The following is a 1,153,433-nucleotide window of genomic DNA, read 5'->3' on the forward strand; positions in this document are numbered from 1 at the left end:
GCTACGCAGCAGTTTCTGCCTGCACCAGTTGTCTCATGGCACACTGCTTGGCACCACCGAGAAACATCCTCTTGGCACCTCCTCTTTAGATATTTATAAACATTAATGAGAGTCCCTCTCTTCTCAAGGCTGAGTAGGCTCTGTGCATTTTCTACAGAGCTCAACCGCGGTTGAGTTAATAATCTTTTTTATTATTACTATTTTTGTTATTTACGACTGCTCTACCTCTCCACGCTACATTCGGGAGAGGGGGAAACCCTCCCCGCTGCCTCCCTGCGCGGAGCTCCCGCCCCGCCGGGCGGTGCCGGAGGCGGTGCCTCGCTCCGACACCGACGCGCCAAGATGGCGGCGCCCGCGGCGCGGCGGGGCGGCTGAGGGAGGGCGCGCGCAGGTAACGGACCCCGCCGGCCGCGCCTCGCGCCCCCGCCCGCCGGAGCCGCGCTCATCCCGCGGCCCCAAGCCCGCTCCTCTGGGCTCCTTGCCCGCGCCCGGCCGGCTCTCCCGGCGGTCCTGTGCCCGCGGGGTTCCCCCCCGCTCCTGCCTCCCTCTGTCGCCGCTCCTCTGCTCGCTCTGTCCCGCCCGTGGAGCCGCCTGCTCTCCGTGCAAGCTTCTCCAGCGGCGGGACACCCCTCCATCTCCCCGGGGCTGAGTGAAATGTGCTGGGCCTCATCAGGCAGTTTCCAGGACTTTAATTCAGTCTCCCGCGTGCTTACTGCATTTTTCCAAACATTTTCTGTGTCAGGGAGGTTTACTTTGGGTATTAGGAAAAGGTTCTTCCCCCCAGAGGGTGGTTGGGCACTGGAACTGGCTCCCCAGGGAAGTGGTCACGGCACCAGCCTGACAGAGTTGAAGGAGTGCTTGGACAATGCTCTCGGGCACATGGTGTGACTCTTGGGGGTCCTGTGCAGGGCCGGGAGTTGGAGTCAGTGATCCTTGTGGATCTCTTGTAGCTCAGCACATTCTGTGATTTATTTCTCTTATCAGACCAGCCCCTTCTTCCTTTCTTAGCACATCTGCCTAAGACAGTTTTAGGCTCATAGGAGACCCACACAGGGTCTTTCTGGGCTCCTTGAAAGACCCACACAGCAATGGGCTGGAGTGCCCTTGACTGAGGCAGGGAGAGGCACTCTCCTTGTCCTAGTCCCATGCACACAAGCCTGGAAAGGAAAAGCAGCTTAGAGCTGTGTCTTTTGGATTTGATTATCCTCTGTGTCATGCATCCTGGCTTGGCCCAACACATGGCTGGCTGACCATTGCATCGTGTACATGATGGTACCTAGGAGCAGGAAGGACGCTGCAGTTCTCTTTCTCATCCTGAAATTCCATGTGTTTGAATGAGCTTAGCGCTAGTGCAGTGTGCCCTTGGCTGTGGCTGTTTTTCCACTGCCACCCATTGCTCTGACCCCTGCTTGGGTGACCTGTAAGGGCCTGAGGTCACCCAAATATGCCCTCTCAGGCATGGTGTTGGCTGGTGGGCTTCCCTTGAGCTGTGCACAGGCACGGGGTCTGTGTTGTTTCTGTCTCAGAATCACAGAATCAATTAGGTTGGAAAAGACCTCTGAGATCATGGAGTCTAAGCCATGACTAAACACCACCCTGTCAACCAGACCTTGGCACTGAATGTCATGTGTTGTCTTTCCTGTTTAGTCTTGCATTAAACACCTCCAGGGATGGTGACTCCATCACCTCCCTGGACAGCCCTTTCCACTATCTAATCACCCATTCTGGGAAGAAATTCTTCCTAACATCCAACATAAACTTCCTCATGTGCAGCTTGAGACTGTGTCCTCTCATCCACTAGTCTCCCTTCAATGAAGGATTATATGCACATGTAGCTTCTGAGCTTTAAAATAGTTGCATTGTAAACCAGCAGTGCTGAAATTGACTTGCATAAGGAAGCCCTCCTTTCTGTTGTAAAATAAATCAATAGAAATGAGACATAAGTAATAAGGAAATAATTAGTAAAAATAAGAAAAAAACTTTGAAGTACTGAAATGCTAATTTTGAGATTAGTGTGATGTTATGGAGGGGGGGAAGTTGGAGTCTCCTGAATGACTCATGTGTGCCTGCACTGGGAATCCTGAGTACAGTCCTGGATTTGTTTTTATTGCAAATGAGAGAGATCATGGAGGGTAGCAACAAGAAATACAAAGCACTGATGTGACATAAGTGAAAAAGTGTTTATAAGACCCTGTTTGATAAGTAAGAGAGAAAAGGAGCAATTCTATAGATAGGTAATGAGACAGGCATTGAGGGTTTGTGTATGCATGAATGTTAAAGGAAGCATAACTCCCACTAGCTTGATGGGGATCTAATTTAGGTGCTATAGCAATTATTTCTACTGATAATGTTTCTACCTTATGGGAAATGCATAAGTAAAATATTTTCTTACACAGAGTTTCTCTACACTGAGACTTTACTGATGTAACTGCAAGGAAAATTCTGAATTGACTGAAATAACTAGTTTGGTACAGGTGTATTGGGCAAAATTAAAAAAAAAAAAAAACAACACCTAAATATCAAAACCAACCATAGAAGATAGGAAATACTGATGTAAAAATGCCATTTAAAAAAAAAAAAAGGCAGTCAAGATGAGGCAATCTCAGAGTAGAGCTCTTTTAATGCCATATTTCCTACTGTAGGAACTAAGATCAGCAAATATCTTGTTGAGACTGATCTCAAATATAGGACCTGTTTGATCTTTCTCCTATCTGATTAGCTTTAGAGGACTCGCTCCAAAGCATTTGAGGTGTTAACCAAATTTTTAGTTGAAAAAGAAATCCTTAGCAAAATAGTTGGTTTAGAATATCTGGTTGAATTCTACTAATTATAGTCATCCTCCCCCATCTCTTTTCAGTGATGACAAATTCAGTATTTTTACAGTATAATTTCATCCAACTTCCTCTTCTCTCTGTTTCATTCTGAATTTTTACTGACACCCTTTTAGCCATCTTCTATTCAGGCAGCGGAGCTTCTGAAACCTTCAGTTGACTGATTATGCCTTTATGGGAGACTGAATGCAAGAATTTTATTTTATTAGATAAGACATGTAACACAATAGTTTTGTCCTGGGTGAGGCCACAATTAGTTCTCTTGACTAAAACGTACATACTTTTATAATTCAGACATGGAAATAAAATGCAAGTTCTATGAAAATCAGCTGAGTAGTCTAAGATGAGCTAAAATAATTTAATAGCTGCCGCTTTTCAGTATAATCATAATAATCATTGAGTTCTTGTTATATATTGTGGCATGAAATACTTATTTTTATCTTTTCAGATACCATAACCTTAATAATGCAGTCGGTTTATCAAAGAGTTGGCCCGTGTTCCTCATGTTTGAAGAGACAACTAAATGGTTTCCTGGGATTAATTAAATGGCAAAGACTGATTCCTGCTTGTGTGAGAACGATTTACAGTGAGACGGGGAAATGGGAAAAAAACTATGGGTTGGAGACAAGAAAACGAGTTGAAAACTGGTGGTTCCCAAGAATAAAGGATCAGTTCTGCAGAATTTCAGAAACTGATGTAAGCATTGTGAGAAATTTGGAGATTATATGTTTATATTTTTTTTTCTTAGAATGAAATTAATTGAAATTTACTTAGTACAGATGGCTTATAATAATTAGATGCGCATTACTTTCATGGGAAAATACTTTCATGTAGATTATTAAAAACCATTATTGAAATAAGTAAACAGAAATAATTTTTTAAATCCTGAGGAAAAATACAGTAATAGGCAAAGTATAAACTTATGAATTCAGAAAGGGTTTAAGTAATCAATTCTTTCTTTGCATATGATACAATATTTGGCACTTAATTATTTAAAGTATTAAACATCTAATCGGAACTTTTTTAAACAATTTTCTCAAGGTTCTGTTCCACATGTTATGATAAATCTATGGCACTGCACCCTGTGACTCACTAAAAATCTGTGTTAAGGGAAAATGATTTTTTAATATTTTCTGGTTTACAGTCTCAGGAATAGTAAGTGACTTGAAGGAAAAAGAAAGTTTTCACATGCAATAAAAGATGTTGAATACAGCTGTATCACAGTCTCTGATTCTTTTTGCCTTCACAATTATTCTGTCATAATAGATAAAAAACACTTCTGTGGCTCTTTATGGTTTTTTTGTTAATCTACCTTAAAATTTGCCTTTTCTCTGACAAAAAAAAAAATCTATCAGAATGTTGAAGAGAGAAAAAAGCTTGCTTTTTCTGGGGAATAAAACTGAGATTAAATGGTGTGCATGTATACCTGTAGCAGGGAAAGCATTCATTTAGACTTGTGCCTTTTATATACATTTGTACGTAGGAGTCATATCTAGCATACGTATGCTAAGTTCTAAATTGTATTTTTAATGATATTTTTGTCTTATCCCTACAGTTGAAGTAGATTGAATAACATATTAAGAGGCAAATAGTGTGTAGTGTTGCAATGAAGTACTCAGATTATTTCTGATTTTGCTGTGATTGAACAAAAGTGATAAAGAAATATTTTTTTAAAAATACTCAGAGTTTTATTCTGAACAGTAAAAGCTGAGACCTGCCTGTAATTTTTTTTATTATTGACAAGAAAAATAATGTAAGAACTTAGCAAGTATCACTGTTACTTGATAGTATCAATGTATCAGTGATGAATTCAGTGGTGATCAAGATGTATTAGGAATAATTGATGTGCAAGAGGATTTGTGATTTCTTTGTAACTTTTGTCATTTTAATTAAATCTAAGTAAATGATTTTTTTTTTTGTTTCTTTTCGCTATGCAAAATCTTGCTTGTGTTTGGATCGGAGCATCCACAGTGAAAATGAAGAGTTTCACTCTTCAGCAGGTGTCATCTCTTTAGCAGATGTTCATGGAATTGCGAATGATGTAGTCACTCTGGGAGTTACTGCAGTTTCAGATGACAAAAAGCAACTGGCCAGGAGTGAGCTCTGTGTTTGTTGCAAATACAAAGCAAAACATTAATTATTTAAATTGTTATGAGAGTAATTTAATCTGCTATGTTTCCATGTTTTTGTTGGGACAGACTAAGAGCACATAGATAATCAGTTGTAGATGCTACAGTGGCAATGGTGCTTTGTTAAGCTCCAGTTCTGTCAATATAGTTTTTTTTTGAGTAAAAGTGAATTAATTTTCATAATATTCAAGTGCCGTAGAAGTGTCTGTATAAATTGATGAGAAGGCAGCAAAGTCTGGTAAAACATCTCCATTTACGGTCCCAAAGAATTTATTCCAATGAACTTTGGCAGTGCTCACTTGGATCAGTTCCAGCAGAACTGTGTTTCTCTTTATGGTGTTGTGTAGTAGTTTGTGCACGTGTATTTATTCAAGTGAAATGCTAACTCATGTAGTTACTAGTTTCTAAAAATTTCTTTCTAGAAATCAAGACCAAAATTTTATGTGCTTTCTATGTTCCCATATCCTTCTGGGAAGCTTCACATGGGCCATGTTCGTGTCTACACCATCAGTGATGCAGTAGCTCGGTTCCAGAAGATGAGAGGGATGCAGGTAAGAATAGATCAGTGGTATAGATCAGGAAATTAGTATTTTTCAAAATCCATGAAAGTGGAATATGTGCTGCAGGTGTGTAGATAATGACCCATGAAGCTTTGAATATTGAAATTTGAGAGTTTTATTAAAGCCAGTGGTGTTCAGAGCTCACTGTTGGTAAGAGTGGTTAGAAGCTACATCAGATGGTAACAGCTGGTGCTGTATGAGGTGCCTGAATCTACTGGTGTGTGGCACAGTGTCACTGAGACATCTGGGCTACACAGTTCCTGTGAGAGGAGGCTGACAACCCTCCTGCCGTCAGGGTAGGACATGGGGGAGGAGAATATAGACCTGGCAAAAGAAAATAGATTCCACCAAAATCAACTGCTTTCACCTCTTCTGCTCCTGAGAATGAGTTCATGTCATTTGTCAGATGCAGAGGGACAGCCTCTGTGCCTGCTGGGAGAAAAACCTTTTTTTTGTGACTGCTGCAAGTCAGACAAACAGGATCATGCCACATGTTACATCATGTGTGTGTAGCTGAAAGTTTCTGTTCTGTAGCCTCTTACCCCTTGACTTGCCCATTTCAGCCTTGCTCATATATATGATAGGTCTTCTGAAAGTGCAGGCCTATGAGGTAGGCTAAGCCTAACTTTCTTGCTACATCTTCAAGGAGAAATTCCATTTTCCCTTCCATATTTCTCCACCATGCCTGCCATAATTTCTCCCTTCTCCAGTCTCCACCATGCCTGCCATAATTTCTCCCTCACTCCTTTCTGTCCCTCCGTTAGGGTGAAGGGGTAGCTGAGAGCCTTGTCCCTGCAATCTGCAGTGGGATCCTGGCTGGCATTCTGCAGTAAAGGCTGGCAAGGTAAAATTTGAAGGATGTGAGGAAGGTGTGGGAGAACTGTGGCCTGAGTGACAGCCATATTACAGAGGAAAGACATTTGGTAGATGGAAAATGTGAAGAAGCTGGGAAAACAGTAGGAAGGAGGAATACGGAAAGAGAAGGGAACAAAAAGAAAAATAGTATTGGCAAGGATCTAGGATGACAGGAAGGAGTCTCTACTGTACAAGAGAGAAGGAGCAGCTCAAGAATATAGGTACCAACCTCAAGAGAATACAAAGAAGATGAAATTGAGAAGGAATTGTTAGTTACTGGTTCTGGTGCTAAGTGCCACAATTTCCTTGCTACAAGTGCTGAAGAAGTGTAGCATTTCCTGGGTTTATCACCATCCGTGAGACTCTGATAGGTATCGTCACTGCATTATTCAGTGTGCTGCCTTTCTAAATCCTATGTGTTTTTTGCCAGTGATGAATATACCATGCACTGAATAATTGCTGCTGCTTTGCAGATATGCATTCTTAGGCTTCCAAAATTGCAAGAAAAAGAAATAAATGCCTTAGGCTTTAAATTAGAAGAAACCCTAATGTCCGTTAAAGCACTTACCTTTCCTGACTCCTCTGAATGACCAGAACTTGGATCTCACTAAAAAAATTGAGCTAACAGGGCATTTGAAGGGATTCTTGATTCTTGCTTGATGTTAAGACCATTCATGAAATGGCATTTCAGGATGTATCCATCTCAACAATAGCAGGGAAGGTAGCCAGTAAATTGCTGTTCAGAAAGTTGAAAATTTGCTTCTTCTTGTATTTGTGAAAATGAAGTGAAAATAGTGATCTACATCTAGAAGCATGCTCTAGTTGTAAGTTTTTGAATACAAGGTAAGTAAGCACCTTTAATAGAAACATTTGGAGAAAAGTAAAAAATATAATGTAATTTCAATGAAATGCAAGAGCCACTGTGCAAACAAGTTTTTATTTCCACATTTGCCTATACTTCTTTAGAAAAAAATTCCAGATTTTCAAGTTTTTACATCTTGCATTTCAGCATATTTTTATATTTCGTGTAAAAATTACTTTGAAGAAGTGCCTTTAGAACATGATGAATTTCTAAAAATACTTGTTAACCAGTTTTAACATCTATTTTTGAATAAAGGTGGGCAGCCAAAGAATTTAACTTTCATTTACGATTAAGAGACATTAAAAATCTCTCAGATGATTTTATGAGTATGTCAGATTAAGAGACATTGTGTTATTGATGTGCATTAACTTGTTGGAACTTAGATTTATCTTAAAGAACTTTTCCTTGGCATTATCCATGCTAATTTCTCTATCACTTAGATTTAGAGTCTGTATAATTGATTTTTTCTTTGCTTGCAATTAATTTAGCAGCCTCTAAAACATCTCTCTGCCTTTTTAATGGTTGTACAATCTGTCAAAGGTTATTATGATGTTTCAGATACTGTGATGGTTGTAGGCTAAGACATGGTTATATCATAAAACTTGATATATTCCCTAGAAAAACAAATTTGTCCCTGTATTGAAGGAATGGCTGGAATTCTTCAGTATATAAAAAGAAAGACTGCTTTAGAAACAAAACTGTTAGTATGCATAATTTTGAAGTTATTCCATTGATTTTCTATTTCGTTCTCAAAATTCAGCTTTAATACTGCATGTTGGAAAGCTTAGGGACTGCTAATTTTTCTCCAATCAAAAAATCTGAGTAGAAGTGAATCATTTCAAGCATTCAATGCGAGGTTAGGCTAAGATTTTTGAGCAGCAATGTTGTTTAAGCTTTGCATCCATAATTTTCAAATTAAAAGAAAAGTGTAAGGCAATGAGGAATGATGGGCTGCTATGATGAAAATTACAGACAAAACCATTCAGATTTACAGTTCCCAGGGAAAGCTTCAGATTATGATGTATATTTGTTATTTAATAAACAGTGAGGGGAAATGTTTATCATGTTTATGTAGTTGACAAGAATATATAATTGAATAATATATTAATTTATGTTGAATAAGGTGGAGATATTTTTCATGAAGAATGCCTTAATGAGAAAACAATAAATAAGTTACATGTTGATTTAATCTGAGCAGGCAAGAATTGGCCTATATTTTGTAATACTTTAGTGAGGATAGGCTAGAATACATTTACAAAGGAATTAGAGGTCCTTTAGACCTTCTTTGGAATGCAGTTGTGTAATGTCTTCATATTGAAAGTATTTTGAAATTTTAACTGGGAAAGTTTTTAATAATTTGAATTCTGTTGTGGTTTTGGTTTTTCTAAAATGTAGCATTAGTATTCCATTTTTTTAAGATCCATAAGGTCTGATTTTGTTTCATTTAAAATATTCTAGAGAGGTAAAGCACACAGAACTCTACAGATATTTCCCAGAAACCTGTATTGCACCAGCATTTTAAGTGTGAAATAAATATCTATTGCTCTTTTCCCCACCTTGTTTCTGAAAGAAATATTGTTTCAATATAAAACTGTAGATGAAAGCACTGTAAAGCATTGTCTTGTTCCAGCGCTCGCTCCTCAAGGACCTGTAGGCAGTGCATGGGAAGCAAGCTGTCATGCACTTGGATTGGGTTGCTGGATAAATGATTCGTAGAGTTTGTGTGTTTTAAGATAACTTGTTTACTTTTTGAATACTGAAGATGAAGTTTGAAGTCTCTGTGTGGGGGAATGTAAGCTGATCTTTCCAGAATGTGTTAAGGGTGACATTTTTCTTGAAGTGCAGTTAAAACAGTTTTTATATAGGGAGAGTTCTACATCTTATTACAACCATCTTTATTATAAAATGCTTTGAAAAAGTTATTTCTATATTTTAAATTACAAATCTATAGCTACTAATAAAACAATCCAGAACTGTGATGTGTAGTTTCTGATTGTGTTTGCTCTGTGAATTTACATGCATGTTGTGAATTCATAAGTAGGAGTTTTTTAAGAAGTGATTTCCTATTCATTATTTGAGATTGCTGTGTAGAAATGGTAGAGATATTCATGGTGACTTTCACTATGGCAGATTTCTAGTGTGCTGTGCTCTGGGAAAAAGTATTTACCATTACTTTATCATGCTATCATTAACATGTCTTTGGTAAATTCTGAAGTGGATAACTGTGCCTCTCAGAAGACTGAGAATAATTCCCGTAGTGATCAGTAAACAGAGTGATTCAGTTCAGTAGTTCTTGTAATATCTTCGTAATGAAACTGGTACCAAAGCAAGGCAGTCACATGTGAGAGTTGTACAGAACTGAGAATAGTCGTTTCTGTAATCAAATCAGGGTGAAATTCCTGCATGCTGGAATCACATTATACAAATTATTTCTTAATTTATACTTAAACTGGGATGGATGGGATTAGAATATAGTCAGTGATATTTCTGGAATACCCCCAAATGGCTTGAAGAGCATTTCATTTTATCCATAACATATCTTCTTTTAAATTGGATGTATTTTCATTAATTAATTTCCCTTTCAGCAGTGACTCTTAATACTCTTGAAATTGCAAAAGTGAATGGTATTGAAGCGAGACAGACAAGTTTAATTAAAACTCTATAATTAATCATCAGTAGGATGAATTATTTCGATACAGATCCATTTTCTGATCATCACTAGCTACTACTCTCCATGGGTTTTTTTTCTGAGGCTGTTGTGTCCTTTTGTCAGGTTATTTCATGTGGTATAAATCAAGTAGCAAATATTACAAGTATTGCATGTGAATTGAATCTTATTTAATTTCAGTTTTCCCACAGCCTGTACTGAAGGTGTTAATGAGCTCACTCTGTTTAGTTTTGAAAGAAAAAGAGAAAATGAGATATAATTTTAAATATAATTATGTTAGACAAGAATGTGTGAAATTAAGGAGGCAAAAGATAACTTTATTCTCAAAATGTGTGTGGTGCTCTGGATGTTGAGTAATTTCTCGTATCTTATATTTATGAGAATATAAATAGATGGGCATTTTATGTTTTGATAGAAATCTGTACAGTTTGATTATTTTGAAAGTGCCTTATCTAATACGCAGCACGATGTTGCAGAGAAGCATTGAAATAGTCCTTTTTAGAATGTACACACTGGTCAAAAATTCCTTATTTTAATCTGTTTTCTGGTGTGCCTTATCTGCTGGGGGGAGTTGTCTGTTTGTTTGTTTGATGGTATTTTTTACCTGTTGTGCAATGATGTTTATTACTTTTTATGGTTAAAAGAGAATCTTTTAACCAAGTAGAGGTCTTGTATTTATTGTATAAGTGGAGGTCTTGTATTTAAAGTGTGCTGTAATATGTCAGTTTACACCAGATTTTCAACAAGTTCAGCCCATTGTATGCAGCCAATGAAAGGAGCAGCCATACTTTCCTTTCTCCTCTCCCACTGCAAGTCCTCGCTGTGTTTGTGATTGTGCAATCGTGACACCAAGGATGGAGCTAGGGGTGTTTTCTGGCAGCTGGAACTTGTAATCATGGATCACTTGTTTTGTCAGCCTTTTTTCATTAGTTCACATCAAGTGTGTCATGGGGCTATAAGTAGGGATAGGAATGTAGACTGTACTGTATCAATTAAACCACTAATTTGTCAGCAAGCCTCTTAATTTTCATTTCTGGTCATCTTTTATTATACATTCTCTGAATTAAATATATTTATTTGGCCTTTCTGACACTGAGTCTGCCATCTTTCTTAAAATTTAGAATGCATTGATCTGAGTGTAAAAACAGTATGCCAGCTCCCTGGTCATAGTTCTGAGACATACTGAGTACATCAGGAGAGCAAACAACACCGAGGAAAATTCACTGAATCACCAGCCCTGGTTATGCTGATGGAGGCCTAGAACTGAGTGTTACGAGATCATTGTCAGCTCTGTGTTATATAGTACACTGATCTCACCTACTGATGTCAGTGTGATGAGCTGATTATTACAGCAGTGAACAGATGAAAATGCTCTGAGAGGAAGAGCTGAGATCTCAGCATTGAAGCAAGGGAGTTTCTGTGTCTTCCTCCCTTTGGTCCCACAATAACACGAAGAGCTCTAGCCATTGCTAGCAACAGATGTTTGACCAAGGTGTGAAATGATTCTTAAAAATGCTTCAAGCCAGAGTCTTCGGGATCTAAAATGTTTCAAGATGCAAGTGGTTTTGTTTTTAAAAATTTGCTCCTGAAAAGACCATTCAGTGTGGTAGTTACTGAGCACTTTGTTCCCCACAGACTATACTTCCTTGTAATGTTTTATACTCCTGTGCCAACTGTGTTAAGTGGTAGAAAATGCCAGTGTTTCATAGTTGATCCTGCATGGTCATGTGAGCTTCTGAGGATCTGAAGTTGTTCCATGTGTGTTCAAGACTAACGTGGGAGTTTTCAGCATGAGGAGTTCACCTGTCCAGTTTATTGTGAGGATCGACACACAGGTGCCTTTGGTGATAGCCATTGTAAAATGGCTGAAACTACAGCCTGCCTGTTTTTTACCTGGTGTAGGCACCCTTAGACTTATGCAGCCTCCTGTTTAATAAGTCATTATTTGTTTTTCTTTCTTCTTGAGGCTTAGAGAAGTGATGTTTGGAAGAATTGTCAGTCTACAGGGAGCAGAATGGATTCCTCAGTTGCATAAGGTTTAGAGGTTGCTGCTGAAAGCAATCAAGGCAGTATTCAAAAAAGTGCATTACTTGTTTTTCTTCTGCTCATCTGGGCTGCTAGAGAGAGCAGCCATGTTTTCTGCTAGTTAGATCCAGTGACCAACCCATCAAAGAGCTACAAGGAATAACCCTTTGGTCTCCAAAACTGCTTTCTATTTTTAATTTACTTTGAACAGTCAAACTGCTCCTTTTCCCTTTGTGCCGACTTTTGGCATGTTAGTTGCATATTTTCTTCTCCTCTTCCATTTCTCTTCAGGTTTTTGTGTTGAATAAGTAGAGTTAAGATGTAATGTCAAATGATGCATGTAGTCTGTGGCATTTTTGCTGCAGATTTCAGCCAGAAGGAGCTGACCTGTTGTTTAGACAAAGGCATTTCACAAATCTTTCAAATCCATTCATGGTAGAGAAGTAAAACAGACAATAAACTTGAAATCATTTTCTAAGCCACTGTGCATGTTACATTCATCTCTATAGCAACTACATAAATAGATCTATCCTGGAGGTTAATTTGAGGATATTTTTAATGTCTCTTTAAATTCAGTTTTCTGATTGAAACTTGAATTAGCATACTTCTTCAGACCTTTGACTTGAGGAATGCTATTGGTTGTTAAATTGAACTTTTGAATGTGAAGAGTGAATATGGTATTTTTGATAAATGCTAGAATTTAGAAGATCTGTGAGCATAGGTTGCTCCTTCTGGTGCTGATGGTACAGTGATATAATGTCTGCACATAAACTGTCTGGAGCATCCATCAGCCCTTTTGGGGAGTCTGTAGCTGGTAGTGAAGTTGTTTTTCCCACATCCTTTTGCTCAGGAGCATGAGAAATGAGACTGTGCCTTGCATTTGGCTTTCTGTCTGTATCCAGGAGATCATCAGAAGCCAAATTTTACAAAAATTAACCAAGAGTGATTCTTTCTTATCTCACTTAATGTGCATCATCTTATAGTAAGACAAGGCATTTGTAAGAATGTAAAGGCAGGGCTTTATTCTACGGCATTTAAATAGAGAAAACATGTATTATACATGGGAAAAAAAAATCTGTTTTTTCCCATCACATCTGTCCAGAGATAGGTTGTCAGCAATATTAGCGATCAAAAAGAACTGAGCTGCAGAAATTACTATTTTAAGGTGTCTGTAAAAAATTATATTCTGTTGATATTTATAGCTTATGTAAAACATAACTCTCTTTCTTTTTTCTTTTTTTTTTTTTTCTTTTATACCAATACTTTTGACTGGTGGGTGGATGGTCAGGGAGGGGAAGGGCTGGGCAGAGGTGTGTTTCATTGAGGTGTTGAGAAGTAGTTTAGGCTCCAACTGACATTTTCCATGTAAACTCCCCCCTCTATAGGTGAGTAAATAGGCAGTTAAGACTCATAATTTCTGATGCTGTGGTGTGAGGAACAATAGTTTGTCTGATAGTTAGGGAAAGTTTGTAACATGGAATAGCATTTCAATTTCTGTTAGATTTAGACGTCAAAAATGTGCTGTGCATGGACCCTTATTGGGCTGGCTTAGATCGTGGATAATAACAGGTTAATACCTTTGGTTTTGTTACTGCACCAGTAGAGTAATGATAGACAGCCGGTTTAGTTTTAGATCAGTACTGAAAATGAGAATGCTGAAGAGTCACATCTATTAAATCCTGTTGCTTTTATACTGTGTTGGTGCCTAGGGCATCTTTATAAATACGTCTATAAAATATTTTTTATGAAATATTGTATTAAGTCAGAAGATTGGAAAGCGGTGGCAAAGAAGAATAAAAATAATTCAAAGCTGTGACAAAAGTAGCTCTTATGCTTCTAAAATGAGCAATTTTTCACATGGAGGTATATTGTGAGATTAGTATGGCTGGGATTGCTTGTTTATGGCTTGTTTGCTTACATGCCACTAAGAAACATATTCTTTATATAAATAGATATTTTAAGGGGTAAAAATTTTGATTTCTTGCAACTTGTAAAATGTTAGTCATGTTTTGCTATTGTTAAACTTGTGTAATTGTAATTATGATTATTGAATTTGTAGCACATTTGTAGGTTAATAAATAGAATTGGTTTTGTCAGGTGTCCAATATATATGTGTTTAATGTCAATATCTTGAAGTACTGGCCTTTCTTTGTTGGTTATTAAACAGTTTTTTTGAATTCTTAGCGTATTGCTACATTATTTTTCTAAATAATGTGCATTTTAACAGGAAGAATACATCTCTGTTTCAATAGAAATTATCTATTATATTTTGTAGTAAACTTTGTTACCCACTTTTACTTTTTTGTTGTCATGAAATACTAATTTGTCAGTCCGTAGTCTATATTTGGAAATGATATTTCAGTAAAATTTGGCCAAAACTGTTTTTCCTCATGTTCTTAATTTTATCTGGTGAATTTAAAGTTATCGTAGGGTATTTTTGTTCTATTTTGTTTTTCAACACAAAGTAAAAAAAAAGTAGGCTACACATCAGATATGGTTATAAAACTGTTGTTTTTATTATTTTTACTTAACATCTTCTATTTTAGAATGAATATTTGGTTCTGTCCAGTGGTAGCATAAACTGCTGACTTTTGCCACCACACAAACTTAAAAAGAGTTGTTTTGTCGCTGTCAACCTGATATTGAAATAATCATCAGAGTTCATTGCATAATACTTTAAAGTCCCTGTAGCATCTCATTGTAGGTAACAAGTGCACTTCGTAATTATATTTTGAAGCAAAGCTGGCCATAGTTGGCAGGTTTGGAAGAAGTTCATTTCAGACAAAACAAATGCTGGAATGCCAAGCGCCGCTCATTATTTGGAGGCCTCTCAGTGTGTTGCTGATGCCATTCCAGAAAGTTGCATAACATTGCAGTTTTTCTTTTTTGCTAACAGGTGATAAATCCAATGGGATGGGATGCATTTGGTTTACCAGCAGAGAATGCTGCAGTTGAACATGGCCTTCACCCTGCAAGCTGGACACAAAGGTGAAATGAATTGAAATATGGCTTTTTCACTGTGAATACCTGTACCGTGGCCCCCATGAATCAACAAAACAGAGCAAAACTAGCATAGAAGAAAGATGGTACTGGAAAGAACGGGGTTATCTGAGATCAGGGTTGACAAAATTTTATGGCACTGTACAGATGACTCTGTTTTGAAAGATAAATATATTGGGATGATTTTCAAGGTTTTAATCTCAATGAGTTTCAAATCATAAAATGCTAGTATATCAAAAGAGAAGCATTTCCCAAATACCCAAACCAGCAGGTATAAATAAATCAAAATTTCATTTTGGTGAGATAAACCTTAGGATAGAATACACAGTGGAAAAATATGAGTTATGTGGTTAGATTTACTAGCAGATTTTTGTACCATGTGAGAGAGGAAGGAGATAGTTGGGTTTTTTTGAGACTGGATCTTGGAAAGTGCTAAACAGACATTATTGCTGCTGATTTCTATGAACATTTTTGACCACAGAATGGGGTGTTATGTTCTCCTGATATTTTTGAAAATGGGTAAAAAGTTATATAAATAAACAGTTTCTGAAAATTACTTGGAAACCAGTCTTCTTCCTAAGTGGTTTGTTGTACTCTGGATGCAGTAATCTACCTGTGATACCCTTACAGACCTTGATCCATTTCGTTCTTTGATAATGCTGTTTCTTTGGGTTTTGTTCATACTTCTGGTCCAGTCTTAACATTCTTGATACTTTTCCAACAAAAATATTATATATTAAATACTTGCAGTACTCGAATATTCAGCACTGCAAGTTTTTGCTGGATCAGAATTAAATGCTTTGTTTCATGACTTGTCAACTTAGGCACTCTGGGAAGATAGATACTGCCTTATCTGACAGAATGTCTTTTAGTAGAAAGGTCAACGTCCCTAAGAAATTTTAATCCATTTTACAGTATGTGAATGAATTCCCGCCAGGTCACTAATTAATATTGTGTAATTGTGGGTATTTTGGTAAAGTATAGTATATTTTCAAACTGAAGCTTCACTGTATATCCTGATGTACCTTACTTAACATTTGTAATACAATCCATTCAGGGCAGCGTCTAACCTGACAGTGTCAGAGTTAATTAATGTTTATAATTAATGGTGATACTGCTACAGAAGTTTTGTAGTTCCTTGTCACCTCCCAGGATACATGCTCCTATCACCCTTTGCACGGGCTCAGCTGATTTTCTGGGCCACAGTTTTGGTTTGATCAGCCTGTTGATCAGAGGGAAGAAAGAAATCTGGTGGGGTTTTTTTAGAGAATTTTTGTAGGTCTTATCTTCAGCTGAATGGGTAAGCTGATTCAGGTTATTCTACAGCCACACAATCACCAGAGCCACAGCAAAATATGGCCAGGAGCGTTACCAGAATAGAGCAGGATTAAGGTGAAAGTGGAAGTGTCCCCTACTGCATTAAGAGGGCACTTTGATTCACTTGCAACAACAGTGCCATATTTACTTTTAAGTTGCATTCAAATCTAGAGAAAAAAAATGTATTGCCTCATATACATAGCCATGGGAATTGGACCAGAATATACTGGGTCTTTTTAAAATTGTTTGAGTATTCTGACAATTCTGAGTTTTACTGCTAGTGAGATCACAGTTTTAGAGATTAACTAGTGCTTTTGATTTCTCAGAACTCTATAAGTACCAGATTTTTATGTGATCATGTGTTAGAAGTATCTTAGGCTAATAATTTTTCATTTATTATCATTATTTTGCAGTAACATTCAACACATGAGGAAACAGTTTGATGCACTAGGTCTGTCTTTTACCTGGGAAAGGGTAAGATTTTCTTTTTAAAATGGAGACTGCTTTATTTTATTGTATGATTGAGCATTGAGACCCATGGAATTCCACCATTTCATTTGATACAGCTGTCTTTGGCAGTGACCAGCTTAAGTTGTTAAACTGTAAAATTGAGCTTTTTATCAGATTTCGCTAATTTTTGACATGCTGATATGTGTAGGAAAATTTTTTAAATAATTTTGATTTTGTATTTGCTTTTTCATCTCTTTGAAGTATCAATTTTCTGTGTTAGAAATAAGACAATGAACAGATATTTATGAAATAGCAATGCCTTTGTGCTAAGGTGTGTATTTTTTGAGGAGTGCTGTTTTCAATGCATATGTCAAGGGTTTAAAGATAATAAATGGAAATCATGGCTCGGTTATGTTATTCCCAGTTTTGATGTATAAGCTTGCATTTTCATAGATGTTCATACCAGGATCATTTTGGAAACCAGAAATTTTATTTAAAACACTAATGCTTGAGAATCAGGTGTTTACCTTAAAAAACTTACCAAACACAATCAGACATAAGCTAATGTCATTTTCCAGATTAAAAATAAATTAGTGTTTGAAGCGATTGAGAGGTTATTGCATTTACCAGTGAATCAGTCACACAGCCTATATTCTCAGCAATAGCTGTTGCTTATCACCTTAATGTGATTTTGAATAGAGTGATGGAGATGCTAATCTTGGATTTTTGTAGCAGTATTGTAGATCTGAAAAGGAAAAGCATTAATTTTCTGACAGTCTGAGACATGCCATCTGTTTTCTTTAATCATGAAGGTGAGGTTGTTTAATTTTATGTGTTGCATATAAAAAACCATTTTGTCATGTCTCATATATGGAAGGATTTTTCAGTATAAGCCTTTTGAATAAGATTGAAGTTTTCTTGGTAGCCAAAAAAGTTGCTCTGAAAAGATTTGTTGTGGAAGCTTCACTGCATGCATTCTTGACATCTAATGTTTAAAGCTCTTGGTATCTCAGAGGTTGTATGTGTGGTGCAGCAATACTTGAAAGCAGTGGAGTCCTGTGTGTAGGCTGGGTTATGGAGTACACACGTGCACACACACATGCAAGTTCAGTGATGCAGGTTGCATTTCAAGAACATTGAGAAAATTTATGTCTTGTGTATAAACTTCTATTTGGACCTTCTGTCCTGAAGAACAGATGGAAAACTGGCAGTATGGAAAACCATGGCAAGAAGTAGAAGTACACAGGGAAAGATAATTTGTCATCTCTGTGCCTATTCTTCGAGAGTTACCTTCACTTTACTAATAAACTGTGTTTTGGTTAATGAACCTTCAGGAGTCTCTGAATACTTGTGGAAAGGGCTTTGATACTCTATTACTAACTCCATTTGAACTGCTGTGTAGTTGAAATGCTTTAGAATTCTCTAAGGACACATAGTTGGTGTTTTTGAAAAGTAAGATTTTTAAAACAGCTGAAAAATGCTCATTGAAACAGAGCACATGTTAGAGTTTTCACTCCTTAGCTTATGAGTTAAGTTTTGTTTTATCTGGAAAGCCTGCCATACTAATTGGAGTAAGAGTAACCTGAATAGTAGCCATAGAAACAGATATGTTTATTAATTGCAAAAAATTCATCATGCCCAAAATATTATGTGACCTCCAAATGCTCAGATATTTGAGCTGGCCATGAAAGAAACACCTGTGGAAATGGAAGAGCTAAGCTGTAGCAGGGTGTTTCACAGGCTGATAAAGCCGCTTCTCTGCAGGGCTCATTAGGCTGGGCAGAGCATCTTACTGCCTCAGCTGTACTGCTCCTGGGCTAACTCGAGCATCTTTGCACAGAAAAGCAGTGTGCTGTGCAAGTCCTTATCTTAAAAGTGAGCTATTTAAGGTAAGGAGTATTTTTTATAGTATTCTGTACTTCTATGGCTCTAAATCAATGGCCCACAAAATATTGTCACACTGCAAAAAACTCACTAGTATTAGTGACTCCTATGAGCAATCCAAGAAAAACAGATTTTATATGGATTGGTCTAATTAACCAAGACCATTACACAAAGCAGGGTCCTGTTTTAAACTTAATTTCATTGATGTAGCTTAAATCTGCCCCTTTATTATGCTACTGCATAGTACTTAGCAAATAATGCTGGAGGGAACCCATTCCCCTAACTTAGATCCATATTTTGATGTGTGGTGGATTGCTTTTTTAAAGTGTGAACCTTTTATGTTAGCTGTCTCTGTCCTCTGTGGCCAGCTTAGATGATGGGAATGACACTTATATAAACTTTACCTGTTACATATTATATGGGAAAAGAGAAGTGGAAAAAACAAAAATAATTCATTTTGAGAACCTATTGCATATAGCTGTCTTAAAGAGTCTGCCTGCTTATAAAGTCACGTCTGGTAGTCAAGAAGTTTGTGTCCAGGAATACAAAGACTAGTTAAATCTCATTGCTTGATAAAATTAGTATGAACAAATCCCAGTGCACTTGCAATACTAGAAATTGCCTTTCACTTTTACTTTTTTTTTTTTTTCTTTTTTCTCTCTGTCTTACAAATCAAAATGTGCAGGTATTTCTGTCTTATAGCTGTTAAGTGAACTTACTTATCTAGTAAGATACCATAAAGAAGACATTGTTAAAAGCTAGTTAGATTATTTCAGTTAGGTTACAGTGACAATTTAAAATTGCTTTCCTAAACTTAGAAAATCTAAGCAAATGAAAAATGAAATTAAATTAATAAAACAACTCTATGTACTTTGCCTTAGAGTAGTTTTGAATACTAATGATTATCTGATTTCTTTACCTGAAACATGGAGGTATTTTAAGTGCCTCAAGTTAGAAGTATTATATTTGTAAATCACTTTGAAAATGGTGTGATTCTGGGGAGAGATTTTTTTAAAAAAATCAGTAAATGAGATAACTGATTTCTATTCTGAACATTTATGCTTTTCAGATTGAAGGTTGAAAAGCTGAAGTTTGAGCATGGAAGAAATGTCTCTAAGAGTCATTAAAAACACATGGAAAATGTAATAATTTAATAATCCCAAACATTATGTTTTGGTTTTAAGATAACTATAATCTGAGCATTCCTGATGATCAGATTTTTTGAAAATACCATCCCAGACAGCATAGCAAACTGCCTGTGATTCTTTTAAACATTATTTTCAAGGGAACTAAGCAGTATCATTTTCACTTATTCATATCATCAGCAACAAAAGATGAAAAGCATATAATGCATCTTCCAGTAAGCCATCAGTTCACCACTGTTATTATCAATCTGTGACTTTCTCTTAGGTAGTAGCTCTTTCTGTGAAGGTTTTTTAGTAATTTCAATTTCTGCGTTCCAAGTGACATATTTTTTGCATGGGACTAATGTTCCCCATCTGCTCTGTACATAAAAAAAAATAAATCTCATGTTGATTTTCTTTGTGCAGATAATTTTATATTTAGTTTGGAAATTGTCATTTGTGTGTACTGCCTGAGCATGCATAAAACCAATGGTACATAGATTATTACCTATTAAATTTTATTCTTATCCATGTACCATTGATAATCAGTGACCCTACTTATAGTTAAATGAAAAAAAAAAAAAGAAACTGTTGGTACAAGACTGCTTTTTTTTTGTTTCAGAAAATTTATTCATGCTCCAAAATGTAGGCACTCTATAACATTTCTATTTGTATCTAATAAAGCATAAAACTAAGGGCCTTTGAAATACAAATACTCAAATTAATTTAGAAACGTAGGTTGGTGAAGCTCTAAACCTCTGAAAATCAAATAATTATACTTCTAGATGAGGTAGTGCATGCCCTTGAAAGCCAAAATAGGCAGATAGTTGATTAAACACTGTTTTATCTTCCCAAATAGATTTTGGAAAAAATTAATCCTGACTTTTTCTTCTATCTCCCATTAAAGAGGTGCAACATGCCTGTCTTCAGGACAGCATAAGTCTGTGCTAAAAATAAATTTATTATTAATAAACGAGGAAATTGCTTATCTGCAGTCTAGTTACATGTTATTCATAAAGTCTGGATCTTAGAAATAAATAAATCTTTTCATGCAGCCTATAAATATTACTTTTATTTTAAAAAAAAATAGCTGCGGAAGTTACTTGAAGTTAAGTTTACTTATTCTTAAAAATACAAGCAAAAACAAGTTACAAGGTCAGAGACTCATAATAGAAAATTGTAAAGAAGGAGCAGGTTTATAACAAATAATGAAATTAAAACAAAACATTTGAAAATTAGTTTTTCTTTTATTAAACACCAAAATATTTCATCCAGATTGAGTTGTTGTGTTTTGTGGGATTTTTATGCAAGATTCTTTACTATTGGTTTTCCTTGTTTTTATTGGTATTTGAAAGGTACTCCTTAAATCATTCTTTATAATAGTGAATGGTTTTTTGACCTTTACATGCACCCATTGCTTCCCAAGTTGCAGTGATATAAAATCCAGATTGTAGTACTACCATTTAGTTTGCAATTGAGAATTTATTTGTGAAAATAAACAAGTTACCAACCCCTCTGGTATGGTATTTGTTAGGAACAAATTACTGTGCTGCAATAAATGGATTAAGCAAGGTAGGTTTTGGTAAGGATAGGGGTATATTTCCTGTGCCTGGCTGGTATCTGCTCTTTTAAAAGCAAACCACCTGTATAGGTGATTAATTTAAATTGATGTCATGAATTCTTTTAATGAATGAGTGTCATTCCTGTAGGAATAAGGAATAGTAACAGTAACTAAAGACAAAGATGCATTTTGGTGACAAAAGTAAAAGGCAGAATGGATGGGGTGAAGAGGGAGAGGCTTTCCCTCGCATTTCAAATTTCCTTCTGAAATGCTGAGGTGATGAGTGATCACTAAATCTCTCACAGTGCACTGAAGAGCACATGCAGTGGACAGTTGAGCAGCATCTTATGTATTTTTAGAAGAGTTTGGATTTTTAGTAGGTATTTTATTTTTGTGGAAAATATGGTAACATCCTATTATATATATTCACTGTACTGCTTTATGATACGGGTTTCTATATGTATGCTGTTATGCCAGTGCTCAGATCGCAAATGAGAAGCAGAAATGTAGTTTTTGGCAGGCTGGAATGGCTCCAGCATGCTATGTTTCAACCCCATTTTTAAACTCTTTTGTGTATTTCTGAGTTAATATAGTTCTGTTAATGTTCTGCAGATTTTTGTCATGCTTATAGAGTATAAATAGAGATGTTCACCTTAATTTAAGCATGATGGCAGCCTAATGGAAACTTTTTACCAGACATCATTCATTTGATCAAGGTCAGTAACTGGAACACACAGAAAATTATTTATAACAGTAAATCTTACTGTGCTAAATGATAGGAAAAAAAACACCAAAACACATTTCAAGATTGGCAGAAGTTTTCTGGCTTGTCTTCAGCACTTCATTTTACTTGTTAGTGATGTAATTTATCTTTCTTCATTAACTTGAAATGTTACTCCAAACTTTCATGGATATAAAGTTAAATTCTGAGCTTGAGTGTTCTTTTTGCATCTCAGTGACCACACAGCAGATTTCTTTTTAAGTGATACAGTCTGCTGCATTTCTTTCAAAGAAATGTCTCTTTACTCCTTGTGAGAGAGCGTGTACATGGGATTCTGTTTGCAAGAGTTAGCTTGTATCTTGTAGCTCAAGCCTGTGTGGCTTGTAACATGCTAGTTTAGATTGGGAAATGTCATCTTTTTGTTTCAGTTGACACACATCTGCCTTTCAAGGCCAAAAGGACGAATCTCCATTCACATTTCTATTTTTTTCTTATTTGGCAGCTCAGTTTTGTTGTCCTACCTATTTGCCTATTGCTCACATAATCTTATCTTGTACTGAAAGGGATTGCATCTCTTTTTTTGTGTGTCTCATATTCCAGTGATGAAAGTCTGTTGCCTGTAGTGGCATCACACTGGCACAAGAACTGTTGTGAAGAAGCAGGGGGGGAAAACTATTAAATGTGCTTAGTTGAAGAGACGGAAATCAGATTTTTATCAAGTGGGATTTTTTTTCAATACAGAGAAAAGGGTTTTAATCAAGCAACTGTTTTTCATTACTAGGTCTTCACATGCTGAGCTGAAAATTTGCCATTAAATGTCTCTTTTTGATCTTAAAAGCCTCTTACACACACTTTTGAGGCACATTTATTCAAAGGTCATATTAATTGTTAAAAGCTGTGTTTCAGCACTGGAATATAAAGTTCAAAGCAACTAGAATATAAAGTTATAGAAAAATAATAAGAATTCTCTGCTAGAGCATTTCAGATGTCATTTGAGTAGCAGATGATACTGCAGGAGTTGTGTGTAGTGGGAAGCTAGGATGATGGGAAAGCCCACGTGAAAGACATTTCACATTTAGAGCTATTTCTGATGCTTGATAACTACTCCAAATGGACTAAATTTTATCAGTGGCTTACTTTTTGTCAGTAACTTCAAAATCAAAAGATGTTTATATTAATCTGAAGTTCAGAGTAGAAGCCATCTTCCACTTCAAGCAGGTATGTGGGTTTACATTGCACCTGTGAAACCTGTATTTGTGTTGAGAAAACAGTGAATCTGTAATGATGGAATCCATTAATTGTCATTGCATCTTAATGCTTATTTTAAGTTAGGGTTTTTAAGAACAAACATTTAAAATATGGAGCTTCGTAAGCAGTTGGTAAGCAGCTTGTTTTTTAATTATCAGAGTTCACTAAAAACTTAGCAAATGTTTTTTAGTTTTAAAAAAGCTCTCCAGTATATTATTGCTTGCTGTTCTCTTAACTCCCATTCCTCCTACTTATGTTGTTTTTTATTTTTATCTGTCTTTATTTCCTTCATAACCATCCTCCTCATTTGTGACTTTTACGACTCATTTTTTCCATACTTTGACCTAGAGCATCCTGCTAACTTGAGCTCCCTTGCCTTTTGGAGCAGTTGCTTATTTGACCTTTGAATGTGAGCTCCCCTTCCCGAGTCTTTAATCCTGAAGTTCAGAATCTTACCCTGTATTCCGTCCTGTCTGCCCCGCACAGTCCGTCTGCCAGCAGCCTGTGTTCCTCAGCGCTGTTCCGCTCTCCTCCTGCTCCCCCAGTTTCAGCTGTAAGCTCCTTGCTCTCTGCCTGTCTCACATCAGCCAGCTCCCCGCTGCCTCTGAGCATCCACAGCCTCTGCTCCTGCTTCTCATTGCTGAGCAACAGTGGAAAAGGCAGCCTGGCTAGGAGAGTTCTTCAAGAGGTCTACATTTTTTTCTGGTTTTCCTGTTTCCTTGATAAGGCAGCTGTGATCATTTCCGTTCATCTTCTGTTCTTATATCTATCAGCTTTAATCTTACAGAGTTTTATATCCCATATTAACAGGGAAACCTTTTCTTCTGCATTAAACTCACACAAATCCCACGTTCTCTGGTTTTGTGTACAGGTGAATATCACTCATTGTAAACATTATACAAATGAATGGGTTTGTACTTGAATCCATGCATAAATGTTTACTCTGTGGAATATATTATACCCTCCTGGGTTAATTGTTTAAGTTAAAACAGTGTAGGAAAATAATAAGAATAGTTTCAGAATTTTTTATTTTATTTCATTTCTACAGGAGGTAACCACCTGCTTACCAGAGTACTACAAATGGACGCAATATCTCTTTCTTAAGCTTTTTGAAGCTGGGATAGTGTATCAAAAAGAGGTAGGTACAAACTTTGGCCTTCAATATTTTGCTGCTATGCCAATTTTGATCATTCATGTCAGTGGCACATTTCTGGATTGTCCATTCACAGTCATAAAGTGATTGTGCTCTGTTAGTTTTAAATAAATCTAAAATAGAATTAATTCTATATATAACAGAATTTTCTTTGTAGCAGTTTATAACTAGCAAACTAACACTAACTAACACACATGGCAATTGTAGCAAGTCAAGTCAGAAGTCTTTATTGCCAGAGATTTGCACTTCAGGATCAGAATATAGATTTTAATTTTTTATTTCCTGGCTTTAATATTCTCTAGATTGTATTGTCCCTCATGAAAATACGTGACATGGTGGTCATGAAGTCTCTTCAGCAGTGAGATTATTTACCTGTCCAACATTACTGTAATACTGTCTCAGAACTTATGGTTTTGGATAGGATAAATGGAGATTAGGTGCATAACCATTCTATTCCTGAACCCTATTTGTGATCTTCAAAATATTAAAGAAGTATTGGGGGTCATAAGACTATCACAACTGTTCATCAGTTACCACAACATTAAGAAATTATAAAATTTTGTATATAACATGTGTCAGGCTGTATCTGAAGTGAAGGTTTCAGTTATTTCTTAAACACAAGATGAAACAAAGGTATTAAATGAGCAGTCCAGAGAACTCTCTGTATAGCCTAGTCAATGCAGTTCCAAAATACCTGAACAGCTGCACTTTAACAAAGCAGCAATTTAGTGAATGTTTTTAACTTTAAGTGGAAACTAAGATTTCTTAAATATGCTTTGATATTTCATTTGTATTCTGTAGAAACCAGGAAACCCCATAGGATATAATTAAGGACGTACTCCAATTATTCTCTGAATCTGGAAAAAGAGATTGATGGTGAAAGGTAGCATTTAGGATGGCAGGGTGTTACTGAGCTATTTTTCCTATTTCCATTTGTATTCAGAGGTCTTAAATGACAACCAGTAAAACCCCTCAATGTTTGATATATACTAGCATGCTGAATTGGGGTTTGGGTTTTTTTTCCTTCTGTAATTATTTTTTTCTTGTATTAAAAGAAATTAACCCCCTAGCTTTGTTATAACAAACCTATTTTTATCTGTGAATTTGTTTGTTTGACAAGTGAACCCAGGTGAATCTGAAAAGTACAAGTTTGCTGCTTCATTTAAAGCAGGGATGATACACAAAATAAATTTTGCATTCACATTCCAAGTACTGTGGGATCCTGGAGGTGTTTGGATACCAGCGGTTGAATCTACTTCCAACTTCCATCTGCTTTCAAGTCAAGGATCAGTTTGAGGACTTAAATCGGCATCTGTCAATCTGTAGGGGATGTAATCTCTGGTGAATGTGAACCAGTTGCTTTTTGGCAGGAAACAGATGGCAGAGAGAGCCCATAACCCTGGGTCTCTTTGAACAGTCATATATACTAAAAGCATATATTTGTCTCATGTTGTCAGTGTATCTGCAATATGTATTAAACACAGCTTGAAGTCTCCTGTATTACAGTTTCATTTTGGCTACAAGAGATAATTCATTGCCTTACTGTGACAATAAGAATAAGGCAAGTAGAGTGTTAACCTAGTTAATGCTCTGTTCCAGGAGTGTGCTTGTCTGACCAGAAATTACCCTGGCAGGGAGACACAGGCTCAGTATGTCCAGGAGCTGCAATTATGGAGGATTAACAATGTCTGAGCACTGCAGCATCCAGAGAGGGCGCCTTTATTCATTGCAGCAAAATCGTCCCTTTTTCCTGCAGTGCTCACCTAGTCAATATACTGTAAGGTTATTGACCTGGCCAGATGTGAGTGTCTCACTGAGGTTAATACCTGCCCTGACTCTGGTACTTTGATCAGATACCTGTAATCCATAGTGGACCCAGAGACAGCAAGCCTGGAGATAGATACTTACACTTTTGAGACCTGAAGTTAGACAAGATGAATCCTGTCTTAAAAGCATATGGTCTACATTGGTGTAGTGAAGAGAGCGAGATAATTGGTGTGCTCTGAACACTCATGCTCTGTGCTTTCTTTGTGTAGGTGACTTTTAGCAGCTTCCTGGGGTCATAGTTTCAGAGGCTGTCATTGTCAAGAAGTTGCCTTTGTGAGGTACAAGCAGGAACTAAAGATTTCATTTATTAGCCAGGTTCTAGATACTGTCAAAAGTCTGTGTGAGATGGAAGGAATGTAACTTAAAAAATACAAAGACAAGACCTTTCTGCTAACGATTTCATAAATGCACATTTGCTTTATGTTTTGCAGGATTTATTTAGATACAGCCTCATTATTTGTAACAGGAATATGCTAAATAGTTATGTAATAATTTCAGTTACCTTCCAGAATTTTCACCATTAATTTGGTATGTTAGCATCAAAATAGAAATAGTATTTTTACTCAACTTAAGAGTCACAGCCAGTTTAATACAAGCTTATGCTAATACCGCTTTATGCAACTGGAATTTTATTACTTCTCAATATTGTCTCATTTATCTCTTTTTAGGTGTAAATTCAACTTTGTGTGGTATTTTTTCAGAACTTTATAAATCAAAAAATCATTACTTTAGAGCCATATTCATAATGTTTTATATTATTACTGAAGAAGATGTATTTTTTGGAATTCTGGAAAATAGGTTTTTAATAGTAGAATATATTGATTTCTTTTAATTTCACAATGAATTTTCATAAGTCTTTTATAAAATCTGGTGTGGTATTATTGGTTGGTAACAGATAAAAGGCAAAAAGTAAAAAGTTTAAATTCAAGTCTGAAGCTTCATTTGAAGGCAAGTTTCAGTTTATCAATTAATAACATTCATCCATTTAAAGATAAAAATTTTTTATAAATCAGTGTAGCCAGACTTTGTGCTCACACAGTTGTGAGCAGTATTTCTAAGAAAGAGCATCCCTGCATGTTTCTTTTAGCTCTCCTCATTATAAGATTTGTGAAGTGGTTGTGGTATTTACTATTTGCATATTTAAAATGAAGCAATATTAGGTGTTTGGAAACTAATCAAAGGAGGTTAATGATAGATAAAATATAAAATACAATGTTAGTGCAGTTACTAATTTTTGATTGAGATACAAGTCCTCTCCATACCCAAAGAAGTAATTTGAATTTTTTTTTTAATGTTTAATGTATTAAATCTCTATGGAACTGTAGCTACTGTTTTTCAGTAGACTGATTTAGCTTAAATACTAAATAACATTCAATAGAATAGATTACTCTATTGCTATGATTATATATTTTTTCTTTCTGTTCATTTTTTCAAGTCAATGTATAGCATTTTATGCCACTTTTGGATAGGATTCTTTGTGATCTTAGATCCTTTTTGATAAGTGACCAGTTAAATTGTTCAACACTAGGGGAGGGTGAGTTTGATTTTTGTTCCTTTTCCAGTATGTTATGTCTTGTATTTCAGTTGACTTAAAAGCTCAAAATACAAGGTTTGTGGAGTTGAGCACCAACATTAATTTCATTTTACAGATTTTCATGTAATGCATTTGTATTGATAAGAGGAGAGGATTCCAAAAGTAATTCATGCAGTTAACATACAGATAATATCTTTCATTTAAAATATAGTTGACATCTGTAATACTTCTTTGTGATTCTGTCCTCTTGAGTTGGACATCCTTGTCTACTCATCCCCCTCAGTCTGACTCAACTCTTTTGGATTAGTAGTGAAGAACTTTTAAGCATCAGACTATGTTATTTGCAGTATAGTCAATTGGAGCACTTACTTATATATTACAGCCAAGCAGTCAGGTGTCTGCCTATCCTGCTAGCATGATCAGTCTAGACAAACCTTGCCAACTGCATTTTTGAGTCTTTTGAATTCTGAGAAGATGAATGTTCAAAACTTTTCCAGCTGAGTCCATGTTGCTGATTCAAATGGATGTTTTAAAAATACAGAAAACTCAGGTCAGTTTTCAAGGTCTGCTTCTGGATAATTCATTTGGCATCTGTAAAGTAAATCTGGTTTTCTAACTATCTGATGAAAGTATTTTTTTCTTCCTGCAACTTTTTTTTAGGCCTTGGTTAACTGGGATCCAGTGGATCAGACTGTTCTGGCTAATGAGCAGGTGGATGACAATGGTTGCTCATGGCGTTCAGGAGCAAAAGTGGAGCAGAAATACCTCAAACAGTGGTTTATCAAGACAACTGCTTATGCAAAGGTATGAGAATATAGTTTTTGGAAATTATGGTAGCACCTCAAAGAGACTTTTTGTCCAGAAATATTAAGCTGAATCTGGTCCTTTTTAGATACATATTTGAATATATAATTGCATAATTATATGTGTGATCTATCCCTGTGTATGTGTATATATTAAAATTATTGCCCCTGAAGTCCTTCTGTTCACCTCTTTAAGAATTGTAGGTAAGATGAATGAATTCTGCATTTGCACATTAACATCCTGTATTCATCATCAAGTGCTTATCTGCATATTTTGAGTGTAGAGCTGTGCAAAACTTGTTTGCTGACTTGTGGGCATTTTATAAGCAATGGAGTACACTGAATGCTGTCACCTAGCATTCAGTTCCACCCGTGTCTGCATCACACTTCTTTATGTTTAAGTGCCTTTTATTGAAGATTCATCTCAACCTTCTACTTCACTTCATACTCTACTCTATTTGATTATCTGTTATTTTAAAAATGTTTTCAAGTTATTTAAACATCCTTTTTTCTTATGAGCTCCAGTTTTGATTGTACTGGGACAATCAAAATAAGTTTCCACACTTCGGAATTCAGAAAGGAAGTTTTGGCTTTATGCTGAGATGAAAGTATCAGCTTCCTGTCATGTCTGGGTGAAGTTTTTATTCCCTCTGAGTGTTTTGTATATTGAGACTTCAAGTACAGATTGAGAAAGTTGCTCCCAAGAAAATATTAAAAATTCATCTTTGATCCTTTTCTCAAGTCTCATACTCAAGAAACCAAATTACTATCATCCAAGGAGAAGAAGTCTGTATCTCTCCTTAGGTCTATTCATAACAAAGAGAAAAGCTTTAGATATCCTGGCTGATGCTTTGATTCCTCAAACACAGAGAGGTGCTTGAGATACATGATTTTTGATTGTGCTGCCTGTTCTGGCAGTAAGGAGGGAACATTTGCAATAGCTGAAGGAAAAATGGAGCATGTCTGCAGCATCACAAAATAAACACAATGTTCTGAGCTTTTTTTTTTTTTTTCCAGTTCCTTTGTCACCAGATTTCATTATGACCTTTGTGATATTTTAGGGTCTGCCCCAACTCACTGTTTCCCTCCATTTGAGGCTGGAGCTTCATTAGAGTTTCTATCTTTACTGATATGTCTTTTGTCTATTGTCTCTGTACAGGTTGTAGGAAGCAATGACTGGTATTTCTGGTCTGTATCTATGCTGGTACCCACTTACTTATATCCATTTAAAAGGGGTGAATCAGCCATAAATTTTTACTCATTGAGACCATAAGGCATGACTGAGGATCTTTTCAGTAACCTTGAAAACACCCCTGATTTATGGAATTATTACCTCTTGCTCAATATCCACCTGCTGCTAGGAAGGATTTATCTTTTGTATTTAGTCTTTTTACCTGAGAAATGCTGTTACAGGAAATGCACAATCTCTTGGGCAGACCATGTCTTCATCATGTCATTCCCCAGTAAGCAGGCTTATCTTAGGATAAGAAGGAACTTTTGCCTCCACAACACCTCCCCATCAAAGCTGTCACCTCAGGACAGTGCCATATTCTGTACCTACATGAAGGGCAAGTGTGCAAGTGACCTTTTGTTCTTGAACATCTTGGTGACATGAATAAGAGCTGCTTCTGCTTTTTATTTCCAGAAGACCATTTGTAGAAACTCCTACGAAACCTTAAAACATTGCTGCAAAGGATAGTTGAGTACTCTACAGACTGCTGTGAAGGTTTCCCAAAATTTTGTTCTGTTTGTGATTGATATTCCGTAGGGTCTGTGCTAGCTGATACAACCAGATCAGTGAATGATGCCATACTGCTTCTAGCTGAAGTGCTTTGGCAAGCATTACCTTCATGTTCTCCCACTTCTTGTACAGTGACAGATGCTACCAAGAATCAGCAGGTGGTTTGGATTTTCCTTTTTACTCACCCTCCACTCACTCCTATTTTTGTTGCTGTGGTTCTTTTTAAACAGTCTCACTCTGCTTCTTTTGGCAAGGCTTTTAAACATTTGGTTGTAGAGGGGGAAAAATAACTTCCCCCCCACCCCCCAGACCTTGAAATAAGAATAGCAGATTATCAGGCTCTGCTGTATGAAGTCAAATGTCCGATAGTCGATGGATTTCATGCTTGGATGATTCAGACAAATAAAGTCTCTTTTTTGGTAATTATATTTTTCTTTCAAGTTGCAAGAGACTGTATAACATAGTATGTTGTGGTTTAGTTTCTGAAGAAGACTGTTTTGGTCATACAACTCTGAACAGCCCATGAACTGCTAGCCACAACTGAAGACAGTCTACTGGTAGGAGACTGGATCTGAGCTAATAGTGGCCAAGTATTTCAGTCTCTTAGAAACTGTGCACACACTGACATAATCAGGAAGCTTCGCATTAGCATTTTGACATGAGCCAAATTTCAGATTTGAAATGCTACAACTTTGGCTTCTCTTTCTGAATAATTTGACTAGTTATCCTCAAAACATCCTTGCACACTTTTCTTCATTCCTTATGGTAGTCATGCCAGTACTTCGCCAGGAGGTAAGAGCCATGAATCCTTCCTCCTAAGTCTGTTTCTTTTGTCCCCTTTTTCTTTGGATTCAGGCTTTTGACAGTTCATCTGAATCCATATTGTCCTGCATTGTTGAACACCCTGGTTACAGTGTGGTTACAATCGCTCTTCGTAGCCTGTTCCTCAAACTTCTCTTCCCCACCTCTTTTCTAAACCTCTTGCCAGGAGAATGGGCTTTATTGAGAGGGAGTCCTTCATTTACCTTTATCATTTGGAGTGGAAGGTCCAGATTTCTATGGAATTAGTCCTTATAGTAGAGGATAAAGACATCTCTTTAAGAAGCTAAAGATCTTTAAATGCTAATATGATTTCAGGATGATAACATTGGTGGGGATGACACCTTCACTTTAGCAAGTGGGATTATTTCATGTCTCCTGATTTTGAACACACTTATTTCCATAAAGAGATTTTCCTTACTTACCTAACGGACCAGAAACACTACCCACACAGCTTTGTTTTCCTGAAATTATTATCAGAGACTTCAGATATTGGTGCCTCTAATAATAAATTAGTACCGTAATTTGGTTCTTTCTGGATCTCACTTCCCTTTTTTGTCAGTTGTTTGATAATTCATATGCCAGACTCCAGTAAAAGGGAAAACTGAGGGGACATTATAAAATGGGGAATTTCAAATCCATGGTCAATTTGTTTTGCATTAGACATTAACAGAAATAGAAAATTGCCCTTCCAGAACTTGTTTGGTCCTGAGTCCTTTATTCCCCATTTCTGAGTCAGTTGCCTGTTGAACATCTTTTGTCCAATTCAGTTTTTTTAAAAAATGTGCCCAGAAGGTTAAGACAAGATTATGTCAGGTTAGCATCATCACAGTCATTGGGATCTGAAGATCTACGTTTTCTGTCAGTATAGAGCAGTATTTAGGTCTTCGAGCTGTACTGCCAGAATTTGTATCCCAGCACACATGGCCCTTTATTTCCTCACAGCTTGGACAAGTTCACAGGCATACAGCATATTTAATCTGTCTTTGTGAAGGTGTTTTTCACAAAAAAAAAAGAGAGAGCTAAGTGGATCAGGCTTTCAATGAGCTGTATGACTAGATTTCTGCTATCCACTGAAGTTCCACTCCTTATTTTGAAATTTAAAAATTGGAAGCCACTAAGAGACTATCTGAGAGTAACTTAATCCTTGAACAAAACTTGTATTTCTTTCCGACTTGGGCTACTTTCAGACTTAGAGGGTTAGAATTCCCTGAGTTGTCTCACTTATCTTTGTACAGTCAGGCCTTTATCTGGTTTTGGTGTATCATAGGGAAAACCATTTGATTCTGGTCACCTTTCTCTTATGCCTTCAGTGGTGATTAATATTTCTTCTAAAAAGTTTACAGAAATTCAAGATCAATTGTCAGAAGTACTACCCTTCTTGCCCTTTCTCTGGAAAATGGCTCTCTGCAAATCTGTTTCCTATTCCTTCCCCAAAGTTATACTTGAGTTTTCTATAAATTGAACTAGTGGAAAAGTATTTAAAAAAAAAAAAAGCTTTATTTCTGTTAACTCGCGCCATTACTGTGTGGCTTAGAGGAAAATATAAGTCTTTGCATAACCTTTTTTCATAGAATAAGTTCAATTTAAAACACATTTAATTAATCTTCAATCTCTTAATTCTTCATGCAAATTACCAGCTAACAATAATGGCTCAATATGTATGGGTACAACCTATTTTCTACTTGTAGCACCCACAAATTAGTTTATTGCAACTTTCAGCCTATTTTTAGTGTTATACTGATGATCTATTTTAGTCATCTATGTTCCTCTTTTTTGCCCATTTATTATTTTATGTTTTCCCGTGTATCTCATAACTTTAATAGAAATAAAAACTAATCAGAGTAATCTTCATCTGCAATGCCTCCATTACTGGTCAAATAGCAGCCAAGAGTTACATGATTAGTAGTCTGTGAAGATGGGAATTACAGGAGTCAGTGGTTCATTCCTACACACACACTGTTTTTCAGATTTCTGTTGTGTCCAGAGGAATCATCTCCTGTGACTTGCTTTGATTTTTTTCTAGTTACTGCACCAGCTCATATTCCTTTCTTGCAATAAAAATTGCAAACAAAGCAGTGTTAGCTCACATGCCAATTTATCATTGGTAATGAATTTTGAGAGCAAAAATATTGACCATGCTTTGCTTAGCAGAAAGCATTTTGCTTATGTAAAGTAATAAAGTAATTGTGACCTGTTTTTTAAAGTGTAAAGTACATGTGAATGGACTAGCAGCTTTTTTTGACTTTTAGAGAACATTTTAATTGTTATTTTTCTTTTGACTCATTTCTGTGATAAAAGTATAATGCCTTAACTGATGGCATTATTATTCAAATTGTTGTCTGTGCATTTAAGATGTTTAAGCTAAATCATTTAGTTGCCATGGTTACCCTGCTGAATTGGTAGGCAGCTTCATTGGAAAAATCTATCTGTAAATGTTAGTATTTTCTCTGTGTACCTGTAAATTGCTTTTCTGGAGGTTTTTATGCATAATCAACTGAATCCTCAAAACAGAATTGGCAAGGTTAGTCTTTTTACAGACCCTGTTCATCCAAATTAATTTTATACAATTCTTTTCCATATTTTACTGTACAAAAAATCATTCAAATAGCTGGAAAACAATTTTTCTTGAATAAAATTAAATAGAAGCAACTTTAAAACTTCAAGTTTTGCCTTAAATCATCTCCCTTTTTTGCACAGCAATGCAGCGATCTGTTTAACTAAAATAATGGGGAATATAACCAACAAAATTCTACTGATGTAATTTACAATTGCCATACAGATAAGTAGTACCCTTTCTTAGTTAAGTTTTTTTTGGAAAGACATTTATAGATAAACCCTTCTCATTTTCTGTGGATTTCAGGAGCATAGATGTTGGTCATGACTCTGTGGAGGGAAAAGAGCAAATTAACTACAGCTCTTCTCCAGGTTTTCTCTGGCTTTGCACTGCATCTGACTGCCTTTTTGGCTGATTTGAATAGATGTGAAATTATTTCATGTAATTGTGTTTTGCTTGATTTTTTTATTTTGTATTTTATTTCTGAGATATTAAGCAGAATAATAATGAAATGTAATAAAATTGAAGTACTGAATTTCAGGATGTTAAGAGTCTTGGTAGCACTTGGGATTTCATAGCAGGAGGTAATGCCTCATCACTGAAACTGAAATGCTGGCTCTTTTTCGTTCTTTATGTGTGATTTGTTTTGATTCCCACACTTGGAGTCTAGCTCATAATTGTCTTCTCCCAACAGAACAGGCCTGATAAAACTTGATTTGAAACTCTTCCTCTTGAGCCAGGCTGAGAGCTGTCTCCTGGACAGGGACCAAGAGCAGTGCTCCCTCAGCTTGCTTAGCACTTCGTTCCTAAGAAGTGGCACCTGGTTTGTCAGTTTGGCAAGACAGAACATTGTTTGTGTATATCCAGACCAGGCTGGTCTTTTCTCCTTATTTTAAACACAGCATCTCGTCTGATGGTACAGCGATGTACATTTGAGTTCCTGTTGGTATAAGGTTAATCAAAACAGTGAATATTTAATACTATTAAAAATTATAACAAATGTTTTGAAGAGCTTTCCTATTTATGAATTCAGTTACTCATCACAGATATATACGCATTATTTCAGAAAGGGAGTATCTTCTCTTTGGAAATTTAAGCAAGGAACAGCTTTGAAGAGCAAATCTGGAGAGTAGTTCTGGATTTACTTTTTGCTTTTAAGGAAAAATTTGCCTCAGCTCTGTGTAATCACACCAGAGGTGTTTGTTGACCATAAATTGTAGCTAAAGAAATGGGAAAACTGCTGACAGTTGAGTCATTTATGAGAAAGAATTTTCAGTATATGCAGTATCTGTGTTATTGCTCCTCTTTAATGTATATTTTCAGTATTCTTCACACATGGGAAATAAAAGTCACGAGTGACCGACAACAGTACAGACAGAAACTACTGAAAGAGAAGAAATAGTAAAACAAGAAAATATTAAATTCCAGCAGAAGTTGTACCATATAATCACAGTTGTAACAGTGCAATAGAGTGCAAAATAAAACACTGGGCAGCTTAGCTTTACTTTCTTGTACTTTAATGTATGTTAATATATTAAGTTGCATTAAATGATTTTGTGTAATCTTTAGTTTACATTTGGTTGCTCTTTTGGGAATTTGATCAAATAAAGTGAAGAATTCTATTTTAATCCAAACAGAGCTTTGATATTTATTTGACTCTTCCTCAGAAGCAAAACTTTCAAATTTTATTGTAATTTAGCAGAATGCAATTTTATTTTGCTAATTAATTGAATTATTCTGACATGCAACCTTTTGCTGAATTTTTTATTCTGATCTTCTTGTTACCTTACAGATCTATCAAACTTCATTGCACTGTCTGCATTACAATAGAGTATATACATTTGACTATATAGTTTATATTTTGATTTTTCATTTTATTTCATTTACTACCATAGAGGAGTTAAATTATTAGTAGATATGATCTATAAAAAATTTTAGTTCATGAAGTCAGAGACTGAATTTTTTAAGGGTTCAGCAGAATATTTCTTTGAACTACAAGCAGGGGGACTTTTGGAGATGAGATGCTCTTGGGAAATTGTAAAGCACTTATGTTCTTGGATTTTCTGGGTCTTTTTTGCCTGAATATTGCATAACTGCGGTTCTGTTTCTGTCATAATCCTCAGCAGACTAAACAGCTAGAAATGTGAGACCAGTTTTGCACATACAATGTGTTAGTTTTAGTTTCAGGCTTTGTCATCATTGTTTTTGATAAATTTTCAACAAACTCATCTTGATTTAGTTACTCTCTAATCATCAGAGGTAGCTGACTTTCATCTTCTGGCTGTGTCAGAATTTTCTGCATGTTCTGAAAGAGTAAAGAAGTCCATGAAACATTGGTTTATCCTCAGTCTCCAACTTCTTCAGGTGTAAGAGCCTTTAAATCATTCTAATCCCTAAGCACAACTTTGATTTCTTTAGCTTTTCCTGAGTCTGTCTATCTTTAGATCTGAAAGACTGCCAAAATGTATTTATGCTATTCCTTGACTTATATTTAATTAAGATGGGAGTCATTTCTCCTGTAATTAGGTGTTTGCATTTGAAGTTTTCTTGTCTCTTCGCAAGTAATGAAAAAGCAGAAAGACTTTGCTACCTAATGTTTCCAAATTTCACACTATTAAGTTATTATCAGAAATTCGAAAATTGAGTTTATTTGATAATCTTATCACTCTCTGCTTACTGTATTGAAATGCTGGTGTTGTTCTTTGTCCCCTGCTGACTCCAACATGGTTTTACTTTTGTTTTATTTGCCTGCATGCTGAGAGTCTTCTTGCTGATTGTCTTCTCTGTGTTAACAAATCAAGTTAATAAATTTGTGGCAGAAATAACGAGAGGTTATATACACATTTTTAAGGATCAGCTTTTATTTTTTAATGCAAATTATCTGTAATTACATAATCATAGAATGTTAAGGTGTTGGAATGAACCTTAAAGATCATGTAGTCCCAATGCCCTTTGCCACATTCCACTCCCAGGTTGCTCAAGGCCCCATCCAGCTTGGCCTTGAATACTGCCAGGGTTGGCAACATGGAAGCAAAGTTCATGGCAGCTAATATTTTCATGGGAGCTAATATTTAACTTCCCAAATACTAATGTAAAATATTCAGGAATTTCTGTGCTGGCATTGGTCAAGAGGTTTGTATACCCAAATAGTCTACATACAATTTTTTAAAATATTAATAATAGTTTAAGCATATATTTGTGGGCATGTATTTTGTAGGGTGTAGTGAAATTGGATTTGAAAATGAAAAACTTTTTTGAACATTTTTAAAGTTTTTTTTTGTTTGCTTGGGTTTTTTGTTTCATATCACACTAAACCGTTTATGTATAAATTATATTATAAAATGTTTATGTTTGCAAACCCTGCTAGGCTTCATCATCATGCAGAGTAAGCTTAGTTATCTTAATTCGCATGAAGTAAAACTGGCTCTTCCTGTATTTAGTTACATGAAGTAATTGCATTATCAAGAGAACAACTGGGTTAAGTCAAACTGTAGCCTGTAGCTTCTAATAAGGCAAATGAATTAAAGTCATTATCACTGGTATTGACAATCTTGGTATATGAATACTGCAGTGAACAAACATCTAGGAAGCTTTGCTGGCAAGCAGTTACAGACTGTACAGTTTCAGTAGAACACATGCACAGTTAGCTGCTTCTGCCAGCAAAATGTGATGTAGATTAGAATGGATATCTAATGTGAACACCCAGTTCTGCGTGTGCTGACACAATTTCATTCTTTCTAAAATCTGTAAAGTTCTTACAAAGAATGTGTCTAGGTATTTTGTCTATCTATAGAGATATACATACATAGTATAGAGATATAGTATATAGATCTCCAATTATTTATTATTATTTTACAATATTATTCTTTTATAATATAAATACATAGATTGATCATGGTAGATAAAGCTTAGTTGTTTCTGGAACAATGCCATTAATGAGAATACTCCAAATTTTGAATTCTCTGTGATATAGCATGCTTGCAATTGTGAATTAAAACTGATTGAAGATATAGTGTAATAAAAACCTCTCCAAAAACCTAACATTCTTTTATTTATAATTCACCAATAAATTGGTTTGATTCTTAAAGTTGTTGAAAGCAATAAAAATCCCAAGTGGTTATGTAATATTATGGTTTACAAAGGACATGGCATTTGTTGTATTTTGTGTGACAGATGTACAACAGAACAGTAATTTTTAAAAGTTCTTATAATAACTTCTGTGCATCTCACTTTGAAATTAGTTAAGTATGTCATTAAAACACACCTTGAAATGCATTTTTGGAGAAGAATTAAGTGTGCATTCACTAATTATCCACCTACCTACAGTTTTGTTTGAACAGCACATAGTAGCTACTGTCCATCCTTGCAGGTTGTTAGTAATTACCAAGATAATAAAGAGCTTGCATATTTGATGTTGAGAGTCACAGCCAAAGGAGAAATTATTCAACATGTTGCCTTATTCTTAGATTTTAACTGTAATTGTTCAGCATATTCACCATCTGTCCAAATGACTCATGCCTCTGGCTGTACTTCTGCCAAAGTAAAGATTTTGGACAATCACAGTATTCATAACAAAAATGCGAAGTGTTATGAAGTGAAAAATGAGATGAACTTTAAGCTATCTGTCTGTCTTTTCCTTTACATTGTTATAGATGCCATTTATTAAAATCATGCTGTTCAAACTTTTTAGACAAATACCAGTTGACTCGGAACAGACTTTTATGCTTCCATTCCACATGTCAGAAAGCACATAAATATATAGATTTATCTCTTGTTGAGTGCAAATATACATAGAAGTTACAAATTGGCTGTTGGACATTATGGCTAGTAAAGGAGACAACACTGAATTTCTTCATTGCTGTGTAGTATAGAACCATTTAGGTTGGAGAAAACCTTTGAGATCCTCAAGTCCAACCATTAAGCCAGCACCGCCAAGTCCATCTGTAAACCCTGTCCCTAAGCACCATGTCTGTGGGTCTTCTAAATACCTCCAGAGATGATGACTCAAGCACTTCCCTGGACAGCCTGTTCCAAAGTTTGACAACCCTTTTCATGGTGAATTTTTTACTAGTATCCTCCTCTGGTGCAACTTGAGACCATTTTCTCTGGTCCCATCATTTGTTCCCTGAGAGAAGATACTGACCCCTACTTCACTACAGCCTCCTTTTGGGCAATTGTGGAGAGTGATAAGGTTCCCCCTGAGCCTCCTTTTATCCAGTCTAAACATTCCCAAGTGCATCAGCCACTCCTCATAAGACTTGCTCTAGACCTGTGACCCCTCTAGACCCAGCTTCATTGCTGGTTACTTATAAGAATTATATTATTATAATATTATATATAATATGAAGCTTTGTTATTATGATTAGTGTTGTTTTGCCAATCAATTTTGCAGCCTGTTATGCTTGGTAAAATATCAATATGAAATATGAAAAAATAGATAGCTAGAAACTATCATGCTATTTTAAGACAGAGCTTGAAAATTTTAGGACATGTTAACACCTTTTGTCTGACTTCAATCTCTAGGCTATTGTCTGAAATAACTAATACAAATGTATTACAACTAATACAAATGTAGGCTTCATATCTGCAAGCACATCTGTCAAGTCGTGTTCAGCTCAGTAGGTCGCCGAAGTTACAACCACTGGGAATATTTTCTGTGTTTGTTTTCTTCTAAGATTTTTTCTTCCTGTACCTTAAGGTGTAGTCCATTCAAAAGAAAGACCATTTTTACTAACAGCAAGGTCCCTGTTGGCAGTGACATACCTCTGGCTTGTACTCTGTTACTTCTATTCTCAGAGAGATTAATTTGAGGTAGCAGCAGTATAAAACCACCTCTTCCAATATTTTTACCAGCACCTTACCATTTTCTTGTTAGTTATAATTAAACCCATAGTATTCATTTGTATGCTTACAAAAGCTGAATGTCTTCATTCTTTCTTTTATTGCTTAAGGCCATGTTTGATGCTTTATCTGATCTCCCTGAGTGGTATGGTATTAAAGAAATGCAAGCAAATTGGATAGGTGATTGCATTGGGTGCTCTCTTGACTTCTTGCTGAAGGTAAGCCAGAAATTTCATTTGCTGCTCTCTTGGTTGGGCTAAGTGCAAATGTGTGATGGGAATGGATTTCCAGATCTTAAAAGCTTGAAACTTCCTAAAAAAGATTATTATTATTATTATATTGATGCACAGACCAGCACAGATTCCTGGAGAACAGCACTTGAGGATTGAAGAGATACTCCTTGCTATCCTGAGGAAAGGGTTTGTGTGTTCAAGTGGATGCAAATTGGCTGTGTATGTTTATGCCAAAATACATGCCAGCTAATAAGCTTCCCTGAAAGCCAGAATATTTGTGCCAAGTGCACTATCAAATAGCACTGCAGATGTCAGCTAGGGTCTAGTTGAGCTTTTGCATTTTTCTGCATGGCACCTTCTCTGTCAGACCCAGGCTGACCTCAGGCAAACTGCTTTGCTTACATTTGTCCATTATTTCGCTTACTATATCCCATAATTAAAATAATGGAAACCACACCATTAGGTAGTGATGGAGCTACAGAGAAGTCTAGATAGAAAGAAAGGAGAGGAAGGAAAAGGAAACCTGAAAAAAATTATCTACAGAAGGACTTCAGATTTCCCCTTTTTTTGTCAAGAGATGAACAAGGCTCCATGAATATGACAGGGAGAGAAGAGATTGTCTGATCAAATTTTATCCCTTGTACTTTAAAGCTTTATTGTGATTATTTACTTTGGTCTAACATTCTAAAAGTCACTTCTTATTTTAAAGTACTGAATTTTTCATAACTTCAAATTGAGACAAATTAAACCTTTTAAATACCTCTGATTTGCTCCCTCCTAAAAGATGCAGTATTTGTATTTGTATGAATAACTTTGTATTAAAGTTGTTTTTATCAATTGTTTTGGAAATTTTCTATCAATACTTATTACAGAAAAATTTCCTTCCAAACACCCATATACTCCACAGTTAGTTGAGCTAAGATATAAACCTTGTTGGTAGTTCCAGGTGGTAATTCTTAAAAAGTCTTTGAAGTTTACTATTTACATTTTATGTCCAATGGTTGTTGTGCCACCTTTTATTATTTTATTTTTGTACATAATTTGCAGCATCAAAGAAGTATTGTGTAAAGTCATATTGTAGCTTAGAATATACTAAATTCTCTTCAGATTTCAGAGGCAACATCTTCCTTCAGTTTCGTGGAAGCAAGGCAATGCATATGAAAAGTGAATAGAAGGATTCTGTGTGGCTTAGCCAGGGATTGAGTCTATTTTAGCAGCACAGTGCAATATTGCATATGGGATTAGAATTGTATTTTTGTAGATATATTTGGATAAACTAAGGAAAGACTGTACAGCAACCTTCTCGAGGCCTAAAAGTAAGCTTTGTCAAGGTTTGATTCTGGAAAATTTCTATAGTGGGAATGTGTCTGGCTTTGGTATTTGGATCTGTGTATTTATGTAGGGTGATGTAGACTCATTAGCTGTATGAAAAGAAAGGGAAATCTATAACCACTGCACTGCCAGTAGTAATTTTTTTCTGCTTTTTTTCAGGTTAATGGCAAAGTAACAGAAGAGAAGCTAGCAGCTTACACCTATACACCTGAAGCCATTTATGGAGCTTCCCATTTATATATCTTACCAACTCACAGACTGCTGCATGGGAATAGCAGTCTCAAGGAAGTCTTTCAGAGGGAGTTCATCGCAGGGAAAGGTGGTATTTTTCTCATGCTGCAATTTGTTGTAGAAGAGCAACAATTATAGAGAGGGATCTTGAATGTGCATCAAGCTGAGCGGGAGCTGTTCCTGTTGGGAGCAAGCAGGCCTTTGATTCTTGCTGTGTCACACAGTGTCACATCAGCCTGTCCTGGCTTCAGATGTGGCAAGAGCAGCTATGCTACAATTCTCCTTTTTATAATAAACTTCGTAGTATATACGAAGATTCTTCATCTACCAGAAATTAATAGTCCAAATTTGACTCTGTCAGCCCATTGGAAAATCTCATGTCTATGTGGTAAATTGCCATTAGTACAAAGACAGCAGAACTAATTCTTGCACCACCAATGTTTACTTCCTGTCATAAGAAATCTAAAGAGGTCAATATATCACTAATATATTTAGTTTATTTAAAAAAATAAATAAAAATAAATTATCTGGTTTTATCACTAATACATAGCAAAGTGGATAACTGATAGTAAAATAATACTCTACTATTCAGATCCATTGTTAATTCAAGACTCTAATGGAGTCAATTTGTAGTATCCCTATGGCAGTTCATGACTTGGACAGTCAACTGACAATGCTTTAATTATTGTTAACTGCTTTGCTGAAGTCTCCAACCACCAATTCTACTTGTATTTAGTTTGCATGGTCTAGTATTTTTTTATTGTTTGGAAAACCTGGAAATGAGAATATTATATATATATATATAAAATATTTATTGTTTCTACATCAGACTGGTGTTTAATATTTGCTTTTTCCCTTACTGGTAAATTGTCTGTATAACATCTGATTTCAACAGCATCTTGTGGGAAATTGTGTTGGTTGTACAGAACCTGCTTTTTTAAGTACTTCTTTTCTACCTTAAAAAAGTTTGCTTGCTAGTAGAAAAAAACATGGAGCCTGACTGTGTTGAGTACATAAAGCCTTTGTCTAAGAGGTGAGGAAAGCTTGGAGAATTTTGGAGAACAAATTTGCAGTTCTTGCAGCTGAACTAAATCAAAGCACTAACTGCACAAACACAAATTCATGCATATGCCTGTGCCTTTGTTGGATCTTGTGCTTTAAGCCAAACCACGTGCAAAATTTGCTTTTAATAAGGATAATTTGCCTTTAATAAGAATATTTTCATATTGGTTTTTAGGTGGAAATACTTGCAAAAGCTTTTTTGTGTGTCTGTTAGCAGTAAGCTTAAAGCTTTTGGCTGAGTTAAATTAAGAAGCTCTGAGTTGAAAAAATGACAGCCAAAAGTCCTCAAAACAGAGGCACAATTTCACATAACTCTGCTATTGTATACTCCTGCTACTTGTGAATATACTTACAGACATTCTTCAGTTGAAATTAGCAGAGATTGGCATTTTACATATGAAAGGCCAACAATGGCATTTAAATTAAAAAAAAATTTGGGTGGCCTTATATAGACCTTATTTTCACATTAACCAATACGTTTAAAAAAATTCCTCAGTAACACTGGTAATTTAATTTAATGTAATTGTTTTCTTTTCAATGGGCCTAGTCTTGCAATTCCTTTTCTTCACTGTGTTATCTTTTAAATTTCTCTTTTAAATAATTAGGAGGGTATGTTTTAGGAGAGAAAAGAAAGTTATTGTATAGCAAAACCTTTAGTCCTAAAGTACATGTCTGTATTTTAGGTTACTGTTATTTAAATAGATGGAACAACCAGTTGTCAAACATTCAATTATTTTTTGCCTAGAAAAATGTATGTTAATTTAGAACCTGGTAAGTCTAATGGTTTTGACAACAAGAGGTGCCTGAGATAAAGATTTGACCTTTATGTTGTTCTTTATCTCATTATAATATTCTGCATACATTCTCTTACACTTGTACCTATACCACTCTCTCTTTTCTCTTATGATGATAATGATTTGAGCAAATGAGCACAGGAAAGAGCACCTTCATAAACTGCAGTTATTATTTTGGGTTCCAGCATAAAATGAAAATTATTGCTGGGTGGAAGAGAGAAGTTATTTTTAAAAGCAGTGTCCTGCCCACTCAGCTTCCTGCTCATGATGCTTTTTGGTTAGTTGCTTTTAAAAAATTAAATTGTCCCTTTTGTACCTTTTTTAAACAGAGGAAAGCTGCATGTGGTGCTTTGAATGTGGAAATTTTCTTTATAATAGGAATACCTCAGACACGTAAAATTTGGAAAAGTAGTAATCAGAAATAAATAAATGTATCATTTGTGTTAAGAAGCATGATGAGCTATAACAGCCCTTTTCTCAAAATTGCTGTTACTTCAAGCAGATTTTATGCATTGCAATACAAGCCTTCGTAGCCTCAGCTTAGCTATGAAGAAAGGTTAAAGGAAGCTCTTAGCAGCCCATATTTTAATGATTGTAATTATCATCAATTTAAAGGCACTGAAAAAGTTAGAAATAGACCCAAATTGAGATCTGGGATTCAAATCCTCAAAATATGGAGTATTCAGATTTGAATTTCTTCTTGCTGAGCCACCCAATCTGAACATTGTAAGTCAATTTCAGTTTATTAGTTCCCACCCTTAATTCTCTCCTCTCCTCTCCTATCTCCCCTTGCTTGTGGACATTGGGTTCCTTGTCTCTAATATGAATATGAATATCCTGTTTGGAAATTAGTAGGTTACTTAAGTGGGTTTTTAATACAGGTTAGAAAAAAAGATTTCACATGCTTTGTAGTTCTTCTCCCTAAGAAATTAAATCATAATGATACATGCTCCCCTGCAGTTTTATCTGGTTTTTGGTGGGATTGTGTAGCATTGTATGCTAGTACATAAATCAGGGCATACTTAGACCAATTCTTGCAACTTTGTGGCAGCCTGTATTTTGATCAAAGACTATTTTTTTTTGTTATAATCAAATCTTACTCTGTTTTTATAAGGTGTTTTTTATAAGTATGTTTTCTAATAATGAAAATTTTTCAATCTTACTGAGCATTTTAATACATCTGAGCTGTTTTGAAATGTGAATAGGTTTGTCTCTTTTTTAAAGAAAACTTATCTAAAAATCATGTAAGTTTAAGATAAACTGCATTGTAATGGTAAGTGATGTTCTTAGCATATTTTCTGTTATGTTTTAATTATGATATCATTACATTTGTTTTCAGACTTGCTTACTTCAGTGACAGCTGTGAATTTGCTTACCAATCAGGAGATTCCTGTAGTCATCTCAGCAAAAAACAATTTTGATAATTATCTTGATACCAAAATAGGTATGTGACCTTAGATATTTAAGTAGAATAATATGGTTTTCAGTTGCTGTGTTGGAGCACAAGATACTGTTGTAGTAAATATTTGAACCCAGAGGCTGTCTCCTGGATTTTGGATTTCTGTTCTCCTTTAGGGAAGAAGGAGGGGAAAAGGAGCTATGTGGAATCTATGTGGGTGCAGAGATTTACAGGATGATAATTTTAAATGGAAGTATTATAAAATTAGTGCATTTAATGAGCTACTTTTGAGGATCTGCATATCTTAAGAAAATTGGTTGCCTACAATGTATGTGTTTGGCTGTCTCTCACCATCTGTAATCAAAACAGAACTGTACAATTTTTTGACAAACAACCCTAACTTTTGGCCTTTTTTGTGTCTTAATTTACATAAATTATGTATATCCTAATAGAGAAATGCTTCAGATGGTAAATGTACAAAACTTCCAACTTTGACTTTTATCTAGTAATACTTGTTTTGAGGCCAGTAAAATAGTTCAGGATAGGTAATAATATTTTTTCAGGTAGTCTTGGACAGTTATCTTAGATCCTTCATCTCTCAAAGTAGCATTTAAGGCATCTGATTTAGAGCTGAGGATCAATAGGAGGGGGAGGGTGTTGATAGAGGATGCTGAATCACCTGCAGTGAGCTTCTGTTCTCAGAGTTGTCCAATGAATCTGCTTGTCTTGCTCCTTTCCTGGACATGGAGACCAGTCCCAAAACTGTGCAGCTAAGTACATACTCTTAGATAATATGATTGTCCTAGGAAGTCAAAGTAGAAATTATACTAAGGTTTAAAAACCATATGTGTTTTGATCTGTACACACCAAGCTCTTTGTTTACTGTTGTACTTTGCTGTGGTCTTCGCTGCATTGAGAAGGCAAGGTTCAATGCCAATCCTAATGGGAAATAGTTATGTCTTCTTCCCTTTTTCCAGTGCATTCCTTATCCCTTAACTCCTGTTGTTGCCTCCCTGATCCTGATACTTCTTTACTCTCCTGGGGCAGCTGCTTTCACTGCTGCCAATATTGGTTATTTTTGCACAACTGGACTGAATTTAACCAGCTGACTGTGCAAAAATATCTTGGATGACCCTCATAGAGCTGATGGAAATGATCCATTTGGGCTGTATACTTTGCTTATAACATTCTCACATCTTACACTTTACATTTGAATCTATTTTTTGAGAAACAAAGGTTTTCCTCATATAGGAGAAGCCAAATAAGTGAGATACCTAATCTTATTTTTCTTTAAAATCTTCCAGTTTGCTGGCACATACCTTGGCCTTATGTCTGCTGGAAACAGCCCAGCTCTTCATGGGAAGCTGTGGGTACCAGCTGTTGAGCTTTGCCAGTGTACATTAATAGCATCATCTTTTCAAAAAGAAGCAGACCAAAAAGTGGGACCTGCTTTTTTTCCTTTTGTAGAGCATATTGTGAAGTCACCTGTTGCAGACTGCAGGGTTCTCTGACAAATTAAGATACAAACATTGTTCTTGAAATGGCAAGAGTGTACATCTGCTGGAAAGATAAAATAGCAATATTGTGTTTTTTCTAGTTGAGTTACTTGTCACAGGGGAGTTTTGTTTCATTTTCTTTAGTCATCTGCTTCCAAACTTTCACATATTGGCAGAGTTAAAGTATAGCTGGCATTTCACTGCCTGAACTAAGAATGATTGTTAAGCTGGTTTAGTTAATAATTCCAATGTACTCAGCAAATATTTTGAGAACTTTTGTGTGTAGTTTTCTCCAGCTTAATGCTGGCATTGTCTTGTTGGAATAAGTTTCTTTGTCTTTCAAAGATGACAGTAATTGTAAGATGGTTCAAATTATTAATTAAATTATCATTGAAGGGGGAAAATATGCAGAAATATGTATCTCTGTAAATAATAAATCTGTTAGTATCTTAATATTATTTCAGAATGCATGTGATAATAAAGCAAGTTAATAAATTTCTTAACTCACTGTGAAACCCTCCAGATCAGAATTAAAATGCATGACTGTCCCAAATAATAAAATGCAGAGGGAAAGAGAACTTAAAAGGCTTTAAATAGTGTGAGTTGCGTAACTCATCTGAATAGCTGTAGGAAGTGTTCTCACTAGTTATAGTCTGAATAGCAAACTGATGTTATTTTAATAGTTTCCCTGAGTTGATAAATAAATCATGTCTTTCATAGTAAGTTAAAGGGATAGTAATGTTTGAGACAGTTGTGTTATGGTGAAATTAGATGAATTCTAATTCTAATGATATTCTATTATTTCATAGTTCTATGAAATTAGAGATAAATTAATACTGAAACAGGAAGACTGCTTTTTGTTGAGTCTTTGATTATCATATTAGCAAATAGAATTAAAGTTTTCATTGTTTAAATATATTATATTTAGATAATATGGTTATATTGAAAATTCTATAATTCTATCCAAATTTTATGGCTTTATTTTTAGTTTTTTCAGAGCCATCAAATTTTAAAACTTTTCTGAAAGAAGGACAGGACATTGATGAAAGTTTGAATTACAGAGGAACTGAGAAATTACTGACTTGTAATTATTGCTGTTTGAATTTCACTGCTTAAAGAATACAAAAACATTTTAACTGTTCTTAAACCATTTTCTTTAACTCTTTTGGAAAATGTAAGTCATTGTAAAGAGAGTGCCATAAAAATGAAGTGGTTTTTCATCCCTTATAGGAATTCCTAGTACTAGTGCAGAAGATGCTGCAGTAGCTAGGAATCTGGGCATTTCTTTCACTGAAGTCATTGAGACATTGCCAAATGGTTTGGAGAGGGTCATTAATTCTGCAGAGGTGGGTATACAAGTATTGTTTTCTTTTCAGTTTACAGTTATAATGCAAACTAAATCTCTTTTCTCAAGAGTGTCAAATACTTTGTATGATTAAAGGGATTTTTTTAAAAATCAAGCCAAACTTATGCTGCCAAATTTCTGGGGATAATTTAATGATGAAATATGTTTGCCCTGCTGTAGCAGTAAAATATGTTTTTTCCTTTTGTACATGAGAGGAAGGTTGAACTTTCCTCTGTATTGGTTTCAGTTCAATAATGGAAACTGAATAATTTAACCTGTGTTAAAAGTTGATTCTTATTTCATAACCTAGATAGAATTTTAACCTAAACATGAACATACTAATCCTTCTTCCACAAATTCATTGAAATGTGGCTTCAGCCTTTGTGGTATCATGGATACCACAAAGAGACATAGGAATCTTATCTTTAGTTATAGCTCTTGAAAATATGTACTTTAATAGCAGACATATTACTTCCCAGGTAGGGTCTAAGTGGTTAAAATTGATATGAAAGCAAGAATAGTAAAACCTGAAATGAGCACAGGAGAAGGAAAGCAGTTTTCATTTGCATTTCCTCAGTCTCTGCCTTAAGCTTGTGATAGAATTTTGAAAGTTTTGGTGTATAGCAACTGGTAGAGATATCAGCAGTAAACGCAAATATCTGCCAATAATGGCTGAAAGGTCTACAGGACTCTCTCAGCCTTCTTCTATTCAGACCATCAAGAACATAATCCTTTAAGCAAGAAGGTTCAAATGAGCAGCATGTATGTGAACAGTCTCTTGGACAGCAGGATGTTAACCAGCAGTAAGAGAGAAATTATTATTTTATTTGACTCTCTCTTGGTTTTGTTTGTTCTTGCACTTTTACTGACAGCAACTATAAATCTTTCTTTTTCCACATCTCTTTTCTTTTTTTTTCAATCAGATCACCGGCATGACTCGGCGGGAGGCTTTAAAAGCTATTACTGAGCAGGCCAAAAATAAAAGAATAGGTGGAGACCTAACGAGTGACAAATTGAGAGACTGGTTAATATCTCGGCAGCGCTACTGGGGAACGCCCATTCCAATCATTCACTGCCACACATGCGGTGCTGTCCCTGTGCCCTACGAGGACTTACCTGTGGTGCTGCCCAGTGTGACCACGTTCACAGGAAAGGGAGCCTCGCCTTTGGAAAGCGCCCCAGAATGGGTGAACTGTTCCTGTCCAAGGTAAGTCAGTGCTGTATTTGCTGCAGCCTTGGAGAGCTCGCTTTGCACCTGCCTGTTTCTTGTGCGCTTTCCCAAAGTGTTGGCAAGTGACTGCTCTGGGACTCCAAAATTATAATTAATTTGACCCAGCACAGGGATTTTTTCTTATACACTCTGTAAAACTGGTTTTTTGCAGCACTCCATGACTACTGCTCTTTTTTCATCAACAAGCTGAAACAAAACTCACTGGTTATAAGTTAGAGGAGAGCAAAAAAAAAAAAGCAGAATAATTTTCTCAACTTTCCATTTCTTAACAGTATTTATCACTTCATTTATTACAGTTATTTAATTGTCTTTCATCAGTTTTCATATAAAGCTTATAATGATTACTGAATTTGTCCTCTTGTTAAGGAAACTAACATTGCATTTATTTTCTCGCAATAGTCAACAATAAAGTGTTCCCTCAGCTATATAAATATTTATCATAAAGCTGTACTTTAAAGATAGCATCTAATTCAGATTTGAAAGTAAATGCATCCCGTCATCACTGTAATCTTTATTGTTTGTAGTCCATCTGTTCAAGAAATAAAAAGTTTAAATAATGTAGTGAGAGATGTGTTATAAAAATCAGTTGTGTAATCTTGAGAACTGCATAGATATTCTGTACACTGAAGTTTGCCTATAGGTTCTGTGGGAGGAACTGGTAGAGCATAAAGTATCCCAGGGAAGTCTTTCATCAGCAGTGCAATGCATTGCTGCTCCTAGCAGTCTGACCAAATTAATGGGAAGCATGTTTTCAGGCTGCCAGGCCGGGAAATCAGACATATAAATGGCAATAGGGCTCTGACTGATAATTCAGCAGATTCATAACATCTAAATTTATTTTAATATGAGCAGTTCCATGGTTCTCTGGAAACATGTATTTTAAACTTTGTTGATAGCATGTAATTTTTTGTAAAACAGACCTTTACTCCCATGTTTCTGCACAGAAAATTTCCTCTCAGATGTGCCTATTGAAATTACACATAGTAGAGTATTTTAAAGTGTGACCTTTGCAGCAGAGCCTTACTGAATAAGATCTACAGGTTTAGTTAAAGCCCCCGGAAATGCCTTGGTCTACAATTCTAATTTCAATTGAAAAATTTTGCTATTGTGACTGAAAGTCACTGTGTGCACTCTTGTCTTCCCCCACAACCTTAGTTAAAAATTATTTTATTGTTTACCAGGCAATAACGTACTTTTGATGTATAGCAAATCCTTATGGTTTCTGAATAGTTATTGTGTCTGCTCTGTATAGAAGTTAATCAAAGGCATTTGTTTAGTCATAAATAAAGTCATGGAGGATTAATTTCTTAGCCTAAAATATAGTAGGTTGCTGAAATTAACTTTTTTAATTCTCATCTTTATTTGTCTTCCTAATTTTCACCTTTTTGACAGCTCTCATCAGTATGGCTCATCCATATCTGCTACAGTTTCAAATCATTTGAGCTATTACTTCTGTCTGCAGTCATCCTTGCTTTTCCTTGCTCCAAGAAGTGACATCATCCCTTCCCTTAGTTCTTCTCTGCAGTAATAGGGGTTTTTATTAGTTTCATTTAATACCTAGAATTAATAAGGAAAGCCAGATGGAAAGATACAAAAGTCTGAGTATTTGGGTGACAATAATGTTAACAATCATAAATGGGAGAAGATGCCCAAGTTATTCTTTGTTATACAAGTCCCAGTAATTGTGTTAGTCATCTGAAGATTGTCTAATAAGATTACAGTATTGTGCCTGTAATCACAGTATTGATATAAATTGTATAAACTCTGAAAGATGCCCGTGCTGTCTCTGTGTTAGTGAGCCATGTCCATTTAGAGCACAGAGGCATGAAGCAGATGTAATTATGGTTCAATGACTGTAAAGTATTCTTACTTTTGACAGAAAGCCATTCTTTTACATTGGCCGAGTCTTTGTTTATATGTACAATTCTTAAAAATTATCTTTCTACACTAAAAAGCAGTTAGAAGTAAAATTCCTTTATTACATTGTTCTCATTGGAAGAAAAACTTGCATGTAGAGAAGGACCAGGAACCAAGACAGAATGAAGGAAAATGTTAAATGGTGATGCTATTGTAAACTTGCCTTGGCAAGCCAGGCTGAATTATCAGGCAGACAAGCAGAGATACATGTTGCAGCTCACTCATCAAGACTGAGCAGAGACTAAATATGCAGTTAGTAAATATGAAATAACCAGTCCACATTCATTATATATAGTTACTACTACTATATACATGTGTTTAAACACATACAACTATTAACTGTGTACATTTCTTACATATAATCAGTGTCATTTATGTACAATAGTGTCACAGATTACAAAGTTTCATTGACTTTAGAATAATCCCATTGTTTTAATAGTAAGAGTTTTAAGAGGGATCATTTACAACAAATGGAAGTTTATTAAATGTGATTATTGGCTCCTACAAACTACAGATATTCAAGGAGAAATTAACAGAAAGTAACCTGAGCTCCTAAAATCTATTTTGAAACTGTTCCTTAGGGCTGCAAATATAATTACAAGCAAAAATCAATTTGCTGTAATCACAAATTAAAATTGTGCTACAAGGTCTAGAAGAGATTTGATCTCAATGAAAGCTGAAACTAAACTAAGTTAATTTTTTCTAGAGATAATAAATGGAATCTGCAAAGACCATTTTGTACAGACAATCAGTGAGAGACAACCACCTGACCTTTCTGCTAAATCTGCTGGTACCTAATGAGTGTGATCTATATTCAGTACCCATTTATGGCAAAGTATGCTTGTCTGTGCTTTTTAGCTTTTAAAATGGCAATTCTAAAAAATTCCAGGATTGAGAGGGCTGTCCAGTGCAGTGCCATCTTCAGGTGATGCTGGATGTGATGGCTGCTCAGGCTTCTTTTGGCTTTCTTTTGCTATGTTTTGGGAGGGAGGGGGAAAACGTCAGTCCTGTTACTGTTGTTGGTCTTTTTTTGAACATGTCACTCTTCAGACTGCTCAGTTTTCAATCTAAATGTCTTTGTGGCCACTCTGTCCATGTTTGGTTTTTTTTCAGGCTTGTCAATGTCTAAAAAAAGCTTTTCTCCCCTCTTGCTCAGGTGCAAGGCAGCAGCGCGACGAGAAGTCGATACCATGGATACATTTGTTGATTCTGCTTGGTACTACCTGAGGTACACTGACCCTCACAACACTGACAGGTGAGGGCTGCAGGCACAGGGCCACTGGGGGCAAGCCAGCTACACAGAGCAGAAGGGAACAAAGAGACCACACACTCAGGTGCTTCCAGCTTCTAGCTGCAGTCTACTGGCACTGTAAATTCCTGCACTGCCCTCATTTTGTGCCTGCCCTTTGGGCCTGAGCACAGCAGAGGGTAGGTGGTGTGGTTTAACCACTGCTGGCATTTAAGTACCACACACATAATGTGGGCTGGGAAGGACAATTAGGAGGAGGAAGAAATTAAAAATCATGGCTTGCATAATAACAGTTTAATAATTGAAACAAAGTATAATAATAATTATTATAATAAAAAGGAGAGGGAGAAAGAGAGAGAGAAAACCTGGGAAAAATAAGTGATGCACTGTATAATTGCTCACCATCTGCTGACCACTGCCCAGGCTATCCCTTAGCAGAGATTGGCATCTCCCAGACAACTCCCCCAGTTTATATACTGGGCATGACTATGGTATGGAATATCCCTTTGGCTAGTCTGGATCAGCCTTCCTGGCCATGCTTCCTCCCAGCTTCTTTGTACATATGCTCTCTGGCAGAGCATGAGAGACCAAGAAGACCTTGGTTTATGGTACACACTGCTCAACAACAGCCATAACATCTGTGTGTTATCAACATTATTCTCATACTGAATTCAAAGCACAGCACTATACCAGTTATTCAGAAGAAAAAGAACTCTATTAAAGGCAAAACCAGGACAATATATGGAGCTGGTCTAAAACTGTTATTTGTTGACTCCTATGTCAGGAGATCAAGATCTGACCAGCTCTAGAAGAGCAGGATGTGTAAACACAACTATGTAAGTACAGGAACTACAGGGCAAAGAGCAGAAATTTGCATGAACAGGAATTATAGGGCAGGGCACAGAGAAAATGTTCAGCTGAGGAGCTGAAGTCCTTAGTGGTGGGTGTCATCAGGAATGACAGCCTGCTATGACTCTGAGATTGGTAAATTGCATGGCATGTACCCTCCCTGGCAATGCACTGAGTAGTTCAGTGTGTGGCCAGGCAGTGCTGTTCCCCTGGTAAGAAAAGGAATAGTCCAATGTAACATCCAGCTGCCAAACCTGGCACCTTTGCTTATCTCCTTTTAAATTCTGGTGACTCTTGCCATTTCCTTGTGTGCAGACCTCAAGTGAAGTGGCATCACAGCAATCTCCTGCTGTGTCAGCACTTCCACTACATGCATAATTAATGAAAGGAGATTTTTCATGTGCTGTGGACTAGTGTCTGCAGCATGGAGAGTGTGAGAAAACAGATGTAGTTGTTTAGCTGTTTTTCTGCTTCATAGACTGCCTGTAGTAGTGCTGCTTGATAGCACTTTCTTTTCTCAAAGAGGAATTAGTGCAACATCCCTACTATGTAGTCTGAGGAAGATAGGAAGAATATTTTAAAACATTGATACCACATGATGGGGTATTTGGGCATGTATTTCTTTATTTATTGTGCAGTGTCTGGGAACATACTACACGTACTCTGAATTAATAGTGCTGGGCTGATAATTTTTTTTTGTATTGGCAGCACTAGTTTGGTTAAACTAGAAAAAATATCTTCTGTGAACTCTTTTATTTCATGCCAGTTTTAATTATTTTCTAGTGATAGCATGAATATATTGCTGCTATTACTGAGTGAGGCAGATTGCTTCCTCTCCATTACAGTTTGAAGTATTTTTTGTGTGTGGGCAAGAGGGACTTTTTCAGAAGTTGAAGAATAAATAGTCAGATGTAACATCCAACCGTCAAAGTAACAGCTTAGTGTAGTCTAATCTGTTTTACACTGAAATGAGAACATTTATATGGACTTCTGCACTAAATTGCTGCCTGCATTTGATTTATTTAGTTAGTTCTTTTAACTAAGCTATGCATATGTAAACTCTTAATTTCCATAAGCCATATTTCACTGGTCTACAGTTCAGGAGAATTACTCTGTTGATTCTGGAACCCTATGAACTAGTTAGATTTGATTTGTTCCACTGAAGACATGAATCCCAGATACATTATTTGCTTCTGGGCTCATCTATGAGGAAGGAAGTGTCGCTGTAATAAAAATTACAGATGGAATAATCACGCAGACAGACAAAACAAGTAAATTTATTAGAGCAGGGGCTTGAAGCCTACATTATAGAAAAACTTCTGTACAAATGGTATTTTGTGGGCCCACTACAGGAGACATGGAAATATATAACGAAGCAATAAGCAATGCTGGGAAACCATTCAGGTGACCTCCAACGATATAGTAAATATGCTGTAAATGGCAAATTTACTGTCATTTCATCGAGCATCCTTCAGCTGGAGTGCTGTGGCCCATCTCACTCTACAGAGCGTTCTGCAGCCTTAAACTGCATCATTGCCCCCTAATGGCAACAATGCAAACCGTCAATTTAAACAAATCAACTGTTTTTAAGTGGTCAGGTCTTTTGTCTTTCATTCTAATATATTTGTATATAAAGTTTGCTAAATACAAAAAAATTTAAAGCTGGCCACAGGGTATTTACAAAAAAATCATTTAAAGAGCAGTCAAGCGTTTTCATTGCTTTCTCAGATAATTGCTTGCCTGAAATACAAGAAAATAATCTTTTTGTGGATCTACATCTCAGCGGAAATTAAATTTTTGTCTATAATAAGCATTTTACTTAAAGATATAAAAAGATCTGATAGCAAACTGAAAGTTTCATTACACATGTATTGCTCTCAGTAAACAGTGTTGTCCAGTTAAGGACGGTGAGCTACTTTAGTAGTGCTGATCTTTCTTTTCAGCACTGGATTTTTTCCCATAATTTTGTTTTTTCAGGCCCTTTAATAGTGACTTAGCAGACTACTGGATGCCCGTGGATTTGTACATCGGAGGAAAGGAACATGCAGTTATGCACTTATTCTATGCAAGGTTCTTCAGCCATTTTTGCCATGATCTAAAGATGACAAAACACAAGTAAGCCTTACATATTTCCATTAAAATCTTTCTTATTTCATTTGACTTGCAAGAGTATTAGCGGACATGGTTGTGATGGTGGAACATTACATCAAATAAGCCTGTATTTTCCTGCTTTGTCAGTACTTGGTTTCTCACAGTGAGTTGCACTTCCTGTATGTGTTCATACAAACATTTTTATTGCATGAGTATTAACTGGCTCAGAGCAAGTGATAAAGTGCTATTGTAGGATTCCAGCCTGCAAAAGCATGCACAAACTAGTAACTTCAGGCATTCTGTGTAGTGCTATTATTTCAAATTAGGTAACTTCCTACCAGTAATAGCATTAATTCCAGTGGAACCATGCATATGTAAAAAAAAAAAAAAGCACTCTTATAAGTCACTGTATAATTAGAGCTGAGCAGTACAAAATACTTCTTGATAGGCAAAAGCAATATATTAATCTCATGTCAATTTATTTTTTTATTTAATTAATTTTATATAATTACTTTTAATTATTCTTGTTGATGCTGCTGCTATAGCCTAATTCACTGTTCTCTGTTTTGGTTAGAGGTAAAGTTTAATGGAAGAAGGTGAATAATCTGTTGTTCTGTTCTTTGTCCTCTTAGATAGGTTCTGACCTTGACATCCCCTTTTCCACTGAAATTCAGTTCTTTTGTGCCCTAAAATGCCATCCTTAGCTTGGAGACTACTAGTGGCAGAACAATGAAACCCTGGCCCATGCTCTGTCCTGTTTCCCCATCTGCAGAGAGGACTGAATAGATTGAGTGAAAATTAGTGGCCCCATGAGAAGTGCTCAGTGATTTCTCAGCCACAACTCATATAAATAATTCATTTTTTACAAGTATTCGCTGTAAAAACTTGATGTGAAAGAGGAGCCTAAATATATATATCACTGAACTCACTCAAATGCTGTAGTTTTGCTACAATACTAGAATTTAAGTAGTTGTGAGCCAGAAAAAGATGGACAAGTTACTGCAGCTGGCAGAATGTTTCCCCAAGGTATTTCCTAATTTTGATGAAAATAGTCAGTGTGTTTTCATAACTCATTCTTGGCTGTGCAATAGTTTGTAGTGAAATCTGTGTTTGAAATACTGGATGCACATCATTTGTGTACCTGTGTTTCAGTCTGTTGTCTGCAGCTTGTGTAGCTGCAGCAGGAAGGCTGTTTCTTCTTGCCAGAGTGAACCTTTCTAAGCAGACCCCTCCTCTCAAGAGGTGCTATGCCTTCAAGCAGAGAATTTTAAAGCTTTTCCTTGCAAGCAATTTTAGGCTTATTAATTCTACAAAAGGTTTTATAATCCTAATCCATCAGCCATATAATGGAGCTGTAACACAGCAGCAAAATGTTCTTTTGCTAGTTAAATTCTTCAGCCTTCCAAAATGACATTAACAACATTAGTGTCTGAAGTATTGTCAATATAAAGTGAGATCACAGGGCAGGGGAGATTTTCTTGCAAAGTAAGTGGTTTGCTTTGCTGTGCTAGAAAAAAGGGATGAAAAGAGGCCAGCTGGACTAAAAAGGGACCTCCTGTGTGACCTTAAGAAGACCAAAATATGTGGAAGGAAATTGGAAGTAAGGATGGGCTACCCTTGGAGGAATGTAGAAGCCTTTACTAGATAGGCAGTGTGGATTATGGAAAGGTCATAGCCCATCAGATATTGAAACCGATGAAGAATGTGAATGTAGTTAGAAGAGCTTCTGGACATATATTGAAAAGAGCAGCAAGGAAGACATTGGCCTGATGCAAAATACAGCAAAGAGCCTAAGTAGAAAAGGAGGTCTTTGCCTTGGCCTTTGCTGTCAAGGTCTGTGCTTAGTAGGAAAGTTTGAAGTCAATAGACACTGTCCATTGTAGAGAAGGATTGAGTTAGGGTTCACTTAAGTGAACCAGACACATAAAAGTTCCAGGCGTGAAAGGCAAGGTGACTGGAGCAGTCACCATGGATTTACCAAGAATAAATTATGCCCAACTTAATCTGCTTTCCTGCTGTGCTGATGTGATTCCATCTGTGGATGAGGAGAGAGCTGTGCATAAATTATGCATATGATTTACCATGACTTCAACAGAACATGTGGGGCTCTGCCATCTGTGTGGGGAGGATTACAGCAGAGAATGGCTTAGGGGTCCTGATGGACACCAAGTCAGAGGTGGGTCAGCAGCTGCCAATGACATTATACTCTGCTAGAAAAACCATGCCCAGCTTTCGTTATCTTTGCTCATCATTTAGGAACAAGTAGAATACTGTGTCTAGTTTTGAGGCTCTCACCCCAGTGTGAGGTACACTGTCAAACTGAAGAGGGTCTAGAGGAGGAGCACCATGATAGTCAGAGGTTGGAGCATATGACATACAAGAAGAGGCTAAGGGAGTTAAGTGTGTTCCCCGTGGAGAAGAGACAGCTAAGGAAGGAATGTAATTGCTATCTATTGCTACCTAAAGGACGTTTATAGAGAAGATAGAGCCAGACTCGTCTCAGAGATGTATGGAGAAAGGAAAGGAGTAACAGTCACAGATTGCAGCAAGGTTCAGCTGGACAGAAGGAATACAGTTTTGTCAGGGAAGGTGATGAGACTGGAACCATTTGACTTGAGACATTGTGGCATCTCCATCATCATGTATTTCAAAACACAGCTGGCCAGGGCCCTGAACAACCTGAAGTTAGGTCTGATATGAGAAAAGAGTTACACCAAATTACTTCCAAAGGTCCCTTCCAACCTGCATTATTCTAAGGACTCTGTGATTCTGTAGCTGCATTGCTTTGGAATGTGTTTTGTTCACCCTCTGGTGTGACAGACCAGTAGCACAAAAGTTGTGTAGTGTAGCCTGATCTAAATGTGGTAAATTGCAGAAGAAAACTCTACCTTCAGTGAAGAAAAATCCTTAAGAAGTATTGGCTACATCTAGTGATGATGGCAGAAGAAACTTGAAGTTGCTTTCTGTAGAAGCAGTTTGCAAGACTGTGGAGAATACCTTTGGCACTGGATACAATCTCCAGAGCTATTGCACATGTGAAGATCTGTTCCAGCATTCCCCGAGGGCCAGGTGTATGAACTGCTTAGGTGTGTGCTTAGATGTGTGCTCAGACTGCAAGATGACTCTAACAAATTCATCATCGTGCACAAAATTGTTCACTTGCTTCAGCTTTATGCAAGGTAAAGCATTAGGTGCTTTGAAGCCATGAAGTCAAATTAGAATTTTGGTTTAATATAGAAATCATAACTCCTTTATAAATATTACCGTGTATTTTAAATGTTTTAGTGTTAATCAGAGGCCACTTTTGCTCAGTCTTCTGTTTGAAGTGCTCAAGGGCCAGTCTGAAAGATCTGAAAAGTATAATTAGGAACAACAACCTTATTGTTAAGGAAGCTCAAAGTCATGATGTCAAAACCCACAGCTCTGAAGGAAAACACTAAAATCTTAAAAAACACTGCCCTCTTGTGCATTTTCAATCTCTCTCTAGTAGCTTAGGTCTTTTCACTGATTAAAAAAATAAAATTGTTATATCTCAGTTAACAAGAGCTGCCACCGTTTAAAGCGTCACCTATCATCCTTAGAAATTGTTGATTCCCCTACTTACCTGTAGTAGTTTTTCATTTTGATGTGTTTTCTTTATGGAAATTTTTATTGTTTAGCTCCTATCCTGTGATGTTCAAATCCGTTTAAATACTTCTGGGTAGTCTTTAATTATGAGTAGTCTTTAATGGCTATTAATATAATAATGTGGTTGAAACAGAAATTTAAATTCCTAGTTTGGATTTTCAAAGCAACCTTTCCAAATATGGTGTAATGATTATTACAGAAATGTTACAGGTATCAATATAGCTTAAATATCCCCTAAAGATGAGGCATGGTCTTTTATTTTTTAATGCATTGGACTGGAGATGGTAGGAAATTGAGCAGAAATGCTGCTCAATTTCTTAGTAATGACAAGGCAGAATAAGTGGTACCCTCTGGGTATTCATACATGTGATATCAGATTAAGCCCAAATTGATGTCAATTTGTTCTAGCAGTCTGGTCTGTAAAATACATTGCTTCTATAAATAATTCACAAGGCAGCAAGCCCTCCCAGCTGTGACCACTGCTGGGAGAGGGGCCAGGTAGGCATCTGGGACCAGAAAACTCCTCCTCTGTTCCAACTTAATCTACCATGGCAGGCGTGTGTTGACACTCTCCATTGCACCTGCTCAGCTGTGCAAGTACAAGTTACACAGAATTTGTTTCTGCCCTAGACTTCAGTAATCAGTTCTGTGTGATGAATAATTGGAAATGGAATCTAGGACATGCTCCCTGAAGGATTATAAAGCAATAAAAAATGTCATTGTTGCCATTAAGTCAGCAGATTTGACTCTGATAGAGGGCAAATCTGCTGAGTAAGAAGGCACTATTTTTCACATAGCTGAGTTACAGAGCAAAAGAAGATGTGCGTGTGACAGAAATAGCTTGTTCTGTGAAGGAATGATGCTGCAGCTTCTCTGCATTCATTTAGGACCTTATCACTAATGCTGATTTTAAGCAAAAGCTCTCAGTTGTTAACTGTGTGGAATCTTGAACATTCAATATTGTTTTGTCTTTTTTTTTTTTTTTTTCCTAAAATTATCAGTTTCCACATCCTGCAGTCACCTGTATCTAACAGCAGGTTACCCAGCCCCCTGAACTCAGCCGATCGTGACTGACCTTGTCTTGTCTTCACTGCAGGGCACAGCACTCAGGCTCTCTCAGCCTTTCTAAAGGTGCAGGGTGCAAATTCATGCTGTGAGCTCCCTTGCTAGGGCTATCCCTTCTCCTGAATTCACTATTTCATCGCTGTGGCAGGCTCCACGGTGTTCTTCCAGCCAGGTCATTTATACTAGGATTGAAAGTCCTGCTGGTCATCCTGCACATAGCAAAGCAAAGAGCATGAGAACATGGCACTGAGCAGGAATTCCTGATCTGTCTGTCATGCTTGCCCTTTCCATCCATTGCACGGTCTTAGAATGGTCTCTCATAGAGATGAACCTGTATATGAACATTTGAGAAAGGAAAAGATGTACTAAAGACTTAATGGCTAGCACAGCTGATCCTTCTCAGAGGTGCCAGGCATACTTTGCATGTGGGATGTACAACACGATCAAAGTCTGTAATATGGGCAAGGTCTCAGTGCAGATACTCCAGCATGAGCACAAACAAACTTCACAGGCAGGTGAAAACCTGTCCCATTCCATTATACCTACGGTCCGAAACATGACCAAGCATTCAGAGGAGCTCCAGACTCCTCCTCTGTGCCAGGAATGTCAGTGTGTCTGGAAATGGCTTAATTTCATTATTCTTGGTGTTTTGGATCAGGAGGTATTTATGGTGCCATGACCAGGTGCTGCAGTATTGAGGTCAGAATTGCATCATCCCTGCTGTGCTGCAACTCCTTGGCAGTTCCCTCATGCAGCCAAGAAGTGCCTTTGAAGGGAATTGTTTGAGGTGTGCAGTTTAACCTGAATTCAAGTGTAACTCTGCATGTGAACATGAGATGGAGCCACCACAACGCTGCCAAAATCACTGTGCATTCAGTGCAGGGCTCAATTTGGTTTAGAGCCCTGTGTTTAGCAGATGGGCTCTGGCTTTCTCATTTTGGGCATGTCTCCATACTCCTGCGGTCTCCCACTAGGGACACATGGTGGGGTTTTTTTTCCCCATACTTGGTAATGTATTTTGTATTGCATTTTTGTAGCCTCTGTCAGCATAAACAAAAATAAGAAACGCTTGTTCCTACATTCAGTTTTTAGTAACTTGGCATATGATCTGAACTAACTCTTTGTCATTAAAAGTAAGTGTTCCTTGAAAAATCACTTCCAGTGGAGAGCCCTATCTGATTTGGATGATCTGGCTACCTCATTAGCTTTACTTTAGATAGCAGGAAGTGTAGCTATTTTAATAACTGTTTGAGATCTTAAACAGACTGAAGTACTGAATGATAGGGAGGGAATTTTTTTTCCTGTGATGTTATGTCTCTAGTTTGTAGAGACAGGAGAAATGTGTTTTATCCTGATGCCTTTTCCCACCATTGTTGTTGATAGGGTTACAAAATATTTTGTTCCAAATTTTTACATTCTAATTCACTTGGATAATTTATAATAATATTTTTGTATTTTAGATTATTTTTGCATCCTATTTTTGTTTTTCATTTTACTGTCTAAATTTGCCTTCAGTTCTCATTCCCTCAAGTTCCTTTACTTCTAAACAATAAGATTTTTCAGTCAACCTCTGAAGTATCATTTACAAAATATTTATAGAGATGCTTGAGTTGCTCCTAGTTAACATTGTTGATAAAACCAGGTGGCGTGGCAGAGACTCATACTTCTTTGTGACTGAGTGATACATCAATATGTGCCAGTACTTGCACAATATTTACAAGTATACAAAATATGCAAGGAAGGAAACTCATGTTCAAACTTGAGCATGTTGAAGATAAAATATGAAGCCTGTCACTTTCTCAGTTTATAGTTTTGTTTTCAAATATGTTCTTACTTCAGAGTCATCAAAAGTGTTTAAGGACTAGTATTTGGCATATACCTGCTTTAATATGATACAATTTAATGATACTTCAATTGTTTTATTAAATTGCTTTGGTTTAAATAGTGGGATAAATTGTCATGTAATTTATATTTCTTAATAATTTTTAATTATTTATTAACTCCTTAACAGTGAATCATGTTTTGGATTATGACTTTTTTGTACATGTGAAGTAAAATGTATAAGTCTAGTTTTACTGCTTCTTTTTTAAATGGATATACTCTGGCTTTTTCAAAAAAAGTTAATAGAAATAATGCATCCTTTTACGTATGCATTGTACACATTTGAGGTTTCATTAGGTAAAAAGTGTAGAAAATTCAGATTGTTTAATATTGCACATACGTATCAGCATTAGGAGGGGCTGATGACCATGTCCTCCAAAATGATGGTCACTGATGTCCCTGTGTTGGAGGGTCCCATGAGAAGGCTTCCAAACTGTATGTGCTTTCTGGGACTGGCTCCATACCTCCTTTCCTGGCCCCTACTGTTCTTAAAGCTGTACTAGAACTGCCTTACTTTCCTGTTCCACTGAGTAGGAACCAAAAGCTTTAGGGATTAATTTTGTTGCCTTTTTCTTCGGTGAAAACAGTGACAGACATGTGACGGAATGCATTAGAAATGCAAGATCATTAAAGGAGGAGGCCACAATAGTGTGTCAACCAGAGCAGTGTTTACTTAGAGTGTTTCTTGCTGAGTGCACTACTGCCTTTCAAGCCTCTTTTTAGCCTTGTCATATACTAATTTCATGGAATTTTACTCTCCCTGCTGTAAATTTTGCTAGAAAAATAAGGTGCTAAAAAATTGATGCACTGAGATATGAACTTTTCAGCATTGCCCTTTTTCTAGTACACTTTTTCATACAGCTAGGCCTTCCTGGCTAGTTCTGCAAAGGGACAAGGCATGTGGGTGCTTATGTTAGAGAAACTGTCTTACCTGTTTGTAGAAAGAAATGTGCAACAGCATTTTGATTTTTTCAAAATCCTGTGTTCCTCAGAGGGAAGCTAGAACTAATTATTTGTAAGACAATGAAGCCAGGTACTTGAATGCTTTCATACAAGATTTTGCTTGAAGTTAGGGAAATTGTACTGTTGTACAAGAAACTTCTGTGCGTTATCCATATGCTAATTTGAAAAGTGATGTTAGAATAACTTAGTACTAAATTAGGGTACAGGAATGTGAGCAGAATGCAAATAAATACTTAAGACTTGCCAGCCAGCCACCATTAATCAATGCACAAATTACTCTAAGGTGCCAACTATTTATGTATAGTCAACTTGAAATTCTTGTTTCATTAAAAAATTGTACCTGATTGGCTCAACACCTGAGGCTTATCATAAAGTATGCTTTTGACAGCTCTTTTCAACAGAGAAGTTTCTTTTTCCTTCCATCCTTAGGGAGCCTTTCCATAAGCTCTTGGTGCAAGGTCTTATCAAGAATCAGACATTCAGACTAACAACAACAGGCCAGTGTTTGAAGAGAGAGGAGGTTGATCTCACTGGTAAGAGAAACTGCATGGGAAAATCAACATAGATGTGTTCCTAAAGCCAGGGACTGCTTCAGTGCTGGGAAAATTTGGAAGAGAAAATTAATCTAATATTTAAACTGGAGAGCAGCTTCTGTGAGTTTAGTATTTACACATACTGTGAGTACACAAAGATACTTCTATACAGGAGCTTTTAATTGCATTCAAACACAGAAACAGTGCTGTGGTATTATTTTGGCTCCAGTGCAGTCCAAAAGATCAAAAGTCAGTTTTGTTAAGACAGTGCTCAGCAGCCTGCTGAATGGAGCCAGTTAGTCCCAGCAAACAGACAACATACAAAATCATTGTGGCAAATCTAGCACAGGTGCAGGCATATTCAGTAGATATTAGGAATGTAAAACCTTTAGGAAATGGTACTCATTCTCAAGTTCTTTGCAGAGGCTTCACTGTGTAAGCTGGACTAATCATTGCTATGACACCTGTAGCAACAAAAATAGTTTGGTTGTATTTGCCTCTCTTAAGCATTCCTCTCATACATCCTTGTTTTCACTGGATAGTTAAGCCAGTTAAAAATCAACCCTCCAATCCACCCTCTTAAGTTTTGCCACTCTTTGCTACCCTTTTTTCATTTACAAAAGATTGGAGGTTTTTAGTAGAGGATTTTACTCAGTTGCACCTTTCTCAGTGTAAATGCCCCACGCTGTCTCTAAATTCATGCAAGAGAAAACACACTCTTTTCAGGATAGCTTACTGCAGTTGGAACCTGTAACTCTGGTATTTGCAAAAGCTAAGTACAGGTCAGAATTGTATCAAATCAGTACACCTATCTAGGAAGTTTTAAATATCATGGTTATAAAAAAATTTAAATATCAGAAGCTGTCAAGGCAGCAGCAATTAGGATGCATGCCAGATACAGCTTCCAAATGGTAGGAGACTTTGTGACATGATTTGATGGAAGCTTTAGGATTTCATTAGTGTTAAAAACATTAAGACAGGAAATATTTGGGAGGGAAAAGTGTTTGGAATGTGTTGGAATGTGGAAAGTATTTCTCTTTAAGGTATTTGGAAAAAACAAAAACCCAAAACACTAGAAACAGTTGTTTCTTCTCATGCTTAGGGAACAAAATTAATTGCTGTTACAAGTAAGCAAAATTTGTTTCAGTAGTTTTTGTATGTCTTAATATTTAGGAAGTGAACCAGTTCACCTAAAAACTGGTGAGAAGCTCCAAGTTTCTTGGGAAAAAATGAGCAAATCTAAGTATAATGGAATAGACCCTGAGGACATAGTGAAAGAGTATGGCATTGACACCCTGCGCCTTTACATTCTGTTTGCTGCTCCTCCTGAACAAGACATTTTGTGGGATGCTAAAAGTAAGTCAAATTTTTGCTGTACTTTGTTTTGTTGGCTTTTTTCTCAAGTAGTATAGTTTAAACACAAAATTAATACAGTTCTTGATTCCCAAGCTTTGGAAAAATGAATCAAAAAATATCATAAACAGGTTTTATTGTTTGTTTCTTTTAAAGGAGAGAGGATCACAAAGCTGTCACTAAGAGGGAAACTTACAAGATTATTGCAAGCAGCTTACCTTTTATAAGCTAAAAGCATATACGAAAACTACTTAAGTTGTATTTTCTTCTGAGAACTTAGACCTCATTATCTTTATTTTCCTTGAGCAATAATTGATTAACAGAAAATTATTTTTCTTTATAATCTGTTTTTTTATAATAATATCAGATCAGAGATACAACTTTACAATATTTTGTTATTTCTATTTATTAACACACATGCAATGGCTTTTGTAAGCTGGACTAATGAAATCTCAGAAGCAATTTCATTAGATGTTAATCAGAGTTCCTAGTAATTAATATTTCTAGATATGACATTTTTATGAGCTTACTTATTGAATAAGTTAAGAATTACCCTCCTGTGTACTTATTTACTCATGTCATGCAATTCCTTATACTGACAGGTCTTAATTACTTTTATCTACTTTGGTTCATACATTTTAATGTAGTCTTATACATTCATTTACATTTCACCTTCCTGTTACATAAGGCTTTAATAAAACACTCCATTCCTGGTTTCAAAAAGTGTAGTTCTTCATTCTTTCATGTGTTAACTTCTTGCCACTTAGTTCAGCCTGCACTAAACTTTATTTCAGTTGTGTCTGTCATGCTTTATATTCGTGTTCCTTTTTATGTTGTTGCACTATTATATGTACTGGAAGAGTGAGCTCTATGAGTTCTCAGCTGGCTTTTTGTCATCACCTAATCGCACCAGTAGAGAGCAAGGCATTTGAAAAGGTCCCTTAAAAGAACGAGTCTCTTAGAATCAAGCCTTAACAGCTGCATCCCAAACACTACACATGTACACAATTCCCTCTGAGGCAGCTAGTTTGGTGATGCACAATCTTTTTGCTGTTTTTTCTGATCTTGAAAATGGAATAATTAAATTACTGTGAGGATACTGTGTACCAAATCTTAGATGCAAAGTATACGAGAGCTTGGTGATTAAACATTATGTAAGAAAGCTAAGCACATGCAGTTGTAATGATAGCAAAAATGCATTTAGTCATTTAAGCCAACCTGTTTATTACTTGAGAAATACAAAGGAAGATTTTGGCATCATCTCATGTTAAAAATATTGTAAAACATGAACAAAAGGAGAATTTAACCACCTAAAGGTATTTCCAGGGGAGAAGAAAATAGAAAGTTAGGTGAAAAGCCATCCCTTAAATCTCCTTACTCTTTGTTCTGAATTTTTAATGATAACAAAATTATGAATGCTTAAATTTAAGCAATTAAGTAGGTTTTGTTGGGTTTGACTGTGGGCTGGATGTCAGGTGCCCACCAAGCTGCTTTGTCACTCCTTGCTTTTCAGTTGGACAGGGGGAGAAAAGTGCAACAAAAGGCTCAATGATTGAGGTAAGCGCAAGGAGATCACTCAGTATTTGCCATCATGGACAAAACAGAATCGACTGAGAAATTAATTTAATGTATTACCAATTAAAATTAGTGTAATGAGAAGTAAAACCAAATTTACACCTTTCCCTCATCCTTCCCTTTTTCCTGGGCTCAACTGCCTCTGTCTGACATGGAGGAATCTCCTAGAAACTTCCCAGAGAAGTGATCCTTGTAGCCTCTCCCTACCAAAACTTTGCCACACAAATCCATTACAGGAAATTTTTCATTCAGAGAATGTTAAATAGTAGTTCTCAGTTGTCATGATCCTTCTCTTCACTGGTTGGGATAGTCTTTGGGTGATTGCCCTACAGACTAGATTCCTTGTCCTTTCAGTGGTGGGCATCAAGTCAGGGCTTACGCCATTCTCCCCTGTGGTGTGAGCAGCCATGGAGTAGGACTGATGCTTCAGGGTCAAGGTCAACAGCTTCATTGTGGCCCCATCCCAAAATAAACTGTGTCAAAAGAGGCTACCAAGAGTCAGAGCCTATACCAAATAGCACAATAGCATCTCTTGCAACAAAAGCATACATACTTGCTGAAATCAAATTTGACAAGAAACTTCTCAATTTGAAAAGATACGTGTATGCATACTTGTGTATATGTTTGTATTCTGCCATGAATTCAAAAAATGAGAGCAGTACAATTCCTTTGTGGAGTCATTAAAACAGATGAGCATTCTAGCATTGACATAATGTTGGGTTATTTTACAGATTTTCATAAATATTCTATGCTGTATTCTTGCTATATACATCTGTTTTAAAGTAATTGCAGAAAAATACTTTCATCTTACTGATTTCCATTGAAACAACTCAGCATTACTTGTAAAGACATTTTTAATTGCATTGATGTCTTTCATTTAAAATAGAGTTTTTTTAAAAAATGCTTAATTCCAGTGTTCTGTTCTGTTTCCACTTTTATTTAAAGTTTTGGATTCTTTACTTTTAACTGACATTTGTTTCTGAAATCTTTCATTAATCTCAGCTGATGCCATGCCCGGCGTTCAGAGATGGCAGATACGCCTCTGGGCACTTGTAACCAAACTTATTGAAGCAAGGACTTCAGGAACCATGCCCAATCCTGAGCTTCTGAATAAGAAGGAGAAGGCTGAAGCCAGAAAGATCTGGGAGCAGAAGAATCTGGTGATTTCTGAGGTTAAAAGAAACACTTACATAGTTTCTAAATTACTAAATAAGTTGTTTCTTATGCTAAAACCATGTGTTTGATTTACAGAGCCAAAAACTTTTCCCCAAATGAGTAGCTATTTTTTATAAGTGAAATATTCTCTATGTAAATAATTTATCTACCTACAAATTTTGTGGGCCTTATTTAAAGGATGAAATATAAAGAACTTATTTAAAGGATGTATGCCTCATTTAAGGAATTTGGGATTCAAATTAACTCCATTTCAAGCAAAAAAAAAAGTAGGCGAGTTCTGTAGATTACCCTAACAAAAGCTTTGGTCTGTTTGCTTCATACCTCATTATCAAACCTACTGTTTCATATAGAACGAAAAAAGCCACTGCATAGCCTTGAAAAAAATACTGAAGTGGTTGTTCATCTCTTGTTATGTGTTATCTCCTGCTGTGATTAGTATAAATTCAGTTAGCCAAGACTCAGAAGGAAACATAAATACCAAAACTAACTTCAAGTAATTTTCTTTGGATAAAAACTTTTACCAGTTTAAACCTTGCTGTGAGGGATATTTAACTGATCATTTATCTAACTTTACAATTCTAATTTTGTAATCTATGAACAAGTTTTCACCAGTATAAATGGATTTACAAGATAAAAGGCCTCTTGTAGGGGCAAAGGGAAGATACTTTATTAAAGGTAATAAAAGGTGACTAATGCACATTTTTCATAGCATTGTTTGAAGCTTTTTAAATTGTGAAACAGAAGGGAAGCTAATTAGTTGAATTTTTATATGACTGTTTTATATGATTTTCCACCCCACCTGCGATTGCACATATTTGCATACCAAAGTGATTTTCATATAAGAGATAAGATGCACATATTTCACAAATTGAAATTGATTACCAGTAATTGCTTTTCATTTAAAAACCCAGTATTCCAAGTTGGAAAATTTTAAGTAATTAATGACAGACCTTTTCTTCTAATACAAGGTAACCAAGTACTTCACAGAGGATCATTTGTTCAATGCAGCTATTTCCCGATTGATGAGCCTAACAAATGTACTCCAGGTAAGTATGTGATATTAATGAAAGTATTTTTCTCTCAGACACTGTTCCTGTCAGTCTTTCTACCAAACAGGAGCTGCCTGAACTATAGGTCCAGCTTTCTGTAAGTCATTAACTTCATAAACAGTATTACTAAGTCAAGAGCCTTGTTGAGTTACTCAGTTCAAAAGCAGCATGTTCCAGTATCACTGTAACCCTGAAATATAAACAGTTTTGCAGGAGGAGCTTGATGGTATTAGATCCATCAGATTCTGATGTTTATATCTGCATCCTGTAGTTTGAAGAGGATACATTTTGTTTAGTTCTGCTCTTTGTTCTCTTGATTTTAACCAAATTGCATAGATAGATAGATATAGTAGTACATTATAGAATTACCGAACATTCTGACTTTAAAAGGGTTGTTCTTTGCACGGAAAATCACACATTGTCTGTCCTCAAAGACAGCTTACACTGCTGAACTTAAGGTTTAAGGTTTTTAATTTAGATTGTTGTTTATCAGCCAGTGGTGATAGATGAAATATAATAAACTACTATCATTATTTTCATTACTACTCTTAGATTTGGTTGAGCAATCCTTCAGGCATGTAATGGTAACCTGATATAGACCAGAAATTAAATATCAGTTTTAAAGTTTTAGCTTCTTTATTGAAATACCACTTTATACCTTATGGGTTCCAATTTTGGATATAGGCAAAATCAAGGAATTTAACCAAAAGTTAAATAGGTTGTGCACAGGTGCTATACTGAGAAAACTTAAGTCTGGCATCCTGTATGGTGTTGAAGAACTGTATGCATTTCTTTATCTCTAACTCAATGACTCATAGGCAGCTGGGGCTAATGGATGGAGGAATGAACATTAAAAAAAAAAAAATTCAGAGTCCTACAGACAGCCAGATACTTGAATACTGACGTATTTCTTGAGCAAAGAAGACAGTGGAGTATCTTTGAAGAATAAGTTTCCACATAGCATGCTGACACTTCTTTTGCTCCCAGTTAAAAGGAGGAAGTGGAGAGGTGGGCAAGGATTAAACATTGAAAGTGGGTAGTAGTTACTAAAACTTACTCAAATATAGTTTGCACTATAAGATGCCCTCTGACAAAATTGTCACTCAAGCAAATCACTGGGTTTTGACAATTTTCTAGTTGATGATAATGTGTTTTCATCACATCAAATAATTCTCATAACGTGACATGTATTGACCTTTTTTTATACTGTTTCATTAGAGAGATAGATTACAAAATAAATGTGTCAGCTGAATTTGCCATGAGGTGTAATCTCTTAGACAGGTAAAGAAAAAAAATTAATATGATTACTGTTAGTGCTGTATCTTTCTTTTTACATTTCCTGTAAGTTAAGTTAAATGGGGAAATGAAGTTCAGATTTTGTCAGTCAAGTTATCTTTTGCCAGAAATTGCACATTTCTATACTAAAGAAGCCAGACACTTTACTAAAATAATGAGAACATAAAACTGTAAAAGGCTTCATTGTGCTTTTTATTCCCAAAGCTTCCTTCAGCTCTAAAACCTCACTTTATCACTAAATTCAGCTTTACTGAAGCCACTCTCTGTTCGTGTAGAATTGAACTTTGTCCCAACAAAATCTGTGTTGCATTCAACAGTTTGACTGTCATATACAAGTAAGTGTTTCACCTCTTCTCAGATACCTCTGGTTTTGCCTAAGGTTGCACTTCTAGAAAAGGCAGCACTCAAAAGGAGTTTGTGGGCCACTCTTGTCCACGTGAATGTGTGTTCAGAGTTCTATGCTAGAGTAGATCCCCAAGGGTCTTCATCAGCCACTTCAGGATTAGCTTCTAAGTGTTAGAGAGCACTCTATGACCAAGAGTTCTTATTTTACTTCTCCATTTTCATAGTTTTCCAATTTATTGTGAAATTACTCTCTCCTTAGCACAGACACTGATTTTAGGTTTTATTACTGCATTTTCTTCTTAATTAAACTACTTTCCTCCCCACCTCAGAATGTTAATAGTATGTTTCTTTTTTCTTGCTTTTTTTGCTCAGCAAGCTCCTCGGCCTCTTGTTCTCCACAGTACAGAATTTGAAGATGCTTTGGCGTCACTCTGCATTATGGTTGCACCTATGGCTCCCCACATTGCGTCAGAGATGTGGAAAGGTATTTATAAACGTCATATAGGTGTTCCAGGAAAAAGGGCAAGAAATGTGCAAAAATGTCTCTAATTCAGCACATGTGTCACTTACCCCTGAATTCTTTATCTAGCTTGTCACCTCCTGTCATAATTGTTAAACAAATTTGAACTTTGTGTCACTCCTATATCTCACTTCTCTGCCTTTGGTTTTTTTTCCCTTGCATACAGAGGTGGATTTCTTGAAACTAGATGGAGAAAGGGAGATAGAAGAAAAATTCAAGACAGGACTTGCATGAGGAATTCATATGTCAGCTGCTATCTGCTCTTGAATATGGATGGCATTATTAAAAGCTGAACACCAAGACAGAAACAGCCCTTTTTAAAATAACTCTGTCAGAGCCTTTGGAATACAAATATTTTCTTTCAAGAATTCAGGCAAAGCGAACCATATCAGAGGGCTGGATACTAAAAAGACTAAAGGAATGTTCAATAAAAATCTTACTCTTTTGGGATGCTCCAGAGACTGAGGGACGCTGTAACTGTGCTCTAAATTAACCTCTATGGAGAATAGGAATGGTAGACAGGGTATCTTTTCAACTGTCAGAGTTGTACAGGTCTGAATACAAAATGGGCTAAATTGCATGCTGCTGATACAGTTAAAGCCTGTGAAATAATGGATGTGCATGCCAGAGTTTAGCAATTGATTGTAAGGTTTATTGGGAAAAGTCCCAAGATGCATATGGGAAGATAGGAAGATATTCTGCATTGTGGCTGACCACAAACTGCTGTGTAGTTTTGGACCTAATGTTAGCTTTCGGATTCTGTTTTAATGGTTTTATTTTCAATGGTTATCCCCAAAAACATTGTGGATACAAGTGTTTGCAGAGCAGTGCTACTAAACTGATGATATTTCAGTGTTGTGCATGATCCTGTAATGTTAATTGCCAAGGAGAAAGACCACTCTTGTTCAAAGCAGTAACAAAGAAGCAGAGCCTATGGAAGCAACAAGATTTGGTAGGGAGAGTGGGTTAGGTTTTTTGCATGTTTTCATTTCAAGTGATTTTAAAATGTCTAAATAGAAGTTTAACTGTCTAGAATAAAGAGTGGCATCAGACATCCATATATGATGATATGCCATCTAATTAAAATAATGCTAAATAAAAGTAATTAGCATGACTGTTTTCCACATTGGTTGAGATGGAGACAGAAGAGATTCAGGATAATTACTTATACATACAGTGCCTTCTGAACTTGGAATTCTAATACATGTTTGGGAATTCAGAATTACCAGCTATAGTTGATAAAATGACAAAGAGCACTAGGATATCTTAATTAACAACTTGTCAAACATGAAGCTTAATCCTGTAGTGTTTTGAATGTTTGATAAGGAAGTCTTTTCTTGCTGCTAAAATCACTGGAGAATGAAAATGATAAACATTTTCTGGATCTCCCTCTGATGTACAAATGAAAAGGAAGCATATTAAAATTGGAAGTGTATTTTCCTAAGCCTCTGTCTGCATTTAAAGATAAAATTTTACTTGTGTGGTCCAAAGACATGTGCACTGTAATCCAGTGCAACAATCCTAAAAAACCATTATGTGTTGATTACTGCCTGAAGAACTTTATTACTAAATTTGAAAATGAAAGTACCCTTTAGCATGGTAATCATTGCGTTATACTGAAGTTATTAAACAATTTTATCAGGAGAATGTGCATACATTTAACTGCTGCACTGTGGTAAGAATACTGTATTATTTTGAAATAGCCAACATCTATCAGTTCTGTCCTGGGATTGAGATTTCATATTAAAGATTCCCCAAGTTTTGAATTGCACTCTGGTTCCACCAAGTCCTGTTAATCTTCTAAGTAACCAATTTCTCAAACTTTATTGTGTATAAGTGGTGACGCTTTACTATTTTAAATAATTTCAATACAAAAATTAAGGTTTCTAAATACTTTCTTTAGTTTTCTCTGTGCTTTAGTTCTCCATACTCAGAGAGAATAAGTCTCTCCTTCTGTACCTTGGCTTTGCATCTAAATGTCAGGATAATGCAGCTTCCTCTTTCGTAAATTGGTCAGGAAAAGGAGTTTGTATATTGTTAGTTCTATAAATTGCACCTATAGCAGTGGACCCCACTCTTTGGTGGAAGCTGCTTGGATGTTGTTCTGTAAGTGCCTCACCTTTCAGCAGCTGAACAACAGCAAAGTATCAAATTTTTTTATATACTTTTTGTGTGAAGTTCTTCTCCTGCCTTAGAGGACGAGCAGTTTTTGGTATTTTGGTGTGTCAGCCTGGTGTTAATTGTGCAGAGAATGCACTGGTTTATCGCTCAATAACATAAAAAGCAGCCGTAGCCCCTCAGTGTGGGAAGAGTTCATCCGGCTGATATCTTGGCAGTTTATGAACACTAACAGGATGAGGAAATCAGTTTCCTTCCTGAAACCTTGTATCTAAGGAATATACAGACACCATTTGAGACTTTTTTTTTTAGTTTGTTTGTAGTAGTACAGTGTTTTGCTGCTCAGACAAGGATATGAAACTGTTTATTGTGAGTTGCTAAATTTTTATTAGAGATGGCACATGAAAGATATGTACACCTTTCCTAAACACATCTCAGGAAATACTGAAATTAAACATAAATTTTGAATTTTTAATCGTATAATTGTCTTAGCAATATTTTAACTGTCACTACAATAGCCCTGTTGCAAGAATTTGTCTGAATTCAGCCCTTGTTCAAAAAGGCTTCTAAAGAGAATAGAGCTCAGTAAAAGCTAATTGATGTTGCAGGTTTTAATTGAAAATCTGAATGTAGAAATTCCCCTTCACAAATCCAACAAGAAACATGATTTGGAGTTTAATTTTTTTTTTCTCCAAGAGTAGTAGCATAAAAGGAAGGAGAACAAGTCCTTCAAATGGAGGAAGGCAGATTGTTTTAAGAAAGTTAAAAGGTTTTGATTGGAGTTTTCTGGATTGCAAGCACATCCTAGAGTTAACTTACAGAAACCCAGGCTTTTCACATCCTAGTTCTGTAGTACTATACCAACGGTATAATGCAGCTTTTCTCAGAGCTGTCTGGAAACAGCTGTTACCATCTTTTTGAGATTGCAGATTGTTTCACATATGACTGAATATGTCTGTACATATTCTTCCTGAGCTGCAGAAAGAAATTTTGGATATGTAACTTGCCCAAATCTGTCAAATAGGAAGATTCATTAAATAGTAAAAAAGAATATCAAGAACAAAGTAACATGGTAACAATGCCAGAAAGAGGCTGCTTAGGCAAGTAGATACCCACCCAAAATGTTTCTCTGCTTGCCCTTACACCCGCCTTATCTGAGCTTTTTCATTAAACTAGCAGTATTTGGATATTCACCCTCAGAGTCATCTTGTACTTCCCCCTCTGATCTTCTTACATTTTCTGTTTGAAAATCCCTAGTCCTAAACTCTGTTACTGCCATTGTTTCAGATGCTTTCATTAGCTTCCTTTTATCCCCCATTAAGACTTCCATCTTCATTTCCTTCTCTGCTTTAACCTCTCTGTTCCAGGGTTGTCACAAGCCAGCTCTTTCTCAATTTACTTCATAATCACAGCTTTTCCTCTAGCCTACATAATTTTGTGTCTAAGTAGCTGTACAATTACTAGAATTTTACAGATAATTTTGTTCCAGTGCTTTCTTTCTGTAAGACTAGAGTTACTTTTCTGTCCTAGCACCTTGCTGATATATGATTGCTCCCACGTCTTCCTTCTTAAATCTCTTTAAAATGAGAATCTGCTCTCTCCTGTCAAATAGCACCTTAAGGGAAGTATTATGCTTATGAAATACTCATGTAATGCTAGTAAAAAAACATTGCCCTGAGCTGAGCAGTTGTTAGACTGGTCCTGTCCCCTCTTTCTCTCAACTTGCTAATTTATTGTACTATTTATAGTACTCATTTAACTTGGTGTTTTAAAATGGGTTCCAGTGCTGTGAGTTACTGGTTAGGGAAACCTTGCTCTAATATTTACTTGTTAGTCAGTAGAAGTCCATTGAAGCAGATTCAATAGCAAGATCAGGGCTTCAGACTGAGCACAAGTATTGTCTTTGATCTCTCCTGTACAGATGGAACATATAAGTAAAAAGCTTACAGTAAGTAAAAATATACTCAGCTAGCTTTCTGTCCTGCATCTGTAAGAGAATCTATAGCCATAAAAGCAAAATACATCAAAAAATATGATGCAAAATGCACACCACTTTATAAAAGGCACTTCACTAGGTGCTTTCCTGTACAGTAAGACAATGTAAGAGGTTTTATATGTTTCCACAATCAAAGTTTCAGAAATGGTCCATTTTTAAGTTATCAATCACTATTCTGGATCAGGGTGATGAAGTTTCTGGTTTAGTGTGTTGAATTTTGAAAATACAAATCAAATCATTATGGTTTCTGTTCTCTACAGCTTACAAAATGTGAATTAAAGCAGGAAGCCAAACAGGCAGCATAACTAAAACCTTCATTTTGGTTTCCTGTCAAACTGTTTTCTCAAACTAGTTCTGTTGACTTTTCTCTATGGATGAGCTCATAACTCATTTTGTAGCAAGAAAATGAACCAAAAGATTGACACTGGGCTTACTCACACTTTGCTTCAGAAAATATTTTAATTGTTTTTTATTAGGTGGTTTATTAGGACTGACAGCCTCCACAGGAATTAAAAGGGACCCTGGTTTTGCTTTTGTAGATAGAAACTTGTATATCAGAAAGTGAGTTTTAAATAGTTTGAAGAATTCTCTTCAACAGTAAAATAAGGAATGGCCAGTGTGCATGCATCTGCCACAAGGCGTGTGATCAGTTGGAAAGAAATGAGGTCATCTGGATGTTTAAAAGCCAAAAAGGAAAGAATCTAACAGCTGTTTTCTTTACAGTCAATGTGATGATGAATCATCAATATGAAGATTTTTTTTCTGCTTGAGTTCCTATCTTTTAATCTCTCAGTTTCTGAGCTACTGCTGCAAAAGAAAAAAAAAAATACACCAAATCAGAGCCACTGATAATAAATTATTTACCTAACAAGTAGTTGTTGTCATTAGGAAATGTGCATGATCTTGCTTGCCATTAGAAGTAGCTCCCATCGGTCCTCCCCACTGTCCCTCTCTGAGTCATTCAGCAAATAGCACAGCTGTGTGTCATTTTACTGAAGCACTTTGTCTGAAAAAGCATTGACAAAATTGTGGTGGATTTTTCTGGAGGAAGTTGCTCTTTATGTCCCTGTTTGCTGTTACTCACCGTATTAGTCTAAACAATCCAGCGAGCTGAATTGATGTATGCACAGTGCATGGGTTGGGTGAATGCCTGTGGCTGCTGCCCTGCTGTTTTGAACAACTTCAGTGCCTCAGTTTCTCCAGTGAGTCTTGTGTTGATGGGTTTTCTTTATGCTTTTGATGGAGTTTCCCTAAACCAGAAGAGATTTCACATTCAGGATTTTGCAGTCCTGAATGAAGCATGTGCTTATAAAAAGTTTTCATCCATGTTCTTATTCATATGCAGAAAATGCTTTTAATTTAAAAATCCCCTGGCTCTGTGAGAATCACAAGAGCAATCATCATCAATATTGATTATATTTGACAACATCTTGTTAAATGAAGTCTTTGTATATTGTCATACAGCTGCAGTAAACAGCAACATAAATCCTACTCAGTATCTTCTATTCAGTTACAGGATGCAGCTTCAGAATGACTTGCATCCTATTCTCCTATTACTTAAACAAATCAGGAATTCATTATCTTAGGAAGACCACAGCCAATTTAATAAAAGGAGATCACTTGTAGCCATTTTAGGATTTTTTTTAAATAAAATCAAAGGATAAAATGTTTCAGAATGTAAAAATCATAAGAAGGAGAGCAAGCTGTGCAAGGCATTCCTTTGTATCACCTTTAATTTGTGAGAAATATACTTGACAAAATAGAGAAAATCTTGCAAGTAGCTTGACCTGCAAATTTAGAAACTACCCAGCATATTACAGGTGGTAAAATATGCCATAATCATTTATCATTCTCAGTTGTTAGTAAAAATCTAATCAAACTGGTGGCATTACTGAAAATAAATGCAGTATTATGGTTGACTTTTAGAAGCAGAGGTCAGCTTGTGTTGCAGTATTACAATTTGAAATAATAAGCAGCAGTCTTCTGTGCTCTTGGTGAAGTTATAGAGTGTTAATTTAAATCTAAAGTGTGCCCACATTGTTAATATCCTTACTCATGATATAAAACAAATGCTTCAAAGATGTATATATTTTTGTTTATAATGTGTTGTATGCTAATCTAAACAATGTTATTTCCTCCTATGGCACTTGCTTTTAAAGTCAACTTTATCCTGATCTAATTTGTCAAACAAATTCCAAAGATGAAATGTTCTGGTTACCATACAGATGAATGTTTTACTGTTTTCATTTTCCAGGTTTGGCACATGTGCAGAATAAACTTTGTACTCATCACCACTGGGATGTTGATGTTCTGCAGCAGTCGTGGCCCAAAGTAGACCCAGAATACCTTCAGCCATCAGATGTTGTGGAAATGTCTGTACTGGTAAGAGCATTTTGATTTATTTTCAGTAGTGGCCAAGTAATGTTGAGCTCAGAGGATGATGGAATTTCTTCTCTTGTGGAAGTCAGTTCCCATAGTAGATGGCCCAGTGAAAGTTCAAAATAGAAGCTGCTGTTACAGTTGTGCTGAGTAATTAAGATGGTTTCCTAAACAAAAAGATATAGTGAGTCTGGAAGAGAGATGCCCTAAGTATAAATCTTTCAGAGTGACTGCATATTACTACCTGTGGAGAGTTGATCGATGAACAGCCATGGTCAAGGATGATACAGTCAAAACTAGGATCACAATACAGGCCCAGATTTTTTGCCTGACAGTGCATTTATTAACTCAGCCCTATACACAAATGTATAATTAGGAGATATTTCTTGTGGTGCCAGTAGTGCTATGGCTCCCTAACAGAACCAAGCATAAGCTCTGTTGAGTTGTGATTTTTGCCAAATTATGTTTCCTATTTGCCTTGGGCTGAATTTCTGGCACATGTCAGGAGAGTCCATTTGCAAGAATGGGGTTGAGAAAACCAACTGTCTTTGGAAATGTTATAAATTCCCATTTCCCTTTGGGCTCAAAGCCCTTTGTGGCCCAGGGAAAGAGCTGGCTGCTCAGTGGAAGAGTGCACATGGAACTACCTTTAGTTAACCTCCAGTTTCCCAGCGTGTGCACAGTGTAATTTACTGTCTTCTTTCCTATGGCTCCAGTTAACTAACATGTTCAGGATGCTCCCAGGCATCATAAAGCTTGGTCATAAGACAGGGCACAGAGGGAATGAATGCCTGGAGCCAAAGGCACGGGATCCCTGAGCAGTGTCTCAGCTCTCCCACTGGGTGACTCCTGCTGCACCTGCCTTCAAGTTCCTCATGCTCAGGCATTGTGATAGTTGGTAATTAACCTAGATAGTCGGTAATTAACGACATCTGAGGATTCCAGCTTTTTCACTGTTCCTCAAAGGGTAATCTTTAATGCTAACATTCTAAATGTTAATGTTCTAAATCAATGCTTCAACTTAAACATTTCCTGTGTTTCTGGACATTGAATGAAAATGGAGCCTATAGAAGAAATGGCATTTGGTCATATCAAACTGTATGTTCTGTGTGTATAAAAGAAACAGAAACAATGCATTTTGATTGCATTTTTTTCAGTTTGCCCCTTTGGGGCTGGGAGCAAAGCAGTTGGGTTGTTTCTGTTGAGCTGAGGTTTTTGAGGAGGGAAGAGATTGGTTGAATTTAGGGGAAGCCATTTTGCTGTAGATTTCCTCAATCAAAGTATCTTTGCAAATAATTTCATATTTTGGCCAATCTCTCAGTCAGTTTATTTGATCAGAATGAAAAATAATGTTAAAGCACTAGTTTTTCCAACATTAAACATACATACTTAAGAAAGACTAAGGAGTATGTCTTTTTGAAGGAAATTTTCAATTGTCATCTTTCCAAACCAAGGACACAATTGCCAGCTGGGGTTAATAGAAGACTTAGCCTAATAGTCACTGTGGGTGAATTGCTTTTTTCTTCTTTCTTACTCTTTCTTTCTTTAACTGATAAGCATTTAATTCTAACAGTGAAAATCTTCACTGAGGTATGATCACTTCTCTCAAGCTCAAAATAAGCCTTCACGTACAAGCACAGCTAGCAAACATGTTGAATTCCAGTGTTCAGTTTATAAGGAAGTCATGAATGAGAAATTGTGTAATTATAGAAACATCTTCACAGTTGTGGTTAAAGCAAACGTGTTATTAAATATATCTTTGAAATAACAACTTCAGCAACACAGGGAAAACTCTGTTCACAGTGTTTTTAAGACTACACAACCAAACATGAAAATGCCTAAATATTTCACTGATATTTTTCTACTGACACATATAATTTCCTTCTCATAAAGAGGAACAAGAAAAAATTAATTAATTAATTTAATTTAATAAAATTATTTTTGTTTCTTTTCCTGGTTGACTTTGTCAAAGCCATAGCCTTGTATAAGTATTGTTGTAATAAGAGAAAAAACAACCCCTGGGTTCTCAGTCATATATTTATGGAATTATGTGATATATGTAAACACTTTACTTCTGAGAAAGCAAGTGACTGTAAGACCAGAGAGACAAGTTGCTTTTTTGAACTGGGAATAATTCTTAGCAACAGTGCCTACAGAGTGTGCCTGGCTTTCTACTGTAAGAGTAAAGCAAAAGGGAAATATGGGGGAGCAGGGAATGTGAATCTGTACGGAATGTGGGAAGTGTTGTGGACACTGAAGGTTTTTGTATATCTGCAAAAATAAATTGCCCTCATTAAACCAAGAAATGTTCGCCATACAGAGGAATTGGTTTTGCAAAGAGTCAGTGTCTCTTCACAAGGCTGTACAGTCAAACCAAGTCTCTGGGCCACAACCCTATTCTTCTCAAGCCATCAAACTGCCTCAGGCTGCCAGGGATTTGTCTGCTGAGACATTCTGGGTTTATTTCTCTTCACACAAAATACTTCATTATTTCCTGTCTGTGCTGGATTTATGTCTTTCCATATTTAACCCAAAGCAACAAAAGCAACCAGCTCACTGTATCCTTGGCTGAAACAATATAAATTGCCTACAAGAAAGACATTTAAATTCACTGGGTATGCCCAGAATCCGTTACTCTAAATATTATTGCAAAGTTGAGTATTTTAATAATACTGTATATTATTAATGCTCTGAAAAATCTGACCTGAATGTAGTGTGCGTTTCATCCTACAGATACTTCTGACTATCATTCCTCACATTTTCTAGGTGATACAGATCTGTTAGTAGATCTTATAACTGATGTTTTTATAAATAAAAAAAATTGGTGTAATTTTCCTTGCTTTGGCATATGAGGGAGGCCTAACAGTGCATAGATATTTATTTTCTTTCTAACTTCTCAGAAGGATTATGCATCAATGGTAAAAAAATATTTTAGTTGAATTAAAAATTCCTCTCTGCAGCCTCAAGGTGCTTATTTTTCAGTCTTTTGTGATTTCATTTCAACTTTTATAACTTCTGTAGTTACCACTGGCTCCCTGTAGATTTGGAGTAGTGTAGAATGTCAAATGTTAAAAAGAAAAAAAAAAATGAGGGAAAAGAAGAGAAGAAAAAAGCAACAGCTTCCTTCCTCGGGGGAAGAAAGGACCCAAGACTCGTGTATTTCTCCTCCTGCAGTTTGCCATGGTTTTTCAGAGAAACAAGGCTGCCAGCCCCCAGTTTTCTTGTGCTGGCACTTTTACCTGGAAATTCCATGAGTTATGCTGGTCTAGTGAGACCCAGAGAGAGAGATGGAGAAATAGCAGGAGGCATTTCTCCTGCTGAGAACCTAAGCTCTGGACTAAAAGGATTTGTGACTAGGATGCTTGTTACACACAGCATGTGATGAAATCTGCAGCTGCCTGTTTTAAGAATAGTGTTATAATGCTTCATGATACCTACGCTCTAATGAAAGCCATGCTCAAACATGTGGTGAAACCATAACCAATCTGCTGTTTGATAAAAGTTATGATCCCAGCTCAGAGCAGAGTGTGGGAAGATCAGGAGACATGCTGTGGGAAGGTGGAGATGTGCTGTGGGAAGGTACGAGTGCCAAGTCGCCCAGGCTTCTCGACCTTTCTAGGAAAACACAACCACTAGCAGTCATTTATTTACCAAGTTGATTTAGACTGCTTGGATTTTCTGTTGAGAACAGCACCAAATAGGCTAGTTGTGGAAAATTTCCCCCTGCCAACATCCATCCACTGGGACATATTAATTTGCATGATGGAGGACAGTGAATGACATTTTAACTACACAGGCATAGCTTTGAACTGCAGGCTGCATGTCCTAGCAGCAAGCTGAGAGGCTTGCTTTATATTTCCACTAAAAGTGTATCTGTTTGGATTTTACTGTTTTCTTTTTTCTGTGGAATGCACTTCTTCTCTGAAGTGTCCTGTCAAAAAAAAACTGCTTGTATACACTTTTCACAAAAGCTTTAAAAATTAACTCCTATGTGTTTTTCAAGAATTTTTACATTACACAAGATGCCAAAGGAAAAGTTTAACACAGCCAGCCTTTTATGATGCCACATTATGGATGCATGTAGGAGTAATTAAAAGCCTACTGACATTATCACTGTAAATTATTGTCAAGACTAGTCAAAAAACAGAAGTGGCTCATCCTTGCTGCATTAAAGACTCCATCTTGTTCCTTAAAAATCTATCCCAACTTCCTCTCTCAGAGAATTGCACAAATTATTTTATTTTCAATAAAATAAAACACAAACAAAATACAAACTAGGTAAGTGAACTAGGCCTTTCTCATTTGTCATATGTTGCATACAGATACCCTGGATAAAATCCAGGTGAAAACCAAGTCATGAACATTTTTATGTCCAAACTGCATGAAGCAATGTGTGTTTCTTTTAGAAGATTGAAATCTCCTTGAAATGATGCCTAGAAGTCAGAAATCTGCAGTACCTATACAGATTATTATGCAAGTCATGCAATTAACTACATTAAAAAAATAGAATTGTTTCAATTTCTGAAATGTGTGATTGACCTTCTTCTTGTTAAGCCACTGAAAATAGTCCATATAAATCTGAAAGCCTTTGTAATAATTCATTTTATGCCAGCTCCAGAAGGGTTCTCTGGAGTTATAGGTACAGTCAGGCTCTGTAGTCTGTCTCCATTATCTACTGTAACTGGATGACAGAAAGGATTTATAAAACCATTTTATAAACTAAGGTGATTCCCACCAAAGGGCTTACTCAGTTTTACTTACGGGATTCTGCCCTACTTAAGCAAAACCAGCGTGGAAACTGCAGTGAAAACCAGCCCCACACAGAAAAATGTTACTTAGGGAGTAGCTGACGTCTTTGTGGTCAGTGTTGGATGAATGAGCCATGGGTTGAGTACAACATATAACAATGAGTGAGACATACACTAAGTTAAATCCTATTTTTCTGAAAATAATAAATCTTCTATTTGAATCTCTGTAAGACATTGCTTAGCTGTAAAGAATCCAAATTGCTCTCCAGAAGTATGTACAAACCAAGGCTCCCACCAGACATTTTATGCAGCTTATGTGACTGTCACGTTTTTAAAATTAAAAGATCACTGCATTGCACAGTCACATGCTGCTTGCTGTCTTCAAAACTGAGACTTCCTGTGGCCACTTCTCTATTTTTTTTTAGTATCATGAATCAGAGTTTTATCTCATGGTGGACAGGATAGGAAGAATTTTGTCCTCTGCTTAGAAAGTGTGGGTTTGGAGAAAAGAAAAAGTTTATTCCACTTTCCCCCTTTCCTTTTGTAAAAAGATGGGTTGGATACAGGAAATGAAATTGTAGGAAACAGTCTAGTTAAAATTCTGTTTTTTCTTGGTTTTGTGTCTCTCTTTCAGATCAATAACAAAGCTTGTGGCAAAGTTCTTGTGCCCCAGCAAGCAGCCCGCAATTTTGAAGAAGTCCATGAGCTCGTTCTTCAGAGTGAACTTGGAGTCAAGCATCTCCAGGGACGAGCAATTAAAAAGGCCTTTCTGTCCCCCAGAACTGCCCTTATCAACTTCTTAGTGCAAGAATAGTAAAGGCTATGCTGGGCTGTAAAAGGAAACTGGAATCTTTGGTGGAAGTGGAAACCAATGCAAAAAGAGCAGTTATGGTTATTTCACTTCATGTAAAGATGGGAAATAAATCTTATTAAAATCAGGTTGCTGCTAAATTTTCCTTTCAATGTGGAGAAATATGCAGAATTAAAGTTTCTTATTGAGTCCCGGTAAGATGCTGCTGCTTGTCCATATTCTTCGGGAGAATGAGAAGGGAGTGCAGAAGAACTAAACAATAGTAACAGAATGTAACTGAAGAAAGCACATGGGACTTAGTGTCAGCCTCAGGAATATATCCCATTGGAAAGTTGGCTTGGCTAATTACAGATGCATAAATATGATTCCAGGACTAAACAACTGTCCTGAGTATGCGCTACCCCAAATGTTAGGTGTGCTTTGCTCCCTGTATCTCATGTTTGGGTACTCTAGCATTAACTAGCATTTAAAGCTTTAGGGAAACACTGCAAAACACTAGAGTCTTAATTTAAAAAATAATTTCTTTGTGCTGACCAATAGCCTTGGGCACAGCAGGTAGCCAGAATGGGGTGGTTTGATACATTTCACATAAATTTCAGAGCCAAGCCAAGAAAAAGGTCAGATTATTTAGCAGTAGGTAGCCAGAATGGGGTGGTTTGATACATTTCACATAAATTTCAGAGCCAAGCCAAGAAAAAGGTCAAATTATTTAGCCAAGCCCTGCCTTAGCTAGGGCTCTCCTTCCTAGCTGATGTATTTGTGTTGGCACATGCATGAGAGGTGCAACTTCAGCAAAGTATTGATGGTTGTGGAACAGGATGAAGTTACTTCCTATGGATGAGCCATCTCAGAGATTTTCAGGCACTCAAGAGAGGGATCAGTCAGTTGCTAGAAGTGCAGCAGTGGGGAAGGTTCTTGTAGTGCCTAGATTGTGAAACTTCAATTGAGATCCTTTTTATTTTTTTTTGAGTGAAAATAGCCATCATGTTTCTAAAAGTCAATCAGAGATTCCTAAAACATAAAGCCATTCTCATGCCTGATCCCAGACAGGTTATCTGTACACACATTGCTGATATATCCACATGGAAATATTTACTGTGTTCAGCAAATGCTTGAAAAAGAGTTTCCAAGGAAACAATTGCAGGGTTCATTGTGAAATAATGTTTTTTTCTTTAACAGTCATTCAGCTAACTAGTCCAATAAGCCAGCCATTTGTGAGCCATTCTGACAGTTAAGAAATCAGCTGTAACAACCAGCAAGGCAAATGCAGAGGTCTGCAGTAACCTTCCAGCTCAGCAGGCATCCAGACTCTGTACAGAACTGAAAGGAAACCAAGAAAAATATCCCACATAACAGTAAGTAAGTCTCATAGATCCTCAGCAACTAGGTCCAAAACAGATCACATTTCCATGTGGGCACTAGCTAAGCAATGCCAATATTCAGTTGGGGTTCGTGCATTTTTGGTACCAAATATCCAGATGCACAACAGAGATGCCAGGCTTAGTGAGCATGTTTGGGTCTACACATCTCCACCTCTGTAACAAAACTCTTCTGATTCCTGCTTCCTCCTGGACCACACTTGTGCAGATTTTCTCTCCAGCAGTCCTTTGACACCAGAATGACTAAGAAATGGAACATTTATAATTAAGATACGGTCTTTGCAGTTTTAAGACTCCAGAAATCTGAGCCACAAAGGAATGCATTCAGACAGTCAAACATAGGCCTTTAGTTGGAGTTAAAATAATTTGAATTCCAGTGTCTGCCTGACATATATGTTGTTATAAATTCATAAAACTCCTGTTCAGAAGCCCCTAGAAGAACTGTGAAAGAGATCTTTTGAAGTAAAATCTGTGGCACAGCCCAGTCCTGCTTTTTTTCTTTTTTTTTTTCTTTTTTTTTTTTTTTTTTTAATTTATGTAAAAGGTTTAACACATCCTGTGGAACCATTTTTACAGAGTTTTTCTTTGAGGGAAAGGTGACATGTTTGTTGTAAATAAAAAAGTTTTAAATTTACATGGATGAAGAAAGATGTTGTAAGCCCAGCAACCCTGTGGTGCCTTTAAACAAAAGCTGCAGTCACTGCAGGGCCAGGCAGCCGCCCATAGTGTTTATTGCTGTTAGCACTTGAGGGTATTTGCTCTTGCCTGAGGAAGTGAATTGTAGATGTCACTTGGTGATTCAGGCAAAAATCAAAATAGGGAATGGATTTCTACAGGCTAAAAAAGGAAAGGTAGTGAGCAGCAGACTCACAAAAAGTGTAAGGTCAGAAGTCCTACCAGTGTGTTTACAGTAAGTTGTAATTCAGTGTGGTCTAGAGGATACAAAAAAGGTGGTGAAAGAGTGAGTGAGAGAGATGATGCAGACAGTGTGACAGAGCCTAATCCCCTGCTAAGTGTATGTTTGAAGGATGGCAGAGGTGCCAGCTGCGGAGCTTTGCTGTTGTGCTGGCAGCCGCTGACATTTCTTACAAGGGTGATCTGCTCTGAAGCACAGTTACCATTTGTCTTACAGTAATTGTGACTCACAGGTTTGGTCTGTGCCTCGATGAGACTGATAATGATATACAGGCTGCAGCCTGTTACCCAATCCTTTGTAAAATAATTCATCACAGAAGCCTTCTTATTTATTTGGCAGTTGTTATTTGTGTCACAGTAGAGAGGCATCTTTATGCTGAAGGTGGTGTATATAGATTGTGCCCCCTTGGAGAGCTCAGTAGATAATTAGTGCTGGAGTTTTAAATCTGGGCGTGGAACACTTGAGAAGGGAGAAGGAAAGGTGCCAGGCAGGTGATCAGTCAAATTGTACTGCATTCACACAGGACGTGGGGCCACTGTCCTTATACCATGAAGTGACAATCCAAAGATTATGTGGGAGGTTTGCTAAACCCAGCAGGATAGATCCAGGACAAGCTGCTCCAAGAAGTGGATCCATGACAGAGAAGGGGTATTTTCAGCATCCTGTCTGTCTAAGGGATAGAGGATAGGTTGTTGCACTGATCCAATCTATACTGAATTTCTATTTTAAGTAATGTCAGATTTTAAGAATAATTACTGCTACACTTTCTACCCCAAAAAATTTAATGTGACTAAATGTATAAAAAATCCAGCCCTCAAACATTGATTCTGGGAAAATAAAAACTGGTGAAGTCCTGCCATTGATTTCATGAGAAAGGATCTCAGATGCTGGGGTGATGAGGGCACTGAAATGTGCTGGAAGACACCACTGTGTAGAAAAATGTGTTGTTTGGTGTGGGTGAGAACTGAGGTGACATGGACACACCCATACTGCTTTGCAGCAAGGCAAGAGGGCTTTTTCTATCACGTTAAAGGACACTGTTACAGGTTAGATCACTAGCTAAGATAGATCTCTATCCAGCTTGTTCCACCTGTGCTTTGAAAAAAACCCTGTACAGGGGCATTGCTGGACAAGCACTTATATTTCCATGGCCTTTATCAAAACCCAGACATGGAGATTTCTTGCAAAATAAAATCTGTGTGCTCTCTTACCAGACTGAAGTAATGCCCCAGAACTGAAATCAAGTTAATAATGGTATTTTCTGATCTGACTTTGTAAAGCCTGCTTTTTTCTTTGGAGGGAGAATTTCCACAGATAAGGCAGGTCATACAGTCTCTCCTCTTTGTCTCTCATTCTTCTGTGTAAAGCCTCACAGAAAGCTATTCCTATTCTCTAAACCTTTCACAACCAACATGCACTAGAAAGAATGTTAACTAGTGCACTGCTGGTTCCTTCCTAGAGAGATATGCAGTATGGGAGATTTTTCTAAAGGCTTGCTATAAATGAAGAAGTAATTAGGGCTGGTTGGTGGGTTGGTGTTTTGTTGTTTGTTTGGGGGTTTTTTTGGGTGGTTTTTTTTTTAATAGTTTTGCAATACTTACTACAGTTTACAGATGGAATACAGTTTACAATCGGATTGGTTTTATTCATGTATATTTACCCACTTGGAAGAGTACATATGCTGGCTTTGCTGGATGCTTTTTCTGTTTCCATGTTTCAGCCTCTCCTTCAATGATCTGAGCTTATTTTATATCAAAGGACTGAGCTGAACAAGTGTTCAATGTTAAACCAGGTCTATCACCACAGAGCCTAAATGGTGAATGAATATACATACTATCAGTCCACTTTTGACCTTCAAAAATGTTGCTGGAACTACACCGTGGTTTTGGGGTTTTTTCATGGAAATGGGGTTTATGTCTCAAAGAAGAAGGACGAAGCTGATGACAGTAGATTAGAGGGAGTTTTAAGCATCTCCCAGCCCTAGCAGGAGGAGAACTGAACTGAAGCATTATCTGTGTGCAGGAGGGGAGAGGATCAGAGCTCTCATCTGCAGCCCAGATGATAAAAGAGATCTTGCCTGACATATGGAGGAAAGGTGGGAATTTTTTTCCCTTTCCTGAATAATGTGACTTTCCGGTATCACAAAGCAGTCTTCACTTCACTAACCCTGTCTATCCCAGGAGGCCCCAAGTTACACACCGCCTTTGTGACTCATAGCACTTTCTCACTCCTTGGACTGGAGAACTTCATGTCTGGTTTGAAGCCCTGGGCAGTTGCCATCCAACACCACCTTCCATACAAAGTTATCCAGGACATTTCTTTGCATGCTCATCTGCCTGGGCCACACCAATTTGCTCTCTCTTCTGAGCTGCTGAGTTTCTCACTAGGTAAAGGAATATGTAAATGGGGCAGGGTTAAGTACAGTGAATTGAATATTCACATTCTGCTTGCTCTAGTGCTGCTCAGCCTGGGCATAAGAAATTCTTTTCTCTGAGGAGCCTGGTCTTCTTCACTATAAATCTAAACAAAACCTGTGCATTTACATGAGCAGAAATGTGTGCTTTGTGCTTTCTGGGCTGGCTGTAAGGGGGTGGCCCACACTCACAAATAAGGCTCTGAACTTTCTCATCTGCCAGTAGTTTTTTACGCACGCCAAAACCAAGTATAAGAGGTCCAGGGTTGTCCCTACACCCGTGTCCCACTGCCAAAGGAGACACGCAAGCTGCTGAGCAAAGGGAGTTGCTTTTTAATAACTCTGCCTGCTGCCAACAATACATGAAACAAAATACATACAAGTCATAACAGCTGTAGGTGATCCAATCCACTGATCAGGAATAATAAACACAGGACATACAACTGGGGCCGAAAAAGAGAGTAATTTAATAAAGGAACATGACACATTACTGGCAATGGCAGCCTGGGTTTGTTTCTGATGAAGATTAAAAGAATCGGCATAACAGGAAATTGTTTTCTGCTACAAAGGGAAATCAGTTGTATTTAAGCACATAGGGGTGTAATTAGCAAATCTTACTAATTGCCACAAAACAGGAACACAAGTGTGCATTGCTGGGCTGGTTAAGCCAAGGAATTATTGTGAAAAAGATCTGTAGAAGCTTTTAAAAGTGAGTATTTTTCTTAAGTACGTCTCCATCCCTGGAGAGCCACGTCGCTGGATGAAATAGCAAGGGTACAACAAAAACATGTAATTCCCAATTTTCCCATGTGAAAGAGCATTTAAAAACATCTGTTAGTCAGAGAGCTTCTCCTAGGACGTGCACGGAAGAACAGAGTGGATGCACTGACTGCATCTGGCAAATCCACTCGAAGTCCATCAAGCCACGTGAGGCCGATGACTGATGGCAGGATGTCGTCTGACCTGTGGAGTGCTTCCAGCCCAGCATTACTGGAGGCCACGTATGTTGGTTAAAAAGGTCATGGTGGTGTTTGTGTTAATGCACTGATAAAGAGGCAGGGAAACAGAGCTGGAAAATTCTCCAGGCAAGCTCTTGTTCTGATAAAAGGCTCCTTTCAGTAGAAAATGGAGAAAACAAACTATTCCACATTCTTTTGAGCAGGGGTAGAAAAACCAACAGAGCTGTCTGCATCAGTTGGTGCAAATCTGCAACCACTGAAAGGAAGTGTTCTGGCCCGTGGAATGACAGCAAAGGGAAACCAATGACTCCAACACCACTGATGACACTTGGAGAAACTGAGGAGAGGAAGGTGAAGGTTCTTGTCTGCCAGAGCAGCAGCTGAGCGCCTGGCACCCAGCTCTGGCCTTCCTCACAGAGACCAAGCTGCTGCAGCTCAAGGACCTGCAGCTTCTCTCTCTGCTGCTTCCTGGATTCCTGTTTGGATCTCAGTGATTCCCCATGGCTCCTCCCCAAGGTGTGGCCTGCCAGGTAATCCTCCCTACCTCAGTTTACCCATCTGTAGGCAGGGCTCACAGCATCCCCACTGAAATGATGCTGCAGGTGCAGCTATTTAAGAACTGCCTCTCCTGAAAGGCAGTGTGGACAGGTCTCCCTGCCCTGGCCTTTCTCTCCCATTACTGTTAATTAATACTCCTAGCATAATTTCCTGCCAGAGATAATGCCCTGTGGTAGACACTTGTAGCACAGCAGGAGGAAAACATCCAGGTCTGGATCCATTTCTGCCCTGATCCCAAGGGTATGGGACACACCAACCCAGGCTGCATGGTGGGCACCTGGGCTGCCCCAGTCCCCAGGCTGCCCCTGCGGCTTGGGGGTTCAGTATGCAGGCGGCAGGCAAGGCAGGCTGCAGGCAGGGCAGGCCTCCTGGAGGAATGCAGGGGCCCCTGAGGCAGCTGTGAGGAGGAACAATATGGCCCTGCCCTGCCCTGCCACCTTCCTGAAAACCTTCGGGAAGGCAGAGGCTGAGGTTTGGCCTCCCCACCTCCGCAGCATCCCATCCAGCAATCTGGCCCCCAGCTTGAGCCCAGCCTTCCTACCCACAGCAGCCCCTGGGCTCACTGCTGCAGTCACCTTGCTTCATCCCTCCCTCCTCCCTCTTATTTGCCTTACAGTGCTGCTGTGCATCATCTTCCTAGTAAAAAGCATCTGGCAGGTGTAGATAAATGGCACATTTAATGAAAACCTCTATTAGAAATGCTGTGGCACTGCCTTGCAAGAAGAGAAACATTTGTTCCTGCAAGAACCAAGCCAGGCTCTATCCTGGAAATACTTCTGCCTTACAAATTGCTCACTCTGTTTATACTCTAGTACTGAAGCCTTTATTTCTTTCTTGCTAAAATACAGCAGGGCACGTATCTCAGGCCCTGCAGAGTGGTGTGTGTAGTCCTGCAGGAAATGACCTGCCTGGGACAGCTACGTCCCTGGAGAGACACGGGTACTGGGGAGCAGCCCTGTCCATGTTTGTGGACGTGTCCACAAACAACTTGGTGGACTGCCAGCCCCTGGTTCCTCACACTGATTTGGTAGCAAATAGGCAGTGTAAGCATGCAATAGTTGCTCTTGGAGAGAGATCTGGCTATAAATTGGCGCCCAGACTCCTCCTAATCATGTGTTTCTATAAACTATACAGCCGCGGGCTGTTGTAATGCTTTAAAATATGAGGGCGTTTTCTCCCAGATAGAAAAAAAGGGGGGGGGGGGGGGGGGCGGCGGGAGGGCAGGGGAGAAAAACTTGTGAACTTGTGGTGGAGAATTTCTTCACATTTTCTCCATCTCTCTGCAATGTGAGCCCAGACACCAACGTGGCAGCAAGAAACAAAGACGGATGATCCCCTTCCTGCTCTCAATCGCGACTTCCCCGTTTACCCGGGCAGGCAGAGCTGTGCCCCAGCCTGCCGGCCCTGGAGAGCGGCACTGCCCCAGCACAAGGCTGCGGTGATGTGCCCAGCACTCCAACCGAGGTGCAGCCAAAAGCTTGGAACACCGCTCGGGGCTGCTTCTCCCCAAATCACTGCCTCCCTCCACTCCATGGGCAGCTGAGATTGCCACGTGGAGCGGGGCTGAATTACAAGCTGTCAGCGTTATTTTGCATTAATAAATGCAGTGTGTAAGCCTTGCCCACAGGAACAAAAACAGATTAAATGAGCAACGTTTTTTTGGTTTTTTGGTTTGTTTGGGTTTTTTTTCTCTTCAAGGGGTAGGGTTTAGAATAAGTTAATTCAAATTGGCTCATAGATCTTGGTCCTGTGTTATAACAGCAATCGTAGACCCCTTAATTTCTTAATAGGCATGGGCTGTAAATGTCACAGGAACTATAAACATGTGGGAGCATATCTAATCACAGCAGAAGGGTCTGCAAGTCAGTGTAGTATTACATCTCCAGTCTAGTAGAAAGTTCAAGTTAATCATCTGCTCACTTAGGAATACCCCTAGCACAAATCTCACAGAAAAGAATAAATCTGAGCAGGAAATTTCAAAGGTATTTTGCTGCCTGATGTTCACGGAAAGCGTCACAGTTTCGACTCCAAGATGCCTTTGAATCGCTTGGCAGTGATCCCCCTTCGAAGGCGCTTGCCATCAAAGTGTCTGCTCATGCATGCGGAGCCTGGAAGGAGACCAAGCCCAGTGCGAGGGGTTCCCTATCCAAAGGGCTTCAGCAGCCTTTTCCACGCCGTCCGTGTAAGCATTGTTCTGCAGACAGCTGATTTGATCCTCTGGCATAGGAAGGAAATGTACTTTACATAGCTGGTGAAGGTCAGCAGCATCCAGAGCAGCCATTTGGCAAGAAGTCTGCTTCCCCCCACTCCTTCCCCCTGCAAAGTGGTGAGCTCCTCCAGGTCAGACTGTAAAAGGACTTACAGATGTTAGATAAAATGTAACGGCAGAAAATGTGTGCATGACCCTAAAAAAGAAAACTAAAATACATGATCTGATGGAAGTTAGATTTTTCCTTGGTTTTTGTGTTGAAAGCCGAAAATAGAGATATCTTCCCCCAAATCCTTCTGCTCCACCAAATGGGTAGTTTTTTAGAGGGATGGAAAAGCCTCATCTCAGTGTGTTGGAATTAAAAAAAACTCCAGTAGACACAAGTCTGAGTCTCTGATGTGCTGGATGCACATCATCCACAGGCACATGGCTTCTCCTGATTAACTTCACATCCTTTGGGTAGAAGGAGGCAAGAAGGTGCACGATGTGTAATTTCCTTTCCAACTGCTCTTTGTCCACGTTGCATATTCCTCCAGCAAGTAAAGCAGTGCTGGGGCTCACGCTCTCATCCTTATCTACCTGATGCTCTGTTTCCTTTCTGTCATTCTCTGTACAAATATGAACTGAATATGTGCTTCAGAACCAACTTTTTTGTTACTTACTGTTTGAACACTGAAGCTTGCCCATTTTAGATAAAAGTGGTCAGACTGAAAGCTAAGCACCTCAGCTAAGCCCATCTCCAAAAGCATCCTGAAGCCAGCGATGAGGAGGAGGCATCCCAGGCCTCAGTCACTTGCTGTGGTTCTCCTGGTCAGCCCAGGATGTTGCTAAAAACATACTTCCAGGAGCCCTTTCTGAGGATGCTCTTTAGACACTGAAACTGTTTTGGCTTTCATTGCCCCAGCTGAGCTTTACCTCAGACTTGACAGTTTTGGTCAAGACCCACAAAAGAGGTAGTCACTCTCGCTGGTGGTAACTGGTGACCTGAGCCTACACCAGCCTGGCATGAAGCAGCTGATGGGGGCCACTGTGGCCTCTCCCAGCCACAAAAATGGGACCCCTTCCACTCCAGCACAAAGAGCCCTGGCACAGGCAGGGGTTTGTTGTCTTTGTACAGTGTACACCAGACAGAGTCTAAAAACTCCTCCTGAACTCCTGGGACTTGTGCAAAGTGGGGTTTAGCCTCCAGGGACCCAGCTTCTCACAAAGTGAAACAGGGCTTGTGGGGATCAGCCTAATAGAGCCATGAGACCCCTCCTACCCTCATCCTCACAGCAGAGGAGGGCTTGGAAAGGTCTGATAGATGGGGCTGCTTGATATTTGGGATATTTCTCTGATATTGTGAAAAGCTCCAGCATTTTCAATATCTTTAAAAAGTGTCGGGCCATGGTTAGTAGCAATATGTGCTGGGGTGCCACTTCTCCAGGTCCTGAGGACTGGGGGAGCTCCACTGCTGTGCTTCGGCCTGTGCTGGGATTCCCATCCACCTGTCTTCCCTAGAAACCATAAACCTCCTTATCTAAAGCTGTGCTATGGCTGGGCTAACTTTTGTGAGTCCAAAGTTCATCAGCTCAAGCTCCAGCCTAAGGCTGTTGCTGCAGCCTCCAGCTCATCCTGCCTCAGCCTCTCGGTCCTGCTCAGAGCTTCTTTGGAGACACCACAGCAGTTACGAGGTTGCCTTGAAAGGCAAGGCACCTTTTCCAGAGGCTCACAGTGCCATCATTTTTAAGCACGTTAATTCAAATCTCACAGGTCTGGCCCCAGTTGCTCAGGAGTATTTTTGTAAGGGAATGGGTCAAAGAGGGGAGGGAATTTTTTTTTTATTTCTGTCATGTTTTGGTCACAGCCCAATTCGCCATTATTAAAGGCAGAGAATTTCCACATTCCTTAACATTTGGCCCTCCCTCCTGGTGCCTGGGGGAGAATTACAATAACAAGTTATGGGAATGCCGGACACGTGCCTGGGCCTGTAGGATCAACTGCACCAGTAAGTTTACTCAGGGGTATGACAGCTACCTACCAACCAGCCTCTCTCACGAACCCAGCAGAGGTTCCTACTGCAGCCCCCAACCTCTGAGCAGTTCCAGGCTGTGTTTTGCCATGAAAATTTTGCAACTGGCCCAGGCTGACAGAAGAGGGAGACTGAGAAGTAAAGTGTAGATTCACACGAGTAAGTCTTTCATCACAGACATGAAGTGTCCCAATCACATAGGGGCACCCCAAATGCAGTTTTACAGACAGCTCCTATACCTTCTAAGCATTTGGGAACAACATGCTTTGCCCAGTCCCTATGTATCACACATATGCTACCAAATTCCAAAGCAACAATAATTTTATGATGTCATGATCCATCTGCTTCTTTCCTAATCTGAATGTCTCTGGAGTTGGTCTTGCTGCAGTTACATGTATGATGCTGGATAATGGGGTGGGGGTGTTCCCAAAGGTGCCTGGAAGGCTGGGATGCTGATGTTATCTTGGGCATCCAGAGGTATCCTTTATTCTTCAGGCAAGGGGTCGTCTTCCTGCAGTGATCCAGGTTCCTTTAGTCATGCTAACTTAAGCATGATATCCAGCATAGAATGTCTATTTACACCAAGAAAAGTAATATAATTTCCTGCTATACATACTTATTGCTCCAATAGTTATGGGATGAGATTTTCCTCGCAGTTTTTCATGGGGGAGTAGGGCTGTTGTTTGTTTTTGTTTTACCCAAAGGGCGCCTGTGATTTTTCACAAGGCTTCTTCAGGAAGGTTTCCGGGCTGCAGGGTGAAAAAGAGGAGTATCATCCAGAGGAATATCATCCGACTCTGGAATTATCATCCAGAGACGAGGCAAAACCACTTTCATTGCATCACTCGGGTGACTTTAGCCACGGTGCGCACCCCGCTCCCAGCTGTGCTGGCTGACCCGCGCCCTTCCCGAGCCCGTTCGGACGCGGCGGGACGTGCGCGGGCCCGCGCCCTTCCGGGCACACCGCGCGCCCGCTGCGGAGCGGGCCGGGCAGCGCGCTCGGCGCTGGGCGTGGCTTGGGCGCGGTCAGCGGGTGGGTCGGGGCGTGCCCTCCGTGACCGCGCCCCCTCCGCGCCCCAGGCCACGCCCCCGGCGGGGACGGGCGCGGCGGGACGGAGCGGCTGCCGCTGCCGGCGTTACCTTGATCCCGGCGGGAAGGAGGAGAGGAGAAGGAAGAGGAAGAAGAAGAAGGCGGCGGGGGTCTTCCCGCTAAGCCGGGCAGGATGGACAAGTACGACGATCTGGGTCTGGAAGCCAGCAAGTTCATCGAGGACCTCAACATGTACGAGGCCTCCAAGGACGGTCTCTTTCGGGTGGACAAAGGTGCCGGCAACAACCCCGAGTTCGAGGAGACCAGGCGGGTGTTCGCCACCAAGATGGCCAAGATCCACCTCCAGCAGCAGCAGCAGCAGCAGCAGGAGGAGATGCTGATGGCCGCGATGAACGGAGGGGCTGCCGCCTTCCACCCCCCCCGTCCCAGCCCGCCGGTGGCGCGGGGTTCGAAGCCGCCCCCCGCCGCCGAGGGGCCGCGAGCGAGGCCCTGCGAGGGAGGGGAGCGGGGCTTCGGAGAGAGCGGCGCACGTGCCGGGGCCCCGGGGAGCCAGGCCGGGCGCCGGGGCTGGGAAGCGGAGCCCGACAGGATCTCCCGAGCGGGGGGCACACAGCCTGGCGTGGGGCGCGGGGAGCAGCAGGCTGGGAGCCTCGGCGACCCCCTGCCCTGCCGCGGCGGGCAGGAGAACGGCGGCCAGGGCGGGCGAGGTGTCGGGGGCCGTGACCCGATGCCGGCCGGACAGAGCTCCTCCTTCTCAAACTCCGGGATCCCCTCGGCACCCTCGGTAGGGCCAGAGGAGCCCCCGCCGCAGCAGAGGTCCTCATCCTTCTCGGCACCCTCAGCGCAGCCCACTCGAGGGTTTTCAGGCTCCGCTGAGCCCTGCGGTCCCAAAGCCGGAGGAGATGGCGGCCAGCCGTGGTACCAGGGTGTCTCGGTGTCCTTCCCGCCAGACTCCGCAGCCGCTGCTCCCAGCGTGGAATACCGCAGCCCGGGCAGTCAGCTGGTGGCCCGCGGCCAGACCCACAGGCCCGCCGGCAGCAGCGGGAGCCCTGAGGCGGGCTCCTCGCGCCCGGCCTCGCGAGGGATGCCGGCTCCCAGTGCGCCGCAGAGGCTTTTCCCGGAGGCCGTCCGCGGGCCGCGGTCAGACTCGGGGCACCTGGATGGCTCCAGCGCAGCAAAGGTGAAGCTGCCCTGCCAGACCCTCCTTCCGCAGCCAGAGCAAGGGCCATCGGCGGCTGAGCTGAAGCTGGAGGCACTGACCCAGCGGCTGGAGCAGGAGATGGATGCTCGGCCAAAGGCTGATTACTTTGGTAAGGAGGCGATCCGCCCGTCGCTCACTGCAAAGTGTCACGGCAGGGTTCAGACCTGCAGGATTGCATTTGCCTGTACATCTGCTTGGTTGTGCTCTGTCAGTTGCCTAGAGCAGAGTTTTTTTTATTTAACTTTTATTTATCACTGGGATTAGAAGCTCTTCCTCCTGCAACACCTTTTTCTTCAATCCTACCTCTGTAATTTTAAAGCAAAGGTAGTTCAGCAGCTTTGGGGGGCAGGCGGCAGTGCTAGGAAGAAGCTGGAACAGAGTATTTTGAAATGCCCTTCATTGCCAGCAGGGAGGCACTTAACTTTTTTTTGACAATACTACTGGTTCTCTGTGTCTTAGAAGGACGTGTCCCGACCACGGGCAGGAAGGCAGCCATCCAGCCTGCGGGGCAGTCCTGCCTGCATAGGCAGCCGTCATGGAGAAGGGCACGGAGTACAGGGGAGGGAGAAGTGTCTCAGAGATGGGGAGGGCGGTGGTTTCCCAAAATTGCCAGGATTTCCCTCTGCCTCCAGGTGCTGGATCCCATCAGCAGTGAAATGATTGGTACGTCCTGAAGATGTCAGAACAGGCAGTAGGCACGTTCTTCCCTAAATCTGGGGTCTGTGATGAGTCCAGACCACCACCAGAGGTTATCGCTGGCACTTGGCAGTGGAAAGGAACCACTTATGTACGAGGATCTCCTGATAAGAATATTGAATGTCCTTCTGGATTAAATTGATTTGCTACCCCAGGATGGCAGGAGGTCAGGGTCAAATTGCGTGTTTCCTTTCCCTGCTGTGCCACTTCACAATTTAACAGCAGATAAGATAGCTCAGCTTTTGGGAGAGGGAAGCCCAGAGTTGCTGGGAAGGTTGGAAACTCCATGGTTAATTTAAGAAACTATGGGAGCAGGCCAGGTGTATGGATATTTCTCATTATTTTAGACCTGCAGTTGCAGAAGTAGAAGAGGGACAAATTAAACTCTTCAGCCTAGTACTAAGGAAGGGTTTGCATCTCGGCCAGCACAGGTGCTGTTGCACTGGGACCTGTCTGGTGGGGTCGGTGGGTGGCTTAGTGGTGGTCTGAGTCACACAATAGCTTCATGCCGAGATTTGGGATGTAGCTGGAGGGACCACCGAGCGCTCAGCTGCAGATTGCATAACAAAATGTGTTTCTTGGCAGCAGGCAGGGGGATTTGCCCGCATAGGGCTGTGCCGGGATTGTTTATCTTGGTATCCGAGACTGAATTAAGCCCTGTGGCAGGGCAGGGGCATTTTTTTATCCTGTCGCAGAAAAGTGATGTGTTCAGCTGCTCTACTCACAGTGTTTTGGCCTGGAAACAAGTTTTGGCACTTTCCGTCCTGTGCAGGAAGCGCGCGGTTTGAATGAGATCAGGGAGCCTCGCTAGGGGAGCCTGAATGCCGTGACAAGGAGCTGATAAAGGAGATGGTGTTGGGACAGCAGGCTCGCGGCAGGTGATGCTCGAAAATGGGAATGTTTTTCTGGAGGTGACATTCAGCTCCACTGGAGAGGTGTCAGGGTTCTCTCCAACAGACCCTGCTGTGTCTTCTCAGTAAACCAGCTGGATCATACCTCATCTAAAATGTGCCTGGGGATGGGCTCAGGAGGCAGAGGAACCCAGTTAATGGTTAGATTACTTTTACATTTTTGTCACAAAATAAGGATGCAAGGCAGAAGGAGGCTTTGTCCTGTGGGAGATTTATAGTGAAGCAGGAGTATTTTTGGCAGCATAGGGAGTCCAGCTGGTCAGGTGGCAGAGTGAGCCCCAGGAGAAGGGAGACACGGAGGCTGCCTGGTCCCCAGTGAGGTGTTCTGACATCCTCCTGCCAGGAGATTTTGCACCGGGAGAAATTTGGGAAGGAAAAGAGTGAGAGGAAAGAAAAGAAATCATGCAGTCTTGGCAGAGGGAAAAGTAAGGTTTTGTGGAGCTTCAGTTCAGCAGACAAAGGTTCAGCAGACCTGCCCTGCTGAGGACCAAGGAACAGGAAGGAGCAAGTATCAAGGTATTTTAATTCTGGGCCTCCTCCTCCTCCTCCTCCCCCTCTCTTTCTCACTTTTGTTTTCATTTTTTGCACAGTTACCTTACTTCCTTTGAAGGGACAAAGGACACAGCTGGCCTTCTAAATTATTTTTTGCTACGCCCTACTCTCAAGCTACCAAACTTAAGGATGTAAAGTAAACACTTTTATGCAATAGTGATAAAAAGGATCAATAGTTTGTTTTGTTGCAGACTTCTTCCTCAGTGAACGGAATTCTATTGCAGCAGTTTTTAAGTTCATCAGAACCAGGAAATGAAACCAGAACTAAAGTACAAATGACTAAAATATTTTATAAAAAATATTTTCACTTCTCCTAATTTTGTATAACAAGGGGATGTTTTTGAAGATGGGTCTCTCTGTAAGACAGACTGTCCTTCAGTCTGTCTCAGTCAAGACCAGATGTTTATTAAGCAGAATTAATTCTGATCACAGTAAAGGAGCTTTCTCCTTCACTGTGAAAATGTGTGCTTGTAAGTGAAAGACTAGGAAAGGATAAGCCAGGGACTAGGCAAAATACAGGTAGGATGCTGTGCTGAAGAGCAGCAGTCTGATTATCTGTCAGCACCAATTTGCTGTGCAAAATGATTTTGTCTGCTCAGAATAGGTATAATAAGTGAAAGGAAAGAAATACGCGAAGCCAAGAATTTGCTCTAGGTTTTTTACCTTTTGGTTTTTTGTAAGTAGTGACCTATATGTGATCTGCATGGGCTCCACATGTCTCTGGAGGAATTTTGGTTCTCCAAGAGGGCTTTTGAAGTGCTGATTTGATCTTTATGGGCTGTCAAGGAGACATAGGGAGTCTCAGGTATCACTCTGGTCTTTTGCTTGGGGAAGGAAAAACTGAAGTTGCTCCCTAGAGACGCTAGTTCCCATGCAGCAGAGAAGGGTACTCATGTCCCTGGGAGGTGTCGCTGGAAGTCAGCTTAAGATGTATTTAGGTTTTGGTGTATTATTTCCAGAGAACATTCAGGAGTGAAGTGCCCAAATCCTACTCATTTCCCATGGCGTTCCTTTGGATGCATCATCCTTCATCTCCTCTTTGTGGCAGAAGATTAAACAGGAGTGATCAGGGGAGTTGCAAATCCCTTGGTAGCACCACCAAATGTTGAGGGTTAAGTGAAGAGACGCCATTCCAAAGACTGAAGGTGCCTGAGGAGTTTTCAGGTGAGACAGAATGCAGAACCAAACTGAGCATCTGCCTGCACTGCCTGGGAGTGACTTGATAGAGGAGGGGCCTGGCTGAAGTGGCTGAAGTGTACTGGGGTCTGCAGAGAGGTTTGACTACTTGTTTTAGCATGCAGTGCCTTGATCTGCAGGCACAGATGGGTGCTTCTAAAGGTGTAACATGTAGCATCATGTTTTTAACAGTGCTTTTTTCATACAGCTAGATGGAAATCTCCTCGTGAGGATTATCTACACCCTTACCAAGAGCTTTTTATAAAACCATCCTTATGACTGGTCTTTGTGTTATAAATATTTGTTAGCTGTTGTATTTTGGCTTCCTTGTTATTTACAGCAGAGCTGATAAGCTGTGGGTGATTTAGGAGGGCCCTGGACATCTTGTTTTGCAGTGGAAAGCTAGGATGCTTCCCAGCAGTCAGGCAGAGAATATCTCCTAGCACAGTCTGCAGATTTTTTTTCCCCTTGGCATAAACAGAGCAATAGCTGAGTTGCTGAGCCCTGTGGAGACCTGGGAGCCCAGCACCTTTGAATGGGTGAGCAGCTCAAAGGCCAGCAGTGCTCTTTGGAAGCGTAGTGCACAGTGAAGTTAGTGTTTCACCACTGCTGGAACCACAATTCATTTAACTTTGAGGCTGTACACACCTGGGAACTTCACTGAATCCTGCTGATGGTGGGGCACCAGGACACTCTGTGTGCAGCAAAGGTAATCTCAGGGCTGTCAAGCGGAGAATTTCTGATTAAAATGAAAGTTTCTCTGAGTCTGTTTAGTCTGTGGGTGATGACGGCAATGCCATTTCCACTGTGAATAAGCAGAGGCATCCTTTACTACCTTCTCCTGGGAGAGTATCAAAGCTGAGACACCTGCCTGCAGCAGTGAGGAAGGTGAGAGGGTGAGACAGGTCCTGGTGGAAGAAGGAAAGCTAGAAGAATCATGGCACTTGGAGTAGTGGGTGTGTACAGATTGCAAAGCTTATCTCACTGCAAGAAACCAAGCAAATAAGTATTGGCTTGGAATATGGCTCTTCAAGATTGCAGGAGTATGTGCTTCTCCTCCCTTCCTCTTGGGAGCTCAGCTGTGTTTGCAAGCTAAGGAAAAATCTACTGAAAGGAAATAAAAAGCAGAGAAAGCAGAGTTGAAGCAGAGGAGTAATCAGTCTTTCAGCCAGGATACAGTAGATGTGGGATTGAAAGAAATAAGGAGCCTCATTCATGTGGCACGGGAATTATCATAATCTCTGACGCCACTATAAGGTACTTAAAATGTCACTGACATGAGTTTGATGGCATTTTCGTCCTTCACTAGCAGTGTGTACATGAAGGTCTGCAACAAGGTCAGGGGTCAAGAAAGTGGCATGATAAAGGGAACAGAAAACTTGTGTTTACCAGCTTTGTGGTTCTCTGGTCAGGGGGTACCTGTCCATCTTTGTACAGAAAACCCAGTCACTCTGTGATGAATAGAACCAATCTGCTGGGTTTTCCAGGCACTCAGTCTTACCCAGGCCTCCAGATCTCCTTGAAATCACCTCTCCATCAAGAGTTACTTGCTCAGCTACTACAGCTCAGTAGTAGATAATCAGCATAGCAAGACATGCAATGTGTGTAGTTTAGAGTTTGATGTAGGAATTACTTGGTTAAGGTGAGCCATGGGAAGGTGGGTGGGTTCAAGTTCCAGAGAAATTCTAAAGTAAAACCAAGACAACTGAGCATCACACCGTGTATGGCAGGATGAAGGCTTTTCTCAGCAGTCTTTGAAACACGTGTGTGCAAGTGGAGGGCTTGGTTCTCCTGGGTGGGTTGGAGACAACAGCAGCTGTACCTGCACAGGGTCCTCCCTGTCAGGGTGAGTGTCAAGCAGAATTCTGATCGGGAGGACCCTTGTGAAGGTACAACTTCTGCCAAGAGGCATCAGGATTTATTGTGTGTATATATAGACAGGTGTGAATGATGTTACTAGAGGTGTAAAGTCTCTGGTGGAGTGGTTCTTCTACGTTCAGCTGGGTGATCTTCAGCATAAATCCTGCCTTCTGTAAAGAGGGGGCAAAAACCAGTTATGTCTGATGGAGAAGAGTCAGTCTGACCGTGGAAAGGTGGCTTGCACAGAGTATGTGCAAGGAGTAGGACAGACTTGCTGTTTCTGGATTAGCCAGATAAGCAGACCCACACCACTGGAATCACCCTGCCCCTGCATTCCTCTGACCTGGGACCGAATTGGCATGGCAAAGAAATCTCACCACTGAAGCACTGTCACATTTGATAGTTCAAAATGAAGTGACGATGTTAGTAAGCCCAACCAGGAGCACGTGTAGGAAAGCTTGGCTGTGCTGTGTGTTGCTGAGAAGGGAGGTGCTGCTGAAAAGAGGGATGCTGTTGGAATAACTGTGGTCTTGGTCTGTCTGAAATGTGGAAATAAAACTTAGTCCCAGAAAATGCTGCTCTTCAGCATGGTTTGTGTTGAATTTTTAGTGAGTGGGATACAGTAAGTAACTAAACTCCTTCTGGTGAGTGTGAAATAGCAACACTTGGAGGAAAAAATGTCTTCAGGGGCTTCAAGTCTGGTGGTAAATGGAAATGCACTTGTTGAATTTTGAGGGTGGAACTGACATTTGAGCAACAGGTTTGCTTTCATTTCCCACAGCCCTTGAGGTTTGTGTCCAACCTCTTGGATCATGTGAGCCGAGGCTGTTGCTGGTGACAGCCCTCCTGGTCTGCAGTGCTGAGATGGAGTGTGGCAAGTGCCGGGAAGTGGCTTACAGGGCATGTTTTTGGTCCCAGCTCTGTTCCAAAGGTCCCTTTGTTCAAACTCTCAGCTGCAGTGCGGGTGGTTGCTTGCTGCATGATGCAAAAGGGAACAGAGATTTCTTTGTTGTCCAGGGAGCTGCCCTGCCGGCAGAAATTGAACCGAAATCAGCAATTTCCACCCCTTTCCTTTCTCAAATCTGGCTGCCATTCTGCCTGCGCGCTCAGGCATGAATTTAGTGGTGCTCTGCGTGTGTGGTGGTTTGGGTTTGTTATCTTGGTGGTAAAAGAGAAACCTGTTTTTTCTTCTGAATAATGTTGTCTAAGGTTAAAAACCGTCATTTCAGAGGGGATGTCTGCTGGGATTGATGCTTGCATAAACACTTGTTACAAGCTGCAAAGTTACCCAGCGCAGGAATCGGCGATCTTGCTGAACTGTGGCTACTCAGGATCCCTCTGCTTCATACTGAGGACAGAAGTTTTTACTAAAAGCCACTCAATGCCAAGAAAATAACCCAGAACTGCTGACTAGTGTCAGTGGCATGTGGGGCTGGAGTGATGCTGCTGACATTTTAACACCAGCAGCAAGCACAGTCAGCACTGTTTCGGGAAATAGCCGTCGGAGCTGGTGTGGAGCAGGGCGCAGAGCCCGTTTTGTAGCAGGATGGGGTTGGAGGTGGCCCCAGTTGCGCTGGCTTCCGTCAGCTGGCTTTGCACGCGTGCTGCCGAGCTCAGCGACTGGTTGCCATTGGCAGCAGGTTTTCCCTTGCTTTTTCCCTGCTTAGCCTAAGCCAGAAGATCGGGATCACTGTGACAGCAGGGAGTGAATGGGGATAGTAGAAATGGAAAGGAAAAATCAATAAAAATCTCTTCCCCACCCCACCCCCTTTTTTTTCAGGCCAGGTGTGCTGAGTGTTAGAGAGGAAAGCTCAAGTATGTTGGTTAAAATACTTCAGAATATTGTATCTGGAAAGAGCAAAGACTTATGTAGAGAGTAATTTCACTACTGAGGTTTAATAGGCTTTCAAGTAAGATTTAGCAGATACATGTAAGAACATAAACTAGATTCAGATGTGCCATAATGCCATCTTTCAATTGTCAACCTTGGCACAGGATATGTATGAGTATTTATAGCATGTCTGGCTATTACATAGTTGAGTACATTACAGTTTTTACAGAAAACATTGTCAATTTATTTTAAAAGCCCTTTCATTCCATGACTTTATTTTCCATTTTTAGGGGCCTAAATATTGAAAGAAGTGGGTGAAAGGGTTAATCAGAGGTGAAATGGAGGATGGACTGAAAGGAACGTAGAAGGGTGGTTGGGAAGATTGAGGGACAGGTGGTGGAGGAAGGTTTTGTTACAGATGTGAAAACCTTGACAATTCCTGCAGGACCTGTCCTTTTGGGAAGCCAGAGGAGCAATGCAATGCCTGTTCTCTGGAGCGTAATGGGATAGACAGGAGATGGCAGAGGCAATTTCTGCCCTCCACGGGGTTTGCCTTAGCCAACTTAATAGTGGCTTTTGCCTGCCAGCATCTTTATCAGGCGCTGTGCCCACATTCAGCTGCTGTGCCTTCTGCCTCCTGCTTCTTCTTGCTGCTCATCCGCAGTCGGTGTCACCCAGCTGCTTTGTGGAAAGCAGGAAACAAGCATACTGGTGATATTTTCTGGAGCAGCCACTCATTGGCACAGAGAAGGGGAAAATGCAGCACTTGCAGTGCAATAAATACGTTGGCTCTGTGGAAAGCCTGGTGGGTGTCGTGGAAAATTGGCAGGTTTTCTGCTCCTGAAACTTTCTGCTCCGCATTGCTGTATTCAAGAGGGAGTTCTGAGTTGCTAGCTCTTGTGTCAGATCATTGCACAGAAATTCAGGCTGCCGCTGAATGTGCGCATTCCTGGGAGAGCACATCCATTTGAAAAGCCAATTTTTTCTTATCTTTGCCTTGACGTTTTCTTTTTTAATCCTTTTTCTAATGCCTGTACAGTTTATCTTTCTTAAAATGTTTCTTTCAATAAATGAGATAAACCTGCTCAGTTCAAAAAGAACCAGAAAGTTTTGCTCACTTGGTGCCAGTCTGAGTGCTGGGGTGGGCCCACAGCCAAGTGAGCATTTCAGTTGGTGTAGGATTTGGACAAAACAAGTAACTAATTATTCTTTGCAGCCTTCTCTCCAGGTTCGTGTCAGTGTGGACTCTGTCTCTGAGTGCAGTGGGGCTTGGCACAGCACTAGGACAGCATTCAATGTGCTGGTTGAATGCACACATGCAACTGTAGCAGAGAGCACCAGATCTGCTCTGCAAAAACCTGGGAAAATCAACTGTCTGCTTTTTAGCAGCCATGTGTGTGCTCCTGCAAAGGACTCCTGAGTGGTTTTAGCCCTGTAGTGTGAAAACTGACCACCATGGCTATTGGCTGCAGGAAGGAATTGTTACTCACTCTGGCAGTGCAAGCCTGTTGCTGCCAGGGTTGAGTTACTTTTCAGTGCTGTTGTAAGCACAATGAACTTCTTCATAACTTTCTCCAGACTTTTTCAATTACTTTGGAGCTTGCAGTGCTCCAAAAGAAGTGAAATTTTGTTTACCATCCTTAGCATAACTAAGGATCTTCAGCAAGATAATGCTGTTCCTCCTCCTGGGCCAGTAGGAGTGAGGTGTGACTCACAGTCCCTTGACCAGGGATTTTAAGAGCCAGGATTAATAGGGCTGGATAGTGGTGAAAGGTGAAGTCACAACAGAGTCACTACAGACCAGAGACAGAAACACATAATCAGTTTTTCCTTCACACTGCCCCTTATTAATCTATTTGCTTAAACAGAGATTCAGATTTCTCAGAGGTAGATAAAGGGTGGTGCTGCTTTAAAAACAACCTGTTACAATCACAGGGTAATGCCTGAAGTAAGTAAAACTGGCTTGATGTCCCATTTCCTTAAGAGTGGTAGGTGTCATGTAGTCTAGTTCTGTTTTGTTTGGGAATCATTAGGACCTTCAGCAGGCACAAGTGGGGTCTGAAATGGATGATTTAAAGGAGGTAAGTGAAGAGCTGTGTTTTCCTCATGTAGTTGTGACCAACAAGCTTATCTTACACAATAAGTACCAGAAACTATTGTCTGTGAAGAGCTCTGAGCACCACTTACTGATACTCACTGCTTTTGTGAGGGTCCTTAAGCAGGTTTAGATGTATATAAAGGTTGTCAGGAAGGATGGGAGAAGGCAGGAGATGTCACTATACCTGGACAGTTCTTGTGCAGTTTATTTTTTTGCAAAAGTCTTTCACTGTGGAGGTTTGATGACTGTCATGGCCACTGTTAACAGCATCTCTCAGAGCAGGTGACGGTGATGTCATATCTTGTGGCTTCATTGAGCCACATTGTGCTAAGCTGTTCAGCCACCATGATGAGCTACATGTGTTGTCACCCAGCCAGTGTCTCCAGCCACCCCATCGGGTCCCACTTGTGACCTCTCTCCTCTCTCCCAGGTACCTGCGTGAAGTGCAGCAAGGGCGTGTATGGAGCAAACCAAGCTTGCCAAGCCATGGGCAACCTCTACCATGACAGCTGCTTCACCTGTGGAGCCTGCAGTGAGTATCCCTAGCCCGGCCTGATGCTGGTGCCAGCAAACTCTTCAGGCTTGACATTTTTATGGTGTAAAGGGGGAAGAAAAGAAAGCAGTTATTAAACTATCTCCCAGCCAGAGTCCACTGCAGCTGTATGACTTGGTGGTGGTGGTTGCTGTTTGTTTTTGAAGGGATTGTTGCAAGGCATGTAGAAATGATATTTTGGATTGTGCCAGGCTTCTGCCTTCTGGTATGGGGGATGGTTGTTTTCATTCCTCTGTCTCTCAGTTATAACCACATTTTCTTACGAGAGTATTTTTTCAAAGTGGCAGTGAATATGCCTTAGCTGGCATGTTTTTTGTCTCTCCAGACTTTACTTTTCAGATGGAGCTGCTGCAGGGTAAATCCAGTGGCAGTGTTTGCGCTGCGTGCATTATCTTTTATTTGCTAAAATAATTTTGTACCTCTGAAATGCCTCCAGTTAAAGCATGTAAGTGCATGAATGTCCCAGGTTACAGATCTTGCTTGATCTTTCTCCAGAGAAATGCAACCATGCCCTGAGTTAAGGGGCATGTCTCTGCCAGCTTGGTTTCTGTTTTTTGCAGGGAGGGAACTGGTTACTGTGCAAAGGTATCAGGCTGGGCACAGTGATGATGTGCCCTATGAAATCTACCCAAGAAGCAGAGTTAAGAGTTCAGCTGGCCCTGCTGAGCACCCTGTGGGTCACTTTGTCAGACCCACATCTGGAGTTTGCGGGGGTGTACAGCAATATATGGGTCCTCCTCAGCAGCTTTTCAAGGAGCTCTGTGATGAAAGAACTGGCCACTTGAATTTAAACCATGGCTGTGTTTGTAAGACAGTGGTTTTTTGTTGTGTTTAACTCCAGCAGTAGTAGTGTATTTTTAGAAGTGTAGCTCTATGTGTGGTGGCAGAAAAAATAATAATCTTCTGCTGCTTTTGTATATATGAGTTCAGTTTTCCCAGATAAGACTGAGGGTTTTTCCTCCTGAGTTGTATTTAGGGTTATAAACTCATCAGGACTGCATGTGTTTTATTTGGAGCTGTAAAGTTGGAGTAAATATAGAAAGATGTGTATGCTTTTCAATAATAGCTGAGCCTTGAACTATGCCCATTTCCCATCTGTCCTACACCAGCTGCTCTGCCTCACCTATGTTTTTAGTAGAGCATTTCACCATCATCTGACTGTAAACAGGAAAACTGAAAAGAGAGAGTGTTTTTTTTTTCATGTAGTGGCAGTTTCCTAGAGGCTCAGAAGTCAGCTGCTCACTTTTCTGCCCTTTCTTATAAATTAATTTGAAATTAATTAATATCCTCCCATGGAGAAGATTCCTGGCTGCAGCCAAGGCTTTGCTTCAGTTACCTCTTGCTCTCTAGGGCCAGGCAGTCTCTGAACTGCCCTTGTACCCAAAGCTCCTGTTAAAAATAACCCAGCAGCAGGTTTGAGCTGTCTTAAATTTTTAAAATTACTACCATGCAACTGGTGCTTTAGAAAGAAACACTTTTGGTCCTCCTTTTAAAACGAGTTTTACAATCTTTATTTTGAGACCAGCACTAGAAAAGTAGTTGTGGGTGCAGAGGTATCCGTGGTTACACCTGTTTGTTTGTCTGTGTTTGGTTAAAAATTAACTTAATCCCATTTCTAATGAGGTGGGTTGGTGAGGGCTGAAATAATAGCTATTTGCTCCTTATTCTAAAAGTCAACCCTTTCCAGACATTTCCAGTGCAAGATGAAAAGGTGTGGATGTCAGATGAGATTTAGAAAGATGGAAAGAAGCCAAGTTTAACAAAGTAAAGCCCATTTTCACTCTTAGCCAGGCTGTAACTGAGGAGTGAGTGTGCTGAGTAGATATGCTGGGGCAAAGGGTTTCAAACTGAAAGTAAAATTGAAAACCAAGGCTAATGAAATGATGGGAGGAGGGTAAAAAGAAAGGGGTGTGGGAGCAATAATGATATTTCCCTCAGTACAAAAGACTGTATTTCAAAACAAAATAAAAAAGGGGAATGTAGGTCACGAGCAAATACCTAATTCAGCTTGTTATATTTAGGAGAGTAGTCATGAAAGATAAAGTCCTCCCCATTGTGGCAGTGGCCATACTAAAATGGAAACTGTAAGCAGTGGCAGCTGACAGGATGGCATGGATGGATGGAGGGAAAGATGTATGGTGGCATGGGATTCCCAGCATTCCAAAAAGAGTGGTGCCAGAGGGAGGCCTCAGAGTAGTGGATGTTTTCCCTCCTGTGCACAGACCTCTACAAGCAGCAAGGTTTGCAAGAAGCCCTTCCGTGCAGGGGGCGGTTTCCTGCGCTGCCCCTGCGGTCTGCGGGGCCTTGGTGCACCAGACCCTTGCTCCGGAGCTTTGTGGCCTGACCTGTGCTGGGCTGACTTTCTGCTTCATCAAACCTCTGCACTGCGGCTGCTTGGGGAGGTACAGGACGTCCTGCCCTGCAGTCAGGGAGGAAACCTACTCAGGGAGGAGAATCATGCCTTTCGAAGCCCAAAGTAATCTCCCAGCCCCACAGACCATCAGTCGCTGGGGGGATAAAGGGCACACACTCTGTGGTGTCACAACATGACACATGCCCCTCTGCAGGCTTTCTGTCACCCGTGTCACTGCAGTAAATGCAATGAGGCCATTTTTGTCTGCAAGAAAAATAAATACTTATTTGGTGTTGTTTTTCTAGCTGCCAAGCACATCTTGAGCAGCCTATGTGGAAACTCTGGTTTCTAGTTGAAAAGTAAGTAGTGCTTTTAAGGTCAAGTGGAGTTCATCTTGGACACCATCCAGTACAAACTTGACTTTGAGAAGTCAAGGTTGCTCCTGGTTTTAATCCTAAAATTTCTTCTTTGGTGGAACACTTAATATCCCCCACTCCAATAAATAAAACATACAAAATTACCTATTAAGGTAAAGCATATCGTCTTCCAGATATTTATAATCGCTGTCCACTGTTTTCATTTGAGCAAAGATTTCTAATTTTGCTCCTAGTTGGATTTGTGTCCAAATGCGCATTGGTTTCCCTGACACAGAAAATCAAGAGGGTCTAAAAAGCAAGGGGTTATGTGGGGGGGTGATACCCCCCATATAGTGTAAAATTTCCTTCATCCTCTGCTTCCCAACACGCATATGTTCAGAGATAAATGATAGAGCAGTTTGTTGAACAGGGCTATGCATACACTACAGGGTTCACTTGGCAGGAAAAAAAATGTACTGTCTTATCTGAGCCAATGGCATGTAATGCAGAAAATTTGGCTTAGAGGTCAAAACAACAGATTTAGAATTATTACTTTGGCATAAATGTCTCGTTTATCTTCTTGTTTGTTACAGGGCAGAGTCACAAACAAGGCAGTCTTTTGCAGAGAGAGAGGAAAAAAACTCAGGCTCTTTCTACAGGATTAGTAATAAATGATATTTGTTTTACAGGAGGGCCACTAAAGTAGGTTAAAAAAAAAAAAAAAAAAAAGGCTCCAAACGCCTTGAGCCGTTTCCTGCAATCTCAAGGTGTCTGTTTCCGCCTTGGGGTTTGAGGATTTTTTTGCAGCTTGTTGGACAAAAAGTTGTAGCTATCAAATGGTTTGTTGCATATTAAACATTTAAATTAAATCGCTAATCTATAGCTCTGAGGTATAAAAAGATGTGTGTGTCTCCAGATGTTTGTATTTTCAATTTAGGTAGTAAACCGACCTTATAAATTATATACTTTTAGCTGGACTGTATCACTCTAACCTTCTATGTTAAGTTTTAGTGTTTTCTCTTGGATTCAACTAGGCTTATCTCCAATGCCACAGGTTGCCTGGAAAACAGACCTTTTTGCCCTTCTAGAAGTGTAGTTTAGAGCATAAGAGTCTTGCACTTGAGCCACTTGGTCCTCAAGAGGAAATCTGAAAGCTAAAAAAGTGCAAGGGAAATGTAGGAGATGGCTGGGAAAGAAATCAGTAGGCGAGGAAGGAAGTCAGAAAGAAAGAACTGATTGCAAGGTGATTTGAAGGAGTGTTTGATGTTGAACTACAACACAAGGGCTGTGGGAACTCAAAATGTCTCTCAGACATTTTTAGAGGTTCCAGGCCTTAGTCAGAGGCATTCTAGACCCTAGCAGACAGCTAAGAAACAGCTGTGATTTTGAGTTTGAGCTATAAAATAAATTACCAACTTTAGAGGTAAAACAAGCAATCACAAAAGGTTAGATAGTATAGTATAAGTAGTTACAAAGTAGAGGGGAAATTTTTTTAGTATTGTACAGGGGGGTTTTAACACATATACAGGGGAGTTTTCACTTTGTACATAAGGGTCAAAAGTTCTAAGATAGAGGAAAGTAGGCTAATCCTGTTCTTCCTCTTTCTTTTTCCTTACCTCCATGTTCTTGGTGATTTTAGCACTCACAGATTAGTTTAGAGTAAAAAAACACTTAGCAACATAAGTAGTAAGTATTAGAGAATAATTATAAACATATTATACATAATATATCTTATAAAAGATAGCAACAGCCCTAGGCAAAAGAAGAAACGAAGAAGACAGCAGATAAAAAAGATGTCAAGGTGTATATGTGCCTCTACCCAAACCACTGATCAAATAGCCGCAGTCCAAAAACATAATCTATTAAATAATTAGCAATAAACTGCCTTAAGACCAAACAGCTAAAGCCTGCAGAGTTTTTCTTTAGAAACACAGATTAGAAAAAAAATTTCACCACCACATAAGACCCCAAAGCAAAGCCAAAGTTCTCACAGAGGGCCAAAGTGAGGACCAGATTTTGACTCGTTACTGCAAAGAGTCGGAAACCTTGCATGTTTGCTAGATTACAGGATTTGATCTTTGACATGTCAACATCACTGCATTACTTTATTATTCTTTTCTATTTTTGCAATCTCAGATTAATGCTGATGTCAGTGTAGGAGTTAACGGGCTGCTGTTCAGTGACAGACTTTGAAATCACACAAGCTGGCTGCCTCTTGCCTCCCTCTGGGCATATATATATTATATTTAATATTTCACAACATAGTTTTCTTTAAAGGTATCAAGAGTCATTTACTGAACTAGGTAGCTAAGTTATCAAAGCAGTGTTTTCTGCAAGCTTGGGCTAATTAGTCTTGCTGCAGTGCATTGCAACTTAGAGCAATGCAGCTCTTGGTATCTTTGGGCTAATTATGTTGAATAAACATGTTCTGTGTTGGTATGTAACTCCTAGAAAAAGAAGACTGTGATTTTTATTGGCACTGTTAAATAACTTTAGAAGCAGAAAGTAATCTTTTTCTGCCCATGTGACTTAATCCCAAACAGCAGGATAGTCAGCCCTACTAAGTGTATTTCTCCACAGCCACATTTATGTGTATGGTTATCTTCAGATGCAGAAACTGCCATCTCTTCTAGTGAAGGCAGAACTTAGTGCCTATAATTGGATAAAAACCCACCACACCAATCAAATCACTAGCAAAATGTGCAAATCTTCAGAGTGAAGAGTGCAAAGCATTGCCAATAATCCATCCTCAGCATCCCTTGAGTAAAATGATCATGCCAGAGTCTGCATAGTAAACAATATAATTTTTTAGCAAAAATCATGTCAGAAAATATTCAGGTATGCTTGGGATTTAGGGCACAGGCAATTCACCAGTACATTTTTCTGCTTCAGTCTAAATGGCTGTTATGTTCTTGCTGACTCTTTGTCTTCAGTCTCAGCTCACTGGTGAAAAATCCTGTTGTTTGTCACAAGAAGTGCTTGCTATAGATGAGAAAAGCCAGGACAGCTTTTACTATAAGGTGACAGTACTTGTTCCTCTCCTGGCCAGATTTCAGGGCAGTAGTGATCTGAGGCCTGAGTTGAAGGGTCTTTGGCATGGATCAGGTGTCCTCAGTAGATATCCTTGATGGAAAGGTGCAGATGTTCAGCTCCATGAGGGGATGGAGGCAGTCAGCGATTTATCAGTGTAATAGTGGTTTCAGGCAATTGCATGTGTTTTAGTGCTGGCTCAAAGTCTGAAGTCATTAGGACAATGTGAGGAGAAAAAAAAAAGGTTTAAATCTCTAATGGAATAAATTTGCAGTCCTTCTAGTCTTTCTGTTTTATAATATCATCTTCAAAGTACTGTTTTCTGTAAAGAACAGGCATAGGATTAATTTGTGCTGTAAAGATTTTAGTGTGTTTCTTGCAACGTTTTAATGATACTGATTTTCTGAGTAGTGTCTCAGTAAGCAATGAGGCCCTTTCCATAACCAGAGAAACTTAAAAATTACTCTCTCATGTCGTTTCAACATACAGTTAATTAATCAAGGTCACAGAGATTGCCTCCCCCTCCTTCCTCCTTTGAGGCTCTGTGTGTTTCGATGAGTCACTGGGTGACAAGGTGGGAGGCCAGCTCTTGACAGCCACTGGGTTTTGGCACATTTTGGGGAGTAGGGTACTGTCTCCAGAGTGATGCAGAGTGGCTGAGCACAGGGGTGAAAATAAGTCACTGAGCAGGGACTATCTGGATCAAAAGCACTGCTTTGTCCCAGGATGACTGTGTTTTACCTCTGAATTTTGATGCTTGTAGGGGTTTTCCCTAAAATGAAGAACTCAATATCTTCTTGCAGTGTTTTGTCTGATGGCAGAGGAGAGGTGCTGCTCAGTTGTGTGGTGTGCGGTGATTTTGCAGTGTTTCTGTCTGGGGATCCGTTTCTGCCCTCACCTGTGGTTGTGTTGCCATTAGAGGCAGCTGACCTTTCTTATGTGTGCATGTTTTTGGCTTTCAGTCATCAGATCATTTCCTGAGAGTTTTGAGGGTTTTTTGCTTGGGTTGTTTGGTTGTTTTCCTAGTGCCTCAAATGTATGGTGAGAGCACAGAGGGTATGTTTTACCATACAGCTGGTGTAGGTGAGTTGAACATCTTACGTGGTAATGGAGTTCCTATGTTGTAGCATAGTTTCTTCTCGGAGATATCCTATCCTCCTGCCCATGCTTTCAGTAAGACTTTGATGTGTCCTGGGATATCTGCCATTTGTCTGATTTGGAGGATGTACAGGCACTGAAGTGTTACCCTTTCATGCAGGCTCAGTTCTAAAGCAGGTTGGAAATATTGAAGCTTGTGTGTCAGCCTCAGTGCTGCATCCAGCTTTAAGAGTGCCCAAAAGAAATGGGACAGATGTCAGAAGCTAAGCAGAGCTTAGTCAGGTCTGATGCCTGACCTTGTCTCCTGCACATGGTAGGACACCCTACTGCCTGTCAGCAGGGTATCCACAGAGGGCTCCCAAAACACACGTGCTGACTGAATGTAACGTACCATCAGTAATCACATATCCAAATTTATTTTACAGTTGTGGTATTTGAAAAAGCACTGGTTTTTGTAATAGCAGAGGCTGTCAGTGTGGAAGGGACACAGGAGAAGCTGCCAGTCAGCAGTGATTATTGCCCATCTGCTGTGGAGATACCACAGGGAGTTCCATGGTGCTTAGATATGGGATAAGTGAAGTCTGCACACTGCCTCCCCATCAATGCAGCAATCCTGGTTGTGTATCTCCATAGAGCCCTGGGATCCAGACAGGACCCTGTTCCATTATATGCATTTATGAGCTATCTCTTGTCTTTGAACATGGGTTTGTGACCCCACTGTTTTTAAAAAATAATGGAAAAGCAACTTCAAAAGAGAAAGTTAAGTCCAAATCCCCAGCAAGGAAATTATGCATCTCTCAGGATCCTCCTTGCCAGGGACATTTCAAGTCCCTGGTTAAACTCTCTCTGCATGGTCTTCAAAAGGAGAGATCATTTGAGAAAACAGTGGACAAAAGCACTGGCATCCTGGGAGTCCAGCCTGATGGTATGCCTATTATGAGCTGCTAAGCAAAGTGTGTTTATTTTAGCACAAAGGCACTAGTGACTAAGCTTGAAATATTTTGAAATTGGTGCCGAAATGACCTCGAGGTCATACTGTAGGTCCCACAGCTAAACAGATTAGACAGACATGTGAGGGATGAGGAGTACGTAAAAGCTGAGGGCTCAAACTTCCTGTCAAAAAGGTGAATAAGATATCTTGTAAAAACAAGTGAAGAAAGGAAGGTTGAAATACCAAAGAATTTTAATTGTCTGAATCTTTTCAGGTGTGAGATAAGCTAAATTTAGGGTGAAGTGAAAGTCAGGAGCCAGCAGCATAAGACATGTAGTAGAACAATTGATCCTGAAAGCAGCAAACCATGCATTAAATATTCCTGGGTTTGTCAAAGGATATTTCATCATGATACAAGTTGAAAGTAGTTATTAACATGTGATTTCTTATATGCTATTTAACTTCTCAATCCTTCCTTTTGGTGAAAATAAAACATCATCTCCATACTTAAGTGAAACCTGTGCCAGCCTCTGCGGGCACAGTCAGAAGCATTGCTTTTGAGTGGGACTGGTTTAGTTTAAGGCACTGTCCCATGGCAGGGAGCTCAGTGCAGGGACAGAAGTCACACCCACGCTGCTCTGCACTGTGGGGCAGTCCCAGTGCTGTTTCTTTTACTGGTGTGGCTGCAGCAAGAACATATACTTCCCAGCCCCACTGGGACAGTCCCCAGCACAGCCTGGGAAGCTAGCTTTTCCTGCATCTTATCTTCCCAATTGTATGAGAAAGTGCTTCCTAGCTTTTCCTGCATCTTACCTTCCCAATCATATGATAAAGTGCTTCCTCCTCTCAAAGAGACACTGGGAGAATCCATCCTAGAAGTGTGCAGGGAGAAGTTGAGAGCAGCTGGGAAGAAATGGGCTGTGTTTGCATGAACCACTCCCACAGTTGCTGCAGGAGCGCCTGATTACTCATGGGTTTTGCTAATTTCCTTTTACATTTTTGCCAGGAGCTTAAAGAGAGTCATAGAGAACTAGTTAAAATGCTTACCTCTTCCCTAATAAAAGTAATTAAATCATCCCTGCCCTACCTCAAAGTGCTTTTGGTTTCAGCAACTCTTCAGGGACTCACGTGATGCCAATGGCCAAATTATAAATCCTTTATATAGGGTTTATCCCTCTGCTGAACAAGCTTACAGCAGAAGCGCAGATATAGCATACTGGCTGTGGCACCTTCACTGAAGGTCTGTTGCCATCAATCTTAACCTGCTAATGTCACCATGTTAAAAATATACTGGGTGCAGAATGGCTGGTAAATGCTTTTTTTGTCACCATGGAAGAATGGCATTGTGGCAGTGATCCAAACCTCATCCCTTCTGTTGGAATGTCTGCTGCTCACGCACCAGGCCTTCATCCAAAGAAGTGTTTCTCGTTGCATGGCCCCATGTTTGTTTTTTCTCACCACTGTCACCTTGTCTTTAAGGAGATACATTACATGCGGGTGGAAAGTCACTTAGGCACCTGCCCATTGCACTGAACTGGAGTTCTTGCTACCATGTAATTTAAAACCAAAGTTAAATGGTTTTGTTTGTTTTTCATTTTTGGGAGTGCCAAATCCCAGTATTGCATTTCAGTCAGTGGGAGGTTTTCAAGAGTACTTCTTGCTGTATTAGGCTTCTTGTTAACTTGTTTAGGACCACCCTTGACAAAGGTGATGCAAATCTCAGATATTCCCATGCCTCTCCTGTCCCTCCTCAGAAACTGTGACTCTAGAGGTGCTGCTGGTGAGCATGCCAGGATTACCTGTGGACAGGCAGACACACAGGTGGGGTTATCATGCAAATACACACCCTGGGTTATAAACCACAAAGATTACATGTCCCAGATTAGATACTTTCTATTTTGAACTGTGGGCCCTATTTTAGTTTCAGCAACCTTGGCAACATAGGGCAGATGAGAAAAATCAAAGTGGGATGCTTTCAGGATTGTTAGGTTTTCTTCCATGCCCTTCTTCAATCCAATGTCTGCATTGATGCAAGGGTGGGCTGGTGCCCTGGATTATCTCTGACCTTCAGGTTACATGGTTTTCTCTAACAGGGATTAGAAGAGAATGGGGGACAAGGACTGTGATGGGGCCATGTGCTTTAGGCTCCTACACTAGTTCAGTAAACACAGAGCTGAGCAATGCCCACAGCTTAATTCCTGTACATGCAAACCAGGGCTTGTTCCTTGAGAAAACACACTGCCCTGTCCTCCACCTGCCCCACTGCCTGAGACATGGATGGGGCACTAAGGTCTGCTGATGAAATGCTGGGCTGGCTCAATTCACTGGCAAACCGTTGGAGCTTCCCTGGAGATGCCCCACTGGGACAGTTCCCAGTGCAGCGTGGGGAAGTGATCTTTTTCTGCATCTTGCCCTCCCAATTTTATGATGAGAAAGTGCTTCCCTCACCTCGAAGAGACACTGTGGGCAGGCCATGCCTAAAGTGGGCAGGGAGAACCTGAGAGCAGCAGAGGAAGAAACCAGCACGAGTTGTTTCCCAGCCTGAGGGTGCCCTCTGGCGTATGCAGAACACTGTAATACTTGTTTCTTGAAAACTCGCTTGTTTCTTGGGTTTACTTGACTTCCTCCTTTCCCTAAAGCCTTACAGCCAGCATGGTTCTTTGCTGAAGGCTGCCAGGTAGGTTCAGTGACCCCCAGTCCAGTCCGTGTGATGTTCACATTTATACACTCCACAGCTGACAATCACTTTTTTTAGTGATACTGGGCGCATTCAACATGTCAAGCAGGAGGCTTCTGAGCCTCAGTGTCTCAGAACCAATTTCCTTCCAGCAGTGCCTGGTAGATGTCCAAAGCCAGCCTGCAGCAGGTCCTGCTCCAGCTGTGCCTGGGCAGTGCCCTGAGCACTGTCTCCTGGCCCACGCTTGGGGCTCCAGTGCAGAACCATTCCAATGCCAGGCTTACATTTCAAACCCTGGGCTCAATCAGGAAACCAGGCTGCAAAGAGCAGCTTTTTATAAACAAACAAAACCTAGCCCATCTTCCTTGGGGGAAGTTTAGGAGTGGTAGCAGTGTGAGCAAACATTGCCATGATTACATGGAACTGAAAACAGACAGTGAATGGGAGGCATAAACACAAAAGCTGAAGTAAATACAAATCTTCTCCATATATAGAGTCCTTTCTTGGAAAAACTTTGTCATCTTGTGTTAATTATGACATTTGGATTTTACAATTTTTTTAAAAATAATTTCAAAGCTTTTTGTTGGCAGCTGCATTAACAAATGTGCTGATAGGTAGCAGAGAAGCTTGTTGAGTGCTCTAGTGTTGCACTCTGCTGGGGCAGAGCAAGTGCGCAGGTATTGCAGTGCATGGTCTGGCAGCTGCTGCTCATAGCAAAACAGTAAGGTCGTGACATCTTGAGGAATTAAATGTGGGTCACTCTCTCTCTGCCCTTTCTTCTTTCCTCCTTGCTCCTTTCCTTGGGTGTTTTCCAGCATGAGTCAGTGCATCCTGCCTCACTCTTCCCAGAGTTACAACACGTGGTCATCTGCCAGGAGATGGTCCAAGCTTGCAAAGCTTCTACCTCCTACCCAAACGTGGGACTTTTGTCCATATCCACCATCTGGTATTCATCAGCAACCACCAGTGGAAGAGAGTTTGGCAGGCTGATGTCTGGGAAGACCGATGCTGGGGTTAGGTGCTCTTTTCCAGCTATGTGACATCTGTCCTTGGATGTTTTCATTGTTGTTTGCTTCTCAGTAGCCAGGTTTTGATCCCATTTTCTCCCTGCTCACTGCTGATCTTTGTCTTATCTGTGGATTTTTCCTTAGGTCGAAAGCTGAGAGGAAAAGCCTTTTATTTTGTCAATGGAAAGGTGTTCTGTGAAGAAGACTTCCTGGTAAGCACCCAGTTGACTATTTTGATGAGACATTCAGTGTCACCAGCAGACTCACAGCCTTTCTGCCTGTCAGCTTTGCCTACGTTTCACACACTCCTGGTCCAGCATCCTGCCTGGTCCTTCTGTTCCAACATTTTCCCAGGGCCAGCCCCAGCCATGGTAGCTGCCCACATGTGGTGCTGGAGGTAGTTGAATGACAGCCCCTGGTTTTGTGGCAAACACCCCTACCTGAAGCCATAACCTCCTGTGATGGCTCCTTCAAAGCATTGTCTCTGTGGCCATGCTGAGAATGCAGGAGTGAGATGAACGGCTACAGAAGAATGGGTGATTTTCCTTTTTCACCTAATGGATATCTTAATGGATAGCTTTCTGTTGCCCTGAATGGATTTTGTGTGAGTGTACCTAAGCATGAAGCAACCCCACAGTTCTCTCCTTGGCTGGTGCAAATAAAAATCCATATACCCTTCTGCCCCTGAGTCCTGGTAGATGAAGCCTTCTTTGAGTCAGTAAAAAGTTGTATTTGCTTACTTATTGGTGAATCCTAGGGATTTCTGTCAGAGAGGGGTAAGGTCATCTTCTTTGTTCTCTTCAGTATATTCTACATAGGATGAAAATAAAAGCATTAAATGCACCTAACGTATTTCATTTTCCAAGTTTGCATTTCCTTCATTCAGACAGATGATGTGCTGTGCCCAAGGTGCATGTCATGGACATGACAGACAGTTCCTTACCAACAAATCTCAGGAAAAACAGGAAAAAAGTTGCTATGGGCCAGACTTGACTGCTGTCCTAACAGTGAACTGGAACAGTACCACTGACCTCAAAGAAGCTTCAACAGAATTATAACCATGTAACCAAATAAAAACTTGGCTTTCCAAGCCTATATATACAGATACTGTGACATAAATATGTGATAAACACAAGTAGGTTCTTGTCTTGTAGATTCTTGTGGTCAAAGAAGCATGTAAATGAGTCGTATTAGTAACTGCCTTATTTGCATGTGCATTTATGGTATTTGTTTTTATACTTTAAAGTTAAATTTTGGACTTGGAAGTTGCAGGAACTTGTACTCTTTCTGATACTAGGCAGTCAGAATTATAGATAGAATATCATCTGGAAACCCATCCACACCTTTATTAACGAAAAAAGCATTGGAAAGTTTAGTTTTCCTGTCTAAGGAGCACAGAAAAAGGACCAATAAGAAATATGCAAATAAGACTCCACAGTACACTGTTGTTTATGCTTGAGTGGTCTTGTGAAATTTTAAGTTAATTCTTTTCTGTCCTTGCAGTATTCTGGTTTCCAGCAGTCGGCTGACAGGTGTTTCATTTGTGGTCATTTGATAATGGACATGGTAAGTGATCATTGCTTTAGGAGAAAAAAACTCCCACAGCTTTTTACAAGAATGCATCAAAAGCAAAGTATATTTATATCCAATGCTGTTTGTTATCATCTGGTAGTTTGCTTAGTGCAAGACTGGTATCAGAAGGAAAATCCACTGAGCCTTTTGTTGATATTTTCAAGGAAGTGAATCTGGCACACTACTGTATATTGTGCAGAGACACTGCTCTGCCTTTTTTCAGAGTGTGGTGAAAAGCAGAGCTTCCAGGTCTTTCATCCCTTTTGGACTTCTCTGGACAGCGTATCTGTAATCCTGTTGATGCTTCCTGCGCAGCAGTGTCGTGGCTTTGCAATGCTCCCTTGCTGTGAAGCATCAGTGCAGTTCCCTCAGCCTGTCTTTCCTGCAGTCAAGCTGTGGCTTTCCATGTGTCTTCTGGATTAAGTCACTTCCTTGTTGTTTTTTGTGGGTAGCAATACTCTGAGGAGCTGGTTTGACCCAGGGTGTATGATCCAGACCTCAGTTTAGATCTATGAAGCAGGATTAGCCTACAGCAGGTACCATCCATTCCAGATGTGCATGGGGTGGGCGTCAGCATTGAGTTAAAGGACATTCAGAGGGAGACTGGTATAGTTGGTGGGTATAAGACTACAGCTGAGGCAAAGAAATTAGGAATTTCTGGTTCACAGCATGCCTCCCAACATTTTCTAATGCTTATAATTAATTATCTTTGTTTGCCTGCTTACACTGGAAAGCATTACAATTGGAAGCTGTTTCCTACTCAGAAGTTTGATCCTTCTACTGACGGACCATGGTATTCCAGGTAGTGAATTGCAGCTGTCGAGTTCAACACAATTTCCATAGAATGTGCTAATTAGAAAGCCAGGCAAGCGAGTACAAAGCCCTTCGATATGTAAGGAATTATGAAAACCTAGCAATAATACTATTTTCAACTTCTCATGAAGAATATAAAAGTGTATTTCTTTTGTTTGGCTGGTACATCTTGCCTTGTGATCTTGCTAAGTATTCTCTACTTGTTGACTTCAGAAATTATTTTCTTTCCTTTAAATTTTGTCACTTCTATCCTTTGTCATGCTAAACACCTTGACTGAGTCTCTAAATTGTTTTTGTACCCATGAAAATAATTAATATCTCTAGAGCCAGGTGCCATATATTGATTCCAGCTGCCCTTTCCATCCTTGTTAACTGATTTTTCAGATGAGACAGGGGAAAAAAGACACAGCCCAGGTGATAAATATACAGCATTATCTCGTGTAAAGCTATGTGTTTACAATTTTCACCTTTATTGGCTCTTGATGTGCATTTTTCCTTTCTCTTGCTCTGTTGCAGATCCTGCAGGCTCTAGGGAAATCATATCATCCAGGCTGCTTCCGATGCGTCATCTGCAACGAGTGTCTGGACGGTGTGCCATTCACTGTAGACTCTGAAAACAAAATCTACTGTGTGAGAGATTACCACAAGTAAGGGCAAAATAAACAGCAGTGACGTTCCAAGCAGCAAGCCTCTAATTTAGCTTTTCAGCTAGTTAGCAATGCAGATTAATAAAATAGGGGCAGGGTTAGAAGTTTTGAGGACGGGGCTAGACCCTAGAAATTCCTCCTCTCTCCTCTTATCCAGCTGTTGACTCCTGTGTAAGTCTGATGAAGCCAAATAACCTCTGGGCTTCAGCTGCCCCTTCTGCAAAGCAGAGAGTGAGAAATAGTGTTCCTGAAGTGTTCAGTGATGTACAAAATTAGTCTGCTTTAAGGTAAGCCTGTGAATGCCTGTGGAAATCAATGTGATTTACTTTTTGAGTAGTTGAATGCCTGAATTTGTCTTTTAAGGAATCACCATTGAATCTGCAAAGTAAAACTTTTACCCAGTTCTAAATTAAACAACTGATAAGTTCACTTCAAAATCACTTCTTATTTAGACATTGAAATAAAATGGCCATGCGCTTGGCTGGTAGCTTTGGTATTAGAGCTGTGTACATTTTGTGTGTCCTTCTGGCTTGCTTTGGTTCTTGCTCCATTTTCTGAGCAGGAACAGTATTAAGTATTGCTCAGGCAGTCATTGGAGCTCTTCTGTGTTGTGACAAGACTAAGCTGTTACAATCCTGTTGCCAAGATTAGTGCCCCTGTATACCATCATTATTCAGAAATAATTCATATTTCCTTGCAATTTAATTTAATTAATTATTGTGTTATAAGGCCTTAAGAAGCTGTGCAGTCATGCGGTATTTTCTCAGAAGTTTTCTGCCCAGAGGCTGCCATTTTTTTAAATGTATTTTTCTGGGGACAGTCCTGCTCCATTCCTCCTCATTTTCTTTTCCAAATCTCTCAGTAGCAGCCAAGAATTTTATAGGGAAATGTTGTATTTTTTTCTGGCACTAACTGTAAAATATAAGGTCTCTTTTTGCCTGATTAAGCAACGTGTGCCAAGCATTACTTAAGATAAATGTTAAAATGAATTTATGATCTCAGGATGCAAGGCTTTCCTGTGGGTAAGTCATTTACAGCTGCAGCTTTTCAGGTTATCACTGAGAACATACAGACCTCTCTTTTTATGTTGATCCATAACTTGCCTTCAATTTCTTGTTGCTGTTCCAGAGTTTTAGCTCCAAAGTGTGCAGCATGTGGACTTCCCATTCTGCCCTCTGAGGTGAGAGCCTTTTATTCCATATCCCCTTGGGGGGGGAGTGTCAGGCCTTGCTCTCTTTCACACTTGACCATGTGTCAAGATGAATGTGCTTCTGGATGGAGAGAAGTGGTCACTTCCTCCAGAGTGCAGCCCTTTGGTCTAAGTTCATGCACTCTTCTTGAGATGTGACCCTTCTTTTGTTGAGTGATGAAGCTTATTCCTCCTTGGCCAGGCTGCGTTTTTCATCTCCTGCAGGATTATGCTGCTGCTGGTTTTATGTTCAGAATTTTCCTTTATGTCAATAGATGCTGATGGTACTCATGAATGTCCTCTGTGTGACTACTCTGGGACAAACACATTTTAATACTTGGAGATGAATCTTAGACGAAACTGATTTACAATGCTGAAAAATGTGATCTACTGAAATTGCCAAGTCATTAATTTGTGATATCTGATAGATGTTACTGTTAAACAGAAAACATTTTTACACTACTTGTGTCACATTTTAGAGGATATCTACAGTCAGTCAGTGATGAAGCTTTACTATAAAAATAACTGCAAGTGGTAGGATTTATTTGTGGTCTCCAGCCAGCTGCCCAAATGCATTTCCTCCACATTCATTTTATTGCAGGAAGCAATCTACAGAGTGCATGTGTCTGATCCTGCTGTAATCCTTTGTAATTTCTGCTTTGCTCAAATGCTCACAGGGGTCTGATGAGACCATTCGGGTTGTGTCCATGGACAAGGATTACCATGTGGAATGTTATCACTGCGAGGTAGGTCAGCACTTTCTCAGGGAGTAGGCGCTTAATAGTCATAACTGTTATTATTTTTAAAATGCAAATACATCTCCTGCCTTACAGCAGCAGTAGATGAGCAATTCAAACCTTTCAGTGTGAGACCCTTTCTGTCAGTAACTGAGAAATTTCCAGATTGAAGACAAAAGTTTTTGCAGCAATGTGTTTCTAATTTCATTTGCTACCTGTAAAGTTATGGGCAACAAGTTAATTATTGCTTTTCAAACTTGACAGTTTATTCGTTAATGCAGGAAGCACAGTGACTTAGTGAGGTCTATTGCTGCCCCTCTGAAGCCTTGAGCTCCAGATCACATCAGTGTATCTGATTTCCAAGTCAGATTGTTGAAAAATGCTAAAGTGGTGACTGATCTCATGGGGTATAAGTTACCTTCACTCTCATGAGAAATGAATGTGTGTTTGGGGCTGGAGAAAGGATATGGCTGCACAAGAAAAAATTCCAGGAGGTGCCAGCTCTTAAAAACTATTTCGTCTGTGCAGGGCTTCTCAGAAAGCTACCATATTTCTGATTGAGAATTAAAATAAATAGTTGTCTTTTCTCACTGTTCTTATAATGCAGTGAAAAGAGGCCCTGACTCCACAAGCTGATTTCACATCAGTACAACTGTAATGTGAAGAGGTGAATCTTACCTGGCAGTGTAAGGAGACACAAGCATATTTAAAATACAGAGGTTGCACCTTACCACAAAGATAAAGTTTATTAAACTGTTTTAAACAAATTTGTACAAGGCTGCCCATCAAAATTCCTATGTCAGATGTTTTTCTTCTTGTGGTACATGCTGCACCTGTTTGGAAGGAGCTGTTGGCTGGGTGTCATCTGTCCTTGTCACAAAATCACTTTCCTAGAAGCCAGACCCCAATTGACACTGAATGATGAACACAAGCTCTAATAATTTGCATGGCCTCTCTTTGCAGGACTGTGGGATGGAACTGAACGATGAAGATGGACATCGCTGCTACCCACTGGATGAACATTTGCTTTGTCACTCCTGTCACCTGAAACACATAGAGAATGGCACGACCCCAGCAGCTGCCTACCAGCACCACTACTAGTCAGCGTGGCCAGAGTTGGAAAGTTAGGACAGAAGACTTGTTACATGCTCTCCCTTCTCCCCACCTTCAGCTGATTTCCTGTGCATGTTTTTCACCAGTCAGCAATGTTCCTGTCAAAGGATATGAGAGATTTTTGCTGGATTCACCAAGTTTGTATGCTTGTGGGTTTCAGCTGCATCAAACCATATCTACTTGACCAAGAATGTGGCATGTTAACTAAACTGATCAGTTTACATTTACATGTCTTTTTCTGCCTCCTGGAGGTTCCTCTGGACTCATTTTAGAAGATCCTTCAGTGAAAGCACAATTTGCTCTCATGCCTATGAACTCTGGTCATGCTGTACACAATTAAAAAGCCAGAGTCTGGCTTGCCTGCTTACCAGGGATATCCCATCAGTCTACTGTTTCCTGAAAGCACATTTCATCAGGCTCCCTGAAGGACACCAGCCTATTAGTACCAGCTTTTCAGACACTCTCTTTTTATTAATTCTTTAGGAAAAGAAAAATGTCTGTGCAAAAGGGCACACTCAGACCTTTCAGTTAATTTCCTGAACTCCAGTATCAAGTCTGGCTGTAAAAGTACCAACTCCAAGCACAAACCAGGCAGTGCTGTCTGGCAACTGGAGGCCAACATCCAATTAAAAACAGAACAAAAAACTGGAACAAGCTAGGCTAAGTTACTGCAATGACTTGGGGCCCAGGCTCGTGTGTCAGAGTCTGAACAGTGGATCATATTTGGAAAGGAAAAGTCGGGATGCTGAAAGAGTGGAGATGGGGGAAATCCACCCTCATACTTGCTTGCGGAGCTCCCTTTGGAAAAAAGTTCTCCGTATACGAACAGTTGCCTGAGTTTTCCAGTTTGTCCTCACAGCTCAGCCCTCAGCCTGGCTATTCCTTTTCATAGTGTTTACCCAGCAGAAAGCCACTTCATAGTGGTGCTTATTTAGAGCTTGGGGAGCAAACTTGAGGTTGTTATGAAGGCTTTGTCACACAGGGATTTAGAGCCCAGCTCCACAACCTGAACTCAGATGAGTATGTTGGCATAAACAGATTTACTCCATTGAATAATAACAGCTTGTCTGAGCAAGGGGTTGGAGAGTTTGGCCCTTACTTTCCCTTCTGCTGAGAAAGCAAGAAGGCAAATTGTTTCTTGTCTTGACACCACCCTCCCCCTTCCCCCCCCACCCCCCCAACTTTATAGTCAAATTTGTGCAGGCCCTCATGTACTGGTACTTTTGTTTAACAAAAAGTTCTTGATTTAAGGTCTCAGATGGAGTCTTAACTGTTCTTTCTTTGTGTGGAAAATTAGTTAAATCCTCATGTATCTATGCTGAAGATGTAAATTCTGACTGGCAAAGGATGGGATGACATTCTTGGAGATATTTTCAGTGTGGAAATAACAATAAATTAGCTGAGCCATGGCACTGGGACACCCAAAAGGTTCCCATGCTGAAAACCCTTTACAGTTCAACCAAACCTCTTTTCCAATAGCATGGATGTAGCTTGAACTTCACTTGATATGGTCAGACAGCAACATGTACTCATCTGGAGGAGCACAGGTGTCAGGTAGCAGCAAGTTGCCTGTCTTTGTGCTAGTAAGTCATCTTGCCTTGGCTGAAATGTGAAACTGCCCCAGCCCGGGGAGCTTGGTGGGCCTGGCATGGAGTTTCATGGTGCCAACTGACCATCCAGCCCTCTGCCCCATTCACTGCAAGTGCCTCTGCCTGTTTCCACTGCTCTTCAGGATGGGGATGGCAGCTTGGGGCTGGAGGCTGGTCTTCCCTAGAAGCCATCCAGAGCTTTGGTGTAGCTTGGCTCTGCAGCACCATTTTTCCTGGAGACATGAATCCCTTTAGTGAGTGACTGAGAGCTCAAGGGAGGGCATTTTAGCACTGTGAAATATATCTTCTGAGAGTTTTACCTGTGATTTTAGAGGAGGTAAAATTGACCCCAAATATGTGAGCCCTCCTAGAGCCTTAAATTTAGCTGGTTAGGAAGGGAATGGAATCTGACACAAATGTAAGCAAGATATATCGAGGGCAACATCCAGGGCAGATCCCATAGTGCTCTCATCCCAGTGCATCCCATCAGCTTGTGTCCTGCAGCACAGCTAGGCTGGAGCAGGGAGGGGTGTTCCAGGTGATCTCAGGACTGTCTGAAGGGACTGAAGTGGAAAATAACACCAGTTCACAATCCCTAGTAAATAATTCACATAGTCCTGGGCAGGTGGTTCTGCACCCTGGGCTGCTTTTGGCAGTGAAGGCAATGAGATATCAAAGTGTTTTTTTTTCAATTGAGCTGCAGACACCAGCTTTGGTCATCTGTTGCTGTCTCTGAAAGACCAGCTGCTATGTAGTTCATGCTTTTGCTACCTCTTGATTTTTTAGATCAAGCCCTTGTGCACATTTTTTGGCCTTAATTTTATGAAGATCTGAAAACACTACTGGGACTGGTATTTTGTTTTTAAACTGCAATTTAAACTTCTGTCTCACTCTTTCAGCCTTCCCCAAAACCCCAAAATAAGCAGGAGAGAAGGGAAAGGGGAGAAGGACAATTTTCCTTCATGGAAAGCCTCAAGGGCAGCAGTTCGTGGCAAGATGTCTTGCAGGAGCCCTCTTTGCATTACCAGAGAGTTTGGCCTCTGCTCCCACACAGTGTCTTCTTACTCCTGTCAGCCATCCTGTATCTCTCAGCACTGGGGAAACGAAGGCTGCCCTACTTCCAGTTTAAAGGTCCCCTATAAATTATTAAACGCTAACACTATCCTTTCCTGTATTTAAAAAGAGCTGGGAGTGACAGTGTGAAGCTCTTGGAAAAAAAGGAGCCTGTGAGCTTGTGGTTTAGAAGCTAAAGTATCTACTGCACTGCCCTGCACCCCTGTGTGTGCTGACTTGCACTGCTTGTATCTCTGGGAGGTCGAATTCCTTTAAGCTCAGTATTATTTCTCCCTGGCTGTGAGTGTCTGAGTCTGATGATGATTTTCCCCAGCTCTGCAGCTGCCTGGCAGCAGGAGGCAGGGGCATTCTGCACAGGGGAACCTTCTCCTCCTGACCCTTCACCAGGCATCTGTGGAGCTGCAAGCCCTCACTGCCTGCCTTCAGGCAGCTCCCCCAAAGGGAGAAGTAGCACTGGAGCTGGAAGTATGAGGCTTTGCGTCCTCTTCAGAAGAATTTCAAAAAACATGTTAAATTCCACCTATCTCATTGGGTTTTGCTGTTCACGTGAACCTTGTTGCCTTTTAATTTATTAAGAAGCTATGAAAACATGCTGTGAAAAGTTAGTCCTGATTCCTCCCCCAGCAAGTTCTTTTGACTGTCTTTAAAGTAAGGGACCCTTGGAAGTCCCATTGTGCTGTTAATGAGTAACTCTCATGCAAATAGTTATTCAAGTGAATTCCCTGAAGCCTGCTTTCAGGAATCAGAGCTTAAAAGATTTTTTCATTCAGATCATGCTGTTAAATTTCTATTGCTTAAAATACAGAAACTCATTTAAATAGGGATTTTTGCATAAGAGCCGGGAGAAAGTCCCAGCTACAGAAGCAGCAGACATTTTTGTGTAATTTAAAGTGTAAGAAGCACCTGTGATTAAAGCAATTTGGAAATTGCCCTGATGTTAGAACACAGGGAACAGCAGTTTCTAACGCTCTGGTAAGGAGCATTTGAAAAGATCTGTGGCTCTTCAGTTTCTGAATTTCATCTGGGGGCTTTTAAAATGTTTTCCAAGTCTTTCAAGGTTTAAATGCCCTTTTTTTGGTTTTGTTGTAGACCTTTTTACTACAAAGTGAATAGCTGCTTAGTCTGTAAATGATGGAGTTTCATCAGCAATCAGGTGTGATGTGGCAGCCTTGAAAGGGGAAAACTGGGTGTCCAAGAGCTGGCATGGGTCTGGCTGGCCATTCGAAATAAAGGATTATCTTTTTTCTTGGATAAAAAAATCCCATGTGAGCCTTGACTACTTGCTGTGTGCTCACTTTTGGGGTGGTGTGTGCAGTTGTGTCCATGCACATGATGTGTGGTAGGTGCTGCCTGTGACACACCTGCCTTTCACACCTCTGTGCCCATGCCAAGTGCTTGGAGGTGCCTTTTAATGTGCGTCAATGTAATGCCAAGTTGACCCAGGCTTCATCACTGGGCAATACTCCTGGAGTCAGTAGCTGCAGGCAGGGAAGGACTATGACCAGATACACATCCCTTTCCCCCATCCTGTGACTGCCTGTGCCATTGGGAGAAGCTGGGAAGGGCTTTTCATCTCTCATCGCACAGCATTTGTGCATGCATTTGGTTTTTTTTCCATTTCTGTGTGCTGCTGCTCGCTGGCTGCAGCAGCTCTGGCTGTCCTCACTGGAGCTGACTGGGCAGACATCTTCCTGTCACGAACTGAGAGAGCTTGGAACTGCTCACCCACCCTTTTCCTAAGGAGAAGCAACATTTTCCTGAGCAATAAAAATCCTTACCTTGCTTTTTTCCAGGGCAGCCAGAAGTTGGTGTGGCAGTGCATCTGCAACCCACTCAGACACGACAGGAGATGGGAAGAAACTGTCCCTACGTGCAAATACACGGCAAAAAGTCCTGTAAAGGCAGGAATGCCCTGTGGCCCTGGCAGAGGGATGACTGGGCTGCAGTTGCCAGCCCTGTCGGCACCAACCCTCTTCCCCACGCAGCAGGTCTGCGGAGCACAGCCAGCCAGGGACCCAGGCACACACACCCCCAGGCTTTGCCTTTCTGGATCCAGAAAGCAAATCCAGAGCCTGCATAACGATACTGAATGGTACTAGTTATTTTATGTTTCCTTCAAAGCTCAGCTCCGGCAGAGAGTATTTTAGGTTTTGTGCTGGTGTAACTAACCTTAGCCTCCTGTGAACACAGCCCTCTTTTCTTCTGTGCTGTTAAGTATTTATAAAGAATGGAGATCAGTAGCAGAACGAAGCCACTGGCCTGTTGTGATTTCAGTGATTAAAGACAGTATCTTAAGCAACACTCAGAGTCGAGTCTTTCCTAAACTTACAATTATTGTCATTGCCCAGAGTCCATAGTAAGGGGACTTAGGCTGTGAAATGATGGTTTCCCAACCTCTTCCTTCTGTTCCTGCACCTCAGTGGCTGAGGGTGAGGAGAACCACCTCAGTAGGGTTCACTGGGAATTTCCAGTCCTTTGCAGGCAGCTGGTATTTGCTGCAGCTCCATCGGAGGCTGTCCTGTTCTGGCATCTTTCTGGGGAAGCCCAGGTCTCAGGCTGAGGGTCTGGGGAGGGATGTGCTGCATGTGGGAGCAGGCTCTGACCCCAGCATGGAAGACTCCTTTGCAGCATTGGTGGGGATGGGTTCCTTGAGAGTTTTGGGTGATGTTCCCATATTCTCATGGTGCCCCTGCTATCAGCTACCAGATGTCTCATGGCTGAAGACTGGATGTTGGCCAAGCAGCACTACAGCAGCTTGGAGCTATCAGCTAAAACGAAGCAAATACATAGGAATAACTAATTATAGCTCCCCCTTCTTGGGGCAAGAAGCTGCCCAAACGTTGGGCTTGACACCCAGAGAGCTGGATCCGGTGGAACTGGCCAGGAGGTGCCGCAGGTTTGCTCCTTGCCGCACCCCATAGCCCACAGATCAGGTGGACAGCAGCTGTGTCCGAACTGGGGGCTGCCAAGGGCAGGAAACTGAAACTCCACCCAAGCCTGGGAGGTTTGGAGACCCACGCATTGAGGGCAAGGAGGTGGCAGCGCTGGGCACGTACAGAAGTGGGGGAGCTGTAGGCAGCAGCCTCGGCTCGAAGTACAAGAGAAAAAAGAAAAATAATGACGCGGGGTGAAAAAGGAGCAGCCGAGCCAGCCAGGAGTCGAACCTAGAATCTTCTGATCCGTAGTCAGACGCGTTATCCATTGCGCCACTGGCCCTGCTCGGGGAGTCGCTGCTGCCCCCGCGCAGTTCAGCACAATTGTCTCGCGCTGCCTCAGCCAATGGCGGCGTCGCCGAGCCCGCCCGGCCCCGCCCCCTCCTGCCATAGGCGGCGGCCCGCCCTGGGCTCGGCAGCGCGCCCGCGGAGGTTTGTCCCGAGCGGGGCCCCGTCGCTCCGGCCCGGGGACGCGTCAGTCGGGCGGGGAGGGAGCGGCCGGGTCGGAGCGGAGCCGGCGGCCGGGGACAGCCCGAGGGGACGGATGGCGACGGCGGCACCGGTGGGAACCACGGCAGCGGCGGCCTACGCCAGCCTGAAGCTGTGAGTGACCCATTGGGAGGGGGCTGACGCGGCTCTGGCACCTGCCGAAGAGGAGGGAAAGGGAAGGGAGGAGCCGCCGTTGGAGCGACGGTCACCCGTCCCCTGCTGTCCCTGCCCTGCCCCGGCTGTCCCCTGCCCTGTCTGCCCGTCTGGGCTCCGCGCTCGCCCGGGTGGCCGCGAAGGGCTTGGCCTGAGGCGGCGGCTGCGTGCGGGATGAGGACGAGGAGGGAGGACTCCGGCCGCGGACACGGGTCGCTGTCGCCGTGCATCGGCAGCGCTGTGGGCGGTCCCGGCTGTGCTCCCGGCTCTGCCCCGCCGCTCCCGGCGTGCGGGGCTCAGTGCCTGCGGCGCTCCCCGGCCCGGGGAGCCCGGGCTGCTGCCGCTGCTGGCGGCTCCGTCCCTGGAGCCGTTCCAAACCCCCCGGGCGCGTTCCTGCTCTGGCTGACCCTGCCCTGGCAGGGCGCTGGACCGGGTGCTCCCGGAGCTGCCGTCCAGCCCTGGCAGTCTGTGGCTCTGCCTTGGTGTGCCGGCTGCTGCAGGGGCTCGGGCGCTGCGAAAGGCGCTGTGTGTGCAGCGCCGCTTGCCAGCTGAAGGCTCCCTGGGCGTGCTTGTCCATCGCTCTCTCGTGATGACACAAATGGGCTTTTTTTTGTCGTGTGTGGATGGCTTTGATGCCAGTCGATGACTGAAGTTTGAGGGCTTTGAACTTTCGGGACTCTCCTGTGCAGTGCCGGCTGTGACTTTTTGAGATAAATTCTTCTAACTACCCAGTGTAATTTTATTATTAAAACATTTTTTGTAGGGGAGACTGTAACCCTTTGAACGTGTGTGTATGCCACATGTTTGTTTGCTGCCTTTAATACAGCAGCAGAAGTTGCAAAACCGAAAGCAGAGCAAAGTTAACGCTGCAAAAAGCATCTCCTTTATAAACCCTCGCACCGGTTCAAGCTCCTGAGGATATTGCTCTGAGCATGAGACTCTTCATGACTCTCTGAAGCCAAAAGTGAAGTGCCTTTTTGTGTCCTAAAGGCATTCCCAGGCTTTTGGCCTCTAAACAGTAGCTGGAAACTCCATAATTGAGCTACCAATGCCGTTTTCAGGCAGCAGTATCTGAAAGTGACTCTTAAGCCTGATTTAACTTACTTTATGCTCTGTTAAGTTTCATTTGACAGTCATCTTTTGGATTCAGAGCAAACAGATCTTTTGGAGGTCTGTGTAAACAGTTTGCCATAATGCAATGCAATGTGTTTCAAAGTCACCAGGCTTCTTACTTTGGTTAGGTAGTTATGTGAGGGTACACCGACCCTGGAGATAATTGAGTACTGCTGAAGAGTAACATCATCAGTGATGGCAGAAAGATTTTACTTGGCAGAAAGCTTTTTTTTTTTTTTTCCTCGTCTTGTCAACTTAGCAGTATTTGTCTTTCTTTACACTGATCTTGTGATCTTTTTGGCTGCAGATAGGCAAAGGTGAGTTGTGTGAGTAGCAGTTGTGTGACTTGTAGTGCACAGTTGTTCTTACTGAGAATTTTTTTCAAGTAAAATAACTGTTCTGGATACAGGCTAGTAATGAATTCTCTCATTCAAAGTTTAATCTTGGCTAAAAGTAAGCTTTGATCTTTTCAGAACAAGGCTGTCTCAGATGTAGTTTAGCATGAGTTTTTTCATCAACATGAAAACAGAATTGTTTTGTATTCTGAAAAACGAGCTTATTTTCTTGTCATTCCACCAAGTTGTGATAATGGCTGCAGCCTTTCTGCCAAGCATTTGAAGATATAGGGCCATAACTTGAGGGTTGAGTTAAACCTACCAGCTTGTCAAGGTCAAAGGAGAAAATTCTCATGAGAAATCCAGGCTAGACTTCAATTTGGGAATTTAGTGGTGGCAGTGTTTGGGTATGGATCTTTAACTGATTACTTACTGTCAAGATGATAAGGTCAGATTCTGCCACAGGTTCTGGCTCTCAGCACAAACCCCTTGTATTCTCCACCTTATCAGAACGAAGTAGTGGTTCATGCCCTTTGTGCTTTGAGCAGTGTCATCAGTCAAGTTCAGGTGGGAACAGTAAAAGTGCTGATGTCTGGCATTTGTGCTGCTTATGGAACTTACTGAGTTACACCAACAGTTATCAGGAAAACTATGAACCTGGAAACTGCTATCCATAGTTTTCACTTCTGACATTACTATATTTAACTTCTTCTGGTACCCTTAGGAATAAATTGTAAAACTCAAACAGCTATTGCAGGTATTGCATCCACAACTGGCAGTGGAGTTGCCACTCCAGTTAATATATAAAAACTGATTGTTAAAGGTATCTGCAGAATAGAGACAATTCTGTCAGTTGTTTTGGCTCAGTTAAAATAACTTTTTTTTCTTTTGTGCTTGGATGAAGAATTACCTTGCTGATAGCCTTCTCAGTAACATGTGGCTCCATGACACTAGTTGTGTTTCAAATTTAACTCCTCCTGCCCATAGTTATATTGCCTCACACACTTTGTAAAAGTATTTTTAGCCACTGCACTTGAACACAGTGCCTTCCACTCATGTGTGTATTTGAGGGGAGGTCTAAAAGGGCATTTTGGTTTGAATAACACTTCCAGAAAGAACAGCTACAAAACCATTTCTTCCTGTTCCATCTAAGTAGCTGTCATAGTAAACTCAGGGATTGTTGAGCAGGGCAATAATTTATTTTCATCTAGAGTGAACCTTCACTGGAAATAGACACTACATAGCTAGGCCTTTAATACATGCCTTTTCTGTTTTGTTTTTAAATGGTATTTCCATTAGTTTTCTAAGTCCTGGGATTTTTCTCCCTGCAACAACTACTGCTGTATGGGAGATGTTCCAATTCCTTGAGCTGTTTCTGCTCATGGAGTAATATTTATGAGAGACATATAATTAGCACACCTGCTCACCTAGAAAATCTGGAATCTCTGGAGTGCTGAAACCACCAGTGTGTTAGTTCTGTTACTTAACATACTGTTGGGACTCTGCATAAACTAACATATCTCACTGCAGAGCAGTTTGCTGTGCTCAAGATCCTAAATGCAGCTCTGTGCAGTACAGGGTGTGCTTCTGGGTTGCTTTATTACAGTATTCAGAGGCTGACATCAAAGAGTTTCCTGCATTAGAGCAATGTTAAGTATTTATGGTGAAATAATCAATTACTGAAGGAAGGATTTGGCTGTTGAGGCCTAGAAAGCTTAAGTGATATTGAGTGAAGTACTATCTTTAGTGGCCATTAGAGCATGTGGGTCCTCTTTCATGATGTGTCTGAACATAGGAATATTCCTGTGTGTAAGATCAGCCTAATTAAAATGTGGGATGCAACTGTGCATCATCTGTATGATACACGTATGTGCTGCTTTATAATATAACTAAGGAAGTGAAACTTCACAACAAATACACAAAAGAAATACCATCTTTCAACTGTGAGTCTGACGTTACACTTGATGTAAGCAAGCAGTGGTTTGTGCTTTTTCTGGGCTTTTTAAAGTTTCTGTTATGCTGGGAATCAGTACTTTTTCCCTGCAGCTTTGAATTGTAGGGACGAAGTCTAGAGTTGTTTTATCTCTTGGCATCAATCCACACAGTTTCAGTTGAAGATTATCAAAATGAAATCCAAGTTGTCTTCAGTAATATTTGAAATACGAATTTGGTGATTACACTTGTTCAATAATTCTCCTTCTCTTGAGCAATGTGGGTTATACTAAAAATGAAAAATATTTGTGGTTATCACTTCCTTTCTTCTTTAGTAATACTGAGAAATAGTTCATTATAATGCTGGTAAGTTTTCCTCTAGTTAAAAAAAAAAGGAAATAGAAGGACCCCAATTTTGTGTAGATTTGACATGCTGTCAAGTTCTAAGGGAACCAAGATGGTGATGAAGCAAGGTGGTGAGAGCTCTTGATGTCTTGTATGGTTCTAGACAGCAGTGACAATGTAGCTGAGGAGAAGGCAGGCTCCACTTCAAATACAAAGTTTATACAACAACAGAATGTGGCTGGGTATATGAAAACCAGCTCTAAACATAACTACAGACACTATGGCTTCTATAAAATACTGCTTTCCTGATTGTTATTTCTTACTGTCACTTGGACTTTCATCTGTCCTTAAAAGAATAGAATGTATCTGCAATTTCTAGTTGTGAATGATCCTTTCTTCGCCATTTACTATCTCCCTGTGAGATGATTAAAATTAGCATGTATGCTATCTGTCTAAACTTGTGATAGGCATACAGACTTGCTGGTGAGTACAGTTTGGAGATGAACCTATTCTTGCATGCAATGTTCATCAGCTTCCTTTCTGAAAGACAAGTGAGAGGAAGTCAGCATGACTAGCAATTTTATGATAGCAAAGTTCATTTAAGTGTGAACAAGACTACTAGCTAGTTCTGGTAATTGGTAAAGTTGTAAATCAGCACTTGGGCTGGAACTGCTGGGAGTCTTGGCCTCTTCCTCAACTACATTTTAGGAAATGTTGAACTTCTTGCACAAATGAAGCAAGGACTAAGTGAATCATCTTTCTGTTGAAAATTTTGTAGAGCACTAATTATCCCACTTCTTCTGAAGCAGGAATTCAATGTCTTGCAGGGCCTTAGGCTTTCTAGTTTTTGTTGCACAGCTTTGTTTAAGGCAGTTTTCAAAGGTGATCCCAAGAGTATAGTATTTGTCACCAGATTTGGTCCTGGAGAGAACTATGGGAAGGAGGATTTTGAATAAACGTGAAACATAAATTTCTGACTTTGCTTAAACTACAGATATTGTGTAAAAGGAAATGAAGGTGATAAAGCTGTTAAAAGCAATGGTAGTGGCAGGAAATAATGTGGTCTAAGATTTGAGAGAGAGAAATGCTGGGATCTGATCTAGCAAAGCGGTGCATATGACACATTGAGAGACCAAGCATCATTTGCAGTGGCAGCCCTAATTCTCTCTGTTTCTTCTTTTTTTTTTTTTTTTTTTTTCAATTTGGGGATATTGAGATAAAAGATTTCTTGTTCTTTAGGGAGAAATTGTTATTCTTGCCTGTGGTAAAGAGAACTTTTGTTTATATGATAATTAAGATTTGTAAGCTTCTTCTCAGGTGGTTAAAAACAGTCTTTAATCAATATGCATATGAATCTGTTCTGAGGCTGTAATAGTGTCATGGCCATATTGCACTTTATAACATAAGGAGCAGCTTTTAAAAATACTATCATGAATGGAAATGCTTTTTGTGCCCTGTACGGTCAGTGTGGATGTCTTGTCCATGTTGTGCTCTTCATACAGAATATTCAAAAACTGAAACTATAGTTCTCAATACTTTATGACCTGACAAATTAATGTATTTTTTGAACTTCCTTTGCTTGAGATGCTCAGATAAGTAAGAGTCTATAAGCATCTGTGTTAATGGCACAACAGGTCCAATATTAAACTTTATAAAGTCTCTTCCCAGTTGTTGCTTTAGCTGGAATCTTGTGTGTCAACTGACATCCCAGAGAAAGATGGGCATTCAACTAAACCAATAAGCTGCACCTTTCTCTTGTGGAAAAAATGAGTCCTGCTGCCTCCTGCCAACTAGCAATAGGTTTTTGACTGCATCTTAAGTAGTATATCCTCTTTGCTTTTTAGATTCTTTAACAAAGTGAGGGTTTGTCTTTAAGCTTGTCTTGCCCCTGTTCTGTCTGTGTAAGCTTGTTTGCTTTTTGCCATAAAAACAGTTCCCATTATTGCTGTGAAACTCCCCTAAAGGGCTGGGGCTGCACATGTGCACTTCATCAAAAACAGAAGCAATGAAAGTAAAGTAGGTGTTTTAAGGCTTCAGTGTTCAGTGAACTGCGTGTTCATATTTCTTACTCTGATGTTTTTATTTTCAAAGATTAAGCATTTGACATGTGTACATAAAAGATTTAAGGATGCTGATTTACAAAGGAATTACTGTAGATATGTTTCCCATTTTAGGACCGATAGACTATAATGAAGTTAAATTAGCTAATGATCACTTAACTATTAATTGCTTTACAGTTGGTTGTATTATGTTGTTTGGTGGAATTTTTCAGTTCGGTATTTGCTCTCCTCAAATCTACAACATTGGTGTTAATGTTATAACCCTGCTCTAACCAGCATTACCTGCTGTGCTGTGGCCCCCCAAGGGCTGCAGGTGGGTCTCTGCTCTGCCATGGACCTCCATGGGCTGCAGAGGGACGGCTTTGCCTCACTGGTCTCTATCAGGGGCTGCAGGGGAATCACTGCTCCAGCTCCTGGAGCACCTTCTGCCCATCATTCTGCTCTGGCCTTGGTGTCTGCAGGGTTGTTTCTGTCACACATTCTCACTCCTCTCTCCCATTGCAGTTGGTATTGTGCTGAGCATTTTCCCCTTCTTAACTATGTTGTTCCAGAGTGATGCCTCTGTCACTGATGTGTTGGTGTTGGCCCGCAGTGGGTCTGTCTTGGAGCTGGCTGAGATTGGCTCTGTCAGACACAGGGGAAGCTTCCAGCAGCTTCTCACAGGAGCCAGTTCTGTAGTGGCCCCCCTCACCCAGCTACCAAAATCTGGCTGTCAGGCTCCTCTGATCTAAATTAGGATTCTAATTCAGCTTTCTGAAGGATTAAAAAAATAAAAAATGCTTAGAAATGCAAGATCTATTTAGGGAAAGGGAGCCTAAAAATACCTACCTTGTTATCAGAACGAGAATTTTAAAACTCTGACCCCATGTCTTGTCAAGCCTTAAACTAAGAAAAATCACTGCAAGAGTCAAGAAAGCTAGTTAAAAAGTGTTTGGAGTGTTTTGTTTGTTTGCTGAGCATTTCCTGTGTACAGCTACAAGTCTCTTCTGCATAACCCTCCTGTTGATGCACAGTGTAACGTGTCTGGCTTCTTGCAAATACCACAATGGGTGTGTTTTTAAAGAACACTTGCAAAAACTCTTCATGACTGGCACTGGGTTTTGTGCTGGCTTTGAAGGAAAGGATGGCAATGATGTCTGTACAAGAAGTTGGTGTGTGACTTGGCTGTCTGGTGCAGGGATACATGTTAATGCCATGTGTGTTATGTAGACCTAGCTAACTCATCTGGGAAATGGTAAAGACCCCTGCTTCAATGAATTAGTGTGCCCCTTGAACTTTTCCATTTCTACTGTGTTGTTTCCAGTGGATTCTTGCAATACTTATGACACCAATATGAAACAGGTGTCTTTATCATTTAGTACATTACGTTTATGTTTATTAGACTTGCATTAGGGATGTGGCCTAATCTGTTAGGAAGATTTGGGTTTAAAAACTTCTGGTTTTGTATTGGTTTCTGGCTTATCAGATGTGGTTCAAGCTTATGGGAATTAGAGTGGACCACTATGTACACAAATTTACTTAAATTTACTTTCATGTCTTTACCTTATGGTAACAAAAAATGATTAAGATCGTTAAGTAGGCCATGAATTTTGCAATAACTGATGAGCTGGTCTTGCTTTTTTTGTTTGGGTTTTTTTTTTTGCCTTTTGCCTTTTTTTTATTTGCACACTGCCAACATCAGTGGCTGTTGGAAACCAATCCATTGAGAATTTTTTTTATTTTGCAGCTAAAATAAGGTATAAAATTGATTGCTCTGTCTTCAGGTGGTGAAGAATAAACAAACCCAAAGTAAGTTTTGCTAAACTAATTCCTTTTCCCTCTCTATTCCCTTAAAGGCATATAACACCGGAGAAGTTCTATGTGGAAGCATGTGATGATGGAGCAGATGATGTCCTTGCTATTGATAGAGTCTCCACAGAAGTCACTCTTACAGGTGACTCTCCTCACCAGTATTTCTCAATACAGTCTTTTCTGTCCTTTTTGTCTGTTTTGCTCTAGGAATCCAAGAAGATTTTTCAGAACATTACTGAGATGATACTGACAATAACTGTTTTTTAGTTACTGTTTAAAACAATGCTTTCTATTGTGTTCTGCAGAGCTTTGTTTCAAATGCCTTTTGGCTGTGGGTTTGGTGCTGTGTGTTACCAGGGTGATAGTGCTTGCCTGTAAGACTGTCCATCGCAGGGGAAGCTGACTCATCCAGGCTAGTTGGGGTTGGTGCTAGAAGTTCAAGATCAAACAGGGAAAGGATTGAACACTGGGGTTCTTCAGCTTTTGCAAATTGTCCCAGTGCTGTCTTTTATATAAAACTGAAACCTGACTTTTCATAAAGCCTCCAGAAATAGCAACAGTATAAAACCTCTTACTATAAATTTTCATTCTGTGTTGCAAATCCAGATTCAGATGTCTGTGGGAAGAGTCTTAAGCCTGTTGATGTCTTGAAAATTTTACTTACATTTTTTAAAGAGTATGAAACAAAGAACTTTGATTAAATAACAGTAAAATGAAGGCACTGAGAGACATCCTTTTGATAGTATTACTGATCTCTAAGCAGATAGAAATGCTACAGTAACAGTAAAATAAAAGCAGTCAATTCCTCTCTTTTATTAGGCTTCTTATATACTTCATATAAGAGCAGTGTGCCCATCCCACATATCCCATCCATATACTTTTGGTATCATATTATATTTTTTCAATTCTCCTTCAAAACTGTTCCTTCAAAACTGTCAAGATAGTTATCCCAAGTCTTTTGTCAGTTTACATCTCTCTCACTACTGCTCTTTTATCAGATGAACCTGCAAGGTGTTTAAAGCAAAAGAAGATTTAAGGGTTGTCTTTCTCAGTTTTCTGAGTTCTGGGAAAATGCTTAATTCTAGTTTGAGTTTCTTTAGATTTCTCTAAAATATCTTTTATTCTTCTAGAAATATAGATAAACTTGCACATGCTAAGACTTCTAATTGATATTTGGTTACTTTTTGGATCTCTTGGTATGTTGTTTGGAATACTGTGTTCCTTGCCACGTGTATGCTGCTGTTGGTAGTTTTGCAGAGACAACTTAGGTCTTCTGAGACAGAAATAGACTAAGGCTCAGAAGATGCAAACAGACCTGGGAGGCACAAGCACTTATGGTGTAGTTACCCTTTATGTCTTAATGGCTTCAAAACAAAGCTTCTGGAAGCTGGTAGGGCAATACATTGTTGAGGAGTCTACTTGCTATACTATCATGAAAATAAGCTTGTATTTATTTAATTGACTGGCTGCTTTGATTAAATGTGATAAATTGGTTAGAAAGTGGATTAGAATCCCAGATCCTCCTCCCAAAGCTCCATCAGGGTTTGAAATTCTGATGCTTTGTTTCTTATACTTTAATATACTGTAGCAAAACTTGATTTGACCAGAAAGGCTGGAGAAGCCTAGTTCAAATACAGTCATGAAATAAGCAGTCTGAAATTCTGATGTTCTTTTCTTCTGCTTTTCAGTTAAAAAAGATGTTCCCCCTTCAGCTGTTACAAGGCCTATATTTGGTATTTTGGGAACAATCCGATTGGTGGCAGGTAAGGAGAGCAGACCTACTTTATCGTGAATATCTGTGTAACTCTTAAACCAGAGGTTTAAGATAAAGATAGGGTTAACTGGCAGTTGTTTGAAGAATGCATTTCAAATGAGTGCAAAGAAGCTCATCTACTTATTCTTTGTAACTATTTCAATCTGAGCTGCAGGATTTGATGCAACAGTCAAGTGTTGTGTTGTGAAGCTTGATCAATAATCATGGTACACAAATAGCTGAGAGTGACTGGATGATAGACAAGTAGATGCAGCTGTTCAAGTAATGATTGTGTTGCAACTGCCCTACAAATATGAAGAAAATCCAACATGAAAAGGAAAATGGCAGACTGGAACAATGCTAAGTTTAGGGAATTCTAGGATAATGTAAGAATAAGTTGTCCAGTTTTTCTAAGTGTCTCAGTGGTCAGGTCTAAGCAGCCAGTGTCATAAATACACCCGGTGCATAAAGTGTAAGCTTTTGGGAAAGTAAGCATTGCTGCTCCAACAATCATTTTTGTAGAATTTGGTAGAGTTTGAGACTGAAATACTCTGAAAAATGATGTAATAACAGAATACATACTGAATAAAATCCCCATATGTAGAAAGGATTAAAGATCACTCACTGTAGTATTCCCAACTGAGGCAAAGGGTGACTGTGTTAAATGCAGTGACTTCTATATGATTTTAAAACTGCTGAACTTTCTATGCCCATATTCTAAAGAATTGTGGGTTTTGCAGAGTAAGAGCAATGTAATAGATACATGTGTCTTAGGGACTGACTCTTAAAACCCAACTTCCCCAAAGGGGAATTTTCACCACTTACAGGCTTGGTAATGACTACTATTCATCTGCCTGAATATTAAATAAACTATAGAATATGTTAAGTCTCTTAAAAGCTTGGGGTTTTTTTCATTCTATCCTCCAGAGCTTTGCACTGTGTGTCAAAGTTAAGCTGTCAAAGGTGTTATGAGTTAAATTAAATGTTTAACTAAGTGTTATTAGGCAGTTTACTGCTGTTAACTGCAAAACTGGCTCTGTGTCTAGCAGTGCAGCATCTTTAACAAATATAAATATTCTTTGCCTATTACAGTATTAAGAGTAAACTTTTTCTTCAATAACAAGATGACACACTATGCTTAGAAATACAGTTGTGTTGTGTTCACCAGCAGTTGTAAATTAATTGCTCTGCATGAACTGTCCATGATTATGGGGTGGATTTTTATTTTGTTACTTAAGCAACCAGGGAAACAGCAAGCTTCCTCTCTTAAATTGCTAAAACAACCGCAAATCTTTGTACTGTTTTGCATCTGTTAGGAGGAATATTTTTTCATTATAAGTTGAGTAGTCTTTTTGGCTTTTGAAGCATGCTTCCTTTCATGTATTTTTGACTTACTCTGTGCTTTTCAAACCACATTCAAGAGCATTGGCCTCTTTCTGAGTTTGCAAACCTGAAGATTTTTAGGTTGTCTCTGATTAGAAGTAAGAGTAGGTGACACTTTCTTGCCCACTTTTTACAAATTTCTTAAACTTAATGAGCAGCTCAAGATCTCTGAGCATAGAGAAGTGGGTAGCTTAGAAAGTACACTTTGATTTTGCTCCAGTCCTGTGTGTTTTGCTACACTTAAGAGCACAAAGTCCTGTTGGTTTTTCAGTTTTCTGATATGGAAATAGACTGCTTTTCTTAATACATGCAGCTCTTTGTTTTTTGTTTTTGTTTTTTTGTTTTTTTTTGTTAAACTTTGATTTACAGGTACATATCTTATTGTAATAACAAAGAAGAAAAAAGTGGGTGAGATTTTCAGTCATGCAATCTGGAAAGCAACAGACTTTGACATCCTCTCCTACAAAAAAACCATGCTGCACTTAACTGATATTCAGGTAGGTACCTTGATTAGGGGAGTGTGGAGGAATGTTATTATATGTTAAGGCTCATTGCCACAGGACCTAATTTGAAGAAGCTATGATTTTTTTTTAAGCTCTTTGAACAATACCTTTTTTTTTTTTTTTTGGTTTGTTCACATTACTAGAATGGGTGTAGTATTTGTGTATAGATGTATATATAATATCATGGCATTCAAGATGATAAACTCACGTGGTGCAACTTAGACTTTCGTCTGCAGATTATGAATGTGCATTTTTGCTTCTATTAACATGGTCCACCCTTCCTAATGCTTCTGTTAAGTCTTTCTCAGAGGTTTAGTCCTCTGACAGCCCCTACAATAAACTGCATAGCTGTCACCTTACCCATCTTGCTTTCTTTATGGAATGGTTCAATTACATAGTTACTCAGCAAAGACAAATTGATATTTATGTTTTTGAGCAAGGGATAGGTGGAAGATTTTTTTAGTGGATTGATAAAGAGCAGGTCAGGGTATCTAACCAATGGAGCTGGAAGGGAATTTGATGCTTTTTCAGGAAAGGAATGAGGTTGAACCAGAACACAGATTATAACTATTCTTTTGTCGTGCCATCTTGTTTTTTGGGTTTTTTTGACTAAGCATTATTAGGCAGGGAAACAAACAGCTTTGGTTTTCAGGGAAACAAAGAGCTTCCCTTTTGCTTGGAAGTTGTTAGATATGAGTAGCTATTTACCTCACAGGAATATTTTTCTCTGCTCTCCACTGTTGTTGCAGAATTTGGTGGCAATGTGATAGCTGCAAGTTACCAGTGAACTGGTATCAGAATTGCACTCTCATGCTTTCATTCTTGTATGGTAATCTCTGGATGATGTCATGTATTGCTAGAACACTAGCAAAATTCATTTCATCACTTCAAAAAGTAGTGGTAGCTAACAAGAGTAAAATATTTTGATAGCAGTATATGACAGCTCTTCTGTTCTTTCCTCATCTTAACAGTTGCAGGACAATAAAGTATTTTTATCAATGCTTAATCATGTCTTGAGCGTGGATGGGTTTTACTTCTCTACAACCTATGACCTAACACACACCCTGCAACGGTTGGCCAACACGAGCCCAGAGTTCCAGGAGATGAGCCTTCTAGAGAGGGTAAGGATTTGAGTTTGCTTTGTGTCTGTCTTGCAAATTGTCAGTTAGTTTGATGCAGATGATATTTAAATGATGCTGGTGTTTTATCCAAGCTGCTAGGGATTGTGTCTGAACACGCTGGTCTGTGCAAGTCTCATATCTTGTGAGCATGACGTTTCAGGGTTCTGTTCTAATCTGATGTCACTTCCAGATTGGCAGTTGGAAGTACTTCTTAAAGTGTACTTTAAATGGATTTGGAAAAATCCAAAATAAATTAAATTTTGCCTCTAATATTGAGCACTTCTAATTACAAGAAGAAGAAGCTAAGCAGAAGAATTGAGAGAAAGCAAGTAATTCATTTGACCTGGAGTGTAGGGAAGGAATCCAAAGTGGGATAAGTTTACTTTTGTTCATATTCTTTTCCAGGATAACTTGGAATAGATCTGCAGGTTTTATGGCCGTCAGTCTTTGGATGTTGTATTCTTTCTAAAGTATTCCAATTCTTTGTGTGAAGCATGAACTTAGTATGCTGCTTTTAGCTTAAAGACAACAGCCAAATGCAATTTGAGCTTGAAATTCTCTTGTGTCTGTATTGATGGGTTTTTGCTTTGGTTTGTTTTTTTAATACTGCAAAAACTGTTAACATTTGGGGATTGTTTAGTACCATCAAATGCTGTGCAGTGCTCTTGCCAGAGAGAGCAAGGACACAAAAGGATTGGTTTGCCTTAAAATTATGTCACTTTATAAGGTTGTTTGAAAGGCAAAGTACAGTAAAAAACATCACTTTCAAGTAAATCCAGATCCCAGATGGTTAAAATTATTGCAGTGTAATTTCATATGCCTATGGCTGCAGTATAATGGCTTACCAAAAGGATGGTGGCAGTTTTGAACATCTCCAGTTTGCTTCTGCAAGAGAAGTCTGGTCTGTGTTTGGAGTGTGGGTGTTTTTGTTTGATATTTGTGTTTGTTGCTTTTTTTAACAGTACTGGTAGAAGGAAACAACCCCAGTGTAGGGGCACCAATGCATAATGTTCTGCAGCTCAGTTGTTAATGGTTTAGAAGTGTCAGGCAACACCCTGAGAGCAGTTAAAATAACAGCTGTCTCCAATCTTTATTTAGATTTCTAGTTGAAGATATGAAGGCTACTGATGAAAGAAGGGGACTGTTCACTTACATGACACATGGATATTATGATACTGCCTTTATGTTTAATTCAACAGAACTGACAGTCTCTAAAAGCATGTTGGCTTTTTGTCTTGCTGCAGGCAGATCCGCGCTTTGTATGGAATGGGCACCTTCTGAGAGAATTTATTGCTCAACCAGAGGTAAACACTTAATGATTCTGTTAATAGAGAACAAATTTTTCTTTGCTGTAAGTATGCACCAGCTTTTTGTGGTTCTGTCTCTTTCAGAACAGCCAGAATCTAGTATAATTTGGCTAATCATCATCTAGGTTAGCGCAGTGACTCATCTGCTTTCAAACTTCTAACTTTGTCAGTGTCCTCAGTGGTACTTCTAGAAAGTGAATTTTTTGGAAGTGTCAGTATTTGAAGATACTGTGCTGTGCAGATGAGCTGCTCATATAAACCAAAGGGGAAGTTACACTGCACAATGTATATTTCTCAAGCATTTTGAAGTTTAGCTACTTATTTATCTTTGGGTATAGGCAAAGTCCAGTTCATTGCTTTTTTTTCCCAAGACTGTCTCACATCATTCTCTGTGTGTGTGCTGTTTAAATTCCATTTTGCTAGTGAAGCTGGTAATTAAGTCTGACAGTTTAGATTCTTCCAGTTTATTTCACATGAAGACTAGCACAGTGTAACCTTTGAATTCACTTAGTCCAGCAAATATAAGTGGATGACCATGAGCCACAGCTGTGGCACCTTAATGGCCAGACTGTCTAAGCTTCTTCCTACCAGAGACATCCTCTGTCTGTGAAACTCCTTGGATTGCCTGCACTACAGCAGCCTCCTCTCTGCATCAGTGCTTTGCATTTATCAAAGCAAGTGACGCACAGCTTCTATTTCTGCCTCGGTGACCTGTGGAGATGTGCTGTTACATTAGACAGCGCTGTTCCAAAATGCTGGATTGTGCAGTGCTTCTGGAATGTGAAGATATGAATTAGAAACGGGCTGTCGGGCATACTACTGGGTGTAAAGTTTGCATAGTGCTATGCAAATAAAGCTTGGGAAATGAAAGGGAAGCTGTAGTGGGAACAGCAAAGGAAAGCCAAGTGTAGCTGGCTAGTGAAAACAGACCTAGGGGGCAAAACACAGAAGCTGAAAATGAAGAACTGATATTTTTAGGCCATGCTTCCTCTCACATTGATTACAGGTGCCTTGATGCAGGAACAGTTTTTGGTAATGTTAAGTGTGGAATTTCTAACTTTTAGTACTGAACTTTAAAGTTTTCTTGAAAGATTTAAGTTATATAGGAATGTCAAGATAGGAAAAACTCTGGGACAGGCATTTTGAGTATTAGTCACATAAAAATACATCTTACTGAAAGCTTCTGTAATTACTGTCTCTGCATATGTCTTTCTGTGAAGGTAAAGCAAACACACCATGTCAAAAGATTTTCAGCAACTATTGCTTTATGTCTGACATGTTTGGGAGACAAATGGGAGGGACAAAGTATAGGGAGGACGAAGCAACTTGCTTTTTTTTTTTGTCTAGGCTGCTTAATTAGGATTAGACTTTTACTTTTTTTCTCCTGCTGACAAGGATTACATATGTTGCTGTGTTCCCTGAACTTTTTTTTTTTAATCAGAAAGGAATGTTTCACCCTAAACAAAAAGTAAATTATATAAAATATATGAAACTACCACAAAAACCTTAGGCAAAGCATAGTCACTCACTTACCTTTCTTGGCTACTAGTGTTTAATATTTTTAACTGTGTTTGTGTGTTTCAGATCCATCGGTTTGCTACACCAGTGATGCATGGATGTATCCTTTTGTGTTGTAAAGTTGTGTGCTGGGTATCAGTAGCCCAGTAGCAAAATGGCTGCTGTGAAGGCTGTTCTATTGTTCCACTGGCAATTATAGCATAGAGCACATTGTCAGAAATAAGTCATAGTTTGCTCATATATGGGTGTTACATATTGTTTGATAGTTCACTTGTGTATTAACTCCCTTGAATATTCTGCTTTGAAAGCTTAATGTATTTAATTTTACAGTCATGGTTTGCATAACTGTCGTTCAGTGGGAAGGTTAAGATTAATATGGCAAATGCTCTTCCATCAGCTTTGGTACTTTTTTATCTTGCTATAAGGATGCATTTACTTGAGATACAAAATAAGGGAGCACAGTTTTGACTTGAAGGAGTGCTTATGGATGTTGATGAATAAAAGGTTAAGTTCTGGTGAAGGCTCCTGGAATGCTTTTCCTGGGCAGCTGCTTTTCCTGCATTAACACTTTGAGAAAAGTCTTTTTAGCAAAGCAGTCAAGAGTTTATTTTTGAGAAAGGATGAATGCTGCAAGGAAGCTGAACGCTTTCTGGAGGCAATGTGTGGTAAACAGTAAGTCCCAGGTAGTTGCTCCCTGACTGACAATGTGAAAAAGACTGGCAAGACTGGACGGAGGAACTCCTATGTTCTGCTTTGTTCATCCACTGCAAAGACCCCTCAGGTGTGTGCAGGGAATGGCTTCCAGATCGAATTGGTTGATCTGATAGGACTGTCAGCAGCTGGCAGATCTCCAGTCCTTTCCTGTGACTTCCATTTAATGAAAAATGCTGTGGGAGTAGGCAGAGAGACAAAGGAAAGATAGCAAAAGGGAGCTATTGAAACACCCTAATCCTTATCCTGCTGGTTCTGGGTAAATTGCAATTAACAACTGACAGACTGCAATTAACACCTTCCTCGATCCTGTTTTTTTACTGTATAAAAAATTAGTATAAGTAATGTTTGTATAAAACAGAATTGCAGCAAAACCTTAGAGAACTCAGGAATTTTAAGAAATTGGATTTCTAGCAGTGAGAATGCTAGGAAGACCCCTCAGCAGAATTGTTACAGTGCCACTAGCAGATATTTCAATAAGATCAAAGGTTCTTTTTTTTTTTTTTCCATATAAACTCAAATACATTTTTTCAACTATGTGTACTTAGTTTCTAGTCTTGCAGTGATGAGAAATAATGGACTTGGATAGTTGAGATTTTGATCACCTGGAGCTCTAAAGTACATTTAGTATTTCCCTTGCTGCTCCAAACCAAAGCCCTACTAAAGAACAGTAAATTCTGTCTTGTCCTTATATGTGGAAGTTGCTAATAGCAAGTTATCATTTTAAGTGAGCACAGATTGCCAACCAAAAATAGGCTAACAATTGCTAAGCAGCTAAGGTTAAATGTAACCTTTCTTACAGAACACAGTTGGCTGTACAAATGTTGAATTAAAGGTTGGAGGACCTGGCAGTAATTTTCCAGGAAAACAGAGGAATGGGCATTTTTCAGCCTTAATTTATTAATTTTGAGAACATTCTGGATGGGGACAATCTGTATTATATTTTTGGGGGGTGTTTACAAACAGTATTGGCATAAGTACAAACAGAAATCAAGATGACTCATGTATGGAACCAGTGTGTTCTTTAATGTAGCTGAGGTGCTCATGTGTGATGCAGCTGTTTTATGTCTCAATTGAATCATAGATACAGAGCCTAAATTTCACTTGAGACAAAGTATCTAGATTCCTCAAAGAGAAGACTGCAGTATACTAATTTAAAAATTGATCATTTTGATCTTTTGTGTGCTTTAAAGTGATAGTTTTTAGAGGCAAAGCATGCAAGCTGGTGAACCTACCTGAAGAAATTTTTCATGAGTGCTGATCTCTATTAGACTTGATAGCTTACTGCAGTCCAAATAAATGCCGCTATAAGTAGCACAAAACAAGAGTAAAGCTGAAACTAATTGTCATTGCCCCGGTTTGTTGGGTAGTCCCAGGTGTATTTGCCACTTTGGGTATGTAGCCCAGGCTACAGGAAACCATTCTTGTGTGAGAAGCTCATACTGGAATCTTGGTGCATGTTCATTTTTATTTCACGTGGATTTGAAAACCAGTCTATTTTACTGCTAGTTCCGGCATTTGTAAATGTGATGTATGTTGCATTTATGGGTGCAAAATACATAACCCAAGATATTTACTCTTCTAAAAGTTTAGAAAAAAAATTGAGGCGGTATTTTTGAAGTAGTTGTTAATTTTTAAAAGCAGTAGGCGCAAGAATCTGCTAAGGTAGTCTAATAAAATTCTGGATGAGATGGATTCCTAATTTTTAATTAGGACCGTAAGACCCAGAATAAACTTCTTTAGAATCACATTTTCTCAAAATTACAGCAGTTTTAATGTCTGTTCATCAGTGACATCACCATAGAGTGTTGTTTTGCAATGTGCATATTGATCCTAATATTCCTACTGTCTCTCCAGTTCAGTGTTCAACTGTTGTTGGGGTGACAAATGTTTACAGATTTATTTGAATGTAGTCTCTTGGCTCCTTGAAGTTTCCTACCTGTTGATATGTAAAAATATTCTAATGAAACGTTGAGGTTTTTCCTGAATGTTGTTATCAGTTATCACTATGCACTCTTGTTCTATTAATGGCAAGTGTTTTGACTGGCTGCTTGTTTCCAGAAGAAGCTGTTTCAGAGCTGGTGTACGCTACTATGTAAGAGGTAAAACAAAAAACTGATTTATTCAGAAAATAATATGTGTTCCATCTGCACATGTGAGTTGCCTTTAAGAGTAAATGAAAAAACATTATTTAATTTGTCTTGGGCTTCTTCCTCCAAGGAAAATGTTAGGAACTGAAGCATTTTTTGGTATTTATTAAAATTTATTCCTGTTCATGTCTTTAAGACATAACTGCAAAAGTTTTGTAGTGATTTTTAACAGGTGGCTGTTTTCATTGGTGCTAAATGCAAGTGCATAATAGCCCTTTATGTGTAGCAGTATATCCAGCTAAGAGCATCACTGGTGCTGGTAGGGGAGCCCTGAGCAGTGTTCTCTAATTGTTTCAAGTTAAAAAGCAAACAGGGAAATTAATTTAAATTACTTCCTCTCTTCTTAGTCCCAACATACATGCTTTTGAAGAAATTTGTCCATTTCTGCAGTACCATTATGTGAACATTTTGGTGTCAGAGCATGGGTATTTTATTTCATATTAAGTGATAATCTCTAGAGCTAGAAATCTCAAAATGCTTCAAGCATTTTGAAGAAGCACAGTTCTGCTTAAATTTGGTGCAGATCATGTTAAACTTTTACTAAGGGTGTGTTTCATTTTATGTTGTCAGGCAGCTCTGTGATTCCTGTGAGGACTTAAAAGGGAGGGGAAGGAAGCCTTTTGCTGATGTGCTGTCACTGTTTTGCAGGCAGGCTGAGCTGGCTAACATAGTCTTTTTCCTTTACAGGTATTGATTCAGAAGGGCACGCTGCTAATTTTGTTGAGACAGAACAAATTGTGCATTATAAGGGGAGCAAAGCATCGTTTGTTCAGGTAAAGTCACTGTAAGGAACACAGATACATAGATAGCGCTGTCTTATTTGCATATTGTATATACAATCCATATTTAAAAGCATAAACTAAACAAACAGACTGAATTAGTTTAACAAAATAAACCTGGATGCTTTGTTTTTAAATGTTAAGTGGGTTTTGTAAATTCTGCTGTTTAAAACCATTACCATTCTTTTGCAGACCCGTGGATCTATTCCTTTTTTCTGGTCTCAAAGACCAAACCTCAAGTATAAACCAAAGCCACAGATCAGCAAGTCAGTAAACCATGTATGTGAGTGTTTGTGTCTTGGGGTTTTAACATGTTACTGGGCTCATGTTCATGTGATAGGGTTGCAAACTGTAATCAGAAGAATAAAAATCAGCAATACTGGATTGAGCATTGTTTTTTAAAAATAATAGCAAGAAACCTTGTACTTGTTATAATTAATTAAAAAGCTGAAAAAATGCAGGCATCAGTGGGGGTAGTTTCTCTTTGGATCCAGTTTGCAGCAGTTTTAGTAGCTGCACAATACTCTTTACGTGTAGCATATTTAATGAGGAGAACTGAATGGACTAGGAGGAGGAAAGTGTGAATGTATTGGCACAATAGAGAACATCAAACAGTTAAAAGAATCATCAAAAATATTATCATGACACTTTCTTGTAAAGCACAGATCTTAATAGTAATGTACATCTGTCAACCCATTTCCTTTCTCTTCTAGATGGATGGCTTCCAAAGACATTTTGACTCACAAATAATTAGCTATGGAAAGCAAATGATTGTCAACTTGGTATGCTTTCACTTGTTCTTCCTGAAAAAGATGTTATTCTTTTAAGCAGACTTTTGATTAATTCTGTCTCTGTTTTCCCTTTTCCCAGGTTAACCAAAAAGGCTCAGAGAAGCCTCTTGAGCAAACCTTTTCAAAAATGGTGAACAGCATGGCAAATGGAATGGTCAGGTACATATGACATGAAGTGATACATTTTGTTTTACAGATTAAGCATTCCCTCTGAGACCCACAGAGTGGTCAGCTCTTTGAGGGCCTTTACCAACTCTGTGATTTGTTTGCATTTTATGTTTATGATGTGACTTGCTAAAAGAGGACACAGGCCGAATAAAGAAGGAATTTCAGAGGCGATGGTAATGCCAGTATTGGAGTCTTAGTATGCAGTGGAGCTCTTCTGCATTTTAGGAAAAAGATCATGCCCTGTAGAACTAGGTGCTGGCAAAAGGACTTGGTTACACTGCTAATGTAGTGAGGGAGCACTGCATGTGAGCAAAACAGGATGGAACAGTAAGGGGAACAAGTAATTTAAATGCCTGGAGCTCAGTGTACCAATGGGGCAAGAGTGGAGAATCCTCTTGGATTATGAGAAATTCCATCTCTTTGTGGGAATACGGAGTGCAGTACACAATCTTACAACGTGTCTGTGCTTGCTTTTGTTCATTTCTGTAGGGAGGGCTTGTATCCAACTCACACAGATACTCGCCCCTCTACCTTATCCTTGAAATTACCGTGCCATTTTTTTATTCTGTGCATATTTGCTATACAGTCATCTGGTAGAAACCAAAACATGAAATTTTGTGAAGGTGCATTTTGGTGATATTCTGTATATGTTCAAAAGTGATGTTTGGCAGCCCTATTTTACTACTGCTATCAAAATCCACTTTCTTGGTTAATTGTTTTTGATGGTGTTTACCTGCCAGAATCAAACACAAGACTTCAGTTACTTGTTTCAGTGTGTATAGACAATCTTTCTTTATGCATAGTCCTGAAATCTGGTCAAATGACTTTTGGGCTATGAATGCTTGAGGAGAGGAATGTAATGCCCTGCAATTCACAGCAAACATAGACATACAAATGTTTAATTAATCAAGCACCACTCATTTAGGGTACCTCTTGCCAGAAATCAGCTGTTAAAATTTTGTTCCAAGTCAGTAGATGCTTAATTTTATTGTGACAGTTAGGTTAGCTGCTTAAACAGAACCTGTCTCAGGTTCCTAGAGTTATTGAGGGAATTATGCCAGCAAAAAGTGTTGGATTTCAATGCCTGTGTCTAGTTCAAAGTGAACAGAGAACAAAACTCCAGGTGGGGGAAAAAAAGAAGACATTAAATAAGATTTGTATCCCTTCTGTACTTTCTGGAGGAAATATATTAGCGAGAACATAGAATGGAACATACATAGAACTTGGAACACAATGTGTGCTTCCACAGACTAATGGCATTTTGTAAATTTTAAATGGTGTCACCATTCACACTAAGGGTGCAGCATCAGGAAGATTACAGAGCACTGACAAAATCTGCAGTTGTGCTTAAAGTCATCTCTAAAGAAAAACAAATCCTCTGTCACTACCTGTTTTTTAAATTGGCCTTTTGCTGTAGGGTTTTCTGTAACCTTCACTGCAGTACATATGTAATCTGAAAAACTGCTTCTCTCTGAACAGATACGTGGCATTTGACTTCCATAAAGAGTGCAGTCGGATGAGGTGGGATCGCCTTCAGATTTTGATGGATCAACTGGCAGACCAGCAAGATGAGTTCAGGTAAGGCTCTGAAGTTCTTAACCTCTGTGTTGTTATGAGACCACTTCCTCATAGTTTCTGTTGTCTTGCATTAAGGCACAGCAATACAGACCTTCTGTGGTCTTCTATGAAGAAGATGCATCTGTGTGCATTAGTGTGTCCATATCTCTGGTGTCTTGCTGACACAATGTGCGAGGTTACGGACCTTGTAGGGGGGTAGGATGATGTAGAGCTCGTGTTATCTCTCAGTAAAGTGGGCCTGAGAATTGCAGCAGCCCTGAGTTGTGACAAGAGCTGCCTTTGTTAAGGTTGGGTAAAAGGTTAGACAAAGAAATGGACATGCATACAACTGGAGCTATTTAAAATAAAGTCTCCTTAGATTATATTTTTTTTCATCCATAGTGATTCCAGGTTGTGTTGACAGCAAACTGTTCTGCCTCGTCGTGCAAAACACTGGGTGTTCCTTCCACAGGCATTTATAAAAGTGTTTTCTCTAACACACATTGTTGTGGCTCCAAACCTTGCATTGGCATTGGTTGTTAGCCCTTGCTAGTATAACTAACCCACAGGGAAACAAATTATCATTTTCTTTAGTCATATAAAAATACACAAAATGTCCAAATCAATTTAAATCCTTAGTCCCACAAGTGTGTTTTTGGTCATAGCTACTAGTAGACCTGCTAGGGAAATAGTTTGCTTTGTTCTGCTTTTCTGATTGCTTCCTTCCTGTTCCTGAAGCCTTGTAACTAAAGCACAAAGTAGATCAGCTAAAATATTAGAAAACTAGCAGTGGTATAGTCTATTCTGACAAAATAAAATGAGGTAAGGTGTGGACTAGAATCTTGTTAATAGAATCTCTTGCCTGGAGTGATGGCTACAGGAATTATATAAATTAATCAGATTATAGTTAATATTTTCTGTCTACCACAAAAAAAAAAAAAAAACCCAAAAAAACAACAAACTTAAAAACTCATAAAGACCTAATGAAGAAATTTACTTTGAGCACCTCAAATAAGGAGAAATAAGATTGTAGTTTTTTCCTATATAGCAAGGGTCCTTTATTCTTAGAATTAATACTGAATCTCTTAACTTGTTCACTGTCAGCTGCCACTGGAGGCATAGAAAATAACCAGATTTCCTTGAAATGAAGAAAAAAAAAAGCCATCTCTAAAACAAGATAAAAATTGAAGACTTTTCTCTCGGGATTAGGCTGGCTCTAACTTAACTTGTTTTATTTCATCTGTAAGGACTGTTGCTTAAATAGGAACAGAAAAGTCTGAGTTCTAATCTTCACAGAAAATAGTTTTGCAACCCCTAGGGACGTAAACAGTTCTTATTTTCTGCAGGCTAAATCCAGTTCTGGAAGATCTGTCAGAAAGGAGAGCTGGGTTCATGGAGGTATTTTTTGTTAAAGTTTTTAGAGTAGCTATAGGAGATTCAACATTTAAGAATAGACATTTCTAGTTAATTAGGATAATCACAAACTATCTTATCCTAAAATCAATTGTAGCTAAAACTTGGGGGGGAAAGGAAGATTTCACAGGTATTATTGTCTTCTTCAACAATGTAAAACATTGGTTTAACAAAACTAGGTCAAGAATGCTGAAAATTACTCTTAAAAAGAAAACACAAGGTTAATCAAAGTAAGTGCATGTGTTTTTAAGGCTCCTGATAAAAATGCTGTGCCTCTTGATAAAAATGTTCTACAGTAACAGTGGATTATATGATAGTCCAGAGTTCATAATTACATATTGGGGTGACTTAATCTATGGATTATAATCTGTAAACCTGTAGACAACTGGAAGTTTCATGCTGTGGCAGGACAGCATATTTCTGTCCCATTCACACATCCAGCTGATAAGTAGATTGGAATATTTGTTCTACCAGCTCAGCATTGGAATGCAGGTGTGTAATTCAGTATTTAAAATGAGCTGTTTGTTATCAACTAGTGGAAACACCTAATTTAGTGGGTTTAAAAGACTGAGGTAATAATTAGCATACGCAAGGAAGAATATCTGGTTCCCCACCATGTTCACATAATGGAGAGAATGGAATTTGACAGTAGCAGAATTTTCCATATTTTGCAAGTGCCCTGAAAAAAAAATCTGAGTACCTTCCTGGAAGAAATGTGCCTGACAATTTAGATGACTTTTTATGCACTGGTGACCAGGTTGAACTGGTGACCACTTACCAACAACAAATCTGATTACTTCTGCTGCTAGGCTCTACTAATGATTTTCAAATCTGTAGAGCTGGGACACTAAAATAACTGGAAGGAAAAAAACCCACAAGTCCCCAATTTTGCACCAGAAGTTGTTCTTCCCGGTAGCATATAACTCAATATTGCTCACTGGCCTTCTGAATGGTAGGAGTGAATACTGCCCTGAGATTGCAAAATGCTCATCCATTGGTGCTGTTTTTCAGCATGGCAAGAATTCAGGGAGGCATCAAAGTTTGAAGACATGGCTGAGTGCTCATCAAATGCTTAGGACAATTGTGGTTTGGTTCCTAGGATATTTACTTGTGAAAACATGTGGTTTATATGGACAGTTATCTCTAAATATGTGTATTGTGTGTGTTAGTTACTTTCTAGTTGACTCGGAGGGTAAAACTGTGACTCAGCAGGAAGGAACGTTCCGCAGTAACTGCATGGACTGCCTGGATCGGACCAATGTGATCCAGAGCTTGTTAGCACGCAGGTCTCTCCAGGCCCAGCTTCAGGTACGTGTTTTACTCTTCTTTGACAAGCTGGAAGAGGAGAGGGGCTTTCCATTTGGAATGGAAATGTAACTTGAATGCTCCGTAAGAGCTTGCATAGTGGAGTTACTGTACTACTTACCTGAGCTGCATTGACTAGACTCAAGTTTAATAAAAACAGCTTTTTTTGAAAGCAAATCCTAATTTTTCTATCAAACTCCTAGCAAGCCTCAATGTGCTTTGTATTCCAGAGACTAGGTGTTCTGCATGTGGGACAGAGAATTGAAGAGCAGGCAGACTTTGAGAAAATCTACAAAAATGGTAGGGTATTTAGAGTTCAAACAATTATTTTTTTCTCTGTAGAGAGTATATAATATTTGTAATATTCTTCCTTAATATTTCTTATTGTTTTCCTAATCACAGCATGGGCTGATAATGCTAATGCTTGTGCCAAACAATATGCTGGAACTGGTGCCTTAAAGACCGATTACACAAGGCAAGTCAGCATTTCTTGTAAGGGCCTTCTGGGTTTTTGAGTGTGTTTGGGATTTTCTTCAAGTCCTCATATCTGAGAAGGTTATTAATCTGGGACTTAGGCTATAAATGAGTTTTTTGCAAGGGTTCAGTTGGTAAAAAGTCATACTAACATCTCCAGATTCCTTGCTGTGTTTATATGAAAGTAAAGGCTATCTGGAAATTAAAACCAAGGTGGTGTGCCATAAAGATGCACATCTATATTGTCTGATGGAAAGAAGTGTTATTTCAGTTTACACTTTTGTTACAAGTATGTGTAGTAATAACGCAGAGGCAGCACTAGATAAATGTATTCATATGCAGGTGTTCATTTAAGGTAGTACACATCCAGATAATGACAGAATGTAAATCTGAAATTATAGTCCTGAATTCATACATCTATTTTAAATATGTTTCACAATTTCTTTTTACAGAACTGGGAAGAGAACTCAGTGGGGCTTAATAATGGATGGCTGGAACTCATTAATACGTTACTACAAAAACAACTTTTCTGATGGATTTAGACAAGTAAGTAAAGCTTTTAACCATGGGGAAATGTATTTGAGAAACATTACTATGCATTCGAACTCTTGCCTTCCCTTTCTCTTCCAGGATGCGATTGATCTTTTTCTTGGAAATTATTCAGTAGATGAAGTAGAACCTGCTAGTCCTTTACATGTCAAGAAGGATTGGAAGTTCTTAGCTGTGAGTATGGAGACTTTATTTGTAATAGGAGAGACAACAATTCAGTCCCTGGCTTCATTTTGCCTGAGTAGGACTTGTCTGTTAGTCATGAAGCATCCCTGTAATCTGGTAATGTTTCTATGATACCTGCTTATAGGACTAAACCCAGACTGTTCCCTTGACAGAAAATGGAGTGTCCTTGAGGTATTGGAAAAACTACTGTTTGCTTTTTTTCAAATGTGCTTCACCAGGTGGAAGGGAGGAAATTCTACTAGTCACTATCAATGAGTGTTTCCTTATACAGAAGAATCTTGTGGACTTCTTTTCTCGCACTTCTTGCAGAAGCATAGACTGTAACACAAAACCCCCATTTTTTTCATTTTTCTTCACCTTATCTTTCTATTTTGAAATGGCATTTGGGAACATAATGGGGTTTAACTGGTGTATTTTTTTTTTAAACAAAGCATAAGCCTCAACCTCTCATTTATGCACAGGAAGTGTATTTCAGTTTTAAATATAATTATTGAATACAGTCTTCCAAATTTTGGAACTGTCCAAACTTTTATTTGTACCTGAATGCAGGTGAATTGAGAAGCAAAGCAAGTAAATAGCTTTACAGTACTACCCATCTTAAAGGAAATTAAGGAACATATTTACTGGTGTATCAAGTGATTATTCTGTTTCTCTTTCCTCAGTTGCCTATTATTATGGTGGTTGCTTTCTCCATGTGCATTATTTGTTTGCTAATGGCTGGTAAGTCACTATTGAATTTAATTTTATAAGACTGGGTTATTTCTCTGTGAACTTTGTGTAAATGGTTACAATAACTGTTCAGTGTAGAATTGCTTCTCTGTCATTCTAAAAGGTGCTTGAACATGGCTCTGGAGATTGAGGTTTAGCACTGTATCGTTAGTGTGGAAAAATCTTAGGTGCTGTAGAATACAGTGTTAAGACTCATGTAGAAGTCAATTAAGGGACAGTTAATTATCCCCAAATCTAGATGCACCTTGGTAGACCTGTAGCTTTATCATAGGCTGGATGAAGCCCCAGAGGAATACCTGTCTAATTTTGGGCAGAAAGACAATTCGGAGCGGTCAGATACAGGCATAAGCCTGATTCTGATGGACTTCCTTTTAATCTAAATCTGTGTTGGGAGTGGTGAAGGGTTTTTGCCTCCTGCTTTTGCCTTGAATTTTTTTACATTATTGCCAGTAGAGTTCTTGACTGACTTCCACAGATCTCTGTTCAATGTGTTCCAAGAACTGTGTGGCAAATACAAATATTCCAAGGCAAGGAAACGGAAGATCTGTGGAAGACTTCTGATTTCATTTGACAACAGATTTCTGAGGGAGAGCTTGAAATATTTGCATTTGTCCTAAAGTAAAACTGTCTGCTAATTGGAGATAATGAGCTAAAAGCTTTGTCTGACTCTTTCTCAGGTGATACATGGACTGAGACACTGGCCTATGTGCTTTTCTGGGGAAGTGCCAGCTTTGGAACTTTTGCTATCATCCTTTACAACGGCAAAGATTTTGTAGATGCACCCAAGCTGGTCCAGAAGGAGAAGATGGACTGAATTTGTGTGTGTGGAAAGCGGCTTGGTACTGAGGATTCTTCAAGCCACACTTGGAGTCTCTACTGACCTGCTTTCCACACCAAAAAATGCTCTTATGAACATTCTTCCTTGGCAATGGGGGAGGGGTCAGGGGTAAGGAAACGGTGTCCTGTGGTGGTGGTAGCTTTCAACTGAGACCTGACTTGACAGTCTTAGTTGCAATGGTCTTTGGAATATTGCATTAGTGGGCAGGGCTCCACTCTTACTGGAGTAGTGCAAAGACAAAAGCCAGCTTTTTGGTTCTGGAATGCCTTGGAGCTTAAGTGGACTGCTGAAGCTCATGCTCCACCTGGGTTGTTTCAGCTGGTTTTTTGGCCTTGACAGGAGAGAATTTTGATGCCGTTAATGTCTCAAAATACCCAAATGTTGAAGCATTATTAATGGAACATCTGATAGGGATCTCTGAACAAATATGGCTTCTTACCAATAAAAAGTCTTGGTCCAGATTTACAGCTGGATTACGTTTGTTGTGATAAAGTCTGTGTTAAGGAGTCCTTCGTGCATATTTGTGTGTGGATTCTTTTCACTAAATATGAAAGATTTATGAATCCTAATGCTATTCTAAAATGAGGTTTTTGTCCTGTCTTGTTTATCTAGAACTGATGCAATATTCTGCTAATCATTGTTTGGGTGAAAGGGCAGTGTAATTGGATGTTCCTGAAGTTGCAAATGTCTTGCACTGTTTCAATACTACAGTCTCCATATGAAAATCGAGTAGTTAGTGAGTTAAAATGTAGAATTTTATTTCTGAAGATGTAAACAAAATCAAAGAATGTAAAAGTCCTTTGCAGTGTTTATTCAACCTTCCTTATGCTAAAGTTCCAAAGTACTTCATTATTTTAAGAATGGGTCACAACATAAAAGATTAACTTCATATTGTTTTGCTAGTCAGCTGCTTCTATCCTTGGTTATGTTGAAATAATTTATGAAAGAAGGAATAACAGCCTGAGAAGAAAGCAGTAAGTCTAAACTCCGTATTTCTGCTTGGGAGCAGCAGCTTGCTTTTCATGCATGATACTGTAATACACTCTTTTAAGAAAAAAAAAAATGGAGGAAAAAAACTGCAGACTAATTTGTGCTGGTTAATGTGTGTCTTTAAATTTAGTGCTTCCAAGCTGTATAAAAATAAGGACCAATTTTAAACTATTTTGTCACTTATTTTATATGGTTTGTTCAAAACCAGACATGGAACTTGCTTAAGGCGCTGTGCATTGTTTAATATTTCCTGTAAGTACAGCTGTATATTCAGATTGCAAATATAAAATTTAAATGGGGGGAAGGGACAAAAATGTAGAATACTACTAGGGCTAGCACAGGTGTCATTATTGAAGCTAGAACACAAAACACTGATACTCCAGTGTTCCTTTGTGTCATGACTGAAAATATGTACAGATTTTTTTCTTTTCTTCTTCTTTTTGCAACTGTTCATTTTAACCTTGAATGTTTCTGGAGGCCTCTCTGGGTTTTGTGTAAACATAACCTGTTTATGAGCACTAGTACTTGCAAGGTATCAGTTTGCTTCTAGATGCTGTAATGGAAAAATACCAGTTGGTGGCTAACTAGGAAGTCCTCCTAACTTAAAATTTTCAAAGGTGAACTCCCTCATGGGCACAAAGTATAAGAACATCATAGACTCAATATTTGAAAGCAATGGTTCTGGTGGCTCAATGGCAGGTGGAGTTTGAAACTTGGCTCAGTTGTCTTGCAGCCTAGAACTGAGTTGTGCATCTTTGGTAACGAACTTGTTGCAGCAAAGACCAAACTTGAATTGCTAATATAAAAGGTTTGTAAGACTTAGAATAATGTAGGTTTTAGAAGTTGGAAGTTGGAAGGCACCTGTGTTTCAGTGCTTTGCAAAGAGTCTGTATTTCTAAAATCACAAATGGTGTACTACTCTTCAAATACAATAAAATGTTCAGCTTTTCTACATTGCTGTCTGCAGTGCATTTTGTACTTTGGAGCAGACTGTTCCCAAATCGTTCTTTAGGAGCTGTTTCACACCTGAAGGCTGCTTCAGTTTTGTGTGTGCTCGTTGTTGCAGGTGGGAACCATCACTCAAACAGGGCACTGTGAGATGTTCACTCCTCTCAGACATGGCTGGATCTCTCTCTGGAGCACCTGTGGCTGGAGTGCTCCAGCGCTGCATCCCCAGGGTCACCTCTGCTCAGGGCCGATGGCTCTCTGTCTCTTTCCTCACAAGGGCACTTCAGTGCCTTATTGGCCATACCAATAGGTGAAAATTCTTGCTATTACAGCTCTGGATCCTGAATCTGTAACTTTTATCACAATAAATTAGTGCTTTACAGGTTCTAGGCCTTGGATTTCTTTTCCTATTTGTAAAGCTCAAAGCAGGTTTAAAATGAAGTACACTATTTGATTTTTTTTTTTTTCTAACATTTATTTTTAATTAAGGACGGCAAGCTGGTAGTTGTCAAACCTTACAAAAAGCCAGGCTTTCATAGACCAAGTCCCCTCACTCCTATTCGTATCTCCTTCCCACCATGCCCATTCTTTTTCCCCGTCCCTCTTTTCCATCCTCTCACCTTTTCCCCGCCCTCTCCCCCCAGGGGCGGCAGCAGGCGCTGCACGAGCTCGCCGCGGGTCCTCCGGGCCGCTAGGGGGCGCTGTCGCGGCAGCGTCCCGGCGAGCGCGGCCGGCGCGGCCTATCCGAGAGGCGCCTCCGCCGCGCCGTGCCCGGGGCTCTCCGCTCGCCCGGGGCTCTCCGCTCGCCGGGGCTCCCGCCCGCCGCTCCGCGCCCGCCCGCCCGCCGCCATGAAGCTCGTCAGGTGAGCGGGTGGGCGCGGGCAGGGGCGGATGGAGGCGGATTGCCCGCGCCCGGCCGCGGCGGCAGCGCCGGGCGAGCCCGCGCAGTCCGGGCCGCCCCGCGCTCTCCCGCCACCGCGGGCGGGAGCGGGAGCGGGAGCGGCCCGGGATGGGCCCGGCGGGAGCGGCCCGGGATGGGCCCGGCGGGAGCGGCCCGGGATGGGCCCGGCGGGAGCGGCCCCCTGTGCCGGGCCGCTCCCGCCCCGGGACTGCGCGGGTCGCTCGGCAAAGCACCCCCCTCCTCCCACCGCCTTTCATTTTTGGAGGGAAACGCCGCGGAGTGCGTTAGCGTTGCTTTCCCGGGATTGTAACGATTTGTAAAATGGTTCCGTCTTTGTACAATAATGGCCGTTTCGCCTGGAAGTGGATGCTGGATCCGGCAGTGTGTCACTCAGGCGTCCCAGCTGCCGGTGGTTGGGCAGGACGCGGAGTGTCTCTGAACATCCCCAGCAGAATCCCGGAGCGCCGTCTTTGGGAGCTCAGGATGCCGAGCTGCTTGGTGCTGCCTGTCGAACGCGTACGGCTTTATGTGGGATTGAACGGGTCTGGAGTTTTTAAAAGGCGTTTTTAATTCACAGGTTTCTAATGAAGCTGAGCCATGAGACTGTGACCATTGAGCTGAAGAATGGGACGCAGGTGCACGGAACGATCACAGGTAGGGCAGGATGCAGCAAATACTGCCCCGCTGCCTTTCGGCAGACAGTTTACAGCCGCGGCTCGGATGAGCTTTTTGTCCTGTGCTCCCTCTTGCGGGGACCAGCACGGGGAAATGCAGGAGATGGGCTTTGTAACTCAGAGCTTTGTGTGCAAGGGCGAGGTGTGTTTGTGTTGCAGGAGTGTCTGGATATTGTTGGGGGTCGCTGGGAACAGCTGGGAGCTGTGACCAGCCACTCCATAGGCAGCCACAAAAGTACTTGGGAAATTCAGTGGGTCACGGATTGTCTTTGATGTTTAGTAGTGAGTGAGTCCATTCACTACTGGTGGACTGAGATTTCTTTGTTTTAAAGGTTTTGCTGGGAGCCTCTGAGCCCAGCTGCAGCTTTGCCTGCTCGGGGGGAAGGAAGTGAACTCTTCCAAACCTTGCTTGGTAGTCTCTTAGAATTTTAGTAGCACGGTCACAAAATGGTTTGGGTTGGAAAGGACATTAAAGATTATCCAGTTCTAACTCTCTTGCCAAGCACAGGGATAACTTCCAGTAGACCAGGTTGCTCAAAGCCCCATCCAGCCTGGAACTCTGCCAGGGATGGGGTATCCACAGCTTCTTTGGGCAGCCTTTTCCAACTGATGTGGTCTGAAATTGATTAAATTTTGCATGTAGACTAAAAAATAAAGTAAATTATTTCTGTTGAACACGTTTTAAGGCAGATCTAGATGGAAATGCATATTTGCATATGTTTGATTGCATGAGAGGCAGGTTTGAGAACGGCAGAGCCGGGTGTGGGATACAGGGCAAAGAGGAATCCTGGCCAAGAGAATCTGCTCTCCCGGTGCTGCCAGAGGTCTGTCCTGTGGGTTCCTAGGAATTCCTGATTACCAGGTGCTTCTTCGTACCACTGAGCTGAAAGTTGCAGAGAATTCTGAAGGGTTCATTATGTAGTTCTCAGGTATTAAAACATGTGCAAGCGAATTTGTTTGCTTTAATAACCTCAGTGAGGGACGTTGTTCTGAGTGTTCTGTGAGCTGTGCTTGGAGACAGCAGGAGGGATGCAGGTGGGGCACGTTGTGTTTAATGAGGCAGACCTTCACAGCTGAGCTGAGGAAGCCGCTGCATCTGCCTTCCTAAACTCACCCCCAGGCAGCTTTCAGAAGCTCTTCTGCCCAGGCACTCTTGGAAAATAAAAAGTTACAGCTCTTGTTAAGTCTGAATTTTATTCTAGAGGATTGCTGAGGTACTTTTTTGGCCAACAGCAATCTGTGGGGATTTGGCAGAGTTCAAAACTGGCATTAGTTTGCAGCCAGGTCCATCAGTTTTTATTGGAGCTGAGTGAACCACCTTGGTTCCCAATGGCAGTGCACGCTGCTGAACCCAGCCAGATGGGAAGCTAACACTGCTGATTTCCTGACCTCACTGCTCTTTCACGCTTAATTGTCTAGCAAAGCCTCTCTCATTTGCTGCTAAGAATCCACAAAAACATTGCACAATATCCTCATCCTCCCAGCTCCAGGGCAGGAGCAGGGCTGGAGGCGCAGGTTTTGTGTAATGCCCCTCACACCAGCCAAGGGACTGGGTCGGTTGGAGCTGTGTAAAATCAAGAGGGGGGAGAGAGGACAGAAAATAAAGTCACTGTCATCTTGATCTTCATAGCTGGAGGTCAGATCTCACCTAAAGCTCTGCATATGCAAAATAAAAACTTCTGGGGGTTTTTTTACTGCTTCTCAGAGCTGTTACACAGTAAATGCATCCAACTGAGATGGTTTTTTCCAGTTTGGAATTGTGCATAACACAGCATAGTGTGCACAGTACTAATTCCATACAAGTCATATGTACTGGCTGTTCTCAGAGTTTGTAACCACAGTGGCTGTTTCTTGTTGTGGGGTATTTTATGGACTTTCATAGAGAATTCACTCTGGTGTTGAATGTATTTTATCAGAAGGTAAATGTTGCTTTTGTGGTTGGATTCTCCTAAGGCTTACAGAAAAAGGAAATGACCCAGGTTATTTTTCCTCCTCCAAGATTTATTTTACTTATTTTTTAAAGGACTAAAGATTAGTATTCGCCTTCTGTAATAAGCAGTAGTTTATTTGTTGTTTGGAGAAGTTATTTTAATTATTTACAAAGCAGCTATTGCCAGGACCTGGATAAAGATCTCTCACCATGAGGAACTAAAGGCCTCTCATGGTAACTGCCATAATTCAAGAGAGAAAAGAGATGTGATTTCATTCTGTGACAGGCTAAAGAGCAGTAGAAGCAGGTGTTGATGAACAGGATAAATCTCATTTCATGTGTGTACTTAAAAACAAGCCACAAGAGACCTTATCCCTGAAATGAGGCTTGTGTTGTTTCAGGAGTGGATGTCAGTATGAACACACATCTCAAAGCAGTGAAAATGACACTGAAGAACAGAGAGCCCGTACAGCTGGAGACGCTGAGTATTCGAGGGAACAACATCCGCTACTTCATTCTGCCAGACAGTTTGCCTCTGGATACTTTGCTAGTGGATGTTGAACCAAAAGTCAAATCCAAGAAAAGAGAAGCAGGTGAGTTTGTGCTTTCCTAGTCTGTGTTCTGCCTTTGTGTGCGTTTTAGTTCTGTGAGTCTCAGGGCGTCTGATTTGAATCTGTCAATATCTGCATTTGGCATCAAATTCCTTCATCGCTGAGGGTTTGACAGAGCACTGGCTCAGTCTGCCTTGCCTATCTCCTGGGCATCTGCAGAGCTTCATTCACATGAAGTAGTGTTATGGCTTTTCATGCATCTATTTTTAAAAATGTAAATGTTTATCAGCTTGAATAAGTCTTAACCTGAGTCTTACGGTTGGCACCCAAAGAGATTTACACTTCCTCTTCTCCAGATGTCTCTGTTTCCCCAATTTGTATGGGGAGCTTCACACAGATAATAAGTATAGGACAGTATCTCAAATGGTGTTGAATGGTTCAGTGAAATTTGATGGGGGATAAAGGTGGTATCTATGAATTTGAGAGACTTGAGAACCTGAGGGAATCGAGGCTGTATTCCAGTGAGTACATCTCCAGCTTTGGCTCCTAGTAGTGTTCCAGTCTTAGCTCTTCTACTCTTTGTGGGATATTTTTTTCCAAAGTGCGGCTGAATAAAAATCTTTCTCCTTAGATGTGAGAACCCTGGGCTTGGTCTGGGGTCTCATATGGTGGTAAAGTCTCTCCTCCAACCCGTGCTTCCAAAGAAAAACTCTGCAGTCTTTTGATGTTCGGTCTCAAGGCAGTTTATTGCGAGTTATCTAACAGATTCTGTTTGCGGGCTGCAGCCCTTTGGTCAGCGGCCCAGGCAGGGATGCACACACTCCTGACACCCTCACTGTCCAGTGTCTTCTTCTCCCTCCCCACCCAGGGCTGCTGCTATCTTTTATAAGATATATTACGTATAACATGTTTACAGTTATTCCCCAATACCTATTACCTACGTTGCCAAGTGTTTTTCTCCTCTAAACCAATCTGTGAATGCCAACATCACCAAGAACATGGAGGTAAGGAAGAAGAAGGAGGAAGAACAGGATCGGCCTACATTCCTCCATCTTAGAACTTCTGACCCCCATGTACAAAGTAAAAACCCCCCTGTACATGTGCTAAAACTCCCCTGTACAATACTAAAAAACTTTCCCCTCTGTTTTGTAACTTTTACTATACTATCTAACCCTTTGTGACTGCTTGTTCCACCCTCAAAGTTGGTAATTCATTCCATGGCTCAAACTCAAAATCACAGCTGTTTCCAGCTGCCTGCCGGGATCTAAAATGCTTCTGACCAAGGCCTGGAACCTCTAAAAATGTCTGAGAGACGTTCTGAGTTCCCACACTTAGAAGCCTAACAGTATAGACTGTAACTCGAGTTTAATCCACACTGTTGAAGATGAGTCTCCAGTAAACCACAGGAAATCAGCAGCAGTATATATTTTGCCCACTAGTTAATCTTGTGTGTTCTAAAAACAGTGAGCTGTAAGTGAAAGCTAATTGAGCTCCAAAATCATGTTGTACCATTTCTCCTGTGATTAGTGTTGAACTGTGTGGGCATGCAGGGTGTTCTGTATTGGTGAAGAACCTCGGCTGTGCAGCACCAAGTGTGAGCGCTGCAGCTGCTGCCGTGATAGGGAATAAGGATAAAGCTCCCAAAGGGGCTTTGTTCCTCTCAAGTTCATTAAAAACAATCTCACCACTCAGAGCAATGTTTGTGGTTGGATTGCATTTTTCCCAAACCTCACGACATGGTGTGAACAGGAACATCCCTACTTGGTGTCAGCTTTGGGGAAAGCAGCCCAGTTACCTTCATTTGATGCTCTCTGTATCCACAGTGTGTGGAAGCGCTCTCAGACCAAAGCTGTGCTGTGCTTTGCCTTAATCCATAAATGCCTTTGGGCTTCAGAAGTGTAAAACCCTTGATTCTGTCCTTGGCAAGTGGTCGGGAAAGGGCAGGATACTGGCTGGGATGTGTGTGCCACATGTGCCTTGGTCCAGGTGTGCTGGCACTTGGTAAGCACAGCTCCCTGTTGATGCTGTCATCCTCCAGATGGGGTTGATGCTTCCATGGATTTTACAGGATCAGTGTATTACCAGCAATATAATGACACCTTGCTTAAGTCAGATTTGTCCTGTGTTTCTGCTTCTTCTGTCTTTTCTGCATTTTTAACCTACATCCCAGAATAATTGTCACAGCTTGCTCCTTGAATATGGGTGCCAGTGGTTGTCTCTTAGAGAGCCACCCACTTCACCAGAGTTTTCAGTATCTTTTTGAGCCTTGCACTCACAAACACGTTTGAAATGAACCAATAATCTAAAGTTTGCAAAGTGTCCTTGCAACCTGGTGGGTCACATTTCTTTGGGAGAGGGAGATGCAAAGCATGTCATCACTTTATGGATCATATGACATTCAGGAGTTGCTTGTGGCCTGCACTGTCCTCTGATTCTGTCTTCTCTTTACAATTAAATAGCAGTAATTAAAACTGGGAGCACACAGTCAAGACCTTTGCCTTAGAATCACATCTGCAATTGGCAGAGGCAAAACTCCAGTAGGAGCTGTTAGATACTGGGATCCTTTCAGAATGCTGACCTTCCACATGGTGCCTGACACAGGATGGGCTTGGGAATCTCACAGCATGTCAAAATTTGCATTTCTCTCTAAAAAACAAGACTCTGTGTGTGTGTGTGTATATATATATATATATATATATATATATATATACACACACACATATATATACATATAAAGGGAATACTGGTTTCCTGTCAGATTACACAGTCACTGGGGAGCAGCCAACTATTTATGCCCTTGTTTTCTGCAGTGAAGCTAAGGCCAGTAGTCTGTGGAAGTTGTATATTGGAAGAACTAACACAAAAGATTAAAATCTTGGCTGAAACTTACTGAGCATTAACAGACTGAATACCTAACTTAATGCCTTATCACAGGGAAGCAGTGTGGTGATTATGCTCAATACAGAGTGTTTTAATCAAAAAGAAAGTATTCCGCAGTCTCATTTTATTTACCCTTTTTCTTTTACCTGCCAAGTTGCTGGAAGAGGCCGTGGAAGAGGCCGTGGCAGAGGCCGAGGTCGTGGAAGAGGAAGAGGAGGCCCAAGACGATAACTTCTCATCATATTCTGGGCAATTTCTGGGCAATTACCATATTCTAGGCAATTTGAGGTTTATTTTGTACAGGTCTTGTTTATGGTATCCATTTTTAATAAACTGAAATGTGAAAAGATGTCTTTCCTTTGTTAGCAAAGCTTGGGGAGGGAGGAAGGTGTGTCCTGTTTCTAAGGCTGTTGCAGACTTCACACATCTTGGTTTTCACTATCGAGATTTTGCCCACCCCTGGGGGCTGTACAACTCCTCTTGCTTTTTGCCCCAGAACAAGAGACTTGTGTTGTGCTTCAACAGTATTTGAAATTAATCTCTCTTTTCTAAGGCACTTGCCATCTTCTAATGGTTCCATAGTCAAGACACTGTATTAAGAACCCCTGTCCCGTGTGTCTCTAATACTGTTCTTCAGAGCAACGTTTTCTAAAGTTTATAGATATAATTTTAATGTTTTTTATTACATGAAGCTTGCAATTTAAACATGTTGCTTTCTTTATGAAACATTTACACAGGGAAATTGACCAAGTCCATGGGAACTGCTGGATTGTTACATCTGATAATTAAAGAATACCTGGATATGAACTTTGTCAAAGTTAATTATATGGCATACTTTTGTTTGGGTGGGGCTTGTAAAGCAGCTTTATCACAGATATCTTCTAGTGTACTTAAAGTATATCCCTAGATAATACAACGTACAGCACACTGCACAGTTGCATACTGGAACTGGAAGCTTACTTCTGGAGGTGGGAGAACTCGTGTAGCTTACATATATATGTGCATATATATAGATATATGCATATATAAATATATATATTCACTGCTTTGCTGGACACAAATATAAAAGAAGCCATGTTAGTCACATTTATCTCCCAGTGCCATTCTTCTGATTACTCCCATGTAGGAAAGCAATTGTCACATTCTCATTGCCAGACTTCAACAGTTTCACCTGTTTACAAAATACAGATGTAATTTCAAACAATGAGTATGCTTAAGTGTCTTGAATGGTTTGGGGGCGTTTGCTGGTAAATTGGTGCAGGAACATGCTTGGTTGTTCATGTTTCCACACAGGAAGTGCTACAGCAGTGGAAAAGAATCACCTAATGTTGTGTAATGGGCTGGTGTGCTGGTTAATTTGTGCTAGCTGGCATTTTGTGAGCTGCTCTCCTCACCTCTTACAGAGGCCACTTTAAAGCTTCATCTTGTTACAGAGGAGCTTTTTTCCCCCCAAACCATTGTGGAACCTCCCAAGAGCACTTTTTGGTCAATATAGCACCCACCATTCCCAACTCTATAAGTAGCTGCTACAAATAATGGTTGCTGCTGTCTTCCAGAAGTGCCCAGTCACTGGTGACGGGGGTAAGGTCTTCCCAAATCCAGCTGTCAGCTTTCATGCAACAGTTGAAACTCGTTCCCTCTTCAGTCTCTTCCTTATAAAAGTCACTAGTGCTCCCAGGGGTATGCACATGGTGGAAGATGCCACCAGCAGCCCGATCACTGCCAGGGCATAGCCTGGGTAATCCTTGGTCACCAGCTGCCCCTGCAAGGGAGAAAAGCAGTGATGGATCTGTGGGATCTGTCCCGGCGTTGGGCCAGGAGCCAAGCTGTGTGTATGGATCGGAACCGGACCTCGGAGAAGCGTTCTCAGTCTGTGGCAGCCCACAGCTGCCCTCGGTGTTCTCTGTTCAACCACACACACTGAAAACTGACAAGAACAGAGCTGCTGACAACAGGATTGGCAGGAACCTCTGCAAGCTTTTGTAAAGAGCAGATTTTGGCTTGGTTTGTGTTTCTTAATGAGGTGGCTGGGCCTGACCTCTGTCAGGTCTCTGTTCCTCTCCTGGAGCCTGTGGGCTCATGCTGACACCCAGTCAACAGGCAGGCCTGCCATAAGTCCTAAATTGGCCATGACATAAAAACAATTATGTGCTTTGTTCCTGCGTGATGGAAACATTTCCACAAAATGTTACAAAACCAGTGATTACTTATCCATTAGTAATTGCTCTGTGATAAATGCACAGTCCAGTACTCTTAAGAAAGTTTTCTGGCCATGAAGAAAAATATATATGGAAGTTACGAAAACTATTCCAGCAGCAGCTCAGTTCTGTTAAAGTAACACTAATTTTGTTCAAAGTAAATACACTTTAAAAGTAGGGGTTTTTAAGTGTATTTTTAAATATTATATTTGAGTCTTCAACATGAATGAAATTTAATTATATGAAGGGTTGATTAACAATCATAGAGGGAAATTAGTTGATTTTACAGAATCATTGCATCATGACTAAGTCAAATTTTCCCTGGTTTTCCTTTCCACAAAATTAAGGGATGGTCCTGACTCCAGCTCCTCACTTCTAGAAGGTGATTTTGTGGAACAGTGTTATTAGGAAAGAAGCTTGTATCCTTGCAGGAACTAAGGAAGGTTTAAAACAGAAAAAAAGCCCAAACCCAAAACTTTTACCTGTGTGGCATCCCATGCTTGGTATTGCAATGTTCCTGTGAGGATATAGTCGGTGAGGTAAAAAATAAATAGGCTTATAATAAGCAGTGGACTAACAAAAGCCCACATAATTTTCCAATACCAGTTTGGCTTGCATCCAATCATGGTGTAAAGATCTTTCTCAAATCTGTTCCAAAAAAAAAAAAAAAATTTGTGAAGAAAACCAAATGTGTATTTTTGAGATTGGCTACAGATGCTCGATGAATGCCTTGTTCTGATTTACTTCAAAAACCACCTAGAGAATCAAGTATGTCAGATGAGAAAGGGGAGTACAATTGAACACAAATGAGCAGAGAATTATTTTTTGAAAAGCTGGCTCACCAGAATCACAGCAAGGGGGAAATCAAAACAGACAGTGAGGCTTCCAAGAGAATCCCAAGTTGCAGAGAGGAGCTAGAAACAGGTACAGCAAGAAAGTTCTGCCTGAAGCGTAAGCTCGGGCTGTTGCTGGTGTCAGCTGATGAAAGGAATTATGCTGAAATACTGTGGAGAAAACGGCTGGGTTTGTGTAGCTGAGTATTCTCAGTGCTGTTAACTGACTGTCTTTGAGGGGGTGCTGACACTGGGAATGGTACCTAAAATCTCACAGGAGACCTGGATCTGACTCGAAGGCTTTGAACTCATCAGGGAGGAAACACCCACGTATGTGCCTGGACACCCTCTGTGCTGGCAGAATAACAAAGCAAATGCTGAAGCATTTCCTTTCAGCTATTTTCAAATGCCTTCACTGTTCAAAACTTCTGTTTCTAAAGCTTCCTTTTACCCACAAGGATTGACTTGGGAGACATACAATGTGCGAGGTGACCACCTTTGAAACCAAACTCACTGTCACTCTTGTGCTCATGCTGAATTCCTGTCATGGGAGGAGCAGAATTTTGGTAGAAGCTGCTCTGAGATCAAAGACAAGAGCAGGGAGCTGTGTGTAAAGCTTCTTATACTGCCCTGCCAGCAGAGAGTGTCAGCCAGCCTGGCCCCTCACAGCCCTGAGACAAGGCCTGGAAGGGCTCTGCAGGTCAGAGGAGACCCCATCCCCTTGCTGATCCTATAGCACAGGAGAAAAATTTATCCCAAGGCAGTATTTTTATTCCTGGCCCGTGGCTGCTCCCCAGGCTGTCTCACTATGAAGGAAGCAGGCTCCAGCTTTTACCTCCTTATCCCATAGATGTAACACACAGCGATGGTTTCCACCAGCACGATGAGCAGCAGCGAGAGGGTGGCTGCGTAGTCGTTGAAGATGTCAAACCAGTAATTTCCAGCCTCCATGGTGAAGATCAGGCCAATTATACAATTCATGAAACACACAACACCTGCGTGGATAAAACAGGGATCCTGCCATTACACCTGGAAGTTGTGTATGGAAAATGTCACTTCTTGTGACTAACAAGCTGGTGGGATTTCTGCTGAGCAGCTCTCTCTGAGGAGAAGAATTTTCTTTTCCCCTGTGGAAAAGACCTGTCCCTTTGCATGTGTGACTGTCATTAAACTGCTGCTCCTTAGACCTGCACAGTCACAGCACATCATCCCAGACATGGTCAAGACAACCAAGTCTTAGCTACAGCCCTGTCACACATGCATGCAGCATCTGCTGTTGCCACTGGGCACCCAGCTAAAACAAGTTTTAAGGTAGGACAACTGATTTCCATGCCCAGAGAGAAGCACATATTTCTTTTGACCAATGACTGAGGTGGTTTATAGTGGGGATACTTGTGATGTGACTGAACAGCTACCTGCTGCAACTATTTGTACCCTCCCTTGGAATTTCAGTCTGGAGACACAAGTCTGAAAGAGCTTGTGTGTGTTGGGAAGCCTGGAAATAAACAGCCACAACTGTCCTGCTTTGGGAGCTCCCAAGGGAAAGGGCTGCAGGATTTCACAAGGGCAGGCCAACCCTTCCAGCAGCATATTTGCTATTCCCTGCTTCGCCCAAGGTCAGAGCGTGGAGTGGCACTTCACTCAACAGCAGTGGACATCACAGCTTCTGCACACACACACACACTCACACACACACACACACACTCACACACACACACACGTGCTCACCGTGTGCTGCAGCCTGGCAGGTGCTTACCCGAGATCACCTCCTTGGGAAAGCGGGAGGCGATGGCCCTGCTGTCGGTCAGTGGTGTGAGGATGGCAGCTGTGTTCCCCAGCATGCTGCCAATGCCCAGCATCAGCAGCATAAAGAAGTAGAGCACAGAGTACAGCTGAGGCACCTCCATGTTTTTGATCGCTTCCGAATAGACTATAAATGCCAGTCCTGTCCCCTGGACAGCCTGATGGAGACAAGGGGACAAAACTGAGTTACAGGCAGCTTCTCAGCTCGATAAAGGACATAAGACAGAAGTGAGTGACTCTGTGTAATGACAACATAGACCTGAGGTGTGGCTTTGCACAGCAAAGGCAGGTGAGGTCTTGACTGGTTTATCCCAACAGCATGGACACAGCATGCTAATGACTCAAGCGAGCCCCTGCCCCATCCTGAGGGGTAGAAATGATCCCCAGCCCTGCCCAGACAGCTCCTGAGCTCACATGGAGTGTCTGGGCTCAATGGGAGCAAAGGAGACACCACAACGTGGCAACTCACCGTGTCTAGCTCAGCTTCCAAGCTGCAGTTTTTAATCTGTGGCATTAATTGGGCATATTCCTGTGGGTAGGTGGCCATGAGGTGATCTTTCATCTCATTGAGGTTGTCTGCTGTTAAAGAGCCTTCCTCCAGGTCAAAAGCATTCAGCAGCAGCAGGATCACCCTGGGAAGGATTACAGGAATTTATTGGCTTTCAGGCCGAGGGCACCTCATCCCTTTTCTCCATCGGCCCCACAGGAATGCTTTGCTGGTCCCAGGGCTTCAGTGTCATTGGGTGAGAGCAGCACTTCCAGCACAGTGTCAGGACACCGGCAACCTTGTGCTCATTTGTGCCTTGGAGGGAACGGCTCCTGCACCTGCACTGCTGCTCCCAGGCAGGTATTTTGGTTGCTGGCCAGTGCTGGCTGGTGTCTCTTCCCCTTTGCCCTGCAGTCTCACATCCACACCCCACCAACTTTATAGTCTTTTGTCAACAAGCAAGGACTACCAGCTTGGTTTCCTTTCTGATCAACAGATGGATTGAAAGCTCTAAAAATATGAGTAAATGTGTAACTGCCATGGGTCCTGTGCCAGGGACTGCACGCAAGCTTGCAGCTACAGGACACAATCCTGCAGGCTGCTGGGCAATTGCAGAGCATCACAGCCAAGGAGGCTGAGCTCCTGGAACTCAAGGGCTTAGCCTTAAAAAAGGGGATCTTAGCATCACTGCATTTATTAATCTGCTCCCCCAAACTCCCTGGAGCATGGGCCAGGACAAGAACACAGGGGAAAGTGCCTCTGTGACTTGCCCAGGCAAATTCATCCTCTTGATCAGGCCTGTGCCTGGAAGCAGCACCCAGGTGTCAAAAGGCAAAGCGCTCTGACCTTTCATCTCAGGCTTCATCGCTTTGAATAGCTCCTTTAGCTTTATTAGAGCAGTATCAGCTCTGGTCTTGGGGCAGTGCTGGCAGTGCTGCGTGCTGTTATTTATTTACCTCCCCCGTCACCTGCCCCAGAACAGCAGAAAACCAGTGAAACACCAGGCTCTTACTTGTTGATGCAGCTCTCATAGTTAAAGGTCGCCTTGAAGCCGTAGATGGAAAAAGTGACAATGCTGGCAAATATGGAGGTGGTGCTGTTGATGAGCGACACGATGACGGCGTGTCTCTGGCAGTTGTTGCTGGGCTCGTTGTAGCTGGCAAAGGCGATGAGGCTGCCAAAGCCAAGGCCCAGCGAGAAGAAGATCTGCGTGGCAGCGCTGATCCAGGTCTTGGGGTTCGACAGCTGCTCCAGCTGCAAAAGCCAGACGAGAGAGCAAGACCATGAAGTTGCACTAAGTGCCCAGCACTGCCCCTTCCAGCCTGCAGGGATGGGGCCCTTTGTGCATTCATTACAGCTCAGGGGTGTTCTTGGGCAGGGTTACTGCTCTGACTGAAAGCAATAGGTTATGCTAATGGGAAGCTCTTTTTCTGCAGGAAAAAGCAAGCAGTTTATGGGCACCATGGCAGCCTCCAGCCATTCCCAGCTGAGGTTTCCAGCTGCCAGACCTATGTTACTGCAGCAAAAAATCAGTATAAAAAAAGGAGGACCAAGACCCTTTAAAAACTTACATGCCCAATAACCAATAAAATTTCCTGAAAAATTCAGTACAGTTTTTCTGTACCTTTGGTGTGAACATGTAGACGAGCCCATTCACAGCTCCATGAAGTGTTAATCCTCTGATGAGGTATATGATGAGAACACAATATGGCAAAGAGGCTGTCACATAGACGACCTGAGGAAAGAGGGTAAAGACCTTGGTCTAAAGAGTATGTAAGACAAAGCTAATCTTCTATGTCAATCTCACTTTACATAAATATTTTCCATTAATGTGTTTGTTATCCTGTATTAATTTATGAAGAAATATTATCAGAAAAATCTAGCTTTAGATTTGCATTTTAGGAAAACAAGTTTTTAATGATGCTGAAGACCTACGCTACTGTTCCAAGCGTCTTCTCTCAGATTGGAAATCAAACAAAAATCTAAAATATTTCCAGCATTTTCAAACTCAGTTATACATCATTTGGTGGCATAACACCAGTTCACAACCATCTCTCAAAAACTCATTAGGCAAAGGTGATCATCACGTGATCATCATCATCATGTTTGCTCTACAAGGAAGGCAAGCAGAGCTCATAAAAGGTCAAAATCAAACTTGAATTCAATCAAATTCAATCAAAATTTAATTGAATCAGTTGCAGCAATTTTAAGAGGTTATTCCTAGTTTATAGTCTCTTGGCTTTCTGTATTTGGCTAAGACGATTTGGGGATTACAGCCCTCAGCTTGCTGCTTAGTGCAGGCTCAGCCAGGACATTGGGGTTTTTCTCCCCACTTCCTCATAACTTCTGCTGTGAATAAAAAGCAAGCAAAAAATGTCCAGTAGATGTCTTGTTTTTCTTGCAAAGACCAAGGAATAGACGTCTCCTGGGGCAGATGGCTTTCCTCGTGGCCAGCAGCCTGACAACTGGCCATGACAGAGAGCTGGCTGTGTTTAAAGGACTTCCCTGGGTTATTTTTTCAGTATCACTCAGTGTTTTGATTGATCTTGCTTCAGCTGCAACTTGGCAGGGCAGCAGAGGCAGCCGAGCTCGGTGCTGCGGGGGGGACACCGCGACCCCCAGGAACTGCAGGGATTCCTCGCCGCCTCCCCACGCCCCTGCGCCCGCTCCCACCTTGCCGGTGGAAGCGGTGCCGCGGAGGATGCAGAGGTAAACCACGAGCCAGGCCAGCGTCAGGCACAGCGCCTGCTCCCACTGCACGCTGCCGCTGGCCTCCAGCGACGGGGCGATGTTCAGGGTCTGCCGGTACCAGAAGTACTGCGTGGAGGATGTCTTCTCGCACTCCTCCTCGTAGCCCGTGCGGTTGCTGTTGAGGGGGCAGGTGGCCCATGGCAGGGGGTCCTAGAGGAAGGGGCATGGCGTGAGTGTGGGCTGTCGGCATGGCAGGGAGAGCCGAGGTGCCACTGGGGAACGGGCAGGATGACGGCAAGGGCGGCTTTCTGCCCGGGCTTGCTTCTCTCTGAATGGGGTTGGGGATGACCCTCTCCCCTGGGGACGGTCTCTTTTGACAATCTCCCTTGGCAATGACCCTCTCCCCAAGGACTGATGCTTTCTGATCCTCTCCCCTGGGGATGAGCCCTTCTGAACGCCCTACCCAAGGACAGTCCAGCTCTGTCCCTCTTCCTTGGGGATGACCAGACTGATTCTGTCCCCAAGGACTGAGCCTCTTTAACCGTCTCCCCTGGGGATGACAATCTCCAAGCCTCTACCGTGGAGCCAGACCTCTCCCCTGCCACCAGACAGGCCCATCCCAGGATCCAGGACACCCTGCCACCAAGGCACACATGACCAAGGTGTCACAAGCCTGGCAATGACCTGAATTGCATGGTGAGCCAATGTCTCTGGGAGGACCATGGAGGAGGACATCACTGCCTCACTTTTCCCTCCAGGAAAGCCCTGGGTTTCTTGAAGCTTTTGACACCCCTCCTCCTCCCCATTCCCAGTTGACAATGGTGCCATGCAACATCCAACGCCAATGAAACCCAGCACTGTGACCCTCTGCAGCTGCAGTGGGGCCAAGCTGAACCGCTGGGAGCCCACACACCTGGAAGGAGTGGAAGAGGTACCAGAAGGCCCAGGCATTTATCACATTGTAGTACATCGAGAGGAAGAAGGAGACGACAACACTGGCAACTCCTGTGGGTATGGAGGGAGACATTTGGTCAGCAGAAAACTCCAAAATGCCCAGGGCTCCACAACATCTGTGGGGTGTAGGAGCAGCACCACCATGGCTGACACAGGAGAGGCTTTGTCCCTGCACAGCCATGTGCACAGGGCATGTCCCTGTCACTGTAATCACTGCCTCATCCTCCCACCAGGACTATCCTGACCTGGATTTGATACTCTAGGCCATGGGAAATGAATATTCAATGTATAATTAAAAAAACAAAAAAGTATGCTTATGCAAATTAATGCTAGCTTGGGTTTTCAGGGTAATTTAATAACATAAAAATGTAGCTAAGAGTGGACATTGGTAAATGGTAGACTGGAACAGCTGGAAATTAAGGCACCATTTTACACTCATTGTTGAGCTTATTGGGAAGGTACTCTTGTGGCCAAAGCCCAGTGTAGGCAGCCCCAAGGGCTGGGTTTAACACTGACTTTCACAACATGATTTTGGCAGTCTGGCTGAGGGCAGGGGAGCTCACACCTCTGAATCCAGACCCAGCACAGGAAGCACTGGCCCCAGTTCTCAACAAGGGACAGGATAAATGCATGCCATGAGGTGTCTGGCTTTGTTCAGTCTGGTGAAACCCAGTAAAACCTGAGTTCCCACCTGGGTATTTTCTGAAAGACCAAGCTCTCCAATCTAAAATCACCCACATTCCCTGCATGCTGGAAAATAAAGATGGAAACTGAGACCGTACCAACACCGCAGAGGTAGGGACTGATTATTTTCCAGGCGCCGATGCTGCCCTGCCGCATACGCTGCCCCACGGCCAGCTCCAAGTACAGCAGCGGCATCCCCTCGGCAATCAGCATGATAAGGTATGGGATCAAAAAGCCACCTGTGAGAACAGACCCAACAGACAGCCTTCAGCAGATCAGCAGCAAGATAAACACCACTTTGCCCTGTTTGTGTTCAAGTCATGCTGTCAGTGTACCAGAGGCTGGCTGGGACTGCGTTCTGGTCCTGTCCATGTACCTTGAGTACTGAGGACACAGCCCAATCCTGAAGGGCATCTCACAGAGGTTTCAGGCAGCGTCCCAGAGGCTGGTGGGTGCTGGCTGCCTGGGAGCAGGGAATTTTCCGCAGGGACTTGGCAGGGCTGGGATTTCTGCTGTTAAACTGTGTTGGTCAGCACTGCTGTGTGGCAGCGCTGCCCAGATGCATCCGAGTGGTTTGAGCAGTGCTGGGGGCTGGGGCTGTTAAAGGGTAACCAAACACCTGCCAAACCTTGTAACTGATAATGAGACAAAGAGGACGAGGGAAAGATTTACTTCATTGTGGGGTGCTCTGCTGCACAGCCAAAGTGCTCAAAGAAAAGGTAACAGCAATGTCTATGTCAAACAGAAAGTTTTGAGTTACATATTGAAGTCTGGTCTTGCTTAAAAATAGAAAACAACCAACCAAAAAAACAAACTAAAAAGCACCTATATCCCCATGCTGAGCCCATAAGCACCAGAAAATGAATGAAGGTTTTTCTCCCATGGTCCCACCAATGGGAGCAGACCCTGGGACACCGGCATTGAGTCTCCTGCATGGGGCTGCTCCTCCCTGCTTCCCTGCACATGCAGAGCCACAGAGATGCTGCTGTGGAAAAGGAACAGCAGAAATGGGAAGGCTGACAGCAAGAAAAGGAAAAGGACCTTCCTGCCTGGCAACCAGGATGTGCTTTGGCTTAAATTTCTGCTGGAAAAAAATAAAATCCTTGTATTCAACCTGGGGCTCACTTCAGAAAGAGCTGCTGACTGAGTCAAAAGCTGGATTTTTGTGAAGGCTTCCCTGCTTCCCTTTTTACAGCAAGCCAAAATATTTACGTAAATATATCTTATTTAGGATTTAATCTGTGGCATTAACATTCCTTGCAATGGGCTCTGTGCAGCACTGTGGAGGAATGAACTCCATGCAGCGACTGAGGCAAAGACCTGGAAATAAACAGAGAGCAATAATCCGGTTTATTCTGGGAATTAATTTCCCACCTCCCAGCTCTCTTGTTATTAACAACCCCTTTGTTAGTCTGTTAGATAACTTCCTATGCCACAAGGGAGCTGTCGAAGGTTTAAGAGCTCCCGCAGTCGCTCCATGCCAGTGGGGTGCGAGCTGCCCCAGCAGCCACTGAGGGAGTTCTGCCATGTACCACAGGAGAATCAGCATTAGGCCCTTGAAAAGGTTTTCCACCCTCCCAGCAGCGCTGCCACATGTTTGGCATTGACTGTGCCAACTGGCAAGGAGGAGAAATGCCTTCAGGCTTGTTCTTCACCCCAGTGTCCCCCTGCAGCTCGGGGTGCCAGCGCTAAGACCCTGCCCCTTGCTCTGCATCCTGTTTGCTCACAGATCTTGCTCCTAGTGCTACTCTTCCCAAGGAGGAGAACCAAAACCAATCACCAAAGTGACTGGGCAGCTGATAAACCAGCCCCTTGTCAGCTGTGAATCAGCTCTACTCAACTCCCCACTCATTGACACCGGGTGTTGCTCCCTCTGGTGCCAGCTGTCTGCAAAAATCAGCCCACAGGCCAGAACCCCATAGTTGGCAAAATGTGTGGTGTGCCCTGGCTCTGCTCAAGGCACTGGGCTTGGCCAGTGGCACCCTTGCCCCTGCTCAGGCTCCTGCCTGGTGCTCGGGGGCTTCCTCGCCCAGGGCTGAGCGCCGCTGAGCACCAGCCCTGCTGCAGACCCAGCCCAGCCTCGTCTGAGCCTGGCCCAGCTGCTTAGGGACAGAGGAGCTGCACCTCCGAGGTTTGAATCTGCCCTGCTCTGCTCAGGTCGTGCTCTCTGCAGGAAAGCAAGGAGAAGGAGGAGAAGGAGGCGAACTGCTGATGAACATAATGACAGGTTACAAAGTCTGCAAATACTCAGGTTGCAAATGCTCAGCATCATCTGCAATAAGGGCCCTATTGCCCTGCTAGGCAGGGCAGGGACTGGCTCTGTGCTTTACTACAAGGAAGATGCCAAAAAAGCTGGTGTCCTTCCTAATCCCAGTGCCTGGATATCCAGCTTTTAAGTTCCTGAAACAATGTTCTGTATGCATAGGTTTTATGAACCCCTGGAAAGATACAGAATCCTCTTTAAGAGGGCAGTGAATAAAACAATTAAGAAAAGCAAAACCTTCTGTCAGGAGTTTTAATTTCACAGTAGAAAGAGCTGCCTTTCCCCATATAAATATAAGTGGTGAAGAGAAAAATAATGGAAAATATAATGAAAAATAGTGGAAAAACATTCTTATAAAACATGGATTCTGGAAAATTCTTGGGTGTATAATAGAATAATTTGAGCTGGAAGGTATCTTTTAAAGGTCATCTAGTCCAATGCCCTTGCAATGAACAGGGAAGCTTAAATAAGCTTCTATTCAGGTTAACCAAATATTCCAGTATTAGTTACATTTTAGAGAATTTTCACCACCTTGCGGAGAATTTTCACCACAATACAGATGGCTGGCTAAAAGAATGACACAAAGCCCCCAGAATGTCTGAGTTTTGCTGTCCTTCAGGATGTCTGCCGTGATGGGCTGCTAGCAAACTGATCACAGGCAGTTTGACTGTGTACAGAAACATATTTTAAGCTTTGTGCTAGAGTTCAGTGTCAGATATGAAGACTTACCCTTAAAGCATGTGGAGGGGAATATTCGCAAAATCACAGCACGTCTATCATTTCTGCTATCTGAATTGTCTAAGAAAGCTTGAGCCACTGCAGCATCTACCTTCTACTGATGTTTCACCCACCATATTATCTGGATTTTTCTGACCTGATCCCACAGGATAGCTCTGATGCAGTCTCAGTGCTGAGATGGCTTTTCAAACAGCAGCATGAACCACCTCCTACCACCACAAGTGCACTCAGAAGTGAGCTACAAGCCAACAAAACAAGCATAAAAACAGCAAAAAAGCTGTTTAACATTTCAGTGTTTCTTCCTGAAAGGAAGAAAAGGCAGAAGGAGACCAGAAGCAGATGAGGCAGATGCTTATCCTGTCCCTAAATTCAAGATCGGGCCAGGTCCCAAATTACAACAACAGATGAAGTATGAGAAGAGTAAAAAACTTGGTTGTCTTATAGAGAGCCTGTTTCTAAAGGTTCTTCAGAAAATGGTAGCTGTATACTAGAGGAGATTATTAATACTGATCTTGAATTAATCTAATTAACTGACTTTTGATTTCTAAGGAAGAACAGTTGTGGCTCATACATGCCACAAACATCATCCTCCCTCACTTTGGACCCAGAAGGAGAATAAACTTTCAAAGAGGGTTTTGGAGGTCTTTTTGGTTGGTTTACTTCTTTTTGGAGGACAAATCAATTTATTCTTTATTTCCAAAGGTTCCTGGGAGGCTTTAGCTGCAGAACTCCTATTGATTAAGGCATTTCAGCCAACTTCAAGGCATATTTGCAGCCAAGCTATCATCTCCTAAAGTAAGGTTTTGTATAAAAGACAAGATATTAATGACAGGTACTTGAAATAACACAGCTGATCTTTAAGTTAAATCAGTGTAATCATCTCCCCTTCTCAATATTTTCCAAGTCCCCAGAGGTGGTGAATGAACATACAAGGACATGAAACAGTTTCTGACACCTTCAGAGTGATTCAGTGGGGCAAAAATATAATAAATGAATACTATGTAGAGCTATAGCTCTCACTCTACCTCAGTGTTTTTTAGAAAACATGGGCCTTCCCACTGTTTCATTGCACTTACAGGAACAAATGCCACTATACTGGGGCAGCTGTCAGGTAGAAGCCTAATGCTACGGAATACATAAAATAAAGCCACAGTAAAACACATTGTACAACAACAGAAAGCCAGACCTCCTCTCTGCCCTGGACCTTGCTGGGTGGACAGAGAATGAACATGGACAACATACTTTTGCCTTAAAGCTTGCCCCATTCCTCCTCGAGGGAAGCAAGAAAATGTAAACCACACTTACCTCCTCCGTACATCTGACATAAGTATGGAAACCTCCACACATTTCCCAGCCCCACAGCATAGGAAATGCAGGCAAAAACAAACTGCAGGGGATTGTCCCATAAGGGTCGGGATTTCTCCATTGCTTCCTTGCAGGCAGAGGTTTCAGCAGAGCCTCCTGCCTTCCCTCCCTCAGGTACTCTGCCAACCGTGCCTCACACTCCACGCCAGTCCGGCTCGGAGGGGAGGGAAAGGCGGAGAAGCTATGCTTGCCAATTCCTATCAAGCTTTTTAATTACTAATCTTATTAACAGGCACATACTGAAATAGGAATGCTGGTAAATAGATTATAGACACACACAGAACTATAAAATTGGTACTTTGGGTGAATAGCTGCTTGGGTTTTGACTGGCATTTCTGGGAAGGATGTGAGCTGAGGGATTTTTATCAACTCACATGGCAACTTGAAGCTGTGAGGAAATAACATTGGTGCTGCAGTTTGGTTTGGAAATGGGACACTCCTTCCCACTGAGTGGCATTCATGTACATGAGGCACCAGCTTGAATTTGCACAGAAGAGGGGTTCCCACATAACTGAGACTGGGTTTAGAGACTGTCAGTGCTTTTAGGGTAAGAATAAACAGAATCCTCAGACATCCTATCACTGTGCCCTGGTGTGCACCTCAGCAAACTCAGCACACTCCCCATTTCCAAAAGTGGCCTTGAAACAGTCCTATCAGCCCTGCAGGTCCCCAGCCTGGTGCACACTTAACAACACTCCAGTTTGACCCTCCTGGAATAATGCTTTCCCTCTACATACTCTGCATGTGTGTGACAGTGTGAAACAGCCAGTCTCTTTTCACTTACCTTCATGCTCAAACCCCACTGCTGCAGGTGAACTTTTCTGCGGGGTTGCCGTTTTAAAATATTTTCAATCAGCAGGGACCAAACACAAAGGCCAGTGGAAAAAGGTGCCTGTGACCATTGTGGAGGCAGAAGGATCTAGGGGGCCTTTGGGTTGTCTTAAGGCACACTGAGGGGCCATGTCTGAACATGAACCCTGTGTGTTTGGGCCCCTGCCAAGGTACACTTTGAGCTCAACCACTTTGGACAGGCCTCCCAGTGAAGGAGGCTGCCAGCAGTGTCTGCAGCAACAAAAAGTAGCTGAGCAGCTTCAGGGACTCAGCTTCCTTCCTCTGTTTAAATGGTTTTTTTCCAGGGCACCTTTCAGGATCATTTTACAAGTATGACTTGCTCAGCTGCTGTCAGTCTCATTCCTCCAGCGCCAGGAATTTGGTCCCAGCCAGCTCTGGGTGTGCTCCTCCAGCATCCCATTGGGCACTGGCCAAGCCAAAGCCTCCAGCTGTGGGTATGGATGAGAACTCCAACTCTGGGGTCTCTGGACAGGAGCCTGAACTGCAGTGTGTCATGCAGTGCTGCTGAGCCCAGCAGCAGCACTCAGGTGGACCTGCTGACAAGCCACCTGTATTACCAAAGTCACAAAGTGGGATACCGCTTTTCTGTCTGCTAAAGCAGGTGATGGCAAGAGGTTTACACATCTCCCATAAGTGCATCCATTCTTTGGGGTGTGTTTTAGTGGTGCTAGAGATGTAAGTTCTCATTGGAAAACATCAGGGTTTGCCAAAGCTGCCTGTAGTATAGTTTTGAGTGAGTTTGTGATTTTTTTTTTGCAGTATCCATGCAGTTCTTGTCTTACCTGCAGAACTGCAGCATTCCAGCTAGCCCTGGCAATATGTCTTATCAGTATAACCCAGAATTCTGCTGGAAGGAATAATCCAAGGTAACTTGAAATCCATAAGTTTAAAATGAAAGACACGCACAAAGAATGTGAGTTGTCTTGTATCGTGAAAACATTCACAAATTATTAAAAAGTCAAATGCCTGTCCCTGGCAGTGGGATTTATTATAAATGATGTGTATAAATAGCTTACAGTATTAAATAATTTACTGACAGTACAGCCTTAAAAAATAGCACATCACTACCACTGGGGTTGCTTCTGTGTGAATAGATTACTCCTACTGATGAGCATCATCAAGTTAAAGATTTCCTTGGCTCTGTACCTCCTTCCCATTACATTTCAAACTAGTTTACTAATGGATTGGAGGAGATTGTGCAGGCAGAGAGGTGTGACATCCTCACCTCGGGTCAGGCCAGATCAGGAAGTTCAGGTGGAATGAGATGAATCCTTGCCTCTCTCACACTGTCAGTCTCATCAGTAGCTCAGATCACAGACTACTGTGAGGTTTTTTTAAGGTGGTCATGCACATAGGCACCCAGCAAAATGCCTGTCATCTACTGGCTCCTTGGGACACACACTTTAAATATATTTAAATGTATTTAAACAGACAACACATAGGAATTCTTGCTGTGGGACTTCGTACACACACCTCAGATTATCAATATGCTATTTCTGACGTTGTTCATGATTTTATCTCCTTTGAACTGCTTTCATTTAGGTTAGTGAAGGGCTTGGGCTTTCTCTTTAGGGACAAAGACAAGCCTCTAATAGACATATGCAAGAAATTTTGATCGTGTCACTCCTCATATTAAAAAAAGGATTAGAAATAATTTTTTCTCCCAGTACCTAACAAATTTGAGATGTGGGGTTTGGCAGAGTGGTTGAGAAGGGAAGGGGTTCATCTGTACAGCAGACCAGGAACTGATGGGACTGCCCAGGAGAACTGCCCTATGTAAACCAAGTCAGAAGCCAATAAACAAAGCAAAGAATCCCATTTCTCACTGAAGCAAAACCTCAAGTATTTAGGCAAAGGTATAAACTAAAAACCCTGGTCTTGTGTCTCTTGATGCCAGTACAGTCAAAATCCACATGCCTCTCCCAGCTACCTAAAATGCAGACAAAAAGGGAATCTGGGGTCCTAACAACAGGTTGGGGACCATGATTTCAGGGTGTTAGAGAATCTTAATAGTTTAATTGGCAAAAGTCATGGAAACAAGGGAAGAAATTCTATCAGGTAGCCTGGTCCTTTATTATGCCGCCTCTAACATGCATCACTATACCTCTGAGATTTAAAAATAAACCCTCTGGGCTTTCCTTGATGAGCCAGACATGAGGGAAGGGGACAAAGTGTCAGCTGCTCTGGTGTTTAGTCTTCAATTCCTTGAGGAACTCACTTCCAAATGCAAACACAGCTGGTGTGTCAGATGACAATCAAAGCAAAGTCATGGAGTATCTGCAGCCTCTGCATGTATTTACTGATGCTGTCAAGAGAAACAGATTTGCAGACATGGGAGTAGGAGCTTCCGCATATGGGTTTTCTGTTGGGATTCACTGTTGACAGTTGCTACCCTAAGATGCCTGTTTCCTTACCTTAGGAGAAAGAAAGAATCCATCTGGATCTTTGACAACTCATAGGACATGACAACTGTTGGGCAGTTGCTCTATGTGTAATTGGAGGTTACAGTTACTCTTCTAAGCAGTTACTAGGATTACAATTATTCCTTCCAGTCTATCACTACTATTTGCTGCTTAGTTCCAAACCGTAAATGATGTCTTTAAGGTCTGTACCCCGAAGTCATTTCCAGACTCTCAGTCACCCTTAAAACTGCTTAACTTTACCTCAACCTCCCAAGAAAAGCATGCCTGACAAAAGTCTCTCTATATTTTCCTTGCTTTTCCTTAGCATCACAGCTCTATCCATCTTCTGACTCTGTCATTTTTTAGGGTATTCACTCCATAAAGTTTGGATTCGTAGAATTGCACCTAATTCACTCAGACTTCAAAACTGACCTGTATCAAATGAGAGTGAGAAACTGGCATGTCGCTAAAAGATAGCTGTATTATTCAATCAGTTCTTCTGCTTGTCACCTGACAGTTGCCACTTTCTTCATTAAAGCTTGCCTGCAGTCTGGGGAGGTCTCTGGGCAGCTCTCTTATTCACCAGCAGCTGTCAGTCATGAGCTGCCCTGACACAGCCCTGCACACTCCCAAGGCACTACAAGTTCCTAAAAATAATTTAAAATAATTAACAAGCAAAACTTCCTGTTGAAACAGAATGACATGTACCTGCCCACCTTTATTTGGAGAAGAGCTGACTCCAAAGAAGCTGCCTAATGTGTCAGGATATGTCCAAGAGGAGACCCTGCTAAGGAGGGCACATTTATATGTCCTCAGGGAGAGTCTGTGGGCAGCCAGAGCAGGGCAAGAATCCTGGGACAACACTTTCCCTGGGACGTTGTCAAAATTGCCAATCACAGGGTAACTCCCTAGGCATATTGTGACTGCTCAAAGTCAGTTACAAAAATAATTATGGTAACAATTACAATAACAATTCTTACCTGCTCATATACAAACCTTCAAATTACTTCAAAATGTTTAGAAGGCACATTCTTCTAGACCAGATCAAACCTTTAAGCTTGATCCATTCAGCCACCTGATAGCTCAACTTGATTCACATTTGCTTCCTGAAGCAGTAAAGATTTCACTGTGGTTTCACAGCACTTCGCATCACACAGAAGTCAAGACCTGTCCTTGATAATGCCAGAAGAGGGAAATCAAACTAAGGAATCTTACAAACGTTTTGGCTGGACTGAAATCTAAGCTCCTGGCAGATGACTGGGTTTCCCAAAAGCAAGGTATGTGGGAAATGTCCAAATTTCTGCTGTTCAAAATATCAGTCTCAATACCAAACAAAATGGTGCGCTTGCAGCTTAAGTGTCAATGTAGGTATTAGTATTCACCTTAGGACATCTTTTAAAATGGCTATTAGGCACAAGAGAAAAACAGGTTAATGAGTACTTTGTGAACAGTTAAAGATCATTGGTTAATATATGGTCTCATTAAGATGGCAACATGCAGGACTGCTGTCTCATTTATTAACAACTACTGAAGTCACTGTTGGAGCATAGGGTTGTTTGTTGGCTGTCAGAGTCAGTACTAGCAAAGCTGAGATGCCTAGATTTCATTCCCATATTCTTCAGCCTGGAAGAAAAAAACAAAACAAAACCAAAAAACAAACCCCAACTAGCCTGAAAGAGATCTGATTTTTACAGACCAGCTAGTCATACAGGAATTTTGTTTTTAAACACTCCCTTCAGGCATACCTAGGGAATTAACAACCGAACTGGAAGAAATGGATGATGTCTATTTGAGCAATACAAAGAACAAAGGCTGCTAAAAGGAGTATTAGAATTTACACCTCAGGGAAAGAAGTGAAGTTTTAGAAACAGCAGGCACTGTCAGGAGAGGTTCAGATGTCATTTCCATCTTCAAAATATTGTACCTATCTCAAGAAAAAAAGATCACAACTGTATCATGCTCCAGGTTTTCTTTGACAGGTACATCACCTGTCAATGATGATGTATTTTTCATCAACAGCTCCACACAAGACTTTTAATTAGCCATTCTGCAGTACAAAAAGCGAGCATCTCAGTGATCGCATGCTCACTAAACTGGCAATCTGCAAGGCAGGAAATCAAAGTCTGAGTTTCAATTTTGCACGGCAGAGTTCTTCACAAGATTTGCCTTACTCATTTGAGGAGATAACAAGGTGTGTAACAATGCTTGTCTACAGCCAACTAATATCACTGAGACCTAGCCAAATACTGAAGCTGACAGTGTACATTCTTGCTGAGATGGTCTCTAAGCAGATAATGAAGGCTGATCACAGAGTCAATATTCTGGAGTCAAAGACTGATGAGAAGACCAGCAGGAGTCATGAGAATCTCTGGCTTTCTTCACCCTTTACCTGCCATTTTAGAAATGGTAATTGAGCTCATTAAAGTGAGAGTTATTATGAAGACAAAACCCACAACATTCATCCAGACAAGTACTCATGTTGTTCTAAGCAAACACAGGCCAAAAAGCTCTTTGGTACACGCCTATTAAGAACTTAACATTTTAGTGACTGTACAAGGGGCAAAAAAAACCCTTTCATTATCTTAACTATTACCACATGAGGAGGATGCCATCCCATAATACTCCACTACTGTGCTGCAGCAATAATATCCTGACACAGGCATGGGACTTTATCTCAAACCAACTTCACTTAACCAGTAGGAGGCGAAAGACAGGAGAACTTAGAGAAAACATGAAAACTTAAACTTAGAGAAAAAAGAACTCAGACTGCAAGTGTATGGCAGATTTGAGTTAAGCAATTTTAACAGCTTTGCTTGTTAAAGAAATAATGAGGAAAAAAGATCCATTTCAGTTCAAGCATCTCCTGAGAAAAACATTGTTAAATGCCACTTTCTGTAACACAAACACCCTCAGCCCTGTCACTGGTACCCTCTTTTACAGCTGTTTGATGTGACGTGGCTTTGAACATGAATCTGTAATTTACATGTTCTCATTTCTAACAAGATTCTTTACTGATCTGCCACCCAGTCCTATAGATATTAAAAAAATAGCTATACAAAACATTTCTATTAAAAAAACCCAGCTCCTTAAAGATTGAATATTTGAAAACATACTATTTTATTTGAAGTAAAATACAAGATACATATGAACAGGGACAGATGAACAAGTAGAATGCACTATTAGGTGACTGACAAACAAATGCAAGGCAGATAATTACAAGTAGAAGACTCGAGAGAAGTAAGCTGTTTTCTGGTGAGTTTACATTAAGAAAGGAGATTAAAAACATCTAAAATAACTTTACTCCCAAAAATGTTCCTCCACCTTTCCTATGCATATTTAGATTATCATCTCAATATTTAGAATACTGGCAAAATCAGAATCTGTCTTCTGATGTTCAAATTTGCTTTAAATCAATTAAAGTCAAAAAGTACAACTTTACTTCAAAGAGTCCAGCACTCTGGGTATAAAGCATATTTATCTCATTATCTAATGAACATCATCTAGAAAAATGCTACTGACCACACTTCGCTGAGGTATGACATGTCCAGTGTGAAGTAACATTACAGAATCAGCGTTTCTTTTTTGTTCCTCCTACTCTCTTTCACTGACGCAATTTTTACATATAATGCTACTTTATAACTACATTAAATACACAAAAGTAACAACTGGAGTTTCTACCTTGAAGACATCAACAACTCTAATGCATAAATTTTTGGTCTTTTTTTCCCTTTTTTTAACAAAAATAGACTTTTTTTTTTGCAGGGAATGTCCTCAGTTCTTCAACAAGGTCCTGTTTGCTATTTCTCAAGGAATGTCAATGGTTAACCATTAAAAATATGACTGCAGAAACGAATACCTATAAATTGTAGGTTTACAAGGAAGTAAGGTAAGAGTTTCAGTGTGAAATTAATATTAATAGAGTTATTTTAAACACTAGAAGCAAAGAATACGCCATTCAAAACAAATATTACTGAAAAATAATACCAGCCTACATTTTCTTTCCACGACAACTTCTGATAGATCAGATGCTTTTTGACATTTCAGTCCTCTGACTCATATCTGTGGATTAAAAAAGAATAAATAGAAAAAATAATTAAAACAGACTAGAAAATACCTCGAAGACATTTTGTCTCTAAAGAAACTAAAGCAATAAATTACATCCAAGAGTGACACATTTCTGTCAAGATTTACTGTATGATTTAAACCACAGACAAATGCATTTAATTTTTAGACTATTTTCTCCTTTAAAACTGGCCAGTTTACCAAATAGTAGAATGAAGGAATCATCTACCCACAAACCCAAACAATTGCCAAAGCACCTGGAACATCTCCCATCTGTATCTCTGTGTGAAGCACCTGAGGCATTATCTACCACAGCCATGAATCTCCTGTATGCTCTCCATACTAAATTCTCTCATTACTCACCACATGGCAGCTGCTGTTGCACACACCAGCCCTAACCAGACCAAACATCCATTTAAAGGACTGGTTTGTCAAAAATCAGGGCATAGCCTATTAGAAGTTCTTTTCAGGGAAAAATGTATAGACTGTTTTAGAGACAAAATGGGAGCAGAACATGGATCCAGAACAAGGATCTTTTTGGGACAGACAGGGCAGCACTACTTACTTGGAAAGTCTTCTACGCAGATCCTTTATCTGTTCATTCTTCTTGGTGAGAATCTCTTTCATGTTGCGATAGGCAGCTGTTTGCTGAAATTTCTTCTCCAGTTCCTACATAATGACATCAACATATTATTTACATATTATGAAGACTATACAAAAATATTTTTTAAAAACAACTTGCTTTTCCTCCTCAAGTTTGGCAATACTAGTTTACCATAATTTACTCAGATTTAGATAAAGTCAGCTAGTAGATTCAAATGAGATTACTGGGGCAGCCACAGTTACCCCAAATTCATTTGCTAACAAAATCAAGCTAATAGTCTTCAGAAGACTGGGAATATGCTTTTAATTTATAAAATTTCTATTGACATAAATAGTCAGTTTTTAAATATTCATCTAGTTATAACCATGCAGTTAGTCGTGGGTTTACTATTTTATGTTTAAAGTGCTTTTCCACTGAAATACCAAAAATACAAGGGCAAAAGTGTGGCCTGGTAAACTCTGCATCCTGTAGCTTGTGCTTGTTAAATTACTAATCAGTTAAAATGTGAGTAAGGAATGCATCTTTACATTACAATAAAATGCTAACCTTTTCAGCTGTGGATAGCTGATCCTGAACCTTCAGTAAATTATGTTTTGTTGTCACCAAGTCTTCTTCCAAGAATTTTTGGTTTGCAGTAGTGTCATTCAAAGTCTTCTCAAACTGGGATTTCAAAGCTGCCACTTTGTTCTCCAGTTCAGTGATGTCCTGGTTTGCATAATTCTTCAACAGAACAAATACATAAAATATGTCAAATTCAAGAGAAGAAATAATTAAAACTTTAAGTGCAAATTTCCACACAAAGTAGGTACATCTTCACTTTTAATAATGATGTACAAGTTACTCTTGTAGAGCCTAAATGAGAAGTGCTTCATCTAAAAAAAGAAGTTAGAGCAGGAACTGATTTATAACTTAAAAACTTGTTAATAAATGCTTTTTAAAGATGGCTGGAATGTCTTCCCAGCCAAGATGAGATTTTAAGTTCCTGTACTTCGCTTCTTTATAAATTAGTTAGAGCCAGAGGATGAATCATATTAAAAGAAATTATTTACCATACAGAAACAGTAAATTACCATTTAAGATCTGAATGTCTATGCTACAATGTGTTTTTGAAACATTTCCAAAGCTGTTAGTGTAGGATGGGTAGGAAAGGCTGAAAGTGTTAAGGCTCACACTCTCAGCCAGGTACAAACATTGCACCATTCTCACGTGTCTTACACAAAGAGGTTCCAAGTTGTGAAGCAACTTTCCCATTTCCTTATGAGAAGAATCAACTCAAACGTTTCTGAACGTCACCTCTGAGCCATAAAAGATAACAGTTGTGTAACTGTTCTATGGGTTTTCATTTAAATAAAACTAAACACAAAACATTCTCAGGTTTTAAAGCCCAATTTCAAACTCAAAAGTGTAATGAGGCTGAACCAGAAGCACCTTAAAAACAAAATCTAAAACCTAAGAAATCCATGTTCCTTTTTCTATCTGGAACATAAGACTAGAGAACAGGAAACCATTTGATAGTAATACCTGTACAGAAGAAAAGCTTATTTTGAATTCTGAGACAGAGTCCAAGGCTGCAGTGTTGAAAAGCACTACATCCATTTTGTACATCTTAATTGTTATTTGTACATCTTAATTGTTATTTTGTACATTTTAATTGTTATTTTTTAACCATGACATAAGTAAATTATGCAAAAATTCTATATCCTTAAATTAAACTGATCCAACAGAGCAGCAACTCCCAGTTATTGCTGGGAGTGTTCCCAGTTACTTTGACTCCCACTTTATATATGGAGCCATCTGTTAACTATTAATTTTTAAAAAAATCAATCTGCTGAGTTGATCCTTAAGAACCAATTGTGGTTTGGCAGTCATTTATTTGTTCAAAGAATTTGAAATCTACTGCTTTATGAGCAACTGGGAGAAAGTGACAGATTACAGAAGGCAAATTAGGACATGAAAGCAGAAGATACACAGCAGCCCTGACACTGAGGCCAATTCATATTTAACCAGAAAAGCAGGATGAGATTTGTTTCCAATCTGTTAACACTACAAACAGTATTATCCAGGATTCAATACACCCCTTTAATATTTTAAACCTTTAATAATTTAAAGTTTAACAAAACAGAGAAAGAAAACATTTTCTATGAGTGACTAATCAAGTTCCTATTAAAAATATTCTTGAATACGATTTTGAAAGCTACAAGGTAAATATTTAACATATTAAGAAAACCAAATACATACCATAAACCAGGTAGAAAGCAAAATAAAAAGAAATCAGGATTAAAATAGGAAAATTAAAATAGAAATGCTTTATTATCTTGAAGCTTATTTCCTGATCTGTAAATTTTAAATTATTTTAAATTAATTTTAAATTAATTTTAAATTACTCAAAATAATGGGATTAAAGTGTTCTAATTTTGTTGAAAGCCTGAACTGAAATGTTTTAAATTTAAGACATAATTACATATGAACAAACTTTGAAAAATACTAATTATTGACAAATAAAGGCTGAAACATAGAAAAATACTCAGGTGACCTGAAGAGATTCATATGTGTCAAGGTGACTTGAGGCTTCTTACATTTTTTTGCCAGCAGCAACTCACCATGCTGGAATCCTCATTTACAAAACAGATTAAGAACCTCAAGTAATAAAAAGAAATGGTCAAGCATTTTTAGGTATACTGATATCGGGAAAACTACAAAAACATCAAAGAAGCAGCAAGTCTGGCTTGTTCATGTCAACATCAATTGACTAATGTGTGAAAGAATTAGTGTTTTATTGTTGCTCTAAAAACCAGGTTAGGTATCACTCTTAAATGTGAAGAAACAAAGAGACATAGATTTGTGTCTGTTAATACAAATATCAGCCCTGGAAACCTGAATTCTGTGATACTACTTCCTGATAGCTCCTGAATACATCATAACATCAACTAAAGTTATGGATTACCTGCTGACTGACAGACTAGCAGGAACAGACAATGTCAGCAGGAACAACACTAACTCAAACTCTTGAATTTGCTAGAAAAGGAACACACCATACATGCCAACATGATGTACTGGCAACAGCTGTGTTAAATGGGAGCAGAGGGATACAATTGTATTTACCTTCTGATCTCCTTGGATCATCTGTAAATCCCTCAGTGACTTCTCCAGCTTGGACTTCTCATCTAGGGCAGCAGTAGCCTGCAATACATTGAAAATTTAAAACCTCAGAAATGTATTTTAACTGAAAACATAAGAATGATAACCATGGGATTCTTATTTAGATATTTTAAAATATGTAACCATCATTTAGCATCCAAGATTATAGGCAACTTACCTGTGTTTCGATGGTCCTGAGCCTGGTCTTCAATTTTTCATTTTCTTCTTGGAGATGAGCAACTGTCTTTGGGTTAAAGAACAAGAAAATATTTGTGAACACACCCTGGTGCCATTCTCGATTTTGCAAATATTTCAGGGAAGAAAATACACTTCATAACTTAGGAAAGCAAAAACGATCCTAGGTGCATATAAAAATAGCCTTCATAAGTAATCAATAATTCATTAATTCATTGTGGTTTTTTGCCTCAGTAAGAAAGCAATTAAGTCTCCAGTTCTACTGTAATATACAGGGCTCTTCACTTAAAAACATGCTTTACTGCATTGAGATTATTGAGATCAGCATCATGTTAGTAACAAGATTCGTGATTAAAAATTGCATGTTCAGGGATACAAATCTCATTGTTGCTCATAATTCATATTTTCAATTAACAGACAAGTAAGAATGTATCTGCAGTTCCTTTTCAAAAGAGACAAATATCAGGTTACTGCATGTCCTATTCTGTGTCACAGGAAATACCCATGTTTTATCATCCAGAGTAAATTCACCACATGAATTTTGAATGATTTGGGGGGAAAAAAAGACAAGAGTTGTACATATTAAAAAAAAACTGTTATGATTTTGAAATTATTTTTGAAAGAGAACTACATTAACCTACAAACAAAACACAAGTCTGAATTCTCAAATGTTTTAATTATTGTAGTGAATAACAACAATATGAGACAGACATTGTACTCAACATTGGGAATGCAGGACAGAAAACACAAAATAGAACTCCTTGCTAATTATCTTGATTATCAAAAACTTAAAAGGGTATTGTAAGATGTGTGACATTTTTGAAAAGTGCAGGTGAACAAAATTAGTACAAAACCTAATAAAAACTATTGATAATATTAAGTACTAGAAAGTGTTTAGCAAATCAGAAATCAAATGTTTTCAAAATCAGTAAATTCCAAATTCTTTAATTGCCTGTTTCTTCAGGAGGAATTTAACTAACTTACAAAACAAAAAAGAATGGATGTAATAACTGACTTCAAGTGATACAGAAAATGTTAAATAACCTAGTAATTTCAGCCAGCTGCATATTTTAATTTGCTTCTTTGATGAAGCACCAGCTAGCTGTATGGAACTAATTTACTATTTTAGTCCATTAAATGGAAAAATAAATTAGTACAAAGACCAAAATGTCTTTGCAAAAGAAGGGTTGATACTGCAATACATGTTAGAGATCGTAAGTGCACAATAAATTTCTGATACTTTACAATGTTTATTAATTTACTATATGTTACTTTACATTCTTGGATATACTACTGTGATGTCTGTATACTGACAGACACATTATACAAATATTACTGTACAGTTATTTGCATAAGCAGAATTATTATTGACCACAACTGCCTGAACAGTGAAGTTCTTACCTTGTTTAGCAGCTCTGATCCACCTTCATTTAATGGAGCAAGTTTTGGTTTAATGGGATCTGCAGTGGACTAAAGAAATAATAAAGGTGAAAAAATTTAATTATACATATTTCTAGGGGGAAGAAAAGTACTCCTTTAGTCTGTAAAATAACTACTGATGGTCAATTCAGCTTTTCTTTGCAAAGCAAATGAACAACCTTTTATTTCAAGTTCTTTTTCTTGGCTCCTAAGTTATGGACTTCACTTTGAGCTTAAGTTAAACAAAAATACTACATAGAGACAAAGAAGTACTGCAAATGTGGCTCTAGAGAAGATTGACATCCTGCAGCAATCAAAAGAAAAAAGGAGTAAGAAGAACATAATATTTGAGTGATCGCAAGAGTAAAAAGTATTTTCAAAGCTCCAAATAATTTTCTCATTTAAGATACTAAAATTAACATATATATATATATATATATACAATATAATATACATAAATACACCTTTATGCTACAAACCAAATAAGGTTTGCAACTATATTCAAGCAAGACAAACTAGAGTGATATCTGTACTGTGCAATCTTCTCAGCTCTTGGGTCCATGCTGGGACAAGCGAATGTCCCAGTCTCAGCCCTGGTGCCAGAGGAAGGAACCCAGAAGCAGACACTGCCACATATTCCTGGTGTGGCTAACCTTGGGATGAGGTGTGTGAGGCACACCTCAGAAGGGCAGAACAGATTCTTTGGAAACAGCCAAGGCACTTCAGAGGGAGCCTTGGTGCCAAAATGCAAAATGACTTTTTGGAGAGTTTCAAAGATTGTTTTATAAAAAAAAAAGTGGGGTTTTGGTTTTCTCCTAAGCAGAAAGAGTCAATAATAAATATTTTAAACATCTGTCATGATTCCACAGGACATTTAATTATGATTTGATTAAAATGAAATTCTACCTTTTTGTTTGAAGATGTATATTCTGACTTTTCAAACTCAGCAACCTGGTCCAATAATTCTCTTGGGAAAAAAAAAATAAAGAGGCATTTATTTACCAAAGAAAAATATAAGGAGGCATTTCTTTACTAAGAGCTACACTATGAAACATATTTTACCAAGCTGGTGCTATGCTTTTTCTTGCATGTAAAATTCTTGTTAGAAGTACAGAATTAAGTCTTACAGAAATATAAATGCAACAGATCATGTCACATAATGGCATGATACATGCAGTGCAATAGATTTAGCATCCTTAATTAAAATATAATCTAACCAGATAACAAAAGCTTTTTAATTGAGTCCAGTGACCTGCTCTTAAATGATTAATTCAAGTAAGAATATTACTAACAAAACATCTTGCTCACAATTTTGAACTTATTTTGTATCTTGCTATTTTACAGATGGAAACATTGAAGCTAACCTATCATTGATATAATAGTAAAATAATAGGTTTCTGTGCTTAGGAAAAGAATGCAAATAGTCAACACTTTGAAGTATTCTTATTGTTGCAAGTATAGTCCAACAGCTGTTACCGATTTTCCAAGTCAGAGACATCAGTCTGTAACTTCAGGTACCATTTCTCAGCCTGTGAGAAGAGCTGCCGCAGAAGTAGAACGTTGGTGTAAGTTGTGTTTATGAGCTCTGACTCCACTTCGCTGTGTACAACACTCTGCAGTCCATCCAGCATGTCTGTCACCTCGTCAACTGTGAAGGTCTCTTCAACAAGTCTAAGCAGAGAGGTCAAGATGAGTCAAGTATGATAAAGGTAACAATTGTGCCTTATGAGATCTCACTACACAGGCACCACTCGTATAATGCAATGTTTTATAAAAACATCCACTGGCAGTCGTTGTTAGATTACCACAACATTACTAATTGGTTACTGTATTTGAATTTTCTCTTTAAATCATTAAAGTCACAAATACTAATTCAGCTACTGCCTTGTATCAAATTTACATATCAGAAGCAAGACGTGCAGCAATGTCATGCTGTCAATATCTCTGTTAATTCCTAAGAATTTGACAAACTTGGGTTTAAAAGCATTTGACTTGTAACTTCTGGAAAATACAAGAACATACAAACCTAAATGGAGAAAAATTGCCCCATAAAGTATTCAAACCTGCCACTGCTGCTAGAATATTTTGCTTTATTCTTGCTCAGCACCACCCCACACAGCACCTGCTGTCCTTGAGGTCCTGGAAACAAGAATCCACTGTTTTGAGACACATGCCCCGCTTGAAACGAGCGAAGCGCATGTAGCTGACCACTTCGTTCTGGTGGTGCTCATTAACACCCAGCTCTGCCTGTGGAGGAGGATACAAGCACAAAGACAAACATAAGGAAAAATGAGCATAACTACTGTGAATACTTGCCTTCTGACTAGTTTCTGTGATTGCTTTCACAGGGTTCTAACTAGCATGTTGAAAAACAAACATATTTTCATATATCGAGTCCCTGTGCACCTCTCATAAGTGGGTGAGAAAGTTCCAATACTTGGAAGCAAGGATTCAAGTAACGTAAAAAAAGTCATACAAAATCAGAGACAGAGGTAAACAGAGGATCAGAAGCAGAAGGACTGAGACAAAGCTCTTGGATAAATATATCTTGGTATTACATTACACATGCATAATGTAGCTGAATGATATATCTTCTATAGATGTACTAACAAAAAACCCAGAGGAAAGTATGCTATGTTTGTTACTTTTTATGTGAACTCCTGAGACTTCTCACAGAATCACAGAATGTTTGTGTTGGAAGGGACCTTCAAGACTATCTAGTTTCAACTCCCTGCCACAGGCAGGCACACCTCCCACTAGACCAGGTTACTCAGAGTTCCATCCAACCTGGCTTTGAACACTGCCAGGGATGGAGCATCCATAACTTCCCTGGGCAACCTGTTGCCTCACCACCCTCATAATAAACATTTTTTTCTGTCTATCTAATCTAAATCTACTCTCTTTCAATTAGTGCCCTGAACTATAGCTGCAGTTCCTGATGAAGAGTCCCTCTCTGGAAGGTTGTTATGAGGTCTCTCCACAACTTTTTCTTCTCTAGGCTAAACATCCCCAACTTGTCTATTTTCGTAGGGGAAGTGTTCCAGTGCTCTTGTCAGCTTCATATCCTTCCTCTGGACTTGCTCCAACACCTCCATGGCCTTACTGTGCTGGAAACACCAGAACTGTATGCAACACTCCAGATGGGGTCTCATAACAACAGTGGGGAATCATTTACCTCAACCTGCTGGCCATGCTGTTTTTGAAGAAGACCTTGAGTGATAATCTGAATTTATTTCTCAACATCCCTAAACCAGGACACCCAGAAACAACCGAAGCGAAATTAAGAAGGAAGTAATTTTAGACCTGGCTAAGTAGCCCTTTTATGCGTGCCTTTATTTCAAAGAATTACTGGCATGGGCAATCACATTGGAACTACACAGCTCATGCAGGCAGCATGAATGACAAGGAAGCACAACAGGGGAGTGGGAGTTTATCACCACAGTCCCTGGAGAGCTGATGGAAAGGCAGGTCCATTCATTGACTCCAATGTACTTTGTTAGCTTGGCTGATGTTGGGGAGAGACAGCAGTGTTGTAACTCAGCCAAAACAGTTCCTCTGATCACCTTGTCCTTAGGGAAGCTCCAGTGACAATGCTATCCTGGGATACCTGGATGAACAATCAATACTCTGGAAACTAAATGCAGCCGAGGAAGAAGCACCAGCGCTAAATAAAATCAGCTCTCATAGTGTGGCTGCAAGACTGATGTCGCCCACAAAATCCCACATATTGCAGATGAGAGATCATATAGAAAGCTAAATTAATGTTTTTGCTGTTGCTGAAGGGTTTTTTTAGTTGAAAAGCTTCTATTCATTATAGAGAGAAAGGAAATTACACTAGTAAATGAACACATAAGCACAGGCCACTTGTGATCTGCGACTCAGCCACGCTGACACTCAGCCACCTGGCCACTGCATCCCGCAATACCCCCAAGCCCTGGGAGTCTCCGCGGGGACGGCAGGGATGCTCAGGAAGGCAGGTGTCGGCTCCCGCATGAGGGCAGGCCGCAGCCCGGGCCCTGCTGCGGGCCGGCCGCCGCAGCGGAGCGGCTCCGTGCCGGGGTGCCGGGAGGAAGCGGGAGTGCCGGGCGGCCGCTACTCGCCACGGCGGCCGCTACTCGCCACGGCGGCCGCTACTCACCATGGCGGCCGCTCCGCCGGCGCTCGGACGGCTGCGGGCCCGGCGTTGCCCTGGAGACCGAAGCCTCGCGAGCGCCCGCGGCGCGCTGCCATTGGCCGCGGCGCGCCCACGTGACCCGTGCGCCGCGGAACCAGGTCAAGCCGATGTTTTCTCTCTCTTTTTTTTTTTTTTTTAAAAAACCTTTACCTTTGTGTTTTCTACCTGCTCAGGTGCCATTCGGAAAATTGTACTGTGTAGCAGTGAGCTGCTGAAGAGGTAGGGCAGTTAGGCGCGATGGGAAATATCCCACGTTTATTTACACCACCTAAGATTTTTTTTTCCCCAAAGGCTTTTTCACTAAACAAGGATTTTTGCAAAGCATTAGTGTGAAAAATGCATATTTTATGATTGGCTTTTCGCAAATGTTACAATGAATATTATATGTGTAATGTTAGAAAGTTATGCTGTATTCATTCTCTTAAGTTGCATGTTAAATATAGTTTTAGGTTACAACATAATGTTGAAATAGAAACTGTGGTGTAGGATTTTTTTACTAGCTCAAGCAAGAGATGATATTATCAAGAAACTTCACACAGAGATGACAGTGACTTGGGGCCCATAAAGAGTTACAACGTCCTTATCGGAAAAGACAAATATTCTTCAACCTTTTTTTCGTCTTTATGGAATTTACCAGGATTTACCTGATTACCAGGATTAATTTACTGGAATTTACCTGATAATTTACCAGGATTAAGGGGAAAGAGTTGACAAAAACCAGAAAAGTTCTTAATTTGCAAGGAATTTATGCATCATGTATGAGATGTATGAATATGCAATAGGCTATCGCTTTTAAGGTTATTCCTTTGTTCACAAGGCATGCTTTTTGTGACTTAGTGTTGGAGAGCATCCAGACATCCGTAATTCTTTGCTTTTTATTGTGTTGTAATTGTCCTAACTCTAAATTTTACTAATCTAATTGTATTACTATTTTAATAACCATTTTATTATTATTAAACTTTTAACATTTTAAAAACCAAGTGATTGGCGTTTTTCACAATTAGTATGTCAGCAGGACAACTCAGAACCATAGAACGGATTGGGGTGACAGGAACCTTAAAGATCATCTAGTTCCACCCCCTGGCATGGGCAGGGACACCTTTCACTAGACCAGGTTACTCAAAGCCCCATCCAGCTTTGAACACTCCCAGGATTGGGACATCCACAACTTCTCTGGTCAACCTGTTCCAGTGCCTCATCATCCTCACAGTGAAGAATATTTTCTTAATAACTAATCCAAACCTACTCTCTTTCAGATTGAACTCGTTCTCCCTTGTCCTGTCACTACAAGAACTTGAAGGGTTCCTTCAGGTACTGCAAGACCACAATTAGGGCACCCCAAAGCCTTCTCCAGGCTGAGTAACCCCAGTTCTCTCAGTCTTTCATAGGAGAGGTGCCCCCTCCCATCTTGGAGGTCCTCCTCTGAACTCACTCCAACAGGTTTGTGTCTTTCCTGTGCTGGAGAGTGCAGAGTTGGATGCAGTACTCCAGGTGGGATAACTGTCACCAGAGTCTTTCACCTGGTCACCCAAAAAGTTTACAAAATGTAGAAAAATAACCTGGTATCCATCAGCTGAGTGTATGGGAAAAGTCTAACCCGTTGTAGGTGGCCCAGCTGTGTTGAACCCTGATTGCACCTAAGGAGAGGACAAAAGTAATGGGGAATTTCAGTGTAAGTAAAAGGAGTAAAAGTAAGTAAACACTGAAATTATGGATTTTGTCCATTAATTGTCCTCAAGGCCTGCAGAAAGCGACGAGATCTGTCACAGCAGAGATGCAATATTAGTGAGCCACAAACAGAGGAAATGTTGATCATTGAATCTGTCCCATTTCAAAGAGGAAGAAGGGATGTAATAGCCTTCTCCCATGACACCAGTGGACACTTCAAAAGCCAGTATCACCTTCCATATCTAGACAAGTGGTGAAAGCAGAGCACTGGAATGGCACAGCTAAATTACTAACAGACCAGGAAGCAGCAAGCTGGGAAGAGGCTGTTTGGAACACACACAGGCAGGAGGGCTGCTGCACTTGGGCAGCTGCTCCATCCAGGCACTTTCCAGAACAGAGTAGCCCCAAGGGAAAACTGCCATTCTTCCATAGTTTGAGAGTGAAAAATAGGATCCATTGCAATTTCCATTCCTCAGCATTGTACTTGTCTTACTGGAAATGGCCTGCAGTGCATTTTCATTAACTAATGGCCCTAAAAGCAGCAGTGACCAGTTTAGGATTAATGGATTAATTTGTGTAGGCAGCTGTATTGGTGGCAAATTCAACCTAATTTCTATTTACTTCAGACGCAATCAGGAACAAGTGACAATATTCCATGAAAATCATCTAGATCAATTCTTGAGACTGACAAAGCCTGACTCCTTCCAAATCAATTTCAGTAAACACAAGGCATAGGTGGAGTCTACATTCAAGACAGGAGACTAAGGACATGTTTACAGGAGGAGCATGCCCTCAGGGAAGGGCATCCAGGTCTGTCATAATTGAAAACAACATCCATGTGGCAATCAAGGGAGTACAGAAAGACAGGCTATATGCACAAAGGCTGTTCCTGAGCATAAGCAGCTCTACAGTAGTTTAAACTGCCCTGAAAGATCTAGCAGGAGCTGAGCTTTGGCTTGTGAGCTTGCACCTCTCTGTCCTCTGCTCTACTACACGGTATACACCGTGGCAGCATTACTTCTTCAGGTTCCTCAGCAAGCTGTGCAGAGAAAGGCGTTACTGACACACATGGTCACCAGTGATGTTGACTGGCAACTTTTGTATAGGCCATCTACAAAACAGTGTTGGCATTTGGTTGGGCCAAAACACGTTCAACCATGGGTTTATCTCATTCCTCTTCTTCAGCAATTGCTCACTACAGAGCTTAGAATGACTATGCATGAATGAAATTACTGAATGTTCAAGAAGGTTGAGCTGCAGCAACAGCCTCAGCTTCTGCTGATATGGGTTCATCTGCCTGCTCTGTACTGCAAAGATCCCTGCACCTGGAAGTGTTTACCTTGGCTGCTTCTGTGTATTTGTTAGCAAAGAGACACCAGTGAAATGAAGCACAAAAGAACTGAAGTGCATGTTTTAAGGTACCAGCCACAAAAAGAGCAACCCGTGAATGGCCAAGGTGTAACAAGAGAACAGCACAAAACACTGAACAGGGGAACCTCCCTTTCACTGATATCTTTGACCCTATGCTTCTGCTGATGCAGGAAAAGGGCAAATTAGACGCTGGGAGAAGATTAAAGTAATAACAGGCACCAAAAATCTGTCACACAGGATCAGAGTAAAGACCATTTTATTTCCTTTTCTGGCTGTGGCAATAACCAGGAGTAAGAAAAGGATCAGAATGAGATACATGTGTATCCTGGACAGTTTGAGCCTTCACTACCATTTACTCTTCCTACTGAGTGGACCAGCAACTTTCTGAGCTGCCAGCCAAACCCAAACTGTGGTGGTTGATCATCATTCTGGAATCTGTCTGTTTTAATTTTCTCTAGCCCACCTTCAAAGATATTTGTTGTCTATCTTGACAACCACTGTGGGAATGTACCATATGCTCATTATTTCTTTTTGTTTAAGCCTTCAGTCTGTTTCTATCAGTGTTGTCTGGCTTTAGCTGTCTCCTGCACTTAGTGCTATGTCCATCTTGAAAAGGAGAAAATACAATAACAGTGTCCATGTCACACCTGCAGTGTGCATTAGGTTGTGATAAGGATTTTTGTGCTTGTTGCCAACCTCCAGAGCTTCCACAAAGGACACCGGGGTAGAAATGGGGTTCTGAGGAAAATAGCACAGAATTACAAATAAAATTATCACCTTTCATGGCTAGTATTTGGAGGGGGAACATTTGGATTTGGGGCCCCAAAGAGCAGTATCTATTTCACAAATAATTAACAGCTGCACCTGGAGTCTCAAGCTTGTCTCTGCTCCCTCCACAACCCACTGGGACAGATCTCTGCTTTACTATTCACAATCAATATTTTCTAAGGAAACAATTTTGACCAGTTATCTTCTTCAAACATGTTTCATCTGACCTGAAGAAGCAAGTTAGAGGTCTGCAAGCCCTTCCAACCAAAGTGAGTGGGGGCCCTGGGGCAGTAAAAATGTCAACAGTGGTCAAGACAAGAGACTGTCCATGTGGGGAGAACAGTCAGGATTTGAGAGCAATGTTTCTGCCATCCAAATCTAAGCCTCTTTAAAGCTGCAGGAGAAGACACATTACATTTGTGTCTGCAAACTTCCCTAACAATCCAAGCTCCCCTCTTTTGCTTGCATGCTTGAGAGTCCTATCAGTCTCATCATTCCCACAGGATCAAATACATTATTTTCCATGAGGAAGCCTGTTTGGAACACTGCCTCCTACATCATGGCACCCTAATGCAATTAAATGTACAATTCAAATTATATCTGGTCTTGTTGATGGCAAAAAAAAATATATATTAACTTTCTGGGGGAATTACTGCATTCATTTTGGATAAGATCTTCAAGGAAAACATACTGCCAATATGAAGTGAACTTGCCATCCAGAAGAAATTAGACACAAACCTCAGATCCATGCCAGGATTTCATCTATGCTTTTCTTCAACAGAAAGTAAAGGACACTTATTTTTTATTCACATGGTTGTCTCCACAAATTCAGAGCTTTGTTCTTTAGGAAGCTTGGTTATACCTAACAAACAGAGGGGAGCTTTCAGTTGCCATGGACACTGCTTAACTCTGGTGTTACTTCCAGACATTGTACTGGAAAGGTATCCATCTCTAGAAGTCTCACTGCACATAAGCTGAGAACTCTGCCTTATTGCTATGACTGGAAGAATGACTAACAAGTTACTATTACTATGGTAATGATATTGTAGCTGGTGGCTCTTAAGTGAAGTCTCTGAACAATAGAAGAACTGCAGGGCTCAGTTTTTATTGCTATTTGTTAGCTGTGCATGGAGAAAGAAAATTCCCTTAGGAAAATTCTGAGACTTTTCTGAGAGCTGTTTCATAGCAGCTCTCACTTGCTTTCTTTCTCATAAGTGCACACAGTGTGAACTGTGAAAACAACATAGATTATGTCAACTAGTTCATTTTCCTAGACTAGACTGATGCTGTCAGTTCAACATTTTTATTGCTTTAGCAGGAAAGAGAATTTCAAGCAGAAAAAACCCCATCTGATAATCTATTCATAGAAGCCATAAACCACCATTATCCATTAGTATCACTGAGACGCCTCTATAATGCATAATCCATAACAGTAAGAGTGATGCCAGACTGCACTTTCCTGAATGAAATGAGAATGAACCATAAACACTCACATGAATCTTTTGGGGGATATCTCATTACTGCAGGAGATAATGGCCAATATTGCATGCAATTTTCTGTTTTTAAATTATAGTAAACTATACTGTCAGTTACAGGCTAATACAAATAAGAAACCATTCCTTTGCCAGAAGGATTGCTCCTTGTAGCTTATCCTGTGTTCCCTGCAGTATATGTTTTCTATAACAACACTTCTGGTGAAATTGAAAAACAATATGTGATGACATGCTGTATTGTTATAATTTGAGCCCCTGGGTACTGTGTTAGTGATGAGATTTTCTTTAAGCACTACTCTTTTATATTTCTTTCAAAAAGATTATCTTCCGCCAATTTCCACAGAGAATCTTAATTTTTAGAGAGTACAGCCTCTACCACTGCTGTTGATTCAAGCAGACAGAGTTGAATCACAACAAAGGTGTTAAAGAGGGAGCATGGTATGAGTGCAGCAAGATACAGTTTTTAAAATATTTTTTTCTCTCATACTAAATGGACAAGTATTTGAACTGCCTTCTTTCTCGGGTATGCTAAGACACGTTTATAGAATCATAGAACCTTCACCAAGGTTGAGAGAGACATTTAGGATCATCCAGTCCATGTGTCCATTCAGCACTGCCACTGTAACACCTAACTCATATCATCCAGAGCCAGAGGTCTTATAAACACACCAGGGATGATGACTCCACCATCTCCCTGGGCAGCCTGTTTCAATGCCTGACAACACTAATACTGATTTTTTTTTTTTTTTTTCTAATATGTAATCCAGATCTCCCGTTTCATCCTAAGGCCATTCCCTCTTGCCCTCTCACTGCAGGCCCGGTAGAAGAGACCGGCCCCCACCTGGCCACGGCCTCCTTCCAGGTGCTTGTGGAGAACGATGAGGTGTCCCCCTCCTTTTCTCGGAGGTTTAGCCCCTTGAGGGAAGAAGCCTTACCTTGATTTTCCCCCTCAGTTTTAACCTTCAGCAACTAACCTCACTAAACGGTACTGAGACAACTCCAGCGCTCTTTCTGGGCTGCCACCAATCTGCGCGACCCGCACTCGCCCAAGCTTTCCCAGCCCGGCTCTGCCGAGCCCCGCGGGGCGGGCGGCGCAGGGCGGCGCCGAGGGCCGTGCCCGCCCTCCCGGGCCGGGCGGTGCGGAAGCGCAGGCGGCCGGGGCTGCGTCCCCGCCGGACCCCGGGGGGCGGAGCGACAGCCGGGCACGGCGGCATCCTCCGGCGCGGCCATCGCCGGGCTGCTCCATGGAGAAGCGGGGCCCGGTGCTGCACATCGTGGTGGTGGGCTTCCACCACAAGAAGGGTTGCCAGGTGAGGGGGCGCGGGGGTCCGTCGGCTCCCGCCTCTCCGCTCCGCTCTTGCTTCCTCCGGCCCTCCCCCGGTGCCCTCCCCCGCGCCTCGGCGCCTGCCCGGTGCGGGAGCCGGCGCTGCGGGGCGCGTCCCGGGGCCGGGGCTTCGCTCTGGGCAGGGGGCCTGAAGGACGGGCTGGGAGCCGGCGAGGCCCCGCTTGGCCGCGGCCTCCCCCGGCCGGGGGTGCCTGTTCGCGCCGTGGCTCGGCTCGCCCCGGGCAGTTCGTGGTCACGGAGCCGCCTCCTTCGCGCCCCGCCTCGGCGCTCCCCCGGGAGCGAGGCGGAGCGAAGGCCGGCGGGGTGACTCCCGGGAGTGAGGGGCCGCGCCGCACACCGTGCCACCCGATCTGTTCCGAGTCGTGCGTGCTTAATGCGTGCAGTCGGAGAATCCTGAGGAGAAAACCCCAAACGGTGTTTTCAGCTACCTTCCTGTACCCCTGCCGGCCCACCATTGAGTGCTCAGGTATATCTTGTACCAAACAGCCCCAGGGTAACAAGCCCACCCTGGCTTTAAGTTTTCTTTGCCTGTCTCTTCCCCACTTTCATAAATGCTTGACTGCTTCATGTGGCCTGTAAGGTAGAAGGATTTTATGTCATGTATTTCATGGCCGGTTTGTGTTGTGAATGTTTTAGTATTTTTTAACCCTTAAAGCAGGGGATGCGGTTGCCCAGCTGGGATGCCCATGCAGTTGCTTTGCTGTGACAAAAGCAGATAGACATCATGTTGGATTTCCAGTGAGTCTTTTTCCATAAAGAGTTCTTGGCATTTGTAAAAATTGCCAAGACATAATGGACGTGATGGTTATCATTGTACAAGGGTTGATCTGACCCTTGTAAACACATTTCATACAAGGTAGCTGAGAATTAAATTATTGCTTCAGCAAAAAATTCAAGCACAGTTCCTCAGAGGCTAAGGTGCAATGACTCAGTTTCTGAAAGATATGCATGGTTTTTTCAAATGGATCCTTTCTCCTCAGGGTGTCTGGGTGCTGTTCGCATATGGATGTTAACAAGATCAGTTCATGTGAAGTAATTAGATCATCTGGGTTGTCAGGGTTGTGATATTTATTAGTCACTTTCTTGTCAAACAGTGTTACAAGTTGAGCCTTAGCTGGGTATCTGTAGGAAGAAGAGCATTTTTTTGCCCTCTCATTGTTGGCCTCTTGGGAAAGACCTAGGCTTTTGTTTCTTCTGGAGTGTGTATTAATTTTCTTGCACACTAAGTGGTGTTGATGCAAGGAAAACAAAAGAAGAAAAAACCCAAAGAAACCCCCAAACTATAAATTAGTAGCAGTGAATTTTATTTTGTCGCCAGTAAAATATTTATAGAAGTACATTTTGAGATGTCAAAAATTAGGTCAGAAAACCTCTGAACTGAAATTTCCTTATCTCAAGAAATGACCTGGAGAAGCTGGAGAGGAAGGCAGTTTAGGAAGGGGATAGGATAGCTGAGTCACAGGGAGAATAATTGCAGGAATAGAATAACAGTCAGTTAGAACCACAACCAGCCAGGCTTCCTAAGGGAAAGCTAAACAGAAATCTAATTTTTAAATGTATCCTACCTCTGATTTAGCAGATTTTTTACTGAACTATGGAGAACGTTTTCTAAAAGAGCTGGAGGCTAGGAGTGGCACAGCTATAGCCTAATGAATTTGACATCAGTAGTATGCAAGACTCTAGAGAATTTTTGAAAGAAAGAATTAATTAACAACATGAAACTAAGTAGACTGGGTCCTATGTGCATTTACTAAAGATAGATCATACCTGACTGACCTGCATATTTTGTAAGAATAAGTGATTGAATGCCATTCTCTGTGAAAGAAATGGAGTAGCTCTAATCTGCTGGGAACTTGATAATGGATCACGCTTATTCTTAAGGCAGAGATATAGGAGAATTAGTGCAAGAGCTGGTACTTGGGTAAAGAGTAGTATGAAAGAGAGGAAGCAGAAACAGATTTGAGTCAGAAGAGGAACTGTTGGTTTGAAAGGTACTTGCAAGAAGTGTTTCTCAAGATTGAAAGTGGAGCTGGTATTGTTTACACCGTAAAATTGAACTATGATAAGCAAATGTGAGGAATCAGTATTTAAAGGGAAAATTGGAAAGTTGTGCAAGAGCTGGACAATAAGGAATACTGGATTGATAAAAATGGGGTGCCTTATGAAGTTGTGCAATAGGAATGAATAATAACAGTATAAACTTGGGAATTGACACAAGGAGATGTCTGGAAGAGAAATGAGACCATGTGATCAAGGCTAAGTCACCAAAGTAGTGTGATTTGAGGGCAAGAATGACAATGTATGTAATGCTATTGTGTGATAATATGTTTATCAATGCATGTAAATTCTGATCCACTTTTCAGAGAAAGGGATTTAAATTCTCTCTTCCAGAACTGGATGAGATAGTCCCTGGGCAGTCTCTATTAAAGCAGACTAAAAGTAGAAGAGCTTCCTTAGGTAGGCTAACAAAGTAGATATGGAGACTGTATTCACCTCTGTAGGTACGGGAACATTCTTCCCTTTTTCTCTCCTGCCTCTTCACAACTGGTAAGCAGAGGCAATTGTGGCAAGTGGAAATGGGGAACTGAGCTGACTAAAAAGCAAGCCTTGTTTTGGTGGGTTGTTTTTGAGGTAGTTGTTTCACAGGTTCTGTTTGCCAGGTGAAAGCTGCAGTGGACACACAGGCACAAGAGGACCAGTGAGGGTGAATCACATCTTTTGACCTGCTGGCCACATTCCTTATGATGCAGCCCAGGATATGGTTGGCTTTCTGGGCTACAGTGTGCAAAGTGCACATTGCCAGCTCATGTTGAGTTTTTCGTCAACTGTCACCCCAAAATCCTTCTCCACAGAGCTGCTCTCAATGACCCTAAAAGTATTGATAATGGCCTTTGAAGTATTCATTGATACACTGCATTACATGTCGTTGCATTCCAAGAAACTGTTGGAAAGTTAAAAATGAGGAGGAAAACCCAGATGTTTAATCCAAATGAGCGCTGGCACAAGAACCAGTTGGTATGAACTGCTTGAGCATGCGCTGCAGGCTGCATACCTGAAACTGTGAAGTGCAGAAAAACAAAGGCCTGCAACAGTGCTCAAATGGATATCACTCAGAGTGAATGTGGAAAGGTTAAGATTGAAAGAGCATAGAGCTAGGCTGCCTAACAGGAATCCACCTGGCTTGCCTGAGAAGGCTCCTTTTAGTTCTGTTCCCACGTCTTTTCTCTGTCACCTTACTAGGAGATGCATGTGGAGTTAGGATTTTCTGTGGATTTCTTGATGCTAGGTTCTTTCATTAGCTGCCTTTGCTTCTGAAGCTTCATCACTTGAAATGTACAGCTCTTCCTGTTGGTTAACTTATAGGATAAGAAATGTGTAACGTGCAAAGGCTTTGATGTGCAGTTTGGAAATGTATAGGAATATCCTTTTCTTTCACAGACTTGAAAAACAATCCATATGCATTTGTTTTTCAAAGAGAAGGAGAGTCAGATAATCTGTGTGCCTTTGGACTAGGAGTGTGAGTGCCACAGTTGTTCCTCATGCTCTTTTCAAGGGGTGACTGTTTAACTGGGGGTCATTTTGCTGGAATATAAGAGACAAAAGTGAGGTTTTGCCATATCTACGTTGTTATGTCTGGGGATCCAGTTACCCAGGCAGTTGTTAAAAGCTTGGGAGTTGCCACTCACTGTCAGGAAGGCTTTCTGTTATCTGAAAACTAAAGCAATAAAAATTGTGAGCACACTGGGAGGAGTTTTCTCTAGCAAGTATGGAGTAAACCTTTGGAAAGAGAACCTGCAGGCTTTTGTTTGTCTACATGAGCAGATTGCCATCCTGTTTGTTTGGACTCCTTAGTTACTGAGTTGCTGTGAATCCAAGGAGATATGCAAAAAGTGCTGGTTGCTGTCTCTTTTTGCTAAGGATTAGAGGTAGCTATGGCAGTGTCCAGAGGATGGGAGGAAAAACTTGGCTGCAAACTACTAGGTCCACCTAGTATTTGACACACTTTCAACAGGCCCATTAAGGAAGGGAATGGCAGTTGGCAGGAAGCAGGAATGGTGTCAGGTTTCTTGGCTTTGTATGCTGGCTGACTTATTATGGGAACCCTCCTCAGTGAGTCATTAAATAGTAGATGTCCTGCAGTGGGCAGAACTCATGGGCAGTATGCATTCAATCATGATTTTCATGCATCTGAAATGAAATTACAAACATTAAAAATCCCTTTTTTGATCTCCCTTTGCTATGGATAAGAGGAGTGGCCTCAGGAAAAAGTAACAGCAAAACCAGCACTTCATTGTATGTAGTTGCTCAAACTCTTGCCCATAAATGTAAAACACGGTTTTGGCGCAGTACAAGTTCTACGCACTTCACAGGCTCTGTAGGATTCAAGGCACAAAAGCATTGGGGCACAAAGTGACAATAAGGGAAAGCTGCCACAGATATGGTCTGATGTGTTTTAGAGTATCTGTAGCTGCTCAACTCATTACCTACTGCACCAGGTTCTGTTGATCTGCTTCAGTGTAGGGTGGTAAGACTTGGACTTCAGAACTATTTGTGCCTTTCTTCTGGAACTGCTGAAGACAAATTCCTCAGTTGTTTTGAGGAACTGTAGTAGTGAATAACAGGTGATTTGGGAGCAAAAAAAGGGAAAAGTTTTTTTTTGAGTCATAAAACACTTTCTCTGAATACAGGCGAGTGATAAAGCACCTAATTTGCCTTACAACACTTCTGTTTTTGAAAGCATTAACTAGTGTGGAAGGTCCTTACCTACCTTGTCTTTAGGAAAAATGCAACCTGAACAGACCTTAACTAGAACATGCAAACTGTGTTGAAAATACATGGAAAGACCTTTGATTTATAGTCATGGTAGAAGACTGAAAGTCCTGAGGTGCAGTTCTCCAGTTGTGATCACATGTGCTGTGACCATCACTTGAGCTGTGTCTCCAAGCTTTATTTACATGGAGAAGCAGAGAGATAATAGCCTCTGAGGGTGTAGGAAGGCTTAAAATGTCACAAGTACTCTAGAAATGATTCATTTTGAAGGCAGAGTTAAAATGAAAACGGATGTATTTGTAAAGGAGAGGATGGAAGCATTTCAGGAAAGCTAGAAAAACTTGGGGAGAGCTAGGCACAAAGTCCCTGTAAACCCCCCCGGCTGGTTGCTGAGGAAGTGCCTGACCTGCCACAACAATCAATCCCTACCTTCTCGTGATGCTGCAAGGCTTCAAAACTAATCACATCTGAGTGAACTTGGGCACTGTGTCACCACCAGTGAGGCCACACAGAATCTCACTTTATTTGGGGCAAGGCCCAGCTTTTTTGCAGTTGCTCAACTGAGCAGTTGAGCACAACACTGCTGACCTTGTGCAGCAGGTGACCATTTTCTCACATACCCTTTTAAGTGTTTAAAATTATTCTGCTTTACTTTTGACTCTCTTTGACATATGCATTTCTTACTGTGTTGTGGCAAAAAATTGAATTGTGAGTGGTAGGGAAGGTGAGGCAGTAAGGTGTGTGTCCAGGAATGCTTGCTCTGCTGATCAGTTTTGTTTGCCCAGGATCTTTGATCTGTGAAATAACGGCAGTGTATTTTGACCCACTTCTCTGTACTTCTGTGGAAGATGACATTTCAAACTCCCACAGACATGGGAATGAATTACTGTAAATAGCAAAAGGCAAATTTCCATGGAATCCTAAAGTTTGCTGTAAGGATATTCAAGGTACTGAACTTTATAATGTAAATGTGATGCCTGCTTCCTCCAAAGTAGTGTCTGGGTACTTGTCTGTTGTGAGGTTGTTTTTGTGTGGACTGTGCTTGAAGATGAATCTCCCTCTCTTTCCTGTCCAGAGGTTTTCTTCCTGGTATGCAAAGGAAACCTAAGATCAGGAGTGAAACAGCTAATGCCCAGTTTAACAGAAGAGCCTGAATATAATACTTGAGAGGGAAGAATGTCCTTTAATTCTTCCTGAATTGTGTATGTGATCTTCATCATTTGAGAGCTTCAAATACTTGAGCTCTGGAAGATGGTCCTTGTTGTCATCTGCAGAAACTGGCACCTGACATGGTCTGAACAATCCACGCACATGGCCTTTTTCACTGGTGCCTAGGAAGCAGGTGTCTTTAAGCAGAAATGTTGGCAATTGAGGCTTGACTTTGCAGGATTAGGAGTTTTCTAAGGAATGAGCAAGGTCAGTCTGCACTTTTTATCAGCTCTTGCAAACTGCCTACGTTTCCAGGTCTGCTTCACTCTTGTTTGTAGCATGTTTTTTGAGGAAAATATTGAAGTTGTTCTCTTCCATAGATTCCATGGGTGGGAAGTTTCAGGGGAGCACTTTCCAGCCTGTCTTAGTCCTTGTTTTGTTTGTGGCCTTTCTTCCAAGACTCTGCTTTACTACACAATTACTTTTTTCCCTTCTTGATCTTTGTCACTCCAGTAGTTGCTGTGATTCTTTTAGATGTGCTTGATGCTCTTAAACATGCAAGTGAAATGTATGCTTTGTTGACTTTAACTTCCTTGTGTCTTTGTTTCGGGGGAGCACAGTATGCAGGTATTATGCAATAGGTAATCTTGTCTAGTGATTAAGCAAGATCTCTTGTTAATGGAATGACAGAAACAAAAATAAGGTGAAAAGGAACTAGGCTGAAATCAAGCTGAAGTGCTTTGTTCCTATTTCTATTGATGATAATCTATAAACATTAGCACAATTCCTTTGGTTTTGTTCCCTGCTTTAATAATATTAAAGCACTTTAAAGAACCATTGTGAGCATGAAATCTTCTAATAAAGGTAATCATAGCGTACATCAAGTATCAAAGATTAGTCTTTTGTCTAATATATGTGGATTTTATGCTCAACAGTTTGTAACTTTTAAAGAGGCTTTTAGCTTTTATTTGTAAGGCTACTCTAATTGGCATGAGGTGCTAATAATTTAAAATACACAATGAATTGCTGGTACACATGTACTTCTATAAACAATACTGAAGATTCTAATCTCTTGTGTAGAGTTAATGATGACTTCCATTTTTTGCATAACTGTTTAATCCACTTACATAATATTTAGTGTTCGGCGTTCAAGAAGAACTTTGTGGTATGGTTGATTTGTTTGTTTCTTTATTTTGTTTCTTTGTTTAGTTTTTCAAAGAACCCTGTACTTCGATAATCTTGCAGTCACTTCTGTGAAGTGCTGCCTGGGAAGTGAAGTATTCCATACTGAAGAAAGGATTACATACTGGATATTTTTTCATAGTTGCCCTGATGTGCAAGTTGAGAGAAGGTTCCTAAATACCCATTTGCAGTTATGTAATGCTTCCCATAGTCATCATACTTAACTTTCATCTTATGATTTGTCTGTTCTTTGTATGTGTCATAACATCTGAGTAGTTATTTAAATATCCTGTGCCAGGAATCTCAGCCTTTCTCTTGAATAAGTGAATTAATGCCAAATCTATAAAACATGTATTTCTGTATTTCTGCTGCACCTTTCGTTTACCTGTTCAGAATGTTTTCAAATAGTGCTTGGGCTCTTGGCACTAGAGGTGGCAATGTAATTTACATATATGTAGAATAGAGGGAGGTTCAAAGCTGTAAAACCACTGAACAGAGGTCACTCCAACAGGAATAAATTGGAACTTGCAAGGCTCCACTTTGTGTTCCCTGTCCTAATATCACCTGACTTGATGGTCTGTGTCTAGTTTTGGTAATCCATCTTAAAGCTTGTCTGAGATGCTGAGTTAATACACATAGGCAGCCTGCTGTTTCTAAAAGCAAAGAAAGTTGCGGGTACAAGGTGTGAAATCAAGTTCCTTGCTGCCCCAGCATGCTGGGGGAAGGACAAGGAGCTGCCTGCCTGCTTTCTTGGGGTCACTGAGAACAGAGTGTGTTCTGTGCTTCATTGTGTTACTGTGTTTGCTCACCTTCTCAGCCTCCTGTGTGTAATGAGACTGAAACAGATTTGGTGTCTCAGGAGTAATTCTGATGTTGAAACTTGTGAGGAAGGAGCAAATTCACTGAGAGCAATTCTGGGCCCATCAGATGTCCTGTAGCAAAGAGCCAGAATGCTTGTTGGCTCCTAAAGACCAAGTGATGGCTCGCTTGGACTACACAGTGGCTATTTCTAAACCCATGAGTCCTAGTGCTTAGAAGCATGCTTGCTGTCCTGTCCTCGCGTTGTTCCACAGGAAGGTGGATTCAGTGTAGCATTTGTCAACTTGTTGCCAGCTCCTTGCTATTGGGAGCCAGGGCATGGAGCAGAGCTAAGGAACAGGCTTTGTGTCTGAGTCTCTGTGTGAGGTGGGAGTGCTGTCCCTGGACAGGGGAAATGCCACAGTCCTTGTGGCTGGGTGTGCTCATTAAGAGCCCGTGGGCACTAAGATGGGTATTAAGAGCTGATCTGTGGGTGAACAATTGGCTGCTGCTGACTCCGGTCTCCACTGGCTGCTGTGTTGGACAGACGTTTTTGTTAGGCGTAGAGATTGGGGTGCCCCCACTCCTTTAATCAGGGAAGCTGTTGTCTCTTGCCAGAGTTCATCCTATATGAATTTTTGCTTTCTGTAGTGGTACAAATCTTGTCTTGACAGCACAACATTCCCAAGCAAGCCCCCTTGGCTGGAATGGTTGCAGTAGTATTAAGTTCCTTTTCTGGGAGGAGTGTGGGTTTGGTGGTGTTTTTCGTGGTTTCTTTCTTCTCTTTTTGAAGAGACTACTAAGAGCCAAACTTCCAAAGCACAGTACATATATAGGGCTTGAGCTCTATGACTATAAAAATAAAGTGCTAAATAATTGGAAAGAGTGTCTAGAATGCATGTTAGCATCATGTTGAAAACAAAGACTTGGATGTTTCGGGTTATTTTATCCTTCAAGAGCCTCAGTAAGAGTCAGAGCTTTGCTAACCTAGTCAAAGTTTTTGAAGCAAATTTGAATGGTGATATTGTGCCTACAAATGGTGCCTTAGAACTTGTGTAAGTGGCCACTCTATGGCTTTAGCCATATGGAAATGTGAGGAAGTACCAGTTTCAGGAGCTGGAAGGATAGAAACAACTATGCCCTGCCTTCTTGTAATACAGTGATTTCTTTTGCTGTTGTTATTTGTATATATAGTGTATTTTAAAATATATTTATGTAAGTAAGTATTACATGCATTCTTCATATATATTTTTGTATGCATATATACATGTATTATATATAGTTGTTAGTAATATTCATATTTATATAAATGTATAACGTATATTTTAAATTCTGCTGTTAGAGGTCATTATATTACTGCATAGGCATTATTGCTATGTGCATGGACTCTTCAGCTTGCAGATCCTGATCTGTTGGTTCTTCCTTGCAAAAATGGGGGAGGTTTGTAATTTAAATTCGATTGTTATTTAAATAATAAATAGTTCTTAGTGCTGAATGAGAAACAATGCTTTTAGATTTTCATTTGTGCTGCAGTTGTGCTGCAGTTGTTATGGTGATCCAGATAAGGTCACTGCTGTGCTGTTCTTCTCTGGGTCTGGCTATGCAAGGACTAATACATTGTGAAAACTGATTTTAGAAATCCCTACTTCAAGTGAAGAACAAATACTGACTTACTTATAAAGAGGTATCAACTTTTAGGTGTAATTTTTTATCTATTGGGTTTTTTTGATTACTGCTGCAGTTATACTCTATTTAGCATACTTCTACCTTTCTTTTTTAGAGAGGAAGGGCTGGTATCCTTGAAATTAAATGTGTTGTAAGGATTTATGAAAGGAAAATATTTTCTAAATAGGAATGTAATTAGTGGGTTTTGCTGATCTCCTTTTCTTCGTTTCAAGCAATTATCCTACCTGTTTGTTGTAGTCAAAGCAATGGGAGAAATCAAAGCAATTGTTTAGAGGATGGAATGAGTTTGCTTCCTGTAATTTAGATTTTGTAACTTACTGAAAGCATCCTGGGTCTTCAACATAATACTGTCATTCTAAAGAGTTTAGATTTTTTTAAGATTAAATAATCTCTGCATTGTAACAGTGCAAAAATTTACTTGAGTCCCGATGGTTTTTCATAACTTATCTGAAGAGAAATCTTCCAAAATACCTCTTATACTAAAGTGGAGAGCTTATATTGTAACTATTATTCAAATGTGATAGTAGATGAAGTGGGCAGGATAGGAAGGTTTTAATGACTTGCCAGCACATTTTAAATTATTAGTGTTTAGTGTTCACTGAAGATTCTGCTTTGATTAACAATTAAGCACTTTTCACAGATAAGGAGAACAACCTTATCTGAGTGTGAAATTAATGCCAACTGCCTGTCAAATGTTTTAGTGGAATAGTTTAGCTGGACATACCCATATATTTGGAAATTCCTCTTTTATCGGTGTCATTTTTAACCTCTCTTCTGATTGTGTATTTGCAGTTTAATAGAAGATACTGTCAATGCATTTTTCTTAAGGAACAACTATCATATTTATTCTTAGGTGTAGAAACTTAAATGCACTTTTCCTTGCCTACTCTCATGTTTTCCTATTCTGACTTAACAAATGTGTAGTAAATTTATTTTGGCTAGGAAGTGCCTTTAAAGACAAGGAAGAAAACCAGATTGCCTGGATGTTTTTTTCCACTAGAATTGTGTGTTCATTGGTGCTTTGCATCCAAACTGTTGGATTCAATACAAACTGCATATTAAAGGTTAGTTAATGCTGCAAAATTCCATAAAAACAAAAAATGTTACTTAGAGAAATTCAGTTGTACTTCTATTTAAGAGATTATTAAAAAATAGATTTTATTTTAACTTGATAATTCACAAGAGTTGAAGTATTTTGTGTAGTGAAGAACACATTTATTTCTCCCCTAAACCTCAAGACAATCTTCTGTATTGTTTTTAGTTCTGAAATCCATCAGAACCCATCTGCTTAGAGAACATGACAGTTTGAACAGGCAAAAAGCATTGCCATCAAAACCCCTTGACAGGCATGTCCAATATTTCCAGATGGAATGAAGATCCCTGACACTTGGAAGAGTAAGAAATGCATGGAGATACTAGTTCATGTTTTATGTAGTTTATTTTGAAGTCTCTCGGGAGTTCAGCTTTGAATTTGAATTTCATCTTGTTGAGGAGTCTTTTTTAATTCAATTGAGGAGACAAAAACCTGTAAAATTTTCTCTGGCCCTCGGCCCTAAAAACTTGTGTGTATATCTTTGTTCCTGTTGACGACTGGGCTTTATGAAAGGTTTTATTTCTCATATTTGCAGGCATTTTTGTAGTAATACATATATTAATGACATGTAGAGACCTTTATGTGCATGTTTATGCATGCACATGCATATGTGGATGGATTTACATAATAAGCCGTTATACTTAAATAAAAAATGAGATCCTCTTTCTTCATTCTGTGAAGAGGGTGAAAAAGAGGTGTGAGACAGGTCTCTTAAGTAGTCCCACCTCTTCCCCCTGTCATGGTTTGTCTTGAGTTTAAGGTGGAAAATGATAAGAAAGTAACTTTTTAAGTTGCCTTCCCTAGGACTGCTGCTTGGTAATTTGCACATGCAGGCTGAGAAAGGTTTTTACTGGGACTTCATTTGTTTGAAAACTCAGAACTGATAGAACTGAAATTTTGTTTACCCCATAATTACCACCTCTATGCACTGCTCAGTTTCCTAATTTGCAAGAACTGTGAGGTTTTAGCCAATTTTTTGAGCCTCCTCTATATTCTTATAATGCTTTGGTTTAAAAATAGTTTATTTCCATGCAAAGGATTCCTAACTGCAATTGATGCAAGTCTGCAAATTGAGCTAGAGAAATCAAGCAGAACATCTAGAGGATGGGAAACAGGGTGAGTTTTGTCTGCATTAAGTCAGTCATCTGCAAGTTAGACTTAAAGCTAGCTCTCTTCAGAGGTGGTCAGAAGAAACAGATCAGATAAATCACCCTCTGCAGGTGTCTGTTTTTGCTGACTTTGCAGAATGCTTAGGAAAACTGCCTCGGAGATCTTGCTTTTTGACATACAGTCAGCTGACATGAGTCCCACCTGCAGTGACTGCTTATTTAATATCAAAAAGTCAAACTTTCTCATCGCTGGGAACTATTAAGTTGGGGGAGGGATGGAAGGAAGTCCTCCAAGGCATTGCATGCTCTTCTTCTGTTGGATTGTCCTTTTTCCTGATTCTTTGTTACTTCCACGCTTTTGGTACTTTGGCCAGCAGCAATTCTGTTGAACTACATGAATGTGATTCCTCCTTAGAAACCAGACTATGTCCCATATGGATCCTCTTGGGAAGGAGGAGAGATAATGTTATGTCATAGTGTAAATCAGGACTGTCATAAAGTGTATCTATAAAATAGAGTATTTAAGGCCACTTAAGCAGTTTTAGTTTTGATTTGGCTGAGTTTTATGGTTTTCTCTCTTATACACACACATGCATACAGAAATTTATATTAAAAGTGGTTTTTGAAAGAAGACAACTAATAGAAAACAAGATTATCATCAGTATCATTAATGCCTGTACAGTTTATTGAATTTGGAACTGACAGAACCAGCAGAAATCCCTGTTGCTGGGATTATCTGATAGCAGCTGAGGTGTTGGTAACATATTGTGAGCTAGAACAAAGTAATTCTTCATCAAATTTCACACTGTAAAAAGAACACAGTAGCCAGATTCCTCAGCTTTATTCTGGGCTTTAAAAAGGAGTTTCCTTAGTGAATACATGTTTTTCATGTAGCTTGACTCGTCTTACACCTTTCCTTTAGATTTGTCTCCTAATACATTATTTGGCTAGAGTGCAAAATACAATGGTAATTCTGAAGGTGCTTGGAAACAATGATGTCTTAAATCATTACTTAAAGTATTTCCCTGTCAGGAATGATGCTTTGAAGGCATTTGCTGGAATCTAAGGAACTCAGGGTTTCTTCTGTATTTGTTAGAAAGAAGCTTCTCCAGAGGTGAATTTGAATCCCTCACTGTTAGCCATGCAGTGAAATAAAATACCTGAGTCAGGATGTAAGTGTAGATGCTCCTTGACTATCTATGTTTTAAACTTAGTAACTGTGCTATATTTATTACTAAAGTTATTCCTGCAAGATTCTAATAATAATTTTGTAAACAGTGTTTTCAGTCACTTTATTCTCAGGATGTATGTGTGTACTAAATGGCTGACAGTTTCTCTGCTCCCTGAATGGATGCTAATTCCAGTGTTTGTCTCTCGTTTAGAAGTCAGATGCTCCTTTTTTTTCTTAGGAGCGTATTTTGTTTAAAAGACTCTATGGATTCCTCATAGTTACAGGGTGTTACAGGGGTGGCTTCTCTGAGAGGCTGCCAGAAGCTTCCTCCATGTCTGACAGAGGCAAGGAGAGACCCAGAGCTGGTGGTCAGTGCCCATCAGGGATGGTGGTAGCGCCTCTGGGATCCTTTCTCTGGAAAGTTATTCCAGAGAAGCAAATTGCAGTCAGGGAAGAGAGGAGTGAGAGTATGTGAGAGAAACAGCCCTGCAGACTCCAAGGCTAGCAAAACAGGAAGGGCTGGAGATGCTCCAGGGACTGGAGCAGGGATTCCCCTGTGGCCTGTCATGAAGACCACAGTAAGGCAAGGCTGTTCCCCTGCAGCCCATGGAAGTCCATGATGGAGCAGAGATCCACTTGTAGACAGCCCCATGCCAGAGCAGATGGAAACCTGAAGGAGGCTGTGGCCCCCTGGGAAGCCCGTGCTGGAACAGGCTCCTGGCAGGACTTGTCACCCCACAGGGGAACCTGTGCTGGAATCTGTTCCTGAAGGACTGTGTTCTGTGGAGGGGACCCACACTGGTGAGCAGTTCATGGAGAATGAGTTCTTCCTGTGGGAAAAACTTACTTTGGAGAAGTTAATGGAGCAATCTGCTAGGGGAGGGTCCCCATGCTGGAGCAGGGGAAGGAATCCTCCCTCTGAGGAGGAAGCAGCAGCAGAGACAATGTGTGATGAACCGACCACAAACCATCTCCCGGCACTGCTGGGGGAGGAGGTAGAGAATCAGCAATAAAGTTAAGTCTAGGAAGGAATTAACCCACCCCAGGGCGGGGAGAAGGTATTTTCAAGATTTGAGTTTACTTCTTATAATCTTACTCTGTTTTATTGGTATAAAGTTAATTTCCCCCAGCCAAGTCTGTTTTGCCCATGACAGTGACTGGTGAGTGAGCCTTCCCTGCCGTTAGCTCAGCCCATCAGCCTTTCATTACATTTTTTCTCCCTTACTCAGGTGAGGAGGGAAGATATAGAGCAAGATAGAGCAGCCTTGGTCTCCTGGTGTCCAGCCAGGGTCGACCCACCATTAAAAGGAATGAGAAAACTTGAAATTGATACAAGTATCAAAGCTGATTTCTTCTGATGTTTTCTTGTCCTTTGTACCTGTTTCTCAAGTTGGCAACAGTTGTAGACAGTGACATCGTGTGTTAAGGTGAAGAATTTCACTTTTCCTTCGTACTCTCATCTTTCACAGTTTTTTTTTCTTTTGATGTTGTTATTAGTATTATTACTATATTATTGCTATTAGTAATTATTACTATTTTATTTCATTATCCATCAAATACTGTTTATATGCTTGTTTTGTCATGCTTTTTATTTTCCATGTGTACATACATTTTACAGCTCACTAGTTTTGCTTACTAACTAAATATCCTTGAAGAGAAGTTGCAGTATCAATAAAAATTTTCTTTTGCTGAGAAATCTGTGTTTAGATTTTGTTCAATGAATTAAAAAATGCCATCTGGAAAAGAGTTGTGGAAGTGGCTGGAAACCCAAAGGGGTCTCCATAGGAAAAGAAGATTGCACTGTAAAGAAGCTGATTGTGGGGATCTGTGGTAGATGTATAATGTAGTGCAAGAAATGGAAAGGTTGTCCCGATTTCTAGGAAAAAGAGGAAAATGGAAATTAAATTAAAGGCAAAATTGAAAAGCAGGATTTCTTAATGAAAGGAAAAGGAGATACTTTTGTGTAGAACATGTTGCAGTCAGAGACATAAAAATATATAAATCAGTTTTACTGTTAGTATAGTTTCTGAGATGATTCAATGTCTAGCAGGGTAAAAGAGAAGCCTGCATGTGTTAGCATTACCTAGTCATAAGCACTTGAAGGGCTTGGAAGCCAAATCTGATGATGTTGCAGGTGTGGCAATGTGCTGCTGGCTCTGTGCACACAGGGAAGAAGATATTCAGCTCTTGGGCGCTGTTTTCTGCTTGAAGACATTTTTTCATTTCTCTTGAGGGAAAGGAATTAGCTTTAAAAGCCAAATCTGCCTAGGGCCTGTTAGTTAAACCACACAAGTCAGTCTGTGGGTGCATTGAAGGGAGAGACAAGCAATGCTAGTTGGAAGAAAACAATTTTTTCCCCATAATATTGGCAGGAAAAAGTGCTGGGCTGAATCAGAGGCCTGCTTGTATGGTAAGTGTAATGTATTCTCTCTTTTTCTCCCCTTTTTCATTTGATTGTTTAGGTTGAATTTTCCTATCCTCCCCTCAAACCTGGAGAAGGACATGACAGCCACAGTTTACCAGAGGAATGGAAGTACTTGCCATTTCTTGCCTTACCAGATGGCGCTCACAACTATCAGGAAGGTGAGAAATGAGAGAGAAAAGTTGTGTGTACTTCTACTGCAACCCACAGAAAAAGCCCAATACCTGAACAGCTGACCAATGATTATTTTTACTATTATACTTCCTGCACTTTTTGTTGAAGTTGCTAAATACACTGGCAATGATATGTTCCTTTAGGTGAAAGTTAAGGTGTACCTCCTACATCCAGAATTCAGATGTCAGTAAAAACTTCAGGGTTACTTATCAATTTTGCATAGTTCTAGCCCAAAGCAAGGCTGCTGGCTTTCTCAGAAGTTCTTTGAAGGGTGAATAAACTCTCCTCCACATTTAGAGATGCTTAAAAATTACCTACAAGCCATGGAAAGCCATGTCAGTATAATAATGTGAGCTTTAAAAGGGTTTTTATTGGCAGAATAAAAATAGAAATATCTATTTGCCATATAGTCACCATCAAGTTTGTGGCGCTTTTAATTTTTTTAGTATTGTATTTATTACTTTATTAGCAGTTCTATTAATCCCTGACATTTATATTTGTGTCTAGTTGTTTCATCTTTTTTTTCTGCAGAGCAGACAAGGAAGTCACTTTAAACAGCAAAATCACAGAAACCCTTTAATACTACTTTTAATTTGTTTTGTTTTTTTAACATGATATACTTAGCTTCCTTGTTGTCCAGCTTTTGGAGATCTCATTTGGAAGCAAAGGAAGTTTATAAAAATAATTCCTTTCCTAGCAGCAGTAAGAGTTTCTCTGACTGCTCTGGGTCACGATTTTTGCTGAATTTCTGCATTGTTAAATACATTACAAGAAGTAGGCTACATTCAAAGCTAGAAAAATCACATGCAGCTGCATTTAACTGCTCTCTCTTGTCTCAGTACCATTCCAGTTAACACTCAACTTTGAGTATTTTTATTGCTGTGCTAGAAGAATATAAATATTTAATTTTTGGTAAGGACAAGAAAGAGTTGGAAGCAGAGGGGAAATACATATCCTTGTGTTTTGTAGGTAAGAATACCTACAAGAATACATGAACTTGAACCAGGCAAATAGATTTTCTGGTAATAATTGTATTTCATTTACTGTAACTTTATTAGATATCGGGTTTTTGAGTTTTAAACTAATTCCTGTGGATAGTTGCATTTGTGTAAAGAGGATGACTAGGTATAGGAAATCATCATACAGACTTTCTAAAACCCTAGGTAAACTCTAGAATATAAACTTGATCAAGGTAGTAAGTTTTGTTATAAAAAGTCCTCCTCTCTGTTGGTCATAATGCATACGGGATTGTCTCTCCCATTCATTTTCTTACTACGAAGCAAACAAAAAATTAATAGTTGGTTTCAAAAAAGATTTCACTCATGTTTTGAAAGGAGAGGACAACTGTCTTTGCTTAAGATTTAACAACTTTTTCGCAGTAGCAGCAGGTGTGTGTGTGTATCTCAAGCCATGAAAGTATTTTTCTTGTGATATTTTATAGATACTTTTCTTTTTCATTTTACACTTGCACAGAGACAGTAATTATTTTCTGTAAGACTAGGTTTCACAAATTCTTTTTGGTAGTATAGTGCTGGTGGTGGTGCAGATATCTACCTTGGCAGAGGTAGGAGCTGCTCTAACCTTTCAACTGTGTGTGTCCTCCTTGCTGTTTGAGGCTTTTTTTCCTATCTTGACTCTGTTTGCCTTCTTAATGGCATGACACTCCGAATTGTACACACTGACTTACAGTGTCTTGCCTTTGGTCCTTTGTCCTGAATTGGGAAAGCAACATGCCTGTAGCTTTCAGTGGTACTTCTTTGCTTCTGAAAAGCAATGTTGGCTTGGTCTAGCTAAACATGAAGCTGCCCTGCACACCTGGAGATTCTTCCACAAATTATCTTGCTATGTGAAAACTTATTTGGGTCCAGACATAACTTTACAGGTGACTTGTTCCTTTTTCTTTTTCTTTCTCTTTTTTTTTTTTTTTTTTTTTAGAAAATAAGTGTGTGCCAATACTTTCTATGGTAAAACTTTAAGGGATTCTGAAAATAAAGATACCAAACTCTTGTTAGTGAATGACAAAATAGTCTTGTCTTTTTTTTCTAGATACGGTGTTTTTCCACCTGCCTCCCAGATGCGGGGATCGAACCACGGTGTATGGAGTCTCTTGCTATCGGCAGATTGAAGCAAAGGTAACTTTCCAAGTTGTGAATTAATTATATTAATGAATAATAGACTTGATGCACTAACAAACCAACAGGCATGATTGTGTACCATTAAAAGTCTATGAAAATGCTCACAGTGTGTTATTTCCAAAACTTGAGAAGTATTCTTTCCCGTACATCAGCAGGTGTATTGTGATCTTCTGAAATGTTTGAGACAATAGAAAAATACATTCTGTTTGTTGAGAGCCAATCCAGCCATCAGCACCAAGCAGCAAAATTCAACTGACAGTCTGTCAGGTGGCAAAGTTAAGTTTCCAGGCAGCAGGCCTTTTGGGTGAAAAAAATTGAAATTTCTCCCCATAGAGAATTTGAGTACTTCCTGGGATCTGACCATGCAAGTGTAGGGATGTTTCTCTTCACCTGCTTCCTTTGCCAAATGTACACTTGCAGAGTAGACTGGAATCTTCCCATTCATGGTAGCTGCTTAGTGATACCAATCTTTAGCTATAAAACTGAAAAATTGAGGACAGCCACAGTGTGCATGTGATCACACTGAGGAAATTAAGTATTCAATCTACTCAAATCATTCCATGTTTTCAAAAATAGTAATGGTAGTATGATCTCTGCACTTAGAATTATAAGTTATTACAAATTTCTTTAAAAATTACTTATTTTTTAGTGAATTGCCAAGATTCTGGAATGTCATGTGGGTTTGAGTTTTAATTTACACCCTCTGAATAAATGACTCATTTATGAACTCTGTTTCTGTGTTAATTACATCTTGATTATATTTCAAGTTCTTGTTCTAGGTGAAATTTTACTCATGCAATTTTTAATTCCATTTCTTCTGAACTAAGTTCCACATTGGTTTTCATTCACTCATTATCTTTGCCCAGCCTTCACTGTATTCTGTGATTTAGAGTCTTGTTGTATTTAACTATGCATTTTATTGGGATCTTGATTCCAGTTTATGCTTTTTAGTAACCAATTAAGAAGATAAATAGATGTTTAAAATGAACTCTTTGGAACAACTAGAATAAAGCCCAGTGTGTTTCATATGACAATTCTAGCACTCTCACCATCTGTCCTTTTTGATGTGTGGGCTACAGTCCATACATTTTCTGTTTTGTACAGTTAAATGAATCATTTGTGTCTGTTCTGCCCTCACCATGTCTAGGTTTACTGTTAAATGCTGGGACCGTTTGTCCTGGCTGAGAATGTAGCTTATTTTGTGGATAAGCTTTTATTTTATGGGTGGCTCAAAAAGATGCTCGAGTATGAAACAAGAAATTTCTAAGTAGAGACTTTGTAATCTGGTCTACTTTCACAGATGATGTTGGAGAAGAGCAAGTGATGTGTTGTGGTTTCTCTCTGATACATTCCCCTGAGTTAAAATGTCATTTCCTTTTCCAGGCTGTTGCCTTTTTCTCATGCTAGTGTCTTTAAACAGTGCTTTGCCAATCATCATACCTGTATTTGGATCTTCTCATAAAGAGATGAGAATACAGCTCTGACATGTCAGTGTTATGACCCTTTTTAACTAGGTAGACTCACAGAATCGTCATACAATGGTTTCGGTTGGAAGGAGCCTTAAAGATCATCTGGTTCCAGCTCCCTGCCATAGCCAGGGATGCTACCCACTGGACCAGGTTTCTCAAAGCCCCATCCAGCTTAGTCTTGAAAGCTGCCACGGATGGGGCATCCACAGACCCATTGTTTTCCTAGCCAACATCCAGGTAGTTGAACTCCCGCATTAGGATGAGAGCTTGTGAGCACAGTGCTTCCCATTCTTGAAGCAAGGCCTTGTCGACAGGCAGCTTGCAGTAGACCCCAGGCAGGTGACCTTTGTCTATGCTGTCCTTGATTTCTACCCACAAACTCTTGACCTGCTTGTGGCTGTTTTCTCAGAGGCAGCTCTTCACAATCCAGCCGTTCCTTAACATAGGGGACAACACCTCTTCCCCTCCTTCCCATCCTATCCCTTGTGAAAACATAAGAGCACGCTGTTGCATGGTTTGGATATTCCACCATTGAAGATAGCTAGGATTTTGTTTAAATAGGGGAGTAGTATGTGGAAACTAGACTTGGGAAATAATTATTTTTTAAATTATGTTTGAGTAAAAACACTGTAATACTTCTATTTCTTAGGCATTAAAAGTACGACAAGCAGACATCACCCGAGAAACTGTACAGAAAAGTGTCTGTGTTCTCAGTCAGCTGGTAAGAATGTTTGTTTAACTCCCAAAACACTTTCAGGTAACCTTAACAATTGTTCTTCCATATTCTTATTTGGAACATTTTGCTTCAAACATCTGTCTTAGCCATTGCAGAGTAACAAAATACTGGAGTAAAATTGAATTGGAACTTTGTGGCTTTTGAATGAGCTGCCTTGATTTGTGGTATCTGCTTGTAACTGGAAGAATGTCTGCCTGTTGTCATGGATGAGGATACTCTGATCTTAAATGCTACTAATTCAGTTTCATGTGGTAGAATTGAGGAGTTTAGCTAGTTGGAGAGGGCCTCAAAGATTATCTAGCATAGTAGCTAGAGAGTGACTACCACCTTCAACTGTGAGGGAGATTAGCTGATAGCCACAGATACAGAATATCTGTATTTCTTGTTTTGAAGAGAAATCTTTTATTTCTACCTATTCATCAAAAGCTGCTAGTCACCAGGCAGGGAACAGAAATTCTTTTTGTGCCTAAAGTTGAAGAAAGAACTATTACTGAAGCTATTGCTATTGTGAACAGTGTTAAAGCAGGAAACTACTTTTCCAGAAAGATGCTCAGTGAGGGTATGGTACATGCAAATGGAAAAAAATGAAATTATCATCATTTAAAATGAGCACAGGAGAAAGATGCTGGGAGTTAGCTCCTGAAGACTGCTCATCCATGAACTCTGTGTATAATTAAGTGTCAGTATTGCAACATAAGCATGGAAGATGAAAGTTCAAAAGAGTGACTAAATAGTTTTATTCACTTGCTTTTGTGTTTGTTTTTATTCCAAGCCTTTATATGGGTTACTTCAGGCAAAGCTGCAACTCATCACACATGCATATTTCGAAGAAAAAGACTTCTCACAAATTTCAATTCTAAAGGTAACTTTCCAGTAAAATTCACACAGAATAGTTTCCAGTGTATGGCTACAAATTTCAGTATTTTAGTTTAATGCTCAAATAATCCTTTTGCCTAAGTCATTCAGTTATTCAGCTCCTGTAATATTTTAACATGAAGCAAAAGTACTACCCTAATCTGACAGAGTCAACTTTCTGATTGTTATGACATACAAATGTGGTTGTCAGCCTGTATCTCTGTTGATTCCATTAGTAAAATTTTGCTTTCTTTCTGGAGTAAGCCACTGAAATCCCTAAATAAGTGCATTTTATTTATTCTGAATTTTGTGTGACCATATGCCATTAACACCTTCTGGTTTTGTTTTTTTTTTTCCCTTGTTCTAACTTTTACAGGAACTTTATGATCATATGAATAGTTCCTTGGGCAATACTTCATTAGAAGGGTCACAAGTTTACCTTGGTAAGTGACTTGTTTTGTACAAAGCAGCAGAGATGATGTTACACTAAACAGCACCTGCCTTTCCTGAGCTAATTTGTTGATGTGCATTAACAGGTTATGCACCAGGGGTCTGCATTTCTTTATTAATGGATTTAAATAAATGTAAAATATAGTATTGCTTTCATAGTAGGAATTAGTTGCAGGTTGAAACCATATTACTCCTTGACCTAACAGTCTGACTAGCAGCTGTTTATCTGCTTCTGGTAAACAATACCTACTTAAGTTTTAGATTCAGCATCTCACACCATCAAATTGTTCAAGCTTGCATCTACCTATTATTTAGGATATCTCACCACTCAGTTCTGACTCTTCCCTGTGCTTTCTGAATGCACAGTGTGATATTTACCTCAGTGTTTCCCTAATGATGTGTGGCAGCCAACAGGTGTTAACTCAGAACACGACTACTCATGTTATTCTTGTATCTATTGTTGATTAATTCTTGCTCCTGCTGAAAAAAAAAAGAATTTTATATGAATTCTGCTATTGAAATAACAAAGTTCACACAGAATCCATAATGGATATCTCCCTCACACTGAAAAATGGTGACAAGAAGTATATTAGTATCCCTATCAGCTGTTGAATTGTAATACTTCCTCTTTTTGCTGTCTCAGGTCTGTCTCCTCGGGATCTTGTTCTCCATTTTAGACACAAGGTAGGCATTCTCTACTAGATATTTAAAGGACTGCACTATTTAGAAATAAAAATAGAATAGAAAAATAAACATATCTAGAACATACCTGAGCTAGGAGTAAGAAGACTGTTTCCTAAGTACTGGTATTTACAGCCTCCTGATTTTCCCTTCCCATTCCACCTGCATAACTTTAGTGAAAGTACATTCCAGACTAAGGAGTTTTGTTAGTCTGAGGGATTCCTGGAGATTTCTAGGTTTGTGTGACATTTTTTGGTCCTGTCCCAAAGTGCAAATGCTATCTCATTTGTGATCTTGTTTCTATTTCCTGTTCCTCATTTGATGAATGTGATAAAAAGACTATTGCTAAAGTCTGTGCAGACACAACTTGGAGCTTTTTTCCTGTGTTTTGTAAATTTTGTAGCTTCTGCCATCACAGAACCTGAGGGGACTTGGACCTGTCGTTTTTCCTCATTTCTGTTGAAATTGAGTATATGTACTATAGCTAAAGTACAAATATTATTTAGAGTCTTTTATTAACAGATGCATCAAGGAAACAACTTTGAGAATCTGAATTTCATGGTGTATTTGCACCTTCTCAGTAGATTTTTGGGGTAGAACTCATTTTTGTTTAACTTCAGATGTCTGCCAATCATACCCCAGAAGCATCTGTGTTTTTCCTTGAGTGTAGAGAGTTTGGCAGCCACTTCTGATCTAGATGCCTCATCTGTAGATGCCTAAAATTAGGTGAGGTGAATATTCTTCTTGTTATTTTACTGGATTTTTTTTCAGTAGTTCTGTGGAGGCACTCTTTTATGTTTATGTAGCTTACTGTTTTTTAAAATTCTGGAATTGCACAACATGTTCTTTCTGCTAAGCTACGTGTGATTCAAATTACACAGTTCTTTTTTGTGGAGTTTTGGGGTTTTTTTGGGGGTTATTTTTAATCCAGGTGGAGAAATGGTATTGGAACACTGGTTTTCACTGGTCAAATGGCATTTGGTCATTTGATTGTTATGCAGTGATTAACATAAAACCTTGAAGAAGAGGTTATGCTTGCTCATTATTTTTGAAAAATAGCACTCGTTCACTCACTAACTTTTTTTTCTTTTTGTGTTTTTTTTTCAGGTCTTGATCCTTTTTAAATTGATTCTTCTAGAGAAAAAGGTAATGTTTTGTAAGCTGAGGCAGGTAGTTTAAATAGAAACACAGCTGTTAAATATTTTTCATCTACAAAATAGAAGCATCTGAAGTCATATCAACAACTTTGCATCAATATATAAATTGGGTTATTAGGCTAAAAGAAACTGTTGTGCGTTGACTGACAAATTTGCCTCCACTTCTATTCTGTCCACACTTTGTTTCTTTATTTGCTATCCCAACCAAAGTAAAATGTGATGAAATGTGACCAGAGAAACGTAACCTACTGTAAAACATAGGATGAGATACACATCATGCAGATAGGTACCTGTGTGGAGGAACTGATAGGAAATGTGGGCACCTAAAAAGGCACAGCTTTACAGAGATTCAGTGAGTAGAACTTCTGCTTCAGGCTTTAAATAGACGGACCAAAAGAGACGAGTGCTAGAAGTGTCCTTCAGACCTGGATTCCATGGACACCTGCAAGAGGCAATGAAGAAAGCTGTATCTGTTAGGTCAGGCTGAACTCAGATTATAAATTGGTAATAACTGCTGAATTCTAGGATCAGTGCTTGCTTTGGATTATCTTACTGCCTCAGAAGCAGTGCTGTTCTAGTAATTTAAGTGTAATATGCAAAATGTGAAAGTAGATGTGAAATCAAGACATTTGTTTCCTTCTGTGTTCGTATTAATGCCCTAGAGTAAGGACTTTGAATGAAATGATTGTATCAGCTGACAGACATATTTATGCAATGGTTTGTTTTGTTTTGGTTTAAAAATCTTATTTAAAGCTTTGTTTCACTTCCCGAAATACTGTTTTTTATTCAGTGAACTTGCTGTATTAAAACCCAACTTCTTCAGAGTGCTGGAAAGGCATATTAGAATTTCCTGTTAGCTGCAGCTGGAAAGCTAGTAGGATTTAATATATGTTATCAAGACAGTTGTGGAGGTGTTTATTTAAGTCTGTATCTGAGACCTAGTTATCTTTCATGAGGCAGTAAATAAATATGCTATTCAGTTTTAAAATAGATGTAGCAGCTTCTCCAAAGCTTTTGCACTTGTCACTTAATTCTGTAAGACAGATACCCCTTGATGGTTCTCAGTATTTGTTGATGAGAATAAATGCAGTTTCTGCATTAAGGAGGCATATGAAGATGACTATAATAAAGGCTATGCAAAAGGTACACTTGAGAAAATACAATTATGGCACAGTAGGGGTCACCAGATCAGTTCGGCATTTGGACATGTACAAAGAAAATACTTCACTGAGCTACAGTTCTTTTTCGAAACTGCTTGAACCACAAGACACAAATGCACAGGAAGAGAGGAGAGAGAAGGTTTCCCAAGTGTGTTCACATTACTCAAACATACAAAATTGTTTTGAAAGTAACTGAGTGCCTATGGAACAAACCTGCAGGTTGCTTTGTGTCTTGTTTTTCCCTAAGCTCTGACAGGAAGACAACACTTGCAATTTCAAAAGAAAGTTTTGGTTTTCAGGCACTGCCTGTTTTCTGGCAAATGTTATGGTTTCAGAATAACTATGGGAATCTGTATGTTCAAAGACTTTAAATATAATATGCAAGAAGTCACTTGTAATGCCAATTTTCCTTGATCTGGAAAATGCCACAGACTAATTTCCTTTCATCTGTAGCAATTTGGTTGATGTTTTTCCACAGGCTAAAAGAATTTTTTTCACCTCTCAGTGATTATTAGGCTGGAAGACTACTTCCAGATGGTGATAATTTAAATTTCTGCTGCCAGGACCACCCAGTTTGCTGATGTAAATGCAGCAGGCCATGTAGTGGGGTTGGGATGGGTAAGAAACTGTGCATCCTTATAGACAGAAAGATGGCAGAGGGATATGATGAAACATATAGAAAAGTATATATGCCCAAATAAAAATCTAGACTGGAATAAACAAGGTACTTATTTATAGGCTTAATTATTTCTGTAGACTTAAAAATAAGCTTGGCTAAGAATTTATGATGTCTGAGAATCTAAACCTGTGGGAGTATCATAGGCTTTCTGTTGCAGTTCATTGCTAATAAATAATGCATCTTTCATGCATACATTATAAAGCAACATCTTCAAAGTTAGGCATTTTTATTCCTGTTGGAGTCAACCAAAACTCTTTCCACAGATGAGTTCAACTCATCGTGCTTTTCCAGTGGTTGTTGCAACTTGAATTCACTTATCTTGTACAAATTTTTTGGTAGTATGTTTAGGATAATATACAGTGTCTGTTTTCAGCTGTGGTACCATTAAATATCATTTGGCCTGTGTTAAGGCTTTGTATGTATTTCTTTGTCCCATCAGTTCATTAGCTTGGAGACTGGCAAACAAGTGGGACATGAGCCCATCATCAGGCTCTTCTAAAGTGTGTTTCTTTCTTACAGCAGAAGTCTCTTATTAAGACTTAAGTCCACAAACTTGCACTTCTGATTACATTATATGCTTATTGAACAGCAAAGTCATAAAGTTAGATCAATTTGTATTCCTTTGCACTCTTGATTCCTTGTAATGGTTGCATATAGTTTTTGACTGGTATTGTGCTGATTAAGGATGTAAAAATGGCATTTTTAGACAAGTTTACTTTTGTGGGCATTTTTTGGAGTTGGGTTGTTTTGGTTTGGTTTGGTTACTTGTTTGGGTTTATTTTTTTCCCTTTCCCCCTGCTTTTTTTCCTGAAGGCCTATGTTGAAGAAATTCCAGTAGTAATATTCAGCCTGGCTCCTGTTTCTTCTTTCATTGCTAGCCTTTGACACCCCCTTTTGAATTCCTAACTAATTTACTAATTCCAGTCTCTCTGATTTAATTAAGGAGATTCTGTTTTCCCATGTTATGCCTTAAGTACTTTCCCAAAGTTAGTATCAGTCGTGTTTTCTGTTTCCAAACAACCTTTTCTGCTACATATGAATATTACTGTAATAAATGCATGCAGCATTTATCCTGATTTTAGTTTATCTACATATCCTTAATATAACTCCTTAAAAGAAATGTTTTTTGCGTATGTTTGTATCAGGGTTATGGAATGGAGATTATTTGGCCTCTTTGATTTATAACAGAGAATTTAATGTGCTACAAGTGAGCAAGAATTTATGCAGTATGCCAGGAACAACTTTTTTCTGTCAGTTCTTCAGTAACTGGATCAATTTGGAAAAATTCTTAAAAACCAGTAGAAAAACCTGAATAACTGAGAAGTGTGTTACAAACACATGTGTGTGTGTATATATATATATATATATATATATATATACACAACATATATTACAAATATTATATATTATATAAAGATTCTGTAGACACATCTAAATACTTACTTTGAACTATTGTATGATGTTTTATTAGTAAGCAGACTTTCTAACATAACCTAAAAAGCAGTGCCTTGAATAGTTTGCATGTGTCATTTGTCATGCATATGTATAATGTTATTTTTCTCATTCTCCCCTCCCTAATTCCCTTTCTTCTCTTGCCTTCTCTCTTCCTCCCATTGCCCTCCCTCCTGCCACCAGGTGCTGTTTTATATTTCTCCTGTAAATAGATTGGTGGGAGCTCTGATGACTGTCTTGTCACTCTTTCCTGGTAAGAAAAGAAGTTTGAACTTCTTTTTATATGTTTTCTGGTGATAACTGAGACACTGTGCTGTCACTTGGAAATCAACTCATGTGATAATAAAGTTAGATTGATATGTTGCCTGAAAAATGGGAGATTTTTGTGCATATCCAAGTACTATGCACACACCTCCTAACAATTACTACTTGCACTTTATGGGTTATTTCTTGTGCTTAATTGGAGCCACTGGATTTTCTGTATTTCCTGTGGGTAGCATAGATGGGGCCCCTGAATAAGTAACACATTCCTGTTGAGTTCCTTAAAGCCCCAAAATACAAACTTTTCCTTCCACATATGCTCTTAAAAACAAACAAACAAACATAACCCCTAACCTTGCTAATCCTTAGCTTCTAACCAGTCTTCTTAAAGCAAAATGTTAGGGCAGATTCTTTAGGATAGAAAGTATAAGAGTTTGGGTTGTTTAACACATCCCTCCCTGCCCAAAGTAGTGTTTTAAATTACATTATTTCATCTATGTACACAAAAGCATTTTTTCTCCCCCCACAAAAGTCACTTAAATTAATCTGTGCTGTACTTTCCAGGTATGATTGAACATGGTCTTAGTGACTGCTCACAGTACAGACCAAGAAAGAGCATATCCGAGGATGCTGGCTTGCAGGAAAATACGCCACGGTTAGATGACTATGTTTCTGTGTCTGCTGCTGATGCTTCAAATGCAAACTTAGGAATGGGAAAAGGAGACAGGAAGATGGAAGGAGATAATTCACTGGACAGTCAAAAAGCAAATGTGCCTTTCTCCCAGGCTGAGAAGACTTGTAATGGAGCTCAGTCCTCCAATGGTACCATGCAGCGCTTGAAAGTTCCTTCCCGTGCTTCTCCAGCATCTTCAGAAAGTGACTGGGAGACCCTGGATCCCAGCATTTTGGAGGAGTCTAATTTGAAAGAAGGAGAACATGAGAGTCCAGCATCAGAACAGGCAGGAAATCTTCGCAGCAAAGGCGTGAGCTCCGACGGCCTTCCCATCACTGTGCAGCCCCAGGCAAACACGGGGCACACGGTGCTTGTTCAAGGACTGGTGTCTGGGTTGGAAGAGGACCAGTATGGGATGCCACTGGCTATTTTTACAAAGGTAAGCATGTTCTTTGTAGCACCTGGTAACTCATAAAGGCTTTTTTTTTCCCCAGAAGTGGCTAATAATTTTGCTTACTGAAGTCCAGGTGGACAGTAAGGTTCTTCAAAACATGTTAGTATGATCTCTCCTAGGCAGGTGGAAAGGCCGAGAGGCCTTGCATGCATAGTTGCATTCCACTTTCATACCTTTAATAATATTTGCAATTTTTTTTCAATTTTACATGGCGGTGACCTGCAGTCCACTGTGGTTAATACATTGTATGTAGCAGAAACTACAGTTTTCTTTTACTCTGAAGAATTTGTGAACTAACCTATATAGGGCAAGATGAGAGTACTTCAGAAGCCTTTAGATATCTTAATCTAAACAAAGATTCTGAAAGCTCTACCTTTGCTGACACCAAAGTCTGTTTTCCTCTTTTGATTTATATCTATATATGTATTTTTAAATGCATATGTGTATTTATGCACAAAATGTGTATATAAATACATATATACACACATAAAAATATATAAGATGAACTTTTACCCTCCTGTCTGTGGTAACTCTTTCTGTTTCTCTGTGTCTCTTTCTCTGTGCATGGTGCTGAGCTGCTGAATTTTAAGCTTGCATTGATACCTAACTGGACTCTAGGTATTCCAGAATCTCTAAGGACTCTGATAGGCATAGTCAGATAACAAGTAATAGGTCTGATAAGTAAGGCTGGTTAGTAGGGCTAGTTTCCCATAAAAAACAGGTAAAATGCATCCCTTTTAAAGATACTGCTATTGATAAAAGAAGTTATTTAGTACATTTCATTGTTTTGTTTTTAATGTAATAAACTTTAAAATGAACATTTGCCCATAGTAGAAGATTGAACATCAGCAGCTTGAGAAAATAAATCTGAATATTCTAAGTGTTTTTTCTTCCTTTGCAGGGGTTTATTTGCATTTCCATGCAGAATATTGTATTTTATGATTTTGTTTAAGTTTCTCACTGTAGCCATGGAAATAGTACACTGTGTGGGCCCAAGTCAGCAGCTCAAATGTCATAGCCCTGTATTGCCTCATGTCACCATTAGAAATGCTGTTTCAACAAATATCTGCATTTGATGTTTGTCCTTATGATCTGTCTAATGTGAACTATAGCCTGTAAGTTGTATTTTGTCTAGTTCTTTGAAAATACTAGATGGAAAGCAAGGATAAAATAATTGATAAGAGGACCTCCAAGTGCAAACTTTTGTTTGCTGCTATGCTCATCAAATGGAAAAGAATTTTAAGGAAGCTGACAGTTTCTATGTGTTTACCTTCTGTTCCACAAAGGCACTTTTCACTTGAGTTCAGCCAGTGTAATTAAAGCAGAAAAGGCTTTGCATGTCTGAGTTAGCAGAAAAATCTGATTCAGACTTAGAGTTTTAACCACTTACTAGAAAGTTTGCATCTCATTTAGAGCTCTTAACACAGGATTGTTTTATGCCATGCCATGGAAAGACAAATGAATCTGACAAATTTGAATGGGAGGAGGTTTTGCCAGGTGGCATAATATATTATCCAGGTACACCTGAACATAAGGGAAAATAGTTTGTGGTACTTGTTTTTTTAGTACCAGTTCTGTAAGATCTAATAGTCATTTCATCTGCACTATTTTAAAAAAGAATATAATATGTTCATGAAAATAAAAGTTGTACTTACAAATGTGCATTTGTAAACTGACATTTGATACTTTAAATAATGAAAGATTTCTCAGACTTTGCTACTTCAGTATACAGTAATTAAACCTTCCCTTTCCTGTTTCTTAAGCTGTATTTTTTGAAAACTTTCCATCTTGAGTTTGTGATTCCTTTCAAAGCACTGTTCCTTTGACACAGGCTGTTTGTTTTCAGGGCTTGTCATCTCTAAGGCCATCCCTGTGTCTAATACAACAAAAGGGAGCAGTTACGCTCCTTTCTTCCATATGTTTCCAATTACCACGTACTGGTTGATAAAGTGTGTGCGCTCTTTGTTTCTGTCCAATGTGCCATTAGCCCTAGTGAATAAATTTGCTTTGGTCTTTATGCAGTTGAGCAGCTGGAATTAGATGTCAGGGGTATGTTGATCCTATGTTTAGAAAGAAATTTACCTACATCTGCCTCTCAGTAATCCCTCAATGACTAACTCAAAGACTTACTTTTTTCAAATTTTTTTTTTTTTTTTTTTTTTTTTTAGTCTGTGTAGGATACTAGATTAATTTACAACCCTGAAGTGGCTAAAAAGCACAGTGTGTTACTTTCTATCCTGCTCCTCCTTAAAGCAGGCTTGTCAAAAATACATATCAAAAATTGATAGCTATCTCTGGTGTCTGCAAGTCCCCATCCACAAAATGTGGATAGCTGTCTGTAACTTTCCTGCATTATGTGCCTCACAATGACCAGAAGATACCATGTGCACAACTGGAGAGATGAATCCTTATCTACATTGGCTTCTTGTCTCTGAACTCACCTGAGGCCTTATTCTTGTTGCTTATTATTGCTCTTATACTGCTTACTCTGTTGCCTTACAAACACATTAAATTCTCGTCCTATGCTTTAGATTTCCGTTTCAATCCTAAGACTGAAATGCAACACCATCTCTTGAAAAATTTAATTCATGTGGAATCTGGTGGCTTCGCTTCACAAAAGTCATCTAACAGCAACACATGATTGTGGCCGAAACTGTAATAACCAAGGTTCATTCTGGGTGAAATATGCTGGCTTTTATTAGGAAAACCTCTGAATCCAGGCAGGTTTTTTTAATGTTATTTCTTGGAATGTCTCTGTTGCTCCAGGGGTACCTTTGTTTGCCGTACATGGCGCTGCAGCAGCATCATCTCCTGTCGGATGTGACAGTCCGCGGCTTTGTTGCAGGGGCTACCAATATCCTGTTCCGTCAACAGAAACACCTGAGTGACGCAATTGTGGAAGTATGGATCTTTGCATTTGAGCTGAGGTTCTGTTTTAAATGTGGGGGGAGCTGAGGTTCTGTTTTAAATGTAGCTTTGCAGATTCACATGCGTGCCTGAATTTTGAATTCCTTCCATATGAAATAAATTCTCAGCTGCAGAAGTTTGTTAAATTTCTATGATTTGAGAGGACAGGATTAGATAGGCTGTGCAAAACTATTGTCCATGTTTTTATATGTATCTGATATTTGAATTTGCAAGGCATTTGTTAGGGTTTTTTTTCTGGTGATGTAATGTAATTTTTCATATCATGGGTTTTTCCATGGCTTTTTATTGAGATCTTCAAAAATAAGTGCTTGCAGATGAGAATCAGATGCAGGTACTGCTTTGACTTATATCTGATTTAATCAAGAGGGTAAAAACACAGTATCTAAAACACCCACTGTGTCACTTCTAGCAAATAGACACAACTATATAATCAGCATCTGGTAGTCTAAGATGGTTCCACATACGTAATCAAATTAATAAATAGAGGTGATAATCAAAATGCACCATACTTCCCCTGCCAAACCTTCTGCCAAAGCCTGTCAAATAAGCAGCTTTTACTGTGTGCCAGGGAAATGATTGAATTCTGGATGAATCAGAGCAATATATGACTTTCTGAGAACAGTTAGTTCATTGTTTCTTTGGCCATTTGTTTCTTCTTGGCATTTTGGGGGAATGAGGGTTTAGATTTAGGCAGCAATATGTAGTAAGCTTGTATAAGTAGTTTTATTTAGGTGAATGTTTACCCTTGGAATTATTTCAAACAGATAGAAGATGCTCATGTGCAAATCCACGATCCAGAACTCCGTAAGATCCTGAACCCAACAACTGCTGACCTAAGATTTTCAGATTACTTGGTGAAGCATGTAACTGAGAACAGAGATGATGTGTTCCTTGATGGCACTGGATGGGAAGGAGGAGATGAGTGGATCAGGGCTCAGTTCAGTGCTTATCTTCATGCACTGCTTGCTGCTGTGCTGCAACCAGGTAGAATGTCCCTTGTCTAGGGATGGAGATGAGGGTGGACATGTCAAGTGTTTGCTCTGTTGCTGCTGATGCACGGTCTGTCAGCAAATCTCCCTCTGCCTGGAGTTTAATTTAGGCCACTTTTTCTTTGGCTATCCTTGTTATTTCTTGACAAGCTTGATATTAATCCTTAATTCACAGTCTTACAGACACTTTCTTATGTCTTCTTTTCCTTGATTGAATTAAGTTTTCCTCATAAGTAGAAGCAGCTCAAACCTGTATGTGAAGAGATTTACAAATCTGAGTGTCTTCTAGACTATGTTGCAACTTGAAGTTAATTTTGGGAAACTACTTGGATTCAAGGAGACATGAAGTTAAGCGTCTGTCTTCAGGAAGTTTTGCTAGACTGTTCCAGCTCTTTTTCTTTCTTGCCATGGTCCTAAGTAGGGATTCAAATACGTGAAAAGTGTAATCTACAGGCTTTATAAGCTTTTGTTTCCTGGAGCTCAAAATTTTTGGCTTTACTTCAGAAGGAATTCTCTATCATTTGTGTGAATTCCAACCCTTTGTGTGAATATAAATAAAAGAATCAGTGGGTTTTATTTGTGGAAAATGTTTAGTTTGCCCTGTGCTCACCCTGTTAACTTCATTCTCATAATGATTTTTCCTATTCACACTGATTAAATTCAGATTTTGTTTTGTGGGTATACGTGAGAGAACACAGGATTGAGAACCTGATTTTAAAATCTGGAAGACGCCAAGTTCTTAGTCTGACAAAATTAATTCTTTTAAGAAGCTTAACAGATTGATATGAAATATCAGGGTTTTGTGGGAACTGATACTACTTCACTGGTTGTTAAATTATTACTGCACTCTCCAGTGTTCTAAAGGGGTTGTTGTTATGATAAGTTCATTCCACAGTATTTTCTACTGCAATTTTGGAATGAATTTGGGAGTTAGTAGATTTGAATGAGTAATAACAGTAACCCAGTGTATCTAACCAAGACCAGTGCAAACTGTGTGCTTTTGTTCTTGGTTGCTATGTGGCCATTCTCTTCCCTTTCCTGTCATTACCCAGAGAAAAAGTCAAGAGACATATATTTGGATTTTTTTTTTTCCCAGTTGAGCTCTTGGAGCTTTATAAATGAATTAAAAATAAGAAAAGTGAATTTTAGCTTTTCTTTCCCCCTCTTGTCCTGGTACTGTATATTTTGACACTTTAAAATAAAAACAAACCATTTTTGAAGTACCCAGGTTTTAGTACTGGAGTTTTAATTGTTATGGACTTGATAAGACCCTGGAAAATGAATTTTTTTCTTACAAGAAAAAAAGTAATTTGCTGTGTATTTATTAAATATCTAATGAATTTCTTCAAATTCTCTTTAATTTATCAGACAATGAAAAGATTTTGTCAGACTTTGGAACAGGATTTGTAACAGCCTGGAAAAATACCCACAACTACAGAGTATGGAATAGCAACAAGCATCCAGCTCTTGCGGAGGTAAATTCTAGGTAAGGAAACTTTGTAGTATTTATTCTAATTCTAGGCAGTAGTTTTATGAAGAAAAACATATCCAGAGTCAGGAGAAGTGAAACTTGTTCAAGTTGATTGTCAGCTGTCCCCAACTACAGAAAGTTTATAATTCTTCAGGAATTGTCCTCAGATGGTTCTGCTTTGTATTAATTGCTTCCAGGTGTGCAGGGAGTAGCTGTGTCCAAGGTTGCCACTGCTGGGATAGAGGGGAGCTGACTGTTCTGTGTGTATTTTCACTGAAAGATTTGACAATGCCAGGCTTAGTACCACTGTTGGCTGTGCATGTGTTCTGTTTAGTGTGGGTTATTACTCTGCTGCAGGGAGTTCTGTTTGCTTTTACTTTGTCAGTTGCTATAGTGTGAAAAAGGTTTTTCCTTAGAGCTACAAAACTCTATTGGTCTGCTTAAGGGATGTTTTCTATTTGCCATGTGCTGCTGGAAGGAGGTGCTTTTTACTTAGTGAGAAAAGGTTGTTAATATCTCATCTGTAAATAGAAGGCACCTTTCAGGTGGCTCATAAGAAATCTGTCATTGAATAGTCACTGCAGCCCAGGCTTCTGCAAAGTGATAGAGTAGAATATGTGTACAGTATTTTTTAAACTTTTTTTTTTTTTTTTGTAAGTTACAGAGGGAAATACAGCTAGTAATTTTGTGATACAGATTCATCATGAAAAAGAAAATTAATGTTTTCTTGGGTTTTTCCTCTTCTTCTAGCCATCCATTCCAGGGACAGTACTCTGTATCAGATGTTAAGTTAAGGTTATCACAGTAAGTACATAATACTTTCATATTTTTTAGAAGCGTGGTCAAATTTCAATAACTGCATAACTATTGCTATAATGAACTCAACAAGATAAGGATGCAAATTGGCCATCTTCATGAAACTACACTCAAATATTCTGTTGCAAAACAGCACCACATCTAAGGATGAAATAAATACAAATTTTTTTAAAAAGGCATATGCACTATTTTGTGTTGGACTTCACATAATACAGCCTTGATTTTTAGCATTGTAATTATAAAGCTTTTGTACATCTATTTTTAATTTGTCAGCTAAAGCCGTTAAAACTTCCATCAGTGATTTGACTTTAGGTCGTATTATTAGGAGAAAATTTTTTTTTTTTTTTCTTTCTCATTAGCTGGTTTTTAATACAGCATTATTGTAAAACTCAGTTCACTGTATGCATAGTGACATGTGGCTTAGTTCCTTCAATTTACAAATTTCAAATGAGTTTTGCATAGTCTTATTGTGCCAGACTCAGCTGAATTTTAAGTTGATCTCAACTGCTGCCTTTAAAATTCAAGCTTACAACTCAGTGATGCTTGTTTTTTCCATAGCTGTTAAGCTCTAACTGAAGCCAGAATTCAGGCTGGGTTTATGCACCAGGCAAAGTGGATTTTTTTCTCACTTAGCTCTGCTGATCATAAAAAAAAACAGTCTCTCTCTCTTTTTTATTAATGGATGATCTTTCTACTAAGTATTAATTTGAAAGCTCTGGAGGTGTCTCTAACATTGGCCTGTTTTTGTCCCCTTGTTTGAAAGGGGACAAAACTCTTACTAACTCTTCTGGGTAGTGTAACATCAGTGTAAAAAGACCAGTAGTTCTTAGTGTGCTTCTAATAATAAGTATTTTTACAACAGTGCCTTTATTCTGCAGGTGGGATTTTGATACCAGATCCTCATCAAAATTACTTGCCTTTGTAAACTGAGCCTAGACTTGGTTTTGGTGTATTCTGTTTTTTCTGCTTTTTCCATCTACACTGAAGATTTTGAAAATGGGAAAAGAATGTGGCATGATGTGGTGTTAAGTTTCATATTAATGGGTTTGCAAAGCCTGAAATGTGGACTTGAAAGTTACAATTTAAAACTAAATGAGATTATTTTCAAGTGATTGCATTTGTGCAATAGAACTGATTGCTTTTGTGCTTTTCTTTCCAAATGATGATCATTTTCTTGCAATTCTTTAACAAAATCATGAGTGTAAACTGTCCTTGATCAAAAATTTAATCTTGTACAAAGATACAAAGTAAGCTTTATCTAGAAAAAAAGGACTGATCAGTTACACTTGCTGTTCTATTTAAAGGTTATGTATTAGGAGGGCTGAGAATTCCCAAAACAACTGAAAATAGGACTTTGTCATTTTCGTCATAAATGCATTTTGGTAAATGTTTAGAAAAGGTTGATTGAGCATTGGAATGGACTGACTAGGGAGGTAGTGAAGTCACTGTCCCTGGAGATGTTTAAGTAAAGACTGGATGTGGCACTCAGGTCTGGTTGGCAGGGTGGTGTTCAGGTGTTCAATCCTGGGTTGGATTCCATGATCTCAAAGGTCTTTTCCAACCCAGTGGAGTGTGTGAAAGGTTTAAGTTGTGCTGTGTAAGAATGAACCATTGGGTGTTTTGATTTCCTGTCCTGCTGGCAGCATCTTTTCATCCTCTGAGGAGCTTGCCCAACTGATCTCTGGATAAGATGAATGCAGGAGTTGGGCTTGACCATACATGTGAAATATATATATGTATGCCATGTAAACCTGTGTGTAATTATACATACTTTAACTAGTTTATTTACACCTGAGAGTAATAATAAGTCAGTCAACTAACAGTCTTCAGTATCTTTCTTGTTCAGTTCAGTGCAAAACAGTGAACGTGGAAAGAAGATTGGAAATGTGATGGTTTCTACCAGCCGGAATGTGGTACAAACGGGAAAAGCTGTAGGTAAGAAATCTATTTAAAATCAGTTGACATCTATGCTAGATCTTTTTTGAAGAAGCATCCTATTTCTCAGTTGTATTTTGTTTTAGTCCATTGTGCTTTATGACATGTACAAATGAGAGCAACATTTTGAAGGTTACAGCTGCTGATTGAGGCCCCATATATTGTCTAATAGCAGAAAGAGAAGCAGCTAGATAAAGAAATTAGTGTACATCCCTTTTCCATTGTGGCCTGGAGGTGAATATGGGAGGAGAGATGTTCAGGTAAGAGATTCCATGTAATCTGGTAAATACTTTGACCGCCATCTGCATTGAGTTATTCTCAACTTTGATATCACTTTGACTGAAATGGTCCAAAGCTAGTTGAGATCAGAAAAAGTCCTTGTGTCAGTTCCTGCAGATTTCACAGCAGTCTGTAACTTTCTGGAAGAGCAATTGTTGCACTTGAACAGGGGCATCATCACATTGTCATCTTGCAGTGTGAGTTAATGGAAGTTTATCCATTAAAGGGTCTGATAGTTGTTTGGCAATAGCTGTGCCAAAAATTGTTTGACTTCCTCTTTTATTCTGTTGGAGTCTGTCTTTTCTTTTTGCTGTGGTGCACTCTGGTCAGGAGGCCCTTTCAGCCCAAAGTCTACCAAGCCTTCTCAGGCAAAGGACACCATAAGCCATTTCTGCTGAGCTGCTGTGTTGAAGTTCATCAAATATTATCTGTCACAGACTCTGGAATTAGATTTTAAATCCCAAATTGGACAACTTATTGAGTAATTTAAAAAAAAATATTTCTTTGTAGCAACTCAGTAAAGATAACACTTTGCTATTGATCTTTCTTTTGTGTTGCAGGTCAGTCTGTTGGAGGAGCCTTCACAAGTGCAAAATCAGCAATGTCATCATGGTTTTCCACTTTCACACACTCAACCCAAAGTCTTGGGGACTAAATGCTGGTTTGGCAGAATGCTGCTGACTATTTCAGGTGCAATCTTTCTTTGAGCTGTAAAAAGGCCACTCCAAAATGTAGGAGTGGAGATGACCTACCCAGGACCAAAATAAGGTATATGTTGCTTGCAAGCAGATGTGGAATGTTATTATTCACTTTCCCTAGAAGTACAGAAGAATGGTGAATATCACCATACAATGGGATGGCATTTGCAATGTATTGGTTATTTAAAGTAACTACTTCTCTTTAAAACTGAGCCTTTATTAAGACATTAGCAAATGGGGCTTGTTGCAAGCCAAATGTGTTTGACTTTAGATTTGTACATTTTCTTGGATGTTGAAGATATTTATGTAAAGTAGTTCTATTTTTCAATCCAGATAGCCAAATGTTTGTGAATTCTTATTAGAAATAAGCAGACTATAAATAATAATTCCTCTTTTAGGTCGGATTTGGGAGACTCTCTGCAACCCTTAAAGGGTGGAACTTTCATGCTTTTACCTGCAAATTAAAATCAATAAGGTGCAGAGTAAGACTGTGGCTGGCAAGAGGTTTTTTTCCCTCTGTCCCCTGTATCCATGTAGAGTTGTTTGAATGAATCTATCTCTGGGTCTCTTTGTGTCTCTAAATCTGTGTAACAGTTGCAAAATCAGTAGTTTTTTTCATGTTATGCAGTAGGCCTTCATACCTTTGTGTATGTTTTGGCTGAGCTTTTCCCCTGGAACATGAATGGGATTCTAGTTGGAGATATCTCTTTAGAGAAAGAATTACCAAGCATTTCTCCCAAACTGGGATTGGATCATAGTTTTGTAAGTTAGGATGTAATTACAACATAATGTAGTTGCATACATATGAATATGAAGTACTAAACCGGCCCAAAGCTAGCACAGTAGCAAACTCTGCGTGGTCCCCTCCCCCTCCCCCCAAGTAAAGTTAGAAGGACTCTTCCAAATGAAAATCAGCTATGTGGATTTTCTGTGTTGACTCAGGGAATGTACTATTTGGATAATTGCTTTTTTCATAAGGAAAGTAACACTAGAATTGAGAGTAACTAGAACAGCTCAGTTAGTTATCCTTGTGTGAAGAAATATAATAGTTTATTTGAAAAGATGTGGCATAATGCTGTATTTCCTACGTAACATGCATGTGGTGGTTTCTGTATGCAAGCATATTGCACTTCCTACATTTCTTGCTTCCAAGGGAGATTATGTCCTTTTTTCTTGCAGTGTGTGTGCCTCTAGATACCTTCTGATATCCCCACCATGTTCTTAACATTTTCTACATTACATTATCCAGTGTTCCAACTTTCTGTACCAAAAGGCTCTTAGTTTACTGCCTCATCAGTATCTATCAGCATTTTGCCATGTTCTTTTCTGGGGCCAAGATCTGTAGTAATGGTTGTATTTCCTATTCCTCAAATAAAATGCAGCAGCTGCACAAAAGATAAACCAGAAGGCTCGAATGTTTTTAGGAAATTATGTTTTAATTCCTTTTATGAATTTGTAAAGTTAATAGAAAAGCCACACTTGCATCACATTTGTCACTGTCCAGCAACTTGGTTGTCAGTTTTTTTTGCTTCAGTAATTTGAAAATATGGGATCTGATTTAAAACCTTCTTTCATTTTTTCTAGGATGGACTAATAGAATGACTGTGAAAACATAAAGGCAATCAGACAGTTTGAGTAGTTTGATTTGAGAAGGGCAAAAAACGCCCCTAAAGCTCCACTAATTTATTGCTTCTGACACACAAGTAACATGTAACTATGAAAATGTAGCTATTGCTCCTAGTCTCTGTGTGTCTTTGTATCTCTCATCTAACTTCTGTTTTATTCTACAACTCTGTAGTAGACATTTCTATCTTTTTAAAGACTAGATATTACTTTATATGCAGTGAATTAAGACAAGATCTGTTTATTCATGGTGTGTCTACAGCTTTCTAAATCAGCATGCAGATAAGAAAATAAACACTTGCTTTTTTGAAATTACTAACATATTACCTGCACTCTGGGATTTAAGTGGTCACAGTCCATGTTCTAATGAAGACTGAAGAAAGGTGCATAAAGGATTTAATCACTTATAAAACTGACTCCAGCAACTTAAGGCATACCTAGGTAGATTTAGGCTTAGGAGCTCACAATGGTGAGTTCTAGAATCCAGGCAAGTGGTTGGTATTTACATGTACAAGCTGTAGAAGCAGGACCTTCAAGGATCCCTTTTCAGTATCCTTGTCTTTGTAACCTCCTCACCTGAGTTTTCTCTGAGTTCTCAAATGCTCCAAATTTATATGGCAAATTTATTAGCTCTCTGCATTCCCCTTATTCCCACAGGTTCCCTTGCTGGTCTAGGGGTATTAAAAAGCTGATCTTTTTGTGTTTGTTTTGTTTTCTGGTGGATTAATCTGAAGAAAGACAGAATGAGATGCCCTCATCGGCTGCTTGTTGTTTTGTATAATGATTCACAGTTTTTCTCTTATGGGCAAGAAGACCAGACAGATCTTTCTCTGCAGCCTTTTTCTCACTGTCCCAGCTGTCTCTGTTGTGGAACCAAACATACAGCCTGATTAAGAGTATTTTCCTTTTGTTACAAATGACAGAATAAAAAAACTTACGTTACTTTTCAGTCTTTTTAAGAACTGCCACCCTGCAAGCAAGTTGGACTCAGATTTAAACTCAGATTTAAAGATTGATTAAGACTCAGTGAGTGGGTGGAGATGAAGTGATCTTCATAATTAGTTGTCTTCATTAACATCTACATATGCTCTCCAACATTTGCTTAAGGTTACTTTTGGGCTGTAGGTAGGCATGCAGCCACTGGGGTTGTAAGCCCATGTAGTTCTCTTAACTTAATGCTTGTAACCTCTTTAATTAAATCCAATGCAAATGCAAGTTATTTTCCTCTCTTCTGCTTTAATATTTCCAGTGCAAGCATTGTTAATTATTCAGAAAGGTTTAGGCAGTCAGCTTCCATTTCAAGAGCCCTGACATCTATTTCTGCACTGTAAGAAACAATGGGTCCTAAGTGAATTGGTGGTAGTGCCTCTAGTCAGTCAGCTGTGAAGATATTGTTACAGCTCTGTCCTGATTTGATGTTGCAAAGGTATTTCTGGCTGTCAGCATGCAGCACCCACTGACTTACAGGTAACACAATAGCACACCTCTCAACTTTCTCTCATCACAGGCATCAAACTCAGCCTTTTGTATGTGCCAGCATTTGAGGAACTGCCTCAAATGTTCTATGTGAAATGAGATGTAAGTCCCCAAACCCCACAAGACTTAAGTGTTGCTGACCTTATATTTCATCTGACTGAAGTGTTCAGCATCTTTCATCAGTCATTTTCATGTCATAACCTTAATTCCTGTACACATCTCACGCCAGTTTCCTCAATGTCACAATTTAATTAGCATTTTTAGGTCAGTGTTCTGATACATTGCACTTGTTTGACTTTGTACTTCTGTTTTAAGAACCTTTGTAATTAAATATAATATTTTGCCTAAACAAGCTTCTGATTTCCATACAAATTATTTCTAAGCAGAGAAACTAATATGGCAGTATTTAATTGTAAAAGTGAAGGTGTGAATGCAGTTTTTAAACATAGGAACTACTGCTTGATAATTGAACATACAAATAATGTATTTGATTTTTCCTGTGTTGCTTGAAAAATAAAATACATCCAGACTGTTTAAAGTTCCATCTGCTCAGTAAGCTGTATTATTTTAATAAATTAATTCCACCAGAAGACACTTGCAGGCATCTGGTTTTGATACTGGTAGCTGCTTGTAATTCACTGGCAGTATTTCTGAAATTTGTCTTTCATTCAAACTGATTATGGATGCTGCTTTTTGCAAATTTAGGACAAAATGATCCTCTAGAGTGACTTTTTATTCCCCGTCAGGTGCTGCTTCTTGTGGATTTATTGAAGTCCTCAGGAGGTTGCAGACCTCTCTTACATCAGTAAAAATTTCAAGTACAACTAAAATTTTGGTATAGTTTTATCTTCAAAGTAACCTGTAGTTTCTGTGGATTGTGACATCTGGTCAAAATCAAGATGCTGTGTAAATTAATTGCTATACATCCAGTTCTCTGCCATAGGGAGCTGTTTTGAAATTTCAGAACTTCTACTGCAGCTGTCATTGTACCTGTCCAAGAATGATTTGGTAAATTTGTTAAAGTTTTTCCTACAGTGTGCAAGTAGTTGTGCAAATACACTGAAAGATGAATTTACATCATGCTTTTTATGCAGTGCAGTTTCACTTTCTTGCAGTTATTTGGTTTTCATTAAAAAGGGCAACATAGAGATTATTCATTAAAGGGAGAAACACTACATTATTGTATTATGATTAAAGATGTATGAAAAATTGCTTCCTGGTGTTTTGAGTCATTAATGCTATATAAGAGAAGTCAAAGCAGGCACAGAGCTTTACTTCTGGGATGTTTCTGGTCTTGACCCCATTCTTTAACAAACATCAGAAGCAGGGTTTGAATTCATGAAAAATAGGGAAATTACTTGTCAGTTAAATAGTGACCCTTACTCAGATTACCTTATTCCCTGCAAATTGACATCATGTGTGCATAACATCTGTACACAGGTGGCTCAGTCTCAGTTGGGATGGAACTTGGAACTTTAGCTGTCTTGTGTCAAAATTGTTGGATCATACATTGCTCCTCTTGTAATAATACTTCAAAATCAACTGATCAAATAAGGTGGCATTTTTTTTTTGCTTCCACCCCTGAATTTATTGACTGTTATTGATGAAAGCACTATGACTGTTTACCTTAATAAGTAGCAGAGAAAATACTTTCTTTTGTCTGAATCCAAATCACCATTAATGTGGCATTGCTTTCTGGATCAGGTAAGCATAATCAAGCAAGAATGTTTAGACTGAAGGAAGAAAAGTTATTTGAGGTGAAGGCAGATGTACAGCTGTCGTCTTGTCTTAAAAGCAATATGGGAAATAACATCACATTACTATATGAAATAGATGGAAAACACTGGAGAAGGGAACTTGATTGATCTCTCATGTCTGAAGAAATGCACACAGAAACACAGTGGAGAAATTAAAAGTCCAGGCATACCAGAAAGTGGCAAAAAATAACACTGATCTTAACATACTGCCTAATATGACCTTGGGTTACTGACTTTGCTGCTGTGAAAAATTTGTGTGTATATGGATTTTGCCATGTGCCAAAAAGTTGGTTGAAGCATATGTCAGCTCTTAAATTTTGGAAAGCATTTCATGGGTTTTTTTCTCTTTGGCCTCCTCTGGGTTTATACGCTCTGTAAGAACTCTGCCTTGCTGAACTGTACTCATAAGAAATGTTGTAGGAAGGAGCTATTTTAAATACTTCTGAAAGTGGAACTAAACAGAACTTTGTGTGGCTAACGTTAAGCATGAAGTGGAAAGAAACTGGTTTTATGGGTGAGCCTGGTTGAGGGCCTGCCTAAATTATAGTTCCTTTCATGTAGGAATTCAGAGCTAAAAACAGAAAACAACTGTAAGGTAGCTGGAAATGGGAAACAAAGGAGGAAAAACTTTCCTGGCTAATAAGTTCAGTGGTCTGCAAGTTTGTCCACGGATGTCCCTTAGCTCTACGGCAATGTGGCAGGTACTTGTGCATCTTAACAGAGGCACTGAGAAGTGAAATGAGAAATACTGTGGAAAAACTGTAGTGCTTTAAATCTTGAAATCATCTCCAAAATGTTGTCAAATCATTTTCTACCCAAATTTAACTGTCTGTCTGAGCTCCATCTCTGCAAAGCTTAGCACAATTCACTGTTGCAGATCTGATTGATTCTTTACAACAAAAATTAAACTTGCAATTATGTATGTGTTTTAACAACTGCAAAAAATGATTGCATACATTCATAATTAGCAGAGGCCAGATTGCATCTTTTATTACTTTTGGTAAGGGAAACTGAAACTATGTAGGACTGATTTAAATTAGCTTTACTAGAAAATAGGTAAACTTTGCAAATGTAGCAGAGCTTGAGGACATGAGTTGATTCACTGAAATTTGTAAATAAATGGATTTCAAGGCCAAGTACATGTTGAATAGGCTAAGATTAGGCTGAAGTTTTGTAGTAAGACAATAATTAGATCTCTGTCGAGGCTTTAATCTTGCTCTATTTATGACATGAGAACTACATTTTTTTCAGCTTGTCTTTGTTCCTGCAAAAGTCTTTCTCTAATTCTACCACTAGTGACCACTTCCAGACAATGCTTTGGCTGCACAGTTTCCTTTGAGTTATGCAAGGCAAGAATTTAGACTGGAGAATAGCCTTTGCCAGCTGTTTGTCTCTGGGGATGAATACTGGCTCAACAACTAGTTGTGTACATGTTTTTAGCAGTCACTAGAGAACTGTTCACCACTTGACTAGTCTTGTCTTTAAATGCCATATTATTAATAGCAAATATATTTTACATAAGGTACTATATAATCTTGGGCAATATAAAAAACAAAACATACAGCTAATGTACAGAAAAAAAAATAGAAAATATGCAGACAAGCAGGAAGTCACACAGACTGCCTATATTTCCAAAGATGTTCCTAAATGGGTCAAATCAAGTTCTTCCAGGTTCTGTGAGGTGGATGTGACTTAGAGCCACTGCCATTTAGTATTTCCTATTTAGTATTTCTTATTTCCTATTCAAATACACCATTTTTTTTTTTGTTTGTTTTCCTTCTGTAAGAAACTACACGTAAGATTTTAAACTCAAGATGAAAGTTCTCAGTAACAGAATGAGCCCAGTCTGCTCCTTCACTAGCTATAGATCATTTGCAGTTAAAACCTTTTCCTAAAGCCTAATGCAGCCTGATAGTAGTAGGGTGAAGTGATAATGAACCACAAAACTGAGCAGCCCATGCCAGCTGGAGTTACTTGGATACAGCTCATGTTTTTGTCTGAGGTATGTGATTCTCCAAATTGCATTATAAAGGAGTATCTCTGTCTTTCTTTTTATGTATGCTCCCCTGCATAGGCTTGCAACATGAAAGCAATATAAACAGACCTATCAGCAGGAACTCCTGAGTCACCTCACACCTCTTATCTAAAAAATGTAGGTGTTAAAAAAAAGTTTATGTAATGGTAAATGCAAATGTGTTATGTCACCTTCATAAAAACAATAAAATTGGTAGTTTGCCATTGTTACTCTTGAGTCCCATAAATCCTCACATGGCACAAAATGCCAAAGCATCTGAAAGAGTAGTTTTATATAAGGCAGCTTTCTTATCTAAAGCCCCTTTTCTAATCAAAACCTGTAATAATTGTACAATACAAAACTTTATAAAACCTCTTGAGACCTAGCCCAAACAAAATATAGGTGTTGTCTTTATTGAAGGCTGGTTGTATTTACTGCAACAAGAAACAATTAAGGAAAAGCCAATGACAGTCTGGACAATGGAATATTTAAATTTGCCCTTGATTACTGAAGACTGAAAATAATTCTGCCATCTTCTGAACTTAAAGGAAATGTTCCTCCTTAATGCCTGTTCTTCTTCGCTTTCAGTAGGGCAGAATTTGTATCATGACTGGAGCAGTGCTGATTTACAAATATGATAGCAGGGGATTCCAGTCCTATGTAATCCTCAGTGTGATTTCAATACCTATTTTTCAGCTTTTGCTGAGTAGTAGTGAGCAGAATCAACTCAACACACTCATCTCCAGGCTTTTTGCAGCTTAACTATTTCTAGCTGCCTTCAGTAACCTACTTGCTACAAATGTGCATGTGGTGGGAGGGTGGCACAGCTCTATTTATTTCGCCCAAAAAGCACACTCAGGCAATTGGATTCAGTATTTTTTAATAAATTAACGTCATTCAAAATACAGTGCCAGAACATGATGCAGCTGAACATGCTAGTAAGGTTTGTCATGAAGCACCTGTGTTCATGTTAAGTTGGCGGCACCCCGCTACTGCTAGTGGTTCCTGGGATTAATGCCAGAGCAGCACTAGGCATCTGCTCTCCTGCACACACAGCACAGGATATTCCTGAAGTTTGCTTCCCCCCCAAAAGTAAAAAACCTGACAGCTAAGGGATATCTATACACAATCACACTACAGTAATGCTTGTTATTAAATTAACAGAAAATAAAGACCTGGTTAATCCACACTAAAACTTCGTTTTACAATGGAAAAATACATCAGCAGCAGGAAGTAATATACATGAGCCAATGTTACTGTAATACAGAATGTGGAGGCATTTACTGATTAAAGCCCCACATAGACCCGCACTATGAGGGCTGGCAATTCCTATTGCAAGCCCAGCAACTTAAGTCCACACCTGGTAATCTACCAGCTGCTTGGAAGACCTGTATTCTAAATAGACAGGTATAAGTTAGTGAAAATAGAATACATGCACCTCATCATACAGCTTGACTGAACCTGCAGTCATTTTGCCCAGCATGTTACCATACAATGGAAGATCTACCCTTCCTACCACAGGTGTAGATCCATGGGATTTGTTTCTTTTTCTTTTTTAATGGCATTACTATACCAACATAGATATTAGTATTTAGTAAGTGCAGCACAGTCCTTTAATTAGGCCACGCTGACAGTTATATAACTAGCACTTAAGTAGAATATCCAGAAGTAGTTAAAATGTAACTGGAAGATACTTTCAAAAGAGTTGTAATATCATCCTGGAAACAATAACTACTTTTTTTCTTAAGCTAATTTTCCTGAACTGAGACTTTATAGAACTAGAATTCTTTTAGACAAGTCAGATGCTCAAGCTCATGATATACATATATTTTTCTCAATTATCTGATAATAGTATTTGAGATTATGGAAGCATACCTGCTCATTTCACTAATTCATACTGAATGGCGGCAAGTGTTAGGTAGGGCATAAAAATACAACTCATGAAAGACAGCTCTGAGATTTCTGTCCCCAGACCTGTTCTTTCACAGCCATTTATTTCTTTTATTATAACGGAGCACAGACTCAGTTGTGCAGTCTAATCTGGGAGCTATACAGGTGGTAAAGTAACCATCTCCCCATCCAGCTCAAATTCATCAGCTCCATCTGGTGAGAAGAGATACGTTGGAGGTTTCCATGGGGACTCTTCAAGGCAAGATGGATACAGCTTTCCTACAGTGCACCGGAAGTCTTTCCCTAAGTCCCACAGCACGCGTTCCGATATGTGCTGTCTCAGGAACCAGCGGTCGAGTTCCAGGTCATACTGATAGGTGGCATACTTGGCTCTCTCGTTCATGTGGGTCTCTCGTATAAAGACACATAAGGAATTAGAGATGACAACAGCCCTGACGCATGGGTCGGAATAGCGCTTGGCAGGGATGTTGGCTGCCATCCTCCATTCGTTTTTATTCACGTCATAGATCTCCACTGTTACAGAAGACCCATCCACAGTACTGCTGGGGAGCCTTATCCCAGAATTGCTGGCAATATGCAGTCCTCCGATATAGAATATCTTATCACCAAAAGCAGCAGCTGAGGCGAAACATCTGCTTGTTTGTCGCATTGCCATCTCCACCCAGGCGTCCGAGCGGGGGAAGTAGCAGTACATCAAGTTGTGTGCCATGACGTAGATGCAGTTGTGAACCGCCACGGCAGTGCTCCACTGCCACGCGCAGGGCAGGGGGCTGACCATGGTCCACTCGTCCTTCTCGGTGTCGTACCTCTCCACGGTCCTCCTGTTGAGCTCCCCGCCGACGCTGTCCCCGCCGATTGCATAGATGTATCCTTCACAGCACACCAGGGACGGCTTGATGCGTGCAAAGAGCATCGGCGTCTTGGGGAACCAAGTGTTCTGCTGCGCATCAAACCAGTAAAAGCAATTCACAGTTCTGAAGACAGCCTGGAGTTTGCTGCTTTTACTGTGATTGGTTTTTGTGTTCTTGAGAGGAACTTGCCCACCTGCTATATAGATGTCGTTATCAGGGGTTACCAGTGTCCCAACCTTATGCAAGTCAACAGGAGGGTTGCAGAGTTTGTAAACTTTCTCTGCCTGTGGGCTGTAACAGACAGAAGAGTAAAGACTACCAGGGTTTTCAGCAGCAGCTTCAATGAATATCATCATCTCCTCTTTTGTCATGCCAAGTCTGGGCTTGAAAAATTTGGGCATCGATTTGTACAGACCTTGCACCACCACTGATTTATCATTAGGTGGCAAGCCTTGAAACCAGGCTCTCTGTGTTACTTCTGAAAGTGCATCGATCCGGATTTGGCTAAGAACAGAGGACAAATACTGCGAACGTGATTCCGTGTTGTACTCCAGCCATAACATAGCAGCCTCACGCACTGTCTCCTCCTTTTCCACATTTAAATTGTCACTGCTTAAAATATCTATCAGTAGATCATGTGACAGTTGCATGAAAGCCTCCTGGTGGTACACAGCTGTGAACTTGTGCTCCACCATTCTTTTAGCACTCTGTTTTAACTCTTCACAGCTGAAGAGATCAGCAAAACTTAATAGACGCACACAATTTTCTGCATTAATTTTTTTGATTAAGTATTCTCTACATCGTTGTAACACATCATCTACCTGTAATGCAAAGAAACACAAAGTATTACACATATAGTCTATGCTTTCATGTAGCACCAGCACATAGAGTACCTGCATCTGGTGTTGAACAACACAGTTCAGGCATGAAATACTATACATACAAAAAATACAGCAGTGACTCACTCACCTGCTTCATACAGACCAAGTATGCAATATGATTATGTCTGCTGGCAAAACAAATTTTCTAAATGTTAAAAGTGCACTAGTTTACTTCCAACCTTCCAAAGGGACTGTCACGTGAGGAGGGATGGCTACATGAAGCAAATTTGGCAAGCAACTGCTGTCTATACAGAGTGAACAGAGCAAAAGTGTTTTGAAATGAATAAAGAGGAAAGATCTTTTAACAAGAATAAAGTGGTTCAGAGATTCCTACCTGTAAGAAGCAGGCAGTTTCATAGAGCTGCTCTACTGTGCTCTCACTTATTGCCAGGTTACCCGTGTATGCATAAGTGATGATGATCTGCAGAGTGGCTGCATCCACATTCCTCAGGTGTACGTGTGTCTGTTTGCTCTCGCTCAGCCCACTCATGAACATTGCTCTGAGGAGAAACACACATATTAAGACAAGGATCAGCAGTGAGTAATCTTAAACAGTCACCTGTAAGCCTTTGGTGATTTACACTCCTAAAGGTGAACAGTCCTTTTGCAGGCCTGTTCACAGGTATTCAGGATTTACCTTAGGCTGACATCTACTATTCACAATAAAACATTTGGACAGAACGTTAGAAGAGTAACATCAGTGCCTTCTGCAGAAATATTTTATATTCTTGCAAACCCTTCTGGGTTAATTAACAGACAGCGCTGATTTTGGATTTTTAATGACACAATTTAAATATTTTCTATGATAGGTGGTAAGAGGGAAGAAACATCCTCCATAAAACACTGCTGAAACATACACAGCTAGATTTTAAATCCTAAAACAAAAGAAGCAAATTTATGCAATGACTGAGCTAAGTCATATCAAAAAGGATGCTCCTCTGGGAGGAGAAGAAATGGAGCAGAGACTAGCACTCTATGAATTATTTCTTATATACCATTCATCATAACATACAGTAAACTTCAAATTTGCAAGCAAAAATCAGTAACTGAAAAACTTATCAGATCTAATATAGGAAAAAACGAATGAGTATTTCTATTATATCTTCCTGAAGAAAACTAGAAAGGCAATTTAAAACATGATTATTGGTTCCTCAATGCTTTACACACCTCCTGCTCATCCTGGTATTTAATTGCAACACAGTTAAGAACTAACTACAATCTGGTACTATAAGCCATGTATTTGTCAATTTTCTTAAAATGGGACATTGGTTTCAAGAGCTTTATATTGATTCAAGTTTGATATTTATGGTTGTGCTAAAAATTCACTTCAAGGCTCTTTATATTTATTTTGGTTTTTTTGGTTGGGTTTTTTTTTTTCTTTTTTCTTTTAGGAAACCAGGCATGAGAGAAGTTAGAAGGGGCAGTGAGTGCACCTTTTAGTCCTGCTTCTGGCTGCAGAGGTGAAGCGGACATGAGGATATATACTCCCTACGCAAAGCCATTCCAGAAAGCATCTGATACAAAGACAGTATCCCATCTCTATTTCTCTGTCTTCTTCTAAGCTCCTTAATTCAGGGCAACTTGCATTTTAGGAGGGATCACTGACTAAATAAGTATCAACTTGCTGTGCAGCTATTTAAAGATAAGCAAGAAAGTACAAGAGGGTACAGAGACTCCTCAGAAAGGAAGAGGGAGCTGTTGGAGGCTCTGGCTGTTGCTCACACACTGCTGAGCAGCCTGTGCTGGAGCAGGGCTGCACATCGTTCAGACACAAAGATGGAAGGTAAGCTGGCTGCAATCACACACAGTGGCTGGATCACACAGAAAGATGCTTTGCTTTTCTTCCCCCTCCTTCAGGGCTATCAATTTTTCATAATAAAGCTAAATTTAGGAAGCTGAGCATCTTTTTGTAAACCAAAGTAGAGAAGAAAAACAGAACATGACAAAACCACAAGTTTAATACTTCTTTTAACCAGTGCCAAAACCTCATTCCATAAATAATAAACAAACACATATGAATAAGAGATTTGACTGCACATTCTGATGCAGCACACTGGGTGGACTCATGACAGCTTTCCAACCTTATGATTAACCACCCACATTAAATCTGGCTACATTTTCAGTGGCTGTTATTTTACAAATTGTTGGAACTATGTCATCTGCACAGGGCCAATGGTAATAATTATTATCTAGTGATCACACAGTACTTGTTGCTAAAAATTGGACCAGATTCATCTGAGATGAAAAAATAAACAGAAAAGCCAGCAGGGACAAAAATTTCTGTAAAGGTAATAAATGAATCCTTCCACAGTTTTCTTCAAGAAAGGAGACAAAGTACAGAAGACATCGTAGATGTGTTCGGTATAGTGAGCCGGTCTCAGGAAAAGCACATTTGTAAACTTTCCAGCGTTTAAACAGCAAAGAAAAGTTATAATCCCTCCACAGGAAGGTAGAACATGTGTGGATGTCACCCAGACTAGTTTCAAGCTTGAAAATTCCTTCCAGACAGCCAGATTAATTATACTATGTTGCCAACAAAAATGATTAATCACTGCAGAAAACTCATGGTGCCTCATCATCCAGGTCTTACTATGAAGGCATTTGCAAAAAGTGGTAGCACTCAATGTATCTTATTAAAAATGTTTTAAAAGACCAAAAACAGGATACTTGAAAAACAAGAACTACTGAACTAAAAATTTCAATAGTATCTTGGGGGGGACCATGAAATAAAAAAAAGAACCCAAACCACACACGGAAAAACTCCGCTTGCATTGCCACAACACTCAAGCAAGTTTCCAGCTTTTCTGAGCAGGGAAAACCAGATGATTCAGAAAAAAAAGCCATGAACTTGCACAGCAATCCCTACTTTTAGCAGATGCTTCTACTAAGAAATTGCAGTTAAACATGACAATGGAATTCCTGCAGCCCAGTCTCAATAATCCCTTGTTATCCTACCTTGGGAAATAAAAACAGATTAAGTATTTTAAAGATTCAGTGTGAAGAATAAGAAATTTACTAATTATTCAGACTCATTTAACTCCCTAAAGAAAATAAGCCATGTCGCAAGTGTGATTTTCTCCCAACACTCATTGTAGAAACTAGAGTAAATATCTAGAATAAGTCCCAGGAAGCCAAAAATGTTATTTTACTCTGTGTTGGAAAGTAAGGATATTTAGGTTTTGTACTTAAGTTACTGATCTTTAAATCTCCGTAAGACATTTTCAATCAATTACTATTACACTCAAAACCAGGTACCACAGGTTTTATAACATTTGAATACTTACCTGAAATATGAGCTGCATGTTGCAAGAACCATCTTATGGCAGGGAAATTCAGTGCCCTCAACAATCAACACTATGTCAGTTAACAACTGCTGTTCATAAAAGAATTTTAACTGCTCCAGCAAGGATACAGCGTACTCTGTATTTATCTGCCTCTCGTCCTGGGTAGACATGACTGTATTCCATTAATATTTCCAGGACCAGAGAGAAAAGTCAAGATCTCTTCACCAAAGAAAGGTCAGTTGAGTGTTTCTGAAGTAGCCAGGAAAGAAATGGCAGGAGGTCTGTAGCCTTCAGAAGTGATACTGATAAAAAGGGGAGTGTTATCTTGAACTGCTGAATCAATGCTTCAGACTTTGACCTCCTATTAGGTCATCACGCTTTGACTTGATGTCCCAATCTGTTCAGAGACTTTCAAGAGTGTCTGCAGAGCTCCCGTTGAGATCTATGATGCAGCAACTGAATGAACAAAAGTGAAGTCTGAGGTAGATTTTGTGGTAACATCTCGTGATCAGTGGCTGCACTTGACTGACTGAAAGCAGGAAAATAAAATTAATTTACACATTAGCACAGTTTGGAAAACCCTTCATAGTTACCTCTTAGAAGTAATTGTCTAACAAACATTTCTAAATTAATACTTCATTACTTGCAATAAAACCCTTCTAAGAAAAGAATTTAAACAACAAAAGTATCTAAGAGAAATGAAAAGCAGAGGAGTTTGTACATTAATTCTCATATGACCTAGACGCACAAATTAAAATTCTTTATTTTGTCAACAAAGCTCCTAAGGCTAGGGAGTTAAAACAAGGTTCAGTAAGACTTCATTCCTCCTCAAAGAATTATCCAGATTTCCCACTGAGTACACCTGTGAATTTCATTCAACCATTGATAAGACAGCCATTTTTTCCCCCATTTCTACATTAAACAGCAAGTTTTTTTGCTTCTTTGTTTTTGTCTATTGAAAGCTTACCAATACCAGGCCACTAAAAATATAAATGGAGTAATTTTAACATTCCATCACCTTCCGTCTAAATTCTAACATCATTATCAGCCTATTTATTTCACCTTTGGCATTCTACTAGAGATGAAGCAGAACTAGCACTAAGGATTAAAAAAAAACCCAAAACCAAAAACACCAACAAAAAAACAACCAAAAACCCCTAAAAGTCTGTATTTCCAGTGCATATTAAATTCATCTGCTCCATGCAGAAGGGCTTCACCTATTAATATTTCACATTCCCTTGTTTTTCCTTCTGAGTAATTTCCATACAGCCAGGTAAGCTTGACTTCTGCCGACAGGAGAAAAGAAAAACAAGGAAATAACAGGAGCCAAAGGATACTAGAATAGCAAGGCTCAAAACACCTACAGTGGCTGCCAAGGTCTATTATCTTGTTTGGACATTTCTCCCCTTAAAAATGGGGTCAGGTTTTATTTCATCTTCCCCTTGAACACAAAAGCCTAATTAAGAATGGGATAGTTGTGACAGTAAAATTACCATCATAATGGGCACCAGAGTACCACAGCTATCAAATGCTTCTAGATTTATTTAATTTTGCAATGTTCTTCTGCATTCCAAAACTGAGGAATAACCAGGACATGTTTGTCTTGTGTCTAAGATATCGCTATCATTACAGTTCATGATGAACAGAGAGAATGCAGAAACAACTTGCCAGAAATTACATTCCTTAAATTCCACATAAAACATAAAAACATAAGATTTAGTGTTAAGACCAAGACAGTAGAAATACCTGCAAGCCACATCGATGATCTACTATTTCAACATAGTCCTGCCTGTAATACAATTCACAAACAGCTGTCTTTCAACATTCACTCACTTGAAACAGATATGGTTAATTAATGCCACTTTAATTACTACTAATTTAGTGTCCCTGATCTTATTTTTCAGTGATAAATATACACAAACAGGAATGTCAAAGTCTTCATTTTCCCTGGTTGTTTAACTGGAAAACAGTCCAACTAGTCAAACTCAATGCTCACTGGTGAAAGCCGTTAATTAAGGAAGACAGAAAAGGCTTTGATACTTGGTGGAAGGAGTAGATACTACTGTGTGCTACAATAATAGATACTAGCACAAGTCTTGACTGAAGACCTTCAAGTTTCAGGTAACCTCTGAAGTCACTAAACCATAAATATATCGAGGATATAGAGATACTGCTCCTCTAAAGCATGACCTTCTGCCTCAGGTCACAGTTTCTTTCCACCAAGACAGTGTGCATCTCGTCTCTGCATTACTGCCCACCTTCCTGGTACTCTGGGAACAACTCACCATGCAACCCAATCCATTGACAGATTTTGCACTGAACTTTAAACAGCTACAGAGACACACACAGACTCCCTACGTGTGTTAGACCCACAGAAATAAATAGCTTGTGGCTCTGCTGGTATCCTGAGTCTCTACAGCATTGTTTTTCCTGGCTTAGGAGTAAAGTTTCAAGAACAATAAAAGTCGGTGGATTAAACTCTGTTTGGGCAGAGCATCAGTAGCACAAAGCTTTACAAAAGAACTCATTGATACCATAACTTCCTTTTCTGATGTAATTACAATGAATATTTCTTCAGAAACAGGAAAAAAAAGAAGAAAATTAATATGTACTGGTTCAGTCATTAGGTACCAGAACAAGTCAAGGATGCCATGGAGAAATTGATATACACCTGCTAGTAAGATAAAAGACATTTTTGGCAGAAAGCTGCTGACAGTGAATAACTGAAAAGCAGACCTGTTCAGCAGAAGACAAGTTGAAACTGTGAAATTAATTACTATAAATAACTGGAACATTTGAGTACGACCCTCAGCAGCAGAAAAGATGGAGGAGATGACAGGAATCCTGTTGCAGAACGTTTATGTGATGTGGATCACCTCTGAACCATACATTTAAAAAGCTGGAGCCTTTGGTTTACAGAAAACCATCTGTCATGTACTCCAGGGAAGTGCGCATGGTAGGAACATGCTACGTACACGATTCCTGTTTTCCACATCCATACTGTGTTTTGCTGCCAACAATAACCATTTGCTAAAGAAAAAGTTTTGTATTTGTCAGAAAGTCAGGACTCACATCCCATTCCCTTGCAATGGAAATAAATACATCAAGGATCTCTGAATTACTGGTCCAAAATTGCCATAATTTATATTGTGATTTGCCCAAGAGAACTAAATCTGTTCAAAGCATTAGGATAAGTGGTAATAACATCATTTAGTGCCTGGAAAATCATCCAAGATTACCTACCTCTTTCACACCTCTTTGGAGAGTTCAAGACAATTTTAAAGGAAATACTCCCCTCACTTTGAGGCCGAAAAACAGAGGCATTGAAATAAAAAGCAGCTTCTCCAAAGCCATGTACTTCCAAAGGAGATAAGCAAGAGGCTTAGCTCGTCACAACGCAACATCTCTCTCATTGCACTGTGCCTGGTTGGCATACGGTCATTGGATCTGAGACAAATGAAAAACTGTGGACTTGAGAAAATGTCTACAGATGCACTGCTGTCTGCTGGAGTCCCAACAACCGTGCAGCAGTGGACATTTCTCATTTATGGATTAAAAGATCTATGTCTAAAGTTAGCTTAATATCCTGAACTGAAATTCTGACAGAATAAAAATAATCCCTGAATACAAGTTCTAGGAATGAGACTTTCCCTTTTAACGATGTCCCTGGAGTGACCATTTTGTTCTGGGTAGTTTCTTGGAAACCAGCTATCCAAAACAGGACTGGCAGGTAGCTGCTGGAAGGCCACAGAGTGCTACATTGCAAATGAGACCATGTAATCACCAGGTGGTATAAGTACCTCCCTATGAAGCTGGAGATCAACATTAAGTAGCACCTTGATAAGACGGTTTAAGTACTACTCCTTTTTGCTTAAGTAATTTTAATGAGGTGGCTTGTTAACACTTGTTCACGTACTTCAAATCTGAATGAGACCATTCAGAAAATTAGTCATCAAATGTTAATGAGTTATGGGATAGGCTATTAATTGCCTTCCTTGAATCTGTATATTTTCTGAGGTCAGGCAAAGATTGATAGAGATACATACTAGACTACATACATGGCGGTGGCACTATAATTCAGTGTGTAACATAGAATAGGTATATTGACTATTTTCAATTTGGTAGGGAAACATATAAGTTACATAGATATAATAGTCTTCAACTGGACTTATTAAAAAAATTAATTTCTTTTCCACCCAAATTATAAGAACAGCAAAAGATATATAGGCATCCTTTGTTTGGGTTTTTTTTTTAGAGATTCTGATTCCTTCTGAAAATTCCATTAATTAGTCTGTCAGATTAGATGCCTAACTTCCCCTAAAATGGTGGGAAACACGTAAAAGATCTATGAAAGTGTCACAGGTTCCCATCTGCATCTTCAGCCATCGAATACCTCTTGAATTCTAACTTCAGTAACTCCAATTCACACTTTAAAAAACACACGTCATTTTCCATGTGTCTGGAAGAAAATTTTTAAAAAACCCAACAACCCAAACTTATCTCCCTGGACATTCAATTTGTTTAATCTAGTTTTAACTAATTTAAAAAAAACAAACAAACCAAAACCTAACTTTAAATACTACTTTTGTGCACTTTTAATCAAAATCCAATTTCCATCCAAGGGCAGCTTCATACAAATCACAAGTAAAAACACATCTAAAGAAGTGAGTCATTCACTATTTTAAACATAATAAAAGGTCAGAATTTAGACCTGAACAACTGTAAGCCAAACTACACAAGCCTTGGTGTGTGGAGATAGCAATCCTCCCAGCTAGCAACACACTGCCCAGCTCAGACACTTCAACACTTGGTTACTATGAGGGATATTCTGAGTTACAAACCAACCAGTTTCAAACTTAACATACCAGCTAACAGCAAGGGGGAATGTGAGTAGTAAAACTGATTAGAATCAATTATGCAAATCAACACACCTAGCCAATAGATCTCAAAGATAGAAAAGAAAGAAGAAAAAAGGAGTTGGAAGCTCTAGATCCTTGAGTAATGTATCAAATTTACATCCTTGGCAGCGAGAAAGAAATAGGTAATTGATGAAGCAGTTCCAGACTTGGAAGTTTTCCTCTCTTCTAAAGCCATCAAAGGTGTCTTTGACAGCACAGTAGTCCAGAAAATTGAGGACATCAAGGAGATTCTAATAAGGCAACAATGTGAAATTTTACTAAAAACAAGGAAAGGTTTACTCCCACAAGGTTATCTTCAAAATGACTATTCACTTGAAAACTACTACTATTTTCCATATATATCGTGCTTGGGAGGCGAGTTACAACTTTGAAGTAGGTGAGTTTTCTGAAGCTACACAGAAACTAGAGACTAGAAGTGTCAGACTCCATGTTAAAAACATGCTTGGTCACAATGCACTCCTGTTTTTCTGCTCCTAAAGGAAGTTACACACTAAAGGAAACACCTGCTTAGAAAGAAAATTAGCATTTATGACATGATAAACCAACAGCTTAAATTGGCAACTGGACTTCTACACTGGGCACAGGTAGTTTCCATCCCCAAGGGTGTTTCTGTTTTGTGGAAGACTTGACCTGTTTTGGAAAATTAAACTGAAAAAAAGTGGGCCACTGATGTCTCAGTAATATCCAGTCATGTATCCTATATATACAATTTTCTTTTTCTCTGAACTATAGTACATTAATGAAGCTAGTCTGTTTTATGTAACAACTTAAATTCCAGTTTAAAAGTATGTGCCATTTTTTTTTTATTCACTATATGATACTTAACTATAAATTTATGCATTTCTACATGAAGAAATTAATTAGTCATTAATGTAGCTTAATTAATTGTAAGTTAGTTCCTGAAAGGTTAAGTCTTATAATGGATATCATACTCATGCATATAAAATTTATTCTCAAAGCACTACAGTCCAAGAAAACTAAACCAAGAAAAAGAAATTTTAGCATTTGCACCAATTCTGGTCTGTTTCATAATCACATGACCAAAACAAAAAAGCCTGCTTCAACAAAGGAAAAAACAACAACAACCATCTGTCTAAAATGTAGTCAAAAATATTAAATAAGCAGCAACATCCTTTCTTCCTCTTTGGACTGTTCCTGAAAGACACTACTTACACATCTTTGAGTATAAAGGACCTCTCTATTTGACACACAAAAACAATTTGGAAAAAGGTGTGACACCTATACTCAAATTGTAAGACTACGTGATGTATATATTTAGTAGATATACCTGATGTAGACGTTTAGTATTTAATGTAATTAAATTAAACACTAAAAAATAACTATTCCTCCAGATAGATTTATGAGAAATTAAACTATACTAAGTGTGCATTCTAATAATCTCTGAAATACCTCATCTGAACAAAATTCATGTAGCTACAGCCCTAGGTGAACTTCTAACAGCACACAGGCTTTCAGGCCCGTTATGACCACAAGGTAGACGTACATGATGTAGAAAAGCCAAGTTGGGGCTTTGCAATAAAACCTCTAAAAATGCACACGCTAAGTACAGCACAAATCCATTTCTAAATAATAACTGAAGTTATTTCGAAAGCAGTAGGTATGTATCCCGTTTCATAGCAGAAATAATGGTAAACGCCGGGAAAATGTGACTAACGTCAAAGCGATACTACGTGTTTACTCAGTCCGGAAAAGCTTACTAAGAATTATGTGACTCTTTAAAGCTACATACGAGCACGGCAGCCCACGCCTGGTCACTGCAGGTATCCATAGTGTACGTATGCACAACCAGACGGATCAGTAGGGACAGCTACAAGGAAGGGCAATGCCGCTACACTGCTGCTCTCCGAGACTTCACACGCGCGTCCCTCCGAGCGCTGCCAACACAAACACCCGATTTCAGACATCCCCGCCTCGCCCCGACCCCGTCACACGGCGCGGCCGCGGCCCCTCCCGCCTGCGGGACGCGGCGATGCTGGACCAGGGGCGAGGGAACACATTTCTTCCCTCTCCCCGATGCTCAGGTGCGCCGTCCCGTCCCTCCGCAGCCCTGAGCCCTTTCCTGCTTCCCCAAGAAGGAAGGGGGCACCTTCCCGTTCCTCCAGCACCGCCACACTCCGGGCTTAACGATGCCGACGGCCTCTCCGCCTCAGGGAGCCGGCCGTGCCCGGGGGCGCGGAGACGGCCCCCGCCGCCACCTCCGGCGGTGCCCGGCGGGCCCGGGGCCGCGCCCGGAGGGGGCCGCGCCCGGAGGGAGCGGTGCCGCAGAGCCCCCGCGGGCGGCCCCGGGACCCAGGCCTCCTCGGGCGGCCGCTCCCCGCGCGGGGCCGGGAGAGGGCCCGGCGGCTGCGGCGCGGCGGGGCGCGGGAGCGCCGCCACCAGCGCCATCCTTCCCCCTCCCGCCCCTCCGCTCGGACAAACCTCCGACCGCCGCTTCCTCTCGCGCCCGGCCGTCCCGACCGCGGGCGCCCGCGGGGAAGCGGTGGGGGAGGAAGAGGATGCGGCGGCGGATCCCGTCTCTCTCCCGGGCTGCGGAGGCGGCGGCGGCCCCTGGGCGCGCAGGCGCTGCTGCCGTTGCCGCCGCCCCCCACCTCTTCCTCCCCCTCCCCCTCCTCGCCCGCCCGCCGTTACGGAGCGCCGCGCCCGCCCCGTCTGCGCATGCGAGGCGCGAGGCGCGGGGGGGCGGCCGGGCCCGCCCCCGGGTTCCTGTCCCTTCTGCCGCCCGCGAGCGCCCCCTGCCCGCGCGCCCCGGCAGCGGCGCCCCCCGCGGGACGGGGCGGGGCCCCGCGCCCCCTGCCGGAGCAGCGGCCCCAGAGCCGCGGAATCCAGCGGCTCGGGAGAGACGCCGGCACCTCCGGCGGCGACCGGCAACGGAGCCGGGCACCGAGTGCCGTGCAGTCAGACACCTCCCGGGACGGTGACTCCGCCACCGCCCTGGGCAGCCCGCCCCAAAGTCTAATCGCTCCTTCTGTGAAGAAATTCCTCCTAATGTCCAACTAAACCCCCCCTGGCGAAACTTGATGCCGTTTCCTCTCATCCTGTCTCTGGTAACCGGGGAGAAGAGCCCGACCCCCGCCCGGCCACACTCCCCGTTCAGGGAGCTGTAGAGAGCCATGCAGTCCGCCCTGAGCCCCCTTTTCTCCTTTTCCAACAACGCCAGCTCCTCACAGGACCTGCGCTCCAGACTTGCTGCAGCCTGGAGGCCCCTGGGCTTCAGGGTTAACACCCAGCTCGGACCTCTCCCCCCGGGAGGCCTTTGGTCCTTCAGCCCTCCTGGAATCCTGGAATGTCCTTCGGCCAAGTGTGGGTTTGCTGCCCTAAAAGCATAGTTCACCTGACATTTGGGAGGGCTGGAGCTTACTCTGGGATGGAAGGAATTGACAGGATTACAGGAGGCTGAGGGAGGTATCAGAGAAACGAAAATCTTGAGAACACGCATCTTTTTAAAAGCCATCCAGTGTTATTTATTTTCTTTATTTCTCTTTGGGTCCACCCACCAATAGAAAGCCTGGAAAGTGCCTTCAAAGAGGTGAAAGTATCATGGATGCAGAGCAGAGCTGGGGATTTAAAACACACAAGTAATAGAGCCATGGAATGTTAAAGGTTAGAAGGGACCTTAAAGACCATCGAGCTCCAACCTCCCTGCCACAGGCATGGACACCCTCCTCCCACTATGTCAGGTTGCTCAAAGCCCCATCTAACCTGGCCTTGAACACTTCCAGGTATAGGGCATTCAACAACATCCTCAGGCAGCGTGCTCCAGAGCCTCACCACCCTCACAATCGAGAATTTATTTCCTACTAATATCTAGCCTAAATTTCCCATCTCCCTTTGTACCCATTGCTTGCTGTCCTGTCACTACAAGTCATACAAAGTGCAAGAGCTGCTGTCAGTGGAAAGGACAAGCTTTGGCTGGGAAGACCTGCAAGGAATGGATCAGTAACCCTTCCCAAACTTTATTGTTTGTGTTTTGGTACAAAGGACAGATTTAGTCTGAATGTTATATAAAGAAAAACCACATCAGTTTTGGGAACTTCCCAACACAGGAATACAAAGAATCTCTAAGCATCCATACCACTTTGTTTTTCCCTAACCACTCACCAGCCTGCATAGCACATGCACTGTGCTTTCCTCTCCTTTCACCTGACCCTGTACCAGTAGTCTCTCATTTGGAGATGTGCAATTCCAGAGCAGCAGCTCAGAGTCTCACCTCCTGTAAAAAGGCAGGGTAGAGTCAAAATGCAGCTTCACATTTCAAAACTTCCCATGACACTGTATGGAAATAAGTGCTTCTTCTGTTCATGTGGAAATAACATTACATTTGTCAGCCCCCTCAGCCATGTTAGGATGGAAGAGCATTGCTCCTTTTACTCAGTACTAAACAACTGGTAAACCTTGAAAACAAATGTAAACTTGGCCTTGTGTCTTCTGATTTTTTTCCCCTGAAAGAAGTGTTTTTAACTGCAGTTTGAATCAAAAGATTAGGAACATTTCCCTTATTTTTCTTTTCCTAAAATAAAAAAGTAATTTCCAACATTATAAAAGGGAAATACAAGATTTACTTAGAGATGCAGCTTAAACATCTGCAAGATGAGATAGCCAGCTTTCTGTACAACAGCTGAAGGCTTCTACGACTATTCCTATCCTTGTGTTTTGATTTTCCTCCCACACAAGGATGGAAAAACGCCCCCTGCATCACTGTTAAATGAGCCTCAGGTGGGAGGAGGAGTGGACAAGTAGCAGCTGCCTGCCATAAAGAGGACGTGGTTAGTTTTTTTTTTGCTGGGCTGTAAGTGGTGGCGGCAGCAGCAGCAGCAGCAGCAGCAGCAGCAGCAGCAGCAGCAGCAGCAGCAGCAGCAGCATTGGACATTAGGTTTTGGGGCTATAAGGGGGGAGGAATAGCTTAGTTCTTGTAGGGGGTTTTGTTTGGTGCTTTTTTTTTTTTTTTTTTTTTTTTTGTGGGTTTTTTCCCCTTCTCTGCACCATTCTATTTCTCAAAGGTCGGAGTAATTCTTTGGCCTGAGGGAGTCTGTAGGCTTTTTGGTGCTTTCAAGAGCTGCACAGGCCACCCTACATGGAAACTGAAGAGGGCTCCAGTCTTTCTAAGGCATTCTGAAACTCTAGGCTGAACCGTGTGCGAACTTGTAACAGGTCTCTAAATAGTTTTCTTGTTTTCTTTTGCTTTTTTTTTTTTTTTTGGAACTTCAAAGTGCTTGAGTTTTCTAAAGAATTAAGCTTCTGTGTTCTCTGATTTTTTTATAGTCTTGCTTATAAGCTTTGTGTGATAGTGTTGTATTGCTTGCAAGTATTTGTTAACTGAGGAGACATCTAAGTGTGGGAGGAAGTTCTGTCTTGTGAATTTTATATGGCTCTGAATGCAAACTTACACATAAGGATTTTGGTGGGGTTGTTTTTGCTACCTATCATTTGGTTTAAGCGTAGGAAGCAGGGTGTCACTGAAATACTTGGTTTACTACATTAGTTAGCTGTCATTCTTAAGTATAGTATAAAGTACAAATCCTGAATTAATGGAGTTCTTATTGTACTGTGTAATAACATATGCATTAGCATTACGAAGCGTTTTCTTCATGAAGACATTAAATATCTGATTGTGTGAAGCTTTTTTTTTCCTCTTTGTGTGTGTGTGGTCTCTTGCTCAAGGCTAATTCAGTGAAGGCTTTTTTATTTAATTGGCTGGGATACTGCTTATAGAGAGGCATGCATCTAAGACTACTGAAGTTCTGTAGCTTTAGAGCATGTTGCAAGGTTGCCTTGAAGGACTAATATTGAGAGCTGTGTACAAAAGCTTGCTTAGCAAAGCCCAGCTGAAATATTTGACCTTGATAGCATGTCAGTTTGTTGCCTTCTGTTTGGAAGACAGCAGCTTTCTTTTGGAAGGACAGCTTTCTTCTGTTTTCTTTGGGCAGGGAGAGGAATGTCTGATAATGCTGACAGAGCATAAAAATAATTAAGTCATGCAGTTGATAATGATTACTTCTCTCTTTCAGTGTTTAAAGAAGAATGAGTACTGCCTCAACTTCAGAAAGTGGATCATATTCCACAAACCACCCAGGACTCTTTTTTTATGCACAGTCATCAGCTCAACAGCCTTATCCAAATCCATGGTACTTCAGTCATGCATACAGTCCATACTGCGTACCTGCTCCAGGTAAGGTAAACAGCAGCTCTCTGTGGGATCTTTGCTTACTTAGTTACATACTTCTTTCCTCACTCTTGCAGTATCTGTGTTAATGAGCCTCTTGAGATTTTAACTAATACTTAATAAATCAGATTTTTGACAACTGTAGCTCTACATTAATTCTGCCTTAAATATGTAGCTTGTGTAGTGGAAAGCATCTGCTTCTGGAGAATGGAAGCTAAGCAAAATACTAAGTAATGGTCATCCTGCAGACACAGAGCTCCAGAATATACTTGGCAATTCGTATTTGTGGGTATAGATGAATTCCACATGTGCATGCATGATAGGTATGGATAAATGTAAGCTTAAGAAAATAAGAAAAGTATTGTTAAATACAGTTTGCAAGTGCTATACCTATGTGAACTTCTATCTTAAGCTGTATTTTTCAAAATTAATGCTATATCAATAGTCTGTGAAATAGCCAAAAAAGCACAGAAAACAACTTGTTGAATGTTCCAAGGGATTAACTCAAGCTATGGTTAAAGTGTAGATGTTGAGGTAAGCTATTCTCCAACAAAGAACTCTTTCTGATTTTGCACCAGATTTGCTTCTAAGCGTTGGAAGGTGGTGTGTCTTATTTACAGATGTTTCTGATCTTGTCCCTGTCAATGCAAGTAAATGTGATTCAGGATGACTTATTTCAGAAAGATGATATTTGTCTTTTCTTTTTGTCACCAATGTCTAGGCTTTCGAAGTGGAAATCCATATTTTCCATTTTATCCTGTTGCGCTCCATGAGTACCCTAGATTTTTTGTTCCACGGCATCCCGTGCATACAAGAATTAACAGAAGGCCTTATTTTAATGCTGCCCCACCTTCCCCTGTGTTTTATCATGCAACAAGATTTAGACATTATAGTGGCCCTGGGAAGAAAGTGGAGACAAAAGAAACACAGACTGATCCTAGACAGCCTGAAAGCAAGCAAAAAGGGCATCAAGATATTCGTGCAGAAACAAAAGGTCGTAATGCAGGAAATACAACCTGTGTTTCTCCTAGTACAGGTACAGAGACTGAAAGTACTTCAGAGAAACAAGATTCATTTGGCTCTTCTATTGTGGTAGACAGAGAGTTTCATAATAAGAACCCTGCCAGCCCTACACAGTATAGAAATCTTCCTACTGGAAGTTATGCCTTTGAGAAGAAAGAAGTGAGGATAGAATATGGAAATGGCTCTCCAGCTATTCAGCTGTGGAAGTCCTTTAAAGAAACAATCCCATTGTATGATGTGGCAAGTGGTAAACCAGTTCCAGAGAACATAGTGCCACATGACTTATTTTCTGTCAGCTCATGTGAAGGCATGATATATGGCCCTCATGAAGGGGAGAATATGCTGCCAGGGGCTTCCTTAGATGAGAGAAAAGCTGTTGTCGCCTCCAAACAGGGTATTGAAGCTGTGCAAGAGAAAGATGTACAAAACAATGAAGTGAAGCTGGATACAGAAAAGATGGCAAAATCCCCACCAGGTGAAACCATGGCAGTACAAATCACAGAGTTGGCAAGATCTGTTGGTGTGGATCAACCAGTGGTAATAGCTAAGAAATCTAGCACTAAAAAGTCTGCAGGATCAAAAACTTCTCAAGAAGAGCCCAGCTTTGTTCAACAAACAGGACTACTTCCATCTAATATGGAGGTAATGAGTGACTTTCAGCAGAAAAAGCTGAATTTAAGCCACAGTGCAACCAATGAAAGTCAGACAGAAAAAAGTATTTGGTGTGACAAATCAGTTGAGAAGTTTGCTCCCTCTAGCAGCTGGCTGGCTTGTTTGGACAGTATGGACGCAAACTACAGTGCTTGTTTCCCACATAGGAAGCATCAAAATGTAATCAGCCTTTCTTCTGATGAAATGTCCTCTGGAGAGGAAGGCTCATCAACTGATAATGCCCCAGTGTCTTATTTTGTGCCCGACTATGTGCTTCAGAAAAGCATGTATACTCTTCAGAAAAGTACAGAGGGCTTAGAGAAAGAGCAAATTAAAAGTTGCGGATCCCATAATGTAGATGAAGTGGTAGGAAATGAGCAAGTGAACAGCCTGAATGACCAAGATGTCAACTCTTCAAGCACAAAGGTCAAAGAGACTTCCAGTAAAGGTAGAAACCTGGGAGCCCTTTCTAGGTCCTCTAGTAGGAAAGAAGTCTATTCTCCCAACAAAAAAGCAACTAAGAGTTTGTCGGAAGTTGAGGACTCTGAAGAATATTCTGTGAAGGGAGAAGAGGAAGATGAAGATGGAGAGGATGAGTATGAGGAGGATGAGGATGATGACATGGATGAAATTGAGTATTTCTTTCAAGAAGCCCCTCCATATGGCATCTTGAGGCCAAGTAAAGGAAATTTCTACCAAGTTGGCCAGAGAGTGCTTTGGAAACCACCTAAAAATGCTGTACCAGCACAATTAATTTGCTGGCCTGCTCAAGGGAAAATAAAAACTAGGAGTGGACTTGTTGAAAACATTGGTGTAGTTTACAAGCCAAAGAAGAGAGAACAAGATGAAGTTGTACACAGTGACTATGGGTATTATGGAAGAAAGAGACCTATGACAAGAAGAGAAGAACTTGAACGCCAGCGAATGCTACGGAAATTCTTGGGAGGTGAGCTATTTGCTAAGGACAAAGTGCTGATTAGTAGCATGCACAATGAACACCTAATTACAGTTTCATATTGTAGCTTAAGCTAGTGGGAAGATGAGAGCATGTTGTAGCTTAAAATTTGGCCAAGAGCCAGAAGTCCTGCAGAATACTTTTTCTGATGCAGAGGGAAGTTTGCTGCAAATTTTTAGCTATTGCATAAGGACTCTGCATTTTTACAGCCAGCAGAGCATAATGCACAAACTCTCCTTTGTGTTAGATATTATATACTTAACTCTCTGATATTAGTGGCTATTTATTAATTTACAAAGCTTAAGGTAATTTGGATTATGTATTTACTGTTGCTTAATATCTTGGAAGCTCTGTATTTAAGTTTATACAGTCTGACTCTCCTATCACAAAGTAATGCTGGGTGCATTAAACAGAATTAAGTTCATTATAATCTGGTGGACATACCCTGTGTAACTTTCCTGCAGTAGAGGAGTCAAATAATTTTTTTTTAATTGTAGCTGCTGCTCTCTTAGCAAAATCAGTTTTGTACTTTCAGAAAATTGGTGTGAAACAGTATTAAATTTGACCTGGGAAAAGACATCTTATTTATTCCAAGGTAGATAGTCTTAGAAATTGGATTAATGTAAACTGAGAATAAGAAAAGTTATCAGTTTGCAACTGGTTGTATGGTCACTTCAGTAGGGGGTTGCTGTTTAGTAGAGTTGTGCATTGTAAAAAAACAACCAAAACCGGGTGTTTTACTTCTAATAGCAGGCTTAGTGTTCTTAAACTTTATTTTCTTTTTTTCAAAATCTGTACACTTAATGTCTCTTGTAATTTTTTTAAAGTGCAGTCTCCAGAAAACTGTTGCTATTTCAACAGACTCCAACAATCAGATCCAGCAGCTGGTTTTACATTCTGGCTTGTGGATCAAACAGTTCACCAGCATTACCAAGACTAAATACTGACCTTAATGTTTTTAAAAATTTTAATTAGGAAGGCTGTTAAGAGAGAACATGGGGATACCACCTGAAGAGTACTGGATTAGAAGCGGTGCTAAACCCAGATTTACCAGCCAAATACGTGGTAGTTTCTCACCTCCGGCAAAGAGCAAAGAACAAGGTACAAGTCTCTCTGTGTTTTTGTTCTTAAGGAACATCCAGAAGGATATGATACAAAATAGCAAGCATGTGATAGTTGCATAAGATTTGAAAACAATAAAACTAATCCTTGTTGCTTTGATATTTATAAAATGCCTGTCAATCAGTGTATCTTGGATATATTTACAACCTTCTCAAACTGAAATAGGGTATATGGGTGCATTGGAGATACTTCTGGGGATATTTTAAAGGTAATTTTATAGGAAATCAAAGCATTAAATGCTTTGATATGGCCAAAGCAAAGCCTTTATTTGTGTCAAGTTGTTACTGCCATAAACAGTAATATTAATTCTTTATACTGATACCACTGCATATGCTATCAAGAGTAGTATTATCTCCTAATTTTGATCAGTAAAACATGTAGGGAGTTCTATGCAGTAGCTTCCTATGCCAATGCTCAGAAAAACTAGCATAGACCAACGGTTCCCCTGATACTGCTAAAGAATGACTGAGTGCAAATCATTGTGATCTAGTCAAGGAAAAGATGAAGAAATCAGTTATTTCAACAAAGTAATAAGTTAGATAGTTTCTTAGCTCATGAAGCAGAATATTTTGTTTTTTCTTCTTTATAGTTGATGTCTTACTTGGAGTTCAGATCTGGTTTTGATGCTTTGCAAAGGTGTTTGAGTGTAGCTGCTGTTGGAACAGCTACAGAATTTGCTGTAGTGTGGGCATTGCCACTCTTCCTGGATCATGTGTTTCAAGTATCTCAGGATCAGTCTATCTTCAGAACATACTGATTTGCTTCTCTTCAGTTCACTGATAATATACACTTTGAGCTTTCCTATATCAACAGCCAAGTAGATAGTGTTTTCCTTAATTCTTTCTCTGCATTGCTTTCCTGCTTGAGTGTATTTGGGTATGGGATTATTTGCCTCTTGCATTGGAGGCTCTCTATATGCAGACTTCAGTGTTACAGGGTTTTGGTTTTTAATGCTAGCATGCTCTATAGGAGTTGAAAACATTTTACTTTCGCAGCATTGTTCTTGGCTTCACTACAACAACATATAAAAATATGGTAATAGTTCTAAAATGACTGTAAATTACCTTTAACTTTCAGCATGTCTCTTCTGCATCTTTGAATTCATAGATGGTGCAGCAAACTGAGGATGTTTAGTCTATTCCTTGCTTACTCTTCCTCTTTTTCTATCCCAGATAGTTTGAAGAAGTCATCACATTCAGTGTTAGGAAGCAGGAAACTGGTATTTTCTGAATGCTGTTTGTGCCAGGGGATGCCTCGGAAGTGCTATTAAAATTACATCCTCTTTAAAAATGTTGCCTATATTAGTATTTGCTTTTTCAAATCAAAGTGCCCTGCAAGTAAGGAGGTTTGTCTAAACAAGATACATGGCTTTAGCAGTAATATCATGCACTAAATTTGACTTCTTCAGCACTGTACTTGTAGTGCATAACTTCACAGGTCTGGAGTTTTTTAAAGACAGTGGGTGAATTGAGTCATTTGGACAGCACCAACTATTCTTGAACACTTGAAAAGTGAACTCAGGCAGACATATCCAATGTACTAGGTTCCTTTTCTACCACATAAACACCTATTCAAATAATAACCCAAAATACAGTGCATCCAGAATTATGGTTAGACAGTGATTAAATGCTGTGGATGTGTAAGACTTGCTTAACATGTGTAGTGTCAATTTTATCTGCTATGTAAAATGGGTACAAAAAAGGGAGCGAGGAAGAGGAACACTTCAGACCAGCTGGTGAAAGACATGGTTATTTGTCTTGAGACTATGCATTGGAGAAATAACACCATTTATATCTTGTTATTTAGTGTGCTCAACTTTGGTTAAACCAAAGAAGAAAAGAATGGGCAAGACACCTTCAAAATGCAGAGACACAAGATATGAGGTGGAAGAAGCAGAAATGTGGGAGCTGCCTAAACACAGCATACACAAAGGTTGGTATACAGTGACAAGCTAAAAAAATTACTGTTACAAGCATTTTTTCTATCTTGGGGATTAATCTTTCTTGGTTTGAACTGCAGGGATGTTGGATAGTTTGTGAAATATGCAGAAAAGGTTGGGGGGGGGAAGCTAAACTTTGAGCACTTAATTACCTTGCTATGAATGCTAGTGTAGCTTTGACCAGTTTAGGTTCCTTCTTTGTTTAATGCAAGGATAGGGGAGGAAACCCACACCAAAACCTGCTGTTTTAATCTAGTTGCTCTTCAGGCTGCTGTACTGTCTCTTTAAAGTGCTGGGTCCTGTGTCACTTTGCAGTACGTGTTTTTATTTAAGCTGCTCATCTGCCTCAGCCCAAATGATTTGTAATTTGATACAACACAAATGCATATAGATATTTCTTAAGATCTCCAACTTCATGGATTAGGAATTTCTGGCTACTTTGGAGGAAGACGGGGAAAAAGTGTAGGGAAAAATCAAAATTAATTTGAGTCAGCAACAAATATGTTCTTGCGCATTTGTGCGAGTCTGAAAAGGATATAAATTGAAAAGGGTCAGTAGCTACAAGAAGCTATCTGAAAGATCAGTTTTCTTTCTGGAAAAGAATAAGTTAGTATAGTAAAATGAACCCAGATACTCCATCAGGAAATACGTGAGTCAAAGATACACTCTCTCTCATATAATAGGCAAAGGATTAGACTTTCATCCTGGAAATGCAAGGAAGGTTGGAAACAAACTTTAGGCTGAAGTATCTTACTAGTGAAAACTTGCATCAGTCCTAAAGCCAGACTGTTTAAACATTGGTTTTAAACCTTTTATTGCTGACCAGCTTCTAGTAGAAGCATCCAGGAAACTTGCATAGTCCTAAAACTCTTCTTGTATTTTCCCCAGAAATAGTTGATGTTTCTTGGATACCTTCAACAATGTAGTTATAAGAGCACATGGAGAATGTGATATGAGCTTCATGTGGAACTCTTATCTGTTATGCTGGGATATTCTGAAGTCCAAAACTACTCATGCATATTTTATACTATCTGGAAAGTTGAGTACATAATTCTAATATCAACCATCAGTACCTGCAATAGGAAAAGACAATCACTGATATCTAGTCCTTTTTTTTAAGCAAATTGACATTGTTTGGAGGTGAAATATATACCTAATTTTTTTTTTTTTTTCTTTTTCACCTTTAGGGCATGGAACAAGGAAGTCCCTCTCTAAGAAAAGATAATTGCAAATATTGGGGCAGAAGCAGGGGAACCCAAAGGTTTTTTTGTATAAATCCAAAATTTGATTATTATTCTTCTGTATATTTTGTAAGTTGCTGTTCACTCTAAAAGGGCAAGAAGTGACACTGTGAAGACTGAGGACACAATTAAAACTGAATGAAGTATTTAACACCAAAGTCACCTTTTTATAACTAGCACATCCACTATTTAAATAATAAATGTCATAGAATTGCACTTTGAGACTTCTTGTGTTCCATCTTTACACAGTAGCAGAAAAACTTGAGACAGCCATATATGTGCACAACTGCTATTATAGCATGACAGTTAATGCTGCCCTGTCCTTAAACTCTGCAGGTTTGTGAAACCTGTCCATGTTATCTCATAGTCATATGATCTGGACATAAGTACAATATCCTTTTCTATCAGCTGGTTTTTTGGTTTTTTTTTGGTCAAAATGTAAAGGAATGTAGTTACAGCTGTATGAAGTCAAGTGCTGTTTTAAAGTTTCAAAGTAGTTCCTCAGATCCTACTCTCATAATAGAGGACTAAAACTGAAGCACCGAGTTGATGTGATGCTTCCTTCTCCCTGTTTTCTCTGGAGATTTTTGATTCCTTTGTAGAGACCCTGAGATATGGGTCTGAAAGGTAAAACAAGTTTTTAGTGGTGTGTCCTGTTTTCTGACTTCTTACTGATGACTTCTATGACTTACAGCTGATACTGTCCCAGAAATTCTTTTTATAGAACTAAGACAACAAAATTAGGTCTGTGCTGAATAGGAATAATGGTAACAGACTGATCTAGATGAGGTAGATAGCTCAAAACCATGTAATTTTTTCCCCGTGTCTATTAAGGCTATTATTACTGTGTGAGGAGAATAAATGATATTGCCAGACTTGAATGATTCACAAATAAAGTGATAGCATCAGTGAAGAAAACGGGGAAACAAAAAACCCCAATGAAACAAACATCTGGTTTTCATTAAAACAGGGTAGGGGGAATGGAGAGAGAACTTGTATTTTGCCTTCTCTCCCATGTTCTTATTCTCTCTGTGCCCTAGAGTAAGCTACACGGATAAAAATAGCATTTCCTGTGACAGTTCAGGTTTTGTGCCTACCTATTACTCGTTTGACTTGCAACTGAAGTTATGCTATTTTCCTTCTTAGCGAGGAGTACTGATGTTTTCCTATTCAACTGATGCTATCTCTCTATTATTTTTAATACTACCTGGTTAATTGTTAAAGCTCTGCTATAACTACAGTCTTTACCACTAGCTGTTAGAGAAGTCATGGTGATAACAAGTTTTCAATTCCTTTTTCCTTCAAGCAATGAAAGAAAAGAAATGCATTAAAAATTCTTATTTGGCTTCTGTGCTGCACAAAATATCTGCACCAGAACATCAAAGAATAAAATGAGGAATTCAAGCATGGAGCTTTTTACCACCCATTTCTGTTGATAGCCTTAGCTGTGTCTTTTGCTGCTTATCTGATGAAGGAATATTCATGACCTCACAATCAGATGGCATTCTTACTTTTGGGAATGGGTAAGACTTGACAGGTACTCCCAAATTATCATCTTGGTCATCCTTGTACGGGTCTTGCACTACTCAGTGTGATTTCTCTCAGATGCAAGAAGCAATTTAGGGTCTGGTGATGTTCCTGAGAGGACATGAGGGAGTAGCAGTAGGAGAATTTACACTCTTGAGTGTAAAAAACGCAAAGATCTTTAGCTCTTTGTCTGACAACAAATGCTATTTTAAACTGGTTATATCTTGTACTGTACCTGTGCTATGTATGCATGAATGTTCCAGGGTTCAAGAAATAATTCCTTGATAAAGTCATATGCAGTGTCTCTAACAGTACTAGTCTTGTGACTTTAAATCTTCTACTTGGCTTTTTTTCCATTCAGCAGCATGGACAATTTGTGGATTGCATCTTAACTGGCTTACAGCTGAAAGCAATGTTCCAGTGAGTCAAAAGGCCATGCTTCACAAAGGCTGTGAAGTACAAACTGCATTTAAAAGGCTGGGAGTTCAAACTTAGGCTCTTGTTTATTCAGCCAGGTAACTAAGGCACAGTGATATTTGGTTTTGCAGATGCACACACGTGTCAGCTTTGGTTCCCACTGCAGCCAGACTGACTGCCCAGTGACTCACTGCAGAGCTGGCAGTACTGTGAATTTGTAAGTGTCGCAGTACTGCATTGCCTTGGAAGTTTTCACATGCTTTCTGCAGCATCTCCTGAAAGGCAGCTGAAGAATCTATTTGCTGCTTGGCACACCAGCAACAAACAGAAGCCTCTGAGATTGCCATACTGAGAGCATTGTTTGGACAGACTTACTGTATGGGGCTCAGGATTTCTAAATCATTATTTGTAGCTAACTGAAACCTCTGTTGCAAAGTGAGTGTGGTGTAATTACTGATGTGCAGTTGTGGATTCTGTTGGCTGGCCAGGTATTAATTCTGTATTTTAATATTCAGTTTGGTAGCACCTGGATGGCATGATTTTTTTTTCCCTTTTACAGTGTCTGGTGTTCTGCCTTATACTGTAAAATATTAACCACAGGTTTTTCTATTAAAATTAAACAAAGGCAGATCAGAGCCAATGGCAAAAAAAAAAAAAAAACAACCAAAAAAAACCCCAAAAAGCTTGTAACACTCATGGGATGCTAACTGAAGGCATACTAAGGAAAAACAAATTCATTCTTTTTTTTAGAGTACTTAACTTCCCCTGACTTGCTGCTACTGGCTGTCTCACTCAAAAAGACTATAAACCCCAATTAATGAATAGCCAAAGAAATAAACAAAAATATTAGTATTTTACCTGAACTACCTTTCTTACAGAAATGATACAGAGTATTAAGATAAAAGACCTGGGAAGCTGTATTGCCTTTGGGGGTTGTTTTAGCTGCATTTAACACTTATTTAGCTTTGTGGGACTATATAATTATGTTATTACTATCACTTGGACTTCAACGGAATGTTCAAATGGAAATACATGACTATAAAGAAGGCCAGGAAAAATGTTTTTTGAACAAAAACTTTCAATAGTTATGATTTAAAAATAAGGCTAATCAGTTTTTCAAAACCTTTCTATTCTGCTTTTGGGGTTTACTTCTACATAGAACTGTTTTCCATTAATCTAAAGGGGTGTTGGTATTTATCTTGTCTATGTATTTTAAAAAGACTTATCTTAAATGACAGCTTTGGCACTGTTTAAAATGCCAAATGATGATGTGAATCATAGTTCTCAGCACTCTAGCCTGGGCTGTTAAAAGAGCACCTATAAATCTTAAGTCTATTGAAACTGTTAAATTTTGAAATGCTACTTTTATGAGTTGCAGTAAAGACCTACATGGGATATGACAAGGGCTTATGAAACTGGAAATGATATAGGGAGAACAAATAGGAATCAGTTACATACCTTCCAGTGTAAGATGAAAGGCGTGTGAAATGAAACTAGTACGAAGCAGTGTGAAAGCCAATTGCTACAGATCAATAAATAAGAAGAATTCATTGCTAAGGAAAATGGCAAGGTTTATAAGCAGTGAGTGAATATAAAATAAAATATATATCCAAGGCCACTAAATACTAAAATCTAACCCACCATTCTAAGTATCTTCACCATAGGTACTCTCATTTCAATTAAGTAACAGACATAATAGCAGAGCTTGCACTGCTCTGCTGTGGAGGTATGTTCTATTAACCATGATTGGGAAGAGAGTGATATAACAGACCTTTAGTCAGGCATAGAAAAGTGATTTGGCATCTCAAACATTTAAATTAGATTTGATACAAGTTAGAAATGGTCTCCTAATGTATTTTTCTTAATTGTTGAAATCATAAACCCTGATAGAAAGAGAGAGTTCCATTAACAAGGAAGGGGATTGCAAAGAAAAAAACTGTTTTTGTTAAATTAATCTTCACAACAATCTTAAATAACAAAAGCTGAAGTAACTAAAGAGGTGTTAAGTTAGCCCTGCTCTAGACAAGCCAGAGTAAGAGTTCTTTTGGAATGCATCTTCAATATCAGGCTTCCAGCATCTGTTCAATAATCTATAAATGCATTAATCTCAGCACCAAGTGTGGCAATACAGGAATCCTAGAATGGTTTGGGTTGGAAGGGGCTGTAAATATCATCTAGTTTCAGCCCCTTGCCACAGACAGGGCCACCTCCTGCTAGGCCAGGTTGCTCAGAGCCCTGTCCAACCAGGTCAAGAGAATCGGTTCATTATAAATCTCCCCATTGCTATTTCAGCTGTTAAATCTTTGTCTGGTGAAAGAAAAATGGCCTTAGATATTTGATGCTGCTGATATATGGGACTACTGTGAATCACCAGTAAATCCCATCACAGGGAAATCTGCTAAATACAAGTGAAAATACAACTTTACCTCCAAGGTCTGGGAATATAATACAGAAACTTTCTGTAAGTAGGCCTTACTTATCCTGTTTTTCCTCAGAACATATTGTGAATGACTGGCAAGGAATGGGGAGTTATTTTTACTAAATCACTCTTAGACACGTAGGAGGGAGAAAAAAACATTTTAATTTATACATTCCCTTGTCCTCTCTTCCAAAGCTTTGAAGAAAATAAAAAAATAGCTGCATTGTAGTCTATGGTTCCTTGAATTTGCTGTTAATGTCCACTCTGCAGTATTAGAGCTGTATCATATCTCCCTCAACTTGTATCAAAACAACTGATACTGCAGAATATGCAAAAAATCATCTTTTTAATTTCTTACAATGAACCCCCCTTTTAAAATAACTAAACCTACTACCTCTTTACAGTTAAGTTGAATATTTAACATCATTACACTTGGCTCCCACTTCTATGGTTTAGATGCTGTAGATGTTTCACTTTAGGTGTTTCAGAACTGTGCATTAATGATGGTGATACTGAGATTTTATTACACACACACCAAAAAAAAAAAACCCAACAAAAACTCAAGTCTTCTTGATGCTGCAATTTTGTCTCAAAGTAAATCCCCTTGATTACCTTTTTTCCCCTGCAGCAGAACTCTTTATTTCCCTAGCTGCCAATATTAGGATAAGTACACAGAACTTCAGCAAGTATGCGCAGAAGAAAATACAGTACAAGCACTGTAAGGGAACCCTCAGTGCTCTGCATGGTGCAATGTGCAGTCCTGTTACAATGAGGCTTTGTATAACAAAGTAACTTCATGGAGTAAAGACACTTCAACAGACAGTCTGCTACAGGTTTGTCAGTAATCCCTTGGTGGTTGCTGCTTTCTGCTGCTGGTCACAGGCAGCAATGCAGAGGCCCCATCTGACCAAGCTGGATGAGTCTCAGCATGGGTTTTACAGCACAAAGATATGGTTTAAAGCAGCTTTCTTCTTTCTGGCTGCAGAGGGGCAGAAGTGGATGCCAGTGTAGGAAGCTGTATGCATACACATGTATGTTCCAAGTTTAATAAAGCCCTTTCTGGTGTTTTCCTCCTCATTCTTTGGATCTTTCTTCGCAGTTTACAAGTAGAGAGGTCAATGAGCATGCAGCAGGTGACTGCTGTCAGTCAGACTCTGACTTGTCATTTGATTTGGATAATTTACGCTTCCTCTTTTTCTTCTTCTTCTTTTCTTTCTTTTTCTTTTCCTTTTTTCTCTTTTTTTTCTTGTGTTTATGGTCTGAGGAAGTGGAGCTGCTGCCATCTTCATCATCCTCATCACTGTCATCACTGCTATCAGATTCTGAGGTAGAGTCCTCCAGGAGCTGCTTCAGTTGCTGTATCCTGAGTTTAAAACATGTGAATGAAAATCCCTTCTAGCTCATCCTCCCTCCCTAGCTTTTGTCTTTCCTTCCTGGCTTGAGAAATGGTTGAGCTGCATGCGAAGGGCAGAGGAACACTTCCTCTTTTGCGTAATTACACTCTTCTTACAGATAATATCATGGACTGATAAAAGCAACTCCTCTGAGGCAAGCAGATGTTCTGCTTTCAGGGACTTTCCATCCCATTGGATAGGAAAGGCCGACTAGCTTATTGGCTTATTTATGTGTGCAAAATAATAAGGCAACAGCTATCACCAGCCCACCTAGTGATAAGAAGTTCTGCCCCATGCTTATGCCTAAGGAGGCATACTGGGATTAGGATATGACATTCATTGCCTTGCTGATACAGAGAAGATGTCAGTGAAGCTGACAAAGTAGGCTCTAACTGGATGCTGAAAGGCATTTTTCCTTTGAACTTTCAAGGATTACTGGCAAATAGGGACAAGGTATTTGCTTATTTCATTGTTGTCTGTACCCTCTTCAAGGATTCCTCTCCAAGAGTGCTGCTCTATAGGCTACCTATAGTTTGTTCAGTTATCCCACTGAAACAGTTCAAGCAAGAAAGCATCAAAAACTGCCTCTTTATGTACTAAATAATGACCTCACAAAAGCAGCAATATCAGATGCCTAGAACTAGCTTTCTAAACCCCCCTTTCATTTCTACTGAAAACATTCTGACAAACCAAATTCTAGAAAACATCTCCGTGAAGTCAGTGAAAGAAAAAAAATAAATCAAACTGTTTTTTCTGGCCTAAACCAAAAGCACACCTAAGTACCTCAGTATTATGGTATAAATGCATACAACTGCTCTTTAAACTTTGTTTTGGGGAAAATACAAAAGCTAAAGAATTGAAGTGATTTGAAGTACTTGAGTGATTATTTAGAAAGTAGAAATGCATTAATCTGTCAACATAAAGAAACTGCCATTAAAAAAATGTTCTGCGATACAAATAATCTTCTATATAAAGGTCACCTATACATTAGTGCCACATTGTCAAAATAAAAACTAAATTGAAAATGCTGTTTACTACAGACACACTCACCTCTTTTCTTTTTCATGACGCTTATTTTCCCTTATTATATCATACATTGGATCTTCATGTGCCTTTAAAATAGAAAACAGGAAATTCAATGGTTTTATTTCCTAAAAAAAAGGAACCAAAGCAACCAAATGCAAGAGGCTTTTATCAAAAGATGGAATATACTTAGCAAGCTCTTAATTCACTGTCAGACTTAGCACTGTTCACCTGAACTGGTGTATTTGCTTTAGGGAAAGGTTATCTAGCTACATCTCCAAAGAAGGGGACTCTCCTTAGGTATGCATCTCCCTACCTCTCCAATCACAGCCAACTATGACAATCCCATACGTAATCTGTGGAAATAGCCAGACTTAGACAGAATACTCAAGTTCAAAATAATGATCTGTACCCTTACAGCTCATTTAAAAAAACCTGGATATACACAAACAGGAATACAGAAGAAAGGAATATAAGATATGGATAATGAAGTTGTTCTATCATGCTATGCACTACCATTACTGGTTCTAAAATCAAATTAAATGGCCACTGCAGCAAAAGATAGCTGTGAAGGAAGACAGCAAATAAACTTTGCAGACGTTTAAGGTGGGTTCATGCCATGCAAGAATGCAGAAAAAAGGTGGGGTGGTAATTTCTGTTGGAAAATTAAGCAAACAAGTCCAGCTGAGAGGAGAGAAGGCCGATGCTGACCAGAGGTGGGAACTGAAATTTCAGGAGCAAATGAAAGACGTTGGGAATGCACTATGAAGGGCCTTGGACATACAACAAAGAGTTTAATGCAACAAAGAAGCCTGAGGGAAAATGAAGACTAGAGGCAATCTGGTCATGGGGAAAGGGCTAAAAATACTCTTTGCAGTTGCATACAATTGGTACAAATTCAGAACTTGGACAGACTAAGTCAAGATTACATTTTTCAAGGACAGAAATGGGGACTTAAGACATGAAGTGATGACAGCTTGAAATATAGGTCAGTGATGCAGAGCAACAGAAATAGTTAAAGAGATCACACAGGAAGAATCTGCAGAACTGATATGTAGCTTCATGCAGCAAGAGATCAGACCTGTACACAATGACTGGATAACAGACCTAGACAACAGCATTCATTATGTGCTTGGTCACAGTGAGAGCAGAAGGCTTTGAAGCAGCTGTAATGTGGGCAGCTCAAGCTTGACTAAACATTTTTTGTTATGTTGACATTTTAATCACACACACAAAAAAGAATATAACGATTGAAACAGGTTCTTGAAGATTTCCAATTTGTATGTAAAAATTATTAATTTTCCTCTTGAAGAGTAGATTTTCTGCAAAGTAGTCAAACATCCAACCACACTTGTAGCTTTTTCCTTATTAGGAGATTTTTGGCATCTATGTTATACTAGAGACAGAGAAAAAGTCCTTAATAAGGCATCAACTAACAGGCTTATCTTCAGTTGCAAGATTATGCATTATTGGTACTAAAAAATACAAGCAGTAATACTACAATATTGGTACTCACTACTCTAAATTGTTCCAATTTCTGATTGCCTTTAATAAAGAATGGGCATTCCTTATCTCCTGTTCTGTGTCCATAACGTTTACATCTCCAACCTTTAAAAAAAAAAAAAAAAGCAGCAGTGAATTACAGATCAGAAGAAGCACAAAATGCCAAAACCACATTTCTGCAAAATATTTTCAATCTGTTGGAAGAAACAGAGAAATACAACCACTATGTTGATAAATGTAATGTCCATAAAATACTAGGCTATTACAGCCTTCAAGATACTGTTTCCTTTTCTATCAGTATGATGTCAATCTACGTGGACTTCATCATCTGTCCGCCAGACATTCTGCCCTCCCCCAGCGCAAACAGATGGATATACGACAGTCCAATGACATCTGGAATATTTTCAGCCTTACACTGCATAACTTTGACTTCTTTTCCCAAAGGCATCCAAAGCCCTTTTGTTGGGGCATGTGCCAGGAATTCTCGTGCACTTTCATTGCCTGGTACATCAGGTATGCAGTCTTCTGGTTTTGTTTCATTCTCCTTCAAAAAAAAAGCAGAAAGATAAGGACAATAATATAACTTCCTTTTTTTAAATTTGCAAGAATTAATATTTCAAGTTCACAGACTTTCACATAACAGGAAACATATTTGTCCCATTACCTTTTTTCCTTGTAAGACACAAAGGATCTAAAATAATTGACCCTTTCCTTTTTTTCCCACCCTGGAATTTTGCAGCCAGAACTTTTCTGCACAGGAATTTCAATCCTTCCCATCCATTTTAGTAATTTATCTGAATAAATAATAGAAATGAAAGCTTTACACAAAACAGAGACTTTGCTGTCTTCTTCCTGCTAGAAAGACATAACAATTACAAGGAAGCCTTTACAACACTGAGCAGTTATTTTTTAGGTTAAAAACAGTACTTTATGGCTTAGGTATACAAATTTGGTAAAAGTAATGATCGTGATGAAAGAATCATTTTGGCCTAAGCAATAGGGAGGAATCCTGAAAAGATGTCATTCAAACCAAAAGTCTGCTTCCCATAAATGGCTCCCCTCTATCCACACTATTAAATACTGCATGAAGTATGCTAAGAGATGATGAAAGACCTGGTCTCCTATCTGATTCTGGGCATTTCACTCTGGATTACCAAGACAAAGTGGTCAGCTTGCAATGATTCTCTGAGTTTTTCCTAGGAAGCACTTACTTCTCTCTGTAATTTATATAGATAACGTGGACACTTAAACACCTAAAGAACATGTTTTGTGAAAATCCCTCATAATCCTAGAAAATAACTACTTTTTACCAACCTTAATTAGCCCAGGGGGAGGTTTCTCATAGCTGAAAAGCAACAGAAATATTATTACTCTGCAGCTTAGCACAAACAAGTAAATTGAAAAAATACTTTTTTTTTTCAGTGGTATTGAGTTAAAGCCTTCAGCTCATATTTTTCCTAAAATTTTGCCCTATATAACTTATATAAAGTTATAACTAAGAACTACAGGAGAACATGGATACAGCAAGCTGAGAGACAGCATTTATCATATTAGTACACGTTTTCTGCAAACATCCTTCAGATTCTTGTTCTTGTGGGAGCACAACCACTTCCTGGGGATATGTAGTACACTTGATTTAGCTTCAGTTACCATACGTGCGTAATTCTCTCCTCTTTTTCTGCTGCACCCCTCCCTGAGGTCTCCAAACTTCTTTAGTCCAGCACTGCTGAATCACAGACACAGCCAGCTGAAATTGTTGTCAGACAGTTCCTTATATCTAGCTTTGCAGCCAAACCTAATGCATAATAATTTCATCATCTTCTGTGCACTAAACCTAAAGACAGAACCCTACTGACCAAAGTATCATATTTTCTGCAGCATTTCTTTGGGGCTAACAATAGGTAAAACATTTGTTAACATCCAGGTAGCAAACAGGTACTACATCGAGCACACAGCAAATGAGAAAATGCATGTGCTAAGGAATTAAATGCCAATGCAATACAAAATGGTCTGGGAGGTAAAGAATACACATTACTTAGAAAGATGCAGGTCTGGTCTGTGTAACTGGATTTGTATTGGCTATTTTTCCCCCTCAAATCTCATCTGTATTTAAACAGATACAACATCTCCTGCAAACTGCCATCTTAGTGAAAGCGTAGAGTTATCTTAGAAGAGAATGGAGATCTAGAGATTTTTTGGGGGGATTGTTTTTCAATTAAACAAGAACAGCACTGTGCAAGTCCACTGTGCAAACCATCTGCATTATGAAGACTCTTTTCAACAGGACTTTCCAGACATAACCTACATATTACCTCAGCAGGACACAAAACAAGTGTCCTCGCTGTGCATAATTTTAAGCCATAAGTTTGATGGCATAGGTGATATTTGATTGGCTGAGCTGTGCACACACAGACACCCCTACATGTCTATAGGACTGCCAGGCACAATCATCCTAATACAGTAAGAACAGAAGGGTGGGTAAAGTGTGTTCATCCCATCTTTATAACAATAACTTCGGAGTGCTTTTTGATGCATTTAATAACAAACTGATTTTCACTTGCACGTGGAAAAGAAAAAAACAAAATCATGTTCTTGTATACCTTCTGACATTTTTATTCCATTAAAACATTTATTCCTTTTCAGCGAAATAACATAAACTTTTTACAGCACCTTTTTTTAATCCAAATTTATTTTTCTTTCTTTCCTTCTTTTTTTTTTCCAGTCCATTCTGAAAAAAATGGACTGAATATGCTGCATATGTCAGACTCGGAGGGACGCGGGAGAGCCCCTTCTGTCCCCCAAGCCCTTCCTAAGTCACCAAGCAACTCTGCAAATGGACCCGAACCCTTCTACCAACTCACCCCTAAGGGTGCAGGCGAAAAATAATCACCACCCCCCAAAAACCTCAAACCCTGCACCGCAAACGAGCCCCAAATTCCGGCGGGGTGCGCTCAGGGCAGAGGCGGGGCGGCAGCCGCGGGCAGCCTCCCCTCCTCCGCTCCTTACAAAGACTCCAGGTGCTGGATCTTCTGCAGCTGCTGCGCCTCCTGCCTCTTCCGCTTCCTCTCATGCCGCTCCTGGCTCCTGCCGCCGCTCGCCGCGGGCTCCACATGGCTCCTGGCCCTCGCCTGGCTGCCCCTCACCGCCTCCTCCTCGGCTCCCTCCTCCTCGTCCTGCCCCTGGCCCCGGGGCGCCCGCTGGGCCATGGGCGCGGCGGCCAGAGCCGCGGCGGACGGCGCGGCCCCGGCGCCGCCCCCGGCCCGCCCTCCCTCCCCGCTTCCGGCCCGCCCACCCCGCTTCCGGTCCGCCCACCCCGCTTCCGGCCCACTCGCCCACCCCGCTTCCGGCCCGCCCACCCCGCTTCCGGCCCGCCCTCCCACCCCGCTTCCGGCCGCGCCCACTTCCTGCAACGTCCGCGCCGCCGCCGCCCCGCCCTCACGGGGCCGCCCGAGCGCGGGGCTGCCCCGCCGCGGACTCGGGCAACCCGGCTCCCTACCGCGGGTTAGGAATAATGTGCGGACAAAACAAAACAAAACAACAACAAAAAAACCCAAAAAACCCACAAAAACCCAAACAAACAAACAAAAAAACCCACCAACGTCCCAGTCGTTCCTGCCACCGTCTCACCTGCAGTGCTGCATCCAGCTCTGGGGGGCCCAGCACAGGAAGGATATAAAACTGCTGGAACAAGTTCAGAGGAGGCCGTGAAGTTGATTAGAGGGATGGAGCGCCTTTCCTGTGAGGAAAGGCTTGGAGAATTGGGATTGTTGAGCCTGGAGGAGGCCCTGGGATGACCTAACTGTGGCCTTCAGAACCTTAAGGGAGCTACAAGAAAACTAGAGAGGAACTTTACACAAGGGTGTGTAGTGACAGGACAAAAGGGAGTGGATTGAAATATAGTAAGTTTAGATTAGATTATGGGAAGAAGTTCTTTACTGTGACGGTGGTGAGGTCTCTGCACAGGTTGCCCAGAAAAATTGTGTCTGCTCCATCCCTGGCAGTCTTCAAGGCTGGGTTTGATGGGGCTCCGAGCAGTCTTGCCTGGTGGAAGTGTCCCTGCCCATGTAAGGAGGTTGGAACTAGGTGATCTGTAAGGTCCCTTCCAACTCAAAGCCTTCTGTGATTGATGCACCGGGACTGAGAGGTGTATGGACAGACGTGGAGGAGCATGGCAGTGGGCAGGCTATGAGGTGTCAGGAAGCTGGTGTCTCCAGGGTGGAGGGAAGGCTGATGGGGTTACTTCCCTGTCCAAGTTGAGGATGCAGCTGAGGGGACTCTAAGGTTGGGGAAAGGGACTGGGTATGCAAGGAGGGCCCCATCATGGTGCTCACTGGGCATTCTTTACTGTGAGGGTGGCAAGGTACTGGAACAGGCTGCCCAGGGAAATTGTGGATGCCCCATTTCTAGAAGTGCCCAAAGCCAGGCTGGATGGAGCACTGAGCAACCTGATGTAGTGAAAGGTGTCACTGCCCGTGGCAAGGGAATTGCAGCTAGATGATCTTAAAGGTCCTATTCAACCAAAACATTCTCTGGTGCTATGATTTGATGTTTGCCAGTGACCAAAGTATATGTCGCTGCAGAGTGGAGAAGGTCAGCATCCAAGCTAAAACACGGAGTTTGATTTGGTTTCTCTTTTTTTTTTTTTTTTTTTTTTTTTCTTAAGGGGTGGGTTGCTGTCTCAGAAGGTACGTGTTGGTTACAGGGCAAGGTTCTAATGCCAAAAAGCCTCTAAATAGAGACTTTATTTTGGAAGCAAACCCAGCAAGGTCTGACTAGGGCCATGCTGCTGTGGTGGGACCTAGCTGACAAGCCAAGGGCAACCTGCTGTTCAGTTTATGAGCACCACTGGAGAGGCCAATCTACCCCCAGGCTTTGCAGTTTCCTGCCTTGGCTGTGATCTGTCTATTGGAGAATGAGCAGCAGAGGTAGATTGGTATTGGGAAAGCAAAGTTTAAATTTCTACTTTTGTTTCATGCTGAAGTTCAAGGGCACGTGAGATTTTGGGAATTGCTTAAGGGCTGAATGAAACGTGAAAAATATATCTTAGAAGTCCAGGAATTGAAGGTGTTTTAAACTGTGATGTTTGCAGTGCTTCAAAAGTGTACATCAAAGGCAAAGTATGGCAATTGCTATTACAGCACCCTGTGATTTCTGAAGTGCAGTAAGACAAACATGGTCCTGAGAATGCCTATCTGTTACAAGGTAAAAAGCAATCTTATACATTATTAACAATGTAATATTGTTAATCAAGCACTACTTTAATATTACTTTACCTTTTACTTGGTAAAACCTTATCTGGGATGAACTTTCATGTGTCATGTTTCTCACTTGCATTCAGCTAAGTGGCTGCCATTGTAACTTCAGATCTCAGGAAACTATTTTTGTCCAATTAATTGTCACAGTCCATTTCAAGGCAAAAAGTGCTTATTTTAATGCTTAAACAAAATAATCTAGGTTTTGCAAGTTATGACATAATATACACTATTGATGAAGATTTTTATTTCATGCACCAGATTTTGTAGGTTGACTGGCCCTGAAAAGAGAGCAGCGGCCATTCTTCCACAGAACACTCAGCAGCAAAGCAACATAACGTTGCACATACACTTATCAACCTGCTCTACATAAAGTAATTCCAACCTATCCATCTGGCTGAGATGTTTTGAGTAAATAATTTCCAGTCCAGGTTTGTAGACAGCTTGTGTATTTTCCTTAGCAGTGTGCCTTTGGGAGTAGCCTTTCCTTGGACCTAAACTCGAACAGGCTGAATTGCTGGCATGTCTTGAAAAGGCAGATCACAGCTGACTCGAGGTGCAAAACTCCATTAAGACCTCTTGTCTAAAGGCTTAGAGGCAAAATCAGTTTATTTGCAAATCTGAGGTAAGTATCTGTGTATGAGGCAAATGCAAGGTGATATAGTTTAATATAATCGACTGTGAAGCAGGTTAATTAGATGACTTGATGCTTGCTGGAGGCTAAGAGATTTGCTGCTATGCCACTCCTAGCATGTGGGAACATGTCAAATTGCAATCACTCCCTTACATGGTCACATATCTTCAAGCAACAAGTGAGGTAGGAGAAATATTTTTAGGTGTTGCAGTTATATTTAAAATGTCTGAAAGAACTTAGGTGAGACATATTATCAAAATTTCACACTATTTAGACAAATGGCAATAGTTACTAACTATTACTAATAGTTAGAGACAAGCTGGACTGATGCCTACTAAATACAGACTTTATGTTGGACACAAACTGAAATGATATAATAGAGTTTTTTGGCCCCCCTTTCAGGCCAGTGTTGTTATTTTCAAGTGTCTTTTTACTTCACTTTTTCAAACCAACAGAGTAGTCAGATTCTGAAACAGCTTTCCAGTGTCATAGGACAGTGACAGAAAACCTAATATAATTCCTAGATGCAGTGTTTCCAGTTCATTAATGGTATTCTGTGAGAGATCGGAGAGATGTGTGCAATAGCAAAAGAGACAAGAGTTCTCCAGAGACCCTGCCAGTCTCGCTTTCATACTTTTGACTGTCCTCTCTTGGCTGAAGTAAGAAGACTTCTGCCAGTTTGGAGAAGGTAAGGGCCTGGCTTACATGACCTCAGATTCGATGACTTCAGCCTTGACAGAATAATTGGCACAAATTCAGGACTGAAGTGAATGGACTCCACTCAACTCAAGAAGTTTGGGGTTCCAATAGAGACAGAAGAACAGATCACAGTATATATAATCCCCTTCTTACCATTAGTCAATGGACTCTTGGCTGTGTTCTTTGCAACACCCAGGCAGTAATTTCTGATCATATCAGGACATTTGGATGTCATATTTACTGCAATAACTTAATGGGGCACACAGGAGGTAAAATTTGATGATACATAAGCCTACCCAGATACAGTGGTTTAAATGTGTTCTTCAGTTTGGTACAAATAATTTTCAGTGCATTTTCTCATCTGTCTTGGAAATGAACTTTATCACTTTATTACCTGTCTTAGAAATACTAAGGTCAGGCTTTTTTAGTGAGAGGAGATTATTTCAGGTTGTGATAGCTCCAAAATTTCTTTTTTTCCTCCTTTGCTGAAAGAAACCCTGGATTCCTATGTTGCACACTTACCCAAAAAGGCAATTGCTTTTATATCAATCCTTAGGAAAGATCCAAACAAAACGAATTGTGAAAAGGAGGGAATGAAAAATAATTTTTATTTTCATTTCTATTTATTCCGAAGCAAAGGTGCTTAGTATCTAAATTGCTTAAATCCATTCTATTTAAAAGATTTCTATTAACTGAGGATCTGGTTCCTGGTACTTAGAAGGGTATTTATTTGAAGTTGGGGGGTGGGATTCTTTTTTTCCTTTACATTAATTTAGTGCTTCAGACATTTCAATAAGTTATTTTTTTGGGGAAATGTTATCTTACAAGTGGTGTCATTCCAGCTTCATCCAAGCATCTGAGCAGAACCATTAATTGCTGTTGCAGTGTGAAGTATCCGAAAAGCCATTATTTTTCATGGTATCCACTACAATTTGATAATGTTTCAGCTACAGGCTATAATACTGGGATCAAATGAATTTACATCTATGTCATCCCATGGGCATCAGTATTCCTGTGAGAGTATAGCCCTGGCAGAATGTCAGCCAGTCTGTTTCTCTCCATTTTTGGCTGGCTGGAGCTTTGGGCCAGGATCTGTTTCTGATTATGTGTCAGATATTACGCATGAGAGAGGAATCCAGAACCATGTTAGTGTTAACTTCGTGGGAAGTTAAGCACCTCCTAATGGAATCCAGAAGAAGCAGATCTGAGCAGGCTAAGCAGAGCACAGTCTAAATCCAGCATGGCCAGCCCATGGCTGCCTGAAGCTAGATGGAGACATTTAGAACAGTGAGTCTAAGCTCTGGATCACTTCTTACCACAAGGAAAGCTGTTTCAGAACAGCAGTGGCCCTTTAGCCACCTGGGAACCTCAGCTATTAGGAGAGGTGCTGACATCCTTTCTTACAGAGAAAAGTTTTGTCTGAAGTGGAAATGCTGGCAGTTGCTTTTGATACTAATTTAGCAATTAGAAAATTTGGTTCCCTCCTTGGTTTGGGTATTCAGTGATGGTAGGTTCTGGTCACTGGGATAAAATACCCTGTAAGCATCAGGCTAACAGCTGCATCAGTGGGGACCATCCACCTTTTATATTGCACTCTTTGGAAGCAGTAGAGAAAAGCATTTGAGATTCATGGGGCCAGAAAGACAAGTGTGTTTGAATTTTCACTGTGAGTACACTAGGAGGAATGCCCATCCAACAATGGAAACTGTACTTCTTTTTGTGAAATACAAAATTTTTACTCTAAGCAGGGACCAGAGCCCTGTTCTTCCCTTTTTAGCATCATTGCACCAGGTGACAATGTTGTGGTCCTAGCTCCTGCTTCTCAGATTAATCTCATATTTATGACAATACTGCACAGCAGTGAAGTATTCCTACACAACTGAGCCTTTACTGTGGTGTTTGCTGCCCTATGTCATCACAGAAAAGGAATGAGTGAGTGGTATGACCCAGTTATTGAGAGATGCCTCACCAGAATGTACTAACCAGCCTTACCTCTGTTAAACTTGAAATTAGCATCTTTATGTTGCAAATTCTTCTCTTCTGTGCTTATTTTGAGTTCCTGATGTGGTGGTTTATCTTGTAGCAAGTTCCTTCTGAGGCCTTGACAGTGTTTGAGACAGGTGGTTGTGATTTTTAAGCCTCTTACAGGCAGCAAATGTCTGAAAGAACATGATGGCCACAGCTGCATTTTGTACAGTTCTGATCCTGTTGGTATTTGCTACTATTTGTACATGTCCACAGGGATAAGCCTTTTAGGAAAATTGGGCAGAAGAACATCAAACCTGCATCAAAGCTGGATTCAAACCAAGCACAGGTGTGAACCAAGCATTTAATTGTTCATTTCTATAAAGACTAGGTTACTATGTAGTTTATTCAAACGTGTGCACTTGCAGGGAAGTTTTATAGCTAAGGAAGCATCTCTGGAAGTTTTATAGCTAAGGAAACATCTCTGGAAAGTCATTGAGGAAAGTGATTTGAACTGCAGTTTTAGTTTGAAGTCCCTTGAACAACTACATCCCATTTTAAGAACTCAAATATTTTTATTGGATCCATCTCAAAGTCTGATAAGCTGGAATTTATAAGAGGAATATGTGTCTTTCTTTTTGTAAATTCTGTCCTCCAGAGCTTTGGTAAGTGATTGCATCGATCAACTCCCTCCATCCTTCTCTGGAGATACCGTCTTATTTATCACTCGGAGTTTGTAAAGTCACCTGCTCCATCAAAAGTGTAATGCATACCATCTCTTCAAGCTACCACTCAGTGAAAATAATCTTTCTTCAATCTTTCTTCATTATTTTAATTCACTTAAATCTTTAAAGACATGGAATCATTGAATAACTTACATTTTTAATTGGTTTTTGCCTTCCCCCCCAATCTTTATAAATAAATACAAATAATTGTATTTAGTCCCAGACATTTTGCTTTGTGCCATTTGCATTTTTTTTTCAGGAAGGTAAGAATTGTCATATTTGATGAGTGTATATTTGTGTAGTACACTCTTGATAGAGCATCGTACCTCTGTGTATATGCTGACATTGACTCATGGAATCATTAAGGTTGGAAAGACCTCCAAGATTACTGAGTCCAACTTTAGACTGATCTTGGCCTTGTCAGCCAGACCAGAGGACTAAGTGTCATGTCCAGTTGTTTTTTGTACACCTCCTGGGATGGTGACTCCACCACCTGCCTGAGCAGCCTGTTCCAATGCTTGACCTCCCTTCCAGAGAAAAAATTCTTCCTGATGTCCAAGTGGAAACTCCCCTAGCACAGCTTGAGGCTGTGTCCTCTCATTCTATCACTTATTGCCTAGGAGAAGAGACCAACCCCCACCTTGCTACAACCTTCTTTCAGGTACTTGTAGAGAACAACATATTGTTTCTTCTGCTAATGGAGAGCTCCAAGTTCATCATTAGAGAGGCAAAGTTTTATTTACCTTCAAGGGAACTTCACCTGGTAAAGGACTGATTCCATTTGGGAGCTGTGTGAGCAATAGGAGCACACAGATGCTAATGGCATGTTATATAACAGTAGGGAAGGGAGATTTTGGCTGACAATCCTTGGACAGTCTCCCAGTGTCTTACAAAACATGCCATCCTTTGTGCGATCACTTGTGCCCAAGCTTAGTGGCCAGGACTTTGGTTTCACAAGAAACAGCCAGATGCAATGAAATCCATAATTCTTTATTTATCTGTTTTTTTACAGATGAGAGTTTGAGTCAGAATCGCTGTAATTTGAAGCCCACATTAGGGGGATGATAATTATTCCAGATTGAATGTTTCTCATCTTAAATGTAAATAAATAAATACATACATATATATATATAATGCACATATATATATATATATATATATATATATATATATATATATATATATAGTGCTTCTTAACCCCTAATGGTTACAGTTTTACTGTCATCAAAGTTGGCAGGAGTTTTGCTACTGACTAAGTAAGAATCAAGGCTAGATTCTTTGCCTGGTAGCCAGTTGGTTTTTGGTTTTTTCACAGCTACAGGAAATTCCTCCTTCTAAGCTTTGGCTATATTCTCAAATCAGTGATTGGTTTACAAGAGCTTTTTCCTTGCAAAAGCAGATTCCTTTCCTGAATTTTGTCTCTATAATATACTGACTGATAAAACGATGCCCAGTGTATCAAGTAAAATAGGCATCTTCCGTGCCAGCATCTGTCCTTGGTATGTCCCCTCTAAGCTGCCAACTTTCCAGTGGAACCTAAAAAGGCTCCAGTGTTTACTAATGGGTCACAGAAACTGCAGAAATAATGTGATGAAAAATACAATCTAAAAAGGTGAAGGCAAAGATTCTTGGTTCTGCTTGCCACCTCTATTAAATGGGAAGATCACTTTCACTTGTTAAAGTAGCTGATCTGTTAGTTCCATGCAAAGCAGCTGTTCACACTTTACAGTAGTTTTTTTCAAAACTATCCAGAATTCACAGCTCTTTAGCTTTACTTCCTTGGTCTGCTCACCAACAGCTTTCTAGCTAACTGAAGGAATGGAAACTCACAGTTTTAGACCTTCTTCTTTCCCTGCACATCTCAAGGATAGTATTGAAAGAGTAGTGTAGTGCTGGTACAGCAATGAAGCAAGGATTAGTTAAGTAAATTGACCTAGTAGTGTCTCTGACAGGAATGAGAAAAGAATTCTCCTATGGGACAGTTGAAACTCATGCCAAACACACAGAAAGAATGTTTTCCAACTGTGAGCTAGAAATTTCTGTTTCTATTCCATTATCCTAGTATTGCTATGAATGACATCCAGGAACACTCCCTCATAGTTACTTTTCCTTAAAAGTTGCTGTCATCTGTAGTTATATAGATATAGAAATGGATAGATAAATATATCATTATAGATAGAGAAAACCACATTATTTCCTAGTCCACTCTGTATCTAGGCAGATTTGTGCATGGTCTATGCTTCTATTTGTCATTTGTGGAGTGTGCAAAAAATAAAATTAATTTAGCATCCCATCCTCTAGCAGGGTTTTCTTCTGCCAGTCTTGCATGATGCTTTTTGGTCATGCTTGAATGAAGTTATAAAGTAATTTCAGTAAAGTACCAGTGTTCTTGCCAAAATATGTAGATGTACAGGTGGTTAGACTGTGTTCATAAAGCATTAGTTAAGCTGTCTGGAAACCACAAGGCAGTAGATTGAAAAAAACAAGGGTGTTTTGGGCCTCCCAAAATGCAAGTACAAGATAAGAAAATTCAAGCACAGGATGGTTACAGAGGTCTTGGGACCATGACACAAAACAGAGACTGTCAACCACAGATAACTGAAGAAATGAACCCGTAGAAATTGAGACAATAGATTTTGGGGTTTACCTGCAATATAGGTAAAACAAATAACCTGCAGTAAAGTAGGATGTAACACTGAACTGTGAGCCAACAAGGAAGAAGCAAGCTGACAGACTGGTAGTGATCTTGAAAAATGACCCCAAGCAGACCTTGAGTCAGGAGGGGAAAATGCTCAGCATCATTTTCCTGGCAAAGTGAAAGAAGAAATCATCAATATTAGCACTGTAATCAAGGCAAAGAACTTAGGATGCTGACAACTTACTACAACTTACTACAAACCTTGCTGGTTTTATTGATTTTTGAACCCAGTGGAAAGGAGAGCATGAGACCAAAGAAAGGCATAGGTAATATTAACTTTGTGCATAGTCATTCTGATTATATCATTATTGAATTAGCCTCATTTATTAGCTGATTTGGACAACAAATCTTAGCATGATTGTGGCCAGACTAATAATAACAACTCTTTCATTTGCTAAGACTTTAATTCTTGGCTTTATGTTTTTGGAGTGTTTCATTAGTCCACCTAGATTGCATGGGATATTTGGTCTGAACCATAAGGACTCACAGATAAAACTTGACTGGAACAATTAGTTGAGAAGGCAGGCAACAAAGACTGTGACTGTGCTGCAACAGCCCAGCAACTCTTCTTTAGTACACATATCAGATGGCTGGAAAAGTTATTGGAATACCACTCTGAAGTTGCTCTAAAGATGGACTCTTCTTCTAAAAAGAAGCTCACAGATGCCATAAATATCCAATAAATCTGTGTGAATCTGCTTCCAAAAGAATGCTGATATTTCTAGTAAAAGTGAAGTGTTAGGAGTTGACACCTTAATACATGATTCTTTCTCTCTTGAGAATGTTAATAAAAATTCACACAAGAGTCACTAAATGCGTACTAATTATAGAGAAGATTGCTGCAATCTTCTTGCACCGGACTCCTGGTAAGAACCTGCTTTAATGCTTACACACACACTAATAAGAACCAGTGAGCACTATTTTGTAATACCTACAAACTTCAGGCAGTTCCCAGGGGATTCACACGGGAATATTAATGAAGGAAGGGAAAAATAACATGGTGTCCTGTTTCCAGTTTGCTTAAGCAGTGGCTTCTGGCAGCTACAGCCCTGGTATGTAGAGAAGTGACTGACCTTACTTGCCTCTTTTCCAATCACTTCTGCAAATAATCCTTTTACCCAAGACATGCAAAGTGAGCTTTGTGGTGTGCTCTTTTCAAAATGCAAGCAGGCTGTACCCCTGGTGGAACAGATACCTTTACATTTCAGGAAGATTTGCATAGTTTTTCTGTGCCAAGTTGTTTGCAGATAAACCATTTTCTCTTCTCCTCCCAACAGAAGTAGCTTTCAGAAGGCATTTTATACGGAAAATGCTATAGGCAGGGGATGGGTGGATGTGGGGGTGGAGGTTAGGCTGGAGCTTGGATAAAAGAGTTCTGTCTTTCTGAGCAGGAGTCATACTTCACACCTAATTTGCAAACCAACTTTATTAAGGCAGCTTTGTTTAAAAGAATGTTGGAACAAAACATTATTATTTTTTAATTATAGTGCCGTAACAGTTCTAGCAGACAGAGTACAGATCAAGCACGAAAACTTAAGCATGATATCTTAGTTATCCAATTGTGGCCATTTGCTTTTCAGATCCTAGTGTCCATTGTGCTTCTTGAAAAGCTTTTTAGTCTTCAAATGCTTCAAATGCTTCTGCCTTCCCTTTTGACTGAGTGAAGACCCTTTAATATAGGTATAATAGGCAAACTATCAGTAATTGTTTGATTGTTTTTAATGCATTTAAGGAAACCAGTGTGACCGTTGTTGTAGGAACCACCTCTTTCTGCACAGTTTATGCAACACAATTTTGAGGTTGTTCATGCTGCATTGTGAAGGTTCCATGAGACTCAGTGTTTTGCATTTTGTATGGTGAAGGCTGCAGTTTAGCTTTTTTTTTTTTTTGGTGTGCAGTCTCCTAGATAATTTCCGTTGCAGATGTAAACCCCCATTCATTGGGAATTTAGGCCAGTGGACAGCAGGCTTCCTTGCCACTTCTGCATGACACTGTAGCAATCCACAGACCTGTTGTTGAACCATGTGTATCCTTTAGGAATAGGAATCTGTTGTATCCATTAGGAATATCCAAGTCTTTCTGCATTTTAGTATAAGAAGACCATTGTTTCAAAACCATTCTCTGACTTTGTGGGTACCTGCAATATATTTAAAATAGACTTTAGATGAATTTTAATAATTTGTTATCCAACACATTTCTCATTTTGCCTTCAGCTACTTATGTTACATTTTGTATGTCACTTATAACCAGATTTTTTAAATTTTAGCCCCTCCATAGATTAAGTTTTCTGAAAATCTGGTAACTGATTTTCATACTTACTTTGAAATGGTGAGTTTTAACCTCTGTGGTCTCTACGTTCGGTATTTAGTTTTGAAAACCGTTTCTTTTTTGTGAGATGAGGGTGAAGGCATTTTGTTGGAAATACACCTATATTTATCTTGCCTGATAAATGCATGAACACTGAATGGAAATTGGTAATGTTTAAATATATATAGTTGTGAGAAATGGTAGGAAAAGTCATACGCTTAGGGTAGTTTTTATGCAGTTTTACACTGGCAAGTCTGCACTGAGGCCAACACCAGAGCTCTAAGGTAATTAGAAATAGTTTTGCCCGGAGTTGGCTTGCTACAGTTATTTGTTTGTTTCTAGTGGAGTGCAAACTACAGCAGTTGCAGTGCAAACACAAAAGAAGGCGTGACTGATGCCTCGGAAGTGTGCGATCCAGGCCTAAGCTTTTGACAGCTATTTGCCTTACAAACAATAGCAGTGTTGGTGCAAGACAGCAGTCAACTGTAATTTATCCTCGTGTTTGGCTCTTGGGAGCCACTGCCTCATCTCTGGTGGCAGCAGCCTTTTGTAAGTGCTGTCCAATGGGTTTCCGCTAAAGTGAGCCAGACTTGCTAAATTGCTTGGATACTAATTTAGCGTGGCACATTTGGAATGATGGGCGATTCATAAGCACCGATTAGGACAGCTCTGTTGGTGTATCTCATTATGCTGTGACATCCAGCAAAGAAATTGCTGAGTACCTACGGCAAGTGAGACCCTCCTGGTACGGCAGGGCTTGGAAGAGAGCACTGCTTCACAGTGTTACCGTCTGTTGGTTTCACTTTCCTTAGAACATCCATAGTAGGTGGAACTGCAGATGGATTGGAGCAAGTAAAATGTATCTCAGTATCAGAAATTTAAAGTATATCCATTTCTCTGATGCTCTGTTCTTTATGTTCACTGCTAAATCTCTACCAGTAATAAATCAGGATAAAAACCGAGTGTTAAATAGCCTGTGGACGTGGCTGAATTGTCCAGCATGACTGTCTGTGAAGAGTGAAGAACTCCATGTCACAATATTTCTCATGAATCACCAAGGAAGAAAAAAGCCCAAATCACCTGTACCAGTTGGTCACCAAAGGCATTTAGGGTCATGTCTGTCCCTTGTGACTCACACCATTGACTATAAATTACATGAAACTAAATCACGTGTGACTGAATTTATATTACAATATTTTTGGTACAAAAAGGTATTTCAGGTTCCAGATGCTCTGGAATAGTCATGTAGCTGTATAAAATAGAAATAGTATTTCTTCAAAATCCTGCTTACTAAAACCAGTACTTAATGAGAATGTTTTTGGTTATAGTTTAACCATATTTCATAGTTAAAACCAGTGTTTCCATTGTTGTTTCAAAATATCTAAAGAGTTTTACAACCTTAGATCTTTAGAAGCAGAAGCTTTTAAATTACAATTAGCTTTTTTTTCCCTTTCTTGAAATACAGTTCAGCAGTGAGAGCACAATGTTTTTTTCACATTAGTTGTAACCCAAAACTATTCTCTAAGGAAGCTCCTTAGGATTTTGGAAGAGAGTACATACTGAGGTGAACAGCTGTGGAAAACAGCAGAAGATAAAAAAAATTCAGAATCCCTTGCTACAGTCCCCCAGTAGATTATATGGCCAAAACCAGCAGTATATTTTGATCTTTATGAATATTACCTACCTCTTAAAAGCAGATACATGTTTGTTAAAACTGGATTTTGTATCGGTTCAAGATATGATTTCCATTCTTCTAATTTTTTTTACTTCTAGTATCTTAATTATCTCTAAATTTGCCAGCTGTAATTTCAATGTATCTGCAAGCTGCAGCATTTGACATACTCTTTCTAGGAAAAAAAGGATTACCTCTGTTTTCCTTGATCTATATTTGATGTAGTAATTAGGAAATGTTGCAAATCCTCTCTGTGTTTTTCTGTCTCAGTATGGTATCTTTTTAGAAAACCTCTGGATCGAAGCACAATGCATACATACTTGAGGGCATCCAGGGACTGAACCTTCAGGCCTGTAATCTTAGCAGTGAGAGGGGTAATTGACAACAGTCAGTGGTTAAGTAGTGAGTAAGTCCAACAGCTACTCAGCAGAATTTTTCACCAGTCACAATTCCCCCTGTGTTTATGTGACCAAATGTATTGCAAACATTTTCATTTACATTAGGCCCACCATGTCATGCCTGGTGCTTGGCACATTCCAAGGAGTAGGCAGCACCTCAAGTTACAAAACAGTGGTATCTTGCCTACCTCAGACTCAAGCTGAGGCTTTATTTTCTTTTCTCAAGTTACCATAAATTAATCTTTAATTGAACTGACTCATCAGTATATTCCTCAGCTTTCTCCAGTCCTTCTGAGACATGATTTGTATCAAGTAGTGTAGGAAGGAATTTTCTTATCTACCTTCTTGGAGTTTGAACTTCTGGACTTCTCCTCTGTGTAATGCACTGATGGTAATGCTGGTGTGATACAAGGGGAATCAATGAGAGCCAACATTTTACTTCCTTGCCCTTCCAAAAGATTCGGGAACAGCATCAAGTCTATTTTAGATTGATAAAACATAAAGCTATGAGAGCTGCAGCCCCTTGGACACTACATGAGACACATTATGTACTCCAAAGGGAGATGCAAAGGCATGAATCCCAGCTCTTTAATCCTCATTTAATGTCTGACCTGTGACTCTCCTGAAAGCTATCTTTTCAGAGGGAGGCTGAACCTCAGCTGTACTGTGTTTTAAAGTTCAGAAAGGATGATCCTTCTTCCAGGACCAGCTTTTCTAGGAGGTTCAGGCATGTCTGTGCTTTTCTCTCACCTTTCTCACACTGTGTTAGCCATTGTTATGTGTCAGACTGACTGAAGAACAGATCTGATAGAGATCAGCATCCCCAAAATGCTTCCAGGGAAGCTTGGTTAGTGTTCAAACAAACTGACATATAAATAAGAATTTGTGTGTGCTTGCCTGTGTATGTGCTTTGAAAAGACAGCAGAATGATTAAATTGACATTTCTAAGGAAAATACTGCATTTGCACATTTGCTACCTCTGTGAACAAAATTTGGGGGACAAAAGTGTACGCACCTTCCTGGCTGACAGCTGTCTTGATCTCTGTATGAGCTTATGGAGAGGCATATGAGCCATGGGGCAAATGGAACTGAGGCGTGAAACAAGCAGGTTTGGTAGCACAGAAGGGACATTTGGCTCTTTTAGGAGATAATAAAACTGGAAACAGAGCAGTGTTGAGGCAATGGTAATTACATCAGAACTGTTATTGACACAGGTGAAGAATATTGGATTGAAGAATATTTATGCAAATCTGCATAAATATTAAGAGTCCAAGGAATTATTTTGAAAACACAGAACTTCTTAAATAAACATGCAAAAATAAAGATTGTGTCACTGCCTGGCAATAGAAGTACCACATTCAGGGTAAGCTTTATCTTTATGTTGGTTGTATCAACATACTCCAATGGAGAACTATGAGTTCTCCTTGAAAAAATAAATTGTGTCCACATAAACCAACATCAAAAATAAGCAATTTAATTCTAGGCAACTGCCAGACAATTTATATTGCTTGTTTAAAATACCAATTTGGAATGTGCAGTGTGACTGTTTTTGGATGGAGGATGTTATTTGTAATGGCAAATCTTGTTATCTTTAAATAACTGCCCAGTTTGCTAACTTTTTGACTGGTTAGGTCATCAAGTGGCACCCTTTCCCTAGTAATGCATCAATATTGTACAAGAAAATTTTTGAATGCACCTAAAAAACCTTTGACTTGACTGAATCCCTTCTGTTGCTGGGTTGGTACAGCTGGGTGGTAGATGCACAAAAAGTGGGGAACTGGGCCTGTGAGCTGGTGGCTCCCCAGCTGCAATGCTCAGGCACACCCTCTTCCCTGGTTTTCATAGGTTTGCAACCACCCAAGAGTACACTGTGCTTGTCTAATAATTTGTCAATGGCAAAATCTTAGCGTTGGTGTTTTTTATATTATATTCCTTGGGTGCCTGCATTTCCAACTTTATGATAGAAGGTTGTCCCAATCCTTCTATCATAAATTTCTCTGCTTTTCAAAAATACTGTGTCATTTTACTTAATCTTACTTGAGGTTGGTGCTTCACATGCAGATGCTTAGCTTTCCCATCCTTGCTCACTGAAACCAGTTAGAATAACAGAGAAAAAAACCTAAGTTCCTCCTTATCAGCGTGTTCAAGATCAAAAAGAGATGGGAAGGGGATTCCTGGCACACTGGGATGGTGATTCCTTTTGGATGATATGCCAGGTCGGGTTCATGACCACATGAAGAACCTGAACGTACATCAGTCTATGGGGCCTGATGAGATGCATCCCAGAATCCTGAAGGAATTGCCCAATATAGTTGCCAAGCCCCTCTCCATGATATTTGAAAAGTCTTGGCAGCCCATGAAGTCCCAGGTGACAACTTTAAAAAGGGTAGAAAGGAGGACCCTGAGAACTTAGGACCTGTCAGCCTCAACTCCGTGCCTGGGAAGAACATGTAGCACATCCTCCTAAAAGCTGCACTGGGGCATGTGGAAGACAGGGAGGTGATCCAGGACAGCCAGCACGGCTTCACCAGGGCCAGGTCTTGCCTGACCAACCCAGTGGCCTCCTGTGATGGTGTGACTACAGCAGTGGACAAGGTGAGGGCTATGTGTATTGTTTATCTGGACTGCTGTAAAGACTTTGACATGGTTCCTCACAACATCATTCTCCCTAAAGTGGAGACAGATGATTGATTAGTAAGTAGTTGGATGGGTCCCATCTGGTCAATGGCTCGGAGTCCCAATGGACATCAGTGACAAGTGGTGTCCCTCTGAGGTCTGTACTGGGGCCAAGTGCTGTTTAATATCTTCATTAAGGACATTGGTGGAGGGATCAAGTGCACCCTCAGCAAATTTGCAGTTGACACCAATTTGAGTGGTTTGGTTGACACACTCAATGGACAGGATGCCATCCAGAGGAACCTAGACAAGCTGGAGAAGTGGGTCAATGAGAATCTCCTGAGTTTTAACAAGACCAAGTGCAAGATGCTGCACCTGGGTTGGGGCAACCCTTGGTGTCAGCACGGGCTGGGGGATGAACAGATAGAGAACAGCCCTGGGGAGAAGGACTTTGGGGAGCCCATGGATGAGAGGATGGACACAACTCAGCAATGTGCATCTGCAGCCCAGAAAGCCAAATGTGTCCTGGGCTGCATCCAAAGCTGCATGGCCAGCAGGGAAGGGATTCTTTTCCTCTGCTCTGGTGAGACCTCACCTGCAGTGCTGCATCCAGCTCTTGGGTCCCAGCACAGGAAGGACATGGACCTGTTGCAGCAAGTCCAGAGGAAGCCACCAAGACAATTAGAGGGATGGAGCACCTCTTCTATGAGGAAAGGCTTGGGGAGTAGGGATTGTTCAACCTGGAAAAGAGAAGGCTTCAGAGTGGCCTAATTGCAGGCTTCCAGCATCTGAAGGGAACCTACAAGGAAGGATAGAGAAGAACTATTTACAAGGGGGAATGGATTAAAACTGAAAGAGAGTAGGTTTATATTAGATATTAGGAAGAAATTCTTTACTGTGAAGATGATGAGGCACTGGCACAGGCTGCCCAGAAAAGTTGTGGATGCCTCATCCCTGAAGGTGTTCAAGGCCAGGTTTGATGGGGCTCAAAGCAGCCTTGTATAATGAAATATATCCCTGCCCATGTCAGGGGGTTGGAATTAGATGATCTTTAAAGTCCCTTCCAACTCAAATCGTTCTGTGATTCTGTCTTTTCTCTGTGTCATGTGGAAAGGTCCTCCACCAGGGAGTTGCAAATTCCTGTGACAGCACTGGTGTGCATCAATACGCATTTGCCAACCCAGTCTCGTCTCTTTGAGATCTTGATCTAAAAGGGAACATTTGCCATCGGACTTTAAGCTTGCACGACTCGAAGTCGTGCACGGAGTATGTGTACAGGTGGAGCGACAAGACCCCTTTTGCAGGGGGTCAGTTTCCGTGTTTTCGGTCCGTCCCAGGGCGTCCAGCAGCTCCGCTCCCAAGAGCTGCGAGAAATCTGCGGGAAGTGGCCGGGCGGTGTCTGCGTGTTTACGACTCTTGGGGTCCGCCCGTCTCCCGTGCTACCTTCGGGAGCAGAGGAGCGCCAGGAGAGCGGCCGGGGGCAGCGCCACGTCGCACCTCCGGCCCGGGGAGGGAGCGGGCGGCGGCGGGACGGCGGCGGTGCCACCGCTGCACTCCGGACTGCGCAGCCCCGCGGCGGGCGGGGGCAGCCGGCGCCGGGGCTGCTCCTCCCCCGTCCCGGGGGGGAGCGCTTCATCCACGTTTGCAAGTTTGCGGCGGTGGGAGGAGGAGGAGGAACGGGCGGGCCGGGGCGGGCGGCTTCCCTCCCTTCCCTCTCCCCTCTTTTTCTTCCCTCCATTCCCTCCCTCTATTCCCTCCCTTCTTCCCCTCCCCGCCGAGCGCGCCCTTCGGCTGCCCCGCTCGCTGCGCTCCATGGCGGGGCCGGCAGCCGTGCGGCGGCGGGGCCCGGGCTGCGGGTCGCTGCTGCTGCTGCTGCCGGCGCTGCTGGAGAGCTGGGCGGCCTGCCAGGCGCCGCCGGTGCCCGCCGCCGAAATCCCTCCGGACGGCGCCGAGCTCAGCGTCGAGCGGCGCTTCGTGCCCGAGAGCTGCCCGCGGGCCGTGCGCCCCGGAGACTTCGTGCGCTACCACTACCTCGGCGCCTTCCCCGACGGCACCCGCTTCGACTCCAGGTCTGGCACAAGCCCGCCGCGGGTGCAGCCCCGCGGGGTTTGGTTGGGCGCTGTGAGAGGGAGAGGAGGGAAGCGAGAGGTGCTGGTCCACACGAGAGCGGTTTTTTTGTGGATGTGCAGAGATTGTGTGGCTCGATGGAGGTTCGGTTCAGGTTCCCCTGCTTTTCCCAGTGCTTTTGGATTGACCAGTTGGAATCAGGTCAGTGGCAGGATGAGCAGTGTCATACATGCGGGACATACAGATTACCATGGGAAGATGCCTTTGAAATATGAAGGGCAGAGAGCTGGAGTGTGATGGCTGGGGGCATGGAGCCAAGACCGCGTAGTGATCGGGTCCAGTCCGCAGTAGTTTGCTTGCCCTTATGCATCCCTACCACGTTCTTTCAGCTGCTTCTCCAAGGCGCTGAATGGGCGTTTTCTGCTCCAAGAGTGAAGACCATAATGTTACTCAGTCAGTATCAGCCCGCTAAACAGGAGTGTATATGGTATCACAGGCTCTCGCGGAAGTTATTTCCTGCCCGTTTCATTTTGTACGTTTACAAAGTCTTCTCCGGGCTCAAACTTACTTGAAAGCAATTGGTTCTGAATCATTATCCTTGCCGGAAATAAGGGAATTATCAGGCTGTACTTACATAGAATTTTTTGGATACTTTATCCTTGAATAAATGTGACCTATGTACAGTGAAGTGCCTGGCTGCTTTCCTGCTGTTATTTTAGGATTAGGAAGCGTAAATAGCGGGATCAGGAGATTGTGAAGGATGCTGCTGCTGCTGCCAGCTTATTTGTTTTTTCTTATTTCATTCATTGCCACTGATCAAAGTATTATTTAGAAAGATAAAGAAAAATATATTTTCAGTAATCCTGGTAATCTCCCTTGTGCTTTATGGAAAATCTACAGCCTTAGGGAAAAAACTGTCCTTCAAAGCTCAGGTCTCTCTCTGGAGCTGTCTGTAGTTAGTATTCCATTAATGCCATATGACCAGCACTTCTCCGACTAAAATGTGGGATGTGATAGCTGGCACTTCAGCTGGTGTTGGTGCAGTTTCAGTGAAAAGGCACAGTACATACAGTGAATCAGTTGGTAACTGATGGGCTTGGACCATAAGTCTTAAGCTGTGGGTGTGAAGACACACAAAGGTAGCATCCTCGTGGCTTATTGTATAAATATATGACAGTGGGAAAACTGGCCACGTGTTCAGAAGTGTGTTTCTGATTGCTACTTGTGCATTGAGGCAGGGCACCTGGAGGGGCTGCCCAGGTGCTGGCTCTCATTTTAGTTCCAAGTTCCTTGTCATTTCGTTCTGAATTACTTGGGGCACGAACAGATTGTGCAGAACTGTACAGCATTTATCTCTTTGGATCCTCTAAATATTAGTAAATAAGTAGTAATGGTGATAATCTAGTCCAATTTGAATATTTTTGTGGCTGCCTTAATTTAAAAAGAGTACAAAATGTCAGGTTTGTTCAGCTTCAGATTTTTTTCTAGATGGCAGCTCATATTGGTGTACACTTTTGTTATTCACTATGATCTTTTTTAAGACTGATGACGGCATTTAATCATGTCAAGACATGGAAAAATAGGAGGATTTTGTCTTCTGTAGGTTGATGCAAGAAATTTTTTGAAGTGTTTGTTCTGAAATCTTTGGTGTTCCCTGCCTATAAGTTAAAGAGATTTAGTCAATTTATATAAAAATAAGCCAATAGACAATTTTCTTACATGTTTTTAATTTGTTCACTTTCTTTTTTTTTTAAATTTATGAGCATGCTTAGCAGCATCAGTTTAATTGAACACTACTATGAAATCAGTCTAAAAGATACTCTAGATGTTGAGCTAAAGGTAGTTTTGCTTTGTTCCTTCTTCAGCTCTTGGAAATATTCTTGAGTTTTAAAATTAATTTTTTGTATTTCCAAGGGTAGGTAGCAATACTGCTCCTCACGTTATCAGGCTGCTGACAAAGTCTTAGTAATCATGACTGTGTCACGTAAATTAGCATTTTATTGTCATTAGTTTGTTGTTTTTTGGTTTTTTTTTGCATCAGCATTTGCATTTTTTATTTCAGTGGCCATAAAATTATTTGCATTTAAAAGTGTGAATTTAATTGCATAGTCATCTACTATTAATTTGGTCAATTCCACTGATAGAAACAAATCTAGCTTAGTTTTAAGGAATCCACAAAGTCAGTCCTGCAAAGTTGCATGGTCTGATCAGTGCTTTGTTCAGTTCTCTGCTTTGCATCAATGTTCTCTTAATCATACATTCCTTTTACTAAAAAGAAAGCTCTTCTAAGTTCATCCCAGATGTATTGCCAAGCTTTGTCAATTGCTACAAAATACCATTTTAGAGGGTTTCTTAGAACCTATTATATTACTAGTCTTAAAATCTAAATTATGGTTTTGTGTGTATAATAGAATTTGTCAGGGCTTAATTTAAATACTTTCCATCCTTTCCTGGGAGTGGGAATGTGAAATGTGAAATGCTCAGAAATAGAGGGTTGTCTACTTTAAGAGAAATGTTTGTCAGAAATAAAAAAAAAAAAGATGGAGCAAACAGAGTTCACTCAGTAAAATATTTGAGAGATTCAAGACTGTGGGGCTGTCAGGAGGCTCAGTATGTTGTGTAAGTGACGTGTAGTCTTGGAAGGAAAGTTTGACATCATTTCCCTAGGGATGTCTAGCTACTGGCAGCTTTCCAGAATTTTAGCATGCAAAAGGCAAAAGGCGCAAGCTTTTTTTTGTTTTTTCTCCCCCCAGGTCTGACTTTTATCTGTGTATCTATCTATCTATCTATCTATCTATCTATCTATCTATCTATCTATCTATCTATCTATCCGTCTATCTATATCTAAATATAAAAAAAAAAGTCATTGGAATTATAAAAGGGATTTGGGAAAATGGAAGTGTTAAAAGTTTAAAAATAGGCATGAAGCTTCTGAGATGGTTCTTGACATGTGTTTATATATTGCTTCGTAAAGTTCAATAGCAGTAATTCAGGCACCTCAAAGTGGGGTCATTGTGCAGATTTAAGGTGGCCTAATGAACCATGTAATATAGTGTTCTGCTGTGGTAACATTGCTGTTCTCCATCATCTCTGGAAAATGGAGTAATTTAAGCATAATTTCTTTTATGTTTTGAATATTCATGTCTTATCACAGAGGAGAATAATTTGTTTCTTGATTCTTGGTCTGTCAAACCTGCCATTTAAAACATGTCTCTGTGCTTTAAATGATGGCTGTGAAAGTGGAGGAGAAAATAAATAACCTGTTGGCAAACCTCACAGCTACTACTTAAAAGGCATCTTTTCCCTTTCCCCTTCTCCCACAGAGACTGGAAGTGTGATGTCTCACATTGTAAACCTTTAGGTCTTATATAGTATTTTTGTGATGTTGCTGACTGAAATCAATATACCAAGATCCTACTGTGGGAGCAGTTATCCTTTCATCTCTCATAACAGTGTTTAATTTTTCCTTTTCTTCCTTAATTTTCCAGCGTTGCTTTTAATGTTAGTGTGTCAGCTGTATGTAGTTCTGGCCTTCATGTGCCTGTAGTACACATTGCACTCTGCTAGAATATGTTTCAGATAGGTGATGAGCAGTGAACAGAAGGAGAGCTGTATTGAAGTCTCAGGAACATCTTGGATTTGCCCCTTCCTTTAGGAGCTGTCTTGTGATAAAGTTATGCTAACGGGGCAAGAGGGAGACAAGGTGCAGTTAACTCTCTCTGTCAAAAAAAAAAAAACCAAAACCAACAGTGCAAGGGGGTATAAATGAACCACTGACATTTTTGCCTGGTTTTCCCCCTTCAGCTATGACAGGGGATCCACATTCAACGTGTTTGTGGGCAAAGGTCAGCTTATTGCTGGGATGGACCAAGCTCTGGTGGGCATGTGCGTGAACGAGCGCCGGTTTGTGAAGATTCCCCCTAAGCTTGCCTACGGAAGTGAAGGCGTCCGTAAGTACAGCGCCGGGCTGGCTGCTTGTGTAGGGGATTCAACCAAGCAGATAGGAAATGGAGCCACAGAAGAGGAGGCTAGGAGCTGCATGTAGTGAATAACAGAGGTTATCCCCTGTTCCTCTGACCTGTTTGTTAAGCCTATAGCCTAAAGGAATCTGTCCAGGCTCCCTCTGCATGCTGAAGGAAGAGCAGTTTTCTGCATATGACCTTCAGTGAAAGTTAACTATTTATTTATATCTACCTCCCTGTTAAATACTTAATAAAACTAAAATTGTGATTTGGCGTTGCAGTGCTGCACAAGGTCTTGTCAGTTCCAAAAGTATCTTTGTTCTACAGCCTCAGAGAGGCAATAAATGCTAACTCAAGATAGTTTGCCTGATGGACAGCTGTATTAAGAATTCATCTTGCTGGATTTCCCCCCGTAAATAGCTGCAGCAATGGCAAGGGGCCAAGGAGTTGTAAGCACAACAGGAAATAAGGTGTGCATTATGCAGTTTTTTTAGGGTATGCAAGGATTGGTTCCTTTTCGCTGGTACCTTGTATAAAAAGGGAAAGAAAACTGTGTGTGTTGTTTTGCTTTTGCAGCTGGTGTGATACCCCCCAATGCTGTGCTTCATTTTGATGTGCTCCTGATAGATTTGTGGAACTTGGAGGATGAAGTGCAGGTTCAAACTTACTTCAGACCTGAGAAGTGTCCTCGGACAGTCCAGGTGTCTGACTTTGTACGGTACCATTACAATGGAACATTCTTAGATGGGACCCTATTTGATTCAAGGTATGCAGCTGGGTTGTGTGTCTTTGTGTAGTTTAATAGGTATCTCACCATCATTTTCTCCCCTTTTACCTGTGTAACAATTAATGCTAAATTCCCAGAAACACAGGAAATTACATCTGGCATTTGATGTGTGTTAGTAATTTTTTCACGGATTACAGGATAGCAGTACTGACTCAAATCAATAAAACTGGGCATTATTTCTTCGTGGGCATTACCAATCCAGATGCTTTTTTAAATTGTAAATTTTGTTCCCTGTATTTATATTACTATTTATTGCAATCAGTTAAAAGTCTCTATAACCAGTATAGCCATTCAGATTAGATAAAAGTTTTGTAAACTTAGCAGGGTTTGCAATGAAAGTGAGCCACTAACACTTTCTTAATGAGATTTTAAGTGTACAGCATGTGTGCTTCATTAGAGCCCAGTGGAAAATGATGATTTAGTAACAGCTGCCTGAGAGCCACTTTCCGAAGCCTCAGTGAGGTTCCTGACATATCTAAGTACTCTGGAAAACCTCCAGCCAGCCCTTGGCAAATGAAGGACTGATACTTTTGGACTAGCAAGTTGTGAGCTACACTGTGCATAGCATGTGGATTTAAAGGTTAATCTTGTTCTTTCCTGTGCCAGTCTGACATTTGGTTGTGCTTTTTTTTTCTTTCTCATGTTTAGCCATAATCGGATGCGAACTTACGATACCTATGTGGGAATTGGATGGCTGATTCCTGGTATGGACCAAGGTCTCTTGGGAATGTGCGTAGGGGAGAAGCGCATTATCACAATACCGCCTTTCCTGGCATATGGAGAAGATGGAGATGGTAAAAGTTATTCCTTTAGTTGGTCCTCTTTTTTTTTTCAATCCCAAGTCATGCATATTATGAAACAAACTTTCTGTATTTTAAATTTATGGGCAGCATTATTACCCTGTTCAGGCAGACATTGCTTAACAGACATACTGTTGATACAACTGTAGTATTTATATACAGAAATTTTATTTCAGTCAGGGAATAGAATCTGTGATTAATGTCTAGTGGCACCAAAAACTTGAAGACAGGTAACTATATAATTCTTTCAGACTGCCACAGAAAGCAGAAAAATTTTAAGAAAAAAATATGTTAAATGTATTTTTAATTCCAGATGGGTTTTGTTGTTTTTTTAAACAAATGCTCTAGTGATAACTAGATTGTCTTGTGAGACTGTGCAGCCTGCAGATTATACATAGACATCCGCATGTTGAATTATAGCTTGTGACTTTTCCTGATATTCTTTCTCTGCTCTGGTGTTTAAGGATGTATCTGTGTTGTACAAGATTTCTTACCCCTTCCGTGGCTTCATTACCATTAACTGTGAGGCTGAAGGGGCCTTTGTTTTCAGTGAGGCAGTGCCATCACTGTGGGAATGGAAGGAAATTATTTGGTTGGAGAATAAAACCCTAAACCAAAAAATAACTGACTAGAAGCAAATTTGCAGAGACCTGGATAAATTAGAGCACTGGGCAATCACCAGCTATATGAAATTAAACAAACTAGATTCTGCACCTGGGATGGGGCAGCCCTGGTTGTGTGCACAGATTGGGGAATGAGAGGCTGGAGAGCAGCACCATGGGAAGGCACATGAGGCTCCTGGTGGATGGCAAGTTCAACATGAGTCAGCAGTGCCCTGGCAGCCAGGAGGACCAACCTGGGGGGAGTCAGGCACAGCATCACCAGGCAGGCAAGGGAAGGGATTGTCCTGCTCTGCTCTGCACTGGGGTGGCCTCACCTTGAGTGCTGGGGGCAGTTTTGGGTGCTAAAATATAAAAAGGCATTAAGCTACTGGAGAGAGTCTAAAGGAGGGCAATGATGATGGTGAAGGAGCTTGAGGGGAAGCTGTGCAAAAAGCAGCTGAGATCACTTGGTCTGTTCAATCTGGAAAAGACTGAAGGGAGACCTCACTGCACACTGCAGTTTCCCCATAAGGGGAAGAGGAGGAGTAGGTACTGATCTCTTCTCTAGTGACAAGTGACAGGACCTCTGAAGTTGTGTCAGAGGAGATTTAGATTGGGTATTAGGAAGAGATTCCTCACTCAAGAAAGTGGCTGGGCACTGGAACAGGCTCCCCAGGGAAGTGATCACAGCACTGAGCCTGACAGAATTCAAGAAGTGTTTGGATAATGCTCTCGGGCCCATGGTGTGACTCTTGGGGTGCTCTGTGTAGGACTGGAACTTGGAGTAGTAATTGTGAGTCCCTTCCAACTCAAATAATCTATGATTCTAATTTATTTTGGGAGGTGCTTGATATTTGGCAGTACATTACTTTTCTTCAATAAACATGTTTAAGTTTCTGCTAGAACACCTGCTGTTTCTTACCAATTTTCTGCACTAACACTTTTGTAGGTAAGGAGATCCCTGGCCAGGCTTCCCTTGTCTTTGATGTGGTTTTGCTGGATCTACATAACCCCAAGGATGGTATTGCTATTGAGAACCAGCTTGTGCCTGAATCTTGTGAGCGGAGAAGCCAGACAGGAGACTTTCTCCGATACCATTACAACGGAACACTTTTGGATGGCACATTATTTGATTCCAGGTAACCAAAACATTCAACTCTACAGACTGCATTTCCAGTTTGACTCCTGTGTCATGTCCATAATATGCTCAAACACAGTTCTTTGCTTTTCCTTCCTTTTTGCAAATTTTGAGTGGACTTGGAGTCTTATAAAAAAGACTCAGAAAACTTTTCCATATGGGAAGGAAAAGAGCTGTTTTGTACCATGTCATTGTCACAGACGCCATCTAGGGGTAGTGGCCCGCCCGGTGAAGCCAAGTGCTTCAGGCACACAAGCCTGAAGACTCTTTGCCCCATAGGGTTTATCTGCCAAATAGGTAATAACACTGAAGATAGAGAAAATAAATATGATTCCATTTTATGTCCTGAGAATTGTGAGTCAGTGTGCTAGTGGCTAGTGTGAGGTTAATCATATTTATACTTAGAAAATGTTTGCATTTTGAAAGCTGATGGCTTTCAAGGCTGAATTATGGAATTGCAGAGTTCAATTAGAGGGGTTTTCTGTGATAAGGGAGAAGGGATTTCTGTGACAGTAAACTCAAAACTCTGTGGGAACATGAGCCTTGTGTACAGAATCATATGAATAATACCTTTGTAGATTTCTGTGACTTTGGTTGCTTTTAGTGGAACAGTGCTTTACTATCCCACTCCAGCTTTCAGAACAGCTGTCAGAAGTAGCTAAAAGGAGGTGAGAATGACCCAATGTAAAATATTTTACAAAATAAGCTGAGAGAAAAATGTTTAACACTACTGCAGCAGCCATCTCTGTAGACCTTGATTTACAATTTGTGAAAGCTTATAAGTTAAGAACTCAAAGCTTATCCACAGGGTACTGATTTCTCTTTTTTGACATATCAGTATCTTCTGTAGTAACTAAGCCATTTTTGAAAATAGCTGTAGTATTTATGTGAGGGTTGCTGTCAAGAAATAGTAATAAATGCATTGTAGACAGCAGCCTGTACATCATTCTGAAGTGCTCAGAGTTGTTAGACAATTTGTTGACTAAAACATGGTATTCTGACCTGCAGAATTCATAAATGAAGAAATAGAGCAGCTAACAATAGGGATTGAAAACCGTGGAGCTGTTCTGTAAAAAGTTTCTCACTAGTACATGGAACATGCCAAAAGCTCTGCGAATGGCTGGGGTTGAGAGCTCTAATAATACTTTCCTTTGCCTTTTTACTCTGAAATGTTTGGTTGCAGAACTTCCCTGGGCAGCTCAGCCAAGGCTGTCTGGGCTTAGAGCAGTTGAACAAACCTCAGAATTACATCAGGGTCTGTCTTGTACTGGTTTAGTTCTTTCCCAGAGCTACCTTGTAAAGATGAATTGAAACCTTTCTGCCTTCTCCTTCTTGGGCTGTGCCTTTGTGTAACATGCCTTGAAGAAAGGCAGAAGACAGTCATGTCCATGTAAGAAACATCATTTGTTGTTGTAGTCTTGTTTTGTTCTGTCATGATGTGTTGAAGCAGGTCCTTCAACCTGTGTGTTAAGTGGTTGGCTTAAGTGTTGATATGGTTTTGTTATGACTCATTTTAATGTTGAGCATCCCAGGAGAACCTATTTATCCCACTTGCTCCTTCTAGTGGTTGAACTACATAGCTGTGGTTGCAAAATGAGGCAGTCTGCAGGGTGTCTCATGAAAATGAAGCCCTTATCAACCATAGCTAGTTGATAAGTGCTTATTAAAGTACTGTGAGGGCAGAGGAAATTTTAAAGGAGTAAACCATTTTTTTTTTCAATTACTTGTCAAAACCTGATTTCTGTTTAATTTAAAATACATAAATAAGTGTGATTTTTCTTTCTAGATACAGTAGAAATGAATTTGCAAATCTGCTGGCTGTTCACTAGCCAGGGTCTCATTGTTGTGTAATCAGTGACCTGTGTGTCATTGACTGATGAAACCTGATGGCCTGGATTCATGGAAATAGTTCCTTTGTGCCTCCCTGGTGCTGGTTAATGACTGTGTGTTTGACCTTAACTGGTTTAAGAATTGTGTTGCACAGCTATTGCAAGAGCCCATGTTTTCTTGAGTACACCTGACACTGCTGAAATGCTAATATTTTCCGTAGTTATTCCCGAAACCGTACATATGACACCTATGTTGGGAAAGGTTATGTGATTGCTGGAATGGATGAAGGTTTGCTAGGTGTATGCACTGGTGAAAAAAGAAGAATAATAATCCCCCCTCATCTTGGATATGGAGAAGAAGGGAGAGGTGAGTTTGGCTTTGCATTCAAGTCTTCTGTAGTTAAACTTTGATTGTTTAGTTGATCTGTGTGTATTTTCAAAGGTTTATGAATTAGTTCATTATTTTGTGGACATCAAACTGACAGACTTTGCAGGATTACTTTGATTAGCAAAATAGGTAGGACAATAAAATACAGACCAATCTCACATGTAACTGGTAGGCTGAACTCATTTGGGTAATTAGTGTTTAGGCAGACTGGTACTTGGATGCCAGGAGCTCTGCAGTGTGAGATCTTCCTTCCTGTGTGTCTTAAATTCTCTATCCTGAAGGAGTTCATCATGCAAAGGTTTCTTCCCCATTCCTTCCACAGCCACAGGTTTTGTGGACTTCTAAGCTACCTCTGTAAATGGTGGATGCATGTAACAGTGAAGTAACCGTGTACATGTAACATACAATTAACATTTCTTTGGGAAACCTCATTGCTATGTAAACAGATTGCTGGGAGAGGCTGGATATGATAACCCTTTTAGCTGATCACAGCGTTGTGGCTGGTATTTCAAAAAGTGCCTCCTGGGATGTTACTTGGATAAGTGATTTACTGAAAAAGCCTTTCTTCTGGGAATGCAAGTTCTGTGCTGCTGATTTGGAATTAAACTCCTTTACTGACAAACCCCAATCCTAGGCCTGGATGTGACTTGTTAATCCTGATAATACATATAATGCTGGGAAGAGGGGGAAGAAGTTTCCTGCTTTTAGGATATTTTAAGGAACTGTAACCTTTTACATATAATGACGTTTCTTGAAGCATAAGAAGTTCTTGAGAATTTTGATGATCATTTGAATTGGTACATAAACACAAGTGAGTTATTTAGGATAGTCACAGGAAATACATGGTTATTGCTTCATTTCTGCATAGTTTTAAAATTCAGGATAACAAAAGCTTTTCCTTCACCATTGAACTGCGTGTAGTGCTTTTCTACTGGTTGTCTTTCCTACATTGGATGCAGCTTGCATCTGTCTCATCCTTTAATTCTGAATGAAAAGAGCAAAATGACTCAGTAGCAGACACAGCAGGAATTCATATTCCTACAAGGTGCAGTGCCTGGACATCTGCCTGTTTGGGTACCATTTCTTTCTCTATTTGTCTAATTTGCTTCCTGCTTAGGAAAGATTCCAGGATCTGCAGTGCTAGTCTTTGACATCCACGTGGTGGACTTCCACAACCCCTCAGATTCGGTCAGCATTACTGTTCACTACAAACCTTCCAACTGCACTGTACTGAGCAAGAAGGGAGATTACCTGAAATACCACTACAATGCTTCACTCCTGGATGGAACCTTGCTGGACTCCACGTAGGTATTTGAGTGACCTGGTAAGGAAAATACTTCCAGCAGCAGTGACGGCAGAATGAACTCCCTGCAAAACAAACTAGCAGGGAATAAAGAAATTTTTTTTTTAAACTGAGTATTTATGTAGAATGTATTTTTCTCTTTATGGCTGCCTGCCAAAGGTACATAGGAGGAGGAGAATTTAAAGACAAGTTGTCATAGCATAATGAGAGAACCGAGAACAAAAAGTATGTAGGAGTGTGTTGGAGAAGAACATAAACAGTATGTGTGGAGTGATGAAACTTGTTACGTAGCATTCTGTTTAAATGGGCCAGTTCAAGTGTCTGGGTGAGTCATGTCAGGACAGCACAGGTCTCATCATGAATGAACTGTCCAGGTTTATTCATCTTTTTGAGTAGGATTTGTGCTCTGTACTGATTCTGACCTGAGAGAGGTCTGGTAGGCCTACTTGTCTTGTTAAAGATACCTTGAGCGTGGTTTATAATAAATGGTCACCTGTCATGTCTGTAGCACACATTGCTGCTCCTGTATTGTAGTATGGCTTTAAGTGTCAGCATGGAGAAACTATCAGAGGCCTTGATTGTAACTGTGAGGATAATATGCCTTTTCCTCCTCTCTTTTGGCAGCACACTTAAGAGGGAAGCAAAAGATTGCTCCAGTCTGTCTCCTGTAGCGCTGAAGTGAGCCTGGCACACAGCTACAAGAGTATTTCTGTTAGCTTCCTTTTCTTTTTGTCTTAATCTTTTGAATAGTGCAAGTCATCCAAACGATATTTTATTTTTTGGAAAAGGAAGTTGGGAAGAGCTATTTTTAACCAGGTTATAATTAACACAGGAAGTAGCTCATAAGTTTCACAGTGTACACAGTAGCTTGCAGAGTGGAAAAGCTGCCTTAATTTGGAGCACGTGGTGCAGTGCTGTAGGCAAGGATGTAAACAAGTGATGTGTCCAGGTTCAAAACAGTTTATATGTCAGGAATGCTCAATGACCATTTTGTAGCAGGAACCAAGGGATGTTGAGACCATCTTACTCACAGCAGTTTTTAGAGAATGAAAGATCGTGGATCATGTGCTCCTAATTTTAAGGCTGACCTCTTAGCCACTGAATTGTTTTCTTTCCAAATAATACTCTGTTGTACAAGCATGTCCTGCACAGGCACAGCCAAGCCAAATAACCAAAGAAAGGCAACCAATAGAACAAATGGCCAGTGCTGCACACTCTGCCTTTAGAATCACAATATATGTTTGACTTTTGAGCTTTTAACTGTTGATATTTTCTAATTTTAGAAATGAGCCACAGACAGCAAGGTATAATTCAAAATTTAATATGGTTAAATAGCAGTAGTAGTAGTTATTTGTGTTGATAACTACTACATTATAGTGACTGATTTCATTAAAGAAATGGCTGATACATGAGAATGCACTCAGATCCTTCTATGGGGTTGGTGGTCCTGGGATGAAGGTACATCTGGAATTCTTACATCTGCTGAAAAGTCCAATTACAGCAGTTAAAAAAATATGTGAAAGGAAAAAGCCCTTATTTCAATACAAAATACCTTGGGGTTGTAATTGGTATCATTAATGATTTTAATTGGATTTCATCCAAGAAGCCTATAATTCTAGTGCCAGAGGACATGTCAGCAGCAGAGAGTTGTCTGTTTGGTGCTGGCTGTAACTTGAGAACAACTTCAGGTAACTGGTAGAACAAAGCACTGGGTATTAAGTTAATTTTTGACAATGACAGGACACTGCTAGAAACTGCTACTCCTGTGGTAATTTTGAACAACAGAAATGTTCCATTTTATGTTTCGTTTGTTTGTTTGTGTTTTTTTTTTTTTTTTTTTTTTTTTTAATTTTTCCCTTCCTTTCCAGACACAGCCTTGGCAAGACCTACAACATAGTTCTGGGATCTGGTCAGGTGGTGTTGGGGATGGACATGGGCCTTCAGGACATGTGTGTTGGGGAACGACGGACAGTTGTTATCCCACCTCACCTTGGTTATGGAGAAGATGGAGTTGGTGAGTGCACATCCACTTAGCATCTCTGGAGTGACTGAAACACAGGCATGCATGTTTTATTAGCTGCTTGAATTGGATCTTTTTAGAGGTTTATTATGTCATTATTTTAGACACTCCCCCTCCTCCCTGTTCACAGTGAACATGCTGTCTGTGTTGCATTTCAAGCCATGCTGTTTCTATGGCCAATAGAAAGACCATCACAGTACAAAAGGGAACACATGCCCCCAGTAATGTTGCTTTGTCAGAGCAGAAAGCTCCAGGCAGTCTGATGTTGCAGAGGGGTGCAAACACTGTTTTCCATGGTAGCCATTGGGTGCTTCTGTTTGGACATGTGGTGTGTTATGCAGGAGACAGAGCCGTAGGGGACTGGTCAGCCCTAATATGTTAGGAAATTCAGAAGATACATAAACTGAGTGTAAGATGTGAAACAGTGTATTGGTGCTGTTAAAACTCCAACACAGATACGTTTTGAGGCAGCTTTAGGGCATTAAGGCTTATCAGTTTTTAATGACGTGGACAGCAGTAATGAAAAGAATGATATAGAAGTGACAAGAACTTTTATGTCCAGGTACGTTGTTTCTGGTCTTGCTGGTTAAAAGATTTGAGGGAAAGGAGTCTATATGAGATCCAAGATCAACAAATTCTGACGTGTATGGAAATAGTTGCATAAGTTGCTGTGTTCTTTGAGTAGCTCCACAACAGTTTGTAGTTTATAAAGACTGTCAGGCATCATGTACAGAGCTTAATGGAGAATTAATTTGAGTTAAGAGATAAGAATGCATTTACACTTGTTTGTCTTCTATGAAAAATTAGGACTTTAATATATATGCAGTGTTTTATACATGATTTTATCTATGATACATTATGGATAATTGCATAGCTATATGTAATAAATTGAAAATTTCCTCATAACATAAAAAGTCTACTGTGTAAAATGCCTGTCATAAGTATTTGCCATTGTTCAGAGTACATTTGATACACGTTCTGAAACATTGCATAATTTGTTAGTGTGTTCGTTTATGCCCAGCTATCTGAAGAAATTGCTTGTTTGTAGTCTCATGCAAAAAGATTAGAGGTGAGCTTCATTTTTCTTTTTCAAGACTAAATTAAACTCCTTCCATGGTTTCCCTGAGGAAATATCCCAAGCTGTTGAGTCTTACAGGAGTATGCTGATACACAGTGTATTGGCAAGATAAAGAAAAACGGATTATTCCCACAAGTTTAGTTTTTAAAAGTAAAAATAAGGATGCAGTTTGAATCATGGAATTATAGAATGGCTTGGATTGGAAGGGACCTTGAAGATGAGCTAGTTCCAACCCCCCTGCCATGGACAAAGACACCTCCCACTAGAACAGGTTGCTCAGGGCCCCATCGCAACCTGGCTTTGAACATTCCTAGGAATGGGCATCTGTGCTTCTGTGGGCAATCTATTCCAGTGCCTCAAATTTTATTATGAAAGGTTCCTTTTATGATCACCCTTGTTGAAGTGATTAGGAAGATTTGATGGGCTAGGGATCACACTAGAGAAGTGCCTTTTGGAGCAGGAGGATAAATTTAATTGTGGATTAAAAGAAAATATCCCCTTCCAGTGTAAGTGAAGATAAATACCTCTCTCTGCTATTTGTTGTGACAGAAGGAGAAGTGCCTGGTAGTGCTGTGTTGGTTTTTGACATCGAACTGCTGGAATTGGTGTCTGGCTTGCCTGAAGGATACATGTTTGTATGGAATGGGGAAGTCTCTCCCAACCTTTTTGAAGAAATAGACCAGAATCATGATGGAGAGGTTATTTTGGAGGAGGTAAGCTGAGACAATGAAAATACCTGCAGTGGTTTTCTTCTACCACCATCAATGCCAGTGTTGAAGGATGGAGTCTTTCCTCATTCTCTTCTCCTGGAATAGTGTTTGTCATCAAGGGGACAGTAAGGCAGGGTATCAGCTAAAACATGGCTGTTCAGCTTTAAAGAAAAAAGGACTGTAAGAATGGTCATACTGCATAAGATCATTTACTGTTGTGGTTTCCTTGGTCCCAGTGGCAATCCTGGTGGCCACTCCTTACACATGTGAATTGTGTGCTGTGCAGTCAAGTTCTTCCTCTTGCTTGCTTTTAAAATCTGCATTGTGAGAATATCATTGTGTGCCCCCATTGAAAGACACTTGCTTTTGCCACACCACGTCTGATAACATAAACCTCTGTGAGATGTTCCTCTGCCTTTTCTTTTAATTCAAATACTATTTTTTATTCTCTCCTGAAGTCTTCTTTGTCACTTTTCTCTATGTCACCTTTCGTCTGTTTTGTCCCTTCTTCTTTGTCCCTTCTTTTCTCTCTGGAGTGGTGCTGCCTTGCCCTCCAGGGCAGGTTGTGGCCCTGTGGAACAGCATGAAATGCCTTTTTATATTTAAAAGCCTAATATGGTAAAATCAAATTCTTATTTTTCCTTTTCTTAGCACTCTCTTCCACCTCTTGGTTTTCCTTCCATCTCCATCTTTACTCTTACGTTTACCCTCATATCCTTCCTTGCACAGAAGAAAAAAGCTTTTACTGGTTTAGAGAAAGAGGTAGGGTGAGGCTGCTGCTGTGCACGTCAGCAATCATCCTTCTATGTGGCTCTCTCTAAGATGCAGGTGGGTTTTGTTTTTTATAGTGTGAGCTTCATGTATCACCATGCAAAATTACTGCCCTCCATCCATATCCAGCTGTTCCTATGTCCAGCTGTCCAACCCATCTTCCTCCTAAATGATGAAAAATTAAGTTTTCTTGTTACAGGTCCAAAGCCCACTGGACTGAGTGAGGAAATCCCTGCTGGCTCCACAAAGAGTTACTTATTTAACCTCATGTGTGTGATCTAATTACTCCAGTTTGGGTGGTAAACTTTATAGGGTAGTGACAGTGTCCTATGTACAATTAATAAGTAGTAAAATGCTCTGCATTGTCAAATGTCCTTTTCACTGTGAGCTATTTTCTTCTCCTTTTCCCCCTCTTAGTTTTCAGAGTACATCCAAACTCAAGTTGATACTGGCAAAGGAAAATTAGCTCCTGGTTTTGATTTTGAGAAGATTGTTAAAAATATGTTCACCAATCAAGACCGGGATGGAAATGGTAAAGTTACTGCTGAAGAATTCAAGTTGAAAGATCAGGAGGCCAAAGAGGAGCATGACGAACTGTAAAGACAAGAAAAAAACCAAGAATCCTGAGCTGACCTACTGTTCAAACGTGTACCAGAAGGAGTTCTGGAAGGATAGCCCTTGGATAGCCTGTGTCTGCCTCTGCCTGGGTGTGGATAGGCTGTTAAAATAGGAAGAGATTCTCAGTTGGAATTGTTAGGTATTTCTGAAAAAAAGTATTAAGTGCCTCAAGGTGGGATGTATAGACAGGCAAGGAGTGTCCTGCTGTATGTGGTGCCGTGAACCACATGTGTATGTGGGGTCTGCTTTTATGCAAAAGATCCGAAGTTCTCATTGAACAATTCATGATCAGTTGAGTGGATGGTAGAGAGAAAACCTACCAAGTGCTTTAAAAGACTTCTAAAAAACCTTCTGTATCTGAAATACTTGTGTAGGAAAATGAACCAAAATATTCCCCATAGCAATAACCTGTAAAAGTTGTCAGCTGTTGATCCCAGTTCCTTTCAGAAGGCATGAGCACCCTTCCCAGTAAATGAACAAACTCACATGGATTTTTGCCAGCAGAAAATCTGATTTGCAAATTGCAAATGGCTGTGCCATTGCAAAATTTATAGAAACTGTGACTTAAATTAAACAGACCTAGAATTGATACTGTGTATGTGTTGGGTTTTTACCTCATGGAATAAAAGTTTCCTACCATCTGTACAGTGCTGAATTAGTAACCTTGACTCTTGCTGGCCAGTGTTCCCATCAGTCATTCCAAAACCTTTCTAGTTGCAACCTTATTTATAGTTTTGTTAGACATTAAATATTAACATACAGGGTCCAAGTGCTGTTATAAATACTGGGCACAGTTGATTTTGTCTTGGGCTTCTGTCTCCTATTTTGGAAATTGATAGATTAAGGAGTAAGTCCTTAGAGTTTAAGCAGCAGAGCAGTCTGAAGTGGCAAACAGACAGACAGTGATAGAATCAAGAAACAGATCCATCTGTTTGTGTGTGCTAACATTCTGGCCCAGCCCTCAACACAAAGTCAGCCCTGGGAGTGCTGCTCAGATTCTGTGACCTGAGGCAGTCACCCGTTAGCTTGACAAACGCAGCAGAGCTGCTCAGTACTAAATACACAGAACAGACCCATTTTCTGGAAGGCCGTGGGATCCCCCTCAGTACACAGCATGCAAAGAGCACAAACACATAGAGTGAGACACTGCCAAGGAGGAGTGGGCAGGGAGTTGTGTTTCCAGTATAAACTTTGTGTCTAGTTTCTTGCTTTCCTTGATCTATACATGTGGAATGTAAACTCCCTGAGATGCTCTTTCTAAAAATTGGTATTTCAGTTGGATGAGAACATTTTGTATTGATTTTTAATGCAGTTCTTACAAGAAGTGCAGTGAAGTATTTTTTGAGTTTGATACCATTAAATGTTGGATAACTGACCTTTTTGTTAAATAAAATGTTGATCAACTATTACTTTTTCTGGAGTTTTGGTGGGTTGGGACCATGAGTTGAAGCAAATACCCTTCCTGCAGCTGTCTTCTCTTGTATACAGCAGGCTTACATTGAATATTTTCAATACTGCTATTAATGTTCAGAAAAAAAAATTAAACTATGATTAATGGATGGTTTTAGACCAGATGTAAAAGTTGTGGATATCAGGGAGAGACACTTCCATTAAAAAGTTTGGGTTCAGAATGGCTCCTTACCATCTTGTGAAAGCAGCTCTCTCAGCAGATTGTTTCTCCCTTTTGCTTTACTTGGAAGCAGGTTGCTCACTTTTTGCTGTGCTTCAGATGCAGTCCCTTCTGTGTGCTGACAAAGCTGAGAGAAGGAGTGGGAAGCAAGTTGTGATTGGAGTACTGCCAGAAGCAGAATTCAATGTGGAAACATCTCCTTACTATATTCTCATATGTACCCCAAAAAAATCAAATCTGTCTTGTGGATAGCCTCCCTCCTTTTGAGGGGATGGAACTCTATGGTTTATAATATCCCTTCCAACCCAAACCATTCCATGGCATCCTAAATATTTTGTCTGAGAAAACCTTAGTGAGTAAACCCAGTGTTTTGCATGGAGGAACATTCCAGATGGATCCCAGGAGATGGACTGAAGAGTTTCTGGGAAACCAGGATTAACAGAGTTTTCTCCAGGGCAGATGCAGGAGAATGAGCAGGACTGAACTGCCGACAGTTGGTGATCCCAAAAATTGCTGTGCTGGATTTTTTTGGAACTGCTTGTCAGTGATGGGATAGCAGGGATGACCTTAGCAGTGCCTTTGGCTGGGCTAAGGACATCTGAAATTCTCATGCCATTGCTCCTTAGGACTTGGCAAACACGGCTCATGATCCAGCTAAAGGTGTTTTTCCTTCAAGAGGAAGTTTTTGTTGCCTCCTCACCTCATCCCTCCAAGCCTGCAGGTTGCCATTTCAGAAATAAGAATGCAGCTTTGGGGAAAATCGGGGAATATAAGGAAGAACTTGCTATAAAATAATGGTGTTTATATGGGGCATTGCCCAGACGAAGCTAACAGGGGCCAGGTCTGACTGGCTGTTTTAGGCTAGACTGCTTAAAATCCAGAATTTTTGATCACTAACATAGACCCAGTCCTTTTCCTTTATTTTGGCAGCGATTGACTTCTCCCTTGCAGGAAGGCTTGGGGCCACCTTCCTCTATGTCAAAGTGTAAAATAACTTTTTTTTTAAAGGAGAAAGTAGCTATTTAGAATGAATCTAGCTATCTATTTACAATTCATCTATTTATTAGCATTTTATTGTTAGTGTTTAGAATTTGCCTATGTACAATTTATCTATTCGTATCTACTATCTCCTAGTATTTGGAACTTACCTATTTAGAATTATCTATAGAATCTCTCTATTTTGGATTTATTTATTTATTTATAGAATTAGTATGTAGTTTACCATACTTAACTGAGATTACTTTATAAAAATAGATGATAGCTGTCAAGGGTCATTAAGAACCAGATGTAACTGGGCTCAGCTAACGAGGGGCTCTCCAGAGCTCGGGCTGTTCCTGCTCCTCTAATGAAACAGGCAGGTGCTATTCTCAGAGCTGGCAGCTGACTGCTGCTAGGAAAGAAGTTGCTGGTAGCCAAGGTTGGCAATTGGTGACTGAATTGTCAGGGGCTCAGTGGAAAAGAAAAGCAACAGGGGTGCGTACCCAGATAAACCCAGGTATTTATGAATATTTTTTTCTGAATGATTTTTGTGTCCTAATTTGATAGCAATGCTTTCTGTTGTCTAACTCCATCTGGTGCAAGTATAACAGGCATTATATTTAAATCAGAATTTGCAGTTGTTGAACTTTATGTTTTTCTTTGTGGAAAAAATACTTGGATTTTCCTTAAAACTTGAAAACGACACATTTAGCTAGTACAGGGTGCAAGTTTTTAGCTCAGTTCAGCACTATCAGTATTTGTTTGACAGTGGGAGGACATTTGAGCTGGCTGCAACACCCACTAAGAGGAGGATTCATTTTCAGCTAAGTAAAGGTCCCAAATACTTGACCTTGGACATATACTACCGACAGAACAGATATTGTGAGTAGAGGAAGAAAAAAGAGTAACAAATCCACTTAATTTTCTTTATTCTTTTCTTTTAACTTTAGATATACTCTTTTGGCTATGGGAAAATGGTCTAGGAAATGCATATCTTTCTTTCCAAACTAAATAATAAATACATTTTTAGAGTTGCAAATTGTTTCTGGTTAGAACTTTTATTTGGAAAGACATACTACTCACAGTATTTATTTCTTAAAACTGAAAGAAGAATCACAATAGCAATTGCAAGAATTAGACTAGCTGGAGAAGGATGGCTTAACCTGTAGGTGTAGAGTTAATTTTGTTTGCAGTTCATTTTGGTCATGGCTTTGGAGAGGTAACTAATAATACAAATTCTAATTTCTAGACCACAGTCTAGTGATAAAACAATATGATTTTGATAAAGTGGAGGAGGATATTTAAAAATTCATCTTGTGTTTTCCCTTAGGTATTACATAAGCAAGAGTTATGGTTGGCAGGGGGATGTGAGATGATGAACACACTGATAATCTGTACAGCACAATGCAGGTTTTTAAAATCTGACCTCCTGGTTCAGGTTGATTGCATAAGTAACTATTTTTTCTATGAAGCTGTATGGATAGCATCTCAAGAAGTAAATTATTTGGCACAGAGATACAGCAAATAGGTTCTATCAAGGAACTGCAATGTGGCTTAATTGCTTTCAAGTCCTGGCAAAGGTTTACTGCTCTAGCAGATCCCTAACTTGGGTTCTGAGACTAACAGGATTTAGTGATAGGAGAAAAGTGTGCTGGATATCTTAACTTTCCTGCATCTTTGTGGAAGGGCAAGAATCCTTTAAGTGATTGTCATGGACTGAACATTGCTGACTGAATGTTCATTGTCCACCTGCGTGGAGGTGAGGTTGGAAAATTTTCCTTACATAATGCTTGAAAGATGGTGGTCATCTGAAATCCTCTACCAGTTTTAGCTGTCCATGTAGCCATCTCATTTCCTTCTGATATGGGAGGGTTCTAGGGAGGCTGTATACTAATTTCAGTGATTCAGATTAAGATGTAGCTGGAGATAAGTTTTGGTAGCTGCTTTTAAAGATGCTTCCTAGTCCTTTTCTATATTACTCTGCATGTGCTATTCTATGTGATTTTATTTATTTGCTGGGGTTTTTATAATTGTGGGTTGAACAAGATCTTCATCCTGCTGAAGGAGTGGTGGCTTGCTCACCTGCTGAGTGAGGCAAAATTCGAGAGGATCAATGAGTTTATGTGTATCCTGAGGCAAGTTTGATGAAAGCATGGGACACTTCCTTCTCAGAAACACAGCAGAGAGCCCAGAACTGCCCCCCTCCTTTTCACCCGTGCGGGCATAATCAGGGAAATCCATTACACCTGTAGTCAGAATGCCAGAGAGTGTTGCTGACACATCTTGTCCTGTGAAGCTGTGACTGTCAGCTACACTTCAATTCTCAAAATTTTAACTGTTATCTGTATTCCAAAGATAAACTGCCTGTAAATGGAAAACTTTGTCTCAGTGTAAACTTTAGGAGTAATGCCTGGTTAAACTCTTGCAACTAGAAGCTGGTTGAGTAAGCAGTGCATCCAAACACCTTGATGTTTTTCACAAGGCCTTTGCCTTTTGGACTTTTATTTGGCAGCTATGACAAAAGAGCCAGCATGATTGCCTGTTTAAAAATGCTCTAAACCCAAGATTTGCTAACCCTACTCTCCTCCCAAAACCGTAACATTATTCCAGCCAATGTAAGTTCTGCAGGTGCCTAAATCCCCAAATACAAGCTGTTAAAGAAGTTGTGTCTGCAGAGCTCCCCTGGAAATGCTGCAGCATTCCTTGCTGTGCCCGGGTGGTGCAGACAAAGTCACTGGGTGGGCAGCTCATGCTGCCTGTGAGGAGTCACACGTAGCATAGCCCTGCTTGTCCTGCCCATGGTGCTGAAGCTGCAGTGCGGGCACAAGGGAGGCTGTAGGGAGGCTGCTCCTTCTCTCTCAGTTTTGCCATGACCATCCTGCCCTCCTTCCTGCCCCATGAAAATAGAGGAGACAGGGAGAGGCCATAGGGACTAGGTCAAACTTCACACACAGTCCCTGTGACTGCTGACTCAGCAGCTGTCACTGCTGCCTTCAAGCTCTCCCCATCTTTTGTCTTTGGCTGCCAGGCTCTTAGCAGCTCTTGCTCCCATCTCCCCCTGTCCCTGGCACTGCTGCCAGGGTACCTTCAGCTCTTCCAATTTGTTGCTGCTACCTGAGTCATGCCTCTGGAATGGAAGGCAGCTAAGGCACTATCCTCAAGATCCTCATCTGGATTGTCCTACTGGTTTTCTTCTCAAGGGTCCCCCCACCTCTGGCCTCCTGGCTGCCCCCTTCTCAGGCCTAGGGAATTGCATGACTGTAGGTTTTGTACAAGGACATCATCCCTCTGACCCTGCCTGTTCAGATGCAGGATGGAATTTCTAAAAGGTTGCTGTGCCCAGCAGTTCCCTGATGGCACAGCATGTGCCATGAGATTTGTGAAAGGATGCTCACACTACCTCAGATTTTACATGGAGCTTCTGCCCTGCATTCAAAATACAGGGATGATTAATTTCATTTTACTGCAGAGGATGCAAAGGTGGGGTATGGAAACTATCCCTCTCTTCCCTTCTTGGAAAAGTTCTGCCAGTGGTAGTAACAGATAAAAAGCTGCTGACTTGTAAAAAAATGTTTCTGGTGATACCAAGTCAGGATTTTTAATAAGAGACCAGAGGCTATAAGGAAAGAGGCCATTTCTTGAGATGTGTTTTAATTCTGGTGGAAGAGAATGCAGATCTAAACTCTCCCACATTTTCATTACAATTCCTCAGGGACAGAAGATGGCACAGTTTCTGCTCTGTATAAAAGAAAACAAAGGGTAACAATGATTATATTGCACATTAGGGGAGTTACATGATTTGCTCTCTTTTATTAATGAATAGATTTAGGACAGCTGAGACCTCACAGGAGCAGGGTCACAACATCATCTTTAACCCATCCTGCCACATATCTGAGGAAGTTTCTGAAATTGTGGCTGTACAAATTTACACAATGCTGAGAGGTGCTGTAATGTGCTCAGTACAGGGGAAAAACTTTCAGAAGATTTTTTTTTTTTTTTTTTTGTAGTGAGGGTGGTGAAACTGGGACAGGTTGCCCAGAAAGGTGGTAGATTCCCCATCCCTGGAAACAAGGTCAGTTTGGATGGGGCTCTGAGCAGCCTGGTCTAGTTGAGGATGTCTCTGCTCATTGCAGGCAGGCTGTGGACTATCAGCTTGTGAAAACTATCTGTTGTTACAAACATAAGAAAATTTATCTCAGACATACAATGCAAAAATATGAAGAAGAAACACTTTGCCTGAATTGGGTGAATAAAAGCATTTTTACTGATGAAAAATATATGTATGAAAAACTTGTGGGAAATTACGTAGCATATGAGTAAGATCCTTCAAAGTACAGCTGAGACTGAAATGTCTTTGAAAAGGCAACAAACACACACTCTTTACAGAGCATTTACACCTTCAATTTTACAAAATAGCCATGTTTCCTAAATGCTGCTCTGAAATGCCTGATTAAAAAGAACGGTGAACCACAGTATCCCATCAGCAGCAGTTTATCACATCCAATTTAGATCTCGTTATAACAGGAGTGTGAGACAATAAAGAACAGTGTAAGAGCAGTAAAAGGAGCTTGTAGTTGATAATTGATACAATATATATTCCATAATACCAAAATGAAGATAAAAGTTTTAAATTAAATCAAACAGTTCCATAAATGAGTAATAAACACATCTACGATAGCACATGTGTGTGTGCTCTTCTGTCCAGTTGCCTCCTGGAAGGAATGGAGTGACTTGAGACTGCAATTTACAGGATTTTCTGTAGAATGGAGTTTGCAACTTCCAGGGATTCATCTTTCACCAAGACAATATCATAAGAGTCCATGTATTTTTCCAACAGCTCATCCACCTAATTGCACAAGGGATAAAGAGAAAGACTCCTTTAGTTAGAGAATTATTTATTGAAAGAGTTTTTTGTCATTATACTATTGCCCAGTCTTTCCACCAAATTCTGGGAATAAGCCATGCAAATAATGTATTACTCCTACAAGTGAATTCCACAGAAGGACAGAGTAGGAGTGGCCTGACCTAAAGTGCATTCCAGGATATAATACCTCATGTTTATTCCAGGATCTCACACACAGAGATACTGAAAGCAGAACTACTTCTGGAAGGGCAGGGAGAAATATAAAGCTGACATTTTTCTCTCTCATCAATGCAAATGGATATTCATTATAACTTAGCAAATAATCAGTTGAGTGTCACTTAAAAATCCCAAGAAGTAAAAATAAAAGAGGATAGACTGCCTGGACTTGTTATTTGTGAGATTATAATTTTTCCCAATTATCAATTTAGTACTAAAAGGAGAAGCCACAGGAATTTAAGAGTACTAATTTTTATAGCCTCTGAATTTTACTTCTCTAGGAAACACCATTTGGAAGTATTTCTGTACAAAAATCAAGGCAATATATACTTGTGACTCTGAGCTACGAGTTAGAAAAAAAAACCCTTGAAAAATGTTTGAAATGTCGACCCAAATAGGTTAAACACTTGGTTTGATATCTGAACTGCATTATAACAAACTCCCAGTGCTTCATTCAAACCTCACAAGGTTATGTAAGGCTACTTACTTTATCATTGAGATAGCCAATCTTAAGAATGTGCTCAACATTTGCTACTCCATCTGCCATACTCAAGTCTCCTTGAGAATCACCCAGCAGTATGATATTGCTGTTGTCTTTTAGCTGTTTGAAGTACTCTGTGTTCTTCAAGGCACCATCATGTTTGTTGTAAACATGAATCAATTCTCCTTTAAATCCTTTTAATATTCCCTATTGAAAAAAGCAACACTGAAGTTATTTCTGGTACCATTCAAGCAGGACAGAATCTAGAATGAAAGAGGTAATGTTGAGCCAAGACTGAACTACATAATCTGTCATGATGGACAAGATTAATTAGTTTAGAGTAATGTAATGGCTGTGACAACATAGTTAAGAGCAGGCAGACAGTGATTTTTCCTGCTTGAAAGAGTGTATAGATCTATCTCTATATACCTCTCTATATATATCTATCTATATATATTTTGTAGTGTGTATAAATAGATACTAAATACCATAGACAATGTGGTATTTATCAAACATGTTTGATAAGAATCTGTTATCTCATACATACATTTTCATCAAAATCCATGAAATTGGAAACCACTTTGACATTAGAATGGTAGACCCCAGCCTGGTGGATTACTTCTTCAAGAATGTCACCAATCCCAGCAGAAAATATGAACACAGGAATATTATGTTCACTGAGTTTATCAAAGAAGTTCTCATACCCTTCTCTGCAACACAGAATGAAAATACAAATCAAATCTCAAATAAAGAAAGCCAAGAAATGTCTCAGTTTTTAGGAGACAATCACATAATCTTTGGAAAATAATTAATATTTCCTGAGCACTTTACTGCATTTCTTTTACTTCACCTTTTCAGGTCAGCAAGAAGCATCAACCTAACACAAGGCATGTTTGCAAGAAACATCTGCATCAAGCTGTTTAGTCTTGGTCTGTATAATTTTTCCCCCCAAAACATCTAATCATGTTTTAAAGATTTAAAAACACTTCCCCCTCCCTAAGTACTCCAGAACAAGCAAGCAACTAGCAGAACTCACTGACCTACTATCAGGCTGTAAATCTCCTTTCAATCTTCCTCACTTAAATATGTGACATTCTATAGTCATTACTAAAAAACAAATTCTGTTTTTAAATCTTGAAAACATTTATTGTTGCTTTCTCCTGAAAGTTTTTTAGTATTCAGTACCCCATGTATAGCGTTCCAGGAACAAGATATTATCATCTCTAATGCTTTCTTCATACAGAGATAGATTGGTAGAATTTTACATTTTAAAAAAGTATTGTGAAAGTTCTGGAAAAAGTTTTAGCTTGTGGATGAAGATTCAGTCAACATGGACTTAGACTTTCAAACAGGCAGAGATTGGGTGCTTGTCTGTTGTACAAAAAATAAGGATTCAGTGAGTGTTATAAACAAATACTTTCACAATTTAAGTTCTAACATCCTGTTTCAGTATTCCAAAATTTACAGTTTTAGAGGGCTTTCAAAGAGATGAAACCCACAGCACATTTTGAACAAGGATTTTAAACTTGTGTTCAGTCACAGAGGAAGAGCAATATTTAATACAACACAGGAAACATGTTCTTCAAGTGCTTCTCAAAGGAATTAAGTTACACTTTACACTGCTCTTAAAAAAAAGGATCACCAGTGCAATTTAAAGAAGATGAAAGTCTGCAGAAATTAAGCTTGTAGAGAAGGAACTAAAAAAAGTTCCAGATCTCTGCTTTATACAGTGAGATTATTGTCTACATTTAGATATAGCATACCAATTAAGTGGGAGCTCAATGTGGTCCAAGGTTAAGGTGTCTCATTCTCATAAAAATGTGTGGGTTTCTTAATTTCTCTTTTCTTTTTTTTCCTCCCCCCAACACTCAGGAAGAATCTACAGAAAATGCTTTGAACCATTGATATAATTCAAATCAAAAAGAACTTACTTCAGCATAACATCAGATTCCCTTACAATTTCTGCAAACTTGTCCTTCTGTAAGCCTTGTTCAATGAGTAGTGCATGAGATTTATGGTACCTAGAACATAAATAAAAAAAATGGGTTGAATGTTGTTTACTAGGGTTCCCCTTTCATTAATTTTCATTATGAAAAGCATCCTGTATGGTTAATTCTTACTTATTCAGGTTAAGAGCAAAACAAAACCAGTTGTACAAAAATTTAAGAGATTAATTCAGTTACTGTGACAGCTAAAAGCTAAGTACTGCCATTAATTTGCTTTTAAAAACTTGCTAACTCTAATATGAATAATCTGAAAATAGGAGGTGTCTCTTACCATTCTACCATATATGGGTATTTCTCTTCAATGGTGAGAGCTGGATCAATTTCAATGGCATAGTAAGTTTCTTTCAGCTGCAATAACTGAAGGGAAGAAAAAACCCATCAGATGTTTAATGTTTTTCATAAAATACATTGGTGTTTGGTCTCAGCAATCAAAATAAAATTCTTGTCATGGAATAATGACAGATGTCTGTACAACAAACCAAATGCTTGTAGGTTTTTTGTTTACCTTTTTCCGACATTCATCTGTGATGATCTTAGAGTTATCAATGATGTCTGGGAAAGAGGTGAAAAAAAAGACAGTTAAACAAGATAATGCATTTCTTCTACTTTTCTCTACAACACTGTAAATGGCACAGACGACAATGTCTGGTGACATAGCAATATGCTTCCTCAGAACTTTTCTTACCAGCAACCAGCAAAAAGCACATTTTTCTTCCTAAGTATAAAGATGCCCTTTCATTAATCTCTGATTTTGCAGATATTGATCTGTTACAAGTTTTTGTATCTTTTTCTTGAGATTTAATTATTTTCAAAATCACTATGAGGCATCCTATATGTTTTACATCTCATACTTCTCCTTGTTTGTTCCAAAATACTATAGCATATGGATAAAATTGCCAAGAATTCTAAGGAGTTTACAGTCTGGTTCTTGCAGGTGTCAGGACTATGATGGGCTCTTGAAAAACAAAAGTCAACCATACCATATTTAGCCATTAACATTTGAGAGTTCAAAACTTAACGTTTTAATTGTGAATGGCAACTTATCTGATTTAATTCACACCGATTTTAATATGTATATACACACACACATAAAAACAGTCACTAGAATACTTTGTCAGTAGAATGTACAGATTAGGTAACAAGTCAATATAAATCTCATTAGGAAATAAATTGAATAGAAAATTAAAATATAGGAAAAACTAAAAGGAGCGAACAAATCAATCTGTATTAAAAAAAAAAAAGTACTCACTATGACAAGTTGGACATCTTTTTCCATTGTAGGAAAATCTACTTAATGTCATATCAAAATCTGTAATAATCTATTTAAGGAAAGAAAAAGCAAAACTGTCTTACAACATGGAGGAACAAAATAAAGAATGGCTAGAAATTCTGAATGATCAACAATAGCTGCAGCTGAGTAGCATGTGTGTCACAGAAGCCTCCCTATTCTATTGAGCCATTGTCATGGAAGCTAGCATATCCCAGAATAGTAACGTTTTTTCTAACAAAACTGTTTTTCTCATTCCTTTGCTGAGAATATTTTCTGAAATTACTAAGCTTGTATGTGTAAGTAATTTACTTAACTAGTGTCTGGCTGAATTACAGTTGAATCAACAAGGACTATTAAAAGAGTTAACATGTCTAAGTTTTGGAGATTTGTGTAGGTTGAATTCTATTACGTATATATAAATATACTTAAATTTTTTGGCATAGAGTAACAATCCTACAGTTGCTTTTATTCCAAACTCTCTGCACCTTTACCTGAAGTTTGGCAGCTCCACCTTTGATGAGACCACAAATAATCTCCTCTACTCTTGCTGGGTCCTTAATGTGGACAGTCTTCTTCTGAAATTCTGGCATCTATGAAGAGTAAGAACAAACACATAAATACAGTTGCAGAGAAAAAACTCCTAGGCAATAGCTGCCATCCATCAGCGTGAATTGGAAGCTCTGCATCTACCAACAGTTTCATGTGCCATCAAGACATGGTCAGGACAGAAAGCAAGAATAAGAAGAAGCAAAAGGTACTCTGGATGTATTGATCAATTGCATACAGTTCCGTTTGCTTACAGTATCTGCTTAAATTTCCTTTCCTGATATCACTTTATTCAATAAGCTGACACTCACAGAAAAGGTCATTATATTTGTAGGAAAAAAGGGATAGGATATGTAGGAACAGGACATTGTGATTCAGATATAGCACTAGGAGATGGTAAATCTTAAAACTAACTCTCTTTGCTATTAATATGCCCTTAAAGTATCAACAGAGTTAAAGAAGACGTCCACTGTTTCCTTGAGAATGCTGAATGAGTGTCAACTTAGTACTTCAATACAACAAGGCTGTGCAGTAATTCCTCCTTCCTAGCCAGTCCATCAGTTGTTACCATTACCTATTTCACTGCACACTTTTGAAATAACATGATATCACACTGTATATTCCTTTTGGATTAAGTATATTTCTTGAATATTATGATAAATGAATTTGGTGTAAAACAAGAAAAAACGCCCAAAACCCACAAAACCCCATTCTTCCCCAAACAATTCCCCAAGCCTTTGTTTACTCTAAGAGTTTATCTTCAAACTTGCAGAACAGTAGAAGAACTATTTATTTACAGGAATTTCCCAATGTAGAATGTTTTTTTTCTTTTATAATTATGTATAGACCCATTCTAAAAAACAGACATTGGACATTTGCAATCTGGCTAAACAGGCAGTAGTAAGCTTTATTTTTTTTTATGAGTAGTAAGCTTTATTTTCTGTTTATAAAACTTCAGAGATTATAAAGTGTTAGGAATTACATTTTTAACATTCTGATCCTTCAGCTTTCCTTTTCTTACAGCTAGTAATCTGTGCTGCAATGAGCTAATTAAAAAACAACAAAAAAAAAGGTGTGTGTGGGAGTTTCTATTTCATGAAGTTTCTGGACCCAGAGTTCTCATATTGTCAGTAAGTCATGCAGAACTCTTTCTTGCAGCTCTTGATGCTCGTAAGTCTTTTCTTCATTAGTAACAGCTAGCTTGAAGTCAAATTGCAATTTGGTTATCACATAAGAAACAGGTGCCATTTTAAAGTATTGCAAGCATATGTTTTTGTAAGGGAAAAGATGCTTGTGTGCCAGACACAAGGAGGATCTAGACATACCTTGAAATATCAGCTCCAGTCCACTCTGTTCTCAGGTGGGAGCAAAACATTACAGCTACATTCTATCAGATGAGCAGAAGCTCATCTAACTCATTCTTCAAGACTCCCACTCACATATTCCTCAACTACCTGTATGTTTAGAAAAGTTTGCTAATCTTCCTTACTATAATTTTAAGTCATTCAGCTAGGAGAAAAGTGTTCTTTTTCTCAGACGCTCACTGGATACATTTTTCCCTTCTGCCTGAATGTAAAATGCTAGTATTCTTCAATCTTCTTTTGCAGAACACAATTTTCTAAATCTCTGGTAATTCTTGATGTTGTCTTGGCCCACCCACTTGAAGCACATTGTTTTTCCAACACAGCATCCATGACTGTGGGTAAAACCTTTCTGCTCTGCTCTGACAAGGCCTTGGCTGAAGGGCCACTTTGGCCCTTGTCTTCAGATAGCATCTTTGCATGTACATTAAAATACGTGCCCTGTGTAAGCAGTAATATGGTGAGAACGACTCAGAAACAGTTGGTAGTGACCAAATATTCTTCTAAATTACTCCTAGAAAGAAACAGGTATTTGTGCAAAGTGCTAAATTTTACATTTAATCTTTCTGGATTGCTTCTTTTCTTCCATGTCAGTGCTCCTATCTTTCAGTAAAACAAGTAATTCTAAATCCCCACTGTGCTTACTGCTGCTTTCTGGCTGATATCCTCCAAGACACTGCTGAAAACCAAAAACAGAAATCTTTCTAGAACCCTAATCATGAGTCTCTTATAAATTTCCAAGTTTTTCACCTTATTCAAAAAAGCTTCACCTATACCACAGTATCTTGTCAAAAATTCTGTCCTGAACAGGGTATTCACTACTTCTTTGCTTTATAAATCTCATAAAGAAACAAACTCTATTAATTCCACTTCAATTGGAAGAATTAAGGTTTTCATTTCTGATCCTTTGGCAAAGACATTTTCTGTTAAAGTGGTATCTCCTAAGCCAATATCTCTGAGTTCCTTGTGTTGTTGCAGTGCCTTGCTAATACTTATTTTAGCACAGCAAAGACAAAAAAAAGTATATCAGAATTGACTTCCAGCTCCCAGCTATTTCCCAGGCTCGGAGTAATTGAGAAAGCTAATGAGTGTTGACAAGAAATAGAATTCCTGAAAAATATCCATAAAAGAATTCACTAAATTGAGATGTAGCTTTACAAAGCATTTCTTTATTCACAATTAACAGCACATCTAGCTTCACAAAATAAAATATGTATCTGTTATATCTGTAACTCTTTAAAGGTGCTTTATGGTATTTTTTTGTATGTTATATGGTGCTGGTAAACAAAAGTAAGCTTTCCACTTTTTTCTGCATTTACAATATTCTTTATAATGAACCACAAAGCACTTTGACTTGGTAATTTTTGTACTGTAAATTGACTTGGTTTGGTAATTTTTGTACTGTAAATTGACTAATCTAATTCCTTTAACTTTCAGCAAATTATATATGTATTTTTAGATTTAGAATGCAAACATTAAACAGTGAAATCTGAATGCATACTTTTTAAAGAAATAGTTCAAGCATTATTTGGTTTACTTAGATACTAAGCAACAGATTTCCTAATATAATTAATTTAAACAGATGCTGAGGTAGATGGACAGATCAAAGAAAGGGACTGGATGAGGAAAATTGGATTGTTTGGTACTGTTTTATTTCAGACTGAGTCCTTTTGTAAGTTTCTGAAACAACCTGAGGAAAAATCTTGGTAGTAGATTATGTCAAACAAGAAATTGCTAAAGATTTTAAGTATGATGAAAGCTTCCTGCTTTGATGTTGTAAACTCATACTCAAGATCAGTTCGTAAGATTACTTTATTTCTAACACACTTTTCATTTTTTCACACAAATTGGTTGAAGAGTATTTTAATTTAGGGGTGGGAGAAAGTCTTCTGCAGCAAGTATAACCCAGACATTTTCAGTCTCACAGGCACTCTCAGAGGAAAAAACAAGTCTACATTACAGTTGTGACATCTGATAAAGCCTCAGACAAATACGGTTAGACAAAATAGCCACTTTTCCTAGTGGCTAGTCACTAGGAAAACTAGTCACTAGTTCCTTGTATTAGTATTTGCACCTGAACATTAAGTAGTAATCATTTTATTTATTCTTTATCATTATTGTAGTAGAAGCAAATGAAACTGTCTAAGGACTGGGTAAATGAAACTGAAACTGCAGCCACCTATTTTCTGGCAAACTGTTTCCTCCAATGCTTCTGCCCAGTTCAGTTGTTGTTTCATTGTTGCATATTTGCTGTTCTTCACAATTGAAAGAGAAAAGCAAATTCTATTTGGAAAAAACTGATAAGACAGATGAAAGAGCAAAGGGTGAAAAGTTCAGTCAATTTGACAAAATTAGTGTTTCTATTTACTGTTTAAGAAAATTCTAGCAGTCAACTCAGGGTGCACATAAACCTCCCAAAATTCTCATGCACCAGTTGACTGGGATGAGCACAGATAGAGAAGCAGCCAACCAAAAACCTCCACAGCCCTTAACCAAGTCAAGAAAGCTTTTCAGAGTCAAGAGCTTCCACATACAGAACTAAAACTACATAAGCACAGGAAAAGGAATTCAAAATTCATTGTGACATCTGAAAGTATATAATGATAAATCCCTTAAGTGTCCCTATTTAAAAGTGTGAGAAGAGTTTTGCTTTCTTACCAAGAGCATCTATATGCTACTGAATAGCTCAGAGGCTGGTGTGTCTTAAAATGTATGTACGACAACTCCCAAAGGTAATTTGTGGTTGGTCTACACACTGGCCACAAGTACATTTTAGTTTCTAGTCTCTGACATTTCTAAGGAGCCTTTGAGAGAAGGAAGAACAAACCTGAAAAAGATTATTTTAAAGGTTGAGCTTAGTTGGATTTATGAAAAGGAAAAAAACGATCTTGCTTGTTTGTGATAGCAGGTAACTGGAATAAGGATGTTGGAAATTATTTTGTAGTTAAGAATGTTATGGTCATACCTTGAGGAATGAACAGTAATGGATTCACGCAGGTTTGGAAATCCCCCAGTCCTACAAACCACAGAATGGGTCATTTACAACAAGGATAGTTCTGAAAATTACAAATCTATTTAGTACATGAGACATGCATCTGTGTAGTTGGGTTAAATAAAGAGAAGTATTTGCTGTGTTTAATTCTAGTTTTGAAATAAAGTTTCTTATATACAACTGGATAACAGAAATGCAAAAGAACTGCTTTTATGCATCCAGGTGCTGCTTAGTACATAAGTTGTCTTCTTAGTATGTGAGGCAGTGTGTATCTAAGTGCATGCTGTGTCAATTTGATTATAAAACAGGAGCTGGTGATAAGACCTGTCATTCATTTTAGTGATCTATGTAAATTTACAACTACCATTGTAGATATTTCCAATTAGGTGTCCCAGGAAATTAAAAACTGATTGTGTCCACAAGGTGTAATGTCATGTTCTGGAGCTAGGATTATACTGAATCTTTCAGTCTACTGAGTGTTGGAGGTACAGCAGTTACTTTCCTCCCCCTACCCAGTAAAACAAGTCCTGATGATTAACACAAAAATTAAAAAAAAAAAAAATCAAACAAAAAACTCCATATAAAGGACAACCGAGTGACCTTTTGTTTTACTGTCAATAATTTTAAGTAGGGAAGGATGAGTTGATGAATTACTTGCTATCTTAACTACATAGAGATATGGCTCATTTCACAATCCTAGACACAGAGCCTGAAATATTACTAGTACTAACTCCACCTGTAGGAGGTTGTCATCATAAGTCTGTTAAGTAATGCTTTGACGAAGGCCCTAAAAAAATGGTGCAGAGTATTTTTATACTCATACCCTGTAAGCCTACACTACTTGGCAAATACCAAGTTTTCTTGTTTTATAAAGACTCATCTAGTATGGAAGCCTTCCAAAAACCAAACCATTGCTAAGAAAACACATTGGATTATGGGTGGACAAAATTTTAACAGAACTTCTCTATAAATCTCAATGATTGACGTTGTACTTTGTTAGATGTCAGTAATTCTGAATCACAGTAAGAACTGTTCTCACACTTGTAAATGTATTAAAAATACTCCACAAAATTTCAGATTACCATAATGTCATGAAAGGGACAGGGCAATAAATAAGATCTAAATAAAGACCTAGCTGTAATGATATTGACAGTATGTAAATTTAAAGTATAACACAATTTCTATTTTCCTACTTTCTTGGTAAAACTGTCTTAGACTGCAGGTTTCAAACCTGTTATCTTTTCATAGAGAGAACACACAAGGCTGGGCTGGTAGGGAGAGCTATCCATATTATTTCTGAGCAAGGCAAACAAAAATCAAAGTCATAAATTGGATAGGGGAAAATGATTTGTAAATTTTATTCTAATCTACGGTGACAGCTTACAGGTACAAGAGTATGAATCAAGACTAAATGACATTTATTTTCGGAACTGCAGATGCCCAGTTTCAAGGTCTTAGACTAGCTATCACATATATTCACTTATGGGCATGAACCAAAAAAGGCAGGGCATGGCAGCAGTGATAGCTGTGAAATTTGATACCCAGAAGCTACGGAAAACTGGTTTTGGTGTTCCTGGTGAAAAAAAGTAACAGTTTAGTAAAAATATAAAGAAATGGGGCACATTCCTTAATTTACATGTTATTTTCCAATCTTTTTTTTCCTTTTTTTTTTTTTTTCTATTATTACAGAACATGACTTGCTCTAGAAAACAAAGCTAACAAAAAACTTTTTGAAAAGCATGCAAGCTTCTCCATGTAATTTTAGCTGCTTGCAACATTTGAGTTGCAAGAAATGGAGGAGCTATAACAAAATCCACAGAATGACACTGTGGGGATTTTTCCTCCATATACTTATCCTCATACATGTGTAAAGCAAGACTGCCTGTAATTCAGACAATTTGAATTCTGGCCCATGACTGAAACAGAGGCTCTTCTTAGCTGTTCCAGCTGTTAGTAGGCTTATATTTTAGACAGGAACATCAAGAGGTATTGGACATAAGTGTAATCACATCAGTCACATCATTATGTGCAGGTAGTCAGGAGAACTTCACTAGTTATGGGGCACTCTTCTAGCATAATGTGAGCTCAGGACAGAGACTCACTAATTTATAATTCCCAAAACCATAACACATTTTATATTCAGATGATGCAAGCTCAAATGTGGTAAGAAATCCTTAGTAACTAGTAATTACCAAATTACTATTTTAGTAGTTCTGCCAAGAAATAGCCTTAGGACTACTTAGCTAAAAATTAGTTATTATGGGAATGAAACAAAAGAAGACTAAGTATCTTCACAGTTGCTTCATAACTGTGAAGATACCCCAACAACACTGTGAAACTAGATACCCAGCACACGTTATATGAAATAACTGAAAATGGGTTCACTGCCTAAGCTATTTTAAGACATGGAATAGGATGCACATGAAAATAATTTTTCCTGGTTTACTTTGTTTATTTATTTACATATTTTTATACTTAATGTGCTGGATTTTGATACTTAATTTGAAAAAAAAAAAAACCCTCATAAAAATTTGCAGAGAGCGCTTTCACAGAAAACATGACAACAGCATTTCCTCTTGTGCTTTTAAAGGAGAGTACCTGTGCGTTGAGCTTAGGGCACTCCTGATTCTTCTGTCCTTGATTTTGTCCTACTGCAACAGCATAGGTGGCAAGCAGAGTCCAGAGATGCAGGGCTTGCATGCAGGCTGCCAACAAAAACCAACCAAATCCTTTTAAGAATTGGTCTGCTATATTATGTGGTCTTTCTATTCCTGCTGTATAAAATAAAAGCCAACATGCATGGTACATATCGACATCACTGTGAAAATACCACGACTTCAGAATAGTCTGACGCATAGTTAAAAGTAGAGGAACATTTAAGCTGAATTAACCTATTCAATGAAAACCACTAAGTATATTTATTCCTTTGATGCTGTTGCTCATTCTGTGCTATCAAAATTTTAATTTAAAAATACAGTTTTTTAGGATTTTTTACAGTCACAATTAACAACTGTAAGTAAGCCCTCAGTTTGTAACCTTGGCTTAAAAACACAAGCAAGAAGACAGTCAATACTGCTGACAGAAGCTGCGCACACTTACCAGAGGGTTTTGCAGGAGCAGCTGCAGAAGCAAAAGAAAATTCCTCTTGCTTGAGACACACTAATATAGCAGCACAGGGTGCAGTTGAGGGCGTTTCCAAATACAGCCTGACTAATCCCCGTGCAAAACCCCAGGGTCCTGTGACGCATGTCAGCAATGCACAGCAGTTTGTTATGCTCAGCAGTACAGCCTGATGGGCTTACAGATCATCAGCTGGTTCACCAACAACAAAACCTTTGACCTTCACTGAATGAACAGCTTTCATGGATGCAGCAAGCAAATTTGGGTTGCTCTAACAGAGGAAGGCAGTTGTTCAAAGCAGAAGTTTACTACTTTGTTAATTTTTAGCCCTTTTACAAAATATTTCCAAGTATTTTAAGATTTCCTGTTGCACAGTGCCACAGATTTCTTAGAGCTTCATTTACATGATTTCATTAATATTTATTCCTGTAGGAGCAAATGAATTGTTTTGGCTGTAATTATCTGTGTGATACTGAAACAGGAAATCAAGGAGCCTTGTTTGTCAGGATTTTTGAGAGACAAGGCAACTCCACATAGTTTTAGAAGTTTGTCATTAGGCATGCTGCATGATTAAAGACCATATCTAGGTGACAGAAGATGGCGTAAAAAGGAATGTTTTTTAGAGTGAGGGGATGAAGGAACTATTGTCAAATTGTATTTTACATTTTGAAGTTCTGTAAATGCTAGTGTCACACAAAGCTGACTATTGCTATAGCAGCAGTGCAAGCTTCTCTATTACTACCCCGTAACTCATGTTCAACCTCAGATTTATGATCCCTGTTTCAGGATGCCAGGACTAACCACCAACATCAGGCCAATTCATACGCGGCCACTAATGTGACCAGTGTAATTGTCAGAGCTGAAGCAAGGGCAGATTACAAGTGTAGTATGTACAAAGCCTGTAACACTATAAAAACCCCCCAACAATAGCAGGACTTTAGAAATTCATTAGCTATGAAAATTTCCTTTGAAAGGACAGTGTGCTTTTTACACTAAAAAAAACAAAAACCCAACAGACTTTCTGAATGATACATTAGATCTGTATGTTTTGTGTCTACATTCCAACTGTAGGCTACTACGTAGTCTATCAGGATTCCTCTGTGTATCTGACCTATATGTGCACTTTCATTTTGTTTTCAGAGGTGTTCTTTCTTTTAAGCCAACAAAACAACCGAAGTGAATACTTGAGCTAATACAAAACATGTAACTTTAATCAACACTTATCCTCTCAGAATTGACCAAGATCCCCTGAAATGTACATGTTAAAGTCTGCTGCATCCTGAAGTAGCGGAAGTTTGAAATATATATTCAAAATATAACATAATCCCTGCAAAGACTGTATACAGTAAATTGAACTTACCTGGCATTGGTATTGCCAGGATTCATAGCTACCACTAAACTACTTCGTACACTGTTGTAACCGGTAACATTCAGAGAGTTTTACCCTTCATAGTATTTTAATATAGGCAGCATACTTTCCATTAATATTTTTATAATAATGTTTGGGAAACATATGTATATAGCGCAGTGTCTTGAATAAATATGAATTATTTGCACAACAAAAAGCTGAAGCTTATGTCCCTGCTAGACTTCCAACGTTAAAAAACATATGTTACAAACAATGAAGTAAAATACAATTGCTAGCTGAATCATGTAATTCCGGTAAGACATCACTTGATAGATTCAGTTTGCAAAGAATCTGCCTTTGAGCTGTCAAGAATCTAAAGAAAGCTAGTTTCCCTTTCAGAAAGCTGGGGAAACAAAAAACAAGGTGGTGTTTTAAAAAATTATTTTATTAATTTCTTTTTAAGATTAAAAAAAAAGGGTTACAGAAATTAAGTTCATCTCTTGTAGACTGTTTTTGGTATACCAGACTAATTGGAAAGCATTCTAAATGAACGATTACAGTTTTAGTGAAAGCCCTAGAAAATGGTGTGAGCAAAATTTCTGTAAACATTAATACAGCCAACACCTAATTCTTAGAAAAACATCTACTCTATCTTTATCAACAGTGCACTTTCACTCTAATGAAATGCCATACATGAAACTTCTCATCTACAAAACAAGACTGTCTTTGCAAATCTAAGAAATCTTTGTGTACAACACTTTAAATACCACAGCTCCTACTAACCACATTCTATTACTGCTGGTTTCAGTCTGTTGACCATTTTGTTTACCATGTTTAATGTCTGGTAAAAGAGGAGTTAAAATGAACACTGATTTTATTTTTACAGAGAGAGAAATAAACTGCAGCATGACATTTCTACTCTTGAAATATGGAAGGTCATTTCAATATATTTTAAGAACCACAACTGAAGAGGTGTAGTTATTTCAACAGTTAGATTCTATTTTAACATTTTCTCTTTGGCTAAGGGCCATATCTTGACTACAGAATATTCTATGCAGAAAAAGAACACTACTGGAAACACTAGATGATTTATAATTTATATAAGACTGGGAAAAGGTTCAACTTTATATGCTGGTGTGTTAGGTGAACTTGGTTTGTAGAGGATGCTCTTGAATATGAAGCACTGCAAGTTTTAGTCTAAAGCACAGAAAAGCTGGTTCTACCAGTCCTTCCACACCCATGACCTAAGTTGCATCCATTTGTGAAAAGAATTAGCACAGGTGTATTGCCTATGCAAGTAAGCTGAGCTTTTTCTTTAACTAATAAATCGAATACTTCAACTAAACTGACATAAACTTTTAAAGATCAAGAAAGAGGTCATAGCTTTTTAGAATATTTCCTACAAAATTTAGAGGTGATTGAATCCTATATAAGGTGATTGAATCTGCAGTGTAAATATTAGCTAGTGTCTCTTCATGACCTTAGTAGCTTTTATTCCTGTTTAGTGACCCTACCACTACTGAACAATTTTTTAATATATCCCCATATATTTAGTACATTGCTCGACTTCACTTGAGCAGTACCTTGCTTTATTGTAGGGATCAATTTTTAACACTCAAGAACTGTATTTCCTGCCTAATTTTGCTTTTGTAATAAGTTTACTTAGTACATATTTTCCAAAACTTGATATACCTCGTGAGACAGGGAAAGGTACCTGAACCTTGGTACTCAAGTACCAAGACCAAGCAGAAGAAAGGAACCAATACAACCCTACTGTACTCAAACATGGTTATTATTCATGCCCTAGTGAACTGAGTTAATGAGCAGCATAATGGTTTCAGGAATAGCTTTTTATATCTATGACAATTACAAGGAAAGTAAGATCGATGGTCAGTTTGATGAAGCTGGGGTTCATAAAGGTTTAGAAGGTTGCAGGAATTTTGGATACCACTTGTCTTTGCGGTACAGGTCTGGTGTAAAAAGCCATGCCAGACATATTTACAGTTGGTATGATGCAAAAAACTATGATTTGTATATGAAAGTGTGTGCCTGTCATAGAGATCACTTGTGAGGGGGGTAAGCAATTCTAAAGAGCTTGAACAGCACACGTTATGAAAAAGTGCTGAGAACATATTGAAGACTGAATTCAACAAATTGTGATAAATCCAGAGATGGTACATGCTAAGAAGATGAGGCTCTTAACCTGAATGGTATCACAAGACATACTCAACAACTTTTTTAATAGAGATTTTCTTGATCTGATCAGAGATCCAGCTTTCTTTACAGTTCATGGGAAAACTGGTGATAGTCTGATCATTTATGGCCGTACTGAACACAAAGGTTAATGTCGACACACACACTAAAACAACTCCTTAAACATTTCTTCTTCTGTTTAATACATTTCTCTTGTGAGAGAATAAAAGATATTGCAGCATTGTTCCTTACGCAGCTTCTTGTGCTTACAAAATCATTCTAAAAGAAGAGATTTCTGTTGGTGACAGATCAACAGACATTTGCATCTTACAAGAAAATAAAGAACTAATAACTAGGGTCTACAATTCCAATATTTCATGTGATCTTGCCAATTATGGGTTTGGGCAAGAATTTAGTCTGAGAGAATAGAGGAGGTACAAAAGATACAGAACAGTTCTGTGGTGAAGGAACACAGCTCAGGATAGGCATTTTTTTCCTCTGATTGTATATTTGGGGAATCACCTAATCTTTGTGCTTAGCTGCCATTCCCTCACTGTGGAGAGATTTAACCTCTATAACTGCCAGGCTAAAAGAAAAAGTATGTATTATTTAGTTATCAGTGAGTATCTGGAAATGATGAAGAGATCTTCAGACATATTTAATGAGTATCTTGGAAATACCACAACTACCTAGCCAAATTTAAACTGATTTTTTTTTTTTAATCATTGCTTCTCTCCTGCCCTTGTAAAAAAAAAAAAGAATATAAAAATATTCTAAATGTAAGCAAGTTCAGATCAATACAATTTATCACATTACACTTAAATTTTAAAAACACCTTCTAAAGCACCAGGATTGAAAGAAGAACTTAAGGTTTCAACACCCTTTCATTGCTTGGCAGAAGAATATGGAGGCTTTTTTTCTTGGCCTTCATACATACATTTCACTATTCTTACCAGAGCTTTCTGGATAAAATCTTTATAAAGATTTTATCATGAACTTGGAGCTTAAATACCAAAACCAGTTCTTGTTCCTCTATCTCTACATGGAATAAACTAGAACTGGAAAAGGCCCTCGTTTTAACTCCATCCTTCCTTTTTCTTGCTAGTTCTTAATTTTAGAACACAGATAAAGAAAATTAATTTTTGAAAAATAAGACTTTTTAAATTTGAATGGTAGTCTCATTTTCCTTTAATACTGCAATAGAGTATGTTGGAGTCTGCCTGTCTTAAATATCCATTTCCCTACATTATAGAGAATATAATAATTTCTTAAAGAATGCTTACAGGTGAGGGTGCTGGTACAAATAATCTTTCTTCAATATACCTAGGCAAGCAGTGTAGAATTCTAAGAACTGTCAGTATGTAAATATACTGTGGTACATTCACAAATTCTTAATTAGCTATCAGGTATGCAAAAGCTCACCTTGCATAATAAGGTAATTTTGATGAGCCATACTATTTTCACTCCAAACTGTACATTCATGTGTATACCTTGATAATTAAGTATCCTGTATATATTTACATGGACATGCATTGAAAGAACTTAAACAAATGCTCATTTCCCTAGAAGCTTCACATGTAACACTATCTAGAATGGAATTTGCATTAAGGCCAAGGCTTGGACTGAAGCAGTTGCTGCTGATTCTCTTCTTCTCTTATCTGCTTCTAAGGAAAAAAAAAAATCTGCTTAGATTTTTTTTCACTAAGCCTAAGAATGCTGTATCTAGATCAAATAAACTCTGACCCTTGAATAGTGGAGTTTTGGGACTCAGTTTGAAAGCAAAGTCAGCAGGACAAAGTTTAATCTGCAATACATTACCAGACACTACATAGAAGAATTAAGTGCTAATATAATATTCCAATTAAATTACACATTGAGACTAATGAAGTTTTAAACTGTTAGGTTCTCTTTGATTACAAACTCTTTTTTAAAGTTCTTGAAAAAAAAATTTCCATTAAATTGAAAGATTAAATACAACTACCAAACACTCATTTTAAAGGTAACAGGCAGAAGCATTATGACTTGAGGCATGAAGGATTGTTTTGACTCCACATCTCATTGTTTTATGGATGTTTCTCACTGATGGATCCATTCAAAGATGCACTTGGATGCCATATTTCTTCTATCTCTGTGTACTTGCCTTCTGGAAGTGTTCAAAACCAGTACTACCACTACTATTCTTGGCACTCTACTACTGCTAAAGAACCAGTACTCCTTCTGCTTTGTGCTAATTGCTGCTCTTCAGTTTCATGTACAATTTTTCCATGGGAAAACTGAGGCTTACCCATCAGTGATACTCATTGCAAAGGCAGTGATGCAGCTGATAATAGTAAGTGTTATGATAATAGCTGCTGAGTGAAAAAATCACATTTCTGGTCTGATAACTAGTATGTTTCTAACAGAGGGAAAGCTTTAAGGGAACAAGATTAATGGAACATTTCAGTGGTATTCATTCAGATTAAGGTGAAACAAAACAACTCCTAGGTAAAAAAAAACCTAAAACACAAATAAACTTGGATTATTTCAGTGGTTCAGTTTGCAGAGCAGACAAACAAATCTTTATAAAGGAGTACAGGAAGGAAATGACAGTTAATGAGTGGGAAACAAGTCAGAACAAATACATTTGAACAGGAAATTTCTTGGTGGCAAACTCAGCTCAAGAAGTCTGAAAGTCTGTTCAGACACTTAATTGTCCAAGTCTGGGCTTTGCCCCAGTCCTTTCAAAATAAAATAAATAAAATTAATTATTTTTTAAAAGATTGAGATATAAGAAAGTAGGAGCCACATTTCCTTCCAGCAAAAGGTATTATTGCTATAATTTAGAAAAATGTTATTTAAAATTATTTTCCTAATTATTTTCTGCGTTGAGTCAATGCAATTCTCTATTATTTTGAGGTATTAATGAATGAAAATAATATAGTTACTTTTAATATTTAAACATGGTGTCCTCTTTGACCCGTGTGCTGCAATGTTAAACATATGTCCACTGGTACTGAAAAATGCTTTCTATTTTTTTTTTTTTTTGGGCATTTATATAAAGCACTCTTGATGATCAGGCAAATTTAAAAAATTCTGTGGACTTTTAATGGACACTGATTTTTTTTTCTTGAACCATCAGAAGCTCCCCACAAATAACCTAAAAAAAAGTTGACTGAGAAAACAGCCCAAGATTCCAATTTAATGGCACACTGTCAAGCTGCTGCATGATAGCCATTGAACAAAAATGTTGTGTACTGCAGTCATAAGTTCTCTGATGTTTTACAGCAGCTGACCCCTAGTGATTGATGACTTTTGGATGGGAGAAAGAGACTGACATCCAGCAACTGGTCAAAATAAGAGCTGTATGAAGACTGTGTCCCAGGAAGAAGCAGTCGCTGCAGATCAACTGCTGCACAGTGCTGTGACTGCAAGAAGCCCAGTTAGACTTCACGCCCTGCTTTTATTTTACACACCCCCCATGACAATATAAACGACTCGCTTGCCCAGTCTTATCTGTCCTTCTATCCCTGCGCAGCGCTTAGGAAAGGAAGCCAGGAAGAACAGCTGCGAGGTGCTCGTGGCTCTCAGCTGTGCTTACCCGATTTGAGCGCTGAGCGCCGGGCAGGCAGCAGAGCTGTGCCGCCGCTGCGGGCGCGGTGCAGCCGGAGCGGCGCCGCTGAAGGCGCCGGGCCGCAGTGGGGCCGGGCCGGGCGGGCGCGGGCTCCTCCCGCCCCCTCCGCGCCGGCGCCCCCTGCTGCTCCGAGCCGTCCGTGCAGCCCGGCCGCCCCAGCCGCCGCCGGGAAAATCAATCACTCTGACAAACGCACCAAAACGCAGCAACCAAAGCTGTCTGCTTCTCTTCTAGTATCTGTACGTAAACTCCCTCCCGTAACAACCCTTGGAGGAGGTGAAGAGTACGCTGTAGTTCATTTGCACAAAATGCACTTGTGTATGCACACGTGGAGGGAAGAGCGGTGGCTGATGGCTTGAACTAGCCAACACAGAAAAGAATATGTATTTTGCATGTACGATGTAATTAATGCAAGTGAAAATAAAAAGCAAAAGGCAGCTGTGGTGGCATTTTTGGTGTGATTCTTTTTATTTGTTTGTTTGGCTTTTTTTTAAAGAAAGAACTGCAAAAGTTCAGGTATTTTGCAAGTTTCCAGTCCAGCCTAACACAAATTGTGACATTTTTACATTTTCAGGTACATTGCTATTGAATTCACCGCTAGTATCTTCCTGCTTATAGATGCATGGATCCATACCCTGTGTCTCTAAAATGCTTATATTCATTGGTTCAGATATTTTCTATAAAAGCTGGTAGTTCTTGATAACTCAAGACTGAATGGTATAATTGGAATGCCATGCAACTTTAATTCATAATATGAACAGATTTGCAATGATATACATATTCAGGTTAAAAACTAAAAAATCCCTTATTACTGCTTATATTGTTTGACAGTTAAAGGTAAACATGTTTAAGACTTGCAGTATTTGCTATTGGTTTTAAGCCGTAAAAAGAGTTTAATAGAACAGATGCCATTATAGCTCAACTGATAAAAATGAGTTATCACAAACAGGAGAAAAATCACTTAAAATTATGACTTAACACATAGCAAGCATTTATTCAAAGGTAAATATATTTCAGATAAGAATGAGTAATTGAAAGATTGCTTTTCTGTCTTGGAGAAAGACTTTATACAAAAGATAAAAAGAAAGCAGCAAACAAACTCTTCTAAGCCTAAACCTACAATCTATATTGTATCCTGACATGCCTATACTGACTACTTGGAACTCAGTTTTCAGGTACAGATCATCAGTATGTTTTTGATAACTGTTATAACTTGCATAAATGAGTTCTAAATAAACTAATAATTATATATTTAATCTTCCCATACCCATCCCTTGTAAGAACATAGGTTTCAAGACCTACTGAATTGAAAAAAACCCAACACAGGCAGCAGCAATTTCAGAAAATTAAAACTTACTAAAAACACATAGCTGCATTGCAGGATCAGCCTACTATACTAAATGAAGTAAAATATTAGTATGTACATAATTTTGACAATAAGAGGAGAAAACAATGGAATTCAGTCAATTTTTGTTGTCCTGGGATACAAATTTCCTAAATTTCCAACTGAATTATTTTACAGTGAGAATAAAACCTGTTACTAGTATCCAAGTTATATCAACATGCATTGTCCTTAGGGTTTTTCCTGCCCTTTGAAAACTTGCTTTACAAGCCACATGTTAGGTGACTTATATGATGCACAGTGGTTTACATTAGGCAGCCTGGTATAATGCATTATCTAGGTGGCATATATTATTATTATCTCTGCAAACAGTGTGTGGGCAAAATAACCTTGTTTTAGTAATTGGTGCCTACCACCAACAACTGATTTTTCTATTGAAGAATACGGTCTAAACAAAAATCAAGGTTTATAGAAATAGCATACAGTATCTCCAGTATACATGTCAAATTTAACTTGGTTTAAAAATGTTAATAATAATCTAAAAATTATTCTAATGCTCTAGTAATGGAAGGAATCTCAGTCACATGTCAATAGGTAGCAGTGGTATTAGGTATCAGAAGTTCTTTCACTTTTCACTACTTAGGTTCACACATCACAGCACCATTCCTTTTGAATGATATTATTCCAAATGGATCATATCACTGCATGGCTCTTGAGCACATCCAGACAGTGACAGTGTCCTGCAAAGGCTTCATTAGAGGGAGTCCATCTTCCTTGCATTCCCCTTTTAGTAATTCCAGTTCACTCAATCTTAAACTCTTCTTCAGCTCTGTACAGGCATAAGCGCATATGAAGGAGTTGCAAATACCAACCACTTGGACTCCTGAATATGTATGCTACACATTACCTACTCCTCTGCTTTTGACTGCTGGGAGGTCAACCTGCCAGAGTAACGTCACAGTTACTATAACAACTAGTTACCAGCAACAAGACAAGAATAAAGAAGTGGCATGTGATTGCTGCCAGTTGTAGCTTCATCTGTGGCACAAATGCTCTATGTCCTATGAAACAAGAACACAGTCGCACTAGAGACTGCCAGGTAAAAGAAAATAATAATAATTTTAAAAATACACCCCCGATGCCTCTAACATACATACTCACAGAATACGTTCCTTTATTTCTTAAGCAAGTAGATAAAAAGCAGTTACCTTACTTCTCATTAATTTTCTTATCTCCCTCCAGGTAAACTCTAATATTGCAAAAATCCATGCATTTCTTTCCTTTAACACAATAAAAAGTGCACTGTCCAGAGATAGTTGAGTGGCTGAAATGTTTCCAGTAAACTAAGAAACTGCTTTAAAGTTGATTTTAATTTGTTATTGCTGAACTTTGATACAAAGTCTCTTTGTCATGTAATTATAACTCTCACTTCAAGGGCAGATTGGAGAAATACACAAATGTAAGTAGACATTTGCCCAGTTTTCTGGAAAACAAACCTGAGAGAGGAAGTCTTGGTTTAAGGTAATCTTCTATTCTGTTTCCAACAAGCTCTATTATGTTTCTTATTCAAAGAAAAAAAAGCCACAATCAAAAGCTCTAAAACCAAATAGTGAGGAACAAGCTGCTGAAACCCCCGCCAAGATTTTAACAACTTTATTTATGAAACAGACAACAAAAAATACTCCTCGAAGAAGTTTTTTCTCATTTTAACTCCATATTTTAATTAATTTGGCTACTGTTTACAAGTGAATGTTTTTGAAAGATTTAGGCAATGTTCTTCACTCTAGTTTGTAAACAGTTGTTTCCTGCTGCGCAGCAAAAAAGTAATCAAAAATTGAAGTCTATTGGCAACACAACTATTTACTATATAGGAACACAACTTAATTGCAAACTTGTCTGTGGCTTGAAAAAATCCAAAAGATGGAACATTACTATAAAGTTTCATCTCTTTCTAAAATAGCCTGGAAACATTTTCTAGAAAGTTACTAAGAAATCCAATTAATCGTTATCCATCTCCTTAAATTACAATGAGCAACTTTGTGGCTAACTTTTGCTTTCACCTGACTGTGTAAACACCTATACAGTTTCAAAGAATTGGCAACGTGTCTGTGCAAAGTAATAGCAGAAGGCTTGGAGAGAAGGTTGTTTCTTACCACACAGAGTGAAACTTCATGTGGCCATTACTATTAATGCCTCTGTTACTTCAGAAGTGGAGCTGAAGTAACTCTGTCTACATTCATGAGTGCCTAAGGGAAACTCCCTGTTTGCAAACTACACACTGTGGATGAAGACACAATATTAACATTTTAATTGTAATTTTAAGCCTTTTTTATCAACTGGGATGAAGTAATTTTAAGGTGTCTCCATTAAGCTTAAATTTCTCCACCAGGCTAATTGGTGTCCTTAAGGAATTCATCTACTGAAATATGAGCTAGATATTTAAGAATTACTTGATTTCATTATTCAGCAAGGAAAGAGGGGTACACTTTCCCACAATGCTTGAGAATCCTTTCCACTTTTCTTCACAATAAACATTCTTGGCATCATAATCCTTGATATTAACTTGTCTTATATATGTTCAATTTGATTTTGTAAAAGTCCCTGTATTTTTAGCACTTAAAGATAGCTGTATTTTTTTAAATTATACTTGGGTTTTGTATTCATCTCACTTTGTTTTGACTAAGAAAAAAAAATGCTGTAATTTATTATAATGAAATAGATTTCATTCACATAACTAAGGTGTAAAGAGGCCTGCTCCCTAATGCGTTTGATAAAAGCTATACATCAAGGTAATTCTGAGTCTAATGTGGATATAAAACTAAACTGTAATGTTCCCCAAAGAAAATTTGAACCAAAAAAATCTTCTGAATATGCAGGAACTATCCCACAATTTTAATCTAACACAAAAGACCAGCCAAGTATTGAAAGAAAATACATTTCAATAAGGCAGTATTGTTTCTTACCACCATCCTAAATAACACTAAGTTGCAGACTGGAAAAAGCATCTTCTCCTCCACAGCTCAAAGAAAGGTCTCTCTTGTCATAAAATAAAACTCACACAGTGTCTTGTAAATGACAAACATTGAATCAAATCTGCATTGGTGGATAAAAGAAAGTTCTTCAGAATGCAGCATATTCAAATGAAACACATGTACACATTTTTGCCCACACTTGACAAACTCAGTGCCTTGGTATGAAGTTTACGAAACTACTTCACGTATTTCAAAGAAATTCAACAGCCTGAATACATGTGTCCACTGAAAATGCTACTTAAGAAAGAAGACCTGCATCTTTAGACCTAAGGATGTGTGCTAGCTGAAGTGGCAATCCAAACTTTCTGCTCTCCCTTACGCTGTTGGAACAGTGCTTGGAGAAACTAAAAAACAACCCATTCCCCTCCTAATTGTTAGATGACATGACTGATGACTAGAAACAGTATTTTTTTTAACAGTAAATGATGCCTCTACAATTAGCAAAAACTCAAAGTAGAATTCTTCTTTGGACCCACGTTATTACAAACTGCACTGCATGAATTCCACCGGCAGGCCTGGCAATGCGTGGCCAAGTGAGTACTTAGGCAGCTCGCAATTTACATAGAGAATCCTAGCTCTTACTAAAATCTGCTTCCATGTGTAATTATAGAAATCCATCAGAGCTTTCAGTAAAATTCAGCAGGGGACATCACAAAATACCCACTAGCTAACATCAAGTGCCTTGACGATTTCAGTTCAATTTTTTGGTACGGCGGTGTCCAAATCACAAAATTTGACGGACTTCCACATAATCAGCACGTCGTCCAAACTAAGATCTTTTACGACCCAGTTATTTATAAGCAGATATTTAAACAAATTCCTAAACAACAAGTTTAACAAGGGCAGCTAGAGAGAGCGAGCTCCATCTTCCTTTTATAGTAACCGTGAACAGACTGTGCTTCCCAGTTTCAACAGATGGTTGAGCACGTGTGTGTGCGTGTCCATTTTTCTTTTAAACAAATTGCAAGCAGGCTTGTAAATTACCACCGAGACCCACGGGTACGTATGCATCCTACAGGTACCTAAGGGCCGGGCAGGGCAGGACGGCGCAGCCCCTTCCCACACGCACCTTTTCCGTGCTAGTGGGTCACGCTGAGGTGGAAGGAACAGCTGCTCCTGCCTCCAGCGCCTGTCCTCACAGAAATCCCAAACTGAGCTCAAGGTCCCCCTTCTGCCCCTCCAGATATCCCCTCGGGATATCCGCCCGGCTCCCCGGGAGCGGCCGTGCGGAGCCGCCGGCCGCAGGAGAAGGACAAGGAGAAGGGCGTGCGCCCGGGGACCGAGCGACCCTCGGCCTCTTACCACGTACCATCTCGATGATCTTGGTCTTCTTACCCGTCTTCTTCTTCATGGTGAAGATGTACTGCGCCAGCACCACCCCGCCCACCAGCGCGCACACGCTGGCGCTCGCCACCGCTCCCATCTTGGCCACGGCGGTCCTGTCCATGGCAGTAGTTCCCGGGGACGAAGCGCGGCTGCGCCCCTCGGTGTGGGCGAAGGAGCGCGATCCCGCCGGGTCCCCCTGACCGACCGCCGGGTCGGCAACGACGGCGCCGCACGCGCCCCGCCGTCCCGGCCCCTCACGGCCGTACCACGCCACAGGGGGAAGGGGGAGGGAAGGGCTGGATGCACGGGTGGAGCTGGGCGCCTCGAGAGTGAGGGGTTTGAAGAAGAAAAAGAACAAGGCACCGAATGCTTAGGGGTGGTTGCTTTTATTTTTTTCTCCTCTCAGAAAATACAAAAGAAAATTTTCTTTTCTTTGCTCTTCCCCCCAAATACAGGACGAAGTGAGAGAGCCCAACGGCCCATGGCGCCGTTTCCCAAACTACATTTCCCAAGCTCTCCCCTGGGCGGGGCGTGGGGCGGTGAGCGGTTGGTGCCGGCGGCGGGGAGAGGAGGATGCTGGAGATGGCGGCGGCGGTGGGAGTGCGCCTGTAGTCCCGCTGCTCTGTGCCTCTGTGCCTCGGGCCGCGACTCAGCCAGGAGCTCCTGTGAGGAAGCGGGGCTGCCGCCCCGGGGCGGCTCAGACTGCACTGTGCCAGGGAGCTGTCGTCTCCCGCCCAAGTAAGCCCCCGCCGGGCTCCGTCTCCCTTCTCCCGCTCCACTGGGATGTGTGTCCGTGTGTCCGTGTCCGTATGTCCGTGTCCCAGGCTCGGTGTAGATGCTGTGTGTGCTGCTCAGGGACTCTGTGAGGGCGGGCAGGAGGGAGTGAGAGGGTGTGTGTGGAGGGCTGCGCTGTGCCAGCCCGCACTCGGCGGCAGCAGGTTGCCTAGCGGGCATAGCGACGGGAAAAAGGTGGAAAGAAAATACGTGTTTTTGTTTGTCGGACTTGGCTTCCTTGGAAGAGGAGAGGCGCGGGCTTGCAGGCTGCGTTTGTTCCGAATCCCGTCTTTTGCCGTCCTTCCCGCTGGAGCTGCCGGTGCATGGCAGCCCCTCGCCTCCTGTGCGGGCTGTGGCATCGAGCGCGTCCGGCTGTGAGTTTTGAACTAGGATAATATTATTGTCAAGCTGCCCGCAAAGGGATTAGTCTCCTCGCTCCTTCCCTCCCCCCTTCTTAAAATAACATCAGGTAGGGAGCAGAAAAGCTGATTTGTGCCCTGTATGACCGAGTTCTTTAGTCGTGTCACTGGAGCATCTTCAAGGAGATTATGTGGTGGAAGTTTGGATGTTGTCTGTTAGCGTCCCTATTTACTTGTCTAAAAATAATTTCTCTTGCAGAAGACTTGCATCAGAATTTTTTTTTTGGTTTGGTTTGTTTTTTTTTTTTTTTTGCTTTTTTTTTTTTTTTTGCTTTTTGCTGATCCTTCTTGGTAAGAGAAGAGAACTCAGTTCTGCAGCTTGGAAAACTTTTTTTTTACTTAGTGCTTGTAACAGAAGGCATAAGGCATTTAGCATTTTTTAAAAGTCTGTTATTTTGTTGCATTTTCTTCATATAACTAGCAGTGTCTATCACATCTAATTCAACGAATGACTGTAAGATTCCTGAGGTTGTTTTCTGAACTGTATAACCAGAAACTCCAGACACCTGAAATTAACATTTATTTACCTCATACTAGTGCAATGTGAAACTGAGAGGTGTAATATACTTAAGGAAACCTGTTTCTAACAAAGAAAGTTTTTTTGTGTAAACAATTGCATGTATTAGTATAAACTTTAACAATGGTTTGTTTCCTTTGCAGTAAAGAAGAATGTCCTTGTTTAAAGCTAGAGACTGGTGGTCCACCATCCTTGGAGAAAAGGAAGAATTTGACCAAGGCTGTCTGTGTGTTGCTGATGTTGATAATAGTGGCAGTGGACAAGGTAAATTCAGACTTAAAATTGCTGGTTTTTATGCCACACAGCTATAGGTTTGCTTTGACCAATGCATGGTGAAATCTTGATAGCCAGGCTAGTTGGCCAGTTAGTTTTAGATCTGCTATCTTTAATGTGTCCTTGTGGGCTTAAAAAGACAAATTTGGTACTCTCTATCTTTTTATATTTGTATGCTGCTAGATATATTAATTCTTGCTTGTGTTCACTAGTAAATTGTCTCAAGTCCCTCAATGGTAGATATTTTTAACCACTTCCCCTGGCAGTCTCTTCCAGTGCTTCAAAACCCATTTGGTAAAATTTTTCCTAATATCCCATCTAGGCTTTACAGCCCCTGGTGCACCACTAAGCCCTTCACTGGCTTTGTTGCCCTTCTCTGGCCATGCTCCACCACCATCATGACTTTCTTGTAGTGAGGGACCTAAAAACTGAATACTGTATTTGAGATGCAACCTCACCAGTGCTGAATACAGGGGGGCAATACTTCTCTGGCCACACACTTTCTGATACAAGCCAGGATGCCATTGGCCTTCTTGGCCATGAACCAAAATGAACTACATGCTGGTTCATGTTCCAGCTGTTGTCAACCATCACTCTAGGTACTTTTCTGTTGGGGAGCTTTCCAGTCACTTTTCCCCAAGCCTGTTGTGCTGCATTGGGGTTGTTGTGACTGAAGTGAATGACCTGGCACTTGGCCTTGTTGAACCTCATACGATTTGCTTCAACCCATTGTTCCAGCCTGTCCAGAGAGCTATCTGACCCTCCAGCAGATAACCCTCCCACCCAACTTGGTGTCATCAGCAAACTTACTGAGGGTGCACTTGATCCCCTCATCCAGGTTGTTGATAAAGATAGTAAACAGGACTGGCTCCAGTACTGAGCCTGGGGAATGTCACTTGTGACCGGTCACCAGGTGGATGTGACTCAATTCACCACCGCTCTGGGCTCAGCCACCCAGCCACTTTTGTACCCAGCAAGCAATACACCAAAGCCATGACTATGCAGTTTCTCCAGGAGAATGCTGTGGGAAATCCTGTCAAAGGTTTACTGAAGTTGAGGTAAACAACATCCATGATCTGTCCCTTTTCCATTAAGATGGTCACCTTGTGATAGAAGAAGATCAGCTTGGTAGAACAGAATCTGCATTTCAGAACCCCTCTTGCTATGTTTGATCCCCTGGTTGTCCCATGCAAGCTTCATGATGGCACTAAAGATGATATGCTCCATGACTTTCCCTGGTATCGAGGTCAGGCTGTAGTTCCCTGGATCCTCCTTCTGGCCATTTGTGTAGATAGGGATCACATTTGCTAACTTCCAGTCAACTGGAAGCTCCTTGGTCAGTCAGGACTGATAATAAATGATGGAGAGTGGCTTGGTGAGCACTTCTACTTTCAGTGTTCCTGGGTGGATCCCATCTGGCTCCATAGACTTGTGTTTGTGTCTGAGTGATGTAGCAGAATGCTGACCATATCCCCTTGCATTAAGGGGGCCTTTTTCTGCTCCCTGTTTCTGTTTTCCAGCTCAGGGGCTGCATACCCAGAGAACTACTGTTGCTCTGTTGAAGACTGAGGCAAAGGCAGTACTAAGTACCTCAGCCTTTTCCTCATCCTTTGTCACTATGTTTCCAGCCATATTCAGTAAAAAAAATAGAGATTCTCCTTGGCCATCCTTTTGTTGCTGATATATATTGATAGAAAGTTTTTAGACTTTTGTGGCAGTAGCTAGATTAAGTTCTAGTTGGATTTTGGCCCTTGTAATTTTCTTCCTGCATAACCTTACAATTCAGCAGATTCAGCCCCCCTGATTCAGCTGCCCCTTCTTCCAAAGGTCACATCTCCTCTTTTTCCTGAATTCCAGCCAAAGCTCTGTGCAGCCAGGATGGTGTTCTTCCCTGCAAACTTGTCTTTTGGCACACAAGATGGCCTGATCCTGTACCTTTTAAGACTTCCTTTGTTACCAATGTCCAACCTTCCGGGGCCCCTTTGCTCTTCAGAACTGCCTTTCAAAGGACTCTGTCAACCAGTTTCCTAAATGGGTGAAAATCTGGCCTCAGCAAGTCCATGAGAGCAGGTCTGCTGTTTCCCCTCCTTCCTTCTCTAAGAATTGAAAATAAAATTTTGTGATCACTGTGCCTACTACAGCCTCCAACCTTCATATCACCTACAAATCCTTCTCTGTTCACAAACAGCAAATCCAGTGGGGCACCTTCCCTAGCTGGCTCCTTCACCAGTTGTGTAAGGCAATTATCTTTCATACACTCCAGAAGTCTCCTAGACCGTTTCTTTCTGCTGTGTTATATTTTCAGCAGACATCTGGTAACTTGAAATACTCCATGAGAGCAAGGGCTGGTGATTGTGAGACTTCTTCAAGCTGCTTGTAGAATATTTCATTGCCTCTTTGTTCTTATTGGGTGGTCAGACTCCAACCATGACATCTGCCTCATTGGCCTTTTCCCTGATTCTTACCCATAAACACTTAACCCTATTGCTGCCATCACTGATGCTGACAGATATTCACATATCTGCAAAAATTGTAATCATTAAAGTTAAACTAGAAGACGGAGCATAATGAACATTAACTGAATCATGTCAGTATTCTATCCTTTTAGGGCATTATTTGAAGCACTCTGCAGTAAATTGAATTCCATGTGTGCATGCTATTGTACTGTGTAGTATCCTATGTGTTGTTTTTGTTTGTTTGTTTGTTTTTTAGATAAAGTTATTGTGGGTAGTTATAAGGGATATCTCCGAATCTTTAATCCACATCCTGTGAAACCTGGAGATGAAGTACAACCTGAAGACTTGCTCTTGGAAGTGCAGTTGCGAGAACCAATATTGCAGGTGGAAGTGGGGAAGTTTGTTTCGTAAGTAAATGGCATACTGTGGTGTTGTTTATTTAAATCTTAGATGTGATTTTCTTCCTTTGCTTTGGAGGGTGAGTTTTCACTTTCTAGATGAACAGCTATTAATCACATCTATGAATCCTATAATATGCATTTGATCTGCTTCTTGAATCATCTTCATATAAGAGAATTTTTACTTAAAGTATATATAGAGGATAATTTTCCAAATAGTTATACAATTTTTAGAAGTATGTAGAACAGGAAAAACTTAACATTTAAAGTTATCTTTTAAGGTGTTAAGAATACTTGACTGACTTGTTATGGTCTAGGATGTAATACTGGTAAATTATTTCCTGTTTGATAGAGGATAGAAGATCCTTAGTTCCAATGAATTTAGTGGAAACATGTGGCCCCAGGTAGAGGAGAGATACTGTGACTCTAAGGAAAATACCTTACAGTTAATTTGCCATAAGAGAATCTGCTTAAGAGAACTTTATTTTAGAAATTAATTATTGAAGGATTCGTTTTAATTTTGAAATGAACTTCTAATACTGTAGCACGAACCTTATTTTAAAAAGGAAAGCAAAACCTGTATTAACCATGGAGAAGATTCCTGCTTTGAGATCAAAGAGTCAAGTACTGATGGAGTGACCCTTTGCAGGAATGATAATATCTTACTCTGTGCAATGAGCTAAAACATTTTCTGTATTAACAGCACAAGTACTTTGCTAGAAATACTATTTGTGTTTGGAGGAAGAGTAATGTGAGGGTTTGAAGGTTCCAGGTAGCTAGTACAAAAGTGGATTTAAAAAATAGTAGTGTCTGATATTGCTGAATAATGCTTGTTTGGAGGGATGATCTATCATCCTCCATGAAGGATTAACAGCACCTTATTTCAAATGACTTTCAAACTAAACTGGGAAAATACTTGGGTTGCGCTTCATAATTTAAGCTCCTTAAAGGATTAATTTTGATTTTGAAATTAATTCCAAACACTTGAGGATGAATTTAGGAAGATCAGTACTTCTGAGTTTTCACGTGAGCATCTAACACCCAAACCTTGCATTTGGCCTACACATGAGAGCAATTTCAACATGTTTCCTGAATTTTTATACTGTATGAATTCTATTTGAATTTATCTGAAAATAATGTTTTTTATACTCTTCTTTACAGTGGTACTGAAGGACTTCATCTGGCAGTGTTGCATTGCCGAAAACTCTGTGTGTATGCTGTTTCAGGTTAGTTTACAGATCCAAGCTTTCCAGTGTATTCTAAAATTTGGATTAGGTTAATATTAAACTTGGTATATACAGTGTTTGCTCATCATCACTGAAGATTTGCAGTCATGTTTTTTCGCTCAAGCCCACATATGAAGAAGAGCTATTAGTAATTAGGTTTAGCACAGGGTTGCTGATCTGCTCCATGCCTGAGATGCTGTGGTATGTCTGATGGTCTGTGGTTAGCAGTGATTGTGAGCAACTAGTTCTCATTATGGTTTTATGAATTGGTGTTATTGTTCAATGTGCTAATGAACAAATGGTTGTATAATGCCAACCTACTTATCTCTTTAAAAATAAGCAATAATGATTCTTTCTGAAGTCAGAGGTCCAGATAATTTTTAGAAAGCCAGAATATTGGTAAGGTAGCCCATGAGAAGACAGGAGGTTAATACTGGTAAGAAGGTGAAACCACTGTGTTTTGTCTTAAATCCTCTTTCTTCTGTAGCCTTTGGCTGGAAATTCTATATGATGTATTCTCTCTGTATGTGAAGAATCCAGTCATGAAATACATACTCTGTGCTTTGATTTTTTTTCCTTGTATATGCTCAGAGCAAAGCACAGGTTTAAGAGATCTATTAATGGATTGGATCACCCATCTTCAAAATTCAATAGACAGCATGGTGTTGTTAATTTTCTCCATGCAGGGACACACTCTGTGATTTGTTTCATTACAAGAGCATGTTTTCTTGTATGAGCAGCTTGTTTCCTATTTACAGCCTTGTAGTCGGGTTACAAAAATGTGCTCTCTTTGCCTATCTGGAGACACCTGTGAAAGTGGTCTTTGCTGAGGAGGGATTCTTAGAGATGTGCTGCAGTTTTTGTGCTTTATCTTTGCTGTAGTAGTGTTTATGCCTTAGAGTTGTAGCCTACCAGTACAATTTTTATTAAAACAATCCATTTTAAAATTTGCATTAAGAGCATATGACAGTAAGTCTAGAAGTCTTTAGCAGTTATAATTTGCTGCTTGGTCTACATGGCTTAAGCAGTTAAGTAATAATATAGATAAAATTTTGCTATCTTTTAATAGACTTTTCATACTAATCTGCAAGCATTCATGCTTTAATGGTGATTTCTGTCATCTGAGTGGGTACTCTCAAACTAGCTCCTTTGAGAAATAATTGTTATTACTTCTTTATGCTTTTATGGCAAATTACACTTTCATAAAGTGGAATCTTTACTTAGTTTATACATGTTACCACATCTGTTATTGATAATAAAAATCACTATGTGGCTTCTTTTGAAAAATGAAAGCATCCTTCAGGGCTGACTAAAGTATGGCCTTCACATTGTATTGCAGTCAATATACACAGACTGATTACTTTCTGTTTATCCTGAAGTGTTGCTGCCTATGTAGTTACTACTCAGCAGGGTTTTTTCCCCTCATGTCTATGCCAGTCTTTTCCCTAATGTGGGTCTGCTTTAGGGGTGATTGTTTAAAACGATGTTTGATTTGTTTGGAGAAATTGCCTAAAAGGTTAGCATAAGCCACAGATCTTTCATAGAATGTTGCTTAAGTTGTTGTTTGAATAATATTTGTATAATTACAGCTGTAGTAGGATTTAATGCAAAACACCTTTTTCCCAACTGATGTGACTATTCTCAGAGGATTTTGTTTACTTTTTTTGTTTGCTAATTAGTCCTTAAGTATTACTTTATGTAATGAACTTTACTTTCTTCACTGGGTTCAGGAAAAGCTTGATTCTTTAAAGAGGAACTTTAGTTTCTTTAGAAAGACTTTTATTTTCTGTTAGTTGCTTGAAGGAGTCAGGGAGTTAAAATTCATGCAGATCTTTTCAAAGAATGTGACATATATCACAAAATTATTTTTGTTACTTTATGTTTGTCTTTTATTTTTGCATTGCTAATCACTCCATTCAATTTCAGGCAAAGTAAAGGGAAGTGATGAGTGTGCCCCAAACACAGCTTTGTCAAATTGGAGCTAATGACCAGCTACAGCTTAATTTGAGACACAGACTATTGCAGCTGAAGCTGGTTGTTGGATATAGTGTATTTACCAAATAGCTAGCGAATTATAAGAATGCCCCTTTGAGCAGGGGGAATCAAAGCTTTTTTTCTGATCTTAGAGGTTTGCCCAACATGAAAAATACATTTAAATAGTACAAACTCAGCCTTTGGTGAGGTCCTTATACCATGTATAGTATAATGAGACTTTATTCCTGGCTGTGACTTTTAGGAAGTTTTTAGCTTGGTGATTTTTTTTTTTTTCAGAAAGCAAGTGTGAGCCTGTGTATCTCAAAAGTCACTAGAAATTAAGTTATATTTTTTTCAGATTGTTTACACTGGTACCCCTTTACTTCTTCTACAGTGTGTGTATCAAATTAATAAATATTTACCCTTTGTTTTTTTGTAGGAACTCAGGGGAATGTGGAGCATGGGAACCAGTATCAGATTAAACTGATGTATGAGCACAATCTTCAGAGAACTGCTTGTAATATGACTTATGGCCCATTTGGTGGTGTAAAAGGTAAGCTCCTTGTATATTCTTTATCATTGGTTGTTTAACTGAATTTTGAAAGGCAGCATGGCGCTGTTGTCTAGAGGAAAACATCTTTCTATTCATGATGATAGTTTTTATCTGATGCATATTGAAAATAACTCAAGCTGAAATGAGTGAAGAATGTGAAATACAGAGTAGTTTTCATCTCACATTTTGAACTGGATATGAGTTTACAAACTTAATGTGACAAAATTCCTGGCTCTTTCCTTGTACAGTAAGACTCTTCAACATCTAAAAAGAATTATTTTATTCTGTGCTTTAATTCTATTTTACTTTTCAGTGCTTGCTTATCCTGGCCAAGTTAAAAAGTTCACATCTTCTTTTGCTGATCCTAAGATATCAAGTGTCTTAAAAGAGATGTAATGCAGACTTCTAAAAAACTACTTAAACTTAGATTGGGAAAAGAGAACAGTGGACAATAATATTTATGGTGTATTGGTAGATTTGAATGAGTTTAATAGATATCAGTATTTTTTGAACTTGTGGACTTGTTTTTGTGTTTTGATTTGGAAGTATTTAGATTTGCTTTGCATAACATCTGCTTTTCTTCAGAAGTAAAGATAGCCCAAAAATATTTGGGGAGGTGGCAGTCATCAACAACAATACTGTCACTAAACTGGTGGCAGAGTGATAAGTCACTTTCTGAGGCAAAAAGTCTCCTGCATCAATATGACAAATGTATGTAGACAGTTCTGTGTCTGTAATAACCTTCCAGTAATAATGCTACAAGGCCTTAACTCAAACTCAGGCTTGTCCCTGGGCTTAAATTCAGCTGACCAAAATCCTTACTGATTGAAGAGATTTTCACCTACTAATTTCTTACAGCTACCTTGGGGAAAATGGTCAGCTCATGTGGGTGAGAAGGTATAAGGGCTATCAGTATCTTGAGGAGTGAGTGTATATAGAATGGGCATAGTCATGTTAAAAGCAGAAAGACCATACAGAGGTTCCTAAATCTGAGAAGAGGGAATTATGTTCTCTGACATTCTACACTGAAGTTGCAGTAACAAATGTATAGGGGATAGTAAAGAAACATTTTTTTTTCCCATCAGCCTTCCACAGGCTTCTCTGGAATTCTTTTCAGGCATCTGCTAACAGTGTCTCTTGCCTTCAGTAGAGGTTAATTCATGGTGATGCTGTCAGCCTGCAGCAATGAGCTTGCTTTGCTAACAGACTGCCTTCTGCACCACAGTCTGGAAGTAAAATAAGAAAATACAGGGAGAGGTTTTGAATTTCTTGCTGTCTGTTACTACTGTGACTAATATGTGTCTTACTGTTATACTCAAGCATTAAGTTTGAAACAATGTGAGAGTGAAGGAGGCCCTTCACAGGTCATGTTCACAGAGCTACTGAAGCAGATGCAGGAGAATGTCAGTTGAACAGAAGGAGGAAAGCATGCCGTGGGAGTGTTGGGGAGGAGGGTGAATGTCAGTCCCCCAGAAACATGATTTTTCATCTGAGTAAGCAAAGAATGCTGTAGGAGGTGACACAGATAACTTGATCTATGAAATTGCTCAGTCTTGCTCAGATTTCTCTTGCTGAAGGTAATGCTTTTTTTCTTTTTATGGAGCTCTTAATCCTAGACCTTCAGTGGTCAAGGAGTGCATTCTACTCAGCCATAGCATTTAACACTAAAAAAAGAAAAAAAAAAAAGATTGAGTTTGCAGTCCTGAGGTGTTTGGAACAGGTGAAAAGTAAAGTCAGGACCATGAACTTCAGGCAAGCAAAATGCCCACTCTTCAAGGAGTTAGACCAACCCCTGTGAAACTGCCCTCAGGGACAAGGTGTCAGAAAATGCATATCTTTGAGGATGCCTTCCATAGAGTGCAAGAGCTCAAGATTCCCAGGTGTGAGAAATTGAGAAAGGAAGGCAAGAGATGGACTGATGCCTGAGTTGAGACCTGCTGTTCAAGCTAAAGGGCAAGAAGGAAATGATGCATAGCCAGTGGAGATAGGGAGAGGTGACCTGGGAAGACTATAGGGATGCTGTCTGGTTGGGTAGGGATGAGGTCAGAAAAGCCGAGGTACAGGTGGAGATGAACTTGGTGAGGGGTGTAAAGAACAACAAGAAGGGTTTCTACAGGTACATTAGCCAAAGGAAGGTCAAAGAATGCAACACTGGCAAACTGGTAAAAGTGGATGAGTGGAAGGCTAAGGAGCTCATTAACTTTTTTGCCTCTGTCTTCTGTGGGGTAGTGGTGCAACAAAGTCTCTCCCACTGGAAGGAAAGATTGGTTTTGTGACTACCTGAGGAACTTAAGTCTATGCGACCTGACTGAGAGAAATCCCAGAGTCCTGACAGAATTGTGTGATGTAGTTTCCAATCTATGCTCTATGGTTCTGGAAAAGTCGTGGCAGCAGGTGAAATCCAGGGTTACTGGAAAAAGACAAACACTGAATGCATTTTAAAAGGGCTGGAAAGGACCCCTCCCCAGGAAGTAGTGACCTGTCAGCCTCGCCTCTGTGGTTGGAAATGTATGGAACAGAACTTTCTAGAAGCTGTGCTAAGGCACATAGAGAACAGGGATGTGACTCTAGGCAGTCAGCATGGCTTCACTAAGGTCAAGTCCTGGCAGATCAACTAGTGGCCTAGTGGTAGAGAGCCATGGAGTGACTACATCAGTGGATAAGGTAAGGATTATGAATGTCATCTATCTGGACTTGTGTAAGGCCATTTACACACTCTCCCACAACATCCATCTCTTTAAGTTGGGGAGAGATGGTTTTGATGGGTGGGCTGTTCACTAGATGATGAATTAGTTGTATGGTTGCATCTAAAGAATCATAGAATCACAGAAAATCACGAGTTTGAAGGGACCCATCAGGATCATCCAGTCAACTCATGACACTGTGCAGGACACCCCAAGAATCACACCATGTGCTTCTTGAACTCAGACAAACCTTGGTGGTGTGACCACTTCCCTGGGGAGCCTGCTCAACCACCCTCTGTGTGAAAAACTTTTTCCTGATAACCAACCTAAACCTCACCTGACTCACCTTCTTGTCATTTCCTTAAGTCCTGTCACTGGTCACAAGAGTACTTGCTCCTCTGCTTCCCGTCAGGAGGATATTGAAGACCACAATGATATCTGCTCTCAGTTTCCTCTTCTCTAGGCTGAACAAATCAAGTGACCTCAGTTGCTCCTAATAAGGCTTCCTCTCCAGACCCTTCATCCTATAGAAGTCTAGAATGACAAGTAGTGCTCCTTAGGCATCTGTAGTAGGACCAGTGCTCTTTAATGTCTTCATCAATGATCTAGGCAGCAGGATTGAGTGCACCCTCAGCAAGTTTGCAGATGACAGCAAGCTGTGTGGTGTGATTGACACACCTGAAGGATGGGATGCCATCCAGAGGCACCTGGACAAGCTTGAAAAGTGGGCCCATGGGAACCTGACGTTTAACAAGTCCAAGGGCTGCATATATGTCTGGGCAATCCCAGATGAATGAATACTGATGGGGAGATTAACTCATTGAGAACAGCCCTATGGAGAAGAACTTGGGTGTTCTCATGGATGAAAAGCTGGATGTGAGGCAATAGTTTGTGCTCACAGCCTGGAAAACTAAGTGTCCTTGTCTGCATCAAAAGCAGCATGACCATCAGGGTGAGGGAGGTGATTGTCTCTCTTGTGAGACCCCCACCCCCTCTTGTGAGAACTGCTGCTTGCAGTTCTGGAATCCTCATCACAGGAAAGACATGGAACTGTTGGGGCAGGTTCAGAGGAGGGCCATGAAGATGGTCAGAGAGTTGGAGCACCTCTCCTGCAAACGCAGGCTGAGAGAGTTGGAGTTGTTCAGCATGGAGAAGAATAATTCAGGGAGACCTTAATGTAGTCTTTATATACTTAAAGGGAGCCTAAGGGACAGCTGAGGACAAATGCTTCATCCTAAAAGAGGGATTATTTAGATTCGATATGAGGAGAAAGTTTTTTTACAGTGAGGGTAGTACAATACTTAAGGTCAGATTGGATGGGTTGGATGGGGTTCTGAGCAACCTGATCTAGAAGATGTCCCTCCTCTTTGTGGGGGAGGTTTGGACTAAATGACCTTTAAAGAACCCCTCCAACCCAAACTATTCTATGATTTGAGAATTTTAATCTCTCTCGAGTTATTTCACATGTTTAAAATACAGAAACAAACATTGCTAGGTGTGTATAGCATTCTCATTCAGCTTTCTTCAATGTAAGATTTTGTAGTTCTGTCCCTACTAGTTTATGGCAAGCTTAGACCCTTGTATAATATTTTGGTCTATTTAACAACACATCTCTGTGGCTGAAATCTGATGGAGATGTAAAACATGAAATGTACAACTGTCACTTCTCAAGTGTTAGTTTTTTTCTCTTGTATTAAGAAAAAAGATTAGTGTTTTCTCTATGGGGAATATTGTGAAGTAAAGAAACCTATTTTGTAGCCTTGTTTCTAAATTTCATTCTTGCTGGTGTCTTCAGATTAATGATTTGATCTATGAGTAATTTTCACATGTGGAAGAATTGAGACAGATGTTCTCATAACAGGAACAGATGAAAAACCAACAAACTCATTTATTCTCATAATAGAAAGTTGAAACCTAAGTTAAAGAATCTATTAAAGCTGTAGAATAAAAAACCCAAAGACTGAGAAGTTGATCAGTGGCTTGCATAGATTAACTGTACATTTTTCTTAAAAATAGCAGAGTGTGAATTGTGGTTGTCACCACTAGATGGTCCTCTTACAACATTTACCAGTCAGCATTTCTAAAGCTGCATTTATTCTTGTGCTGATTCTACAGGTGTATTTTCTGCAACACTTAGTGAGGTATAGAAAGCACAATAGCACTTTCTGAAAACCTCTATAGCTAAGAGCCTTATTGATCGAAACAAAATGTATTCTGGTGGTTGTAGAACGTTAGCAAAAAGGTGAAATGAAATTGATTCTTTCAGCAGAACTGTTACTGGCTCAAGGGCGTGAGAAATAACCATGAAATTCCTTATAAGTTTAGCTAGAATTCTAAACAAAGCTAATGGAAATGTTTAAAAACAGTAAGTGGAAAACATCTACAAAGATGAAAATGTAGAAGTCAAGCACAGTGTAGGCAGAGTTGATTGTGACTTAGGACTTTAAAATCTGTGGCAAAGGATTATAATGCAGATCTTGACATTTCTTTGCTGCTTTAGCTATACGTTTGTTCCTTGCTCTCTCTGAATGCTGGTGCTAATATGAAACCAAGAAACTGTCAAGAAGGGACATATAAAGATCACCTATTGATTTTATATTTATAAAACCCAGTATTGTTAGCCTAGACTTTCACAAGTTGAACTTAAAGTTAAGACACTGCCTTTGTTGTTTAGAATGCATGTCTCCTTTTCATATTTCTGAACTGTTCCTCATGGTCTTAGAGCTATAAGTTGAGTTCGTCATCCAGTGCTCCAATTCTAGCATATGGGTCATTTTAGAAAGGATGATTCATGATAAAATCATGAGTCAGTAGTGCTGAACCCTGGTTTTCAACCAAGTGAACTCTTAACCTAGCCACAAAATGTCACAGCCCTTAAGTAATGAACATACTGTAAACTTCATGGTTTGCTTCGGATATAAAATTTAAACACCTTGAGGGTACTCTACCTTAAGCTGTTTTTTTTTTCTTTATTGAGAAAGTGAAGGTGAAAAAGCATATATCTTTAAGATTTATGTTGCACCCTTACTTATGGTGAGTACTCAGCTTAACAAAAATTTTACTTTATAAAAACCCATTCATCACATAAGTTTTATAAGGTCAGATTTTACTATTATGGCCTCCTGCAATTATGCCACCAGAGACTGCTCTGCTAAGAATTCAGCTGTCATTATATGAAGTGATGTTTGCTGATAATTTAAGCTATCTTGGAAAGTATTTTCTGTTTTCACATCTGTAGTACGTTCCGAGTCTTTATGAGTCAAATACCAATGACCTGGTATTTGGCTCAAGCTCATAAGTTTAAGATGATGAGCTCATTAGAGTGGTTAAGTTTGGAGGCAGCCTGGGCTGTTGCAACCCTGCCTGGCTGAGTTTGTGATCTCAAGGAGTATGATTTTGGCAAGAAGTGAAGTCAGGACCCTGAGCTTTGGAAGGTGAACTTCCAGATGTCTAAGGAGTTGGTGAATGAGATGCCCTGAAAAACTGTCCTTAGGGACAAAGTATCTGACCAGACCTGTCACTTAGAGCAGAAAGCTCTCCATCCCAATGTGTGAGAAACCAAGCAAGATAGGGCAGACACCAGCAAACATGAACAAGGATCTAGTCCTCAAACTGAGAAGTAAGAAAGAATGTGCAGCCAGTGGAAACAGAAGACAGGTGATCTGGGGAGAGTACAGGGATATCATTCAGATGTGTAGAGATGGGATCAAGAAAGTCAAAGTACTGATGGAACAGGACTTGGTAAGGGATGTGAAAAATAACAAAAAACTATTCTGTAAGTATACAATGTCAGAAAAGAAAGACCAAGGAGGCCAATAAATGACAAAGGAGAGCTGGTAACAACAGATATGGAGAAGACTGAGGTACTCAATGAGTTTTTTCCGCAGTCTTCACTGGCAGTTAGGTTTCCCACATCTCTCAAGTCTCTGAACATCTTGTGGGAGAGCCAGGTTACTCCTGCTGTAAGAAAAGAGCAGGTTTGGGACTACTTGATGAAACTGAATAGCTACAAGTCTGTGGGGCCTGATGATATGCACCTCAGGGTCCTGAGGGAACTGCCTGATGTTGTTGCAAAGACACTCTTCATTGTATTTGAAAAATCATAGCAGTCAGGCAAAGTCCTGGTAACTGAAAGAATGGAAACACCTTTCCTAATTATAATAAGAGTAGAGAGGAAGATCTGGGGAACTACAGACTAGTGGGCCTCTCCTTTGTGCCTGGGAAAATTATGGAGCAGTTCATCCTGGAAGCAATGCTAAGGTATGGCTTCACTGAGAGCAAATTATATCTAACCAATCTGGTGGCTTTCTGTGATGGAGTTACTGCAATGGTTGACAAAGGACAGTGAATGGATATCATCTACCTAGGTTTCTCTAAGGTGTTTGACATAGGCCCACATGGTGTCCTTAACTCCAAACTGGAGAGATGTGGATTTGCTGGATATACTATTAGCTGGATAAGGTACTGGCTAGATGGATGCAGCAGGAGAGTTCTGGTCAATGGCTCTATGTCCAGGTGGAGTCTGGTGACAAGTGGTGTCTCTGTCTTGGGGCCAGTACTCTTCAATATCTTTGTCAATGATCTAGGCAGCAGGATTGAGTGTACCCTCAGCAAGTTTGCAGATGACAGCAAGCTGTGTGGTGTGATTGACACACCTGAAGGATGGGATGCCATCCAGAGGCACCTGGACAAGCTTGAAAAGTGGGCCTGACAAAGGTTCCCATGGGAACCTGACAAAGTTCAATGAGTCCAAGTGCCAGGTTCTGCGTATGTGTCTGGGCAATCCCAGATGAATGAATACTGATGGGGGGATTAACTCATTGAGAACAGCCCTATGGAGAAGAACTTAGGTGTTCTCATGGATGAAAAGCTGGATGTGAGGCAATAGTTTGTGCTCACAGCCTGGAAAACTAAGTGTCCTTGTCTGCATCAAAAGCAGCATGACCATCAGGGTGAGGGAGGTGATTGTCTCCCTTGTAAGACCTCCCTCCCCTCCCCCCACCCCATTATGAGAACTGCTGCTTGCAGTTCTGGAATCCTTATCACAGGGAAGACGTGGACCTGTTAGAGCAGGTTCAGAGAAACTCCACAACAATCAAAGGGATGGAGCATCTCTTTTTCCAAAGACAATCTGAGACTGCTGGGATATTTCAGCCTGGAGAAAAGGCTCTGGGGGAGAGCTTGATTGTGGCCTTATAGTATTTAAAAGGGGCTTACAGTGAGGAGGGAGTGTGACTTTTTACAAGGGCAGATAGCAAAAGGACAAATGGGAATGGTTTTATACTAAAAGAAGAGAGGTGTCCCATCCCTGGGATTTTTCAGGACAGGCGAAGTTGGACAGGCCTCTGAACAGCATGACCTGGTGGGTCCCTGCCATGAGAAGTGACATCATCTACTAGACCAGGTTGTTCTGAGACTTGTGCAGTCTTACACTCTGAATATTTCCAGGGATGGTGCATCCTCCACCTTAGTGCACAGCCTGTTCCAGTGTTTTATCACCCTCCTTGTTAAAAAAGTTCTCCCTTATGTCTTATTTAAATTAATTCTTTTTTATGAAAGCCTTTACCCCTTGTCCTATAGCAGCATACTCTCCTAAAAGTTTGTTCCATAAATAATTTAAAATTTTGTACTTGGCTGGTAAATCCTGAGTGATGGAATTGTTTTTGGTGATTGGAAGTCACTGCTGATTGAAAGCTTCTGATAAATAAGTTGTATGTTTTTCCATTGTTAAAACGTAGGAATGGAGTGAAGCAAGTGAACTGGATATAGTGTTTTAGTTGAGAATTCCTTTTCTTAGTCTTCTTTATCATGCAGTGTCCCTCCAGTTCAGTTTCTAAGGCATAAATCTGGTATTAATCTAGAAATAGTCAAGTCTTATTAAGCAATATTCCATATATAATTTAGTATTAATAAAGTAAAAACAATGATAATTGAAAAACAGTGAGAAGGGGTTTTTTTGGTAGATAGGTAGTGATTGGATTTTGAGACAGTATTGTTAAATTTTGTGATTGATATAATTTGGTCTTGATTTTATATTGTTCCCATGTTTTGTTTATTTATGGTGACACCAAAATCATGTAGGCCTAGTTATTTTAATTAAAATAATGATTAATTGGATCTGTTCTACCTGTGCAGAATTTTGGTTAATCAATTTACCATACTGTTGTATGACATGGTAGTAGTAGACTATTTTTATATAAGAATATTAAAACTCCTTATAGATGCATAATCACACAGAGATTAGATGAGATAATTATCAGCAGCTTAACAATGAATTTACATATTGGCACAGTAAAATATTTGCAGGAAATGGGCATTAAGCAAAACTAATTTTTGACTCAGCGCAAATAAATTATATTAATTAATAATTAATTGTTATCATCTTTTCCTAACATGATGTTTAGATAATTTGTGCTGAAGTTACCTTAATTTTGTACCTACAACATTCAGAATAAATAAATACATGTGACTTGACTTTGTCATGCCCATATTGAAGGTATTTAGACATGGTATGTTTTCCTGTCTGTAGAGAAATCTGAGAAAGAAGACAGTCATCTAGAAAGTGACTCTTACTCCTACTTTACTGTCTTCTGTTGGATGGGTTAGGACTTAGCCACTTTATACTGTTAGCTTAAGTCCTTCTACATCTTAAGAAACAGTCAATGTACTTCTTGTGCCTGACTGTGCTTAAAAAGAGATTTACTGATGTGGAGCCTGCTTATAAGAAATGATGGTATTATGCTTTTTATAGTGGAAGAAAAGTGCCCTTATTACTTCTTTGAAAAAGTTTACAGATCAGGCCACAACTTCATTCTTTGCCTTGTTTGCCTTGAGTCAGATATGACTTATGTTTGAGGAAAGTATATGCAATAAATTTCTGCTGAAGTAATGTGAAGAGTAGAGAAGGGCTTTAAAGTAAAAACAAAGCCACTGTTACTTGAAACTTAGGCAGCTTTACAGATTACCACATAAATTTCCTGTGGTCAGTTGTGCATTAGACTGGATGCTGGGCAGGATAGTAGCTCATATATGAATAAACAACAGTGTGTAAGGAGTGAATACTAAAATTCTCTGCTTTGAGGCCTGGTGAGTGGGAAGGTTTCCTGAGCTGCAGGTTTCCTGAGCTGCTCTCTGAAGTGCTTAGGAAGTGTGTGAATGATCACATGCTCTAGTAGGAGGACGCCCTTTCCCAGGTGAGGATGGAGTTCTGTGGTTGTTCTTCAGGGTGTAAGTGGTACATTAATGTGGGTGTATAAGCACGCTGAATACTTCCAGTTTTCTATTAAAAAAAAAAAAAATTTTTTCTTCAATTTTTAAGATTTTTTCATCTTCTGAAGAACTAAAGAAACAGCATATTGATAGCTCACCAGTGGGGGACACAATCTATTGGGTTGCTCTTGAATAGAATACTGATTTTATTTAGTGACAGGCAGAAATCATAGTTTAATAACTTTGCCTTCTTAGCTGCTGAATTATTTTTTAATAGCATTTACTTACAGATGATGATTTTACACTGCAAAAGCACTGTTACTGCTTTGTGTGATTCCACACTTACATTATCTTATAGTTAAGTAATAAGTGAGTTAACCACAGTTTTCTATAAGTCTTCAAATGAGTTGGTAAGTGATTTAGTATTGGATCCCCCTAATAAGCACAGGCTTTGCAATTTATGTTTTCATCTGAAACCTTAATGCCTTAGGTCAGCTTCCAGAGTAGTTCAGATTTATTTGAAGTTGATTCATGGATACTCTACCAGTAAAAGCAGATAATAAAACAATGGCAAAGGGAAGGAAAAAAGAAAATACAGCTTTGACATGAAAATGTTACAAGCAGAAAAGTGTGAAAATACCTTAAACCTATCTTTTTCTCAGCAAATGGCTTTGAATTAATTTTACTTTTATTATTGCACTGGCCTAGAGGCAAAGTATGTTTGAGTGTTACAACAAAGAGGGTGCTATATGGAGGAGTTTTTTTTAATAATGAAATACAACATAAACCATGCAACCTTGTAACAGGAAACTTTGTGAGGAGGGTAGACTGTATTTAACTTTTCTACAATTCTGCAAGAATAAATTTTATTAGGTGTTAGTAAAAAAAAAAAATTATCAGCTGAGTTTTATGCTGTAAGGTTAAATGATTCTTATGACTATGTTTAAACACTGGAGCAGTATAAATTCAGACTTTGATTTATTGGCTAGTTCTGTTAAGAAGCAGAATATTTAACTGTTGCCTTCCTGTTAAATTGCTTCTGCATAAGGACAGATTTTTGGAAAGGTTTGGGATTTGAAATTTTTTCATTGAATAGATCCGGTGATGACTACTCCTAAATGGTTTTTCACTCAGCTTTGGAAAGTTGGAAAGCTGTTAATGTTGGGTTTTTTTTTTTTGTTGTTGTTGGTTTTTTTTTGTTTGTTTGTTTTTTTTCCTCCTATTAATAATTGTGTTAGAATCTCTTCTCTAAATTGAACAAGTGAATGAAAAAATAATCAAGGAAAATGTTCTCTGAATCTCTTACCATCCTCTTCTTAACAGTAATGATTACAGCCTAATGATCACAGCCTAACAGAAATAAAGGGTCTCATTGCCTTCAGTTGGCCAGAACTTTGCCTCAATTGTGAATTCCTAGATAAATCTCCTAATCAGCAATTTTTTTAAAAAAAGAACTATAACTTAAGTGAAGTAAAATAAATTGCAGAAATACATAACTTTGGGAGCAGTTGTATATGTAAGCAAAAGACTTGTTTTTCAAAACTTTGATAAATTCTGTATTACACTTTGTCTAATTTCCCTTGTTGAAGTATGGTACCCAAAAGTGTGCCATCACTGTGCACTGGTAGCATAAAATGTTTTGTGTCTTACATGTGGGGTTAAGGCTTCTGCAATGCTCCTGCCAAGAGTCAGTGAGTGCAAAGGCAGAACAATAATTACCTCATATGTTTTTAATAGCTCATGTATATTAATAATGACCCAATCTGTCTTTTGTCTTTTTGATGACATATTGTTGACTCATTTTAATTCATCGTCCCACTACAATCTCCAGACTCTTCTTCTTAGTGCTATTGCCTGCCATTCTCTGGTTTCCTGTGAGTCAATTGTCTGAGATCACATCAGATGTTTTATTTCAGTTTAGAGATGCTGTGTCTAAAGTTTAGAGATGAAGTATATGTTATTACCCAGTCTGATAAATAGTTTGGCATGATGAATTTTTGTTACTTTGAACCAATGTACAGCTTTATTATTTACATATGTAATTTCTTATTTAAATGTTCCAGCATTTCATGTAAATGCATTTGTCTCTAAGATTTGTTTGCTGCCCCATGGTTTTTCCTCCAAAAGAATGAAGACTTAGTGATTATTTAGTCTATTTTGTCTTCTCAAAGAGTCTTTCAGAAGTATGTGTATGTAGCTTTTGTTTATTTTTCCAGTGGTCATCAATGATTACTCCATTACAAAAAAAGTCTCCAATGTATAGGAATTTAGGGTTTGGAGAGTCACCAAACCCTTGTTAGTTGCTTTTCCTAGAGGGTTGAAATGTATCTTGTACAAGCTATGATGCTTTATACTAATTTTGTTTTGGTGCGAATTGTTCCTATCAAAAATCACTCTGCTACATCATTGTGGTAGCTTAGTCCCTAAGTACCACACAACTGCTCACTCACTTTCTCCCACTTCACCCTGGTGGACTGGGGAAGTGAATCAGAAAAAGGTAAAATCTGTGGGTTGAGACAAGAATAGTTCAAAATTTTAAATAAAGTATGATAATAATAGTAATAAAAAGAAGAGAGAAATAAAACCCAACAAAAACAAATAAGGCACAGTACAGTTGCTCACCACCCACTGACTGATGCCCTGCTGGCCCCCATCAGTGATCAGCCTCTTTACAGCCAACTCCTCATTTGAGTGTTCTCAGTGTGTTTCCAACTGTCTAAAAATACAGGATAACAAATTGTTCCTGTGATGTCTTTTCTGAGATTGCCAAGAAAGAAACTAATAGCATGGTGATTTTTTTGATAGAGATGTAATTCACTGACTCATTTGACCACAAAGTAAGAGTTAACCTTTTCTGTATGTTGGTTGCTAGCCTAGTATATATATAGACAAATTACTTGAATGTGAAAAATGGCTGTGTTTCATTGGTGTTTTTTAGCAAATTAAGTCAAGCTGTTTATTTCAAAATTTTTAGGGTATATTTGAAACTTTTTGAAGATATATTGGAATTTCATCTAATGCTCTGTACAGTAAACCGTCACTTTTGTGTTGTAAGCTTCTGACCATCTGACTTCATTAGAAATATTCTCAATGGGTTCTTTGGATGTGAATGCAGTTATTTGGGAGATCATTCTTCAGTACATATTTTTAACAATTCTTTAGCTCAAAAAATTAGTAAATAATCACACAGAAGGGGAAAAGTTGGAAGGTACCCCTGGAGGTCATCTAGTCCACAAACCCTGCTTGTCCCTAGATGTCCAGATGGCTTTTGAATATTTCCAGAGAGGGAGACTCCACAATCCCTCTGGGTAGACTGGTCCAGTGCTTAGCCACAGCTTCACAGTAAAGAAGTTTTTCCTCGTGTTTAGGTGGAACTTCTCATGTACATCAGTTTCTGCCCATTGCCTCTCATCCTATTGCTTGGCATCACTGGGAAGTGTCTCAGTCCATCCTCTTGACACTCTCCCTTCAGATACTTACTCATATATGTTGACGAGGGTTCCTCTCAGTCATCTTCCTGAAGCTAAACAGGCTCAGCTCCCTCAGCCTGTCCTTATAGGAGAGATGACCTCATCTTTGAGGTCATCCTTTTTGCTGTCCCCTGGACCTGCTGTAGGAGCTCCATGTCTCTCTTGTACTGGGGATCCCAGAGCTGGACACAGCACTCCAGATGTGTCCTTACCAGGGCTGAGTAGAGGGGTAGGCTCACCTGCCTCAGCCTGCTGGCAGTGCTCTTCCTGATGCATCCCAGGATACCATCAGTATTTTTGGCCATAAGGGCACACTGCTGGCTCGTGGACATCTTGCTTGTTTCACCCAGGTCCTTCTCCACAAAACTGCTTGGACCAGCTGCCTTGGACCTCTTTTTCCTCTAGGGCATGTTTCCCTGGGATTCTTCAAGAAGGTCTCTGAAGAGGCCAAAGTTAATTCCTCTGAAGTCCATTGTTGTGATCCTATTCACTGACCTGCTTCTTCCTCACAGGATACTAATGGTCTCTTGGTCACTGTAGCTAAAGCTGCCCCCAACCTTCACATCTCTAACCATACATTCTGTGTTTGGTAGTAAGGGTCCAGAAGCACACCTTTCCTAGCAGGCTTCTTCACCACCAGTCCCAGAAAGTTATTGTCAGTGCCTTCCAAGAACCTGCTGGGTTGTTTATGCCTTACTGTGTGGTTCCTCCAGCAGATGTCCAGGTGGTTGAAGTTCTCCATGAAAACCAGGGTCTGTGACTGTGAGGCTACTTTCAGCCTGTAGCAATCACCCACAATACTGTCATCCTTAGTAGTTTGTGCTTTATTCCTAACCCATAAGCTCGATTTACTCATCATCCTCCCCGAGACAGAGATTTATGCATCAAAGTACTTCAGAAGTGCTTAGTAGTCATGAAGCTTCTTAGTCTAAGGAATCTATAAGAGGAGAAGTAGAAGAAAAGATAGGGAATTTCACTGGGTTTTAACAGTGGGATCATATAGTTCTGTTTCATTGTAAGTTTTCAGGTATTTTTAAAATGGAATTTTAAAGTTGATAGATGTATTTGAGGAAGGTGATTTATGATCTTACTGATACCTTTTGAAAGTACCAAAAATATTGAAAAATAGAGCATGTATTCAACTTCAGCTTAACTCAGTGGAAGGTCTGTTGTTGATTTATGATTCTCTAAAAACATCCATGTGCGGAACTATTCAGTCAAGTGTAATTGATTTTGAAGGGCTACTGGTGACAGTACTTGTTTGTGGGAGATTGCCAGTTCAGTAAGTTGTTCTGTAATATTTATAGAATGTATGATAGGTGTATATTTTCAGGTGAGAGCAGAAAGTTCACAGACTGGAATTTCTCCTACTTACTTTAGAAAAAGTGTATGCCAGTGTTGTAATGTCTGTATGAATGTGAGGCTCTTAGAAGATTTCTGCAGCTGCTAGGGTCTGAAAAGTAGTTACTGAACAAGTTGTGGCAACAAACAGAATTTAAGGAGAAGACTTTTACCATCTCTTTGTGAATTGTCATTATTCAGGCTACATCACGGCATACAGTCATTTTCAAGACCTCCTCTATTTATGCTGTCTATAGTTAATCTTCTGCATTGAAAAAGAGAGCAACTTGGAGTGACGCTGCTTTCACAGCTGCCTGAACATTTTTACTGAGATGGAAATATTCACTTTTAATTGTAGAAAAAAAATTCACTTAATATAGAGATTGTAATAAACAAATTTTTGTACTACAGTCTGTCATGTGTACACAGTGCCAAATACTATGTTTCTTTCAGTAGGAATTTTAGTATGTTGGATGTTGCAGCTATGATACTTTGGAATCTTTATACTGCAAGCTGGTCTATCCTACTCTTTTGAACCATACTAGTGTTTTTTCTAAGGATGCTTCCACCACCTCAGGTTAATAGAGATTTGAAGGGATCATTCTCTAGTAACATAATTTAACTATGTCATCTTCTGTGGTAAGTCTTGAATCAAGAACAAAGGAGTATATCACAAGTCTCTTAAGGGATTAATAGTGTGAATGAGGGCTGATTGCCTTTGAGATGCTTCAATAGTTCAAAAGTCTATTTCCATCTGAAATCCTCCTTATGTTTTATGGCAGGCAGAAATTTCTAAGAGGTTAGAATTCATTATGACAGGTGAGACAAGCAATGACTTTTTTTCCTTGTGGCAACTTTGACTCCATGCTTTACTATAACTTGACCAGGGAGGCTCCTTACAGAGAGGGCTGTTACAGAGAGAGCATCTTTTGCTTTGGGACTTAGGAATATGATTTACTGCAATGCTTTAATATCCAGAAGGGTTTAAGAAATAATTCAAGCTAACATCAATAAAGCAAGGACTTAATTTTTTCTTTAAACACTTTCCTTAGTTTCTCCTAAAGTTCTTCCAATCCACTACTCTATTTTTATTTCCTTCCCATTGGAGTGATTTTTCAATTCCAGCAGAAAAGCACTCGTGTCAGCTGGAATGTGTGTGCACTTTGTGCATCAGGTGGGATGGGTACTTGCATTAACACTGAGTGATGCAGGGCAATTTTCTTCTTTGCTTGTGTTCACGGTATTGGCAGTCAGATCCTCTGGACTAGGATGAATGGCCACAGCTGAAGTCCTGAACTTTGATCCTTTCTGTAGTTATGCTGGTAAATTCAGACTTCTTTCTGCATATACACTGACACGTGCTTCATGCACTGGGTTAGGGAGGTAATGCAAGACTTGCCTTTTACTAGGCATGCATTGTTTTAAGAACTGCTCAAGTTATTTTCAAATGGATTTTTCATTTGTCAGACCTGATCCCTGAAGTTTTTATCACAGTTGCCCTAGATCTGCTTTACTAAAGGAGCGACTCTCAGCAGCAAGTTTCCAAAATGTGTTTGAACTGGAGAAGTCTGTGTTCCCTATGCTGTAAGAAATTTCAGGGGCAAATTTCAGTGATGAAGGAAAAGGTAAACATACTTTCTTGTTTCAAGTCAGGACAGGAACTTGTCTTCCTGTGTGGGAGAATATAGTTTATGTGTGTCACTTCATTGATTACTTTTAAATCATATTAGGAAAGCATTTCCTATGTATAATTTAAGGGCTCTTAGGCTCCTGAGTGTGTTGTAAATGCCAGTTTATCTTTTAATTTTATTTCATTGATGCTTCCTTCCACATGGGGCTTTTTTAGTGAGGCATTTGATTACCTTTGAAGGCAGTTAAAGTTTTCTCTGCTGACATCTTCCTAACTCTGTAATTTTATGAAGTTTTTAATGATTTCAAATTTATCCCACTGCAGTTTTCATTGCCTGATTTCATGTGGTGCTCAGGCTCTGTGATTACATAATGTACATTCTATGAAAATGATTTGGTGCCAGAGGGGAAGCTCAGAGTACAGGAAATCATTAACATGCAAAAAAACTTGGGTTCCAAAATAGCTTTAATTAGAAGCTTATTTCAAAGAACTACCACCTGCCTCTCATTTTGTCTTTGCATTAGCTCTAAAAATACATTGTGGCTTAAAAGTGTGATGTAAATATATTCATATCCTGAATTTATTTTTCATAACAAAACTACAAAACAACAGTAGCTTGTGCTTAAAAGTAGCACTTTCTGGTAAGGGGACATTTCTCTTGAGATATGAGCTGCTGAAGCTATGTAGAGTATACTAAGTGACACCATCTGATATGCAGAAAACACTGTGATTTATATTTTCACTTTATAAATGTGTCACTGGCAAGGCAAACTGCCTGCAATAAGCTTTTTTGAAATGGACATTTCTGGTTGAGTCTTTGGAGGACTGCATTTCTCAAAGTGAAATGTAACAACTCCATTCACTAGACACACATTAAAAACAAATGGCTGAAGGAAATAAGTTGACCTATGAAAAGTGGGAAATAAGAGTTCATACACAATTTACTTCTCTTTAATTATGCTTTACATGTTTGGCTAACTGGATTTTGAAGCACTGGTGCAAGCTAGTTAAAATCCAGATTTGAAAATTAGCAAGTAGGAACAACACAAATATGATGAGCATAGTGGTGGGTATATTAATAAGTGCTGCTGTGCTTTTAAAAGCCAGAATAGAGATTCCTGATTCAGTCTCATGCCTCTGTTTCTTTAGACATGTACAGTTCAGTACTACAGTGTGCTTGCAGATCATTACTCTAAAGAACTTGTGATGTCATGCCATATTCAGTTGTACCACTACTGTGTAAACAGGAGAGATTTTAACAATGATATTTTTGTGTGATTTCGATTATGGACGCTAAAGATGAATGCTTCCATGTTTCACATGACATGTAGCTTCATATATATTCCAGGAAGTGCTGTAGTACTTCACTTCATCACTTTCATGATGTTATGGAATTTGTAAGAAGATTGATACTTATAATACAGAGAAGAACAGAGCTATTACTATTTGGTACTTAAGCAGGAATCTCAACGTTTGTAATGACTTTTACTTTTTTCTGTTATTTGAGTTGTAATATGTCCACTAGATTATCACTTCCTATCAATTGTATCTGTTATGGTTTTCATCAGAAGAGTAGAAATCAACAACTTAATTGTATATTTTAGACAAGCTTAAATCCTAAAGATTTTGGTCAGCAGTTATCTAAGAGACAGTTTTCTTACTACTATCAGTATAATCAGGAGTACCTGAAATCTAATTATATTAGAAAATAGATAATGTTTCTGTGGTAGTAAGGGCATTCGCTATTCCTGTAAGTGGATGGCACAGAGAAGAGTCTGTCTCGCTCTTGTCTTTTCACTAGAGACTGAGATTCAACTTTGCCTCAACCAAATGAACAATCTGAATTACACTTTCAAGTGTCCTGCTTATCACGTTTGTTATTTGTAACAGGGTTTATGATATGTTATGAATTATATGCAGAATCTGGAACAAAAGGATGGTAGATCTTACTTTTTAGAAAATGGGAAAATCTCAAAAAGAGATGAAGGAAGTGGGATGGACCCTGCTGCTTTATCTTTGTTTTTTTTCTTGTTTTTACCCTAAACTGAATTTTTATTGTGTATTTCAATCACAAGGACAAGTAATGCAATGTACTTTCTGGCCTTTTACACTATTTATTTTTAAGTAGTTAAGGTTTCTATGAAAAATCACAGTGGAGATGAACAATGTTTTGCACTGTACATTTGTTGCATTTCAGATATTGAATATTTCTTTGACTTTTGTTACCTTTATGGAACTGTAAGAATGAAGCTTTAGTCTATTTTTGTTTTGCTTCATGTTCCTATGTTTGAAAACTTATTAAAGGATTGAGGGTGGAACTTGGTGAACAGAGAATTTATTTGGGTTGTTCATGCATACAGAATCATTCCTTAGACAAAATAGGGTATTTTAATCAAGGTGAATAGATGTTTTGAATTACATTGGAATAGGCAATAGACATTTGAATATTTCATGTAGTATTTGCAAGGTAAGAGCTTATCTCTGAATTCAGGAGAGATTAATCAGCTTCAGAAAGTGTTAGATAGCTCTCTTTGAATGCCTAAAAACTACTGTTTGTACGAATTTTTACCCTTGCATATGAAGTGCAAATATAATCAGCTTCTGATCTCAGAAATCTTCCCAATGAGACTTTGAATTTAGATTGCTGTACTTGAGGCATGATAAGCCATGTCTTTTGTCATGTCTTATGGCTGCTGAATAATGCATGAGGCTTGAAGTAATTTACTCCAAGCTGCATTTTTTTATTTAATATTTTTTAGACTTGCTGGTAATACAGAGTTGGACTTCTTTTTTTTTCTTTTCTTAAAGACAAAAAATGTGAATGTAAAACATGGAAGACATTACCATTCTATTATTTTCACAACAATACATATTTGTGGGCCTTTCTGTTATGTTGCTTAAGTAGACTTGAAAGAATTGAAATTGGTTATTTTAAACCACAGTTGTTATGACTGCTTGTAAGGTATGGAAGCATTTAGGAACCAGAATAATTTGTTTTGGGAATATTGAAACATTTCTTTAAACTGAAATTGTAATAGTTAGATGCTTAGGAATTTTGTTTTGAAATAAAGTATCTTGCTGCTTTTTTTAAAAAATGTGTTCTGAATGTTATTCTCCTACAATCTAGTTTGTTTATTTTAGAAAGTAAGCCTTTATTGAGGTTGGAATATTTAGTGTTTTTCCTCGTAGTAAACACTCCCATAAATGAAAATTTACTTTTGTTAGGATTACTTATGAGTACAATTTTAATTTACTCACAGTTTTACTATTAAAACTACACAAATAACGTTGCTTTGTGTCCTTTTTATTTCTTTCTATTGCTTCCCTTAGGTCGAGATTTGATCTGCATACAGTCCATGGATGGGATGCTCATGTTGTTTGAACAAGAAAGTTACGCTTTTGGCCGGTTTTTACCTGGTTTTCTTCTGCCTGGTCCTTTGGCTTACAGCTCTCGCACAGACTCTTTCATTACAGTGTCTTCTTGTCAGCAGGTTGAGAGTTACAAGTACGTGTTTATGTTCGGTAATTATAGTGTACTTTGGTGGTATCATTTACTAGGAGAGCACATTGAAAGTAATCTTGTTTAATTTTTAATACCTTTATTGGAGTATCCAAAAGTAAGTAGTTTCAGGAAAGATGTTATATGTTGCTAAGTGATTACTGTCTCAGTACAGTCATAGAAGAAAGTGTGCTGTGAGTCCTGAGGACTTTATGGTCCTATTTTATTTTTATAAAGGTAGTAAGTCTACTGGTTTATCAAGGCTCAGTTGCTCGCAAGTGGCAGGTTTTTTCCTTGCTCCAGTTCAGTCCAGTATGTGCTTTCAGCATTGGAGCATGGATGAAACTGTTATGAGCTGTTTTAGTTTGTGACCATATAAAATTTATGGGTTCAACATTTAGAAAAATAGAGCAATATGGAAAGTGCAAGACTTTTCCACTTCCTCTAAGCATGGGGACTATGTATCATAAGGTCAACCATACACAAACCTAATAGAGAATAACAAAGAGAATGTGGACGATTTTGAAAGACAGACAAGGGGGCATTTGTGTTTACTGTGGAGGAGCAGCTTGAATCCTTGGGGCTCTCGATGCAGCCACTGTGTTGAGAGTTTATCAAGTATCCATCTGTTTAGAATTAGATGGATGCTTGAGCAGTGGGACATAGTGGTGGATGTCTGCTGTGAAGCTTTTCTCAAACAAGATATTTCCCTGTTACAAACCCTTGTTCTCACAGAGGACTAGAATTATGGTAATTGAATCTCTATTCCTAGCAGTAAATTGGGGTGGGGTAGTGTTTGGGGCAGAGCTACTACCTGTGATGACAAAAATCCACCCCCCTTAAAATGGATGAAAAAGTGTCAGTCTTACAGAGCAATAATTGTTCACAGTTCTAACCAGCAGTCAAAGATGAATGATGATGATACTGGAACCAGTATTTCTTTAACATCTTCATCCTGGATACGACAATGCATCCTGAAATTCAAGGACTGTGTCACATTTTTGGAAGTGGCCAATATAAAAAGGTTATATAGGGCAGGCATTCAGAGGAATCTCATGAGGCTGAGGGAATGAACAACTACCTTAAGGATTTTTTTCAGAAGTAATCATGCATATTAAAGAAAACAAGAATGCCTATTTTTATAAATAATGCCGTGGGACTCTAATCCAGGGAGTGTTAGTTGAACACAATGCTTTATCACACTACCGTGTTCTGTTGCCTATAGTTCTCAAGCAATATTCTTTTTATTTTGCTTCCTAAGATTAATCAGATTATAGACATCATGTATTGTTTTCTTAAAACTAGAAAGGATATATGTGTTGCAAGTAAAAGTAATTTAATAGAAAATTTGTACTTTTCCTAGGAATTTAGAATTTAAATTCGAATGCAATATTAGAACAAAATTATGTAATGTAATCTATTAATGTTGTCAAGGAATAAAGAAACATTTTTTTCCTTTAAAGTTAACATCTCATATGTTTAAATTATGTTCAGATTCTTGATCTTTACAAAAAATGTGGCTACAGTTATTCATCAGTCTGTTACTAAATCAAAAGTGTGCCATCCTTACTGTAGGGATATAGTTTTAAAGGAATTTTTCACTTGGTTATTGGTCTTTAGTGTCAAATGTTAGGACACTAATGGAACTAATCTCTAGTGTGTGTCTGAAATATTAGGACATTAGAAAAGACTTAAGTAATAATTTTAAAGTTAAGGAAACAGATATACTAAGGAGAGGTTATTCTTACTGAATAAAAATTACAACAGTTCTATCTAGTGTTTTTAGCAGAAAAAGTTTTCTCCAGGGAGGGATAATCCATTACTTCACCCCCCACCCCCAGTCAGCCTGTTCGGCTGCTCTACCTCCCTCAATGCAAAGAGAAAATTTTGTTAGGTCAGGATCCTTCTGGTTCCTTTCCAAGTCAGCTTATTCAGAGATACTGTGAATCTGCAACTTCTTTTATAAATGTGTTAAACTGGAAAAGGGAAGTAAATTCATTCATACAGAGGGCAGTTAAAGACATCCTAGTTCTACTAAAAGGAGCTCTCTCAGTATTATTAAATGGGTCATAGCATTCACCTTAAACAATTAGATTTTTTACTCCAAGTGCACAGTTTACCTTTATAATTAAAACAATTTTAAAAACTAAAATCCTTCAGTAGCAAGCAGAGAATCACTGGCTAGTTAGGTTTGGAAGGGACCTCTGGAGATCATCTAGTGCAAGCCCCCTGCCAAAACCAGGGTCACCTCGAGCAGGTGACACAGGAATATCCAGTTAGGCTGTAACTGTCTCCAGGGAGGGAGACTCTATGACTCGCTGGTCAGCCTGTTCTGCTGCTCTACCTCCCTCAATGTAAAGAAGTTTTTCCTGATGTTGAGGTGGAACTTCTTGTGGTTTAATATATGGCCATTACGCCTTGTCCTTTTGCTGCATCACAATGAATGCATGAAATATGAAGAATATTGTTGTCATAATTTTAAATCTTCAACTTTGACAATGAAGAAAAATATGTACTGCTATTTTAGATTGAATTGGAACATTCAGGAATGTGTTGCTTTAAGCTTAGGACCTGATGGTACTCCATGACTTCAAGAATTAAATGCTGTCTTTTTGGATAAGTTTAAATTGGGTCTTATTCTATTGTTTATTTCAGTAATGTAGAAACCTTCAGTATTCCACAGGTTATCTGTTTGCATACACTGGAAATGGGGTAGGTCAGTGAGTTATAATACCAGCACAAATTCAGGAAAGAGTGACAGAAGAATCAATTAGGATGCAGTTTGAACACTGAGGACTGCATAGTTGTAAAGAGGACAGATAGATGTGCAGAGCTTTTATGGCAGTTGATTTTGTTTGTTCAAATGTCTTCATTGCCAATTTTTCTTAGTATGGTCTGTTGGCAGTTAAAAATAATAAAACCACCCCAAACCTTTCAACTTTTTGTAAATGTGCCACCTACTAATTTCAGTTTACTGTGGTCTCTTATATTGGAGCCACTTTAGTGTACTTAATGAAGGAGCTTGTAAGTTTCACTATTAGATAGAGCAGATTGTATTTCTGAATTTTTGAAAGCTTAATGAGAGCAAGAAAAATAAATTTTTCTGTTGGAGTTCCAATTTCACCATTTGATAATTTGTTTCTTCTATCTTTGTGGTCTGTACTTCTATCTACTAATATTTAGATTATTGAATTTATTTTAACTCCACATAAAATCTGAATAGAAATGCTTGTTTTACACTTTTACACTTTTTCCACCTTTACACTTAGCTGCTATCCTACACTGATACTAGTCTTAACATCCTTGCTGACGGTAGACGTGTTGCAGTAGGCTTTCCAACCATCCTTTTAGGCTGTTATTTTACTGTGTATGTATACTCATGATAATTATATTTTTTTTTTACTTAATGTAGAGGTAACTACAAAGTTATAATTTTTTAAAAATATTTTTAAACTGCCTGTAACAGATACCAAGTGCTGGCATTTGCGACAGATGCTGATGAAAGACATGACACAGAACAGCGAAAACTCAGTTCTGGAAAAAAGCTTGTGGTAAAACCCGTTTATTTTACATACCCTGTATGGACACTGCACACATATTGAAATGGCTGACGCTAAGTAACGAATGGAAACATTGTCTGCTGACAAAGGACCTGATCCAAGTGCTGCTAAAGGCTGTGGAAAGACTCCAGTAGATTTCTATTAAGGTTTCTTTGGGCCTCAGTTGCTTTAGGCTGGGCCTTAAAACTTGCTGTTGTTCTAATGAGAAAAGAAATACAACTGCAGTGGAAATAACTGTTTCCAGGGCAATCATTGTATTGCAGAACCTACAATGTAGTAAAACAGATAAATAGGTATTACCTGCATTATTGCTTATGTTTTAAAATGTAGTCTGATTGTGACTTTGTATTGTAGAAAATGAATCTCATTCTCCTTAGGGAATCCTTTGTACTTAGAGAAAAATTCTCAGTTAAATGTTTCCATAAATAGTGTTGTAAACTCTTCTTGTCAAGAACCTGTGGACTCAATAGTCTTCTTGAGGTCTCTGTCACTAATTTGTTTAATATTTGAGCTGCCTTTTCTTAAGAGGAAGAGAATTTAATTCTTTGTGGTCCTGCAGTAGAGTTGCTTGTCTTCTAAATATACTGCATATATAAAATGCTAGATTCATCATATTTCAGGTGCAACAGTAAAATATTGGGAGAGCATCTTCCATCCACTAATTGTAGAATTTTTCAAATACACATAGGCTGAATCCTACATATAGAAGTAGGAGAAGGCAATTTATAAAGGAAAAACCTGGAGACTTCATCAGATAGACTGCAAATGAAACAGTTTTTTTAAATCTAAAATGTGAAGCATGCTTGGAAACAAACGTAATAAGCTTGGTTTTTCCCCTTTAACTTTTAAGATAGCACTTCCAGTTTCATATATCAGATATGCCAGGATATTTGCTGACACATTCTATTGCTCTTTCAGCAAAATAATTGATGTTGTTCATATAGGAAGTGCTGACACTTGGACTTTGATATATTTTTACCTCAAAATTCTAAATTTCTTTTTAACCAGCTTGGCAAAAGTCAAAAGCATTTTTTGCATGTGTGTTTAGTTGAAATTTCTCAGAGGAGCTGAAGAAATAAACCAATGAAATGTGTCAATAAGCAGTAGTATTGTTTAAAGACAGGTGAGGCAGGATTTCTAAGTAGTTGTTTATTATATCAATGTACATAGTTGGAGAAGTAAACAAACCGACAGACACCAGCATGCTCCAGATTAAAGGGTGTACATGAGTGGCTGCAAGCATAAATATTGGCTTGCACACCTAAAACATTTGTCTAGTTTTCCATTTACATATATTGGTAGAATCAGTTGTCACCTCTTGCTTTCTGTCCTTGTCCTTAACAACCAAGGATGTGTACAGAGGTAGATGAAAATTATTCTAAATATATATTCTTGGATTCATTAGTTAAAGTATAAAGCATTTCCATTTTGAGTGGGATGTGTATTTTAAATTCTAAATGTACTTAACTGAACTGCATAGCCAACAATTCAAAATATGGTGGTTTTTCTGCTTGAGTCATGTTTAGGAAAGTTATTGACTGCCCTCAGAATAAGAAGATAATTCTTATCCATAAAAGGACCTTGATTTTGCTTTTCTATCTAGGTTAATGATATATTATTTGATTAGTTCTGAGCCTTCTCAAAGTTTGTCTTTAATATGCAGTTGTCATTTGGTTTCTGGAGCATGCTTTTTCTTTTGAAGGTGGATTGGGTTTTAAACATCGGAGAGCAAGCACTGGATATATGTGTCGCTTCATTTAATCAGGGAGTTTCTTCTGTTTTTGTGCTTGGTGAGAGAAACTTCTTTTGCCTGAAGGATAATGGGCAAATACGATTCATGAAGAAGCTTGATTACAGTCCAAGTTGCTTCATCCCTTACTGTTCAGGTTTGTAAAAGAAAGATTTAACTTTAGCTTAGTCACTTTTTTTTTTAACCACTGAATAAGTATATTTTTCTGAATAAGGAGGTTGGATGGGGCATTGTGCAACCTGGTCTAGTGGAAGGTGTCCCTGCCCAAGGCATTCAGGTTAGATATTAGGAAGAAATTCTTGACTGTGAGGGTGGTGTGACACGAACAGGTTTTCCCAGTGCTGGCAGTGTTGAAAGCCGGGTTGGATAAGGCCTTGAGTGACCTGGTCTAATGGGAGATGTCCCTGCCCATGTTAGTGGGAACTGGGACTAGATGATCTTTACGGTCCCTTCTAACCCAGGACATTCTATGAATCTATGAGTCTATGATCTGTAGAATCATAGAATTTGGAGCTCTCTTTTTGAATGAGGTAGGTTTATTTTCAAATGTTACTTCTTGTGAAGTGTCATCATTTTTAGGATCTAAATATTTTCTTATCACCAAATTGAGATGCTTGTCTGGTGTCCAGGCTATCAAAGCAACAAACACAGAGGAATGACAGTCTTTGGAAGAGTAAACTAGTGTTTGAGGACCTTTTGATTTATGACCTTCTAATATTTACAGATTCTCAAAATTTACTGTTATTACATTGGTGGAAACATCTTGGTTAAATACTTGGTTCGAATTATAGACTATTAACACCTATTCGCTTTTAATATTTCAAAAATGATCTCATAAATTTTTGACAGTATGTCTCCTTTTGAACTTAAAATTTTAATATTTAGAAATTTGATCTTGGCAATCTTCACATTTTATACTTTCTGATTTGAATTATACTATAAATAAACCCTGCAAATGCATGCACATTTAATTGGTATTCACAAGTTGAATAATTAATGAATGGTGTGTAAATAGCAGCTATTTAATCAATGTGTATTTTGTCATATCTATCCTGGCATGCCAACATGGTCATTATGAGTCTTTGTCATGTTTTAAGTTACCAAACATGGCTGGCCAGAACCTTAGAAATTTGTGGCATGTATTGTGAAATATGCAATTGAAATTGGTATCCATAATTAATCACATATGTCCTTGGTTGTGTTGATGTAACTCTCCTAACTTTGGATGCTTTATACTAAATTAATTTTTAACAATTAATGGATTAAAAATAAAAGAAAACATAACTATAAAGAAAAGTACTGGCTTTTGAAAAACCTTTAATCCTAAAATTGTTTTTTTATCTTTGAACAGTGCGAGAAGGAACAATAAACACTTTAATTGCAAACCACAATAAAATGTTGAATGTTTATCAAGATGTTACATTGAAATGGGCCACTCAAATTCCCTGCATTCCTGTATCAGTAAAAGTAGCAAATTTTCAGTAAGTAGCTTGTTAAAGTTTACTTTTTACTTAGATTAATCTCTGGTTGTGTAATCTGTGTCTAGTTCCTAGCAAACAGTTCTGAGGTAAGTTTTAAAAGGAAAATTCTAAGTTTTTTTCCTTTGTTTTGTAAAATGTTCATTTCATTAATGAGTGCATGTCCTGAGATAGCTTTATGATGCTTGAATGTATGCTAGAACAATACTAGAATTGCTCTACTGTGCTTTAGGTTTTCTATTTTTTCTTTCTTTGAGTGAAGTTTGAACCTGGAGTCTCAGCTCCAGCCCAGTAGCTTCTTTTTGAAAAGAATGAAAAGCGTGATTGTACAGTCTGGCAAGATCCTTCCCTGAGACAGGAAAATAAGGAAACTCACTGAAAATCTGTTCTTCATTAAGCATTTAAGAGCATATGCATTCCAGAGATGATTAGTTAAAACCGATTATTAAAATCCAGTGTTAAATTATGGAAATAAAGGAATGTGTAAATTGCTGAGGGCTGCACTGCACTAGACCAAAACTTTTTCTAAAAGAAGCATGAGACAGATCAGGGGAAAAGTGGTTGGGTGGTGGAGGATTGGGCAAAGAGAAGGTAGGACATGTTTCTAACTTGTGCTGGGACTGTCACTGAAATAAGCAAACCACAGAAAGGTTCAGCCAGTGTGTTTGTACACGCCAATTTCTGCCTGTACTGTGTGTCCCCAGAGCTGGGCTGGGTGCTGTCTGCTCAGTGCCTATGACCATCGGGGATGCAGTAGGAGTGTCCTTGTCACATAGATCTTCTGATCCTCAACAGGCTGGTGGCTGCTGGGCCAACATACACTGGATTGCTAAACATTTGTTCATAAGTCAAGCATTTTACCTCCAGACAAATGGAAATAGAACATCTGACCAACTGGCTTTACTGAGTTGTGCAGAGTAATCTGAGGGATGATTGTGTTTTGTTTGTTACTAATAGATACCAAATTAAAAAAAAAAATTCATAATTTATTTTTTTAGGAGAGAGCTGGGCTGGCTTTCATCCAACAAACAAGTCTTAACAGGTGAAATATAATGAACAGTCTCAATGGGCCATTTGGTATACCCAGAAGTTGATTATGCAGTATAATTTTTGAAGTATGGAAAAAATATTTGAATCGCAAGAATTTGAAAAAAAACAAAACACTGATGTTTACAAGAGCAGATTGCTCTAATATTCGTATATACAATTACTTGTTTGGGAACCCTTTATATCGAACCATCTGTTTCAATAATGTGTCTGAAATGTTTATGCAGCTTCTGCCTGTTCCCTGTGAAGTTCAACACTCAGTTTGATATTAGGGAGAAATCTGAGAGTCTAAAATCTGTCCCAGCTCAATTTGCTAGTTAGATTCAGAATTCCCACAGGCCTATGGATGCCAGGGTTTGACTTGGGGTTGTGTTTTTTAGCAGGTAGAGAGGCAGCAATCTAGTTAAGCAAACTTTTTCATACGGGTACTGATGAATGAAGGAAAATCTGTATGCCTGTCCCCAATGGCCTGAAAGGCAGGAAGAGGGCTGTGTGTTTCTGAGCTATACTTTTACCTGTCTATTGGAAAATATGCAGTATGCTTGTACTTCCTTCTGACATTAAAAAAAAAAAAAAGAGCTAAACAGCAAAAACTGTAGTAAAGCCTGTAGAGATAGTAATTTGGCTTAAGTAGGGCATATGTATTTTTTTTTTTGGTGGGTTTTTTTTTAGTATTTTGAAAGGGAATTCTTTGTGAGTCAATGTGATAGTGATATTCTTGTACTCAAGAGAGACCTCAGTCTTAGTTGAGGCCTCTGAGCACAGCACTACTGTAACATAAATAATATTAAGGACTTTAATAAGCATGAAGTTGTTAATCTTACACTGCTGAAAGATTGAAGTACCTTAAATATGATATATGCCAATATATTACTTTCTTCACTTTTATTGCAATAATACTTAAAAAGGTGGGTGGAGCATTCTGAAACAGTTGTCTCTACAGTTCATACATGTTTATTTGTATTTGGCATGATGTCTTTTACTTCTAATGTCTGTTACTTCTAGCTTTCTGAATAAGAAAAACACTATTAGAAGATATTTTATGTAAATCCATTGGAGCAGGAGTAGTGATTGCCTCACAAAAAGCAGCTTGTGATTCCAGTGTATGCCCCTTAAAATAATGTGTAATACATATTTCTCTATTACCAGTATGTAGAAAAAGATAATAATATACTACAACATTTGAAATTAAATTCCAGTACAAACTGCTTGATTTCCACCAAATTCTCTGAAACATGGAAGAAAAAATAGAATCAAGGAGAAGCGGTTACCTAGAACTGCATTTTTAGGTGTTTCTTTGCTTTTAAGCTGTTAAATTACACATTTTTGCCTTCTCTTAAAACCTGAATACTCTCTGTCAGGATGTTGAAAACTTGCTTCAAAAGCTTGTCATCAGAAATTTGAACTGCAGGCAAAATTTTGAGTGCTTATCTTATTCTGAGTTTTCCCTTAATATCTCTACAACTAGTCACTGAACTGGAAGTTCAGTTCTTGTAATTATTATAGAATTTGTCCCTTATTTTGTTGGAAGTTTATATTCTGGTTCTGCTAATGTATTTTAGTTACTGTTTCTGACATATTTTCAATGTCAAGGGGACTCCTACGTACTTCACACTGCCTGGATTGCTTCAGAAGTGTAACCACTTACACTGACAATTAATTTGAACTGCTTCGGTCTCTGTCTCAGCACAATTTTTTCTTCCCATGGATAATCCTGCTTGAACAGTTATATTTTTGCATGCCTTGGGTTGCTATCATTCAAGTTTTGACTGTGCAAACAAGTTCTCAATGAAGCTGAAACTCTTGAAGAAAATGGTTTAGGTGTTCTGCTTGGGTTGATTAAAAACCTCCAAACATCCTCCCAACAAATCCACAAACAGCCCCTCCCAAACCTTTCTAGAGTGGTTTGAAGAGAAACTGTCCATATGCTTCAGCTGAAACAGCTGAAATCTAGGAAAGTTACACAAAGGAAAGACAAGAATTCCTACTCTGCTCAAAATTTCAGTGTTGGAATAGTAGTTGTACGCAGCAGTACAAAGAGAATTGTCTTTGAAGTCCATTCCCTATTTTCCTGCCCTTGAGTCTCCATTTTTCTGTTTCATGAGAGACCTCTTTTCTTAGACCTACTTTGTACCTCCACATCTCCTTTACAAAGGAGATTTCATAAGCAGTATCTCTTGCACTTACAGATTATAAATACTACGAATTTGTCACTGATTGATGCTTCCTGAGATGTGTTAAGATTTCTCTCTCTTTCTGTCTCTTTATCTTCTCACTTTTTATGAGCCCATCACACGTAATAGTTTTTTTCTCTATCTGAATTATTCTGTCTCCATGTGCTTGACCATAAAAGGTCCTTGGAGTAGATTATAATACCTAGACAACTACTTTATATTTATTTGACTCTTGGCAGAGCTGTTTCAAAGAGTACATCTTTTAATGGCTGACTGATTGCACTGAATATTAATTACTCTGTCCTTGGCCTGAAACTAGAACATTGTGTTAAGGTGCCTTCGGTCTGAAGCAAAATAGCTTGTGTTGCCAGCCTCTGGGATATTTCTGTCACAAACGTCTGAAATGCCAGTCTGACTTGAGTTTAGACACATAGATAGAGAAGAATATATACACATGTTTAGAGCTTGGATGTAGTCTCAGGAAAGGGGTTTCTGTTTTGATTACTCCTAAGTTATGAACTGTGTTTTGCCATAGGAATGTATGAAGCCTTTAAATTGGGAATTTTTTTTTTTCTTCTGAACATTTTTAAAGTTCACTATTCTCCACTTTATTTCTTGGTTTTGTTTCTGTAGTCTTCAAGTTATATCTGATAAGCCTGTGAATGCCAAAAGGTAGCCTGATTTTTTTTCTTTTAAAATGAAATGCAAACTTGCTTAAATACCTCTTTTCTTCAGATCAGTGTTTCAAAATGTCTCTAATTTTGTTTATTTGTGCTTTTGACTGTCCACAAAGAAATTAAGTTTGGTGAAATCCATATGGCAAAAAAATGTTGATTTCATGTGGAATTTATCAGCAGGCACAGTTTTTCTAAAAGGAAACCATCCTCAGAATTTAGGGGATGTGTTGTGGGAAATACATTTATTTTGTCTCTATTATACTGGGGACTCTTAGTACTTTAGGCACCAGTTTATCAGCAAACATAATGGTTGAAGGAAGGACATTTTTCCTTTCAGCCACATTAGAATTTGGTTAGTAATACCCAAAAGTAGTGTAGTGAGGCAAAGGTTTGTGGGTTTGTGTTTTGGGGTAAGTCACCTGTTCTGAATATGGCAAATTGTGATTTAATTTCCCACATTTTTTGACCCATTATTTTAAAACTTGTGGCTTTATATAGAGTCAGTTGTGCACATTGTTGTCCTGTGCAGGGCCAGGAGTTGGACTCAGTGATCCTTTTGGGCCCCTTCCAACTCAGCATATTCTGTGATTCTCTAGTACTTGTCTGTAGGTAGTTGGATTCTTTGCATATGTACTGCCTCTTGTTTTTAGGAGCTACATCTGGGAACTGGAATACAGTAACCAATTTTATTTTGTGATCATTTGTATCCACCTCTATATCTGTAAAGCAAGACTGTTCTTCATGGAAGAAAGATTCTTGAAAAGAATAAACCACATAATGATGTGTGTACCTTGTAAAATATGAAGTTGCTTTTATTACCTGGGGTTGACAGGTATGGACAAGTTGATGAAAGCAGCTAGAATATTTGCTTTCACTTTCATTTATATGGCAGATAAATATAATTTTACTTGTTAGTGGAACAGTGTGTTTTCTGAAGAGGAAATATAAAGAAGTCTGGAAAGGGTTTTTTATGCCAAAGTAATTTATCACCTCCGAAGAATTAGAATTTCTGAGTTTCTTAAAGTATTAGATTTCCAGCAGTCAACCTTTTGGCTTGAGTTAAGCTAGTAAATAGATTTTCATTATTTGAGATGGGGAAAAAAATAGATTTTCTTTTTTAAACAAACGTAACCGTTGAAAAGTCAGGAAATAAAGTAGATTTTATATGGTCAGGATGACAAGCAGGGTTACTTAGCAAGCTTTATCCACACTTCAGCTCTTTATGAACTTCAAGTCTGCCTTTGGAACAGTGATCCCATAAATGTATCATAGAGTCCCACAGAATCACCACTGATTCTGTTTTGCTCAGTTTGCAATCAAGAAGTGGTTTCTGTCTGCAAATTGCCAGTACTGCTTTTCCAAGTATGATCACTGCAGTCTCGACTGTTGGGGTCGTACCTGAACCCCTAACATTGGTACGTAAACCATGAACCTGTTATGACTGTGTCAGATAGTAACATATTAATCAGCCATCTCTTAAAACCAGCTACCCATAGGCTATTGGTGTTATTTTTTTTACATATGCAGAATTAGAATTTAATTAGAGAACTAAAATTTATTACTTTAAAGTTGCGTTGTATAGGCTGAGATGCAGGAAATACTGCAGCTTACTGAATCACTGAAAATTTTAACTGATTTTAAGTTGCTATAATAGTGTCCAATTTTCTTACTACTTATAAGAGAAAATAAAGTGAATCATTGCATCTAGAATTTGTAATGTTGTTCTTGTATGAGTTTCTCCCCTTGCATAAATAATAAAGAAGCAGAGACTATTTGACTAATGAAGGGACTGAAATTTAATTTTCCATGTAATCATGTTAGTGCAGTATTCAAACACTTATTATCTCATGTGGTGCTGATAGCCATGGTTACTGAACTTTCCTATCTCAGGATATCCCCACGTGTGTTACAATTGCACAGGTGCATTGCAAAACAGTATTTTACAATATTTTAACATACAAGTTAGTTTTAAAGACAGTGACTTCTAATTTACTAAAGCAATAGTTTCTTGATGTATATGAGTTATCATTTTACTCCAACTTTGCTAAAAATAATTCACTAAAATGATGAGTGCCTGCAGAAAAATTTCAAATGCTTTAACCCTGGGTGTGAAAGAGTATGTGAGGAAGGGTTGGGTGGGTTTTATGACTTAGTACCTTTCTGTGTGTTACAATAGTCTGTTCCTATCCAGTCTTTGCTCCTCAGTCTGCAGCTTGACTGCAAGACTGAGAATTACTGGTGACTGAGACGGAGATTGTCACTACACCACCTCCAATGCACTTGAAGCATAAGCCAAATGACATATGCTGTTGCATTTCAGGAGTGTCCACCAGTCTGAATTTTGAAGGGGAACGCTCTGCTGAGAGAGATATTAATTGTGTTTTTTGCATTTAAAACAAACCCCATCTTTCCCACAACACCAAACAATAAAGAGTTTTACAGTTAGTGCAGTGAATGGGGAGAATCACCTTCTTTCCTTTTTGAAAATGTTTAATACAATGCTCCCTTGGGATCTTCTGATTTATCAATATTCCATAATATTAGAATGGTTGGTAAGAAGTGCATGGTTTGTATACTTACTGGTCTAATGAGGTTTAAAGTCCCTGTAGACTGTTGTTCAGGGCTTCATAGAACAAGACTTGTGTGTACGCTAATTATGTCAGCTTCAACCTGACATAATTAACATGCTTGTGACTTCATGGCACTTTATCTGAATAAAATTATATAAAAAGTCTCCAAATCAGCAACCTGTCTCCTTAAAGAAGAGAACATACAAAAGGGTTTAAATTCTTTGTTTTGACACAGGATTAATTCCCAGATTTGAACTCATATATGTAGCCCAACAGTCTGATGAGTTTAATTTAAATATGGTAGGTGAATCAAAAAATTGTAGTTCACAATTCTGTTGTATAGTCATTGGTTGAAAAATGTGCTTTAATGAAATTTTAGCTTCCAATATTTTTAAAAGAATATAAAAAACTGCAATCAATTTGTTAGTGAGAAAGTATTGGCCTGGTCCAAATATGAATTTGAAATTAAAACTTTTTTTCTGGCACAGAACTGTAGTATGTTGGGTGGTTGGATGGATGTACTTTATGTAGCTAGGCTCTCCAAACAGTAGAAAGGCAACAGGAATTACAGGAATTGAATTTATCTGGAAAAAACATGGAGAAATATTGTAGTTGAATTAAGTATATAAAGTGTAAAAGTGCAACCACATAGATGGTAATAGTAGGTGGAATCAAAATAAAACTTGCCTCATTGAATTTTTTAGCTATCCAGGTGCTTGAAAATACTTTGTTCTTCATTCCAGCCCATCTGTTATTCCTTATTATAACTGACATCACCACAGCTACCACAACTGTTAAAGAATCACTGTATAAAAATGGCAAAACTTACATATAAACCCAGCAAAACTTAGCACTTATTACACAGTTTTATGGAAAGAAAACTGCAGGAATCAAACTTTATAGTTTGTTGAAAGATTTTCCCTTTCTGTGTAGTAGTACTGTAACAGAGGCAATGCCAGTTATGACGTACAGTGTGTGTGTATATATATATGTTTTTTTTTTTATTTGAGTGTTCTGTAAGAATGTTGCCTGATCTGAGAAGTTAAATGCAGAGATTTCTAGAATCTTTCTACTTAAACAAAATTGCATTTTAAATAAATATTTTTAAGGGGAAAAAAAAGATTACATCTGTTTTTCTCATTGCTGATTTGCCACTGGATTTTTGAGAGATGGCAGCAGAAAGTATGACCCTTTTCAAGGGTCTTTTGAAGAGATAAATTTAATATGTGTATCCCAGCCACAAAATATGAATGTGATTGTATTTCTTTTACTTTAGAACGATTCTGATCCTCAAAAAGACTATGCCCCATGCTATGTCCAGCATATACTGTGATTCAGGTCTGGCTTTTCTAGCAAGCTAGATTCAATGGTTCTCCTAATTTTATTGCATGCCACTTATTTGCTTTTTCAAAAAAACTACTTTTTACAGTCATATGATTTTGCAAGTGTTTCAACTTTAACACTTAAAAATATTCCCACTTTCATGGTTCTAGAGAAAACCTTAGAAGTGGAGATTCTCAAGAACAAGAAGGCAAGTAACACCCCTGTAGTATTTTATATTAGATCATTGTGTTTAAACAAAGGTCGTGGAGGTTTTTTTTTGGCTAACCCACTATTTGTTTATGCCAGTTGTTGTGACAGAGTGGACTGTAACTTGTATCAGGTTCTGAACTCTCAGTCTTGGAGCTGGTTATTGAGCAGTGGCTTGGAGTTTATGGATGTATTCTGACACTCTACCCATGAAAGTCCTGGATGTCTTGTTTGAAAAACAGTTTTATGAAAAGTTTCAGTCTGTTGATTTTAATGTCTTGATTATTATGCTAGTAACCTGAAAGACTTTTTTTTGTACAAGGAGGAGCACATGGGACATTTATGTCAAGCTGTGGAACTGAGAGGCAGCAAGCAGTGCAAAGTGCTAGAGTTGCTTTGAAAAAGCAATTTTGTTCCTTGCCAGATAGGGTGAGGACATAATTATAAATACTGTTAAAACTAATTGTAGAAAGTGACACACTTTATTCTCACTGGAATGCTGGTGAATTTTGAAACTTTCAGTAACTGTGAGGAGAAAGATGTGAACTTATTTGATTTGAGTGTTTTAAAAGTCATGCAATTCTTCAAGTTTTCAGAATAAATCTGTTTTAAAGACACATTATGGTTATTCTTGTTAACCTCTTTATAATCTGTGCATGGTCTAATTTTCCTTGTGTACCTCCCAGTATTCTTGTAGGAAGCCAACTATTAGGAATATACTTTATCTAAAATGATAAACTTACTAGAGTGTAGATTTTATCAGTGAAGCTCCTTTTATGTCAGAAGGAGAGATCACAGGGGTCTCTCCATCTTGCCCATGGACTCTAACCATTGTCTTGAAGTGGGAAAAGAGAAGGTTTAGAGGAAGGATAAATTTTGAGGCTCTCCATGTAATAAATTCACAATGGCATAGTTGTTAGTAGAGCCTTTGAAAGGTGTTGCATACCTGTCTGTCTGCCTGTGAGGGAGCTTGGGCTTGAAACAGATTGTAGGTTTCACATGAAGTGCATATGCAGAAATACACCCTAAGAGAGAATGAAGCATGGAGATGTTTTAAAGTCATCACAGCTAGTTTTTTTCTTGTTGCTGATGCACAGTACCTGCTGATGCAGGTATTGTCACAGAAATCACAATGCAATTTCTCGTTTCTTGTTATTTAGAGATCGGACATATAGACTGCACTCTTTCTAAAGTAATCTGATTTGCTCGTCAGTCCTCATGTTCATTTTCAATTCTGCTAGTGCCACTAAGTGTCTTAGCTATGGAACTATGATAGGAAGAAATGCAATATGTGAATTTTGAATTTTTACTTGAATACATTATACTTTCAGTGCTCTTTATATTTATTTGCTTAAAGCAAAAAAATATATTTCTGGAGGTCTGTGTCATCACTCTGAATGTTATGTTTTTATTCTACTTCGTAAAAAATACTAATTTTACTTTAAAACTGCATTTTGGATAGCTATCTGCTGTATTTTTAAAATAAAACTTCCGTTACTTCTGAAATAGTTTTGAGTTTATATTTAAAACAACAAGAAACAAAGTTGGTAATCCTTCAGATCAAATTCTGCATTTTGTATGCAGCTTGCAGCGTGAGCTTAAATTTCATGCCTAGCCTGCCTGTAATTAGTTTGTGCGTGGTGTGTGTGTTCCTTGCCTGGAGGGACCAGGAGGTTGTCTCGTGCAGGGATGTCTGTCCCAAGGCATTTAATGTTAAATATTAGCCTGGTAAGATTCCCTTGTGCCAAGGAAATAACTCTTAAGCTGTTATACTGACCCTGGAAAAAAAAACCCACACCTGCTTCACAAAGTAGGACGTGGCAGCTCTCAGGGCTCACCTGTATGAGAGCTCTGCTGCCCCGCAGGTGGCAGTAGTGCTCTGGCAGAAAGGACCCCGACCCAAACTCCTAGGAGTAGTGCTTGCCTTTAACTTGGCCGTAAAAGTAAAAAGTCAATTTCCTTCTCTTTTTCTTTTTCTTTTATTCTTTTTTGGTTTTATTTAATGGAAAAGACTCCTTTTTGTTTGATTGCTGGATGGCATTTTAGGCAAAGCGTCTGTTTCAAAGTGAAAACTACACAAGGAGAACTACAAAAGCTAAAGCCTGGTGAGAGTTTGTCCTGGTGCTGGCTTCTTTGTTGCTTTGCTGTGTAGTGTTGCCATGTAAAGTTGCTTGTGGAGATGTCTTCACAAGTAGGGAGCAAAAGTACCCATATAGGACCTGAAAGGTGTAGAATTCTTCAGCCATTTAAAATGGTCACATTCAGGTTTTACTCAGTTCTGCCTCTGCATTTCAGTGTTTACAAGGGGGAATAAACATTAGCCTGTTGTTCTAGTAATAACTTATATTTTTTTGCCTACTTTTCCATTGGTTATCAAGATGAAATCATGTTTAATTTCCCTCTTGTTCTTGCATGTATTTCATAATTTTTTAAAATAGATTAGTATCTGGTATTCTGTTAAGTTCAGCCATCCTAAGGTATCATACAAATGGGAAAGATGAAGAATGCTTTTCTCTAAAGCAACCACTTTATGCTATTTAATATAATTACATGTTGTTAAATAATTATATTGAGCACTATATTTACATTATTTGTTTGCATGCCCTCTGCAGAGTGTGCAAAGCATGTTAAATATATAATATAAATAGTTTAAAAAGAATTTTAATTTTTGGGAGTAATTAGATTGTCAGTTTTTATGTGTAATAGAACGGGGAAGGCTTACACATATCAGTATTACTTCTAATGTAAGGTGAACCAAGATTTTTTTACTGAGGAAAGCATTTTAAAGAAGCCTCAGAGTGCTCCACAGATGTGCAGGACACTTAGGTATCAATAGTAGTTTGCAGAGTCACTGAATGTACTTTGAACATTCAGCTGTGGGGATACTTGAGATTTTGGAGTATGTGTTTTATAAGAGTTAGATGGGCTTTTTACTTTTATTTCCATTAATTCATGCTAGAAATTTCTTCTAGTTAGTTACTCCTTGGCTGATCTTCCTTCAGTGTTTTACCAAACTACTTCACGTAGTTACACCATAACATGACACCGAAATTGTAGTGAACTTAGAATAATTTAGGTTTTCAAAAGCACTAAACTAAAAAGTGCTATTGAGGTATGCTCTTGCCTATAATTACCTCAAAGGGTGATAAAATGAGGAGAGAAATGGATTCAAAATGCTTGAGCATAGTTCCAGGAATTAGTTTCCTAGTTTAGTAGTTTTTAAATAATACATCATCGATAAGGAACAGAAAGTAGTATTGCAGAGAATCTTGTTTTCTACAATGGTTGGTTTGAGTAATAGCAATTAAGACTACTTTGGAAATTGAAGTAGAAATTTTATGAGCTATTATAAATAATTAAAGCTGAAAATGGTGTCAATAACCAGACCATGTCCTAAGAGTTGTACAAAGCTTAGCATGTGTCATTCAAGTAAAACTCAGAACTAAAAATTCAACTTCTTTATCAATTGTTTGAGTGATCAGTTTGGTATTATATACCTGGAAACATACAAAGTATTTTAATTTCTTCAAGAACTATGTTATGAGCAATTCGTTTAGTAAGAGAAGACCTACAAAAAGCATATGCCATTATTATTACCCAGAATCCAATAAAAGATAGTTTTTCAAATTATTGCCATATGTGTGTAGGAGCTGCTTTGTACTGTAAAGTTATTTTAGATATCAGAATAATTTGTTTTATACTTTGAGTTCCTCACTGTTAAAATGTCCCCTTAGATTTACTATTACTCTGACTATTGTGTGATACATAGTAAAAAACATAATAGCTTTCAATAAAAGAAATTTAACAAGTACTTGAAATTCCAGATTGTATGCAAAATGTGCCAAATGAAGAAATGGTATTTGCAGGGATATTGTGTGAGAGCAGTAGCTGTGGGGAAAGTTCTATAAAACTGTTAAATACACTTCCCCTCCCCCTGCTGACCTTAACCACTGTTAAAAACAGATTGAGAAAATAATGCAATTCTGACTGGCTGACAAACATTCCAACAGAGAAATGAATGTATTATAAAAAAAAAAATTAGAACTGCATACCCATATTTTTCTTATTGTTTCTATTGATGTGCAAATTCATTGACCGCTTTCAACAAGAAAAGATTACTGAGAAAGGTTTTTTTATACTAGGTATGTTTTGTGTTGAACAGTCTTCTTGGGACCCAGCAGAACACTAACTGAAACAAAGGAAAAATATAATTTGTAATGCTGCTTTCTTAAACGAATGCTTTTGTCTCTGAGATAGTGTAGACTTCAAGGGTGTCATGACTATCAGGAAAGCTGGTTGAAATGAGTTCATTTTAAGGTGGAGTTTCTGAATATGCATTCTGTAATGCTGACTCAGAAGTTAAGCCAAGCATAATTTACATAGGTAAATCACCTCATTAATTTAAATGGATCTCATTTGATAGAGTGATTAGCTGCAGATAGCTGTCAGCTTAATTGTGTATAAGAAGGGCTGTATTTACAAACCCCTTTTGAATGTATTATACCTTAGTATATTTTCAAAGATTTATTGCTGACTTTGTAGTGATATTTCTTCATGCCCAGTTGATTTACATTCACATGTCCTCATGGATCTTTCCTTATTAGATTAACAGATGTATACTTCTGGGAAAAAATGTTAAGATTGTCCAAAGCTGTTGCTGGACAATTCTAGAAATTGTCTTGTTTTCAGAAGTTTTCTTTATCCTGTTGTAGAAAAAGCGCCTGATGCTATTTCTCTTGTTGTGCCCCCGCCACTTTAAAAAAAAAAAAAAAAGTCATTATTTGCTCTAATTTGATAGCAAAGAGTGGGGCAGTGCATTTGGTAGCATGCACTGCCTCAACAATTCCCCAATTTTAAAGACTTGGCTGCACCCCTGACTAATATGGCAAAGCTCCTTGCAAACATTTGGCAGGTGTTGACAAAATCCCAATAACATTGGGTGTAATTTGCATGCTTGCTAAGATTGTGTTGAGGTGCAAGTATTCATAATACTCTGTCTCCTAGCATTTCTCGTATTAGAGAACTCAGATCTGTCCCAATGTATTTGTTTCATGTGCCATCAAGAATTCTGAAAGTACAGGTTTGTGTTTTACAAAGCTTTTCAGACACAAGGAAATTAGGGTGGGTAGTTCTGCATGTAATTAAAAAACTAGACCAAATCCTGAGCAAAGAAACCAACAACAAATCAACAACAAATATTCAAGTAGTGAGGGAAACCAGGACTCATGCTTAGTTCCAGTTCCTGCTGATAGTTTACAGTTTGTCAGAAAGTCCCTTTAGGATGCAAGATCCAAGCTCACAGGGCACAAAAAGGTCATGACATTCACAGGATGGCTGCTAGCCCAGGTATTGGATATGTAAGTTGAAAATTGGTGGTAAGTCTTCCACTTATTTTTCTTCAAGTATTTGTTGGGGGAGTCTTGGCATCTCCAGCCTTATGGTGCTCCTCTTACCTTTTTGGTAGGGAGTGCTGAAAAATTGCATGTTAAAAGTTGCAGTGGTAGATGGAAGCTTTTCTGTAGCAGTAAGCAGTAGTCCCAAAAAAGAAGACTGTTTCTGTTTAAGATGAGTTTATATGGTAGATAAGGGGAACATTGTGCTTGAGCCCTTTAATGTGTGTTCTGTTCCAGAAGGCAATTCAGATTTGCATGTTCCAGCCTCAGCGAAGTGCTGACTAGATGTATCTGTTGTCCAAAAAACCCTCACAAGCTGTTTCCATACATTCATAATTCAACAAAGATTTATTTTTTTCACTGGGTAACAATTGCTTTCTGTAGAAAGAGAAAGCTTAAACTTACCTACAGCAATTTGTATATTGCCTAGTAGGGTCTTCATTCCTGTGTGCAGTTATAACTAAACAGAGTTCAGATGATCTCAGTTATAGCATAGTTTTTCCAGATTATTTGATTGCAGCTGTAGAACCACCATTGGGATTGTGGCCTTAGTGTGCTATAAAAAGACATTTTGAACAGTACAAGTGGACCATCAGTGATCAAAATTAATCTGTGATATCTGTTGGCTTTTGTAATTCCTGTTACCATGGAAAATTTTGGATTGAGGTTTTCTATATGTATGTCTTGGAGCCATGCTACAAGACTGTGTAGGAAACCAGAGAGAATTCTCTTTCTTTTACATAGCTACCTGCCTTTTTATTGTACTAGAGGAGGCCTTTGAAAGCTATCAGTGTGTGTATGTTAAAAGGATTTTTGTTATTTCTGTATGAATTAAAGTTGAATGCTCATATAAATTCAATATCCTACATGGGTTTAATTAGTGTTATAGTGAATTAGGTCTTCTTGTCCAAGTCACTTTTTATATCAAAGAATTAAATTTTATCTATCTTTGTTTTTTATGGCAGTTGTGTTTGATGCAAAGGCAGTATCTGCTATAAGGTATTCTAAGGATGGAGTAAGAGTAAATTACTGGCATGAATGTGTAATTCTGTGATTATGAAAGAGAATACAGGCTTTTAATTAAAAGTAGGCATTTTAAAAAATAAAGGGAAAGTTTATGCTCTTAGCATTTTCTGTTAACTTCTATGTTGTTTTTTTTACTGTTCAGTTTCTCTTCTGATAGGAGTAAGCTTCAAATTAAGCAAAATGCTGGCATTAGTCCCTGTTGTCTCATAGTTTGTTAAATACTTTCCTAAATCTTGCATTTATGTTGTAGAGATCAGATAAGCAAAATGAATGAGATTTTTGTAGGAGCAATGAGGTACTTTTCCCTTCAGAGAAAAGAGACTATAGTGTAGCTAATAAAACACTCACTTGTATTGCTTCAGAGGCGTGTAAGAGGGAATGCTCTGGATCTGTGTGGTTTCCTTTCAGATGGATGCTACAGGGAAGAGCCAGCCTGGGTTTGAAGCCAGCACAGTAGCTGCAATAGCAGCCAAAGAATTGGTTAGGGGAGCTATTAATACCATCAAAGCCCTAAAGCTGTCTTCTTTGTGAGCATCTTCCATCTGTTCATGATTTCTTCTAACCCCTCTCTTCTATTCCCCTTCCCTTCCCCCAGATGCCTTTTCCTGCATAGTAATCTAAATATTCATCCAACTTCAAAAGACTTAGATGGATAAATAGGTTGCAACTGCCTAGGCTATTCAGCTTGTTTGTTCTGATCCTTTCCATTACCTCTCCTGATTGTACAGATTCACAGATTCTGAGGGCCCTTTAGTCATCTAAGACAAATCCATTCTTAGGTATGATTGCACTAAGTGGGAGTAATATTAATGAAGATGTCTTAATTAAGGAACAAATATTGTTATTAATGTTATTGCTTCTGTGATTCTTCCCAATTTTTTTTTTTTTTTGTGCAGAGACTTGAAGGGTGTTATAGTCACTTTGAGTGATGATGGGCATCTTCAGTGTTCATACCTTGGAACAGATCCTTCACTCTTCCAGGCTCCTAAGGTTGATTCTAGGGAAATAAACTATGAAGAAATGAATGCTGAAATGAAAGAGCTTCAGAAAATCATCAGGGAGGCCACAAAAACACAAGGTATACTTCTTTCTTGTTTTATATTTTTACATACCCTTATCCACCTGACTTTCCTTTCAGCACTTCAAAATATTTTATTTTCAGACTTTACCCATAGTTACATTTATGTAGAAAACTTAGTATTTAAGAGAAATAAATAAAACCTGGATGGTAAAGCCCTGGGATAAAGGGTTTCTTCCTTTGTATTTTCATAATACTGTTGGAAGGTTAAAGTTGTTTACATCAGTTGCAGATAATTCTCACTAGTGCACGGGTTTGGAATAAAAACTGACAGTGCATGGACTACCCGAAGGGAAGAAAACTTGAAGAAATTCAACAATCTGATGTAGTTAGGCTTCGGAGAGAGTAAAAATATTGCCAAATTCTATTTATTGATACAAATGACTTTTTAAGTTATGAAATCAACAAAAAATGATTCCTTAAAAAGCAATTTTTCTGTTGGTTTGACTATTCAAAAGCATATTTGTAGAACACAGTGACATATCTGATGATAAATTCTGGAATTTATATACATTGCTAATAATGTGCATTGATTTTATTCAAGTAAAGGCATGTAATTTCTATAGAGATCCCTCAAAGTTTATGTTTTCATAACTGTATTTTTAAACAGCTTGGCTTGCACGGGGAATAAGAAGCATGTGATTTTAGAGGAAGCTATGGAAACATCGTCAACAAATAGAACAAATTAAATTTTTTTCTTGATGATAGATAGCATGTTCATAAAATGCATTAAAGAAATATTAATGGTTTTCAGTGTGGAAAAAAAAAAGTGAAACCTTGCAGTTGAAATTCCTAGAATTATTTATCTTCAGGCATGAGTTTGATTCTACAACACAAAGATGTTCTTTGTTTTGAAATTGCATGTAACTTCATCAATTATCATCATAGATTTATATCAGGATTTTAATTTTCTGAATCCAGTAATGTGTTATTTAAGCATATAGATGTGGATAAATTTCACTGATTTTTACCACAGACCATCCTTATGTGTATTTGACAATTTTGTTTGTCTATCATAACCAAAGGAAAGAAAAACATGACAGAAAAAACAAATCCATTCAAAGTGAATTAAGTTCAACTTGTTAGTTTCAACATGTTGTCTGGAAAATCCAAGGAGAGAGAAAGGAAGTGCAGCTGTCCTTTTAAAATTTTGTAATAACTGTCATGAATGATAAATTTGCTATGAATATTTTTTATTTTTTCACCATTCTTTTTTCTTAAATTTCTTTTCTTCCTCAGTTTGTCTAATCTGATCTAAGTGGTGTTTTCATATGAGTTTTTATGGATGCTCTTTTTGTTGTGGAGAGATGTACTAATGATGTTGTGTTTGGCTTTCTTTAACTGGATGTAACACTTGTACAAGAACATTTTTATACAACCAAACATTTTACTTATGAAGAATACCTGTCAATTTTGGATGTTTTGGCTTTGTTTCATTTTGACTTTTTTTTCCCTGAAAACTTTAGCTTGAACCTTGGTTGCAGTTAAGTTACGCCTAAGCACAATCTTTAAAATGACCTGTTGGCTTTCTTGTCTTTTGAATTTGTGCTTGTGCAGTCAGAACTTGTGTTGTTTTGAAAATATCTCCCCTTATATGGAAATAATTTTTCTTTGTTTCATTTTGACTTTCAGACGTGGAAGGTATTTTGAATTAGGTCATCGTTTTAAAAAAACCTTAGAGTAGTTATTTCCATAAATGTCTTGTATTTCTGTCCAGTGCTGACCATTAAACTGTTGAACTTAGGCTGTTTTATACATTTCAAAGGATAAGGATTTGCAGGATAAACTGATTAAATATTTTAAAATTTTAACTTAGACGAACTTAAATCTAATATTACTCTTGCATCAGTGTGGGTGACATAAGTGATGAAACGTATTCTGGCTCAGTTTAATAGTAACAAAAAGCTGATACTTATATGTAAACTTTGATTGTAATCTCTGTTGTACTTCTAATAGAAAAATGACTGTATGACAGAGGTTGCAACACTCTTAGCTTGAAGAAGCAACCAGAAGAGAAATGGTTAAAAAGGATAGAAAAAGAATGGACCCTGCTGAGCTGTATGTAATTGGCAGGACCAGTTCTTTGCAATTGTGGCAGTATGAAAAATTCCTAAACTTATTTTCTAGGTTGTATTGGAGAAATGTGTTTAGGTTTTTCTTTTCTCTCTTGTAGTTAAAGGAAGCATTTCTCTTTGAGCACAAGAAAATGAATACTTATTTTCTGTTTTCATCAAAATATCTCCCTTGACCTTCTTGTTAGAAAGGGATAATGTGCTGTCTACTAGTTCTAGGTAATTTTCAGGATTCTGTGTGTAATAAAATTCTTGCAGCTTTCTGAATGTGCTCATGCTCTCAGTTATTCAATTAATATATTAATTGCTTGTTTACATCAATGCTTTACTTGTTACTTTAGGATCTATATATTTCCCGTTCAGATTTTTCATTTTCCAATACATTTAGTATGTTAAAAAAGTCAAGTGCTTTTCAGAAAAATGCTAATACCCTAGAGCTGTACTTCTGAACTCTTAAGAGGTTATGTAATTCTTCAAGGTTTTTAAGGCTTTAATTTATATAATTTTATTTTTGCATGTGTGAATGGGCATAAGGTTTTGTATTACAGATTTTAGTGAGTTTGAAGCATTCTTTTGTCTTGTATGTTGATGGTCCTAGAAATCATCTGGTGACATATTTTAATCAAGCCACTTGTAATGGTCTATGCATAAACCTTTGATATACCTCTCGAGGCAGAGGAATTTTCTGAAGATTAGACTGTTAGACACAGAATCTTTATTTGTTTAACATATTCACTATCAAATTATTTAGATGAAAGTGCCATGAGATGTGTGATGTTATTTTGGAGGTAGTTATTCATTGTATATTGGCATAGGCATGTGAGGACAAACGTTTAAAAATACCTTACAACCTCTAAAGATCATGAGAATTAGGTGTAAAATCTTGTTAGAGAATGCATCCAAATATTTTTCATACATAAGTCAGAAACCCAGAATGAGATACAGGTTTAGGTTGTCTGTAGAAATCTAATTCTTTACGCTAGTAGGTATAGAGATCTAACTTTGAGACTTGATGCTGTTGAAATAGTATTGTTTTTAGGAATGTAGCTGAATGTTTCTTAAAGGAGAACTGATTTGCTTTTGCTTTTTTCTTTTTATTTCAGATATTTTGCCTGAATCTGAAAAACAGAGAGATGTAACTGTCACAGCAGAAGTTTCACCTGATTTGGATGAGGAATCTGTACGTACCTGTATAAAAAGGAAATTACTCTGAAAAAAACAGTTGATTTCAGATAAGTAAATAATGACTGATCATGCATAGTGATTACAGTTTGCATTTATGTGACTGAGCTTTATGGCCCACAGTTTTCCATCAATTAGCACCCACTTTTATTAAAGATTTTAACTAGAATTATTAAAATTATTTATTTGTCTTCTGTCCAGGAGACCTTTAGATTCTTGGCTAATCAAACATAAGTGAACAAGAACTCAGGGTCTGGAATAACTTTGTAGTGGTGAACAGTTGTAAACATTGGGGGAAACAGTCCCACGTATCACCCTTGGATCTTTTGAAGACAGAATACTCAAACCACTCAAGCTGCATTATAAGGAAGAATCTTTCCCCAACAAGCTGTCATTCAATATTCTTTGGTGTTACTTCATACTGTTTATTCATATTGTATACATATGTAGTTTACAAAAAATACTCAAAGTGGGATTTGGGAGAGCTTGTACATAACATACTTATACATACACCATACTTATTTCTCTAGAACATCTTTAATTGTCCATTTCTGGTCACTAGTTTTGGCAAAACTGATTTTTCACAGCTACTTACTGTTTAAAAAATACATAGGGATTATTTGATAAATGGACCTCTTTATAACATGTGCTTAGTGCTTGTCTGTGGAAAAAAAGCACAGTATGATATGGTCTTGGCTAGCTGTAATAATCTACTCACAACACTTAGAACTGTTAGGTGCAGAGAATGCTCTAATGCTGCTGTGTTCATTTGCTCAACCTTCCAGATGCAACTGGTCTGTTTTGTATGTGAGTAACTCAGTCTATCAGTCAAACCACAGCTTTGAATCTTTATCTGTCCATTTATCTTATTTTCCTGTGTGGTCAGCTTTTCTGTGGGTTCTTTCAGTAGCTGCCTAGGATGGAAAAATCTGATAAGATACTTTGTGGAGAAGGATCAGTAAGCAAGTGTAGAAATGATTTTAGGGCTTCTGCAGTTACCTTGGGAGCTACAGGATTTCTGAGTGCTTCTCCACTTGTGAAAAGATTGAAATTGCAATGTGTGTGACAAAAGCAAAGAGGATATAGAGTATTAAAATTGTGTAGATAAGCAAGTGAAGGATCATTCTGTTATTTAATGCCGTCTCCTGTGTGTGGTCTCTGATCCAGGAAATCCAGGTAATTTCTGAAAGCTGGATATGGTAAGGTTCCATTATCTTTATAACCCTACTATTGTTTCAGAATCAACCATGGTCACCAGAGAGCGTGACAAACCAATATGAACAGATCTGTCTTTTTTAGCTGAGAAAGGTGCACAATGTACAAATGAAAGTCCTACTTCTGGAACCCAGAGAGCCTACCAGCTTACTGACTTCTTACAAAGTTTGTAGATGTGGCCCTTATACTGTTTTTAATTTACTCTCTTATGATGAGAAGGTATAAGTTCAAATCCAGAATTTGATATTATAGCAAAAGTGGGAGAAGTGTTTCTTTATAATAGTTTAAATGGGAACATTTTCTTTAACTGTAGTGACTTACCTGTTTCAAAATAAAATTAAAATAGACCACAAGGTCAAGATAATGTTGAAGTAGATGGAATTGCCTATTGAAATAGAAATTATCAGGAGTATTGGAATATCTGTTAGAATTCTCTTTTGAAGTTTCAGGTATATTTCTGATTATAAAATAGTATGTGATGATTTTATAGTAGATGCTGTGTTGTGTATATAATATATTGGCAGATTGGAAGTCACCTTTCCCTACTGAATAGCAGAAAGTATTTCCAGAATTTGAATAAATATACAGTGAAAAGTAGTGTGCCAATCAAAACAGTTTAAATATTCATATATACATCAGAGTGTATTAGTTTCTTATATATACTACATTCATGACCTTTTGCTATCCTTTTTGCAGGGAATTTCAAATAGAGACTTCACATTTTCAGAAGGAACTCAGAGATGTGTTTTGTGTATTTTAATCTGTCATAGGAATGATAAGTCCTTTCATGTTAATTCTGTGTTTATCAAGTTGATGGTAGGAAAGTAATATTGCTTTTATTGTGTTTTCTTGTTCATGTGGAACATTGAATTTACTCTGTTTTCATCTTTTTCTTCACAGCAAGCCATTGACAGTGAGGTAAAAGCAGGGGCAGTACCATCAGTTACAGTAAAGGTACTGTGCCTAACTCAAACAGTAGTGTTTGAATAGTAGTGGCAAATTGCAACAAGCCTGTCACTTTCTGTATATTTCACTTAAAACATGAAAACTAGTGAAGTTTGAAATACAATATGTAGTTAATTTTTTTTTCTCCATAATTATGAAATTAAAAAAAAATCATTCTAGCAAGCCTTCTGCTACAGTCAGAAAGTGATTGCAGTTTTATTTTTGATAGGCTTATCAGTAAGCCATCACAGAAACATTATTTGGATGGAATGAAGTAGTTTTTGAAGTCATGAGACTGTTTTTTCCAATGGTGATAATCATTTGGTTACTCAAATGGGAAGTTTATAATCTTCAGGTACCTTTTTAGTAGTCAATAAACAAAAATAGACCTTCTTTTGTAAAAAGACTTTCATACCTTTAGCAATTAAAAAATGTAGGAAAATCTATTTAGAAAATTGCAATTCTTCACGAGAGCTGGTGCCTGTAACTAATTATAAAGAAAGTGTGTGTATGTGTGCACATGCATGTGTGTGCAAGCGTAGTTTTTCCTCAGTATTGCCTAAAAAGGATCATGACTTTTATTTCTGACTTTAGGATGATCTTCTAAGAATATAAATTGATTTTCATTTTTGAGAACCTTGAAAGTTTTCTTTCTGTCTAGAGTGAAAAATTCAGAAGGCAATGGAACTGTTTGAAACAGATTCTCTCAGAGTAGTGTGATTTACTTGTAGTTGGTCTAACATCTTTCTCTGTAACTTTAAGTGCTAAAAATGATACAGGATAAAACCTGATAAAGTCCATGATAAATCTGCTCAAAGAAGTTCAAATGAATTATGTATTTATATATTTCATAAACTTTTTGATGGGAAGACATAGTTGATTCCCTTCTTGTTTATGCATCTTGTACCTTTTAGTGAAACAAAAATAGTAAATGTAGGAGTTGCCACAAATTAAATTTCTTCTAGAATATTTTTACTGCAATAAGTGGTGTATTGTTAAAGCTAAATCAATGTTGATGTTAATTATGTTAAAGTAGTCAAAGCAGTTTCCTAACAGTTGAGTAATTTTATAAGTAATAATATTCTAAACTCATTTAACCTGGCTGTAGTGAGCTTCTTGGTAGAGCAGCAATGCAAAATAGGTAATATTATTAATATGGTCTCTGTCTATGCAGACCACATTCAGATCTCAGTCACCTATACTTTCATTTTAGATGTGAGTTAGGGATACTGTTTTGATACTCATTGGTTTTGCAGTGGAATAGCTGTGCACAATAGAAGCAATGAGGGACACTTTATGTTTAGCTGAGCTTTCATTATCTGGAGTTGTTGTGCCAAGTATCCTGTATATTTTATTATTTTGTTTGCAGTGAAAAAAACAAAATAAAACTTGAGGTTATTCAGAAGACTATGCATTACTCTTTGCTGTTAAAGGAAGTAATTTCTTTGGTTATCTCTGCTTTTATTCCTCTTAGGTTGTTGTTTTTACTATAATCACCTAAAAATACAAAGTTTTATATTTGTTTGCATTAGAATGAATGCTCATGGCACTTGAAAGGTCTTAAGCCCTCAAATAATACTTTAGTTTAGTTTGTCTTGGGTTAAAGTTACAAAGAACATGAGAAATCCTCTCAGGTTTTTGTAATCTTGAAAGTTACTGTGTATCATTATTGGCTGTGAGTAAATAAAAATTGTAAAATGAAAATACTTGTTTTGAAGTTGAAATTTCAAGTCCTTAAGTGTTGTTGCTGTATTGGGTTTTGCAGATTTTTGTATCTTTCTGTTGGTTATGGATTTTTTTTTTCTGCTGTAGAGATTAATTAGTTGCTTCCTTTAAATACTTCTGTATGTCCCTTGATCTAGATAACAATTCAGAGCAGAGTGACTGCGCAGAAGCCCAGCCTGGCTGTGTGTGTGCAAGCTCCATTAGCAGTGACCTGTGACCAGTTTGTCTTCAATGATTTAGGTAAATTATGGCAGTATCCTCACAGCTGTTGTATTATTCTGTTAATTTTTCTGAGGTTTGGAAAGGTATAGCCCAGCCTCTGGTGAATGCATTATTGCAGATATACAGCGGTTAAAGCAATTACAAGTTTGCCTTACCTGCACTCAACAGCATCTAGACACTGCTTGGTGGAGAAGATGAAGTAGGAAAGAGTGGTGCTGTTTCCTTGGTTGTGGTATGATGTGTGACAGGTGAAGAGAGACAGGGTGGCAGCTTCATGATGGAGGGAAAAAAACCCCAATTATTCTGCTGGGTTAATTTGTTTTGCTGTTATTTCTGTCTGTGAAGAAATGCCAGTCTTGATCTACAAACAGGGACAGTAAGTTTGTCAGTTGGGGAGCAGTCTATCATGTGTTCCCAAAGTAGCATCAGCTGTTTGGGGATCCTAGCTTTTTTCAACTCTGTTGGTAAGACTGCAGATGGGGTTGCCTTTAAGACTACGTGGAGGTAAAGTTCAGACAAGTATGCCTGCTGCTTCAGTTGGAACTGCAGGCCATTTCTGCTCTGAAATGCGAAGTAATAGTCTCTGTTGAAACAGGGCTTTACTAACTGCTACTCTCATTTGAAGGGGCAGTTCTTATATTTTCTCAACATGTGACAGGAGCAAATGGCTTTGTAAAATACTAAAATTACAATGACAATCTCATTTAATTTTAAATTCTCCATGTTCAGTGTGCTGAATTGTTTTATAGGTTATGCTTTAAGATACTTGGAGGCCCTAGTTTGTCTTTTACAAATTTAGGATTAAAAAAAAAAAGCAGTACAGTGATTTGTATAGTGATCTGATAAAGGCAAACTACTAGGGAAACTAACATAATTTAGTAGAATAATTCTCAAAGTGCTAGAAAATATGCTGCTTTCATTTGGATGCTCCTATTAATTAATTTAATTTTGTGTTATTTTTAGAACCAGATTCATCTGAAACTGTGGTCCTGTCTGTCTTTTTGAAGGAGAATTGTTCTCCACCAGAACTAGAAGGAACTTGTATGGTTTCATATAATATACCAACAGGTAAGCCACTGGAGACTTGAAAGTGATTTGCCTTTTTTATGAGGCCTTTTCCCCTATGTATTTCTTATAAATGTTATTTTGAAATATACTAAAGGCAGTAGTAATTAAAGAAATAATGTTTATCTAGTCTTCAGTTTTAATATATTAATATTAACATATTAATATTAATATTTTTTGTTGCATTAATTTGTGTAATTGGTTTTACAGAGGTAAAATCAGAAGCTTATTGCTTGAGAAACAGCTGTACCAGCTTTCTCACCCTGTCCTATCAATTTGTTTCTGTTCTGCTCCACCTCTTGGAGTGAGAAGTTGATTACATCTTTGATTATTCACTCTTCTTGTCTGCCAACAAATGTGACGATAATGCCTCCCCACAGGGAATGAGATCTGAATAAGCATTGGGAGTGATTATTCCTCACTTCCTTTTTAACAGATGAACATACTCGTTCCAAATAATAAACTAACCCCAAGAAATGGAAACCAACTTGTTATTTTATGATGTTACAGTGTCCTAGTGATAGAATATGTAAATTTATTCTGCTATCCATAACTGAAGATTTACTAGCTTAATGTTCTACACACAGCCTTGTGAATGTGTCAGGCTACTGAGAAGCTGTATTTAGGCAGGGCTTCTGTGTTAAATGCTGCAAAAACCAGTTCAAGCTGTCAGTTCTTCACTTCTTGCTACTTGGCTTTGCTCCTGCACCTCCTCCCCTGTTATGGTCATACAGTCACCAGTTGTTTCTCAGCCAGATTTGCTGATTTGGCTCACTGTGCAAAGACAGAGCTGTGCCAGCACAAATGGAGTAGATTGGCATGAAAGAAGTGCATGTGTACTGAGGGCTTCTATGAAGAGCGGTGGTCTTGAGTACCTTATCCTAGATCCACACTTTTATGTAAATATTTTCTTTGTATCACTTCACACTTGAAACATTGTGTTTATGATGGTAGTATCAGCTGTATCATTATTTCTAGAAAAATAATGAAATGCTTGTTTTTAAAGAAAAGGAAGCCCTCCCTTTTAACTGGGATCCTGCAGGAACAGTTTGTACAACTTCAGTCCCTCTGTCCTGTGATTCTGACTGTGTATTCCTCGTGAATGAGATGTTGTGCATTCATAACTGTCCAAATTAGTGATGTGGTCTTAGACAGGTTTTTGGAATGACTGAATAGGTAGAACAGTAGTGAGTGTCTTGGATCCTCTGATTTTGAAAACTTGCTTTTTGTTTTGTTTGTCTTGTTTCTATAATTTTGCTTCCTAAGACTGGAAAATAAATGTATAATTTCTTTCAGGTAATGCTAATAAAGCTTAAATTTGTATTTTAGATATTGAGTTGGATTTTGCAACCCTTTTGGTTAGGGAAGTAAGAAAATCTTGCATCTTGAATGTGTTTGATGGTATACATTCTATTAAAAAAAAAAAACAAGCAGACATGACATCTAACAGAATTATAGAAACTGAAGAATAAATTTTAAAGCCCATCTTTGGTGGTTGAATTTAGAAGATTTCTAAGTAAAGGAATATAATTAGGGTTAGGGCTAAAATGTGCTAATTTTTTTATATTTAAATAATTAATCTGAGATAATTCTTGGAATTACATACAAATACTAATGTTACTTGGAAGTCAAATCCTTAAGTGTAATACACTAGTAAACAAACTTTTAGTGCTTTTGTGACTTCATTTTATCTGAACAGAGACTGTTTCCTCTTTAGTTTTTTTAAGATATCCGGATTTGTGGCCAAATCACTCTTCAGTCTATCTCTGTGGGATTCAGACAGCTGAAGCTTGATGAGTCAGTCACTTGGATGAGGTTGCACTATTGATGAATGTAGTTTCATGGTTTTGGCTAGTATTACGTCTTTATATATTGTCTACTTAACAAATGTGGCTTAAGTTCTTAAACCCCTGTTATATTTCCTTTTTATTTTTTTTTTTTGTTTTAGTAATATTTCATGTATTTTTTTCCCCTTTTGTCCTGTTGCTGCTCATATGACAGAGCTCAATCCTGAAGGTGAGTGAATGCAAAATATGCAAAGTTTTATGAGTGGCAGTGTATGATAAACAGATTTGGAAGGGAGCTGTTATTTTGCCTATTATTTATATAAGTTCTTATTATTCTTGGTTTGATGCTATGAAGCTGTGGGTATAGAGAATAGAAGGTCATAAGGACATTTCTTGGTGAAGCACACTGCACTTTCTCATTTATAACATGGGAATTTTGCATAAGTATTAAGTTCCTTGTACACTGAGCTTGGAAATTGGAAACAACTATACTTTCTTTCTTATATCTGTTTTTTCCCTTATATCTGTTTTTTTTAACAGTTAGGCAGCTAAATTATATCTTTGGTACAACTGAACGAGCAATTAGGCATTTATGCTGTTTGGGCTGAGTAGCTCTGAGAATGATGTCACAACGTCTTCATTCCAATTCCTATTGGAAACACCGTATTCAGGGCTGCAAGGCTGCTTTCTGTCTGAGACTACCAGCAGTACAAAACTTAGCTGTGATTGTGGTAGATACAATTCATGGAAAAGGTACAATTAAGAGACAAAAAAAGACTGGAAAATTAGCTTTTGTGTATACAGACTGAAAAAAGAGAAGGGTGGTTTTTGCAGTGTAGTTGTAGATGTGTTGAAAAGATGCAATGCTTGTAGAAGACATTTTATGAACTTTAAAAATAAACATATTAAATACACATTCCGTCATGTTTTGAGAAGGTAAAAAAGTTTGTCATAGATTTAGAGAACAACTGAAAGGGAGTTTGAAGTTTTGCAGTTTTTCTAAACAAAAGTTATAGATGAGTATATTTGAGGTATGTTTTTCAATACTTATGCTCTTTCGAGCTTACTAAGTGCAGTAAAAAGAAGCAAGAAGGCAACTGTTACAGTTCCTCTTCTTTTCTGCTTCCTGGATATTTCAATGAACCTTGAGGTGTTGTTCAGGAAGTAGGTGCTCAAAACATCTCAGTAAGATACTGCTCTTGACAAGAAGAACTTACTCTGTGGCATGTTTCTGCTAGACAAAGTAATTAAAAAAATTAATGATCAATGAACTGTATAAAAACAAGTGTATATAGTTTGAAAGAATACTATTCTAAATATGAATATTGGATTTTTGTTTTAAGAAATATCAAAACAAGATGAAAACCTTATCCTGAAGAGAATATTGCAGAGCACTGTAAACTTTGTAGAATTGTCTGTGACCTTTTTTGGGTTACTGTGGGATACATTGCACTGCATAAACTATGTAGTAATATAGTAAATTATATATATATATAGTTACATAGTAAAGTATATAACTATATAACATACATAAACTATAAACTCAGGGTCATCAATAACAGAGCAAATTTAATTATCTGAATATTTAACATCCTAAATTGAGACATCTGAATTTTAATACTTTTTATCATGCTTGTTAATGTTGTTTCAAATATAACTAAATGAATGCATGAGGAATTTAGAAATTAAATAGTATCTACAGGGCATGTGACTGTTTCATTACTTAAGTGCATAGTATGCCTTTAAATACTAGTACCTTATGAAGTAACAGTAAACATCATCTGTTTTTTCAGATTAGAGGAGAATCTGAATTTTTATTTCCGTTTTTTTTCCTTCATTACAGTACTAAAATTGTGTATCGCACAAAGTATCACAACTCTAAATGAAGTGAGGTGAATTGCTAGGCAGAACATCAACGGGTTGAAGAAACTGTGATTCCCACATATGGCTACTACTTTATATTTTGTTACTACCATTTAAAATTCTGAAATACTCTGAAACACTTCCCAACAAGTTTTCACTGTAGTGATAAATTTTGTTGCAGCTTTTTGGTTTGTTTTTCTTATATGTAGCTGTTTTGGATTAATCAACTAGAGATCTCCCCAGTCTCCTCCAAAAGCTAGATAATACTTGATTTAGTTTTGATTTGACCTTTGTCTGAAATATTGAAAAGTTATGTTTATGATGAGGCAGACTGACAGCAGACTATGTAGAAGAAGCTGGTCTGAAAAAAACAAGAAAAGTATGATGTTTTAAATATAAAAAGATATTAAAATCTTTTTGCCTACTTTTGCTACTAATTTTTTCCTCTTGATAAGTCTCCTGATCTAAGTTCAATACTAAGATGTTTGTTTTATGTTGTCACCAAGAAAAATTTTACTTTTCCCATCAGATGATGAAGATACAGTTGAATGAATCATTCTGACAGATCGTGGGTTTATTTTCAAGTATTCCTTTAGGAATTTTACTTGGAACCTGGAGATACTCTAATTTTGAAGACCTGTCTTCAATTTGAATGAGTCTTCTGCTCAATTTTCTATGATTTTATATTTGTAAGCTGCCACAGAATAATTACTTGGAGGCATTATCAGCCAGCCAAAACAGCTTGTGAATTTATAAGCATGGAATAATCTGAGCCTTATGGTAGCATTTTTTCCCTGAGATGGGTCTTAGAAGTATTTTTTTCAATGGAAGAAATCTGAGAAGCAGCAAACAAACAAAATTACTAGCAAAATGGGTTGCAGGGATGGATATTGAATGTTTGAGCTCAGTTTTTATCCTCTATGTATATACCTCTGTGTAGCTATCATTTTCATGACTTTTCTAACAGTAGCTTACTTTGTTGTCTCTAAAAATCTATTTTGTTAAACAAGGTTTTCCTGTAGGTGCTTCATCAAAAAATGTTCTTAAAAATCCCAACTCTCAACAGGGCATATAGTCCATATTTCATAGCAATGAGCACTTTTGCCTTTTTCATAGAACATACCAGGCAATTGCTGACATGCCAGCATTTTGAAACAATATTTATATCTGAGAAAATTTTTGACACATTCAAATGTGTTTTCTTAATGTTAGTGTTAAAAGCTTTCTCTTTCTTCCTGCACCATTCTGATGAAATTGCTTGTGATAGTAGATCCCAATATTCAGGGCAGTAGTCAGTTTGTTCTACAGTTCTGTTTTATTATGATGCAATACGTTGAAAGATAGAATTTAATGTACATTTGGGTAATAACTTCCATGGGATACATTCTTTTTCTGAGCCACAAACCTCTGGCAGAAAATATGAAGGTTGCATAGATGTTATTTAAGAGTATATAAAAAAAGAGTAAATATACTCATAAAAAGCATTTGGTTTGTGATATTCCTGATGAAAATGTTGATGCTTCAATTCTGTATTTGAAGCATCAGGAGTAATCACAGCTATTGTTTATGTCTAAGTGGTATTGTTAGTCTAGAGCATTAAATAAATCTAATCTTCATTGCATGTTAATTAGTATATGTATAGTATGCAGTAGTTTTGTTAATAATTCTTGCTTTCCCATCCATATAAAAATGTTCACTTGAGAAGGTAATTAGAAGTGGTCAAATTTAAAGATACTTTAGGTGGAAAATTTTAAGAAAAATGAGAATTTTATATATTTATAGATATTATAAATATATATAATATTATATATTTATATATTATATTTATATATTTAAGAAAAATGAGAATTTTGGTTTTAAGACATTCCTTAATCACATTAAATATCTTATACCTCTTTGAGGACAGTGGTATGAAGTATCCTGTATTCAGAATGTGGAAATGAAAAATGAATGTGTGTTCTTTCATTTTAGGAATACCAAGAGTTTCACAGTGTAACTTCAGTCTGCCTTTGAAGTTAGTTTGCATTCCAGCTCAACCTTCCAAATCAGCAAGCCACAAGATAACTATTGATACCAACAAACCTCCCATCAGTTTTATCACCATTTTTCCAGGTGGGTTTTTAAATATAAAAGGTGGTGTTTGTCCATGTGAAGTAATGAGGTAATTAAAAAATCTTATGTTAGTATATTAAGAAATACAGTTTGAAAGACTTGATGGCATAACATTTCATCAAGAATACACCTGGGGTGGTGTATACCTATCTCTGGTAAAACCGCAGATTTCTTTACATGGTATAGATCTAATTTTTATGTAATGCAGAAAATAATTTTACATAAAATTGTTTTAGCAGTGTTGTAATGAGGAAATCGTGGGCATTCATTTAAAAAAAGGTGAGCAGGGCAAAGCAGAAGTGGTAAATGTTGTATGTAAGGGGGTACAGTTGCTTTGGAGGATGACTTGTGGAGTATTTGATGTATCAGTTTGAAGCTGATTATATTAAGTAATTTCAGTAGCCTTCTTGACCCAAAAAGAAGACTTTAACATATTATTATTTTCTGATGTACAAACCTGAACTATGTTCTCTATTCAGCATTATATTAAAGTAGCATGAAGAAGAAATTCATTTCCACTTAGGACTGGAAGAAGAAGAATGAAATTGAGTACCATAAAGTGTAATGTTAAGAAAATAAGTTTTGCTGTAATTATGTGCTCACAACTGGAAGAGAGAGGAGGTGGAAGTTACCACAGGACTACTCTGTGGTACAATATGTTGTAATCATAATCAAACAAATAAAAATTGAGGATGCATTACACAAAATGTTTCCATGCAGGAAATCAATATCATGTTACTGTGCACTGGCAAACTGAGTGCTAGTTGCTGATATTAATTAAAATATAATGTATAAAACTCAAAACTGTAGAAAAATATTATCTAGCGATTTCAAGAGAATTAAAAAAGTGACTCATTTAGCTTAATAATAGACAGGCAAAAAAAAAGGTAATACAGTTGACTTCAGTAAATATTTGTGGCTATATCAGGGGTCTAGATGATCATATTAGCACAAGAAGAAACTAATCAACAGGGTTTATAAAGTGATTGTGAGTAAGTTCAGTCTGGCAGTGATTAAGTTTTAGAAATTCAGATGACTAAGGTTCTGGAACAATTTGATGATAGCTATTTTTAAGGATTTTTTAAAGGATATGTTTAAGAGTAGTATTCTTAAGGATTAGCTGCATCTCTTTAAGAGCTTATATAATATGTTTTAAAGCAGTGATGTAGGATTTGTTGGTGTGTTACTTGTTGTTGGGTTTTGTTGTTTTTTTTTTTTTATGATTTTTTTTGTAGCATGGATCTCTTAATTTTAAGGATAAATATAGCTTCTCTCTCAATTGTATGTGCAAAATTTTTTCTTCAGGGTCTCTATTTTGAGGTTTTAGTAATGGGCTTCCATTATGGCTAAGCAATAATGCTTTCAGAATACCACATTGTATTTTATTTTTAGCCTAGGGATGCATTGTTGAGAATACAGAACAAAGCATAGGACCAAGAAGGTATTAAAATGTTCTGATTTCTGTTCATTCCATTTACAGTGATTAAATAAAGAGTATGCTGTTTATTATATTTATTATTATGGTGTAATTTTTTGAACAATCTTGAATTGGTGAATGCAATAAGAGTTGTATCTCCTTCTGTTTTGCCTTGTTTTCAGGAGAAGTAGTGGGAGTAGTGGTGACCAAGATTAGTTTTAAAAATATGGTATTCTATAATTAAACCTTTTAAACTGATATAATCCACTACATGGAATGAAAAGAAAGGTGGACATGGATGGACTTTGCAGAGTAGCTAGTTTTAGCAAGCTGGATGTTTGTTTTACTCTGTACTAAAAGCTAAAAAGAGAGTGAACTTAAGCATTTTAATGATAATTTCTGCAAATGTTTTGCATAAATAACTGAATTAAAGGTAGCCTTGCATATGGTGAAAGTGCAGTTTTTTGCTGTATACTAGTTGCAGTTATTTTAGAATATACATACTGATCTCTGGGAAACCAACTTTTTGTTTTCAGGCTGGGGAAGGGAAACTGTGTGGCTCACATTCCACCTGTGAATGAAGGAAGGGTGTACCAAACTGGTGATACTTGTTACTTTTGAACCCTAAGTAGGGAAACAATCTCATTCAATTGCTTGTGCAAAGACTGATATAGTCCTGGCTATGGATTGAGGTTTGCCGAATGCCAGGGTCAAATTACAGAAAATGGTATTTAACTTTCTTTTTCAGACTTTGTTGATCCGTCTGAGGGTGACCAAGCAAATGCTCTGGGATTTCAGTTTTTAGCTGGTTCAAAAACAACTCTTCTTGCTTCAAAAACATCACGTAAGTTCTATCAGTATTAGATTCAAAGAAGCCTGATCATCAGTTAGAATATGTACAAAATGAGAATATGGCTCATAAAAACAAGGATAATCAGTGTTTGAAAATTAATGCAGGAGTTTCAAAGTATTAACTGATGGTTTCTTATCTCCTTTCAAGAATAAAATTGTATAACAAAAAATCATACTCAAAATATACCACACTACAGTGGTAGTTCTCTGAAGAAATTTAGTTTTCTTAAAGCTTTTAGCAATGTTTTTATTCATAAACTAATACTGTCATTATCATAATGGAAAAACCTCTCATCTTAAAGGAATTTCAACATCTGTGTTTGGAATTAGTCACCTACTGAAATTTTTGAAAGGGATTAAAAAGCAAGTTTCTAACTTTCCACTGACTTTGAGTAATCTTTGACTTAAATTAGGCATCGGACCCTACTTGCTTCTCTACATCTGAGTAAAATGCCCATCTCTTCTCTTTAGGTGTTTGTATATCTTTGTAAGTAAGAGATTATGGATTCAAGAGCCTTCTTATTATGGTTACAGAGTGTATGAACATACATACAGATATGCTGTTACCTGGTCCAATATCTCTTGTATAGGGCAGTTTGTGATTTAAATAGTCCTGTTCTAACCACCTGAATTTGAGCTCTTTGAAAGAGATAGGTTCTCTTAATTTTCAAGAGTTTATGGTCTTACTCTATACTACTGCTCAACTTGCTAAACTCTTTCCTGGCATGTGCCTTGGAACCAAATAAGTTCAATTGTGTTTAGCATTTTCCATGCCAGCAGAGCACAAAGTCTTCATTTAATACAACAGACTACAAATTGAAAAGCTAGAAAAGCAACTGTGCACTGCAGAGTGTTCAATTTGAACACTGTGTGAATGCTTTGTGGAAAGTGCTTTGAGTAAAATATCACCATTTGGTTTGTCAATGGGAAATTTTTTTAACACCGAGATAATAGTCCCCACTGTTTTTGGAAATCCGTATTTGAGATGGGCTAAATAAATATTGATGGGGTCAGCTGTGAGTTGTGAGATAGGATCTAATGTAATCATATGTGTTAAAAATAGAAACCATCTGGAGAGTAATTTTCATTGTATCAAGCATAATTTTACATTTCTATGGATCACATCCATCTGTATTGTTTTTTGTATGCATTATTTAAATGCTGTTTTATTGTTACTTTGTTTTTAATATTTCTTTGAATAGGAGATCTTAAACAGATTTAACTAAGCTAGAAGTGCAATAATAGTTTTGAAAAACCAAAGAATTGAAAGGATTTACAAATAACTTTTTCTGGATTGCAGTTTAAATCTTTGATTTAGACTTTCTTGCATAGTTGTTAAATCTGATTGTTCTAAGGACGAATTTGTTTCTGTCTAATGAATATATTTTAGTTTCTACTGAAGGCCATAACTTTTAATCACGCACACCTCTACCCCCAGTCCTCAATCTTTTCCTCTTAGGTTTGTTTATTCACCAGCTAGGAATGACACTTGCAGTATTGGAATAAACTTTCCCACACTGCTTTACTTGTGAAGCTCCTTTGTTAAATGAACTTCACAATATCTGTTTCTCTTAGTGTGGCTACTCATTTAATGTGTATGGGAATCCTAACTTTAGAAAACAAATGAGTAGTATGATGTCACTTTCTATGTTAGCAGCCTGTTTCCAGCATCCACTTCATGCATTGAACTGAGTTGGTTAAAGAAGGTCTTAAGGGAAATTTGCTCATTTGAAATGTTACCTAACTAAAACTTATTTAAGGGCAAATATTTGTGAAAACTCTGACAGTCAAGCATAATTCAGAATATTTTTATAAACAGAGACTATTGATAATACAAAAGCATTGTTTGGTTGAGTATCATGATACTGAAATGCTTGTGCTTGACTGAACAGATCTTCCGTGAAACTAATGAATGTAGATGAAATGATGTATTATTTGGTAGGTACTTACTCTGCTATGTAGCACTGAGTTTATACTTTGTAAAAGTGCTTACATAGCGTTTTAACTGAGGAAATGTTCTTCAAAAATAAACCTCTATGTGTCAATACATTTTGGCTAGAAGTAATGATGTTTCAGAAAAGAAAAAGAAGTTTTTAAGGTCAAGCCTTATTTCTGGTTTTCCATGAAAGGAGTTTATCATGGACAATGGAAGAAGACCTCTTTTTCCAATATTCCTTATCAAATGGACCTTAAGTTCTGAATGGGAAGAGCTGCATGTAGCAATGAAGCTTGTCAGGTTCAGTTGAGTTTCGTTGCTGAAGCTGCAAACAGAAGCTATATCTGTTTTCATGTTAGTTTTTAATTCTATTAGCTAATCCATTTTAACCAGTGTAGCAATTAAAGATATTACTTCAACTTTTCAAGACTGCTGCAAAGAAGCCCAGACTGAAGTACATCTTGACAGAAAATATGTATTAAACAGTAGCTTGCACCAGCTAGATAAAGACTATAAGGCATTTTTTTTTTGGCTGAAATTTTTAAAGTTGTCTTTTAATCAGAGTGTAAGGAAGACTTGACTGCTAACTGTGGCTAGGGTGTTTTTCTTCTGATGTGGGTTTCCTAACTTAGAAGTGAGCTGAATCTTCTAAAGTTCCTACTGGCAGAATAGCTACTCTTAATGCTGGTTCTATTTGGACAGCCTGTTGTAGTGTGAAAAGACTTTGTAATCTAGTTAATTTATTGGTGCCCATAAGTTTCCTGGTTTTCTGATAGAGAAATTTCTGAAAATCTGTTGTAATTTTCTGTAAAGGAGCTTTTTTTAACAGAAAGACTAATACAAGTTGGTTAACCATCATAAAATCATGGCATGAAGAGAAGCACAGTTATTTCTTTTTTCTTTTTCACTATATTTCTGTTTAAAGCATGTGTTTAGTTTAACAACAGATTCTCAGTTTTATAATGTTTCTAAATCTAATTTTTCTTTTTTGAGAGTTGGAAGATCACATAAAGCAAATGGCTGCAATGTTCTCTACTTGGGCCGTGGTAAAATTAGATTGTGTTTGTATTGACCAACAAACAGTGTATGGAAACTAAATGTGCAATTTGGAGGAAATTAGTTTTGTCAATTTTAAACCATTAATGTATTAGATATGTCAATTATAAATGGAATGACTGTTGATTTGGCCTGAAAACCTCTGAGCTAATTTCCATCAAGGAAAAAATCACTTAAGGCAAAGTATGATGATGCATCTAAGTAAGTCTAGCTATTACATTGTGAATGTTTAAAAAATGGCTATTAGGTCGAATGCTATCTTTAGCAGATGGTGTTTTTTTCTTTAACAAGCATGTTTTTAAATAAAACTTGCTTCTTTCCTGTTACACTGTAAACAGAATTTGTCATTTGGTATTCAGTGAAATACATATCCTGGGAATGATGCCAGTGGTAATGTCAAACAATCTTGAATTAGTAATGTTGAGAAAATTTTAAATAAGTACATTTAAGTTTAAAAGAATTCTGGTTAATTTGATTTACTGCGGACCTTTTTAACAAGGGCAAAAAAAAAAAAGAAGGAACAATTTTGTGTCAAGTTCTCATAGCTACATTTCTATCTCCTTTTTTTGTTAGTTATTAGCGGATGTGTAATGAAAAGATGTAAGGAACTAACATTTGAAAATGCTTTATCTGAAAAAATTAAAAGGCTGCTATGATTTTCCACAATGGTTTTCTCAATATTTATTAGTTAGCATCAGTTAGTTCTATTCATTAAACGAATAGTAATATTAGTTAATTCTGATTTCATAGAAGCTGGAGAGAGGATTGTACAAACATGAACTACAAATAAAATCTCATTCTGCTAGCCTGGTACTTAGAAATTCACTAAAATCTGATGAGTTAAATGAACTTTCTGGGACAGATAACAGGATCTGGTTTTACATTTCAGTTTATATTAACACGTCATTTCTCCACTGAGCCGTTTTGAGAAAGTCATAGTGTGTAGTTGGATAAGAATCACTTTCTACTAATACTAGTTGTATTTAAAGTGAAGTATAGCACAGTCAATAAAACACAAGTATTTCTTTAACACTAGTGAATGTACATGTCCTAAGAAAATCTCATGTAAACTTTGGATGCAGTTAACAAGTTCTATTTGAGTGTTAGTAAACTTTTGTATACTGAATCTATGTGTCTGAAAACTGAGTTTATTAGTCTTGTATTTGTTCTTGTATTCAAAGAACGATACAGGATTCAGAGTGATCAGTTGGAAGACCTTTGGCTGGTAACAAAAGAGCTCATATGCCGACTAGAAGAGCATTTCAGGAAGCAAAACTGCAAGGATTTTGCATGTACCTTTTCTGGTTCAATTCCCCTGCAAGAATATTTTGAACTAATTGATCGACATTTTGAGGTATGTTCCATAAAATGTGACTTTCCAATGGTCTGCTAGTTTAAAATTGGATTTTAGTGCAATGATTAATCAGATTATAACTGGAGTATCCACAGGTATTTGGCTTTCAGAAAATACAAAGTTGTGTCTAAGGGAAAGTCTCTTCAGATTTAAAAAAACCTGCCTTTGTAGAAGTATAATTGGAGGCTCAAGGAAGTTTGCCAGACCAGAAATAAAATAAATGTAGTTACTTTTTCCTGTTTGGCCATGCAGGTGACAATGAAAAATCTCCAGTAGTTCAGATAGCTTGTAGAAATAACTAATAAAATAAAATACATGTATTCTTTTCCCCATACCTTTCCAATAAAAAGTGAGAATTGCTATTTGAAAATTTCTGTTAAACTCATCTATTCGAGTAAAAGCAACAACAAATGTATGCAAGAATGAGAAATACTATTGCTTGTTTTTTCATGCTGCTGAATTTTCTGTGAGGTGGAGCTGTCACCGCCCAGAAAGATGGAAGGTGTCATTGGGATTTTCTGGGATATTTTGAGTAGTTAGCCTAGATCCTGGTCTATATTTCAAGCTCCTGAGTAGTTATTCTATTGTCTTTCAACTGATTTGAGAGTAAAAAAATGTTGATTTTTTTAAAGTTACTGTTTTTGTAGATATACCTCAAACCTAGCCTTCTTTAGATTGTACAGCAAGCTTAAATACATTGAAGTTCAAAATACAGGTGTGATTTCTGGGATTCTAATTTAAACTCTAAGTATATTGCAGCTGGCTCTTTCGAAATTTCTGAATTTATGCTATAATTATCTGGTCTAAAAACGTCAAATGATCTATAAAGACATATCTATGCTTCCATCCCTGTTAGTTTCAACATACCGGTTTTTTTTTTGGCAAGCTTAGGAGAAAATTGCCTGAGTTATCCCTTACCTGATGTCCCTTTTTTCCTACTACTTCTAGTAAACCTTGATAGTGTTTCTTTTTTCCTTAGCACCTCTGAACTTTTTTTCATAATAATGTACTGACAGAATGACATTTTCTTGTTTTTAAATATAATCTGTTATGTAAATTAAAGAAACTTACCTTTTCTCTTCATTTTGAGGCATTTTTGCCTGCATTTGGAAAGCTGTATGTCTTGACATTTCTTCTGCTAGCTATAACATCAACTGTACAGAGGTATCAATGCTTTTTGAAAGACTCATCTTTGGTAATTTTTATTTTTGAGGAATGTACTGGAAGGTATACATCCGGTGCCCAGATAATAAACATTATTATTTTATCTTTTAATAATTTAATCTTTTAAATGTTCTTCTGTGAACACTTCAAGGAATTTTGTTGCTGTTCGCTAGTCATTATAGATAAAGGGAAAAAGGATTTAACTTCAGAAAAAGACAACCATTCGAACAGCACAGAATTCAGTACTTCTATTCATGCTGAAGGAATAACTATTTGCTTTCTACTGCAATGAATATCAAGTCCAGTACACTGTATATGTGTCGTAAATAGCACACCAAACCAACAAGAACCAAGTGGCTTGGTGGTGAAACTTCATTTTTGTTAGTGGCTTCTAGATGAGATATTTATGCATTTTCACAGGTTATTGTGGCTGTTGACAATTAGTTTTGATTTCAGTAGCAAATGATAATTCTTGAAAGTGTTAAACTTTACAAGGTGCATAAAGTACAAAACTGGCATGAACGGCATCATATTTGATATTACACTCTGTCTCAAAAAATTTCCTATCCTTCTCTTGTTTCATTTGGATTGTGCATACATGAATGTATATGACACTTAATTCTTGAAAACCCTTGAATTGCAGCTACGTTTGAATGCTGAGAAGTATCAGGAGATGTTATCTGAAAGGGCTGTACAGTTTCGAGCTATTGAGCGGCGACTGCTGACACGATTCAAAGACAAAACTCCAGCTCCTCTTCAACATCTGGACACCTTGCTAGAAGGAACCTTCAGAGAGGTCAGTATAGTTTGATTATGAGCCTAACCTTTCTTTATCTTGTTGGTAAAACCCGGCTTAAAGCATATAAGCTATGCTTTCCTGGTTTTACCATCCAAGAGACCAGGAAGCAGTAATTTGTTTAACCTAATAGTCCCTGTAACTTTCCAGATGATTTGCAATAGTTTTATTTAATCTGTGACCACAAAATCTTTACTCCTGGGTCATACCAGCTTGACAGCACATCATTCTTTCCTAACTGATGTTGATAGTGTAAATATTTTATAGTTCATGTGAAAATATTTTATAGTTCATAGCTTGTGTAAATATTTTATGGTACACTGTAAACTGGTGGAATGGTTTCGCTGGGGTAACATTCACAACAAAATTGTCTGAGACTGACCATGTCCTTCCTATGGGGATTTATGTTCTAATCATTTCAGAATGTGGTATCTGCAGAAGAACAGTGTTTATAAAAAAAGAAATCCTTCCCAAACCATCCCCATACTGAACAAAGAATAAACCAATTTTTCTTCCTGCCTCAGCTCTGTGTTGCTTTAGGATAAGTTTTTCATGATGTGTCCTCTTTGTTAAGAAATTATTTTATGTGTTTTGGGCTTTTCTATTGGAGGACCTGATTTTACATTCTGACATGCCTTGCTTCAGAAGCTGAGTCACATGTAGAGTTCTTACTGGAAAAAAGATTTACCTTTGCAGTGTTGTATATCACAAAAACTAAAATCCAAAGGTGTTAAGGAAAAAGTAATTTTCCCTACTATTTCATCTAAGAAAACATTTATTTAAATTGGACAAAACTGCTTTTCATTGTATGCTTATATATAAGTCAGATTTGCTTTTATTCCAGTCTGTACTGAGTTCACAGGAATATTCCGTTCTTTACTGAGTTCACGTGAATTCACATGAGATGATTTAAGTTTGAAAGTGGGGATTTTCTGGTTGCTTTAATAAATACTAGGTATTGTGCTAGATGGGTTATTCTTTAACACTTTGAAATGGCATGACTAAATAAGCCTGGAAGATTAACATAAGTGAGTTTCTTGAGTCTGCTTTTGCTGTGTAGAACTTTTTGCCTTTAGACTTAGGGCAACTGGGATATGCTTGATAGTTTTCTTGTGTAGTTGATTTGAAAGCTGAATTCTGAGAATATGCAGAAGTCAGGTTGTTGAAGTAGATGCATATTGCCAAAGCTTATTTTATAAAGTCTTTCAAACCAACATTAGATGGATGCTTTTCTTAACATTACTCTTGTAGGATTTTTGAATTGGAGTTAGAGTAGTTGAAAGAAGAATGAGGAAAAAGATTTCTTTTCAAAGAAGATATGTTTACATTTTTTCATAATTGTCTAAACTTGGTAGATTTCTTGGTAGATTTCCTTTGTAATTTCTTTTCTTTGTGGGAATTCCCTTCCAAAAAAGAAATGTTGTTATTGTAACTATAAACAAAGTATAGTAAAATGGTGATTGCCATAGAGACCCCACTGCTGCATGTGTTATTTTGAAAGTGAGAGCTGTGGTAGGATTTAATATTGACTCTTCTCTGGGGATGAAATGAAATTGCTCAATGTTGCTTTTTTTGTATTAGAAAAGACCTTGTTTTCTTTAATTCAGTATCATATTCTGTCTTTATTTGAACAAGTATGTCTAATGCAAATAGTTGAGGTATTCAAAATATGATAAATGTGTTTTCTGGAAAGGAATAATGAGGCTGCTTAAATATGAACAATCTCACTCCAAAAATTCTTTTAGGCATGTAGCTTTTTGACATTGAAATAAATATGACTTTTCTTATAGTTGTCTGAGAATGTCATATCCTCTCTTATGTTAAATATTTTTATAATGAGAAGAAATTGCCTTGTTTTATTCCCTCATTTTTCACTAAAGTAATTGTTATGTGCAAAGCAAAGTAAGGTTTTGTTACTTCTCACATTGTGTTTTGTACTTGGAAGGGAAATTTCTGTATTTTGGTTTTATAGTGCATTCCAAACCTTTTCATCTAGAGTGGAAAGGGCTTTACAGTTAGTGAGTGTGTGATTTTATTCATCATTTTAACACAGAATTTCCAGGACTTGGGCACCATATGAATTACATTCTTAGTAAAATAATTATTATAGTGTAGGATTTTTTTTTTTAATTGAGGCTTTAGTATTATAACCTCTGCAAATCCCCAGAGATATAAAGGTGTCTTGCATTGCTGTCTGCATTTCTTTGCAGATGTATACCTTTTTATGAACAACTTTTAAAATACAAATCAAATAATGAATATTCAACTCATGTAGTTTCATTCCCCAGGTGTGATAAATACTTTAAACATGTTCTGTATGGTTTCTTTGCCCACCTGCAAATAGTTATGAATTTCTGAAGTGATTCAAATTTTACAACTAAAGTAGATTGTAAATGTTAATTTTCAGATTTTCAGCTTTAAGTAACAGTTGTGTTTGTGTGATAGGCAGGTAAATGTACAAAGCCAAAGTTACAGATTTCAAACTGGAGAAAATTAATCAAGCTGCATTTCATTCCCTGGTAAAAAGCATTTCTATTTATGAAGTAATTTTTTGCATTAATCCTTGTACATTACCAACAAGGCAGGCTGTATTTAGTGCCCCAATAAAATTACTGATTGGTCTATTAAAAGGAAACTTTAGCTTTACCTTCCATCTTGACAGTAATGAAATGTGTAAACAGGCATCAGTGTGTGCAATGATGAAAAGCTTGCTTTTAGTTTTTTAGTCCTGTTTATATTTTCTTCTAGAACTTGACCTTCTTAAGTAATATTTTAGATCTAAATAGATTCAAGTGAGTGTTAACAACAGTTAACCAATAGTGACATCAGGTGATCCATTCTGGAAGGAAAAGGAAAGCTGTTACGTACATAGTAGTCTTGTGCATTTGGAATAGGAAATGTTATTCTTATGATCTTGAAGGAGGATTTGTAGGAAGGTAAAAATAGAAAAAAAATCAATGAAAATAATAGAAAAAATCAATTCAAAATAGATTCTATTTATATACCCATGAAATTCTTGATCTGCTAAAAATAAGCAGCGCACGTGGACATGCTGCTAACACTTGCTCTAAGAAATTTTAATAAGCTACATTTAAAAGCCATTAAATGGTAGTTGAGATTCCATATATGTTTTGTAGTTTAAAAGACTTCAAATATGAAATGAGATTGTAGCAAATTTTATGGTAGCTGTTGTAAACAGCATGTACTTTGTATAATGCTCCTCTACTAGAGACATATTATTGCTTAAAAGTGCATTTTAATAATATTTTATGTCTACAATGTGTTTTCTGTCATAATAGAAAAAAATATTCATAGTTTGGCAGTAGCTGCAGGTTCTTACCCTGAAATCATAATTTTTATGCATTGACTCTTGGCAAACATTACTTGGATTTCCAGGTACAAGCTGGAATTAATAAATGTCATAAAAATGAGATGCTTCAAATTCTTATTTCAATGCACATGGATTTTATCCTACTGAATATAAGCAATATTTAGCTGTAAGCTGTGTTTAATTCTGTTTGGAAGCCTACCACAGTTACATTCTTTTGGGGAAGGAGGAGGATGAATTTTAAATATGGGGTGGAGTTCTCCCAGGGCACTGACTGTTCTTTAGCCACTTCTAAATACTTAAAACATGAATCTGAGACAAGACTGAGCAGTTCCAGTTTACAAAAAACAATGTAATTACAAAGAAATCACTTCTACCTTGCATTGTTTCTGTTACTATTAAAAAAAAAAAAAGCCAGAAAAAACAAGGCAAATCATGATTTTCCTGTATCCTCACATTTTCAACATATATAGTATAGTTTCCTTCCTATTCTTTGATGGCACTACTGTGCAGTGGCTTAGGTTTCCCTGTCTTCTGAGGTCTCTTCATCCCCATCCTGTAAAACCACTGACTTTCTTATGCTTTAATGATGAGATCTTATCTTTTGCTGTTGGCCCCAGTCTCCCTCTGGCAGTTGCTTATTTGTGCACTGTCAAGCCAGCACATGAATTAGTGCTGACTAGCAGTAGCCACCTACCCAGACAGAAGGGATGATGCCCTCTGCCTCAGTAGAAACAGTTAGATAATGTTTCTCCCCTCCTGTTCTGCTGATAAAAATAAAATTTAAAAAATCACATATAGAGGAACTGAATGATTTATGGTGCTTCATGTTAAAATTTTGTGTGGTCGTTGGAAATGACAGTTTCTAGGAATGGACTGACAGAACAAATCTGACATAAATGGCCAGCGAAGTGCCATAATCTTAGACATCTAGACTTAAGAACTACATATTTTCCAAATTGTGTCTTTTTTAAAGATCAGTGATACGTTTTAGCTTTTCCTTGAGGTCTTTTATAAATTTGAGACTATCTTCCATTAGTGAAAGGATTTAACACATTTTTCTAACCAGAACTAATTGATGCTGAAAATTTGCTTCCTTTATTTTCTCCTAATTCAGCTATTCCTCTGTGTTCATATTATTTATTTTAGTACTGAATGACCTGTCTCTCACAAACAGTTGGCTGTAAGTAGTAATAAGGTGATTTTCAATGTGATTTCCTAATCATAGTCAGTAAACAATTAGAATCTATCTAGATTACTTTGCTGTATTTAGTACACAGTTTGTATTTATCTTATCTTGGTCTTGCATCTTGTAAGTTCTGTATATAAATTGCATCTTGAAGAGATAAATGCACATGGGAATTTTTCACCTAAAAACTCTTCTTGAAACAAATAGTCTTTCTGATTTCAAAAAGTGCTTATAGGTTTTTCTTTTAAGGTAGTAGGAAATAACACAATCTTCCTTCTGGAAAATAAGTGTAGTTTTTTGTCATCAGTCTGTTAAAAGTCAACAGGTAACCCAATTGCTTCCTAGTAGAGACAACGTAATTCCTTATTTAGACTAAAGAAGGCAATTCCATCAGGAGGATCCATTTTAATTACTTACATGGCAGTAAACTGTATAGGAATTTGTTGCCTGTTACTGAGAAAGCTTTGTCCACATATAAAGGTAGCCCTTTTCCTTGAGGTCTGAGATGTGAGCTGTCCCCTCATATACAGCCCTGGAAGTTAGTTGGGCAGCTTGGAGCATTCAGTAGAGACTTCTGAAGAAACAAATGCATTTTTGCAAAGGATTTGGAAGCCAGATGTGTCTAAATAAATGCACTGGTTCTTTTAATTAGTAACATCACAGGATTTGTCCTTTCTCTTTCATATGGAAGTCTTGAAGAAAGGTGCATATATTTGCAGAACTTTGTGAACTTCATTAAACAGCTGTTTCTTTGACATAGCCTAATTTAAACAGAAAGATGGACTACCTCATGTTTTTGAGATGAAGTTTAAGCAACTGCGCTATTAATGCCAGCTGCCAAAACTTAGGACTGGCCCATAGTTTTATGTTTTTATGTTGCAGCACAAGATTGATGCTTAAGTGTCCTTCTGTTGTTTGTTGTTACTTTGGTTTCTTTTTTTTGGCCACTGTTTCGATCCTCTTGGAACTCTTCTGTTCCATGTCATTTTCAGAATGACTCTGAGTAGCTGTACTACATGACAGGATCTATTCTGGTCTCTGGTCTTAAAAGTTGATATTTTGGTAATCAAATCTAAAGCAAACTTCATTTTCTTTTTCTCAAATAAAGAAAAGTATGTAGAGCAGTACACAAAGCATGTAAGATCAGATCTGCAGCTCAAAGAACATGCAGCTCATGTTAAACAGTTAACTGTTTTTTTTTTGATAGAAGCCTCCAAAAAAAGAAAGCTGTGATACAACAAACGGTGCAAACTAAATGTTTCATCCCTGAGCAAACTTAGAAGGCCAAGGGAGGTGCACTAAATATTTATGTTTCTTGAGATTTTGGCAGAATGTGTAATGAAACTAAATTTTGGACAGAACTTAAAGGAACTTAGAATCCCTCTGAGCATATCTTACTTAACTAGACAATTGTGAGGAACTTTTAGCCCAGTGTTACTGATCATGCATGTTATGTCTCTCTTTTGTTGTGGTTTGTGATTAAGCAGGAGTGTTGCAACCTTGTCAAGCAATATTTTATGTATTTAAATAGTGTGTGCTGGTTCTTGTCCATTTTAGAGTATTTGACACTATAAGGCAAAATTAGTTTTGGGTGTAAATCATTACAGCATTGAAAGAACTACTTGATTTCAAATCTCTGAAATGTGGCACTTCATATAAAAAACAGTTAACAGTTTAAAAATATCGAAACATCAGCATATTTTGTCCTCCTTTTGGAACACTTGTGATCACTTTTCTGAACAGATCATTGGCTGATTTAAGTCCTCATTTTTCCTGAGGTTATAACATATGGGGTTCTGGCCCAATGTCCTTTTGCTGGGGGTATTGTCACACATCTGATTCACCTGTGTTCAGCATCAGCTAGATGTGAATGTGAGGCTATCTGGAGGCTTTACACCTGTGTCAAACTCAAACAAAAAGGTGTACTAATAGCCTTCCCATAGTACTGCATTGATGTAGCTATGTGGCTCCCAGGTGGGGATGGTTCTCCATCTCCTGTCTTTCAGCTGGTGTGGAACAATTCTATGACTGTCTGCTACATTCTCTACAGCTCTGTTTTAGTCTCTTGCTGTGCTGCTGGGAGCTGTACCAAGCAGTTCTTCAGGCTAGTATGCTCTAGGTTTGATTTTGTATCTCTCCTGCTCAGATTTTTCTGGAATCCAATTAACTCAAACTGGTGACAACTCTTTAGGCTTTGTCCAGTTCCTGGTACTGAATTACCCCTGAATGTATATTTGACACTTAAGGTACTTTATAATTCTGTGAAGGAATTTTTAATTGTGCGTGTGTGCATGAATTTTCTTGTTATAATGAAAAATACAGACAGGTGTGTGGAAAAGAGATCCACTCCAATTGGAAGGTCTAAAGTTATTTTCATCTGTTCAGCAGATTTGGATCTTGTTGCTATGTTTGTGCTTTCTTTCTCCCCTCTTTGCTTTTCATTTTCTTTGTTTCCCATTTTTCTCTGCTCTCAGAATAAGATTCCCCCAGTTATCAAATGATAGCCTTACATTTGATTTTTGAGTCTGTCATTTCTGGTTCTTGATTGGAGACTCGCATGACTGAGCTGACTTCTAGCTAGACAGTTTTTTTGTTCAAGGGAGCTGGAAAATACTCCAAGTTAGTGATTCTTGGTGGTTTCAGACTGTTAGATATTGTAATTTCTTTTGATATTTATGTAATGATTTCAGCACAAAGATGGAAAATATATTGAAGGCAAATGCCTTTGTCAGTGTTCATGTCCATGTGCACATACATATCTATAAATACTCATAATTCATCATATCTTTATTTTAGTCCTCAGAGTTGTTCCTGGGTGTATTTTTAGTATTTATATAAATTCCAGATTTCTACTTCTATGATAGGTGGTACCAACAGGTCCAGCACCTAAATTACTGCAGAAAAAAATAGAATCTCCTAATTTTTCTCCTTATCTCATTTCCATCTACTGATTAGGAAGCCAGTCTCATATTTTCTAATCTGTGATTACTACACTGTTAGGTGTAATACCAAGTATGTTTATTACAATTTTTAAAGTAAATACAATTTTCTAATGTTTTGAAAGGCAAGGTACTGTTCCTTGCAGTATTTTAACACTTGCAATGTGTGGAGCACTTGGATTGTTGGTGGTTTGTAGTCGGTGACAAATAAAACTCAATATGTTCTGTTCACTAAAACACAGGGAATGACATTAAAGGTCCATTAACTCTTTGTTTAAGCCCCTTAACTCTTTTCCTTGCTTATTAATCAGTTGATAAAAATCTCAAAAGCAATCATTACCGATTGAGTATTCTCTCTGCAGTGGCACTTCTGACACACAAAGCATCAGCAACTCGACGTTTTGGGCATGATTCATTACTTGATTAGTAAGGACTTTTACCTCAAAGCAAAACCATTAGGGTTTATCATGCATGACTCAAATGCTATATATCACACTCTCTCCTGTAATAGTCATTTTCCCCAGATAATGTCAGTGAGAGCTACACCCATAGTATAAATTAGCTCTTTTTGGCTTGAATAAATACGCTGTTCCTTGGAGGAGTTATATTTAACTTCTCTTGTTTTATTGCTGTTTCTGCTAAATGTAGCTTTTTCATAGCCACTAGAAGCAGCTTGTTGGCTATTACATATAATTAAAATTCTCAATTTTACTGGTGTTCAAATAGTGTTATGTTTCTATTTCCTTTAGACTTATTTAAATTTAACAGTGGAATACTTACAATATCATCAAAGCCCCTTTTTATTAGAAGATGTATTCCAAAAAAAGGTCTGAAAGTAGTTAACTGTTCTTGGGAAACATATATTAGAATTACTGGCAAAAGTCTTCTGTATTTTGGTCTGTGGTAGCAATTACATACTTCAGTGTGGGACAGTCTTCTGTCAGGTTAGTCACATCACAAGACTGGGACAAATAGGTAAATTGTTCACATTATCAATAGGATTTTTTTTTTATTTTGTGGTGGGAATTGGACACATGTAAAAGAAAGAAACAGCACAGCCATCACAAGAGAAAGAGATTGGCAGTAAAATGGTCTTGTGTGGGTAGATATGGCAGAGAGTGCCTCAACTGGAGTCTGTTGGACTGCATTCAGTCTGGTCTGTCATATTTTCCAGCTACACTATGCTGTGTCCTGCAGCCCTGTCTACTGAATTACTCCCCTTGAACCTGTGAATAACCAGCTTTGAACACCCACTGCTCCATTCAAATCAGTAAAGGAGCAGAGATGTGATTTTTATTAATTTCTTCCCCCCACTCCTCTTGGGGTGGGGTTCCCACTTTAGTCCTGTAGCACCACTGTGACCTCTTGAAGGATTCTCCAGACTTTGGTTCAGTCCTCAGGGGCACGGGCAGATTGTACCCTCTGGTGTATAAAGGCAATGTAAGAAGTTATTTTTGTCACTTCTTGTGATGTAAACATTCTCTGGCACTTTCTGTGACATTTGTTTCAATAGCTTATGACTTTTTGAAGGGGAAGAAATAATATCCCCTTGTAATGGTAGATCCTGTATCCTCAGCATAATATGAGGTCACCAGACCATATATGAGGGCTTTCTGTAGGGACTGAAAGAGCCTGTGGGCATTTGAATGAGTGAAAATGGAACTGGTTGTCTACAATTCCCCAAAGAAAAGAATACTGATAAGTTATTTCTTTGAAAGAAATGTCATATCAGATAATCTGGATTATTGGATACCCTTGTTGAAGTTTAAATCATTGACAGTCTTACTGGGAGAAGTGTATTCCATAGGCAAGGGAGGAAGTGCTATGCAGTAGTGTAATCAAAACTTGAGTAAAAAAATTGATACTGTCTTCATGAAAGGAGGGAAACACTCTTATTTCATGCTCCCTAGAAAGTTTTGTGTTTCAGCCCTGTAATTTTGTAGTATGGAAGAATTTGAGGCATAAAAAATATATAGCTAAGAACTACTGAGTGTTCCTGGTAGAAGTCACAGTGTTTACTTTGGGAGTTTCTATACATGATCTTAGTGAAATTTCTCTTTTTAATTGAATAGTCCAGCTATGATGAATTAAGTGACTATTACAGGGTTATCAATTTTTCTTCATTTCTTCATGCAGTACTATGAGCATTTTTGGTGGCTTGGGACATAATTTTAATAGTTTGCTTTTGGGTGGCTACTGTACATGTTTTACCAGTGTGTACATGGGTGCAAGTGCCTTCAGATAGCAGAAATAACATTGAACTAGATAATTTTCTGCTGTAAGGTCAAGATAAAGGTACTGATTTTTTAGATATACAGTAGAAGACAGTTTTGTATTGTAGATGGATGTCAACTATATGTTGGTTTCAAATTCACCAAATTCACAGAAATTCACCGAATTCACACTTTCATACTTGGATTCAGTGAAATTCCTGGTTATACATTCATTATACCAACAATAAATACTAAGGGGGAGAGCAACATAATTCATGTAATTCAATAGCATATTATGCCAAACTCAGATTTAAAACCAAACAGAAAGATCTCCCTTGCCCCAAAATCAAACAAGAAACCACATAGGAAATAAGTATTTCCTGGCCAAATTAACTAAATTATTTACTCATCTACTGCTTGCAAATCTTGGTATCAGTTGGGTATTGAAGTGGATTTGGTTGTAGCTGTACTGTATACCTAGCAACACCAAGCTATTTTGTCTGCAAACTTAACTAAAAATGTTTTACATTGGTCTGTACAACTACTTACTTCCATTACCATATAGAGAATGAGCATCTAAATTACTATTCTGTTTTTCTTGGGTAGTCTTGCAGGTGTGAAATTTGATTTAGTCACTGGTGATGGCTGGCCCAAGATGACTTGTATAGACCAATGTCAGAGGTGGAAATAAGACCTCACATTATCAGTCCCCTGCTCTGCACACTCCTGTTCAGCTCAGTGAAGAATCTGTGTAGTATTACTTACTAGTGGCAGTATAGTAGTAGACTGTGGATTCCTGAAGAAAAAGCAAATTCAAAAACAGTATAGGTGATTTATCATTAAAAAAAAAATCTGTTTCCTTGTGTATGTGTCCTTTGCACTCAGATCAGGGCTGCTGCTTTAGCCACTACCTTTCTGTGGAAAAATGTAACTTGTGTGGTCATTCTCCCAATTTAGATCTTTTTAATAAAAGGTACAGTTTATATTGGAGCCAAACTGTTGGTTAAATCTGTAAACTAACAGAAGAGAAAAGAACTTTCTTCTCCATTTCTTCCTGCCAGTTGGCATCTCAACAGGTCTACTTTATATCTCAGTTTTGCTTAACTACTAACTTCTACAGAGTATTTTTACATTGTAAAGCTTATAATTATTCTGTTGTGGATAGTTTAGTATGAAAGGGGAAAGTTGGTTAATGAAGGAAAATTTGACATAATGAACTGTGAGGTTCAGAAGTCAGGAATGAAGAAGACGGTAATGATGAGTATCATAACTAAAGACATAAAATTTTCAGGCTTTCATTGAATAGAATGTTCTGCCCATTCTGCTTGCCTTGAGTTCTTTGACAAAGTTTTGTGGCTGCCAATTTCTTGGTTTAATATTAACAATTTGTTTTGGATACAGACTTAGTGCTATTTAGATATCTTAAAATTACGCGTTTGCTTGAATTTCTTGTTAGATGCACAACAAGGACCCTGAAATGTTGAGTTGACAGAGTTTGACCATAATAACTGTAATCCTTCTTTTTCCAGAAAGCTTCTTGGTGAATCTAGAAAACTGTATGTATGGCTGCTGAGGCTATACTTGCCAGTTAAATTCCTGTAATATGGGAGAGAGAAGTATGGAAAAAGACATTATATATCACAGGCAATGGATTTTTTAAAAAATGGTATTTTTAAAGGAATCATTCCATTTCCCTTTAGGAAATTTGAAAGTATTTGGAATGGATAATGTAATTTTTATCTTGTTCATTGTTTATATTTTTAAGGTTAGTCTACTTAGAAAAAGCAACACCTATTAAAGGCCTTTGAATTCAGAGTCTTTCATGTTACAATGAGTCTATTTACTGCTGTCAGTAGGCTTGTAATATATTTAGCTTGAAGAGGTTAACAAGCATACCTTGGAGTGTTACTTTTATTTTCTGTTCTGTGACACTCAGCAAAATCCCATTATACAATTGAGTAGTATTATAATGTTAAAATGTTAATTTGTTCTGCATTCCGTTAAAATTGGATTTTTTTCTTGTGCGCTGGCCCATGCGTTTTGTATAAAACCTATAATTTAAACACTACTCCATAGAAATGCTCTAAATTAGTAACCTTTTGCCTTTGCTACTTTAATTACATCTCATTATTTAGTACTTAAAGAGCAACCTCTAGCTACTGGTTAAATATTTGCTAGGTAAATAGATTTGTCATGTTAAAGAAAACAGTAGCCCTTGCCTTGGTTGTAATGTGTTTAGGATTTCAGAGTTTTAAGAAAATTATGTGCTTCATGTGCTTTAACTTCTTTGAATTTTTCTTCTTTTTTTCATTTCTCCTTAATGAACATTTCAATAGCTGTCTGTTGCATTTCAATAGGTAATTGAATGTCTGTCTTAAAATAAGTATTTTGAAAAGGACTGTTGTGTTTTGACATGGTCTGTGTCTTCTAGTTACTTTTATTCCTTTTAGCTTTTATAAGCATCTGATACAGTAAATTTCTGTTTTTATTATGGAAGCAAATATAAAGCAGATTACTTGTTGGCTACAAATAGCTGTATTTCAGATTTTTACCTCCTTTTGGGAGGAAGGCTGTTTTGTTTGATCAAAATCACAAGGAATAATATTCACTGTCTTTTCTGACAAATTTAAAGATCACTTCTCTTTGGTCTTTTAATTGTATGCAGAAATTATTCTGCAGAAGTTATCAACAGTTTGCAGGATGACATAATCTTCAGTATTTTATTCACATCCACTAGATTGTATTTTTTGCTCTTTTTATTGCTTTGTATTTTGCTATTTTTGATTAGTTTAAAACCATGTGAAGAAATTATAATTTACAATTGCAATATTAAACTCCCTGTCATATGGAAATGTATCCTGTTTGATTTCCTATTCTACTTTCTTTTTTTTTTTTGTCCTCAAGATCCACAGTAGTAGAAGCTCATTTACAACAGATTTGTCTATCTGACAAATTCCTACCCAGTACCTAACTACTGCTCTCCTTATCTAGTTATTAAATTTTGTCTGCACTGTCCATTTGCTTTTGGAAGCCAGTGTCTCCAAAAAGTTCCTTCACCCATTCTTCCCATATATTTTCTTACAGTACAGGTTAAAAATTTCAGACTGGCATGGTTACATAGTATCACTGACTTTATTTTTAACAAAGGAAACAGGGGCAAATGGAGAAAACACATTGATGCAAATCTTCATCTTGTTCATGTGTTTTTGATTCTGTGGGAAACCCACTTATGGAACAGATAAACATTTGTCCTCTAGTGTATACTTTTGTTCCTGTAAAAATCAGTTTTAATTCCTGAAACATATTAGACTTTTTCTCAAAAAAAATGATATGGGGGAATAGCAGCAATGCATTTCCAGGGAAACTGGTTGTCCTGTCCAATTCTAGGCTAAGTAGTTCAACCTTTACAGAAGATAGTTTCTTTGAAAACTTCTTTATGTGTGTTGGTTTTTTTATGCCAGTGTTTATACATTCTGTATCCATAAGCTCTGAAACCATTACTTTACTATTCATGCAAAGGTTTGAGTGTTTTGTTGCTTATTGTCTGTATTTATTCTTGGGTTTGGATTTAGCAAGTCAGTCTGTAAAGACAATAACTGCCTAAGTGGCCCTGGTTTTTAATTAATTTATTTATTTATTTTCACAATACTAAAAAAAGCTCTTTGGAAACCCTTCCCTGAGAAGAGTTTTTGAGATTTATGCGGATTACAAAGCATAAAGAAGGGTTTCGTTAATTTTCTTTACTAACAAAAATGCCAAGATACGATTTTAGCAGGTGTTAGTAAAACTGAAAAGCATGCTGTGTGTTTGGGGACTGGTGCCAATATCTGTGTTTGCAGCAGCCAAGACAGGTCTAAGAGTTTCCCTCATTGCCCTCAGAAGATTGCAAGAACATGCCTGTGATATTTCTGTTTGGTTGAATCTGTGATATTTACTTCCCCTTAAATGTTTTTTCATTTTTTGGAAGTTAATGGCCACTGCAAAGGAGTTCTTACTCTCTGGAGAGAGGGGAGGGGAGAGAAGGAGGGAAGGAAAGAAAAAGTCAGAACACTTTGTTTTGAACACAGGTGCATTTTTCTAGTAGGAGGTCACATTTAATTTGTGTAGCATGTTTTGGTGGTTCTGGAGCAGATCCTCAGCCAGAATGAATTATCATGGGAGTTAATAGCTCTGACTGTTAGCACAAGCTGTGGTCTGTTCTCTAGCCCAGGTAAGTTTCTTCATTTTTTAAAGTTGAAACAAATGTGACTGAATTGTAACATTTCATAAAAGAAATTGCAGCATCTTTTTAAAAGAGAGTCAAAGTCTTGTCTTATCTTCTGCGAATGCTATAATAACCTGTGTGGTCTCTTAATTTTTTTTTTGTATTTTGATTGTGGATCAAATGGAGAGGGCTAGGTGTCTTTGTATATGTTGCTTTTACAGAATAGCATGTATATCAAGTGAAGGATAGGTAAAATGATGAATTTGCAAATCCAGGCTCTTCCAATCTCTGTTTCAAGAGGCTTTTCTGTGTCTTATTGAGGCACTTATTTATTTATTCTGAACTTGGGGAGCCCTCTTTAATTCAGTTCTATCTAGGAATGTTTTAGATGCTCTAGTATTAAAAGTAGGCCACTATATTAGGCCAACAAATATGGCTCTAAATGTCTAGATTCTGGTTTGACAATATATATGTTTCAAAAGAATACACTTTTTACAATAAACAAATTGCCTAAATTTTCTTCCTCTCTCTTTTATTACCTTTTGCATCATGTATGGAACAGATTTACTTTCAATGGAAAAATGGATTGTTCCAGCAGAGTGCAGCAAAAGACAAATATTGTAAATATGTCTGGCTTTTGTGTCAAGAGTTGGTATGTTGTAAAAAAAAAAAGAGCTCATCATATATAAAATACCAAATTTTGGAACAAATGTATAAGAAGATTGCAGTCTAATTAATTTTTTTTCAGCTATTTTTTCCTTCTGAAACATTGATAGAATTTATTAGAAAAATTATAATTAAAGAAGTGTTACGATAAAATTAGGTAAATTCTAAAGTCTCTCAAGCATTCCTGAGAAACCGAAGCAGAACTTTGAACAGTAGGTAGCTAAATGCTACTGGTTAGTACTTCATCTGAGGCCAGACCACAATCTGATGGAAGAGTTGAAAATACAATTTAGGTTTCTTGTCTTGCTCCCCATACTTAAGCTATTAGCCTCCCCTGTCTTTTATGATTTTAGCTAGAAATACTTGTTTCTTTGGTGGTATTTGGTGGTGGTGGTGTTGTTTTTTTTTTTTTTTTAACCAGCATGATTGCTTAGAAGTTTGCAAGTCTAATGGTTTTGGCCTTTGTTTCACCATAACACACAAGCATTTTTCTTTAACCTTTTAAAGCCTTAATTTAATTGACGCCATTAAGATCAGATTATATAGTTGCTGTGACTCTCCAAAATGTAAGTAAGAGTAGTATGCAAATAGAACTATCCAGATAATACATACCATTTTAGTCAGTCTTCCAGAAATCGTGAGGGGAATTTCCCAGTGATGCCAAAGGTTTCTTGCATGTTCCTTGCATGTCTGCATGTCTAAACTCATTTAAGGATGCTTTTTCTTCACATAGGCAAAACTTTGCTGGATAGCAGCAATACAGAAGAAGTGAAAACACCACCTAAAAGTATATAAGTATATTTTTTATAACACTGGACCCAGTAGTAGTTTTCAGAAAATAAGAAACTAAGCCTGAAAACATGTTGGTGAATCTAAGAGCGACATATATTCAGTATTTTCTTAGCTAAATATGTATATTCAAGAATTGAAAATTAAAAAGGATGCATAAAATATATCTTAAGAAATCTCAAAGGAATGTGGTTTTCTTTAATCTGCCTGCTAAAATTCATATAATTTGAATCAAGCCATAGATTTTTATTAATACTCTCTAGTGTTGTTCCCATGTCAGAATCTGGATTTAGAGCTGTAAGCAGGCTTATGTTTTCACTGTTTGGGTTTCAGCCTGATCCCCTGGTCCTCCTGATCCTGGGTTTCAAAAATGCCTTCCACTGCCAAAGTTAAAGTGGGAACTATTCCCAGAGAGTTCATTCTCAGCTCATTAATCAACATGAGCAGGTCATGTGAGGGAGTGAGGATGAGTGAGTCTGCTGGGATCCCCATCCAGTTGTTTGTGGGCACTGATGACCCATCACCCCACAGTCTGCCTCCCATCCATCAGCAGGTCCCCTTCCCTTCTTGCCACCAGTGGCCCTTCCCTGACAGCTTTGTCCAGTAGAAGTGCAGGGTTTTGCACCAGTCCCTCCCCTGTCCTCCTTACTGGTCAGATGAGGACAACTCCCTAGGGCACAGTGGGTAAACTGATGTTGCCATGCTGAAGGGGTACGGATGTTTGGAGAGGAATTAGATCAAGGCTTTTAGGAGGCTGTCCCAACATTTCCATCTGCTGCAACCAATAGTTCCGTAGTTCTCCCATGTCCTCTGGCTCTAGCAGCTGCTGGTAACAGTCCCTGAGATATGCTGAATAATTTGCTTCTACTGTGACTTTGGATCTCTCTGATGGCACTAATAAAAAAAAAAGTTTCTGTTGAATTTGAAAATTCCTGTTTGTGTCTGATCAGGTTGTTCAATACAGTGTGAAGTAATTAAATTTTTCTGGTACCTACAGACTCCAGTTAGTCTCAAGGCATCCAGTGTATTGCATATTCTGCAAGCACAGAAAAAAGCTTTTCCTTCCCCACCCCCCAAAGATCTTGGCATTTCAGTTCACCAAATCCTAACCAAGTTTTGAATTTAACAGATCTACTATCCTTGGGTAAGGATGAAGGCCAGAATGATAAGAACATGGAGGTTTTTAGGAAAGCTGTTACACAATCAGATGAATCTTGTTCATTTATTGGCTTTTAGTACTGTTTTTTGTTTAAATTTTTGGATCTGTCTCAGTCTGTAGTCTGAAGGGAATTAGTTGCTGACCTTTCCCATACCAGAAAAACAACAGAGCAGGAATAGTGCAAAGCTCATCTGGTATTTTTCTTGCCTTAGCTTTGTAAAGATTTTATTTACAGGAAGACAAGGGGGAGTATATTTAAGAGTCACTCATTAAAGAGACAATGTGATTGTTGGAATGGCCATTATTCCTGTGAAAGTAATAATTTTACAAAGCACATTGTTAGTTTTGGTAAACTAAAGGAAAAGTGGTCAACAAATACAGGCCATAAGGTTCACAAAGAAAAGCTTAAAATTCTCTCCAAATAGTGTGGGACATGTGGCAATGACTAATTTTAGGCCTGTCCTACAGTATTCTTTTACTCTTAAAATTTCTTTTGTGGCCACACTTAAGTTGGAACCTTTCTCTGTGGGCAGTCCAAACTTAAATTACCAATCATTGTCTCAAATACTGTACAGTCTAATACAATATTTCTTTTTGTAGCATAATGGGTAGTTTCACACTGATGGACTTTCTAACAGATTGGAATTTGGAAAGAATGAAAGATACAAAGTGTTTGAATGCAGACAAAAAACACCTTGTTTTACAGAAGCATTTCTTTAATACTATAAAAATGAATGTTTTAAATTGGCACTGACTACAGTCAGGAGCTGGCCTCTGACTTTGCCTTCTGGCAGGCCCATCTGTATATCTGGCAGTAGAATGGACTTTCTGTGTAGGTAGTTTTTATTTGTATTTTCAGGTGCTGGTTGCTTCATGAATTCTGCTGGGAAGACCACTTGTAGGTATGGAATCACAATTTGAAAAACTTGCAAAGTTTACAGGTGGCCAATATAGATGTATCATTGAGAAGATAGAACAACCACAACAATAATGAGCCTGAACATAGTAGTAAAAGCCTTCAGTAGTAAAAGCCTTCTGTATTGAGTAGTCTTTGGGATAATCAAGACAATAATTATCATAACCCCTTGATAATTATTGTGATGGGATTTGGTAGGTTGGTTCTGAAATTAATATATGATGGGGTCTTTAGTCTTTGAGAACCATGTTCTGTAAATGAAATGATTTTGAAAATTAAGCAAGTGGGAAGAATGTTTTAAGAAAGTGTCTACAAAGAATATGCTCAGTTTGGGTTTTTTTGAGATAGGAAAATAGAAGGTGGTATGATTATTTGAAGAGAATAATCCCGGTGTTTTTTTGCTTCAATGATGATACAATCTATATGCCCTGGACTGACTGTAGCTTGTGAACTGCATGCAGGGAAAGAGGAGAGTTTCAAGGCCCTGGAATACAGAGATGTCTTTGTTATCATGATATGAGAACCTTTGCAGCCTTCTTTCTACTTTTCCAAGCACTGCAACTAGCAGGGGGTATTTATGATCTGCACAGAGTCTGATTGTTCTTGAGGTTGTGGGGCAATAGAGAAGGAGAACTGAACCTTGGATGGATTTGTGAAGCCCCTGGGAGAGGTGAGTGCAGACAATTTTGAAGTAAGGTATTGTGTAGGAAAGCACTTTGTACCTATAATTCTCAGTGCTAGTGAGACTAACAAAGATGGATCTTCGTTCAAGGGAGGTACGTATGTGTGGAAAGTTGGTACTTTTGGGTAAAAAAGTATGAAGGCCAGAGAAATGTAGTAGGGATTGTACTTGGGATAAAAGATGGATAAAGTGCTACTGAAGAGAAGACGAGAATTTGGAACTTTCAGACAAAACTTGCAGGCAAATTATTTTTGCACATACAACTTCATCTTAGTTTTTAAATACAAATCATCTATGGAGGCCTTGAAATGATGTAAAGTAGGATTGGACATTTAGACTTTGTGTGTCATGATTGGGAGGGAAAGCAGGGGGGAGGGGAAGAATTCCCAGCAAGTACAGAAGCTAGTCATGCTTCAAAGAAATTATAAACATTTGGTAAAGAGAGAGCAACATTTATGCTGCTTTTACACTTTTGTCACTTGGTTGATTTTTTTTCAGCTAGTAAAGATAATAAATGAATAATCATAAAATATTTTTGTTTGGAAGTTCTTCCTTGGTGTTCATGAAGAGTATTTATTTTCCATCAGCCTTTTACAGTGTAACATTGATTGGTGTGTGTAATGTATTATTCATACTGTTCTAGTTTCATCCCATTAGCAATGCCAACATTATGCTGAATTCTGCAGTGGTAATCTTGTATGAAGTCTTTGTACAGCAAATTCTGCTGTGGTTGAGATCCTGTTTCACATTTAGTGACAAGACAGAGTGAACTGTAGCACCTTATTGATACCGCTCAGACTTGGTTTCCCTTCTTCCCTCCAAGGAAATGAGAATTGTAAGCGTACTGTAGCCCTATAAAGCCAAACTGTGAAAGGCAGAAAGTATATCAGAATGGGTTTAATTTTGGTTCTTGTTTATGTCTTCGTTTTCCTGGTAGCTAATGCCTTTAGAAGAGTCAAATGACTAAACCCATCATATTGAAAAAATAGCAAGGGCAGAATTAAAAACAGCCTTCAGATTAAAAAGTCTGGCATTTTGGTCCACAATTTTGATAGTGCAAATTGTTCTGTGTAGAACTGATTTAAATATGTGCCAAATCCAACTGCTCATCATGGTTAAGATTACTGAAGGTCTGCCTAATGTTAGTAAAAAAAAAGAAGTATTTTGTTTATATTTTTAATATTTATTTCTTTATTATTTAGTACAGGAACTTTTTTTCATGTGCAATAGGTCCAGCCCAACATGCATCAGATTCAATGATAACCTGCTCATTGACTGACTGATTTGGGCCTGGTGTGAAGGTTTGGGGTTTTTTTTGTTCTGAAAAAAACAGGCCTCTCCATAGACTTTTCTGAGAATCTAGGTCATAATAAATTGAAAGCTTTAGACAGGAGCGTGATAATGATTTTAAAAATATCATAGTTCCTAAATACCTATGATGTAGAATAAGAAAGAAATAAAATTAGAAGCTTGACAATTTTTTTTTTCTCACACTTCTTCATTTTTAAAACAGCGGCATAAGCAAGAAAAGAGTCTCTTCTTGGCATGAATACTTAACAAAAAATCCCATGCTTTAAGGTAGATACATAATGAAAGAAAAATGGTTGGCATCTGTGAAACTGTATTTCTTTGGATTTTTTATCTTTGTACACAGGGAGAGCCTGAACAAAGGTGGGAAGTCTGCTGGGGAAATTGGAAGCTCACAAATCAACCAGATCCACAGTTCTGAAAAAAATGAGATGAGGGTGGGAAAGAGTCTCTATATTTTAAGGAATAAATAAGATGAAACAAAGACAGCTTGAGGGACAAAAGGAATAGATTCAATAGTCAAGGAAGAGTACACCAAAGGAATAGAAGCCAAATGTTTTGCTTTTAAATGGTGATGATGGGGGAGATGATTATTTTTGGTTGAAAATGAGTGCTTATTCCAAGAGGCATGATTGTACTATGGTCCCTATTGAAGCTGGGGAAAAGACTTGCCCAGTGTTCTGGAGAATAACTAGGCAAGCATTCTTTAACACTCTAGATGTTCTGAAAGACACTTGTCTTATATATGCAAATCTTTTTCTGTTTCTCTAAAAAGGAAATGTGCGTGCTGGAACTTATTAAAACACTGACCTTTCAGCGCTTAAATGAATAGAGAATTCAGTTATTCACAGCAGTGTTGTCATGTCTTAATTATAGTAAAATTGTGTGTGTGAGTTGTTGAGTAGATTTGATATAGAAAATCTGGATACATTTGTATTTTAGTAAAAGCTTATATATTTGTATTTCTTCGCTTTTACCATAGTTTTTGTAGAATAGACTTTGATTTGTTGCCCAACGTGTTTATAGTCAGTTTTTCAGAAACTTGCTTGAGTTGACTGAGTGCTTAAAATAATTCATTATTTGCAGCATGCTCATATATGATGTCAGACAATTATAACAACTGAATTTTTAATAATTAATCAAAATCCTAATTAAAACAGTATAGGATGAATCTGTTTGCAAGCAAAAACCAGAGAAGAGGCTTAGTAATCTGGCTGGTTCAATAATCAGTGAAATTCACTCCCCAGGGTATTTCCTTGCCCTATACTTGATATTATCCAGCATATGAGGAAAAAAGATTTTTATAATAACTTGTGTGGTATTTGACCTTCATAATAGTAGTTACATCTGAATGCATTCCATTGAATAGCACAGTATGGGGAAAGAATTTAGTCTGGCCAGAGTAGGATATGCCATGGCCAAAGAGCTCAGATATTTCTTCTTCTTCATATAAGATGTGTCTTGCAGTTTGTATTAATTTATTTTCTGGCAATATAAATTTTGCATTCCCTACTTCATTTGGGTCCAGTTTCGGTGGGTGCCATTCCTGGGTCTTTTCATCCTGATGACTAGGGAGCTTAATAGGAAGTAAGGAGGGTTGGGACCTGGAATCACAGTTCCTAGGGCAGTGCTTTAAGCCCTCTGTAAAGGGTCCAGCATAAAGCTACAGAGCATCAATTAGCTGCTTTCCTGGATTTGGCTTTCTGAATCCTTGGTGGGTAGCAGGAGCTACTGCAAAGCTCCAGGCAGGGTCCCATGTTCTTGCCAGCTGCAGTGTGCTAAGCCAGCATTAGAGATATAGAGACAGCATAGACATGAGGTGATGCTTTGTGCTGGAAGCTGCTGGTCCCAATAAAAACAGCACTCACACTCCATAAAGCATCATTCACAATGCTGTTCACACACTGTAAAAAGCATCCCTTCAGATTCTGGGAACCTTGGCACCACCTCCAACCTATGTGCAGTGTTCTGGGCAGACATCCCCTGTGGAAAAGATTCTCTCTTTAGGTCATTCCAGCTATTAAAGGATTATCTAGCAAAACAAGCAAACAATTCTTTTCAATTACTACAATAGAAATGGAATTATATTCTTTGGAGACCTTGCTGTGCATGTTCTGGTAATGACAAGGCCATGCAAGTGACGCAATTGCTGGTATGGAGGTGGAGCTGCCAACAGGCTCCTCTGTACAAGGCATTGGTTCCATGTATCCAGTGGCCAAGGCATTTGTGCCACACAGCGCAGGCCTGAAGACCGTGCTGGGTATGCAGCACAGCACTGGCCTGGGCCTCTTCAAATGAAATCTTGTTTGGATCACAGACTCCTCATGTGCTGTGGTCTCCAGTCAGAATTGATGCAGATGTAAAATTCAAATGAAGTCCAGCACATTAGTTTTTTTTGGTATTGCTCATTGAAAATTAGTGCTTAACTTTTAAAGTAATTCTATATCTTAATATATGCCGCAGCATTAGGCTAGATATAAATTACTTAGAAATATGGCAGGTGGTAAATGTAAATTATTCCTACCTCCAGGAAGGTCAAACTTTATTGGCAGTACAAACTGATGGCATACAAACCTTACCAATCTGCTTTTAGCAGATACCAAAAAACACTAAGCGAATTTAACAGCTAGCATATAATTCTGCCTTTGTTCTGTAAGTAGTTTTCCCTTTCTTTCAAGTTTAATATTCTTAGAGACAGATTTTCCTTTCTTACTTCAAACTGATAACATAGCAGTTGAGAAAACTAAATAATTAGGACCAGCATGCAGTCTCTGTCACCTAGAAGTTTACAATTTATGTATCTCATATAATTAGCTGCATTGTAGGCAATGTGACCCAGTGAATATACTGGGAGATCTGAATGTTTTTTCAGCTTTACTATGATAGCTCTTACAAACTTCAGTTGCGTCAGTTTAGAGCATGCTTTAAAAGTGCAATAAAAATGGTAAGTGCTATTTCCAAGTGAGAGTGTAGTAAGAGGACATTGAGACTCAATCATTAACCATATTGAGTAAAATGAAGAATTTCTGTCATCTTAGGAAATTCTTTCTTCATCTACTTTTTTCTCTTTTCAGTTTTTCAGATATGAACTCCTATTTAAACTAATTTTGTGTAATTTTGCAAACTGTGCTCCATATTAATGTTTGAAATACTCTATTTGCATTTTTAATGCTTTGATGAATTTGTAAGGGTTGATAATCCTCTGAGACCTTTGTCCACCTTTGTCCAGATATTTGATTTTTCAATTGAACAAAAACCAACCATCTCACCAATAATTAAATAAGTGTAAAAAAATCCAGCAACAAGAATAAATACTGTTTAGGCATCAACATTTCACTGTGTATTTTGGAACGTTTCAAAAGTAGTATTTCTACTAGGTTGCTTTGATAAATTTTGATCCTTACACTTTTCTGGTCAAAGGTTTTAAAGTTAGAGGCTTAGAGCTGTGTAAACATTAGGAAAAATAACAGATTGGCAGATTAATCTGTGACATTCAACCTCTAGATGTAAAAACCAGTGATGGACTGTGTTAGGTAATTTTGCTCATGGGATGTTCTCTTCTAGCAATTTCGAGTATTCCTTCAAATGTAGCATGGGATCCACATATGACTCCTGTTTTATCATCCATTTGAACAGTCAGGTTGTAAACCTGGAGCATTAGAAAATGGATTTTTCCATGTCTTCACAGATTTCACATAACAAGCTTGTGGGGTGTGTAAGAAGTAGTAGAAAGACAGATGAAGAATGATGTTCAATGAAAGGCGAACATCAGTTTTCCAATGTGGCAGAGGTGCAAAAAAAGTCTTTGTAAGACTCTTAGGAAATTACAAGGAAGCAGTAGAGCACTGCTAGAATTGAACTAAGGTGGACCATGATGAAATTTGAGAGTACTTGATCTTTGCTGAGGGTTTGTTATGGTTTATGTTTGTTTTTTTTCGTTGAAGCTAAAGGTATACTGAAGTGTACTGGAGACTGTACAGATATGTACTGACTATAGAGAACCTTATGGCTGAAATAGTAGGAGAAACTGTACTCCACATTCACTGTTCTTAAAGCTAATGGTACTACCATAATGGATATCTTGTTCCACCTCAAGGTTATTGTAACATTGAAAGCATGCATAAAGCAGTGATTTCATAGCACAGGTTGTTATCTGAAAAGAGTAATTACCGAAATATTTTGAGCTTAAGCTGGAAGTCATGTTATTACTTTAATTTATATTTTCTTCTACAGTTTTATGATTTTGAGTGTAAATGGGAAGTAATGTTATTTTCATTATATTTTCTTCCAAAATTGTATTTAATTTGATGTCTTTGAACACTTACAAATCTAAATGTCCAGGAGCCACTTCTTTTTGGCATCCTGCATGTCTACTGCAGATGTGTCTCTTTCAAGCTCTGTTTCTGCTTTCCTTTTTCTGCTGTATTAACTCATCTTTTTTTATTCTTTTACTACACATACAGCATAATTATTCTGGAGAACACTCTCCCTTCTCTAGAGCTCTTTAGCTTTTTTGACTGATTATTTTTTCATCAGAAAATGCCAAATGACTAAAATTGCCCTGTTAATTAGTAGTAGCTAGTTTCCATGCTTTCACAAGTATTTGTAGTTGTCAGAATATTCTACTCAAACTTCTTTGTATAGAGCATATGTGAATATTTCTTGTTCATCTAGAAATCTAAAGTGACTTGTATTTCCTTTAGTCTGTAGACTAAAGGAGGAAATTGGAAAGGTAGCATTTTGAAAGGAAGAACTTGAAATGTTATTTTCCACTCTTTATATTTTTGGGTTTAAAATGATTTTGTATTGTTCATATTGATAATATGATATCTCAAACCTCAAACTCCACAAAATTAAATGGCTCAAAAATGGAATAGCTTCATAAATTCAACTGGAAAGTTTTAATATTACAGATTTGCATTGAGATTTTAAATTGCCAAGTATTGTGTAAAATGAAAATGTTGAAACTTGCACTTCTTGTTAATCATATTTTTTTAGCTGTTACTTAGGTATGTCTTTATATTAATTGGAGAGAGAGGAACCTTGTAACAATTTCTTACATCAGAGAGATGTCTGAATCCTTGTTCTCCATTCACTATTCTCAGTATAGCATTTCCTTTCCCGCTAAATTCTAAAGGGATTCCAGATGTTTATTTAAATATTCATAGATGCTGTTAGAGCTGGGAGGACCATAGATACCTGTGTTCATTTCACACTACATTCATCTTGTAGTTAAAAATGTCGTATTCATTACAGTGCTAGCAGATGAGCTCTTTGACAGGAAAAGGCATTTTTTCCCTCCTCTACAAGTAAGGCTTTATGAAGAGGAGGCAGTAGAGCTGTCTCAGAAAACATAATGTATTGAGTATTGACCCCAGCCTCACAAATGAAGCTTTGTGTACTGTATTTAGATATTGTATTCTCAAAGAATTCTGAATTTATTTACACTTGCCTTAGTACTGGACATATCTAGAAAGGTCATAAAACATTTTAAGGAGCCATCAAGATGGAGCTGAATTCACATTTTAAGATGGGGATTTTATTGCATCGTTTGTAGAAAAAGTTTACTATCTTGCCTGACAATCAGTAAAGCAAGGAGGAAAAAAATTGAGACCTGCCAAATTTATATTAATTTGTAAAGCATCTGAAAAAGACTGTTTATTTGATGCTTGCTGACAAACTTTCCTAAGAATTATTATGAAAATATTAAATTTTTAGCATATTTACTGATAAAAGTGATGAAATCCCAATTTGCTTAAAGTATTTATGTCAGGCGTATTTTTTCTCTTCAGATATTTTTCCATAGAATGTGGTATGTTGGATATATATTAATTCTGGAGTAGAAGGGAAATGTGTACAGTGAGAGGAAATTTATGAAAAGGACTGTAAACTCCACCAAAGAGAGAATGTAGGGTATGTGTATAGAAAGTCATGGGAAGATGCAAGCAGCAATGGGAATCTGTAAGGTGAAAGGGAAAAGAGGAATGTGCTTTTCAGCTATTCTGAGGAAATAAAGCATCTGTAAAGCTTTCCAAAGCGGTACTGCAGGCTTCTGCTTTTCTTCTTATTACTGAAATAATGGCTCAAAGTCATGGTCTCTCCTTAAAAGCTTTAAGGGAAAAGCAAGAGTAGGGAGGTATGATTGATAATGCTAAAATATATAACTCATAGTCAGCAAAGATTATGTAGATTACTCTGTCAAATTACTAAGGCCCTGACACCACTCCATTCTTCACTTATTTAATGCGGTACTCCTACACGTTCCACTATGGAGTTAAATAATGTATTTAAGAATCTAAAATGGAAATTTTTAGCAAGTGAGAGCAAGAGCTTTAGAGGAAAGCAACAAGATGAGTGAGCACAGTTTTTATAGTACTGTTGGAACATCTTCCATGGAAGATTAGGTACAAATGGTGTTTTTTTCAGATGTTTTCTTTCATCCTTACTCATGCATTCTTTTTCCAATATGGTATCTGTCTAGGTATCACTGTTAGCAGTTGTGACTTTTCCATCCAGATTCAGATGACAGCGAATGATAATCAGACATATTTGCACTGTAAGCTCATAGCAGTGGCTTTATATAAACATTGTAATAATGCATTTAAAAGTTGTTTGTGGAGTGTCCAGCTTTATTTGGAAGACAAAGAATTCCTCTAGGTATGTAGTATGTACATATGTCTGAAAGAGCTAGACAGGTATTTGAAACTACTGAGTTTTTTCATTCCTTTCAAACTACTGGGAAAATAGTTGAATATTCATTGACTTTTCCAGAGTGAATGGTATATGTAGGAAGACTAACAGTAAGGGGGCAGAAATGAAGGCTTTAAATGCCAGGTTAAGAATAGGGTTCATGGACACAAAAGAAGTTAAATTCCACTGGGTTACCCCGTCAGAGAACTGGCTCTTGGGACAGAGCACCCTCGGAAAGCTGTGCAGCTCAGCAGCTGCAGTGCTGCATGTTGGCCACTTTGAAGCTTACTTTCTTGTTTCCTGCAGTGAACAATGATAGTGGGAAGTACTGGTCAGTAGGGATAAATTTTAAATCAGTCATTGGGCTTCCTGCCATGTTTCCTGATGCTTGGGCCACCTTATTTATAAACCCAGGAGAGTTTAGTAATTATTAGAAAAAGTGTAATTAATTTATGGAGTTCTAGTTATTTTGCTGAGTACTGTCATTGGAAGTACAATGAAGCCTTTAAGTAACGTCCAGTCAATGTATAAAGCTGTCTTGTGGCTGCTAAACTTTCACATTATGCTGAAGTTGGATATAAACACTCCTTTTATAACATGCGTGTCACTGAAGTACGCAGATGTCTTGGCTCTGAAAGCACGTTTATGAAACGAGTGCAGTGCTGGAATTATGCCAGGATTGAAACTCAGTAGTTTGAGGAGGAGTCCTAATACCTCTCAGGATGGGAGGTCAGCTGAATAAGTGGGCCTCCCTTGTTCTGGAAGCAGAATACTAGTCCTGGGAGAGTGTGCTCTATGCATATTAGTTGTATTAGGCTACAGTTCACTTCTGAAAAATTTGTGCTGTAACACTGCTTTGGTTCTTATTGAAAAAGGCCAATTCTGTTAAGTGTAGGTACTGCATGTTAAACATGAAAATTGGACAATAAAAAAAACCAAGACCAGTAAAGTCATATTAATTTTTACCTAAACTTACAAGAGTTTTGTGAGAAATGAAAAGGAAATGTATGGGTTCCTCATGCTAATTTTATATAGCTGATACGTGGATGTATATTTATATAGTCTGTAGTATGTTATATATAGTGTGTGCAAATATGTGTTTGTATGTATCGATTCATATGAATATAAAAAGCAGAGTTTTTTAGGATACCTCTAACAGCATACATTCTGTTTGATTTCTAGAATGTTTCAGTTTCTTACATGTGAAGTGTTTGTAATAAAGCAGGTGGGACAACTTTGTCTCAATGGCTGGATTGAAGGCATGGCTGTACATTATCCTAGTTGGATATTACACTTTCTCTTGTTTAGACCTAATACATTATAAAATCTGACAGAAATTTGGTAGAACAGAGATATATTTTTTTTTTTATAATTTACATTGTAGTTTTGATCTGTCATTTGAGACTGAGGTGTGAGATTTTATTCTAGTTAGCACATGAGGAATTGATGGCAGAGAATTGAGCCAGGAGTTGAAGCACTTGGTTTTTGGGCACTCAGCCTCTTTCTTCCTCTAGTGATAATGATGAAATGTGAACTAAAATTAAAATTGCAATCATATATATTTTACATCTCAACATTACTTCTATTTGGCAAGATCCTTGACTCTGTGGCAATATCAAAAATGAGTCCATGAGAGTTCTGCTTTTGGTAGGATTTGTCTACACATCTATAATAGGTAGATATGAGTTACTTCTGGCTGTGCTGCAGTTCTAACTCATAGTGTGAAGTGCCGTGCCTGAGATTACTGGGTTAAAACAGTGCTGAAATCACCTCAGTAAAATTTCTGGCTAGAGCTGTGTTGCTCCTGACTGACTTGTTAATGTAGTGACTAGAGAATGCTGTGCTTATCTTCTCAGATTTGGGTTTTTTAGATCATTCTAGGAAGATATAGAGATACCAATTACTCATGAGACCACTATAAAGGGTCGTGCTTGAGAACCCCCAAGGTCAGGTAAATGTTCATAGGTTAGTTCCTATGGCTGCAGTTAACGAAATTGAAGTGGTTCAGTTCACTTCTGCCAAAGGACAACATAATGCACCAAATGCACAGAGCTTGGCCACACTAGAGAACTTGACCCCTTATTTCTTTCACATTATTCCAAGGTATTAGGTGCTATCTTTCAAATCTATGATGTAGTAAGACACTTACAAAATTGTTATGCTCAAATGTACAGATCTTGTATAGTTAGATAGTCAACCTTATAAATGGTGTGTGAAATTGCTTTTAAATAAATACCAGATTTTGGGAAAAATTATTGTTGCTTTTTTTTCATTTTATATGTTTTTTGAAAAAAATTGTTAAGATATTAGTTGCTAGCAAAGAGTAAGATAAAATATTTTGGTTTGGATATTTTTTGCAATGTCTTATTCAGGAATACTAAGTGTAATCCTTGGGAACAGATAGAACAATTGTACTATCTCCTGGCTACTGTAATACACTGCAGTTAAGCTGTAGAAGTAAAAAATCTAGTTGTGTCCCCCCAGCTCATTAATTTAAATATGTGTTCTACCTTTTTGCAAGTAAGTTTTGCTTAATGAACAGCCTAACAAGTTAGCCATAGATATCACAAAAAAAAAAAAAAAAAAAGAAAAAAGAGAGGGAAATGCTACATATGGAGTGACATGGAAGTGACTAATGTTAGTCGTCAGAGTCTTTATTTTAATATTTAGTCCTTTCCTAAAAACATAGGATGGCTTGGGTTGGAAGGGACTTTAAAGATCACCTGGTTCCAGTCCTCTCTGCTATGGGCAGGGACACCTTGCTCTAGACATATACTGGCATTAAAAGTTTCCATTCTCAGGCTGCCCTTTATATGCATTACTTCTGATTTCATATATTATTACTAATCTACTACATCAATACTATTGTAAATATTATTAGAAACACATTGAATTAACTTTAAATTCACTAATATGAATTCTTTTTAATTATCTTGATGATTTATTTTATTAAGTGCTTGGCAATAGTTTTCTTGTTAAAAATGTTATTTTTAAATTAATATTTTCATTAATAAATAAAAAAAGCTAAATGTAAATGTTTGGGTTTAACTCATATTATCATATCAGTATAGTGTCTTTGTAAGCAATAATACTGCATGTGCAATCCTTAGACCTGTCTGACATAAAACTTGAGAAAAGGATTGGCTGTCATGTTTATATCCTGACTTTTAATATTAAGCATCAGAAAAAGGACCTGTCTGGTCTGTTAGGGAAATTTGTGAAAGGTCAGTACTTTCTGTTTTGCTGTCACAAGCTTAAAATGAATTTTATTTCAGTCAAAATTACTCAAAAACAGCTGTTCTTGGGATAGAGTATGGGGGCATATTATAGACTCTGTGACCATATTGCTTTTAGAGGGAGGCTCCAGCATTCCCTTAAACATGGGGATGACATGCCATCATGTCTCGGATGTCACCAAGAGCACACTGTGATCTTAGCATCTGGGACTACTTGTGGGCTCCGTGTGCTGTGGAGCAGCTCCCAGGCTCTTTGTGGGGTAGTGGGTACAAGGCAGAACCTACTGTGCTCCGTGGGATGGTAGAGACAGTTTAGGCAGACTGGTGGGGAATCTTACAGGCACAGATCTGGCTTTGCTGCTTTGAAGTTTCTGATACTGGAGGAAGCAATGTAGAAAGTGACCCCCATTTTGGCTTAGATGGTATGCATTTACTGTGTGTTAGCAGAAAGCAAACATCTGCCTGGTAACCAGAATGTGGTCCACTACAACTAAAACAGTGTGTATTTATAATGTTACATCAATCTCTCATGTTATTTCTAACCACTGTTATCTACAGTTCAACAGCACAGTCAAAAGAGTGATGGCAATAATAAAAATGAGAGTGTACAGTAATAAATGGCAGATGGGTGAATTTTTTTAATATTAAAAATACCAGTCTTTACACTTCTGAATTTTACATAATCCACAGTAGGTTCCCATGCCTTCATTAGGTACCTCAAATAACAATGGTCTTCAAGCTGCTTAGACTATTTTTATTCTCCAAAATTACTGGAAGAGATTTGGTGCATTTTAGCATCAATCTGTGGTACTTAAATAGCCTACATTTTGCACTTGTGACTCCTACTGATGTTGTTTAAAGGAGTAGACACATTGTCATTTTACTTTATTATTTATTTTTTATTTCAGCAAGACCTACTATCTGTATCATCTAAATCTATATAATCTATATCTATATCATCTATATCTATATCATCTATATCCATCTATATCTGCACCTATATGTATCCATATTGGAATTATGCAGAAATGCTGTGGATGATAAAAGGTTTTTTTAAAATCCTTTGAGTGTTTGCAGTGTAGAGTGTTTCTCTATTGTTTCTCTGTGTTTGTTTTTGAATTTAAGAAAGGTAGCTCTATAAATTTGCATGACATCATTAATGAATGAGAAGTGTTGTGCACTTTGTGGATTAATAATTTGTTGCATTCATTCATCCTTTTCTAGGGTATATTTGTGTAAACTTAAACTAGTGACAATATTTCTTTAAGTGGAAAATCTGAAAGCTGTTTCTGTTTCTTTCCCTGTTTTCAGGCATTGTTTTGAGCACCTTAGATAAGTAGTCAAACTGAAGGTTGCAATTAATTGTCCAGAACATGGGAATGGAATGCTGGTCTGGCACAGCCCAAATAAGTTGTACTAAATTTGGCATGGAGCATAAAAGAAGGTGAAGTCACTGTTAATGATATGTCCCAATTCGTAAACAGGTGTTTGCCCAAGGGGAACACACCAATCTTACTTTGCAAGCATTATGGCAGAGTGATTCACTGGAATATGTGAACGTTTCTAACCCTTCCCTCTCCCAAAATATATTATGTCAATCCTTTTAGCAATTCAAGTTCAGTGAGGTATTGCTTGCAGCAGTGAAAGAGTTTGGATTCCAGAAACTGTGGCACTTTTTATCTATTAGCCCATCTAATGAATGGTGTTTTAAAATTTGATTGGCAGCTTCTTTTCCCATCTTAATTAAATTGCTCCTTCACCCCAGTGTCTTTAAAGGACAGAGCCTTTGTTTAAGATGTCAAGTTAGTCTTTTATTTTTTGATTCCATGGGGAGCAGAGCTTGCTGACAAGTTGAGATAAAAGTGGAGAATCAAGAATATACTTGTTAGAATGCTCATTTAAAAGGTCTTAATAGTACTAATACAAAGAGGGAAATGTGCCCAATCACATTATTCTTCTCCACCTGACATGCAATGAACATGTAACATTTATACTATTTAAAATCATTACTAAAGATAAAGATTAAAAATAAAGCAATAAGTAATTTTGGAGAACACAAATACTTCTGAAAGCATGAAAACAGTTAAATGTGTAGAAAAAATAAAAATATTTCAGTCAAAAAGTTTTCTGTTTTTTTAGCAGAATCCTTGCTTAATTTCCCTTGAAGGGAAAAAATATCAAATCAGCACTGCAAAAAAATATTATTGCTGTTGTGGTAGGAAATATTGATGGAGAAAACAGTTGATAAAAATTTGGTTCTTAAAATGTTTAGTTTTAAATTAGGTGGGTATTAGAAGCAGATTATTTTAAGGTCAGCAATTGTGAATTATTAGACTAATTTCCTACAATTTGTATTTTAATATGCACCAGTAGAAATTGCTTTCTTGGAGCCTTTCAGGGCTTTATTTGCATGTACATTTGACTTCAAGGGTCAAAGTGCAAAATGTACTATTTGAAGTTCACTGACATTTCTCACATGGATGTAGTCCTGTTCATCAGCACAAGGTGGCTGTAAAAAGTTTGTCAGTTTAATGAGACAGAATTTTTCCTGGCTTGAAGAAGACACATAAACCCAATTAGAAACAATAAAGGTCATCTTATTCTGTGAGGAATGTGTTTGCCATTCACATTAACCTCCTGTGGAGCATTGTTGCTTGTAAAATTGTCCTTTATGGTCACAACTTTTTTCAAGGACTTATACAGATTCTGACATATTTGCAAAACACTTTACTAGGCACTGAAATAACCTGATGAGGAGTTGTACTTTGGTATATAGCCTACAGTGAGGTGCAGTTATGTTTTATACCTAGGGTATGTTTTATATTCACTTTTTAAATTAACTTATCCTTTGCTTGTCATCATGTTTTAATTAAGCTTGCATGCAAAATTTTTGATAAGCTGATAGAACTTATGGAAATGAAGTTAAAATTCCCTTAAGTCTTGTCACTATACTATATGATAATTAAGTGATCTTAGGCAAAACTAAAGCATACTTTTATTAAAAGGAGACGGAGTTGAGACTGAGAAAATATAGCAAACCAATGTAAACATTATCCAGATTAATGATTTGGATTAAACACCACTCAACTAATGCTTTCTAAAGCAATTACAAATCATGTTGGAATGAGAAAAAATGCAGGCTACCATGTTCTAGCAGTGATATGAAAAACATGGTGGGACTTTGCTAACTTGCTTTTCTATTAGTTCTGGAATGAAAACACTATATTATAGAAAAATATTAGGGAAGACCAGTTTCTTCTTAAAACTGGGCATTTTTACATTAAAATATTTTTATGGGTTGCCAAACAAAGTAAGGTTGGAAACAAAGTGGTGAATATGCAGTGAAAACACACATTTCTTCCTGCCCACACAGTACATGGCACCATGGATGAGTCTTTCAGTTATAGGGATCTTGTTCAGAGAATACATGAAATGTATTTGTTTTGACAAGTATATTGGTACCTACTATCACATCATTGATTATTTGGAGGTCAATAAAAGTAGTTGTAATGGGATATAGAGAAAACATCTTTACTTGTTAAACTCCTAAAAATTACCAGGAATAAATCCAGACATAGAAGTCTCATGTTTTGCCTGACAATTACTCAAATTAACTGTTAATTGCTTTCTTAAGAGAATAGTTTGCAGCAGTGAAGATGTGTCCCTAAAAATATCCTTTCCATATTATATATAAAATATGCGTGTTGTCCATATATGGAGAAAATTAGAAATCTCATTCTCTCAAAATAGCCCATACTATAATGAGTCTATCCTATATTCTCCCTAGCTGTGGAGAATAAAACCCAGGAATCTTCAGTAGCTGAATCCTAAAAATCTTAACTCCCGTGATGAATCCTGAGTGCAACTAGTGTCTCAGCCAATTTAGAGGGCTGTGCTTTATGAACAAAATCTGACTCTTTCTGGGAAACAAACAACTTTCAAACAATGTTGTATTGCCATGGAGCATAACTGCTTCCATGCTTCAACTTTATATGGAGGTTTTGTAGTACAATCAGAAGTTTAAAATAGAAAGTTTAATTACAGCCACCCAAGACCGTACTTGACAGTATAATTATCTTGTAGCAAATTGACCAGCACATCAGTTTTGTAGTCGCAAATGCCACTGATGCTTTCGAACACATTTCACAATGCATTTACATATTAAAAGATCTGTGTACCTGCTGAGATACTTTTTTCATCCTATGAAATCTAAAAGCACATTGTTAATAAAATGTGAAGTTTATGTGTATATAAACTGCACTCTTAAGAAAATGAATTGTAAATTACTTGATTGGGTTAACTTAAACCAAATGAGCTGATTATTTTGCTTACTGAATTGTGGCATCAAATGTTTTTGAAGCAGAGAGGAATGGAAGGAAATAGAAATTCAGTTGTTGTAGTTAAATTTGTGACAAAGATTAAGGAAAAAGCTCTGAGGATACGTTTAGTGCAGGTGTGAGTTTTCTTTCCTGCAGAGGAATTTGTGTGTCTCAAAGCAGTATCGGTTGAGTTGAGAACAGAAGACAGGGATAAAAGACCTCGGCACAATAGGGAAGAAACCTGCTTGATCCCCTGCCTATTTAAGTTAATTAGTTAATAGCATATTTTTCCTAAAGCTTTCTTCTGATTGGTTTTGAAATGCATGTATAAGGGTTGGTATGAGGGAGTCATTGAGCAAACAGGAATTTTAGAATGTTATATTGTGTTTAAATCTTATAGATTCTGTAGCATTTCAGTTACCTGAAACTGGTATGCTCATTAGAAGTGTTACTTTATTGTTTGGGGGTTTTTTTAGCAATGATGTGACATAGAAGAGAAATGTTTATTATGTATTTTTTCACTGATCTAAAGGGAGAAGTTTCTGTTCTGATCAAATGATTTAATAGTTCTCACAAATTACTAAGGAGAATATTAAACATTACTGTAAACATTTTAAAATCCTCAGTAAGAATTTAACTGGTGTTTAAGAACTGTAAAAGTTTTGACAGAGAATTCTGTGTACAAAGAAGGTCAATAAGAAGCGACAGAGGAGGGCATTTCCAGAGAACTGGGTAAAGCTGATATTCAAATAAATTAGATGAAGACTGAAATTAGTGTAAGGATATTGGCATTACATTAATCATGAATAAAAATAATGGAATGGCTGAAATGGAATTGTGTTAGAAAATTACTTAGGAGTATAATATAACAAGTAATGGTTGCTACAACTGTATGGAAAGATACGAGATTTTTATTTCTCTTTTTTTTATGTGTTTAGTTTGAACTATTAATAAATTAATTTACTTCTTATTGAGTTATATTGTGCCACAGTTAAGGAAAAAAACTATATGTTCAGGATTGTTGTTATTCAGTATAGTTTGTCTCTCATTTCTACTCTTTGTTCTGGATATTACTTTACAAAATCACTGCAAAGGGAAAATTGCAAGTACCTGAAAAGAAAGGAGAAGGGAAAAAAACTGTATTGCTTTTCAAAGACTTATGGATTGATTACAGATTCAGATAATATATTTTTTCTAAAATCTGTTTGTATGACAGCTGTGAAACATCATCATCAAATCTGAAAGGAAAAAACCCTTGATGTCCTGTCATAAATAAGATATAGATAAGATATGCTCCTAACTCATCCACCACTTATATCAAGTGACCAAAAAAAAACCCCTTTGCAATATTTTCATAGATTGATAATAATAAAAAAATAATTTGAGAAATACCCAGATGAATCTTGTTGTAAACTGGAAGATATTTGAAAGCAGAACAAGTAGTTATGGAGGGGTAAGGATCTTTAATGGAGGAGCAGGTAAATTGAGAGAGGCACTGGCCAATATCATGTGGAGAAAAACCAATAAGATGAGCACTCATTAGAAAAGACTAAATGAAAGAGGGCAGTTTTCAATTAGCAGGGATAATTACTGTTAGAAGTACCCCTTGCCATTTTGAAAGGGATTTTGTCCATCAGTACTTTGATAGTATCTCCTGATAGTGGTAGTGATCTTTGAATGTTGAAAATGCTGAATATTAAGTTTGAGAGAAAGATTTATTTTATTTAATAGAGAGCTACCTTTTTTCAAGTGAATTATTGCAACAAGGTTACTTTTTGCTTCATTTTGTTTCAGTTTTTCTGTTTCTGTGGGTATTGTTATGACCAATAGCAGCTGAATGTATTTCTTCCATACACAGAAAACTGCTTTTTAATAATACAATTGTATATTAAGAATTATGGAGATTTCATATATTTGAATATTTTATACAAATATAATTATATATTAAGATTTGGGATTATCTTTTGGGAAAATAGTATTTTTCTAGCTTGCTTACATTCTGCATTTGATTTTTTCCACGTGTAAAACATCACTTATGCTGGAGTCAGTGACAAAGCTTTATTTTCTGGTTTCATTAGAGCTAATTTTATGTTTTGTAACTGGTCAATATTTACTTTTTAAAAAACAGAATTATGATAGAACAACTGTAGCAAAAATCTATGTTCTTAGACTTGTTGACAAAAAATACTTAGAATTTTGACCTGCATATATATACTAATTTTATTTCAGTTAATTTTAAAGTGCTCAGATCATACTAGAGGAGCAGGTTGCAATGATGTTTTTTCCCCCAAGTAAAGGCAACCACATCAGTGAGATTTTCTGAAGCAATAACTTTCTAATAAACATTTAGGCTGCCTTCTGCATAACTTGGCTTGTAAGCTCTGTGACACCCTAAGCTACCACAGGTATATGAGGTGTATTCTAAACTGTAGTTTTTGAGTCTTCCTTGTTAATACTAATGTGTTTTATAGTTGGGGTGTGTAGTTAGAGCTACAATATTTGATAATTGTATTTCAAAACCTGCTTGCTATATGGATTCAGTGTACTGGTATCTGTGATAAAACTTCAGGTTCAGACAGAGAATAACTATTTTATAGTGGTCTAAAAAAATGTTCCTCCATCACAAATTAGTGTTTTCCTGTAGCTTTTTGTAATACTAGGAATAGCACAAAAAAAAGAGGAAAATAATGGAGCCCCAAATAAGGGACACTTGTTTGCTTTGGGTATATGTTGTTTGTTTTTAAGCTGTACTTTGACTTTTAAGTAGAAGGATAGACTTATGTTGGAATGGTTTATTTCAATGAGAAAAAATACTGGTAACAGTTTTCAGGTAAAATTTTAGATGCCTATAGACAGAATTAATCAGATTTTGGGCTGTATAGATCATGAATCAAAACTCAAATGTACTAAAATTTTCTTTAGAGGACTAAAATGTTTGTGGTTAATTTCTCTGTGGACCACTTTTCTGGCTGCTTTTGCAGCAGGAACATGTTACTTTCATATTTCTGCTATATGGAAGGAAAAAGTTTTGGTGAATACCAGTATGTAACATACTTTGAGCTTATGTCTATTCTCCTTTGTTAATTTTGCTGTCATCTGACTCTGAGAATTCATGTCTTGATGTGTATGCACTTCAAGACACCCATTGTCCTTTCAGGATATGTTGAAGAGAAATGGATAAAGACAGGTAGACTTCTGTAGTCATTTACAGGACACTTGATGTCCCAGTCAAACAGGAGTTGTGGAAAACGGAACCTAACAATATTGTGGATAGTCTTGTACTTGAGCCTAAGGAATTATTGAGGAGTGTCTTCAGTTTGCAGAACAGGGGGACTGATAAGTGATGTGACATAGTCATTGCTCTATTCCCTTGTTTTAAGAAGGTTAGGGTAGTGCCAAGTAATGGTCTGGGGGGAGCTTAATTTCTTACTCCAGGAAAAAGCAATGAAAGCTGCTTGCAGGATATATACCTTTCATAGAATATCCTGAGTTGGAAGGGATCCATAAAGATCATCAAAATCCAACTCTTTTGAAGATGAATAACATTTTCAGAAACAAGTAACGTAGGGAATACAGATTTTTAATGTATTTTTATGCTATTTCCCCTATCACGGCTCTGTATGTGGGTAGTTCAGTCATTTTACTAAGATTTGGGATGCTAATCAATCAGGTGACATGCAGACTGTAATGTACAGCAATTCTCTAAAGTGGTAGTTAAACCTTTGTCAACAGAATGTGCAGAGAGTCAAACTAATACTTAAGGAAACTTCAGTGCATGTAGAGTTATCCATGTGTGTGCTGCGAGAAAGAAACTGTGCTTTTAACTGAAAGACCTCCCTGTAGGAGTGTAGAAATAATTCCCAATGATAGTGAAATGCTGGGAATGCTTCTCAAGTAGAATCAACAAACTGTGTGCAGGAAATTAGGAATATCCAACTTACAAAACTGGTTACTATGCTTTTTAAATTGTTAGATATAAAAAATTCAAACAAGATCCTTCAATGCTCAGTGCAGTATTAAGTTCCAAATATTCCCCTGGATTCCATATGTCAGTTTTAATGAAATCTGAAAAATCATTCTCATCACATGGAATTGACTGTTTTCTGTTTTTTTGTTTTTGTTTTGGAGTATTGTGAAAACTGGGGGAAAATGCCATTCGTGAGCATATGTGTTGGAAATGCATTGATCTTAGTCTATCTCATTATCACTTGAGGGGTTATCACTAACTCATGCCTATAAATGCAGTATTAAGGGTAGCTGGTATTATAAAAATTAAAATTTGTAATGTCCTCCAACCTTTATAGCTGTTTTTAGTGAAGAAGAAAGCTAAGAGCTCCTCCTCCATGCAGTTTAAGGGATCCTGATACAGTTTCTGAGGCACAAGAATACCTCTGTACTCAAAGAACCAAATACAGCAACATCTTGCTTCCAATCTGTTGATTGTTTGAATTAAGTTAAGGGCAAGACATTATTATTGTTATTTATTGATAATGAATTGACTGGCTCTGATGAGATGAAATTGTCCTTTGATTCCATTTCTCATACAGACTTCATGGCTAAGGGCCATCTATGGATATCCCTTGAAAAAGGTGGGAATGCTTTCCAATGATATAGGTGAATGAGATTCACAAAAGCAGATTTCATCTAGGGAAGTTTGATTTTCTCTGTAGTCAGTGGAGACAAAGAAGGGTCTTCTGGAATCAAAGACACTGAAAGATAGGTACCTTCTATTGTTAAAAAAAAGGTAATGATCTCTCCACTCTTTTATAAAGGAAATTGAGGGAAACTAGCCACCTCATCTTAAAATTTGTCTTTGTGGATCTCACTCTGTTTTATACAGCTGTGGTCCTGTATTTGCTCCGAAAGAAAGCAAGGGTGCATATCATCTGGTTCCTCATAGTTTCTTTGCACTGTGTGGGTAGCAGGCACTTCTTCCTCCTGTTCCTTTAAGCATAAGCTCTGCAATGGAGTTATATCCTTCAGGAAATTATTTTTGTTTTATATATTCCCCTAGGAATTTTATGTTTAGAACATTGTGTTTGGTTCATATTGTCATTGCACAGCGGGTTCTCTGTAGTAGTTCTTTCCACAGGAATGGTGCTCAGTAATTCTCTCCAGTCCCATCATTTAACAATCTTCCAGCTGTGTGCTTCTTTACATGATCAGTGGAGCTCAGGAAGTTTGCTCTACACCTCATGTGAGGTTTTATCTATTTTTATATATTTTCACCATTAACTTTTGACAAGTGGCTTAGCATCGCTTTAGAGAGAATTGCTTACATGGAAACTGTCAATGCAGTCTGATTTCAGCTGTGTGGACCTGCAGTGTCAGTCTTAAATGCCATCTTTCTTTATGGACTCTTAATCAGATTCCAAGGCATCTGTTGGTAACAGTGGAAGCAGGCACTGGAGGTGGTCCTAGAAAAAAATGTGAATATGGACTATTCATGAATATGACTGAAAAGTAGACAAATATTTTTCCTTAAGTTCCTATCATTTTATCCATGTTGAATTTTGCCCTCATCCATAGCAAATACTTCTTTCACTCCACCTTTCCTACCCTGACAGATGCTAAAGGAAGAGAGCATTGCTACTCTTTCAGGGGATGTAACTGTATAACTTAGGTCATGTTTCTGAGCTCCACCAACTGAAAACATCAAAGTGAATTTGTTCTGATATTTGGCCAACTGCTTTAGTCATCCCTCTAGACAAAACGTTTATCTGGATTTTTGGTCTGCAGTGTGGCTAGAGTGTACGCTACCCAGATGTGTTTTCCTAACTTTGATGCAATAGAATAAAGGAAACATAAATACCTTTTTGAATACATCTTGTTATGGCCAGTAATAGTTGAAACTAAGTTAAAACTATTAGATTTGACTGAACTGGGGCATGAACTTCAGATGTGTTACATCAGGGGAGCAAGAAAAGTGTTTAAATTAAGTTTTTGTGGGTTTTTTTAAGAAAAATATTTTCTTATCAGAAAGGCTATCTCGGCCAAAATCACTAAGAGCATTTGTTACTAATTTAGTGGGGTGTGTTTGCATGAGATTATATATTAGTGTTGAAAAGTGAGCTCTTTCCTGTTCTACATAATTGAGTGGATATGCAGTAGAATTATCCTTAAACTTCTGCTCAGACAATGAGAAGAGTTTTCTACATTTAAACCAGAGAAAGTTACAAGGTTAATTATCACATTTCAGGCACTGAATTGTACCTGATATTTGCTATCTCTACCCTATGCTCCTCTACCTCAAACAGCTCTACTGGGAATCTTAGTCTTAACAGGACTTATATAAGACTTTACATCTTGTCCCATCTCCTCCATAAGATCAGCTGCTTGTTAGAATAAAGGACAAGTTGAAGAATCAGATGTTTGCATGGAAGGTTGTTATCTAAATGCATTAAGGCTTGTGTGTTTGATGGGAGGCTAATTTGTCAAAATTTTCTGTCATGGATAAAATGGCTTTCTTCTAGGAAGTAATGTTGAACTGTGAATCTTTTTGAGTGTGACACCAAAGACTTTTAAAAACGGAGAGATTCTTTCCCTTAACTCCAAGTGGCCTGAACTGTTTTGCTTTTGTTAAGCATGTAATAGGTAATGTGGCTAGGTCAAAAATGAGTAACTTTGCCATACAGCTCTTTTTTCTATAGAGAATTGGTGTTAAACAAACTGGGACGTTTTTCATTATACTGTTTACTAGCTCTTCCATATTTTCATTCATATTAAGGAGAAAACAAAAATGAGGGATATGAGTAGAACTAGTAGTTGTTCTACTGCAAGTAGGTAAAAAGTCATATATCCAAAGACATGAGTGAAAGACTTTTTCTGTTACTGCCAATTGTGAATAATTTTTGCGACATTTATCAAAGACTAAGAGACTATAAGTACATCATTAAGTACTGTATTTTGAAATGAAAGTCAGCAGCAAGAGAATGACATAGAATGTTATGCTGAATAGTAAAGACTCACTCCTGTGAGTATGTATGTGCACATATAATGGCACACACTTACTTTTCCAAAACTAACCCATAGCCTGTGAGGGGACAGGCTTACTTCATTAGAATAATCCTCAGATAAAATTATTTTTACACTCTAAAATAATCAATTGTTTTGTGGCTCATCTTATATTGAACATAAATGAACCAGATTTTGGAATGAAAATTTTCTTACTTTGTGTTTTGTTTTGTTTGGGTTTTTTAAATTTTTTTTTTTAATTTTTGTTGTTTTTATTTCTGCCTAAGTTCTAAATCTTATGGTTAACTGGCAGAATGCAGTGCTTGAGTTTATTGTGTGGCTAAGGCAGGTGTGCAGGTAAAGAAAACTGCACCTGGTTATGTACCTGCAGGCTTTTTTGTTTGTGAATTAGCAGGGTATTTCAGGTGGGAATAATTTTCTTAATTCTTCAGTTTGAGAAAAGAGAGAAGGTGCAATTCCAGGTGTGCAGAAGAATGAGTATCATTGGCCATTATCTGCAGCACAACTAATTTGGTGGCCAAAAGATATATGTTCTTTTCATCAACACCTGAAGATTTGCTGTTGAACACATTGTAATGTTTCTTCAGATGTTTGGTTTTTTTTTTATTTGGTTTCTGTGTTTTTTGTGCTTTTTTTTTTTTTTTTTTCTTTTCTTTTCTTTCTGTAGATTGAAGGTTCCAGGCAGGGATGATGTTGGGTGACACAAGGCAGATGATAGACTAGAGAACTTACTAGCATAAGAGATTTGATAAACAAAGTATGATAAGCTATTTGCTGCTTCATTATTAGGTTAAGACTGCCTGCTATGTGACTTGGACTTGGCAGTAGAATATTTTTGGTCTTTCAATACTGTCTTCCCCCCAGAAAATGAAACTACCCACTAAAAATAATCATACCTGTATGGCAGTACCTGTTGACTTAGAAGTTTAATGTCACATGAAATAGGATGCAGTTCATAAAAGTTTGTTTGCTGGGTATTGTGGTGAAGCAAGCATTAATGTGGTCTGTGCTGAACTTCAACTGTGGAGAAACACAAGAGTTTTCTTTGTCTGAAATTTATTGTTGTAGCACTTTGAATGAACAATGAATTTTTACTTTCCTAAATGATGCAATGATGCTTTTGAAACATTTTTTTTTTCTCTAGTAAATCCAGTAAGAATCTCTTTGCTTAATTTTCTTCAAGATTTGTAGACTGTGTTTTTGACTGAGTTTTACAAAACCTGCATTTCCTATGTTTTGAAATGGTTCTGTCTCTTTCAGTAAAAAAAGAGTAGAAGACATTATAGCAGACTTGTAATTCAAAGACAAAGTATTCAAGCATGCAATTAATGTATGATGTCCTTTGCACTTTGACTTGGGAAGCTGTTTTATTTCCAAATGTACTGTCATGTGTTCTCAAGATTTTACTAATAACATTGAAAGTCTACAAGTTTTTCAGAAAAGTTATTTTAATGAGAGAGGTCCTGGAATTAGTGTTATAGTTAAGTCTGAGCTTCTAAGTAGCCTGCCATCCATTTTCTTTGATTTCTATGTTGTTTGGAATTTGTTTAATTTAATCATTCTTAGTCTTACTTTTACTCTTAGACACTGTATTAGTCAACCACAATGTTTTTTAATCACTTAAAATTACATACTAGCCCACCAGAATGTAAAATTCTGGAAATTTCTTCAGGCAATTCAGTATAAAGCAGAAATGCCAAAATTGCAAGTGGGATGACAGTGGCTTGGAATTCAGGTTAGAATTTCTTTATCTTCAACTGGCTTGCTGATTCGTTTGATGCTGTTACTTTTATTACTTTTATTTTTATTATGTTAAAGGTCTCAGAATAGAATTTGGTGGAATATCTTTGTGTTCATTTATACAGAGGGGAAGATATCTACATTATGTTTTACGTGGATTTGTTTTTATTATTATTTTCAAGATATATTTGTCAACACTTTTTTTTCATTATTACAATAAGATGTAGCTATGAAATGTGTTTTATAGTGTACTTTCTGGGAAGCAATAACTTGTGGATTTATTCTAGATTTCTAAATCTACTCTCATTATGTGATATCTAACATGCTGCAAATGCTTTCTTTCCTCTACTAGGTGCTCATGGCTGATGACAGAGAGAGTAGTGGTCTTTGACAGGATGAAATTATGCATTTATTGAATGATGCAGTGCTCCTACTGGAGTTAAGGAATCCTTAATTTAACCTATAGGGCTTCACTGTACATTAATTTTTGCAGAAGCACAATCTGATGTCTTGATTTCTTGGTCATTCGTAATTTAATTGCACCGATAGACAATTAAAAATTTTCTGGTTGAGTCTCCTGTTTTTTAAACTGTTTGTTTAGGTCCATAGCCTATTTAACACACAGTTGAAGCATGCAACTTCAACTGTTTAAAGTTTTTTCTTTTATTGTAAAGTTTTTTTTGGTCGTCATTACATAATGCCATGTATTTGGTGATACAGACCAAACTCTCCACCTCTCTGTCTCCATTTAGCTCATGTTTGGCTGTATTTTATATACATTGCTGCCAATTCAACCACAGCTTCACAATGAAACTCTGTCTTCAACATTCATTGACTATCACAAATTCTGTGACATATCTGTATGCTATTTAGCACATCCCTTTGCCTAAATAGAACTTTTGTTTTGAAGGGTTAAGTAAAGGATTCATTGTAACTCACTGTGTTCTTCGGTTTGATGTAATTTGTAACAGATGTTACTTCACTTGGATATGCTACTAATTTTATAACTCCACTTTTAAATTTGAACTTTATAATGTAGAACTTATTTTTAAACATATTGCAAAGTATCTTATATATTTCGGAACGTGTTTGTAGAATAATTTCAATAATTTTTTCCCCTCCATCTTGGTTTGTAATAGTTGTACCAAATAAGAATTGGTTACTTTTACTCACTGTTGCAATTTCTCACATGCAAAACTGCTTTAAGTCTTTATCTGTGGATAGGCCATTGACAGGAGGTGTCAAGTATTTAAATAATCATCTTTGTATTGTTGCTGTTGACCATATGAATTCATCTGGTATTTCAAAAATGGTAAACCCTTAAAAAAACCCCAACCAAATGCAAAAAGCCAATAACATATGAAAAAAGAGACTAATATAGGTAAGTATATTAATCAAGTTAAAATAGCCTTAACTGTAATGTTTACTGCAGATGGAACATCAGACACAAAAGCAATTCCTCATTTCTCTTCCCATGGCTTTACACAAGGAAGCTCAGTTAAGGATGGGCAGTATAAAGATGTGTTTAAATAAGCAGTAAACGGTGAACAGTGATGGAAACAAGCAGGTTTTAGCCACTTTATTAGTGTTGCTAAGACAGAAAAAAAATATAAATTGATTTCTGCACATGAAGAGCTGCATGTTTTGAATCAAAGGAATATGAATTTCTTACTCTAATTAGAATATACTAATTTAAAGTAGAGCTAACCAGGTGGTCTCCATGCTTGGATTTTACTGGAAAGGTTGTTTATGTACTTAGTACAGACAAAATAGAAAATGGTATGGAACAGGATGACATTGATCTCTCAGGGTTTTAATTTGGGCTTAAATGTATTAGTAATCAAGTATTTTTTGGATAATGCACTGAGGTGTCTGGGGTTCTAAACCCACTAAATGTTTTGCAGTAATTTTCAAAAATAATTCTATTCAGACTATAATGGTGTAGGTAAAAGCTGGAGAGAGAGACTTTGAAGAAGAAGCCTATTTTCTTATAGAGTATTCTAAAGAGGAAAAATTTAAAAGATGGAGATATTTTTTCCCTTTTGACCTGACCATATTCATACTACTATGCTGCTGTATAGCTGAAATTATATTTACTTTATCCCCAAAGATTTTCTTACTGACATCATTGTCACTAGTTCCTAAAATGAAGGAATTAAAATAAATGATGCAGCATGATTCTCTGTGGCAATAATCCACTCCCACTTTGGTTTTGTGCAAGACACAGCTTTGATACTTGTGAAGTTTCAAAAGAGGGTTCTGAATGTAAACAGTGCATACATTTGGCTCTTGTAAGTGTTTGAGTTGACTGTCATCAAAGTGTGCAGCCTTTGTTATGCTTGTAGATAGTGTTGCTTTGTGGCAAAATCCAATTTAGAAAGGTGCAATAGAGCTGTTAGTGATAATTCTGTCGTGGAAGCTACAGAAGAAAACAAAACCACACATCTTCCCTGACAGCCCTCAGGATTTTCTTAATCTAACTCTTCTTGTTTCCAGAGGGACAGACTATAATAATTACTTGTGTTAATTTCATGTTCATCAAGTGAGGCAGTAGATTTTCAGGAGGTAGCTGTGTGCATCCAGATAAAGCATGGGTCATTGTGTTGCCATATCTTTTGTCTCTGCTGTCTTCTCTCATCAAGGCCACGTTGAGCTTCACTTGAAAGTCGAGTATTTGGCATCTAGTGAATTGATGCTTTGTTGTCATCATGGTGGTCCTGTGCCACAATTTAAAGAGCTGCAGTCATGGTTAGCACAAGCTGAGACATCCTCCTAAGGGTCAGATAATTGTGGACTGGGGTACTTAATCCCAATGTGTGCTCTCACGTTGCCACTGCTGCGCTGTGGGAACACCATGGCGTTTAGAAATGCTGCCTCGTGACAGGGACATGGTTATTCTTCCTGGTGACGGAGCGTTTGATAAAGATCGCCCTCTGACATGGATATCTCTGCCCGCATTCCATAAAGCTTTAGTCACCTGTCAAAAGCTCTGCGCACAATGGCTGTTGAGTGAGATGGTCTGCACAGGGAATCAAGCTGCTAATCACTATTTCTCTATCTTGGAAACTACTTTGAGACTTGCCTGTTTAAGAAAACTAAAAAGTTTACTCCTAGAGTAAGGGTATTAAGAATATTATATATTGAGGTAAAAAAAGGGGCATGTAAGAAAAAAACATGTTTGACTTCAAATGCTGGAACATCCTATGTGATTTAAGATATGTGATGGAGGCTTCTTAAAACCACACAAAAAATAATTAGATCTTGTTTTAGGTTTGGCAACTGAGTTGTATTTCCTTCTCTAAAATCGGGAAAAGGGTGAGACTCGTAGTAAATGTCCTGTGTCAATAGCAAGGAAGAAGCCATAATTAACATTTCTCAGGTCTCCATTTCTTCCTGCTTTATACTCATAACAATCTGCTTTATGAAGATTAATTCTGCTTAAAAATAGTTGAAAGGGGTTGGATCAATTAACTTCCTTGCAATAAATTATTTTGTAAAAATAATTGCCAGAAGAAACCTGTGAGCTTCATCATTCCTGTGTTAATTTCAGAATAATTAAATTTCCAAAGTTATCTTTCTTATTGTAACAAAATTTTCATACAAGAGTTGCTCATAAGTGCTATGGATTACATGTAAAGGGATTCTCTATTCCTTAAATGCCAAAATTCTGTTTCTTCATACTTAATTTCTACTAAAAATAAAGTTACTTCAAAACTCTGGAAGCTGAACCCAAGCTATATGACAGTAAGACTAGTTGGCTAATTTTTTTGCCAGTTGTGAATAGCTGTTGTTTTTCCTTCTTCTGTTTAAACAAAAAAATAAAACCAAATTATCTGTCACTTTTCCTGTTCTCCATTTTAGGATATGGCATAAAATCTGGCAGAGTTTTTGGTCCCAATGGTGTTAGGGACTCCAAGAAAACATACTGCCAGCATACAGGAAGCTCCCTGGAACTTCATGCTCCTTTCTTGCCCTTTACTTTTTCAAAGTTTTCTTCAACTTCCTATCCAGCTAAGAAGAAAGTGTTTTGTGTTTTTGGAATTGTATTTGGGTTTTTTTTTTTTTTTTTTTTTTTTTTTTTTTTTTTGTATTATTAGAATAAGTCTGGGAGAGTCATTATTATGGTTATTATTGTCTCAAGAAATTTGTCTGCATGTACAAGAGTGGGCTATGTTGCAAGCCTTTTTTCAAGAGGCATAACCAATTTTGAAGTTATTGCTGGATGTTAAACAATGCCCTTAAAATATCTTACATTACCACTAATGATGGAGAACTCTGGCTTTAAAACTTAACATCAGCATTAGTTTACAGTTTTCACATGCTTGGCATCTTACAAGACCTACTTAGCAATGAAATGAGGATGGAGAGACATCTTTCTGCGTAAACACCTAAGGCTGAAAACACTGAGAAATGTTCTATGCTTGGAAATTATTGAAGTCAAATCTTTGTAATAGTGATGGGGACTGAAGTTCTCAAGCTTATTAAAAAAAAAAATCTGGATTTCAGCTCTACCATTCCAGCTATGAATATGAAATTTAGTGAAAATCTTAAACATTATCTTTATTTAGAGAGTAATTCCTCATATATTTTTTTACAATGTGCTTTCATAGTAAGTTAACTGGCCTTTAGTTTTCTGTAGTTACATGTAGTGAAGCAGAGTAGGAATCTGTTCAGAAAAAAATTTAAAATAATATAATTTAAAAGCAAGTTTTGATCAGTTATAAAAATATATGCTCGATATTGTACTTCCACACTATTTCAGTATCTCTGAAATATTTCCTACATCAGATAATTTCCTTTCTTTCATAAATTTTAGAAAGATAGTTTGAAAAACTTATTTTTAGTTTTCTTTGCTTGAAAGCTTTGTGATGTTAAAGAAGGAGAAAGAAAAACTTTAAGTATGCAATGATAGGTCTTATGCAATATAGATGGACTTTTTGCTTAATATTTTCCAGTTGGTCTAAAATCTCTGTATGTAAGCTACCTTTTGGACTGTCAGTTGCAATGTATTTTCCTATCTATCCTGTGAAAAAGTGAGACAGGGAGAGGTTTTCTTTTTTTAAAAGGTTTTATATCTATTTAGAAAGATGATAAAAAAGATATTAAACAGATTGAACAGCTACTCTGAGAACAGAAAACCAAATTGGGAAATTATGGAGAAATCATGACTGAGTCTGAAGAGACTAGGATCTCAGATTGCATAGGGTACAGATTCTTTATGTTCCTCAAATATTACAAAATATAAATAGAGATGTTCAGGTGAAAATAAAATGATTGAAAATATGAATGTCATATTGTTAAAACTTACTCATTCCTAAATTCTGCAGGTGTTTGAATGAAGGAATACTGCTGAAATTTTTAGCTCATATCCTGAGAGATTTTTAGAGTAATTTTACTCCATGAGAAAAGATTTTCCTTTTTTGACTCCTCCTATCAAGTATTTACTGTGTAATCATGTATTGTCAAGGAATCTTTAGTCTTGAGGCTTTTTTAAAATTACTACATTGGTGCATGCCTACATTAGAGTGTAGTAATTCATGTTGTATTGTCCTGTATCCTGGATATTCCAGATCTCAGAAAGCTATGTTGGGTCACTTTATCTGTTATCAGAATAATTAGTACTTAGAAGTGGTTTTTTCCCCCCTCCTTGTTTTTTCTGCAAGTGTAAAGTAGAACTTGTATATATGCAGCTATCTGAAGATTTAATTGCTATGTTTCAGTCACCTGCAATGCTTAAAGACTGTGCTTCTCCTTTAGAAACTTAGGTCTATCACTTTAATAAAACTTACCTTATATTATTGTGCATGGAGCTGTAGAATTTTGTGCCAAAGAAGAACTTTAAGTAGTTGTTAAGGTTGTTAAGCAGTTTTTATAAGTTATGGACTTGGTGCATCAGGCATTGTTTGGGAGTACTGTGATATTTGTTTTACACCTAGAGCCTGTGGAAAGGTGAGCATCTCCTTTGTTCATGGTTATAAAATGGGAAGAAAACCTATCCTAAAATGAAGGCTCCATAAGGTAAAAGGCCATGTCAGTTACTTCTCTTTATGCTATTTGCGTTTCTGAAGTATGTAGGAGAGTGTCAGTTGAAATATAGTACAGAGTGAGAAATCACCTGGGAATTTATGAATGACTCTAGAAAGTAGCCTTTGCTGTGTAAGTGGGGCTCAGGTAGTTATCACACAATGGTAACTCTATTTGCCTGGATCTTCAGTATAATTAATATTGTCTGAGCATTATCCATGGTAGGGTACAGGTAGCTTGCCAGGAATTCTGAACTGTACTATCCCAATCGGTGATAACATTATAGGAAGCATACCAATGAATGAGCACACCTCATCAGCATGTTAAATTCCTCTCCATTTATTTTTCTTCCCAAATTTTCAGTGTTGGACAGGAAAAGAGATCAGATATTTGAAGGCCTCTGTTAGACTGAGGAAGATTTTACTGTTGTTGCTTATCTCAGAAAGATGAAGCTGTACAATGCATGAAATTAGTGGTTACATGGGTCAGAGACATCTGATGTAGGTTGCTACATAGTGTGCTGCTTATCATGTGGCTTTATCACTCATAACTCTTGGAAAGTACTGTGGTATGGAACCTTTTGTAGAACATGAGGTGTGGAAAGCATCAAGGCTTTGGTCAGAGCAAATTGAATGCCAACACAAATGCATCAGGTGACATGTCGGTGATATCATTACTTTGACCAAAGTTTGTTATGTTGGTTTTCACTGCTTGGGATTAATTTCTTGGTTCTCCTTCACATGGTTAGCTGCATTTTTTTGTTTGTTTGTTTATTTTGTTACTTGGCTCTGATTTATGTAGTGTTTGGACTCATGGGTGTCCTGTGGTCTCTCTGCTTTATTTGGAAATATTGCATTTTAAAATCTAAAACAAAAGCTATCAACACATTTTGTTTGAAATGTTTCATATTTATAGTTCTCTAAAATTCTGTTTTCTTTATCTTCCCAGTCACATGGGAGCTTGGAGGGAACACATATACATCTCTAATGCCAGCATTGCAGATTAAAAATAGTTTTCCTCCACCAAATGCTAACAGCTGGTTGGCTCTCTTTCCCTGCTGAAGATGCATCATATATAGTATTTTCATTTTCCTGCTGTTGCCAAAATGTTAATGGATCAGGCTCTGCACGTTGTACTTTGTAAATTCTGTTGTAATACTAATTACACTTAACTTTATTTCTATGAAGCTTTTCACAACTCCAGTCAAGCACTTATTACCCTGTCTTGCAGATACATAAACAGAAAGTGATTGAGAGAGGTGCTTTGTGTTGATTTAAATAACAATCAGATAATCAACGCTTCTGTGAACCAAGTGTTGTTTGGGTAACATGGAGATGTGATGACACTCCTGAGAACAGGTCTTCTATGTTGTGCTCCCCCGGGATGAACCCATAACCTGTATACCTTTCCTTTACTTGAAGTACTCCAGTGCAAATACTGTGGAAAGTCTCTTGTCATATTGACATTACAGCAATTGCCTATTGGAATCACTGTCATCCTCTCTTTTCACCAGTGATGGAAAATGTCTACACATTCTATTTCAAGAATTAAGACGTTTATAGCAATATTTTTTGAAATACATTTTTTTTCAATGCTGCGAGTAGACAGTATTGTATACAATGACAGGTTATTTCTGAACTGAGTAGAGTATTGTATAATAGCTTTTCTGGTTTCCCCCATCTTGAAGTACTCAGCAAAACTTTTACAGTATTAGACAAAGTGAATTTGTTACTTGTATTTTATTTTGAAAGTTCTTTCATAGTGTTTGGCACTTAAAGTGATATTGCCTTCATATACGTGATCCATAATGTTTACATTTTGGCATAAAAGCTGAAGAAACTAGGGCAAAACATGGAGAGACATGAGAGTTAATAAAATAACAGATGGCAGCTGTGTTCCAATGGAAATAATTATATGCTGCCTTTTTAATAGCATAAAATCAATGTGTTGTTTTTGATTAATACAGTAGGTTTACTGGTTATATGGAGATAAGTGTGTGATATAAACCTGAAAATTAGTTTATTGTCACGTATTATGTGATATGATGGGGATTAATTTCAGGAATGCCTTAAAAATATGCTCTAAACAAAATCCTTTCTACACTTATTGTACTAGATGGATTAATCCTGTTGCCATATGGACTTGAAATTGCCTTGGGTATGCAAAAGAAAAATCTAGATAAATGATAACTCATTTAATACTCTGTGGTTTGTGTTTATGGAAAACAGAATTCCTAAGGATCTTCTAAAGGAAAGCAAGATTGTGCCAAAGGTAATTTCAGTGTTGAGTGTTCACGGATGGTAGGATTATATTTAACAGATGTTTGTAATTTTTACAGGTAATAGCTCTAGCAGATGCAGCAGAAGAAAATCAAGCCAACATGTTCCAGGCATTTGCAAAGTTGAAAAGTGCCACCCATCTGTTGATTATGCTGATTAGTTTGTGGCAGAAGCTCAGCACTGATCAAATTGCTATTTTGGAAGCTACATTTTTGCCATTAGCAGAAGATACACAAGAGCTGGTAAGAATCTGTAAGAGCTGGTTAAAAAATGCTATTTCACAGACCTTTAAGCCCTTAACTTCCCCCGTACTTTGCTGAAGACTGTCCTTCGAAGTAATTTAAGTAGCCTTCCTAAGTAGGTGTTTGATGCAGACTATGCTGATTTCACAGCAAAGTGGAAAAGTAGGAGTAGATTATAGAATGTTTCAAAAGAGGACATGGGTGGTACCAGTTAAATTCCGCTTAGCCTTTCCTTATCAAGCCAAGTAGGAATGTCTCACATAAATTTAGCTGATTTTTACCTTCTGTCCTGTGTTTAGGATAAACAGAATAATCCCCCAGGTTTTGAAGACTCTAATATAAATGTTCTATAACACACATGTCCACATTCAATGGAAATATTAAAGGTACACACAGTACATAATTTAAGTTTATTAATCATTTGCAATATTTTGTCCTCAGTGTATTTACAGTGGTTTATATAATGGAAGAAAGTTTTCTAAGCAAAATATTGTGAATAGACTATTTCCTTGTACTCCAAGCCATGCTCTATATAGTTCTGCATTCTGTAAATGTCTTGCTAATTCTGTTTTGATTTATGAGTGTGACCAGGTGAGATTATGTATAAAATCTGGAGAATAGACTGTGAAGAAAAGTAATGCTGTTTATATCCACACCTAAAGTCCACAGCTAAACACTGCTTTAGTTGAATTAAAGAATGTTCTCAACTTTGTTAAGAATTGATCCCCAGTTAGTTTCAAGAATTATCTTAAGTACACATTAATTTTAATTTTCATGCTCTGCATGGGGTTTTTGCAATGTACAGTGAATGCAGATTTTGGTGCATAACTGGAATACCTGGCATGGTTCGTGGTCTTTTAGAAAGCTTGTACTGTGTTCCAAGTGAATCTAGGATCTTCTGCCATTTCCACCCAGGGGGGCAAAAAGCATTTTGGCATTTTACATTATATTGACTCATAGCAGGTGAACAAAACAAAACAGTTTTGTTGAGATTTATTTTGGACTTAGTCCTCATTTAAAATTGGAAAATCAAGCTTCACAACTGAGGAAGGTGCATTCCCATGAACTGAATTCAAAGAAAGTTCCTATTAATCTCCTAAAAGCCCAAACATTTTTTTACATGACTAATTTTTATTTTGCCATCAGGAATTGGGTTGCTTTGACGCAAATGTTGATAAAATATGGTACAATTTGTCGTATCCTGTAATGCAGGATTTTGCTTCAGCCTATATCTTGGTGTGGTTTTAACATGGTGGTTAACAATGTTCTGTTAAGCTGCAAGACTTCACATAAGCGTTGTAAGGATGTATATCCTGCAGAGCAGTCAGGATGAAAAATGTAAACCAACAACTGGAGGTGGAAATAGAAACAAAATCTCTACAAAATACTGAATTACGTGCCATATTGAAGTTGTTATGATACCACAGAAATCTGAATGTAATTTAAGAAGCTTAGGCAGGGAATGGGGAAATCTTCTGACATACCAATGATATTTACAGACAGAAGCTTCTAGCTAGTGTTCAGGTTTCCTTATAAGCAGTGAAGTAGAACACTAGTGAAAGAAAATACTCTGAAGAATTTTTATTTACTCTTCAAACAATTCTGCACAATGGTTTGTTGTATTTTTATTTGGAGGGAATGTGTTAGAAGACAGTTTGGATGCAGTCTACATCTCCAGAACATTTTCTGCCTTGTGAGTGTTAAACTGTGGAAGTGCTTTCTTAAAAAAAAGGGAAATATTTGGAATACACTGTTAACATAAAAAGAAATGCCTCTTCTACCATAGCATCAACATTATTCTCATATATGCCATTTCATTTAGAACAGATTGTATCATGTTTTCTAGACCTGGCTATCACTTCAGTTAGATACTTAGCAAACCTGAAAGTGGTGTTCTCTGTTCTCATTGTGTCACCATTTTTTCTCAGACTGCTAAATGGTGTCTGTTGCTGCAAACTTTTGTCTAAGAACATATAAAATTTGGGTTTTCTTGTCTACAAAGATAGAGTGGAAGAAATACTGCAAACTTGCATATTTTATGTGAATAACAGATATTTGGCATCATGCTTTGCTTCTCGCAGTAAACTTCGAACTAGCACCTAAATAGCACTGCTTTGATAAAACTGACTAAAAGTGTTCAGTGTTGGAAATACAAGGATCTTCCTCTTTTTCAGTGATTCTTTCCTGAATGCTGTGCAGTTGTAGAAGTGTAGCATCAGAAATTGAACGAAATCTCTCAGGTCTCAGTGGGATAAATTAACTAATTCTTCTGCTAATGAAGCCACTAAGAAATTGATGCCAAAACCGAAGAAAAAGAGTTGCAGGGAAGTTAGGTGTGGGTTTGTGCAATGTACTTTGTTGCTATGGGACTAAAATAAAATCCATATTCAGACTATAGAAGTATCTATTAATACTATTTCAGAGCATAGTGTTCCAGCTGCATTCAAACTATACTTTCACATGTATATTGGTTTTGAGTTCTATATTTTTCTAGCTGTTGAATTATATGGTAGAAAAACACTTTAGGATGCTTTTGGAGACAAAAATTCATGATTTGTTAATAATGTTAAAAATGTATCAGAGATTTTGTTACATGATTCATTTTTTTTCAGGAGAATTGGTCCCTGTTCTGCTAGACTAACATATTTGTTATTAGCTTGTAACAGGGACTGACAGAAAATTGAAATACTATAAAGTCTGAAACAAACTATCCCCACACCCCCCAACATTTCTAAGGGGTGTTTTTCAGTGATTATCCTTTACCAAGCTGAGTATTCTGGATAGAAAAAGATTTAAAAAATGCCGAGTTTGTGATAAAGTATATGTTTACAATAGGAAATCCGTCTGGGAGAGGGGGGAATTTGTCCAGGCTAATTTAAAGGGTTCAAAGGGTTCATGCTACATGGGGTAGTTTTGATATAATGGTTGGATGGCATCTGGATTGACTAATGGCTTGTATGCCTGATCATTAAGGTATTAATGCTGTCTTTGTTTAAGACATTACAAAGGGAGAATATGTCTGTCGATACAAACATTCTGACTTTAAGACTGATGGAGGGCCCTTGGCAGTACAGCCATCAACAGCAACTTTACTGAAGAGTAAATATTTTCATAGTTCTCCTGATGTTACCAAATAATTACATACAAGTGCTTCATTGCTCAGAATCATTCCTTGCTTGTCACAGTCACATTTGTTACTATAGTTAACAGTAACAGCTATAAACTGGTGTTGAGGAAGTACATTCATTTCCATCTCTCTTTATTTATGTTTGGAGACATACCAATCAAGTAAATGTCTGTATTAGATCTTAGGATTTTATTGAAGTTGTAATTTGAAAGAAAAATATGCCTGAGGGTGAAATGCATATTTTAATTGACTTAATTATTTACAGTAATTAACTTACATTAGGGACTATAAATTTACCACTTCACAGTGGTGATTAGATAAAGTTGAAAAATACACTTAAAGGCAATGATGAAAAAGAAATAGTGTCAGAAAAAACTCCTGAAATGCCTGTAAAAGTCACAGGAGGTACTCTCAAAAGTATCTCTTCTTACTGTAAAAAGATGATCTGAATGTAATTCACGAGAAAAAGAAAAAAATCATTTGGGAACAGCTAGATAGCCTGCTAGATTTTATGCATGATAGCAAATGGGTTTTAGAGTTCTTGAATAATGTAAAAAATACCGTTGTGTGGAAAGAATCCTTTACTGAGATTAAACTCTCAAAATCAAAGGTAAGGTTATTTCTGTAACTCCAGCAGGATTAATTCTGTCATGACTGACATTAGAAAAAAATTTTCTCTGAATTTTTCACTGCTGTCCAGTACTTTTGAAGCTTTAAGTTGGCAAGAGTACTTTTAATGAACTCTAATTTTTAGAATTTATTGGAAATTGTCACTCTAATTCTTGTAATTAATCCAACCTAGCTCTTGATCACCATACAAATAATCTGGAATTAGTTTTTTGTGCCTTATGGTTTCTGTATTCCCTTTGTCATTGTAACCACTTCTTAAATGTAAAGTTCCAACTGTGTACCAGAATGAAATATTTTAAAATATGCTGAAATATTTAATATTTTCTTGTTTGCCATAGGCTAGTACAAATTATCTTTTAGTTAAAATTTCCTAAATGTAACAAAAAACTCCACCCCAAACCAAATAAACCAACAGAATCTCACAAAACCACCACAAGGCAGTGGGCCGTGATGACAGGTAACTTGGAGCCAGTTTTTCATATGGTTGTATTCTTTATTTTTGTCAACAGACAAGTTTGCAGCAGATACATTTTGTTTATTCCCCTCCTTCTTTTTAGACACGAGGTGGATAATACATCTGCAGATAAGTGGTTTTAGAGAGAAAAACACATAAAATTTGTTGTTTTTTATCCAGCTTAGAAAATTACTTTAAATGACATTCAGTAACATTTTTTAGTGATCAAAACTAATAGCGAAGTCTTCCTCCTATTTGAATCAATATCATGCAACAGAACCATTCAGAAAGACTCTTCTGGTACAGTGATCCATCTAAGTCTAAGAGAAATGGGGGCAAAAAGCTAGTAGGCTTTAAAACCTTAATCACTAAAATACAAGGAAGACGCTTTTGACTTTCCCAATAAACCCAGTAATTTTTCAGTATAAAAGATCAGTCTCAGCCTGAAGTTTAGTTCCTTTTGGGGTAACATAGGATTGTCAAGTGAGGGGAAGAAGGTGAAGAAATGAGATTTCCACTCTTCCCTGGGCAGGGAAAGTCCTGCATTAGGGAGAAAGGTTTAAAATTGAGTAATGGTGGCTGGTTCCTGTCGATGTCCTTTGCTCATGCATGTGTATATGACCCAGCTGGACAATAACAGAAGTAAGAGACCATGGTTCAAGTACCTCAACATTCTTTTATAGTATGTTTTGATATGGAAATCAGTGTTCTGCCTGCTAGCCTGCTTTCAAGAAGACAAGAGTATACCAGAGATAACTAGAATCATAGAAGCTTTAGGTTGGAAAAGACTTGCAGGATCCTGGAGTTCAACCTTTGTCACACCCAGTCGTTTCCTGAACACTTTGAGGCATGGTGACTCTACCACCTCCCTGGGCAGCCCAATTCCAACCTGAGCCTCCTCTGGTGCAGCTTGCGGCTTTGTTGTTTTGTCCTCTTGTTGGTTGTGCAGGAGAAGAGGCCACCTCCCACCTGGCTACAACCTCCTTTCAGGGAGTTGAAGAGTGTGGTAAGGTCTTTCCTGAACCTCCTTTTCTCCAGGCTAAACAACCCCAGCTCTCTGTCACTCTTAATATGAGTAGGTGGACAGGACATGTGGTTGTAAAGCCACTAAGTTACTGCAGCTGTCTACTTTTGTTATCCTTAACAGCAGAGTTTCAAACTGATTGATTATTTGACAATGTTGGAATGTCCGAACACAAAAGATCAAATGTTAAGTAACTTACAACAAAAGAAGGAATTTGAAGACCAAAGAGCTGGTCTTACCACTACTGCAAGCACAATCACAGTTTCTTTAAGTGTCTGGTAATTGTTTTCTTCATGCAGTTAATTTTAGTTACTAAGAAGGCTGTGGGTTATGGCAGCAATAGCAAGTTGAAGACACATTGTACCACTGTCTAGTGATCTTCATTTGTAGCTAAATTCATGTGATTTCTCCCAGTGAATTTTCTGAGTAGAATAGAAAAGTGCCAATATTCTCTTGGTCTGAGAAAGAAAGGCCTAATGGGGTCTGTTAGAAGCTTTTATGGATTATTGAAAACCTATAATATATCTTTATCTGATGCTTTCCACTTCAAAAGAATATCAAAAGAAGCTAGGCCAATTGTATTTTCAATTTTTTAATAATTTGCTCTTTTTCTGGTGTTTAATAAGAGGGGGCTCCAAGATTTAATTTTTTTTTAACAGGCTTGCTTCTGCTGGTTGGCAATTGTAATGGTTTTCAAAAAATGAAGCTTTCTCTATTTCTTCCAGATGGCATACAATTGATTTAAACAAAATTATGCAGAAATAGGTTTGGTATGCATTATGAATTATCAATGTTCAAAGTACAGAAAGAATTGTATTCTTGTCTTGTTTAGTTGTATTCCCTGAAAATTGTATCAAGCTCAGAACAAGCATTCAACCTTGGTAAAAAGCTTAAGCTAATGGAGAATCTGACATATCTATTGTGTGTATTTTATACATTTATGCATCATACATTTATACTTTATATGTGTATTAATGAAAAAGTTTTGAGAATTAATTTTAACTTGAGCACTCATTTTTTCTGCTGATATTGGAGATCCTGAAGTTAATCTTCAGTGCTCTGTCTCTGTTGTAAACAGAGACCTACTTAGGAATCTTATTTATTGGTGTAAATTAGTCAAGGCAGAACTGTGTTCTGCTTTGATTAGTTTGCTTCCAGCATATATCACCCTTTTATAGTAATTTGGGTACCCTGAGAAGTACTGTCGTAAGAGATGCACTCTTTGTTTCAGAAATTAAATAAGCTTCTTTTATCAGACATCATTCTTTATGTAATATCGTGATGGAGACCTCTAAACTTCCTCTTTGTTAGGGTGATCTGTCTCATTCAGGTACAAAGAGCCATTTTAGTGTAGTAGTAATTACTGAGTATGTGGTGCATACCAGGAGTTCAGATCAGTTGTCATCTAAACTGCTTAATGACAAGAGTGATGCATTACAGTGATTACAGAAATGTTCAGCAAAGGGTCTTAGCACCCAATATATATAATCAGTGGCTCTTTCTTTCACTTTTCTTTTTTCTTTTAAAGAAGTTTATTGTCAGTGAAGAATTCCCTTGGTATTGTGTCCTAATTGAAAGATCCTCAGACTATTGCTATGCAGCCTTTCAGTAAAAGGGTTTACAAGAGATGGGTCTTCCATCCATGAAAGTGTTCAAGGCCAGCTTGGATGGGGCTTTGAGTAACCTGGTCTAGTGGAAGATGTCCCTGCCTATGGAACTGGAGGATCATGAAAGTCCCTTCCAACCTGAACCATTCTATGATTCTGTGTATTAATCAATCCTGTACTAGTATATTAGAAATGTAATAGCATTTACAATTAATTGTAAAATTCTGATGCAATTGCTTATATACTGAAATAACAAATCTGTTTCATCATAATTACAGTATGATTTTTATGTTTTCTAGTAGGATGGGATTTATAGAATTAAAAATTGCATATTTGTTGTTGGTTTTACTTTCTGATTGTCTGGCATCAGTACAAAACTATGCTACTTTTATTATAAATACTGTAGTGCTATGTTAGTAGCATTTTATCTAACCATACCTCCCAATAATTTTGTGAAGCTCTCTGTTTGTATTGAACATGTGGCAATAGTTTGCAGCTAAATTCATAATTTCCCTTAGATCTCGTGGTCAGAGACATTTCTGAGAGGGTGTATCAAGATCTAATCACCAAGCTAATCTTTGTATTTTGGGGGAAGTGGGGGGAACCAGTTGTGGTGAGACTGATTTGCTTCTGAAGTTGTTGATGGTTGTTCTTGGTTCTAAGTTGCAATCATGTAGCATTTTCTGGCCATTACTAGATAACCTATAGCTATTGTTCACATGGTGTACTGTTGTATAATCTGTCTTCCAGAATTTACAAAGATATCATATCACACAGAGATAGGTAGATAGGGATATCATACAGAAGATGTCATGTGAATTTTTTATTTTGTTACAAGATCCCAGAAAAAACCTTTTATTTTTACCATGATTTTTAGAGTAGCAAGCTTTTTCAAATGGATTTATGGATTTTTTTTTTTCTTTTAGTTAATGGCAAGATGCTTTGTCTTAATTCCTAGATTAAGAACGATATACCAATATTCTCTTATATTTGCACAGGTAGTGAGAGAATTACATTGAAATAGGCCAGATTAAAGTAAAATAAAGATGGCATAATTTATATCCTTCCTCATCTCCTGGCTTTTTCAATGAAGTGAAAGTTTGATAAAGCTAAAAATATGGCTTAGATACTTCAAAGGTAGAACAGCTTATAAATGAAATCTGTACAAAAAGTGGAGGACTTAATGAACTTTCCTTAAGATACTCTTGCAGGAAAAAAACAAACAAACAAACCAAAAAACCCCCTAGTATAAATCTGAAAGTTGCCTATCTAAGTAGACATGCAAGTTGAGTTTACCACTATCCTCTTTGTCCTCACCTGTGCATTTTGGAAGAATAGAAAGTCCACTATTTGAAGCAGCCAAATTGAGTTTGAAGATAGTGATGTGTATCTGTAAAGTAATTTGAGAATTTAAATAGGAAACAAACTTTATAGCAAGTTTTTTTTTCAGATCTAACATATTTTAGTTTGTGTGCTTCTATATTTCATAAGTTTTGGAAACACCATCTCATTTGTCAGTATTTCATAGCATATTGCATTGGTAACCAAATAAGAGATATATTGAAAGATAAAAAGCTCATCTCCAAGAATATCAGTGGTATAAAAAAGGAGTGTGGGCTGAGATGCAATGAGAAGTTTCAATCACCTTGTTTTAGCATATGTTTTATCTACTTTTTTCCTTCAGCCTGACTGTAACAAGGTTGGACTCCTTTCCCCCATATTTAAAGTTATCTTGCTGATCCTAATTGTAGAATTAATGTATGACAGACCTATTGCTGGATGTGTAGCACTTTTTAGCAAGATGCACAACTTTTGGTATGTTTTCTTGTCTGTAGACAGCTTTGACAACCTCTGCAAGACCCAAACAGCACCTCAGTTTTCCTAACTAACTGGTGAAAAGTTATTGATGAAAAGAATGATGAAGTGTTAGATTATTTCAGTGCTAAAAATCAAAACAACAGACTTCTGAAGCTGGCAACAAAAGAAGCCATGCCATTCCAATCATGTAGTGCTTGCAAGAGTTTCTTTCATCAGTTCCCAGAAGGAGTCAGTGGACATAAGAAGTCAAGGTAGAAAGAAAATTAAGATGAAAAAAAAAAAATCTCAAAAATTCAGGATTGGGGAATAGTGTCTACAGAAATCCATGGAGTGTACGAACTTTTACTGTTCCAGATAGGATGCATTAATATTACAACAAATAAGCATTACTAGATGAATAACTGTAGAATTAGATAGTTAAAATTTATCCCTTGAAAAAATAAGCCCTTTTTCTTGCCTCTTACCCATTCTTAAAAGACTGCTGTTGTCCAGAAAAAAAACCCCAACAAACCAGATGCCAGGAAACACTCTGTATTGCTCCAATTTTGACATATGAGACAATTTGAAAGAAGAGTTGAGTAACACAGACTCATTACTTGTCAAGAAGAAACTTACAGATCTACCTCTAATCTAATTTTAACCTTATTTTGAAAGTCTTTCTGTGCAAATGAAGAACATCCAGTGCAAAAGGATGCACTTATATGGAAATTTGGCTGCAGTATACAAAGGTTAAATTTTAATGGAGGAGCTAATGGAACCATCATCTATATTCATGCTGTTATATAATTTTTTTGTCAAGCAAGCACTTTCCTGAGAGTAAATTACTAATCTCAAAAGCATCTCAGAGTTAAGCAGTGTTAGAAATATTATGACTATGATCCGCACCCAGAGTTTTGCTTTCTTACAGGTGTTGCTTTCTTACACTCTTTAATCGTGTTACTAGTTGTTTTATTAGTACAGAAAACCCTACAACTGCTGATAACTTGTTTCTGTGAGCAGGACTTTGCTCAGAATTTGACTTGAAAAATAAATTAAAATCTCAAAGGCTAGAGGTCATCATCCTCATCCATGCAGCTTTCAGAACCTTTATTTAGTAATGCTCACTTTGCTAGATTTCTAAAACACCCACTGCTTTTAATATTGCTGTTCTACAGTTTGATTTTTCCATTAGATTAGTTTAGGAGTACCATTCCTAAAACAAAAATACTGCCTATTCTATAGATAATTTTAAAAACACAATTTTGATTACTAAGCCATATGAATTTTTGACTTTTTTTTCCATATCTGAAGATACTGTAGAATGAGAATTTGGCAAATCTTGTTTTAAAGTTAAATGTCCATAGAATAGAATCCTCCAAAAACTATATTTATATTAAATGCAGGAGTGTTTGGTCATTTGTGAGTTGAACTTCAGAGGACAAAAATACCAGAGAAACTTTTAAATAGCAAGTGTACTTTCCAGGAAAAAATATGTCATAGAGATTTTTCTCAGGTGAAGTTGCCATAGGCTATCAATATATGTTTACCAAATAGGACTTAAAATGAAAAGTTTTTGTAGAGAGTTGTTTATGCTGTTGGAGAGTTTTTATTAAATAAATATTTTTACATTGAACAGATAAAGTTGCTGTTTCTGTTGTGACTGGCAATTACAGTGCAGCTGTGCAGGAATTACAAGTGTGTCTGTGACAGACTTTTAAATTAACCCACTTTATTCACAATGGATTTTTGCTAAGTCTGATTTTTGCAGTCTATTAATCTCAAAATGTGAGAGACTAATATTTGAATTAGATGTTCTTAAGTAGCTGGAAAATAGTTGCTGGCATAAATACTTAATAACTCTGCACAGATTTGTTTTGCTATACTTGGACCAGTTTGATAAATATTGTAAGCAGATCTCATGCAGTTTCCTGCACAATCTTGATTCCTTTCTTGATTACTTTCCTTTTATTTGTTGTTCTTCATAGAGTGTTTAAGGTTTTACCTTATATATCTCTTGGGCCAGAATCCCTACAGAGCTTGATTGCTCATATTGTTGTCAGAGTTATCAAGATGTTGCTTTGTACTTCTCTGGGATTTACATTTTCTTTTGTCCCTTGTTTGGCTTTTATTTCTTATGTTTCAATTAAATTGTAATTTGTTTTGAGTATGCAAATTTGCTAAGTCCAAACCCTTAATAAGATTTACATGTCCATAAAACTCTTCAGAGCAGGTAGATATAGGGTACAGTTTGTGGTAATTGGGATTGGAGCTGCGGCCAAGCCTCATCCCCAGTGGGCTACAGCTGTGCAGGACAGGTGACCAGCACTGAAAGCAATGAGACATGGAGTGCTGAGGTTCACTCACCAGTCACAAAAGGGTACAGAAGGCACGCAGGTGCAGTGCATGAACAATGAGAGGTATAAAAGGTTCTGCTGAAGAACAACAAAAAGCAGATGCCTGCAGCCTTCTGAAGTGAAATGATGTTCCTCTGTATGGGCAGATGCCTGAAGGCTTTTGATGTGCTGTGGTGTTACTTTGTTTGGGTGAATGCTTAAAGCCTTCTGAATTGTGTGGTAATGCTCTGTGGATCGTGGCTGTCTCCACTGTGATGTATGCTGTGGCATGTGCTGTGGCAGGTTGATTTCAGAGTACCATCTCACAAATAAAAATTTAAAGTGAAATTGATTCACATATGGTTTTGAACTATTTTTCTAGAACTACATATTATACTAATTTTCTTCCTTTATTTTTGTTGTTCTGTCTCTTACTTTGTCTGGAATTATAAAGTATATCATTGCTTTGATATTGTTTTCATCAGTCTGTGAATTTCTATAAGAACTGAATTTCTTTAAATGGCAGTAGGAGTCAAATTAGTTAATATTATGTACATAATGCATCGAAAATTATTTAAAGAAAGATATGAGCAGAGAGAGCAGGTATAATGTAAGAACTTCAACTTATTGTGTGCTCAGTACAAATGTCCTTCTTAGGCACTTAATAGATTTGGAATGTATTTAAGCTTGAGTCATTTGTCTGGATTTTCATCACACTTAAATTCCACTAGTCTGTAGAATTTTGCCAGTTCCCTGTTTTTTTGTTTATCCCAGTGGTAGGTTTTTGTTATTTATATGTATGGAAGTGCTTTTGCTTTGGTTTTTCTGTTTTTTTAATGCAAAAGTGAGTTGTAGAATATTCCAGATAATCTGTGACTGGTGTTTCTAATGCATTATGTTAAATAAGACTGGTTTTATGTTGTTACAAGGATGATTCTTCAACCAAGAATAATTTTTTTTCTTAGAAAACCTTTTCTTGAGAAATATATTGTCGCTTGACACTGTTCAGATGTAATACATTAAGACTTCAGAACTACTTGGGTCCATTTTTTTCTGAGTGCTAAATAGATATTGAGTCTATTGGTTTGCCTTTTTCTTTTCTTCTGATTATTTTCAAAAGGTCTTCTAAGAGTTTTTCTAGCTGTAATTTTTCAGGGACACTCACAAAGAAAGTTTGTCATTTCCATTTCTGACAGCACAGGCAGATGTTGCATGCCTAGTTTTTGGCTTCTGTGGCTGTTATCTCCTCTTTGTGACAAACAGATCAGTTAGAAATATAGAATATGCTTGGCGAATATGAGTTAGGAAGACTGGTACCACAGTAGAATCCTGGCCAAACTTACTGATGGTCTGTGCCTGTTGTGGATACTACTGGATCAGTAGAGGTGGATTACTGGTTTATATATATAGCAATAAGATTTTTTTTTTTTTAAATAGCTGTAAAAGCAGAGTGCTGAGAGGCACATAGCTGGTGTTTCTTGTGAATTAGCATATACAATGCTTTCAGATACAGAACCTCTTCTCTGGTGGTTGAGATAAGCATAAATGCCAAGGTTGTAATTAATATTGTGAACTTTCAAGTATTCTAGCGTTTTTTGAAAACCGATGAAATCACTGTTGTGTCTAAAGTAAAGAAATAAGATATAGCCAAGCGAATTCTTGAGTGAGCAGCTGTAAGAATTCCCATAATTTGGCTGGCACCAATTTTACATAGTTTATGCGGTATATTTCACATTGCGTTTGAATTCTTTCAGAACTGACTTGATTGTCACTCCAGAATAAGTTACATCATAGGCAGCTCAGAAAATGGCTGTTGCCTTAGGAATATTATTAATAAAGATAAAGGCTTTTAAAGTGAAAGGTACACAATCAAATACTTGTCTAGCTTATGTACAGAACTTAGGAATCTTGTTCAAGTTTGACTGATATGCTATAAGAATGATTTATTTGTACTTAAGACATACAGTATTCATTTGTAGATCTCTGAAATATACTACCTGTATAAATGTGTTAAGAAGGTACACCATAGGTTTACAGGAGTAAACCTGTCAAATCTGACAACAGATCCTATCTCAGACTTTTCCCTACAAATATGTGCTCTACGTATCTTAACAACAACAGTATGGAAATCCCTCTCAGGTCCTGCCCCTATCTATGTCTAGCTGACCTTGGTTTTGACCAGCTAAACTCTTGGGGAGTGGAATCTTGCAGCTAAGTGTCAGGCTACAAACAAGGTACTCTGGATGAAGCCTTATGCCAGAGTGAGATTGAATGTATAATTATGGTCACACTCAGATATGCCATGACATCTGAGGATCCTTCGTGGCAATTTGTACAGAACATGAATGATGTGTAGTAATATAATAAGTACATATGTACACTATATATATAATATAGCGCACAAGTCTGCATTTGGTCTTCAGACTCCTGCAGTGTACTTGATTTGGTTAAAAGCAAGTGCCAATCTCTGCCTATTACCTAAAAGAGAAAAATAATAATAATGTATATATGCAAAGCATGAAGCCCAGCCTTACCAAGTGAAACAGTAAAATGGATGAATTAAATATTTTTCTTATCTATTTCAATTACATGAAGAATTGGATGATTTAATAATGCCTCCTTCTGTGAGTCTTAACAGACATTTATTGTCACAGTCACAGCAATGTTCGCTGTTCATAGAATGATGGATTACTGGCATCGCACTCCTGTTGAAGGTGTTCCTTTTGGTCCTTAAATATGAAGAATGCTACACAGAAAGCCGTGAATATTACAACTGTGGCAGTAGAAACATTCTACAGTGTGGGCTATAGATGAGAATACTTTAATTTTCAAACATCTCTCAGCTTTTTTAACTTGTGGAGAATTTTCCTTGTTCCTTCAATTCTCCCCTTACACTGATAACATTAGCTGACAAATGCAGTCTTATTTGCAGCCGTTAATTCTTACTTGTACAAAATCACCTGAGAAAAAACCTGAAAGAAAGTTTTCCAACTTTTTTTTCATTTCGTGGTAGCTTTTGTGTACTCTTTCATTAATCATAAAGGCTACTTTGGATTTGACTGGACTTGTGAGGTCAACAGACCTTGAATTGGAGAAGAGAGTTTTATGGTCTACTGAGAAACCAGTTTTACATGGAAATGAAATACAAGAACAAGGGCTGGAAATTTTAAAGCTGTGGTATAAAGTAAAACATACCTGTGTGAGCCAAGGACAGAATACTAGCCACTTTTAATTTCCTGACTTTTGTTAGCTTGTAAGTCAGTGCTTTTATTTAAACGCTTTTGCTTGCGTTTTTACAACTTATTTGGAGAGACATATTGGCCAGCTTCTGAGCTACTGTATGTTGACAACAGTTAATCATGTGGTTCTTTGTCTTTAGTGAAACTCAAGATTCTTATGTTTATGTTGTTCTTATTTTTCATGATTTGTAGTATAATTAGGAGTGGCTGGCTTGGCTGTTCTTGGTGCTTTGTACATATTAAGTTTCATTGCCCAGTATGTGGGAATGTAGACAGCATTTACCAGCTCATTAACCTCTTTAAATTGGCTGCAGAATGGATGATTTCCTGTCACCATCACAGATCAGTGGATGCATTGCATTCTAATGGACTCTTTCTAGAATATTTGAAAAACGTTCCGCTACTACAGCATTGATTGATTGGCATGATTCTTCTGATTTATGTAGTTTTTGTTCTAGTTTATGGATTTTTTTATGGGGGGCAAATCCAGATAAGATTATAGGTTAATGTTGTTTTTCTGAAGTCAGAAAAGTGAATGCTGACTAAGAAAAACTCACTAGGTGATCCTGTTCCTCTACAAAATGTAAATTTTTTATACACACACATCACATTTCCAGGACACTCAGCACAGAGAATGTTTGGACAAGGATGAAGTGGGTATGACTGTGTGGTCTCACTGGTGTAATTGACCACTAGTAAGCGTCGGCCCTGGATCTGTTCTTAGGAATTTAACAAGATCAGGAAGGTGGTCTTTGATTTTCTGTGATAGAAGTAGTGTCCTTCATAAAAGCCATGATTTGATTGAAGAAATCCATTAACCTTATTTGCTTAGTGGGCTATGGCAAGGTTGATATTGTTGTTCTTTCAAACATTACTCTTACTGAGTCATGGAAATTTGTATATGTAGGCAATTTTGCTGTTCAGCTGAGTATTTTCAATCAAGCAGAACACATCATGAGAAAGAGCTTAAAAACGAGAAGATGCTGGGTTTGTATTAACTACAGCTGGATACCTGAGTTTTCTTTTCTGAGTACTCACCTCATAAAGGGCAAGCTTGGTGTTACCTTCTGCTAGTTTAGCAGCAAGTAGAGCTGAGTGATTCCAGATTGTCATGTCAGAACTTGTAAAGTCACTAAACTTGCCAAAATAAGTTGCAGCCAATCAGGAGCATAGAGCAGACACTGATACTACAGTGGTTAAATATACTTTCCTGTTCATGTAGGTACATACATAGAACTTGCTTACAGGTGGCTGAATACTGAGAGATAATATGAGTCATGAAGTTAGCTGGCCACAAAGCCCTTTCTATTACTTGCTAACTCTATCCAAGCTCTGTAAGATTGTCATGAAAGGATATGAGAAAGCTTTGTGACTGTTTTGCAATTCATTAATTATGGATGCTGTGGATTAATCACATAACTTATCAGAGTGTAATTTAAGATTCCAGAATACATCAAGAGGAGTCAATCTACATGTCATACTGCAAAAATGAGATAGATGTCATGTATTATATTTTATACATTAACCTAATAACCTTGTCACAAATAGTAGGACTTTATCTGGAATTCTTACTTAAAAGAATGCCTTTGATTTGTGTGTGTAAAACCGCAGTACAGGCTACAGACTCAAAGCTAACTTTTAAATGTGTTATTCAAGGTGCTTATTGAAAAGAAACTTACTTGCTTTTACTAAGTGTAATTTGTTTGTTTTAACTGGAAGTGATTAATAAGCTGGTCTTTTCATAAGTATTTACAGCTTGACACTGCTGAAATAAAAGTCTCTGTTCATCACAGCACTGACACACATGTGCTCAAAACTTAAGGGTAATTGCTCTGATAAATGGGTACTGAATATCTGTAGCTTTGTGTTGCAGTCCTCTGCTATTGTCATATTATGAGAATCTGTGATTCCATTATTTTTTCTCTGGCCTTGATATATCATCATCATAATATTATAGACTACATATTATGCTTTTATTTAGTTCTCCATTCTGTTCTTAATTTTAAATGTCACAACCAGGAACTTCTAGTTTTCAGTTATTAATGCAATGACTGAATTTAGCTGTTCTATCACATACTGTCCATATATTGTTATTAATGAAACTAGATTTCTCTGTTGACCTCAATATTGGAATAAGTTTGCTTTTTCAACTTTTGCTTGTACAAGTTGAAGTTGGATGTTCATTAACCCCAAAACTGTATTTTATGTATCAGTATAGTTTGAAAATTCTCAGTCCATGATTTGTCACCTTATTCTTAATATGCTATATCATATTGCAGTTCACCTAATTTTATTTAATTTCCTTTTCTCAAATGCAGGGTTGGGAAGAAACTGTGGATGCTGCGGTCTCTTACTTGTTAAGAACTTGTTTGTCAAAAAGCTCCAAGGAGCAGGCCCTGACTCTCAGCAGCCAGTTGTCCATGCCCAAAGATACCAGCAGACTGAAGAAGAACATCACCCTTTTCTGTGATAGATTGGCCAAGGGTGGTCGTCTTTCATTAAGTACAGACTCGGCCACTCAGCAAGCTGCTGTCATGCCAGGTAAAGACATGAAGTTCATGAATGTTCAGAATCCAAAAGATTTATTTGCATATTAAAACAAAACATTTTGCACATTTTATTTTCTTGTTTGTTTGCAGTTTGTTTTTCATTGATTGTGGAAATCAAACACTGTTGGTGTTGCTGACAAGTAGAATAACTTAGGTAATAAAATAATTTCAAGTCTGAGGTTTTCTTCTCATTTTATTCAACACTTACTGTTGCTCTTGTACAATACACACAGTAATGCGGCAAATGAAACACAGATGGTCATTGTTATTATAAAATTCTTATCACTTATTTCTTTGAGCTTTTCAGTTGGATGTGTGCATGTGTATGCTTCTAATGTGATGGCAAAAGGACAAATCCTGTTTTCATAAAGCAATTATATTTGTATTAGTGGCTTTATGGCATGTCCATATGATAAATCATGAAGTAGTGATAATGCTAAATAAAAAAATCTGAAGATTTAGAAAGTACTAGTTGACTGGGTGATATCTCATGGAAAGCATGGAATTGAAGATGAAACTAATTTGAGTATGTGTTGAATGATATTTTTCATATTGAATAAGAATGTGGGCAAGATTTCATAGTGCACAATGATTTACATGAATGTCATGTAAGTCTGTAACTGTTTTTAAAGGAAATTTTATTAATGTTCTTTTCTGTATTCCTACTTTTTAGTTATAGTGGGAGCAAAGTTATACTTTTTCTTTAGTGTCTGAAGTTTAGCATCTTTGTACTGTTGCAAGACATTTTCTTCCTGCTGTTTTCCTCCAGTGAGATAGATAGACTCTTAGTAAACATCAGCTACTCCTGGTGACTTGGAAACAGGTATCTTTTTCCCCCATCTTTCTGCTCTAAATCTGGATTAGCTGTTTGTGCAGCTTCATAATCTCCTAAACCATGATATCACTACAGTCTTTGATGTCAATGTCTTCTCCTACAGCAGTCTTCACATCTGTAAGGAAAACTTTATATTTTATACATACATCATACTTAAAATTTGGAGTTTATTTTTTGGCTTCATGGATATTGTTTTTGATAAGGATTGGAGTTGTGTTAGAGAAGTATCTTGATTATCAGTATTTTGTTTTCTTTCATTTTGAAGAATAATGAAATTCTTGTTTACTATAATATGAATGGTCTGTACAATGTTTCAGCAGCTCAAAAATCCTTGTTATGAGCAGCCCTCCTTTGTGTGTGCCACAATAAAACAGCTGCAGACTCTGTAGTTGTAGAAAGTCTATAAACATATATTAATTTACTTTAGTGTTATGCTCTTGCCATATCTGGAACCAGACTTATAATCATGTGAAGTAAGGAAGTGAGGCAGAATAAGTGTCATATTTGCTTTACAAATTTCTGTTAGAATTTCTTTGCAAGACTAAAATATATGTGAAGGGCATTTAATTTGTTGAACTTTGATTATATAACCATTGTTTTTCCTCTTAAGAATATTGAAAAGGGGTAAATAGCTGCAGTTCAACTTTTCCCTCTCAGCTAATAAAGTGAATTGATTTAATAAGGAAATTCACATCTTCTGATTCAGTTACCAGTGTTATTGAGTTCAAGGAATTAGATTATGATTTTTTTAGGAAAAGAGTAAAATTTGTAAATATTATAAACCAATTAGAAGAAATAGCATTCTTGATAGACTTTGCATTTACTCATTAACTTTTGAAAGAATATAATTTTTGAAAGAGGCCAAAACAAAAAAAAAGTTATCTTAATTAATGAGAAGCTCATTAGAGAGAAATACTTCTGTCAAATGCTCAGAGTAGCATAGTGTTTAAGTAGTTAACCTCCAGCAGGATATGCTGTGTGATTTGAAACTCTGTGTGTTTGTCTTTGAATGGACTGAGAAAACTTGGAACTTCTTTTTGAGAATAAAGGTTTTACTGACACTTTTTAAACATGTTTGTCTTGTCACCTGTTCAGGTTTTCTCTGGCCATCTCTCCCTTGGCAAATAATGTGGTCTGTTAGAAGCAGATCTACAGGCAGAAGGAGTTGAGTCTGGCAGCGTGACTTGTGTCTTCTCTGTGTTTCAGAACTAGCTCTGTGCCTGTACTGGTTCTTCATTAGCAGTTGGATTGCTCTAGGTACATTTCTGGAATTCATCTGCCTGGTTAAATTTACCTAGAAGAAATTGATTCCTCTGCTCAAGACCACTCCTTAATATGAAAACAGAGCTGTTAGTGAGGATAATCAAAAAATTTGACTCACTGTTGAGTCCAGCTAAAAGCACCTGTTGTGTCTACACATGGAAGAAATTAGAATGATGCCTTATAAAGGGAAACCAGTGTAGAAAATACCAATGCTGTTGAGTCAAGAGCTCTTTGACAATGCCTAGATAATAGAGGAACTCCTTTTCTCAGCCATTAAAGGAGAGAACTGGAATAGGTAGAAGAGAACGAGGTAGAACCATATGTGCAGAGGGAGACTGAGAATTGTATTTGTATCTGAGGATTTATGGTGCAATACTGGATGGTAATGTAGGAGAAAGTTTTTCAGGATGTTTAAGCTCCAAGCCAATCCAAAGATGGTCCTATAATTATCCAGAAGGGTAACCAGCATTAGCTTGAGGATTTTGTTCAATGCCACTTTTTCTTAAGCCCAGTCTTCTTCTTAATGACTAAAATCCTTTTTCCCATAGCAACCAACATAAAAAAAATTCTTTTAAAGTGCTTAGGACCCTTCTAGTATTGCAGCACTGTAGCAGTAAGCTCAATTTCTAGAAGTTATATTTAATACATTCAAGATGGTTTACCCTGAAATCTAGAGAAATTGTCTGAAGCCACACTGAAAAGCTGATGATTATCTTAAAGTGTGATACTATTTGAAAGATGCCTTCAAAAGTAGTTGTCAATATTTGTTGTTAATCCAAAAGTATATGTTAGAGGTAGACCATGGTCTCTCCTGGGTCTGGTTTTGTTCACTATTTTAATGGCTTCAGTGATGGAATATGGGCATGAATGTAAAAATGGTGGCTTTGCAGCTAGCTTGCAGTAATTTGAGGCATGTTGAGAGAGCAATAATGCTGATCTTGATAAATTAGAGGAGGATCTAAAGACAATTTTCAGTTGAAGCAAGTGCCAAGGACTCTAGCAAGTAACAATCTGACAAACTAAAATTTGAGAAATAATTCCATAAGCATTATTGCTATAGGATAGGCTCATGGGGTTATATTGGACCATGTACTGAATGAAAGACAGCAGTATGTTTTCACTAAAGGTGAATTCCAACTTTGGGTTGTAGTCATACGACTTTTAATGAGGAGATATGATTATTTCTTTCTATTCTTCATGAGTAGGATTCACAGGGGAGCACAATTTAAGGAAAGCCTAGACAAATTGAATAGAGTTCAGTTTTGTTTCTTCTGAGGGAAAAATAAAGAGAAATTTCAGGGGAGACATGATAGTTTTCCAGTATGTAAGATGTTCTTATATGGGTGATTAAAATTTAATCAGTATTATTGGCTAAATATGATTATAGCTGTAAACCACATCAGGCTATATCATGTACTGTGTTGCCTTTGGCAGTGCATAAATGGCTGGATGAGACGAATGGTGAGGGGTTAAGGGCGTGGTGCCAACCCAAAGTGTGGGTCAGTGCCAGGGAAGTACTTGGAAAGGTGCTGTAGACCACCCACATTGTCATGTATTGAGTTTAATGGGTGAGAATTTATAGCATAAATCCTGATGACCTGCAGTGAATTAATTCTGTAGCTTTTAATGGTCTCTTATAATATCTGTGTGTTGGTGCAGGATTGCTTTTAAAACCTTGATGAGTATTAAGTGTGGGTGTTTGAAAACTTGTTTAGATGTCAGTCTGATTGGAGGTCTGTTTACAATATTGCTTTACCCATATTTTCGGAAGCTCAGTTAATTTTTGACTAGAATTCTGTCCTACTTTTCCTATAGTAGTTACTGATGTGATGTGCAAATAGTGTCTGTATTGGTTCAAGGCTTTGTCCAGGCAAGGATTTTTAAATTTAAATAAGGACTTTATTTTTCTTTAGACCATCCTTTTTGTTCTGCTTTGTTTTTTCAACTAGACTTCAGTAATTTTTATCTCTTGTGTTCATTGTACTGAGTTTTAGTGTGATTTACTCACATAGTTAAGTATAACTGGAGCAGTAGAAAAAATATTATTTAACCGGAAAGTCAATTACTGATCTCCATCACTGAAATCTATGGAATGCCAAAGACTGTCATCTTCCCAGATGGCTGAATCCTTAGAACTAAAATGATAAGGAAACAGAGGAGTATTTTAGGAGGAATAATATTTAAAAAGTCCAGGAAATAGGACTTATTAATAGTTTTATATAAGTGTAATATTTGAAAGTGATGTATAAAGTTAGAGCTAGAAGGTGAGATGAATGCCCATCTATTTTTTCCTTTTGTGTTCCAATGGGGTTAAGGGATTCAGAACATCAATGACAAAGTTTATCTGAACTAATAAACACCTTGAATGATATCTTGATAGCTGTTACAATAGCTTAGTGTCCTTGTTGGAATGTTTTCCTAATGTTTGATATGCATTGTTTTTCCTGCAAATCAGAGTGTTTTATTCTGACTATTGAAAGTGGAGCTGGCAGTTAATGATGTTCTTTAATTATTTAAAACTTTGTAATGTTTTTAATACATTCCTCCAGTAACTTTTCTTTAATAATAATTATGACAAAATTCTAGCATTCTTTTTATAAATGATTTTAAATCTTATGCTTTGTTTTCCAAAATGGAATACTTTTCCTTTAGCCTGTGCAGGATGTATATTGTACTGTACTCTGCCCTATCTTAATTTCAAGATTCTTTTCTACAACTTTGCTCCCTGATAGATGTTTCCCATTCTGTATTTATACAGAATCAGCATAGTAGTGTTTACTTGACTAGATACTTTGTTTTCATAGTTTTTTAAATTATCAAGTTGATTATAGTTTTATTTTGTATAAAAATGGTTCTACCACTTATGTTATTAATGGGTAAATGCAAACTTGAAAGGCAATGTTCTTTAGCACATTAAGTATATATATGCACCCAGAATCTATATTCGTACTTTAGAAGACAGATTTTTCTAAGGTTTCTTTTCCTTGCATAAGCTTATAAAAACCTGTTTTCAAAACTTGTGGTGGTATTTATGAGTGAGTACTGCTCCTTTGAAAGCTGTTTTCTTCACTGGAAAACTAGGATGGAACCGAATGTGTCATATTCCTTAAGGAACTCTCTGTTTACATGCTATTAAAATTGAGGAGAATGTTAGTACTAATTGGAAAAACATGTGGATTTGAGATCCTGGGAGAGTAATATTAATTTATATATGAGAATTAGGCATAAATATTGCTGCAAGTTCTTAATACACTGAGTGTATCTGAAGGAAGACTAGTAATAGTTTGATCTGAAGAAATAGGATTTTTAGAGTTGTAAATTCCTCTCTCACACCCTTAATTATGAATTCTTCAATGGTCATTAATGGAAGGGAACATCCAGTATAAGTCAAGTTCTCCAATTTTAATAGACTTAAATTTAGAATTTCTTGAAAAATGTAGTGGCTTCCATTTGTACTCACACAGGTTCCAATCTGTGTTTGTAATTGTTATCTTGGTAACAATTACAGTAACTTTTTTTTTCCCTGGAGAAGTTAGAATCATCTAGTTTGAATTTCAAGTAGCATAAAGAAGGCACAGAAGTTATACAGAAGTTGGCCCTGAGGCCCAGACAATGCTTTTGAACCACCAGCAGATACTTATAAAAATCATGTGAGGCTGGCGGAGCATAGTTTGAGATCTTTTCCTGTAACTTAAGTATTGTGAGCTTGAGACCATGATGCATTGTCAATTTTTTTTAGCCTCTCATGATGGCGCAAAGAAGTGTATAAAAATATGGGTTGTTTCTCACTGATGTGACACAAGTTCAGTGCTGTTTATTTCTGCACTATAGTCCATAATGAAGTATGAGTCTCACTTAAGATATTTTCCATATATTTCTGTAGGAATAAATTATTGAACTACATTTTGTTTTTCCTTTAGTAACTCTTAAAATAATATTGTTTTTTTAATTTTAGTTTTAATATATTGGGTATTCATAAAGATTTTTAGGACTGCTTATTAAATCTATGTAAGGAAGAATATTTACAAATGTTGAAAGTACTTGAAAGGATTTTGTAGACTTGAGCACTGTTCAATGCCAACTGATGAAATGGGTGGTTGTCGTCCAATCTAAATTCAGCATTTTACCCATCTTTATCATAGTACCCCTCATCTGTTTCCACTCTTCCCTACCTGCTTCTGTTCAAGTAGCATTTACAAAAGCGTCTAAAGAACATTGGTAAGTATCTTTGAATTCAGGAAATCTAAATCTTAGGAATAGTGCTTATTTCTCGTTGAAAATCACTTTGCTAAGGACTTTTTTCTTAAATGTACCTGGAGGCTTTTACTACCCAAAGCACATTATAATATGTCAATTAATACAGATTTCTTGGCACAGGCCCTTAAATATGAAATTGACATTAAATGATTTGTAAGTTGTAAGGCAAACTCTAACTCATCTTTTCTAACTTCCTTAAGATGATACAGGTTGATCAATTTAGTAACTTTATGGATTTCCCTGGGAGGTGGGTTGTTTATAGTCAGTAAAAAATTATTGTGTTAATGTATAATATGAAACTGAACTAATTTAAATAGAAAGACAGTAAGATTTTTCAGGTAAGAAAGACAGTAAGATTCTTTTTACATTTGCTGGCTAAATTTATTTAATATATGTATATGAAGTATAGCTATGTATTGCTGAAGTCTTGCATTCAGTATTCTTCATTTTCTTACTTGCTCAAAACTTGTATTTACATGTTTTGGAAGTTAATATATATTTGCAGGTTTAAAAGTTGTGTACTACTTGTATTGAAACCAAACCAGATCTATCATCACTGTGTAAGTCTTTTTGAAATTCCCATATTTTTCATACTGCCTTAAGGTAAACATACATTTGGTAAAATATGTACTGTCTTCTCCTTTTAGTTCTTCCTTCTAGTAAGGCTTCCAGTATGGCTCTGATTAATTTTTTTCCCCCCTCTGGTTTTCCTCAATTATTTTCTGTATTTCTTCTCTCTGCATTTGGCTTCACTGGTTTCCTTCTCCATCCTGTGCCCCTTTGATGTCCATGCAACTCCATGCACAGTCCCTTCACTGGGATAGCTGGAGCAAGTACTCCCATCACTAGCCACCCAAGGGAGTAAATAAGTCCAACAGGGAGAGGTGGCAACAAAAGGGTAGGAAGAGCTTTTCCTGGCCAGCTGTCAATCTGGAGCCTCCAAAGCAGTAACTGCAGGGAAAATCCTGTGGTACCAGTCTGGATCTATCAGGCAAAGATATTTTTCCAAGGTTTGACAAAGGCATAACAGAGACTAAATCCATAAACAATGCAATCATTGTGTACTTCTCTGTCCAATTTGTGCAGCTCTGCATGGCTGAACTCTTGTGCCAGTTTAACACAACTTTCTTCTCTCCATCTAATTGCAATGATAATCACATAAGAATGATAAGAGCAAAGAAGCTCCTCTGAGTCTTGCAGCCCTTAGCATTGTCATGCACTCCCATTAAATTGCATTCGGTGAGCTAACAATGAGACATGCTATAATATGTAATGGAACATGGTACAATGCTGCAGCTTTGATTTGACTTCTAGTTCCTTGTTTTGAAAATGTTGCTTCAGAAAATCATCAGCTATTTATGATGGACAGTTCTACCTTGATATAAAAGCCTACAAATAACTGAACAGTAATATAGCAAACATTTTAAACTAATTGTTTGGGTTCTATTTTCAAGACTAAAATATATCCCTTGTCCCATAAAGCTGATTTAGTGAAAAGGAAGGGGAGAAGCAAGTCATTAGGGAGAATTCTGGGAGAGCTGGCAGCAACAAGTTTTTGTGGTTCCTTAAGAAAAGCTTAAGAACAGTTTAGAGGAGCCAGAAACTTCATTGCTTGGCTCTCCGATGTGGATCTTTACTCTTTGTATTTTCTTTCCACTGTAACTTCCTTAGCTCTTTAAAACTTTTATTGCTATTGTTTTAGTAAATTGGGTCATTTATTTATGTGGAAAGGAAAATTGAACTATGCAGGAGATAAGTGATGTTTCCAAGGTCATACTGTAATACCTGTGTATAAACAGAGTTCAAATATGCCTTGCAGTCTTGTAGCTCCTACGTGCAACTTTGTTTAGTTCTTTTACTGTTAAAACACAGATTAAGACATTGTGGTGAGCCTAACAACACATTGCAGCTTGTTCTTACATCATTTGGCTTGGTTCATGTGAGTACTGAAAACAGGAACTCTGAATGTCAGACATGGGAAGAAAGTAGGGAACAGTGTCTGAGGTGGTCTTTAATTTTAATTCAGTTGGTCAACTTTCATCACTCTGCAGGACTCAAATGATATTTCCCCAAGTGGTTAATTTTCAGGGATTATATAAATAATGGTAAAGCATTTAAATATTCTTTTTAAAATTGAAATGAAAGCACTGATAGAAAATAGAAGCTTTTTTTTTATCTCAGGGCAATCTAAGTTGCAGTGTTGTGAAAAGGGGAAAAATAAGATGGAAGAGTAACAAGACACATTTTTTTGTAGGGTTGTGAAAAGATTTTTATTATGTTGTTTAGAACATCTCCCCTCCCCAATTGATATTACAGCTGGCAAAAACCACAGGGGAAAGGAGTACAAAGGTTAAGAAGGCTAAAGCAATAACATTTTTTAAAAAATGAATAATTTAAAGAGGAAAATGTCATGCATAATGAATAAAAAAGAAATCCCTCTTGGGATTTGAGATTCATTCATTTGTGGTACTATGAAATTTAGTTGGCAGTATTGCAATTCCAACTTGCCTCAACTAAGTACAGTTCAGATCAACACATTAGTGCCTTGGTGAGCATGATCCTATTGCTGGCTCTTTGCGTTGAAATTAAATTTTAATATGTCCTACTTAGGTATAAGTGGTCACAAATGATTCATAATGTTGAGGTAAGCTTTTGGTGAAAATAATTGTCAGTTGAAAAAAATTTACCCTAATGATCCTACTTGTCACTGGACTTTATTTTCTATGTTGTTTGAAACCTTTAGAGACCACAAGCAAAAATAAACTTCTAAAATCTGCATTAATAAGGTAATTGTTCAAAACTATGAAAAAAGTATTGCTAATGGAGAAAAGTGTACAGTCTCTGACCTTCCATTTCAGAAAATTCAATAATAGCAGGTAAAAACAGGTAAAGCTAAAACCTGGACAGTTATTTTAAGAGGCTGCAAATATTGTCATTAAAAAAAAAAATAAAGCCAAACTTTAATAATGTAGCATAATAATTTTATTTAAGGTATGATATTAATGAAGATTCAGTCTTGTATGTCTAGTTAGTCTTTGGATTTCCACTTACCAGGTTTCTTGGTTCCTCTAAGTTTTTGTTTCCTGTGATATTTGAAGAACAGCCTATATGATGAAGTGCACTGGTATTTGTACTTGAGCTGCAGCCATTTGAAGACCATAATTAGCTCTGCAGTTTGCATGACATTACTTTTCCTTTGCAATTCCTATCTGGACAAGACCACCAAAAATTACAGGAGTTGTCTACCTTTCTTAAGCACAACCATAGCAAATTATCCATCCACAAATAGTTATAAGCAGAGAGATGATATAGATGAATGAAGTAGGGTATGTCAAGTATATTGACTTAGTTTCTTCTGACTGGGAGTAGCATCCTTCAGTCAACAGAGATGCAGCTGCTTACACATCGGGAGATGTTGTGACCATTATTTCAGGTACCACAATCCATTTATTTTGCATTTGCTATTCTTGTTTTTTTGGCACATTTAGGTTGAGTAAACCCGATTCTCTTTTGCTGCCATAATTTAGGTGCACTTTAGCTGAAATTGCTAGTGTTACATTATTATAAACTGCCTTAAGCAAGTGTGACCAGAAGGAGGTAGTTGTTTGCATAATTATTTTTTATATATGTTATCACTGAATTTGTCTTACACCTTTTGAGGGTCTGTTTAGTCTTCAGTTAAAAAAAATCAAGTGAATGTTTGGTCTTCAGTTAAAAAGAAACAATTAAAAACCCACTTGAACAATAAAGGTATTAATGCCATTTTATCCTTAATATTCAGGTCTCTTTAAAATGAAGGTGTTTGTATACGTGGGATTGATTTCATGATTTCTATTATGTAGGCAGTGTAAGTAACATGTATGAATTTATGGAACTCTGTGGTGAATTAACAGTGTAAAACTGTATGTACATCACTAACACCATTTAGAGTATATTTGCTCTTCCACATTACCATAAAGGAGTCCAATAAATCTAAACCTAGTGAAAATTTCATATTTTATACATGCAGAACTGATTTTTCAATTACTTCAGACTTTTACAGAGCCTAATCCAAATCCTGATGAAATCTGTGGGAGTTTTTCCACCGACTTCAGTAAGCTTTGGCTCAGGCCCCCACTTTTCAATTTTTCAAACAGATTTGCCAAAAATCTGCAGAGAGCCAGGCACTTGGAAAGTTTTTACTTGAAAAGTACAGCTGGTTTTGAGTTGCATACAGGAAAGTTCCCAGTGCTTCCTTGAAACAAAACAAAAAAAATATATAGTTTTAAAGGTCTTTTAACTTTAGGTAAAAGGGTGGCTTTAACATTCAAAACTGAAATTGCCTTGAGTCTTAGTCTAAGCATGACAAACTCTGTACTAGAAGATTGTTTTTAAAATGCGTAACTGTATGATAACAAAGCTTTAAACTGCAGTTTTAATATAACTTCAGCAAAAAATTTCTTTGGTTGTGAGTTTCAGAGAGCCAGGGATGTCTGTGCTAATAAATGATTTCTCTTGTTTTTTTTTTTTTTTTTTTTTTTTTTTTTTTTTTTTTTTTTTTGTTTTGTTTTTTTTTTTTTTTTTTCTTTTCTGCAGTGGAAAACTACACTGCAATTAAAGAATTATTCCTTGAGGTTAAGTGCACTAATATGAGAGAGAGCTCTTGAACTTCAGGGAACATTACCCAGCCAGCTCCATTTGGTGATGTAGAGTGGTTTTCAGTGCCTCTGGGTGGTTGGATCCCAGACTTGGAGGTAGATGTGTTTGGACATGCTGGGTTTTAGAGTGTGTGAGACACAGCCAGTGCCTTGGCAAGCATCACTCATACCCTTGCATATCAGCCTAAGGATTAAAATAGTGCCATTTTAAGGCAGCATCTTGGGTTGTGGATGACAGTCAATGTTCCTCAGTAGCTCTGCTGTGAATTGCACCCCTATGGTATTGATGGATTTTTCTTAGGGAGAAAAAGGACAGCATCTTCCTGAATCTAAATGCCTGACATTGTTACAAAGCTGTGTATCATCAGTATTAAACTTGCAGATTTTTTTTTAAATTTTTCTGGATTTTTAAAGAATGAGAGCATGTTTAGGACTGCTTTTTGTGAGCAGTCAGCTGTTAAGTCTATTCATGAGCCTGGTATCAGTGGTTCAACTAATGTTCACATGGTAAGTGCAGGTCCATAAATTCATGTTTCTCTTGCTCCTGTGTTTATTCAGACTTGCCTATCCCTAAAACTTTGATTTGATATCTGAGCTGGAAAATGTCATCAAATCACACATTTATGGTACTTTATGACTCTGGCAGATTTAAAAATTATTTTAAAATAATTTTTTTTTTCCTAATTGTGTTTTGGCTGAAACACAAAGACTGATGATAACAAGGATGCAAAAGGAAAGAGTTCATAAACTTGAATCCTAAAGGTTTTGTTTACATTCAGTTACACTTTGAGGCAAAGACTTAGCTCACCCTCTACTAATTAGATTATTGCTAAAGAACTAATAAAAAACTATTTAGCTACATAATGCTGAAGTATTTTTTTTTTTAAGGATTGTAAAAGCCTTCAGCAAACTGGTAAAAACAGCAGGCTTGGTGAATTTAATGTGATTATCATGGTAGTCTGCATATCTGTTGGGTGTTTGCTGCATGTTCTAAGTGCAAATAGCACAACAGGGTGCTTTGCCAGGAGCTCTCTGTCTTTTGATGATAGATGTACTTTATTAATTCTGTCCCTAACCAAAGCTTGACTTATTCCACTTTAAGAAAACTAGTTAAATGTAAATTAGAGATATCACCAAAAAGGGTATTACTTCAAAGTTGGAAAATGATTAGGGGGATGTTCCACTGTTCTAATTGAGTCTCAATTTTAATGACTTACTGTCTTCTATGTAACAATAAACAGCTGTGCCACACTGTGTTTCAAAGAACATTTACTCAGCCTTTAAATTTACCATTAGAGATCAAAGAGAAGGTCTGATGTATATGGATGATGAAGGATGCCTCAATTCAAATGGATGGGTGAACAGAAATAGTGCAACTAGAGGTAATAAATATTATGAACAACCTTTTTAATGTAAGTTTTGTGGTTCTGAACTATATTAAATTTTACAGCTGGACTGAGAAATCTTTTGTAATAATCTTAAAACTCTATCAGAGTATTGATAGGCATGTGTTTACTTTATCACTTTTTTCAAATAAACTTTTCAGTCAAAACTGAGGGTTTTTAAAGTGAAAATAATTGCTGATGACATTCTTGAAACCAACTTTTAGATGAATGGATGCTTGAATTACATATAGGGATTTGTGGAGGACTTGTCAGGGTAAAATCTTGTTGAATGATCAGACTTTCCAATTTTAAAATCTATTTAAATCTATATGAATTAGTTGGTTTTATTTTCTCTAAAATGGAGCAGGTTTCTTGTAACCAGAGTAGTCATTAGAGGTATTAGGTTTCTGTTCAGAGATGCTTAAATGAAGTTATGAACTGACATTCTCATTGAGTTGGGTCATTAATAAAGCATGGAACAATGCGACAGGAGTTACGCAGGAGATTAAAGTTAGTGCAATAAATTATGTTCGATATCCTGGGTCTGGTTACATTTTACCAGAAAGTTGTTGAGTTGAGATTCTATGGAGTAATGTAAAATAGACTCCTGCCAGATATGATGAAATAGTTAAAGATGTTAAGATCTAGAAAGGGTCATATAACGTGTTACAGACAGGATTTCTTATGCCCCTGTGATTAAATGTCCTTCTGAAAGTAAGACAAGTTCTTATGATGCCTTTGGCAGTAAACAAATGCCATGTTTCCCTACAAAGGAACTGGATTGGCAGAATTAACACTTTGCAATTGTATCCCAGTCTGAGGAGAAAAATGAAGCAGTCGTGCTTGGATACATAATTTAATTAGTTATCAAGGGAAAAATGCTTATTGTAAAATTTTACAACAGATTTCTCAAATATTTTCAAATAAAAAATACTGGTGTCTATGTCAAAAAGAGCCTTGGTTTTGGTGTCATTTTTGTAGCACATTAAAACCAGTTTTCTTCTAGCTTAGTGTGAAATTGATTCTCATGTTGATTCTCTCTGGCTATTGAATTGCATATACATGACATCATCTTGGTTAGTATAGTTATAGTGTATATTGTAAACCTTGTGAAGAAATAGAAGAAGTGTTCAATTATACTACTCACAGTTAATCTGCTCTGAATTTGGGTTCACGGATTTCCTTCCAGTGTACTTTGTGATTCACTGTAAAATAGGAAGCTTTTTTTGGTAACACTTTGCCAAATCAAGAAAGCACTTCATTTGTTGGGTCCAATAATTCTTATTTAATGCAAGTATACCACTTTAGCAGGCATGACCATCAGTGGTTGGGAGTAGTGTTAAGGGAGCGATAATCATTCATTTGCAGACCTGTGGTAAGGTTGTGCTAAGAAGAGCTTTATTATGTCTGGCACATTTGCTAAGAAAGAAAGATCTTTGTTGTGGACGCTGTTTATGATGTTATATTTTTGTCAGCTGAAGAATTTACCTTAGTAGAATGAAAAAGGAATAGATATGATTTAGACTCACCATGGTAGGCTGCTTTAAGAAATTCTTGGCAGGTGCAGCAGTCTGGTCCTTCTGAACAGTGAAATAATTGCTTTGATCAACAAGATAAGGATGAAATCCCGGCCCCACTGGAGTCACTGGGAGTTTTGCCATTGACTTAATTTAGTCAGGATTTCTCCTGTTTACTTGACAGTTCTCTGTTACTGTTCTAACATTCATGTGGTGTTTGGTAACCTGACTTAGCAGAATGCATGAGAGTGAACCCTGAAGTAGACTTCTTTTAAAAGTACCTTCAGAGACTGAATTCACATCAGGTGGGTCTTTTTTTGGTGTTTGGATAAAAGGAAGGTACAGAAGGTTTGTTTTAGCTTTTTTGCAAATTTGATGTTACTAGAAAGGAAAACACAACTACAGAACTCCATTCTGGGAGGAAAAAAACTAGAGGGCTGCAGAAGCCACATTTTTTCTTGTAACTTTGATGCTATGATGGCAGTTCTATACTCTTGCCTTTGTGACAAGTACAGAGACAAAAGTATAAAGAAAATATGAAAATTGAATTTATTTCTATTGATTCCTACTGAGCACCAAATAGGAAACACTCAGCATGCTGTATTTATAGCCGTCCCAAACCCTTTGCAAAGCCTGACTTGAGCAAATCCTACAAAGTTGTTGAAATCTTCAAAGGACAAGAAGGTAAGGATCAATTAGCGAAGAGAAGAAATAGAAAGAATCTTAAAGTACGTATTACTTTCAGTTTTAAATATATGTTGCATTTGTTGCAAGTCAAATATGAAGTATCTAATTATACTTTATCACTTTTAACATGGACTGTAACAGAGAGGGCTTTTTGTGTATTTGGTACTTAACAAATTCAACCATTTAGGTGATACCCAAAAACCCCCACAAGTGTTAGAGAGTTCGCAGGATAAAATGAACAGTTTGCTTTAAGTAGCATTTCATGTTAGAGAAAGTGCAGATGCTCCTGCAAGATGTATTATATTTCCATAATCAGTGATAGATAACAAGAATTGTTTAACAATCCACGTCCTATGTATGCACTTAAGCCATGGGCAGATCAATAAAAAAGCATTAAGCCTGGTGCCAGCTGAACATATTATACCTGCAGGCTGTTTGGCTATATAACGGAAACTGGAGCTGGGTTTCAGTAACTCTATTTAGGTAAATCATTATCTAGACAATGTCTTTTCCAATTTCTCTTTTAGTTCTAGGTCATTTGGAGAGGGAAAAATCTATATTTAGCCAATGGACTTTCTTTTTTAGCATTTCTAACAAATCTTTTTTTTTTTTTTTTTTTTTTTTTTTGGTATATGAGCAAAGTATAGCTAGTGTTTTAATGTAAATGTGGTAGTGCTTAATAACAATAATATAATCTTTTATTTGTAGTTAATCCTGAGTTCATCTGTTAAATTAATTAGGATAATCTTTGTCAGGGCTTTGAAAACCTCTAATTTATTGTCATATACTCAGAATGTTGAGGGATGTGTTGCATTCTAGATACTGGCCTGATTTCCTAAATTTTGAATGAGGAAGAAAGTACATTGGCCTGTAGGGAACTGTTTGTTGGATATGAAATCACGTTCAAAACTTACAATTTCAGAAAAGAACAGAGTTAAACGTTTTAACAATGTTCAGAGGGGACATGGAATCTTCACTGTGAAGTCTTACACTCTCAAGACAGGCTACCATTGCTCTGCTTTACTTGGTGTTGTAGACATGACCAAATTAAAGCAAAGGGGTAGAGAACAATTTTTACCAATGAAATGTATCCTTGGCCTTTAATTATTCTATGTTTGAGGCCATTAAGCTTATTTTATGGAGAGGAGCTGAGACAACCTAGCATGCTTCAGTAATCTTGAGAGATGATTACTTGAAGAGAATCATAATGCCACAGTAAGTTTGGCTATACAAGTTTTTTATATGAACACAGATTTTCAATAGAAGGAAATAAAGAAGCATGATGTTTACATAGACGGATTTTTTTTTTTTTTGGGTGATTTGTGGTTTTTGATGAGTGTTGTTTATTTATAGAAATTGTCCCCCATCAAGATATTGTTTTTAATGAAGGAGTTCAGATCTTACCAAGGTTTGGAGGAATTATGGTGCTGTTGGAGTTATGAACTGTCAAAAGAAGTTGATATCACATGTCACAGGTGTGAAGTCAACAAGCTACAGTGATGATCTTTGGATGCCATATTTTAGATGGTCTTTGGTTTGCCACTCAGATACAGGTATTTGGCCTAGCTAGTTCCTTTTAAGTAATGTATAAGTAGAGAAAATATGGCTAGTAAGTGCAGTAGCAAGATAATTTAAAGGAAGAAGAGGTGGACTGTAAAAAGAACTAGTAAAGGAAAAGTTACATTGCTGAAGTATAGGAGAAACACCAGGCATGGTGTTAGTTTAATCAGTAGCTTCATAAAGTCCACCAAATAATTTAAAGCATATAAACATTTGCAAAATCCTAGTTTTGAGAATGGCTTTAAACAATAAAAACCAATTTCAAATAATATTTGACTTTCCAGACCAAGTAGTATTGATAGCCTAGAAAAAGGGATACTAGCATGTTCTTTTGGTCTAGTTCTGTAAGAAGGTGTATTCAGTATTGCTTGGTTGGGTTTTGGTAGCAGGGTGCTGCAAGGGCAGCTTCTCTGAGAGTCTGCCAGAAGCTGTCCCCATGTCCAACAGAGCCAATGCCGGCTGGCTCCAGGGCTGACCCACCACTGGCCAAGACCCAGCCTGTCAGGAATGGTGGCAACACCTCTGGGATTGTGTATTTAAGAAAGGAGAAAAAAGTCTATTAAACTGCAGCTGGAGAGTGGAGTGAGAAAAACAGCTCTGTAGATGCCAAGGTCAGTGGAGAAGGAGGTGGTGTAGGTACTCCAGGCACAGGAGCCTGTGATGAACACCATGGTGAGGCAGGCTGTCCCCTTGCAGCCCATGAAAGTAGTGGTGGAGCAGATTATCCACTGCAGCCCATGGAGGTGGATGTACCCAAAGGAGGTTGGGACCCCATGGAGAGTCTGGCCTGGAGCAGGTTTCCTGGCAGGACCTCTAAACTAGTTTCCTTTCTTTTTTCTTGATTGGTGTGATTGGTCAAAACAAGCTATATGGTCTCTCCAGTTTTGTGTTATCTGGACAATATGTTTAGTTTTATTTGGAATAGTACATTTCATAATTTAGTCTTTATCTTGCTCTGTCTACTTTCCTTGAAGATGAGGTTGACATTTCTAAATAATGTTTTATTTAAAATAAGCATTACAAAATGTACATTTAAGTTTAAATAGACTTTCTCTAGCATGTACTGATGTACAAAGAAAGAAAAATGTGATTTGGAGGGGAAGGGGAGTAGGGGCTCCCCTTTTTATATCATTTTCCCTATGTGCTTAAGCAGATTTCAGGGTATCCAATCACATTTAGAAACATAGTATGTTTTAAAAATGAGTAAACCCTTGTCCTGGTCAAGCTACAAGATGATCCTTTAAAAACCTAGAGATTTAAATAAGCATAAGGCATAAAAGTAGCAGACTAAGAGCATCACTTGCTCTGTCACTTATTTTATTTATTATCTTAGACAGTAGTAGCAGTGTCAGCTTTTAAATGAAATGAAACAGAATAGTTAATCCTGTGCTTTCTCATATAAAAAGCTGCTTTGTTTCAGACATAGCATTTTTATTGTAAAAGCAGACCTTGCTTTTTACACAAAAAAAAAAAAAGCATCTGAATTTGAACAGAGTTCTCCCTAACTATTCATTATCTTCTCGTGGATGTAGTTCATTTTATGACATTAGTCAAACTGAATCTCTTACCCCTCTCTGAAAAGTTCAGTGCCAGGATTCTCCCCAGTTATGAGAGATTTTTGGAGGCATGGTTTTTCAGATCTTCAGATACCTTGTGTTTGATCAAAAGAGACTTCACAATTGTGTAAAGTCAATTCTATTTAAAATTTATCATGTGCATGAATCTCCTGGCTGCTTCTTAAAATGCTTGTAGGAGTTATGACACAAAACCTTTATATATGCAAAATTGTTTATCCCTCAGTTGTATCATTTTCATAACATTTGAATGGTAATGACTTTAGTAAAATTGCATTATTTACACAGGTATAGGAGTGGTACTAGTGAAAGAAGGAAATTCTATGCCATTTGCAGAGTAAAATTTTCTGAATAGGAAGTTCTGTAAATGAAGGAAAAAGTTCTGTCTATAGGATGAAATGTAATTTTAAATTATTATGTACAGTTTTGTGCTCATTTGCTGCAAATAAACTAAACTAATCAAAAGTAGAGCCAGTTACCTTTTCTTGATTCCTCTTAAAGTTAATCCCAGAGATTTTTATGCTGTAGAATGTTGAGCTAACACAAGACAATACTTGGATTTATTTGGTTAGCAGAGTATATAGTGAATAAAGTATTAAATGCTGGTGAAAATAAAGTAAATATAAGTAATGTATGTTTCTTTTTGCAGTGTTGAAGCAAAGATAGGTTGGTATAATTGGATTGATTCTTAACTCCCAGTGCAATCAATAAAAGTAATAGCTGACAGGTATGTTAAAACAACATTTTTAATGACTAAACAAATACAACATTTACATGTTCTACATACTATGAACAAATCTAATATTTTGGTGCAACTGAGAAAGTAGAAATTTCCAATGTATGAAAACAATGCTCTCTTTGATATCATTTACAAATAAGCAAGAATTTTCAACAAAGGTTGCTTTTCAGTTGTAGAAGGGAGCTTCAGTGTTGTTAAAAAAGAGAATTATCTTTTTTCCTTATGAATGCTTTGATTTCCTAAACTCTTAGTGCCCAAAGGATCTAGATGCAGTTTGTCTTATAAATCCACCAGGCAGATGCTGGTTTATTTGAATAAGGGAGGATGCTTTCATCCATGTTTTTCATCATTAGATAGATAAATAGAGAATACAAATTTATTTATGTTCTAAGAATTAGGAATAGGGGAAATAGAAAATCTAGGGAATAGAGGTCAAAAATATACAGATTTATATATTAGCATTCTGAAATTATACAATTATCTGTTATCTAATTATGATTAATTATCCATTTGGAGAGGATGGAAGGGAAGGAAGAAAATAAACCCCTTGTTCAGAAACACCATCTCTGTGTTAGAATAAGGTATTTTAGTCTCATTCATAAACAGAATTATTTACCTCCATGGTTTATGTTCAGAGACGATTCAAAGACCTTGCTCTCTTGGTGGTCAGAAATCTAATTTCTAGTAAAAATTAATTTGTGACCAATTCTTTCTTGCTCTACAAGTGTCTTCTATTTTGCCAGACACTAAGGGTTTCTGGCCTAATTGTATTTTTATAAAGATCAGTCTGTTCCATTTTTAGTGGTTTTAGCTCAGCAAGACTGGTCATCTGCTCGAGTGTCAATAAGGTATGTGATTCCTATATGATCTTAGTAATCTTCAGCTGAAGTTTTCCAGATTTATCTAACCTGTCATGAACATGGTAACAGGACTTGAACTCAGTGTTCCAGATGTCTTACCAGTGTCTTGTGCAATAGTGTTACGCCTTTCTTGTTCCTTACATTAAATGTTTTCAGGTGGATTTCATAATTTTACTAGTCATCACTCTGGGATCTTTTCCTTCTGTCAGCCCGTGAATGAGAAATGATGGTATTATGAAAATGAAAGAAGATACAAAACCCACAGAAACAATCTCATAATATTAACGCAATTACAATTGCTATTGAAATAAGGTATTTGTGTTTAGTTGCATAAATTTGACATTTTGTGTACTAAACAACTTTACAGTAGTTTTCCGAAGTGGCCAAATCTGTATATTTTCAGTAGTCCCTCACAATAGTGCTAGGAAGTATTACTCTGCCAATTTAATTTTGTTTTTCTGAGCAACATGCATTCTTCAGTACCTACATTTTCATCCCAGTTGTTAGTCCACTGTCTTCTCTTATCCACAGCATATCTGATATTAGTATGTTTTGTATGTATTAGTATGTATCTGATGTCAGTATGTTTTGTTCCTGTATTCTCTAGCCCAGAATTATGCATTAGCATACATCCCAAATGCTTTTTATTTGATTTCACTCAGTTTATTATCTGGATTGGGCATAATAGGTCCTTCATAAACTGCTTCTGTTTTACTACTGTTCTATCAAGGCTGTCTCAGATGTCCAAAATCCCCAGCAAAATGAGGCCTTATGCAGCTAATTGCATTGTCTTTTACTTCTTGTTCACAACTAAGATAAAAATCACATTTTCAATAACCTATATTTTTTAGCTTACTCCTGTTGTTAAGTGTTTTGTTTAGTCCAATATACTGTAAACTCCCTGAAGATAAATAGTTATTTGTTCCCCTGAATCAAAGACTATTCACTTGGACAGTCTTTGCACTATGGTTGTGTGATGGAACATTTTCATAACTAATGGGCTACAGACATTTACAGTCTCTTCAGCTTCTGAGTGCAGGGAATGAGGACTTGCTCTTCCTTCACAAGTAAGTCCAAAATTTGTGTCTGTATGCACATACATACACGTATATAGTGTCTGTATATGTGTCTTCATAATTGAGTCTTCAACTGGAAGGAAGTTTCATATGTGTGATTCAGGAAATACAAGTGAATAGGAACAAAATATTTCTCTAATTTTTTAGAATGATGGATACCAGGAAGGTTTGTTATCAAGGCTATAAAAGTCAGTTTTAGTCTGTTTACTTTCACTATAGGCTGAAGAAAGGTTAGAGAGTACATAAAGGCAGTGTTGTGAAAGTTTTTTTGACAGGCATGCTCCAGATATCCCAGCTGCTCCAAACACTGTCTTTGAGGTGCTCTCTGTTGTATTGACAGTTAGAAGCCAGAAGTGACATTGGAAATTCATTTAAATATGCTTTTATAAAAATAATAAAGAAAGTGTTTATCAAAGGGTGCATTATCTATTTAAGTTTTTGATGTAAATTAGTATAAAAGTCTAAAGGTCTAGTAGCCTCCTTACAACTGTATATTACCAAAACAATGCAATGCAGTCTCTACAAATTAAAAAAAAAAATCTTACTAAAAAAATATTTTATATAAAGTTTCTTATATATTTCATATGTGCATATATCCAAATACATAAATATACATATCTTTATGTGTGCAAAATGAGTTTATCTATATAAACCAAAACAAAAGCCTTGCATAGTCTTTTAGCTCCCCAAAAGGATAGCATGAAGTTAGTTTGTTACTGAATGGAGAATGTTGTCCTGAGATTAGATTGATGACAGTATATTCTGTAATTTTTGCTACTGCTGTATTTAAGCATTTGTAAAGAAAACCATGTTTAGTTATTCTCTTGATTTGAAAAGACAGCTGTCTGCTAGGGAAGGCAGGAGCCTCCTTTGAAATGGAAAATGTAAACCACCTCCCACCAAATTATTATAATTTTGAAATTAAAAGTCTCTCAGGCAAAGATATGGGAATAGGAATAACAGTTCTTTAATAGGAAAATTAAAATACAAGTGTAATAGTACAAAACCCCCCCCATGGACAGGGTCAGAATATAACCTAACACCCTCTGAGTCAGGGTGTTGGTAGCAGTCCGATTGAAATGGTGGCTGCAATCTTCCTGCAGCGACAGGTGTGGTTCTGTTGAAACAGTGATCCTGGAGAAGGGTGGAGTTTTCCTCGGAAGGTCCAGTGGTGGTGTTGATGGGCCTGGTCTTCCTCTGGGAATCCAGTAGATAAGACAGCTGCTCCTCGGGGAATCCAGTGGAGAAGGCTGCCCTGGTGTCCCAATATCTCAGATTGTATCCAGGTAGGAGTGCTTGGTTCCTCCCTCTGGGCTGAGCTTCTCACACTGGGATGATGTAATTTTATAAAGAAAACTGCCAATTAACAGAAGATAGCTGCTCCTCCTCTAACAGATGGCAATAGAATACACACCCCTAGTCACATCTTGTAATCTAGGACAATTATGATAATCAAAATCTATACTTAGTGATACACTGAATATGGGAAAGAGGTTATGAGACCCAGTCAACAAAAGCGACCAGGTGTTTTGTGAGGCAACGTGCTCTGAAAAAATAGTGATTTTTATGGTTGTGTTGTTTGTCAAGAGTTGATAATTCCCCTTGAAAAATTCCTTTGTAAGCTGATTTTTCTTTTTCTGTTATGTAAAGGCAGATGGAAATCCGTCAAGCACTACAAAATTCAGTAAGTTGCTTCTCCCAAGACATATCAGAACACAGAGCATGTTTTTCAGCCAGTCTGTGTTCATCAGGTGAATAGGTGGGTGGATGGAACAATGCACTCTTGTGTCTGAAGCACAAGTCATTGTTCACCCTTTGTTCTCAGTGTGTAACAAGTGCCTTTGGTAGATATTGGGTGGCATTTATACAGTTCACTGTTCCTGAATTCTCAGTCCTGAATTAGTAAGGGTACTACTGAATGTTGATCTTGTGTTCTTGGCCGAATATCCAGTAATGTGTCTTTAATGAAAACAGCTGTTGGATCTGCTCTTAGCAATGTGTTTCCCAATGCCATTCCTATGACTTGCATACCACATGCACTGAACCTCATCCTGGAAGAATGGCCAAGACTATTTGACAGTTTCAACACCACAGTTGCTCCCATAAAGAGCTTCTGCTGCCAAAGTACCCTGAACTTTGTAAGTCAAGGTTTTATGAACTGAGGCATGTTCAAAATATTTGAATGGGCTAGAAGCTCAAACAGAAGCCACACAATTGGTGTGAATTATTTTTGCATAGCTCTCTGTGCAATAGTGACAACTCATTCTAGGAAAAAAACTATGGGATTTAAAAACTGAAGGTTTTGTTAAGAACTATTTCAGTAAAACATGAGTAAATCAGAACAACAATTCAGTGTATCTCTGTGTGCTTCCATTGAAAATATGTTTTGGTGGTTTCTATGACCTTGGACTACATGTTCTGTTGGTATAATTTTTTTCCCTAATTTATTGTTATACTGGAATGCAATACAGAAATATTTTCTGTAATTTTGTTGAATTTGGTTGTGTCAAAGGACACCAAAAACAATGGAATTGTGTGACTGCAGGATTGTAGCCACTGTTAAACTTAAGTGATAAGTTCTGAAATCTATAACTGATTATTTAGTGACTCCACATTCTGCAAGTGAATATCCGAAGTAAACCTGGACTGTTTGCTATTGTGAATTGTAACACTGTTTGTGACCAGACACCCATTTAGGAGGAACAAACAAACAGCCCTACCTTTTTCTCTACCTTCCCTCCCCCTTACTGCCTGCCTTCCTTTCTGTCTTAGTCCCCTAACCCCCTCTTTCTCCCTCCCTATTTCTCTCCCTTATTTTTTCCCTTCCTCATAATTCTTCTCCCTCTTTCTCTTCAGACTCTGCAATGGAAATGAGTTTGCATTCCTGAAATGTGTCTGTTCAAATGATAGCCTCTAATCCAGGGCTGGTATGTGAATAAATGTTCTGTGGATCTCATAATACACTCAAATATGTTTTGTTTTCTTCTACAGATTGTGTTGTTCTATCTTCCATTTAAAAAGCAGCAATAGTGTTACTTATCTTCACAACCTGCATGGAGTGTTTGTTTCTGATGGGAAGATCCTAAAAAAATTTAGAAGACTCAAATAAATGCAGCTAGCAGAATCAGTAAAATTAATTGATAAACTCTTTAAGAGAATAACCTCTAAAGCATTAGAGTGCATTTTTGGTGTACACTTTCCTAAAATTGTTGACAGAACACAAAACTCAAGTGAGCATGGTTTTGGGTATAGCTTTTTGAAATCTCTATGAAATAATTTTACTGTTTAGATTATCTCCATTGTGTAATGGTATACATATGGATGCAAAACCTGCTATTTACAGAGCTTCCTGCTCACATTTTGACTATCTTGCTGCCAAAGACTGCTCAGGAAGCTGTTTTTTCTTTCTGTGGACTCTTGTAAGAATTAATGTCAGAGGAAAATGGAAACTTTATGCATAGTTTAGATTGTGATTGAGTGGAGGAGAAAAAGGAAACTCAAATATTCTTTACTCAAAGTGCCTTTTCATTTTTTTTGGTGTATACCACTTTTGTTTTCCTGTTTTTCAACTTTTAAAGCTGTATTAAAATGCATAAAAACATGGCGATAGGAATCTGTAGGAAAATGTCAGGGCTTAATTTTTGTTCACTATGTGTTATATGTTTATATTTCCTTTGGGTGTAGGTATCTTTTTCCATCTTAAGAACCAAAAGTGTTACAAAAACAGATGTAGTGAAAATAAGCAAGAGAAGTCTCATTTCCTTTGGTGAACAAAGTTCAAAATTAGTTTGAGTGTAATTTTATGCATGTTGCACCCTATCAAGCAGTTTTGTTGACAAAAGCTTGCTTTCTTGGATTTATCACAACTGATAAAAGATCTGTGATGCCAGACAAGAATTTAGCTACATGGAAAAGGGGGAAAGAGTGGGTCATATGCAATAACATATTCTAGATGTTATTCCTGCCAACAATTAATGGGAAAATTAATTTTATGAAGCTCTGTTTACAGACTGACATCTGGAGGACTTCTCAGCTTGGATCATTTCCAGTGTGTAGATTTATGTACTACTATTCCTCCTCTTTCCCCCTTTTTTCCTTAAATATTTCACTTTTCAGATCTGTACCATTCAGTTAATTGTGAATGAATATGAATTATTTTGTTACTATGATTTCTTCTAGGATTCAGTGTGCATAAAAAATGAAAATGCTTGCAAAAACAGACATTCAGTGAATTCTTATTGAAATGTATTTAGATATAAAAAAAAAAATCAAAGAGTTCTTTTAACTTAAAGAAGTTCTGATCAGAGAAGTCAGAATATAGCCCATGAATAGAACTTTTGAAGTATGAAATGGAAAGCTTATAGTCCTGGCAGAAAAGGTCTTTTTTTTTCTCTTTTTAATTTTTTTTTCCATATAGCTGTCCTTCTGAGTTGTAAAATGTTTTTGAATCACAAAATCCTGGTCTACCATGGTTTAAATATTATGTTGAGTAGTGTGTACTTGTGCCTTATCCAGTTTCTTTTTCAGTCTAGTGAAATTCTGAAATTTGCTGCGAATGTTTCTCTTTCAGTGTGACAATAGTTGTAGTGTGGTCTCCACACCTTGCCTTCTGTGGGAAATCACAGCATGTTGTCCATTGTTATCTTGAGGATGTGTATCTGTGCTGATTGGAGCAAGGAAATGGAATTTCCTGTTAGTTTCATTGGAAGAAGTGGGTACCAATTGTGTTGAGACAGGCTATGTGTAGATGATGGTCCAGTCATGCGACCCAACCCTATGCATCTGACCAAGTTAAGGGACATTAACAGATTTGAGTAGCTCCTTCATTTAGAAGGTAGTATTGGTATTAGAAGGGCAAGGTAGAAATGACCCTGTAATCCTTGAGCCTGTAATCCTCATTGCCTCAAAAAAGGCAAAAGTGTAACTATTATATTGCTTTCTTTTCTGGTTACTTATTTAAATATTATCACAAAAATCCTAGCGAAATCCTGCCCCGTTGAGAACAAATGCTTTTCTCACAAGAAACGCCTTTATGAAACAACAATATTTTAAAAATAGTTCACAGGAAACAGTTATTGGCATCCTTGCAGAAGTAACATGTAATTACTACTCTTAATAGTACTGCTCTGTGGGTTCTCTCTAAATTTTCTTTTTTTTATAAAATAGTATGTCACTGGTAACATTTCAGTTGTAAGTATTCTCAGTAAAATAATTTTATGGAAAAAGTTAATTTTACTTTTAATTGTAATAACTTCTGAAGGTATCATGAGAAGTAAACCTCAATTACTCTCTCACATTAAAATCAAAATCATGAGATCCTGCTTCCTTTTAACAAGTAGTGTGTTGTAGCTAAGGGTAAATAAACCTTTTCCAACTCTTACTCAGTTACTGTCATGGTTGAAAACTAATGAAATATTTTGGCACCAAAGGCCATCAGTTGATGTGCTGCTTACAAACGTGCTTTCAGAGCCCAATAGATGAGTACATGGATTTGTTTGCTTGCTAGTGGTGTTCCTGGGAGGGCTGTGAGGAAACGATGCAGCTCAGCTGTGTACTGTATTGGCAATGCACTTACTGTGAGGCCATCCTTTTGCTGTGGAACAGCGACACATCCTTCAGTGTCATGACCACAGCTGTTCTGAAAAAAATGTACATCAACTACTGCTGCAAGCTACTCCAGCTGATACTTCTACTACTACTACTAGATTATACCTCTCTTCATAGTTTAAATGTAGGCATTTGAGCATATCTGAAGAAAAAGCTCTAAGTAATTGTGTTGTCTAATGAACGGCTCATAAAGCAATATTGAAACATACAAAGATGTTATACCATACATCCTATAATCACTGTAGTAAGTCGTGTTATTGGACATTGGATGTGTCCCTGTGTTTCCTTTAATAAAAATACTGTATTTAATAGGTCATCCAAAATACCATCATATCATTCTCTGTGGCAAGCTAACAATCTTCATAAGGTTTGTTGATTTTGTAAAGTTATTTCATTCACACTTAATTATTTTATTTCAAAAACAGCTCCCAGTAATCTGATCTTTAATAAAAATCACATTATTTTCCATGTTTTATGTGGAACCAATTTTGCATATTCTGTGGTCTTAAATTAATTAAAACTTTTTTCAAGATGACATAAGTAATAGAAAAAATTCATTAAAGCATAATCAGCCTTCTAAACAATGGTAATAGTTTTCTTTAGCAAATGTTTCCTTGAAGTGAAAGTAAAGACTTATTAGTTTTATATGTTCCTGTCATCTAATTTATTGACTCTTTTCCTCAGTTATGCACCAATGAATTTGTTTCGTTGCATAAACTCCACATTAAGTGTCTTCCATTTTCAACTAGGTGGCTGTGCTACAATTCCAGAGTCTGACCTAGAGGAAAGTACCATTATACCAGGCTCCACAGCCATGTTTGCCAGTCACGGGCAGACCACAAAGCAGAAATCCAAGCCTGGTAAGAAAAGGAAAATTATGTTATTTCACTTAGAGGCATACAGCTCATCTTTTCAGAGTGCTTGTGGACATATGAAAAAAATGGCATATATTTCAGCTTTCGTTGGCATAATTTCTAGCTTTTCTTGTTACAATAGTACAATGTGTAGGATTCTGAGCTTATCCAGCTTCTTCTGTCAAGAATGGCCCAACTGTAAAGGTCAGTCTTGGAATTAAATAACTTCACAGTTCAAAGGTTTTGTGCTACGTAATACTTGAACGAGATTCTCACAGGTTTTATTCACGATCTCTTCCACAGAGGCAAAATGAAACCAAGAGCATTTTGGTGTAATAAAGGGACTTTTTTTTCCTGTGGTATGGTGGTTACACTTTGTGCCAGCTGATTAAAATACGGTCATTACTTATCTTTTGTGGGGAGACTTCCTAGAATTTCAGAAAAATATTATTGGATATAATAAAATGAAATTATACTGGCTATAAAATATGCTGCATATAGTGATGACACATTTTCTGGAAAGACTTCTTGCTGCCGGGAACTGTGATATAGTGTTAACATATTTTAAAAGCAGCACTGTAAAGTACTGCCTTGCAGTTTAATAAAGTGTCTGGTAAATTCTCAGCATTTGATTATAGCAATTTCACATTTTGCTTACTAAGTTGTACCTTAACACTTCTTTTCCCCTCTCCTTGTCTGATTTTATCCTATAATATTTATTATAAAGTATATTTGAATGTTGCTTGTAAATCAGAAGTCTTCTTTATGGATAGGTGTTAAAGTTAAGGAAAGCACCTTAGACATTGCAACCAGCAACAGTCAAAAATAAAGTCCTTACACATCTGCAAAACCCAGTCAGTTGTCTGTTTAAAAAACTTTCAGCTGCTTGTTTGCCCAACTAACTGTAGTACAGACAGTCAGGGAGTTGGAATAGATATTTAACTTCAATAGCTGAATTTACATTAGCAAATTTTTAATAGTGGGCAGGAAAGAAGGATATCTAATGCAGCAATGTATAATAATGCCACAGTGTAACTTAAAAATTATTACCTGCTTACAAAAACAACCTGAAAATCCCCTCAAGACCTACAGCTCTGACTTTTCTAGAGTGCTAATTACCTATGGTCCTCATGAACTTCAGATCATTAGAAGAGAGCCTGTCAAAGTTGACATAAATATAGTTTAACTTTTGCTGTCTGGCTATATTAAGTCACCTCCTGGTAATGGAAAAGTATGTCATCTCTCTGATGTAGGATACAATCCTGATAAAATTCCAACTTCAGGCAACTAGACTAATAAATCACAAACATATGGTAGGTTATTTCTTTGTCTGATGCTCCAGTCTTCTGATCAAGCACATATTTGTTCTTCAGTAGATAGTGTTCTCCTATATTTAAATAACCTTATTACTGAAAAGACTAGCATGAGTGGAAAAGTGTAGAAATATATTCATGCGCTCCAGAAACAACAGTATAGGGACCTGCATATCCTAGTGTAGGTCTTAGCCCATGATATAAATTGAGACTTACGTCACGTAGCTGGCTGTTGTTGCTTTGTAACTATAAAAGGCAGAATGAAAACTTTGAAAGCTTTTAAAGTCTTCAGGTTTACAGCCATGTGTTATACGAGTGAGTTTAATTCATTCATGGTAAGAATTGACTGCCCTCTGCCAGTTAGTGCTGCAATATAGAGAACACCTAGAATATTTGCCACCAAGCTGTCTGGAAATTCTAATTGCTATGAGTGTAAGAGCCAAGGGAGCTACTTAAACCTGAAGGTAACAGTAGGCATGAAATCACAGTCTTTCAATATTTTTCTGTACATGATATTTTTGGACTGAGTTCCTGCTCAGGCACTGCAGACTGCAGCATGACCATGGTGATTACAAAGAGCCCTCAAAGAATATTTTCTGTGTCTTAGGTGTCTTTTTATTTAAGTTTGCATTTAATTCAACTGTGTGAAGTAAATGAGAGAGAAAAAAGGACAAAGAGTAAAAGTATTTTTTTCTTGATATATCTTCCTTTATTTCCTAATGGAGTTCAAGACAGATTCTCGTGATAAATTGAGAATTGGTTGTTTGATGACCCTAGTGACCTAGTGGGTCATTTCCAACTCAGGATGTTGTGTGATTGTATGATAATGTGTTGTATGAGTTATGCAAAGAACTGAGGGAAATGAGGGACTGAGACCTGGAAGACTGTTCTGTGAGAAACAGTGCTGTAGGGCATCATCCTGTCACAGACTTGCAAATTATCTCATGTAAAGTATTATACTGAGACTTTCCAGGCAGCTGCTAAGCATGTGAGCAAGACTTTTGGCTTTTTTGTAATAGTTACTTAGGAGACCAGAAAATGCCATCTACTAGTCATCTACAAGTGTGTGCAAGGACAGAATGAATGTGGTTTTAGCCCAGTCACAGAGTCTTTTTGGAAGGGGAATTACTGGATTTATGATGTTTTCTTTTAATTGCTGAAATAGTTCTCACTGTGTTGTTTTTCTTATTTTTTCTAATCCAAGTATATTGTGATTTCATAGTAGAGAATGGGATCACATTAATGATATTTGAAAGCTAATGGTATTATTGCGGCTGTAGGAGTAGTTTCTTTTAGATGGCTTTTGCTTTGTGTAGGTACAAAATACTCCTTTGAACATTCTCTGTCCCAGGGAATGGAAATGATTTCTTCAATTTCTTACCATCTTGAGACATGGAGTCTGTGTGCATTGCATTGGGAGGAATAATGTTAGCATGATAAATCCCTGCTAATTTTGTTCTTGCTCTTTTGGCTAGGAGGACAGAGCAGCATATATTGCATATAGACTGCACAAGCCTAGTGGAGAGTTTGTATGTAATTTGAAATTCACTTGTTATGTCTTTACTTCTTCCATGAGCTCTCAGCTATAACACCAGTGCTGGCCTCTACTGCAGTCAAAAGTACGAACGTAGTGATTGTAGATTCTGTGTAGGTACTATGGAATTCCTTTATCTTTTGATGTACTCTTCCTGCTTCACAAATGTACTCTTCCTGATTCCTTTCTTCTTTACAAATTATGAATTTCTAACTAGAGTTGCATCTGCTTGGCTGATTTGATTTAACGGACAAGTTTTCATGTGTTCTAGAAGGTAACAATTAACAGAGCTTTGCAGAGCTGCACTTTTCAAGCTCTCACTTGTGCTAGAATATTTCTTATGGAATTAATTGAAAATACTGTTTGTCACAAAGAGGTATAAAGAAGTACTTGTACCTGCAGGCTTTTTAGAGAAATCTCAAAGAAATATGGGAAACTACCTTAAAAAAGTGATTAAACTGTGGTGTTGGTGAGCTTTAGGATATTATAACAACATATGCATTTATCAGTATATAGTCATTAAAGTAAGTATTTTGAACTCCTTGTATGCCCTGTGCTACATACTGCTTACTAGGAAAGAGAACTTCCTAAAATCTTTTTTTTTCCAACCAATATTCCTACTGATTATTTACACAGAAAGGGTCTGGTTGTTTTTTTGAGAATAAAGTTTTGAGCTGGTAAATCATGACTAACTTCAGTAAATTGGTGGAAAAGGAGATTAAAAGTTAGTATGAATAAAAGAATATTTGGCTTGAAAAATGTATCTTGGTTTTTTGGTGGGTTTTTTTTTTTTTTTTTTTTTTTTTAATGTGTGTGTGTGTGTCAAACCATTGTGGTGATTACATTGCAATTTCCTTACTTGTTCAGGATGTTACAGCACTGAGAGTCAGATTTGTCAAGTGTCATGACATGCAGGTATTGGAATTTTCACAACTTGTAAGGCTTGATTTTTCTGGCAGAATGTTTCACCTGAGATCCCATAAACCTATTTTGTAAATGATCTATCTAAACAACAACAAAACATCTTTAGTATTTAAGGGAAATATTTGCCTGACTTTGCCATGAAAATTCAGAATAATGTCTCTTCCTGAGAGAGCAGTATGGCTCTTTATTTACATTAATTGTTTAAACACAAATGTTTCTGAGAAGCTTGTTATAAGAAAAAATATTTAGCATTTGGATTTGCTACTGTGCTTCTACTGTTTTAGTTAAATTCTTTGTATTTGCTGTCATGCAAATATTTAGATGGCTTAAAGATTCAATTTCAAAGTTTTCATCTTCTATGATTATATTTAGTAAAGTAAATAAACTTCTATAGTTTAATACTCAAAGCATCTAAGATCAAAAACTGTGTCAGCATTTATATATATGAATAGATTTTTAACTGTGTTTAGTTTGAATCTGGCTTATTATTTTTGATTAGACAGGCACCTATACATAGATGACACTGAGGTTGAACTATAAATTCCAGTAAAACAAGGTATTCTGAGTCAGATTTTAAAAACACCATCCAAAGTTGCACCCAGACATTGTACAGCTGCATGCCTTTAGTGTATTTTAATTATTTTGTTACTTTTTCTCCAGTATTGAATAGCTATGTTCATGTAGATGCTGTAGGTGCCATTTAAGAGTATCTTTTGACTTCACCATTCTAATCAAAGATTTAATAGCCTAGACCATTTTAGGAGCTATTCCATGGTTCCAGCTCACAAAGATGTTTACTTGCACAAACTTTTTAATAGACAAGATTGAAGCTATTTTCCTTTAAAGGGTCCAGGGTCGCATTTAAATTTCTCTATGTGCTTAATTTTTTCTTATGAATACACAGCTGTGTGAAACTGCAAACTAGATCTGTTAAACAGCTCATCAAAAAGTGACGTAATATAGGATGAAATTTTGTGATAGTTTTTCATAGATTTGATTTTAGAAAGGAGTAGAGTACTCTTAAACACTTGGCTTTGTACAAAGAGTTGATAGTAAAGAGGTTTTGGATATGAATTGCTGCCAGCTGTCCACTGAGTCTTTTTATTTTTGTGCTGAACTGTTCTTAATACTATTTCATGCCTGTACATATGAGGAAAGGCATATCCTGGAATTTGTTTTGAAGGGTGCGTAAATTTGCTGTAAAAACTCTAAACCAGGTCTGTGAAAGATTTCTATTTTCTCTTAGGCATATATTGTTTATAGATTGGACTAATAACTGCCCTACATTTTCAACATGCATGTGTAAGGTGCAGATGGCCTTACTACTGTTATTGTAATTATGGTAATTTGCTGCACTAGTAATCATTTGAATACTGAGGTTTTTGCCAGTTATAGCAAAAGTGTTTGCAATGTACAAAGCAATTCACTTTTTTAAGTTAGACAGTATAATAGGACAGAAATCAATTGTACTACTAACTGTATTGTACATGAGATTAAATAAAAGGGAAATGTTTAAGTTAAGCTAAAGATAATTTTGAAAAAATGTCCATACGTCTAGAGAGGGATTTCATGCCCATTGTGAACTTTCTAAACAATCAGCTGAATCAGTCAGTACTGTTTGAAACACAGCCTCTTCATGGCTACAATCTTGAACCTGAACTTCTGTCTGAAGTTTGGTTACTACACATGGCATGAGTTTTTTAACAGATTTATTCTTAAAAAATCACGAAGGCCCAGTTAACAGGGCTCATCTGAAGGGCTAATTGTGATGCTGACAATTTGTGTACAGCTTCAAGCATTTTGACAAGTGAGTTGCAACATGGTGTTTGGTCACTGACTAACAAAGAATCCTGAATTAGAAACAAGTCTGTCAAAAAATGCGTAAACTTCTGATGGCCTCAGGTAAGTGAACGCTCCTTCAGACCTAACCTCATTAGTTGCTCACTTAGGTATTTCCCACTGATGTATTGTGGTATTATGAGACTAGATCCTTCTTTCTTTCTGTATGGACATTGCTATGCAATAGGAAAGATACCAGGAGCCTGCAGCTGGGCCCACCTAATACTTCAAAATTGCTAAGCTAATTGTTTCCACAAGAAAAGGTGCAAAGAAAATCACTGGGTTACAAAAAGCCTATTTTTCTGGAGAGAGTTGAAGAGATTTATGGAGATTTTCTTTTCCACAGAGTCTGTTTTTCTAAAGAGCAGTACAGCTTAAGAGATTAATGTGAGAATTCCTTCATTAAGTCAATACCAAATGAAGTATAGTTTCTCTTTTACCAAGAGCTTGTATATTCATCTCCTCTGAAATGTAATATAGCACATGAGAACATAGCAAGTCTTATATATGTTCTATTATTTGCAGATTGTACTATATTTTATGTAGATTACTGTATTATAATGTATATTGCCAACTGCAGTGAATAGAGATCAGTCTCTGTTTGCCCCATACCAGCAAACCAGTTGTAGTGTTTTATAAAGCACTATATATACCAGTTATAGTGTTTTACAAAATGTTTTCATTCAGAGGTTTAAAGTCTCTGATTAATTTCTTTGTTTCATGACTGTCAATGTAACAAAGAACTGAGGACTACCTTACACTCTGCTTTGTGGGGTGTCTCAGAATTTGCTGTGCCATCACAGAAAAGATTTAGAAAATGAGCAAGTTGTGGTAGAGACAGCTGTACCCTTTTCCTTCAAATTTGGTGGCTTTAATAGAAAGAATTGTTTGTGTAAAGTATTCTCTTTTTTAATGAAGAGAGAATTCAAAGGCACTCTTAAAATTATTAGCAAAAGGATGCTATTGCTGCACTTAAGGAGCAGAAAAGAGTGATACAAGGCATCACAACATATTCATGGCTATATCCAAAGCTTTCTGGAATCTATCAAAAAGCCTTTCCTTATTTTTAACAAGACCTGAACATGAGAAATCCTGATGGATAATGGAAGGTAAGGAACACATAAAAGATAGGTTGAGAAGAAAGGGCATGCTAAATATGAATCCAACCCAAAAATAAAATCTAAACACATTTTAGGAATTATGATTAGGTTTGTAGGCAAGAAAGGGAAATTGTAACACAGTGGAAGAAATAAAAAAAAATAAACAGAAGTTTAAAAGCTTTTTTTTTGTGACTAGATGCTGGTTTTCATATTTTCTTGGCAGTTGTCCTGTATAACTATGAGCTTAAGTAGATGATTGTCTGTCACTTGGATTCGTTCATGCACTTGTCTTCTGCAAGTAAAATGGGGAGGAAAGAAACTAGTCAGACTTCTCTGTTATTTGCTGCTGCCTACTTTACATATGTGTTGGTGCAGATTAATACTCCATTTTCCTTCTGAGTGTTTATAAGACTTCTTGTGTTGCTTTTGTTTCCTCACACCAGTTATTTCCTCCACTGCACCAAGTGTTGCTGTTTAAAGTGCACACTACATATATGCCCAGCATTCTGTGTTTTTCTCATGGATTTGAACACATGTTTATCTACCTAATGTATTACTGGCTTTCCAGTTCTGCAACATAAAGCTTTGTTTTTTGTTTAACTGGAAAATCATAATTTTTGTACAGAACATGGATAGCTTTGAATTTTATATATTCTTTGGATTAATGCATTATTTCTGGCTTAAATTCTTTTGTCATATCTTTGTTGGTTTGTGAGATAGTACGCAGATATCTGTGCTACTTTCTTAACATTATAGAATAGTATCTGTAAAATTTACATTCTGCTGTTGATTCTTTATATTTATTTGTGTTAGATATTAATGGTTCCTGTATGTACATGTCAGTCGTTGAGAGCTATAAACATTTCATGCTGTTTTTATTTCTAATGAGGTGTTATTATTTAAGAGAAAAAAGAGAGAATAAAAGGACAGAGACACTCAACAATATATTATTTGAATATCTGCTCAAAATTCCAAGCCAAGAAGAATTTAGATGCTGCCAGGCATATGAAGTCGTGCTCAGGTTTTCATAGCCTGAACAACACAATTGGCAGACAGATATTTCTGGCTTCTGCCATCCATCTTTGTATAAAAGAGGTAATTAAATCAGAGGCATTCAGTAGCACAAAACAGAGCCAAGCATTCCACTTTAAGATCTCCTCTACTGCTGAAAACCAGTACTGCAAATTTCAGGAAATCCCAAAAATTTATTGAGCACTCCAAGGAGGAATTTTTCTGATGCAGAAACTTGGAATTGTATCACTTATGTATTATATAAAAGTCAGATTACACTTAAGGGTAAGGGTTACTTTTATCCAAAAACTGTTTCACTACCTTTTTCAGAACCCTGAATTTAATATTTTTGTAATTATTTGATATATCAGGTGAGTATTAGTTGTTTGTTAATTCCAGGATGAGCCTTTAAAATGGTTTTCCAGGTCTTTTTTTCCAGGTTATACAAACTGCCAAGACTCACTTTATAGCTTGTCAACATTGGCCACCAAATGAAGATTAGCTCTAGATCTTTAGGAACTGTTTGCTGGAAAAAAAATGACATTGTGGAGGTGTTAGAGGTTATTTTCCAAAATATCTTCTTTTAGAAGTAATTTTAGTGTCTTGCACCCCTTTCTCCCCTCACTGTTCCAGAAGGCAGCCATCCATATTATGAGCTAATGGCTTAAACGTTCTTTAGAAAAAGGAAAAAAGGACTGTTTTTGAGATACAGGATTGCATGAAAGCACCTGAAACTGCAAGGATCAGTTCTCTCTCCCTGAGGACTGACTCTGCAACCCCCTGAAAAATAACGGATTTGAATGGAAACAGTGATTCTCATTTAAAGAACTGCTGACACGCCTCAAAAGAGGGAGCACATTCCCACATGCTCTTTGTTGGAGAATGTTACTGGAACTGCAAATAGGTTTTCCATGTAATTTTGTGGAAATTATCAGTGCCATTATTAGCCACTTTGGAGTTTTGCTAGAGCTTTGAATTGTCACAGAATGAATATTATTGGTAATATGGATGATGTGTATTGCCAGTTCACATAATCTTATTTAAATAATATTGTGAAGATTAACGAAATATTTCTGGGGTTGGAATCATAATTTTTCCCTCTTAATTATTGAAATGAAATAGTCAAAATGCTACTGCACCTTCAAGGTTCTACTACTCACAGCTTTTATATAGAAGAAATGTGATTGCCATGCTTGTACAGGTAGGTGATACTGTGATCTTGGTGTTTATATGTCTCAAAAGAGGCTTGTACCCTAAATCTCAGTAGTCTATTGTAGATAAAAATTTTTCTCATGCTGGTGTGCTGGAGCAGTATGCATGTTGGCCATGCTGGCTGTAGTTCTTAATACTGGTTACCCAAAATGGACACTAAAATTCTTATTTTACATTTGTATACTGTAGTGTTAAGAGCTCTTCCACAGTTTTTAAATTCTCCACTCACTTCTCCAGAGTGAACATATGCCTAATCCATATTCTACTTTTAAGAGTAATATCCTATGGGGCCCCATCCCTGTGTGCTGTCACAACCATCATAGCTGATGGACTGTCATTAACTTCTTGTTTCTTGAATTGGTTCTCATTGCTTGTGGTTGTGCGATGCAGCACGTGACTATGTTGTACATAATACCTGAATCTATCATATTTTTAACTTTAATCACTGGAGAATTAAATGTAGTAGTTATTGACACTTTGACACTTTGACTATAGTTAATGCAGGTCTTCTGATGTCTGTTGATCAAGGGCCAGATCAATTGTAATGGCAGAATTCAAGAGTCAGGCTTCCAGAACTGATTCAAGTTCACCACACTGATGAGGGTGATTGGATCACTTTGTTAAGGAATGGTTTACTACTCTGGGACCAAACAATATTACACTTAGGAAGATTTCCACAAAAGGGACAAGCAACAGCAGAGCAGTAGTCCTTGTTATTAAAATTAACAGGTCCAACAATGCAGTGCTTATAACTTACCCTGAGGTAAGCAGTTATTTTTTTAGCCTCATCAAATATTTATCAGCCATCTCTGCTAAGCACATTCTGTTATTTTGTATTGTACTCCACAGACTACCTTCTCAGCTATTTCACCTGTTAGAACAATTATGTCTTCCTGTGGTTGGGTGTCACTCTCACCAATTTAGTATTATGTTTCCAAAAGCAGGATACGAGGCTGAAGTAGGAATGAATGAAAAACTGCGTAAGTGCTGAATTTTCTAATAGCTGCTGAAACATACATCCAGATGTACTCCTGCTGCCTGAAACAGTGCATGAAGCAAGTGTGTCTTCCCAGCCTGTGTTAGTGTAAATACCTGTGCATCAGGGTTTAATAAGCAGTAGGACAGTGCACAAGGCTGGATAAGCTTAGAATTTTGGAAACACAGGCTGGAAGCAAAAATAGTCTGTATTTCCTAGGTCAGATTTTGTTTTCAAAGTTTGATTCTCTTTTAAAGGGAAAATAGATGTTCCAAATCCATTCTGTTAATCAGAACAGGATATGATATTTAGAGTGGTGTTAGAGCTAAGTGTGATTCTTTTCATGGTACCCCTAAAAAAAATTTGTGTCATATTATTTTATGGCTCACATTCCGTCACAGGATAAGGTGACCCACAAGAGAAACCCTCTAGTTCCTCAGCTTTCTCAGTTTCTAAACAGAGTACGAAATTTGTGCCGCTGGTAGGCTACATAGCTTTCCAGCTCACTGTGTAGTTACTATCTAGCAAATAAGATACTACTTAATAAAACCTGAACTCTTCATTTAGTTGTCTTTAAAAATTTTTTAGGGCCCTTGCCCTGTAGAAGGCCCTTACCTTTTTGTTTGTAATTGAGTTGAATCAGTCGATTTATATATATAAATATATATATAAAATATAAAAAATATAAAATATATATATTAAAATAAAATATATATATATAAAAATATATAAAAATATAAAATATATATATATATTTATATATAAATCAGTTGATTTATATATTTTTTTAATGTGTTTTGACTTAGAGATGTCATAGGTGTTTTCAGATCTAATACCTTGAGTGTCATGAACAGAATGATGGTCTTTGTAGCACTGTGCAATACCCCAGTTGTGTATAAACACCCTGGAGAAGACTACTTTACAAGTTAAAAGCTAAGTTTGTTTTCTGGAAAATAGGCTTAGCAAAATGTTGTAACTTGGATTTTGATGTAATCTAAATCCCATTCAAGAAAACCTTAAATGGTAAAGCTAGGAGTAAGAAATAGTAAAATTATATGCAGTTAGACAGAGTCAGAAGTCTTCTGTGGCTCTATTTATCAAAAAAATTTTGTTCTTTTCTAGCTTTACTATGTTGTGTATATTCCAGCAAATGTTACATTTATTTTCATGTTTATGAGTACTAACAATTTGTCACTTTGAGCTTGGCAACTGCTGTCATTGCTGGTGAGAAAGATGAAAAAGGAGCAAGGTAAGAATGGGGGATAGAAGACAATAGCACAGTAGAAAATACATTAAATGTACCACATCACATGGGTATTAGTTCTCTCCCCTGTAGTCATAATCTGGTAAAGCTTTTGATTGTGAAAAATGTAATTAAAGACATGTGCATGCTTTCCCCTGGGCTGCGCTGCTAGCAGCATTAAAGAAGCAATCACTGCAACTGTTCTTCAGGCCTGTTGCAAAACATGCCTGAAAAGATAACTTCTGCAGAGTCTGGGGTAGCTAACTCAAAATTAGACTGGTTGTATCCAAATGAGCTACAGCCTAGAGTGGGGAGGTTGTCATGGCTTTATCTTCGTATCCTCTCAGCCACCAAGTGTTTCTTTATTCACTGGTGCCAGTACTATTTATAATGACCAGATGGTAAGGCAGCTTTAGAGAGCTGAACAGATTGAAATTTCAATATGTGATTCAAGCTGGTTTTTTTCTAATCTTAATATTTATCCATATACTTAGACCATTGAAAGGAAAGGCTACTGTCTTGTGTGGTCAGTGAACTGTAACTGTGTCCACAGCTGCAAAACTGCTGGTTCTGCTGTGGGAGAGCTTGGTATGTGCATCATGATGCAGGGAGGAGAGCATGAACATCCCTGTGGCACAGGCCATAGTTGTATCACATTAAATATAAAATTCTAGCCTTCTAGCTTTTGACTTGATCAGCCATCTGAATCATTCACCTCATAGTGGCAGGAGCATAAGTTCTGGGTCAAGAGAAAAGGAATGGGGAAGCCACAACTGCCCCACATTATGTTAGCCTATGCTGTTAGAGTAGCTATAGCACAATCAAACCCTTAAATAGGAGCACTGAAAAAAGAATCCTTAATGCTAATAGGATATTTTCTATGCCATGCCTTATTAAGTGTAATTGTAAAGTTATTCTGAGTTCTCTTACCCAATGTACCAGTGCTAGAAGTACTGGTTTATTTTTATGCTGTGGAAGGTGGCTTGTGTATGATGGGGTGCCTCTTCATTCTTGTGTTCATAGTCCATTGTGCCAGAACTAATTTATGATTTTTCCTGGCAATTTTCTTACAGCTCTAAAACTGTGGACACAGGACGTTATCCAACAAAGTTTTTAAGCATATGCACTGCCAAGCATATGTAGCCTCACTGGACTCACAAGGGAGTATAGTAGGCAAAGTGAAAACGCCCTCTGGTCTTTCTATATCAGCTGTACTTGGTCCTCCTTGGAGTAAAATTGGTTGTAAGCCTGAAAAAATGTCATATTAGGACAGCTGCTTCTCCTGTTCTCCTTAGCATTTCCTTGGTTTTGTCAAATGGAGAATAGGTCAAGACTTCATCATGAGCACGAAGCTAAGCCAACACATAAATACCCTTGAGCAGCAGTTTTAACATTTTGGAATATTTATAGCTAACAGCTAAATTTTAGGATAACAAACTGTTCAAGGTTGTTAATTTTCTCTAAAATACAATTTTTATTCTGGATTAATTCCAGATGTATGAGCATGGACTAGAGATCAATCTGGAATGGTCTAAAATTAAATACTATTCTTTCTTTTCTGTTCCATTTTTTAATAGGACTTTTCAGAGAGGCTATTTGATAAACACAGTATAATAATGTGTAATAACAAAAAATGGGACTAAAAAAGTTGCATTTCTTTTGCTTTCTAAAGAACTGTTTTGACAGTTATGCACTGACTAAAAGTCATGTGTCACATCCTCTATTTCAGTTTCTTTTCTGGATCCTCAATATTTAATATTTACCATCCTGTAATACCCCATGGCCTATATTGTATTCTCTAATGCAAAGACAAACTCGAAAACATAGGCTGTTTAGCTAAAACGGATTCCTTTTCTCATTAAGTGATAACCCTTAAGGCCTGTATTTCAGATCTGTTTTTGTCTGTTGGTATGCTTTGTTTTGAAGTTTTGCCCCTTCTACTCACACTTCCTTCTTTTTATTCTCCAAACTCAGAGTAATTTTTCTTACTGGAGAATATTCAGTTATTTTCTGTGCTCAGTTTGTAATATTCAGTAGAGATGCTGAAGGTTTTAGCAGTTGTTGGTAGATATGAAGGTGAAGGTGATCAGGACTGCTGGATTTTCTGTCCAGATATGATGGCTGCTCTGTAGTTCTGTGATTTTTGTAGGGTGGATTTAATTCAGAAGAATTAGGTAACCATTTCTTAGTGTGTTACGTGTTCCTGAATTGTAAGGCACAATCATAGATGGCATGTAAAACTTACTATATTACATTTAGAGAAAAGTAGTTGAAATAAATACTAGATTTCAATAGTTTGCTCAGTGATTAAGGTATGTTTTCCCCTAACTGAATTTTGTCTTACCTGTATTTACTATCCATTTGTTTATTCTTTCAATTTCAGGGTCATTTCTTAAGCAGTTTAGGTCAATGGCTCTCAGGGTTCCTTCCAGAGCTGAGCATTGTCTCTCAGTTCTTATTGCTCAAAGGAATGATTCTCTGTCAGGTTCATTCCTGAACTTCTCCAGAAGTGTGAATGAGTACTAATTGTTACTAACAGGAATTTCCATAGGCAGCTACAACTAAGGCAACAACGGTGTTGCCTCAAACTATTCCAGAAACACATGTCTCAGGTTTGTGTGTGAAGCTGATTTTGTTTCCTCTTAAAATCAGATTCTTGGTTGTTTGCAGAATCACAGAAGAGAGGTGAGAGAAATATATAATTCAGCTGTAATAAATAATCAAAAAGTAGCAACTGAAACAATAAGTATCTATGAAAGTCAGTCTAGAAAACCAGAGTTTCCAGACTTATTTCTGTAAAGCAGTAGGAAGGCATTTGTGGGAAAGATGGTAACAACTGAAGTTTACATAGGAATTTAAAAATTAATATGAGATAAGTTAGGTATTGTAAGCAATTTTCTAATTCTCAAAATCATCTACCTAAATCATTGTTAAAACACAAATGATTTTTTTTTCAACAGTTATTTGGTCTTGGAATTATCTGTGGTTTCAGTACTTCTCAAAGTTGTCATCTTCCAGGGGTTACCTGTTGAATGCCCTGTAGTTGTAGAAGAAATAGCACATAAAGTTTTGTTTGTTTGTTTGTTTGTTTGTTTGTTAATTGCAAAAAGCAACCTGGATGCTAATGTCTCTAATTTTCAGAGTAGCAGCTGTGAGACATACTTGGTTCTTATGTCCCAAAAGAAGGTGGAGGGGGCTCTTTCTTAACTCCCTGTGAAATATTCTGTTAATTCTTGAAAAGCAGGTCTTTTATACTTCTCACCATTATCTACCTGCACAGAAAAATAGAAGTTGGATTTGAGTTTCTGAGGTACGTTTTTAAAGCCATTTTAGGTTTATGGACTGTGATTTTACTTTATATGTACTATTGTCCATATTGCATATCCATGGTGATGTGCTTTGTTCTCTATTTTTACAGCAAATGGGATGAGTTTTAAAACCTGCAATATACATTAAGCAATGCTTGTTGCCTGATTTTGTCATAAGTAACAGTTTCAGGGGAGACTATTCTTGGCAGGCACTGCTTGAAGTAGAATCAACAGGCTCATCATGATAGAGATCCCAAGAGATCTTCTCTCTTTGTACAGATACAAAATAACTGACAAAACTTTCCATAAGAATTTTTGTATAGACATTCCTTTGTTTTGTGAACCTCTTTTCTCCCAGAAAAATATCTTTCCTATGTGTTCATATCCATTTGACCTGTCATATGACACCTCTTTTCCACCTGCCATTCCAGTAGAAACTGGAATCATCATTTTTGAGTTGTTCTGGCAAGAGGAAATTTGCCTCATGTTGAGTTGAATTTGAGAAATTTGTAAAAAAATTTGCTTTGATTTGCAGCATAGATTTACAGTCAACAAGAAAAGGAATGTCTTGGTGATAGATTCACTTTTGCTGAAGTGACAGAATAATTCTGTTACTGGGACACTGATAAGCAAACTGATTTTTCAGGTATTCTGATGATATAAACATTTGCCCTGGACAAGTCATTTTGGCATAGACTCAATTATTTTCTCTTGCCAACTAAGGTTGGGTATATGAATTTTGTTTAAGGGTAGGGTGCATTCAGGTAAGATGAGAAACAGTCTATCATGTTGTGACCAAAGGAGCTTTAGTACAGGTCAATGTGCTGAGTAGTGATGCTTTAAAATTATTTAATCATAAATTCATGCAGAGATAAAATATATTGAATATTTATGAAGTCCAGTTTTTTAAAGACTGAACTGACTCTGAATCCATTTTCAGTTTGCTTAAGTCTTGTCCTGTATAACAGATGCCTGACAGCAACACTTGGTTTATCTTGGGCCAGTGAGGGATAACAACATTATATGGAAGTATTTTTCAAAACATAAGAACAATTCAGTTAAAATTTTAATTTCAATAACAAAATGGAGAAAAATATCTTCAAGTGTGTGCTCCCCTACACTCCCATTCAGAAAAGTGTGTTAAGACAGAGCTCCATTACAAATTTGGTATTCTGCTCTTTATTTCTTCCATGCTGTCCCATATCATTAGCATGGTTTTAGATGATGTGTTAATGACTAGGTATTTAACAGAAAAGGAAAAAATGGTAGCCTGGTACCTGCAGGACATTTAGCAGGAGTGGAAATATAGGACCACCAACAATGGCAATGCAATATCAAACACAAGCAGTACAGTTTTGTTTGAGTATAACTGATTATATTGATCCAACACAAAAAGGATACCAATAGGAAAATATTAAGTTTTCCACCTTTGAAGGATATGCAGAGATCTGTACTATGCTTCAATGGTCCACTTGAAACCTGAAAGTATGTTTAGCCAAGTGCATTGTTAAGAATGTGGTAAAATAAAGAAAACAATGCTAAACGTGTGTAAGGCACTCCTTATGCTTATGTGACTTGAAATACGTGACCCGCTACTTATGTCCCTTAAATTCTACTGAGCTCACAGCAGTGGAATGAGGCAAAGCAGCCAGTATCTTGTATTTCATTCATTAAAACTTTAAACAAAAACGTCTTGCTAAATTATGAACATTTTAAATCTCTTCTGGAATGAACTTCTGAGTTATTTTAGGTATAATTTATTATTTGAAGGTTTGTGCCTGTGTAGTTTTGAATTCAGCATCAGGATCTGTATAAGATTTATGTAGAGCTGCTCATATTTAATTGGAATGTTTATCCAAATATTCAGGTTATTTACTTAATCTATTAGACTTGGAAAGAAGCAGACTTTTGCCTTCTCCAAAGGTCAAACCTACTAGATACCTAGCATTTTAAAAAGACAAAAATGGAAGATAAATTTCTACTGTCTCCAGTGAATCCATAGGTCAGGGTTTTGTTACACTGACTTCACTATTCAGTATAGCAAAAGTAGATGACATAATATTTTCTTAAATTATTTTGAATATTGCTATTGTAACACCAATATATTCAAGATCATTCATACCACTGATAGGTTGTCTTTTAAATTAAATGCATTTTGCATCAAGCATGAAGAGCTATGTTTTGACTAGTCACTTTGGGCCCCTAAGGAAGTGTTTCAATATACGAAAACACAAGCTGAGCTTAGGTTCAAACATCATCATTCATTCCACCTACATTAGCAGCTTCTGAATAGTTAGTGAAGAAAACTGTTTCCTCTAAAGAACTAGTGAAGATACCCATATCTACCTATATCTTTCCATGGATTGTTTTGGAGTTTACCCTGGTGTCTGAATGCTCTGCAGGGGGCCACGTGGCACTGGGGGCAGCTCTACTAGGTTCAGGAATTCAGTGCCTTTGCTTTGGAACTTCTCGTGCCATGCTTGCACATTTTGCTAGTCCCACCCCAAGCAGTTCTGTCAGCCACTTCTCTGTGCAGCTGTGAAAGTGTTTGTGTCAGTCCTGGAAAGTTAAATAATGAGGGTTGGAAGAGCGCCGTTGCCTATTTCGGAATGAGTATTGTTTATGCTCTTTGACTATATTTGTAGAAGTGTTGCATCAGCAGGTTATCTATCTGCCTGGGCCTGTGGAGACCAAGAGCTCTTAAGTTCAGATTCCAAAGAGCAGGAATGAGTAACAGGTCCAGTGCAGTTTGTACAGTTTATGCTGCAGTACTTAAAAGCAAGTGCGTGTGACAGTAGGCATAATTTGTGGTCTAAAAAGTGATTGTAATGGCTGTGCTGAGCAGTGCAGGGCAAAAACCGCTCAACATTTGTGGAAGGAAACAGTTTGTGTGGAGAGCTTGACATTCATGCTATCTATATTTCAGGGTGTTTCACTTCCGACTCTCTAATCTGGTCCAGTGGACTCCATTAGTGGTTGGAGTACATTTTCTAGTAGTGCTCCATCTAAAAGGTCTCTCAGCTGTATTATTTTAGTTCTGTGATATATGGACCACAGTACAGAAAGTGGGGATGACTCCAAAAGTTCACTTCTGTTCCAAGTTGAAGTTGCAGTGTAGATGCAACAATTTGTCACTGCTAGTTGCAACAGAATTAACTGAACATGCTATTCAATTTTTACCCATATTTGAATAAAGTGTTTCAGTAATTGTTTTTTGATTATAAACTATTCAAATTCTTTATATTTAGGTATTTAGGCTTTAAATGAAGTATTTTCATATGGCAATTGGAATTGTTTTTATCTAGAATATTTTGTCCTTCTGTTTCTATTTTTTGAGTAGTTCCTGTATGGATCACTCAAATATTGATTGTATTTAAATATATCCTTACATTCAAGTAAAAATTGAAAAGTATATTTTAATCTCTAATCTCCCTCTTCTTACCAACATACCTACAGCTTTCCCCCACCCTACTTGGAATAGGAAATGTTGCTACATTGTGATATACAACTTAAAGGATTTTTTCTTAGTGCATCTATCCCTGCTTTATATTGTTATTAGTTGATTTTGTGTGGAAATTTAGATCAATATGAGTTAAAAAAATTTTGAACATCCTTATCTGGTAAGGGTTATCTTACTGTGTGAAGAACTGGCCAAATGTGTCTTTACAGTGGAATGAAACATAAGCTAAATTTTGAAGTACCTGAGAGATACCTGCAGTATGATTCATGATCAAGTTTTGCAAAACTACAAGTATGCTTTTTTGATAAAAATTTACTTCTGACTGTCTTGGATACTGGTTTAGTTTGCTTTTTACTACTGTCCAGGACTACGCCATTGTAAGGCAATGAAACAGACTTTGCAAAATTGATCAGATTTTCATTCTGTTTTGTGGATGCCAGGTTAAGTTGGTCTTCATGTAGCAGTCACAATTACATTTGCCATTTATTAGGTGCATCTTTCATATAAGCAGAATAAAAGTTAACTAGGTTGTCTGCTGTGCAGTCTTTTAAATTTACAAACCTTTCTATAAATCCATAAATAACAGTATTCAGGAGATAATGAAATTTTAGAATTCTTCTAGTCTGAGAGTTTAACTGTAGTCAAATATCACAGGAAGTTTTGAAAGTCTCAATATAATTTTGAAACTAGCTCTTAACTTTATTGCTCAGGTGCAAAATTTTGCAGTCAGTTTACACTTATCCATCAATGAAGTAAACTTTTAATAACATGCTCAGCACACTTCAGGATCTGTGTACTGTTTAATGGCTTACTCAATACTTGCCAAATAGATAGACAATTGGATTTTCATGTGGTTGGGATTTTTTTCAAGGATTCTTATTAGAAAACACTTTTTTTTTCGATACTAGGTTCCTTTAAAAGGCTATTGTTTTTCTGACCAGCTTGAAGTTTGATACGACTTGATCACCTTTATCCTTTATATCAAAACTTCCTCTGTACATAAGGTCAGTCTAAAAATGTTTGCCATAACCACTTTTCTTATCCTTGCTGCCTCTTTAGACTATTAACTGTACTTTTCTCAGTCTCATTTAAACTTACTTCTATGGAGAAAGGAAAAATACAGCTGTACCTTATTAAGTTTATGCATCCAAACCCTTCTGATTAAAACACATTTCCTTTAGACAGAAACTGACTTGGGAAAAAGTGCTTCTTTGAGGGCACGCTCCCTTTAATTATTGCTGATCTGACAAGCAAAACCTTTTCTCAGAAGAATGATGTCCAAGGGTTAAATTTCTTTTCCCTCACTTTTTTCTTAACTGAATTGAAATTTTGTTTAATTTTATATTCTCTCATCTAGTTCTGCAAGGTAAAAAAAGAGACATACTTAAAAAAAAGTAAAAAAGTCTTGAAAATTCATTAAAGAGCTTTTAAGATCAACTATTATTTGTAGTCTCTTCTAGTTTCACCATTTGTATGTGAGTTTTTAATATTACAAATTTAATATTCAAATGTTATATCAAAATTCTGTGCTTGTTTTGGGCCCTCTTCATAAAGGTATGACAACAAGTTAGTGTATAAAGCAGTGGTGCTATTCATAGATAAGTGGTATGCAGAACTGAGGCCTGAACTAGTTCTTTTTAGTTTGTCTAGATCTTTTTAGTTTGTCCAGTAAATATTTATCTCTACTTTTTGGTTTAAATGTAGAAGTATTTTGAAGCTAAAGCACTTCATTGCCACTAGAGAGCTGTGCTCTTAAAGTGTTTTGTTGTAACTGTTTTGAATTACAGCATTCATTATTGTTTTTATGCAATTTACCGTGAATTTGTGGATCTCCATTATGTTTTAGTGAAATATATAAAACTATTTTTTAAATTATTTTCTTAAAGTGTTCTTGTAGTTTAATTTCACTATAAGTCGATATGTGAAAAGTAAATTATCCTCTCTACATAAAAAAACCGTATTTCTTGTCTGTGCTTCCTTTTGCCCATCTTCAGTTATTGTAAGGAGTGCTATAAATTGCACTGATTCACAGGTTTAACAGGGGCAGAATTTTAAAGACCTGCGTCAAGAAAAGACCCAGAAAGGAAAAAGCAACCAAACTGACTTGATAATTGGCTCCACCATAAAACTTCATAGTTTTGATTCAACAGAAATGTGGGGGTAGTTACAGAGAGAGGGGTTCTTTGCTCTACTTCCACATTGTTCAGGTTGGATGGCTTCATGTGACTTGTCCACAGGCTTCTGAAGGGAAAAAATAAAAAAGTTGTCATGGCTTTATAAACTTGGTGGCTTTAAAGAAGAGCACATTAGGTCTGTGCTGGTGTACTCCAAAGTGATTTAATAACTTGATCCACAGAACAGGGAAACCTCAACTAGAGTTTTGTTTTAATCAAATTTGTTGATTCATTTGGCTCATTTGATTCAGATCTGTCTAATTATAAAGCTGTCTGGGAGATGAAAAGCATAGCTGTTACTGATGAACCTCCTACAAATCCTTTCATTTTAAATTATTTTCTTTGTTTCATTCTAACAGAAAATTTCATTCTAACAGAAAAGCCCTTGAGTGCTGAAGTACAAGGTTCAGTTTCTTTGCAATCTCAGAGAAAGTATAAAGAAGACTTTTTTCTGGTTTTTTTTCCTTCTTCTTACCCTAAGGGGTTGTTTTTGAAAGATGACCTATAATTTTGTAAGCACAAGTTTATTTTTGCTGTTTAATTGCAAAGACATATTTTGGGATTTAGTCACCTACTCGCTTGATGGCACCTGCCTACTAGGTAGTTAGATGACTAACCCTCTTAATTTGATTCTCCAGTTAATTGCAAAAAAGAACTCTATTACAGTAAAATAGTGAGGATTGAAGTAAAAATAAAAAATGGTGCTATATTTTCTTCCTCTGATATTTTTCTAAAACACGGTGTAAGGTTGTTTACCAGGATTTTATTGCTGTCTCCTCTGGCTGTAGCCTTGACGAAATTTAATTTTATTAGTAAATTTCACTGACGTTATGTTTTCTGACATTTCTTATTTTGACTGATAATGGTGTATGAAAAGGTCTCTCTGTGTGGTATATTTAACTGTGGTGGAATTTTACTTTCCATTTGTATTCACATATTTTTGTTTTCTGTCATACAGGTGGTATGTTGAGTGGAATAAATGGTTGCAGTGATATTTTCAAAGTTGCAGTCACTATTTTACTGGTGTGTTTAATACATGTTGGAAACATGTCTTTTTTTAAAAAAAGGACCAGCTTGTCTTCAGAGTTCCTGATTCATAACCCATTATGTCCCACACTAAACATAGCCTTGCTCATTTATGCTGATTTCATTCCAGGAATGTGTTGTGTAACAGCTGGCAGTGCACAACCAGAGGCGTCATCCCAAGTGCCTGCAAATTATTTCAGCAGAGGCTGTAGTCTCTTAGTACCTTGCATGCAGTGTTTGGCACTTCCCAGCTCATGGCACCCACTGGCTGTCCTCATATCCTCATGCTTTTATATCATCTATTAGCATGGTGCCGAGTCAGAAGTTTAAATGCTTCGTATTCTTCTTGTTTATGTGTGTTTGTTGCTGTTATTTAAGTAGGCAGGAAGGGAGTTTCTTCTGAGTATGGAAGCAGCAACAAACTCTGTATCTTAAATTTTCTGCCAAAATTACTTTTCTTCTATTGCCTTTCTCAGTTTTCTTCCTCTGAAACTGTATACCAGATTATTGTTCACTGGGCTGTTTGAATGACAATTGCTGGCTTTTACACATGCAATACCATGAGTAGCGAAGGTGGAGGCTGCAATTACAAATAAACATTCACTGAGATACCGTACAAAATTTCTTCCTGAGGAAAGTTGTTGGCTTTTCTTTTTTTTTTTTTTTTTTTTAAAGTGCTGTTACTGTACAGTGTATACTCCTCAACAAAGCCATCATGAAATGATACAACTGACAATAATTATTTTTCAAGAACAACTTAGGTTTTTATTTTTAAAGAAGTTATGTGGTAGTTTATCTGTCTATTGTATTACATAGTAGTGAAATATCTTTTCATGGTGATGTATTGTACTGAAATTGATTTCACAGTGTCTGTTTTCTAAAGGCAAGATTGGAAACACCTGTGTTGGTGTTTAAAATAGGACTTAGAAGATGTGGACAAAATTCCTAAGAAAACAGTGGTGAGCTCATGCTCTACTTTAGCCTTAGAGATGCCCTGAATGCACTAAGAAAGTCTGTTTTCAGTCTGGGACTGAAAGTTCCTTTATTTCACTACCTCTCACCAAGTAAGGGGGGATATGTCTGAAGATTCTTGGAATTGTGTTCTTCGAGCATTATTAAAATACACCCACAATGTCTGCTTCAGAGCACAACTCACCATAACAGCTATACATACTCAAAATCAAGAGAAGTTTTTGACAAAGATACTATGGCTGTCTTCAGTGGAGATTTCTGTGCTTGATCCATTCTAACTGGAGAATCTTGGTAGGCAGTCATGCTTTTGATAAAGAAGAGAGATAAAGTTCCAACCCATGTAATTACAATATTTCCTACTTGCTGTCCTTATTTGTTCTAAATGCAGCTTTTTTGGGGTTTTGGGCCCTTTACTTTGAAGATATTTTGCTGTGTCCATAGACTGTGTTAGGCAAGTGACCAGGACTGCAGTTTGGAATCAAATGTCTGATTCTTAGGTATTTCAACCTTTAACTTAGAGAATCCTGAGAAGGTACTTCTCGATCTCTCCCATAATTCCAGTTCATCTTTTGGCACATTAGCCATCCATTATGCAGAATCAAATACAGACTAAATTAAACTGCTATGTTGTTGCCACTTGTTTTTCCAGCCTGATTTTCATATCCAGGTTTTCAAGTACACTTAGGGACCTAATTTCCCCTGGATTTGAGTTTGTCCTGCATGTGCATGTGAATGCATATGTTGATGGAAATTTTGGAAAGGATCTGAATGCCAAGCAGATCGATAATTAGTTCTAAGGAAGGGAAGGATATAGACATACAGCTCTGAGGTCTCTATTGAAGGCGTCAAGGAATAAAAGAGAGGTAGATGAATAGAACTGGGGCCATGGAAAAGAACAATGAGGTCAAGAGGATTCATCTGGGGGGGAAAAATGTGAAAAAAATGTAGCCCATATGGATTTCTTTTAGCTGCTTTTCCATTGCCGAGTTCTGCCTTGTTTTGGTTTATAATGATTTTTCCAAGTACAACATACTTAAAAATAAATCACTGTTTTCATCAGAGTTTATGCACTTGCAATTCTGATTCTGTTTTTAAAGTGCAGCTGTTGAGAATCACTCAAGATAGCTTACATTTCTTTGTGTTTCCCCTGATAAGTTATAGTTCATTTTTTTTTGCCTGCTATTTCTCACACAATGTCAGAATTAGACTTGTAAAAACAATTAAAATGGAGTTGACAAGCAGAACTAATAATTCTTTTGAGTTTTAATGCATTTTTAAAACATTTTGGGCTTATTTCAGATTCAGTTTTTAGGTTAACTGATCTGCTCCCTGAAAAGTAGCCTGTGACTTAGGCTCAAGACACTAGAAGATTCTATGGTTGTATATAATAATATTCTGTGGGAAAAAAAAAACCCCATTGACCATACTGGAGGATTAAAACAAGTCCATTACAGAAATAGATAACTATTTTTAAGAACTCTCTGTGAAGCAGCATGAATTAGCTTAAAGGTAGTGATTCTGCCCATGTGCAACTCAATTGAAGGGCTTGTTAGAATTTTTCTAGCAGCTAAAACTATGCTTTTGATGCATTAAACCCGGAGTAAAAACTTTTCTGTAACTCTCAATGCATATGCGATAAAGTACTGAATGGATGCTCTAACTAGAGTATTCAAATAAAAAAAACCCCTCCAACCAACCAGCTAATTAATCCTTCACTTTCATCTTTTTCTTAAGCTATACTGTCATCAACATTATGAATTCTCATATTTATGGTTTTAAACCAGTAAAAAGGTCTTATGTTCCCATCCAATCAGGAAATGCTGTGTAGTCAAATAATTTCTTGATGCTATAGCCTTTTGCAAGAGTTGCTTGAGGCTGAACTATAATATCTGTATGTTCCTCAGAAATTATATCACTACAAGAAACAATGTCTATGAAAAAACGGACAAATTTATAAATTGTTCTTAAATTTTCTCTGTGGAAGTTAGACATGCTCAGATAATTTTTTAAATTGTTTGTGCATGGCTTGGATTGTGCTGACTTTTAGTCTGAAGAACTGGTTATATCCTGTCTAAACAAATTGGATTGGTCTGATATAATTCCAGCTTATCGCATTATTATGGGTGCCTTGTCTGATTTTATGTATATGTGTTTAACCAATCGCCATACATTTTCTAAAGGAGGTTAAAAGGAAGACTATAATTTAGACTGTGGAATTCTATGTTTAAGCAAGAGATTGTTGGATGAAATTGAAGTGAATTGGGAGATGATGACTGGATCTTCAAGTTACTTGAATAGACTTGGAGATTACTACTCAGAGATGTCCATTCCTGCTGATCTCTTACTGATCTCCCTTTTGTTGCCTGTATTGTCTTTGCTTCACTTAGAGATGTGTTATTTTTAGGGGTTCACAGTCTTTCCGAGAGAAGGGAAGTACTTGGAAAAGGCATCAGAGCTCAGGTTTAGCATCTTGTGGTGCACTTTATAGGTCAGATGATGGAGAGGTACCACTTCTTAGCTGTATTCCCTTCGTATGACTGTGGTTATGTCCTTTCTATGAGTTTAAGATGTTAAAAAACTCCCCAAAGTTCTTCAGGGTCTGTATTTGTTTTTAATAGCAAGGAGAGATTACCAGTTTCCTCAAAAAGATATGCCCATTCCCTGTATCTCCCAAAGATATTGGCCACATCTCCAGATTTTCTAAAATAGCTTATTCTTTCCTTCATGTTTGATAATGATGTAATTTGGGTGACACATGAACTTGAAAACAAAAGACTCCCTCCATGCATAAAAAATGCTGAGACTTTCAACCTCTTGCCTCAAAATCTGTTCAGTGTATTTTTAATGAAGTAGAATGCGGCAGAAGAAGCTTGCTTAAAGTCTCATCTAATTTTAAGCACAGATTTTGGTCAGTTTGAATAATTTTTTACTAGTTTATATATTTTGCCAGATGCCAATATATTGGATGTTCATTCACACCAAAGATATTCCTGAAGTTTCTCCATTTTTTCATTGGTATTATTCAGTAAAGCTTAGAGTTTTTCTTAAAATTATTGTATTGATCTAGTAATTCCTCCTGCAGTTGTAAATTTATAAAATTTGTTTTCAAGTATTATTCCAGAAGTTGAAAACAGTAGCAGCCACATAAAAAGAGAGCACAAGTACTTTTTTACTGGTTAATAATTATGAGAAAATCACATTTTATAGTCTAATACTTTTGATGCAAATGTATGGGGTCCAGATTTTTCAACTATCTCTCTTCATAATGGCATTTAAATCACTGAAGCTATTAGGATACATTTTAGAATGGAGTAGCCATATGTGTACCAAATTCATTAGTCAGCTATTTTAATGTGATAAGTGTGATGTTCACACCGCTGAAGTGAATGGTTTCCAGAATGTGTTTTATTATCAGTGGACTGTTATACTGAGTAGGAATAGATTTATGCATATGATTATTTCATGCACCTAGCTGACATTTAGGGCTGTAATAGTCCTTCTCTGTGTGCAAGCTCTCTTATTTCTATTGCCATGGCAGTGTGAATGTTAAGTGTATTCTCACATTATTGCAGGATGCATTATACCTGGAATTATTTGCTCTAATACTGATAAAAATAATCGTTATTTGATGCATCTTTGTATTGCACTGCTTTTCTGCTCTCTGGAATTTTCAGAGTTCTTTGGTTCTTCTGAACTCCAGTAATAACTATTTGAAAAAATAACTATGTCACAATCAGCGGGAATTCATACAGACTGAAAAGGTGAGCCTTTAAATATGGTGAGTTTTCTTCTGTTCATGAGTAACCACCTGATATTGAATTCTTCACTGTGCTTAGTGACAACTTTGTGATAGAGTTCCAGCCTATTTGCCTGCTTATGGTGGGATTTTTTTTGTGTTACTAGTGTCAACTTTCATTGAAAAAATAATTAAAGCAGGGAAGTATTTAATGGAAATTTAACCTGAGTCACGCTGTTCATGACAACGCACTCTGTTTAAATGTCATGAGTGACGGATTAGGAGATTTACACTGGCTGCTGCTTTTCACCCAATGGTCAAAATAGAACCAGCTCAAGAAGGGTAGAAGGAAAACCAATTAAGCTCCTGCTAAAGTCATTGGTTGAACTGAGACTTGCAAGCCAGCTTCTCAGAATTTACCACATACTTTCATAAATGATATTGTGTTGACATTCAGTTTCTCAGAAGTTCCAAGTGTTCCTTGGCTTTGCTTTAGGCCTCACTGCTATTTGCAGCTCCTGCAGAGCTTTTAAAGCTTTCCTTAGGGAATTTGTGTATCTATACTTTATGCATACTGGCTTCAGATTGTGAATGCCTTGCTTATACTTTTATCACACTTCAAATTTCATTTCTATTGGAAAACTACTTGCATCCTTGTCTCTTTTTTTCTGAGGCTTTTCCTGAGTAGAATTCCAGGTCATGGCACAGTGCTAGCAATGAAAAAATTTTGCATTCTGAGAGGAAAGATGGGTAGGTTTAGAGAACAGGTCCATCCAGTTCTATTATAAAACTTAAAACTTTTTCAAAGACAAACACCTTTGTTGAACGAAAGGCTGAAACTTCATTCTTATTTTTCTTCCCCCAGTGTCGAATTGAATTCTAAATAACCCACTGCCCCTTTAAAAAATTTTTTATCAATACTGGACATAAAGTGAAGATGATCATACTTCTCTACCAAGTAGTTTAGAGAGCAGAAAAAAACTCAGAGCAACATGATAATTGGAGGAAAAGAACAGTAATCCTGGATATGCAATAGAGACCTCATTTTGTACCCACTGAACTCCCAGGAAGGGGAAGGAGACAGAGGCTGTGAAGGTCATACAGATAATTTATTGATTACTTTGGTATGTAAAATTCTTTCACTAAACAAAGGGTAGGTGTTTTTATAGCTCTTCTTGCAATTTTTCTCCCCCTTCATTTAAACACCAAAGCACTTGGAAGACTACTCTTCAGCAGATCTGTGGATGCTGCATTTTAGACCTCTGATTCTTTCAATAGGTTACAATTATCTATGCTCAAGAAATGTACTAGGAGCAAGAAAGAAAATGGAGCATAAAGGAAAGCTAAAAGCAGCTGGGTCCAATAGTGGGACTTCTTGTAAATTAATGAGTGAGGTACCAGTGAGTGTTGACTTCAGCATTGGCTGTCTTTGTTTTCTACAAATTCTTGCACATGTGACTTACCCATGCAATGCCCTGGCAGCACTGCCCATGATATCCATTGGATATAAATGTTTTCAGCAAAATGTGGGCTATTAGATGCAGAAGTATATTTGATTAAAAAAATATTAATTTCCTTTATTTCAGGCTAGGCTGTGTTTTTAAATCAATTATTCTTACTGTGATTTCACTTGCTTTTTGGGGATCTTTCTGTGTATGACTAGTTGATGTATTTGGTGCTGTCAATGTCTAAATAGTGTAGGTACTGATACATTCAAAGTAGAACGTATAGGTAAAGAAGTGCCTCTAACAACTCCACTGTACCTTGAAGCTTTAGTTTACCTTGAGGCTTCATGAGATTTAGAGGTTCCTTTTAGACCTAGATTCACAGTTAGGGGATGCCTTGCATCTTTTGCTTCTTTTAGGATGTGATGCTTTTACAGATTTTAGAAAAATATATAATACTCCTCTCCTGCAAAAACTGCTACAGGTAGTTGCAGGTGTGTGGAGGATTTGTGTTTGGTTGTGATAGGGTTTTATGTTGCTGTTCTTAGGTTGTTTTGTTCATTTGTTTAATTAATAGTAATCAAGAGATGAGTTTATTAATTGGCAAATGGAGAGGAGTTATTTTTTTTTTTTTTTTTTTTTTTTTTTTTTTTTCCCTAGTGTCTTAGAAGCTGCTTTTGCATTCTTAAATGCATGGATTTCCATGGTATTTCAACTTCAATGTGTAGTTGGTTGCTGTTCATAACAAAGTTTTCTTCTGAGGGATGAAAAAGTCATTTGTGTGCATTCTTCCTTAGTTATAATTCATTGTCTCATTATAAAGCTGTCCTCATATTTGGGATGCAACAGTTTGCTCCTGTCATATTTCGACAATCTGCTTATTTTGGTCAGTTTATCTATGGCTAATAAAATGTTTTTCAGTCATCAAGTACTTATTATTCTTACAGAGTTTTACTCTCCCTCTCTGTGCAAATTTTAATAAGTAATTTTAGCAGAGGATAATAGTGTGTTTTAGTAGATCCACACTTAATTATTAAATAGATCAACTCTTGGAAAAATATATCCTCCTCCAGGTAGATTGTTACTTTCTAGCTGAATGTCTTATGTTTTATTACTTCTTTCCTAGATAAAATAATTGCTAAATAAGTCACCCCTTCACCACCTACAAAGCACAGTGATTCTCTTAAACAGCTTTCTAGTAAGATTCATTCAGGCCAAGTGTAGTTTTAAGATGAATTTTGGTAACTTATGAAATTGTTGCCAGCAACACCACATAACTAATGTTGTAATAACTGGGAAATTTCTTTCAGTAGTGCACTCTAAAAATAGATTACTAATGTGCTTCTTTTACTTACTAGTAAGTATTATTGTATCTTTTCAGTAGGTATGAATTCTGAGCAATAAATTGTATTCAGTACTAAGAACTACAGCAATTCCAACAGCACATTGTTCATGGTATGGTGTCTTTGAATTCAGTGTAATTTTTCCCCCAGGATTTAATTGGCCAATATTGCCCTGGATAGTGCAGATTCCTATCAAGTTTAATAGGATAGCTTCAATTATTAGTGGTACACTTATAATACTAAATATTAACTACTAAGTATTTTGTCATTTAAGACAATATTTTATTATTTTTTAATTATAAATATTTATCTATTTTTAGTTCCACCTGTTGGAAAAATTAAACCTATGTTTGCAACGAGATGAAAAACGTAAATGTGAGGATGAAAAAACTGATCTGTAAAAGAGCCTGTGAGTAACTCATAAACTATAAACTATAGTGTGGTGTCCCAGCACACCACACAGGAACTAGTATTGGCTAAAGTGTATCCACTTAAGAGTACTGGAAACTACTAAAGTGGGGGTGCATTAGAATAAATAGATAAAATTACACAAATCACTGCTTTAGACAGCTGATCTGTCAGGCAAAAGCATTGTTTATATTGTTTTTATATTTCTGACAGAGGTGATGTGGTCATTAATCAATAATTGTTTTGCTAGATTTAAAGGTAAAGGGTGGTCCTAACAACATTAAGTGAAGGGCTGTGGTAGAAGCCTCCTTTAATAAATAACAAGATTTTGCACTTATATTGCAAAATGCCTTTCATCTAAGCAGGATAGAGATTTATAGAGCTGTGTATGTTATGGTGCATTCATTTTAGTACAGGAGAAGCTGAAGTATATTAAGTTTGAAATTTACCCAAGGTCATGCAGAAAGTCAGGATCAGAAGTAAGTTTTGGGGTTCAAAATATTTTCTTAAAAGTTATCCTTCAAGCCGAATAAACATAGCTATTCCCTGAGAATTGAAAAGAGCTCTATGACTGGTTATTCTGTCACGTCTTGCTGCTCTTGCATAATTGCTGACCAGTGGAATTGCTTATGGAATAACACATCATAACAGGCCTGAGACCATCCTTCCCTGAAATAGGTTGGAGTACCTTCCCTTTGACTGCAGTACATCCAGCGTCTCACCAAAATATGAGTATGGTTAGGACAATCTACCTGCTCCATGATCTTTGGAAGCTGCTGCTGAATTTTAATTGAGAAAAAGCTGTAGAGAAAGTTAGAAAGCTTATCTCTTGATAAGAAAGTTGTTTATAGAACCCTGACATTCTGTTGTTTTCTATGGTGCTAGGGGAGCTTTCTCTACAGAATGCATTCAGGTGAACAGTGATTTTGAGTGCTGCTCTAATGAACTTTTCTCCCAAGCTATAAATTTTTGGAGAAGAAAATACAAATTGTGTGATAAATTACTTCCACTTATTGACATGCAAGAGCATGTCAGTACTGTATCTTAGAATGGTTTTGCAAATAATCAATTACTTTAAACTGGATTGTGCTATGAGTTGGGTGTGTGTTGCAAGATCACTTAAATTTGGGGGAAAAGACTTTAAAGCCACAAGCTTGATTTTGTTTCAAAGCTGTTACTGCTTTTAATTTCTTTTAAAAAAATCATATTGTACCTTCAGAATCATAGCAGCTGAAAATGTGGTACAATAAAAGTTGAATTTTTTTAGTGTAAAAAGCCTGCACACATGAGAAAATAATGAAATATGGAATGTTTGGCATGACCTTCCTACTAGAAGATCACATTATACCACAAATAGCATATTCTTATCAGCTGTGTAAAATGAGATTTAATTTAAAATTCTTCCAGCAGCTGAATTCCAGGTATTTGAGGTTTTTCTGAGCTTATGGATACTTTGTAGACAAGGACATTTGCATTAGCATGGCTAGTGATTCTGTTCAGTTGGCTGCTACCAGAGAAAGTACAAGGCAGAGAATAAAGTCAAAGAACCAAAAGTTTCAAATGTTTGAAACTCACTCACTATGCAAACATCTTGCTAAGGGCATTTGTTTTGTCTTATGGTCTGGCACTGCTCTTTTCTTACTGGAAATCTTGAGTCCTGGCATTCTAGGCAGACTAAGGAGCTGAATGATGTTGTAGTAGATTTCAGAAACATCTTTTTTCTCATGCATAGCAGTTCACAATTATATGGTTTGTCTTTCTAAAATCTAAATTCGCATTTTTCATATGGGCAAGTATGTTAATGCTGGGGGTGTTTTCAGAATCATGGAGCATGGGTGTGAGGTAAACTTTGAAAATGCACATATTTGCAAATTATAACATAAAATACCCATGTGTCTCTGCTGTCCAATATCCCTGCATTTCAGTTCGTAACTAGAAATGGTAACACATGCAGAGGCAGTTAAAAGATTTTTAAAACAAGCCTGAGTCTTTATTTGCCTCCTTTGTCTAATTCTAATATCAAGAAATTGAATGCAGTTCTGGTTATATTACTCCTCTCCATTACACTTCTATTCAGTTTTCTCTTCCTGGCTGCTGTGTTCCTTACATTAGCTCTGATTCAGGAAAATGTCATTCATCTTGCTTCTATGTACACTCAAGATGATTTTTTTTTCAGAAAGACTCTTCAGTATATGCTTACATCAATTCAGTAATAATCTCTGCTTGAGGAACTTGAGAGAATTTTATTCCACTTCATGAAAAGCTTGATCCTATCTATTTTTAGCTGAAAGGAGTTTTGCCTTTGATTGTTATTGTGAGCAAGATAGTGGTCAAACTTTATTTTTTTTCCATACCCAGTTTTATCTGTCTTGGGCCATTGCTTCCCCTTCTCTTTCACCAGTTTTCCATATGCTGTCACAGACTATAAAGCTACTTCCTTGGTTTTGCTTTATGTTAGTTGCAAAATTCCACTGTTGAGTGTTCACTCTGTGTTACCGTGTTCTTGTGGAAACATCTTTTAACATACATGTTAAAATTATTTCCTAGCACTAGTAAAGCACCAGGATAGAAGGAGTCTTTGTATGAATTTAGACTAGTTGCAAAGAGCATGCCATGAGGAAAAATTTAAAAGCCCTATAGGAATCTATGGACGAGAGAGGATATTAATTAAATGTATGTTTTGGAGTAGTGCTTTCCTTGGGGAGTAAGACCAAGGACCAATTTCATCGAGTTACACTAGGGATTAATTTGGCCTGCTGTCTTTGATGTTAAAAAACTGGGGACAAACTCATTTCTTTGGTATCTGCTTTGAAGAAGAAAGTGTAAAAGGGTGAGGCAGTGAGTTTACATATTGCCAGAGAGTGTGTGGATGTGGTTCTGAAACAGTCTGCTGCTGACACAGTATTAGATTTCTGGTCCTGTTCTGTGCATGAAAGCAGTGAATATTTTAACTACTTTTTTTTCCATTTTTTTCACATGTATGTGTCTAAATGCTACAGAATGGGCAATATTTCAAGATGTATAGCATTAAGACAGAAGTACTATTTTTAACAAGTAAATTAGCAGAAATCTAAAATTAAACTGGCCAGATTTCTGGGGAGAAGTGAAGCTACTGGAACAGGCAAGGGGAAAATTCTCTGAAACTGGAAATTGCTGTATTTCTGAGGCAGAGCCTTACTGATAAAGGGTTAATCAAACTGACCCCTTGGTGACAGTGAAAGTCCCTGTAAAATTTGCTTGTTTATCTGTAACCTTATTCCCTTTACAGACAACAGTTCTCCGCATAAACTTATATGTTCCTTGTGAAATCTTTAGCAATAGACATTGTAAAACAAATCCATAATGCAGCAGTGTTTTCCTTCAGGAAGAAAAAAGTTTGGTGGTTGTAAATAGGTCAACTCTTAAAAATTTTCTGCTACTTAGAACTATGACAGACATGGTGTATGTACAGTGACAGCTTAAATAGATATAAAATCATCTGTGTATTAGGATGAAATTAGAGATGTAGAAGGAAAAGCTTTTTCAATAATAAAGTGAAAAGTGTTTCTCTTTGTGTCATGTCTCTATTCAGTCTTAAATATTTTCTTCATAATCAGTCTGCCCTGTAGACCTGATAAATGGAAAGTCAGTTTAGCAGAGATGTAATATTTTCAGTCATCACTGTGTAAGCTGGAAGTTCTGCAGAAAATGTCTTCATACTAAATTCCCATGTGCACTAACAGTCAACCTGGGAAGGAACTTTTATGGGAAGATTTGTATTTTTTGTATGGGTTGTGTTTTTCTTCTTGCTGTTAAAAGTCAGAATGGGGAAAGTAGTTAAGTAGAAACAGGCTCTCTAGGGTTACTTGTTTGTTGGTGTTGGTTTTGTTTTTTTCACTGAAATGCTGCTTCACTGTGCAATTAAGGTTGCAACATGTGAAAGAAGTTAATATAAAGCTTTTTTCTGTGTTTACTTGGCCTTCTTTTTTTCCTTTTTTTTAGGAGGGTTTGTTTGCAGGCTGATCAAAGGAACGAATGTACAGTTGTGTATTATTTGATAGTTGTGTTATTACTAATAAACAGCTTAAGAGTGTGAATACTCATCCTGATTAATACTGGAGTTAGAGGCAGTGAAAGACATAGTCACTTCCTGAACTGTGAAAATCTCCCAGCTGATGAAAATCTTACACTTTGGTAAGTGTTGTTTATTGTCTTCAAACCACAGAAATATGTAAGTTCTGTTTTATTTGGTTACAATCATGCTTAGTATGCTTTTAGTATTCCTTTTACTTAGTATTTACTTAGTTCATATATATTTGTAGATATGGTACCTGTGGTCATCAGAAATGAGATTTTCAGGTTTGTCATTGTGTTGTACTGTTGCTTGTGCTACATTTACTGCTTTACTGGTTCTAGCTATGTAGGAAAGTATAATTTCAGCTGCAAGTTATGGCAAATTTATACATATATTTCTGTCTTAGCCTAAATAATTTTTTTATTTTATGATCCATAGCTTAGAGTTTAATAAAAAAAATTATAAATATGAATTACAACAGTGCAGCACACACGTCTCTTCCAATGCCCTTTTTATTAGCACTGATGATCACTGAAGTAATTTTCAGTCTTTCTATCAAAGCATCAAAAGTGCTTAATCAAATCAGACTTTTGTAATGAGAAGGATATTAGCTGTAAAAGTAATATTTGGCCTTCTAGAATATTTGCATAAGATAATGGAGCAGTAGTTTCATTCTCCTGATCTTTGATTATGAGAAAGGGCCCTTACTGACAGTTTGACACAATTAGAAACTATTTAAGTTTGTTCATTATGTTAACCATAGAGATCTACGTTCCATAGAGATCTACTTTCCAATTAAAGTATGGGATTGCATTAATTTCCTTAGTCTCGCTCAAAAAAAAAAATTGGTGAAAGAAAGTGTCAGTGATATTTAAATGGATTCAAATGGCCCTATGATATTGATATTCATTTTACTTTGAGATGCTTAAGAGAGAAAATGGCTTTTGGCTGAGTTTATTGCTTTGTATTGGTGAAGAAACAACTTACAAGAATAAGTATTTTCTAGGGTAGTATAAATATGCTATTACCTTTTCACGGTTAAAAAAATATAATTATTTACATTCAGAAACAATTTAAATTTTGTAATCATGAAGCTTTGAATTTGCATAACACAGTAGAATCCTGATTGGAATTTAGCCAAATGACTATTTGGCTAGTTGTTGCAGCAATGCAAACTTCAACTGCAGAAGGTATCTTAGTAAAATCTGTGGCTGTAAAGTATTGGATTTACTATTAACTCAATTGTCTAACATCAATGAATAAATTAGTTACTCAGTGTGGTAGTCCATTAAGTAATAAATAATGTAGTTATGGAATTTTAATTTGTGAAAGGTTATAACGAGTGCTATGTGATCTTGCATGCAGCGTATTTGTTTTCTTTATGGACAGATAAACCATAATTGATGGGTTTGTGCTTAACTTGTGTTGGAGGTTACATTTGCATAATTTTCATGAACAGTCTTTTAGAGTACTACTTGGGTGTAGAGTAGAGAAAAATCCTTTATTTATTATGGGATTTTATAAATTGATTCCAAGTCATAAGTGACTCTAAATTCACTTAGTGCTTACTAAAGAATCTGTGTGATTTTCTTCATTGTCTGTTTAACTGTGTATTCCAAAGAAAAGGAAAATCAGACACAGCAATGGTATAGATTCCCTCATGCCATATTGCCATGGTATGTCTGTAATTTGAGAGACATACAGGTATTTTAATTTTTGGCCTCTGATGTTGTCAACTCAGAGTTCCTAGTTTGCTAGTGTACAGGCTTCTAATGCAAAGTTCTTTAAAATTTAATAAAGTTAAGGCCTAAAATTTCCAAAGATCTAATAACTCTGTGTGTTCTGAACATGTCTGAAGACATTAATAGAAGTCATTGTCAGTTTAGAATCTTCCCATATAAATCTGAGAGGAATGTAATTAAATATGATAAATTAAATATGATAAAGTCAGAAAGGTCTGTCAAATTCTTTCCATATTTTTTGTGGTGTTGACTGGTACACTGATTAAAGACACCAAGATCCCTATACTAGTGGTATTGAATGCAGTCCCATATAAAACAAAGATTTTTAATTATTATAACTATTCTCCAATTCCTGTTCTGTTTAATCATCATGGGGATAATGTTATATATGGAGATACTTGGAATTACTTATATTTTTTGTATGAAGCTAGTGGGGCTTTCAAATATCTGAAGACATAATTTCTGTAATAATAACAGCCAAACCAGCACTTTGAAACAGATTATTTAATGGTTTTAACCCTTAGATGCTGCAGAGGAAGCAAATGCTTGACAATAATTCTTTCAATATTTTTTTATTTGAATTAATTTTACCCCATAGAAGTAAAACTTCCATGTGAGGGAAAAAAACTATAATTTTGTTTTGTAATGTCTTGTCAGTGCTTCCTGTCATTCAGCTGTTTAAGAAAATTAGTCAATTATTTTTGACAACCTGCAGAACAGGTTTTTACATGTATGTCTTCTTGGAACTAAAATAATGAATTTGTTATGGCTAACCCTAAGAAGTAGGTTTTTTGTGTTAAAATGTTTAGAAGGAAGAAGGCTGTTTTACCATAGGAACTATGCTTGGGGAAGAAAGACTGCAATCAGAGTGAGGAGTACACGTTTTTCTCCTAGCTTGTTTTCTTTGTAACCTCTGGACAGACCTACCGCAGGCGAACAGGAAATGCCAAAATGTAGTAGGTTAGCTAGAAGAAAAGGTGAACAGAAGGGTGTTTCTGGATTTGTAATCTGTTATTATCACTAGAAAAAATGTAGGATCCAATGATTTACCTTATTAAACTTAGCAATGAATTTTGTAACAGCTTCTCTCCAAATTTTATTTTCAAGATTCATAAAGAGTATTGCAGTAATAAATGGAGAGGACACATTTCTCAGTTACTGATTTTAGGAAGCAAGGAAGGGTATTGTTCAGGGGTGATCTTTCCCATCTGCACTGATGATTTAGTTTTTATTGTAGGTAAATGGTGTTTCGTGCTGTCTAACCAACTCATTTGTGAAACAGTTCAGCCTGATTAGGCTTTCCTTGGGAATGACATCCAGCTATTGAGTTGTTTTCAAAGTAGAAACTATTCCATTTGTCTGCTTACAGAAGTAGGCAGTCTAATCTTACTTAACATCACTCATAATTGCATAATTTGCATCAGCACAGAATAAGCTTGTGTTTCTGATAGTTTGTAATGTGTTCCCAAAACATACCTTCAAACTTACTATCAATAGAACATTTTGGTTTAGATCTTGCTATTTAGTTATTGAAGGTACTTTGGAAAATTAATTCTTCAGATGTACAAAGTAGTTTTTTGTCTGGAAATCTGTATTAATACATCTCAAGCAAGTTGCATTGCCACATGAAATCACTGACAGCTTAGCACTTAGACTGGTAGTACAGCAACTCTTTCTGTGCTAGTCCCAGTTTGCAAGATGGGGTAGATGAAAAAAATGTCACCTTAAGTAGATAAGCTCAAACTATATATATATATATATATACACATATATATATGGAAATGCTGCCTGATGATGCTTGTGTCTCAGGATTCAGAACTTTTATTGTTTTCCACTGCTTTTTCAATTCTTGCATCCAGAAGGAGCCTTTCTCTGGCACTAAAGAAAGAGGATGACAGTTACTTTGGTGGAATACCACTCCTTACAGGAAGTCATTGTACTGAGGAGTAGCAAAATAAAAGCAAAATAGAAAGTAAAATATTAGAATCCATCTTTGTGAAAGAGGAATGTTGTATTTTAGATATTTATGGCTGAGATTTTAGCCTAATATTGGCTTTAAAAGAAAATGAAGTCTTCTACAGACTTTTTGTTTTTCTTTTGACCATTCATTTGTATGATTTTATTGGTTTTTAATGTTTTCCCTCTTCGGAATTTTTGTACAAGCATCATTGCAAAGTCAAACATATTCAAATAAAACCTAATAAATCTGACAGAAAAATATTGTATAACAGTTCTACTTAGATGGTGAGAACTCTGCCATTAAAGACTCCTATGGCTTTTTTATGACTTTATTTTTTTAATGTTTTGTTCCTAGCTTCTATAAATTATGCATGTTGGCTTTTCATTAACATAGAAGGCAAACATAATTCATTGCAAAGAATTCTTTGGTCACCCATGATTGAGAAGTTCAGAAAGATCAAAACCACTTAGCTTTGTGGTAAGAACAAAACTGTATTTCATGTGAAGCCTCCAGCTCCCTGATTTTTAATATTGATTTCCCCTCCCCAGTTTCACAAAACTTCAGGAATGCTGATACATTGCACAAAGACATTTTGTAACTGCTGGAGCCCACAGAGCGATGTTAACCTCTTCCTAACATATGAAGTAATTGTTGCATTGCTTTTTGTATATAATGGGACTCATGCATTGCAATAATTATTTTTGCCTACAAAAAGATTTAGGATTTTGCCTAAAAAAAGATTTAAGGCACTATTTTTTCCCCTCAAGACATTATGTTTGTTGAGAGAGAAGATTGAAAATACTGATAAACAGAAAAGATCAAGATGACAGCAAATAAGGCAGTCTTTGTTACTGCAGGCCTAGTAAGGTTTTGTGGGGTTTTGGTGTTGTACTCTGAGAAAAATTTTATATTCATAAGGCTTACAATGAAAAGTCTGACATGAGAAAATAATGACTGAGGTGTATGAATGCAAGGATGATGCTTTTTAAAATGTAGAAATGGAGAAGGATTAAATTTCATACTGTTGAAACAAAGAGTTTTCTCTACTGTGAGTATAGAAAGCAGAGTACTGCATGAACCTGGTGTATTGGTGGTCCAAAGCAAGAAAGAACTCAAGCAGGAGCTGAGGAGAGTGATTTTAGTACTTTGTTTAATAGATTAGTTATAGCCGGAATTAATTCACAGGAATTAATCCACAAATATGAGATAGAGAAATTGGAAGTAAAATATGAACAGTTGGTGTGGATTTTAATACTTATATCTGACAATTTCTTTTTTGAGTAACAAAACTATTATGGAAACATTCAAGTTCTTTACATGCAGGAGATTTATTATTTCTAAACTATACCTGATCTTGGAACAAAATGGTTTTGAAATATTGCTCTTGGTTAAATAAAACTCCAAAACCAGTATGTAATGATGTAAAGTGTTGATATAAATTAAGTATAAATAAACTATATATTCAGAAAATTATATCCTTTATCTTAGGAGTTCGTAACAGTATCAGGACACGGGCTATGAAGTTTATATCCTTTTTCATAGTCCATTATATTAATATTTCTGATTAATGGCTGCATTTAGATTAACTTAATCTACTGATCTAACTTACTATACTTATTTGTATTAACTTAAATAATTGGACACAATAATAATAAAAAAAAAACAGCAAAAAACCCACCATCAAAAATAATCCAAATAAGCGAAACCACTGTCAAAAATCCCAAACAAACATGAAGATAGGCCCATGGGCAATACTGTGTACAGCTTTGGTCTGCTCCAGTACAAGGAAGGTGTCAGTAAAATTGTGTAAGATCAGCAGTGGACTATGAAGTTGAGAGCTGGAGTTTTCTGTGAGGAGGGGTAGAGGCAATGGGACTTCTTTAGCCTCGACAAGAGCATGCTTAGGATAGACCTTGAATGTAGGCTGCCAGTATTGAAGAGGAGGTTTTGAGAAGAAAGAGCCTTGTTTTCACAGAGCTGCAAGGCAAGAGGAGAGGCCACAATGGTTGTGAATTGAAACAAGAGAGGTTCCCAAATTACATGGAGGGGAAAAAAAACCCAGCAACTTCTCATGATAAGGACGTTAAAACTTTGGTATAGGCTTCTCAGTGAGACCGTGGCATCTCTTTCTTTGGAGGTATCAGGCCTGGATAGGTTAGATAAAACAGTCTGATCAGCAGTCTGATCTGAATTCAGTGTTGACCCTGTTTGGAGCAGGAGGTTTGACTTAGATGATTTTATTCAGAGTTGTATGAATCTGAGGAATAGCAAGTCTCATACTGTTTTAGTATTAGCATTTAACTGAAATACTGTTCATATGCCACTGGATAAGAAAAGTGAATGGTTGCAACATAGTTTAGAGTGTAAAATAGCAGGAGATGCTTTCTCTGTACATGTTTGTGTTAGTTTTTGTGGTTTGTATGCCTAGGTTTCACTTTGCATCTTTGCATGCACCTAGTGCAGTCCTTCCATTTTTGTATTTGTTCCAGAATCACTGATCTCTCTCTGTGCTCCTCTTTTTTCCTGAATTTAGTCAGTGCAGAAAGTTCTAAAGTTTTAAAATAGGCTTTTCCAAGATTATCTTACTCTTGTGCTACTATAAATGAGATATCAACTAGAGGCAATTGTAATTTGAATAACATATATAACTAATCCCATTTTTCAAAGGGACATCTTAACTGTGTTTCAAAATACATTCTGAAAGCATAGTGTAATTTTAGTTAAACTGGCTCTACCTCTTTAGTGCCAGCTTAGTGTTAAAGCCACAAGACTAATTGTTCTCATTGTAAGGCTTGACTTGGGTATTGCACTGTCATTTAAATAATTAGAATTAATGTTTTATATGGGTAATACTCAGACACTAACAGCAAAGACTTGCAATGTAATCTTGTGAATTCTGTGAATTCATCCTACAAAATTCCTGGCAACTGTCAACAGAAATCAGTGCACTGAGATGGTATTCAAGTGCCTGAAATTGAAATAATGAGATTCATTCTTACTAGTAATTTGTAAAAGACAAGCATTTAGTGCTTTGTAAATCATCCCTTAGATTACCTCAGTGAGTTGCAATCTTGTATAAAGGTGGGTATGAGCTTCATTACTTTTGCAATGGATTATCTCAAAACAAAACGGTCTGTTAAGTAAAATTTAAAAGGTAATCCTTCCCAATAAACAGAAACAATTGTGTTCTGTAAATTCATGTTATTACCAACAACCTGTCTTATCCTTCAGATTTACATAGGGGAATTTATAAAACTGTAAATTACAGATAACTTCCACAAAATTTCTGATATTCTACTTGAAACTGATTCCAAATTAGGAGACCCAAATAGAAAATAATTATTTTATACTTAAGTATGGCTCAAACCAAAGTTTTAATAAATGTAAGGTGGACAGAATAATAAATTATTCAACTAAAAGTTTTTAAACTCCTGCACTTATCCAATACACAGAATAGTAAACCCACAGGGCTATTGGAGCCAAGCAGTATGCTCAGGCATGTGTAAGCAATCTTATACACTTTATTTTTAAAAAGTGGCTGAGAGTGAGTAGGTGTAACAGGGTGTCTCCTCCATGTTAGTTATGGGGGCCAATGGGCCACTGGTTCTCTGTAAATCTAACCCCCTTTGCTCAGATATAAAGCTGGCTGAAAGGTAGAGGAGGCACAGGTAATTTACACAGGTGTCTCTTGAGCTTATTTTCAAGTTTGCCAGATGGTTTTTTGTGGGTCTTAACTGCTACAAGGAGCCTTGATGCACTTTTGTACATTTCAGCTAATGGCTTTTCTAGAGGGGATTACAAATGTCAGATACTGGATTTGATCCCACACCTTGGAAAGTGGTCAAAGCATAGTACTGTGAAAGCTGGCTAATGATAGTCCTATGAACTATCAGATATAAAAAACCCCATGTTTTCTAAAATACCAAGTTTGGGAAAGGGAAATTTTTGGGTCAAGAGTGAAATGCAATGCATGGGATGTGTTTTGCAATTGCTGACTACGTGGATTGACCTTTTCCAGTTTTCTTCTGAATAGCTGATGCCCTGTGAACTGGATAAAATGTGAATAGTTAAAAGAAAGTGGGCCTAGTAAATCCCTCAAATTCCATAAAAAATGATAAATGAATGGCTCAGAGTGATATATCCAGCATGTGTTTCGTTTAAGTCTCTACAGTATTGGGAAATAGTGTTTGGCGCAGCCACGCTCCCGTCATAAAACAAGTAAATCAAAATCTTTCTTCAGAACAACCACTGAACTGCATTCACAGTCAATTAAAACTGGCATCTCTACTGCCTTCATATTGATCTGAAATGTCTGAGTCTGATAAAAAGTTATATGGCAAGCCTTTTCTTACCTCACCACCTGCAGTTTTTAACCAGAAGTTCATTTCTCAGAGGCAAGTTGTAGCTTTTAAGGTAGCTTCAAAGAAGCTTGAGTAAGGCAGGCAGGCTGGGAAATATTTCCCTTGGGAAAAGGGGACCTAAAATATAGCTAGATGAGAAGATGAGTGTTCTGCCTGTGATGCTGCTTTGTATCCAGAACCTTCAGAATACATAAAAGAAACTGGTTTATGACTCCTCTTATGAAAGTTAAGGAACTGTTCCAGTACAAACATCGTTGGTGTTACCATGTTCGCTGGTTTATATCAATGGCTTTTTAAGTTTTATAATATAATTATTATGTAAAACCCTGTAGAATGTCAGGCTTTCCACAGCGGTTTATAGGATCTCTGTCTACAAACGTATTTCTTAACAGAAATATATATGTGTGTGTGTATATATATATATATACACACACATGTATATATTCTAATAATTTTAATTTAACCTTCTTGTGGTAAGAAGCATGACTGAAATTGATAAATGTGAAATGGTAACTTGGAACAATGTTGCATGTGTTCCTAGAATGCTTTTGACTGCAAGCACACAGAAGACTGTGGCTCCAGTTTTTTGTGTATCTGTACTAAAAATGTTAACTTGAACTGAAGCATTTCACGTGCCTAATCTATAGCAGCTGTAATGGTCAGTGAAACTATGTCTGTAAACCACTTCTGTTGGCATTCTGAGCTTCTTTTAGTATTGATTTAATTTTAGTCAACCACTCAAACTTTAACCAGAATAAGCTGGTGCCAGATTAAGCATTAATGACATATGTATTCTGTATTCTTCAGAAACCTCACACAATTGCAGTTTTCACTTGCCTGTGTGACCACTTTGTAACTAATCAGACCAGACGTGCCACTACAGAGAAACCACAAACACAGCAGTATGCACTGATAGATATTAATACAGTCCAGTCTGTTAACAAAGTGAACAATTGCCCAAATAATGATTTCCTGCTGTGGACTTTTTATGCTTTGTTTGTTAAATCCTATTTTCCTTCCTACTTTCCTGTTGACTGCAGCAGAATTGAATTTTTTTCAAGCCAACTTGCACTGGATCAGCAAAACTCTTCACCTTTGTGGAAGAAAAGTTAACTCATTGAAGGCTGTGTGGATTTGAACATATCTTATTGGTGCACTGAGCTCCCACCCACACCCAAAGGGAAGGAGTTAACAGTGCTTTATGAAATGTGGGAGAAACGAGGAGCTGAGGAACATATTTGCTAATTTGTTTAAGGCAAAGCCAGAGTTCACTGGACCATGATTTGGTGTTTTCACTTTCTACTTGTTCATTCTTTTATTTTCTTAGTATTTGCTTATGGCTTTAACGATTTGGCAAAAAGTTGTGCTAAATGTATTGAATAAAACATTAGCAGTGATTGCTAGCATAAACATCACTACAAAGCCTGAGGGTATAGTGGAAATTAATCCTGTGGAATATTGTATCACTAAAGTGAATGGCAACAGCTCCTCAGCATATTCATTCAGCTGCTAACATGGGGATACTGGAAGTAAGGTAATTTGTGACATAATTTACAGATATATATGTCTACATAGGTGTATATATAATGATATGCAGTAAGCAACTTTGCTGTTGGATAGAAGGGAAATAATTTACTAACATTCTAGTGTTTGCATGCAATGTAATTGTGTGCAGATTTCTAGGAGGTCATTAATTAACATTGCTGCTTGCTACCTTTACAGTTAGCAAACAGTCCAGTAGCCTTTAGGAAATTAGAGCAGTTGCGAAAAAATGTTTTGTATGGAATAACTTTTTTGCAAGTGCAGGAAAAGGAAAGGTCAGAAGGGTACATTTTTTGACCAAGAAGGCTTGATAACTTTTGATGACCTTCCTTTTTAAAAATTTAATCCATGGGTAATTTGCTTCTAATAAACTGACAAGTGCCACATAACTTGTTCTCTTTTATACTCTGAAAATATTAGGTCAACAGGGATACGAATGTAGTTTATTGTCAGAAATACTGTCAGCATATAAGTTATAAAATATTTTTTAACTTTGTATTTTCTCTGGTTTTGCACACTATAAAATATATTATGTGGATGTAATCAGTCAAGTAAAATTCTAGCACTTTAAACCCTTAATTGCTACAAAGGCTTTAAATTTAAAAACCATGTTTTACCAGAGTGAGAAATTGTCACTGTGATAGAAAATACTACATTTAAAGCAGTAAATAAGTGTTGAAAGTTGCATTTTCTTTGGAAGAAAGAGTTTCATGTTGTGGCTTTCTCCAATCTTCCAAACCACCCAAGACATCTGAATTACATTCCTGTTTTCCCCACTATTGCTGCATTTTTATGTACTTTCATTTACCCAGGTGTTGGGACATGCAACAAAGGAAAGCTAATTGATTATCAAGGAGAAAAAGTCTGAACCTAAGCCTCCCAAAATTGCTTTCAATAGAGTGATATTTGCACAAGTCATTGAACTGGCAATGTCATGTTTCCTGTATCCTTTAGAGCCCTTTGGAGTGTGGAAGAGCATGCAGGCATCTATTTTTGAATTCTGGGATAAAACATATTTCCAGTTGAACAAGTTGATCATCCCAGAATTAAGAAAATGTTATTTGGTCTACCTCTACAATATAGAAAAGAGAAAGGGAAAAAAAAAAAAAAAGCTTCCAAAACATTTAACTGTTATTATTTAAAGACATCTGCCACATACAAATGCTTTGTGCAGGTGTCCAAATTGGGTCATATCCCATTGCAATTAGGTTTTTTGGAGGAATCCCTGAATCAGTTTCTGTCCTTCAACTACAGTTCATGTTCTTCTCTGCCTTATTTCCTCTCTCAGAAATGATGCTAACTTCTTGACACACAGTATCTTAAACAAAATTTCACAGTATTTTGCAAGAGGCAACTGTGTAAATTAGGATTTTTCCATGCTCATTCTTCAGATCTGAGCATAAGCATTTTCTAGATTAATTTGTCAGCAAAATGGTTCATGATGCAAGCAATAGTATTTACATATATGTACACAGAGGAAAGCTAAAGCAGACACATTACATGCATTAGATAAATATAAGGAGGAATTAAGGACCAAAATGTAGAATTTACTTAACTTTAATCTCACACTTACTATGCTAGACCATGATATTTTTATGATGTGTTTTATACTTAATGGAAGTCAAATTCACTAATTACAGGAACATATTGGAGAAAATTCAGGTATAACCTGAATCACTGCCCTGACTCTGAAAAGCTGGGTTTTCCCAAACACTAATGTCTCTGATTGCTTTTCACTTGAAGTTGAAAGGAAGAGAAGGAATCTCAATGATTAATAATATTTCAGAATAACTTAATTTCATATATTTCTCTTGCTTGTGGGAGGAAAAAAAAAAAAGGCTAAGAACCAATTCTAAAAACTTTTATAATTAGCTCTGATATTTTTGATTTCCAGTATGCAGAGTTCATGAATCTTCAAAGTCTAAGTGTTCTTATGTTAAAACTTTGCTCTTCTATTACGGAAGTTATTCTTTTGTACTGAAAAAGACAGTTTCTTTATAGGAATATATAGCAAATTTTTTTTTAAAGTATCAAGAGAAGGCAGTTGATGACCTAAGCATCTGCATTTTTTTCCTGAGGTAAATAAGCAATGATAATGTGTTTTGTATACATTATACATGACATCCAAATGCTGTTTTGGATCATCACTACAAACTTCAGTGTAGCTGAAAATGTGCAAGTTGGTGTTCCACCACTAATTGCTGTGTTTCCAGCCACAAGATTCACTATTGTCCGAAGTTTTGAGAAAAGCAAAATCAGTGCCAGGCTACCCAGCATCTAACCAAAACCATTTGAAGTGTGATAGTGGACCAGTGTTTTCTTATCAGGGAACTCCGAAGGAATTTGGTTAGAGAGGCAGCTACTTAGGACTGGATATGAATGTCAGGTTTCATTGTAATCCATAGAATGGGGAAAAAAATGGATTGCTTCTACAAGAGAAATTATGTTAGTGTATTTTTATTGTATTTTTGTTTTTCATTATTTTTCAAATAATGAAAAAGAATGTTTGGCTCAAGGTTCTTCATTATGTTTCTGTTTTATCATGTTTGGTTCAAGCCAAAATCTGTGTGTCTGTCTCAGATCTGTGATTACAGTCAACCTGTTCAATTAAAATGCAGCACCCAAATCCCCGCACTGTCTAATGAGGTGAAAATTTACTGCCATCACTTTAGAATAAACTGTTTGTATAAAGCAACATCATTGATTTTACATGGATTATCATAATATTAACAAAAGAAATTGCAGTCCAAAATTTTATTGTGCAAATGGGTTTAGGAAAGAGAAATTAGAAGGTCACTAAAAGGTCTGATGTCCTGTCCAAGAAGGCACTGAGGCAGGCATGTAAACGTGCTTACATTTCCTACTCTGAGTTACAGAAGAGGCATAAATCATCTCCAGTAATCCTGCTAAGACATCCTGTCCTGGGCATGCTAAATCATTTGACTGTCCTGCTCCCGTTCTTTCTGAGGAGACATTTAGATCCTGAATCACATAATTTTTACTTCTTTGAATTCACAGATTCCTGTCCTCAGCAGCTGGTAAGCCATATAATATTTTTCCTGGCAGGAAATGCTGACTCAGTCCTGGTTTGTTTTTTGTATGGTTTTATATAATGAGTCTTGTGAGATGGAGCATAGGATTTTGCATGTTTGTCTAGACTGGAAGTGACACTCTGAATGGTCCTGTCTGTCATAACATTTGTTGGTTGTCCATGTAAAGTTATTTTTGTGTTATATTTTTAAAGAAATAGCCTTTATCAAAAAGCAGCAAGACCTTATTAAATCTTGTCTCCAGACAGAACTCAAATACTATAATACACAAGTTTCTCACATCTCCCTGTAATACACAAGCAGTTTTCTTTTGGCAATATTTAAAGCTGAGAAACAACCTTGTAAAGGCTTGGCAATCCTTAGTAAGGCCATTGGTGATGCAAATTACTTGAGAGATACATCTGATCTGTATCCAGAATGAATAGGAGAAAAGCAAGTAATTGTTCCTATTCAGATGCTGGAAAAGTTATAAAAACACGCCTTTTTTTTTTGTTCTCCTTTTAAATATGATCAAATGTATGACCTTCCCATTTCTAGAAGTCTGTTTTATATCTATATTGTTTCTTTGGTGGAAGAGGAAGAATGAAGTTTAAATTATATTTTATTGTGGCACATATATTTGAAGTGGGAAATTGGGACTTTCTCCTTAAATTAATTGTGCCAACAAAGAGGCAACAAGATGACCTGAATCTCAAATTTCATTATACACCATGGAAATATGGTTATCTTTTTTCCTTTGATTGTTAAAAGGATGTTGGGGAGGGCTATGTGTAATTCTATAACTCTTCTATTTCCTTTTCTGTTTGAGAATTGTTATTGTTCCCTGCTGCCCTTGCAAATCAAAGAAGTTCAGTGGTCAGCAGACATGTGCAACCTGATGGATTAAGAATGAAAAATAATCCTTAACCTTAGTTTTCTTCATCATAGGCCTTTTTTGTGTGTGACACAGCAAAAAAATCCATCTAGTACTGGGGGCCAATATTTGGTGTGTGACAAACATTTTTGGGTGGCTTTAACTTGTTTTCTGGAAGCTTTGGGAGCAGAGAGGACTAAGCATATTTTTAAGCTGACTAGGGCACTAAGATTTAAAGATTCTTCCTGAAAATTTTGCAGTTGAACTTGCTTGTTCCTATTTATGATGAGAGAAGATAATTTGTAATGTGGTCATTAAGATCTAGTTAAAAAGCTGTGAACAAAGCCTCAATAGTTTGATATCCATGTAGAGATTAGTTCTTTTTCTCAAGTGCAATAGAGTTCAAAATTGATCAATCTCAACTAGAGAAAGAATTTAGCGAGCAATGGGGCAGTACAGTTATGCATTTCTTGAGAATTTTTGGTGGCGTATATGTGCAACTTTCCTGGTGAGCAGTAAGTTGGTTACCTCTCACTTGCCTGGACACGTTTCTTCAGGTTGTCTGAAAAGAAGTTACCTCCTTGCTTGATGTTTCCCAGACCCATTCCAAGAAAATCTTTGCAGAATGATTGCACAGAAAATAATTCCAAGACTTCAACAGTTATAACTGACCATGGAGGACAGGCTTATTTTTGTCCCTATTTTAATGTGGAGCTAAAATTGTGGAGCCAGTTTATTTCGGCAACAAACATCAAAAAGTAGATTTTTTTTCTTTCTGTTCTCTTTCTTGTTGGGGTTTTGTAGCTGGAATTTCCACATTTTTACCTACTGGAAAAAAAAAAAAAAAAAAAAAAAAAGAAAAGCCACACTAACCTGCTTGTGACATTTAGAGATGAAAGCATTTGGTGCCAGCAACAACCAGGCATGATCACTGCAATGAACCAGTTTATTAAACTTGTGCCTGAATCCAGCTGGCACAGTGAACAGTGACTCAACTTCTCCCTGTGGCAAAACATCAGCACACACTCGCTGCCTGCCACCTTCGCTGGCTCGGGTGGTCAAATAAAACTACTTCTCCTGGACCAGGTCTGAGACCTGTAGCACATTTTAATGGCCTGACAGAAGGCACGAGCGACTCAGGGTGTCTGGCACTGTTACTTCAACACCGGGGGCTGGATTTTTACTTCACAGAAGCACCATGGTAGTGTAATGTAATTTGAGATGAGCTGCCTGGCTTGATCCAACTAAAAGTATTTTAAGTGTGATTCGGGTTTGAATATATCTGTTCTCTCTTTTTCTTGGCCTGTTAGCCAGTAAGTTTCCATCTTCCATAATGCCTTTCCCAGTACAACCATATCAAGATACTTACTCGTCTTGCAGCTCTGTTCATCTCTTTGCCTTTGGCCAGCATGACCAGATGTAGCTGGTGACCTGCAACTCCCTCTCCCAGAAGCAGTTGGTGATCTTCCTGTCCATTTGTTTCCATTTGATTCTGCTGTCACCAATCATTTGCTGTGGGTCTGCTGCTTGATATTTGTATTTGGCTTTTGAAGTTTAGTTTGCAAAAAGTGATGCAGGAATTGAGTATAGTCCTAAAGAAAAAGACATGATATTGTGCTGCTTGATCATACAGAAAGCAGCTGAGCTCAACTGATCCTTCTTCATGTGGAATTTTGTTATCTTCTGACCTGCCTTTGAACTTGTCTTTCATTGTTGCCACTACACCATTTGTTTTTGCAGGTGAATCAGGCTGGGTGGATGTATATGCAGGAGTTTCCTGGAGTCCTAAAGTATGGTTTTGTCAAATTTTGAATACTTGAGATAGGAAGAACAGACAATGCGTATTGGTGTATCACCATAGCTAATGCTCATGTTACCACATTCAGTCTGATGGTGGCTGAACATGCAGATACTTGAACTGATCACTTATCTCTAGAGTCATATGAGGAAAACAAACCTTGCTGAAATTCTGTGAGTTTCACATATTAAGAAGTGCAAGCTTATTTTTGGGTAGGTGATTGCATTTTTTTTTTTAGTTTGTGATGTGTTACTTTGTTCCCAATGTATAAAATAAGTTTCAACATATATTTAAAGCTGTACATAAAGGTGGGATGTGGCTAAAAATAGTGTAGCATAGAATTCCAAGTTCTAGTTTTTCAAAACATAACAAGAATAATAATAATACTTTTTAAAGGGTGTACAGAGATGAAGTGTGTGTATTTGAGGTTGTCATATTCTCTTGGTCTTTCTGGTAATACAACCCAGAGTCTGTGTTGATTTGAAAAGAACAGTCAAAAGTCAATTATATGTCTGCCCATAGTTTGAAATTTGGTTAAAAGAGATGCATAAATATTATTTTTCCCCATATGTGACTTTATACAGTACATGAAATCTTAATTTACTGTAATTACTCTATAAAAATTGGCTGGAGATAGTACTGATTATTGAATTTGTTATAATTTCTCATAATGAAAGAAACAAGAATAATGGGTAAAAACTTCTGAAATAATCCTCCTTTGCTATGTATTCTGTGTTCTCCTACATGTACTCATTTATGTAACTGGGGGAATGGGTATGTGTGTGGCAGGAATGGCTCATGATATGAATATCAGTTCTCATAACAAGGAAAAGTGAAAAGTAGGTGGAAGTTCCCTGTTTCTGCAGCAAACTGGTAAAGTCTGCTTCTGGCTTACTGTTGCTGTCAACATTGTTTATTCTAAAATACAAGGCAGGATGCTGTGACTATCAGGAAATTCCAGCAGTTTTCACAGCTGGACATTTCCCACAGGGGTTACAAGGAAGCTTAAATTGTTCATGTCTAGACCAAGCTGTAGCAACCAGCTACTGCTGGGAAAAATCTTCTAAATGCCAGGGAGGTCCTGTATACTCCATCCATTTCTGTCTCATGGTTGAAACATGAGGATGGCTTTGCTGATAGCAGAGGAGCGCAGATTGAGTTGCAATTTTCCCTCTCCCAGCTCCACCCTCCCATCCCACTAGGGCCACTTACAGGTATGTGCAATGTCAAGAGTAGAAAGATTCAGTAAGTGTAGCTGCATCCTACCACAAGACTGAGAGCTCAGATATGAATGTGTATTGAGTCATACCTCAAAAGTGGAGTGTTTCTGAGGAGGGCTGAGGTCAGTGTGGATGAAGGGGCAGATGGTGGTATAAGTTGCTGTTCTTCTTGTGCTGTTGATGGTCTTAGCTTGCCCCAGCAGAAGATCTGTCTATAAAGTGCTTCATATAAGTAGAGTTTCAATAATTTGCACTAACAGCCAGATCTAGTTCATTGTGGAAAACTGGATGATTTCATAAATCAGGAAGAGAAACTGCTTAAGAAGCCATTGGGAATCATGTGTCACCCAAATATACTCAGTTAATTTGCTCTGACAGGCCTGTTGGCAGTGGTTGTTTATAGTGTTTTAGTGCACTGGAATTTGTTTCACAGGCTGTGACCCTGGTATAGTAGGTGCTGTATAAACGGAGAGCAGCCTGGCAGCATGTGCCCGAGCTTTCAGTCAGAGAACAAAACAGGAGGGAGGAAGTGGAAATAGAGAAGACAATGGAGTACAAGGGAACAGTGTTAGTATGCATGCAAAGCAGTGATTTCAGCACGCTTTAAACCTTACTATTCTGCTGCTGAATTACTACTTAATTTTGGGGGAGGTGTTCTCTGATAATGCTTCTGGGAAAATTTTGCTTTAGAAGCCATAAAATGCCTAATGTGTCCTGAAGTGGGAGGTTAAAAGGAAAATCACCAGCAACCTGGCATTTTAGTATTCTAGGAGGAGCACAGTGTGGGTTTTATTCAGTTTTACAAAAATGAACTGATTTTTGTTTTCTGCTTCTTCAAAAACAATGTGTCCTCTTAGCTGGCACTGGAGAAGGTAAATGCACGTGTGCCTTGCTCAGTTATACATGATGCCTCAATATCAGTAGGTAACACTATTAGCTGTTATTACAAACTTTTAAAAATTATTTAAGCTCTTCTTAGTTGTACTGTGGAGAAACTTGACTCCATCAAATCATTACTTAGGTCTCTTTCGGTGGACCAACCAAACATAGATAATCTAAATTCCACTCACCACATCTTCACCTTGTGTTTTATGTTTAGATGTTTCTGCAGCTTTATGCCATAGATAGTGGTGCAGCAACATAGGAACTGACTGCATTTGGTGTAATGTGTGGTGGTATAATTATAGTTATTTGATCCTTGCCTTTAAGCCTCGCTTGTTAGAGACCTGAGAATTTTATTTTTCTCGCTGGAAAATGATTGTACAGAATCTGTCTGTGCAGCTGCTGCGCAGAAAAAGGCTGTATCTGCCATCTGAGCTTAGGTGTTCCCCTTTAGTCTCAATTCTAGTGTAATACAGTCACAACTTTTAAAGAAAACTTAGAGACATCCTAGAGTCACTCATCTGCAATATGGAAAACTAAGAATGCTGCTTTGTCCATGGGGTCTATTGACCTCGCCTGCCTCTAAAATGTTGTCATGAGACTGGTACTGATAAGACAGGAGGCACTGAAGAAGCTTAAACTCATTGTTGCTGGGCAGGCAGGCTGTACAAATAACCTGAACTCAGAGAAATAAAAATATTAAATTCTGGGTCATGAAGACAGCCTGTGCTTTGAAGTACTTGCGTGATCTCCAGCCTCAGGAGAACACAGACCACAGGCAGGCAGAATTTTCAGTCACTGAGAAGGTTTGTGGGCAGGACTGAATAGCACACGCGTGTGTGTTTCTGTTCTGGGAAGGTATGGGAATGCTATATAAATGTATTTATTCATAGCTCATTATTTATACTGTTAACTCTGTAAAATACTCTTGTTTTTGCTTAGCAGTAGGAGACTCAGCCATCTCTTTCTGCTAAAGCTGTGTTAAGATACTGGTAAGATTGCCTGTCTTTTGAGATACTTACAGAGTTAGGATGGTTGGGATTAATGAAATGGCAATATATGTTGCTTTTCTTTATGGACTGTCTAAGGGATATCATTAAATGTAACTTTCCTGAGCCCTGTGATGTATTATTGTGCTCACTGTGGTAGTGAGGGATAACTCATGCCCTTTATTGCAGAGAAATGTAATGCAAGATTCTTTTGTCTCATGGATGAGAAAAACATATAAATCAGCTGGATAAAGTGAAGGTTTTGTTCTCTAATTAAGTCATCCTTTCTCATGTTTTTACACAAATAAAGCATTTTCATTTTCATTCAGGCTAGTGATTTATGGGTTTGGCACTCTGCACTGATGCTGTAGGAGCTCATTGTTAGGCTCAAACTATTTCAATAATTCTGTTGCTTTCTGTCTCCATGTGTAATTTTCAGTCAAAGATTTACAGTTATGCACCCCACAGATCCTCATATTAAATTGTATCATCTGCAAAAATGGGTATAAATGAGTCCCTTGGCTATTTTCTTCAGAGTTACGCAGCCTGCATGTGGACAGCACACAAGAATACTCACTACTATTGATGTAAGAGCCAAGTCATCTTATTGCTACTGTCTGTAGGTGCACTTTTTGTACTGTTCTTTGTAGGATAGCATTTTCCTTGCTCAGTTTTGTCCTTTAATATGTCTTAGAAAGCTATGAAAAGAAGATATATCTGTGTTGCAGAAACATTTGCAGAAAGTTCTATGTTATATTTGTCAGAATGCAACAGCTTTCTCAAGGTCACTTAACCTGATTAAGTTTTTTTATGGTCAATTTCAATAATCACCATATGTTGCCCATGGTTTGTGAATAAATTGGGTTTTGAAATCACCTGGGAGTTACTGTTTAGAAGCTAGTTTAAATTAAAAAAAAAAAGGTGCTCCCGTAAAGGCACCATTTTGAACTGTAGAATAAAACAGAATGTCATCTGTAGCTTTCTAACTCAAACATGATTCATTTTCCTGATTAACAAAAAAAAAATAAAAGTACACCACTCATTTTGGAAATTTCCAAAGTTGCCAAAAAAAAGTTGCCAAAACTCAGCCTGTTACACAAAGATTGGTTCTTATGGACTCAATGTGTCATCCCCATATAGGCATGCAGAGCCCACAGACCTTTTAGCTTGATTATTCTATCTTTCTGATATTTTTCTGTCTTAGAGAGATTGGAGATGTGTAAATCCATGGTTTTTTGTGTAGCTTCTTCTTAGTGCTTTGTGTAAGTGTTTTTAAAAAATATTTTTTGTAGGAAATGAGCATATACAGGCTGGGAAGGATATAAGGATAACTATAACAGTAGTAGGGTTGTAGTAGATGGAACACAGCCTTTTCTCTTCTTTTCTTGACCAAGCTGCAACAAATAATAAAATACACAGAACTCTCTGAACCTTCTAAAATTTTGATGAATTTTAAATTGCTCTTTTCTTGGTCTGTTTCTTTATGTAAAATCACTGCTATTCTGCTTTGCCTGGTTTAAATCAGAATTCTCTGTGCATTAATAAGTGTTGTTTTCCAATCACTTGTGATTTGAACATATCTGCTTTTGTCTGAGATGTATAAAATAGTGGGTAGAGAGACTGGCCTTCCCAGACTTCAGGCTTCAGTAGGTGTGAGATTTTTTGGTTTGGTTGTGGTTTTTGGTCATTTGGGAATTTTTTGCAGTCCTTCAAATTGCAGTCCACCTTCTTTCTTGCTCATGTTACTGGACACAAAAAAAAGAAGCTCAGATACAGCACTTGATATGAGCTTTGCATGACTCCATAAAAAGCTATGTCTCCAATCTGAGAAGGGGGATAGCATTGGCCTACAAATTAAATTTTGTGGGGAAAATGTCTTATTTGTGATTACTGGTTATATCAGTGCTGGAATAACAGTTTGATAATCTAAAAATTGATTTGGAAATGTTTGATTAGTAATTTTAGTGCTGGGGTGCTGCTTACAGCTTTTTAAGTGCTTAATTTTTGGTACATTAGTTTGTCTAATTATAGAATCCAAAAGGGAGTGCTATTTTATTTTGCAATGTGTAAGTTAATAATATGCAATATTAGAAGTGTTCCTTTGGAAAAGTAACATTTTCTACTAATTGGCAAAGTAAAAAAATACCTTTCACATTTTCTGTGATTTTTTTTTCACACATCAGCCACTGAGGTTTTCCAGACTTGTGAGAATAGGAAAGTAGTTTACATAGTAATTTTTTTGCCTCCCTTTTCTGTTCTTATACATGGCTGGTAATAAAAAAACCTTTTGTTATTGCCCCACATTATTCCTATAATGGAATAATCTTTGATTTTGTTGTATATCATGCATGTACATACTAATTCTCAGTTAGTGGCATAAACTTCATGGCTTTTGATTCTTCAACATGGTCAAAGATACTTGATCTTATTGTTACTTCACAGTTACTTTTCACAGTCAACCATGCATTACAAGTGGCCTTCATTTGTGAAAAAGCATCTATTATGTCCTTTAGGGAAAGTAAACTGTTCTCTGTTGCTCTGCTTAAAACCATCATGTCCTGTGTGCATACCAAAAACAGGGCTGGTGGGAGGGGGAAAGGCTAGACACCGAGGAGTCACTATATATAGTAGGAGTCTTTTTCTTTCCACTGCTTAAAAAGATAAGTAGCTGAAAGAGAGTCAAGTGTTGTTTCTCTATAAATTGTGTGCCAGCAGGTTTATCACTAAATGCTGTAGGTTATGTTGAGTGGAATAATCTGGAGGAAGAAAGGGAGGCTAAAATAACAGAGCAGTAGGACTATTTTGACTCCACAATCAAACTCTCCTTGACTTTTGCCCTTTGGGTGGAAAGTGCTTATGTTACAAAACAACATGAGGTCAACCTCTGGTTTCTGCCGTTGGTTTCTGTCTTGCTGATCTACACTGAGGGAGTAGTTACCTCCCGTTCTGTGCTTTTGTGTTAAAAGTTATGTGCTTTTACTGCTGGGGCAGTAAGAATGGCAGTTGCTTTTCCTACACAGTGTAAGAAGAGCTGCTGAATTGAAGAATGAAAAATTGCCTAGGTGGCATTGAAGAACCATCCATGCCTAGTCTCAGAATGAAGATATACTGAAAAACATGGGAGCATCCACTTTTCAAATATCTCATTCCCTCAAAGGCTGTATACAGTGCTAGGAGTATTTTTACATCTGTGAATTGGATATATTAAAAAAATTGGTTTAGGTGGACCCAATTGATCTGATAGCACTCTATGAAAATTCTACTGAGTTCTTTCAGAAAGATTAGTCATACTTGGTTTCGTCAGCTTTTTTCAACTAGGATGACATCCTAAGTTGTCATTTTAGGATGACAACTGCTTGGTCAGTGATCCAGTGATAGACCCATGATGTGGAAGAGGTGTGGGAGCCTGTGTGTATTATTTAGTGGCTGTAGTACAGTGGAGGAGGCCCCTGCCAGGAAGCAATAAAGTAGTTATTAGGTAATGACTGTGAAGGCACCACATAAAAGGTTAAATTGATATATGTAAATCATGACTTCAAAATGCTGAAGCTGCCTCTTGGTGCCCATCTTTTTTTTTACACAAGTGGGGATCAAATAGTCACTGTTTTGATAAATGGTATGCTGCTAACCTACATTAAATACCTTAAGGGAGTTGAGCTCTTAAATTCCTTTGAAATGTAATGAAATTTGGGTGCCAAGAACTCTTCTTTTTAAAAAATAGCTGCTGGCTCATTTGCTTGTATTAAACTGCTTTTTAAAAATCATGCAAAGCCTTTGATATGTTCTGTCACAGTATGGAAGTGGCACAGGGTACACACACAAATAAGGACATTTTACTTCAAGGGGTGTTGGCAGTGGCAGAAACCAGTTGGGGTTAACTCTTGATGGCTTTCTACTGTTGTGTCAGACGTGTGGTGTGTAATACTCATGGCTGTTTTTAGTGGTCTCTGCACAGGCTGTATGGGATCATTTGAACAGAAGTGTTTCATGTTGGCTGGTTGTTTGGGCTCCATAAATGCTGGTGAAAATAATGTATTCTAAAAGTGAAAAAAGCCTGTAATTTATTGGAGGTTCAACTCCTGTCTTGTATGTGATCCTAAAGTCAGCAAAATCTATAGGAATGTGCCTGAGTAACTTGCACTCACTTATGTATTTTCACTGCTATAAAACCATATCTGAAAATATATACCTGTTATACATGCTGAGTGTGAGAAAATCTGGTGTGATTCTCATTATTACTCAAATTCAGAATAGAATGAACAATGCTTAATGTTCTTCAATTGAATTCTCAGTCCACTTATGCAGTATGTAGCATTAGGGTATTTATTAACTTTTATACATGCAGTACATAGATAAAAGTGGGTATGTTTGTGAGTAAAATAGATATAAACAAGATGTTACAGTGCTCTCTTAGCTGCAACTTCACAGCCAAAACCTGAGATCCTTTCAGGAATGTATAATTGTTTCCACTTTTGAGGCTTGAGATGCCATTTCCTTGTTTGTAAAAATCAATGTTTTGTATTGCTGTGTATGCAGTCTGTTTATGGGGAGCTTAACCCAACAAATTATCCTTCTTCAAACTAATTCTATTGGGGGTGGGGCTGCAGTTTGGTTATCCTCTCATTTTTCACATGACAATGCTGCAACACAAGTACAAGCTCAAGTATTTATGGGGGATGGAATTTTTTTTGTCTGGGTTAGCAGCTTCTAATGTAGTTCATCCTACTCAAATGATACAAACCAGTCTTTAGTTGATGTTCCTTTCAAAAACATTTGTAAATTTTTTAGATTTCAATCTGAATTATTTGCCTTTCCATTTGCAATGGATACCATTAGAGGGTTTTTCTTGGCCATACCTAAGAGTCTTTTCAACAATGTTGAATTGTACAATTATTAAGAAGCCAAAACATAAACCAAAACAAATACTTCAAATCTTACACATCTGTCAGGCTTTACCAAAAAAAAAAAAAAAAAAAAACCCCTTGGAAACTGTGAGGCATTGTGACAAGTGAGTAAAATAGAAAACTATTGCAGTCTGCATTTCTTAAGAGATACTCGGAATTAAGTCTCTGCGTAGGCTTGCAGTTAATCTTGTGTACCCTGCTGCCTGAATGGGTTATCACTAGGGGAACAAACTTGCTTTTGTTTGTGAAGGTATGTGAAAGAAATGCACAGTAAATGTTTGCATAATATTTATATATACGTATCATGTAAAAAAATGCAACATAAAATGAAAGTGGGTCAAGTATAATTTTTAAAAATGTTCTTTAATTGTGTAAGTGCAAATTTTGCAAGTCTTCAGTTATTAATTCAAATTTAAATTTAAAAGTTAAGCTGTGAAGTTAAAACAGGAAAAGTACCTTAATCAGAGTTATACAAACCTATAGAATCAGCATGAAAATATTTTTGTACTGCCACATGTGATATATCATTGCTTTGCTGTATAAACACAATTAAAGAGTGCCTTGGGGACTTCCTCAACAAGAGATTAAAGAGGGAAACAAGACTGGCAATTCTAACACTTTGCATCTGATGATTTAATCAATCCAGGCAGGCTTTCATTCCCAAAGATTTCTATTCCCTGAAATATGCATTTTAAGAATTCACAAGCACAATTTTCTAATGGATCACAAATGCATATTCTTATTCTGCCTCTCAGTGAAATAAGTAATCTGTAACCTTTTCAGATAAGCATTATTTTTCTCTCCTTCTTCCCCCTTCTTTTTTTTCCCTGTCAGAGATTAGCAACAATTTAGATTTGTGAGTGGAGCTAATTGCTGAATGCTGTCTAAACTGCTTCAGAAAAAAATGACCTTACTTAGCAAAATCCTACTGCTTAAATTATTAAGGCAAGCTCACTTGTTTTGTCTGAAATAATTTAAGGAAGCAGATTGTAGGCTGGTCTGAAGAAAGTGGGCATTTCTGCATTTCTGACAGGGAGGGTTGAAGTGACTAGCTAGCAAGCACTTCAGGGAGCATGAGCTCTCTTTACTGAAATAGTGGCTTGCTGAGCATGTATCACATAAACTTCGCAGAACTTCATGCTGGCAGGCTGAAATGATGGGCTGAGACCAATTGCATGAGGTTCAACAAGGCAAAGTTCTGGGTCCTCCACTTGGATCACAACAACCCCAGGCAGTGCTACAGGTTGGGGGAAGAGTGGCTGGAAAATAGCCTGGGTTGTTGAAAACAGCCACTGAACATGAGCCAGCAGTGCCCAGATGGCCAAGAAGGCCAATGGCATCCTGGCCTGTATCAGCAATACTGTGGCCAGCAGGACCAGGGCAGTGATTGTTCCCCTCGTACTCAGCTCTGGTGAGGCCACACCTCAAATCCTGCATTCAGTTTTGGGCCCCTCACTTTGGGAGAGACATTGAAATGCTGGAGCATGTCCAAAACTGGTAAGGGGCCTGGAACACAAATCTGATAAGGAATGGCTGAGAAAGCTGGGCTAAAGCCTGGAAAAAAGAAGGCTCATGAAGGACCTTATCTCTCTACAACTACCTGAAAGGAGGCTGTAGCCAGGTGGGGGTCAGTCTCTTTTCACAAGTCATAAGTGATAGGATGAGGGAAAATGGCCTAAAGTTGTACCCAGGTGAGGATTAGATTGGATATTAAGAAGAAATTCTTCAATTTCTTCCAGTTCTTCAAAGGATTGTCAAGCATTGGTATAGGCTGCCTGGGGGAGTGGTTAAGTCACTCTTCCTGGAGTTGTTTAAAAGACATGTAAGTGTAGCACTTGGGGACCTGGTTTAGTGATGGACTTGGCTGTGTTTGGTTGACAGTCGGATTTGATGATCTTAAAGGATTTTTCTAACCCAAATTATTTGATAATTCTTGGAGGACAAGAAAAATTCCATTTAGTTAACTTAGTTTTGATGCAGACTATGTTTTGGACTATAAAAGTATTTTCAAAAATTCCAGACGGTTAAAATATTTTGTCAAGGAAAACTACTTTCTTTTTGGCTGTAATTGTTTTGATTGTCATCCTTATATCACAGAAAAAATGTTTCAAGAATTCATTCATATGCCAAATCCTGGAATGCAGTGCTGCAGCATACTGCTCAAAGTCTTTGCTTTGGATTGGATTCAGTCTCACCACAGGCAGAAGGCAGGTATTATCTTTTCAGTAGGTGTTTTGGGTCCCCAGAATGTGCCCCACCTTTTTACACTCTTGTTTCTAATTTTGAGAAGGCTAGTCAATGACACTGGAATGTTTTATGAGATCTGCATGTTTTGCAAATGTAGATATATTTATGTATTTATGTATTTTTATATGTTATGTGCAGAGAATATATCTCATCTTTCAATTGTTACAATGATCATTTTCATCTATTTTTGAGGAGTTTTCTCTTCCATGGCCTCCTTACTTAGTCCAACTACTGGAAACAGTTAGTTATGAAAAAATACAGTCTTTGTAATGGACTCTAAATTCCAGTTCCTAACCAACCCGATAAATAGACTGTGAGAACTGTTTACAGCTGTTGGCTCTTAGTGAAGAGCACTCACAGCTTTACAGCTCTACAGTTAACTACTTTTCCTTCTCCATGCTGAACCTGATGTGCAATGATTCTCTAAAACAAGTTTTATTAACAATTCGATTGTCCTCCTACTACCCAGAGATTTCCTTTAAAGCAATAAAATTCTTAGTGGCCTAATCCAAAATGATTACCCAAAGGATCAAAAACCCTCATTAGTTGGTTGAGAAGATCACCTAATTTCAGAAATGGAGTTTACACATTGTCAAAACTAAATCCAGATGAAAAATACTGTCTTTTTAATCATCCTCATGGGTTCATAAGAAAGAAAAATGTATTCAAGAGAGTAAGAAGTATGAGTGGTGACATCAAAAGACTATTCTTTTACTGTTCCTCAGCCTCAGTGCAGATGATAGGAATTGGTGAGTTGAAACTGTAAGGCATGAATTAAATGAAAGTTTCAAAAGAAAAATATACAGGCATGGTATGTATTTACGTACTTGATTCCAAAAAAGTAACTTTTATTCAGAAATATTGTACTGTTACATCCGAAGCCTTCAACAGTACTGCAAAGTGATGAAATGTTTAAGATTTTTGTTAACTGTCCAGGAATATTCAGTAGCTAAAAAATAAATAACAAATGGTAAGGGAAGGAAATGGATTTTAAACCCCATTTAAAATTAAACCTGTGTTTATTAGTATCAATACATAATAGTAATACTTGTATTTGAATATACTGTTACCAACAGGGAACATTCGGTCTATTTGGACATGCTGTGAGATCCAGGCAGCTGCTGTGCCTTAGACATTCTTAAATAGTTAATGAACTGGCACTCCTAAACCTGACTTATTTATTATTATGGACATAAAATCCCACAAAAGAAAGCCAGATGTTTTGAGGAATCAGTTTGGTTTCAGGGTTTTGAGCTGTGTGTCATGCTTTTCATTATAACATTTCCTATTCCCAATATCTGTATTTTTTATGTCTTCTGATAAGGTTTCCAAAAATTCTTGCAGATCACCCACTCCCCACATAAATTAGTTGAATGAAAATTGTAAGGAATAAAATGTGTGTGGTTCAAGTGTATGCTTCAAGAGTTAATATGTTTTCAAGAGTAACGTGAGTTTTGGGGTTTTATTCAGGAAGAGCAAAGTTGCTTTTAAGAGCTTCTGCAAGTCTTGTTCAGCTCAAATCCCAGAAAGTATGCTTGTGAAGTTTCAATCTTCAGAGCACTGTTGCAAACATGTCCTGTACCAAATCCTACTCCATGTGATTGAACTATGTGACTCTTCTCATTCTTTGTCCCATTTTTACATTGTTTTCATTCTGTCTCTGAAAAATTCCATGAGCTCCAGTTTGTTTGTGTTTCCTATCATCCTCACTGGCAGTGTTTGATGGCTCTTGGGTTTTGTTCCTCTGTTGAAATCTCTTTTGCATTTCAAATTTTGTATTCATGTATGCTGAATGTTGACCCTCACTGAAATTCTATTTTCAACCACATTTCTGTGTGGAGGCTTACACTGGCATATTTATTTAATTATATGTGCATCACAAGAAGTTTGATCGTTTATCTTGGGCACTGTATTCTCCCAAACTGGATTCCATTAGATGGAGCTTTGTAATACCAGTGACAGCTGTTGCTTGAATTGTTTAAGATTTGTAGTTTGTTTATAGCATTTAATTAAAATTTACCCGTACATTCTCTGATTAAATGGGACCTGCTAAGGAGTTTGGAGGTCAAAATTATAACAGTAGAAGAAATCATGGCCAAGCAGAAAATTATTTTTGTTTAGAAAGTAATCTTACTGGTTATAGATAATGACTGTCTAAAGGTCAAGAAAAAGGAAGAATGGAAGAACAGACAGGGAAGTGTGTGCACAGTTGTGCACAGCAAGTTTTTAAGAAGCAGTTTAGGTACATTCAGACTGTGATTTGACCCTTGAGATAGCCTGAAATGCAATATTTCATCTGGGCTAGGTTAATAAAGCAGCTGTGAATGATTCATTTTTACAGATAATTTTCTGAGAGAAGAACAGTTTTATTTCTGAACAGTTTTATTAACTGTTGCATAAAATTTTGGTAGCAGGCAAGGAGAAAAGGAAAAAAAAAGTCTAAGAGATGGAATAGGGCAGTCATTTGAAACTTGGGAGCTACAGTCTCCTCAAGCTTCAGTTTTCTGAGATCTTTGAGACTTGAAGTTGTCTCAGTTTTAGTTGAACAAGAGGAAGAAAGTAGTGAAAAAAAGGACAAATGAGATACGCATTTTACACATGGAGAGACCTGAATTGTACTGAACTTCATCTGTCCCTAAAATATGTGCAATAACCATTTAGTGATTCCGTGGTCAATGCCACTTCAGATTATGGATCCTGACAGAAAAATACTGTTTTCCTTAGGTGAGGTTTTTTTTTCCTGTGCTGAATGAGTCAATATATGTGCACCAGCACAGATGTAAATAATTATATAGGATACAAAGAGAAGAATACTGTGTATCAACATGCCTAATATTTCCTAGAGGGTAGTTTCAGTAGCTTGTGTGGAATTTTTAAATCTAGAATGTTTTCCTTTTTACTCAACAGCTACCAATTTGATACTTAGAGCATAGAAAAGTGCTGTGTACGTGTGTTTATGCTTTATCATATTTATGGGATGAAAAAATGTTTTAAACAGTGTAAAGACTGGAGAAGAAACAGGGAATATTTTTTTTTTAATTCTTGGAGTAGATGCTAAGCATAATTAATGAAAATAATGGAGTAGAAAAAAAAGTTTTCTTTGAAATAAGTGTGAGAAGGATGCAGAGGGACATTTCCTAGGATTTAAGATTAAAAATCTGAAAAATTATGCTTAGTAGAAAAATATCTTTTAAAAGATAAATATTTTAAGATTTCATCAAAATAATTTATCATAGCAAATAATAAATCTTAATTGCCATTTTAAAAAGCAACATATTAATTTGCATGCATTTTCCTCTACTTCTAGATGTGCTTTGAGCAAAATATTCTCAAATCCATGTCATAAATGCTGCCATTTACAATTCTGAATGTACTCTTATGGACATGTGTGTTCAGGCTTTGATGTGTAGGTACCTTACATTTTTGGTGAAATAATCAAAGGCTAAAAATAAAGGTTTGAAATTACTTGAATACTGACATGGAACCTGAAGTGTCCGTTGATGTGAATGGTGGAGTTTACATCATTTGGATGTTAACATTGAGATGGAAGGGTTAATTGTCTTCTCTTTTTGTGAGTGCAAATGAGTGGAGTATTTCCAGCACCTGATGGCCCCAAATTATACCTTTTAATTTTACTTAATTTGAGCAGCCCATGCATTTTTAGAGTTTTCTGCTGTTTTCAGAAATTATACAGATCAGTATTGTTTTTATAATACGACTGAGAAAAACGCTGCTCTTCGGACATGTTGCAAATGAAATTAATATACATAGAATATGATCTTAATTTCATTTTTTTTCTTTTTTTATATCCCTCTCTCCCTCCATGTCTGAAAATTAAATACTTAGTATTCAGATTCTCTTGCTTGTATTCACTGCAAAATATTTAATTGCAGATACAATACTTTCTATGATGACAGATTCTCCTATTCCAGTGGATTTTTTTTTTTAATTTGGATAAAATTTTGTTCCAAGTCTAAAATTAGTAAATGGAAAATAAGATTGAACAATATTGTTTCTCTAGTTAATATAAATGTTTATTGCATGCATGTATGTAGCCTAGTTTTACATATTAAATGTGTTTTTTACAGATAGAAGCATAGAGAGCAAATATATCCATCTATAACATCAATTTTACTCCAGGTATCTCTCATCAAATTTGACCCTTTGCACCATGTATGCCTGTTGATTAAAAAAAAATTAAAATGAACAAAATACAGTATCCATGGTTGCTTCTTAAATAGAGTCTGAGAAAGAACACAACCCATAAATGGTTTTCTGTATTCTACAATCACACCTACTAATACACCTCCGAACCTCAATCAAGGGTTTGTTTCTCTTCTTCAGACTCTGGCTGGAGCAGGTGTAAATGGAAAGCAGATTTCTGACTGCTGAGCCCAGCAGTAACAACTTCCTGTTGTAGTGGCTCATGCGTTCCCTATAGGGCTCCTAGTGCCTTAAATGCAGTAGAGGTGCAGCTGGGTAAGGACAGTTATCGAGGTGATCAAAGTGAATTCCATGTACTGAGGTTCCTAACTGGTACCCAGCAGTACCAAGCTGGTGCCTGGCAGTTTCTGACTGGTTACCATGCTCTGTACAGAACTGGCATGGTTTCTAGGGCCAAACATAAATGTAATGTGCTGCATTGATACAGTCAATGTACAGACACCATACCTGCATCATATTTTATTCACAATCATGTCATTAACAGGAATCACTGAAAGCAAAGGTCATGTGCAGGCACAAACCTCCCGCTTTCTTAAGTGGCTTTCTGTGCATAAATGTTTTTGTATCCTCAGGTCTCTGCTGTGCAATAGCTTTTTAATTTACTTTGGACTTTCATCTTGAGGCTTAGCCTAATTGCTTCTGGCCAAATCTTGAATGTTCTCGAACACAGCAAAATCGAAAACTGTACTTACTATTTTGATTAGATCATCAAGTTAGTTGTGGTAAAATATTCAGTACTTTTGAGTGGAGTTTAACCTGCAGTATAGTATAGGATTCTGGTTTTGGATCTATAACCTCTGCTGTGAAGTTCAGAAATGTTCATATGGCATATGAATAGGAATGACATATATGAATAGGTTACCTGTAAATATCTGGATACAAAGCCAGAAGTGATTTTCAATCAAAACGTAATATAAATTAAATGTTTCAAAAGTTAACGTTTCAAAAATAATTGTATGTTACTGTGCTATTTTGTGGTCTTCATTAAAATGCAGAGAAAAGGGGGTTGCAATCCTTTGATTAATGTACTTTTCACCAGAATATCAATAAAACCCCAATGCCAGCCTTGTCTGTGAATAAAATACCTATAAACACAGTATATAACACGTTTTTACATAGTTGACCTTTTGAACGATTCCATATGTTTTTCATTTACGTGGAATTGTTCTCTCTTACTAGACTTCATTCAAAAAAATTTATTTTAGACTTGGTTTAAATAGAACAGACACCTTAAATATCTTAACAAGCAGAGCTGACCCTTTGGTGGAATTCTTAAAAAAAGGATTGTCTGCAGCTGCCATGCCTATGATGTGCTTATATCTGGGTTGTGGAATGAATAAGGTAGAGCAATGCTTGGAAGAGTTTGTACAAGTGGAGTGTAAAAACTACACACAGGGGGAAATATTGGCATTGGTCAAAGAAGTGTATGTGGTACATAAAATTTCCCAGCAGTTGTGCTGCAGTGCACTCACATGCAGAATATATTGGTTAACTGGTAATAGGAAGCCATTGTTTTCTTTACAGATCAGAAACATTAACTCCTGGCATGTCATATGAACACGTGCATAATGTAATAACTTAAACATGTGTCACTGTTGTAAGGCAGGTGTGAAACAAGGATATTCAAGCTGAAAGATCCTATAGCCAGCTTTAGAATCAAGAGAAAGGCCAGGAGGATGTGTGGTCTGGAAATAGACAATATAAATGTTTTAGGAAGTTGCTTTAATTCTGTTACATGATAAATACACATCTTCATACATGAAAGTAGTATGTCATCTAATTTTATCAGTTTATTGTTTTATTTCTCTTTTTTTCTCCCTTCTGATCTTTGGGGGGAAAAAAATTAAGGTACCTTTTGATGGTTTTATTTTATTGTTCTTGTTTTTCTTTAGCTATAAAAGTACTTTCAATTTTTCAATACCTCTATAGTGAAAAAAGAGAACTTTGCATGTTACGTCTTAAAAGGAATTGGTTTTTTGCCATTTTTGAGACAGAGAATTCATATTTAATATTGTAAAACCAGATTAATCTCTATTATATTGAATTGGAAAAATTATTTTAAAATAGTTGTGTAATAATTTAATTATTATTATTTTTATTTTATATCATATTACCTTGATAGTTTGCAGTATTGTCATTAGTCTGTTCTAGCTACTGAAATCACCAGCTCTTCGTCTGATGATAATCTGTTCTTTAAATGGTAATTTCAAAGTGTATGTTAATTTCCTTTTTGTAATGAGACAAACTTTCTTTGACTCATAAACCCCAAAGCAGCTTTAATACAGAAGTAAAACTGAGGAGTGATTTAGCCATCTTATGACCTTGATTTTGGATTTAGTTCCCTCCTTGTTGCTAGGAACTTTCAGAACAACAGATGTTTTAAATGTACAAAATTAGATTTTTAAGTACAGAGCAAATCCAATGGATAAATCACAGATTCAGAGCTCTGTAAACTGTACTACAGAAAAGTAATATTCACAATCATTGTGGTATAAAATATGTCTAAAGTTGCTTTAAAATTTCCTGTATCAGATATCTGAATGTAAATCCTTAATTTGTGGATTAGGATAATTTGCAGAAGCTACTCATTGTTTCTCTGAATGGTCTGGGTTCCCATTTTTTTTAACTTAGTAAGAATTCTTGTAAGTGTGAAGTCATAGCTGATATTTTCAAACTTTGTGTAGAAATTATTCCCTCCACAAAATCCTGAGGAGTTAGAAGGAAAAGAACATTGTAATTGGTCTTTGAAACTCAAATATTTCTCACTCACAGGAAAAATTTATATAATACAATTAAAAAAAAAAAAAAGGCACCCCCTAAATGAATCTTTGGTGTGTCAGTGAGAGAGAACTAAAGAATTAACTGTTTCCAAATTGTAAAATTGGAGATTTGAAGTCAAGGGTCTTCTCTGCTCCCTCTGTACCTGTTTATGAGTTGGCACTAGACTGGCTCTGCAGCATATTTCTGCTCTGCCCAGCTGTTAGCAGCAGTAGAGGGAAGTGAAAAGGCTCAGCCTTTCTGAACCATCGTTTCTGTCTTCAGAACAGGCTCCTGTTGTGGCTGTAGCTTCTGCAAATGGTGTGCGAAGCCTTGATGTGAAGCAAAGAAAGTTCACCATTGACTCCAAGAGTCTTTGGATCGGGCCCTGAGCTTTTAAGTTTGTAACTGTCATGGAAAATAAATACTGCACTTGAAGGAGCAAGCTCCAGGGTCTCCTAAAAGTAGCTTAAATAGCTCAGAGAGGAGCAGTATAATAACTCCAGCTTTCATATAGTAGGTTCTCACTAGTTTTACATCCCAGGGATACTGCTGGGACTCCCAAATCACTGGTCAACAGTGTAATGATACATGGCAAATTACCTAGGTAATGGCAGTCGGATAAATCACCTCCAGCCAATGCTGGTTAGTCAAGCGAGGGGTGTGCTATGTAGTAACTGGAACTAATTCCCCAAAGACAAAATCAAAGGGAAAATGGACTTGAGAAATTTTTTTTTAACCCAGTATGATGATTAGTGGTCATTAGTGAAAATGATTTATTTTTCCTTATGGAAAGGCTAGTGAGTGATTTAGAAAAGCAAATGTGAATGTGTAAGTTTTTACAGACATTGCAGGAAGGGATCAGAGATTTCATAGCAGAGCCTTTATGACCAAGTTTCTGTTTATATTCTTCAAATAAGGCAAAACAACACAATGGAAAAATTTCAGGATGTTCCTGATTGCACCCAGGGTTAGAAACCAGACACGATGACTTTGTGTTCTTATTTTCATGACAAAGAAGGAAACAAGCAGTGCCTACTCACAAACCTGCCAAATCTTTTGTGTGGGGTGAAATAAAGTTGAAGATCAAACTACTGTGAACTTGATAGGAATTGAAGGTGCTGAATTTGTCATAGGATCTTGACACAGGAAAGTGCTGTGAGTTATCCTAGCCAGAGCACAAACTGTTTCTGGAACCAAACCAGAAAGTCAACTAAAGTCACACAAAAGTTTTATATTTTTCGTACCTCTATTCAGAAATGTAGGACTTCTAAATCATATCTGATGCTCATAGTTAGCTGTGGAAAAGTGAATGTAGCTTAGGTTGATGCCAATTACAATAATAACTTGGATTATAGAATGTTTCAAGATATTTTTCTGACAGTAATGAATCATGTGTTAGTAAATTGAGCAACTAAAGGAAGGTGTTAATGAAAGGTAGGTTCACTGATCAGCATTAAGTATATCCTATGCTGGGCAGTGATAAATGAGTTCATGGTGGTATTTTTGGAACTTCCTTTGTGGAGCACTGTTGAGTGCTAGAATTATCATCTATTTATGAAGGCACAGTCAGGAGAAGAGAACTTACCTATTTCTGTTGCAGAGTTCAAATTGTAACTGTGTTATTTTCAATTTAGGCATGTGAACACAAGTCTAGAAGCTCCCATTGTGTTTTATTGATCATATTGCTGGTTTTCTGCTTAGTAGTGTATGTGAATGTGTCTTTGCAAGATTTGCACATATTTCAATTTGAATAATTAAGATTATGTCTCTCAGAATCACTTCCATGTGGGATGCCATTTGAGGCTTGCAATGATTTTCATCTAACATTCAAAGCCCTGTGAGTTAGAAATGCTGCTTATATTTTTCTCTAATGAGCTTGCTTTCCTAATGTGACCTGCCAACCTCTGGTTTCCCTGTAATGTTTCTGACAAAGAAAAAAAATCCAAGGCACTTATTCTTTTAATGCTGTGGTCTGCACTCCTGACTAATCTTTTTTTTTCCTGGTAACTTGGATATAATGTGGCAAGAGAGAGGCAGATATGATTCATCATCTACTGTAAAGTGCAGCCAAATACTACATTAATTCTAAAAATGACAGAAGGGAAGACTGAGGCAGTCATGGAGGATTTGTGCTAGCAACCAATACAAAGAGCCTGACTTGCTGCTTGATTAAAAGAGCATTTACCTTTTCAGTAGCTTTTCAGAGAAGAATAATCTTATTGATGAATCTTAATCTTTGCTTAGTTTTCAATATTTAAGTTATAGACATCCTAATGTATCTAGAAATTCTTCCTCTGTGACAGTGAATTCCATAGGCAGTTATATTAATGATATAAGAGGAAGTGAGCATCAGTGTTCATAGTAATGAATTTCTACTTGTAAGTACTGTCCAAGTGCTGCAGGGGCTTAGGCAGATTTTTTTTAAGGATGTGGCTAGAATACAAAGAGGAGTAGTAGCAATTGAATCTTGTTTCCATCTTAGCTGATGTTTTGAGAGGTTTTAAGTGGTACTTTATTTTTTTTTCTGGGATTTCAGCTTGTTATTAACAACCAAAGCTGGATTGAAAGTCTATTCTTTAAACATCTGTAGTTACTTTCTATACTGAAAAAATAGAGGAGGCTTTCCCCCCTAAAGAGGAATTCCTTGTGTCTGCAGAAACCACTGAGTCTCATCCATTTTTCAGACTTTTTGTAGCTGAACTAATTGCAGGGGTGTTTCTTCTCTTTCCCAAGGTGTACACAGGGATGATTTTTCTGTCCCTAGGAATTTGTTCCCTCATGGTGCTATTTCTAGTTTCAGCCAGTTCTCACTCATCTGAGAATGACTTCTGTAGCTTCCTGGCTGACTCTTCTCCTGCCTCCCCCTTTGAAGATGTTCTATTAGCAAAAATGACCAGAAAGCTCATGACTTTATGGATAATGCTTCTGACCTTGCTTTGAGTCACTGATGGAATCAAAGGCTCTCTCAGCACCATTTTTTTCCCCTGTAGGTTATTTTCTTGCTAGTATCCGATCAAGAGAACCACCCAAATGTTTGTATAAAAAAAGATAAAAGCAATTATTTTAAATGGAATAAGAATAGGATCAGAGGATTTTTTTGTTGTTTGGCCTTACAAGAGGTTATGCCAAAAAGGAGAAAGTGACTCTTATAAATTAAGAGGGCAATCTAATGTTTCAAACTGGCCAAGAAATAAGTTTGGTTTTTTTTTTTTATTTGGAAGCTTACACCATTCTTAATTGAATAGTGACTGAGTCAAATACAAAAAAGAAGCTTATATTTTCTTTGTGCTAAAATTTTAATATGGCTGACCAAAAAGGTTGAGGCTACAGTCCCAACAAAAATTGGATCAACTAGCAGTTCTAGTCTAAGTCTGCCCGAGTTTGCCACAGGAACAAAATGCCAGTTCTTTCATAAACTTACCTTTTCCAAGATGGCTCATATGTTCCAATTTAAGTGTTTCCTTGTATATAACTGAAACCAAAAGTTGTTCTTACAGTGCATCTCCTAGTTTATTTCATGGACTCCATTTTTTGTAGTTAATGAGAACATACTTTCTACTGTTGCGAGGAGATTTCTTGTAAACAAAGAAAACAAATGGAATTTAATGCAGTCTGGATTATCTAATCAGAAGAGTGCTTAAAATAAAGTCAGGAGGGATTAAAATTCCTGATGTAGCCATTAAATTGGATAGCCTTCCAAGGTCTCAAAGAAATTTGGGGCTGGGAATAGAAGGCTCTTGTTGAAAACTACATACTGTATGTTATGTTGCACTTTGGAGTTCTTAGCAAACTGAAAGTTGACCCTTAAACAGGACATTTACTGCAATTCTGTTTAGCTGCTTTGTTTGCATGATGCTGATACCATAGTCTTGTTGAGAAAGAAGATTTGCAAGTCATTCAAACTGAAAAGAATTATAGTAAACATTTTTTTTTTTGACAAAATCTCTAACAAAACAGGCACGACTTGTTATAATACGACCTGCATATAGACACCATGACAGACCCTTATCTAGGTATTAGAGGTATAAAGCCTAAATCTGCTGAACCAAAAGGTTCTGCTGCTAGTGTGTCAGTCTTAATAACCAAGCTGGGCTGGGAAGAAACTAGGAATTGTATGTGCCTAATTCCTATGGCAATATTTAGCAAAATTGAAGGGATATTCTAAAATCATTAATTGTCCAAATGATAGATCATGTTTTGAAATACAAATTTTGATGTATAGCTCAGTAGCAATTTAAATTCCTTAAAGAAACTGACTTCCGTGTCTTAAGACTCTTTTTTTTTTTACCATTTGCAACTAGGGAGTTTTGAAGAATAAAACAGAAGATATGACACGAGAACATAGCTATGCACTATAACCACTCAAAAAGAATGGGTATCCAAGCTGGGGCCTTGTGGTCTGGAATGGGGGGACAAGTAGATGAGCAAAAAACTGCTGAAATAATGCTGAGCCTGGAGGCCAGTCACAAGCGAGATTTGTCTGTGGCTAAATGCTATAGAACATCTCTATCATCAGGAGGAGAAGAGTGTATTCTCATCAGCTTGTGCTGCATGAAATTGGGTTGAGCAGTTGAGGCCCTCAGGTTCAGGGCTGCCATTCAGGATGGTCCTGGCAGGCTGGAGGAAAAGACCAATAGGAACTTTAGTAGATTCAGCAAGGATACTGTGAAGTGCTGCAGCTGGAAGAATTAACCCCTTACAGTGACACTCAGGAGGGGTGGCTGGGAGCAGTGGGTGAGAAGGGCCTGCAGAAGTTGGACAGGTTGCTGGGCATGAGTCCCCAGCATGTCCTGGCAGAGATGGAGAACAGCAATGAGCCCTGATGGGCAGGAGCACGGCACACAGGTTCAGAGAACATATTTTTTCTCCCCTCCACTTGGCACCTGTTGTATACACTTGGCCACATGTAGGTACTGCATCCAGTCTAGGACTTCTGGGAAGGGAAGGATACAAATTAAATGGAGCCAGTTTAGGTGGCCAGGGCAGGAGCTTCCCCACCAAGGGCAGATGCTGGGGGTCGAGACTGGTTTACGCATGCAAAATCCAGGTATGCCTGCTTAATTAAATGCCTTCAGTAGACTCTATAGTGCTAGTCATTCTTTTCAGTTTACTTTTAGATGGCTTTAGTTTCATAGATTAATGAGAAAAATCAATTTGAATTGTCCCTATGTTTTGATAATTGATATTTATTCACTGACCTCAGCAGAGGCATGCCCATGGCCCTCTTAAGACACAGATGAATGTGCTTGTACCATTAGCTAAGCTGATAATTTTGAATTGATTTTTTTCAGTCTCTTCTGTTGAAATTGCTTCATTTTAAATAAAGTAGCAGTGAGATGGAAAGACCACAATGAAGAGCTGTGCCATTGAGTTCTCTTAGGAAATAGAGATTTTTGACTTCTCATCTTTGCTTCAGTGAATTTTAATTATCAAAAATGTTGCACAGAATGAGTCAACCACCTCCAAGGAGCCAATATATTGATAGGCAGGGAATGGCCAGGTAGATGGGGAAATAGTGGAGTTCAGCTCTTGACCTGAGGACTCTCCTTTTTGAAGTTTATATTCTGCCTGGAAGCAATTTTGTAATCCTTGGTGTTTGAATTGGTAAAATTTACATTTTCAAGTTTAAAAAGTCTATTGAAAACTTCTCGATGTATTATAATCTTAATTTAATCGGTAACATGGTATTTTGGATTTTTAATGATACTTTTCTTCATTTTTGTGTTTATCTCTTCTGCTCCTCTGGTCATTATTATTTCCAAGTAGTTTCATAAAAACATGTCTAAAATCTTCTGGATTTATAATTATTAGAAGTGAAACTTTATTCTGCAAGACTAATAGGTAGTGTAAGGTAAAGTACTGTTCTTGCCAACTATAAAACATTTGTTAACAGTGTTTATTATCATAATGCTAAAAGTATGTTCTTACAGACTTTGTATGAATAATATTTTTGTGCAAGTTACAGCACACAACAAGGTGTGCATTATAAAACAGTGTCTTTGGCTGAGTGACTTAAGTGACTTGAAAAGTAGAATTTCTGTATATATCCACTCAATTGTATTCATAGCATTAAAATTTTCCAAAACTATTTTCTTTTGAATGGTGGGAGATTAAAAAGGGAAAAATGATTTTCTATGTTCTTGTGATGGAAAAAACTTTGAGCTAGTGACTGGATTGTAATTTATAACCTCTTCCCATTTTATTTTTTTAAAGTGGCTGTATGTTTTAAGTATATTGTAGTTCAAGATGGAACAATATTGCTTTGTGATATAAAAGGAGCTTATCTTCACTGATTTGTTGAAAAACATCAATGCTACATATCCTATCTGTTACTATGTGTACTCATACAGTACCACATAGTTTAAAAAAAAGCGAATTTCTCATAATTGTTATTTCATAATGTAGCAGCTAATATGTGCATTTGTCTTTCAGCATCAGGTACACTAAGCAAAAGAAAAATGAAATAACGAAATCAGCAACTTTTCACGATTACAGTGTCAAAGTCAGATATGTGATCTGTGCTCACTACTTAGGCTGTAGCATATGCAGGAAAGTAGAACAGGGTGAAACATCATCCTGCTCTAAGAGGGATGTCTTACATAAGGAAATTGATAACTCTGTGGTTGTGAATTCCTTCCCCCATTATCTGTCAAAGGAGACTCTTTTATACTATTGGAGTAGATACCTAATTTTTGCATGATTACCATTAGGTAAGCTGAATCCTACTCTCTGCTCCTCTCCCCCTGCCCCCTATTCCCCCCTATAATGAAGTCAATTGCTAGATAAAACTAAAGCTGCTAACAAATGAAACATTAACATTGTTAGTGGGTTTGTATGATAGTATTCTCATGCTTTGAAAGAAATAGTGCCTTTACTAAAACATCAGTGCTGTTCTGCTGAAGTCAATGGACTTTTGCTGATTTTATGTGAGCTGAAGATCTGGCCTGTCTTCTGGAGCTACTGTGGGGGACCTTTCATGTTTACTTTTACTTTGTTAGGGTCTCCAAAACAGAGTACACTGCCATATATTTGTATCAGTCACATTTTAGAATTGGCATTTATTACCTACTCATGAAGCATGTAAAGATTTGGCAATTGATTGTTTTACCCAGAAGTAACCAAATGAAAATACAAAGCAGTTTTTGTTATCTGAGTGTTGGCAGGAAACCAAAATGTTAAGCTCTAGTATATACCTGAAATAAAACTTGACATAAAACAATGAAATGTACAGAGAGGTTTGTTTTATTAATACTGGATTTGCATAACAGAGGGGAGAGTTCTGCTTTCTGTTGAATGGGATTCAATTTCCTGATAACATTAATGTGAAAGAGGAATTTGGCCTCAATCTTCTTAAGCCACCCTGTCTTTGTTATTGATAAGCTAATGGTTGTATTGGTCCACTGTGATGGTGTGGACTCTAGGTTTGAGACTGAAATAGATCAACATTCCTGAGTAGCAAGCAATAGTAGGTAGGTGCTTTTTAGTCAACCCACATTTACTAGCATCAGAAAATGTGATGAATTGCACTGAAATGAAACCATCAGGGTTTTAAACAGAGTGGTTCCTTTTTTGGTTTCAAGAAAAAGTTTCAACCACTGGATAAAATTATGTGCCAATTATGTATAACTTCTTTACCACTAGAATAAAGGAAGCCGTAATTCTGTGGACTTATGTTTTATTGAGTTCATCTGTTTTCATTTATAAATAGAATGTAAGAGAAAAAGAAATCTGTGCTGGTGGACAGTGAAATAATGCAGCTTTTATACACTTGCAGTGAAATGGTTTCTTTTCTTGACAGGTTTAAAAAAGACTCAGAAAAGGCAAATCTGCTTTAAGAACGTCAGTCTTGAATAATGTAGTTGTTAGTGTTGATCTTGAATGTTATATTTAATAATCAGCCTGTTAATTTTTAACAGCTTACTCAGACTCCTCCTGGAAAGAGAAAATTTGGGAGGAAGACAATTACTTTAACAATTCTTCAGAGAAGAACTTAGGCTAAGTCTATAAAACCCCATATTTGGGGCATAGTTTTTTTTTTAATTGCTTCAGAAATTCCTATGGATCTAATTTCATGATTTAGAATGTTTAAACTTGTCCTTTTGTGTGGAGCCTTTTAAAATTAAATACAACTTAAATCCAAAAAGCCATGGAGACATGAGGTATGCAGTACATAGGAAAATACATAAGCTGGGACAATGAAGCAAGAAATAAAAAAAGTTTAGAGGTTAAAATTCTGCTGTTGCCTCTAGCTTGGATAATTGCTGTCTGGAAAAGAAAATGGTATTTTTATTTTAGATAGGCTTGTTCTTATTAACTTCTTGAGAATTATAAATATATGTACTGTTGACTCTCACTTATTTTTGCTACTCAACAGTAATCTTACGTTAGTTCAAAGTCTTGAAATTAATCCCTGGAATAAATCATAATTTTGGGGGGGGCAAGTGGTACAAACAGGAATGAAGTATTTAGTGTACCTGTCACTAATGAAGAATTAACTTCCATGAACATATTAATCTAAGCATTAACATATAGCTTGCTAATTGAATTTATGGTATATGGAATACAGGATGAATATATTCTAAAGTGTCCTCATAGATCCCTTTAGTAGTAATTAGGACTGTAAGGACATCCTTGTGGTATTTTCATTACATCATTAAAATGAAATTATTAGTTAAGTAGTCTTGTACCAGAGCCATACTAGAGGGGTAGTGTTAGCTTAAAAAATGAAGTTTTTCTACTTCAAAGATTTAGTAAATCCATGGTCAAAATAGTGTATGCGTATTGCAAGTACATTAATTACAGATAATCTGGAAAAAACAATTACTAATACTAGACATCAAAGGTAAATTAACATAAATTTCAAAATAAGGTGTATGCAGTCTGTAACACACACCCCTTGTAAATTCCTAAAACATCCTCCTTGATAGGTCCAGATTTAAGTAAATTTCAGTGAAATTGGAATATTTAGGTTGTCACTAAAAACTGCTGCAGTATTTACAAATGTTTAATGTGAGAGTGTCTCAGCTTCAGCGAGTATCTCAAGGATAGAAAGCATCTTCCAGAGCTGGGCTGTGAAGCTGTCTGTGGTTAATTGCAGTCTGAACTGTCGACACCATTTGGTTGACACCAGGTGCTGTATTTTGTAGTTATGTGATGCAGTGTGAACGGCAAGCATCCAATTTTACTTTTTTGTAAATGTAAGATAATTATATATCTCTTGCTTTTGCTCCAAAAGCAGTTCTTCAACAGTGTTTTTCTGATCCCAATTAAAAAACTTAAATCCTAATCTTGCCTTTCTTTTTTTTTTTTTTTTTGGTGCATTTTTTTGGTTTTGTTTTGTGTTTGGTTTTTTGTTTGTTTGTTTTGTTGTGGTTTTTTTTTGTGGTACTGTTATATTGCAATGTAAGACTTAATTCAGCATAAGAAGAAATAAAACTTCTGTGGAGTCAGCTGGGAGGTAAGGGGTGAAAGTTGTTTCCTGCCAAGACACAGAGATATTTTGCCACTTAATGTTAACTCTTAGCAAAATGTGTGTGGACTCAGGAGTCTTACTGACTATTGTCTACATACTTCCATGTCTAAGCAAGTGAATGAATGCTTTCCTCCAGCATTGCTGGCACTAGCAGTGGCAATGTGGTGGCAGAAGCCAGCAGTCCCAAAGAGCACTGAGAATCAGTAGCAGGTTTGCAGCTTGTCTTTGGGGGCCACGTCTTCACAGAGGTGCCCATTAAAATTCGCTATAAGCCTTCCCTCTCTCTGCGGAAATATATGGAAGACAAACAAACCAAGTCTGTGGAGAATTGTAGATACACAACTGTGAAAACTGAGCCTCAGAAAAAGCAAAGACTGAGCTAAGATGAGGCCAAATCTGGGGTGAAAGGCAAATAATGTCGTTAGTGAGAATTCGCTTCAAAGAAACATGCAACTTTCTCTTCGTTTTCTCTTTGTAGTAGAAATACCCTAAGGATGCTGTATTTTGGCTTCCCATTCAGGCCAAAAAGAAGGAATGTTACTCAGGCAAAAGTCCCAAACGATGTGTCCAATAAAAATTTATTACTTTCTTCGATTGCCTTTCACTGACTTAACAGAGATTTAGATGACCTAACCTGCATGAGCAGTATAGATCTCTTTGCTTCTCTGTAGTGTTCAAAATCACTCTAATATCTGTCATAAATTACATGTACCTGTTCTAAACCCAAAAGGCTGACACCAAGAGCCTACTCAGAGTTAGGGCTACTACAGCTATTTCTCTTTTTTCCTTGCCTTATGACCAGCAGGTGGGACGTAAGGAAATATAGGAGTCATTATACAGAACATCTGAGAGCTCCTTTGCAAAGATGAGCCACCTGTTTACTACAGAAAATAATTTTTAATGGTTGTTTTTCAGCACCAGAGCACCAATGAACACTTTTAAAAGGTCAGAATTACTACCTATATTTCTCTGTCATGGGAAATCCATCAGGCAATAATTTAACCTATATGCCCCTACATACACATATGCAAGTTCCATATTGTATTACACATCTGTCATCTACTCTGTATTTCCCCAAACAGTATTTTTGACTCATAAACTGTGTTTTCTTTAAAACTGTAGCCTGTATAATTCTCTGTGGAGACAGAGGAAAGGAAAAGGATTGCAGTGAATTGTTTCCAGAGAGCTTGTGTATAGGGGGATGATTAGGAAAGTGAGAGTGGATTTATTTAAAATTGAGAAATAAAGCATGTAAACCAAAGCTGAATGAATGCCCTTGTGAAGGGTCTCTTTTTGGAATTAAGATGATGGTAGAGTGTGCCACCAGGGCACTAAAAATATACAAGCTGTAACAAATGCATTAAAAGTTATTTAATGCATTTGTCTTCAAAATTTTTTGCTTAATCACTTTAACTTTCCTGAATGAACCCAGATGCATGAGGCTAATCCAGCCAGTGGATCATTGCCTCACTTCTGTAGCACAAACATGAGGTTTCTTTGGGGCTTAGCTTCATCATACAAGCAGAATAGGAAGATTTTGTTGGAAAAAACCCACAACATTTTTCTCCTGAAGTGAAAGTGGCACGTGGAGAGAGCTACACTACTCCCACAGCTGGTGTGTCACACTTGCCACTCTTAAATATACCTGGTATTCCATAGCACTGTGTAGACTGACTGCCTCAGGCTTCTCCAGTCTCAGCATCATTCTCACTGTGCATTGTGAGACTACTGTGAGAAAGTTTAGTCTCTTACTAAATGCAGTGTTGTTCATGAGAAGCCATCCTAGGAAACTTTCCAGGAAACATAAAATGAAAAGTGGTGTCATTTTTTTCAAATACCACTGTATCAATAATCAGTGCTGTAAGAGAATAGGGCTACTCTAATGTGAGTATACACCTTTAAAGGATGGTTTACAGATTTAATTTAATAACTTTTTACTGTGCTATCCCATTTTTAGTTAGAGGAAAAAATAATTCTGATTTATTTATGATTTACTGCTATATTTATGATTTACTGCTACAAAAATATTTATGATTTACTGCTATATGTTTGGAATGAGAACCATAAGGTTGGAGATGAGAGATAAAAATGATAGTTGGTGTTTTTTGAGTTTGGTGTGTCAGGTCAAATATATAATAACAATTTACTTATATAATTTTGTCTTAATAATGTTTTTTCTTCATTATAATTTTTTTATTCCTAATTTAGGATAGTCAAAATTCTATGAAAGCATAAACTCCTTAGTAGAGTTTTTGGGAGATGAACATTTTGGAATATAGGAAATCAGGAAATAAACAAAAGATATATTAAGATGCTGTATATTTGTGGGTTTGAGTTTTTTTGTTGTTTTGTGTTAACTTCATACTTATTCTGCTGGTTTTTAAACATCGGTTCTAAGGTCTCTTGCAAGGTTCATATTCAAGTCTATTTATCAAACTGGGTTTTAGTTACAAACTTTACTTGAATAATATGGAGGAAAGTGACATCAGCCTGATAGCTGGCTTGCTTCAGAATTTGCAGCTTACTCTTGTCTTTGTGCATGTAATGGAAAACCTGTAGCAGACTACAGAACTATGTAATTTTGCAGTGCCCAGACAACATGATCTTATCAGAATGTGATTATCCATACTGTCGAGATTGCAGATATCAACAGTAGATGTATTTTCCCATGAAAGACTGGAAGGGGCACAGTATTCACAAAAGTATCTTTGGTATTTTCAAGATGGCTCGAGTTCATTTCAAACAAATCAATTAAGTTCACACTCTATTTAATAATATTGATATTTTCTTTTGTTGATGTTTATGGACAGTAATAATTTTTAAGAAAATAAATTCTGTGTCCCAAACAAGCATCAGAAAAATGTATTTTAAAAAGCCCTGTCTGCCCGAATATTGGTTAAATACTGGATACATTTAGTTGCTTTCAGTTTTTCTCCTGCTGTTTCTACAATGAGGAGACTCATGAGGAAACTGTTGTAAACTTTATTCTTGAAGAGGTTTTGGTCATTTTAAGATTTTATTGAAACATCTGAATCTGCAGGAATTTTTTTCTGTAGTATTCATGTAGTTGTTATAAAAATTAATCCATTTGAAAAGAATTCTTTCCTAGTTCTGCAGCAGCCTTTGCTACATAGGGGAAAAATTTCAGTGTCCTCTCCTTCAACCCACAATAGCTTAATTTTTTAGTATTCACTATATGCATTATGTTTCCATTTAATATTTCTCCCTTGTCCTTTATGTCCCTCTCCATTTTCTGTGCATAATGTTCATTCTTGTCTAAGTACAGGAAGAACCAATTATTGTTATAGTATTTCAGTTAGGTGACATTGTATATCAAGGTATATTAGGCATTTAGGAAATACCACAGATAGATGGCTGATGACTTGCCTGCTCTGACATTTTATTCTTCCAGGTTATAGACAGCCAGGACATGTTTGCTTGTGCCTGTGATCTTTGGGAAGCTTGTGTCTTTAGCCCAGTTATGACTAATGATGTTCACAGATATTGCAGAGTGATGTTTAATGCAGAATTTTAAGATAGCTGCGTCTGTGCGCTCTCTTCAAATAATAAAATATCAGTAAACTTCTATAAGGACTTAGCAACAGGGATACCTATGGAGTAACTGGACTAGTGCTTATTCAAACTCTTTTGACTTGCAAATTACATCACTGTTTCCAAAAGAGCTGCAAGACTGTAATAAAAATTTGTATTTTCAAGGCCTTTAGTTGTCTGTTTATTACAAATTAAAGCTGCCTATTTTTGAATTTTATTGTCTTTCCTAAATGACGATTATTACAATTCTCATAAAAATTTTTATCTGTAAACCTCAGATTTTTGTCTGTTTTACCCTTTATGTCCTTTCTGTCATTGCCTTGACTGTTACAATCTTGTCTTCATCACGGTTTCCTTTCCCTCATCTGTCCTGTTTAAAACTTATACAGATTTCTTTTTTTAAAATAAGTTTTTCCTCTGTCTCTCTGATGATCTCTATTATTCTGTCTCTTACCACATCATATTCAGTCCCTCTACAGTCTAATTTATAAACCAAGATATTATTCTGCAATAAAGTGTGCCTTATTCACAAGATGTTTTAATCTTATTATATTTTTATAAGTATATGTTCTCTGAAGTCTATACAGATAACCTTTTTTTTACTTCTAAATATAGGACAACGGTAACATAGAATATTTCATCCAGGGTACAAGTAATCTAGCAACAAAAATGCCTGTGTTACGAGGTTTGAGTTCAAATGTTCAAGGGCAGAATTGGCTGTAATGGTATATCTGTGAAAAAAATAAGCCTGTGGTGAAGTTGGAACCACAGTGCCAAAGCACAACATATAATTGGGCCTAATTTTTTCCATATGTATCAACAAAAACAGTCTTTGCTTCCATGAGAGATGAAAGCTTCCCTTTCTGTCATATTTTTATTTTGTATATAATTCCTAACTCTTTATAATTTCATAGGCTTTTAAAAAAAACATGCCTAGATTTAGGGAAAGATGAGCTGTCACCCTGGATTTGAGTTTATATTTCTAATAGAAAAGCCTTTTTTGGTGGGGAAGGAAAAACACGGCTATTTCCCCTCCCCTGCCAAAAGGGCTACTATGTTAAAATCCTTGTACAGTGCCTGTGAGCTATCCAAGTTGGCGTGGAACAATCCATTTGTGAATTGATTTAAATACCTCATTTAAAATAAATAATCTAGTGGAATTAGTGTCATAAATCTTCATAGAATAAGCTTACTATTTATATAAGATCGAAGAAGTGTTAAATACATTTCTGTTCTGTCAACAATGTATGGCGGTGTTTCTCCCTCTGTTCAGTTTTATGCCAAGTCCCAAATAAAGGATGCATATTTTTTTATGCATTTGTTCTGTTGTTTAATGTGGTATCTTTCCAAATAATCTTTCTTCCTGCTGTCTATAAGTTCAACAAACACATATGAATTCTATAGAAGACTTATAGTCTTAAGTTACATTTCACCTATATTATAGTGTATTATTTTACATCCAATAAATTCACTGTTATCAGGATTGTTGAGATATTCTCTGCACTGTATTTTACCTCCTCTTGGAAGTTACACACCCAGGCATGCAGATGTTGTGCTTTCTGCTTCAGTGTAGGGCCAATCAAAACTGCTGAGCACAGTATCCCAAAAACCTTATTGCAGGTGACATTGATGCAATGGCTGCTAGATCCAAGTACTTTGCTACACGTATGAGCAATCTCTTGCCACACCAGTCTACTTTCCCTGTTTGTGTAGTGGCAGCCACTGAGACTCCCAAGTGTTTGACTCTGTTCAGAGCATGGTTAGGGCTCTGCATGCTGCTTAAACAGACTTTTTGTGTGTCTTCGAAGGAGGAAAAAAAGAAGTTAGACTACATGGAAATGTCTCACAGGATGCCAGCGGTACCTTACTGGTTTACTAATTCACCTCACTTCAACTCTGGTTACACCTAAAATTTGTTTTGTAATTTATCCCTTCCTTAACTGATTCCATGGAAGTGAAGGTAATATTTTTCTCTCTGCCTTTACATATATACAGAGTTTAAAACATTTTGCTCTAGACATGGTTGTTTTACTAGGAGCAGAGCTGAAAGTTGCTCTGGCAGTGGAAGGAGACACCACTGAAGTGAGCTTTGAGTTCCCCATATTGCTGGCTGTGCAGAACTCACTTGGATGTGGATGTGAGCTAAAGGCGTCTTCAGAGTTGCTTCTCATGGGCTGTTATGTGTCCTATAAAGATAATGTATGTAGTGCAGCATGCCTTTCCCAAATTACTTTATGCATTCATTTTCTGCTAGGGAAAAAAAAGAAAAAGCAGGCACTGAAGAAAGAGGAAGAAGCAGTTTTCCTGTTTGGATGAAGCTAGATAGCATCTAGTTAAAATCAAGGCATATCTTGGTTACAATACCTGATTTCCATGGATCCCACTGATTTTTATAGAAGTTGCCTTACACATCTTTGCTACTGGTTTAAGGGACTCCAGAAAAAGCAGCCAAGTAAGAAGAATGAAGCAAAGAAAATTTTCCTGCCTTGTTCTCATTTCAGGTCAGCCAGAAAAATATTCTCTTGGACCATAGGTGACCTCGAATGCCAGGGCCCTCCTGTAGCAGCAGAAATCCTTTTGGATTTCTTCCAAAGGATTTCTTTGAGTCTTAATGCAGGTCAGCCCCTTAGAAACAGGAGCTGCTACTTATGGTGTTTGCAGCCTCCAGGTGCAAGCCTTTTTTCTTCAGTAGTCTGTTCCATTCACTTGATTCACTTGATTGTTTTCAAGTCTTGGACTGGTTCTGCTTCCCTTTGTTGCATCTATTCTCCACATATACCATGCAGAGCCCTGAAATCCCCAGGCAATGATGCCTCATCTTCAAGTACAGGGCTGTCAGAAGTGAGAAGTCTGGCCTGTATGCCCACTTCAGACTTGGATCAAACCCACCACAAGCTGCTTATAGCACTTCTAAACACCCCCTGTTAGTCCAGGACCCATTGTGACAACCAATAGCCATATTCCTTCCACTCATTTATGTTAAATGAACTGGGCTGCAAAATAGGTTCATCTCTTCTCTTGTTTCCTCTATTGGTTTTATTTGCTTACATTAATTACTGTCTCCTGCCTGAATCACCCATTTTCATCCTCTCATTTCATTGCTTTCAAGCTGTCCTCTCAGACTTTCAGCTGTACTTGTGCTTTTCCTGCAGCAGTTCCTCTCTAGCTGTTCCTAACTTGTCTTCCGATCTTGGCAGTGTGTTTTTATTCCAGTCTCTGAGTCTCCTCTTCATAAACTCCAGCATTTTGGACTCCTTTTACCTTCTCAAACAGGATTTCTTTAGCCAAAATTTTAGGAATGTAATTCTGGCCCTACTCAATTCAACTGGCTGAGGATTTTGCCATCTGTCTGTGTTGTTTTTTTCCCATGTGTTTGGGTACTATTTGCATACATAATTGTTACATATTGATCTGTCTCATAAAAAATAATAATAAAAAAAAAAGTCTGAACTTCATCCAGTGTCTGTATAGTCAGATGATTGATATATGACCAGTATAAACTAACAAAAAGAACATTCTCCAATACGCATATTGCTTTGATTACTGAGTTTTTTAGAACGTCCAAATGCTGTACAGAATGAATAACAAACATCAGATGTTTGAAAAGTTAACTCAATCGAAGTCAAGGACATAATGCTTAGTAGCAACTTGCTACAAAGGGTTCATATTTTTCTATTAATGGAAAATGACACAAAGATGCCCTTAGGCCAGCTCACTATTTATATTAGTAAGTGACCAAAACTGTGTGTCAAGGCACTCACACACATACTAATCACTTGCATTTGTAACTGCTTCCTCTGTCATCCTGGCAAAATATCAGCATTAGGAAATTGTGACTAATGGTAAGAAAAAAGAACATTGAAACACTTATCTTAATAGGCACTTTATCGGAGTAGTCTTTATAGGTGTCAAAGAAAAAATAAAATACAGTTTGATTAACCCAAATAAGATAGAGTGTGAATGAAGCAGGCAATTCCTTTGAAATATAAGTGAAAGTGACCAAAACAGCTCCTACAGTTTGCTTTTATTACTTATTATTTTTATTGTATTTGTTAGGAATATGAATAGTGTATGTACTCCTTCCTTTAACACAGAATCAGTTTTGTGCATGTGTAAGCATGAAAGAAAGGCAAGTCTATAGTGTTCATCTGTTTTGATTTTTGGATATTTTTACTCCTTTTAAAATCTAATATTTCTGGATAAAATTTACATCCTTTGTTCCCTTGTTTAAAAATATGGGGGGTGGTTTTGTTTTGAGTAATTAGTTGTGGCGTCTGATTGTATAAGAATTGCTCTATTGTTTGGACAGTATGACAGCCTCTTGTGTTTTAAGGATTTTTTTCAGGCAAATGGCTTTTGAGAATGGCAGCATTTCAAGATTATGAAACTGCTGCTGATGGTAATGGTTCTGTGATAATTAAACTGTCCACAGTCTCTTTTTTTTTTTTTTTTTTTTTTTTTTTTTTTTTTTTTTTGTGAAACTGAGACAAGGGTTGTTGTGATTTCATCAAAGGCTTTGTTTGAGCTCTGGCAGCTGGCAAGGCAGAGCCCTCTGCTAGCAGACTGAGTACCATCCTGAAGAGTTTTCACTATACATTTCCTTCATCAGCTGCATATTCATCACATTTCATCTTTGCCCATCTTGTAAGGAGACTAGTAAACTTCTTGGTGTTCTCTGTTGACAGAATGGCCAATTTGTCCTCTCAGTAATAATGTATTAAAATTGCTTTGGGGGGCTTCTTAAGCTTACAGTAAGTTGGAGTTTTGTTCTTTGCATGACAGTTGTGTAAGAAAGCACAGTAACCTAAACTGCCCTTAAACTAAAAATAAATTAAAACCCACACTGCATCCTTGTGTTAAAAATAAAAAAGGCTTTCTTATAATGCTTTAAAGAAATGTGCATCCTATTCTCTGAAGAGGTCTGCAATAGCCTGTGTGTCTATCTTTACACAATTGTGTCATTATCCTTAATGCTTTAGGACTGGTAAGAATTTACAGTTAAGGGTGAACACAGGTTCTTGTAGCTGGAGCAATGCTGAGAGATTTTCACAACTGCTTTTCTGTGGGTGATTGTGCCATGTAGGCAAGAGATTATCTACTGTTTTCTGGAAAAACATTCCTGTAAATCGAGTTTCTAGGGATTCAAGGGAGAAGAACTATATAGCCTGACATACAAATGTTGTTCAGATCAGTGGTGGCATATTGTTGTTGAGGCAGTACATTTATTTACTGCTCAGTTGGTGCCCTCGCATTAAATGCATTTGACTTCTGGGCATTGAGAACTTCATGGGATCAAGTCATACTGAGGATATTGCTCAGCTCTTATTCTGTCCCTTTTTATAGGGTTTTTCAATCAGCACTGTCTATTAACATAGTCTAATTAGATCTAAATGTAAGGTGGAGAGCCAACAAATAGAAGATGAAATTCAGTTTAAAACTTACTTATAGTGTGATGCTTGTCATGCATTTTTAATGAAGGGAACCATTATAGACTGACAGCCTCTTGTTACAATAAAGACATCATTTGGTAGCTGTATGGTCTCTATTGACTTGTGTCTGTTATTCTTGGGATGAGATTCTGTTGTGGTGTGTACAACACAACTGCTTCCCATTTTTGAGCTGGGAAAGAGGTGGATCTTCTTCACAGCAGAGAAAACAAATTGAGTCTTCTGAGAACTAGCTCCAAGGGGAAGGCTGGATATTCAGATCTGTGTTAGGGAAAGACATGATTGTAATAGTAAAACTGGGTAAATTCCACTTTTAGTGAAGAAGTTAAAAGGAGGACAATATTTTACTATGAGAAGTATTTTGCAGAAATTGAGTGAAAGATATAACAGTAAAGGAAGATGAAGGGGATTTATCCAAAGAAAATAGGGTGATTCGGACTTTGGGTAACTAGGAAACATAAGAGTCAGCAAATACTCAGCAGAGCTTAATTGGTGAATTGTAAGAAATTAAAAGCTAAGAGGTTAAGAAAGAAAGAAGGAAGTTGACAAATATTGGCAAACAATGAGTGGACAAAAGGTCTTTAAGACTATTTGAGATAAAAGCCTGAAATGTTTGCAAGTACAACACTAAACAGGCAGTACGTATTTCTGGTTGATTCTGTCAACAGTCTAGCTTGTGGCCCTTTCCTGTAGTGTAGAGCTACATGAGGTCACTAAGCTGGTCCAGGATCACTTCTTGCTGGAGAGAAGAAATTGTTCCCCTTATTTTTTCCTGCTCCTGCTTTACCCATGTGCTAGCACTTTGTTCACTAAACCATCAGAAAATAAATGTTTGTGTGATTTTTATCTCTAGCTTTCCTTGCTGTTAGGTGATAATTCAGTTGTGAAGTCTGGTGGGTCTTAGCACCAGCACAAGGAAGAAATGGAAACAAGCAGCTGGAGTAAGAGAAAGGAGATAGGCACTCCATTTTGTATTAATGGCTCCTTAGAGCAGCCATCTGCCTGCCTCTACACTGTGGCTGCAGTTTTACAGGGATCTGAATCACTTGAGTTCAAGTTCCCGTTAAAAGGAGCAGGAGCTATGCTTGCCTCTCAGCCATGTGTTTTCCCTGCCTTATGGTGACACCACCAGTGCATGGCGGGATGGTCAGCTGAGCTGAGACAATTAGCAACCTGACAGAAGAAAAGATCTATTTTCAGTAGTGTCATCTGCTGCCTGATTTGGCTGTGTGAGCCCTGTTTGCAGGGACTCAAAGGAGGGAGGAGGAGGAGGAAGGGTGGACCTTCGTTCTGGGCTGCAGCCCATACTTAGATGAGTTTCTGCCAAGCGTGAAGCCAGCCCATAGGCTTTTCTAGTCCCTGCTGCATTAGGTTCTGGTTCTGTAATGTGGATATAGTCTTACTTGCCCAGAGGGAAGAGAGTTGTAAATAAAGAGGCAGTTCACGGAGATATGGTAAAACTTAGCATAAAGCGTTAAGTTCTTCAAGCTTTTTGGATAGAAAGCATTGTATAAATACTGTTTATATTAAACTGCAAAAATAACTGTTCAAAATTTCTGGAATAGCTGCGGGAAATAATTTTAGGTCTGTGTAAGGAATGCATGTTATTTTAAAAGAGGGAAAAACACTGAAAGAGAAAAGTTACCTCAGAGCAAAGGACAGCTAGGATAATGCAGTAATGTGGGCTTTTCAGGTATGCCAAATAACAAGATCTGAGTTCTTAGGAAAGAAGGGGATATTACTGAATGAAGGATTCCACTTAAAAAATGTGTGACTTTAAAGGGAATTGAAACAGTGGGTCTTTAAAGACTTTTTGAACTGTATTCTGGGTCAGAAAACAAGGAGATATAGACAAGACTTGAAGTACCATATATGAAAGGAATTGAGGAATTGAGGAGTAACTGCACTCTCTTGCTTTCTCTCTAGAAGCTCAACAATGTTAATAACTGTTTACAGATGGTTATTAATATTGTAGAGCTTCCAGAGAGTAGGCAACAGAGAAGCAACTATTGCAGTTTTCAGAAAAATGATAGCTAAGTATTGGAAAGAAAATATTGAGTGAATATATGAGGACTAAAAGTGATAGGCAACACAGGTAAAAAAAATATGTGCCAGGTTCTGATAGGATGATATTGACATGGAAGTTGTGGCATGTTTTTGGTGTGTGTACTCTAGTGCAGTCACCAGATCTGACTTCTGTGGTTGCATGTGAGCAGAATACTCTGTAGTTTGATCAGTCTTTAGCCTGGTGGGTGTTTATTTGCTTGTTAAATTGCACTGCTGTATAATGCAAATTCTGTGCATTTTATTATCTTGCTTGGTGCTGATATTCTTACGCTTTTTTTCAAGAAAATGTGTATGTTCTATGTGGTTTTACTCAAACTGAGCACATATTTTTATATGCAGATGGCAATTACAGTGAATATATATAGGGTAGAGATTGGGACTTCCTTCCTTTTGACCACAGCCTCCTCTGTTCCTGTGTAGTTACCTCATAACATAAAAGTAGTCACAAGCAGTCAGTCATGCATACTCAAAGTTAAAAATGGTTTCTCACAGTAGTGTTATACAACCTGTAACTAGATGCCAAACCCCCAAAGTGCACTGAATCAATAAAAATTCCTCTTGGTCTGCACTGAATAAAGTGATACTGAAGTGGAGTAGCCATATCGTTTTATGTACCCACATCCCTCGATACTTTCTTGCAGGTGACAGAGTTTCAGCATTCCTTCCCATATTTCCAGCCTGCAAAGGAAATAAATGGTGACAGACAAATCTCAAAAGAATTAAAAGCTCAATTGCTGCAGTTTTCTATTTAGAATATTTATTAATATTGTTTTGACCCAGAAAGTAAGATGAGAATTTCAAGAGAACAAGCATTCTCATGAGTTTTCTGGGATTTAATTACCTTCTGTTTGAGTACAAGTTTTACATGTCGTGACATGACTTTAATAATGCTCTGTGTTTATGCTTTTTAGAAATGCATTTCTTATATAGTTTTCAGCTATGTGCCATGTAAATAGCTGGCCTCGGTCTGCATATTAAAAGAGCATGATTATAATATTTGAACTTTGATTATAATATTTTGAACTTTTTTTTTTAGGAAAGGAAACTAGGACTAGGACCTCTTAAGTGTCCTAGTTTGGGCATATGAAAAAGTGTGTTATTCCAAATGCAGTCATGGAGGCTGAGGAGAAAGCCCCATCTCTCCAATCTATTTTCTTCTCTGAAAACTATTGTTTCTCCTGTCTGTAGACTCAAGATGACAATGGTAGTTATGGCTTGCGTTTTCATTTCATAATGGTATTGTTACTCAGAACAGTTAGAGACTGGAGCTAACTTTCCCAAAAACAACTGATTACAAAACTGTAAACTCACTGAAGATCCAAGACCTGGATATTGTGTATCTAATAAAGTTGCCTGCATATTGGATCACAGGTAAAAGCTGGCTATCTTCTTCAACAGTGCTGAGGTTGGAAATATTGAGTGCACCTTTTTGAGCAGAGGTAAAGTTGAGGCTGAAAATGAATGAGGTAATCGTTTGCTTTGTCTTGTGTTGCTCTAAAGTGGTTGTTTAAATTGAAAGTGAAGTTAGGAATTGTAAAGGTCTTAAAAATGAAAACAAAATTAAAAACCAGGTTAGCTGATACGCCAAAAGCTTTTACTTTGAGGGAAGATTTATGTAGGTTTTTAGTTTATTCAAACTGCTTCACCTATCCTTAGAAACACTAATAGTACTTTGGATTTCTGTAGCACTTTTCATCTGAGAAACTCAAAGCACTTTGCAGGCATTAATTTAATTAAGTTTCACAGCACTCCTGTGAGCTAAGTAATGTTTAAATAAGATCACTTCACCCAGTACTGAAACGAAGCCACCCCTGGGGTGGAATGTGGTTAGTATTCAATAGTACATAGCAACACTCCACAACAGTTCAGGAGAGAGTGTGGAGAAAATACTGAATCCCACTGAGGCTGCAGAGTGCATCTTGTTAGACAGCATAGCTCTTTGCCTGTTACTTTTCTTTCCTAGTTGTAGGCTACATTCCACCATCTTTTTGACAACTTTGAGGGTCTGGGAGCTTGCTTCTAGGTCCCCCCCAAAATGATCTTTGCCTAATGATCTCTGTCTAACTTAGCTCAAAGGGCTGTGAGGCTCTATTCAATAGGGTGTCCCCTGTAATAAACATGATCCCTCTTACTTTCATGCCTTGTTACTACGATACTGATTTAAAAAGAGGAGGATATCATATAACAGGATTTATAACTGTCACCAGTTGTAAAAGGGCAGCACATTTTTCATCCGCCTCTTTCTTGTAACTGATTTTACATTTATATTCAAAACTGAGCAAATGCATTGAATCAACAAAGTCTGAGACCCAAATCAATCCATTTTTCCAAGGAATCTTAACTTTCAATGTGCTCTGTATGATATCCAAGCTAGAAAATATAGCTGAGGTGGGGAAAGGGTGAAGGGACTCCTGCCAGTTGTGCTTAGCTCTTAGTTCATGCTTCGGTAACCCAGATTGGGACATTGATAGGCCAACAACACATTGGTTATTAAAAGCAGATGGACATTATTTTTCCTATTGTCTGCAATGATGACATTATCTTGAGATAAAAGGAAATTGATGCAATAACTCTTACTTTCTATTTGTTTTCCATCACATTTTGCACTATATATTTTTGTTTTACTAACCCACTGAGGTGCTGAGTGTACCCACTAGAAAAAAAAATACTCTTTTGTTTTTAACCTCCTTTGTATGTATTTGTCCTTTACAATTGTCTTTCCTTTTCTAGCATGATGACACTGAAAATCTCCTGTCTTGTAAGGAGTATAGGGGAATATAATGAGAAATTCTGTTCTGTCATACAAAGGGGCAGGTGGTTTCCATTATAAGCTCAGCTGGAGCTTCCTTCCATGCCAGCAGCTTCCCACAACTGAACTGCAGCGCTCATCTCTGCCCTTTTTGGTGGGAAATGTGGAGAGGAAGTGAAGTACAGCTCTGACAGATAAGTGATTACTCAAATGGCTTCTGTCACAGTTTGGGGATTAGGTTTAGTTTGGAATCCATTTATTTTGTGAGTGCTGTTTGTACTTGTGACAGTCATGAATGAGGACATTCTTCTGCAGGAATTTGGCATCCAAGGAACAGGATTGGAATCACAATGTCTGGAAGGGTGCAAGAAGGCACTCTAGCCAGTTTGGTATCTCCTGTCTCTCACCTGCTCAGAATAACAGGGCCTTTTACAAACAGAAGTGTTGTCTGTACCTGTGCTATCTCCTCTTGGGCCTGCTGTGGGAGGAAAGAGTACGTGACGGGAAATCTTCTTGGAACAGAGTCTGACTGGGAAAAAAACATAGTTTACCCAGCTATAACCACTTAGGCAAAAAGGGACAAATTCCTACTTGAGTTAGGAAATTGGTGTTCAGAGCTGATAGACTTATCAAGGCACAGGATCTATTAGAAAATGGAGAGGGGAGATGCTGCTCCATGAGGACAGGAAAGACAAAAGAAGAGGGGAGGAGACTGATTCAAAGGACAAAATTTAAGCTAGAGCCAATGTGCTTCATGATAACATTTTCTAGAATAGAAGAGAGGTGAATGATATGATAGAGACGTAGTAGAAAAGCTTGAATGGTGTGCAGTAGGTCAGGACATGTTCAATCAGATCAGTTTGCTTTCAGAGCCCTGTCCAGCCTGACCTTGAATGTTTCCAGTTATGGGGCATCTACAACTTCTAAATTCTCAAAATACTAAAATTAAGGCAGAAGGCTGCAAAAATAAAGGGGATGCCTTTCTACATAGCATGTAAATTGCAGTACACCTTCCTGCAGGATTTTGTTGAAACCTAAAATGCAAATGGATTGGATGAATTTATAAAAGCAACATCAATTGAGAGCTAACAAAATTCCTGTGTTTTTATTTAAGTAATGTTTGAAAGAATCTTTATTTTTTTCTTAAAGTTAAATAAAGGTTTGGTTTTAGGCAAAAACAGAAGGCACAGAAGAAAATGGAAAGCAGGAGTTACCCAGTTTATTCTGAAAAATCAGATCACACTTAGCTTTAAACTTGTGAGTACTGATACAGAAATAAATGGAAATATGTGTGTGCTAAAATGCAAGCATAGATTAAGTTTTTCCCTGATTTAGGGCCATGGCACGTGGCACCATGTGAACATTGCGATTGCAAGTCCACAGATTTTTAAATTTTCTTTTTCCCTGTAATTCAGTGTGAAAATAAGTGTAGTCATTGCCAGGGAAGTTTTGAGGTTTTTTCCCTCTATTAGTTAATTAAGAGTTGGAATCAGTAGATAGGGAACAAGAGGTGCAGCTGTTTTGGGGCATATGAAAATATGGGGGTAGTCAACAAAAGCACTTCTTTCTCTTCCCATTTACTGGGAGGACTTATTTCCTACTGCCTTACTACCAGGACTTAGTGTTATCAGTCCAGCCTACAGAAGTGATAAAATATGCTTGCTCTGTACTTTCTGGAGATAGATTATAAGTGTCCAATGGATTCCTTTCAGGTTCTCATCATCATGCTAAGCTAAGGAGCATAATCATAATCATGTTACAATGAGATTGGGGTAACTCTGAACTCATTTGGGAATTAAAGTTCTAAACAGGGTTTTAAAATGCTGTTATTCCAATTTGTTTAATTGACAAGTTGCATTTTTAAGCAAACATGCTACCTTGAGCAACTTTAAGCAGGCTTTTGGGCTATAGAGTTTACTTTAATCCTGAAACTTAATTTTGTAGGAAGAACTAATCCCCAAGTTAATTAAAAGTGGTTAAACGAAAATTATTAGATATGAGATAGCCATAAAGTGTTACAATGGGTTTGTTTATTTACAAAATGCTTATGATATTACAGTTCTAAATGCAATTATTTACAATACAACATGCATTTACCATGAAAATATAGGAATCCCAGCTTTTTAATTCAGCAAGTGACTTTTAAGGTCATCAACAAAATAAAAAGTCGATTTCTATCCACAGAGAAACAGCTGAAATAATATTAATCTTGTTCTTTAAATTTTATGCTTTGGAACCATTTTTATTCCTGTGTATTCATCCACAGTGAAGGAAATAAGCAGAATGATATCTTCAAATTTTAAGAACTTTTCCAAACTTGATTTCTTTATATTCCAGAAATAGCTGGCCTCTGTGTCCCAGGTTTTGAATGAACTTCCAGTTTATTTACACAGCCTTTCTTAAATTTGGTTTTCTATTTCAGTGATGGAACAAATCTTTCTAATTGTCTGCAAGAGTTCAGCAGATGCTTCAAACCAGAAATATTGGCTTAGCTGGCAACTGGTCTGACCTGTGGCTTAGGTACCAGAGAATGAGCCCAGCTCCTTGCTTCTCTGGTCACAAACTGCAAACTGGGCAGTATTCTTGTTGCTCTTTGAGGGATATTGTTTATTTTTATTTTTGCAAATCAAATATAAACCAGGTGGCGAAAGACTAAATAGCCAAACTGTAGTCAGGAAGTGGTTAGAAACAAAGCAACAGTAGTCTGTTGATTCTCAGCCGGGTGACCCAAGCGGGGGACCTGGTCTCAGTATCTATGCATATCTAAATTACTGAGCTGCTGTCTTTGGTCTAGCAATGCTGCCTTCTGTGGAGCAGCTGCTAGGAATGACTTTAAGACTTGAGGCTGTGGTAAAAGATGATGTAGCTGTGGGTGTAACTATGTTACTGGTATTGTTCTTGATTTGTTGATGAACATGGTAAAATGATATTTTTCTGAAATGTTATGTTTATACTTTGAATTCTGTTACCTCAGTTCAGCCAGTGTCCCACAGAGAGCTTGCATTGCTGTGTTCCTGCCTGCCATTTAATCTTGCAAGCCTGGCTGAAGGTTTCACTGCCAGCCACAGTCTTTGTTCAGTGCCATCCATCAGAGGTGATGGAGAAGCACCATGGTTCAAAAATGGTCTTGCCGTTCCCTCTTCCACTGATGCAGCTTGTTGCCACTGTATTCCCATACTACTTGTTTTCCTACTTCATGTGCTCAAATGGTATTTTTAGGACACTGAACAACTATATAGTGTGTCTTGATCTCTCTAAATGTTTCTCCTCTGACTTTCCTAATTTCTTCTTTATTGATAAAGTGTGTATCTTTCTTAACAAAAAGCTTATTCTACCATTGTTACTGTCTTATGGAAGTTGAACGCTTCTGGGGAAATATGTCTGCCAGTGCCTTCTAGTGAGGAAAACATCAGCATCCTTCCTAATCAGCAGGGAGCCTTCTGGTATAAAGTTTCCATGTGCTGAATAGAAAATTTGGTAAACAGAAGTACTGTTATTTTATAAAGAAAATTATCTTGCAGTAGAATGACTTATTAAAGCAAAACCTTTTGCATAAGCCAGGTCATCTGGCTTTCAAACACACTGTGGAAAAAAGGGAGAGAAGTCCACCAGACTGTTACTTATCCTGTGGAGAAAAGTCTGCTGAATCTGCAAAAGCACAGTGTAGTGAGTGTCATTTCTGTCTCCTTCATTCTGTAAGTGCTCCCTGACAAATGAGGAAACTGTCCATGTTGGGCATAATTTGCTCCGATATGTGCTTTACCTAGACTTAATCCTTCTAGTACTGGCAAATTGAGCTCACTATCCAAGCAATGGCAATTTCAGTAGACAATGTGTGTTATATTCCAGATCACTATCTCGTAGTTTGTATGTCACTAGCCATGAGATTAAGTGCTCTGTAATGTGCATATTACAGCTATTTTTTACTTCCTCTTGTGTTTTGTTTGATGTAAAGTTGAGATGAACAAAAGCAGATAATAATTTCACAGCCAATGTATTGCATATGTACGTGCCTGGAAGGAGAAGCAAGAAAAATTTGGACCTAGAAATAAAGGAAAATTTTGGGCAGAGAAGAATAACTTCCTTACAGATGTGATTCATTCTTCACTTGAAATTTTTACTTCAAAAAGCTCAGCTTGAAGTTAAAGGTTTGTGGAGTAAATTATTGGGTGAAATTCTATATTCATTATTATTCCAGGCATCCAACTACATGGTTGTATTGAAAACATCATAGTTGAAGCCCTTCTGTTCTTTAAAATCTGTGAAAAATGAGGGTCGCTTGCATATGTTTTCACATTACCATGCTTTGTTTCCTGAAGTGGTGTGCTCCAGTGAACAGCAGCATTCTAAAAGCTCCTCACTAATACCTAGTATTCCTTTAAAATTCTGGTCAGTTTAGCTCCAGCAGGCTTTTTTGTTTTGTTTTGTTTTGGGTTTTTTTTCTGACATAGAGGTGCTCTGTGTTTTATGTGCATGTGCCAAATGCATCACTACATTGTCCTTTCCCCACCAATCCATTGAAGTGTCACTTTGGTGGTGCACCTGTAGGGTTGTATGGTAGCAGCTGAAGAACTCCACATCAGTCTTATGCTTCTGAGGATGAGGACCTTTGATTTGGCTTCATCCAGAACTGTATGTTTAAAAAACCAAAAAACCCAAAACTTCAATATTTCCTTTTGAAAATGAGCACCTGTTTTGCAAACACTTACTGGGAAGTTTTTGCCCAATAGTTTCCTGTTCTCTCCTTTATTCTGTATCTAGCAACCCACAGAAATTGGTTTCTACCTTTTTCCTCAAAATCTTCTCTATGCCTTACAAGTAGCTGAGGGCCAGAAGGGTGAGCAGCATCTCATGGGGGCTGGCAGAGCTGTCTGTGCTCAGGACATGTGGGGTCTCCAGTGCTGGCACTTGGTTTGTGCATGTGCATGGAGGTATCTGATCCTGCCAGTGTGTTGTTCATACCCACGTGGAACAGAGTTTATGAGCCCCATGCTCTATTCTGCAGAAACATGAAGGTAAAAATTAGGCATCTCAAATGGTGCTGATTCTTCCTCTCTTCAAATGATGCAATTTTCAGTACAATCTTTCTACAGAATATTTACAGTCAGGAAGGAATTTTTAGAGGTATTGAATTCACCCTGCTTTTTCATTTATGATTGTTCTTTAATGTGTGGCATTTTTATGAAGCTAACTGGTGGCAAAATTGTAGGGATATTTTTTAATACCAGCCTCTAACTTAGAAGTGCTTCCTTATAGACTATTTCAGTAGTCATATATGTAGTTAAATGTCACAGTGTGGTTTTTGATTTCAAAGGGTTTTTTGGTTCTCAAAAATTTCTCATTTTAAGTTACTTTTTTTCAGGGAAAATCACCAATACCATTTTTTACCACTGAATGGAAATTAGTAATGAATAAATTTACATAAACTTTTTCACACAACTTCAGTGAATATCTCTAAGATGTGGATTTTAGGAAGCCAAGCTGAAAGTGCATCTATTTTTATTTGACATGAAGGAATTGGACTTATCACGATGGGGCATTTGTATTTGTTGAGCTAGGACATTTCAAAATTATAATTTCAAAATGGTTTTCATCTGGTTGTTTTGTATTGAACAAAAATACCTTTCATTTTTAATCTGCTTTGAAAGCTAATGTAACCAGGACAGTTGATTTGTGTTATCTTCTCACAATTGTTCATGGCCAGCTTCCCATATAAAGAGATAAACATCTCAAAAATATGTAATTTAATGCAATTTTCCTAGAAGCTGCCAGATGTGTATAAAGGAGAAGTTCAGATTACTAGAGGGAAGGCTCAAAAAATAATGAATTTAGGTCAGCAGTTGGGTTTAATATGGATTTGAATAAGTATGGCCTTACCTCAAAACCAGCCTAATTTGTGGTTCTTGCTTGGGAAGAAATTAGTAGATGTGAAAGGTACTATGTGCTGTGAGGTGAGATGCAAGGAAAGTTAGGTGGCTTTAGCTGGACAAATTGTGGGAAAGTATGTAAATCTGACCAAAAAATCAGAAATAGGAATCGGCATAGGAGTTTTTAATTTCTGTTGTTCTTCATAGCATTGCTGATCTGGAACTTAGTGAAAAGTTTCTTTTTTTGCCTTATTTACATGTTTTGATATATCAGATACCAACATTTTCCATAATGCAAGCAATGCATTTCCAGAATTGAGTTGCAATTGCAGACTTTACATAGTTCCAAATATATATTTATACTCATACATATATATACACATATGTATATATGTGTGTATATAAGTGGGAAGAATTAAAGACACTAGAAAGTTACCTGGTCTTTTTAATACTTCCAAGTGTTTCAAGTTGATTTATGGCTGTTATTTTATCTCAGCATGTTCAACAATCAGCAGATTTACCATATAAACCTCTGCTTTATCTTCATTGTTTTTCTTTCTCACTGTTACAATTCAATATAATGAGATGCAAGTTATCCTTTTATCTTCTTCTTACTTTTAAGTCAGCAAGAAATGAATGTGGTAAAAAATTTTGTTAGCAACTGGTAAATCTTTAATGACTGTAAAAGATGATGCTATCTACTGTTTACAGTTTTAAAGAAAAGGGTCTAAGGAGTGTCTTCCAGCTATCAGATCAAATATAAATAATGGTGATGGTGCAGAATTTGGCAGAGTGAATATAAGTATTTACATGATTACCTAATTATATATAACTCTATAGGTTTATTTACATCATGGTAATAATAATGTACTTTTTCCGTTTTAATCTCAACTATATTATCCATTAAGTTTCCACCAGTAATCTAAGGAATTTGAAGAAAGCTGACTAGAAAGTTTACTTTTTTTCTAATAGATGTCTGTTCATAATGTAGAAATCACAGAAGTACAGCACAGTTCACTAGGAAAATGAGCTTAGTGTTCTCAGTTTAGTCCAAGTTGGACAGCACGTTATTTGGCACTTTCAAGTAGCCTCACTTTAAGAGAAGTATAAGACTGAATATGCATAGAGTTTTTATTATTCGAGTGAGCTGAACTGTACACTTAGAACTATGAGAAACCCTTGTGCTGTATCCCACCTTCTTTCAATTACACTGATTTTATAAGCACTGGATTTACAGCAAAAAAGTCTCCCAAAGAAATGCTGTTCTTTCTTATTGTGTATAGATGAAAGGATGTATAGTTCTGCCTTTTATGTACTGTGTTTGTATAGACAAGAAAAGTTGTGTAAGTTTTTTAGAAACATTAATAAAAGCATTAGTGCGTATCTTAAACAGGATGTTTTTCAGAAAACTAATGTGAGATATTTTATATTCAACAAAAAAAATAGTTTTGTTTTGTTGGCTATTGCTCTTGTGCCTTGCCTTTTGAACAAAACCTACTTTTAAATGAAAATGCCCTTTTCTTTGTCCAATCTTAATGGCTCCTTGGTAAAATGTTCACTTCTGTTGGCGTACAAGTCTTAAATTATGCATTCAGTTCTTGTGAATTCTTCTGTGAAGAAGGATGAGACTCATGCATTAAGAAAGAAGTTGTTACAGTCCATGGAAAGTGTGTCATGTACTGACGGACCGTGACAGAATAAACTGCCAGTAGTGAGCTTCCCATTGTGCAGGTCTTCACAAAGAGTCTCAGCTACCAATTGGAAAGAACTAGCTCAAAGACAGGATTTAGTCAAAGCATGACAGAAGTCCTCAGTCTGGTGAGTCTGATGCTTTGCTCAGAAGTGTTGAGCATAAGGGCCTGAATTTTCAGACTCCGATTGCAATAAAAGTATGGGATTATTAAATGAGGGCCTTGCAGTTGACTCATGGGTTGAAGAGGAACTATTGAATCTCATTTCAAGAGGGAAATGAAAGAGACTGTGTTCTGTACACAGTTCTGTCTTGGACCTGAAGTTGAAATGCACAGGGCATTTTAGATGGCTTGAGCTGAGGTTAAATAAATAAACTGTGAAGTTAAGTGCAGTTATCAACTACTCAGTCAAACAAAAAATAAGGCAACCTTTTTCATATACTCCTGGCCTTCTTGGAGGTGCCAGAGGAGGAACTTCAGTATTAAGGGTGTTGAAACTAGCTAGTAAAGCAGAAGCCAATGCTAATAAACAGTTTTGGAAGTACTATGAGTGGTTTAAGCATAGTCTGGATTATTGTTATTACTGTGTTAAATCACAGCAATCAAATGGCCAAGCATCACTTTGAATGATTAAGTGGAACAGCCGTCAATGAAAAGCCTTCAGGCTGCAATGCAGACACAGGGATGGGTGTGGTCGTGGTCAGCTCTCCCAAACATTACTTTGGATGCTGTTGTAGATACAGGGCAGGGTGTTACATGATATTTTCAGGACCTGGCAGATTTTAGTTTGGTTTGGATATTTTTTATGTACCTTGGCAGGCATGCATATCCCTGCAGCCATACAGCACTTTGCATTAATGGCTGAAGTAACACCTACTGGTGAGGCAGAGTCAATCAGCAACAGACTGCTGTTGACTCATTACTTCAGTTGACTCATAATCACATTGAGCTTTGAGGGTCACTTTTGTTCCCACCCTGAAGGCCAATGCCAGTTCCTGTCATGGATTTGAGTACCCATTGATTAAGAAAGTAGATGATTGCTTTGTGGACAAATGAGCCAGGGCCTTTAAGGAAGATATGGCAGGGCCTTGTATTATTTCTATCAGTCAATTAAGTTAATTAAAATTATTTATTCCTGTTTGTAATAGTCTACACCAAAGATTTTAGTTAGATTGCACTAATAGAATTATAGAAGCATGGAATCATCTATGTTGAAAAAGACTTTAGGTCATCAAGTCCAACTATTGAGTTCAGTGTGTCACTGAGTCCAATGAGCTCAGTGTGTCAAAATGATACAAAAACATCTCAGAGAGAGAGGGATTTATTTTAAACTGTATTCAGACTTTATCTTCTTCCTCATATATTTTTGCCTCTCCTGGAAGATCCTGGAAAAACAGGTGAGGCTTGAAGTATGCCATGTCTGGCTATTGTCTGATAAATGTAGCATCATATGCCAGATAAAGGGATTTTTAGATGAGATTTAGAGAAAAAATAAAGGAAGAGGGCATTTTGATCCTGGAAATCCTGGAATTTAGAAGGTAAAAAAGTATTAGAAGCATTTCTGTGGTGTCATTTAAAACAGTCTTGGCTTGAAAAGGAAGCAGTGTTGCAGCATAACTGAAGATAGGTATCTCAGTATGATCCACTTTAGTTTTACAAATATTAAGTCATTTATCTTATCATCTTATGTATGATGGTAATAAATATAAGAACAGCTCATTCTTTTTTAAATCTGTAACTTGTTAAAAAGATTGGCAATCCTTTTCCATGCTACTGCACAGGAACTCAGGCTGGTAAAAGCTATGGAATCTTTCAGGCAAATACTATTGTTGATGGCACAGTTTGACTTCTCCTGTGTGGGTGCAGAAGATATGGCTATGTTAAGCATATTCCACCATGCCTAAAGGAACTATGTGTCTTGAGCTGCTGGGTAGTCCATACAGCAACCCATTAAATTTGGATTCTAATACCTGGACCTATTTTGGCAGCACTTCAGTTTTATTGCCTTCTGAAAAGCATGAGAGAAGGGTAGGTGCTACTTTAAACAGTTTATTTAAAAATTTGATGCATGTTATTGTTCATATGTTTTGCTGTTTCCTTGTTCATCATCTACGGATTAAACTTGTTATCTTCACACTTGAATGAGTGGTTTTCAGTTGTTCAGTCATGCATTTATGCTGGCCTGTTTCATTCAGGTGATCATATCTTTGCTCCTTTAGCTGAAAATACTGTGAGGATGATATTTATTTTCTTGTTTAGTGTGATTTCGTGGACTGCAGACCATTATTTAATAGATGAGAGGCTGCAAAACACTCTCACCATTCCAAGTAAGGATTAAACCAAAACTGGTCTATACTTTAACTCACAGCTCCTTTCAAAACATTTCACATGTGAGGTGTATTGCCCTTCTTCCAACAATAACCCTGTTGCAGCAACAAGACATGTAAATTGCAAATGCATTGGGAGAGAAGCAATAGCATCCAGCTTGCTGTAATGTCCTAGCAGAACAGATAATGGGCAGGCGCAGTAGGAATATGTCTACATTTTGATAAATCTTCATCTCCTGTATTTGAATTTCACTTTTGCTATAACAAAATGTCTCTCAGTAACATTTATCTCGCTATAATTTTGCCGAAACTATCACCTTGAGAGGCTCCAGTGGAGCTTTTGGAGCTTTTGTGGACTTTGATGTAAAGCTCTCCTGCAGTGAGAGATCAGAACTGCCATGTGTAAAAGGAGAGACTCCTTTGAGAACACTTTCTTAGGAAACAGATGCTTTTCTGTCTCAAAAGTTTAAAACAAAATTGTATTCAGTTAAATATAATACAGGACTTAGGCATTTCCTTGGGTGATGTCACCAGATTCTTCTTAGACATATAACCTCCCACAAAAAACCCATATCAACATTACTTGAGAGTCATGGGCACAGTAAAGTGTAAAAGATTAAAAAAAATTACTAAATGGATGCTGTTATCAGGGAAACCTGAATTTCATACTTTGAAAAAGATCACTCTTTGCATTAATTAATAATATTTAATTGGTAATGTTATACTACTCATCAGAATAAAAAGAGAAAACTGGTTGGCAGATTAAATGACTGTATAGCATGAAAATTAGGCTTGACTGCAAGCATTTACATGTGTGAGAATTCCTACAGGACTCCTTAAGTTCAGTTGAATTACTTATGCATAAACCACAGTAAGTGTTTATAGTACCTGACCTTAAATCAAGGATTTTTATTTTTTTTAATTATCTGTGGTATACCCTTTAACTATGTTGGGATTCAGCATTTCTTTTTAAAATCTGCCAAGACACTGATGTTGTTTAAACTTCCTGCAGAGCTGGAAAGAACTGAACTGATTGATAAATTGAAACATTGCACAAGAAAAGGTTTCTCCTTGTACTGCAGTGTATTTTCTGGAATTTATCTTAATAGATCTTTCAGGATTGTTTTTTCATTTAGCATGTTTGTCTTTGTTTTCTTAGCTTTATTCAGGCACTTACCCTGTTAATCAATAGTCAATGTTATATAACCAGCAGAATGAAATCTTGCTTTTCCTGACTTTTAATTTGTATCCAGTTCTGTGAAAAACCTGTGATCAAGGAGTTGTGTTGCATTGTAAATTCACATCATTTACATGACATGAATTTATTTTGAGCAGTGTCCTTGCAGAAAACAGTAATTTCAACATGACCTGCATTTGTTGTGGGAATCCCATAGCAGTGACATTTCCTGAAAATTTGCAATACTGAACTGGCTGTCTATAAAAGTTCAGCATGTTTTCCCTAAAGTCGCAAAAAATTATGAAAGCTATATTGGTTTCCTGAAGTCTGACTGTACTTAGTTTTTATTGCTTCCTGAGCCCATGAGAAAATCCATAATACATTTAAAACTGTTACTTTCAGCATTCCAAGCTTTAGATGTTGGCTTCTACTCTCTTTTTGGAGGTGATGAAAGGCTCAGTCCCATGAAGTGCTGCCCTTCTTCTGGTTCTGCTGGTTGGTGTGAAGCTGGGGGCACAGAAATTTCTCGTTATTGTTCAACTTTAGGCTATAAGGATCCTTAATCAGATCATCAAATCTGAGTAGCTTTACAGATTTTGTTGTGAGTACCATTATAGTTACTATGGCCAAGATATGCTTGGAAATATTCAGGGGTGTAGCAGGAGGTAACTCACTTTCATTTGTATGACACAAGACTGTTAGCAGTGGGAAAGTAGTTGATATAAGGAGGTCTTTAGTATGTTGAGATCTTAAGACAGTTTAGAATACATATCACATAAAAAATACAAAGTGCTTTTATACAGGTGTTGGACTTGATGGATATGATCCTTGTGGGTCCCTTCCAACTTCTGCTATTCTATGATTCTGTGATACACTGCCACTCCGTCCCACAAAAATCATCCCTTGCATTTGCAAAGATAAGATTTTATGAAAAGAGGCAATGGCACCAAAAAAACCCAAGACAACAAGAAAAGGATTAAGAATGTTGATGAGCAATAGAAAGGAGTTAAGTGTCAATTTATGAGACATTTCATCTGTTACTTTAGTACTGGCTCTTTTCATTTTGTTTTTTTGCTTTTAAGCCAACACTGAGACTTATCAAAAGATTGCATTGGGGAAAAACCTCCTGCAAGCATTTTTCTCATATACTGTAGCTTAAAAAGAATGTGTGAAATTCAAGATTGGAAAGTATTATACAAAAGTAGGTTTTCCTTTTTTTTTCTTAACACATTTTTCTTCAAACCTACTTCTCGACCAAAGTCTTTTTTCCCACAAGACTCCAAAGGAAAAATGACATCAAATGGTAAAATCCTGTTGTATGTTATTTCCAGAAGAATCCATGGAAATCTTGAATATGATTTTATCATTTGCACTGTAATGTTCCATTTTAACAAGGAGCAACATACTGAAGAGTATTCAGTTGCTGAATACTTGATGGTAAGCAAAAGCTGATGTTTCTGTGATTATTACACAGAGCTTAGGAATTTGTAGCACCTCAGATCTTTTGTACGATAATAGAAGTTAGAAATGGAAAACTCTTGTTACATCAGCTTGACCATTTCCCTGACCACCAGATTTTTGTCTTCATAGTGGTACTAATTTGCAAATGTCATAAGCCATGTGGCTTCCACTACTTCCCCAGGGAAAATACATGGCATTAAAGCAGCCTTGAATATTCCTTTCCTTGATTTCATCTTCTTGGTCCTTTTTCATATCTGTTTTACTGAACAATGCCTAATGCTGCTTTGCCTTTAGCTATTTTGTTTCTCTCCCTCTCTTCTGCTTTCTACAAAATCACACGATTATTTATGCTGTGCTTTTTGGATTTCTTCTCTTTTGTTATATCTTTCTGGTACTGAGGAGCCATTGGCTATAATGGACACGCTGGAAGTCTCTACTGGAGGCTCAAGGTACTGAGTTGTTTTGTGGCCCTACAAGTTAAACTCATTTAAGGAGCACAGCACAGGCCTTAAATCTAAGTTTGTATCAGACTCTTTATTCATGAAAAAGTGTGGGTTTTTTCCCCTGTAAACTTAGTAGACGTTTTATTCTATGTTTTACTGAAGATAGTGTTTGTACTATCAAAGCTGCCTGTACTTTGTATGGATGTATCATAGAAAAGCTTGTAAGTTTGTTGAAAGCTTCATTCTAACAATGATATCATGCATATTAAGAGAATAAGCACTATTTTTACTTAAGTTACAGATACACACTAACAAGAGTAGAAGTCTGTGAATAACTGACTGGATTGGGATTTTTATAAGTTTCTGACTTGAAGAAAAAAAGATTGGACAATTTGGTTTTTTGGGACAAGCTCCAATGATTTATTAATGTTTCTTTTTTTTTCTCCTCAAATGAAGTATTTCAGTTAGACTTCATATCAACTAACTTATTTTAAATATAGATATATATATATATTCAAGGAGGTTTATTTGTAATATTTCAGTGTGAATGAAGATTCAAAGGATTTTTAAAATTTAAAAAATGCTGTAGTTACCTAATCATTAGCCAAATAGTTCTGGTAAATTCAGCAGAAAATTGACCTATGCTTTATTTGACCATTATTTACAGATTTCAAATGAAAATAATATCAGCTGAAAAGTTTGCTAAGTATTAGCTCAAGTGACATAATGTAGAGGAAGAATTTTTGGAGAGGAGGTTGTAGGTCTTCAAGACATCAATTATGAGCTGCAGGCTGCAGCCAACCTTTAGAAGTTGAAATTGACTGTAATATATACATACATACATACATACATACATATAGATATATATATGCATGTATATATATATATGCACATGTATACATATATATATGTGTGTCTGTGTGTGTATGTATATGGTATCTGCGAAGACTCTTAGATCTTCCTGCAGGCAGACACTGGCTGGTTGTCTCCAGGAGTAGGATTCACTGCTATTCATATGAAAATGGTGGAAAATCTTGCCCTAAAGCTAACCTACCCCTGGAGTTTTGCCTATCTGTCATGGTGATGGAAGATAAAGGATTTGTTAATAGTCAGCTGACTGGTCCTCTGTCTGGGAAGTCAGCACAACAGCACAACGAATCAGGCAGGCAAAAGACTGATTGCTATGGCATTGCTTCTCCCCAGGAAAAAGCCAAGAGCTGTGTCCACAAAAAAAAAGACCCTGGTTTTAATATATTATAGTCTGTTTAATCTCAAGGTACATGGTCCAAGTGGTTTTTTTTTTTTTTTTTATGAAAGCAAATTCTTAAAACCTCAACATTTCTGAAAAGCTTAGTAGGATTCTGGGTTGCAGTGAATGGGAAGATATAGGAATGATGAAGAATAAATTGAAACAACAGTGTTTCTATGGCCATAATTAATTATTTGTATTGTGAGTATTTAGCTTAGAAGCCACTGAATTAATTTACCACCCTGACAAGGGCAGATAGATAATGAGAAAGAAGGGTGGTTTGGCTACTGAAAAGCAAACTCATTTACAGGATTTACTTTCTGGCAAGAAATATCATTTCCAGCTGAATTGTGTCATTTGTGACTTCTTGAGATCATCTCTAAATGAAAACAATCAATTTTCAAAAATGTTGCAAGCTTTCTGGGAAAAATGTCCAGCATTTAGTAGGTGATTGTGAGATGTCAGCTATTTGGAGAAAATGAGTATTTTTCATCCAAAATTTTGGCTTCATCAAAATTATGCTTTCTATAATAATAATAATTGACATGATTTTAGGTAGGTGTCTGTTTTTTAAACAGGTTGTTGTACTACAAGCATCTCAGTTTGCTCTGTAATAATTTTTGGATTTTTTTTTGTTGTTGTTCCTAAGTGGAACTTAAATCACTTGTTATTCAAGTGCTGTTCACAGAGCTCTACATTGCTTCAAATTAACTAGCATCTCATTCATCTTGATCTCATATATATATATATATATAAGCTGGATTTGGTGGTTTGATGACTTCTTAGTTCTTAGAGAATGTGTTTATTCCAACTGTGTTTATGTGGGGTGTGTGTATGTGTGTATTTATATTTATATTTACATGTATATGTAACTGTAGTCATTAGAAGAAGCAGCTGTGCACCTTGGGAAATTTTAGTGATGCCACTGGATATTTTTCCTGATTTTCAAACTTTATATGAGAAACATTTCATATGTCTTAGGCATTTTCCAAATACAAATCAAAGAAAATCCTGTAGAAACTATACTGATGGCTAATGCCTAGAGGCATGAGAGCACAAAAACTTTGTAAGTTGTTTAAAACTTAATTGAAAAACCCTATGTGGACATTTGGTAAATGTTGCCTTTGTCATTGTTGCCTCCTTATTAACTCCATTGTGTTACAGGGCTACTACATGCCACTATTAAGTCAGAATGACAAAAGGAAGACTTTAGCAAGGTTTTGTGGGAATAGAACCTCCTCTTTCCCCAAGGTCAGAGCTATCCCTTCTACCCCTGCTATTTTGTGGCATTTAGAAATTTAGCAGTGGATACCTTCATGTAGGTTGGATTTGTCATGTTAGTTGCAGTTAGTGGGGGGCACATTTACAGGGATGGAAAAGGTTGTTTCACATTATCCACCCTGTGATGTATATGGCCCCTTAGGACAAAGCAGAGTTCACTGAATGGAGCCCTTTCTCTGTCGCACTAAATGAAAAACAAATTTATTTGTTTTACATAATTCTTTAATAAATGAGTCAGCCATGCTTCCCACTTATTCAGCTACCATCACTCCACTTTTTGATACAAAAATCTGAGCATTTTTAAATTATGTGTGCAGTGGTCAGTGACTCAGTGGTGACTTGGGAGGCAATGCTGGAGCTTCTCTCAGCTTATTAACCCATTGAAAGTGATACAGAATACCAATAAAGTCCAGTTTCTCCCATTAAAGCAGTACAGGAAATTTTGTAGCCTGTTGATTTTACAGTAATCCATTTTGCACTCCTACTAAACTGTGTCTGTTTGATAAGCAGGACTGGTGCTTTCCTCAAGTTTTTGAAAAGTCCTTTCGGTTGTGTTTACAGAATGAAGGTTAAATACTAAGAAAAAGGAAGTACATTTCCTTAAGTAGTTTTTAATGAAAAGAAAATTATTAGTAATGAATAGATGGGCCTTCTTGAAAAAAGAATTATGATTTTCAGAAATATGACTTAAAGGTGCTGGGAAAAGTCTTGTCAACTTTTGTTAACAAAAAAGCAAAAAGCTATTAACTTTGGTCATTTGGAACATTTAGTTTTGGATCCAAAATTTTATGAAAAACAGTTACTTTAAAGCTGTAGTTTGGTCTAAAGCTATCTTATGTCAGGTCTAGAAATAGCAATACTGACCATCAGGCCATGAGACGGGGTGGGTTTTTTCCTCTTTTAGGTTGGAATAGCTGAAGAACAGGGTGCCTCCCTTTTCTAACTTAATCTGAACTCAAAATAACTTTTGTCTTGTTATAACAGCTCTCTTCTGAGTCACTGTATGAAAAAGAGACTGGAAGTATTGGATATTGTAGATCAAACACTTCAAAGCCAACTTTGACTTAGTTTTATGCATGCTTTAGAGTGGACTAATGTACAATAGTATCCAGGAAACTCAGCCAGTAATTCATAAGGGTCCAAAACGTTCTCCTCAGCATGAATCATAGCAGCATAAATGATAGGATTGGAGAAGATCCTTTAGGTCATCCAATTCAAAACCTGTGTGTCTTCCTTTTCACTATCCCCACTAGGATTTCATCTGCCCTATCTCTGCAAACTTCCCATGTGCCTGACTCAGCCACCTCCCTGGGTAGTTTCTTCCATTGCCTAATTATTTAACCTGAACATCTTTAAACCTTAAAGCCTCATGCTGAGTGTGAACAATTTATGACTACAGAAAATGATTATTTCTCCTCCCTTCTGCCATCATGCTCAAATATAATCTCTCCCTTTAAATGTGTCATTGGGGTTTTGTTTTTTTTTCTTCTAACTGCATGAATAATAATCCCAGGAAAGTTGGGGGGTTTCTGCTGTCTTTGGTGCTTCTGTCACTGTAACTGATTTTCTTTGAACTTTTGGTTTTCAAGCCTCAGAAGTACATTTTGATCTACAAATGAACTTTCTGTGACTCAATGATATGTGTCATATTAAGTCATGCTTTTGAAGAGGTGAATAACATGATTTAAGTATTCTGTGTCTTTGTTTATAGAAGCTGCTTTCTTGAGGGTGCTAATTGACAAATACTTGGCATTTGAGGGATTTAAGTGACTTTCTTTGTGTCAGATATCCTCAATCTCATGTTACTAATCAGGATATTAATATAATCATGTATTCTGGCTCTGTTTTGAAAACTGAACTCCAAAAGCTCTTGGAGGTGCTTGGAGTTGCCTACTGCTGAGTTAAAACTTATCATGATCATTTCCAAAGCAGCTTTCCAGTTTGTAGCTGTGTTAATAAACAGAGACATAAACCTTTCAATATATATTTCTCTAAGTGTATGTGCTCAGACCAGTGTTATTATGATAGGATTTTGGATGTTCTATAAAACAAAACAGAGAGAACTTCATAATAGGGGTTATGAAGATGAAAGGAATCTTTTTATTCCTGATGAAATGAGTTAAAGAAGCCTTAACCTTCAGAATTTATATTTATACTCTGTATTTTTTAGGATCTGCCTAAGCTTGTTGGAATATGCTAATGAGAAACCTCTCTGATGTTAATTATCTCATCTGCTATAATGTAGAATGTGCCAGTTACATCAATGTGACATTTATGTTGTTCTCTTAGATGACTAATAAAATTTGCATGTCAGAAAAAATACCAGGAAGAGGTGGGAAATCTGGCTATTGCAAGCTGTATTTTCCTGATTCTGCATTGCCTCCCGTTTTGGAGTTGCACAATAAAGATATCTGCAGTCTGTGCCTTACCTCTCAGCTCACCTCTCCCACAGTTTACTCATGTAGTAGTTCTTTGATGCGTGCAGAAGTAGTCCAGGGTCCTTATAGCTGAAACCTACAGAGCTGTTGTGCCAACTTGTGTGAAACCAGGGTAAATCCTGCTCTGTGACTTCAGTTCTGCCAGCCAGTAATTACAGTAAATGTGTTAGATTTAGTGGATCCATGACTCTTAGTGAAAGTAACCATTCATGGTTCACTTTGGCATGGCAATTTGTAGAAATAGACACAAGGGTTATTTGTAAGAAGTTAATTCAGGGAAGTAACAGATTTTGAAGGCAGTGTCTTGGGCACTGGGTTCTGTTTTTGGCTCAAAGAATTATTTTTGGTAAGTTTATAATTATAGTTTAATTTTTAACAGGCCATGTTTTCAGCCTAGCAAAGGAAAAAAAATGCATTGTGATATAGCCTTCTCATTGAGAGGTTTTTTTTACCCCCAGATATTTTTTTAAACCTCCCTTCTTTAATTTCTGTTTTATTATGCTTCTTAGAGGTCCAGTAGCCAGCCAATCCTCAAATGTCAAGAGGTTGAGGGCACTGTACAGTTTTAGTGTCATGGCTTAAATGTGCAGCACCAATGCAGAGTTGGTAAACTCTTGATCTCTGGTAAATCTGCAAACATTCCTTTTGGGTACAGAGAGCTGACCATAGTCATAACTCCTTTTTTCTGTTTCTCATTCAGATTATGTGTGTATCCAGCTTTAATAGGAGTGTGCAGCAGCCAGTTTCATAATTCTGGCACTATTTCCTTTGATTATGGTGGGAAATCAAGATTCTCAGGTGCTTTTTTTAGGCAGAGCTCTAAACAGCTCAGCAAAGCTATGTAGTCAGGAACAGTGTTAACTGTAGCTTTGCAGTGGTTTCTACACTGCCTTGAGCTATGGTGGGTGTTTCACTGCCAGTCGATAACTTAAACACCGATACTTGCTGAGGAAAGCCCTGCAGAAGTAGCACAGTGGAAAAAGTTAAAATTTGTTATTTCCATGGTGCATTTCAAGTGGTATCCCCTCTATCTCCTCTTACATTTCTTAATCTCTTAGTCCTAGAGACATACTTCTTTCTCCTCCCCAGCATTTGTAGCTCATCTTGGTTTCCTATAATCCACAAGTTTCCTTATCGTGCTACCCACCTCCTTCCCCATGATGGTTGATGAAGCAAGATGGGACCTGCTGCTGGTCCCTTTGGCATCCCAGCGTGCGCCAGGTGATGAGAGCTGTGAACAAAGGAACAGCCATTCGAGGGCTGACCTTTGGAACCCCAACTCAGCTCTTAACATGATACTTTTAATTGTACTTAAAAAAAAGTAGCAACGTCAGTAAGGGGAACTTCTTAGACCCTCAGGGCTTCGGGCTTCCAGCTGTTGCCGAAATTTTACTGCTTTAGTCTTTTTATCTCAAGGCTTGAGATAACATTTGTTCAGTTTAGTACCATCACCCGTGAAAACCACTGTAAATTCTAAAAGTCCCAAGCACCAAAAACGTTGTAAGTTTAAAATATAAGCTAGAAAATAAATCTAGATGTTTTTGACCATGTGAAATTGCACAGATCTAAATGAAAGCATATAGATTTAAGTTTATATAGTTTGTTGGGGCTAAATTCTGTGTGAACATGATTGTGAAAGCAATTAGATTGACAGGAGACTGGTTGCTTTGGTTTAGAACACTGGATGCTCAAATTTTATTCTGCTGACCTGCTGGATCATTTCATTGTATGTTGGGGGATTTTAGCCTTCTTCAGAGAAGGAAAAAAAAGCATAGCAAAACAAACCTCATAAAATCTGTGTGTTATTTTATTATTTGGAGAGGGTGCCAATTTATTTTGGATTGCTTAAATTAATTATTTGAATAATTTTCAATCTAAACTAAGAGTGCACATGTAAGAAACTTCTGGGTGAAATAACTAGTTTTAATTTTAGTAATTCAAGTACGTGTGTGTAAAAATTTGTGTGATCATTCACTGTTTTCTTTCTCCCTAGATATTTGAAGCAACTTTTTATGAGTCTCTACCCCCTTTTGAAATTTTGTCGGGATCATTATTACTAAGACTATTATCCTATCCAAGATTGATTAATTTCTTGAACTAATATTTGAAAATGGGAAGCTCATTCTGTTGGCTTATAGCAGAAGTTGCATTCAATAGAAGAGTATGGCTATTTTCCTCTTTGCCCAAGCCGACAGTTATATATATATGTATATGTATATATATGTATATGTATGTATGTATATCCTTGTTAATGAGTGTATGCATTCAATTTTCTATTGTTTTGCAGCTTGTATAGTCATTGTTTTTCCCAGAAAAAGGGACAGAATAAATGCAAGTAGATTGGAGTAAATGTGTCTCAGATCATATGCCCAGTTCTCTGGCATTTTTTTCTGATGCAAAAGCAGTCCATGATTTTGTAGTTTGAGCTGTTATCGTCCATGATATGTATAGAAAAGATGATGTGAAATTGCCTTTATTGCACTATTTTTTTTTCATTTTCTGAACTTTTGAGAGCTTGAATTTGCAAGTTAAGCATTTTTATCCTAAGCATTTTGCATGTAATAAATTGTTTCCTCCAGCTATAACCAAGGCTTTCACAAACTGATAGAAGCAACAGTATAATGCATGTAGCTGCCAACTGCACTAAATTTTTAAGCATCTTCCTTTTGCTTTACAGGTCTGTCTGAGGATGCAGCAGAGGAAACAAAAAGCCATGAACTCTGATGACAACCCTCAGGAGAAATTTCTATCTGATGCTAGAAGCATTTACAATGCAGCAGTACCAATCCATTTTACTCCATAGTGATTGCAGCTTCCAGAAGGAGAGGACTGTGCTAATTTTGATTTAAAAAGAAAGTTCCACTCTAATAATTTGGTTGGGTCTCCCTGCCAACAGCTATCATCCTTTCTGTGAGCAAAGTTTAAGCACTTACCCAACTGTGGTAGGGGCGTTGTGTTGTTTTGTGATATATCATCCCTTTCTAAGGTTTCAGTTGATTGATCAAAGACTGTTTATACATAGTTAAAAGCAAACTTTGTTTCACAATGTGTTTTGTCTTTTTAAAAGATATTCTGAACTGCACCTCCCTTTGAGATTATATTAACATTTGTTATATCACAGTTTTGACAAAAGATAATTATCTCGTTTCCTCCTGTACTAACATTCATGATTCCAGACAGCTGAATTCACCACCAGGAGAAAAACTGGTAATCCATCAACTCTTTTCCCCCGTCTCTCATTGCTTATGCAGACTCCTGCTCTCTAGAGATATAGAGTAAAATATGGTTACTGGACATAAAGGGTAAACCCTTTTGCCATTAACTATGCCACTATGAAAGGGAGTAAAGTTTACACTGTAAGTACCTTGAGCACAGCAACACATGGATTTTTTTATGGTTACCTGTGATTTCTGCTTTTCTTGTCAACCAGTCTGCTCTAGTTATGGGCAAGATTTTCAAAAGTAACTACCACTTTTTGAGTGCCTTAATTTTTATTAATCCAATTGGAGGGTGCTTTGAGTGTTATGTATTTAGAAAGTGCTGAGTATTCACCTTCCAGAGGTCAGGCCCGTGCAAGGTGCCTGAAATACAACACCCAACAACTGAGGCAAACTTGGCCTGGAGTTTGGAAGAGTCAGGCTCATATCTGGATTTCTGAGAGTCAGTTGAGATATTACTAAAATACACTTGGAACTGAAACTAACTGAGACCTGGATCAAGTGTATAAACAGGCATTTGACTAGCTGTTGCTAGTTCATACCAAAATATAAGTTGCAGTCTCTTGGATGGCAGTTAAAGAATGCAGTGATAGCTGCAGTTTAGTTTGTGGTAGATGCAAGTACATGAGCCATCTCCACATCCCACACTCCTGTTGGTTTCCTCAACAGGGGTTCACCAGCTCCTGTTCTAGCTGTAGTAAAGGTCCCTCCAACTCTCTTTTGTGGTGTTTCAAAAGAGGTTGTAGCAGTTGCTGTGGCCAGTGCTGGCTTGATCTATGGATAATAAGGAGACATTATTTTTCAGAATGTCTTAAGCCATCAACATCTCTATGTCTACTTTCAATTTCTTTACATCCACCCACCCCTAAAACAAACTGCTCTTGTGCATCTGCTGCTTAACCCTCTGGTCCTATTCTGGCTCAGTACATGATATAACTGTTTCAATAAGCCTTTTTCAACATGTTAGCTGTTAAATAGCTCAGTAGCCAAGGAACTGGGTAAGGCCTCTGATACCTCTAGGGCTGAAGTGAGCTGTAACTCCCAGCAAAAATGACTCTGTCCCCCAGGAGACCTCAGATTTATCTACAAGTTGTGGGGCCAGAAATCTTGCATCTTTCCCAGGAAGAAAAAATCCTACCCCCTGCTTGTTATGGAGTGATTCTGCTTTCTGAGTTTTCTTCACTCTGATCCCTCCCCTGTGGTTTTTTGTCAGGAGGGTGGTATCCAGCCCATTGTCAAGGTACCCTGCTGCGCTGTGAAAATTACACAATAAAATAATCTCCTGTAGTCTCTGTACACACCTCAGTGACCAAAAAAGTCCATGGAGAACTAATCAATTACTGTAGCTATTAGGCTTAAACGTTAACTATAGATCTCAAATCTTCTTTTGTCCTCTTGTCAGCAGCTACTAGGGAATCTAGAAAAATCAAGCACAATTACTACAGAAAGCCCATACCATAATGGTGTAAAATCCTGGACCAAAGAATCCTAAATTATACGCATATATATAGCTGGAAAGTACACTGCTATGAGACTTCCGTGAAATGTATTAGTCTGTCATGATTCTCATTATTGAATGTGATCCCAGTGCTCAGAGCTGCCTGGCTTCATTGGGACTTTAGGGTAAATGACAAGTAGGTACTCAGATCAATTATATCATCCACTCTTATTTAAGTTATTTTCTGTCATCTTAAGATGTAATGCTCAGAAGCACTCTTATTTGCCTTTTCTGCTCCATGCTTTGCAAAATAAGGTCTCATGAGGGTAGTTTTACAAAAAGGAGAAAATATGCTGGTAATAAACAGGAGGGGGAAAAAGAAGAAAAAGGTAGAACTGTCTATAGCTGTAAAGTATGACCTCTTTGTATATTGTGCTAAATTGCAGTATTTGATAGTATCATCAAGATTTAAATGTTGCATTGAATAAAAATTACTTACTTCCCCCCAATGCCAAATAGTCCATCTAATTCAGAGGAAGGAAGTAATTGAAATGTAGTCATTTATGCAGCAGCCTAAGAGGAAATATTGTAAAGTAATTCTTAGCAGTTCTCAAACGTAGTTTGAATTTTTAAGAAAGTTCTTTTTGGCTGGGAAAAAATCAGGCCAATTACAGGAAGTTTGGAAGCTAGAGAGGTGTAAGGAATGCAAGGAAACATTGCTAGTTTGAGGGACCATATGTTTAGTTCTCATCAGTGATGTTTCTGAGACTGGTGGCCAGTCAAACTGTTTTGAACCAGATTTTATAGTAATGCCTGTTCAGCTCTTCTGGACAGCTTAAACATGCAGTCTATCTGCATGTTTAGCTATTTGAATGGGATTTTATATGGTTAAGTAGCTCAAAGACTAAAATTAATTTTAAATTGCAATTTTATTGAAACTAATCTCAAAGGAATTTTGCGACATTTTGAAAATAATACTGTGATTCATGGCATCTTCATAATCTAGAACTTTGAAACACATTTCCTAAAATAAGCATATATTTTTCTGTTAAACAGGTATGTACTCCTAAAGTTTATTTCTTGGTAGAAGTTTAATTTCAGAATGTTATTGTCCAATGACTTTTCTTTTATTTTGATTTTCTGCCATTGCATTTTAGAAAAACAGGTTAAAACAATTACTACACTGATGACCAAAATCTGGAGGTCTGGACGCTACTCATCTTCTGGGCTTTGTACACAATGCTGAGTTCAAACTAAGACTGTGGTTTCCAGCCCCAGATTCATTCTTCTGTCCAACTATTATTCAACTATGGCACAGAAAAACAATATTTTTCTGCTTTCAAGGGGCTGGGCTTTCCTTTATAATGTCTTGTTATTTTCTCTTCTTTGGCATTTACTGTACAGAGAGAATTAGAGATAAATTTCAATATTCTTGTATTGCTTATAAGGAGTAATTTACTGCCATAAACTGAAATTTGTTGATCAGAGATTGTATTTCTATGTAAAGTTCTTCCAGCATTAAAAAAAAAATAAAATTACAGGGTATACATTATATTGAATAAGTATCTTTCCTTCTTATCAGAATCTCCTGTTTATAAATAATCTAGTAAAAAAACCCAAACTGGTAAAAAGTACTATATAAAATATATTACATACTCCTGAAACCAAGCTTCTGTATCACTTCTTTATTTGAAATTAACCTCGAGTTTCCCACAGCTTTGTTTGCTGTCACCCCTTCACATCTTGTTCCTTTCTTCATTTATTCCTTTATAGCTTGAGGTTGCTCTGGTATTTATGTGGTACCTTCATGTGCTGTTTGCAGGTGACTTAGCTCCTTTGCAGCTCAAAGGTAAAGTTTGCACAGCATTATGCTGCTTCATGAGCCTTGATGTTGTTGAGGGCACATGCTCACAGGGGCAGGCTTATAATTAACAAAATTCACCCATGTTGGAAGAGGTTATGAATGTGTTGCTTCAATGAGAATTTATCCTAATACTCTAGTAGACCAAGTTCAACATGAGATTGTTTTTTATGTAAACAGTGAAAAAAGTTGTTTGTTTTAGAGTCTTGAACTTCCTCTCTATTTTTTTTTTGTCCTCTGTCTTAAATTCTTGTTATAGTCAATAGTATGAGGGATGATTGTTTCTATCCTCCTTTGCACGACAGCTGGTTGTTTGCTGCATAGAAGCTACTAACCTGGAGGAATGTGCTTTTTCCAGACCAGCAGATCACAGCAGAGATACTTTGCACTTTTCTTTGCCTCAAGTTGTATGGCAACTGCTGTAATTAATTGATGGGATGGAAGCATAATTGAATTGACCTGGTCTTCTCTGACAATGTGTCCTGACTGCTCTATCTTTACATCTGCCATATTAAGGAGTACAAACAAATGCAACATGAACATTTTTTTTTTTTTTAAACACTGTGGTATTTTCCAAAAGTTTAATGTTGTTTTGTAATCAGAAAAGGATGTAAAATACCAATTTATTTTCATGTGCAGTTATTGTAGGTTGATGTTTCTTTTACATGTATTGCTATGTGTTTGGGTTTAGTATGTCTGTAAGATGCATTCATGCTTGCAGATGAACTTGCTGTATTGAAGATTTCAGTATCTATTTTTGTGCTTTAAAAGCATTCTTATATATCAGGTAAAAAATCGTGAAAGTAAGCAGAAGCCCTGGAAGAGATCCCCACCCTCAGGCTACACCATGTAAATTGGTGTTAACTCTGATGGGAGTGTTTTCCATTTGATATAGCATCAACATATTATATTGTTCATTTGTTTGCTAGCACCACTGTAAAACCACACTGTCATCATAAAAATGTTCCTTTAAGAAATTATTTTCTGCAAAACCAGTTAATGCTCTAGAACAAAGTGATAACAGTGTTTGATAAGATATTTTCATTTGTCTTTGAAAGCAGAGTACAGACTTGGAGTGCTTCCTAAGTGGGAATGATCAGTGCCAATCATAGCTCACCCTCCACTGCAGCTTCAGCAGACTGACAGTATATTCAGATGCAGAAATAAAATAAAAGCTGTTACAACTGTGTAAGCTGCTCCCTGGCCGGAAATCTTGAAGGGAGGTCAGTCATCCTGAATCATTACTGTAACCTGATTAGAAGCCCAAATCTACTTTTGATAAATTTAAGTGAGTATTTTTCTATTGATTTTGACAGGAGAGCATCCATAATCTCCTGCTGGGGGCTGCATGTCAAAATAAGATGACACATTGGCACCACTGAACTCCTAGCTAGATGATGTAATAAATTATGAGGGTCTTCCAAAAGTGCTATTCCTTAAATACAATGTGCATGAGACTCAGTGGGTATTCATTAAATAGCTGTCACACTGCACCCTAAAAGTGATTTCTTATCTGCAGAGAGTGAAATGTGAAATAGGCATGTGAAATAGGCACTTGCAAAATAAAACCCCAGAGCATTTTATTCATGTTACTTCAGTCACCTATAGATGAAGTCACTCTTAGGATGATGATAGCAACACTATTAAATAGTTTAGGAAATCAAGCAATAAGCAGCATGCTCTCTCTCTGCTCGACAACCAAGAGAATGTGTAAAGAAAGTATTTCCAAAACACAATCTATTAAGAAGAATGAATGTAATTAATTGGATATTTCATCAGCACAAAGCTTAGCCCTCTGTCTTTTAAAAAGTTGTGATGGTTTCTCTAAATTGATTTTGTTGTTACAATTACTATTTCCTGAATTCCACATACTGTTTAAACTTTGGAAGCTCCAGTGTCCTTTGATTATACTGAGCCATTATATCATTGTTAATGAAGGTAGCACAGGTGCTATTCTATACAAGCAAGGAACCAGCAAGGGTATGAGCCAAGGATGACTTATACCAGTCCTCCTTACTTTGCAAAATCTGATGAGACCATTTGCAATGTTTACAGTTTCTTCGGGAAAGAAAAAAGGTTTTATTCTATTGATTTTAATACTGCACTTATTTTAAGGGATAGCTTAGTCCCACAGCATCTTGGAAGCGTTAGAGAATATATGAAAAAGTTGGTTTATAACAGATGATCTTCCAATTCATTATGAAGCAAGCAGTCAGTAATTAATAGTTACTTCAAATGCTCACAATATTTTATACTCATGGTTGGATTCAATTACCAGAGACATAAAGAGGATTATTGTACTTTTTTTTCCCCTGATGGCATAATGAAGTCAAGATCCATAAATACTGGAGAACAGTCAAGTTACTGCATATATAACAGGAATTGCTTTTTTTCCAGCTGCCTGGAGGTGTAGTGTCTTCCTTCCATTTGAGCAACAGCTGGGCCTATGAACTTGTAAGAATACATCTTGGTTAATATGGGGTGATTGCTTCTGGTCCAGTAGAAACAAAGAGAATTTCTCTTGGCAGTGTATTTGAACACCCTGTTCCAGCATTAACTGGATATTTCATTGTGGTACGATGTGATTCTTTCATCTTGACACTGGACTGCCTATTTCAGGGCTCAAGTCTCAAAAGCAGTCAGGAGGAGTGTGACTTGTGAGGGGAGCATTTCCCCCATTGTTCTGGGCAACAATTTACATTTCCCCCATTGTTCTGACTTCAAATGTAGAGGTTTGTCCCTTCTGGCTCCACTTAGAAGGCATGGAAGGAGGAAGAGGGGACCCAAAGTGCTGGATTCCCTGCAGAATTCTGTCCAAATGCTCCTATGTCATCTACCACAGAGAAATGTTTTCGGGTTTTTTTTTTCCCTATTTTTGTCTCTTCTTTTATAAAAAAGTCATTCCATGTTTAACATTTAATAGGTCATTTCATGGGGAGAGTCTTTGCTTTCAGTTCTTCTCATCATCTGCATTTTTGTCAGTAGCCGTCAGGTCATTCATTTCTTTTTCCTTTTACCTTTTTTTTCCTACCAAATTCCACTGACTGTAAATTGATGATTTTGCCCAGCAGCCACTTTGTAGGTGTGTTTTAAAAATCCTGAAAGAAGGAAAATTTGCAGCAAACTGCGTGTTTTGGTTAAACTTTTGGAATACAATGTATCTGTTCTTCTCTGGGATGAATAACTTTGCTTTCACCATCAGGAAAAAAATGAATGGAAAACCAAATGTGCTCTAAAGAAGCTGATACTTTTTTTTAAAGGGCTACTGCCCAAGTATGTCATCCAATGGAGGAAAGTTGGTAGCTGCATTGTTTTTTGTATGACAGCTACCCAGACGGTGATGTGATACCTTTTATTGGGCTAACCAAAGTTAAAATTAGAACTGAGCAAATAAATCCCAATGACTAACAGAGTTTTGTGCATTTAACCTTTCTTGCTTCTCACCACGATCAACCTTTACAAGCCTAGCCTCTGGTTTATGGCTTCCATTTTACAGAATGGTGAGAGATGATGAGCCTGGTGAGCTCCCTACCTTTAAGTTGACAGTTTGATCACACAGAAACACAGTCTGGTCCTACTTGTTCATGATCATTGCACTGAAAAGAAAAACATTGCACTGAGAAGAAAATTAGGGATACCAAAACACAAATCTGAATCCTGAAGTGTTTAGCCAAAATAGGCTTCTTAGATCTCAGACCAGTGGGCGTGTCCATACCTTCGGGGCTGAGCTAGGAAGTGAATTCAGGAATTTACCTGTATGTTTGTTTACTTGGATTGCTGCAGTAGAGTTGAGGGAAGCTTTGTCATAACATTTATGGAAATCTACATGCACTGGGACTTTTTGTATAGGAGTTCCTTACCAAATCATTTTCAGGTTGACTTCTGAAATTCATTTGTCTCTTTCTGGTGATTGCACTCATTCCTGTGAATTTTTATTCACCAAGTTCCTTCTCCATATCATTTTTACTCCTGGTTAACCATCCTTTGAAACTGGTTGTGCACAACCGCGAGCAGAGAGAGCAGCACAGCAGAGGTAAGTGGGTGAACCCTCCCATAAATAGCAAAGTTGTATAACTCCCTGATTCACCATCCCTTGGGTGTGGCAGAGCAGCTCCCAGAATGGTAAACTTTCTCACCAATGTGGCCAGGGGACATTAATGTTCAGAAAAAAAGCCCAGCTGTAGGGTACAAGCAAAAGGAGCACCCTTCTCCTTCTTAATTTTTTGTGCCTACTTCATCATTGCTTGAGGCTAGACTGTTAGTCATGTGGCGTCTGTGGGGAACAGAGTGTGGGTGTTATGAGTTAGGACAGACCGAATCTGGGTTCAGTCAAGGCTCAGATAGTGTCCCTCTGCAGTCCCAAAGCTGTGCAGTAGCCCTTTTCCCCCCTTCTTGACATCTTTACAGGCTCCTCTCTGCTCCTAAGCACAGAAGAAACAGGAATGCTCAGTTTTACTTCTCCAGGGCAAGTCTCCTGGTCCAGCACACAACTCCAGCACAGGTTGTGCCAACATTCCTTAAAATTCACCACAGATTCCCGCAGCTCTATGCCTTCACCCAGTTCATGTCAGAGGTGTATTCTGGCTCCCCTTTATGTATTTTCCACCTGTTGTAAACTATGCTACAGAGTGGTGCTTAGAAAATACTCATAAGCTTGTATTAGAGACTTTTGCCTCTCCTTACAGTTTTCTACACTTCTCTTCATCCCCTATGGGGACATTGTAGGGTTACTATACCACACTGCTGCGCTTGGTTCCCTGTCCTTTCCCTTGCTAAGTCCTGCATTATCAAAGCTAACCAATAATTTTTTGGATTGCATTCAGTTTTTAATTAAACTTGAGGCCTGTGGCTCAGTGTGGGAACCCAGAAAGTGAGACTCCAGATTTGGAGGAATTGGTTGTAGGAGAATAGAACTATTGTTTGGCTGCTCCCAAGCTCATACCTTTGCAATCTGGCTGGATCCTACTAGCTGTAAAAAAAAACTACTTCGTTTGTATTATCCCTCTTCTCGGACAAAACAAAGTATAGTTTTCAGAGCCATCTTTTCTTCCTGATTCTTCTAGTTTGCATCATGTAAATTCAAGCTGTCTTGCCTTAATCTTTCTTTGCACTTGGGCCAGCAGTTGAAGGCCTGTGAAAGCATGTGCATTTTATCCTCTGTATGCTCTACAGAAACAGCTTTACAAACCACAGACTATTTTAAATTAAATGGCCATTTTTTTAATCCTATCATTACAAAGCTGAGGCTTGATTGTTGTCCTCAGTGTGCTTCATGGCAGCAAAATTCCTGTATTTTGGGAAGTGTGCTGTCTATTCATTCATCTGGAGTGGATCCAAAGGCAAATTGTGGAACTGTTGTGAGTGCTGGCTAGTGCTCACAGAATTACTTTCTCTAGTATATGGCCTGCATTGTCATTTTGTGAAATGATCAGATGAGAAGTCATCATCATTTGGATCATGAGGTTGCTTTTTTTAAGAATACAAATGCACAGAAATGGTCTTTTAAGAAGTCCAGTTGTTTTCATTACTGCTGGCACAGCAGCAATTGAAAGCAGCTCTACTGTGAGACAGAGAAACCCTCAATTCTGTAATTTGTTATTTACTTTTTTCTTTCTTCATAGGAGCATTTATGAAGGTAAACACCTACTTCAAAACAAATCCATCCAAGAAAGTAATTGTGAAATCTTAAAAATGCCATCCTGGGTGATCTCTAGGGAAATGTTGGGATTCTCCATCTTGCAGATGTTCCACTTAAGCTATCCAAGTGATGCCAGTGGGTAGCCAAGTCATGCAGCTTGCATGGTGTGGTCTGTAAGCATGGAGCAATCGCTTATCTTTTCTCCAGAGGTTTCCAGCTGGACTTTTAGGTTTTGTTCTCTTAGTTTCCATGAAACCGTTTTGTCCCAGGGAAGACTGGGTGACCCTGGGTACAAACAGCCGCTGAGCTGAGTTTGTGGGTTATTTTAGATCTGTTGCCAATTGGAATGTGAGGGATAACTAAATGGGGTGGAGTGTCCTCAGTAGCTTCTGGACCATAATCATGTATTCTCAGGCCAGAGGTGTGGCTGGCTGGCTGCACAGCACTCAGTGCTGCCACATTTAGAAAACTATCGACCCAAATTTCTACTCTTGGTGGCTTCAGGAAGTGCAGCTCCTATGGAAGGAGAGACCCATTTCTTGGGTAATCCAACACAAAGTGAACCTTGAACACAGGGGCACTCTGATGCTGCAGTCACCCCACTTTTGAATGGAGTTTTCTTGGTTTCCTATGGGCACCTGCTAAAACAAGTGCCTGCAGAAGAGGATCTTCTGCCCATGATGGGATTATTCACACTAACCTCACTCTAATGTGTGAATGATTCCAGGGAAAAGTTCTAAATTATGTGGTCTATTAGCATGGTGAGCAGTTTCCAAAATACTTTCAGTAGCATAATTTTCTCTGCTTAATAATAAATGTCTTATTTATTATCTGACTTCCATACTGATACAAGCTACCCTACAGCCATATAGGCTGACTTCAATTTAATCCAAACATAAGAATAATTAATATAATTAGATCAATATTAAAATAATATTTAACAATATTAAAACTGATTAGAATTTTAAGTAACTTAGTAAAGAGGCAGCTCAGTGTTGTTTTTCAAGTTAGCTGAATTAAAACGTCAGAACCCCTAAGCCACAAATTCTGTTCTGTCTGAAAATAGTTTATCACCAAACAACCTCTCAGAAGATGTTTTTTATCTTGGAAAACCTGCCAACTGCCAACTTGAGACTTCAGAGTCTAGGTTTAAAGATACCTAAAATAAATAGCGTACACCACATGTAAATACATATTTTAAATTCTTTTAAGCCTTAAAACTGTTGATTAATTGTTTTCTTTGGTCACAAGTAATTCAGATGCCTCTCCTGGGTTTAACCTGCTAATATATACAAGACATGTGACTGATACTTTCCCAAAGTAAATACTATTCCCTGTCTCTGTTCACCTCATGCTTCTAAATGATGTATTTGGAAGAATGCTACCGTCAGAAAACTCGGGGATTTGGCAAAAACTCCTTGGAGATTTGTGTAATGACACCAAAAGCCCACCTCTGGCACATTTAATGTTGCTCTCATCTCTTGAAAGAGCCTTAGATAGTTGAGAGACAGGTAGATGAATTACACTACCTTCTAGAAGTACATTTTTTTCTATTGCTCGAGTGGCTTTGTGTTTTCTTTTTGGTGAAGGTCTGAGATTAATCTGACCTGGGTAAATCAGTAGCAAAATGAAATGTATTTTTAATTAATTTCTGCTTTGTTGCTAGTATACTTTCTTACTTTTGCATTTTTGTGTGTGTGTGTACGTGCATCTACTTGGTTGAAGCATATGCAGAACATCCAGACTTTCATTAAGACAGTAAGAGTGGTGGGCAGCTCAGTATAATTATTAAATCTTGCAGTATTGCTTCTTCAATAATGGTTATGTTACTCACTATGAAACTGCATAACTTGCAGAAATTTCAGCAGATCAGTGCAGGATTACCCCAGTTTTCTCAGGTGCATCATTTGAACATATCCTGACTGATGGGGCTTTACAAGGCTGCTTATGGTCGTTGGATCATTACTTTTGGTATGTGTGGTACAGTCAGCAGGACTGATCGGGTATTAATGTTTAATTGAGTGTGCTTCACTTAAATCAGAAGAAAGGGTAAGGAGGATTTCTTACCTGTACCAGCTGTAATGCTGTATAGCCAATATACTGAAGATAAAAGGTAAACTGTCAATTGATTAGGCTTTGTATTTGGAAAATAACAATAAATAGGGGGTCTTTGTAAAACTTTTGTTTCCGGATATAATAAGGTGTGTTGCAGGGACGGAAAAGCGAATGTCCTGTACAGACAAAGCCGGAAGAACAAAAAGAAAAGCCACATTCCGAGAAGAAACCAGGGAGCCCTTCTCTTGGTTCACTCTCCCGGGCTCGGGATAACGTGGGAGCGGCTCCGGCTGGGGCTGGGCGCTCCCGAGTGCGCCACCTGGCGGCCGGCAGCGGCGCCGCGCAGCGCCCGGCGCGCCGCTCTCGCCGCGGGCGGCCCGGGGCGCGCCGAGCCGCCTCTCGCTCGCCCGCCTGCGAATGAGGGCACACTCGATGTGTTTCGATCCTCAAACCTCACCTCTGAGTTTTAAAGCCTTTGGCTGTCGTTCAAGAGAATAAATAGTCCTGGGAGAAATTCTGCTGTGAAGGAGACCAGCAGCAAGGGGAATGGACTCACGGGGTACGCTCTTAGTACATGAAGTGATGCTCTTACAGCGTGTGTGCCAGGGGCGCTTGTCTTTTAGCAAAAATGCAAGCCTTTGCCTTTCTGTGCTGGGAAGAGGCAGCTGCTTATCCACTGGATCCTGGCTGGAAGGAGCAGTCTACTGTCACAATAAGCATATTTTTTTCTTTTGCAGAGGCAGGGGGTGGGATAAAGAACCTTTCTAGTACAGACTGGGGGATCCATCCTCATCTGCAATCAATCAATTAATCAAGCAATCATCCATTTTATAGGCTGTTTCTTGAGTATTCCTTGTTTGTTGCACCCATGAGGTAGTAGAACAGGCAGGCAAAATGCAGGGTTTGGTTTGTCTCACAAATTGAAAATAAAGTAGTACTTCATGTGTGCCACTCTTCCTGTGATTTCATTAGCTCTTATCCTTTATCAGACACAGCAGATGTTCAAGGGTAAATGTAACAAAAACCCACATAACTCACACAAAATAATTTTTATTATCTCTGTAAGGCAAGCTATTTACAGCAGTGAAATAACAGAAAGGAGTACCAGCATACACTGCTTTACTCTGTTTGCTTGGCCGGTGGCCTCTGGAACAGCTTCTGCTGGGAATCCCATCATTGGGATGGCCTCAGCATTTCTGCTGTAATTTACTTCTTTTATTGTGTTTTAGCATATTTGATATGGACCCCTACAGTGGTCTATTGTCTCCATATTGGAGCCATATTTTCTGCTGCACACAAGCATTTTTCAGTTTGAGGTATAGCTGGTGTTTTTATCCAGTTTAGTTTATGCTGTTTGGTTGGTTTGCTTTTCTATGAATACAGATAATTTTGAATGCTTTTGCAATCAGAAGCTCCCTTTTGTAAGGTTTTTTTTTTTTTTCTGAGTTCTTAGAAAATATAATTTAAACAATAGAAGTATGTAACTATGACTGTGCCAGGACTTTCTATGTTAATAAACTTTTATAATGCTGCTCATTATCTTTATCTTGCCACAAATAAATTAAATGCTTTGCATGTTCCAGGGGTTTATGGAAAATTGTCAAAATTATGAGTTGTTTGATAAAATTTATAAACATTTATCCAAGTAAGTTTCACTGTAAATTTTAGATACTTCTTGTACTTTCCTTTTATTTAAAGGCTTTGACCATATGTGATTTTTAATCCTGTTACATTTTTAAAACCTGTTGGTGTGTTAACCTTGCTTGCATCCATTTAAGTTTCCTGAATATTTAGCAGAAGGGAAGCTTTGTCAGGAACACCTCTTTGACGTTATCAGGCCGCTCTCGAGGTTTATTAACATCATCTCCTAGAGGAGAAGTGGCCATGCAAGAAATACTGTTTGTCCACACTGACAGATACTCTTAACTTTAAAACAGAATTAAGCACTGAAATGAATGAACATGCAAAAACATTTCAAAGGCTGCAGCCCACTCAGTACTGAGGAATGAACTGCACACTCCCAGCTGCTCTCCTGCAGGAAAGTGCCATGTCTTCATCACAATCCTATGAGTTACTACTGAGCTTCTCAATTGCTGCGTGCCTATGCACCATGATAGTAAAACACTTCCCCAAATTACAGGTCTTTCTGTCTTTCTGCAACAATTTTTAGGTCTCAAGCTTATCAGACCCATGCCTCCAACTACAACAAATGTGTTCGCCCTGACCTTTGGTTTGATGGTGTAACATCTTTTGCAAGATGCTAATAACAATAGAAATGTGTAAGCTTGATCAGATATGCAAACCACCTTCACTACCTTGTAAATGCATTGTTGTTTAGCAAGCCAGAACTGGAAGCAGCAAGTTGTGCCAATTTACAGAGCCTTCAGGACAGTGTATATCTGGGTCATATTTTCTTCTTTATGCTAAGAGTCTCATAAACACAAAGAAATTGTATTAGAATAATGTATAACAACATAAAAGTAATAAAAGCAGGGACACCTGCAGTGTTGATGTACATGCAACATGTTTATTGCACTATTTCTTGCATGACAGGGAAACCCTAGGACAACATATGCCTGAGACCTAGAAAAGTGACTTCCCAGAAGAAAAAAAAAACAACATGCATGCTAATTTTAATGACTCATGGTTGCCTTCTGCCTCATCTATAACAATTCCCTAGCCCATGAAGAATGGGCCTCCTAGTAATTTTGACTTGTCAGTAAAAATCATGAAGAGAAATGTGAATGTGATCACTGTCTTCTTCATATTGCTGTTATTAACCTTAAAGCTTTGTTTTTCTTTTAGGATGGGTGCTGGGTGACGATGACATTCTTTTATGGCTGGCCACTGGGAAAGCATCCCTGGAGAAGGAGCTGAGCTAGACACAAAGTGGTAATTGTGAGCAGCTACTGCTCTGTCAGCTGGAAGGGCCAAGGCTGACCACTAAAGAGAACTAATGAACATATCCTTTCAATAACAACTGATACCGTGTAATGCTTATACAAAAGAGGTAAGTGGTTTGGTGACATGACTTGTTTTAACTGCTGGCATAGCACAAAATCTCTGTATGTATTTGATAACAGGACACCGTTTTACAGTGTGACCCTCTGATTTTGCTAAAACTACCACAGCTTTGAATGTTGCTTGGGAAAATAAGTACCTCTTTAAACAGGCATACAAAAAGGAAAAAAAAATAACCAACCCATCTTGAAACTTAACACAACATTACAATGAAAAAGGATGCTGATCCCTGATAAGGCAAGCTTGGGAGAGTGGGTAAGGGAGAGATAAAAAGCCAAGACAAACCTGTAGCACTGAGTGGGTGAAACTAAGGTGGGGGAGGATTAAGATGGTGTACTTCCCTCCTAGGCTGGGTTTTACTTCATGAGAGATTTAAATGAGTGATCTTCCCCTGTGATATGTCATCATTATCAATATCAAGGAAGCAACAAAGACTGCTGCTAAGGATGAGTGTCTCTCTCATCTCTCCTCTTCCCTGATGACAGAGGAGATAGGGAACCAGGGAGACTTGGAGGCAGCACCAGTCCTCAGCAGGCTCTTCCACTAGACAGCAATAGGCAGTGAACTGTAGGCATGGTACAGGGAGACCTAAAGTCCCTTTTCAGGAGGTGCTTCAATCAAGAAAGATGGGCAAGTTCATCGCCTCAGGACTACTGCTGTGACAGAAGATGCACAGATGGAGTGAGCTCACCCATGGACAATGTTTTCATGCTGCACATGTTCAGAGGTAAGTTTCAGGCCTAATCAGTGTGTTGAAGGTGCTTCAGTGATGATGACAATGGTTTCTTTCCATAGAAAAAGGAAAATCACATCACAAATCTGTACATACTGCTTTGTGACTGCTCTGCTTTAGTATGATTTCATGTAATATTTGTCTTAAGTGAATGAATTATGGCAGGGATTGAGTGTGATGCTCGGTTGTTGTCACCTCCTGTCTTCATTTTGTAAAGAACTCTCCTTTTTGCATTTTTCAGACTATTTTAGCATGTTCCCTGCTGTTACTTGGATGCTTGGATTGTTATTTGATGCCCTCATTGTGATTTGTGTTTCTCACACCAGGTGATGTTAATATTTAATGAATTTTAGACCAACATAAAGAGAAGATTCAAAGCACTTGATAATATAAGTACTCTCCTGTGGTAGTTGTCACTTAAGAAATTATCAGGGTAGATTTATTTTTCCAATGGCTGTTGCTTTAGAAAGGCTGTGGCTGCACCGTAATTAGAAAAGGGAAATGTAACCACTGATTACAGATAGAGAAGTAAGAAAAGGCCAGTTTACCAGAAGATTCAGTACATCTTTCCAATGGAAAAAAAAACATCTGGGTGTGTGAAAATCTATTCTGGAGTAGTGCATAATAATATATACCTCTACAGGCTTATCTTTGTTTAAAATGGATGGAAATGTAAAAATTATATTTCCCAGGGAAAAAAATATTTCCAGGTTACATGCATTGTACTTACATACTGAGTTTATAATGTATTATACATAGCATGGAGAACATTTTGGACCTCACTTGTATTTTTAGGGAATATAAAACCCTTATAATGGCATCTAAATTATTCTGTGTTCCTATGCAGAAGGTGATCAGTGTCAGTTTTCTGTAGTCCCTCCCATAGGTGCAATTTCAGCTGTTTTAGGACTTTTACTTTCTACCCTAAAGGTAGGTGACAAATTGTGTTGAAAGTGAGGTGTACATGTTTTGCTTTTTAGAGCAAACCTATAGAATTTCAGAGGTCTTGGCTTTTGGGTTTTACTCTCAAAATGAACTTGAAAATCAAATTGTCTTGCATCTTACTAGGAAGTAAAATGTATTTGAAGCAGACCTGTATACATCAGCCTGCCATGCACCTGATTTTCCACTATTTGTAAGCATTTTGGAAATCACAGCTCACATGCAGGCCCCAAAGAAATAAAATAAGAACGTGTAGAAATATGAAAGCATTTTTCAGCTTGTTGTCAGACCAGTTAATTTCATTCAGTGTTCATTTCCCCAAATGAAACATCACAGTTTGAAAAAAAAAAAAAATCGATTTGTAAAACAGGCTCGGGAAGATCTGTCACAGAAGAGTCTCCTGCCACACGCCACGAGTGTCATCCCATGTCGGTGATGTCTATCGCTGACTTCGCCCGTGGGATAGCAAATGGCAAGTGTCGAGGAGGAGCTGCAAAGGTTACACCGGGGAGCGGCGGGCCGAGGGACCCGCTCGGCGGGTCGGGCTCGGGGAGGGACAGCGCGGCCCCGGGAGCTGCCCGCGGCTGCTCCCGGCCCCGCGGCCGAGCCCGCAGCGTGCCGGGCTCCGGGCGCCCCGAGGGGGAGAGGCAGCCCCGGAGCCGGGCGAGGAGGGCCGGAGGAGCCCCTCGGCGCGGCCGCGGCTGCGGCGGGACAGGAGGCGAGGGGACATCAGCGGCCCCGGCCGGGCGGGCGGCCGGGGAGCGGAGCCCCTTCGCGGAGCTCCCGGCGGACAGCCTCCGACCCCTGGCTTCCTCCCTCCCTCCCTTCCTTCCTTCTTTCCCTCCTTCGCTCTCGCCGCTCGCTGGCGGCTGGCAAACCCGCCCGCAGCGCGAAGGGCGCTGACACAAGCCGGGGACGAGCCCGCCGGAGGCAGCCGGAGACGCCGCGCTCCGCCCAGGTACCCCGGCCCTGTCCCGAAGATCCGCATTTCTTCCCCCGCTACTCCTCTTCTACCTTTTCCTCCTCTTCTTCTTTCCTCCCGTTCCCCTCGATCCTCTCGCTTTCCCCTGCCCCTCCCGCAGAGCGGCCGCGGGCGCAGCCCCCCGACGCCGCTGCCGGGCCGGGAGGTGCTCGGCGGGGCCAGGGAGGGAGTGGCCGGGCATCTCCCGGCAGGGAAACGGGGTCTGGGGCTGGCAGCCTGTCTGTGCGTGTGTGCGCCGGGGGGGAGGGAGGCATGGGGGCCGGGGGTGCCGGAGGAGGGACTATGGGGAGAGGAAGGTATAAGAAGGGATGCGGGCAAAGGAGGGGGGCGATGGAAAGAGGGGGTGCGGGGCCGAGGGGCAGGCGCTGACAGCCGCTTTCCCCGCACCCGCAGTCCCCTCCCCCGGTGCCGCCGTGGGGTGGGACTCCCCGGCGGGCCGCGGTCTCCCGTCCTGCTCCCCACGCCCCCGCCGCTGCCCGGCGCCGGGGGTCGGTGCTGGGGCGGGCGTGCCGGGGGTGGGCGGGCTCCCACACCCGACGGCGCGTCCCGGACGCTGCCCCGCAGCCGGCGGGTGGGCAGCGGCACCCCCGGGACGATGCGGCGGCTCGGCGGGGGCTGGCCGGAGGCCCCGCGCCTCAACCCGGCCTCCGCCGCCGTCCTGCTGGGCGTCCTGTGCCTGCCCGGGGCGCCGGCCTCCTCCCTGCTCACAGGTACGGCGGGGCGCGGGCTGGCGGGGCCACCTGCGCGGGTGGCACTGCGCGGGAAGGGCGGCCCGGGGTACCCGCGTGGTTCGGGGCAGGTGAGCACAGCAACCGTTCCTCTCTGCCCCCCCAAAGAGGTTTTCTTGTTCTTTTTCTTCCTTCTCCGCATTCTCCCTGTTTCCCCTCGAGGGTTTTATCTTCCTGAGATCTGGGGCATGGAGGGAAATGCAGAATCAAATTCTAGCGCAAGCGAGGAGCCATTAGACTTTGAGGAGTGATTCCAGCATGACAGCATACCGACTAATCAGCATTAGGGCTGTAAAAGGTTTCCTAATTTGATTCTGCTTGACAGCCAGCCTGCTAATTTTGACTCATTTGCCAAGTGGTTGCCGTGCATTAAAAGGATGCTTGGTTTAGGGCTTGTGCTGGTCCAAGTCCTCAGAGTGAGATGGACAGCTTTCTGCTGATTTCAATGAGCTCTGGATCTATCGTTATAGACGTATCCTGCTTTGCATGGAGTACTCGTTATTCTCCACACGTCATCTGAGAGAAGAAAAAGCGTCCTTTGCTATAACTGGGGCACAAAGAAAGTCTAGGTTTGTGCAGCAATAAAAGGCCACTCATTTCCCTGTTCTCTTTAGAATCTTGCAGAAATGCTGAATGTCCTTGCCTGGTTAAACTGGGCAAATTACGGCAGGGTTTAACCTGAGGGCTAGGAATGGAGCAAAGACTAAATGTGAGTGTGACGAGGATAGTTTCCAAAACTGTCGGGGTAAAATGAAATATGCTAGTATTTTAAAGTTTTTATTTCTATTTCAGGATCGGTTGCAAAATGTGAAAATGAAGGGGAAATTTTGCAAATACCTTTTATCACAGACAACCCTTGTATAATGTGTGTTTGCCTGGTAAGTGTGTATTTCAGCTAGTAAGAACATCCTGACATGTACTAAATGTAACTGCACAGAGAGGGGAATGTTTCAGATAATCAAATCTTGGGTGACTCTGTTGCCTTTATGTAACACAAGGTTATCTCAGAGCTGAGCTAATTGAAAGTAACCCAATACATGATCTGGCAATCATTTCTTTGACTTTAAAACCTGGGCACAAAGTTGTACATGACTTTATTTCAGGATGTTGTGAAGTTTACCATGTGAATTTGTGGGGAGAACTTTCACAGAGTTGAGGGTGCACCCAGAAGTCTTTGCTTGTAGCTCAGCAAAAAGAAGGAAAGGTAAGGTTTGGAAACGCTGCTGCTTTAAGCTCCCACCTGGTCCCTGTCACAATCCCAGTGGGTGAGGAACTCCACAAGGGTGCAAGGTGAAGGAAGAATGTTGACTGTATGGGCTGTAATAACATGACAGTGAAAGGACAAGTGATGCTTTTGTCAGAGTGCTTTGCCTGCTGTGCTGGGAGTTCAGCAGTTAATGGTGTTGCTAGCTGATATACATTCTGGGGAGAAATATTCTGTTTCCTTGTCGTTCTGTTTCAGAGTTAAGCATTTTTGGGAGCAGTTCAGTTGGACAAGCCAAGGCCTAGGAGTTATTGTAAAGCAGTCATTCTAAATAAAACTTCCTATGATATTTTTAAATAAAAGCCATAAACCTTAATTTGCTGTTGAGTTCAAAGAAAAGTATAGGCTAGAAAGCTCTATGTTTTACATTTTGGAATTCACAGAGTAGCTGAATGTATACAACGTGTTCTACTTTAGGACTGAAATATCAACACACCCTCTCCCCCTAATATTATTGCTATTATTATTATTGTATGTCTATAAAAGATGTAAAGAATTGTTTCAGAGTGCTTTTTAGAAGGCAATTTTGGCAACTGTAGGATCAAGATCATCTTGAGCCCCTCGAGGCTGATATCTGTCACTGCACTCAGTTCAGTAGATTTTAGGTGAGATCATTGATAACTTTTTAGGTAATATTGATAAAGAGTACCTTATTGATTTCTTCTGAGAAGAGCTGGATGGGAAAAAGAGGAACATAGGATGTGGCAAATAAAGAAATCAAAAGGAAAACGAAAAGAGAGACGAAGCTGTGTTTTATCATGGATCACCTTCCCAAATATGTCTGCCACCACTTTTGCTAATGGAAGCTGGTGTTAACCAGCGAGGAAGCAATTTATCTATGAAAGAGCAGAAGTTCAGTCTTGGGCATCAGGGCAATAATGCATGAGGGTAAAACACTTGTATTTATAGATCTCTCTAGACCTTGGCTTTATTAAATCAATGAGCACCCTTTTAGTGTGCGAGCATGAAGAACTGCAAAAAGCATTGGATGTAAGAACTCTAAATCCCTGTGGTTTGCAGGGCTTACTTTAGTGAAATGGCAGCTGAGGGCATTTGGCTCCCTTCTGTGCCAGGAGAACACTATGTTTTATTAAGTGCACAGATGCCTAGTGAGTTACTGCAGTTACCTGCCCTGGCTACACTCAGTTTTATTTCTGCCAAAGGATAAATGCAATCTCTGTTTCTTGAGTTGGAAGCTGGAAGGCTTGGTAGAGGAGATGGAAAATAGTCTTGAGATACTGGCTTTAATGCTGTGCAACATCCAAAGTGTTGACTTATTGGACTGCCCGTTTCTGAAATCTTTGTTTTGGTCTGCCACAAGAGAAAAGATCAATTTTAAGAGGTCTAGGGAAAGAGGAAACAAAAGAAAAAATGGGGTGATTTCTGACCAGGAGGGAATAGAAAACCAGATTGCCTTACATTCAACTGGAAATATTGATTGTTTAATAACAATTCAGTGAGGAACTTTTTCTGGAAGAGTGATCATACTCTTCAAGGGCAAACCTGATGGATGTTCATACTGTAAGAAGTGAGCAATTAAAAAGAGAGCTTGATCAGCTGTTACAGAAAGGAAGCAATTGCTGTTTAAGAGATGACAGAAAATTCAACAGAGGGCAGCTATATTAAAAACACCAGTAAAGAGTGTCACTGAAATTGCAGATTGGATTATAGCATGTCTTCCTAAGTGCTGATGCATTTCCGTGACCCAGAGTGCCATAAATAACAACACAAGTTATGGAAATCTGAACAGCTCTGTGATGAAGAAGAATATCTAAATAACTTTGAATGCCCCATCCCTGGCAATGTCCAAGGCAAGGGATGGGGTTCCTGAACAATCTGATCTAATGGGTGGCATCCCTGTCCATGGTCAGGGATTTGGAACTAGGTGAACTTTGGGGTCACTCTAATCCAGACCATTCTATGATTCTATTAACTCTCTTCCAGGACTTTGCCCATCTCACAGATTAGAGGACACAGAACTGAAATGCAGAAACTGTATCATCGAGTGCTGGACAGAACTTTGCAAACTGTCCTGTGGAGCACAAGGATGTGTCCCAGTAAAAGGGAATGAGAGGCAGCATAAGCAAAATGATCTCTGGCTTTCTCTTAATAGGCTAAATAATTTTGGAGGGCAAAGCAACAGGTAGTACTCTAGGAGCATGTCTGGTAAACACTGGAAGCTCATGGATTATGAGTAAGTTGTAATAATGAAATGAAGACTGCAAAGAGCAATTACAAAATCAATTCCTTTTACACCACTGGAAAGTCTTGGCAGGAAGACTGAAACCAAAAGTTGTCTTTTCTCATTGATTAGCAGAGACAGGGTGAACTGATCTTCATGTTAGGAACATGAGCAGAAACAAAGCAGATAGAGCACAGACTGCTGTCTGTGGACACCTCTTTGGTGGAAGTGTCTGTCTCTTGTTTTAGAATTTTACTGTTAACACAAACCCCTAAATCTTGAATACAAGAAGGATGTTAGTGGGGATCTCCTAGAGATAGCCAAGTTTAGCTACCAAACCAAATTTGCTCATTCTTGAGCACTTGCTCTAACATGTGGAAAGAGAAGCTGAGGTGATACAGAAGTTCACATAGAGGGTCATGTGCTGGAGGTTTCATATATGGTGTGTGGTAAGCCATTCACTTCTGAAATATAGCTAATGCTTTCCAATAAAAAGGCACTGCACCCACAGTGAGATAGCTCTGCTTTGGATGTCCCTGCTTGTCAAAATGAAATGTGTTGGAGTGCATGGAACAGCTCTGATGCTGGCCTTTAATATAAGGAAACAGGTAAGACTAAGAGTGTGTAGGTGTGTGTGTATGTGTACATAAACATTGTAATGCTCTGCATGCAAAAGCTACCAGCTGAATAAGCCTTTATGGGAAAAGTCTCGAGTTCCCAAATTCATAATTTATATATCTCTACTTAATGGCCATAAAACCAGTAATTTTTAATATCTCTGAGACAATAGTTTCAATGTGAACTTCTACAATTATCACACTTTAGCAATGGCATAAACATGAGTGAATTTGATGTCCAAAGAACTTGTCATTATTACAGCTGTCTGCAACAAATGGCCATTTTGTTTTTGTCCTTTTAGAGAAAAACATCAAAGTCAAAGAACAGAATGTGGCTTATCCACAAGGAATTTAATGTAGGACTGATGAAAGCTCAGGTCTCCTAACTCCTGGTCTAATGGTTTGACTAAAAAGACATTGCTTTTTACTTCATGCATTTCCACTTTGCAAGTCACAATCTGAACATACCAATTTCCTTTCGTGTCTCTTGGACAAAAGGCAGGCTGCACAGATGTCAGGTTTTTGGTGTGTCTGCTCTCCTGAGTTTCTTCTGAGGCATGGATGGGCAAAAGACAAATTAAAGCTGTCTTCATGATCCAGAGGTTTGGGGAAGTATGCTTTACGACTTGCTGTTGCTGTCTGCAAAATGCTGTTAGAGCCAGAGTCCTCTGGTGTTCTGCCCACTTCCACTCTGAATGCCTTGTGGCTCTGCATCTCCTCAGACATGTACTGTCTCTGGAAATATAACATTCTACCTTGTTTTCCATAGGATTTGAGATACTGGAAAAGAGAAAAGAGAAAAGAAGGCTGAAGGCAACTGAAAGTACCTGCTTTCAAATGCTTTCACCTTATATGCCATTAAACACACTGGAGAAAGTACTTAGAGCTGATGGGTAAAACAGATACACAGAAGTTGCACTGAAAAATTGTTTTTCTGATCGTGCCATGGCTGAGCATCCCATTGCAACTGTGTTTATAGCTAAAGACTTTTCTGATGAAAGAATGGGAAATGTTCTCAGCTGCAGCAAGTTGGGTATCAGATGAAGGTAAACACTCTAAGGAAATGCAAGATGTGATGGGCAGTTAGGTTAACCAAACCTATGAAGAAAAAATGGCAAAAAAAGGGAAACTATTACTTCAGATAATGGTGTGGCCCCTGACAGTACAAAAAACATTAGAGAACCTATGATTATGACATTATGTCATGATTAATGGTCAACAGTAAAAATGTCTTAAGTCTTGCTGGCTTCTGAAAACCAAAGTAGTCAAACTGTGGGTTATGAAGATGAGAGAAAAAAAATTTGTGTTTTAAGGAACTAGTCTGAATTGGTAATGATGATTACAGATAAAAATACATAATCTTGATGGTATTCATAATGGAATTATATTGATTCACTTTGAGAAATTGATTCCAGTTATTAAATGCTTTAAGACTGCAAATGATTATGGCTACACTACCTAATGCAAAAATTATCTTCTAAAATTATCCTCCCACATCTGTGGAAAAATGATTTTTTTTAAATCCACAGGAGCACTTTGCAGATTTTGTGCAGTTTGAGAAGCCCAAATATGTTGTGTATGAAAATTTCATATCTTTTTCTGATATATGTGTACGTTTTGGGCTGAAGATCGTGCAGACATAAGTAAATTTCTGTTAATAGAACCAAACAAGGCTTCATAAATATGAAAGCCTAGAACATTTTGGTAAGTTTGGGACTTTTTGTATATCAAGTATTTTGAAATGTTAGGGGGAAAATGCTATTAACAGACCATTAAGGGAATTTTTGATTAGATTTCTTTTATTTCACTGTCATCATTTAAAACAGGCATGGAATATTTAAGTTCAGCTCTGGTACAAGTACGGTAAATGATCAAATTCAGTAGAGTTTTTGTTGGTACAGCTTTTTGGCTGGAAGGTATCTAACACTCAAAATAGAAGTAGGCTCACAACTGATATTATAGCATTTGCTTTCAAGAAATACGTGCTTCAACATACACGTGGAAAAGACATAAAAATGCTGCAGTCCGTCGGAAATAGGTGAAATGAGAACCTGTGCATAATTATAGGGCAAGAATGTAAAATGACCACAGAATCAACTGAGCCCGAGTTAAAGTTCTGAGTGCTGAGTTTTTTGAAGGTGAGACAAGCTCAGCAGTGACAAGGATGACAGGTGGTGGTGCCAGCAGTGGTGTGGAGAGCCATGTCATTTCATGCTCGTTTGTCATCCTCTCCATGGACCCTGAACACCTCGCCAGAAGCAAGCAGGGATCCAAGAATAATGTATCCATTGGCTAGTGGTGTATGGAGTTTCAAAATGAACATACCAAAAATGCCAGTTGAAAAGGACAGGGTAGAAGTGAGGAACTGCAAGGAAATAGATAGGTGCACCTCAGCTAATGTTTGCCATTGCTAGGGCTTTTAGAATTTTTTTGAAGAGAATGAATGATTTGAGGTTTTGTATGGTTTTTGTGGGGAGAAAAGGTATTTTATTATCTTTTTTTTTTCCCCAACATAATTTAGAACAAAGTGAGTTCTAATTCAAAGTGAGTTCAAGAAATAGCTGATAAAAGACAGCAGTAATCTTGACAAACCACATCTCAACCAGAGCCATTTTCTCCACCTTTTCTCCTCTCACCTTCCCTCATGCTTTTGCCTTAAACTTACCATTTGCACCTGAGGAGTGATAATCATATATCTCAATATTTTATCACCTAAATCAGACCAGAAGGAAATAAATATGAGCCAGAAAGGATAACCAAGTGTTGAAAAGGTGAGAAAAGTTTGGAGACAGGAGCTCAGGAAGCTAGAAATCAGAACTTTGATTGCCGTAAGTTTCATTCAGCATGAAACATCATTCTGTAGTTTAAATTTCCTCTTTTAAATCCAAATGAGCAGTTTTTTGCTCATAAAAATTATGCTAAATTTATCATTATAAGACCTAGTGTGCTGCCTAGCTTGAACTAATAAATTGGTGAAACCAAGTGCAAGCAAACAAAAAAACTGAAGAAAGGCATTTGTTCCTCCCTGCATGCACACGCACCCAGCCAAAAAGAAGCCCAATCCTAAAAACCATGTCCTCACTGCAGACTAAAGCAAAACAGCTACTAGATGTGCTGTGGTTCTTTACCTGTAGATGAGCTGATTTCTGTGGCACAGTGCACAAGTTAAAAGCACGTAGCTAGCCTGAGAGCAAGTGTTTGACACATGTTCAGTGAAGATGGCAGTGTTCTAGTACATGAGGATTCAATTGTTATTTCTTCAAGGTATAATGCAGCCCAGATGACTTTTAGTGGAGTAGTGCATATTAAAAACCAAACAAAAAAATCATCAAACAATTCTTTCATACCTATTTTATTTAATTTAATTTCAATAGTTTACATACATCAGCTACAGAGTCTACCAAGACTGCATCTTCTTTCAATTTAAATATTCTTGGTCTTTATTACTGTATAATACAATCAGCTTTCTCTTCACCCACAAAAATAATAAACAGAGAGACAAAAAAGCCTATGATACAGTAGTGTACTGATAGTTTTCACCCCCATATTACTCTAAAAGAGAATGCTTTTTTGATTGGTGCATGAAGGGTTCCTGAAACCCAAACATGCTCCAACATGATGAAAGTTTTATTAGTTTTTTTCCCCAAATACCAATGTATATGCAATCTCTTAAATGAAAAAACCCAACACCCCCAACCCCAAAAAACAAACCCTGAAAACAAAAACCAGACATAACACTATGTCTGGTGCAGCAGGGTGTCCCATATGTGCTTTGTCATAGAAACTAAAGAAATGTATGCATGAATATGTATATATGGAGATCTTGCAAGAGAGAGGTGACTTGGATCAAGACCCAGAGGTGACTTGTCATTGCTTTGGGAGACTCTTCTGGAGCATGTGTCTGGTAGGTTCACCTCTACTTGTTCTTAATTCATGCAAAACACCTGTGAAACAAGAGTTTGACCTGTCTGACAGACTGTCTGTGGTAGAGGATGGTTACCCTGGCTTGATCCTTAAAGTTTTCTTCAGTAGTTTTGAGGAATGTTGAAGTCAGTTTAGTTCCATATACAGGTATGCCCACCCTGGTCAAGTGGTATCACACGCAATGTCTCACCTGATTTCCTCCTGTGGGGAATGAGCATGGATTGTATAGTATTGTTTGAGGTGTCTGTGCCATCTGTGGACCTTCTGATGTCCACTTTCTGCACTTCATATCCAAGAGCTGCCTCAGACTGTGGCACATCCCTGCACAGACAGGTATGTTGGCCTTTAGATCACTCTGACTCTGCTTTGTCGTGACAATTATTTTAGGGATGTGGTACACAGTCATATGTAACAGCTTATGATGAAGCCTTTCTGGAAATCTGCAGGCTGGAAGAAGCTATTTCATGTTGTTCTCAGACCACATGGGCTAGTGAAGAGTTCACTACTTGCACATTTCTAACATAGTCAGCTGCACTGAGCAAATACACATATGCACACAGTGCTGAACTGATTATAGGTCTTGGCAAAACCCTCCTGGAAGAGAGCTGGTGATATGTCACTGTAACGATGATGAAGATCCAATCCATCACATATGAAAATGAGATTCTCTTTGGTGCAATTAAAGGATCAGATATCTCAAATACAAAAGAATATGTATAAATAATACATGGAAAAGTATGAAGGGCACAAAAATGCCATAAACTAAATGGAAAAATGTAATATAACTTGCAAATATCTTTGGAATGCGTCTACAATAAGCACAAAATGGATCAGTCTAAGTTAAGACACTTTTTTATTGCCAATAAGAAAAACATTATTAAAGAGCTGGTCCAATATCAAAATGGCATTTTAAAAGCATACAGTTACCTGTGTATAGTTTTTATTAGCTTTCAAGTTTCTTCCATTTAGTTATTAATGGTCCTTTCAAGAGTTATGGTTCTGTAAGTGAATGGCTCACAGTGTCAGTACTTCTGCTGCTCTGCTTTGTGCTGCTGTATAAAAAAGAGATATTTTTTTTCCAACAAATATCTGGTTTTATTTCCCCATCATGATTTAATAGAAAACTTTGAGGGAAGAAAAATATTAAAAAGCAACCAAAAAAATCAAATGAAAATGCAACCTCTTTATATTGAGCTTATGGTCAAATAAAAGGCCATTGTAAAGAAACAAACCCAATATTACATAAAAGCTTTTACCTGTATTACTACTATTAACATGACTATCATACTGATACTTGCCTATAGTGTACCTAATATACTGGTGTGATTACTTCCTCTGAGGCCTCGTGGCCTCTTCATCTCATGCATAAAGCTGCAGCTAAAAAATTCCTAGTCTGACAGTTTGGCTGATCAAGCTCTTTGCAGTGTTTTGTATCCAGCTGAATCAAGTGCTGAGCTCTGGATCCAAGTACAGCATGGATCTCATCCCTTATCATCCCCAGAAGCTGACCTTGTGTGCTGACACCTGAATTTAATATACTTTTTGTCTGGCTCTCCATTTACTTATGAGACTTTTTTCCTGGCTTTTTTTTTTCTATTTTCCTCATGTCTAGAATCTACTTGCTCATAATCTGGTGTTAAAGTAGGACTATGTACCACCATCTTGCTGAGAAAATAACTTGTCTTCATGCATTGTCTATGATTTCCATGTTTTTTTACTTGTCATCCATTCTACATATCATCCTCCTGGCTATAGTTTTAATTTTCTGTCTTGTATCTCAGATTTTTCAGAGAGGGAAGCACTGTACGTGTGTGCTGGGAAGTGCTATGGCAAAAGGCAGTACTGTGAAACAGCATTAGAGTTGTGTTTATTCTAGTGAGTACTAAGGATGGGGATGTGATGAAATGCCATGTAGAAAAAATGACGCCAAACACCTGATGTTTTCCTAGACACAATGCAGTCCCAGTTTTTTTGAGTCCTGTTTTAAGTAAGCCTTTGCACAAAGCTTCAATATTAGAGGTTGAGTGAAGCCATCTTTAACTCTGCCTCAGAGCTCTGCTGACCTGGTTGCGCTGCATTTTGCTCCAGAGACGCTCTAGCTCACACAGGGCATTGGCAGTCGGTCGCCTGGAAGCCATGCAGCCTAAAGAATGTGTCAACCTCAGCATGCAGCATTGAAACTTCCTGTAAGACTTGAGAAGCTGAAGACTGCCATTTCTGCTTCACACTGAAAACCAGGTATAGCTCAGCCCTGGGCAGCCCAGGCGTGCTCAGTGTAACCCCAGGCTCCTCTGCTGGCTGCAGGATCAGCCGCCCCTTTCCCCGTGGTATGGCTCAATTCCTCTTTCATGGCTAAACATCCTGCTTGAGCCATGGCAGCAGCGCCTTGCACTCCTCCATAACCAGGGGGATAGAAACAAATATGTTGCAAAGCCCTGGCCAGGAAAATCAGATTTCTGACAGCTCATAGGCTAGAAGTCTATGTGTTTTGGATTATGTTTCCTTGTTTGGGGTTTGTTTTTTTTACCTGCTTCTGACATGTTTATGTTCAGTTATACTAAGTGGCTTCAATAGGAAATGGGAGTTTCCCAAGGCTTAGAATCATCAAAATGTGTTCTGATGGCCAGCTAGACTCATACATTTGCATTTCTTTTATCTGTTTTGTCTTAGGATTTATTAGTGGGTGAAGAATAACAGACCTTGGTTGTCCTGAGATTGTCTCCTTGTTCTTTTTTATGTCTGGATGTACAGCTGAGGTATGGTTTGAGAGAGATGGAGAAACGGTGATAAATGATTGCTCTAGGGCTACATAGTGATTATGATCTGATAGTGCCACTTAGTGAAACATCCCAAGGTTGTGTCACCTAGAAACCACAGGGCAGGAAGGAGCCAGGCAGGGTGGCTGGCTTTGAGATAAGGCTGTTAGCTGAAGGATTGCCTGTAAGACCTAAAACACTGATAAACCAGAAGGCTCTTCTGCTACAGGGAGGCTGTTGATCATTTGCTTGTTGCAGAGAATATTTTTTTTTTCTGTATATGACAGTGCACAGATGATAATTTTCATATGTAGCCTTTTACCCTTCTACCCAAACAGTCCTGGGGATAGCTAGCCTGGTGATTCCATCTGGAAAATCCTTTTGATTCAAATAAATGAATGAAATTATTTTGGCAGACAAAATGCAAATCATGCAAGTTCTTTAGCCTATAAACCAAGGCTTGGTGGATGTTTGTAAATGCAGTGGATTAAAAATGCTGGAAAATTAAAATTGCTACACATTAAAATGTTGGGGGACTGCTAGTGTAAGGAACCTTTTTAACAGATGCATGTTTGAGGCATAATCTCTCCATGATCTATAGACTCAAAGCATTTCTGGAAGAAATTGTTGATGTAGACATTTAAGATGCAGCGGAATGCACTGATTACTGAACAAGAATTTGTTTAGCATGAAAATGCAGAGGAAACTGAAGAAGTCTGCAATTTGTATGGCTTCTCAGAAAATATCTGTGTATGTTCAGTTTAACTTGGCAAGGTTTTCAATCATCAAGAAAAAATCATTTGACCCAAAAATCAATCTGAAGCTGAAATTTATAAAATATCTAGAACTTGAGGCTATGACAGTAAGAAATTTGAATGGTTTAATGCACTTGTTACATGAAGCACACATATTTGCTGCCTAAAACTTTGTATAATCATTTTAGTATAAAAGGAGTATCTTTGATATCATTGGTTTTTTTTTTTTTTAAATAATTAAACCAGTCCACATACAGAAACATAGAAAAGATAGAAGCCAAAAAAGGGGAAAAGGAAGCAAATCATGTACCAGAAAAGGGAATTTCACTGGAAGGCAGCCTTTTGGAGAGACAAGTAGGCAGCTCCAAGCCTGTTCAGTGGGCATAAGGACTGCAGGGAGGAGAGGATGTGACTTCGGGAAAGTTATCCAAAGGTTTAGAAGGATTTGAAGTGTCTTCTGGAGAATTAATATGACCCCTGTGTGTTTGTAGACAACTTGTGACTGTGGCCACAAGGTACTGTTCCCACCAGAGGATTTAGGATTTAGGTTAACCCGCTGAGTGGTGCTCAGGTTGGGCAGCTGGCTCAGGCAGCCCATGCTTTCTGTCTTTCCTCCATTGGGAAGACAGCCCTGACCAGAGATTCCTTAGAGTCGTCACACTGAGCAGAGAGCTGGCATCAGTTGCTGAGTGCAAGGCTTTTCCCTAAACCTCCCCTCTGTTTTGGGGCCAAGCACCTCATGCTGTGCCATTCAGGGTTCACTGCTCTGACCTGGGTGACAGGAGCATCTGCTTCTATATCATAGAGCTTAATAGTTGGAGGCTGGGGGAGAACAGCAGTTTATTGTATAAAGCAGTATGTCAAGAGTCACTGATGAAGAGATTAGTGATCTCATCTTGGTCAGGAAATTTCCCCCTTGTCTAGGGTAGAGAAGTACGTTTCAATTGCCCATGTAAAACGCAGCAGTGTGGACAGGCTGGATGAAGCAGTGTTTCTCTTCTAATCCAGACCTGGCTGTGACTTGGCAAGAAGGACTTTGTCTAATTGCAGAAGAAGGTACAGTTAATAAAAAATTAAGTTTCCAAGACCTCAAGTGGATACTTTTTTAGTTTTCCTCAGTTCAGCTGCAGGTTCTGTGTTTTACATGACACTTGAGTCTCTCATCATAAAGAGCCCTTCTTGTGCTAAAGGCGTGAAACTTTTGGATTTCAGATCATCTTTCTGTCTCTCCTAGCTGTCCAGGTAGAAGGATTGCTGCCTGAGTTCTCACTCAAAGAGAACAGTGCTGTCCCACACAATGAAATCATGTTTGTCTGCCTTCAGAGCACTGTGGACTTTGAGCCAGGCATAATCTGTTTCCTGACATTTGAGTCTCATTAATTGGGTTAACAAGATGCTATCTACGCTCCATACTTATGTAAATAGAACCTGCTAGCAAAGATCTTAATGGCACTTGATATATCACACTGCCTTTACATCTATCAAGAGGTACCACTGCAGGAGTCACTTCCAAAAGCAAGTTGTGTTCTTGGTCCCATGGGTCCCTTTATAAGCTGTAAGAAATGCTGGTGGTCAAGGCCAACTGTTCAGATGTCTTTCAAGTGTCCCACTGGTGACCAAATCTCACTTTGTCAAGATGACAAATGACTTGTGCATACCCTGTTCACCTTCAAGCTTCGCTCTAATGTCAGCTCCATTTACTTGTCAGAAACAGGTATTTTTTTTACTTCCCGCAGTGCAAGTGGAGCAGAGGAAAGGAAGAAGTGAAGGGAACACAGGCTGAGGAAAGAAAACCTGCTTGTATGGCTTCTATTCAATGTATTATTGTAGTTGAGATTTGCAAACTTTGGACATACCAGAATATGTTTGTTTGTACATGTGCAAAACAGAAAGAAGGGAATTTGCTTTCCAGAAGTGAGAACTGTCCCTGCAGGGCTATGATTATGCAAAAACATGTTTTAACCACTGGATTTTTCAAGAAGAAAGTGGTTGTGCAAGATGAGTTTCTTATTTTGGACAGCAAATTTTTTCCAGAGCAGCATTTAAAAATAAGTGTTTAATTAACAGGGTCTACCCAGAGCACAGGGCATTGTGCATGTGTCTGCACTGAAGAGCTCGACTCAAACCTCTGAGCTCTCATGGGTGGTTTCATTGACTGCAGTGGTATTGTTATGTGGCTAAGTGATCACTGCTGTGATTGAGGGCTGTTACATCTCACCCAAAAGCAGCCATGGCCAGGCCACAAAATATGGTCAAAGTCAGCTCAAGGACTGTGAAAGTGACATTGACAGCTTTGGCTTTTAGTTTCTTCTCAATGACTTCCATATCGCTTTTTCTTAGTCCACAAGTCAAAATATGCTATTTCTCCTATTAGCTACAGTGTTGGCTGAAGTTTTGAAAGTCACAGTCTTACTTAATTTGGCAGTGTGATTAATCACAACAAAGGAAAGCTTATTCTACCTTTTTTCTTTGCATCTGATGGAAGCAAGGAGGTTTCAGTAGATATGAAGCAGAAACACACAGAAGTTAGATGTGTCAAATGAAACATCATGGTGTCATAAGCTTTTCTGACTAATTTTCCCAAGACCTTGAGCCTTCCTTTGCTGGCAGCAGCTGGATGAAGACATCTTGAGGGTGATGCCTGCTGTGAGCTGCCCATGACCCAGGATTACCATGGCCCCTACAAGATTTTACTAGCAGCCAAGCAGCAGTTGCAGCAAAAATGAGCAAGCCTTTGTGAGTTGAAGGCAGCATTAAAAGACCCTGGAAACTTTTGCCTACTCTGAGGGGTCCTGCTTGAAATGCTCCTTTTCCTTGTCTCTTCCCACTCTTCTCTATGCTGACTGACAAGTTGAAGGCTGCACCTTCTCTCTGCAGACTGCTGTGAAGAACCTTTTCTTATTTTCTAAAACCACTGCGTAGCACAGGCAAGATCACGTAAGAAAACAAATTCAGGGTCAGTTCTCATTTTCCTTGCAAGTTCATTAAAACAGCAGTGTCTGGAGGCCTTTTGCCTAAATAATTTCATAATAGAAACCAGACTCTTGTTGCTTCTTTCTTTTGGGCTACTATTTTTATTTGCTTGTTGTTCCTCAAGCGTTTTGGTCCTATTTCAAAACTTGATTCAATTAAATGAAGAGACTGTTTTTTTTCTGGTGCTTTCTGGTTTAAAAGCTACACTGCAAAACTTCTAGGAGTCCTCTGGATTATGAAGCTTCAATTAACAGGGGTTTTCCTCTCAAAATAACATTAGAAAACCCCAAAATGTAGCTTAAACATTTGAAAGAAAATAAGAAACCCCTCCCCTTTCTCTCCCCCAGCTGAGATCTCCTGTCGCTGCTTCTGGCATGCATCACATCTTTGAGGATACAGTATCATGAGAAAACTGTCACTTGGTGATGTATTAGGGTAATATATCATGAGAGCATCGTTTCTTTAGAGGATATGGGCAGTAAAAGACATGATTCTGGCCAGACAGAGCAGCAGGGGACCCTGCTCTTTTTCTTTCATTTTCTTTAATCTAGCCCTGTTTTTGTGTTGTACAGAAGTGAGTTTCTTCATGGGATATGACTTGTTGCAGAGTAAGTTAGGAGGCCCATTGGGCTTTTTAAACTCTTTAAGAAGTACATGGCCTCAAGGGCTGCTTTGTTCAAAGTTTTTAGAACAGACTAAAGCCCAAAACTAGAGCATTTGCCACTGCTGAAATCTCCGTTGTAAAGACTGAGTAAGACTGAGTAAGCAGGCTTCAGACAGAGAAGGGAATAAAGATGCAATGACAGGTAACTATTGTTTGGATAATATATTTGTAGATAAAGCCCATCAAAATGTGATGAAATGACATTTATTTGAAAAGCAATCAATGCATCTCTTTTTAATAAATGTCAAATGGAATTTTAATTCATAACATTAGAAGAAAAAATACTATTGGTCAGTATTCAGTCTAATAGAAAATACAGTTATCAAAAATAGGAATTCTGAACTGATAGAATTTGTTTTTGATGTGCTTTGATTTTGATGTTTTTTTTATTGTTTTGATGGCTTTGTTTTTCTCTCATAGACAATATCTACCAGAAAATAACAGTGTATAGTACTGGGATAACATTCGTAAAGAAAGAAAAGCAGAATATTTTTAGGGCACTCTTTTGATGGACAGGGCTAATTTTTGAGATGAGCCAGAACATGGCACCATGGCTCGATCTCAAATTTTGAATTCAAATGATTTAATACTTTATTTTAAACCTTTGGTGTAATCTGCTTTGCCCTCTATGAAATCAGCTGGATAATTCATGACTGTCATCTTCAACAATTTTTAGGAGTATAATTTATTTAGGCTGTTTTCAGAACAATTTTCTTGGCAGACTTCTCCAAGCCATCCTATGCCACTTAAGGGGGACCAGTATGCTCCAGGGTACACTCAAGACAGCAATGCTGTTCCACATCTCTTGACTTCAGGTGTGTTAGGTTGATCAGGCTCAGGTAGTGGAAGATTTTATGGCCCTCAACTACCTGTCACTTCTCTGGGAGAATGAATTCTCCACCAGCTTCTGTCAGGGTAAACCAGACTAGGACTAGGATGGACCATGCCCTCAGCATCACCCATTTAGCTGAAAATTAGTTGGGCAGTAATCATCCAAAAGGTTTTGCTGACTGATCTGAATAGCTGAGAACATTCAACAAGGAATAGATCATAAACTCACAGGGCTGGGTCAGTGAACTTTTACAGCAGCATGGGTACAGGTTTGCAGCTGGAGCTCTGAATCAACAGATATTGCCTGTGACTACCTTTTTCTTAGGTATTGTCATCAGATTTAAGTAACTGATAATTGATTCAAACTCTTCATTGACAAAGTAGAAACATAATCCTGTGAATTAAAATTCACAGAAAAATATGTGAATTTTAAAAGTGTGCATCTCATGAGGTGTGAAGGTGTGGTCTCCCACAACAATCCCTGTGTGTAACACTTCCTTGAAATCTGGCTCCTGGGATACTATGGGTATCACAGCAGTGATACCCATATTATCACTTTTTTTTTTTACTTCAGTATGAACTGCTGGGAACTTGTGAAGACCTTGTCTCTTGTTGCTAGAAGACTGCTATGCTGTTTTGCTGACAGCATTGCCTATAACTGTTCAGCTGAAGAACTCTAATCTGTAGCTGCATTTGGAGATTGAGGTGGAGACAGGGAGACTGAGAGCTACATGGTCTGGATCCTGCTCTGGCTTTTTCACTGACTCAATCTGCAGTTAGAGTAATTGTGTCTGGCCATGTCTACTTTGTCCCTAAGCTCACTGGAGCAGGGATGTGCTGCAAAATGTTTGATGTTCTGGGACCCTGACCCAGCCTTAGTATTAATGCCAGCAAATGTAGGAGGAAGGGACAGTGCTTTCTTTTCAGCAAATACTGGTGCACAGGCAGCTGTCAGGGAGTGTTGGGATTCAGCAGGCCACCAAGGTCAGTTTCCTCATGCTGGTGTACATCATTAAGCACAGTGAAAAAATAAAAAAGTCTGTTCAGTCTGTAAGGGGTTGTGAGTGATTTGTCCTGAATCCCTTGCACATACTCATATCTTCCTCACAGCAGTGGGGAATACCCATTTGAAGTGAAATTTGGTGTCATCTTTCATCAGGACCCTTGTTTTAATCATCTTTCCTAGGGAGCGGGGAGAGCTCGAATTATGAAGGGGGATGGTTGATGCTGTCTGAGCATCACCACAGGGAAGACTGCAGCCTCCTCCCTGCTCACCCTGAGAGGCCAGATAAGCTAAACAGATTACAGGGATGAGGGGGCAAATTGAAGGCTACAGAGTGCTCTGCTCAAAAAAGGAAAGAGAGACTGTGAACTGAACTAAAATACTGTCATTTGTATCATGCTGAAATCATGGTCATGTTCTGCCACAGGCAAGGACCTGGTGCTGAAGGTAGCGAGGTGTATGTTTGACTTCGCTCCTTGTCCCATTACAGTTTTATGTGCTTAAAATAATGGGACCTTTCTCTCTCTTGGTGAAGCATATGCCTTGGTGTTTGTAGACTTATGTGGGCACATGGAGAGAATGCGATCATTTTCCTGAGAACAAACATCAGTTTATAGGGAAATTTTTTTTCCACCTTGAATTTCAAAATGCATCTAGTGTGTTAAGCCTTTTTTTTTACTGTACCCACAAAATTTGTTTTGCAAGGGAAAGAAACTCCAGCAGATAATTGGAAGGGAATCAGGGAAATGAGACCTTATCCTCATCTCCCTTGACAGTGATTCAAAGGGTCTGCAGACATCTCTCCTTGGGGAGTGAGTCTCCTCCCTGAAGCCTAATGGTGTGGCTCTTGTTCAGGTAGAGAAATGCTCATGGAAGACAGCAGTCCCACAGTTTTAGCAAGGATCTCTTTCTTGCATCAACTCTGCCAGTTAAACAGAGATTTGTAAATTGAATCTGAGACAGAGAGTTCCAGGCAGGAGTGCCAAAGAAGCAAGGCTACTATTTTCAGAAAGAGCCTCAGGTTTTGTCTAGACCATGAGTTAGGCATGTGCCTGAGCCTGTTCTTGAGTTCAAGTTGGCCCAACATTGGGGTTGTTTGCACATAAACATGGGTGCAGGCACAGGCTTAGGAGCTCCCAAGCTTTGCTGAGGGACAGAGCCTGTGACAGTGCTGGCCCAAACCTTTGCCCCTGTGGCCCGTGTGGTGTGAGCGTGGCTTCTTGTGTGCTTGAGAGGATGCTCTGGCTATGTGCAACACCTGGCAGAGAGCCTAGGAGCATGGGCTAAGAACATGGGGATCATGGCACATGGCAGAAGCCAGCGTTCGAGCCTGCCCTGTGCCTTGCGGTGGAGAGGCTGCCTGTGTGAATTGAATACACTTGTTTCATTAATTTTAAATGGCTCTTCCTTCTCCTAAGATCACATGTTTGTATTTGAAAGCTCCATCCCAAATTCCTTGGGGGCAACTTTTGCTATTGTTTGAAAATTGTTATTTTTTTCATGGGTGATCCCACAGGCTTCTCCTAGCAAAAACTTAAGGACACCCTGAGCTACTTGGTGAGGAGTCCTATCAGAATTACAGCAGGACCACAATGAATAGTGGTAAAAAATGAATGTTTTCAGGATTAGTCATTAATGGTAGTTGGTATTCCTACCTAATCTCTCTCTCTTGCTTTTATTACTTTTCTCTCCACTGCATTTTTTTGGTTAAATGAAAGTTTAAGTAACATTTTTCCTATTCAGTATAAATAATTAATAACCTCAGGGTATTAGAAATGCAGTGCAAGCTTCCTAAAAGCATTTTCAATACATAAAAAGAAAGAAAGAAAAACAACCCCAGACCATCACTGTGGACATCTGGCCCCCTGAGAAACCACATCTTTAATGTCTTCTGCAGCCAGCTGTTACAGCACAAGAGTGCTCAGGATATCATTGATGGAAGCACTCCTTGGTACAGTCCTGAATAAATGAAGCAGACTCCTATTTTTCTTCCTTTTTTTTTTTTTTTTTTTTTTCTTCTTGAAGCCAAATCCAGGTTGAAAAGAGCCATCCTCCTGGTGGCTGCTGTGAGCCGGCAGGAGTCCAGTGGGGAACCCTGTAGAAAGTTGGCTGTGGCTTCCAAGCTGTGGTTTGGCACATATCCTCTCCAAGATCTCTGCCAAATATTCAGACTCCTTTTTAGTGTGTGGTTGGTTTTTTCTTTTCTTTTCATGTTGGCATTTTATTTAGCTGTACCATATGAGTTTAAGGCTGTTAGTTTGATATAATTTGTTGCCAGAATGGGCTGTTTTGTGTGGAGCTCTTTGATGGAAGGTAAAAATATGAGGTGTATGTAAAAGCTGAACAAATTGCGTTGAGAGGAGGTTTTAGTAAAGGTAACATGAAGCAGTAGCAGCGATATTGGGTCTGGTTAGTGTATCTCTCTTGTGTGGGAATTTGACATCACCTCTGCATGCCTAGCTAAGGAAATCCTTGGTTCTCATTGGAAAAGTGTGGGAGAGGGGAGAAGCATGGACACCCAACAAAATTTCTGATCTTTCCCCAGATGCATTAAAATATGAGTTTTCCACAGTTGGGCTTGGTGAGTGCAGTAAGGAGACCAGGGTGATCCTCCAGCACTTTTCTTGGTTTCCTTTTCAAGGGAGTCTGGGATTCCAGAGTGAACCCTTTGCTGAGCTGAGCACTGACTGGGGAGTTGCGTCAGACACGGCAGCATCGTTCTGGATCAGCCTGACCTCTTTTAAAAAAATACGCATTTTTCCAACACTAATAGAAACCCTAGCTGAAGTTCTCTCCCTTTCTGTGTGTGTGCCTGAGCACTAAATTAAAAAAAAAAAATAATCCCAGATGTGAATCTATAAACCATCTGTTTAAAATAACTATTGTGCAGGACTATAATTAAAAGTTATTTATTATGAATCTTGGGATCCTATTATGGATTTGACTGACTCCCAGGTTTCTGACTTAGCAAACGGTTTATGTATTTATGGGCCATGTGTCTCTTCCGCACTTCTTGGTGCCAGAGTGCATGTCCTTTAAACAAAAGGGAAAAAAAATCCCCCACCCTCCCATAACTGTTGGCTTCTGACTGTTGCCGTCTAAGAAGTTTTCTCTTAAGAACAGCAAAATTCAAAGTATCTGAGAGCTTTCAACAGATTCAGAGACGCTGTTGACAACACAGATGGAGGCTTGGTAATACAGCTCTCCTGCATGCAGCTACTTAGTGACTTTCTAAATGTATGGCTGGGACAAGTAAGGAAATGTTTTGATTACTGGGGGTAGGAGGGGACATAACTGGAAGGCAAGTCCCATTTGCTCTCAGCCTCCACTTTGCCCTTGTGAAATGGCAGGGGAGGAGGCAGCAAAACTGAAACAAGCAGACGGACACTAGACATTAAGAGCAGTGTTTTGGGCAACTGGGTGAAGGGAAAAACCCATCCTCCAGATGACAATTACTCTTTTGTTTCATTTTTGCACTTTTACACCCAGTGGACCCAGGAGATCTGCACTGGATAATGCCTCACTGCAATAGACTAAACAATGATTTACCAGCCCTGCTTTATCTGCTGCAGGCCTGTGATGGATCAGCATGGTACATTAACCCTTTCCTCCACATCTGCTGACCTTGTTTTCCACAAGCTACAACGCTGAGATAAAACAGCAGGACTTCTTAGAAAGAATTTTGGGACAATAATAGTAGTAGAAGCAGTAAGAGAATGCACTTCCCTGGAGCTAGATTAATTTCTTCTTACTTCAAGAGGGATTTTGTCATGAGGACTACGCCAGGGCAGCAATATATTGCAATTGTGGCTCTATTGTATGTTTTTTTCACCAAAAAACCCCACATAGAGTGATGGGGCTGCAACCCTGAGCAATGCTATACTTCACACCGTGGAAGAGCAGCCCAGCCCTGATGGCAGGGAGTTAGGCAGCTTGGGATGACATCTGAAAGAGACTGTTTTAGATCTGTCTGGGCCTTGCCTATATCAAGCTAGAGAGGGTGAACATCAGCTTTGCAAATCTTAGCTGTTCTTCTCTTTTGTGCTGCCAAAGATTGGCTCTATTTACCTGGGATACATGGAGCTGTTGTTTAAGGCAGGAGGAGCTTGCAGCTTCTCCTCCAAGGGACAGAGCTAACCTTCCATTTTAATTTGGGGGGTAAAAAAACAAACCAAACCAAACAAACAAAAAACAACCAAAAGAAAAACCAAACCAAAAAATAAAACAGCAACAAAAATGTGCAGTGGGTGATGAGTGTGGCACCTGCTCCCTACCTTTCAGCACTGCTGTAGTAACTGAGCTTTGAGTCAGCGATCCAGATTTACTGCCCTCCACATCCAGAGGCAATTCAATGACTCATCTCCTGCTTTCCCCACAAGTACCCTTGCTGTAGGAACCAATGACTTGTGGGGGCATGAAGAACAAGCCCCTGTCTGCTGAAGCCAGGCCACTGAACAGCAAAGAGTTCAAAGTCTACTGATCTAGAGAAAGGAGATGTGAATCTGTAGCCTCCTGCTTAAGACATCTTCCTAGGGGGAAGGACCCTTCAGGTCCTGTCACTGCACTGTGGGCCACTAATGTTCTTCGTGTGGAACAGCTGCTTAATGCAAAACAGCCCTTGGCATCAACACATGAATGCTTAAATCTTCCCTCCCAGAAAACCTGCTAAACCAGCAGCTTTGCTGGTGATAAGGAAAGAAGACCGAGCCCTAAATTTGGATGGCCCCCTGGGGTGGCTAAGTGATACCAAGCTCACCATTGGAGAGAATTTTTCTGATTTTAGCAACATGGGGGAAACAGGAGGTTTCTTCTTGGAACAATAACTAGCAAGTATCTTGTGTTTGAAATACATGTGTTGGGGTCATCCTTAGGAACTCCGTGCATTGTAACGAGAAGAAACCATGTCAGGATGTACCTGAGGGCAGAAGGAGGCAGACAGCACTCAGGGATGAAATTGCCTGGGAAGCTGGGCTACATGAGGAATTTGCCCCAGGAGTCCTCTGGGAACCAGGGAATTAAAAAAAAATGACAGAGCTGTGTTATTTTTTTTTGTCCCTCTCGCTGCCATCTGCAACAATAATGTCATCCTTGGGAGAGGGAGTCCAATGGGTAGCTGCCCACTGGCCCCCCTTACACACATCCAGCCCAGCCAGGTTGGTTCTGAAGACTGCTGTGCACCTCGCTTCTCTCAGAGGTGCATGATGCAGGCTGCAGCTGGGGAAGCATGTTCTCCACAGGAGCAAACGCTAAACTGGGTTTTGCCCCTCCTTCACACCCACTTTCACCAGGCAGAAGATCTTCCCACAGATAAAGGTAGTGGGGCTGATAGGCTTATTAAACCTTTCCTTAAGCAAACTCATTAGAGAGAATCAGGTCTTAGCAGAACCCTTTAAAATACAGGCTGTAGCTGAGTTGGTAAGTTTGGTTCTGCTGCCCTTCAACAGACTTTACGGGGGCACCACGTTCCTATAAAGGGAATCAAGATTCCACTGAGCACTTTAAAAGGGACATTGAACCACTTGCAATTCTGTGTCGAGGCTGCTTTGTGCCAGTCCAGAGCTACAGACCAGCCATAAATTCAACTTAACCTGCTGGTTAAATTGCATTTATGGTTGGTCTGCAGTGCTGGAGTGATGCAGAACAGCCAGCACTGCAGTGACCTGGCTCTTTACAGTAATCGTTTGTGTTGCTGCAGCTGCACTTTAGGGCCTGATTCTCATTTGCTGATTTCACACTGTCTTGGTGAGAGTGAGTCCTCATTTACACTGATAAGACTGAAGTGCCTTTATAGCTCCCATCAGATCAGGCAGTGACTTTGAAGTAAATAAACCTCCGATTTTAGACAAAGGGCTGGAGTGTAATAAAAGCTGTGTGTTATTCTTCACAGGCACCTTGAATAAGGCCACAGGGAGCGAAATAAAGAGACTGGAAAGTACAGCTCCCTTTTCTTTAGTTTTATGATTTACATTTTTCTAGCCCTTTGATTTTTTGGTCTCTAATTAAGTCATAAGATTAGGTGAGGTAGGTACTTGCATGTACTAGATGGCCACCTGTGTCACCCAATGAACTGAGCTACTAATTATAGGTGGAGGTCACTTCACAGGGCTACTTTGAGTAAGGAATTTGAAGTAGCAAAATTTTACTAAAAGAAATGCCCCAAGTATTTGTTTTCTGCACCTATTTAATGGCAGGGACAACCAAAAGAATTGACACCACTGGGGCAAGATAGGCAATAAATGGAATATTTCTGCTGCTTGCTGTTGCACATCCTCTATTGACATTCCTTAATGTGGCCAATGTGCTCTTTGGCCTTGGGAAATCACAGGCTTTTTGCCATAGCAAGATGACACTATAAAGAACAGTGATTCTGTTTGCTCGTGGTGTTTCATTAATTCTCAGCATTTTGGGGAGAAAGATGAATTACATTAATCATCTTGCCTGGTATAGTACGTGGTAGCCTCTTTTAAAGAACCTCTAGGCAAAATTGATTTTCTGCAGTGGCAGAATTTGTTTTCTCTGAGGTTACTGCTTTTTTCTCTGCTGCTTATCCTTCTGTCACAGAGAAGTGATTCCTAAGCTGTGCAGTTCATGGGGCAGCTCCTCAAGACCCTAAGGATATTTTAACAAGCGTATCATGTGGGTAGTTGTTCATTTAAATAACATGGATTTCTTCAGTGCAGTACATTTTCTGTATGAGACTGGGTAGCAGTCATGAATTACCGTCTAAGTGGGTTTTAAACACCATTTACTTGGGCTCCTGGATTATTTAAATACTGTTCTCTATTAGATAAGAAAGAAAGAAAGACTGTTCTTTCTAGAGAAGAAAGATGTTTTGAATCACAGGGACCTCTCCTGAAGCAAAAGAGGAGACTGCTGGCCCCACATTTTATTTTCTGAATTGTAAGAAATGGTAGCCTTGGGTTTGGTTTGCTTCCAATAGCTTTTGTCTTTTTTTTTTTTTTCCAGAATAAGGAAGTGACATGCAAAAGGGAGAAGTGTCCAGTGCTCTCCAAGGACTGTGCTCTCGTCATTAAGCAGAGAGGAGCTTGCTGTGAGCGTTGCAAAGGTGCCATTCCCTTCCTGTCATTTTCCCTCATTTTAAAAAGTTATCCGTGCACATTTAGGTAGCCAAAGATAGGACTAAAGTTGCAGCTTCTCAGCTGGGACTAGATTGTCACCAGAGGCTGGAAGAGGGAAGTAACCATAATTGAAATACATATGTTTACAAAGCTGAGGGAAATACATAAATTCACATACTTGCCCTGCAATGATCAGTCCTTGCAAAGCAATTGTCCTTTAGAAATACATCGTTATTCTTCATTGTTATGTTGTCAGTTTTTCAAGAATTCTAATTTTGTCAGAAATATTCTAGGTCAACGTCAATCTGCTAGTAGTGACCGGTCAGTAAGCATCTCTTTAACTTTTTATGTGGTTGGACAGAATAAGAATAATGCTTCTGAGTAATAAAGAGCAGGGTAATTATCTATAGCTATTCCTATTTTTCCTCTGGAAAGGAAACAAACCAAGCAAATTTTATTTATTTTATTAAACGTTTCCTGATTCAAACAATAATATTGTGGACATTTTTATTAAAGCCAAATAAGCAACAATCTGAACATTATACATTTATTTATTGACCAACATTTTATATTCCAAGCTGTTTAAAATGAGATAATGATCAAATAATAATTTAAAAAAATGTAAGCATGCATGACATGTATCTGCTATGTTTAACCACATGAAAAATATGCAAGTAGATAAACTTGGAAGATAGTCTTTCTTTTTTATATTGATATAGTAAGTAATATGCTCTAAACCAATAATTTTGCTAAGGGACTGCTTCCATAATCAATGAGGTGGAGAATCTCAAATTCAAACAGCTTTATTTTATTTTTCCTCTGTCATTTTTAATTCCCCACTGGTGATTGTGGGGGATTGAGAGGGAGATAGGGCAGGATAAATTGTTGGGAAATAAAAGCATTTCTTGCCTTCCCAGAGGAAATACAAACTCAGGAAAACAGATTATACTGAAATTCAGATGGAAAAGGCATAATGGATGTGTAGTTTTCCTGGAAGGTTGCAGAGGTGTGTTAGACGCTGTGCTTAGGATTTGCTTCTGTGCTGCAGCTTTGGAATAGGTTTGGCAAGCCCCAGTTTGAGGATTTGTCTAGAAACATGACACTTAAAAGAGAAGGAAATGAACTGGAAAAAAAATTAAACCATTACTGAAACAATAAGAATTTGAAATGACAGATTTTACATAAATTACGTGTCATTTTTTTTTTTCATTACATTTATTTTGTCAAACCATTTAGTATCAGTTTTGTAGGAAAAAAGTTGCTAAATGTCAGATTAGGATGAAGTTTGATTTTTCAGTTTCAAAATGGGATGTGTATTTGCTCGATGGTCTGAAAATTTTATATACATATACATGTATGCAAAATGAAAAAAATGAATGCTTCAAAGCTGAACAAACAATATTTTAATTCAGACCCCTTTTTTGCAATTTCTGTTTATCCTGAATTGGGGTGGGTACCTACAGAACACAATTGGTAGGCTTGAACCTGCCATCTGCAGATTGGTATGCTTGACATCTCGAATTGGATAATTAATAGAAACTATTCAAAAACAGAATCAGGAGGCAAATGAATACTTGAGATAGAAGAGGGATGAGCTAGCTAGAGTCCTTTGAATGTATCAGTGGACAGAGAGATCCCACTAATAGGCATCCAACAAGATCCCTCGCAAGGAAACTGCTGAAGAGACTAAGCAGCCCTGACATTTTATAGATATGCTTCTCATTAGCAAATAAATAATTAGTGTATGGTTGTTTCATAGTAAATAAATGTTGCCAACATATCCTTGCAAAGATCTCAATTTGCCAAAGTGCTCAAAAATTACCTAGAAAAGGGGTGAAGAGAGACAGGAAGTTTGCTGCTGGTGACCTAATCTATGTAGCATAGTAAAGCAAGAGGATGGCCTGTGAGGAGCTGCAAAATGTTCTCAGGGCACTGAAAAACTGATGACAAAGCAGCAAAGGAAGTTGATGTGGATGGGAATAAATGGATGCCCAGAGGACAAAGCAGTCCTAACTTTACAAATACAATACTGGGCTCTGAGTTGACAATAACTGAATGGCAACTGTTTCTGAGTGTTACAGTAGATAATTCTGTGGCACAATCAGCTCAACCCTCAGCAATTTTCCAGGGGGAAAACTGAACTCTGAGTTTGTTAGGAAAGGAGCAAGGTACAGACCAAAATGCCCTTTTTTCCGTCTGAGTCAGACAGGCTGCTTATTCCTGCCCTTCTGGAGGCTAAACTAGAGCTATGGACCTTGGTCTGTATTTTTCACACTTCCCAAGGTGTCTCTTAGTAGCTGCTATCAGACAGAAGGTTATTGACTAGAAGAGTTCTTGGTCTGATCTAAGATGCAAGAATAAATGCAAGAAGAACATTAAATTTTATAATTAAAAAAAAAAAAAAGCTCTCAAGGACTGAATTTTCAAAGTAGATGTGAAATTTCTGAGTAAGTTTTTCTGCACTTTCTGAAAGGCAAAGCAAAATATGGACCATTTATCTCCCACCATCTTGACACCACACTCTGTCACTAGGTTGTTCTGGTTCCAGGGGAAGAAGTTGATGGAACCACCTCTACCCCAGGGGAGGCTGCTTGCTCTCCCACCACTCTGAACACTGTTGAAGATCCTGCTCTGTTCTGTGCCAGGTCTAAAATGAGTGTCCTGTGGGGGGTAACTGGGGAATGAAGGCTGCAAACACTGGGCTGGCAGCATAGAGCTTCAGCTACTCCCTTTGGTGTCCCAGCAACTCCCCACATGAAGCTCAGCTGCAGCCAGGACTTACCCCTGCAGCACTTATTCTCAGTTACTATTTTGTCAAGCTGCCAGATTGCCCATGGGGAATGCAAGCAGGAAAAGGGAAACAGGGATTTTTTGGCCTTTTTTTTTTTCTTTTTTTTTTTTACTAGCTGCATTTCATCTAAACATGAACAAAATGTTACCAAGGAAAGACATCAGAACCTGATGACTTTTTTCTTGGCTGTGTTCCCAAAGCCTGAGAGAGCTTAATCAGGCTTTACATGCTCTTGCCAGTTCTCTTTGATAGCTTCACATCTTTCTACCTTGTGAAGAAATGAATGAATGAGTGAGTGAATGAATGAATGGCTGCTGTCATCTGAGTGCAACATCGGGAGAATAACACTAAGACCAAAGGGTATGTTCCAGAGCGGGCTTGTGTAGGAAGGAAACCACCATTCATGAGTCATTTGTGACATCTTTGCCAGTGCATTTCTATCATGAGGAGCACGAGGACATTCCTTGTCCGTTGCAGGAGGGTTGGACTAGATGATTTTTAAAGGTCCCTTGCAAGTCAAACTATTCTGATGGTACTTGCAGCAGTGCACATACCTAACTCTCCTACTCAGAGCTTTGCATACAGGAGAAACTGAATTGATGGTAGAGAACTTTTCCTGCAAATGGTTGTGTGCTGAGCGTAAGTTCCTTGCTTCCATGTGGGTATTTGTATGCTACTTAGAAAATTTATAGCATTTTTAAATTTTTATTTTGTAATAAACAGAAACAGTAAGGAGCAGCTACAAGTAACTAGCAACTACAGCATTTGCAATCAGAAAATTCACTGTGCTGGCTTTGCTTTGTCACAGAATCTCACAGAATATCCTGAGTTGGAAGGATCCCTCAAAGTCTGACTCCAGGCCTTGCAAGGATAAGAATGTGCCTGAGAACGTTGTCCAAATGCTTCTTGAACTCTGTCAGGCTTAGTGCTGTGACCACTTCCCTGGGGAGCCTGTTCCAGTGCCCTTTGGTGAAGAACCTTTCCCTAATATCCAACCAGAACCTCCCTGACACAGCCTCGTTCCCTTGGGTCCTCTCACTGGTCACCACAGAGAATAGACCTGTGCCTGCTCCCCCTGCCCCTCTGCTTCCCCTTGTGAGGAAATTGTAGGCTGCAATGAGGTCTAAGATTTAAATTAAGATTTAAGATTTAAATCCTCCAGACTAGCCAAGTGTTTTAACGCTGTTCTTGACATTCAGCCCATAAGGCTTTGATTGCAAAGTTGGTAGGGCAAAAGCTCACTTTTGCTTTGTGTTTGTGAAAAGTCTGGAACAGAGAAATGTGGACCCATGATTATGGCTCCCTGCTGCAAGGAAAATGCAGGTGACTCAGTCTAATAGGAAAGGTTTTCAGTAAGATTATTCTTTTGACAGGTATTTACTGTGGTTTGTAAAACACACCACATACCTCTAGCATGCTATTCATTTTGAAAAACTAAAAATTAAGCCCACTTATTACTTTTGCATAGGATAAATAGGCCACCTTTCATCTCTCATTTTATTTAATATATGTAATGAGGACCTATGAGGTCACTGAGATTATAGAAATAGATTTGGCAGCATTATCTTATTTAGTTGGATGGAGACCTGTCAGTTAGATATAGAACTCTTTACACATCGACTAGTAAGTTATTTGCACTCTGAAGAAGTGGTATTACTGGCTCAGGACTACATAAAGTTTGCATTTCTAAAATTGTGTGCCATATTCTTATCTTAAGAATCTTAATCTTCTGTGGATGTGCAAAGACAAAGTTGGTGGGAATTCTTTTACAACAAAGAAAATACGTTCAGAATTTTTTTTCACTTCCCATGTACAATTTTGCATTTTCTGTCCTTGTTAACTTTTGAGAATTACTGGGGTTGTTTTGGTTGTTGTTGGGTTTTTGTTTTTCTTTTTAATAATTAATTATTGATCTTAGAAATTCTTGTGCTATGCTCCATTGATAGGGAATTTGTCAGAGAATGGAATCCCAACCCAGGCAACAACAGTGCTAGGTCTACTAAATATTGAATATCCAAAGGCATCATAGTTAATTGCGCATTTCTTGGAAAGGATATCAAATACTATGGTTGAGGATTGCAGCCAATTTCAATTATTAGAGCTGGCTTGCAAAGGCAGTTAGAGGGAGGCTGTGAGATTATCAATGTTCTGGCTGCTCTACTGACACCCTGCAGGATCCATATGTACTTTTGTACTTTGTTTGCCTCTGGACACTCCTAGTATGAGGTACCCAACACCATTTTGGTGTCCTGCTGCTAGACTGACTTGAGATATTTTGTGGGGCTCCAGTGGGACACTATAACTTGCAGTCCATCCTTGCATGCTCTAAGGAAAGCTATCTGAGGCAAAGGATAATACATGGATGGAGGGGGATGGGATGTGAAGATAATATGTATATTTTCTTAAAGAAATTTCTTTCACTTTCATTTGAATAATCTAGACTTGGCTTCTGTCAGGGGATGTCTATGACAGATGGTTTGAGGACATAATCAAGTCTTAACTTTTCTTTGGGCCCTTCTCTCTCCTTCTGAGTCTCTTGGGAGAGCGTTCCAGCTCTAAACCAGAAACTCTGTTTCTTGAGGCTGGAAGTACAGGTTCATCTCAGTGTTAATTCAGATGTTAGCTTTGTATTTGAAGAAAAGGCAGAGGTTTTGAAGCTGTGACAGATAGTCACCAGGGACAGTACCATTCAGTATCATCACAGTGCCATCTTTGATTACTTCTGGTTATGCCTAAGAAAAGGACTCTGTCTCTCCATCCTTTCTTTGATTTAACTCTTCTTACAAAGGCCTTAGCAGATACATTTGATATCTCTTGAATGTCTGTTGTGTTCAGTAGTGCCTCAAATTTCAGATACTCTTATTTACCTTGGTGAATACAATTTTCCATTTATGTAAGAAAATTTCAATGAACAGACTTGTCATGTTGTCGTAAACAGTTTTTCAGTGAAACATCAGTTACCCAAATTTTCACATTGATGGTTTTACATGTAATGTTTTTCTGGAAGAAAATGATAAACATCTTAGGACATGTAGTACTGGAATAAGAATTTTTTTGCAATTTTATTTTGAAGGTGTAAGCTGTACAGATCTTGGATAATTTTGCTGGTGTAGGAAAATTGGGTACAAGAGCAAGTAACTTTGTTACTGAGCAACATCATTCATGACAGCCCTCATAACCATGAGAGGTTAAAGCTCTCCCGCTGCCAGGCTTGGCAAGCACATTGAGTATCAGCTCAAGATTCAATGGCAGCTCTAACTGTATGCCATTTTAAATTGCAAAGTTCTTAGGAACCCTGCAGGGCAATGTTTTTCACCCTATACGTGGAACATAAGACATTTGGGATGGTAAAATTCAGTTCTAGTGGTATGCAAAGGGAAAAAACAGCACTGGGAGGAGTTGATGTCTTTGTTTCTGCTGCTCAGTGAACGTGGATTGCTTTGCAACCTCCACATGTGAATTGTGCAGTCCTAGCACAGCTCACCGCCATGGCCTCTTCACTCTGCGGTGTAGGGCAGCCTTTATATGGCCCCTGTGCATCCCTTGGGTATTGTAATTGCCATGGCTCAGCTGCAAATAGGTTTGCTTGTACTTGGTTACAGAGGAAAGAGTTGGATTTTCACTGTTTAGGGCTAGGTTTGATAAGCATGGGAGGTTTTGTATACATTTTCATGCTTCTTGGTTGACAAATGAAGACCAGGATGAACTCAACAGGAAGTTTAATTTTCTGGTAGCTGTCAGTGGCTCTACCATAACTATGACATGTGAAAATATATTTCATAGTAGGTATATGTTCTTTTAGTTTGGCTGATTTCATGCCAGAGAAATACTGCAGAATGTGCAAGTTATTGGTGTAGGTTTTTTTGTTTAGGGTTTTGGGGTTGGCTTTTTTTTTTGGCTGGAGCTGGTATTTAGTGTTAGCATGCCTGGATACCTCCCTGAGGATTAATTTATCAAACACTAAATAAAACATGTCTTCTGACTCTTTTCTTTTTCCTAATGTTTATTTTCCATGCCAATAGAGAGGTTGCGTTTTTAAACAGAAAGTGGAGGGAAAGCAAAAAAAAAAAAAAAAAGACTTAATAGGAGAAGAAAGATTCTGAAGAAATGAGGGATAAGGAGCCAGTCTATTGTGCACCAATCTATCACTTTCTCTTGGGAGAATAAGGAAATGACTTGTCTATAAAATTCTCATTAGACTAAAATAAGCACAAGTTTCTTCTGGAATCTAATTAGGCAATGTCAAATTGAGTAATAAAGGATTGTTTTTTAATGAACTCCTGAGGACACTGTCAGAGCGTTAGCATTACTAAACTGTCTCTTGCAGTCAATTTCCCTATCTCCATGGTACTGTTATATGGGTGGGTATCTGGGGAAGAAAAAAAAAGGGTCATTTATCAGAGTTGTACAATTTGGAAAGACAAATGTCTTCCTGATCATCAGCTTGTCCACATGCCAATAGAAAAATCTACTATAATTCGCCTCTTTTGTTATTCTAGTCTAATTCTTTGTGAGGATGCTTGTTTTAGAATGAAATTGTTCTTTCAAATTAAATTGGCCAAAGGTTGGCTTATTATATTTAAAACAAAGGTGTTCAAGTATGGCATGCAAAATTTGAAACAAAGTAGCGAAATAATTATATTGGAAGTTATTTAACTATTTTAGCATCATTCTTTTTTTGTGCCAGAAGAATTAAATCTCGATGATCATTTTGCCTTTAAGAGGTGACTAGAAGGTAATTAGCATTAGTTTCCACTGCATATGCAACAATTGACCAACTTCAAAGTATTCAGTGGTTTGGTTAGATTCAGATAAGCAACTTTAGGCTTGCATGTTTATCCAGGACTTATCTGAACTATTTGGGTTGAAGGAGGTAATGGCAACAAAACCTACAACTAACTGAAAGTTAATATTTTACATTAATAAAACACCAGTTATTTTTAAAGAAAGGAGCAGGAAAGACTGAAAAATTAGGACACACTCCTTGACTGATTTGAATCACTCTAGCATTTTTAAAATGGATGTAGACCACTAATATTTAACTTCCTTCCATATGTGGAATCCTAAAGGTTTTCCTTATGGAATATATGAGTCAGGATCAAATTTACTTAATAATGTCAAATCTTTCACATACTCCTTAGACTGTTCTCAGGCTTTTTGGGTTCCCTTCCTCTGTAACCCTTTAAAAATTTTATTTTAAGTAGGTATTCAGGAAGAAGTAAGTATACAGCATTTAAGTGATAGTCCTAAGCTCTGATCTTCCTTGATTATTTTCTCCTGTTCTTTCTTTGAATGGTGGATGGAGAAAGTAAGTTAATGTACTAATATTTCCAAAGGGCTTTTGGGGGAAAAAAAAAAGTTTTAAAGGTTTTTAGGAACTTCAAGTATCTTCTGTCATACTCTGTTGTGGAAATTGACATCAGGGACTTTGCTGATGCCTTTGAAAACAAAACATTCAATGACTTCTACTTTCTAGGGCAAATATGGTAGACCTTTAAACATGGATAAGCCAGAATGGCTTGACTGAGTTGGCACATAGAATGTAGCAGGTTTCACTCAGATTAATTTAGATGAGGCCCAGAAATTTCCATGCTATGAATAGAGGGACTAGGAAAGTCTGGCTATATGTTTGCAGGTGTCAGCTGAGAGATTTGTACATTGAAAGTGAAGTTCAGAAAAACTAGCTGGTATGTGGGCTTTGTTTCTTTTTCCTTTTGAAGAGTGAGTAGTGGGTGTAGCTCTGGGGCGTCCAAAGGGCAGAGTGTCAGGGCACACCTGTAGCCAGAGACAGGTTAAAGCATCACCCAGAGATTGTAAAACACTCCTTTCTTAACCTTTCAGTTTTGTCTGACATTCAGCCTTCCCCCATCTCTCTCCCCCACGACTGCTTGTTATACTGGCTAACTCTGCCCTTCCTTCATGCTGCTCCTTCTGCTAAGCATCTGCTGAAATCCAGCTCCCACCGTGCCTCACACTGGTGTTGAATGGGAGCTGCTCTATCTCCCTCATTCAACCCGCTGGCCCACACCAAAGCTCGAGAGCAATCTTAGTACCTCCAGTGGTTCTGCAGTTTTTTCCATTCTGGTTCCCATTTTTAAACTTCCCTTTAGGTGCCTGCAGACTCTCCTTACCATGGTTGCTTCTGGTGTGCCATGCCCTTGCTGCTTTCCACAGGGACAATGGCTGGTGCTGCAGGGCAGAGGGTTTTGTAGCATAGCTTGGATATGCACTTCAAGCAAGAGTGGTTCTGACTCCTTGAATGCACCACCTTCATGCTTTTTCGACCAGACTAATCCTTGAGCTGAAAATTTCAGTTTAATATGCACATCTGTACATGCAGATTAGCCCACGGTCATTAGCTTTCTTTTAGAGGAAACATTTTACATTAAAGAACATAATTGTTGAGCAAATATGTAAGGTATTTTGCAGTTGCTGTTTTCCAACCTAGCTTTTGAACCTTGATTCTGGTAAAATACATACATGGATATTTAAGAGCACAGCTCATTCCATGTTGAGTGTCCTGTACACTTGTAAACTGTTTCTCAGACTGGGACCAGTATGACCTGGGCTTCAGCAGCTTGGGGATGTTAAGCACATTTAATAGGCTCTGTATTCGTCAGAGTTTTCAGTGAGCAGTAAGTGAGACTGCTGCAAGACTCAGTGTTTTGCAGACTGGAACTTCAAAATGCATAAGAGGAGTATAGGGCTGCATATTCCTCTCTTGATGTGTTGTCCTGCATGTATGAGTGGTCAGAGAACTGTATTTAATGCACTGAGAATCTGAGTATTTCTTTATTATTCAAAATAATTTCATCGGGGCTTTTCTACTTAAGAATATGAGAATCAGATGTATACTTTGTGCCTTTAAATGTTTGTCAAAGATGAAATTATCAGAGCCAACTTTGAGACTATTGATCATCTCTTTTGAAAATATACCTATTTCAGCTTAGGTAAGTGAAATGGCCACAGCATTTACAAAATTCCCCTATGTTGCTCTGTATTTATCCTGGAAAAAGAATTTCTGATTACTGCAAGTAATGAAGTACAAGTCTTCTGTTATTTAAGAACTTAAATGGAGGCAGTTAACACATTTGCAAATTATCTTTATATATCATGATTCCTTTAAATTTTGTGTTGAATTCAAAATTATTTAAAGGAGATTTTAAGGTCCTGAGTACCTCAGAGCTGTGACTCTTGAGTTTTCTTTTACAGTGGGCTCAAAGATTTACTGGTGTAGGGCTGATGAATTGCCTTTATTTTCAGAAGGAAATAAAACTTATTCCAAAACAGGACAGTGCACCCTGCACAGCAGAGAAAGATTTAGATTAAGTACTGAGGTAGGGTGTAGAAACAGAATAGTGCCATGGGCACTGTTTGACTGATTGTAGCTTTGTGATTCTGCAGCTTTGGCAAGACTCTTGTTGGTTTCATGGGCTCTTTGATTGAGCTAATTTTGAATAAAATATACTAGGAAAAAAAACTAAAAGCAATGAATGGAAAATGGGCATTTTTCCCACAGAAAATGGGGTATGTGTTATTTCCAAAATTTTTCTCGGAACCACTCTAGGTCTCCAAAGAATTATTTTTTAGTTGAAATTACTTTGCATTAATAATCTAACTCTTAAAACAAATATTATATTTCTTCTTTGTAAGTATTTTCTGGTTTTGCTTCTCTGGTGAGTTATTTTATTATTTTCTTTGTGTTCTTTTTTGGTTTTCTTTTTTGCAAAATATCAGAAAATGGCAAAAGAGAAAATGAAAAAGGAAGGGAAACTAGTAGGAAAATGTAATCAAAAATGTGAAAATTAATGGGTTTTTTTGGTGTTTGATTTTTTCCAAACAGCTTCATGAAAATTCATTTTGCACAAAATAAATGTGGGTTGATCCAGTGCATGGGCAAACAAACCTGTTTTCTGTTAACAGAGTTGTCATATAGCACACCAAGATGAATAAAGCCAAATTCTATGATAGTCCAAAATGTCTCCCCACGGGATTCACTGCACACACACACACACACACACACACACACACACACGAGAACTTGATGGCTTTTAGTTCATGTGGGTGGTGATCCCTCCTGTAATGAATATGAAAGGCATTAAGGAGAGGTAGCTCTGCCAGTGTCAGCTCATCCATGCTGAGCTGTGCTTGCTGAACAGCTCTCCCGAGGGCTTTGGTTAATGGATGAAGATAGCATGGCCAAGCTAGATGATGAATGCTTCCAGCTCTTCTTTTGCCCTCTTTCCTCCCTCTCTCCATTCCAGTGCTTGTGTAACCGAATAGTTCCTTAATGCAGAGTAAGCACTGACATCCATTTTTAAGTGAATTGTCACTGATTGTGGTTTCTCTCAACCAGTCAGAGTTAGTAAGGAGTTTGGCCAGTTGGGCATCAGCAGCAGGTGTCCAGAGTAGTGCTGCCAGTCCTCCCAGGACATGATACTTCTCTTTCATCTCAGCTCTACCTCTTCCGTTAACCCAGGGGAGAGGGTGGGTTGCATTTAGTATGTTACCATATGATCCTCAGTAGCAGCTTCCCACAAGATACTATTCAGCTGAGCTGATGGGCTTCTCTCTCATCCTCTAGATTGCAGTTTTGAAGGAAATACGTACAACAGCTCCATGAAATGGCACCTCCCCAGCAATCCCTGTGTTACATACCAGTGCCAGGTAAGGATGTCATGAAAACTGTGCTAATTGAGTTATAAGCTTTTCCCAGGAAATCCTGAGCCTTCATTTATCCAATCCAAATAACCTGAAATATTTAATGCCCAAAGCACAATATGGACTTTGCATTTAGAGTAATTTAAATCCACTCAGATGCAGCCAGCTATAACCAAATTTTCAGAAGTATAGGATTTAAATGACTTGAGTATCCCAATATCCAAACTTTGCTGAAGGAGAGGTACACAGCCATGCCATTTCCTGCTGTCTTGACCTTGAAGTAAGTCCTTTTTCTTCAGCATTCTAAGTCTTTTTTGAGATACAAATTATTTTAGTAATTGGACACTTCTGTGTGTATGTGTCCATGAGTTCTTCTTTCTTTAAGAAAAACCCACAACCAAATATTTTTTCCTGTGCTCCTGCACTGTTAACACGGTATTTTTGGTAGCTTGGCTATCTGCAACCATAACATTTTCATTGTCAGGCTCAAACCAAGTAATTATGTAGGTGATTTTAGCTTATGTCTGTAAATAGGTGTGCCATTTTTGCTGACAATTTGATCTGGTTTTAACAGTAACACTCAGGCAACTACTAAGAATGGCAAAGAAGAGATTTGTGAATATGAAGAGCTTCTACTAAGAGGAGAAAAGAGTTTCAAGAGTTTTTTCTCTTTTTCTCTAAAATGCCTGCTCTGTGAAACCAACTAATTTTTGAAAATAAGTACACTGAGATGACTGAAGCTGGACCAGTATTCTGTATCTTTGCACCTAATGAAAAAAACTACATGAATTTAAATATGTTACATGTGGTCAGTTCTTTATTGCCTGTTTCAGTGTCTAAATGCAAAACTGGGTGATTCTGTTTAGCCTAGATCCACACATTTAAGAAATTATTTTTCCTTGCCTCAAACAGCTGTAAGTAGAAAAAAAAAAGGTAGCAGCTTTTGTGCATAGACCCTCACACTCAGATTTGTTCAGGACTCTTGACTTCTTGAATAAGTACAGGAAATGTTAATTTACTAATACTTATCAGGAAAAATATCAAAGATAAGTGTCTCGGCTCTACAGAACAAGATGCTTTTATCTGCTTACTAAGTCTATTTTCCTCCAATAGGAGAGCTAGGAGAATGCCTTGAGTCTGGCCTGTTTTCACTAGAGTTGCATGGCAGATTACTGAGGTTAAGGATTCCTGATAAAGCAGGATTCCTTTCCCTAAGAGGATGCTTGGTTTTTTTCCTGATGCATTTTAAGGCAAATCCTGTGTCTGGAGTCAGGGAGACTGAAGTGGGCCTTTTGACTGTGGATTAACCTAAATCCTGATACCAGGCAGCAGGTACTGAAAGAAAAGAAGTTTTGAAACCCAGTGCTTTGTGGCATGTTGTGGACTTTAATTCTACTGAATGTAATTGTGAATTTTTACTTGTTAAAGCAATTACAACACTAACAATAAATGTGTCTAATCTGCTTATTTTCCAGGAAGGAGTGATAGTAGAATCAGAAGTACAGTGTGTTGTTCATTGCAAAAATCCTTCCAAACTCAGGGGAATGTGTTGTCCTGTGTGTCCAGGTAAGATTTCATGGTTAAGATGCTATTCTACATTTGCAACTGTATTTCTAATGATACTCATAATCACCTGGGAGGCTCCTTCTACAAGTTACTAAGATGTGGACTGGTGACTCACAATGTATTACAATATGACACAATATTTATTTAATATTTAATATTTAATATTTAATATTTTAGTAGAGGACATGCAGACCAGGGGATGCATAGGCAATATTCTGTGCTAATATTCACAGGTGTGTTTATGTCATTTTTTAGAGAGTCTGTAAGGTGGGTTTGCATGACTAATGACCATGATTTTGTTATGAAGGGAAGGATAAGAGCAACTGTAAAGAAAAGAAGATTAAATTATGAAGGGGAGTGAGAATGGGTTGTCTTTGTGAAGCACAGTGGCAGGTGTGCCATTTTTTTAGGTTAATTTGATTTTATCAGAAATTTTGAAGTTAAGCATTGCTCCAGTCATGATATAATGGATTTATTATATTTCAATTAGTTATAATATCTGCTAATATCTATTATAAACTCAGAGAGTAAGAATGAATTATTAAAAAGCAAGCAACCTAAAAAGCTGTTTTAAAGGCACTTCTAATGGGAGACTTAGCCTTCCCTCATCTTCATTTTTGCAAATTTATCTGCTGTAGAAGGATATCTTTCCCCCTCTCTCCACAAAAGACATTTAGGGTTTCTCAAGGATTTGTTCAGGATTTGTTTTGTTCTGGAGTGATCCTCTCTCTACAGCTACCTGAAAGGAGGTTGTAGCAAGGTGGGGATTGGTTTCTTCTCCCAGAAGAAACCAGTCACAGGACAAGAGGACACAGTCTCAAGATGCACCAGGGGACGTTCAGTCTCTTTTGATGATATCAGGAGGAATTTCAGCATGGAACGGGTTTTTAACCTTGTAATGGGCTGTCCAGGGTGTTGGAGTCACTATCCCTGACAGTGTTCAAGAAATGACTGGATGTGGCACTTAGTGCCATGGCCTACTTGACTATATGGTAATCAGTCAAAGGTTGGATTTGATATTTTGGGAGTCTTTTACAGCTGAAACAAGTCCATGATTCTGTATCAGAGAAGTTGGTATGATTTACTTTTTATATTGTTGTACAGTGGGGCTTGTTAGAGAGAAAACTCAGCATTCTATCTTGTTCAAATGCTGTTTTCCAGGTTGTGTATTTGAAGGGAGACTTTACAATGAAGGAGAAGAATTTAGGCCTGAAGGAAATAAATGTACCAAGTGCTCTTGTATTGTAAGTATTTGCCTTTTGGCATTGTATCTCCCTGTATTAACTTCAAAAGGCACATTATTATTGCCATAACAAAGCTAAAAATATAAGGAATCCAACACTATTATGCTTTCGTCTCTTGGAATTCAGGTCTCTGTTAAAGAATTTATGGCATTAATACATTGTATCACTCACAATTTGAGTTTAATATTTTCTGTGGCCTTACACTGTATGCAGTTGGAGCAGGTTATTTGGGAGAGGGCTGATCTGTTGAATTAGTGCCTTTTTTGTGATAGGATCATGCAGGAGGAGACAGAAATCTTTTTTGGCCTTTGTCTATTGATCAGCATTTATTAGATGCTTCTTTAAGCCAAACTTTTCAAAGGATTCCTTTCAACTATATGCAACAAGGGCCTTTGCTCTGACTTACTGAGTGAAAGAATGAGGGTTGCCTCCTGTGGCTGTCCCAGGTGGATTTTTGGTTTGATGCTCGATGAAAAGGTCATATCCTGGATTTTATTCTTGACTAGCAACAATATAGAGAGAGGAAGTAATAATTGCATCCTTTGAATAATGAGTGCAAACTTCTTTTTCACTTCCATTAATTTAAAAGATAATGCTGTATGAGTTGGGACAGATAAATTTGACTTTCTTTCTGTAATCTGTGAGATGAGTAAAACATAAAGTTCAAATAGCTGGTTTTTTTGCAATCTGTGGGCCGATTAGCAGCAGAATATGTAAAGCTTTATATTTCAGTAGAATGCCAAGAAAATAGTACCAGGTACAGTTCTTCTGCATCATTAAAATAAAATCAAAAAAGGAGGAATGATAGACTTCAAAAATTAATGTATCTTTGCACATATACACTGATCTAAGGAAGCTGCTGCAGAGTACTTGAACTGTTCTGTGGAGAAAAAACTCCTGGTAATCTGCAAACTTAATTTACATTAAGTCATCACTGCACCTGCAGAGATCAGGGTGCTAAGGTAATTAAAAAAAAAAAAAGTTTTAATCCTGTAATAATGAAAACATGCTGTCACACATGTCACAGTGATATATGCCCTGGGCTCCTGCTTTGCTGAATGCCTTTAGTCCCAGTCTGAGAACTCCCTCTGTACTTGGTGGGTTCCTCTCTTGCTTCAGCTGTGAAGCAGTAGCTTTACACTCTGGCTTTCCTTAGTTATGTTCCTCGGGGTAGGGCAGGTCTGAATGGTTGAGAAGTCTGTAGAGACATGCTTGAGTCTTTTTGGGTTCTACTTTGCTCTTTCGTATCTGTGCAGATATTGCCTATTGCCCAGCTATTGGTGTACCAGCATCTCCTTGACCAACTTTCCTTTGTTCTGTGATTATCAAAAGCTTTTGTGCAGAGAAGAGCATTGGAGGGAGGTACCTTTACACTGGAGAGCAGTGCAAAGAAATAAAGAAATAAAGGGTCACACCTGCATATCTGACCTTGAGAGTTACCAGTCTCAGCTGTGTTAGAAAAGGGAATGCATCAACTATTGAGAGTAAGAAGTTTAAAACCACTTAACCATGCCTTCCAAGAAAGAGAGCATGAGTGTTTTGAATGTTAATGACATCTGTATAAAATGTCCAGCTCTCAGGCTGAATCTTTCTGACAGCTAAAGAGGTGCCATCTATGTGTGAGCCACACAAGACCTTCCTTCCATCTTTCTGCAGAGCCTTTTTTTACCCTCTTGCCGGTTTCCCCCAGAACAGAGCCTGTGCTAATTCCTATGTGATTTAAATTTGAAGTCAATAAAGGAGGCATCCTCAGGGCTGTGATAGCAGTTTGCTGCCTGCTTTGCATCCATTCCCTTTTGGGAGTGGGTCCTCAGTGAATCTCTTATCTAAGCAGTTGGTGGATAGATGTCTTATTTGAAGATGCCTATCTAGTCATGCAAAGTGATGGAAAAAGGCTTGTGTGTGATGTACTGTAATTTGTGCAGGCTTTAACAGATGGATGGAAGCTCTTCAACTTAAATTAGATTTCTTCTGGGATTTCAGTCTTTTGTGGAAACTTGGCATATAAAGTAGCACAAACTGTTGCTAAGGTATTTTGGGGATACTATACCTTATACATGGTATAAGGATTTCAGCTACTCTCACTTCAGGGTGAATTCTGCATTTTCTTGGGAGCAAGCTCTTCAAATTATGGAGGATTCTGGAATCCACAGGCCATCACCGTCCCAGGGGCAGCTCAAACTTGGGACTACAGATGCCATTGAATAGGAAGAAAATAAAGAGGGATGGGTGTGGTTTATTTCCCTGGAGAGATGTAGGGTTGATCTGCTAAGGTTGATCTCACTAAATGTATTAAAATGAGGAATTACTTAAATAAAGTATTTTTATTGCTGCAAAATGATGTATCCAGAAGGAAGTACACATCTTCAGATCAGGACTGGGGGAACACATTTCTGGACATCAGTTTGGCAGTTCAGGTTTGTAGTATTATCAGCTCCAAATGGTGCCTACTAGATACTACTGAGCTCTCAAAGAATGTGAAATTGCTGTTGTTTGTTTATTTGTTTTTAACACATTGTTTATATAAATAAGGACATAACTGGGATCTTGGGAGCTGGGGGTCCCCATCTGGGTGGAGCAGGCTGGACAGATGGAGGGCTTCCTCTGTGTTCCATGGCCCTGGAGGGCAGAGAAAGCAATGACATGGCTGCATCTGGGCAATTCACTCGGTCCTTACCTGCTGGGTGTTCAACTCATTCATGTGGTTCCTGTTTAACACCACTTGTGGTCCTAGCTGTTGTCTACTGAAAACCAGACCTAGCCCACCAAACTCATTTCATGGAGGTCAGCAAAACTAGCCATTAACTAATAACTTTTGGGTTGTTACTGAGCCAGGCAGCGCTCTTGGCGGCGAGGCGGAGATGAAAGGCCCAGTATTCCATTACCGCTCTCCTAAGTGAGCTGCTCCTTGGGGCGACTAAGATTTCTTGCTGAAAATGAGAATGTATCACCTCTCACTCAATGCATATTGCCTGTCAGGAGTGAACGAGCTGGCTTTTAATGACTCAGTTTCTCTGGGGAGAGGCATTTGTGTAGGAAAGGTGGACAGGATAATAGGGATCTCCTCGCACCCCGGCTGAAACCCAGCTGTCTCACAATAATTCATCTGTCTAGCCTGCTCCTGCTTTTTGTGATAGGCCAGTGGCCTATTCTAGAGAAACCCTGGCTGTTTTCCCTACCATAAGCACCTACTTAAACGAAGAACTGGCTTCTTTAATCAAGTGTTACTTCTCAGATACTACTTTTATGAGGTTGAGAGTGTGTTTCTGCTTGCACAGTAAGAGCGCTTGGCTTACATGTTTCCTTTCCTACAGCCTGCATTAAAATAGTCAGACTATGATTATTGTAAATGTTTTCATTTTCTCCTTTGATGTAGCACGTTTGGGGAAAAAAAAATAGTGGAGGGGGAAGGAGACAGGGCCAGGGAGGGAGGAGAGGAGTTTTGGCAGAAAAGTGACCTTGCGTGAGAGCGGTAACCATGGAGAAGCTTATCTTTAGGTGGTAGTATCCAACCTCATAAGTAGCCCCTCTTGACTCCTTTGAGTGCTGTTACCCAGACCGTGGGCGCTGCGTGTTCCGGCATGCGAGGCATGCGGCCGTGCGAGGCACCGCCACGCTGGGAGCGCGCAGCCCCGTGGAGACACCACGGCCCCGGGCCGGCCTTGCTCCACACCCCTACGGGGAGAAGGGAAGCGGACCTTCTTGGGAAGTGGAGGCTGGGTTATGGCATTGCTGGGAGTGGGAAAAGTTGCGCTGCCTGTCAGTCCTGCAGAGAGACATGTCCCAGGAATGGCCATCAGCAGGTGGTTATTTGTGTCTGGTCCCCAAACAGCATCATTTCACAAAAGCGATGCTGTCCTCTTAGTTGCTCTTCCAAAATGATTTGGAGCAAATAAAACCCAAATAGCTGGAAGCAGAGCACAGGGATTGGAGGCTCTTGGAGAGCTGAGTCAGAAAGGAGCCTCTGCTCAATCTTCTTTGCATCCTTTGGGGCTTTTAAACCACTGCTCAGAGGGGTTAAAGATGTGCCCAGCTACTGGTCTGCAGGTGCACTTTTGGGTGTGTGCGTGCAGGAAATGTCTTGTCACTTATATTCCTGTATGCTAGGATACAAATACTGAATAATAAACGTTTTGCACAAAGAAAAGGAAATCACAACGGCAAAATCTGTTTCTAAATCAATGAGTAACAGACGTCCCAACTGTGATAAGTAATGAGAAACTACATATGTAAGTGTTTTGGATGCTGAGGGTGGAATGAATCTTGTCTAGCTGCAGCTATTCAGAAGTAATGTGTCTGATCTGAACTACTTATCTGGGCTCCTCTTCAGTTAATTTATAGAGAGAGAGAGGTGGGATAGATTACTCTCTGCAGATGCTTATCTTCCTCCACTAACTAGAGGGGGAGCCTACCCAGCTCCTGGCCTCAGAGATGGCTGAAGATAGCCAAGACCGATCCTGCCCCTGCAGTCAGCTGGGTGATTAAGCACCCTGATACTGCTTTAAAGGCTTGGCTTTAACTGGTATTGGGAGCTGCTGGAATACATTCCCACCACAAAAGACAGTGGGAGAGGTATGCCAGTCTACTGGGAAACTCAGGAGAATGCGCAATTAAATGTATCCTCAGTAAAGCTGAGGATAATTCAAATTCAAATTTCCATCCTTAGTGCAGTGCCAAATGCTGATCTTCCCAAATTTCCATGTACTTCAGCTGCTTTGATTCAGCTCCAAACTGCAGCAGACACGGTCTGCCCTTACTCTGGGGCTAAGAAACAGAGACAAGGAGTTGTAGTGAGGGGTGGAAAAGCAAAGAGTTGGTCTTTTGGTAGGAGCAGTGTTCACATCTTCAAAATTAGTGACATTAGTAAAGTGGTTGGTTTATGGGTGGATGCAAATTGAAACCAGGGTGTGCTCAGAAATGGGATGTGGAGGGTTGGTTACTGTGTCTGTCTGGGAATACCCCATCATTTTGTCTGCAGGTTTTTGCAAGGCTAGTGAGTTTGGCTTTCCCGGTAACCTAATAAAAAAAAAAAAAAAAAAACAGCCCTGGAGGTAGATGAAGTGTGGTTGTGGAAGAGCAAGGACTTGGTATGTGCTGAACTTCAGCAAGAAAAATAATGTAGCATGGAGACATAGGCATTCTCCTGTTATTTATATTTTCTTTATCTGATTTTCTTCAGGTTTCAAAAGGTATACCTGCTTTCATGGGGATTGTACACTATCTGGGCCATGTCTAAAATATGAAATTCCTTTAATTTTGGAAATACCAGTGTTAAAAAAATTTGGACATTTAAAAATAAAAAGTTGAAATCAGTGTGTTTTTTCTTTTATAAGAATGCATAGCCACTTTAAATATTTTTTTCTGATTTCTCTCAAAAAGCACATCTCTGAGGAAAAGCTAAAAATTATTTTAATAAGATTCAAGAAACAAAGTTAAAAAAAACCCCTAATAATATTCATAATTTTTATAAAATAGAAGTAGGCTGTAGCATAGCAGTGCGAGTGGGCATGATTCAGTGTAAATAATTTTTATTCATAAGCACTTCAGATCTTAGAATTTCAGACACATATTTCTGTGTCAAGGTCTCATTTCCTCCCTCTGTGGATATTTGACTTTCATCCTATGTGTCTCCTACCTGCAGAGCTTACTAGCTCACCTACTCAGAGTGTGTTCCCAGCTCAGGCTGCACAAACCCTTCATCATACTTTTAATTTTGGTGAGGATAAAATGAGTCTTTCTATGCAGTGAGAGACTGTGCCCTGTTTGGGTGCATTCCCAAGGGAATAGAGGTATTGAGCAGCACCCTTAAGGTCTGGAATACTCTTTAAGATCATGGGCTCACAACACACAGCCTCTTTCTCATATCCCTTTCTTCCTTGAAGCTTTTTTTCTTGTCCCTCCTACTCTTCAGGGTTTGGCTCAAATTTGCCTTCCATGCTTCAGCATGGTTCCTGCTCCTCTGGTTGTGCTGTCAGAGGAGTTTGCCTCCAGCTGTTCTTCCTTGTCCATCATTTCATACAGGTAGCACTACCCAGTTACTATTTCTGAGATGGCATGTGTGGGCAGCAGTAAAACATGAGTGCCTGTTGTGCTTTACATTCTAAGGACATGGATTCTGTTCCTGAGAGAAAAAATATGTGGAAAAAGAGTGTGAAGAAAGATGAAAACATGATTTAGCAGATTTCCGTGGGGATTTTTTCCTGTTAGAAAAGGAGGGTAGAAATGCTGAGGAATTGGAGGAAGGTGTTCTAACTTTATAATGCTCTTGTTTAGACAGAGACTGTCTTTCCAGTTTTATGATCAAAGATGGTATTGTGATAATGAATGAATGAATGAAGTGGTACTAGAAGCCATGAAAGACTTAAAGCTTCTTGGGTACCTGAGTGGCCCAAATGAATGCTGATTAACAACACTCCTAAATGGGGCATTGCAGTACAGAGAAAAAGTGTCCAGGACTTCTAGTCATTTAAAGGAAATAAATACACAAAGCAGGGTGGATTTTGCATTCCTAAAGCATATAAATAAAACAGTAATGCTGACCACTTTTAAATGGTGATAATAAGGGCTTATACCATGAGTGCAGGTTGCTGTTGTTTCTGACAGAAAAGGAACAGAGCTTATGCTGTCAGGTGTCTGTCCCCTGTTAAACTTTTCCTAATTAACAGACTGAGATTGATTATTCTTACTGACAAAGAAGAATTAACTACAATGAGCTTTAGCAATAAAGGAGAGCTGTTAACAGGCAGCTTCTGATGAGGAGACTATTTTTTATGGGTATTGGGGTGCAATTAGGACTACAAACACGTCTGCTGTAACTCACTCCTTGCAAAGGCAAAGATCTATCTTAAAGTAAAAACAAAGCAGTAAGATGGCAGAAAACAAAGAACCTGGTTAAAGTAAGCAAACAAGCAAATAAAAAGAACCTGCTGTTCATCAGGGGATGAAAGGCTTGCACGTGGTTCCAGAAGTTCCCAGTGAAGACAAAGGTTTTATGAGAAAGGCTGTAGCAGTTCTTGTAAGTGGCTTCAAATGGGAATGCGTGTGGCATCTTGTGGGAACGCTTGTGTGCAGAATTGATTTGGGTCTAAAATATTCCCTCAAACTGTGATAGGAAGCAGTAAAAGCAATAGCTTGTCAATTAACCAGGCCTTTGTTTGCCAAACATTTTATGGAGAGTCCAAGACCCTTTTGGCTGGTGGTACAATGAAGGGAAGGCTGAAAAGAGTAGGAGGGCTTGGCTTTCATGTTTGTCATCCTTTCAGTTTAAATAAACTTGGATGTTGCAGGTTTGGGGCTTGTTATCAGATAACAATAGTTAATGATTTTAAACTTGCACACAGCCCTCTGTGTCCTTAGACAAGAAGGCTTAGTATACACGATCCTGGTAAATGAATTTACATGGGAGCTTCATTAACTGTGAAATGCCTACTTGTTTTCCTCTCTCTGATTTCAAAAGCAAAAAATGAGGTAAAAATGAAGTATTTGAGATAATACTTTATTTTTATTTACATGCAAACATTTAGGTTTTATCATAGAATCATATAATGTTAATAGGTTGGAATAGACCTTAAAGGTCATTTAGTCCCACCTCCCCTCCCTGTAGAAGAGGTTGCTCAAGACCTTATGCAACCCAGTTTGGAATGAAAATTAATATTAGCTCCGTTGGCTAGAGCATGGTGCTAATAACACCAGGGTTGTGGGTTTGATTCCTGTATGGGCTATTCACTTAAGAGCTGGACTCAATGATCCTTGTATGTCCCTTCCAACTCAGAATATTCTGAAATTCTATGATTTTCCACCCCTCTTTCTTAAGTCTGACCTTGTATCACTTTGGGTGTTGATTTATTTTAGTTAATCATGTTATTGTTGTTGACATTGACTATATGTAATATGTTTTGTAGAAAATGTAAAGTGAAACTTGGGATCAATAAGTTTGAATTGCTGTTGAGCTCTAGTGTGGTTGTCAAATTTCATTTTGACTTACTGTCACTCTGCCTAAATTCTTCTTGCTCTTTCTACTCCATCCTACAACATTGTTTTTGTTTTCTGTCGTTGAAGAATTTTCTGTTGATAAGGGAGTAAGTTTCCAACTCTAACTGATAACCTAGTCTCCAGCTGGGATATGTGATAAATTAACATTTTTAAAAACAAACCAGTTGTATTGAAAGGATAGTTAAATCTCCTTGGATTCCATCAACTTTTAAAATGTTAGCAAAAATACTTACTGCTTTTTCCTTATTTCATGTTTGGAGACAAACACATTGGATAGTCAAGGGGAGTAAAATGATACCCAGCAAATTATTTTCAGGATTCTGGCAGCTGTAACTTTTTCATACAATGCATCCTGTTAGGCTGAGCGTAGAATAGGCAGAATAATTCATTGGCTGTCAAAATAGACATGGGAAACAGAAAAGGAAAAAAAAAAGTGCTTTGAGACATGACAGTGATTTACTCCCTTGGGTTTAACCTGTCAGAAATAGAATGTGACTAGGTGCTAAACTATCAACATCCTTGGCACTCTGCTGTGGGTACATCAATGTGAAGCAAAGCTGAAGAAATCCTTGCAGGCAGCAAAGGGTCAGGAGTGGGATGTAAACACCCAGCTTCCAGTGTGGGTGTCTGAATATGAAAGGTGATGCCTTAAAAATGCTCTTAACTCTAGCCATAGAAATTGCCTGAACGTCTTAGCTTTTTTCCAGGAAGTTCCACTCCCACAGTACCTAAATTTCTGTCCCAAACATGACTAGAACACCATTAAACTTAACAGCTCGAAGGGTCATTGAAAACCCAAGAAGTTTTCAGCTCTCTGCCAGAAGCTTTGTAACGAAGCATCGAGATTTTCTACAGAAAGCAGATGTGTGTATATGTGCTGTTTTTTGGTGGTTTTTTTTTTTTTTTTATTTTGTGGTTTTTTTTGTTTTTTTTTTTTTTAACTGGAGTTGATGGCATTACTTGTTTTGTGCTAAAATCATTGGCATGGAAATTCCTTTATTGCCCCTACTTGGGTGTCAGAGTCAATGCAAGTGAAAGACCAGATTTCCAGCACTCAGATCTCATGTTTGAGGCATTGGAGCCCAAAAGGATTTAAGTAGCTTGTGTGCTTTGTATGGTTCCTTTTCCCTTTTTTCTTTTTCTTCTCTAGAACACATCATCAAGAATTTTCTGAGAGTAGGACAGAAGCTAATGTGCCTTTGCCAATAAAACCCTTCTTCACAGGAAAACACGGAGCCAGTCTCAACTCTGAGAGCATAACAATGAAGAGAGTCTTGTTCTTTTTACTACCCTCTGCCTTGCACCATATATTCAATATGCTCAACAAAAATTTCAAAATGAGTTAATGCATATGAAAATAATTAACTGCAAGAAGTGTAAGGATTTTCTGCTTTTCAGTGCTCAGCCTGTTCTCTGCCTTCTCTCCTAGGGGCAGCATAACTTTCCTTCTCCTGGATGCAGATGAATAGCAATTCTTCCTAGCAGTCTCAGTTGCTGATGTACTATTTATTCTTTCAGCAGCCAGCTGAACTGCTCTGCTCCCTGTCTTTTGAGGTCAGTTTTTTAAATTCCCAAAGGTTCCTGCAATTACAATTCCTCCCCCATCTAGGCTTTTTAGTGCTGCACTTAAGCAAGTATGTGTATGTCTGGAATGATGCAGGGAGGGAAAATCCCATATTTATTATATCTTCAACTCTCCATTGCTTTTTGTAATTGACAGGCACATGTAAAAATCTCGTATCAGTAGTACTTGCACAACATTTGTTGCTGTGACTTTGTCTTTTTGACTGTGAGCCTGATTCTAACTTTGTGAGCACTTTATAAAGTAGCTAAGTGGGAATAGGACCCATAAAAGTCAACACCTGGTGGAAACCAAGCCAGGGAGGCATTTTCTTTCTCCATGGTGGTGTTACATTCCTTGTGGTCTGCAGTAATAGCTCTGCCTCCTGAAGTATGGGCTGTGGGGTTTTACTCCATGTTCAAATTGACATTGCTTGAAGCTTTAGCATTTGTGGTATTTGAAGCACACATTTTCACTTCCGGAGTATTCAGCACAGCAGAGGTAACAGCAAGTGATTATATAAAATGAGGAGTGAGTTATAGTCTACTGTGAGGATGGAGAAAGATGGAGGGAGAAGAAGCATGCTTGTACATCAACAGAAATATCATCAACTTCTGTAACACATTTGCTGTCATTTTATTGAGAACAGCATTTTGCAGTGTTTCTCTGAGTCAGATAAGAGGCTAATGAGGATACTATTAATATATCTAAAGGGACTTTTTGCAGTTTTCATAATGAGTGCCTATCTCTATTTCTAAATATCTTATCCATGTGCCTGTCATTGCTGAAAGTCTCAGACTTTCTTCGAACTTATGGAAAGGTGGCAAAGTTCCCAAAGTAGACTTGGATTTGACATGCTTATTTCCTGATACTGCTCTTCAGACTTCAGTCTGTAGCCTGGTATACTCTGATTATAATAAATGTTTGATTCCTTGTCTGATTTTTCTTGTAGGGCAATGGGTTCCAAACAGAGAGGATATTCCTTTCTCAGTCTGTAACAAAGTTTAGCAGAATGGAGCCAAATCATGCCTAGGGAATAATTTTGTCCTTCATGATGTGGTGGTTGCAAAATAATATGTGAAGCACATGGTGCTCTAAGGGAGCAAGCAGGGCTCAAACTGGCTGGCACCCTAGAGCTGCTACAGAAAGCAAAGGTGCTGGCTTGCCCATGAAAACCCAGGGATATACAGTACAGAGATTAAAATCTGAAATTTCCAGCTCCCCACAAAATCCTTAATCTCTCCTTCATTTTGAGCTCTACCTTTTTAAAATATGTACATTTATTCAGGTGGGGAAGCATGCATAAGATATATCCTGGAAGTGGGCAGATGAAAGCAAAGGTGAAAAACAAATTAATAATTTCTGATGTGCAGGATTTAAAAGGTATTTGTGCTCTTGCAAGTAAAGTAAACCAGTCATGATGGGAGTAGGAGCTTTAAGTCAGTATCATAAAAATAATTCTAAAATCTCATTTGAAGTTCATATGAACTTTGATCAGATAGCAGATTTCTCCTAGGGATGACAATTGCCCACAGAAGGAAAACTAAAATAAAACATAGCATACCACACATGCCTAGTCAGAATAGCCTGAAATGTTCATATCTGGAATGCCAACAAACATATTTGTGGTTCAACTACAGAATAAGTAACAATTTAATACTATTAATTCAAAATTATTTGAGCACACAATCTCTGGGTAGTATATAATATGAAATATATTAACTTTGCTTCCCCATTTCCACAGTGCTGAACAGGAATTTGAATGAAATTTAGTCTTCTATGATAGCTTTCAAAATTACTGGTTTAATAAATCAGAACCAAGATGTTGAAAATGTGTAGGAGTTTGACAATTTGTCTTCAACAGCCATAATACCAGAATGAGGATGTGTCAGCCCTATGAAATATTATCAAGATGTTTCTTTGCAGTCTGTTGACAGAAATGAAGTTGCTGGAGTTTTTTTAGCATTCAGGGTTTCAGCATTTCAGTTCAGGAATGAAAGCAATGAAAAGAAACAGGATGGAAATTTTAAAAAATGATGACTTATGATTATGCTCTTAGTTTTGAATTTGGCTCCAAAATCTATGTGTCTTAAAACAAGACAGTGATGAATTCCACCACCTCATTCTCAAATGAGAAAGTCTCAACAGCATTGGCTTTGAAATTATGGTGCTTAGAGAAGTTTCTTCTAGTCCTTTTAAACAAATTTCATTTAGACTCCATGTCTCCTCCTTTTATCTGAATTAAACAACACTGAACTTAAAAAGTTACAAATAATTGAAAGAATGTGGTTTTCCATGATAAAATTGAGATAACTTTGTTCATAAAAATGGAATCCAGGAACTGGGTTGGATGGGATAAAAATGAGGAACTAATTATGTCCACTGCATAATTTTATCACCTATTGCTAATATGCTGTTAAAACCTCAGACTGCTGTTTTTGGAGATGACTATGTGCTATCTCTAAATTTTGAAAAACAAACTATTTTTTGTGTAATCCTACACAATCTGCGATTTCCTGGTTTAATTAGGTTCATTTCAGTAGTGCTAACTCAGAGACAGATTGAGTCTTGCATTTGTAACTTACTGTTTTGATACTCAAGAACAAAAACTGGCAAGCTTAACATCCTGCATAAAGGCTTGGAGGCCAAATGGAAAGTTTCATCTAAATGGATTCTTTTGCCATATCGAGTAAAAAGGTTATGAACGGGGGGGCAGGGGAGTGGTGGTCGTGGGGAGAGTGCATAAAAAAAAAAAAAAATCTTTCATTCTGTCATTCTTTTCTTGTTCTTTTGCTCATTCTTTTGTTCTCTTGTTCTTTCTTGGAGCAGCCCCAGGGGCATGGAAAAGGCGGAGTGTGCACGTGTGTGTGTATGTGTGTCTTGCACGCGTGGGCAGCGTGCCCACGGAGAGCGTGTTTGTGCGAGGACATGCACTTGTGTGCACAGCCCTCAGTGCCCTTGGCCACGTGCCCTCAGGCATACCAATGTCCCTGGATCCTTGTGTCCCGTGGGCTCCCCATGTACTGTGGCCTCCTCATGTCCCCATGGGCTCATCATGTCCCTGTGGACTCCTTTTGTCCCCGTGGGCTCCCCGTGTCCCCGTGGGCTCCCTGTGTCCCTGTGGCCTCCCTGTGTCTCCATGGGATCCCTGTGTCCCCATGGACTCCCTGTGTCCCTGTGGGCTCCCCGTGTCCCTGTGGACTTCCCGTGTCCCCGTGCGCTCCCCATGTCCCTGTGCGCTCCCCATGTCCCCATGTCCCTGTGCGCTCCCTGTGTCCCTATGCGCTCCCCATATCCCCGTGTCCCTGTGCGCTCCCTGTGTCCCTGTGCACTCCCCATGTCCCCATGTCCCTGTGCGTTCCCCGTGTCCCTATGCGCTCCCTGTGTCCCTGTGCGCTCCCCATGTCCCCGTGTCCCTGTGTGCTCTCCGTGTCCCTATGCGCTCCCCATGTCCCCGTGTCCCTGTGTGCTCCCCGTGTCCCTGTGCGCTCCCCATGTCCCCGTGTCCCTGTGTGCTCTCCGTGTCCCTATGCGCTCCCCATGTCCCCGTGTCCCTGTGTGCTCTCCGTGTCCCCGTGCGCTCCCCATGTCCCCATGTCCCTGTGCGTTCCCCGTGTCCCTGTGCGCTCCCCATGTCCCCGTGTCCCCGTGCGCTCCCCGTGTCCCCGTGCGCTCCCCATGTCCCCATGTCCCTGTGCGTTCCCCGTGTCCCTGTGCGCTCCCCATGTCCCCGTGTCCCCGTGCGCTCCCCGTGTCCCCGTGCGCTCCCTGTGTCCCTGTGCGCTCCCCATGTCCCCATGTCCCTGTGCGTTCCCTGTGTCCCCGTGGGCTCCCAGTGTCCCTGTGCGCTCCCCGTGTCCCCGTGTCCCCATGTCCCCATGTCCCTGTGCGTTCCCTGTGTCCCCGTGGGCTCCCCATGTCCCCGTGCGCTCCCCGTGTCCTTGTGCGCTCCCCGTGTCCCCATGCGTTCCCCGTATCCCTGTGGGCTCCCCGTGTCCCTGTGCGCTCCCCATGTCCCCGTGCGCTCCCCGTGTCCCCGTGGGCTCCCCGTGTCCCCGTGCGCTCCCCGTGTCCCCGTGCGCTCCCTGTGTCCCTGTGCACTCCCCGTGTCCCTGTGCGCTCCCCATGTCCCCGTGCGTTCCCCGTGTCCCCGTGGGCTCCCCGTGTCCCCGTGCGTTCCCCGTGTCCCCGTGCGCTCCCCGTGTCCCTATGCGCTCCCCGTGTCCCCGTGCGCTCCCCGTGTCCCCGTGGGCTCCCCGTGTCCCTGTGCACTCCCCGTGTCCCCGTGTCCCCGTGCGCTCCCCGCGTCCCCGCGGGCGCCGCGCCCCTCAGCGGCCGGCTGCGGTTCCCGCCCCGCCAGCAGGCGGCGCTGCCGGGCGCGGCCCCGCGGGGCGCGCGGGGTCTCGGCGCAGTTGCCCAGCGCCACCTGGCGGCCGCGGGAGGAGGGGCCCCGCTCCGCAGTCCCGTAGCGTTTCCCAGGGGCCGCCTCAGAAACCAACATGGAAACCTGCTTGCGATGGCGGATTTTGTGCGAAAGACCGGGGGCCATAAAGTGAGAAGGAGGTCAGAGAGGTGGAGAGTGACCCGTTAAGATGGGCGATGTTGATGCCGCAGGGACTTGGCAGGGTCACCTCAGCCACGCCTTGGTGTTTCAGCCCAAGCCAGGGCGCGCATCGCACCAGGTGTGCCCTAGATCCATAACCACGCTGCAGGGACACGGCAGACGGGGCAAACAGACACCAAATTATCCCCCGGGCCTGGTGGAGCCCTGGGCTGTCCGTGTGGGGAGCAGAGGGGTTGAGCCTGGCCCGCCGCCCAGCCTGGCCCGGGGATGCTGGCCTTTGCAGCAGCACAGGGAGCTGCAGAAGAGAACATTTGATGTAGAGTGATAAAGAAGGAGTAGTTACCCCTTGTGACAATTACTTGCCAATAGAAATGCACTGTGAGGGTCTACAGCAGCCTGGTGCTCTACCCTTGAATTCAGCAGCTCCTAAGTAAAGAAATGGCCAACTATGACTAACTGGGCAATTAATAACAGACGTGTAATAGGAGCCATATTCAGAGATTCCAGCAGCTCTGGTTCTGCATGCAGTGAAACCCTGATTTAAATATAATTCCCTAGAACCTGAAAGTACTTGACCCTTTTTTTCTGTATGAGCTGACTTCCCAGCTGGTGGTGTTCCTGTGTGTGTATTTGTGCTAGTGAGGCCTTTTACGAGTGCTCCTGTTCTCTGCTTTCGCATCTCCCCATCATCATTTCTCTGGTAATAAAACTCAGGCCAGCAGGGTAAAATTGTTGGGTTTGATTTCTGGTGACGATGCAGTTTTTGAAAGAAACTTTTGCATATGCAGATTGATTAAAAACTGGCAATACTGGAACAACAGGCATTAACTTATGGGTTTTGGTTTTCAGCCTAATTAAAATTATAAGAGAATACAAAGGAATGAAACCTGAACAGTTGTGCGCTGCTGGGGAGAAAGGCAGTATTGAGTGCGAGTCTAGTGAGCTACAAGTGCTAAGTTGGAGTTGTTATTTATTATCAGAATGAAGATAAATGAAATCACCAGTCATTAACTCACAATGTGTAAAGAGCTCTGAAATTACTTTCCACACATGCAGACTCCCAAGGGGCAGCTGCAACCTCTCTGCCTCCTTGCAGCAGTTAGCAAGATGCAACAGCTTTGCTGGAGGGTTATCCACACTTGACATACCTTCTCTTACTGGGCAGAGGGCTTGACTTAGGAGGTGGTGGCTGGTCAGTGGGTGGGTCAGCTGGTCAGCATTCACATTGCCACTAAAATCACCATCTAGGGGACAAATTTAAACTACAACCTTAAACTCGATAATACTTCAATTTTTTTTGCAAGGCTGGGAAGGATTTGAGCGACTGGAGGCATTTGTAATCACCTGGAAAACAGAAAATGGTTTCTTGGTGATGGGCTTTCCTCTTTTAGACCTAAGGGGAAGAGTGCCGGAAGGCAATTACTCCTCTTGTTCTCTCAGGTGAGTTAGCAGGAAGATCCACCCGATGAAGTAAGTAATTAAGAGTGCCTGTCCAAAGTACTGTTAAAATTTATAAGGAGAAATAGTCTATGCCCTAGTAATTCCCATTCATATTTTATTTCCCTCATCTCTGAAGTGAAGGGCCTGGGGATGGTGTAGCAGATATGTAGAATAAAACGTAGACTTTTTTTCCTTTTTCACTGTCCTTTCTCTCCTTTTCACTCTAGTAGAGAATGCCTTGCTAATCCTGGGAAGAAGCACCCACATGGATTTCTCTGGGGGCAGCTCTGGCTGCCACATGCTTGACTTTTCACGGGTAGACAAGAAGGATGTTTATTTTGAGTCATCACCAATTTACTCGCAATTGAATATTTTAAAAGAAATATCTCATCTACTTAGCCAGTGCCTTTGTGTTCTCTGGGACTCCTATGGACACTTTCTATTGAGCCTGCTGCTAAAATAACCTGCTTAGGTGCTTTGTGTATCTGAATCCTCTGTTTACTTGTTCAGACATAAGGATTGACAGATTGAGGCAGAAGAATGGTTCATCTGGGCATGTGTCTTGTCTCCAGCACTTCCTATAAGGAGGTGTTAATTTAATATTCTTCCTAATACAATATATCAAGTTTCTTCAAGTTGATTGTGAGAGATGCTGAGGCCAGGAATGTGATGATTAAAAAGCGTAGTAAAACTGTCAATTACAGAACCTTGAGTAGGCCACATCCCTGCAGCATTACATAGAGGCCCATCATGCAGTAAGCAGAAATCAGAGGGTCAAAGGCATTTTAGAGTTGGATATAGTTAGAAGAAACACCACGGGTTTGGCTCTAGGCCATCCCATTCCCGTGAGAGAACACAGTGGAAGGTAGAGAGGAGGATGCCATTGCTGTCTCATGCAGCAGAATCTGCAGCCTCTCTTCAGGATGCAGAGGGAGACTGGCTTGATTTAGAAGTAGAAAAAGTGCCTGAAATGTTGGGGCAGATGAAGGAGGTAATTTGTTATTTACTAAATGTTTAATCATGCATTTGTGTTTTGTTGGTTTTTTTTTTTTTTTTTTTTTTTTTAAATTATTATTTTTGCTGCACTAATGCCATAGCCCATGCTTTCAGTACACACACTCTCTTAACCCTTGTTTTCTCTTGCTGGTAAGGTTGCTTCTGACTGATGTGGCACATAGTTACTGTACATAATGTTCTGTACTGTGGCACATATTTACTGTACTTTAACTCATCCAATATTCCATTATTCTCATATTAGGATATTAGGATAGGGATATTAGGATGCTCTTCATAATTATCAGCTGTCCAATGAGCTACTGCAGTGTAGCCAGAGCATAGCAGTGAGCACCTTCCTGGGTCACCTACAGAGATGACATTCCAAGAACAAGGAGAGGAAGGAGTGTACTCCAGGAACTAGCAATAACTGAGAAAACTCTGGCATATGGCATAATTTGAAAAGCACTTATGCTTTTAAAGAGAGGCTGTAACATACTGATGTTCGGATACCATTAAATAGCTACAAATGAAAACTGGACAAACATTACAAGTTCTGGGAGCTTGCATCCTGTGAGCAGAGCATGGCCTCATGTTGAAGGAGCAGAATTAAAAGTTCTATATGAACTTTGAGGTTAATTGTGGGTGATGGAACACATTATTTGTAGCTTTTAAAATGGGATAAATGATTTTGTGCTACTTCAGTGATAGCTCTAATGATGAAAAATTTTGGGAAGTGGGGAAGGTCCGTATGACTCAGCTACAGCTATATCCCTGGACTGGTAACACTTCTGGGGAAAATGGGCATTTGGCCAGCCAAGCTTAAGTATGAGCTCAGCTTCCACTGGGACTGCCTGTCCTGCTTTCTTGAAAAGCATCTGTATGCAGGACTTATTCACAGTGCTCTTTCCTTACTTGTGGCTTGTCCTGTTGGAGACAAAAGAGGAAGCTTGATCTGATTTCACACCTTATCCTTTCTCCCCACATGAAGACAGGCAAAAAGCCAGCAGGAGAGCAGCAAAATACATTTCAAGCTGGAACACTTTATTTCTTGCATTTTCCCAGGAAGCGTGGCTTTTCCCTTTTCTTGCACAGTATTTTCATGATCCTGAACATTGTCCATTAATCTGATATCCTTGAGAACTGTCAAAAATAGAACACTCATGTGAGTTGCAAGATTTATTTACCTTCCTCTGCAACATGGAAAATTCTCAAAAACACAGGAAATATATTAGAAGAACGGATCATTATACTGAGGAATTTGGTGAAAGAATGGTTACTTTTTTCCCCTGCTTCTCCTCCTGCAAATCAGACTATTAGGAACAATGGCAGAGGTATATTTAGCCAAGCATGGAAAAAACAGAGCAGAAATGTGTTTGTCTTTCTCTGTTGGTAGAAAGCACATAATTTCTGTGTAATTTGCAATGGTGGAAGTGGAACTGAGAGATGCCCTGAGCTATGCTGTACTGAGCTAGAGGGGAGGCAGGAGGTGAACAAGCAGAAGTGCATTTACTTGGGAAGATGAATGGGATCTGATAGAAGTCATTTTGAAGCAGCCAGAGAGAAGAAGTGGCTTCTTATGTTCTCAGGCAGGAATTCTCTCCCCAGACACAGTTGTTTGAAAACTTTGTTGGCTAATGAGAGCAAGAGACTCTCTTGTTGATGTCATGAGACTAGGAGAGCCTGAAGGCATCACCAGTAGGAATGTGTGAGTTGGAGTAAAATATGAATTGATTGCACCTTGGAGCAAAATAAACTACTGTGAGACACAGGCAGTGTTAGTGGTGATTTCATGCTGGGTGAAGCCAGCAGTGCCTGGGAGGCATGAGAATAGGGTATTTCCAGGCCAGAAAGATTCATGATATGCACTGGGTGGTGTTTCCCTTCCACCTGACAGTACTCTTTCTGTAATACGGTTTACATTCTCAAGTGGGATTGACATGACACTCAAGATCTGCTCTTGGGCTTTGAATTTCCAAATTCTAGAATTCTCTTTGTCGTAGCCAACATCATTCAGTTGTGGTAGTGGTTCCCTCTGCACGATGCAGGGTGTACATGACATGGTTAGCTGCATCTAAGAGGGTTCCAGATCTTCCACTGTGCTTCAGAGTGGGCCCCAAACAGTTTGCAAGCAATGGCTTTGGCTGTGTATGGGACAGCTGCTTGATAACTTACTTAATTACTGGGTGAAAAACAACTTTAAGCTTTAAGAACCAAACCAGGTGTTATGTGCTTTAGGAAAGAAGTAGTTTAAGGTAATCACATTGTTATTATCCAACATATATACAGTACTGGTCATGCTAAAAAGTCATATAGAATATTCTCCTAGGTGTTGTTTCCTCCCAGGTTCTTTTCTGGCTCATTTACGTGAAACTTGCAATATAAATAAGTCAGTGTGCTTATTGCTGCAATATACTCAAGTTAGCTGTTGATATACAAAGGATTCTACCCATGGTAACACAAACCATTGCATAGGCTAATTTGCACTGTGGACAAAGAGCTATGGCCAAGGTACTTAGTGAGGGAGCAGATACTTGTATAGTATGCAGATGAGCCTGTGGGAGAGAGCATTTTTCTTTGTGAAAGGAGACCTGGGCAACAGACAGATGTTCGCTTTGCCGGCAGCTGTGCTGGTTAAAATGTTACCATACCCAGATGCTCGATATTCCCATCTTGCATATGTTCCTGTCTCCTGAGTTCTGCCAGTGGAAGGGAGCCAGAAAGCACTTGCTAAATGGGCTCCAGGCAAAATCAGCTGCATAACCTCAAGCAGCTGGTATAGGTGGCTTGAGATAACCGGACCATGTTTTCCTGAATCTCACAGACTTGGCAAACTTCTGAGGATGCGATAGGATCCAGCTGGCAATATTCAGATCTAGAAAGAAACCATCATCTGGTGGTCTTAGAATTACAACTGCAAGCCTTATTCTTGCTTATCCCTTCTCTTGTGTTGGTCAGGAATGAGGTAAATGTTTTATACCATCTTCATGGGCCTTACATTTTTGAATGGTAGGAGGCTTTGTTCAGGTAATGAATCTTACTCAGGGCTTCTTCAATTCATTTGTTTTTTTTGGTCTCTCTGTAAGATTAAAATTCATTTCTTGTTCCTTTCATCACTCAAAGCAAAACTGGAATAAGAATCCTAAGCCAGCCCAGGACTGAGTATGGAGGACTTTGAAGTGATGGGGCCATAGAGAGGCTGATTTTGCTTGTTGTGTTTGACATTGTGAGTTCTTACCTGAGCAAAGCATGATCCATGCTCATCTGCACTCAGCCTCCCCTCCAGCAGAGTGGATAGGTGCCTCCTGGAAAAGAGTGGGCAGAAGGTTACCAGCTCATGGTTCATCACTATAGGCATTTGGAGGTTCTCAACAGAATTCTGCTGTGTGCAGGGAAAGCGTTTTTCTAACTAAACTTAGAGATTCTGGCCACCTCCCTGAAGCTGTCTAGCCATCTTGCCTAGCTTGAATCCTGGGGAACAAGCAGCTGAGTGAAAGTAAACAAGGTCTGGTGTGGCATCAGGGAGAGAAGACTCAGCTGGGGCTGGCTCCAGAACAGAGAGGGAAGAGGAGAGCATCATGGCATTATAATTGGTGCTGAAGTCATGTAAAACAGGAAAAAAGGAAGAAAAAAGAAGCATAATTCAGACCTGTCTTGATTTAATGAGATTGTTATGGAATAGACTGACTCTGTTAGAGTTTGCCAGAATAAAAGCAAAGAAAAAAAGAAAAAAGGAAAAAGAAAAAGCACAGTTACCATCTATCAAATTAGAAGTGTGTGTAAAAATTACATGAGGAGTCCAGAGTTTGCCTCAGATGCAATAATAGCCTCATTATCTAGAGTGATAACGTGACTGATTATCCTTCCTTGCTTCCTCTTAGAAGGAAGGGAGGAAAAAGAAAAAGAAAGAATAGTAATACATCTCCTGTTTCTAATGCTGATATGCAATCCAAAGGGATTTGAGCCAACTTGGAGTGGTCTTTGAAACCAGCAGTAAAATTAATTAAGAAAGTTTGAGAGGGCTATGGATAGAGGGATAATACAGAGAAGATTTAATTTAGCTTTGAAGAGGAGCCCTTCCTAAGCAAGTGCTTCACATTTGGGTAGAGGATGAAATTTCTAAATAATCCCATTCTCTGTACATTTATTTTGGTTGCACCCGATTGTTTGAAACAAGTGAGTTGAGGGGGAAGGTCTCACATGGAAATTGTAGTGCTGTTATCGAGAGTGATGCATTATCTTCTGTGTCTTCACTTTAATGACAATTCTCTTCACTTTAATGACAATTCTGGTCCATACACTTACTTAAATGGCATGGAAAGAATAGACAGAGGGATGCTCCAGGTAGGAATTTCCCTTCATTCTTATTTTGCTGTTTCTACTTCATTTATGTATAAGGAATGAGCTGTGTCATACCTGTGCCAAATCAAGAACCCTATGCTGCCTCTCCTAAGACAACTCTCTTGCTCATCCTGCCTCAAGAACACCTGGGACACAGTGGGCATCTTACCTTGAAAAACAGAGTAGATTTCAACTTAGATTTTGAGTTGTTTTGCTCTTTGCATACGTCTTAATTAGTGCGGGGTCAGACAGTTTGTGCTCACAAGTACCATCTGAACAACCTTATTGCATGTTTTTTACAATCCTTGGGAAAAAGGAAAGTTTCAAAGAGTTGAAAATGAGCTTTTTGTCTAATCCTGTTTTCTCAATGCTAACCAGGACTTGCAAGTGTACAGGATTTGGCAGAGCTCTGATCACACTGGCAAAAAGTTCAAACTGTCCTTTTTTTCTGCAATCTGAAAATGCATGAGAGAAAAAACATTTTCTCCTAAAGAAATCATAAAAATATTTTGAAAATAAAATCTCTGCAGAATCTTTGAACCACAAACAAAAAATGGTGTTGCCAATCAGACTCCCCTGGTGTTACTGCAAAAATACAAGGTTACTGTCAGTCAGAATAACTTTTCTTTTACATTATATACATGATCAATCCTAATAATTAAGATTTCATGAATATTAAGCATAGCCATTAGAAAAAATGCTTGTCCCCCACAGAAAATAGTGAAATAGAAAGCCCTTAGCAAATGCTGCTCTAAAATTAGTTTAATTTGGACACAGAATTGCAGAGATCTCATGCAGACCTCACTTGGCAACTCTTAGTTTCTTCAGTCTTCTGTTTCTATCATTGCTATTTTTAGCTCCATCTGTAAAAATATGTTTTTGCCAAGGAGCAAAGGCAGGATAAATTGCAGAAAGCTTGTAAAGAAACAAAGAGATCACAAAGCTTACAGGACAGTCACAGTTGCAGTTTTGTTAAGCTGCTTCCCATTTGTTCCCTGGCTTTGTGGTACCTGTTTTGATAAGAGGGCTGCCCAGGCAAGAACTTGGTCTTTAAGCTTCTTTGCTTATGCTTAAAGCCTGCAGCACATTGTTTTTACCTATGTAAATAAATTACTTACTCTTACAGGAGAAGATCTGCACTGCCCCACTCCAAGGGAAACTAGGAATATTTTGTTAATTTAATGATAGTACTTTGTACAAAGTGCCCCTATAGTGGATGTGGGCAGCCTCAAGTTCTCAACTCATGGCCTGCCCTTTCTGAGACATATTGCCTCGGCACACTGCCATGCTGAGAGGTCAGTGTGGCCTGCAGGCAAGCCAGAAGCGATGTCTCATCTCTGGCCAGCTCAAATTGTTGAAATATAGAGATTTGTCAGCACCTTTCTCTGCAACCATGCTGGAGAGTTTTTACTGTCACTGAAATGTTTAGGATAACAACCTAAGTGTCATCTGAATGAAAAGCTGCTGTGGAGAGCAGCTACCAGATGGGGTAGGACAGCTTTTGGTTATTCAATATAGGCATTTTTTGTGCAGTTTAATAGAAAACTTTGCTGCTTGCTGTTGTGCCAGGAAGGTATAGATCTTCAGTAGTAAATAATTTAGCATGTCTGCAAGTGCTATGAGAATGTCTTGGATAGTTGCTGGGGATGATGTGGAACAAGTTAGTGACATGTAGGTGGATTTTGCTCAGAGGGACTTTTTAACCAGTGTGGTCCATCCTTGCAGGAACTCTAATTTGTTCCAACTAGTCACTAATTGTAAGATGGTTTATCTTGAGTTGCTGATGGTTAGCAGACACCTTCTAATTGCTGCTTGTTCGTATGTCTGTTCATGGTTTGATTGTTCAGAATTATCCTTGAATGATGTTTTCTATGGGAATGCATTTCAGTGGGAGGCAATGTGAGTACTGCAGAGCTCATCTGTGGTGTAGGAAGTGTTCCCTGTGTGTTTGTAGTGAGTAAGGGCTTCATCTGCTGTATCTACTAACAGTACTTTGTAAATGATTAAAAGAACAACAATTACTGTACTAAATACATGCAAATGAATTATAGAAGTAGCTGGGTGTGCCAGAAGGCTGGACTCCTTGAATTCAGTAGAAAAGTTAGCTGTGTGGGTTTTTTATTTATTTTGTTTTGGGGTTTTTTGTTTGGTTTTTTTCCTGTTTTTTAAATATATTTAATCTCCAGTAATTCCAGTAACTACATAAAGTATTTTTGTATTGCATGTCATAACTTTAGCAAATACTAATTCACAGAAGCAGAACAGTCGGGAGATTCCTGTCAGGGAAGTGCAAGCCTTCCTCATTGCATGGGAAATGGACAGTGGAAAATGCTCTCTATGTCTAATCAGACCTAACATGTGTAGTACCAGTGACGTGCTAATAAAAGTGTCAGGCCCTGGGACCAGTAATTTACACCCATGTTTTCAGATTCTCTACACAAAAAAAAAAAAAAAAAGAAGAAAAAAAAAAAAGAAACTCATTGTGGATGAAAAATGATGTGTGAATCTGTAAGGCTAGGCTGAAAAGAAGCAGATGCTGACATTTCTAGAATTAATATTTTTCGCCTTAAAGACACATCTGTCATCAGTCTCCACTTTGTAAGAGTGGAGGAGCACTTATCTAAATAAACATGGCAGCTGTTTTATATGATGGATCTGTTTTTTAAATAGTAACAAAATATTGTATCATTTTGAAAGGTATAGCAGCCATTAATGTTAACTTACAATAATAGCTTGGTGTGTGTAGCTATTCTCTGCTACAGAATAATTTCAAATGACACTTTTTCACATAATCAGAGAACCACCCTGCATAAGTAGAGGGAAGATTAATAACTGAAAGTGTGTGCAACTGTGAGCACTGCAAATAGTGAAAACTTGCTAAGAACAGAGTTCTGGATTCTGTCCTGCAATCTCAGGAGCATGTTAAATAAAATCAAGAGTAGGGAAAAAAAGACAGGAACTTTCAGAGAAGTAAATTATCAAAGTTCTCTGTTTATGGATGATGGTTGCAATGTAGATAATAAACTTTTTTTTTTTTTTCAAATGTCTTTGCTTGGCCAATTAACATACCTTTTTCTAGTACTTCAGCAAATCCTGCACATAAAAATGTGTGTTTCTGTTTCCTATGAGAGCTTTAATGAGTAACTTTACACTGATTTTAAGACCATTTTACATCATTAGACAGGTACAAAGAAGACTTAACAAGGCCAAGGAGACACCTACACTTGCAACCAAACCAAGATTTTATTTGCTTGCTTATTGTTTCTTTGAGGTACTAATAATGGTTTTTGATGATGAAGCAGAAAGCCAAGTATAAGATTGCATTGTAATTTGCATTTCCAATTGCATGTGGTGTGACCCCCTTTCTTAGTTTTAATATAAGTATTTTCTGTAATGTAAAATGCAGAAAGATCTTCTTCCTGTGTGAGAAGTTCCAGATGTGAAAAATTCTTCTTGGGTACATGCCCCTTTCACTTGGTTCTGGAAACATACTCCTTCTTTCTAGACAGCCTTATGATTCATAGGTTTTTTTTTTTTAATTTTGACTGCTCTGTACTTCTATTTTGAAGTGCTTTGGTTAGCAGGACATTATTTGAAAGGTAGGTACAAGTGTTTCCACCTATTCTGTCCATCTTTTTGAATGAAGTTGATAATGTGCTGTCACCTTGGGAAGAATTGAGATATGGCCATCCACTTTGGTAATGTCACGTGAGCTTAGCTTGGAGATAAGTTCCAAGCTGCTTAGCTTGCTGTAATGGGGCTGACCAAGATCAAGAAGAGCATCAGGCTTTTAGGCAGGTACCAAAAGAGCTGGCTTGCCCAAAATACAGCCAAGTCTGGTGTGCTAGAAATGCCTAAATGGCACCATCTTTTGGTAGAGACTTCACCATGTCTAAGGTGTCCCTGAGAAAATTGCTATCTAGACATCAGCTTTTCACAAATGGCAAAGGGTGCCAATGAGAAACTGTTAACTAGCAATAGGATCCCATCCATAAAAAAATGTAATAACTAGATATGAACTTTATTGTGAAAAAATTAGAAGCAAAGTCTTGGGATGTCTGAATGTGTGTCATGGTGGGGTGTAAAGGATGAATAGATTTCTTAAGGTTTCATCTACCCTCTCGCCATGAATGTGCAGATTGCTTGCAAGCTAGGAATGAGAAAAAAACCCTCCCTATTATTCTTCTATCAGTCTTGCTAGCCAGGACTGGAAAATATCAGCATTTGCTTCTGATTCTTCTCTAAGTCATTACCCCTGGAGGAAGGAGGAAGTGGCAGAGGAACTCTGACTTGTAGATGATCCCTAATCAAAATGCTTCCCAAGGCTATTTGTGGAGAACTGCAGATTCCTCAGCACCCCTTGCTCAGGCTTGTGTTTAAGACTAAAGCATGTTACTTTACCTTGATCACAAACCAGAGTGTGCCCTACCCTGGGGTAGAGCCAAGTCACATCTATAAGGATGGACAGGTCTATGTAGTACAAAGCAATGGAATTATGCACAGTGGTATTACAAATGTTGCTACAGATAGGTGCCACTGGCTGACAATGAGTCTAATCCTATACCATTTTGGGTAGATTGAAGGTACCCCTATGACTATTTCACTGCAGGAACAGTTTCATAACCTACTGGTTTAATAAAAGTAGCCTAGTTTTCCTAAAACTTTATTTTCTAAGAAATCCTCTGAATGAGCTACAGGTTACCACTTTCTCTTGAAGTTTACCTCTTTCTCACATAATATTTTAAAGTGTATTTTTAACTCACTTTGCTAAGTGCCTAGGACAAACAGGATCTCCTGTTAATGAAAACCTTTGATGGATGCATTAAGGAAGCAGTGTGTATGTAATCCTATATTTCCTGAGGTTACCTCACCAATATACATGGAGCATAACATTCAAGGAGTGTAGATGCATGTATAAAGGTCTTGTAAAAAGCTAGAAGTAGTGTCCTTACTACAACTATGACAGTATGATTTATTTCACCATGGATGTTCTGCAGATACCAGTGTGCTTTATCATCAGACCTTGAGGCAAGGTCATTAAAAAATTGTAGAAATAACTGGTGAAGGATTGTCTCAGCCCCGCGCCCCCCCCCCCCCCGCCCAGTACTTCACTGCCCTGAATCACAGAAGGAGATTTGTTCTCTTTGCTTGTGAATGGAACATTTATTTGATGTGAACTATTCTGGTAGGCTTTGACCTAGTAACAACTTTTCAAAGTTGAGGTGTGTAGGCACCTGCTTCTAAATTGTGTAGTTTTTGCTCCTCCAAGAACAATCCTACTATGTTTTACTCATTTGCATCCCAAAACCTGAAGTTTCAAACCATTCAATGAAATGATGTTCATATTGTCTACAAGAAAGTATCTGCTGAATAGAAAGCCTTTACTTTGTATCTAGATGCCAGATGTTAGAATCTGGGTATTTGGAGATTTAATTCACTCAAGTCTTGCAATTTATTACTGCAGATAACTTAAGGGGAAATATTTAAAAGTAATGCTCTAAGGCAAAGCTGAGTGGATACATCTGTAGAGTTTCTGGTTGTGACCAAGTATTTTAAAGAATGATGATGAAGTGAGAATCAGGACTGTCACCTTTCTCAGGGTCACAATGGTACTAGTATTCTGTGTGTGCAAGGAACACACTGGGGATACTGGAGGGATTTAATAACTGTATCTCTGTGAACAAGCTGTTCAGAAGGAAAAGCTGTTCTCAGAAGGGAGATCAGTACTGCACTGTAATGTGGGAGCTGGAAGTGGGGGTGAAGGGTGTCGTTGATTTTTGCCAAAGTGTGGGGTTTACAGGAGTACCATTTACTGTAGGATGTAGTGAGAAAAGCTTGTGAGGTACTATCACAAAGCTTATGCTGTAGAAAAGGAAGTCAAAAAATGGAGAAAAAACCCTTTTGTGCAAGTTTATCTTATGAAACGCAGATGATCTTAATATAAATATATTGTGGTAGTGGCTATCATTTTGCAGGCATTGAGTTAGGACTTTGAAACCTTATGCAAATGCACTGGTGGTGTATACACAACTGTACACCCACTGGACTGTGCTTCATGTGTTCTTGATGCCAATGAAAACAAAGCAGGCTCCAACTGATTCAGGGGAAAAGTCATGGCTGCAAGAAGCCAGGACCTGTTTTACAGAGCTACTGCTCTGCTTCTAATAACTGAAGTTAGGAAAGTCCCTTGGATTTAACCCTAACTTTCTTATTATCTGGAATAGGACATGAATAAGCTGAAGAAGCTTGTTAGTGGTTTTTAATAGTTTTTCTGGCCACAGACAGTTTCCAGCTTAGCATGTTTTATTGCAATTTTTCATAGAAACAGTTCTTTTTAGAAGAGAAATAAATAATCATGTGGCTCACAGCAAAGCTTCCATAGTCACTGGAGACCTCTGGTGCAACAGCTAAATTAATCATGAATAGCTGAACTCCCTTTTGCAGTAGTGTGCCAGAATTGTTTCCTTGCCAATGTCTTTGCTTCCCATCTGCCGTCCCCACAAAGCTGCAGCTCTTTTTCCCCAAGGTGGTGAAGAGCCCTCTTTCTGCAGTGTGCAGCTGCCTTCCTGGCCCCTTCCTGCATAAGTGGCTATACTGTCTCATTTTTCACCATTGTCTGTGCAACTTCTGGGACTTTTGTTCATAGTGCTGTCATCCAAAGTGGACTGAAAATCAGTGGAAAGACCCCCACTGGGTTGTATGACCTTTGGGGCAGTGCATGCCTACATCTTGCCTTAAAATCCACCTCTTCCCCCTGGTGTATATGTTTTAATCTCCAACTTTGGCTCTGTTTGAGTGTGCCCTGTGCAGCAACTGGCAGGGAGATTAGAGGGGGAAGTATAGCCTGTATAAAGATGTCTGGTTCATAGAAAACACCAAGGTATGTGGAGGATAGGGGCTGTGGTACCTGAGCTTGTGGCATTACTGTTATGTAGCTGCCTATTAATAATGAGCTATTTTTAATTTCAGAAGTCTAAAGCCTTTTGATACTATTACCCAGCATGGACTTTAAAAGGCACAGTGACAACAATCAGTTTAACAAGACCTGCAGCAAGGAAGAGTTTGATTAGTCAGTGAATGAAAGGGCAGCAAGGGATGAAGATGATGTGAAGGGATTCAGACTAGAGGAAAAACTGGATTTGAGATGCTGGCCAGTCATCTGCATGCTGAAAGCAAGAACTAACCTGCTATGTAGCATTAAGATAGAAAGTGTATTTGGTAAATTTGAGAAAAATTAAGGTAACTTTTGACACAGTCTCTCACTGGGAAAAAAAAATATGAAAAGCATTGATCTGTTGCTGGAAATAGTGCCTGGGATAATTAAAGAGTCCACAAAGGTGCCTGTGGTGCAGTGTGAATCCAGCCATCCTGAGTTTTTGATACTGTTGTTTCTGGTTTTTTAAATTTTTTTCTTAACTTGCTATCAACTAGCAAAAGAAGGAATAGATTACATTGTTGGAAACTGCCTTCTGGATGCAACTTCAGAGACATTAAAAACCACCTAATGAAAGACAGAATAATTTTTGGGATGCATTACTTCTGCTTGAAGAAGGGACTTGTTGAGAGAAACAGATCTAACCCTGGAAAAAGCCTCAGCTGTCCAGGACTGTCCAGGAGGAGGATCAATAAAATAACAGCTCTTACAGCAGGGCAAATATATGGGCTGCATCTAAGAGCATCCAGCACTTAGGAGGGTTGATGGCCAGTCTGGAACACAGGTATTATGAATCATTGTAGGTACTGGGAGTAAAAAAAACAACACAGGAATAGCATAAAGAAAAATGCCTCATCTCATGGGGAAAATGTATCTGGTATGGGACACAGACCTGTCTTATGTACCCCTGTCCCTGTTAACCTAGGAATAGAGATTATGTTCCCAGAACAGCAGAAACAGAGAAGGTTTATTTTATAGATATGTGACACTTGATGTGTCCTGTCTGTAAAAATCTGTTTTTTTCCAACACCTCCATGACACAAGCGCTGAATGAAAGGCAGAAGATCTGGGAGATTCTGGCTGGAAGGCCAGCTGCTGCCTATCACTGTAGGATGCTTTCTGGAGTTCATGCTAAGAAAGAAATCGGAGGCTCTCTACTCTCTGCAGAAGTCTGGTGTTGAAAAAATCTTGTAGGAACTTAATGTCCACGAGATTTTAATGTCATTTTGATTTTTGCTGTTTTGTCTCTATATATTTTTTCAGAGTAATCCCTTGATCATTTGTGGCTGGTCAGTGATTCACAAACTACAGGTGTCCCTGGTTTCCAACTGCATAAGCCTTCTTTCCTTAGGAAAAGAAGGGACAAAGTATGCACCACAATTAAAACTTTCAGGGCTTCTAAGAGAAGGGAGGCTATTTACAACATTGCTTTCAACAGAGCCAAGAGCTCAGTATTGAAGCCCTAGAGGGAAGATGGCTGCTGGCTGTTCAGCTGTGTTACTTTGCAAGTAGGCTATTGGGTCAGCAAACAATTTAATTTCAGCTGGATTGTGAAGCCAGATGCAATATCATCCCAGCAACACTTCTGCATAGTGCTGTTAGACTGGAGAAATATGGCCAAATGCTGGTTGTACTGTCCCCCAGCTGAGAGCAGAGTGCTGTGACCTCCTCCAAAGAGCCCTTCTCCAGTTCCAGCAATTGTGAAATTTAGGATCAGTGTCTCCGCCTGTGCATATCTTAAAGAAAATTACCATGCAACCCATAATTTCATGTTCCAGAATGGTCCCTTTCACCCAAAGCAGTAAATACCCTGGACTTCCACCCCCTCCCACAGGACACTCAGTGCAATTAATGTTTTTATGAAACTTGAAAGAAGCAGGACCAGCAGCTCCCCAACAGTCTGATTTCAAAGTGGAGAGCTATATTCCAGAAGAGCAAACTTCAGACTCTGGGAGGATGCTGGGATATTTCAGCAAACAAACAGCAACGCTCTTCCCTCTATTGAAGAGAAATCTATTTTCTTAATCTAATTAATCCCAGGAAAAGTGGCTCTTGTGAGCTGGAAGGGATGCAAGACTGGATAGACCTAGCACCTACTTGTCACTTTGTACACACTGTATTTGGTTAACATAGTGCATAATTTGGAACACATAACAGTATTTAGAGCCCTCATTCTTTCCTAAATAACTAATTAATGAATTAATGTAGTTAATTCTTCAGCAGATGGTTACAATCATATACACAGTAACTTCCAAAGGAGGGAAACTTTTTGGTCCTTGGTTTTAGATCAAGATCTTCTAACTCTGACACTTCGCAACTGCACTTGCAATTTGCTAGGAACACAGGGACATGAATTTGCATTAGTTGGAGACAAGTAGTCAGAGTCTTTTGTTATTGCAGCTTGTTGATGACAAGGACTGCACACCTAACAAGGTGTGTCATTAGGGTGCATATGGAAAGGTGCTGGAAATCAAACTTTTATCTGCTGAAACTGATGGAATTTTTTATGCTTCTTTTGCTGTGTCAAGGAATGCATTTTCATCACACTGAGATTAAAAGTTGAAATAATTTCATTAATTGTGCCTTTGCTTTGCTCCAGAATTGGTTTAGTAATTTATTCAGAAGAATATTTTATCTTATTATTTCTAATTTGTGTAGATTTTTAGGTGATTTTTAAGCCGTTTAAGAAAATTTATTTATATTCATGCCAATCTGTATGACCTGGTACTAAAATACATGTGATCTCTGTAGAGCATTGTTTCACATGCAGTTCTTAGGACACCACTTTAGACTGTCACCAGGGCTACTTTCTCAAGCCTTCCCATAGGAGTGATATTGCAAAAAATAGGATTTGAGATTTAGATCCAAAGTTTAAAAATCAGGCACATACAGTATAAATACCTGCAATATAAGTACTTGCTGTTTTAAATTGAAGCTCAACATCTTCCTATTCTGAATTTAATCCAACACTTTCTAGAGAGGCATTTTAAAAATCCTAATCTAGACAAGTAGATCAGGCTGCAATGATGTGGGGAGCTCTGGCTTGTCTGTCTGATTGATGTGCTGACTGCTTTTATGCTGTGAACTATATTGCTACTTTGTTCATTTCCTAAAAACCTTCTTCCTCCTGTGACCCTTCCAGGGAACTCTCACTGTGGATGACATGGCTGTTTCAGGGGCCCTGAAATACTGTGTAGGGGTGAAGTTATTTCCAGAGGCTGTCCACCCCATGCTGCACCCAGCATTCTTATGCGAAGTGGAGTTTCTTTCATCTGATTTGGGAGAGGACACCTTTCCAGATTAAATTTCCAGATTCAACCCACACTCTAAGTACTGCATCCTCTCCGTTTTGTACCTGGAGTTTACTTACATGGCACATCAGAGACTGTAATCTGATTGTAAACTCAGGGTATGGGTTTTCAGGGCATGTGATTCCAGAGGCATTTTGGAGATGCTTGCATAGTACATGTTGCTGACCTGGCTTATATTCTTAGTACACGTTTGGGAGGTAGTCAAAGTCTTTATTATCACACAGTAGTTAATAAGTTAGACGGAGCTCCTGGAGGCCACCAGGAGTATGCAAGCCAACACAGTGTCTAGTTCACCTGGGAAGCCCTACACACATCAGCCAATACAGTGTAATGAAATGAGTCCTGGAATGCCAAAATATTTTTTTTAATTCCAGAATGGTAATACTCAGGTAATACTTATTGGAATCTCAACTTATATGTCCATCTCTTTATTGGCATATGTCTATTTATTGCCTTTATGCCTTTGCTGTCACAAAAATGATAATGTTTATTATTATGTTCATAGTGACTGTAGTTACTTGCACTGGGGCGGAGTAGTTGAAGACAAACAGTCACACTGTTGTGCGTTTATTTGGCTTCTCTTGCCACTGGCATGGGGCAGACTTGCTCAGTAGTGACCCAGTTGAACTTTCAAAGATTTTTTTTTTCATGCTGGTGGCATAAAATCTTTCTTCATAGCTGGAGACAGCCTTGAACATCTGTCTTAGTTCTTACAACAACCCTGCTGAGTCTACAGTGCATGTCTGATCTTTCTCGTAATGTCTGGAATATGTATCCCAGAGTTAAGAGAAATGTTATTTTGATTTTTTTCCCCTGTAAGGATAGGCTCACTAGTAGCAAATGAAACCTTTCACACTTCTTCTAGAATGAAAGTTAAAAATAAATGTTTACAATCCACTGAATCCTAATGCCAGTCAGCACTCAGACAAAATATTCTGCAAAATCAATGGAAATTTTACTTCTGTTAGAGGATGAGAAGTATTTCAAGTACAAGGTAACAAAGGGCAAAACTAAGGAGGAATCTTTTTTAGATGATTTATAGGTTCACTAAAGCACAGAGATGAAACCTGAAAGTCAAATAGAAAATGATATACCCACAAGAAACCTGCTTCTTGATAATACTGATGTTAACCTTTAACCTTAAAAATCATGCATGTAAAATATTATTAACATTAGACATGCTCATTATCAGAAGCAAACAAACTGTTCTACTGGGATTTCATGAGTGCTTTAAAAATCTGCTGAAGACAAGCTATTGGTGGTGATCACTTTCTTGCCTTCATGGTAGATGAAGCCCAAGGCTCTTGGGGATTAATTACAACAGACTCCCAACGTGTAGACATTTTTTCGTCTGTCTACCCCAGCACACAGGCTGCACACATGCTGTGCACCAGGCATATGCATAGCCTACCCAGAAACTTTGCACTTTGTCCTTCATCCAGTGCGTCCAGCAGTTGATCACAGCCTGGATGGGTGCGTCTCTCAACGCTGCCAAGTTACTTGTGTCCTTATTGAATAGCAAAATAGCATAATTGAGGTAGGGCTGAGCAGAAGTGAAAGGATGGCTAGATGGACCAGCTCCATTCTTTTATTTAAAGAGGCTTTGTTATCTGTCTTTCTCAAAGATGGACCTCTTGTGGGAGCATTAGAAAGTGCTGTTTCATCTCCCCCTCTCTTATGTCTTCTGAGAAAGCTGCTTAGACAAGACAAAACCCCAGTCCACACCACCTGCTGAGATGATGCTTCAGAGCCTCTTGGTTTTTCTTACAGATATAAGAAGAACAAAAGAATATAATCCAGGTCAGCCAGAGGTGGCAGCAGGAGATACAGTGTTTTTATTTGTCTACAAGGTGGAAAGTGAATATTTTCTTTGTAGACTGTAGATTTCTTCCAAAATCTGTTACCTCCAGAAGACTGTGAACTGCAGCAGCCTCCTCTGATTCAAGTTTCATGTTAACAATTGCTCAAGGATTTATTTGCCTGGATCTTGAATAGCATTTCTCACAGGAAGCATATGTCACTTGTACTTTATTGGTCTGTTCTGGCTTCCAATTCAGGTTTGGTTTTACTGGAAGAACTGGAGGGTATTGCTTCTGACCTGGAGCATTCTGGCTGCCTGGGAGATATCATTCAAAGAAATGTGAGCTAAAAGCTGTAGATTCAATTGAGAAGTGGAAGAAGAAAGGTGTTCTCTGTGCAATTCCCATCCCAGTTTAGGTCATCCAAAGTCAATCTTCTTCCTCTCCAGAGTTATTTTTTGCATTGATTTTGGGTTTTTTTTGTTGAACTTTTGTTGCACTCATTTTTTTCCTACACAGCTCTATTCCATGCAATTTAAAGCACTGGCTGCACCAGCTGCTTTGAAAACAGGTATTCTGAATGCTTTGTGGGTCTTGAATTATGATGACTGAGGCTTTTAAGAAAATATAAATATTGTGTGTGTTTTAACATTCAATGAGTGCCCAATGAATTATCTCTCTTAAGTTTGGTAGAGCGGGTAGAATTAGTCTTACTTTAAATAGTATGGGTTGGTTTGTTTCAGACTGTTTTTCAACTTTCACTAGCATGGGAGAGCCTATCTGGGACAGCAGCAAGTTAGAAAATAGTTTGGTGTTAAAAGGCAGCATTCTAGCTGAAAGCAGGAGTAGCAGTGAGTTGAAGAGACAGGTGGAACTAATCTTAGTTTTGTGCAGAAGGGCAAGTACAAAATGTAAGGCAAGAGCCATAAGCAAAAGGCTCAAGTGAGAAAATATTTTACATTATCCATGGCATTTTGTATTTGTAAAGATACATATGCAAGAGGCTACAAAGGCTCTCAGTAGTGTGCTAAGCCTGAACTTTGATTCAGTTCATCAGAGAAGCACAACTCCATGGCAGTTCTGCAGAGCCACAGCTTATGTGAGTATTAAATGCAGCAGCAAGATTGCGGGAAAGGACCTGTGCTCACCATGTGTTGGACTATTGCTTTATCTTCACAAAATCCTAGAGTAGCTTAGGTTGAAAGGGATGTTAAAGATTATCTAGGTACAATCCCCCTGCTGTGTGCAGGGACTGCTTTCACTAGACCAAGTTGCTCAGTGCCCCATCCAATCTGGCCTTGAACTCTCAGCAATGGAGTACCCACTACTTCTCTTGGCAACCTGTTCCAGTGTCTTGCCACCCACTCGGTAAAAAATTTCTTCCTAATACCCAATCTAAGCCTACTCTCAGTTTAAATCCATTTCTTCTTTTCCTGTTTGAAAATGCTCTTCTAAACAGTCTCTCTCCAACTATTTTGGAGGCTCCCTTCTGGTACTTGAAAGCTGCAATTAGATCACCTTTAATCCTTCGTTTTTTCAGGCTGAACAGTCCCAGTTACCTCAGCCTTTCTTCATTATCTTCCATGCATATATCCCTGATCCTGTCACCAGTCTGGCTGAGACATCCATGCTTTGCTTTCCCTTTTGCTGAATCGTCACCAAAATTTGAACTTTGGCTTCTTGTACCCTTTTTCCCTGGGGTGAATCACAGCACTACTTAAGAGAGTCCTTCTTTGTTGTTTTCTTACATTCTGCACCTGTCTCTTCTCACAGAGCTATTCCCTAAGCATGCTAAGGAACATCACTAAAGAATTGATTTAGTTTTGTCAAATTTCTGGTCTGACCCTTAATTTAGAGCAGTCATTTCAGTCTACAATAAGCTCTGTGTTTCTGCATGCTGCAGTGAAAGAATTACGAGCAGTCCTCAGCCATGTGCACTCAGGATGCTTTGGTAGCCCCATGGGACAGGTAGACTTCAGTGTCTGAAAACTTATTATAGAACGGGGCTACAGTCAGTATGTTATTTTCTCTGCAACAGTAGGTCTGCCTATATGTAAAAGCTTTTACATGATTCACGGAGGCCATTAGGAATGGAGTGGTATGCCATCATTTCAGGCACAGAGCTCTTCAAAATGAATGGCTTTTTCCATCTCTCCCCTGGGAGCTCCGACAGCCATTCAGCATGTAGGTTGGAGGATACTGTTCATAAGCCTTCAATCACAGTATCAAGAACACAAAGTTTATTGCTGGGATGACCATGCAGCTCTGAGTGATAAATAAGGCAAGACAACTAGATTAAAAAAACTGACTTTCCTTGCTGAGCAAAAGGTGGACTGATTTTTAAAGTTTGGCGACCTGGACCTTTCATAAACATATGGAGCACATGTTGGTAGAGGGTACCATGGTACTTAACACGGTATTCTGAAGGTGTGATGAAGTAGTCAGGCCACAGAGCAGAATAAGAAATAATATCTCTTTTAACTGACTCAATCTTCGATGTTTCCTGTGCTTTTGTCTCTGTTTCTTTTATTCATTGATACACCAGGATATACTCAGTCTAGGCTGCTTTATTTTTATTTTCTTTTTTTTTTTTTCCCTCATTCCTTCCCAAAATTTCATATAGCCACTTGGTTTTCAGTTCTGTGAACAAAGCAGACCTTCTGGGTTTGCATAGTTGGCCTTGGAGGCTAAAAAGAATATGCTTTCTTAAGTGCTTTTGGCTTCTGAGGTCACAGGCATAGTGGAAGAACACCTGCTCTCATCTTGCTTCAGCACTTAATACATGTTCCAGACAAGCCTAGAAGGGCACAACACAGGAGATGAAGAGTAATATTAAAAATTGGTCAATAACTTTTTGGAACATCCGGAAGTGTTCATGGATAATGATTTTATTTTCCCTGGTTTTATCATATCCACACCAAGAAATAAGATAGAAAGACACTGTTTCTTCAATGACTGCATTCATTTTTTGAGAGATTGAAAAAAATGTTGATATCCAAGGTCTCTGCAAGCAGTATACAAAGTCTTGAAGGACAGTTGTACATGTCCTGTATGACTGATGCAAGCTGAAATTTCTATTGGCAAATATGGCTTCAGTAAGGCTTTTCAAGACCTTGTTGCCTGTGTGTTTGTGTGTGTGTGTTTGTGCATTTACTTTTTTTCTAATGGAGCCTGTCTTCATACAGGGTGGCAGGACACAGTGTATCCAGGAAGTCTGCCCCATTCTCTCATGTCCCCAGCACCTCAGTCACATTCCTGCTGGACAGTGTTGCCCCAAATGCTTAGGTGAGTGATTTTTTTTCCCTAGGAATTTTGTAATTAATACAATATGTTTGTGCATAACATCTTTTAGACCAGTATTTCACAATACTGATAAATTCCAGGAGGTGAAAGAGACTCTATTGCTCAGAGTTTATAATCCACAAATTATGAACAGATACTCAGGGTCAGTGTTAGGGTTGTGGTGGGTGGTACTAAGCAAGCAGCTGCAGAAGAGCATTCAAACATAGACCAATTGCCTTGCTTAGAAGAGCAAATACAGGGATATTTTTTTGCCAACTTCATTATATATTTTACAAAGGAGGTTGAGTGGGGAGGAAATACCACTCCACTTCTTTGGAGTTTGCCACAAGAAAAAGGTATCACCATCTCATATTATTACTTGAGAGAGCATTTGCATTCTTAATTTTGAGGAAATGTGGGTCAGAGGAAACTTCTGAACTGACATTGCATTTTTAGAAACTGTTGTTAGAGAGGTCATGGATCCAGGAGTCCATCTCATTATTACCTTTTCAAGGTGGAATCACACTATCATCCAGGAATATTTTCAATTACATCTTTCCAGCACATTTTAAAGGTGTGAGTCACAGGCCTCTAAGAATGGCTGGTTCTTCCAGGTCATGCAAGCAAGGCAGTAACAAAATAAGGCACTGCCTTGTTTTGTTCTTACTTTGTCCACAGATTCCACAGGTTAACATTCCATCTATTTAATAAACAAGTAACGCTTATTTCCTACCAAGTAAATTGACTTTAGTTTTGTCTGTGGGGTTATAACTAGGTTTGGAAAAATTTCAGAGCTAATTATTCCCAGTTCTTCAACAGAAACTTTTTGTAATTTTGACTATATTTTTACCTGAAATCTCTTAACAGATCTAGGTTAGCGGTATAGAGATGTCTGGCCTTGGAGCCCACAAAGCTATATAGAGTTCTGGTTCTGATAATACTTAACATTTTTGACTGTCTGAAACAAATCTGAATTTATTTATTTGCTAATTGAGAAGTGCTATAGATAAATAAATGTCTGCCTGGAACATTCAACCACAGTACCAGAGAGTAATGCAGTTGAGAATGGAATGGAGAGAAGAACAGTCCAAATTCTGAGCTTCTGTTTTGGCTGAGGACATTTTCCTTTCCTTCTGAAAACTCCCCTTGTCCTCTCCTCCCCATGCTTTTCCTGACTGAACTTTCCCCTCCTTGAACTAGGCATTCAAAATGCAGCTTTAATTTTTGACTCATTCAAGGGGATCTTTCTACATTTTTTCCCCCTTAGAATGTAAACAAATTCAATAATAACAATGAATTTCATTTTATGTGTTTTTTTTAATGCTAAAGCATTTCATATACTTGGGAATAGATTATGTCTACTTACAGGGAAGTGTTAAAAGTTTTGGTGGGGAGGTAAAGCCAAAGGATGAGTAACACACTGCATGGCATCTGGGAAAGAGAAAAGTTTCCAGGGATGCTGAGGCTTGGTTTTTAAAGTGTCATGTGGAGGACCTCCCTGCAACTGAACTCCTGATATTCAGAATACATAGCTTAGAAGAATGCTGTGGACTCTACTGGGACTTGAATTAGTTTAACTAGTGGTTATGAGCCAGCAAAGACAACCATTAATATCTTCATCACCACATCTTTTAAAGTGGTGCCTCCTTTGACAGTGGTTTTTAACCAGCTATTTGAACTAGGTTGGCCACCCGGAATTGTGCTGAGTGGTTTGCAAGGCATAGCAGTAGAGAGTGGGAGAGGACTGGACTTCTGTTCACTTGCTGACACAAGCTCTGCAATTGAAGTCTTGGCACCACAGAGAGCAGCAGAAGTGTTGTTACAGGCAGGACTATAGCATGGCTTTGCCCCTAAGTAGTTCATGGATGTAGAACACTTTCTTTTAGAGCTACTGAACATCCTCAACAGATTCCTTATGTCAGTTCTGCAAGAGAAATTAAACCTTTTTAGAAAGACACACATCCAGTGAAAGGAAGGCTGGCCATGCAAGCCCAGATTAATTCCAAGTAGCTAATTTGCATGAGAGTGATGTTTAAATTGTGTCTAACTGAATAAAAGCAATTGCTTAATAACTTTTGTTTAACATTCACTTTATAAAACCTGAAGGCAAATACAATGGAGTTTGCTGTGTGCTTATCCTTTTGTTCACTTATATCTGAGAGGAAAATTGAACTTTTTTTAAAATGCTATATATTTATCAAGAATTATTGAAAAAGGAAGGAATTACAGTGTGCCAAGTCCTGATGGTTTGAAAGCTAAAATATTGGCCTAGTACTTAGTACTTCTAGTATGTGCTTAAAGTAGGTATTCCTTACCTTGGATTTGATGCCTATTAAATATTAGACCTCAGAAATAATAAGGTAGAAGAGTGACAATCACTCATGAAAGAACTTATTAGTTGGCTGCCTGCAAATGTAAACAGGGCAATTCAAAATTAGAAAGGCAAGTATACTGTTTTTTGAAGAGCTCATGTGCATGTACTATAATGCTCTCTTTTTAAAAATAACTTAAGCTGAGGAATAAGAGAAGATTACAGGAATGCACACTATTGTAACTTGGATCTGAAAGTGCTTGCAGGATTGCACGACTTCAGGAAGAATTTGATTTTGGTGCTGTGTTATGCCCCAAACCCTTGCCTCATTCCCATTGAACCTGAATGGTTTGCAGATTATGGAAACTAAATATCTTGTGTTGCCTTCATTCTGTTCATAAATAATGCAAATTCCTGTATTTCTTGCAGCTGCGTGTGAACACATGGTACAAAAAACTGTCTTAATGAGATGGGACTACACCTATGATTTTTTTTGATCAGTGCCACTGAGTTGATTTAGCTTGGCTGCTGTGAACCCTTGAGACAGATATGAAGTTAAGACTGCTCTATTTGATAAATTATTGCTTTAAGTTAAAGACTGTTTAAACTAGTTTAAGTGTACCTACCTTAAGAGTCTGCAGTGCTTACTTTTTATTCCTTTAGCTGCACTGTGCACTTTATGATGAGAAAGAGAAGAAATATTTTTCCTATATAAACATGCTATAAATCATTTATATTGCATCCCACAGTAGAATTTGTAGAGACGAATGTGTACTAAAAGAATACTGAACTGTTAAAAGTACATATTTTTTTCACACTGAAGTGGAAACACATAGCAAATGACACATTGCACATAAATTTGGTCTGGTGACAGTAAGCCCTACTATTTTTGTTGACAGTGTGGCATATTTTCAACCACATTTTGTTTCTGTTACTGTTTATTTATATTCAGGACAGAGGAAAGTGTTTGACCTCCCATTTGGAAGCTGCCTCTTTCATAGCAATGTGTATGATAATGGTTCCTCATTTATGTATGACAACTGCACAGTGTGTACATGCAAGGTAAGTCCATAGTGCTTCGATATTGTGTGCTGATGGTTGTCTGGCTTAGCAGTAATTTGTAGGGCTGTGGAATTGTAAGCCTGATACTGTTCTTTGGCATCTTGTGTGGTCTCAAAGAATCTGATCTGAAGAGTACTTGCAATTGTGCTAGGAAAGTTTGAAATGTTACTGGCTCCCTCAGATGAGACATGTCTCACCCTGTGTGATGCAAAATAAAGTTGCTCAGATTATGTGGTCCTCTTTAAGACTGCATTAGAAGGGAAGAGGAGTTTCTAAATGGTGAATGACCATGTTTCTGATGAAGGTCAGTGTTTTTTATTTAGTTCCCTAACATGACTGCAACAATGTACACTTTTTTACCAAATCAAAAAAAAGTGCCACCAAATCAGTGAGATTTTGCGGGCCAACAGAATTAGAAGCTGGGCTTTAGCTTCACAGACCATGAAAGATTCCCTTTTTTTATAAATAACATTTATTTTGTCTGAGCTGGCCTATTCAAAGCAGCTGGCCTGTAGCTTGGGTGGATGCAATGACTGAGCAAGCAGAAATATATAAGGATACACAGGAGCACAAACATCTTGGTGATGATTTTATGATTTCCTTTCACCCTTGTACCTAGGATTCAACAGTTATATGTAAGAAGAGGTGCTTACTTCCTGGTGAATGCACTAAAAACAAAGACCACTGCTGCAAGGAGTGTGTCTCATACATCTCTCCTGAGGAGGTGAAAGTGTGCAAGTTTGGCAATAAGATCTTCCAGGTAAGGTTTCAGGCATGGCTCAAGCGTAAGTGCCATTGTAACAGCCAAAATAGCATAAGTTTGCTGTAAATTAGTATTTGTTTTTAGCAAAATCCTCACCATCCTTGTAGATGACGGAACAACTCAGAGACAAAGCTTTGCAAAATTTGCCATCTGTTTATTTTTTTCTGAGTTTGTGTAAATTCTGCTGATAGTCAACAGTTAAATATTAGTTCTTCCTTTAATGTTACATGTGGTCTCCTCCTCTGTTTGTAGATGTTCAAGCAGCTGTTTCATGACAATTGATGCATTTTTAGTAAGAGATACTAATTCTCTGCTTTCCCAAACAGACACTGCTACTCATGGAGAAGATACTGTGGGTGATATGTAGGCTTTATTGGCTGAACCAAAAAGTGTTTTCCATAACTGAGCCAACAGGAGCTTTGTGAAGTTCGCTTTGGCTAAAAGTTACTTGATTTACTACATTTCACATCTCTGCTAAGGAACAGCACCCCTGACATCTTATACTGGGATAGCCATGTAATAACTGTTACCTACTGCACTCTCACCCAATGTATTCAAATCACAAGGGATTCCCTGCAGAACACTTCTGCTGTTCTTGAGACCCCGTTTGTTTTTCCAAGTGGTGCAGCTTTATTTCACACTGTGTCAGAAAAAGATTCTGTCACCTCATGGGCCATCTGTGAATTAAGAGACCCTTGAATCAGATCAAATGTTAAGTCCGGTGTGAATACTTGGTTTGCTCAGCCAGAATTGCTTCCCATTTATTCCATCTTTTGTGTACATAGCAGAAGTGTTTATTCTGGAAATTGCATGTGAACCTACTGTACTCTGAGACTATGCTCCATCTGATTGGCACTTTCACACTGGCGCCATTGTGCTTCACGAACAAATGCCTACTCTTAGGCACCCAACTAAAATATTCTGCTTCTTGTGAAGATTTTATTATATTACTAATATTATATGGAGTGTGAAAAAATAACGAGACAGTACATCCATTTCTAGTCTTGTGTGCAAAAAAGTAAATTCAGTGTTGCTCTGTTGAAGTCCATGGTCTAACACATGTAGAATGGGTACAGCAAATGTGTTTTTGCACTCCTGTGCAAAACCAGCTCTAAGACAAAAATTCAGGGCAGCTGCATGCAGTCATCTGTGATGTATTCTAGTACCTTGGCAGATTCCTGGTGAGTGGTCATTAGAGAATGAAGAACATCAGAAACACCAGGCAATAAAAACATACCCTAGAAACAAAAAATGGGGGAGAAACAGCCTTTGATGAAACAAGATGAGTGGAATAAGTTAGGCTCCTTGGCATTTCAGATATAGTCTGTTTCTGTTTCTGGTCAGAACATCATGTTGAGGTGGGTACATAATTATTCACAGCTGTCTTGTTGAACTGCCTGTTCCTGTCAGGTCTATCCTCACCCTTCCTTCCCAGCAGCCCTGCAAACAGAAAACATGCACAGTTTGGCTCTAAGCGGACTAGCATTAGACTGTAAGTGGGTGAGACAGAATGTTTTAGGAACCACACTTGGCAGATGCAACACCATGTAAAAAGGAGCCAGGGCAGTTCCACAAGCAATTCATCCCAAGTGGGGACAAGACCATGCGGCATATTATCCTCTGCACTTCATATTTTCAGAGCTATACATAAGCTGTCTTAACTGCTCTGCTTTTGAGAGATTCAGCACTGTATCTCTTCTAAATGTTTTCAGATGTTTAGCAGATCAAATATCTGTGAAAATGCTTTAGTAATCTAAATTAGAGTTTTTTAACCATTCCTGCCCTATGTTGAAATGATGCTACTACATGTGGGAATAAATTCACTATCTGCTGACATCTTAATCAAATATTTTCATGTGCAACAATTTAAAGACATCACTCAACCCAGTGAATTGTATTTATCTAATTATGTGAACTTAAATGAAAATTTGTGGTAGGGGTGATCCCAACTCAGACGTTTATTGGAGAGAAAGCAATGCAAATAATCAGGACGCTGGTGAAAAATGTAAATGTGATTTGGTTAGCTTTGGAAAAATTATTTTCTTACCAAAGAGGCCAAAGAGAAGAAAATCTGGCTGAATTTGATCTCTGTCTTGAATCCAACTGGCTAAGGACAGACACCTCAAAATAATTTAGACTAAACAATGACACAATGCCAACAGAGAAATTCATCCTTTCTTGTGCAATGATACATTGCTGAAATAGCTTCTTGTTGCCACCCCAGCTGATACTATATCATGTTCCTGCTTGCAGGATGGAGAGATGTGGTCCTCTGTGAACTGCACCATCTGTGCTTGTGTGAAAGGCAAGACAGAGTGTCGCAAGAAACAGTGCATTCCAGTCAGCAGCTGTCCTCATGTGAGTTTTCTAAAAGGACTGTGCTTTCTTCTTTTTTCTGCTCCAACATTATCTTTTCCAGTGTTTCTTGGAAGTGTGTGCATGACAGTGGGGTGTGCTGTTTGGAAAGGGCTCATCTGGAATGATATTTTAGGTTGGCATTCCCCAAATGAGCTACTGTTATCCTGAATATGGCCTTCCTGTCTCTGTCCTTGCTCTGAAGACCCTGTTCTTCTCCTCTTGTTCTCCTTTAACTTTCTCTGTCCTAAGTATCTGCATTGGAACAGTTATTTTTGACTTTTATTTAATAATTTTATAGAGTGGTGAGGTGACTGTGTTAATATTTCAGTAGTGTGTATATTGTTAAGGCAAGCCAGAGGATGTTGTTTTACTTGCATTTCTCAGTGCATATGAGGCTTAATACTTGGTTTCAAATGTAAATCAGACGAATCAAAGAAAATTAGTTCAACCAAACCATGATGCTTTCACTAAGGTTGTGCCTGGGTATTTTTTATTTGAAAGTCTGAAGTAAACCCAAAGAATGCTATAATTGTAACTTACTGGCATCAAAAATCAGCTTTACTTGAAACCCTGAGCTAAGATCATCCTTTGTTTCTTGGATTTCTGACACTGACAAATACTTTTGGTCTTATGGCTCAAGCTTTCACAAGATGGAGCTCTAAATAGCACTCATGTAGGGGCAGATCTTTGCGCAAAACTGCAGAAGAGAGAGCCAAGTTGTTAGCATTACACCTTCTCAGTGTTTCCTTCTTGATTCTGGAAGCCAGTGGGGAAAATGTGAATCACAGACACCTAAACATAAAATTTTTAATTCAAAAACTCTTAGTTTATAGAATTTTATATATGTAAACTTTTGACAGAAGTGCTGGTATAATAAAGAGCATGCACCTTGGCACTTCCCATTCTGGTGTAACAGTGGGCTTCAAGATCTCAGATGTCCTTTTCCTGCCACTCTGGCACTCACTGCAGAGGGAAGTTCTCCTCTTAATGGGTCTCACACAAGATGCTGCATACACATCAGGAAGTGTGAACAAACAGAGCTGTCCTTCTGGGAATGTTATATGGCTCATGGCAGTCAGGTTTACTACCTTCATGCCATTCACAGTATAAGCAGGAAGTGAGAGCTTGGGCTCTTCATGTCTCACACACACTACATCACATTTATATTTTCCTTGTGCTGGTGCATTTTAAATGTTTAAGGTGCTTCTGAGATCAAGTAAAAAATATGACTTAATAGCAATCTTCAATGAAGTACATCACTTCGGCTGTATCCATATATAAATTAGAGCATTGAGATGATCAGTTGAAGTGGCTTCTAAAGTGAAAATAGTGGTGTGTAAAAATTCACCACTGACAGTGCTGCACCGTATATGTGAGACTGACAGACTCATTCAGTGCTGCTATAGAACCTGCTCCAAGGCTAATGTGAAGTCCTAAACTGCCCTTGACCTCTGAAGTGAGTCCACAAACAAGGTCTGGTGACTTAGGGCTGGAAAGACCAGTTTTGTTACTCTGCAGCACCATTCCCCCCAGTATATAACCAATCAGCCAGGTCTCCACATTAAAATGCAAACTGCAAGCAAACCCACCCTCTTCCACTGGTACACATTGCATTTCTGCCCTACCAAGCTAATTTGCAAGAAGTATGAGAAAGAATTTAAACTCTAGAGTAAGATTTATTTTTCCTATTCCAAGGGGGTATCAAGTAGTTTTAAAGCAAATAATGTATGCTAATTTATTTAAATCTTTTACTTTTCATCTCTGCTCCACTATCTTTGATAATACTTTCTGTCATAAATCTATAAATATAACTTAAGCATACCACATTTTTATGTAAAGTTATATTAGTGGTTCTGATACTGACAGTCTGAATATCATGCATAGAGTTATGCTACTGTCTCTGCAAACTGTAGATGTGTCCATTCCTTTTCTCTCTTCACAATATTTCTGACAGTAAGCAGTCTCCACTGACTGTTGAAGACTGCTGTGGAATAAAATGTGGTTTAGTGTACCTTAGGTGTCAGGCAACATAAAGTTATCTCATTAAACATATATTATACAGACAACTGAGTGTGAAAGGATTGAAGATTCTCAAAGAGTTTAGAATATTATTGTTCGACTTAAACACTTTATGCAGTTTGAATACTCTTTGCATGATATTATGGGTATAATGGGTGGGTTTTTTGGTTATGGAATTTTATTTTATTTATCATAATAAATTTTGGCTAATTATTTCTTGAAAGCATGGGTTTCAAAGTGGTAATTCTGCAGAAATTTCCCATACTGCACAACCATTTGTATTATTCAAATAATACAAGGAAATGTCTTTCTTAGATTCCTTTCATCTGCTGTGAAGGCAATCTATTTCTCAAATTTAGTCCCTCCTGTCACATTTATAGTAAGATTGGTCCTCCTTGGCATTCTAGTGAGCCTTGTGGCTTGTGGTTTCTTTTTGGTACTTTTTGACCACTTACTCCACACAGATATTTCCTATCTCAAGTTACCAGGAGTGCCAGCCTGCAAGGTGCAGTGCATACTGGCCCCCATTCAGCAAAGCTATTAAGCATGTGGCCAGTTCTGCTGAGGTTAGTAGGCCCTCCGTGTGTGCTGAAACTTAAACACATGCTTAAATACTTTATAGAAAAGGAACAATCTGAACATTTGGCAAGACTAAGTTTCAGAAATCCTTTAGACTTTTTACTTCTATAGTAAGTAGAATTCACTATTTACTTGCCCTAGCCCTGCTCTGTCTGTTCCTTGCCTTGTGCCATCTCCTTTCTGATTACCCATCCTTATAATTTGTCACCTTGCCCCCTCTCCTTATGCCTTTGCATTACTCACTAACATCTTAGGTCTGTGGTAATGATTAGTGGCCATGAACATGTATGTTTTTGTACTGCTAGAGGAGAGCTTGGTGAATTTTACAGCATATAACATTTTCTGAGCTTCAAGACTGTGCAAAAGTTAATAGAATTAAGTTCATGGTAGGTGAAGACATTTGCAGGGTTCGAGTCTGTGGGTAAATTTTGAACCCATGAACTTCAAGTGAGCTGAAAATTTATTCAGAACACGCTCTTCCATCTCTAGAACAGACTGCATATAATGTTATACACATCTGTTATTATTGCAAACAAAAAGTTGCTGTTTTTACTCTAGTGCCAAATGAGGCACAAAAAAAAACAACAGCTGTTGCTATTGCACAACCAAACAACCCCCTTTCCCCCAGCAATTAGTCTTGCCTTAAAAAAAATAGAAAATAAAAACCTCAGACACAAAATTGAAAACCCCATAAAAAGGAAGAAAAATCCCTGAAAATAAATAGACTCAAATGTGGTCTGCTTATAAATATTCATAGGGAAAAATGGGATCACATCACTTAGCCCACTCCTAAGGGAACCCTCAATGCTAACGAACTCTTGCAGCACATGTTAGCAATAATGGGTTTCCTTATTCTACAAGACAAAAACAGGATCTCAGGCCAACATGGTGGCTCAAGTAACCAGCCTCAGCAGGCTGCCTTGGAGATTTCAATTTCACTTGAATTCTTTACACTTCCAGCTTGGCTGATGATTTCAACTCTTTTATTGAAACAGAGAGGTAAGGCTGTGTAGTGCAGTGTGTGGCATTCAGCTGCATGTCTCGGTTCCTACAAATATGTGTTGCTATTTCTATGTGGTTTTTCTGTGTGGTTTTAAGGGTTCCACCTTTAAGAGGTTCTGTTCTAGCAGCTGCTTAGTAGGTCTCCCTGTTGCATCCTGGTCCTCAGCTATTCTCTTTGCCCAGGGACCGGGGAGTCACACAAACATTTAAGTGCTGATCACTCTGCAAGTGCAGCTCTGATTCAGTCCTTACTTAAGTCCAGATATGTCTCAAGTCTGTTCAAATGAAGGTGCATATTCAAAGACAAACTTGCACTGAACTGGGCCCTGTGGATGATGTGCCCATGTGCATTCATGACCAAGGATTCATGTATGCCATGTGTGTACATCAAGCAAGAGCAGGATGGAACATGCTCCACTCCAGTTTTAAAAGATTCTTGGAGTTCATGCCTCCCCACGCACATTGTCAAAGCTTGGCAACACTGTAGGCAGAAAACAAGGAAGACAGCAACAGGGCTGCCTGTGCCCACTTCCTCACTCTTTGCATAGACCTGTCACCAATTTTTTGTCTGTTTTCACAATTTTTCTATCTTGTTTAATGGGCAGGACAGCATAGCTCCATTTGGTCCTTCTTGCTGTCCTCATTTTGCTCACTTACTTGGTGGGAATAGGAGCAGTGGTCTTCCTCTATATTCAGCTGCTGTTGGAGCAAAGGGTCAGTGCTGGGGAACAGCACAGCTCCATATACCTCTTCATTCTTTGTGTGGGAATATGGGTGAGCTCCAATATCACTGTATGTTCTGTTATAACCAACACCAATTTTGCTTGGAAAAACACATTGTTCAGTCTGAATTTTTTTCAGGCTTCTCTGCTCACTTGCTGATTGACTTTAGGTAATTTATGTAAAATCAGATAAAACATCTTTTAAACTTATGAAGACTGAAAAAGAGCATGCAGTGCATACACAGAGGCATGCCTCCTTTGCCTAGTCAGCCTTGTATAAGGCACAAACAGAAATATAGTTGACCAAGTCCCTCCCTCCCTCCCTCCCCTGCCAGCCATGAAGCAGGGAATACATAGGAAAGATATATATTTTGGGAAGGTGGGGGAAAGGTAGTGATCTTTCAACCCAGTGACTGCTTTAGCTATCTGTGCAAGTCCAAAATTCTCTCTCACTCTGTAAAGAGAAAAGTGGTAACAGAGAACCCTTTTATTATTTTATTTCTTATAAGACTGCCAGGAAGCTCGTTGAGTAGCTCTGTCTGTTTTTAGCACCTGATATGTGAAGTTGCAACCAGGGTACTGAGTTCAAACACAACTGGAATTATTTTCAAAGGCTTATCCAATCTTACAACATGACACAATCATTGCTCCAAGAACTCTCTCATTAAAACATCCTGTGTTTCTCCCAATTAGGGTAAAATCCTGAACAGAAAAGGATGCTGTCCGATTTGCACTGAAAGTAAGTCCTTTCTTCACATTCTTTAAATTCCTTTTTATTCTTTCTGAGAACATAAATATATAGAAGTATGCTTGCTTTTCTGCCTTCTTTTCAGAGGGAGCTAAAGGGCAAATGATTATTTTTAGGAATGGATTTTGCCTCTTATAAATCTGTAATTTTAAAATTAAATGTCTGGGTATTTTGTTTTAATTTTATTTTTCAAAATTATACTATTTTTGTCAAATCTGAGGTGCTGCATTTTGAAAGATATAGTTGGTCTGTAAAATTTGTAGGCAATAAAACAGGAAAATAAGTTTTAGGACTTGGGTACATTTTACACCTGTAAGTAACAGTCCAGCTATGTGCATATATAATCACACCTCTGCAGATGATTTGTGAGAGTTAAAAAAAGGTGTGCAGAAATCTGAGACACAGTCTGGGGCAGCAGTGGAAAGTAGAATACAAAACAATTCTTCTTTGTTTATGATGTTTCATTCAAGTCTTATATTCTTATCCCTTTACTCCTCTCTTCAGGAATGATCATTAAATTGCAATATCACCGTCCTAGTCAGCAAAGGACTTACACAAATACTTATCTTTAAGCTTGTTCTATTTAACTCAACAGGGGAAGATGAAGTTAACAAGATACCATTACGTATTTCCTTCAGTACATATTTAAGTGTTTTACCAAATAGGGACAGACTGCTAAAATGGAGTTTTATGACTTATAGGAAGGCTTTTGAAAGGAGAAAATATTCCTCTTCTTTTGTCTAAAATCAAATGGCTTTGCTGTTCAAGTCAGTTCTGGGTTCTCTTGCATTGCACAAATCCCGTATGCTAAATATCTGTTTTTTCACTCCGTGGCTCAATTATTTTGAAATGTGTATCTTGGGATAAAATACATCTAGCTTGCAAGTCTTCATTATACAAGGAACAGCACACTCAGAAACACTTTAAATAACACTGAGCAGAGGAAGAAATGAAACAGGATTCAAATGACTAGCAGTTGATTTCATGTTAGCTCAGTTTCAAAGGAGAAGAAATTTGCATAGACCTTTGCTCAGATATGACACACCATTAGTGCAATGAATTTATCAATCTCTATCTTGCTTTTTTTTTTTCTATTTCAGTCTAATTTAACCTTTTTCATGTGTTCTTCCTGTGTTCTTCTGTAACATAAGAGGGGAGGAAAAGAGTGTGGCCAGCCATTCCATCGAAGTACAGGAGACCCTCTACTATAAGAGGTTCAAATAATACAGTACAGTGACTCCTTCAGAAATGCTGTCAGAGAGTGATGACTTGTGATAATTGTTTCGTGTGAGAATTAGGCAAAAAATTGCAGTTCTTCAAAGTTAAAATAACTTACCTAGGAGCCGGGTTACCTAAAATCTCCAAATTTCTTGATGATATAAGAAGGGAATTCTCATGATTGCAAACATATGAAATTAAGGCCAGATCATTATTGCTTATCCTCCTGGCATGCAGATCTGTAAACAGCCTCGCTCCATCTTCCCACTGACCTCTTTCTATGTACTGGCAGCCTGCTATTAGGTCTCCCCAAAGGATAAACAACCTTGTTCCCTTATGGTAAGGGATCAAGGATGTTAAGGGTCCTATCTGCATTGCACTGTCTATGTTTGAGCCTAGGAGGCTCATTGTCCTGTCTCACTGTCCCATGCTCCACCATTGCACATGAAACAGAGGGGTCTTTTCTTTACAGTTATCTCACTACGGATCCTTTCAGTACCTGGAAAAGAGCCGATTCCAAACTTTCATGATTAGCAGGGCATTCTTGGTTTTTACAGAGAATGTGAGCAAGGAGCTTAAATACCCAGTGTCATACAGCAGTGGTGGCTACCACTAGCTGTTTTAACATTGGTATTTTAACATTTGCCATTTGCAAAGAATTAATTCCACCTTTGCAGCAGAAGTGCTGTACATCTCATCATTACTGTCATCTGACAGTAATTGAAACTTTGCTACTTCAGCCAGTTTCTGATAAGATGTACACACAGCCCCTTCCCTCACCCACTCGCTCATGTTGATCCTGATCCTGTCTCCATATACTAACACACCAAACATTTCTGGTGCTCCAGCAGGTATTAATTTTCCAACGTAAAAACAACATAGGGAGGTACAAGAACATACTGTACATGGGAGAGTTTTGAGTACAGTTTAAATGCAGCCAATTTCTATGAAGTGGGTCAAAACCAGTCACGTTGTGAAAGGATACACTTTAAACTTAAAAAAAAAAAAAAATCAAAGGATTATTTTCACAGCAGTTTGTTGCAAAGAGAAAAAGTACCTTGTCTCCCAAAGGGCTGGAGAGTCTCTTTTGTCTACTGTTGCTGAAGTTAACTGTAGTTAGTTTTGGCATGTTGCTTTTTAAACTTCATGGCTGGCATACAGTTATCACTAATTAAACACAGTGGTCATACCAGTGGAAAATTCAACAGTTTAGTTTATGCTGCTGTAAAAAATATAATGAAATGTAGTCTTTTGGTCTTGATTTAGAAAAATCACCACTGACGTCAATTCCATAAATTAGTAATCCATGTTAGACCAAGGTAATTTTCATATTAAAAATAAGAAAAAACTAAACCTAAGTTCAAATAACATTAACAGACTGCTCTCAACTTCAGACATAGATAGGAACTTCCAGTGGAAGTAAAATCTTTGTTCTTGACAAAGAAGAATTCATAGGCCTTGCTGAAATTACAGTACACTGGATGAAATCTTGTTACTAAAATCATGTAGATGTACTTTAATAATTATTAATAGCCCTAGCACAATCTTACACCAGTCATTGTGAGATTTTGTGGATGAGGTTTTTTCAAAGTGGACTGCAGTCATCTAGGTTTACATGTGCAGAACACATCATTAGCCTTGAAGTAAAGGCTGCTTTTGGGACAGAAAATTTTGTTCATCACAAAACATTCCACAGGTTGTTTAATTGACAAACTTATCAACAGAGCTAAACCCAATTCAAAGGCATTTGGACCCACCTTAGGATTAAAAGGTTGGTACTTTCATTTGGTCCTACATCCTTTTTATGTGTTTTTATTGAATTACTGAAAAAAGTGCTGACTTTCGAAGAATAGATGAGAAAAAGAAACAAAGTGAAGTTATGCATTGTGGGTACTGTAAGAGCAGGAAGTGGATCTAAAGGACCACATAGGTCCCTGTTTTTCCTGTTATTTCCTTTCCATGAAGAAATACAGCAACAAAAAGACTGCAATTGTTTATTCATACTGGAATACTGTTCATGATTTACCTCCCATTTCAGCTGTGATGGTCTACTGTATAAATATGTATTTGGACAAATTGGAATAGCTATTTTATTTATGAAATAGACCATAAAGACTCCTGTGGAGTTTTTGACACCACACCTTGTAATGTGTATTATATCAAGCTACACTATACAGCAGTTATGAGGAAAGTCCTCTATGGCTATGCATTTTTTACAGAAAACCTAATGAAATTCTATTATACGTGCTCTGTAGCTAGTTTATAGAAGTTAATAATGTGTTCTGTTTGATTTAGGGCTTAATTCAGCATATGGGCTAATTACATTCAAAGTTTCATTTTATTTTTAAAAAGCTGAGATATTTTTGAATTATAGATCCACAACCAGAACACCCTTCACTGGTAAACTTGTGCTTTTTCCTCCTTCTCCTTACTTTGAAGATGTCCAAACTGATTTTAGTTATAATTTAAAGTATATTTTTCTTGGCCACTCTTAACTACCTACAAGCTCAGCAAAGTGTGACCAGACATCTGGACATCTTGGACTTCAATTGACTGCTCTGATCTCCTGAAAAAACACAACAAGCTATTCCATGAGCACCAGAGCTAACAGAGCCTGGTTTCCTATGGATTTGTGTCCCATTTCCTTTATATCCCAACAAATAATAAACCCAGCTAGAGACAATATATCCTGTGGCTGCTCTGGAGCTACAAGTGTACTAATTGCCTAGCCAATGTGCTCGTGCTCTCGGCTGGTCAGGATGTGTGTGCTGATTGTCTGTCTGGCCTCCACCACGCAGCATATATATTTTGCCTTTCTAAAAAGGCTAAATACTGTCTGGGGGAACAGAGGCACTGGGTGGAAGGCAGAAAGGTTCTTTTTGGCAACCACTTAGTTTAATAAGTGGTTCTTACCTGTACTCAGCATACTACTTACTAGAAATGAGTGGTCTTTCAAACTTTTATCCCTCCACATTGGCCAAATAGGTTGTGGTTTTATTTTTTCTTTATGAGAGTATGTTGAAACTTAGGAAATGCTAATGTGTTCTTTTCCATGCTGTTGCTTTTTTAGCTTCCTTTTTTGTACATCTACATGTGTTTTCAAAAACACTGCCTTTTCTAATGAAAGTCACTATTTCATTTGAATTGGGAGCATGATTTGAAAATTCATGGAAAACATGCCAACAGTTCTATAGTATCCACTTTTAGCACCTAAATACTATTATTAGTTGGCAAGTGAGCTGTAGAGCCTTAGGTGGGAGCTGAGCAAACTGCATTAATCACACATGTAGTTTAATATTTTAGTAAAACGTGAAAGTGTGAAGTCAGTATTTAGTTGCTTAAAAAACAAATGTGAAAACTGCCAAGCTCCCAAAAGTTTTTATGAATGCCAGAAGGTCTGAATATTGATTTGGGAGCAACACACAGGATTTCCAAAAGAGTTTTAGTGGTGTTTGTATCTAGTTCTCAATAATGTTTAATCAGAGTTGAGTGCTGAGGTGTTTTGAAAATCACAGCCTCCTAAACACAGCTCTGGGGCCCTCTTTTGAAAAGTCTGTGTTTTTCAAGGATAGAGAGTAAATGGGTAAATTTGCATTCATGTGCATGTCTAGATGAGCAAAAGAAGACACCAAAGATCATGAACGCCACATTCAAAATGAGGAAGAGGCAATGATTCTTCATTTCTTTTGCCCAAGGATGTTGTAGATACTAAAAACATTTTTTGACTGGAAAAATTCACAGAAAATATTCTATCAAAGGTTACTAAATTAATAGAAACCTGTCTTGGTTCGACAAGACAGGAGTCTGCAAAGGAGGGCTAAAGCCTCCTGTGCAATGGAGAAGGTAAACCCTCTCCCTCCGAATTACTAGGAGTTTTAAATCAAAAGGCTCTCAGGCAAAGATATGGGAATGGGAGTAACAATTCTTTACTAGGAGAAAACTAGACAACAATTTAAAAAGGCAAATGCAATCGGTACAAACCAAACCAGTGAAAAAAGTCCACAACCTGAGGATTCGGGGTGCCAGTAGCAGTCCTGCTGGGACAATTGCTCCCCTTGCAATGGTTGATGAGTTGCAGCTGCAGTGGTGATCTTTAGAAGGGTATAGCTTTCCTCTGAAGATTTGGTGGCAGCAGGGCCGGTCTTCCTCTGCGCCGGGGTTGCCTCCGAGCTCCGCTGCCGTCGCCTCAGCGCGCTCCGGCTGCTCCGCTGCGAGTGCCGCCGAAGAGAGCTGCTTCTCTGGGAATCCCCCAAAGTAAAGAGCTGCTCTGTCCCCAAAAATAAAAGAGTGCTTGGCTTCCCCCTCTGGGTGGAACATCTCACAATAGGATGGTGTTATGTTACCAGCCCTGCATTGAATCAGTCAATGGCCCACTAACAAACCATTACCTCTTAGGAGCAAAACCGGTTCTTGGAAAAGATAACAAAACCTGCCCAACAGGTTTGCCTTCAACAGATGGCAAATAGAATACAAGCTTATCTTAAAACCCAGGACAAAACCATGTCTAGCTCAGAAAGTCCCTAATTTGAAAGTAGTTGGAGGCTGGGGGGAGTCTCAGGGGGAAATATTGTATAGAATAGCCCTTTTCTAGCTCTACATTAGACAACTGACACACGGAGTGTTGGCAATAAGCTGGGAACAATTTATGGTAGGGGAAAAAAGGGAAAGATCTGCACCTATGACCCTATGCCTTGCTATCATAAGCTAGCAAAATTCATACTCCAGGGTTGGAGAACATGGCTTTGGTGATGCAGCAGCACCTCTTCATCTGTTATGTCCCAACAGAGAAGAAAGTCACGCACAATCCTATCTAGAGATCAGTGTTTCAAATAGATTTCAAAAATTGCCAAGTAAAAAGACTGGTTTGTTTCAAGAGGGAAAAAGAAAAGAGGAAAGAAAAGAAAAAAAGCACAGCAAAGCAAAGCAAAGCAAAGCAAAGCAAAGCAAAGCAAAGCAAAGCAAAGCAAAGCAAAGCAAAGAAAAGAAAAGAAAAGAAAAGAAAAGAAAAGAAAAGAAAAGAAAAGAAAAGAAAAGAAAAGAAAAGAAGGAAAACAAAAAAGAAAAAGGAAAAAGCAAAGAAAAAGAAGCAAACCATAAAATATGATGTGATTGAAACTCTCCCAAAAGGAAATACACAACTACTCAATAGCTAAAAATGGCAGGAATTTTTTCATGTTGATGGTCTTGTTACGCCCAGTATTTAAGGTTTATTCCTAGGCCAACCAGTTTTTCTTACTGGCAGTGCCTGAGTTATCACACACACTTTTGCAGGGCGTGGATTTATTTTTAAACCCCACAATTTTAGCAAACCTTTCAAGGATGTTTTATACAGTGATATCAGACGATCAATTATTCAGACTGTTTTTAGGTGGATTTTCCCTCCTCCATTTCCTTGGTTATTAAAGAAAACAGCAAAATTTGGATCAGACTTTCAGCTATCCAGTCCAAAATACATTTTTAACTGCACGGCATCAAGTTGACATATGACGTGACATGATGTAACATAACATAAAACAACATTACTCTGCATAACACATTAGAAATTAAAAATAAATATTTCCTTTGGATCCCATTGGTACTATCAATTTTACTTGCACATCTCTAAATTATATTTGTTCCTCTTATGTCTTGCCACTTAGTCACTTGCTTAGGTGAAGAACCAGCCTCCTCCTCCCAATAGGTTGGTTAAAAACATGTATAACATGTCCACATTCTTGGCATTTTGAAACACAGAGAAAAATCAGATCTTTCCTCTAGAATCTTCACTGATATTTGGCTGATGTTTTTTCATAAAAGTTTTTGTTATCATTAAATTTAAGAAAAAATTAAAGCTGGAATAGTTGAAGTACAATCTGAGCTGGTAATAACATGTATCTTAATATTCATCATGCAGATACTTAGATGTATACATAAGGAAATCAGAAACATGTTAGTATGATTTAGTAATGGATAAAGTCAGATGGTCTCCATACAAAATCTATAGATTATTTTTCCTATTGTTAAAAATTATATTATTAATTACAAACCATATAGTTTCTGACAATTTATGGAGAATCAATTAATATTTTAAAGAACTTTGGAATGCAGTTCTTGACATCCTCATTGGTATCAGTGAGGAAATGAAAACTCACAGAAGTGCACATTTTTAAAAGCACTCTTTTGCCGAAATGTTTTGGTTTCAGGGTTGGCTTAAAATCTGTCAGGCCTGTTTTCCAGAGATGTTAATCAAATATGGATCACTTTGAATTTTGATGGAGTTGTCAATATGATGTCCTTGAGAAATTGAAACTTTTGGTCCCTAGTTGCCAGACACAATTAAGAGGAGTAATGATGCCAAGATGAGTTACTGGCATAGCTAAAGAATTATGTATGTGGCCAGTTAGGGGTAAAGTAAAAATCACCTAGGTACCAGCTCTGTGATGGGTCTGCACCATACAGTGAGGGGAAAGAGAGATTAGGCTTTAGGAAGACATCTGTTGTAGTAGGGGCAGACCAAAACTGCAACAGGTTGCCATAGGTGGCAGTAGAGTTGCTGTTACTACTGCTCTTTATGGACAGGTTAGATAAACATCTGTCAGGAATTATATAGGGGCAGGTGATTCTTCATTGCAGCTGGCAAAAAAAAGGCAATGTTTCCTGGGGCTTCCTTCAGCTCCATTTTCTGTTTCTCTATGTAGCTTTCCTTGGGTGCTCTTTACAGCCAGAAAAACACCAGAAAGTTTACAGTTACTTTAGCATAGCACTCTGCCTGGGCTGAAAAAACTCTGTTGGGAAAGGTGTATTGTGTAGTTAGAATTGTATTGCACTCCATGGGAGGAATTCCCTTCCCCTTCTTCATAACATTCATGTCTCCTTCTTTTTTGTAGATTTGAATTTGGATTTTTTAAGCTGGTTTTTCAAGCAAGCCATTGTTAGTTAAACAGACATCATCTTTCAAAAGCAGCCTTAGCCCATGGGTATACAGCTGGCAATAGCAGTGTGCATTTCTCTGCCTTGAGACTCCTTCTTCCAGGAATACCAGCAATGTGGTTAGGACCTATTGTTATACCAAAAAGCTGCAAGGCTATCTATGGTTGTGAGGCAATTCAATCAGTTGCTGGGTAGCTGCGGGGTAACTCAGCATCATTGCTATGAATATAGAAATGCTCTGTCTTTGGGCTATGAGTTCTCTGACCAGTGTATGGCTTCAAACATCTATAAGAGATTTTCATACATTTGTAATGATGCAAATGATTGGTAGAGACACCATGCTCTTTGGCAGTCATTGCATCATGTTAGTCATGTACTACTGACTTTTAGTTGATAGTGTGGTATCAATAACTACTACAAGTCAGTTGTGTATAAACAACATACAGTAGCTTTTAAGACTAAGAAAAGATGCTGGTTCTACAGGTATTTTGGGGAAAACATGTAACCACACTTAGTTTATAAATGTATAATATTTGTAAGTGTATATATGTAAAATATGAACTGACCCAGATCCTTCTAAAGTGATCTGATGGTTTTGTAATTTCAAAGAGTCAATTAAATTTGAAAAAGTTCACAGGCATTGTAATAACTTAAACTGTATGTTATGTTTAAGGGACAAAGCTACAGGTTAGCCTTCCTATGCTGCCCCAGGTATGAACTGGCCTTTGGTTACCAGCCAGTTTGGGAAAGACTTCTAAATCAATTAAGCTTTTGTTTTTCAAAGATATATTTCATCCCTGTAGGTACCAGTCAAAATCTACACTGTAGAGCAGATAGATTAGGTGAGATGAGAGCAGCATCTCTAAGTTCTTATCAACTGCTTTTTTCCAACTTTGATTGATATGGTGCTTTTGTTTCTCACTCACCTGCAGAGCCTGGAGTTTGCACTGTATTTGGAGATCCTCACTACAACACTTTTGATGGACGGACATTTAACTTTCAGGGAACATGTCAGTATGTTTTGACGAAAGACTGCTCCTCCTCTGCCTCACCCTTTCAGGTGCTGGTAAAAAACGATGCCCGTCGGACCCGTTCTTTCTCCTGGACAAAGTCAGTGGACCTTGTGTTGGGCAGAAGCACAATCAGCCTCCAGCAGCACCTCACAGTGAAGTGGAATGGGACCCGAATTTCACTACCTTGTGAGACACCGCAATTTCAGATCGATTTGGATGGTTATTTGCTGAAAGTGACAACCAAAGCAGGTAAGATAAGTATGTGTGTGTCTGTGTTTGTGTCTTCTTTCTCTCTGAAGAATTTCTGAAGTTCAGCATGAACAGTGGTCAGTAAAAAAAACATAATAGCAGTAATAAATACCGTGATAACTTTTTAGAGATCAGAGAAACCCACAGCGCTTTCAAAATTCCCACAGCTCACGAGCAGACAGAAATCCCAGCTATGAGTTTGAAGTCTGCAGAATATTGCTAAGCTGTGTTTCATTCTGCAGCTGACAATTAGCTGCCCAAATAGACAAAAGTGGCATGACTTTCATTTCCAGTAACTTAAAAGTGGCTTACGGAGAGTATGGTGAGTTTACCCTGGCTGGACATCAACCAAACATGCCCACCAAAGCCACTGTATCACTTACCTCCTCACCTGGACAGGAAAGAGAAAATATAGCTGAAGACTTGTGGTTCAAAATAAGGACTGGTAGATATCACTCAGCAATTACCATTGTGGGAAAAAATAGACTCAATATGGGGAAATTAGTTTCATTTATTGCCAATAATATTAGGGTAGGATAATGAGAAATGAAGCAAAATCTTCAAAAAGCCTCCACACTCCAAATCCCCTTCTTCTCAAGCTTAACTTTACTCCTGATTCTGTCTGCCTTCTCCTGCCCTGAATGGTGTAGGGGGATTGAAAATGGGATTTGCAGCCAGTCCATCACATATTATATCTACCAGTTCTTCCTCCTCAGGGAAGAATTCCTCACACTCATTCCTTGCTCCAGCATGGGGTCCCCTCCACAGGAGACAGTTCCCTGCAATGTTCTCCAATGTGAGACCCTCCCATGGGCTGCATTTCTTAATAAACTTCAAAAACACAGGTCTCTTCCAGAGGGTGCAGCCCTCCAGGAACAAGCTCCAATGTAGATCCCATGAGGTCACAAGTCCTGCTAGCAAATATGCTCTAGGGTGGGCTACTCTTTCATGGCTTCCCATGGGGTCACAGTCTCCTGGCATCCATCTGCTCCACTGTGGGGTTATCCAGGGGCTGCAGATGGTTGTCTACTCCAGCATGGACCTCCATGGGCTGCAGGAGGGCAGTCTTGTCTCACCATGGTCTATACCCTAGGCTGCAGGGGAATATCTGCTTCGGTACCTTCTCCTTTTCTGCTGACTGCAGAATTGTTTATCTTACACTCTCCCTCCTCTTTCTGACTGCGGTTGCACAGGGCTTTTCTCCTCCTTCTTAAATATGTTATCCCAGAGGTGCTACCACTGTCACCAAGGCCAAGCCCATCTTGGAGCCAGCTGGAACTGGTCCATCCTGGAGCCAGCTGCAATTGGCTCCATTGGATAATGGGGAAGTTTCTGGCAGCTTTTCACAGAAGCCACCCCTGTAGCTCTCTCCTTCCAAAATCTTCCCATACAAACTCAATACTCAGTATAGTTTGATACTTACAGATAAGAACAGAGAGGATATCAGTTCCTAAACATAAAATTAATGTTTTCCAAAATTGCAGCAACATATCTTGCAGTTAAGGTGATCAAGTATATATTCATAGTTATAGATGGCTGGAATAAGTTTAAGTTGTAAAATTATGGAAATATTTCACTGGGGCTATCCATCAAAATGGTGGCACTGGTTTAAAAAGCAAGACCTAAGGTGTTCAGGGGCATCTTTTTGGCTTGCTTTGTGCTCAAGTAAGAAGTTGTCTGCAAGGAACAAACACCACAAGCAAGAGGAAATGAGAAACTTTATAGAATTTTTTCAGTGGGGGAAAAAAATTGGAGAAATTTCTGTTTCAGAAGGATTCAAAAAAATACATGCTTTCCCAGTGTAGGATGAAAAAAGAGAGGGAGGAAGTAATGCAAAATAAGCAAAACTGCTGCACTAGAAGTAAAATTCCTACCTTATTTCTAGAAACAGAGAAGGGAAATAGCATTCTCTCATGTCTTTTGAGTCCTAGAAAATGCATTAATTGTGAAAATGCATTAATTGTCAAAATGCTAAACCAGAGGACTTACTTTTGTTTTGATAAACTGTTCTGAAATGATGGTATCTTTGCGTAGATAAATACTGAGGGGAAGTTTAAAACTTTCTCATTAGCATGTCTTAGGTACTACTGTAGTCCTGAGAGATTTCTCTTACACAGTGAAGTACTGTTTTAGTGAGAATACCGTTTACTGTTAATTCTATTAAATACCATGTGAAAGCAGTGAAACCAGTCTTTCTTAGGGAGTGATATGGTCACAAGCCTGACACATAGTCATACTCATTATCTAGCATGATTTTATTTTGGGGGGACACTAGCACCCACTGTTGAGCCGAGAATTTAGACACCTGTTCATATCGCTCCTGGAAAAGTGAGTCTGCATAATGTGGATCCCAGCTCTGGGCTCATTCCTCAAAGAGGCAATACAGATTTTTGTGGCTGTCTGTAAAATGCACACAAGTTGACCATTATTCACAACTTCTAATTAGAAGCATCTTGAGGGTTTTTCTTTGCAGCCAGCTGAACACCATGAATTCAGGCAATGTGCATTAGCCAGCCACAGGCCAAGGAAAGGTTTTCAACTGAAGATGAATGACAACTAATCCTGCTGCTATCCAATTTGTTTCTGGTGCAAGCCTACTAAATGACTACACGCATCCTTGTCCATGTGTTGGCAGAGGAAGTGCAAACATGGCATATGACAACATACCAAACAGTGTGTAATCACTGACAATTATAGCCTAAATAATTCCTCCCCTTAAACGGAGCAGGATCAGGTTTCTCTTGCTGAATACAGCATGATGGGCCAAGTCCTACTTTCTTCAGCACATAAGGCCTGAGAAGTAGCAGAATGACCTGGCTTCATTTTGCTGGGAGAGGACAAGCAGTAGAGAATCTGTAAAGAGTAAGAATGTGCTGAGTAGAATGGGTTTAAAGGCAAACATTTTGTTCCGCAGGAAGTTCTGAGTACCAGGGGAAAAAAATTGGAGAAATTTCTGTTTCAGAAAGAAACATGGATTTTTAAAAAATATGTGCATTCTTAGTGTAGGGTGAAAAAAGAGGGAGGAAATAATGAAAAATAAGCAAAACTGCTGCATTAGAAGTAAATTCAAAGTAAAATTGGGCTGGGAAATGCAGGGTCTGGTGCTTACAGCTCAGCCAGCATTCCCATGGATTTTGATTTTCCTTTTGCAGAGCTGGGAATTTAGCTTTAGATAAAACAGGGAAGCCCAAAGCTTCAGGAAGTCTTGTGGTCTCTGGCTACAGGTCAATGTGCATGGCAGGACAGTCCTGAAGTTTCATACTCTGATCATTCAGGCTTCCAGGCAGCCCACCAGGCGGGCTGGCAGGAAACCAGTTTGGAGCCTTGCCGGTGCTGTGTTGGAAGTTCATTGAATATGATATGTCTCCCTGAAGCATTTCAGTTCTGATGAATTGGCATTTTCCAGTGAAAACCTGTTTTGTTGCTGAATTCCTCACCAGCTGTAGCCTTGGATGGCATGCAGCAGCAGTCCTTGCACTCTGCACTGGGAGCTATGGGTATGCTTGGCATGTGTTGAGTCCTTATCCAAATTTGTGTGCTAGAAGGACAAAGGACTCTTTGGTAAGCAACATGGGGCTGGTGTTACTTATCTATTCCTCTACTGCACAATCATTTTGTTGTTGTTTCTGTGCTATCTTTTGCACAAAGCCACTTTGCTGCACTTTTTCTGCACTACTTTGGCATTAAATCTTTAGGAAAGAGTTGTCTGCCAGTTCCTGAGGATGCCTTTAAATCTCAAGGATGCCATGGAAAATCATGCAGAACAATTGATGAGAGGTCCTATAATGGGGAACTCAGTATGTGATATACATAAATCCAGAAGGATTTTTTTTAAATGGAGTAGAGTAGACAATGTGCCAAGTTAAGAAATCAAGTAATAAGTTGGTTAAGCATCCTTCAAAAAGAGGGAGTAATTGGAAAAAATGAAAAAGTAACTCAGAGAATATTCCTTTTCTGCACATCACCAGATGGGACAGATGTTGCATCCTTTGGCTTCTCATCTCTTGGTTTCTGATTCTTGTCCAAATGAATGGGAAACTCATTCATTTTGGGCGGGGGGAAGAAAGGGTGGGGGTATAGGCACCAAGACAATCTTCCAAACAGTTTCTGCTGCCAATGGGACCATTTCAAATACTGCTCTGTAGCATAATCCCATCTGTCACAGCTCTTACTGGTTTGCAGAAACTAACTGGACTTTCTGCTTGTGAACAAACAAAAAGCACACACTGCACAGTGTGATCAGGCTCCAACAAAATTATCATGCATGTAGGAGTAAATACCTTGTTACTCCAAAAAAGAATAAACTGTGTTATGGACAGAAACCTTTAGGCTCTTCATCAAAGTCAGAAATTACCCTTCCATCTGAGCAATTACAGCAGAATAAAGTGTAATTAAGCCATACCAACTAGAGGAAAGTACGTCCATGTGGCAGTTACACAGTGAGTCTCTTAAATGAAATCCAGTAATCAAGGCAGGAATCTCTAGATTTTAAAATGAGCATTTTTGTATGCTGAGAAAAAAAAAAAGCCATAATTTTGTGTTATTCTTCTTCTGCATACCTGCATTCCTTCTGCAGGTCTACAAAAGTAACATGTAACAAGTATATTAACTCAGAGGGAAGAGGACATAAATGTTCAGAAAAATTTTTAAGTTAACCTTTCATAATTAATGTACTTTCACTGAAGGTCAGTAAGTTTTGTCTTAAGGGAAAAAACTAGTCTTAAAAGGAAACTTAAGGTAGAATCCTTAGCCAGTCTTTTCTGACTTTGTTTAAAGTAAGGAGCTTCTGAGGGAGCTTCTCTGGGGGAAAAAACTTGTACACAGCCTTAAAAACTAGTTATTTTCTGAACAGAACTGTCTGCAAATTTGGATCTTGATGCTTTAAACTCTGAGAAAGTTTATATGATTCTCAAGTCTGAAGAAATCTTGGTTTATAAGTTAATGGCAAGTATTTTCTAAGTGCCAGCACAGCAGTATTAATCTTGTGTCTGCAAATCAAGCTGTGTTTTGTTTTGTTCAGTGTTGTCAGAAGCAAAGACAGCTGGATTTTGAATTTGTCCAGCAATGATAATGTATGAAGCAGCTTAAAAGGCATCTTTCCCCCTTGCCACTGTGCTGGCCTCATTAACAGTTGTAGTCTTGCACAATTTTTCAGTTGGCTGGGTGTAAAGTGCCTTTGGAGGAGGAGACAGTGGCCCCATCCATGCTGGGTTTATGAGGTAATTTGAAACTGATTTCAGGCATAGTTAGCTCAGGATGTATTTGTGCTATGATTGCTAAGCTATGGTGGTAATAAAACAGTGTAATAGACTGCAGTGACAGGTAATGCAGAATTACCTTCACAGGCTTGAGTAAATAATTCCCAAAACTTCTGGAGACATGGTGTAACCTACACAAGCTCTGGGGCAGGATGTTAAGGTTCACACACCTTTCTGTAGCCATAATTTCCTCTTGAACCTCACCGTGTTCCTCTGTAGTATGGGTAGGAATTGTCATATGAGACAATGGGATGTGTTGCTGAAGGAAGGGTTCCAGCTTTGAACTGAGTCACTGGTATGTTAATTACTTGCATGAGGATAGGGCAGGATTTGGATCACACAGTGACAAGCACTGATTTACAAGGGGAAAGGGTGGTACTAAGCCAGCCCACACAGCAAATGAAGAAAGCTGGAGTGAAGCCCTGGTCCTGCACCACAGAGTGATGCTCTTTGGTATTCTTGGCTAAGCAGGGGGAACAGGGTAAAATCTGGATTATCCTGTTGAAAAGCAGGATCCTGTGTTTATCCTTAACTAATGGCTGCTCACAGGGATTTTATGAGAACAAGTTAATATCAGCAAAATTATTTTGATTTTCAGATGCAGGGTTCCTGCAGAGTGACATAGAACCGTTCAGGAGAAAGTGGAAGTAATTACAAGAAAAGCCATTTTTGGGTAGAAATTAAGCAGCAGTATTTCTTGGTTGTTTTTATCCCAAATGATATCAAAATGGTTTTCCCTTATGAGCTAACTATTTACTCCTCAAAGAATGGAATCTATTTAATTTACAGTTACTCAGGTACAAACTAGAAGTTTAGTCTCCACCTGATCTCTGGTCCCTCTATAGTATCTCTGGGAACACAAAGACATTCAGAAAGTAGTTCTGCATTAGACAATCCTGTTGTGGTCCAGACAATCCTGTTGTGATCCAGAGCTGCCTATTTTACTCCCTCAAAGGTCCCAGACAGCTGACTTAAGCTAGACACCTAGTTTTTAGATGGGCACAGACAGATAAAATGGATGTCGCTCACAAAAAGTAACTTTGATTTTGACATTCCAGAAGTGCTAAACCTTTCTGTAAAGCAAATTGAATGAGAGGGCTTACATCCCAGCCACTAGATGAATGCTAGATGTTTACCATAATTTCTCAGGGTTGCTAACTTATGCAGACTAAAAGTTGGTAATTAATGCCTTTTGAATGAACAGTTTGAATCCAATTGAGAATGCTTTTTTACAACAGTTTTGCCCAGCTGATATATCTTTGTTGTAGTCTTTTTAACTGTTTTTACTCTTACAAAATAAGGTAACTTGTATTGGAACAGTTGAATTCACCCCAATGAGAGATTAGTGTCAGCTTTTTAGTCAAGAGTAGGATGTTTCCCATAAGGTCATGGCTGGAGTCTCATAGGTCATGGGCATCTTTGTATTACCACTACCTGTGCAATGGGTAACAATGGTTGAAATTCTGGACCCCCTGCAAAGTCACCTAGAAATTTACCATAGCAAATTCAATTTGCAGAATTTTGCAAGAGCCCTCCTTTGATATTGATATCCTGCCTTGGCTCTATATTGTTTAGGATAACCCCATTCATTAGCAAGAGAGAACAAAAATAAGAGGATATAGGCATGAATGTATTGTAATTGCCTGCAATTTAAGAAACACTGCACTTGCCAGAGGCGCTTACTGGGAACTATATAGAAATCTAACATCATTGTAAGAACTAAGCCAATAGCTTTGTTCTGGTTCCCATTAACAGTGTTTCACAAACATAAGGTGCAGTTTGCTATCCTCAATTTCTTCTCTCTTTTTTTTTTTTTTTTTTTTTTTGGTGCACTTTTGTCTTATCTTTTTATTAGGCTTGGAAATCTCATGGGATGGAGACAGTTTTGTGGAAGTTATGGCTGCACCTCATCTGAAAGGCAAACTCTGTGGTCTGTGTGGCAATTACAATGGGCACAAACGAGATGACCTGATTGGGGGGGATGGAAATTTTAAGTTTGATGTGGACGACTTTGCTGAATCCTGGCGTGTGGAGTCCAATGAGTTCTGCAGCCGCCCGCAGAGGAAACCCATACCGGTGCTCTGCCACGGGACAGTCAGGGTGAAACTCCGAGCTCATCGGGAATGCCAGAAACTCAAAGCATGGGAGTTCCAGAGCTGTCATTCAACAGTGGATTATACCAGCTTTTACAGGTAAGTGTGGCTTGCTGTGGAGGGTGATACTAAGTTACTGGGTGAGGAGAAAAACCACATACTAGGGCCAGTTTCAGTAGCACCTGAACACATGTTGAGATATGTTTATAAGATTTAATATACAGCCTCATATTATGGGAGGTATTCTGAATCCAGAATCAGAAGATGGTCCTGAGAAAATAGACCTGAGCAGCCAACAGTGAGAAAGGCAGGCAGGCTTGTGATAACCTAGAGAAAAAGTACTTTTGGAGACTGAAGAAAGACAGGGAAGAGACTTCAAAACATTTTTGCAAACTCCCTCTGATTTCAAACTCAGTTGTAAAGTTGAGGCTGACTTCAATTGCTATTGTTTGTGGTCCACAGAATTGTATCTTCCCAGAAACATTTTGAAAATTACTTTATTAAAGCAAGGATGTTAAATATGTCTAATGCCTCTTGGATGGTGTGGTTTGTGGATTAAGAGTTTGAAAGGGGCAAGTTAACAAAAAATTCCATGTATGGCCTGTCTTACCCTGGGAGAAAAGAAAGACAGATGAGGATCTAGAATTCTTGTCTGAGCGCATTATTTAAGATTTTTTTATCTTTAAAATCGTTAAAGTCTAAGCCACCAAGACATATTTTCTGTTCTTTAATTGGCATGAGTTTATTTGTCCCTTACTCAGTAAATACAATTGTCTGTTCCTTTGAGTGCCTGACATAAAAGGTAAGAGCTAGCTGAGTCACAGTTGTATGGTTGTGGATGAAGCTGCCTGATCTCTGTGCTTCCAGCTTTCCCCACATGGTCACATTCACTATTTGATTTATTAGGAAAAGCTTTCTAGAATGCCTCAATTTCCCTTATGATTTGACTTTCCTCTTTTTTTTATAATGAGACAGAAATACATTTATCTAATCCAGCAGAATACATCTGAGACTGGGAAATGCTAGAAGAAGACATACAGCTTGGCTTGTAGTCTGTGTGCCTCTGCACTTGTTTTGCTATGGTGTATCCCTGTGCTAGGAGCCTGGCAAAAAGTAAAGATGTGTGCAGGTTATTATAATACTTTATCTTTTCCAATGGCTGAAGGCACAACAGAGAGCACTAAAGAAGCTAACACACACACACAGGGTCTGTTGAATGCATTTCAGCAACATTCGCATCTCACTTCCCTTGTCTTTTAAAGGTAAGTGGTGACAATGCAAATGGAAAACAGGCACAGAGAGATTTGTTTAATTTTGCAGCGGATTTTTTGTTCCTTTTTAAAAGTAGCTCATGATTAATTTAGTGCAATACACTTCCTGACAGCACAGAAGAAAGTGATTTATATTTTGGCCACAACAGTCAAAAAATTCTACATGCTTGCACTTAAGAATTACCATAGAGCTTTTCTGTTCCTTTAAAATTATATCTAATGTTTGTTCTTGAAAGGCACTGAAATCAAGCAAGTATTTAATTAGATTGCCCTTTTGTAGAAAAGTGTATTTTTCCCCTCAGGAAAAGTTATGACTATCATACTGAAATGACCATCAGTCAGAAGTAGCTGTTGCTTCCCTTTCAGTGTTGCTAGCTGTTAAAATGCTCAGATTCCAACACAGGAATGAAGATAAACTATAATTTATAGCTAAATAATTGTATGTAATAGAATGCTGCTTGTTAGAAACTGATAATATTATAGCAAGGAATTTTGACAATGACCATGGTCATTTTTCATACCAGGAAGTGTCCACAAGGAAGTAATGATTATGGGACACATATTTAAGAAAGATTTGCATTTTTCCATTAAAAAAACTCATTACTGGTGATGTGCTTTTGCAGGAGATTTAGATTTTCATTGAAAGAAATTAAAATTAAGACAGCTTTTAACTGAGGTTTTTTTGGAAAGGCATATTTAGTCAATGTTCACTAATTTCAGGGTAAGTTTAGCTAAAATTTTTAAAATTCTACTATTTTAACTCTGAGCAGGCTCCTAGCAGTAAGAAAGGGGAGGAGGCAGGATGATGGGGTTAGATTTCATTTTTTTTCCTCCCAATGTACTCATTGAATTGAATAGCTTCTCAGTTTTTACCCTCCAACATTACATATTATGGAATTTTTCCTTTTAAAATACTAAATTTTCAAGAGCTAACCTTTCTTGATCATTCTTGCCTATATTATTGTCATTGCTTCATTTTCATTTTGCTGCTTGGGTTGTGAGCTACTGCTAATAAAAATTCTCAGAAACAGAAATAAACTCAGCAAGAACATTAGGAAATAGGGTGAGTTTTCTCCAAATACCAAAAAAGGCAGTGAATAATGCATTGCAAACGTTTGTTTGACATTGTGTTACTGAGGAGATTTGTGTGAAGATATCTCAAATTCATTTTAAGTCTCATTCTTTTTACAGCTGTAGTTTCTCCTTTCGTTAGCCATCCAAAAAACTTACAGCATGATTGTCATGATTGTTAAGTGAAAAGGATATAGTTCATGTTTTAGAGAGTAGAGATCTAGCTGCATGTTGACTCCTGTGCTTGACTTTGAGAGATCTATGGCACCTTAGGTTTTGCCCCTTACCCTTATAACCCTTTTTTTGTGATGTTGTGACTTTCGTGACTTGTGTTTCCTGGCAAGGCATATGGCATAAGAAAGTACAATGTAAGTGTATGAGAAAGGATTCTGAAATAGTCCTGACTGCAGACTAACAAAATTTTACACCACTTTTTAAGTTCTTTGTTTTGTAACTAAACACATTTTATGTTTTTTTTTTTTTTTTTTTTTTTGTCTTTTTTTTTTTTTTAATTGTGGTTTGCTTTGTTTAGTTTAAGGCTGGTATTTTTTTGTTTGTCTTTAATGCATTTCTCGTTGTTCAGTACTCATGTGTAATACTCTAAAAATAATCCTTAGGGTTCAACTTTTTGGAGGCAAGTTCATTAAGCAGGGAAACTATTTTGAACTATTTTCTAGGATATTTTGGTAAATCCTGTGTGAAGAAGAGATTAGCAGTTAGTGTCATCCCCATTGCCACATGTCTATTTTAGTATTTCATTATGGCTAACCATCCTAGAATGGTCCTTGAAAAAAAAAAATGGTAAAAGAAAGTTACCAAGGTTGCTCAGTATCAAGCTGCAAGTAAGATATTTAAACCATGTATGCAATAAAGCTGTCAATCAAACTCCTGAAACTGCTCTTGAGTATAAGCAGAACTAAAAATAGGTAATACTATCTCAATATCTTGTGCTGTTGTTTACAGAAAAAGCTCTATCACATTATTGGGAAATATTATGGTGCCATTTAAGCTCATGAATGACGATTTGGGGATTTTGGGGAGCTTGAAAGAGGAGAAGAGGACTTCTTGTTCTCACCAAACCCTACTCCATGGCTGATCTCATTGTGCATCTTTGAGCTGTGCCGTAGCAGGAGCCTGCAGGTGACTCCAGCAAGTGAGGCCAGTGAGCAGTGTGATCATGCAGGGCAGGTCACCAGTATGACCCCAAGCCTGCTTTGCTTGATCATGACTGACACCTCTCAGGAGCCTCCTTGAGAGGATCAGGCAGCCCCTACCAGGTATCTAGGGACTGCAGTGAGAGAGTCACTGCAATGCTGCATTAGGCAGGGAGAAATGTGGCTGCAGGAGACGCTGTAGAGGAAGATACAGGATTCATACTCCCTGAACACCTGCCTTCATTAGCATCCGTGGCTTTCTAGTAGCTTGTTGGGCTCTCTTTTTTTAAAGCAGTTGCATCAATGGATTTGGAACACAACATCGACATTATATCAGTATATCACCCATCTCTAATACACCTACACAGCAGCTGAACTGATAAATGACTAGTTAGACAGTACTTGAGTCTCTCACTATTGCTACAACTTTCGAAAAAATTCAGTATCTTGGTTTTGCTGTGCAGTAGATTTCTTTATTTCACATTAGAAAATTTTTGTCCCTAATTCTTAAGAGAAGTCGTTTTATGATTATTACTCTCCCTGCCATTCATACATATTTTTTCTATTGTTATTATTATATTTCAGCAGGCAATAGCACTCTGAATAATTAATTACTCTTCTTCTCTTTTGTAATTGTCCTGGGATGTGTTTTTCTCTTAAACACTTTAATCATCAGCAGTTTAGGGCAAGCAATAATTAACATCCTAATAGCATCATTTGTTTGAATCTGTTAATCACATGCATTCAATAATTGCAAATCTACTTTATTGTAATTCTTGACTTAAATGTTCTTTGTGATGTGGTGACATTACTTCATCTATAGTTCTGGGTTAATCAGTTATTGAGTTTCTGTCTCAGTTAACCTATTAACTTTATGCAGTTAACTGCTGCAGTCTTGCAGTTTTTCTAAAAATTTTCACTTAACTAGAGAAAATATTACTGCTTGGAGTTGAGGTGTAATTTGCAACGTTGTGTAGCCTGTTAGATTTCTGTTATTAAGATTCGCGGTAATGCCATAAAACGGCTGCAGAGAACATGTGAGCATTGCAAAGATATTTACAAACTGTTTGAAACATGAGGACCAAAGGTTTGTGGCTTTGAAGCAAAAGGTTTGAAGGTCTTTTTCCCTGTTAACAAAGATGTCCTACAGCTGTAAAATTCATGTGGTTATGCCCCTATGTTCACTCAGCAGGATGGTGCAAGAGAAATGTACACTGAAGAATGATTTAAGAAAATCCTGTTTCAAGTGTTTAAGGGGTAGATGGAACAGATATCTCTGGAATCCTCAGTTTACTGCCAAGGCACAAATTGCAAAATTCTCCCCACAAGATTTTCAGGTTCTGGCTATGAATTAGGACACAGGAGTTGCTCCGCCTGAGGCCAGGCTGCTCCAGGGCTCCTCTGTGGTGTAAGTGCAGGGTAGTTGTAGCTCTTAGTGCTCACCAGGGTGACTCCTGTCCTGGCTCCTGCTCCTGAACCAGCCTCCATATGTGTCTTTCCACCCCACCCAAGGGCAGAGCTGGCCTGTGTGCCCCTTCATGACAAAGCCAGTGGTGTTGGCTCAAGAAAGTCAAGAAAGGGACTGATGGCATGAAACTGTGACTGGTCCTGTTACAGACCTGGCACAGAGCAGGTGTTGGCTCTTGCTTCCACTGGCCCTTGTGCTGAGGAATGGATGTTTCTGTGCCTGTCAGACTATCTGTCTGAAGCTGGCCCTGAGTCTGGGTACTAGCAGCAGTGTAACCACAATAGAGAGGCGCTCAGGATGAAACAATTTATTCAGCTTCTTGGGCAACTTGTCATGGAACAGCTGCATGGCCTGGGGAACTTCTGGTTATAAAGGAATTTAAACATATTTGAAACAAATATTGTTTCTTTTTTTGTTTTTAAGCAAATCTGCACGAGGATGTGAGTTTTCTATGAATCACAGAATCACAAAATGGGTAAGGTTCCAACCTTATTCATGGGTTGGATGCCCATGGGTAAGGGTTCCAACCTTACCCATCGATGACCCCTGGGACAAGAGTGGGGTCATCTGGTCCAACTTCCCTGCTCAAGAAGGATAATCCTAGTGTGCATGGTACAGAATTGTGTCCAGAATTGTGTTCTTGAATATGTCCAGTGAGGCAGACTCTGCAATCTCTCTGGGCAGTCTGTTCCAGTGCTCAGTCACCTGCACGGCAAAGAAGTTCTTCCTCATGGTCAGGTGGAACTTCCTGTCCATCAGTTTCTTTCCACTGCCTCTTTTCCTATTGACTTGTACCACCAAGAAGAGCCTGGAAACTCTTGGCACCCCACTTTTAGATATTTATACATGTTAGTGAGGGTCCCTTTCAGTTGTCTTGAGGCTGAACAGGCCCAAATCCTTCACAAGAAAGACACTCCAGTTCCCCAGTCCTTGTTGCCCTCCCTGGACCTGCTCCAGGAGCTCCTTGTATCCAGGAGCCCAGAGCGAGCTCCTTGTATCCAGGAGCCCAGAGCTGGACACAGCACTCCAGATGTGGCCTCACCAGGGCTGAGTAGAAGGCAGGATCACCTTTCCTCGACCTGCTGGCAATGTTGTTCCTGATGCACCTCAGGACACCACTGGCCTTCTGGGCCACAAGGGCACACTGCCATGTCCTTCTTTCTGAGCTGCTTCCCAACACTTCGGCCCCCAGCCTGTGCTGGTGCGTGGGGTTATTTCTCTCCAGGTGCAGGACCCTGCTTTTGCCTTTGTTGAACTTGAGACACTTCCTCTCTGCTTATCTCTCCAACCTGTTGAAGTCCTTTTAAAGGGCTGCACAGCAATCTGGTAGTAGATGTATAGGCACTAAGTGAGCCAGTGTGTCCCCAACCCTTGCAAGAGCTCTGGTGCTTGGGAACCAGTTATCCACACCTATCTGTCTGGGCTGCCTACTAACTTTCCTTTATGCCCCTGTATGAATTGACATTATCCCCCAAACAACTCAATGCCAACCTGTGCATTTTGTGAAAGGCTGTGATGAACTGCTTCAAATACAGGCAAGGGGCACCATGACATAGACTGTTGGTGGCTGACAGTTCTAACAATGAGAGAATATGGACTTTGTGGTGTTTGATGCATTTTGGGATTTCTAGGAGAAAGCATCAAATTGTCCTGCCTATACACTAATGGTAAAGAGTACTGCAAAACTACTGCATATATGTAAGATCACCACTGTTTTAAGACCCCTCCTTGAAGTATTTTTCATCTCATATAGCCAAGAGGCAAAGTTGCCAGAAAAATACTGTTTAGATGTAAAGATTAAAAGTTTGGATTTGGACAAATGGGTTGAGTGGTCAGAAAAGATAAATCTAAAACCAAGCAGAGCTCAATTATCTGCAGATCATGATTCCTCTTCATCTCTCCCCACACCCCTGATCCTGGTGGGGTATTTTTCATGTAACCAAGTCCCATTCACTTGTGTATGTTTAGAAAAGTACCTCAGGAATTTGGGCTAGAAAAAATTCTTCTCTTTGTATCAGTGGTTATTACAGCTGTAAAACATCGAAGCAGTGCCAGTGGATTCACAGATGTCTTCTTTCCTGTTGAGGTATTTGGATTCAGGGCGGAGGGGAAGGAATTAGGGTGGAGAGGGCTCCAAAATCTGACAAAACAGTGGTGTTGGATAGACACCATTCACCTGGCACTGTCCATAGCTTGATTTCAGCCTTCAGCTTTCAGCTTTCCCCTTGTACTTCCGTATATGGAAAGGTTGGTTTTTTTTTGTTTGTTTGTTTTTTTTTTTAACAAGGAGAGATCTGTTATAGGAAAACCAGATGAAGCAGCATACTACTATGTGATTAAACCCCTGCAAATTTCCTTTCCTTCAAAGGATGACATGTCTGGAATGTATTTGTTTTGCTTACTTAATTACATGATCACAACCCTACCTGTCCTTCTCCACTGAATGAAATGTTATTTCCTACTTCTTATAAGTGCATTATGAGGCTTCATTTCTCACTTTTCTAGGAAAGAACTTAATTTTTCATTATCATGAATGGAACTATATAGAGACTTATGACAAAAACCTGCTTCTGCCTAGTAAAACTTCATTTCTTTCTGGTTTATTATCTGGCTTAGTGAAATTCAAATCAGGTGTTTCATAACTGATTGCTGTCTTCCTCATTGTCCATTGTCTGACAGATGTGAGACTCTGCATGTGAAACTGTGAGGTCAGTTTGACTGAGACACAAATGGTCCTGAAGGATGGTAAGCACTATGGAGTAGGGAGGAGGCAGGGAGACATCTAACAGAAAAGCAGGATATGGCCAATGTCCTTATCATTTGTCAGTATGGACTCATTCCTAGAGCTTGTTGTTCCTGTGTTGTTCCTGGATTACTTTTAATAGAGGTGTGGTAGTTTGGTGGGTTTTTTGTTTGTTTGTTTTTTGTTTGTTTGTTTGTTTTTTGTTTGTTTTTGTTTGTTTGTTTGTTTTTGTTTAGTTTTTTCTACAGTGCCTTGATGTCATGAGGTAAAATTCTGATTCATTGAAGTCAATGGGAATTTTGCTGTATTTGGGTGACAGGTTGACATCATTATAAATTTTCCTGTCCCAGGCAGCTGTAATACAGAAATCTTTGCATCAGTTAGTAATCCTTGTTTTGTCTTCCCACCATTTGCTGTACCACAGATAATTTCAGAAAGCTTCAGCTAGTTGTTTCATTAGCATTCTTTACTGGGATAGACAAAAGAAAACACATTCAAATCTGGACACCCATATCCTGTTTGCTGGTCTCTTTTTTCCTAGGGGATAACTAAAGGGTGACTCTCTAAGGCAAAAAAAAACCCCTAATTTGTCTGGACACAGGCAACTGAGAGATTTGTTCTGTGCTTTGCTGACTAGAATTCACTTGTGTTCTTTTTTCTTTTCTATAAGGAACTTGTAGAAAACACCTGCAATGATATGTCTGCTGTCCCTCACATTTTCCAACACTTCTTTGATAGGCTTTAAAACATGCACTAGGAATAATTTCTTTAATCTAGAGTTCACCATCATAAATATTACAGCTACAGTATTCAAATGCCACTACATCACAGTGAGCATGAACATGCTGTAAGGCTACCATGCTGAAATACAAGCACATCCTGGTTGCATACACTAATAAATAGTTTTTGAAAGAGCCCTTTCCCATTCTGGAAAGCACCACAGATGTTTCAGTATTATAATAAAATACATGAAGTTTAAAAAGAGGAGAGAAGGTGTGGAGAGGAACTGTTAGAAAAGCAGAGTGATATCCTCCCTCACAAAAATATTTTAAAAATATGCTGCCTGCCAGTTGGTACAACTTAATCCATTGCCAAAGAAAAAATACCTGCTACTCTGCTGTATTTCTTTTTAGCTGCAAAAATAAATCCTATTTTTGGAGAGATGCTATTTGGAAAAGTTTTAAGCATTATCAGAGGGAACCACCATGTCTCTGTCAGGTACCACAGATTTTTAACTACAGCTGCTACAAAATCCAAGATCTCTGTTTGATTTCATTTTAATTAACCTCTACAACAGGTTCTCAGCAGGGCTTTCTTTGGAAATTTGTTTTAATTTAATTTTAGCTTTTTATGTTTTAAGCTTTATTGCAGTATTGACTTTAAATAAAATGCAGAGATGCTTAACTGATGGCAATGTCTATTTCTGTACATAAATAATTCAAGAAACCAGCCCATCAGATCTCATATTCTGCCTAAGGAGGGCTCAGTAAGTGTTGCAAGGAAGAGGAAACCCACCCACACGGTAGCTGGCCAATTGTGCCATGTCATATATGGGGGAGAAATCTTTTCAGGCCCCTGAGATGATGAGTTTACATCTCCATAACATGACATTTTAATTGCCTTTCCTTTAGCATGCATAACTGCAAAGCTACTATATTTCAGTTCCTATCTTAACCCACCTGCAGCATATCCTCCCTAATTAGACACACAGCAAAGATGAGCAAGGGTGTTTATAAGCAGACAAATGAGATGAATTTGTGGGAAATGTTTTAAAAATAAGCTTAACCTAATCCTCCTGTTATTCTTATGAGTTCATTTATGTTTCTGGCAGGATAACCAGACAAAGCAGGACGTGAGCTGTAACCACCACAAAAAAAAAAAAAAATCTGTAGAAAGCTTGCCTTAGGAAGGTTTTGACAGCTCCAAAGAGCTTATCAAGCTTGCTCTCATTTTATTTTGGAGAGCTGACTTGCTGCACACGAGGGGTCCATTCTAGAGACATTTTATGGGTTAGATTTAACTGAAAGTTTTTATGTGGGTGTTTTTAATAGTTGGAAATTTTTCCTTCAGTTTTGCTGTCTTGTTTTCTCAATCTCACAGGGCATCCAAAAAATCTGAGATGTTCCCAGGCTTTGAGATCTCTGTGGACCTCTGCATTATGTCAGCTTTTAAGTAGCTGTCTGTGGTATAAAGCAGCAATCTGAGGTATAGGCAAATCTCTTTCTTTCCTGTCTGTCCCCATAAGGGCTTGCTGTACTAAGAGGTGTGTGAAGATCCCATACTCCACACTTGCTCTCTCAAGTGCACAAACTACTATTGTGTAAAGCAAATAACTTCTAATTATTCAAGACTCATTTTTCTATCATTCTTCACAATATGTGAAGGAATCAGCAGGACTTGTGATTTACACGTTGCCTAAAACAAACACAGCACAATCCATTTTGGGGTCCTTTCCTGTTGCTATTCAACCTGAAAAATGTTTGCACCCTAGGCAGTGAAGCTCTGAGAGCAAGAGCAGATCAAACACCAGCTGCCAGCAGTGAGATAAGAGATGCAGCCCTTGGACAACTGTGAGCACACAGGTCCTATATATGTAGCAGGGCAAGTTCTGGTGAAGACCTGGGACATGACAACAAAAGGTTCTAACTCCCCATGGCAAGTTTTAGCACCTAAGGATTATTGTACCCTCGGGCATCGCAGCACCAAAGCAAAGAGCAGACTTAATGGGAGCAGACAAGAATGGTGACACAGATACTTGTGCTTATTCAATAGTGTATTTATCCATCTGAAATGTTTGCCACTCCAGTCCCTTGTCTTGGGTAATGTATGGGTATGTGTGTTCAGCTCACCTATTCTTGAACTATTGACATGCCCATTGGAAACACACATGTAGCTGTGCTCCCATAATTAAGTCTCTCTGGTGGATTCATCCGAGCAGACACAGACTTAGGGAGTTTGCCAGTGTCATCCGGGAGTAGGGGTAGAATTAAAATGCCACTGGATCCAGAATACATTATGATAAGTACCTTCCTCACCCAAAGGGAACAGTAGGGTTATATTTTAACCCAAAATAGGGGTTTTAACCCAAAATAGGGATATGCATATATGAGAGCAGGTGCTGTGATTTCACCTCTTCATCATGATAGGCAGAGGATGAAAATGTTAAAGTCTCTCTCTGACTCCTCCACTTAAGCCAGTTAAAATTAAAGTTGTTGGTGAAGGTACTGGGAATACTGAAGGGAGTTGGAGCCATATGTTTTCTTGCATTCCTGGGTACTCCTACAACTAACATTCTGTTTACACAATATTCCTGAAACATAAAAGATAAAATAAATCTAGCATGTGAAAATTAATAACAAGTAATTTCTCTTATGATAACTCCGGAGGAAGCTGTTCTATGTGTTAAGGTATTCAGACAGCTGAATTTGTACATCAGCTCTCAAATGAGGTATGTAGTTTACAGAGAGTGAGTGCTTAAGATTATGTAGTCTATGAGTACATGAGGAGCTTGTTGAGAATGGTGGATACCATGGCAGCAAAGAAAAAGATTACAAAGTTCATTTCCTAAGTGCTCCTTCTTAGCACTTTACATTTTCAGATCACAGTGTAAACATTTAATTCTTACTGTACTCTGGTTTGAAGTTGTTGAAATGAAGAAAGACTTCTTTGCTGTGCAGGAAGTCAAGAGCAGAGTTGAGACTAAAACGTGAAAATGCCTGGTTCCTGGCCTCAAGCTCAAGTCCTTCTGATGAGATTTAAGAGGTTTCACATGCACAAAAAGTGTATTGTCTTATTCTTGTCAAAGCAAAGTTCTCAAACTTTGCTAGTTTTTTAAGAGGGTGCTAAATCTTCTCTGCTCCTTTAAGGCCCAGGAGAGATGACAACCTCATTAATATTCCCGGCAGCAATGTGTCTTTGGCAAGTAAGAACCTTAAAATAAGTCAAAATCTACTAGTGAATTGAGACATGGGCTATAAAACACTTGCATTTGGAGCAGGAGGAGACAATATACAAGAAAACCCCCACTGAACTCTGTGTTCAGATATCAAAGATTTGGCTGAGGTTTGAAAGCCCATTTTTGTTGTTCTGCTCATCAGTCTGTCTACATGGTTTTTCTCTGTTATGTTTATTTTTCATCCCATTGTTCATGAAAAAGAATTTCCATACTCCTTGGAGTATGGTAAGGTGATGACATAGATTATAGATGTCCATGGTGTCCTCAAAGGATGATGTAAACTTTCAATAATTTTAAGATTTGCTGTGGTTATAGAAAACATTTTCAAAAACATCTTATTAACTGGTTGGCATGAAGGAATACCCTTCTTGCCCTTGTGTCTGAAGGCAAAGACGATTTGCTGACAGTATAGAGAAAGATCACTAATATATCACTAGAAAGGATTGAATGTTTTTTGGTAATCAGAGAAGAATTTTAACAGATACCACAAAAATGTGTCTATTTTGTCTGCCATTGAGCTTGTTAATATGATCTCAGGTTCTATATGTTAATTGGGCTGTGTTTCGTCAGCATCTGAAAAATGTAGTTCCCACTATTTGCTTCACAATTCCTCACTTTACAGAAGGCCCAAATCTTCACTGCAACCATTAGAAGTAAATATCTGACTTCAAAATATCCACTAGCCCAAAATCAAAATACACTACAGAGGCATTTCAGCCCATTTGTAAGGGATATTTGGTTCATATTCCAGCTCTGCTTTAACGCACCTGCTCTGATTTCAAGATCATTTTTCTCTTTGCTTAGTTTGATCTCTACAGTAATTTCAGACTGGTATCCACCCATACCCTACAGATGCAGAATGCAATTAACAGGCATCTGTGAACTGTGTACTCTGCACAGATGGGTAAGATCACACCAAACATGGTGGCAGAGAATCACCAAAGGAACAACTTTCTCTAGCAGGGTGTACTGTCATGAGCCTGTGCTTTCTCCCAAGATGTCTAGACTGCTGCCTGACTTGACATAATCTATTTCATAGCCATAGTCCATATTACATGGTAGACAATGATGTTTCTGACCAGGATTCCCATCTGGTTTTTGAGGCAAGGAATTCACACTGCATGGCTCTTTATATCAGCTGCATGCAAACTGTGCACTGTAGCCCCAAGAATTTTCTTCACCTGCATCCTTTATTTCTCTTTGTCTCTCAGTGCTGTCCATATTTCTTTACAGATGATAAAGGAACACTTTTTAATTATGGAATACTACAGGGATTTTTTGTCAACTTTCTCCATCTATAGAAGTTAAAATTTTATATGGGCAGAGGATATTTAAATGTGGCACTGGAAGTAATAGCATAAAAAGATGCTATTTATTTTCTTTGCTGTCCTTGCAGCAGATGGGGGCTATGTTCAAAGTCATGCCAGGGTTTAAAATTTAAATGCGCAGAGAATTGTTGGTGAAATATGTTTTAGTTCTATAACTGTGATGGGAATGATCAACAGTGGTCTGTGCAGAATGTGTAAAAGCTTTTCCATATGACTAGGAAGTCAAGAGTTGATAAATTTCCTCAGTGTTTATAATTAAAACCCAGAAGAAGATATTAAACATTTACTGGTTTCTATGTTGTGGTCAATATTAAGATTTATTGACTTGAGGACCAATATTGACTGGGTGGAAACTAGGCCTGATTTTTCTCTTAAGACCCACTAAATCTAGATGGTGACTAAAGGCAGACAGTTGCATGGTTTAGACATCTAATAGCAAACTATTTCAAGGATAAGGACTTCTTTGCCTTTGTGAAACATTCCAAAGCTTTTCTAATGTTTTTACGATGCTTTAGGAAATTTGGTATTGCAGTAATGCTTTTAAGAGCTTTTTATTTGTGGAAATGCCCCTTTGACATACAGTTGTTGGAGTTATGTGGAGTGCATGAAAATGCTGGATTGGCAGCCTGAGGGAGAGAGAGAGTTTTGTGTGTTGAGCTGGTGGAGTGTTGTGTGGGTACATTATGAACAACAGCAACAGAAGTTTCTTGCAGTCTCTTACTGTTATGTTTCCAGCTCAGTGTGTGACAGCGCAGCTTGCTGAAGTCCACAGACTCCTCTCTGTATCTATCCAGTCCTTGACTGTCTCTGAATTACTGCAAACAAATGATGACTTTTGTGACATGAACTGCTTTTTCCTGAGAAGCGTGAAAATGCACCTGAACTCATTCCAGGTCACTACTACTTATGCTTTTGTGTTAAAAGTTTTATAATTTGAATACATCAGATGCCTGAGAGTTTGAGCCAGGAAAGTAAGAGATCAGAGACTGATCTCATAAACCAACTTCTTACGTGACTATCACTCCTACATACACAACATATGTATTTTTGCCTGCTCCTAACTGTTGCCTGAATTATATGCATTTCTAAAGATCTGAACACAGAAATTAATCTCTTGCAGATGCTGACTTGTGGCTGGCAACGTGCTTCATTTTCAGACTTAAGGTACTAATAAAATGCTTAAGTCTGCTTTCCATTCAGATGTGAGAAAGTCATCCAGATTGACATGAACAAAGTCTTTGATTTGTTTTTGTTGGTGGTGAGAGTGGACCTAGCTCATGTCTCAGGGTCCTAGACAGGATGGTATTTCATGAAGTTGACTGCCCAATAACCCACTCAACAGTTAGATCCAGCAGCTTTTGCCACCTCCCTGCCAGGGCAGCTTGGAGCCCATCAAATTACATGTTCAGACTGAATTCAGGCTTCTTGGTGGCTCAGCAAAAGGATTTGTTATGAGCAGAGTGTGGAATGACCAAGAGAGGATTACTGTGCTTATGTGCAGTAGGAACATAAACAAATTTTTAATATTAAGTGCCAGCTGCAAGAGAACTAGCTTTATCTTAAGGTTAGTTGTATTTCTGAAAAGACAAACAGAGAGATTGATTTTCAAGGCTTGTATGGGCTTTGTCCTCCTCTGCTGTAGTGTCCACTCTCTGCTTTGAATAGAAAAGTGACGCCTTACTTATCCTAGGAAAATGCATTATGTTCAGGTAGGTAGTGTTTCTGGCAAAAAGTTATAACTTCTTGCAGAGTTTACCAGAAGCCAGTTGCCTTAATGTTAAAATCTTTTAGTGTTCCTTTATGTATCTTGTAAATATGAATGCTGTTTTTCTGTGCAGTAATCCAAATTAAAGTGGGAAAGAATATACATTCCTTTTTTTTTGGTTGACCCTTTGTTTTCCCCTGTTGTAGTACAGGTGTGACAGTGATGGAGGAGCACTTCTACAGGTCTGTGGGGCTTCTGGAAGAAAGGTCCCTCTCAGGGCTGTTCACAAAGTGAATCATTAGCCTGACTGTAACAATAAATACCATGACAGAGAACATGGAAGGATTTATCGAAAGGTCACATTCGCCCAGGAGGTTTCTCTGCTGAAAGAAGCTTGCAGCTGTGTTAAGATTAAAGAGTGTCAGAGAACCATAATGTGTGTGATATTTTCACTCTGAGTAAAATATGAGCTGTTTGTCTAACAGCCCCAGACGAGGGAATCTAGTGTCAGACTGCCTTGGGGATGTCATATATGTTTCCAGTGGATTTTTAGTGTTGAGAATAATCTCCTCTTTGAAAATTTATCTGACACATCCTAAACTCCTGTGATGCCCAGGAGGAGAACTTTGTCCCACTATTCTGACTACTTTAATAGTCACTCAGAAAAGGGAATCATAATGGAAATGACTCAGACAAATAACAGAGGTCTAAATTATGTCCCAGAAATGGAATTAGTCAAAATTAATCACTCACCTTCTTACTTGAATATGCTGGTGGGCCAGACTGTCATGTGATAAGCCTTTTATCTGCAGCAACAGGCAGCTGCTTGGGTGTTGTCTCATCACTGGTGGTCTTCAGTGTAAACCCTTGTGTGAGTTTTTATGCATGCATGGAAGGACATAGTCATATAGTTCAGTATGTGGCAACACCTCTATGGTTAATCTTGTTAACCTACTTCTTCTTTCATTGATTATATTTTAAAGTCAGGAGTGGTGTTATGAGTTTAATACTGATTTAGAAGCAAGAGTTTTGCCTTTAGTGGCATAGGGTGCACTGTAGCCCATGGTTGCATGAAGTCTCTTTGGTCTATCCTTTGCAGATTACATCAGTTTTCTGCTCCACTGCCAACAGTGAGCCTGGCTTTCTGAGCTCAGGCAGGACACCTTGAGCTTTCAGAATCATTCTAAGCAGTTGCAGTCACCAGTAGATGCTGTGGAAAAACAGTCATGGCACAGAAGGATAAGGAATGTTGCTGTACTGAATGTTCCTTGGGGAAGTAATTGTGGTTATTGTTGCATGTGTAGACAGTAAACAAATTAATCTTCTGACATGTTGCAAAAAACACCAGAGAAAAACCATGAGAAAGTTTTATATAATTTTAATAGTGTATTGTAATTTCCTACCCACAAGTCATTTAATCTTTTATCAGAGGACTAAGCATTGGAATTGCACATGTGGTGAATGCGAAAGAGAGATCTGCTTGTCTCTCCTCCTGGGTTTCCATTGTGAGTTCATTTTTCTGTAAACGCGTCAGTGGCATTTTTTCCCTTGTATTTTATAGAAGCTTCAAGTGATCACCTTGTGAAAAGTGGACCCTACTAAGGACTGCACAACAGGTTATAGGAAAATATTTCAACAGCTTGGCAAGAACCCTTTAGCAGCCATTTAGCAGGTTTTTTGTTTAAAAGTGGGATTAAAAGTAGCCTTGACTGACAGGTCTCAGCAGTGTAGCCATGCTGGTTGTTTGGATCATCTCTGAACCTGCTTTCTGACTCTGACTCCACATGGTTCTTATGTTGGCTTGATCTAGAGTCACATAATTGTTGTAAGAGATGGGTTTCGATGTATGATAGCTTTTAAATATGGAAAGTTGCCATGAAACACAACATGAGGAAAGAGAAAAACACCTGGAGATGAACTGGTGTCATGTTTCTGTTTTACTTTTGAAAAACCTAAGATTATATCCCAATTGCACAAAATAAAATATCTTAAATTAGTTCTCTTAGCTTGAGCAGAGCTCCTAGAGGACCTTAATCGAAGTAAAGCACAAAGCTTTTGACAGAAGACCTAGAGCTTTTTGTTGTTTGAGGTTTTTTTTTTTTTTCCATTTGTTTAATACAAAGGTGATTCAATCCTAGTGGAGAGCCATCACTGTAATCAAATATTTCTCTGTGTTATGCTATTAAGTAAAAAACCTGTAAGTGGTGCAGTGATGCTCTCAGCTGTAGTCTATTTAGACACAGGAAAAGACCAGAGTCCCATCATAAGGAAGTGATCCCTTTTCTTCAGGTGGCCTTGGTCTTTCATTTTAAATCTTCAAAGATTTTTAGTAAGTATAATTTTATTTAAACCTTCAAGAGGTGGCTGGTGTTTTGGAGGTGAGTAAATGGGAGGCATGAGGTTTGGCCTCAGCTCTGTGCTGTGTCACATATGAACTAACCAGGGATACATCAGTCAAAGTCTCAATATCTGAGTATGCAAGATAAAGCCTCCAAAATCAGAGAGGAATGGTTGTCAGGTGCTATGGTGGAGTCTATCCATCTCTTCTAACCTTTTGGTGCAGTTGGGTTATCAGCTGTGCAGAACGTGGGCTGCCATTTAAACCACTGCCCACCAGTGCAGAGTTTTGCAGATGCACCCAATTGCACCAGAGGTTGAAAATATGAGCCCGAACCATCTAGGCAACAGGTACTTCAAAATTTATTTTTATTCTCCTTTATAAACCACTTCTTTTCTGTCTCTGGTACTCTAGCTTTATTGATGAATGCTTGCAAAAGAAAAAAAAAACATAATGAAGTCTCTCTTTAGAAAAAGATTTTGAAGCAGTGACCCTCTTCTGAACTTTATGTCATGGTTTCCATTTGCTGTCATGCTTGGTGCAATTTGAAATTTCCTGGCATCTTATCCATTGGCTCAACACTGCAGTTTTCACTTTTTCTTCATTGCCCACTTAGTGGGCAGAGACCAGGAATGTGCTTCTGGACTAGCTTGCTTTGCTGCGTTTAGGTCTCCAATGAACCAACCCAACAGCTTTGCTAATGTCAGTGGGAGTGTTGTTGAAGAGTGTGTTTCATGGAAGACAAGTTGAAGAAGCATACTATAGAGTTTAGTTTTGCCACCTTTTTCTGTTTGATGACTGGAGCAGAGAGGTTGGCACCAGATTTTAGAGTTGTTGTGAACTGGAGGTAGGAGGGGAGTCCAGTGCTGAGGGCAGCAGCTGGCAGCTTGATATAGCAACTGAGAGGCATTTGCCACTTAGCTGATCTCTGGTGTCTGCATTTCCTGACTTGCATGCTGTGTGATTCCTATGATGGTTGGAAACAGTAATAAAAGTGGATTTAGAATGAAAAGATTCCATTCTGCTATGTGGTCTTTTAGAGTGCCATGGGTTTTCCTATATAGGTTTCTGGGAAAAGGGCTGCTCCAGGGTGTTTACTTCACGTTGTAGGAATTTGCACTCCAACCAGAATATGAAGCTGTTGGAAGTTCCCTGTAGATAAGACCATGAGTGTGACTGCCAATGTCAAGGGGATATCTAAATGGAAAAATTTACTTTGACTGATGCTGTGTAAATGGATATTTTTACGGGGACTGTCCCTTTGCAGGGGAGAATATGCAGAGAGCTAGGACTGCATATTGCCAGTTTCACCAGCTCCAGCGTTACTCTCAGTACAAGCCTGTGGCAGGACAATTTCTGCAGATCTCTTCCATCTTACATCAGCTGTGGGTCAGACCTTAATGGCACATTTTTCATGTGTCTCATTGCAGGTGAGATGATTTGCTTGAGGCCACCCCAGAAAAATCATGTCTATTTAGGATTAATAAGGAAGTGTGTTTTAAGCCTACCCTAGACTGCTGTGCAACTGCATGCAGTAGATCATAGGGCCTGTGAGTTCTGCAGCATAAAGCAATAGAGGTATTTTGGTTGGTAGTACAATAATATTAACAATAATTATAAACAATGATAATGTGGAAGAATTATTGCTCTTTACAAAGTTCTTCTATTTAGCCTTTAACCTGATATTTTCCTATTTTGTCTTATGAATGGAAAAACATCTCTGGGTCACTTTATTGCACAGAAAATAGGAAAAAGGAAAATACGTGCTGGTATTGTCATCATGGCTGATGAAGTCTAGTCAATTTACAGATTTTGCACAAAGTTGCTGGGACAACTGGTGCTGTTTTATTTCAGATTATAATATAGGATAGCACTTGCTGCTTCTGTTGTCAAGAGAAACTCTGTGTTTTGAATGTCACCCCTCATGACCCCCTTTTTGACCTGGATAGCTCAGTGCTGATTAATCTAAAATGACGCTGCCAAGACCTTGGGCCAGGAGAGTGTATCTCTGTAATATCTGGTAAATATTAGACAAGTAATATGATTACAGTGATGAGGCAAGGGCATCTTCCACTCTGTGCATATTTCCCATTGCTTTTGGTAATCAGAGGCAGCAGATTGTGTGCTATGCTTCCCCCTGCAAAGGGCTGGGATTTGGAAAGGTCAGTAAGCACATCTGCTGTGCTTCAGGCGGCATCAGAGGAAGCTCTAGGAAGCACGTGTACCCCAGAAACATGATTTGCGTATTGCTCTGTGGTCACAGAGTGTGATCTTGCATTTTGTTCATCATCATGAATGCACTGGAAGGAGAAATAAAAAATGAGAGAGAGGCTCTGCTATATTAGTATAGATAGTCTGAGGCAAAGAATTGAAAGCGATGAAACACTTTGCAAGACAGAGCAATGGGAAGATCAGAAGGTGGTGTCAGGTCAGGGCCAGGTCTGCCATTCTCTCACTGCTGAAGACATGATTTGTGAGTATGTGGGATAAATCACTTTCCAAATTGTCACCATTCTTGTCCTTCCCCATAACTGGGTTCCAGAGGGGAAGGTGGAGGTTCCTTGGTTGGGTCTGCCCACTGCCTTGAACGTAGAAAGAACAAACTTAAGACTTGGCATAATTTCCTTCTTGTATCCCACAGATGTGAGATCTGACTGTCAAAGCACATAATTTAGCAACTGCCTCTGGTTTGAATTGAGCCTGGGGCTATAAGCTGTTTGCATTCAGTGAGCAGTATGCAAGTTGCATTAAATTAAAGGGTGACTTCCCTCTGCTATTGGACATTTATATAAATAATTGGCAGCAAAACACTATCCTCAGAAGAAGCTATGTAAAGGTGCTGGAGTCTTTCCCCACATGTTCATCTGGATAATTTTTAATTTTGTGAAAATATATTGCTTCCCTTAATTTCTTTTAAATAGGAGATTTTAATGCTAGGGCTCTTATTTTGCCTGTGTTTTGTAAGTGCAAAATTTAGGATTTTTCACAAGTTAAAAAGTACACAAGATGCACAAGCTTAGCAGGAAACAGATGGGGGGAAATGGCATTTCAAGCTAGTCTGACTTTAAAAATATATACTGTAATAGCACATGAATGAAGGTTTGAGCCTCTAGGTTGCCCATTTACTTGTGTGTAAAATGAAATATGGAAACAGAACATGGAACAATGGAATGCTTCTGAGGCTTTATCTGTTGATCTCAAGCATTCAAGGGCTGCTTGCTATCACTGCAGTTTCTGTCTGGCATAAAACCCACCAAATGGTACAATGGCTATTACCCTCATGGAGCTCATGGAGCAAAACCACAGCGATTTGTTGTGTGACCAGCTCCCTCCCCACTTTGCAGGTTGCAGTCTTTGGAGCATGTAAGCCATGTATTTCAAATTTCCTCAGCTTTTGGATTCTATCTGAATGTAAAGAGATTCTGTTTGAATGTAAAGAGAAGAGCATTTTCTGAGAGGAGGAGGAACAGCTGAGGCAGGGAGTGGATTGGAGGACTCCTTTCTCTGGCATCACCATGAAAGCAGTTGAGTCAAGGCCTGAGATTAGTTAACTATCAGACTACCACAGCTCCCTGGTTAGTGTCCCAAAACAACTGGCTTCCTAGCTGGAAGATGCTTCAGCCCTGGCTCTTTGGTGCTGCTTTGCCAAGCTGCTCCACAACTGGGCAGCAAGGGGCTGAAGCCAGCCACGTGGTCCTGGGCTCCAGTGTCCCCACCCAGAGGTTCAACCTTGCTGTCTTTCACAGCTCTTCTTTTTCCTCTTGCTACCATATTTCTAAAACAACAGGGGTTCAAAGCAGGGTTGAGAAATATGTGGTTTTCATGCAATTTCTGAACATGGATGGTCCTCTGTGAAGGACCAGATGTAGAAGGGCTAGGGGAAATAGACTCATAAATTGTTGCTGCTGAGACTGTGATCACATGTGATATTATTCCACTGCTGAAAACAAATATAATGTATTGCTGCAGAGCCAGGTTTGGGGTTAGGAAAGTTGGGTAGAGATTCTTGCCTGGGGCTCTCTGTGAATCTTTGCTTCTTCCAGTGAAATGGAACTGATTTATGGTTGTTTCTGGAAACTAGAAATGGCCCAACATGGATCCAGAGCGAGTGTTCCATTATGCGTATGTGTAGATATGCATATGGTGGATGGAGAATGAGTTTAGTTTTTTACTAAATTGGAACAGATGTCAGATCTGGGATTGGAGATTTCAGTTCTTCCCCTTGTCTTGTGGAAACAATGCAGTCCTATCATTTTGACTGATGAGTTGGAGTTGTGCAGCTTAGGTCTCAGCTTTGTTACTTTCTGAGTTCTGAGGCTTGCCTGAACTGTAAAGCAAAATACAATTCAAATGTTATGATCCTGAAAAACCAAAATGGAAATTGATGTTGGGAACAAACATTGATACTACTGTCCTGGTGGACAGGAACATCCTACCTTACTACTGTTCTTCTAAATGGGTCAGACTGCATGAGCAGTTTAGTAACATACATCAAAAAGTAGATGAACTGCTTTTCCACTGTGTGATAGAATTGAAAATGAAGGATTTTTTAAGACTTAATCCTTCTATTCACCATTTTGAAATATAGCTAAGGAAAATCCTCTGTGAATCAAATAGACAAAACCAGCATACAAGAGAAAATCTAATGAATGTACATACTGAAAGGGAACATTTTATTCTCCCCAAGTAATTCATGCCATTTTATGGTTTATTTGAAATGAAGTAGTCAGTCCTGGCAGGATAGTGAGCTACTTGGCGCATATATTCAGTTGCATCCATAGAGTAAAGAAACAGCTCTTTCTGGAGAAAAGTCAGTTTGTGAGCATGAGAGAACTTTTTCAGAGCTGGTCATGCAGGATGAGACGTCAGAAGCAGGTAGTGCTGGCCAACCATACCTGGCATTGCAGACAAACAAAATTTTACCCTGGGCTTCAACAGGCATGGAGTTATACCAAGACCAAGTGTTTCTGGAAAATGTTAACCATAAAAGAGCCTTCTTTTCTCAAGCCAGGCTGTGTCCTCCTGTAACCAGCTTTTCAAGAGAAGGGAGAAGTTGGCCTGAGGTTAACCACCATGACCAGCTGAGACCAACTCAGAGATGCTTAAAATATAATTGTAGAAATGCTCAAAATATAATCCTTAGCCAAAGCTAGGGCTATTTGCCTAATATCCAAACACCTTTAATGATTTCTTAGAAATACAATTAGTCATGTCCAAGTTCTAGCTAATATTATTATTTAACTGTAACATCAAAAAGCCTTACTCATATACTAAGATCCTGGGGTGCTTGTGTCAAGCACATATTAAAGTCTACTTGCTGCCCTCAAAAAGTTTAAGTTTTAAAGTTGTATGTTTGTCTAGCTGTCAGGACAGCCTGCCTGGCATTGTTCTGCCAGTACTGAACTTCATTTAATAAAGAAACAGCCCGCTTCACTGACACAACTTTCCCATTACTTCCTCCACTAACATTTCAACGGGATTAAAATTGTGGGTCTATTAAGAAGCAGAAAGAGGGAATCGTAATGGGATGTCTGTAAGATTTCCTATCTTCATTGGAATTATGTCATGTTCCCCAGCTTTTCTTCTTGTTTTTAAGAAACATAGTCAGATCTCACTAACTCAGCAGAGTCAGGTTAGAATGCTGCTTACATGGAGTACCCTGTGGGGTTGAAAGCACACACAGCAAGAAGTTTGTTATAGGACTTACTATATGGCATGCTGCCTTGGAAGGGAGTTCTGTAATATAATCATCAAAATGCCTTATAAAAACAGATCTGAAGGAGTACAAAGGAAAGCTATTTGCAGTGCACAGCAATACATTTTATTGAGCATACACAATCAAGAAAGGTATTTATCTGTACTTCTGAGCACATCTGGAGACACCCCTACAAGTATACACCCATGAAAGTTCTCTTTTTCCAATGAGAAATTAGGACCAAAGACTAACCACATGTGAGCATAAATAAAAATAAAGGGGGGGGGGGTAGGGAGGGAGTGTTAGTGCTATGTTTGTCTGAGTTTCTTTTCTAAACATTTGATTATGACCACCTCAAGTCTTCCTTCACTTTAGCTTAACCACACCATTTTTGTCACTTCCCATCATGAAAACTGTACATTTCTGCGAGATGATAAGCAGGTGTTACTTTTCATTCTGGCAGCAATGGCATTTAGTGCAGGATGAAATAATCCTACCATTAAATAAGAAGCTCACAGTGGTGTTGTGAAGCTTAATTTGTTTGGAAAATGCTTTGCAGCATTCAGATAAAAGGCGCTCTGGATATTCAAAGTATTATTACTGCACAGCTGGTGGTCTACATGCTGCAGATGTTTCTTCCATGCTGTTGCATGGTTACTTAAGTGGCTTCTTGGTGCAGATGTTCATGAGTGAACATGCACAACCTCCTCTGCTATGTTTTTTGACACAGATTTTATTGCTGCTTGACTTTTGATCTTGAAAAGAATATTTTTCTACTGGTGAGGTGCTACGTGTGTGTATGACTACATCCCTGTTAGTTCAGCCCCCACTGCAAACAATAGCATCTGCAGATATTTACTGTGGGCCTTTCTCTTTAGCCTCCATTTCCTTCTGTGGCTTTTACTTGTTCCCACAGTGTTTGACTCTGGGGATTCTGACTCTTCTGTTAATACTCTATCACCATCACTCTCTTCATGCAGACGTGATGATTCCCTTTGTAGTCTTTGCCCAGATGGGATCAAAAACTTCATTGCATCTTGATTTTTTCTTTCCTTGGTTGCTGCCACTGTTACATAAATGGATCTCTAAGAATTTCTGGGCTTGCCATTCACAATCTCTCTAAAAATATTTGAAGATAAGATGAACTTCTAATTTCTTCATGTTCTGTGTTTCTCTTTCTTACAAGTGGAGATAGTTAAGGTATGGCTTCAGCTGACATCCACATGGAATGTGCTGAACATGTGCAAATCTCCAAGGCTGTATGATTTCATCAATCTATTTGGTGACAGAGCTAATGCTAAAATTTGCCTTCACCTTGCTTTGCTGTAATTCCAGCAAATGGCAAGAGATCCAGTCCAATACAATGGCAACTGAGTTAACAAGATTTTTGTCTAACCTGAAATGCAGTGTATTACTGACCTAAGAGTAGAAAAGAACCAAACCTGTACACACACCCATTGCACACAAAGAGGAAAGTAAAGCAGAATTGTACTGGTTCTGGTTAAAATAGACTTTATTCACAAGGTTCACATGGAAGACAGGGAGGATTTGGTACAATATACTGGAGTGTTTGTTCTGATAAGTATTAAAAATCCAAGCTTTCTGGGCATTATATTAAAGAGCCACAATCTTGCAGCTTAGAGGAATGAATCTTGGCCTTTACGAGAAGGCAGATGCTTAAAGCTGACAGCATCTAGACAAATAACTTCAGAAAGAGAAATCCTACTACTTTCTGTAGCATTTTATGCACAATTCAGAATAAATCATAGCAAAAGGCTCAGTCTTTACCTGTAAAAATTAGATCTGAAAGAAAGGCAGCTTGAGAAGGCTAGACCCTGGCTACATTGTGAGGTGAATTGCACCTTAAAGACTTTCTCCTTTCCTCTGATCTTTAAATGTGTAACAATTTTTCAATGATCATGGAATCTTCTAAATTATATCCATGGAGACTATGGCTACTTTAATACACAGAACTGGTAGGATTTATGCAGATATATACCCTCTGACCCTACTGATGTGTCTCATCTGTTCTCTGGGTTCATCTTGGTAGGCATAACTTTCATTCTGCCTCTCTAGTGTCTCTAAAGTATAAAAATTGCTACACATATGTGTAACAGGATTTACTCCACCTAACTTCCCCACTATTGTTGCTCCAAGATTATAGACTTCTGGTGTTGCTACTTGTCTGTTACATTGCGCTCAGGCCATGTTTTCCCCATTCCCCGGGATCCCTGTGACCCTAATCAAGATAAGCCTGGTCTCCTCCTTCATGCCCCAATGGGGTTGGTGGAGAGCCAGAGAAGCCCTCCCTGCCCAGAGCCTAGATAAACCCCTGACATTTCCTGTGTGCTCTCTTTCCCCCGTTCTTCCCCTCGGACCATGGAATAAAGAGCTGGAAAACTACATCGGGGTGAGAGCCTCTTTTGGAATTTTTGCCCATCTCCTGGTGTTCCTCCCCTCGAGGCCTTGTAATCTCTGGGCTAGCCTGATGATTTAGGGGCTGAGAGAAGGGGAAACATCACTTGTCCAGATATTTCTTCATCCTTGTACCTCTTCTTTTGGTGCACCTATTTCTAATACTGATGTGCCCAGTATCACTGGTAGGATAGAGGGGATAGAGAGGGACAGGAAAAAGAGGAAGGGAAGGAAGGAAGGAAGTACTTCTAATGTTCTCTCATTACTTACTTCATCTCCCCTGTTTCATGACCAATACCTCTTCCGCTCTTCTATTATGTTCCTTTGCTCATTCTGGTTAGGAATCCCAGCTGAAATCAAGTCATCATATGGGTAACATTTGGATTCACGTAATTTTGTTTATTATGATGTAATAATTTGTGATTTACTATTGCTTGATAACAAAAGATCATTTTGCACATTATAAAAATGACATCAAATCACTGGCTTCTGAATGGGGACTGAAAATCAGTGAGGAGGGGCTTTTGCTCCTGACACTTTGGCTTGCGTTTGAAACGTTTCACACAGTAGCTCTGCTAGGAGTAAGCTGGGCTTCCTTACTAACATAATAAAACACAGACCTTCCTAAGGGGATGAGGGAGTTGCATTCCAAAACTTGCACTGCAAGCAACCAAAGTTTAATGGAAAACGTTGAAAAGATTCTATTAAAAAACAATTTTCCTCCTATATATCATAAACTCTATTTTATGCTTTCCCCACTCCCTCCTTTTTTTCCTTACTGGCACAAAAACAGGGTCTTTGTTTTGACAGAGCTAATCTGCTCATGCTTTCATATGGGCCCTCAGGCTCCCCACCTGTGGAAAGATCCATGGGAGCAGAAAAACTACTGAGTGAGTTCCACATCCTCACCTGAAAGGGAAGAAATCATTGGCCTCACAGAGGTATGGACTGTAAACATTGTGGTTCCCAAGGACCCTTGGTGAACATGAACACAGTCTCCTGCACAATCTGCACAATTCTCAGCAATAGCTTTTCCTTCTTTATTGCCTTCTGTGATTTCTCTCTCCATCTATCAGATGGGTTTCTTCAGGAGATGTCCTGTATGGGCTGCTTTGCTGTAGTTGTGCTGCCTCCCTTTTCCCAAAGTTTGAAAGGTACACTTGGGGCTGACAATTTCCACCCACAAACTTTGCTGGTGAGAAAGGATCAAGCAGCTTTCAGCCACTGCCAAGTTTGACAGCAAGCTTCCTAACAAACTGGTACAGCTCTGAGATCTTTCCGCTGCTTCTGTAGGGAGGCCAGGGAAGATTTTATGGGGTGAAAAGTGATGGAGAGAGAATGAATTGCTTTGTGGCTCCATCAGGCAACATGTTCAAGGTGGCCAGCACTGAGCACTGATCTGTTCCATAGTCTCTGCTCAGCCAAAAAAAAGAGGCAAAACCATATTTAGATATTTTGTACTTTGTATACAAGACTAAGCCCAGAATTTATCTTAACATTTTTGCGATTGGACATGACCCACAGATGAACAGGAAAAAAAACTGTGATTATTTGTGATAGGGAGTTTGCTCATGTGGCTGCAATTTCTCGTTAAAGTCTGCTGATTTACATCAGAACTGCCTTGTATCTAGCCAAGTAAATGGCCATGCCCAAACCAACTCACTGGAAGGTAAGTTTCTATAACAAACCTTGGCTCTGTCTACTTATATCATCTCATCCCACTTTACCCAGAATTAGGTCATTCTGGCTTTATAACATCTATGTGGGTTTGTGTGGTTCCTGGGCCAGGCTGATATGTCTTGGAGTCACTATGTCTAGTACAGGAAATTTTAATTCATAGCATGTAAATTCAGAAAGCTTGAATTTAATGTTCAGTGATATCCTGAATGAGTCTGGATCCTTCAAAGCCTTGAAGTATAGAACTGGAAAAAAAAAATAAAAAAAGCTTGATGACACTTCTGAGTCTTGGCTTCTGTGTTGTCAGCAGGAAAATCCCCACCCATTTCACTGAAGCCAGCTTTTCTTCCACTGTGTTTTCATGCTCTGTATGGTGTTTTGCACTTGAGACCTTGCAGTCAGGAAGGTTAAAGAACAGTGGCAGTATGCAAAGCATACCTTATCCAAAGCTCTGTGCGTGTGAAGTAGCAGGCTACATCAAACTGACTAGAGAGCAGAAACTAGGTCTCTGCCTCCTGGTTAAATCCCTATCACTCTGCTCACCCTCTGCCCCTGGTATTGACTTCTGAATGGGACATGGCAGCACTGCTGCTGTTTTAAAACAGTGATCCTTGATGGGCCTCACTGTTGGGATGTCAGTTGGGCTTTATGCCTGCCAATGCCCACGTGGTTGTGAGAACATGCAGAGAAAAAGCAGAGCTGCCTGAGGAAATGTAAAGGTAGGAACTAAATATCCAGCATAAAAAAGGTCAGCCTTGCTGGAGTCAGGGTAATCCCTCCAGGACTGCAGTTTTGCATTCACATGTTTGAATCCAGTTTCAATCATGCTTTATGAGCCTATATCTTTCTATGGGTCTGGGCCAGGACCACACAGGAAGCCATAAAACCCATAAACAGAGGGTTTTTCTATATTTTTCAATTCAGGTAAGCTGGCTGTTGTGCCACTTCATCCGAGTCCTGTTTTTAGCAACTACTTTGATGAAGAGCAGAGAGGGAGACCTCAGAGGTGAAATGCACTGTGAGGATGTGACTGGCTGGAAGGTGGCATTCTCAATTCTCTCTGTTTTTGCTGAGATTAGTTTGGATCTTGTTTTCCAAAGAGAGCAAGATGAGGGAGAAAGCTGTTTTCTAAATAGCAGTCCTATCAGTTCTTTCCATTGCTGTCTTTCTTTCTTATTCCATCTGGAGCCAGCTTAAACTGAACTTTTTAAATGCTCTGCAGCCACCTAGAGGAAAAAGCTGCTTGATTGAAGTTAATTTTACATGGATTAAGCCAAGGAGTGGGCTCTGCAGAGTTAAGAATGTGAGTTTCTAAGCTAGCCAGCCTGTTTATTATTATATCACAAGACCTCCTTGGAAATATATACAGTGAATCATCATCAAAAGCTGAAGATAACTTCAGTTTATGCTTATAGTTCAGAAATATTTCCTGCTTCGTGTTCTCATTGTGCTTGCCATTGGATATGACATATTTTTATGACGGATAGTGTAGCAGGGCCACAGTACATTTTGTCAGCAGACAGAAGGAGATGATCTGGTTTGAATTTTTATTTTGATGATTTGAAACCTGTATAATTTTATATGTTTATCTAATGATTATGACAATATACTTTTGGTATATCTACATGGTTTATGTTACTGTAGGGCCATGACTTCAAAACCTCCCAATAATTTTTGAGGTTCTATCTAGGATGTTTATAAGCTCATGCAAAACCTCTGGCTTTTCTCAGATGAGGGCTGTCACACAGAATACACTAATGGGCTCTCTGTCTACCAGAGGGAAAGTTGATGCAGTCATATTAGAACCATTTAGTCCATGCCATGTTCACTTGCACTGTATGAAACAGAATAACAAAATTTAGATGTTGATTGAAAGTACTTTAATGTATTAAGTTAGATATTAAAATGTGTCTGTCTTTTTGAAATTGAATTAAAATTACTAGATTTTTCCTTTTCTAGATAAGATATGGCAGTTCAGTCTCCACTTGCCTAGCAAGCTGGGGGAAGTATTCTTTAAAAATCTAGTCTAGACATGGAAAAAAAGATAAAATTTTATGTCGGTTACATAATGTAAAAGATCAAAATGATGATGGATTTTCCTTGGTAGCTGTGCCAGAGGACACTGAAAATTCCATTATGATGGAGTGTCTCTGTCATAAGGCAAATTCACTTTAGCAGTGTAAATGCTAAGCTAAGAATTGCACACCGTGAATGAAAATGTAGAATACAAATATGGATATTGAAAAGGTCCACTAAAACATTCTCCATTTCTTTTCCTTTCTTAAGAAAGACTTGATATATGCATATGATGTGGTCAGTCGAATAACTTGAATTCTGCTATGTTATGTCAGAACAGGAGTGTGGGAACCCCAGCCTTGTTTTGGGGCCACATGTGGTGGTGAAATTCCTCCTCCAACCCGTGCTTCCAAAGAAAAACTCCGCAGGCTTAGCTGTTCGGTCTCAAGGCAGTTTATTGCTAGTTATCTAACAGATTATGTTCTTGGACTGCAGCTATTTGATCAGTGGCCTGGGTAGAGGCACACACACACCCTGACATCCTCTCTCTCTGCTGTCTTCTTCGTCTCTCCCTCCACCCAGGGTTGCTGCTATCTTTTATAAGATACATTACGTATAACATGTTTACAATTATTCCCCAATACCTACTACCTACGTTGCCAAGTGTTTTTCTACTCTAAACCAATCTGTGAGTGCCAACATCACCAAGAACATGGAGCTAAGGAAGAAGAAGGAAGAAGGATGGGTTCAGCCCACTTTCCTCCATCTTAGAACTTCTGACCCCCATGTACAAAGTGAAAACCCCCCTGTACATGTGCTAAAACCCCCCTGTACAATACTAAAAAAATTTCCCCTCTACTTCGTAACTACTTATACTATACTATCTAACCTTTTGTGATTGCTTGTTCCACCTCCAAAGTTGGTAATTCATTCCATGGCTCAAACTCAAAATCACAGTTGTTTTTCAGCTGTCTGCCAGGGTCTAGAATGCTTCTGACCAAGGCCTGGAACCTCTAAAAATGTCTGAGAGACATTTTGAGTTCCCACACAGGAGCTGTAATAAGAAGTCTTACTGGCTTAAGAAATCCTAAATATTATGAAATTTAGGAATTTTTCTAGGTGTGCCTTGGGAGGGAGGTGATTCTGCCCCTCCACTCCTCTCTTGTGAGACCCGATCTGGAGTGCTGCATCCAGTTTTGGGTCCCCAGTATATGAAGAACAACTTTTTGGAGCAATTTCAGAGTAGGGTCAGCAAGATGATTATAGGAATGGAGCAGTCTTGTATGAGGAAGGGCTGACAGAATTTGGATTGTTCAAGTCTGGAAAAAAGAAGGCTTCAGAGTGACCTAGTTGTGGCTTTCCAGTACCTAAAGGAAACCTATAAGAAGGATGGAGCGGGACATTTTACAAGGACTTGGAGTGATAGGACAAGGAGGAATGGTTTCAAATGAAAATAAAGTAGGTTTAGCTTAGATAGTAGGAGACAAATCTGTACTGTGAGGGTGATAAGGCACTGGAACATATTTCCCAGAGAAGCTGTTGATGCCCCATCCCTGACACTGCTCAAGGCCAGGTTGTATGGGGTTTTGACCAATCTGGTCTTGTGAAAGTCATCCCTGCCCATGGCAGATAGAACTAGATGATCTTTAAAGTCCTTTCCAACCCAAGACATTCTATGATAAATGATGGGGTACCAGAAACACAAAGGAGGTCAATTTAGCCATAGGAAATCAGTGATAAGCATATAGGCTGTAAACCTCATGCCCCTGGGCCTATGAAATATGGGATTTTTGGTAGAAAATCCTTTAGGAGTTTGTTTTCTTTCTGAACGTTAAACCCGTAGAGCATCTATAGTATGTTTTTCCAAAACTTTGCATAAATGCATGATAAGGCTTATCATATAGCTTTAGATATACAGTTACTGTTACCTTTGCCAGTTATGTGATGGATGTTTGCAAATGGATGACTATGGATATTAGTTAACTGAAATAGCTTATCTTCAGAAAGCAGGTTCTAGCTTTTGAACCTTCAGTGTCAGATTCCAGGTCATACTCCTAAATTTGGTTCTCTTACGTTATTATTGATCCAGATGTTTTATTGCAAATTACTTCTTTATAAGGGGTTTGGATATTCTGCTCTAGTGCAGAGTATTATGGTCCTGGTGTTTTCCAGCTAGATATACGATCCACAGATCATACAATATACAGGCAGCCAAATTCTTTTTGCAGTAATTTCTTCAAAGAGGGTGGAACAAACTTTATTTATACCACTCCAATATACAGGTACAATAAGAATATTTTGATGACTATTTTCAGTGTTATCTTGGGCAGTTTGAAATGGGTTAAGAACCTTAAGCTGTATTTTCTCTTTATTCCAATAATTACAGTTATGGAGTCACATATAATGTGCACAGATAAGTGTTTTTTAAATTGTTTCATTTCAAGAACTCAAATCCACTTGAGTTCTTCATACAGATTTTTTTTTTCAAATGTCAGGACTATTTATTTCAAATGCCATGGCTGCACAATGAGGGTGAAACTCTGCATGGTATAGAGAAACAGAAACAGAAGAACAGGATATGAAAACTCTTTTCCACTTTCTGAAAATGTGTGGGAGTGCAAGGGGTCAGCTCTTCCACAGCTGTGGGTGGCATTTCCATATTCTGTTGAGAGTTTTTTGAGCAAAAATCCACTCTTTCTAAAGGTGGCAAGTCAGCTGCTCAGCTGTGCTGTAACCTTCAACTCTAGGAAATATTCTGAGTCATGCCAGATGCTTCTTGGAGTCCAGCATTGTCCTTCTTAGTAATTGTTCAGCTATTTCCCTGTGGAGGGATTTTAGCCAACCGTTCCATTCTCAGGACCAGAAAGTACAATTAAAGTCACAGATGCCTGTAAGGATCCAAACACAAGATGTAAAAAGCCTACTTGACACATTAGTAGGATAATTATCATGAAGAAAGAAGTATGTAAGGTTACTGTGCCATTTCATTATTTATTTGGTTCTTCTTCCTTCCTTACTTTTAAGTGCATGTACCACTGGTGCTACATATTGAGAGAGATTATAAATAGGTAGCAGAGTAGTGCTGTCTTGACAACTTCTATTTAATGAGGTTTTAGAAAATGTTCCAGAATGTTTCATTGTTAATTTTGCCATATTCTTGTGGGTAGCGTCGGTTAAGGCAATGAAACACAATTCTGGCACAAAATACTCTTTATATAAAGGTTAAAAATACATGCAGAACACTCTTTTTGGCTTTATCCAAAGGCTGTTGGATAATATTTTTAGCAGCACATAGTGTAGGCTTGTGGTGATATTGTGCAGCACAATATGGTTTCTTTCAGAAGTCCACATGGACATTCATTTATTCAGCATTTGGAAAATACCGTTTTTGCTTATCCTTTGTGAGGGAAATATGGGTTCTGATTTTTTTTAAGAAGATGTATATGCAAAGAAATCAAAATTGAATTGGTGTCTGTCTTTGATATTTTGGAAATTACTAGCAGTAATTACCACCTGCATTGAAAGCATCCTATGTTGACTCTGAATAACTGCTTTGGGAGGGTTCCTTGGCAAGGCAGGGCTGGATATGGGTATCTTGTGTGATTCTGTTAAATTATCTGAGTGCCAAGTCTGTATCTGTACCAGGAATGATGATACTCAGAGTTAAATTAGGATTCTTCAATGTGTGTGTAACATGACTACTATGCTCCAAAACTCTTAGATCACATGCAGCTCTTTCCCTTTGATGGAATTGTGTATTTTATAATTCTCTGTTTAGCTTAGTGTGGCAATACAGTCCATGGTTGAATCAAAGTTGCATAAAAATCAGGAATCAGGATGAACTTTGAATGCATGATTCAAATGCCTACTACTGCAAACTCCTCCTCTGCATTCTGCCAAAAACCAGCAGTCATATTCTCAAGCATTATGGCCAATGCTTTCTTTATAGAAATGAGATTTCCCCATGGAGAGTATGTGCCTGCAGTACATTTGCTATGCACACCTCACTGAAGATGAGCTGCGAGTTCCTTTTCTGCTCCCACACTCCTAGGGATGTTTTGGAGCCTGTTGAGCAGGGAGTTCTGCAGCATGGGCATTTTCCAATGCAAAGTGCACATAAGCTGCTTGCCAGCTTTTGTGGGCTCTTATTTTCACACGTAACAGAAAAAAGGGCTGGGGAACTGATGATTTAAGTTTTTTATGGATGCCTTTATCTGATCCCAAATTTAAGGCAATGTTTCCAATGTTAAGATGTGTGGGAAAAGCACAGAGGAAGTACAGACATGTTTACATGGTCTTGGAAGAAATGATCCTTGAAAATGACTGACTTTGCTGCATGAAACAGTCCATTCCCCAGGCAAGTGCTTTGAGTGAATACTCAATAGACGTAAGAATTTCTGTGTTTTCAGCAGCCTCCAAAACTACTTTCTTTCAGTTACTTGCTGGTTGTGCATTAATATTAGTAAACTCTGGGAAAGAAAGAATGATCTCAGGCCTTTGATCTCAAGCTTCAAAGCCATAATAAGTCTCCAGCTCTACATACTATATTTCAGTACTTCAGTAAGGTTAAACATGCACATGCAGACAAGAGATAATTTGCGATAGCTACAGCATGAGACTTTCCATTATACATTGAAAAATGGTTAATCTTCTCATCTTACTTTGTGAAGTGTCTTTTCTATCTGGGGCCATAAAGAATGGCAACTAATTGAATTTTGTAGAAAAAACAGCCCAAACAAATTTTCTCTCAACTTAACTACTGACAGAGTTTTTAATTTTTTCCTAAAAAATTAGGCCAAGCTTGTACTAAAACTCTGATTTGGCCTACCTAATAAAAAATTACCTCAAGAAGTCATGTCTCACAGGATGGTGGGGCTGGAAATTAATATTCCTCTATAGGCAGATGACTCTTCAGGCTTTGAAATTTGCAAGTGTACAGCTTATTCCAAGTATAGAGGGGACGAATCCCAGCACCACCTGATGCTTCTTCATATATGCAAAATGTATGTAGTGATCCACTATCTCTAATTGCTTTTGTAAAACTTCTTGAGATCTCCTGATGGGAAGAAGATGCTATTGTTTTCTATGTGTGCGGAACAACTCAAAGGTACCAAAATGTTTGAAAAATGCACTGCATCATACTCCTATTGTGAAATGTGGGAGAAAAATTAAGCCCCTCCTAAAATGGTTGATTCTGGGTTTGGATTCATGTGTATTGCAGAGGAAAATGAACTGCTGATGTTCCACTAGTGAACATCTGCAATTTCAATCCCGTGTGGCACAGACTAAGGCTGTAGACTTCATTGCTGTGATTTTTTCTTTTTCTTTTTTTAAATACTGCATGTAGCACAGGAGTCTGTTCTTTGCCCTTTGTGGGACTTGGAGACTTTCCATGGCTTAATATGAAAAAGAGCTGTTGCTGAAGGAGTGTAGTCATCCAGTTTGCTTTGAAGATGTGGCAGCAGTGTGTGTTTGTCTCCTTCAAGGGTGTGTCCCACAGCTGCCGGATGCCTTCACTTTCATGGATTTCCCCTTGCAACAGTTTGTGATTATACACACCCAATTAACGCCATCTCTGACACATACCCTGCAGGCAGCGCAGACAGCATCAAAAGGGATCACAGTGAGGCACTTGGTACCAGCCGAGGACTCTGAGGTTGGCTGTTCTCTGGCGCTTATTTGGAGCAGGGAGGCCAGATAAAGTGCACGGTCACATCCAAGTGTTTTTCTAAATGTAAATATGTCCTTAAAATAAATGTAATGTTCTTTTGGACCACAACATCATTGCATCTCTGTATCATTTCACTGAGGGCAGAACATAGGTTGTCTGAAGTGTCTTGTTTGTATTTCCATGGCTAGTAAAATAGCTTCATTTTATAAGTAACTTGCGCTACAGTCTTCTTGTGGCATTATTTCTGTCTGACTGTAATGTTTTGATGTTTAAGTTTCTAATACGTTTTTACTTCATTTACACAAATGCTTTGTTCTTGGTAAAGGGTCACAATACCCCACAAGACCCATCCTGTGCAGTACAGTAAATTGTCAATAGAGCTTCATTATTGGCATAATTCCAAAGTTTTAGTAAATTGTATTTTTTTGTTGTTTGAACAGTCCAGTCAGATTAGAGTACAGATAAGATGTGAGTACATGCAGTTAGTGTCACCAAATCTCTTTTTCCGATTCAAGGGAAGAATGATGAGAAGGCAGAATCTGGGGAAGCAGAGAATAGTTTTTGAAATGTATCACTTGAGAGGATAAAAAAATTAAAAGCTATAAGCATACCAAAGTTTTTTGCAAGGGGAAAGGATTAGGATAGCACAAAATATTCAGTTTTTCAATTTACTTGGTAAATCATTCCATAATAGCCCTTTTACACAACTGTAGCAATAATAAATGTGAGAAATGTAATTAAATGCAATAAGTAAACAACTTTTGCTAAAAATACAGACCCAAAGTTGAAACTTGGCCATGGGCCATCAGCAGGTCACCCTCAGAGCCAGCCCCCAGAGAAAGGACATCTTTTACTTCTGTGTCTTTGCTCAGAACTGCCCTTTCATTAGGAAATAAAATGAGGTTTTATTTTTATTCACTAGGCTTGGCAGCTGTGGCTATAGTTCTCTTGACACTCATTTTTGATTTAACATTAATTAATTAATTAAATTAACTGTACAAATAATTAGAAATTGTAATTCATTATTAAAACTGCTGCAATCTGACAATGGCTCCTCAGCTAAGCCTAGGGCTTGACCCAAGCAGCTGTCACCAGGATTAAACACTCAATGAAAATAAAAATTACACCAGCAATTTTGTGTGTAATTAATCAGCGGATTCTTTGTGTTGCACATGGCATGGTACTTCCTCAGTGGGCACCCATGCTGAACACTGTAGGAAATAGTGCTAATCCCAGCCAAAGCTCAGATGTTTTACTCTGGAACATGCCTGGATGTCCATGGCCATTGCAATGCCAAGGGTTAATGGTTGGTGTTGCTTACATACATATAGGAGCTAAGTTCTGTGCTCTCAAAGAGCATGGTTGCCCTCCTGCAGACTAAGAACACTACCCTCCCTTCCACAATCCCTCAGACTATGCCTAGGCTTTGCCAGGATCTCTGCTAACCTTACCATGAACATGCTAGCTATTAAAAGGCTTGAGTGATTGATGATGAGCCTGGAGTTTTCCTGATCTTGCATCTTTTTCTGATACAAACATCTGAGGTAGCTGTAGGTTCATTGACTCAGTGCAAGAGGTGACATCTCTCTCCGAGTAATGGGAAAAAAAAAAAAAAAGATATCCTCTAAAAAGCAGAGGAAGTACCTTAGATATAGGGTTTTATAAGTTCTTAGTCAAGGAAGTTGGTGAACATGTAGCCAAGCTGATACTGGAAAGCATCCCTAAACACCATGGTCATCAGTAACAGCTAAATGTGAGTGGAGAGTGGTGAAATGTGTTTCATAAAGGGGGCTGGCACAGAAACAAAAACATAATAAAATGGTACCTTGACAATCAACTATTTATGGAGATTACATACAGATTTTCTTTGTGATAATGATTTTTCAGTAGCAAGCAAGCATCTACTTCACTGTAAAAATGAGGCACCTCTTAAGTTTCATGGGGTATATGGAGCAGTGCCTGCTGCAGAGATACTAGGAAGAGATCACAAAGAGATGTTGTGGCCGAAGGAAACAGCGCAAAGTTATTTAGTGTGTTACATAAAAAGGTGACCCTTTGTGTTTATACAAGGTCTTTTATCAGCTGACAACCTCAAACCACTCCAAGGATGTTGTGCTAATCAATTCCTTGCCTATCAGCTGTGATATGCATACAGTCACATCTGTTACTGGAAAAGATGTAAAGGGACCTACCACAGGACTAAAGTGAAATAAAATTACATTGTCCTTAAAAAGTAAAGTTATTGCAAGTAAGAACAACTGGTCTGCAAATACGACCATGTTATGTATTTGATCCACAGCAATTCTGTTTATTCAAAATGCATATATATCAGTAAATCAAGGACAGGTAACCTTTATACATTAGTACTTGTGTTACTTACTTTTCACAGTGATTTTTAAGGTAATTTCATATTGATGGTCCACTAGGAGTAAATTTATTAAAAGTCATGAAAATGTAGCAGAACTGTCTGGTCACTGAAGCAGCCGGTGACTTTGGCATGGGGAAATACTCCTTTCAGGGGCACTTTGGACTTACGGAAACAGGCTTGTCCGAGTTTTGAATAAAGGGCTCTCAATTACTCTAGAGCAACATATGGGCATTAGGGCTCCTGATTACTTTTTCTGAGGTTTTTGCACCATTTCCAAGCTATTACCTCTTCTGCAGTGGAAAAAGTTTCTGGGAAACGAAGTCTATATCTATCCTTTTCCTATAGACAAGTCATATTATGGTCCACAGGAAGAGCAACTAACATGAAGAGCACATTTTTAATTTCTGCCCTTCATCTTTGCAAGATGATTAGTGCCTTTGTCCTCTCAGAAACAGGGAGGCCTTGATCATGGACACACAAGGTTCATGCACAGAGCACCTTCAGTGGAAAGCAGATGAACTGAGGGCATGACTTTGAGTGTGCCTTCCTATACATTATCCTTGCCTTTTAATGATTCTGCTGAGAGCGGTAGATACTCATCATTTCTGAATTCACATTGCTACACATGCAAAACCATCTAAGGATTTTGCACATGGAGAAACCACCAACTGCAAATCTCTTGGCTCTTGCCAGTTATATTTTAGGTCTGTGCCAAATAGGCATGTGTTCTGAGCAAGCTAACTTGAAATATAGTGGTGACATCCACAGTAGCACTTTCACATAGGGCCATATTAGCAGCTTTGCTCCCTGTCATTGTGGTACTTCCACATAAGAATACAATAGAAGAAGAGACTGAGTGGTATGAACCATGCTTGAGGGATTTCCTAGCATGAAACTGCTCAGTTATACTGAATCAGCCCTGTTCCTCTGGAATGTCTTAAAGTCTGGCACTTAGTAGTGATGCTGCTGAGAAAACAGGCATATAGCTATTTTCATGCCTTCAAACCAGGAAGTGTCTGGAGGTGACCTGGAGAGAAGGCATCATCTCTTGCATGGAGGGACTTGTGCTCATTGCCTACAGAATTCATACACTTAACACTGCTATGATGATTGTTGGTAAAACTATTAAATTATTACTTTCTAGGAATAAAAGGTTTTTATCTTATGTTGACACAAAGTCATTGCAAAAATGGAGTTTGCCTTTCCCCCATTATGGTCTCAGTGCTCTCTACCTAACGTTTCTTGGGTCTTTTCAACACCCTGTTTCTGTGTGGTTCCCTGGTGCTTTGGAGGCTTTTCTGCATTAAAGTATCACACCAAAAAAGAGATGAGGCCTTGGGATGTAGCCTCAGGGATGCCTTTAACTTTCTTACCATTTAGCACAACTTGCTGTGCCACTGAACGCCATGAGACTGGAAAGTGAACAACTCCAGCCCTTGGGCAGATATCTGCCAAAGTATTCCTTGCTTATTTGTTTTGGGGTTTTGTTCTGCAGGTCCTGTGTGACAGACATGTGTGAGTGTCCGATCCATAAAAACTGCTACTGTGAGTCATTCCTGGCATATGCCCGAGCCTGTCAGAGGGAAGGGCTGAAAGTCCAGTGGGTGCCGGAGCAGAACTGTGCAGGTAAGCATTTTGGGACTGCTTCTTTGTAAGCTCTTGCATAGGCTAACAGGCTGTGATCATACTATCCTTTTGCTGGTGGAGTAGGATCAAAAATGATACAGGGATTGTAGCAGCTTGGAAGTTCTTGGAAGTTTTTCTTTCAGGATGGGTAAACTGTTGATTACAGAAAAATTTTAAACTCCTTTGACCTCCTGTCAAAACACAGTTATATTTTTGGGGACAGCATGCACATACAATTGCAGTAGGTTCAACAAGGAAAGAGGAGAAAATGTATTTATTGCAAATATTAAAATGCAAACCTGCATTAGTAATTGCATTTGGTCCATACTCACTGTGTGATTCACACTGCAGTAGTTGCAAGTAATTGTGAGTAATTGCCTCCATGAGAAGCAGTGGCCTGTGGCTATGGGCACTTGAACTAAAATGCAATATTGCAGATGAGTATTTCCCCTGATGGTGGTCTCATTAGTTTAGGACACTCTGTAAATGGCATTGGTTTGTCTGGAAACGTATTCAGATTTATGTAAAGCAATAAACAGTAGTTGAAAAAAAAGCAACAAACAATGAGAGGAGGCTACTCAGTGCTGGTCTAAGAGCTATTACTCTGTGGTCCATTTTGGTGATTGCATGTGGTTCAGGGTCTACTCTCTGAACTTCAATTTCCTTTTCTATTGAAGGCATTTTAGCAGGAATGGGTGAATGACAGAGCAAATTATGTTTGATTAACTGTTCCCAAAAGGTTTGTTTTTTTCCTTACAAAGCAACAGGACAATCCAAACACAGTGTCACTAAGTGAAAACCCTATTCAAGGATTTGGTCCTGGACAGCACTAGTAATATATATAATTTTAATCTATCTATCTGATAGCTAATCCATGCAGAACCTGAAGCAAGTATCAGGATTTTTTTTTCCAAAGCACTTCAGACTGAGACCTCACTATGGCAGATGCTGTAAAAAGAATAAAAACTCCTTGCTAGCAGCCCTTGCCTTAAGGAGTTTATACAAGTGTTGACATATCACGACTTAACTAATTGAGGCTTCATTTCACAATTTTTTTTCTGGCATCTTACCAAAGACAAGAAAATTTTCTGAGGCAAAACCAGTCCTTGAGAGAACATTATGAAGGAATTTAAACACAGAGCCTCCATTAAAGCTAATGAAGGACATTTTTAAATCAATATGATTTTTTTAATCTCTTCTAGAGGGAAAGGGGAAATCTTGTTAAGCAGAAAATGTAAATAAGCTGTATAAGGCTAAGTACCCTCAAAACACTTATTTAAGTATCCAATGTCAGATAAGTAGCACCATCTTCTAAGTAAATAATACCATAAGCATTAAATTAAAGTGCATCCACTGCTTTCCATATGGCACCAGTGGCCAGCATCAAGATTTTAATTTTAACAGACTTTTTTTCTCTCCAAAACAAGTAGTTACAATTATTTTGTCTCAATTACAGAATAAAGTTCATAGGTGGGAAACAAAATTTCTAATAAGTAATAAAACTTTAGTATTCTGTGACTTTCATTTCCTGCTTGACATTTCATAGCTGATGGGATACTTGCAAGAGTTGTGTTCTGATGAAAATGGAGTATACTTATTAGTAAGTCAGGTTTTAATTATACTTTTGTGTGTTTTAAAACTTGATCATGTGTAGTCACCAGTTACTCTATCCTAACTGCTGTAAGCTTAGCTCATCTTTATAGTCTTCAGGAAACTTATGTTTTCTGGAGGGCCAGCCCCATACAGTGCTCAGGAGGCTGAATTGTATGTTATGTTCCCTCCGTGCTCTTCTCTCTCCCCCAGTGCAACAGCTTATCCTCTACATTATTCTCCAGAACTCTGCTGCTCAAGGTTTGCTGTCCTATGAGGTTTGTTCATTGAAGGGATTGTCAGCTGTCATTTAATTGGTGGAGTGAAAAGTGGATGGTAATGAGTAATGAAAATGATTAGGGTAGGAAAAGGTTGGTGAGATCCACATGGGAACTGAGAGAGTTAGGAAAAGGATATGGGTTGCCATGAAAAGTAGTGGGGACTTAGACCTGTTAGGATGGGCATAGGAAAAAAATATGGTTCTTGAAGGAGAAATTTAAAAAACCAGGAGAGCTCGTATGAGGGAAAGAATAAATAAGAAAAAATGATGCATGGAAGAAGAATAAAATAAAGGACAGAAGTAGAAGGAAGAGGTTTAAAAAGGAAAGGAGAAAGAAAAAAAAAGTATTTACCCAAGAAAGTCAAGACTAGAAGTTTATAAAGTACAATTAAGCAAACTGAAGTGGTAAAAGGCCTTGGGATATAGTAATTTAATACTGCATTTTTCAGGATACCAAGAGAAAGAAGTCTCAAGGATGGTAGAAGGCAATAACTCCCTCCCATGGGCATGACTACACATGCAAGAAAACAATGAGATAAGGGCTATAATATAGTGCAAAATGCACTGATGTGCTGACATGCTACAACAGTTTCATGAAATCTGAACAATTTTCTCTTTTCCTCTGTGATCAGTTGAATTGGAGGGAGATGAGCATATATCTGATTTTGACTCTTCTCCTTTGGACCTCTTTTCTGCTGGAGAATTTTATGGCATGTGTCACTCTTTTTCCCTGCTATATGTTGCTTTCCTTTAACTGCTTTATTGCCTGTGTAAATGTATCAGGAGGGCTATTCTGGCTTTTCAGTGGACACTTACTGAAAATGGAAAGTTGAAAATATTAACAGGAGTGTATTGTGGGAAGACCAGTGCTCAGATCCATCACCTTTAGCTCTGTTAGAAGGAGATTTTGTGAATTGCAAGCACTAGGAGTGAAATACCATTTGGAAGTCTTACAGAAGACCTCCAAACTGTGTAACACTGACAGAAGAAGCTGGAACATTAACTGATGCTCAAATATTAATTCAGAATTTTCTGTGAAGTCAGTTTTGCCAGATATTATGAACCAAGGGTATCCTTCAGCAGTTATACTACATATTTTGACTTTTTTTTTTTTTTTTTTGTGGGGGAATAAGATTTCCTTCTAAATAATTATGGCTGTGTTTACAGACAGGCGCAGAAGCCTCCTCTGTGAAACTGCCAAAGTGGCTGGACTAAACCAGGTCTAGTCTGCAAACTGTAGCCTTATTAGGCTGGGTTTATTAGCTCAGACGCAGTGCTGTATTTATGTGAATATATGGCTTCTGGAGCTGGCTATTATCCCACCAGCTCAGAAAGTGGTCTGAGGAGTCTCACATCTGTCATGCCAAACACATGTTCTAGAAGAAGAGTGGAAAAATCCTGTTGGGACTGGTAATGTTTCAAAATACAGTATTATTAGTAACTTTTGTACATTGGCTTTGGGTTTTTTATTTTCTTTTGCTAGTGTAGTAAGGAAGTTATTAGTAACAGAGCTCAGTTATTTAAGAGAGGAATTTGTCTTAAAAGAAGGGTGCAAAGACACCACTTCTGTTTTCCATGTTTACATGGTAGTGAATCACTTCAGCAGTTCCTGGGAAGCCTTCTGCAGAATGTCTTTATTTTTGTGTTTTAAACTGTTGATGAAGTGGAATGTTGGATCAATCACACCACATGTTAACAACTGAATCACTCAACAATAAAAGCCATCCAGGGAACTTAAACAGCAGCCATTGTACTTTTCTGATTTTTCCCTTGACAGCATGTTAATAATGCCATTATAGGCTGCCTACAGCAGAAAATAGTCATCATATCTTCTACATGGCATTGTCTGAAGGATAAGGAGGTGTTCTGACATCCCACATCCCTGTGTGGTAAAGCAGAAGGGGGAGTGCTTACAGATGCCATGGCTGCCGAGAGCAGGTTGTAATAGGTTCTCTGGGGGCACATAGATGAGGAAGTGGAAAGGAGCCCTTAGCCAACTTTCCTTAAACCTACCAGCTGAGGAACCAAACAGCTCAGGAAGAAGGAATGGGCCAACTATTCCTGCACTAAAGCTTTGTAGGATGAAATCTGTGTAGCCTTGAAACTGAAGCTCTTATTCCTTTCTGTATGGAAACTACATGTGCTGAAGTCTAATGTTTGTTTTTGGTTGGTCAATTAGAGCTCCTACAACAGGAAACTCATTTTCAGAGAGGAAGGATAAAAGCTTCTAATAAACAGCCCCTGTAAGATAATTTCACATTGTGTATAGACAATCACTAACTGTCCTTGAATGTTTTGGTTTACTTTTCTAGTCTCTTAATACATTGCTTGCAAAGCACCGGGAAGATCTGCAGAGTTGCATTTCCCCTCCCCCCTCAGTCTCTATTCTTAACACACTATGTAAGCATAGAGTTTCCTGGGAATCTAACATTTTATTCTATGCTTAATATTGCTTGCATGTTTTTTCTCACCTTCTAAATTTCCTGTTTCATTTAATTTTTTTTAATTTTTCCTTTTGTTTGTTCCTTCTTATGTATGCATGGAGGTTATCATGCAGAGGAAGACAGAAATGTAAAGTTGGAAAAATATTCTCAAAAGATCTATGCTCACAAACTTAATAACCCTATCTTGAACATAGCTGATAGACAGATATTTGTTGCCAGCTTATTGTAAAATAATGTTCAATTAAAGACGTCTCGGAGAATTTCTAGGTAGGTTACTCTTGGTGATTTCTTATGCCTAAAGATAGAAAGTTCGGGTTTTTTCTCCCCTGATATCTAATATTCATCTAATACTCAGCATTTGATTCTCTCTAACACCAGGATAATTTTTTTTTTTTTTTAACAATTTTGGGTTTGCTTATTAATATCTATGTCCTGAAAATTGTGTCTGCATAAATTCCATAAAATGCACAAGTAAAACTTGAAAGAAGCAGATGCTGTTTTGAAGATTCCTTAGTGGTGAAAAGGAACCCCTTAAATTTATTATATCTTAGCAATAAGACTTACATTCTCTTTGATACACTCATATATATTTAATCAATTTATTTCTGTTTTCTCTTTATTAATAATAGCAGTAGTGTAATGACACTGTAGGCCAATTCTCACAACAAAACAGTGTTTTCTGTCCATAACAAAATTATCACTCAAAAAAAATTGACCTTCAATCTCTCTCAAAGTTGAAGAAACCTTCCTAATACAATCACCTCTCCAAAAATAGCATGAGATGATTCTGGATGCTTGAGAGTCCCTTACCATCTATGAGTTCTTATCAGTTCTTGTTTTTGCCATCAGCACAGCTGTTAAAAAGAATAACAGACTTTTATTTGCCATCTAACTGTGTATTATTCTCCATGCTAAAAAATCAGGATATAAAATGTTGAGAGTTACAGTGTTGAACTGAAGGGGTTATAGTGCTTTTAGCCGAGCATTCAGTGATCTTTTATGTTGAAAATACATTGAACTGTCAGCTACATAAATTAATTAATAGATACTGGAATCATTAAGTACAAAACCTTCACTGTCTGTGATCCCTTGGTAAAACAGCATTTATACAATTAATTTTTAGTTTTCATTTGTTTGTTTGTTTTAAAAATGTTGTTTCTGGATAACAACATTGATTTAGTTTGCTGCAATATGAAATATAGCAAATATAATCTTAGGATCAGAAATTCTAATGGGATGACTCTCTCTTCTTTCTGCAGGAATGGAACTGATAATAAAACTGTCCTTGCAAATGTTTCAGAAATCTTTGATAAAAGGCATTGTAATGAATAAACAGTGTTAATCCTTTAATATAAAGCACAGATCTGCATATAGATAGAAACCTTGCCAAAGCTTTATATACCATTAGCTGTGTTAAAATTCTCAAAAAGTTCAATACTGCTGTGGATTTGATAGCTTTTGATAAGGAATTTTGCTACTTTCATATTTATTATGTAATATAGTGGAATCATTTTACAAGTAATTTTTTTCTCTAGATAGTCATCATTCTAAAATGTGCTTTTTGATATTTGAAGTAGAAACTAAACAAACAGATAAGTAAATTTCCTTGTGAGGCTGTGTATAATATGCATATTTTGTTCCTTTTAACTCCTTTCAGCAACCCAGTGTAAACACGGTGCAGTTTATGATACCTGTGGTCCAGGATGTGTCAAAACATGTGACAACTGGAATGAAATTGGACCATGCAACAAGCCCTGCATTGCAGGGTGTCACTGTCCTGCAAATTTAGTTCTTCACAGAGGAAGATGCATCAAGCCAGTCCTGTGCCCACAGCGGTGACATTAATTCTCTTTCCATGGACACTAGTGTGTGTGGTCACTGACCCCTCTGATGCTCACAGCCAGTGAAGGACTCCATCTGTTTGTGTGCAGATTCTGCAAAGTACACGTCTACTCACAGAGTGTAAATATGCTCCTCTGTGTGTATTTGTGGCACCTAGAAAGATATATAAATGTATACTGTGTGTACTTGGACACACGTGTCCATACACAAGTGCCCTAAACGTAAGTACAACCCATATATTTATATATATGTCCACATGCAAATATACATAATTTCTATATACCATAGAAGGATGAATTATAATATGTATATTTTTTGCTATAAAGTTTATGTATTATTATTTCTAGGACCCTGATCTGTAAGTCATTGTATAAATAAACCAGGTGCTTTTAATATAATGTTGTGGCATGGAAAGATTGGATGACTTTGCTATTGCATAAGTTTGTCGTTACCAAGGAAACTTTTCTAGGGCCATAGCACTGCCAGGCTGGATTAGTTTCAACACAGAACCTGGATTTACAGTTTTACAGGAAACACATTTCTCTGGAGATGGAGGATTTATCTAGGAATATTTCATATTCCTAGAAATGAATAGACCTTAGAGCTGTATAGTGATTGGTGACAGTGCTTAATCAGGCAGAGAAAGCTGGGGATTGGCTTTTATGCTTTATTGAAATAACTGTGCAAAATGATTTCCAAAGCTGGTTGGACAATGGCCAGGATAGAGATATTTCTTTCTGGAACGGCACCAAAGAGTCGGGGCCAGATTTTCATAAGTGTTAGGCACCCAACAGCTCTCTTTGAAAATCTGACCACTTCCCATTTCATATCCTAATGCCCCATCTCTGTTGTGTTTGGCAGTAGCCGTGAATACACAATGAGGAGCTTGAAGAAAATATTCATGTGCATATTAGCCCCTTAAACATGTTTGAAACGCCTATGTTTGTTTCATGTCTCCCCCAAATATTATGCAGAGAGAAAATCCCACGCTGAAACATTTTATTTCAGCATGCCTTAAAACATGGAATAATGCCAGGCTTAGTAATTCATTTAATTTATCAGTATGGTTTAGAAGAAAGACAAATTCACCCCACCAAAAACCAGTAGAGAATGTCGAATGCTAATTGGAGAACTGCATTTTATTTCCTCAGTGGTCTTTTGGTTGAGATTTACAACATGTGGGCTCTGTGAAGTTTGTATGACTTTTGAAGTCTCCCAGGGGAGAAGCAATGATATGGGATTTCATTAGAAACGGATAAAAAAGCCATGCAACTTTCTCAAGCCTGAAGGGACAGGGGGCTATTTTTCTTCACTGGAAAAGGCTCTTATAGAGCCTGATGGAATGGTCTCTGGAGATGACAGAAACCTTTGTGCATCTGATTTAGGTTTATAATGAAGTAATATCTTCCCACGCAGCTACTTCCATCATGCCTTGCATTGAAATTGCACATTGTAATGCTTTGAACAATTTTCTCCTTTAGTTCTTTTCTGTCGAGGAAGTTAAGCAGGGTCCAAGTTTACAGTAAGTGAGTGGGTAAACACACTTGGGTTATACAACCTTTCTGTGATCCCACCTTGGAGGAAGATGCTGAATGAACCTGGTTAACTTAAGCACCTATCCAAATTGCTGTACCACCACAGTGTTAAAAAGAGCTGGGCATATAATGCCAGGAGTGTTCCATGGTTGTTCATCCAAATCTTAAATAAACTCAGCTTGATCTTTTTATGTCCCTTTTGTGTTCGTTTTCTTGGAACAATCAAATAATTCAGTTTTACTGGCAAGAGAGGATTTTGAAGACTCATACACAAGTCAACTGGAAAGCAGAATTGAAAATGTGCAGATCCCATCAGAGCAGGAAAATAGAAGAGTTTTATGTAGCTCATGGGCTAATTGAATGGCAAAGTTGAAATTTGGAACAATGGCAGTGGGCTGAAGGAGTTAAAATATAAAATATCAGTCATTAAAATAATTTAAAGTGTCAGTTAGAACAAAGAGCTTTTCAGCCTGTGAACTTTCAGTGCTGAGATATGGGTTCTAAACCATTTAAAAGAATATTTGCCTACCTTTAGTTTAGCGCATATTTTAATTACTTGCTGCTCAAGGTTTCCAAAATAAAAATACAGGCAACGTGAATTGCATACATGAACAGTGTATACGTTTGTCTTTCTCTTTTCTCCTGACTTATAAAGGTGAGTGAAAGGTGATGGGAGAGCCCTCCAGCTCTCTCAGTCCACTGATCATATTCAAGCAATACTTAATTGATTCTAGGTGAAGAGGTGACTCAGTTCTCTGTAGGATGAACTCTAGGTCTTAAAATCATGCTGTTTGAAACCTGACCCTGGTAATTAAGACTAGACCCATGCTTTTCAGTTTAGCGATGTAGACTGAGGAAGAGATGAAAATGGTTTTACCTCTAAGCTAAGTGGTTGTGTCCTTATGGCACTGTAGAGCTTTTTCCTCCAAAATCCACACTTTTCAAGGCAAGACTCTAAGTTCTGTAATCTGTCTGCTCAGTCCACATGTACCATCTAAGAAAAGGTTGTTCCACTTTTCTAGAAATTTCCCCCCAGATTTCCACTTGGCAGAAGTTTTACATCTGTATCTGTTTCTACCCTGTGCCTAACTGAACTATTGAGACCATATCAGGCCCAGGTGGGCCTGTTGCACTTTTCTCTGCTTCTCTCTCTTTCAAGACCATACAAAAGTTGAAGTCTAGACCAATACCATCAATACTAATATTACCACTGGCCTCACAGAGTCTGGGTTGAAGCCCATCTTCCTCCTTCTGTCTTTCCTCATAGAATATTGTCCCTAGCATGCTAGAGCTGGAAGCTTCCTTTATATCTCTGGGGATTTATTTTTTACAAAATTAACTGCTAATCCAGTTTTAGTATGCTAAATGTGTTTAATGTGAAATGATTTTTAAAATAATAAAATAACATTGACAATTCATACAGCATGTGGTGCATTCACCATACAAAACTGATGGTTAATGTAAATTTTGATCTTGATAAGGCTTGTCAATCTGTGTATATAACTTTGTGCCAATTTGTAAGGTGAAATATAGTTGAAGGAGCAGAAGTTATAATCAAACAATGATCCAAAAGGGAAGTCCAAGAAACACTTCTGTAGTCCAATGGAGAGAGTCAAATAGAGACCTGGATCAATAGTTTCACAATTAATCTGCTGTGTGTTCTCTGGCAAGTCATTTAATATTCTAACTTCATTGGGGAAACAAGGCTCTGAATTTATGCATCTTCTTAAAGTTTATGGATGGAAATATTCGAAAATGACATACCAGGATAATGTCAGCTGATATTTTACCAATCTACTCTTAGGTCTACTTTGTATCTAGTAGTCCTATCTCTCCCAAATCATCATCACTTGGAAATCAGCTTTTAGTTGGCATATATGGAGGTCAAATGTATTTACTTCCTTCTCATGTATTTGTGTCTTTAAGTTGTGTCTATTTTTGTATATTGAGTTTTATAAACCATGGAGACAAGCCATAGCCAAACAGAGAAATTTGATTTGTTGCCCAAGAGTCCTGCATCTTTCAACACTTTTCTTCTGTAGAGTAAGGTTGGATGCACTTGGACAAAAAACAGATAAACAAAAAAACCCACCAAACAAACAACAGCAACAACAACAAAAAGAAATAAAAAAGAAAATATTGTCTGACCCAAATGCAAACCCATCCACCCATCCCTGTATCACATAAGGAGTTTTCAGCAGATAACCTAAAAGAAGTAAGTTCTTGTATTTTCTGTTTTTTTTGAACACAGGATTCAAATACAGTTTGACATTGCCTGGCTTCTCACTGGCAGAACCTGACAGTCACAATGGATGGACTGATCTTGAACAGCTGTGCAGGGGTACAGCAGTTTACTTTTTTTTGCCTTCATCAAAAGTGGACAAGGTGATATCAGAGCTAGCAGATATGATAATAACAACCCATACATTTTCAGCTGGACAGACAGCAAAGAGCAGTCAACAGCATTTAGCACTAAAGCGGTGAGGTGTTCTACTATTTCAGAAACAGTCCCAGCTGAAGGATAATATTATGCCACGATCTCCATATCTGACAAACAGGAACTTTATTTTACATAAGATTGATCAAATGCTTGTTCTTCTGCCCTAGATTTTACCATTTTTAGAAAGCCCTGTGGCAAGAGAGATATTTCTGCTCCCTTACAGAACCTAGTCCACCACTGCAAATGTTTCAGGACACAGGCCTTACCGTGCTGCCATAGCAGCATATTTATTCCTTTTTTCTGTGTTAAAAAGTTGTTGCACAGATCAATTATTTCTATGCAAAATAACTGTGACACCTCAGATCAGAATTTCTAATAATAAAAAAAGGTTCTCCTCTGGTGAACATAGGGTAGCTCTTGATCCCTCGCATGTCCATTGCAAAAAACCCCACCAACCACTCAAAACCCCAGTCCAATGGCAGCGTAGTCATGTGTTGAGATCTGATTAGAATATATACATTGTTAGCTGTAGAAGCCATAATTAAAATAATATTATGGGTCTTATTCCTACTTTTTGTTCAACTGTTACATCACCTTTGAAGAAGTCACCAAAGTTAAGGAAAGGGATTTTATTTCCAGGGTTTGAAATTTCCTAGCACAGCAAACCTGCCTTGGTTTTCTCCAGGATTTATATTTTAGTGAACACAAATTGCCACAACTGTCAGAACAAAAGCTACAAATGTGCTTTTATAACTAGTCTTGTTCCTGGCCTTGGGATAAAATTGCAAGTTCTCCTCACCATCAAGGACCATTTTAGAAACTTCAAGTGATGTTAAACATGACATGCAGCATTTGCTATTTGCATGACTTTACCCTTTTCATGGCAAGCTGAGTTAATGCCAGCCCTGCACGCTGGAGAAAGTTGGCTCTTATGGGGTGCGTATTTGTGGTGGGAGAGTAATGGCATGATATCATTTTCATTGGTGGCACTTTCTATTTCCCTCAGTGATGCTTATACCTGGGCATCAATATAGTTTGGTTTTGCACATGAAAGAGAATTGATGGGAATGTAGGAAATTCCTGCTCAGACAGACCCACCTTTTTTTTCTTTTTTTTTTTTTCCTTATCCAGTGGCAAAGAGATGCTTCAAAGCACACTTCAAAGAGCATTTGTAAGCCTCATAATGGACAGCTCTGCAACAACCTGCTCATAGTGGCAATTTAGCCTTATATTCTGGCAGTAAGTGGTTGGTACTTTAATGACCCAATCATTCAAAACACTTATCTCTGCTCAAACTTTGAATAACCTCCTTTGCTTAAATGGGACAACATGCATGCTGGCTTCTAAGCACATGCTTAAATGATTTGCTGGGTCAGGGCCAGAGAGTTCAGCATCTGGCAGGATCAAATATTAAACCTTGTGATATTTTGTGTTTCTTCATTATTTCTATGCATAGATCTATTTTATGATTGTGCTGCTATCTACTGCTAGAAAATCGTACCAGTTAAGGCTTTTTGAAGGCTTTTGTTTTGAGGCTTTAGAAGATTGGCGAATTTCTTTCTATTGATTTCCTATGTCAATGTAGTAATTTCTTCCATCACTTTGCAATTTCCTACTCTATTTGCTGTTATTGTTAAAACAAAGGGATGTAGTGCTTTTGCTTTTTTTTTTCCTTTTGCACTAAAAAGTAAAAGTAGGGAACAATTTCATCTGCAGCTGTAGGTAAAAGTAGGGAACAATTTCAGTGAATTAACTGTTTCTAGCTATGGTAGTTTTAAACTGGGTTGAGTTCACACTAACACCATCCTGACTGTGGAGGCAATCCACAATCCTGGTGTGGCTGCCCTCAGTTGTTAGACCCTCAATTGCTTCTCCTTGCAGTTCATTATAAAACTCTGATAACACTGTAGTAGAATAAAAGCATCTGTAGCCCAAATCAGCATAAATAATTTGCTACAAGAGATCACAGTTTGTAAATGATGGGGGAAAATTTGTTTTCCTGTTTTCACAATAGCTTTTATAAGTTGTATTACTAAGGAAAAGGAAATTATGACTATAGAAAGTGATAAAGAAAATATAATTAAGAAGATAATAAATAAATTTAAAAATTAGTGCACGTATTCAGCTTCTTTAAAATATCCCCAAGTGGCTTTTAAAACCCACAGGAAAACCTGATTGGGCTCTACAGAACATGAATCCAAACTCACAGTGGATATGTGCATATGCAGTTCTGCAGTTAAAATTTCACTGTGTCTTAAAGGGACTGAAATAAATGAGTGGAGTTTGGAGGAAATACATTATCCCATCTTAGGCATCTGAAAGTTTGGTTTTTAGTTTGAGGTGTAAATATGCAGGTGTTTGAACTCCACCACGTTGAATATACAGCCCTGACTTTCTTCATTTTGGTATGCATCAGGGATAACTTCAGTGGTACTCATAGGATAGTATCTATGTCAAAAGATGTTTGGGGTTTTTTATTTGTTCATTTCAATTAAATGTTACCCTGCAAGTTATGAAGGGGAAGAGAAGCTGCAGGGAGAATTGCAAAGTGTATCACATTTATTAGAAGCCATTAATGTATGGGAGCGTTACATGACATATTTTATATGCAATTTATGGATAATGCACTGTAGTGTCAAGAGCATTACTGCCGAATGTTTGCATCTTAGTGTTTAGAATTGCTTTGCTTACTCATGCTAAATTTTTAATAGATTTCACCTGAGGTGCATTAAGGCGATATGATACCTATTTAAATTTTTACTGAATTTTTGTCTTCATCAGTATGTCTCAGTTTATATATTTGTTGAATTTAAATTTGTTACGTAGTTTAATGTCTCACAAAATTGCAAACTGTGCAGTAACCTTCCCATGGTTTGTCTTTGAGTGTCCATGCAGTTTTTGTGAGAATATTGTAATTTTGTAAAAGTAGAATTGTGATGAGTATGTTTTTAAAGACATTATTTATTCTCCTATAAACTAAATCTTTATTATCTTTATGCAGATAAATATTGATGACTTATTATTTCATAGCTGTCAGCAAAACTTATTATGATTCGCAGGGTCTGACTCAGAAAAGCAACATGTCCCACACAATGGTTGACACTGTGTTCTCCTAAGAATTTAAATACTGTTATTTCTTGGAATGGGAGGAAGGAGCCATGCAAACTCTTTTCATTTACTTTTACCTGTGATTAGGGAGATGGAATTTTGGAACCCTTGGTTCAGCTGGTGAGCCAGTTATGTGGTACTGCTTGGCCAAGTTACTTCACTGTTGTTTGCCTTTGTTTTCTCACTGGTGAAACAGAAATGATGATGCTTTACGAAAAAACCCCCAAACCTTAGGAATAATTAATTTGTTAGAAATCTACTTATCTGTGTTTGAGCAAGGCTCCTGTCAGTGCCCATTGGGCTCCAGATCAGTCCTTACAATCGTCAACTATTTTTATGGTTTTTTTCTTCACCAAGAGCAGCCTGTTCTGCTTCTGAAAGTATAATAGGTCATGACCCCAGACAGCCAGGATTGAGAGCAAGCCTTGCTCTACCCTGAGCAAGAAGACATTCTTTGATGTGTTTTGTCCTCCAGGAACGAAGAGATGAGAGGATAAGGAGAGCACAGAAGGTAAGAGATTTGGCACTTCACTGCAAATTAATAGGACTACTGGTGCTGCATCCCCTGTAGCTGTGAGAGTCCTTGCTCAGTCTGTACTAACTAAACTCATGTGAAGCCCTCAGTGACAGGCTGCTTCATTATCACGAAACACTGAATGTTCATTTTGGGGTGTGCAGGCTGGTCCCTTCAGACTCTGTTCCATTACTGAGGTGTGAGGGCAATGCAGAGATGGCAAGGGCAGCACTTCAAAGGCTCTGTGATCAGGAGATCACAGATCTCCTTGTGCTTGGTGATGACTCACATGGTCACACACAACTTCTACCCCAGAATACCCACTCAGTGGTCACAGTGATTACATATTATTTTCCCCACCCATTTTGGATGTAGCCTCTTCACAAATACGCTGCAGAATTAGTTCTCCTTCAAAACAGTATGTGTTTATGGATTTTTATCCCTGCTTCTCCCTTTAGAGGCTTCACTTGGCTCCTGGTGAGATCAAGCATATAAACAATCAACACTTTGTCTTTGCCCAGTGTAGAGCTTTACAGACTGACCATTTGCTGAACACTTGCACTGTTTGTGGAGGCAGAGTATGGGCACCTCTAGCAGAGCACTTGGTGGGTTCCTCCACTTCTGCTGTTCATTTGGGCAGCCTGTGCCTCGCATATCACAGCAGTAATCCTTCCCTCCCTTCTATGTGACCTTTTCTGAGCTGAAAAGCTTGTGACACTCATTTTTCTTTCATAAAAATGCTCAAAGAGAAAAATCTTATTTAAGAAAACTATGGAAGAAGGAGCTTACATGGAGAATGAGAAAAAAGTGTGTCTGTTTTCTATTTGCACAATCTCTAGATTTATTTATTTCAGGCTATTGCTTAATTCAGGCTAGTAATTGGAGTACTTTTCTTCATCATTTACAGTTCATCATCAATAGAACGTTAATGTTTGAGAGTAATCGTAATAATTGGTTTTCTAATTAAACCATACTGACCCACTAATAATCCTCATTTAGGATTTTTAACTGGTGCACAATTTCTGTTTTTATGGTTGTGTCCTGCGGTTAGCACATGTTAAATTTGCCCTAGAAAGACGATGCTTTGTCTTCAGTTGTATTCATCCTGTTTTATGTAGTACATCTGGAAATCAGACTCAACATCACTATTATTTTCCCATCCCCTTCCAGTGTTCGGTTATACAACATAGTGTTTTGTAATGCAGTTTCTCCCCCAAGTGTCTATCCCAGTCTGTGGTCTGTATATAACTTTACATAGATAGACAATGCCTTTCTAGGACTAGATAAATACTGTTGTAACATCCAGAGGTGAAATAATTGACTAGACAGCTGACAAAATTTAAATAATTTACGTTCTTTTAAAAACTGGAAAGAGAGTAGCAATTTTGGTTGCTATTTTCTGAATGTACAGCAGATGGTGCTTAACAAATATACTTTACAACCAATGTCTGAAAACAGCTAAGCCTGCCAACTTGAATTTTAATGATACTTCCCAGTCTTTTCAAATAATGGAGATTGAATGGAAGGCCCCAAACAGGATTGACTTACATCAAGGTACATGATATGTGCAATGTTTGAATGAAGGGAATATAGCAATAGCTCTTCATAAAACATCTCTTGTGTGCTATAAGGAACTATATATTTGGAAAGGAATTAGGCATTAGCAGGATTATTTCACTCTTGATCATTGCCCTTTTCCTCCAGGCTCATCGTAGTTCACTTAACTAATAGGAAGGATCCAAGCCCCCAAGTACTACTTCCACGTGGACAAAAAGAGTTGAAGAAAATGGTGTGATGAGACTTAGTCTAATGTCCCAAACTCTCATTCACACACCTGTCAATGAGAGAAGTTACTTTTTTTCTGGCACCAACAGATGAGCCTGTGCTCTGGGTAACCCTTTCCTAGCGTGGGTGGGACCTGTCTCAGGACTAAGCAAGAACTTGCATCACTGTTTCCCCTCTTGGTATCTTATTAGAAGATAAGGAAGTTGCACATCTCTGAGGTGCCATTTACATTCTGCAGTGTCAAGACCTCAAGATTTCTCTCTAATAAGGCAGCTGTCATTATAAAGAAGCACAAACTATCACGAGCCAAGGCAATAACAGGAAGGGGGGCAATGAGTCAGAAAGCTAAAGAAAATTTAATTATGTGCTTAGTAAAGTTTTAACTACTCTTTGTTATTTTAGGTCTGTTTTTTTATTCCAAAAGAATAATAATTTCTTTATTAGTGTGCATTATTAAAATTGCTGACTAAAGGGCTCACAATGAATGTCTCAGAGAGGGAAATTCCTCCTGCACAAACATTGATAAGGTATGAACAGCAGGAATACAAACATTTACGCCAGTCTATAGCAGTGGTGTATCAACCCCAAACCTTGTTGGGTGTCTTCAGAAGCCTGAAGAGTACTTGTCTGCAGCCTCTGGTTGTAGTGACAGCCAGCCATACAAAACCCATTGGGAAGACATTTCATGCTCGCTTAATCAGCCTAAAATCTCTGGAGTTACTCTGATTTTCAGATGCCCTGCTTGCCTGCTAAATAGGCAGTTATGCCACAGTGCTGCCCCAATTTCTTTATAGAGTCAAAACTTGATTCTCTACTAGAACTGAGGCAACTGACTGTCCATAGGAAAACAATAGATCTTATGTGCAGCTGTGGGGGATGCAGTCCATATCCTCACCTTACAGACGTTTTAATGGCAAGCCAGCCTTTAAGTCAAGTTAATGCAGCTGCAGGCCAAGTGCCGGTGTTAAGACTCCTTTAAGAGCTCAAGCACATGAGTTGGGTGCTCTTCCAACACATCTGCATAGGGATGCTCATGATGACCTGCCAGCTGGACTTGGATGTAGAAGTCCCGCATCTGCAGTAGATTTACTAGGATTCAAAACCACAGTGATTTCAAATACAGACCTGATCAGATTAACTTTGAAAAATACATGGTGCCATGAGACATTATGAATCATACCTACTAGTCCATATGGGGAAGAAAAAGCATCAGCTTTGCTGTTTAAAACAAGCCAGAATCCAGGTTTTAGCACAAAGGTGAGTTGTCCATTACTGACTGAGATCTCCTGAGAACTGAGTTGAAAAGCTGCCATCAATTCAGCAAAGAGGCTGAGGATCTGCTGGGACCTTACATGTGCAAGCCCTGTGAAGGGGCCCTTGTTCCTTGCTCCGGGGCTGAGGAGGGGATGAGAATACATCTCTCTGGCATATGACGGCACGATTGTTTATGGGCAGTGGGAAATGATGTGAATTTATCTGAGGTGTTGCCAAATAGAAATGGCCAAATTCTCTCTGAAACTGTTACAATACCAGACAATTAAAGGAGCCTCTGTTTCCTGATCCTAAGAACATTTCGAGGAGTAAGTGATTGCAGCCAAGAGTGCTGGGAGCCTGTGTGCAACTGAGTGTCTGTTTAAGCACCATCTGCAGTTGTTGGCCCACCTTCTCCTTTTGTTTAGATTTCTATTCTCCACAGGCTGCTGTGAGCAGATCACGGTGCTGCTGAGGCAATAATCAATACTGCTCTCATTTTAACTCTCTTGCCACTGAGAAAGCCAAGTCTAATATTGAAGTTTCTGAAAACAAACTTGGCCAACAGACTCCATTGTTTAAGTTGCTACTTCATTGCAATTATGAAGCTGTAGGAAAAAGATTAATTGATATATTAATCTGTCACAAATTTACAGCATCTACTCCCCTTTCATCAACCCCATTTTGTAGAGTACTGAGTAAATGCCAAGGAAAACCATAAAAGAAATATTTTATAGGCTTCAGAAAGGAACTGTGATTTACCCAGTCCTGAAAAGAGTGCACTCTCAGGCATGGAGTCAGGTCAGCCCAAGTGTGTGTGCACATGTGTGTTGCATGTGTACCTTCAGTTGCGATGGGGGAAGGCAGAGAAGCAGGATTGTTGTGAGTGTATCATATGATGTAGGATGCATTGTCCATTTTCATGGTGAAGGCTGTTTCTCTTTCCTTCTCAGATCAGAATATTCCTTTTTGATACGGAAAATTGCAATGTTTCCCTACTGTGAGTACCTGAGCCAAAAGCCTCCTGGCTAGTTCTGTCCCTACCACAGTCAGTAATGTCTTACTGAGAGCTGAACAGAACTGTAGATTTGGCTCTCCACAAACCTCCTTCAAGGGATAGTTAATACTAAAATAACATTAGAAAAACCACTAAGCAAATCCCTGAAGGAGCTAAAAGGAACAAATTTTCCTGTCATATGTACTACTAGCTGATCAGAAATTGTATTCTAATATTTCATATTTAGGAAATTCCAAAGCTGCCATCCATCTAAAGGGAAGTGTATTCAGCACCACCGTTTCCAGTGGAAAAAAAAAAAATTTGAAAATGGAACCAAGATAGTTTGCAGCATCACTTCTAGTCTAAAACTTGTCCCCTTAGCCAGGGAATAGTATGCCCAGACACAGTGAGAGGGGAAGAGCTTGGCTGCAGGTGCAATTTCTAAAGGTATAAAAGGTGTCTTGTTATTTAGAAGATTGGTCTCTATAATGCTTGCCTAAATGTAGCTAGAGTTCACAAGTTTGCCCCATTTTCTCAGAAGTGGAAATGGTAATGTGAAGTTAAGTATAATAAGGGTGCTCACAAAAGCAGAAGGTATTGTGCCATATAATCTAAAGTCTTAAGAGCTGCTGTTTCATGTCTTTGAGTTCACTCTACCACTGTGAACTGCACCAAGCAAACACAAAGAAAGCAACTTACATCAGGGAAGGTAAGTGTAAGCTCCAAAAGACTTGGAGACATATGAGAGAAATAAATTCTTATATCTACTTTTGACACTGAACTGGCTCTTGGGGTGTAAGCCTGCAGGTAGCTGCAATTCAATCTACATCCAAGTTCAGCTCTCAATGGCACTAAAAGGTATGCCACATACTTTTTATACAGAGAAAAGAGAAAGTCAATTATACATCTTTGTTTAATTTCATTTGGATCAACAGAAATCCCTATCCCAAGGCACAGAGTGGAAGGATTAAGGTCTGAGCAGAAACTCTGTGGTTGGTCCTTTCAAACTGTCAGCAAGAAAAGGTGCTGGGGCACTGGCTTCTTTGTGGTTGTGTGTGACAGGAATCTGAAAGTGAGTGAACAACAAGCAAAGGCAATGTGGAAGCAAGACTGAAGAGAAATCTTGACTAAATTGTGTTTAAAATAACTGCTTTCTGCTGTTTGTGTTTGTAAACAAGACTACAGAATTGGAAACAGCACTCCTTACTCCAGTTAGAAAATCATGTCCTACACAAGCAATTTTTAAGAAGATTCCTGTTGTGGCTAACAGCTTATGGACTAGTGCTTACAAAAGCAGGTGTTTAGACTAGATGTTTAGTAGCATAAATACACATAATGTGTTTCTTGCACAGATCCAGTGACCTAATAGATAGTCTACCAGCCTGTATCAGCTGACACATTCCTTTGGCTCCGCTCATTAGTAACCAGCAAGCCATCTAGGGCCCTGTCATCATATCATAGATGCACCTGCCCTGTCAAAACAATGATCTTCTTCCTGGAAGGTGTACATTATGATCAGGAATCATTAGAAGAACAATAGATTCAGGGCTCTGATGTTTCTTGTGTCTTCTACAACTCTCCCAAGCACAGGGCTTCCTTTCACAAGGAAAGGAAAACTTGTCCTTTATTTTTTAGAGTGGTCTCTCATCAATGCCATTACTTTGGCTGTGTTTGTGGTTTATTGACTGTGATTCAGTTTCACAGAAGGAAGATGGAAAAGTAGCTCACTCAGATGAATGCTATGAAGTGTCCACTGTGAGTTAGACTTGACTGCTTTGCGTCAGTGCTCTCTGGAAAGACCCTGGAGAAACTTGTCTGGACCCTTTATTTGGGGTTATCTATAAGTAGGACAATGAATAGGATAGAAACAGGTGTCTTTAAGATAACTTTCCAAAAAGAAAGTCCTCCAGTTTTGAGAAAAGTCAGAGTTATTTGTCAAATAATCTATTTGCATAAATCAGTAATATTGATGACTCCCGACATTTCCTGGCTTAAGGAGCTGGATTCCATTTGAAAGGAAAACAGATACAAATCCGTCTTTAAAGCAACCTAAACAACAAAGCTGGATCTGGACACTGGTCTGATGGGAACTTAATTGAAAAATCTATTTTATACTGCTCTGAGACTGACTCCACAGAGGATCTATAGGCAGCTCTGAATCAGAATCAGGAAGTCTAGGTCCTGCTCCAAAGCTGCTCTCTTTTCATATCCCTGCTGCTAAATCATGCATGTGCAAAGTGAAAACCTCAGATTATTCTCAAGCTTGAGCTCTTGACTAAAAATGTTAACCTAATAATCATTATCTATCTATCTATCTATCTATCTATCTATCTATCTATCTATATCTATATCTATATCAAATCTATATCTATATCTATATCATCTATATTTATATCTAATCTATATATCTATATACTATTCTATATAAAATTCATTCATTCTTTATTGTGGTACTTCCCACACTAACTCCTGAGGCTCTTCTAGACAGTTCAGAAAGTCTTATTCTATACAGCTTAGTGAAAAAGGGGACAAAAACTTTTCACAATTGAGGAAAATTCCATGAGAAGACAATCCTGAAAATTTATTACAATCAATGTCTAAAATCTAGGACAATGCCAAGTGTTCATCTCCAGAGAGGAATGAAAAAAGTTATTAGAGTGATATGAAATATTGACTACAAACACCTTGTAAATGTATTTCCTTCTGTAATTGTATGGGCAAGCTTAACTGAAGCTCTACACAGCAGCTACATTTTGTTTTTGTAGGAATTTGTAACCATGCTCTTGATAAATTACCTATACCAAGAGGAAATAAACCAGAACAATTTTCAGTTGAACCATAAGCCACTGATAGTGGGTTACTAGAAAGCTCTATACATTGTTTATAGCATTTAAAGCAAAAATTCAAGTTGTTGTTTTTTTTTTTTAAGACAAGTGTCTGTGTAAATTACTCTTTTCAAATCATTTTCGTTGGCTGTAAACAAGAATTTCATAGCCATGCATTTGATTATACAAATAATTTGATTAGAATTGTGTTAAAATTAATTTCTAAAACACAGTTATTTCATAAATTTGGCTTTAAGGTTTCCGTTACTCGCCACATAGAATGAACAACAGAAATAAAATTTTAGATGAGTAACTGGAGGTTTTATCTATACAAACTACCTTTATTAGATGTAAAGTATCAAAACATTTCTTCTGAATAATAAAAAGCTATTTAGGTTGTTCATAAACCAATTAGTTCTTAACAAGTGGTAATTGTCAAGGGGGAATGTCTTAATTCACATTGAGGAATTGACACAGGAATGTCTTAATTCACAAAGATGAATAGATTTTGCTTTGAAGACAGTAAGCTGAGGTAATCTGTTTTGCAGTTTCTATCTTCAGCTGCACATCAAGCATGTGTTTTCCTTTGAGGACTGTTGGGGCTGGATGGCCGCATCTCCAGGAGCAGCAGCTCCCAGTTTGGTAAGAGTTTCACTTCAGGGATTCCTTCAGCAGACTAAGAGATGCTACAGGCAGCACAGCAAATCAGGAAGGCTCTTAAGGCAGGAGCTGTCAGCAGAGCTGCCTGAGTGGGTGTGTAAGTCGGACGAGGTGTGCACATTTCCCTCTGCTGGATGGCGATGCCTGGCTGCACGTCCAGAAACACCCACCCGGAGAAACAACAGGGACACGTGTTGCTGGTGGCTTCATATAAGGCAGTTTGCGTTTCCACTGTCTTTTCACAAAGAACTGCTTCTCCCTGCTGTGCCAAGACTTGCCTTTTTTCTCCCCACCTGCCCTCAGAGTTAAAATTCATCATCTCTCTTGATTATTGCCATCTGTTTTGCTGTGATCTCCATCAGGGTGTGCAAAATAATTACCAGGCTCATTTTCTGCTGGTCTGAAAAGACAAGCGGTTTCTCTCAGCATGTTGAGGATTCCTCTGTCCTGTGGAGTTCAACTGCTTTTATTTGAAGGTCCTGGCAAGAAAATAATGAAGCCTCCTTTACTCAAGTTTTAAGCTGGAGTGAATATTTTAACAAATCTGATAATGCTGAATAAAACTCAGTCTTCTCTGAAGGTTTTTTCTCTTTTATTTCCCTGTGTATTTAGAAGCCGCTTGGTCAACTTTTCCATCTGCCTCTGTGTGTTTCTGCTGCTGCTAATGGCTGAAATTTGGAACTTGAGTGGAGGCTTCTGATGGAAGAAGACTGAGCCTCTTTCTAGAGAATATTTTTGCAATTTTAGTTTGGAGTGTTTTGAACACACAGTTGTAAAACTGACAGCTACAACACATGTTGATTTTCCTTCCACTCAGGGTCACTGTGGATATGTATGATGATGTTCTCCTCCTTAAGGGGGAAAAGAAAACATTTTGGGGTACAGAAGGGCAAGTTTTGCATAAGTGCTTCTGTAGAGGTGAGGGGGTATTACAGCATTTCAATGTGACTCATTTTATTAGTCAAAAGCCTTCAGCAGGATGAACTGCTAGGAATAGCAAAATGTCTGAAGTTAAGGGAAAAAATGGTTTCCAGAATCAAAATGGAACATTTCTTATAAACTGGCACCATTTTATATAAAGTTATTGGAATATGTACAGTTAATGTGTACATATGTAGCATGTATAAAAAGCACATATGGCCCATAGCATAAAACAAGGATTCCATAGAAATACTACAGCACCTATATGTTAAACCACTCATCATGATTACAAGAATACAAGAAATTCAGAGTCTAAAATTACACTTTATTTGTGATAGGCAAAGAAGTTGACAGTATGGCCTATTTAACTTGGTGCAGAATAAATTTTAATTTTGGATTAATCTCTCTGGGAATAGTTTTTTAATTCTCTCTAGCATCTGTGATTTGCATTAATATATACAAAGCATTGTAACAGCATATTCTACCTAAAAGCAGTTATCTTCAAAACTCAATGCTCCATTTTGAGAAAGGGAATTATCTTTTGTTTTAATAAAAATCCCTAAACTTTTCTTTTAACCCACAGTAATCTAGAATTTACAGCAAAATGCACAAAACCAATTTTAGAAGTTTTCATTTTGCCTGTTATTAATTCCTTCACAATGTATGCATATATGCTGGTTACACTGGAGTATTACTGAGAGTATCTATGTGTGTATGCATATGTATATATAACTATTTTCTACTTATTCTGTGCAAACGGCAGATTGTGTTATTCTCTTCTTTAGTAAATCTGATTTTTCAGTCCTGAGTTTGCTACTCAACTTATTTAGGACAATTTCCTGCTGATTTCACTGAGAGATTTGCTCAGTTACATCTGAACAGGAAGTTAATGGTGTCTTCAAATTCTGAGTGACTATTTTCTTGTGGGCTCCAGCGACCAGACATCCTCATGTACTCGGCATTGGTGAGGCTGCACCTCAAATCTTGTGTCCAGTTCTGGGTCCCTCACTACAAGAAGGACATTGAGGTGCTGGAGTGTGTTCAGAGAAGGGAGCTGGCGAAGGGTCTGGAGCACAGTTTGGAGGAGGAGTAACTGTTGGAGCTGGGCATGTTTAGCCTGGAGAAATGGAAGCTCAGGAGATGCCTCTCTACAATTCCCTGAAAGGAGGCTATAGCCAGGTGGGAGTTGGTCTCTTCTTCCAAGTAATAAATGATAGGAACAAGAGGAAATGTTCTCAAGTTGCACCTGAGGAGGATTGGATGACAGGAAAAATTTCTTCACTCAAAGGGTGTTCAAGCATTGAAACAGGCTGCACAGGGAAGTGATGGAGGAACCATCCCAGAAACAATTCAAAAAGCCACTAGTGAATGCGGCACCTGGGGACATGGTTTGATAGCAACATGGCAGTGTTACATTAACAGATCTTGGAGGTCTTTTCCAAATTTAATGGTTCTGTAATTCCATAATTGTTTCACATTTCCTGATATACAGAAATCTTTTTGTCCTGTTAATATGGAAATAGTCCCAGTTAATGTTTATTCAGATTTCAGTCTATAGTCATCTTGTACCCTGCTGTAGGTTTTTGGATCATTAAGAAAAATTTCAAAAAAATGTCAAATACCTTATGAGGACTGTGCCCTGCTTTTCTTTTGCCTATTTAAATATTTTCTTCAGATATGAGTCTGTCTTAACTGCATAGATGTCCTCTAAAGGTCAGAAAAATGGCCATTTGGAAAGGTAAAATGCTCTATTTAAGGCTGTATCACTTTTCTTTACGTATTTTTGGTTGTGAAGTTTGTTTTCTGAAGATTTCATAGTCATCTTAGCATTTCCCACACTTAGCTTCAAGAAAGAGCCCCACGGCCTGTAATTAATGAGAAATGCTATAAATGTCACCACTTCGCTCATGAAACAGTTCTATTTTTACTTGATTCTTGACATTCAGATTTGTTAGCATGCTGACTTGTGTTTTACAACTTTTCTTGTTCTACAGCTAACACAGCATCTCAACTGTGCAGGCTAAATGGCAAATGCGTTTTCACAGATTGGACAAAAGCAACTTAGAAAAAGATTCTCTCTGGTCAATCTCATTTGCTTTGTTATCAGATTACTGGGACTATTTTAGTCACTTTGACTGTAACTTTAAGTGTATCCCTCTTCTGGTGTTGCAGTTGTTGGAAATCTGTGACAGAAATCAGACCGGTTCTTCCCAGTTTTGGACATGAGCAGAGCAGTGCCTTCCTCTTGCAGGTGAGGGGTGCCTAAGGCCCTTGTAGCCTCTGGACATAGAGAATCACAGCAGAACTTAAAGAGCCAGTTGTCAAAACCCTTAGTTTTCTTGTGCAGATGCGTTCATAACAGAATTTGAGAAGTGCAAGAAATGTAACAGTTTATGTGTCTTTCAGCATGAAATTGTTATTCTTGAAAAAAAAAAGAAGATATAGGTATTATGGTCATGTTCTGATGTCTGATGACTAATGAAGGATAAATGCTTAATTAGGATAACTGAAGAGTGAAAGAATCTGGATTGGATTTTAGAAATCATTCACATTCAAAATCACTCATTACTGTGATTTTCCCCATTTGTTTACTTACTCTGTTTCTTTTGTAAAGGTTTTAAACTCCTGTTGTGCCACTTTGTTCACAGATTATATAAAATTTTTTAAAAATAGCAGTTTTCTGCAAAAGTTTATGGTAGATCTTTCCTCCCTCTTGTATGCCCATTTGCTTTCTAAGGAAAAGGTTTTTGGTTTCACATTTTAATTTTGGTGTGCTCTCATTTTACATGATCAGATAAACTGTGCTGTTCTTGCTTTGCAGATAACTGGAAGAGAAAGATTGCATTTGTACTTGAAATTGTGGCTGAGACAGCTACATTAGCAACTCACCTGAAATAAAGATATAATCAATAACTGGACTATTATTTCCATCTCATATTTAGAAAAAGGGAGTGTAAGGCAGGTTCCAGTACCATTGCTTTTGTAGGGGGATGATCTATGGTGGGTCTATGGCTGTGCAAACAATAATATAGAATCCAGAGTCCTTGCAGGTGAGGAGATGGGTGCAAGGCACAAAAAAAAAAAAAAAAAAAAAAAAAAAAAAAAAGGATCAATAGCAGCCCAGAGAAAACAAGACTGTTTCCTGATAAGTATATTTAGAGATATTTTTATGCCAAAAAAATTTGAAGGAGATCACACAAACATCTGAACTTCTTGAACAAGCTGCTTTAGTCTTAAGTAGCTTCTCTATGATGAGATAATGGTGTGCTAGCTCTGAAATGTAGAACATGAATATGCTCTTGATACAGCTATTTTTATAAAGTAGCACATAATTTTTTCCTATTCTAAAAGCATGTATTAAACCCTTCAAAAGTGAACATCTTTTAAGATGACATTTTAAACCATTCAATCAGCTGGAAAGTTGTTTTAAACAGAACCTGTGGTTTAAAACACAGGAACAATGCAATGTATTCATAAATAACTAGCTGCCATTGCTTAATCTGGTAGTGATTTACATGCAGAAGGTTTCTCTCTGCTCTCTGTTCATGTTTCCAATTCTTCTCCTATTAGAGGAGGGAAAAGAAGCAAAATTTTGACTCAGAAAGTATAAAAAATGATCACAAAAATCAATGCAGTGCTTCCAATTACTCTTTCTAATTTTGCATCACTTTTCTCATAATTTTCTCTTAATGAAAAAGCAAGGATTTCAACAAGATTTTTGTTATTTACTTTGGTTATTCAAACTGGTCATAATTTCATGCTGGGACAGTAAACTTGGTGAAATGATAGTGCCTGCTATTCCTTTGGTGGGAGGCTGAGAGAAAGGAACCCTTTTTCCCCCTAAAATCTTCCCCCTTCCAATTTTGGCAATGGAAGTCTTCTAACATTTTCCATCCTTCTCTCTGTTTTCTCTGTTCAGCAAGTGGAATAGAAAATAAACCAAAAAAGGCAAGGCAAAGCATGTGCTCCCTGTGGCCCAGGTGTCTCTGTCTGGGAGGGACCAAGGCAGGAACAAGAGTTGGTGTGTGTGTGAGGATGTTGGGTACTGATGGATTTGCGAAGGGCTGTGCAGGGATGCAGGATGCACATCCTAAGGAAACCAGTGTCTTCACGTTCTACTTCTTTAGAACCAGGTTTCTTCTCTATCAGGTTTGCTCCTACCAGTTCCATGAAAAGTGTGGTGCTGGTTGCTGCCAGCCTCCTGCACCTTCTATGGAAACAAAAAGTCCAGAGCTACTCGGCAACAGCCCTGTGTTCTACCAACTGCAATTCTGCTGTTTAATTTCAGAGAAACTTTACAGATAGCAAAATGTTCTCCTCGGAAGTCAGCAGGGAATGTTTGTTCATTTAGGACACCCACTAGAGGGAGTACTGACAATGTTTTAACGTTGGAGACATTTAAATTGCATTAGTTAAATTTGTGTAAATCTGAGGCACTAAGTAAAGATTTGGATTTCTGCCTCTCTTGAAAGCCCTGTTACATACTAAAGCAGGAATTACAGGGTTTCTCAGTGCTCTGGAAACACTCTGGATAAAATGGTTTTGAAGCAAGGCTGATGTTTCCTTTCTAACTCGCATATCTGCATTGTTGAAAGACTGCACTGAAGAGCATTTTCAATGATAAAATGAGCTTTAATTGCCATCAGGAATGACTTAGGAGTGGAATGTAAAGGCTTTTTTCTTAATGGGTAATATTTGTATGTCAGAGTTTAGCCCTTCTGATCTCCAAAAGCAATTTTTAAAGATAAATTTAGAATTTAAAATGATGATGGCAGTTAGATGTTTGGTTTTTTTTCTCTCCGTAGTTGAAATAATTTATGGTTGGAAAAGAGAGAATAAATGAAATATTTATTTTCTTTTGAATTGATTTTTTTTAAGCAAATAACTGAATATGCTGTGGGTGAAAAAGCAAGGCAGCTTCTGAAGAGCTCCTAGATGCTGAGGGGACTTGGGGACTGCAGTGCCTGAGTATTTATGTTTGTTATGTGTGCATCCAGCCCCCAGTGGGAAAGCTGACAATCCAACATGGGATACCTACTCTCGGCATACAGAAAGGGGAAGCAGTGATGCATTCAAACAGGAGCTGTAAAAATTTGGGCAGTGTGTAGGAACCAGTTAGCACAGGTTGTCATCTGCACGGTGCTGGTGGAAATGCACATGAGTAGCTGTCACAATAATTCCTTTTTTCTTTTGGTTGAAGGTCGAAAACCTTTCACATTTTTGAGAAGAGTTACTAATGTGAATCAATTTTTATTTCACTCCTCCACTTTCCCATCCCTCCATCCTTTGGTAGTTGTGTGAAATGTGACTTATATGCCCACAGCTATAATTTGAGTGCCTTCTGGTCTTTCTTTTTCTCTTCTTTTATAATCCCAACCATATGAAATACAATTTTATTAGTATAATGCTGAGCAATAAGTGTGATAACAATAAATTTCACCAGACTTCTGCATTTTTTTGGACACTCTTCTACAGCTAGCAGACAGGGGAACAGTGTTATCTAGTGATTTACTACCATGGAACTATCAATCTCTTTAACCTGCTTGATTTCCCTTTCTCCCTTCCCAGGCTCTTTTCCTCTCTTAGGATTTCTGTCTCTGGCAGTGTGCAGACAAGGAGAAGGGGATGTGGTGTTACTTGAGCCATGCTCAGCCTGGTAGACAAGGTGGGCATTCTGTCACCCAAAACACCTTGCCATACACTGAGTTCAGAGCAATACCAACCCCCTGAAATTTGAAGACAGGAGTCAGGAAAGTAGAAATAAACATGACACAAATTTTCACAGGCGGTAAAAGATGGAAAACAATAATGTGTTATTTTTTATACTTAATTTTTTAAAATTTAAGTCCTGAATTTTTTAATACTTAAATTAATAAAATATTTTATTCTGAGATATGGAACAACTTTTACATAATTACTGGTCTATTTTTGACCCTGTATCGAAAGTTACTGGTATGGAATTCTGTAGATAACAGCAATAAGTATTTCTTCATGCCAAGGAGTTTCACCTTCCTGGTTAGAGATGGGAGCAGCATCTTCTTGCTTTTGACTCTTGTCTCTTTGCAGAGATTTAACCTCTCAAGTTTCTGCCTGTCACATGTGAACATGGACCAGTCAACAGACCTGCACAGCACAGCACAGCCAAGTAAAAGCTGAGGCTGACAGGGACCTCTGGAGATTGTACAGTCCAAACTTTTGTTGAAAGCTGGGCCTTTAATTGAATTATGCAGGTTCCTGTCAAATCTTGTCATTTCCAGCAAGGAGATCCTATAGGACAACCTGTTCTAATGTGTTGTTTTTTTTTGTTTTTCTTCATGTTGCACAATTTTTTTCTCATCATATGGCTTTTCTTCCAAAATAATTTTCATCCATTGCTTGTTTTTTGTCCCTGTCCACCCTTGTAGAAGGAATTTCTGTCTTTACTCTGTAAATTACATTTCAGGTATTGGAAAAATGTGATTAGACTCTCTCAAGATTTTTCTGGGTTGAACATATGTGATTCCTTCAATTCTGTTTCATCTGTTAAGTCCTACTACCCTCTCATCCTATTGGTGGCCCTTCTCTCTCCAAGTTTTTAGTGGCTTTCTTGAAGTGAGGAGTCCAAACCTTGACCTAGTGTTGCAGGTGTGCCCTAACAAGTGCCAAATGGACTGGAATAATCACAACTTTCAATTAGCTGATTGTCCTCTTGTTAATGCAAGCTGAGGCAAGGTCTGCTTTCACTGCTGCTAGGGTACCCTGCTGAAACACATCAATCAGGACCACCCAAGCTGTACCTTCAATTGCTGTGTGGGATTGATGCATCCCTGGTGCAGCATTTAGCATTTATCTTTGTTAAACTTCATGCAAACCTTGTTGGCTTGCTGGTTTTTCACACTGTCAGGGTGTGTCTGTGAGGAGGCTCTTTCCTCCAGCAGATCTGCCTCCTCTCCCAGTGTGGTGTCATTTGTGCACTTTGTGCATCATAGTCTGATATATGAACATGTACACTGGCAGGAAGGGCTCTGGGATGCTGCAGGTAAATGTTCAGTTGTCTGAGTGGACAGGCAATACCCAGTTGGGTCAGAGCTGTATCATGTGGTACTCAAGTGTGAGCTTGATGCTCAGCTTCCCTGAGAACTGGGAGAAGGAAGAGAACATTTTGATAAAAGCATAAATAGCCAAATAGGTTTTTATTTTCAAATCTGACATAAAGTGACTCAATTTTGCAAAACCAAAGTACTGTTTGATAGTGCTGTCTTGGAGAATAAACTATATTAGTGTAGCTTTCAAAAAAACCTAAAAAAGTATGCAATTCTTCAGCTGCCTTTGTGAATGTGCATAACATCAGTCTACTGTCAAAAACTTCTAATCATAAAAAGAGAGAACATGATAGATGGGGAAAACAGCACTTGGGGAAGTTATAGTTTGAAGACAAAAAATAGAGTCACCAAAATTAATTGATGGTGTGCCCAGAATAGACCAAATAAATGAAAGCTGATTTAAAAAAAAACAGGATCCCATAACCAAGCATATGTTTTTTCAACTCAATCTAAATCTTTGCACAAAAAGTGAAGCATTCTAGAGTAAATAACATAATAGGAATAATAGCATTAGGAGTGTTACTTTTCACATTCGTCTAGAAGGGAACAAGAGAAAATGAGTCTATATATTCAAGCCTGCTTTTGTCACTAATTGCTTCCTTATTGCAGATTCAATCTGATCTGAAAGAGCTGTAATCTGAGTGTCAGGTCTGTATTTTGTCAGAATTTCTGTATCTGTTTTTGGAATCCTTGGAGTGGGTCTGGGGCATCCTCATTACAGGCTGAGTGTCCAGATGAATGAATGAGTGGTATATGTACCAAAACCACAGGCTCCAATTAATGCGTGGCATCTTGAGATATTTACTGTTTAAACTGCAGATAGAGAGCCTGGATATTTGACTATTCTCTTTCCTTTCTTTTTTCCTTTTTTTTTTTTTTTATAACTCTGGATGATGTGTGTGGACAGCAAGCAGGCTGTTGTACTGCCAGATGGCATCTGACTGCCTACTTCCTTATTACTACAAGAAGACTGTAACTTTGTTAAATGAAAGGAGCTGGTTAAAAAGAAAGATAATTATTAAGCATTTGGAGGAATAAAACAAGGTTAAATGCAAGATGGCCATGTCATAATTATTGAAGTAACGATGCATTAAAATCTGACAGAGAAATCTTCAGAGTGGGAGAAGAGGGAGTTTCTAGTACATCACAAGTTTAATATGGAATGAGAAACACTAATACACAGTAATTGTTCAGCAGCCATCTGTGCATAAGCTATATTTTTAAGCATGAATTTATTTGCTGTGTGACTAGTCATGCACGAAAACACTCCCTCTCATCTATTTTCAGAACAAAACCATGAGACTTATCAAATGTTTAACACTGATGCTTTGTGCTTAAACTAAAAATTCCTGCTGTTGTTGCTTTCTTATTCCCCAGCAGATTTCATTGCTGTTTTCTACTTTTCCTTATGGATGGATGTTATAAAGGTTTTTGGTTGCTTTGAGAGACTTGCATTTCTAACAATAATTTGTTAGTCATGGTCTCCTTGAAGTTTTGAATGCCTTTGGATAAAAGTAGATTTGAAGCTGGTATGAGATTAAAAACTCTTGCTAAATGTAATAATTTTGATAAAGCAAAAACGCAGTCTGAATTTTTGAATGTTATTAGTGATTGCTCAAACAATCCAGCAACTTATAATATTTTTTCCATTCACCCTCATAGGCACACAAGTTACTGCTTTTTTTTCTGCCCCAGATTTCTCTGCAGCTCTTCAGAATGCATCTTTCCATTGGCTGGGTGATTGTCAAGGCTTCCCAAAATGTTCCTGCCAGAGCAACCTTCTGCCCAGCTGGAGGACCTGTGTGGCACAGATGCACTTTGGCATCTCTGCTTGGAAATGTGTTAATGTGTTTGTCTCCTCAGAAATGTGTTCTTCACTACATTGCATTTTGTTTTTAGAGGAACATCATGGGCCTGCTTCTCACCTCATATGTGTTAACAGGTTTAAGGGCACTGGTATCTGCCTGTTACACGATGAAACTGGAGTTTTGATTTATAGAACACAACAGTAAAATTCTTCTAATACTAGATTACATGTATCAGCTATTTTAATTTAAGAATAGGCCCTTTTTAAGGCCTAGTCTTAACTTAGGGCTTAGTAAAATACCCCATAGGCAGTATCGAAAGGCATAAACTGTGATGAGTATGTTGATGAGATGGGTGGTAACTTTATCTTATCTACATGCTGGATCTTTTTCTGTATCTCTGTCTTCAACATAACTTTAAATAATTGTAACAAGGTGTCAAAAAAATATTTTTCCCAGAGAAGTACTAGACATATCTACAGATCTGTCAAATTGCCATCTTTCATACTGAAAGAACAAATCTCTAAGATAACTCTGAAGGATATGAACAGGTATGCTGAAGGAGTACATCTCTCAATAGTACTTTTCAAGCAGCTTTCTTTGTTTCTGGTGGAGGAAGAAGGTGATGGCAGGGTAGTCTGTGCTGGGGTTATAAGTCTTGTACAGTGCTGCAGCTTCCACATATGAGTGACGTGACCTGAGCAACACTGAGAAGGCCATTGCAAAGGGTATTGAGAGAAAAAGTATTATCTCATCTCTCAGCCCTAGTACAAAGAAAATGTTTATGCAGAAGACTGGATTTTCTACCAAAAAGGCTTTAATGGTCACAAAGTCATACCCTCAAACTCCCAGTCTCAAAAGGTAAAGTAATTGTGATTCTGTTTACAATTGTGAATTTTTTCTTTACTTATGTATATGTACTTTCAAAGAGATGAGAATGAGGTGTCCTACAGTCTTTCTTTTCTGCCTGATCCCCTTCGAACAAGGTAGACAGACAATTCTTCTCTGTACTTTTAGTCCCTGTGCTCAGTCCTTGCTGCTTCATAGAACCCTAACCAGAATAAAGGCAGTGCCTTATAAACAGGATTTATGTCTGATCAGGTCTAGATTTTTGTTTATTTTTCATTTCTTTTGGTGAGAGTAATAGGTTGGCAAGGTCTCTGAAAGGCAGTATAAACAACCATACTTAAAGGAGAATGTCCCTGACTTTTTAAAGTGAACGATAGGATTTTAATACAGGATGTTGCAGGTCATGTTATTCACAAGTTGATGTCTTCTGTACACCCTCAAAAGCTAAACAAGAATACCTACCTTTTATTGAATGCAGAGTTTGTCAAGTTTAACTTAAGGGGTTTTGGTAGTTAGCCCTGATAGGTGTGAGTGTCAATTAGAGGACGGTTTATACCACAGTTCTTGCTCAAGGTTTTCCATGATCTAGTGATACAAACTCATGTGCAAATAGGAGAGGAAGCAAATTGTCTGGCTTTTTGCACTGCACTTGGAAACAGGTTTGGCTGAGGCATCAGGATGTCTGTCTCACAGCCATCCCTTGTGAGGACTTAAGGTACAATTAGCACTGATGGCATTAGAAAGCACAATTGAATTGTGCAGTACCACACTGCCCCAGCTCATTCAGACATTTGATTTATGATGGATAACTTGGCTACAACATCAAATTCAAGTACCTAGGAGGAGTTTGCTGGTTGCACACAGGGCTAGATCAGTTTAGGCCAGATGTGGAGGTTGTGCATTTTATCATTCTTAGGGCTTCCTTGGCTCATGACAGGAGTGGGGACAGATGAATCCTACAAGGTTGTTAATGAGTTCAGACTAAGAGGGGATGGAAAAGAAAGACTTTTGATCTGTGTAGTTTTAAATGTTAGGTGCAGAGGAATTCTGGAGTCTGTCCAGAAGACTAAGTGACTTTCCAGATACTTAATAGACTACCTATAGTTAAACTGGGGTATTGCCATGTACTGACTGGAAACATAAAAATCTTTTCTGTGCTCACTAAGGTCATCCATTATTGTCATCTTCCCATAACAGTGTCTTGAATAAATTAACTTTCTATTAAAGGAGGGTAAAAAAAGATTACAGTACTACATGATCTGGGTTTTGTTAGACACCTTTGAGATGGGAAAGATACTAGCAGTTAGGTAGATCAGGAGATGATTTATTTTAATATGGACCTTTGGCAATTGAAGGAGTGACATACCTCCTTTCATAGAAAGTGAAGACATGCCTCAGACTGAATCCTCTCTCCCTTGTGAAGTTTGGGTTCCCATAAGATGTCTGTTAAATATCACATGGAAGAGCTGCTGTGTTCTGCAGTATGGGAACACAGCTGTTTGTTCCCTATGTAGAAAACTGGATGAGAATCACAGAGATCTGCTGGATATGGAAGGAAAGTTTTCATTGTGAGTGCCATATACTATCCCAGGTCTTTATAGCTCCTGAAATTTTTATTAGGAACAACTGTAATATTGTGATGGGACTTTTAAAAGCGTTTACAGGTTCGCCACTTGAACAATTTGCTCAACATAGTCGCCAAACCATAGGAGAGCCTCTCTACAGAGCAGAGTGTCAATTTCCTGTCAGCTTAGTTGATTCCTTATTAACAATACAAATTTGGAAACCTGCTCTAAGAAGAGGGCCTGAAGCTTGATCTCTGTTATCAAACCTTACTGGAAAAAATAAAACAAGGTAAAGTCTATTTTATAAAATATTGGCTAAATGCCTACAGAAAATCTTTTATCCTCTGTTCAAAGGTATCATGAATAAGAATTTTGGAGGCATAAGTTAATTGAAAGACACCTGTAACATAAGCTGTATCAGAGTCTATGCTAATACTTCTAGAACTGCTGGTCATGTCTTATAACATGAAAGCTGCAGATTTATTTAATAACAAGACACTGATTACACAGGAGGGAGACTGGTTGCCAGTGCATAGTGCCAGGGATTAGTCCTGGGCACTGTAGATGGACTGTGGTACTGTTGGATTTGTAGGAAGGCCTTTGAGAGCTGTAAGTGGCAGGCAGAGTTCTCCCAGACAATTCCTGAGCAGGGCCAGAGGCCAGCTTGGGCCAGGGGCCACTCTCAGTAGACAGTTTAGATGGGACTGTCTTGCTTTGGAGGGTGGGAGAGATCCAGAGTATAAATGCAGGTGTTCCTTTGCACACTAGACAAGCTGGTTTTAAAATACTATTAGACCAAATAGTATTTTAAAACTTCCTGCCAAATGTATGTTCCCTTTTATCTTGGACAATACTATTACTAATACTAAATACCTACTACTACTACTGCTGCTGCTACTACTACTATTATTGTTATTATCATTATAATTATTCTAAAGCAATAAGAATAAACTAAAATGTAAATTTCCATTACGTTATAATTCATCCATTTTTCCCCTTACACATAAGAAATGCTTCAGGAAATGCCATTTGTAACCACAAACCAGTTTATATTAATTTGCTCATTTCTTTGTTCTGACATTACACCTGCAATGCACACTTTAGGGAATTACTTCCTACCCTCAAACAGCTTATTGAAATGCTGCCTTGTGGCACAAAATATTGCAATATTTGGGTAAAAAAATGTATCTTATCAGCAAACAGTTTTGCTACCAGTGGGTTGCTTGTTGCCCTATTCCTGGACATCTGGTTTCACAGGGTTAAGCAATTTCTCTGCAAGAACCAGCATTGAATTTGTTAACAGAGATTGTGAATGTGATTTGAAACATAAAGATCCTGAAGTGCAGACTTTGACTACTTTTGCCCTTGATCTTTCTCAGTGGTTTTTTTTTTTTTTCATGATTTAGGTGTCAAGGCTGTGTTCAGTGCTTCTGCAGACAAGAGATGTCAATGATTGCAGTATATACCTCTCTTTTTTTTCCCTGATTTTTTATTCAGCAGGTAAATGATTGAAAGAGGAAATCTAAGGGTTCTGAAACTCTGATCAGCTTAAGCATCTCTTGGTTCTCTAGATGCTGAAAGACTGTGTGTTTTGTTAAACTTTCAGTAGCCAAACTGTCTGTAATGTACCAACTTTTCATATCCAGAAATCAATTTCATAGAAGTCACAAATAGGAAATTCTGACTGGATTTCCTTTTGACTTCTCAGTGAACTCTTCATTCTGTCAGCCAGAATCCCTTCACACAATGTATGATGAAATATTTTTACCTAGTTTCTATATCTTTTCACTTTTGTGCAACCTGAAAGTTATGTCAGAGACAGAAAGAAGTAATGACAATATCCAGGCAAAAAGAATATATGTGTTGAATGCATTCTTTTTAGGTGGGAAAATACCATGTATCAAACTTTTATAGCAAGAGCATTTTTACCTACAGCTCTCCTTATTGTGAGAGTTTCCTATGAAATTCCTATTCCTGACTTTTCCTCACATCCATAATCTGAGGTAAACTCTTTTGCCATCCGAAAAAAGTGCATATATTCCTTCCTCTGTTGGTTAGAAATGGGATCTCTGTTGTACCTTTAGTGCAACATGCCAAGGGTGTAACTCATGGTACTGGAAGGGTTCCATGCCAAAAGTGATGGGAGGGGTCATTTTCCTGTGTGTCCACAAATACATGAGGCCATTCAGAGCAGCTGGAATAAGCAAGTGCCTTGTAGCATCTCCTGGGCTGTGGGAGCAGCAAGCCCAGCAGCATCTGGCTTTACACAGAAGTAGTATCCTTCAATCATTTACTTGAGTGTTTTATATTATTATCTATGAAGTGGGTGATCAGCACGCATAAACATATACTCTGAGGAGAAAAACTGTAGCTATAATTATTGCTTTCATGGATCTGTAATTTCTGTAAGTGGATATTTAATCTGCAATATAAGAAACTCTTAACAGTAGAAAGTCTGTGTCTATTGGAGACATAGGCATTGAGAGAGGAGGAAAGATGCTGTAGCTGTTGAACTACATTCCCTTACCTTCCATTCACTGCTACTGTAGTCTTTAGGTTTATTTAATGTAATTTTAAAAGGAAAAAAAACAATCATACTGTGTGGATTCCCCCCAAAACTAACATCAGAAATTTGGCAGTTGACAGTACACTGGCATTTTAAATTGGTCTTCTAGCACCAGGTGCACAGCCTCCAGTTGACAAGTTGAATGGTTGCCAAGAAACACAGCTGGAAGGTACCTGCTGTTACTGTGCTGCATGTGCAAAACCAGATGGGGACATGTGCTTTTGGAAATATGTGGTTTTGAGCCCACTCATTATTTTCTGCTAGCCAGTAGAGTCAACTTCTGGGTGGCATCTTGCTGTTGGTAAGTCTGACTACTGCCAACTTCACTTTTTTCTGTTCTGCAGTGGTGTCTTGATTGCCTATTTCCTGTCAAATGGGAGTTGAGTTAAGATAAGCCTTTTTAAGACTCAGGTTCTTGTCAGAATGGGACTGTTCTGAGAGAGAGAAAATGTCATCTGTCTATGCTTTGCTATCATTTGACTTTTTCAGAAAGCCCTAAGGCATGTCTGCTTAACACCTGCAAAATACTAATTATAAGGCTTTTGATACTCAGCAACTACTCTAACAGTGCACACATTCACCAAACGTTTAATTAGAACTGTTTTAGTGCAAATCCCTTGGTCACAGAAAGAATTCTAATGATCCTTGTCAAATTAAAGGAAAAGCTATTACACTGTGCAAATATGACAAAGTGATTGAAGTCCCCCCTGGAAATGCATCAGGGAAAGCCCCTGTGTGTTTTATTATGGTATCTATATTTCAACATATAATATTGTTTAACCATAAAATTTTGATTTGAGAAGCTTTTCATAACACGCAGTTTTGCAGAATGTTGATTCCTGATGCTACCAAGTTTTGAAAACAATTACACAAAGTACAAGTTTATATCTTTCCATTGTACTGATCTTAGAACACATCCAAAAGCATTTTAGATGACAGTTATGTATGCAAATGCTGATTAACTGCTACAGTTCACTGTGCATTTTACCGTTGTTATTGTCTTACTCACATTTAAAATGTTAAAGTGACCAAAAAACTAAACTCGGATTTTAGGGAATAGATGAGAAAGATCCTTGATCTTCATGAAACTGCTCTTTGATGCTGTCATTGAACAACACAAACTGATGCTATACAGAAATTTGATAGATAAGTCTGGGCTTGGGTAAGTCAGCATTTCTTTCATTTCATCTAATTGAATTTACAAGTTTTCTTGACCTCCTGTCCCATGCTATGTAGGTATACTATTTTAATTGCTTTAGGGGGTCCAGAAAAGCATTCTAGGTGGAAACTTGCATTAGATCTGTGTCTTTCAGTAAGTTTGACAAAACTTGAAGTTGACACAGAACCATTCTTGGTCAAACATGAGCAAATTTTGATCAATCTTTTGAGATAGCTTTTTGTAGCAGGTTGCACTAGAAAACCATATAAAAAGAGATAGCAGCTGAGGGTGTTAATGACCAAATAATTGAGATTATGATGGAGACTCAGGATAACCTTCCAAGCATTGTGGGTTAGATATACTTGTTGCAGAAATATGTCTATCTGTGAAGGTACAAATCTGTGTGTGTGTGTGGATACAGATGCCTGCATCCCAGCACCTTTTCCTAGACCTTACTCTTGTGTCCTCCCATGATATTGTGAACTAAGTATATTCTTCTCCATTCCTGCTCAGTGTGGCGGGTGCTTCAGACAACATGGTGTCCCAGAAGAATATCTCACAGAGAGGGACCTTCTACAGTCATAATCCCACTAGGACAAAAAGATGTAGATGCCAGGTGGAAGGCAGGTTATCAAGAACAGGCTGCTTTTCTCACCTGCCTCTCATGTAATAAGTATGTCCATTTGTATTCCAGATAGGGAAAACAGTGATATCCATGCATTCCTGCTATATCTCTTGCTCACCCTCCAACAGCTCTCTCCTTTGGTCAATGTTGCTTTTCTTTGGATTCATGGCTTCCAAAGCAGACAGGTGTGAGGAAGATCTGTGTTGTGTAGGAGGCTGAGATACCACTGTAGTTTTGAAGACAGAAAGGCTGGTCCAGGTCTAATACCTGTCTGCTGCAGTTCCCCTATTTGAAAAAAAAAGAAGAAGATTTCCTTTTGCTCTTTTATTATTTTACTTGATTTAGGGGGAACTATATATCCTTAAGGAAGTATGTGACCGATTTTAATTATCTGAGAAACAAACAGCTGCCTCCTGCATGTGATAGAGGTAAGTTATATGATTCAGGATAAATCCCTGAAGTCCCAGTTTTGCTGTTCCATGACTGCACTACATGCACCTCACTGCCTTCACTGCTGGGGACTTCCAGCTACATGGTAAATGGCCCAGAATTTTGTGTGCTTTCTGCATGGCTTTCTGCATGGCAAGGCACGTGACAAGCATCCCATCTGGGATGAAGGAAAAGCTGTCACCTGTTTGCTTCCTGTCTTCTTGACCAGGGGTTGTGCAGTCCTGCAAGGTGCTGACCACCTTCTCGTCCTCATGAGGCTGATGGAAGCTGTGAGCACTTGAGAACCTTGAGACATGGCTGGCACTTCATGAAGTGCATGAGAAAGAGACCAGCCCACCACAGCTCTGTTCACATAACCTTCAGGTTTGATTGCTACAGATACAGATCTGATTTTTTTTTCACTTTGGATTTCATAATACTTTCCAATTTTCATCAAAAATCAGCACTTCAGGAGAAGCTCCAAATTTCTCATGCCTTTGGAATTGGCACAATCAATTGGCATAGGCTCTGAATCTTGTGAAGAGTCCCAGAGGAAATTCTAGACTGACACACAGCCAAAGGATGTAGGGACTGCCAGTCTGCGGACCTAATTTTTGCACAGCAAGTATCAAAACACCACTGTTAAAAAATCTTGTGGGAAAGTTGTTACCAGATACTGTGATAAATCACACTCCCTTTCATAGATTTCATGTAAACTTTTAAATCAGTATGAATCCAGTGGTGACCCTGCCACATTTCTAGCGATGCTTAAAATACTAACTTCATCTGTAGTCCTTGCTTGAGCCTGTTTTCTACAGCATTTGATTTTGCACAATGACATATGGGACTGGAATGCTGGGTTTGACACTTGCCAGTCAAAATCCCATTGCTGCCATCACCTGTAATGATGCTCCCTGCCAGCCTCTCCTTTCTGTTCTGTTGTCTCTGGTGTTCATTGCAGAACATCCCACCAGTGCTCACTGGCACAGAATAAACAATAAAATGAATACCACTCTTTGCAGCCAGTCTGGCATGTTCCCTGTGCCACAACAATGGCAAAGCGATGCCATTTTGAAGAGATAGATTTGTCCCTGGAAGGACCTGAAGAGTGCCAGAGCTGAAGCTGGGGAGGAAGCAGGATCATATGGGCAGGAACAGGAAATGATGTGCCAAAAAATGTGGATGCAGCATTATTCTCTTTTGGCAGCAGGGAGCCCCTGTCCTGGCTCTGCTTCCTGATGAGCCTTGGCCTAGGGAGAAGCAGTGAATGTCTGAATCTCTGCAAAGCAGATAGGAGGGCTGTGCAGCCCGAGTGGGAAGGGAAGGCCCTTTCCAGCAGCAGCAAGTGTCAGTCTCAATTCATTTAGCTGGTGGTCTTGAACTTACTCTAAATTCTCCCTAGGCTCCAACTATGTCATTCTCTTAAATGAAACAGATCTGCAACAACTCTTAGCTCAACTCCAATGAGCAGTTCTCTCTGTTTTCCATCACAGAAAATCTGTGTCCCTGCTTCCTAATATGTGTATGTACATAGCATAGACATCTGCCAACTGCATATTCATTATCTCACTGCGTCACATCTGTCAGGCAGATTCAATTAAGTGTACATGCTTCCATCTCCAGAGGGACTTTCTGTGCATGCAAAATGCATCAAGGCCAAATGAGGCTTTGGTAATCAGAAAAATAAGCAGAATGAACCAGGGGGAAAATGAGAAGTCAACAGAGCTGGTTACTGTTTCCAGGTTCAATGCAGGAAAAACTGCGTCTCCAGGTTTTTGGAGGTGTTTGAAAATACTGGGCTGTACAACGTTGTGCAAAGAGAGGCTGCTGGAGAGCAATCAGACAGTTGGAAAGATTTAACTGTTTATTATCTGTCGTTTCCTTCTTTTGGTAATTCTTTAAAAAAATGCAGTTTAATCTTAGAAGCTTCCTCTATTAACGACTAAATGCTGTCCATCCTTTTGAAGCCTGAAGTGCAGGCATGTTTTTGGTACATGTGTATTTGATTTTAACACTTCACAGTTCAGGATTCTTACAAACCATCATTAATAGGCAAGGATGTGCTCTGCCTCCAGAATCCTTTTCCAGATGACATGAAAGCAAAAACAGCCTTTGCTACATCACAGGGCAACACATAGCAGGAACAAGACTCCCTCCTCTTGAATCACTTTTAACTCAAAACATGATTTGGGAAACTTTGGCACCTGGCTGAGCAATAGTCACTGTAGGATCGCCCAGGGAGTGTGATGGAGACAGAGCAGCATGCATAAGTTGCCTGTTGATGAGCAGAAATGCAGAAGAGTCTCTCAACACCTTCAGCAATCTCCCTGCTGCTCGGGGTGGCCACTGGTGCTTGCCCCAGAGCAAGGCAGAGCAGCCTGGGACTACCCCAGCTTGCAGCAGGTAGGCAATATAATGCTATGATTCCTCATGAAATTAGCTTCTGCCTTGAACTCTGAAAAGAAAGAAATGCAGCCCTGAATGTCTGAGGAAGCAGAAGAACTAACAGGAGTCAAATGCTCAGCTCCCAGGTGGATTTTATGTGTTTTGCATACCTGCCTGTACTCAGTCTTATTGCTCTGGACCTTAAATCCTAGCAGGAAAGAAATTCAGGCAGCTATCCTTGATTAGGAATGTCCAAGACCTGTAGGCAGTGGGAAGGCAGAATTTTGTATTAGGAGATTCTGGAAAGGAATTTACATTGTTAAGTCATAGAATAATTTAACCCTGCTGAAGTTCAACAGTTTGCATAGGTGCAATAATAACATAATTATTATTGCTGGAAAGATCAGTCTTCAACTGCCTTATATTCAGGCTGATTTTAATTAACTTCCTTGGATTAGCTTCTATGTGAACAAGATAAAAGTGCCACATTTCATTAATTTTTACATTAAATTTATTTGACAATCCAGTTTTGTGTGTCGAACAGTCCAACTCAAATATGGATGTTCTAAAACTATTTTGTAAAATTAAATTTAAGATCTAGAACTGCCAGGAGGTTTTGTTTTCAGGAAAAAGAATTTTGAGGTATCTAATTTTTAATGCAATCTTAGATTCCTTCTAGGACTAGATAACTATTCAGAGGCGGGCACAGTAGCTTAATTAAACAGTTTTTCCCAGTGGATCAGTGATGAAAATGTTGCTAATATCCAGCAGAAACATTTCTTTTGAGGAGGAAATTTCATCTGGCACTTTCTTACCAAAAAGATTCTCCATCAGCTGGGACTGGGGACTGAAGGGCAGAGGGATCTCCTCTTGCAGGAGCAGTGCTGTGTCAGGAATCCAAGCAGTGTAATCTGTGGTGATCTCTTTAAAAATCTTTAGTCCTGTGGTATTTGGTGTAATATTTCATGGTGTTATTTTTAAAGTTCTAGCAGCTTAATTAATGTTATTATGTGAAAATCTCAGTCACAGAAGATGCAAAATGCCTATTTTAAAAACTATTATAAAACTTGAAGTCTGAAAATGAGACCTAAATTCATTACCTGAACCAGAGACTACAACTGCGCTCCTTTCCCAGAGTTTACCATTTTCTAAGGTTCACGCTTTCCAGAGCTCTGTCAAATTTTATGAAAAAAATTTTCAAAAATCAAGATAATTTTTAAAATGAGAGCTTAGCAGTACTACCAATTTTATCTCATCCAAATCACAGTTGGCAGAGTTCTTGCTCCTGAATATATGTAGGGTTATGTTAACCCACCCCTGCCTTTTTTGTTGTGGTACAACGATAATTTCTCTAAAACGTCCACCTGCCAAAAGGCTCAGAAACACTGAACCTCCAAAAGGAAACAAAACTATGGAACAAACCTGTCCATGGCCAAGCTGTTCCATGGTCCCTAGGAGCTCTTGTCCTGCTCTTCCCTGTCTGTTTCTGCTACAAGACTCTTCTGGAATTTCATGAGAACTTTTAAACATTGCTCAGCGGCCTAGAGTGATTCCATGTTCATTAGGAGAAAGAGATGTCCCATTTTCAGCTGTGATTTTTATGTATGCAATGTATTATTAGGTAATTAAAGAATTAGCTTAACAGACACTTGAAATCGATTTAAGTGGCTGCAGCAATTTGAGCTAAGGTGTTTTGACATCACTTTCAGCTTCTTCTGTGTCTTCACAAAGTTTAAAGTCTTAAAATGTGAGTCCCAAGTGTTTGTTTGTTGTAGGAATATGCATGTGTTGTACATACACTCATTCTTTTATGTCTGCAGCTGCAGCCCCGTGTAAATTGCTGTTTCTTAAATTCTCCCATTCATGGTCATGGTGGTAGATTACACATTTCCTTTCTGGAGGGCTAATTAAAGTAATCCAAATTCTGAACAGTTAATTTCTAGGTAGTCTCAAGGCAGCTGCAACATCTATAACCAAAGAAACACTCTTGAATAAATGGTCCATATGCTCTTTGATATTTTATCAGGCTGACTTGGGAAAGACAGATGTTTAACACTCAGATACTGCTCTCATGGATGGGCTTCATCTGGTCCCTGCTGAAATCAAGAGAATTCTTCTTAATTTGTGAAAATGTGAGATTAAAATCACAGGAGGAGGTGAGTGAGGCAGTCAATTCAGTATTTTTTCCAGCAGAGCTCTTCTCTGGTGGCAGTTGTTCTTGCTGAATACATGGGGGGAAAAGGGGTTGTGCTGTCAGAGCAGTTCAGGGATCCTGACAGCCTTTGTGTCTGGCTTAGCACTTGGATTTCCATGGCTGCTTCAAACTAGGAAGCACACCTGTAATCAGAGACTGTAGCTACATGTCAGCTCTTTTTTTCTGATTTTAAACCTGCCTTTTGGGAGATGGTTTCCACAGTGTTTCATTTGGCATATGATTGGCTTAATTGAAACAGCTGCCTTATTTCAGGTAAAAGAAAAAAATTAACAGAAAAGTGCATATATTTAATGTTTAAATTTAGTTTTTAAGTTTTAAAATGGATATTTTTTATGAACCCTTCTTGCATGTTGTCATGAGATTCCTGTCATTTTAGCAGTCTCTTTACTTCATGCTCTCCTTTTGACAGCAGTAAAATATCAGCTCTTTCTCTAGCTTAGAAGATCACCATATTTTTGTTTTCTTTTCTCCTCTCTGTATTACCAAAGAATAAACAGGGAACAACCAAGCTGACAAGTGGCCTTCCTTCTAGTACATATTTTGACGACTGCTTTTTCCAGCACTGGCTAGGCAGAGAAAGGCAATTTCCAAGGTGGTCTAACACATTGAAGAGGAGGGAAAATTTTCTATAAAACTTTCTCTTTCCTGAATTTTTTTTTTTTAAACCTTGTTTGGCCAGATCTGTCATAGCAGAAAGCAAAAGAGGAACAAGGAAAAATATTTTGTTTACTGCATTAGTAGAAATACAAACATCAGAGTGATAGAATAAAAGAATGTTTAAGATTTTCAGCCCAGGTTTCCCCTGAACTTGCACCAATACATTCATCAGTGCAATCAATATAACAACTTGTATGAACTCATCAGCAACAGCATCACAAAAATCCTTGTGTGTCAGAGCTCTTTAGCTTTTCCCTCTTCCTATCTAAGTGGAGATATTAGTATTTAATTTTTTTCACTATACTTTGACATTGATATGCCTCAATACTGCTTGTAGTTTCAAACACAGACACTAGAGACAATAAATCTCCTGGGCAAGATTTTAGTTTTTACAGAAGATTTGTTATTGTACAATAAAAACAATTCCAGGCAATATTGATGTGTTAAAGTGCTACTTTAATACAGTGTAAGAATTGGATTTCCTTATTGGGATGCCTGCAAGAAAGGGGATTGATTATTTGAGGCTGAGAAAATACTAAACAATGAAGCATAAAAGACAGAAATAGTAAATCTGATAGGCTGTTTTACAGGTCTCTTGAGGTAATTTCATCTCGATACATGAATGCCTTGACTGTGAAGACACAATAAGTTGTTGAGTCAAATCAGCAGATCTCCACTCGTTGAAGCCACAAATTTCAATCTAAACTGTTGGAGAAGAAGTTGCTTTGGGAATAATTTGCTTTTAGTGGGAACATGGCGGACATGGCTGGTACTGATAAAGCAGGAGTGTTAGCCATGGAAGGAGTCAAGTCAGGACACCCATGGGGTAAAAAAAGACACTTGGAGTTTTTATGTGTAGGTCAGCAGGAAATCTGTACAAGCAGAAGTGCAGGTGAGTAAGGAGCAGCTGCATAGCACTCTCAGTTCCCAAGTGTGCACCACAAAAATAATTAATCTGTCTGTGTGTTGGTCTCCCACTCGTTAATGGGAGCTAGTTTAGCTTATGCATCCCTCCCCAAGGTGTGAATTTGGACTCTCTGAAGGCCATGACCTATGTGCACTGGAATGTCTTGGGTGGATTGTTTTTAAAAGCCAAGGTAAGTGCAGAAGTAGTCAAGTAAGCTGTTAAGTCTCTGAGAGGAAACATATGTTCATTTTGTGTATTTGTTTTTTTCCCTGAATATATTAAAATCATGTTTTGTTTTGTATTGCAGCTTACATTGTGGCATATGCTTTACTGATTACAGCAAACTGAGCCTGCAAAATTCATTACCTAACAGAGGAAGGATATTTACAGCAAAGGTAAGAAAACTGGAATGAAAGGACAGATATCCAAGTTAATTTGAAATATGTCTCACTGCAAGATTAAGTTGATTGAGAAGTTCAGAGAACAAATCTGAGCCTACTTATTAGCAAATCCATTTCAAAAGGCTGAGGTGAATTTTAAGAGTTCAGTCTCAAAGCTTTTTGTTTAAGGTTGTAGAGCTGTGCAAATATTGAAGGCAATTAATGCTTTTAGGCAGGACTCAGTGGACTGATTCCTTACCAACTAGATGACCAACAATTCTGCAGAGACAAAGCTTTAACCTGGATATGTGCACCGAACAATCACAGCAGTGTGTTGGTGTTACTGTTCTGAAGAAAAAATAGTGTGACCATTTGTCTCATCTGCACTTGCATTCACTGAGTTTTTGAGCCACATGGAAGTGTTTGGTGATGAACTCTTTGGTTATGAAAAGTGGTAGTGCTCTTTGATGTCAAGGGCGGGGAGGAGAGGGATGGCTCTTTGGCAACAGTGAGAAAAGCTAAGCTGATGTTCTTCCAAGACCAGATCACTAAAAATTTATGGTAATTTACCCTAAATTTATAGGTCATTATGGCATAGGTGGAAGTACTGTGAGAGGCTGTACATTGCACTCCCAGGACAGTAGCTACCATGGGCAGCAATGCTGCCAACTGAATTCTTGGTTCCTTCTTAAAGAAAGATTAAAACTTCCCTTTCTAAGCAATGTGATTCACCTACTAGCATCCAACAGCCTATTAGCATTTCTTTCTCTTGATGAATATGTCTCAGGGCCTTTTAAAATAAGATAATACAAGCATTGTGCTCCATTTACCTACTTCTGGGTCAGCCTAGAAAAATGTGCCTCCAGAAATTGGTACAGTCCCAGGGACAAGGTATGTTACCAACACTGAGGTGTTGCAAGCAACCTCACTGAAACTTTATGGCATCATGGTGTTTGTTGTTCATCAGAAATAAATACCATTATGCCCATTGACAAATATTTTCTTTTTCCTTTGCCAAGGCTGTATATGTTGGTGTAATTGAATTTAAGAAAATTAGATGTAAACTACCTTTCTCAAGTTGTCTGTGATTTGATCCAAAAACCTGAAGGCACATATCAGTGCTGATATTAGATACATGGGTACCATACACCAGTAGAATCCAGGCTATCTGTACCACTTCAGATGTCTCAAGCAGACCACCAGCAGATTATAAAACTCTGAACCATGTCTTAGCGTTTAAATGACACCCCAGAATACTGCAGGGCTATGGCAGGCAGGGTAATTAGATAGGAGGAAAAGTCTGACCTCTGCCTTCTTTGCTGATTGCTGCATATCCCAAGGGCATTGGGAAGGGGCAAGGTTTCATTAAATAAGTTTTTGGTGCTGCTCTATTGCATCTTCACAGCACTAATTTAGAATTTGCTGTTTCTGGCATTTGGTCACTGAAAGGACCAATGGGATCAACAGAAATAGCATCATTTTAATTAAAAAATAAAACTGGTTCTTGGCAGGAAATGCTAATGACTTTTATTCCCTTCAGCCCAGATTTTAAAAGTATTTAGATGCTTAAAGATACAGGTAAGTACTTGGAAGATTTTTCCAAAGTAGCTATATGCTCAACTCCAATTATTTTTAATGAGACTATTGTGCCTCCTTATTTCAAAGATGTCTGATAGGAACATGTGTGAGGGCTAAAGCACTGGAGGGCCTTTACAAATCTGCTACAATATCACTATTGAAAATGAGACTTCATTATTTAAGCATTCCAAGACTGATTTGCCATTAAAACAATCTGCAGATTGTACTGATGCTTTTAACCTTTCGGTGGGCTTACGGCATCCAACACTGAGTAGCCAAACTAGAAAAAAATAGCGTTTTCCAGCTCCTCAGAAGAATAAACAGTTATGGGCTGAAGCTATGCAACTGCAAAATGTGGGAGAGGAGGAAGGGGCATGTGTATCATAACACATGAGATTTTGTTCTGTGAGTGCTGCAGGGAGCCATGGTACTTTTGTGGTTCTACTGTTGTGCTGCTGTCTAAAGAGAAGTGGATCCTGGCTTTGAAGACTCTCCTTTCAGTGTCCTGAAGTAACACTTGGTAACACTGCGCAGCACATGGGGCATAGACTTGGTCCCAGGGGAACCAGAGTTCTGCCTGATCACAGATACTCCTTGCTGGTCCAACATCACCTCCCTTGGAGAATGTTTTGAGATCTCCTGGTGCATGAAGCTACTTGCAAAGAGTCACCTTCATGCGGCAAAAATAGTCAGTGAAATAGGCACATCATCAGCCAAAGAGGCCAGGAAGGTCTCGATGTCCCCACAAGCAGGGACTGTGAGAAGCTGGCCTGTGCTCACCCATCCCCATGGTTCATTTTACACTCACACTCACACACAGATATCCACACATCCTTTTTTCACCCCAGCATGCTCCCTCGCATATTTACCAGTGTAAATATGAATTTTAGTGCTAGATGAAAGCTGTGCTGATAATGATGCCATTAAATGCTATGGCTTCTCAAAAGCATGTTTTTTTTGAATGATAAATGAAAAGCAGTGATGGAGGAGGGGAGGAAAGGTGGTTAAAAGCGAATTGTGCTGGTAGAATATTAAAGCATGAACCTACACAGGAAATGTGTACTTTGATTTGATTCTAATTCTTTTGGAAGAAGAGGATACTGAAAAAAAAGTACTGAGACAAATTGAGACAAACGTGAATATGCAGTTGAAAAATTACAGAAATTGTTACAAAGATCAGGTTGGTAATGGTAATTAATGAGATCAAAATCATGATGGTGAGGATTTCTTTCATTACTGACTTAATTTTGATGTGACTCTGAAGCTGCCTGCCACACTTTGATCTAAAAAAAAATCTTTTTCCCTAAAATAGTGACTGTAATATTGGATTACTACATTTAATTACTTAGTCACGAGGTTGCCAAGGGTGCAAGATGTGCTTGCAATGGGGTGACAAGGGCTGTGGTATTGGGGTATTAACACGGCATGTTTGTACGATATATCAAAATTGCATTCTTCACAGCCTGCACTAGTGTGCCCCTGAAAAACAGTGTGAGACCATTCTGTCATTAGTGAAACTATTTGGTTTTGTATGAAACAAAATATGAGTAATATTAACATACTGTTTACAATTTTCTATCTTGACCAAAGCACAGAAATCATGGTTCTGTGTGCCAGAGTGTTTGTATATGCAACAACTCAATTAAACCCAGTTAATAAAAAGCAATGTTTTGAAAAGGAAGATAACAAGAGTAGAAACTTATGATGGTTATAGCTAATGCCTTTTGTGTTTTGATTCCTTTTTGACATTTACTTCAGACCAAACCTAGCAATTAGCTATTCCTGATTTGCTTCTTTTTTCTTTTGCCTGTTATCTCGGAGGCACTGTCAGTATATCCCTTTGAAATATTACAGTGCAGAAAATACCTTTATGCTTTTTCAGCCTGGTTTTTGTTTTCATATAATTGGCATTTACAAAAAAAGCAAAACATTTCCATAACAACAGTCCGGTGCAGCTCTCTAATTCCAAGCATAAGGACAGATCTCTTTCCATTTCCATAGGAACACTGTAACATATCATTAGTGAAGGGCTGGGGATTTTTGTATATCCATAAGCAGTCGTTGGTAGTTTTCTGTACGGGTGGAGTCTGAGATTGTGGGCATTTGAAAGCAAGTAGGACATTGGAGCTGGGTTACTCTTCAGGCAGCATTGCTTGAAAGGCCTGTGAGATAGTGCAGATCATTGATCTGGTAGGTACTGACATTGCTGGGAGTCTGGTCTAAATCTTAACAGATATGTGGCAGTTTACAGTTTACAAGGAAAGGCATTTGCATGTTCCCAAGATAGTAGTGTTATTCCCAAAGACAGTAATCTGCTTCTTGGCAAGCTGGAGCAATAAACTCCGTAGCAAGAGATCTATATCCAAAATTGGAGCTAAGCCCATGAACATCTAGCTGTGTGCCAAAGAAGGGGGCAGGCAATGACTTCTGAGATGTGAAGAGTTCTGTCTAATGCTGTGCTTTGACTGTCCATAGCACTCATCCAGACAAGATGCAAACCCATCACTCTTCCACTTTGAGAGCAGAAAGATCACTTTCTTTTGTGTGGGGGTGAGTCGTCCCTCATGTCATTTGCTGATTTTGGGCTTTGATGCAGTTCTTATGGAACTAGGAGGGACTTTATGAGGGTACTCCAGCATTGTAGACAAAGATGTCTGGCAGTTTCCTCTAGCAAATTATTGAATTTCACCTGAAAAATGTATCCTGGATTCTGCTGGAAACTATTTCCACACTTTCAGTTCTCCCATGATTATAAATATCTTGTTTTTTCCAGACTGTTTACTTGTTGCCATTTTGTGTCCTTTTGCTCTGGTTCCAATGACATCTTTTAATTTAAAAGCTCTTCTTTCTGGTGAAGAATTAGACATCCCTTTCCTCTATTGTGATTATTGAAAGTAGTCTTATTCCCTCCCAGTTGTATCCCAGCAGTCTTCAAATGCTCAATATTGAGTGTGATTTTTCTATAAAAAGCACAATTAGTAGTCAATGCAATAAATGACAAGAAAAAAAGAAGCTGGGCAGCTCAGTAGAAGAAAAGATATATAATGCCATTATGACCTGTTTGATTAGTTCTTCAGTTCTTGGCAGAAAGATTTCAGGTTGGCCAGACTTCCGAGTGGATTCCTCTATTCCAGCCTCTCTCTCCTGTACCCCTTCTCCCTGGCACACTGTGTATCATGGACTAAAGCTGCATTTTGCTAGCGTCAATTAGCCACTAAGGGTCCACTTAGATTAATGTGTTTTTTTGGATCAGAGGGAAGTTTTAAATCAACTTCCTGGTTTCCCACACTCCCTGCACCTAATTTTGTACCAAGGGGTGGCCTTAGAGCTCATGAGCTGTGTTGTTTCAAGAGGAAATGAAGGTTGAATATGTGCTGGAGTGCAGCACTTCAGCCAAAATGGGCATCCTGGCCAGGAGGCCACACTAGAAATAGTCTGAAAGTAAACCCAAGCACAGCAGAGTTGGGAAATCAGGTCCTCAGCATCAAGTGTTTCACTCTACAGGCTCACCCCCATGGGTCACGTTCCTCACTGTTGCAAATGTGGGGTCAACTTCTGCCTGTTTCCTGGGTCTCTGACGGGTGGTATAGGTAGTTCATGCCTGCATGTAGTCTTTTTTTGCCCTTTTTTGCATCAATCTTTATCACTTATAATTTGCTACAGGGATTATCCTTCCTTCAGGCAAGCAGATGAAACTGTCAGAGGAGTGCAAACCAGCTATTCCTGCTGTGCATGAATGCAGTCTCACACAAACACATCACTGGTAATCAAGATTAGGAGCCAGCAACACATTCACCTCCTTGAAACAGATTCCTTTGGATGGTATCCCTTGGTAACATACGGACTCATAAATAGCAATTTGAGGATAAAGAAGACAACTGTACTACTAAAACACTGAGGTAGATTAATATTTAAAGGCTTGAGTTAATATGACAGATTTAAACTCTGCATTTGCATATATTGACTTTTCTTCCTTTGGTGCTGAAAGCATAAAGATTTATCTTTAAGTCTTCCTTATTAGCTTAAAAATGCTCTTTTAGCAGAAAGAATAACAAACTGGTAATCTGTGTTTTAGCCAGGTGCATTTACCAGAGCATGGAGTAGGAACAGGTACTTTATGATGGTTTTCCATCTTATTCAAGATGAGCTTCATTCACCCTTCATTTGGTGATATGCAGAACAGGGCTTGCCTGACTGCAGTGCTCAGGACCTGGTTCTGCGTTAATGTACGCTGCATTGAGAAAGAATGACTTCAGAATGTCTAAAGGAATGTTTTCAAGACAGAATACTTTTATTAACAGCTGATTAATAAGTCTAAGACAAGCCATGGGCTGTGGCTCTAGTCCTGCAAGTTTATCAGTTTGCTTTTCCTCTGCCTGCCTGAAGGATTTGTGATATGGTTTAAATGGAGATTTGAGATCTCTGTGTGTGGGCAGGAGTTGGTATTCCTGTGGCAGCAATGACAGGATTGTTCCTGGTGTTGATACAGCAGTGAAAACAAGCCTGAAGCAATAACTTTTTATACTTCCCTTAACATTGTTTTATTGTAGAATGACCACCACTTCCAATGACAATGAACCCTAAGCGCAGTACTTTGTTGGCTGTCTGCAAAATTGTACTATCAGTCCTTCTTTCTTTTAGTTTATTAAGTTTGTTGAGTGTGTTATGAGATGGGAATAAGTGATTATGCAGGATATGAACAAGTTGTATACCTCCATGTATATCCTTGTTCATGTAACTTCTGCTAAAGTAATTTATTCTTGAATGCAGAAAACATAAGCATGGCTCTCTATAAAATATCTTAGTTATGAGCATTGCCCAAGGTAACATCATGTTTAAATTTTAGACTTTATATAACTCTGTTCTTGGAGTATGTTGTGTTTGGCACATTAAATCTTTGTAGATTTTATTTCAGTGTTAATAACACTTTGAAGAGGAAGAGCAAATACTCTCACTCTCTTGTCATTTTCATTGCAGAGGATTGTGACAAAGACTGAGATACATATTTTGAAGAGCTCTCCTCAAAATCAGTTTAAAAAATAATGAATCAAACATATAAAATCTGATTGCTTATCTCTGAAAAACTATTTCTTTCCACATCTTGACCCAAAACTTAGATATGCAATTGGTGGCATTTTGCCTTGGGTGAGTGGTTTCATCTTCTGTAAAACTGAATTTTTTCAGTTTTATTTGTAAAATTTGATGTGACTGTCAATGCACTTAATGCCATAGGAAAAGGACAGCATTTCTGAGAGAGAGAGGGCATGATTTATGTCTGGAATGAGATTTGAGCAACTCCAGTCTAGGCCTCAGATATGGGCCTTGTGAGGCCCTCTAAGCCTTTGACGCGGTTAGAAATTAAGAGTTTGTGGCGCAGTTAGAAATTATATTAAGGTGTGATGGAGAGCACTGGGCTTTCTGGGTGTGAAGTAGTATAGGTTTATAGTGTGAAGTTTAGTCCACCTTAAGACAAAGGTAAACAATGTTAGCAGTGAGAATGCCTTTGTAAACTATATTGAAGTGTATATAAACTGCCATCTGATTGACCATATTGGCCTGATGTACGTTTGTCCAGTCCAGCTTTCCTGTCTAGTGAGGTCCCTGGTTTTGAGGACTCTTTTGGATGACAGACTCCTCCCTGGGTATTGGTTTGTACCACTCACGGACACTCAGAGCCCGCAGGATGGGCCCCATAGGAGCAGCAGTGCTGACTGGCTTTGGGAGCCTCTCGGAGCCAGCCAGCCCCACTGCCCCCTCACTGCCGGGGAAGGCAAAGGACGAGGGCACCGCTGTGAGCCTGTTCCCTCCTCATCCCAGGACAGGAGGAGGCCAGGCTGGTGGGGGCTCTGCAGGGGCTCTGCACTCCTGTGCGCGGGCTTTGAGGCTGGGCAAGGAAGGAAAAGGGGATGTAGAGAAAGAAATTTTTCTCCAGTCACCTTTGCCTGGTCCTTTTCCAGTTGAGAATGGTTTTGCAGAGGCTGCAGTGAAGGGTGAAGGGCCTTGAGGGGAAGCTATACAAGGAACTTGGGTCTGTTCAGCCTGGAGAGAAGGAGACTGAGGGGGGAGCCCATCGCAGTCAGCAGCTTCCTCACAAGGGGAAGTGGAGGGGCAGGCACTGATCTCTTCACTGTCAGGAACAGTGACAGGACCCAAAGGAATAGTCTGAAACTGAGCCAGGGGAGTTTTAGGTTGGATAGCAGGAAAAGGTTTTTGACCCAGAGGATGGTTGGATGCTGAACAGACTCCCCGGGGAAGTTGTCACAGCACCAAGCCTGACAGAGTGCAAGAAGCATTTGGACAACATTCTCAGGCACATGGTGTGACTTTTTGGCACGTGGGCTGTTCTGCGATGGGCCAGAAGCTGGATATTGATGATCCTTACAGGTCCCTTGCAGCTGAGAACATTTTGCAATTATGTGATTGAATGGAATTGTTAAAACAGCAACTATTACTCTTTCTGTAGGATACTAGTTCTGGTTTAAGCTAACTTTCTTTTATGCTTTTTAGTGCAGACATTATTAGTTTGGAGATATCTCTTTCATGGAAGGTTTCTCCTCTTTCCATTAAAGACTCTTTTCTGGCTACTATAATCCTTTCAGCTGGCACTTCAGAGGAGAGCTTATTTTTTCACCTTCTGAACAGGATGACAGATATATTCTTTGGGGTTACTGATAGGAACAACCTAAGAAAAAAAAGAGGGGAGGGGTGGTGGTGGAAAGAAAGCAAAGTAACAGACTGAAGATGGTGTCTCCCAATAATTCCTAGCTGTCCATAGGCACTTGGCTACCTCTGTGCTGTTTCTTTCACTGTTGCTTTGATACTCAGGTGTTTATAAGTGTGTTCTCATGAACACCTATCTTCAATAATTTTTTCCCCAATTGCATGCACTAATTACAGCAGCAGAATTGTGAAGAACATTGGCTAAATATAAATTATGGAAGGGAATTAAATACAGCTCCCAGCTGAGCTTAAATTCCCAAAAAGTCTTTTAATGTGTTCATCTGTTTCACCACTTACCGTACTTGATAATTTTATCCTAAGCTATATGTTTTCTTGGAGTTCATCCTATTGCAGACTTTGTAGATATCTTTGCTTTGTCACAAAGCTCATGTTCAGCTCTCTGGCAGACATCTTGCCTTTTATTCCAAATAAATGCAAATTTGCAATCTTTACTGAACCAACTTCTTAGTAACATTTCTCGGTGTCCCTGTCCTAGTCTCACCAAGTACTGAAATTGCACATGGTAACCCTCATGTCATATTAGTAGAAAAAAAGGTTAGGCATCCATAAAAAAACTCCACTGTATTAATAATTCTGCCACCCAGATGTTAACTTTGCTTGTGTCCCCTGTGTCTCACTATTGTTAAGTTCTCAGATGAAAAACAAGATTTTCAGAACTGATGGGTGCTTTCTAAATTAGGTGTGTTGAATTTAGGATGACAATTTAAAAGGAATTAATTCTCAATGTTTTGCAGCACTTCTTGAACAGTTAGACTGTTTTCAGGTTGCTCAGGCTGAACAGGGAAAATAGAAGTTTCCAGTTTTCTGCAGGTTTCTCAGACTGACATTCAAATTTCATTTGTGGAAAGCATTCCTCTCTCCCCTTGTCCTTATACAGTGGCTCCTGTGAGGTGAAGGAGACATTTTATTTTTTCATTTTTTTAGATACTTATTTTCAGCTGGATGATATTTGATTTGACTCAGTACCCCGAATTTTACTCATCATGTTTTCCTTTGCATTTTCAATGCTTTGTAAATAAATTTGTTCATTTATTCTTAATGTAGCTATTTTAAGAAAGCTGGTGGCATGCTGCACAAAGGGAAACCTGTCCCTGCTGTGCAAGTAATCTTGCAAAGATGTATTAGCAAGTGCATTTATAGCAGTGGTGCTCATGGAAGGCTGAGAGGGTGCAGAAGTCATCTCTATGAAGCACCTGGAGCAAGTCCCTGATGCTGAGTGACCAGTGCTGGATGCAGCAGCTGCTCACTGGGACCGGGGAGTCATGGGGGCTTCAGTCTGGGGCAAGAGGCACCTCCATGGGGATGGGGTGGGGGTGGGGGTGGACTGTCTGAGTCCAGTCTGGGACATCAGCCTACACCACAAGTTCCCATGGCCAGGCAGTTCAGAGCTGTGTGGAGCTGAAGACTGGCATTGCTACATATTAGGACATGGGGTGAAATGAGGTCTTGGGCCATAGGCAGAGGTAGGAGTTTCACCAGAAGAAGTCAGAATGGGACAGAAAGGGCTGTTCATACCCTCAAGACCCTGTCTGCAGCTCTAATGTTATCAAGAGCTACAGAGCCATCAGTAGTTTGGGATTTATAGATGTTTGTAGATAATATACTGACAGCAAATGAGGTTGAAATTTGCTAAAGAAGTTGTCCACTATTAATAACTTCCCTCGATCAAATTAATGCAATTCAGGATGATAACACATGGTAATCTCTCCTTAGAGACTGTTCTTGGCAAGGGATAGATGCATGTAGCTCTAGTTTCTCTGTGTGTGTGACAGGATGGGATGAAATAATAGTGGTGAGCTGCTTATATGTGGTTATATTTGTATTCCCGTGCTTAAATGAGCAAGCCCTTCTGCTCTGAATTTGGCATATTGGTGGTTTTAAAAGTGCCTTATAATGCTGCCTTTCTGAGTTTTTCTTGTAAGGCTTATCAGGCTACATGGCTTGTGCCCAGCTGTTGCTTTTTGCTGTACACTTCTGAGCTGCTGTAGTACTTCACCCCAGAAACTGCTGCTCCTTGAGCCCTGATAAAAGTGTCCCTGCTGTGGTGTTGCACCCATCAGAATGTACATTCATCCCTCTCAGTCTTGTGGTAAAAAAAGTAACACAGAGCAAAACAAATGGGTGCTCAGAGATGTCCATAAGGGACTTGGGTGACTTGAATACACAAAGTCTTCTCAACATTTGAAGGTTTCAGGGTGATCTCAGCACTACATGGCCATATATTTTTCAGCTGGGGCCAGAAGATGAGCAGATGTATGCATCTACAACTTCACTATGTATTTTGATTCTTTCTAGTCAAATAGATTGAGGGATGCTAGTTATTTCTGGTTTATTGCTTTGTGTTTATTCCTTTTCCAGGTGTGCAAGGAGAATCGCTCAAACTCCAGAAGTGTCTGCTTCATGTTACATCCAGCAGAAATGCCACATATCTGGCAAGTGGGTAAATACATACAGTACTTTTAGTTCTGTTTTGCTGCCTTAACAAGCATAGAGGCATTTGAAGAAAACCCCAAACATTTTGAGGCATAGCTGAATTCCAGCCCTGAAATTTCTGAAAGTTCCCAGCAATGAAGCTATGCAGTAGACATCTGGGTTGACCTAGGCTCTCCACCTGCATCAGTAAATACAGTGGAATTACAGTGGTGGATCTGCAGAGCAAAATAGCTGACAATGCAGACTCGACAGGAAAGATACACACATTTCACATTTCCACATTGGGGAAACCTACTTACAGGTGAGTTTTATTTGAAAGACACCTGCAGGACTGCTCAGCCATGTGAACCAAAATGTGGTAAATGGGAAAAATTGGGAAGTTCACTTCAAAAGGGCACTCTTGATCTGAACTAAAAGGCTAACACAGATGGACTGTAATCTTTCCCTGTCTGTCACAGTTTCTAGTAAGTAGTGTAGGAAACTGCTGCACAAATCTGAGAGCTCTACAGAGCTTTTATTTCTTCTCACAGTGCTGGCAAAGGTACTGTTTTTTCCAAGCTAAATGTCCAGTTATGGCTCAAGTACTTTATTTAATTGGTGATAAAACCAACTGTGTGTGTTGGGGTTTTTAGGAAGGCCAATTTGCTGCAGTCTAACAGCCCACACAGCCTGTTTGCTTGAAAGCCAAATTACTGGTTTTATTCAAGTATCATTAAGGGCAAGTGAAAACTGAAGGAATTTCTTAAGACACAGGGAGAAGAGAATCTGCATTAAATGAAATTTGCCAGAGGAAGAAAATTCTGGTTTATGTTTTCTGTGGCACTGTTTCTGCAATGAAATTTCCAAGGGGATTCTTATGGGACTGTAATCCAGCAACAAATGGATCAGCTTTAATTGTGTTTTCCTGTGGGGAAGAAGCACAAGCTCAAACACTCACCAGTGTCTCTTGACTGAAGCTTTCATCTGTTTTACACTGCATGTTTTTTCACCAACTGCAGGTGAAAAGATTTGAAGAAGTCTTTCAAACATGTAAGAGCTGAGGGAGGTGAATGGGGTGCAAGGATGAATTAATGTTTATATCCTGAATTTCCTGGAGTTTTGTGCATGATTACAGAATGTTTGTTATTCTTTGTGTGTCATGGCCTGGGTGGTGGGAGGAAGCTGAAGCCACTCAGTAGAATGTAAAATTGTTTCCCTTCTGTAAGTTCAGCAGGGTTTAGCTAATGACCCCTGAAAGCCAGGATCTCCTGGTGAATATTTGGACGGTTCAGCTGTGAGATGGTGGCTTGAAAAAGGTGAAGTCAGCTGGGAAACAAAAGGAATAGAGATAAGTAATCCAATTTCAGGGGTAGCTTTTCAACAGACAGGGAAGGAGCTTGAATCATGTGACAAAAGACTTCAAGATATTATCAGGATAAATGTGTAAACTTACAGTCTTTCCTGTGGATAGACTAAGCAATACTGGGACAATCACAGATGGGGTGATGAGTGGAATGAGGAGCCTGATGCCAATGTAGAGGACATAAAAGACATTGTTTCTCAAACAGTGAGACATTGAAAAGGACATTGTTTCTGTAGCCAAACAAAATAAAAACATAGTTGAACATTATCATGTCAATAGTCAAGAATGTTAAGCTCCCAACAAGAAGGACAAATCTGAGAGAAGTGATGAGGCATGTGAACAAATGGTTATTAAAAAGCCATACATAAAGTGAAGATGCCAATTGGAGACTGAACCATCAGAAGTGTGAGGTTCTGTACCAGATTTCTTTGAAATCTCTCCATAGTATTGGGGAAAAAAAAATCCATGTCTAAGAATGAGCTGGATAATTCTTTGTGAAAGGAATGGTATAAGGCTGTGCCTGAAAGAGGATACAATTATCCTTCAGGATGCTCCTTCAAGTTCTGTATTCTGACACAGAGCTGTTAGAAACACAGTGAAGAAAACAAAGGGAAAATTCAACTAATGTAAAAGCAGATATTTTTATAAATAAACAAGTCAATAAATGTGTTTCCTTAGGATCATGTAGTGAATGTGAAACACAATCAACCAACGTAAAGGCAGTGTTGTTATCTTTGCTGATAGAGGTGCATTATCCAGTACAAGAGGTCAAATGATTATTGTATTCTTGCTGTGCATTAGGTTGGGGTATATTCTAGTTTTACTTGCCTGGAGTTTTTCTTGAGATGTGTACATGTTGTAGCAATACTGTTTATGCCTGTAAACAGGAAGACTAATTATTACAGCACTATGGATGAGGTAATGGAGCGTGACTGTCAGGAGTGCAACCGGTGAGCAGATAACAGACTAATGACTGAGACATTGTCAGAAAAATGAGAGTTCTGTGCGAGATGCCTGCGGGATTGTGCACTGGGGATATGGAGGGTGGAAGTGGCCAAACACAGCAATTGAAGACACATGGTTTAGGGTGAACACATACTGCTGGTGATGACTGAGGCTCAACTGTGTGCTTAATGAAATGAAGTATTTTAAAAATGGGAAAGTACAGGATGCAGTGTTTGAAGATTTGATTAAATATATGCAGACAGGAGTTATCATCTGGCTGCTTTATTGGCTAGCTACATTTGGACCTTCCTACATGCTGTTTGATCAAACAAACATAGAATCAGAGAGTCACAGAATGGTCTGGGTTGGAAGGAACCTTAAAGGGCATTTAGTTCCAACATCACTGTCATAGACAGGGACAGCCTCCACCAGGCCAGTTGGTTCAAAGCCCTATCCATCCTGGCTTTGGTCACTGCGAGGCATGGGGCATCCACAACTTCTCAGAACCCAGAGCCTTGTCACCCTCACAGTAAAGAATTTTTTCCTGATATCTAATCTAAATCTGCCTTCTATCAGTTTGAAGCCATGCCCCCTTATACTATCACTGCTTGTTAAAAGTCCCTCTCCAGCTCTCTGGAAGGCCCCCTTCAGGTACTGTAAAGATGCCATAAAGTCTCTTCCCCAGACTGAACAATCCAAACTCTCTCAGGCAGTCCTCATGGGAGAGGTGCTGCAGACCTCTGCTCATGTTCCTGACCCTCCTCTGGACTCACTCCTACAGGTCCACATCCCTCCTATGTTTGGGGCTGCAGAGCTGGGTGCAGCACTCCAGGCTGGGTTTCATTACGGCTGAGGGCAGAAATAACTCTCTTGACCTCCTGGTCACATGCTAGATGTTGAACAAACAAAGTGTTTTAGGTAAAGGTGGTCTTGAGGGAAGACTGTGGTTAAATGGGATGGAGGAAGTAGGATCTATCTCTTGTCAGTGAGAGAGACAGATGATGTATCTATTGTAGCTAGTGAGTATGCACTTGTGAAAAAAAACACTGTTACATAGCTAAGCACCAAGAGACTGTGGAAATGGCATACCCATCAAAAGCAGACCTTGATGCACATTAATACGACTAGATTGCTGTAAAAGACAGCTTTCATTGTCTCTCAAGATACCTGTAGTTCTTGCACTCTTGGTGTCTTGAACCTCAAAACATACATAGAGCTCAGAGAAGATTGTAGAAAATTAATCTATATTGAAGAGGTCTTTCCATGATCAGTCCAGTGGAAAGTGTTAAAAACCAAATACTTAAAGTAGGATAATAACCTTTACCTCTGACACTAGAGGAAATATATCTAGCATGCACAGATAGGATTGTAATGATTGGAGTCAAACACAAATCAACTCATCAAACTTGTTAATGAAAGCTCTCCTCTGATTTAAATTGCTCAGTAATGTGGTCATGCGGAAATTTTAATGGGCAGCATGGCTTGTAAAAAGTAAATTAAAAGATGCAAAACTTTTGTCTCACATTGGCTACAGACGAGTCTAGTGCAGCACCTCAACAGATACAAGTTTCAATGTGGCAGCACTGTCCCAGTAGGGGCAAAACAGCTATTGAAACTGGATATTATTTTATTATACTGCAGTGGCCTTGTGTCTTGTTTCATGAGGCAGAGTGGCACATTTTCCCTTAGGGAGAGTGTTCCCAGAAGATTGCTGGAGAAGCCAGTCAGGAGTGAGCAGCTGGAGAAAAATTCAGCTGAGAATATGTGCCAAGAGCCTCTGGGCCAAGAGGAATATTGATAGAATCATAGAATGGTTTGGGTTGGAAGGGACCTTAAAGACCATCTAATTCCAAGCTCCCTGCTATGGGCGGGGACACTTTTCACTGGACCAGGTTGCTCAAAGCCCCATCCAGTACCATCCTATATTGTAGCAGAACTGTCAAGTGAATTGCCTGAGAAGACTTCTGCAGGTCTAGACTGTCCTCTGAGGAAAGTGAAAACAAGGGCTGTTTAGGCAGCAAACCAGGATATGTACTACCTGGATATGTATATCCAGCAAGTAGGATGCTGCTTAGCTCATTAAGAGGTGAGTTTGGAGGCCCAGGTTTGCTGGGTCCCACGTGCCTGGGGAAGAGGCACTTGCTCACCTGAGATAACCTTGGTAAGGCTGTTGGGATCAAAGACCAACCCTTTATCCAGGGTTCAGTGAGTCACAGCTTTTGAAGTTGTTATCAAATACTCCTCAGCTTGCAGTTCAGCAAGGAGTTAAAACAGAAAATCAAAGGGGATGCAGCTTTTGTGTTGGACCACAGTATATCTACCAAACCCAAGCCAGAAAGAAAATGTGTGTGTGTGTATAGGGAATAACATCTCAGATGCAATGCAAAAAATTCAACCTCAAAACTATCTTATTTGAAAGTTGGAAAGTGGGTTTTAGTAATGGTTTTGGTAGTTTGGGTTCATGGTTTTTTTTTGTTTGGTTGTTTGCTTTGTTTTGTTGGCTTTTTTGTTTGTTTGTTTGGTTTGAGTTTTGGTTTCATTTTTGTTTTTGTTTTTGTTCTGTTTTGCTTTGTTTGCAGTTTTTTTTTTGTTGTTTTGTTTGTTTAATGGGATTTTTTCCCTTTAATGCCATCTAGAAAAGGCTGCTTTCTTCAGCTATGCTAGGAGTGACAGATGCAATAGAGGCAATATAGAATAGTACCAGACCCCCCCATTTGCCCTTGAGGTGCACTTCTACTCAATCTACTACCTTGGCCATGTAAGGGTAGGAGAAATCTTGTGTACAGCATTGGGATTTGAAGTGGAAGGACCATTTATGGAGATCATTCTGCAGCATCTCAGGCCCCTTTTGTTATGAAAAAGCCACATTGCTATCCTTAATTCCATTCTGTGCAAATGTAAACAGCCACCTCTCCAGCCTCTGGTTAATTCATTAAATGGTGCTTGCAGCATAAGTTACAGCATCAGTTGAGCTGCAGTAAGGGAGAGAGTGGCAAAAATCCCCCATTTACCAAGCATGTTCCCAAGAAGTATAACAGTGATTAAGTAAAAAAGCAAAATCAGTAGTTAAATGCAGGAACCAGTCTGTGAAAACTCACTCAAATACATAATCCTGAGAAAACTGCTGCACTTTCTTTCAAATCCCAAGTATCTTCTTCCCTCAACAACATATTCTCAGTTAAATCCATATCCAAGAAGGATGCTGCAGCACAAGCTTTGTTTTTAATGGTCACCTCTTTGTATTTCATAGTCGCTACTACAAAAAGTGCAGCAAATTTCTTCCTGTGTCCTCTCCTTGATTCGGCTCACTCTAAGTGTTTACAAATCATTATCATGCAAAAATAATTGACTCAGTGCTATTAGGACTTGAAACTTTGAACAAATGCTGAAATTACGAACACTTGAAATGTATAAGAATAGTGACAATGGTCATTATCATCAACAAAACTAAAGGGAAGACAGATTTTACCGACTGAGTATTTTGCCTCAAGACTAAAGAAATAAGTGTGCTGTTGCAGAACGGAATGTTCTCTGGGCATAAAAAATGATGCATTTTAAAATAGAGGGGGGTGTTTTCCCTCTACATGTCGAAGTTAAAATTAATGCAATCTCTCATAAAATTCTTATGGTGTGATATATATGTCTCCTTAAATACCATACTGTATTCACCACACTGTTCTCCTATATTCCCTTCTGTCTTTTGCAGGGAAGAAGCCACCATGTGCAATAAACTGTTCATGCAGTTTGGTGGCTGTACCACACATTTTGGTAGCTTCTGTGTGTACTTATCTGTGTATATCCTGGGTGGCCTTTTGTTGCTTAGGAAAATGGACAATCATCCCAGCAGGAAAAAAAACATTCTCCTTTGTGGGTCCTCTGTGAAGACAGCAGTACTTTCTGTAGCTGCTGTTCATGAAGTTGTAGGATCTTTATATCTTGGACACATCCAGTGCTCTGAGATGTGTAGGTAGTTGGTGGACTCAAAAGGTAAGAACTGGAAAGATGTACAGTGTGATTACAGGTTTTGGCTTTTTTTTTTTTTTTTTTTTTTTTTTTTAAGAAAATCAAGCTAAAAACCCTCTTAGTTTGTCTTACAAGTAACATTTAAATTAAAGTATTTTTAAGCAACATTTTGAGCTCGTGGATTCCTGCCATGTTATAAAACACCTGACTGCAACATAAAGTGATCTGAAGTACATATCCTGAAACAGAAATGAGCATAGGATAGCACCTAAGGAATAAGTGATGAAGCCTGCTAACACAACAACAAAGACTCTCTGATGTGAACAGTTCTTTAAGGAACCTCATGGTATTTTATTAAAAGGTCAGCTGTAACCATTGGGTTGTTTCTTCTCCTGAAGCTTTATAAATGTCATTGGACAAAAAAAAGATAAAGAGCAAAAACTGTATGAACATATGCATTTCATCATATGTTTATAGTGGTCACAGATAGTAGTCATACTCTAAAATCTGGCCAATGGTAACACAAAATTCTGTCTAACACACACATAAATGAGAGACATTCTTTGCTCAGAGAACAAAAATAATGACATCACAGAATCAATGTTAAATATAGCTGACCTTGAAAGTACAGTTTAAGAACTGAAATTTCTTTCAGTTTTAAGATTTCATGAGCTTTATATAGAGACCTTGATGCTCTGAAAAAAAGAATCCAGTCAATGCATTGCAGATGAACCAAATCTCAATAAGCAAGAAGTGACTAAGTCTATGATGCTGCTGCTGGAAAGATGCAACTTGGATATATCAATTACCAAAAATAATTCTGTCTAGTCCAGCTGTCTAGCTATATATGCATATGTTGCTGCCATTCAGTATTATGAGTCTTTTTGAGGGGTAAAACAACTGAGCAAATAAAAAATACATTCTATCAGACTCCTTAATTTTTCCTATTAATTTCTCAGGTACATTTTCAGTTGCTGAAGTCTGTTTCTTGTGAAGTTTAAAAATAGTCAAAAACCTGTAATATTTCCATTTTAATTTCCATCTGTTAGTTGAATGGGGACTGAACCTGAATCCATTAAATAAGAATTAACTAAAATCTCTGTTAAACCTAAATAAACCTAAACCTAAACTCTTTCCTCCCTTATTTATAATCCTAGCCTCTGAATATCCTGGCTCAAGACATCCTGGCATTTATTGCTCTCCAGTGGAAACTGTTTGCACCCTTTACTTCGGTAGAGGTAAGATGCCTCCTGTGGCTTTCACATATGCAGTTCCACCGTGCAAAGCTCTCAGAGCATTTAACAAACCTTTCATAACTTTCACAGATTTAACAAAGTAAACATGTCTTTACCTTTTCATTGGAACCAAATTAACTTTGTGTATTTTGAGATTCCACACCTGTAAGTCCTTTGCTTGATCATACCAAAAGGGTATGTGTGATATGTGTTGTGGTTTAACCCCATCTAGCAGCCAAGCCCCATGCAGCTGGTCACTCACTCCCCCACCAGTGAGATCAGGGAGAAAATGGGAAATGTAAAAGCTAGAAAAACTTGTGAGTTGAGATAAAGGCAACTTGATAGAGAAAGCAAAACTGCACGCACAAGCAAAGCAAAGCAAGGGATTAATTCAGAGCTTCCCATGGGCAGGCAGGTGTTCAGCCATCTCCAAGAGACCAGGGTCCCATCACAAGAAAGGGTAACTTGGGAACACAAATACCATCAATCCAAATGTCCTCCCCTTCCTCCTTCTTCCCTCTACTTTATGTACTGAGCATGATGTCACATGGTCTGGAATATCCCTTTGGTCAGTTTGGGTCACCATTTTGGTGCTGTCCTGGCTCCCGGCCTCCCATGCACCCTCAACTTCTCAACCAGTGTGGCACTATGGAAAGCAGAAAAGGGACTGTGTAGTCCTTGCAATAACAGCAATAAAAAAACCTGTCTATATTATCAACCCTGTGTTCAGCACAAATCCAAAACACAGACCCATACCAGCCACTGTGAAGAAAATTAACTACTCCAGCCAGAACCAGCACAGCATGAAAGGGATTTGGTTTTCTTTGGTTTTCCCTTTTCTTGTGGTTTTTTTTTTTTGGGGGGGGGGTTTTGGTTTGTTGTTGTTGTTGTTGTTGTTGTTGTTTTTTTGTTTGTTAGGGTTTTTTTGTTTTTTGGGTTTTTTTTTGTGTTTTTTTTTTAATTTTTTTAAATTTATTTTTTATTTTTATTTTTAATCTGGGCTTACTTGTGACCTTGTGCTTGCTTAGGGTGAAAAGAGGGCATTCTGTCTGCTTCCTTTGAGCTTCATTGTATACTGGGAACTATAGAGATGTTTTCTCACTGAACATCTGAGACTCAAAACTTGCACAGCCTTGTGTCATGTAAGCCCAGACAGTCTGGTTAACTGGACAAGGAAGGAAATTCTTGGAAGTCTTGATTCCAGATTCAACCAGCTGATCAGAAAGCAAGATGCCAAAACTTTGAACTGAGTGAAATAACTGTTGACAGTGTTAAAGAAATGATGACAGACCACTTAGTGTTAAAAGTTGCTGACAGCAAATATTTTTGTCACATTCTTTTGCCCATACCTTGGTGGGAAGAGAAAGAATTAGAGGCACATAGGAATATTCCATTGCAGAGAAATTATGAAAAGGTTATGTTTGCATCTTAGCAACTCATTTCAAGATTGATGCCTAGCTGGAGGGTAGCTGTTGACTTATGGCAGTATTGACTGCAGCACTGAATTTATGTTACTTGGCAACGGTAACGCACATTAAGTAGGAATGCAGCACACCTCCTTGGCTGGGCCAGCCTGCATCCCTTTAATCATGCACACCAGCATGTGAGACAGGTTGGATCTGTGGGTTCTGCCAAATTCATAGTAAAATTTAAGTGCAGATGCCTCTCACAAAATTAAAGGTTATTTTAACTATATTTATGGTCCAGAAATACTTGTCATAACATAGGGAGGACCCTTACTTTTCTTTCAAGGACATGAAATGCTTAGCACATTTGAGCTTATAATGTTTCTCTGCAGTGCACAAGGCACTGAGCAACCCAAACTCTCAGGATACAGCTGACCTTTCGTGTGCTTTCGCCACTTTGGAGGAATTTGTCCAGTGCAGCTGAGGAGGGAAAAGTTTCTTACAGTGATAAGGGACACTCATAGATGTATAAAGAAAGTCACATAAAAAAGAAAAATAACTCTAATTAAGAATAGCTGATGTTTACCAGTTTGTTCAATGAATTTTCCTATTTTTTGTTGGACCAATTTGCTTGGGTCCTATATTTTTAAATTTGTTGCCCGAAGTAACTAACAGCAAGCAAGGTAAGCTTTAGAACACCGACAATTAGCAGGTACTGCTCAAAAAGGAGAAAACGAGTCCCCTGCAACTCTAGGTGAAAGCAGATAGAGCAGGACGCCTCCACCCACTCTCCACTCATTTCTCTGCCTGTGATGGGTTGACCTTGGCTGGCTGTCATTTGCCCACCGAGCTGCTCATTTGTTCCCCATGCTCAGCAGAGCAGAAGGAGAAGATAAGAAGAAAAAATCTCCTGGGTTGAGATAAGGACAAGGATGTCACTTATCAATCACTCTCATGGGTGACTCACCTTGGGGAATAGCAATTTAATTTACTGCCAGTTAATAACAAAGAAGGATAATGAGAAATTAAACATAATCACTTTCCCCCCCTCCCCACCTCAGTCTTCCAAGCCTCAACTTCAGTCCTGACTCTTCCACCTCCCTTTCACTCCCCAGGTGTCACATGGGAATGGGGACTGTGGTCTGTTGACAAATCTCCTTTTCACCTTCCTCCCCTAATACTGTCCCTATTTCATATAAGGTTCCACTTATGGAAAACAAACCTACATCGCCATGTGTTCTTCCCACAGGCTGCAGTGCTTCAACAAGGTCTCTAGCTTGGAGCTTTTCTAGATGTCCTGTTCTTTGGGAATGAACTGCTCCAGTGTGATGGGTCCCCTATGGGCCACAAGTCCTGCCAGAATGGTCTCTGAGCAGTCTTCAGAAACAGTCCTGGGAGAGGTGTTGCAGCCATGCACCCTTCTGGCTCCCTGCCATTGCTGGAAAAGAGCTGCCTGGAAGGACAAATAAGTTGCATCTGACACTTCAGATTGCTTTAGTGTGGCATTTAGAGCTATATAAAAAGATGGCCCCTTGAACAGAAGAGGAGACAAAATTCAAGAGCTTTAAGCAGTGACAATTGTAGCAGTTGAATGTATCCATGTCAGAGATTTCAAATGAGTGGGCAGAGAAAATAAATACCCAAAAAACTTCCACATGTGGTAGAGAAGGGGTACCTTGCCTCTCAGACAAACCTCATTTGAAAACATTTGAAAACTATTTAGTAGAGTTGTAGCCTAAAAGAGGAGGAGAACTGCAGTTGAAATGGAGCAAGGAGTGCAGAGCATTAACATTTCTGTCTTGTGCCATTGATTGAACAAACATACAAATAAATTACATTCTGACAGATTGGCTTAAAGCAGTGAATTTAGAGGAAATGGAAAAGGAGAGAATCATGACAAAATATTTATTTTGCATTTGCTCTGCAAAATGAGAAAACTATGTATCAGTTAAATAAAACACAATTTCCATTATAATTAACTAAGCTTCATTTGCATTACAATACAATGCAGCTTGAATACTCTGCATATATCCTAAAGATTTCATGAGAAGATCAGCTTTTAATCAGCTAAGGTATAAAGCTCTACAGTTACACTGAACCAAAGTTACATTGCCAAAGCTACTCAGTGGAAGTTTTCTGAATGCCATTCCTATTACTCATTCATTAAAAAGCATTGGCTTTCATTAGAAGAAGGATTGAGCAAAACACTTCAAAAAACAGAAACCTGATGATTCAATCTGGGGGATCAAAGTATCAGAATTTCTCGAGCTTTTATTGTATTATTTCAACAAAAGTTAGTTCAGTTTAGAAAATCAAATCTTTTTTATTTTACTTTTTTTTCAAACAAAGAATAAATATTTGTAGTTATAGTCTGCATGTTTGATCTTATGAAGAATCTCAGCAAATAAAATAATAGGAGCAAAACAACTGCTGTGACACACTAGTTTAAAATGCATTCCCACTTCGAGTTAACCAGGAACACAGTGAGAAAAGGAGGTAAAAATGAAAAGGCCCCCAAAATAAATATAATAGTAAAAACCTGATAATAAAAGGTGCTTCTTTAATATATTCTCAGGCTAACACAGGTGGTGGAAAAAACTGTTTGAAAAAATATTGGAAATATGATGTGATTTGACAGAATCCATGTGGGTATTTTTTGCTTCTTTTCTGCAGAAGGGTATTGCTATGTAGGTTTACCTTACCTTAAAATGATCTCCAGTTTGAAGCTTCTAAATAAAAAGACTGGTTAAAACTACTGCAAAGATGATGCTTCATGATATTAGATTTAGATTCAATTTTGAAGTTATGACTAGATAGCTTTTAAATTAATGGAAAAAATGCCAATCTATTTTAAAAATAATCTGCCTTTTTTTGACAATACTGTTTTCACTGTACTCTTTCTTACCCTCAGACTGACTTCTCAGAAAGGAAGAGATCAGAATAGGAGAATGGAATAATAGTACATCTTATTCTTTGGGAAAGATCAGTGAACGAACAGTTATAGCCAAGCCACAAGGATAGGGAGAGAAAAACTGTCAGGACTGTGCAAAAATCTATAGCAAAATTAAAACAATTTTAGAAATGTTATAAAATTAATCACACTTTTTATCTTCTTTTTTTTTTAATTTCTGCTAGGTAATAATTTGTAATTGGAAAATTATTTATTATGGTGACAACTGGGCACCAATGGAAAGCAACACAATAAGCTGGTGAAATAACAGTGCAGTTGTTCTGTTTCTAGGCAAAGTAAAGGTCTTTGATGAAGAGCTCTGCAGCTTATGCAATTGATGTGAGTTCTGGGAAAGCAAAGTCATACTGGAATTGTCTTTCCCTGCTCAAAACTCTGTACTTGCCTACTTGCAGTGCTCTTGTGGGAACCTCTTTTTGGCCACTACCAACTGTAAAATGGTGGCATGGTGGCAGGGCAAGGGTTAAGAGGTGGAACTTTCTGATGTCCATGCTGAGATGCTTCACAGTTTCACAGCTGAGATGCCTTTCACAGCTGTCCAAGTACAGAAAGGATTCCCTTTCTCATCAGAGGAAGTGTTATGTCAGAGATGTGCAGTAAATGGACTGAGTGGAGGTAGAGGAGAGAATCTATGACAAGCACAGTTTTATCTGTTAAGAGCACTTTAAGTGGCATTAAAAGGTGCTTCCCAATACTTTAATGCTGGGTTTTGTTGAATTTCTTGAATGGTTAATTAATGTCTCTCTCTCTACAGTGCCTATTACTGTTTTAAATTCAAATAGTGTGTTGATTGTAGATGGAGACATTAGGGAACATATATATGTAAATATATATATTTATGTGTAATATATTATTTTATTAATATATTAGACATATATTAATAATTTATTAATATATTTTATTAATATATTAATATATATGTGTAAAACCTAGTGAAAAAATGTATCAATGTATGTCTAAAACCATATACATGGACCAGCACTAGAAAATATGCTGTTTTTTGCAGGATGGAATTGTCACCCTTCTGAATTTATTGGGAAGTTTTTCATATATTTCAGAAGGCTCTTTAGCTTTTTTTATTGTTAGAAGGTAATTAATATTTTAATTCTAGTTTTCCTATGAGATGCAGGTTAAAAAAAATAGCAAAAAGAAAACTATCCAAATGTATCTTTGCCCATGAAAATATACATAAGAAGGATGAGGAAGTTTGCATAAATACAGAAGACCTAGATGGTGTCATGGATTAAAATTGTTTGGTTTTTTTTGAAAGGAGGAGACAAGGTCATTATGAAAGTGATTTTGGGTAGCATAAAACATATGTTGAAACATGGAGGAATTTCAAATATAATTTACAGCTTGGATATGAACCTGGAAGTTTGCTCTATTTAGATTTTGACACAGGATGAATGGAAAACTAAATTGAGTAAATTTGAGGTGAATTGCTAAAGACGGAAGAGGAATTAGGAAAGCATGTCCCTTTCAGGGCAGGACAGAGAAATTCAATAAATAAGAATTACTAACCTGTCATATTTTTGCTATCAGCAATATTCCCTCTAAAAACCAAACAGTTCTATAATGATCTCTAATATTTCTGTGCTGCTTTTGGGTGAAAACTGTCAAATATGTACATACGTTGCAACATTTAAATAAAATGGCACCACATTTAAAATGTGTCCTGAAGTGCAGCTGAAGAAAACTACAATAATGTTCTTTATATTTGAAGATAAAACACTATTTATTAAATTAAAATCAGATGCATAAGGTATGTCCTACTTGCAGGAAGGTTAACTGCTGAGAATAGTGTCACTTCACCTAGATAAATTTCAATCCTGTTAGGACTGCCAAGCACAGACTATTTTTACAGCTTGGTATGAATAATAAATGGGTGGTAAAAAGCCCCAGATGGGGGCACAGGAAATCTCATGGTCTTCTCATTGCACTGTGTTGTTTTGTGCAGCTGTTCAGAGCACATAAAAATATCTATCATGCGGTGTTGTGTTGTACATCACTTCTGTTGTGTCGCTGTAATGGGCTGATCAAAGCACCAACTGGTGGAGAGGTAATGTCTGATAGCTGAAGTGTAAACCTTTCTTTTCATCACAAAAAGCTCTTCAGAATGCTGCTCTGGGCTGTTTTTAGGGTTGTGGACAAGGCTGTGGGCTTTGGTGGCTGAAGTCCTATAGATTCACACACTGAATGAAGCAAATATTGCTGAAATAATTTTTAAATTTGGCTTGTTGTAATTGCAGGTGGAATGAGTTAACTAGAGAAGAATCTAGCATACAGAAGATGTGCAAAATTGCCCTGAATGTGCTGGTCTTTAGCTAATTGTCCACAGGAAACTGAAAATGTGTTAATCCTGCAACTACTTGGTCTTTACTGTTCTTTAACATCGATATCAAGATCACTGATTTTAGCTGATATTGGAATAGTAGCCTAAAACTTTCTGAAATTAATTTAATATAGAAGTGTAGGAAAAGCTGCTAACAGAAATCTTACTTGGAGGCTAATTCTGCTCTGAAATACACCCGTTCTTGCATCCTTAGGTGTTGTGTCTTTGAGGGGGAAAAGGTTGCTCATTTCATATTACTTACATGGAGCAGGATGTGCTTTCCTTAACTGCAACCAGAACAGCAAGGTAATTGCAAACATTTTCAGGCAGGCTTGTGAAGAACATAATTTTTTTTCCCTTTTAAACTTCACTGAGTTTAAGGAATTCACATATACCTGTGTTCTTCAACTTCTAAGGGATCAGTGGGAGTACTAAGTGAAGCAAAGCTATCAGCAGAGGCTGAAATTCACTGAAGAGAGTACACAGCTTCACTGGAAACTTTTATGGAGTCTTCAAACTGAAAAATACCAGTGACTTACATCAAAGACCAGAAAACATTTTCGCCTTCTGGCCATTTCTCATTTGATTCATAGAGTTCTGCTTTATTTCTGTGCAAAGGAGGCTGTGTGCTTGGATTCATTATATAACTAGTCTGAAACTCATTTTATGACTCACACTTTGATGCTGACCTCTGCAGCTGCTTGGATTCTCAGCATTTAAAGAGGGAGTATGAGTCAAAAGGCTTTCATTGCAAAGATGCTGTCACATTATTACAGACTCGGGCTGAAACTAATTTAATGAATGAGGATGCTCTCTGTATCAAAGATTGCTTCCCACGGTCAGATATATCACCTTACATCACCAAAGACCAGCAGCAGCTTCTAGTTTTGCTAAGCTAAAACTTATATACATATATATATATATATATGTATGTATATGAAAATATCAAGGAAACCACTATGGTCCCTCTTGAGCAGAGAGCAGGCCTCCAGTAACACACAGGAGCTGTTTTTGCATTTATCTTAATAAATGGAAATTGCCTAGTGGCTGTAGAGGCCTGTCAAGTTATCTGTGGGAAATATCTCAGCCTGTGCCAGCCCTGTGGGGTGTTTTGTAGACTCCAGGACATCTAGGCAGCTGATTCGTACTGCTGAGGTGATAAAAATGTGTGCATCATTAAGAGATTCTCTGAAGAGCCACAACTCCCCAAGAACAAAGTGGCATCTGTCTCTTCAGGCTGGCATAAAGAAAATAGCATGATTTTTCCTCCATTTTCCTTTCTCTATTAATTTCTACTTAATTTTACCCTGGAATTAGAAAAAAAAAAAAAAAACTTACAAAAAATGGATGAACCACCTATCAAGAGACATGTCACCTACCCTCATGTCAAGAAAAAATTATTCCTAAACTCTTCCTGATGGATGTTTCATTAACTGAACTAAAAAAACCCCTGGGATGGGCTTACATTACATCCCCAGGCAACCTGTCTCAGAGATTTCCATTGCCTTATAACTAGATAATTTTTTTTTTGTTGCTAATGTCCATCTTAATCCTTGCTGCAATTTGTGTCCCTCATGTCATATCCCTTCCCACACTGATGGATTTGAAGACTGGTTCTGTGTCTTTCTTTACTCACTTCCTCTCCTGATTAAATTGTTCTTTTTTGTCTTCGCATAGGCCACATGCCCTGAGATTCTGATAATTTTTATTATTACAAGTTTTTGCCTTAAATCAGTGAAAAAGCAATTACTTGTATAAAATAATCATGCCAAATATCGTAAAGACCAGATCCTCATGGCTTGATGAACAAAGCTTTTTTAATGAAAGTGATGATTATAGAGAATTCTTAGAGAATCTAAGATTGATGCTTAAATGTTATTTAAAGCATAACAAATGTAATGCACACACACAACACAGATAAAGAATTCCACACATATGAAAATCACAGGCAGTCTGCAAAGATAGAGACTGAATGTATAAATTCAATGTTTCATTCCTGACTGTCTTGAATTGTTGTCCTAGAAAGGCATGAAAATGATGGGTAAAGAAGAATGGTTTATCTGTAACAGCTTTTAGATATATTTAAGTCTACTAAAGCAGTTTTTTATGAGCAAAAGCACTTTACTGGAAGGTGAAAAATGAATGCTTACAGGAATGCCACTTATGCAATCTGAAAGGAATGCTAATAGAGTTTGTCAGAGATATTTGTTGTTATCAACTGAGATGTGCCTATGTGTTTGATGTCTTTATGAATTTCTGTGAAAACATTGTTTATCCAGTAGACTTGGATGGAAATCACCAAAAATGTCATCCTCCTTTAGATCCTGACCCTGCAGAACCTTTAAGAACATACTTAATTCTGAATAAAAGTTGACTACTTCAGTAAGAAACAAATATGTACTTAGCATTAAGTGTATCTTAAAGGACTTTTGCTAAATCATGGTGTTTTTGTCAGGTAGTTTCATTTTCTTTAGCTTTCAATGATTTAGTGCTGTATGATTTATTGCTTGTTACAATGCATCTTTTATCACTACCTTTCCTGCTCCTTTGTTGTTCAGATGTGCATTGCTGCTATAAATAATCTTGTTGTGTGAATATGAAAAAAGAGTTTCCTTCAGCAACTATCATTATATGCTGTCACAAAGTTTGTGAAGGTTAAAGATTAATGCTTAAATAAGGTACTTAATAATGTTCACATTATATATCATATATCTTCTATGCACATTATATATCATATATCTTCTATGCTTCTATTTTTTCCTCTTTCGCTAAGGGAAGATGTGTTATTGAATAATGATGGTTGCAATAGCTATTTGAAAACACCGAACAGTTGTTTTATAGCTGCAAATGATTCAGACCTTTAAAGTTTGAACCATTTACTGAAGAGATGATAGGGTTGTCTGCTTTGCTCCTATTACATAGATTTTCTGGATGGAGAATTCATCTTGCAGTGTGCTAATGCTCTACTGCTTACCTACACCTAAAGGAGGGGCTGCAAGTTTTAAGTTTCTTGCAGCTGAGAATACATAAATGTAGATGAAGCTTAAGCAGCATGAAAAAATGCTCAGTTAGCTCAAGTTTTCCATCATTTTGTTTGCTGACATTTAAAATATTTGCTCTAAGCACCTATGTCTTCTATCACAATATGTGTGGATCTTACCTGCTGAAATCAGTGCTCTCTGCTCTCCTAGCTGGGTGTCACATGAGTGATGGAGAACAGCAGTGCAAAGTCCTCTTGTGAGTTCGTAATTGCTCTGACAAAGCTGGTTTATTACTGCACTGAGTAGGATCTATAGATGACAAGATGTTTCCAGCAAACCCCTGATTTAGGAGACATTGCCTTTTATGGCATTGACATCTTATGGACAGTAAAAAAGACCAATACTGACTGACAGGTAGAACTTGACAAAACAGCTGCTAGTAAAGTAGGAGGTACGATTCTCTTTTCTTAAAAGACAGTGATTTATTTGAAGTACTGGATCTCCACCCATCAGGCTTAGTGTGTGTTTTCTGAATCCCAGGCAGTTCCAGCAGAACCACGCCAGAGCTTGCAGTGTCTCTGTCTGAGTTCAGGAAATCAAAAGCTCATTAACTTTTGGCTCTCAACAGACAGCTGCTCACTGAAGAGCCCTGTCAGATCTTTGGCTTGTCAATTTGTGCAAGAGAAACAGGAAGTGGAAGAATAGGCACTTGGGGAGTGAAGGGATGAAAGTTTCCATGAACTAGAAATCCTGCTTTTTATCTTCCTCCTTTTCTAGCTAAGATAATTAAACATGTCTGTGCAGCAGCTGGAAATACTTGAAGGTCTAGCTATGCCCATGGATACAAGACAGAGGAAAATTCAATGATATGGGAGGACTAGGTGTGCAGTAGTGTGTCATACTGTGGTGAGCTTTATGTGACTTGTCAGCTGTGTCCTTCTTTCAACATTTGGCTGGAACCATCTGGAATGACCAGGATCGCTGTGCCAGTGACCTGTAATCACCTTGAGAAACCCACCCCGCTGTCTTCTGCATCTCTGGGGTATTTTCTGGTTCCAACAGGCAGCATGTAGGGCTTCTGTTGGAGATACTGAGGATGAGTGCTGTTGCTGATTTTTAAACATCAGCAGAGATAGTTGTCCTTTATCTTTTTCACAGGTAAAACTATGGAGTACCTGCTCTCCCTGCTGTCACTGATGGTCTGTGAAGCCTCTATTAGCTTTTCAAAACAACCCATCAATGTTTAGCTGGTTTTTCTATGCTGGATTTTTCCTCAAAATTCCACCTGATTTTGAAAACAAGCATGATGCCTCACACGTAGGGGGCAGCTGATTTCTGCCTTATAAAATGCAGACCCTGTGCCATGTACTTAATTTTCAGAGAATGCATGGAGTTAAAGTGGTCTTTAAAAAGCTATCTGGAGGGAAAAAATTACCATTACACTGTAAAATGCTAGAAACTGATCAGCTGTATTGTGGTAGTGGGCTTCTGGGAAAGTTGGTTTTGGTAGCATCAATGTACTTTAAAATAAAGGCAGGCCATAGGACAGCTGTGTCTATTGATTTTTTAAATATAATCATGGCACAATGATTGTGCACAAATGAAATTTCATCTTGTTTCTTCAGGTTGAGAAACAAACTAAGCTTTCACTGTGAAATGGGAAAAAAACCCTCACATTTGCTTTGGTCTCCAGAAGAAAGATAGGTGTCAAGAGATGTGAAGCTTCATTTTAAAATCATGCTAGTCACAAAGCAGCCTTTTTTGCATTGCACAGGTGTAGGGGATACACCAGGGCAAGCTTGATAATTCACCTCCTTCAGTGGATTTGGTTTGTTTGCTCCTGCAAGCACGTTCCCTGTCCCCAGAGAGTCTGTCCTGCTGCAGCTGAAACCCTGCCATCAGAAATCAAATGCAAATGTGTTAATTAATGAGGAGTCTTTATGAAGTGAAGTATATTACCAGAATGTGGCCACTCAGGCAGTTTGGTCACTTTATAACCTGGCTCCACTAGCAGGTATTTCCTTGGATGGCTTTCAGGTTCCTCCGTGCTGTAAAATTAACTGTTGCTCACCTCTTTCCTTTTAATTGCTGGTGTCAAATTTTTAAGTTAATTCTTCCATTTGCAAGGCAGCAGTGAAGGTGAAGAAACCACTGATAGCTGAACTCATTTCTTATCCACTTTATAGTGTTCAGGAGGGACATTCTGTGGCTTAATGGTCTCTGCTATAAAAAAGCATTTAAAAACTCAGTCACTATGTTGATGCTGCAGGTAGTGGCCAAAAACCTTAACCTACGTGCCATTGGAATTGTATCCCTAACTTTGCATGACTCTGTTCCTTCAGCTGGGAAGCCTGAGGCTCCTGGGGGACACCCAGGACTGGAGGTGAGCTGTGTTACACTTGGGCAAAGAGGTTGAGCCCAGGTGAGAAAGGCAGGAGGATGCTCCCTCTTTGTTACCCAGCTCTTCTTATCCACCAGTTTGGTTGATGCAAGGAACAGAAGAGAGGAGGAAAAATATTCTGCCTCTGACCTGAACTGAAGGGTGTGGCTCTTAAGTGATGACATGCAAATAAGATCTGTGTTCGTCTGCAGGCAAACCACTAAGAACCAGTAAGAGGCCAACGTGATAAATTCTTAATGGTGTTTTTGCTTTCACAAGCAGCATTCAAATTAGCAAAGACTTTCAGCTAAAATAACAGGTCAGAGAAACTTCAACTTCAGCACTTTCTCTGTGTAATATTTAATTTTCTTAATTTTACAAGTTTTGAAATATTATAGCTTCATCTTGTAATTAAACTAAAAAAAGCTGTTACCTGACCTAAAGCAACACAGCTGAAATTTTCTATTTTCATTTCACTATGGGTGAGTTCATACCTCCTGTCCTCATAATTTATTAGCACTGTTTCCAAAAGTAGTGTAGGAGAAAAGGTGAAATGCATACTGAGTCTCAGCTAGACTGAGCTAAGGATATGATATGGTACAGGCTCAGGTTAATTTTGGGCAGGTACCACAAAGATTTCACTATAACTTATTCAATGTAACTGATGACCCAGTATTGAGTATCTAGAGAGCCAGGGATGAATTAATAAAACATTTTTTTTTCAATTACAAAAATGGAATGAGAACTTGTACATATATATTATACATATGTATAATTTACTGTTCTGTCTTTGAAGTCTAATCTATTTGATAGTCTTGAACAGTGATTTTAAATTCAGCTTGCCTAATTATTTTATCTCCTCCTTTGACTCTCTCTTCTTCTCCAAAGAGAAGAGATTTAGCTTCGACCATGTTGGGATTTGAACAGAACAAATTAAATGTTGACTGGACTTTTTTTAAGCGCAATTAAAATGCAGGACCAAGTCACACTACCATACCTTTAAGAAAACTTTTTATTACATTAAATATTTAATGCTCAGACAGTTAATCCATATTAATCTTACAGGACCATGCAGTGACTGCAATCCTTTCTTGAGCTCCTTGAATCTGTGATAAACATATGGGCTAAGACTGCCTTATAAAGTTCAGGCAACCACTCCTTGAAGCTGAGCCATGTTTAAATCAGTAGACCAGATCATCTAAGTCTGTTCCCTGCTGCATCCAAGAGATGCTGTTCCCTGCTGTACTAACTATTTGGTAATTACTGGAGTGTACTCATCAGGAGGAGGATCACCTTCTTTTTTTAGGCCTTACCCGTGCTCTGGTGCAGGGCAGGGACCTTGAACACCTGAGCAAGGGACACTGATGCTCATCAAACAGGGCAGCAGAAGCGGTCCGGCCTTTGCCTCAGACTTGGTGCATGTTGGGACTGAAGAAGTGAGAGTGGATTTTATGAAACATGAGATCAAAATTGGATTTTATGAAATATGAGATGAAAGACCAAAAAGTCCAGTTGATGTCCCAGACTTTTAAGGACAGAAGAATTATAAGAAAATATGTAAAGTTCTCCAGTAGAGTCTTTGTTTTTGTTTGCTTCTTTAGATCTTGCAGTCATTGCTTCCTACTTTCCTACTTCTGGTATGGGTTATGCACCCATTACACAGATTTTTGTGTGTTCAGGGTTTTTTTGTTGTTGTTTTTGTTTTTGTTTTTGTTTTTTGTTTTGGTTTGGGTTTTTTATTTGTTTGCCTGGTTGTGTTTAAGTTTCTTTTAGTTGTTTTTTGGTTTGTTTTTTTGTTTCTTTTTTTTTAACTAACTATCCATTTATTGTGTGTCAATGATTGTCAGTACAGGAAGCCCTGAAATTTAGCCTGAGTAATATAAATTTCTACTATATACATATATATATATATACACACACACACATATGTATGCATAAATTTATGTAAATTTGTCAGATATTTCATTTTAAAAAATGGTACAGTTAACAGATCACAGGTGTCAAACTCCTTATAAAAGGGAAGGTTAGTTTTTTTTAAATTATATTTATTCAGTAAAATATCTATTTATTTCACATCAGTGCTGGAGGGAATTCAGACATGTCTCCTTGCATCTCTATCATGAAACAAATAATGGAAGATTTTTAATCTTTTTTTCGCTGAAACTGTCATGGATTGCTGCTTTATAGAGAGAAAGAATGGAGGGGGCCAGGCACCAGCAGGTATCCTATGAGATGCTCTAATTTGTGTCATTCCTTTCTCAAGGTGGTGAAAGACATTTCCAAACTTTCACACCCTGAGGCAGAGCCAGATTACTTGGATTTTTATCCAAGTTCTCTAAAACACCAGCTGCTAAGGTCTGCAAATAAACAAAAACTAATTGTGTGTGTACACGCTTCAGCTTTTTGATGACAATCAAAGCCTTTTGTGGAAAGAGAAGTAAAACTTTTCACAATATGATAATGAAATTAAAAATGCAGTTAGGTCTATCACTAGCCAGTAGACTTTTTAACCAATTTCACTGTTAAGTGTGGTGAAATATGTAGCAAAAGGACAGATTCTTAGTGATGTTTAAGCAGTATTTCCTCAGCTCCTAACAGTAGATTTTCAAAGTTTTCTAAAGGAGACTCCCATGATTCAATTTTTTTGACATTTTGAAAGCATGTTAAAATCCCTTCAGCTAGTCCTATGTATAAAAATATAAAATTATTCCTTTTTTAGAAGAAAAAGATATGAAATGAGAAGTCACCAAATACAGTTCATTTCTGTAGAGAAAAAATTCAAAAGCTCTATATGCATATGAAATTATTTTGCTCATCACCTTCCCAGAGAAGACAGATTTTAATTAATCCTTTCTCTGAGAAATACATTAAATCCTCATCTAATCCCCGAGCAGCAGTTCATATAAAGTCTGGAATCTTTTTTGCATGTTCGTAACCACAGAAAACATTATTTTCTCCTGAAGCAAATTGTGCTACAAAGGCTTTGAACGCTTTGAGTATAGAGACATTTTCCTTTTCCTTCATTTAATCTCTCACTGGCTTGATGCATGTGGATGCATAACAATAATTTTTTTCCCTTCCAATTTTCTTTCTGTTTCAAAGATAAAACCTAAGGAACTCTTCAACAATTCTGGCCTTTTTAAAAGTTCTGAAAACTTAGCTCTGAGCACCAGGTGCAACGAATGTCTCCCACACTGATTTCTGGTTTGCTTCTAATGACTTTAGCAAATTAGGTATTGTATTTGCTACTTCATATATTCCACCCACACCACTGTTATGCACTTGAAACTTCTCGCACTCCTGCTTCCTAGATGATACTTATTATTTTATCCTGTATTCTTTAGTAAAGAACAATATTACCTGTTTCAGAGGTATGTTTGGACAAGCACTGGAAATTTCTCAGCTAACTAAAGGAGATGTTATTTTATCTGTATAGACAGTAAATCATCTCTGCTTATACATATACGCATATGTGAAAAGAATCCACGGCTTACCTCCCAAAAGTAGCAAGCCAGATCAGCTGTTCACATGCTTGGGCACAACCTGTGAGCTGAAAAGGGCTGAGGCAATTTATTTACATGAAGATTTGGTGCTGCTGGTCTACTGCACATAAAGCAGCTGTCCTCAGCTAGCTCATGAGGGCTGCCTGTGTGCAATGCCATCATGAGGGTAATCATGCCCACCCCAAAAACAACACCCTAGTTCACATTTCTCCAAGCATTTGTATCATAATACTCACATTTACAATGGTGAGCAAAGAATCATTAGCATGAGATATCCACATCATTGTCACCTTATTCAAATGTGGATGATCTAAGATACACGATAGTCTCAAAATGTGGGGACATAAAAATATTGGTTTGAGTTTACTTGCCTGGTTAGAATTTTCTGCCTGTTTGGTCACTGGGGATGTGAACACTTACATCAACTGTATTCACAACCTTAAACTGGTTGCTAAATTTTGTATTTTTCTTTAGACAGTCTTGTTTCTTTGAACTGTTTTCTGTGTTCAAGTCAGTGTGTGAGGCAGTCCTGTTTCACTTCTTCATTGGACTGAAACTGTAATTGAACAGTTTCATTTGTGCAGAAATGGAAATGATAGCAGTTCATGTCCACATTTTTAATGAAAATATATTTTATTGTGTGATCAATGTACTGCTAAGGAATATCAGATAATATACAAAGAAGTATGACTGAGAAATATATTAGCAAAAGACTATGTTATTTTGGAAATGAAGGTTTGTATCACACTAGACTAATCTATATCTACATTATAGTCTAAAAATAGCTGGCTTGCAGAAGACTACTTTTTTATATACAAAATATATTTTACAGAAATTTTATACATATTTTTTTCTCTTGCCTAATCTTTTTTATTATTATGTGTGAAACACTAATGAAAAAAATTTTTAAAATAAAATTTTTTTATGGCACTTATTTTTCTGGCAAACTAAGTTATTAAACACTCTGCTTGTGCCAATGTGCAGTGACAGATAACCATGAACAACGCCGTAGAGATTTGAGCCATGCTGAGACAGTTTCTTCAGTGGGTATTTCTTCACTTCTTTCTGGCTCCTCTTCCTTTCCACTGCTCTGCAGTCCAGTGAATGCAAAATAAGTGCTGGCACAAAGCTGCTGGGGTTTGAATAGCTCATCCCTTTTGCTACCTGAAAATATACATAATCTCTCTTCATGGAGATGACCTGGGATGCAATTGTATATTACGGCAAATATTATCTTCTTCCCTCCACCCATGTAGTAATTCTGACCTAGTTAATGTCATTTCACGTGTTCACTTTCTGTCTGCACACTGGTTTTGTATGTGAGAGCAGGTGGTAAAGTGTATATTTTTCTGGAGATGGTAAAAAACTGAACTTCAGTACTTGATGGTGTTACATTCTCCAAACTTCTCTTCAGGTGCATTAACGATAGCAGTACAGTGCATTTATTTTACTCTACCTTAGGCTTTTTAAAGGGATATTGGGTGTAACTTGTTCCTCTTCTATACAATGACTTTTTTTATTTCTTTCTCTCTCTCTCTCTCTCTCTCTCTCTCTCTCTGTGTATGTGCATCCATATGAAGGCAGTGAGAGAGAAGCCTGCTGCTGCAGAGAGCACTTTTAGTCTGCTCTGTGTAATTTCTTCAGCCTTTTTATAAGTGGAATTAAACCAAAGAGCAGTAAGAATTCAACTGGCTGCTTCTGTATTTAATAAATAATAACCCTGTCATGAAATTGCAATTGGTAATAAAAGGTCCTGCAATTGGTAATAAAAGGTCCCGCAATTCATCTAATTGCTTTCTACCTCTGTTGTAAATCTGTAATGCTCATCCCCACAAGACAGAGTGTATTCATTACTTCAGGTACATCTTCTTCCATAGAAAGAAGGAGCAGAGATGCAGGCATTTAAATTTTTTTCTTTCCATACCTGCTTTTCTTCCCACTGCCTCTCTGTGGGCATATTTTTTGACCTACATTGTGGTTTGTGCTGGTCTTTTCCCAAGCTTTTAGCGTTGATGATTAGACTAATTCCTGGTTTTTGCCCTCTTCTATCTCTGTAGCATCTGTACTACTATTTGATCAGAGATTAAAGATGGCAATGTAGTCTGAAAACATGTTCTTCTGTATTAATTACAATCTTTTTGCTATGTTTGGAACTTTAATTTTAAACTTCACCCAGACTTGCAGTTTTTTAAAACCTTCTGCTCCTGCTCGGCACAGTTTTAGTGATTTCACTGATTTCACTGGCTCCAATATGGCACTTGAGGACCAATGGTGTGGTCTAATGTGAATGAGGCCTTTTATTAATTTGACAAGCCTAGCTTCCCCAGCTAGTGATGTGTTCCATGTACCACTTGACGTTACAGCACTCACCTCCAGGAGCTGTTAGGCAGGATCACCATCCTTCAGGCTAACATGCCACAGGTTGTTAGCCTACTTATAGTTACAAGTTACAACTTAACTCTAAAAACAAGAAACCATTTAACCCTTAGAACTGTTAGAGAAAAACCCAACTACTAGAAAAACAATCTGTAGACAGAAAAAACGGCTTGTAAACAGGAAAAAATAATTTGTAAACAAATGAAGTCCTTATATGAACTGTCACTTCAAGAGTCCCAGATTTCCATGAGGTAGGTGAGCAATTATTCTGGTTACTGCTCCATACACAGCTCTGTGATGTCTGTTGAGGGGCTGTCAGGAGGATGCTGCCTGTAGTCCCAAGCAGGACGTAGTGCAGGATGAACACATCTGGCAGGTATCCAACGTGTTCCAGTGTCCGTTGAAATGCACACAATGTCCCCAGGTAATAAGATCCCAAGGACCACCCCATGTATTAGTGAGAAGGTCTCTCACCATTACACTGGGCAAGCTGAACACCACAGGATGATTGTAGTGATAAGAAGTGATTTAAAATAACTGTGTTCTGGGATTTTTCCAATACTGTTAAATGCTTCAAAGTGTAAGCAGCATTTGCTACTCTGTGGGGTTTCACCACACATTCCCCTTTTTTGTTTTTCTAAGATAAGTTTTAAAGTGTCATGTGCCCGTTCTACAATGGCCTGTCCAGTTGCTAAATGAGGAATAGAATACAACACCTCAGAATTGTAGAAACTGTCCAGTTTTCTGTGAAGTATATACAGGGCCATTGTCTGTTATGATGATGTGAGGGATGCCGAAAGCCACAAAAGCTGATTGCCAGTGTGTGATGGCATCCCGACCTTTTTCTCCTGTGTGTACTGGAGATACCTTTTCATCATATTGCTGATGAAAAGGTATCAATTGAGATGTGCATATTTTAAATGGCCAAATCTAGGGATGTGTGTGACATCAGTTTGCCAGATTTGCAAAGCACACAGTCCACGAGGGTTTATCACCATCAGCAGTGGTGCAGTGTGACCTTGGCAGTCAGCACAGGTGCTAACACTATTACGAGCCTCTGTGTTTGACAGCTGAAATTGCTGCTGTAAGGCTCAAACACCTTGGTGGAAAAAATAATGTGATGCCTTTGCTTGTGCTAGCTTATCTGGTTGTGGTGCCATTCAAGGAGGTCTAGCTAGCATATATATCTGCTCTGGTGCTGCCCTCTGTGATAAAACCTGGTAAATTTGTGTGACTCCTGATGTGTAGGATGTAATAAGGGCAAGTTCTGGCTTGGATAGTACAGCATAGAGTTTTTACTAAGTTAAATAGTTGTGTATTATCATTTTCCTTTAGTAGTTCTTGGTCTAATCTTTGTGTGATATCAGCCACATACGCAGAATCAGTTACAACACTTAGCAGAGTGTAGGGAAAACGTTGGAAAGCCATAGCTACAGCCTGTAGCTCTACTATTTGAGGTGATCCATTCTCATATCCCTGCAATGTTTGCCACCCACCTTCCTCTCACAATGGCCTTTCCTGTTTTCCCAGAACCATCAGTAAACACTATAACACCTTTTATGGGTGTTCAGCTACTTAGAGGTTTCAGAGATAGTGCAGTTTTGCCACTTAACTTTGGTAATATATGGCTTGGTAAATGATTTGTCCTAAAAAAAATTGCAAGGCACTTTGCAAGGCTGTACAGTAGCAAAACACCATTCAAACTGCTCTTGTGTCACAGGAATAATGATTTATGAAGCATCGCTAGCATTCAATTGTAAACACCTGTGATGACATTAGATGATTAACTGTGCAAAGCTCAAAGACTGTGGGTCTTTTTTGGTTGGTGAGGCAAAAACAACCACTCTGGAATGTGCAAAGGGTCAGGCCAGTGTGTATTCCACTGTCCAATAATACCAGTAGGATGAAAATTAACAGTAAGAATGAACAGAGTCATACACACCTCTGGGCATATCCAGTAGACTTGCCTGCTTGTGATAGCTTGCTCTACTTTTTCAAGAGCAGCTTTTGCCTCTGGGGTTAATTTTCTGGGGAAATTAATTCAGGATCACCTTTTAGGAGGTCAAATAAGGGTGAATTGGTTAATCCTAGATAGGATCTGATCTAGCTGATAGTACCCAAACATTTTTGTGCATCATTTAGAGTCTGAATTTTGGTTGAAAATTAAATTGCTTGTGACTGAACAATTTGTTTCATTTGTTTGAGTCCCAAATATTTCCAGGGTGCTTGCTGCTGCACCTTCTCTGGTGCTACCTGTAGCTCAAATGTTTTTAACGCTTGCAAGAGGCTTGGCTGAATCTGTGAGAGTTCTTTTTTATTCAGGTTGCAATCAAAATGTCATCCATGTAGTGGTAACAGTAGGCCTCTAGAAACTGTTCTCTCACCAATGAGAGTGCTTGTGCAACATATCATTGACAGATTGTAAGGCTGTTGCTCATGCCTTGGGGAAGAACTTGCCATTGGTAGCATTGCACTGCTGCAGTGTTATTAATGGAAGGCAAACTTTGGGGTATCGTCAGGGTGCAGTGGAATAGTGAAAAAACAATCCTTCAGGTCCATAATCAGAATGTCCCAGGAGGCAGATATCATTGTAGGAGAAGGCATACCCACTTGCAAAGCACCCATGCCCTCCATCACAGAGTTGATTTTTCTTCTGTCATGGAGCAACCTCCATTTACCAGATTTCTTTTTTACAAGTACGGGGTGTTCCAAGGGCTCACAGGTGGCTCTATGTGCCCTTGAGCTAGCTGTTCCGGCACTAATGATTTTAGGGCATCTAGCTTCTCTTTCTCAAAGGGCCAGAGCAGTATCCACACAGGCTGAGTAGGAAGCCATTTCAGAGCTGGTGTGGGATATGCCCTTTAACACAGTGGGCTCTGTTAAAAATTCCTTCCCACCCGAACTCTCCATGCAGAAAAAACATCCCTCCCCCACAGTTTCAGGGATGCAGTAGTGACGTAAGGCTGGATTGTAGCTGTTTGGCTCTGAGGATTTTTCATCAACACAGGATTGCTGCTTAAGCAGCTCTGTGTGGTCCCTCTGAGGGTACACTGCAGATGTAGAAGGCCATGATGAAAGCCATATATTGGCAGAGTGACGTCTGCCCCTGTGTCAGTCATTCCACTGACCTTTATCTTTGAAGGGCTTGCCTTAGGCATCGTAACAGTGCAAACCATGTTAAGTTTTTGATCACCCACAACCTGAGTCCAGTACAGCTGTGCCTGTCCTGTTGATCTGAAGCCTTGGTCTCCTCACTCCCTAGAATCTGTTTTGAGGACACAAGACTTAAAAGGGATAAGTTGATCAATTTCGTTTTTTTCACAGGTGAAGTAGGGGTGGAAACCATTGCATGTATTTGTCTGGTAAAATCTGCAACTTTGGAGAACTGCAACTCTGGCAGAAGTGCTGCCCTGGGGATAGTGACCCCGGGTGTTACGTCTGCAGGAGCTCCTGGTGATGCATTTCTGAGACCTACCCATGGAGGTAGGGTCAGGGGTGGGGTCCTGCCCCCTGGAGGTTGGACTGGAGGTGGAGCCCTGCCCCCTGACAGAAGCGCAGCTGTGCTCCAGAGGTGTAGGAGGCAGTGCACTTAGTCTCAGGAGGGGCAGTCTTGACATTTCCATGGTAATGTGAGGTGTGGGCTGCTCCAGTAGTAGTGGTGAGGAGCTGGTGCTGGTGGCTGCATGTCATGGCACTGTGGCCGTGGGATTCTCGCCCACTTTGGTGGTGCAGAGAGGTGTTGCACAACATTTTGGAGTGGCCACCACGTGGTCTGACCCTGCGGAGCAGTGCAGCATGGTATGCCCACCCAAAAGGGTGGCATGGTCTGTCATGGCACAGTAGCTAGGTGCAGGTGGGGGTGGGGAGGAGGCGGGGCACCACTCTGGGTACCACCTGATGGTCTCAGGATGCTCAGCCATTACGATGGTGCAACTTGACCCAGGACAGCAGCCTGGAGTGGATGCTGCGGCCGTGCTGGCCCCACTCCACCACGCATGTGCTTAAGTTGTGCCATCTATCCCACAGCAGGAGAGCTTGTTCCTGCAGTGGCTGGGGCTGGCTGGAGCTGATGCAGAGGGACACAGCGAAATGACTGCTCTGCTGCCCAGCGTGCTTGGCAGTGTGGCGTCTCCTCACTGCTTTGCTCAACTGGGGAATACTCCGCTGGAAGCATGTAATGGTGTGGGGCGGCCCCGTGGTTCTGCGCAATGGCAGAATGCCTGGTTGGCATATTGTCCCCACCTGGGGCTGCTTTCTGTCTCCCCGTGGCCACTTGGCCCATCCCTATCCCACTCTCATTATTTAACTGTTTTAGTCAGTCTAGGATGATCCTCCATGGCTTTGTAACATTGATGGCTTGTGTCATCACCAATGGAGGCTGCAGCAAGTACATTTTGGCCAGTCCTCTCCCAAGTTAATAAGTTTGAGGAGGTCCTTTCAGACACATTATGTTCATGGCTTTCGTAACACATGAGCAGGGCTAGCAGAGCCTGCTTGTCATAATTCCTCTTTATTTAAGAAAGAAAGTCCTTAACTTCAGAATGGGGTCTTTTCTGCTGTCCCACCACCTGTTTGCAGCAAGTATTCTGCTGCCTGCATCAATATTCTACTGCTGTTCCTGTTTCCCTGTTAGTCAGGGTGTTGGCAGCAGTCCAATTGGGAATTATGAAAGCAGTCCTCCTGGAGTGTCAGGTGTGGTTCTGTTGGAGTAGTGATCCTGTAGAAAAGGGTGTATTCTTTCTCTGAAGATGCAGTGGAAGAAGCAGCTGTTCCTCTGGGAAATCCAGTGCAGAAAAAGCTGTGCTGGTGTTCCAGAAACTCAATCCAGGTAGAAATGCTTGGCTCCTCCGTCTGGATGGAGCTTCTCACAATGGGATGCTGCAATTTTTAACAGTCACATTCAATAGGCCATTAACAGCAGATATCTCCCAGGGAATGGGGGGAGGGGGGTTAGGGGGTGAGGGAGGAGGATTGGTTTGTGAAAGAGATAAAGACAATTGCTCATATTAAGAAAAGATAACTGGCACACCTCTAACAGATGGTAATTGAATACATCTTGTGTTCAATCTGGGGCAAGGAGGATTTTAATCTCTCAGTCCAGACAGCTCATTGGTCTGTCTTAAACACTGCTCAGCTTCTGTGGCAGTGAGATGTCTGCAGCTTAGGATGGAACGTGACTGGGTGAAGTCCCTGTATGTATTCAAATCCATCCTATCATAGCTCAACCCAGGGGCTAGTTTATGGAACCAGGCTGGGTTTCTTATTTATAACTGAATTAATTGCTCGGCCACAAACCAGCTGTGACATGTACCCAGAGCTGGGGATAACTATGCAGGCAGGAGCATCCAGGTGAATGGGGAATGACATCCAGAAGGGCCTGAGTTTCTGTTACATGTTTGCTTTCCAAAGCTCTTTCTTATGGGACAGGAGATCTCTTGATCAGGGTCAGAATGGGAATGTGCAAAAGAGCAAGGTACTTGCTATCTTCCCTGGACTCCAAGCCTGACTTAGCCATTCGATCATCCCCCTGCAGAAGAAGAGAGAGGTTTATCAGATCTGCATCCTCTGAAATCTAACAGGGGGATAATTCCTATATCAATACAGGCTTGAATGAGAATAATGGAAATGACCTCTTGGTGCACTCAACAGAGGTAGCAGAAAGAAGGGTAAGGACTGGGAGGAGAGGAGTATTTCTCTTACAAAGCAGATACGATGTGGTTGTCCACACTCTGTAGATTAAGATGAATTAAGAATTGGTATAGAAGTGACTAGACTAGACTATTTTCAGTTGGAAGGGACTTACAATGATCATCTTGTCCAACAGCCTGTTAAATTGGTTTTGGTTCAATTAAACATGGGAAAAGGAAGGAAAATTGCTTCTAAGCAACATTGTGAAAACAGAATTGAAAAGGATTCCTATTTATAGATATTAAATGCATTATATGTCAGAAGTGGCTAAGAAGTTGGCTTGTGGAAATCCTGAACCCAAATTTCCTCCAATGGCCTTTCTGTACTGTGGAGAACAGAGCTTTGGACTGCTGAGGCTCTGGCTTGTGGCTCAGGAGATATTACAACAAGCTGCTGATGCCAGATGTAGATGAAATAGGATCTAGTACCCGTGTCTGCACAGCCTCTTGGCCCTTCTCTCAAGGTACACAAAGTGCTCATTGTGGTTAAATGGGACTTTAAGTAGAGGGAGGAGCGGGGCAGGACAAGCATATGGTTGGTGTTTTGTTCCCTGCAGTTGCCTTGTTAATGAGCATGCGGTGTGCTGGGCCATGCAGTCAGAAGGGTTGGCTGCATTCCTGCCGGCTGTGCTGGGAGCTGGCCTGGGCTCACCTGAAGCCACCTTTCCCTCTTGGCAGCTTGGCTTTATTTCTGTGCTCTTTTCCCTTTCCAGCTGCGGTGCTTTGAGAAGGGCAGACAGTACCTTGGCAATTGGAAGTGGAAGATTTTGAAGGAAAAATCTTTCTGGTGGTGATGCGAGCTGTGAATTTATTCTACCTACTTACTGGCATCTGTACACATAACTACATGCCAACACCTGATGGATGCCATACATTCTGGCCACCTGCTCAGCTCCTTAAAAGTTAAAACACTCCAAGTGACTATGTTGACTGTCTCAAAATTTTATAGGAATGCACATTCATCAGGCATCTGTTTCAGTTCATGGGGCTTGGCTCCTTTTTTGTGGAAGCTATTTGCCATTCTAGTCACAGAACAGGAAGAAATTCTGCTCTGCAACACACTAAATGAATAGAGAATCAGGCCCTTGCAAAATAGATGATTTCCTTGATGGTAATATTGAGGGGAACAGAGTGAAGGGATTTTAAATCTCAGGGTGTCTGACGGTTCCACTAACACAATATTCATATTTAATGACATTCATCTTCATGTTTTCTTTATCTGCTTGCTTCTTTTCAAAGATAATCCCTTAAGGATTCCTCATTCTTCTGCAAAAGTTTCTTAACAAGAAACGAGAAATGGCTGTGTATCCCTTTTGCAAAATGAACCAATCTGGAATAAGACAACAAACAGTAATAAAGATGAGGAAAAATCTCTTTTTTAAAAAAATTATTTAAATCATATAAGAAAGAGAAACAACCTACTTGCATTTTATTATTTATTATAAAAATGTTCTGTGATTTTTGCACCTCTAATGTTTTACTATGGGTAAAATCTAAGCATTTACAAAAGATCTGATTGGAAACTGACATTAAACGGAAAATTCAACTTTTTGTCAGTTTGGGGATCTGATTCAAAGCTGGATAGAGACTTGACAGGTGAGGCAGATTAGCCTGGAGCCCAGCAGAGAACAGTTATCTCATTCTGCAAGGTTTTAATATTTCAAAATTAAGTTTATACAGATTCTGGATGAAAATCCAACTCAATTTTTTTCCATCAAAGAGAAAGGCTTTTCAACTGTAGTTACTAGCCTCTAACTTCTGAACCAAGAAATTTGCGGATGCAGTGTGCTGTTAGTTGGCCCTGTGGCCCAAGGTGATCCATATGGTGCAGATGGGACAGAGTCACAACCCTGGAGTCTCTGCAGAGTGCAGCTGAAATTCACACCTCATAAGGAGAATCCTGGGAGTTGCTAAGTTTGGCAGCGTCAACATGCTGCTACCAGGTTCTGCTTTGGGATGCAGATCCTGAAACTAAATGCTTGGGAGGAGGTTAAAACCAGCTTCTGAAATCTTACTTTGACTCCCAAATTTTTAAATCCTAGTAACAGTCACTTCATTCTGGAGAGTGGAGAATGGATGTTAGGGGTTTCTGTCAAGAAAATCCAATAACTGTTAATTTAGCCTATAAAATGTCATTGCTGTTTCAAGTCTTGAAGATTTAGAAATTTGATGTCATCTCTACCTGGAGGGGCTCAAAAATTATATAAATGTGGGTGCAAATGTGTGGTGGAATACTTGCATCCTAAGTAAGGCACACATGAAACCCTATGTTTCACACACGGCAATGACCTACAAGAGTCCAGAAACATGGCATCCCTTCCCAGCCACATCCCAGGCACTGGGACCACGTGGAGATGTTTTTGGTTCCAGATTTGAGGCAATCAATCCAGCCTGTTTGGGTATTGCCTACCCGGTCTGCCCAGGTCTGCATCCCTCTGGAGGCATGGTGCCAATGAACCCAACTCTCATGCTAAGCAGCTTGTTAAGTCAAAGGAGAATGAGTTTCTGACAGACAACAGGAATTGTGTCACTAATGTGTCAGTTCTGCTCTCCTGTGCAGAGGAGACAAGAGCACACAGCTGTAAAGTGGTGCTATGCCGCAAGAGCCAGCAGCTGAGTCCCTCTGAATTGCCCCAAATGTTCAGCTTTTGGGGAGGAGATGTGCATTGGGGAGAGCAGGCTAAATTTCCTCTTCAAAACCTGGCATATAAAGATTTGGATAAGCATGTGGTTTTTTTTTGTTTTTTTTTTTTTTTTTTTTGTTTTGTTTTGTTTTTTTTTTTTCTTTTTTTTTTTTTCAGAAAAGCAATTAATTTGCTGCTCTTTTAGAAGTAAGAAATATCTCATTCTCTTTTTTCCTACAGTCTGATCCCATTATTTGTTCTTTGCATTTAATATGATTATGCCTAACTACTCCAGGGTGCCAAAGCTTCAAAGAGCTAAAAACCAAATATTTTTTCAATTTTACTCTGAATGATGCCTAAATACAACAAAAATAAATCTACCATAAATTCTCAGTAAAAAATAATATACACTTGAGCAGATCTTTTTTCTGTTCATTTCAGATGTGCCTAATCTTTTTAACAATTTGACACATTAGAATATTTACACTGATTGGCTTTTGGCAGATTTCTGCATCATGCACAAAAACACTGCCACACAACAGTTTCTGCCAGGGAAGTCAAGATACAGAAATGGATAGCAAAGGAGGAACCAAATATGCCTGCATAGTCCCTCCTACTACTGCTGCTGAGTTTTGGATTGTAACATCCTCTGTGATGGCACCTCTGCCTGTCATGAAGCATCCATAGTGTGGTGACAAAAGGAACCATTTCCACCTATTGCATTTCACAGCTGTGCAGGAAAGACCAGAGTTTTTGCATGATGAATTTCAAGCTTAAATAATCAAAATCACTAATTTTTACCTGATCAATGAATCTTTGATTCATTGCTTCTTATTTTTCCTTCTTTTTTTTTAACATTTTCTTTCCAGAGTTACCTACTTACATCTACCACTTCACATCATCACATCACATCATCACATCACACCACATCACATCATCACATCACATCACATCACATCACATCACATCACATCACATCACATCATCACATCACATCACATCACATCACATCACATCAATCACATCACCACATCAATCTCCTGGTTTCATTTTCTGCAGTTGCACAGGGCTTCCTCTTCTTTCCAGAGGGGAGTGAGTGCCATGCCACTATGGGGTGATAAAAGATAGGCATTGCACATCTGCCCCCATGTTTCTGCACATGCAAGATATCAGTTTTGCTGCACACAGCAACCACAGAATACTTTCTTTACCTTTCAGTGGAACCATTTATGCTCTTAGGTTTTCTGGTCCTTTGGTTCAAGGTTTTATTTAAGAAAACTAAATGTGTGTATCTTCCAAGGCTGAGATAAAGGCAATGGCAAATGAAGAGGCCTCTAAAGCAAGTTGTCTCTATTCTTCTTTCAAATAATCCATTCTTATTGCTTATGGATTTTTAAAATATCTTTCCAAGTTATGAAGCATGCTGTGGTGCAGTACTGCAATACAGTGACTTTAAAAATAAGCCACTCTAAAGGTTAAGAAAGAAGAACCATATTTTAATATATATTAGATAAAAAACTGTCTTGCAATAATAATTGAACAGCATTTTACATTAAAGCAGAGAGAAGTCTGAATTTCTCTCCCTATAAAACTGTCTCAGTCTCTTAAAACATTGAAAGTTCTCAGAGACTTTTCAAGGTCCCAGCTGAGGAAAAACAAAGTGAGTTACCAGAATCAATCAGCTATTCCTTCAGCACAGAGGAGTTTCAAGGATTTGATCTTGCCTTTTGTAAGTTTTTGAGATTCAATCATAAAATATTTTATTTTGCCATTCATTTCAGAATTTGCTTAATGTCACCATTGAGAGTGGAGTGGGGAAAAAAGTCTGAACACCAAATTTCAAAGAGTTATAATGACTTGTAGTGGTTTAAAAGTTTAAAATTATTTTATTCTAGAGAATTAGCTTAATTCTAGTTGTGGTAACACAGACAGCCCATGGCTTCAAAATCTATGACTAAACAGCATTTTGATAAAACCAGCCCTCAACAAAACATGGCAGTGGCAGCAACTGAGAAATACTCACTGGCAGAAAAGCTAATAGTGATGGAAAATCTGAATTAGCCCTGGAGAGTGCTGGAGCAGGGCACGGTATAACCTTTTGCAGCACCATCAGCACTACTTAGAGAAAGTAGCTGGCAAAGCCACAAGTCACTCTAGGTTAGCCCTGAGAGCTGCACATGATCTGGCCTGTGGGGTAGATCCTGAGAAGCCTCTTAGTGCCTGTAATATGCTTGAACTTAACAGCTCTGTAGGAATGAAAGTGCAAAAAACCCACCAAACCCAAAAGTTCAGTGTAATAAATTTTAACTCTAGCTAAGAGAATTCTCTAAATATAAGAAAGAAAGATAAGAAGAAGGAAGAAGAGGGGTAAAAAAATGATAAAATATTTTCAAGAAGCTTGGATGCTACCTAAATACTTCTTTGCAGAGTTTCAAAGTCAACCTGTACAATCAGTCAGAAAAAAATCCAAAAATATTTCCCCTCTCTTTTATATAATATATATGAGCATTTCCCCAGTGGTTTTCAGCAAAATATTGTGGCTCTATAATATTTATTTTTATCCTTCTTCTTTATAAGATTTCTTTTTTATCTATTTCATGTTCCAACCTATGAATCATTTGTCACCATAAAATATTGATCACTGGTGCATATTAGTCAGAGTTGATTGCCTCGTGACTGGTACTGATTATCTGTATTGATCTAGACTGATTCCCTTCTCTAAATAATTCCACTGAATTACTCTGATGACTCCAGCCTCTTCTGGAGAGTCTGATTATTGCTCAGACACCCAGAGGTTTCTGCATTTACTAGAACAGCCTAGTCCAAAGCCCTAGATCCAGGCATGTCCTAACTTGGGAGGGTTCAGAGTCAAAATTTGGACCTGAATTTCCCCTGCTAATATTGGCCCTGGGAGCTGGAGGGCCCTATAGTGGCCCCTCTCTTGCTGCTCATGTAGGCAGGTATGGGAACAGTCCCAAGAAGATTGGGGATGTGGATGCCTGGGAAAAGCACAGGGGAAAAGGTGTGCTGTGCTAGCAAGAGAGAGGATTTTAAAGACTCCTGAGCTCTCTCATGGCCATCTGTGTCTACATAAATGCAGGACTGGGTTTTACCATGAGCAGGTAAGGAGAGATTGAATTGGTGGGGTGTGAGTGTGAAACAGATCAAGTTCTGCTTAGGATTGCAGTGTCATTGGGGCAGAGCATCCTCACAAAGCTGAACAAGTGCTGTATTGACAAGTGACTTTGAGCTCTGGTCAGGGAAGGTGAGTGCACTCTCATATGTACCCTTGGTGTAAATCTAGGGTGATGCCACTGGAGATGGGTAAAAGCATCTGAATAAACAGAGGGTATGTGGGATTAGTACCCATAAAATCTGTGAATAGAGAAATAATTGATTACCTTGTTCTGAAGTGTATTGAGCTTCTAAGTATCTAGGAGCTGTGCCTTTCCAGACAGGTTTTCCACATGGTAAAGAAAACACTTCTTTCCTGGGTATACAGCACACTCTAGCTCCTTGCAGAGGTGAGGGAGAGGTCTATTTTTCAAGTCAGGTAGATATTGACAGGTACCTTAAGCCTACAAACTTAATAGGGTTTTTTTAATATGGGAGAGTGTGTTGGTATTTGTTTATGGATTTACCATAAGACTAAAGGTAATCAAAATCATAGTGAGCTCAGCTAAGGTAAGTAAGCAATGCTGCTGAGTGGAAAACCCAGGCTCCTGGGCTTAGAGCAGGGAGGAGCTCCATGCTTTTGCAGGTGTGCCTGACTCTACAGCTAACAGCTTGGGGTGCAAGGTAATCCAGAGTCCACAAAGCACATGGCACACATGGCACTTTGTTACTGGCAGTTGCTGTTGGAAAGAGCATGTGGATGGTTGTTGTCAGACTTGTACCAAAGGAAAGCTCAAAGGAATGCCAGCGTGGCTTTGTTTTTTTTTTTTTTTCTTTCTATCACTCAGCTGCACTGAAGCCCGACACCTCTGGTAGCCAGTGAGAAGCTGGTTTTGTGCTGCGCTTTTACGGGAGAAGCCTGCCTGCATTAACTCTTACTAAAATCAGCACCTAGACAACTTAAGCAAAATCCAGTGATGGAGGTCAACTCCACAGAAGCCAGCAGCAGCTCCCAGGGAGGCACCAGCTGTCTGGATCTTACCCTTGTCACCTTCACTGAAACAGTGACTTTCACAGAAGTGGTGGCAGAAGAGGAGTGGGAATCCTTTTACTATTCCTTTAAGGTATTACTTTAAGGGGTGCATTACTTTTCTCAAATGCTTGCAGCTTTGGAGCATTTTCAGCACATATGTGGGGAGGCAACTCTTTAACTTTTTTTTTCAAGTATTGGTGGGGCTTTTTCCCTGCAAATACTGCTGACAGCATGTGTGAGGCATTTACTGAAAAGCAAAATACTTGTAGAAATTGGACTTCAGATTTACATGTCTTAGCTAACTCTATCCCGTTCCAAGAGAGGACAGTACTGTTTTTCTGTAGAGGTATGGTAATTATACATGCATCTTTAGTCAAAATCTCACATTATTTTAACACATTTTTAATGTCATTTCTTAGATGCATCATCTTGACATAAGGGATTTCTTTTCAATTTTCCAGCTGCAACAAACATTGTACACAAGTGAGATGGGGGTTTTTGTTGTTTGGGTTTTTTTTGATCATGAGGGACAGGTTCTAATTTGTCTTTTGTTTGTTTGTTTGCTTGTGAGTTGAATGGGGGATGCAGTGTCTCTTGAAATCTGTTGTTAAGAATGCATCAGATGAGTCATTCAGTAGTGAATGCTGTTGAATTGAATGGGAAGTGTATTTAGTCATCTACAAAACTAAACATCACCCTAGCAATATGTAAATGTAGGGAAAAGATTGGAGAAGTTCTGAAGTTCATATTTCTTTCAGATTTCTATGCTTGTTGCTACTGCTTAATTTTGTTCTGAATGTCATGTGTCTCTTTATTTTTATGGTACATTGTACAAGTTCAAGTCATTAAAAAGTCTGGCTAGGAGTGCCCTGCCCTGCCCTTCGGGACCTCCGCACCAAAGAGATCAATTTCAGCTGGAAAGATCCAGGCATTTATATCATTTGACAACATGTGAGGTAAAAGGGGATATATTCAGAAGCAATTTTTGTATCTGTGAGATTGGTAGTGCTCTGATACGATCCTAGTGGAATCGGTGGAATTACAGCAGGTTCCCAGCCCTGATTAAGAAAAGGATGATCCATAGTGCCAGTCTTAATTAGTGAGGTCTCTTTTAACGCGCTGCTTATGATTGCTAAGGTAATACTTCCTACCTAGGATTTCAAGGGTGAAAATTATTTTTTATTAATTTTTTTTTCCTCTCCATGTTAGACTCCTAAAATGCTCTTGAAAAAAAAGTCACAAGGGACAAGAAAAATATTTTAACAACTTTCTCTTTATCTCCTGTCTTCTTTTCACAGTTAGGGCTGTAAATCTGAACAATGTCATGGGAGCAGTATTTTATAATGGTAAAAGTGACAATTTATTCCATGATTAGAAAGTCCCCAGGCAGAAAAATTCTCATTAATAGGAGAGATTGAGTAAATTACAATAATTAGGAAACCAAGGATAGTCATGCATGTTCATCCATTGCTAAAGGAAGCGATTCTTTTTTCTGTAGCTGAGGATTTCTCATTAGATTTGCTCTTGAGTCTCTGCCGGATGCCTGGCTCTGGCACATGCAGCATGAACTTTGCAAGGAGACTCACTGATTTCACATCAATTACTAGCTGTTGATAGGCATGGAAATATTTTGACTCTAGAGACAAGTGACAGCTGGTGCAGCTGTAGGAAAGGAAGGAGAGAGCACCTGCTCTGATGACTACAGTGCAGGGAAGACAGGGCTCCCTGCCAGCAGTTTCAGCACTCTGTAAAACCCACATGCAAAAGGTGCTGCTGATACCTGTTGACTCTGCTGGCCATCCTCCATGAGCTCTGCCCTTGTTGTGGCTGTGTCCTTGCCCACTTCAGCAAGCCAAGCAGCATTGTCTTCCTCTTTACAATGCTAAAATAATTCAGCAGCTAAAATAATTTAAGTTTCAGTTTGGAACAGGCTGAATGAATTTGTAAAACAGAGTTCACTGTTCAAAATGTAGCTTACAAATAGGGTTTGGATTTTCAAACACACTGCAGCCTGTGGCTGATTGTGAAGGCAGGGTGGGTGAGCTATCACTGCACAGGCTGACCCCAGAGCCTGGGCGCAGACAGAACAGACAAGCTGTTTCTGCTTGGAAAATGCAGTGTAACCTACCTTATCAAAGCAGTCATAGGAAAACATGATCTAAACTGATAAAAGAAGACTAGGGAGTGACACCCTGTACCTGTGTTGATGACTTTTTAATGATTTTACCCAATGACAGCTGCCAGGGTATCTCACATGCTGCTCAAACTACATGAGCATGTGCTGGTGTCTTCTTTTCCTCCCAAACTGCAAGAGGATGGCTGGTACCCACCCCAGGTAGTGTCTGTGTTATACTGTGGCGGCAACATGACAAAAGTAAAATAACGTGCATTAGAGTATTTCACTTCCAGAAAGGCTGAGCTGTGAATGCTTCTCTTCTAGAAAAATTTGCGCTTCTGTCTATTCCTCTGCTTAACAGCTAAACCTTGCACAGTTTCTGATTAGAGAATGTTTTGCCAGTTCATGTTTTTGTTGTCTTTTTGGGAGGAAAGACAGGGATTTTATTGATTTATTTTAGCTCAAAAAATTGAGCATCTCCTCCACTTAGAGGAATGCAGATTTTCTTCTGGTAATCATTACTACAGAAGGGCCAGCTGCTCATCAAAGCTTTGATAATTAAGTCTAATTTGGGGCCATGTGGGCTAACTAAACTGACTCTTGGCATACAGAATGGTAGCTTTTGGGGCAGGACTGGGTGTATCCATGCACCACTCAGCACGCAAGATGAGCTGGTGCTCGTCATGGCAAAGACACTCATTCCCACTGCCATTTAGGTCTTGCTGCTGTGTTATGGCAAATTGTCCCTGAAAACACAGATCATCTTTCTTCCTGGGTGCCTTCTGTGGGGTATCCAGGTAGGTTACTGATTTAAACTACAAAGAATTCTTCTGGCTGCTTCAGCACCTAATTCAGAACAGATGTGCAAATTGGTATTATTTACAGCTCCAGCCTCCCAAGCCAAAGGAGAGATCATTAAATCCCTTTACAATCTCCTCCATATGTGCTTAATCCATGTGTAAAAGGGCTCTAAGTAAGCATCAATAGCACCAGCCAGATACAGTAGTCCAGAAAGTGCAGAAATCCTCTAAATAACTGTAGCCTTCCTCTACTTTAGGACCTTCTTAACTCTGAAAATCTGACAAGGTACAAAACAGAAACCTGCCCGGAGAAAAGCTGAATTTTCAGAATTTTGGAATAAGTTTGGCCCGATTTTGCACAAGGTTTGGGAGGCTTTGTAAGGGCTGGAGGAAGCATCTCCTCCTGCCAGATACTAAACATCCCAGAAGCTTTCACAATGGTAGGAGCATGTGCTTGTCCTCAGAAAGATTGAGTAGGGATCATCTCTGTTTTAACACCTCTGCTGAGAAAGAAGATGCCCTGCTTTTACGCAGGAAAGTAAAGGTTGGAGTACTCAAAAAGAGAAAGGAACATCAACTGTGAATTTTCTTAGTGGGACTGTGTTCCCACCATCATTTCCTACCTCCCAGCAGAGCTGGGAATCCACCAGGTAGTTCTTTATATTTCGTGCTGTGTAGAGTCCTCACATGTGCAGCAGGACACAAGGGTTTTGTTGTTTACATCCAAGGTTGTTGGGAACCCCAGTGTCCCCCCTGCCAAGTGGGAACCCAAATCACTCATCCAAATGTTGACATGACCTATCTCTGGCACCATGAGCCCTGGTCCCCGTGCCATGCAGCAATAGCACAGCAGTGACACTGAAGTATTACAGCTTTCAGGAGAACTGTGTGCCTATCAAAACCATCACAAATTATTTTAAACATATATCTTTGACTGTATTCCCTCAGCATTGCAGCATTCCCTATACCTGCATGTTTTAGCCTGTGTAGCTCAGATATTAAACAGGACAGCACAACCTAGCACAAGTAAGCACAACTCTAAAAACATGGGCTGCTTATCCATGGAGCTAATGCTCTTTATAAAGTTTGGGGTTTTTGCCATCACCAGCAAAGAGCTGAGGAGACCAATGTGTTAAGAGGTTTTGTAGGACTGTCCAGTTACATGGATTTGGCTCCAGGTCCTCTCAAAGACTGCTGAAGTCACAGTCTAATGTCCCTATCCTTTCATCCAAATGTAGGAGTCACTTTATCTCCTGAAAAGTATTTGCTTATGCTATTGCTCATTCTGATTTTCAAGCAAATATCACAGAGCATCCCATCATTAAATACATAATAGGAAAATAATAATGGGTGCTGTCAAATTTCTGGAGTAATCTCTGCAAATGCATTTACACATTTTAGAAAATAGACATATCAAATAATTCAGAGGTAATTTTGCAATCTTTTAGTGGGGGAGAGGAGGAGGATTAAGTTTACACAAATAAGGTGTCAGAGACTCCTGAACACAGTCTCTGCATTATGCTGTAATGACTATTGCTATTCCTGAGATGCTGCGCTGAGAACGACCTCTTTGGGAAGCTGCTGCTGCAGTGCTGTTGGCCAGGCTGGCCTCATCCAGTGGCTTAAATTCAGCACAGAAGGGATCTGGCAGTAGGACAGCCCAACAGGGAGCAGCTGCTCTGAGCCGGCTCATTTGGGCAGCTCTACAATAGCAACCCTCATACTATGTCCCTGTGCTCCACACAGGCACATGGTTTGCACCTGTCTGCCTCTCCTTTATAAATATGCCTAGAAGATATAAATCTTTTACATTTTTTGAGATATTTTAATTATACTGATTAGGCACATGTAATAATTTTAAGTGACTAAGAAAAACAATACTCTGGACTTTTAAATAGGGCTGTCAAAATCATAAAATTATGGATGGACCTTTGAGTGATCTAATATTATCTTTCTACATTAAAAATATTCTACAGAAGAATTGATTTACAAATTTACAAATTTGTGTTTTCTGATGACATTTAAATCAGGAATATCTGTCTAATTCTGTGGAATTTTCCTAGAGTGCAATAGGTAAAACATCCTGCAATAACTGAGCAGTACTGTCTGCATTTATTACCTGTCTTGTATCCAATCACAACAAAATGGCAAATAAGAACTATTTGGTAATAGAATTGAATTGAATTGAATTAATCACATTTGTTACTGACTGTCACCATCACACTGATAGAGAATTTTGGGACAGAGTGGGGGCTTGTTCAGCTGTTGAGGTTGGAAAGATCATTGCAATTAGCATGTATTAGATTGTGTACACTGAAGGGACCCTGCTCATCCATGGTGATGAAGTCAGAGCTAAGAAATAGGTTTGTTAAAAACACAGAGGTTCACAAAAAAAAAAAAAAAAAAAGCTAGATTTCAAAAGATGAAAAAGTAATCTTGATTACAAAATTGCCCCTTTCTATGAGGAAGTGTCCCGCTTTAGTGAATAGACTTTCTCAGCTTTTCTGTTTTCCTAGGTCTAAATTAAAGAAAATATTGTAGATCTTTCCTCTATGTAACACATAAACATAACACAGGAGTGAAATACCATATCAACACAAACTCATACAAAACTGCTTCTCAAGTTCACCAGAACAGAAAAAATTTTGTTCCTTCCAGCTGTGTGTTTTTTCCAATGATAAGGACTCTTGGGGAAGTGACGGTTGCCAGCATATTTGATATGTTGGTGAAGGTTTCTTGTGGCAATGCATCCCAGCTTTGCCAGAATGTTCTATAACCTTGGGCTGGGAGGATAACCCAGGCAATCAGCTAGAAAGCAGCTCAGTGAGGCAGCCTTTGCACAAGGGATAGGAGGGATATCAAGCACAACCAGTAGCATTTAAATGAGAAAGCAGCAGTCCCAGGGTCAAACCTGGGGCTGAACTGGTATTTATTCACTTTGAATCAGGCTCAATTCCAGGCCACGCTAATTAAAAAAACATTAACTCCTAGAGGGCTTGTTGCCTGCTGAAATGTGTTTCTCTCAAATTCAATCATAACACAAGCATTTTCAGTAGCAAAATATAAAACTTAGGTTTGAACTTTATTTTCTCACAGTTTTTCTTACCTTCACATGAGTTTTCCCTAGGTTTTTAAGTGTCAGTCAAATTGTTTTTCCAAAATTTTCAGGAATATCTTGTGTGAAATCTGTGTAAAAACATCTTCTCAGTTTTGCCTTGCTGGATGGAGGACCTTCTTTCGAAACATGTTTGTATTACAGGGGTGGACAGTACAACTTCCTGCTGCTTGTGACAGCTAAGGCTGAAGTGCCCAGTTGTTTGAGCATGTTTCTTTCTTATTGAGACAAGGCCTATCGCAAATGAATCAAGAACTTTTCAGCTTTTTCAGCTGAAATTTTTTTTTTCAGCTTTTCTTTTCTTGAGCATTAGGAGATGACTTGAATTAATTATCTGAATCTTCACATTCAGGTCATTAGTATTTGCTGTGTGAAGCTTACTTCTAGCCCAAGTATTGTTTGCTGTTCCTCTTCTTGTAAGATATTTGGTGCCTGCCCCTTACTTTTTTCCTTCTTGACAATCAGAACTGTTGTCTACAATTAAGGTATATGCAATGCACCTACAACTTTTCTTCAAGCAGATTGCTGTTACATAGTGGGGTTTTTTCACAACTCAACTTGTGTAGAAATTTTCAGCACGGAAAGAAATAAGGATGTTTTTTTGGAAGTTTAACCAAGCTTGTTCTTTTTTTTTTTTTTTTTTTTGTATTAAAGAACCTCTATTTTGTAGGTGGTAAGCATAACCATAGTCATGACCCCTCCAGTGGTATGACACTTCATTTCTGAAAGTCCACAGTTTAACCTGATCACACCTGGAAGAAATTCTTCATCTCAGGACTTCAAATAAATATAAGAAAAATGCAATCTTATACTTTTAATGTAGTTTTTCTTAAGACAATTATGGTTTTGCCATTTCCATGTCAGTAACTTTTACACCCATACTCTTTACTTGCAGAGCAAATTTTAATTTACATAAAGATTCCCAGAAAGATCTGAGCTGTTCATGTTTTGATACAATAAATAATATGCAATGTGTGCAAAGCATTCATCTGATTATGTCTGTTTAAGTATCTTTTCATTTTAAGAGTATTTGTTAAGAAAATAGGTCTTATGCATACTTGTGTGTGTGCATAATAATTCAAGTAGGGAAGGACTTCAGAAGGTCACCTGAACCAACCACTTGAAAGCAAATCCAAATGATGCCAGATTTCTCAGGGCAGTGTCTATTTAAGTTCTGAATATCTCTAGGGATGGAAATCTCACAACCTTTCTGGGTTGCCATCCTGGTGCTTGACCACCCTCATGAAGAACAATTTTCTTGTCATGTCATACCAAGATGACCTGTGTTGCAACCCTTGTTTGTGGACTCTTGCCCTTTCATGGTGCACATCTGAGAAGAATCTGGCTCATCTTTTCTGCATCCTCCTGCCAGATAATTGTAGGCAGCCCTTAGACCCCAGAAGGCTCCTGGGGGGAGGGGGTGTTGTTGGTTTCTCTTGGGTTTTTTGGGGTTTTTTTTTAAGGGTTTTAAGTTTCCATCCAAAACTGGGGAGGTTAAAATGGCAAATAGATCCTGAACATTTTCAGTTTTCAATGTTCAAGATTCCAAATCTTCTACAGTAGGATCAAAAAAAAATTGCTAATCTAGACTACTTCATTTTTCTACATGGTCTGCAATTAATGTGATTATTTTAGAGAGTGAGAAAAGATTTTTCTCTTTTTTTCCCTCCTTAAATAAAGAGCAATGCAATCTACTAGTGGTGAACTTGACCATGAGCATGACAGTTACCCAATTTAACAAGGGGATTTATATATTTTTCTTATGTGTTAAGAGCACTCTTGCAAAATTGCTTGGCTTGCTTCATGATTGCAGCTCTCTTACAATCTCAATTGCTGCTATGCTAACCCCATAATTTTTAAAATATACTGAAGGCAAGATCATTTGTGTATTCCCAGAGTTTATAAACTGTCAAGAAAAAGCTGTTCAGAGACTTAAGCTGCTACTGGCTTGTGATATGAGGGATCATGCCTCTTCTTCACCCAGGAGACCAATAAGATGGTGCAGAAAGATACCAGGTCAGCAGGATAAAGAAGTTACCACAGGCCTGCAGTCCTCATATTAAGAGGCCAGTCAGCCACTCCAGGCATGGAGTATCTCTCCCTCTCTTTTTCTATTTGCTTAGTTCTTATCTGAAACCTATTTTTTCCAGGTTGTTTCCCCAGCAGCCTCAGCAGCTAGCGCTAAACTGTTTTAGATTGTATCCCTGTTCAAGTCCAAATAATCTTTGTCCATTGATAGCTGAACCCCTCTTTCTGTTAGGCAACTTCTCTAATATCAGACAAAGGCTTTTGCACCTTAAGACATGAGGAACAGCACCTCCACTGGAATGGGCCATCAGGTGTATCCCCATTCCATAGTAACAGCTGGTGCTCCCCGGCAAAGGGGATACAAACCCTGAGAGAAGACAGAGCAAGGAAGTTGGGTGGGTAGAACTGGAAGGAAGGATGGCATTGTGGTACCAAAATGCAGCCCAACATCTCCAGAAGGGTTTAACTATGGTCTTGATTAAAGGGGTTTGCAGGGGTGATCTCTGCCTCAAATATAAAGCAGAATACACCTCTTGTTAGACTTATTCCAGCCTCTGGATTCAGAAATTTTATTAGAGAAAGAAAATGACAAGCCTTTTTTATAGCCAAAGGAAAATGCACACAATCTTCAGACAAGTTTTCTGGCTTACATTTCACCCATGAATAGGCATTTTCTTCATTGATTAAACCTGGTTTTAATCTTGGAGCAACATAGCAAAACCTGAATATGCTCTCTGGATGTTGAACACTTCCATGATCCAAACACAGCAGCCTTAGGAACAGCAGCATGTGCAATGGCTCGAGTCAAGCCAAGGAAATCCTCTTGACTTTCATTTGTTGGTAACATTAATAATGTCAACAGCATCTCTAGGTTTTCTAACATGAAATAACTGCTGTATGACACTAGTCTCTCATGGCATTGTCATCTAGTGTAATTATTAATGCCCATTTCAAAAGAAGCCCTTGTCAAAAGGAGTTTGGGAGATATTATTATCTTCCTTTTTATCAGAATTCTGCTGAAGGTTGCACAACATATTATTGAGGATTGTTTTTTGTAAATTACCTTGCCCAGGATTGTTATTGAGAAAGGATTTTTGTTTGATGAATGAACAAGACATGAAACTAAACACTTCTATGTCTAAACAACCTGAAGATGATGAATAAAACTAGAGAAAATTCAGCTGCAGTGAAATTCAAAGATCCATCAGCTGTCTGTCTAATCTAATAACTATTTTTATGGCTTTCACAGATGGAAGTTTTCCTGGCTCAATCAATCTCTCTATCTATGATATATTTTAAAGCCTTCTTTTTATTTTTAAATTTTCATCCTGAATTCTGTACCCTAGTTTTGATTTTTGTCCAGCCCACAGTGGATCTAAAGAAGAGATTAGTACTTTACTTTTTTATATTAGTCTTTTTGTGTCCTCGTGGCTATGTTCATCTTTTCCTGGGGTCGGCTTTTTCTGGATTTAGCAACTTAATTCATTCAGTCGTTTTGCCTGACTATATCTTTTATGTCAACTCATTTGTGTGCCTCTCTTGAAGCACTGTGTTCAGGAGTGGGCATGGTGCAGTGGAAAGATCAGAGCAGAGGCACATGAGCCTGATGTTGATCCCACTGTGGTGCTGGCTGTTGCTCTCATGGTAGGGTGGTTCCATAATATTCTGGGCACTTTGCACATGTGCTGTGTGTGAGGGTTGATGTTTGGAAGGCTGGTCCAACCAAGTGTGATTACACTCACTACGCTGCACTTCTCCTTGTTGGACAGCATGTTGCTTTTTTTCTCAGTACACATTTCCAATTCATGATGATAATTTTGAATTCCAATCCTAGCCTCTGCAAACGCCTTTATCACAGTGGGCATCCCATTAATAACCATGGAAGTTATCATTCTGCAAGTTAACACAGATTGAGAGAGGCTGCAGTGATTTAAGTTGCCTATTGTTATTGCTCCTTAATCCTCAGGAATGAGATCTTTTTCATTTTTGTCAGAATGGCAGCTCCCACAAATAGATTAATAGAAATTTTGGCTTTATTTCTTTGTCTATGGTCCTTTCAGACTTACCTCTATTTTCAATGTTTGCATTTTTAAGTTATCTTTGCAGTCTGGTTTATTTTCTGGAGTCTAACATTGCTTAATTGTTAGGCATTGCTTTAAATTGGCAGAAGGTATTTAATCTGACCATTTGTACTGTGCTCTTATCCTTCTAACACAGCCTCTGATGCTCCAAAGCTTTTTTTTCTGTAGAATCATAAGAAAGTTTGAGTGTCAGATCCTTCTTCTGTTCCTATCTATATCAGTATAATACAGGAATATAATTCCTCTTAAGAAAATGCTCTTCTGATTTTATATCAAAGAAAATGGGAACAAGTCTAGTCACTTAATTTTCTTCATGTGAGAAATATACTTTCTGAAATGGAAAAACCGAAACAAACCCTGAGGAGAAATCATTGATTTCAAGGACAAAAGTGATGTGAAATCTTATCTTTTATGATTTTATTGTCTTCCAAAAAGACATTTCCTTCCAATTCCTGTGCTAAGAAAATCATCCCCATAAAAATAGTTTCCACCATATCTCTGCCACACATTTTTAAGGAAATTTGTCTCCAAGAAATTAAAGAGATTTGCAGATACCCCCAAAAGATGGATTTCTTTTTTAATTTTTTTTTAATCTAAAAGCTAAGTATCTAGCCCACACATGTTGTCTCATCTAGGTCACTCTATATTCAGTGGAGACAATCCATCCCAAGGTAGGTGAGATGAGTGGTGACTCATCTCTGACACACTGCTATTACCTAGACAATACTAAGACAATTTAGAATAGTTGTGTCTCTTTAGAACTTTAAAGTTAGGTGAGATGACATGAATGGTAGATTATGTTGGTGAAAATCATCATGCTGGGAAAAGTGAAATCCTCTCTACACAGCCTTCATTGTTTGCTTAAACTAATCTCTGGGCTCAGGCACAGAGTGCCACATTGAATTGCCCCTCATCAGGTCTTGCTTTCCCTGCATGATGCAGTGAACAGCTCACTGTGAGCTGTTTTCTTTCCAAGCAGAAGGAACTCTGGTTTCTGCTCACCATCGTGGCTTACAAATGCTTTTAATGTGTTCTCCCTGGCTTCTGCTCTACTATCAGCCCAGTCAGGTGGGGTCTTACTGACAGCATCCTTCCCCCAGCCTGCTCAGGACCGGTCCTTGAGGCCACGTCTGTAGGGCCAGCACCTGGCACCTCTCCTCAGCTGCAGCCCTCACTTGCCTCCTCCGTCTTCCTCTAACTCCCACGTTGTGGGTTTGCTGTCTTGAATGGAAAGACCCCAAGCGACTGCATTGACAAAGCCTGAAACAGTTGCTAGGTTGTAAAGATTGGGTGTGCACTCACCGAACAAGCAAACGTGGACACACATACGGTGCTGATCCCGCAGCCAGAGCATCCTGATGCCTTGAGAGCACGAATAGCTTTCTTACCTTGTTTTCTTTGTACACACGCCACTAGGGGACGTTTTGTCATCACGTTTCAGTCGCTACACAAGTGTACTTTTTCTTTAGTGGGTCATGCTTGCTTTTCAGTCATGGTGTACATCTAGATCATGGAGTGGATGTCTGAATTTCATAGGGCTTGTGAATGACTCAGACTTACTGAAGTTTAGAAAGAGAGAAGTATTTATTTCCCCCATTTCTCCAAAGGAGCCCATCTATCAACATTCCTTATGAAGTGAGGCAGCTGGTTATTTCACAGTTTGCTGGAGCAGCAAAAGAAAGCTGAGAGCTGACTCTCGTTTTCGCACTAAGTGCAGAATACAGACACTGCTAGTGGTTTTGTGAAGAGAAAAGTAATATACAGCCACTGCAAACCAAACTGGAATGAACATCACTAGCAGTGATGCATGTTAAGTATTTTCTGAAAAAAAACCAAGAATGTCTTTTAGACTAAAAAGTTGAAATCAGTTGGCAAAACTCAAATTTCACTCCTGTTTTTCATTTTCATCTGATTTGTCTGAGGATAAGTGACTGTCCATCCACTCATCAATATGCTTTTTTCCCTTCTTTCCATTGCAGACAGAGCAGCTGGTGACTCTTTGGGTTCTCTTTATTGTCACAATTGCTGGAAATGCCACTGTGCTTTTCTCTACCTGGAGGAGGAAGAGAAAATCTCGAATGACCTACTTTGTTACTCAGCTGGCAATCACAGGTAGTGTATGGGAGGGGAAAGAACACCTGACCTGTACAGGAATCACTATTAAAATGACAAATAAGAAAATGTGAGTTGAGTGGTGAAGAATTCAGTTGCTACCTAATGTCCAGTTGCAGTTTGCCATAAAACAGATGGATGGCTACTTATCTTAGGGCTCAGTCTGACTGTGATCTAAAAAGATGTTGCTAGATGTAGTAGTATGCAGCAGCTGCAACTCACTGATGCCACTAAATCTTATCTTCCAGTCTGAGTTTTCATCTGCATTTCCCAGAAGCTAGGTCTCCAGCTGTTGTCATGGAACTGCTTAAATTAAACTAGTTTAAGATTAATCTCTTGTGTTTTTCTACTAAAACTACTCCATCAATTATGCTCCTGCAGTGAAGAGTGAAAATAACTTCGTGTTGTCCGGTTTAATGAAGCAAGGGAAATATAACAATATAAAGGTGGAGAGGAATGCATTTAGATTTTTTTCTAATGGACAAAAGGATGCTGATCCAAGGACTTTGTAGTTTTTAAACAGAATGTGAAATGTACAGGAGCCTGCTTCATAAAATGTCAGTCTCAGCAAGAAGGAATGAAATGAGCATAAGCAGCACATTGTTTCTCCGTGGTCTTGAATGGACTACATTTGTGGGGGTTTAAGTTTCCCAAGGGAAAATATGTGCTGTTTCTATAACAGTGTCCTTCTACTAATCCCTGCTTACAAGACATCTGTGTTGTACTGTTTGTGTATATAGGATATATTTATATGCTTCTATTGCTTTTTCTCTCCCTAAGCTATGGTAGGAATTATAGCACTTTTTCACTGAAGAACCATTTAATATATGATTTTCCAACAATATTGCATCCTCTTTTGGTGTCTGTGGTACCTGTGTTTAAACTGGAAAAACAAAGCACTGCACTGCATAATTTTCAATATGCATTTTTTGTAAATAAATGAACTTCATGGTCTCAACCACATCTGCCCAGGAGCATGTTCAGTTTGAAGAACTACTCTTAGCTAAAACAGACCAGGGTGTACAAACTGATGCAAAGAGGCAGGCCTGTAACAGGTGATGTGAGAATCCTTGCAAGGTAAAGAGGTGAAGGTTTGCAGTGGCTCCTCTTCTGAAGTGCTGACAGCTGGTTTTCCTGTTTGCCTGAGCTACCTGTAACAAACGCTTTTACTTCTTATCTCAGTCGTGACCTTTATGCCACTTCCTTCATGAGCCAGCAGCATTTTCCATCAGGTAAGGCAGGTCAATACAGCCTCACCCCACAGCTTGGAAGCATCAATCACAGATCAAGCACTACAGTGTTCACAGGAGTTTCAAAATAAACAGTTTCTGCTCAAAAAGTTCCCAATCCTGGATGAATGGAATATACTCAGGCAGCCAAGCAGAAGTACAGGCAAAGAAAGAAGAGCAGAGGAAGCCCCAGATGGATATAATGCATTTCATACTTACTGTCAGATGTACTGGGAGGAGTCTACTGCTGTTGCTGTGTTGGATAAGTGTCTGAGTGGGAATTTTTCCATTTTGTGCCTGTAGGAAAGAGGACTTCTTGTATTATAATGAAGGTCTATGGAGAACTATTCATTAAGGGTTTAAATACTGCCAGCATGAAGGGAGAAGGTATTGCAAATGCACTTTTGAGGGAGCTGAAAGAAGCAGTGACAGTGGCAAAGACAACAAGGCAAATATACCATTAGATGTGGGCAGCAAACACTGCTATACAGCTGATAGTATAATTTAACTGAGATTTGTGTGTTCCACTTTCTGATTCTTAGACTTCCCCTTCCCTAAAATTATCCTTGACTTTTATAATTGCCTAAGTTCAACAGTCTGTTCGATTTCATATTACAAAAATTCACATCGAAATCTCACTTGACATTCACATCTGCAATGTTAAAAGAAGTAACTTCAGCTTAAACAGAAAGGCTCCTTACAAGCAGTGTCGATTTCTTTTTTGTGATGCAGGAGTCAGAACTCTAATTTATCTTCCTGCACCAAGACTGCTTGTCAGTATTTTGGCACAAGGAAATGACTTAATTCCTGAAATGGAGCCATTTCACTTTCTTATCTTTAAAAATATTATTAAGAACAAAGCAAGCTGGCAACAGCCATCATCCTTTCACAACAAGTTATGAGGTAGACACAGAACATTATGAAAACACTGACTTGTCACATTGCTTTGACATGCCAAGCATATTTAAATCCTACCAACTAAGTCCTAATCTCCTGGCAGTTTCTGCTTAGTCAATATTACTGATTCCACCTATTTTAAGGTCCTTAAAATATTTATTATTTCTGCCCAGTACAGAAAGAAGAATAATGGATATAGCTTTATCAATGCAGGCATTTCAAAGCCATTTAAAAAATTTTGTCTATTGATCTGTGGCTCAATAGTTGAGTGGCGCTCTCAATTCTCACATTTTCCCACTGATGTAGTACCAAAAATGAAATTAAAATGCAGCCTTTGTGTTAGAATAAACACGGTATTCAAAGCAAAATTGTGCATAATACATGAATAGAAAGTGAGTGCTGTTGTTCTTCTTGACTGGTTGCCAAGCCAGATGTAGATGAGAAGTAACTAACTGATTGAGGCTTCTTTCAACACTGACAGAATTCAGTGGTTTAACCCACTCTGCAAATCTAGATAAGATTCTTACTGATCCTTTACTACATCATAATTCAACATGGGGCTCAAGTTTGCAGGGATCTGTAGGAATGTGAGTAATCCCTTCAACTTCAGAATGCTTAAGGATGTTGCTGAAGTCTGGATTCACAATATTTCACATTAAATATACACTTATACGATGCTTGTGTCAGTACCTCATTTAAGCCTATGTTTAACTCTCAGTTCATGCATAAATCTCTTTGAAATTATCTGGGAAATAAGCACTAGGAAATCAGCTAAGAGTTAACTGTGACAAGCACATTTCTGTCTCTATCAGGATTTTTCATAGAGGTTCACAGAGAGAAAGAAAGAGAAAACAATTTCTATTTCTGCCACTTGTTTCTCCTATGTGGAATGTGTTTGGAGAATGGTTTACCTGGGGTGATTGCTTGATTGGATTCTGGTGAGGATTGTTTGATGACAAATCAGATCCACTTGTTTCTGGACTCTTGCAAACAGGGTCACGAGTTGTGAGGGAGTTAGATATGGCAGTTAGAAAAGTAGGTATGCAGTTTTAGTATCTTCCTTTATATAGTGTATTAATGGATTATAGCATAGTTATAATAAAGAAATCATTCAGCCTTCTGAACTGGAATTGGACATGATCATTTCTTCCCACTGTGTTTGCCTGCATTTCACAATAAGTTAACAGCTGAGCTGAACAATAGTACTAATCACTCAGCATCAGCTAATTTAGCAAAGAGGAATATTGCCATATTTGCCTTGCATTCAGTTTTCAGTTTGCCTTTGGGCATATTCTGCTTCTGTAAAAATGTTGTTCTTAGAAACAAGTTTGTCTGCGCAGACTGAAACTAAAGCTAGGTTTCCTACAGATTTCTATCTCCAAGGTAATTTAGTTTCTCAGAAAGAGCAAGCTCTGAAGATTACCCTGTGAGGAGGGTATTTCTAAGCACTTTTCCCCAAACCCTTTTCTTCTGAGCTTAGCACAAGTTATGCTCACGGCATAGCTATCTCTCCTGGCAGGAAATCTCTTACATCTTCCCCTACCTGATGCCATTTCACGTAACTTCAGAGTCTTAGTGTATTTAAGATGTTTGCCTCTGACTGAAATCACCAAGTGCTTCAAGATCAAAGAGTGGGATGAGTTCACAGGCTCTGTATAAAGCTGGAAGTATTGAAGTGAAATATTGTTTTCAGAAAATATGGTTTGTCCATACATTTATATCTGTATAGGTCAGTTTACCCAGCTCTACCAAATGAAGGCCTTCTTATGTTTACTCTCAAAATGTAAAAGCAGTGGACATGAGGCATATATCAAATTATTTGAGTAGTAGTGGATAAGAAATGTAATTTATGGGCCAAAGAGATAATACTTTATAACAGTAAGAACTGCTATTATTTGACCAATTCTAAAACCAATCAAGCAATACATTTAAAAAGTCTAAATTTGAATAAAAAGAAATGAATTGAAGAGAATGAATGAAAAGAAAGAATTCTGCTTCTCATAATTTTCCATTCAACTTTAACTACTACTGACAAGAAGTAGGTAGTTTATTTAGATCTTTTTCTCCAACATTACCATCCGGAAATTTGGATTTGAAATGTCATGACCTTTAGCTCAGTGTGCTTCGATTTCACCACTTAGCAGAGATCGGTAATTTAGGAACAATGTTACATTTTGTCCATTGTTAGGGGTAGAAATACATATAGTCACTTCACTGCATGCCAGATTTTAAACTATAATCTGACAGTCTTTTTGGAAATATGTGCTCACATATGTATTACTGTGGCTGTAATGAAGAGAGAAAATACAAAGAACATCATCTAACTTCTATGGTAGCTTACATATAAACAGGAAAACAAAAGATTTTCTGTAAACATCTGTAGCTCTACAGTCCATATTATGGTATAAATACCAAATCCTAAGGGATGACTTGAGAATTACATTAAAAAGACAAGGATTTAATTTAAAAAGTGATACAAAGGTATTTGTATCATTACCTTTCTCAGTTGCTCCCAGAAAGCTGAAGGTCTTGGTCCTCACCAGCTGCACTCATTTTGTTTAGTGTGTGGTAAAAAGCCAATACACTGAGAACCTGCTACGAGAGGGCAACGCAAGAATATAGGTGGAAATGGACTCTGCTAAAGCAAAGAGTGCTGCTTTTTTTCTGTCCTGCTTCTGCCCAGAGAGAGCATGACTGTGAGACTTCAACCAGCTGGGCTCAATCACTGACTTCTAGGGGGACTTTGAATTAGATGACTGAAGGCAGAGACTACCAAGTAATTTTCCAGTTAAATGCACTAAATGAGTACATCTAACTGTGCAGCTACAAGCACTAAAAATGAATAAATTTTGTCCTCCTTTTCTTCTTCTTTTTTCCCCTACACCAAAAACAGTAGGGTACTGGGTACTGACTGCTTTAATGTACTGTGCCTGTCCTTCAATAATTTTCTTCATTGTTCTATAGGACTTGAAGGAATGAAGATGACTTGTTACTCCATGATCTGTAGAAAAGCTTAATATAATAATACCATTACCAAAATTAACATGTAGAACATTATTAACAGATAATGATCTCTGTTCTAGCTTTTCATCTGGAAAATGATACTTGGAATATTTCTGCACTTTAGAGAAATCATACATACAAATTCATCAGTTTTACAAGTACCTTAGACATCACAATGATTATGAGCATTGAAAATTAATTGCACAGAGCCAATTAGCAGCTAAATCAGCAAGTCACCTTAATGGAGGTGGACTGTTGGCAGCCAAAAAGTCCATAGAGTTCTCAGTTATTCTGGAAAATTTACCTATCTTGCCAGCTGGGTCTTTGCTGGAACCTGCCAATATGATTTACAAGATTGTCACCTAAGACACAGAAACTTAATGCACAAAACTGAACTAATTCCCAGAAATCTGTCTTCCTCCTCTTTCCACACTAATTGACTGCTATTTGTAGGAAAAATATGAAGGCTAAAGAAAGGTGAGAGTTTCATCATTCTACCTGCATAAAAGAAAACTTAGAGGAAGTTACAATCATACTGCAGAATTCATTGGTAAAATTGAGAGGAGGACATGTGCATTTCTTATATTAATTATGTCCTAAAACTTTTTGAAATTGTAATTAATGTAAGGAACTGCCTCTGCTAATGGATCATCTGTGTTCTGCACTGCATAATCCCATCACTGCTGAAAAAGCTTTGTCAAGATTTGGAAGAAAGAGTGCAATTTTTTAATATTCCCTCAGGCACAGACACTGAAATTTTACAGTGTTCCCAATGGCATCAAATTCCCCACTTTTTCAACCAGCTTGATTCCCAAACACATATCTGGAAGTCTAAGAACTCTGCAAATCACCTGACTGCACACACAGCTTGATAAATAGAGCAAGAAATAGATTACATCCACCTTTCCTCTGTAGGCTATGGAAACGATAGCATTTAGTACAACTTTCATTTTGCATTTACAGAATAAATGTGCTTCAATTTACCGAGAGCAAAAATGGTCTCTGGGAGTAAACACAGCAATATTAGTATTGCTTATTCAATGCATCCCATGAAACAATGTGAATGAAAAAATTTGTTTCATGGCTGCATTAGCTGCCTGGAAAAGAAGTAATCATTTTTCCATGCTGATTCTGCCAAGAAGACAAATTCAGTACGAGGAAAGCAACATGGGACTTTAAGTTAGGTATGTATTAACGTGCCTCCACAAACTGAAACATAATGCAGGATAAGATAAATGTGATCACAGCCTGCAATACCCTGTGGCAGCACGAGGTAAAACAGATTTGCTACACATTGTCATTCCTGGTGATTTAATAACATCTAGGAGAGACTCAAATTCTCCTTTAAATTTTACTCAGATTTGAAGATAGGTCACAGTTCCCTAGTTTGTAATATGCAACTTGGACACTGGTGTTGTACAATTCCAGCTTGATATTATAAATCATCTTTTACTGTACTCTTATTTCTTATGTAAAGAGCCATGAGTATTTCTTCATGTCTATATGTATTCATTTCTCTCTGCATAAATGATTAATCAAAACATAGTTTCTGTTTTCCCAAGGAAAATATCTAATACACACATCCCTCTTAAAATGCATTTTCTCTCAAACCAGTCCTGAAGTAGATGGGGTAAAAAGTGCAATATCCTCAGAAGGTAGGAAAGGAAACCAGAAGTGAACTTCAGCATCAAAATGGAGAGACAAAAAGAAGCTTTATGTGAAGGAGATTTGTTCTCTTTAGGGGTATCAGGGCCTCTATTTCACAGTGTTTTGTCAGCCAGTCAAAGGAAAATGCTCACAGAAAACAGAGTAGATTTTATGTTTTATAAGTGAGATCATGAAGCAAGAGGTCTGACATAGAAAACTTGGTATCCTGAAAATACTTTGTTCCGGTCCAGTCTAGTAATGCAGGAACATTGAATTTGGGACTAGTGCTCAAACAATCCATTGAGTTACGCTACTGCCCTGTGAGGTCTAAAACAAAAGACACTTCTTTTAGTACAATATTTACCTCCTTGAAAAGGTAAAGTTGTCATACCACGAGACTGGGACTGTAAGAAGAAGAGGTAGCCTTGAAGACTTGGCAGTAATCCTGGGGTCTAAGGCAGTTGGATCACCTTTGCCTTCCTTGTTTGTGCCCGAAAGGATTGGAGTGCAGCAAGTATATGAAGAAAGACAAAGAAACAGCCATGGATCAAATCTCGATGCAGTAACCAGAGTTTTAGGCCAGAATGAGGTACCCCAAAAAGCTGGCTGGCAGCTATTGTAGAGATGGGACATTAGGAGAATGTAGAAATGAGCTGCAGGTTTGCTGACAACAACTTCTGCTTTAGAATTCAATTCCAGACCAAATCCTAAGTGTTTTTAACCAGCCCACAGATGGAAGCTTGTTATGTTATATTTTTCTTAATGCTCATGTAGTTTTAGATAATTAAATATTTTCTCAGGGGATCACTGGAAAGTCCAGGGATGGACACAGTATTTGTGTTTGCTTAGACTCTATCCACTGGAGCTCACTGCAGTAGGAAACAGCAGCACTAGCACAAAAAAAAAAAAAAAAAAAAAAATCTGATGTGCAGTGACTATGGAATGTAATGTCCCTTCCATTAGTGGCAATATAAAGGTAATTTGCTACTTAAAAACTCTGTAATGACTTTTATTTATATAGCCTACTTTAATCTTACAAATGCAGGAACAAGATGTCCATGATTCATGACTTGAAATTAATGTAATCACAACCCACTAGGCAGACATCCTTAAACCAGTGGTTTTCTGTCTATTTTCTGTGAACAGTGGTCTTCAGATTCCTTTCAGGTAGCAAAAATCACTCTGCAGCTTAAACCCGAGTACAGAGCTGAGGTTCACACAGGCAAGGAGAACTCATAAAAAAGTATTTTCTTTCCTCAAAGTACAGTAATTAAATGCTGCACTAAATTGCTCTGGATGGGGACAGTTTGTATGTTCATCATACATAGGGACTTAGTTTGGAATTTTCAGTTTGTGTGTTCATCATACACAGGGAATTTTCAGAGTGCCTAGGGATAGAAACTGTGTCTTCCTCTGTAAATGCAAAAGAGCAGATAGACTCTCTCTGCTTGTCAGTAGTTCCAGTACCACGTTTAGTGTAGGATAGGGTCATGTGTTGCTTTTCACATTCCAGTGGACCACCTGGAACCTGAGAATTTAGCAACAATGATGATATGCTCTCGTTTCATCTGCATCTCAATCACTTTATCACTCTGAAACCAGATATATCCTTTTTTAATTTGTTTTTTGTTTGGTTTTTTTTTTTTTTTGAGTTATGATGTAGTTTCTGTAGATGTGTTGATTCTTATACAAAGACATAGATTATTTCCTTATATGGCCTTCAGGGACTTAATAGGCTTTAGTTCATAAATCCTCTTGCTTCTAAAGCAGGGGAAAAATCTAACTGCAATGTGCCTATAAGTATGCAATACAGTATGCAATAATTATTCCTTTGCAGTGTATGTGTATGTTTAAAATCACAAGCAGGCACCAGACTTCCATTCCTAAGTCATCTGGGAGTGTTTCTGAATGCCATCCCTAAGGTCTGGGCCCCTGGACATCCCCAGAAAGGAAATAAGAAATATCAATATAACATCCTAGAGACAATCATATCTCCTCAAATTCACCCCAGATCATGCAGTTTTAAACTAAGATGGAATCAGTTGTTATGTTTGCTTTTCCTGGCCATTAAGTCATTTCTGAAAGGATTAAAAGTGATGAACTATGTCCTATCTTTATCAAAGGCATTGTTTTCTCATTTCAACAGACACACACAGCCTAAACTTGATTCCACTTACCCACCTACAGATTTCTGCATAGGAGGTCTACATTTACCATTTCTAGTCTTTCAAAATAAACTGTCATTCCTTCAGATCTTTGCATACAAATGTTTTTCCTGGCTAGACATCTGTGTGACTAAAATGAAAGCATTTCCTTTCAGCTGGGTTTTGTTTTTTTTTATTTTTGCCAGTAGCTTTTTACCCCTCCACTTTCACCTGCAATATAATTTCTCTAACCCTGTGCTACACTTGCACTGTGCAGCCAAGGTACTGCACTATCACAGCTCTGCTGATACCAGTAGGGCTGTGTGGAGATTATAAAGGTTTGTATGGGTGACTACAGCACTTTGAGGGCTGTAAGACAAAAATACAGTATGGTCTGGTCTCATATGCTAGAGCAGCCATGTGGTATTTGAAAGAAACAGAAAAAAAGAACAACAAAATTCTAATCTTGGTAATTTTTCTAGCCAGCTAAGTGAAATGCAGATTTGGCAAGTATCTTCAGATACCTTCCTTGTCTTACAGCTGGGTGGTTGACTACATAGGTGACAATTTACATTTGCAGGTCTTTGACCATAGCAATTTTAATCTGTGACCTTCTCCACCTGAGAAAGTTACTGTTATTTGGAAAATTACACCTTTTGCTTTATACAACATCATTAATACTGAGATTAGTTCAGCTGGTAAGAGTTTGGTGCTGATTATGCCAAGGTTGTGGGTTTGATCCCCATGTGGGCCATTCACTTGGTTGGACTTGGTGATCCTTGAGAGACCCTTGCAACTTAGAATATTCTGTGACTCTGTAATAGCAGAGAGGGTGGAGGGCAAATGCCCTGTTAGCCTCTTGCCATGTGTACAGAAGTAGGTCTGAAGAAAGCCCACATCTTGACATCAGTCCTGGGAAGTAAAATGGGACATAATTGTCACAGAGATAATTGGATTAAATCTCAACTGCATTCTTGCACACTGGTATTCATTTTAGGCATTATTCATGCCATCTATTTTAGGCACCTCACTGTAGGTAGGTAAGATACAAAGTCATCCTCCCCATGCTCAATTTATAGCCAACAGAGCAAAACATTCCAAGCAGCTCTATAGTTGGACTTAAGTTTCACTGACTTGCACAGAAGGATTCAATTCCTAATTTAGATCTCTAAAGTTGACTATATAAATCCCTCCAGTGTTCATACATCACCAAATATGTCAGAATTACTATTCATTTTTGACAACTAAGAACCTAATCTTCCTCCTTTTCAATTAGACCTCAGAGAAGGCTCTGACTCAAATCCCATCCCCAAACACAAAGTTTTATAGAGAAGGTGTTTCTCAGAACCTTTACATTTGTTTATTTTTAAGCACAGCAAGGCATAGCAAAGTGACCTGATGGAAAGTGCAGGATTATTTCTTTTGTGCTCAGATTCGTTTCTTAATTGCCATCTGGAACTTGTCCAAGATTTTCTAGGCACTGCCCAAAAGACAATTTGTTCACAGAATCACAGAATCGTTTAGGTTGGAAAGGACTGAGTCCAACCTAACACTGCCAACTCCATCACTAAATCATGTCCCTGCATATCACATCTACATCTCTTTTAAATACATCTAGGCATGATGTATTCCCTAGGCAGCCTGTTCCAATGCTTGACCACCTTTTCTGTGAAGAAATCTTTCCTAATATCCAAACTAATTTTCCCCTGGCACAACCTGAGGCCATTTTCTCATTCTATTGCTTGATACTAGGGAGAATAGACTGCCCCCCAACTTTCTACAGTGTCCTATCAGGAAGTTGCAGAGATCTAGCTAGAATAAATTAGAATTAATTAGAATAAATAAATAAACAAAACACAGAATAAATTAGGTTAGGAAACAACTTCAAGGGTGTTGAGCTCCATGCATATAAGTACTGTGTCCCACTGTGTTGGTGGAAAGAACCACCTGAAATTACCAAAGCATGCAATGGGGATCTGATTCTGTTTCTGCACACGTGTAATACACACCCACATCCACCCACCCACACACCAGTGCCCTGAAATAAAAAAAAAAAAATTGCAGGTAAGTCACATGTTTTTCCACTCCTATTATGTAATGTTATATTGCAGACAGTAGCAAGCAAGAAAGAAGAGTGAAGAAAGAGTAACAAGAATATGATCAGTAAAATAGGATGGAAATTATGTCTGGAAAAATCTCAAAACATTTCATTCACAAGTCAAACTTTTTCCTAGTTCTTAAGGAATAGGATAACAGCACTGAAAAGCAGAAGTGGTTGATTATGTCAGTTTCTTAGAGGTTACTGATAACAAACAAAAGGAAATTTTTATTGCAAGACATTTTTACTTTCATTGCAAACTAGCAAAATAGAACAATAGACAAAATGTTATTCAAATATGCCAGAAACCTGTACACTAGAAGTGAGGAATAAGGAGTTGTCTGCATGAGGAGACAGTTTGCTTTGAATTTATGGGAACTTGAAGATACATGACAAAAAAGATATGTTTATTTGTTTCCTTAAAAAAAAAAAAAAAACAAAACCACAAAAAAAAGGCCATATGCATTTCGAGATGGTATTGGTTTTTTTGATAGACATTTTCTAATCTTGAATGGAAGAATGATTGCTACATTTTTATCTCCAGCTCCCATAGGCAGAGAGAAAATCAGCTGATGCCACATATGGAAAGGATGGAGAGCCCTCTTAGAAAATGGCTCTTCCATGTTGTAGAGATAAGGACTATATAATAATCACTGGTTTTCTAATGTGTTATGGGAGTGCTGGAGTTATTGCTATATTACTAATAAGTCCAGAGAAAAAATATAAGGTATATTAAATTTGGTAATTTCAATGTTTGTTATGAAACTGCCTCTCCAGTGATATCTGATAAACCAGATTAAATACAAGAAATACATTTGCTGCTCAGTCATCTTTGTTTAATGAAACATGCAAAACTTTCAGAAATCAAGACATTCTTAATTTCTTCATTTCTTGATTTCTTTTTAAAATAAGACATTCTTATTTAAAGCCTTTTCTTAAGAACTGCAAGGTCACAGCTGTTTACTCATGGAAGTCAGTAGCAGCAGATTCCCTCTAAAAGGGCTGAAGAGCAGGGTGGCTTTTTTCCTCATCCTTAGCATGGAATCCAGTGTCAACACTTCTGAGGAGAGCTTTGTGCATAACCCTGGTAAAGAAAGGGTTTTTCAGTATTTTGTTCATCTTTTTGAAAGGAGGATACCATGAACACTTCTTCCATTTTTCATTCAGAGAATCAATTTAAATTTGGATTTTTTGTCCCTGTCAGGAGCACATGCAGGCACACAACAAGCTTGACGCATTTTAAGTACATTTTAAGTACTGAGCTTGTTAGATGGCACAGTCAATTTGAATAATCTTCACAGTACTGGGAGCATGAGACTCATGAAGACTCTGCCACAGTACCAATCCACTCATGGAATCCATGCATCTCCAATCTCTGATGATCTGTTCTGATGAGGTTTTATAGTGTTGTGTTACTCAAATATCAAATAAGTTTCTTTGTGTCAAAGAGTTATTAGTGGCAAATCTCATTGCTCTAAGACAGAAACTCTAATAAAATTTTAATGCACAAAAGACAGCACAGTGATAAAACTACCCACCTGAAATCTTTGCTTTGCCAAGGTGTCTAATCTAATATTAATAAATGACAACCACATCAGTTGCACATCAACCTAGTTTCACTGAAGCGTGCTCTCATAATATGCTGTAAAATCTTCTCTCTCAAACACTGAAACTTCTTAGACAAACAAACCATTAATGTAGACTGTGCCTTTGCAGTCTGGCTGTAAGTGAAGACTGTCTCTAAGTCTCCCTGCATGGGTATGCTGGTACCTCCAGCTTGCCAGGTTCAATGGGACACCACAACATGATACTCATCAAGTGCCTCCCAAATTCCCAGTTTGCCTTCCATGCAGTAAATCAACCAACTGGGTTTGTTCAAAATAGAGCACCTTTTGCTCTCCTCCTCAGGTATTTCTCAAAGGCAGTCACATGTCTACCAAATGTTTGTTAAATCAGATGTTTTTGAGTAGTGTGGGCATGTAGCACCCCAGCTTACTGGGACCTGGTTGTAGAACACGTGAGACAAAATTCAGTGTTGGCTGTCTTCTGAGGCCTTGGAGAAAATGGATGGTTGATGGAAATCAGCATGGAATTGTCTGGCACTGTGTCTGGGTCAGGGAAAACTGTGTGTGTATTGCCTCAAGTATGAATTTTCTGTCATTAAAACATGTTTTGCACTCTGAAGTTACCTTACTGTAAGTGCATACCATATCCAAAGACATGGAGCATGAAACAACTTGTATACTTAAAACTGAATTTCAGCCCTCTACCTACTAACTTCTTTGGTTATGGTGGAGGCATAAACTCCACCACTGAAAGTAACTTTTAAGTGCCCTTTTTGGGCAGCACTCACACTCTTATATAGACCAAAGTTATCCAAATGTCTATATTCAGAGCTGGAAGTGGAGAATGGGGAGAGGAGCAGTGGAGAGGAAAAAATGAAGGCAGTACAGTGTACTCAATATTAAAGAGAAGTCCCTAATACACCAAAATACATCAGAAGGGAAAGTAATTTCCATTTTAGGGGAAGTCGTGAGCCAATAGAGAAATTGTTATTTGGAATAAGCATCTTGAGGCTAACTGAAAAAAGAAATAATATGTTGACAATTTGATACTGACTAGAATGGTGCCTATTGCTGTGTGAAGGTTTTAGATGTTCCAACACATCCTGCATCCTTTTTGACTGCACTTTGCAGAAATATTTCTTAAAGCCATTAAAACCTGGACCCTGTAGACAGTATAAAGTTAATGCTTAGTTTACAAAAGAACTAGACAAGATAGGAAAAAAAGATGAAGACAATAACACCAAAATTTACAGAAAATAATAAATGGTAGAAGAATTCCCAATCACAATATAAGGATTAGCAATACTTAATCAGCAGTTGAATTCTACAGCAAGTCTTGTTGCTCTTCTCTTTCCAGAGAGAGCTCCAGGTCACCTGCACAGGTTCCGATTTTGAGAGAAAGCACATCCTCAGATTTGCTCCCAATTCTTCAGGTAAAAGAGAAAACTCATATGTCTGAATGTTATGTCTGAACATAACATTCATGGATGTTGCTGGGCAAGGGATGACCTTTGGAGATGGGAAGATTGCTGTTCAATGCAGCCAGAAAATAAAGCACTATGCCACTTTCTCAGTGAACACCAGGATTATCTTTAAAATGGTTCCTTTATCATTCTACCCAGTAAAACACACACAACATGGGGGCACAGAAAACGCTCTTGTCCTTGTGGCTTTTGCATGTCTCCAGAACCTTGGGAGCAGATTCACTTTAGCAGGTGAGCCAAAGCACCTTTTCAGGACTGGACCTCTCCAGAGCCTCCATGGTTTGGGAGAGCATTCATTAGTAGAAGGGCAATGGTTCAGGATGCTCTGAAAAGGTTCCATCTGTAGGAGATGAGATTACTCCAGAAAGAATGTACGTGGCACATGCCAGTCGCTGAGCTTCCCAGCAAACCACGCTCAGATTCCTGACTTCTTGAACTGGAGGGAGAGTCAGAGTCAAACCAGACCACGGTGACTGGCAGGAGAGCACAAGCTGTCAGCTGGAAAGCCACAACAGCAATTCCAAGAGAGCACATCTCAATATATTAAAATGCATTAGAAGTATTAAAGCACTTCAGCTTGTGTACTTTAGAAGTTATGAGCACAAAGGGCATTTGCCTTTTAATAATGTTTTTTATGAGCTGCCTGAGTGGCTTGCAAGCAGTTCAATATCCACTGCTGCATACCATTACTGCTGTAGTTTCTAGAAGACTGCTTGGGAGACACAAGAAAGAAAATTACTGTGATCAAAGTCAAATTACAATACACAATTGCATTTCTGTGAATCCTCTACCCAGTTAATACAAATAGACTGGAAAAAATCAATTCAACAAGATTTGAAAAACAAAGCTTCGCTTCCAAAATCATGCCCCTTGAAGGTATATTTTAAATAACTCTGTGCTCTACTTACAAGGTTTATAATGTCAATTTGAATAGGAAAGGATCTGTAAAAGGAAATGGTTTTGAGTTCTTCTATTGGACCTCTTTATGTGCAGATACTACCACAAACAAAATATTTTGCTCTTGCTCAAGAATAATTTGACCCTTCTGAAATCTCACAAATGAATGGACTCCTGCAAGATAGAGTTTTGCATTTTCAATTCTATTTCTAAATCCTTAAACACTCACGCATTGGTATACCAAATACATTTTCAGTATGAGTGCTTCAGTAGTTGAGCATTGTTTCCAGCTAACAATATTTCCACAATACAATTTTTGTGCCTTGTGGAAAATGTTCTTGAAATGATAGTGATTATAAATTCTTCACATTGCTGAATTTATGAAGTCTGTTGATTATGCCATTTATTCATCATAAAGATAATTTCCAATCTAAATAATTCCATTATTCTAGGAGGTTTGTAAAAATACTCACATCCCTTTCTTGACCATACATTGCTTCAGATGTAGATAAACATACTTGGATCTTCATTAATTTTTCCCACAGTTACATTTTTGGTGTGAATTTTAAATAAACACAAAACTTCATTCATCATTTGGGAAGGCATTCCAATTTCAGAAGTACTTTGCTAGGATGTTGACTGATAGGATGTGGAAAAGATACAAGTCAATTGATTTTTACCTTACAAATTAGTGTTGTTGTTTGCACTCTTTATGATCAATCAATCTCAGTGAATTACCTGCAGGGAAAATCCAAATATCTGGTTATTAATCTCAAGGATTCTCATGCATTTTTGGTCATGATAAGAAGCATAGCATTTTGAAAAAACTAATGTCTTTTATGATTTTATCATGCTGGAGTTTCAATTTTGGGCTGTGATTGCAACCTTGACAGTTTTTAGCTGGCTGGCTTAGCCCTTAAATTAAAATTCAGATGCAAGCCAAATGCTTTCAACACTGGTGGGGACTTTGACTGCATTCTGGCAAAGCTCTTTGTGTAGGTCTGGAGGTTTTTTGTGCCCTCATATCGGTCTCAGGATGAACCCTTTGGGAACCCGGGGAAGGAGTCATAGAGGTCTGGCTTGGCCACACTGACAACATCTGATGCACCAGCTCTATGCAATGCCACAGTTCAGATGTGTTGTGTGGGGGCATAGACACAGCCTTTATTCATATCAGTAACATAGTTTGGGGAAATGGAGAAGCAGAATCTCTAAGTCTGTCTGCAAAAAAAAAAAAAAAAAAGGTCCAGTTTAATGTCTCTTTCCATAAATTACTTTCTTCAAAGCACCACATTTTTCAAACAAGGCAGAGTGCAAGAACAAGTGGGGTTTTATTCTTGTTGTGTGTAATGAGGCACAGGGAAACATAAAGGGCAAGAGGGGAATCCGGGTTTTTCCATGGGGCTCCAGAGCAAAACCAGACATGAGGATGGTTTAGGAAGGTTATTTTGATAACCTTAGGAAGGTTATTTTGGTAGCTTTTCCTGTGGCCCAATGGTGGCCCTGAATACATTTTGTAGATACACTTGACAGTCAACGAAATGAACCATGCATTTTCTACATCAACAGCAGTGAGCTTTTGCTGTGCCAATTTATGTCAGTTTATAGGAAGCCTTAATTCTTGTTTTGACAGCTACAGAATTGTTATGTGGTCCTGAAGGACTGATTATGGTTTTCCTGTCTTCAGCCGGTTTCAGACATTTAAATCCTAATGACAGTTGTGCTATGTTTGTTTTTGGTTTTGTTTTTAATAAAAGGTGCTTGGCAGATAAACTGTATAATCCTTTGGGTTCAACATTTCAGCATGAAGGGGGGAAATGGATTTCTTTCTGAATTACTTGGGAAACATTGCCTCTAAATTTTATGGATTCCTGTTTGATTCCCTGATGGATATCCAGGCAGGATTGTCACCTGACATAGAGGACATTTATTTTACAGTTACTCTACATGAGAGTTTGACTTCTATTGCTAAATATAGTTGTGTGGAATTTGCTACCTTTCTTCATGTGCCAGCAGTAAATGCTGAGAAACAGAATTGCACAAGTGCAGTGCTGCCAACAGCATGGCCATAATGACTACAATTTACCTGGAATCATCATTTAGGATCTCATTAGCTCCCATTAAAAGACATGACTTTAAACTTTTGACATTAAAAGTACAAATACATCATTAGCACCTTTTAGTCCATCATCTGTACTACAGCAATTCTAGCTGCAAGAGGACAGAAATTATTCTGGAAATAGCCTTTGCATGCGCTGAAGTTACATCAAGGTCAGGGTTTTTCTATTCCACTCTTGCATATTAAAGCAGTGATATTTATTTACTTAGATTGTCTTTGTGTCACTAACAATAACACCAAAACTCTTCCTTTTACCCATCTTTGCAAAGGGCCGTAAGACAACACATCCACCATTTTCATGTGGTAGTTCATCACCTGCCAATATGTCCAACCCACATTCATGTGCTTTACAGACTTTCTCTGGAGAGTCACTCCCTTTAACTCCATTGCCTAGCACGTTACCAAATGTTTATAAATTATTAGCAGGATTTATGGAATTCAGGTCAAAGATACCATGTGGTGCTACAGAGACCTGGTTGCTCTATTAAGACCAAATGCCTAGAAGTCCATTTTGGCTATGTTCAGCTCAATTACACAACTGAGATCCAGACCACACGTAATGAATTTTCAGCCTGTTCTGGCACTGCAGCATATTTAATAGAAAACAGCTCAGTGTGCCTTTGCCTGAACTGTCTTTTCCACGTGATTCTACATGGGAATTTTCCAATGAAACTAACCAGTGCTTTTGTTCATGCTATGAGCAAACACCAGGGGGGACAAAGCAGATACAAAAATGGTAATGAACACTATCTACTACTCTGTAATGGAAAGCCTAAGTTTCAACAAAAATTGAGCTGCAGCATGCAATGTCACTGCTTGAGCACCATGGGAGTCTGATTTACAGTTTGCTGTGAGGGAAGAAAGAAGTCCTACTTAGACTAAAGTATCTGCATCAACAATATCTGAGCCAACTAAGGCAGCGTTGGAACAAGTGTGGGTAATCAATGACTGCAGTGACCTGGGTGCCTGAACTACACCAACAGAAAATATTCCTAGGATAGCCCACATTTTTAGATGAGAATAATAATGCAGTTTCTGTTGTGACCAAAATATAAACCTGCAGTCCTTCAAATACTTGAGGTGAAGAGTTGGCAAAAGGATCAGTACAGAGGATTCAGTAGAAATAGCAGAAGCATCTATATACAAGATGTTGGGGAAGGAAATAATTTAAAATGGAACTGTTTGGTACTTGGTATCTCAGAAGGTAATTTTTTTTCCAGAAAACACTACAGGTACAGGCACCACTTGAAATATCTACAGCAGCAATGAATTACAAACAGTGTGATTCCTTTGTCTTTTGAGGGGGCATATTCTTGTTTTTCTGGGTTTAAGTAAGACAAATTGATCCACAAGAGTGTGTCTTCAGCATTTACACTGAGACACGTTCTCTTTACACAGAATGAAACACTGAACAACTGTATGCAACAAAATAATATTTCATCTAGTGGAAAGTGGTCTCATCTATGTGCAAGTAACACAAGATGGGAAGAGGAAACTTTGTGCTAGGGTTCAGAATTATCACCAACTTCATCTGCCTCTGCATATTCCCCCTAAGAGTAACTGCAAATTCCAAACCACAGAATCTGCAGAGGTCTGAAGAAGGGGGCACCTGAATGAAGATTACTTGCCTTTACTGTTCTGACAGGTTCATAATACATCCTGGTTTTACAAGGAAACCATTCTCCAGTAATTTCTTCAACTTTGTGGGAGGAACCAGTTTTTCTGAATACTGAGACAAAGCCCTCCATTTTGCCCACCCCCTGCCACTGTATTTGATGTGCTGCTGCTGTTCCCATTATCCTGCTGTGTTTCAGCATCTGCCATGCTCCTTTTTGGCAGAATGGCCGGATAAGTCCAGCCCCCTCCAGCTCCATCCCTGGAGCAATGGTGTGGTAGGAAGAGATATATTAATAAAGGCATATTAAACAAAACCTTAATGCCTTTCATAATGGCAGGGCATGTAGAATTTTAATTCCTAGAGACCTGATCTCCAGGTCTCTTGTAAGTGCTGTTTAAGTGGTTGATACTGGGAGTGAGGCTGGGGCATCGCTGCATCCATCCTTTACAACATCTAGCCTAACAGAGCCTGCCTCATCTCATGAGAAGTGGATCTCAGAGCAGAAATATAAGAAATGTAACAAATAAATTAGGTGCTCACACAGTACAACAAAATTTCCTGTCACTTCCAATGAGCCAGAAAGAGAAAGAAAACATCACTTCTGCCACAAAAAAAAAATCCACATAGCTTTAACAGGTCAATTGAACAGGTTTTCTCTTGACAATTTTCAAGCAGGTTTTGCTTCATACATTAGGTTTGGTGTTCTGTTCCAGGCTGCCAGGCTTGAAGGATAAAATGCCCAAGAGCAGCACAGTACACTTCATTGGTACCTGTGGCAAAACTGCTGCTCCAATGCAAAATGTGTGCTCCAATGCAGATGCCACAATGGAACAAAGCGCTTGTGGGTGTCTTTGATGATTCCCCACAAAAACTTAGTGCACTCCAAATTTTTGGCTCATACTTTCTGTCCCTTCTCCTGGCAGAGAGCTGGAATCCTTGCACTGCATAAGAACAATCACATCTGCTCTATATCAACACTTCTAAAATAGTTAAAATCAGGATTGGTAGATTCATGGCAGCTCCTGGGGTTGTCAACCATCCTCCCTATTGGCCCAGTCTCCAGCATGGTGCCCAGATGCTCTGCAGTGCAGGAGCAAGGGGCTGCAAACCACCATAAACTCGGATAAATGCACCTGGAGGGGTTGTGAAGAGGAGGAATGAGTTGTCAAAGCATGAGGGCAACTCTTGCACCCAGGCCCCCTGCACCCACACGCAGCCCCTTGCTTCACCGTGACATTCCAGGCTCTTGTGGCTCAGTGTTTAAAGAGCTAAAATGTCATATTGAAAAGGCATCTTATAAGAGTCTTATCTTGCAGATGCCCAGAGCAGGGACAAAACCTATTTCACTATCAGGTCCTGAATGAGAGAAGAGAGCTAGGCATATTTTTTAGGAAATACGGTTACAAAATTATTTCTAGTGCAGTGAATACTTGCAAAGCCACCTGTGAAATTTTCAGTGGAGAGCACAGACCATGGGAAGAGTGGGAGAAAACGAGCTGCAGGAGGTAGGGCAGCTTCTCCTTCTCTCTCTGCCCTGTGCCTGTATTAAAGCCAGCCTCCAAGACCCCTAAAAAGACCTTGCACACACAGGTCTGTAGAAATATCAGATATGGGTTTTGCTAACCTGCAACGCAAGTTCTGGTTAGCTGACAGCACATAAAGCTTGAGACACAGCAGCAAGGTCAGAGAGTAGTGGCTGCCTCATCAGTTCAGAAATCATGGACAGGACCTTATTTTTGTCATAGGGCAATGAAGCCACGTTTGGTTTTAAGAGTCTATCACTCTGTTGCAGGCAGGTGATAGTGAATTGCTGCTTCTGATTCCAGAGGATATGCTCTTTGGGGAGTGGTGGATGATAGGAATGTACATCATGAGGTCCAAAAAACAATGAGCCATACAAAATGCTCAGCCCTGACCAGGAGCTTGCACCCTTTTTCTTGCTTTGTAAAATGTTGTGTTGCCTTGTGCAGTTTGGTGCTGTTTACAAAGCAGAACAAAATATACCTTGTTAAAATGGAATCACTCTGTAAGAGACATGAAAAGAAAGAGGGTATTTTAGTAAGAGACACAGCTTCACCAAAAAGTCATGGATCACCACATCCAACTTAATAGAACTATTCTCATCAGGGGAAATTGAAACTGCAGCTCAGATGACATGTGGAGCTTTTTAACCCATCACAGCTTACCAGCAATCTGCTCTCCACTTCTGACAGAAAAGACTTTCATGCTCAGGGTAAGTATCTTGAGGGAAGACTGGTGTCAGTAGTAATAATCAAATGATAGAGATATTTTCTTGTAGACTTGCTAGTGCAGATTTTTGTCTGAACCTCCTTAGTTGTAATGTAAGGTCTGCACAGGTACATCCCTTTGGCAATACCATCAAGTCAATGAATTTCTGTTAACATATTATCTGAGACAGTTGTAACCTGTCTATTCCCAAACCAGATTGCTAATTTGCTTTCAATAATGAATTTCTTTCTCTGTAGAGGGCTTTTTGACACAAAAATTTGTTTTGCTCACACCAAAAGCAAGCTGACATTCAGATTTGTCCCTCCAGGGGCAGTTATTTCTTTTTTCCATTTCTGAGATCAGTCATATGAGGCAGCATCCACCACTCAAGCTACTGCAATCACCTCCTGAACCAAGTGATGCCTGGACTCAAAAGTCTAGAGGCAATGCCTGCACTCACATGCCCGTAAAAAAATGCAAAGGCATTTTGCTAAAATAATGGAAACCTGGGTTATGTTGGCCTTTAGGAGCCAGGATTTTCATAGGCTGTTTCAATACCTGACATATTTCCCAGCAACAGATGCTGGAGCTCTATATTCAGCATGTTTCAGCCTCCTCTGGGAACTACAGGGTGCTTCTCCTTCTCAGGTATTTTCTGGCCTTTTTGATAAATGCTGTCTAAAAATGCTGCATTTTGAAATACTGAAAGCTTTGTAAAGGCAGACACTAATTCTGCCTTTGAGGACTGTCTGTGGCCATGGTGGCAACAAGAAGAAGGCGGACAAAGGTTTGCAGGCCTGTCCAGTTGCACAAACTCCAAAAAGCTGATCTTCCCTCCCTCTGCCCAGGCAAAGCCAACTTTACTCCCTATCTCTCTCTACATTTTCTTATAATTGAAATCTCATGGAATTTTTATTTTGCATTTATTTATAGAAAATCCACTCTCCTTCAAGAGCAAACTTTTTCCATTCCTATCACATTAGTGCCAAGTTCTCTCTTCAACAAGGATTTGTTTCATCTGTATCCTTCTTTTAATATACATTTGGCTTAAAAGTCACAAATTATCACTTGCTGGCATCTTTATTTTGTATCAGAGGAGATATATATTTCATTATATATATCATATATTTCATTAATTGAATTTCTGCCTATTTTTCTGAGTAATTAAATAGGTCTATAACCCCACTGTTGCCTAGCAATGCTGACACAGTATGACAGTAAACACACCGCTGCTTAGTAAAAAAATTTAGAAGACTATTAAGAAGGCAGTGACAATGACAAGCTTGTACACAGCTGTGAGTGAAGGTTGTTTAGGATAGTTTTCAGAAATTATCTTGGTGTCGTTTGGCTCAGGAGCATTTGTCAGTGAAAGAACACAAGTATCTTACGCTTGAGCCACCAACTTTGTAAGGAGTGGTGAGGATACTCAAAGTAATGAGGACACTAAGGTTTAGAGCAATGCATTGGCTATGTCAGATTTCTGTACCTGACATTCACCACTTAGGATGCCAATGACGCAATCCAGTGACACGGTTTGAGGTGCAAGCTTGCCAAAAGCAGCCAGGGAATGTGTGATCTGCTGAGATCTCATTGCTGAAACCAGCTGACTTCCACACACTGACCTCTACTACAGCAATTCAAGTTACATGGCAAATGAGGATTTCAAGATACCTTGGTCATGGATAATTGCATCTGAGATGATACAAGGGTGAGGAGGATTCATTTACCAGTGGCAAAAGGTCTGCTGGTAATTCATTATCTCTCCACCAGGTTTATAGTGCTGGCATGTCAGGGCTTTGTGCAAAAAGAGGCTTGTAAGAAAAACTGCTGTGAAGGTGTGAAAAATATAAAGTCTAGTTATTGAAGGTGTGATGAACATAAGAGAACAAATTAATGAGCAGCACTTTTAGTGTCTAAATCACTAATAAAGCTTTGCACTAGGTATTTGTGTCTCTGGAGAGGATATAGCAATACTTTGTCATAATTTGTAGGTTTGCTGCATTTTGCTTTCATGCTGTCTGATCATCAGCACAAAGCACATTATTTACTTGGTGGCCCTATGTAAAGTCTGCAGGACAAACCCTCGAGACATGTGTGGTCATACTGAGAGAGCCTGGTCCTTTGCAGAGATGGGATAAGCAACTCCCTCTGGGAGCAGGCAGCAGAGGACTGAAGGATCCTCTGAGAAAAGTTAGTCTGGTACTTTTAGGATTGAACAGACAAGAGATATTTCTAAAACCTGAGGAGGCCATGAGGGCATTGAGTGGGAGAGTGTTTCTATAATTAAAGGCATTGAGAAATCTGACTAAATTTGGTCCACACAGGCAGCTGGGTGCATCGGCTTTGGTACACACGTGTGTTGTGTTCAGGGGCACGTGCTTGGAGGCTCATGCCGAGCCCTCCACAATTCTGAAATTCAGCACAGGGAGCTCTTAAAACATACTGCTGGGGGAGAGGAGCTGAAGCTGCCAGCACAAAAAAAGCTGTGAAGTTTAAGCCTCATTTAAAAGCCTCTGCAGTCACCTGAAAAACCTCACTCAACAGCTCTCAAGGGAAAGACAATTCTGAGTTGTCTTTCAAGCTCCTGAAATTCTTAAGGCTATAGATATATTTGTGGGTAATGACACACAGTGGGTAGAGGCCTATAGCATGAAAAAGAGCTGATATCCAAATTCCATATTTCCTGTTGCTGCATAAACTTTGCTCCTGAGCCTGAGCACTGGCTGGTAGTTGTATGGTGTGGGATGCATGGAGGGCACCCCTGGAGAATAATGTTGGGCCAAGCATCAGCTGAACAAAGGCCCACTCCCCTGTGGCTCTCCATCACGTGAGCCAGTGAAGTGGTGGCCATCCACAGGTTAAAATCACACTCCTGATGCAAACTAAAAAGCTGACGTGGATGTAAGCTTAAAATGTGCTGTCTGGGACTGCCAAATTTCTTTCCTGAAGGAAACTACCAGGATACTGCCCCATCTCCCACCACAGCTGCAGGATGCACCTCTAAAGCACACTCCAATGCATTGATGCATTGAAAAGGGATAGGAAGATGGCCGTAAGAAGAGGGAAATGAGGAGAGAGCTGAGGTGCTGTCCCTTCTCCCTCCTTTTCCTCTTCAGAGCACTGAGATTGGCAGGAGGAAGGGCAGCCTCTGTGCCCTCCCCCTCCTGAGGGGAGCTGAACCCTGATTTAGCACCTGCTTGGCAGATGCTCAGACCATCAAAAGCCAGAGGATGCCCTGAGGTGAAGCTCTATTGATGTGTAATACTTTGAACCAATATATATTTCATTAGTGTAGAGAGAGAGAACATGAATCAATAATTCAGGAGTAAAGAAAGGGAAAGGGATCGGTTGGAACCACTGCTGGAGGATGCATTTCACTTTTTGAAACACTTAAACTGTGTGGTTTTTTCAAAGACCACCTTAATTATATACTTGCAGTCTTTTCAGTATAGTCTTAAAGCCACTGTACTCATCAGAGGAACAATCACTCCTTACCACATCACCCTAATCAATGAACGATATTTAACATAATGTTTCAAACCACAGACTTCCTTCTGGAGATTTCCCCTGATCCAGCCTCTCTTTGGAGGCAGGGTAATGCTGCGAGAATAAAGAGCAAACCAGTATTAATTGAACAGTAGTCATAAGGAGGGAGGCAATGTAGTTACACTAATTTAATTTTGAACTGAGCCTTGAAGAAGAAGATAAATGAAACAAGAAAATGAGGAGATAAAGGATTTACTGATACAGAAAAAATAAGGCTGATTTTCCAGTGAAGCAAAACAGGTTGCATTCTCTGAAGCATTAAGCTGAAATCTCAATTTCCAGCTAGAAATATCTGGAATTTCTGTAATTTCAAAGGGCTTAGAAGAAACCTATTTTGCAAAACACATGCATATTTGCTTGGAAATAATGACCCAAACTGTTTATTTCTCAAAATATTTTTTTTTTAATTGTTGAAATATCTTTTTTCCAAAGGCATAAATTTCAAATCAAAATCTTCTGATATGGGCAATAAAATATCTTTATCACACTAAACTTTAGAGATGGTTTTTGAATGTGTAAAATGGTGGTAGCAAAATGAAATACTTTACCTCACCACTTTATTTTTTTTTTTTAATAGAGACCGAAGCTGTTTCTTCATATTGATTGATTTTGGAAAAATTGCATGAAAAGTTTTCCTAACCTGTTTTCTCCCTTTGTGGTAACCTGTGCAAGAAGAACAACATGACACATGAAGTGGCAGGACATCAGACTGGTACACATTTTCTTCCATAGACTGCACTGAAAACATTTATCTTGTCCAAGTGAGACAAGCTGGTTTTGAAGACAAAACTTAATATCACCCATATGTAAAACAGGAGTACCAGTTTTTGTGATTCATTTGTAAAACGTGCATCTCTGTGAGCACTCACTTGTTCAATAAGAAACAGAACAAAGGCTGGAATATCTCTTTACGTTTTCTTGCAGGAGGAAAAAAAAAGAAGAAGAAAAAAGAAAAAATAGCCTGAGGTGTATTTTATTTGGCAAATATAAAAGCACAGGCATAAGGAGGTTAACTTCAAGCTGACAAGGCATGGTTAATCAACAATTAATTAAGTTTGCAAATTAACTCCTGACAAAATTTCCACTAACTTTAGCAGTATTTGGTTGCCACTTCAGGTGATTTTGCAGGAGACTTTCTAAAGTGAAATAACATATAAAGAATAAAGGATGTTTAGTGGTTCAGTATTTGTCACAGCTGTAATCAAGCTGACACACTTAGACACAGATTATGGGGTGTTTTCTGAGGCTCTCCCAGCTCCTCTAGCATACTGGGCTGAATGGTTATGGCTTGACTGCCCCTAGGACTGGGGAGCTGATACATCCCAAGGGCCCTACCTGCCTCTGTAGTTCACCTGAAGTCATGCATTTGCTTCTTCCAATGTTTCTTCCCTTAATTTCTTTGTAGATTCATTCACAGGACTCATCAACATAATGACTGACATCATTTGGCGCTACACTGGAGATTTTATGGCTCCTGACATCGTTTGCAGGGTCGTTCGCTACTTCCAGGTATAAAAACCTCCTGCTTTGTGTCCCCATAGCAGTAAACTCTGACAAAAACACTGTGTAGAATTTTTTCTAGCAACAGAAGTCCTAGATGTTGAAAATGTTCATTTAAAGGTCAAACACATTAAAGCATATTAAATATTTTAAATTTTGTGGACAAGAAAAAGGAAAAATACCTGGGTGAATATACAAGGTGGGGGGCTGGGGGGTGGGGAGTTCCCTTTTTTTGTTTTCCTAGTAAGTTTTGAAACATTCCTAGTTCAGAGTTCTCATTGACATCACCTTCTGCAATGGATGTGTCTCAGCTGTTGTCTCATTATACTTTCTGCCCCAGGTGGTCCTTCTCTATGCCTCAACTTACGTCCTCGTGTCACTAAGCATAGACCGATATCACGCCATAGTTTACCCCATGAAGTTCTTGCAAGGAGGTAGGAGAATTTTCGTACCTTGTTATTGCTATAGACATTATTGGATAATTTTTTAGTTCTCAAAATTTCTTGTTGCTATGAATTATTCATTCCTGCTCTACCTACATTTGAACTCTGTTACAGTTTTCCAAAGAAAGAAGTAGCTGTGGTTTCAAGATTTATTAAACTTCACTTAGCCCTCAGCATTTTTTATAACTATTGTGTTAGCAAAGAATGAAACGACATTTTAAAAAGTATAATGGTCTTCATTATATTCCTGCATTTTTAGAAGGTTTTAATGGGCAAAAGCTATCCCTTGTTCCACTATACTGACTGTAGAAGCTGCAACATATATACTGTCTATTTATTCACATCAAAAAATAACTTGGATGGAAGGTGTGGTACTGAGAATTCACACAATAGTTTGATGTATCTTCAGAAGATATAGCATATAGGTTTGGATATCTATTGTTTCTTATAATTTCCTCTGTTTGTTTGGCTTCAGGTTTTTTTTTTTTACAGTACTCAGACATATCCTGGCCTCTTAGCAGTGCAGTTTAAACAAAATTATTTCCTCCCCACAGAGCCAAAGTGGGGTGTTATGTTGCACTGCGTGAAGAAACAGAAATAGCAGGGGGAGGAAGAAGAACAGTTACAAGAACCATGAGGTCTGGAGATGTGCCTTGATCAGATGCAAATATCATTCTTGTTTTGGAGTAATGATGGCTTTTACCAGACAGCTGTATTCAGGGGATCGGATTAATGGTTCTTCCTGGCCTTAAAAACCCGTGAGTCAATCACAGCTGAGACAGTGGCGTAGCTTTGGCAGATGTTAAGGTCTGAAAGCTTCAAAAACTTGCGTGAAATTTAGCTTTATATTCCCCAGCATGCAGATCAACTCTTTCAGAACAGGGGGATGGATATCAAGGTTTTTCCAGGAGGCTTTGGGAGGAGCGGCATTGCTCTACAGCTCCTTCAGGAGAGCTCATAAACCAGGCAGGACAGGGGCTCATAAACCTGCGGATGAGCAGGATGAGCTGTGGGACACACCTGCTGGCATTTCTTCTTCATACATGGTACAGGAAAAGCTGTTCTTGCTAAATTACTGGCTGGGTATAGTAAAATGGCTAATCTTTGAAAAGCACTTTGAAGTTGAAAACGAAACCATGAAAAATCACTTCAAATCTTCATAAAAGCCTTTTTAAAATCCCATTTCCTATACCTAGACCATAAAGGGTTTTGCATTTGGTTTTGGGTTTTTTTTTCTAAACTGGAGAAAAGCAGACATTGTCCCCAGTCGAGGGTAGCAAAATCATCAGTTGGGTGCAGCTCTGGTTGGGGAAAAAGGTCACAAGCACAGAGAGCACTGACAAAACCCATCTGCGTCTTGTAAGGTCTGGCTACACACTGACGCACAAGCAAAGAGCATGTTCAAAGGAAAAAAGAGCTGTAAATCCAAAAGAAGGTTCATAGCAACTTTCTGGAATATACATAAAATAATCACCTTTTGCACCCAGGTATTTCTTGCAGAGGTGCTGTATGGGACTCTTTTGAAATGCCCTCTTAGCTATTCTACAGATGGAGAACAAAGAGATTTAGAAATCTTTGTCATTGGTGATGACACAGAGGAACTTCATGAATAGTTTTGAGTCAACCTGTGGCAAATTTATTTGCAAAATGAAACACTCATCTCCCCAAAATCCTTCCATCAAGAAACAAATTAGTTCTTTCTTCTTATTGGTTTGAAAAAAATTATGTTTCCATGTAGCCTTGAACTATCATTTTAGAAGAAAAAAAAAATCAAACATTCCACATTGAAAATGTCAAACAATTTTTTTAAATTGTGATTTAGTTACTAGCCTCAAGTCCTGTTAGTAAATATTTGCAATGAGTTGTTCTTTGCATGGTTTTTAAGAAAACAAACTTAAACAGCTGAATATTTTATACTTTTCAAATATGACCAGAGAAATTGCAGTATGGGAAAGAAATATGTTTTTAATCCTAAAGCTTTTACTATGAGATACCTAATTCTACAACCAAAAGGGTACTAAGAAAAAATTTTAAAATGAAGATTAAAAAAAAAAAAGAAACTGAGAAGTTATAGCAGAAAACATTTTGTGAATACTTCATCATGTTGGAAAGATATATGCAAAATAAACAACAGGTGAAAAAAGAACTGCTCATGAAAATGACAAAACCCTAAAAGATGTAAACTGATGGTGTGTCTTTGGGCTGAAAACAGTGCTGTCACTGGGATTCTGGAACAGCTCTGCTCTCTCTGGATTTAAAACCTAATTTTAAGGTGGCACTGAATTTATCAAAGGATTGCATAGCATTGACATTCTTGATGGCAGGAAGCAAAGTTCCTTCCAAGAGGTGACCCCGTGTCCCATATTGCTGGGAGCAGAGAGATGTACTCACACCCGTTGTCACAGTGCAGGGATGTGGGAGCAGAGCAAAGGGGAATGGCACAAGGAAACATCTTTTGGGAGAGTCAGAGCCAGAGCTCACAGCTGAGATTCCCACTCCAACCCGGGGAGTTAGTCTTGTCTACCACAGTTTGAAAAGCTCTATAGGAAAATGCCGAGACTGGTTCAACAGAATATTGTATTTCAAAAGTGGCCTGATTTAATTTACAACTGATACAGCTCTAGTTATGTGATTTGTTGGCATTTTGAGCATATTAGAACAACAATTAAAAATACAGCATAAAAAAAGCCCTGCTGGTGAGGCAGAAAATTAACATTATTCCAACAAAACAAGAATCTGTTTATCTATCAGTGCCCTGTAAAGCAAGGGGCACTTTAGAATAGCAAGGCCATATTCTACCAAATGCAAGGGACACTTAAATATAGAAATAAATGAACATCTCGTCAAAAGTGTTATGAAATACAAAGAAATACCACTATTGCCCAACCCAAACTGCCCAGTTCTGTTCAATATACAGTATAAAAAGATAAGGTTTCATTTCCAGCTCTGATCTTTTTTAGTTAGAAAAACACTGAGGCTTGCATGATTGTAATTTAAGTAGTTAGCCTCATTTGAAATGCCCTTTCTGTGAGGAAATATGTTTTTAAATTTATTCTTAATATTCCTTTTGCTAAGTTTATTCTGTTATGCTTTGGGAAATTTCACAATTCTCTTTTGCCTGTACAATATTTATAGCCATAATCTAACCCTCTCACTTACGCAGATGTCATCAGAATTCCCTTAAGCCCTAGATTAGCAAGACCATACTTTCCTGAATGTGGCTAGCATTTAAAAATGAGCAGGATAACTGATGATGTTTTATAAAGCACAAAATTACTTTTTGAATGTTTCACCCACATGCTTTTGTATTGCTCTTTGAGCTTCAAGGAGGAAAGACATTCTTCTTGATATGCATAATTTAAAGTGGTTTTCTATTTCACACACAACTTTAGGTATTTTTTAGGACAATAAAGTATTTGAACACTAAAGCTCCCAGATTAAAAAAAAAAAAAAAAAAAATATATATATATATATACATATATATATATATATATATATATATATATATATATATATATATGTCCCCATATGTTCCTCTTGCAGTCTGGCTGAGGAGGGATAAGTGTCACTGATAATCATGGGTACTCCACAGATAAACCCTTTTTCGCCACACTTTTCAGCTAGAGCTAACTGGATTTTAGCCAGAAGATGCAGATTTTTGAAAATTAAAGCCTTGGAACTTTTTGCTCCAACCCATTGATATTTACAAAATCTTATGGGTGCCACCAGACATAATTTCATTTCCCACTTGCTTTTCCTCACTTGGCAGTGGCCAGAAATCAAGAGGATGCAGTGACCCAAATCTGATGGAGGGTTGTATTTTGCAGCAGATAAAACAGGTCTGGGCACTTGAGCACCATCATCTGCCCTGTCTTGGTTAGCAGTCCACTCCTGGCATGGCTTGGGTTCATCAGCAGGAGCTCAGTTTGATCCCCACCATCATGCAGAGAAGTGCAGGAGATGCCCAGGCTCTTCGGGTCCATGTTTCATTGGGACAGTAAAGTTGCAGATGGAGTTAAAGGCAGCTGGTTGTGCAGTCTTGCTCTGATCCTGAACTGAGACATTTTCTTTGTCCTCATAGGAAATGTTTTGCAATCTTTCTCGCTTTTCTTTTCAAGGCACATCACTAGGCATGGCATGCAGTAGGGCAGGTCTCGGGACCTTTACATCCATAAGTGAGGTTCTCTCGGTGGCATAGAGGTACCATTTGCATTTCATGTTTCTGACTTGCTGACCCTGACCAGTGCCTTTCTCATAGTGTTTCAGATTCAACAGGCCCTAAGCATCCTTAAATAAATCTTGAAAATACAAGCTCCTAATGACATGACAATTTATCATGAGAAAGAGATGAAATCCTTTTTCTTCTTTGAAGTCTTTTCAGCACCAGCCAGCTGCAGCCTAAAATTCTCCAAAGAATTTCCTCTTCTTCCCTGCCTTTCTGTCAATAGTACTGCAAGGGTTCACTCACACCAACAACCCCACTGACACTGTGTGTTTGACTCTGTTACACAGAAAGGCAGGCGAAAGTGCTCATTGGAGTGGCCTGGAGCCTCTCTTTCCTGTTTTCCATCCCAACTCTGATTATTTTTGGGAAACGGCAGCTCTCCAATGGGGAAGTGCAGTGCTGGGCTCTCTGGCCTGATGAGTCCTACTGGATCCCCTACATGACAGTTGTGGCTTTCCTGGTGTATTTCATTCCTCTGATCATTATCAGGTAAGTCCGAAGCCCAGTCAGCAAATGTGTGGTAAAAGCTGTCAAGTGTGCAATCAGCTTAATGCTTTAATTTCTACTCATTCATTACAATTTCATTTCCATACCTGCTGCATAGCTGTTTTAGTTTTTATCACATAATACACAGGTCATTGTACTTGCCCTGGGTGTTCTCTGTGTGGTATTAACAGCCAGAAACATTTTCTCTGAAAAAAGGAACAAATCTCTAAGTGTGTCCATTTATCTCCACAGCTTCAGGCTTGAAAGGTATCTTTATAAACCCAGTATGAATATTTATCCATCATTACAAAAGATAATTTTAATAGAAGAACAGGAAACTGCACTTAACACTAATTAAACTAAAATTAACTTGAAGTGCTCTTAAGCTTCACAGTACTCGACAAGTGTTCCTTCACCAGGATTGGAAAGAAATCTTCAAGTGCTGAAGTTGCCAACTACTCCTAAAATATGAACAAATGTAATTCTTCATGTTTTGTAATAGGAAACCTAAGCTGCAGATATTTGAGACTGATTTGCCTCAGATCACAAAGGCAATCTGCAGAAACTGTATTAACCTGAAGTCAATCAATATTACAGACTCTGCTTAGTGATCAGCCTCCCTCTAGAGCACTGCCATTAGCTGCCATTAAACAGAAGGTAACTAGCCATGAGGAGCCACTGATGCAAAAGAGCAGTCAAAATCAGATGTGGAAGGGGAGTGAGGCTTCCTAACTGCCTCAAAATGCTGCCAGTGTCAGCGACAGTTCTCAGAGCCATTATTTTTCTTTCTTTCACTAGCAAGGTTACAATCGTATTTCTTGGTGTCCATCTCTCCTTCTCAGCAGCAAGAAAGACTTGCTGGGACTCCTTTCTTCCCCCCATAATTTGGTGCTGCTTGGACTCAGAGAGAAGAATTATTTTTGGTTATCTCTTGGTCCATCTTCTTTTCCAACAAGTGATGAACCATGAGTCTCCCTTAGCTCCCTGCTCATTAGGACCCTGGGTGAGAGTGGGGTGGGCAGAGGTTGATCTCTTCTAGATGATGACAGGACTGACTACATAACCTTGAAGTTTATTACTATTTTATCACAGAGATTAAGTTCTGCAGCTTTTAATGGCAACAAGTCATTCTCTGATAGAATCAAATTCTCTGATAGAATCAAAACCACATGGTGCTTCAACTCATCTAGCTGACTTTTTGATACGGATTTAAAATGGACCAGTGTTGCTCCCTAGAGAAAAGGGATGATTTTTATACGTTGCTCATAACATGTCAGTTCACTTAACCTTCCATTGGTTGTACCAGATTGCATAGATATAATAAAAATTTAAAAATCAAGAAAGTTCTTCTTAAAGAAAGGACAGGATGAGAAGAAAGGAAAAACTACTCCCAAGTTATCCTTCCTAGGTGGTCTCATTTCTCTGCATGTTTTCCTGTCTCTGAAAGCCAGCCTAGCTTTCAATATACAAAAAATATTCTTGGGAATATGTAAATAAAAATGTGGGTAGATCTGCAGCTCAGCAGTAGCAGCAAAACCAATAAACATATACTGCACAGACAAAGAGCAATTTAACAGTGCAAAGAAAGGTACTAGAAAATTTTGAATCTGGCTGTTACTGTGAAAGGGGCTCTTTTATGAGCTTTCTTAAATGGGTAGCAGTTGGGAAATTCTAGCCAGCATCTTAAGTGTTTCAGGAAAAAAACCCCACAGCCTGCTCAATTACCAGTTGTTCCACAGGTGTGTGAAACATCTCCTTCACACTCTAACATACAGATTTGTGTGGTTTCTGTTACAGACCAGCCACTCCTTTTACACCCCATCTATACTGGTTTGGCAAGAAAAGGCAAGCTACAGAGCAATAAATATTTCAGAGCTGTTGACATTATGCTCCCCTCTTCCCTGCCAAAGAAAGATATTCAAACCAGATCAGCTCTGTGACTTGCTTTACAGTAAATCCCCAGAAGCAAGAAGGTGACGAAGACATGAGGGGAAAGAGAAAGGCAGTGAAACTGGCATTTCATGAGATTGCCCTGACATCTGAGACATGAATAAAATATCCTAAAATTTTTGTGGCTTTAACCTTAAGTAACATTCACACAAGAAATTTATGGCAGAACAGGAACTAAAATCATTGGTTTGGGGCAGTGCAGTGTCCATCACGTGCCCAGAAACATTCCTGGTTTCAGTGTTTATTAACACAAATGCTCCTGTGTCCTTGTTAGCAGAAGTCAGATTTTTGACAGGTCCAAAGTAGTGGCACTGGAAGGAAGGAAGGGGAGTGGTGCAGGGAAGGATTTATTTTCTGCGTATCTATTTCTAGTTGTCAGTGATACTATTTTCTTCAGAACAGAGAGGATTGTCTAAAACCACAGAAAAAGAGGATTAGCATTATGGCAAGGTCAGCAGAGACATTATGAAAAAAATGCAATTTGGAAGGAAATGGCTATTTTTTAGAACACTTTTTAAAGTCTCAAGCACAAAAGTGAAGGTTGCAACTTCCCATCTGATGAATCTGTAAAACATCTGGCAACATAGCCTGAAGGTGTGACATCTATTTCTTTAAAAATCATTGGCAGTCCAGGAGTTTAAAGCTAATCCACCTGATGTGGCTGCAGCCTACAAATACTCTGGTAAGCAGTTTGTGGCTCAAGAACAGCAGGAATGGCTGTTAGCACCCCCAGGGACTTGGTTTCTCTGTAAAAGTTTTGTTCTACCCAATACTTCCAGATGCACAGGAGGTTTGATGATAAATGAGATGCTGCTTTATAAGAGTGAGAGAGATCACATATGTTCCAGTGTGTGTTACTCTTACAAGAGATTATTTATAAAATGAAAGGTGCTATTTAATAAATTTTGGAGGGCATTTTTTTACTTTAATGACCTTTAGCCGAAGGCATTATTTTAAAAAGCCACAACATAAAAATGGAGAGAAGATCTATAAATGTGCAACTGAAAGGTCAAGGATCAGTAGAAGAAGCCATGAATACATATAAGCCAGAAGCTAAGTCATACACCACACTAGTGAGGAAGCGAGGCAGAGTGCACACAGAGAAAAAAATAAGACCTTTTCTGCAAGAATTCATATTGTTTGCGCAGCTGCTTCATTTTCTCTGCTGAAGCACTCTGATTTAGCTGCATGGCAGGTGTCTGATGCAATGTGGGACACTGGCTGGCAGAGTTAATTCTTAATTAGTTCTGCTGCCTGAATCTGCTGAAAACCTAACCTCTAGAGCAAAGCAGTTCACTGATGACAGCACTTTTTCTGGTGCTGTTCATCTGAAGTGCATACAAAGGATAAAATCTTACTTTTCAGGTGCAGGACTTAATTCCACACTAGATATGCTGCTTTGCCTGAGCTGATTTCACTTGTTACAGTTCAGACACCATCATCTTTTAAGCTTCTCTCATCCAGCCCTCAGCCCTCTCTGTAGAGCTGATCTCACATATTCCTGACAGCCTTCACCTAACTCACAGGAGTTGTGTTATTCATAATGCTGCAGCCCATGGAATGAATTATTTAGCTGATAACCTTATGCTCACAATGGAAAACCCTTTCACTGACAAGCTAAGCCCCCAGATGTGGTGTGAGCAAACTCTACAGATTCCAAAACATGAACAAGAAGAACACAGGATTCTCTCCTCCTCGCCCCTGCTTTTAAAAAAAATGTATATATAGAAAGGTAATTTATGAAGAAAACTGCAACAGCCTGAAAGATCGTAATATTTCTGAGGTCTATTCCTACCACTTCTTCACAACTAGAGAAAGGCAATCAGTTATCAAAGAGCTTGTGGTTTTTCAGCAAGTTTTGTTTTTTATCTGATTATAATACTAATGAACAAGACCTGAATAATGAAAAAAAATGAAAAGCTATGATTGGTATTTTTAACCCAAGTGTGTGGATATCATTGAGAGCTGAAAAAAGTGGCGAATATTTGTTATTTTCATATTAAAATGTCCCTTATCCCCACTGTCTCAGTGTTGTACAGGAAGAGCCACAGATCCTGAGTCAGGTATTTCTATACAGTGCTTAAAAATTTGACCTGTTCCCTCTTATTTACATTATTCTATCACTTTTTCTGCAGTTGATATTATCAACCTATGAAACCCCAGAAAATTAAAAAAAAAAAAAAAGTAATTAGGGAACCTGCAGTAATTAGTTCTCTCCTCTTCTGAGACATGTGTCATCAGCTATTACCGAAGTCTTTTCTCCTATTCTGAAACACACCAAGCATAGCTCAAATGGTATCTGTGGTAGTTGAAAACCTCTGGGGCACTGTTGAACAGAGGTTAAATATGGCTCAAATCAAGATCACACAATGCTCTCCCGGAAATATTTGCACCTGGCCCCCTCCGAACCTGTGATGGGGAGACAGAAGAGGTACTGTGTTTCTATTCTGCATTGCTACCCTGTGCCAAAATGTAATTATTTTCTGGCGGTTGAATATCCAGACATTCAGAGATTTTAGCTGTTATTCATGACTGCTAAATATATTTTTTATATTTTAATATTATAAATATAATACATACACATTTACCTTATATAATTGCAAACTCATATTTTAAAAAAAATTGCTAAAGCTCCTCTTGAAGCACAGAGGAAAAATATATCCATCTGCTGTTTAAAATCTGAACTCCAAAGACAACATTTGCTTTGGAGCCGCTGAAAAATAATTAGAAGATAAAAAAAATCCCTCAAATTCAGCTAAAAGGAAAAATATGGAATTAAATCCAAGGCATTGCAAAGAAATAAAAAATATATTAAATAAAATGTATTTCTCTGAATTAAATCAAATAAAGGGACTGGAAATACCATTAATAAAAATACCAAAGGTCATTTTTTGAACTTGATTCAGTGAGGCTATTCTTTTTTGCCTGCAATTTCCATTTCTAAATAAAAACCCTGGATCTTGTGCATATGTTCTAATATCTGTCCATCTCTTCACTTACCCATTACATGTGCCTGCGCTGGTTTGTTCAGATGAGGTTACTTTTCTCTCTAGACAAATAGCATTGTAAATTAGCTGCCATTAAAAAAAAAGCAGCTGCATCACTTTGCACAAATAAAGTATAAAGAAAAATAGGTAATACTGTATGATAAATAGAAGTAATTAACAGGGAGCTTAAGTGCACTTTTGCCATGGTAAAGGCTCATTTCACTAGAAAATACTGAGGCTGTGTGGGATGCCATCATAGTGCAATTATTTTTAAAAAATCTGCATTTAAAGAGTGAGCAGATCAATAACACTTATGATTGTTAATATCAGTACATAGATTTACCAGAAGACATTTTATTAAAAAAAAGTGGCCTATAAATTAAAAATACAGATGGAGTGCAATTATTCACAGTTGCATTTGTATGACTAACCAAAAGTTACGTATTTACATGGATAAAAATGCTGTAATTACCAATGAGGCATATTGAACAACACCATTAACTAAAGCAGGCTATGATGGACGTGCCTCTTAATCCTTTAGAATTTGGATCAAGGTAAATTGTTTTTGGAGATGCGAAGAATTTAATTTCTGAGACACACCCATAATGTGAGCTTTTCAGAATAGCTTGGATTAATTTTCCATCCAGGTTTGACTTTTCCACCTTAGTACCTTTTCATTAGTCTCTCACCTACAACCTGGGCTGGAAGATCAGTGTGCTGTGCACTTAGACAGACACAAAGGTGCCTGACAATGCCTGAACCTCAAGAGCTGCACATCCCATCTCCCAGTGGGGACAAGGGCAAGCAGCATGCAGGCGTGTTACACGGGTTAAAAGAAGAGCTTTGTGGCAAGGTGTACCATGTGCTTTTATGTCCTGGCAGTGAAGGCTGAGCGGTTCAGCGACCAAAGGAAGGAAACAGAAATTAGGATATGGTTGGAATGCTGCAGACTATTTCCAAACACTCCTCTGAATACCAGTTTGTCATCTCTTTCCTGCTACTCCTTGCTCATCTGCCACTCCATTTTCCAAGTGAGAATTTAGAGATTTGACCAACCTCTGCATCCTCCTCCAGCCACCTTTCACAAGAAAGAAAGGAGCAACAAATGTATTGTGTAAAAAGTGGATTTTCTCTCATAAGAAAAATACTTCTCTTCCATAAGAGCCTTCTTTTTACTTCTGTGGCTTTGTAACACCCATGCAGTTGCCTATTGTGATCTTATGCTTTAGGTAACATATTTCTGGAAAGTCTAGTTTCTCAGCTCTATGTCAACATTGCTGGGAAAAAAAAAAAAAAAGAAAAGAGGTTTGGCACTACTACAAACTGGAGTCCCAGAGAGATCAAATTGTAAATTAATAACTGTGTTGGCACAAGAGCTGCTCAGAAGTTTACCTAGCATGTAAACTTTCCTGACACCCACTCTGACCAGTTTTACACCACCTCTGGTTCACTCCTGATACAGCTACAGAAAAAAAGAAAGATAAACAGAAGCAAAAACCCCAACACAGATCCACTATGTTGGTAGCACTTTATAAACTGTTGGATGAAAACAAGAATTCAACTTTCCTCTGGAGTTCTAAAAATTAAGGATTCAAATAAATCAGCATGTTTGAGTGATTACATTTCACTTACAGGTGAAATGCCAATGAGAAGACAGATGATGTAACTGTATCTGGCAAAAGACATGCCCCTACCAGACTCTGCAGCCAAGAGGACAGGAATTCTGGGGTCAAAGGGAAAGCAAGTGAGAAGCCTGGGTTCATAATTCAATCCTTACAGCATTTGGCCAAAGGTAGGGAGTCTGAATATTTTGACTACAGAGTTAGACTCCTTTGTCCTGATGCTGAAGAAACTCTGGATACTATGTGCTGGACAAAGGAAAATCTGCATCAGAGAGGACATTGTTTCAATTGCAAATAAAGAGGTCAGGCTAGAGACAGCAGGCTAGGAAGAAAATAGAAACAGAACTTTTAAGAGTAAGATGGTAGCATTTTTGAGATGACAACAATTATCATTATAATACATTCTGATTCATTGGAACAATCAAAGGAGAAATGGTACGTGAATTTTCCACTATTGTCTGCAAAAAGTACAAAGAAACTCTCAAGTTTCAAGTGTATGAGCTGTTAAATAAACAGGCTCTTGAAAAGCCAGGAGATAAAAGGAAAATGTTCAAATCAGCTGGGAGCCAAGCTGGACTTTTGAAGGGATTAAGTAAAGCAAATTGTAGTCCACGGCAGATGTGAGCAAACCCCTCACTGAGCAAGGACGCTACTGCTCCTCTGTGCAGCCCAGACTGCACCTTGAATTTACTGCTCTCACCTGCTGAGCCTGGAAACCAGATGGCTCAAACTTCCACAGAAAGGAAAACCTCCAAACCTTCATAGTTTTTTGAGCACAAATTCTGCCCTTGCAAGCAAGTCTAGCAATTGAGGGTGGTGTAGGAAAGACTCGTGTATCAGTCTGAAAGGACTAATAAGTATAATGCCACTTGTCATAACAAAAATAAGCCACCTAACAGTAAGACACATTTTTGCCTCCATAAACCACCCTGAAGTTATGTCCTTCATTGCACCTTTTTCACATGAGGACCACTAAGGTTTCTGATAATTAACATCCTCAAGCAGGACATGGGTTTAAACAATGCTTCTTCTTGAAGGAATTATTTTTATCCATTCTATATTAAATCAGTAGAAGTCCAGATAGGCTCTTGCACAGGGAAAGTCCATAACTATCCAAGGTCACTGTGTACTAGGGCACTTTCCATCTTTCATACTGAAGGTATATAAACCTCTTTAAATATGCAAATTGTGGTGGATCTGGTTTTGAATTATCTAACTCTTCCTATTTATCTAATACTTCAGTCCTCCTTGATTTCCACCACAGGACCCTGAGACCCAAACTGAGCATTGCTGTATTTATTTGCATGTCTCATGGATCTTGCCCTTATCAAATTCCCCAGGGTGAAATTTTGTTCACCATCTTCAAACCCAAAAAGTAACAGCAAAATTGAAGAGTACATACAATAAAACCAGGTCCCTCCCTTGCTTCCCTCATAAGAGCTAGTGTTCCAGGGATGATACTGAGATGGATTTGGCGTTGGCTGGCTCAAAATCACCAATGAGCTCTTGCCTGAAAGATTTTTGGCTGAATCACTGCATTCCTCTGAGCCTCAGATTTGACATCCACAAAGTCAGGACAACCACAAGGACTTCTATGGTAAAAAGTATTCAGATCTCCTTCTGAAAAATACTGTGGGAGAGTCATGTCATATTTATTATTATTATTATTGTCATTTAGTATTATTATTCCTATGCAGTCCCACTGCCTCTGTGAACTCCTTACACATAGACAAGTGTATTCTTAAAGCACAAATGACCGAGATGTCTGTTAAATTTATTGTGCCTAATACCAGCAACTTTTCCCCTTCTGCAGCGTCATATACTCAATTGTGATTCGAACCATCTGGATGAAGAGCAAAGCTCAGGCTGCCATCATATCCAGCTGTCCTGGTGAGTCTCAGCATACCTGTGACTCCAGCTTTGTGATTCAATTCCAGCTGATCCTCACAAATCTGGGAGTGCTTGGACATGCACATGTGATGTTGGGCCCCCATCACTGCATTGGGAATGGGATTTCTGTATTTGTTCATTCATAACTCATTTCTACATTATTTACCTTCTTTACTTTGACACTAAATTCTCTTTAGAGACATAATAGGAAACATCTGTGAGAAAATGAATAAAAAGTAAAAATTACTTAGTCTAGAAGTTAGAATTCCTGTTCTTAGAACTTAGACCATTTCCAGAATAGGTTTTTTCTAGCATATACTCAGCAACACTTTTTCTGTGTCTTCACATGTCCTTGCAAGTCTGAATTTTGCTCAAGATCAGAAATTCCTAGCCACAGAAAGCTATAAAATGATTGGAATATTTTCCATCCCAAGAATACACAAGCCTCAATGCTTCAGGGAGATCTACTCTGCTTACTTATTCTCTTTTTATTTTGGGTGGCTCAGGTTTTGATTGCCCAACTTGAGCAGACTTGCGAGTGTCCAAATTTCAGGAACTGCTGAGGTCCTGACTGACAACATGGAAAGATGAGATTGTGTATTCCTGTCCTGCCTGTCAAGGTACACACTGACACATGCACACACCAGTCCTATTCTTTCACTAGCTGAACTGTTCTTTTCCCAGGTGGCAAAAACTCCCGTGGCTACACCAGTCGTGGGTTCATATCCAGGGCAAAGGTGAAAGCGATCAAGTACAGCATTGTAATCATCCTTGGTAAGTGAAAAGCCCCAGAGCTGGTAGCTAGGGAGGATGCTGACATTAGGAAGCTGTTTTTCCTCAGCAACCTCTGTCATCAGCAGGCAAAGTAGAAGGAGCTTTACTCAGATACCTGACTTGCCTTCTGATCTTGCTCTTCCCCTTTTTTCTGGCTGATATGTTTCTATTTTATGTATCTGATATAACCCTTAAATTAAATTAGATATGCAGCCCCTCGTGTGCATAAAGAAAGAGACAATGTCTAAAAGGAACAAAGGAAGAGGTCATCTCTTTCCTATCCAGACTGCCAAAAGATTTGGCAACTGAGTTGTCCTTTAGGCTTAGAGACACTGCATGCCTGTGAGCTGCTGGGGTGGTGCAAGGAGAGAAGAAAGGTGAGATGTGCAGCAATTGTATTTGATGTCACAGTGTTGTTGCCTGCTGAGATGGAAAGCATGAGCTCTCCTTTCCCAACTGGGCAGCAGATGACTTCTCTGTCTCCTAGGGAAATTACATTATTCTGATGCAATTAGGAGGCTGATACTCTATCTCAATAAATAAAGACAGCATCACACAGAGCTTGTGATTAGCTGCCAGAGACAAGCAGGAAAGGAACCAAAGCAGTCAACCAAAGGGCTGACAGTCATCCCTTGACACTGAAAAAGAGATTGCTTCTCTTTCCAACACTGTGCAAAATTCAGATTGAAGAATACTGTATAACAGCCACTTGAATAGCTTAGCTCACTGTCTAGTGGCAGCATTTGCAGACATGAGAGAAGCCAGTGTGATTCATACTTTTCATAAGCCCAAGAACAACTTCTCTGTGTCTGAACTTTTCTGCGTGGCAATCAGAGAAAGATTTTGGCAGACACAACTACTATTTCAGGGCCATCAGATGTTGAGAGCTCACATGGATGCTCAAGTATTTCAGCAGACCTTGATAATATTAGGCACCCAGCACCTCCTGATGTGCAAACAGATTGACACCTAACATCCATGGATTTTTTTAAAGCCACTTAAAGTTCTCCAGAGTGAGTGCTATGATCCACACTCTGGTACTGTGTATTGTTATTTTGCGTATATCTGTGAACAGACACCTCCTGTTTGGTTGTTCTAGAAAACAGGAAGGGAGTTTACCTCTTCCTTGCACTTTTAATGAGCACTCAGCTAACTGCCAGCAAAGAAATTCTGATTTATGTGATAAGAAAACAGGCACAGGGTTACTCTGCTATCTCATCTGGGTCAGGATGTGATCATGTGTCTGATTTCACAACTACCTTTATGTTTGCAACCCAAACAAACATATAGCCTAATTGAATGAACTGCCTCTCTCAGCATTTCTATGCAAATACTGAATCAAAAGCCTTTGTGAGAAGAGATGACATAGAAATTTCTGAGAGACAGATTTATTCGCTATGCCTGCAAATAAAGCCAAATCTGTGGCTAACCTGTTTTCCCTGCCACCTCTGAACAAAAGCAGAAGCTATGAGCAGTACAGCTCTCTTTTCCCCTCCTCAAATTCATCTCCCAAATGGCAGTATGGGAAATTAGAAGAATCTTCCTGCACACTCCATGTACACAGGATTTCCATCCAGCATGCCAAGTGACATGTTGGTTTGCCATAATGCAGTGTGAAAGGGTGTCATTCCTTGCTCCCAGGTGTCTAAGAACCTTATTTTAATAGGTGGCTGTGACAGGCAGCGCTGTCACAGAGCAGCACTTTGGCTGTGTGTACATTTAGATTGGCTGTTCACTCTGGGGACCATTAAAAGAGCACTTCACTATAACTGATGATGCTTTAAGTGGCTACCTATTTACCCTTTATGTGTTGTGTAGTGTTCAGAAGTGTCCCAATATGTCTAGAGGGAGCACTCTAAACACTTACAGAAACACACGTAATATATTTTATAGGCATTAAAATAAAAGTAAAGACAAATAAAAGCACAATCTAATAACTATTCTCTTAAATAAGATCCTGAATGAGGAGAGGGTTGTTTTTTTTTTTTTTTGCATGAACAAATATTTATGTGTTATGACAGTTTCTCCATGAGTATGCAATTACCTCCCTAAATTGCTAAACTACCCAATGTCAAGCTCTTCCTCTCTCTGTCTTGTCTGCAGCATTTATTCTCTGCTGGAGCCCTTACTTTCTTTTTGATATCCTGGACAACTTCAACATACTCCCTGAGACCAAAGAGCGCTTCTACGCATCTGTGATTATTCAGAACCTGCCAGCCTTGAACAGTGCTGTCAACCCCCTCATCTACTGCTTCTTCAGCAACAGCCTCTGCCCCCCTTCTGAGTATTGCTCCTTTACTCTCACTCTGACCACCCCTAAGAAGGGAGGGGACACATAAACCCAGTCCCTTAAATTATTAACTATTTTTTACTTCTTTAATTCTGACCATTATTTGTTTTTTTTTTTGTAGGGAAAGAAGAACTCAAAGGCTGGGGGGGACTTTCCGGGAAAGGAGCGATGGAGGGCAGCAGATGCAGGTCCTGTCAAAACCAGAATGCATCTAGCACAAACAATGTTCTGCAAAGCCACACTGGCACCTGCACAGAGGAAAACATAGGTCCCCCACAAGCCCTGTGAAGTGGATGGACACTTACTGGCAGGAGCCTGCACCTTGTGCTCTTGTGCACCTCATAGACATGTTTTGGGTGGGCACTGCAGCCTCATTAAGTGCACACTGCCAGTGCCAAGGTCAGTATGAGGGGTTTGCATGCCTCTGTTGTGAGGCTTCATCTTAACCCTCTGTTTAAAGCAAGCTGTAATCTATGTGCTCCAAACAGAAAAAATAATTGTAAATGGTGTAAATGGTGTCTAGTCAGAGTTTTCTCTACTTTTCAGGAGTCACTAAAAGCCATCTACTGCACCATCTGGCTCTTATAACTGATAGAGTGTTTACAAGCAATTACAAAGCAAGGACTCCAGCTAAAATGAAAACATAGGCACTTTTCCAATGAGAAAACACCATTGTCACTCTATGTAATTATATCTGGGTTTCATACAGAGTCACTTACAAAGTCATAGCCAGAGAAGACAGGAATGGATAGCTGGGATACTGCCTGCCACATCACCTCACCCAGTTTCTCAGCTCACACCAGCAGCACTGTCCCTGTATCTCTTCCTCCCCTTCCAGTGTGATATTTCCCTGCTGTCCTACCTTGGCACACCAGTGGCTCCCCAGTGCTCCAGCAGGACTCACACATGACACATCTGGACAGCCATTTATTTCTGGGCTACTGGTGAATAGTTCACAAGCTCTTCCCAAAACCCATGTTGCACCCCAGGCAGATCCTTCCTCACTTCTGTGGCAAAGGCCCTGAGCAGCCTCCAGGATCCTATGGGGAGCTGCCATGCAGGGCACAGATCTTTCTCACCACCCACATGCCAGCATTTCCCTATCCTGTACCACTGTAAATCATCCCTCTCACTTAAATCACGCAGGGAGCCACACACATCTTTGCACAAACTCAGAGCTGGAAAAAGACCCAAGCAAAACCACAAAACATGAATTAAATTTAGAAAAAAAAAAAAATCTGTTGATGGTCCAGTCTTGTGAACTCATTGTAGATTTCACAGGGGACCAATGGTCATGCAGAACCTTGCTGCTGAGCACCCAAGCACCTGGGCATCCCCTTTCCCCAGCCCTCTGAGCATCTTCCCACCATACTGTTCTCAAATGTAAGAAAAAATTGCTCATGCAGGTGTGGGGAGGGGAGGTGGTATGAATTTCAATGTTCATTTTACTACAAGGTAGCTTGAAGTGTTTGTATTAAAAATGCACTCTAACCAGCTGTATGGCAACTGAGTTTGTTACCTCTCAGTGAAAAAATTCTTCTTACTTAAGTGGACTCAGTTTAAAAAGGGGCTTTTATTATTATGATCTTTTGCAATGAGTTTGCTCCCTGTAAAGCAAGAACTGAATAAAATTTATTTATAATTACCTGTATTACAAAAATACATTTTCCTAAGTATGAGACATATAAAATCATGGGGCTTTATGTTCTCAGGAAAATAAATAAGGTATCTCTTTTTATTACCGTGAAGTTCTATTATTTAGATTCTATGTCTAAATTTTGCTACTGCTTAATTAAAACTATGAATCTGCAGCAGCCTTTACTGCAGCGACTTTGGATAGGCTGTATATAAGAACAAGACAATATTCCCATGGGCATGTAATAACTTTCCTAAAATTGGACTGGTTTTTTTAAGCTTCATAGATTGTGGATTTCAGCTTTTTCATCTAATAAATGTACACTCACTACCTACTTTTGAACAATTAATGGAGTTTTTAGACTTAATACCTGGAAATCAGATAACATTTCTCAGCAGTACTTTGATTTGCAAATTTAGTATGACTCAATCCCACCAAAATTTACATAATATTCACTGGGGTCACCACATGAATTATCCCATCCATCTAAATTAGGCATATGCATGAGTTAATGTAGGACTCTGAACTGAAATAAAGTCGTTTTCCGTTTATTTTCAAAGAAACAGCTTTTTGTTTTGAATGAAACAAAAATTATTGTACTATGTACCATTCACAAGTTGTTCTTATGATTTTTTTCCCTCTGGACATGATTGTGATGTATTTCCTCATATGAGAATTCTCCAGTTTAAATGGCCCCACACTGCTTTTGTCTGCATCCCTTCCAAGTGCTTAAATACAGAAATAAATAATTCATTTTATTTTCTATGCTGCTTTCTTACTGTGCAAAAGATGGCATTTTACTACCTTTTTCTATTCTCCACATCTTCAGTTGTAAAGCTGAGTTTTCCCATTAGTCTGGAAAACACTCGCATGGTCCTCCTGTGTCTCTGGGAGAGAGATTTAGGCAGTTTCATCTGTCTCCAGTAGGTTTCTTATTCCTTGTCTGCAACTCGCTCCACATCTGCTGAACATTTAGTTGCTCAAAGGTGCCAGAGTTGCTCTGACAGACCCCACACTTAGGAGGAGGCAGGAGAAGTCAGTGTCGAGGTCTGATTGCCCAGAGAGGGGGACTGAGCACAAGGAAAGGGCATCCAGCTGCCTTGTCCATGACAGCCCAGGAGGAACTCTGGTTTTCAACAGCTTTAATGCTTCAAAAGGCATCTGTGAGATCCTTCTGACATTCCCACAGTGAACAGAAATATTCATATGCATGACTGCTAGGACATAAAGCCTTGTATGATGATAAAGTCCTGTTTGTGGATTCCTGAGCAGCATGAAAAGTATTTATCTCTCAGAGAAGTCACATCAAACAGCATAGTACTAGGATACTTTCCAAATTAACGCTAATCCAAGAAAACATGTATGCTTTCAGTGCAAGTTTCAAATAAAATCTGAGTGAGAAAGCCATTTAATTATCTTTTGTATATTTTTGATGTAATTTAAAGTTATGTTCTCTTGGACCAGATTTCCATCTCTTGCTAAAAGTGTAAATTGTCTTTCAGTTTGGTTTTACCTCAGAAATTCCTGTCTCCTTTTTTTTTGTTTTTACTTTAAAATCTAATGCAAGGCAGCAAAACTCAACATTGCCCATTGTGACCATTGAAGAACATCAAACCAAAACCTTACCTAGAAACACGTTTCACCCTCCTGCACACTGCCAAGCCAGTGCTTAGAGGTGCAAATATTATCAGTCCAAGAAAAGAAAATGTAGCCATTACTTTGTTGTTTGTAGGTTTGAGGGTCTTTTTGAAAGATTTTTTTTTTATCATGGGAAAAATAATTACAATTTTGAGATGACACAGGATGATTTGACTTCTACAGAGTAACAAAAAAATTATTCTTACACATCTTCAATTTTTGTGAGGCATTAATGAATGAAGGTCTATACTTTACAAGTTACCTAAGCATTTAAATATTAATTGTTTTCATGGGAATCAAGCATATGTCATTATGGAAGTATGTTTTGGAGTATAAGGTATTGCAAGCACCAGACCCCTCCTAATAGCAGTCTCTAAAGACACAAAAGCAGAAGGAAAAGCAAGTCTAATACTTATTTTAGTTCAAGCCCTGACATTTCAATAACAGAAATCTTTATGTCTATTCAGATTACATATTTTATTGACAATACAATATGCAGGAAATCAGGAAAATCCTCTCTCAAACCATAGGGTCCTATGAAAAACAAAGTAACAATAACCCAACTGAACCCTGCACAGCACTGGCGAAGAATTTCTCAAGATATGAGCACTTTGGGGTAACTATGAGCCAAGATTACTGAGAATAGTCTCTTGGCTCTCTTTACAGTGAATATGCTTGTTGATAAGAGGCCTCAGGTTCAGTGGCCCTTCAGAAGTGCTAATTCTCTGATTGTGCAGATATGTTTCAAACAAGAACACAGAAGGCACCACACTACCTGCCACTTCACTTTACCCTTCATGAGGACTGCATGTACTTTTCATAAACACTTGATGGAAAAAGAGCACAAAGAAATTGCAGAAAGCACACACACACACACACACACACACAAATAACAGTATACATATATGCTATGGGCACAAGTGCCTTTTGTCATCAAGAGAGGAATCATTCCACAAATAAAAATAAACTGGTGTAGAAGATATCTGTGTGCACCTTCCAACACAGAGTCTTGGTACTTACAGGAGAAGGGATTTTACTTTATTCATCAACCTTGAGAAATGTGATTAATTTGTGGAGTAAATGCAATATTTAGTGAAAGATAAAATATGCTTCATTTTCTTTAGCAAACTAATTTATTTTACACAGTGTTTAATTTAGACAACCATTATAGCTGAATGGCTCATTAGATAATCTTTTGTCATTTTTGATGGCATCTTATTCTGAGTATGCATAAAATATGGGGTTAGAGGGTTAGGTATACAAACATGCATGAATTTACAAATAGACTTTCCTAATTCTTCAGGCTGAGTTGGTTAACCTGGTACATAGTTAGAATCTTAGCTGTTGATTTAGTCCCAAGCAAGGCAAATTAAAATAGGTTAAAATTCAGCAACTTTAATAAACTCAGTAAAAATGCAGAGTCTGAGGCATCACATAGAAAGATGACCCAAATGATGACTTCAGGACACAAATAACAGAAATGTGAAAAGTACAACACTATGTTAACAATTATGAGAAATTCTGTTGTAAATTGTGAACCCTTCAGCTGGAAATGTCTGAAGAGAAGAAAGCATTGAGCATCCTCAGCCAGAGGATGCCTGGTTACTGACACCATCATAGCCAGTGGGGTCAGGGGGCTAATATGATCTCCACAGGTATCTGGTGAAGCATTTGTCAGAAGAGATCTAAGATTGTGTGAGTGTCACTGTTGCTCTCTGATGAGACCACTCAGTGTTAAAAAAGAGAAAGAGGGAACATGGAAAATAACAATCTGAGGTTTTGGTTTGTTGAGGCTGGTAAAATGGAAAGTTGGAAAGGGGTATTTCTGGTGCCTGTCAAGACAATAATGTCAGTGACAAAAGGAGGAAAAGGAAAAAAACTACTTTAAAACATATGTCTGCAACAAACCCTGCCCCCTGGAATAATCTCACTATGAATAAATTTAAATCAATTAATTTAATGCAATAATCAGCCTACCCAGACCTTGATGAATGGGTTGGAAACAAGCTTTTGGGTTATAAGAGAGCCCTTCTAGTTTCTGCTATGGCTGTTTATTGAGATCTAAATCCACAGCAAGACAAGGCAAGGTAAAGCTTTCTCTACAAGCTTTTCAAGAGGACCAGGAGTCATTCCTCTCATTTTGGATCTTGCTAATAGCCATGCCTCTCTAATGGTGCAGCGAGGAAACCTAATATGAATAGTGTCAAAGGGAACTCTATTTAGAGAGACAATATCCTCTTAAGTCAAACTGAGAGAGCTGGAAAAGCCAATGAACTTTCAGGCATGACCATGCTCTCCCCATTGCTGCCCTGACAACTCACATCACAAATTTCAGGAAAGTACAAGGTAGCTTCTGGCCTTTTTGATTGAGCTCAGGCTTTCAGTCTGAGATCAACACTGATGAGAGCAGAGTTATATAAGCGTGCTCTTTGACGCTCAATCCTCTGTCCTCTTTGGCCAAGACCCTCACTCTCTTCTCACACAACAATCTTGTGCTAGAGCAGCAGCCCACAGCTACACTGGTGGCTTGCAAACAACCTGGATCCACTCACGACTGTGTTTCCATTCTACTGCCTTCACACATGCTCATGGTTTTACAAAGAAGTGACTAAAAGCCTGTAATTGCATAAGTTATGTATGGAGTGATAGGAGAACAGCCTCCTGGGCAGGAAAGACTAATGCCAAAGGGAAAAATTCCTGTAACTGTAAATTGATGAAGTGTCCTCAGCTTAAAGGATTTGGATCTCTTAAATGCTTTACACAGAAAATTAAAGATAAGTCAGACTCCCTTGATCATGCTAAAAGCCAAAAGGCACTTCACGTAGTTTCTAGGGAGTGAAAGGAGACTTTAAAGTGATCAAGTAGCAAAATATCACCAAGTGCCATTTGGACCTCCTGGCTTAATCTTCTCCTTGGGAGAATTATTCCAAGAGAGCTTTTTAAAACCTAGACAGGGGAATTACAGATTTGTATATATGTAATGTAGGTGGAAGAAGCATACTCAGTTTTAATATGGCACCAAAATAGCAATTTAAAGGTGACTCAGCATTATGGTGTTTATGAGATGCCGTGGGTGTCAGATAGCTCATAGTAGAAAGTCAAATGTCATCAAACACTTGGCAATTCCCAGAACATTCCCCAAAGAATGGGCTGGCAATGTGGGACAAGGTGTAGGGTCATCTGGACATAGTTTTTGTCAATCAAATTCTTGTAGCAAATTATTATTATATTATTATTTTTTGCATGCATAGAACATTTGCTGAATAAAATGGTAAAGAGAGGCACTTCAGCATCACCATGGCGTTGGCTACAAGGTTAAGCAGCATGCTTAAGCAAGGTCTTAATGTAGCTTCTCAGATCCAAAATCCCCAGGGCTAAAAGAAAGACATTTCCTGACTTACACTCTTCGATGGTGTCCATGGTTCCACTCTGTGGTATTGACCCCTCAGACTCTTCTCATGACTTCCCATTCTAGGGAAAATACCCTCACAGAGGAGCACCCTGGAGCTGTGTTGCAATTTAAGCCCAATTGGCAACTAAATGCTACACAGCTGCTTGCTCTCTCCCTGCCACAAAAACTTGTAGGGTAACAACAGCTCAATATTTGAAACAAAGTAAAATACAATAATAGTAGTGGTAGTAATTTAAAAAGAGAGAGAGGAAGAGAGGATGCTCAAGAAAAACAAGTTATGCACAATAGAGCAGATGACCAATGTCAAACCCCATCCCCACAACCAGTAATCCTGTCCAGGTAACTCCCCCAGTTTAAATACTGGGCATGATATTCTATGGTACAGAGCATCTCTTTGGCCAGCTGAGGTCAGCTGCCCTGGCCATGCTCCCTTCTAGCTTCTTGTGCACCTGCTCAGTGGTCAAGCATGAGACACTGAGAAGTCTCAGGGTAAGAACTGCTCATCAACAGCCAAGACATCAGTATGTTGTCAACATTATTCTCATACTAAATCCAAACCATATCAATCTACCAGCTACTTAGAAGAAATTAACTTTATCTTAGGCAAAACCAGGACAAGCTGCCTCTGCTTTCACACCCCTCTGCAGCTCCTCCCTGCATTTTTAGCCTATCTTCCCTCCTACACCAATATTTTCATGTGGCTTGGGGTTTCTTGTTGAGTCTAGAAAATTGTCTGCATTCTTGTGAAAAGGGAAATAACGAGAGAAATTTCATGCAAATGAGTCTAACCTGATTCAAGAGGGGGCAAATGGCTCTGTCTCAGTTTTCTTAAAGAGCACTGCTTGGCCAGGAAGAATCACTGCAACACACCATACTGCATGCCTACAGTAAACGCTCATTTCAAATTCCAAAGCCGTGGGTGAGATACCTAATTAACAATATATGGAGGCAAGCTGTTGATATGGCTCACACAGGGACTCAGATATCAGAAAGGGCCTGGTGGGAATCCAGCATTACACATTTGAACCTGTTTAATATCTGGAGCCAGGTTCTCTGTTTACGTATCTCAGCAGGTCTTTATCACCTTTCATTGAAAATATGGTGGGTTCATTAAATCAAGCCTAAATCCATATATCAAGAAATTCAAGTGTGAGCCATTCTGAACCATGATCAATCATCAGAAAACAGGCATAATTTTAATTTTATAATTATGAGAATAATTGCACAAGATTAGTAGTCTAGCCAGCTGGAGACTTCACAAAAGCCTGAAGGCAATTAAGCTGCTATATTTTGAAAGTATCTAATCAATTTAATTTCTTCTCTTAGATAAAGCAGCATGAACTTCAGTTTGCATTGTTGGAGGAGGCCTGTTGGGTGATGAATAAATATTTCTGGAAGATTAACCCAGCCCTATCACAAGTCAGGAAGATTCTTTTTGTTGGTTTCACTGGGAGATGATCAGGCTCTGTTCAGGAAGAGCACAAGACCTGTTTAATGTGTTTACATTTACTATTTCAGGCAGGACTGAACTGATTTAACTGCCACCTCAAAACAAACTGACATTTAAAAAAACAGGTTGCAGAGACTTTTCTTCAGGTTGGCCAAGCAAAATGCTAGGAGAAAAATAGTGCATACTGACATTGAATTATCTAACAAGACACCTAAGAAATGGGATGGGAGGGACCACAGAAATGGTGACAGAGTGGTGAAACAAGTAATGCTTGCTTCCTATTTCACAGGTCATTCGTATTTCTTGAAAGAATGCCCTGATACCCTGCTGAAATTCAATGGATTCAAATTACACCACAGACAGGAGAGACAGGAATATCATAGAATACCAGCAGTCTTGAAACAACATGTATTAAATGACACTATGGGACACAAATCTTTCCAGGATTTTTGCACAAACCTCAGACATCTTCTTGACATTTTTATGGGTTTGGCAGTGGTATAACATAATTCCTGGATCACCAAGTATGCTCAGAGTCACATTAGTAGGAACGAAAGGCAATCTCAGGGAAAATACAACTCTCTCCCAAGTCAAGATCAGAATTCTCATGGATTTTACTCCTTCCCACTGCAAACTGGGATTAAGCAGCATAAAATCCATGCTTTACAGGTCCCAATAGACAAAAAGTCTTAAACTCAATAAAATGTGCTACCCTGCCCTCGGACTGTGGCAAAAAGTGGGCTTGGAGTATTTCACAGGTGTCCCTCTCTTCATGGAGAGTTTGGGGATTCATTGTTATCTTCTCTTTCATCTTCTTTCTCATCTTCTCAGCCTGGGGAAACCCTAGTTTCTGTGGGGTAACCTGTATCATGCACTTGCATCTGCAGCCTGAACACCAGACTGCAGAGAGAAGGAATCAGACTGGAAAAAGCCCAGGAAATATTTACTCATAGTCAAAAGCCATGTCCAAGCCCATCATTTGAGTAGCCCTCTGTATGGAACTCTAGTGCATGCATGAGGTTACAGGCAAAAGGTCTGGGGCCACAGTACCCTGGTCATTGTACCCATATTCAGAGCCACTTTGGATGCCTCTGCATGCTGCTGCACCCAGCTGATCCTTAGACACTGCCTTTGTATATACACCATCCCTCTGTCTAGGAGACAGTCGCACAATCTTTGACATATGTCTTTTTAGTAAAGTAAAAGCTTTTGGATAAAAGACTCAGCATGCCTGATTGCTTTGCTGTTTGTTCAAGGAGAAGGTGAGCTTCAGGGTAAAAGTGCTCTCAGTGCTTGTCTCTGCCAAGACATTCTAGTTTAAGATTAACAGTATAGCACTCTGATTTTAATATTTCTGTGGTGTAATAAAAGCCGCCCACCACTCCATTTCTGCTTCACAAAGCTAATATGACTCAGATAATTAATTCAAAGACAAATGATTATCAAGCTACAGGACATTCACCAGTGGAGTCATTAAACCATTTAAACACAGAACCACTGCTCCACTGACTGACAATCTTTATATGATTAGCTGAAGTAATTTCATGATCTTTTCAGTCAGCAGCACAAAATATGACTGCAGTTTCCCAGTTTTCCTCTTCTGAATTGCTACATTAGCTGCCACTGAAGTTTGAATCACAAAGATTTTTGAAGTTTCTGCTGTTATCTATTAAAGTAATTTATGGTTTGTACTATTTCAGGTGGCATACGTGCAAGCAGAGACAAAAGTAGCACTTCTGCTCTAAAGCTGCTTTTAAGTCCTTTAAAGCATTGCTGAAAAGCAGAGGGGGAAAAAAAGACTTTTCAAGTAGAGTGACTATCAGGAAAGCTTGTTTACTACAATCCACAGCTACAATCAGAACTCCAGCATGACATTTTGGCATACCAAACCCCCCCACCATTTAGGGCTTTCTCCTTTCATCCCATTGCAGCTTCATAAATCCCTTGCAGTGCATCAGAAATTCTCCTGTCACCATGTTGCAGTGCGTTGAAATCCAGAGCAATCCCCACACAATCCTTGATGGCAGGGGTCTCCTTTCCATCTAACTCTCCATCTCCACTTGCTATACAGAAAAGGGACAGGGGGAAATGCAGGGGATTAGTGGGGGACAGGCAGAGCTGGCTGCAGGTGCCCTCTGCCAGGATAGTACAGGCAAAGAGGGCATTGATGAATCACCTTCCACTGGAAATCCTGTCCCCAGGGTTCTTGCAATTGCTTTGCTACCAAGTGTTATGCAATCTGAACCCTGTAGGCAGATCAAAAAAGAATGTGGAGAAATATCATATTGATCTGATTCAGTATACTTATCAGTGATTTGAAACTATAAAGGAAATAACTTCTGCTAAGCTATGCAGATGTCAAACAGATAAACACTGATGGGGGCTGAGTGTTCACAAAAGCAGGACAAGGACATTCAGTAAATTAGTCCTATACAAAACGTGCATGAGTACAATCAAACACTAAACTATGCATCAAGGGGAAAAGAATGTCCCCTCTATCTAAAGAATGTGGTGCTGTGGATGCAAAGCCCAAGACTAGAAAGGGACTAGAGATTATAATTATGATGAACAACAAAGCATGAGCTCCCAGTGTTATCAGGAGACCAAAGGAGATCAGGGAAAAGAAACAAGGGGTTATTCAATATCTTTCCACACACAATGGGAAGGACAGACATAAAAATCACACCTTTTTCAAAAAACTTTTACATTTTGGGTGTTTTTAAATAGTGGAGGGAATTACCATGACGAAGAAATACTGGATTCCTCATCTTGGTTGTTTTCTTATCAAAGCTGAAGAGCTTCTCTTTTATAAGCACAGTTCAGCAAGCCTTCTTCAGTTTATGGGATTTGTAAAGCAGAGTTATATTCTGCATGGCTTTGCCTCTTCCCTTCAAGCAAGTTAGCCATAATGGGTAATGGAAGAAACAAAGGTAAAATGGTTGTCCATCTGCCAACATGATTTTTGCATCCTTGGTTTGGGACAGAAACAGGATAATGATTAGTAATATATAATCAAAATCAGTCAAGTGCCCCAGTATCTTCTAGGACATGTTGAAGTGGCACAGGAAAAGCAGTGGCTGGGTGAAGTCTGGGTAAAACAAACTCCTAATCTCATCTCAGCAGGACACAGAGTAAAGTGAGCATCTTAACAGAAGAGATGAACAAGACATGGTTGGGTAGCAGGAAGAAACTCACAGAATTATGAAGGAAATTTCCTGTTCCTGTTGTTGTCAGTTGAAATTCTGACATTGAAATCAAAAGGAACACACAAACATTGTTTAGTTTATCTGGGAGAAAGCCAGAATTTGGACAACACTGTGATACTATTTATGCACTGTTGGGACAGTTACCTTATTAGGGCAGAAATAAGATAAAAAAAGAAAGATAAAGAATAGACTGTGAAACCGAGTGCCTGAATAAATGATGCCCTTCTTAACACTAAGTTGGTATTAAGGAGTCTTGTTCCAGTTTTTGGAGATTTGGTGACACTCCTACCTATTTTGTCCCATGACCAAGGAACAAAGAGAGCTGGATTCAATGAGAAAGGCAATTACACTTGTAAGCAATCACTACAAATGCATTATAGTAATTAGCATGTCAGTATTTGGAATTCATCACTCCTCTCTAACACTTAATCAGTTTAAATCTTTGTAAACTCTTAAATGTTTGACTGAAATGAGCAGCACCTGCAGTAGCTCTGGGTGGATTTCAGATTAAAAATATCACGATTGCTATCTTTGGAAGTAAAAAATATCACAGAAAAGTGGTGAAATACCACTCCCTGCAACATTCATCTGAATGAGTGCCCTGTCATATATTGCTTTTGAGTCTGTTTCCTTTCTACCTTTCAGATAAACCCTGTATTTACAGTACTGGTAAAACAGGGTGCTGGGGGAGATGGTTTCTAACCACTTTGAGGATGTCAGTTCCTCCTTTTCCTCTTCTAGCAACTGTTCTGGCTTGATGTAAATCTTTGCATGTGGTACTTTTCATGTAGTCAGTAGGAAAAGAGTGATTTTACATTTTCACAGTGCTGCACAATGATATTACCAGTTGCAAATTTAATCTGCAATGTGGACTGCTTATGGCTCTACAGCTGAGTCACTGTGACTGCTTGGATCTGCTTTTGTAATTTTGAGAAGGATTTATTTTAAAAAAGAAAAAAATAAGTGCAGGGAGAGAGGAAAGGACTAAACTGGCTCATTGGTGCTTGGCAAACACCTGAGTCTTTTTCTCTTGAATAGAGGATTAGTGGGCATTAATCCTTCCTGAAGGCAGTGTATTCTGCTGATCCCCATGGGGAGTGTGGTCCACTGTGACTATTGAGATGTACTGTCTCAGAAAAACTTGACAACTGGCCTTGTCTAAGTGCCAGAATGCTTGTAGCCAAGCAGCAATGGGCCAGGCTTCCCCTTGAGAGAACCCTGGCACCTAGACCAGCAGAATCTATTCCCTCCAGAAACAATACTGGGGCCCCTATGTGCTTGAGCTCTCCTCAAAAGACAGGTTCTCTGTGAAAGGACATGGATATTTGTCAGCATCTCACATGTGGCTGTGCAAACACAGGGCCTACAAGCATCAGGCAAACCTGGTAAGGATTTTCACAAGAGTTAACCTATATTAATATTTCATTCTCTTTTCATCACAATTTTTTAAGGTCTGAAATTGGAGCCACACAAACCAATGGCAAAGTTGTAGTAGCAACAAAATACAGAATTAAGCCTGTTTTCATTTTTTTAAATTGGAATGTGGAAACAATATTGTGAATGTTCAGGGGGGTTTTTTATAATCTCTGTGTTCAGCTGCATCCAGGTTTAGTTTAAATATATTGCTCCCTCTTCCCCTTCAAGCTCAGGTGGTGGTATATTTTGTTCAATAAGACAGATGCAAAAATAATTCATTACCTGATGTAATACTAGAGGCTGAGGAAATGCAGTTATGAATGCTTTAGGGAATTTGTTTACATGCACTCATTCATTGTCTGTTTTACCCAGACTGAATGTCCTTTTTTTCTAAACAAGACATTTGGAAACATTTTGAAGGTTAATTTAGCATATCTCAAATGTCACCTAAACTCTGACTGATAAAATTGATCTAATTTCTTTTCCACCCTCCATCACAACAAACTCTTAGCAACTTATTCACTTAAAAATTCTTTGGGCCACAATCTCTGCAAACTGCAGACACCTAGAAGCATGAGCAGAACCCTTGGTTGTGATGGAATAAATCCCACTTCCTAGTTTTCCTTTGGTTTCTTGTTCATGACTTCCACAGAAGATGATAACAGGGCACAGAGTTCTGCCTACATCTCCAGGCATGTACAGACAAGGGTCCTGAGAAAGAAGGGATGGGCATCCTGTGACAGAATTTAGGCTGACAGCTTGTTAGGCCTTAGGGCAGCAACTCTCTGGGGGGGTTTGAAGCCAATGGGTTTTCTCACAGCTGTCGAAGCCAGTCTGAATCTAAGGTGTCATGTCCTTCAGGCTGTCTGAAAGAAAACTTTCTTTTTGTTAGGGTTGTTTTTAGCCAGATCATTTCTGAGAACCACTAGCATGCAGGGGGTGGTGGGGACATGCCTGTGGAGGACAGTCGGAGGTCAAGCTGCAGCAGCCCTGACACATCAAATCTGCACCAGGATCACTGAAAGGGTGCACATATCCATGTGCAAAATTGCCTGCACTCTGTCAAGACTGATGAGACACCTTTAACTGATAGAAAACTGGAGGCACCAGTAGCAAACTCTTCACTCTACACAAATTTCCTGCCTCACTCCCACAGAGGGTGGTCCTGCAAAGGTCTTAACTCTGTAGACACACTAAATGAACAAAGATATGGGTGCTCCAGGTAAGACCTGTCTCTGGCTAGCCTGCACATTGACATTTTTATATTATTTGGAAGTAGACATAAATATCTAGATTTGTTAGGCTGCAAGCTGAACTTTACATGAACTCTATGGTTATGTTGTGTAAGTCAAAGATGGATTAAAGTGAAATCTGGAGCTAACAACTGAACATTAATAATGGTTACAATAGATAAAGCTAGCAGCTTAAATATTGCTTAAAAATTAATAGCTAGAGTGGAGAGCCTCTAGGTCATGGTATATGAACTAGAACAGACACATTACAACACTGACTCCAGAATCAGCTGAAACTCTCACCAAATCTGACCTAAGAGAGTATGAAGACAACATTGCAACATTTGGTAACAAAACAGGGAACCAACACATAGTGATAACACCCCATTAATTTGTCTGATTGTCCATACTGTCACATGAAGGACAAGGAGTTCAAACTGTAAAGCTGTAATTGCCCAGGGATTTCTCTGTTTGAGGTCCATCTTTAGAGGCACCTGGCTCAAGCTATCACAGACTGTGATTGCTCTGTGTCAAAAAAGTATCTAGTGGACATGAGAGCCTGGTGACACAATTTCTCTAATATTGCAAGACAAAGGCAGAGTGAGGCCTCGGTGCCACTTCAGACTTCCCCAAAGTGAGCTTCTCACTTTGTACAGGGTGCATCTGTCACTGGCTGGTGGGGGTATTGCTCCGACCTAGCCAAAACTTCCCACCATAACTCGTGAAGAATAAATTCATTGCTAACAAGCCCACCCTGAGGATGGGGAGGTTTGGTCCAAAGACCTGTGAAACCGCTGATCCCACAATTCAGCCATTTATGTTTGCCATAGTACATCTTCAGTAGTCCAACAACAGCAGGTCATCACCTTTGCAAGAGTCAGACCAACCAGGGTACACAGTGACCTTGAGCTGACTTCATCAGTCAGTACAAAGTGGCAGGAAAGATGAAATGAAGTTGCATTCCCAACATGTCAGCATCCATCTAAAGGTGTATTCAAGCTGGCCGGAAACAGATATGGGCAGATGGTCAAACTCCAAGTTTCAGTTATTTACACTTTTATCAGAAAAACTCAATTCTCACAACTGTTCCAACAGCAAAATCCCAAACAATATTTCTTTTGCTACTGAAAGTGACTTTGTTTTATTTGGAAATATTAACCACAATGAGCAAGCTCTGAAATATCAGAATGAAACAACAGCAGGTTGAAGGGAAGGAAGGCATTCAAGTTACCAGAAGGAAAACTGCAATTTTCCAATCAGCTCACGAACAAGGGTTCACTGACACTCTGACAACTAGAGCTTCAATCAGCCGCCAAGTCTATTTAATCTAATTTGTTGATGAGATCAGGCCAAGCCTTCCTATTCATTCTGTTCCTTGATCTAATGCTAACCACACATATTGCTGTAGCTTGTGCCATCCACCCCTGCACCCTTGGGACTCTCCAAGAACAAGTGTGCCTATAATGCCTGTTACCCTTTGGTGATAGCATAGGAAAATCCTTCTTTTTACAAATCAGTGCTAGTCTAAGCAGACCAAATGAATTACCCAAAACGCAATTGTGATAGAAGAGCCTTACACAGTGCAACTTTAGAGAGAAGGAGGCTGATATTGTCTCTGTAACTATAATTACATAAGAGGCATATAAAGCAGCAACATAATTACTCAGCCCACACTGTAACTGTGCCTTGGAATTGCACAAAATTGATAGAAAGAAAACAACAAATAAAGGGACACAACAACACATACCGTTTCCAGGTGAGGCACAGTCAGTTACTATGTAAAAGACTAACAATACAGGCCAAGAAAGAGAATTTGCCATGAAGAGGTCAGACCCTGGAAGATTTGGAACTGTGACACATTCCCCTCCCAGATGGGGATGAGTTTAGTAGCTCAAAATTCACACATCCCTTATTTAACCCAGTACAAATGATGGCAATGTGGTTTATCCCCTGCTCATCTGCCATGCAAGGAGGGAGAGAAGGAAGGATCATGAGCACATTTCCTTGAGGACAACATTGCTCCTTGCTGGCTGCATTTTTCAAAGTGAGCCAGACACTGCACTTCCATACATTGGATCAATGCAGCAAGAGCAGAGCTCTAATTCAGATGGGTACTTAAATATGCAACTTTCTCCCACTGATTACCCTTTCTACAAAAGGTCATGCTACCATCTCTCCAACCCCATCCTCCTGCATTCCCTGGAACATTTGCCTCAGAGGGATAAGATTTAAGAGTAGGGACAATCCTTTGATATGATGGTATGAAATTAACTGTGTTGTCTGTAACATCACTGATGCCAAAAACACATTTAGGTGTGTATTTGAATGGAGACAGGCTGAGCACCAAAATGCAAGTTCAGTCCATTGGTTCCAGGAACTGGACACTAAGTTGCCTGCACTGGGGTAGCCCCTACTTCTCCCTCACCCTTCTGGTCCCCCCATCCACACTCTATGCCCAAGGCTAAACATCTCCCAAAAAGTAAGGAAGCCCCTAATCTTGCTAATCTGAGAGCAGAAGCAGAAAAGCAAGAGCAGGGACACTTCAGGCAGCTCACAAAGAATCTCCATGAAGGGCGGAAGGAAAGTGGTGCCAAACACACATCTATAGAAAATACTATCAGCCTCCTCTACCTGCTATTTTTGCTTTGCCACGTAAACTGTGATTTGCACAGAATGCTCAGAATTTCCCCCTCAGCTTTCTTTGGGACAGGGATGGACTTTACCTAGAGGTTTATTGAGCTGGCATAGTCACCGGCAGTAATGAAAAGCATCCAGAAAGGGCCACTCTCTAGACTGATATACCTTAATCCACAGACAAAGAGGGTCAGTTCCTCCACAGCTCAGATTCCTCAGCTGGAATGAGTCTAGAGCAACATGAGCAGAAGCATGGCTGTAAGAAGTAAGAATCTAAGATTAGATACCTTTATGAAGCAATTTTTGACCTTCTAAAAATGCCATTTTTATTCATTCAAGCAATTTGCAACATGAAAGTTTAAATATTATTCAGGGGAATCCTTTGTCCTTTTCAAAATGCCATTATATTAATCAAGACACACATATTTGTTATTTATATGTCTTTTTTTAATTCTATTTTGCTGTAGTACTGAAAGTGAAGGTCATGACCTTTAACTACACTTTGAAATCCTCATTACTTGCATTGCTTCAAGAATTTACACCACACTGAGCCTGCTGCAAGGCTCTGAGGCTGTTTCTTTACCTTCTTTGAAATATACTTGTCTGGAGGTAGGAACCAGGGCTGTGCTTCCCAGCCCCATCGCAATTCAGACGAGAGCCCCATGCTCCTGCGATGTCTCCAGCTGTTCTCTGGGCTGCAGGAGGTGAGGATCCCTCAGCGATGCCTGGGCATCTCTCTGCTCTCCCTCACACTGGCAGAGCAGTGTTAGGGATGCAAACACTGCTGTACAGAGGCACACGAGGTGGTTTTTCATCTGACCAGGCAGAATACCAAGAGCGCTGCAACTCAGACGCGTTTCTGCCTAAACATTCCGGGCCAGCACTGCTGCAGCTACTTTGCCTTTGTCATTTGAGGCACCAAGATGAAAGCTTTACACATCTGCTTTTATGCCAGCTACAATCTTTAAATCCCTGCCTGCAGAGTCGATATGCTCCCAGCCCGTTATCCATCCCATCCTTATTTGTACACAGGCAGCAACACCCTGTCAAGAAGCATCAGGTTCAGGCTCACTCCTTGTTCTCAGCTGTAAGTCAGCACTTGAAAAAAGTGTTTAAATCAACCTAAATCCAAAGGAAAACAACTATTTCCAGAATGGCAAAATTCCATTACTTTTACATTTCCATTTAAAGTGAGAATTCTTTTCTGGGTTATGTATTAGCATCTCATCTAGTTATACAGCTTACAAAGGATAAAATATTGACATAAGAAATTTTACACTGAAATGAGCTATCTTTCTGCAGTTACCTGAGCAAAAACATATGGAGAATATGAAAAGGCAAGAAAAACAATTTTCTAGAGCTCTGACATACTAAATTTATACAGGCAACAGCATATGAAACATTGAACTGAAAGTAGAACTCAGCCACTTTGAACTGAAACATTGAACTCGGCCACTTTGGACCATGACTAAGTACCCTTGGATTGAAGTTGATGATGTGCATTCCTTCAGTTCAGTGTTTCTAAATTCCTTGTTGCCACTGAGCTTTGTTCCAAATCAATTAGCAGATGCTGCATTGTGCTGCCAGGTAACAAACTGATCTCAGTTAGCAAATAAACAGTCTTTCAACCAGACAACTGTAATTCAGGTCTTTTAGGTGCCAGGTATCCCGGATGTGCAAGATTCCAGGAACTCCTTCAAGCCTTTGCATAATAGGAGGGCACTGGATCTGTCTCACTCCATATGGGCTGCAACTGGGTACTGAGTCATGTTCAACACATCAGTCATTATTTTTTCAGCACTTCTGTGTCTGGGACAACAACTGCTAAAATCTTACAGCTCTGTACTAGGGAGGTTTAGCTTGGATACTATGAAAAATTCTCCACAAATAGGGTTGTCAAGTGCTGGAAGAAGTGGCCCAAGGGAATGGTTGAGTCACCATCCCCAGAGATATTTAGAAAAGGCATAGATGTGGAGCCTAAGGACATGCTCTAGAGGTAGACCTGGTAGTGCTAGATTAGTGGCTGGACTCAATGATATTATTTTTCAACCTAAAAATGATTCTATGATTCTAAAACACTTTTGCCCCAGGATAGACCAGTTCCAGTACCTGTCCTTTTGGGTGACACAGGTGGCACCTACCTACAGCACTACAGAGCCTGCTTGCCTTGTTCAACACAACCTTATACCAAAACCAAAAGTCTTATTCCCAATACTTCCTAGCAATTATCTCCTGACCTCTCTCTAAATCTCTGGCTGTTCAATTTGGTGCAGTTCAATCACTTTACATTTTGCTCTGGATTTTCATGCCTATGTCAGTGTTAGCTGTTGACAACACATTAGATGGCATAATGTTCTCCCCTTTTCTGCAGCCTGAGGCTTTCCTTTACATATTACTTAGTTGTTTTCTTTTCTTTATACCTGAGGAAGAGTAGGAGATATGTTAAATAAAAATAACAAAACCTTTATCCTAGACAGGGTATCTCAGATACAGCTCCACCCTACAATTAAAGCTCATGCCCTCCACCTGTGCATACACATTCAGGCTGGTGACAGCTCAGGTGATGACTGTTCTGTACTTATTTATCATGCACCTCTCTGTCTAATCAAAACAATCTGAATATAAGCTTGAAAATTGTCATGAAACATCCAAAATTTTATAAATTATGGAAAAAACTATCTGCAGCTTTAGTATGGAGTTCCCTTGCAACAGAAGAGCTCTCAAGCAAAGCTAGTGAGGTACTCAGCAGTGGTCAGCTTTCTACCCAGGACACATTCACAACCTCACAATGCTTATCTTCACAGATACTCAACTTTGACATCAAAACCAGTACCCACTTTTCACAATCACACGCTTTAGGGTGTGACTTTGTAACACAGTGTCACAGAGGGCTTGCTAAGGTTTTTCCAGTGTGCATGTTTCCTTCACCTTCATCTCTCATCTGTTGGCTACATATGTCTACACACAATATGCACAAATGCTTTAAATCAGCTTTAATTTCAGCAACACCAAGTATTACCTTGACCTGTTTCCTATATCCTCTTCCTCATAAAGCTGCAGGAAGGCCTCAGCTAACTAAAGGAGAGGGTGGAGATGGAGAGCCAGCAGACCAAGCTTTCTGGCAGCAGCAGCAGTTTGTGAAGCTGCTGACATTGGTTTTGTACTCAGAAAGCAGGCAGCCTTTCGAGCTGTCAAAGCTTTCCAAAACTGTCTGGTAAAATGTACTCTGATGACAAAGCACTGTGAGGGTACCATGGATGAAAACCCTGATCCAGCATTGTACCTAACAAAAATCCACTGTTTGCGTGCCCTTGGACCACACAGCACACGTGTGCATGCGTAGACCCTGGAAAACCCACAAATGTGCCAAAGATAATCCCTCCAAAATTAGCACAAGCCACAATTAAGGTTGGGTGTGACAGTTAATTTATTCTTTATTTTGATTATTTATTCTTTCTATATGTGGACATACATTATAGAACAGAATTATTGCCACAAGTATAATTGATTTATACAGCACATGAAATAGGTTACCCAGATTAATTCTATTTCATTAGTTTACCTTATCCCAAATGTTGAGTGCATGGCCACACACCTCCTTTATTCCACACTTTTCAGATGTGCTGCTTTAGATTTCTATTTCACAGCCATTATCACACCACAAGTTTGCATTAGACACATCAACGAAATGATGTCCCCAACACCTCTGTGAGAAAGCCCATCCTTCCATCTCTGTGGAACCAGGAGCCTTGCATCACCTGGTCTAAACTGATACTTTCCATTCAAATTTCCTAGTGGCTTCATGGACGGCTGCAAACGCTCAGCCCTTTGTAGCAGATTCCACTTGCACTGGTGAAGGGGCTGAAACTAGAAAACCTTGTTCACTCTCTAGTTTGGTTGACTTAGTTAAACTATCAGCAGATAATAAAGGGGATAAATATGACTCAACCATGCCTTAGGAAATAGTCCACTGTATTAGAGAAGCACACACCACTGTCTCCTCCAGAGCTGTGGGAGTCTGCAGGTCAAATGCAGACAAACACACTCCACATCCTTGCTGTCCCCAAGCCAGTCCCCTTGAACCTGTGCACCTCACAAGACCCACAGATGTGCCTCAGCTCCACAGCTTGCTTCCCAAGCCTGTGCTGATTTATGCCTGCAAGCCTACAGGACCTTGGGTTGGATCTACCTGCAGCCCCCTCTGGCTTTTTGTTGTGTCCTTGGAAACAGGACTGTAATCCCTGTAGGCCACAGGGTGATTTGCTGGAGTATCCACAGGACTCCAAACAATATTCAGACAGCCTCCCTTCCTTGGTCCTCCCTGCAGCAGGTGCTGGTCCCACCTGTGCTAACTCAGGAAGGGCACAGCAGCTGGAGCCTCTGCTTCCAAGCCCTTGATCTGTGGAGCTGCCAGGAAAGGGGCAGGGATGTGCATACACTCCTTAAGCACAACCTGCAGATATGAGGCAGGAGAGGGGCTTTTCTGTCTGGAGTATTAGGATGAAAATAATATCTTAAAATTGGGCTGATGCAACCAATATGCCTGGTAGGCATCTCGATCCTTCCAGTGAAAGGTCTCTCTCTTGCTCTTATGTGCAGAGCTGTGGGAAAAAGCTCTGAAATATAAGCACTTTCCAAAGGGTAAGAAACCCTAATTAATGGCCCTATGAACAGTAAAGCCTGCTTTCCTTAGCTTTCCCTCCTTTACCGTAATTTTACCTTTACTTTTACCTTACCTTTACCATAATACCCTTTTTCCCATGTCCTCACTATACCTGCACAGAGACAACAGTGTGGTTCTGCTGCTTTTGCAGTGAAGAAGGAAACACTGACCTCTCTTGCCTTCCACCTGTCTACCAGTTTCACCAAAACCTGTATGAAATATCCTATTAGAGCTCTACCTCTCCATGAAATTTCACTGAACTTAGGTAAGAGTTCAGAAGTTTTTTGGTAGGGCCTGACTGAGCAGGGCTGTTCTGAAGGTCCAGCATCCCAGGCTTCTACAAGTCTTGTTTGACCCAGTCACTGAAAAAGCTGGTTGACTGTCTGTGTATTTCTTCATGATGCTTTTTCTCCTTGGTTGTTTGAAGGTTCCTGTAGCTGTGTGATGAATGAGACTACAAACTCAGCAATTCTTGATCTGGGTTTATGGCATGACTACATGAAATTTCAAATTGGCATGACAGCTGGCTGGGGGACAATGAATTAATCAGTGGCACTTCTGTTTATGCTGTCACATATATGGAAATACAGCTTTAACCAAACTAAATCTTTCCACCATTTTAATATCACTTACCTTAGAAAGGTTTAGAGAAAGATTCTATTTAACATTCTCATAACTGTATTTTGCATTAGCCATTCTCTCAAAGTCAAATCAGCTTTTCATTTCTTCAAAGGTTCATCCTTCATTTTATTTTTAATTCAATGAAAAACAATAATTTATTGATGTTTTTCTCTAATTGAATGTGATGGCTGTGTCTCCCCTCAGCCTTTAAATCTTTCTCAGTCACAGAATAGTTGAGAGGTGGTATTACAGCTTGTACAAATTGTGTGCTTAGGCTTCAGTAATCCTGAGGAAGTAGAAAATCTCCACCTCAGGGAAAGTTTAGTTTATCCTTCTCTAAATCCTTCCAAAATCAAACACACATGCTAGTAAATGGATAGGGAAGTTTCATCCAATGATGAGATTGAACCCAACCTCTCAAGAAGCAAAGCCTAAGTAAATGGGTTCCTGGATACTGGAAATGTGGACTAAAACCAAGGGCAACCTCCCTAAAGTAGCTGGAGTAGCACTTGGATGGCATCTCACCTGGCAGTGATACCTGCTACAGAGGAAACCTGCCTGAACTCTGACATGCCAGCTGTGCAGGTCAGCACGCTCCATGGTGACAGCCCATGGCACAGAATGTGACCTTCCCAGCTCTGAGTATGTCTCCTACACACACCTTGCTGGTCACTAGCTGCCACCCATCTTGTTCTCACAGCTGTATTTAGGCACTCACAAAGCAGTCAGTGAAACTCATTTACAGGGTCTGCGTCCAAGGGTGCAAGTAATGTCCAGAAAGATTCCCTGCAATGGACCTCTGCCACTGACTGTGCAGAAACAACAGATACAAAGAACTCAATAAGCTGAGACAGCAAGAGGTTTTGGCTCCTTTGCTTTTTACCTTGAAATTATCTCTCTGCTCACATACCCTCTGCTATCAGCTCATATGGCAACAGAGAAGGCTGCCCACAGTCACACAGTCACTTCACATGAGGAAGTACGAAGGGCTATCAGGAGAGCAGAAACTGATTAAGTGTGTCTGTACTGTTCAATACCCTCAATTGTATTTCAAAACTGTGTGGTCCTTCATCCTTGGTTCTTAACAAATGTAACCTGACCTAACAGAACAGATCAGTGTGATCTGAAACATTGTCAGAGAATATCTTCCGATATTTTGGTCACTTTATCAGAGGAAATTGCACTGATTCATAAAACAAACAGTAAAATTTTCATGTGTATTTACTGTAATTTCCTGTCAGAAATTTGCAGAAGAAAGTCCCAGAAGGAACTGTAAGCATTTACAGAGTGGTAGCAATATCAAAAGGTTCACCACTGTTGTTACTTACTTGTGGAATTTAAACAGGGGGGTGCAGAAACAGGTAACTCTCCATCATAGTTGCCTGCTCTGCACAGACAGCATTTAAATCCCTTTAGTCACAGAGTAGAATATTATTTTTAACACAAATGTATTAGGTGAAGCACAGTGGTAAAAAGGGTAAAAATGTGGTATAAAGATGGGCGAAGAAAAGGAAAGCACAGTGAGACAAGAGGGAACAAAGGTCCTGCGCCTTTCCTCACTGATAGCAAAGGTGACAGCAACCATGCGCTGCCTAAGAGTCTAGATGATCTGAAACAATTCAGAAAACCCCCTGAATAAAGACAAACCAAGCAGTTAAGCTGGTAAATGATAGTGCTATGGAGTGACACCGCCAACCACAGGCCATTCAAATTTTGTGGTTTTAAACACACTGGACAATATCCTCTTCTGTTTCAAGAACTCTGACAACGGGAGTGGGCATTGTACAGGTCACATGTTCATTAAGCACAGCTCTTCACAAAAGCTTTCCAACTGAAATGCTTAGCACAGCAGAGCAACATCCTCCTGTTGCTTCTTCAGTGACTTGTCTTAATGTGCTTTAACATCAGTCTTGGAAAGAGAACAAAAAAAAAGAGCCTTGGAGTGGAAGGACTCAGCAACTCCTTATATGGCAGCAAAAAACAGTGAACAAACTCTAGTCCTATATCCAAAGCAAAGGGGCAGCTTGAAGCAGTGATCATTGAGGACCAGGCAATCTTTTTAAAATAAAAACTTATTTCTTTCTTGAAAAGTTTTCAAGATTTATTACTACTATTACTACTCTTTATAACAACTATTATACACATAGCCTGGAGTAAGCTATTTTTAGGATATCAGTTTCTCTACCTTCCTCCTGGGGTGAAAGTTTCAGTTGAAGCAGCCAGTTCTGAGTGACTGACTTGACCAATACCTTTTTCCTGGAAGTTGGGCCAGGACTGCACACCCTAGAATGAAGGCACACAAAATAATTCACAACTTTGGAAAAGCCGTTCCTTCACCTCTTTTGTACTAAGCTTTGTTCATTATGTTCATTACGTCTCAGCAATCCCTCATTTTGCCCAGAGTGCCTCCTCTGTATGTCAGAGCAAGTTCTACTTCTTTCAAAGGACTGCACCATGACACAATATGTAACATTTTTTCAAAGTGCTCTTAAGATTAAATCAAAGTCCTTGGGAAACTTGGTTTCCACTATGACCTAAAAAAATATGTCATGCAGATTTCCAGCAGCCTGAAGATTCCACAGTAAAGCCCATGTCTAGATCTGCTGCTTAGGGTAGTAGCAACATAGTCCTCCCTAAGAACAAATCCAGCTCCTACTAACTCACCAGTTCAAGACCACATATTTGGATTACTGGCATAAGCCAGGCATTTTGACGAGATTTACTAAAACCAGGTCACTTTTGGAAGACACAAACATCATCTCAGTTTCAGCTATACAATTTTCTGAAGTCTATTCTGTCCAGTTTTATCCCATTTCCTAGTACCAAAGAGAAACAGAATAAAACAAAATGGAACACAGGAAAAAAAAAACAAAAACAAAAAACCAAAAAACAGAAAGAGACCTTCCAAATGAAGTCTGACTTTATTGAAACCATGTTTCCTTTTGACAGTTCGGCTGCCCCTTGACATTGCAAATATTTATACTTTTCAATTTATTTCAATTGGAACTTTATTGTTTCACTACTTCCTTATGCACAAGGGCACCTTAACAAAACAAGCCATCAGTGCTGACAGCTTTCCTTCTAAATTCAAATATTAATTCAGTTGCACATTGAGGTTTCAAAGAAAGACAATACGACAATACGTGTCACAAGCTCCTGATTCAAAAGCTTTTTTACAATATCTTTTTATTTCAGGCAAATCTTCATGGATGAAACAAACCTGTAGTTCTTCAAGTAAATAGGCAAGATGTCATTAGCTTAAAATTAGTTACAGATTTTGTAAGCACCACTTCCTAAGTAAAGTTTCAATGGTTTTAACCATTGAAGGTAGTAAATTCTAAAATTAAAGTTGTCAATAAAGAGGTTGTGGAATACAATTTCTTTTGATCATCTTGTTATTATCTATTCTTTCTCAAAATAATTGTCCCTTTTATTTTTCGGGGTCAGGCTGGATGAGGCTTTGAGCAACCTGAAATAGGGGGAGGTAACTGCTCATGGCAGGGGGCTGGAACTGGATGATCTTTAAGGACCATTTTATGATCAAATTATGTAGTAACACAAAAATAGCCAAAGTGTATCAAATCAAAGATTCTTTATGCAGCAGCCAGTAGCATGATAACTGCAGCTAAATTCAGCAAGGATCTAGAACAAAGAAAATTAAGGTTAAGGAAATCATCTACACCTAGTGATTTTATACAATTTGTGTTTTGAGTCGAATGGCCTTTGAAATACTCCAGGAATGTAAAAGTTTCTACTCAATGCATTTACTAAGTTTGCTTCTAAGTTCAGCTTTTTCAAAAAATTTTTAGTAAGCAGTAGAAGATAAACTTCTCCAACTATAGATGCATTACATTTTAACATTCCAAATAAAAGCAAGACAACAGATCATACACCATCATAAAGCTAATTTAGGAAAAAAAATAGGCGGCATCCTACTCTGGGCTATTTTCAGGCTTTGCTACCTTGCTTAAGCCAAGAAAAAAAGCAGGATTTTCAGAAATAGGTAAACTATAAAAGTCAGCATTTCAAAAGAGGTTAGGATTTATTTTGCGGTACTCAGACAGAGATACCAACACCAAAACACTAACTGCCTGTAAATAATGTTTGCTAACAGCATCTCAAGACACTCCAGGGACTTGTAGTCAGAGAAGCTGAGCAACTGGTTGCTCAGTAACATGAAGATGACACTGTTCAGGTGCTCGAACACAGGGATTATTGGTAATGGAAGTAAGAATTTGGTGCACTGGCTTTGAAAATAAGCTTGGTCAAGCCTAAAGAATGAACCAGTGTTTGCCTCTTTTCAGGTAAACATTTAAAGGAGAGAGGTTTTCCTGTTGCAGGCTCAGTATCACCTTTAAATGCAATCTAGTCAGTGTCTTCATATTCTTCAGGCTAAAATCTGGACCTCATCCTTCCTACCAAACAGGCAAAACAAATGCTGCTTGTACTCAAGAATCACTTTAAACATTAATAACCTTGACAGGGTGGAAGACTGGCCACAGGGATCCTCCCTGAGTCCTCAGCCAGATATGAAATCAATATTATTCATTCAGTCTGTGTTTTCTATCCATATCTCTTCATCTATTGGCATTAAGTGTTCTATATATATTGTATCAGGAAGTAATAAAGTTGTTGAACTATTACATGATGAACCCACTCAAACAACTGATGCTTTCAGACATTATATGAATTACATCAATAATAGAAAATTATTGCATGGCACCAGGAACAAGCCAGTTTGCTGAGAAGGAGATTCTGCCTACCCCTGTAAATCCTCCTATTACTCTGTTGCAACTGAAAGGGTCAGCTTAAAGCTCCACTACAAACAGTTCATCACAACACTTGACTTTGATTTTGTACTGAAAAAAGTGCTTATATTGTACAGCTATAGCTGAGAACTTATTGTGGCACTGACAGGTTTCACTACCCAAGCAAATTCTGCACAGCTGACCAGCTTCCATATTTAGAACTTCTGTATGACATGCAGAAAAACAACGCTGATTTCTGACAACCCTATGTTTATACCCTTCCTTACTTATCTGCTTTTGGTAAAGGAGTTTTCTTCACTTGGAGCGAGTCCTGTGCTTTGGAACTCCATGTCTTAATCATAAACGTTTAAGAGATTGATTCAAGTTCACTGTTTCAACTGCCGCAAAGGAAGTCAAAAGAGCATTTTTTTAAAATGGTGTATGAATAGAATGAAATGCAAGACAGTACTGAAGAGGACTTAGCACCTTCATTTCATGAAGGTGCTTCATTTGGATTCCATACTGAATATTAAGCTTGCACAATTACCAGACAAAATTGTAACTGTGTCCATTTTACTGAAGAAATTTAATGCAAAGTAAGCAGTATTTCAGATTCCAACAGACATTTCAGATTGTCATAGTTTTGCTTTAACCTAAGCAAGCAGCCAAGCCCCACACAGGCACTTGCTCACTCCTCCACCAGCAGGATCAAGGGGAGAATGAGGAGAGCAAAAACCAGAAAACTCATGGGCTGAGATACAGACAGTTTAAGAGAGAAAGCAAAAACTGGACACACAAGCAAAAGAAAAAGGAATTAATTTGGTGCTTCCCATGGACAGGCAAGTGCTCATCCATCTCTGGGAGAGCAGGGCCCCACCACCCACAGCAGTGACTTGGGAATACAGACACCATCACTCCAAACATCCCTCCCTTCTTCCTCCCTCTCCCCACTTTGTTACACACTGAGCATAACGTCACATGGTCTGGAATGTCCCTTTGTTTGGTTTGGGTCTCCTGTCCTGGCTGTGTCTCTTCCCCACCTCCCACAAAACCCCAACTTCCCAGCCAGTGTGGCAGCACACCTTGGCTCTGCCAAAACACAGCCCGCAGCCAAAACCAGCACAATTATCCAATATTACTAAAATGTAATGGAAACTGTCTTCAAGTATGGAAGTAGTCCAGCTTTGTGAATAAATTACTTTAAGGCCTGCATGTATTTAAAGCCAAACTTACTTGTGTTACACATCTATTGGTTCAGATCTCGCAAGGAGAGAAGCAACTTCAATGAGAGCTCAGAAGCCTCCAACTTGTGCTTTCTGGCTGAGGTTGCAGCAAAAAGCATAATGTTAACATGGTGCTCCTATGTGTTAAATGTTGTGTTGATTAAATAAAAATTCTTTCCTTTGAAATGGAGAGCAAATTACCGAGATGACAGGAAATTCAAAACATAAGACACATGATTCAAGAATTCACAGATTTCTTAATCCCAATCAAATGTTGCATTTTTTACTCCATATTTTTTCATTACTATATTTTATCACATTAATATCAAACAGATGAAAATAATTATTTGGGTTTCAGAGCAGTTTAAAGAGAGGATCAGCATAATATCCCTGGAGATGAGAATTTGCAGTGTCTGGCCATGTACTGAGTAACAGTCACCTCCTCAACAAATGATGAACATTTTTACTAAAGCACATCTTTGAACTTTAACTTTCAAATATTTCCTCATTCCACCAGTCTTTTCACATATTTCTGCACTGATATTTTGAATAAAAAGGAAGCCAGAAAGAGGTGTGTGATTTTGGTTTAATCATCAGCAGCCTTCTGTGCATTTTTTTAGTTGAAAGTTCAGCTTCAGTTGTATCCGCTGTGGTAACTGTGTTAAACTTCAGTTTAACAGACATAAGAGAAGTGTAACACCTACCAGAAACATGAGCACAATTTCCATCTTTCTCTTTTTTATTTAACCACGTAAGTACATGTCAACAGTTGGCATAAACTTCATAAAAATACAGTACCTTTTTGTGCCGAAACACTAGTCACAATGTTTATATAAAGACTTTTTCCTGCTTCCTTGAATTCAATTAACATTTTAAAAAGTGACTTCCCAAAAGCCCTTTTTTTGTGAGTTTCCTTATAGAAATTTTTCCAAAATCTACTCTGTAAAAGTTAAAAAGCTAACGCATTTTCAGCCATTCTCCCTCACCCTCTCAATAAAACAGATTATAAAAAAATAAGACATTTTAGAATACTGATCAGTTGTTATACTACTACTTTATCACAGGTTCCCATTTAATTGACACTGTTACAGGCGTGATGGATGGTGTCCCTATAACATCCAGGATCACCAGATGTTATTAGGGCTAAAAAAACCAGTCATACCAACAGACTGATGTGAACAAGAAAACCTAGTTGAAACAAATCCAAACCATGAAAGACACACGGCGAAACATCAGACCTTAGCACTCTTATGATGCTGTAGAATCACAATTACTGTGATAGCTCCCAATGGCAATAAACATACAAAAATTCTACCAAGTCAGTTAAATGACTAAAGGGTGTCCTCAGACTGGGTATCTCGAAAAGTGAGCTCTCTATTATCTAATTATAATACTGGTGTGACATCAAGATGACAGAAAAACAGCAGAATCAGTCTAATAATGCTGGAGCAATTATACCCACAAAACTGACTACACCCATAGCACAACTGGGATAAATTTCATTTTCCTTTAATGCTAATGAAAAAGTCCAGGCAGGATCTAATATATAGGGAAAGGAAAAAGGGCATTAAATTTTGAAAGTAATTTCTTATCAAGTTAGGCGCTGAAGGTCTAGTTAAGGCAGTGAAGGATTTATTTTAGTATCTTTCTAAGGCTATGACAGATTTTTCCTGAATAAAGCATTTTCCCTTAAAAATTTCATGTATATTATGCCAGCTTATTCTGAATGCATAAGAATGCTAAAAACCCTTGGACACTGAGAAGCTAAACTATTGCTTACTGCAAATATTACCCTTATTAGTCTTCTTTTTTTAATATCAATAGGATTCCAATAACATGCACCAAAAAAATGAAGTTTCAAGTCCACCTACGAACTTTTCCATAGCTACTTTTAGCTCTTTTTGGATCAGTGTTAAATAAAATGTGCAAACATATAATCATTTGCATAGCAAATCTCAAGGGACTGACCCTGAAATAGAAATCCAAACTGTTAGGTTTAAGATATTTCTATAATCAGAATTCACTTAAAATGGTAAATAATAAAATAAAATTTTTCCATTTTAAGTCTAGTAAAAAAGGTATTTCTGATTTAGAATTCTTACAGTTACTAGTTTAAAGATTTGAAAGACTGATGCTTCATTGCATTGAAATGTTATTCCTTTGGAATCTTCAAGACTCTGTAATTACTATTTTCAAATACTGTGATGAAATATGGCCTGGAATCCTTGCTCATAAGGGTACATAAAGGAATTTTTCCTCTATTAGCAGGATCTTCGACATCCCAAATTTCAGGCATACTGCAGCCAGGCCTAAAAAATAGGAATATGAAAAGAGAAATTAAGAAATGCCATAAAAAAATCCATGAAGCTTGCTTCATAGTGCCCCATGAATACTTGTATGTGCCATCTGTATTTTTTTAAGTTTGTGTTTATACTAGAAAAATTACCAGATTACAAGATCAATAAATATAGCAGTAATTTTAAAATGGTATTGAGAATGTGTAAAATACATCTGGCTTTTGTGGTTATGTAATTGATAAAGAATTCATTTGGAGGAGGAAGTACATCAAACAAAACAAATTATGCAACACATTATACATTACCAGGGACCCTTAAATCTTCCTATAAAATGGAGAGTGGCATACATATTGCTAACATTTCTAAAGAAAATTCAGGAAGTAAAACACCTTAAAAAAGTAGTAATTTTTTTGTTTTTATAAAAGATCACAGACAACATCAATTCCCTGTACAACCACCTTTCAAAGTCACAATAACTGAGAATATTCTAATTTTACGAAAGATAATAGAAAAGAAATTGAACAGATAAATTCAATTTGATTCTAAATGAAAATAAAATCAAAAATCCAAACTAATTGTGCTCTGGTGGCCAGAAAGAGAAACCAAGGGGGGGTGAGGGGGGAAGTAAAAGCATAGCTCTTTCTGAAGAACATCTTAAATGTGACAAAATTTTTAGCAACTATTAGTGGTCATAACATTTTGGTGCTCCAACTGTCTTTTACTCTGCACCTTTTTTATTCATACTAGGCTTACATTATACACACACATCTGTTCTTGCCATCAGAGAATAACTGCTTATTTCCTTTGTAATGACTTCTTTCCTTCTGTGTTTTACAGTGAAGTTTAAAACACATATAACACAGCTTTCCAGGTTCACACTAAGAACACAGGGCTGCTAATGAGGGTAAAGTCAATTAGATCAGTTACTATCTACAGATGCTGGACAAAAATCTATCTTGGACACTTTTAATAAATAAAGCACCAATCAACAATCCAAAACTTTATATGAATCTTAGACTACATATTTGAGGAGTGCATTATTCTTGTGAGAAGGAAGGAGATTACTTACTTTTTTCTGCTTACACACAGTGACTCTTCAAGGATGTAGTAATTTACTCCTAGTTTCATCAAATCTCTTTTTACTTGACTTGCAGGTTTTCGACTGTACATGGAATACACTACTTTAGTTCTGGCCCTTCAAAAAGAAAAATCTAGGTGTTAGTTGCAATAGAGCATAAAAATGGAAGCTTTAACCTTAGACTGGAGAGGAAGGCGTTTTTATTTCACAAAGTAACTATGCTGAAGCAAAGTTTACATTAATAGTGCCATTTGCTTAGGTATGATTACATCTCCAGAAATATAATGATTCCAGGAACACAGCAGACAGCCCTTTGGTTTTTCTGTAGCAGGAGACAACTGTGTAACGAGATCCATGGTTACTGTGAACTGGAAGTGTAAAATGTCAAAGCAATGCAACCATGATTGATGTCAAAGCAATGTCAAAGCATGTAATTACTCAAGGCTAGAAACGACCTTGCTTGGACTGGGGTGATCAGGAACAATCAATCCTCTGCTGAGTCTCCCCACTAAAGATCCCTGTCACTATGTGTCACTATGGTCACACCGCCCTTGCTGGGACATTTTGAAATGCAGAGCACAAAACCTGGAGTCCACCTGCAGTCATCAAGCAAAATCAGCCCTGGGACACCACGAGCCTGTTTTGGAACTAGAAGACCTTTAAGGTCCCTCCAGTCCATATCACATCCAGTAATACCCTCCTCTGTTAAAGCCCATCTATTTTCTGACACTTAATACAGGTATTGCCTATACCTTATTTTTCCCAAACACACCTTGTCCCATGATTTTGTAACTAGGACAGAACATTTCAGTTGAAAGGGACCTACATGATCATCCAAGTCCCACTGTCTGACCAATTCAGGGCTGACCAAAATTTTAAACCGGTTAATGCTAAGCAGAGAGCATAAGGACATAAGGCATGTAAAATAAATCCCTGTCCTTTCTCTTTTATCCCTCTCTGTCTTGCTGCATTTTTGTTGTGTTGGATTTCTTTTAAGCAGTTTCACCAAATTAACAAAAAATGATGCTACATTATTAAATTTAGTAAAATAAATTCATGACCTTTTCAGATAAATCAATTTCAATTTAGGGAAAAATCATGATTTTGAAAACAAGAGTACAAATCTTAGTAATTCCACTACAAAATTTCAGCTTCAATAATTAACCAATTATCATTAAAAAATGACAGCCCATCATAGAAAGCTAATAGAAATAAATATACTAGCTATCTTGGAAAAAAACCTCTATCTCTCTACAATGTCAGGAGAAACTAGAATGAAGAAAGGCTATAAGTGTACCGATGAAATCCAATTCCTTAACTTAATTCTGATTGTCCTGTATGTAAGTTTGAAGCCATATCTGTCTCCAGAGTGTATCCTTTCTGAGGAACATAAATGCTCAAGAAATAATGTGTTTTCAATCTGACTGAAATAACAAATCCAGTTCTATGAGATTTTAACAAATTTTACAACATAACACAATGCCATTCCTACTGTGTACTACAGACATAACAAGAATCAATAGCAGACATAAATAAAACCTCAACTGCAAAATTTACCTTAATCCTGCATCTTCATAATGAGGATGATTTACAATAGGACGAAGTGTAGACAATTTAACACTTGCCATTGTAGGCATTGCTCCTGCAAAAACTGCATCTGAAATACACAGTCAAAGGCATTTTTAAAATGAGGACTCAAGCAATTAGAGAAGCAATCTGACCAGTAATCCTGTAGAAAAACCGTGACAAGGGTAGGGTACTCCTTTTTAAAAGGCTGTATGTAACATCAACGGGAAATGCACAAAATCAGAGCTTTAGTTTGGATTTTTTGTAACCTTGAACTCAATACAAGCAATTAGATAACTCAGCATCCAAGAATGGAGATTTAATTAATACATCTTATTTTTTTCAAATGGGTAGAGTAACATACGCATTTTAACAACTCTTTCATCAGTGTTAAACGGGCAGTAAAATCTCAGTCCACTATGGCTTTAACATATATTCTCTCTAGTAAGCAACTACCTTGTTTCCAACCAGTTTCCTGACAGATTTTAGGAAAAGGAGGGGTGCATCCACAACGCACATGCTTATTTTTAGTTCTCTTCTAGCAAAAGGCTTATCATGTACTCACATACAGGACCCACATACTTATTTAAGTAAAAACCTATTTTAATTTGACTTGGCAAAGACACTTTTGTTGAAAATAATCCACCAGTGGTTAGAACCTCCAGATCAGTAGCCAGGAGTCTAACAAAAACAGCTTTTGGTGCTTTTTTCCCACAGCTTTTATGTGAACAAGTGCACTGGCCAGAGCAACAGATAGTAGCAGATGTTACCTCTGCAGTCATTTGTGACAGATTCCATGGCTCAACCTCACAATAAATGGAGACATCCTACATTATGAAATAGTTTACCTTGCCTGGTATTGACTTGTATCCACTCTAGAAGTTCTTCCTGTGGCAAATTGCTAAATTCTCCCATGATGTTCCACTGAGTTCGAAGATTTGCAGATCCCTCTATTGTCATCAATGCTAAAATAGCAAAGACCAGTGTTTTGGGCTGGACTTTATAGAAGAGCCATCCAAACAACTGAAATGCAAGAATCAATTAATTCCTAGACAACAATTCTGTAATGCTGTATGCAGAACAACTCATTTTTATTTCTATATTAGCAACTTAACATATATTGCACTACGAAACATCTCTGCTATTTTTTCTCCACTGAACTTCAGATTATAATTCGTATTATTATAATATAGTTCAGAACATAATATTATATATAATACATACTGTATTTCAGAATATAATTCCTAAGAATTACTCATGTTTAACAAATATTGCACATTTCATTTGCAATTCTAAATAAATATAAGAATTTTAAAAAATGATGTTAATGTAAACTTTTAAAGTTGTATGTCAAATCTCAAATGTCAAAATCTGCAACTAAAGATGATTTAATAAAGCTAACTGGACTTTTACAGTATTTTATCTCCTGTTTCCATTTAGAGTTTTTATCTGTAGTATACAGATTAGAGATTGTACTGCAAACTTTTGAAACTTATTAGAAAGACAGACTTTGAGGATAGTAAGCTTAATGCTGCTTTACAATCCACTCTTTCCTTTCTTGAATTGGGGCTTGCATTGTTTCCTAAAATCTATTTGCTGGAGGCTCTAAGCAAATATTCATAAATACATGAAAATGGGTAACTAAAAAAGTAGTACTAAATTTGCTGTGTTGAAGCTTAGTTTCAGCAGTAACACTTTACTACACCCATATTTGAACTAAACCTTAAATAAGAAAGTATAAACTACATTTTTTCCCAATTATAAGGCTCCACACATCAAAAATATCAAACTCATGCTAAATAAATACATTTCATTCATAGTACTGTTACCTGGGGTTTTTTAAATTAAAGCATGAATCGATAAAAGAAAGTCTCTCAGTAGAAGCTCCCACAAGGCTGACTACACCAATTAGGTAGTGTTTGTTATCCTTCTTATAAACTAACCACAAACTACCTCAGATTATTAAAATTCTCCAGCCACCTCTCCAAAAATACAGTATCCTCTACTCTCATCCCTAAAGACTCACTAAACACTCTGAGAAGAACAGCAATATTATCCAGGGAAAGTTAATATCCCAAACAGGTCTGACCACTGTGTGGATCTGGAAGGATGACGTGAAATGAATTCATTTGCAGGCTGCTCTACATGAGCAAACCTTTTCACCAACAGCTCCAAAAATGTCACTTCATTGACATGCTAGAACTTTGACAGTTCCACAGCATTTAAAATCAAAGAAAATTACATTACTGGCATGCTTTTATAAAGCCTCATTGATGTTCAAAGTCTCTGAATTTAGCACTATTTTGTTTACACAAGGAGCCCAGAATGATTGAATATATATGCAATATAAAAAAAAGTGTTTCTTTCATCGGATGCTGTTCCTTATGTGGTTTTTTTCTTATGAATTCAAGGTTTTGGGTTGTCTTTCTCCAGCTATTTCATTTTAATTTCCACTCAGGATAGTATCATTTCCCCTAACAGAAAGAGGATGTCAAAAGTCTGAACAGTAACAACAGCAGATCTGGACCTAATTTGAAGCACAAACAGTAAATTAAATGACAAAACTGAACTGATCCATGATTTAATGACTCCTCTTCGTTCAACCTATGAGAATTAAAGGTTCTAATCACAGGTTCCTCATACTTTAAATGCAGCTGTATAGAAGAAGGGAGTTTTTTCCCTTTGCAAATATGTAGTTACTTTATATTTTTATTTAATTAAAAATCTTTTATTGAAAATGTGTTATGAATTGAATTACTCTCCAATGAAAATCAACATTAAGTAACTTCTTTTCATCAGAAAGCATTCCAGACAATGAAAATATTCTTTATTAGAAAAAGAACATTATCATTTTTATTGTCCATTAGCTGCCACAAGCTGCTGGTAAGGGAAAAATGAAAGTGTAGGGATTCATGCAATGGGCTGAAAAGAACACAACATAGAATTTTTTATTTTTCTATGTGCAAAGTAATTTTTAGCCTCAAAACAAATTAGATGTACTAATATACCACTGCAGAGAAGCTTTCATGATCTGCTAGATGGAAGGATAGCGCTGACCTCAATTACAATAACTGCCTATCTTAAATTTGCTTAATTTTTTCTTGCATCTGTAAAACCAAATTATTACTTATTAACTTATGTTCAAACACCTAAAACTTTATCCAATGATAAAGTGTACTGAGTGTTAATCAATCATTTTATCACAAGTCACATCTTCCTCCATCCAAGAAATTCTGGATCAGTATTGCACATACAATCAGATTTTTCAGCCCCAAGTTTTTTTACTTCTCCTCAGCTGCCAGTAGGATAGAAAAAGTTCATTAAAAACCACTTGATATTCTCCTGGTCCTACAAAAACAAGCAAACCAACCAAAACAAGAACAACAAACAAAGTTTTCTTATTGTTTGCTTAAGTCTTAGAAGTGATCGGCCTTATGGGCCAGTGTCTGCCTACCATGCTGAAGCCAGTCCTGTATTGCTTGGAAGATTATCAGCCTCTCTCTACTAAAGCAAGCACACATCTGTCAGACCAGTAAAAAAAATCCAGCTTGCCTTCTATGGGTATCAATCAACACCAACCTGGGGAACAGCTGAACAGGTAAAACAACCTTCACTAATAAAAGGACAAGGAAATCTATTCGATTTTCCATTATGCTGTTCACTTAAAGTTAGATTCACTTCTTTGAACGCTTCTCCTCAGGCTCAAACCAGGGCCAGGATATTCCCAGGTTGTATCATGTAGCACTGCTCGTCATTTATCCCTTTCTGCACGAAATAAATGTCTGACCTGCAGCAATCTAAAGCCCTTCCCTAGCACTCATGATCTGTTTCTTTCAAGCCAACTAACTGTGCCTCCATGATCCTGCAATGAAGGAAGGGAAACTCACTGGACCCGTCACCTGATCCAACCAACAGGGGCAGCTCCCAGAAGAGGTTATCATCTGCAATTGCAGCTTCCTGAGAAGCTTACCCTCACTCTACAATAGGAAACAGCAGAACAATCAAAGGGCCAAAATGCAGTTGGAAGCAGCGGATAAAAAAATATTGACAAAATACTGTCCTCCCTTCCAATATTTACACACTTATGACACGTGGGATCCTCTAAGATCCAACATGCAACAATTACGAAAAGCACTAGCATTCCCTAAGTGGCCTGATGACCTCAGCTGCAGTACTAAACACCCACAACAATCCAGGAAAAATTACTGAAATGCTATCACACTCAGGTGCTTAAAAAAAAAGTCACCATGCAGGTAAAAAAAATCAGAACAGACTTTACAGTGGCACAAAATATATAAATATTTTTAGTTCTGAACTTTGCTACAAAATTCTACTACAAATACCACCACCAAAACCAACAGGGCAGAAAAGCCCATCAAGAAATACACAGTTAAAAAAATAACTAAGACCAAATCAACTTTGGCAGCTTTAATGTAAATCATAATTGTTATCTAGAAATTGCATGTTAAAAGAACATATTTTTTCATTTTGTTTTTCTGGCTTTTTAAAAGCAGCTTCATTACAAATTGCTCAGAAACACCTTATGAAAATTCACTTAGAAAAATAACCAGTGCAAACTGCTATTGCATGAACAACCAGACCACCTAAGAGGATGCCAGCATTTGAAGAACAACTAAGAGCTGCAAAACTGAACAATAGAATAGCAACCATGTAGAGGAAATTCCTAAGCCCAAATACTCAATTACAAGGTGGCTAAAGAAAGGGGTTTCGATAATTTCTTAGCATTTTGTATTTTAACTGTAGAGATTAATTTGATGTTGGCAAACACTCGGCACTTTCACCTATGCCAAGTACATCAGGCATCAAGAAAGGGATGAGCACATTTACGCAGACCAATACTGTGTAATCTGTCCAGTGTTATAAAGAACTACCCTTTTCTAAAGATCATTTAGGAAGCAGTTCATTTTTCTGGAAAGCAATTATTTCTTCAGCTGGCCTAACATCAGATAACTTTCTCTTCTCTGCATAAATCTGTCTCATTCGCTCATCTTCTAGTTGTTTGACATGGGTATCAGCTGTTCTACAGACAGGAACTGCCTTCACCATAGCACCCTAATTCTCCTTTAGACTTTTTACAAAACCACAGTGCTGTGCAGGGTGACAGCAACCTCTGAAGGCTGGTTTGAGCATGGTCACCCAGAGCCAAGTGTCCCTGGTCAATGTCCAGACAGCTTCTGAATACCTCCAAGGATGGACACCCCACCACATCCATGGGCAATCATGCCAATGCTTTCCACCCCTCCAGTGAAAAAGCTTCCCCATGTTCAGAGGGAGCTCCTTGCATTTCAGCACGTGCCCATCACCTCTGGTGCTGTCACTGGGCACCATGTGCAAGACCCTGCCATTCCCCCCAGTTTTGTACCATCCGCAAACTTGCTGAGGGTACACTCTGCCCCACCATTCAGTCCATTAACAAAGACACTGAACAGTCTTGGAGCCAGCACTGGCCCCTCAGGTTACTGGCCTTCAATCAGACTTGGCACCACTGATCTCTGGACCCAGCTGCTCAGACACTTTTCAGTCTACCTTCCTGCCTGCTTCCCAGACAAAGGACTACTTACCCTACTTTTGCTGCATGTTCAAAGCTTCTAAAATAGCTATCTAAATAGAGATTTAATCACGTTCACTTCTCAGAAACATAGATAATGAAACGTGGAAAGTCTGTTCTAAGACCTTTTCTATCTGGAGGACATCTAGTAACATTTGATGTTACAGATTATTCAAAGTAGAATGATTAAGTCTGAGTTAGGCATATGAGTTTTGATTTTTATGACTGAAAAGTTTTTAACATGCAAGACTTCAAATGAGACTTCTGCAAAGAATTAATAGACAAGAAATATGCAAGGCAATAAGCTCTGAAGAGCTGTGAAAACACAGTGTAAACAAACACTGGATAAAATTAATAGTCAATAAAAACTTGCAGAGGCATAGAGGTGTGCAAACACAGTAAAATCTAAGATACCTCTCCCTGTGCACAAGCTTGATACACAGCATGTTAACTTGTATAATAATGCAGTTGGACAAGCTGCATAAAGCAAGACTTTTGCTTTATTTGGGAAGAGGGGAGAACGGAACCATTTTTGACAGGCAATATAATCTGGTTTATTTTTATCTGGTACCTTCAGATACAGCAATTACACACAGAGAAATCTGCTTTAGGACAAATATCTGTGTAATACTCTAAATATGAAGACAGCTACAGGACAAAAACTTACCTGTTTTGAACACACCAAGGAAGCCATAATACACAGATGTGGCGTTAAAAACAGCTTTAGTCTCATTATTAAAATCGCTAGGACACTGTATGCCAACAGTTGCAACGCATGGAATACCAGCTGAAAAGAAAAAAAGAAACCACAAGACACAGAAGCATATTTGCATACTTTTCATTTCTGCCTTAAACACACAACTTCATTTTCAGTATAGCTTAAATGATGAGCTTGTCTGAAAGAGTCCAAGTCAAAGTAAAGATATTAATATTTCAGATGGTGATAATGACTTTCTGTTATTTTTTATCTAAAGTGCATGTAGTATGCTAATAAATGGAATAACAAGAAGGAGAAACATTAATAAAAGAAAATGGAGCTAGAGAAACAGCTAGCTATTTAAAAAATCCTTAGACATTAACAGGCTTAACTTAGGCAACAACAGGATATGTAAAAATTCTTGTATAACCTCTTTATAGCAGTTAAGAGATCCTGGTTTTTAGTGCCCAAAATACACAAGTATGGAATAAGAGAAGCAAATACGATCAGCCTTGATAATGATACAATCAGAGGCATCTTGCTTTAGTATTCTAAAAAGTATCAGATATGGCACTCATTACTCCTAACATTAATCTATGTTACTTGCCAAAGTGCTGTGCTAAATCAGAGGCATTTTTGCAATCAGTGCTTTTATCTGATTGATTATCATAGAATCATTTACGTTTGAAATGACCTCTAAGGTCAAGTCCACTCATTAATCTGACACTGCCAAGTCCACTGCTAAACCATGACCTCAATGCCACATCTACACGTACTTAAAAGCCTTAGGGATGGTGACTAAACTCCTTCCCTGGGCAGCCTATCCCACTCCTTGACAATACTTCTGGGTATTTTTCCTCATATCTAATCTAAACCTCCTCTAAGGCAACTTGGAGTTAAACCATGACAGACATCTACCAACTCTCTGGGCCACCTGATCTCAGTGCTTCACCACTCTCATTATATTAAGATTTCTTTCCTATAGCTTGCCTAAATCTGCCCGATTCCAGTACTAAGTCATTATCCCTTGTCCTATTGGACCAGGCCTTGCTAAAAATTTGTCCTTGTCTTTCTTTTAAGTCCCCATTAAAGTCTCCCTGCAGCCTTCTCTTCTCCAGGCTGAACAACCCCAACACTCTCAGCCTGTCTTCATAGCAGAGGCATTCTATCCCTCTGTTTTTCCAGACCTCCTCTGGACCTGCACTAACAGGTCCATGCTCTTCCTGTTCCGAGGGCTCCAGAGGGGGACACACCACGTTGCTTTGCACCATTTTACTGAAAACCATGTGCACTACAACATTCATTATGGCATATCTCAAAACAGAATTTGAACATTATACATCATGTGAAACCCCAGCAAAGGAACCAATCTCCTTCTCAGTCTCCATGTAGAAAATGGGAAATCCAACCTAATTTCAATGTCTTTTGGAACAGCTACAGTAAAAGTACAAGATTCCTCTCTCGTACAAACCCCCATTACCCAGTATATTCCTTTATTCAACATTTCCGAATTATCCTGGTGACATGCCAGGCCCAAATTCAGATTAGGGAAATAACAATGCAAATACTTAACTTCAAATAATCCACATGTATGAGCATCAGCCCATTGCAACCTCCATTTCAATACTGAGTATTTCCATTAACAAAGGAATAAAATTGTGTAGAAAAAGAATCTTACCTCACCATGGTTAAAACGTTCCTCTCTGAAAAAAATAACAACCCAAAACCCATCATTATTTATGTACTACAGAACAAATGGTTTTATTTTAAAATAATTTCTAATGGCATTAGACAATGCAACTAATCCAGTAAGCGTGAATCAAGTGTCAGATTTTTTCCCCTCTATGCAAGTTTTGAAATAAATGGCCAATTGTAACTATCTTCCTCAATCCTTGTATCTATTTCGAAATCTTGAGTATTGATTCTTAAAATTATTTCCATGAAATGAAACTCAGGTACCTTTATAACCTGGAATAAAATAATGGGGAAAAAAAAAATTTGCATTCACTATTTATAGTAAAAAAAGAAAAAAAAAGGCACATAAATACTGCTTTAGGAACAGAGCAGAACAGTAAATCATTAGATATAAAATCTAGGCATAAATGGGTTAAGATGTCTAAAACAAGTTGAGCAGATAACCTTAGTTTTACTTATAATATAAACATACAATTTGTAATACATCCATTCAGTTACTGAACTGCACATAACTAACCTTTCAAAAAGGACTTACATATTGTAAAATTCTGAATTTTGTAGCATATAGCAAATCAAATGAACTTCCAGCACAAAATTCAGTTTTACATTAAAAGAGGAGACAATACTTACTTCTCATATCGGCCTGTGTGAGATAAGGACCACAGAATGTATTTAATTGCCTGAAGAAAACAAGAAACAACAAAAAGTATGAACATACTTTAAAAAGCATTTTGAAGCATTTTCAACATTTCCTAAATTAAACTACACCTGGGTAATCTCTTTTTGAGATAATGCTAAGATAAAAGACATGCAATGTTTTAGCTAAAACTTCTTTTAGAGGATTTTTAATTAGTCAGGCAGTTAGCAGTTATCCCATCTGTTCCTGTGCAAACTGTAAGTTGTTTTTACACAAACGATACATAATCAAATTTACAAAAACAGTTATAAACTCCAGTTTTAGTATTCATCAGCTAAATAACAGAAATTTCTTTTCAAATCAATTTTTATCACTGACTCAGGGCTGGACCTTTGCAAAAATCTTTGTAAAGAGAATACAGAATTTTAAATACATGTTTTTGAAAACCTGTGTTTTTTCTGACTGTATTACATGTCAAGGTTTCAGCAGGGGGAGCATTGCAGCAGGGTGGCTTCTGTGGGAAGAGACATGGGGCTTCCACCATGTCAGAGAGAGACAGTTCCAGACAGCTTCAAACCAGATCTACCATTGGCCAAAGCTGAACTCATCAGCAACACTAGTGGGGCCCCTATTGATAATATGTTTACAAAAAGATAACTCTGCAGCATGTTTAAGAAAGAGCAGTAAGAAAACTGGGAGTGAAATAACCCTCAAGTCACCGAGGTCAGTGAAGTAGTGGGAGGAGGTGCTCCATGAGATTGTAGCTTTTGGGAAACACCACGGTGATATAAGTTGGTTTTTGTTTTGTTTTTTTTTTTCCCTGGAAGCCCATGTAGGATTATGGTGGAACAGACAGAAATTCACCTGAGACCTGTGCAGGACCCCATGCCAGAACAGGTGCACATGCCTTGAAAGATGCTGCAACCTACAGAGAGCCCACAAAGGAAACAGCTCGTGGCAGGAACTGCAGCTTGTGGACAAGAATCCACAAAGGAGCAGGTTTTATGGCAGGAGCTGCAAGCTGTGGGGGACACAAGCTGGAGCAGTCTGTTTCTGAAGAAACATGGAAAGGAAAGGACCTATGCCGACCCCATTCTTAAAACAACTGTAGCTGATGGAAGAGACCTACTGAGCCTGGGGATGAGGAAAAGATGGTTTTAGTTTTTGGTTTGCTTTTGGCATTTTATTTTGAATTCACAAAAAAATTAATTTGATCTTCCTCAATCCAAGTCTGTTTTGCTCATGATAGTGAATCAGAGAGTAAGACCCTTGTACTTATCTTGACCCATGAGATTTTTCTACTCTTCCTTCCCCATCATACTGAGGGGAGGGAATGGCAGCATGGCTTGGCAGGCACCTGGTAGTCAGCAAAGGTTAACCCACCACATAAATTTCTTTCCATCTCAATTAAATAAATAAATAGCAATCCCTTAAAAACAAAAAAACTGAAATGTAAGTTCAAGGTAAAGGTGACTCAGTAAATCAATCACTTACCCTTTTGATGATTACCCCAAAAACCACCAGAACGACTGGTAATAGCAGAGTCCTTGTGTATCTTACTGGAGTCTAAAATGGAAATTAAGTTAATTAATTGCTTTCCTTTATCTGTAATTATTTCAATCGCCATTTTGAAGAAATTAATATAAGGAGATCTTTCTAGAGTAAAATGTAAATGTAAATTCCACCCAGGAATCATACTAAAGCCCTAATACTAGAGTCATCAGTAAATTATTTCCAGTTCTTTGGCAAGCCATCCAAAGATGAGAAATTTAATCTATCTCATCTGAATTTGAGTACTATAGGTTGACTAATCTGTAAACACTCTAAATGCATACCTAGGCACTGATATGTTAAAAGAAGTCTATTAATGCCACATTATGAAGCTTCATTGCTGTTCTAGTCTAAGCCTACTATATAAGGTCCTTGCAGCTCTCAGTACATTTTCCATATACTAAAAACCAGGTACTGAGAGCCCCATAAAATCTTGTTTGCAGAACTGTAATCTTTCATTTATTCTTTTCTTCTTTTTTTCATTTCTTTCATTCAAGCAAGCATATTTCTTAGATCTAAAATCAAAACACTGTTTTGGTTAAAGTTCACTTAAATGCAATAAGCCAAATTAAATCTAGCTTTAGTTCATCAATTTCTCTTTTCAAGTATGTATTTGAACTTAGGATGGCTGTAAGAGATGTGGTTCTCAAATGTTTGAGTTACAAATAAAGCTAAAGAAAGAAGTTCCCTCTTCCAAAATTACATATTTTGACAAAATTACCTCTTTTTCCATGAAGTCAAACTCAGCAGCGCAGGTATACATTAACGTATCAAAATCTTTGTAGCCAATAAATTTAGATTTCAATATATTTCCTATATGAGCCTGGTAAAAGAAAGAAATACCAAACTGTCGTAAGCAAAAACTGTCCTGTTTTCCACAGCAAAGTAGTATAAATATGAGAAATTTTATTGTATTGAGAAATATTTTTAATTAGAACTGAAGTTTATATCACTTATAATATTGTTAGAAGAGCACCAAAATTCTACTTCCAGTATATTAAATAACATCTTTGGGTCTAACACAGATTGTATGGTGTTAAATAAAAAGCAGAAAACAGCAAAAAAAAGTGATTGTATTCAACAAGAGTATAGTTTTGCATAGTCATATTTTAAGACTGGACCTTGCTATCTTTTACCCCTTGATACACATCTGCTGACAGGTTTTTAACAATAGAATAAAGGGGCTGAAATACAGCAAAGGCTGTACCTGTTACTAGAAGCATTTCAAAACTGTCCTGAAAATTAATTTAGGAAAAGAGTGAATTGACAAACTAAGTAAATAAAGGTGCACGTAGACGATACCCAAGACAAACAAAGCCCTATAAATCTACATTTAAAAACAAACACATAGAGCATTCACATACAAAAGTAAAGATACTTATGTTTTCGTAAATTTTGGTAATAACATCTCAAAGTGATAATACATAATGAAAGAAAAAGCAAACATACAATCTCTCTCGCAGTTCTGAAAACAAATTCTGGAAATTCAGGAAAGTATATCAGTAAGACGTCAAAATCAAATGTCAGGAATAACAAAATTTTTGAAAGATACCAACCAGATACTCTGATAAAAGAACTTACATCATCAGCTATTCCAAACACAAGAGAAGTCAGGTATTTCAAGGTGACTGTCCCAAATAACCAGGCAAATCCTTCAATGACCTTGAAAAATATATTTAGAATGAAATGGATGTCTTTATCGTCTACAAATTTTTTCTTTTTTAAAAGGCTTCTTAAATTTAGCTACAACTTATAAACTCTGCTATGTTGAAATAATAAGCTGAAATAATTTTGCACCGATTTACACTACAGCTGTACCACTGCATACAACATTGCAGCAGAGGGGGTAGAAAAGTTATCTTTAAACAGGAGCAGCCTCATTGTCTATTCCATCTGTTTTGTGCCTATCAGTTCTTTTTGGACAAGAGCTGTTCTATATTATCATGTTGTGCTAGCCTGGTAATTCAAATCTTTGGAGGAATTTACTGATTTATAGCACTGTCTCAAGATGATCTGAGGTTAGAAGTTGATGGAAATATAAACAAACAGTTACTCCTTTTAGTTATGTATAAAGTTTATTCCTGTACCAAGAAGGTTAAATTCTTGGCAGTGTACTTTAATCTAGCTAATTCCTTATAAAAGTGGATCAACTGAATAGGACAACCTGTCTCAGTATCTTGTATTTGGGACTCACAGCAGATGCTTTCAGAGAGAATGCAACAAAAACCTGATCTTTGCCCTAATGTAACCAGGGCTTTTAAGTGATGATGGGTTGCATTTAGTCATCTCATTTAATGGCTGCTAAGAAACCTAAATACCTAGGAGATATCCTAATCCTTTACTGAATGTCTCTGAGTGTTTTTCTTCCACAGTAACTTTCTTATTCCTTAACAGCTTATTGCTGCTACCATAAGGAACACTAAAAAAACTGCAATTACATTCTACTTTTCTTCACTGGTTTTGCTGTATTTACCTTTATTTTAGAAGATGTAGAATTATTACGTATTTAAAAACCTCAGCTATTTGGTAGATCTACATTAATAATTATCTACATACTCAATGTCAATAGATTTTGGGGGAAGGCATTATAGTTTTTAATTTTTTTTAGGTAAGACACATTGACTGAGACTACATGCAATATTTACAATGTTACATATGAATTTACATAATAAAAAAACTAAATTCTGCTTTCTCTACAAGTCCTTCTGTCTTTTCCATCAAGTATTCTCCTCATACTGCTCAGTAATGAATTGGTGTGTTGAGAGAACTTTGCATAAGAATACTGATATTTCTCTGCTGAATGGTAGCACCTTATTTAGGATCAATCATTTTACATATGTTTTTAGGGTCGTGGTGGTCTTTTGAAAACTTAGCATTTAATCCCACCCTTTGTTTCTGAACTTCTAACATTCATACCTTATCTCATGGAGCTTAATTTCTTTTATAGTTCCAGTTAGACAGCTTCTCCAAAAAGTTCCTGAAACTTATGTACGTGACATTCACCCACACACCCTTATCTACAACCTTCAGAGAAGTCAAACACTTTTGCAAAGCGTGACTTCCTTTGACAAAGGCTGCATTGGATGTCTCTCATTATGCTGTACATACATCCAGCCTAACACCTTCCTTATTGTACAAGTTTTTATTCTTTTACAAAACCCAGATTTATTAGTTTGCCATTCCACAAGTGCCTTGGATCTCCATTTCAGAAACCTGACATGAAATTTCCCTACACTCTGATCTTCCCTGGTACTACAGCCAGGCATGTATACACGCACTGCAGTTTGTTATAAATATTTTAATTCCTTCCTAGTCTAATGCCTTTATAATAACTGTATGAATTTCAGCCAGTTTTGATATCAGCTTACCCTTCCTTTAATAAAAATGCTGGTCTTAAGTCAGGCATAGTCTTGGTAGGCTCCCATTTCAGGTGTTTTTACATGTTAACATTATGTCTTAAGCAGCAAGTCAATTCTCATGTTTCCTATAGAGTTACATTTTATTCATAATAGTTTTAGGAGTGTTCTCTCTGTTTGGACATGACTTCTACTACCCTCCAACCTCACCCACACACTCTACAGTGTTTTACTCTGACTTGCTTCCCTATGCAATTTTGTTTGCTGTTGTCATAAAAATATCCTTAAAAAATAATATAGATAATTATATAGATATCCACATTTTAGTGAATATATCTAATGCAGTACCTTAATCTCCATTTCTGCAAGGACTGTTAGCCTTTTACTTGCCTTTTCTAAATTGACATTTACTTTAAAAGGATTTCCATACAGTTCTTAGGTTTTATAAACATGTAAATTTGGCAATGTGAAAATTAAACATGTAGCCATTTAAAGGCTATTTCAGCTTTCTGATATAAATGCGTGTTTATGCTCTATTTCTTCAGGAATTTAATACTAATTGCTGACAATTGACAATTTATTAAAGACAGTAATTCAGCTATATTCCTTGATTTTCAATTATTAGAAACAAAACCAGAAGCTGTGTCTCTATTTGACAAAAACAAAACAAAGTCATAGTTTTTCTTTGAAATTCAAAATATTCAAAATTCCTTACCCATACATAGACTTCTCTTTTGCGCCTTTTCAAGACTTTTGGACTCCATTCAAGAATTCCCTAATAAAAGAAATTAATGCACATTTTCAGGTAATGTAATAATAACAAGCTATTCCAGTACCCTGAATTAGCAGTTTTTCCTTTTGGTAAGCCTACTGCATCACATATTTATTTGTTTAAAAATCTTCCATAATTAATAAAACCTGAGATATTAATATATATAGTATGATTTCACCCAGAACTGGCAAAACTTGCAACATAAAAACTCTTCCTGCAGTTCGAGTACAATTAATGGAAGACTACTTTTCTCCTGAAGGAGTAAGGAGATTCTGTATTATTCATTTCTAAGCTTATTTAAATCAAAACCAATGGGAAACTGAGTTCTGTCTGCTTCTGTGAACGACAAGACACTGAAGCAAGAAATAAATTACTGGCAGCACAATACAGTTTTCAAGTAAGGCAACAGAACATGGAGGGCAGTAGAAGTCACTCCTTTCTGTTTCACAATGTGTTCATTTTATGACGGAAGGAAAAACCATTTTAGGCTAATTAGATGAGTAATGTAATTAAAAGCTTCCAGAAATCCAGTCCATATGTGAGACTGAGGCCAATATAAGCATCCAAATAAAACACAAACAACAAATACTTTTATCAAAGCAGAAAACAGGCAAGGAACTCAACAGGTTGAAAATGCAACTCAACCTGTATTTAATATATAATTACAAAAGCTGATACAAGAAACTAGAATATTCATAAAAAGTAAAATATACTACAGCAAATAAGCAGCCAAGGCAGTTTTCTACTAGCATAAGTAAGAAATTGCCACACTCTTGCTGATTGACAAAATATAAATAAGCAGACAAAAAAGAATCAGAAATTAAGATGATTTGCAGTAAGCTAAATAGGATCTGTTCACAACACTTTATCTCCATACATAAATCCTTTATGAGGAACAATGCAAAACTGAAAGAGGTTGTGGGGTTTTTTCCTATTTGAAGAAAAATTAAGATAATGAATGGTGAGATGATGAATCTTCAGTGAATAATTTCGCTAGCACAGTGGCATGACGCAGCTGTTTCAAACAGTCTTAAACACTATTATATATGGCTTAGTCATTTGTTCTGCAGTAGAGGATTTACTATCAATAAGAAGCATTTAAATGAAGCTTCTCCTTGCTCATGCTTCTTGTTTTACAATCACTTTGGTCAAAATTACATACATGATAAATTTTGTATTTTTATAAAAAGAAGAGAACTATAAAAGTAGAAGAGCTGAGTCTTATCTGAGTTTCTCTTACAAAGAGGTTTTGGTGCAAATCCATGATTTCTTGAATTAGCACTTACCCTTTCACCAGATATCTTTATGGTCTAATTCTGCTTCTCATGTTTCTCATCTGTCTGGTAGTGCAGCAGTTGCACATTTTACACCAATACATATTTAACAGTGCAGCACTGCAATCTCAGCACAGCATATGATTCTTCTTAAGCAACTTACCGAGATAACTACTAAAGATGCAGCATAATATGATGTCAGCAACATTGAATTACCGAACATCAGAATAAAACACACCAGAAGAGATACCTGAAAGAATAAAAATTATTCAATTTAAAATAGAAAAGAATTACCTAATGTGATAACAGTTTTAATTTTAAAAACACTTACTTTACAGCAAAATGCAATCCTGATACACTTGAGATTTGTTCTAAAAACACAGATTGTAAGAACCCAATAGCAACAGGTAGCCAAGTGTAGATAATTGTTTTAATTTATTTATTAAAAGTATGTAAGAACAAATCCTAGTAATAGGATAAATTTATGTAATGCAATAGAAATAACTTCAGAAATTTATCTAACATATTCATTTTTTTCTATGTTAGTGTATGAGTTCTCTCCATCCTGTTTGTTACCTTTTAGAATTCTGGACAAACATAAAAATTAATAGAATGCTTGATGTCTTCTTTCTTCCTGACAAATATTTACTTAAAATACCAGCATCATCAAAGTCAGGGAAGCAGAACTATTGACTGTTTGATCATATGCACCTAATTCAAGGCTGAAATATTTTTTTATCCATCATCCTGACCTACTGTGCTCTCTTTTTTAAAAGAAACCAATCTGAATTACATTTTCCAAATTGGAGGGCAAAAATCAATACACAAGCTCTGTCTTCTTTTATACACAGGAATAAGGAAAAATAACACAGTAATTTGCAGACTTTTCTACTCCCCTCTTCATATAGTTAAGACTTTCATTTTCCATAGAAGGAGGAGGGTAGGAGGGAGGCAAAAATTGAAAACACCACGAAACAGACTGGCAGTTTACCCAGATTCAATAAGCTGTCTCTGTAACATAACATGACTGTTTATCTATCTGAAAATAGGCTATTTATGCCACTTCAGCACCTAAATTATGATACAGCTATTGACATAAGCCAGAAAACTTAAGTATGTCATCCTGCTTCTGTCAAAAACCTACCAAACAAATCTGCTTATTTTGTCCCTGCTTTAATGAGAAATGAATCGCATAGAACTTACCATTGCCTTTAGTTTATCATTTACAGTATTTCAAAAAAATGTTTTAAAACATATGAAATACAATTTAGTTACTTTTCCGGGGAAATATTCTCTTTTCACCCATTGAGTTAGCATAATACAATTTTAGCAAAAAAATATTTAAACACCATCACATTTCTTAAAAAAACTAGTCTACATCTTCCTTTGTACTTAAAACTCTAATCTCAGTCCAAAAAGCAAAACTTGACCATGTTCTCCACTTCAAAAATTAAAATCAGGTATTATGCAGAAACTGACACATCTTTTAATTATCTTTCTTTTCTTTCTTGATTGTTTCATACAGTTTTGAAAAAAAATTGGTTTTCAACTTCACATTTTACTTTCTTGTCTTCCTTTCTAAGTATCTCCCCAAATAGTTAAACCACAAGATCTCTGCATGGTCAAGACTACCGTAGTTTTCAAAACCCGATTTTAGTTCCAATCCAGACCCCCCCCTCCATTATCACTGCATGTTTTCAACCTTTGTGCAACTAAGGAAAACACTTCAGACAAATGGTCTCTTTTCTTGCTTTGACCTGCTTGAGGAGACTTAAGGTTTATTTAAAAAAGCATTACCATATGAGCAGATAGTATCTTCTGCAATTTGCTGGAGTCAATATAACCCATAATACACACCGCAAATAATGAGGCTATCTAAAACCAAAAGTGAAAAGGAAGTTAAAACAATTTGCACTGGTGTACTCCTTCATGCAAAAGTAAAGATTATTCAAACATTCATTAACTTTTATTGCTACTTTTTGCTAAGTACTTAGGTGTTTCATAATTATTTTTTTCAAAAATCCTGTTGTGGTGCTCTAAATAAAAATTATGAAGTACAGTTGAATGTTTACAAAATAAGTATTCAACTTTATAAAAATCCAAGTCACCAAAATGAAGCACTAACACATTACCTTTCACCTTTAAATTTAGAATAAAATTTAAAAAAAACCCAATCCAACCAAAAACCAAACCACATAAACAAAAGCCAAACAAAAATGGGAAAAAACCCAACAAACAAACAAACAAACAAAAAAACCCAAACCAAACAAACCAAAACCAAAAACCCCAAAATACATCAGTCAAAACCACAACAGAATTACTCATTAATTTTAAGTTTTCAGCAATTTGCTGATGAGGAAAATAAAGCTTGTTGACGTATGGATTAAACAGCCTTTTAAAACTCATATGGAAAACTAATGAAATTATGAAGTGAACCTGAATTTTCAAATTTCAGGCTCAGCAACTTGAACAGCTTATATTGATGAGTTTTTCTCAGTATGTTACAGAATTTATTGTTTTCCTCTTATGCAGTAAGAAACCTTCTGTACCACAGCTTATATTGATTGTTTAAAGCTATCAACTCAAACCAGACATAATCTGCTTCAAGTAAGGCAGGCAAGTGAAAAGGTCTGGAGACACAGATGGATTTCAGTCAACAGGCTGAAATTCATTTCAACCAACTCAAACACAAAGAAAGTTGCTGTGTGACAGTATCCTACAGCTCTAGTCAGCATTCACCAGATTTCAGTGCTAAATACAGTTGCCTCAACTATCCAAAATCTCAGACTACAGCACTACTCATCAGAATTATATAAAAAATCATGCAAAATCATGCCAGATATTACACATTATGCAAACACCTGTATATTTAAAAATTTTAACAGCCTGATCAGTGTTTTTTTTTTTTTTTTTTGTGCTTCAAACGACAAAGTTTTTTTTTTCTTGCTCTAATGTACTGATCTCAGGCTAGAGGCTGTTTATATGGGAAAAGTAAATATTTTTAGTCCTGGAGACAGAATGTAAATTGTGTAAATAGTCAACTTTTAAACTCAAGACTAGCAAGATTGATGTGGTATATAGTGAGAATCTTTCCTGCCAGTGAAAATGAAATCTGGCTAAAAGGAAAGTATAGTTGTGAATTCAATGGCTAGCTATACAAAGCAGTCAATTTGTCCAGGTTAGACAAAGAGGTTATTTAGAGGCAAATATGGGCTTACCTGAGTTAGAAGAACAAACTGAGCAAACTGCCAGGGAAGCATGAAAAAGATATTAGAAACACACAGTGCAATCAAGCTTCCTGTATTAATACTCGGAATCCTTGGGAAAAAGAGACAGAATAGGCATCAGTAAGTACAATTACACAGGTGTTTGCACATAATTGAAAAGTAGAATAGAAAATGCAATAAAAACACAGTTACCTTGGAAGATAGCTAGCAATATTGATCAACTACAAATAACACTGCTGAAACAAATTTCATATTTTTTCCCTTGAGTTTCCATGACAACAGCTCTGATGTTTAATGTTCCTTAACTATTTGATGAGTCAGTGATTGCCAAACAAGTCTTCTCCTGGCAAAACCATTTCCATTTCAGCTAAAATCACAACTCTTTCAGAATAGTCTGCATTTAAAAGTGATTTAACTCCTCTCTCTCACATTTCTAGCGTATTTACTTTCTGCAACTTTGTGCTAGCAATCCTGAGTGATGTTTCAGGGGAGGAGACAATGACAAGTACATGAAACTCATCTGTAACTGAAACCCCAATCTATTCTCCATGTCTTGAAATAAAGGCTATTTAAAATATTTAATCCTGTGTTGAATCAGTGCAAATTCAATTCTGAAACGTCATGTTTCAAATTTCACTAAATTCTAGACAGCACATATCTTTTCCTCATATAAAAAACATAAATTAGTGACAAGCATGAAATACTTTTGCTTTAAACATCAATAACTACAAATCAGTATGACCTAATAAAAGAAAATTGGTGGTTATAAGTACTGAGTTCAGCTAAATCATAAATACATTGTAAATCTGATGCAATGGAGTTGGTAGAGAAGCCCTTAAGTATGAATGGTCATGCTTATTTTCTAAAACAGAGGCAAGACAGGAACATAATCATGTTGGAAGCCAGAAATAATCACAGAAAAAGCAGGGCTAATGAACTCAAGAGCATCCCTGCATTAATGTAATTAGCCTGCTCTAAATCACTGAACTAGTTAATGAGAGTAGTTAATTAGTCATAGAAAACTGCAAGAACATACTAGCTTATGGGTGCCTATAGCATCCTCTGTTGCAAAGCATAGGCTTACTCTACGTGCAGCCAACATACCACTCTCCAAGAGGGACAAAACCAATTGATGAAGTATCAGCTTGTTTCTCATGGGAAGGAAGGGACATCAACCAAAAATTCTGATTTTTACTTTAGACACGTATTTGCCAACACAGTAACTCTGATTTTTATGTTAATCATGTCTTCAAGTTGCAAAGTTTTTCCTTTTAATAAGTGAGTAATATGACTGCAGATATACTGGTGCAGCATCTGCAATGTAACAGCCAGAGGAAAGTTTCTCTGTTAATGACACCATTGTTACAGCACATGGAGGCATTCAAACAAATATTTAAATAACGGCACTTAAATAAATGTCCTGCAACATTCAGTTTTTTTAAAGCATTGTAAAGACCCAGTATAAACTGAGAGGTACCTGAGAATATAGGTCAAAAGCAACATCTGCATCACAAGGAAAGGGTATGAGAAACTTTCACGAAGAGGCGGAGTCCACATGACACGAGTACACTGAAAATAAGAACTGGGTTAGATGGTAACACTCACTGATACATTTCTATAAAACCATGCATTTGTATTTAAAAATGAATGACTACAGATATGCCAATAAAGCAAAAACTGAGCTATATGAGGCTTTAGTCAGAATGTTAAAAAAACAAGCCAGGAAGCAGAAAAGAGGAAGGAAAAGGAAGTGGCTTCCACACTTGGGGCCCAAAATACACTCTCTAATTAAAACAGATCACTGCTTTTCCAAAATGAAATGTGGCAGCTAGAGAATATCCAAGAAAAAAGGAGGGCAGCAGCTACTTGTCCCTGATTTTGCTGAAATAATAAACTCTTCTAGGTAAATAATTCTCAAATTCATGCAGTGACTTGCCACACTTAGAGATAGGGTGTTGGGAGATGATCTGAAGGATAAAGCAATATATTCCTCATTATGCTACAGTTCTCTAGGTTACAAACATTTCTCATTTCTATTAGTAACAGTACATTAAGTATAAAATCTGAAGCTGTCCTGAAAAACAGGCCAGTACACTAAACTCATTAAATTAAGCTCATACAGAACCTATACTACTCATACATAACTATTGTATCCCACTCTTTAACCCTAATAAAGCAAAGCATGATACACTGAAGTCAACTGAATAGTTTTTTCATTAATTTCTTAATTAATGGGTTCATGACAAATAAATAATGGGACTCATGGCAAATGGCTCAGCTACAACTGTTGATTCCAATGTTTATATTCAGCTCTTTATAAAGTCCTTGCAATGACCTTAATAAAAAGAACAAATACAACTTTACAGGAGTACTTTGACATACAAAAACCAGATTCAAATTGGCTGTCAAGAGACTTGCATCAAAAATTAGAAGTAAATTCTATACAAGTACAAGAGAAAAATGTAATTCATCTTAACATGGACTATAACGGATCTACGAAAATACTTAGGATACTGATGCCAGGCTGTTCCTTCACCTTTGCTTCCCAGAATTTTAAACCACTTTAAAAAATATTGTCTTACCAAACAAGTCATTAAAATCAACATTACATAATTCCTTGCTTATTGTCTTGCTATTTCCCAAGTATGATAAATTATTAGTGTAAAATAAAAGCAAAGAACAGAAACCCATCACATTAATCACAGTCTCTGACATCTCAAAGCACTCTTTGTAAAAGCCACACCAATTATCATTAAAATAAACCTTTTATAAATATATGTATTAATATGCTGTCCTCAGCTGACTGCACAGATGTGATGAGCTAATTTTTTTTAATAAGCAATAAATATAGTCATGATAATTCTAAAGCAGTGTAGTCATTCTGCTTATTTTCAAGACTACAGCAACACTTGCTTTACCAAATCTTATGATACTGGAGAAGATAAGACAGGAAAAAAATGATGAGCATACACAACCATAAAAAGGAAGCATCCTTAGAAGTGGATTGACTAACATGGGCTATGCTACTTCTCTATATTTTGAATATAATGCTAAACTCAATCATCTGTGGATGATTTATCAAGGCTATAAACTCACTCTGCTGCAGGTAGAAATATATCAGATTTGTCTACGTTTGAAATCTTTAAAATACAGTAGCACAAGCACAGCACAAACCAAAACATACAGCCTTAGGGTCACTAGCTCAAAGTCAGAGAGCATTTTTACATACCACTTTTACACAGCATTAGAGCTCAGATACCAAGGCTTGCAGCAGGCTTACTCATGTAGTTCAGTCCTATCCTTCCCAAATTGGAAAGGAAATTTTTGGCAGCTGGTCTAGCTCAACTGCACCCACCTTCGACCCACACAAGATGATTTGCACATAATCACAAGCCTATCAAAGATCTGGGCATCTCTTACATACATTAGGCACACCCACAGCATGGCATTCAACCCAGTGAGGAGAGGCCCCCTGTGCACCTGGAACTGCAGGTACTACCATAGCCATATACACAACAATATCAAATAAGTCTGAGTTTTTCCATTCAGCTATGGTCCAAACACAAAGTGCCAGCTGAGATCCAACGCTGCACCCCTGCAAGTATTTCCTATTTTCTCCAGAAATCCATACAACTGAGCTTGAATCAGGGTTGTCTTCCTTAAGCCCTACCTAAGCCCAGACTACATCTGTGCAGAGCTATGCAGATCTGATCTCACACCATTCTCCAAAATACATTATCTGTGCTTTTTTTCCCCAAGTCAAGTCATTCACAGAGAGAGAGAGAAGCTCTCCTACAGTCACCTACCATAGTGAAATAAATGGTTTTCTTTTACCACTACCTGTAAGTTTTCAACATATTTCTTTCTGAAGTTACACTTACCACCTTCACAGACTTGGCAAAACAGGACCTATTCAATTAGTATTCACTAGCAAAGGATCAAACATCATTTCACTTAATAACAGAAATCCACATAAAATGCCATATTTACAGTTGCAGAACACAACATAAGTTTAGCAACTCTAATGTTTACCTGTTCTCAACCAGGCACTTCAGCATCCATAGGTGACAATGCTTTAACATACTTAAATTCTTAAATGCCTAAATTCTTTAAATATCCCCCATGCATACATGGGGGATATTTAAAGAAAAGACACTTCAAATGAATAGTTACTTAAATAGTTATTTTATCATACCTATTTTTGTTTTATAAGAAATCTGTCAAAGCTTACTGTGAATGGAAGCATCTCTAATTCTGTTATGTACAATACATATTCTTACAACTCAGTGTTCTCTACCAAGTCCAGCTCAGTAAAGTAAGAAAACAAAACATAAATTCAACCCTAATTTGTATGGTAGTTAGTTTCCATTTAGAAGTTCTTTACAAATTTCCATTCATAAAATGAGCACTAAGAAAAAAGAAAAAAACAGCTCAAGGGAATAAGACTGAAAGCTATGATTTTTCTTCCAAAATATGAAACAATGACATGAACAGCATTAACTGGGAAAACCAGGAGATGCTGTAAGTGACAGTTTCTTTATTTCTTCTTTCCTGCAATGCAGCTTACTTAAGCTTAGCACTGGAAGCCTTTACATACATACACTACTTCTAAATTCTGTATATCCTGGGTATAGTATCTAAGTAATACAGAGGTTTTTTTGCATTTTCTTTGTATTGATGAATTTCCAATAAAATATATAGCAATTTAGAGAAGCTTCTGAAGCTTAATCATATGGTACATGTACCCCAGTTATGTGTGGTATGGACACGAAAATAGAGTATTCTGATGTTTTGAAACTTGAAGTCATTGTGCTAGTAAGTTTCAATCTCAGGGCCAATTTACATTATAGATCCTTTCTGATTTTTTATTTTAAGCACTAAAGGGACATTGGATTGCGCTATGTATTTTTCAGTCATAGTGTATTTTGATTTTAATTGTTTTATTTATTTATTTTAATTGAATTTAAGTTCAAATAAATAAGCAACATCACTACATTTAATGAAATCAGAATTAGCTTAAACTTCAATAATAATTAAAAAAAAAAAAAAAAAAAAAGAGCGGTGGGAGAGAGAAACCTACCTCTCCATGATTGAAAAAGAAGCACAACACGGTAACAAGGCCTCCTAGACGACTCCCACTATGAGAAGAAGAAAAATAGATACAAGAGAATCTTATCACGATCAATGTTGCTTAAAAAATGTGAAGTAGCACTTGTATATAGCTAAGTTTATTGGGGGAAAGGAGGAAAGCTTTCAAACATCAAGGGAAGGCAATCAACAGAGTACATACAATATTAAAATACTAGTTAGACAGTGTTTATTTCAGAGCACACCAGTCCTTCATACATCAACTCTTTTTTGCAGAACACCAATTTTAATGTTAATAACTTGGAAAACAGTTATTCCACTGCTCACAAATTTTGGTTTAGATCATTACATCTGCTGCTTTCAAAAACTGGCAATATAAACACAGTACTTCTTCCCTAAGATGTTGAGCAGTAAATTTCATAAATAAGTAAATAAGTAAATCTGCATGCTCAATCACCCAACACAAAATTTTGGTCTGGATCTAAAGATTAATTTAGGGTAATCAAATCAAGCACATTAAAAAAACATATTTAGAATCAACTCATTATATGGTCAATGCAAGATACAGTATAATTTTTATGTGAAATACTGCAATGTTAACATGAGGAAGCTTTCTAAGCCCTTGATTTAAGTATTTTTTATATTTCTATATCAATCAAATTCACCTATTGAATAAATAGCAAAAGTAAACCCAAAGATATTACTTATATTTTTCCCATTTTAAAAGAGCAATAGAAAAAGTTCCTGTTTGTTTGAACATATTTGTAATTGCTCAAGTCATGTGATATAAAGCAAAGAACTTTTCTGTGCACACAAGTTCTCTACTACTCTGAATGACAGATAATACCATTTTTGCTACCAAACAAAAGCAGCAGCCAGATATTAAGAGTCTTAAAAAAAAACCCTAACAAAACAACAGCAAAAAAAATCAACCACACACAAAAAAGTGAACGAAAAAACCCCCTTCCAACACTCTCAGATCTTTCACAGGTCACTAAATATACAAGTCAAACAGAATCAGTAGGTTCTGGGTACAAAATCTGAGGATTAAAGATACCAAGTTTTTAACCAAGTGTTAGCCCTAGAAACAAAACAAAAATTTGCCAAAAATCCACCCCAAACCAGAAACAAAACTCAAGGTCTATGCTTTCTAAAGGAAGTAATGAGAAATAAAGAGTGTACTGATTTTTCAATGACATTCATATATGAATGTGAATTTCTGTATACTCCCCTAAGAGAAATATTCAAGTTAATGACACAAATATTCAAAGTTTACCTACTTCCTCAAAACATGCACTAGGCAACCTCCTGTTTTTACTGACAGTGTCTGCCCTGAGCTATTCCTTATTTTAACTATCAGCACATGGTTGAGAGAGAGAAAGAAGAAAACCCATGACAATGAAGGCAGAAAATGAGTGAGGGGGAAGCCAATCACATGTCTCAGAGGAAACTATAGCTGCCTTTCACATTTTGGCAAAACCAACACATGAAAACAGATGTAAACAGAAAATGTATTTCCACTTCTGCTTTTCTGCTGAATGTGGAATCCATTTTTACATGGAAGTGTATTACAGCTCCTGAACTGTAAGGACAGATACTGAAAACAGAAATTTCTAGAAAAAGGGAAGTGCATACAATTCGTACAAAAGAATGTATTAGGTCAAAACATATTTTGCCTTCTCAGTTACGTTAAAATGGAAATACATGCAAATACGACTTGAAGCAAAGCACTGGGAAAACCCCAGTCTTGGTTAAAAGTACACCATCATTCAACTTGTGTTTAAAAATTAGTTACAGTGATAATTTTAAGAGCAGAAATATGTCACAAACTGTTTAAAACACATACAAATACCTAGCTTTATTCACAACCCAGTGGTATCAATGAGATATGTCAATAAAATTTTCTACAGTATTTTTTCCAGCAGCATCATCATTATTTTAAGCAAAAAGCTTCTCTATTTCAGTAATTTTTAGTGACAATGTGTATGTAAAAAAAAGCACTACTGCTGTACAAACAAATAACCAATATCCCATAAAAATAATTTTACATTCTCTTTTTCAAATTTTGTTTAAAACAGACAGCTAATACCAACTAAATAGCCCAGTCTCAACTGCCTTACCTGAGGTATGTACCATATATGAAGAACAGTGACATCATAAATCCATTCAACAGAAAAATCACAGCAACATAAAAGGAAGCAGGGTCTCCCAACCCTAACAAAAAACAGTTAATATTTGTTGTAAAATACAGAAGAAAGGCCATATTGGTTATAAAGCACCATACAATCAGCATACTATCCTATCTATTATATATAAACTATCAGCATAGTATCTCAGTGTATCTACAGAAAGAGACAATTAAAAGAAAAAAGTAGATGTCATTAAGACTATTGTGAAGATTCAATCAGGAGACCAGAGCTTTGAAATACAACCAGGAAGAGTAGGGGTAGATATAACATTGCAGCAGTCAGTGACAGAAAAAGCCAAGAGGGATGCATTAACTGCAGAGAAAAACCTGTGAGGTTTAGAAGGTAGAAGTACTGCTAAGAATATTCTCTAGACTACACTTTTATTTCACAGAGCTTCTTAGAACAGGTTAGTTGATCCTAGACTCTCACTTCCCATATTTTGCAGGAGTAAATCCATCTTTCAACATATCACACACAATGCTCTTTGCTTTCTTTGTTTCATTATAAGCCAAGATATTTTCCAGTAATGCAAGTCTTTCAATTTATTCATTAACAGACACTTCTGTGCTCACTCTTCTTGCTGTTATTTGCCTTCCCACTATTTCTTTAAACCCTCCTGGCTCTAATCATTTCAGCAATACAGCATAAAAAGCCTTATTCATTAAAGTGAATGGCAGCAAAACTTCAGTTTCATATGCAAAACTGATTATTCCCCACTGCTGAAAACACAGCAAGACAGTTTTCTAAAGTAAGATGATGATATGCTCACAAAACACAGTAGTCTCAATAGCTGGTGCTTCTGTTGGTTTTGTTTTCATGAAAAACAGGAACACTGTTTATTGCTTCACACAAAATTAGAGAAAGTGAACCATTCAAGCTCTGAAGTTCTTAACAGCCTTTGTGCAAAGGAAAAATACTACCCTGTCATCACACAAAGGTATTCTAAATGATAAAATGAAACAACTTCACAAACTACCATCTATTATTCATCTTGAACTGACTGTAGAATACCTCGAAAGCACTTCTTGGTAAGGTACTTTTATTGTTTAATACGTACTTGACAAGCCAGTATTTCAAACATGGGGGAAAAAAAAAAAGTGGCAGCATCTTTGCTTTGGTGTCTAATCAAGGTTTAAGGTTGAAATTCTTATGCTGAATAGCAGCTCATGAGAGGAAGAGGATTCTTCTCAGTAGCATCACTAAGTAAGATTTCTCTAAAAAATCTCCAAAACTGAGGGAGCAAATTCTGAAATGCAGGAAGTTGGAATGTACTTGGGATCCTTCAGAAGTTACACAAATTAACACAAGTACAGTAGGCTCCTACATTGAGGACATCTTATTCTTTGTAACAATCCAACATTATGAAGGCTCAGACAATAACTGTGAAGTTTTGAAGTCCAGGATAGGAATTCAATCTCGGCTGGAGGAGTTGCCTAATAAGCAAAACCTACATTTTTCACCCTTGGTAACACAGGAATATTTATTATTTCTGAAATACATAAAGTCGCAAGTGCACGCTTCCAAGGAGAAACCATCATAAACCAGAATTTACCTTCACAGCTTTCGACAGGACTAAGTCCTTTTCCTCTGTTTACAGTCCAACATGTCTTTGTTGGTACACCAAGGAAATCCATAATGGTGGTATATATGCGGTACCAGCTGGCAAGGACCACCTAGAGGAAAATAGGATTAGAAGTTTCTGCCCAGAGTAACCTCTCATGACAGCTGGCCCACATCCAGGCTCATTTTCAAACTCAGGATTTATCTCAGCACTTTTGACCACAATTTCCTAGAGGCATCTAACAGACTTCATTTACAGACTAAAATTATGCCTTAGATGCTTTAGAACAGAAATATTTTCATGCATCAAGCTACAATATTCAGAAAAAAAAAAAAACCCTATGTATTGCATTGCCTGGAAGGTTCCTCATTTGAGTATTTTTGTTTATCAGATATTAAAATCACAGATGTTGTTGACAGAGGACAGTTGACCAAACTGAACTCATTCAAGCCAATTAATTTTTCTTCACCTCACAAGAATATTAGTGGACCAAATCTTTAGGATTTTTAGTCTGCTAAATTTTGATAGGTTAATCTTAAGCATGCATTCAAAGGGCTTCCAGATGCAATGTAAGAGAGCATTTCCATTTTCCATGCAAATGATGCTCTTATAACAACAACTCAACTAAACCTCAACACCTGACACAGAAAACATCAGTACTTTACACACAGCAAAAATGAAAACTCATCTCACAGCAAAGCCATTAGTTAATAACATTACCAAGCTATTCTGTCAGGATATAACTGACTTTATAGAGTTCATAAATGAGTAATGTGGCCATTCCAGTTGAGCTGCTTTGAAAGTTATAACCCAGGGGTTCCCAGACTGACAATATGTTTCACCACTGCAGTATTAGCTGCCTCTGCCCTGTGTCACAGAGAACATATATAAGAAAGATGATTCTCTCTTCTCGTTCCCCATACAATTAATAAAACTCTTTATGTCACTTCTATCTTCAAAAAGGGCAAGAAAGAAAAACAGACAACGGGTGTGAGAATGTGATGGAGTAAATGCTCCTGGAAACCACTTCCAAATACACAAAGGACAGAAAAGTGATTGGAAGCAATCAGCATGGATTTACAAAGGTGAAATCACACCTGCCCAGCTTCATAACCTTCTGAGATGACTGTCTTGATAAATAAGAAGACAACTGCAGATATTTTTTTTTTAATCTGCTGTCAATCTGTTCTACATCTTAAAACTAGATGATGGCACAAGGGAACATCCCTAGCCAATCTGCAGGATAAACACTGGAAGGAGTGACTGATCCTTGTGCTGCCATTCAGAGGGACATCAAAAGGCAGGAGAAATGGGCCAACAGGAATCTTGCTAACAGGGAAATGCAAAGTCAGCCCTGCAATGGGGATGAACACCATTGTGCACCATTATAGTTGGAAGCTGACCACCTAGAAAGCAGTTTTGCAGAAAAGGACCTGTGCGTCCTTGTGGACAATTTATAGTTGAACCAGCAACAAGCCCTTGATGCAAAAAAGACAAATATATCATCAGCTGTATGTCATCAGGACAAGAAAGGTGACTCTTCCCCTCCACTCAGTATTGCTAAGACTATTTGCAGTGCTGAGCTGAGTTCTGGGCTGCCCAAGACAAGAAGGACATAGAATAAAGATGACTGAGATAGACGTTTTGGTTGACAAGAGATGAGACAATGAGCACAAATTCAAATACAAGAAATTCCACTTATACATAGGAAAAAAAACTTTTTTAATTTGGGAGTGGTTATTGGGAGTTATAAACCAATTATAAACCAAGTAGTTATTTGGGAGTTATAAACACTGGAACAATCTGCACAGAGGTGGAGTATATTCAAACCGAAACTGGAGATGACCCTGAGCAACCTGCTCTATTTCACCCTGGTTTGAGCAGTGTTGAGACTAGAAGACCTTCAGACAGCCCTTCCAACCTCAACTGGTCTGGGATTTTAAAATTCATTAATTTCTAATATCAAGGCTCCAATCTTCGTGGCTCACTTCATCTGTGGCCTTCACACCCTCGCAGTGCAAATTCTGCATATTTAAAATATAACTACATCTTCCTATACCGAGACTCTGAGCCTCAATATTGTGCCTTACAAAGTACAGTATCCTGAATTTATGGAAGCTTTCTGAACTTCTGTGCCCTGGTGCTTCTGGCAGTGCACATGTGCATACATGAACCACACACCTGACCCATCCCCAGACAGACATCAATAGGCCTGGAGAATCAAATCAGTGCCTTTCTTCTTATCACCTGAATGTGCTTTGTTAAAAACATCTGATGTATGGCAGATTTGCATCACCAGCCCTGAAAGTGACACTAGACAAGCATATTAAGCATTCTTGCCAAACCAATGTTGCACCAAAAAAAAAAAAAATCCAATTACTAATTTATCAACTTAACCATTTAACCTGTTTATGCCACAACTGCCTGTGTCTGCCACAGATTTTACACGTGAATACTCCCTAAAAAGGTATCAGGCTAGCTACTTCAAGCAAAAAGACCTATTTTTTGCCAGAAGCTACTTTACATGAAACAGTTAACATGGGCATAAAAATGGAAACAAATCAGTAGGAAGAACAAAATTGCTAGGTCAGTTGGAGCACAGTGATGTTTCTGAAATTTCTATTGTTCTGTATCAGGTAAGGCAGTAAATGCAGCACTTGGAAAACAAAGCCTAGCTTTCAGACCAAGGAGCGCTCTGTGGACAAGGCCAGTCCTTTGCTGCAAAAGAACACATAGAAAAGTCAAGCCCTTTCACTAGCTGCCTTTGAGTGTGCACTTTAAAGCCAACTACACAGATCTTTGCAACACACTCCTCATTTCAACTCACATCTTCAGTATCACCACCACACATAGAAATATCAACTGTTCCATAACAATGAACATCCAGAGAGCAAACTTAACACGTTATCTCGCCACCACAGAAACTAACACATTATCTCTCTACCATTTTTCATCAGAAATGAGAACACTACAATTACTAGAACACCCTGACCATGGAGCAAATACTTGGAAAATCAACTTTATTTGGATTTTACCGTTGTGCAGCTACAAGGACAACCTTGTAGATTTTGATATTTTTTTTACTGTTTGTATGTATAATTTACATAGATGATGTATTGATTGCTATACTCTCATTTTACCTTTTTTCCTTTTTTAAAGTTTTTAAGGCTAATATTGACTGTATATGTAAGTTAATTGTTTTACTTTTCTTAATTAATTTAACATCATATTTAGCAATGGAATTTCCAGATTGGTTTTGATTAATTTAATTTTAATATCCATTAAACAAACAAACATTTTAATAGAATTCAGACTTAGTGCTACTAATAGGCTAAAAGAGCTGGAAAGATCCCAAAATATCAAACAGGAAATGAAACACTTTCAGGAAGCATGACTGGATACTGAGCATCTGAAGGAAAAATTTTACTGCCAACAAATAAATACACAAGCATCTTCTCACCACCCAGCCCCATTATAATAATAAGAAAATTCTATAAATTCAGACAATGTATTTCGAATGTCAAATTGCACCTATTGACAGTTTTATAAATACAGTTATGTGGAAACAGGAGTACTCAAGAAATACACTTAAAAAAAACCCAAAGCACTATTTACAGGAAGTCTACACATTAAGCACTAAATGACTGAAAGGAGTAGAGGAGACTATTTGTCTGCTTTGCATGCCCACACAGGCACAAAAAAGATGAATTAATTCATACCTTAACTCCAATTTCTATGAGCAAGTATAATCCTAGAAATCTGAATTAACAGACAAGCCTACACATTTTGTACTGTAATCAACCCAGTGTTCTTATAGAATGTCAGCCAGTATATCTGATTTCATCATCTAATTTATTTTGTCATCTTTCAGGATGATACTGGTGAGTCTTTAAGAACAAGTTCATTTGACCAGTAATCCTTGATTTTTGAAAGTCAAACTATAGCTGAAGTCAAGAAATCTTTTTCAGCTAGAGGAAATAACTCTTTAGTTTTCAAATGATGTTCACAATGGGCCATTTCTAGAAATGAATTGCAATCCATCCAGAGTTAGAAAAAAATTCCAAGCAAACTGTAAAAAAGTGAGAGGGGAACAAAAAGGGCTCACCTACATAGCATTTAGTTCTCCCAGAACAAGGACTTAAGAAGCAAATGAAACCACTACGTGCAACTGGTACAAATATATGCACATCAAGAACTCTTACACATACAGTTCCTGAAAGCAGCTCTGCCCCAACAGAGAAGGAGAATGAGTATAAAAGCTAGGACCCAACAATCACAGCCATTATTGGCTGGTTCTCATAAAAATAAACAGCTGCTGACACATGAAATTACAGAAATGTAATTAACATTAACCAAAGGAATCTTCCCTTTGCAAAATATTTGAGAGATACTGGCAAATCCTTAAGAGACAGAATCCTCAACATTTCTGTACTTTAAACACATGTTCTTTTTACTGACAAAAAAGCAGAATGGGAATGTGATCTAACCAGGTAACAAGTGAAACATTAAGTATGCACAAACCAACAGCAGTCAGTCCTCCACAGAGGAATTTACTCTGCAACATCTGACTATTATCACTCATGGATTTCACAGCCACTAGGAACTGTGATGTGCTTGGTTCTGTGAGTTTTGTGTGTCCTACACAAAATGGAAAACAAAATAACCTCTTGCAACCTGTATTACTTCAGTTATTATTGTCACATACTACTGATACTTCATACATCTTATTTCCTTAAGTACATAATATCAGCAACCTACTTGTTTTCAGGGAAAAGAACAAAAAGAGGCAAGTACAGAATTGGTCTGCAACTTTTGGGCACAAAATACTAAGATCTAGAAAGCTTTCATAGTTGATTGAAAATACTTGAAGCTTGGAAATTGATCACAATGTATGAAGTAACTTTCTCATTTGAAATCTGAAGCTGAAATACAGTATTTAAGCAACACTTCATAAGTCACTGTATCTTTACAAACACATTTTCCACACTAACTTTTACAAATCCATAGTCAAAGCTAAAACAACCAAAGAATTGCAGAAGGTATTATATTTAAAACATAGCTTACCTCTGGGTAAAGATTGAACCTTTGTAAGGTGTTAATCACTAAAGGATATTCAGTTAGTTTGTCATTCATAATGGCGCATACTCCACTCCAAAATGATGGTGCCTCAATAATGATCTTGAAGTAGGAATAATAAAGACCCTACAGAAGAACAGATTAATTATTTACAATTAAAGATGTCACTTCTGCTTCAGGAACCACTACATACAATCTTCATTTTTAAACAAATTTTGTAACGTAACAAACAGGACAGGCCTATTAAAGATTACTCCAGTTTTCCAAATCTCTTCTATTACTGACACCAAAACAAGTGATGTAGGTTTCCTTCCACTTTGTTTCATAGCATACCTGGCAATCTTTCATTTGGGCTGCTAACTATGCATTAAACAGTGTTCCACAATTCTCAAAATAAAAGCAGACAAAAGGGGTGTGTGTGTATCTATGCCAACATATATTAATTAACAAAATATTTAGACAAAAAAGGCCGCAAAAGAGGACTACAACTGAAAGCAAGGTCTAAGGTACTTGCAGTGTTGTATTTTGGGTCCTTCAGAACCATACTTTTAGATTATATTTTAAGAAAACTGACACACTGATAAGGATCAGCTACAAGCCACACAAATACTCTGCAGTAAAAGTGTAGTGTTAAGAGATCAATATGTATACTTATGCGCAATGTATTAAGAAATTTTGGAAAGCACATGATCAGATTACAGACTGAAGTTTTCCAAACACTGAAACATAATCTAACCATTTCTGTGCGAAATGCCATTTCTCTTTCTAGTGTTGACAGGTGAGAAAAATGACGGTCATTTTCAAAGAGAGTTGTTATGTGACACCTGCCAAAAAATAATAGCAATTAAAATGGAATAAAGAGGTTTAGAATATGCATTAAGTCATAGATAGCAAAGAACATTCAATGAATACCCAAAGTTTACTTACACACTGCTATTGTAATTTATTCATATATTATACTAATATCCTCATCTATTCAGACACTTTTAAACTGAAAAAGCATGAACAAAGAATATTTATTAAATTCTATTATGGCATTAGTAACAATACTATAATGCTACATATTATACATAAAACTGTAATGTATTTTAATTAATTTAATTAAACTGAAGACACTTAAGGACAAGCAGCAACTTTTCACCTGAAAAGCAAGCTTCACTCTTCTCTGAACAGGCTTAAGAAACCTTTCACATCATCTTCACAAGAACCAAATTATTCAGTTCAAAGATAATTTAGTCTTGTGAGGAAAGTTCTAAATATAAATTATCCCAACAACTTCTCTAAAAATAACTAAAAATTTTATTTTTATTATTTTAAAATACCATATTACTCTGAAGCAATAAATTTAACCTTACCAATGTAGGACTCCTGCAAAAACAGCTGTAAAGGAAACAAAAGGTGCAAAGTTACTCAAGTATTTAAATAACTGAACATGAACTTCACTGCAGTAATTGCAGTACTACTTCAGAGCTGCACAGAAGCACCCAAGAGCCCAGCAAACAGAAGAATAGGAACATCTGAATCAACCTCCACAGACAGGTCTTTGAAAATTTTCTCTGGTATTCAGCACTAAGCAATGTTTCCACCTACATCTTGCATCACTCAAGCTGACCCACCAGCATCTAATGCACACATTTCAGCTATCAACAACAAAACTGAATCAAAAGCTTTTTTTTTTTAATAAGCATAAATATTTTTAGAATTTTTATGATGCCTACTGTGAGTGTTTGCTCAGCTCCTGCTCAGATTTTCACTACCTAAGGCCTGAAGCACACTATGAGCAGCACTGCTAGTTCAAAGCAAGGGCAAGTAACAGGCAGAACCCAGTGGCCTGAAAGGGCTTAAGGTCATTCTGCAGCCATTATCTCCTGCAGCCTTCTGCAGCCATCTCCTACACCTCCTGTCTGGCAGTTTCTTCAGAATCTGCTAACTCATGGAAATGCTACAGACCAAACTTTCAAGCTTTAAGGTGAAAACACAAGCTTAGCCAAAAAGTTTCTGAAGCAGATCCAGCAGCAGCTGGATCCCTGAGGCTTTCATGCTTCCCAGGTGATACACCGTTACGATGAAAAAGGAAGGATGAACACTCCCACCATCATCAAGGGAATTATTTTGCTGAGAGGTGCACGAGTTAGAAGTTTTAAGTTGAGCTATGAACTAGAGAACTTGTGAGTTCAAAACCTCATGCCTTAAATGTTGATTCAGTGTTAGACTAGCGTATACAAAGTGGACTGGTCCTTGTTTGTCATGTTTGTTTGCTTTCTTTCCTAATGGACTCATAAAATAAATTTTAAATTACAGAGAAAACTGTGCTGTAAATACGAGAAATCCAAATGGACCATGACAACCAACACAAATCTAATTGAAACTGTAATTGCTAAAAAATTATAGACTGTGCACAGAATTAGGTTCCATTTGTCCATTTGAAGACTATCTGCACTGCTGCCATATTGATACAGAACAAGGGAGGCAATCTGAGGGACAAAGGGAAGAGACAAATGCTGATAAAGCAGTGACTTAACAGTCTAGGTCTCTGACCTCTTGGGCATGACAAGATCCAGAGAGAGCAGGAACCACTCCATTTCACTTGGGCAGTGCTGACAACAAATGCAGCCCACCATGGAAGCAAAGCCTGCCTGAATGAGGGACAATGGGAAGGCATTTAGAGGGACCACAGTGCTCCTCCTAGACTGAAGGCATCTCAGTTACCCTCTAGGCTTTCTGCCATAGAAAGATCTGGCAGACTAGCTGTCTTTAATTCACGAAAATCTTTACTGTTAATGAAGAACCCTCTTATTCACATAGTCTGTATGGAGCAGAGAGAAAACAGAGAGGACAACCACCCTCCCTGCTTAGACCCAGCTGTGGCCAGAAAGGTGCTGGGCACCGTGTCCCTCTCCAGGGTGCTGACTAGCACACACCTGCCCTCCTCCTGGCACCGAACACTGCTGCTGCCTCTCTGAAGACATGGAATGAGTCAGGTTGCTTTGACATTGGTAAAACACACGGCAGCACCTGCATGCTGATGTAGAATGTAGTCTGAGAGTTAGGGAATGTACATTTGTCCAGCCTGCATGTTACAAGACTAGGGTTGTCTGTTTCTGGAAAGCAGCAGGGGTAAGAGAAAGAAAAACACCTTTGCAAACCCACTGCATTTATGTGGTATGGGAGTGGACTTAATGTACAACTTCATGCCCTAGGATATATACCCAATATATATGTTCCATATATATTTTTTATTCACATATTCCTCCAACAGAGCCTGGAAGTGCTGCTGCTACTGCCAGTACTTGTTATCATGGTCACAACAAGGTTCCTAACTGTAATGTTGCATTATGACCTAATTTTAAAATTTAAGTTTTGTGTGTAAAGAGATCCAAGGTGAAGCTGGGTAAGACAAAAAAATACCACCAAAAACAAGAAGAAAAACACACACACAAAAAAAAAACCCCTAAAATTTTTTTCTAAACTAGCTGCTGCTGGTACAATTTAACAACACTGACCTCATGCTAAACACTTCACACAGCAGGTGAGTTGGTACTATACCCTACTGAAATTTCTCTCAGAGTTTTACAGTTAGAAAATACAGTTCCAGTTAGAAAATGAGGACCTCAATCTTTCACTTAAAACTTCACCTGTTTGTATACTTCCTAAAAAAAAAACATCACCAAAATTGCTTGGTGTAAGCAGAACTCAATGTTTTAGGAAAGGTTCAGGAGCAGCAGGGGTTATTTTTATACTAAGAACACTTACATTATTTCTCATGGAAAGCTGCAAATGTCTTTCAGAAGAGCAGGCATTGATACGACATGGATTTCCAGGTAAGCACATTTAGCTCTATCAGCAATGCAGCAAACCATATTCCATACAAAAAAAAACAAGTTCTGCAGCAATTGTATGGAAAGAAAGAGAGCAGCCCATAGCTTTCTTAGTTATTGCTTATTGAGTAATAATTACACATGTGCGCAAGGCATTATTTTATTTCTCAGCAACATTCACAAAATTTTCATTAAGATTAGAAACTGAAATACATTTGCATATAGACATACACCAGCTATAAAAAAAATAATTTAAGACAGATCACACGTTAGGTAAGAATGTAAAGTCCAACGAATATTAGTTACCAGTATTGTTCATTAATTCAAATTCATATGGTTCCAAATAAGGCAAATATGCAGTATTTTATTGATACAAATAAATTATCTATTATTATGGAAATTACATTTCACATCCAGACATACCACTTATTTCATAGAGGAAACAATGTCTTTAAATCTCATTCTTCCCTTCAGTAAATGTTTTACTGAAAGTCAATGCAGTAAATGTAAATACATTCACAGCTATTTTGGAGAATTTAATCTACATTTTCACAGTATCATTCTATTATAAGTATGAAGTGAAGACCTTTCATAATCACACAGCAATTAATGTTAATTACTCATATTTCAAGAGACAATGGGCTTAATTCATAGACTTCCACTCAAAGTCCAAATCAGCATTTTTCAACAGACTGCATTAAGCCAGTTTCTGATGGAAAACATGCAGCTCAGCTCTGTCAAATTACCATCCTTTGATCTCATTAATGTCCTTACTGGAGAGGGAATAGGAAGGGAGTACTATAGTCCTAATGCTATAGACACTTACGCAGCTACTATGTACTTGAACTTGCAGATGCCATTTTCTCACCCAGCCTAAGAAGTCCTAAAACCAAAGCATATGATAAGATTTTTGCAGACTAGGGCTATTATGTAAAATCTGATAGATTTCCTATTTTGCCTGTGTGTTATTCTAAGAAAAGCAATATGAATGGCATATAAAAAGGATTCTAATTGTGGAAATTAAATACTGAAGAACTATTCTTTGGCCTGATTTACCAAAGGAACAACAAATGCTGAGACACTGTAATTCAAGAGGATGTGAAGGGTACAATAAACTGATTCATATTTTCCAAATATTCACAAAGTGACCAGGTATGAATACAGCAGAACTGGAAACAATGAGAAACCTGCAAGCATTGACTACTTCTGCAGCTTAGTAAAGTTGTTACATTCTGAAATTCTGTGCAATATAATAAGGATGCCTTCAGGAATAAGGCCTCAAGTCAATGGTCATAATGAAAAAAAAATTAAACAACATAATAGGGTGAAGGGTTGTGTAAGAACATCCTTGAAAGTCTGACAACTATATTACTGCACATAAATTGGGAGATAATTTGTGAGAGGAAAAAAAAAAAATCACACTCTATAATTACACTAACTCCAGCTGTGGGAGCCTCTGTTTTTAAAATATGGGCCTTAGATCTTAAATAAAGCAACAACAAAAATTCAAATTGCACTAAACCTAATCAAAAGTCACTATTTCATATTTAGTATAAGTACATTCTTTGCTACTGCAAATACTGTATGCTAGTACATACTCTGCTATTACTCCAATTGAAAAAAAAATCTCCCTGAAATATTTAATAGGTTATCTGGGTTTCATGGACAAATTAAAATTCCAAAAATTATAAAGCTCTCTCCCTAATCTGCTCTCAAATTTCAATCAGAGGAATGCATTTTTCAATTCTGACCATCATTTTAGCATTTCTGTGTCATTTAAGTAACTACAAGTCTAGGAAATGCTGAATAAACAGATGAAAGTAAAGCAATTCAGGAACACTTTATTCATTAATTAGATTGTAAGCTAAGGGCTGTTTCCCTGCAACTACTTTGCAATGTAATTCATCAAACTGAAGAAACTCCCTCCGGCAAGCAGGACTACCGGTGATGTGATCAACATCTTTGGAATACCCTGAAAATCTTTATTAGAATACCTTTTAGGGTATATCTAATGGTCCATCTGACAAATATGCTATTACCTAACATCTGTTAACTTTAAGAATGCATTTCTTTGCAAATACATTAGGTGTTTTTTTCAAGACTTTGATCGTTAACCATTCCATTATTAATTCAAAAATATTCCCAAAGATAATAACATCTGAATTTACATCCCTCTACAACTGTATGTTCTTCCACCAAACAAACTGCTGTGATTACATTACTTAACAAGAGTTGTTGCTTTTCCCCCCTCTACAAATTAATGACTAGATAGGAGAAATACATAAATATCTGGAATTTTTTTTTTCCTATAAATATTGTGATACCACATCGACTGCTACAGTAACACCTTTCCAAAAGTTACCAGGTAGGAAGTTATTTCCTGTCCCTTTTCAACATTGGCTATGTTTTTGGTTTTTTTTCTTTTTCAAAGTTGTATTTCCGAATATATTTTGGACAATTTACAATTACACAGAAAGAAAGGTAAAAAGATCAGTATTCCCCCCACCCACGATGTATGCCTTCTACTTACCCAGAAGGACCGTGAGCCAAATGTTGCTATCGGCTTTAGTGATGAAGGCCTTTCTGTCGACAACAAATACTGCAAAAAGAACACAAGCACCTTAAGCATCACTTAAGCATCACTTAAGCACAGCGTCTATAAAAAGAAATCTGAGCTCTGCAACATTAGTTTTATGTAAAATCTCGACTAGAGCTCAAAAATGCTGAAAGAAACGTCACTCTGCAAATTCATAACTACACGTAAAAGCTTTGAACATCACAGATAGACTACTAAGGTGACTACATAAATCGTCGGGTTTTTAATTTCTGAAGTAACTTTTACAGAATAACTTGTCAAAAGGGTATTTCTACACAGCTGTGTTACTGGCAAATTTGCTCAAGCAGAAAGTCAGACTTCTAAAGAATACTGAACCCTCCATGCTTTTCAGCAGAAATAAGCTGGTCATGCCAGCACCGCAAGCTGCGATAGTCACACCACCAGACAGACTGTTCTAACAAGAGTTACTTTCACAAGCAGCACGTTTCCCCACTTCCCCCCCAAATGACGCTGAACTGGTAACAAGCCCTTTCCCCTCCCCTCGCCCCCGTTTCTCGCCGATCCCGGTGTGGGTTTTGTCAGCTTCTCTCTCTCTTTACCGTGCCCGCGGTGCGCCAGGCTGGGGCACGGGCCCGGGCAGAGCGGGAGCGCGACCCCGCCGCCCTGCCCGGGCAGCGCCGGGCACCGCCCGCCGCCTCCCTGCCCTCCCTGCGCCTTCGCTCCCGCGGGAGGGACCTGCCCGCCCGCCCGACCACGGCTGCTGCTTCCCGGGAAAAGACGTCCCGGCGCTCCCTTCCCCGCAAGAGCCACCCCGCGCTACGGGGCAAGGGTGCAGCCACTCGCCGGAAAGGGACGGGAAGCGGCGCTCAGCCCCGCCGCACTTCTCCCGGACGGAAGGGCCGGCTGCCATCCCCGCGGGGGCAGAGGCAGCGCAGCGGGGGCAGGGTTCGGGGCAGGAACCTCACCTCGGAGCCGGTCTCCGCAGAGGCGCAGGAGACTCAGGGGCCCGCGGCCCAGCACGTCCCGCTCGCCGTCCGCCGCGGGCCCCTCCCGGCAGGGTCCCCGGGGGTCGCCCCTGCCTCCCCGCCGGCCGCCGCCTCCCTTCCGCATGGCGCGGGCCCCGCCGGAGCCCTGCCTGCCGGGCGAGTGCGGCCGGCGGCCGCGGCTGGGGCTGGCGCCCGGCGACTGCTGCTGCTGCTGCTGCCCGGGCTTGAGCGGCGGCGACTCTTTGTTCCTGCCTCGGCTCGGGACGACCATCTCCGCATAGTCCCCGCCGGGGCCGGAGCGCCGCGCCGGAGGGGAGGGCAGCCGAGCCGAGGGGGCGGTGCTCAGCGAGGAGCGTCCCCCACCCCCTGGCAGGGCCCGGAGGCCACGGGGCGGAGCCGCAGCCGGCGGGCTCGGAGTAACGGGGCGAGGGGGCGGCCGGTGCTCGCTCCGCCGCCGCCGCCGCTCCGCCCGGCTGGACACGTGGGGGCGGGGGCGGCGCTGCCGGCGGGGCGGGAGCGGCCCGCAGCCCCGCTCCGCCCGCCGCTCACGGACGCGCCGCCCCGAGCCCGGCGAGCGGCGGGAGGAGGAGGAGAAGGGGGAGGCGGGAGCGGGGCTGTTCCCGCTCACTCCTTCCCGCTCCTTCCCGAGAGACCCCTGTGGTTCTGCCGTCGGTCCCCGTGCGGGCGGGCTGCCCCCGCGCTGCTGCGGCCTCGCCCTCTGACACCGCTTGGTGTTTCGCTCAGTTGCCGTCCCCGCTGTTCCCGGGCCGCTCAACTCTAATATCGTCTGCTTAAACTGAGCCCACCCTAAAAGTGCCCAGCGCCCCTCCACCCGCCCAAATCCCCAAAATTTAACTCCCAGAAGCACTTGTCTGTGTTGTTGCTACGCCCTATAGGGCTTCCGCACCACAGAAAACACCCCTCTTCTTCCTTCTCCTCCTTGTTCTGGAGTTTTATTGTGGGTTTGCCTTTGCAATGCGGCCACTTTGCTCATGAGCGCCCTGCAGATCCAGCCAAACCCTTGCTTGGGGTTCAGAGGTTAAAAGGCCCCGTTGCATAGGTTAAAAGTTGCCCCGTTGCAACTCTGTTATGCGGACGCTTGGGACATGAGGTGTTTCATGACTTTTCCAGAGCTTCAGGAGCTCCCAGTCACAATCCCTGAAGTTCCTACTCCAATTACTCCTCTTTGAAGAGTGACGAATATACAGCACAACTGTGGAACAAGACCCAGCTACAGCAAAGCCATTGTTCTTCCTCTTTCGTGTGCTCTCCTACTCTGCACAGAACAGCGCTCAGGCAGTGGCTCATCCGATAGGGATATTAATTTAAATACCACTTTTTGGTGGTATTGGTTAAATATAGCAGAGTATAACATATAATGTATTCAGTAAATGCAGCCTCTCCAAACAGATCCATTTGGCTCTTACTTCTTCTACCTCTTCTTCTTTTTCTCTTTCTTGACTGTAGCTATTCCTTGCCTTCCAGGTGCTCCTTATTGCTGTCTTCAGGCTTTTCTTTATCCCTCTGCACTCTTCATTTTATGTTCTTGCTCAAAAAAGTTTTCTATGTTTGACCATTTAACTCTGTTTACTTTTCCTAGCCTTTCCACTTTTTCCTCTGACATAACATATGTATGTTTCTTCTAAAATGTTTACAACCTCGTTATGTCCATCTCCTTTTCTTAATTATTTTTATGAATCTTCTGTGAAACACAAGGTTTGAGTCTAATGTGGCAAATACCACACTACTATTTTTAAAAATTATTAAACAGATAGATAACTGTCACATTGTTAGCTCAGAAAGTAATTTCGGTTCAGATTCAGCTACTGAGGCAATGGAAGTGTAAGAACAGGATGGCTTTTGCTGTCTTTGTGGTAGTAATAAGGTCATTTACACCCCAATAAGGTTGTGAAGATAAAACTGGGACTAAACAAACCAGCCTGTGGGACTGACAGAAATCCTGTGTGTCCAAGTCCTCTTGGCCCATATTTCTTTCCCTTGCTGGGGGAGAATCAACCTTTTACCACTAGCTGTTTTGGGGAAATAATTTTAAAGGACATGTATTACACTGATCTCAAAAAAGCAAGCAAGGAAGAAGCACAATTTTTCATAGAAGACAGACGGTCTCCTGAGTACCCAGGCTCTTCTTCCAACATGAATTATGTGTGGCAGTTTCTTATTGCAAGAAACATTTATCTGTGCTTATTACATCCTAAATATAAATGAAGGCATAAAAGGAACACCTTTCAAGTGTTTGAAGACTACATACTATTTTCCCCACCTGCTTTTCAGGAGAAAAAGTCCCACAATCTGCTTTTCTTTGTATTTGATTTTAATTGAGTAGCCTTGTTATAACTGTTGTTGCTGTCTGAGTGATTGAAGGGTACAGACTCCAGATAGAGTTTTGTACATAACCAGCATAGAAAAAGAGCAATATGATACATTCTGCTGATTTTTAACTCCTGTAACCTATATTTCAATTTTTGCCAAAATCAATAGAGTCATGGAACACTTAGAAACTTGAAGGGTTGATATTATTAAGGTTCATAAAATTGCTGTGGGATGGCTCAACCATTGAGATTAACTAGGCCTGCTCCAGCCTGCAGCAGATCAATTACCTTCAGGCTGTTTTCTCTGAATAAAACTCTTCAGGCAATTTATTTCAACAGGTGCCACCCACAGAAACTGACTACAAAGGCACATACTACTAAACAATTCTAAAGGTTTTAAAAGTTACTATAAGTGTACAAAAACAGAACATCACATTCTTAAATATAAAGGTGCCCATATTCAGCAACCATGAATTGCTATAGAAAACCTCCAACACTATTTCGGAAGAGCTGCAGTAGAGCAGTACACCTCTAAAAATAAAATGACATTTGTTTCAAACTACAAGATACAAGTAATAAGAAATGAAACGTGGGTATATATCATCACAGGAATTGCATATTTTTTTGAGAAGTGCTATGTTTAATATCCAGTATCATGTTTCAGACAGTGTGGCTCATTACTAATCCTGCACACTACAGCAAAAGGAGTGATTCCAATGAATCTTTCTGTTTATAACAAAAAAGGAAGGGAAGGAAAGAAATATATCTCTGGAAATAAATTAGATTTTTCTGAACTCTCAAGGGTGCTGACAGACTAATACAAGTACATAGGAGAGAGACATTGTCTTGATCAGATTGTCCTAACTTCTTTTGTCCAGGGAAAGCAAAATACGTGAGAGTTTGTTCTACAGTTTTCTGCTGTCCCAGAACAAGGCACATTCTGGAACGCAATATTTCTGTTTCCACTAGGTCTTCTCTATCTCTTTGCTCACACATTTTCTATGATCACTGGACTGTCCCTTCATATTTCCAAATCACTGACAGATATCAGCAATCTTAGTTGCATAGTGGTTGTGACACGCTGTCAGTGGAAATAATTCACAGTCCTTAGGAACAAGCCCCTGCTAGTGAAGCACATTGGCCTTGGCAGTCCCTATACATTCTCTAACAGCATTCATTCCTCAGGATGCTGGACAGGCTCACCTCATTACCAAACAGTAACGGAGAGCTTGCGTTCCTCTCCCCACTCATTCTCATCTTCTGTATTGTTTCATTACAAAAAAGGCTTTTCTTTTTCTCTTGCTTCAAGTGAGACCTTTGCTTTCTAGTTTGTTACCAATACAAATCCTTTCTCTCTCCAGTCACCTTCAAGGTGGTCTGAATAGGGGTCCCTGTAGAGATTCCCTTTTTCAGTCTGTAAAGATGTTTCTTGTACTGCTCTGCTTTGTTCCAGTGGCACTGCCTCAGAGCGTATTCTGCAGATTTTGTGACAAGGCTGCCGTTTCCACCTACCACAGGGCTTTGCTACTGTGAAGTTTCTGTTGATCCCCCATACTTTCACACGTTCAGCAGCAGACTTAATAATAGCAGGACTGCATTGTAGCAAGCTAGGGAACTTCAGACTCCCTTTTCTTGGTTCATTTAATCCAAGGTTAGCATGCAATGAAGGCATGTTCTAGAAAGTATGTCTCTTCAGAAAACCACTGTGTGACTGGTAAGATGTACTCAACCTAGCATTAAATGAGCTATTTTGAGTGCTGACAGCAAGAGAGCTGCAGCAATGTGGTGCTCAGAGCCTCAGGTAACTAACCAGGATGTTAAAGCATTTTGAGCTCCACGCCATATGGCCATATCTGACTTAACTCATTATTTATACTACTTGAGCTTCAGCCACAGAACAGACAAATTCTAATGTACAGAAAGATCTTTATGAAAACAGAAATATTTGTGACCTCTTCTTGTGAAGACCAGGCTGAATATAAGTGCAGAAGACAAAGGAGTCTTGTAAGGCAGAAGTACAGATGCGGGGTTGCCATTGGAGTTTGTACATGGAGGAATTTGCTAGGGAAAAACAAAAGCAGCAGAATGCAGTGGCAAACTGTTATAGTGTGTACCTTTTCCTTTCTAACAGCTTTGTGGGACCAGTTCACTTTCTGCAGGATACAAATATTCCCCCTTGAGCTAACCCCTTTAAGCATACATTACCTGTATTCTGAGGAGGGGGACATAGGCTCCTGGTAGGTTAGTAATCTGATGTCTGCTTGCACATGTCTGCTCATATCTATCTTCTCTCACTTTTAAAATTGTAGGTGTATTAACTTTAACTTTTATATATATATAAAACCATGTAAAACTGGATTATCTGTATCTGTATGGCTAACTGCTCATACAACCAAAACCTTGTTTCTACTAGAAACAAATAAGAACAATTTACCTAGCTTGTCTACCCTGGCAACAGCAACAAAAGAAACAAAAAATCACGTATTTTGAATGAGAGGTCATGAAAGCCCTTCTATCTTTGACATGGAAATTACTTCCTTTGTTTTTATAATGTTGATTATGAGCCTCAGACTTCCTGCTGCCAGAATAACACTGAAGAACATTAGTGACTCAGAAAACCTTATTCGCTTCCACCAGAGTTCTGGTTATTTCTTTGCTTTCAGTTTCCAGTACCATATATTTATGCTACCTTAAGTGCTTCCCTGAAGCTCTGAAGAAAAAAAAAAAAAAAGTTAAAAAAAGGGGCCACTAAATACTGTGACTTCAAAAAAGAAATTGTGAGAACCTTTTAGGTAGCTCTAACATATTGCCAGTTACCCTTCTTCCCTTGCTGCAGACAGAATGATGAAAGAGCACAGGCGCTCATCTGCCCTATTGAGCAGCTGACTGGGAAAATTTGGCAATGCTCCTTCCTAAGTTGTCACAGGGACATTTCTCTCTCTCTCAGGATTTTTCATAGACATGCACAGAGAGAAATGTCCCTGTGACACTAAGTCATGGAGTGTAAGCATCTCCTCCCAACTGAGGCCTGGAATGTTTCTGTAATTCTTCACTGTTCTGAGGACTTTTAACTCCTCTGCATGACATAATCTCCTTACAGATTTCAAAATGAAGATCTCTTGCTGTACATGCCACATTCTCATTGCGTGGCATTTGGCCACTGTGAGTAGTCATGCTAATTTGGCATAGATGCTATGATTCACAGCCACTGCAACTGCATCTCATTATGCTTCTATTTGGAGGAGCAAATTATAGAGTAAGTTATCCGAGGACCACAGAACTCAATATTTACAAGCAGAAGTGATGGATCCGGCTTCCCCTAACCTGATTTACTAGCCACGGTGGTTTTACTTAATTTTTTATGGAGTCGGTGTTTATCTGCTACGTCTCTAAGTAGCAGCTGCCAAAAGATGCGTCAGAGAACACGGAGGAAACAGCTTGCAGCGACCAGCAGAAGCTAAGTGATAACAACAGAACAGGACCATATGAACACGGGCTGAGCTACTACTGTATTTCATGGCAGATGCTCGCTGTGTGAGATTGAGAATATAGACACCACTCATGGTGGAAATACAGGAAGATCAGCAATAGGCTTAGAAACAGGAGGAAAGCGATGATCTGGAAGTGCTCACAGAATAACTTTTCAGTGAAGAACTGGCAGAGCAGCCAGATGTGAGAAACGGTGGGGCTCTTGAAATATGTTGCCATATTGAAGTCAGTATATCTGCATTGGTGGAGATTTATTGGCAAATCTGTTTTGGCAAGAGAATCTTGTGGACCACTGTGAAATACAAACAGCTGTATCAGAAACAGCTGCAGGGTCTAAGCTTGCCTGTTCAGATGTTTGCAAGTTTATTTTTCACTCTTTGCTTAACCTGATTTTCATTTCAGGGGGGACTCCAGAATGTGTTTTGCTGCCCTGGTTACTGGAGGTCAAGAAGAGGCACATTAGGACAGTGATAGAAAGTACCTCTGGCAAGCTGAGTAGCATGGCAGACAAGACTGAAGACAAGATAATCCTACACATTAAACACCCCTTAAGTGACAAACAATTCTTGGTTTGGGAATGCTACTTGCTTCCTGTATATGATTCAGAAAGGGTGACTTCTTTATGAGAAACTGAGGTGACTAACCCAGTCACTTTGAGGGTGCAGGTAATTTTCTTGGTCGATCTGGTCTTTTTGCTAGATACGTTATGAAGAGGAGGAAAAAAAGAGATACTGAGGCTTCAAACCCTTTAATCTATACCCATAGAAGACTAAAAATATGCTACAAATTTTACACATAAAAATTTTGAAAATGGTACTTGGAGTTCCTGTTGGTGACTAAAAGTAGTAGTTGCATCTTCTCATCTCCTTCCCCACCTTTTGAACTTTTTGACAATCTGTCTCCAAGCATGATCCTAAATACTTCATTATACATTCTTAAACTTTGTTAAGAATGGCACCCAACTCAGGCTTTAAAGTCTGTGTTCACAAAACATTAAGATGTTCCACAGTGTCAAGCATCTTGATGGAATTCATCCCTTTTTTTTAAAATTTATTCCTGTGGAAGTTTGTAGTGATCCTGCCTTTACACTATATCCAAGTCCCACCCCTCCTTGTTTTTTGACATTATTTCTCTGGTCTCTAGAACTACTAAGAAACAGACAGAGTTTTTGTTTGTTGGTTTTTTTTTTTTCTCTGTTGGAATAGGGCATTTGTCTGTGTCTGATCAGCTGCGTTCACAAAAGGGCTCCATTACAGCCCCGTTTGTAGCTTATTTTTGAGGTCACAGTGCCCTCTCCTGTCCAATGCATCCTCTCTGCTGCTGCATCATCACAATTGAAAACAACAGCGGGTGAAATAACGCGTTCATTTGTGTTTCAATATACTCTTTCATCTAGGCTAGTAGGCCAAGTCTGGCGTTGTTTGATTCATTGAAAAGAAAACAGATTGGCTGGGCCATTTTCACGTCTTGCTGACTAATGCTGCTTTGTCAGAGTTGCTGATAATTTAAATTAAACCACTGGTCTAAGCGGATCTTGAATCACACCTGACTTGTAAATGTTGTGTAAGTCTACATAAGGAAGCACTTGGAGATGCATGCAAAGTAAGAAGAATCAGGCCTGTGTTTCAAGTACAAGTTGTAAATAGCTCTGCCACAGATTTGTATTGCTCCAGGTGATCATTCCAGCTCTGCAGATACAAATTACCTGTTACTTACCGAGGTGTTCTTTACAAGCTCCTCTTCAATTTGTGTTTGTCTTCACTCTCTCCACGAGTGGTGTGTGGCAACGTAGGTAGTTTCACTTCCCTGTGAGTGCCACCTGGAGCACCACAGACTGTCCTGTGAGAATGCCTGGGACCATTCCTGCTGGCCCACCAACTTGTGGTCTTGTGCTCACAAGTAACCACAGACCCTTGGTGGCGCTCCCTCTCTTATCCCAAAAGCCCCATTTACATTTTCACAAGGCATGGACTGCTCTGCCAATTCCATCCCTACCATTAGAACTTTCGATTTTACTAAAAGCAATTCAAAAGAAGTATCTATAGGCAACAAAAATCTCTAGCCTCACCCATTTCTCAAGAAGCATGCAGCTGTCAGACTGAAGAGATTTTATAAAGGAAGGGGGAAAATTCCTAAAATATACTGTTTGCTACATATTATCAATTTGGTTTTAGTTTGACAGAATAACTCATTGTGCTCAGACAGCAGCAGCTGACTTATTGTTTCACCAGGCAGGTGCAACCACTCCAGTTCCTCAATGTGCTACAACTTGTTTCCCAGTAAGGGATCTTGTAGCATGGCTCCCTGTGGCATGACACGTGGGAGTTCAGAGGATTTCTCTTCCAGAGAGATTGCATTGATGATATATATCATTGATGATGGACTGAAGCCTGAATACAGGATGGCATTCATCTTCTCCTGCTAGCCCCACAGCTAAATGAGGATAATTCACTAAATAATGTCCTTTCAAGTGTGCATATACAAGTGTATGTGTTTGCATGCACGTATATATAAAAAGCATCAATAAAATGCTAAAAATCTTGCACTGCTAGGCATGGAAGGCATATATCACAAGACAGACCTGTCTTTTGCCATTTCTCCCATGCAGCTATCATGTCATGAAGTCACAGAGAATTTCACTGAGTAGAGCTGTGGTTCCAGAATGAGTCCCAGGCCTGCGCCGGAAGGATACTATGGCCCACTAGTAATCCTGGGTTTTGCTACAGAAATACTTCATTGGAAGGATGTTTTTAAATTGCCACTTAATGGAAGGAGAAAAGGATGTCAAAGAGCAGAATGACTGTCAGAACAAGATGATAAAGTTTTAAAAGGTATTTCCTCTTTAGGGAGTACTTTCTGATCTGTTGAGGTACTTGGAAAAATTCTGTCTGCCTTTCCAACAGACCACTAACAACTCAAAACTGCCTGCACCAGGTTTGAAGTAGTTTCATGTTTGCACACCATATGTGGAGTTCCATTTTACAGGCAGCATGGAACTTCCACATTTCAGCTGTCATTATAAGCCTTATTGCCAGCATTGTCAGAAAAACTGCAGAAGAAAGAATACAAAATGGATTATGACAGTCTTACTTTGCAGTCATCTATTAACTTTAGTTAGTACTGGGGAGATCTCAGCTAAAGGAATGTGTCTGATAGTGAACACTGCACTTCACTAGTGCAGACCCACTGAAAGACAGGGACTTTTCCTAATCTCCTTTATCCCTTGCTGTCATCCTTATTTTACATCAGCCATGGTAGTTGCAAAGCAGATTTCCCCCTCCACCAAGCACATACACACAGCAGAAAACACCCCTGAGGTCTACACAAGGAAGATGCAAAAAGTAGCCTGGAGAATAGTAATCAAAAGAATGTAATATCAGTTTTCAAATAAGCAAAAGGTCGGTACAATAAGTGACAGAAGCATGGATAAGGAGTAAAGGGCTAAAATTTCTGTCTGGGTCAGGTTAGATATCAGGGCCAATTTCTAAAGAAAGAATAGTTAAGCGTCAGAATCTTTAAAGGACCTGTGGAGTCTCCATTGTTGAGGTCTCTTAAAAACAAAAAAGATAAACATCTTCCAGAGGTGGTTTAATTATAAACTGATCTTGGCTTGAGTCAAGGAGATGATCTTGGAAGACCCCTTCCTGCCCTACCTATTATTATTATATACCAGTTAATCCCTCCGTGAGTATGAAAAAAATTCATCCCAAGTACCCCCTGACCCAGCTTTGAGCTTGAGACCACCCAGCTCCTAATATACCGAGGAAAATGCTACTTTTACCCTGAGATGCCATGCTGTTTATCACAAAGGCTCTATGTAACTTGGAGATTATCAGTCTTCAACAGTAAACTACATGGGCAACACCTTCAAATTTTGCCACTACCTGAAAAAGAAAAAAAAAAAAGAAAAAAAAAAACACCCAAGAAAAGAGAAAGAACTTTGAAAGCAGAAGAGCGGAGACAAACCTGTAATATTTGCTTAGGCCTTTCTCTTGAGGTGGGAGAGCAGAAGAAGAAAAGAAGGAAAAAGTAACACTGAGTTTGCAGTCGAAAAATGCCTGGGTCTTAAAGAGGTACACAGGTTTCACTACGAGGTCTGCCACAGATCTATTTTCTAAGTACAGTGGATAGTCTAAAATGAAGTGATAACAAGGAAGGAAGAGAACTGTGACAATATTTGATTTTTAGCATTGAGAATAGGGGATGTGTATGTGGAATGAGAATGAAGAGGAGTAGGCAATAAATGAGGAAGAAAATGAAAAGTCAGAGGACAAAGAAGGAAAGAGGAAAGAAAAGTCATATTAGAAAATAACCTTAATTGTGCAAGTTCAACAGAGGCCTAAATCCACCAAAGATTCTGTGCTTTTCAGTGTTTCATATGTTTTTAAAGGAGTACTACATGTAGAAAAAAAAATCTAAGTGCTGAAGTGAATTTTGGTCCTGGAATCTTCATCGCCTGACCTGATGCTTATAGTAGGTCAAATACCCCAAAAACATTACATTCCCAAAGACATGTAAAGACCAGTCAGCCATGGTTAAATTTCTCATGTAATTCAAGAGCTTGAGAAGGCATCCTTGTATGTATCTTCTCTACCTCAGGATACAATAAATGTTGCTTTCTCCTGGCATCATATCCAGTCTATTGCCATAGTTCAAGAGTGGGTCTATTCTGTGATAGATTTTTGCTACTGTCTTCTTTTGAACTGACTTGAGGTTTCTTCCTACTCAGGATTTCCACAAATAAGTCCCTTGAACGTCTTGTGAAGAGCCTGTTTCTGGTTCTCACTCCTCAGTGTCACCACTACCTGAATTAGAATCATAGAAGGGTAGAAAATGCTGAGTTGGAAGGGCCCCATCAGGATCATGGAGTCCAGCTCCTGGTCCTGCACGGGACACCCTGGGAATCACACCATGTGCCTGAGAGCATTATCTAAACACTTCTTGAAATCAGACAAAGCTTGGTGCTGTGACCACTTCCCTGGGAGCCTCTTCCAGTGCCCAAGCCCCCTCTGGCTGAGCAGCCTTTTCCTGATACCTAATCTAAATCTCATCTGATTCAGCTCCATGATGTTTCCTCAAGTCCTGTCCCTGGTTATGAAAGTGAGGAGATCAATTACTATCGTTCCTCTTTCCCTCACAGGGAAGGGAGGGCTGCAGTAAGGTCTCCCCTCAATCTTCTCCAGGCTGAACAGACCAAGTGACTTCAGCTGTTTCCCCTCAAGGCCTTTCACCACCCTCATTGCTCTCTTTTGGATGCTGTCTAACAGCTTGATGTCTTTTTTCTATTATGATGCCCAAATCTGCACACTGAACTCAAGCTGAGACCCTTGCTTGGCAGGAGATGCTGTGCCTGTTGCCCCTCAGGACAGGATTGCCCCTCCTGCTGCCAGGGCACTGCTGACTCATGTTCACCTTACTGTCAACCAGGACCCCCCAGGTCCTTCCGCAGCGCTGCTCTCCAACCTCTCATTCCCTGTGCACACAACTGGAGTTGCCCTGTCCCAGGTGCAGAATTTGGCACTTGCCCTTCTTAAATTTCATAGAACTGCACCCCTTGTACAAGAAGAAAAGGAAAGCCAAAGAAGGCAAAGATGTTCACATCCACCTTGCAAAAAGAAAGACTGCAACAGCACCTTCAAATTTTTCTTACACTTCTCCTGTTGCAAGGTCCTTAATAAATACTCTCAGGTTTCTGTCCTATCCCTGCTCTCCTCTTTGGAGTTGCCCTATCCGTGTCTTAAAGTCCCTGTAGTTTTAGCACTGATGGAATTGGAATTTTTTTCCTGGGGTTCAGCCCTCCTGTTTCTAAAAAAGGTCTCCAAATATGACTTGGAAGAAGAAGGATTTCAAATTCAAGACCAGTCATATGTCTTTACTCCTCAGAGATGGCAGGGCTATGGCAGACACATCCTTTGGACTTCAGCATTTCCATTAAAAGGGAATTATTCCCATTTCACTAGGGAGTTCAGATGAGACAACCTGATCCTTTTGCAGAGACTATTAATCCTTTCCATTGTGTGATTCCATTTCTTTCATTGTGACCACTTGAATACAAAATCTAAAATCATGACGATTTAAAGAGGAAAATAAGTCCTTATGCTCATGATTTTTACTCAGTTTCCTACAGAAAAAGATGTTTGGATATATGAATTCATCTAATCACATGAAATTATTTTTTACTATATAGCCAGTTTCAACTTAATTCAACATTACACTTTAAAAATGGTAGGTTGTGGCTTTGTAATCTGATGGCTTCTGTATTAATGACAGTTTAGATCAACATGATGAGTGGAAGCAAATGAGGACAAAATGCTGAGACTATCAGCACGCTTTCTGAGACCCGAAATGAAGGGCTGCAAATGTATGAAAACGATCACCACAAAAGAAAATATATGCCTCTTTATGCAAACATGCAATCTACATAGTTTTGCCCTGAGTAAGGTGTTAGGTGTGGCATGATTGCCCGGTTCAGCAGCAGCAAGTCCTGAGCAACTATTCAGTTACACAACTCTGGTGTGGAAAGAAAGCTCTAAGTGGGTGCAGACATATGCTTTAATCCTTGCAAGGCTTCCTGAGCTTTGTAAATTGGCTTTTGTGTAAATGAAAATCAGGCTGTGTATTTTCTGCTTGGTATGGTGTTGAGTACATGTTCCAAAAGTATTTAAAGATTACTTCTTTGTTAAGATACAGAGCAAAATAATTGTTTTGTCTACCTGGAAGAAATTAGAAGTAGTACATGTAGATACAAGCTAATTTTTTTCTCTTGCTCAGGCTCATTTATTGCAGACAACAGTAATATTTGTTTAAAATAAGAGAGTAAAAAAATTTATATATTACCATTCTTAATCCAAAAAGACATTTATGACTTGCCTGGATGCCATCCAACTAGTAAGTAGAAAACAAACAAACAAAACTACTGAGATAAAAACAAACAGGGAAAAGCGTAATCAATTTAAGAAACATAAATAGTTATCCGATGCAGGCCAGCACGCTTTCACTCACCATGGGGATTTTGTACCTGAGGACCTGGTAGAAAAACTGGGAAAACATACCCGAGGCAGCCTGTGTTACATACTGTGTATAGGGGATAAAAAGGAGCATCGCTGCCTGAGAAAGTCCGAGGTATTCCAGTGAAACTGCGCAGCGGTGGCAGAAGAGGTTCCCGGGCTAAGAACCGAGTTACCGCTGTGTCACAGGGGAGCGAGGTCGGGGAGGGGGGAGGCAGCGGGAATTTAGGCAATGCCTGAACTGAGGTGGCCCGTGGGGCGCGCGGGTAATCCTGCGTACACAAATCCCTCTTTTCCTTACTCCCGTTTTCCAAACCCCGTCGCTGCTCCCGCTCGCGGAGGCGCCGCCGGCAGAGGGCACAGGGCGCCCGCGGGACGCGCGGCTGCGCTCCCCTGCGCGCTGCTCGTCCGGGCGGCCCCTGCTGCCAGGTGTGCTACCCAAAAACCATCAGCTTCCGATTAGGAGCAAACCGAAACGTTCCTGTGCCTGCCTGCCTTCAGAGTAGGCTGAGTGTTAGGGCACGAGCAAGAAACTCACTGATGCCCGACAAAAAATCATGCCCTCCTTCTTTTTCCCTTTTTAATTTTTTTTTTTTTAATCCAATAATAAAAGCTATGATGGAGTGGCAGTGAATAATACAGTAGATTAAATAGTCAACTGGAGGAGTGTCTTAGGACCCCACATGGCCAAGAATTTCAGTGATAAGTGCTTTTGTCAAAAGAAAAGTCTGGTTCCTGGAAGCGGAAATGAGTTTCTAATTCAGACCAAATGATGTTCGGCTGGAAATAAAAAGAGGAAACTATATCAGAAGTTGAAAATAAAAAGTTATTTGATCGGTGATAAAGTGTTTTAGTATTTCAGTTGAAGCTGATGTAAATTAGTAAGTTTACAAGGAGCTGTGATTAACTTGAGGACACAGTCAAATATTTTCAGTGAATACGACATTGTGAGTTTACCCAAAATGTGTGGGTCTTCTTGTTCCTAATTTAAATCAGCCCTTCTCCAAATACTCCAATACTCCTCCAAATTTGAATTTTGCATTTTCATTTGATTCTGAATTCATTTTCCCCTATTTTTCCAGCTCATCAGCCAACCAGAAACCATCCACAAGCCCTTTTCCTTTAGAGTCCTAAAGTGTGTGTAAAGAGTTGCAGTGAAAAGTCACTTTGCCATTACTGTTTATTTTGGTTATGTAACTGGAATAAATTATATTAGAAATAAATGTATTTTCTGACATAGCAACAACAGCAAAAATTGTTATGTTCCCAGTCCCAAATATTAAAAGAAAAGAAAAAGTGTCCAAACAAGAATTAAAAGATGGTTTTATGTATTAATATCCTGAATTTTGAAACATTTATTCCACCTTAGTTTCCTTTCACCTTTTTTCTTTTTAATGGAAGGTGAAGATCTCATTAAATTCTGCTTCTCATGTCCATAAAAGCAACACAAGGTGAAACAACACAAAATTCACAGTAAAATTACCAAATAAACATCAGAGGATACCTTGAAGTGGAAAAGGTTGGTTTCCTTAATGCTGAATTGAAATGTTTTAGTCTTAAAATTAGATTATGGGGAATAGACATCCCATATTAAAATTTAAAAGTACTCTTATACCTTATAGCTCTACGTGTGGATATCCAATACATGTGGGTTTGGGTGGAGCAAGAAGAACAACTAGTTTATAATGTCTTATATATACAAATAATGAATTACAGCTGAAATCACACTTGTGTTCAATAAACAAGCTCCCTGCTGTGGTCCTTTCCATCACAGAGATGCACAGTACCTACAGAATCAGGTTTATGCCTGAACTTTTTCATGTTTAGGAATTATGGTTCTCTTTATTAGCAAAAGTGCAGACCATCATGTAACATTTTTGCAGACTTGCTTTTTTTTTTTTTTAACTTTTGATTTCCTCACTAGCTTGAAACATCTCATTCAAAAGCAAAGTGACTTCACATGGACAAATCTATTTTAAGGCATTGGTTAATTCAACATCAGTGAAGTGTGGAGAGAAACAAAAATGAAGTCATTGTTCATTGTGAAATATGTCATATTTAATGGTGTGGGAAATTTTGCAGACCTCTCTTTCTTTTCTCAATTTTATTCCAACCGATTGGTGCACTTATTAATTCTTATGGCTTTCATTAGTTAAATGAAGATGACACACAGTTCTCTGTTTCCTTTTCTGGGGTCTTTTTCGTCTTCTCTAAATAATTTTTCCATCTGGATGCATGTTCAGCACTTGCCATGAATCCCAGATAAAGCAGAAATCCATTATTGTCATCCCATTTGTTGTCTTTGTGTGTTTGGATAACTAGTTTAAGCCACATTTGAGCAACTTATTTTATGTGGACATACTCCAGAATCAAAGCAGTAAACAGGGAATTAGCAGTGTATTCAAACACAAAAATTAGAATAAGCATTCATAATTCCTGTGTTTAGACATGCTTACACTGGTGCTTTTAAAATTTTTTTTCAGTTAGAATCTGGTATAGCTGAAATTTGGATGTATGATCTGTTTTTCTTTCAGGTTACGTGTTATGGAAACCTTTTGAAGCTAGAGTTGTCTTTAACCATACTGCAGTTTTGTTTATGGTCACATTGCACGTGTGACTTTTAGTATTCTTTTTTGTGGTTTGCAATTTCTCATGTGATTCTAGGTTTTAAAATGTCTGCCCTATTCTCATGTTATCATAGTCAGTGCAAAGTTTTGTGCTTGGCACATAGGGCAATTCATCTCAAAATTACATGTTATTTGCTTAATTTGGTATTTCTATTTACACTAACTCTAAATATCCACTTGCATCTTATGATCAGCTTCCAATTTATTTCTGTTCTTGCATCCGGACAGTTGCTATTTACATCTTTCTGGATTTTCCAGTGTGTCCATTCTGGTGAAAATGTCTATCTCATTGCAGCTGCACTGCCGATTCACATTTCCAGAATAATACAAATGTTAAAAATATTCTAAGCCATAAGTTTTTGTGTGTGTGAAGGAGAGAAGTTGTACACTGCCAATCTGAGGTTCTGGGCTCTTAGATCACTGGGGGAATCCACAGCCTTGTGCAGCTCTAGGCACAAGCTGACGAGGTGCTTCCTCAGCATCAAATACTCTGTTTATGTGTTTGTGGGTAAGGTGGGGACAAACCAGTCCCAAACCTGATGCCTGCTTTGCTGCCTATACCAAAGCCCTGAAGAGGAAAACATTTTGCTTTTGCTCTTGGGGAAATTTTGCATGCAGAATGGCAGCAGGTGCTCAGGAGCAGGGTGGTAGTTCCTGGCAGTGGTAAAAGCGTGGTGGTCTGATGCTTCTCTGTGTCATTTAACATTCTGATTTCTTTCATGTCAAGACAGCTTGAGCCCATCCCTCAAATTTTGGACAGCAAAATTCAATTTTGGGTATATTGTCATGATGGCAGCTCTGTCTTTGAGATAAGTATATAGGCTGTTCTTCTATAAGCAAAGCAAAAAATAACTAAGCTCTGAAGACTAGGACTCACAAAAAAAAAAAAAAATCCAAAACTCCACAAAGAAAAAAGTAAATTAACCTCTTCATCTCACATGAGTTCTCTTATTATTGAATTAGCAAATGGAAAGGAAGTATCCATGTGTTCTCTAACAGTTTGGCCAAGGTTGAAAGAACAGAAGAACAAAGGCATGATATTATGGCATGGAGCAAAAGAGGCTTTAAAATAATTCAGGAACAAATGTTAAAATGTTTAGGCTGGTCTCTGAAAAATCCCATAAACCTTTTAAAATAACAAACATTATAGCAAAGACTTTCTATTCAGGACTCAGAAACATGATTCTTGCTAAAATTAGTGTGAGCTGTGCATCTACCTTTGTAATGGCTTTGAAATCTCAGCCTATAATATTCCTTGTTAGTCTTTGCCCTCAACAGCTATATAGGAAAGAAAACATTTTCTGTGATGAAAACACAAATAGTTGTCTGTCCAGAACTACTGGAAAACATGCCAAGTTGTCTTAAGTGCTAGATAGGCTCTGCAACAAATATTCATTTAAGAACAACTTGGAGGTATTTAAAGCCTTGTAAAGGAAATGATGGGGCACAAGTGTTAGGCTTTTATATGTTCAGTCAAAAATGTACAAGATTCCTAGTGCATTGTAAAATGAAGGAGCAAGGAAAGCCAAAGTCTTTAAGCATCTGAAACAATCTAATCATCCTCTGGAAATGCACTGTTTGAGGTGACTATGTTAACTGAAAATGGAAAGATTAAATAAAGTCAGGCTGATAAATCCCCTGAGTACTACTAACTTACTTATAATATCATTGGAGATGAGCAGTATGACTGGTGTCTCAAGTTGGAAAGCTATGACATTCAGAAAGAAAGTAATTGAAGCCTGCCACTGCAAAGCCCTCGGTACATCTTCAGATATTATCAATGCAAATCTTACTGCTAACAATTTGCATCAAGATAAAAAGTAATTCCTCCTTTGGCTGCCTTGGGATAAATCCATGAGAGAGCACAGGAAGAAATAATAATTGATTTGTGATGATGTATCAACCATGTCTTTAAGAGAAACAGAAACTGCTCTCCCACACTCGACTTTTACACCAGAGGGAAGACCAGTGAAGACCAGAGAGTTTTTGTTTCAGAAAATCAGGTGGGATTTTCAGTAGAAAAAATCCTGATTGAAAGCAGTCCAATTTCAATGACCCCTATGAAGCACTCTACCAGTTTAAGCATCACAATTTACTCCACCTCTGTGACAACTCAAAGAGAGGGTGGTTTCTGATGACACCAAATACCTAAGTGATTTAGTATTTATACTTAAAATTATGCATGCATTGTCCCTAGAAGCTGCCTGGAAGACAGTGCAGACTAGAAGTAACGACGGCATGAACTTCACCAATTCCATATAATTCCTTTCACATCATTTAAGATGCCTTAAGACAGAGACAAAGATAAAAAGACACAGAAAAATCATTCCAGACTTTGTCACTTCAAACTAGTATGATTTCTGTGCTTTTTACCTGTGTCTCTGTCTTAAGGCATCTTAAATGATGTGAAAGGAATTGTATGGAATTGGTGAATTCTGACACAGGTGACAGACCTGTGTTTTTTTGTATACAGTTTGTTTCTTCTCTCACTCTCTCAGAACAGCTGACCAAAGTCAAGCATCCAAATAGAGAAGAGCCGAAGCTTTTCAAGAAACTGTTATCACCTTTTTGGGTCATTATTTGTTCTAAATATCATCAATTACAGATTCAGCTGCAAGCATTTTCCCTTTTAAAATTCATCTTACTCTTTGAGCTCTTCTGCAGTTGTTGGTAATTTAAACAGACCAAGAGCTAGCTGAGTGTCCCTTGCATATCTGAAGGACAGCCATTCAGCTGACAACCATTTCTGCAACTACCCTTCCCCAAACACAGGAGAGCACAGACCTTTGAAAAGGGCGTTCATGGAGTTTGTGAAAACATGACTCAAACCCGGAGATTCTCTAGGATGCAACACCTTAAAACTGCTCAGAATTACTGCATATATTCCTGGTAGGCTTCACAATGGAAATATAAACAATTCAATGTCAATCAAGAGGCAAAAATTGTTGCTTGAGAATGGTTGCTTGATTTTAATTTATCAAATTAGTCAATGCAGTTCCTGCAATAGACCTATTTTCCATCCTAAAAAGCCTTAAATTTTGATGTGTCTGCTTGCCAAATTTTATTTTATATTAACAGAGCTAAAAATGCTACAGTGGTGATATATCTAATACTCTCTGCATTGGGAGAAATTATTATCCTACTCCTCAAAAAAACCTCTCAGTCCAACTTTTCTCATAGGCATCCCCATAGATTTTTCTTGGTTCCTCTGGTTATTACTTTGGAGAACAAGGACCAGCTTCTGGTCCTGCCTGCAAAAGTCCCTAGAAACTCTCTGACCAACCCTGATATCAATGGCTGACTTTAATAAAGATCTTCAACATTATACCACTGTCAGTTTAATTTTTAGAGTTATTATTAGTGATTATTGTTAGTTTTTATATCTTGAACTGTTGGTGTATAATCTAAATATGTTATGTGTATTTGAAGTGATTGTGGTTCAAAATATTGTTTATTGCTCTGTGTTTTAAATATACCACTAAATTGTACATTCATTGTGTTCCTGCACAGGAAGTTTAGAAAATAGCATTCTCCAAATAATTTGTTTTCTGCACTGCTTATCTCCAAGATAGATAATTTGGATATAAATCTGTTTTCTAAATGTGATGCACAAGGCAACCTACAGTCATTATGACTACTCATCTATCTCTTCAAAGTAACCTACCGGGAGACAGTTTAGAGTCTTCATTTTTGTTTAATCCCCTTGTTTCTCCTTGGAAAATAGCAAACAAAGGCTCCAATTATAGAGGTGTTTGTTGCACAGACAGCTTGTTCCCAAAGGTCTTGATTCTGCAAAGCATGAGGGGTTTTGCTGTTGAAGAGCCACTGCAACGCTTGAGCACTGATTTGACTTTACGCGAGCAAGCCTGCCGATTTCAATGGGACCATTGGCATAACCACGTTTTGAACCAGCGTACAGCCAATAATTCTGATTCAGGAAAGTGCCAGTGCACATGCTTGGTGTTACTTATAATCAAGGAAGCCCCCTTTAGCCTGAGGTTAAGCAAAAGACTTTCACAGCATTGAATAGCCATGAGAGAATGCAGGTGTTTTGCTACCGAGATGCCATAAAAATATAATGCAGAGACAAAAGGCATCATACAGAGTTACCAACTCAGCGATCTGTTCTAATTTTCTTTCATTCTAAACGTTAATGAGATACATAAATGCATGGTTGCAGTTTAGCATAGTTCAAGGGAGATTTGAATTACCTGAGGCTGTTATCTCCTCGCTTACATTTGCAAACCAAGACGATGCTGCTGCTACTGCTCCTTAGAACCTCACAGCTCTTCCATCCCACTGAGCTTCTTTGCAAAACAGGGATCTTGTGACCTAGTTGCAAAAGACCCAGCAGCTGATCTCAATTTGGGACAAGATAAATTATGGGTGCATAACAAAAACTCTTGGAGCAACATGAGAATTTTTTCAGAAGCTGCTGTAAGAGATGGCTCTTGTAGGAAGCTTGGAAGCACCTCAAGAGATCATTTGATTGTCCTCGGGCAAGATTAGCTTTAATCACATCATTCTTGAGAACTGCATGTTTAACCTGTTCTAGAAGACCTTGAAGGATACGTATTGCTCCTTATAGTCTCTAGGCAATCCTGTACTGTGCATCACTATCTTTCCTCTTTGAATACCTTGGATAGAGTCTCAGGTAACTCTCTCTTCCTTTAATATATGCTCTTATAATTGAAAAAAAACCTTTTAAATAAAAAGCCTGCAGCATTTATGGAGAGGAATTTACTCCTCACTTTTTACATTCTTCACTTCTCCTGACTTAACAGACCTAGTTCCACTCTCTTCTTATACTGTGTTTCTAAGACTGTATTTACTGCCCTGGGGACTCTAAGAACTCTGTATTTCAGCCATTTATTTGAGTTCTGCTGGCAAACCCAGGAGTTTTTATGAATATGATTGCAAAGCATTCTGAAAAAGAAATAATTTCTCTAATTTCATGCAAGATACAATTGTATTTAACTGCAGTACAACTAGCACTCCATATGAATCCAAGACTTAGATCTCCTTTTGTAGATGAGCAGCCCTAACAAATTTTGCGTACTCTCAAGAAACATCTATGACTAGTTCTACTGCCCTTGGTTACTTGGTTAGAGGAAAAAAAATAGAAGCAGAAAGATTTGGCTAAATAAGAATGATATATCAAAACACCCAATATTTTAATGAAAGAAACTGAATATCCACACATTTGCACTTCTGTACAGTTTTTGTGATATATATATAATTTTAAGCTGTTTACAAATAACATTTAATGCTTCAAATATTACATAATGTTGATATTATATTTCTAGCAGAAATAAATATATTGCACTTAAAAAGAAACTTTTCATTAGATGCTGCTTCATAGTTTATGCTCACAACTTTTTTTTCCATAAAAAGATTTCCCTCTACCCCCACCCCATACACACAAATACACACTTCAGTACATGGTGAATGTGCTCACGCAATGCAATATAAACAACAAAGTCAACACAGCAAACAGAAGAACTGTGGTACATTCTGTTAAAGAGGCTACATCCAGTTTTTTTACCTTCCTTATTTTTAAACCAAATCTTTCCTCATGTTTCTGAAGGTATAATTAAAAAGAAAATGATTGTTTAAATGTGCTAAAGGTAAAATACAGCAAACTGTATTTTTTGTCCTTAAACTATCATAAAAAGTTACTTCAGAGCTTTTTTAATTCACTGCTTAATTTTCTCTTAAAAAGATAAAAAAAGAAAAAGAAGTTGTCTTCTGATAATCTAGAGATTATATGCAAGGACATTTGATTACAGAGTAATACATAAATCCTCTGGCCAGTAAGTATGCAGTTAGTAAAAAAAACAGATCTCCTGCAGCAGAAATGCTCTGTAAAGAATAGTGAGGATAAAATCTCACTAAAACCAAAATTAATTTTGCATTGAGTGTCATCCCCCTGCAGATGATGAATATATGCACTGTGGCCACAACTTCCTCAAGAAAAGAAGCCATAAGTGTGACACTGATCTCACTGTTGCTTTTCCCCTTATCTAGGAGTAAATTACCACAATTTATATTGACTTACACTTTTGGAAATTATCCCAAGTTTTTGCAAAAATTTTCATTGATATATCTATTTCTGTATAGTACGCACATATAAAGAGGATGTACTACATAATCAAGTTGCCAGCCCAAATGCTTTTCAGTTAAAAAAGGTTCCTTTTCAAGTGCCAGTTAGTGTTTGCTGGATGTTGGAAATGGCAACATCTTCTTACACATGTACATGTTGATGCAGTGTCCTGGCCTCCATGGGTAAAACTGTCTGAGAAATTCTGCAATTGCATTCTGAAGGTTGTGGTACCAAGCACATTAGCTACCATACAACTTACCATCCTTGGACTCATGAAGAGGCATTTCCATTAGGAACGCTACCTTTATCTACTTGGTCTATACTTGTTATTCTGTTTGCACCCAGAAGAGTACGACTGAAACCCAGTGGCATTGATTTGCTATCTTTGACAGTGCCTCAGGCCATAGAAAGCAGTGCTGCAAACCAAAGAGATAAATTAAAAATGGGAGGGTTTATGTTTAGACTCTCAGGGCTCCAAAAGTAGAAGAAAAAATACTCAGACGAATCCAAATTAGTTTTGTTAATAAATGGGATGCTTTTGCTGGATTAAAGACTGGAGGGTGTTGACAATCTATGGATAAAATGGTAATTCAGGAAAAACACAAAAATACTTGGAACACTTCCAAGTAAAATCTCTTTGAAGAGCATATTCAGGCATGTTCTCTCTAGTCTTCTTAAAAAAAGGCAAACAACTCTCCCCCCCACAAAAAAAAAAAAAAACCAACAAACAAAATCAAACAACATAAACCAGTTCCATTTTTCTGAGCCAAGAAAAAAGCTCATAAAGGTGAAGAGCACTTCTCATGGGATATAAAACATGAATTGTATTTGGAAAATAAATTTTAGATTATATTTGGCATTCCTAGCCCATCTACCAACAACAGATGTTCTGTCCTGAAAGTGATACAATTTTGACAGCAGTACAGCAAGTCCTTAAATAAATTACTGGGCTATTGTCAAAGTGGTGGAGATAATTAAATTTGGTTTTGTTTTTGTTTTTTAGCAAAAGTTATTTCATTCTTTAACCAATTAATTACAAATTTATATTCATTTTCTTCCAGTTGTGAGTTCAGTGCTAAAGCTGATTTGTACTTGGGGTTTAATCTTTCCTAAACTATTCTTATATTGTTCCTGTCATTTAAGTCACTGTTCCTACTGCCAGACCTTATTTTTAGATGACAATGTGGAAGGAAATCCTTCCCCCATTACAGTCAATAAATTTCCATTTTATTTCAGTTGGGTATAAATTTTATTCCTGGGATCACTCCCATGCTTCCCCAGGCCTACAGGAAGGTGAGAGGGACATGGAGCAGAAACATTGTGAAGTGGCAAGAGCTCCTCACTGGACGTCCTGTGGCCTCTGTGAACTTAATCCCTTTAACATCAAATCTCTGCAACAGCTTTTGTAGGTAGGACTGTGAGGGCAAGGAAGAGAAAGTGAGGAATGGACATACCTATTTATCTCCTTCCTGGGGAAATCTGTCACAAGCTGCCTTCATTCCCTTACTTGGGACCTGCCTATGATTCTGCATTAGTGGGTAACCCAATGGGTTTCTGCTGCAAAGGAACTAAACCATCACAGAGAAGCACAAGGTGGGATGAGCCCACTGAGAGAGACTTGGTCTGACTGGAAAAATCAAGCTGTGGATTTTGACAGATAATTCTGCATTGTCTGTAATACAAAGTTCATCAGAGTGAATTTGGAAGAGGAGTTGGCTTTATCATGTTTTTATATTGAGACAGCCTAAGATTGCTGCCATGTTATTTCAGATATTAATCACATTTCATTTGTACTGGAAAGCCCCTTTTTTTTTTTTTTTTTTTTTTTTTTTTTTTTAAATAAATGAAGTTGTCAAAATCCAGTTTCATTCTCCAGAAAGAGAATTTTCTCTGAAACAGAATAAGGGGCATTTCTGCATGCCAAATATTAGTGTTCTCAGATTGAAATGGCCATTAATTTGAGATTTTGAATTCAGCTGCTAGAAAATACATAATGGTGGGATGCATATGCCTTGCCTTGCACTTCGCAGAGATGGGAGTAGGTGACTCAGTGTACTGCACTCCTCTTTTTACCATGACACCAATACAGAATGGTGAAAAGCAGACGACAATAAATCTGTTTTGTGTTCCAGCTCTACACAGACCTGTAATATATGAGATTACCTATGCTAATTCTTTTTTGCCAGTAGATGTATTATCATCTATAGTTTGGATGCAACTTGACACAGAAACTCTGTGTCATCTTATTATTTACAATGGAATCCCAGCTCTTGCCACACAGAAAAACAACATCACACTTGCTACTGTTTCCAGTAGTGCAAAGAATTCATGCTAGCTCTCTGCAGAAAAGGTCATTATTTTCTTATGCCTCCTCCTCCATTGCATCAGACACAACATACTAGAGTATTTTGAATGAGAGCCCCAAATACTAACTGAAAAAAAAGTCAGACATTAATTGAAAAAAAACTTTTGTGTGAAGTTCCGTACATATATTTTTCCAAGGAAACTCCACCATTATAGTGGGACATGAAAAAACTGGTTTTCCTGGCCCAACTGGTGCCTTTTACAATAACAGCCATAATCAAACCCAACAAAATCAGAACAAGTGGAAAGATACTCCAATGCCACTCATACCAGTCCATTACTTATAGTTTGATCCAGAGAGTCTATAGACTGATCTAGCCTGAAGTTGGGTTAACTTGGTACACATGTGCAGCTGGAAACAAGTCTTCGGTGGCACGCACAGCAGCAAACAAGCACTGCTTTAAAATTGGAAATCTTGGGTTTCTAAATTTAAGTAACAGATTTTTCCAAATCAAAATTTTTCTTCATTATACCTTAGCCAACAGTTAAATTGTTCCTCCTCAGACATAGGACAAGCTTCCTTTTAGACTGAAGGACAGAATACATTATTACTACTACAGTCCTGTAACACAGTTCTTTTTTTGGAACCAATAGGTGTTTTGTGAAAGAAACAAAGAAAGAAAGAAAGACTTGTTAATAACATTCTCTTTGTGATTATAGTAGCAACTAAGAAATACTGGTTTTGGTGAGTATATGCAGTCTTAAAATGGACAGTGGTCTTCTCCACTTTGTCCTGTTTTCAGCAAATGTATGTTGAGATAGCCTAAAACATGCTCAAAGTTATAGCAATACATATTTCTGTTTAGATGCTTATCAGTCACAAGAAGAGATGAAGATGAGTAAGAGTATTGCCTTTTTTAGAATTTATCTAACATATGAAAAAAGACCTATAGACAATTAGTTTGTACACTGCTACTTAAAGATAATCTCTTTCCATTAGGTATAATGCACCTTTGGAACAAGCTGCATGTGACAAAAGATCCTGGGGACTTTGGGATCCATTTTGGCTGTGTTACACATAGATCTGTGAGCAGCTCCAAGCTGCATGCTCTCTTCTTGTGATCCCTCAAAAGAGGAATCTATATCCACAATGCATTCTCTTAGCTGGTTTGTCATGAGTTCAGCACTCCTGCCACAGGCCTTTCAGGAAGGTCCCTTGTATTTTTCATAGCGCACTTGCACATTTTAAAGCTTGTGTTCCTCTCGTCTTACATCACTCATACAAACGGTGTCATCACTGCAGAAGAGTGACGCAGTCCTTGGATAGCTGCATAAGGACCCTGCTGAAAATAATGGTGGTACCTTGGCATGTGGAAGGATGGGAAAGTGGGGCCGCTACTTTGCATGGAGCTGGCTATAGCAGAGGGTGTAAGAGGCATTCCCAGGCGGCTGTACGGAGGCAGAGATCCTTGGATCGGATGAGGAATGGGTGTGGCTATGGATGCAGTGCTGGTACCCAGGGCACTCAAAGACTGTGGATGCTGAAATCCTGGGAAACTGGTTGAAGAGGAAACCCAGGAACTGAGGGACAGGTTATCAGATGTTGTAAAGGCTGACCCTGCAAGCAAAGAGAAAGAATACCTAACATTTGCACACAAAGCTGGTAAAGTAGTGAAAAGGGAGAAAATGAGTCCTTCACAGCAAGGCTGGTTTCAACAACCAGTTGTCATTGGACATGCTTCCCAAACACTTCCATCTTTAAAATGTTATTTGTTGGTTGCTATCCTTTATCACTATGTCTTGTACAAATTTCTATTTTCAGAAGCTTGTTGCAGTGGCTTCAACAGTAAAATCAGCTTTGCACATTGAACATTTTAGATATTAAACACTGAAGCACCTTGTAATGCTGCCACTAAACCCTGAAACATCTACTCTCACATGGAAGCTCACTGTGTTATGTCCCTGTTTTGAAGATGTACTTGTAGGTTTTTACATCAGATCCTTAGTAGAACTGTTGTTTTGGGGTTTTTCCCCAAATTTTTAGTGTGGCAAAAATGCAGAAAAATGTAATTTGCCCTGCAAGTTTTCCCTTTTTTTTAAATCCCAGTAAAACCTGTCAACACTACATCTTTCCAGTCAACCTGATTCCTTCCATAATAAAGAGAAAAAAATCCTAAAAACATAAATGTTAAAGTATTTGTTGTTTTTCCAATTATGTATAGTACTCTAATAAACAACACTGGTGCTAATTCATAGTAAGAGGTGCATAACTTGCTCTGAAGGTATTTATCTACTTTTGATCAAATGGAAGTGGTCTGTTTATAATTTTGTTTTGGATTTGTTTAATTTGAAAAGTTTCAAAACCTATTTCTACAAATCTTCCAACTCTTTTAAATACTTTTTCTTTCCTGATGATTGAAGAATCATTTAAAAAAGAAAAATGATTTCTTAAAATTAGAACTAATTACTTTTGCTGACAGTAAAATTTTGGGGAAACAATAATTCATTTGGGTAATTACACATGGTCATTTTCAAATAATCTCATGATTGTGTTGTCCTTCATCTCTGTAGTTCCCATATGCATCTAGTCATCATCATATGTCTGATTTCTAGAAATGGGGAATACAACAAAATGCTATAAATAAACTCATTGTATTAATCTTTAAACAATAATTTAACTTTTGTCTCTTATGTATTTTCTTACTTGACCAGCTTTCTTACTTTAGAAAATAAATTTGTTGGAAAGGGTAATTGATGAAATATAATTTCAATTCAGTATTGCAAAACATTTTGAGACAACAAATTTTGTAACAGATTCTAGTTTCATAAATCTAATTCAAGAAGGGAGGTTCATCCAAATTGTAGAATGAAAACATATGAAGACTTCTATCCATCAAGGAAAACTTACTGGAATTAAGTAAAATAACCAATCATAGCCACATGCTCAAACCAAAACTATTAGCAAAAAACAACAGAAATAAAAAGTGTATATTGTTGGGGTGGTTTTTTTTTTAAATTATAAATCTCTTATGGGATGCATTCTCAAACCATGAATTATTCTTCCTCTGCTTAATGAAACAAGTAAAAGAGCCCAGTAACAGGAAAAATAAATTGAGCCAATTTAGCAGTGGAGATAAACTTGAACCAAATCCTGGTCCTACCGCTGAACCAGAGGAAATTAGGATCCAGAGCCAAACTCTGAGGATGACACATTACTAACAGACCACAGCAAACCCCTTGAAAAATCGGAGGGTATCTGAGCATTACTGCACTACAGGGAAAGCTGGGTGCAAATCTGGATTTGCCCAGAAGGTTTTCATTTGGCTCTGTTCCAGGTGGCTACTATGAATCCTGTGGATGTGTGTGGATGTAGACACAGAGAAATTATGCATTAAAGAGTTTCCATTGAATTTATACATTTCCTATTTGTTAGTTCCTTTGGAATTAGACATCTTGTACTGTAGGTTAGCTGCTTCCCTCTTTAGATGGCTGAAATTTGCTGAGCAGAGAATGCTCTTGGGAGGGTGCTGAGGTAATTACCAAGTCTATCACTGCTATTTATTTCTTTGTTTTATGCAGAATAAGGTATGTGATTCTTTCTCATGGATGACTGTGAAATGATTGTAGGGCTGGAACACTTCTCCTATAAGGAAAGGCTTGGAAAATTGGGCTTGTGGTGTTTTGAGAAGAGCAGACTTTTGGGACAGCTAATTGTAGCCTATCAGTGCTTAAAGCAGGCCTATGAGAAAGCTGGGAACAAATTTTTTACCATGATCTGTCACAAGTACAGGCTTTAAACTAAAAGTGGATAGACTAGATATAGGAAAGAATTTTTTTTACTGTGAGGGTGGTGAAACACCAGTTGGTGAAGCACAGGCTGCCCAGAAAGGGGCCAGATGTCCCATCCCAGGAAATAAGCAAGGTCGAGCTAAAAGGGGCTCTAAGTATCCTGATCTAGTTGAAGATGTCCCTGCTCACTGAAGGGGGTTTGCATTACATGTCCTTTAACAGTCCCTTCCAACACTATCCAATGATTTTCACGAGGAACTTCCTCAAGCATCCTTTCCTGCTCCAGCTGATTTGGTCTCTAATTGCAGCTTAGTACTCCACATACCACTTTTGCCACCACCAAGGGAATTAGTACTTCTGAGGCAATCAAGGTCTCAAAGAGCTTATAACACACACCACCCAGCAATGCGTATGTATTAGGCTCTCAACTCTTACTTTTGTAGGGGACTACCCATCAGTTTTGTGTGCAAGGTAATTTTAAAATTCGTTGGCAGAAATGAAAGTATCTATGGAATTTCAATAAGAACATTGTTTTCTCTCCTTGTAGTTTGAAGGAGTTTTCATTATTTAAGGACACTAGACCTAAAGAGAGAGCAAAGGCGGGACCAGTTACTCATGTGTAAGAGCAGTATGATTTACCTTCTGTGCATGTCTCTGGTTGCCCAGAGCACTCACGTCCCATGTAGCATATGGCTCCCAGATTAGAAAAAAGTTCTTTGCCATGATTCACAATTTTCCTCACTTACTCATTTGCCATATTGCGAGCAAATGCAGAAATGTACCCTTTTATTACACATAAAATTAATTGCAATAAAGCAGTATATCCCCCATAACACCTTTCTAAGGAGTCTCTTCTGAAGAGATTTAGTGGCCAGCTTTCATACTGAGGTTCACCTGGTTCATTTTGTCACTCCCAAGAGAGGACATCATACTAGGGAGAAATTTAATTCTTGAAGAGAAGGTGCTTTGCTCTTAGCACTTCCAGCAATGGAAAATTTAATACTGTCTTCAATAATAGCTGGCCTAGTATCTAAGTTGACATGAAGCAAGGTAATCCCCCAGAACTATGTGAAAGGATGGCATCATAGCAGGTAAAGTTGCTTCAGAAACTCCATAATCTAAGGACCTGCTCTTAGAATAGATGTGTAAAAACAAGCCCACCTAATCACATTTTGCTGAAGGGCAATTCATAGTTAAAAATAAGTGTGTTTTCCCTGCACAAGTCCAGAGAGCTCATGACCAGAAAGAATGCTGTTATCTTAGCAGCACTGTATGAAGTTAGAGGACAAGACAAGGGCACTGCCAGTCGGAAGACAGATAGAACTGCTTCACCTCAAGTGGCTGTGGCATATCAGACAGGTCACAAAGTCAACATGCAAAGTATAATGCAACAAAAGTTTATGCTAGTCAGCAATCCTACAGGAAGGGTTTGAGTTCTATTTCCAGTGGTAAATTATGACAGATGCAATTTCTCCAGTAAGTATCCCCACAAAGAACAAGCCTGTCTTGCTGCTTCTTTTGCTACTGCTAACACAACAAATTGTTTGATAGGTCAATTTGGGGCTAATTGCTTCAGCAGGAACAGCACCTTTAAGAGAGTAACAGATAACAATTAAACATAAGTTTTTCAGGGAACTACCAAATTTTTTCCTGAGGATGCAAAGTAGGTTAACCACAGGCTGGTTGAAGATGATTAGAACTAAGTTCTCTGTTCACAGAGGGGGCAGCAAGTGGCACATCTACATGGTGCTTTACAAGTGGTGTGGAGCCCAGCTAGTAAATCCTGCCAAGAGATGGGGAGTGTTAATTTGTTCTCAGCACCACAGTAATGAAGTTTTCTGATTTGCACACATCTTGAAGAGGAAGCAAAATTAATTCTCTCTGATGGCAAAGATTATATGGTTGTGTCTGTAACTGTCTCCTGAATTGAACCACCGACACCAGTGCTGTGGGCATATCAGATGTCCCAAGGAACCAAAAGGTAACAAGTATTCTTCCTCATTTTATGACTTTATGGCAGAGAGACACACCAGATAAATGCTTTAGAGTACCACATTACTGCTTGCGGTCCTGCTTTTCTCAAGCATAACTGAGTCGTCATGAGCATGTTTTCTTACCTCTGCTTTGTGTTGCCTGGCTGTCATCTCCGAGATCATCTTCTCCTCCATAGGTCCGAATGGGGGATCGAGCATAGGAATGCTTTTGGATAAGGCTCTCCACACTTTCTCTGTAAAAGGAAACAACCTAATATATCAAAACCATCCTAAGCAGCATCCTAATTTGTTAAGATCCTAATTTGTCCAGATCACAGCTTTCTCACACAAGCTCTCCAAAGTTACTTAACAAAAGAATTACATCATAGCATGACATTGGAAATGCCAGATTTGGCCTACATTTTTTTAATATTGCGGATCACCGCTTACCAGCTTCTTCAGCAGAGTGAACATCCTACTGTGCTTCCTAGATGTGGTCTCAGACAGTGAATATCAGACCAGCACTCTTCATAAATTTGAAAATGCAAACTCTGCAGCTACTTGTACTGAGTGACGAGTCTGGGTTCAAAGAGACACCTGTGGTCCAGCTCCTTTCAAACAAGCTTTTGCATCGCACATGACTACCTCATTTGCTGCTTTCCCCTTTTTCTGAAAGCAGGGGAAAAGATAGGTGTATCCAGAGACAACTCAGCTCTGACTATGCTCTCTCAGCATCAGAGTGGAGGGCAGTTCTTAGCAGGAAGTCTGCAGATACTACTGATCTCGTGCCACGTCTATTCTGGGAGGTTAGACTTGTCTGCCAGGCCCCTGCTCGCTGGTAGCACAGATGACTGAAGTCACCCAAACCATTTTTAAATAGAAGGAAAGCATATCTGCATGATAAGCCTTAGTAGTTTGTAAGGAAGATCCAACCTTACACATTCCAAGCGCATTTCCATGTAAGTAGGTGGCATTATACCAAAGATGAAAATGACCTAGGCACATTTCCAAAATTGCTTTGACCTTCTGTTCCTGTTTAAGAAATCTAAGTAGCAATAGTTGTTTAAATCTGCTACTTGATGAATGCTTTGTCTGAATTTACCATTTGTCCATTCATACTTGCTAACACCCTTTGCTTAGGGAGTGCGCCTGTTCCAGAAATTCCAAGGAAAAATACTTTTCAAGTAACATGATAAATCACAGTGGCACATGTTTTCCTTTCCTACAGAAAGTCCATTATGGTCATTTTGTCCTTGGTCTATCGCTGGCATCATTACTTATGCTAGTCTCCTCAGAAAAAATAAATAAAAAGAGGATCTTATCAAAGTGATTTACTTGTGTCAGGATTGGAAGTGGACTGAAAGCAATGGCAGTTCCTACATAGAGGATGATATAATTGGATTACTGCCTTTTAAGTGATTGAAAACAGTAGGCATATCAGGGCTATCTTGAAGAAGATTTTCCAAAGAAAAAGACAGATGGCATTGTTTACATTATGTGCTGAATGCCTCTTGAAACATTAGACTTTCTTCTGAAGCAGAATGTGAAATGCATAGAATTTTACTTGACCAAAAGGACTATTTCATATCAGTACAGCATAACAGAATAGCAAATTAGACCGGTGTTGTCTGAGTGATTTAGATACTGGTATATAAACATATTCATAATCCAAGAATTACTAGCCTATCAAGGTCTGAAAAATAAATTTAATACAGGTGATTGCCAGTATTGTCTCTACTGACTTTATTTATAGTAAGGGTCTGCTTATAACGGCAGATATTACAGCACATAATAATATCCTGATGCAACAGAAACAATGCAGGCTGTAGTTTTAGCACAGTGGGCCAATTTCACCTCTAAAACATTGGATCCAATGGCGGCTTGGGGATAAAATCACCCCAATAAATTTACATTTGAATTACCTACAGGGATTTAAAGCTAAATCAAATGCCCACAATTATTGCAGACTAAATTTTTTCCAGATGGGTTTGTATGCTAGACAGAGAACTCTATTATTCTATATGGTTGTCTTCTGTTAAAGGAAAAAGAGAGATGACTTCTTAGTGAACCCTGAATCTGCAAAGTTTGAAACCAGGGAACTATGTGGTAGGTTTATTTATTTATTTTATGATGTAGTGTTGCAGATAGTATGCAAAAGATTTTGGAAGATTAATCTCATTCATCAGCACAAGAGGCAAAGGTTTTTATAGCAGAGGGAATGTGGAAACTTGGATCAGGGAAAGCAACTAATCTCACAGAAATAGTTCCTTTTGTGCAGCTGAGATTTAATATTCAAAACTGTATGAGCTTATCTTGACTAACCACATTGGATGTTTATGCTAGAATCACAAAACACCTACTGAATTTTCATTTTAGAGATTGAGACTGTGACTCTCATTGTGAGTGCAAAACACTGAGATTCACACCAGAATTTAGGCACCTGTCCCCAGTCTCCAGGTGGCTCTGCTTCTGTCCACATACAGCACATACTGCATATAAACCTCCAAACACACCTACAAAATGCAAAAGGCTGAGCGCACCTAAATGTGCAAAAGGAAACAGGAAAGGAGAAAAGAAGCAGTGTATTTTCTCCACTCAAAAGGCATATCTCTCAGTTATCCTCCAAGCACTGTTTCTTCTACTTAGACAAACAAGAGCAGAAGTCTTTCCTTCCCCTTGTGTTTCAAAGGAAAAGGGCCTGGCAGCCTGTGCACCATGCTGCAATATTCCATCCTCAGAGAACACCACTTGGAGTCTGGATAGAGAAGACAGCAGTTGCAATTCATTTAACCTATAAAACCATTTGGATTTTCCCACATAGGCTGGAAAGAGGAGACTAACTTACTGCACCATCTAAAGACAGAGGTGCTTTAGGACTTACTCCAGCACAGATACTTATGAAGAAGCAAAACTTTACCAACAAGACTTAAGTGCCTGTGAAATCTAGTTCAAAATGCAGGAACAAAGCTGGCCGTCTAGAACACAGATTCCTTCTTACATCCTTGTTCCACTGGGTACAAAAGGACTTAAATCTCAAAATATTTCTGAAAATTCTCCTTATGGAATTATGAATTCTTTAGCTTATCCCAAATATGGTGTGCTCTGGAAAGTGGATTAATAAAATACTTTTTTTTCAAGTCCCAAAATATTACACTAACACTACTAAAAGAGAAATATATTATTACCTCTGGCTTTATAGTTGTGTATAAAACATCAGATATTTCAATGTGCTTCCAAGGATTTATGAAAATAATTTTATAAATTACTGAATCATTAATTAATATTTGCCACTTTATGATTCTATGTTTAATTTTAAAAAATAGCAAGTGAAGAATATGATGGAGGTTTTTTTAAAGCTGTCATTGCTTATTTTTCTGCAGTGTTCCACAGTAAACATGTTGCCTGAAGAATAAAGTGACTTCCAGTAACTCAAATACTCAACTTCTGACCTGTTTCTTTATTTGAGATCAAAGACTTGTTATCTAATACTGGGACCTAACAATTTTTACCTTTTAATGTGTCTAAGAACTCTACAGTTTCTTCTATCAGCAAGAAATTAGCATTAAATTTTGTTTTGAGAGGTCACAAGCTGCCAACTGAATAAAGGACAGATGTCATCATTCTGTCAAATGTTTTTGTGTGGTCTACCAACAAGTTCAGTCTTCCATGCTGCTCTTCAACTCACAGATATCTTTGAAATACCCAGAGGAGGGAAAAAACATGCACATACACTCGATATATTACTATGATTAAGTCGTGCAATGTGTACAACTGGATAATAGTAGGAGATGACAGGCTGGAGAAGAGCAAGTAAGAGACTGAAGCTGCTTGAGAAAAAGGAACCATGTGCCAAATGGAAAGGAAAAAATGAAGTTCATGTTGGCAAGCACACCCACAGAGAAGATGCTGAGGAAGGACAAATGTTAAATAGGAAAAGGAGCTCAGGCTGATCCCAATAATCTGCATTCCAATAGAAGCATACTTTGAGCCCAGCCCTGTCAATAAACCTTATTATGAATGAAGCACTTGTGTCTTTTGTCCAAGAAATATAACAGCAAAATTTGAACCTGAAATTAAAGCATGAGAAAGGCTGAAAGAATTCATCAATTAGAAAGGGTTTAGGATGCACAGGGAACATCTTGCTATTCTGCAGGTTCTAACCTCTTGATTAAACATTTCATTCTTACCTCTGCTGGCAACTGATTCCAAAACCAAACTTCTGGCTAGAGATGCTTTATGTCATAGAGTTCCAACCTGAGTCTTTGTCCCTGTATGTACAGAGTAGCCTCAAAGGACAAAAAGAAGATGGGAAAATCCTGATCTTACTGACAAATGATTCACTAACACTTTACAGACCAAACCCAAGATTTGCTGTGGATTTGAGCTAGGAGAGGGCAGAAAACTGAGTTGGCTTGGTAAGTAGCTGAGGCTCTGTAGGAGGGTGCTCACTTTCTTTTGCTGTCAACCCAGATTATAGAAATTCTCTCAGGAGATGATAAAGTCCCAGATTACCCTGAGCAGGATCTTTAATCAAGATGAAAGAACAGGGCTTCTTTTTAGGTGGGAGCAGGCATCTCTGATGTAATTTTTTCTGCTCCTTTTGCTATTTCTCTACTTCAGCTGTGCATGCACAGCAGCCTCGTGGTCACCACAACCCTGATTCTGAATTTGGCAGAAAGAAGACGGAGATGGAAAGCCTACCTTCTCCCTTTGGGTCAAAAATGCTTAAGACAATATATTTAGTGTTGGTGAAGTTGTTAAGAAAGCTGATTCAGAAGTGACTTGCTGGAACTAGGGCATCCAGTATCTAGCTCAGATCTATACCATGGCTACAAAGAGGGTGAAATTTGTTGTAAGGGGCAGCCATCCCCTCCTGTGGGAGCCAGGATCAAGCTTCTTTGAAGACAACATGCTGAAGTCAAACAGTGATGAGAAAGCACAAGTGGCTGAGCCAGGCACTCTGAATTTATGCCTTCTGCACAAGTTACTGTGTCAGGAATGGCTACAAAAAGTAAAAAATTCAGAGCAGAGCTGAGAAACCTTTTATTATTAACTTCTTTTTTTTACCCCTTGCTATCCAAGGGCCAGGTATGCAGAAAGGTAAGGATATTCCCAGAATCTGCTCCCTGTTCCTGGTGTTATGGGGTTTGGTTTTTCTATTTTTTTCCTTGTTCTTTACAAGGAAAGGCAATGTCAATTAAAAAAAAAATTAAAAAATAAGAAGGAAAATAATAAAATGTAAAACTGACAATTGTGTTTTGCTTGACCATTCCAACAAAAAGAAAAATACAGAACAGAACAGGATATAAAGTGTATGAATTATCAGTTTTCAGCCTGAATGACTTCTTTAGTTCTGCATTTCAAAGGTTTCCTTTTTTTTTTGTAGCTGCCAGTTAGTATGTTTGGAAGAAAGCCCAGATAACAGAAGATGTCAGAAGTGAGGTGAGGTGAAGACAGATGGAATAAATGGGCTGAGAAGGCACAAAAATAAACTTGTCGGAAGTCGCACTGTAGTAGACTTTTTTTAAGGGAAAAGATGACTAATTTGTCCAAGACGCAAGTGCTAAAAACAAGTCTCTAAAAAAAAAACCAAAAAAAAACCCCCATCAAAATAATGCTACCAACGAATAAAACTCCCCCCAAAAAACCAACAAAAACCACTCACCTCCCAAAAAACCAAAATGACTTAGCAGGAAGAGCAAATAGATTTCTGTAACAGCAGCTGCGAGTGAACAATCGTTCACTCATCATGAGCCATCAGAGCCACTGTTCAGATATCACTCAGCCTTTATGTTCCCGTGGCTTTTATTTGCAACTTTACATAGGCACAAACATACAGACATATTAATTTTCTTCATATACTTGCTCATACTGGTAGATAGATGCTGACCACAGGAACATAGTTCAGGTTGTGGATGGTCCATGGTATGGACCAAATCCTTGAGCAGAACAAAGTAGTTCTGTTCCACCACTTAGGTTAGAACTGAACCAACCAGGGACAAAACAAGACCTACAGCCTACAGTAGTTCATGTGACCTGGCCCAAAAACTAACCCAGAGCTGCAAAACACTTTCACACAGAGTCAAAACTGCTGGGCAAATGTTGGATGAATGCATTACTGCAAGAATTTATACAAGAAAGAAGGGAAATGAGTCTTGAATTAGGAAAAATCTAGGGATTGATGACTATAGAAGAACAAGTGTACCTCCGTGATGATGTTTATTGTCACTCTCTCAGTAAAAATCCAGCACTTGTAGATGAGCTGTAATATGCATGGATGTGACAAAGCTGTAGCCATGGCATGGGAAAAATAATGACATTTATGAAGAAGGGGCATAAAGTTATCAATACACTCATACCAGTTCTCTCGATTGCAAATAAAAATTGGAAAACTATTTTACATAGCCAGCCCCATGGAGCTCCACTTCACCCAGTGGAGCAACCACTTCTTTCTGACTGTAACCAAATTATGAGAGGTGAGTACAGAGATGTCCTGTGAAGTTGTAGGGAGAAGTCCCTGGAAAACTTTCTCTGGGGTGGAAACCATAGATCTAATTTGACATCATCCCCACCTGTTATGCCCACACTACATCTTCATGAGATGAGTGGAAACAATTAGAATAATATTTTTATACCATTTTGCGCAAGTAAAAAGATAGAAAACCTAAGTGGAAAATGAGCCAGAGTATGAGTGCTTAAAAACTTGGGAACTAAAGAGGATTTAAGTGGCACAGGGGGGCTTGCTGCTGCGTGAAAAAGAATAGTTGCCCGGCTAACAACAAGCAGAGTCAGATGAACCAGATTTGAAGGGAATAATTCAGGTGTTTAAACATAGTGTTTTCAAGATTTGCTAAGGCATCCAAGCCACCTGCAGTGTTCTGGAAGGGATGATGCAGAAAATACAGACAATTCACCCACCCATTTGGAGCAGCAGCTGAAGGCTGGAGTAACCTCAACAACATCTGGAATACTGGCACTAGATAGCAGGCATTTAGATGCCAGAGTCCTTGGTATTTCTCCCTAAATTCAGGACTTCTTTTCTTCTCTGAACCTAAACATCTGAGATGATATCTCATGGCTGGTTGTCGACATTCACAGACTGACAGCTGGCTGAGAATAAAGGATCAGCCAGCAGTTTGACTTATTGGAGAATATGACAAAGCCCTACTTTACCATGGAAGGGGGGGTAGGTCATATGTTTCTGGCTGCTGGTAGGGGGCTTTCAAGAGTCTGAGAAGTTCTTCTAGACCAGCTGAAGGCAACAGGAATGGGGAAGAAGGCAGCTCAGTGGGGTGAGCTGGGAGAGATGATGGCTGCACTCAGCCCATCCCTAAGCACGTGGCTTTGACTGATCCTTCAGCAGGGAAATGCCCCTATATCCAGGCATTAGCATGAACTTTGCTTACAGCCTTGTAAGGCAGCATGATCTATTTCCACATCTTAGAGATGAAGCTCCTCAGGGGAAAATCTGGAATTTTATTACCATGCAAATCCAGTTGGGATGCTGCTCTCTTACTTCCCCATCCCCCCATACTTCCCTTCTCTGCCTAAAAATTACTTAGGTGTGCAAACATACTTTTCCATATTTCCTCTTGAAGAATCCCAGAAGCATTATTGGACTTACGCAGATGGGTATACTCATTTAACTCTCTCCTTAAGTATTAAAAATCCACACCCTGAGCTTGCCTGTCACATACTAGACTTCTGCTCTTGAAAATATCACCTTTTTCACTGGATTTTTTTGAATAGTATGTAATTATGATGGTTTTATTTATCTGTTTATTTTTAACAGGCTAATTCTTCACAACAACTGAAAAGATAAATTCAGACTCAAGATGAAAAAAATTCATCTGTTGGGTTCTGCCTCTGCATCCTTTATGCCTGTGGCAGTTTTTTCTTCATCAGAAATGTCTCATTACTTGATTTGGCATCCCGTAGTCAACACCACAGTATGCTAAGCTCCACATTCTGGTAATTGCTGCTAAATGTTCAATTTTTTCATTCACAACCACAGTGGGAGCCGTTTTATAGTAGAGGAGATGTAAATACCATGTAAAAAGATCAAAAGGTGAGTCAGAAACTTATCTAAATCCCAGTAGCCCCAGATAAAGTCTGCCCCATTGCTATAAATAGATTACCACAAGTAATGTAGGGAGAGGGTTGATTGTGACAGGAACCTTGCATCCTGCAAAAAGTTCAGTCTACACCAAACTCAAAGATTTTTTTCTGATAGTTAAAATATTTACATATAGCTGTGAGTACAAGGAAACCATTCTATGGTATTTAGACAGGAACAAAAGAAACACAGGACATTTCAAAAGTGTTGCTGTTGCCTACCTCTTCTACTGCTGTGCAAATTTCACTACTTTTACATATATTATTTCAGCTCCAACACATACAATGCCAACAGATATAATCCTAAAGGCATTTGCAGCTTGAATTTCTTACATAAGGATCGTAAATCTAGGATGGGAAGCCTGAAATCGTTAAAGTCACATATTTATAAAATCATATTCAATTAGGTTAAAAAAGTGCAATTTCTGTCATCATGTCATAAAAAGATGTGTTTTTCTCTCAGATCTACTATAAAGAAAAGGTCCCTATATTGTTACAGATAGAGGCTGTTTTCAATCAGTTACAAGAAGCAATCCAATTACTGGATGGTTTAGTGCAGTAACTGACTCCAGACTAATTTAATTTCTTTAGGTCTCTAAAGATCAATTGATCTGATTTGTTTCCCTCCCCAAAGGCTGTTTAGGAAAAAGCAGGCTTAAATACTTGGAAATGAAATACAAAGCTCTGTGTGCTTTCACACTACTTAGGTCATTTGGAAAAGCTAGAACTCAGGATAAATGAGTGCTGTCTTGGCCCCAGCATCGTGGGATGCTTTACGGGAGGCCATTAGGATCACCACGCCACACTGTAGATTACACATGCACGTGCTGAGTGCACACCTGCTGAGGGAGCTGTGCAGGGAAAGTAATTTCACAGCTTCTAGAGGACTATTCAATTTTCAAGAGCTGTGCAAGTGTGTTTTTGCCTCCACAGTCTTTTCTCTGGAAAATAAGTATTTTTCTCCAGCAGTGATCTTATATTTTCCAATTAGACTGAGCAAGAATCATGCTGTACTATTCAAGATTCACCTAGTTGCAATTAATGTTGCAATGGACATCAAATAAGTGATTTTTCCTGTTGTCATATCTCACTTTGCTATTTCCTTTGCTTTGTTTTGGATTTCTTTAAGTGATTTTGCTGTTGCTAAAATGAAATCTATAGAACCAGTGGGCACTTAGAGAATGATGTCTTCATGTGCCTGAATATTTTAATGGCAGAACCAAATAAACCCCTAGATATTTCTGCACCATTTGTATAACTTTGTTTGAGAATTGCCTATCTCTTACCAGCCCACTTGCCTGTTACACTTTTATTATCTCATGACTTGATGCGTTGTGCAGCAGGTTTTGAATTTTGAAATACTATTGTAATAGTAATCAGCGCTAAGCTTTCTAACTTAAGTCAAAATCAGACCTGACCGAAACTTGGGCTCTCAAATCCAGAGTTATAATGCAAGCTTAATACTTTTTGCATTCTCTTTTCTGGTATTTATTGTAGGCTTCACATTTTTCTGCCTTATCTTTCATGGCAACATTTGTTCCTGGGCTCGGCCGCCTGTCTCAGGCTCTATTCTTACACTTATCAATAAACAAAAGGGCACTGCAGCTTACGCTCAGCATTTCTGACTCCATGCCATGTGCTGTTATAATAAGATGTCCTCTGGAAAAATTCCCTTCATATCCAGCACCATGATAGTCAGTTCAACTGCACAGAGGTAACTGAGTTTTTCTCCCAGCTTATCTGTTCAGACTCTTTCCGCCCTTGCAAAGCTGTGTCGTTAGATGTCTCTTGTCTGTAAAACCAGGAAACCTCTTCTGACAGGTCATTCCTTGACTATTTATTGCATACTGACCTGAGCTTTGGATGCTGTTTACCTCAGTATTCTCTCAATACAGCAGGTCATGCTGTCCTATTAAATTTGCCTCTTTTTTTTGTTTGTTTTCATTTTCAATGAAGGCTTTCACTTAAGAAACAATTTTCAACAACTTTCCAAGTGTGTACTGCAGCCTACAAGCTTTCTTTCTCCAATTTACTGTTCTTTTACCTATTTACTCAATAGATCACTTATGAACCAGTCATTAGTAAGGTGTGAAGGACACCACTATTTCCCACTCATTGGTCCTGCTTAGATAGATGTACTTTTGAACTGCTGTAAAAACTTTCTCTAGCTCTGCGGCTATGATTTCACTGAGCAGTTTGTCCCCTGCATGCACCTGTGAAAAATGATTCACAGATACATCTGGATATCTCCACATAGGAGCCTGGAGAGTTTTGGCCTCTCCAAACTTTCTTGCATGATTGTGTGCTCATAGGAAAATTGGATGTGCTATATCCATCTCCATCGAGTTCTCTTCCAGCTTAAAGGACACAAGCAGCTTAATTTGCTTCATTTGCCAAGTTATTTGACACGATACCATAAAAATGTGACATGTTGGAAAGCTACCAAGAGATTGAAGTTTATTTCCTAACTCAGCTGTGGGTTAATGCTTCTGTCCCTATGGCAGCAGTTGCTTGTAATGAGCTGTACACACACAAAACAGTTTCCAGATAAAGCCTTCCCCTGATGCAGCTTGTAATGCAACTTTGGTGAAACAAAAATGGCATCTTTGTTGTCAGAGTGGGAGTTATGGGAGTCATCCTCGTGGCAGTAATTGCCAATTTGGTGTCTGGGATTGCTGAAGTGAATTTTGGGAGCAATCCTCCCTCTTTTCCACTATGTTGAGCAGTGGGGAGCTGTAAAGATGTTTTTCACAGGACCACTGCCCTTGTTTCCCATTGACCCAGTTCACAGCTCTCAACAGGATTAAATAGCATGATAAGAAAAAAGCTTTTCATTCTGAAGTTGTAAAACTGACCCTCTTCCCCCTTCAAGAAGCCCCCTGAGGAAGACGAATATATAGGCAGGCCCCAACTGGAACAGATGTCAAAACTCAAAACAGCTCTTTCTTCGTAAAGTTTATAAGTATTTTTAAAGGATGTGGAGGAGTCTTACTATATGCAGCAAGATAACATTAAAATGTACAGGTTCTCAGGAGTTGAAAGGATGCTTTTCCTACAAACTCTCTCTTCTCTTTATCTTATCTGCATGGAAAGTAAACAGAAAGTCCCCATTACCTCTCGATATCAGTGAGTCTGGAAGAGTCACGGAATCCTTTAGCAAAAGGGTTGCTGTCAATTTTCAACTTGGTTATCTGGGAACACAAAAAAGAGCAACGTTACACGAATACAGTGTCAGGGTACTGCAGCGTACAAAGCGTTAACCAATCCATCCCCTGTGACAACACTGCTCATTTTATCTGCCTGCCCCGCGTGTGTGCCCTGCTCCTGGGACACTGGAAAGCTGAGGAGGCAAACCAGGGTGTGCTGCACATGTGGCAGTGGAAAGACCAAAGGGCATGGCAAGCTCAGCCTTCCTGTTGCCCATAGCAGAAGGAAGCCACCCATGGACAGCATTACAGCTTCCAAATGCTTTAGCAGCATCAATCAGGTCTTTTCCACAGGCAGCACAAATCACCCTGCTAACAGCTGAGCCTGCTTGGTGGAGCTGCACATCAACTAGCACAAGCCCCAACTGCCTGATGCCGTGGTTTCACTTCACCACCACCTTTTTTTTTTTTTTACCAGGATGGAAATCTTCTCAGCCAGGCCTGCCAGCCACCACACAGGGGCAGATTAACTGGTTTTGTATGAAAAGAGGCAGAGGAAGGGAAGGAAAAATGTGGGGAGAGCTCAGATTTAAAGTGACAGAGCTTGGATTGAAGGAGTAACCCCACTGAAACTATCAGTCTTGAAAAACCAGAGATCCTTAATATAACCTTCTTCAAAGGTAGCTATAAACCTGCCCACTCATGCAGTCACTCTTTCCATCCTGACTTAGCAACCCATTGCCCAGGAATCCCTCCTGCCCCAAAGCATATGAGCTCCCCTTTGTGATGAAACTTTTCAAGCATATGGTGATGGCTTTCAATATGGTTTTTTTTGAGGACTAGGAAAAAAATGCACTATTGCTCTTGTGAAATTTTCTATCTATCCAGCCAATTTAGATTTGGTGAATAAAACCTGAGACATCATTGTAATATTTGGATTTTCCAGCCATACTTCTTCCAAGAGCTAAAAATAAAATTGTAAGTGGGAGTTAGAGCTTGATGAGAGAAAACACAGAACCCATCCTGCAGGACAGTGAATGCCACTAGCTCTAGCTTAAGCCCATGAAAATCAACAGCTCTCAGCATTTCATATTAAGGGGCTTTGTCAGCCTGACTTCCCTCAAAAAAAAAAAAAACAAACTGTATTGAAGAGGCTACAACCTCATTTTTAATAACTGGGCCTCAAGACTCAGGGAAAAAGAAATAGGATCTTTTCCAAATACTCAAACAATGAAACGTTCTCATTAAACAAATATATTTGAAAATGGGGTGGCTTCTCCCCCAAAATAAAAAGAAATAATAAAGGGGATAAATATATATTTATATAAAATGTAAAAAAATAAAGAGGACAATTGGAACCAACTTTTAATTCTGAGAAAGAGGTCTTCTGAGGAAAACACAGAGAGGAAGGGACATGCTGACAATGGGAAATTCTGAGTTTTTAATTAACATTCTGTCAGTGGTCGAACACCGTGGACCTGAGTGTTGGTGGAGGGTTTGAAGCTGTCTCACCACTCACGTACAGCTGGTGGAAACAACCTTGAAGCCTTGTAACAAGGACCTTGAAACAGCTCAGAAAATTAGCTATAGGTTCATTCTACTTCCTCAACATCCATAAGTTGTTGGTGATGTTGCGGAGTGGCAAGGTAGTGCCTCACATCCAGTGAAGATTTTTATGGCAGCATTTTGAAAATCACCTTGAAAAAAGGCAAGCTCTAACTAGTTCCATTGACTGAGATCACCGACACACCAAGCCAACTGCACTACAGAACAATAAGGATGTCTATTCATCTCTTGAGCATATTTTCACCAATCAAACTTCCATCTTCCTGATATTAAAGTTTTGGTATGACATCACAGAAGAAACTTTTTGTATCCACCAAAGCCAGATGAGACTCACAATCATTTATGGCCATATTTTTCCTGAGAGACTGTCTCACAAACAATCAGAGAACATCTGCTAGAAAGCATTTTAAAATGAAATCTGACCTACAATTCAACTCTGTGGCAGTGGTTTGACTGTTTAAATAAATGCATGCCCTTTAAATCTTAAATTATGAGATAGTTTGTTGAAAGTGTAATGTATTTAGCTTTTATCTAATAACCTCCAGAAATGTAATCAATCCCTTCTTAAAACAGTTCTGAAAGAAATGGCAAAAATGAAAAAAGGCTCCATTTTCATTAGTCATAAATAAAATGACAAGATCAACCTCTAGGGGTTCCGGAGATGTTCCATTGAGAAATTTTCCAGGACTCAATGTATGTGCTCTTAGTTTAGAAACATCTCGAGTGTAAATATCGTTGGTAGACAAAAATCCATCCTACAGAAATAAATTCTGGGTTTAGCTGGTTTTGTGTCTGTTACTATTTTGCTGGTTTCTAAAGAAAGTTACATGGAAAAATCTAACTGCCTGTCCAAACATTATTTACTTGGGATTACCAGGTGCTGAGTATGTTTTCTACAGCATTCAGATACAAATCTAATTCTAAATCAATATATTAAATACTTAAAACAAGATGTGGGGTCTGTCATAAGGACTGACTTAATATTACTAATATTATCTTCGGAACTTCCTTGGCACCTTATGCATTAGTTTCATTTTATTCACAGCATTTCAAAATTGCTTTTGCTTCATATTAGGAAATGCCTACTTCTTTAAATAATCCAGCAGGTACATTAACTCTCTGATGCTGCTTGCCCACATATTTGGGCAGTGCCTATATTTTTCTTAACTTGAGGGAACTAAGGAGCAAAATAGGTGGGTTTTTCAGCATTAAGTCCTTAAAGCATGCTCTGAATCACACTGAGGGCAACAACATATTTCCACTGACTTAAATATTAAAGACCAATCCACCATCAAGCAGAGCTTCTGTTCTCTGATTGTTTATAGACTTCCTAAAATTACTCATTAGCAATCCATTGTTATGATCTCCTCCATTTTGTATATATTATTCACTGGCATGCAAATTGAAATTCAAACATCTGGATGTAATCTGGGCAGCCTCTGAAAAGCATATCTCTGAGTGATTTTCCCTACGTTTGAGCTTTACAGCTTAATTAGTCAACTTTCTAAGCCCATGAAATCATCATGTGCAAACCAGAATCTCTCTCAGTTCATAGCTTGTGGCATGAAAGATCACTGCAAATAAGAACAGTTATTTAATGAGCTATAATTAGAAAATGACTAAATGTCAATATGCAAGCAGCTTTGTATAGACAGAGGGGAAGACAAAAGAAAGCCTCTGACTTGCCAGTTTCACTCTCATGAATAATCCTTACTGTGCTTTGAAGTCTGTAGTGCTACTGTATCTTCAGGAATAATTCATGAATGTGAATAAGATTGGCATGGAAAGGTAGGTTATAGCAGAAATTTTCCTGGTTTAGATTGGGCAGAAGGGACTTTTCAGCGGGGTGGGATCTAGTTACATGTGTGGAAATTAGCAACTCTACTCACCAGTTGATTCTGGTAGGCAGTAACAGCAGTAAAAACTGTCTCTGGAAAGATGAATGTTCTGAACTCTTCTGATTTCAGATTTAGCAAAGAAGCTGTGTGGTCCTTCTTCTTAATGATGTGCACCCTTGGCTGGTACTTGTGCATGGAGTTCAAAATGATCTGCAAGGAAGAATGACAGAGCAGGGTCCTGAGAGGAAGGCTGACAGAACACTTAAAGGCTATAAAACCATGGAGGGGGTGGGGGAGGGGGAGTGGGGGGAAGATCTACAGGAGAAGCACCTGAAATCTACCCAGCCAGGGGCTAATTTTCAGAGCAAATCCTCCAGTTCCTTTGGGCAGTTCCAGGAAATGAAGGTGGAAAAGCAGGCATCCCAGGAGCTAGTCTCCTCTCACTCCTACGCCACTGGTGAGCATGCATTTCTTGAGGCATAAATACCTGTTCCTACAGGTGAGGTGTTTTACATACAGAATTAGTCACTGCCAGAGTGTGCCCTGGTTGGCAGGCGTGAATACGTAACTCCTGAAAGCTAAAGGCCAAGAGCCCCCACTTGCAGAAAATGTTCATGTGCAGAATGAAAACAGTCACAAATCCCTCAGAAAAAAAACATGACGGAAAAAATTAGACCCATCCAAAAACCTACCAACAGCAGCACAAACTGTCTGACCAAAAGTAATACTCCACATAGCCTTTCACTGTGGCAAACCTTTAAAACAAACTCTTTCAGGGGTGCTCTCCACCGCAGACTACCAAAAATGAGAGCAGGGAGGGAAACCAGTCCGGAACCCCCAGATGATTGGGTTTTGCTATTCTATCCTCATTAATAATTGTTTACGCGCTCCCAAAACAACTCTAAACCTAAGGTACCAACCAACCAATTTCAACGTTCACTGGAGTCAAACCAAGAGTCCCCCTTGCTTTAGTTACCACTGGCTGGAGGCCTGTTCGGCGGTCTCTAACCACAGTATTACAATATAAGAATTAAATACAGAGCTCAGCTCACACCAGCCCTTGTTTTGGATATAATCACAGTCACAAGACAAAATTGGCAATGGTGTGGGTGGTTCTATTTTGCAGGGGCCATAACGACATTGCAGTCAGCTCCGTACATCTGGAATAGCTAATGTGCATTCCTCAGGAAGCGTTAACTTCAGCTGAAACATAGCAGCAGCAGTGCAGTATTTCATGCTAAGTCAATGAGAAAGGTTGCACATTGCATTGGAGTGGAGAGCTTAGAGACAGCTCTATCATGGCTACAATTTCCATCAGTGTTTTTCTTTGCTGCTCCTTTGGGGCCAATATTGCCAAGACTCACACTGGGACTTTGTGGGGAGGCACAGAGCAACAAGAAAAACATTGCAATGACAGTGAACCATCATCCTGAAAGTGTTGCATGTTTGCTTTAACCAGCTCAGGTCCTTTTTCAAAGCACTTCACCATTTTATATACGAATATACTCAGTGACCATGGACCTTGCCTTTAATATCCTTAGCACTTTTCTCTCTCTTTGTAAAATTTTGTCTTGCCATCCTAGTTAGTTGAAGTGCTCTAAGCAGATGGAAAAGACATTTTAAAGCAGGGTGTGTGGATAGTGATGAGCTTACTGAGGGGTTAGCCCACAGATCTTGGTGCTTTCCATTGCCTTTCATGGCCATGATATCCACACCAAAGAATTACATCTGAGCAGCAGTCAGGCAGAAAGAGGAAAAAGTTGAGAGCAGCTCCCACACATGCCCTTCCCTTTCACTCCTCTCTGAATGCAAATTGTGATAAAGGAACCACATTTCTCAAATAAGACCATGTAATCCCTTTTGAAAGTTTTCCATAAAATAGAGTGCACATGGATAACTTCCCTTGCATGATACTCTACATTTCTTGTTCCCACCAGAGGCAAGTCTGGTCATTCATGTACAAAACAAGTACCGAATGCAGACAGGAGGTCACAAAACACCCATGACCAAGGTAAATGTCACCATTTCCTTCATGTGAGGATCTGTATGTGTAGTTCTCCACCTGCACCCCACACAAGTTACTGATGACACACAAAGACACTCCTTAATATCTGTGCAACTTCTTGTGTTATGACCATATAAAAACAGCCCAAAGAAGTTAGATCCAGAAGGTGTTCCTCACAGAGTAGACTGCAAGAGTGTCCTCAAAGTCCAAGCAGTCCCCTCCTGCATGGTGTAGCTATCAGAAAGTCCTTTATGGCAGCTCAGTGCCAATCCTTCTGGCATGTCCCAAGAGGTACATCAGGTGCCCATATATTCATGGCAGCTCCCCTGCACACACTTGCTGGCAGCCACGGGCCCTCAGCCACCCCATCTACCTTCGTGCTGACAGCCTGAGTCAGAGGAGACAACCAGGGTACCTCCTTACAGGATCCTGACTGCTGTAAGGTTAGGCAGGTTTGTAGGCATCTGGCTCCCACTGGCTACAGACCAGTAACCAGAAGCAATCTGGATGCCAGCTGCAAAATTCCAAGGTGGGTTTGAATTCAGGAACTGTGCTGTGAATGCCACTTCCATATTCACCAAATAATAGCATTAACATGTAACGTTTTCTTTCTGAAAGCATGATGGTTCCTAACTTGTGCCTGATTGATCAAAAAAACTTGGGCATAACTCCTTGTGGCTATTGCAAGACCCCTTTTCAGATTTCACAGTTATTTATTAAACATGTTCACAGCTTTGAGTTTGCTTTTGCATAGATTCATGTGTTTGAGTAAATGCCAAAAATAATGCCAAGTACATTATTACAATAATGTACACTCATGCCTCACCCCACCATAAACCAGAAATGATGGCTTTCCAATGAAGGACAATGAAAAGTCCTAAAGAAAGTAATGTGTATGAAAAGTATCACTAAAAAAATGGCGGGGGGCGGGGGGAAGTCACATTTATAAATATGTCACAGTCAGAAAAATGACGACTTCTTGCTTGGCTGTAAAAATCTAGAGATAGGATCCATTTCCTTCCTCTGGTAAGGGTATCTGAAAGTGTTTCCATGCAGTGAGCTGTATGCCATGCACACAGAGATAAGACTTCTGCCTGAGGCTTGGGGAGAATATGTGCATAACTCTGGAGTTACACATGCTGCTCAAAGTACACAATCAGAAATGCTTGCCAATCCCAAAATTCTCAGAATAAGAGAAAACAAACATACGTTAGAACAAATAAATGCCTCTCTTCTCTACTTCTTCCTTTTCAGGAAGGGAACCACCCCACAAATAAACCATAATTACAAATAAACCCAAAACTGTCTTCTGGATGGTGAAGACAGCAAGCAACTAGAACAAACTGGAATCAGGCTGGATCCATTTTCCCTACCTGTAACTAGTATTTAAAGGCATCTTTTGGGTCATCCAAACTTTCTCAGGAGCCAACATGCCTTATCAAACATAATTAAAAAGTGAAGACTGGCTCTTTGAATCTGAAGGGAGAGATTTCAGGAGGTGTTTCAATTCTCCTCTTCTCTTCATACACAGGAGTTCAGAAATGCCATAGGCTGTAGCACAGTGTGCCCTCCTTAAAGGCTCCGGAGAACTCATTTCTTCCTTAATTCTACTGATCATCCACTGATGGCATTTGCATAGCTTCAGTAAGACAGCACATAAAACATAACATCCTAATTTGGAACAAAAACCCCCACAAAATATTAAAAAGAGAGTGCTCTGTGAAGGGGTAACACGTGTCACTCAAATCTCAACACAGGATCAAGCCTTCAGGGCTTATCCTTAACCAAGCACACAAAAATTTCCATTGTTGTTGGCTGTCCAAAGTCTTTGTGTAAAGAGTGGGATCAACCTCTGCTTCTCCGGAAATTAATGAGAAGGCTGTGTCTCAAACACTGCGGATCATTTTCTGCTGCTGCCTGTATTTGAGACGATTCAATCTTCTTGCTCTGCCACATGTCTCTGTTCCCGACAGCTCCTCAGACCTACTTCTTCTTCCTACTCCTCTGGGCTTCTGGGAACTGCAACTCTCCTAACTAGCTTGCAATATACTGCTGCAAGCCCTTTATTAGAGGCACACATGGCCCCTGTTATGATGAAAAATGCTTCTTTTTAAGTGCTCACGTATACTGCTCTATCATCACTCGGCGATAGAGCCCACAAATCTTCCGCTTTGCCCTTCTACAGATTATGAAATAAAAGAGAGGAAAAAAGCAAAACCATTCTCCTCTAGTCCTGAAGGGAACAACGATGAGAACTGGGTTCAAGAACAATATACCCACAGATGGATCTCTACAAAAGAATGACACAGAGGCATCTATCTGGGCTTTCTTTTTGTTTATTTGTTTAGGTTTTCAGCTATTTTTGATGCTGTTATTTCCAGGATGTATTTTAAATTATCATGGCTGCAATTCAATTCTCAGTTCTTGAAATGAGTGAAAATTCTCTTTCGGATGAAAAATATTTGCACAGAACACAGCTGAGACAAATGGCCACTGTCTCCCACAGTCCAGGCAATAAACACCACACTAGAGAAGGGATTTCTGGTACATTGTAATCTGCAATTATTCAGCTGAACTAATTAGTTACTCCTACACATGCTTTAGAATTCAAAATCATTCCTCTCTTCCCAAAACCTCATTTACTAACCCTGCCTTTATTCTCATTCTTCTGAACTGAACTGCCCTGCTCTCAGCCAACGATTCTTTCAAATCTGTCCCCTTGCTCCTTCTGCCTTCCCTGAGAGAATCACCAAGCCAGAGGCAACAATTTTAACTTTTTCTTTGCAATTTGGAAGCACTACTCAGTCGGTCCTGCATTTTACAGGCATTCTACAGGAGAGAACAGCATAGACAATACCTATTCTTACCACCTACCACTAGGCACTCAGATAACTACAGTAGTTGTCCCCACTGATGGAGCATAGCAGGAACCCATGGCAAGCAGCTCTGAATCCTATTCACCATCTTCCAGCCTTAGGATTTGGGACAACAAACTGGCACCAATCAGAGCTGGGACCTGTCTCCTTCAGAGGCCCAAGCCCACCCTGTGACACCTTGACTTGCAGTTAGCCTACAGTTATTTCAAGGGCAATTTAGGCACACTTATGTTTTATAATTCTCTAGACCCTGCTTTGGTGTCAGGTCAGTACTTTCTTCTGACTCTGAGCTCATGCTGCGATGAGTTTGGAAGTAAAAGAGCTCTTATTGACAGACCCAACCCTAACAGGTGGCCTGAAGTGACCTGCAGGGAGCTTCCAAACACAAGAATAAAAGCATATGGGTTTGCTAGCCATGGCACGTGGCAGAGCATACTGCCAAGTCACAGCAAAATGCAAGCAGAAGCACAACAAAAGGTTCATCTGCCTTCCTTCTATCCCTTCCTCTGATGTTCAGCTCTACCCTGAACTTGTCCCTGATGGATGTTTTGCCTCTAATGGAAGTAGGAGCATGATTTGAACCATTGATCCAGGCTCCACCTTATGAAATATTACAGAAAATCCTGACTTTGAAAGTTGCCTCAAGACCAAAGGAACCCAAAAGGACCCTTAAACATGTTAAACCAAACATATTCCAGCTTCACACAACATCTTCCACCCCTGTGGTATGAAGGGCTGGCAAAAAGAGGTGTAACATGGGGACCATGGCAGCCTTTTCCCATGGCAGTCTCTCTTCCATTGAGCCCTGTGGCACAAGCAAGCAATTCCTTTGTGATTTCTTTTCCCTTTCCCACCCATAGAGGTACTCACATGTCCATGCTGATCCAGCTCATTGTTGGTGAGTTTGACTTTTTCAAAGGACACCATCTGCTTCAGTAGTTGCTCTCCTGTGAATGGAGAGTCAGGGTGCACATACAACCTAAAAAACACAGGGGAAATGCCTGCTCAAAATAAAATCTCATCTCTGGGCTTATGTGTGGGCACCACCTCAGTATGAAGTCAAAATGCATATGTCATTTTGCTTTTGGGATATGCGGTGGTTTCATGGGCATATCCTGAGAATTTAGGGTAATACAAAGTTCTTAAGAACTTAGGGTAATACAAGTCTGCTGCTAGAACATGATACCATCTCCCCAAAATTAATGAATTCCTGAAATAAAGCAATTCATGAAGGACAGTAAAGCAGATGACTTATTTTAATTCACTGGAACATAATTGAGAATCCTGTGTCTGAGTGCTAGACTGCTCCTTAACCATAACTATTATTTTATCCCTCTATCTAAAATAGAGATATTAACATTCCCTGTTGTGTCTTTTCCCAAATGAAAAATTGATCATGTCTTTCCCCACAGCTGTACTAACAAGCACTTAAAATAACAATGACTACAACTCCAAGAGAAAAAACATGGTGTCATTACAGAGATAATGGGGGAATGTAGATAAAGATGCATTTTTCTTTATATGTAACATTAAGCCGTGATAATGATTTTAACCTGCACTCGATCACACATTTGCTGTGGTGACGTCTGTTTATAAGAGGTTGAAGGCTGCAGTCCAGCACAGTGGTCTGACATGAAAAATCAGTTGCAGCTCTGCTATTAACAATCCTACAGTTGGGAAATTAAGCAGAAGAAAAGGAAACAAGAAGACATGCAGATACAATGATATATACATTATGGCTACACTAATTACAAGTGCCATGCTATTTAAGAGCAATGATTTTATAGGAAAAATGTATTGCTGAAAATTATTAACTCAACTGTTCATTTGTGATGGCAAATTAAGAGCTGGACTAGATCTTCAGCTAGTACAAACCAGCCCTGTTTTGCTACTGCCTGCACTGGTTATCACTCACTGAGGGCCTGACTCTCATTTTGGGTGATTTCTTTGGCCTCACAAATGACTTTCTTCCATTGGGTGGGTGGAGCAGGACTGAGCTGCCAGGTTAGGAAGATAAACATTTGTCCTTGTTGTTGAGCTACGATTTTAGAAAACCACTAAACGGTGGGGCGTAACTCTCCAACAGGGCACACAGATCCCTAATCAAGGAATGCCCATACTAAAGATGCTGGGTAGAGCAGCCCTGTTGCTCAAAGAGGAAGGAGATTTGATCCTGTATTCTGTTTTTGCCAGCAGAATCCCAAGACACAGTGAAACTAAAGTTTTACCAGCACAGCTCGCCTCAGATGTGCAGGATGTTTTCTTTACACTGATCCAAAGCACAACTTGGCTGCTCTAGCTATGTCCATGGGAGGGATGCTGAGCCAGGATTTCTGTCACAATAAAATATTCCTAGTATGCAGGCATCCTTGCTGCTATTGACTCTGGTGATTGCCCTGCAAAGCTCATAAAAAATGATGATGTATTCTGAAATACCAAGACCTGGAATCATGTTATGTCAAAAGAATCTTAGCTCTCATGAAAACTAACTTTACCTTCCTCTAAAAAACTGTGAAAATTTCAGTATTTAGAGCCCTGAATTAGGGAAAGCAAAACAAAAATATTGTCAAACATGCCCTGCAAATTTTCAGCCAGAGTTGTGATTTTTTTTTTGAGCCTGCCTCCTAATTTTGAGTGTCTGGATAGCTAATAATGTTTACTGTGATCGCAGAGTGTCAGACTCAGCAAGGTTTGGCTAATTGGGACCAAGAAGCCAAAGTATTTCAAATATGTGCAGGGAATGAGTAAAGACCTCCCTGTGCTGAAAAGCTGAGCACAATTGTTTTACACCATCATGGTTAATGCTTGGCTCTGCTTTAAAGCTATCAAATGCCTGTAAGCAAAGTGCTAACAGGAACGTAACTGACGGATAGGAATATCAATTACTGGTATACAATACAATAGACCTTACTTTTCTTAGCCCATTTTCTACACCCCAACAATCCCACTGCAACACAGGGTTCTGCCTGGTGAGCTACACCTATTTCCCACACTTCTCCCACAGCCCAAGCTTGCACCCCTCAGAGAAAAGGGTTAAAGGCTTGACAAAGCAATTTCTGAAGGAGAAGTTGTTGGCAAGACCACGAGTGTGCATGAGCAAGCAGGTCAGTGAGATGAATGTGCACATTCCATCATGGCACACGAGGCTCTCCCTGAAGTTTGCCTGGGATCTGCTGCACAAGGCCAGCCAGATGCAAGGGGCTCCTCGCTTGGATTCACAAAGGATTTAGGAGCCATATTTGGGTGTGAATTTGCTCCGCGGTATATAATGTTTCATAATGGACACAAGGATTGAGTACTGCTACTTTCTTGTGTATTTTGGAATGCAACACTGCACTCCCTCTATTTACTTTAACAGATGGTCTGGTCCCACAAGTCCCCTGCATGCTACTTTTATTTACCATAATGTCTCAATTTTCAAATATAATACCTTTTAAAGGTTTCCTGCCTAGAGTTCTCTGTAAGTCTGTAAACACTAAGTTAATTTAACAAATTACTGTAGACAAATACAGTTTAAAAAAATATAGGGACAAAATTTTGAGTGAAAGAAATGAGGCAAAAAAGGAAAACAGGAAGAAGATTAAATAAAGGTACATGCTAAAACTTACTGAACTGATGTTTCACACAGTCTTAATAATGTGGAATACAAACACAAAATATCACATAGGAACTCTATCCCCAGATACCACTTTAGAAGATTTACAAAAGACTTTCTGAAAAGTATTTTTATTTAAGTGCTCGTTGCAACATAAACTTGTTCATTGCAACATAAACTTGTCTTCAACATTGACAGCAGGAAGACAAGGATAAAACTGGTTTTAATAGAAAGTTCCCTGAAGGGCTAATCTTTCAAACAGAATCACAGAATACTCACTAATTTGAAAAAAAAATCAAAACCCCAAAAAAAACCCACAAAACTGCCATAGTGTTGAAAGTTATTTTTATAATGGAAAGAGTAAAACCATCAAACTGGTTCAATCCTGCAAAGTCTTACACCCAGGCACAATACAACTCCTGAATTATTCCCCTGATGTCACTGTGCCTGGGCAGATGCAAGCAGCAATGTGTATGTGAGGAGTAAGTACCTTGTTACCAGTTCCCAGACACTAAACACACACACAACTCCCACTGACACTCCTCAAGCAGGGAGAGCTAAAACCTATGTTTGGAGGACAAGAAATCATAACTTCCTTAAGGGTTTTGTTATTGGAGCAGGACTAAACTCGTTTCAAGATGGGAGGAGAATTACTTTTAATCTTTTCAAGCAAGACTGAAAGATGCGTTAACTCTCTAGAAGAAGCACTGGTAATGCAAACACGGGAACTGAACCTCTTGACATCCTTTTTTCACCTAAGAGACGTATAAGGAGGACAAAATTCATAAATGCATATGTAAGTACCGTCTGCACAAAGAAAAAGCTATCTCTGCCGGTGCTCTTATCAACAGTCTGTTAAACCAAGCATCCTGAAAATGAAGCAGGAAAGGTGTACATTCACATGTGGGGACAAAGCATCCTGAAAATGGAACAGCACAGATTTGCACACAGGGGCATTGATCTGCTGAGGACTCCCAAAAATCACCACAGTACAATAAAAATAACTGTTAAACTTCAAGAAGGTTTTACCCAATACTCAGCAGGGCAATTGCTAATTATTCCTGTCTCTTGTCTTATGTTCTAGTATTTCCTTGCTGAGCAAGTCTATGCCAAAGAGAGTGTGAATTAGAAATCTATTTAAAGGTATCCCAAAAGGGGTGTGAACAGAAAAATAAGAAGGGGAAAATCCTGCTTTAAAATTATTTCTGTTCTTCTGTTATTTCTTCTTTTGATGCTGATTCCCTTGGAGCAGGATCTGTGATTTTTCTTTGGGTTTTGATCAGTGCCCATTACAATACGTCAAATGAAGCCCTCAGACGTTAACCACACTGCAAGAAGGAGTTTTTGGCCATGAAAACAAAGCAGACATAACTCCTAGGTTGCTGTCTTTAATCACAGCTTCTCTGCTTGCGCTTTTTGTTTGTTTACTTCCCTGAACAGCCTTCCAGAGATCACCAGTCACCAAGATTTCAGTTCAACTATTTATATAAGGAAATCGCGCAGAATTTGGTGCCTATACTCACAGACCAAAAAAAAAAGAGTTTCCATTTCTTGTGTTTCACTTATAATTTTTGCCTCTGTAATAAGCAAGTTCTTAACCCCAGGCTAAGCCACCTGGAGCAGATCTGTGCTCCTGCACTGAGCCTTCTGCAAAAAGTTTCTTTGAAGCCTGAGAGGCATCCGCGTTATTTCCATATCTCGGGTTCTGACTCAGCAAAGCCTTTCGACATGTGCTGCAGTCGCACTGGACTTGGGGACTGAAGTAGGTACAGAAGTGCTGGGCTGAATACGATGAAGTGTGGGTCTCCTCTGAAGTGCCCTCCCACTTTACAGCCCAGCGCTGCAGCCTCAGTTGCCCGGTGCTTAAAAGAATCAGTCATTAATTACATTAATGGAATGACTTTGGAAATTAAATTTCTAAAACATTTTTTTCTGTAGAGAAAAGGGAATTTATTTTAGAGGGGTTATTTTACAGAGGGTTTTGTCCTGATGTCTCAGAATATGTCATGATCTTTTAACAAAAAGAAAACTGTGCTGAGGAACTGTTCTGTACTTTGCCTGCTGCCTAAGAGATGATTAAAATCAAGAAAAAAATCATTGGTTAGCAAATGCTAGGTATTTTACAGAAATAATATAATTTCAAGTATAAACAGCAATGAACTGCAATTTATTTCTACTTTGGCTTGGCTGGTGGTGCCTGGATGGCTTTAAATTATGAGGTCAAATATTGAGGAGAAAATCCAAGAGACACAAATTTTTTTTTTTCAGTTTTCTTATCTGAATCACAACAAACTTAATTTTTTTTTTTAAACCCCAGTATATGTAAAAGACCTCTTAACCAAATTCTACATGTCTTGGAATACTCAGTATAAATCAAATCTCAAGCAGAGATTTGAGGCCAGATTTTGCAACACAAAAATTGTAATCAGAGTTTTGTAACCAGCTTTGCTGAACATGGACTCAAAATCTCAGAGCACTGTTTGCAAACAGAATTGGAAGATTAATACAAGATATTTTGTGAAGGGGGAAAAAGGACAAAAAAAAAAAAGTAGAGATAAATAAAAGAGCAGCAATAAAATCTACAAACCTCGCAGGGAGAGGAGGGTCAGCTTTTCCAGCCACTAACCAGGAAGACCTGTGGTAGGCATATCTGTATCTTTTATTGTCCACAGGAACTATATCCATTAACACAATATACTTGGCCTCAGGATCCACTCCCGAGAAGGAAACCCTGATCGTAGGAAACATTCTCCTAGAAAAAAAGGTAAATCAAAAAATAAATATTTAGGCAGAGAATAGAAATAAGAGAGCATCTGAAAAGCTGCTGAAAGTAAGAATTGTATTTAAATCCCCTGAAAAAACTTAAAGCATGTATTGATTTTGCTTCCACATGATGGGAGTTAAATCTTATGTCTCTCTAATAAGGAGACAAAAATCAGTTTGAAATCGAAATTATATTTGAGAAGCAAAAAGAAAAACATGGTAAAAAGTGAATAAGGAAAGGAGAAATATACTGTTTGCCTGTTAGTTAAAAGTACACAACGATTTCAGAAAATAGTTGTAGCTTATGTACATAGATACTTAGGAACTTGCATTTTCTTTTAATTATTTATATTTTACAGGATCTATACTACTGTAAGGGAAATATTCCAGAAATTATTTCCGGTGTTATTCTCACATATTTTACATGAGTGTTTTCTTAAGCCTGCTCACAATATTTTTGAACGGAATTTTCAAAACTAAAATACTTGTTTTCTGTACTAAACTTTTAACAAAGCACAATTTTAAAATGTAAGCTTATCCTGTAGACTAGAAATAAAGTTAAATAATTTTTGATGGTTTAAAATACTGAACTTTAAATTGCGTGTTTTATACCTATTTTTAAAAAATACCGATAGAGCTCACCAGTTGGAAAAAAAAAAAAAATCAGGCAACTACGTTAATAAAAGTAACTTTGGAGATTATGAAACCTCAAAAGACATTTGGCTCCTCCGGACTGCATTTGACTGACCCAAACCCCACAAGTTTTCCTGAAGAAACGGCATAGCTTGATGTAAGAAGAAAGCCCGAAATGCTTTTGCGCATTTTTGCAACCGAGAGAAAAGAACAAACCAAACCAAGCTCTGACAGAATCCCTTCCCCACGACCCCGCGTTTCCCTCGGTCTGTACCAACCCAGCGCCTCAAAATCACAGCAGGATTTTAGTCACGAACCTGATTATTAGGGAAACAACACTAATTCCCTGCCGCCAGGACGGCCCGGGTAGATTTCAGCCGGCCCCGCCGCAGCGCACCGCGCTCGCTGCCAGCCCCGGCCGCGACTCCCTCTGCCCCAGAGGGGCTCCGCGCACCGCGCAGAGCCGGGCTGGGCCCACCAAGGGCTGCGGCAAGTATGGGGCTTCACCCTCCTCCTTCTCCCCTTAGCCCAGCCGTGCTGTTCTCCCAATCAAAAAAAAAAAAAAAAAAAAAAAATATATATATATATATATATATATATATATATATATATATATATATATATATATATATGCGGGGTTTCGGGGTTTCGGTAACTTTGCCCTTTTTTTCCCCCTGTCCAAAGCCGCTTTTCGAAAGATGCCCGGAGGGAAACCCAGGGGCTGCCCAGCCTTACCTCCCGGATTTGGTGATGATCATCTCGGTACCTAGTTCATGAAACTTGTCCCAGAGCTCTTTGGTCTCCAGGCTGCAGGAGATTTTAGCCATCTCCTCGCTTGGGATGATGGGAGTGGTGGGGATGAGGGGCTCGGTGCACAGGGAAGAAGGGCTGCTGCTAAAATCCCCGTGAGGGTCCAGGCTGGATAAATCACTCAAAGGCTGGGCGCAGGAGGATTTCTCAACGAATTGCTCTGCAGGGTTTGAAGAAAAAGAAAGAGAGAGAGAGGGGGAGAGAGAGGATTCAGCCAAGACAATGCGACCACCGACATAAGCTATATATATATATATATATATATGAAAGGCATTTATCGCTCAGCTGTCCGCGCTCTGCCCCAGCGCACCCGCAGACCTGGCCGATCCTTTAGGCGACCCCTCATCATCTGAAGGCAGCGGTGGTGATTTTCGGCGAGATGAGCTCCGGGAAGAGCCCGCAGCGGCGCCAGTCCCCAGAGGCACCGGGAGAGACGCCCGGGGGCGCGGCGGGAGCAGCACGGCCCCGGCCTCGCCGCCGCCCGGCCGTGATCCGCTCCGCGGGGCACGGCGGGGCAGAGCCAGCCCTGCGCGCTGCCCCCTGCTAACCGAGGGGTTCCACGGAAAGGTCACTAATTCTCATTAAAACGGGAGCGTTGGGCGCCGAGGGGCTGCTGAGAGCCAGGGTCACGCTGGGGGAGCACGGGACGCTGCTCCTGGATTGCGCCCCTGGCAGAGAGCGCAACGCAGAAGGAGTCCTTGCGCGGCCGCGTAGGCTCCGCGCTTCCTTCGCGGGGAAGTGAACCCCAAATACTAATTAAACAGCGGGCACGGCTCACTATCCCGGGAAAGCTGGGTCTGCCTTTCTCCCATCCGGTTTGCTGACACCGAACCCGCTCCTTTGGAGAAACAGGCTCCGGGGGAGCCGCGTGCGGCCGCGCAACCTACGCGGGTGCAGCAGCTGCTGCCGACGCGGGCCGCCCGCCACGTCTGGCTCCCGCCGGCGCTGCCGCCCTCCCCCGCAAGCCCCGGGAGCCTTCGGGCGCTTCAGCAGCTCCGCTGGGAGTTTCCGCCGGAGGCGAGGCCAGGAGGGAGCAGGGCTGCGGAGGCTCTGCCCGGCCCCGAGATGCGGCACCGGGATGCGGCGAGGGATCCGCCACCCGGCGCCAAAGAACGGGAGGAGCACGAACGCGCCCTGCCCCTCTAGGGAAAGGTTTTGCCTAAAGCTCCAGTTAATAAAAGCCGAGTCACAGGGCAGTCGTTTCCCTTCGATTTTCAGTTGAACGACATGAGGGAAGGGTTTAAAATTTTGAAAAGTTAAATTAAACAAGCATTTTCAGGGAAAGAAAACAAAAACACACACACACAAAATCTCAAACCAACCACACTAACACTAAGTTTAACACAAACCCATATAAATACGTCGACCGGGAATACTACAACGTTCCCGGCCTACATTAGCGCCCAGACTTAAAAATGAAGTTCACAATGAATCCCTAGACTATGTGAAATCTTTTGAGACAGTTGATTAGGTGCAGCAGACACTGAGGAGCTGCCTTTTCTGAATTCTTTTAAGATTGAGCGTAATCCTGTTCATTGGCGCCCTAAAAGCTTAACACATATTTTATAGTTTTGTGCGAACTCCTGGATACACGAAAGGATGACAAACCGCAGAAACTTGGAGGGGGGGAAGGAGGGGAAGATGTTCATGTTTTTAAAAAGCTTTCAGGAGTCTGAATCGAGGCAGCCGAATAGAGAGAAATCGCTTACCCGAAAATCGCAAATGCTTACAAAAAACTCCTCCCGGTCTACGGAGAGCAAAACAGCGTATATGAGCCTACATCGAAGAACTGTGGAGTGAAGGGGTTTTCAGTTCTACACACAAGTTTTACTACCCCTTGTAAGCCTAAGCACGACAACGGAGAGTCTCTATTTTGACTTCAGAATCAGAGTGGATTTGCGATATAAATTTAAGAGATTCATGTCAGCGAAGGAAAATTGAACTGCCTTAGAATGTGGGATTATTCTGCAAATGGCGAAGCTGGATGAATAAGAGGCATAAATGAAAGTAGAGGAATTTAGGAAACTCTTCATGCTATAAACAGCCTCTCCTAAAAAAAACAGTCGTGGGTGATGAAAGCGCTCAACCTTCAAGCTTAGGTGGTGCTGCTTTCCTCTCTTCAGGGGAAACCTTGGGACAGGGGGGACGCGCCGCCGCCCGGCCCGGCTGCCGGAGCGGTGAGAAGGGTGTGCCAGGGCGGACAGGACAGACGGACGCACCCCACGGACACCGGCGGTCACCCCCGTCCCCACTCACCCAGAGGCTTGATGGTGCTCTCGGGGGACTCCTTGTCCTTGGAGCTGCCGCTAGACATGAGGGCGGCGATGGAGAAGGCGTTGGCCCGGGAGGAGAGCTGCGGCTTGGGGGGCGGCGTGTACTCCATGGCCACTGTGCGGGGACGCGGCTCGGTGCGGCGCTGCCCGGACGGGGCGGGGGGAGGACCGGCCGGGGGTGGCGGAGCCGGGATACCGGGAGCGCTCTGCTCCCGGCGCCGCGAGCTCCCCGCCTTAACGCGGGGCCGCGGAGATCCTATCGGCCGGCGGCCAATCGGCGCCGGGACACGTCAAGGGCCCCGGCCCGGCCCGGCCCGGCCGCGGGGGAGGGGGCGGAGGCGGGCAGCAGCAGCAGCAGCAGCAGCAGCAGCAGCAGCAGCAGCAGGAGGGAGGGACGGACGGACGGAGGGAGGGGAGGGCTCTGCCCGCCCGCCCGCCCGCAGGATGGGGAGGGGGCGGCCGGCCCTCGGGACAGCTCCCTGCAGCCACTCCCCTTTTGGGCACCCCAGCCCCGCTCCCCGCCGGGGCCCCGGCTGCGGTTCGGGGAGCGCCATCCGCTCCTCTGAGCCCCGGCGGGGGAAGGAGGGGGCAGGCCTAGGGATACTCCCGAGGAGGTCCCTAGGCTATTCGCTTTGCCGAGGCAAGGAACGGCGGAAAGGCGCTTGAAAGGATGAAATGTAATTGTGAATTTTTCTGGTGCGTGTGCGTGAGTGTCAATTTTCTCTTTTATATTCAAATATTAAAAGACCGCAGCTTTCAAAGCAGCCGTCTTCGTCGTTGTGTGCTTTCTGTTGGGACAGTATGCTCCTTAAGGCTGATCGTACCCTTGGTTTTGCTGCACCGGATCCCAAGTATTGTCATCCCGGTGAGATGTGCTCGCCTCCACCGACTGCAGGTGAGACCCTTGCAGCATTCCCTTCTCAGCCAAACCAGTGCGTGGGCCGCTGATCGCACAGTTTTCTTCAAATCCGTTTCATCGGTTGCGGCGAAATAGATGTCATTGATCAAGCACATAAGACAGAGAAAGTCGGGACGGGCTGATGGTACCAACGAGTAGTTTATTCCAAGGCGGTGATTTAAGTACGTTTCTCACCAGTACTCTTTCACACATACAATGTAAACACACTGTCATGAATAAATTAAATAAAGCGTCGCGTTTCATTAAATTCCTTTAAATAAAAATATCACTGAAGATATTTACTCGCTAGAACGACTCACAAGAGGACATGCAGCTTTATCAATGAAATTCCGCCTTTTAAACCTGGAACAGAATTCAAGGACTCTTATTATGCAGGCTTGTGCCAGGAGCATACATACCCGGTGTCGATCCCGTTCCTACTATACTTAATTAATTATTACGGAGAAAGAATCACTTGGGTCACCCTTTCCAGCCAGTAGAGTGAGGAAGACGAAAAAGTGTTTTATCGCTTTGAGATCAGCGAGAACCAGCTGCAGTTTGCCCTTTTGTTTCCTGAATTTGCTTATAGATAGAATATCTATCGCAAACGGGACGTGCGTATTTAGAAGCGCCTAAAGCGTCTGCCAGAGGATATCGGCGTGGCCCACAGCGGTCTGGGGGCCCGGTCTCGCCTCAGGCATTAACGGGAGGAGAAGGGCGAAAGGGGAGAGCCCAGCCAGCCCCGCGGCTGGCGAGCCGGGAGGGTCAGATCACGAAGCATCGCCCCTTGCTTGACACAGGGAAACAGAGACGAGAGGTTCTGCCGACACCAATCTTCAAAAAAACCAAACAAAAAGTCTCCTCAGCACTTTACCACTTTTTCCCGAGGGACATCCCGCCAGTTACGGGTCCAGTTTCCCTGCGCGACAGCCCCGCTCCTGGGACCCCTCCGGGAGTGGTCCCGAGCTCCTGGCCCTGAGCTCCCTTGGCCCTACCTGAAAAGCAGGGCCCGGCCTGCCTGAAAAGAAAGGCTAAGGAGGGTACAAACAGCCGGGGAAATTGCCCTCTTCACCTTTCCTCTGGTGGTAACAGGGATGCCTAAGTCTCCTTTTGTTTCCTACCTACTCTCTGCGCCGCGCAAGTAAGGATAATAAAACCTGTCAAAGTAACAGCGCAGATCCTACAAAAAAAACCCAACAAAAAAAAAAAAAAAGCCCCAAAAACCAACCAAACAAAAAACCCAAACAAACAAACAAACAAAACCCCAACCAAAACAAAGTAAAAAAACCCAACCAACCAAACCCCCCAAAACAACCTATCTTTTTCCCTTGCTTATTTCCGTCCCCCAGCAGTGAGGTCGTAACATACCTGCCCCTAGCAGGGGCTGCCCCGGTCCACTGGGGCTGAGGGGAGTGAGGCGGTGGGCGACTGTGGACATTTCTGTGCGTCCGTCTGAGAAACGCGCAGCGCAGGCAGCTGAGGCAGCTCCGGGCGGATTTCTGCTCTCCCTCGCTGCGGGATTTCCAGTCCCGCGGGGCGACCGGTCATTGCCTTGGCCTGGGGGAGGAGGACTCGGCCGCGGCGGGGGGAAGCGCTGCGCGGTGAGCGGAGCTCGGCGCACCCGGGCGCGGAGGGGAGCGGAGCGGCGGGCGAGGGGGAACGGAGGCCGCGGCGCGGCCGTGGAGCTGGGACGGGGCTGCCGGTCACCTCCGGGTGGGAGGTTTCCCCCGGTGAGAGGAACGAGCTTTAGGGGCTTGCAGATCTCTGCTCGTGCCCTTGGAAGTGAAATGACCGGGGTGGGAAAAAAAAACCAAGAGCTTCGTTTTATTTTATTTTAAACGGGTCCGTCCACACGGGATGGCTTTTCTTTTGCTTGGTTAAGCCATGCAATTTTTCGCTCTATCCGACGAGAATCTGTATATTTTTGGTTTTTTTCCCCTCGCTCCGCCTCCGATAAGGAAATGAGCGTTGTCTAGACGCCCAGAGCACCCCCTCCTTCCCCGTGGGCAGGGAATGGGTCTCGACTCCGGCCGTCTAATCCTCGCTACGGCTCCCTCCCCCGCCGGGGCCGAACTTGGGAGACACGGGGATCAGGCAGCCCGAACGCGGAAAGGGTGAGAGCTCGGCTTCCCTGGGCTGCTTTGCCATCCCTGCCCACGGCCCTCTCCGGCGACGGGCCGGCTTCCAGAGACCAAGGGGTGGCAGGGGAACACACTACTACCCTAAAGCTCTTGATGCCTCTCTGCTTTCCCAACCAAGTGGATGTATTTGGAAACGTCCGCGCGCTCTTCCCAGGGGATGCGAACCGGAGCTGCCAGTCCCCGCCGCGCCCAGGCGCAGAGCGGCTGTCACCACTGTACCGACCCCCTCCCGAGAGCAGAGTTAGCAACCCTGCTGCTCCCCAACAGGGCGGTTGCCTCGCTTGAACCCGTTTCAATTAAATCCTTCGTTATTGTTTATCCTTACATGAAGAACACGCAATCTACAGTGCAGTTTGTTTTTAATCTAGCAAATCCATGTGTTTGTCGCTGGTGTCAGCCTTGCTGTGGCAGAGACATTTCATTAGGCTTCATTATTCTTTCAAAATACTTTTTTCCCCCACTTTCCTTTGCCTAAAAAGCTCCTTATTCTCTTGTGCACCAGAAAAAAACAGAGTGCGGTAATCGCAGCACACCTCATCGAGCTCGTTTGGTTCCCATCTTTAATCAGGACTAGGTCTCAGTTTCGCCGTCAGGTTTCAAACAGGGAGCTTGCAGCCCGCCTCCAAAACCCCCCTCTGATCCCTGAAGATCCAAGGAGAAAGCTCGATCCCGTGAAAACCATGAGCACCGTTTCTTCCCGGCCCTTTCCTCACCTAGAAAAAAATCACGACGGGAACGACACACGAGGGACAGAAAACTCGCAGAAATTCGCCGAGCAACCTAGGGTCCGGAGGGATGATTTCAGGTGCTCCTTCGCTTGTGTGACAAGAGTTCCGACGCTGCGCGTTTCCGCGCGGCCGCGCAGGCCCGCGGGCGGGCGGGCGGGATGTGCGGAGAGAGGCGCACACCGCGCGGGGAACCATGCTCAGGTTTTAAGCAACTCTTTCGCGTAGTCATGAGGGACAGTTGCCCTTTTAGGTTTTTTTTTGTTCCCGAAAGAGCCTCCACGCCGCACACTTCACGCCACAGAGGCAAACCTGGGCTGCGGCACCCGCGGGGCTGCGTCCCGAAAACGGGCCCGGCACCGAGCCGAGCTCTTCTCACGGCTGTCCCTTGGGATAACCTGGCATTTGCCTCCATCCTTCCTCCTCCGTTACTTCCCCGTCTCCCCTCCGGATCCGTAGCCTGTGGGGAGGGCAAGGACCACGTTTAATTAGGAGCCTACGGGTGCGGGGTGCCGCTGCCGAGACCCTCCCTGCCGCCGTCCCACCCTGACCGCTGCTGGCCCCGTGCTGCCCGGGGCGTGTGTCTGACCCTCCAGCCCGCAACCCCTCTCAAAGGTAACCTACAGTGCTGCTTTGGGATTGAGTTTACTCCTGCCTCAGGAGGGAAGAGTAAAATCTTTTGCTCTTTCTTATTTTTCACCCTTGTATATAAAAACCAGTTTCTCCAGCATAAAGAATGGGGTTTATTCTCTCGGGCAGGGTCTCCGGCTCGCCCGTTCGTGCCTTGTCAGAGCACCGCTACTTTACAAAGCCGTGGCTACAGCGCTACCCGGCTCTGGCTCTGCTCCCCTGCAACCTCACGGGATTATCAGCCCTGCTTTCAGGAGCTTTTTGTCCTCCGCTGCACGTAATTCTATTGCTCTGTCCGCCGGATTTCCCCTGTCTTGGCGCTCCCCGATTTCGGAGCAGCTCCCAGCGCTCTTGCTGCAGCGGGGACGTCGCTCCCCTGCCGCCGCTCCATGCTCTCCCCTTCACAGAAAGAGCCGCGCCAGCAAGGCAGAAGCCTAGGTACCTGAGATCCAATTTCACAACAAAAACAGCTCAATGTCACCTACAGCGAGAAGGTGGCTTATTGGAGCAAAATGCGAGGCGTTTTAAACCTATTAGGCATCTCCCAGATGCAAATCCAATGGTGGAAAGAGAAAGGCTCTAATAAGACCCGAGGGCTGACAATTAGATTATAGTGCAATTGCCAGTGGATAATGTGCTAAAAGCTTTCCCATTTAGTGTAACTCCTCGCTGAAAATTATTCACACTTTGCAGGCTGCCGCGCTCCTGAACGGGAGACGTCTTTGTCCGCGGAGAGCGCGAATAGCCGGGTATAAGAACCCAGACACACACAGACACACGGACGCACGGACAGATGCACACGCAGGAGGTCTCGCAGCCAGAAGGATCATTAAACACATCCTTCCCGACCCAGAGCCGTGTGGTAAATCTGTTTGTGGTACAAGCTGACGAGCGCACGCACCGCCGCTGCGAAAGCGCAAGGATAAGCGCCTATTCCAACGTGCCATCTCTGGGTGTATAGTGTATTTTGTGTACAGCATAGATTGGAAGATCATCTAGCTCTCTCATCGCCACATCAGCTAGACACAATTAGATTTTAATGTCCTTACACGTGCAGAAAATACACTATTTTTCCGTATAAACCCAAAGTGTATATTTAATGACAGCGATGACATTTTTACCAAAAATAAATATCCGAGTTTGGGTACTCCACAGATTATTTTTTTCGGTTTAAAACTGTCACTGAAAGCTGACGAAATTTCCACTAAGGGCTTGAACTCCTAACGCTCTGCCGCTATAATTTGGAGCACAACCAAGCAATACACCACTTAGTATGTGATCATTTAATTCCAACATTACAAAATCTTTGTCATGGGTTGAGTGGGTTCGCAGCCGCCGGTGCCGTGCCTGCACCGGGGGGCGTGGGGACTGTGAGCATCCCTCCCCGCGGCGGGGACAGGCTCTTGCACCCCCGGGAGACGATGCTCCACGGCGGCCGGGCAGCACCACACCCTGCCCTAGTAGAGTCTGTCCTGGACCGGAGGGTGGTGGAGGACAAGGTTGGGCTCCCCATAGCAGGATGGGCTAGGCTGAGGCAGCAGGGCCTTCCTGACCATTCTTTGAGGGAACCTCTGCCTCCTTTCATGTCACACGTACCAAAAATCATGAGCCTTTGTGTTTTTTAAAGGTACACACATATAAATAATTAATACACAAGTTTGTATTGTTCATCTTTTTCAACATCATTTAACTGAAAACTAAAGCAAAACGAATCATCCCCCCAAACACCCAGAACTGCCAGGACCTATGCAATGCACACCAAGCTTGAAGGGACCAGATGCCAGCTTTGGACTTTGGGGCTTAAATCAATAGTCAGAAATGTGATGAAAAGCCACATCTTTAACACTCTATTTTTATATAACCATTTTCTACTCAATTCCAAATCAAAGTCCTTAGGATCCCTTTCACCTGTTTTGCAGAGTTAGAGGAAATATTAATTAACTGACAGAATTAAACAGAAAGGCTGACATGTTAGAGAGGAAAGATAAGTTCAGAAAAGCTCCTTCACAGGTCTTAAGAAAGACAACAGAGAACACAGAATTGTCTGTCCAACTTCTTCATTGGAGAGAACTACATTTCAATGGCTTGGAACAGAATCTGTTTGTCTGGTTTCTTTACACAAAAACTATTATTAATTTCTTTACTCACAAAGCATTTCAGAACACTTCAAAATTTTATAAATCATAAAATGTGACTTGTTTACTTAGAAGATGGGAATGTTATTCAGATGAACAAAATGTGCTTGTGTGTACACTTTCTATACACATACATACATCTGCAGTACCATACACTTAAACTTGCCCAGTGGTGCTTTTCTTAGTTGCCTTCCATGAAACAATACAAGAAACCCATGGTCTGCCACAGCACAAGATTTACTGTAAACTGAAACCACTTCTTTGGACCAAAACTTTAGTGGAAAACAAGACTTCTTTTTTCAGTGCTCATTTTAAAGACATGAAAATTCATGCCAATGATATGGAAGCAGTTTCCTGGAGCATTGGAAAAATCTCTTCTAGTTCCTGACTTTTGAACTCTCACTAGAATTGAGGTATCCTGACAGGCATATGTCTGCCTGTCTGTTTGTCCTTGAGATAGGACAGGGATTCTTCTTGACTTTTACCTTGATGATGAAGTCAAGATGCAATTCCTGGCAGGCTGCAAGGACGTGATGGCTCACTCTCCTTGGATCAGGTACAATGGTCCACCCGAAATTTTGGGCTTGCAGTCTTCAGGAAAGTGGTCACTCACTTTGTGGTTTATTGGTTAAAGTAAATCTCTGGCTAGTATGTGACTTGATTGGTCAGTTGAACAGCTTGGAAAATGTTCCTCAAGCTCATGAAACAATATTTATTTCTTCTTTTTTACTTGTATCTGTGAAAGATATTTTAAGTGAACCTCTTTTTTTTTTTTCATTTTTTTTCAGGCCTTTTTGTCATTTTCCTCATTTCATATTTATTTTTCATTAAACAAGTAATAAATCAGAACTTTTGAGCTTTATTAAGCAAGTGAGATTTAAATAGCTGATTTATTTGCTGTTTGTTGGAAATTGCCCATTAAGGAATACTAATAAACATTACATTGGCAATTTAGAAGTATTTAGAACAATTTCAGCTAAGTAAAAAAAGTCTCAATGAGCATTTTTTGGTTAAAAAATGTAATCAGACTTTATACAGCCCTAAAGATGATCATGTGCACATTTATGAGAAAGGGCAAATTTTTCTCTTGACTTTTGCAGCCCTTGGATTGGTAGGAGAATTTAAGAGTTGTCTGTAATGGCACTATGAAAATAGGAGTAGTGGAAAGTGCTGGGAAGAATAGAAACCTCAACAACTAAGAAAAAGCCTTTCTGGCCTATGTTAAAACTTTTTTTTTTTTTTTAATAGAAGAGTCTAGTTTGGGGTCTCCAGTTCAAGATATCTTGGGTGTTACTTACTTCATCTAGATTTATAGTTCCTTGCAATTTTTTTTGTTGTGTCCAAAGGTCTGTCCCAAAATATCCAAAGCTAAGGAACTAAAATTAGAGACTGCCCTTGAAACTGCTGATCTCTGCATATTTTCCCTCTGTGGACATACAGCAGTAGAATACGCCCTAAGACAATGAGTAAAAAAAACGACTTTTGCTTTGAAGGCCGGTGGTAGAAAGCATTAAAAGAAGGCTATCAGCCACTTCCCAAAAACTTCAGTAGTGGTGCTTTCTCCATTTTTGCTCAGTGATGTGTTTGCAATTTGTGTCCACCCCTCCTGGTAGGTGTAAAGAAAAATGGTAGTTCTAAAAAAATAAAGGGAAAGGAAAAGGTAAAGAAAAGATAGAAAACAAGGAGGAATAAGATGAACACAGAACAAAGAAGGTTTAATTTCTGGCCTAGTGAGCTTGAAGAGTGATAAGAAGCACTATGACTTACAACTCTCCCAGCTCCTGCAGAGCTTGTAACAGAGCCTGTGATACGGTCTGGGAGCAGCACTGCTGTCACTGAAGAGCTGCCCCAGCAGCCTTCTGCTGCCTGGAGTCTCACAGCCACGATCACAGAAACCCAGCGGGTGAAGAGAGAGCCTTGCTGCTGGACCCACCAGGCACCACAAATGCCAGATATTTCTGGCTTATATCCGCATGGTAAGGATGGAGGGAGAAGCATTCCCACACTGTGGCATGGTGAAAGGCATTGCTTTTGCTTATTTTAACAGTATGGGGAACAGGACAGGGGGTGTTCTGGCATTAAAGGGATTTTTTTTTTAAGCCTGCAGTTTCGAAAGCATTCGGGATTAGGGCTTGAATAACATATTTCAGTACCCATAACATACCACTGATTTATCTGGCAACAGCTAAGCTTGCAGAGCAAAACTAACTTATTTGAAATAATGTGGTCGTAAATAACACTGGGGCAAAACAGTTCACAAGTGTGTGTAACTCCCAGCATAATTTTGCTGCAAGACTGACACTGAGAAGGTTTTCATTTCAGCAGCGTGAAGACAACCCTACGAGGTAAGCACTTCCTGCCTTGCCTGCACGGGTTTGCAGGAGAAGCCAGCTTGCTTCCATTAGTTATATCAAAGTGAGGAAACCAATCAACCTGGAATTTGCACCATGAAAAGTGGCTACAAGCCAAGTAGGTTGCCATCAGCTTTCAGGTGATCAGAGGTAAAATTATGGCCCCTTTAAAGTTAACAGTTCATTTAGCATGGATCAGAGAAGAGCTTGAACCAATATTTCAGTTCAACCTTACCAGGAATTTTTTTGCTGGTTTTAGAGCTTAACTTCTTGTTGATCATAGTACAGTATTCATGGTTGATCTTAAAATCTTCACCAATAATGAGTGCAGTAATGAAAATACAAATTAATTAGGCTTCTGGGGCACATAGAAGCTAGCATTGCCATATGACAGACATGGGATTATAACAGTTTGTATTTAATGTAAGTAAGTGTGTAGTTTTTGCTAATGAAGAACCTTTATGATCTTGTAGTCATCAAATCTGACAGTTTAAAATATAGCTAGATAAGAGTAAGGATGTGTTAACCTCAAGAATTCTTGCAGAGTACCAGGTTGGGCTGGGTTTTTCAAGATAGAGGAAAGGTTAATAAAATATGACAGAATTGTTTCTGCTGTTACTATAAAACAAATGAAACTTAACTAATCGGATAATATTTTCTACTTGTGCTGAAGAAATACAATCATAGATATAGTTCATAAATGGGTATAAGTCATGTACATTGGATATCTCAGGGATTAAAAAAAGGGGAATTTAAAAAGTGTGAGAAAAGCTCCTTTCTAACAAAAGAGAGACAACACTTACTATCTATCATGCATCTTATTTTTTTCCATAGCAGAAAAATCAGGTTTCCTGGGCTTTTAGTTAGATGATCTTTGGTTACACCAGGACTGAACTACATTTGCTTTCCAGTGTGCTCTTTTGTCTCAGCATTAGGGACATAAATGTGGAGCTTTAAAAAAAAAATATATAGAATCATTTAGGTTGGAAAATACCTCCAAAATCATCAGTCCAACCTTTGAGTGACCACCACCTTGCCACCTAAACCCTAATATTATGTCCCATTTCCAGTAATTTCTGAAACACTTTCAGGGATGGTGACTCCACTACCTCTCAGTCCATTGCAATGCTTGACAACTCCTTCCATGAAAAAAATTCCTCCCGATGCCCAAATTGAACCTCTTCTGGTGCACCTTGATGCCATGTCCTCTTGTCCTGTCACTGGCTGCCTGGGAGAAGAGGCACCTTGCTACAACCTCCTGTCAGAAGTTGGAGAGAGTGATAAAGTAACTCCTGAGCCTCCACGTGTCTCATATGATTTGCTCTCTGTAGATTCTGGACCAGCGTTGTTGCCTTTCTCTGGAGAGGCTCCAGACCCCAATGTTTTTGTTGTAGTGTGGGTCCAGATCTGGTCACAATACTCAAGGTGTGGCCTCACCAGTGGTGAGTACAGAGGGAAAAGCACTTCTCTGGTCCAGTTTTTATACAAGCCAGGATAACTGGGCACTCTGCTGGCTCATGTTTGGCTGGCTGTTGACCAGCACCCCCAGTTCCTTTTTTGCTGGGCAGCTTTCCAGCCGCTCCTCCCCAGGTTTGTCGTGCTGCAGGGGTTTTTGTTGTGAGCTAAGCACAGGATCCAGCACTTTGCATTACTGAGCCTCAGCCCACTGATCCAGTCTGTTTAAATCCCTCTGCAGAACCTTCCTACCCTCCAGCAGATCAACTCTCCTGCCCAACTTCTCGTTATCTGCCAACTGACTCCAGCCCTTGTCCAGATCATCAGTAGAGATATTAAACATGACTGGCCCCAATACTGGGCCTTAGGGAACCCCACCAGTGACTGCTGGGCAGGAGAGATTCCTCTTGTGCAAGGTGACCATCAGTGGAAAAAGACAGCTCACTCCTCCATTCACCAGTGCCCCCGAGTCTGCCTGCTAGGATGCTGCAAGGACTTTGGATCGGGATTTGGTCTTTCTCTCTATCCATAATGACCCAGTATACCCAAATCCTGCCATGACACAGTTGATGATTAGTAGCCAAGGTAGCCCTGTGTTACACTAGAGGTTGATTAGCCTCCTTGTGTTCCCCCATAACCACTGCTGGGGAATAGGGGCAATTTATTTTGCCTTCATGGTCGTCTCTTAAATTTAAGGCTAAACATTTTGTCTTTTTCTCTTTAAGAGATATTTTTGTGATGAAAATCAGCCTGAAGTCATAGGCTTTAATTCCATCTGTACATGGATTTCAAAGGGAAAAAAAAAAAATCAAATAACCCCATTTAGTTAACTGAAACATTTTTCCAATAATTGAAATTTTTATTTTAAACAGCTTAAAATAGTATATTTCAAGTTAAAGAGTATATTTTGTACATTGTCACTTTTTGGCATATTAAGGCTTTGATCAAGAGCTTAGGTCTTGCACAAGCTGAAATGAGTGGGTTCTCTTTAAAAGTCTGTGGCATCACCCCTTTTCATATACCTGAGTTCACATCCCTCTTTCTGTTACAGAAAATCTCAAGCAAGTATGGGATACAGAACCTTGCATCTTTCAACTTCAAATACAGCAACCAAAGTACAGTACAGGAATTTTAATATTTTTCTCTTTCTAACACCAGGAATGCTTTGGGTGCCAGTGCCAAGACAAACCTTGTTTCTCAGGTTTGAAACACTTGGATGTAAGTGATCTTGTGGAAAGTGATATTCACCTTTATAGAGTGTACAAAATACTAAAACTGTTAACTGTGATTAGCATGGATCCCCTAACAAGGCCTAGAATAAATGAGAATTGAAGAGAAAATTCCCTTTATCCTACTAGAACAAATTATGTGGATTTACTAAGCACATAGTAAAACCGAGGCTGGCACAATAAAAGGAAGATAATGGTGTACAGTAAGGCTATAGGAGGGATAAGAGGGGGAAAGTTGGGACATAATTTAGTGGGTACTTTATAACAGGTGTTTTATGTCAAAAAGGGAAACCCAAGGTTAATTCTGGCAAAATAAACAGACACATAGACATATCGGATATTTGGTACTGGGAAAAAACCTAAGACCAAAGGTTTAAGAGTGAGAGAGAAAAAATGTAGTGCTAAGTTCCAGGGTTGGAAATGCTAAGAAGAAAGAGTGACTTAAGCACAGCTAAACTTTTACAGCTGTAATGACAGCTTTGTACCTCAGGTGAAGCCTCCACCCTTCCTTGGCAATGCCACAGTTGATCTTGATCAGTACCATGTGGTGACTAGAACACAAGGTCAGAATTAACTAGTCTTAGAGTCTAGCCCAGAACTGCAACTCTCTGTGTTCCTGTTTTGCCTTGCTCAAACCCAAGTGGAGTGATACCAACCTACTGCAAAAAAGGCTTCAGAGTCTGCTGATTAAAAGCACCACCTAGAGATAGAGATAGGTGTCAGTACTGCCTATAAAACAGGGCACTGGGAAGGCACCTTGATTTGTAGACTCTCTGAGCTTTTACAAAGAAAAGAGAGTCTGTTTTTAAACCTGACCATCCTACCCACCAACGGCTAATGACACGATCATATTCAATTAGGTCAGTTTTCAGAGAGGTTTTAAAATATTTTTGTTAGCAAAACAACCGATACATGAACCCTATACTTTCTCAGTTCAGTTTCAAATGGCTGTGTGCCTTTTGCACTGATGTGTTCCTAGGGATTGGGAAGAGCACTTCTATATTTTACGTGCACTCACATTTCCAGCAAAAGAAAGACTGCATGAAATCTGTCACTTAATATCTGAAACCTGCATGGTTTCCTTTTCTTCAGTTTGACAGGGGAGATTATGCCTGCAAATAAACATTCCCAATAGTATATTTGGGCTCTTACCACTTGGCATCTGTCAAACAACTTGCCATCAGCTTTCTAAAATTGACAGTTTCAGTAGATTTCTGCTAAATGTTGAAAAATAGTTTTGCTGACCTCTTCTTTGTTGAGGATTCAGACACCAGCTGAGACAGCTGTCCAGTCTGCACTATGATATAAGAGAAGAGGAATTAACCCAACAGCAATTGAATTTGGAAATGTCTTTAGAGAAACTACCGACTGCTGCAGAAAAAGGAGTATTACTTAGTTCTGCTGTCAATAAAATGGATGACATCTGCTAATCTAGAGTGACTGATCCTTCTCTAATGTGTGACCTGAGCACTGGAGAACTGAATGGGTGCAGACCAGTCACAAGCACAACACAATCATCACTGTCACTTTGCTGGTCTTCTCTACTAAAAACAAATTATGTACAGTTTTGAATAGCATTATAACCTTATTATTTATTGTCTATTTCTGGACCTTGCTCTTTTGCCTTAAAATTTGTGTCTGTTGTTCTTTCCATGGTGGTGGCAGTGGAAGGAGGAGCATGCACTTGTCCCACCAATGGAGGTGTAGATGGTAGCGACGGTGAGACTGGAGACGCAGCCACTTAACACAGAATGGGATCCCAAGTGTATCCATGTCACTTATCCTGGTTTTGTTCTGTTAACACAAATGTGCATTCTTAAGAGGCATCATGTTGAAATCCAGAGAACCAATTGTCATGAAATGACAGAGCTTTCACAGAAAATTGAGAACCAACAAGAACCAACTTTTCAGTGCATCTGAAACACGTAAGGGAGAGATGCATGGGCTATGGGGGTAGAGAAGGAAGGTTGTGCATTAGAGAAAGAGAGGAAGTGAAAACCATATTTTCTTTTTCCTGTCTTTTTTTCAACAAAAGAATTTTCAGTTTATTCACACACTGCCTAAGTCATCTGACTGCTATCTCATGTCATCACTGGCAGCCCACAGTCCTTGACATCTGTAACTCACTTTGGTTCTCATTTTACTTTATATTTTTTTTTATTTTAAAGAAAAGCAGTTTCTGCTGTGAAATGCCAGCTCTTTCAGAGCATATAAATGTTGACATAAAGCTGAAGCATCGTCACATTCAGTCCCAGACCCAGAGGAGTTAATAAATGGTGATCATACTGCAGTATTCCTCCTGTGGTGTGTCACTGTTAAACATTCTTAAGCCACTATTTAGATGGATCTTTGCTAACACACAGTTGCTCATGAACTTGGCCCAGCTATCCATAGGAAACATTCCATGCACCATCTAGCAAAGATGGGGTAATTTCATCAGTTAACCATATTCCTGAATTTAGTTCTTGAGATCTTAAAATAACCTCCCCTCAAAGCCATAAATCAGGGGGAAAGTATTGTAACAAACTTTTGTAGCCCAACTCAGCATGAATTATATCAGTAGGCTGTTTATAACCTGTTCACATCATCTTTGTTGACTCATGCGACTGACACTGGAAGCTGCAGTTCCTTGCTAGGCTCTTCACCTTGGTCCTTCAATGTGCCTCTTTATTAACAGGTAGTGAGGACATGAAAACTACTTATTACCATCTGTCTCTAGTAAAGAAAAGGCATGCCTGACCAAAGCACTGGTACTTTGAATCTCCTGGGGGGGAAGGAAGGGACATGAGAAGCATAACAAAGCTGATGAGACTTTGAGGACACGGGTGCAGGCTTTTCCTGTGAAAGGAAAGACTTCATTGCTGGCTCTGCATATGGAACCCAGATTTTACGAAAGCTGGGTTCCCTTCTTAAGACAAAAGACAGAAAACAGATTTACTATCTGTTCAGCAGATTTGATATTTGTGTGCCCCACTGATACCAAATAGCTTAAGACATGTCTAGGTGAGGGCCTTTTTGAAGGCTTACAGTGAAGCTCCTAACAAGCTTGTTTAGTCATTCACATTCACATAGGGACTGGAAAAGGTATAAACTATTATATAAGAGATAGTAGCACATGCCAAACAACTAAGGTTAATTTTGCCTTCTGTAATATAATTTGAATTTTTTTTTTTTTAATTTTTTTTTTTTTTTTTTTTTTTTTTTTTTGCTTGGTTGGTTTGGATTTTTGTTGGTGGGTTTGTTTTTATTAACAGGAGTTTATAACAAATGAAACCTGTGTAATCAAAGCAAGGAAGAACATGTCAGAGCTCGCAAAACTCCATGTGTTGGGAAACCAGACCAGTTGCTGAGGCTCAAGAAGCAAGATTGCTGGTACATCTACCCCACCCTCAGTTTGCTGGGAACCAGGCTATTCCTCTGTGATGCAGTGGAGCAGCAGTATATGCAAATTTAGGTACAGTTTCTCCATTGCATGTATTGAAGGGGACATAAAGAAATATTTTTGATTAGTAGTAGAAAGTAGTAGAATCTATGAAGGCTAGTCACCATGAATTCATGTCTTGAAATAAAATTTGCTATGTCAATAATTTTCTAATAAGAGAATCAGGCCATGCTGTAATTCTTCCGTGAATGGAAGTATGAAGAAATTTCTGGCCTCATATATTAGTCTGCCTATAGTCACAAAACAAGTAGACATTGAAATTTATTGACATCCTGTCCTTGTTTCCAAAGTGAATTGAAATTACCCAAGTAGTTCAGAAGTTTTGTTGGAGAAGGGATGGGATAGGCAGAATTGCTTCAATCTTGTTTCCTTAAGGAGAACGGTTTTAAGAAGTAGGAAAGAAACACAGCTCCCTTATGGTAATATCACAACAATGACCTATATCTGTTTTGTGTTACATAAAAAAAGACAGTGCTTTGGAGTCAAAAACTCTGTGAGAGACATTAAGATGCCTTGCAAACTGTGTGTTCAGTCTTGAAGTTGAAGATCCTGCAGGTGAATCCTTAGATTAGACCTCACTCAATTAAAAGAGAGCAACAGTAAATTGCACAGCATCCACATCAGGTGAGTATAGGAAGAAACAAAGAAGTGAAAGATCCATCAGACATGTCAAGAGGAAAAATTCTGACTGTTCCTTCCCAGTTGTTTCATATCTTACACTTCTGGGGAGCAGACCAGGCAGTGTTAAACACACAATACTTCAGGAACTTTCCCTACTTTTGCAGCTTGACCTGCATCTGGTTTAAAAAAGAAAAAAATATAACAAAAACTGGTATATGTGAGAATATTTTGCCCTTGGCAGCAGTGAAGAAACCCATATAAATTATCTAATACGTCGGCAGATTGTTAGCAGCAGACGTGACCCCAGTTGTGTGGGTACTGCTTCTATGCAGAAGCATAGTGGTTTGGAGAGGAACATAACAAGAACCAGGCTGGGCTGCTGCATGGCTCACATGGAGAAGGGCGTTCTTTGCAGTCACTGTGATGTGTCAAGGAAGTGGAGCCTTTTGTGAGTCAGCATGAGCAGAATTGCTAACGTTCCCTGGGAGGGACACTGCTGAAATAGCTAACAGACCTGCACCAGAGCTGTAAAGGATGAAAAAGAAACTATTATCTGAAACCTTCCCATGTGAGTGATGGGAAGCCTTTACTCACTTTCTGGTTTTAAATGGAGCTTTAGAGCATTTGAGAACTAAATCTGCTGTCTCTTTTCTCCCTCACAGAACTCCTCAGAACTTTGCAGAGCAGTAAATGCTGCAATACGCCAAGTCACAAGAGTGAGGAGACAAGCAAAGACTGCTTTGGACAACTATTCTGTTAATTAAAATACTACTTGCAAGGCTGGGGGAAACACCAGGCAACTAGTTACCTGTTCATCATATGACAGACATCTTTGGTATGTAACATACTACTGTCCCTCTGTTCTTTTCCTTCCCCTTCAGTTCTTGTCCATGGATAAATATATGAAATACTTTACAGTATGGCTTTCTCTACATTTGTGCTCTAATGGCAGTGGATTTTGCCTGAGTTCTTTACTACTGGTTCATTAGTGACCCCCATGCCCAGTCCATTGCATCCCTGAAGTATCAGATGCTAGAAGCAGCCCAAAGAAAGATGATCAGAGCTGTAAGTTGAACAGACATTGGGTACTGCCTATACTTTTTCCACATTTCAACCAATGTTTCACCAAGCACAGGAAGGCAACTGTGCACTACATAAAACTAAAATTTCAGGGCAATGTACACACAATTCTTCTTTTAGTGATCCAGTGATGCATATTCACAGAGAGGTGACACCTATGTTAGCCAGCTCACAGCACTGAATTCTGCTGGAAGCAAAAGCCAGCTTTATGGCTGAGCAATAGCATTAGACAAGTATTCATATGAGATGGGCAGCAGGGTAAATACTATTTATGAGCCACAAATATTTTTATGAGGAAAGATCAAAAAGCACTTATCTTCTTATTACCTGCACAAATATTTTTTTTTTTTAATACAGTGAGATTCTTCCTTATGTGTGAATGCAGCAGAAATATGTGTCACTAAGACTAGCTAAAGCAAATGCTGGTGTTTTGTTGAGTATATGTGAATACTGAAGAATATATGTATTCTTCTATTCACATATAAGTATGTGTGAATACTGTACCCTCTAGAAAGCAGCAATGCAGGAGCAGGAAGGAATGCCCAGGAAATCCATGAGAGTAAGACTTTGTGTTTCTACCACTCACAGACTACAGTGAAATTCAGCTGAGCTGGAGCCACACAGGTGGTCATCAAAACTTGCAGAAAACTCTGTCTGTCAATATTCTTCTCTTTCTGGGGAACTGGAAAGGAATCTGTGGGGAAATGATTTGTTTGTTTGTTTTGTAAAAGCTCCTGCTCATCCTCTCCAGGTAAGCTGCAGAAGTCAGAGGACAAGGCTGGCAGCCTGTACAAATACATGATGCCAAGGACAAGGAAAGATAACAAAAAGGGTCTCTAGCAAAAGAGCTAAGTATTCCCACAGCACTGCTCAGAGAAAGTGTGCCACCAAGTGTCTATTCAAATACAAGCTCCTAAAAGCAACAAGTATCTGATTTCAGTTAATTAATACATGGAACATCTGCATGAACAAAGCAGAGAGCAGTTTTTGAATACTGGGGAGATGCAGCTTCCCTGGCAGGCATGTGGCATTGCTTCTGAAGCAGTATATCAGAGGTATTGACACACATGCATGCACACCCTGGTGCATGGGGAAACAAAGAACTGAATTACAGAGTCAGGTCCTGGGCATTTCTGCTTGGGCACAGTGGTGCTCCTCATGAGCTCCCACTTAGCTAGGGTTGCCCATGCTTCTGCATGAATAACAATAACTAATGATGAAAAGAACTTCTTTCACACTTTTCAGTGGGACAGCTGAAGTTCTTAGCAAATAAGTGTATGATCATGATAGATAGGACAGGAAGAATACATAAACTGTTCCAGCTTTGTCCCCTGAAGCAGCAGAAGGTAAATGGCATGGTAGGAAGTGTATGCATGTCTCCCAAGACTCAGCCCAGCATTATATGAAATAAAAAACATCTGTGTTCCTTTTTTGGTATATAAACAAAGGAGCAACCTGAATACAGATGCCTGGACTGGTACTGGTGTTCTCCTGCCATGCTGGGAATCCAAACCTGGACATGAAGCTGTCAGCCTCCTGTCAGAAACAGGAGCAAAGTTTCTTGTGTACTTTGTGGGAGCAAAGCTTCTCTGATGGCTGTTTGGCAGCCCCTACAGAAGGAGCACAGAGTTTGACTGAAAGAACAGATGTATCAGTGAAACTGAAGCATAAAGCACTTTGGAGAAAGGAAAGAGAGAGAAGCAAGCTCAGTCTAGGCTATGGTCTGTATGGAAACCACTGCTGAGGGACTTATTGCGACACATCACCATCATAAAAACACAGACGATGCACTGACTAAAGTGTGGCAGTGGTGGAGGTGTGTGTCTTCTTTGCTTATTCTGTGCATGTATATGCAGATGTTTCTTTACCTTGATGTCCAAGTAGCTTATTCCTTTTTCTTTTCCGAAGTAAGCCAAAGCACTATAAAACATACCTTATGTTCAAGAACAAAATGAAAATTCAGAATTGCTAGCATGCCACATACATTCTGCAGCCCACATCAGAAAAGTTTCAGGACATGGTAAAAGCAGTTTTATTTAATCTAATTTGCCTCACTTACAAAGTAAATTCAACAGAATCACAGAATAAGATGAAGGACTTTTCAACTCTGAGTTAGGAGTTTGACTTGGGAATTTAAACAACTAATCATAGAAAATACACTTTTACTTAATTTACCTTGTTCCTTTTCTTTGTGTCTCTGTCTAGACAAACTGTTAGTCTGCCTGAGCTTTGGTTACCACCTTCATCAGAGACTGAATGCAACAGGATCTTAATTTCAAGCTTTTATCCACTATCCAAATCCTACATCAAAATTAGCAGTAGTCAAACTTTTAAGTTATACTTACTTCATATTGTAGGGGATCAAGGCATGCTTGGTTCATAAAGAAAAAAAAAAAAGTCAGACACATGGAGTCTCTCAACCAGCACAATTCTCTGAGATTAGGAGACTGTCATTCAGCTTTCATCTCTAATTTTTCCCCTTGCTCATTTTTCCATCTAAACAAGAAGTGTTATTAAATCGAGAAGATTAGCAACATGATCAACTCTTTCTTTTTTTCCCTGAGTTTTGCAAGGAAGGAAACATCCTGCAATCACTTGCAAAGCACATGGTCGTAAGCACGCTGAAACTGGGGATACGGGTGTGCAAATCGATCCCGCGGCTAAGCCTCCTGTTGCTTAAACAAGCAGGGCTACCTGTTCTCAACCTAATTTCAGTATTATGTTGGGGAGAGAAATCTCTTTGTATCAGATCTGACAGGCATGTGTTCCTGAGGAAGTGGAGGGGAAGCCCTCCGTTCATATGACTAATTAGACAGGCTTCACGCTGGGTTGCTCTTTTTTGATGCTGATCCCTGTACTAATTGTCAGTTTGTTCCTCGGGAAGGCAAGGTTGAGTTCAAATGCTGCAGTGCCTTGTTCCCCGTTAGCTTTCCTGACCTTAAACTGATGCGAATTGACAAGGAACAGACTGGGGGAGAGGGAGCACGGTCCTTTCCACTTGCAGAGAGCGTGTTTTGGAGCCACACGGGAAAAAAACAGAAACAGGATGACAATTAACAGGGGCACTTAGATAAAACAGATAGCTCTACCTGTGAAGCAAGAGCACCAAGAGTTTAAGGAGAAAAAGGCAGCACGATCATGATCCCTGTCACTTCTAGCTGGGATTCTCCAGCTCTCTTTGGAAAGTGTAGATGGTTTAATTTTTTACCAGATCTCAAATCAGATTTTTTGCTCTGCTTTTATTCTGGTTAGATCTGCAACAATTTAAAACCAAGCTACCACAACTGAGGCAGGCTCACTTCCCAACAGCTGCATGCCTTTTCTTTTCTTTTCTATTTTCTTTTCTTTTTTTTTTTTTTTTTCTTTTTTAGTTTTGCTGAGGCTGTTTTAGCTCTGGTCAGGCTTTCATGGTAGGAGGAGGAGGAGGGGGGAAGAAAAGGGGAGCATTTAATCAAATCTGACATTCAGGAGCTCAATCCTGCAAGGTACTGAGCTCATTGACCTCAGTCCAGCAAAACAATATACATAGGACTTCAAAGGGGATACTCACATGCTTAAAGTTAAGCAGATGTCTAAGTGGTGTATTGGATTTGGGCCAGGGAAAGCAGGGCCTTCCAAAAAGCTCAGGCGCTCCAGTGTGCTCAGGTCTGCAAACCACCACCTTTATCGGCTCAGCTCGCCCTGTAACTCCAGAGCAGGTGTTACAATTATAGCAGGGGCTGAGATGAAAGGGGCCCAAGGGCTTGGCTGCAAAGACAGGAGAAAACTGGCAGTTTTCTGGGCAGTAATTCCTATCCTTTTCTTTGTGAAATAACCGGTCTATTATGCTATTTCTGATTTAGGATGAAATGAGGCAGCCAAATGCTCTGCTCCCCATTAAAGTCCTAAAATTCTAATTTACAGTCAAGGCATGACTCTGCAAAAGAGGGAAGAAAGATTTCAATTCTGTCAGTTAGGTTTCTCCCCTATTCTTTTTGATGCTTTTAATTTTAGTAAAATGGTTCAGGAGTGGAAAGGCACAACTTTCTGATTTTGAGGGAAGAGTGCTTGGAAATCACTGTATGTCTATGAGCCTCCTCAGAGCCTCTTTAACAGACCTCCTGTACCACTGAGCATAGAAATCCAAGGGAAACAGAAGTTTTCAGCCAAGTGAGAACTCTCTTGGGTTGATTTCAGACGTGATGGTCTCAGGAAGACTTCAACATACCTTGGAGGTAAAGAGTGAACAAGACCCGATTTTGTGACATTAACCGTGGATGCCAGCCTGGTCAGGGAGAGAGAAACTGCAATCACTTCTCACAGTGGCTTGTGAGAATTTTTTGGGAGTTGTAGGAATGTGATAACTTGTATAAACAATCTGCAGGTGGTGTTGTTCCACCTTGTTTTTCTGTTCTTCTCAGGGACGGTGTATGAGAAAGATGTTTTTATTAACTAGTCAATCAAGTAGAATGCATCATATCAGTCTATATAAGCTGGAGAATTCTTTGTATTAAAGCTTCTTTTTTTCTCTTGCAATTTGGTCTCTCGTCTCTTCTTGTGTCATACTTGGAGCAAGGGTGACAATTAGCAGCAAGAAGAAAAGAAACCCCAAGCAATAACCTCTACCAGAAATCTCTGTTTGAACTCTATTGGATAAAGTAATGATCATCAACTGCTCTGCTCCTTTCATCCAACATCCTTCAACTAAATGAGTTCTACACAGGTACATATGCATATGCCTATATATCTTCCAGTTCTTAATCTTCTGCTCAGTAGAATTTGGACAATCAGAAAACCTATTTTTAGACACAGTGCAGATATGTTCCTGTCCACCTTAGTGCATGGAAGCATAAGCTAGTGGGAGGGATGCAGATAGAATGTTTCAACTTCCAAATAAATTAATTCTTCAGAAGTTCAACTGGCTGGACAAGAACTATGCAATTATTGAAGATCTATGAAATTCCAGCCTTTGAAATGTCTTTGAGATATGCTAAGAACATGTATTAATCAGTACAGAATGTGAAACATCAGCTTGCTCTTAAAAGTCACTACTAAATTACAAGGGCTTTACACAGCACTTGTAATGTGATTTTCAAATTTTCTTTCGAGACCTGACATTTAAAAAAAATTCTGCTTAGGATATGATTCCCTTTTCAGTAAGATTGTCCAAGCAAGTGAGAGGCAGCACTCCATAAACAGGTGGGAGAAACCAGCAAAAGGAGAGTCCAGAAAAGCAAAGCACTGTCATTGATCCAAACAATCTTAAATCTCTGACATAGGTAGGAGCTAAAGTATATTTAAAAACCCCACAAAAATCAATAAATACATTCCCCCCTACACCTTTTGTAATATGTATTTAGATCAGTTGAAAAGAGTTTTGAGCTGCAGTTTTAGTAGCCTACCAGTCTGAATAAGGTTATTCCAGTACTGCTTTCTTATAATACCTCAAGAGAAAAATTTCACCTTAATCTTTTAACTTCTTGGGGTTCAAGGTGAAAGCAGATTTTTTAAACTTGCTACAAGCATATATACATTAAGAGCTGCCATATAACAGACTATATAATCTTTCTCCTGCTACTTTCTCTGGAATAAAAAGGATAGAGCAGGCAAACATTCACCTCAGGTATCTTTCACTCATGACATGGGAAATAACAAAACACCCTTGGTTCACACCCTGAAAGCACAGGTTCTCTATTTTAGCACTTCAGCAGCAAAACATCTTCCCTGTCACTGAGTGCATCTGCAATAGGCCCTATTTTCATTTATACGATGGCTTTTCAACCTTTGATGGTCTAGATTTTGTCTATATAGGGGAAGACTATCTCCTCAACACCTCTCTCCACATTCACATCACACAGACTTGCAGGAAACTTTCCTGCAGAACTTTATCTATAGGTGTATTAGCAACATATGTCACAAAAGAGCTTTCTGATGTTGTTTCTGTTGCATGTTTGCATACTTTTTTAAAAAAGAAAGCGTGCAAAAGAGAAGTCACAAAGTGTCATACCTGGTGTACCTATTCCCTCTGAGCACAAAGTCTTTAAAAACCTAAGTAATGTGTCCCCTGTTCAGCCATGATGTCTGTCCCTACATGACCTCGTTAATTGCAAAGAAATTGCTAGAAGGCACTATCCTACCTTAAGTTTGCATTCAGATCAAAGCCTTCATTCAAAATCCTGTCATGGGGAGCCATTACAAAGCCTTGGATCAGGTGTTAATGTTTTGACCCTCCAACTTTTCCTTTCAGATAAAAAATAATGGTTTCTCTTAGGCTTCTGATGCAGTCAGAGGAGTTAGCATTAATCTTCCCATCTCTGAAAGAACTGGTTACCTGCATCCTATTCCTGCATATTTGGATAATGTTCCAACAACATGGATTGAGTAATACAGATAACTTGGGTAGAGCCACAGTTCTAAAATCTCCTGTTGCATCAAGTAATCAGAAACACAAATGCAACAAGACAGAGATGCTGTCCTCTTATGCTAGAGTTCCTACATCTGTAATGAAAACTCTCCACACACCAGAGTTCCAGTTAATGGTTATAACAAGGACACCAGAGTACAGATGGCACAGTATTTCCCCCCCTGCCACTCTCTTCTCTTTCACATATAGAAAATTAAATAAGGCAAAGGGGCATAAAGCAAAATGGTAACACAGCTCTGATAACAGTTTAGGTCCCATCATTAGGGCTACATCAGAACACAACCAACAGTCAAGGATTTCTAGAAATTGTTGTGGAAGGAATCTATTTCAGCATCATGCTTGTACCAGGTAGGCCATCCAAATCACAAAAGAACAGTTCAAGGTCACAAGTAAATGTCTCTTGAAATGAGTTTCATGAAAACAGCACCCTTGATATGGCAGAGGTCAACAGCCCAGTGCTTGGTTTGTTGACATAACAATAATTATTCCACAATAAAAAGCTTAACAGCAATAATGGGAACTGAGTATTGGGGTGGTAGAGTTTCCAACCTTTGATTTTCAATCTCGGCCTCCCCATTCAGAGTGGAAATCACAGTGTGTGTGGCATGCCCTCTGACTGATGTACAAGGTCACTGACAGCAAAACTGTAGCACTTGCTGAAATAAAAGTTTAGACTAAACAGCATGTGATATTGTCAGGACTTGAGCATGTGAAGGAAGTTTTCATCACCAAATAGCATTTTACCAGATGTCCACAAGTATGCACACCCAAACTCACAATCTCTTGTCTCTTAGGAGGAAAGTCACACCATTTTCCTTTGTTCATTATAATAAGATCCTATTTGGACTAGGTTTATATGAATATTTCAACATCTAACAGCTCCCGTTGTAGACAGCTGGGAGTGAATATTTGAAAACCTGCTCATAGTTCATCTGCTATAATTGCTGTAGGAGACAGAGGGAGAGCCTAGGAGAGCTCACCAAACACTGTGCTACCAACAGTTTTATTCAAAGGTTGCCACAATATGAAATGGATAAGGTGAGGAAAGGGGGGACTTTGGGATAGATGGTGGTGAAATGTCATAGCCTGTTGGAGGAAGAACAGAAAATTCTGTTTGGGAACAGTCTGGGAATAGGGAAAGAGCTTGAAAAATGGGAGTGATATGCTGGAAGAGTGTCAAAGAACTTGGAAGCACTGGGGTACTTGAACTCTAGGACAGGAGGACTGAGAAGTAGAAGATGATGTTCCCATCACCCAGCCTCTCATGCTAAATCAGAAGAAGATGGGATTATCTTTAACTAGAGATAAGCAGACTCATTAGGAGTCTAGGACACAGAGAACTCACCCAATTCTTTTCTTGCACTGTGTAGGGAAAGCTGGGTTCATCCTTCCCAACAGCACTGGATTATCAGGATGCTTCCTTTCTAATAAGCTGGAAGTGTCCTAGCCTTTCCAACCTCTCTTGGCCGTAGGGTAGGTCTGTCAGAATTTTCTAAGCAGTTTTGGATATCTTTTATGTTGTGTTCTGTCTTCTAAAAAATCTTCTTTAAAAAATTCTAACACGTCATTAATTACCAGTCTAAGTGAGACAATGCATTTGTTCCAGTTGTAGCCAGTTTGCCAAAGAACCCAAAACAAATAACTTCCCCTTAACTAATACTCCAAAAAAACCAAAGTCATGATGTTCACAACAAATACCCCTCACTCCCGATAACTGCATATGGAAGTCTGGTTTGTGGGTACTCTTATGTTTAAACCCTTTCAAAATGTTGTAAAAGCAGTGAATAGACTATTTTCATATGAATCTTTACAGTTTTTTGACAGGTTACCATTTTTTAAAAATAAAAATTGATAACATTTCATATCAAGGAGCAATGAATTAATCCTGAATATGGTGCTGAGTACCATTCAAATAATTTATTTTTTGAGTACTTTAGGGGTTTTATTTAGTTTTCTCTTTGTTTCTTTTGACCCCCACCTTTCACTAACACAAACTACTGTGACATTGGAAAAGCCAGTCTCCCAGTCCTGTTATGATATGCTTAAGGCCCTTAAGACCTCCTGAACAACTCCACGTGGGAAAAGATTAAATAGTTCATTGAAGTACAAAACCACTTATTCCACAGGTTCCAAGAACAATTTAAGTTAGAAAACACCTCTGAGGTGCTCAAGGCCAGCCATTAGCCTAGCACTACCAAGGCCACCGCTAAGCCATGTCTCACATCCCCATGTCCATCCTGGAGCTCCCTGGGGCACACATGGTGGAAAGAGCTGATGGAGGGGGTTTAGCACGATCTGTGCTAAGAGCTGTGAGTTAACTTGGGCCATGCCCAGTTTTGGAGGTGGCAATGGAGCAGCTGGAGGGAGTTCAGACAGGCAGAGCTTGGGTCACTGTTCACCTTAAAACCCAACACCACTGGGTTATTCCATCTCTGTGCCACATGGCAATTGGTCCAACTGAGCTATTGAAAAAAACTTCATTTCAGCTACAATTCACCACATACCCTCTGAACGTGTCACTGCCTCACGGAAAAATAGGTATTCATTCAATGTTATTCATGTTGGGGCCCAAGTAAGGGATAAGTAGAATAATTTACTTTGAGGTAGCTAAGATATTTCACCTTTGTAAGTGCAAAAACTAAATTTCATTAGTTCTTCCTGCCCCTCTCCTCACCCAAAAATGAAGCTCTAGGAGATGGCTTATTTGCTCCTGTGATCTACAAAAGTTTAACCTCCATCCTTATTGAATCAGTCCTCTCATGGTTATAAAGTAGTGTCCCAAGGTAAATGACACTGTCACCCCGACACATTTTTTTGCAAGTGTTAAACATTAATACAAAGATAAATTTCAAAGGATGTGTTAGGAAGAAGAACACAACATCAATTGCAAAAGGACTGAAATAATTGCAATGTTACTGATGACAATCTAGCCAGAATGTAATGGGACTACAATTTGACTTTCAGAACATATAAAGATAGATAAAACTCAGTCCTACAAAATAACTAACTCAGAGAGTCATCAAGAAATATTTTCTTAAGTAGGAATTTTAAACAATATTTAAGAATGACTGTTCCTAAAAATGGTGGATGTCACACCAAAAACTAGTGAGGTGATGGTATTTGCCTCTCACAAAGCACTGGAAGGTGTAGCTGATGAAATTACCCTGCAGCAATCCTAAAAGAAAGGCAGTACATTTTATTTTAAATAGTTAAATTCTGGGACTTATTGCCACAGAAGGCTGTGAAGGTCAAGAGGATAAAAAGAGATTCAGAGAATTAGGCAAACCTGTAGAGGATAAATCCATCCCTCAGTGTGTACTGAAGAAATAGTAGTCCTTATATCTTAAAAATTAATGTTTTTAAGCTAGAAAAATATGCCAGAAGAGGGATCCCTCTCTATTTGTTCAGCCAGCTTGTAGGAAAACAAGTAACAGAGTATTGGCTTATATGGATCTTTTGGTCTGGTTCACTGTAGCAGCACTTAAGGAAATGCAAAATAAAAGTAAAAATCTTTTATACCCCTTGTTTACCAGTATATTTTTTCCATTTCTTTATTCCCACCTATCTGTTTCAACATGATACTGCTTTCAATGTGAAAGCAGGCTCGTTGTGTTCTCCTGCCTATATTAATAGTTAGCAAATATTTGAAAAACAGGTATAAAAGAGATTATAAGAAAAAACATAATCTTTAAAACTAGGGACATAGTGTAATTCTATGGTCTATCAATTCAATATTCTAGAGTCTATGTTTGTTGCTGCCTCTTTCAATATTCTAGTTTAAAAGTAATTTAATCCTAATAGTAGTTTTGTGTTTTAAAATTTTATACTAAGATTTAGTAACTAAGAAAATCAGATCAAACCCCAAGAATAATCTATTTTTAAGACTATCCTCATAAGCATTTCTTCCACCCAAAAGGCATATCCTAAAAAATGTGCAAAGAAGGAATATGGGATGTAGTTTGGAGGAGACCAACGCCCTAACTAGAAAGCAGAGACACTTCACATAGTGCATGATTTTATCACTGTAATACAATAAAAATTCTAATTGATTATTTTTCCAGTTAATGACAACTTTTTCCTAAACCTCCATGCTACACTCAATCTCCCATTAGTTAAAAAGAACTATGTTAAAACATGCAGCATCAATGAGTTTTAAAAGGCATTTCTCAGGAGCACCAGACAGCCTGTTAACCACAGCTGTAGAAGCTGTAACATCACTGCTTGCAAGCATGTCAGGTCAAAAAAAGACAATTTTAGTAAGGGAGAACCAACATAGCACCAACTTGAAAAAGATGGCATAGCAAGAAGAATTATCTGTCTACAGCTGTCCTTCAAGATACTCTGTGGGTACAGTTCTCAGTTGCATACAGGGAGCATGAATGTAGAAGTAGATGACTCCTTACATAAAAGTTAGCTATTTTATGGAAATTTTTAGTGCTACATTGATATCCCCTTCCCTGTTATTTCAGAAATATCCTTTCCACTCACCACTCCAAGTTCCAGCAAGAAAGTGGTAGTTTTCCATGGCCGTTCCATCTTTGACACCATTAGCCCCACAGAAAGTACAGATGTTTTTCAGCCCTAGAGCCTCCAGATAGACAGAAGCAAATCAGTCCACTTGCTTGCTAACCAGGAAATAGGCATATCACAACTTCTCTACTCTTCCCAGTTGGTTGTGGCAAGGCCAACACCTGCCTAAGGGTACCTAGAATGAGACCATAAGCACCTGAGAGCACTTCACTTGTTCCTTAGCCCAGATATGCTCTCTCTCCCAGCAGAGAAGCATATCTTTGTATGCAGGTGTTGTAGCTCCACACCTGGTAGAGGGATGCTAGGTACTGATTTTAAGTGCCAACTAGATGCTATTTGTGAGTGCTGACAGAGAACTTCACCATGGTCACTTATCTAGAGCAGAACTGCAACTCTTCTGCATCTTCATTGGTGACAAAGAAAGCAGCCTCATTGACACCTAGGACTAGACCACTCAAATAGCAAGCTTTGATCTGGATTAAGATCAGTAGTGGCAATTTTGCCTGCTGGAACCCTTGCCAGTAGTCCCCACATCTTGGTAGAAATGGAGACTGTGCTCCTCACAGCTTTCCTGGTGTCTTAGGAGGCTGTGGTGAAGCCATCAATGTGATGGCTGTCCTGGCACCTGGGTATTTCTTCTGGCTGACCATGGCCCAGCAAATACTAATTTAATAGCTGTGCCCTCAAGCCTTGTGTTTTAGGACTTAAACAATCCCAGAGATAAGAAGCTACTTTGTAATCACCTCAAACAATAAGTTTATAAAATGCAATATGATACATTACACCTTCTTAGCAACCTTCTTAGAAATTAGTTCACCATCAGTCCTTCTAACTTCAGCAAATTCAGTAAATTCTTTTTGAAGGGCTGGGTAAGAGAAGCATTTCTCATTCTTGCCTCCCTATGCTTTTTCAGGAGGTTTTTCTTGTATTTTAACAAAAAGTCTCTACCAACAGGATCAGTGATTTTTGAAAGGAAAAAAACCTGTATGAGAAATAAGAAGCCCATAAAACCAAATTGACCAAAGCACTGCACATCAGTATCTGTTACTATGAAAAGACATTTTCAAAACATTACAGTAGTTGGTTTTATTACTCTACCAACTCTAGGCCAGCACATAAACTAGCACATCACTTAATTATAATTTGAGCAGTATTTGAGGTAGGATCAATATATTAGAAGATTAGGAACAACCCTCTCAGCGAGGGACAATATATACTCCCCTCCACCATGGCAAAGGTTGCTGCCCGTTTTAAGAGAGCCAGTTACTGTTAGAGAAAGAAACAAGAGATTTTAGACTACAACAAAATCAAGGTCTTAATGAACTGATAATGATTTCTTTCTTTATGGTAAACAAGTACTTCTATTCTCTGAGAGTGGGATCCAAAATCTGCTGAAGGTTATGGAGCCTCCCTATTGATTAAAGGGCTTTGGATCTTCTCTAATTTCCTCCTCACAGTTTTATCTTATTTCTAAGGGGCCAGATGCTGGGTCAAACCTGTATTTTGCTAATGGAGCTCCGGTTTCTGTAGAAAGAAATGTAACCGAGTTTCCTTAATCCTCACTGCTGGGTGGCTCTAAAAGAGAGACTTAGTCCATCCTGCGGTGGCGAGATAAGAATCATATTTTAAACCAACCTACTTTAAATGAAATTAAATAGCTGTCAGTGTTAATTGAGGACACTTGTCCCTGGAACCAAAAAAAAAAAACCACAAAAAAACCCCAAAAAACAACCTGATTTTATTTCTTCCTTCTAAAAGAGCTGCACTTATTTCATGTCTTCAAATTGTGAGCTATGGGTGACCTCGAGAAAAAACTGAGGAGACATAGATATTTGTGAAAACCGCTCTTAGGGAGAGAGGGAGTCTTCTCTAAATTTCTATATGATTTATATTTCACTCACCCTTATATAAAATCATAAATAATAATAGTAACTTCTGGCTGTTTGTGAGTGATGAAGTATCCTACATGTGCAATGTTATACCCAAATGAAAAACAATAATTATAAAAATGGTACATGGAAAAAAAACCAAAAACCCCACTGGAGTAGGGTTTCCTGTGCCACAGGTGATCTCATGCGTGTGACATGGCATTTCACATTCTGGACAATGTGAAATGTCTGGGCTGAAGCAGGGTCACAGAGCAGAAAAAGGGCTGTTCTTTGATTTTATCTATAGGTGGTATTATGGACCACTCTATTCTTTGATGTCCTTTTAAAACATAGTACAGATTAATGAATAAATAAATAAACAAATATGAAATTTTTCCCAAATATGGGAAAAAACCCTGTTAAGTTTTGATTGTAATTTTGAATGTTCCTCAAAATATCTGTCCTTTAAAAAGTCTTACAACCTGTTGTGTTACCTTTATTTCCAAATATTTCTCTCTCTCAGTCCACACATAGTCCTTTGCCAAGGTTTGATATTCAGTGTCTGAAGTGTACTAATTTGACAATCCTCACAGAAAAAGACATTATCCTTTAGCAGACCAGAAAATATAAATGGAAAAAATTACAAATGTTTAGATTAATTTGTTCAGACAAGCCACACGGTACCACCTCTGCTTATTAAAATAATGAACATGCAACCATCTCTAGAATTTCATAAGGAGATTTTCCTTTTAGTCATGTTGAAGTAATTCCTAAATTGCCTCCTTTGAATATACATACCAGTAAAGCTCCATCACTCAAACCTTTGCAAGAAGCTATCCAGAAAACCCTAACATGGCAGCAGAGAATTCACTCGGAGAAGTATGTGAAAGTGTAAAATTCTTTTGGGACCCATTCTCTAAGTCTGATCAAAGCTGCAAGCCCTAATTGCAGAAATACTACATGCAAATTGTCTCATCTGCTGTCCTTAAGATCATAAAAATCATCCCCAGCATGATGATTTCCTCTTAGACTGGAGCTTATCCCTTTCTGCTGAGCTAGCCAGTGAAATGCATCCTGCTGCATGTGTTGCCCTCTGGCTGGTGGGACAAGCCAGGAGGCAGTGGTCCAAGAGCTGCTGCTCTAGTGCTAGGAAAGTTCAAAACTTTTTCTATAGCTGTTAATTAAACTAAAACCTTCTCTAGCTGCTAAACCATATATGTTTACACGTATCAAAACAGATCAAGGGTCAAAGATTTATAAAATGAACAAATCTGAATGGACATATTGTCTAGGACTAAATAGAGGCATAAATTAATCTGAGTACAAGCAAAGTAAAAAATTCAGTGTAATAGAAAAAAAAAAAAAAAACCCTGAATTATTCTTCTCTATTATATTTAAAGCAATCGAGCCCATTTGGCCCACTGGTACTTTGGGGAACAGGAGAACTGCATTTTGTTTTCACACATGGAATGAAATGTAGAATGTGTTATGTAAAGGACAAATACTCAGAGGGGTTTTTATTTTTCTAGCATGGTCTCTGCTTTTTTCTCTCTGCTTTTCCCACCTCTTCTTGTCCACCCCCAGTGCTTTTATTCAGAAAAACAAAGCATGAATAAACAAGACCACCAGATAAAATGTGAAATATAAGCAGAGGAATCTTGTCATATTTCTTTACTGTGGCCACATATAGAATCTGATTAGAAACTAATACATGGCACATTACACATTAGTCTTTACTGACACCCTCCTCCCACTTTTAGTTTTTCCATTTGATTTTCTCAATCCTGGGCTTTTATCACCATAGTGGTTTGATAAAAGTCCATCATAGTTGTGTGACACTGCAAAAAGGATTGTACTCTCAAGAAAATTCTCACCATTTCTGAAGTATCAAATTTTTGTCTCACTTGTACAGAAGAATACTGGTCCCTTGGGGTGTTTTCAACTCTACTTGAGTGCTGTGGTGTTTACATTTATACATTTATCCCAAGTATGTCATTAAGATAATATTTAATGGATGGCATTTACCCCCACCTGACTGGGGTTAAAGTTGGATGAAGTCCTGCTGCCTATGCACTAGCAATGAACATTGAAGTTGTTGATTCCTGTTGCTGAGGAACATTAATACCAGAATGATTTACCATTTATAGTACTGAGAGTATTCTCCAGGGTTTAGGACAGCAAACACCTGTCCACACAACTTTGAAGGGTGAGCATATCTGTGTCAGGGCCCTGGGAGGATTGCTTCATCCTAGGGATCTGGCCATGAGAAGTCTCTGCAAGTCTCCACTTCCCTCCTGATCTACACTGAAGCTCAGGCTTCCACCCCTGAGCTTCAGTCTCTGCCTGAGCTTCAGTCTCCAGTGCTCAATCTCATATATCAACATCCCTGACCCCTGCACTAGATGGCTTGGCTTGGCTGTAGACAGGCTTTATCATCATGGGCTCCCTCAGTCACCTGGGCTCCTCTAATCTCAACCTGGCAGCCATCCCCAGATGTGCTCTGCTTGTAAACAGCTGTTGAGTACTATGGGACAGGTCCCAAAAGATTCAGCAATTATGGGCTTAGAAGTATTTTTATCATAAGGGATGGGCCACAGCACTCATCTGTGCTTTGTGGAGATGACTTCTGCAAGCATCTGGAGACTACTCCAGCCCGTCTGGAGATCCAAATTCTGCAAAGAGCATGGAAATATTTGTTTAATAGTGAACATGGTGGGGAATTCTGTGTTCACAACTGGACTTGATGACCTTATAGGTTTTTTCAACCTCAACAATTCTATGATTCTGTGATTTCAACTCTTAGCTGCATTATAAGATCTTAAGTTTGGCTTCACCTGGAAAATTTGAGGTGTGAAACCCTCTTTTCTCCCCAGGATATTTGAAACTTACAAATTTCTATCAGCTCAGAAACAAATGCTGAGCAAAACAGTGGTGGGGAGAAGGTTTTGCCAAGAAAAATGCTTGCCACAAAAAGCAATGTTTTATTGAAAAATAAGATATTTATTGAAAACACATGATTATTTTGTGGCAAATCAGTACCAGTCTCAAAGCCTACAAACGGGATTGCCTTAGACTTTCCTATTCTTTGCTTTTCTTGTCATTTCTCTGCTTCTGTTAGGTAAACCACTTGCAGATGTTTACAATTTCCACAGTCTGCAGTTTGGAAGACAAGAAGAGCTCATTTGGACTCAAGAGGACCATTTTCCTAACAGCTCAGAAGCGCCAGAGCCGTTGACTGCAATGGCAGCAGGAAAAGACTGCCAGGGAGAAGACCAGCATTTTGCCTTCTTTCATGAAGACATGATTGAGTTCTGGTACACAGACTGCCAGCAGAGTGTCCCTTTTCCTGTCTTTTTCCTGCCTGCTTCCTTCTCTCTTCCTCTGCATTGCAGCATAATGAGACGCTGACGGGGGCATCTCCATGGCATGGCTCCCATCCTTGCTGGGTATGGGGAGGAGCCAAAGGGAAGTAGGGGACCAAAAGTGTCCCCTAAGGTACAGGCTGTTTGCTTGGGTGTCTGCCTGCCAGTGGCTGCAGCACAATGCCCAGAGCCAGCCTCAGAGAAAGCAGAGGGAGGGCAACACAGAAATTGCAGGACACAGAGACACAAGCAACCTGTATTTCCTACAAGCACCGAATTTTTTGAACCTGAAGTGCTTTACAGCTCTGCTCCATTAAGAGCGGCAGGATGAGGAGACTCCAATCCATCAAAGCCACAAAACAAATCCTGCCTTAAGCCATCGGGTTTCACATGAAAAAAACCAAAAAGAGAAAACAGAAGCCAAAAACGTTCAATAAAACCACAGAGACAATAAATCTGCCCAGCTTCGTGCAGACAAGTTACCTTTGAAACATCCTCTGGCAAACCTGATGAGAGCTTCAGGTCCCTAATGAAACCCGAAACCTGTGGGCTTGTGCTTTGGCTGTTAACTCAGCACAAGTCAGGGAAAGAACTACCCCCACAACTAGGCAGGGGTGGAGAAATCTCTTAAAACACCTTTGCCTCCTCTTTCTTTCCAAGGCATTCTTGCTTCCTGCCACTGCCAGTAGGAGGCAAATCGTACAGATTCAGTGGGAATGGGTGGGAGAGACATGTTGCCCACATTTCTGAGAGATTTTGGGTCAGGCTTAGGGCTTGTCCTGTGCCCAGGAGATAACATCCAGCCCCAGGAACAAGAGGAGTGGTACTCTCCATCAGCCAGTCTTTAATGGCAAGGATGCATGGGCAAAGCACACAGAGTGTTTCCCCACAGCTGCTGAGTGAGTGATACAGGGATTTCCTCTTCAAACACCTTCAGCCCCATTTTTACTTCTTGTCCAGCTTCATGCCACGGCAGAGAGTTTAGCAAGGCAAGAGAAAGTGCCAAACGCGCTACTTTCCTAGGGACAGTGGGTAAAGGGCAAGACTGCCCTGAAATTAGCAGATAAGAGCAGACCTTAACTGAAGCTTTTATCGGTTGTTTGTGTTCACCGAGGCCAGATGATTTTCAAGGAGCCGCTTAGAGATTTAAAGCGCTGATGTGACAGGAGCTCTTTGATTTTAATGTTCCTGCCCTCTTCTTGCAGCCAGTGTTTATGTAAACTTGAGAAAAACTGCCACTACTGTTCATCTCCCTCATTTTTCAGCCTTAATGGTAATTACATTCCACGCATGACAGGAGACTCAGCATTGCATTCAAGATGGGGCTGTAACTTTGCCTTTGACATGCCATTACTTTGCATTAAGTCACGGTTTCATAGAGGGGGAAAAAATAACATGTTGCAAAAGTAGAGGCGTAATGACTGCTGCAAAAAACATATTGTTGATGTGCATAAGTGGTTTCAATAAAACACTGCAGCTTGAGATTTCTAGGGGCATCCAATTGATGGAGGAAAGATTATACTACTGAAGTTTAATAGAAGCAAAGGTTCCAATTTCATGTCAGATATTTTTTTAAGGGACAAAATTTCTATTTCTCTGTGTAAGATTGCTACAGTACCCTTCTTTGCTCTTGGCCTCTCTCATGAGCTAAGCACTCTCTGTTCTCAGAACCTTGGAAAAATCCCATGCTACCAAATATTTGTTACCTCTGCCCCATCCTGCTTGAACTACAGACCTTAAATTAAGACAGTTATTGAAATGTTATACTACTTAGCAAATAAGTTGTTCCTTCTCCTTTGTTTCAACTGCTTGAGGTTTACTGTTCCAGAATCTAGTCAGCTGATGGTGTGAGGGAGTTAAAATATGTAATAGTTGCTAATTGTCTCCTCCAAGTAACATGCTGTCTGCATGGGCATCTGACTGATGGCCATGTACGTCATGTTTTTGAGAAAAGCTGCATCATTAACAACTCCCACAAGATACAGCTTACAACTGCTTTTTATGTGACACTCAGAACATCACAATGTATGCAAGCATCATCTGAGGCATCTCACAGCTGTGAGCAAGAGGCAGCAGAGTACAGAGAAGACATTTTGGTTTGGAAATGAAGTTCATCCTCAAGCTCCCAAATATCATTACCCATCTGAGCTGCATCCTCAGCAGCCACAGACTAAAATAAATGGACCACAGTGAGAGATTTCAAGCAAGTCTTAAGACATAAAAACATCTTTGACTCACAGTTTCAATCCTGAAACATAGCCAGCTCCTCTGGGCAAGGATTATTCTTTAGCACTTCAGTTTCATCCTTGGCTCCAAGCTGCTGGTGAGGAAAGAGGTGGTTTTACCTTGAGCAGAAGCCAGGTTATTCCCTCACCCTCATCTCACACCAACTTCCCTGCCAGCAGTCCCTTCAGGATAGCCCTTGTGTGCTTCCATGGCCCCAGGCAAGGTGCAGCACCTCTTCCCCTCACAGTCTCCACCTCACTTCGCTGGCAGGGACTCCAGCTGAAGCCAGCCCAGGCTGATTTATCTGTTTGCAGTGGTCAGCTGTGGCAGGTGTTGGCAAAGGAGTGTGGTGGGGATTCAGGGGCATCACACCACCCCTCTGTGCCACGGGGCACGGGGTTTGAGATTACCATAGTTTTAAAACTACCTGTTTTAAAGGCCAGCTGCTTTTCTCTCCATGATGGGGAGCAAAAGATCTGTGTGTGTGTGTGTATAATGGGCAAAAAACTGCATCTTTACTCTGCAGATGCTCTATTCTAGAGAGTGGAACACCAAAAAAAAAAAAAACAAACCAAAAAAACAAGAGTTCACCTGTATGTTTAATCCAGCCTACATTGAGCAGAAAGAACCCAGCAGTATCCTGCTCCTGATGGAAACAGACTGTACACCAATTACATTAGTTTTCATTCTTTAAATTACAGATTAGATTTTAAAATTCCACACTGTTCCCAAAGACTCTTTTAAAGCCTTTTTCAGGGTTTTATCTCATGGCCCTTACAGAACTTGCTTTAGACAAAAAAAAAAAAAAAAAAAAAAAAAAGCAGAAAAAACCTTAAGCTCCAATCGATTGCTCTGGTAATGGAAATGGAAACCCTGCTTGTCCTTATTATCATGAGCCTTATTACCCTTGTCATCACCACCACCATTATGCCATGAGGCTTTTATTCTCCAGGCATTGTGAGGAGGTTCAGTGGCAGAAGGGGCAAGCACCCAAGTCTCTCCCTGCTCAGAGCTGCAGAGCCACACTCCCATCTGTCAGTGGTTCCCTTAAGTGGTGCTTTATCTTCTCTGCCTAACGACTTACACTTTATTGTATCTGTCTCATAGTAATGCCCTGGTTCCCTGCTAAAATCAGGGATCCCCTCCAATGACAGCCTCTGCAGGCTTACATAACTTCCCTGTCTCCCTGCAATTCAAACCATCAGGGCTTTCTAGGCTCCATCCCCACCCTCTCATGATGCACTGATTTGTACCTGCTCAAACCAATTATTTTTGCCTGGAATACCCACCATCCAAGTCAGAAAACATGGTTCCCCTGAAACAGCACAAGGAAAACCACATTTCCTATAGATGCAGAGGGTCAAATTTCATTATTCAGCCCAGATGCAAGTTCACGTTAGCTCTAGCAACTTTGATAGAAATTGCCAGAGTTTTAGGAGGATTAGTGAAAGCAGGGTACAGTCCACAGCAAATACTTTTTAAAAATGCCATATTAATGGCTTTTCTGCTGGCACACAAAAAAACCAGACTGTAGGTAAGGAAATATTGGTAATCTCATAGTTTCAGTAGGATTATTCTAATGTGATTAGGTATTTTTGTAGGCACAATTAAGCTGGAGTAAGTATACCTTTTTCTCCCAAGTGACATATCACAAACTAGAATTGGAGTGACTGTGCAGGAAGTATAAGGCTTGAATGTGGCAATAGGATTAAAGGAAAATATTTCCCCTCATCTAGAAATCTGGGCAGTATATGAAGAATTCCCTTGGGTTCTACAAATTATGCTTTGCTCTTCTACAGATCCTATATTAATTAGATAAATGTATCTCAAAAAAGTGTGTTTCAGAAAGAAAGTTTTTCCAATCTGATGAATATCAATGCTGTTGATACTAAAATCCTGTGGGTACAAAGTCCCCAAGAGAACTCTGGCACACAGAGGCATGGTTTAGTGGTGATCTAGGCAGTGTTAAATTAGCAGCTAAACTCAGTGATCTTAAGATTTTTTCCAATGTTAATGATTGTGTGATTTCTTGAAGGTGCTAGAATAGGCTCCCACAAAACATGCCACTTTCCTATTATCTTCCTAAAACGCTGAGGTCTGTATCTCCCTGTGCTCCTTGGCTTCCACCACAGCTCAGGAAAAAGGGAACAGTGTGAGAGCACTGGGTTGTTGCTGGCAATACACTGCCTTCTCCAGGCATGGAGCAGTGGGGTCAGGAAGGGCACTGCATTCACCCGGCCATTGTCCTTTCAGGATGGAGCTGCCACCTGTGTGTCACAGTCTGTGCTGTCATGAGGACAGTGCCTGTCTGAGCAGAGCTGCGGGGGTGCTGTGCTGCAAGACATAAATGCGCTCTAAGGGCTTGGGAGAGAAGGCTGTAGAAGCAGAGGGAGTTGAACCTTGATCTGAGCCTTACACTTATGCACTGGACTCCAGATCCTCACTTCAGCTGGCAGCCAGACCATCTCTCGCATCCCTCTTCCTCCTTTCTCTGCCTTGTGCACCACTCACAGTCTAATTAGCCGTTCCTATTATTACTACCTTTCTCCCATGATTGCCTTTTTCACTCCTAACAATGAGGAATGCGATGGGCTGGCAGTTATCAGCTAATTGGGGCTGAATAAGGTCACTGGCTAGGCATTATCCTGACCAAACCAAAATGCACATTGACATTCAGTGCAAACATTGTCCTCTGCATGAGATAGCCCAGCTTTAACCAGAAGCATGCCTTCCAAATTTGGGTGAAGTTGGGCTGCAAAATCTCTGCTGTGGTTCTGTTAGATCCAAGGGGACAAGCTGCAAGGAAGGGCCCACCGTGGCACATGCTGTGTGCACACTGTGTGAGCAAGTTTTCTGGCAGCCTTATTCACTGAGGCACCTGGTGAAGTGACTGTGGTTCACACTAGGATCATCATGAGACCGTGATCACAGAGATGAATTTCTGCATTCAGTGAATCTCATGCAGTGATCTGCACATCACAAGAGTCCTAGAGACACTTGCTGTGTGCTGGGAGTTGATGCTTCTTTTCTGCAGCCTCTTTGGCCAGGTTGGAAAATCTTGCTTCCAAACATTCATTTGATTTCTGAGAGGCTGCCCTTCTTAACCTTTTTAGCATCCTGCTTTTATTTGCTAATGGTCTGTTTACACCACCAAAGTTTTGTTGATATGAGTAGTTGAGACATGTCTATTAATCTTCCTAATGTCCATATTAATTTGCCTGTTCATGCATCACCCTGCCCTTTTTTTTTTTGTTATTCTTAATTAATTTAATAAATCGTTTTGTGATTCAATTAGAAAACTGAAATAATATCCTGTGACTGAGGGGCCAGTCAGACGTCATACTTAAGTTACAAAGGGGCTGGCTAAGAGGTTTGATGGACAAGAAGGCATGAATTCTGACACGAGAAGAAAACATTTTTGTAATTCACTGAATATCACTTCCTCTGCTGTTGGGAAGCAAGAGCCACAAAATGGACAGGTGTTTGCTATGGGTTATGTTCTTTGGAAGGAAAACATGGGTGCCCTGCATGGATTGCCTTGAGGATGAGTGAAGCATTAGCCAGTGCATGGTGGGCAGAGAGGAGACTTTCACCCACAGTATGACTCCTAGGATGGCTGCAGCAGTGACTACACAGTCCAGGGAGGATATATCTCTTATGCCAAGGGTGTACATTCACCTAGGAGCCCAAACCAGGTCCTTCTCATGAAAGAATGGGTTTTTGCCTTTGGTGAAATGGTAAATACTGTCAGTGACTTAGAAATAGAAGCTGGAATTGCATTTGACCTTTTGTGATTGAAGATTGATTTCTCCTCATAGCACTGGTCTCATTTAACAAGGATACCAGATTCTCAGAGCTGATACATTCAAATACACAAGGAAGTCCGTGATTTTCCCAGCCACTATTACTTTGTACAGGTGAATAATGAGTACATGAGTAAAAAGCCTCATAGGGCTGGGGGTGGGATATTAGAAGGATATGCCTGCAGCTCAGGCTGGCTGTACAGCCAGCACACAGTGAGTGCAAGAAACAGAGAGGATGCTCTCTCCCTTGAGCAGAGGAAAAGGGGTGGAAAAGGGGGAGCCCTGCCGGAAAGGCTTCATGTGCTGATCATTGACACTCAGATTTCAGATTTTCTGACAGAAAGCAAAGACTTAACCAGTCAAGAAGATTAACGGCAATGAGGTTGAGGTTCAGCTCTGATATAAAGTGATTTAACACTTGGCTGTGCAAAACCCCGAGCGAGAGAGTTTCCTTGTGCCTTCAGCCAAGCAGAAACCCTCTGTGAAATTATCTAAAATACTGGCATCCTTTATGAGCTTTCATCCCCTCACCATCTGGTTGCAGTTGGCCGAGGCTGTTTCCACGCAGCACCCCGCACTTGGAGCACACGTGCACAGGCAGCTGTGTCAGCGATGGGGCTGCCCACCTTCCATGCACGGGAGCCCACTGCTGGGGCACTCACACGTTTCAGTGCACCCAAATCTCCCTGGCCAAGTTCCTATTTCAGGATGATTTTGTAATTTTCATTTAAAGTAGGAAGCCTGCTTCAACTGAGAGGCAACTTCATTGAAGGGGAATTTACAGCTTCAGTGTACTTTAATCTGGGCTTTCAGTGAAGTGACTTCAGGTTTGCTTCAATGCAATTTACAATTATTAATTGTTTAAAAATGAAGAGGATGCTGATGCCTATCTGTCAGTTATCCTTTCACTAGCTGACCTGCTTTCTCCTTTCCCTTTGCCTTCACAAAATGAAATATGCTTACTTTTGTATCTAAAATAAGTTGATTAAACATACATTGTGTTTCACTGAACTGCAGGGAGGAATATTTTGTCTTTTCACCTTTTCCCTTAAATTCCATGGACCAGGACAATGTTTATTTTTGACTGCATGTGTTACCTGATAGTTGACAGAAATAGGTTGACCTGGGCAATATGTTTCTACATCATGTCCTAGCAGACGAAAAAAATCAAAACTTTCAGCTGTTTAAAAGGATTGGGTAGGACATTTTAAAATGTATCAGTTAAATTAGCAAATCAATACTACACACAATTTGCCACTTAATGCAATATATTCTTACTGTATGGGTTTGGGTTTTTTTTTTTTTTGGGTTTTTTTTTTTTTAAATCTAGTATTTTATTATCTCAGATTTAGGTTACATGGATACTTACTGGTTTTATTCCTTAGTTAAAAATTTGGCTTTGTGCATTTCCTCTGGAAGTGCAGATGAGCTGCCTCATGCAGCTGTCATCCCCCTCCTATCCAATCTTGGGATAAAGTGACCCATTTCTTAGAGGACTGTTGTGAAGCCTGGCCAATCATCTCTTATCAACAAAGCTTTAGAGGCAACACATTGCATTATGCAAGAAGTCAGGAAGTGGGCTGACTCCCCTTTACTACAAATATTCTGGAAAATGAAGATGACAAAACAATATAAAAGCTGTCTGGTGTTTAATAACTGGGACACTACTTTCATTATTCATTTTCCTCAATTTACAGTTTTAACAGAAATGTCTGTAACCTGTATTTGCAGCAATACCGTTTTGGGCTCTCAATTAAAAAAAAAAAAAAAAAAAAGTCAAGATAAAAGGAATTACAATGAGTATGTATTATTTCATAAAGCAATAAGCAAAACAGATATGTCAGTCAAGTAGAGACAGACATTACATACCCTGCTCCTGTCAGCAAATGCTTTTACCAAAAGAGTAACAAAACAAAATCAGTCTGGTTTCTTCTTTCTTACCCATTTTCAAGCAATGGGAGTTTGCTACAGGAAATTATTCTATTTTCATTTATTTCCATTTTGGCCACACAGAGTTTCTCCCCATCAACTGACACCATATGGTGCCTTGATAAGCTGAGATGGGTTTCTGGCATGGGGTCAGGATCCCCTGCTCCATCCTGCCATCTCTCCCCAGCCAGCAGCAGGCTCTGGGTGCAATGTGGCATCCCACCAACCCCACAGTTACTAAGGGGATGTGATTTGGGCTCTCTTCCCTGGCTCACTTCACAGTATCAGGAAGTGGCATATGAATCTGGGAATAGGTCATGTCCCTTTGATGACTCTGACTGGCGTTGGTGTTCTCTCTCTCCCCAAAACTTAGCTGGGCTGCTAAGTGCTGCCACTGCCGCTCACCCCTGCTCCCATCCTCCAGCAGCTGGTGGAGATGGGAGGTTCTTGCCCCTTTTGGGTTCCTCTTGGTGAGCAGTGACCCCAGCAAATATCTTCCTTGCAGTGTCAAGGCTGTGGTTTGGCTCATGGTGCCAGAACACAGTTGTTGGCTACAGTCCCCAGATGTCTTTATCTGTTTATGTTTCCCCCTATCAAGGCTTTTTTCTAACACCCACGGTATCAGGGTTTGGCGGAGGCAGGGCAATGTCCTGGGACTACCTCAGACATCCATTTTCCAGCAGAAAGGCTGGGACCTTTTGATGCCAGACAGCCCCATAGGATGCAGAGGTGAATTTGCTCACTCCATGTCTCCAGTCCAATATCTCAAACTCAGCACCAAAACTCTTTCCCTGATAACTGTAACTAATGGCTCTTGGGCTGCAGGGGGATGTTTTAGGAAGGACAGAGCCTAGTATCTTTGCAGTCAGAGAGAGTTTCAGTAATGCAGAGCTGGGTCTGCCCAGGTCTGCACCCACCATGTGCTGCTGACACCCCTGCTGATGCATCCCCTGGACCTGGGCATGCTGTCCTTCCTGAAGGAGGCCATGAGATAGGGATAAAGAGGAGTGGGGGGAGAGAACACCCAAAAGGTGGTGGGTGGGAGAAGAGATGGAAAGAGATAATGCTGTTGCTTAGATGTGAGAAGAGGAGCTCATGTTATTCCTACTTCCTTTGCTGTAGTCTAAGAATTTCCCCTAATATATTCAGTGAAAACACCTCTATTCTAATGAGAGCTCCCATGAGATTCATTGGAAAACTACCTACTTACCCTTAGGATCCAAATGAGTTGATGTGTCAGCACCGTGGCATCAGGCTTGGGGATGATAGGGATGATTGGAAACCACGTAGGCACTTTTGAATTTACAGCCTCTTTCCAAGAGACACAGGTTCCCAGAAAAAGAGTTTATTAAATTAAAATGCCAGAAGAAAAGCAGCTGGGTAAATTACAACAATTCTGAGGCTGATATTAGTTTCTACATGCTTTAGAAAAAAGAACACTAAAAGTATGTCTGTTGTTCTGAAACTTTGGCCTACCTCTTGTTTTCTTAAGTTTCAATAAAGCATCAGAAAATGAAATGTAACTTTTTTTCAGGCAAACCTAAAAACACTCTCTTCACTACTTCAATCCAAAGCATCTTTTCTTAGTTGTTAATTCAACAAGAAACAAAGTAATTTTGTGCTAATATAGATTCACTTTTAAATAATGAGGGCAAAAACCTCACCCCAGAATAATTATACATTCTTGCTGCTCAAATTAGAGCTGTCATGCAAGGTCAATGATCTTGGGCTTCCCCATCATTCCAGTATTCTTGACTATTTCACGCGCATGAAAATATTTCCTTATATTTTCTGAGTACCCAAATGCACAGTTACATTCAGTTACATTTCCAAATAAACGAGCTTCATTTACAGAAGGTGTGTAACCCTTAAGTGGCTGAAACTCCTAATAAAGCAAACCTGCTGGATTGTTGTAATACCTTGGCATCTTTGGAAAAAAAAAAAAAAGTCATGTCAAGTATATTTAGGTTATATAGATGGTTTATGAAATTTCTTTAAAGACTGTCTTTAAAGCACCAAATTTCAAATTTTGATCCAAATCAAATATATTTGTGTACTTGCTCTGTGTGCTGGAATACACTAGTGGAAAGGGGTTGAAAGAAGGTTGATTCAAAGCAAGTTGCTATATTATGTTCTCTTCCCTCATTCACCAGGTCAGAAGAAAGTTTCAAGCTCATAACAAGGTGCCCCTGTTTTGATCAGTTAAAGATTTTCCACAGCCAGAAGCTGCCTTCATCATTTACTGTATGAACTGTGGATTTAATTTGAAATGGAAACTCTTTGGCTAAAAACTGTTATGTATCATAGTCAATACACTGTGTGAAATGTGTATCATGTACACAATGGGCAACTCCAAAGAAATTGATATTCTGTATTACCAGCAAAGTTATCCTAATGTCATGTGTTAAATTTGTCTGGAAAATTCTTCTAGTATTTCAAACTGCAAAGGAGAATAGAACATCAACACATCTAAATACAGGGTGAATATTTCCAAATTGTCCTAAGAGAGCTTGTGTATTCTCAAAATTTTCAACACAGTAACAAGAATTGAACATATATGCACATTGAGAAACATATGGGCCATTTACAATTCAAAATATATTAGTTGTGTTCTAGTATGACTGAAAAGATCATAATAGCAGATTTGATTTTTTTCTTTAATCCTCTGGAGAAATTGAATCAGCTCTGACATTGCTGCTTTTTAAAAAAAAATTAAATCTTTGCATCAAATTTTAATAAGATGTAATTGACAAATCCATTGGAACATTAGTGAACATTTAAATACTAATTAGCTAAGCCACTGCTAATCTCTCTTCAGCAGAGCTCAGAGACACAAATGTCAATTAAACCTGAGTTTGTCCCCAAGGAAAGAAAGGTCAGAGGGTAGTGTTCAGTCAGCTGTGAGATTATGTTAAGGCACTGTTAGGAGTAATAATCTCTAAAAAAAAAGATAAAAAAAAAAGAAAACAAAGCTAAACTTTCTCTTACTTTTTTTTTCTTTTTAAATAATTGCATTAAGTATAGAGTTGAGAGGGGAGAAACAAGGGAAGAATTACAAGAATTGAATCAACAACAGTTGCCTCTTTAGCAACAAACCAAATAGCCATCAATCTATTGCCTAAGGAGATAGGAGACAGCTCATTCCCTGCTTACAGTTAAATCATTCAGTATTTCAGGCAAACTCCTTTTAGTTTCTACCAGGTTAAGATTCAGGTTTTTGTTTACTCCTGAACTGCTGGGACGTATTTAAATTTGAGTTGGTTTTCTTTTTTTTTCCTCTTCTAAAAATGCCCCAAACCTTCCCCAAAGAAAATCACAACTGAGGACCTCACATCATTCCATCCTTCCCAAGATCTGTGGATCTATTTGCTGTGACTAACAAACACTAATAAATTAAGTGGTGTGTGCTCACCACATTCTCCCAGTTTGCTTCCTTTTGCTTTTCAGAGCACTTTATGCCAGTTCTGAACCTAGGAGGTGGATGGCTTTGAGTACACAAACCATCCCATTAAATTCAAGGGACTTCTGCCCTTGGGGTGGCAAAGTTCCTCAAGTGCTACTGTAGACTGAAGCTGTAACTCATTAGAACTGGCAGCACAGGGCTATGTTTAAGTATATGTTGCAATGTTTCCACAGATCATTTATTTATTTTGCACTGATGGACTTCAGCACCTGGTTAAAGTTAAGCACTTGCTTCCTCAACAAGGGACTCAAATACCTTCTTCTTAAGTTATACCCAGCCTCCCTTCTTCACCACAGAATTTTTGAAGGAGAGGTTGTGTAAAGAGCTACTTCTGAGACAGCTCTGCTGATAATGCAAAACTATCCCCTTCAAATGAGGAACTAAAGCACATGAATGACAATTCCTGAGCCCGGCTCCTGTTGTGAGAAGTGTGTAGTTTAACAGCTCCCTCTTATGAGAAAAGGGTTCTTGTATCAGCCTGCTTTGTCAAAACTTTATATTTTGTATAAATTTTGTGATAAGGGATGGGCAGCCAACAAGTGTGGTAGAGTTGACATTAAAGCTGATATCAGGGCACGTGGAAAGTGCAAATTTGAAAAGGTTTTGAAAAGCCAAACACAATAAAGTTACATAGCTTGGTGAATTTCCAGGTACAACAAAGTAATTCTCCCTATTCCTGGAACGGTTTAGTGTTAGAGCCTCCTAACTGTACTTAAAAAGGAAAAAGAAAATCTTATAAACCATTCTAAAAACAAGATTTAAAAAATCTCCAACATAGCTCAAAAAAAAAAAAAAAAATCAGTACTGGTTAGAAAGTTTTGTAGGTAGTGATTTATTTAGGAGCTTTGGAGAAATCTCAGCAGAGAAAAATATTACAGCTTGCTGTCATAATTTCCTAAAGTTTAAGTGTTCATAGATTTGTAATGCTCCAAGCTAGGAGGAATCACTCTGTTATCCAGTCTGACCTGCTATATATCACAGGTCATTACATTTTACCAAGTTACCTTTGCATTAAGTCAAATAAATCATGTTTTACTAAAGACTATCCCCAGAAAGGCATCTGTCTGGATCTAAAGACTTTAGGAGCCAGAGAATCCACCCTACCCCACTAGAGTATTCCAGTGATTAGACTCACTCTAATAAAAATGTGTGTTATTTTCAGCTTAATTTGTCCAGCTTCAGCTTCCAGGTATGGATTAAGGTTATATTTTGCTTCACTGGACTGCAAAGCTCTTTGGTGTTCAGCCTTCTCTTCCAGTGAAGATGCCTCTCTGGAGGATGTTTATAGAGAATAAACATGCATAAGAAGCTCTATCTCAGTGATTCCTCTCCAGCCTTTGGCTCTGTTTAATAGTTGTTTCTGTGCTCTCTGGGTATACACCTCACATGCAGAACTTGCTGAAACTGCAGTATTTCAGCATCATTCTTGCCAGTTCCAGTCACAGACAAACACAGAGCTCAGTAACCTCTTTATTTGTGCAAGCATTACTGCAAAGAGAACTGGAGTATTGTGCTGCAATCCCCTGCTTTTCTTCTGGTCCCATAGAACCAGCATAGCCTCTTGGTTTTAAGAATACAGCCTCCTGTCTTGTAGATGAGGGCTGTACTTTTTGTTCTAAGGTATACAAACTGGTGTTTTAACTGCACCATTTTGTTTCACAGGGTTGTGCTTACCAAGTCATTCAAACCAGTATATATAGATATATATATATATATATATATCATTGCTTAGTCATCCTGACTTACCATTCAGGTAGTCCTTGCCTAATCTCCAGATCATGGTTTTACTTCAACTCACAGATAAAGATGTTGAACTGCCAGGTCACATATGTATTGCCACTGAATCAAACAAGAAAAATCCACATCGAATTAAAATTCCACTTTCACTTACAACTCCTTCAAAGTTTAGTCCATGTCATATATGCTTTGTTAGTAATTTATAATGCTGGCATGCAGAAGGTAGTGTGATGAATACCTTCCAAAACTTCTTCTAGTAATAAAGTTTGCAATTCCAGAAGAAGAGGGCATCAGCTTTGACCTCAGAACAGATTTTAATTCTGTTCCTGTCCTTGAATATTTCACTAGCAGAGCCTTGTAGAAATTCATTCTTTATTTTGATGAAGCCTGATGTTTGTCTCACTGGTTTAAGTTATCCCACTTACTCTTTGTGGCTACCGACTGTCCATTAAATATGTAAATACTGGTAGTTTTAGAGCATGTCTTAGGTTTTGTGTGGTCTAAGATTCAGACAAGATGAGCCTAAACTCACATATTTATGGTCTGAAGATGCCTATTTTGCAAGTGCTTTAACATGCAAAGAACCACATTCATGTGACCTTGCTAAGTAATTTATGAGTCTTTAGCAAGAAAGATCTTAAAATGTGTTCTTTGAAAGCCAAAGGAACCAAAACCAGAGGACTTTGGAAAGAGTAAGGTGATGCTGTATGACTAGTACCAGTCACTTACCCTTATCCTCCAGCCATTTTACATGAGAGATGGCTACTGAGTAAATGCAACTGTGCTTATACTTGAAGATGTTATTTGTACTCCAGAGTTTGTATGTTCAAAAAATTGTATTAGATTCACTTAAATGTAAATCCCCTGTGGGTTTTTTCCTGGCCGAAATGTTTATTTTGCCATTCATTCTGACATTGGCAGCCCTTAGTGCTGGAGCTGCAGCCAACCTATCAACTCTTCTTCCTCTTAAATCCCACATGCTGGCAGGGAGTGTGTCCATGTCCCCATCCCTCTCTATCCCATATGGCTGCCTGTCACCCTTCCTGTATTTTGTTGGGTTCCAGGCCTTTTCCTTACAATTATCATGTTCCACTTCCAGTCACCACCAGTCAGAGTTGTGCTTGCCAGAAGTGATAGAGTTGGAATTCTGACATGTCAAAAAAGTTACACGAGCAGAAATCTCCTTGTCCCCAGTGGCTTCTCCTCCAGCATGGACAACGTTTTCCAATAAAACCTACATTTGCTCCAAATTTAAAATTATACAGATGCATTTTATACTGTGCAAGAAACAGGACAGCTGTAAGCATTGTACAAAAATCCTGACTTCAACTGTGATCTTCAGATAACTCCTGCTATGTAATATGCTCAGCACCAGGGGAAATATCAAAGGATGTTTCCAAATAATATTTTCACATAAAAACTTGCTAAATGGCAGACCAAATCCTCAGCTGGCCCGCATCACTGAAACCACAGGGGTTTATCTCACCAGGAATCTGGTTCAGCATCATGTACATAGCATTAATGTGGCTTTGCTTGCCACTAACAAGAAAATAAAATTAAAGTCCATAGGGTTATAGCAAAGAGGCTGGGGATTTACCTGAAACATGCATTGATCTTTTAGCTTGTAACAAAATGGGGCCTGAGATGATGGACTCAGTGTAGAAACATAGATTGATTAGATACCTAATCTGCAGCATGTCTTTCATCCTGGAGTGTTTTCCAAACATTATGGTCATAGTTTGCTTTCCCTGATAGCTCCCTGGGTATGTGATCACCCTGTTTCTCAGAGGTCCAGGCTGCATTTCAGCATGGCTGGCTACAAATGCACATGGAGGCCTTCATTTGAGTATCAGGGCTGCAGATGGAGCTCTTTTACATTTCCTATGTGTATACATTTCTGAACCCATTAATTTCAGGGCTTTGTAGGGTAAGATGACCCAGACCACTAAAACTACAGGCACCAGGAACTGGTTTGGAGAGCAAATTTCTGTGAGAAGTTTGGAGAAGGAGGAATCCCAAGGAAGTGGAAGCCCAAGGAAGTGGAAGCCCAAGGAAGTGGAAGCCCAAGGATCAGCAGTCTCTGCTGGACCCTCCATGGGCAGTAGGAGAGTGGCATGGGCACTAAGCTAGACTGAAATTCGGGCCTGGACTACTCTAGAAAGGCAGGTCTTGCTCTCAGTAAAACCTGGCACGTCAGACATAACAGATGCTAATGCAGACACCACCAGACCAGTCTCTGCTCTCTGCAGAAAGCACCCTCATCATCAGCCATGCCCCCCAACAGTGCAAACAATGTGTATTCCATGGCACAAGAGGGGCAAGGTGCCCCAAAGAGGCTGTGGGTTTTTCCTGGCTGGGCAGCACCCATACGTCTTCAAAAACATAGACCAAGGTGCCTTGTATACCCCAAACTTTTAATCTCTGGCACTCAATATTCCAACAGAGTCAAGACAGCACCATTAATTTTTGAATATTTGCACAATATACTAAGAACAAAACAATTTGGGGGTTTGTGTGAATGCTGATTTTAGAGCTGGAATTTGGACAACTGCCACCACTCCTTTCCTCCTCCTGTCCCTCCTTTCCCTCACTCCTGTCTAACCTTTGCTACTGCCCCCATTGACTCTTCCAGGAATGAGTGAGTCCAGTGCATCAGCCCCATAGTCTTCAACCAAAGTCAGAGGAGCCCTCCTCAATAAGGCAGCTGCCAGGCACAGGCAGCTCCAGCACTTCCATAAAGCCCTGATGATGCCAAGGTCATATGTTTCTTTTCCTCTGCAGAGGGAGAAAAGCACCACTGCTGTGGGACCCACAGAAATCTCCTTTGGCACATTATTGCTGCATTAGTAAGACTGCACTCTGTGATTCCCACATCCTGGATAAAACTCCCTCTCTTTGCTGATTACTGCTAACTCATACTTTCCAGAGCTGATTTATCCCAGGCCTCATAAAAATGTTTCAGAAAAGCCAAAGCATGTTGCCTTCAGAGCACACCACATTCCTTCCAGCACCAGGTATTTTAAAAAGACATATTCTCAAGGGAGGATGCCTCTCCCAGTCCAACTCCTATGTCCAAAAACTTCACACTTACTTTAAATCAGGTACGGTGTCAGCTGGCCTGACCTATCTTTTCTGTTATTATTTTTTTTATTAGCACTGGTAAGGTCAAGATTTGTTTATTCTGATCCCTGTCTCTTGCTCTGAATGAGCAAAAAAAAAAAAAAGAGGAAGGATGGGAAGAGGGAGGAAACAGCTGAGCTTCTCACAGGACTGGAGAAGCAGGAGAGTAGCAGCTGGAGTAAAATGTTGGACTTTCCTAAATCTCTAAGTATGCTGTACATTTGGTCACTTACCCTGTGCATGAGGTCACTGACTTGCTCTGCATCTCCACAGATGTTCTGTTCCTACCCTGCATCTTCTTCCCAGGAGCCGTAGGTACTTAAGGGAGGAGCAAGCCACTGTATATGACTAGAGTGCAGGTTGGCTACAGTGCAGGTTGGCCACAGGTAGCCCAATCCAGCTTTGATGAATAGATACCTTCAACCCAGTGAGGCTGGGCCAGTAAGTGGGGATTATCTGCCCATGCTCAGCCAGGCCTACATTGCATTACTCCTAAATTCATGCCCTGCAGCTCTGTGAACACACAAACTTCTTGAAAGCAGCGATGTCAAAAATTTTGGTTAACCACACGCCTTGATCAACTACTTTGTCCATTATCAGGCTGGTTTTGGCTGGATGCTGTCTGTGATGAAATACTGCAAAATGAACCATTACCTTTCACTGGCATTACTCTACATAAGAAAATCATACAGTGTATGTTAACTAGAGCCAAGCAGCAGCAAAATACTGCAATGACCTGTTGCACCCCAGGGAAAAGATCTGTCAGAAGGCAGCAAGCTGAGGGTCACCTGCCTTCTCTGAATCCTTCCAACATTTTGTTCTGTTTTCAAGGATTCCACATTTTGTCTGAAGAAATGAAGTGGCGACACCAAACAACCATAAACACTCCCACATAAAATCCCACATTCCCATAACAATGAAAATGGAATATACCCAGCAATCAAAGCCCTTGAGCTTCTCCTGACATGGCTGGTGGGAAAACAGAGAGGCAATGGAAGAATAGAGTACAGATCCTTGGTTCTTGTTATTTACAGTCATGACATCCCTAGCAGAGCACTGTCACATATGCCTGCTCATTGGGGCTGACACTCATCACAGAGGGGGCTGTGCAGACACCAAGGAAAGGATAGACCCTGCTCCTAATACAGTTTAGATATTAGAGGTACTTATTCCTATTACTACATCTGCTTTGGAGGGGTAATGGAGATCTCTGTGTCCTTTTGCTTCACTTTATATCCTGTAGGCCTGTGTTAATCTCACACAAATACAACTATGCATGAATTCATTTCAATAGGAAGAGTAATCTTCTTCAAAGGACATTAGATAAAGTTATTTGAGTGTGATTAAAACCAGTGGGACTGCTCAGTGGACTCTGGTTAAGGCCCTGCTTTACAAGGTTTCCATGCTGACAGATCCCTCTGCTTTCAGCGGTGCTTTTCTCCCTGAAACGGCAGATCCCCATCATTCCTGACACCAGGCGGGACACCACAGAAACCAGTCAGATGTCTGCAGTACACAACATCTCCCTAGCCAAAAAAACATCCCACAGGCTTAACATAATAAGTTATTGTCTTCTTAAAAAGCAGCAGACACAGTGATCAGTCTCATTAAGGAACAGGACAGTTTTCTTCTATAAAACTCCAGCCTTCATAAATGTAGTAACTGGTCCAAAGGGAGAAGTGGAGTAGTTTGGTAGCCTGAGGACAAAATCACAGCTTCTCCCCATGCTGTTGCTCAACCTGAGGGGAAATTAATATGGAAGGGGGAACTTGCAATGCTGAACTTTGCTTTTTTGTCCATTCTTCTTTAGTTTAGAGAGACCTGCTCTCATTGTGGGGCAGTGGATCACTAGAGAGACAGCTTTCCTTCCAGCAGCGGAACAACAACAACAACAGTTAGCTTGCTTTCCAGGCTCATCCAAAATATCCACAGCCAAGGCCCTTGGCTCTTAAAATTCACTGTCCCTAAAAATCTTCACAGGAATTGATTTGATGGGGGTGTCTCTGAGAGTGAGTTGGATGTGTTTCTTGGTATTTATATTGAATAGCAATATGCTTCCCTACATCTCCAAGAAGATCTAAACAGATGTATTAACAAGCAATCTCAAAGCTGTCTGGCAGCCTTAATTGCCTCCCCTATTTCATTTTTCTATATAAAGTAGGCCACAGAGATGCCAGGTAGGGAATGCAAGGGAGAAAAACGAGAACAGAGGCAAAGCTGGAGCTTTTTGCAACAGGGAGAAAAGGATGACCTGAAAAACACTACATAATTCTTCTAGCACTAAAACCAGCAAAACAATTCCTGAAGAATTGCACATGACCATGCACATAAAATAATTAGCAGAGTAAGTCTTGGAGGGAGGGACATACAGCTATGGTAGTGGAAATCCAAGCCCCTTTTCCTCCTGTGTTGCCCCACAGCATGACCATGTACCCATGTGGTGTGTATGATGTTCATTGCAGGGTGAGCAGCTCCCTCACTCAGCAGGGGCTGAGACCATGGGAGGTTTGTCAGGAAAGATTTTCCCATGTCCCAAGAGAATGGAGGGACCACAAATTTTTAGAAAATGGTGCTTGCCAGTGAGCACCCACCAAGACTCTGCATTACAGAGGACTCCAACAGGAAGTCAGTTTTACAACCCTTAAACACAGACCATGTCTTTCTCCCAATGTTTTCTCAGAGTTTTCCGGTGAGACTCCGACTGAATGTAAGTCGGAAGGGGTGGAACCCAAGCTCCCACCACCAGGTAATTACAATGGGTAACAGATCCCATCAGGTAGTTTTTGTGGTGACAAGGAAAACAAATGCACCATTGAAATCACAGAGACAAGGACCAACTTTTGACCCTTTGGCAGCTAGGAAATGTATGTATGGTGATTATTTAACATGGCATTAAAAGAGGTTTCTTTTTCTACTCTCATTCAATTTATATTTTTCCCATCACTGATGTCACTGTATGACTAATTTTGTCATCTGAAGGAATGAATGCATGCTAGGATGCCATGCCTTTTTCTGAATTAAACTATAAACCCCCAGGTAAAATAAAGATGTTCATTATGACAATATTTTACATTCATGTGATACAGAAGCACCTGTAGACCCAGAGAGTTGGAGACCTTGTGTTAAGTAAAAAAGACCCCAACATATTAAAAACACAATATGCTCACACAGCTACAGCTGTTATACTACTTCTTTATAGAGCCAAAGCAGTCCAGTTCTTTCTAAAAGTCCAAAAAGATCACCTGTTAAAACCAACCTAATTTGTAATAGAAATACATTATATTCCTTTTGTGCATAATACAGATGGACACCTACATTCCCTTCCTTCATCTTAAGCTTCCTATTCCTTCTTAAATCTCCTTATTTCTCATTAATGCATTCCATACATATATATAAAAACATGTTAGATTCTGTTACAGTGGAAACCTGGAAACCCTTTCTAGTAGCAAGAGTTTCTGGGGGGCAGTAACAGCAGTTTTGCTCTAATGGTATAGCTTCAGACCCATTTTAATCCAGTGATTACAGTGTGTTTCCTCCAGCTTCTTTAGTACGTGTCCTATTGGATAAATACATTGCCATTTATATTTTAATCCTTTTTGTTGGTGAATCTTAAACAAAAAACAAAATCCAGGAGAGGATCAACACATGCTTTACTTAACCAGAGCCATACAAGAAGTGTTGGTATCAGCAATTCTTTGCAATTTTTCTTTACAGTGTTGCTCTTGATATGCAAACACTGTTGTCTTAGAGACTAAACTTTGTCCAAGAGGGTTTCCATCTCACCTAATGATCTTCTCTTCCCCTTTTCCATGTTTTAATTAACATGGAATATTCATTAACAACTAATCATAAACATTGTTTATAGTCTCTCAAGAAATACTCTTATTTCAGTACAAAGTAATATACCTGATTATCCCAGCTTGAAATTTCTGGATCTGAATGCATCAGGCTTCTGAGTTCTGATGCTTTGCAGTTGCAATGGCAATCTAACATTGAAAATTCCCAATGGGGAGTGGATGTGTTTTACTGTGGCTTTGTTTACTTGTTTATTGAACTGAGTTGGTTTAATTGTTAGCTGTTCAGATTTATAAATTACATTGATCTAAACAATTCCCTAGCCAAGTGGCAGAGAGAAACCCTGAGGCTCTGGGTTTTGGTGAGATTAGATCCATTGTGTATCAACTCTTTTAAAGCAATCAAGTCAAAGTGCTTTCAGCAGACTCCCCCAGAAACATCCATCCATCTTGCTTCAGTCTGCTGCAGTTTTCTACAGGACCTGTGATCATGTATATCAACCATAACTTAAACTTGTCCACTAAGTGTCCCTGTCTGTGCAAGCATTTATTGTGAAAAGAACCTTGGTTTGAAAGTGGTAACTCCAAAGACTGGGAATTTAAACTGTTGTCAAAGCAACAGAGCTGCTTTTTACCTCACTTTAAGCTTCTGCATGACCAAATCAAGCCTTCTCTTACAAAATTACTCTTCAAAATATAAAGCAGAACTTCAGCATGTGGGATCCCTTTTTATTGTCTCCTTGCATCCCTCTGCTCCTTTCATGTACCAGCATATTTTAACTGCTTTTAGCCAACTGGCTATATAACTGCTTTCCCCAAACTGGTTTGTTCCATGGAAGAGAAGTGTTTTCTAGTGCTACTTCTCTGTTCTTACTGTAATCATAGCAGAAAATGAAACATGAACAATGGTTTGTCACACTTTCCCTGGTCAAGTTTAAAATAACCCAGACCTGAGCAACTTTCAGATATAAACTTTTTGTGTTTCCCAAAAACACAATGGAAACTCCTTTCCCAAAAACACAGTGGGAACTCCCTCAATTCTTCTATTCCTACCACTATTTTAGTGGCAAGATAAATTTTCCCAGTTTTGCACTATGACCAGGGAGCTGGTAGGAGAATACTCTTTAAATACCTCTACCCAACTTTATAAAAGATGATGCACAGGCCTATTACACTTACATCCAAATGATATAGGAGCAGCATCCTCAAAACAGCAAAAAGAGCGAAGGAGAACCAGATGCTGGGAATTAAATACCAACTGCACTGATGTACATGTGTATGAATCTGCCCAGCTAGAGCTTCTGTGGTATTTGAAAGGACAGTAAACCCTGAAGAGCCTGAATGTTCACAGGGGAGCTTATCAGTTGTTGATGAGGCCCTGTCCAGCCTTACAGACAGCCAGTTTCCTTCTGCACTGGGGCACTAGTTTGCTGTGGAGCCAGCAGAAAGGTGATAAGCTGCGGAGAAGATTTTTTAGGAGTCTTGCCTATCTTTCACACCAAGTGGCCAGAGCACATTTTCCACAGTTGCCACTTACAGATAGGCTGGCTGTTCTCGGATAAGGTCAAGGAAGAAATAGGAAAATGGGTTCCAGTTTGTTTCCTCTTGTAGTCCCATAGGACTCTGAGGTTAGGTCAGATTTTTTTCTTCCCACTCCCACCCCTTTTTAAATATATAAATCTTCCAGAGCTTATAACTGCGCCAGACAGGGTAGCTCTGGAGTCAACTCAGAGCAAGAGACAGATTTCAGACAGGCTATCAGCAATTCCCTGTCTACAACTGCCAGGCAGGAAAAGGCTGCAAGTTCTGCCAGCTGATAGCAAAAGCCTTGGTTAAACCAAACGATAAAACATTTTCAACCCTCTCAGAGGAAAGGGGTTATTGCAGAATTCACCTTTTGCCACATTTCAAGAGACTCTTTTTGGGTCAGGCACCAAAATAAGTGTGAGACAGAGCAGGATGGCATCACTGGAAAGCAGCTCCAGGACAGAGCAGCCTCATCCCTTGCTTTCCAGGATGCTTCTCCAGATACAGTGGGAAATGCAAATATGCAGTGTCTGAGGTTAGCATTCAGGGTAGATAACAGTAGGATACTCCATGGAGGGGCTTAAGCTGATGTCTGAGGTTGTTGGATCTTCATTTTTCAAACTTGCTTTCAATATTTGACCCCCTCCTTGCAATTTTTAGAAGCATACCCAAATATTACCCTGGTCACTGCTTTCCAGATTGCAGACTTACACTTGCAGGTTAAAACATTTTACTCTCAACTTCTGATGATGACAAGAGCCATCTCAAGTTATTGCATGACTTTTTGTTAAACACTCCCCTTGGGATAACACTGTTAGGACATAACATACACAATCACTGTAAATCTGATGTTCTGAAGGACTGTGGTGATGCATCGAGTGGAGAGTTTTACAGAAGAGAGGAACTCTGACAACTGCAACATTGCATCAGCCCCTCTAGACACCCAAGTGAATCTTTTTTGTTATTGTCTCCCACCAAAGAGACTCCTAACAGAAGAAAGAGATTTTAGAAAAATGCTACGTGATGCTTCAAAGGCTTAGCTGAATCTTTTCTGCTCTAAGGCATAAATTTGAAATAATAGAGAGTCTTGTGTTTGAGCGCTGATGTGCCAACCCTTTCGAGCACTGCCAGTGTTTTGGGGTCAACATGTTAAAGTGGAAATGGCTGAAGGGGAAAAATGGATTTCAAAAGCTTAATTCCCAGCTCAAACTCTCTCTGGAATTTGAGGTCTGCATTGTGAAAATATCCATGTGCTGCCATCTTCTCTGTTTCATGAAGGCATCGACATCTCCAACCTCTTGCTAGCACAAATCAAAAACCTCTCAAACAAGATTCTCCTGCAGGCTATTGTGATAATTTTGTCCTGTTCATGGGCAGAGGCTGTCCCCAAAATGTGTTCACAGCTGGACCATGGCACAAGGCAGCCACAGTTCACCTCCCTCTAGCCCAGAAAGGGAGAGGAAAAAGGGCTTATTTGGAATTTCATGTGTTTTCCACACAGTCTTGCAGACCCAAATAGAGCTTCTCCCATGCACACAGGTGTGTCAGGGAGCTGCCATCATCCTCCATGGCTGGCACTCGCCAAGGCCCTGGCAGCTTCACCCTGTGCAATGCCAGATGGCTCGCAGTCCCTTGCTGCTCCTTCACAAAGTGTTAACACTTCTAATTAGTGCCAAGACCTGCCAAAAAGAGGGGAGAGGTGGGATGGGATGATACAGAGGTGTCTCAGTCAGGGCAGACATGCTCCCAGGAGTAACAATTCACTGAGGCTGGAACAAGGGGACTAGGAGATAAGAAAGGGCAGGAGGGGAATATTTTGCTGTCAGAAAATAAATATGCTTTAGACTAATGTCTAGTGCCAGTGATATTTTAATCTCATTGGCAGGGAGCTGCTTTTCCAGGCTGGCAGAAATAGTTTGGGGTTTTTTTGGTTTTTTTCTTCAGGTGGAGGATCAGGTGAAGGGGCATGTTCCATCTGCTAAGTACCACCCCAGCATTGGGGGTGAAGAATATTCCCTGACCTAACAATCAAGAATTTGCTAAATAAAAATAAACTCAAGGCTTGGTTCTCCCTCAGGGAAACTTTTATTTTGGTGACACCAGTAATTGCAATGCAGTGGCTCCTGACCACTCTGGTGCAAAGAACAGAAGAGCCAAGCATGAAAACTGGGACCCCAATCCTATTTAGCAGCAGCAATTAATGAGGCACCACTATGGCTGAGTTGCTCACTGCAAGACCACCTCCATGACCCCTTTGTCTGTCAGCAGCCACAGAAGCACTGGACAAAACATCCTTGGTGCTACCAAGAAGGCTCAGCACTGAAGTATAAATCCATCATTCAGAAGGGTCCAACACCAGAAGACAGCATTCCTGTTTTATGGTCTGCAACTAAGAAGCACCATGTGCAGGATAGAGGAGATTGTCTTTGTGTTTTTTTTTCCCCTTTACTCCCAGATACTCAATGGAGCCACACACGTGCACGAGGACATCCCTTAGAGAGCCATCCATGTCACACAGACAAAGGCACTGTCACAGCCACAACAGTGATTTTTCTACACCCCCATTTGCAAAACTCTTGTTCCTTGCAATACCTGGATGTTATCCTTGTGCAGCATTTCCCAGTGACACAGAGATAAGAGATCAGTACCTGCTTCTCCTGCGACAGGTCTGCAAACCCCTTCCCCAGAATAAACTTGTATTTTCATGCAAACTAATTTTCTACCAGGGACATTTGGACATTTTACTAATTTCTGACTTATTCCTGATAATGAAATAGCTCCAAATATAGGGTGTAGGAAAGGGGAAGTTTTTGATTGAGTTCATACCACATCCTATAGTTCCTAATTAGATGACTATCTATCAATTAAAAAAGTAGTTGCATAAGTTACTTGCTATAGCTGCCTGAATTAGATCTGGAGCTATTAAAGCAGCTCAGTTTACCTTGGGTGATGAGAGCCATTCAGACAAGCTTTCTACATGGGTGAGTCAGTGGATGAATCTCAGTGCCTGCTGCTGGTACTCAGTTCAATCTTTATGTGCACCAGCAGCATTCACCCAGAATATTAACCTAGCACAGCTAGAGGAATTCTCATTGTTAACAGAAAAGAAAGGAAAATTATTATTTTTCTCTAAAATCTGGAACACCAAAGGGTGACTCAAAGTAAGAAAAAAGAAAAAAAGTTCAATTTACTCTTTGCAAGGTAGGAGACTAGGAAACTAGACCTGGAGACTTACTACTTAATTTGCTAGTGTATCACATACTACTCCATAGAGCTTTCACTGTAAAGAGCCTCCAGTGTGGTCCAAAACAATAACAGGGTTTGTTGGGTAGGAAGGAAAATTCACAGAATTTCATTTTGCCAATGGACACCAAAAACTGGACAAAAAACAGTGGAAAAAATGTATTACTGCAGAGGTCTGGAAGCAGAGGTCTGCCAAATCCAGAGAGTGAAAAACAAAAGGGCTTTAACCTATTCTGGATAATATCAGAGCCTACAGTAAAAAGGTTAAAAGAAATAATCCCTTTTTACCACATGTTTATTGCCTGCCTTTGTTTAGGCTTACATGCCTGAAGGCTCCTTTTTCCCTCTTGATCACTAGTCTTAGGGATTTTTTGGTCATCATTTTGTACAAGAAGTTGTTTTCCTTCAAAGAGCTCACATAGACTACACTGCAGAATTAGGACATTGGTCACTCCAGAAGAGGAAACACCAAACAAGCATACAAACAAGGGGAGAGAAAAAACACATCCCAGAAGAGAGCAGTCCAGCAACAGAGACATACACAGGCTTGTAAAATGTGACAATCACTATAACAAAGAAATAAAATCCCTGCCGGACCTCTGGTAGACATTGTTCATGCTGAGACTAGATATTTCCTCCTCTTCCTCTCTGTTTTAAGAGGGGGCATTAGTTGAGCCAAACGTGAACCTAAGGCTGTCAATAAAGATTTATTGCCTTGCTGACAAAGTCTGCCAGTGGCCAGCGGCATTGTCACAGAGACTCAGTGAAGGCAGGAGTGTAAGAGCTGCTCAAGAAAGCATCACTCAGACTGATGGAGGCTAACCACTGCCTATGTTTGCCTAAACTGCCAGCTAATTGAGGTGGGAAATGACTTCTCAAGAAGACAGACACTCCTTCTGATCTTGATTAACTCCCTTTGTATTGTGGTTTACAGAAATATGTCAGCGTTCTCCATCAATCTGCCAGCAAGTTTTTTCTCGAACATATTTCAGCTTGCCACTTGGCCTTTCACTGCGGATAGGTGCTGCCACAGCTGATAGAGCTCCCACATGACATCAGGGAGAAGCACTACCTCTTCCTGCTGGTGCTGACCTTCCTCCTTTGCAGCAAAAATGAAGCAAGACAGGAACTTCAAAGAAGAATGCTATACTGGAGTAGTTGCATTTGTGTATTTGTAAGTGAATACTTCTCAGGTATCTTTTCAAATCCTTATGACTGAGAATAGTTTTTAATAGTAAGATTTGGGGACAGTGCAATTGAAGAGGAATGGTGCTTCTTTGAACACATATCTATGGTATCATAGAAAATGTGGCTTTGAAGGAAAGATTAAAAAAAGGATTAAAATACCTACTGTGTTATTTAAAAGAGATATGGGGAAGTGATATTTAATTTGCTTATTCCCTATCAGAAATATATAAGAAACAAAATTAGGAGGAGGATAACTGAGTCCATCCATCCCTGATGTTTCTAATAAGCTAGAGACTACAACACAGATCAGGTTCAGGTTGGATTGTCAAATGAATGTCTCCCTGGGGATGTTCTGTATTGCTTCTTCAGAAAAGACCTCTTTTCAGTACTTCTCTATACAGCACCTAATTCAGTAAGGCTCTGCTCCAAAAGGAAAGGCTACAGGCAGCAATACAGAAGCCCACTTAAGAAACAATTACCCAGTATTAAATAGCTGGAATAATTGGCAGGAAATATTCTACTTGCTTAATCTGTCATTCAGTTATCACTAAGTGTACACAATATTGCAGATTCAAAAGAAAAGAAGCCTCAAAATCCACATTTGTTTTTTTCTGCTACCCTGGAATGTAGGTAGTTGGCATTTGAATCTTACACATATATGTATATATACCAGATTATTAAAAGAGATAAAGACCAAGAAAGCCTCCTTCTTAATTTGCAGAGTACTAGGTAGCTAAAACTTTTGTAAAATTTATTTTCTATTTCAGTTTCATCAGAAGAAAAATCCTTCTCATTCCTGTATGAAACTATGTATTTAGATATTGATCTTTTACCCTCTTCACCACTGCAGGGTCTGTGTCTGCTATCAGAGCCATAAAAGGATGTGAATGAAAACAGTCTGCCTGAAAGATATCTGATCAAGTGCTCCAGAAGTCAACATTAGTTTGAGGGAACAGTGTACAGAAAAAGGTGAGAAAAGAAACAATACATGAAAACTAAACGGAAATGTCTCTAAACTGGACGTTTTGTAAAATATCTCTGTGGTGTGTAAATTACCAGGCTAGTTTCTCTCAACTTCTCAGATTAATGTCGTTCCTTCATATCTTAGACAGGATTTTTTTTTTTATAAATGCCAGTGTCTCTGAATTTTTTGCTTTCTTATAGGTGGCAAAGACAAAGGTGCATAAATAATCATCTTCAAACATCTTACAACCTTGTGGAGCTGCACCAACAGAAAGGAATTCTCATTTAGGAGTAAGAAAGGAACTTGAATTGATTGTGGACCAGCTTATGAATGCTTTTTGTTTTTATTTCCTTTTATTTTCTTAATTTTTTTTTTTTTTTTTTTAGGATAGGATGAGTTAATTTCTCAGTTCTACACAATTTATCTGTGCCGAGCTGGAAGAGTGTTGAGTGGGAAAGGGTTTCATTGTCCGCTAGGGCCTTATGGCTCTTCAACACCCACCACTTCTGCCTCATGTCAAAGAAAAGCAAATAGGTTTATTAAATAGCTGTCAGGGCAAATGAGGCTGTACAGAGAACAAACAGAAGGGAAATTGGATTAGAGGGAGAGTACATGCCACACTAAACAAGGGTACAGATTTACGGCTTTCTCGGTGTAACTGGACAAAAGACTTTGAAGATGAGTTTTGGGGAGGGGAGAGCTGAAGTCTGGGGAAAAAGGGGCAGGTGCCCACACAGCCACAATAGAGTGACAGACATCCTCCTCAACAGCTGGGAACACAGAGATGAAGGTACCCCTCTCCCCTTTCAAACTCCTAGCTGTATTTCTCCAGCGCATTCTCTCAGTGTGTGAAGAGGAAGAAAATCCAGGCTGTCTTTTGCCCACCTCCCTCAGGGAAGATGCCTTCACCCCAACCTTCCCAGGCGTCAGTCCTAAATCACACCATCTAACCCAGCAGAGGCAACAAGAGACAAAAAGAGTCATGGCAGAGCTACAGAGAATTAAACTTTCCCTGATAAAAGCTTTGGCTCACAGGCAGGCTCAGAGAGGTTGGACTCTTTTGCAAGTAGCTGATAGTTATTCCCAGAGGGACCCCGGCCAAATTCTCACCATAGAGGAGAAAGTGCCAAAATATTTTTAAGTCATTTTTAGCTGAGAGAAAAGGGCAGGAAAATACAAGCACACTCACTTAAGGGACTTCAGGGGCTGGTAAAGTCGGAAAGATCATAATGGGCCAAGCACAGAAGGAGCTATGTGTTGTGGGCTAGAAATCTGCAGACCTCAGCTAGTTGCAAGTGCAGTACCTGGAACTATGACCTGTGTTTCTAGAGCAGCCTGAATTTTTCTTGTGCTGCATGAGGGGTCTACACCACATCACCCACAGCACAATAATTGACTCCACCATGAGAAGCAACAGCCTGTGACCTGTTGACCCTTGCACTCACCTTCAAAACCTTGTCTCCCACACCCAAACTGGATAGCAAAGTGCTAGATCCCAGGTGCCCCTCCACATTCAGGTTCAAAGTCAATCACTTTTCTGGATCTTCACCTCAAACCACATTAGGCAGCTTGTGAGGCTTATCATCCACTGAGTTATTTAAGCATGTGTTGGGCATTGGCTTTTCTTCATCTCTTGACTGTATTACATGCTTTGAGTTTTCTTAATCAAGCAATTTCTAAGATGATTTGTCCTCAGATTGTTTTGCATGTGGAGATATTTTTGATTATTTAACTTGTAGGAATTTGAAGAGCGGTTATCAAGATTGATACCAGCCATTAAAATGGTGCACACACCTTGATATCACGCTGCAAAAAGAAGGGTCTTCATTCCATGCATGGTCCATGTACCATGTTCTCCAGTCCAAGCTTATTTAAAGGTTTAATGTAGCATAACAAACATCAGCCAATTTTCAGTCACATTCAGCATCCAAGACAAACTGGCTTTTCTGTACTCCATCCAAAAAATCCTTAATTTTAATGAATGAACCAGTGAAATTCTTTGAATAACCATTGTATTAACATATGTAAGATGACAGTTGAGACCATGAAGAACCATTCAGATATTCCGGTAAACAGAACAGAGAAAAATGCAGAGTTTGGGGCTTTTTGAAGAAGGAAGTGCAATGAGGGTGGCTTGTGTCACTCTGCTACTAAAGTCTTATTTCTCGAGGTCTTGGTCTGAAAATATCAATACTCCTTTAACTCTGAGGGGCTGGATCAAGACTAGTATTCCAAAATATGAACTAGTTTAGGTCCTTTTGTAAGCACAGTATGTTGCCTGACCAACAAGGTCATTGTAAAGATAACAAGGTCAATTGAGGATCCTAACAGTAAGAGCAACAGTTTCAATCTGACCAAACAATTTTGCCTGGTAGGAGAAGGGAAATGCCCCAGTTCTCTTATCCCACAGTGGGGCTTGGCAGCCTCTTCTAATGGCTGTGCCAGAGTGTACAGGGCTGGGAGACACCATACATGTGGCCTCCAGGGCACTACTGAGTCAGAAGAAGGACAGAGATGTCATCCCCAGCACATTATCTGCTGTGCATTTGAGTGACAGATATCTGTCATCGGTCATCCTCCTGTGCCAGGGATGGCTTGTTCAAGGCACATATTAGCTTAGATTCACTGTGAAGGCCAGGAAATTTGCTGCTGTGTTCAGGCACATGTTGCTGCCTCTCTGAGCTTACTATGGTGCTATCATAAACCACAAAATTAGGTGTCATGGTGGGAAGTGCTTTCCACAGCAGTCACATGGAAGCATGTGGTACAGATAGTGTGCTATATCAGCAAGAGATCCAGGCAAAATCCACCTCAAGATGCTCAAGGCTAATTCCACTTACAAGAAGTCATGTTTCTTTTGTCTCCACACTGAAAATGCAAAGGCTTCCTCTCCTCCCTCCCACTAGTTTGTCAGGAGCCAAGGCTTTTGTTACCAGGGAGCAGTTGAACGTTTCCCTGATGTACTGCAAGAATTGGAAGCGAAATCCTGGTTTCAAATGCATTTTTGCAATGATTCAACCATTCTGGTTTGGGATGCTGTGGCTGTGCTTAATTTTATGGTCATATTACATGCTGATAGATCTTACTTTTTTTTTATTTATTTCACTAACAGAAAGCATCAGTATCTTGCCTGTGAATTATCTAAACAGTTTCAGCTCTTTCAATAGTGAAACATAAATCAGAGAGCAAGTTGATTAGTAGCATGCTTGTAAAATATTGCACATACTCCAGCACTGGTAAAAGAGCATTCAAGCCAAATGTTATAGGCTTTGGCTTGTTGGCTTGAAATAAAACATCTAGGACTACATACACATGAAATGTTAAATATTTGTACCACAACAGCACGCACAGGTGATAGCTATGAAGTAGGTCAGTACTTCATAGAAGACTATTCTATTTGGGGCTGAGAACAGGATGACTCTATACTTATAACAAGAAAGATTTTGAGGAAGTGAAAACTGTTGGTAAAACTCTTTCCTCGTCATCAGAAGTGGGACTCATCCACTTTATTAAGAGCAGATTTAAAACTGCACAAGCTTCAACAGGAAAAAGCTTGGAGTAATAGCAGTCCCTACTGAAAATCCCACCCATTATGCATATACCAATGCTGAATTAGAGAGCAACATAGTAGAATCCCAATCATTCAAATAATGATGCAAACACAGCAATAAATCTGGTGTTACACATTATTATAAACAGAAGAGGTTTTTTTAATTGAGACCACAGTATAGAATTGTTCAGAAGCCACAAAATGGGTAGTATTAGTGTTACAAAACCAGGCTCTTCATAAGAGCCACCAGACCTTGCTTTTTCTATATGGAATAATAATAAAAAAAAAAAAAGTCAGCAGATGATGTACCATTAAGTTACTTTGTGGCTTTGTCTGACCAGAGATTTTGCCTTGAGCAAATTTCCTGCACAGTTGGTTGCATGATAGACCTGCAGACAAAAGTGTCATGCTAGACGGGGAGACCAGACTTGACTGATTAACACATACTACAATATAGAAGCAACTATTGAGGTGTTCGGAATGTGGCAGAAGCAGCAGATTGATCAGCTTCCAAAACAAGCTGTAGATGATGTCCAGTTTCTGGTAAAAGTATGGCAGAGACAAAACAGCCAAACCTCAGAAGCCACTGAAAGCTTAAACCAACTAACCAAAAACAACCCATGGACTGAGGTAGTCAAGTTTCAATAATCCATGAAATTACTGAAGCAATAAAAAAGAAGCAAGTGAAAACAACATTTGTCACAAGTTAAAATCTTAGGGAAAATGAAGGGCAGGTAAGCACTCACAAACAGTTCTGGTGGAGTAGGAGGGGATCTGCAGAGCTAAGAAAAGGGTGGAGAGAGCCCAGCTTCACACTGCACTCAGCTGAAGGGGTCCTTCAGCCTGGCACTTGCCCAGTTACCCTAGACTTAGAATCCATTAGCTGGAGCACATTGATCACACATCCTCTGCTTCCAGTCCACACAGAAGAAACAAGGTTTGTGACCTCCAGAGCTGCCTCACAACACAAACCAAAGCATGTTAAGTGGGGACATGTGGGAGACAGACTTCAAAAACACCCCTGTCCTACAGTGATACACTAAAACAGGGTGGAGCCCTGCTTATGTAAAAGTATACCTGCATTGCAGAAGTTTTCTATTCATTTTTTTTTTTTTTACATGATATTTTTTATTCTGTGATGGAATTTCTTTTAGGGAATTTCTGTATTGATTGCAGTATTCTACAGCAACTACTGCCTCCAAAAAAAAAAAACCAAAAAAACCCCCATAATTAGCATGATGTTAAATGTCATGTCATGTGCTTTAAATCAGTCCTGAAGTGACCAGGCTGTTATAGTACACCTAGGGATCACTGAAGATAACTTTCAACAGAAAATATTTTATCCTAGGCTTCAATACCATGCCTAATTGTAATAATGTGGAGACAGCAGATTTGTATTATTTTGTCTTTCTCAGGAAAAAACCTTCAGTGAACCATTTGATTTCAGCATGTATGAGAGATGGACTGGTGCATGGACTGGACTCCTGTAAGGCAGCACAGGACAGTAACACTGTGTTGAATACAACAGCATGGATGCACATGTCCGAGATTCAGCACCCAGAAATGTTAGAGCATTCTTTCTACCAACATGAAAAGCAGTTTGCTCATTACACTAACCAGGCTGCTCATGCTACTTTGCTATTTCCATGGCATCTTTGAACTACCACATAATGAAATAATCTAGGACAAGAAGCAGGAAATATCTGTGATCACCTCCTAATATGCAAAGTTATTCTACCCTCTGCCAACAGTTCCTCCCTCAGTCTTTTTCTGAAGACAGATTTTTCCTTCTGAGTAAGACATAGATACAAGATGCATTGAGTCAAATTTAGCCTTGCAGCCCATGGGCTCATGCAATGGGTTTGTAGATAACCATACACCCTGTTGTTTCATATCGACTTCAATGGTTCAGGTAGATGATGTCAAAAAAGGTGTATGGTCACACCATTTTCTTTAAACAACCAGACTGTGACCACACCAAGAGGTCTAAATTCACAGTATTTCTGAAAATAAGACCTTGCAAGATAGACTTACTTCTCTTGCAAGTTTAAGAGCAACTTGTTCATCCAGTGGCATAGAAAAGATGTAATACTGAACTAAACTGTATGTCTCAGGCAAGGTGGTATTTTGTCCTGCAGACAGACACTATTTGTCTGTCACGCTTAGGGGGTGGTCTATGGGTCATAGAGGATAGGTAGGTATTGATAATGGACTGCTCTGAAACCTCTGTCATAACATAGTGATGAAGGAAGATTGGTTAATGACAAAGGAAGATTTTGTTTTGCATTATGGTTCCTTCTTGGCAAGGATCGCACTTCAATAAACACATTTTAAAATGATCACTACTGGTCAAGGACAAAGTGAATCTCTCAAGTCAATTTGACATAATTCTGTTTGATTTGAAGTTTATCTACTATTTGATAAATTGTGGCCTGTCATCCTTCAGGGGTGGCTACAGAAAAAATAGGTCCTCAGTGACAGGCAACATACCCTGTCCTTCACCCTCTTACCTTCTGGGCTCTCTGGACTTGAAATTTTGATTTGTATCCCTTCCCAGATGGTATCAAAAAGGGCAAAAGTTTTTTTTTTCTCATTCTTGATAGGCAAAGTCCCAGAAAAGTAATACATTAAACACTAACCTGCAGCTCCAGAAAAAAAACAGGAGTAGTAGTTGTTTGCCAAAGCCTGAATTAGAGACCAGCGACTTGAGATAAGATAGGCAATCAGCTCTGACTCTGCCACTGCAGACTTCTGGTCTACTTGCAAGAGAAGACATGTCATCATTTCTCTTGACAGTCCCCAGGACCTCAGGGAGAATGCCTAACAGTCACAGGAGAAGGAGGGAAATGAAAACAGGACTCTTAAGGAAGAATGAAGGGCTTTAGGAAAGAAGGTCTTGGCTTTATTTTTAACAGAGTCTACGTCAGCTCTGAGGTTATAAATGTTTGTGTATGCCATCATCCTTGAGCAGGGAGACTGCAACATAGTGATGTAACATAGATTTTGTTGTTCCATCAATGCCTTACATAAGAGTCTTATTGTCAGAAGAGGTCTGAATAAAAAAGAAATTCAGTTTATTCTTTGCACTGTTCAGTCATTACTTGAATAACATCCTTTTTTTAATTAGAATTTCTGCCTAATCTGCCTATTTCCCATAGGCAAATAAACGAGCCATCTTACCACTGGAAACACATTTTCCTTGACACTTCATGTGGAAAAATAATCATGTACTACACTGAATTTACAGCTTCTGTCAAGAAAACAATGGAACACAGCTATACATTCCACTTAGTGTTCAAACAGGGAAGCAGTCAAAACTAGGTGGTCAGTACATGGGACTGGTTTCCTAGGCATGCTTTTGAGGCTCACATTAAAATCTTCAACACATTGGCAGCATGGCAGAACCCTGGATAGCACAGAGCCAAATGTGAGCACAGCAGACATGCAGCATCTGCTTTTGCTGTCAGCTGTGGCAGGCTCTATTTCTTACAGCTAGCTAGGGAGGAGGAGAGAAAAGGTGCTAGTCCATAAACAGTTATAAGCTAGGGAAAAACTCCCTTGATATTATTTCTTTTCTGAAATGTAAATTCATATACAAGCATGTATCATTAAAGGAATTATTTTTCTGTTGCAGTTTCTCAGGAGACTACAAAATACTTCACACCCACATCTAGTTATATAGAAATGCCACCTTATTCTGTCATGGAGGAAAAAATATTTTAGTAAAGAAGCACAGAAGTTTCACTTGCCCAGCTGTTCTTGACTGGTTGAGAGGGTGATTGTTCTCAAAAACATTCAACTACTGTCAGGGGTACCCAAAGAAATACAATACTGCTCAACCATAGCCAGACTATTCCCTGGATTAGTACCAAAAATAGCAGATGAAAGTGGTTATGAATCATGGTTTGGTGGAGAAGGAAAAGGCAGAAGGGCTGTTGGAAGAACTGTCCCCTGTCATGGGGCACAGTCCCTGTCACACATAGCATATGGGTCCTTACCTGGCTGTGTGGACCACCCCACTTCCCAGACTGATGCCTCCACAGTGCAAGTCTGGGCTGCTTCTATGACCTCTATGTATATGATGGCTCTGGCTGAGCCATTTCACACAAAACCTACTGCACGTGTCCCCTGATTTCTTAGTACCTACTTCAGCCAATACTAATGAAATGAAACATCTCTTCCTGCTATACACGCTCCCTTTAATTCTGACATTATTCAGAATAGAAACTTAGGAAGATGGTTATTGCAGTAGGGCCTCTTCCTTCTTTTCAGAAACAAATAACATGAAAAGTTCAAAAGCCTCTTGTTTTTGGTCACAACCATCAGGCCAGTTTGCCAGGAGGCATACGTATGTGCATTTGTATTTTATACAGCAGCCTTTCTTCTTCCTTCTCTCAAAGTAGTCCTCTAAAGACCACACAGTACGCAGCATTTGGAATTTTCTTTCTTTTTTTCCCCCTCTGGAGCTCATTCTAAAGTACTTCCACAGATATTTTTCTTGCTTTGTGTTGCGTTTCCTCTGTAAGCTTTAAAAGACTTGGCAACACAACTTCCCTGGCTGGTATAAATACAGCCATAGATATTTTTAAATCGCAAAAGCAAACCTTCCCACTCCCCCTCCCTCCTCCCCAAAAGCCATATCACACAAGAATCTCTCTCCTCCTTCTGATGGAAGTAATTTCATTATTTTAAAAGCACTTATGCAACCAACAGAGGCAACACCATGTGTGTGTGCATACACAAGCTTCCTCAGGAGGCAATATGATTGTGCCCTCTCCCTACTTTCTCCTTTCTCTAGCCTTTATCAATATTATTAATTTTTTTTTTACCAGGTACAGGTTGCTATCCACTGTATCTATCTTAAACATGAGCTTCCAATGTATAGTGTTAAATTCAAGTCAGTTGCTACATTTGGTGGAAAAGGCACAGAGAATGCTCTTTTGATGAATTATACAAGTCCACTTTAATCATGGAAGTTGCTTCCTTTTAACAGAGGATTTTAACAATTATCCCCTGACCAGTAGGTTAACTCCAACCACCTCCAGCCCCTATGTGCTCAGGGATCTTCATTTATTGCAGTGATTTCCCTTACTCTAAAGCAAACTAACTGCAGTGTCACTTTTTCCCAGTGTTTGGAAAACATGTTTGTCAAGTTTTGGTTCAAATTTAGAATCCCTCACATAATTTGCTTGCTACTGAAGCTGTCTATTTTATTGTCCATTAATTTAATTTTTGTGAAATCTGCTTCCAATGATACACTTCCAACTAAAAAAAGCATTTACCCTTATTACATATGCCTAAAAGACAGCATAATAAGCAGCTACAGACAATATTGACATAAACACAGTGAAACACCCCCAGAACAAGGAACCAGGACAGCCTATCAGATGGTCTGGACTGAGACAGTCATTCCAGATACAGTATTCCCATTTCAATACTGGTTATCTCAGACAATCCATTTTCACTCTCCTCCCCTCAAAAGTTAAGCAGCCCAAGGCAGGAGAGGCTTTGGGGTTCTTTTTACCCTTCTTGGTGACTTTTGTTGAGCAACAAATAATCCTTTTTTGGGACAGAAATTATTTGTACAGCCTTTCTTCTGTTTTAAAGAGTTGTACTTTAATGTACAGCTAAACAGGAATAGTGTGACAGGTGGAAAGGGAAAGTTTGGTATTCAACAATCCCACCTTTGTCTGGTCAGCTATGGGGAGGAAGAATTGCGATGTCCTCTCTCCAAATGTCAACATCTCCTAATCATAACTCCATCAGTCCCTGCAGAGCAGAAAGATCTCTGCCCATGGTGACAAAGACGGCAAAGAAAGGGCTGGCAATGTCTTAGCATCCAGTAATACTTGAGCTTTTTCAGACTCAGAAACTAAAAAGATGGCCTGAAAATGCCAGAGGTACAAAATTGGGATTATGTTGGGGTGTTAGAGAGGAAAAAAATGTTTATTTAAATATACTGATTCCTCATGCAATTCCTGTTCTCACATGTGTTCAGAAGGAAGTTGCTGGAGAAGCCCCTGAAACCAAATCTCTCCCCTCAGCTTTGTAGCCCTGCACTGCCTGGAGTGTGTGATCCTCACCAAGGGAGCTGAGTGATGTTTCTCCAAGAGCAAGGACCTTGGGCATTTTGGTAGTTGCAGTAACCTTAAGAGTGAGAGAAGAGCTGTGACACACTGGTCATTCAGCACACCCTAGCATACACACTCTCCCGCCCATCTCATTGTGCATTTTAATGTCCATTAAGTGTTAGAAAGTCCAGTTGTACTCTGCTTTGCTGGCCTCAGAGTTTCTACTTCAGCCAGATCTCCCCAGTACTGGTGTTAATTGTCCATTTGAATCCCCAAGTATTTGAACGTTCTCTCTCCCTGCAGACAGTTCTCCTACACCCATTGTCTGTGTTCTGTATTTCCAGACACATCCCCTGAGCTGCCTTGAAACACATCTGAGTCTCCCGAGCTCCAGAGCACTGGAGGAGACAGGGTCCAGCTAAGGCCAGGCTTCTCCTAACATCAGCCTTATGTGGAAGGGTCAGCCTTAGGAGACCAAAACTAAAGTTTGACTATAAGCAGAGCCGGCAGAGAGCCATGGTGATGAATCACTTTTACTGAAGTGTGCTTTTCCCCAGAATGCATGCAGCTCCTCTGCTGCAGAAAGAACCATGGCTGCAGAGGACAAAGGAGGCTGTCAGCAGTTTAGAAGTCTTGCCACACATCTGCTAACTTTTATTACTCAGTATGATTTCAAACAACAATATTCTATTTTCATGGGGAATTATGGATTTTTTATTTTTTATTTTGTAAGATGAAAGGAAGTCTCTATACACCTCTCTCTGTCATCAATGAAAGGATTAAAGAGCACTTTTTGGCTTGTCGAGGAACAAATAAAAGATACCTCAGAACAGTGGTGCCCCTGCCACCTTTAAATATAATTTACTCAGCTTCTTTACTTCAATTTATTTTTACCTAGCTCAATGCTTAGAGGAATCAATTTAGTACTCAGGTTACCTTACAAGTATTACAGAAGACACCTAAAAATTGTGCAGTAACACCTTATTTTTCTTAACTCTTGCACTTTCCAGATATATTTCTTTTGTTTATATGTTTGATCAAATGTATAAGTAACACTGAAAAGACAAAAAGAAATTAAATGAGAAAATACTAGAGGAAGCAATTGTCAGCATGAAATAAACTCCATTTGGAGAAATAGCAACAGAAGATCTGTGATGGACCTGCAGAGAAACAAACCTGCAGTAGATATCAAATATCACAAACCTTCACCAAGAATCCCATAAAGGAAGCACAAATATGGTGCTTTTCCATGGGGCAAATTCCTTTAAGAAAATGAGCAATATTGCACTGTTAGCTAATAGAACAGTATTGCTCATTTTCCAAAGGCATACTTGGCAAAGGAAGACAAACTGCAGAATAAATGTCAAGAAGAGTAAGAACTGGGGAAGCAATGGCAAAACAAACATAAAGAACTGCCTCCAGATGTTCAGGCAGATCCCCTTTTCCTCTGATCAGAGTGGTGGAGTGAAACTGCAGCTGCTCTTGTGTCTGTTCAAGATTTATATTAAAAATGAAAGCATCAGCATTTGCCTGTCCTGCTTCAGAGTGTGCTAGAGTCACCCAGGCTCCAGCAGAATATAATCTGCACATGGAGGTTAACATGGTTGAATCAATCTGATCATGGATGAAAATTCAGCTGCTATCGATTCCCCGCTTACACTGATTGCCCTTCCCGGGTCAGAATGGAAACCCATCCCATTGTTCTGTGAATACAGTATTCTGTTCACTACATCAATTACCCTGACCTCAGGGGGTCCAAAAGCCTCCCTGCTCACCCATTTACAGTGACAGCTGTCATGCTAATGAATCCACATTGACATTATAATTAAACCATTACACAAAGTGAGGCCTCACTCTCAGCTGTACAGCCAACACACACAAGGCCACTTTGGAGAGGTTTCCTATTAGAAATGTAGTATAGTAAGAAGAGGTACCCGTCGAGTTTTAGAAGATGAAAAATGCAGGCAGAAGATGCAAACTTAAAGAGAGGTTAGAAAACAAGGACAACCCCTGAAGTGACTTTTGTTTTCTTCTTTAGGGCGGCTTTTGCTGAAGTGGTTTCATGGCAGATTTCTGACAAGTCTCCTTTTGAAGTACATCTTATAGAATAAGAAGCACTGCAGGACAATAACGAAGTTCACAAGCAGAGTCAGAAGCACAAACATCCCACACCCTCTGCACTCACCTCACTTGAGCTAGAGATCTCACATGTCACAACTGGACCACGGATAAAAAACAAGCTGAATGTACCCCAGTTGGTGTGTACATATGCCAATTGTCCAAGAGGAAGAGGGAGCTGATAGGTATCACATTTCCATTCTGTTTAGCTGAAGCCCTGCTCCATAGGGCTACTGCAACTCCACTCAAGCCATAATCCTCTACATACAGTTTCTTTACATACAGTGCACCCTTTTCAACTTTGGCCACTGCTGACCAACAGTTTCTAAAGGTTTTTTTGTAGTAATGGATTGGGTGTTTCCTATCATACCAAAGGCTTTTGCTCTTTGCAGACTGAAATGTAGATAGATGGAGAAGGCTGGAAGAGAAAAATACTGATATTTAGGAAAAGAAAAAATGCTCTTTTGCACTATCCTGTGAGTATGATCTTCCCAAGTAATACTTTACAGTTATATAGCAACCTATTACATAAAAAGTAGTAGTCACTGAAATATTTCATTCTAAGGAATATGAATTACATACTCATCAAGATGGAGAATATGACCTACAGAAGGTAGTGTTATCAGGAGCATGGAGGTCATCAGTTTGGTAGTCTGAAATCACACCGTCTGGCCTGGACAAGACAAAGGGGTCCTCTACCCATATTTAGTTTATCAGGAGTCTCGCACTGGAGTTTGAGTACCAGAGGATTTTAAAACTGTGCTTTGTTTGTTTTTTTAAATACAATGCATTCAAGTCCAGTGATGAGCTCTGGGATATTATTCCATGTTGCTCTTTGGTAGCAAATACTCATATTTAAGTACTGAAAAGCACTCAGTATAATGCTTTATCTCAGTCTTTCAAGCTTGTTAAATTTAAGGGCATGGCTGTTGTTCAACAGAAGGGATTACCTGAACTTACTTTGAGGCCTTTGTGACCATCATGAAGTTATTTCAGATCTATCAGAATGAAGAGGAATCACTGAGCTCCTGGGACTATCTAGAAGCCTCTGCATCTGTATTGTAAATCTTCAGCAGAATTCAGCTTTCATGTAACCCAGCAATTCTTGGTGACAAATGATTAAGGTATAAAGACTTGTCTTCTCTGCCCTTTCCAGCAAATTAAAAGCTGCCCAAAATGTATCTTGTTGGTTTCTAGTAACTGAGAAGGTCATATGGCTTCTGCACCTACAATGTTAAATATGTTCCTCCCAAAACCCATGGCAAAGAGTCAGTTATACACACCATTCCTGCCCTTCCCACTCCCCCGCTCAAAAAACCCCAAAACCAAACAACAAAAAAGCAAGCTGTACTTTATTTTTAATTACATGGACAGAAAATTAATACAGAATTTAAAATAAAATAAAAATTGAACAAGAAAACTTTTTTTCCTTAGAAAATTCAGATGTCCTGCAATAGATGGAGATGTTCCAGTCATTTTACCTATTGAAAGAGAGCACGCTCCACACTTCTAATTGTTTTTAGAGTTACCTTCTCCAATTGATAAGCTTGCATGCTTCTTTCCTCCTTTCAGCTCCTCTGTACAGAAGATTATCCCACATCCCAAAGTGAAAAATAGAAAGGAACAGACATAAAAAGCAGGTCATGGAGTTAAGCCCTCACAAGCTGGAAAGTGCCAAAACCATGGCTACCCTGTGACCCCTAAATCAGCCCATGGGTGGTGAACATGTTAGAGTGTGTTTAACCCTGTTACCTTGCACAGATCCCATTCAATACACAAGAAACATGCCCTAGCTATGCAGCAGCCATCAGTTGAAAACCAAGGAAAAATTCTTACAAATCACAGGAAGACCCAGGGAGGTACGCACTGGGAATATCATGTGGCATCATGTGGTCTTCCACATAAATGATCAGAAGAGCTAAAATTCTTAAATCCCCTATTATCATATTAAGCCAGTCCAAAGCAAACATTTAGTACTGGAAGGGGATATAACCTGATGAAGTTATGGGCAGCTGGACCTTGGTCAACAATTTCAGCAGCAGGTTACACTTCTGGTCCTACTTATAACACTGCATGAGCAGAACAAGATCTTAGAAATATATTTTCTTTTTTTGCTTTTAAATGAGAACAGTTCCTTTGCCTTCCCTAGGGCTATGCAAGTCTACAGAAGCTGAAGACTGCCTGTAATGTATGTTGTGTTATTCTGGTTTCCTAAACTGTACTTTGAATGATGGATGGGAGGCTGAGGCAGCTGATAACAATGCTAAATGGTGAGAGACCAAATATGCACCAGTAGCTCAGCTAGAATTGTGTAACTGGCATAGAGCTGGGCTTGGGCTGAGAAACAGATGAAGTGTCCTGAGAGTATGTCAGCCCTGGAGTCCTTGAAATGTGGTTTTCCTTTGCAAAACTTCTTTCTCTTGGGGGATGGTGTAGAGGGAAGAGTGTGACTTTTAAAAGCCATGAGGGTTTCTAATCAAGGATGCAATCAATATACCAACAACTGTAATACCAAACAAATCAAGGGTACAGGATGTTTGGAACAGCTTGCTCCTCTCTGAAAGGGGAAGGTGCATAGATAGGGAAGGCTTCTGCACATTTTGTGGTACTTTCTTGCTCCCAGGACAGATTCACCTATATGCCTCAGCAGGAATTCAGATCTTTTTAAAAGATGTGACATTTTTGCAGTGGAATTCTTCTCTTCTATGGTCTGCATACTGCACTTCAAGGAGCCCAGTTAGGTGCAGCTATTCTCTTTTGAAATTACTCTTAACTTCAGTCTCTGGTATATCTATAGGATCTGTGGTGCCTATCCTCTGGTGGAACAATTTGCTAAAGTCATCCCAAATCTACAAGTATTGACAGACCAGAACATTAATGTTTTCCCCATCAGAACCTTTCCACATATGGATAAAATCCAAAACATTTTTGCCAAGTACTTACAAGTGCTGGAACACTGGCTAAGAAGAGTTTACCCTCTGCCTTGGTATATTTAGCAAATTCTAATAGTAGGAGAGACACGGTGACCAAGACATGGTGTTATGCTGTGAAATAGCTGATCTCAGCTGAAGCAAGACAACTTGAACTGGAAGGCAAAGTTATATGAAGCAAAGACTTAATAGGCTCCAGGACAAAATACTTCAGAAAATAAAACTAAGCATGAGTTTGTAGTCTTGCTTTTCTGTTCTTAATATTTAAAAACTAATATTATTCAAACACAGCATTTACTAATTCAGCATGTTTGCAGAATGGCTAAGGCCTCTGGACATTTCTGAGCTACGGCCAATCAATGATGCTTTTGGGCATTCAGTCAAGACAGAGGCAGAGAAGGGGGTAAAGAAGTCAGTAAGTTGAAAACCTCATTTTTGCATTTCAATATTTTTCCTTTATTCATCTGTGTCAATCTTAACAATGAGGAGAGCTTTTCAGTGCTCTGTCCTTCTTTAGTGATGGGTCCCAAAGATCCCCCCAGTGTAATCCCTACTGCCTGAAATTTTACAAGATCCCCACAGCTCTTCAATTACCTTCGTTGGCCTGTCAAGACTCCAGCATCTCAAATTCGGTTAGCTGGTGTTTGGACCTCTGCCAAGGGCCAGCCTTTGCTCCTAATGACAGCCAGCTGAGGGGACACTGAGAGGGGCTGAATTCAATTTGCAGGCCCTCTAATCTGATTAGGGGAGCAGGGTTTTTATTTTCTCCAAAGTTTGCAGTAGCCAGGATGAATGATGGCCAAAGGATGAGCTGTCAACATCAACAAAGACTTGGAGACAAAAGAAAAAAAATGAGGGGGTATAATTTTTTTTTTTTAATGAGAAATGAGTCTGCTGTGATTGACAGCATAGCGAGCTGTTGAGTGAATTGTTCAGGTGACAATGTTGTGTTTGCAGAGTGTCACTCTGTGTGGGCTGTTAAAGCAGGAATGAATCCAGCTACCAGGCAGATGTCAAATTCCAAGGAGAGCTTTTCTTTTTTTTCTAAAGAGATCCAGAATCAAGCCTCTAATATATATTGCACTGTTCTCCCATCTGGATCTAAAGTATGTAATCCTTTCTCTATTTTCTACTTTATGATACTCTATTACAGGTTACTCAGTTGCAACAAAAATATTTTTTATAGCCACATGCACACTACATTTTTCATTCTTCTACATCTGAGCATTTTGTCTTCTTGAATAGACTTGATAATCACTCTGGTAAAGGCATGTATCACTTCACATTAAAGTCCTCTCCCTAAGCATGCATGTTTTACTTGATTCACTTCATAATACAGTTATGACAGTCCAAAACCACTTTCTCACTATGGTTTTCCTAAGGTTTGAACACTTGGCCCACTCAGTTAATCTTTACTTTTTTGTATCACCAGAACATGACCCTGAAGGAAGCCAGTGGAGCTATGGCTATTCTGCAGACTCTGCTCTTCCTCTCACAACACCTACTGACTCTGCATATATTTATTTCTACTCACTTAAGTCGGATCCTGAGGAAAATTATATAACAAAAAAACATTCTCTGATGAACAGGTATAGAACAGGCTTAGACACCAATCAAAAACACCAGTACAAAAGACATCAGTACAAAAGGCCCATAACACAGCACAAGAGATACTCATACACTCAGGATTTCCATTTAGAAATCTCTTGTGGCCTAGAATCCATCCCATAAGCAAAGCAAACATATTTGGAGAAAAAAATTCTAAGGGAGAACCCTGATTCCACATCTGACTCTGCAGTATCACAACATCTTTGACTTGATAGTAGGGTGATACCAATATGTTTCACAACCCTAAAAAGATCATGATGACTGTAACTATGCATGGGAATCCCTCAGAAGGATAAATCTTTTCAGAGAGAGTGGCTTCTCAAGTGCAAAGATACTATTCTGCCAGCCCGTCATTGTACCTCCAAGACAACATAAATGTTAGCAAAAAACTTGGCTCAGGTGACACATAATGCCACCTTTTCTTATCACCCTGTAAAATGCACCACAAAAATTCACTCTCATCCTATGAGCACATCAACTGGCAGAGCATCATGAGGTGAAAATTTTGGGTATCAAACTTGAGAAGAGAGTCTGAAATACTAAGAAGGTAAGAATCAAGTTGTCACCACCACTCTCACCTGAGAGTAGCAGGACAGGCATGGTCTCAGAGATGACCAGGCAGGAGCTGTTGTTGTCCCAAGAATTGTGCATCAGTCACAGGAGAAAGGAAACCCAATATTGCTCGAGTAAACAGCACCATAGTCTTGTGAAAGGGCAAAACAGTTGCATCATTTCCTTAGTGTCTGAAAGTGTGAAACATGGGAATGGTTTCAGGATATCCCAAAGGTGCTTCTACGGGAGAAAAGCATCAGAATCAAGGAGCATATATGATAGAGATATGATATTGTTGAAACCACAAAGAAGCAGAGAGAATTAAAACAAAAACGGTAATAAATATCCTCCTATTCTTCCATAAGCAATATCAGGAGATGCACACAGGCTGTCTTTTAGCAGGAATCTAACTTTGCTAGCAATCTTGACTCAGTTGCCATCCTGAAATATTTTGGTGCACCTGCCTCAGGTAAGACTTCCCCTGACCATAATTTGGTGATGGAGAGTTGGTGAAGGGGTATCTCTCTGCCATATCCAGAGCTCTATGGTCTCCTGTGCTCAAGAATGGAGCCTTAGTATTTGGGAAGTAGCTTGTCATCCCATCAAGAATGTGCTTTCTGCCTCTGCCCATATTCAAAGCCTCTGCAAAAATAAATTAATGCTCACAAACATTCAGCTGGAACATATTAGCTTGTCTGCAAAGATCCCTGATGGTCCCTTGCTCTAACCTCCTTCAGTTCTTGCATTCAACTGGATTAGCCTGTCTCCACAGAACATCCCAGGGCTAAAGGGCCAAGTGAAATGCTTGTTGCAATTATTCTTTTCTCCTGTCTATCTGGGGTCTCCGTGGAGCCAGACAGGAGAACTGACAGCAGCTGCCTGTGTTGTGCCCTCTGCTTCCCTTGATAATGTTCTGGCAGAGAAGAATGAGAGCAGCCTGACAAAGCTGCAAAGGGGTGAATAAGCAGAGAATAGAAAGGAGATGAGAAGATGAAGCTGGGATGAATGAGGAAAGCATATAGCAAAGGAGATACAAAAGCAGATGTAGACACATCGGCAGGAAGAGCAGCAGCTGGGAAGAGCAATTTTGGAACAGGAGGTGAAAAGAAAGATACACTGGCTTTCTGGAGCCTGGAGTCAGCACAGAGGATGCCCTTTGCAGTCTAATAGCAAAAACAGAACTCTAACCTCTTTTAAGTTACATCTTGAGCTTAGCTATTGCAAGAATCATGATTCCATTTTACTATTCTCAATACGTTGCAAATGTTACATGGGTAGGAAATTACAACCCAAATGTCATAGTAGCGAAAAGGAAAGGCTGCAGAATGAAATATCCTAATGTCAGAAAGTGGCAGAGTTAGTAACTGATGTCTTTTAATCTAAGTTTGTACAACAAAACTGTCACCTGTGCATGCTACTTGTGTTAACATTTTTATTGAGAATAAAGTAACTGGTATGGATGCCTTGCCTTTTTATTTGCATCCATCCATTCAAAAGCATTAAATTACAGAACATGTCCTCCTATCAGCAACACTACAAGATAGATCTAGAATATGGAATGCACACTTGGCATCTATCTTTATAGTCTAATAAGACTCTGAAAAGCCAAGCCAGACAACAAATGGAGATGGAAAAGGCAAAAGCACTGAACATCCTAAAAAGCCAAGGGATGACAAAACTTCAAATGATGGTGCATAAGTTTACATCTTATTTGAGGTCATTAATGCAGTTACACCATGGGAACATTTGGCCCATCATTCATAATATCCAGAAGATGAAGAAGAGTATCACACTTAATTGAAACCCTTGTCAAAATGAAAAATTAATCATCCCCCAAAGATTCTCTGTCAAACTGTCTCTTTCTATTTGCTGTACAAGGGTAATATCAGCAAAACAGCTCTGCAAGTCCATGCTACCAAGAAGCATATTATATTATATTATATTATATTATATAAAAGTAACAAAGGCAGGAGCCAAGTCGAGAATTCTGCTATGAAGAACACTTTCTCCAAAACCAAACCTGTTTTTAGCAGGGTATTGGATAACCACTAGGCATTGCAGTTGGAGCACGGCTGCCTCAACTCAAAAGAATTTCTGAGAAGCAGAAAGGATCATCACAAAACTGTAGGACAGTCCAACAGTGTGGACATTCTGCCAGATAGGGAAAGTTGGGGCTCTGCTTTGAGTAAAAGCAACAAAATTCTGTGCTGAAAGAAAGGACCAGGAGGTCATTGCCTGTTTTGGATTCCTGCTGCCTCTGCAAACAGTCCAGAGACCTTCCTGGTCAACAGGAAACAAGGACAGTGACTTCCACATCTGAAAAACTACTGAGGGATGGTACAATCATTTCATGTCCATCCTGCTTCTTAACCAGGAAAGCAACAGCATCCCAGGCAGGATTCACACATCTTCAACTCTGTGACCCCTTTTCCAAAAGGGACAAGGAAAACTAAACAGAGCACTCTGATAGAAGGCACAGATAACAGGACAGCTGCCATTTGCCCAGGCCCAATCAGAAACATTAATTCCATTTCTAAGTCTTCCTTGAGCAAAAGCCTACAGTTTCCATTTGCCCAGATATTTGCTTTCTCCCCTGCCAAGCACTAACCCTGAGACAGAAAGAGCCAAGTCCCAAGTGCCTGTTAAAGGCCCCAGTCTACCAAACCTAGAGAAGAGAAAGACCCCTGGCTTTTTTCACTTGCGCCACATTATCACAGAAAGGTGGATTAGAAGTTATCTCAGCTCTGCTTTCTTTCAGAGCTCCTTGGCAACACAGCCACCAAGATATAAATATGCACACACAAAAATTTGCAGCAGGCATATGTGCACGCACACACACAAGCCAATAGGCAAAAGCATTTCAAGGCATGGGGCAGATATGGCCAGGAAGGCAAAGGACTTAATGAAATTCTGGAAAGACTGGAATATATTATCTTCTTCTTGAAATTTAGCTTTATTTAAAGAATCAAAAAAATATCAATGCCTCAATGGAAAAAATAACTAACTTCACAGTTGTCCTACCTACCATCAGCAAGTTTCACACAGATTGCAAGTGGCCAGCAGAAGTTTTAGCCTCCATTGTATAAACTATAACTTAAATTAAGAAGACTTAATTTGACTGAAGTAAGGTTGACAAAGGCCCAACTTAACCTGAGTATTCAATAGCACACTAATTAAAGGGCTATAGGCAAGAGAACTTCCCATCTCTGAAGACAGCAGGCAAGTGACATTTCAAGGACCATTTATTACTCTTCTACACTTAGCCATTAGCACTTGCACCAGGTTTGGGCCAAGGAAAATAACATGCTGTTGTTACCATTTCCATTCACCTATGGTAAGAGCACAGGAGGATAACATACACCAGGCATGTACACAATATACCAGAGTGTCCTGTGCAAGCAGGGGCCCAGCAAATAAACATACTGCTGTCACTCATGATGCTCATACCCAAAAGGAGCAAACAAACTTACCACACCCATTCCTTGTGCACAGCAAGTGACAGACACCTCGCTATCCAGCTCCACAGAGTAGCAAGAGCTGTTCTCAGCAAAGGCCAAGACAGTGGCTGCTCACCATAAGCTTCTCATTGCCTTGCTTTCTTCTGGGCCAGCACTTGTGCAAGGGAGGCCTTCTCCATCTCTTTGGATGGGAGATTTCCTACAGGTGATGGCTGTTGATGCAAACACCTGGAGAAGATAGTCCTTCTCCTGGGTCAGTTGGACACAGGTTTGGCATGGCATTTTGGGATATTCCAGTTCATAGTTGCTGTCCTCAGACACAGAGGAATCTCTATTTGCTTCCTAATAAGCAGCACCAGGTTGGGAGAAAAAACACTCATGTCAAGAAAGCAATGATGGGATGGTCTCTGGGCTCGTTTAAGCTCTTTCCTTATAATTGTTTATCAGGTGCTTCTGTATCACTTTCTTTCTGTGTATGCAAACTGCGTATTGAATTATTGCGTTGTAAGATGAAGAAATATTTATTCTGAGATGTGTATATTAACTGTTCTTAAGCCCAGAGCGCAGCTAATTGTAATCCAGGTTCCAGAAACCTTTCTGTTACTCAGCTTCATTATTGTGAGCAGTATTTCTGAAGTCCACATCGTTCCTGTAGTCTTCAAGGAAAGATCAAATATAAGAGCTTGCAGTGGAACATGGGAGTATTGCAAGTCAAAGATGTTCTTCAGGAAACCTAAGTTCCAGGAGGCTAGAAATAAGGAAAATATCACTGATTCTGGTCTCCTAACAAAGTTTATAGAGAAGAAAGTTTAAAATAGAACCAAATTTATTGTGAAGCACAGGGACTCTTGGCCCATCTCTTGAAAAAATGAACAAATCCCTAAATTTCTCTGCTTTATGATTTCTTTTCTCTCTACAGCTTTAGAAACTCCCATTAATTTCAAGTTTTGAATTTATTATTTGAATCCAGATATTAATATTAATTTTTAATTTTATAAGAAAGAGAACTTTTTTTTTAATAATTAGTTTTCACCTTGACAAATTCCTTTCCCTGCCTATGCAGCCATGCCAGAGTTACATATATCTACTCCTAGATGGTTTTCAGGCAGACTTTTTGACCATCATCCATCTCTTCTGAGATATCTCCTGAATTGCCATTCCCAAATGCTATTACTTCCCTCTAACTTGTCTCTTTTCAGTCCTCCTGGTCCCTGGGGTCTAAGTCAATATCTGGCTGGGTGAGCAGCCCTGCAGTCCCTTTTGGCTTGTTTTCTGGGAGCTGATATCCCACAGAGTTGATACTTCATCATGAAAGAAGATTAAACTCTTTCCCTAACATGATTCTTCATTAGTGAACTGCTGTATCATGGTCCTTCTATGTTTAATCTCCTCAATTAGTTCAAATAATGAATTTACTGCCAGGAAAGTTTACAAAAGAATATCATTTTAAATAAATACACAGTAAGTATGTAGTGACTAAGCGCACTCCAAACCTGCATGTGTTCACTCCAGCAGGCTACAGCCAAAGGGCTGTGCAGGGGTGCCACTACAGCCACTGTCACTATTTCTGTGCTACACAAGGGAAAGGAGGGCTCCAAACTCTTGGAAATCCCTGACTGTTATTTGGGGGTGCTCTGCAATAGTTCCAGATATCTTCTGGTATTAATATCCAGGCATTAGTAAAGAGCTGTTAAATAGTTAATTTCTAGGAAACATACAGGTTAGATATTTAATTCTCATCTTCCTTTATACTCTCATAAAAAGTAGGATACATTTAAATTATCATCTACAGTTCCTAGTTTGTATAAACTAGGTACTACTGTTTTTTATTTAAAATAGCAGTTATTGACAAAGTGGTGCATTTTTTGTCTGTGTTTTGTACACAAATCTTGTAGTTAAGCCATTCTCAGTAGCATGCTTTCCTTACAAATCTGGCTTTAAGTTACAAAGAATTCTTTCAGGAAACATTCTTCAGTTAAACTGTTCCTCTTCCAAAAGCTCTGAAATTATTTGGTATTTTAGAAAGATATTTGTTCCATGGTATTAATTTAAGACTCTTATGTCTTTCTGCATGTCTTTGCTTTTATTATTATTTTTAATCTAGAAAAGCAGAAAATTACATAAAGTTCTCACTTAAGTTTCAACAAAGAAACTAACATTTCCAGTTTTAACATCTTCTTTGAACAGTTAAAATGTTTTCTCTTCAGGGAATCAGAATTAATACTCTGAGACTTCTTTCAAGAAAAAAAAAAAAGAACAACAAATAAAATGAAATTGGGAAAAACTTGTTTTCATGCTTTTTTACTCTTCTCTCCTAGACTAATGCTGGAAATCTACATGAAGGTAAGGGAAGGAAGATCTTACCACAGTCTAAGTATTCTTCATTTTACTGTGGGGAAAGTGGAAAAAACCAGCAAATGTTGTATATGGGGATTTTTCTAATGAAAGTTGCAAGCTCTACTATGTCTAGTTCAGGGGAGGGTCTCTGTATCTCATTATTACCATGTTAAATATTGAAAGTCTCCAGAAGTGACCCAGTGGGTAGTTCTGTATGTGTGGCTAGACCTCCCTAAATACTGAAGAAAGTTCAAATGTCTTCACATTCTGTAGACCTGGACTCACTTATCAGTTTGATTTTGACCTGATTGTTTTCAAACAGGAATCACTTTCTTCCTAAGGAATTTTTTAGAAATATATTTTAATTATCATGGTGCAACACAGAGCATTGAGGCCTTTGAAACCACACAAAACACTCCATGGGAGAGGATGCAGAGTCCCTCGGTATCTTGGTGGAACAACTGTGCTCTTCAGAATGGCCCTGCCCAGGTGTCCACTCACAAGAGCAAGAATCAGGACACAGATCTTATATCCTGTGTTTGAAGTCTAGAAAGATGAGCATGGATTCAGAAGCAATGCAAAACTTATCTCAGTAATACCATGGATTTTAAGGATAGCCGTTATCCTGTGGATTTACTTGATTTTTATTTAAATTCTAATGCTGAAAACATTAGGAATCCTATTTGCTGTCTCTAAAGCACTCCTTCCAAGCTCAAAGGAAAGGTCAAGGTTATTATTCCTTATAATCCATCACGAGAAATTTTCAGATATTGGCAGTGGTGCTATAGTAATTTTCCATGACACTAAGCCTGAAAATTGCGTATTGTTTTCCAGGGAAGGATAGCAAATAAACCCCTTAGTCAGAGTTCCTGCACCTAGGTCAGGATAGGTGCTTCTTCCTAAACAGAAACATACACATATATGTACATAAGTAAGAGAGAGGGGGGAGAGACAATTTCTCAGCTGCTCTCTGAAGAAAGCTCTTTCGTGATGAAATTTTTACTTAAGAAAAGCTCCTAAATCAATTGCTCCCAGGCGAGAAGGGGAGGAGGGAGGACGAGGAAGGCCACATTTCTCCTGATCAGCAGTTTTCTATTGCCCTTCCCTCCTTCCTTCCATCTCCATCAGCAGGTTGCAGATAGCATCTGGGGTCTGAAAAAAAGCTGACCCCATGGCAGGGCACCTCTGGGTGCTTGAATGGGCAGGGAAAGCCTCGGCTGGCAATGCCAAAACATGTAGTCCTTGTCCCTTTCCAACACATTGGCTTTCAGCAGAGTGAGAGCAGGGCTCCCGTATCAGTTTAGCATACCAGAGACTTAGAGGGGCTTACTAGGCTGCTCTGTTTAGGGGATAAAAGATGGGAACTTGGCAGGAATAAACATGTCACTTGGGGAGCCTGTTCCATGGGGCCTGATTTCCCTCTCGTGTCAGCTCCCTGCTGGCGCAGCTCCCCAGCACTAATCCTGATTTATGCTGAATTTCAGCAGGCGCAGAACCAGCCCCTTTATAGCCCCCAGACACTGCCTGGGCACCCACTGGCACTCAGGAGGAGGGAAAACGTGTCCTCGTGCTGGCAGAAACAAAATATGTAACTTAAGCAATTTTCCAGCTTCTTGGGCGGCGGCACATTGCTTTGCATGTGTTTGTGAAACATTGTTTAACATTGTTTAACAGTACTCACCAGGATTGGGAATCCGGGGGTAGGCTCTGCTCCTCTGCTGCTTCCCCTGAGGCTGGATTAGAAAAATCAGCTGTGATTTCAAACCTAGAAATATCTACAGGACACATTCTTCAGTGAGTTGACACCTGACACTTTCTGTCAGTGGGGCGGCTCATGGTGACTGCACCATCCCTGAGAAATGCACGTCTTGTGAGTGGAGGACTGCTTACAGGCCTTCCTGATGGGAGTACTGGAAGAACAAGTCATTTATTTATGGTGGCTCTGAGATATCAGAATGAGCTGGCCCTTAGCAGTAAGTTTGCTTTCAAATCCCTAGCTTTTCATTTTAAAAGGGAAGGTTGGTACTCCTGTTTCTGTGTTGTTTCTCACACATCTATTGGCGTTTTGGTCTTTCTCAAAGGGTAAAAGTGGGGGAAAAGATCTCCAAGGCTTTACAAAGGCTTTCCAAAGATACCTGCTCAACAATGCTGTGTGCAACAGGCTGGGATAGCTGAGCACACATGAACACTTCATCCCACCATCTCCATCAAATAGTGCACAGATCAGCATCTCTGCCTGACCTCAATGGGAAGTCCATCAAGGGCAAAGCCTCCTGGAGTTTGTTTTGGAGGTAAGTTATCACTCTTCCCCTTCCCCACCCCTTCCCTCTTCTCAGTCATGGCTGATTCAGTTCAGCAAGATTCGGCTGGAGCCCATGCTGCCCAAGAAACTGCAGGGTCCCTTGCAGATGTTTGGTAACACATCAACGGCATGGCCGAACACAATGTAATGAAATTCCCCCCCAATCTCCCCCAGACATTACCTAATTGATAAAGTGGCCGTCCCACGCCACAGCAGCTCCCTCCCCAGCTCATGCGACACAGCCGGGCTCTGTTCCCTTTCGCCATGACCTCATGCCGGCACTCACCGCCCATGCATCATGCTGCCTGCAAGCTTCCTCTTCCACACCAGATAAACACGGCTGAGACAAACTCCCTCAGCAATACAAGGAAAAAAAAATAAAATAACTCCTAACCTTTCTGAAGCTCTGCCCTGGGCCTTTATTCCTGGTGAGAGCTGCTAGCCATGGGATCACATGTGGAGCCTATCTCAGCAGCCTCTAGCCTACTTCTGTTTGCTGGCAAAATCCAGAGAGGGAAAAGACTAAGAAATGCAAAGGTTTCTGCTATAACTTCCAGACATGAATACCAAAATTACTCTCACTTATACAAGTGCACGTGCATGGGTGGAATTTCCATAGGGTCAGGTTCATTGGCAAAAATCAGGCATAACTCAGTTGGTGGGGCTGTAGCTATGTTTGCACTGAGTTTTATTTACTCAGTAGTACACCTAATGCAAAATTGGAAAACTAAACTGTGCATAGGGGGAAAACTATGCAAGTAGGTATAGAAGCAAAAGAGCCATTTTCTTATTTTTTTGTTAGCAGCTTCTAATTTGAGATTGCCTCTCAACATTGCCTCCTCAGTACATAGTCTACAATGTCATTTTGTTGTGTGATCTCCCCTATGACCTGAAAGCTGAATTCAGTTAACCTTCACTACCTAGTCTATGGATCTGTCATGGAAAAGACAGCTGTTAATTCCCTATCATTCCTATAATCCTTAAGACTATGGTGGGTCTTAGCAAAGTTTTCACATGAACAGAATTACTGCAACTTGAAACCATACATTGACCAAAATTATCTATAAAATCCAGTGGAATTTAGCAAATAAGATCAGAAAAAAATGGGTCCAAAGGTCTGAAATATTCTCTGAATTATATATTTCACAAAAGTAATTTTAAGTTTTTATTTTAAATTGTTCCAATTCAAAATACAATTTTGTTTCAAAGTCTCTCAATTATAAAAGAATGTCCCTCAAAATCGTGCAAAGATCACCCAGAGAACCCATATCTGTGCATGTGTGCATATGCCCACACACATATAAAAGCAGAGAGAGACACAGAAAATTAGAACCCACAAAGAACATTATCTCCCATTAATTTAAGTTAAAGGTAATCCTGAAAATTTTCCTGTTCTGGTTTCTCAGTTCAGACATCAAACAAAAGATACAGAGATCAGCTACTAAGTCCTAATACTTACATACAATATGCTTTATTCCTCCCTTGGTGAAAACCCCACAAAGGACATCTAGGCTCTGAAGTCTACATCAGTATTTATGAATGACAGGATATTGTAAATTTTTGAGCCTAAAAGCAAAAAAGAAAAGGATAGTAATATAAAATTGATTCTGTTAATGTAGATTATGTAATTAATGTCCATGCATTAACTACCAGCACTAATTGTCACACACTTAATACAGGACACTGTGGGCTTTTGTGGCATGTTTAAAGAAGGGGTTGTTCAGTTGCCATAACATTCCTCATCCTGCTATTTTTCTGGCTGCAGGAAATGAAGGGCTGTGAAGCCCCCAAATATGAATGTGCCATCAGGAAGAGCGCCACATCTGCTTGCATCCTAAATCCTTTGGCATTATTCCCTTCCACTGAAAGAACTCAGGACAGATCAGACAGCTACAAACACGATTTAATTTTCCTCCTCTCTCTCTCACTCACGGAGAACATGTCCATAACTCCACCAAGAATAAACAACCCTACAGCTAATCTTCCCACTCCTTGGGACAGTTTGTTGAAATTAGTGAAAGGATGTAGACGTTGCGCAGACTGCTCGATAAGAGTTATAAGCACTGTTTTGTTATTACTAAAGAGAGGGAGCATAACTTTTCTGTCTCCAATGGCTTTAAAACACAACATTCTCCCTCACGTCTATCTCCCAACCTACTCTATTTACATTAAATATAAGTAAATATGGGGATGCTTACTTATGGAAGGAAAATAAATGGCTTCCAAGGAAAGGGTGTTTTGCTTATTGTATACATTTTTTGAGGATGTGGCAATATAAACCACAGACTCAAAAATGAGAACAACTGAGAAAGCACTACTAGAACTCACAAAAACCTAAAACAAAGAGCAGAGCTTGTGGTGATTGTTATTTTTCTTGAAATACCAATATGGATACCAGTAAGGAAATACAGGTATTCATTAGTAACATGCATCTAGGATTACATATAACAGATAGGATGGGTAATTTTACCTTGGTTCTTCTCAGGTACATCGGATGCTAAAGTCAGCCTACTAATTTATTTGGTATTTCAACTCAAATAGTAGCTAAAAGGTAGCACCAGCAGCAGAGTACCACCAGTGCTGCTTTAGGACTGAGAAATCAGTGTCTGTTGGGGCAGGTGTCCCATTGCACCCTTGTCGCTGTGGGACACGTGAAAGCACAACACGGACCACCTGCTGCTTGCAAGGTAAAAAGGGACGTTTATTATCTGACTCTGTCTTTTATACCTTCCCAAGGGTGACATTAGATTGGAGAGTGAATGGGCCACCTCTCCAAAGACATTGGACAAACCACCAGTACATCAAGTGTTCTCCACCCTCATAAAAGAATGTAAACAATATGTTGTTTACAGAAATTGTGTGGGAAAGTTCTCCAAAGGAATGTAAACTCAGAAGGCTTTAGGAAGTCTTAAGAATCAGGGTGACACACCCTGTTGCACCCCACTGCCGAGGGCATTACTGGTGCCGATGGTGGGTGAGCACTGGTGTGATCGATTTGCTGCAGCTGCCTGGGGAGTGAGATATGTGACATGTATTTAGGCTGCAGCTGCTCTGAGGCAGACCAAGAGACTCGACATTTCGCATCAACCCAGCGCCGCAGGATCCCTGACTGAGGCTCCTTGGAGCTGCAGCAACAGATAACGGGCTGTCGTCATCCCTGTCGGCTAGAATAGATGTAAGTGGAAAAATCCTTCAGCTAATGTTGATCTGGCACTTGCTGAATGTGCAGGAAAGGTAGAAAGATGGAGAGCAGTGACTAGCAGTGGGGGGAGATAAAAGTAGGATTTGCCATATCTGATTTCACAGACCCTTGATGGATTTTTTTTTCCCCACTGGCCTGTGATTTTGCTACATTTATTTATGCTCTGAAGAGGCAATTTCTCTGATGCCATTTGTTCTTTGACCAAACAGCACCTAAAAGGAATTTAATGCTGCTCTTAAAATTACCTTTTTAAATAAACAGCAATTCAGTAAATAGCTTTATTACCTGTGTTATGCATTGAAGATAACTTTGGGCATAGGTGATTCCAATTTAGTTTTAGGCTATAATTCAACACCAACTCTAACTCCAGTACAGTTGAACTTACAAATATCAATCTGTAACATGAAAGTGAAAATGAC

At 38.8% G+C, this 1,153,433-nt stretch overlaps 17 protein-coding genes, 2 long non-coding RNA genes and 1 other non-coding gene across 52 annotated transcripts in view; 11 read left to right on the forward strand and 9 right to left on the reverse strand.

The window, feature by feature from the left end:
* Positions 1 to 315: 315 nt before the first annotated feature.
* Positions 316 to 82,302, forward strand: LARS2 (leucyl-tRNA synthetase 2, mitochondrial). Of its 2 annotated transcripts, XM_021547917.3 has the most exons (21): positions 316 to 391; positions 3,280 to 3,527; positions 5,383 to 5,511; positions 14,827 to 14,918; positions 16,661 to 16,721; positions 24,284 to 24,373; positions 28,410 to 28,553; positions 39,621 to 39,728; positions 41,235 to 41,394; positions 44,502 to 44,606; positions 47,288 to 47,403; positions 48,326 to 48,609; positions 51,707 to 51,805; positions 54,626 to 54,763; positions 62,705 to 62,808; positions 63,982 to 64,164; positions 66,739 to 66,908; positions 67,881 to 67,958; positions 69,975 to 70,086; positions 76,491 to 76,618; positions 81,998 to 82,302. In XM_021547917.3, exons 2-21 carry the CDS (start codon positions 3,297 to 3,299, stop codon positions 82,175 to 82,177), a joined length of 2,712 nt encoding a protein of 903 aa, XP_021403592.3. In that variant the 5' UTR covers positions 316 to 391; positions 3,280 to 3,296; the 3' UTR covers positions 82,178 to 82,302. The 2 variants fall into 2 exon arrangements, with proteins under 2 accessions (XP_021403592.3, XP_021403593.3); XM_021547918.3 differs by lacking the exon at positions 54,626 to 54,763.
* Positions 82,303 to 93,696: 11,394 nt separating this feature from the next.
* On the forward strand, positions 93,697 to 127,035 carry LIMD1 (LIM domain containing 1). Of its 3 annotated transcripts, XM_021547915.4 has the most exons (8): positions 93,697 to 94,980; positions 104,426 to 104,527; positions 116,145 to 116,212; positions 117,504 to 117,566; positions 118,902 to 119,032; positions 120,161 to 120,212; positions 120,899 to 120,967; positions 121,922 to 127,035. In XM_021547915.4, the coding sequence occupies exons 1-8, from the start codon at positions 93,843 to 93,845 to the stop codon at positions 122,057 to 122,059; spliced, it is 1,761 nt and encodes a 586-aa protein (XP_021403590.4). In that variant the 5' UTR covers positions 93,697 to 93,842; the 3' UTR covers positions 122,060 to 127,035. The 3 variants fall into 3 exon arrangements, 2 of the variants coding, with proteins under 2 accessions (XP_021403590.4, XP_077642815.2); XR_014952203.1 differs by lacking the exons at positions 120,899 to 120,967; positions 121,922 to 127,035 and adding an exon at positions 118,307 to 118,374; XM_077786689.2 differs by lacking the exon at positions 104,426 to 104,527.
* An 842-nt stretch (positions 127,036 to 127,877) lies between these two features.
* Positions 127,878 to 127,950, reverse strand: TRNAR-ACG (transfer RNA arginine (anticodon ACG)). Its single transcript has one exon. It is a non-coding gene; the product is annotated as a tRNA-Arg (tRNA).
* Positions 127,951 to 128,144: 194 nt separating this feature from the next.
* On the forward strand, positions 128,145 to 157,064 carry SACM1L (SAC1 like phosphatidylinositide phosphatase). The gene is made up of 20 exons (XM_021553222.3): positions 128,145 to 128,270; positions 135,930 to 136,027; positions 137,574 to 137,648; positions 139,391 to 139,518; positions 140,496 to 140,645; positions 141,890 to 141,949; positions 143,537 to 143,570; positions 146,182 to 146,283; positions 147,019 to 147,104; positions 147,303 to 147,389; positions 147,824 to 147,892; positions 147,981 to 148,060; positions 149,549 to 149,647; positions 152,209 to 152,347; positions 152,575 to 152,644; positions 152,747 to 152,819; positions 153,271 to 153,364; positions 153,449 to 153,541; positions 154,216 to 154,273; positions 154,960 to 157,064. The coding sequence occupies exons 1-20, from the start codon at positions 128,212 to 128,214 to the stop codon at positions 155,094 to 155,096; spliced, it is 1,791 nt and encodes a 596-aa protein (XP_021408897.1). The 5' UTR covers positions 128,145 to 128,211; the 3' UTR covers positions 155,097 to 157,064.
* Positions 157,065 to 157,780: 716 nt separating this feature from the next.
* Positions 157,781 to 164,801, forward strand: SNRPD1 (small nuclear ribonucleoprotein D1 polypeptide). Its single transcript, XM_021553259.4, has 4 exons — positions 157,781 to 157,921; positions 158,537 to 158,613; positions 160,965 to 161,156; positions 164,149 to 164,801. The coding sequence occupies exons 1-4, from the start codon at positions 157,908 to 157,910 to the stop codon at positions 164,223 to 164,225; spliced, it is 360 nt and encodes a 119-aa protein (XP_021408934.1). The 5' UTR covers positions 157,781 to 157,907; the 3' UTR covers positions 164,226 to 164,801.
* Positions 164,802 to 165,471: 670 nt separating this feature from the next.
* On the reverse strand, positions 165,472 to 178,170 carry SLC6A20 (solute carrier family 6 member 20). The gene is made up of 11 exons (XM_021553271.3): positions 177,951 to 178,170; positions 173,743 to 173,883; positions 172,920 to 173,011; positions 171,989 to 172,216; positions 170,940 to 171,050; positions 170,328 to 170,569; positions 169,298 to 169,460; positions 168,782 to 168,986; positions 167,861 to 168,020; positions 166,675 to 166,840; positions 165,472 to 165,756 (listed from the first exon to the last, which is right to left on the reverse strand). Exons 1-11 carry the CDS (start codon positions 178,069 to 178,071, stop codon positions 165,607 to 165,609), a joined length of 1,779 nt encoding a protein of 592 aa, XP_021408946.2. The 5' UTR covers positions 178,072 to 178,170; the 3' UTR covers positions 165,472 to 165,606.
* Positions 178,171 to 184,357: 6,187 nt separating this feature from the next.
* LZTFL1 (leucine zipper transcription factor like 1) lies at positions 184,358 to 201,266 on the reverse strand. 4 transcript variants are annotated; one of them, XM_085569712.1, is made up of 10 exons: positions 201,131 to 201,266; positions 192,805 to 192,929; positions 192,159 to 192,353; positions 191,589 to 191,649; positions 190,665 to 190,733; positions 189,247 to 189,312; positions 189,033 to 189,110; positions 186,477 to 186,650; positions 185,892 to 185,995; positions 184,358 to 185,323 (listed from the first exon to the last, which is right to left on the reverse strand). In XM_085569712.1, exons 2-10 carry the CDS (start codon positions 192,879 to 192,881, stop codon positions 185,305 to 185,307), a joined length of 843 nt encoding a protein of 280 aa, XP_085425838.1. In that variant the 5' UTR covers positions 192,882 to 192,929; positions 201,131 to 201,266; the 3' UTR covers positions 184,358 to 185,304. The 4 variants fall into 4 exon arrangements, with proteins under 4 accessions (XP_085425838.1, XP_085425843.1, XP_021408892.1 ...); XM_085569717.1 differs by having other exon boundaries at positions 186,477 to 186,635; positions 201,131 to 201,264; XM_021553217.3 differs by lacking the exon at positions 201,131 to 201,266 and adding an exon at positions 194,821 to 194,861 and having other exon boundaries at positions 186,477 to 186,635.
* Positions 201,267 to 201,302: 36 nt separating this feature from the next.
* Positions 201,303 to 238,911, forward strand: AVL9 (AVL9 cell migration associated). Its single transcript, XM_021553268.3, has 16 exons — positions 201,303 to 201,466; positions 216,922 to 217,042; positions 219,102 to 219,187; positions 221,309 to 221,380; positions 222,168 to 222,257; positions 222,627 to 222,693; positions 223,344 to 223,384; positions 224,489 to 224,527; positions 228,013 to 228,082; positions 228,655 to 229,202; positions 231,984 to 232,118; positions 232,910 to 233,129; positions 234,503 to 234,620; positions 235,356 to 235,409; positions 237,268 to 237,356; positions 238,196 to 238,911. The coding sequence occupies exons 1-16, from the start codon at positions 201,401 to 201,403 to the stop codon at positions 238,288 to 238,290; spliced, it is 1,911 nt and encodes a 636-aa protein (XP_021408943.3). The 5' UTR covers positions 201,303 to 201,400; the 3' UTR covers positions 238,291 to 238,911.
* A 7,155-nt stretch (positions 238,912 to 246,066) lies between these two features.
* Positions 246,067 to 259,668, reverse strand: KBTBD2 (kelch repeat and BTB domain containing 2). Of its 2 annotated transcripts, XM_021553270.4 has the most exons (5): positions 259,489 to 259,668; positions 258,800 to 258,944; positions 252,131 to 252,659; positions 249,181 to 249,346; positions 246,067 to 248,786 (listed from the first exon to the last, which is right to left on the reverse strand). In XM_021553270.4, exons 3-5 carry the CDS (start codon positions 252,298 to 252,300, stop codon positions 247,251 to 247,253), a joined length of 1,872 nt encoding a protein of 623 aa, XP_021408945.1. In that variant the 5' UTR covers positions 252,301 to 252,659; positions 258,800 to 258,944; positions 259,489 to 259,668; the 3' UTR covers positions 246,067 to 247,250. The 2 variants fall into 2 exon arrangements, with proteins under 2 accessions (XP_021408945.1, XP_021408944.1); XM_021553269.4 differs by lacking the exon at positions 258,800 to 258,944.
* Positions 259,669 to 261,848: 2,180 nt separating this feature from the next.
* On the forward strand, positions 261,849 to 270,383 carry LOC144246033 (uncharacterized). 2 transcript variants are annotated; one of them, XM_085569747.1, is made up of 6 exons: positions 261,849 to 262,218; positions 263,076 to 263,236; positions 263,952 to 265,850; positions 266,835 to 266,960; positions 268,788 to 268,913; positions 270,108 to 270,383. In XM_085569747.1, the coding sequence occupies exons 2-6, from the start codon at positions 263,089 to 263,091 to the stop codon at positions 270,143 to 270,145; spliced, it is 2,337 nt and encodes a 778-aa protein (XP_085425873.1). In that variant the 5' UTR covers positions 261,849 to 262,218; positions 263,076 to 263,088; the 3' UTR covers positions 270,146 to 270,383. The 2 variants fall into 2 exon arrangements, with proteins under 2 accessions (XP_085425873.1, XP_085425880.1); XM_085569754.1 differs by having other exon boundaries at positions 261,867 to 261,940.
* Positions 270,384 to 274,666: 4,283 nt separating this feature from the next.
* Positions 274,667 to 281,720, reverse strand: RP9 (RP9 pre-mRNA splicing factor). Its single transcript, XM_021553260.4, has 6 exons — positions 281,451 to 281,720; positions 279,759 to 279,789; positions 278,859 to 278,988; positions 278,458 to 278,549; positions 276,969 to 277,030; positions 274,667 to 275,887 (listed from the first exon to the last, which is right to left on the reverse strand). Exons 1-6 carry the CDS (start codon positions 281,648 to 281,650, stop codon positions 275,668 to 275,670), a joined length of 735 nt encoding a protein of 244 aa, XP_021408935.1. The 5' UTR covers positions 281,651 to 281,720; the 3' UTR covers positions 274,667 to 275,667.
* A 17,324-nt stretch (positions 281,721 to 299,044) lies between these two features.
* Positions 299,045 to 342,535, forward strand: FKBP9 (FKBP prolyl isomerase 9). Its single transcript, XM_021553219.3, has 11 exons — positions 299,045 to 299,479; positions 303,282 to 303,427; positions 304,016 to 304,205; positions 304,875 to 305,020; positions 306,578 to 306,767; positions 308,817 to 308,962; positions 310,101 to 310,287; positions 312,155 to 312,300; positions 313,934 to 314,097; positions 315,283 to 318,608; positions 341,753 to 342,535. Exons 1-10 carry the CDS (start codon positions 299,223 to 299,225, stop codon positions 315,463 to 315,465), a joined length of 1,755 nt encoding a protein of 584 aa, XP_021408894.3. The 5' UTR covers positions 299,045 to 299,222; the 3' UTR covers positions 315,466 to 318,608; positions 341,753 to 342,535.
* On the reverse strand, positions 322,333 to 348,046 carry NT5C3A (5'-nucleotidase, cytosolic IIIA). Of its 11 annotated transcripts, none has more exons than XM_085573332.1 (11): positions 347,782 to 348,046; positions 334,426 to 334,532; positions 331,801 to 331,851; positions 327,420 to 327,518; positions 326,908 to 326,977; positions 326,164 to 326,210; positions 325,930 to 326,015; positions 325,584 to 325,673; positions 324,200 to 324,362; positions 323,659 to 323,859; positions 322,333 to 322,937 (listed from the first exon to the last, which is right to left on the reverse strand). In XM_085573332.1, the coding sequence occupies exons 4-11, from the start codon at positions 327,516 to 327,518 to the stop codon at positions 322,836 to 322,838; spliced, it is 858 nt and encodes a 285-aa protein (XP_085429458.1). In that variant the 5' UTR covers positions 331,801 to 331,851; positions 334,426 to 334,532; positions 347,782 to 348,046; the 3' UTR covers positions 322,333 to 322,835. The 11 variants fall into 11 exon arrangements, with proteins under 11 accessions (XP_085429458.1, XP_085429460.1, XP_085429459.1 ...); XM_085573334.1 differs by lacking the exon at positions 347,782 to 348,046 and adding an exon at positions 342,066 to 342,156; XM_085573333.1 differs by lacking the exon at positions 347,782 to 348,046 and adding an exon at positions 334,927 to 341,756.
* Positions 348,047 to 348,516: 470 nt separating this feature from the next.
* BBS9 (Bardet-Biedl syndrome 9) lies at positions 348,517 to 639,851 on the forward strand. 7 transcript variants are annotated; one of them, XM_085573314.1, is made up of 23 exons: positions 348,517 to 348,536; positions 349,652 to 349,772; positions 352,494 to 352,644; positions 353,797 to 353,861; positions 356,275 to 356,388; positions 376,053 to 376,227; positions 379,688 to 379,772; positions 381,484 to 381,667; positions 382,883 to 383,012; positions 398,323 to 398,504; positions 401,680 to 401,756; positions 403,874 to 403,927; positions 405,781 to 405,883; positions 406,829 to 406,933; positions 408,932 to 408,946; positions 412,552 to 412,692; positions 414,858 to 414,953; positions 419,135 to 419,307; positions 421,115 to 421,267; positions 471,983 to 472,165; positions 488,695 to 488,917; positions 515,672 to 515,782; positions 639,623 to 639,851. In XM_085573314.1, exons 2-23 carry the CDS (start codon positions 349,661 to 349,663, stop codon positions 639,697 to 639,699), a joined length of 2,709 nt encoding a protein of 902 aa, XP_085429440.1. In that variant the 5' UTR covers positions 348,517 to 348,536; positions 349,652 to 349,660; the 3' UTR covers positions 639,700 to 639,851. The 7 variants fall into 7 exon arrangements, with proteins under 7 accessions (XP_085429440.1, XP_021408931.3, XP_021408932.3 ...); XM_021553256.4 differs by lacking the exon at positions 639,623 to 639,851 and adding an exon at positions 625,285 to 628,931; XM_021553257.4 differs by lacking the exon at positions 639,623 to 639,851 and adding an exon at positions 590,794 to 590,834.
* A 1,999-nt stretch (positions 639,852 to 641,850) lies between these two features.
* Positions 641,851 to 792,441, forward strand: BMPER (BMP binding endothelial regulator). 8 transcript variants are annotated; one of them, XM_021553292.3, is made up of 15 exons: positions 642,262 to 642,471; positions 644,016 to 644,101; positions 667,159 to 667,258; positions 678,647 to 678,729; positions 680,199 to 680,289; positions 681,451 to 681,533; positions 717,654 to 717,753; positions 721,014 to 721,123; positions 721,743 to 721,883; positions 724,140 to 724,244; positions 729,260 to 729,305; positions 738,374 to 738,703; positions 745,817 to 746,153; positions 784,425 to 784,555; positions 790,527 to 792,441. In XM_021553292.3, the coding sequence occupies exons 2-15, from the start codon at positions 644,087 to 644,089 to the stop codon at positions 790,706 to 790,708; spliced, it is 1,854 nt and encodes a 617-aa protein (XP_021408967.3). In that variant the 5' UTR covers positions 642,262 to 642,471; positions 644,016 to 644,086; the 3' UTR covers positions 790,709 to 792,441. The 8 variants fall into 8 exon arrangements, with proteins under 8 accessions (XP_085429443.1, XP_085429444.1, XP_085429446.1 ...); XM_085573321.1 differs by lacking the exons at positions 642,262 to 642,471; positions 790,527 to 792,441 and adding exons at positions 643,003 to 643,205; positions 788,971 to 790,505; XM_021553289.3 differs by lacking the exon at positions 642,262 to 642,471 and adding an exon at positions 643,009 to 643,205.
* Positions 792,442 to 792,590: 149 nt separating this feature from the next.
* Positions 792,591 to 936,044, forward strand: NPSR1 (neuropeptide S receptor 1). 2 transcript variants are annotated; one of them, XM_085573324.1, is made up of 12 exons: positions 792,591 to 827,368; positions 829,299 to 829,386; positions 840,049 to 847,611; positions 877,828 to 878,103; positions 890,132 to 890,264; positions 916,146 to 916,249; positions 916,581 to 916,674; positions 921,196 to 921,397; positions 929,767 to 929,843; positions 930,528 to 930,617; positions 932,721 to 932,901; positions 933,029 to 936,044. In XM_085573324.1, exons 4-12 carry the CDS (start codon positions 877,957 to 877,959, stop codon positions 933,120 to 933,122), a joined length of 1,122 nt encoding a protein of 373 aa, XP_085429450.1. In that variant the 5' UTR covers positions 792,591 to 827,368; positions 829,299 to 829,386; positions 840,049 to 847,611; positions 877,828 to 877,956; the 3' UTR covers positions 933,123 to 936,044. The 2 variants fall into 2 exon arrangements, with proteins under 2 accessions (XP_085429450.1, XP_085429451.1); XM_085573325.1 differs by lacking the exon at positions 932,721 to 932,901.
* LOC146768217 (uncharacterized) lies at positions 889,718 to 897,923 on the reverse strand. The gene is made up of 3 exons (XR_014953288.1): positions 894,888 to 897,923; positions 891,713 to 891,790; positions 889,718 to 890,205 (listed from the first exon to the last, which is right to left on the reverse strand). It is a non-coding gene; the product is annotated as an uncharacterized LOC146768217 (long non-coding RNA).
* A 25,463-nt stretch (positions 936,045 to 961,507) lies between the features above and the next one.
* DPY19L1 (dpy-19 like C-mannosyltransferase 1) lies at positions 961,508 to 1,006,146 on the reverse strand. The gene is made up of 23 exons (XM_021553274.4): positions 1,005,760 to 1,006,146; positions 1,004,768 to 1,004,836; positions 999,775 to 999,799; positions 999,156 to 999,243; positions 998,408 to 998,545; positions 993,335 to 993,455; positions 991,714 to 991,807; positions 989,586 to 989,643; positions 985,983 to 986,074; positions 984,497 to 984,596; positions 983,076 to 983,153; positions 981,442 to 981,528; positions 979,948 to 980,007; positions 977,458 to 977,538; positions 976,598 to 976,699; positions 975,820 to 975,891; positions 974,319 to 974,368; positions 973,672 to 973,696; positions 971,964 to 972,083; positions 966,576 to 966,750; positions 965,719 to 965,818; positions 964,153 to 964,278; positions 961,508 to 963,095 (listed from the first exon to the last, which is right to left on the reverse strand). Exons 1-23 carry the CDS (start codon positions 1,006,049 to 1,006,051, stop codon positions 962,939 to 962,941), a joined length of 2,310 nt encoding a protein of 769 aa, XP_021408949.3. The 5' UTR covers positions 1,006,052 to 1,006,146; the 3' UTR covers positions 961,508 to 962,938.
* A 23,026-nt stretch (positions 1,006,147 to 1,029,172) lies between these two features.
* On the reverse strand, positions 1,029,173 to 1,065,230 carry TBX20 (T-box transcription factor 20). Its single transcript, XM_021553267.3, has 8 exons — positions 1,065,006 to 1,065,230; positions 1,062,675 to 1,062,909; positions 1,061,131 to 1,061,295; positions 1,055,819 to 1,055,927; positions 1,050,119 to 1,050,277; positions 1,046,632 to 1,046,708; positions 1,035,547 to 1,035,656; positions 1,029,173 to 1,031,258 (listed from the first exon to the last, which is right to left on the reverse strand). Exons 1-8 carry the CDS (start codon positions 1,065,130 to 1,065,132, stop codon positions 1,030,918 to 1,030,920), a joined length of 1,323 nt encoding a protein of 440 aa, XP_021408942.1. The 5' UTR covers positions 1,065,133 to 1,065,230; the 3' UTR covers positions 1,029,173 to 1,030,917.
* Positions 1,065,231 to 1,152,788: 87,558 nt separating this feature from the next.
* LOC146768218 (uncharacterized) overlaps positions 1,152,789 to 1,153,433 on the forward strand; it is a 2,828-nt gene continuing 2,183 nt past the window's right edge. The window contains exon 1 of the long non-coding RNA XR_014952214.1: positions 1,152,789 to 1,152,987. This is a non-coding gene — a long non-coding RNA (uncharacterized LOC146768218). The remainder of the gene's footprint in view (positions 1,152,988 to 1,153,433) is intronic.

Source organism: Lonchura striata, chromosome 2 (genome assembly GCF_050655825.1).
Source record: "Lonchura striata isolate lonStrDom1 chromosome 2, ASM5065582v1, whole genome shotgun sequence".
In the NCBI taxonomy this organism is placed as follows: domain Eukaryota; kingdom Metazoa; phylum Chordata; class Aves; order Passeriformes; family Estrildidae; genus Lonchura; species Lonchura striata.

Coding starts and splice junctions, on each gene's coding strand:
- BMPER (XM_085573317.1), top strand. CDS start 641,983: ATGGCAAGTGTCGAGGAGGAGCTGCAAAGGTTACACCGGGGAGCGGCG. Junction 738,704..745,816: donor GAAAGTGACAACCAAAGCAG/GTAAGATAAGTA, acceptor TCTTTTTATTAG/GCTTGGAAATCTCATGGGAT. Junction 784,556..790,526: donor GCCGGAGCAGAACTGTGCAG/GTAAGCATTTTG, acceptor AACTCCTTTCAG/CAACCCAGTGTAAACACGGT.
- LIMD1 (XM_021547915.4), top strand. CDS start 93,843: ATGGACAAGTACGACGATCTGGGTCTGGAAGCCAGCAAGTTCATCGAG. Junction 116,213..117,503: donor TCTGTGAAGAAGACTTCCTG/GTAAGCACCCAG, acceptor CTGTCCTTGCAG/TATTCTGGTTTCCAGCAGTC. Junction 117,567..118,901: donor GTCATTTGATAATGGACATG/GTAAGTGATCAT, acceptor GCTCTGTTGCAG/ATCCTGCAGGCTCTAGGGAA.
- LOC144246033 (XM_085569747.1), top strand. CDS start 263,089: ATGAGTACTGCCTCAACTTCAGAAAGTGGATCATATTCCACAAACCAC. Junction 263,237..263,951: donor ATACTGCGTACCTGCTCCAG/GTAAGGTAAACA, acceptor ACCAATGTCTAG/GCTTTCGAAGTGGAAATCCA. Junction 265,851..266,834: donor GCTACGGAAATTCTTGGGAG/GTGAGCTATTTG, acceptor AATTTTAATTAG/GAAGGCTGTTAAGAGAGAAC.
- SACM1L (XM_021553222.3), top strand. CDS start 128,212: ATGGCGACGGCGGCACCGGTGGGAACCACGGCAGCGGCGGCCTACGCC. Junction 146,284..147,018: donor TGTACGCTACTATGTAAGAG/GTAAAACAAAAA, acceptor TTTCCTTTACAG/GTATTGATTCAGAAGGGCAC. Junction 149,648..152,208: donor GACCAGCAAGATGAGTTCAG/GTAAGGCTCTGA, acceptor TGTGTGTGTTAG/TTACTTTCTAGTTGACTCGG.
- AVL9 (XM_021553268.3), top strand. CDS start 201,401: ATGGAGAAGCGGGGCCCGGTGCTGCACATCGTGGTGGTGGGCTTCCAC. Junction 223,385..224,488: donor TTCTCCATTTTAGACACAAG/GTAGGCATTCTC, acceptor TTTTTTTTTCAG/GTCTTGATCCTTTTTAAATT. Junction 237,357..238,195: donor ACAAACGGGAAAAGCTGTAG/GTAAGAAATCTA, acceptor TTTGTGTTGCAG/GTCAGTCTGTTGGAGGAGCC.
- DPY19L1 (XM_021553274.4), bottom strand. CDS start 1,006,051: ATGGTCGTCCCGAGCCGAGGCAGGAACAAAGAGTCGCCGCCGCTCAAG. Junction 976,700..977,457: donor TGTTTGGAATAGCTGATGAT/GTAAGTTCTTTT, acceptor TTCTTTTACCAG/GCTCATATAGGAAATATATT. Junction 966,751..971,963: donor CCTTGGTGTGTTCAAAACAG/GTAAGTTTTTGT, acceptor CTTGCATTTCAG/TTGTTTGGATGGCTCTTCTA.
- NPSR1 (XM_085573324.1), top strand. CDS start 877,957: ATGGAGGTCAACTCCACAGAAGCCAGCAGCAGCTCCCAGGGAGGCACC. Junction 916,250..916,580: donor GGGTCGTTCGCTACTTCCAG/GTATAAAAACCT, acceptor TTTCTGCCCCAG/GTGGTCCTTCTCTATGCCTC. Junction 929,844..930,527: donor CATCATATCCAGCTGTCCTG/GTGAGTCTCAGC, acceptor TTCTTTTCCCAG/GTGGCAAAAACTCCCGTGGC.
- SLC6A20 (XM_021553271.3), bottom strand. CDS start 178,071: ATGGAGAAATCCCGACCCTTATGGGACAATCCCCTGCAGTTTGTTTTT. Junction 173,012..173,742: donor TCCCTACCTCTGCGGTGTTG/GTACGGTCTCAG, acceptor CCATACCCACAG/GAGTTGCCAGTGTTGTCGTC. Junction 171,051..171,988: donor GCACCGCTTCCACCGGCAAG/GTGGGAGCGGGC, acceptor CTCTTTCCTCAG/GTCGTCTATGTGACAGCCTC.
- BBS9 (XM_085573314.1), top strand. CDS start 349,661: ATGTCCTTGTTTAAAGCTAGAGACTGGTGGTCCACCATCCTTGGAGAA. Junction 379,773..381,483: donor GTTCTGGAAAAAAGCTTGTG/GTAAAACCCGTT, acceptor TTTCTTTTGAAG/GTGGATTGGGTTTTAAACAT. Junction 488,918..515,671: donor GCAAGCTGCTGTCATGCCAG/GTAAAGACATGA, acceptor ATTTTCAACTAG/GTGGCTGTGCTACAATTCCA.
- FKBP9 (XM_021553219.3), top strand. CDS start 299,223: ATGGCGGGGCCGGCAGCCGTGCGGCGGCGGGGCCCGGGCTGCGGGTCG. Junction 299,480..303,281: donor GGCACCCGCTTCGACTCCAG/GTCTGGCACAAG, acceptor TTCCCCCTTCAG/CTATGACAGGGGATCCACAT. Junction 304,206..304,874: donor GGGACCCTATTTGATTCAAG/GTATGCAGCTGG, acceptor TCTCATGTTTAG/CCATAATCGGATGCGAACTT.
- KBTBD2 (XM_021553269.4), bottom strand. CDS start 252,300: ATGTCTACCCAGGACGAGAGGCAGATAAATACAGAGTACGCTGTATCC. Junction 249,347..252,130: donor ACATGCAGCTCATATTTCAG/GTAAGTATTCAA, acceptor GTTTCTCCTCAG/AGCAATGTTCATGAGTGGGC. Junction 248,787..249,180: donor AAACTGCCTGCTTCTTACAG/GTAGGAATCTCT, acceptor TTTGCATTACAG/GTAGATGATGTGTTACAACG.
- TBX20 (XM_021553267.3), bottom strand. CDS start 1,065,132: ATGGAGTACACGCCGCCCCCCAAGCCGCAGCTCTCCTCCCGGGCCAAC. Junction 1,055,928..1,061,130: donor GACCCTCCTCTCCCTGCGAG/GTTTGTAGATTT, acceptor TGTGTTTTTTAG/GTTGTATGTGCACCCTGACT. Junction 1,035,657..1,046,631: donor AGACTCACTGATATCGAGAG/GTAATGGGGACT, acceptor TTCCTTTTACAG/AGAAAGTGTGGAGAGCCTTA.
- LARS2 (XM_021547917.3), top strand. CDS start 3,297: ATGCAGTCGGTTTATCAAAGAGTTGGCCCGTGTTCCTCATGTTTGAAG. Junction 41,395..44,501: donor GGAGTTCATCGCAGGGAAAG/GTGGTATTTTTC, acceptor ATTTGTTTTCAG/ACTTGCTTACTTCAGTGACA. Junction 62,809..63,981: donor AGAGGAGGTTGATCTCACTG/GTAAGAGAAACT, acceptor CTTAATATTTAG/GAAGTGAACCAGTTCACCTA.
- LZTFL1 (XM_021553215.3), bottom strand. Junction 190,734..191,588: donor ATACATCTTCAAACAAAAAG/GTAGAATTTCAT, acceptor TTATTTCTTTAG/TCCACTGCAGATCCCATTAA. Junction 186,651..189,032: donor TGATCCAAGGAGATCAGAAG/GTAAATACAATT, acceptor GTTCTGTTGAAG/AATTATGCAAACCAGGACAT.
- SNRPD1 (XM_021553259.4), top strand. Junction 158,614..160,964: donor GGTGCACGGAACGATCACAG/GTAGGGCAGGAT, acceptor GTGTTGTTTCAG/GAGTGGATGTCAGTATGAAC. Junction 161,157..164,148: donor ATCCAAGAAAAGAGAAGCAG/GTGAGTTTGTGC, acceptor TTACCTGCCAAG/TTGCTGGAAGAGGCCGTGGA.
- RP9 (XM_021553260.4), bottom strand. CDS start 281,650: ATGGCCCAGCGGGCGCCCCGGGGCCAGGGGCAGGACGAGGAGGAGGGA. Junction 277,031..278,457: donor AATTGGAACAATTTAGAGTA/GTGAGTACCAAT, acceptor TCTATTTTAAAG/GCACATGAAGATCCAATGTA. Junction 275,888..276,968: donor CGTCATGAAAAAGAAAAGAG/GTGAGTGTGTCT, acceptor TTTTAAACTCAG/GATACAGCAACTGAAGCAGC.
- NT5C3A (XM_085573338.1), bottom strand. CDS start 347,919: ATGGACAGGACCGCCGTGGCCAAGATGGGAGCGGTGGCGAGCGCCAGC. Junction 326,211..326,907: donor AAGATGTCCAACTTGTCATA/GTGAGTACTTTT, acceptor CCTCTTTCCCAG/ACATCATTGATAACTCTAAG. Junction 325,674..325,929: donor TACCCATATATGGTAGAATG/GTAAGAGACACC, acceptor TTTATGTTCTAG/GTACCATAAATCTCATGCAC.